Source organism: Schistocerca piceifrons, chromosome 1, assembly GCF_021461385.2.
Source record: "Schistocerca piceifrons isolate TAMUIC-IGC-003096 chromosome 1, iqSchPice1.1, whole genome shotgun sequence".
In the NCBI taxonomy this organism is placed as follows: Eukaryota; Metazoa; Arthropoda; class Insecta; order Orthoptera; family Acrididae; genus Schistocerca; species Schistocerca piceifrons.
The window spans coordinates 253,502,901-254,656,333 of record NC_060138.1 but is presented as its reverse complement, the minus strand read 5'-3'; the positions used below and the strand labels follow the sequence as shown (position 1 = coordinate 254,656,333).

The 1,153,433-nt window shown below is 43.0% G+C and overlaps 2 protein-coding genes, 2 non-coding genes and 1 pseudogene across 12 annotated transcripts in view; 2 read left to right on the top strand and 3 right to left on the bottom strand.

The window, feature by feature from the left end:
* Positions 1 to 106,334: 106,334 nt before the first annotated feature.
* Trnat-cgu lies at positions 106,335 to 106,408 on the top strand. The gene has a single exon. It is a non-coding gene; the product is annotated as a tRNA-Thr (tRNA).
* A 113,427-nt stretch (positions 106,409 to 219,835) lies between these two features.
* Trnar-gcg lies at positions 219,836 to 219,910 on the bottom strand. The gene has a single exon. It is a non-coding gene; the product is annotated as a tRNA-Arg (tRNA).
* A 262,670-nt stretch (positions 219,911 to 482,580) lies between these two features.
* LOC124803897 (disco-interacting protein 2 homolog C) lies at positions 482,581 to 1,088,336 on the top strand. Of its 2 annotated transcripts, XM_047264710.1 has the most exons (27): positions 482,581 to 484,463; positions 845,145 to 845,219; positions 884,903 to 885,037; positions 981,053 to 981,187; positions 990,575 to 990,877; positions 1,001,054 to 1,001,170; positions 1,005,824 to 1,006,017; positions 1,007,348 to 1,007,471; positions 1,007,600 to 1,007,805; positions 1,008,431 to 1,008,658; positions 1,009,874 to 1,010,135; positions 1,011,453 to 1,011,687; positions 1,014,000 to 1,014,139; positions 1,019,552 to 1,019,769; positions 1,030,558 to 1,030,770; positions 1,035,474 to 1,035,705; positions 1,038,458 to 1,038,570; positions 1,039,788 to 1,040,034; positions 1,040,613 to 1,040,752; positions 1,042,063 to 1,042,190; positions 1,048,696 to 1,048,860; positions 1,053,205 to 1,053,320; positions 1,062,434 to 1,062,657; positions 1,072,639 to 1,072,833; positions 1,074,410 to 1,074,695; positions 1,083,033 to 1,083,156; positions 1,087,098 to 1,088,336. In XM_047264710.1, exons 1-27 carry the CDS (start codon positions 482,774 to 482,776, stop codon positions 1,087,348 to 1,087,350), a joined length of 6,498 nt encoding a protein of 2,165 aa, XP_047120666.1. In that variant the 5' UTR covers positions 482,581 to 482,773; the 3' UTR covers positions 1,087,351 to 1,088,336. The 2 variants fall into 2 exon arrangements, with proteins under 2 accessions (XP_047120666.1, XP_047120667.1); XM_047264711.1 differs by lacking the exon at positions 884,903 to 885,037 and having other exon boundaries at positions 1,038,440 to 1,038,570.
* On the bottom strand, positions 824,066 to 824,183 carry LOC124722053 (annotated as a pseudogene).
* A 51,604-nt stretch (positions 1,088,337 to 1,139,940) lies between the features above and the next one.
* The window catches only part of LOC124798116 (leucine-rich melanocyte differentiation-associated protein-like), a 21,423-nt gene continuing 7,930 nt past the window's right edge, over positions 1,139,941 to 1,153,433 (bottom strand). For 4 of the 8 annotated variants that reach the window (XM_047261417.1, XM_047261377.1, XM_047261397.1 and 1 more), the window contains exons 2-5: positions 1,153,007 to 1,153,188; positions 1,149,124 to 1,149,250; positions 1,143,646 to 1,143,779; positions 1,139,941 to 1,140,418 (exon numbers count right to left, since the gene is read on the bottom strand). In XM_047261417.1, the coding sequence (XP_047117373.1) occupies positions 1,140,208 to 1,140,418; positions 1,143,646 to 1,143,779; positions 1,149,124 to 1,149,250; positions 1,153,007 to 1,153,182 (648 nt within the window). In that variant the 5' untranslated portion in view covers positions 1,153,183 to 1,153,188 and the 3' untranslated portion in view covers positions 1,139,941 to 1,140,207. The remainder of the gene's footprint in view (positions 1,140,419 to 1,143,645; positions 1,143,780 to 1,149,123; positions 1,149,251 to 1,153,006; positions 1,153,189 to 1,153,433) is intronic. The other 4 variants (XM_047261383.1, XM_047261425.1, XM_047261407.1 and 1 more) reach the window with 2 other exon arrangements.

Sequence of the window (1,153,433 nt, the reverse complement as noted above, 5' to 3'; positions counted from 1 at the left end):
GCCACTTTTCGCACCATTCAGATATCTTTTCTAAATCGTTTTGCAATTTGTTTTGATCTTCTGATGACTTTATTAGTCGATAAACGACAATCTCATCTGCAAACAACCGAAGACGCCTGCTCAGATTGTCACCCAAATCGTTCATATAGATAAGAAACAGCAAAGGGCCTGCAACACTACCTTGGGGAACGCCTGAAATCACTTCTGTTTTACTCGATGACTTTCCTTCAATTACTACGAACTGTGACCTCTGTGGCAGGAAATCACAAATCCAGTCACATAACTGAGATGATATTCCATAAGCACGCATTTTCACTACGAGCCGCTTGTGTGGTACAGGGTCAAAACCCTTCCGGAAATCCAGAAATATGGAATCGATAATAAGTCCCTTGTCAGTAGCACTCAACACTTCATGTGAATGAAGAGCTAGTTGTGTTTCACAGGAACGATGTTCCCTAAACCCATGTTGGCTGTGTGTCAATAGACAGTTTTCTTCGAGGTAATTCATAATGTTCGAACACAATATATGTTCCAAAATCCTGCTACATATCGACGTTAACAATATGGGCCTGTAATTAAGTGGATTACTCCTACTGCCTGTTTTGAGTATTGGTGTGACCTGTGCAACTTTCCAGTCTTTGGGTACGGATCCAGGATCTTTCGTCGAGCGAACGGTTGTATTATTGTTGAGTATGGAGCTATTGCATCAGCATACTCTGAAAGGAACCTAATTGGTATACAGTCTGGACCAGAAGGCTTGCTTTAATTAAGTGATTTAAGTTGCTTCACTACTCCAAGAATATTTACTTCTATGTTACTCGTGTTGGCAGCTGTTCTCGATTCGAATTCTGGAATATCTACTTCGTCTTCTTTTGTGAAGACGTTTCGGAAGGCTGCGTTCAGTAACTCTGGTTTGGCAGCACTTTCTTCGATAGTATCTCCATTGCTATCGCGCAGAGACGGCATTGATTGTTTCTTGCCGCTAACATACTTCACATACGATCAAAATCTCTTTGGATATTCTGCCGGGTTTCGAAAGCATCTCTTATTGAAGTCTGCGCTAATTTTCGAGCTTCAGTAAAAGACCGCCAATCTTGGAGATTTTGCGTCTGTTTAAATTTGGCATGTTTTTTTCGTTGTTTCTGCAACAGTGTTCTAACTCGTTTTGTGTACCAAGGAAGATCAGCTCCGTCGTTTGTTAATTTATTTGGTATAAATCTCCCAATTGCTGCCGATACTATTTCTTTGAATTTAAGCCACATCTCGTCCACACTTATACACTACAGGCCATTAAAATAGCTACACCATGACGATGACGTGCTACAGACGCAAAATTTAACCGACAGGAAGAAGATGCTGTGATATGCATCTGTGTAACTTTTCAGAGCCTTCACACAAGGTTTGAACCGGTGGCAACACCTACAACGTGCTGACATGAGGAAAGTTTCCAACCGATTTCTCATACACAAACAGCAGTTGACCGGCGTTTCCTGGTGAAACGTTGTTGTGATGTCTCGTGTAAGGAGGAGAAATACGTACCATCACGTTTCCGACTTTGATAAAGGTCGGATTGTAGCCTATAGCGATTGCGGTTTATCGTATCGCGACATTGCTGCTCGCGTTGGTCGAGATCCAAGGACTGTTAGCAGAATATGGAATCGGTGGGTTCAGGAGGGTAATAGGAAACGCCGTGCTGGATCCCAACGGGCTCGTATCGCTAGCAGTTGAGATGACAGGCATCTTATCCGCATGGCTGTAACGGATCGTGCAGCCACGTCTCGATGGGAACGTTTGCAAACCAGCAACCATCTGCACGAACAGTTCGACGACGTTTCCAGCAGCATGGACTATCAGCTAGGAGACCATGGCTGCGGTTACCCTTGACGCTGCATCACAGTCAGGAGCGCCTGCGGTGGTGTACTCAACGACGAACCTGGGTGCACGAATGGCAAAACGTCATTTTTTCGGATGAATCCAGGTTTTGTTTACAGCATCATGATGGTCACATCCGTGTTTGGCGACATCGCGGTGAACGCACATTGGAAGCGTGTTTCCATCATCGCCATGCTGGCGTATCATCCAGCGTGATGGTATGGGGTGCCATTGGTTACACGTCTCGGTCACCTCTTGTTCGCATTGACGGCACTTTGAAGAGTGGACGTTACATTTCAGATATGTTACGACCCTTGGCTCTACCCTCCATTCGATCCCTGCGAAACAATACATTTCACCAGGATAATGCACGACCGCATGTTGCAAGTCGTATACGGGCCTCTCTGGATACAGTAAATGTTCGACTGCTGCCCTGTCCAGCACATTCTCCAGATCTCTCACCAATTAAAAACGTCTGGTCAATGGTGGCCGAGCAACTGGCTCACCACAATACGCCAGTCACTACTCTTGATGAACTGTGGTACCGTGTTGAAGCTGTATGGGCAGCTGTACCTGTACACTCCATCCAAGCTCCGTTTGACTCAATGCCCAGGCGTATCGAGGTCGTTGTTAAGGCCAGGATCTATGCACCCAAACTGCGTGAAAATGTAATCACATGTCAGTTCTAGTATAATATATTTGTCCAATGAATATCCGTTTATCATCTGCGTGCCGGCCGCGGTGGTCTAGCGGTTCTAGGCGCGCAGTCCAGAACCGCGCGACTGCTGCGGTCGCAGGTTCGAATCCTGCCTCGGTCATGGATGTGTGGGATGTCCTTAGGTTAGTTAGGTTTAAGTAGTTCCAAGTTCTAGGGGACTGATGACCACAGTAGTTAAGTCCCATAGTGCTCTGAGCCATTTGAACCATATCATCTGCGTTTCTTCTTGGTGTAGCAATTTTAATGGCCAGTAGTGTATTATTGCTTGGGAATGAGTCTGTTGTAAGTTCAGTTAATTTGCCCGTAATTAAGTGGACGTTGTTAACAAGTTAAATAGTTAAGCTGCATAGAGTGAAATGTAAACTGAGTTGAGTGAAAATGACTATCTGCTCCACCAGTAACCGGTGTCAGCACTTCTCGGCAGGAGACGAACATTTCGGCTTGACTGTGCTTCCAAGCGCCAACATCGACGCTCTCCGCACGAAGTTCTACTGTGTGTGACCGCTGCAGATCTGAACGGAAGGCGGCCGGCCACGTGGCACGCTACATTACCCTCTGCTGCGTCCCGGCAAGAAGCCGGCGCCCGGCGCAGATCTGCAGACCGAAACGGGCCGCGCCGACTTGCCTTTGCGGGACGCGCCGTGATTAATCACCGCCTTCCTTGCGCCCTCCCGCCGGACATGACCACATTTTGTCTCCCTTTCTTGACGGTACAGCGAATTTGTAGCATTTTCTCCTAAATGATGTTCCTCATAACTTTTTGTTTCGACTGGCGGCATTTTGACACTCGGGGTAACGTCTCTGGACGCTCCAGTTGAGCTGTACGCATGGAACCAATAAAATTATTACTTAGTTACCTGTTATGGAAAGGTGAATTGGAAAATCTCTCTAAATTGGTCTTACTTCGTAAAACTGTGCTCTCCTAGACATCTTACTATTGTTGTATTCAATCTGTACTATGAAAACCTCTTCATCTCTGCCTAAATACTCACACCTACATCCTTTTACTGCATAAAATCCTTGGCAACTCTCTACAGTTTTTCTCTATACACTTCGCTCTATTACCAAATTGACGATTTCTTAATGCCTCATGATGTCTCCTGTCAACCGATCCCTTCTTTTAGTCAAGTTGTGCCACCAAATTTCTATCCTCTCTTATTCAGTTCAGTACCTCCTCTTTACTTAAACAGTCTATCCATTTAATTTTTTACAGTCTTGTGCAGCGCCACATTTCAAAAGCTTCTAATCTCCTCTTGTCTGAACTGCTTAACGACCACGTCTCATTTCCAGGCTACACTCTGTACAAATGCCTTCTGAAAAAGATTTCTTGACAGTTAAATTTATATTCGGTGTTAACAGTTTCCTCTTCTTCTGAAATTGCCTTTGCGAGACTGAATTTTGTATCCTCTCCACTGTTAGCCGTCTTCAGTTAGTCTGCTGCACGAATAGCGAAACTCGGCGACTACTTTCACTTTCTCGTTTGCTAACCTATTTTCATCTGCGTCACTTGATTCTATTTCTTTACAACGCATTGTCCGTGTTTTACTTTCGTTGGTATTAATCTTATCACTTTCAGTACACTATCCATTCCGTGTAACTGCTTTTGCAAATCCTGTGCCATCTCTGGCAGAATTACAGTATCATCAGCAGACTTACAAGTTTTTATTACTTCTCCCTTAATTTCCATATTTCACATCTGTTTCCTTCGCTGTCTGCCCAGTGTACTTATAGAGTGACATTGAACATCGGCTGCAAGCCTCTCTGTTTCGTCTCAGCTACCGCTTCACTTACATGTCTTTTGACTGTTCTAACAGCAGTCTGGTTTCTGAACCACTTTAAACCTAGTATCAGTCTTTGTATTTTATCCTTGCTAGCTTCAAAATTTAAGAATGCGTTCCAGTCAACATTGTAAAAAGCTTTCTCTAAACCCACAGTCGCTATAGATGTAGGTTTGCCATTCCGTAATATTATCTTCTAACAATGGCACCACATTCGAATCGTATTTTCTAATCTTTTCTATTCGTGATACATATATTTCAGAATTTAAGTATTCAATGCAACTCTCAAATATACTGTAGCTAATCGATTTTGAAGTTATCCGACGTTTTTTTAACAGGAGAAACTAAGGTGGTAGTATTTAGACAAGCAGCGTGATTCTGTGGTAGTGTGGTGGCTCGTCTGACGCATGGGGGGCGTGGGTTCGAATCATGGTGAAATCTAATTTTTGTAAACAAAGGTGTATGTTCTGTGAGGATTTACGTGATGAGCAAAACACAAAAGATAGAAAAAAATTAATTTATATTTTTTAAATTTTATGATATTGACTGCCAATCTTTATTTACAATGAAAACTGGATTTATTGTGCAATATATAAAGAAGAAGACGTGCATTTTTTGTAAAAATTACAGATAAGTATGTTAATTAACATATATGTGATGAATTTTATTTTTAAATGACCTAGGTATCCGAACTGAACAAAAAAGAGAAAAAATTTTTACTGAAACAAGTCTCGAGCTAACAATTACCAGTATTGTGCGCTTTATGGAAACGCTCGTACAACGCGAATATTTGTTTAGAAATTTTATTCCTCCTGGAATCTAGCCCAGCGGGCACTCTGCAGCAAAGTTACACTGCTCGTCGAAAAGTATATATCGTGTTATAAACATGGCAAGCATGGTTAGAAAACTTCAATGCCAAGTTTCTAGAGAATTTTTGAGAACGGGATCAGACTGCTTTGGGAGAGTTACATAGAATTCTGAACTTCACGTACGATAAATACAAAAAATTACAGTCGTCCAGTTGCCATGTGTTTCCCATACAGGTAGCCAGATCATATTGCCACGAGTGTTCCTACATTTCTTCCCTGAGACTGTGAACTGTATGTAGGCATCTAAGAGCTCTTACTATATTAATGTATTCAGTATTTTATTACTTATTGTTCCTGCCTATTTTTTCTTAGGACCGTGGCATTGTGCTGTCTGCACTTTGTTTTTGACACTCGCGGATAATGTAAGAGGCATAACCTCGTGAAGAACGGCACTAAGTGCCCGAAACCGGTAAAGCAATTAAGTTTCTTTTATGCAATTGGTTGCTCATTATTTCGTTATAATATTCCCATCTGTCGTCACCTGCCTTCTTTGGAACAGGAATTACTACATACTACTTTAAGTCTGACGGTATTTCGCCAGTCTCATATAACTTGCATACCAAGTGAAATACATTTGTCATGGCTGGCTCTCATTAAGATCTTAATAATTCTGAGGGGCGTTGTTACTACGTAGATCTTCCACTTCTCTGTCAAATTCTTCTCGCAGTGTATCATCCATCTCATCTTCATATACTTCCTAATCTCTTTCTAAAATATTGTGTTCGGGTTTTGTTACCCTTACATAGACCCTGTATGTATTTCTTTCGTCTTTCAATCTTCCCTTCTTCACTTAATGCGGGCTTGCCATAGGAATTATCGGTATTCATAGAACTGCTACTCTTTCCTCCAAATATATGCACTATGGGACTTAACTTCTGTGGTCATCAGTCCTCTAGAACTTGGAACTACTTAAACCTAACAAACCTAAGGACATCACACACATCCATGCCCGAGGCAGGATTCGAACCTGCGACTGTAGCGGTCGCGCCGGCCGAAGTGGCCGTGCGGTTAAAGGCGCTGCAGTCTGGAACCGCAAGACCGCTACGGTCGCAGGTTCGAATCCTGCCTCGGGCATGGATGTTTGTGATGTCCTTAGGTTAGCTAGGTTTAACTAGTTCTAAGTTATAGGGGACTAATGACCTCAGCAGTTGAGTCCCATAGTGCTCAGAGCCATTTGAACCATTTTGTAGCGGTCGCGCGGTTCCAGGCTGTAGCGCGGAGAACCGCTCGGCTACTCCGGCCGGCCATGCTTCTACAGCCTTGCACTTCTTGTTCAGCCGTTCATGCTTTGTCATTTTGCACTTCCTGGCCGTCAAATTTTAGACGTCTGTATTCCATTCTGCTCGCTTTCTTTTTTACATTTTTGCAATTCCTCCTTTCTTCAAATAAATATTATTGTTAAATCCTCATTCTTTCGCAACCTTTACAATCGTGCTCTACTTTCTCCTCAGTAGTATTTAGCTGTTAATATAACATGGATTTCAAGATAATTAAAGACTTATCATTAGTTCATATGGGTAGAATGTCGCTAGAAATGATCTTCGCCCTGTTGAGCGAACTTTTGCGTCATTCGCTTCAAATGATTTTGGGAAGGACATAAAATGTAAATGTGTGCCAATGTCGGGGATATTTAACTCTTACTTCTCTATTTAACTCTTTCAGACCCGTTGGCTAGAATTTTGTACATTTATTTTCACTGTGTCTTAGCTGCAACGGATATATTTTTCCTTACTGGAAATCTCATGTACACTTTTGTGAATGTTCAATATTTCCGTCATTTGCATAGCATCCATCTGTTGTGCATCATTATAAAAATATCAACAAGTGAATGTAACAGCGCACGGAAGCTTGTGACAGTCATTATACACGGAAGTGTTTGGTTAGTTATATTCGACTGAATAAGTGAATATTATCGTAGAGGGAGACCAAGAGATGAATACACTAAGCAAATTCAGAAGGATGTAGGTTGCAGTAGGTACTGGGAGATGAAGAAGCTTGCACAGAATAGAGTAGCATGGAGAGCTGCATCAAACCAGTCTCAGGACTGAAGACAACAACAACATAACTATTTTACTTGTCAATTATTGAATGATTATTTATTACAACATTGAATATGTATTAACATCTTTTTGAAAATGCATACTGCATATATTTGGATAAATCTTGCTTCTAAACTAATTAAAAATAGACTGCAAAACGTCGTTGTCTACCAACGTACAGATGATAGCAAGGAGCTGAACTCTTCCATACGCACATACGAAATGGTATCAGTCTAACGGACTCAAGCGGTTGGTTAAGTTGGTAACAATAACCCTTATTAGCTATTCGAAATAAACATAAATTATCACATGGACTGTGAATCTGCATACCACCTTCCTTGAGGACAGAGCACTTTTAATATTCGCACGGGACAATCTACTGTTCATCGTTTTTGTAATCATAATTGCAAATATTAGCCATTTGCAAACAATAATTAATAAAAATACAAAGGCAGTCTCATAGCATATACACGTTTATTTAAACTTGAATGTAAATAAATGCCGATATGGCATCAAACTTACTTTCAATTTTTGTTAAATATAATGTTTGTCGGCTGTTCTACAGGAATCCCTCTGGGAATGCGAGGTCTTACGTTCCGCCGTAACTCCTCAATGATGATGCCACTGTTGTATCAGAGACCTTCTATTTGCATGACCCTAGTTTAAAGTTGTTCTGTTTGTTGCATGACGTTTTCAACATGCACTTCATGTGAAAAGGGTGCTAATTAAGTCTTGCAACTGAACTACCACTGCTGCTGTTATTTAGCACATTGGACTCGCATTCGGGAGGACGATGGTTCAGTCCCGCGTCCGGCTATCTTGATTTAGGTTTTCCGTGATTTCCCTCAGTCGCTCCAGGCAAATGCCGGGATGGTTCCTTTGAAAGGGCACGGCCGACTTTCAGTGTTTAGTCTCTTCCCCCAAACAACCCAACCCAACCTCCTCTCCCCACACATGATCCTTAGTGGAAAAATTCGTACTTACTTTTCTGTTCTGTTGTTCAGTATACATTTCTCCAATACCTCGTTGTGCCTGCTGTGAGAGGGGAATTAAAGGAGGAAGAAAAATAACCTCCTGTTATGTCGTGGGCAACCTCATTAAGCCACTTGGTCGCTCGAATGCTGTTTACTTGTCATCTGCAATAATTTCCGGGTGGCGAAGAAAAACTGCTGTTGAAACGAGAAGTCGCCGCCTTCTTTCTTCACTAACAAGCAAAGACGCTTCTCCAATATCGATGTGATGGGATTCGTCTGGGAAAGTTCTCAGCTTACTTTTGAGAAGAATGACGTCTCCATGCGCGGGCGAGAGTTTTTCTTAGACTCTTCGCGTTACCAAGAAACTGTTTGTCGTTGCTTACTAATTAGCAGCTTATTTATAATGTGAACTCAAGAAGGCCTTTATGGTCCTCTTCATGGAACAGGAGTTACTAACTAGTACTATTACTAAAACTATTATTAACTGCTATTAATTACATGTACTATTTCCTGCATTTTGTGTAATACAACTCTGTTTCATACTAGCTGTTCAGTTAATGGAACCAGTATCAGAAATAAGGATAATGTTCACTAATGTTTAAAGTTACTTACTTTGATCCAGAAAGTTTTCCGTTACTCAGAAACACACTTCTTCAATAAGTTACCAGCAGCCACTAAAATTTGAACTACTAATAAAGTTCAGCTTTGAGAAGAACCTAAGGGATTTATTGTTGGTTACTTAGTTCATCTCCAATGACGAAATTCTTTGTAGAACGGATTGATATGTAGATATTATTAATAATGTCAAATAAAGTGGGTATTCGTGAAGTCTCTTTTGTACGTCTTCGGTGCAGTAATGAGAGCTGTGTAAATAGGTTTTCTAAAATGATTCTCACGGCACGTGGTCACAGTAACCTAAAAATTATGATACACACCTCAGCATGTTGTACATTTACGTGTTTTGTGATAAGTTTGTTATTACCTTTATAATGAAAATATGGTTAAGCTATTTTGGAATTATTGCACGTCCACGGAGACCCTTTCAGTTGGGATCTGTGGAAGGTACATTAACATAGCTTCCTTTCTTTATGCTATGTACAGTATTGTACATTCTTTTATTATGGCATGCCCGATGTTGAGGACCTGTGTACCAAATTGTACGCTTAATCTAATCTAGTCTTCTTTTCTGTCTTATATATCCCCATTACGATGATGGCATGTTTCATCAAAATCGTTCGTCTCTACGACCCATCAGTTTGTGCGCTTGTTGGAAGAAGCCGTGTACGAAACAGAATGCTGGGAACTTTTCCGTACCCTCTTCCTGCACGCATCCCGTACTTTCAACACTGTACGATATGACTGCACCTCTTCAGACTTCACACCCTTTAAGTCACAGCTTTCGTGTGCTCCGGCCGTGTCTCCACGGAAGAACCTTTCACGTGCATGTGTAGTGTGTGGGTTTTATCAGAACTAATCACCAAGGTTCGTTCGCTGCAAGGGTAGGCGTTGGGACTCATTCTAGATCTGAACAGCAGAGTTGCCATTCTTGACCACATGTCGTTCGTGCTCGATTCAGACTACAAAGCAGTCTTCGAGCGGAGCATGAACGCCCGTCACATTCCCCGACAACTCTAGTGGTTGACCGCAAACCTCTTGGACGCCGAAAGTGGTGCCTGGCGTTCAATGCGTACAAAATGCAAACCCTCATCATCTGACATTGGGACATACCGACCATCGTACAACGCGTCTGTGTTCATGGAAATCCAGTGCAGTGGAGATAACTTGGCGTCACATTTGACACTCGGATAACGTGGTGGTAGCACGTACAGGAGATATGAGGGAAGAGTATTTGTCGTCTCGGACCACCACCGAATCGATCTCCAACATGGCGAAACATCTCGGCGTCTTCCTTTATAAGTCGCTGTTTCGACCGTTCCTAGAGTAGGTCGTCGTAGTATTGGGAAACGCAGCGGATCGACACAGCCACATGAAGCAGCGTCTACAGATTAGACACTAGAAATGAGCACCGTATGTGCACTCCAAACTCTCCAGCGGTTTTTATAACATCATCTCCGCACCCGCTGTCTCCGTATGGCCAGAGACGCGACTCACCCGTGTTTGCCGTTGCCCATTTAACTTGAAACTCATAACTTCAGACCGTTATGCGGGTGTAAGTGGACTTTACCAGCGCAGATAGGAGAGCGAATACATGAGTTCGCAAGTATAATCAAGGACTCTTTGCACTGCTGCTGCATACGCAACTTTTCTTCAACGTTTCCAGAATGAGATTTTCACTCTGCAGCGGAGTGTGCGCTGATATGAAACTTCCTGGCAGATTAAAACTGTGTGCCCGACCGAGACTCGAACTCGGGACCCGAGTTCGAGTCTCGGTCGGGCACACAGTTTTAATCTGCCAGGAAGTTTCATTTTCTTCAACCTGATTATTGTATCCTTTACAGTGACTGATAGAGTAGCCTTGAATATTGTTTTATATACAGGGTGAGTCAAGTGCCTCTACTTGTGGGTTTCATGCAACCTGCAGTGCCTTCAGAAACAACACCCGAGGGTATAGTATCATCTCACTCGCTACACGTAAAGTACTAGCCCCACAGAAAAAATGAACAGGACCTTTTCGAAGGAAATTTAATATTATCAAACTCTGTAGTGGGATACTTTTTTGCTGGATGCCACAATTTTGCAGTTCACCAGGAAAAACTTGTCTGAAGACCACTATTATACATTTTTCTTGATTAACTCTGGGACAGTGGTCTCCAGCGAAAACTTATTCAAGTGTAGAATTTGACTGCAATAAATTTCCTACAAAAATGGAGTGTTTATTTTCTGTAGGACTAATAGCTTGCGCGTAGCGATTGAGAACACGATAACCTCGCGCGTGTTTCTTGAAGGTGTTGCGGATTGCATAAAACCCGTAGGTAGAGGCAGTTGAAACACCCAGTGTATGCAGAGGATGTTTGTTTTGACGCGAGACAGTTAAATCTCTCGAAAACGATACATCGTACGAAAAAAAAATCCTAGGTGGAAAGTTGATATTAGTAAAGGGGCCATCTGTCTGTGCTGCAACTGGCCACTCCTGACCACTGCTCCTGTGTGGGCGGTGTCAACATTGTATTTTCAAATGAGAACCTCTAATTTTGTTTGCATTTTCGGATTCTACGCCAAAAATTACGTATTGTGTATTCAAACCATTGTTTTCCACTCGTGGTAGAGGGCGCTGTAATCCATAAAAATCAAGTGTGCTTGTTTTTGGAATTAAGAACCGACTTATTTTATTCTACATTTCATTTACGATGTAAATGTAAACCTTTGTGTTCTAATGGTTGATACGGTAGATTAGAAATTTACTTTACCGTTGCAAATTTGATTGTACATTGCAGTATGATGGGCCGTTTTAGTGTCTTCTTAGAAACTATGTTTAGCGTGATCGAGGAACAACGACGTGGATCTAATAGTTTCTTGTTCCCTTAGCAATGCTTAATATCGGTGGGTCACACAGCCTGTCACAATTGCAGTGCTTGATTTCTGTGAGGATGCGGGGCCGGTGCGCCTGTCAGTATCACTTCATGGGCATTTTTCCTTACTACAGTGGTTGTGGTTTGCATTCAGCCAGTAGCCGCGTAAAAGTTACGACGGTTGGATGGTAACACACAGCGAAATCAGTCAGCTTGATGGCGGGGTTCGAGGGTGGTCATCTAAATCAAGCAATCCGATGGTTAGGGGCTTCACCACAATCAAACCTATAGGGAACACAAAACTACGTTGTCATACAAGTAGCTTAACTGCCTGAAATTTAAATGTCTAGCTGTATTATTTGTTCTGTACAATCACGTTCAACATCAGTATCAGCTGTTAGAACACAAAGGTGTACATTTACATCGTGCATGAATTGTAGAATCAAAGGCATCGGTTCTTAAATGCAAAAACAGATTTGTCGATTACAGCACCATCTACCACGAATGGAAAACAATGATTTGAGTAACCAGTACATATTTCTTGTCGTAGAATCCGAATATGCATTAAAATGGGGGGGGGGGGGGGGGGTTCCATTTGAAAATACAACGTTGACTCCGCCCACACAAGAGAGGTGATTAGAAAGTGGCCATTTGTCGCACCGGTATATGTACCCTTAACTAATTTTGACTTTTGAAGTAGAACATTTTTTTGTACGATGCTTCGTTTTGATATATTATTGAGTTGTCTCAAGTTAAAACAAACACCCTGTGTATTAACAGGGACAGCAAAACATAAAGAATAATCAGTACTCCAGTGCGAATTAGGCCGTAGCAGAGAGCACGGACCAGGGCAGCACACAAGTCGCTGCGTATTCTTAGGGTTTTACTGTGCATGTTAACACACATCGATAAAACAAGTTTTGCACTAGCCTAATCTGAGACTATTCTATCGAATGGGCATGTAAAATATGATGTTACTCTTAAGCAACATCAAAACTGCACACTGTCTTTTGCAAAATGTTCGGATTTCGCCCTTGGATGGGTAATGGTGCTTGCAAGATATGTTTCGGCTCTGGTATAAAGCGGTATTCTGTTCTCTGTGGTGTGCATCCTTAGTGGACATCATGAAAGATTATGTGAGAATAAGTTACCTATGTAGCAGTTAACTTCGATATTGTGGCCCTGTTTTTTATTTTACAACGAAAACTGCTGGTAAGGGGGAAGAGGAAGTCTTGAATGTGAGAGATCATACAAGTGTGTTAGCAAATTCTTACCTGGGGCATAGCAAATTTACTTACTTCTCTGCGAATGGAATCCTGGCTTTGAGCATTGGATGGACAACAAGACCAGAACAACAAAACAAGGTACTCCATGCCAGTGAATGATATACGATATGACACTTTTGGTCACCGGTCAGATTATGGCCCAAGAGGAAAGACATAGACTTTGCTCTGAGGGACAGTCGACTTAAAAAGCGGAAAATGTGAAATTGTTTTATACTTTGCTCCAAAATACAATTGTTTTGAGACATTTTGCATGCAGTAGCGCAAAATGGAACAATATTTTCAGCCACAGGAACAACATTGTAGTACTTTCATCGTAGCACCTAAGCGACGTTTGTAGGCAGTTACACTTACAGGTAAATACTGAATTTTGGAACAATGTATGTAGAGTTGTTCACATGACTGTACACATCTAATTTAAGTTGCTCAATACTTTTTATTTATCATATTTCTGTATGTGCCAAGTAAAGGATCAAGAGTCATTTTGTCAGTAACGAGAAGTGAACCAATGGTTTCCTTAGAAACTCGACGGAGATCACCCTCTCGTTGTGGAAAAACCTGTGCTGTACGCGCTGTGAAAACGCTTTCGTAGGAATGGCATTTTTTGCCTTAGCGGTGCAGTCCGTTAGTGCTAAATCTATCGTTTCAGATAACTGGTTTTGATAAATAGCTCGCCGCCTAATGAATTAGGTTCCTATGTAGGTCTTTTTTTCTTACATATAAGGAGAAGTCACAGACAGCCGTGAGCGACCGAGGTTGGTGAAAGGCGGATACCGACCTTGCGAGCGTGCCTATCCGACGTCTTCTGTTTCCTGCTCAGCCGTACTCCTTAACTTGATCTTGTTCTTTTTGTTACGCCCGGAGGTATTGCGTTGCATTGTGTGAGATGCTATCCCTCTTCCACTCTCTATGGTACTGGTCCCAAACGCAGCTTAGCGTACTCTCGCCACGTCAACCATTCGCTGCGCTGTTGCGTTGTCAAGTCTAAACCGATGTGAAGTATGCAGAGCGGTAACAAAACGTCGTAATAAACGCGTTACACCTTTCGGGAATACTTGAACTCCTGTAAGGATGTAAGAAACCTGTTCTATTAGGTGAGTCGATTAAATACGACTAAACTCTTTCGTGTGAAGCCATATGTGAAGTACGAACAGTACTGTCATATTCACGTGTCGATTGAATTTGTACGTTATTTACCTCCCTTCGGTATTAATGTTTGAGTGGGAAAACCTCTTCGTTCTGTGACCCAAATTTTGTTGGACTAGAGCGTGAGTCTGGTTGATAACTTAAACCAGCGATGAATGGTCATCCTTTGAATTGTTTTAAGCGACAGCCCATGGTTTGCAGTAGGTTGTTTCAGGAAAACTTTCCGCACCATCATTACCTCTGGAAACTTACGTGACACAATCAAATTAGAAATGTCAGGACTCGTATCGTATTTCACTATTTTTCGACAAAGAGAACGTTACAAAAATTTACTTAGCGGTATGATATATTCTAGAGTAACTGACGTAAAAATCTCCATTTCCCTTCCAAGACGTACCACACTTAAGTTTTGGCTTGGACTTACATTTGCGTTCTACATTTTATTAATTTAGATTGACTGGATGTGTACAGTTCTTTACTTACTTTGGTTATTTGTGTGTTTCATGTAAATGTTGAATTGTAGTAAATGATAAATTATCTAACACTCTTTCGTCGTTAACAACCGAGTGTAAAGAAATGTCTTTATTTCCGGGTAAAGAAAGTCGTACCGTAAGCATAATCAACTTGTAATGTAACACATTCCTCATGCTATAATTACCTGTGTGAAAAAATCGATAGCTTTTTCTGTATTGTAGGTGAGAAGTGGCAGTGAGGCATGATCGAACGTTTCAGTGAAGTTAATAGTAAATTTACGATGAAGTTTCAAGGCTGCCATGAACTGGTCACCACTATGTATGGTCACGTAATAATCATTAGTTCAAGAAATTTTTTAATCGAAGTTTCATTTTTCCTAAGCTTGAAACGTAATAAGAACAGTAGTTATAGAGACAGCTTAGATAGGAAAAATTTATCTTCGATGCTGTATTGGCTGCGCAGCATTTGTTTGCGTAGATGAAGATGGTGCAGCTAATCTTGCAAATGCCTTTGCAGACCGTTAGGCACTCAGCTGGCGTGTATGAAAATGACTTTTCGATTTGTAATGCGCTCATTCGTGTATCTGGTATTTTGTTGTTCTCTGATATTGCTACTTTCCATTAAGGTAATACACGTGTATGTAGATGCCACATTTTTACTTTGACATCGGCCGCAGTGTAGTAGTTGTGGTGATTTAGTTGGAGATCACGTACGAGTGGCGGAAGTTTTTACTTGACTGCTACTGAGTGAAAGAAGGACCGTTGTTCGTGCATACTTCTAAGCTCCGAATTCTCAAGGATAGTCTATTGCAGCAGAAGAGTAACTATCCTTCATTTCGCAGAACCATCACAGATTGACGCTAACGGGAAACGTTAGGCATGCGTTGTGACTCATCTCTAGGTTCACTGTGTGTGGCTATTGTCTTCTCCTCGATGACGCACAGACACCGCTGAGTTGAACAGCATACGCGTCAATACGTGGACACAAAATGGACACCGCTCTTTCCACTGAAGAGTACTAAGCAATCTTAGATTCCCTTCACAGGAACTTTAAACAAGATTATACAAGTAATAAACTAATAACCCATTGTTACGTCAAAAACCGCTTCCAGATGATGATGTGGGCAACGCTTTGAATCCACGTAACCACGTTCTCTCCATGAAGGCATTACGAACTATGTTCCCCTGAATTCACCGTAATACTCCTAAACACACTAAGTAGTTTGTTTATACTTGAGCGAATACATTTACGGCTGGAGTCCATGACAGAAACATTCTTCTGGGCCTGTGATAGCGACATGATGGTGATTGATTATTAGGACATTAAATTCGTCAATGAACACTGACTGGCTTTACGGATACTTTATGCAGTTTTAGTACCAACTTTAATTCCAGATGGCCTGGCTGCTTGGGGGCACTGTTTATATTAATTCTTTGTTTCGTGTGAGTGGTATTTATAAGCACACCGAACAAAAACTTAAATCGTGTTCAAACCTCTCTACTCGTATTTATAGTACTTTATTTTTGTTAGAAACCTCACACATTATGTATTCCCATCTGTTTGCGTGGTACGTCCTGCCACTGAGAACAAAATAAAGCAGAGGTTGAATTGTGCATAAAATAAAGTTTGTGATATAAAATTAATTTAGTAATATTCCTTACCTTAATTTACTGTCATCGTCCGATGTATTTCGACTTCTTTGTTGGCTCAACAATTGGAGGTATATTTCTGCTTGCAGGGGGATATTAAATTATCGATTTAAAATGTGTATGTTGAAATAGTTTGTTGTAGACACTTTATCTTTCATATAAAACAATTCTCTTCGTAATGAGACATCACAATTTCAACATCCAAACGTATCTGAAACTCAAAATACGATATGATGCACACAGTACAATTACTTCTCACCAACGTCTTTCAACTTCTTCCATCCAGCTAACTCAGAAGAGCAAAGATTATGCATGTGTCAAAGAAATTCTTTTACAGAACTAATGAATTGTTTCCCGATAACCTTTTTTTAAAGCAATTTTTTAAAAGTGTGTAATATTTTTAATAGCATTGACTTCAAGTTGGATTAAAGCGAAGTAAGTTAATTCCGAACTAAATCCAGTATATGAAAAATAATAAACTGTGTTTAAAAAATAATAAAATTAATATCATTTATGTTAGATTAATGTCTGAACACACATTCTCCAAAAGAGTGTACAAATAGTTTTATTGGTGGCATTGAAACTATATGGAATTCGAAATAACAATTTAGAACTTGTTATTATCGTACAGGAAATTTATCGTGTGTGTCGAATAATTTATGTACCAACAAGTATAATATGTAGCAAAAGGCGAATCATGGGTAAGTTCCATTGCAGTGCCACGAAGACATCACGCTAAAATCGTATAATGTTGCCTCTAGCCATGATAACGGCTTCAGTTCGTCGAGGAAGAGTGGCCCCAGGTTTCTCGGGTATTCGATATAGAGCTGAAGCGACTCAGTGACGAATAGATCCGACAGAGCTACCGAATTGGGGAGATGTTGGTTGCTATGTTGCGTCGTTCCAAATAGTCCAATACATTTTCCATGCGATTAAGATCGGTTGATGGGATCGGATTCATAAGTGTTCGTCAAATCTGAAACGTACCCGCACAGCCCTGTGAACAAGGTTTTTTTGTCTTGGAAGACGATGGTGTCAACAGCATAGTTATCATGAAGATGTTGAAAAAAGGGCAGTACTTAAAGAAACTGTTGAAGTAAAGAACATGATTCATTTACGCGATAACTAGAATGCGTGGGCGCAAGCCATGATACGAAAAACATTCCCAAAGCGCCACAATACCACATCCAACCTGACTTACCCTCCACACACTGAGGATTAAACACGTATTTGGGCCGTCGGAGCAATCGAGTCCTTGTATAATTTGAAAAGAGGAAAAAATTGTGACACCTCGTACCGCACTGTATGCCTACAGTCAGCTAGTGTTCAGTGTCGGTGCTGTCTGGCCCGCGGAAGCCTTCCAGCTTTTTGTTATATGCGAGGTGTCTGACTCCAGATGTCACTTGCATGCGGTTCCCTTGGGATTGTTCAGTCGGAAAGTGATTGATAATGGACGGTATTGAGTGACAGAACTAATTTCCTGTTAGATTTGATACCAGTTGTCGTTGACAAGGCGTGACACATCCGGTCCGCCGGCCAGTGTGGCCGAGCGGTTCTATACGCTTCAGTCTGGAACCGCGAGACCGCTACGGTCGCAGGTTCGAATCCTGCTTCGGGCATGGATGTGTGTGATGTCCTTGGGTTAGTTAGGTTTAAGTAGTTCTAAGTTCTAGGGGACTGATGACCTCAGATGTTAAGTCCCATAGTACTCAGAGCCATTTTTGGACATCTAGTCTCTGATGGTTAGGATCTTCTTATGTCCACTGTTGTTATTCCATGTTACCTGGCTTCGCTTGGTGGCTACTGTGAACACAATGAGCAGTTGACGTTGATCCATCGACAGATCTGGCAACTTCTTTCACAGTGAGGCCATATCCACGTCCAAACGCGTTAGCTCGTTTCTGCCATTCTTTCACATTACTATGTCGCGCCATCTGTCTACGATGAAATTGAACAAGCTACCGTCCTATTCATACGACTGACGTCCTGTAGTGTGTCACATGACTGCATGGTACCAGTTCTACATCAACGTTTCGAAGTGAATAGTATGCTTCTGTAAGTAGGTGACTGATATTTTTTTTCCAGATGAGCTTATCACAGTGATATGTACCTGATGTTGGCACACACATTAATTGGGCACAACTAATGAAAAATTCAGAATCCTGTAGCATGAGAAAGTAATTCGGATATAGAATCGTTAATCGAATGGAATGTTTCAGAACGCTGCAGCGCGGTCAGCTTAGTTGGCAGAGAGTAATGTTGCTCTGCGTGCTGTATGAATTGCGGGCAGCGTTGTTGAGTGTCAATACGTTCGGTCATTGGCTGCGTCGTCTTCGACCTGACTCACAGCGTGCCGTTACGGCACACAGCGCTGTTTGCAGATTCTGCGTGCGTAGGCGAGTCCCTTTAGCGGCGGCTGAATGCGGACAATCGCACGTGACGAGTCGGTACACGGACTCAGATTTCATCATCCACTGCTTACAGTCCCTCCTACTCATCTGTGCATCGGTTGCGGGGAAAACTGAACTCGTGATGCAGTACGCATGCTGTCTCCCAGGCGCTTCGACGGTGTCTGAAGTGGCTGATATGCGACGGCCACCAATGTCTTTCTTCTGGGCTCCAAAACTAAGGAAATCACATGGGGACAGACTGGGACTTCAGGGAGGATGTGTTAGAGCTTCCCAGCTTAGTCCAAACAACCTTGGCAACATGTGGGCCCGCCACGAAGAAATTCATGCACTGTGTCACTTTCATCAGCAAGTACGATTTACAATATGTCTTGCATATCTCCCTGTGCAACAACGTACCTGAATATAGGTTGTATATCCCAAGTGAGATGTTCTACGTATAAGCATTGTTTGTAGTTAATGCATTTCACTTCGTATTATCAAAAAGATTACGTAGTTGTTAAGAAGTTGTCATAAATGTGAATAAATTTCAAGATAAGGGAAATACTACAAGGAAGTAATGACAAATAGCTAGCGTGTTATGAAAAAGTAGTTGAACGGAATTACATGCTTGTTAATATGGTCTCTGACTTACTGGACTGTATTGCATTGAGGTACAAAACATAGACAAAAGAGCTTCAAACTCAAGATGATTATGAGGTACAAAACTTAAATGACGTTAAAGTTTATCGCACTGCGCGAATTGTCCATCGCATATTCGTATTAATAATTCGTAAACCATCTATTTAAGCTAATCTCACTCAAACCTTTCGCGCCGGCCGCGGTGGCCATACGGTTCTAGGCGATGTAGTCCGGAATCGCTCGACTGCTACGGTCGCAGGTTCGAATCCTGCCTCGTGCATGGATGTGTGTGATGTCCTTAGGTTAGTTAGGTTTAAATAGTTCTAAGTTCTAGGGGACTGATGACCTCAGATTCGCACTGTAATAGCACTTCAAATTCAGTGGCACAACTACTTACGTAAAAGTTTTACTAATCGTAAATTAAATTCAGCTATAATTACACTCTGTTGTTCCGGCAGTTGGACACAGTATTAGACATAAAGTTACAAGCCAGGTCAGCAATGTAATTTGCTACCAATAATGGCTTTGTTTTATTTTGCTTTTGAAGAAAAAATCCAATTTACTCTACTGGTCTCATTCAGATAAAATTTTATACGTGTAGATTGAAGAAGTGAATCAAACCCGGCTCTCCTCCTTATTCAGGAGGTGCGTTAGCCACTGAGCCACATTGGCACAGTGGTTCACACAACATACACATAAAATCATATCTGTATGAGACCAGTAAGATCTCGGAAATTGTGTCATTTGTATAAGTACCTGCACATGGTTTTCAGGCTGGTTTTCCCATTTAAGTTCGATGCTGAGGTGCTATTCCAGAACACGGAAAGCCGCTCAAATTCTGTTCGTGTATAATGGGGCATTTAAAGTAGACTGGATCGAGGAGGGCGGCGTGCCAAGGTAATCCGTGCAGTTGTGTAAGCCACTGTGCCAAGATAGCTTAGTGGTTAACGCACCTGCCCAGTAAGCAGGATAGCGGGATTGGATTCGCGGTCTTGGTACACATTTTCACTCGCGGCGTTAGTCTATATACATAAAATCAATTTTTTCTGTTTTTATAGCTCTGCCGTATCAAACTGTTTGTAATATTAATGATATAAATAGAATATTTGAAGCTGTGTTTTTTTGTGAATTTCCTTTAACAGTAATTATCTTTCTCTTTTCGAACTACGAGGGTTGCGCAGAAAGTAATGCACTGCATTTTTTTCTTCAGCGATTCTTTATTGAACATAATGAGAATTACACACAGGAAAAATGGTGTTCTATCTACATACTCTATTTTTCTACGTAATCTCCATGCCGTTATATGGCCTTCCTCCAGCGCGCAACAAGGATGTATATCACCTGTCAGTACCAGTCCTTGTCCTGGTGGCGGAGCCAGTCCTTCACTTTGTGAATCACCTCCTCATCGACCTCAAAATGTCTTCCACGGATGGCATCATTTAATGGCCCAAACAAGTGAAAGTCTGACGGGCTAGGTCAGGGCTGTCAGGTGTGACAGCCGTGGATAGTCTCCTCGACCGCTGCAAATCTTGGAGAGCTCCGCCGAATCGCATTCTGATAACCTCACCCTCCGTGCCCAGCGACTAATTGTATACTTCTGTCGACAGCAGATGCTCCATAGACTTTGCACAAGCGTTTGTGAATATTCCCCACAGTTTCTTTCTCTGTAGTGAGAAATTCAATGACGGCGCCTTGTTTGGAACATACATCACCTACAGACGCAATTTTAAAACAGTCTTGCAGCTACGCTATCTTTCGGAAGTCACGGAAACATGGCGCGCTCACTCCAGACTTCAAGTAATGCATGCGCAACGTTTCGCATAGGTAGCATTGTTTTCGGGTGAAAAAAAAAACGGTGTATTACTTTCTGGAAACCAACGTAGATAATGTAATATAATCAAATTCTTTGCGTCAGTATCATCGCAATTACCAATAAATAAATAAATAAATAAATAAAAGTCGTGTGACTAGGGCCTCCCGTCGGTAGACCGTTCGCCGGGTGCAAGTCTTTCGATCTGACGCCACTTCAGCGACTTGTGAGTCATTGGGGGTTGAATCTTTGCTTCACTTGGTATGACTTTTCTAGTTGTTATTTTGTTAAGTCTTTTTGGTCTTGCTTTCAAAGTATAGGTCGTAGAAGGGAGATTGTTTGAAATTGTAAGTTGGGAACTAATTTTTCCTTTTTAAATGCTTTGGCTGTTATAGTTTTCTTTTATTTCAAAATCAATACAGCCAAATCGTCGTAGATATAAAGGTGCCAGCAAAAGCTTAAATTCGCACTAACGGACAACACTAATTTTTCAAATAAAACCTAGGTGTCACCACCACTTTAATTCATATAGTTAAAAATTTTCAACAAAGCTCACAACCTCTTCGGGTATTCGTGTCACGCATCCCACGAAAATCCCTAGGTTAAACGGTCATTCGACCACAATTAATAATAAGCAACAGCTTAGCTGTACATTTGCCTTTTTACAATGACACAGTCAATATTCGTGGCTTATCTTTAACAATGTCAGGGCAGATCCTTACTTCAGTATGGGCAAATTGTCACTGTAGGAACAAGGCGAACTACCAAATACACATACTAGGATCTGTCACTATATTAAAATGCTGTTCAGTCGCCCCACTCAAGTCCCAAATCAGTAAACAGCCGCAACTCTATCGTCTGAAAGTGTGCCACACAACAAATTAGCCACAACTCATTTCCCTCTGAGTGCGCCCTTCTGTAGAACCACTAGATTTACATTACGGTAATGTACGGATCCCAGTCCACTGTCATCAAACAAAACTCACAACAACAATTACCAAGTCTTGTTCCTCACAGATTATTAAAATACTTTCCTATCAATGAATAATTGTAAGCCCGGAAAACTAAAACTCGCAATCAAAGAGCATAACAGGGACTCTTCAACAAATACTAACTTGTCGACCCGAAACTAGGGAAACAGATCTTATCGAAAGTTATTGTGGCAGAAAAGTCGAAAACAGATACATATCCGGTGGTGTCTTATCCTTATGATTCATCTCACGCGTTGTTTCGCTCCCGACCACGAGCGTACCCGAGGCTATTCCTTTCGCGAGACGAACCGACTTGACTTGTCGTAACCACTAAGTTTCAGCAAATATACGTCGCCACTATCCTTTTTAACAAGTTAAGGATTGTTGGTGAAGGCTGCGGCTGCTGTGTCAGCGGCCGGCTACGACCATGGACTGTAACCTGTCTGGACTGCGGGGGTGGCAGGCTGTAGTGCACCCCAGCGACTCACGAACAAGCAAGTAATGCATCCTGATACTACGACATCTACTACGACACAGCTACAAAACATGTATTTGACAGTTTTGTAAACATTTATTTTAACATCTCCCGCATATTAACGTTGCCAGATGCCGTTTTCAGTTAGAAAATGTGATAAAAATGTACGTTTTCCAACGCGACACATCAGTCATTCATGGTGATCGATTTGCTTCGGACAAAGATGTGCACGCCTAGGTACAATCGTGGTTCTGTAGGCAACCGCAAACGTTAATCCATATAACCGACTGTCTTGTACCACAGTGGGATAAATGTATTAAGCGTTATAGCAATTACTTTTGAAATAATAAACAATTTACTATTTTCACCATCTGCCACGTTTTCATTTCACTGCCCTTTATATATGTCCAATGGTAGCAAAAGAAAACTAAAAATATCAGTGTCTGTCTGGCACATCCTGGGGCACTTTAGAATTGTACACAGTACTTAAAATCTTAACAGCGACGTTTTGTCTTATCCTAATCAAGGAATTGAGCAGAAAAATAAAGAACACATATATAACGATAGTTTCCAAAGGCATGGTGAGAACATGACTTGAATAAGATGAGAAACGGTGATATCAGGTAAAACTTAATATGTTTAATATGAACGAGCGAGAATACGAAAAACACTCCTGTACAAAATGGCAAACCAAGGCAGAAGGAAAGCTCGACAAAGTTATTTGCTACATATCCTGAAGAAAAAAAAGAAAACAACAAGAATGTGGTAGTGGTATAAAGCGTGTCAACGCAGATGGAATGTGAAAGGTTAGAGTGGAATGAGACGAGTCCACTGATTGTCGGTAGGAACTCCCAGAAGGGTGAACAGTGGTTACTTTGGTAAAAACAATGTACATAATTATTAATTGAAATTTTTCATGTTATCTTGCCGATTTTCTATCACTGTACGAAGCATAGAATATATTTTTTATAATCATTTACAATTAGACTCATGATTTCCGATGCAAAATATGACCGCTGCTAAAGTTCATTTCCTGGTCGCTCTCTCAACGACCTTCACGAAGCTACAAATAAGAAGCCATTTTATATTTGCTATTCTAGAACTAAATTTATACGTGAAAAAGACACATCAAAGAAATTATCATCTCTGCAGCAAAAGTATTGTTTTTAGTGAGATCTGAATTGCATTGATGTTATAATTCTGGTTGTGTATTTCCTCTGGCGAATGTCACAAAGTTAATCACGTTTGATGCAAAATACTGCACCCAGGCGGCCTAGAGAAACGATATTTGTAAGTTCTTGCCGACTTAGTTTGGCAGATACACTAAATATGCAAATAATATCTACGTGCGGCGAAATGCAGGCAGTTCATATGGATAATATACGAAGTAAGAATTGGAAACCACATAACAAAGACAAACATTTGGACAATGTAACTATCAGTTAACAAAATTTCCCACGAAGAACCCTGCCATTAAGAGTGCCAAATGACGCAGTTTTGCTCTATGAGCGTGCACAGTGTAGTAGAAAAAACACATTATTAAATTTGTAGATGATTTGGGCGTATATAGAGCGATAAATTTAGCACACAGCTGCCACCTCTGGCAGCAACGATCTCTCTATGCGTGCAAGACAACGAGTGGAACCGAGTTTGAGTGATGGATACGAGTCATTCATTCCACGCTGCTTCAACACCATACCAGAGTAAATCAGCCGTAGGGGCTGGTGAGTGGTTGCGTAGCGGTCTGTCGGCAGCCCGTGACCACATGTTTTCAATGGGTGAGAGGTGTGGAGATCTTGCTTGCCACACCAGCAGCCCTATCTCCGTCTTTACTGAGGTAGGTCACGACAGCGTGGGAAACATGGGGATCGGCGTTATCTTGTTGTCTTCACGTCCGTCGTGATGCTGCACACGGAACCGGGACTCGTCTGAAAGGCCGACGTGGTTGCACTCTTATATCCAGTGTTGTCGTTGGGCGCACCATTGTCAGCTATCTCTGGGGCCGTGTCAAGTGAAACTTTAATAGTGGCTTCTGTGTTGGCGGTCTGTGGTGACCCAAACGTCTTCACTATGGCACTTATCTTGCTATAAAATAAGCCTCTTTCCTGACTCAAGATACGTGGCGTAACTGCATGGCCTAGCAAACAGAACGCCCATCCTCTCGGACGCTAGGCGTGTGGGGCTTTCGACGTCCTGCAGTGTGTGGCGTTAGGCATATCTGAACCCATCCATTCCATTTTCACATTACAGCCGTAGAATCCCGACCAACGAGAGCAGCAATATCTCTCAACGATGAACCTTAGTTCGTGTAGGCCACGATATTGCCGCTTGCGAATACATACACGAGCTTGCAGACGTTTCTTCTTCTTTCACCAGCTATAACACGATCTTCTCTCAACCAACATTCAACTCTGTTTTCTGAATGAGAAAACAGATGCGTAATCTTTCTTTACACACAGAATGTAGAAGGAACTACTTGCATCTGAGTTGTGCGGTTGCGGCGAAATACTAGACATTCGTATGTGCGAGCATGTCGTATGCTTCATGTCTGGAAGACAGTGTGTGCCAGAGCAGAAACTTGTCGCTGCTATGTAACATATGGTCTCTCCTCTGCAGCCTCCGAGCCACTTAAAGCACACGCACGTAAGCGCGCGTGCGACCTGACCTTCAAGGAACTGCGGTTCAAGGTTTTTAAGGGAGTCGCTCAGCAATTCACGTAATAAATTAAGGAAGTAACGCACTTTGTAACGTTACTGTCGGGTGTGGGGTCTTAGAAAATAAAATCTTAATTTGTCCGTAATGCTGACTTCATTCTCTTCACGGTACGTTTTATAAGGCGTCGTGGAATTCTTTTCAAATTACTTTGCAATATTTTTGTATCTGCAGATATAATCTGTCGCTTGCCTGCACACCGTTGCAATGACTTCACCCGACGTGTAATACCTGTTATTGTTTCGAGTTTTGAGCTTTTCAACGTGACGTGTTAGAGAACTAATTGTCTTGATTTGGAGATTGGCGACGAAAAGAAGTAGTTCGCAGTTTGTGTAGCCATATGACATTTGATTGTATCTCAAGCTGGCATTTCCGGGCAGTGAATGCCTCAGATCGTGACTTAACGCGACTAACGCATTGCGATACAGTATTATTTCTCTGGCCTTTGCAATGCAGAAGTTTAATAATTGGCTCAAATGGTTCAAATGGCTCTGAGCACTATGGGACTTAACATCTATGGTCATCAGTCCCCTAGAACTTAGAACTACTTAAACCTAACTAACCTAAGGACAGCACACAACACCCAGCCATCACGAGGCAGAGAAAATCCCTGACCACGCCGGGAATCGAACCCGGGAACCCGGGCGTGGGAAGCGAGAACGCTACCGCACGACCACGAGATGCGGGCGTTTAATAATTGGCACCTTGCGAACATAAAGGTAAAATGCGAAATGTTGGTAACCTAACGGGCTCACGTAGCTGAAGCGAAGCCCGGCCCTTTTGGAACCTCATAAATTACGGAGCATCTTTATGTAGAATCGTAGTCGCCTTAGGAACTATATGGAGTCAATTTACGTGCGTACGCGGAGCAGTTCGTATCAGTTTTCGTTCGGAAAGAGATTAGAGTAAACCGGCCTATTGCTCAAGTGTGTATTGCAACACGATAGTACGCCATATCTTGTCCATGCAGTGAAAGGTAATGGAAAGTGGTCATACTATTGTTCGTGAGATGTTAATGTACCACTGATAGTATGAGACTTGCGATTGTTCATGTGGCGGTAGCCGTACTGTGTGAACAGAGTTTATATTACTGCGCTCACAAAAATAGCTCATCAGGGGAAACATTTGCTCTCTGCTGACAGTAGACGAAGCAGAAATTTCAAATTTGTTCATCTGGTAGGAAATAAGTTTCTTAGCGTCCGTTGAACGAGGCGTGGTGGTTTCTCTGTGGGAAGCCATGTCCTCGCTATCGGATGCAGTGGGCAGAGAGATTTCTCGCAAAGTCAGCACTGAACAGTTACGGCGCACACAGTAATCTCTGTGACGTTGCTGCTAGTGACTAAGAAACCAGGAAGGCGCTGAGTAAGGTGTTGATTAGATTGAAAATCCACTTCAGGTGTAAATCATGTATCTTTTTATTGCACGACTGGTATCGGAGACAAGTAAATCAGTCATCGGGTGCCACACAAGGTTTTGTTATGTCTGTGCCTTATGTTGGAGATTGAAATTTTGTGAAAATGTCTCGTCGCGACGAAAAGCCGCCGTCTTAAAGATTTCATCTTAAATCACTTAACAAATTCGTGATGATATCTCTCGCATATCACAGTAACCCAAGCCGAGCCGCTCTTTTCTGAACGTTTCTTGTCCTCTCGTCAACCTGTCTAGAAAGGATCCCTCACCGCGCAGCAATACCCTAGAAAAGAACTGGTGAACATAGAGTAGGCAGTGTGTTTAAAAGTGGTAACTGAAATCCCTAGGTATTTAGTGGAATCGACAGCCTTTAGGTTAGTGTGATGCATCGTGTAACTGAATTTTAGGTTTTAGTATTCGTCAGGAAGACCTCGCACTTTTTATTTTTAGGGCCAATTACTACTTCTCGGACCGTTGATATCTTGTGGCAACGGCCTTGACGCAGTGGTTACACCGGCTCCCGTGACATCACCGAAGTTAAGCGCTGTCGGGCGTGGTCCGCACTTGGATGGATGACCATCGAGGCTGCCATGCGCTGTTGCCATTTTTCGGGGTGTACTCAGCGTCGTGATGCCAGTTGAGGAGCTACTCGACCGATTAGTAGCGGCTTCGGTCAAGAATACCATCATACCGACCGGGAGAGCGGTGTGCTGACCCCACTCCCCTCCTATCCGCAACCTCTACGGGAGGTGACATGGCGGTCGGATGGTCCCGGTAGGCCACTCGTGGCCTGACGACGGAGTGCTTGATATCTTGTACGAATAAGTTTGCAATTCGTTGTTGATCTTCTGAGGGCTTTACTAAACAGTAAATAACAGCGTCATCTGTAAATAATCTAACAAAGCTTTTCATTTTGCCCGCTAAATCGTTCCTCGGGGGAACCCCAGATATCACTTCAGTTACAATTGATCAGTTTCCGTCAGTTACTACGACCTCTGACCTTTCTGTTTCTGGCAGAAAATCAAGAGACCATTCACACATCTGAGACGGTACTCCATAGGCACGCAATTTTGTTAGAAGTAACTTGAGGGAGAACTATGTCAAAAGCCTTCTGTGTATCTAGAAATGTGGAATTAATTTGATATCCCCTTTTGAAAACACTCACTGCGGTGTATGAGTAAAGAACGACATTTTCTGAATCGGTCTTGGATCGTTTCCTTATAGGTATTTCTTAACGTTCGAACACAGTAGATGTTCCAAAATCCTTACTGCAAATTGGACAGGATTTGTGATTGGTGCAAAGAATGGCAGCTAACTCTAAATATAGATAAATGTAAATTAATGCAAATGAATAGGAAAAAGAATCCTGTAATGTTTGAATACACCATTGATAGTGTAGCACTTGACACAGTCACGTCGATTAAATATTTGGGCGTAACATTGCCGAGCGATATGAAGTGGGACAAGCATGTAAGTCAGTTGTGGGGAAGGCGGACAGTCGTCTTCGGTTCATTGGTAGAATTTTGAGGAGATGTGGTTCATCGGTAAAGGAGACCGCTTATAAAACACTAATACGACCTATTCTTGAGTACTGCTCGAGCGTTTGGGATCCTTGTCAGGTCGGATTGAGGGAGAACATGGAGGCAATTCAGAGGCGGGGTGCTAGATTTGTTACTGCTAGGTTTGATCATCACGCGAGTGTTACGGAAATGCTTCAGGAACTCGGGTGGGAGTCTCTAGAGGAAAGGAAGCGTTCTTTTCATGAATCGCTGCTGAGGAAATTTAGAGAACCAGCATTTGAGGCTGACTGCAGTACAGTTTTACTGTCGCCAACTTATATTTCGCGGAAAGACCACAAAGATAGGAGAGATTAGGGCTCCTACGGGGGCATGTGGGCGGTCATTTTTCCCTCGTTCTGTTTGAGAGTGGAACGGGGAGATAAGATGCTAGTTGTGGTGTGAGGTACCCTCCGCCACGCAAAGTGTGGTAGATTGCGGAGTGTGTATGTAGATGTAGATGTTATACGACTCTATAATTCAGCGAACTACTTCTATTGCATTTGTTGTAGATTGGCGTGACCTGTGCAACTTCTCCAGTTTTTATGTACGGATCGCTCGTCAAGAATTCCACATTCTCGGTTATAAATCGTGGAGTGCAAATGAATTGGTCTTCGTTCCGCAGGATCAGCCCCAGAGCAGTGGGCGAGGTTCTGCCCTCGCCTTGAGCGCCGTCGCGGGTGCCACTCGATCAGAGGCGGACCAGACGCAGACGTAGCGAACGGCGCTGTCAGTCTCCGCGCCGGCCGAGCGTCTGGCGCTGTCAGGGACGCCTCATGCTGACGCCGAGGCGTGACCTTTCTATTGCGGGGTCCTCCGCTCTGCGCTAGGCTCCTTTCCCAAGGCTGGGGCACGACCCGCGCGCCGCAACTGCCGTGCACTCGCCCTGGCCGCCTCGCCCTTTCCAGATGCGACTCCTCGTTTACCACTTAAACCGCCTCGAGGCCGACCCATGGCCCCACTTGAGCTCGTTTACTCCACAGTTTTTTCTCTCCTTTTCGTACCTCTATCTTATAGATTGTATTTGTTGCACACCTGAAGCGCGTCGTCCTCTTCACTCCAACACTACACCCACACCTGTGGGGCCTTCGAGGAGCCGGTGAGCAAGCAGTGAAGGAAACAAAAGAAAAATTCGGAATAGGTATTAAAATCCATGGAGAAGAAATAAAAACTGTGAGGTTTGCCGATGACATTGTAATTCTGTCAGAGACAGCAAAGGACTTGGAAGAGCAGTTGACGGAATGGATAGTGTCTTGAATGGAGGATATAAGATGAACATCAACAAAAGCAAAACGAGGATAATGAAATGTAGTCGAATTAAGTCGGCTGATGCTGAGGGAATTAGATTAGGAAATGAGACAAAGTAGTAAAGGAGGTCTGCTATGTGGGGAGCAAAATAACTGATGATGGTCGAAGTAGAGAGGATATAAAATGTGGACTGGCAATGGCAAGGAAAACGTTTCTGAAGAAGAGAAATTTGTTAACATCAAGTATAGATTTAAATGTCAGGAAGTCGTTTCTGAAAGTATTTGTATGGAGTGTAGCCATGTATGGAAGTGAAACGTGCACGATAAATAGCTTAGACAAGAAGAGAATAGAAGCTTTCGAAATGTGGTGCTACAGAAGAATGCTGAAGGTTAGATGGGTAGATCACATAACTAATGAGGAGGTATTGAATAGAATTGGGGAGGAGAGAAGTTTGTGGCACAACTTGACCAGAAGAAGAGATCGGTTGGTAGGACATGTTCTGAGGCATCAAGGGATCACCAATTTAGTATTGGAGGGCAGCGCGGAGGGTAAAAATCGTAGGGGGAGACTAAGAGATGAATACACTAAGCAGATTCAGAAGGATGTAGGTTGCAGTAGGCACTGGGAAATGAAGAACCCTGCACAGGATAGACTAGCATGGAGAGCTGCATCAAACCAGTCTCAGGATTGAAGACCACAACAACAACAACAGCAATAACAACAACAGTTCGGACGGGGACTGTGTGAAGAGACTCACTCGTTAAGACAAAGGACTCGTATCCATTATTAAGAAATTAGTAATCAATTTTAATAAACATTTTTAAAACAGTGATTAAAATTTTAATTTTTTTGTCTTTAAAATTCAGTATTAATCACACCACGTATGTTACTAGAACATACGTGACCGATTTCGGTGATATCACATGACCATCATTAGACCTGTAATTTAATTTAGAAAGTAATAGAAACCTTACTAGATTTACAATAAAATAAGACAAAATGCTTATAAGGATAAAATGCAATAAGGCGTTATACCCATGGCATCCTTCGAAGATGGTAGGTGGAGCACTCTTCTCAGCTGCTGTGATGTCAACTGGTGCCAGGAAGTGACGAGCATACGCTTAAGTACGAAGATGCTCCGCCTACCTCTTCTCCCTCCATCTCACATCAACCAATCAGTATAAAAATGGGTTGACATAATCGTCAAAACGTAAAAAAAGTACAATAATAACATAAAAATAGTTATGTATAACATCTCTTTACAACCATGGATTTGTCTAAAATATCTATTAAAAGCTTTAAAGTAACTGTAGAGACGATGTATAGTCAATGTGCCCTCTATGGGCTAAGGTGGTACTACCACAATGTTTTCAAAGTCAACGATGTCGTGGAGGTCTTGGGCATTGCGGCATCGTATCGATATGTGAGTTGTGACTCGACTGCAAGTATATATCTTTGCTAGATCAGTCTATCTTTTATTAAAATGTCATGAAACTGATTTATTAAAAGTGGAGTTATATTTCGTAATATTTCTATTTGGAAGTTTAAAATTGTGATATAAATATTTTCATACTGTCCTAAGGTACATTTCTGCCAAGGATACAACTGGGTCATAGGATTTTCTGAACAAAAGAGTACATAAGGGTTCATAGAATTTCGTCAGAGAGATCATAAAAATGTTTTTCACGGAAATCTAATTACTTTCTAAATTAAATTACAGGTCTGATGATGGTCTTGTGATATGACCGAAACCGGTCACCTATGTTCTTGTAACAAAAGTGGTGTGATTAAGACTGAATTTTAAAAACAAAAAATTTTAAGAAATTAGTGTTTAACGTCCCGTCGGCAGTGAGGTCATTAGAGACGGAGCACAAGCTCGGATTAGGGAAGGATGGAGGAGGAAAGTGGCCGTGCCCTTTAGAAGGAACCATCCTGGCATTTGTCTTAAGCGTTTCAGGAAATCACGGAGAACCTAAATCAGGATGGCTGGGCTCAGGTTTGAAGCGTCGTCCTCCTGAATGCGACTTCAGTGTGCTAACCGCTGCGCTTCCTCGCTCCGTTCGTATCCGTGAGGAGCAAGGTTCAGATCTCTCTTCAGTTATCCGAAGCTACCCTGCCAATAGGACAAACGATTTGCACTCCCATCAACCCTGTCTGGAAAGGATCCCACACAGCGCAGCAATACCTTAGAAGAGAACTGATGAGAATAGTGTAGGCAGTGTGTTTAGAAGTGGTAATTGAAATCCCTAGGTATTTAGTGGAATCGGCAGCCTTTAGATTAGTGTGATGCATCGTGTAACCGAACTTTAGGTTTTAGTATTCGTCAGGAAGACCTCGCACTTTTTATTTTTAGGGCCAATTACTACCTTTCGGACTGTTGATATTTTGTGGCAACGGCCTTGACGCATTAGGTACACCGGTTCCCGTGAGATCACCGAAGTTAAGCGCTGTCGGGCGTGGTCGGCAATTGGATGGGTGACCATCGAGGCTGTCATGCGCTGTTGCCATTTTTCGGAGTGCACTCAGCCTCGTGATGCCAATTGAGGAGCTACTCGACCGATTAGTAGCGGCTTCGGTCAAGAATACCATCATACCGACCGGGAGAGCGGTGTGCTGACCCCATTCCCTTCCTATCCGCATCCTCCACGGAGGGTGACATGGCGATCGGATGGTCCCGGTAGGCCACTCGTGGCCTGACGGCAGAGTGCTTGATTGATCCTTGTCTATCTCGAGCAGGTCTCCATGACAAACGGCTTCGAAGTCGATGATGCAGTCATTTCTTATCATATTTCCTTCCTGTAATTCAAGAATAACTTCTGTACATCACGTAGCTCTGAGGTTGTTGATTACAATATTTTATTAAACGTGATTTGTCATGGTAATTCCGTCAATGAGGAATGTTTCCGTAATTTAATACCTACTGCTATAGGACTCAAATGGCTGTAAGCACGATGGGACTTAACATGTGAGGTCATCAGTCCCCTAGACTTAAAACTACATAAACCTAACTAACCTAAGGACATCACACACACATCCATGCCCGAGCCAGGAGTCGAACCAGCGACCGTAGCAGCAGAGCGGTTCCGGACTGAAGCCCCTAGAACCGCTCGGCCACTGCGGCCGGCTCCTTATGCTATACTGTCGCAGTTTTATTATGTGTGTTTCGCTGGGTGTGAGATTTCATTATCGATGAAATATTTCGTGTATGACTTACCTTTAACTCTTTTTTTATCGGAATGGACTGGAGACCTGATCGCTAACAGACAGAGAGCATTTGCCTAGTGATCGGTGAAGAAATACGAAATCCAGCTGTAGATATGAAAGAAGGAAAATGCGAGATAGTTAACTCATTCTTAAATTTTTATCATTTTTCATAATAACCGTATGGTACTGTATAGCTTATAGATGATTGTAGCATTGTCTTCAGACATTGCAACAGTGTGTGTGTGTGTGTGTGTGTGTGTGTGTGTGTGTGTGTGTGTGTGTGTGTCACGTCTTGTGCGAAGTGATAGCATACTGAGTGCTCAGCGTAAATTACATCACGTGTAGCGAGATAATTAAATCTAGGCAGCCTGAGTTTATCTCATTAATGCTCCTTCCAGTAAGTTCCCTGAGCAGCTGTGTAGAGCTGGAACTTAACGCGAAGGAAGTCAGATGAGCTCGCGCGTCCATTTCGACGGATTCTACGTCGGATGTATCTTGACACGCTAGTCGATGCAAAGCAGTCCGTTACAGTAATCCTCGTTACATTAGTCTAAGTGATTCTGATGGATCAAGGACGCGGTCGCAGGTTCGAATCCTGCCTCGGGCATGGATGTGTGTGATGTCCTTAGGATAGTTAGGTTTAAGTAGTTCTCAGTTCTAGAGGACTGATGACCACAGATGTTAAGTCCCATAGTGCTCAGAGCCATTTGATCAAGGACAACCTAAATTCGAGGTGGGCAGTTGTTTTTGGTCGGAGTCCACTTTGTGTAAGCGGAGAGCCGCATGTTTTAAAATGATTGCATTCATTAGTTAACTTCGCGTTTCAGAAAAGATGGAAATTGTACCATATAAATCAATAAATATAAATAAATAGTGGCCGTTCAAATCAGTTAATTTATAGCTTTTATTTCAAATCATATGTAGCTGCAAGCACATCTCATTTTAGAATCATTTTAAAGAGGCAAATGCATCCTATCTCCACTTTCTACACTTATTTTTATTTGTTTTCAAATCGGGAATGAGATTACTTGTTGAGATTCTGATCACAGTTTGCAATTTCGTGTCTGTCAAAGAGCATCTATATTTTGATGTATGAAGATATTTGTCGGGAAAATGCCTGTGCTGTGTAGATGATATTGTATACCAAGTCCTTAGTTACTCACTTCTATGGCTAAATCGTGAATGCCAAGCGCCAATTAAATTTAAAGACGAAAAGGCGGATTTTTCTGACCGTCTTGGTGGACCGTTCAGAAACCGTTGTCAGGCCGCATGTAGCCCGCGGGCCGCTATTTGCCCACATCTGACCTAAATCATTATGGCTGTAAGAGGTGTAAATCTTGCTCCTCTCAAATGTAAACCCAGTGCCTAAACCAGTGTGCTTACTCACTTGGTAGTGAATCAGGGTTCCAATTCGAACATGTGCTGCAGACCTTTCTGACTTAGGCTAGTCTCTTCCACGTATTGTCAATAACTGTAGTGTAAGGTCACATCATGTAATACGAGTCGACTTCCTGCGGGCAAGGCGATAAGATTTGTACGAAATTGAAGATTAGCCGTGTGACATTGCCTAATTGTGACTAGTGCACTTACAAGGCTGGCTGGCTCTGAGGACTATGGGACTTAACATCTGAGGTCATCAGTCCCCTAGAACTTAGAACTACTTAAACCTAACTAGAGGCAGGATTCGAACCTGCGACCGTAGCAGTCGCGCGGTTCCGGACTGAAGCGCCTAGAACCGCTCGGCCACCGCGGCCGGCGCACTTACAAGCTAACAAGGGAAACTCCCCATCACACTCCCCTCAAATTTGGTGGTAAGATCGCCCAGTGGCTAGCCCGAAAAAAATTGAACACAGATCAAGCATGAAAACTGGAAGCATGAGTGCTGAACTGTGGAAAAAGAAGCAAAAGACACAGTCACGGCGTCGTGGTTATGTGTTCACGGCTCCCTCGTGCCCCATTTTCTTTTCTTTTCCACAAAATTATTAACTGTCCGTTCGAACGTGTCTGTTCGCTGTATTCAAATTTGTGTCTCTGTAATGGTGTAACGTCTGTTTGCAGCTGCGACGTGTAAGGAAAGGACCTCCAAACGTACGTACCTCCTATTTGTTCTCCACAAATACCACGTGGTATGACTGTTGCGTTCCGTTTTGGAGGTATTGACTCCTGAATTATTTTGTTATTACATAGTTCACATTCCTTTGTTGGAACATAGTTCACACCCGTTTCTTGTTGTTTTCATTTCTATGAGAGGTCAGTGCGGCATCTCGCTTGCTGTCACTGTTCATCACGTTTTCTTGCGACGGTAATATACTCGTATGGCATAAACTCTGTAATCAGTGTATAGTACGACAGTTGCTAAGACTACAGAAGGAGAACAGACACGTCAATGACTGGACGGACAGTTCATAATTTCGCGAAAAAGGGGGGGGGGGGCGAGGTAGATTTGATCACGAATCTCCCCGTTCGCAATCCAACACCGTGACCACATGACCACGTCGCCATGACTATTAAGATATGCTCCATGTTGCACAGTTTTAGTGTGGACCATTGAATGTTTCTATTTTGCTTCTTTTTTCACAGCTCAGTACACCTTCTTGGTTTTCATGCTTCATGCGTGTTCAGTTTTTGACAAGCTATCCGCTGGCCCATTTAATCCCTAATGCGATGTGGAGCTTCCCTTGTAAGTGCTACCCTTACTACTGCTATAACTATTACCATTACTTATTGTTGGGAACCAGTAAAAATGTGTTGCTAAACAACTAAATCATAGCTATATATTCTTAAGTTTGACGTGTTAGCCTGAGTTTAGTAGCAAGTACGCTTTCGACGATGGAATTTATTACATCAAAAATATTCGTGACACCGGTCGTAAGCAGTTGACACCAGCTGTGTTTTCTGTGCACCTCATTTCTTAATCTGTGACCCCACAGCCAGCGAATACTCTGTTGTTCGGCTTCGGAATTATGTTATCTGATAGCTCGCCGTCGACTCGGGCCACCTCACAATTAGCGATGCGATATATTATTTTTAAACATGCGTCATCTACTCGTATTTTACCAAACGGCAGATTGGTTCACGGCCCCAGCAGCTTGTGTGTGTATAAGCTTCCAGGGGCAATATAAATCTGGTTTTCAATATTTCGTACAATTATTGGCCAAGTGCAAAAAATTAAAATGCTATCATGATCAACTCATTAAGAGGTATAGTCTCTCGTTCAAAGCTGAAGGCCAGCCGGTGTGGCCGAGCGGTTCTAGGCGCTTCAGTCTGGAACCGCGCGACGGCAACGGTCGCAGGTTCGAATCCTGCCTCGGGCATGGATGTGTGTGATGTCTTTAGGTTACTCAGGTTTAATTAGTTCTAAGTTCTAGGGGACTGATGACCTCAGATGTTAAGTCTCATAGTGCTCAGAGCCATTTGAACCATTTTCAAAGCTGAAAACTGTACAAGTCTTGAGGCATCATACCTTACGGCACGTAAACTACCCACACTGTATTTTTAATAACTTTTCTGATGCCTTGACAGCACGTTCAGTTTTTCAACAACTTCTCGCATTTCGACTTTCGTCATTTTCAAAGGCTACAAAATACAACACAAAACTGGTATCATAAGATACGAAAATATGGTAGATTACACCATTGATGACACACACATTATGATGATTAGAATTTGGCTTCCTAGCTCACCAGTGTTACGTCAGCCATATAAAATTGTTCATTAGTTACGTTGTAACATGTCAACATTCTCGATCACAAGACAGGTGCAACCTCCCAATGAGGAAAAATTTTGGAAGGCAAGTGAGCTAAACTACTAGGCGGCGCTGGGTACGTAGTAGGCTACACGCTGCAATTTGTTTCTGTTTACAACCGCAGTTATCATGCTTATATCGTATAAAACAATTTCATCTGTAAACATGGAAATCACATTACAGTGTTTTACAAAAAAATGTGTAACAGTTTTTTAACTAATACATTGGAAGAAAGGGCTGATTGGCCTGGGGCCAGCTATCTGTTAACTAATAGATTTTTTTTCTTTTTATCGATAAAAGTTCGTAAATATTTAATGAAAGAGATTACTGGGCTTTGGAGAGGGAATTGGTTAAAGTTGGTACCCTTATGATAGCGTACATTAGATCATGTGTGATTGTATGGCACTTAAAACTGTTTTCCTGTGAATATGGTCCTCCAACCATAGAAGATCTTACGTACATTATCTTAAGCGCCGATTGAGTATTCATAAGCAGCTGCTCAGCGCTTCACGCTGGATTTTACACGTTGAAAACTGTTGACAACAGCGCTACTATGGCTGTTTCAGAACTCTTTCAGTTATTTTACGTAAGTTGTCATTTTATGAGCATTTGTAGTCACAGTATTACAAACAGCTTTACGAGATCTTTTAATATGTCGGGATTAATACTGTGTACTCCTTTACCCCTCCCCCCTTCTCTAGCTCCATCGTGCCGAGCTACAATGTTTCTTATTCACATAAATCAGTTTTTTGGCCTTACAACTGCAGATGATGTTACGTACGTTACCTTAAGTGTGCCAACTTTAACCAGTTCCCTTCCAATCCTCCAGTAATCTCCATAATTTTAACTTTCATTAGTGATGATAGTAATTTATGTACTGTAAGCTGTCAAAAATGAAAGAAAAAAAAACAGTGGGCTCCACGCGTTCTTCCAATGTATTCGTTAAGAAAAACCTGTTACTCATCTTTTTCTAAAGTAAGATGTTTTTGTAAAACATTGTAAAGTGATTTCCATGTTTGCTGAGAAATTGCTTTATACGATGTAACGACGAAAACTGTGGTTGTAAACATAAACAAATTGCAGCGTATACCAGGTGCCCAGTGCCGTCTAGCGGTTTAGTCCACTTGGTAGCAGTAGGCAGTTGTCTCCTGATCGCGAATGTTGGCGTGATACAATGTATCTAATGAACACTTTTATACGACTGACGTAACAAAAATTGTTCAAATGGCTCTGAGCACTATGGGATTTAACATCTGTGGTCATCAGTCCCCTAGAACTTAGAACTACTTAAACCTAACTAATCTAAGGACATCACACACATCCATGCCCGAGGCAGGATTCGAACCTGCGACCGTAGCGGTCGCGCGGTTCTGCCATAACACTGGAAAGGTGGGAAGCTTCTAGTCGTTGTAATACGTCTGTCATCAACTGTGCAATTTTCAAACCTTCTGACACCAGTTTTGTATTGTATTTTGTAGTCTGCGAAAATGAAGGAAAGTCGAAACGCGTAAGGTTGTTGAAAAATAAAAGTGTGGTCAAGACATAAGAAAATTTTCTAAGAGTCCATCCAAAATGGTCGGGTCGCCTCAAAGCATTTTCATGCAAATTTCAGCTGTTCGGACTGTTTTAATCGAGTATTTGACAACGAGAGCACTTCATGACCTACAACAAACTTAACAATAAATTCCAATCTTTTCGAAAATTTTGTCGGTGACATTCCCCACGAAATCATAAAAGGAATAGTTTATCCCTTACAACAGTCTCGCTGTTACGTAGTAAAATCTCAGCCTGAGGCATGCCATTTTAATTCATTACTTTTACCTATTAGCTCTACTAGCAACTTATTTAGCAGACAGTAACCACCTATATCGTGCAATGTATCTGCAAGATTGTATCATTGCACAACGCACTTCAGGTGATTTGACGTCGTAATAATTGAGAAGCTGGGGGCAGGTGTAAGGTCCTACATATTTAACTTGAGAAATAATCCTTGACAGTTCATCACTATTCAAACATGACTTTTATTTGATGTTAACGTTTAATCACTCGTATAATCCAAATTGTAAGAGCTCCTCATCGGCCTATTTGTTAGGCGGGTTTTATGTGTAAAAAACTTAACAGAGAGAATGTTTTATTGAATACTATTCTCACATTTCAGAATAATAAATATTTTGCAAAGGTTAGTCAGAATGGAACGTAGAATTCACTGTCGTTTGGTAATAGCTGGAAAAAGTAATTTTTTAGGTAGACGCATCGCACGTTTATGAAGCAACGATACCTAATTTTTTGTTTCCTCTTGTTTCAGGTAAGCCAACATGGATGACGCCGACATAAAGTGAACGAATTCCTGTGCAAATGCGTGGATACCTCGGCTACACCGAATCGCAGTAAGCTTGTTCCAGTCCATAGGTAACTCTAAATAGTGGTTGTTTCGTATGGCGTCAAAATTATCGATGTCGTGACTGCAGCATACAAGACCACTTTCTTTGAGGTAGGACGTCAACCGTCGCAACCCACGAACACACACCGCTGAGCATCTTATCCAGAATGACAGATGTCTTACTGTGCGATGACATATATCACTGTGTGACAGATTATGGAGTACACTTGTGTGACAAAAAGATCTATCTATGTTAACGGCAACTGAACGGTTAGGGTGTACAACTTAGTGGTACCGCGTTGTTTCAGGGCATTGACAAGGGATATGATGAAAATCTTGAAGATCATATATGGTAACATTTTCAACAGTCCTTGCAAGTGTTGCCCATAATGCCTTCGTGGAGTTACCACGCGTGATGAAACCTGATCATTCCGTTTTGATCCTCAGAGAAAAAGAAAGAGGCAGTTGGTGGAATGATGACTTTCAGGATTTCCGCTTCGTAAAATGCCTTGACTTGTTACATCCGAACAGACTGATGTGGATTTTCTTTTAGGATCACAGGGGCCCGATACTAAAAACTGTCTAAAAAAAAACACCTAATTACCATCGTGAGGAGTATCACGATTGTCTGCTTGCTTGTGTCATGCGCACGATCATGACTTCACTGCAGTAAATGAATTACCTAAGTGATATACTGGGCGCAGTACCAGTGCTTCTCTGTATACAATTTAATGTTATCACGTTTGACCTTTCCCGAAATTCAGAGGATTTTTTCATTATTTCTAGACTGACCTTTTGCATCAACGCTGCCTGTCGAGCACTCTGTAACTAAAGAACTAACTTCATAGCTAGTTACACTCCTGGAAATTGAAATAAGAACACCGTGAATTCATTGTCCCAGGAAGGGGAAACTTTATTGACACATTCCTGGGGTCAGATACATCACATGATCACACTGACAGAACCACAGGCACATAGACACAGGCAACAGAGCATGCACAATGTCGGCACTAGTACAGTGTATATCCACCTTTCGCAGCAATGCAGGCTGCTATTCTCCCATGGAGACGATCGTAGAGATGCTGGATGTAGTCCTGTGGAACGGCGTGCCATGCCATTTCCACCTGGCGCCTCAGTTGGACCAGCGTTCGTGCTGGACGTGCAGACCGCGTGAGACGACGCTTCATCCAGTCCCAAACATGCTCAATGGGGGACAGATCCGGAGATCTTGCTGGCCAGGGTAGTTGACTTACACCTTCTAGAGCACGTTGGGTGGCACGGGATACATGCGGACGTGCATTGTCCTGTTGGAACAGCAAGTTCCCTTGCCGGTCTAGGAATGGTAGAACGATGGGTTCGATGACGGTTTGGATGTACCGTGCACTATTCAGTGTCCCCTCGACGATCACCAGTGGTGTACGGCCAGTGTAGGAGATCGCTCCCCACACCATGATGCCGGGTGTTGGCCCTGTGTGCCTCGGTCGTATGCAGTCCTGATTGTGGCGCTCACCTGCACGGCGCCAAACACGCATACGATCATCATTGGCACCAAGGCAGAAGCGACTCTCATCGCTGAAGACGACACGTCTCCATTCGTCCCTCCATTCACGCCTGTCGCGACACCACTGGAGGCGGGCTGCACAATGTTGGGGCGTGAGCGGAAGACGGCCTAACGGTGTGCGGGACCGTAGCCCAGCTTCATGGAGACGGTTGCGAATGGTCCTCGCCGATACCCCAGGAGCAACAGTGTCCCTAATTTGCTGGGAAGTGGCGGTGCGGTCCCCTACGGCACTGCGTAGGATCCTACGGTCTTGGCGTGCATCCGTGCGTCGCTGCGGTCCGGTCCCAGGTCGACGGGCACGTGCACCTTCCGCCGACCACTGGCGACAACATCGATGTACTGTGGAGACCTCACGCCCCACGTGTTGAGCAATTCAGCGGTACGTCCACCCGGCCTCCCGCATGCCCACTATACGCCCTCGCTCAAAGTCCGTCAACTGCACATACGGTTCACGTCCACGCTGTCGCGGCATGCTACCAGTGTTAAAGACTGCGATGGAGCTCCGTATGCCACGGCAAACTGGCTGACACTGACGGCGGCGGTGCACAAATGCTGCGCAGCTAGCGCCATTCGACGGCCAACACCGCGGTTCCTGGTGTGTCCGCTGTGCTGTGCGTGTGATCATTGCTTGTACAGCCCTCTCGCAGTGTCCGGAGCAAGTGTGGTGGGTCTGACACACCGGTGTCAATGTGTTCTTTTTTCCATTTCCAGGAGTGTATTTTTACTGTGGTGAGTGTAGATTGCGACTACCCTCCAAATGTAACTTAGGTTCAAATTATAGTTGTGGTCTTCGGTTGTTTTTGCCAAATATAAGTTCAGAGTAGATGTTTTGCCGAAAAAAATTTAAGCACATGTGTTATCACTGGCTCCTTATTTTTATTACGTACCTGAATGTTTTACGGTAACTATGGCGGATGAAAATTAGGCCTAAACCCTTTGTTTGGCAATGAGATATTTTGTGGTTTCTACCCTCAGTCATTTGTGTGAGAGATGTCGTAGAACGATCATTAAATGTCAAGATACCGTGTCACCTGCAATAATATTCCGTTTAAGAAAGTAGTCGGCGAATTGACAAAAGTCACTTACATTGTAATTTGTTGCACGATAATTTTCCGTAATGTGCCGTCGATAATGGATAGTATTAGTACTTCGTCTAGTGCGTCTTGTGGACTGTTTTCCATCTGTTGAGATAGTGGTACAGACGTACTCAACTAAATGTGCGGAAGGAAAGGAACAAGGAGGTGTGTTAAGCAAACGCTGGAAGAATCCAAGTTTTGTGCTAACACGCCTGCCCTTGGAGCATCACAAACCAAAGGATAACGACTTAGAGCTCAGTTTGACTGCAGTTGACTGCGGCCGCAGATAACACTGAAACACCTACGAAACTGTCTCCTTAAGACAAGTGTGACCTCAAAACTAGAAGTATTGCCTCTTATTGGAACGAAGCTTTCGCTACGCGGTTCTCGTTGGCGTTGGTATTGCTTAATGTCGAATGCATTCTTTGGACTAGCGTTGGGTGAGCGGGGGGAGACATGTTATTTTGTGTGGGTGGATGGAGGAACGAACAGCAGCTGCAAGAGGGGGAGGGGGAGTAGGAGTAGGAGGGGAAGGATAAAGGGTCTTTTAAAGTATATTGGGGGGGGGGGGGGGAGACACCTGGACACACTTTTTTGGCATCAGAATGCGCTTACAAGATAGTTTATCGTACACCCATACTTAAAATACCTTACGGCTTTCGTTACGGCAGTCTGCTCCGCTGCAGTGGCGCCACTGAACGCTGCACTGACGCCACTGATCGGTGCAGCGAGCTGCGAACTGTGCACGTCAGTAAGCTGATGTGCAAGTTACCTTATTTCAGTGTTACATAACAATATATTTGGAGATTTTACACGTATTATAAATAAAACTGCAATTTAAGATCATTCAAAAGATTCTTAATAATGTAATTCAGTATGATAAATTTAAAAAAAGGGTCAACACACACGCACCCACATTACAGTTTTTGCACTCATACTTAGAGTCTCGTCTTCCGTCGTTTGCTCTGCAAACAACACACTTTCTATTTCGCTTTCTTCCTACCGATTTGTAAACCGAAGGGAAACGTCTTTCTGTTAATCTCAGTGGATGATATTGCCTGTTGGATGCTAACGTTTTATACTTCGATGATACTTCTCCATTATTTCCCTACTTAGCTGCAATTGAAATTTTGCCTTGGATATCGGTTCTTTCCTCTTGTGTTTATGAAGGCAATAGGCATTCCACACACAAATGTCCAACAAGTGAAAGAAATATTTGCAATACCATTTCAGAGATTTACGTGTTGATTCCACAGTGCTTATCACCATGTCAGCTTCATAAACTGCACCTATTGAATTATTATAACCCAATACGCATACAGGTTTTTGGATAACTTTTTCTCCACCGTGCTTGATTACTGTATTAAATTCATCCGAGTGCATGGTAGAAAGCATATACACTTCATTTCTGTCCATCCACTTTGAATATTAAATTTTTGCATGATCGAGAGGTTGCCTGTCCTCTTTTTAATCGTTCCTCAATTTTAGGCATACCTTTCCTTCTCTTTCTTACGGTCCCGCACGCAATCGTACCATTATTGTGTGGCATTCTAAATAAAGCTGCACTGGAATACCAATTACCTATGTAAACGGTATGGCCTTTTCCTAAATACGGCTTCATAAGTGCTTCAGTTATTGGTCCGGAATTTCCAATGTCCTTATTTTTGGTATCCACTTGGGTAGATTATCCAGCATAAACAATTAAATCTTGTACAAATCCTGTCTTACAGTCAAAGAGAACAAAAGAGTTTATTCCAAATCTTTCTTTTTTACTTGAAAGACAGCCGCCCTTTATATAACAGTGAACTTTCGTCTATGCACAGCTTTTGGAATGATTGCAATGACTGACTAAAGTTTTCTCGTAATAAATTAATGACGTTCCGATTTTGTACACACGATCATTGGCAGAACCGATATCATGGTTGAAACGTAGCATTCGTAAATTTGTCGTTGCGCGTCATTAAAAATGATATGGCAAAAAGCAGTATAGTCCGGCTACTCCTGTTCCTTCTGAATTGTTTATGTTACTATTATCTTTCGGAGACCAATAGTAGCGTAAGTTAGTTTAAGTTAGATTAAGTATTGTGTAAGCCTAAGGATCGATGGCCTCAGCTGTTTGGTTCCGTAGGAACTTAGCGCAAATTTCAAAAAAATTATTCATTTGTAAGTAACTCTACTAGATCTTCAGAGACGAATAGCTGAAAGTATTCTAAGATTTTAGCTGATCTAGTTATGTTTACTTTAATCCCTGAACTTTCTGACGCAAACTTACATATTTTAGGCACGAATATTTTTGACGTCCATATTTCACGGTCACTGTTAATAGGTTCAGTATTCTCCGCTTCTGATTCTGAAGTATTACATGCATCTCTTTTCTTAGTTTTTGTAGGTTATGTGATCGTATGTTGATTGTCATTATCTCAATAATTTTCTGAATCAGTGAGTCCGTTAGCGAATAGAATTCTTTTTGAACTCTTACGTAGCATTCTCAAAGGGAGGTAAAATATTTTATAAAACTAAACATAGTTACAAATACAATTTTCAAATGAATGTTACGAACCTGGAAAAAAAATTAATAACTGTTTTCCAGTGTCCTGTGATGCTTGAAGAAAAATTTATGGCGACTCCGTCTATATACGTTGTTCGACACGCACGTCGGCGCGTGGATGCCGGCAAACTACGACGCTCGTAAATACAGGTCAGCCCGTGGATGTCGGCTAGATACGGCGCTCGTAATGAAAGGGTTAATAATAAGTGTTGAATTGTCTTCGTCATGTCCTGCATCCTATCTCTTGCAGCTAAACAAATGTAGGCTTCAACAATTTTCTGCTTAGCTTACGATTGACACTGTTGTCAGTTAGCTTCTTAATCGTACGAGCATATTTGATTCCTGTTCCGGAATTTAGATTTTATGGGACTGCCCTCCGAACCACTTAAATTTGCTTGATATATTCCGTCACATTTCTGTAGGTGTCAATTTTGCATTTTTATGTTGTATGGTACATCAAATAAGTGCGTCAAGAGTGCATCCAATAGCAAATTGAAACTGCGTTCATATTGAGACTAAAAATTTCCCTTGGTTCATAAGAGATAAGACAAGAGATATTCTCAGCGAGGAGTTGTCCACTTCAAGACGAGAATAATTCAGTAGCATCTCTCTCGCAATTGCAATGGGAGCGACTGTTACAGTAATGAGAAGCTTTTAAAGCCGTAAAACGTTTTCCGCTGTAGTGGCATGCAAATCGCTGTGGAAAATTGAATATGCTGAAGATCGTCACTCGTCCATTAGTGTAAGTGATACTTGTATTTCTTTCCGGAATCAGCTCTGCAGCCTAGGTTAGCACTTGCAAAGAAAACCTCCGTGATAGTAACTCACTGTTCCTACCATACTTACTGTCTTAAGATTTCTTGTTGATAGAATGGCCCTCTAATGTCGCGGTTGTTTCATTTTGTGAGTGAAGCAGAGGAACTCTTGTGTGAAATTTACCAACTCTGAGTATGCATAGCGTTTCAAATAACTGGACAACCTGAACCCACGTATCAGTGTGACTTTGCTACTCCTTCTGGCCTACATGCGTGCACTAATTTGATTAAGAAGGTTGTCATAAAACTGTTGCATCCTCTTATTAAACCAAAATTAATACGTTGATGTGTTCACTTTCTTGTTTAGGAATCATGTATAAAGCACAGTTAACGTTGCTTGCCTTGCATTCTTAATCATTTTAATGGATTCAGTTGGTGTTCATAGACAAAACATTATGTATTATATTAACTAAACGAACACTTTCTGGCCTTTTTTCAGAAACTGTATTTTAAGGGAGCTATTACAAGCAAGCAGATAGCCTGGCAATGGGCTTATACCTATCCCCTTGGCAGTACAAATGTTCACAGGCAAGCGGGAGTCTGATTCGCTTAAGAGTGAATTACTAGCAAAACGTGTTGTGTATTGGTAAGGATTTGTCAATGAACGGTCGGTATGGAGTTAAGGGGCTCCACCACTAATTTCCTAGACATCAGTTTAAAGATGGAAAAACATTTCACTTCATGATCCATTTTCTCCTCTCTATTCGCGTGTCTCAAGAAGACCATGACCACGAACTCAATACAATAAAAACAATAGCCACCAATAATGAACCTGAATCCATCATTATCGACAATATATTCCGTAAAAAAACTGAAGAAGCAAGCCGGATCCCAGCTGTAAACAGTGATCATCATAGATAGAAAACAAAATAGCGTAGTGTATCTTTTGCATGTAGAATTTCCAAGTAGGATAAGCAACGTTTGAAAAGAGAATGGTTTCTCTTTGTTTTTCTGTTTCTCATAGAGATTAGGTAGACGTTTTTTCAGTTCAAAAGATACACAGCAAGCAACAATGAAAAGTGGGATTTATAAGATCACCTGCGAAGAGTGTCAGTCCTGCTATATTGGACAGGCTGGGAGGTAATTTTGTACTAGGCGCAAACACCATAGCAGCTTGAAATTAAAGAAGCCAGATTCATCTTTCGCTGGACATTGTTTAAACGAAAACCACACTTACATAATAGATGGAGAAGTGCAACACACAGAAGAAAAGGGTACAGAGCTCACTGATTTATAAATGTTAGAAATTAAGAAACACATACGCTTATCCCCATATTTAATGTTTAATGAGCAAACTCAGTTCAATTATTCATACCTCTATAAAAGAGAAAAGCCTTGGAGCCTCTTCATTTATACACAGGGTGGTCCACTGATCGTGACCGGGCCAAATAAGCGCCAAAACAAAGAACTATAAAGAACGAAACTTCTCTAGTTTGAAGGGGGAAACCAGATGGCGCTGTGGTTGACCCGCTAGATGGCTCTGCCATAGGTCAAACGGATATCAACTGCGCTTTTTAAAATAGGAACCTCCCATTTTGTATTACATATTCGTGTAGTACCTAAAGAAATATGAATGTTTTAGTTGGACAACTTTTTTCGCTTTGTGATAGCTGACGCTGTAATAGTCACAAACATATGGTTCACAATTTTAGACAAACAGTTGGTAACAGGTAGGTTTTTTAAATTAAAATACAGAACGTAGGTACGTTTGAACCTTTTGTTTCGGTTGTTCCAATGTGATACATGTACCTTTGTGAACTTACCGTTTCTGAGAACGCATGCTGTTACAGCGTGATTACCCTTAAGTACCACATTAATGCAATAAATGCTCAAAATGATGTCCGTCAACCTCAATGCATTTGGAAATTCGTGTAACGATATTCCTCTCAACAGCGAGTAGTTCGCCTTCCGTAATGTTCGAACATGCATTGACAATGCGCTGACGCTTGTTGTCAGGCGTTGTCGGTGGATCACGATAGCAAATATCCTTAAACTTTCCCCACAGAAAGAAATCCGGGGACGTCAGATCCGTTGAACGTGCGGGCCATGGTATGGTGCTTCGACGACCAATCCACCTGCCGTGAAATATGCTATTCAATGCCGCTTCAACCGCACGCAAGCTATGTGCCGGACTTCCATCATGTTGGAAGTACATCGCCATTTTGTCATGCAGTGAAACACCTTGTAGTAACATCGGTAGAATATTACGTAGGAAATCAGCATACATTGCACTATTTAGATTGCCATGGGGGCCAATTATCCTTCCTCCCACAATGCCGCACCATACATTAACCCGCCAAGGTCGTTGATGTTCCACTTGTCGCAGCCATCGTGGATTTTCCGTTGCCCAATAGTGCATATTATGCCGGTTTACGGTACTGCTGTTGGTGAATGACGCTTCGTCGCTAAATAGAACGCTTGCAAAAAATCTGTCATCGTCCCGTAATGTCTCTTGTGCCCAGTGGCAGAACTGTACACGACGTTCAAAGTCGTCGCCATGCAATTCTTGGTGCATAGAAATATGGTTCGGGTCCAATCGATGTTGATGTAGCATTCTCAACACCGACGTTTTTGAGATTCCCGATTCTCGCGCAATTTGATTGCTACTGATGTGCGGATTAGCTGCGACAGCAGCTAAAACACCTACTTGTGCATCATCATTTGTTGCAGGTCGTGGTTGACATTTCACATGTGGCTGAACGCTTCCTCTTTCCTTAAATAACGTAACTATCCGGCGAACGGTCCGGACACTTGGATGATGTCGTCCAGGATACCGAGCAGCATACATAGCACACGCCCGTTGGGCATTTTGATGACAACAGCCACACATCAACACGATATCGACCTTTTCCGCAATCGATAAATGGTCCATTTTAACACCGGTAATGTATCACGAAGCAAATACCGTCCGCACTGGCGGAATGTTACGTGATACCACGTACTTACACTTTGTGACTGTTACAGCGCCGTCTATCACAAAGCGAAAAGAGTGGTCCAACTAAAACATTCATATTTCTTTACGGACTACACGAATATGTAATAAAAATGGGGGTTCCTATTTTAAAAAGCGCAGTTGATATCCGTTTGACCTATGGCAGCGCCATCTAGCCGGCCAACCATAGCGCCATCTGGTTTCCCCCTTCAAGCTAGACGAGTTTCGTTCTTTGTAGTTTTTTCGTTTCTTGCTTATTTCGTGAGATATTTGGCACGGTCACTATCAATGGACCACCCTGTAGATCACACAAATTCCCTTCCCAGTGCACACAGAAGTGTTCCAAATTAATAGTTATTGTAAATGCTGTCCTAATATATTTTGTCGAATACAAGTGTAGCTCTATCAAAATTCTCAACAGGGGTAACATCCATAGTTTAAGCCAGGGATTAATAGACTAAGAAGTGACGAGTTTATCTTTGTTTGTTTCCCATCTTTAGGATCAGCTGTGTGCTAGAAAATGAGCTTTTAACGATAAACCTAGATCGTAAAGCACTAATAAAGTTTGTGAAACAAGGCCAAAAAAGTGTTTCGTGTAGTTTATAATCTGGTTTCATGTCGCAGCAGTCGGAGGTGGGCGGTTACATGGGGACGCTACTCAGACACTATGTTCGCTCCGACATTCAGGTACGGTGGATTACAGGAAACAGATGTAGATACTGCACTGCTCGACAAAAAAAGCGAAGCACCTATAAGACACGGTCAGGTGTAGCTGTAACTTCGTACGTGTAACACACCACCAGCATGTACGTAAATGATTATAGTTAGAATTGTCTGTGACAGAACGGTCACCAGAGAGCATTCGCGTTATTCGTGTTCAGTTGTGCTGCCAGACCTGGTAGAGTGGAAAAGGGGCGTGAACAGCGTCAGATATTGATCGAGCACTGAGGAGGAGGTGGAGATGTCGCGTATTCGTGTGAGACAGCCTTTCCAGTTTCTTATAAGAGTTCCGAAGGGTCTTTACTGTGGATCCCCATTTGGTGGGCTGGTTGAATCGTGCAGTATCCAGGTTTTTTGGGGATTTCGGTTGTGACAGTTGCCTGTGGTTTACAAGGGGACGTGAGTGCTGGCGCACGTCAGGGTTTCATTCGACCACGTCTGACCAGCACAGGGAAGGATCGCTGTAGTGTGCATCGAGCACACCATTAGCCTTCCCCATCTGTGCCTGCCAGTTAGAAACAAGTAATGGACCACTAACTGGGAAATTACCGTCCCATGCGTAGGCTGCCTTTAATACCACAATGCAGACGGCTACGTTTGGAGTGGTTCCGTGACTGGGAGCATAAGTGCTGATAAATGGTGTCGCATTAAGTTCAGCGATGAACTGCGATTCTGCGCTACTAAGCGTCGATGGCCAGTCTGGCACGACGTGGGGAGAGGTCTCGTGCTTCCATAGTTTTGAAGGAGGACTGCGGTGTTACTCAAGGCATCATTGTGTGGGGAGTCATCGTGTATGACGACAGGTCACAAGTGGTAGTGATCTAGGGCAGCACGGACATCTTGCGTTCAAGTGTTACCTCTCCATTTGGATTGTGTTGTTCGATACGAGGCACTTGTCGCTATGAACTGTCTGCATTATGTCGAAGTACTTCAGTGGCTCGCGAACTCACCGGACCAGCCCCCGACGGAACGTGCGTGGGACTAGACTGGACATCAATTCCGTCCCATTGCCAGTATTCAGGATATCAAGGTCCAGTTGCAACAATTATCGACCAGCCTACCTCAGGAGAAAGTGCAATGGCTTCTGACACCCTTCCAAGCGAATCAAAATGGCTCTGAGCACTATAGGACTTAACATCTATGGTCATCAGTACCCCAAGCGAATCAATATACGAGGTGCGACAATAAAGTAATGAGACTGATGTGAAAAAAATGTTGCTTTTCGTTTTAGCCAAGTTTAGTGTTTTCTCCTTCAAATTAGTTCCCTTCTGATTGTGCACACTTTTTCCAGCGCTTCTGCCATTGATGGTAACATTTCTGGAACTCATCTTCTGTAATATCCTCCAAGACCCTCGTCACAGCTTTTTGGACATCTTGTGTTGTTAGAAAATGGTGTCCCTTGACTGCCGTTTTGACTCTTGGAAATAGAAAAAAGTCGCACAGAGCGATATCTTGTGAATAAGGTGGCTGTGGTAGTACTGAAATTTGTTTTGAGGTTAAAAATTGCTGTACTGATAGAGCAATATGGGATGGCGCATCATCGTGACGCAGAATCGAATTATCAGCAATGTTGGCACGGACACGAAGTCTTTCTAAAATTTCTTTGTAGTAATATTGGTTAACTGTTTGTCTAGGAAGCACCCAGTCTTTATGAACACACAAGCATGCATTTCACTTTTGACTTTGACATTCGAGCTTTTGTTGGTCTGGGTGATCCCTTTGAGCACCAATGCGAACTTTGGCGTCTTGTCTCTTGATCCTACTGAAAAAAAAAAAAAAAAAAATTCCATCACCAGTGATAACACGGCTCATCAATTCTGGATCGATTTCCGTTTGCTCTAACAGATCGGCTGCCACATTTTTCCGTGTTTCTCGTTGTCGTAGTGTGAGATTTTTGAGGACGATTTTTGCACAAATCTTTCTCATACCAAGATCTTCAGTTATTATTAGACAAACCGTTTCTCGATTGATGTTCAGTTCTTCTGCAATCATTTTCACGGCTAATCTTCTATCAGATAGTACGAGTTCACGCATCCTGGCCACGTTGACATCTGTCCGTGAGGTTGATGGTCGTCTACTGCGGTCTTCATCTTCAACATTCGTTCTGCCTTCACTAAACATTTTATGCCAACGAAAAACTTGAGCTCTTGACATAACCTCCTCTCCAAAAGCCTTCTGAAGCTTACTGTAAGTTGTCGCGTTTTCACCCAATTTAACGCAAAAAGAAATGGCATACCGTTGCACAATATTGTGCTGTTCCATTTCCTTTACGAGAGACTCAAACACGCTTTTACTTAATACAGCACAGCTCACGACTGAGGAGTTGCATCGATGTGCCGCTTGGACTAGAAGCAGCTTATAGACCGAGGTCAAATATATTGTGCCTACGCAAGCATGCAGGGTTGCTTCATCTTGCAAAGAAAATCAGTCTCATTACTTTATTGTCGCACCTCGTATACATCCAGGCCATAGGGAATGCAACGTCACACTGATAAGTAATCTCAAACTGCCAAGTTGTTCGTAAATTTAACTCGATTTTGTAATCACCGGAATAGCACATGACATTTCCTGTCGACTCGGGAAGTCGCATTTCGCTCCTCCAGCTCTGGCTGCGTGCTTCACTTCTTTTGTCAGGCAGTGTATTTTAGTGTTGTCCTGGACTCCATTTCAGGGTAGCGCACAGTTGTTGCAAATGTACTTGGCGCAACTGCCTGGCGGCGCAGTCGTGTCGGTGAAGATGATTGCGCCGCCTCCGGTATAGCGTCGGGTGACCCGGCGAGAAGGCAGGAGAGCGTCGCGTGAGAACGTATCAGATAGCGCGCCGGCCGTGGAATGTCGCCGTGCTGGGTGTCGGTTCCGGACCAGACCAGGGCAGAGCTTGGCAGAGAGGCGGCGCGGCGGGGCTCAGGTGCTGGCCGCTGATTTGTCGCCGCTTTAAGGCGGCCGCTCCAGACCAGTCCGCGGCCATAGCTCACCGCATTACGGCGGCGGCGGGCGCGTCATCGCCGTTCCCTCTCCTGCCGGCGGCCGATTACACTACTGGCCATTAAAATTCCTACACCACGAAGATAACGTGCTAACCGCGACGTTTCACCGACAGGAAGAAGATGCTGTGATATGCAAATGATTAGCTTTTCAGAGCATTCACACAAGGTTGGCGCCGGTGGCGACACCTGACATGAGGAAAGTTTCCAACCGATTTTTCATACACAAACAGCAGTTGACCGCCGTTGTCTGGTGAAACGTTGTTGTGATGCCTCGTGTAAGGAGGAGAAATGCGAACCATCACGTTTACGACTTTGATAAAGGTCGGTTGGTTGGTTGTTTTGGGGAAGGACACCAGACAGCGAGGTCATCGGTCTCATCGGATTAGGGAAGGACGGGAAAGGAAGTCGGCTGTGCCCTTTGAAAGGAACCATCCCGGCATTTGCCTGGAGAGATTTAGGGAAAACACGGAAAACCTAAATCAGGATGGCCGGACGCGGGATTGAACCGTCGTCCTCCCGAATGCGATAAAGGTCGGATTGTAGCCTATCTCGATTGCAGTTTATCGTATCGCGACATTGCTTCTCGCGTTGGTCGAGATCCAAGGACTGTTAGCAGAATATGGAATCGGTGGGTTCAGGAGGGTAATACGGAACGCCGTGCTGGATCCCAAAGGCCTCGTATCACTAGCAGTCGAGATCGCAGGCATCTTATCCGCGTGGCTGTAACGGATCGTGCAACCACGTCTCAATCCCTGAGTCAACAGATGGGGACGTTTGCAAGACAACAACCATCTGTACGAACAGTTCGACGTCGTTTGCAGCAGCATGGACTATCCGCTCTGAGACCATGGCTGCGGTTACCCTTGACGATGCATCACAGATAGGAGCGCCTGCGATGGTGTACTCAACGACGAACCTGGGTGCACGAATGGCAAAACGTCATTTTTTCGGATGAATCCAGTTTCTGTGTACAGCATCATGATGGTCGCAACCGTGTTTGGCGACATCGGGTTGAACGCACATTGGAAGCGTATATTCGTCATCGCCATACTGGCGTATCACCCGGCGTGATGGTATGTGGTGCCATTGGTTACGCGTGTCGGTCAGCTCTTGTTCGCATTGGCGGCACTTTGAACAGTGGACGTTACATTTCAGATGTGTTACGACCCGTGGCTCTACCCTTCATTCGATCCCTGCGAAACCCTACATTTCAGCAGGATAATGCACGACCTCATGTTGCAAGTCCTGTACGGGCCTTTCTGGATACAGAAAATGTTCGACTGCTGCCCTGGCCAGCACATTCTCCAGATCTCTCACCAATTGAAAACGTCTGGTCGATGGTGTCCGAGCAGCTGGCTCGTCACAATACGCCAGTCACTACTCTTGATGGACTGTGGTATCGTGTTGAAGATGCATGGGCAGCTGTACCTGTACACTCCATCCAAGCTCTGTTTGACTCAATGCCCAGACGGCCAGAGGTGGTTGTTCTGGGTACTGATTTCTCAGGATCTATGCACCCAAATTGCGTGAAAATGTAATGACCTGTCAATTCTAGTATAATATATTTGTCCAATGAATACCCGTTTATCATTTATTCTTGGTGTAGCAATTTTAATGGCCGGTTGTGTATTTCCCAGAGTAACCTTGCCTTCACGTCCATACGGTGGCCCAAAGTCTTAGGGTCAACGTTATGCATTTGCCGCAGGTCCCCGGAAAGAATATAATTGAAGCTTTCCAGATGCGGTGCAGTACAGCGGCACTGTAAGGATGAGGCTTTTTTTTAATATCGTCAATCTTCTGACGGGTTTGATGCCACGAATTCTTTTCCTGTGTGAGCCTCTTCATCTCACAGTAACACTTGCAACCTGCGTCCTGAATTACTTGCTGGATGTATTCCAATCTCTGTCTTCGTGTACAGTTTCTGTCCCTTACAGCTCCCTCTAATACCATGGAAGTCATTCCCTGACGTCTTAACGGATGTCCAACCATCCTGTCCCTTCTTCTTGTCTGTGTTTTCCGTAGATTCCTTTCCTCGGCAATTCTTCGGAGGACCACCTCATTCCTTACCTTACCAGACCGCCTAATTTTCAACATTCTTCTGTAGTGGCGAACACCTCAAATGCTTCGATTCTCTTTTTTCCCGGTTTCCCACAGTCCATATTTCACTGCCATACAACGCTGTGCTCCAAACGTACATCCTTTTCTCTCAGTTTAGGCCCTTTGTTTGATACTAGCAGATTTTTCTTGGCCCAGAATGCTCTTTTCGTCAGTGTTAGTCTGCTTTTTATGTCCTCGCTTCGTCCGTCATGGGTTATTTTGCTGCCTAGGTAGCACAATTCCTTAACTTCATATACTTCGTGAGCACCAATTCTGATGTCAAGTTTCTCACTGTACTCATTTCTTTCTTCCTTCTTCGATTTACTGTCAATCCGTATTTTGTGCTTTCAGATAGTTCTTTCCATTCAGCATATCCTGTAATTCTTCTTCACTTTCATTGAGCATAGTGAAGTCTCAGCGAGTCTTGTCATTTGATATCCTTTCACCTTGAACTTTAATCTCACACTTCAACGTTTCTTTTATTTTCGCCATTGCTTCTTCGATATATTCATCTTCCCCTATAGCTTACTGTAATTTTTCTCAGAATTTCGAACATCTTGGACCATTAAACATTGCCGAACGCTTTTTCCATGTCGACAAATCCTATGAACATGTCATGTCTTGATTTTTCTTTACTCTTGCTTCCATTATCTACCACGACCTCAGAACTGCTCCTCTGGTGCCTTTACCTTCCTGATCTTTATCTAGCGCAAGGATGAGGCAAGGAATGACATCAGTCCATACAGAATCGTCAAGACAAGGAACACGTGCAAAACACCGACAGGAAGAAGGGACAGAATTAGGATATGTATTACGACATTAGGGAATAATCAAGTATATCTGCAAAAAAATAAAATAAAAAAAAGGCGCTGCAGTCTGGAACCGCAAGACCGCTACGGTCGCAGGTTCGAATCCTGCCTCGGGCATGGATGTTAGTGATGTCCTTAGGTTAGTTAGATTTAACTAGTTCTAAGTTCTAGGGGACTGATGACCTCAGCAGTTGAGTCCCATAGTGCTCAGAGCCATCTGCAAAAAAATTTCACTGAAACTAACATATGCAATAGACAGCACAGCTGTATCTAGGATAAATCTTCAGACGTGTTTTTGTAATCAAGGAAAGGCTTTACGCTCACCCTGTATATCCAGTAAATAATTATGGGCGCTGTATTACTGTTAAGTTGAAGGCGTTGCGCAGGGGAGGAAGTTGTGTCGAGTCGCATCAAAGCACAGGACTGAAGGGAAACAATGGATCGTAAAGCTGAATGTTTTGAGGTAAAAAGCGTGTGTTCGGGAAAGTGTAGCTAGTGCACCATGTTAAAAAATGTTATCTGACTTCACAAGAAAATCTTTTCTACATAAATGTAGCCTTCCACAAATGTTCATTGTGTACCCCACCAGATGTTCGAGTAACATCCAGGCGGTAATCAAACTCTTCGCATACTTTTCAGGAAATACCTGGACTTAACACTTTCATTGCTATTGCTACGCGGCGCCACATCTCACGGAAAGTTGCTGCAAGGAGAGGCACTAGGCAGAGTTCCTCTTAAACGCCCACAGAACAAAGTGGCATCAGGCGACCTTGGACATCAGTGGTACAACGCAGTATCCTTAAACCTCCTGCGTTGTGAAAGGTACAGTGCCGTACTCTTGGCGAAAATCACGCCTCACAGTTGCAACTGAAAAGCACCTGTGGGAACGGATAAAGTAAAACGCCCTTAGTTACTGTGTTGTCGCCATCTTAACTTGATGTACGTTGGGTAACGAACGAGCAAACTGCACCAAGGAGACACCAGCCGACAACAACATAAACTGACAACTTACTCTATGTGGTCAAGAGCATCCGGACACCTGGCTGAAAATGATTTACAAGTACGTGGCGTCCTCCATCTGTAATGCTGGAATTGAACATTGTGTTGGCCCGCCCGTAGCCTTGATGGCAGCTTCCACTCTCCTAGGCATACGTTCAATTAGGTACTGGAAGGTTTCTTGGGGAATGGCAGCCCATTCTTCACGGAGTGCTGCTCCGAGGAGAGACCTGGCACGAAGTCGGCGTTCCAAAACATGACAAAGGTGTTCTGGAGGGTTCAGGTCAGGACTCTGTGCAGTCCAGTCAATTAGAGGGATGTTATTGTCGTGTAACCACTCCGCCACAGGCCGTGCTTTATGAACAAGTGCTCGATCGTGTTGAAAGATGCAATCGCCATCCCCAAGTTTCTGTTAAACAGTGAGAAGCAAGAAGGTGCTTAAAACACAATGTAGGCTTGTGCTGTGACAGTGCACGCAAAACAACAAGGGATGAAAGCCCCCCTCCATGAAAAACACGACCATACCATAACACCAAAGCCCCCGAATTTTACTATTGGCACTACATACGCTGGCAGATGACGCTTACCCGGCATTCGCCATACCCTCACCCTGTCATCGGATCGCCGCATTGTGTACCGTGATTCGTCACTCCACACAACGTTTTTTCACTGTTCAATCGTCCAATGTTTACGCTCCTTACACCAAGCGAGGCGTCGTTTGGCATTTACCAGCGTGATGTGTGGCTTGTGAGCAGCCACTCGACCATGAAATCCAAGTTTTCTAACTGTCATAGTACTTGCAGTGGATCCTGATGCAGTTTGGAATTCCTGTGTGATGGTCTGGACAGATGTCTGCCTTTTACACATTACGAACCTCTTCAATTGTCGGCGGTCTCTGTCATGTTTAGTTTGACGTTGATATCATCAGAATATCAGACATCAGACATAGTTTCTCCCCGGTCTCTGGGCTCACTGTCGCGCATGACACATTAGTGGACCCCGTCGCAATTTCTAACTCGTTGGGTCAGCACTTTGCTGAGATTTCGAGCTCTTCAAATTACCCGCCAGCGTTTCTCCCGAAGAAACGTGCAGCGGAAGTGCGACCTCTTGCTCTCTCCTCTCAAAATCGCGAAAGCTGCAATACTGTTTTCTCCATGCGGGAACTCCAACATGCACTCTCTTCTTCTCGCTCCTCCGCCCCAGGACCGGATGGTATCCACGTACCAATGTTGCTGCATTTATCAACCCATAGTCTGCGTTACCTCCTTCGCCTTTATAATCGAATTTGGACCGACAGTACTTTTCCCAGACGATGGCGGGAAGTTATCGTCGTTCCTGTTCCGAATCCTGGAAAGGACAAACATCTCCCCTCTAGCTATCGCCCCATTTCTCTCACGAGTAGTGTCTGTAAGGTTTTGGAGCGTATGGTGAATTACCGTTTAGCGTGGTGGCTGGAATCCCGCAGTCTTTTAACACCTGCCCAATGCGGATTCCGAAAGCATCGTTCTGCAGTTGACCATCTTGTTGCTCTCTCCACTTATATCATGAACAATTTCCTCCGGAAACGCCAAACAGTAGCAATATTTTTTGATCTGCAGAGAGCATACGATACCTGTTGGAGGACAGGCATCCTCCGCACACTGTTCCCTTGGGGCTTTCGAGGTCGGCTGCCCCTTTTTCTTCGCGAATTTATGGCAGAGCGCACATTTAGGGTGCGGGTGAACACTACTCCCTCCCGTACTTTCTCCCAAGAAAACGGGGTACCCCAGGGCTCCGTGCTGAGTCTTGTACTGTTTGCCATTGCCATCAATCCAATTATGGATTGTCTCCTTCTTGATGTCTGGGGCTCCCTCTTTGTGGATGATTTTGCGATCTGCTACAGATCTCAACGGACCAGCCTTCTTGAACGACGTCTTCAAGGATGTCTCGATCGCCTCCACTCCTGGAGCATCGAAACCGGCTTCCGTTTTTCTCCCAGTAAGACCGTTTGTGTTAATTTTTGGCGACGTAAGGAGTTTCTTCCGCCCTCCTTACATCTAGGTCCTGTCAACCTTCCGTTTTCAAACGTCGCTAAATTCTTGGGTCTTATGTTTGACAGAAAACTGTGCTGGTCCTCCCACGTTTCCTATCTTTCGGCTCGCTGTCTGCGATCCCTTAACACCCTCCGTGTCCTGAATGGTACCTCCTGGGGAGCGGACCGAGTGGTCCTTCTCCGCCTCTATCGCGCCTTAGTGCGCTCAAAATTGGACTATGGAAGCATAGTCTACTCCTCTGCTCGGCCGTCTATTCTTCGGCGTCTCGACTCTATCCACCACCGTGGATTACGTTTAGTGTCTGGAGCTTTTTACACCAGCCCTGTGGAAAGCCTTTATGCTGAGACTGCTGAACCTCTGCTGTCCAATCGGCGAGCAGTCCTTCTGAGTCGTTATGCTAGCCATCTGTCTTCCATGCCTGCTAATCCAGCCCATGACCTTTTTTTCGACGCCTCCTTTGATGTAGGGTATGCAGGCCGCCCTTGCTCCCTACTACCACCGGGAGTGCGCTTCCGTCAACTGCTCCATTCTCTTTCCTTCCGTTTTCCTAAAACTTTCTTGACAACTGGGGGTACAGCACCGCCTTGGCTCCGTCCCCGGATCTGCCTGCTCCGTGACCTTTGTCGATTTCCCAAGGATGGTACCCCTTCACTTGTTTATCGTCGGGCATTTGCTGCTCTCTGTGCACAAATGACGGACGCCACATTTATTTACACCGACGGCTCGAAAACATCGTTAGGTGTAGGGAGTGCCTATATTGTTGGTGACACCCCAAATCACTTTCGGCTTCCCGACCAGTGTTCGGTTTACACTGCGGAGCTTTACGCTGTTCTCCAGGCTGTCCACTACATCCGCCGCCATCAGCGGATACAGTACGTTATCTGCTCAGATTCTCTCAGCTCTCTCCTCAAAGCTCTTTATCCTGTGCACCCTCTGGTCCACCGGATTCAGGACTGTCTGCGCTTGCTCCACCTGGGGGGCGTCTCGGTGGCGTTCCTCTGGCTCCCGGGACACGTTGGTATCTGTGGAAATGAGGCGGCCGATATTGCAGCCAAGGCTGCAGTCTCTCTTCTTCGGCCAGCTATTCAATCGATTCCCTTCGCCGATCTACGGAGCGTTTTATGTCGTCGTGTTGTTCATTTATGGCACGCGCATTGGTCGACACTTCCCCATAATAAATTACGGGACGTGAAAGCTCTTCCTTGTGCTTGGACCTCTTCCTCCCGAACGCGTCGTCGGGAGGAGGTAATTTTAACTAGACTCCGGATAGGGCACTGTCTTTTTAGCCATCGACATCTTTTAAGCGGCGATCCTCCTCCACTCTGTCCCCACTGCTCTCAGCTGTGGACGGTAAGACACCTTTTAATTGAGTGCCCCTATTTTAATCCGTTACGCTCCCGTCTACAGCTATCGCCTGATACATCGTCGATTTTAGCAGATGACACGCGCTCAGCCGACCGCGTTCTCAAGTTTATTAGTGCCAGTGAAATGACGTCAGTCATTTGAAGCTTTTTTTGGGGACAACCAACCCCTTTCTGTAGTGGATTTTTAAGCCTTCCTTCTGCTTTTAGTTTCTCCAATTTTATGACTTTCGTTCCCATTGCTGCTGGTTTACAATTTCGGTTTTTTACTGTTTCTAAGTCACGGACCGGGCGCTAATGACCATAGCAGTTTTGCTCCCTAAAACAAAAGCATACACACAAAGTATAAACAATTCTTTTATTATATTTAGGCGTGTAATCACGTATAGTGACGGGCTAGTTTTTGCAAATTGAGTTACTCTAAGAAACGATTTGGCGATATGTTTTTCTTGAGGAAGATTAGAATACGGAATATCGGCTACTTAGATTGTGCTCCAGAATCTTACTTAATTTAAATATTTCAGAAAAGCGTGTCAAGGTATCGGCAGTAATCAAGAATTCACATATAATTTATGTGAAATTGAAGTTCCCATGAGTTCCATAGACAAGTTTCAAAGTAAAATTATAAGAAGACGTAAATGGATAAGCTTCCAAACAAAACAGAAGCGTAATCAGTGTTATCTTTACCGTATAACCACTGGACGGAGCAAGTTGAAGCCTTTTTTTGTCACAGGCCTGCCATTCGGGAGGATTGTGTTCAAATCCCTCTTTCAACCATTCAGATACAGGTTTTTCAGTAGTTTCTTAAATCACCTAAAGCGAATGCTAGGACGCCTCCTTTGATTAGGCCAATGTTGATTTGTATATGAGGATAGTAACCTTGCAGCTCTCGAAGAATGAAATTACAATGAAATCTAGACCATTAGCTGCTTGCAGGCATTGATAAATATCATCGGGGACAGTTGAAAATGTGTGCCCCGACGGGGACTCGCTCCAGGGATCTCTTGCTTAGAGGGCAGACGCTCTATCCGACTGAGCCATCGAGGACACGGAGGATAATGCGATTGCAGGGACATACCTCTGGCACGTTCCCCGTGAGACCCACATTTCCAACTTTCTATTCACACACTACATTTGCAGTGCACCTGCCCGCTATACTCAGTACTCGAGGCAGTCAATCTACCGATTGCCGTAAGAGTTTGAGCAATGTGAGTGCATCCACACTGAAGAAGACCATTGGTCGGTCAGTCTTATCTATATGAATATGGTATCTGTTCTTTCGGAAATGTCCGAAAGAACAGATACAATTGGTGATCTTGCCTGTAAGCAGCTAATAATCTGGATTTCATTGTAATTTCATTCTTCGAGAGCTGCAAGATCGCCTATAGTATCTGTTCTTTCGGACATTTCCGAAAGAACAGATTCCATCTTCATATAGATAAAGCTTACCGACCAATGATGTTCTTCAGGCGGATGCACTCACTTTGCAGTAACTCTTGGCGCACTTGAATAAACACGACGATCACGAAAAAATGGCTTGTCTGCCATGAACATCTTTATGGTGCCCGATAAAAGGAGCTATCTGTTAATCACAGAGTTTTATGTATCGTTTTGCTATTGCGGCACCAAAGAAAGAGCAGATAAGTTTCCGTGGTGAAACACCGCGTATTAAAAGTGTGCGTGAGGCGACCCTGCGGCGTGTAATTTTTCGCTGACGTATGATCAATGTCCCTGTCCGCCTCGGCAGCGACGACGGCCTCGAGACAAATAGAGCAACAGGTCTCGCCTTCCAGCTGGGGCTTAGTGAATACGTGCGTGGCTGTCACTAGGGTATCCTTAGCGACAGAGATAAATGAGGTCCTAATCTCCGATAGATGAATGGCGACCGGAGGTGCGAGCCCGTCGTAATTGAGTTGTGTGGCGGCAGGAATGATCCTCGAGAGTTGGTAACACGATGGATGCTTTGGCCCTGTTCCATCGGTAGCAATCTCCACTAATAGTCGGAATACATAATTCGCTGGAGCACATAAGGTGTAATTGAAGTTAAATACGTGATTATTTCACATTGTCATGTTGGTAAAGAACTTCTTCGCAGTTTGTCAGCAAATCGGTGAATACATAAAGCATCGTGTTGTAAGCTGGTTCAAAAATGGCTCTGAGCACTATGGGACTTAACTTCTGAGGTCATCAGCCTTCTAGAACTACTTAAACCTAACAAACCTAAGGACATCACACACATCCATGCCCGAGGCAGGATTCGAACCTGCGACCGTAGCGGCCGCGCGGTTCCAGACTGTAGGGCCTAGAACCGCTCGGCAACTCCGGCCGGCTATTGCAAGCTGGACTACTTAAGCACTAGATCAAAGATTTCAGTCACTTCGCTATAGAATCAAAATTAAAACACTGACAGTCGAGTTAATTATGGTGATCTTACTTGCAAACATCTCGTGCTGCTCTCTTTCGCAATAAGTCTGATGGAATAAGTATTAAGCAGTTGAGGTCAGAAACTGTCTCTGAGAATGCTGATTTATTCATTTGTGCCAAATGCTTTTCCTCGTTTTGTATTTTGATTTCTATACTACAAGTATTTTTATAGTGGTAATATACTCTAGGAATTAAATTTGTGCTTGGCTTATAGAGTGAGGTGATGCAGTGATCTGAGCTTTACAGCTTTTTCAGATGGCTGGTATATTTTTTGTGCTTAGTTCTAAATACAAGGGGCGTTCAGTAAGTAATGCCGTACATTTTTGTCTCGGCCGGTGTTTGGTGAAAAAATCCGAAATTCGTTGTGAGACATCGTGGAATATTCCCGCTTCAGCCTCTGTAGTTTCATGAGTTTCCGATAGGTGGCGGCCCCTATACGCAGCCTTCAAATTGGCGTCTGTAACAAAGATGTGTTCCAAGCAGAGACCTGTCATTGTGTTTCTTTTGGCGGAAAATCTGAGCGTCGCAGATACTCAGGCGCTTGCAGAATGTTTACAGGGACCTGGCAGTGAACAAAAGCACGGCGAGTCGTTGGGCGAGGCGTCTGTCAGGATCGCCTAAAGGTCGCGCAGACCTATCCGACGTCCCATGTGCCGGCCAGCCGCACACAACTCTGACTCTTGCAATATCCCACCCTCAGGAAATCGAAGAATCGATTTCAGCGTGTTCGTCGCCACAAAAATTCAAATGAACTCCATGACAACCTAAGGTGTCGTACAAGTCTCCACACGCGGGAGGAGTTCACAGAACCTCATTGGAATGTTCATCCTCATCCAACGTACAGACCTGACCTCGCACCTTCCGACTTCCATCTGTTTGACCCAGTGGAGAGTGCACTCCGCGGGAAGCAGTACGTGAATGATGGGGAAGTTTGTGATGCAGCAAGACGTTGGATCTGATGTCGACCACTAGAGTGGTACGATGAGGGAACACAGGCCGTCCTGGTAAAGTGCTGTAAGACCGTCAGTTTGAATGAAATTATGGTGAAAAACAGGGTTTTGTAGCCAAAAGAGTATTGGAATCCTGAATAAAAACAACCTGCTTTCAGAAAAACAATGTTTCGTTGCTTGTTGAAGGGTCCTCCCTACTCGATTGTAATAGCATGGAGCATGGTAAATTGTTGTTACTACCATAAGTGGTACCAGCAGCAGCAATAGCAGTAGTAGTAGTAGTAGTAGTACATTTATTAATAACGTTATGTTACTGATCAAGTTTACACACGCTTAATTTTAAAAGGAGAAGTGTATACACTGACGATAATGGAAAATTTACCCATGAAGCAAAAGTTCGATAATTATCAGTATTAATTACGATATTCATCACATAACGGTTGTTATACGATTAAACTTTCATTTCATTTGGAACTGCTGCCCATCATGAACATCAGTGTCAGATGTGATTTCCACGGCCACGAGTATACACGTACTCCTGCACTAGTTTTTAGATGGAAGAAAACAGTCCGTGAATGTCAGTTTCAGGAAATTTTCCCGCGCCCGAAACACGTTACTGTGAAGGCAATTGAAGGACACATACTGTAGATTATTCAAGGCGTTTGCGTTGTGACTGGAGTGTGAGGTCAGCTGGAATAATGCCATTTTGTACCCTGATTATCAAGGGCGCAACGAGATTTACCACTCTCATAGTATAGTGGCTAGTATTCAGCCTCTTTTTCAACAATTACCGCATCAGTCCTGTTGCCATATCCAGATGCTTCCCATACGAGTTTTCGAGATTTGGAAAGGTATGGCTATGGAGGATCATTGCGTTCTGTGACACTCGCGACAGATCAGATCGAGACTCTTCTGTGACGCTGTTTTGCGATCCCTGCCGCGAAATGTTCCAGTGCCGTTAGACACACGCAAACGCCGTGATGCATGCGCACCATTCGTCATTTGTAGGAGTGCCTTTTTCTCAACTGAAAATCAGCACGCATAAGGATGATTTCCAAAAGGATTTTGACACTGTACCACACAAGCGGCTTGTAGTGAAATTACGTGCTTATGGAATCTCATGATGTTACGTGACTGGATTCATCGTTTTATGTCAGTGAGGTAACAGTTGGTAGTAACTGACGGAAAGTCATCGAGTAAAATAGAATTGATATCTGGCGTTCCCCAAGGTAGTGTTATAGGCCTTCGGCTGTTCATTATCTATATAAACAATTTAGGAGACTATCTGAGCTACTGGCTTAGGTTGCCTGTAGATGATGCTATCGTTTATCGACTAGTAAAGTCATCGTAAGATCAAAACAAATTGCAAAACGATTTAGAAACAATGTCTGAATGGGGCAGAAATGAGCAATTGCCCCTAAATAACGAAATGCGTGAGGCCATCCACATGAGTGCTAAAATGAATCCGTTTAACTTCGATTATACGATAAATCAGTCACATGTAAAGGCCATAAAGTCAACTAAATATCTAAGAATTACAATTAAGAACAACTTAAATTGGAAAGAGTACATAGGAAATGTTGTGACGAAGGCTAACTAAAGACTGCGTTTTATTGGCAGGACACTTAGAAAATGTAATAGCTCCACTAATGATATTGCCTACCCCACACTCGTTCGTCCTCTTTTAGAATGCTGCTGCGTGGTGTGGGATCCTTACCAGATAGGATTGACGGAGTGCATCGAAAAAGTTCAAAGAAGGGCAGCATGTTTTGTAGTATCGCGAAATATGGGAGAGAGTGTAACTGAAATAATAAAGGATATTCGATGGACATCATTAAAAGAAAGAAGTGTTTCGTTGCGACGGAATCTTCTCACGAAACTCCAATCACTAACATTCTCGTCCGCATGTGAAAATATTTTCTTGACGCCGACGTACATAGGGAGAAACGATCACCATGATGAAATAGGGGAAATCAGAGTTCGTACGGGAAGATACACGTGTTTGTCCTTTCGGCGCGCTATAAGGGATTGGAATAGTAGAGAATTGTGAAGGTGATTCGATGAAACCTCTGCCAGGCACTTAAATGTGATTTTTCAGTGTGTCGATGTAGATGTAATGCAGAAGTGTTACCCTCATTCCCATAGATGTGGAAGTATTGGAGTATGGCTTTGAGAGCTTTGGTCGAATTGTTCATTGTGCGACACTTCACATTTCCATTAGTGTACAACCCCATGGTTTAGACTATGCTGGCAGGTACATTCAAATTAATATGAATATGTAATTACACGTTTACTATGCATTTAAGAATGAGTGTGTACTGATCTGATCACGTAATGAAACTTGTGCAAAAATGTGGTTCCATTGAACAAGATTTGTGGGACTGCAACATTAATTCGGATAATCCTGTCGTCTGACTCATAGGATATTAATACTCACATGCAATCATGTCGCACGCGTCTAGAAGCGTGTAGTTCCTAATGTGATCCTGATGGCTCCGACACTTCGTGGCATGAACTCCACCGAACGAGTTGGGCAGCCATGCTGATAGATTACTGCTGAAACCACCGCCCACAAATCAAGGGCATTTTTCGGAACTAGGTGCATGTAGGATGTATCTCACTCATTGGCGTTCCCGATGAGGTCAGTAGAATTGGGTTCAGTTAATCTCGAGGAAAGACGACCATTGTGCCCGGTGAATGTTCTCCAAACCATTTCGACGCAGTTTGGGAGCGATGCTTCTTGAGTAATTTTTCTGAAGGTACACCACTCCTACAAAATACCTTACGCTCACAGAAGGATGCACATTGACGTATAATAGGTTCGTCTATCGCAGTCCAGTGAAAGGCGGCGGCAGATCAACCGGGATCCCCATTTCGTCGCTAACAAATATCCCCCACTTGCGATTAGCTCCCCCACCAGCCTGAAGTGTGCTTTTTTAGACATTTTTATTATTTCATTTTATTTCATAGCGTTCCGACCCGTGGGTCCTTGCACCTAACTATGTAACATTTCGCATATCGAGCAGTACGTGACAGTAATGGGGCAAAATAGTCGCCGTAGAGGCAATAAACATCCCACAATATGACATAATGAGGATGAGTATAGAACGTCGATTCAAGGACTAAGTTACCACTAACTAGATAATGGAAGATTTACAAAGAGCCTCATACGTAACTATTCGACAACATAGAGTGTGAAGTAAGAGAACAAAACGTTATTTACAGTGCACAATATTAGAATAACAACATTTCAATTTATAATATTAAGAACATTATTTACAATGGGGCCGGTCGGTGTGGCCGAGCGTTTCTAGGCGCTACGGTCGCAGGTTCGAATCCTGCCTCGGGCATGGATGTGTGTGATGTCCTTAGGTTAGTTAGGTTTAAGTAGTTCTAAGTTCTAGGGGACTGATGACCCCAGATGTTAAGTCCCATAGTGCTCAGAGCCATTTGAACCATTTACAATGGTGTGTGACCGGCACATTGAGAAATACGTGAATGGTTAAGCCATTGCATGCCGAATGTCAGCCTCAGGTTGGATTACCTACGCGGTAATGGCACCAGTTAAGTCCTTCTATGCTTTTGCTGGCTATTGAGTTTATACGAGGGTAATTGACGAATTAGTGTGCCAGTGGGGGAAGTTTGGTATTAAAGCTTTCAGGTATGGATCGGATCTCTTCTGAAATATTCTGTATTTGTAAGTCATTGTCAATCATAGTATTCCTAACGAACCATGGATCATTTAATATGATGGCAATGTGTTGTTCTGAAAAACCCGCAGTTTGTGGAGATGTGAAATTGAATGGCTCTGAGCACTACGCGACTTAACTTTTGAGGTCATCAGTCGCGCAGAACTTACAACTGATCAAACCTAACTAACCTAAGGACATCACACACATCCATGCCCGAGGCAGGATTCGAACCTGCGACCGTAGCGGTCGCTCGGCTCCAGACTGTAGCGCCTAGAACCGCACGGCCACTCAGACCGGCTGCAGATGTGAAGACGCGGCATGTCCCCATATGGGGTAGGCATACAACGTGCCTGGTCGTATTGCCGGCTGATAAAGCAGGAGACTGTTTTTCCGTGTAGAGAAAACCAGTTTATTTATGGATACAAGCCAGCTAAAAAACTGTGTGGTTTGTTCGCTACGTCGGTTATGTGTTTCTTAAAGGAAATGCGTTTATCGAGGTGGACTCAAAGATATTTGACTGAGTCAATCCAAGGAATACCTTCTGAAGTACTATTGCCTCTTGGTAAGCGGGCTACATCGTATCACGCGGTTTTCAATGTACTAGTGCCATCTCATCTACGTGTACCATCCTGTACTACAACTCATTGGTCCAGTCGACCTCTTTCGTACTTGGAGCGTACAAGTGGCGCTGTTTCTGGAATAGCAGTAATGTCTGTTAAGTGACGTGGCTTCAGAATCCCATACAGTCGGTTTGTTGTCTGGCGTTGAATAATCCAGTGGTTGGCTCCGCTGTGGCCGGTGAATCCGCTGTTAGAATGTGGGATAGTCGACGGCGACCCCAATTAGCGACGAGCTGTTGCACACTGGTAGTTTAGTGGCAGACGGCACTTGAAAATCCCAGCGTCTGACCGCTCTCGAGTCCTGGCACTCTCGACCTGGTCGTGATCACACGCCCTGACAGGCACCGCGCTTGTTGCTCAGACCGTGAGCGACTGTCAGGCACTCTGGCGACGTCACGGTCACGTAGAGCTAAGTATTGCATTTGCTGCGGAGGCAGCTCCTTCAACAAAGGAGCTATAGTTATTCGGGCATCACTGTAAGGACAAGCAGTGGTCACAGTCTATTCCTGATGTTCATCTCAGTATTTAATGGTTGTCAGATGTGAATATTCAGTGCAAGTGTGTGCTCTTGTGCGAAATGTACCGCAATCTTCAAATAATACAGTCACTTAACAAGGCAGTAGGACGTACGACTGTGTAATATTAAAGTAGACATTGGTCGTTTTCTGTTTACTTGTGCCCATACTCCTGCGCAATATTTGAGCAAGGACAGCATTTTCCGCCTCGACTGTTTTTAAATGTATGTTTTCACCGCGAACGCGATCCCGTCCTATTACGCAATTTTCAAGTGATAACTCACTATGAAGTGCATAAGTGCTTCGTTCCTTTTAAGAGGACGTTGTCGTCGTGCCGACCAAGTTTATATATTCCATGTCCATAATTAAGGATTAAGCTGGGTTAAGGAAGGTTAAGGAAGGGCAAACCTACGTTGCTAGCATTTGTAGACTTAGAGAAAGCTTTTGACAATGTTGACTGGAATACTCTCTTTAAATTCTCAAGGTGGCAGGGGTAAAATACAGGAAGCGAAAGGCTATTTACAATTTGTACAGAAACCAGATGGCTGTTACAAGAGTTGAGGGGCATGAAAGGGAAGCAGTGGTTGGGAAGGGAGTGAGACAGGGTTGTAGCCTATGCCCGATGTTATTCAATTTTTATATTGAGCAAGCAGTACAGGAAACAAAGGAAAAGTTCGGAATAGGTATTAAAATCCATGGAGAAGAAATAAAAACTTTGAGGTTCGCCGATGACATTGTAATTCTGGCAGAGACAGCAAAGGACTTGGAAGAACAGTTGAATGGAATGGACAGTGTCTTGAAAGGAGGATATAAGATGAACATCAACAAAAGCAAAACAAGGATAATGGAATGTAGTCGAATTAAGTCGGGTGATGCTGAGGGAATTAGATTAGGAAATGAGGCACTTAAAGTAGTAAAGGAGTTTTGCTATTTGGGGAGCAATATAACTGATGATGGTCGAAGTAGAGAGGATATAAAATGTAGACTGGCTGTGGCAAGGAAAGCGTTTCTGAAGAAGAGAAATTTGTTAACATCGAGTATAGATTTAAGTGTCTGGAAGTCGTTTCTGAAAGTATTTGTATGGAGTGTAGCCATGTATGGAAGTGAAACATGGACGATAAATAGTTTGGACAAGAAGAGAATAGAAGCTTTTGAAATGTGGTGCTACAGAAGAATGCTGAAGATTAGATGGGTAGATCACATAACTAATGAGGAAGTACTGAATAGGATTGGGGAGAAGTTTGTGGCACAACTTGACTAGAAGAAGAGATCTGTTGGTAAGACATGTTCTGAGGCATCAAGGGATCACCGATTTAGTATTGGAGGGCAGCGTGGAGGGTAAAAATCGTAGAGGGAGACCAAGAGATGAATACACTAAGCAGATCCAGAAGGATGTAGGCTGCGGTAGGTACTGGGAGATGAAGAAGCTAGCACGGGATGGAGTAGCATGGAGAGCTGCATCAAACCAGTCTCAGGACTGAAGACCACAACAACAACATGTGCATAATAAGACAGGAGACTTCGTCATTTACACATCCTTTCTAAAGTAGGCATTTCCATTTTGGTGGAGCTGAAATGAAATTCCTGATCTGGTGTCCATACGTAATTTTACGTAGGTTCACATCATCACTGCAGGCGAATACGGGATGGTTCCTGTAAACAGACCTCCACCGATATTTCTTCAAATCTAATAAAGATAACTTCTGAATGGTGATTGCACCATGTAAAAACATGATATTACTGGCTAGTTTCGGCCTGCGGTGATTTTCAAATGTATTGCGTCGGCAATGCGTGCATCGTATTTAAAACCGTGTGACACACAGTGACGCAATACATTTGAAAATGGCCACAGGCCGAAACTGGTCAGGAAGGCCTAATACTTAAATGGTGTAGTAACACATCTCACGTAATACAAATGACAGCCTACGGTAGCTTTTAAAAATGGCTTCATCATCCAGAAATTATGTCGAAGCTGTGGATTGGCGCATGCAGAAATTAATAAAGATAAGATTGGACACAAACTATAAAGTCCCATGTTTGTGGGCCTTGAATGTTCCTAGTCTGATGCGCCATGTAATTCATGTGCTTCTGCTCAGCACGGACTGAGTTCATGAAGTCCAGATAATTTGTCGAACTTAAATCACTGAGATAAACAGTTACCTTGTTGTTACTATATGTACAGTATCTTTACTAACGAGGAGAGGTCCCCAGCAGTGCGATCGACATTTTGAAACAATTTTTACGATAATGTAGGTTAAGTCCCACTTATTCCACGCGGAAGCCATTCACCCTGGTAGTCCCTCATTTGCAATTAATTGACTAAAAAAATTCGTAATTTTATGTGATACTCTATGGCGTTAAAAAGTTGTGTTATATAGCATGGTTGCGTGGCGCAATATATGGGATAACAGCTTCACATACAGGAGGTTGTGGTTCGAATCTCGTCAGCTACAGTCGGTTTCCTTTTATTTTTAAATTTTTCTCGAATTGCCTTTATTCATCACTTTTATTCAGTTAATTGATTTAAATGTAATTTTTTAATTCCATTGCTTTGTCCCATAATTTTAGTCACAATATCAGTTTCTTCATTTGTTCTCAATTTTTCCACTCTGTCTTCCTCCTCGTAATATCTTTATTCATATGTTTTAATTAATTTTGTTTATTAATTTCGATTTAATTTCTTTTGTTTTATCACCCTATTTTTTCGTCCACATTATTGCGCTCATTAATTCTATTTCCAGTTTTGCTTGAGTATTAGTTCACTTTCAGATCCGTCTTTCATTTAAATATTCATGCGCGTTATTTTGTCCACAGTGCAATAGGTATTTAGCTTATGTTTTAAATGTTTTTATGATGATTACCGTACAAAAAAATTGCACGCCTGGTAACAAAAATACGTATTTATCACCGTTGCACAGATGTAAATCGATTGTTCCCTCTTTTGTTTTTTAACTGAATATTACAATAGGTAAATATAAGTATATTCATATTCACAAAAATTCCGATTAGAATCTAATGATGTAAAGGAAAAAATTAAACAATGGATAACTTCATACGGTGATTAAAATGATGTGGCAAAGGATTGGAATTAAAAATTACGTTTAAAGCAAATAACTCAATGATGATCAAAGTCATTTCGAGAAAGACTTAAAAATTAAAACAAGCGTACTGCATCTGACGAGATTTGAAACCCACAATATCCTGCATCTAAAGCTGTTACCCTGTCCATTACACCACGTAACCAGAACATGTAGCACATCTTTCTTTAAACGTAACTAAGTTTCACACAACATTCCTAATTTTTTTTGTCAGTTACTTGCAAACGACAGCCCACCGGTGTGAATGGCTGTAGCGTGTAATGGCAGTGATATTAACCGTACAGATAGTTTCAAAAAGTCGGTCGTTCCGGTGGGGACCTCTCCTTGTAGGTTGACGAAGGAGCCGTGGGTGTAAGTTGGTTCAGCTATGGCGGAAATTACGGCTAAAGTTGTCCGAGAAACTATCTGTACTCAGCTAGCCACACACTCGAAGCATAATCCGATCCGCGCTTCTCTCCGTTATTTGGCCTTCAATCTTTAGAAGGCTATTTACAACAGTTCCTGTTTTTCGCAGATAAGTTTTATTTCGTAAGTCAACAACAAAGAGCGTTAAAAACGATGGGTGCCGATCGAAATTAGAGATGATTTAGTTAATAAAAGAATTGATTTGGTCATCACTGAAAGAATATACTCGTACTTACGTGCGAGCAAGAAATTAGTAGAAAATAAGATGTAATAAGTAGCACACGTTATATACGCAGTTCTTTGTGTACAGTTTATATGCACACATAAAGATGTGATTAGGAGATGCGGAGAAATAAAAAAAAAACCATATCCAGACGGTAGAAGCAGTGCCGTTACAAAAAGGAAAATATACGTTACCTTTAGAGCGTAGAAATGTCGCCTTGCTTTCCTTTCAGTAGCATTCTGCCCAGTGTCGCTCGTGAAGACAGGCTACAAAGTTTCTTCTTCTTCTTCTTCTTATTATTATTATTACTATTACGAAAATGCATGTTTTAATTATAATGTTTGTGTACTACTTTTTTAACAGTGTCGTGCATTACTTTGATGTTGGCTTTGAAGAAAGAAAAGACAGATTTGTATGTGGAGATTACAGCAATTCGTCCTCCACCCGAGGTCACGTGAGTACTACTTTGTAGGCCACGGTTATTGACAGGAAGCATACATCCGGCCGTCGGCCTCAGTTGGCGCAAAAGCGCTACGAACACAGTCATTAAATGTGATAACCTGTCCACAAGCTTATAAACTTCGCGTAATTTCGTCGAAGGCAGATTTCTTTTCGTGAAGGACAGTTAGGACAGGTTTAAACGTTCAGCTTCGTGCTTCTCTCTCTCTCTCTCTCTCTCTCTCTCTCTCTCTCTCTATATATATATATATATATATATATATATATATATATATGCCAGCAGCTGTGTCCGAGCGGTACTAGGCGCTTCATTCCGGAACCGCGCTGTTGCGACAGGTTCGAATCCTGCCTCGAGCATGGATGTGTGTGATGTCCTTACGTTAGTTAGGTTTAAGTAGTTCTAAGTCTGGGGGACTGATGACCTCAGATGTTAAGTCTCATAGTGCTGAGCGCCATTTGAAACATTTTATATATGGTTGACGAATATATATCAGCTGTTGTTTCAACAGATTAGGACAGCACGAATATTAAGTCTCCATCGCGACAGTTCTTTTCCTCAACAGTACAGTAGTGATACCTGGCAATGGCATACATTGCAGAATCCTAAGAGTGTGTCCCGAAGGAATCAAATTTAGCAGCTGTGCATGCCAGTGAATCAGCAGTCATTACCAGTCATTTGGCATAAACCGCTGGATGAATGCCTTCCCATTACATGTCCATGGATCACAGTTTTCAGCCACATTCACCTACATTGCTCCCTCCTGTTTTGTATTATCGCGTACCTACTTGCCCTCAGATCGTCGCCTCGGTCTTCCTCTATCTCTTGGAATCCACCCGACAACTTGAGCTGTTCATCTGCTACATGTCCGCCCACGTCCAAATCATTCATAATAGTTATAAATATGTGCACCACTCCTTTGTTTCCTAATGTATTTGTATCTTTTTCTGTATCCATTAGTAATTCCTAAAATACATCTCTCCTCATTCATCTACATTTACCCTCCACAAGCCACCTTGCATTGTGTGGCGGAAGTTTCTTCGTGTACTGCTGTCACTCCCCCCTCCCCCACCCTTTCTTGTTCTAATTGCGAATGGTTCGCGGAAAGAACGATTGTTGTTAAGCCTCCGCATGGTATCGAAGCTTTTTAATGTTACCTTCATGGTAATGTCGCGACATATATGTAGGAGGAAGCAATATTTTGGTTGACTGTTTTATACGAGCGGATATTAAAGGGTTAACAACACCTTGATGAAGGACACCTCTCTTGCGACGTGTGCCACTGGCGCAGGCTGAGCGTTTCCCTGACGCTTTCACGTTTACTGACCAGACCTGTGACGAAACGCGCTGTTGTTCTTTGAACCCCCTCTGTTTCCTCTTATCAATCCTATCTGGTACAGTTTCCATACTGACGAACAGTATTCAAGTATTGGTCGAACGAAAGTTTTTTTTTAATTAAGTTGTTTTGAAAATCCCCTTATCCAAATAGAAAGCGACAGCTTCTACCAGAAACTCACAATAGAGGAGAACTACCAGGTACAAAAAGCAATAATACAAGGAAAGAGAGTCCTGAATGAAAATGCAACACTGTGCAACGAAACACTATTTGGAACATTCAACGAACCATGCAAAGGCACCTCCTCACATTTCACTTAACAATCTAACTGAAAAATAAAAACACCTATGAGTACGGAGTCAGAAGTGTCTGCTCAGACCATGTTTCGCCACATTTTGTGAAAGTGCATAGGAGGTGAACTTGTGAGCGAAAATCTAGTGAAAAACTGTGTGGAAACTACTGAACGGCAGTTCATCGAGATACCAACCAGAAACACGAAACAGGACGGAAAAGCGTAAGTACAGAAACGCACTTAACGTCTATCCACGAAACAGTTATTCACAAATACACAATAATTTTCTTCATTGCTCGTTTGCATATGACACGCTGCCAAAAAAAGACGAAAAAGAGCACAAAAACCCGTTGTATAAGAATGCAGTTCATTGGGCAATGTAATTTTAAGGTGAGCGTCTAAACAAAATAAAGGAAATTGCATATATTGTAATTCTTAGGCCAACAACAGTTAAATAATTATAAATTTATTATTGTATTTTACAGTTATAAAAATTTGACCTACAGAAAATGACACATAGGTGTCGAAACATATCTGGGTAAATATATAAACAAGAAATTTTAAATCATAACACGGAACAACATCAAAATGTCTCTAAGCACTATGGGACTCAACTTCTGAGGTCATCAGTCCCCTAGACTTAGAAGTACTTAAACCTAGCTAACGTAAGGACATCACACACATCCATGCCCGAGGCAGGATTCGAACCAGCGACCGTAGCAGCAGCGCGGTTCCGGACTAAAGCGCCTAGAACCGCTCAGTCACAGCGGCAGGCGGAAGAACATCAAGAGGAGCTTAAAATCTTAGTAAAATAAGAGTTTTTTTAAAGCTACTTCCTCTGTTGATGAACTAAATTTCCAGAAGATTCTTTCAATGAATTTCTGTGTGGCATCTGCCTTATCCGCAATCAATTTTTATGTAGTCGTTCCGTTTCGATTCGCTCCATATGCGTGCTCCTAGATATATTATGGAAGCAACTGCATCCAGTGATAGTTTTGCAATCGTGTAATCATATTGTAACGGGTATTTCTGTCTGTGTGTTCGCAATACGTTACATTTGTTTATGTTGAGGGTCAGTTGCCATTCCCCGCACCAAGCGTGAATCGTGTGTGTGTCTTTATGCATTTAACTACAATTTTCTAGCGTCGTGACTCCTCTGTACATAGTAGCAGTACCTGCGGAAAGCTTCCTCCAACTTCCGACGTCACCCACTTCCTCATTTATGTATATTGTGAAAAGCGATGGTCTCATAACACTAAACTGGGGCACGCCTGAAGTAACTTTTGTGTCTGAAGACTTCTCTCCGTTCAGGATGGCATGGGTCTTCTGTTCGCTAGAAACTCTTCAATCCAGACACACAGCTGGCCTGATGTTACGTACGCTCGCATTTCGTTCACTAAGCGGTAGTGCGGCACTGAATCTTATGCCTTCCGGAACACAGCATCTACTTGAGCACCTCTATCTGCTGCTTTTTGTGTCTCGTGGACGAGCAGAGCGAGCTGGGTTTAACAGCATAGTTGTTTGCGAAATACATGTTGGTTCCTACAGAGCATATTTTCGGTCTCCGGAAATGTCATAATACGGCCGGTCGGAGTGGCCGAGCGTTTCTAGGCGCTTCAGTCTGGAACCGCGCGATCGCTACGGTCGCAGGTTCGAATCCTGCCTCGGGCATGGATGTGTGTGATGTCCTTAGGTTAGTTAGGTTTAAATAATTCTAAGTTCTAGGGGACTGATGACCTCAGATGGTAAGTTCCATAGTGCTCAGAGCCATTTGAACCATTTGTCATAATACGCGAGCATAAAAATTTTTCGAAAATTCTACAACTGACCTATGTCAGAAATATTGTCCTATAGTTTCGTACGTATGATTGTCAACCCTTCTTGAATATGGTAATGCCCTGTGCTTTTTTCCAATCGTTGGGAAAACTTCACTTCTCCAGAGACCTACGGTACACTGCTGCTAGAAGACTGGCAAATTCTTCCGCATGTTATATGTAGAATCGTTTGGTATCGCGTCAGGTCCATTGACCTTCAATCTGTTGAGCGATTTCAGGTGTTTTTCTATCCCTTGGTCACTTACTTAAATTTTAACCATATTGCATATTGTCCTTCATGAGACGATGTAAAGTAGGCATTACATGCGACTTTCCTCTGCAGAATGATTTTGGAAAAGGACGTTCAGCATTTCGGCTCTTTCGTGTTTAAATGGTTCACGCATTTAAATCACATGTATGATTGCCATAAATAAAAACTGGTAACACACACTGATTTAACTGAATAGCAAATCATTAAAATTCCTTAGAAATTGCATACATATACTCCGAGGATCGTTGTCTGCTGTATTATGGGAACGTCAGTGTTGCGCTAAGATAAGTCATTGAAGGGCCGTCAGATGAAATGGAAAGGGGAAGGACCTGCCTGAACTTCAAAGTTGATAGACATACCTCTTGGTATTTGTCTAGTTCTTCCTCTGCTGCCCTCCAGAATTGCTTTTTCTTTTCTTTCTTTCCTTTTTTTTTCAATTTATCGGCTTTCGGGCCATGCCTTATTCAGCCATCTCAATAGCAATGTTAATTAAGATGATACGGAAGTAAACACAACACCCAGTCCCCAAGTGGAGGAATTCTCCGACCCGGCCGGGAATCGAGCCTCCGCCCCTTTGCTTTGCAGTCTGCCGCGCTGATCGCACAGCTGCCGAGGCGGACCCCTCGCATAGTTGCACATTCGTCTTATACTGTGCACCTTTCTGCTGTTCCAGTGACAGAGCGAGGTGGCTCAGTGGTGAGTCACTGGACTCGTATTCGAAAGGACAAGGGGCCAAATCCCCTTCTGGCCATCTAGTTACAGGTTTCCCGTTATTTCCTTAAATCGGTTAAACCTCACTAGCACACTCCCGAGTAGCCGTGCGTGTTAAAACACCGGCCCCTAATCGAATCGGCCCAATAAAGTAACGATGCGAATTTCGTTAGTAACTATCCCGACCACGCGACGATGCGGGACAAAGGAAAAAAAGTAGTTCTGTCTTGAATTTAGATTTTATGCGGTAGTGCGCGAGCGCGCGCGCGTTTGTGTGTGTGTGTGTGTGTGTGTGTGTGTGTGTGTGTGTAGTGATGAAAGACATGAGACAATGAAACCCAGTACCGATACACATCCTACGCCTCTCAAATAGCATCAAGGGGCTGCCGAGCTTTAACGTCCGACGGACGGGTAACTATCGACATTGTCACATGCCCTCACTTGATGAGCACCGGGGCAAAGACTGGTGATTAAGAACAAGCTACCACCAATATAGGACAGGTGCAAAGACTCTTCAAAAATTGCTCTAAGGGCTATGGGACTTAACATCTGAGGTCACCAGTCCCCTAGAACTTAGAACTACGTAAACCTAACTAACCTAAGGACATCACACACATCCATGCCCGAGGCAGGATTCGAACCTGCGACCGTAGCAGCACCGCGGTTCCGGACTGAAGCGCCTAGAACCGCTCGGCCACAGTAGCCGGCCGCGCAAAGACTGTGATTAGGAACTTCAAGCCACCCCCACTTCTATCCAAGTCGGTCATATAGTGGCAGTGAAAATTTCATCCACCGCCAGGATTCGAACCGGCCAACGCCCTAGTCGAGCGCGACCGCAGAGGACTGCGTTAGCATCCTCGGCTACGGAGGCGGGTATGTTGGTGGTCAGTTCATTGTTCTGGCACAAATTAAATAAACATACTACACTTAAAATTGGTGTAATTCACCGAAATTGTACATCATGTTCAAAGTGAATAGTACTTACAATACAAAATAACTGAAATACTTGTGGTACTGAGGATATTAAATATTAAACACCTAAAAATTACGAAAACAATGCGACTAGAATTTGAAACTACAGTTCTTCGCTTGATATAGTCGCACCGATACATCGAAAACAATACAGGGTACGTCATAATGGCGTAATTGCATATACTACAAAGTATACGATACTAGAAGCGAAAATGTCCAGTAGATATGGGCTCTAAAATGCACACTTCAACAGCTTTGAACTTTCGTACACCAGAAGAAACTAGTTTCAAAGTAGCGATGATTATACGCATCTGCATAATTGGAATATTGTCATGGTGTGCCCGATAGTCCCAAGAAATATTCACGGGAAAAAAAGTAATACTTACTCCAATAAATGTAATTGTAAATTTTAATCAGGTATTATTTATAGTTACTCTTGTAAATAGAAAGTATCTTTGAATGACACCTCCTGTAATTGCGAATGATGCTCTTAATGGGTAATACGTAATGGAAGTGTGCAACAACGTAATACGTGTCATGTAGTGTGTGCATTATAGAGCCCATGTTTACTAGACTTCTTTGCATCTAGTGCCGTATACTTTCAACTGTTAGTGTTTATGCTAGTATCGCTCTATCGTTGTGATGAAAAAATATATGCTATAAGGTGCATTCAAAAAGAAACGCAGCGCGGGGTAGCCGCGCTGCCTGGGGCGCCTTGTCACGGTCCGCGCGGATCCCCCCGTCGGAGGTACGAGTCCTCCCTCGGGCATGGGTGTGTGTTGTCCTTACCGTAAGTTAGTTTAAATTAGATTTAGTAGTTCGTAAGCTTAGGGACCGATGACCTCAGCAGTTTGGTCCCATAGGACCTCACCGCAAATTTCCAAAAAGAAACTAGCCGGAGACGGTAAAATGAAAACATCTGGAAGGGTCGTGATGTCTTTGCCTGCAGAAGAAGCTGCGGTCCCCATATGGTGCTGAGGTCGCCAACTCGTCGCTAGAGGGATACGGCGCCCTTACACGTGATGACAGAGCGAGCACGTGCTCGGGTCGACCGCCCACTGTAGCCAGTCGTTCTGAGGCTTCAAAAAGACCAAAAAGGTGTACTGCGTTTCCTGAAAACTAAAGGAGTGCATGGAATTCATCGACGAATGACAAAAGGACACACATTCATCGTAAGAGTCAAGGCGTGGCCTAAGCAATTCAGGGAGAGGTCAGATGTCGTTAACTGACGATACACGGTGTGAAACATCACACCGCATTACAATCGCCATTGCCTTGCAGGTGGATGTCCTCAATATTAAAGACCGGCCAGTTACGGTAGGACTGACGACAGTTAGAAATTTCGTAAAGTATCCATCGGTTGCATGCCTTACAAACTTCAATCAGTACGGGAAGTATGTGTAATGGGACTCATTCTTGAACAAATGCAGCCATATGCCAAGAAAGGAGATGAGTTGCTGTCACGAGTGGTCGCTTCAGACGAAGCATGGTGTCATCACTTCGAAACAGTGTCCAGTGGAAGCATGCAGAGTTGCTGCCACCGACAGCATACTACACGCATTTGCTCTCCTTTTGAAGCATCCATTTCACCGTTAGGACCACGGCTGATTGCTGTGGACGTTTGACAAGTGCATGCGCTCATTCTGCCGTCACGTGGGTATGGGCCCGTGTGTGTCTAGCGGCTGACTTCGGGACCTCAGCTCTCTTACAGGAACCTCGGCTTCTTCTGTCTGCAGTTGCACTTCGATCCCTTCAGCGGTTTTTCATTTCAAGGATTGTGCCTCATTTCTTTTTGAACGGTCTTTATACAAAAGTATAAGGTGGTTAAAGTCAGTGGTGGTACGGTTCCTATGAAAGGGTGCGACCGATATCCTTCTCCATCCTCCCACAATCCGAGTTCCATCTGTAAAGACTTTGTCGTTGACTGTATAATAAACATTAATTTTCATTTTTTACCCTTTTTAGTCAATAGTTGCCTAATGCTCCCTTTGAAATTCTAATCCACTCCTGGTGCTGCAAATTATTCGGGTCCCATATCCTAAATTCCCTTTCTTAGATTTCTTCATTTTTAACTGCGGTTCGTCACTAGCAAATTGTGGCCAGAGTCCACGTATGTCAGGGGAGATATTTTGGAATCCAAAATCTGGTTTCGAAATCTCTCTCTTATCACTATGCACACTACTGGCCATTAAAATTGCTACACCAAGAATAAATACAGATGATAAACGGGTATTCATTGGACAAATATATTATACTAGAACTGACATGTGATTACATTTTCACGCAATTTGGGTGCATAGATCCTGAGAAATCAGTACCCAGAACAACCACCTCTGGCCGTAATGACGGCCTTGATACGCTTGGGTATTGAGTCAAACAGAGCTTGGATGGCGTGTACAGGTACAGCTGTCCATGCAGCTACAACGCGACACCACAGTTCATCAAGAGTAGTGACTGGCGTATTGTGACGAGCCAGTTGCTCGGCCACCATTGACCAGACGTTTTCAATTGGTGAGAGATCTGGAGAATGTGGTGACCAGGGCTCCAGTCCAACATTTTCTGTATTCAGAAAGGCCCGTACAGGACCTGCAACATGCGGTCGTGCATTATCCTGCTGAAATGTAGGGTTTTGCAGGGATCGAATGAAGGGTAGAGCCACGGGTCGTAACACATCTGAAATGTAACGTCCACTGTTCAAAGTGCCGCCAATGCGAACAAGAGGTGACCGAGACGTGTAACCAATGGCACCACATACCATCACGCCGGGTGATACGCCAGTATGGCGATGACGAATATACGCTTCCAATGTGCGTTCAACCCGATGTCGCCAAACACGGTTGCGACCCTCATGATGCTGTACACAGAAACGGGATTCATCCGAAAAAATGACGTTTTGCCATTCGTGCACCCAGGTTCGTCGTTGAGTACACCATCGCAGGCGCTCCTGTCTGTGATGCAGCGTCTAGGGTAACCGCAGCCATGGTCTCCGAGCTGATAGTCCATGCTGCTGCAAACGACGTCGAACTGTTCGTGCAGAGGGTTGTTGTCTTGCAAACGTCCCCATCTGTTGGCTCGGGGATCGAGACGTGGCTGCACGATCCGTTACAGCCATGCAGATAAGATGCCTGTCATCTCGACTGCTAGTGATACGAGGCCGTTGGGATCCAGCACGGCGTTCCGTATTACCCTCCTGAACCCACCGATTCCATATTCTGCTAAGAATCATTGGATCTTGACCGACGCGAGCAGCAATGTGGCGATACGATAAACCGCAATCACGATAGGCTACAATCTGACCTTTATGAAAGTCGGAAACGTGATGGAACGCATTTCTCCTCCTTACACGAGGCATCGCAACACTGTTTCACCAGGTAACGCCGGTCAATTGCTGTTTGTGTATGAGAAATCGGTTGGAAACTTTCCTCATGTCAGCACGTTGTAGATGTCGCCAACGGCGCCAACCTTGTGTGAATGCGCTGAAAAGCTAACAATTTGCATATCACAGCATCTTCTTCCTGTCGGTTAAATTTTCGCGTCTGTAGCACGTCATCTTCGTGGTGTAGCAATTTTAATGGCCAGTAGTGTATTTGAAAGTAAGTGCCGTTTCTTCCTCTCAGAAATGTGGTTACACGGACATTTTGCGGCGCGCAGAAACCATGTAAGGTCGCCCAGTTGTCGGCGCCAGACACGGCGCCGCGTCACTGCCGTTTCCCCTGAGACGCCCTGCCGCCGACAGCTGGACCCGTGGGAGCAGACAGCGGCGACAGGTCCGCGCCGTGTAGCGTGAGCGCGGCGCGCCGCCGGGCCGTGTTCGTTAATTTGCGTCCGCGGGGTCGCGCCGCTATCGACCGCCGATCACGCGCCGCGCCGCGCAGCTCGCGTCGCCCACTCGCCAGGTGCATCTCTCCCTGTATGTCTGCGCTGGGTGAGCGCGATGTCTCTTCCCGGAAGCCACGCCACGATTATTTAGTAATGCTAAATCTGCTAATCTGATTCATGCTTTCTGCAGGTCTTCATATAAAGCTCCGCGCATTCGTAACGCATACCCAGATCCTTTATATTTTACCAGCGCCAAGCAGCGACTAGGATATCCCACCAGCGGGCAGCGATATGGAGGAGGAAACGATTAGTCGCCTCGTAGAATGCGCAGCATGGACAAGCCACATGCTCGATTTATTTGCTCATGAGACCCAGAAAATATTAGATACAGGCTCCCACGTAGATGCCATTTTCCTTGACTTCCGGAAGGCGTTCGATACAGTTCCGCACTGTCGCCTGATAAGCAAAGTAAGAGCCTACGGAATATCAGATTAGCTGTGTTGCTGGATTGGAGAGATTTTAGCAAACAGAACACAGCATGTTGTTCTCAATGGAGAGACGTCTACAGTAACCTCTGGCTTGCCACAGGGGAGTGTTACGGGACCATTGCTTTTCACAACATACATAAATGACCTAGTAGATAGTGTTGGAAGTTCCATACGGCTTTACGCGGATGATGCTGTAGTATACAGAGAAGTTGCAGCATTAGAAAATTGCACCGAAATGCAGGAAGATCTGCAGCGGATAGGCACTTGGTGCAGGGAGTGGCAACTGACCCTTAACATAGACAAATGTAATGTATTGCGAATACATAGAAAGAACGATCCTTTATTGTATGATTATATGATAGCGGAACAAACACTGGTAGCAGTTACTTCTGTAAAATATCTGGGAGTATGCGAGCGGAACGATCTGAAGTGGAATGATCATATAAAATTAATTGTTGGTAAGGCCGGCCACGGTGGTCTCGCGGTTCTAGGCGCGCAGTCCGGAACCGTGCGACTGCTACGGTCGCAGGTTCGAATCCTGCCTCGGGCATGGATGTGTGTGATGTCCTTAGGTTAGTTAGGTTTAAGTAGTTCTAAGTTCTAGGGGACTGATGACCACAGCAGTTGAGTCCCATAGTGCTGAGAGCCATTTTTAATTGTTGGTAAGGCGGTGCCAGGTTGAGATTCATTGGGAGATTCCTTAGAAAATGTAGCCCATCAACAAAGGAGGTAGCTTACAAAACACTCGTTCGACCTATACTTGAGTATTGCTCATCAGTGTGGGATTCTTACCAGGTCGGGTTGACAGAGGAGATAGAGATCCAAAGAAGAGCGGCACGTTTCGTCACAGGGTTATTTGGTAAGTGTGATAGCGTTACGGAGATGTTCAGCAAACTCAAGTGGCAGACTCTGCAAGAGAGACGCTCTGCATCGCGGTGTAGCTTGCTCGCCAGGTTTCGAGAGGGTGCGTTTGTGGATGAGGTATCGAATATATTGCTTCCTCCTACTTATACCTCCCGAGGTGATCACGAATGTAAAATTAGAGAGATTCGAGTGCGCACGGAGGCTTTCTGGTAGTAGTTCTTCCCGCGAACCATACGCGACTGGAACAGGAAAGGGAGGTAATGACAGTGGTACGTAAAGTGCCTTCCGCCACACACCGTTGGGTGGCTTGCGGAGTATAAATGTAGATGTAGATCTCCAGGAGACGCTTCTTGGATGGGAGAACCTCTGCTGCATTAAATAAACACGCACCGCTACCGAGAAGTCAGTTCACATGTCACACTGAAGAGCCAAGAAACTGGTACACCTGCCTGATATCGTGTAGGGCCCCCGCGAGCACGCAGAAGTGCGGCAACACGACTTGGCAAGGACTCGACTAACGTCTGAAGTAGTGCAGGATGGAATTGCCACCATGAATTCTGCAGGGCTGTCCATAAATCTGTAAGAGAATGAGGTGGTGAAGATCTCTTCCGAATAGCAAGTTGCAAGGCATCCCACATACGTTCAATAATCTTCACGTCTGGGGAATTTGGTGGCCAGCGGAAGTGTTCAAAGTAGTAAGAGTGTTCCTGGATCCACTCTGTAGCAATTCTGGGTGTCGCATTGTCCTGCTGGAATTGCCAGAGTTCGTCGTAATGCACAATGGACATGAATGGATGCAGGTGATCAGACAGGATGCTTACATACGCCTCACCTCTCAGAGTCGTATCTAGATGTATCAGGGGTTCCGTATCGCTCCACCTGCCGCACACCGTTATAAAGTCTCCAGCTGCTTGAACAGTCCCCTGCTGACAAAAAAAAAATCGTTCAAATGGCTCTGAGCACTATGAGACTTACTTCTGAGGTCATCAGTCTCCTAGAACTTAGAACTACTTAAACCTAACTAACCTAAGGACAGCACACACCTCCATGCCCGAGGCAGGATTCGAACCTGCGACAGTAGCGGTCGCGCGGTTCCAGACTGAAGCGCCTAGAACCGCTCGGCCACACCGGCAGGCCCCCTGCTGACAAGCAGAATCCATGGGTTCGTGAGGTTGTCTCCGTACCCATACACAACCATCCGCTCGATGCAATTTGAAACGAGACTCGTCCGAAAAGGCAACATGTTTCCTGTCTTCAACAGTCCAATGTCGGTGTTGACGGGCCCAGGCGAGGCGTAAAGCTTTGTGTCGTGCAATCATCAAGGCTACACAAGTGGGCCATTGGCTCCGAAAGCCCGTATCGATGATGTTTCGTTGAATGGTTCGCACGCTGACACTTGTTGATGGCCCAGTATTGAAATCTGCAGCAAATTTACGGAAGGATTGCACTACTGTCACGTTGAAGGTTTCTCTTCGGTCGCTGTTGGTCCCGTTCTGACGGGATCTTTTTCCGGCTGCAGCGATGTCGGACGTTTGATGTTTGTCGGATTCCTAATATTCACAGTACACTTGTGAAATGGTCGTTGGGAAGAATCCCAACGTCATCGCTACCTTGGAGATACTGTGTCCCATCGCTCGTGCGCCGACTATAACACCACGAGACTCAAGTAAATCTTGATAATATGCCATTCTAGCAGGAGTAACCGATCTAACAACTGCACCAGACACTTGTTGCCCTATATAGGCATTGCCGACCGCAGCGCCGTATTCTGCCTGTTGACATATATCTGTATTTGAATACATATGTCTGTAACAGTTTTTTTGACACTTCAGTGCATGTGCTTGAAGCACTTCATTACGTGCCATCATAGTGCTATGTTGATTACACCCTGTGGACTTGAATTTCCATTTGGATGACAGCTGTGACTATTGGTATACGGCTTACGATAGATTTAGGACCCGTTCTGAAATGTATGGTCTCACAGTTGCCAGAATGATGTCGCGCATCGCAGTCTCCCGACTAGTACCCTCGGAGAACGTCTTCCCCAACAGTTTGAGCTTTACTCCCAGCGCCGCATAGCAGAATTCGCCATCGTTATCTTGAAGAACAATTTGTGTTAGTAACCAGCTTGGTGCAGCACCACCTTATCAAGAGTCCCATCCGCAATTCTTTGATTCTCATCAGCGGATATTTAAGTTTTATTAAACACTGTAACTCCTTCAGTACGCCGCAGTTCTGACTGTAAGCTTCCACATGACCTGAACTTTTCTTCGCGAACCCCGCATTCGGGTTTCAAGTTTTGCTGTGACTCAATAACCGAATACATTACTCTGACAGCCCTGTCAGATTTACACTAGTTTCTTTCTGTATCTGGCACTGGCACGAAACATATGTGTTCTTCATGTACGGGCTGGTTATAATTAAAGTGCAGCTACTCACGGACGTCCAAGGTGGGTTTGAAATTACGGTACGGCAGCGAAACCTGGTAGATATGCTAATCCGGAACCAATTTATACTGGAGGAAATGAGTTCCAGTCCTGATCACCAGATGCAAATTTGGCGCCCTACAGCATCTTGTCGACGTCTCCGGTGCTCATGTTGAGCAAACTGTGTAAGCGACAGTTAATAATAAAATCAACATTATGCTTTTCTCGCTTACTTGACCTTCTCTGCCCATGTCCGGTTCCTAATCGATTACACTTAGAACATTTCCGTAAGTCTTCCTAGCACTGACAACGCCAACAGCCCACACTGAACTTCTGCCGTGAGCTGCACCTTAATTATAGCCAAAGGGTACGCTTAAAGCATTTTGCTGAGAAGAAATTTCGTGTCCGAGTTTTGAAAAGGGACGAACGGAACTCGTAATTTAAATTTTGTGCAATAACAACGAGGACGCCAATCACGACATTTTGGTACCATATAGCCTGCCACATTCTCAACAGTGCCTGTAAATTCTGAAGTATTATCGAAATTACTGAAAGGTATTTCGTGAAATTTTCCGGGGAACATTTCCATGACATTGGCTAGTCAATGAACATAAAGGTGAGGTACATTTATATCTACACGATGACTCTGCAGTTCAGATATAAGTGCTTGCAGGGTCTTCTTAGAACCACTGTCAGACTACTACTCGACCGTTCGACCCTCGAATAATAAGTGAAAAAAAAGAAAAAAAGAAGGAACATTTCAGTCTTTCCGTGCTCGTTGTGAATTCTGTGACACTATTTCTCTTATAATGATCATTTCTACGTAAATAAGTGGAGGTAGACAATAGATTTTGGCATTCGAAAGAGAGAGTTTGTGACTATAATTTGGTAAAAATATCTCGCCGCAACGAAAAAGTCTTCATTTTAATTATGTCCACCCCAGCTCTCTTAACATATCAGCTACTACTTCCTACTTAGCGAAAACACAAAACGAGCTGCCCGTATTTGAATCTTGGGTACTTATTTCACGAGTCCCCTGGTAAGGATCCTGTACCATGCAGTAATACTGCAGAAGAGGATGAACAAGCACAGTGGAAGCATTTGATGTAGTAGTTTTGTTGCATATCCCAGGTGCTCAGCAAATAAAACGTAGTCTTCGATTCCCACATGTTGCCACACGTTGCATATTCTTAAATAATTGTGGCTTTGCCCAGTTATCGTATGTACGTAAATCACCACAATGCTAAACACATAAATGAGTTACACTTCTCACAGTAACGACCATTCTTTCAAACATTCGTTTTTATTGATGATACATAACATAATTTGACGAAAATTGTATGATAATATTGATACTGTCCTCCAACATTTGACCGCTATGTAGTTGTTGGTGTGCATACTCGCTGAAATCGGCATTCTCGCAGGTTTTTATCGTCATACTGCTACCGCTGATACTGCACCGGTCAGGACCTGTGCAAATAGACTAATGACAGAGTATTCTACAAGCTGCGCCTGACTTCCCCTGTTCACATACAAATATGTGGGCGAACTGTTTCGTGGATCAAGTAAAGTAAATCTGTTCAGTACCCCTAAACACTTCCAGTGAACAATTTCCACCTGTTTACACCCATATAAATATTCCGCAATCCATTGTACAGCGAGTGACTAGAGTGTAGGCCTACTTCGTAAAACTGGCTCCGATTTTGTGCCCTTTTCCGCTCGAGTAGCGAGCCGTGGAAAAGTGACACTGTGTATGCCTCAGCACAGCCGTAAACTATTGACCTTATTCTAATCATCCCTACCCTAGAAATACGATAGTGGTAGCAGAATTATCACATAGTCTTACTTCAGTATCGATTCTCAATATCCAGTAGGATTTCGCGAAAACATCGCCTTTCTTCCTTATATTCGCGTTTATGTTATCCCAGCATCCCTGTTCCAGTTTTATATGGGTCGTACCTACCTCATCCGATCCTGGCAGCGCACCTCCAAACTTATTCTACGTTTTCTGTATGTCTGTTTGGCAAGGATTCAAATCCCGTAGAAGGACTTTAGAATTGATGGTAATAGTGTCTAGTATGAGATTTAATTTACAAGTGCCTTGCTCTTTCCCAGCAGTGTCAAAAGCCAGTTACAGCTTTTACTTGTTCGTCCTCCTTGGTATCGCTTTTTTGTATAAAAAAAGTCTTCCATCAAGTGGTAGGTTGGTTTGAACGTTACGTTGCTCATGCTATTATTGGATGTGCTATATCACTTCATTCCTTTTTAGCTTCGAAAATGACGTACTCGCTTGGTTATAGGGTGACCAACGGATCAACGTGAATTCCGAACCACGTTGCAAGTCGACATTATTCACAGTAACAGAAAATGAGAGAGCTGAAAGAAGTGATACGTAGATAGGACTGACCGGGGACGGAAACCGAGATCTTCGGAGTCGTAGTCTGCCTGCCACTTTACTACTGAGATGCTGAGATGTACTTCAAATATTACATCTAAAGAGCTAAAAGTTCTGTTGATTGGTTCATAACCAGAGAGATGAGTTATATCGAATATTCCTTCTGTGTTGACAACTATTGGTCTCGAACATTGGCAAATGCCGTGCTAGATCCTCGTCTCCCCCTCGGAAACAAACATACTAGCACTTACACTGAGATGACAAAAGTCATGAAATAGCTGCGTGCACATATACAGACAGCGTCAGTATCGCGTACACAAGGTATAAAAAGGCAGTGCATTGGCAGAGCTGTCATTTGTATTCACGTGAATTACGTGAAAAGGTTTCCGACATGTTTATTGAAGCAAGACGGGAATTAACAGACTGTAAACGTGGAATGGTAGTTGGAGCTAGACGCATGGGAGATTCCGTTTCGGAAATCGTTAGTGAATTCAATATACCGAGATCCGCAGTGTCAAGATTGTGCCGAGAATACTAAATTTCAGGCATTCCCTCTCACTACGGACAAGGCAGTGGCCGACGGCCTACACTCGATAACTGAGAGCAGTGGTGTTTGCGTAGGGTTGTCAGTGCTAACAAACAATCAACACTGCGCGAAATAACTACAGAAATAAATATGGGACGTGCGGCGAACGTACCCGTTTCAGCAGTACAGCTAAATTTGGGGTTAGCGGGCTGTGGCAGCAGATGACCGAGGCAAGTGCCTTTGCTAACAACACGACGTCTCCTGCAGCTCCTCTTCTCGGCTCGCGGATGGTTAGATGAGTCCCAATTTCAGTTGATAAGAGCTGAGATAAAGAGGTTGGCACAGGAGAGGAGTTCGTGGCGGGCCGCACGGAACCAGTCAAAAGACTGACGACAAAGCTCAAGGTAGTGTTTTAGTGTGGCATAGATCCCACGAAGCCATGCACCCACGTTATCAAATAGTTCAAATGGCTCTGAGCACTATGGGACTTAACTGAGGTCATCAGTCCCCTAGAACTTAGAACTACTTAAACCTAACTAACCTAAGGACATAACACACATCCGTGCCCGAGGCAGAATTCGAATCGTAGCGGTCGCGCGGTTCCAGACTGTAGCGCCTAGAACCTCTTAGCTACAGCGGTCGGCTCCTACGTTATCAACAATGTACTGTAAGGCGGTGGTGGCTCCATAATGCTGTGGGCTGTGTTTACATGGAATGGACTGGGTCCTTTGGTTCAACTGAACCGATCATTGACTGGAATTGGTTATTTTCGGCTACTTGGATCACAATGCGCCATGTCGTCGGGCCACAGTTGTTCGCGATTGGTCTGAACAACATTCTGGGCAATTAGAGCGAATGATCTGGCCCCGAAGATAGCCCATTCATCATTTATGGGACAGAATCCAGAGGTCGTAATTGAATTGCATTTGTTTCTTTGGCGCATAGGTTGTACACCATTATCTTTTCTTTTACGACAAGTTTTTGTCGCTTCCAACAATACAATGCAGTATTCTTTCTGTAATTGGAATTAACTTTAAGTCAATAGTAAATTTATCATTATACTTGTTTCTTAGTTCTCATTTTGTTAGAGTATCTAATGTAATGAGATGTATGTTCTGAAAAATGCAGTATCAAAGCGTAAAAAAAAAAAAAATTTTTTTTTCGTCACAAACAAACGTTCTCGTGCCGGTTCGCATCTCTGTGACAGATACTACGTCATTGCATAAAACGTTTAGTTTTGACAATTCGGTAATATCGGAACTAACAAATTAACTTAATAACTTGTTAACTAATTTCGCGATGAGGCCTTCAGGGCCGCGCTATGTTAAGTTTATCCTTTGAGAGCAGCGTCATTTGGATGCATTATGGAGGGACATGTGGTCAGCACACCTATGTCACAGCCATTTTCATCTTTTCCGCCCTATTTCTCCTTTAAGTGCTTCAAAGTTGTTCTCACTTGACACCTCGTTCCAATCCTTCCCTCAAGGGGAAACTGCATGGTGGAACCGCAAACGAACCGTAGTCCTGTGCATGGCTGACGACTCAGTTTCATAGATGGACTAACGAAGAACTTAAGCTGCAGAATTAAATAAGAATATTGTACGTATGAGTTACAGCTAATCAAAAACAAATACCAATAATAGTCGACAACGCTGTTTTCGCAACGGAAACGTTTGGATATGCAATATTTTGGAGTGGGACACTGTCAAATCAAATGAAGTCTGACTTCACATGAACGTCTATCCATTTTTACCTTCTTTGTAACTACCTGAAAAAACAGTTAGCGCACATATTATTGATAATGAACTTGGATGCACGTTGCATCAGCATGTTCACGTAAAGAATATCGCACTTCAGACTTCCTCTTTAGTCGCAGCTAAATAGTTTGTGAGGTCGGGCGAAGAAAGCACATTAATAATTCCTATACAGACACGCTTTATGATGGCAGGCATACAGTTTACTAGCCACTGACTTTGTTTGGTTGGTCCTGTTGCTGAAAATGTGCTGAAAACCTTTTTCCCCCCACCCCATGACAAGTTTCGAGTCCGGTACAGAGCGTTGCGTACAGTGACTCACGTGCCTCGCGCAGTTGAGTTCCTTCAACATCCAGTCGACAGGAAAGCTTTTCTGGAAAACATGCGATTCTTAAGATCAGTATCGATCCGGATATTTCAAAAACAAAGGAACAACTAGAACGATCCTTCCACTGGTTAGTGGTATGTGCTCAGGTTCGAATCTTGCAGGCAGTTTATAAACTGTGTGCTGGACAGGGATTCGAACCGGAAACTCAAAATGGTTCAAATGGCTCTGAGCACTATGGGACTTAACTTCTGAGGTCATCAGTCCCTTAGACATAGAACTACATAAACCTAACTAACCTAAGAACATCACACACATCCATGCCCGAGGCAGGATTCGAACCTGCGACCACAGCGGTCGCGCGGATCCAGACCTCAGCGCCCAGAACTGCTCGGCCACCATGGCCCGCCCGGAAACTCGCCTTCTGTGGGGAGTGCTCTTACCGACCGAGGTAGGCAGGCGCGTGGCTGGATAGGTCAGTCGATAAGGGCACTCCTCGCAAAAGGGAAAATACTGGTTCGAGTCCTCGTCCAGCATGTTGTTGTTGTTGTTTTGGTCTTCAGTCCAGAGACTGGTTTCATACAGCTCTCCATGCTACTCTATCCTGTGCAAGCTTCATCATCTCCCAGTACTTACTGCAACCTACATCCTTCTCAATCTGCTTAGTGTATCCATCTCTTGGTCTCCCTCTATGATTTTTACCCTCCACGCTGCCCTCCAATGCTAAATTTGTGATTCCCTGATAGAAAATGTCCTTCCAACCGGTCCCTTCTTCTTGTCACGTTGTGCCACAACTCCTGTTCTCCCCAATTCTGTTCAATACCTCCTCATTAGTTACGTGATCTACCCATCTAATCTTCAGCATTCTTCCGTAGCACCACATTTCAAAAGCTGCTATTCTCTTCTTGTCCAAACTATTTATCGTCCATGTTTCACTTCCATACATGGCTACACTCCATACAAATACTTTCAGAAACGACTTCCTGACACTTACGTCTATACTCGATGTTAACAAATTTCTCTTCTTCGGAAACGCTTTTCTTGCCATTGCCAGTCTACATTTTATATCCTCTCTACTTCGACCATCATCAGTTATTTTGCTCCCCAAATAGCAAAAATCATTTACTACTTTAAGCGTTTCATTTCCTAATCTAATTACCTCAGGATCACTCGATTTAATTCGACTACATTCCATGATCCTGGTTTTGCTTTTGGTGATGTTCATCACTTTAACTGCTTTCAACACACTGTCCATTCCGTTCAGCTGCTCTTCCAGTTCCTTTGCTGTCTCTGACAGAATTGCAATGTCATCGGCGAACGTGAAAGTTTTTATTTCTTTTCCATGGATTTTAATACCTACTCCGAACTTTTCTTTTGTTTCCTGTACTGCTTGCTCAATATACAGATTGAACAGCATCGGGGAGAGGCTACAACACTGTCTCACTCCCTTCCCAACCACTGCTTCCTTTTCATGTCCCTCAACTATTATAACTGCCATCTGGTTTCTGTACAAAATTGTAAATAGCCTTTCGCTCCCTGTATTTTACCCCTACCACCTTTAGAATTTGAAAGAGAGTATTCCAGTCAACATTGTCAAAAGCTTTCTCTAAGTCTACAAATGCTAGAAACGTAGGTTTGCCTTTCCTTAATCTTTCTTCTAAGATAAGTCGTAGGGTCCGTATTGCCTCACGTGTTCCAACATTTCTACGGAATCCAAACTGATCTTCCCCGAGGTTGGCTTCTACCAGTTTTTCCATTCGTCTGTAAAGAATTTGCGTTGATATTTTGCAGCTGTGACTTATTAAACTGATAGTTCGGTAATTTTCACATCTGTCAACTCCTGCTTTCTTTGGGATTGGAATTATTATATTCTTCTGTAAGTCTGAGGGGATTTCGCCTGTCTCACACATCTTGCTCACTAGATGGTAGTCCAGCATACTGTTTTTAAAATGTCTGCAAGTTCTAAAGTACTGTACAACTAATAAAATAACACACTATTTCAAAAAACTCTAGTACAAATATTATTTAAAATAAATAAAATAACGTAAAAACAAATTGGGTGAAACATCGCCTATGTGAGGATATGGATATTATGCCGCTGGCCCAGCAAAGTTCGTTCCGTTCGAAACCGAAACTCTAATTCCACACCCGCGTGTTGTAATACAACACTTAGAGGAGCAAGCAAGCTGGTAAGGCGTACAGATTCGCCCTTGTCTGCATCCTGCGCAGTGCTAATTTCTCTGGCGGCGATTCCGAGGCACCGCGTCTTTAGCGCCGTGGAGGCACACCAATGACGCCAAACACAGGCGAACACTGGAGTACACAGCTGCTACGTGGGGAGCAGGCACATTTTTACTGTACTCGGTGACTACAGTGCCCGCCCCAGTGCTAGAAGTTAGTCAAATAGATCCAGGTACTAGTTTTATTCTCGAGTATTTTACCATAAAAGCGGGAGAGAGGCGCTGGCGTACCATTAGTTATCACCTCATTGAGCACTAGCGCTGTATGTGAATTTCAAGACTTCTTTGCTCCTTTGTCGTAAAGATTGGTCCTTCCCTTGGGTGGAGACTTATTTTTTGCGACGCCCGGTGGTGGTGGTGGTGGTGGTGGTGGTGGTGTGTATGTGTGTGTGTGTGTGTGTGTGTGTGTGTTTGTTTGTTTGTTTGTGCTGACACCTGATTTCATTGTCACCCATCTCCGTTCTGTGCCAACAGCTACACGCGCCAATATACAGCTATAACCGTACTCCGATACCTAGCATAAGGAGTGTGGCCATACTATACCACTATCCTTCCCCCTTTCGTTTCTGTTCTATTCGCAGATGGTACGGGAAAGTAAGATAAACAGCGATTGTCTGCGTACTCCGGAATTTAAACAATTTTACCATTGTGGCCATTATGCGAGGTGTATGCTGGAGGAAGTTACTGGTTTTCTTCAGTTTTTCCAGAACTTTGGTTACCGGAATTGTATAAGGCAGTCCTCGCGCGGTACACATCATTATTGTAACATAACTCCTTGTATTTTGATATTCCTGCCGTACTCACACGCTAACTAAACGAGTCCGTTATGAGGCGCGCAACACTTTATTTGGATCTTGTCTGTCTTACTAAGAGTCCCAATTGTAGGACAATAATTAGGTAATGTAACTGACCACATTCGCGCAAATTACACCCCCATAAGCCGTTGTCACATGGGCCGTGGCATTCAACGAGCAATGCTCTGCCTTGATCACCGTGCAGCTAAATACTCAGAAACGCCCTACTTATGCATATGGCACTTGTGCTTCGACGTCTTATACCTGACCGCAGTTGTCGCTTGTAAGTACATCGCAAATCACACTCTTCGTTTAAGAAATGGGCAGGTTTAAAATTCCTACGTTAGCTCTGTTAAAACACTTGTCGTTCTGTCTGTTGTACACATAAATGAGAACTTCAGTGTCCATGAACGTGTTGTAACGCAGAAAGGAAAGTTCGATAATCGGACAGTAAGGACATCAGCTTATAGGAGTTGCTTTACAAAAATCGTGTTACAAATTTACAATTGTCTTGAAGTAAATTAAAAATTATTTCATCATCCCCATTTTTTAGTTGGAGCTTGCGGTCAGTCTTAATTGATCACCGTTTCTACCCATACCCAGTAGCAGGATCTTCTAAACCAATGAAATGAAAGGCTTGAAACAAGGAAGTTCAAAATATCTTACTGCATGTAGTGCAAACTGTTTTGTAGGTAAAGCCAATTGAGGGAGAGAGAGAGAGAGAGAGAGAGAGAGAGAGAGAGAGAGAGAGAGAGACGACACTTCAATTTGGATAATATCGAATATTATAGAACATCCTTCTATTAAACTGATAAATAAGTTGCAGAACCCTTTAGAAAACACGAAAGTGTATAAAAAATTCGGATTTACGAAGGCTTGAACCAGAACCAACTAAGATCGCTTTGTAACCTGACTTCTCCACTCATTAGCCACGCTGAACTTCCATAACATCATAACATATGATCATATCCTGAATCTTACCATATCCTGAAGCCTTTAAGTGCTGGTATGTTATTAATCGAATGAAGTGTGTTTGATCTTCAATGTGGCGATAACTTGAAACGGCATTCTTCCATAATACCCAAGATAGAATACGTTAACTCTTAAACCACCAATATGACTACCAATAAGGACACATTTTCGAGAGATCTTCAGTGTGATGGTGGTTCAAACGTAGTATATTCATAGGATATAATTTATAACATGAAACTCACCAAATACGGGCTTCAACTGAAATACAGTACGGCGTCTCCCATCTGTGTACTGAATAGAGAGAGACAGCCCACATGTAAGTGCCGTTCTTCCATCTCATTGCTCTACGTTCAGAGATGCATTCAGAACTTCTGACATGCTTGATAATGCTCTGCGCGTTCGGGAAGTCTCAGTATCACACTTTTTCCACGCCATGACGTCAGAAACACAGCTTAACTCAGCACCCTCAGTGTTGACTTTCGAAGGTTCGATCTGTGTGATGACGGCTTTAGGATTCTCCCGACCAGCCTGATTTATTTAGCCGTTCCAGCTTAACTTCATGTGGTCAAATATTGCTGAATACTTCGCGGTTGTGTGGCTCGGAGATTGATAGCTAGATACCAGACTAAAAACCCAGAAGTTCAGCGCCCATTCCGCAGTAGCTTCTCTCACCTCTGGCAATGGTTTCTCAATGTGACATATGTCCAGTTCTATCAAAATTAATAGTCAACGTTAAACTGTGAGTCGTTCTCCAACTGGCTGAATCACTTACTACAAATGCGTGAGAAAAACAAGGACATACCACCTCCAATAGTAAAATACTGCTGTAACAGCTGTCGGGTTGTGGATAGCTTTCCCTGCTTGACAGCCGTGACCAATTACAGTGAGTCATCGGCAATCACATTCTTAAATGATATCCAGTCAGTTTGTTTATTTGCCCAATTTCCATTGCAGCTATTTATCCCAGTGATCAGTTATCAGTCCTTGCATGTCGTAACAGTTTCTCAATAATGTCACTTTCTTATACACATTTAGTGTTTGTGAACAGCTTCGTAGGGAATCTACAGATGCGTAAACTGTAAGTGGGAAAACCGTTCAAAAACTGGGGGTTGCTCAACGAGCATATTGGGAATTACCGGGAGAGGTAGAGAATCAATCAATGGATGAGGAATGGGTTAGAGTGGAACCTTAATGAAATTGAACTGAATGCGGGCGCAACATGGTACCAGGGAATCGTTGGAAGGAAGAAAGAAGGAAGATTGGGTTTAAATGTCCCGTCGACATCGAGGAATCGTTAAATGTGCTAAGCAATATCTATAGTGTACTTAGAGAGATAAGAAGAATACACCCAGAAGAAAGAGCTTGATCATAGTTTGGGGAAAAGTCTAGAGGTGGTCTTCATTCAGAAACACATGTCAAATGTCTGACGACGACGACCATGATGGTGGCTCGAGTACTTTTGTGCTTTGTGCTGAATGACGGTGTCTGTTTATTCTCCATGTAAGCGTGTATCTGTAATACTAGTTACAGGGTGGAACAGAGGACAAGCATGTTTTTTAAAGCGCAGGAACTCGGAGGCGAGTGGAGGTATTGACCTTGAGCGACCGTTGGCAAACAGCTCGGACAATTCATTTCCAGTTGCTATGGAGCATAGAGCATCGTGTTTTCGCGGTTGAGCAGTTCGTTAGAAATGATGATTCTGTGCTCACGGTTAAACGTCTTTTCCATCGAAAGTTTAATGTCGGACGTTGATATGCAGTCCCAGATCGAAACACTACACACAGATGGGTTGCAGCGTTCAGAAATATTGGATCTGTGATGAAAAAGAAACGACTTGGCCTCGCCATTCAGTTCGAACTCCAGAAAACGTAGAGTCAGAACGGCAGTTCTCGCTAGTCGGAAACGATCCACTACTAAGTGACAGGCTGTATCGCTGGGTATGTCATGTCGTTCGCTTCATCGTATCTTGAATAAAGATCTCAAATTTCTCCCGTACAAAATGTTGATTTTGCAGCAGCCCAGTGAAACGAATTTGTGTGGCAGTGGACACTGTTCTCATGGAAGTTGCGTATTTCCTTGCGTTCATGAGTGCTGAAGTCCATTTTCATCTGGATGAGTATGGTAATGTACGGAACAGTCGGTATTGGGCGTCGGAGAACCTACATGAACAGCCCCAAAATCCTCTCCACAATAACAGTGTTGGTGCGGTATCTCCAAAATATGGATTGTCGGACGTTACTTTTTGAAAAGGGAGGAAACGCAGTTACTGTGGCAACAGCGAGCCACGTCGAAATGCTAATCGACTTTCTTCATCCAGAACTTCAGAGGCGTCGAGTAAACATGAGAAAATTCGGTTCCAGCAGGATAGTGACACAGCGGGAACATTCTTCGAGGTGGTTCGACAAGTAGTCCCAGGACATGTTATTTCACGATATAGTGATGTTCCTCGACCTCCACACTCACTTATCTACCATCTCAACGACATTATTTTCCAAACCTAGTAGAGGTATGTAAATGTCAAAAATTGCAATAAAAATACTGTTACTGAATGCAAGATTTTAAAAATAAAACCAGGCTTCAGTTATTCAGTAGTGTAAAACGTGGGTTTCCTGCGCTCCCCCGTGTAGTAAGCGGATGTGCGCGCACGGTGCAGTTGTCGCGACGGGCCGAACTGCAGCCAAGTGGCGGGGCGTCATCTGAGACGGCACGGCGCGCCGCCGACAATGGCCGTCAATTAGCAGTGGCGATTGGCCAGGCGGCCAGGGGGGGCAGGCGTACTCCCAGCCCGGGACGGCGCGGCAGGGCGAGCCGCGCGCTTTCCCACCAACAAGGGGCTCACCAAAGGCGTCCTCACACGGGAAGAACGCATGACGTGGTTTCCATCGAGGTTTCTGCACGCTTAGACACGAGCTGGTACATCCGACTGACGTGTTCATCATGATTTGTGACCGCAGCGGTCTTCAGCGGTTGCTGGCAGCTATATCTGGCGCACGCAGCACACAGTGAAACTGCTGCGTTGCGCTGTTAAAATACGTTTCCTCACTTGTCCATATGCCATGCACTTTTTTCTGGATTAAAAATCTACACTACTGGCCATTAAAATTGCTACACCACGAAGATGACGTGCTACTGACGCGAAATTTAATCGACAGGAAGAAGATGCTGTGATATGCAAATAATTAGCTTTTCAGAGCATTCACAAAAGATTGGCACCGGTGGCGACACCTACAACGTGCTGACATGAGGAAAGTTTCCAACCGATTTCTCATACACAAACAGCAGTTGACCGGCGTTGCCTGGTGAAACGTTGTGATGCCTCGTGTAAGGAGGAGAAATGCGTACCATCACGTTTCCGACTCTGATAAAGGTCGGATTGTAGCCTATCGCGATTGCAGTTTATCGTATCGCCACATTGCTGCTCGCGTCGGTCGAGATCCAATGACTGTTAGCAGAATATGGAATCGGTGGGTTCAGGAGGGTAATACGGAACGCCGTGCTGGATCCCAAAGGCCTCGTATCACTAGCAGTCGAGATGACAGGCATCTTATCTGCATGGCTGTAACGGATCGTGCAGCCACGTCTCGATCCCTGAGTCAACAGATGGGGACGTTTGCAAGACAACAACCATCTGCACGAACAGTTCGACAACGTTTGCAGCAGCATGGACTATCAGCTCGGAGACCATGGCTGCGGTTACCCTTGAAGCTGCATCACAGACAGGAGCGCCTGCGATGGTGTACTCAACGACGAACCTGGGTGCACGAATGGCAAAACGTCATTTTTTCGGATGAATCCAGTTTCTGTTTACAGCATCATGATGGTAACATCCGTGTTTGGCGACATCGCGGTGAACGCTCATTGGAAGCGTGTATTCGTCATCGCCATACTTGCGTATCACCCGGCGTGATGGTATGGGGTGCCATTGGTTACACGTCTCGGTCACCTCTTGTTTGCATTGACGGCACTTTGAACAGTGGACGTTACATTTCAGATGTGTTACGACCCGTGGCTCTAGCCTTCATTCGATCCCTGCGAAACCCTACATTTCAGCAGGATAATGTACGACCGCATGTTGCAGGTCATGCACAGGCCTTTCTGGATACAGAAAATGTTCGACTGCTGCCCTGGCCAGCACATTCTCCAGATCTCTCACCAATTGAAAACGTCTGGTCAATGGTGTCCGAGCAACTGGCTCGTCACAATACGCCAGTCACTACTCTTGATGAACTGTGGTATCATGTTGAAGCTGCATGGGCAGCTGTACCTGTACACGCCATCCAAGCTCCGTTTGACTCAATGCCCAGGCGTATCAAGGTCGTTATTACGGCCAGAGGTGGTTGTTCTGGGTACTGATTTCCCAGGATCTATGGCATCCAAATTGCGTGAAAATATAATCACGTGTCAGTTCTAGTGTAATATATTTGTCCAATGAATACCCGTTTATCATCTGCATTTCTTATTGGTGTAGCAATTTTAACGGCCAGTAGTGTATATGAGTGAAAATATAAACGTTCGTTTATTCAAAATCGTTTATCTCCAGAACGTCTTGACCGATTGCTTTGAAATTTTGACACAGCGCTGGAATCTAATACGGGCGTCTTTTTAGGTTCTTAATTGTTAAATATTTGTATATTTTAAGACATACAATAAATAAATGTATAAAGTGATCAGCCAGAACCTTACGACGATCAACCTAACAGCCGGTATGTCCACCTTTGGCACGGATAACGGCGGCGACGCATCGTGGCACTAAGCAATAGGCCTTAGTAGGTCGCTGGATGGAATTGGTACCCCCCCCTGTCCCCCCTTCCCCACACACACACGTCACCTAATTCCCGTAAAATCCGGGAGGGGGGGGAGGGCAGGGATCAGCTCTGACGTCACGTTCAATGACATGTCCGATGTGTTTGATGGGATTCAGATCTAGCGAGGTGGGGCACACTCCTGGCCTTGTAATATGGCGCATTACCTTGTTGAAAAAATGCCACTGATCGTCATGATGGGGTGTACGTGATCGGCAACCAGTGTACGATAGATTCTCCTTGGCCGTCATGGTACTTGCACGAGCTCCTCGGGTCCCGATCTGGATGCCCACGAAAGTGTTTCCCAGAGCGTAATGGAGCTGTCGCCAGCATGTGTTCATCCCCGCAGTGCAGGTGCCCAGCAGCTTCTCCCCTGCAAGACGGCGGATTCGCGCCTTCCCTTCAGCATGCTGATGAAGGTATCGAGATTCATCAGACTATGCAGCGCTCTGCCAAGGCGCCAACGTCCAGTGCCTATGGTCGCATGCTTATTTCAGTCGTAGTTGCCGATGTCATGATGTTGACATTGTCAAATGTTCAAATGTGTGTGAAATCTTAACTGCTAAGATCATCGGTCCCTAAGCTTACACACTACTTAACCTAAATTATCCTAAGGACACACACACACACACACACACACACACCCATGCCCGAGGGAGGACTCGAACCTCCGCCGGTACCAGCCGCACAGCCCCTGACTGCAGCTCCTTACATCGCTCGGCTAATCCCGCGCGGCTTGGCATTGTCACATGCTTGGGTTATCGGTTGTGGACGCCAATCGTTGGCAGTGTTCGGTGTACTTTCATCTACATCCTCATGGATACTGTGCAAATCACATTTAAGTGCCTGGCAGAGGGTTCATCGAACCACCTTCACAATTTTCTATTACTCCAATCCCGTATAGCGCGCGGAAAGAATGAACATCTATATCTTTCCGTACGAGCTCTGATTTCCCTTATTTTATCGTGTTGGTCGTTCCTCCCTATGTAGGTCGTGTCAACAAAATATTTTCACATTCGGAGGAGAAAGTTGGTGATTGGAATTCCGTGAGAAGATTCCGTCACAAAGTAGAACGCCTTTCTTTTAATGATTTCCAGCCCAAATCCTGTATCATTTCTGTGACACTCTCTCCCATGTTTCTCGATAATACAAAACGTGCTGCCTTTCTTTGAACTTTTTCGATGTACTCCGTCAGTCCTATCTGGTGAGAATCCCGCACCGCGCAGCAGTATTCTAAAAGAGGACGGACAAGCGTAGTGTAGACAGTCTCCTTAGTAGGTGTGTTCAGACGTCCTTGAACTCCTCCCAGCGATGAAGTCTGATATTAGTTCCACCACAGTTCGCCGCATGCCCTGTTTCACCAGTCTCCCCAGCCTACGACGCCCTACATCTCTAATGAGAGCTGGTCGCCAACCCGACGATGTCTGGACGTGTTTCAATTTGGTTTCGCCACGTGTTGAAGACACCACAGCACTTTTCGACACCCGACAAGTTATGCAGTTTCCGAGAGGCTCGTGCCGAGCCTCTGGGCAATCGCAATGTGTGCTCGGTCAAACTCCCCATACGAATGTCGTGTGACTTTAAAAATGTTGCGAACTGTCCGACTTGTTCCATAAAACTTTAGGGCGATTTTTTAAAGAGTGTTACTGGGGTGGTTGGCTCATCTTTGTTGTTTGTAAGTGCTCGGCCAGACGTGCATTGCTGTGAATGTATTTTAGTTTTGCTCTTGTTTCCCTTACTTTACTTAACAGTTTTAGAACATCGGAACACTTCAACGTTATGTTCCATGATGTAAGCTTGTGTTATCATGAAGGTGATCATCGGTGAGATTGGGTGGGACTGAATGTGGTTTTTATCACGCATTATTTCCGTTTTAACCACATTCACTGTACTAAATCCGAACTTCGTCTTTGAGAGCCCCTAACCCCCTCCTCCGCCCCCCCCTCCCCCACTACACACACACACACACACACACACACACACACACACACACACACACACACACACACACACATTAAAAATAATGCGATACAAGTCCTCAACAATTATTTTGCCAATCTTAGTTTTCCGTAAAATGCTGAGGTCATTCATATTAGACCACTGCTTATTCATTAACACAATTCCCAGAACGTGTGAAATACAAGAGACTTCAAATAGGCTGCAACATCCCCGACTACAAGTAGCGCATGATCTCTTGTAGATTCTTCCCTTGCACGTCCTGACAATTGAACAAACTCACTCCTGAACGGAGAGCGGTCTTACATAGACAGAATTCGAATAGTAGAGAAACATCGTGCTGGTAAATTCGAAAGAAAGCCCCAGAAGCTTTTCTAAAACATGAAGGTGAACAGTAAAATACGCGGACAGCAAGACGCGTATTTGTAACTATCTAAACTCCACAGCTTGAACCTCTATTCACTACACTGCAGTGAACATACGGTAGTTTGAGTCTATGTCTTTTGTTTCATCATGTCTGCAAGGCTTTAACTACTGCTTTGTCATTAATCGGCCATAAGTTTAATTCTAACAAATCGTAGCAAAAGTTTTCGAAAGATTCTCAATGTGCCGGCACCTATAAAGAGCCCATCATAAAATGTAAAGTGTAATATAAAAATGACGAAATAGGAGCCTTTCAACTGTAAACGACATAATCCGGTATGTGGCCTCTTTAAGTTCTACTTTTGACGTAAATGACGTTTTTTTTATTTCGTTGGCCACCTTCCTCTCCTCGAGACAAAAATCTGACGAGTCTTCTTTGATCTTTCACGCTTTGGAATGCTGTGGGACGTGAAATCCCACGTTTTGACGCCACATAACTCGACACCACGCCGTCCTTGAAAGCTTAGGCGTAAGAACGCGGAGCACTTGGCGTGGCAAGTCACCGCTTATGCCCGGATCACAATAAAGTAGGGCCGGCCGTAGTGGCCGAGCGGTTCTAGGCACTTCAGTCTGGAACTGTGCGACCGCTACGGTCGCAGGTTCGAATCCTGCCTCGGGCATGGATGTGTGTGATGTCCTTAGGTAAGTTCTAGGGGACTTATGACCTCAGGCTTTGGGGCGCCGTGTCACGGATTGCGCGGCGTTTGGTCCCTTAGGAATTCACACACATTTGAACATTTGCTAAAACTAATCGCCTGTTATATTTTGTCGCATTAAAGTTAATTTTCTAGCCTATTTTCCAACTAGCTTTATTAAATCCTTCAGCTCGTTTTCGAACACTATCTGCGTGCAAGCAACAGTACAGCGTATTCATCAAAACGACATTGGCGATCCAAGTTCAAGTTCAGAGAATTTCCTTGTACTTCCGTCGGGCACCAGACTACCTTCCTTAATGCGCTGTGCGAATCATATAATTTCCTCATCCCTCACGCAAAAGACAATTTTCGCAACCTTTCCTTGATTTACAGTTCTTTTTACAACTTCCATTGTGTTATTATTTTATTAATTGTACTATAAGGTTAAAACTTTGTGCCGGACCAGAACGCGAAACTTTATCCTTGCTTTCCTGGATAATGCTAGACCGACAGAACTAACCAGTTGCGTGCTCGGAGGAAATTGAAATAAAACAAAGGAAACAGGCGGTACAATAAAAATCAGTGATTCGCACGGGAAGTAAACTGAGTTGTCCATAGTACACATTGCATCTTCATTTAGTCTTCTGGAGACTGTCCACGAGGGCTTTTGTCATTGTTAACGTCGGGATCTTCGTGAGGCAGTGTTGTGTGTTGAAAAGTACACAAAAGTATCGACAGTTGACGCAGGGGCTGGTAATTTGTGATCCGTGCAAATAAATACTCGGAAAGGTCGATTACTCTTCCATTACACTATTGGCGATATATTACTGGAAACATTAACAGACGGAAAGTCGCTAGAAGTAACCGTCCGGAGCGAGCTAGCAGCGAAAGATTATGTGAAAGTGAAAGGAACTAACGCTATACTAAGATTCGTCAGAAGGAAATGTAGTTCGCCCAGCAAGAGGGTAGCTTACAAAACCCTATTTCAAACGATTTGTTGAGTAATGGTCGTGAGTTTGGGACCTTCATCAAGTAATATTGTTATTAGAACCGAAGATCATCCAAACAAAAAAGGCGTACGAGTATTTTGTTGCAGTTCACTTCGTAAACACAAGATTCTCACTCAGGTGCTCGTCCAACTGTAATGGTAGACGCTGCAGGAGGGCTGTTGTGGATAATGGGGAGTTTTAATGTTTTGGACTGAAGGGCATATACTCTTCAGTTCTGCGATCTACACGCTCTTGTACCTGTTTATTATAGTCAAGCCTTGGCTTCTCAACAATTAGTCCTGTAAGAAATTACGAAGGTTACTACTATCAATCTAATTTTTTATTTTATTTTTTTATTTTTTTTTAGATAAATAGTGTCGTAAATTACTTCAGTCTCCAATTCTGGTCTTTAACTCGTCATTAGTTATTCAACATTCTTCTTTAGCTCAACATTTCATACTTAGGAAAGTGTAGGCATCAGAAGACAATCAAATCTTGTATGGGTCGGAGGGTGATATGTTAGAAGAAACACGGAAATGAAGAAAAATTTCAGAAACTAGATCAAATATGCCAACGAAATAGAACAGCAACTGCCGGAGGAAATGCAACTAGCTTTCCAGCAGCGGCCGGCCGCGGTGGTCTAGCGACTGCTACGGCCGCAGGTTCGAATCCTGCCTCGGGCATGGATGTGTGTGATGTCCTTAGGTTGGTTAGGTTTAAGTAGTTCTAAGTTCTTGGGGACTGATGACCACAGACGTTAAGTCCCATAGTGCTCAGAGCCATTTGAACCATTTGAATCTAGCAGCGGTAACACACAATCTTCGCCACTGCGAGGTTGTTTGAATGTGCGAGTGATAACAGCTGGAGAAGTGTTGTGAGAATATTATACTCAAACGCGTTTCATCCTTCCTACATTTAGCTCCATCAACAGCTTCACACAAATGACTTTCAGGATCGCTTACAGCTCTCCGAATGCTGTCTAGGAAAAATGATGAAGCGTTTCAATGCAAGATTTTACTTTCAAATGACTCCTCCATTAAAAACCACGGGTAAACCAGTCTTCACAGTATGACGAGGGGCTTCAGAAAGAACGTTACGTATTATCACGGAATATCAAGTAACTTCCATTGAATGCTGGACCACACTTCAAAATGACAAAGATACAGGACATTAATTTTTCGACGTAGTTTATGTAAACAGCGTTCGGAACGATCTACCGATTATTCAGATGGGACGCAACAGCATCACAGACGTATAAGCGGCTTTGATCAAATTGTGGGTACCATTTCATAACGGCTGGATACGACATTGCATTTGGTCCATATTCCGCCAGAATTTTCACGATGAACCTCTGTGCAATTTAGGAGTTTTGCCCACAAGACTCGTACTGTCCCGCGTACTTCAACTTTGGAGTATGTTCCCAGTTGCTGTGCCATTTCACTCGCACACTGCAATGTCTCGTTATCCGTACCTCTGCAAAACTGTCTGCAGGACATCAAGAACGCGTACTGTCTTCTGACAATGATACTCTGTGTACTTTCTGAAGTCCATACAGGTCAGTCTAAAATCCCCACTGGATGAAGAAAGTGGTCCGAGAAATGTGGTGCAGGTTTTTCATGAATAGCATCATTGACCCCTTACAATTGATGCGACTCTATAATAGCCACAACGATCTGCCGTTCCTAATACTGTAGACGTGCTGCCGCAGTTACTGGAAAACATTTCGCTGATTATTAGACTGTCTGCGTGGTACAAAAACGACGGATGTCCCGCAATGCTACACAGGTAATCACAGGCCTTTTGAACTGAAAATTTGGTGATTGTTGGATCTGCCGTTCGGAAAACACAAAATGACGTACGTGTACGGTTACCAGACTTCACACTTCAAGTGTTCTGTTTGTGAGCAAATGTAAAACAATAAACCTACAAGCAAACACCGACATATCCGGAGGGCATCAAATAACTTATCTGTAACATTGGCCTGTGGTGCAGTTAGCACAGATGTGTTGCAACGTCCGGTGTTGCATGTTGTGAATCGGTGTATAGCGTGCACCAGTTTTCAGGGTCAACATTTTTAACTCTTATGTGGTAGTCATAACGATAAAAACACGAACCGTACTTGAGCTATGTGTGAGTTTACATATGCTACAGCAGAGCAAATATTTGTAGAACGTCTTCTTCTGAGAACGGCACAGTGGTTTTGCGGCGCTGTTATCTTGTTACACTATTTGATCACGTTCCACATATATTATGTCATTTAAATCCACCACGATGCTTTCTCCCATGCCGTATAAAAAAAAATTTAGTAGTTCCAGCAAAAAACGAATTGCACACCATAATCCGACAGCTGAGAACGTTAAAAGTTACTTGCATACGTCAGAAAATCCGTTTCAGTATCTGTTATAAGTTTGCGAAAACCACACTCGGTAAATTTACTCGTTCTAGATATATGGTGGATGGCCTCGCCCTGTAACAGCATGTTTCTGACTTTTTAACGCACAAACAAAAGGGGGCGAGTAGGAGACAGTGAAACCAACAAGTAATGCTAGTAAACATAGGTACGGAAACCAATACACTAGGAGGCATTGCCTCTGAGCACATAAACTCCGCTGGCCGCAGTGGCAGAGCCGTCCTAGGCGCTTCAGTCCGGAACCGCGCGACTGCTACGGTCGCAGGTTCGAATCCTGCCTCTCGGGCATGGATGTATGTGATGTCCTTAGGTTAGTTAGGTTCAAGTAGTTCTAAGTTCTAGGGGCCTGATGACCTCAGATGTTAAGTCCCATAGTGCTCAGAGCCATTTGAAGATAAACCCCTTAACAACAGTGTCTCCGAACATGGAGACTGGAGATACGCACTTGGGGACAAACATATTACAGCATGTGTTACAAATGGCCACCGTTCATGTGAAGACAGGCTGCAGCACGCTTCCTCATCGATGCAGGCACACGTTCAAAAATCCCTGGCGTGTTCCGAATCCAGTGACAACCATCCACAGTGCGTCCCAGGAAGTCACCAACACCGTCAACAGGGCTGGATCACACTGAACGTTTTTAATAAGCCAACACAAAAAAAATCCTTCGCATTCAAATCGATGGAGGTACGACATCATAGTATTGGCAAGACACGGCCCATGGACTTGTCGAAGATTCGAGCTGCGTATTCCGGAAACCCACATCAGCGCTTGCCGGTGCACCGTCATTTCGACGTAAGGATCAGAATGCTAAACATACTGTAAGACATCAGCAGTGTTTTAACATTGGCATCACTGCGCGTATGTATACGTCGTATCGGGGAAACCTTTGATTTCAGAACCTATGTAATTACGATTTTTTTGCTGCTTTCATTTTTTTCTCTTCGCCTATTTCTTTTTTTCGTATAATTGTCTAACTCTCGCTGTCTATTTTACTAGCGGAATTATAAGTCTCGCTACTGTACATGGTACGCACGACACGAAGTCGTACTCTGAAGTGAGATTCAAGTAAATCAGTGTTTTACACAATTACGGTCTTGTTCAGCTGCTATCCGTGTTGTGAGAGCTGTACTCCGAACGACGTCAGGTGTCGAAGGGCTGAGCCGGCGCCCGCCTGCCGCCCAACAGGTACGGACAGCCCCTGTGACATGCAGATGCCTGGCGTTAATACGGTGCCCACCTGCAGCCCCAAGCCGCCGGCCAAGAATAGAATGGTGCCTCCCGAGGGAACGCCGCGGACATCAAAGTTTCACAGGCAGCCTCCTCGCCCACGGCCGCCAACTTGCTAAGCGCCGGCCGGCGCTGATAACGTGGCGCTCGCCCAGCCGTGAACACACCGCCGCCTGCTGACAGGCCCTTTCCTCACCACGACACCGCTCACATACACGTCCAGGCACGGCTCCAAGTATTCTGCGTTAAATAATAACTAGACATATATCTTCAGTACGCGTAATTATACTGCGTTTTAATCATGACGGGGAGCAAGCGGGCTTCAGAAATACGTACAGCAGCATGGACAGTTTGCAGGTTGTAAACGAAATTGTAGTTCTGAGCAGTGGTTATCAAGCCTGGGATACATAAATTATGACTTATATATGAAGACAGTAACTGTTCTCGAAAGAACAGATACTGTTGATGACCGTGCCTGGGATACATAAATTATGACTTATATATGAAGACAGTAACTGTTCTCGAAAGAACAGATACTGTTGATGACCGTGCAGCTTTTCCCTGGAATAAATGATGACTAACTGAAACCCTCAGCTGCCGACAGGTGTTGTTGATATACCTCGCTGTGTACAGCTGAAAATGTGTGCCCCGACCGGGACTCGAACCCGGTATCTCCTGCTTGCATGGCAGACGCTCTATCCATCTGAGCCACCGAGGACACAGATGAATAAGTCCCTGCAGTCGCGCTATTCATCTGTGTCCTCGGTGGCTCAGATGGATAGAGCGTCTGCCACGTAAGCAGGACATCCCGGGTTCAAGTCCCGGTCGGGGCACACATTTTCAGCTGTCTACAGCGAGGTATATTAACAACACATGTGGGCAGCTGAGGGTCTCAGTTAGTCATCATTTATTGTGACTTAGTCTCAACAAAAACTGGACCTAACAGCCCACGACAACCGTACCATTGATTAAAGCTCTTATTAGTATACCAAATAAGATACACGTCAATGCAACAGCCTAATTAGTTTCGAAGGCTATTCCCAGCTAATGTTCAGCATTTTCTGAAATACTTAACGCGCCGTTTTCTTATGTGTCCTCCATTATAAATACCGGTTTCGATTAATATATATCTGCACAGAATTTGTACACAGAAAATTCAGAAATTCACAGAGTACAAATAGTAAACTTTTATGGTATACGAGGTGCGACAATAAAGTAATGAGAGTGATGTGAAAAAAAATGTTGCTTACCGTTTTAGTCAAGTTTAGTGTTGTCTCCTTCAAAGTAGTTCCTTTCTGATTGCACTCCTCTTCTGCAATATCCTCAAAGACCCTCGTTGCAGCTTTTTGGACATCTTGTATTGTTTGAAAATGGTGTCCCTTGACCGCCGTTTTGACTCTTGGAAATAGAAAAAAGTCGCACGGAGCGATATCTGGTGTATAAGGTGGCTGTGGTATTACTGAAATTTGTTTTGAGGTTATAAATTGCTGTACTGACAGAGGAGTATGGGATGGCGCATTATCGTGATGCAATTATCAGCAATGTTGGCACGGACATGAACTCTTTTACAAAGTCTTTCTAAAATTTCTGTGTAGTAATATTGGTGAACTGTTTGTCCAGGAGGCACCTACTCTTTATGAAAAATTCGCTTGGAATCAAAGGAGGACACAAGCATGCATTACACTTTTGACTTTGATATGCGAGCTTTTTTGGTCTGTGTGATGCCTTTGAGCACCGTTGCGAACTTAGGTGTTTTGTCTCTGACTCGTACTGAAAAAACGAACTTTCATCACCAGTGATAACACGGCTCAACAATTGTGGATCGATTTCCGTTTGATATAACAGATAGGCTGCCACATTTTTCCGTGTGTCTCGCTGTTGTGGTGTGAGATTTTTGGGGACCATTTTTGCACAAATCTTTCTCATACCAAGCAAGATCTTCATTTATTATTAGAAACCGTTTCTCGATTGATGTTCAGTTCTTCTGCAATCATTTTCACGGATAATCTTCGATCAGATCGTACTAGTTCACGCACCCTGGCGAAGTTGACATCCGTCTGTGAGGTTGATGGTCGTCCACTGCGGTCTTCATCTTCAACATTTGTTCTGCCTTCAATAAACATTTTATGCCAACGAAAAGCTTGAGCTATTGACACAACCTCCTCTCCAAAAGCCTTCCGAAGCTTACCGTAAGTTGTCGTCGCGTTTTCACCCAATTTAACGCAAAAAGAAATGGCATACCATTGCGCAGTATTATGCGGTCCTATTTGCGTGGCGAGAGACACAAACACATGTTAACTTATTACAGCGCAACTCACGACTGAGCAGTTGCATCGATGTGCTGCTTGGACTAGAAGCAGCTTATAGACCAAAGTCAAAGGTATTGTGCCTACGCAATCTTGCAGGGTTGCCGCATCTTGCAAAGAAAATAAGTCTCATTAATTTATTGTCGTACCTCGTATATTCATCGTATTTTTGTGTTTACAATCAATGTTTTATTAACTTTCAAGACTGACTGCATGAAGTAGCACTAGCTATATCTTTGTTTAGGTTTATTGTTCATTACACAAACACGTGTCGTTGCCCCTTTGATTTGTTTAAAATTAGTTAACCGTAAGATAAATGTAAATGTAGTGTGACCAGGGCCTCCCATCGGGTATAACTGTGCTTTTACGTCTGACGCACCACCTCTTGAGAAAAAGTTACCACTTGTTTCTTTCCATGCTCAGTATTTCGAATTGGGTTGCAGTAATAACGTTGCCTATCTTAAGACATGACGTAATAACTAAATAATATATCAAGTATTTGTAAGTATTACACCTCTCGTATAACTGATAGTACTCTATGCATTTCTAATTCTTTCATATTTTGTTACCGTATGTAGATACCATAATGATGGTTATTAACCGAAACAGGTAGTCATAGTGAAGCATATAAAGACAGCAGCGTGTCATGCATTTCATAAAATGCGACATTTTTCAATGTAACGTCATCAACAGAAAAATAAATGTAGAATTTAAAACAGGAGTGGCGAATCTATAAGAAGCAAGTTATTCTCAGCAGCGCCAGAGGAGTTTAAGAGATCCTTCAACTGAGGAAAGGGAAGGGGAATACACATTAATGGAACATACCTCGATCACGCTCGTTTCTGTTGGCTTACCAGTGTTCATAATTTCAACAAAGAATAACAGAACTTAATAGAGTAAGACTGAAAGTAGGTTCGAAAATCGGTAAAAGTAAGACCTAAGTAGTGTACAGCCAACACGTCGAAACTAAAATTTTACAAATTAACAATATAATCATAGAAACAATAGACGAGTCTTCTTCCTTTCAGGGATATTTAAGACAAGTGGATGGGCAGCAAAAGAAACAAGCAGTGTCCCCATTTGTTCTAAGACGCAAGATCAGAATCGGGGTGTGTTATCAGTTTCGATACGTGACTATGAGACAAGGACTTTCAATACGAAAACCACTCGATTGCAGACAGTGAAGACGCCTGTGTTACATTTCTCAGAAATGGTGAGCTGGGAACAGAGTGGAGCGGTAGACGTAATTATGATTGCAACGAAAGCGAAATGGCGTTCGGCTGGGACGTGTAGGCAGGTAACTTACCCTCGATCGACCAAGGAAGTTGACTGCATAGTTCCTTGAGAGAAGAATGTGGAACAATCGCCTACGAGAATGAAGACAGATGGCGTTAGGAGCAATATGGATACATTTCGGTGTAGATCTAATGCATGGATAAATCGAGGAATGTTTTATCCAGCTGGGTCTGTTAAATGCCAGCAGCAGATTATAATGATTGCAACGATTTATCTATCGTTTGTAGTTTAGTTATAACTTTCCCATTTTCTACGCGTTTAGGCCTATTCATTTTTTATTCAAAATAATGTAGTGCTGTAGAATCACCTGAGTGACACATCGCGATTTCCTGTGCTCTTCAGATTGTCGGAACGCACGAACAAAATGTATTGTTGCTTATAAATTTTCCATTTCGTCTCCAGACGATAGTGATCACAATTTCTTACGTAAATTATTCTTACTTTCTTGCTCTTGTAAACTATCGTTGACAGAAGTGTCTTCATAAACTACACACTGACGATACTGACAGCACTTACTTAATTTCGAAACTATTCCACCCTTCGCGACGTCGCCAGTTCGTGGTGTTGCATAATCCAGTTCGTAAATTTATGTTCTGAGTGACCGTCGCTGACGCTTTCAGTTCGAAAAAAAAAAAAAAAATCGTATTCACTGATTGTTCATTTCCTGTATGTGATAACATCATTTTCGAGCATGATGCCAATGTGGCTGGTTATTTGAAAACACGTCTCATTTTTAAATAAACAGAATACATCCCCAGAAAAGCATGTTAACTGAAAAACAAGTAGATCGTATTGGAGTATCTAAAAAAAGTGCTCGAAGTTAGTGATATACACACACTATATATATATATATATATATATATATATATATATATATATATATATATAGGGCGAGGCAGCTAAGTCATAACACCCCTTGTATCTCCCCAACCGTCATAGATACAAAGAGATATGTGGCCATCTTTGGTTTTTTAAATGGAACCCTGTGTTAAATTTTAGCGTAACATGATGGGCTTAGAAAGATGGTTTCAAATATGTGTATATCATAATATTTAGGCAAATAGTTTTTGAGGCACAGATATGTTCTCGTATCGTGTTCGTCCTTCGGAGCAGCGTTGCTCAATGCAAACTTTCCTGTTGACCACTGAGGAACTTAACAGGGAAGGCATTGCTTTCCTACTTCTCGATAACGCCGCAAGGTGACGCACGAGGTAGCTGGAGAGAAGAGTATAAATGTGCTGCTGGGGTAATGAGACATTGAATTTGCGTCACAGTTTCGTGGAAGAGCTATATAAAGCTGCACCTTTTCAGCCGAGCAAATAACACATAACCTGGACGATATGCGTACTGTGATCGGACGAGTCGCGGTTTTGCCTCTGTTCAAACGACGCAAGGTGTCCAGTGCAACGGCGGCCAATGAGGCATTTAAGCCGAAGTGTGTAATGGTTTTATTTTAATCCGGAGGTGATTATGTGGTGTTTTGGAAGTGTCCTTCATACCACGATTTGTGCCCACTCATTCAGGTTGCCGTGAACATGAATTAAGATCTAAGATGTTCTTTAACATGGTCGGTGACGATGTGTTGCGCTCACTTTTACATCGTCATCGTGACCATTGAGTCGACACTGCCGTTTTTCAAGACGACAACATCTGTGTTCACAGGGCTGCACGTTAGTTGTTGAACACCCAGACATCCTACTGTACCTCGATTAGCTAGCAAAATCATCGGAGCTTAATCCCATAGCAAATGTCTGGGAATACGCAGAACAGGAGATGAAACGTAAAAATCAACATCCGCGTTGGTTGGTAGCTTTGTGGGACCTTCTTATCATTGAGTGGCTGCTACTGATTTGACATAGCTGAAGAAAATTTTGGACCCACTTCCTTCCCAAATTGAGTTCCATTGTTGACTCGAATCGATTAGCAGTTCTAAGGGCTGTGATAAGTATTACCGGGATGTCGACTTGAGCTGACTATGTTTGGTGTTGATATTAATAGAGTGGTTCACACCCGGTTCGCTGGAGAATACTATTACCCGAATGTCTTCGGAAAGATACCTGGCGGAATACCTCGTAGTGTCGGGGTGAAGCAGATTTTTAAGTGCTTGAAAATAAGAGATGTAAATGACGCTAAATAAATAAAGCTGCGGTAGGTTGACACAAAGCAAATTGTCGTACACAGCAAACTCTTAAAACAGCATAACGGAAGTGGCAATTCACGTGATTTGGGAATGGCTACACTTCTTTCTATAGCCCGATTAACACTGAAGTGATGTTTTGGTCTATGGAAGTGCTACCTAATACCAAGTCATCAAAATGAAGTCATTGCTTTCACGTGATTCAGAAGAAGAGGGCAAAAAATAATAAGTTTTCCGCCTTTGTCTTTAAATAAAAAAATATGAGTAGTTTACGTTCTAGAATTCACACTGGATACACTAAGTGACTGACAGTGGATGTTGGAAACGACTTGTAAACAGTAATGGAACACTATCTTACGGAGGGTATTAACTTAGCGAAGCAAATATGATGTTAAAAGTGGCATTTGGGTGTGTTGAGGAAAGACTGTTGCAGTGCGTTGTTTAAAGTATTGACATAATGGAACAGATGGGAACACGTGTAGTAGACAATTCGAAGTAAAACGTGACGAGTCTCGGAGCACACAGAGTGTGTAATTTATTTCTCTACGTTTTACAGTAAGTCACCTCTCCGACGTTTAGGCATGCTTTACATTCGTTTACACTAGTTTACCATTCCCATAGGCAGCGACGATAACCAGACGGATGGTTATACGGCAGTTCTTCCCTTTGTAAAAAATCGATGTGATCCATTTTAACGAGACGGTTGGGAAAGGAACACAGTGAACAGAACAAAAAGGGAAGTTGCACTCGGAATGGTAACGCGGAGTGGAACCCCATCCATGTCTGCGTGACAGCTGCATGCCGAGCTGTGAGCCTACGCACCTGTGTATTGGCAGCCGATGCCGGGTTGAATGGTCGAGAAGAAGGCCGACCGGCCCGCTGGAGCGCTAATGCGGATTTCCTGCCGCAGCGGAGAGCGGCGAGTGGGGTGGGGGACGTCGCTGCACTGCTGTACACTAAACACTGTGCACTGCTGACGCGCCCTGGTGCCACTGTGCACGCTGCTGCACTCTCGCCGCCGTCACGTTTCACCGCTTTCGCCTTACTTCAGCTCATCTCAAACACGTTCTTCTTACAGTTCGGCTTCTGCTCACTCACACGTACAACCGGGGCACTCGTGCTGAAACTCACACAGTTTGTAGATCTGCTCACTACGTATTCTACATATTATTGTCGTTTTATGCAGTCTGATGACATATGATGCAGCTTCCCATGCTGATATATTCGGTGCAAGTCTCTTCATCTCTGTTTAACCATTGCAATCTGCATCCACTTACTGTATTCAAGCCTCGATCTTTTTAATCCCTCATCTACTCACCTGCTCTCCATTTCCAAATGGACGATTACTTCTTGCCCCGTGACGTTTCCTGTCAAACGATTCCTTCGTCTACTCAAGTTGTCCCTTACATTTCTTGTTTCTTCATTTGACTTCAGTACCACGTCATCAGTTATTCGGTGTACCCATCAACTCTGTGCCTTCCTCCCGTAGCACCACGTTTCACAAACTGCTTGTATTTCTTTGAAGTGCTTATCGTCCACGTTTCGCTTGTGTGTAAGCCTACGATCCAAATACCTCCTGAAAAGGCTTCCTAAAGTTTAATTCGATAATATTTAAAAATTTCTCGTTTCCAGAAGTGCTTCTCCAGTTGTTCCGAGTTAGCGTTTTATATTCTCTCTACTGTGGTCAAGGTCACTGACTTTGATGTTCAGCTGGAACAAGTCATTTACTACGATACTTACAGCGTTGCATATTCCAATTTAATTCCTTCCACGTCGCCTGATGTATTTCAACTACGTTTCATTATCCTTGTTTCACTTGTAATGAAATTCGTCTTGTAACCTTTTTTTTTAATTTTTGAATACACTCAGTCGGCAATGGCCTTATTGTTTTGGGGCTTCAGTGTAAGGTAGTTCTCTTGTATCGTGACCACTGCCGCCAGCGGTCACCCCCAGTGAGAAACAAGTGAAAAGGCTCGTCGTCGACTACCGCGATGTAAAAGCAGATAGACGACCAGAGTGCAGGTAAGTAGTCGGCAGTTCAGTGCTGAAAAACAAAAAGCAGTACTGAGAAGCTACTAAAGTCAGAATCCCCAAGTTGCTAAAGGCACAGTAACCATTGCCCCGTACGTGTGTAAGAGGACGATCGAAAAGTTTCCGTTCGAAGGCCGCACAGTCTAGAAACTGTATGCTAATCAGGCAAAATCGCAATGAGCATTGAGGCAATTATCCCTCTTTGTAAAATACCGGAATTGCCTCCTGTACATCCTCGTTTAACAGAAATCGACCCTTCGAGGCCCTTTTAAGGGACCGAAGGGGTCATAAACGCATGGGAAGAGATCATGACTATTTAGCGGAACTTTCGCGCTACATGTGGCAGAACATACAACAAGGACAAAACATATGTTAAGAATTACCAAGGGCTATTTCTCCGCCGGTAATGTATACAATCCTGTCAGAAGCTCTGCAAAATAAATAAAATCAAATGCTGGAACTGTTAGGAGATTACCAAGAGAGGGTTCAGGATATGAAGGTCACGTGTCGAACAGCTATTAAATGTAAAGCTCTTAATCAGATATAAGAAATACATCTTGTAACCTTTTTTTTTAATTTTTGAATACACTCAGTCGGCAATGGCCTTATTGTTTTGGGGCTTCAGTGTAAGGTAGTTCTCTTGTATCGTGACCACTGCCGCCAGCGGTCACCCCCCGTGAGAAACAAGTGAAAAGGCTCGTCGTCGACTACCGCGATGTAAAAGCAGATAGACGACCAGAGTGCAGGTAAGTAGTCGGCAGTTCAGTGCTGAAAAACAAAAAGCAGTACTGAGAAGCTACTAAAGTCAGAATCCCCAAGTTGCTAAAGGCACAGTAACCATTGCCCCGTACGTGTGTAAGAGGACGATCGAAAAGTTTCCGTTCGAAGGCCGCACAGTCTAGAAACTGTATGCTAATCAGGCAAAATCGCAATGAGCATTGAGGCAATTATCCCTCTTTGTAAAATACCGGAATTGCCTCCTGTACATCCTCGTTTGACAGAAATCGACCCTTCGAGGCCCTTTTAAGGGACCGAAGGGGTCATATACGCATGGGAAGAGATCATGACTATTTAGCGGAACTTTCGCGCTACATGTGGCAGAACATACAACAAGGACAAAACATATGTTAAGAATTACCAAGGGCTATTTCTCCGCCGGTAATGTATACAATCCTGTCAGAAGCTCTGCAAAATAAATAAAATCAAATGCTGGAACTGTTAGGAGATTACCAAGAGAGGGTTCAGGATATGAAGGTCACGTGTCGAACAGCTATTAAATGTAAAGCTCTTAATCAGATATAAGAATCTTCAGGCCCAAAAACTTTCTGTATCCTTCGTTGTTTTTTTTTTTTTTTTTTTTTTTTTTTTTTCAAAAAGCTTATGATTCCGTCGACAGAGATACGCTACTCAGCGTCCTAGAAGAATTTGGAGCTGAAAGTAAAACAATGGCAATCATTAAACAAACTGCGACTAATACATCTACATCTACATTCTACATTTACACTCCGCAAGCCACCCAACGGTGTGTGGCGGAGGGCACTTTACGTGTCACTGTCATTACCTCCCTTTTCTGTTCCAGTCGCGTATGGTTCGCGGGAAGAACGACTGTCTGAAAGCCTCCGTGCGCGCTCGAATCTCTCTAATTTTACATTCGTGATCTCCTCGGGAGGTATAAGTAGGGGGAAGCAATATATTCGATACCTCATCCAGAAACGCACCCTCTAGAAACCCGGACAGCAAGCTACACCGCGATGCGAGCGCCTCTCTTGCAGAGTCTGCCACTTGAGTTTGCTAAACATCTCCGTAACGCTATCACGGTTACCAAATAACCCTGTGACGAAACGCGCCGCTCTTCTTTGGATCTTCTCTATCTCCTCCGTCAGACCGATCTGGTACGGATCCCACACTGATGAGCAATACTCAAGTATAGGTCGAACGAGTGTTTTGTAAGCCACCTCCTTTGTTGATGGACTACATTTTCTAAGGACTCTCCCAATGAATCTCAACCTGGTACCCGCCTTACCAACAATTAATTTTATATGATCATTCCACTTCAAATCGTTCCGCACACATACTCCCAGATATTTTACGGAAGTAACTGCTACCAGTTTCAACTTTTCTAGTCCTGTCTTCCTCAGTTGCGTGTAATATTACGGTATATTGATAATTTTTACTTATGGACCGTCTGACAGCAACTGAATAAAACACAATTTTAGTGCCATACGCGTTTCGCCTTTATTTTCTGCAAGGCATCATCAGTGGCCTGGAATATGTACATATGTTAGCTATTTTATTTACATTTTTGTCAATGTGTCTATAGGTTATAAACAGTTCTGGTGGTTGCTATTTCCTATTAAGTAGCAATGTTTTGAACTGTACTTACAGGTTGCGTTGACAATTTCTTACATATTACGCTCTTGTTGCATTTTTGGTGTTGTTCTTCTTCTTATGAACGCCAATTTGCGGTTTTTCCACATTCCACAGCACTATGCACTGAACGCTTGTTTTAATGCAATCTTTTGGTTTCTGTTGCCGACTGTCAAATGTTTTTGCCCAAAGATCGAAACTTATGAGTGTCATTATTAAAGTGTCTCTGGTCTGTTCGTGTATGCATTTGTGTGTGTGTGTAATATTAATTTAACATTTTTTTGTATGCGTGTGTGTGTGTGTGTGTGTGTGTGTGTGTGTGTGTGTGTGTGTGTGTGTGTTATCCATCCCTATCACAGAAACAATAGAAATAATAGAACACATACACACACACACAAATGCATACACGAACAGACCAGAGATACTTTAATAATTACACTCATAAGTTTCGATCTTTGGGCAAAAACATTTGACAGTCGGCAACAGAAACCAAAAGATTGCATTAAAACAAGCGTTCAGTGCATAGTGCTGTGTAATGTGGAAAAAACCGCAAATTGGCGTTCATAAGAAGAAGAACAACACCAAAAATGTAACAGGAGCGTAATATGTAAGAAATTGTCCACGTAACCTGTAAGTACAGTTCAAAACATTACTACTTAATAGGAAATAGCAACCACCAGAACTGTTTATAACCTATAGGCACAATGACAAAAATGTAAATAAAATAGCTAACATATGTACACATTCCAGGCCACTGATGATGCCTTGCAGAAAATAAAGGCGAAACGCGTATGGCACTAAAATTGTTTTATTCAGTTGCTATCAGACGGTCCATAAGTAAAAATTATCAATATACCGTAACCGCTACCAGTGTTTGTTCCGCTATCATATAATCATACAATAAATGATCCTTCTTTCTGTGTATTTGCAATACATTACTTTTGTCTGTGTTAAGGGTCAGTTGTCACTCCCTGCACCAAGTGCCTACCCGCGTCAGATCTTCCTGCATTTCGCTGCAATTTTCTAATGCTGCAACTTCTCTGTATACTACAGCATCATCCGCGAAAAGCCGCATGGAACTTCCAACACTATCTGCTAGGTCATTTATATATATTGTGAAAAGCAGTGGTCCCATAGCACTCCCCTGTGGCACGCCAGAGGTTACTTTAACGTCTGTAGACGTCTCTCCATTGATAACAACATGCTGTGTTCTGTTTGCTAAAAACTCTTCAATCCAGCCACACAGCTGGTCTGACATTCCGTAGGCTCTTACTTTATCAGGCGACAGTGCGGAACTGTATCGAACGCCTTCCGGAAGTCAAGGAAAATAGCATCTACCTGGGAGCCTGTATCTAATATTTTCTGGGTCTCATGAACAAATAAAGCGAGTTGGGTCCCACACGATCGCTGTTTCCGGAATCCATGTTGATTCCTACAGAGTAGATTCTGGGTTTCCAAAAACGACATGATACTCGAGCAAAAAACATGTTCTAAAATTCTGCAACAGATCGACGTCAGAGATATAGGTCTATAGTTTTGCGCATCTGCTCGACGACCATTCTTGAAGACTGGGACTACCTGTGCTCTTTTCCAATCATTTGGAACCTTCCGTTCCTCTAGAGACTTGCGGTACACGGCTGTCAGAAGGGGGGCAAGTTCTTTCGCGTACTCTGGTTAGAAACGAATTGGTATCCCGTCAGGTCCAGTGGACTTTCCTCTGTTGAGTGATTCCAGTTGCTTTTCTATTCCTTGGACACTTATTTCGATGTCAGCCATTTTTTCGTTTGTGCGAGGATTTAGAGAAAGAACTGCAGTGCGGTCTTCCTCTGTGAAACAGCTTTGGAAAAAGGTGTTTAGTATTTCAGCTTTACGCGTGTCATCCTCTGTTTCAATGCCATCATCATCCCGGAGTGTCTGGATATGCTGTTTCGAGCCACTTACTGATTTAACGTAAGACCAGAACTTCCCAGGATTTTCTGTCAAGTCGGTACATAGAATTTTACTTTCGAATTCACTGAACGCTTCACGCATTGCCCTCCTTACGCTAACTTTGACATCGTTTAGCTTCTGTTTGTCTGAGAGGTTTTGGCTGCGTTTAAACTTGGAGTGACGCTCACTTTGCTTTCGCAGTAGCTTCCTAACTTTGTTGTTAAACCATGGTGGGTTTTTCCCGTCCCTCACAGTTTTACTCGGCACGTACCTGTCTAAAACGCATTTTACGATTGCCTTGAACTTTTTCCATAAACACTCAACATTGTCAGTGTCGGAACAGACATTTTCGTTTTGATCTGTTAGGTAGTCTGAAATCTGCCTTCTATTACTCTTGCTATACAGATAAACCTTCCTCCCTTTTTTTATATTCCTATTAACTTCCATATTCAGGGATGCTGGAACGGCCTTAAGATCACTGATTCCCTGTTCTGCGCTTACACAGTCGAAAAGTTAAAATTGTAGGCGAAATATCAAAACCTTTTAAAATTAAAACAGGCGTAAAACACGGTGAGGGACTGTCTCCATTATTATTCAGTTGCCTTTTGGAGTAAATGGTACGAGAATGTAGTAGTAGTAGTCGTAGTAGAAGAAGAAGAAGAAGGAGGAGGAGGAGGAGGAATAAATAAAATGAGAGAGAAAAAGAGAGAACCTTGAAACTGACTGCTTAGCTTTTGCTGCTGCTTTAGCAGTATTAGCAGAGAACCTACAAGATAGAATGAAACAAATAAATATTCTCTAAGAGGTAACAGAAAAAACTGTGTATTTGACCAACGTTAAAGGTGCACCAAAGTGTGTGGAATCAAAATATAACACAAAGTGTAGCAGTATTGGATACTTAGAAGAAATAATTGATCCAAATGCTTTGGACGAAGGAGTTAATATGATAAAGCCATAAAAATGGAAGTGTCGCTCCACTTAACAAAGAACAGGTACAGCAAGAAATTCGTATCCATTAATACCGCAATGAGACGTTAGAATGTGGCGGTTAAAATCAGTTGTCTTACGCCTCGGAATGCTTTGCCCGAAACAAAACGAAACAACTAAATAATTTGGAGAAGAAAGAAAGAATAATAATTCCAAAAATTTTGGCTCCGGTGTATGACAGATGAATTAGGAAACTGAGAAGCTACAAGAAGGTGGACAGAAAATGAGACAATCGTAGATATAATGAGAAAGCGGAGGACTGCGTTTTTTGCTCACTTCAAAAGGATGGGTAACAAGTAGCTCACAAAAGAAATATTAGGCTTCTTTTACAAAAATTTGAAAACACAAATTTCGTGCCTTATAGAAGTTGGACATATAAAACAGACATGAGTTCAAGTAAAAGTTACAAAAAGTCAAGGATTTCCAGAAGACGACTCAAAAGAGGTCGGCAGAGACATGGAAAGAAGAAGGAAAATAAAATGAATGTTGTAAATCAGTTGTTTCAAGTGGATCTGATTGGCCAAGTTCGAATAATTATAAAGACGAATCAAAACTGCCTTACTCATTGGCATAAATGAATAAAGAACTTTGTCTCCATTAACAGCTGCTCCACGTGAGCTTTGTTATTGCCAGTTTCTGCGTAAACAATAATTCAGAATATGTACAACTGACGGTCCTTAAATTGAATGACATAATCGAGCACTTTGATGCTGTGGTAATACGCTGGACTCGCATTTGGGGGGAAAGGAATTCAATTCCTCGTTAAACCATCCATATGCGCGTTGACCATCTCTTACCTAGATCATTTAGGGAATTTCCGGGTCGGTTCCAATGAAGAAGGCACAAACCATTCCCTGAGCAAGTTTAAGTGCTCGTTTATTTCGGGTTCTCCGTTGACGAGTAGCTGAAATCTGCTGGTCCTGTGTGATTTCTTGAGTGATAGCTAGACTTCAGGAGCAAAGGAACTTCGTGTGTGGCTGTTATCTCCTTTAACCACTGAGAGCGCATCATCTCTACAGTGTAAGGGTGATGGCTCGCAGCACATGGACGAGTGTTAGAATGGACAAACGGAAGACACATCCATTATATTATCCATTGTTCACAAATGCGCTGTCGCTAGCTTGATGAGGTTGGGCGTTACGAAAGGACGCCTTGTGGAGGCCTGCACTAAAGTGTTGTCGTAGGATTCTCTCTCTCTCTCCTCTCTCTCTCTCTCTCTCTCTCTCACTCTCTGCATGCTGTACGATGTATCTTGAAATACCGTGTATCGCGAGGTGTTTGAGGAATCTGTAGACTGAATATACAAGCTGGTGCTAATGCACTCGAGAAAGCTGAGTCACTATTTGCGAATCGCTTGGATGTTGAACTGTACTTTCTTTGGATGTATTTTTTAAGATACTGTGAGATTGCACTTTTGCAGGCCATTAGCAATAAGAGATTCGTGGTCTCTCTGATCGAAAACTATATCCTCCAGTTTTCTTTCCAGTTCTTGATGCTTGTTAATCAGTTTTTGAAGGTACACGTAGGAAACAACTGTCTACTTTCCAGTGTGGTCATAAAAAGCACATATACCTCCATGAATACCTGCGCAATAGAAAGCTACTATTAATCAATCGTACACAAGCATGATGTTCAATTAAAATAGGGTTTCTGCTGAGCTTTCTATATTCTGTTGATTTATTAACATACAGCTTACGAAATTGATATGAAAGCTGTGTTACAATGCCAAATGTCCATTAAGAATTAGACTTTTTAGAGGTTAACTCTAACCACTTCAGGTGAATGCCAGGAGCGTTCCTTCATTGATCGACTTCAATCGCCATTCTTTCGTATTAGGCTAGAACTCAGTCTGAAATTTCCCATTGCCTGTGGGGCTTTGAACTATCCCCATAGAAGTTTGATCTTAAGTTAACATCGCATAGCATAATTATTTGTAGTCAGTATAGAGTAGCAGAAAATAACCAGTGCATCTTTCTCTGTTCGCGTATTGTACCAAGATGTGAACGCGAAGAGAGTCAGTCCAGACTTCCAGATGGATGATTTCACGTGAAGCGCAATGAGAAGGCCTTTGATTCTTTCTCAGATTGTCTAGTTCGTCATGCTATTTCTACTTTAATTCTGTCCCCTAGTGACCATTGGCGGCCGACAACCTATCGTCTAAATCATCGACCAGTTTGATTTTTGTTTCTACGCTGCTTTTTCGCATATATTTATCCGTCATTCCTCATTGCCTCGTCAAGTTCAGAAAGCAGAAACAGTTTTCTTTGTTAAAGAGACCAAAATCTGTAGAATGCGCTGTCTACGTTATACTGATAAGTGTCACGCGTCACTGTCTTCAGATAAATATTTTAGTTTGAGGGGAGAACAGTCGTGCACACAAACCATGCAGAGACTGTGACGAACAAGTTCATTAGCAAAAGACAAATGTCCTTGATTAATTGAGAAAGTTGTAGGTAAATAGGAGGGACGCGAGCAGTAATTACGGTTTTTCATAGATCTCTGGATGTACTTAAAGCCTAAAAAAGAACTAACACACCAAATATTGTCAAATATCACAGTACAGTTGAGCCGTGGAAAACGGAGCATCAGGTCAGTTTTGAATCCGACATCTCGCGGAATTCAGCCCTAAATTTTAGGCGCATTTCAACGCTTTGATCCACTACACTGCGAAACCACATTATCGTTCGCAAATCCCATGAGTATTTACTAAATTGCCAAAGATGATAATTTAATAAAATCTGTATTTGTGTCAACTTCGTTATATCATTGTATTAAAGAGAAAAGTATACGCTTGCATGTCGCTAAATTGTTTTAGAAGTAGTGTTCCGGATGTTCACTTGTAACTTTGTTTCTACGAGAAACAAACACTGTGTGTTAAAACTATATTGTACTTTGTTGTGCAGTAATTTTCTCCCGTGCAAGTGATACTAACTCTGTCATTCTCTTGATTCTTCAGATTTTCTCGGCGAAATAGGTGGTTTATAAGTTTTTCACTTTGGAACCTAGTTATCATTTTCTCTTTACACGCTATTTCCACAGTTTCTTAAATCTTCTTCTTCAAGTGTCAAGCACAGATTTCGTTGCTCGTTGCTTGGACTCCTCAGTTGTCTTATTGTTGTAAGTATTTTGGAATCAACGACGAGTTTCGTTTCTTTGTAAATATTCCGTGATCCATTTATGCGTGACAGCTGTTGACACACACAACGTCATACTGTGGATGGGTGGCATTATGGGATGGATGGGAGAGGGTGGGAGGGTCTTGCAGGAGTTATCGCGAGACCCTGCGTAATCTGACTTAGAGATGCATTATATCTCTGTGGTGGCTCACGTTTGATGCTTCGTGCAGTTTCAAGGCTATCGGCATTGTGCAAGACTGCTTAAGCGTGCCTCGGCGTGGCACTTTGTGTTGTTATGAAAATTCTGCCTTAGTCTGTCACTGGTGGCTGTGGTAGCTGTTGTATAAATCTGCTGAACTATATTATTATTATTATTATTATTATTATTGATATCTTGTATTCAGTAGCATGATTGAAATTTAGCGCTGATCTATTAAAGCATCAAAATAGACCTAAATGCTCAAGCAGCACGGCATTATCTCCGTATTTTCCTGCGACGTAAGTGTATTTATGTGCATTTTTTTCCCTAGGTGCTGTAAACGTAAGGAATAAAGATTATTTACTAACTTAACATTTCTGTGCAGAATCTCTAGGAAAATTGACACTCACAGGAAAAGCCAAACATGCACCGACTATGTTGTCTTGTCCAAAAGCGTACGGAACAGGTGCTTCGCTAAACGACGTTGCGAGTGATAGGTCGTGTTCCATCTATTCTTAGTCACAGCCCCTATTTTTCTCTTTGACGCGCCCAGCTCTGTAACCAATGGCACGATAATACGGCCCGTTGCTGGGCAAAGTGAACCACAACAATCTTTGGGAAATAGTACGTGACCATGCCAAAGCTAAAAAAAAAAAAAAAAAAAAAAAAAAAACAGCAGTACCTACAAGGGACTTGAAAATCATTTCAAACGGGCTCCATCAGCCATCAGATACAGTATTTTCGCGTCACGATAAACAAATTCGCCACAGTTGTAAAATACTTTAGTGACTGAAGTCTTTCACGACAGAAGTTGCTATACACTAACACGGTATCAGGGTCTTAGCTCCGTCATCATGTGTATCTGAAATCTAGCAGTAGTAGCACGTCGTTTCCATGCTCTAGCAACTGATAGGCAAACATCTACCGTAGGTAGACCGTAAAGTAGCATATCAAATTGTGTCTGAGAGAACCGCAACTTTGTCACAGCCTGGGAAAATTCTTCTTGTGACAAAATTGCAACCGGGAATACACACATTAAAACGCTGATACAGCGCACCTATGTGACCCGAGCTGCAAGCGGACTGTTTCCAGTATTTAATCGAGACTGGCGCTAACGAATCCTGCTTCGTAGTTATTGTTGTTGTTGTCTCTAGTCTGAAGACTTGCCTGATGCAGTTCTTCGTGCGACCCTATCCTGTGCAAGCCTTTTCATTTTCCAACTACTACAACACAGATCAGTTTGAATCTGCGCACTGCATTCCTGCCTAGGTCTCGATCTACAGTTCGTTGTCTCCGCACTTCGCTCCATTGCTAAAACCACAATGCCTTGATGCCTCAGGATACGTCTTATCAACCAATCCCTTCTGTTAGTCAACTTGTGCCATAATTTTTCCCCTCCAATTCTATTTACTACTTCGTCGTTTCTTATTCGATCCACCCTTTTAATCTTCAGCATTCTTCTGTAGCACCAGATTTCAAGAACTTCTGTTTCTTCTTCTCTTAACTTCTTATATCGTTCATATTTCACTTCCGTACAAAGCTACATTCCAAATAAATAACTTCAAAGAGACTTACTTACACTTAAATTTATGTTAGATCTTACTAAATTCTTCACTTTCAGAAATGCTTTTCATTCTATAGTCATTCTGTGTTTTTTATCCTCCCTGCTTCTGCCACCATAAATTACTCGTAGTTTTCTGCCCAAACAGCAATACTTTTAATTCCTCATTTCCACATAAATCCCCTCGTTACCTCCTTATTTAATGCGACTGCTTTCCGATACACTTGTTTCACTTTTGTTCAAAAATGGTTCAAATGGCTCTGAGCACTATGGGACTTAACATCTGAGGTCATCAGTCCCCCTAGACTTAGAACTACTTAAACCTAACTAACCTAAGGACATCACACACATCCGTGCCCGAGGCAGGATTTGAACCTCCGACCGTAGCAGCAGCGTGGTTCCGGACTGAAGCGCCCAGAACCGCTCGACAAAAGCGGCCGGCTCACTTTTGTTCATGTTCATCTTATAATCTCTCTTCAGACACTAGCCATTCTGTTCAGTTGCTCTTAAGAGACCTTTTCCGTCTCTGACAGCATTCCGGTGTCATCGTCAAACGTCTTAACTCACTTTCCTAAGTTGTGCGTGGTCTCCTGTACTGCTTGCTCAGTTTATTTATTGTCTGAAAAACCCACACACGCAGTTTTATCATTCCAAACCAGTATGAGCGTGACGTTTCCGGGAATAGTGATGAAAATATCCTCTAGTACTCCGCTTGTAATGGTACCGTCGCAGTTGAGTTGTTCGTTTGTAACAAACTGGAGTTGGCAGGAGCTACACTATCCTGTTGCTCTATCTGTGGCCCACATATGCATTTGAAACGCGTGTCTCAGCTATGGGAAACTTCCCAGCTTCGAGATTATTTTCAGATTAGAGGGCCGGAGAGCAGTCTGAGACAGACGTACTGTCACCGTTAGCTGTGCTCCAGAAAGCAGTATACATCACAGGAGCCACTCTTTCCTTTCTGTCCCATTCCTGCACTTGGATAGCCTCCAAATTCTCCGGCGGTAAACACAAAAGAGATAAAACATTTATCTTCTGTTTCCCTGGAGGCGTTTAACACCATTTTTCATTCGGCTCACGTGAAGCACGTGCAGTTTAGAGCATTTCTAGGAAGAAAACGAGTACTTTCCGCGACAGAATCGGCACATGTCGCTAAGGCGTACAGCGTCTGTCTCACAATAAACTAGAAGGATGTTGCAAATTTATATTCTTCTCAAATCTGGTCAAGTAGTGGTGAACCAATTTGTCTCCACACAAGTCAGTTATCTCCCTTGCCTTTGCCCAAAAAATTTATTCTTGTGGTTTCTCGTGAGGCTACGCAGGAACTCCGCCATAACAAAATAGCCAGCTCCTAGCGCAAACTTAGTACAGTGGTTGCGCAGAAAGTAATGCCCCGCATTTTTTTCAACAGTTTTGTATTGAACATAATGAGAATTACACACACGAAAGATTAGTGTTTTATCTACACACCCTGTTTTTGCACGTTATCTCCACCCCGTTCTATGTATGGCCTTCCTCCAGCGCGAAACGGGCGTGTATGCCCTGACGGTACGAATCGCTGTCCTGGTGGCGGAGCCAGTGCTTCACTGTGTGAATCACCTCCTCATTGTCCTTAAAATATCTTCCACGAATAGCATCCTTTGATGACGAATAACATCATCTACCTGCAACAGGTCAGGTGTGAGAGCCGTGGATGCTCTCCCAGACCGCTGCAAGTAGTGGAGCTCCGCCGAACCGCCTTCTGGTGACCTCACACTTCATGCACAGCGACTAACTGTGCTTCTGTCGACAGCAGATGCTCCATAGACTTCGCAAAAGCGTTTGTGAATAATCCCCACAGTTTCTTTCTGTGTAGTGAGAAATTGAGGGCACTTTGCTTGTAACATACATCACCTACAGTTGGCATTTTGAAACTGTCTTGCAACTACGCTATCTGCCGGAAGTGATGGGAACTTGGCGCGCTCACTCAGCAGACTTTAAATAATACATAGGCAACGTTTCGCATTCGTAGCATTGGTTTCGGCTGAGAACAAAATGCGGTGCATTACTTTCTGGCTAACTCTCGTATTTAGAATTAAAAATAAAACTGCTAAGTGCCAAATAGGTGACGAAGATGGATACTGAAGGGCATGATACATTCACTAGCTAAATATGTTTTCGTTGATACATCGTTGTGGACGGATGAATTGTTGTGATGCAAGTGTCATGCATTCCGTCACAACCACTGATTTTTACAGACGTTCGTACAACTTCAAATATTCATTCTAATAGTTTTGCGGAATTGCTCGGCCAACAAGCACCCATTCTAAGATAATGATTTCTTTGGATATAGAAAAAAAATATTGCGGTTATTTGGCCATCGAACGATTCGTACGTCGTAGTTTCGCTCGCGTTTTGCATTGATTGAACTGCTGCGTGATTTCTGGATGGTATATAAAAATCCACATTTCATCAACTCTAATAATGTAAATGACACTCTTTAAAAACTGGACCTGTTACAAAAGACCACCCATCATTCTTCATTGGTCATAAACTTTTTCGCGGCGACATCCATGTATAGGACATCACTGCACTAATAAAGCTTTGAGACCATACGCAAGTCCGTTGTCGCCTATTAAGTTGAACAGGAACTTGTTGCTAACTTGCTGTTCGCTTTTTAGATTATTTTACTGGGGCATGGGAAGAACTCAGCTCGGATAAACTGCTCGTCACCACGGGGTTGAGCGATGAAGCTGAAAATAGTACCGGCGTAACGACAGTGATCAAGATAGAAAAACGGCGAGGCGCTAACGTGACACGGCATATTGTCCCTTGGTAAAGCAAGCACTGTAGTTGATTTTACATCAGTACGTCAAAAATTGTCTGAATTAAAATACTGAAAAAAGGCGCAACAAAAGGGAAAACTGAACTGTCATCACACACGTCTAAAGGTCTACAAGTTGGTAATGAATCGATCACAACATAAAACGTTAAAAGAAAATAAAGGCATAACCGTTCGTGTTACAGTACGTTCTCAAGATTTGCTGCAATAGATAAAGTTATGAGAATGAGAACATCATTAACGTCGTAATGAAACTATTTTAATAAGCCAAAACATTTTGACCACTGTCCACCGCGAGGCTGAATGGCGTGTGTTGGTGTCACCGTCAACGAGGACTGTAAATTGAACAGAGACGAATGAGGAATCATTCTAGCGACGGAATGTGCTGCAAATGGCGACATCCGCTGACATAAGCTACTTCGGCAAACGCCGGATTTTTGCGCCATTGCGATTGTGCACGACCATCTCGGAAACGGCGAAGCTGGTCGGCCGTTACTTTGCTGAGGTCGTGATCGTCTATGGAAAGCGGTTCGAGGACGATGAAACAACAAATATTTTATGTACAGTCAATGGCGAACGTGAAAGGTGTAGGTGCGCCTCGCAAAACCAAGAAAAGAGGTTCGGGGCGGCGCGTCACGTCACGTCCAACGAGGACGTCAAAACGCGCAGCTCTGCTTCACTCGGGCAGCAGCTAACAAGCTCCGCGTGATGCCGGTACGTCTCTATCTCGTAAGATCTGGTGTACACACTTGAAGCCCTGTCTGACAGCAGTCTAAATAAATGAAACGTTATATGGAAACACCACTTTTTTGTTTAATAAAATAAAATGTACTTTTGCGAGAGTCCTGTGTCTGTATTTTGAAAGTAAATGTAGGTATATGTGTGAGATTGAATCAAATTAGGAGCCGCCTTTTAATTAAAGCCTCTCTTCCGAACACCGGCAAATAATGATATACATGTCACTTGTCATTCGGTGGCAATATATCAGAAGCAGTGTAAGTGGGAGCGTGATTTCCCTGAAGACTCGGCGTGGACGTCTTGCAGACGATTTCGTCAGGGTGTAAGCTTGCGACTGAACAAATGTGCTAGCCGTGATTAAATCATCTTCTTTCAAGTAACCATTCAGAAGTTTCATATGATATTTGTCAGGCTACTAAACAGAACATTTCAAGGAAAATGAACTGCTGCTTTTAGCAGACTCGGATCGCGGTAGTGGGGGGGGGGGGGGGGGGGGTCATGAATGTGTTCCCATTCCGTATGAGCACTAATTTCCCTAATCTTGTCTTTTCGGTGCTCAATTGGTGGCAGACGGGTATTCTGCAGTCCTTCGCAAATAAGGGTCCTGTAAACTTCTCCAGTTGTGTTTCCCGAAAAAGAGCGTTGCCTTCCTTCCAGAATTTCCCATATGAATTCACGGAGCATTTCCATAATACTCGCGTGTTAATCGAACCGATGGCAGTCTAGCAGCAACGTCTGAATTTTTTCTGTTCGTTGTGCTTCAGACTGAAAGGTAAGGTCAGGAATCGTAGTAACTTTAGTAAACAGAGGTGAAAGAAAACTATTTCATTAGCTCTGTATAGGCTTCCGAAATAAAAAAGAAATCTGAAATGTACCTTCTTAAAGTAATTTTAGTGTTTCTGACACGTCGAAGTCTGTATTAAGATAATACAGTAATCTATTGTGTAAATCATAAGTTGCTTACAGTTGAAATTATTGTTTTATGTTAGATATTTAAAAGTACCTTCGCGGTTTTATTCATTTTCTGAGATATTTCACACATTTTCATTACATAAATAATTATGTAGTTTATTTTACGTGTTGTTGTTATATTAAAATTAGGACTCTAGTCATGACACAGTTTGCCCAAATCATTTATGTTTTTTACATAAACCAATTTCCAATTTTTTTTCAGCCAACTTTCGGTGTTTGATAAACTAGCAACAACTCTTTGGGCCTTGAAAAAGTCTGACATTCTCTGTATAGAGGCGGAAACTAGTGAAAGAAACAGCACTTCCCACTACTTACACGATCGCGCAGCATTAGTCTGCAGAAATCACAATCGTGGTGTTAATTGAAGTGCTGATAATGCTTAGTGCACACTTTGATTTTACATCGTTTATATTATGATAATGAGAGTGGACGGCCAAGAACGAAGTGCTCTGATTAAAAACTGCGCAAGACAGGGATGTAGTCTTTCGCACCTACTGTTCGATCTGTACATAGGAGAAGCAGTGATGGAAATAAAAGAAAAGTTCAGGAGTAGAATTAAAATTCAAGGTGAAAGGATATCATTGATACGATTCGCTGATGACATTGTTATCCTGAATGAAAGTGGAGAACAGTTACATGATGTGCTGAATGGAATGAACAGTGCCGGCCAGTGTGGCCGAGCGGTTCTAGGCGCTTCAGTCTGGAACCGCGCGACCGCTACGGTCGCAGGTTCGCATCCTGCCTCGGGCATGAATGTGTATAATGTCCTTAGGTTAGTTAGGTTTAAGTAGTTCTAAGTTCTAGGGGACTGATGACCTCAGATATTAAGTCTCATAGTGCTCAGAGCCATTTGAACCATTTTTTTGAATAAATAGTCTAATTAGTACAGAATATGGATTGAGAGTAAATCGAAGAAAGGCGAAAGTAATGAGAAGTAGCAGAAATGAGAAGAGCGAGAAACTTAACATTAGGATTGATGGTCATGAAGTAGATGAAGTTAGGGAATGCTGATACCTAGGCAGCAAAATGACTAATGACGGACGCAGCAAGGAGGACATCAGAAGCAGACTAGCACTGGCAAAAAGGGCATTCCTGGCCAAGAAAAGTCTACTGATATCAAACATTAATTTGAGGGAGAAATTTCTGAGAATGTACATTTGGAGCATAGCATTGTATGGTAGTAAAACATGGACTGTGGAAAATCAGAACAGAAGAGAATCGAAGCATTTGAGATGTGGTGCTACAGGCAAATGTTGAAAATTAGCTGGAGTGATAAGGAAAGGAATAAGGAGGTTCTACGCAGAATCGGAGAGGATAGCAACATGTGGAAAACACTGAGAAGGAGCAGGGACAGGATGATAGGACATCTGTTAAGACATCAGGGAATTACTTCCATGGTATCAGAGGGTAAAAACTGTGGAGGAAGGCGGAGATTCCCGAGAGGAATTCTTGGCGAGCCGCATCAAACCAGTCAGAATACTGACGACTAAAAAAAGAAAAAATAAATAAAAATGGGGTCCAAGTTATGGCAGGTCGTTGCCATTATGGGCCCCAAACCAGTTGTGTGGCACATGTAAATTTCGATTTGTCGGTTGAATGTTTTCAAAATCATATATTTCTTAGTATTACAATTTCTAGGATGTTATTTCAGAGTGACGTACTAAGCTGTGATACGAACAAATTATTATCACTATTATTATCGGTCCATGCACTGTCGTGCACAGTACCAGTATATTCCAAAAAGCCGCACGCGAAAATCCTATTTTTCAGGGGGTCATATCGCGAGTTCTATTCGTCACACAGATAAGGGGTCGCCTAGCAGCAGTTTGTGTACCTATCGATAGAGCGGCATACAGTAGCCATCCTACAGCACAGGATGAAAATTTGAGCATTACACACTTCCTCCAGATTAGGCAAATCGAGCAGATCGCTTGGTTCTTTTGTGTTGTGTGTGGTCTGCGGTGGACTTGGGCGGCTTGTAAAAGCACTGTTTGTTCATGGCGGATCCTAAGAAAACGCAGAAAACCATGATTTTTGGGTACGAAAAGTAGCAATTGTGGGGTTGTCCACTTCTGAAATTTCTATTGGCAGACGTTGAATTTTTAACATATATTTTTAAGGCAATATTTTCGGAGAGTTCGAAAAATTTTTCGTTATAATTATCCTTTAGCGAGAGCCAGAGGTTCAAGTATGCATGTAAAATATGCATGTAATATCCGGTTGAGGCGTAAATGATGTTGTAATGGACGTAGTGAACACATGACAAGGGTTCTAGGATCGTTGCAAGGGTTCTGAGGTCACCGTACTAGGCTTTTTCCCCAGTAGAACTTCATGACGCGCTATCTCTGAATAATGGACACTTCATGGCTACACAAATATGCCGAAAGTGCTACTGCAGTGACAAAAATGGGGTAAAAAGAGTATAAACACGCCTGAAAAGATATTAAAATGAACGCTACAAATTATGTTGAACTGGTAGGACCGCAAAATCATTAAAATATTTCTTACAACATTTTCACTTTTTTAAGATACGGATCATAAGCCGGGGGTTTTCGATAAATTGCGATCGATGAGCAAAGTATCCAGAAAACCTTATATTATGCTACTAGTATGTTGTTTATACGCATCGAAGTACATAAGTGTTAAGGTATATAAATAAAAGATCAAAACTTTACTGACTTATATAACTCGTTGTGTATAAACATTGGACCCGGCGGTAGCGGGGAAAAGAAGGAAACTTGCGGAAAAAATACTCCTGTCGTAGCCCAGAAAATTCCAATATCTTCCGTTTTTATACACGCTGGCAGAAAAGTGGTGATACAGCTGCCTCACTCCACATCCCGTCCTTCTCACCAAAAATTTTGGAGTATGAATACATTCGCTCCTTTTTGTGGTGAAAGAGAGTAGGAGAGAGATAGTGACGGTGGAAGAGAGAGGAGACAGTGCCAGTGAGAGAGAAAGAGAGATGAGTCAGAGGTAATGGGGGAGAGAGAATGTGTCCGCGAAATAGTGTGATTAAGATAATAGCAGTGGGAGCCAAAGGTCGAATAGATATTGGTCAGGGAGGGACAGTGGCAGTAAAAGAGAAAAGAGAGATGGATGCAGATAGAAGCAGTGGAAGAACATTTGAAAGGAGATTGTGGAATGAAAAATACACATGTCGTACGTAGGCTTGAGGGATCTGGACCTTCCCAGACCAGCAAATTTTCACAAGTAGCTATAGTAGAGGACGCATTTTGGACCAAAATTTTAAACACGTTTGTAATTTGTGAGCTGCCGAGGTATGATGGAGACAACAGCAGTGGGAAAGAAAAACAAAAGGAGACAGTGTAAGTGAGAGAGGAGGCAGTGGCAATGTGATATACTTGAAATCAAGGGGAGAAAAAGGAGACGGTGGGAGAGACACATTTAGAGACAGTGGCAGTGAGAGGGAGATGATAATTGAGAGTACAAAGGCTTTACTAAGGGAGGCTAGGTAAAAAGATCCAGAATATGTGTGTTAAAAGAACGCGAATAGGTTTGCATGCCAAAATTTTTGTAGAGGAAGGCGGAATGTGGATTGAGGCAGCGGGTTCCTCACTTTTCTGTCGTCTTTTTAGAGGAACATATTCGCCTTTTTTGTTACGTTATTAAAATTAGCAGTATTAAAAGCGAGGGTGACGGTAAGTTGTACTGGTTGGGGAGGGGGAGGAGGAGGAGGAGAATTAGAATTAGAGCCAGTAACGAACTAAGACTCCTGTCCTAGAAACTAAAACTGGATCCGTGCTTGACTAGCAGTTCGTCATGAGATGGCAGAAATGTATTAAGGCCTGAAGTGATCACCTTTAGTGCCACAACTGCACTTAACAGGTCAGATCTCAACGACTGTAAGCAGAAAGAAATAGACAGATTATCACGCGTTGGTGACTTTTTATAAGGCCTTTGATTTGACGTCTCGTCAGAAACTTAAATATCAGCAATGCCTCACACTTAACAGATTTCAGTGAAAACCACTTCGCTCTTGTGGGCTCGTGGAATGCCTTATTCGAACATACGACAGATGTTTTATTTTATTACTGAGAATAGATGCGGTGTTGGAGAAATCCCGTTAACAGATATCGACCAATGTTTATTTATCTTCATCTTTTTTTTAAAACCTGTATCCAGGAATAAACACTTTCTGGACAAAACACATGTAGTTCCTTCCTTAATTATGTAATTCTGACTCAATTTTGGCTGTATGTGTTCAGCATTACCAAAAGGAAAAATCTATGTCAAAGCAGTTGTACAGAAAAAAATGCGACACGTTGAACGCTTGTGGAGCGTGAATTCTTTCTTAAAGTCATAAGCTGCAGTCGTAGGGGCGAAACATGTTAATCTTCTTGCATATAACTAATATGACTATGTGGAGTTGGTTATATACTTTTAAATTGCCAGTTGATAATAACTTTTTTGTGTTTCTCTGCATTCTTACTTCACTTCTGTCGAACAGAGGTGTTCATGTTGCCAGTGTTGTTGCCACTTCGGTAGCAGTAAGGCAAAAATATTGCTTGGAATTAATTCTGTTGGACACAACATTTTTCTGTTAATCGTGTTTGCTACTGTGGGAGTAGTGGTATTCTCGCTGTGTTTTTACAGAGGCCTCGGAGAAACTTATTTATCAGAACTGTTGTCACGAAATGATTGAGCTTTTTACATTTGCGTTTCTCCTTGTTGCAATGTATTTCTTAGTTGGCTTTTCAAAATTGAATGTAAACAGTAGTATGGTATGCTTGTTTCTCTTGTTCTGTTACTTTCTGCTATCACAGATTTGAACTGACACGACCTTTTGGAACTGCAAAATATAAAGGTCGTGGCAGTGTGTTAGTGACAGTTTTGAGGTCAACAGTTCGTGACTACGGAAAGACGGCACAAATAACGAACAGCAGCAGTGGGAGATTGATCAAATAATCCCTGAATGTAACGACATTAAATATGTTAGGCTTATTAAGTGCAAACTAACGATAACGTAAGAGTCCAATGGCATTGTAAGTTAGTACATCCACAAAGTTTACGTTCTTAAACATCTGCATGTAATCCGCATTCACAGCCTCGAAATATTTGTAAGAGCCGTCTGAATCATTGAGTTGGTTGACTGCAAAGTTTTCACATTGGATGTGTTTATTTGTTGAATGGCTGTTTTTGAGTCTCACATGCAAATCATAAAGTCTTGAGGGCCATATTTTCAGGAACAATATTGTTTATTTTCATACTCACTCTGACCAGTAGGACATGGCGCGGAAGGCTCTGCAACAGTATCTCACATTACACACACTTCGGTAATTCATACGTTTATCCGCAAGTAATTTACTGTGCATTGTGCTAAGTACGTTTCTCGCAGTACAGTGTCTTAAAACTATTTGGAAATAACACAAGCATAGTTACTACAGATGTGTATTGCAGGCACATCGCTACTGGTCATCGTAATATCCACCAGCAGCTCTAGCATTAAAGTTTCATTTCGACTGAACGGTTAACTTAGGTCTTACTTCAAGAAACAGCTACCTGTGACGTTGCACTTAATTACGTCATGTCAAGGCTGGATCTTGCGCTGCATTCGATGTAGGGAAAGGATTTTGCTTCGTGTACTTCTTTTCCAGAACACTTTGTTTTATACCGCGTTGTCTCTAGGGCTGGCATACGAACTTAGATCACTGTTCTAAGGTGAAATTACGCAGTATTAATTTTTATACTGCCTACATCGACCGTAGTTAATTATACTTTGCAGCAATTACTGTACGTGTAGTGACGCTGGAAACCTAAGGAAACTATATAAACAGTTTACCGTAAGGCGTTAAATATAATTATGTTACTAATTAGATTTTCTTTTCTCTTACAGGTGAGTAACGGCTATGGCGGCTTTAAACCTGATATGAACGTCGTTACATGTTGGACCCTATCACGATTGCAGGTAGGAAAGTTCTTGACGAGAATCGGAAAACCTTCGTTAGCTAGAACTTACTTGTAATACAAGCGAACAATATATACGTACATAAAAGGATACACCTTTAGGCAATCACTGTGTCACACGTAAGACTGTTTTCATTTTTCTCTATGTTATCGAATATGCTTACGCACTTCTCTTTATTCATAAAATTCGTTTCCCATTAACTGCTGTGTTCTTGATTTCGAAGTCGTCGAGTACTTAGTCAGAAACACAATTGTCATATTAGATATGACATGCTGATAATCAGCACAGTGACGCCCCTATGCCTCTGTACAGATGAAGTTGGTCACTACAGTAGCAAATCAGAAATAATTAGACACTGTGCCCAGAAGACGTACCTGAACGCATGGGTAGGTCTTTAATGTTGTATTTCGCATGGTCCTATTGGAAGTGGTAAGCCCCACCTTTTTTCGGTCTATGAAGTGAGTTACTCATCCAGTTGTAGGTGACCTGTAGTTGAACAAGGACGCCGAAACCTGGTGCAACTTCGCATTTTTCACGTAATTATACAATCATCAACGGGCACGATAGGAGAGAGAAATGACTGAAAAACTCCTAGGGCGCACTGGGGATGAACACTGAATCCTTGTATTTGCAGCGTGACACCCACTTGGCAACCAAGCCGCGCTTTGTGCAAAACACAACATTTTACTAATTAATTATGTTTTTCAACGTTGTGCGGTAACATATTTTCCGAAGGTACCCTGTTCAGATACAGTACTTCAGTGCCATCTGTGAAGTGAAATTGAATTAACGTTCCATAGTAACTAGCATGTAATCTGCCCCTTCGTTGTTTTGTTTCTATGTTTTTATGTATTTTTTAACTGTGCCCTCTCGTTTGACGTTTTTCTTTTTTCTTTGCCGTCAGCGTTTCTCTTTTTGAGATTGTTGAAACCCAAGTAGAAGCGGATCTTAAAGTTATGATCTTCATTGGATTCGGAGTTCCTCGTGGTAGCATCCAAAACAAAATTTTCTTGATGATGTAACCGCGTCAAGTCGGAATTAAAACTCGAGCTTTCGAAAATATTAACTATCTTCCACTTCAAGAGCTGGCTGACTGCCGGGATCGGTGTGTCTTACGTAATAGCGGTCCGATTTAGTATTCGTGGAGTGGCATCATGCACTCTTCACTTGCACATCTAGCAATTTTATACACTTGCTCCTTTGTGTCTAATGTTTGCGTATTGGAATGAAAAACTACACTGTTTAGTAAATGTTACTGGATTGGGCACAGTTGGAGTAGGTGTGCTGTCCGCGCATCACACGCCCGCTTTGCCAGCTGTAGTTGTATAGCAGATCTTCTAAGAAGTGGTTGTGCAAGTGATTCGTGTAACATGCAGTGTGGTGAAACTTTCTGGCAGATTAAAACTGTGTGCCGGACCGAGACTCGAACTCGGGACCTTTGCTTTTCTCGGGCAAGTGCTTTACCATCTGAGCTACCCAAGCACGACTCATGCCCCGTCCTCACAGCCTTACTTCTCCCAGTACATCCTCTCCTGGATGCAGTGTGGTGGTAAACCCGTTCGAGAGGGGTGTGGTGGTCGGTGCGCGACAATAGGAATTTCGATCGCAGCCGTGATGCAGGAACTCGGCTTCACACGTTCAACCGTGTCCAAGGTGTATCGTCAGTGGTTGATTGAGGGTGTCATAGTCTATAACAGACAAACTACTGGCCGTCCAGACACCCTCGATTACCATGACCGACGGCGTCTGATAAGGATTGTCAGTAGTGACAGAAGGGCAACAGTGCAACAGATCTCGGCTCGTTTCAACACAGAACGTGCTAGACACGTCTGTCAGTGGATAATCCGTTGGAACATGGGTTTCATGGAGTATGAGAGCCGGCGCCACAAACGGATGCCACTGTTAACCCAACGTTATCGGGAAAAACGGCTTGCATTTGTCGCCAATCACCGTGGATGGACACTGAAACAATGGCGTAACGTGATATGGTCGGACGAATCACTATTTCAACTGCATCATGCAAATGGGATGCACCGTGTGTTGCGCATACCACATGGGTCGATGGATCCCACCTTCCAAGAAGCCGTTCAAAATGGTTCAAATGGCTCTGAGCACTATGCGACTTAACTTCTGAGGTCATCAGTCGCCTAGAACTTAGAACTAATTAAACGTAACTAACCTAAGGACATCACACACATCCATACCCCAGGCAGGATTCGATCCTGCGACCGTAGCGGTAACGCGGTTCCAGACTGAAGCGCCTAGAACCGCACGGGCACCCCGGCCGGCCGAGAAGCCGTGATCTAAGGCCGTGGTGTCTCCGTTATGATCTGGGGGTGCATTTTCGTGGTATAGAATGGGCCCCCTAGATGTTCTGAGGGGGATTTCGAATGGTCCGCTATATGTTGAACTGCTCGGGGAACATCTGCACCTATTTTTTGGCCTGCTAACACCCTATTGGTTCTGCGATGTTTCAGAATGATTATACGCCACAACTTCGCTTTCACGTCGCCCGAGAGTGTTTCTAGGGACAAGCAGGAGATGTGCAAAGACTGAGATGGCCACCGTGGAGCCTACATTTGAACCTCATCTAACATGTCTGTGACGCCATGGGAAGTCGGCTGCGTGCTGAGGATCCTGCACCCACAAACAGACCAGAATTGGCTGCCACTCGGGAGACGATTTGGTGTCGACTGCTTCCAGAGGAATACCAGGCACTTGTTAACTACTCCCGTAGCATCTCTCTGCAGTCAGTAGAGCCAGTGGAGGCCCTATGCGATATTAGGTGCCTGTCTCATGTCATTTGCTAAGTCAGTGTGGTCCGCGATTGGCTGCTGTCGTGTAACTCATTGTGGAGTCGGAAGAACTGTGCATTACCCAGTATAGTCCCAAGATGTGTTACGGACATGTAATGAGAAAAGCACTGGTAAACAATTGCCAGATGTCGAAGACACATGAGACGCGATTTCGTCATCACGGATGCGTCAACTTGTAGAGCAGAACGCGTATGCCCAATCTTTCCTGTCGTGAAATGTACTTCGGGTTGCTCGTTTTTTGTTGGTAGTCCGAACGTACGTACGTGTGTGTGTGTGTGTGTGTGTGTGTGTGTGTGTGTGTGTGTGTGCGTGTACACGTACACGTACGTTCGGCAGTCGATGGATTAGTTGGGATAATCCCGCCACACAGCATGCCAGACTACCCGATCTGGAATCACGGATTATATTCTAGGCGGAAACAAACACGTGCGTTCTGTGTGACGAGCCATATTTCAGAGTCTCGTCAGGGCGACGCCCCGCGCCTCTGCAGCGACCTACTTGGCACCGTCTCGCATCGCAGCTGTGATTAATAGGCGCAGTGCGCTCTGCGACGCGGCCGCCGCGCCGTCTCCAGCCGCAGTATTCGTGTTTATTCTCGTGCGCGCGCGATGGATATAGCTCGTTATGGACAGCACTGGGCGCAGTTTTTCTACTCGCCTGTCAAGTCTTATCACCGCACTTACAAGATAGAGCACCAAGAACAGACGCCGTGGTACGCTGAAGCACACGTCGAGCCAGTCATCGACTGTATCCCGTAAAACACACACACACACACACACACACACACACACACACACACACACACACACACACACACACCACTGAAATGTGCATTCTTATAGGACATTCAAGGAGTTCCACCCAATAATATCCAAACAGCAGACACTATACACAATTTATTAAATTACCAATACTAAACTCCTTTAAATAACAACAAATTCATATAACTTACAAAACTTAACAAATGGTTAAAGAGTGAATTTTAAAGAACCACAACGGCAGCTTGCCACCCTAAAATCAGGAACCTTTTACAATAGTGCTTTTAGAGTTCTTCCAAAAGACAAAATCCAATAATAAGTTAACTTGGCATTACAATTTGAAATGATTTATATAAAAAACTTTACGATAATGGCACTTGGCACCATAAAATGAAAGAAGCGCAACATACAACCAATAAATATAATGACAAAATAATAATTTGATACAACCAGAGGGCGCGGTCAACTCCCAACGCAATCACAGACGAGCGAGCTCTCAACACTTCGGAGCCTTCCCACTAGAAATGGTCCCCGGAATAAACCGCTCAGAGCTCCCCGACATGCCTCCCACAACTGCCCATAACTTACGCACCTTGGTTAGGTTCTGTAACATACGACAGATAATCTCAACACAAGATAAAATTCAAAAATACAGTATAACATCCCGACAGCACATGATAACCACAGCGCCGTTATCTCGGGCGCTCTTAACAAGTTCCGGAAGCCAACACACACAAATCTCAAACAATTCTCGCTTCCTAGAAACAATAAAAGCCAATCGCACATGAATAGTCAAACCACAGTCTTAGAAGTGCCTTAACAACACCAAACGCGACTATTCCACCAAGTTGATAATAACACAGTAAAAAAAATACAGAACATACCACTAAATGCTGTTACACAACCAAATTGACTAGATCGTGTTGTTCAGGTCCCAGAAGACCACATAGACCAAGCAGCAGTAATTCACTATGTATATATTGTACAAAACCGCCCTTCTTAGGCAGACTTTACCTAACACATCGACTGCCAAATGTACCATACATGAACGCAACTCTGGGCAGGACTCCAGTTGAGCAAATAAATTAGTACAAAAAAAATCGTAACGAGCCACACACCACACACACACACACACACACACACACACACACACAGCAAAAAGCTCCAACAACACCGTCCCACATCAGAAAAGTTCAGAAACCGCTGCTGGAGCTTCCAGGGGAAAATCTGAAGAGCCAACCGAGCCCACACCCTAACCTGGCAGACGACTCCAAAATTCAGCAACTAGTTGTCTTCGGGCCAGAATATCACAGGACCCCACCGGACCTCCACATCAGACAGGCAGAAAGAACAAGTACGCCGACTCCAATTAATCACCATCGCATGGCCAGTACAGCGGCGAGTCGCCTCCGCCCCAGACCACTCTGCTCATATTGAGAGGCACAACGACCTTAGCGCTAGTCACTAGCAGGAGAGGCAGAGCGAACACGTTCCGTCCAGTCCCCGGAAAACCAATTACCCTCTCGCTTTCCGCCAGCCACCGCAAACACACGCCAGCGACGTCATAGCAAATCGCCACCGGAGCGCCACCCGCACCAGGACAGCGAACTATAATCGATTACAGTGCGCGCTCTGAACAAGATCACAGGTTAGCGGCGCGCGCCGTATCAACCACATCTTCGTATTTTAACCTGAGATGTACCACCCCATAAATGAAGAAGAAACAAATTTCATTCCGTCGGTTCCGACAAAGATTTCCAACGTTTCAGGGACGTTTTCTCGGTCTCAAACCAAATGTTATAACTGATACATTGTTCCCAGATATTCGCAATCCGGGGCCCTTCCGATCATACACTAAAGACTTTCACTACCGGTTGTACAAAGGGTTCTAGGAAAGTTTTGCAATTCAGCTTTATTTATTTAATGTTTTTGAGTTAATTTCCGCCACATTGAATACAACTCTCCATCCCCGAAACCAATCCCTAAACCAATTTTCCCAAGTTTCTGTAGGGAGTAACCCTCGTTGTCCCAAGCCCTCATCACTTGAAAATTGCACTTTTCAGCTTTTCACATGCGGGAACAGTGCAGAGTCACAAGGAGCAAGGTCTGGATTGTAAGGAAGATGTTAAAGACGTTTCAGCCCTGTAACCGGCAAGTATTCGGTGCATGCGTTTGGCGCGGTGAGCTGGAGCGTTGTGATGGAGGAACCAAGTGTCCTTTCTTGACTTCGGTCGCAGGTCCTTCAAAAATTGGATGACTTTCAGCAGGCGCTGCTCATTGTACCACTTAGCTGTGACTGTCTTCTGTGTGTACAAAACAACACGCTCCACAATTCCACTCGATTTGAAGAAGAAAAAGAAGCTACTATTTTCTTCTTTACTGACCGGGACGGTGTCGTCACCTTCAAAGACCCAAACTTTGTTTTGAGTCTTAGTCGGTACATCATAATAGTGCAGCCAACTCTTGTCACGATGTTATTTACACACTGAGATTACCACTTGGAAAAATTATTTAACATCTCCCGGCACCAAGTCACACGTCGTGTCATCTGTTCTTCCGTCAATCTATGCAGCACCCAGTGACAACAAAGTATCTTTACTTGCAAATGATCATGCAGAATCTAAGAAGGTATCCTTTATCTGCTTTTGTGTCACCCGCCTGTCTTCGCCTAGCATTTTCCTCATAGCACCAATGTTTCCTTCAATAACTGACGATCGTGGCCTTCCCGTCCTTTCAGCGTCCTCCAGAGTGAAATTTCCTCTTTGGAATTCTCTGTACCACCTGAATGTAGCTGTACGATGTGGACAAACATCACGGAGTGCAAGAGTCATTTCTTAAAAGCACTGGTGTATGTTTTCCGAACACCAGTTTGTACCGCAAAGCTGCCCGAATCTCACTTCGTGATCACGATGCCATAATGCTGCTAGTGAACGATAACGCCCACAGACTGGGCACAGCGGTTACAATGGAATTACGAAGTATTCTTAGAACACAGCAACAATCAGCCTCCTGCGTCTTATTGTTGCGTCGTATTGCAAAACTTTCCTAGTACCCTTTGTATTAGTTGTGAGTGCTCGTTCCTGACGTTTCGTCCAGACCCAGTTTTAGGTAACTCACAGTTTTTACACCTTTATTGTAGAGTATGAAATTCATGGAGATTAATTTTAATGCTGCAGTTTCTTGGTTGACTGGTTCATTTGGGAGAAGGGAGCAAACATCGGATTAGGGTAGGATGGGGAAGGAAGTCGGCCGTCCTCTTTTAAAGGAACCAACCTGACATTTGCCTCAAGCGATTTAGTGAAATCGCGCAAAACCTTAGTCAGGACGGCCAGGCGCGGGTTTGAAGCGTCGTCTTCCCAAATGCAAGTCTAGAGTGCCAACCATTGCACCACCTCGCTCGGTACTCCAGTTAGTAAACCAAAGTCTAATGCCTTATAATTTTGTCCCTTTTGTTAAGTTATCGTGTCTCAGAGATCAGGGTCAGTAGAGCTTTATTCGACATGAATTGTTACAATAGTGACCGTTGTTTGTAGAAGGATTCGCGAGCACTCGCTCAGAGGAATTGGTAGACACCACGGAAAACTAAAATCACATTAAAGGATGGAGTTCTGGACTACTCCTTACAGGTTCTCGTAAATATTACAACAATATAACAGTTAGGTCGCTGAAATTTTTCTACTTACGTGCGTATTCTAATGTAATATACAACTTTGTTAAATCAGTAACCGACAAGTTATGCTTGAAATGGCTCTAAAACCTGGACTTAAAACCTGGGGTCACCAGTCTCCTAGTCTTAGAACTACTTAAACCTAACTAACCTAAGGACATCACACACATCCATGCCTGAGGCAGGATTCGAACCTACGACCGCAGCAGCAGCGCGGTTCCGGACTGAACCGCCTAGAACCGCTCGGTCACAGCGGCCGGCCCGACAAGTTAGACCAAGCAATTACATACAGCGATTTTCAGTCTGAAAGCGACGAAAATAAAAAAAAGAGAAAGCATGTATGGTAGAAATAAAACTACCAGCACAAAATAATTTCAGCATCATGTAAAGTATGTGAGCAACTATATAACTGTCTTATTTTCCAAAGTCCAACGTAAGATTTTACTTGTAATTAGCACTCCATCGTGTATGTAAGGATATTGAAGCCAAAATTCATGTCTCCTGTAAAAATCAGCATAATAAAATGCCACAGTGAGCACAGCACAGAAAGTGCTAAATATGTTTGGGTAAAAAAATTTAATAACTGTTTTTTTCCATAAGACGGAATTTCTCTCCAATGTTTCATAGCAACCACTGAAAGTGAAAAGAGCTACAAATGCAGAAGATAAGTAGAAAAGACGAAATGTTGCCATGTTGTAACCGGAATGTCGAATTATTTCATTCGCCGTAGTGACAGGAGCGGTCTCTCACCAACATTATCATCTTGAGGGACAGCATGTCTAAATTAATTTCTCGTGAGGGCGACATTCATTGAATTGTATAATAATAGCACGAGAAACATTTATATTGTAAATATGTGCAGTTTAAGCGGTTGCACCTGTTTCAAAAGCCGCGTTCTTGGTCTGAAATCTTAGCTAGCGCAGTGTCTTAATTGTGCGAGAGAGCAATTAGGGGCGTACTAAAATTAACCTAAATCGGTTGCTTGTTTGCCGCAGCAGTTTAGCGCCCCTAGTTGAGGCCAGGGGTCGCTAAACAAAGAATCCAGGGCTATTTACGCGCCTGGCGTTTTTATGTTCCTAGTTACTGACTGGGTGCAGTCGCTTACTGCATCACTTTTGTCCTGGTTTTTCGTGAAAATGTGATGAGGAAAAAAGCGTATTTTTATGTTCCGAAAGATTAAAGGTGTGAAATATTTCATCATGCGAAAAGTCGTTTATTTGTCTACAGACGGACGTGTGAATGGGCCGAATCTAGAGATGCTTTTCCAATAACCGCGCAGTATGTACACTTACTGTACTAACATACTGCCATTCACTTGATGATGCCTGTTATGATTTATTCGAGTTGGCCATTCTGACGTATCCAGCTTCTTCAAAACAATTCAAATTTTTATATTTCCATAAAAAAATAGCTGCTGTGGTTGATTTACTTGGCCAGATAACACAGAAAACCATTACCACAAGCCAGCAATGATATGAAGGATGAGCAGGCTCTGGGCTCGTATTTTGTAATAACTCGACACATTGTTAATGCAACTTTTTATTTTTTGCACTGCAAAGCTACAAATATCGTCACACAGTGTCAAGCAATACTCACACTCCTATTCGCATATCGATTGCCGGAACTATTGCCGCAGTCGTCTCCGCCACTTACCTCTTTATGAAGTAGTAACAGTCAGTTTATTACGACAGATTGTTATTTAGATTGCTCGCTGTTGCTTTTGCTACTTTACACCAGTTTTATATCAACTACTTCCTCGTTAAATATTCGGCTTTTTGTTCTTTCTTAACAATGTTTTCTCGCGACAAAACTGTGTTCACACTACTGAATTTTAAATTCATAACGTCACTTTCCATTCTCTCTGTTACCATGAACTATATCGTGTATATTAGGCTTTAACAGTGACCCACATGCTTTAAATTGTTTCACAGTGGTTTAACATTGTTTTGATTTTTTTTATAAAGTTGAAATTTACTTGACACGAAGACGAGGCAGGCCCCTGCACCCTGATTTTTTATCTTATATAGTATTTCACCCAGTTACTTTACTCGCATTCAAAAGCGAACATTTTTGGTTTGACTCTACGATGGCATTCGCTGGTATCGAATGAAACGAGCAGTTTGCTATTACAACGCGTTCCACAGAATTTAACCACGAAACGCGTGTGCGAAGTAAATGAATGGACTGGTAACAATAAACTACTGTTTCATCTACGCTGCATTGAAGCTTTTCACGACGAAAAATTCTCTGAAGAATAATCAGAACGCAGAAATACCTATGCAAAAACTGAATAAATAAATTGAGAATATGAAGTGCACCTTTGTATCGGTTGTATGTTAATACTGTGTATCGTTTTGTACAATAATACTTTATACTGGCAGTTACATTACTACACTCGTGACAAGTCTTGTGTTCGGATTTCGTGTTACTTCTAAATAGTAGAGCATGATATTTTTCTTTCCCATGTCTACGAATCTGTATTGGTCGTGTAGCGAGACCACAGGAGCGTGTTTCAAGGAATTTTCTACGATTAGAACAGAAACTCGTAATTTCCGTATTATGCACCCGTGTTACGAAATTTCTTACAGTGTTTTGGAGCTTCGAGTAAGGCAGAACGCTATCAATATTTCAATAGTTTCGCCCTGTACTTCACCCTTCTGGACGCAGTACCTAACGGGATGGTGTAGTGGTAAATTATTGGACTCATATTCGTTATTAGGGGAAGGGGGGGGGGATCTTTTAGACAGGAGTCCGGCCGTACAGACATACGTTTTTGTGACTTCTCTAAATAGCAGCAGGCGAATGCCGGGATGACTCCTCTGATTGGGCACTACGGATTTCGTTACCGACCCTTTCCTGATGAGAACTAAAGTTCCGTCTCTAATGACCTCGTCATCGAATATTCCTTCTTTCCTGCACGTAGCAGATACTGGAATTCTACGTTAATGTAACAGACGAGTCTTCTTCTCAGGAAAAATTCACCGCATCGCAGTTGCCTCCACAACTCGCTTAGACTGCAGAATAACATCCACGTAGAAGTTTGGTCGTAGTGACGACAAGGATACTGTGCTTGCTTTGATTTGCTGATCTTAAAATTATGGTATGTCTGGTCCTCACAACAACGTTTAAAGTATCATTGTTCAGCTGTTAGGACACTTTCAACCTTATACTTAAGATGAACAGAATATAATTCCATTCAGAGGTCAAGCACAATGGTAGGACGTGTTGCGGACATATCTCAGTCGAATTCAACGACTGTACGTACGGCCGGTTTAGACTCATTGATATAGTCAGATGTGGCAACTATGAGTTTGAAATTTCCCAACTATATGCCTCCAGGGTCACCTGCAAATTTAATCATTTATTCTTCCTGCTATACTGTATTCGTATACATGCTGTAAGTAAAGTATGGTATCCTTCCTGGTGTCGAACAGCCAACACGGATTGAGAAAATATCTTACCTGTGAAACGCAGCTATCTCTTTATTCTTACGAAATAGTAAATGCTGTTGACAGGGGATGTCAAATTGTCGTCATACTTTTAGATTTACAGAAGGCTTTTGATACCGTACCTCAGAATCGACTTCTAATCAAATTGTGGACCTATGAACTGTCGTCTCAGTTGTGCGTTTGGATTCGTGATTTCCTGTTAGAAAGGCTCCCCAAGGAAGTGTTGTAACCATCTGTTGTTCCTGATCTACATTAACGACTTACATGAGACAATCCGGGTAGCTTTCTCAGATTGCTTTCATATGTCTTTTATCGTCTTGTAAAGTCATGAGATGATAAAAACAGATTGCAAAACTATTTACTCAAGATATCTGTATGGTGCGAAATGTGGCAATTGACTCTAAATGATGAAAACTGTGAAGTCATCCACATGAGTGCCAAAAGAAATCCGTTAAATTTCAGTTACTTCATAAATCGCACAAATCTAAAGCCTGTAAGTTAAACTAAATACTTACGGATTACAGTTACGAATAACTTAAGTTGGAAAGATCACATAGATAATTTTGTGGATAAAGCAAATCAAAGGCTACAATTTATTGGCAGGACACTGGGAAAATGCAACAGGACTACTAACGACACTGTCAGCACTACGCTTGTAGGTCTTCTTGGAGTATTACTGTACGGTTTGGGATCCGCATCAGATAGGATCGACGAAGGACATGGATATGATACGTGAAGTGGGTGGCAGTCATTAAAACGAAGGCGTTTTTCTTTGCGACAGGATCTTCTCGTGAAATTTCAATAACTAACTTTCTCATCTAGATGCGTAAATACGGTATTGGCGCCCACCTACATAGGAGGAATAATCTTCATAATAAAATAAATTGGAGCCCGCGCAGAAAGATTTAGGTGTTCTTTTTTTTTGCGCGCTGTTAGTGTGTGGAACGATAGAGAAATAGCTTGAAGGGTCCTATGCCAGGCATTTAATTGTGAATTACAGAGCAGTCACGTAGATGGAGATGCAGATATAAATCTTGGTTTACAGTGTACTCTCGACACCACTGCACTTGCGCGGTTCTCGTAAATTTATTGTTAATGACTGGCGTGTCAGCTTTGGAGAACACACAGTTGCTGCACTGCGCGAACAGGTGACAAAAGGAATTTCGAACTGCTGATTCAGGACCGGAGGAAAGCGATACTGTGCGGCATCGATTGCTATTTGGTAGACGTAAAGGAATAAATTTACTAATTTTTATACTTGCCCAGCCTTCATTATTTTCACACTTTATAGCATGCGATAATGATGTGTGATGATAATCAGTGCACGACCGTTCCTGTCTCAATACAACAAACCAGAATAGTGTAATGTTTCATATTGTCACATTTCCCTGCGCGCCAACTTTTCCCTTTGTCTGGTAAGATGCATCGGAAAGGCCTTTATGGCAATGTTTCGTCAATCCATTTACATTGACAAATTGCCTCTCGGCGTTGTTTTTAATTTGTATGAAGTGTTTAATCATTGGAAGTGTTCTGTATTCATTCGGATCGGCCCACTCGCATTGCATCGCTTATAGCGCCGTTCGGCGCGTGATGCAGGCGAAGGCTCCAATGTTTTCAGCGTCGTATTGCCTTCAAGGCAATTGGTGGAGGGGTTTCATTGATTGTAATTCTGACGCATCTCTCTCTCTCTCTCTCTCTCTCTCTCTGCAGTTGCTAGATTTTAACAGTGTTCCGTATTTTATACCTCAGCACACTGATATTACAAAGCTGCTCGTGTTGATTGCTCGTTGGGTTTAGCAGGAATATATATTTTTAGCGTTTTCATTTTACCATGGGCTTTTATCTTCTAAAGTGCTTTACAAAATCCCGTTGTTAACTCATACGTTTAGTTACTTTGGTGCGGTACGATAGCTTCTCACCTGCTTCGTTGATCGCTATTTGTCCTTCTTGCTGAAACTGTGTAATACACAGAGTTCGGGAAACTACAAACATTGCCGCACTATTGCCGAAGATAAGGAGTCAAAGAAAATCGCGGAATTGTCCATGTCATTCGTCCGTGAAGTGCAGAGTATATTTCTCTTGTCCGTGGACCTTTAATATGGAGCCATTTACAGTCTGAGAACTTACCCTTATTTATGTACCAGACCAATAAATATAAATTAACTCTGGCGTAACAGTAATAGGATCTCCTGAGATTCTGGAAATTTCTTCGTACTGAAAACACTGATGCGTGGCATCTGTTCTGGATTGTCCGTAATTGATACCGACATATCACCTTGGTTAAGGAGTTAAGGGTTAGTTTCTAAAAATTAAGCAAATAAATATTTTACTGTTTCGTGTTTTTAAAAAATCGGAAAGGGCATTTTGACAATCATAAGCTACCAAAATGTTTCCAAAGTACGCAGTAAAGCTGTCTTCGAATGATTTCGTCTCCACAGTTTACCAAGATAGGGTATGCTGAGTGATGACAAAAATTTTTCTTTCTGCTCATGTTAGCATAAAGGATAGGAATAAAACTTCTTTCGGACAAGGTGACATCACAAGGTTCGAGGCATTCATCTGTAAGCTGTTACGTTTTTTCTAAACAGATGACTTCGCAAGATGCGCATAACTATTTATCCCTAAACTGTTACAATAATGGCGGTCTCCTTGATTTTTTTAAAGTTGTGCCTGGATAAATCATTATAGGCCGATGAAATTACGGTAATTTTGAGACATTATTTGGGTTCGGTGGTTTTATTTGTCTTTTTAGAATCCAAAAACACTGTATATACAGTGTTAACTGCTAAGGACGTTTTTAGTTTTTTTTTTTTCAAAAATTCAAGGAATTACAGTATTTGTCCGTTCGGCAGCTGTTAAGTCACCGTAAAGACCAGTCTGAAACGAATGAAACTGTGGAATTAAACATTGCAAAGAATATGTGGAGTGAAAATGAAAAACTAAATGTAAGAGAAAAATGATTCCAATGAAAAATAAATGCTGTAAATGTAAGAGAGGTCACAATTCGTAGTAACTGACAAAGTCGCAGAGTAAAACAGAAGTAATATCTGGCATTCCCCTTGAAAGTGCAACAGCTCTCGGCTGTTCTTAATATATATATATAAATGATTTAGGACAGAACCTGAACAGCCCTCTTAGATTGGCTGCAGATGATGCTGTCATTTACAGTTTTATGAAGTCATTAGATGATCAAAACAAATTGTAACACAATTCAGACAAGATATTTGTATGGTGCGAAAAGTACCAATTGACCCCAAATAATGAAAAGCGTGAAGTCATCCGCGTGAGTTCTAAAAGGAATCCGTTAAACTGCGGTTACACGACAAAGCATACAAATCTAAAGGCTGTCAAAAAATACCTAGATATTACAGTTACGAACAACGTAGATTGGAACGATGACACAGATAATGGCGTGAGAAAGACGAACCAAAGACTTACGGGGAACCAACAGGTCCACTACAGCGACTGTCTGCGCTACACGTGTCCGTCCACTTTTGGAGTATTCCTGCGTGGCATGGAATCCTTACCGGATAGGACTGACGAAGGACATTGGAAAATTTCAAAGAAGGGCAGCTTGCATTATATTATCGCGAAATAGTTGAGGAGATTGTCGCGGATATAAGTCACTTGGCGTCGCAAACGTTAAAAGAATGGCGTTACTCGTTGGGGCGATATGATTTCACGATATTTCAGTCAAGAACTTTGTTCCCCGAATCCGAAAATATTTTGTTGGCGCCTACCTATTTAGGGAGAAATGATCACCGTAATAAAACAAATGAGATTTAAATGTTAATTTGCCCCGCGCGCTGATCGATAGTGAAAGGGTTCAGAAATAATGTGATAGTGGTTCGATAAACACTCAACCAGGCACATCAGTGTGAGATGCAGAATAGTCATGTAGATCTGGTTGTTCTAGCATTCTAGCATTTATTGGTTCTTGTAGTTACTTTTCTGGTAAAAGAATAGTGTTAACTAAGAGTTCTTCGAACCAACTCTTGATTTATAGCGTAGGGTATTCTACACGAAGAATACTTCCCCTCGATCCCATTATACTCAGGACTAGAAAGCGTAAAAACAGAGAACCGGGAGGACCCACGGTTTCTTTCTCCAATCGGAGCTTGCGCGGCGTCTCTAAAGACATTATCGTCGATTATTCCTTTTACTCTAATCTTACCTTCTTCCACATTATACTTACTTGCACAGCTATCAACAGGGTATTTTGAAGTGGCAGCAGTCTTTGTAACTACTCGTCACTCTCGTTTATGTTACATTTCTACTTCGAATGTATTTCCTTATTTTTCGGACACGTCCGAAAGAACAGACACCATATCTATATAAGTATATAGTTCTGGCAACACCGACCATGACCTTCCTCTCCTGTGCGGATGCACACATGTTACCCGAACTCTTACGGGACTTGGTAAGAATGTCTTGCACGGGAAATCATCCGGCCGGTATGGCCGAGCGGTTCTAGGCGCTTCAGTATGGAACCGCGCAACCGCTACGGTCGCAGGTTCGAATCTTGCCTCGGGCATGGATGTGTGTGATGTCCTTAAGTTAGTTAGGTTTAAGTAGTTGTAAGTTCTAGGGGACTGATGACCTCAGCAGTTGAGTCCCATAGTGCTCAGAGCCATTTGAACCATTTGTGATGTCCTTAGGTTAGTTAGGTGTAAGTAGTTCTAAGTTCTAGGGGACCAATGACCTCAGATGTTAAATCCCATAGTGCTCAGAGCCGTTTGAACCATTTTTTTGAACGGGTAATGACTTTGTTGGGTAGGGACACTACGAATGTGGTTTGTGGACATATAAGGTGAGAATGTGGGTGTCGGGGAGGCGTGCGCGAGATAGTCCCTGCAGTCGCACTATCCTCTGTGCCCTCAGTGGATCAGATGGATAGAGCGTCTGCCATGTAAGCAGGAGATCCCGGGTTCGAGTCCTGGTCGGAGCACACGTTTTCACCTGTCCCCGTTGACGTATATCAACGCCTGACAGCAGCTGAAGATATTAATATATGATTCCAATTTCGTTCTTCCACGACAGTAAGAAATGTTAAACGAATCCAAACAGCTATCACAACAGGGTATTTTGAAGTGGCAGCAGTCTGTAACTACTCGTCACTCTCGTTTGTTACATTTCTACTTCGAATGTATTTCCTTATTTTCCATTTGTGTGCTTTCCAAACACATGACTTGCACTTACAAATTAACTCCCAGCGTGCGAGCTTGCGAGAGTGGGAGATACCCCAGAGCTGGATCGAAACTGCTCGGCGGATTACCTGTCGTTGGTCTGGTACATAGTCCAGCCTGAGTACGGTTTTAGGCGGTTTAATATCCTCATCTAAGCAAATGTTGGGTTGGTTCTCAATCTCAACCTCAGAATATACAGCGTACACACACAGCGTAAATTAGACAACAATACAGAGCAAAAATTACATGATTCACTTATAAATGGCTCTCACGACTTCCCTTCTTTATGTTAACTGACGACTGTAGCGACGGGAAGGGATCGAAGCTAAATTAAATTATTTTGGCAGATAATGAAAAAATACCGGACCCCGTACGAGGGTATAAACGCTAACAAATAGAGTAAACCTCTCTCTCTCTCTCTCTCTCTCTCTCTCTCTCTCTCTCTCTCTCTCTCCCTCCCTCCCCCCCCTTTTCCCCCTTTTCCTTCTTTCTCTGTATCCCCCTCTGACAACGCACATTTCTGTATTTTATTCTGCTTTACAATAGGAGGAACTATACGCCCACACATTGAAAATATTGCGCTCTAGTGTGTTACTTTATATTATTAAATTTTGAAAAAATAGCTTTTGTTTTTAAGTAATTCTTCTACCAGAGTCCATAAATGTTCTAAATTTTTCAGTTGCACTTCACTCAAAAATTTAAGTCTCAGTAGTACATATTACTTTATGCAGTGAACGCCATAGTCAATATTTTCAGGTTCAGAACCGTACTTGCACACCAATCTCTCTTTAAATTAAAGTATGCTGTGAGTAAAAGTCAAGAACAGTTACTGAGATTTGACTGCCTCCCAGCTTGTTAGTACATGTACTTGAAAATACGTTGATATTGCTCAGTGTGTGCCACAGGTTATTTTCAGGATATGCACCCTACTTATACACCAGTGCCTCTTTAAAAAGTGTATAGTTAATATGTCAACATTTAACGAATTTTATGTTTTTTTTTAGGGTGGGCATAAAGTGCTCCTCACCGCCCTTAGTAATGTGCGTTATGAAAAATGCGTTGCTATTGTTGGTTTAATGTAACTCAGCATCGGAATCCTATAGTTAGCACCGCGTCAGACTGTGGCCCGTAGAAACCCGCACAAGATGACTGACCAGACCTGCCAGCTGCCGAACTCCAAGCCCAGTTACCCCTAAAATACCTCAAGAAATTAGCCATCGGACCGACGAATAGCCGCGCGAGATTCGCTGAGCGGTCTCAGGCGCTGCAGCCATGGACTGTGCGGCTGGTCTTGGCGGAGGTTCAAGTTAAGTCCCATATGATTCCACACACATTTGAACATTTTTTTGAACCGACGAATATACGAGGAAAGATCTGAAAGTTCAAAAATGGTTCAAATGGCTCTGAGCACTATGGGACTCAACTGCTGTGGTCATCAGTTCCCTAGAGCTTAGAACTACTTAAACCTACCTAACCTAAGGACATCACACACACCCATGCCCGAGGCAGGAATCGAACCTGCGACCGTAGCGGTCGCGCGGTTCCAGACTGTAGCGCCTAGAACCGCTCGGCCACTCCGGCCGGCGATCTGAAAGTAACGCACAATAATTCGACTACCAAAAAGTTTAATAGCTAACTAAACAATAACCACAGATGAACTTACCCCTTTTATCTACCTTTCTACAGAGTCACAAAGATTTTCAGCACATTTTTCCCATCGTGCTGCCAGTTTCAATATGCCCTGTTCATATAAGTCTGTTTCGTTGGAGTATAGCTATCTGCGGCTACTGGTTTCACTTCCGCATCTGTCACAAAGTGTTGGCCGGTCAGGAATGTCTTCATGGGTCCAAACGGATCCAGGAACGCTGTCACAGCACTTTGCTAACAGACTGAATCACGTTGAATTCTTTTCGTACTGGGGAACCAGCATGTTTACACTCCATAATGGTGTGTGTGTGGTTCAGGCGTGCAGTGGTGCGCCCACGAATCAACAACATTGACGATTCCTTTCATAAAGTGATGCCCTTTTGCGGCGAAACGCGTTAAGTGATCCAAGCTTTTCACCACTCGCTAGCCCTTGTGGTTGCCTGTCAGGTTCATGGGCACTCAGCGACGACTAACTTTGCGAAATTTCAACGTGTCACGAACAGTATCGTACACTACACCATAGGAAATGTTTAACTCCTGCGACAACGTTCGCAGTGGCTCTAACAACCTGCGGGATTGCAGCTGATACCAGCCGCCCGGGGCGTGGAGCATCACTAAGGTTCGCACAGCCATGTTGAGAGAATGGACGTCACCTGGAGGCTTTGGTGCGGTCCATACAGTCGTCCCTACATACGCTAAGCATGTTCCTTTGAAATTCATTCGGTTTATGCCCTTTGGCCCACAAATATCGAGCTACACTTCTCTGCTCTTCACAAGTTGACGACAGTGACATACAGGCTGTGTTTATTTTGTTAATTCAGGCTTCTCTCACCAGAGCTGCACATGAAAACGCTTCAAACTATATCACTGTGAAATTTTAAATTTTAAACATTTTGATTGGCTATGATCCAGCAACCGTACGCTTTTTTTACAAGACGTATATACAGCCACGAAGGTTGCACAATATTTTGTCAGTTGACCATAGTTTCGATTGCACTAGGGCAATCTTCATCAGAATAAAAAAAGTACATGGTATGCATGTATTCACACCATCGTTAAAAACGTCTAACCAGAAGTCTGATGGTAGCGGCTGTGTTGTGCCGCTCTTGGCCCTAAACGACCTTGCGCTTGTCATTATATCCCATGGGGTATTTTATCTGGTTGACAGTCTTGTCATACTTTTAATTTAGTTTTTTATTCCTATGACATTTCTTTTTGACGAGAGCACTTCTCCTCAGACGTTTTTAACCATGAGGGGATTACATTTATTCCATGTAATTTTTATTCTGAAGAAGATTGTCCTAGTGCAATCGAAACCGGGGACTATTGATAAAATTTTGTGCAGCCGAAGTGGCCATATATACGTCCTTTAATTAAATTTTAACGTTCCAAGTGAAATACTAGGTGCGAAAAACGTTGTTGTGCTTTACTTTTCGATACCCCCTCGTGTTACTGCTAGTGTTAATGTGACTTCTCTCACCGCGTGGAGGACGCTTATGTGCTACCTCTTCCGCACATGTAGCCGGAAGCTGAGCTGGGCAGCAAACAGCCGAACGTGTGTCGGAGCTGTACGAGTGTGACCAGTGGCCAGGTAGACGCCTGTAGGGGCTAGGCCGCGCCCAGCTGCGGCTGGCGACTGCCCACAAATTGGCCGGCCTTATCGCTTATCGCAGTCGCGCTGCTGCCTAACGCCCCTATCGATCTGATCAGCCGTTCCTATCAGCGCCTGCCAGCTCTAGTTGCTGTGCAGCGGCGACACCCTTATTATTTGCGCGGTCCACCTACGTTACTCGTAGTCTTTCCTGCACTATTGTCAAGAGTGCAGTCCAGTTAAGGAACGGCAGTGTACATCCCCAACAGGATGTCCGAGGGGTTACGGGAAGAAATAAAGCTTTTTCAGTAGACATTTTGCCTACCACAGTGTCCACATCAACGATAAGAATTATATACTTAACAATACCCGAGAACTCCTATCCACTCTAGGACAGATTTATGTTAAAAATCGTTAACAAAAAGATAGAAAAGTACTTGACCGATTTATTTCAGATTTTTATAAGATTCTCTAACAAGGAACCTTTTGATTGTGAAGTCGCCCTACATACAGTCTACTGTGCAGTCACAATATTAGCTGCTAGTGCCAACAGGGGGGCGGGACTGAGGTGACCGATGGTGAGCACAGCATGAGGCTATGCAGAGTAGTTGAACTGCTTAGTCCACGAGTAACTCACAACAATGTTATACTGCTAGTGGTGTTGATACAAAGAAGAGCAGTGGCAAGCACTGCATTATATCCACAACAGTTTCTGAATTTGACATATCGTCAGAAAGGAACCAAAGGAATTTCGCAGAGTGAGAAAGAAGTGGCAGATCTAATATTAGCGTTTCTGAAAGATGAGCCAGTGAATGTGTGGTGTCGTATACGCTCGACTATGCGGACAGTGTACAAGAGGACTATAATGATGACGACGACGATACGTGCTTAACAAATGAAAGTGATGTTGAAACAAGTGTCAGGCCATGTGGTTCATCATTCTTGTCGGACAAGGAGTTCACAAATCCCGTCTCCAGTCAAACGTAGTGGTGGACAATCGTTGTCCAAGAACACTTTTACGTACATAGAATACCATACGCAACATAGTAAAAAATCGATTATGAACACTTTCGACTAACTTCGCAGCTAAATGAGCGTGTAGTGCATAAGGAAAACTACTCATGGTCAAGGGAGGACAGGGTGCACTTGTTACAAAAACTGGTGTCTGCGCGTTTGAGGATGCTCGATACAGTTTACAGGATGTGCTACGCACATCAAACTGACGTAGATAGCAGTAATTTCAAGGCAAGCAGTGGATAGTTGCATAATTTCAAACAGTGCTACAGAATTGGAAGACGTAAGAGAACGAAATTTCAAACAAAGCGCCAACTTGAAGATGCACAGCAAACAGCAGAATCGTCCCGAAAATTTGTAGATGAGACAAACAAACTTACTCCATCGTTCAGTAAGGAGTTTTTCAACTCCGACCAATCGGTATTTAAAGAGGGAATGCGTATGAAAGGAACGCTGAGAATTAGCGGTACCCAGGGAGTTGTATGAAGATCAGCTAACATCAATGCTTTAACGCGTTCCTATAAAATTATGCCAACTGTTTATCTGGATGGTAAATTGGCTGGAAAGTTATTTACTATGTTGCGAGGAGATGGAGGTGCTCTGTCCCCAAGATTCTTTCACGCCTGCGCGCTCTTGCTAGGTCAGTAGTGAATTTTCACGTCACAGCAAGCAAGAGTGGGAAAATGGGCGTAAGAGAACTAGAACTATGATATGAGCACTGCTTTCGGCCAATAGCTGGTCAAAATAACTTGCTTTAGCTTGATTCTTGGTGTGCGTAAAATGTCATACTCCTTCAGAGTAACCTGTCCCTCCTGAAAAGTGTGTGACGTTGCAGTTCACACCACCTTGAACCAATGGATGTTTGTTTTTCCGTGCCTATAAATTATGCTATCGCAGTATCTGCAGCTACGACTTAAAGGATAGCCATTTTCACTATAAGCCCCACAGCAGACTGTTTTGCATTCGATTGCTTGCACATTCCATCAGTCTTCGTCATCTCGTTGCACCTGTATGGTTCTATATTCTTTCTTTAAGAGTGGATGCCTAGCTGGACGTCCTGCACGGTGTGTAACTCCCAAGGAGTTTGCATCGATGTTGATGGTGCGAACGTTTGTGATTACTTGTGGCACGCCATTTTTCATTCCGAGTTCATGGTGCAAGTTAATGGTTTGGTTCAAATGGCTCTGAGCACTATGGGACTCAACTGCTGTGGTTATCAGTTCCCTTGAACTTAGAACTACTTCAACCTAACTAACCTAAGGACATCACACACATCCATGCCCGAGGCAGGATTCGAACCTGCGACCGTAGCGGTCGTGCGGTTCCAGACTGTAGCGCCTTTAACCGCTCGGCCACTCCGGCCGGCAGTTAATGGTTTGTTTTGAACTTTTCTTGAGTGTCGGCGATGTCCATTTTGTGAAATGTAATGCATACATCCCATAGAAGGTTGATCTCTGCACCTCCCGGACACTCATTTTCTGTCGCCCTCCTGATACACACGATGAGTCATTAGCAGGTAATATTTCCCCTGTCATAATTGTTACCTCTGTGCCTAGTACAAATGTAATGAAGATACCTCCTCAATTGCCATAATTTTCAATTTTTGAAACTGTAAAGAGAACTTACGGACACTAATTTGTATTGCAAGCAAACTTGCGTCGCAAATCATTTAGTACCTACAGTAAATTACCGTGGGGTGAAGACATGCTAATGTTGGGACTGGAAGATGATGACTTACACGCATAACTGTGAAATACTTGTTACGATTTCAACAAAGCATATTGTTGTAGTCTTCAGTACTGAGACTGGTTTGATGCAGCTCTCCATGCTACTCTATCCTGTGCAAGCTTCTTCATCTCCCAGTACTTACTGCAACCTACATCCTTCTGAATCTGCTTAGTGTATTCATCTCTTGGTCTCCCTCTACGATTTTTACCCTCCACGCTGCCCTCCAATACTAAATTGGTGATCCCTTTATGCCTCAGAACATGTCCTACCAACCGGTCCCTTCTTCTTGTCAAGTTGTGCCACAGACTCCTCTTCTCAACAATTCTATTCAATAACTTCACATTAGTTATGTGATCTACCCATCTAATCTTCAGCATTCTTCTGTAGCACCACATTTCGAAAGATTCTATTTTCTTCTTGTCCAAACTATTTATCGTCCATGTTTCACTTCCATACATGGCTACACTCCATACAAATACTTTCAGAAACGACTTCCTGATAGTTAAATCTATACTCGATGTTAACAAATTTCTCTTCTTCAGAAATGCTTTCTTTGCCATTGCCAGTCTACATTTTATATCTTCTCTACTTCGACCATCATCAGTTATTTTGCTCCCCAAATAGCAAAACTCCTTTACTACTGTAACTGTCTCATTTCCTAATCTAATTCCCTCAGCATCACCCGGCTTAATTCGACTACATTCCATTATCCTCGTTTTGCTTTTGTTGATGTTCATCTTATACCCTCCTTTCAAGACACAGTCCATTGCGTTCAACTGCTCTTCCAAGTCCTTTGCTGTCTCTGACAGAATTACAATGTCATCTGCGAACCTCAACGTTTTTATTTCTTTTCCATGGAGTTTAACACCTACACCGAATTTTTGTTTCCTTTACTGCTTGCTCAATATACAGATTAAATAACATCGGGCATAGGCTACAACCCTGTCTCACTCCCTTCCCAACCGCTGCTTCCCTTTCATGCCCCTCAGCTGTTATAACTGCCATCTGGTTTCTGTACAAAATTGTAAATAGCCTTTCGCTCCCGGTATTTGACCCCTGCAACCTTTAGAATTTGAAAGAGAGTATTCCAGTCAACATTGTCAAAAGCTTTCTCTAAGTCTACAAATGCTAGAAATGTAGGTTTGCCTTTCCTTAATCTATTTTCTAAGATAAGTCGTAGGGTCAGTATTGCCTCACGTGTTCCAACATTTCTGCGGAATCCAAACTGATCTTCGACGAGGTCGGCTTCTACCAGTTTTTCCATTCGTCTGTAAAGAATTCGCGTTAGTATTTTGCAGCCGTGACTTATTAAACTGATAGTTCGGTAATTTCATCTTTCCCTTCTTTGCTTAGAACTGGGTTTCCATCTGAGCTCTTGATATTCATACAAGTGGCTCTCTTTTCTCCAAAGGTCTCTTTAATTTTCCTGTAGGCAGTATCTATCTTACCCCTAGTGAGATAAGCCTCTACATCCTTACATTTGTCCTCTAGCCATCCCTGCTTAGCCATTTTGCACTTCCTGTCGATCTTATTTTTGAGACGTTTGTATTCCTTTTTCCTGCTTCATTTACTGCGTTTTTATATTTTCTCCTTTCATCTATTAAATTCAGTATTTCTTCAGTTACCCAAGGATTTCTACTAGCCCTCGTCTTTTTACCTACTTGATCCTCTGCTGCCTTCACTACTTCATCCCTCAGAGCTACCCATTCTTCTTCTACTGTATTTCTTTCCCCCATTCCTGTCAATTCTTTCCTTATGCTCTACCTGAAACTCTGTACAACCTCTGATTTAGTCAGTTTATCCAGGTCCCATCTCCTTAAATTCCCACCTTTTTGCAGTTTCTTCAGTTTCAATCGACAGTTCATAACCAATAGATTGTGGTCAGAGTCCACATCTGCCCCTGGAAAAGTCTTACAATTTAAAACCTGGTTCCTAAATCTCTGTCGTACCATTATATAATCTATCTGATACCTTCTAGTATCTCCAGGATTCTTTCATGTATACAACCTTCTTTTATGATTCTTGAACCACGTGTTAACTATGATTAAGTTATGCTCCGTGCAAAATTCTACCAGACGGCTTCCTCTTTCATTTCTTCCCCCCAATCCATATTCACCCACTATGTTTCCTTCCCTCCCTTTTCCTACTCTCGAATTCCAGTCACCCATGACTATTAAATTTTCGTCTCCCTTCACTACCTGAATAATTTCTTTTATCTCACCATACATTTCAGCAATTTCTTCATCATCTGCAGAGCTAGTTGGCATATAAACTTGTACTACTGTGGTAGGCATGGGCTTTGTGTCTGTCTTGGCCACAATAATGCGTTCACTATACTGTTGGTAGTAGCTTACCCGCACTCCTATTTTTTTTATTCATTATTAAACCTACTCCTGCATTACCCCTATTTGATTTTGTATTTATAACCCTGTATTCACCTGACCAAAAGTCTTGTTCCTCCTGCCACCGAACTTCAATAATCCCCACTATATCTGACTTCAACCTATCGATTTACCTTTTTAAATTTTCTAACCTACCTGCCCGATTAAGGGATCTGACATTCCACGCTCCGATCCGTAGAACGCCAGTTTTCTTTCTCCTGATAACGACGTCCTCCTGAGTAGTCCCCGCCCGGAGATCCGAATGGGGGACTATTTTACCTCCGGAATATTTTACCCAAGAGGACGCCATCATCATTTAATCATACAGTAAAGCTGCATGCCCTCGGGAAAAATTACGGCTGTAGTTTCCCCTTGCTTTCAGCCGTTCGCAGTACCAGCACAGCAAGGCCGTTTTGGTTAGTGTTACAAGGCCAGATCAGTCAATCATCCAGACTGTTGCCCCTGCAACTACTGAAAAGGCTGTTGCCCCTCTTCAGGAACCACACGTTTGTCTGGCCTCTCAACAGATACCCCTCCGTTGTGGTTGCACCTACGGTACGGCCATCTGTATCGCTTAGGCGCGCAAGCCTCCCCACCGACGGCAAGGTCCATGGTTCATGGGGGTAGGAACAAAGCATAGTGCATATATAATTTACCAAGTATTGACTGCGACGTAAAATACGTTCCGCGTTCTTAGGAGTACGGAAAAGGTGGATGGCGAGAGGGGGGGAGGGGGGGCGGTTACGACGAGACCATGTGAAGGAAGTGCCACACAGCAATAATCAACAATAATCAATAGCTAAGCTGCTTAAAAATGTATGCTACTCTCACGACTTCCAATCGTTTTTGAGCACACTACGGTAGAGCGTGCGCTCTCTCTCTCTCTCTCTCTCTCTCTCTCTCTCTCCAATCGCGAACAGTCTATCAACATGCCTTGAACGGTCATTTCAAGCTCGTACGGTGCACACTCTGTCATTTGACCGTAAGGGGCCGGCCGGAGTGGCTGTGCGGCTCTAGGAGCTACAGTCTGGAGCCGAGCAACCGCTACGGTCGCAGGTTCGAATCCTGCCTCGTGCATGGATGTGTGTGATGTCCTTAGGTAGTTAGGTTTAAGTAGTTCTAAGTCTACGGGACTGATGACCTCAGATGTTAAGTCCCATAGTGCTTATAGCCAATTTTTTGACCGTAAGGAGATTTGTCAACATGAGATACTGTCAGCCAAATTCGCGTACAGCCACATGACTTCATTCGAACATACAAATGCTAGGTGACATGCAGAGTACACAATACACAAGATATACCTAGTAGTGTCGTATATATACAGGGTGTGTCGGGAGGATAGGTACAGACTTCGACGGACGATAGTATTAATGATTCTGAACCAAAAATTTCATATGGACATATGCCCTATTCCGAATTGTTTCCGAGATAGAGCACGTTTGATATCACTTTTGCACAAAAAAGTACTACTCTTTTTTCTCTATGGCTAATAGTTTGCGCGAAGAGAGCGCGGGAATATAGAAAAGCTCTCACGCCGCGCATGCGCCGTAGCTTAGGTAGTTCTTGTAGGCCAATTCGAGGTAGTTCTCCAACTTGATAGACCATATGCGTCGTGTATCAAACTGTTAGTCTCAGCGTCCTTTATACTACTGTGGCTCATTGTAAACAATGACAATGTTTGAAATATACAGAAAATAAACAGGAATGTAAATTAATGTTTTCTATCTCGGAAACCACTCGAAACGGGACATACGCTCATATGGAGTTTTTTGTTCGGAATCACTAACACCATCCACTCTCAAAGCATGTACCTTTCCTTCTGGCTCACCCTGTATCATTTCCCTACACCTGATCTTAATCCGTGTGACTTAGGGCTGTGAGGTTATCTGAAAGTTGTGTGTTTTAACTCTAAAAGATTTTTGGGCTGCATCACGTGTTAAATATAGTCATCAGCTGTTTAGGAAAGCTGATCCAGTTGCTGTAGAGACCTTTGTAAACCTCATCAAGGAACAAGAGTGGCAAGATGTTTATAGCGCTGATACAGTAGATGATAAATATAATGCTTTTCTCAAGACTTTTCTCATGCTCTTTGAAAGTTGCTTTCCTTTAGAACGTTCAAAACAGGGTACTAGCACAAACAGGCAGCCTGGGTGGCTGACTAGAGGGATAAGAATATCTTGTAGAACAAAGTGGCAATTATATCAAAACATTAGGAACAGTCAAAATCTAAATTCAGGAGTCCATCACAAACAGTATTGTAAGGTGCTTAAAAATGTTATTAGGAAGGAAAAAGTATGTGGTATGCAGATAGAATAGCTAAGTCTCAGGATAAAATTAAAACCATATGGTCAGTCGTAAAGGAAGTGGCTGGTCTGCAGAGACAGGTCGGGGATATAGAATCAGTGCGTAGTGGGAATGTCTGTGTTACTGATAAGTCGCATATATGTACAGTATTTAATAATCACTTTCTGAATATAGCAGGTGAACTAAATAGAAACCTAGTCCCAACAGGGAATCATATAGCGCTCTTAGAAAAAAGTGTTCCGAGACTGTTACCTGAAATGCTCCTCCATGATACTGACAAGAGGGAGATTGAGTTAATAATTAAATCACAAAAGACCAAGAACTCTCATGGATATGACGGTGTATCTAGCAGAATACTGAAGTATTGTTCTATGTATGTTAGCCCATTACTTAGCCATATCTATAACTTTTCCTTTAGGAGTGGTCGGTTTCCTGACCGATTAAAGTACTCGGTAGTGAAGCCACTTTATAAAAAGGGAGACTTTGATAATTTTGACAATTTTAGACCTATTTCTATGCCATCGGTGTTTGCTAAAGTTATCGAGAAGGTTGTATATACAAGGTTACTGGAGCATTTAAATTCACATAATTTGCTGTCAAATGTCCAGTTTGGTTTTAGAAATGGTTTAACAATTGAAAATGCTATATTCTCTTTTCTCTGTGAGGTTTTGGACGGATTAAATAAAAAGGTTGCGAACGCTAGGTGTTTTCTTCGATTTAACGAAGGCTTTTGACTGTGTTGACCACAAAATATTGCTGCAGAAGTTGGACCATTATGGAGTAAGGGGAGTAGCTTACAATTGGTTCGCCTCTTACTTTAAGAACAGAAAGCAGAAGGTAATTCTCCGCAATATTGAGAGTGGTAGTGATGTTCAGTCCCAATGGGGCATTGTTAAGTGGGGCATTCCCCAAGGGTCGGTGCTGGGGCCACTGCTGTTTCTTATTTATATAAATGATATGCCTTCTAGTATTACAGGGGATTCAAAAATATTTCTGTTTGCTGATGACACCAGCTTGATAGTGAAGGATCTTGTGTGTAATATTGAAACAGCATCAAATAATGTAGTTCATGAAATAAGTTCGTGGCTTGTGGAAAATAATTTGATGCTAAATCACAGTAAGACTCAGTTTTTACAGTTTCTAACTCACAATTCAACAAGAACCGATATTTCGATCAGACAGAATGGGCATATTATAAGCGAGACGTAACAGTTCAAGTTCCTAGGCGTTCGGATAGATAAGCTGTTGTGGAAAGCCCATGTCCAAGTTCTTGTTCAGAAAATAAATTCTGCTTTATTTACCATTAGAACAGTATCTGAAATAAGTGACACTTCAACACGAAAAGTAGTCTACTTCGCACATTTTCATACGCTTATGTCGTATGGTATTATTTTTTGGGGTAATTCTTCTGATTCAAAAAGGGTATTTTTGGCTCAAAAACGGGCTGTTCGAGCTATATGTGGTGTAAGTTCGAGAACCTCTTGTCGACCCCTATTCAATAGTCTGGGAATTCTGACATTGCCCTCACAGTATATATTTTCTTTAATGTCGTTTGTTGTTAACAATATTTGCCTATTCCCAAAAGTTAGCAGCTTTCACTCAGTTAATACTAGGCAGAAATCCAATCTGCATGTGGAATGCACTTCCTTGACTCTTGTGCAGAAAGGAGTAAAGTATTCTGCTGCATCCATTTTCAATAAGCTGCCACAACAACTCAAAAATCTTAGCAGTAGCCCAAACTCTTTTAAGTCTAAACTGAAGAGTTTCCTCATGGCTCAATCCTTCTATTCTGTGGGGGAGCTCGTGGAAGCTAAAAAATTAAGCAAATTCCAGTGTTACATTGTTGATTTTCTTTATTTAAACTTACGACTTGTCACCTGAATGTTTTTTTTATATTTCATTTTATCTGTTTCTAATATCGTGTTATAATTTCATGTATTGACTCGTTCCATGACCATGGAGACGTCTCCTTAATTTGGTCCCACGGAACAATAAGTAAATAAATAAATAAATAAATAAACAAAGTGCTCCAATTACCAACGTAGCTGAATTGAAGGCACGCATTGCGCAAAGCATTCTGAATGTGACCACCGAGACATTTCGATCTGTTGTGGAACATGCTGTTTCTCGATTTCAACGTCGGGTAGAAAACGATGGACAGCATATTGAACATGTCTTGCGCCAGACTCACTAAAATCAGAAACTGATACCGTTTTGCTTCTTATGCGGTTTTTACACCCGTGGCATTAAAAAACCGATGTCAGCTCCCTTTTTAGCGGCTTTTGGCCTCGGGACAATTAAAAAGATTTTTCCCATCCGTCGTGCTACGATCTTGCTTGGTGAACAAGCTTACCTAGCTAACATAACTGTTAACTGCCGAACTAGTGCAGTCATGCTGAATGTGACCACACGTCCCGCTTTGGGCGGGACATTACCGCTTTCGGGTTGTCGTTCCCGTTGCCCCCAGCCAGAGCAAAAATGTCCCGGTTTTGCAAACACACCAAACGATAAGTGGATAAGACGTAACCCCTACCTGCCTATATGCGTAACATTCAGAACGCACGGGCGACGGCGGCAGCGCCAGCGGTATGGAGAAGAGAGCGAGTAATATGCGAGAGTGAGACAGTCTGCCGTCAACTCGGCCAACAATTACGTTGCGCGAGTGCGCGCTTCACGCGCGGCAACATTGGCTCTCAGCACTATGGGACTTAACAACTGAGGTCATCAGTCCCCTAGAATGCAGAACTACTTAAACCTAACTAACCTAAGGACATCACACACATCCATGCCCGAGGCAGTATTCGAACCTGCGACCGTAGCGGTCGCGCGGTTCCAGACTGAAGCGCCTAGAACCGCTCGGCCACTCGGGCCGGCCCATGCGGCAACATTGTTCAGTTTTAGTTTGTATTGGAATGTTCGGCCGCACGTGCACAGTCAAGCAACTCATTCAACGTTTTCTTGTTTGTGTTTGTAACATTAAAAAAATGAATAAACACAAGTGTATCTTTAATTTTACTTTGCAAAGTAAGTATCCATTTGTAAAACAATTGGTGCATCAGATGTCAGGTGTGAAAAGTTTCGTACTGGTTTTAATGTTGGTCATGGTGGTGCCAGCAATATTGAGAAACATTTAGAATCGGGAAAACACAGGCTTTCCGATCAAGCTGCTGCTCCCAGCCCGTTTTTTAGGTGCATGAGGGTATCACACGGCTCAAGAAAACCACAGCGAACAAGTGCTCATAGCTCTTCATGTATACATTTTAGACCCCATGTTTACTGAAAATTTTTTTTCATTGTTTCGTCCATACTATCCCCACCCAAAATAGGGAAAGCAAAGTCCTTGCAGTAGAACAGCTCTGTTTCATAGTATCGAAGACGAAAAAGTACTCAGAGCTCTTAAGATACGCATTTAGCCCGTGTTTACTAGATTTTTTTCTTGTTTTGATGTAAGGAACCTGTCCCTAAATCCTGTCGGTGGGACACATCATAGCGTTTATTAGCAGTGGAACTCCTAAGAGAAGACTAACGAAAATGTTCATCATTTAACAGAGTATTACATTAAAGTCTGTTAGGCACCTCATCAAATCATCGCGGTTCGAACATCCTTCTCTATCATTTCGCCGAGTCCTAAGTACTCTCCGTTATTGATATCTGACGAGACGAGAAATCTGTCTGTCTCTGATACTGCGGTAGCGTTTCTAGTAATGTAAATAATAAGCGCCAGATCCACTGTGAAGCTGATGAGTCACTACAGGAATGTGCACCTACCGTATGTTCTTCCAATATTTAGAGATGTTTAGCAGCTGACGTCACTGGTCTTGTAGGCACTTACCTTGCAATTACTTGAAAGTCGATTACCGATGAAATGCAAATTTAAATATTTACAAAAGCGAAAATACAAATTTAGGCATGGGGAAAGATGCTGATATGTGTTCCTACTGTGTTCCTAAAGTTAGCAGCAGGTCTGTGACCCGGATGAGTTAAGAGTATGCATTAACTGTGCTCTCTTCTGTCAACCAGTCACCAAATTTTATAACTGTCTTACATTTATTTCACTCTGCGCCATTCATCATTAGCGTAGCTTACTGTCTCGAATAATATTATAGCATTGTTGTGTTTTCAAATGTTCAAATGTGTGGGAGTTCCTAAGGAACCAAACTGCTGAGGTCATCGGTCCCTAGACTTACACAGTACTTTAACTTAATGTAACTTACGCTCTGCTAAGCACACACACACACGCGCGCACGCTCGAGGGAGGACTCGATTGTTGTGTGAACGCTAAAGATATGCATTGATTAAAAACGCGAAGTGTACGTAAAAGTAAAAAAAAAAGCAATGATCAGCAGAAATCATTTTAATCGCCTCTGGCAGAGCAGCCGATGTTAAATTTCGCGGACTATAGCGCAAGTAACGGCTTTTAATGTACAGGTGCTCTGTATTTTTGGTAAGCTGCTCAGATACCACAAAATTATTCAAACATACGAAAAATTAGTCGGAGAACAGTTTATTGAAGAGGAAATTTTCGTTTGAATTACTGAAGTCAAATGTGCAGTAGCAGTGTGCATTCCGTTGGATCGACAGTCGTTAGGCTGCAACTGTTGCCGCCAATCTGGTGCACAGTTCCACCGCTTGGGGCGCCACGGGTCAGACGACGAGGAAGGCAAAGTTCGCCATGGTGGCGATAGAGGGCAGCTGCGTGCACCGGCGCGGCATGGCAACACGCGGCATCGGGCAGGCCGGCGGCTATTGACTTCACGCTCGCCGCGTGTACCTTGCCTCAATGTAAACATTGGACGAGAGGCACCTGCAGATGGCTATGAGCACTATGGGACTTAACATCTGTGGTCATCAGTCCCCTAGTCCTAGAGCTACTTAAACCTAACTAACCTAAGGACATCACACACATCCATGCCCGAGGTAGGATTCGAACCTGCGACCGTAGCGGTCACGCGGTTCCAGACTGCAGCGCCTAGAACCGCACCCACCTTTTCATCTGCATCGTTATGACATACTCAACCCAGTGTAATGCCACAATTATCGGGGGTGGCGAACTCTGGATTATGGTGATTTCAGCATATCCAGCCTTTGAGGCTATCGAAGATATTTTAATACTAAAGATTTATTACTAAATATAATTTATTTGTTGTTTTATGTGTGTTTCGAGGGCGGACGAGGGAAACTAAACAGACAGTGATGATGCGTTTGTTTAAGAGTGTTGTCCATAAATTTTGCCGTTTGTGATTGGCGTCAGTTCAGAAGTTAGCAGTTTTTAGCAAGATGGCGTTTTGCACGTAGTTTGCACGTTCTTTCGTGCAGGGATACACCATCCGAGTGTCAGAAAAGCGATCCTAACCATCAGAGAAAGGCAGTGCTGCAATCCTAAGTTAACTTTGTAGCTTCTCCACAATAGTGCGAGTGAGCACTATTAAGTTGGCTGCGAAAAGTGGATCGTTCCACGCAATATGCCGTTTTCTCCGGAACTCGAGGTGTTAAATAATCCTCACAGCAATAACTGCGCATTATTCAGACTCGAATTCTGCGGTGTAGACTCGTTTCCGTGGATAGTACAGTCATGACCACATGTTGCTGCCGTTCAGGTGCCATGTGGAGATAGTTAAACTGAGTGCTACTGGCACCAGGATGTCGATCCAGTACTACCGGTTAGTCGGAGAATCAGTACAGGGTCTTGTTCTACACTGGCTGCGGCAGTCTGACCAATCAGCAATTACGATGGACACTCGCAATTACCATCTCAGCCAGACCACAGGCATCTCCGTGCCGCCGTTAAAGTAATCTACCTCGTTATACTGCCGTTTGGCGTCATTAGACCGTATCACTCTCGCTCAGTCTTACTCGTGTGTATTACCTCTTCTCTTTGTGGGTCTTCTCTAATAATAAATATGTGCAGTTCTTCTTAATTGACTGAAGCGTTGTCTCTCTGTCGTGTAGTAAATATTTTATATGCAGGCGCTTCACTCACCGATTTACGTGGTTTACTACCTTGTATGGGTTTCGTTATTGATGTAATGGTGGTATTTTCTTTTTAATTTATACATGTTTAAAATAGTCTGTCGTCGACTGTTACTTCAGTAGAGTTGTGCTGCTGCTTCTCTCCTGTTATGACACCGGCTGTACTCCCCTGTGATCATGTACAGAATGACGAACCATTCCAGTAGTAAGAAAAGAAACATATTTTTCAGACTTGCTCAGAGCAGGGGGTAGGGTAGCGTGTGCGCGTTTGCAGCCACGCTCCTGGAAACAGGGTGTTAAATCCTGATCATACGGGGTGTTCAAAAAGTCTCTCCGGAGTGCCGTATGATAGCCGCGCGTGCAGTATGCTGCAGTGAATATACCGAAATGAAACTCGGTGAAATAAAACTTATTAATTTATTCAATATCCATTTTTACTTAAAAATTTTCTCATTAAATGTTGAAAGTGTCCCCCCTTTTGTTGAATTCCCAGTTCAGTTCGTCTAATCATGTTTCGAAACACAAGCTGTAACATTTCTTCTGTAACAGAAGCAGTGAAAGTGGATATTGCAGTTTTCAATTCATCGATGGATTTTGGACGGTTTTTATAGACAGTTGCTCTCGCTGCACCCCAGAAGAAAAAGTCAAGTGGTGTTAGGTCAGGCGATCGTGGAGGCCAAAGTCCCTGTGAAATTATGCGATCACCAACATCAGCAAGCAGTGACATTGAAACGCGAGCTGTATGCGCGGTTACACCATCTTGTTGAAAATAACCGTTCAGTATTTCACTTAACACGAGTTCTCCTATGAATGGGTACAGAACATCACTGCAGTATCGTTGTGCGTTTATTGTTTCGTTGAAAAATATGGGACCCACAATCCGACGTCAAGAAATTGCAATCCAAACTCTTATTGTCACAGAATGAAGTGGTTCCTCATTAATACACAATGGATTTGCAGTACTCCACGTACTAGAATTTTGCGAGTTCATGTACCCGGATAAATGAAACCACGCCACATCAATGAAAAACGTTTCATTTATAGTATTCCTTCCATTTTGTTGGACGAAATTTTTGAACCATTGACAATAGTGCAGTCTCTTGCCATGATATATATTTTTCAGTTGTTGCACGACTGTCACTTTGTATGGGAAAAGTTCTAATTTTTTTCCTTACAGCTGTGTGGGCCGTTTCTACCCTAACATCGATTTCCTGGGCGAGTTTTCTTACTGACTTGTTCGGACTCAAGGACATTTTATCGGAAATATCGAGTGGTTTATCCTCAGAAAAAACGTTAGACGACCACTTCTCGGTGCATCTGTCACTGAACCCGTACTTCGAAATTTGTTAATCAAATCTCGCACAGTATAGCGTTGTGGGAGTGTCCCAGGGAAAACTAAATTAAATGTTTGACGAACTGAAATTGTGTATTTCCACTAGCTTTGAACACTTGTTCGACTAAAAACACACGTTCTTCAATGGTTAGCATTTTAAAAGCGACGAAAACGAAACAAACGAACAAAGGAACAAAAACGTTCACGTAAACACGTAACGACACACACCAACGATACTACTGACGCTGGCTGAGATAAACTAAACAGTGGAATGTTGGGTGAGACCACTTGAAGGGAAGTAATCCAGGCAGGCGAACAATCATACGGCACGCGCGGCTAACAATCATACGGCACTGCGGAGAGACTTTTTGAACACCGCGTATTTCCTTTCGTTCTTGAACAAACTTTTTATACAGATGCATTTGTGCGAAGACGCTTTTGTGCATTCAAGTTACTATCTACAAGTTGCCAAATGGAAGGCGGCTGCAGCGTTGAAAATGAACTTCAAGAAGTCACAAATCTATTACGCGAATCGAAGACAGGTGAAAACCTGAAACGCTTCTTGGCGTAAATAAAACTGTATTGTCTGGAACTGCATTACTTCCACTAAATTATTTCACAGCCACAGACGTCAACCACTATTACGATGGATAAATTACTTCCTTTCGTTTAATGAACGTTAAGTTCACGTGGTCTCCCACAAACAGTATCAGAGTAAAAGACTGAGAAAGAAGACCAACGGCATTCCTGCAAGACATTTCATCGGCTTCTGCGATTCAGTGAATGATTTTGTATGACGCTCTCGCACACACAGCGTTGGAATGTGCCGCGGAAACTGACGAATCATTGTGTGCTAAAAGCTGCACGTAGAAGCCGCATTAATTTATTTATAAATTCCCACGTGGGTGCTATTCAGTTGTTCATACAAGGTATACTATGTAACATTGATGTCCATAGTGTTGCACAAGCGGTTAACTTTAGAGAGACCAGGTTTTCGGCAACTGACAGGACGGAAAATAATAGCTCGTATTTTGGAATATCATTACTTATTTCAGCTGACACCTTAGTCATTCCAGCCATTTCGATTTTCAAAAAAACATTGTCAGTCACGCGCGTATTGCACCCCTATTTTCAAAGCATTGACAATCTATTATTCCCTATTATCTGTGCTGTACTGGAACTGTTTTATGTCTAGTTATCCACTCCAGCAGTCACTTGTGTAAACATACGATAAACTTTCAGGGTTATAGCTTCACCTCTCGCTATTTCGTACGGAATGACACTCTCGTGGGAGTTAGTGACACGTGGCGTTATAAAACAAACAATTTCACACTAGTTTTTTGTATTATAACGCTACGTGTCAAATTGCTACTGAAATGGCCTATTGGAGTGCATAATGAAACGAGAAACAGATACAACAAAGCACACATGTAATACGAAAAAGGGTAAAATCAGTTCGCAAGAAGTTTCAGAAACATATGTTAAAGAATGTGTGTGACTTCCTTTACTGAGCCGCAGGGGAGTAGTTTGTATGTGAAGAAAAATCGCAGTTTATTTTCTAAGCATAACTTTTTCTTCGGCCGCGATATTAAAGCAACGCTTGTTCCCCAAATGAGACAGCGTGTTTTATTGGCAGCCATTGTTACCACTTGCAAAGAGGCAATATTCGTAGTAACAGAATGCCTGTTACTGTTCCAGTTTTAAAGAATTACATAAATAGCCCGGTAGTGTGCCAAATACTAGGCCGTAATTTTCCAGCAGTAGGTGGATTCACTTCGCTTGTGCTGTATACGAGATACAGTCGTGTGCAAAACATAAGGACGAAAGTAACTTTCGCGTGATGTGTTAGCGCCAAGGAAAAGAGCTCGATGAAACTTGGACCATGCATAAAAAGAAGTTCTACAGTAAAGTGTAGAAACTGAAGTAAATACGCAGTCGGGCGAACAGAAATGTCACTTTTATGAACGACAATAGTTAGACTGAAGTCACCGCGATTTAAGATGGTCTCTTGGACATAATAGGTGCCACAATAAAGTCATAGGACTGATGTGAAAAAAAAGTTGCTTACCGTTTTAGTCAAGTTTAGTGTTGTCTCCTTCGAAGTAGTTCCCTTGTGATTGCACACACTTTATCCAGCGCTTCTGCCATTGATGGTAACATTTTTGGAACTCATCTTCTATAATATCCTCAAAGACCCTCGTCCCAGCCTTTTGGACATCTTGTGTTGTTTGAAAATGGTGTCCCTTGATCGTCATTTTGACTCTTGGAGATAGAAAAAAGTCGCACAGAGCGATATTTGGTGAATAAGGTAGCCGTGGTAGTACTGAAATTTGAGGTTAAAAATTGCTGTACTGACAGAGCAGTATGGGATGGCGCATCATCGTGATGCAGAATCCAATTATCAACAATGATGGCACGGACACGAAGAACTCTTTTGCGAAGTCTTTCTAAAATTTCTTTGTGGTAATACTGGTTAACTGTTTGTCCAGGAGGCACCCACTCTTTATGAACAATTCCGTTGGAATCAAAGCAGCACACAAGCATGAATTTCACTTTTGACATTGACATGCGAGCTTTTGTTGGTCTGGGTGATCCCTTTGAGCACCATTGCGAACATTGGCGTTTTGTCTCTGGATCGTACTGAAAAACCAACTTTCATCACCAGTGATAACACGGCTCAACAATTCTGGATTGATTTCCGTTTCCTCTAACAGATCGGCGGCCACATTTTTCCGTGTTTCTCGCTGTTGTGGTGTGAGATTTTTGGGGACCATTTTTGCACAAATCTTTCTCATACCAAGATCTTCAGTTGTTATTATTAGACGAACCGTTTCTCGGTTGATGTTCAGTTCTTCTGCAATCATTTTCACGAATAATCTTCGATCGTATCGTACAAATTCACGCACCCTGGCCAAGTTGACATCCGTCCGTGAGGCTGATAGTCGTCCACTGCGGTCTTCATCGTCAACATTCGTTCTGCCTTCACTAAACATTTTATGCCAACGATAAACTTGAACTCCTGACATAAGCTGCTCTCCAAAAGCATTCTGAAGCTTACCGTAAGTTGTCGTCGCGTTTTCACCCAATTTAACGCAAAAAGAAATGGCATACTGTTGCGCAATATTACGCGATTCCATTTCCGTGACGAGTGACACAAACAGGTGTTAACTTATTACACCATAACTCACTACTGAGCAGTTGCATCGATGTGCTGCTTGGACTAGAAGCAGCTTATAGACCAAGGTCAAAGATATTGTGCCTATGCAAGCCTGCAGGGTTGCCACATCTTGCAAAGAAAATCAGTGTTATTACTTTATTGTCGCACCTCGTTCAAGAGGCGGGACATGTTTCTTACTGCGGTGTGTCATCACCATGGACGTCAGTGCTCGCTCTGCAACATGCTCCCATACTGCGAACAACGTTTGTTAGGAGTTCTTGCGGTAGGGAGTCCCATTCCTCCACCAGCGTGTATGACAACTGCTGGATGGTCGTTGTTGCATTTGGTCAATGGGCAACGGGCAGGCCAGTCCATTCACCAAATATCCTCTCGTTCTAAGAGCTCCACCTGCGCTGTTCGAAGAGGTCGTGCGTCGTGCTCAGGACCAAATGCACCTCTGAAAATACGCACACAGGTAATGAGCACAGTGACACAACAACGTTGACAGGTGTTTTGTGTTGAAAGCTTCTGAGGTCAGTGAGCCGTGCTGACCCCGGCTTAAAACTTGGCTGTTCCTCTGCGTTCGATTTCCCACAGTTACTGCGGTTGTGCCGTGGTTCCTCCTCTTTCTACGTGTGGCAGCAGCGGTCTGTATCGGTATTTGCACCGTATACCATCTTTGGTCTGGTGCTTGTAGTTCCGGCTGGGCGGTGTGCAGCCAGTTGGTCGGTTGAAGCGGAACAGCAAGCAAGTCTCCGTGCAGCGCAGTCGGCCGGGCCTGCTGGCAGTCTCTACACAGTGTCGGAGCATGTGGGAGCTGTTCAGAGTGCTGCGAGGTTCGTGGTTCACCGACCCAGGACATGAAAGTTGAGTGGTGATTTAATTGCTGAAGCCACGTCTGTTCACGTTGTCCCGTCGGTTGGTGGTTCGATGTTGGTGGTATTCCTGGGAGCAACAGCGAGTGTTCGAGTTGGTGAAGATTTAGCCCCCGTATGGTGGAATTAATTGTCGATTTGAAATTCAAGTGCACCAACGGAATTTTCTGCCTTGTGGCCGTTAGTGTTCCGGTTACCTGCCCTGGTCGCTGACATAAATTCAGGCAGTGTCCAACATGGTGTGTAGTTATTGACAGCTTAATGTATATTTCGTTGTGAGCGGCTGTGTCTATAACGTTTTGGCTTTGGAATCCTCATATACTGGTCGGTGGTTAGAAAGTCGTCCTGTCGGTGGGTCCCTGACTGTTTCTTGGTTGTGCTGCCAGCGGATCGATTATAGTTGGGCCGAGTTCGTGTCTCACCTAAGCGAACGATAAGATTTCAAGGGCAGACCAAGTCCCCTGGAAACTTCTGAGCGCCGTTGGCTATACTGCCTTTCTTATTGTCGTTTAATTGTGTGTTTTTAATGGCTCATAGCCGATGGTTTGAATTTGTATGCTTGTAATTGTGTTTTTAGAATCAAAGGCTTTCTGCCTGTTGAAAATTTATTCTAGTGTATTATTTTTAAAAGCATCGGCATTTAGCCGCTTTAAGTTTTAAGGATCTTACTTATCAAGTATTACGTTCTTTCAAGATAAGCTGTAGGCCTTCTGCATGTTGAAAATTTATTGTAGTTGAGTTGTTTTTGAAATGATGGGGACTTAAGCCGCTTTAAAATTTTGGATTCTTACTTATCAAGTCTTACATCACTTGGGCTTAAATACTATTTAAGGTTAAAAGCTTTGGGCCTTTTACCTTGGAAAATTGGTTGCAGTTTTTTTTTATCCAAAGGCCTTCAGCCGTTTTGAAGTAAGGTTTCTTATTGGTCATAAAGCTTGGGTCTTCTGCCTGTTGAAAAGTTATTTTAGTTATGTTGTTTTAAATTTATGGCCCTTCAGCCGCTTTTAAAAACTTAATCTGACGAGTCAAGTCTTATATCGCTTGGGCGTAAATACTATTTTTGGTTAAAGCCTAGAGCCTGCTGCCTCTAACAAAAAACAAAAAAAAAAAAAATAAAAAAATCAATGCAGTTGCATTTAATTCATGGGCCTTCAGCCGTTTTAGAATTAAAGACGTTTTCAGTCGATAGTCCAGCTTAGAAGTTAAGCTGTAATGTTTGGACAAGTAAATAAAGTGTTATGTTTGAAGTGTATCTGACAGCCGCTCATTCTGGCCCCCTTCCACAATTCCTACTACTTGTCCTGTCCTGCAGGTTTAGCAGGACGCATCAGTCAGTACACCCAGGCAACATTATACCTCTCCACATCCTAACAGGAGGCCTACCAAAACGACCATGTTCGACAGTTTTCCTGGGTGCATTACCTGTTGCCACCGTTGGCCATATGAGGGTGCGTGCAGCGCCCTTACTCACATCGAGTCAGCTCTCATCCGAGCACCGCTTCTCGTTAGCCCAGTCGCCATTGCCGTCGCACCATCGCAAGCGGTGACGCCGATGTGCAGGTGTCAACGGAACACAACGTACTTGTCATCGTGCAGTGAGGCCAGCCCCGTGCAACTGTGGAGCGCGAGACTGCATGCCTTGGAGTCCTCTTAAATGTGGTTACAACTGCAGCCGTTGTTTGGATGTGGGTCCGTTCTTGCCTGTCGTACAAAGTAGCGGACATCTGCTGCTGTAGCTGACCGTGGTCGACCAACTCCTGTTCTTCGGACAGCAATTCCTGTGATTCGGAAGGTTTCTCATGCACGTGAAACAATGCTGTGAGCAATACCAAACTTCTGGACTACACTCACACTTCGTCCTCCTTCCCGTTTCCCAATAATGCTTCCCCGTAAAAAGTCTTCCAGGTGTTCTGTCTGGTCCATGTCGTAATGAAGACCACTACAGTGCACCGTAACTGCTCGCCGATAGGCAGAAACGGTTTTTTCTCTTTGCTTTTACTGTCTCGTGTTGCGGTGGCGGCCTCATCTGGCGCTAAAGTCAGGCTTTACCTCACGCCATGCGACATACAGATATTGGGAGATATCTGGCAACGCGCTCCCATGCTTTCCAGCGAGTAGTTAATGTAGTAATTCACTTTACCTAGCGTGTCTTTCATGTACATCTACGTGATTACTCTGCTATTCACAATAAAGTGCCTGGCAAAGTGTTCAATGAACCACCTCCAAGCTGTCTCTCTACCGTTCCACTCTTGAACGGCACGCGGAAAAAACGAGCACTTAAATTTTTCTGTGCGAGCCCGGATTTCTCTTATTTTACAGCGATGATCATTTCTCCCTATGTAGGTGGGTGCCAACAGAATGTTTTCGCAGTCGGAGGAGAAAAATGATGATTGAAATTTCATGAGAAGATCCCGTCGCAACGAAAAACGCCTTTGTTTTAATGATTGCCACTCCAATCCACGTATCATGTCTGTGGCGCTATCTCCCCTATTTCGCGATAATACAAAACGAGCTCCCTTCTTTGTACTTTTTCGATGTCATCCGTCAGTCCCACTTGATGCGGATCCCACACCACACAGCAATACTCCAGAATAGGGCGGACAAGCGTGGTGTGAGCAGTCTCTTTAGTAGACCTGTTGCACCTTCAAAGTGTTCTGCCAATGAATCGCAGTCTTTGGTTTGCTCTACCCACAATATTATGTATGTGATCGTCCCAATTTAGGTTATTTGTAATTGTAATCCCTAAGTATTTAGTTGAATTTACAGCCTTCAGATTTGTTTGACTTTTCGCGTAATCGAAATTTGGCTGATTTCTTTTAGTACTCATGTGAATAACTTCACACTTTTCCTTATTCAGGGTCAATTGCCACTTTTCACACCATATAGATATCTTATCTAAATCATTTTGCAAGTCGCTCTGATCATCTGACGACTTTACAAGACGGTAAATGACAGCATCATCTGCAAACAATCTAAGACGGCCGCTCATATTCTCTCTTATGTCGTTAATATAGATCAGGAACAATAGAGGGCCTATAACACTTCCTTGGGGAACGCCGGATATTACTTAAGTTACGCAGAGCATTGTGCAACGAGGCTGAAACTGCACCTTGTTGGGAAACCTCTGCATCATGCTTTGCGTACAGCGGCGTATAGATAGTCCTTTTTCCCCTCACAAGGTACGCAAATACAGGGTGTTACAAAAAGGTACGGCCAAACTTTCAGGAAACATTCCTCACACACAAATAAAGAAAAGATGTTATGTGGACATGTGTCCGGAAACGCTTAATTTCCATGTTAGAGCTCATTTTAGTTTCGTCAGTATGCACTGTACTTCCTCGATTCACCGCCAGTTGGCCCAATTTGAGGAAGGTAATGTTGACTTTGGTGCTTGTGTTGACATACGACTCATTGCTCTACAGTACTAGCATCAAGCACATCAGTACGTAGCATCAACAGGTTAGTGTTCATCACGAACGTGGTTTTGCAGACAGTGCAATGTTTACAAATGCGGAGCTGGCAGATGCCCATTTGATGTATGGATTAGCACGGGGCAATAGCCGTGGCGCGGTGCGTTTGTGTCGAGACAGATTTCCAGAACGAAGGTGTCCCGACAGGAAGACGTTCGAAGCATTTGATCGGCTTCTTAGGGAGCACGGAACATTCCAGCGTATGACTCGAGACTGGGGAAGACCTAGAACGACGAGGACACCTGCAATGGACGAGGCAATTCTTCGTGCAGTTGACGATAACCCTAATGTCAGCGTCAGAGAAGTTGCTGCTGTACAAGGTAACGTTGACCACGTCACTGTATGGAGAGTGCTACGGGAGAACCGGTTGTTTCCGTACCATGTACAGCGTTGCAGGCACCACCAGCAGCCGATTGGCCTCCACGGGTACACTTCTGCGAATGGTTCGTCCAACAATGTGTCAATCCTCATTTCAGTGCAAATGTTCTCTTTACGGATGAGGCTTCATTCGAACGTGATCAAATTGTAAATTTTCACAATCAGCATGTGTGGGCTGACGAGAATTCGCACGCAATTTTGCAATCACGTCATCAACACAGATTTTCTGTGAACGTTTGGGCCGGCATTGTTGGTGATGTCTTGATTGGGCCCCATATTCTTCCACCTACGCTCAATTGAGCACGTTATCATGATTTCATACGGGATACTCTACCTGTGCTGCTAGAACATGTGCCTTTACAAGTACGACACAACATGTGCTTCATGCACGATGGAGCTCCTGCACACTTCAGTCGAAGTGTTCGTACGCTTCTCAACAAGATTCGGTGACCGATGGATTGGTAGAGGCCGACCAATTCCATGGCCTCCACGCTCTCCTGACCTCAACCCTCTTGACTTTCATTTATGGGGGCATTTGAAAGCTCTTGTCTACGCAACCCCGGTACCAAATGTAAGAGACTCTTCGTGCTCGTATTGTGGACGGCTGTGATACAATACGCCATTCTCCAGGGCTGCATCAGCGCATCAGGGATTCCATGCGACGGAGGGTGGATGCATGTATCCTCGCTAACGGAGGACATTTTGAACATTTCCTGTAACAAAGTGTTTGAAGTCACGCTGGTACGTTCTGTTGCTGTGTGTTTCCATTCCATGATTAATGTGATTTGAAGAGAAGCAATAAAATGAGCTCTAACATGGAAAGTAAGCGTTTCCGGACACATGTCCACATATTTTCTTTCTTTGTGTGTGAGGAATGTTTCCTGAAAGTTTGGCCGTACCTTTTTGTAACACCCTATAGAATAGAAAGATACTGTTACGGTGTAGTTTATGCAATGCACTGTGCTCTTGTTTGCGGAGTACATACGTATATCTAGATTCGCTCTTTCCTGCAACGTTTCAGTTTCGAAATCAGTGAGTTTTCCACTAGGCTGGTTCAGCAGATTCTGCGACGGTGGAGTAGAAACACCGCTTCCCGACGACGGTGCGGAACCTTGTGAGCAGGTGCGGTTCGATGCTAGGGTACGGGAACGGTTCGCTAATGAGAGCGACGCTGAAGGAACGCCGCAGGAGCGCAGACGACTGCAGCGGATTCGTTCTCGCCGCCGCGGGCTTGTGGAGACGGACTAGCGACGTCCCGCGAGATGAAGTTAGCGGCGCCGGTGTACAGGTGGCAGCACGGTGCGGCGCGGCACTCTAAATGAATTATCCGCCGGGGGCAGAGCAGAACAAACAGAGCCCCGGCGCTGCCGTGCCCTGCGACACCGAATCCGTTTAGCGGCAGCGCCCGCGGCGACGGGGATTTCACGGATCTCCTGCGTTATGCACAACCTTCCGCGCAGCCGTAGGCCGACAGCTTTGCAGCCTAACGCCCCGGGTAGCGTGGAATGAAAGGGAGAAGGGAGGCTCCTACCCTACACAGCCTCGGATTTCTACACTTGTAGGGCCACTGAATGAGCGTCCGCGAGGTGGGGCAAAAACAGCTCTTGCGCCTGAACCATCATTTAGGGCGGTTCACAAACAACAACTCAAGTACACATGTTATTACAAATCGTTATCGTGCAAGTAGGGGCCAGGAGGTGCTGGTGAAATAACACACAGTGCTAAAGATACCTTTTTATTTTAAAGACCTTCTCAATAATAAATTTTTAAGTCTGGCATTAAAAAAAATTCAATTTCCAATAGCTGACAAATTTTCTTTCTGAAAAGGAGATTGAAAGGTATGACGTTAACAACTTCCCAATAATATTTTAAACTTTTATATATATATATATATATATTTCATTCCTTAAAATAAGTAGTTTCTACCAAAGTTAAAATAGTTGTCTTTTGCCAATTAAATAACTTATATTACACCACTTGACAGTTGTTACAAGATAAATGTGAAGAAGCTAGCACACAAACCTTCCCATTAAAGGCAGTCCCCAAAAAAATTTTCCTTAGCTCGGTGAGGGAGTGACACGTCTAAAGGGGCCCAGATCACAGTAGTCGGAAAATTTATTGGTGGTATACATGGCCACAGCAGATCAGCCCAAAACCTTGTATTACAAGCCACCATCTCCCCGAGTTACCCAAAACCAGAAGATGTAGCAAGGGCGGTGCCTGTACTGACTCTGAACCACAGAGACACACGACACCGACTCTGAATCACCCAATCCAGTGTGTGAAAGAAATGGACCGACCAAGAAGCAGTTACCACATTACTGCGGACGGGGAAACGAAAACTGTGGTGGGAAGACCCCAACAAACCAGTAGTGAACAAACTCATACCTTCACTAGAACTTGAAAAACTCCTTATAAAAAGGTACGGCCAAACTTTCAGGAAACATTCCTCACACACAAAGAAAGAAAATATGTTATGTGGACATGTGTCCGGAAACGCTTACTTTCCATGTTAGAGCTCATTTTATTACTTCTCTTCAAATCACATTAATCATGGAATGGAAACACACAGCAACAGAACGTACCAGCGTGACTTCAAACACTTTGTAACAGGAAATGTTAAAATGTCCTCCGTTAGCGAGGATACATGCATCCACCCTCCGTCGCATGGAATCCCTGATGCGCTGATGCAGCCCTGGAGAATGGCGTATTGTATCACAGCCGTCTACAATACGAGCACGCAGAGTCTCTACATTTGGTACCGGGGTTGCGTAGACAAGAGCTTACAAATGCCCACATGAATGAAGGTCAAGAGGGTTGGGGTCAGGAGAGCGTGGAGGCCATGGAATTGGTCGGCTTCTACCAATCCATCGGTCACCGAATCTGTTGTTGAGAAGCGTACGAACACTTCGACTGAAATGTGCAGGAACTCCATCGTGCATGAAGCACATGTTGTGTCGTACTTGTAAAGGCACATGTTCTAGCAGCACAGGTAGAGTATCCCGTATGAAATCATGATAACGTGCTCCATTGAGCGTAGGTGGAAGAACATACTGACGAAACTAAAATGAGCTCTAACATGGAAAGTACGCGTTTCCGGACACATGTCCACATAACATCTTTTCTTTCTTTGTGAGTGAGGAACGTTTCCTGAAAGTTTGGCCGTACCTTTTCGTAACACCCTGTTTAACTCCTCACACTCCACCACAGCGCCGGGAAACACGCTGCACTTCCTTACGCTCGTCAGGGCCAACCGCTGCCAGTGGTTTCAACGGCCGATAAGAAGACCTACGGTCCCAAGCGCTGATCTCCTGCACCACAGCTTCTAAGCTTCATAAGCCACGTACATGTGGGTAAGGCAGACTTAGCCCCTGACAGCCAAGTGGTCGGCCAAAGCACGTAGCGAGCAGTTGACGGCCCCAAGCAGCAGCTCCCCGCTCGCGCCACCACCTCCCTCGGTCACCGCCCAGTACGTACCCGATCGTCACGCGACCGTACACTTGCTCCACCTCCCGCCAGAGGGCGGTAGCGATCCAAACAGCGCACCAAACCGAAAGCGCCACCGCAAACACAAGACGCGAAGCGAAAGCACTACGCCTGGCGCGCTTTTCGAAGAGCCGGACACAACTACGGCTCAGCGCCCTCCAACCCCTCCCGCCTCCCTTCCACCAACATTTTCCCTATGATCTGGAGTATACATTTCATTCATTTCAATTGGTTTGTTGCACAAATTCGTAGGGGTTTTCCATAAGTTTACTAAACGCAACAGATAAACATAGCAGATACTTTGATGATGATGATGATGATGATGATGATGATGATGTCCCATACTCCGAGACTTTGGTCATCAGTAATTTATTCCCCTTCATTATTTGCAACAGTCTGCCAACGTTGGGGTAACGGGTCGATTCTGCGACTGTAGAAATCAAGGGGTTTTAAGGCGAAGAACTCTTCGAGCCCATGTTGGAAGTGCGTTTTCATCCGGACAGGAAGTGCCTCGAAGGTTGTTCGATACTGAGCGGAGGAGTGGAAAATCTTAGGGCGCAAGGTAGGTGAATAAGATGGGTGCAGAACGACTTCCCAACCCAACTCTTTGTGTACTGTTTTTTGCCAGTGTAGCAGAATGCGGGCAGGCGGTATCGTGGAGTAGCATCAGTTCACGCAGTCTTCCTGGTCGTTGTTCTTCGCTTGGATCTCACTTCTTGACTACAAATGTCAGCAGTGATGATTAACCTCGGGGTAGCAATTCGTAGTACACCACACCGCCGCCATTCCACTAGATGATTAAGATTATCGTTTGTGGGTGCTCACAGCCCTTTGTACGGGGAGTTGCTTTGTCTCGACTCAACCATTCCTTTCTTTTCCGTAGGTTACCATAAAGACGTCATTTCTCGTCACCAGCAACTATACTTAATAGGAGGAGGAGATTAGTGTTTAACGCCCTGTCGACAACGAGGTCATTAGAGACTAGGATTAGGGAAGGATGGGAAAGGAAATCGGCCGTGCCCTTTCAAAGCAACCATCCCGGCATTTGCCTGACACAGGATAGGAATGTTCCGTGTTGTTCACGAGCCAATTGATGACGAGCAAGTAGAGATACACAAATGGCCACCAGCTGATTTTTGTGATTTTGGTGTAGTGCATGTTGTACCCACACACCCGATTTTTGAATCTTCCCTATTGCATGAAAATGTCGCACGATGGCGGAATGTTCAAAGCTCATCACATTTGCCAGTTCTCAAGTACACTCCCGTGGATCATTGTGGATTAAAGCGTTTAAACGATTCCTCGAAACCCCTTAGGTTTTCCTGAATGTGGAGAGCTACTAATGTCAAAACGATCTTCCTTAAAACGACAAAACCATTTTCTTGCCGTGATCTGTCCAATAGCATTACTCCATACTCGGTGCAAATGTTTCTGGCTGCCTCCAATACTGTCACTCCTCAACTGAACTCAAACTGAAGTATATGTTAAAAATGTTCTGATTTCTCCACTGGGTACTCCATTTTCTAACGTCACAGATCCACTCGCTATTTGCAAATGACAAAATGACTATGTGTAAACGTAAATAGCAACAATAGTCTACAAACAAAAATGATAAGCGACAGATAAAATCCTAGCAGCTGCAATACCAACATGCAAAATAAAAACGCTGCGAACTCGTGAACCAGTCTAGTAGAAATGATTCCGATAAATTACAACTTTGCCAGATTCTTTCATAACGTCGATGACTAATATTGACCCAAACATCGTAAGTTGCAACGTAGTGGACTTAGGGTTAATCGAGGTTGGACCGTGTAAACGTGTCACCTAGTCGATGGTCGTGTTCAGACAGGCTGTCAGTCAGGGGAACGACTGCCAAAACTTGCACCGCACCGCGGACTTAGGCTGGTGGTGGCCGTATTATGCCACGAGGGACACGCGCCTGAGCGTCCATGGGACCTGAGGTAGTAACCGGGGGCACCATGACAGGAGTGTACTACGTGAACATAATTGCGGACTACCTTCATTCCTTTGTATTTGAAAGGATCTTTCAACAGGATAAGTGTCCGTGTAACAAGGCCAAAATCGTTCTGCAGTGGTTTGTGGAGCATGATCGTGAACTGTTTGGTGTCTTGGCCACCAAACCCAATGGAAACACTCTGCCACATATCTCCTGCTACCTACCAAGGACTTGTCGAATCCATGCCAAGGTGAGTCGCTGCTGTTTTACATTGCGCAGATATTCTAGTGCGCTGTTAAGCAGGTGGATTCTTTTGGGTAACGAGAGTTGTCCGATTATCATGCTGTTCGTGGGAGACTAAGCGGTTTCTCTCGGAGTACTGCGTTTTCATTCTGATTAAGCGCAAGACAGATGTCAACCTTTGCTGAACAGTGATGGAACAAAGCCCCCAATCTTATTTTTCTGCCTATGCCCCTTACCCGCTGTTTTGCACAGGCCCTGCTTGAGCAGATTATACAGACTTCATGGTAGCTATTGTGGCTAGTTTCAGCAAAACCCAGACAGTGAATTAAACATAAAACGCTATAATAAAAATCCCTCTGTAATTTTTAGCAGCTCTTCATGTCCACGTTCATTTCTAAGTTACGACTTCAGTTTTTATATAAGGACTTTAATTGCGCGTCAGCGACGCGTATCCGTGAATTTTGTTAATTTTATTTGAATGTGATTCCACAATGCAGTAGCTCGCACAAGTTGTGTACACTGTTGTGTCAACATAGACACTAGTCATTCCCCCTCGTGATGGGTCGAAGTGCTACTTGAAGTGAAGTGGCTGGTCTGGAGAGCTGACGACCAGGCCGCATTCGAAAGACGCCAACGGCAGGCGATGACAAGGACGTCGGTCGGCATCCTCAGAGCAGGAACTCGGGATATGTAAATGTGAAATTATCCAGTGATTATGGAACTGTAATTGTATGTAAATCTAATGCTGTTAAGACCAATTTTATACGCATTTATTGATATTTTAAAAACATTCTGCCTTTCACGTCACGTCAGTAAATGATAGACGAATCAATTAAAAGTGCTAAGTTCTTGAGGCACGGGTTAGCATAGAAGTATGTCCTCGTTGACAGATTATCATAATCGGACACAGACTGTTGACGTCATAGAACATTTACAGAGTTCATAAAAATTGAACCTGATGGCCAATCTTAAAAATATTCTGAATCGAAAATTCTTGTCAGCATACAAAAGTTAACGAAATAGTAGTTCGTAAAAATATCCATATTAGTAAACAGCTAGCCCTGTTCATGGGCCACGGTCCACGTTGCATGTAACGGCTTCCAGGGCCAACAAAAATTTGATTTGCAGTATTTCGCTTAATTACTGACCGAATTTAAAAACTGAAAATGCTATAATAATCTAATCGTTAAGAGGCATATCTATGTTAAAGGCGAAATGCAGTAAGGTAAGTATTACAGTTAAAAACTGTGTATGTTGTGAGGCAGTGTAACTCAGGTCGCGTAAATTACCCACACCACACTCATCCAGTATATGAGAATGAGATATGGTGACTTCGAACCTGTTCTAAACTTTTTCTCGCTTACCTAACTTCAAATATTTATCTCATTAACTCATTTGTAAAATAATCAGAAGTTTGAAGCTGTTTTACTCATGGGCGTTGGATTCTTTAAAGTATCGAGGGTTTACTGGGACTAAAACTAATACATGTACATTTAGATACGAATAACTAACATTCTCTGCGTAAAACGTAGCAGAAATATGCTGGCTGCAACAGTACCACCTTGAGATGTGAAGAGAGATTCGTCGTACCGAGCCAGAGGCCACGGCAAGATCATCTTCCAAACTAGAAGTACTTAGGACCGTACTGACTCCGACACTCAACCAGCGCTCTACGGTCTCCCCGCCTCAGCTTACCCGTATTGATCTCATGAAAGCTAACGAAGCTAACATACACATGTATAGGCAGCCGGTGTTGTTGCACTTTATGTTCTGGGATACCCATTCCATCAAAACTGAAACGAAGCTCAATGTATTACATCTGGCGACTCATTCATTCACGGTCGTGACTAGAGTTCTAGGCACCTCATATTTTTCCCCGTGCAGCTGGAATGTTCGAACCATGGGTGTACTATACCCTATACCAACATAAATCTCCGCAGACAGCTCGAAGTGAGATTAAATCTGTTCACAAAAAAACAAATTCGCTGAACTATGTTTCCACACAATAACCACCTGCGGCCTAATGACTATGAGCGTGTCTCAGTACAGCGCAGGCCATTGTGCAAAGAAATTTGTATCTCCTCCTCCTCCTCCTCATCATCATCATCATAATTATCCATTTTCCATTTTAGACCATTTACTATTTGTTATGTTCCTCAGTTTGCCAACATCTCTCTCTACTGCCACTTTAAGCTTGAAATTTTTCAAACATCATTGGCATTCCCCATTAAATTTCGGGCATGCAGCCGCGCATGCCCGAAATTTAATGGACTAGAAGTAGAGAAGATGAAAATGCACATCATTGACACTCTTTCTGGACCCTTTGTTCTAGCAAATATTCAAAGCATACTCTGTCTTTTCTTATGGACTGTCTACCTGAAGCCGGCCGGTGTGGCCGAGCGGTTCTAGGTGCTACAGTCTTGAACCGCGCGACCGCTACGGTCGCAGGTTCGAATCCTGCCTCGGGCATGGATGTGTGTGATGTCCTTAGGTTAGTTACGATTAAGTAGTTCTAAGTTCTAGGGGACTGATGACCTCAGAATTTAAGTCCCATAGTGCTCAGAGCCATTTGCACCATTTGAACCAAAATTATCCGGACACCTTGCGAATACGCGACATTTTGTTGCACCGACGCATTCTGAAAACCTTTATCTGGACATGGAGATATGATTTAGAAAATCTAACTAAATATTGCAAATGCAACACATCGAACCACTTAGAAAAAAAAGAGGACCGAAGACAGTCTGTCACGGACTTCCATGAATTACAAGTTCAGTCATCGTAGTGTCGGTAGAGGAAGGGCAAAATTAGCTCACCGTAGAAAGTATGTCACCCACTTAAAACAGCACAGTGATCGCTCTGGAGCGCTGTACATGGTGTAGAACTGGTACCAGGCTTTTTATGTGACACAAGTCAACTCAACTAAGACAAGACAGTGCAGTGGTGTGTGACAGACACTCGTTTATATGGCGTCAGCGAATTGAGATGGATAGATATGGACCTGCGACACAATGGGAGAAAGGAGTTACCGTATTAACCCATGTCTATAATCATACAGTGAATGACGTTGTGTACTTTGAAATCTTATCAAGATTTGACTCAAAATTTGTGGAGCTTTGTTCAGACTCTACTTCACTGTAGGTAACCGTATCATCTGCGAAGAGTCTGAGTTTACTATTAATACTGTCTGCCACGTCTTTCATAAACAACGTGAACAGTACGGGACCCATCACACCTCCCTCTGGCACACCCGAAGTTACGTCTACATCTCTCAATGATTCATCCATTCACAAATATCACTTGGTACCCACGCCATGTAGTTGTGGTACCTGGTCAAACGGTTTTCAGAAATCGAGAAATACCGCACCTACCTGACTGCCTCGATCCATGGCTTTCAGGAAGTCACGTGAGAAAGCTGCGAGCTGGGTTTCACATGATCAGTGTTTTCAAAACCCGTGCTGGCTGGCATCCTCGCCATACGGTAACTGTATGAGATTTGGATGTGGCGTACCTGGGCGTATCAGGGTTAGAGGCGGTGTTAGAAGGAATTAGAGAGAAGTCTGGTGGGGAGCGATTCATTTCTTGTACGGTGTTTCGGAGAGGTTAGTGTAGCCTGAACGTCCAAGTTCGAACGGTAACAATGACTTACCCAAAACAGTTATTGAAAGACTGTGACCCGCCCGGCGGTTTGACGAGAGTTAGTGTGCCGGCCAGGCTGGTTACGATTTTTACCGAGCTGGTACACATGGGCCCACCTCGGTCAGACGATTCACAAACATCTGGAAAACGTTCTCACACTTTGAGACGGGTAACACTAGACGTAGACACATGGGGGACACACATTCCGTCCCAGGGGTAAGGAGGGTGGGAGGGAACGGGTGGCGGTAGGAAGGCCACCGTCTACCACTAACACATGAAACACCCCTGTTTAAATTCCTTTACTGGATTTTGTGTAATTTATCGAAGCCGCCAAACAGTTAATTATTATGGTTATATGGCCGTGTGCTTAATGGATGAAGGCTATCCGTTTTCCTGCTGTGGTTTCGGGGATATTTCAACCGAGTGCGGCTGTTCTGAGACTGAATAGTGGAATGATTGAAAGTTTGTCTATTATTAAAGACCACAAAGGTTGTGATGTGCAAACTGTATATGTTCTACTAACACACAAATTCTGAGGCAGTTGCAACCTTCGCCTTACACATTTAATTACGGTTATATCTTTTATTAGTTATTGATTTTAGGTACTTCGTCACACGCGATGATGGTGATGGTTAACACTCACAACAATCCTCACTGCAATCCATGGTTGTTGCTGGCCGACGTGGTTGACGCGAAACACGTAATTCGGCACTTGTCACTTTCTGTTGCATATCACTCGCGAATCGGTATCGATGAGGGTCCACCCCACGACGATCAGGGGGGCTCGCTCACTCGTCATACTCCGGTGAATTTACTCGACCACCATTCTTGCCCGTCTCTCCAGCACTACTACTCACTCGACACTCTCCAGTTCTTCTGCGCACTCAACACTGGACTCACTGCCTCCTGCAGCGCTCGACAATCGACCCCTGTGTACTATCGACCTTGGCGTCGGATACCAGCATCTATACTTGTGGGATCACGGATCCCTTACACACACTGTGGTGACGAAAGTCATGAGATGGTAGTATCGCGTACACAAGGTATAAAAGGGCTGGCGGAACTGTAATTTATAGTCATGCGACCCATATGAAAAGGTGTCCGGCGTTATCATCGCCGCACGACGAGAAATAACATACTTTGAATGCGGGATGGTACTTGGAGCGAGGCGCATTGGAAATTCCATTTCGAGAGTGTGCCGGGAATGCCAAATTTCGGGCATCACCTCTCACCATGGACAACGCAGTGGCCGACAGCCTTCTCTAACGACCAAGAGCAAAGGCGTTTACTTAGAGTTGTCAGCGCTACAGACAAGCAGCACTGTGTGAAATAGCCTCAGAGATTAGTATGGGACGTGCGACGAACGTATCCGTTAGGACAGTGCGGCGAAATTTTGATCGCATGTAGCTCCTTTCCTGGGGTCGTGACCACATCGATGGAAGTCCAGACGACTGGAAAACCATGACATGGTCACATGACTCCCTATTCCAGTTGGTAAGAGCGGATGGTAGGATTCAAGTGTGTCGCAGACCGCACGTTCGCAGATCCAAGTTGTCAACAAGCACTGTGAAGGCTGGAGGTGTCACTATAATGGTGAGAGCTATATTTACATGGAATGGAGTGGGTGCACTGGCCCAAATGAACTGATAATTACCTATTTCCAACCATTCACTGACTTCATATTGCCAAACAATGACGGAATTTTTATGGATGACAATGTGTCATGTCACAGGGGCCACAATGGTTCGCGACTGGCTTCAAGAACATTCTGGATACATTGAGAGACATGAATTCCAACGAACTTTTATGGCACATAATCGAGAGGTCATTTCGTGCAAAAAATCCTGCACCGGCAACACTTTCGGAATTGTGGACGGCTATAGAGACAGGAAAGTTCCAACGACTTGTTGAATCCACGCCAAGTCGAGTTGCTGCAATACGTCGAGTAAAAGGAGGTCCGATGCGATATTAAGAGGTTTCCCCATGACTGTTGTACCTTCATCGTGTTGCCAAATCCAGAATAAAATACCGATCACGTGCACACAGGGGATGAAGCCAGGAAAAAGAAGCTATGCAACGGTTGTACATCCCATGTCGTCGCAGGAGTCATTAAATAACATCGCAAGGCGCGGCTCACGTTGTCAGAAGAGACAAAGGAGAGGTAGTGTAAACTCGTAACAAGGCGCCGCGAACTGCCTCTAGCCGGCGGCACACGCCTTGAGGCGAACGCACGGCCTCGCACCTCGGAGAGGCGCCCTCAGAGTTTCCGCCGACGGCGGCGCTCCAGGAGATGAGAGTGCGTGTAGACGTTAATTGCGACGCACACGCACGTGGCACAGGCGGCGGTTCACGCATGGCTGGCCGCGAGAGCGCCGTGTCAGGAATAATTACGCAGCCCGCAGCACGCGCAGAGCACCCTCCGCCGTCTCTCTTCTGGCTCTCGGGGCCCGCAGACGGCACGTGTACCGGCTGGTACAGAGGATGCTCGAAGGGACAGCAACAGACGAACGGCAGCAGTGATGGCATTGCTCACACTGGCTGCTACGGTATCAAACCTGCTGCAAAGAGGTGGATACAATCACCGGCTACGAGATCAATGAAATGCAGTAAAATCGTAAGTTATCGGAGAGATCTCTTAAGGTTCGAACTCTTATCTCCTTGTAAGAGCACCGTCACGCGGCTAGCCGTATTACATACTGCTATCGTGCTCCATCTCGTAGCGCTCATGTGTTTTGTGGAAGGCAGCAGTTACGGTCCTGAGTAGCTCGCGACCATTTGTTTTACCGGTCAGTTCGCCACGAACAATTACTCGGCTTCGAAAAGTTCGCAGTCATTCTAGAGAACGTCATATCACGATGTCGGATACTCACTAATGTGTTAAAGACCTCTGACCACTTCATTAATAGCTCGTTTGTTCACCTTTGGAATGCAATACAATAGCAGTTCTGCGTGGCACGGATTCTAAAATTCCTTGGTAGGAATATACCGACGTATGTGGTACCAGATGTTTACGCACAGGTCGCGCAATTCCCGGAAAATACGGACCCGTGGTTTGTGGATGCAGAGGTGGCGGCCGATAGCATCACCGATGTGTCCGTGATGTGTTCCGATAAGACGAATTTGTAGGCCGATACTTCTGTGTCAGCTCACTATCATGCACCTCAAACCTCCATAGCACGATTCTAATCTAGTTATGCTGCTAGAAGATGTACGTTAATCCACATTTTATCGGAATAAACCACCACCCGCTTGAATTTTGGTGCTTCACTTTTTCGTAAGAACCTAACGTAATGTACCTATCTAAAATCATGTCTCCCGTTTGCACACGGTAACTGGTTGACTGTCGGAATTTTTCTGAACAGAATCAGTGAGAGCAAAGTTTGTCAGAGTTTCCTGGCTAGGCTTGGTGTCCATCTGCGTGCGACAAAAATTGGCTTAAATGCATAATTAGTTGTCAGATGCCTTTTTTTTTAAATGAACGTTGACAGATTCGTGAGCGATCATATGAGGCCGTCGAGTCAGTGTCATTCACCAGTTTCGCTTCACCTAGAAGTAGCAGGTTCAAAATGTGCTGGTGGAACAGGAACAAAGGGTTCAAATGGCTCTGAGCACTATGGGACGTAACTTCTGAGGTCATCAGCCCCCTAGAACTTAGAACTACTTAAACCTGACTAACCTGAAGACATCACACACATCGATGCCCGAGGCAGGATTCGAACCTGCGACCGTAGCGGTCGCGCGTTCCAGACTGTAGCACCTAGAACCGCTCGGCCACCCCGGCCGGCGAACAGGAACAAACTGTCCACATAATTTAATTATCACCTCAGAAAAGAGCAGTTAGGTAATGGCTTTTTTGTTTTATTTTTGTTTTGCTTGCAGGTACGTATCTGCAGTGCTGGTACACACTGAAATCAGCGCGCCACAGCACTCCACGACGACGCTATGGGGGCCCAGACAACGTGGCCTAGTGATAAAAGGCCGGTAATGTTGATGCGGAAATGTTGCAGCTGCGTCAGTCCCATGAAGGCATCTGAAGAAGTAATCTGTATTGACCCGACACAGCTGTAACATTTTCGCTGTTTATTAATAAAGGAAATACAGTTTCTAAACGAGTGTGCTATTGTAGCTATTTTCTGAATGAAGCGTTTCAGATCGCTCAACACATTTATTTACTAGCCGACGAAGCCGGTTTTGCCTCTCTTCATTTTGCGAACTTTCTATTAGATACGGAAACAAAAAAGTCTACTGTGCCTACAGTGTAATATCGAAAAAAATTCATTTCTATGTATTCGGGAAAATACCTTTGAAATGGTATGCTTCATAATTATAACAGGGGGTGACGACGGCGCCCTCTTATAATCAACCTGATGTTCCTACGGAGAAAGCGATCCGATATTCAAACTTATTTTTCATCCAAACGGTACATTTTCGGGCATGGGTTCCTGATGCGAAGATCCTGTACTATTACTAGGCCCTTGTAATGGATATTGTGAAACACCCTCCGCATTAAGAAATCTAGACAGCTTTATTCAGAAAATTTTCGCTGCTGCTGAAAACGAATCACCGCACCATACTCCACTTTATCAGTGGCCTACGCCATTTTGTTTAGGCTCCACTGGCGGCGTGCTAGGGTGCAGTGACGCACTGTTTTCTGTGAGTATCACAAATTCAAATATCTACCGACAAACAAACAAAAAAAATCTATTTAACTTCATTTTCTCGAGACGATATTTAAAACTTTGTGTGTACCCCTCGTAAGCCCCAAACCTCTGCGCAATATGTCACTGAGTGAGGACAACAGACGCTGTTGCTTGCGGTCCGTCCATCGAAAAGGGGCCTTAAGTTCGGCAGCCTCATTGGCGCTATTCCAGAACAGTGAGCCGTTGTGTTGGCAGTCGCACACGCAGCACTACACATTGTGGAGGAAAGAGGGAACCTAACTCTGTTTTCAGTATATCCCAAAAGCAGCCGTAACACTGAAGCGCGACCGACACCCGACACGAGCAAGTGCCTGTGTCCAGCCAGTGCCGCCCAGAGCCCTGTAAGTACCCTGGAACCAGGAACTGAGCGGCGCCGTTGGCCAACCGCAGCCGTAGAGCCGCGTGATTCGTGCCTTGGCCGGCGGTTCGGGGCCTAATCAGGCGTCCAGAGCGGCGGCGCGCCCACAGCAAACAGCGACGCCTCATTGCGAATTCCGGCCTGGCGGAGCCCGCGCTATCCCGGTCGGGATTCATCAGACTGCAGTCCTCCCTGCCGCCGCCCCCCCCCCCCCGCCCCCGCCGGCCTAATTGTAATCAACTCGGCCTCTGCTAACGCAATTATCGCCCGTCACAAATCGCCACGTGTCCGCTACGCGCTGTCACGCCCTCGCGGAGACTCGTCGCAAAAAATTGTGCGCGGCTAAAGGCATACATTTATACACTGCCCCGCAGAAGCTGTTTTCGATGTCGGACAATACGAAAATCGCAACAAGCACGGCGTCATAGGGATTATCTCAACCTTCTATAGTTTGCCATCTTCAACAAGACGATGTTATTGTGAGGTTAGTTGCCGAGCTTGTTGCAGCAACACACACAGGCACGCGTACACACACAGTCTCAGACTTCGAGTACTTCACGGAGGCCTTTTTCATCTTCACTGGAATCTAGAATGATAGGCGATATTTGTAGATTATAAAACAGTTCAGGTATTGCATTTTACGTAAGTAAATGGTAACGTACAGTTACTGGAACTTTTGGCTGGCATCTGCGTTTCCTCTCATCTGGTCATATGCTGGAGGTCGAATTATAACTTCACTTACGAAACGTAAGTACATTTTCATGTTACGAACTTTTTTCTTCACAATTTTCATGTTCGTTGTGCTAATTGCTGTGGACCGTTATTAGTTTTTGACACTAGTTATATACATTTTATTGAAAACTGCTTAGTTTGTTTACGTACATGTTGTCAACCTAACTACGCATAGGCTGAAAACAGAGAGAGGAAGAGTTTATATATCTATGCAGTGTGTGTGTGTGTGTGTGTGTGTGTGTGTGTGTGTGTGTGTGTGTGTGTGTGTGTGTTTGTGTGTGTGCGTGCGTGCGTAAGGAATAGTGTGTGCATATGTATGATTTTTATGGGTGTGTCGATGGTTACTCAGGGCGACTTGTAGGAAGCTGAATATGAAAGTAACAGTTGTCAGAGCGCAGTTGAAAGTTTTGATGTTGAGCTGATCTGAGTTTGAGTTTTGGTTGTTGCTCTGTGTTTCGTTCCCTGTTCATGTTCATAGCAAACAGATAAAGTATCACACACACACACACACACACACACACACACAGAGAGAGAGAGAGAGAGAGAGAGAGAGAGAGAGAGAGAGAGAGAGAGAGAGAGAGAGAATGTGAAACGGGAAATAGTGTAAAAGTAACTTCAGAATTAAATTTTTTTTTGTCTAATTTTTGCTCCAATAGCTGTTACGTAAAACAACTGATATCCCTTAATAAAAGTACTTACTAAGTATTGCAGAGGAACAGCATGCGTTTACAAGACAGAAAGGTACAAGAGATACAACGGGACTGCCGATAATTATATTGAGAGATACACTGAAAGAGGAAGAGAAGTTTATACTGGAGACTGCTTTTGATAGAGTGCAGTGGAATAAATCAATGGGCATTCTAAGGAAGAACGATGTCGACTGGTGGGATAGAAGGCTGATTAAAAACATATACCCATGACAGGAAATGACAGTCCATATTGCGAATGAGACGACAGAAAAAAGCGCAATTGGAAGGGGAGTGAGGCAAAGCTGTTGCCTTTCCCCAATACTGTTTAACACATACTCAAGGCATATTATTCAGAAATGTTTGAAACAGAGGAGTTTATGTTGGTGGTAGGAGGTTAGAATGCATTCGATTTGCGGGTGATACGGAGTTAGAGAGCGAAAGAACTATGACTGGAATGTTAAAAGAATTAAACAAGACGTGTGAGGAATTAGGAATGAGAAATAAAATGAAAAAGTCAAAATGTATGGCGATAAGTGCAAGAAAAGTAAGACAACTATCAAGTTATAAGAAGAAGATGGAGAACAAGTCGGCGTTTTCAAACATTTGGGAAGCATTATTACGGACAACACGAGATGTAATAAGAAAGTGAAAGCACGTATAGCAATCGCCAAGACGGCATTTAAGAAGAATAAGGAGGTTTCTATATACGTGCGTGGACAGTGGCCTGAAGAAGAGACTGGCGAAGTGCTGTTTACGAAACGTGGTGCTGTGGCATGGGCACTGGGTAAAGAGTAAGAAAGAAGAATAGAAGCATTTGACATGTGGATTTCGAGGAGGATGGAACGGATAAAATGGGTAGACGAAGTAAGAAATGAGGTAGTGGTGTGAAGCGTGGGGGAAGGAAGATAAATTTTAAAGGTAATCAGGAAGAGACACTGGATGAGAAGAGACTGTTTACTGTTGGATGCTGTAGAAGGAACGGTGAATGGAAGAAGAAGAAGAAGAAGAAGAAGAAGAAGCAGACGCACAAAATATCCGATGGTGGGCAGAGTAAGGTGGGAAACAACAACGAGAAAATGAAGAGGGTAGCAAATGATAGGACTGCATGGAGAGCTTCATGTGAAGACCAGCCCTAGGGCAGAGCCTTGATGACTGGTGGTGGCGCTAAGGTACTCAAATATATTTCGGCATAAAAAAGAGTAATACCTGTTTGTATAATAGGCGCACCTAAACTCCCATCATTTACCATGCGAACAACGCTATTGATAGAGCTTCAAAACGAGAGGATGAGATGCCTCTTATTCTGATTCGAAACAGACATCGAAGCCCAGACTCCATTCCGTGTATGAAAGTGCTCGCATTGCGAGGTTGTCATTGCCCTTCAACATAGTGACACTCAAAAACGTGTACGTAATTCACATAACATAATTTCGTATCATTAGGAAACTAGACGTAGAAATTGTTGATGTTGTTCATCTAAATTAAGATCGCGCAGTAGATCATTGCCACAGAGACTTGTTCTCTGTCTTTAAGACAGCAATTGGTCGTGCTCAGGGCGAAAACTTTCCCCAACTTGAAATGTAACTGGTGTTTCGGATCTTATCCATCGCATGTTGAAAGCTTTTTCAGACGTCAGTGGGTTTCCCCATGACGGTGGTGCAAACTTTTCTGGGCTTAGTGATATAAATAATACTAATGAAGGTAATGAGTGGAAGAGGAGGCAACACTGACAGGAATACTTTATTATGACGACAAAAGCAATGATACTATTTATTTCTTATCCAGAGGATCTACCGAAGGATATAAAAACAGCTACAGAATCAGAAGTTTGGGCATTAGGAAGGAATTTCAGGTAGACAAAAATGGTGCAAATAGCTATGTGCACTATGGGACTTACCTTCTGAGGTCATCAGTCCCCTAGAACTTAGAACTACTTAAACCTAACTAACCTAAGGACATCACACACATCTGTGCCCGAGACAGGATTCGAACCTGCGACCGTAGCGGTCGCGCGGTTCCAGACTGTAGCGCCTAGAACCGCTCGGCATAATTTGAGCTCCGCGAAATGTCACAGTTAGTATCGAGAAGACATCTGGTTACACTTCCAATTCCTGTTTTATATTCACTTTACTTGCCATGTCTCTATAGTGCAAAACACGTGGCACTTCTCAATAATTTCGTTTCAGCTGTCGTAATTTTTTTCTTTCCTCGAAAGTACAGTAGCGCTATTTTCTCTAGATTCCCATTTCAGTGTTGCGTATCCGTTGCGCACGCATTTTTAAATCTAGAAGTTTATTTCTACTAGTATGAAACACTGTGCAAGAGATTTCGTGCAAGGTAATTATTTAAATACAGTGCCTGTTGCAACATTTCACGGTTTGTCTCCCTGCAAATTCTTACAGGGTGAAGGTCATCACCGCTTTTGTTTCATTTTTTTGTGCAGATAGTTTCGAAGGTTCAGTCCTCGGACTGTCCACCTCATTTTTCTCTCTTAAACTATACTACTGTTCCATGTTTCAGTGCTCTGCAGATTTCAAAATTTCCAGTTTCACGTTCATCTTTATATCACTCTATGTCAGAGTGGTTTAAGCCGATTTTAAGTTCAAATGAAGGCAAGATAAGAGGGCGATCCTAGGAAAGCACTGTGGTTCTAACTAAATACCGGATTGATGTATTTTTTATGTTTATTACTAATTAATGCGCTTACGGAACTTTTTTTCAGAAAGAGTTGTTCCTTTTGTGGGGCGTCATCTGTCAGTGTAGAATCACATTATCTCCTCAGATAAAATACTAATTAAACTGTGTTATAATGATTTTGTTCCATTTTGTTAGATCACTAAAATACGGCTTAAGTGGCGTTGGGGAAGAGAGAGCAGTCACGACTCGCATATTATTCTTCATAACTAGTGTGGTCAGCTCTGTACAGTTTTTACACACTCCCGCTCGAAGTCTTTGGACGATAAGGGACATCTGCAGTCCGTCATCTCCTGTATCTCAGGTCAGATTGTCACTGAGTTGCGGAATATGTATAGGTGCAAACTCGTCGCAGCAGTCGTTGTGCATCCATGAGAGTTTATATCTAAAAACAGCCTGTATTAGTTGAAACTAGTTCTACAGAATTTAATAAAAATTGTGATGTAGACTGTGTTATCCGGGCATTTCGTGTTATTGAGTATTTTGACAATAGTGAGAATTGCCACAAATGTAGGCAAATAATTTTTGACATCCACGTTGCTCTGTGTTTAAAGAAGATGAAGAAGAAGAAGAAGAAGAAGAAGAAGAAGAAGAAAACAAGACGCTGGTCCAGGGAATGGCTTCAGACTACAGTGTAACACACACATGAAAACCTGTTAAAGAAAATGTTAGAACGTATGATTACGTCAGTGTCTACGGATAGAGAGTTAAACTTTTAATAGCTTGTTTAGAGTTACTTAGCCCTTACATTGAAAAAGAAAACGTGGAGTAAGTGAAAATTTCTTTTCTTCTGCTTGGTCATCTAATGATAGTTCATTAAAATACCGTAACTTGGGAGCATAGAGCCAACATCGTCCGTGGAAGAACCGGAGACCTTAGAGTCTTTTTAATTTCATTACATTCCTCTTGTATGTTATGAGTAGAATATTGATTTCGTTCATTACCTCTTCCTGCGTAATATATGGATGAGAAAGATGACACCTTTATCATTTAGGTAATTGCCAAAGCTCTTTCGTTTTTATCCTTGAGCGTAGGTTCCATAGTTGCGGAAAGTCGTGATACAGGTGGTGTATTATAATAAATAAATAAATAATCTCAAATCTAAGATGAAACCATAATGAAAATTGTACTCAGAAGAGTCATGTCATACATGACATATTAGATGAGACTCAGTGTTCAAAGTTGGTCCGATGCAGTAAATTATCCGCAAAAGAACGCAAATATCCTGTTTTTCACTTGCGTACACTTTTGCACCTGAAGATACAGCTATAACTGCTGAGAAACCAGTAGTGCCCAAGAATAAAAGTATTTTACAGATGAAGCAGTTTTACTTGTCAACATGATGAATTGTGGCTGTGGCAGCTCCGACGATAAAGTTTTTTGCAAGCATGGCGATATACCACCAGACTTTCGGAAAAACATCATTCACCCATTTCCCGAAGATAGCAAGACCCGACAAATGCGGGAATTATCGCACAGTCAGCTTAACAGCTCATGCTTCAAAGTCAGTGACGAGAATAATACACTGAAAAATGGAAAAAAAATTGAGGATGTGTTAGATAACGACCTTGCTATCGTGCGCCCAAAAACTCCTCCACTACTACTTAGAAAAGGTAAAGGCAACAGAGAGGCAGTTACAACGTTGCAATTGATAATGGAAGCAAGAGTAAAGAAAAATCAAGAAGCAGTCATAGGTTTTGAAATGGTACAAGATGTTCGAAATTCTGAGAAAAATAACTGTAGGGAATGACATGTAATACACATTATGTACGAGAACCTTGAGGGAACAATAAGAGTGGAAGGCCGAGAACAAAGTGCTTGGATCAAGAAAGGTATATGACAGGGATGTAGAACTGTTGTTGAATGTATATACCGAAGAAGCTGTGGCGGAAATAAAGGGACAGTTCAAGAGTGGAATTAATATTCAAGATGAAAGGATATCAGCCGGCCGCCGCGGCCGAGCGGTTCTAGGCGCTTGAGTCCGGAACGGCGCGACTGCTACGGTCGCAGGTTCGAATCCTGCCTCGGGCATGGATGTGTGTGATGTCCTTAGGTTAGTTAGGTTTACGTAGTTCTAAGTTCTAGGGGACTGATGACCTGAGATGTCAAGTCCCATAGTGCTCAGAGACATTTGACCATTTGGAAGGATATCACTGATGAGACTCGCCGACGACATTGCTATTCTCAGTGAGAATGAAGAAGTAGTAAAGGATCTGCTGAATGGAATGAACAGTCAAATGAGTACAGAATATGGGTCGAGAGTAAATCGAAGAAAGACGAAAACGGTGAGAAGTAGCAGAAATGAGAACAGCATCAGGATTGGTGATGACAAAGTAGACGAAGTAAAGGACATCAGGGAATAACTTCCAAGGTACTAGAGGGAGGTGTAGAGGGCAAAAACTGTAAAGTAAAGCCGGCCGAAGTGGCCGTGCGGTTCTAGGCGCTGCAGTCTGGAACCGAGCGACCGCTGCGGTCGCAGGTTCAAATCCTGCCTCGGGCATGGGTGTGTGTGCCGTCCTTAGGTTAATTAGTTCTAAGTTCTAGGCGACTGATGACCTCAGAAGTTACGTCGCATAGTGCTCAGAGCCATTTGAACCATTTTTTTGTAAAGTAAAACAGAGATTGGAATACATCCAGCAAATATTTGAAGACGTAGGCTGCAAGTGCTACGATGAGATGAAGTGGTATGGACAGGAGAGGAATTCGTGGCGACCCGGATCAAACCAGTCAGAGGATTGATGATCCAAAAAAAAGAAAAAAAAGTAGTTAGACGATTTATTTGATCGCGTACGTGGTCCTTAAGAAGAGAACACGGCCACTTTGGAGAAGGCTTGGCGTTGCAGGTAGAGCGCCGAGTGCGGCCGCTGGCCGTGCCTTTGTTGAGAGGAGCAGCGCCGTGGGCGTCGCCGGCTGCTGGTGGCTGCAGCGGCTGGCTGGCTGGCTGCTGCTGCTGCCGCTGCTGCTGCGCCTGCGGACGGCGACCCACCCGGCCGCTGGCCTTGAGCCTTTGTCTCTGGCGCGCCACGGCCTGGACGCAGTCGCCGCCGCAGCCACCTCGCAGCGGGACGGCTCATCCCGGCCTGCGCTCTGCCTCCTTGCTCAAACACGGTAGCCTCCATCTGTACTTCGCTTCCGTACTACTGCTTCATTGAAAGCCGCCTCCCACCACGTCTTCGTACATTTAGGAAACATGGTGGCAGGGGTAAAATACAGAGAGCGAAAAACTATTTACAATTTGTACAGAAACCAGATGACAGTTATAAGAGTCGAGGGACATCAAAGGGAAGCAGTGGTTGGGAAGGGAGTGAGACAGGGTTGTAGCCTCGCCTCGATGTTATTCAATCTGTATATTGCGCAAGCAATAAAGGAAACAAAAGAAAAATTCGGAGTAGGTATTAAAATCCATGGAGAAGAAATAAAAACTTTGAGGTTCGCCGATGACATTGTAATTCTGTCAGAGACAGCAAAGGACTTGGAAGAGCAGTTGAACGGAATGGACAGTGTCTTGAAAGGAGGATATAAGATGAACATCAACAAAAGCAAAACAAGGATAATGGAATGTAGTCTAATTAAGTCGGGTGATGCTGAGGGAATTAGATTAGGAAATGAGGCACTTAAAGTAGTAAAGGAGTTTTGCTATTTGGGGAGCAAAATAACTGATGATGGTCGAAGTAGAGAGGATATAAAATGTAGGCTGGCAATGGCAAGGAAATCGTTTCTGAAGAAGAGAAATTTGTTAATATCGAGTATAGATTTAAGTGTCAGGAAGTCATTTCTGAAAGTATTTGTATGGAGTATAGCCATGTATGGAAGTGAAACATGAACGATAAATAGTTTGGACAAGAAGAGAATAAAAGCTTTCGAGATGTGGTGCTACAGAAGAATGCTGAAGATTAGATGGGTAGACCACATAACTAATGAGGAGGTATTGAATAGAAATGGGGAGAAGAGAAGTTTGTGGCACAACTTGACAAGAAGAAGGGACCGGTTGGTAGGACACGTTCTGAGGCATCAAGGGATCACAAATTTATCGTTGGACGGCAGCGTGGAGGGTAAAAATCGTAGAGGGAGACCAAAAGATGAATACACTAAGCAGATTCAGAAGGATGTAGGTTGCAGTAGGTACTGGGAAATGAAGCAGCTTGCACAGGACTGGGTAACATGGACAGCTGCATCAAACCAGTCTCAGGACTGAAGACGATAGCAACAACAACAACATCCTCTCTCTGTCCGTATTTCTGTACCAGTGGAACTTTCCTTTACTACGTTCCTCGGAGCTTTCGTAGCGAGCACCGAGCACCGAGTACCACTTACTGCTGCAGCCTTAAGTCAAGCGCGCCTGGGTCGTCCTCATACGGGACGTGTTCTTCATCGCGAATCACGCCAGTCCTTCGTGAGCTTGGAACGAATCAGAGGGACCCCGTTAGCTGCTCTGTTGTTTTTCCATCATCGTGTCCGCAAGGCGCGACTGCCTCCAGACTTAACTGTCTTCGATGCGGAATTACGTGCAATCTTGCTGGCACTGGAGCAGATGAGACGTGATCAGAGTATTAAATTCCTTGTCTGTTCCGATTCTCTGAGTGCCCTTCACTCTCCACAACGCTCGTACCCAGCCGATAAAGTTGTCCAGACACCCTCCACACTGCTGGGGAGGAAATTTCTGTTTGCTGCATGCCAGGGCACTTAGGTGTGTTGGGGAACGAAACAGCCGGTGTAGCAGCCAAGTAGACGTGTCGCGATGCTCAGCTGGTTCGGTGTACCATCCCTCTGCATGCTATCCTCTCTCTGTTGCATCCATGGGCGGATGAGTGGCTGGAAGTGACAGATAATAAGCTCTGTCTACTGAAAGTCACAATGCAGCCGTGGCGTAGATCATTCCAGCCACGTCGACGGGACGAGGCCTTCCTTACTCGTCTTCGCATAGACCGCAGCCCGATGACGCACGGCTTCTTCCTCCAGCCAGAGGACCTTCCAGTGCTTGGTGCTTGTGGCGTACAGATCACTGTGCACCTCATGTTATTGTAGAGTGTTTTATTTTCAGACCAGAGGATAGCGGCAGACTTACCAACAAATCTGCCCTCTATATAAGTGACTTTCCAATAAATCTAGTTAGTCTTAAGGTTCCTGGTTTGTCCATCAATTTATTTCCTAAAATTTTAGGTAAATGATGTTATTCAACTCACCCATGTTTCCTATAAGTGGTCAGCCAGTCACATTTCCCTGTGCCTTTCTTTTAGTTCTTCTGTGGTTTTACATCTCTCTTAATCCCAGATACAGCACCTTTCACCCTTCTCCGTTGTATTAAGGCATGTGAGATTCTGTGGGTGAACGCGAGTTAGGTGTGTGTGAGTGAGTGAATGACTGTCCTTTTCTAGGTTTCTTCCTCACTACCTGACTACAATTTTAGTCTTTTTATCCAAATTTGTTTCTTTTAATGAGCGCAAGGGGGGCTGATAACCTCGCCGTTGAGCGCCCACACGCACACGCACACGCACACGTACAAACGCCCCTTGAGCTCCTCATCCACGTGCGTTTTCACGTTCCAAGGAGGCTTAGCATCGCCAACGCCTTCTGATGCCATCTGTTAGAAAGTGTCTGCAAAGCCCGGCGCGGGAGACAAATCGCTCGAAGCCCTGCTACGCGGATTTAATCGGAAACTTTATTGGCGGACCCGGGTAAATACTCAGTCTTGCTACGCTATGAAATCAATATAGCTAAGGGTCGGTAGCCTCGCTTTGATCCGCAGAACAGGGTTAAACTTCTCATTACTCTAATGCCATTAAGAGGGGACGTATGCGAAGCTGCAATACTTTGGAGAAAACCGCTTGTGAAAACCAAAGTTTACAAGGCAGTGTAACTAAATTTGGCGCAGTTGTTAAGCAACGTTATGTGGAAACACATACGTTTTCATGCGTGTTGTAGTTACCTGTCTTTAATTATAATCGATTTTTTCAACAAGGTTAGTACAAAAGTTCGTTTCTTGAAGACTCTGTCACCACGAAATCAATGTATTTTTGCCCAAAATTTGATATACCATTACTACAAATATCTGTGGAACAGATATTGATATCTTCTTTCGCTAGAGCTTTGCACCTCTCCAAATTTCTGTGGGGGAAAAACCAAAACTTAGGCTTTTTCTCTAACATAAATGCCTTACTATTGTAGTAACTGAAAATTACTTCCACAGAATGTTTCACTATAATATTGACTAATTGCAGGTCAGACTTAAGTACTATAATGTCAGTAGTTTGTGAGGAAAAGGTACGTAAAATTACCAAAATGTATGTTACGGGATACCCGAATCAAAGATGTACTTCGTTTATAGTACACCTTACCTTATCTCGGTGAGGTAGTGCAAACCACATAATTCTCCTCTTCATTCTCAAGCAACTATGTTGATGTATGAGGAACAGGGTGCTATAATCAACTTTCCAGTTCGAATAGTTCGTCCACACATGGAGCACCCTCTTCTTTATCATGACAATGGCAGACCACCCACGAGCTCTGCGACACCTGCAACAATCCGACACCATGGGTTCACTAGCATCGATCGTCTTCCATAAAGTTCCGCCGTGGCGCCATCCGATTTTCATCTGTTCCCGTAACTTTAAGAACACCTTCGAGAACGTCACTTTGATACTGATGAAGCGGCACAAGCAGAAGTTGGTTGTGGCTTCATCAATATAGTTAAACATTTTACGGGGATGGTGTCAAGAAATTGGTCTCTTGTTGAGAGAAATGTAATATTCTTCAGGACGACTTTATTGAGATAGAGATACCTAGAGATGAAGAATAAAGATGTAGATTGTTAATATCGTTTGTTTTATTTACAAAGCTGTAAGAGTTTCCGCATGAAAAATTTGGAGGTACTATTTTTGAGACCGCCCTCGTAGTTAATAAAGATCTCAGTCCACAGAGGACAGTAAACAACCTTTATAATCTCAAAGCAGAGCAGACTGAAATGGAAAGTGCCCGGCAGAGGGCAGAGCTCTGCTGGCGTTTGTTGAACCCTGCGGGGCAAGTGGGTGTGACGCGAGCCGTGGGCGACCCGTCCCTTCCAGCTGCAACCCTGCGTAGGCGTCCGGGACACGATCTCTCCCTCCCACTTCCATCCCGGAGCAGCTAGCTTCTAAAGGGAGCAAGGTTAGAGCATAAACGTTCCGCCAGCATCGACAGCGAAGCACTCAGACACAGGTGCAAAAATGAATCAGGTCTGGTTGAAGACAGCTTTCCTACGGTCTCCTGAAATGATATACATCATCATCATCATTTAAGACTGATTATGCCTTTCAGCGTTCAGTCTGGATCATAGCCCCCTTATAAAATTCCTCCATGATCCCCTATTCAGTGTTAACATTGGTGCCTCTTCTGATGTTAAACCTATTACTTCAAAATCATTCTTAGCCGAATCCATGTACCTTCTCCTTGGTCTGCCCCGACTCCTCCTACCCTCTACTGCTGAACCCATGAGTCTCTTGGGTAATCTTGCTTCTCCCATGCGTGTCACATGACCCCACCATCTAAGCCTGTTCGCCCTGACTGCTACGTCTATGGAGTTCATTCCCAGTTTTTCTTTGATTTCCTCATTGTGGACACCCTCCTGCCATTGTTCCGTAACCTCAACCTTGTTGATAAGGTAAGTGAATCCACCCAGCTTTCGCTCCCATACAACAAAGTTGGTCGAAAGGTTGAACGGTGCACAGATAACTTAGTCTTGGTATTGACTTCCTTCTTGCAGAAGAGAGTAGATTGTAGCTGAGCGCTCACTGCATTAGCTTTGCTACACCTCGCTTCCAGTTCTTTCACTATGTTGCCATCCTGTGAGAATATGCATCCTAAGTACTTGAAACCGTCCACCTGTTCTAACTTTGTTCCTCCTATTTGGCACTCAATCCGTTTATATTTCTTTCCCACTGACATTACTTTCGTTTTGGAGATGCTAATCTTCATACCATAGTCCTTACATTTCTGATCTAGCTCTGAAATATTACTTTGCAAACTTTCAATCGAATCTGCCATCACAACTAAGCCATCCGCATATGCAAGACTGCTTATTTAGTGTTCACATATCTTAATCTCACCCCGCCAGTCTATTGTTTTCAACAGGTTGCAGCCTTGTCTTACCCCTGAAACTACTCTGAACCATGAACTCAATTTACCGTCAACTCTAACTGCTGCCTGACTATCCATGTAAAGACCTTTAATTGCTTGCAAAAGTTTGCCTCCTATTCCATAATCTCGTAGAACAGACAATAACTTCCTCCTAGGAACCCGGTCATATGCCTTTTCTAGATCTATAAAGCATAGATACAATTCCCTGTTCCACTCATTAACACTTCTCCATTATTTGCCGTAAGCTGAAGATCTGGTCCTGACAACCTCTAAGAGGCCTAAACCCACACTGATTTTCATCCAATTGGTCCTCAACTAATACGCGCACTTTCCTTTCAACAATACCTGCGAAGATTTTACCCACAACGCTGATTAAAGAGATACCTCTGTAGTTGTTACAATCTTTTCTGTTGCCATGTTTAAAGATTGGTGTGATTACTGCTTTTGTCCAGTCTGATGGAACCTATCCCGACTCCCAGGCCATTTCAATTATCCGGTGTAGCCATTTAAGACCTGACATTCCACTGTATTTGATGAGTTCCGACTTAATTTCATCCACCCCAGCTGCTTTATTGCACTGCAATCTATTGACCATTTTCTCCACTTCAGGAAGTTTCTCCACTCTTATCCTCCTACATATGGACCGGACCTCCTGCACTTTCGGCCTCACAATCCCAGTTTCACTGCAGATTAAATAATGATCAATGTCATCAAAGAATCCCCTGAATACACTTGTGTCCCTCACAGCCTTCCTGAATTCCTGATCTGCTATTGTATAGTCAATGACAGATCTGGTTCCCCTGCCTTCCCAAGTATACCGGTGAATGTTCTTATGTTTAAAAGAGGAGTTTGCGTGTACTAAGCCCATACTGGCACAGAAATCCAAGAGTTGTTTCCCGTTCCTGTTGGCCTCCATATCATCTCCAAATTTACCCATACCCTTTTCATACCCTTCTGTTCGATTTCCAATCCTGGCGTTAAAATCACCCATGAGCAGAACACTGTCCTTGTCCTTTACTCTAACAACTACATCTTATATTGATCTTTCCCTTCACAATGCGAATATACTGACACAATCCTAATTTTCTTGCTAGACACTGTCAAATCTATCCACATCAGTCGTTCGTTTACATACCTTATTGCAACTACGCTGAGTTCCATTTCTTTCCTGATGTAAAGCCCTACACCCCATTGTGCTATTCCTGCTTTGACTCCTGACAGGTAGATCTTGTATTCTCCCGCTTCCTCTTCTTTCTCACCCCTTACCCGAATGTCACTAACTGCTAAAACGTCCAGCCCCATCTTACTTGCAGCCTCTGCCAGCTCTGCCTTCTTCCCAGAGTAGCCCCCATTGATATTAATAGCTCCCCATCTCATTACCATTTGTTTGCCAAGTCGTATCTTAGGAGTCCCTGGTTTGTCAGTTAGCGGTGGGACTCCGTCACCTCCAAAGGTCCGAGGCATTTTGCTCTGATTGTTGCCAGCATCACATTTAAAGTACCAGGGAAGCAGGTTGCTAGCCTTACTTGCCCCGAGTCCCATTGGGTTTTACCCCTAACGGTTGTGGGACTAACCGGTGGATTTGGTAGTCTTTGCCGTATGAGCACAAAGGTGACCACGACTCAGAATATGTCCGAGATGCCCAGACTTGTTCCAAAGTAACTGGTATCCCGACTGTCGGGACCACTTACTTGGCCACTCATACGTTGCCCGTGGTTCATGAACTAGGACATGATTACAGGAACCCACACCATGAACCAATGATCTAAAAAAAAAAATGTAAAACCTAACTCGAATATAAATACGTAGCGTTCCGCTGCCGATGTCAATCTCATTAAAGTGCTAAAATATATATACTAAAAATACTTAAAGGTATACTAAAATAACCGGCATTTCAGACATATTGGGGCGGCCTTCCTCATCACATGGACTAATTAGCTGAGAAGTGGTCGCTTCAAATATATTGCATTTAGGGCCAATGAAATTCTAAGAGATGTGACGTCGGCGGCCTTAGTACACCGTTACCGAAATTTTTTTCTTTTATTTTTAAGGTGAGGCGACTGTCACCCAGAAGAATTTTAACGAAACGTTGGTCAGATTCACTGGGGTAGGTTTTCAGTCACAGCCTTTCCAAGAGATCGCGCGGTGTAGTGGCCGCACGGTAAGGGCGCCACGTCACGGATTGCGCAGCCCTCCTGTTGGATTTTAGAGTCCTCCCTCGGGCATGGATGTGTGTGTTGGTCGTAGCATAAGTTTAAGTAGTGTGTAAGTCCAGGGACCGATGATCTCAGCTGCCTGGTCTTTTAGGAATTCTTACATATTTGAACATTTTTTTCTTTTTCTTTTAATGTTTCTTTCCAAGAGCTAGTCCAGTTGAAAGGTTTAACAGTATCTTATCAGTTGTGCCAATCGCTTGATGAAACATTTCATCATGTCTTCCATAACATCCTCTGTTGACATCAGAGAAATACATTTTCTCCAACGATCCATACAACGAATGTTTAGCAACAACTCTCGAGTATCGAAACCATTTTCCACCTCAACAAAGGAATACTCAGAGGAACTCGGTGTAGAAGACTTTTAAGTACTTAACCAAGGAGAGAGAGCTCCATAGGTGATAGAATATGGACGTGACGGGAGTTTATAACATCGTTTTGTCTGAATACTAAAAGCATATTGCGGTGTTCTCCGAAACGGGGATTTCTCGTATGCTCTGTTCATTTTCTTAATAGTGTCGTTAAAACTCAGCTCCCGACTTCTCAGTGTACTGTCCTGAGCAGTGGACCAACAAGATCGCACTGGAACCGATGAGCTCTCAAAATGGTGTGTAGTTCCTTATTTGATCTGACGCCCTAACTGCTTCATAAACAAACCAACACATTAACCTAGAAGGTAAATTATCTCGTACGATGTGGACGCTTTCATTTTCCTAAAGATGCTAGAAGAGGAGATGATATTCTGGTGGGTACGTGGACACTAGGGGAGCAAGGTATATGTAACTATACAGGTCCCACATTTTTAATGACCTCACAGTTAGTCGCCTAAAGGACGAAAGATCGCAGCCAGTACTTTTTCTCGCGGTCAGATCCCTAGTAACAGTGGAGCTGACGTTAATCTGACATCACAGTGCTTTACATGTTTTCTTTTCCCTCTTCGACCATCTGTTCTTCCTAGCATTACAGTTTTTGTAGTGTGTCTTACGCTCTCATGATATGTCGAAACTACTTTCGTTACGTCTTACCAGTTTACACGCTCTGTATATGAGAGAAAATTCAGCTCGACACTTAATCAGGGTAGCCGGCCGCGGTGGTCTAGCGGTTCTAGGCGCGCAGTCCGGAACCGCGCGACTGCTACGGTCGCAGGTTCGAATCCTGCCTCGGGCATAGATGTGTGTGATGTCCTTAGGTTAGTTAGGTTTAAGTAGTTCTAAGTTCTAGGGGACTGATGACCACAGTAGTTAAGTCCCATAGTGCTCAGAGCCATTTGAACCATTTTTTGAACTTAATCAGGCACTTAGCGTGCACTGAAATTTTTCACAAACACTAAGTTTGATTTTTTGCGACGAACAACCTGTTATGTAATTTCCGTAAGCTTGCTGAATAGTATGCAAAGGATGAGTAAGAGCACCATTGTAGCATCCGATCAATAGAATTACAAGATTGTGCGCGACATGTACTTTGGAATCAAATCTGGTCGACGTGTGATAATTTCTGAACAAGTCATGATTTTTAAACCTGTGTTTTTTACAGCTATTTGTTGCAGATAGTAAATTCGTAAGTCCATCCTTCTGTATCTGCGTACGATGAAACCGAGCATTCACGGCCGCTCAGCCGCTTGTAATCTGTACGGTACCCAGATTAAAATAAGTAGAGCGTCTACTGTATGAGTGAAAGTGAAGAAGCGTTATAGGACGTGTCGAATAGAATGAACAGTCCAATGAATAGAGAATATGGATTGAGAGTGAAACGAAGAAAGACGAAAGTAATGAGAAGTAGCTGAAACGTAACGTCATAATTCGTGCTCACGAAGTAGACCAAGTGAAGAAATTCTTCTATCTTGGAAGCGAAATAATATGTGGCGGACGAAGCGAGAATGGCATTAAATCAGACTAGCACAGGCAAAGAGGTCATTCCTGAATAATAGAAGTCTGCTAGTATCAAACATCCGCGTTAATATGAGGAAGAAATTTCTGACAATGTACGTTTGGGGCACAGTATGATAGTGAGTCATGCACTGTGTGGGGGACTAGAAAAGAAGAGAATCGAAGAGATTGAGCTGTGGTGCTGTAGAAGATGTTGAAAATAACGTGGACTCATAAGATAGGGAGTGAGATGGTTCTGGCGAAGAAAGGAACACACGGGAAACACTGACAAGAAGGAGGGACAAGAGAATAGGATGTGTGTTAAGATACACTAGAGGGAGAAGAACAGGAACTGTAGGGAAAGACGAAGACGGAATTCATCCAAGAAATAATTGAGGATGTAGCATGCAAAAGCTACTGTGAGACGGAAGAGACCGGCACTACAAGAAAAAAAAATTCGTTTCGTGCCGCACCAAACCAGTGAAAGAACTGGCAACTCCAAGAAAGCGTAGTTGTAAGTCAGTGTATACTGGCTGATTCTTAACACCACCTCTCCTTTCATGAAGAATATTCAATTTGCATCAGGACACGTCATCAGACAGTAACTGTAAAAAGATTGTTGTGATGCATAACACATTTTTAAAGCGTTTGTGATCCCTTTAATAAAGGGACCGTCTTCCCTGCACTTAACCGTGGTTTACAGAGTATAGATGCAGATGCCCTACTCGGAGTGCTTAATTGGTAAATCCTTGCTCAAGGTAATATCTAATCTGGATAAAATTTTAATTTGTCAGAAAGTTTCGCTACAGGTTACGTTAAAGATTAAAGTGTTGTCGCACTAAAGCGAAAATTTCAAACTTCTTCAGAGTGCTATAAACAGTTGTTACGTTTTAGATTTATCGACTGTCACCCTCGTGCTAAAACTGTTGTATTGATCTGTGCCGTGAAAACAGCAGATAGTGAGCACTAGAGGAAATGGGCATCGACTGTGATTTTCGTAGTTAGACTCATTAGAGGAAAATTGAAGAAGAAATGGGGATAAACGAGGTGCGCAGAAGGTAATACTCGGGCGGCGTCTACCGGAGCGCGGCTGTGGCAACGGCAGGGTAGGGCGGGCTCCCGGCTGGCGGGTAGCCGCCGCCTCGTCCCTCCGCTGGATGCGACGTCTGCGGCGGGGCCGTGGGCGGCAAGAGGGGGAGTTTATCTCATTTCCAGTCGTTTGCCGCACAATCTTCGTTTCCGTTCACGTAGCACAGAAATGCAGCGTCAGGCCTCAGTTCGGATCGGGTGCTTACGAGCTCGCTGCATCCCTTCCCTGCAACTGCCGCGGCGACGCCAGTTCCTGCCTTCGGGTGCAGGGGCGAACGGGACGGTGAAGTTTGTCCCTCTTCACGCTCAAGTGTTGTTGTTTACGATTTCAGTAGTTCTACCTGTGTAGCTTTCAAAAATGTAATATTCTTCAGTGTGAGAGAGCCGTGCCGAGGTGATAAGCGATCCTACGTCCTCGGCAGAACTTCCGTAGCTCCAGACACCAGCACCCTTACCTCTGGTAAAACAACCTTTCAGAAATTCTTTTCTACGCAGATTTAGTAAATTTTCGAACTTAGGTTTAATAAAAATCAAACTTTATTGAAAAATACTACGTTAATCAACTATCTTGATGAAAAATGTTGCTCACAACAAATTAAATGTACAATAGGCAGTCAAATGAAAGCGAGACAGATCAAATAAAAGTAAGTTTATTATTTCAAAACTAACTGCTGTAACTGGTTGACACATTCATCCTTTACACATCCTTACACTACTGGCTTCAGTCAGCGATCACCAGCTTCAGATACGCAGCAAAACATGGCAAACGAACAACTGGCGGACACTATAATCTTAAAACGATAAAATACAGCATTATGAAAAATACAACTTTCATATAAGGAAAACACGCACTTTGTATGCGAGGCACATCTATGTTAAAACATTTTCTAACATAGTGAAACCATAATGCCACCGTTAGGAAATACACACAAAATCAGCTTAGCATCGCCGCACGTATTTGAAATATGGTGTGAACTAGGCCACCGTGCCGGCGGTCGCACTGTTAGTAGCGCTACTGTTTATGATAAACTGTGCAAAGTAGCCACAAAAAAGGTGTGTTGTAAGAAGCTCGTTAGATATCGATACTGTAAGTTCATACATATTCGTCAATTATAAAATTGTACAGAATGCAATAAAATGGAGAATAGTGAAGTCTGTACAAGTTATTGCAGTGATAAAATATAATAAATTAAAAATACAAATTAAGTTAAAATCAAAATTAAGAAGGAATTAAGTGATAATTTGTGACTGTCAGATGCTTTTATCTTTAGATCAGAATATAACATATGCAAGAACAGAACCACATATTCTCACTTACCCATTTCCTTTTCAACACTTTTTAAATTTGTCTGTATTGGCGTGTTTAATTTCTCATATTTTATCACTGTAATAACTTACATGCGTGATAAGCCCACTATAGACTTCACCAAATCTCCATTCTATTCTGTTCTGCACAGTTTTATAATAGACGACTACGTGTAAACTTAGAGCAGCGACATATAACGAGCTTACAAAACACACACACACACACACACACACACACACACACACACACACACACTTTTTTGTGGCTACTGTATCGCAGTTTATCATGAACAGTAGCGCTTCTAATAGTATGACCGCCGGCACTGTGGTCTGGCTTAGCCATATTTCAAATATGTGCGCCGATGTCGCAACTTGGAATTGTGTAAATGGTCCTCTAAGTCAATCAGTTGAATGAGGATCATAATTCTTTCTCCACAGGCGATTACGCTCGAATGCATCTACGTCAGTTTGCAACATAAGTGCGCTATCTGCTTACAATACGGTTACAGATCGGCCGAGCCGCCATACGCAAATATCAGGAGGTAAATGCATGTAATATTACTTGTACCAACACGTGACAAATCACAAGAAATGATGCTCAAATAACTACGTAGAATATTCCGTTTTTACGTTTAACTTTCTGTAACAAAAGTTTGAAATTGAAAGCATTATTAGTTGCAGGTGATACACTGTACAGTTTACCTCTTAATTTTCGAAGTATTATTCGAGAGAATTCTTACTTACTTACTCTCAGGAAAGCAATCAACAGGCATCCAAACCCAACATAGGCATTTATTAAGTATTTATCGACAACAATAATGACCCTGCAAAACACTGTCTCACTAGTAGAACTAAACGCAAGCAATCAAAAAACAAAATTTTAAATTGTAAAAATGTACAAAGACTGCACTCGAGTGACAGGTAAACGACGAGTTGATGGTGATCATTACACAGCATTTAGATTAATGTGATTCATCGTGTGACCGAAATTTAGCGGATTCCATTTGGTACTCATTTGGATGATTTCACACTTTTCATTAATTACAGCCAATTGCCACTTTTCGCACTATACTGATTCCTTGTCTAAATCATTTTTCAATTGCTTTTGAGAATTTGGTGACTTTACAGGATCCCGAATGACAGCATCATCTGCAAAAAACGTAAGACTACGGCTCAGATTCTCTCCAATAGCTTTTTTATAGATTAGGAATAGCGGAAGATCAGTAACACTTCCTTGTGGTCGCCAGATAGCACTTCTGTTTTATTCGATGACTTGCCATCAGTAACTACAAACTGTGATTGACAGGAAGTCACGAATCCAGTCGCACAACTGAGACGATACCGCGTAGGCACGAAATTTGCTTCTCAGGAACGGTATCAAAAGCCTTTTGGTAGTCTAAAAATATGGAGTCAATTTGACATCCCCCGTCGACAGCACTCGTTGCTTCGTGAGAATTAAGAGAAATTTGTATTTCACAAGAACAAGCTACCTTCGTTGAAAGCCACAGAAAATTCTCACTTCTTGTAAGTGATACGTAATACAACGGCTAGTGTGTTCTACAGTAACCCCTATTACCACAGTATCAAAGGATAATTCCAGTGCTCGAATAGGTTCTTACACATTCATATGTAATGTTTTGTGGTGTACGATTTTTCCGTAAATAATTGTTTGTGGTGCAGTGAACGTGGTGTCTGTCTCTCTGAAGGTTCTTTTGAGCATAACTGTGCTTTACTAGTTACGGACATATTACCCTCTTCCGACTTTTGAATTGCTTTACCCAACCAGTTAGGGGAAACTTACAGTTTAACGTTGACTGAGACTACGGTGTAACTACATGTTTTTCAGTGCGCTAGACTCATTTTACCGCATTCCTCCTCGTTTCCTGCATTTCCTGTGGGGAGAAATGTTGCAAATACGTACTGTAACATCTTTACTTCTCTAGTATCACCATCGCGGTCATTACACGAATATAAGTTGGTGGTTGTTACATGTTTCTAGGCTCATAATGTGATTTAACCTCTCGGAATTTTATGAGTAAGCCTCTTCGCAATACACAGCGCTTCCTATGCAGAGTTTGTTGAGAATAAAAGTGAGTTTGTAGCACTGGTTAAACAAAACCGCGCAGCTCTTCTTTAAGTCCTTCATCTCTCTCGCTAATCCAGACTGGTAAGGGCTGCACGCCAATGAAGAACGCTCAAGGACTGGTTTGTCGAATTAAGTTTTGTAGATGGCCTGCATCGTGGCTGAATTCCGTTAGGATTCACCGAATAAACGGGACTCAAGCATACACCTTCTCCACAGCTAAATTTCTGTGGCCGTTCCACCTCAAAATTTTCTGGCAGTCTCTATTGTACGTGACGATTGCGACCGATTCCAACGAGTGTAATGCATTTCATAATCTGTGCATATTAGCCCAACAGAACAAACCTTCCTGCCATGAATAACAATTTTCTAACTGAGCTTCCTATATTGGTGTGTTTGTTTTCCCGGAAAGAGTTTTATTTATTTGTATGCATAAATGTTATCCCCTACGAATTAATCGCCATTAGATATTACACTCTTACGCTAGCACCTGGTACTCGATCTTCGGGAAGGTTTTTAGGGCTCTCAGCGATGCGTTTTTGTCTCATCCATGCTTGTAATACGACGGCTTTTCTCCGTTTTTGGGAACAGAAAAAAATCACCTCAGCTATGTCTGACGAATATGGAGTCTGAGGTATCATTGCTGTATTGCTCGGAGTCAAACAGTAACAAGAAAGCACCGTAGTGTGAGTAGACGCGTTATCTTGGTGGAAAAGCCATGAAGTTTCGTCCCAAATCTGGACGTTTTATTTAGATTGCTTCATGCAAATGTCTTTGAACTAGTTAAAAAGTGCCCTTTATTGACCGTTCGACCTTGTGGCAAGAATTCGTGGTGCAGTATAGCGTTAAAATCGAAGAGTACAGAGATCGTAACCATTTTTTTTCTTTTTTTTGCACTTTGCAATTCACAGTGCTTCCACCGGCACGAATGAACCTTGGTTTAAACATCATATCCGTAGACCCATCTTCATCACCTGTTATGGAACTTTTCAGTAATTCTCCATCGTTGTTGACTTCATCTAGCGACTCCCGAATAGCTGACGTTAACCACTGTTTTCCTTCGAAGTACAAAAATTTTGGAACAAATTTTGCAGTCTCACGCTTCATACCAAAATCAGCCGAAAAAGTTCCACAAGAGCCAGTAGAATTACGAACAACATCAGCGACTTTTGTGATTGTCATTCGTCGATCGTACACAATCATTTCTTTTACTTTTTCTTAGAGTTCATCTGTTGATGTTGGGGCCTAGAGGACGCTCGCTTCACTGTCTTCAATACGCTTTAACCATTCGTAAACCCTTGTTTTACTCAAAGCAGACCCCCCAGAAAAACAGTATTTAATAATTTCTAAGAAAGTTCTTTCTTTTTATTCCGTTTTTAAAGAAAAACTCTGTGATTCGTTTGTTACAGAAAATAAATAATTGCCAATACTCCCAAAATCCATGTAGCCTCATTGACAGCCGATAACCGACCGAATGTCCGATATGGTGAACATTGTGCACACATGTTTCAGACATGTTTACTAATAGAACAACGAAAAATAGTGCGAATTGGACTAATACAACGCTTGAAATAAAATTCCAATTACTTTTTGAACACTTCGTATATCCCTGCATCGTTTTCGTATATCCCTGCATCGTTTTCGTATATCCCTGCATCGTTTTCGTATATCCCTGCCTCGTTTTCGTATATCTCTGCATCATTTTCAAGTAGCCTCGCAGAGCCGAGAAGCTGTATTTTTCTTCTTATTTTCTTGTGTATTTATATTATCTCGAGTAAATATGGCTCTTGTGTGTGTATTGCGCTAGTTTCTTTTGCGCTCGCTATTCGTGTCTACTTGAGCCCCAGAAACTGCTCTGTGTGGGATACTGGGCAGGACGAAACACTCAGGATGCGGGTGGGTACGAGGAGAGCGGCACTGCTGCAGAGACAGCCGAGCATTTAGATTCGAGTGAAGTTTGCGCGGGGAAACTTGGCAGCGTAAATCACATTGTAGTTGGTGGCCACGCTGCGGCACTAGTTTCGAGTTGCAGCGCGCCGGGCTGCTCCTGCTGGTGGCGACGTTCCGCGGCGGCAACTCCAAGCACTCGCACTTGTTCAGCGCCGCCGCCGTCGCTGCCTTCAGACAGCGTCGAGTAGAAGGGGCTTCCCCGTCGCAGCCGCGTTTCACTGCCGGCTACAGCAGCGCGAGAAGGAAGTTTGCAGCCGGGAGCGGATGTCCCGAGCCAAGTGAACGCTTCTGACAATCTCGGAATCCTGCATCACTGTATCGTCAGAAGTTGCGTGGAGGTGGTCTGGCGTTACCTTGACAGCGAATGGCAGTAATCATCGTTCCTGGAATGTGCAAAGTTTTTGCCGAAGAGGTTTTTATGTTCCTTATTGACCAACTGGAATCACGTTCCAGCTCTAATTCGTATGCTTTCTTCCTTTCTGCACATCGAGTATTAATTTGTCGTTATTTTTGTGGCCTGGCGAAACTACTTTCCTCGGGCCACAATTGTGGGTTCTTTTATTGCTCTGCGCTAAGGTTCATCATACTACAACTCATATGAAATATTGTTGTTGTTGTGGTCTTCAGTCTAGAGACTGGTTTGATGCAGCTCTCCATGCTACTCTATCCTGTGAAAGGTTCTTCATCTCCCAGTACCTACTGCAATCTTCATCCTTCTGAATCTGTTTAGTGTATTCATCTCTTGGTCTCCCTCTACGATTTTTACCCTCCACGCTGCCGTCCAACGATAAATTTGTGATCCCTTGATGCCTCAGAATATGCCCTACCTACCGATCCCTTCTTCTGGTCAAGTTGTGCCACAAATTCCTCTTCTCTCCAGTTCTATTCAGTACCTCCTCATTAGTTATGTGATCTACCCATCTAATCTTCAGCATTCTTCTGTAGCACCACATTTCGAAAGCTTCTATTCTCTTCTTGTCTAAACTATTTATCGTCCACGTTTCACTTCCATACATGGCTACACTCCATACAAATACTTTCAGAAATGACTGCCTGACACTTAAATCTATACTCGATGTTAACAAATTTCTATTCTTCATCAACGCTTTCCTTGCCATTGCCAGTCTACCTTTTATATCCTCTCTACTTCGACCACCATAAATATTAGTTCACTTTATTACAGAAATAAATAAAAGATTTTCTTAACGTTGACAAACTTCTTTTCCACACGAGTTACGGATAGTTTAAAACTGTCATTGAGTTGCAAAGCATCACTTGATGCACAGATTAACAAACAGCTCTCTTTCAGTACAGTGTTCGACATTTACATGAACAAGTTCATTCTCATTGGCTCTATACTATGATGATGACGACTCCTACACATGAGGTGACGAACTTCACGGGGGTCGGGGGGGGGGGGGGGGTAGGACAGGATTTGCTAGCTAGACACTATATTGACCTCAGCGTGAGGGCGCTGCTGTGTCGAGAGGTGAGGCGTGCTCTTCAGTAGCGGATTGCAGCTCGGCCGACTAGAGATTGCAGCGAGCCCTCGCTTATGTTCGTCGTATCGATTCACGTTGCCACCCTTGGTGTCTCAACACGATCTCTGTATTGTACCACGGTTATCTTTATTCAGTTCTTATCGGTTCTCATTTCTTATGTCCTACAGATACATCCTTTCAAATTTAACATTTTATTCATAAAACGAGTTAAGTCTGTCATTTTGATTCCCGAAGATCATTCTTTCTCAGATCGTTCTTTTTTTTTAGCTTTGTGTTTTCGTTCATTGGGCTCAGCTGTCCATGGAAAGACAAAGCTTTCCTCTATATTAACCTCCGTTATTTGATATACAGTTTGGTAAAGTGTTATTACTTTTCGTTTTCTAGCAATATTATGGCAGACTTTATCAGATAGTTAAAGTGCTTCGATGAGACAGTGGGTGTTGTTAGTCTGGGGGAAAAAAGACGCAACTGATTAGTGAAGTCCTTATCATTCTGTCTTGTAGCATTGTTTGCAGTACTATGAATTACAAATCTTAACTGCAGACTTGACAACACAATTGGCTCCTTGGAACATCCTCAGCAATACCACCACAGAAAAAAAAGTATGATTTCGAGTAGAGACGGCGAGTTATAGCTGTTAGATACTTCCTGGGAAGTTAAGATTTCGTGCAATAGCTGCAGGTCGGATCTTCACTGATACACGCTTACAATTTCGGTCAGTACCAGAGACCACCCTCAGGCTTTTGGAACAACATTATTTACAGGTCATGGGTTCCTACTTGATAATTAGTTTCGAATTCGTGGTTGATGTGCGCCTGAGAATAGTATGTTGTCGTTTAAGCGAAACGAGCAGTGTTTCAGTAAATAAGTGACGTACCGCTAGTGTGCCAAATGCTTGTTTTTGAAAAAAAAAAATAGTCTCGGTATAACAGTTCAGAGTTTACGAAGGTCAGAAAGTCTTATCAGAATCAAGCACTTCTATTTCGCCGGTACTCTTTTTCCCAGTCTTTGGAACTCGCAATGCCCATTTTATCGACCGGTATCCTCTCTAGCTAACTTTACGCTCCTCATCTGATACAAAACGGTCGCCCAATAACTCCAGCTTACGCTAAACCCGCTATATTCGAGTTCGAAAGCAGCAGCCGCTGATCCGCTATTCCTGCTGCCGCCAAATCACGCACGCCTGCAATAGAATGATAAAGCCCCTGTACGCAGTTCGAACCTGTCGTAGCCCCTCCGCATCGGCGCCTCGATCTTCCTAATCCACTTCCCTTCACAAACGCCCCGACCAGACACACGAAGTTCGCGACTTCAGAGCAACTCGCACAGTTTCTCATCCATTTGACGCTTCATAGCCAGTCAGCGCTGTAATTCTGGAAATAATCGCTTCGTTCTCCCTCACGGCCGTTTCCATTTGCCCAGTCTCCTCTGCAGCTAATAGTGACACCATTTTCGGAGCCAAATTTGGGTAACTCTGGATTAGAAAAGTTCCCATGATACCAAAAAGAATATTTTACGTATGACTGTCACGATGCCACACTACGCTCGGATTTGGGAGAAATCCCTTTTTTTGATTTCCTATGGGCTGTCAACAGCTGCCATGCTGTTGAACGTCAGCTGAAAATCCCATCGTATGTCGGCTATTGTCCCATCGATATTTCGCACGTATTTACTGCACGTAAAATTACTCTCCGAATGAAGCCCTGCTGGAATAATTACTAGTCCTAGAACAATCGCTTTCGAAAAAATGCGATACGTCTTCCACAGGTACGTACTAATAATGGCTAATAATGGTAGCAGAAGAACAAGCACGTAGAACAACCTACGTGAAAACCCGAGAAAACTGTCTTACAAAATGAAAAAACAACTGGATTGAAGTAATACACACATCTCTACCGACAAATACGTAACTTATTCTTCTTCTACTAGTAAAAAAAATGAAAATAAAATAAAAATATAAATAACAACAATAAAATCACAAAGTTGGCGAACCTCACTGTACGAGGAGTAATTCAACGTAAGGAAAATGACCTCCCCGCCTCTTTAAAGCTGGCGTAGTATTCAGTCAAGAGACCATGTTGGGAGCAGGTCGTGTGTGTGTGTGTGTGTGTGTGTGTGTGTGTGTGTGTGTGTCGCTATCGGCGAGTACCAATCGCGCGGCAGCCGCATGACGCAAAGTCTGAGTAACGGCGTGGCAACCTCCCCCCCCCCCCCCCCCCTCCTTCCCACCTCCTCCTCTTTGCAGGCCACTTTCTCCGCGGTCTCCTTGTTCGCTACACTCAACTCCGGCCGGTCGTTCACACTGGCTACCGACGCGACCTGAGCCTCTGTTCGCCCTTTGATGCAATCTCACTGTGTTGTCGTTGATTTCTGTGACCGTATGTAAATCGCTGAAAAGGCTTACCATCAACTTCATTACTAATTCCATGAACTGGTTGTTGCTAGATTGTATTGTTCTATTTACTGTTGCCCTACAGTCACCGAAAACCATGTCTATAAACACATATTTCTTAGATCACATGGCTTCCCTAAACACAACAGTCTCTTTGTTTTCCATTCCCATGCTTACATTAAGATGTGGTTGGTTCAAATGGCTCTGAGCACTATGGGACTTAACATCTGAGGTCATCAGTCCCCTAGAACTTAGAACTACTTAAACGTATCTAACCTAAGGACATCACACACATCCGTGCCCGAGGCGGGATTCGAACCTGCGACCGTAGCGGTTGCGCGGTTCCAGACTGAAGCGCCTAGAACCTTTCGGCCACACTGGCCTGCTGAGATGTGGTAATGGAGGCTATCAAATACATCGAGTACCAGACAGAGTGCACAACACACAGAATTTGGCGAACATCGACAACATCCTGTTAGCGCACACACTTCGTATTTCATGACAGTGAAAATACGGCGGACAGAAATTTTATTTTTAACCGCATCTCCATTGCAGATATCTTTGCAAATCTGGATTCAGTGAAATATGCTTTAGCAGTTTGTACAACAAGACGCCAGGGGTAAGTCTTTGATTCATATCGTCTGCTGTTCCCGCTGAATTTTTCTGCTAAGTGCCACAATTCGTTTGCTCTATTTACCTTAGTTTGTTACTCCTTTTCCAAATCAGACTATCAACCGGAGATGAAACTAGGCACTCAGATGTCTCCGTAACTTGGAACTGACATTTCTCCAACATATACGAACTACCGTTACAAACAGGGTATCCCCATCCTATACTATTTGTCTAGCTTTTCTCAATCGCTGTACTGTACACTGTGGCTGTGAATCTGTGAATCTGCCAGCCAGACAATTGTAAGAGTACGCACATTGGGTGTACCACTGTGGTAGTTATATTGTAGTGAACTTCGTGCCGATTTGTTTGTTGCGAAACAAGTGATCAACCAATTCCAAGTGCGTATCGGGTGCTACTTGCGACGCCTCGGTGACAGAGGGTGCAGTACGCTGTAATACGAGAGGGGCTTTCACTAAGTAGTGCAACACATTTTTTGTGACATAATGTTGGTTTTATTCAGGATTCCCGTACGCCACATTGTTTCCCCTTCTTTTGGCTTCAAAACCGCATTTTTCAACATAATCTCTGTTCGTTACGACGGACTTCGCCATCTTACTTCGAGGGCCTGTATACCCGCATGGTACCACTCTATTGGTCGACGTCGGAGCCAAGGTCTTGTTAAATCACAAACTTCCCCATCACCCACGTACTGCTTCCCGCGGAGTGCGTCCTGCCAGACAAGTGAAAGTCGGAAGGTGCGAGATCCGGACTGTAGGGTGGAGTAGGAAGAACAGTTCGGTGAAGTTCAGTGAGCTCTTCTCGGGTGTGCCTGTGTGAGGCCTTGCGTTGTCATGGAGACAGAGATGTTCGTTTGCATTTTTGTGGTGCGGAAGCCAGAGGGCACACACCTTTCAATACCACAATTGGTGGACGATTGTGTCAGCACTACTAACGGAGACATCCAGTTGAGCAGCGAATTGTGTATGATTGGTCTATGACTTCGCATGAGGGTGTCCGACACAGCTGTGTTTGCTGTGTGCAGGAGATCGGACGGGTTTGCGCGACCTTGCTGCGATGATGACATACGCCTCGCCCAACGACTCAGTGTGCTTTTGTTCACTGCCATATCTACGTACATACACCGCAAGCCACTGTACGGTGCGTGGCTGGGGTACCCTGTACCACAAGTAGTCGTTTGCTTTCCTGCTCCATTTGCAGATAGAGCGAGTGAGAAACGACTCTCTATATGCCTCCGTATGAGCTCTAATTTTTCGTATCTTATCTTCGTGTTCTATATATTGGCGGCAATAGGATCGTTACGCAATCAGCTTCAAATGCCGATTCTGTAAACTTTCTCAGTAGTGTCATTCGAAATAAATATCCTCTTTCTTCCAGGGAGTCCCACTTGAACTCCTGAAGCATATCCCATATCACTTGAACGCTGGTCAAAACTACCGGTAACAAATCTAGCAGCTCGGCTCTGAATTGCTTCGATGGCTTCCTTTAATCCGACGTGGTGCAGATCCCAAACAGTCGAGCAATCCTCAAGAATGGGTCGCACTAGCGTTCTATGTGCGGTCACCTTTGCAAATTAACCACACGAAAATTCTGCCATTAAACCGAAGTCGACCATTTGCCTTCCCTTCACAATCCTCACATTCTGCAATCACCTATGAATATCTGCGATGCTCTGATTTTACGCCAAAAGAAACTCACTGATAACTCGTTGCGTGGAACGCAACTCTATTACAGACGCCATTTTGAAGACTACGTAAGCGCCACCTCCTATCGGAACTAGACGAAACTGTAAAGGTTGAGGCGGGAATATTCCACGATGTCGCGCAACATATTCCGCATTTTTTAAACCGGAATTGACTGAGAAAAAAAACAAAAACGTGTTAAACTGCTTATTGAACTCCCCTCGTAGGTGTGTCACTACAACATTGCTAGATGGTCGACGAGAACCCAGAGCACGTGTGTTTTACCGGTAATGCGCGACAACAGCAGCAACGCTTGCGCTTAACACTCCCTCTCCGAGCTTAACTTTCCTCTCCGCTTACCAATGCGTTGTCCGACTCTGTAGCTGCAGGGTCAGCGCGGCAGACTGTTATCGGAAGTGTTCGATTCCCAGCCAGCTCGGCGTTTTCTCCGCTCGGGGACTGGGTGTCCCTGTTGCCTTTATCTTCGTTCCAGCGGCACTGCACGCAAGCCGCCTAAATGGCGTCGCGTATGTAACTTCGTGCCAAGGTACTACCTCGAATGATATATCTTCTGAATTCTCACACCATACATTGTAGTATAGTCTTTCCTGCATTGAAATAGCTATATGGACACATACCGAAACCAAATGAAATACGTATACGTTCCGCACGCAATATTTTTAGCGATCTGGTAAAGTACACAAATAGTACTCTAATCAGCAACAGCAGTATTTTTTGTTGTAAATTCCTCAGAAATAACAAAAAAAGTTGATAACATGAAATAATAATTGCTGATATGAAACTTCCTGGCAGGTTAAAACTGTGTGCCGAACCGAGACTCGAACTCGGGACCATTGCTTTTCGCGGGCAAGTGCTCTACCAACTGAGCTATCCAGGCGTATGGTTGATTTTCTTTCATACATTGCTCTGTATGAAATGTTGATAAGGTATCGAAATTTTATTTAAAATTGAAAACAGAACGACATATAATTCCGTTCTAGAGTTCTAGAGTTAGTGATATTTATATCCGGCGGAAATGGTTCAAGATACCGAGACGAGGCCTTACGCAAATGATAGCACGCAAAGAGATAGATACGTTATATGATAGAAACTCGAAACTTTATTATTCACTGAGATATGGAAGTAACTCGTCTGCAACAGTGAGAGGGTCAGCTAGATGGGACGTGTAAACACACCAATAGCGCTAAAGTCATCTAAAGATTTTCGCGTAGAGTTTTAGGGACTTTCGAGCAGCGGTTCGTGTACGAGAGTCATAATAGTGCTCGAGTGTACGGATTGACAATTAGCTGGCTTGGTTTCAGTGCCTTTTGCTACTAATGTCTTTTTCTTCAAATTCCTTTCAGTGTTAAGCGATTAATTATAAAATTTAAATAGTCGTAAAAAGTTGAATTTGTGTTAGTAAAATTAATGTATTCAGTTTTATTATGATTGCGATCTTCGTAAGTCAAATGGTTATAGTCACCACATGGTAGCACATGAGCCGCCACTGGATCTCAACGAGTAGTTTCAACTGGATATGGCATACTTGAAGATACGCGTGGACTATATTAAGACACTGGACATTTTACAGCATTATCATGATGCCTCTCGACGGGAGGCGGGCTAATTTCTTTGTTCGGTGTGCTTATTTCGTTTCTCTTGTAACGTTAAGATTTCATTGAATTTAGTGTTAAATTTGTGTATACGGCAGCATTAATAATGTCGGTGACAGCATTTCGAGAGGCCTTCTACCATCATTGGAACATGGGCGGTAACAGCAATACGCTGCGCAAGGTGATGGAGGCACGAGCGCCATAGCAGCGGACGCGCCCTGTGCTGCTGAACACATGCCGGAACTGCAGAACAACGCCCTGGCTATTTCTTTCCGCCCCTGGCCTTTACTTACCGGCTTAGCGGCTCGTCTGCAAGCTGCAGACGCCATGAATATGTATGTTGGCAGCAGCGTAATTGGACACCGCACCGTGTGCCCCGTTAAACCGGGCGTTCAGCCCGCCGCCAGCAAGCTATCTTATCTGGGCACACGTTTTACGAAGCATGTAAGCTTTCTTTAGACATTGTATTTTTCGAAACACAGCCGGTAATTTCGTGTTCCCGGTTATCATTACTGACTTACACGTGGCCTACCTTTCTCGCTGAAGTCACTGTTTTTTTTTCTGGCACGCAACGAAACGATCATCAATGTACAAGAACTGTACAGCAATCAATTTCGAAGTGATGACATCTTCGGTATTAAATGACGTAGACCGTTAAAACTGCTTGACCATTTTTATGTTTCTTTCCACTCCTTATTCCTTGTCAAAAAGTACACGACGGGTTATTGGTGTTGTCGCGTATGGTTACTCGTAGGAGGCCAATCCAAATAAGGTCTTCAGCGGTCTGTCGCTCAGACGCAGCTAGCTGTAACACCTCTGCTGCTGTCGAAAACGATTTACCGCACGATACTTGAGAAAAGGCTGCAACATTCTATTTGTGGCTCGTCTCGCTACGGGTCCGTGGTAGTTTCGACGCTAATGATTTTCAGCGACGTTATTCAGACAGCTGTGTGATTAGTATTGTTTAAGAGATTTTGTCTGAGTGCTATAGATTTCCTTGTTTGTGTGTGTGTGGGGGGGGGGGGGGGGGGAAGAGACACATTTAGACCCCCCTACAGAAGATCTTTGCTTGCAACCATCCTTCATGAAACCCATTGTAATCGTGCATTAATCCAAACGGACTAATATTCAGCAACATTTTCACAACGATATTCGTCACACGGCAATTCGAATAATGTTTCAGAACATCACTAACGTCAAGTGTTCGTGGATCCTTGGAGGGTAAACGGTACATCAGTGACATCCTTGTCACAAAAAAGTTTCTTTTTCTCTCTCATAACCACTCTGAAATATTGTATACGTAGTTTTTGTTAACAAGTTTTGAAGCTGTACGCTTAGAGGCGGTAGTGTGGTGCGCTTGAGTGCGTATGTGGAAGCCGTGGTATGGCACTTCGTCAGTGTCACGTCGCAAGCGACAGTTTAGTAAATTCACTGTAAGCAAAACTACAGTAGTTGTTATGACGGTGCTGTGACTGCTCACGTCGGAACTTGAGTATGTCGCAGTTGGAGAATGGGATAGACATCAATCAAATTAGGCAAAGGCGCTACAGGAACGTCTCAAATGACGCAGCAAGTTTACGGTGAGAACGCATTCAGTCGCAGTGTTCTCATTACGAGGCAACGCAGATTTTGCAAGAAGGGAGACATGGTTTGGACTTTAGTGGATGATGTACTAACAAGCGTCGGGCTGCAGCCTGGAGTTGTTATGTGAGGCGCACTCGGACACCACAAAGTACTGCCTTACAGTACATATGAAGCCCAGTACTGCGCGGCAATGCAAACATTAAAGGCACTCCACCGAGCGAGGTGGCGCAGTGGTTAGCACACTGGACTCGCATTCGGGAGGACGACGGTTCAATCCCGTCTCCAGCCATCCTGATTTAGGTTTTCCGTGATTTCCCTAAATCGTTTCAGGCAAATGCCGGGATGGTTCCTTTCAAAGGGCACGGCCGATTTCCTTCCCCATCCTTCCCTAACCCGAGCTAGCGCTCCGTCTCTAATGACCTCGTTGTTGACGGGACGTTAAACAACACTAACCTAACTTAAAGGCACTACAACGACTTGTGTTGGTAGTAAAAACTTTTCTGTACGAAGTATGTTGAAAAGGTATAGGGAATTTCGTAATTCCGCGTGTTGTGTTAGTCCAATCCGCCCAAATTTCAGTTGTTGTGTTGGCAAATAATCCGAAAAACATGAGTGTAGTGTTAGCCGTATCGGATTTTTAGTCTGTAGTCAGCTGTTTTGCTAGTGCTGACGATTACTTATTTTCTGTTAAAAGAAAAGTAATTTCTATTAAATTTGCCACAAGAACGGAATACATTGCAGCAAAGTTTAAAAAAAGTTAAGTATTCCTCCTGATGAGTCTGCCATGAGTAGAACAAGGGCTTGCGAGTGGTGTAAGCGTTCATGAGGAGACCGTGAATACGTTGAACGACCCAACAGATCGTCCATCGATGAAATCGTGGAAGAAGTGAAAGAATTTGTTATGAACGATTAGCGAATTACAATCGGCGATGTCCATGTGATGTGTCCATTTAATGTGTCATATGTGACGGCAAAATTTGTTCGAAAATTGTTGAATTTTGAACAGAATGCAAGTTGCTCAAGCGTCGGTATCCAAAGTTAATAAGCAGAATAACTAAAACGTGGCACAAGACGTGATGAAACATGGGTTTACGGGCACGACGTGAAACTAAGGCTCAGTCGTCCCATTGGAAGCTTTCTGGATCGCAGACACTGAAAAAAGCTCGACAGGCGCTGTCAGATGTGAAGGTTTTGCTAACTTTGTTCTTGGGTTTTAACGGTATAATAAGTACACCATGAGTTCTTGACGTGGGGTCGAACGATCAGTGAGGGTTACTATTTACAAGTTCAACGCCGTTTGCATGAAACAAGATTTCTACATCACGATAACGTGCGTGCTCAGACTTAATGGGCTGTTGCTAAATGTTAGGCCGAAAACAACAGTGTTACGATGCCCCAGCTTCAATGCTTGTCAGACCTGGCTCCCGTGACACGTTTTTCTGTTCCCAAAAATAAAGCAAACCAAAAAAAGAACCGTCTTATTATGAGCATAGATGAGATTAAAGACCCAGTGCATCCCAATGACCGTGTTTCGGTGATAGAAGAAAGCCCTGCCATAAGTGTACAGTGTCAAAGGGGGACTATTTTGAAGGAGATAATTTTGATTTCAAAAAACCAAAATTTCCCTTATTTTTTAACACAACTTTTGCCTATGATACAGAGACATGATTTGTCCCTCTCAGTGCATATTTGGTTTTCGCACGTAAGCTGCCTCTCTTGAGCAGGACGACTTCCTTCGACGGGTGCGATATCTTGGCAGACTTCCATCCTTCTCTCAACACCTGAAGTACATGTTTTGTAGAGAATATATGATTCACTGACAACAACGATGAAGTTTCCGATTAGTGCGCTCTGTCCGGTTATCTCCGGTAGGGGGTAGTATAGCGGTAGGGGGCGAAGAGCAAGTTTGTGGCTGTTCAGGGGAGACGTAGGATGCGGTTAACCGACCGAAATAGAACAAGCTAGCGGATGCAGAGTTATCGCCTTGTGCGTTCCGAACAGGTATTTCTAGTACTGTCGTAGAGCTTTCACAGTGCTACTTCCAGGATACAGAGTGGCCCAAAGCGATTAATCTCGGTTCACAAAACTATGTTCTCTGCAGGTATGAAGACAGAAACTAGCGATACATTTTAACTAGGGCATCAGAGGTAAAGATATACTAGTTCACTCATTTATCTTATTTTTTCCATAATTTCGTGAACACGCCGAAAAATTCCTTTTTTCCACTAGGCTGAGCACCGCCGCAACATAATGTGTATGTAAGAGGATTTCTGAGGCGCTAGCTACGTCAACGGCCGGCCGCGGTTCAAGTGGCTATGAGCACTATGGGACTTAACTTCTGAGGTCATCAGTCCCCTAGAACTTAGAAGTATTTAAACCTAACTAACCTAAGGACATCGCACACATCCATGCCCGAGGCAGAATTCGAACCTGCGACCGTAGCGGTTGCAGACTGTAGCGCCTAGAACCGCTCGGCCACTCCGGCCGGCCCGGCCGCGGTTGCCGATCGGTTCTAGGCGCTTCAGTCTCGAACCGCCCGACTGCTACGGTCCCAGGTTCGAATCCTGCCTCGAGCATGGATGTGTGTGATGTCCTTAGGTTAGTTAGGTTTAAGTAGTTCTAAGTTCTAGGGGACTGATGACCTCAGAAGTTAAGTCCCATAGTGCTCAGAGCCATTTGAAGTACGTCAACGATGGGTAGACCGTAATGGTCGCACGGCTTCGGCATCGCACCATAGTCGTCCAAGGTTGCCTCATCTCACGTATGTTTCATTACAGGGAAGGGACTGTCAAAGCCTCAGTCTGTGTGTCTGCTCTTCCAACTGCCTGGCAGCATCAGTGAATACATTAACTCGAGACAGACTATCTGAAGTATGCGACGAGTTTGATATATCGTCTGGATGTTTGCCCTTCGTCTGACGGAGGGTACATTGAATGTCTGTTAAGGTAAATCAAAACCTTCATCCTAAACGTAACTATAAAAGGTCCACAAGTTTGTTTGTGCATGAATGCAAAAGATGTTGGCTTGTAAAATCGGATGTTTCTTTTGAAAATAAAATGTTTGAACACTACTGCGTAAGACACAGACTACCCTCAGTTTGTATCTTTATTCATGACGTGTGAAATCGCACGACTTTTTTTGAGATACGCTAATCCAGATAAAGTAGCGTTTTCTCTGAGAATTCTGTTGCAAAATGTAATAAGATATGTAGAAACGAGAACTTTTTGTAAAAAATGAGAAGCGTTTTTTTGAAACGTTGTTAAGATTACTTAAGAGTTCCTTCGATTTTAATGACAATATAATTGTTAACATTTTTGCTGAGAGTCAGTAGTCATGGTTCGACAAAAAGAAGAGAGGCTCTCAGAAGATAATATCGGATGTCAGTGTTACTTCGTATACGTAGAAACATCGGTGGGTGTGTAAATGACTAGAGCTGCAATTCTCGGCTACAGGTACAGCGGCCACTAGAGTGCAGTGGTATTTTACGTGTTTAGCGTTGTTGGCAGGGCCGGTAGGGCATATAAGGGGCCATGAACAGCATCAGATACTCAGTGATCATCGTGAAGGGTGCGAGAAATTGCTCGTACTCTCGTGAGACAGTGTCATTAGCACCTGACGGAATTTGAGAGAGGGCCATTCTGGGTCTCGATTTGGCTATCAGGTCGAATTGCGCAGTATCCAGATTTGGAAGGCTTTCGGGTAGAACAGTGGCCCGACATGTGACGGCGTGGGAAACTGACGGTAGGCATTCTCGTCATCAAGGCTCTGGTCGACCATGTTTGACCACCACAAGGTAGGATCGGCGTAATGTGCGTCAAGCATTTTGTAAATAGTTCACATCTACGCCTGCCATCCAAGAACAAGTAATGGACTCCGTGCGATATTGAGTCGTCCCGCCAGTTGGTCGGAGGCTAGCAGCGGCCTAATAGGTAGGGAATTACCGTTCCATGCGTCGGCTGCTGTTAACATAAAAATACAAACGACTGTGCTGTAGTGACCGCCAAGTACAGACTGCTGACGATGAATGGCGTAGCATTATGCTAAACTCCCATTCGTGGTTCTGCACTACCCCAGATGACCATCGTCGACTCGGCAGCGGCCTTGGGAGAGATTTCATTCCTCCAGTGTTTTGGAGAAGCACAGCGGTATTACCTCAGGCGTCATGGGGTGGAAAGCCATCGGATATGTCGTAAGGTCACGGCTGATAGTAATTGAGTGAACTTTAACGTTACAACGGTACATCAGGGACATCGTGTGTCCTCATGCAACAGCATTGTGGCGCCATTTTTCAACTGTACAATACTTACCAACAAGTGGCAAGTGGCAATATGAACTGCGCCTGATTACACATACGTCAGCGTCTATACAGCTGCTGGAAACTGACACTGAGGGGTTCACTTGGAATCGATCGAGAGGTTGATTTCAGACTTCTAACGATGTTGATCGAAGTGTGACACAGACAGCTGCGCAAGTGGCCGTACTTGTCACCCTACTCGGACACTAGTCGCTTACACCCGTCAGTGAAATCTGTACTCGTTTCTACTCTCCAGTCAGCGTGTGCGACTCTCGGGAAAAGGTCTTACACTTGCAATTGATGACTTTCACGTGGTCTTTACTAAAGTCCAGTGCCCACTATATGAATCTCGGAAGAAGTCGTCAATTTTGTACCAATACGAATCGCACGCCCTCTTGCGTGTTGTAAGTGCCTGTGCTTTTTATGTAATTGCCCTTTACTTAAAGGCGCGGGGTTAGGGGCTTTCTATGCTTACTGGTATGCGTAGCGCAGTGTAAACAAAGTGCATGGGCCTGTATGGTTCAACAAGTGAAGAAAGTCTCCTGAAAACCCTTCATCGTTGTAGTTGACCTGCGCGTCCTCTCACAATTCATCCACACTGCTTCCGTATAGCACTTGCACTGTCATTACGCGGCACTGCACTGGGGGTGGCGTACTAAATAACATTCCAGAAGTTGCGAGGACACTTCAATTATTTTGAAAGTGTTTCATCAGGTTACACGTTTACACTTTACACTATTCCATATGCATTGATTTACTAGTGGCCAGGACGTGTTATGGACTGACCTGGAGCTACCCCGTATCTTCTACGGTAGTTATGAAAGGTTGTAACACAACGATCCCAGCTAGGGCTAGCCACGTGTCGGATCGCTTCATGTACATTTGTGAGAGGCCACTGACAAAGAAAATCTGAATAATCAGTATGTATCGCTATGGATTCCGGAAGCATTCTTTAATGATCGACGTGCTGATGAACTTACCAATCATCACGTTACGATGCATATTAACCGCTCATTAAAATTTCAGCGTTAATAGAGGCTGTAACAGACATTTTCTCGCCAAGCAGAGGAACAGTGTTACTGAATGTGAACTGAATGCAAGAGGAGTTAATTATCAGCTCAAGATGGCAGTAACCGTTAAATTAAAATAAAAATTCAAACGGCTCTTCTTCCTCGAGGAGGCGTTGTGGTAAGATGATGTCAGTATTTCGACATTGAAGGAAAGACAAAATCTGAAAATACTGTCCAAAGAAGACGCTTTCATCTCTGTAAGTCCCAGCAGATACCAACTGTTTCTCCCAGCAGTTGATAAACGTCCAGTTTTTTGAGGTCAGAAGCTGACCTGAATGCGGTCATTGGGAGGTCGTAAAACCTAAGAGCACAGCTGAACCAACCCCCATTTCCCAGTGTATGTTCACACCAGCTGTAGCAGCAAGACGACTCCGATGTAATCTCTAATTCCCATAAAACAAATAGCAGCAGTAAGTTACTCAAGCTAGCTGAAGCAGCATATCTGCCTTTAGTGGGCTGTATGCTCTCGCTGAGCAATCGACGTTGAAGTTATCACTTACATCAAGAGATTTAGCAAGTTGTGAACGCAGGAGTGTGGTGTGCAGTTACGGTAACATCTCTTTCCAAAAAACCCCAACCTCTGTTGGTGTGTGACCAATAGGCGGCAACGTTTTTTCCGAGTACTAACAAGAATAGTTCGTAGCATCAAGAACATTTCATAATACTGTCATCGACGAATTGGCCTGTTTACTCTTGCTTCGTCCTGCGGGAAATAACCGTAGCCCTTTCAATTACTTGGTCCTCTGAAAAAAAGTTGCAGTATATTTTGCGCATAAATATAACTAATGAATAAACTGAGTCAACAGAAAACCTTTTCTTGCAAAATTTCCAGGATATCTTGGAACTAAAACAAAAAAAAAGGACAACAATAACACATAATCATCTTCCTGCATAAATCTTGTTCTTCTTGGAATGTAACGACTATGGTATTCTGTAACTTAATTTTTTTAAAAATTATGTATTGAACATTCCACTCTGTATGTTTACCTTATGTGTAACTGTTAATCCATATTAAAAATTTTGTTGCCAGTATAAAGACTCTCCTGCAGCTAGCAACATTTACTGAAATGTAAAATCTGTATTAGTAATATTTGTCCCATAATAAAATGTCTCTCTTACCAAAGACCGTTAAGCAGTAAAGTGTAATACGCATCATATCCGCATTCTTTGTAAAAACACCAAGTGTTTAGATTCTGTAAATCAGTGTAAAACTAAGTGTCGCCAAGCACTGTGTGTATTTGTGTACGTAACTTAATAATGTATATTGTTGATAACACAAGCCATTGCACTGTAAGTACCTAAAACATAAAAAACTTTCGGCTTCGTAAAAGGTTCGTCTCCTATTACGAAATTTCCGTCAGTAGCACCAGCACTGCATCTAGCTACACTTGGTGCACAACACAGTGTTCAACACCTCCATCTGGTGATGAGCCTGCAGTGGCTCGAAAACATGTTCGTGGTTGAATAAACCGTAAAAAAAGTGACTAGTTGCATATTTATTCCCACATAAATCGCCAATAACTTAATGGTTTGGTGCAAGCAGATCGGTCCAGTAATTCGTTACGCACTAATCGAACACCACACTACCGTATTCACACCATGTAGAGGCTCTTTCTGTACCTGGTGTAGACCTCCCGAACCCCAACCCCAACAATGATTATTCCGCGAGATCGTGTACCACGTTAAATGCAGCCGTGCTTCGTCAGAAAATATAGCATTTCAGGATCATCGTCTCCACTTGCACAGACTGCAACAGATAGTTGCAATGCTGACGCGGAAAAACATTTTGTGACTGCTTTACTCGATGGGGTACCGTTACTTCGTAAGTTCTCAGTTACGGTGTGTGCACAGCTCCTTCAACAGATTCTACTGGCACACCAGTCTGAAGTGCTGAATGGCGCAGTTATTTTCCCGGACTTCTTTCGAAGACCACTTCTAATTCGTCCAGATAGGCTGCTAAAACCGTAGCCCAGCGGTTTAAGGCGCTGCAGTCATGAACTGTGCGGCTGGTCCCGGTGGAGGTTAGAGTCCTCCCTCGGGCATGGGTGTATGTGTTTGTGCTTAGGATAATTTACGTTAAGTAGTGTGTAAGCTTAGGGACTGATGACCTTAGCAGTTAAGTCCCATAAGATTTCACACACATTTGAACTTTTTTTTTCTACAACCGTTACGCCACGTGCCAGAGTCCGAATAACGATCGTATGCGGCGATCGGAGACTACCTCACTGCAATCCCTCGTCGTATACCAAACACCTTGTGTGTTCTCAATAAAATAATTTTGAGTGTTAGGCTGTATCATTATGAAACACTAAAGCAACTAATTGCAGACATTTCACCTTTGTAATGGTTCCTCTTCAGGGCGATTAACTGTTGGATACTGGTTCAGATCTTCCCCTATACTGTGTTCCGGTTATATGTTGAGCCCATATTTCGGATGCCTTGGACAATTTTAATAGAGGCTGTCTGCCGTACTCTGGTAGGTGGTTTCTAGGCAGTTAGTTAGTAATCCTGGGTAGCAGTTTCCTGGGGCGAAGCGTTGAAGCCGCACTGCAATTGTCGCGTGGCCGCTGTTTGTGGTGGTCAACCCCGGTCAAGTGGTGGTGCTGCTGGAGATCACAGGCGGTCCGCTGAGCTGGAATCGCTAGCAGCTAGCCCATAGGCAGCTTGTAGCCATCGCTCCCTGCTCTAGCCGATAAGGCGCTTAATCATTTCGGTAGCCTTTCTCACTTGCTGCTGCTGCGTCCACGACAGCAGAGCAGTAACGCGAGCCTCCTGACAACTGACGGACGGCCACATTCCGCCGGCCGCGGTGGCCGAGAGGTTCTAGGCGCTTCAGTCCGGAACCGCGCGACTGCTACGGTCGCAGGTTCGACTCCTGCTCCGGGCATGGATGTGTGTGATGTCCTTAGGTTAGTTAGGTGTAAGTAGTTCTAAGTTCTAGGGGACTGATGACCTCAGATGTTAAGTCCCATAGTGCTCAGAACCATTTGAACCATTTTTTTGCCTCATTCCTGATAGTGATCAGCTATAGCTGACTTGTCGTACGCAACTCTGCTCTGACAGGCGAGTGCTAACGGATCTCCCGGTTTCGCCAACATAGACTTTGCTACGTTCACATCGATTTTCGTAGATTCCCGCACTGTAGAGAGAATCGGCGGGATCCTTCGTGGGTCTCAACAGGTCTCGGACTTCGTGGCCACTCTGGAATATCGGTTTCATTCCCCCGCGACACAGAACCTTGCTTACACGGTCGCTGACGTCTCTCACGCACGGTAAGCGTGCAGCAGCAAGACTTCCTCGTGTTCCTTTGACAGACAGTATATAGAGGAAAAATATTCACCACGCACTAGAGTACAACTGGTTTGCCAATTCGCCATTACTTACTAGTCACCTACTACAATTGCTTCTCAATCACATAGCAGAGAGACACAGATAATACCCCACAGTACAGCCTACTCCCTCCATATCAACCTCTCTTCAAATTACAAATGTTTTCAATACGCTGCGGCTTGTAGCTCTGAAATATTGGAAAAAGATATTTTCGAACACCAAAGCTGGTATTTATTTCCTGAGTGACTAGCTACGAGCTCTCCCCATTTCCACAAGCCACCTTTTTCAGAGGGCAAAATTAATTATAAGTGTACGTGTCGAATTTGGTTAATAAAGGTATCACTTATAATATGGTGGTGGTTAGTGTTTAACGTCCCGTCGACAACGAGGTCATTAGAGACGGAGCGCAATCTCGGGTTAGGGAAGGATTGGGAAGGAAATCGGCCGTGCCCTTTCAAAGGAACCATCCCGGCATTTGCCTGAAACGATTTAGGGAAATCACGGAAAACCTAAATCAGGATGGCCGGAGACGGGATTGAACCGACTTATAATATGGATCATGCGGTGAGTACTTATGTATTTTGTATGTAGTATATATATATATATTTGGTGTGGACACTTATGTTTACGTCACCGCACCTAAAGTACCTCAGGTCTGCGTTAAAGGATGCCGCGATTGTAGTTACACTTAAATGTAATATGTTAACGTATGTTCATAATACATATTTTTGTTAATTGTGATACCTTCATTATACCAGCATGATGTGACTGATCCATGTGACACACAATGTAATCAAAATTGGAACAAATTACCCATTATACGTAAAAATATCGTTGTCACGTAGATCACATAATGCTGGATACAGTCAGATGTGATGATACAAACAGAACTGTCCACTGAAAATATATCCTACGTACAAAATACGTAAGTAGTTACATATGATCCATACTATCAAGGATACCTTTATTATCCACATTCAACACGTACGCTCATAACAAATTTTGTTCTCTGTAATAGGTAGCTTGTGAAAATGATCAAAGCCTGAAACTAGTCATCCAGGAAATAAATAGCAGCTTTGGTGTTAAAAATGTCTCATCTCCTCTTCAAAGTGGCCAATGACATCCCAGATACGTGACGTCCGTAAGCCGTCGGATAATCGAAACAGATAGTATACGAGAGAATACATTCACCAGTATTCAGCAGATAATCGCCCTAAAGAGGAAAGCTGCAAAGTCGGTCGAAATATCGACAGTTAATTGCTTCAATGTTTTATAATGACGCGACAAATATCTAAAGTTAATTTATTCAAAGTGACACTGGCCGTGGAAGCTCACGAACACGTACCCTCTACATTGGTCTCCCACACTCCAGGCACTGGATCGATGCTCTGACCTGATTTAATTGGTACCTCTTTGCATTCTTTTAGTACGATCGTACACGCCATTAATTCGTCTTGTCGACCTCTGCTTCCTCTCTTCATCTGTCAGCCCTTTCTCTCGTCCGTGCATCCAATTTAACTCGTGTAGGCGCTCTTTACAGTATTGGCCTGCAAGAGTAGATACGCAAGAGAGCTTCACTGGATTCCGTTGGGGTGATCAGCTCTCAGGTAACGGGCTTTCAGTGCCTGTGAACTCTAAATCCTCTCACGGTGAACGGGTCTACCGAGTTAAGCCGCTTTATAACCGTAGCTGAGTCTCACCATTTGCAAAGGCTCACTACGATGTCTCTAGCGAGTGCTTAACGAAGTAATTAATGCTTTTTTTCCCCTTACGAAGCCTTCCAAACAGTTCCGCAGGCCAGTGATATGTAGGCAGTTCAGAAGAAAATGGAAAACAAATACAGCACTAGGTAAAATTTTGTTCTTTAACAACACTACCGATTTCAGCTAACAGGGCCGTTTTCCTGCGGCTGTTTGTAGCGTGCGTCCATTGGACCTAGTCACACGAGTTACCTTTCTGTAAAGTCTAAAATTCTGTGATATCTTGTTATTTGCCTGTTGTATGAAATGTTACCATCCACCTCTGCTATTGGTAATACGGTAGTAGGAGAATTGCAGGCTTTGTGGAAGGTGTATTCGTCTGACGGGCTCAGTAGATGCAAGCTAAAGATGAAATGAAAATGGTCGTGGTGGCTGAAACCACTCCACAAAATAAAAAGTAAAGTTGCAGCTGGTGCTGTAATTTGTTTCCAGTTACATACTAGAGTTGCGGGTACCCTCAACCAATATTATCAACATACTGGACAAAATAAATAAATCGGGTCAGAAAAGAGATTCAATGTACTTACCGGTACTAGTACTAATCAAGAGACTTTTACTCGGTATAGTAGCAACAGGACTTAGACGAACTTCGATTAATCACGTACCAACTGTGCCCTAACACACGTTTGGAGTTAAATGAAATGAGGTGGATGATGGCTTGATTTTGACACTTAATTACAGTTATTGCCGCTTGATGTAAACGTGACGCATCAACAGTTTCCTTCCAGACAAATACATTTAAACCAGTCTAGAACATTAGTTCGGCTCTTTGCTTCTGTTCTGTACTCTTACATCGACATCGCACGTTTCTCCGTCGCCGTTTCTCGCAGTCTGGGAATCAATGCTGGCGCATGGCCCCATTGCAGACTGGCCCAAGTTTTCGCACTGAGTACCTTCCACTGGCTACTAATCTGCTTTAGTTCATATTCTTGCAGGAAATTTCCTTAATGAGCATGCTCATGTTTATGGGCAGCTTAGTTACATCGGTTCGTAGTTAGGTATTGATCCATTCCTACAACTTTTTGGACATAACAGTTAGATTATGATACAAGACGAAAAAAGGGATTACAGACATTGGCAGTGAGCGGAAATTTATTGAAATCAATGGGGAAAGTTGAAAATTTGTGCCGGGCCGGGATTCCAGCCAGAGTTCACTACTTACGAGGCAGATACTCTGACCACTGCGCAATCTGGACACAGTGGTCAGTGCAACCGCACGGGCTACCCTAGCACGCCTCCCATGAGACCCAAATTCTCAACTTATCCACACACTAATATAGTGCCCCTTGCTCATTATCTTCATTCCTCGCGGCATTTCGCCGATTCCCGGAAGATTTCGAGCCTGGTGCGCATCTGCACTGAAGAGATAGTTGGTCTCCTCGATATATTTATATTTATAAGATAGTAGTATGAGTGCTTACCTTACTCGTGCACCGCGTGCGGAAGCGCTGTGGCCAGGATAGCAGACAACTCTTCGTTCTGGCATTTAGTGATTTGTCTGAATGACTTCAGCCAGCTGGCGGGGTAATACATTCGACAGCTCACATTCTACCTTACTCTCTCCTTTTCCACCGAAGGTAGCTATCCTTATCTAGTGTTCTAAGTGCCAACGCTACTTTAAACGCTTAGTATAAAGCAACCGCGTGGGAAGTTAGTCTAACGAGAGAGGCGAAAGAAGACGCCTTGGACGTTAGTTTTAGTAACGTGAAAAAATGCTCACCCTTCGGCCTCGAGTGAAATTTCATTTCTGCGGCAGCGGACCGGACGCCGCTTTATTAAAAATGGCGCTAACGCAGTGTTGGCGAGTTTATATTAGGGAAGTTTTTAGCGGCGGAAGCTTAGCGACCATAAAATTCTCATTTGCACGGCCGGCTGGCTGTGTGACGGCGCGGGAGCCGAGCGACCCACGCCCCGCTCGTTTTCCCGGCTCGCCATGTCGCTTAGTCGACACGCGGGGGCAGCACGGTTGGGGGCGGGCAGAAGCGCGACTGACAAGCAACATGCCCTCCAGGTGATAGGGAGTGAGTTTTGGGGGCCGCAGTCTCTCGTGGTGACGCAGTGTCATCTTCTGTCGCGTATAAGCTTCTGCTAACGTGGATTAATTTGTGACGAGCACGTTCAAGACACGTTTTTACAGGGGTACTTTGTTGTCCATGTGCTTGTCGTTGAATCGAATCTTGCCATGGGGTTAGCGTCTGCAGTCTTTCTTTTTTAAGGAACAAAATATCATCGATATTACCTGGTCAGTAACTAGTAATACACCGAGGTGACAAAAGTCATGGGATACCTGTACCTCCTGATATCGTGTCAGTCCTCCTCGTGCCTGGCATAATGTAGCAACGCCACGTAACATGAACTCAACAAATCATTGGAAGTCCTCTGCAGAAATGCTGCACCGTTCTGCCTCTATACTCTATAGCCGTCCATAATTGCGAAACTGTTGCTGATGCAGGATTTTGTGCACGAAGTGACCTCTCGATTGTATCTCACAAATATTCGAAGGAACTGATGTTGGACGATCTGGGTGACCAAATCACACTTTCGAATTGTCCACAATGTTCTTCAACAAGCCACGAACAGTTGCGGGCCAGTGACATGAAATCGTTGTTTGGGAGCACAAAGTCCATGAATGATTGCTAGTGCCTTAGCGGAGCAGAACACAGCCATTTACAGTCAGCGATTGGTCAAGTCGGACCAGAGGATCCAGTCCGTTCTATCTAAACACAGCCCACACCATTATCGAGCCACCAGCAGTTTGCACAATGCCTTTTTGACATTTCGTGTGGGTCTTCGCCACACTCCAACTCTACCATCAGCTTTTACCAACTGAAATCGGAACTCATCTGACCATACCATGGTTTTCCAGTCATCTAGGATCCAACCGATATGGTCACGAGCCCAGGAGAAGCGCTGGAGGGCATAACGTGCTTTTAGTATAGGCACTCACGTTGGTCATCTGCTTCTGTAGCCCACCAATGCCAGATTTCACCGCACTGTCAAACGGATACCTTTATGGTACTTCCCACATTGACTTCTGAGGCTATTTCACGCAGGGCTGCTTGTCTGTTTAGCAACAACTGTACACAAACGCCGCTGCTCTCGGTCGTTAAGTGAAGGCCGTCGGCCACTCCGTGGTGATAAGTAATGCCTGAAATTTGGTATTGTCGGCACTCACTTCACACCGTGGATCTCGGAATATCGAATTCCCTAACGAATTCCGAAATACAGTGTCCCATGCCTCTAGCTCCAACTACCATTCCGCGTTCAAAGTCTTTTAATTACCGTCGTGCGGCCATAATCACATTGGACACCTTTTCATGTGATTCAGATGAGTAAAAATGTCAGTTCCGTCAATGAACTGCCCTTTTATACCCTATTCCTGAGGGTGTTTTCGTTCTGTCGCTCCAGCTACAAGAAAAATGTGTGTGTTTTTTTTCAGCAGACGCGTTTTGCTTTAGTGAGATAAAGCATCATCAGTGGTCTGTAATTAAAGATATTTACAATTTGATTTGTTTTTAGGATCGAAAAACAGTTCGTTAACAATATGTTGCTTTTTTATTTACGGTGATTTCCGCTTGGTTTCTCGCCTACATCGGGAAATGCCGTTTGCTAGCACATATTTGTTGTTTTTCTCCTTTAGACACTGATACTTGCAGTCTAATTTTTAGTTGCGCTGCAGAACAACGCGTTTCCTATGTTTTACGGAGCACACTTTTTCGCACACCACTATTTTCTGTTTATTTTTATACTTCTAAACATGCATTGTTCAAGGTGCGACAGTGGGTTGGGTCATCGGCAGGAACCCCCGCAACGAAAGGGGCTGCCTGCTCGAACATGCGCAGTTTGATTTTGGGTCGCGACAGTGACCAGTGCTGAGACGGAAGCCGTGCAAGTGATCTAGTGTTGCCGCATGATGTCTACCCAAAGAAAACCACAACGAGGCACTCACAGAAAGTAATAATCAGCATCAGTATCTTTAGATTCAAATCACCACAAGTACAGGAGCGCTTTGGTCCAACACTATCACAGTTGGAAAACTGCCAATTGTTCGGAAATTCCTTTGCTTGTTACAAACGTTTTTCTGTTCAAGGAACTGGAATTAAAGAGAGGAAGTTTTTAGACAAATGCGGAAAGTACTTCTTCCACAATTCTGCTGACGTATTCTGTAGAGATTCGAAAGGAAAATCCTAGAGATGGGGAAGATTCTCCTGTTTCTAAAAACTTGAAAAGGGGATAATGAAACTAGTACGCTTTTATTGTTAGTAAATGAGCCTATACTTCATGGCATTTGAGTGATATTTTCACGAACATGTGAAAAAACATTACGGACTCGTTTTGGAGAAACAGAAGAGAAATAATGTTGGGAACAGGATAAAATGTCTCGATAAAACCAAAGAAATGTGTCCTATGTGGTCGGTAAGTTTTCCTAGATCCACGTGCACACGGAAGACAAAAAGTAAATTTATTGGTTTTAGGCATACTACTTTACTCTGCCAGTGCTTTCCGCTTCTTTGCCTTTGGAAAAAATAAATTTGGGCTGTAAAAGCGCTTGCAGGAAATTTAAGGACAGGCCTAAATTTCGTTGAATCTGCACGTATCCATATTATCAGACATCTTAATTACGGGTTTTCAGTTATATTTCAGTGTTGTAGCTCTAATAATGTTTTGTAAACAGATCTAAGAAAATCATTTTTTTTCGGACTGAAATGTTTTTTCTCGAATACCACTACAGCTGCGAAATTTTTACTGCTGTTTTATCACAGCATAGAATCACACAAATACTAACTACTCATTTCGTTGCCTCTCAAACAAAATTTTCCCACAATAAATTGGGTGGGACAGTCAGTTTTATCCCGCGATAATTCCCGATTGGCAACAGCTACACCCATTTTGCCTGCTTATCCATTACAGACAAGACATTAGAGAAAACAAATGCGTAGTCAGTATTCGTCCAAGTGTTACAGATATCGTGGAACGAAACTGACCAATTTTGGCACCGAATTAATTTTACTTTTTATCAATTTTGGTTGGAGAACACCGCAGCTTCTTTTCATTAATTACACTATAGGAAATACTGCAACCAATCACAATTTTTCTTGAAATATTATTATTACACCATTACCAGTTTCGGGCCTGAGCCCTTCACCAGATGGTTGCGTAGACTTTTTACATTTGTGTCATCCTGGAAAGTCCTCCTTTACATATTATAGGTGAGTTTTTCAGGATGACACACACATGTAAAAGAAGTCAACGCTACCGGCCGGAGTGGCCGAGCGGTTCTAGGCGCTACAGTCTGGAACCGAGCGACCGCTACGGTCGCAGGTTCGAATCCTGCCTCGGACATGGATGTGTGTGATGTCCTTAGGTTAGTTAGGTTTAATTAGTTCTAAGTTCTAGGCGACTGATGACATCAAAAGTTAAGTCGCATAGTGCTCAGAGCCATTTGAGCCATTATTTAAGAAAGGTTATCTTTGGGGCGTGATGTATTTCCTTTTAAAATAAAATTAAAGTGTTGTTTAATTTTCTACTACCTTTTGTAAGTTTCTTAAAAGTAGCTTGCCATTTTAATGAATATAGTTTATATTAATTCCTCTCTCCCTTCCTTGCTGTAAACATGCCGATGGTGGTAGAGTAAATAAGGACTTTCACAGTGATTCAGCACTATGCGGAAGTTATTACCTGAACGACATGCAAGAGTGTTCATAAATAGCTGTCTTCCAAATGTTTCACTGTTTTCACCTTAGAGGAGAAATATGACAGTATGTATCAGGAAAGGGTGCAATTACCATCGGAAAACATTCGTTCTTAATAATAAATGTGGAATTACGTAGCGGTCCATGATTTATCAGAACATTACTAGATGTTAAACTATTAGAATTTACAAAAAAATATTTTAATAATTTTAGCTAAAAATTGCGTATTACCGAAGAAAATAAGCGTCACTGCGAGTTTTTCAGCTGAACTAATGGGTTTCTTGAACAGGTTGCAATTTTTTTTTTGTACAGTGTAAAATATGGGCAAACTAACCTAAATTAAAATCTGAATTTGGTGTCGTCATTTAAAGGTGCCAGTTAATCAAAACGTTGTAACAAACTTCATTGTCATGTGCTGCAAAAATACCATTTATCTTCCCCATCATCATGGTGAGTAGCCACGACAATATTACCGCGTAATTTTCGTATTGTAGTAAAATACACTCCTGGAAATTGAAATAAGAACACCGTGAATTCATTGTCCCAGGAAGGGGAAACTTTATTGACACATTCCTGGGGTCAGATACATCACATGATCACACTGACAGAACCACAGGCACATAGACACAGGCAACAGAGCATGCACAATGTCGGCACTAGTACAGTGTATATCCACTTTTCGCAGCAATGCAGGCTGCTATTCTCCCGTGGAGACGATCGTAGAGATGCTGGATGTAGTCCTGTGGAACAGCTTGCCATGCCATTTCCACCTGGCGCCTCAGTTGGACCAGCGTTCGTGCTGGACGTGCAGACCGCGTGAGACGACGCTTCATCCAGTCCCAAACATGCTCAATGGGGGACAGATCCGGAGATCTTGCTGGCCAGGGTAGTTGACGTACACCTTCTAGAGCACGTTGGGTGGCACGGGATACATACGGACGTGCATTGTCCTGTTGGAACAGCAAGTTCCCTTGCCCGTCTAGGAATGGTAGAACGATGGGTTCGATGACGGTTTGGATATACCGTGCACTATTCAGTGTCCCCTCGACGATCACCAGTGGTGTACGGCCAGTGTAAGAGATCGCTCCCCACACCATGATGCCGGGTGTTGGCCCTGTGTGCCTCGGTCGTATGCAGTCCTGATTGTGGCGCTCACCTGCACGGCGCCAAACACGCATACGACCATCATTAGCACCAAGGCAGAAGCGACTCTCATCGCTGAAGACGACACGTCTCCATTCGTCCCTCCATTCACGCCTGTCGCGACACCACTGGAGGCGGGCTGCACGATGTTGGGGCGTGAGCGGAAGACGGCCTAACGGTGTGCGGGACCGTAGCCCAGCTTCATGGAGACGGTTGCGAATGGTCCTCGCCGATACCCCAGGAGCAACAGTGTCCCTAATTTGCTGGGAAGTGGCGGTGCGGTCCCCTACGGCACTGCGTAGGATCCTACGGTCTTGGCGTGCATCCGTGCGTCGCTGCGGTCCGGTCCCAGGTCGACGGGCACGTGCACCTTCCGCCGACCACTGGCGACAACATCGATGTACTGTGGAGACCTCACGCCCCACGTGTTGAGCAATTCGGCGGTACGTCCACCCGGCCTCCCGCATGCCCACTATACGCCCTCGCTCAAAGTCCGTCAACTGCACATACGGTTCACGTCCACGCTGTCGCGGCATGCTACCAGTGTTAAAGACTGCGATGGAGCTCCGTATGCCACGGCAAACTGGCCGACACTGACGGCGGCGGTGCACAAATGCTGCGCAGCTAGCGCCATTCGACGGCCAACACCGCGGTTCCTGGTGTGTCCGCTGTGCCGTGCGTGTGATCATTGCTTGTACAGCCCTCTCGCAGTGTCCGGAGCAAGTATGGTGGGTCTGACACACCGGTGTCAATGTGTTCTTTTTTCCATTTCCAGGAGTGTATGTAATTAGTTCAAAGTCAGATTAAATTTTGCCGCGCGTCTGTCCATCCCGTTGCCGCTGGTGCCGCAGCTGCGCCTGAGCGGCTCTGTGGGAAACTGCGGCGACTGAGGAAGAAACTGTGTCGCGTCGCCGTATACCTGAGCGAGCAGGAAGCCCATTTCGCCGCGGGGGGTCTGCTGCTGCCGCACCGTGGGCAACGCATCTAATACAATAGAGGTGGCAAAAAATAACGTAACTGATAGAAATAACCGGTTACTGAGAAGTAACGGTTACTGCGATAACCGTTCCTCTGATTCTGGCAGTTATTTCAATAACTGTTTAGTGTCAACAGTGCCTCGCGCCATCTGTTGACCGAAGATCGTACTGCGCATTTGGAGGCGTTCTATAGACCATGGGAATAACTGTGAGACTGCGCGCCATCTGTTGATAAGAACTGTGTACTATTTCGTGGGCCTTCGTTACTTTTAGCATAAACAATTAAATAAAGTTAATGCCCGAGCCGTGGCTGATAGGAGCTGCAGTACAGGCATTAACAAGTACGGTCGTTCCCTTAAGCCACCGCCTTACGTGTTAATTTAGCTTGGACGGGTAGTACAAGGAAAGTTACTAAGGAATTCGAGCGACTATGGAAATAACTGTCAGAGCCGGTATTCTCCTCTGGCAGTTATCGTTATTGGCTCGTAGTTCTAGTTCTCTGGTAGTTATCGGGCTACCACCACAGATAACCTGGAAGCTGGTAACGGAATAACTGTGTGTCTAGACGTTCCTGACTCGGTGACTCCAGTTAAAGGTCGTAGTTCCAGGTGATATTTCCAGAGAGGATAGTAACTGGAGCGAACAAATATTTTCGTACTGCTACGGAAATAGCCGCTGGCCGTCACGAATGACAAATAACATGTCAGAAAGTATAACATAATACAGTGGAATATAATAATTATTATCCTCATCATTTGTCAGGAGATTGTCAAAATGCGTGAATATATCACAGTAACTGCTAATATTTACAGAATTGGTACACTGACAGAATAAAACACAGTTACGTACCTTTAATAAATTTATCGTACACAGAATACCCGATCTTGACTGTTGCAACCAAGTGCTGTCAAAACTGAAATATAGCAGAATTTTTACCTAAGCTGGTCTATCAGTCTCTGTTACGATATTCATCTACAGAGTAGAAGGAGGGGTCACTGGAAGCGTCTGATTCCACCCGTCTGCTTCGACGTAAAGGTGTTGTGGTGTGTGAATGTCATTACGGCACGGTGTTTATGAGTTGGTTTTTGTGTGTGTGTGTGGGGGGGGGGGGGGGGGCTGTCGATCTAGGTTGCAGTGCCGGAATTTGCTGGTGGTAATTAATTTTTTTTTTTCTAGCTGTGATGTTTTGTGTATTTATGAAGTATTGAATGTGATTTAATTTATGTAGGGATGATTGATTTGTGGACTTTTGGGATTGTGGTTTTATTTTTCGCAGTTGTAGGTGTTGGTTTTTTGGAATCAGTAGCTGTGGTGGACCTATATAGGTCACCGGATAATGACCGATTCCCATTTTCATAATTGTGTGTGTTGATGTTTTAGTATCGTCATCTGCAGTTGACCTATGTAGGTCAAGGGAAATGTCTGATTCCAATTTTCGTACTTTTAGTTGTGGGTATTGGTGTTTTGGTATGGTCACCTATAGTTGACCTATATTGTTCAAGGGAAGTGTCCGATTCCTGCAGATTTTTGTTGGTGTAGCAGAATGCTGTATTTTTTTTCTTTTTGTTCTTCATTTTGTGTTTTGGGATCATGGTGTGTTTTTTTTACTAGCTTGTCCTCACCCTAAAACCCCCAACTTCCCGCAGTTGTCCCATTGGTTTGATTGTATTTTTGGTGGGAAATGTTATTGTATTATTTATATGTATCTTCGTGTTTGTTGCCATGTGTATGTAGTGACGTCATAGACACTTAAAATAGACATTTCCGGCATATTGATGATGGGTGGAATCAGACACTTATGTATCAAATAGTCATTCAAACACACTGTAAACCGTGCCTTATCTGAAACCAAGTTTTTAATGGTTGCTGGCTTGCTGGCAGCTTATTGAAAATGCATGTTCCTGAATATTGGACTCCTTTTGGACCAAGGTAAGTAATTTTAGGTCTTTATGTAGATTGCTGTTCCCATTTCTAGTACTGATATTATGTATTAAGCTATTGGTTGGAAATACTTGTAACAAATTTCATTAAGGAATAAATATACTAGGAAGCAGTGGTTAGAATACAAAGTTCCTTGAACAGGATCCTACATGATGTTCTTGAATTGATACCACAAACGATTTTTATTACATGCTTTTACGTGCGAAAAACTTTTGCTACGTTTGATGAGTTACCACAGAATATGTTCCCTTATGAAATAATAGAATGAAAAAATGTAGTATGCCCTTCCCAACTGAATTTATTATCGAGTTGTAGTCCCAGAAATGTAACACTGTCAACCTTTGCATGTCTTCATATGTTATAAACATGCTGTCGCTGGAGAAATCGAGCAGTTTGCAAATCTGACATAAAACTTGGATTAGCGTACTCACACTTTCCCCAATAGGACTAGCTTTTACAGCACAGGAGTAAACGAATCTGTCACATTACGTATATATTTTGTTGTATTACAAGGCTGTACACTTTATTCTATTATGTGAGCAGCACAAGAAATTAAGCTTCGAATTTAACCTACAGTACTCAGTTTACATATTACTTCATACTTAAAAACGCACGTTGTTAACATTTTACTTAAACAGTGCTTTGGCGAAGTTCCGCGTACTTTCTGTCGCAGCTGCGAAGATAATATTTCTAATAGCGACCGATAACCTACAAACATATAATCTGAAACACTAATAATCGTTCTAACACCAACTAAAATGTACCCGGAGTTAATAAGCTGAGGTTATGACACGATTCATACGACATTCCTGCTATTTCACGCTACTCGCAGTTATACTGATAACTAAACTGATGGATTCCAACTACGTCGTTATTTAACTGTCGAAGTTATCGGTATTCGCTAGCGAAAAATAACTTGGCAGTTATTAATAACCGTTAACGATAACGGTTATCAAAGAATAACTGGAACTGTGATAACGGTTACTCCAGAATAACCGTTTGGCCCACCTCTATAATACAAGCCCGTTTTACAGGGGGCGTCCGACACCAACAAGAAAGTCATCTACTACAGCGCTCCACGCGACAGACGGCACAACTACAAAAAAGCGTTTACAAGGTACACACCTGTCTAGTCGTCTCCTCTGCGAGTCTGCGGTTTTTGTTGTCAACTTCCAGCAAGTGAACTTAAATTTACTTTTCGTGACTTTTGTAGTGTTTAGTTCTCGTGTGTCACCCACGTAACAAAGAACCAAACACTGTACAGATTTCATACATATGTCATACTGAAGAGAAACCCTGGAAGTTAGTTACGACGTGTTGCTTACATGTGAGTGAAGTGAATGTGGAGCGCGTACGAGAGACATCCGTAAGAATTCCAAAGAAATCCGTGCGTCGTGCATCCCGCAAACTCGAAATGGCAAACTAAAATGCAATTTGACTCTCCCGCGCAGGATGGGGCTCCACCCCATTTTCATCGTGTAGTTCGTGGGTGCCTGAACTGAACACCGAGCTGCCGCATCGATGGATCGGCCGTGCTGCTGAAGGGGACAGCTGTTTCATGAAATGGCCTCCCCGATCACCAGATCTCACTCCGTGTGACTTTTTTTTTTTGTGGGACACATTAAAGATAGGGTGTATGTATTGCCTTTACTACGTTATGCAGCTGAGCTCCGGGAGAGAATACGGGAAGCGACTACCACAGTCGACGATTCCATACTGGGACGGGTATAGCAAGAATTGGATTACCGTATTGACGTCTGCTGGTCACTCATGGTTCGCGTATCGAATGTTTGTAAAAAAAAAAAAAAAAAAAAAAAAAAAAAAAAAAAAAAAAACTTTCAGAGTTTCTCTTCAAAATGCAATATGTATGACCTCTGTACAATGTTTATCACTTGTGCAATAAATAATTGACAGTGTTCTCGGACTTTATATACACCCTGTATATACCGTTATAAAAAGAAAGCCGGTCGCGGTGGTCTCGCGGTTCTGGGCGCGCAGTCCTCCTACGGTCGCAGGTTCGAATCCTGCCTCGGCCATGGATGTGTGTGATGTCCTTAGGTTAGTTAGGTTTAAGTAGTTCTAAGTTCTAGGGGACTGATGACCACAGCAGTTGAGTCCCATAGTGCTCAGAGCCATTTGAACCATTTTTATAAAAAGAAAATGACAAACATACATTGGACTTACACAGAAAACCCACGAGTAGCACTGTCTTAAATGCATCCATAAACCACCCGCAGAGTCAGAAACAGGCGGCTATCAGACACATGCTGAAATAAAATGATCGTATGGCATTGTTGGCCGGAAGGCCCCATTCGGGGAAATTCTGCCGCCAAGTGCAAGTCTTCTCTTAGTCGACGCCACACTGGACGACCTGCGTGCCGCTGACGAGGACAACACCCAGTCCACGAGCAGAGAAAATCTCCATCCCGTCCGGGAATCGAACCGGGACCCGCTGCATGGGAGGCAAGCACGTTACCACTCAGCTAAACAGGCGGACAGATACATGTTAAACAGGCTGAACAGGATTCCTCTGAAGACTTCTTATTACCAGAAACAGACAGCTGTTATAGAGCAAATAGCATTAAAAAATCGATACAGAGAATAAAAAATCGATATAGAGAAACAATGGTAGACGAACTAAACAAGAAAATAAAGACATGGCAACGCTACAAAACAGAAACCACAATATACAGTTACAAAAACAAAAATAAATAGAAAACAGTAGTGCGCGAAAATCTGCTGTGTAAAACATAAGAAATGCATAGATTTGCAGAGCAACTAAAAATTACACTTCAAGTATCAGTGTCTAATGAAGAAAGACACCAAAGATGTACTAGCAGATGGCATTGCACGATGTAGGCGAGAAACCAAGGGAAAATCAGCTAAGTAAAAAGTAAGGTATTATTAATGAACTGTTCTGCCATTTTTAAAACAAATCAAATTATAAATATCGTTAATAACGGACCACTGATGATACGTTTCTTAAATAAAGCGAAACGCAACTAGCAGAGGAAAAAAAAACGCGCATTTTCTTGTTGTTGCAACGGCAGAACGAAAATACCCACAAGAATTGTAAAGCAACCAAACAAGTGAAAATTTATACCTTATATATGCGAAACTACTGCCATTTATATAGGTGCATATTGCTATCCCATGACTTAATCACCTCATTGTATTAGGAAGTCAGACACTAAAGGTAGTGAGTGATTGTGCTATTCAGGCACCAAAATAATTGACAATGGCAGAAGTTGAGAAGATTTTAGTCCATCTAGAATGACGATGATTAGAATGACCTTCAGTTCGGGCAAATCGGATGAGTGTCTCTCGTGATACACGTTAGGGGCTTTTAATTCTGCCATCAAGAAATTTTCTATTTCGTTTTTGCAAAGTTAGTTTAGGTGGAGCCACAGCAAACGAAGGTGTCTCATCGGATGTTAAATACGACGTCCAGTGTCAACGAAGAAACTCATTTTTTTTCCTTTCTACAAAGAAAATGTTGGAAATGCAATTTAATGTGCCAAACAGGTAAGTAGAGTGCGATACTCAGGTGAAGGATATTTGCTGACAGACACTGCAAATCAGGCGACATCTTTAGCGGACCGTCAATTTTGTTCTCTTCTGTCTGTGGGGGTGGCGACTTGCATAACCTCACTGACCCTTTTCGCATTCACATTCTTTTTGTTTCGTGTTCTTGTACTCCTAATAATGTGTCCAAAATGTGCTTCATTTGGGGGGGGGGGGGGGGGGAAATCTTTTAGATCCCGAGCAACATGATAGCCATGCTGATCTTAACTTAATGAGAAGAAATACGCTGCCGAGCCAAATCATTATGTCCTCCTGCTTTACAGCATGTTGGTCCATGCAATACAGCACTGATTTAGCGTGGCCTGGATTCGACACATCGTTGGTACTCACAGGTTACGAAACTACCATACATTATGAGACGGTCGTTCATGTATTTGAAACTGGACCCCAATAGTCGCAGACGTCTTACATCGTGTTCAAACCACTGCTGCGCATTCTGGCCTTGTGACACGGATAGTGATCATACTGCCAGAAATCATCTCAGTCAGGGAAGATATCAAGCATGACGGGATACACGTGGCCCGTAATAATGTTCACGTAACCCATGACTGTCATGGACCCTTCGATTACCACCACAGGACCCGAGAAAGTCCAGGGGAAAGTCCCATTTAGTATACACAGTGTGATCAAAACTATCCGGACACCCCCCAAAAACGTACGTTTTTCATGTTATGTGCATTGTGCTGCTACCTACTGCCAGGTACTCCATATCAGCGACCTCAGTAGTCATTAGACATCGTGAGAGCAGAATGGGGCGTTTCGCGGAACTCCCGGACTTCGAACGTGATCAAGTGATTGGGTGTAACTTGTGTCATAAAACTGTACGAAAGATTTCCACACTCCTAAACATCCCTAGGTCCACTGTTTCCGATGTGATAGCGAAGTGGAAACGTGAAGGGACACGTACAGCACAAAAGCGTACAGGCCGACCTCGTCTGTTCACTGACAGAGACCGCCGGCAGTTAAAGAGGGTCGTAATGTGTAAGAGGCAGACATCTATCCAGACCATCACACAGGAATTCCAAACTGCATCAGGATCCACTGCAAGTACTATGACAGTTAGGCGGGAGGTGAGAAAACTTGGATTTCATCCTCGAGCGGCTGCTCATAAGCCACACATCACGCCGGTAAATGCCAAACGACGCCTCGCGTAGTGCAAACAGTGGAAGAACGTTGTGTTAAGTGACGAATCACGGTACACAGTGTGGCTATCCGGAGGGATGGTCTGGGTATGGCGAACGCCCGGTGGACGTCATTTGCCAGCCTGTGTAGTGCCAACAATAAAATTCGGAGGCGGTGGTGTTTTGGTAAGGTCGTGTTTTTCATGTAGGGGCTAGCACCCCTTGTTGTTTTGCATGGCACTATCACAGCACAGGCCTACATTGATGTTTTAAGCACCTTCTTGCTTTCCACTGTCGAAGAGAAATTTGGGGATGGCGCCTGCATCATTCAACACGATCGAGCACCTATTCATAACGGACGGACTGTTGCGGAGTGGTTCCGCGACAGTAACATCGCTGTAATGAACTTGACTGCACAGAGTCCTGACCTGAATCCTATAGAAACAGCACTTGGAACGACGAATTCGTGCCAGGCCTCACCGACCGACGTCCATACCTCTCCTCAGTGCAGCACACCGTGAAGATGGGCTGCGATTCCCCAAGAAACCTTCCAGCACGTGATTGAACGTATGCCTTCGAGAGTGGAAGGTGTCATCAAGGATAAGTGTGGGCCGACACCATACTGAATTCCAGTATTACCGATGAAGGACACCACGAACTTGCAAGTCATTTTCAGCCTGGTGTCCGGATACTTACGATCGCATCGTGTATAGTACTGCTCTCACAGAACTGCACCCGTGGCGCGGTGTATGTATCGAGCAGCTCTTCGCTTACATCTGCACACGACCATCGACCTCGCCTAAAGAGAAACGTGATTATCTGGCTGGGCGACCCCTTTCCCTTGATGCAGGGTCCAATCTCGATGATACCGTACCCACTGCAATCGTAATTTACAGCTTCGTTGGGTTATCTTGGGCACACACAGCGGACGTCTGCTGCGAAGCCCCACGTTCAACTATATACGCTGAAAGTGTGCTCCGAAACACTTGTGCCTCCACCACCATTGTGGTCTGTCATCAGATCTGCAAGGATCAGCGCCTAATTTGGACTACTGCATGCACATTCTGTGATGACACTTGGACGTCCAACACCTTGTCGCCTGCTTGTGGTTTCGCAGTCCTGCAGCCATTTTTCGTAGGACACGAACAGCTGTCAAGCTTCTCCCTGTGTTAAATTCTCTTTCTCGGGCGCCGGGCCATAACTAGTTGCCCTTTTCCGAGCCCACTTAAGTCTGTGGATTTCTTGATTTGCGGCGCGTATCGTCGCTAGTATGATTTCCGATTCGTTCAAACCCCGTTTATAATCTCTTCCTACTGCGTCATGCGCCTGCAACGCCTCCAAACGGTAATCAGTGTCACTGAGGGTAGTCGTCATAATGTTTTGCCTCTTCAGTGTAGCTGTATTATTTCGTGAAACAGAGTGGCCTCTTCCTTTCCGGGGAAGCACCTCCACAACGCTCAACACCTCATGTTGCCCCTCTCTTCCCTCGGCGTAACCTGTCATACTGTTTTATGAAACTGCTTACCTAATAAATGCCTTAGTTTCTCCATTTTGCACAGTAAATGGTTTCCCGCACGAGGATACCAGTTTAAAATTACAACTGACCTCTTCTTTGAATTTAACTACATGTGAAATAAACTTATTAAAATTCAATTATACATAATTGTTATATGCCGAGTAATTAGCTTTGTCAATTTCGTGTACTCTTCTCGAATGCCACTCAGTGTCATGACCATCGCTTTAGCTGCACTTGTCTCCGACGTTGGTGAACTAATTTCAAGATTCATGTGCTTTTCACCCATCTAATATCTCGGTTGTCTGTTCAGTCCCTTCAGATAAATGTTTTTTATATGTGCAGCCAGTGATACGACGTCGTCGCCAGCCATCATTTTGAATTATGGCAGTCATGAGTATAACGGCAGTGGCTGACAAGAGTACGAAATGTTTGCTTATCCGGATGAACTGTAGTATGGAAAATACTTTGTTAGTGGTGTGCTATTCGCAGTGGACTCGGGCAGGGAGGAACGTCTTTTCCTATCGCTTTCACGGTTTGCAGTCCCGCTTGCGTCATCATGCGGTGACTGGGAAATCCCCTAGCACAGGCACTTGGAAGGCAGTCGGACGCAGCAATGCGGATTTCCTTCTGGTGGTTGTTCAAGAAGGAACATTCCCAAGAGTAACATACTGACCGTAGATCATAGATTTTTTACATTTTAGGTCATGCACTAAAGTTTTCAAAGGCGATGCTTCCTGGAATGTTTCCAGAAAGTGGAACTTGAAATGAATTTAGAATTGCAAATATTGCTGAATGAGCATCACGTGCTCAGAAAAGCGACTATAAGAAACCCAGTGTGGTTAACATATAACATGCAATAAATTTCTGCGTATATTTAAGTTCAACAAATCATGACGGTAAAATATTAACCTGAATCATCTACAGAGCGACGGGAAACAGGTTAAGGCTGACGTGGGAAAGATCATTTTATATATCGTAGAAATATGGGAACAAACGAAACAGTACTGGTCCCACGACCTACCTTAGCAAAAAATCTGAAGAACGACAGAGCCACATTTATAGCGTTTGTAGACACGGAGAAAACAGTTGATATGGTTCACAGGAATACAGTCTTTGAAAGGCTCAGTGCATCAGGGACAAATATATGAAGCGAAAGATTCCTTGTAACTTCCATAGAAACCAGACTGCAATTAAGAGGCGAAGGACATGAAATTGAAGCAGCAGTTGAGAAGGGGGTGAGACAGGGTTGAAGTCTATCCCCGATGCTATTAAGCCTGTTTATTGAGAAAACGACGGCGAAATTTGGAGAGGGATTACAGTTCAGGGAGAAGACATAAAATCTTGGCGGTTTAGTAATTGTACATTTACATACACTGCAAACCACTCTCAAGTGCGTTGGAGAGGGTACTCAGCATGATAGCATAAGTTTCGGCATCTTACCATTGCAATCGCGTATGGGAGCATAGGAAGGATGACTAATGAAATGTTTGTGTGAGTGCTGTGATTAGTCTAATTTTGTCTTACGGTAGCGATAAGTAGTGAAGAATATCTCTAGATTCTTTACGTAGCACTGATTCTTGACGTTTTGTAAGAAGGCTTTCGTGAACTAATCTGCTAACTCAAGTTTTTCAGCGTATCTGTGTTGCTCTCCCGTGATGGAAACAACCTGTCGCTATTCCTGTCTCCCTTCTTTGTATACTTTCAGTATCCCCTGTATCATTCTTGGTGTGAGTGCTACAAGCTCCAACAATATTCTAACGTGGACGCAGTACTGATTGACGTACGTAAGCAGTCTAATTTTATACTGACTGCATTTTCCCAGTATCCTGTCAGTGAATAGAAGTCTCCCGTGAGCCTGACCTACGACTGAGCCTGTGTGACAACCATTTCATCTCCCTGTCAATTTGAATATAAGCACATATTTTAAAGAGTTGACTGATTCTAAGTGTGGATCATTTTAAATGTAGTCATAGATTACTTTCTCCGTTTTGTGAAGTGCGCAGTTTTACATTTCAGTAAATCTAAAGCAAGTTGCCACCTTTTCACTACTGTCAGAGACGGCAAAGAACTTGAAATATAAGTTGAACGGAATGGATATGTTTTAGTAAGATGAACAGAGCAGCATAAGTAAAAGAAGAATAATTGTAGGTAGTCATATTAAACCGGATGACTTGGAGAAAATTAAATTAATAAAAGAGATGCTCAAAATAGGAGACAAGTTTCATCATTTGGGCAGCCAAAGTGGAGAAGATGTAAAACTTAGACTGGCAATTGTAAAAAAATTGATTCTCAAATAGAGAAGTTAGTTGACATCTACTGCAAATTTTAGTGCCAGGAAGTCGTTCCCGAAATAATTCCTTAGGAGCGAAGCCGTTTGTAGAAACGAAATGGGAACGATGAAGACAAGAGACAAGAATTCTCTAGAAGCGTTTAAAACATGGTGCTACAAAACAATGTTGCAGATCAAGAACTTAAGAAGAACCGAGAAAACAGCTTTATGGCCCTTATGGGGAAGAAGGGTAGGTTGATAGACAACATCCAGACACATCAAGGGATATTTAATCTGGCGATGAAAGGTAGTGCGGGCAGTAAGAATAGGAGAGCTAGTCTAAGGCTTGAATATAAGAAGCAAGTTTATCGGGATGTAGTTGAGAAGAGCCGTACACATTATTTATTAGCATGGACAGCTATATCAATCTAGTCTTAGACTCGTAATTAAAACAAGTGTGTAAGAAAAGACAGCGCAGGGAAATCATTCATGTTTCTTGTTACAACCATATAAACATTCCAAGTTCGGTGTGCATACCAGTACGTGGATCGCATATTGGCTGGTGTGGTTTGATCAGTTTCTAGCAACAGCAAAGGTGAGAGCAGAGTCACGGAACTAGAATAGGAGGGGGAGGGGGGGAGTGCGGAGGCGGGCAGTTGGTAGAAGAAGTTGCGTGTTAGGTTCGGACGAGACCGGTAGTTCCTGCGAAACTTTCGGGACGAGCTATAATTAAATATATTGAACCGGTTGCCGCTCGACAGCTAGGGACAGAGTTGCTGCTCTGGTTTCAGAGAGAGAAAAGGAGAAACTGTCCACTAAGTATACTGAGGGAGAAGTGGAGAGTCCACGAAAAAACGGCGACAGCGGCAAAACTAACGCGTCCGCGAGACGAAAAGAACGAGGAAGAAACATCGCACCATGCGTGATGTAGCAGAAAATGCGTCACTACCAAAGTTACTTTGGTCCACACTTGAAACAGATAGGGAAGCTAAGGCCTATTTGCCATCTGACTCCTCCTCCTCCGTCAACATTATTTAATACAAACAGTGCGAAATTAAAAACTTCTGCAAACATTTCCCCACCGGCTGCACAGTTTTTTTCCCAAAATAGTCGAGAGCTATAAAACGGTTCGGTCAGTTCTCTTATTAGAGAACATGGTGGTAAACAACAATAATATTGATGATTTAAAGGACAGCATCATGGAACAAATGCTATGACGAATAGTTACTTACTGACAAGCAGTTCCGTTCAAGCGACCATCTTCAAGTTACCGATTAACAGTACATCTAGTTCAGAGTGTCAGATACGTAAATTGTTTTCCATTGGAACATCTGTCACACATACAACACTATTTTATATATGCAACAGAAAACATTTACACTGATCAACCAGAACATTATGATCACCCAAGTAATAGCCTTTGGCACGGATAACGGCAGCCACGTGTCCTGGCATGGGAGCAAAGAGGAGGCCTTGGTAGGTTGCTGGAAGGGACTGGCACGACATCTGCACACACAAGTCACCTAAATTCCGGGGATATGTTTGATCAGGTTCAGGTCTGGCGAGTTGGGGGGGGGGGGGGGGGGCAGCATATCAGTTGGAACTCGCCACTGTTTTCCTCGAACCACTCCATCATACTCCTGACCTTTTGACATGGCGCAGTATCTTGTTGAAAAATGACGCTGCCGTCGGGAAACATGATCGTCACGGAGCGGTTCACGTGGTCTGCAACCGGTGTAAGATACTTCTTGGCCGTCATGGAGTCTTGCACGAGCTCCAGCGGACTCAAGGATGACCGAGCGAGGTGGCGCAATGGTTAGGCACTGGACTCGCATTCAGGAGGACGACGGTTCAATTCCGCGTCCGGCCATCCTGATTTAGGTTTTCCGTGATTTCCCTAAATCGCTCCAGGCAAAAGCCGGGATGGTTCCTTTGAAAGGGGACGGCCGACTTCCTTCCCCATCCTTCCCTAATCTTATGAGACCGATGACCTCGCTGTCTGGTCTCCTTCCCCAAAACATACCAACCCAACTCAAGGATGCCCACTTGAATGTTCCCAATAGCGTAACGGAGCCTCCGCCAGCTTGTATCTGTTCCGCAGTGCAGATGTCAAGGTGGTGTTCCCCTGGAACTCGACGGATTCGCGCCCTTCCATCGTCATGACGACGAAGATATTGGCATTCAGCAGACCATGCAACAATCTGCCACTGCGCCAACGTCCAGTGCCGATGGTCACGTGCCCATTTCAGTTGCAGATGCCGATGCCGTGGTGTTAATATTGACATATGCATGAGTCGTCGGTTGCGGAGGCGCATCGTCAGGAGTGTTCGGTGCACTTTGTGTTCAGACACATTTGTACTCTGTCTAGCAGTGAAGTCTTGTAGTTCCACCACAGTTCGCCACCTATCCATTTTTACGTCTGCCCAGCCTACGAAGTCAGACATCCGTAATGAGGGGTGGCCGCCCGATCCGAAGACGCCTGGACGTGTTTCAACATGGTTTCGCCACGTTGACGTCACCTACGGCAGCTCTTCCCGAAACCCGGCAAGTCGTGCAGTTTCCGAAATGCTCGTGCCGAGACTCCGGGCCATCACAATTTGCCCTCGGTCGAAGTCAGATAGATCGCGCTCCTTCCTGTTCTACACACGGACAGGACGCTCACTACTGTGACATGCATCTTGCGTGTGTCTGAGTAGCAGTGGGTCCTCGCCAGGAGACGCTGCTATCGCCTGGACGGGTTTATATTGGTAGTAGGTCGGTGGTCATAATTTTCTGGCTGATCAATGTATATATTTGCCGCCAAGAAAAATTCCTTTTACTTGATTTACCAATCATCCGTGACTCGAAAATGGTTAGTTCATCGAAATTGGCCGTCTATAAAGAAATTACATTAAAGCAGCTTTTACTGATTTCATCCCTTTCTTTAAATAAGGTTAAGCTTGACAGAACAGTTCGCAGAAAATAATAATAATCATTGACACACTCACTACTGTCAACTTCGTGTACAGTAATGATGCAATGGTACCTAGTTCTGTTAAGACTGCCGCTCCCCCTTGTATGGGAAGTGAAAGTGTTATAGAATGGAATAGCACAGGTTTTTAACACAAGGCTCTCACAAGATAATAAGTTTCCATTATAACGACTAGAGAATTAGCAGGCACTGTTTTGTTTGCGTCATACTCGTGGAAAGCGTGGTGAGAGTCGGTGAATAATACAGAAACAAGCCCACACGAGATGCTAATGTGAGACGAGATGGTCCTTAATCTGAACTATGACTAACTCATCCCACTTCATATTCTCTTCGCTTTTATATTTAATTACCTCACTGGATTAGATTTCATTACTGTTGTTTTGTAGAATCACAGTGAAACTGAAAGGTATCTGAAAAGTCAAATGCGTTACGCGTGTCTACAAAAGAGCTAATGTACTATAATTCCCTCCACAGCTTCGAAGTGAGAGGAGCCTCAAAGGAACGAAAAAGTTAAAAATTCATATCTTTTCTTTACTAATCTAAATGCTTACTACAAAGATTCAAATGTATTCATATTAATGTGCAAAATATCGTTCCAAGGCTATTCTAGGGCAGCATAATCTGAAACAAAAACTATTCTGGAATTAACTGCAATGTCTGCTTTACTGCAAGCAAGCGTGCTGTGCCGAAGTCTGTAAGCATTCATATAAGCTGCAGTGGAGTAGCATTTGGCCAGGAAATGACTCCTTTAGATTCGTGTTAAATTTACTTCATTAATAGCCAAACGCCGGCCGCGGTGGCCGAGCGGTTCTGGGCGCTTCGGTCCGGAACCGCGCGGCTGCTGCGGTCACGGGTTCGAGTCCTGCCTCGGGCGTGGATGGGTGTGGTGTCCTTGGGTTGGTTGGGTTTCAGTGCTTCTGAGTTCTAGGGGACTGATGACCTCTGATGTTAAGTCCCATAGTGCTCAGAGCCATTTGAACCATTTAACAGCCAAACTTTGTTAGCTATTGAAAATCATCCATTCTTACCCATAGTAACTGACTTTATGAATTTATTAATTATACTATGAATGAAGCTATTGATTTGAAACTGAATCACAGTTGTGAAGTTGTGTGGAGAACATGAATAATATAGTAGATAACATCGAAAGCTTCGTGAAGCTATATGTTACCCACGCTGTTACCTCTAGCGAGGATGCAACGCTAGAAGACGGTAGCGAAAAGCAGGAAGATCTGTGGAGGATAGGGATTTAGTACGTGTGTTACTCCTTCACGCTGAAATGGCTCAACGGATTTGACGAAATTTGGATTCAAGATAGATTATACCATGAATTAACACACAGGCTACCTTATACATATATACATACATACCCATCAAAAAGGTTGCAGGTGGGCGATGAAAAAAAAGTGTAGCCCACCACACGCGAATGCCCATACTTTACTCATCCAATATTTGAGAAAGAATGCACTTAGCGACTTGCGGCAATCTTTACACATAATATCAAACCTTCATAAAACTTTTTCTCGCTGATAACCCCCACAAAATGATGAAATGAAAAAAGTTTATCGCCTACTACATTTTTGCTGTCCATGCAATAACAGTGCCGCATGAAGCATCATGTTTCAATTTATTACTTATTTACTATTAACTGTATTCGACACTCATTTTGCAGATAGAATTCAAGTACGCCACTGAATGTACAGACTGACAGTTATTGAGCTACATGAAATAAAATCGTCATAACTTCTGAAAGGTTTCCGTTAGGTCGTTCGAACTGCACAGTTGGCCACGGGGCATGATGGGAATTGCCGGCCGTGGTGGTCTAGCGGTTCTAGGCGCTCAGTCCGGAGCCGCGCGACTGCTACGGTCGCAGGTTCGAATCCTGCCTCGGGCATGGGCGTGTGTGATGTCCTTAGGTTAGTTAGGTTTAAGTAGTTCTAAGTTCTAGGGGACTGATGACCACAGATGTTAAGTCTCATAGTGCTCAGAGCCATTTTTGAACCATGATGGGAATTAGTATGGTTTGGTTTTGCGACGAAGCATTCTTTCATTTTGTTGGTTTCGTCAGTAAGCAAAATCGGCGCATTTGAGGGACTGAGAATTCGCATTTCGCGATTGAGAAGTCTCTTTACCATCAACGGGTGACTGTGTGGTGTTCAGTTTCCAGTCACAGAATACTCGATGCGATATTCCATGATGGCACGGTGACTACCGAACGATACGTGAAGTTTTTGGAAGATGATTTCATCCCCATTATCCAAAGTTACCCTGGTTTTGACAAGATGTGATTCATGCAAGATGGAGCTCGACCCCATCGAAGCAAGAGTACTTTGGGGACTGCATTCTGGCTCTGGGATACCCAGAGGCCACCTCTGTTGGTCGCCATAGTCTCCGGATCTGAACAACTGCGTCTCCTTTTTGTGGGACTATATTAAAGACAAGGTGTACAGAAGTAAACCCAAAATCTTTGCTGAGCTGAAAGCAGCCATTCAGGAGATTATCGACAGCATCGATGTTCCGACACTTCAACGGGTCATCCAGAATGTCGCTGTTCGTTTGCGTCATATCTTCACCAATGATGGTAGGCATATCGAACATGTCATAACCTAACTCTGAATATCTGTAGTGACGTTTGCATGTTGAATAAAGTGTGTGCACGCCGTAGTTTCTGACTAATTTGCATATTTTTCATAAAGTTTAAAAGTGTCACCCTGTACTAGCAAATGTATCTCATTGTACGACACACAGTTCAGAAAAGAAGACGTCGTAAACATGGAGCTGTGTAAAAATGAAACTTTAGGGCGAAATTCGCCTGAGATACAGGGAAATACGAGTACAAATACTTGTGAAATGTGTAAAATACATTTTACATTTGCGTACGCGACCAAAGCCGCTGGTAAAAATCTCATCCTAAACCCCCGGAACGGTTTCAACCAAATTCGGTACACACCTGCATCCTGTATTGGTGGGGGGATTGATAACGTCGAGCGAGAAGGCGTGTGGAGGAGATGGATCGGTATAGGAGGTAGGAGGAAATGGAACAACAAAGGGGGAGAGGGGGAGAGGAGGAGGTAGACAGGGAGAGGGGTGGAGGAGATGAATAGGGAGAGTGGTAGGAGGAGACGGTTTAATAGAATATTGGAACAAAAACGTACCCGGGCTTTTTTGTGTAAGTTACTGTCAAACTGCTGGTGACACCGCGGTGCGGATCTAATTCTAACCTATTGCGCATAAAAAGGCGAAGAAATCCTTTACTGTTTGATCACTCTTTTGATGAAAACGGCTACAACTGTAAAATATATAGGAGCGACCATATAAAACTAATAGTAGGAAAAGCCGATGCCAGACTGAGATTTGTTGGAAGAGTATCAACAAAACGTACTTTATCCTCTAAAGAAGTGGCTTACAAGGCGCTTGTTCGACAGGTTATTGAGCGTTGTCCGTATATCCGGGTCCACCACAGGGCAGGACCGATAGAAGAGACGAGAGGAGATCTGACGAAGAGTGGAGCGTTTCCTCACCGTATCGCTTGTATGAATATCAAGAGCTCAGATGGAAACCCAGTCCTAACCAAAGAAGGGAAAGCAGAAAGGTGGAAGGAGTATATAGAGGGTCTATACAAGGGCGACGTACTTGAGGAAAATATTATAGAAATGAAAGAGAATGTAGATGAAGATGAAATGGGAGATACGATACTGCGTGAAGAGTTTCACAGAGCACTGAAAGACCTGAGCCGAAACAAGGCCCCGGGAGTAGACAACATTCCATTAGAACTACTGACGCTCTTGGGAGAGCCAGTCCTGACAAAACTCTACCATCTGGTGAGCAAGATGTTTGAGACAGGCGAAGTACCCTCAGACTTCAAGAAGAATATAATAATTCCAATTCCAAAGAAAGCAGGTGTTGACAGATGTGAAAATTACTGAACTATCAGTTTAATAAGTCACAGCTGCAAAATACTAACGCGAATTCTTTACAGACGAATGGAAAAACTGGTAAAAGCCGACCTCGGGGAAGATCAGTTTGGATTCCGTAGAAATATTGGAACACGTGAGGCAATACTGACCTTACGACTTATCTTAGTAGAAAGATTAGGGAAAGGCAAACCTACGTTTCTAGCATTTGAAAATGTTGACTGGAATACTCTCTTTCAAATTCTAAAGGTGGCAGGGGTAAAATACAGGGAGCGAAAGGCTATTTACAATTTGTACAGAAACCAGATGGCAGTTATAAGAGTCGAGGGGCATGAAAGGGAAGCAGTGGTTGGGAAAGGAGTGAGACAGGGTTGTAGCCTCTCCCCGATGTTGTTCAATCTGTATATTGAGCAAGCAGTAAAGGAAACAAAAGAAAAATTCGGAGTAGATATTAAAATTCATGGAGAAGAAATAAAAACTTTAAGGTTCGCCGATGACATTGTCAGAGACAGCAAAGGACTTGGAAGAGCAGTTGAACGGAATGGACAGTGTCTTGAAAGGAGGATATAAGATGAACTTCAACAAAAGCAAAACAAGGATAATGGAATGTAGTCGAATTAAGTCGAGTGATGCTGAGGGCATTAGATTAGGAAATGAGACACTTAAAGTAGTAAAGGAGTTTTGCTATTTGGGGAGCAAAATAACTGACGATGGTCGAAGTAGAGAGGATATAAAATGTAAACTGGCAATGGCAAGGAAAGTGTTTCTGAAGAAGAGAAATTTGTTAACATCTAGTATAGATTTAAGTGTCAGGAAGTCGTTTCTGAAAGTATTTGTATTGAGTGTAGCCATGTATGGAAGTGAAACATGGACAATAAATTGTTTGGACAGGAAGAGAATAGAATCTTTTGAAACGTAGTACTACAGAAGAATGCTGAAGATTAGATGGGTAGATCACGTAACTAATGAGGAGGTGCTGAATAGAATTGGGGAGAAGAGGAGTTTGTGGCACAACTTGATGAGAAGAAGGGACCGGTTGGTAGGACATGGTCTGAGGCATCAAGGGATCACAAATTTAGCATTGGAGGGCAGCGTGGAGGGTAAAACTCGTAGAGGGAGACCGAGAGATGAATACACTAAGCAGATTCAGAAGAATGTAGGTTGCAGTAGGTACTGGGAGATAAAGAAACTTGCACAGGATAGGGTAGCATGGAGAGCTGCATCAAACCAGTCTCAGGACTGAAGACCACAACAACAACAACAACATCGCTTAGTAGGTGCAGTAGCGTTTCGGAGATGTCCAACACAGTCCTACAAGAGTCGTTGTGCATCACGGAGAAGATCCCTGTTGAAATTTCGAAAGAATGCGTTCCGTGAAGATTCGCGAAACATAGTACTTCCTGCAGCTTATGTCCCGTGGAATGACCATAAGTAGAAAATCAGAGAGCAAATGCGGAGATTTACCAACAGTGTTCTTCCCTCACGTCATTTGCGAATGGAAAAGGGAAGCTGGAAAATGAGATTTTTCCAGATGGGTGGTAGTGTCCGCTACACACCGTAAGATGGCTTGCGGAGTATAGATGTAGATGCAAAAAGAGAGATGTATGTTCTTATGAAAGATTTCGTTAAGTAATGACTGTAGTGAGCAGCATTAATGGCAACCTATGATAAAACGATAAAAGCGGTTTTGAAACCAGGTATGGAGTGAGAAACGAAAAGAGAGATCCCAGAAATTAGCAAAAGAAACTGCGCATATCGAAATTCAGTGCTTCCTATTGAATATATATATATATATATATATATATATATATATATATATATATATATATATATATATATATACACACTCTAACATGGACATACGTTCATCCTAGTACCAGCATCCAGCCATTCCGATTCATATGTCCATCCAGCCATCCGGATTTAAATTTTCTATTGTTCCCTAAATCACTTGGTGAGCGCGCTGCGATGATTTATTCTGTGAAGCCAGGGTCTAAATCATTGGCTACACTTGCTCAGTTGAACTATTGCTCGGTGTATAATCGATCAATGTGGAACAGAATATTAAACTCACTGCTGCCACCTGGTGCCATTAATTATCATATCTGTTAGTGTGAAACAAGATTTTTTTCGCTTATAATTTTGTAACAGGTAGATAAACTTCGACAGGGCGGCCAAAAATAAACTCCGACCGTTTTCGGCATTGCGTGAAAATTTAATACAAACCCAACAGATATCATTAGAAATTTATCTAGGACGAGTCCATCACGAGAAAACACTGCGTGATTTATAATAATAACCTTCAGAAAAGTCCAAAAAAGTAGCAACGCCGGTTAGCTATGCAAGTGGAAATTTAAAAAAAGATGAAAAATCACATGCATCTCTATCATTGCACGTTTTAAAACATGCGTGTGAAATGTTGTTCTTGCAGTTTTTACGCGATGTGGTATAGGAACAGTTGCCTTTGCAAGTTCAGATGAAGGATGGATCATCTTGTACCAGTATATGGATCAACAGAACACATGTCATTGTGCGTTAGAAAATCCATTCGAGTACCCTGAACAACCATTGCAAAGTAATATGATTGGTTTTTAAACGTCGTCATTTGTTGGTGTACAACATGTATTACGAGGTGCATTCAAGTTCTAAGGCCTCCGATTTTTTTTCAAATTAACTACTCACCCGAAATCGATGAAACCGGCGTTACTTCTCGATGTAATCGCCCTGCAGACGTACACATTTTTCACAACGCTGACTCCATGATTCCCTGGCAGCGGCGAAAGCTTCTTTAGGAGTCTGTTTTGACCACTGGAAAATCGCTGAGGCAATAGCAGCACGGCTGGTGATTGTGCGGCCACGGAGAGTGTTTTTCATTGTTGGAAAAAGCCAAAAGTCACTAGGAGCCAGGTCAGGTGAGTAGGGAGCATGAGGAATCACTTCAAAGTTGTTATCACGAAGAAACTGTTGCGTAACGTTAGCTCGATGTGCGGGTGCGTTGTCTTGGTGAAACAGCACACGCGCAGCCCTTCCCGGACGTTTCTGTTGCAGTGCAGGAAGGAATTTGTTCTTCAAAACATTTTCGTAGGATGCACCTGTTACCGTAGTGCCCTTTGGAACGCAATGGGTAAGGATTACGCCCCCGTTGTTCCAGAACATGGACACCATCATTTTTTCAGCACTGGCGGTTACCCGAAATTTTTTTGGTAACAAGCCACACGGGCAGCCATGTGGTCGTCCGTCAGCATTCGTGGCACCCACCTGGATGACACTTTTCGCATTTCAGGTCGTCATGCAGGATTGTGTGCACAGAACCCACACAAATGCCAACTCTGGAGACGATCTGTTCAACAGTCATTCGGCGATCCCCCAAAACAATTCTCTCCACTTTCTCGATCATGTTGTCAGACCAGCTTGTGCGAGCCCGAGGTTGTTTCGGTTTGTTGTCAAACGATGTTCTGCCTTCATTAAACTGTCGCACCCACGAACGCACTTTCGACACATCCATAACTCCATCACCACATGTCTCCTTCAACTGTCGATGATTTTCAATTGGTTTCACACCACGCAAATTTAGAAAACGAATGATTGCACGCTGTTCAAGTAAGGAAAACGTTGCCATTTTAAGTATTTAAAACAGTTCTCATTCACGCCGCTGGCGGTAAAATTCTATCTGCTGTACGGTGCTGCCATCTCTGGGACGGATTGACAATGAATGCGGCCTCATTTTAAAACAATGCGCATGCTTCTATCTCTTTCCAGTCCGGAGAAAAAAAATCGGAGGCCTTAGAACTTGAATGTACCTCGTATGAAATATCGTATTACAGCATCAGTTGTCGTCGTCGTCATCGTCATCGTCGTCATCATCTTCATCGTCGTCGTTGTTGTTTTCAGTCAGAAGATCGGTTTGATGTAGGTCTCCACACTGGTCTACCCAGTGCAGCTCTAGTAATGTTCCAGTATCTACTCCAACCTACATCCACTTGAATTTGCGTACCATGTTCATCCCTTTGTCCCCCTCTACAATTTTTACCCCTCACACTTCCTTTTGTTACCTAAGAATATGTACTATCAACCTATCCCTCCCTTTAATAAGTTGTACATAAATTTCTTTCTTCTTCAGTTCCATTCTGTATCTCTTCATTGCCGTTCAGAATTTTGGGTCCTCTCTACTTTAAAAGTCGTCAGTTATTTTGCTCCCCAAATTACAAATTTCTTCGACTATTTGTTGGTGTCTCTCCTAATCCAATTCCTACATCGTCGCCTGATTTAATTCAAATCCATTCCTTTAACCTTGTTTTACTTTCGTTGATACTCATATTATTACCTCTTTTTTGACATTGTCAATTCTGTTGAACTGCTCTTCCATGTCTTTTGACATTTCTGAGAGAATTGCGATGTCATCGGCAAACGTCAAAGCTTTTATTCTTTCGCTTGAAACTTTAATTCTCCCTCCATATATCTTCTTTGTTTCCTTAAAAGTTTGTTCAGTGTATAGATAGCATCAAATGCTATGAAAATCGTGTATTACTACAACAAGTTTAGATTTTCACAAATGATGCCCAGGTACAGTCGCAGTACTCGTCTTGATACAAAGTACTGTGAATAGTGTTAATCTAAACTCGTAGCACTAATACAGGTTGTTGTTGGGTTTGCTTTTTTTTAGTCATCAGTCTTCTGAGTGGTTTGATACGGAATCCCGGAATTCCTATATAGAACTATGACATAATGTGGTTATAATAATTACAGTTGATTGGTGCCTAGGTTTATAGACGGCCACAGTCAAGGCCAGATTTTCCAACTGTCAAACTGTATGCCGTTCCCCTTTACCTTCTCCTTGTTTGTTTTCGAACTCAGTGACTTTCTGAGCTACTTTCTTTGTCACCGGCTGTGTGCTTCGTACCTACACCAACAACATAGTCGCGTCCGCTCTTAACTCTACCACATCTGTAGCCGCGCAACTCATCACTCTCAACACTTCCATTATACAATGCTAAAATTTCTCACTGACTGTCATTGGCACTGCTACCGATCAGGCTTAAAAAAATATTCTTCATATTTTGGACCACTTCCCAACTTCACGCCACTCGCCTTCCTATTAAAGAAATGAATAACGCTAACATGTGCGATGACAACTGACAGCCCAAGCAATGTGAACTTGGACCCGAACGTATGCGAAACAACTTCACTGCATTTGCGACCAGCGAAATTACCAATCGCTATCCAGCTGAACTCAACAAACACCTAAATGTTACGCCAGCGCCAGAACAGCAGTTATGCCTTACGTATTTTTTCATTACATACATAGTTTTTTTTACAAAGGGTTTATAAAATACAAACTCTAGTCTCCTTTCCTTTCGGCGCCCTAGACTTGGGTCTTCTTTGGTTATGCGTAAATTCAGCCCAGATCGTGAAGCACCGGCGCAAATTTTGAGTGATGTGTGAAGAAATCACGAAGTAGTATTGGGCGAACTATTCAGTGGCGTGGGGCTAAATAATGGTATCTCTGAATAGATTCCCTCGAAATATCTAATTAAATAAAATTGCTTAAATTTGTGTGTTAGAGAGTAGAGTCAAGATTGGCTAAACGATGACGCCGATCATAGAGAGGTGCGCGGGATATCACGTATCCCTCCATTCTTCTTCGGATGTTCTATGCAACCTGTCACCTCGTAGACAGTTACGGAGTAATGTAGGACCATATGGAGCAATACTAGTGACTCTACTTACCCTGACGATTGGCTGAAGATTCAACTTATATTTATAGTATTTGTTGGTTTAGAGAGAGCTTTTGAACGTGTTGATTGGACTACAGTCTTCCAGATACCGAAGGTAGCAGGGATGCAAGGATAAGCAAACATTTATCTACAACTTATACAGAAACCAGACGGCACTTGCAAGAGCCGAAGAACCTGAAAGAGAAGCCATAGTTAAAGTGAGTGAGACAGGGTTGTAGCCTACTTTGGTTGTTGCTCAGTCTGTACGTTGAGTACGCTGTAAAGGAAACCAGAGCGTAATCTGGAGCCGGCTGTGGTGGCAGAGCGGTTCTAGGCGCTTCAGTCCGGAACCGCGCGACTGCTCCGGTCGCAGTTTCGAATGCTGCCTCGGGCATGGATGTGTGTGATGTCCTGAGGTTAGTTAGGTTTAAGTAGTTCTAAGTTCTAGGAGATTGATGACCTCAGATGTTAAGTCGCATAGTGCTCAGAGCCATTTGAACCATTTTTGTAATCTGGAAAGGGAATTTAAGTTTAGGGAGAAGAAAGAAAAACATAGCGTTTGTCGATGACAGTGTAATTGTCAGACTTGGAAGAGCAGCTGAACGAAATGGATAGTGTCGTGTAACAAGATAAGTTGAACATTAATAAAGGTAAAACAAGGGTAAAGTAATTTAATCGAAGGAAATCAGACGATGCTGAGGAAATTAGAATATAAGACATGACAGTAAAAATACTAGATGAGCTTTGCTAGTTGGTCAACAAAGTAACTGTTCTTGGCCGCAGTACGGAGGATATAAAATGTAGACTGACAACGGCAGGAGAAGAGTTTCTGAAGTAGAGGAATTTCTTAACATCTAATATAAATATAAGTGCTTAGAAATCTTTGTCGAAGACTTTTGTGTAGAGTGTAACCGTGTACGAAAGTTGGATGTTGGCGATAAGCATTTCAGAGTAGAGACAGAAGTCTTTTGAAATGTGGTGCTACGTAAGAATGCCAAAGATTATATGGGTAGATTGCGTAAATATGAGGACGCACTGAATATAATTGGGGAGAAAAGATATTCTTGGCATAAGTTGAGCAAAAGAAGGAATGGGTTGGCAGGAGACGTGGTGAAACATAAAGGAATAATCGTGCTTCGTCATTGATGGTAACAGAAGGAAGGGTACGTTTACAAACCGTAAAGGCAGACCTAGGGATCAACGCAGTCAGCAAGTCCAAAACGCTGTAGGTTGCAGTAGTTACTGGGAGTTGCACAAATCGGCTAGCACGGAGAGGTGCAGCAAACCAGTGTACGAACTGAGCAATAACAAGGAGAAGGAAAAGAGGAAGAAGAAGGAAACAACAACCAGTGATACGAGTACTACTCGCAATACTTTCACGCCCGAAAAAAGTTTCCTTGGGATACAGAATGCACAGTTTTAGTGATGATCTGTGCAACCCACGCTTCAAAGAGTTGTATAAAGGAAGCTGTGAGAACGGAAGCACGCTCCGCGTCTCCCGTATTTCTTGTATAGAGACCTAATAGGACGTCACAGTGATCGCGGGAACGCCGAGCTGCGACCCGGTTTATAAGAGACGGTTCCGCAACGCGCCACCGCTGGACGCAGTTCGCCAGTGTTTCATTGTTTCGCGGTGCTGGTGGGACGTGCGTGTTACGTCGTTCCCTTTTTACACCAGCCACTGGAAATAAATGTCCGTGTCGTGTCTGTGTCTGCAGCCGGCGGGAGGGAGGTTGGGGCGGCAACGCGGAGCGCGCCAGGCATCCTCGCGCCACCAACTGGGTCAATGCGGCCACGTGTTCGCGCTGCAGCGCCCGCACGTGCGCGCCGCCGCGATCGGCATCTGCGTCACGTATGCCCGGGCTCTGCATAGTTCCGGATTGCTGGATGCCTGACTGCGCACCGAGCTGTATCGCACAGTGGTCTTGCTGCGCGTGGCGCCGAATTACATCTCCCTGCTCTAAAAATACGACACACCAGATATCTGAACCAACTAAAAAATTGTGTGGTCGTTTTGACATTCGATAACGAAACTACGCTACTGGTCATTAAAATTGCTACACCAAGAACAAATGCAGATGATAAACGGGTATTCATTGGACAAATATTTTATACTAGAACTGATGAGTGATTACATTTGCACTCAATTTGGGTGCATAGATCCTGAGAAATCAATACCCAGAACAACCACCTCTGTCCGTAATGACGGCCTTGATACTCCTTGGCATGAGTCAAACAGAGCTTGGATGGCGTGTACAGGTACAGCTGCCCATGCAGCTTCAACACGATACCACAGTTCATCAAGAGTAGTGACTGGTCTAATTGTGACGAGCCAGTTGCTCGGCCACCATTGACCAGACGTTTTCAGTTGGTGAGAGATCTGGAGAATTTGCTGGCCAGGGCAGCAGTCGAACATTTTCTGTATCCAGAAAGGCCCGTACAGGACCTACAACATGCGGTCGTGCATTATCCTGCTGAAATGTAGAGTTTTGCAGGGATCGAATGAAGGATAGAGCCACGGGTCGTAACACATCTGAAATATAACGTCCACTGTTCAAAGTGCCATCAATGCGAGCAAGAGGTGACCGAGATGTGTAACCAATGGCACCCCATACCATCGCCCTGGGTGATACGCCAGTATGACGATGACGAATACACGCTTCCAATGTGCGTTCACCGCGTTGTCGCCAAACTCAGATGCGACCATCATGATGCTGTAAACAGAACCTGGATTCATCCGAAAAAATGACGTTTTGCCATTCGTGCAACCAGGTTCGTCGTTGAGTACACCATCGCAGGCGCTCCATTCTGTGACGCAGCGTCAAGGGTATCCGCAGCCATGATCTCCGAGCTGATAGTCCATGCTGCTGCAAACGTCATCGAACTGTTCGTGCGGATGGTTGTGGTCTTGCAAACGTCCCCATCTGTTGACTCAGGGATCGAGACGTGGCTGCTCGATCCGTTACAGCCATGCGGATAAGATGCCTGTCATCTCGACTGCTAGCGATACGAGGTCGTTGGGATCCAGTACAGCGTTCTGTACTACCCTCCTGAACTCACCGATTCCACATTCTGCTAACAGTCATTGGATCTCGAGCAACGCGAGCAGCAATGTCGCGATACGATAAACCGCGATCACGATAGGCTACAATCCGACCTTTATCAAAGTCGGAAACGTGATGTACGCATTTCTCCTCCTTACACGAGGCATCACAACAACGTTTCACCAGGCAACGCAGCCTCAGCTGCTGTTTGTGTGTGAGAAATCGGTTGGAAACTTTCCTCGTGTCAGCACGTTGTAGGTGTCGCCACCGGCGCCAACCTTGTGTGAATGCTCTGAAAAGCTAATCATTTGCGTAGCACAGCATCGTCTTCCTGTCGGTTAAATTTCGCGTCTGTAGCACGTCATCTTCGTGGTGTATCAGTTAGCGAATTTCTTACGATTGACCATAGTAACGTTGGTACACTTTTCTCAAAAACAATTTGTTCATATCAAACCAAATTTGAAATATGCGTAAGGTGTCGTGTTTTCTTCAAAGTGTGTTACTAATACGACCGTAGGATTTTTATCTCTGTGGAAATACCGAAAAATTTGTGTGGCCTAAAAGATAAGGATTAAAAAATCCAAATTTTGTCAGACCTTTTAATTACGATAATTGTAGTACGTTTTAATGATAGTGATGTTATTAACGTCTGTAACAAGTTTCATTGACATAGATGTATTAGTTTCAGAGAGGATTGTTCCTGAAGCTAAAAATTTCATACTTTCGGGAAAGTGCATGTAAAGTTTTTCAGCGTACTTGCCAACTTGAACTTGCAAGGTCAGTATCTGTTGACGTCGAGGTTTTCTCTATCTTCCAGCTGACGATTTGGAGGCCAGCTTCTGAATACTGACCTCTTTTGTCATTCCCGGGAGACTTTTCGCAGCCTCCTGCACCCTCAGCTGGTCCATTGACAGAAACGCATTCTTCGCGTTCACCCCTTGTTCTATGCCCGTATCACTGAAAGCCCCCCCCCCCCCCCCCCCCCCCCATAAACCATGGACCTTGCCGTTGGTGGGGAGGCTTGCGTGCCTCAGCGATACAGATAGCCGTACCGTAGGTGCAACCACAACGGAGGGGTATCTGTTGAGAGGCCAGACAAACGTGTGGTTCCTGAAGAGGGGCAGCATCCTTTTCAGTAGTTGCAAGGGCCTTGTAACAATAACCAAAACGGCCTTGCTGTGCTGGTACTGCGAACGGCTGAAAGCAAGGGGAAACTACAGCCGTAATTTTCCCCGAGGGCAGGCAGCTTTACTGTATGATTAAATGATGATGGCGTCCTCTTAGGTAAAATATTCCGGAGGTAAAATAGTCCCCCATTCGGATCTCCGGGCGGGGACTACTCAAGAGGATGTCGTTATCAGGAGAAAGAAAACTGGCGTTCTACGGATCGGAGCGTGGAATGTCAGATCCCTTAATCGGGCAGGTAGGTTAGAAAATTTGAAAAGGTAAATGGATAGGTTGAAGTTAGATATAGTGGGAATTAGTGAAGTTCGGTGGCAGGAGGAACAAGACTTCTGGTCAGGTGACTACAGGGTTATAAACACAAAATCAAATAGGGGTAATGCAGGAGTAGGTTTAATAATGAATAGGAAAATAGGAATGCGGGTAAGCTACTACAAACAGCATAGTGAACGCATTATTGTGGCCAAGATAGATACGAAGCCCACACCTGCTACAGTAGTACAAGTTTATATGCCAACTAGCTCTGCAGATGACGAAGAAATTGAAGAAATGTATGATGAAATAAAAGAAATTATTCAGATTGTCAAGGGAGACGAAAATTTAATAATCTTGGGTGACTGGAATTCGAGTGTAGGAAAAGGCAGAGAAGGAAACATAGTAGGTGAATATGGATTGGGGCTAAGAAATGAAAGAGGAAGCCGCCTGGTAGAATTTTGCACAGAGCACAACATAATCATAACTAACACTTGGTTTAAGAACCATGAAAGAAGGTTGTATACATGGAAGAACCCTGGAGATACTAAAAGGTATCAGATAGATTATATAATGGTAAGACAGAGATTTAGGAACCAGGTTTTAAATTGTAAGACATTTCCAGAGGCAGATGTGGACTCTGACCACAATCTATTGGTTATGACCTGTAGATTAAAACTGAAGAAACTGCAAAAAGGTGGGAATTTAAGGAGATGGGACCTGGATAAACTGAAAGAACCAGAGGTTGTAGAGAGTTTCAGGGAGAGCATAAGGGAACAATTGACAGGAATGGGGGAAAGGAATACAGTAGAAGAAGAATGGGTAGCTTTGAGGGACGAAGTAGCGAAGGCAGCAGAGGATCAAGTAGGTAAAAAGACGAGGGCTACTAGAAATCCTTGGGTAACAGAAGAAATATTGAATTTAATTGATGAAAGGAGAAAATATAAAAATGCAGTAAATGAAGCAGGCAAAAAGGAATACAAACATCTCAAAAATGAGATTGACAGGAAGTGCAAAATGGCTAAGCAGTGTTGGCTAGAGGACAAATGTAAGGATGTAGAGGCATATCTCACTAGAGTGAGATACTGCCTACAGGAAAATTAAAGAGACCTTTGGAGAAAAGAGAGCCACTTGTATGAATATCAAGAGCCCAGATGGAAACCCAGTTCTAAGCAAAGAAGGGAAAGCAGAAAGATGGAAGGAGTATATAGATAGTCTATACAAGGGCGATGTACTTGAGGACAATATTATGGAGATGAAAGAGGATGAAGATGAAATGGGAGATACGATACTGCGTGAAGAGTTTGACAGAGCACTGAAAGACCTGAGTCGAAACAAGGCCCTGGGAGTAGACAACATTCCATTGGAACTATTGACGGCCTTGGGAGAGCCAGTCCTGACAAAACTCTACCATCTGGTGAGCAAGATGTATGAAACAGGCGAAATACCCTCAGACTTCAAGAAGAATATAATAATTCCAATCCCAAAGAAAGCAGGTGTTGACAGATGTGAAAATTACCGAACTATCAGTTTAATAAGTCACAGCTGCAAAATACTAACGCGAATTCTTTACAGACGAATGGAAAAACTAGTAGAAGCCAACCTCGGGGAAGATCAGTTTGGATTCCGTAGAAACACTGGAACACGTGAGGCAATACTGACCTTACGACTTATCTTAGAAGAAAGATTAAGGAAAGGCAAACCTACGTTTCTAGCATTTGTAGACTTAGAGAAAGCTTTTGACAATGTTGACTGGAATACTCTCTTTCAAATTCTAAAGGTGGCAGGGGTAAAATACAGGGAGCGAAAGGCTATTTACAATTTGTACAGAAACCAGATGGCAGTTATAAGAGTCGAGGGGCATGAAAGGGAGGCAGTGGTTGGGAAGGGAGTGAGATAGGGTTGTAGCCTGTCCCCGATGTTATTCAATCTGTATATTGAGCAAGCAATAAAGCAAACAAAAGAAAAATTCGGAGTAGATATTAAAATTCATGGAGAAGAAATAAAAACTTTGTGGTTCGCCGATGACATTGTAATTCTGTCAGAGACAGCAAAGGACTTGGAAGAGCAGTTGAATGGAATGGACAATGTCTTGAAAAGGGGATATGAGATGAACATCAACAAAAGCAAAACAAGGATAATGGAATGTAGTCTAATTAAGTCGGGTGATGCTGAGGAATTAGATTAGGAAATGAGGCACTTAAAGTAGTAAAGGAATTTTTGCTATTTGGGGAGCAAAATAACTGATGATGGTCGAAGTAGAGAGGATATGAAATGTAGGCTGGCAATGGCAAGGAAAGCGTTTCTGAAGAAGAGAAATTTGTTAACATCCAGTATTGATTCAAGTGTCAGTAAGTCATTTCTGAAAGTATTCGTATGGAGTGTAGCCATGTATGGAAGTGAAACATGGACGATAAATAGTTTGGACAAGAAGAGAATAGAAGCGTTCGAAATGTGGTGCTACAGAAGAATGCTGAAGATTAGATGGGTAGATCACATCACTAATGAGGAAGTATTGAATAGGATTGGGGAGAAGAGAAGTTTGTGGCACAACTTGACCAGAAGAAGGGATCGGTTGGTAGGACATGTTCTGAGGCATCAAGGGATCACCAATTTAGTATTGGAGGGCAGCGTGGAGGGTAAAAATCGTAGAGGGAGACCAAGAGATGAATACACTAAGCAGATTCAGAAGGATGTAGGTTGCAGTAGGTACTGGGAGATGAAAAAGCTTGCACAGGATAGAGTAGCATGGAGAGCTGCATCAAACCAGTCTCAGGACTGAAGACCACAACAACAACAACATCACTGAAAGCTTTGAGCCTACTGGCTCACCCATCATTGAAACACAAGACTGCGTGCGTGAAACCAGTTTATAGGCATTTGAGACACGCAAATATGTGTTCCCAATTCAGATGTTGGAAGTTTTAGCGTTTTTCGTCGCAATCGGATAATTCCTTCGTAGTGCATCTATTGTTTTGTCTTAAAGTGGAATGCGGACATGAAGAATAAAGATTTAGAATGTTAATAATGTTTTTTAGTCAAAACGTTTTCAGTAAAAAATTCGTGGACATTACTTAGCAGAACCGTTGTAGTAGTTTTCGTGGGTTCATCTTCTGAACCCGTGGAAGTACTGAGGGGTAACCCTGTACATCTGTTCAGGAAATGAGACTGGTTGCATAAAAAAGCAAGCATCCTCACGGGCATTTGAACGACGTGGAGAACAACATGGACTCAAAGCACTGCGATCATTGTTGTGGCTGCGCTTGTTGCGGCAGCAGAGAGAGGCTGATGATATACGCTGATGATGATACGCTCAACGGCAACAATGGGGACGAGAGTCAATAAGAAACGATGCTGATGTGCTTGTACAGGGTGTTCCAAACCTTAAGGGTAAAAATTATACAGAGCCTGAGTACTTTGAGATAAGGAAACCTCCAAATGAATATTTTAATACAGACCTAAAAAGCTTACCTTAGAGCGAACTTAAACTGATACCAACACTGACGGCCACCATTGTCAGTGCATGTATTACAATCTGATTTATTAATGTAACTAGCGCAGAGTTAAAAATCATTTGGCTCCATTACTGACACATGTTTATGATCGGAGTTCATTGATGCTCCACTAGTTCTCTCCACAATTAGAGGTGTGTAGTGCACGGGCGTCGTAGTTGCTAATACTATTATTCCAACAATGTCACGCCTGATGTCACCTTCTCGTCCTACCTGTAACGGAACCAACGGACGGAACCTTCAATTTCATTCTCTCCTTCGGTATTACTACTAAATAAAAAAGGATAAATACTCGGGTTATTAATTAAGGCTATATGCTGAACCGGTGCTCGAACCGGGAAACCGAGCGAGGTGGCGCAGTGGTTAGACACTGGACTCGCATTCGGGAGGACGACGGTTCAATCCCGCGTCCGGCCATCCTTATTTAGGTTTTCCGTGATTTCCCTAAATCACTCCAGGCAAATGCCGGGATGGTTCCTCTGAAAGGGCACGGCCGACTTCCTTCCCCATCCTTCCCTAATCCGATGAGACCGATGACCTCGCTGTCTGGTCTGCTTCCCTAAACAACCAACCAACCAACCGAACCGGGAACCTTTCGTTTCGCTATAATCTGGCAGGAAGTTTCGAAACAGCACTCACTTCGCTGCAGTGCAGGAGCTTCAGCTTGTAAATTGTAGTTCCAATTTTTGTTCGTTGCGCCTAACTCATCAGAATCCAACGCAAATTCCACTCTGTACGCCAGCCGGAGTGGCCGAGCGGTTCTAGGCGCTACAATCTGGAACCGCGCGACCGCTACGGTCGCAGGTCCGAATCCTACCTCGGGAATGGATGTGTGTGATGTCCTTAGGTTAGTTAGGTTTAAGTAGTTCTAAGTTCTAGGGGACTAATGAGCTCAGAAGGTAAGTCCCATGGTGCTCAGAGCCATTTGAACCATTTTTGAACCACTCTGTACACAGTATGTATCCAAGCACACAGCAGTGCCAGTCTGGCACTGGTTCAAAAATGGTTCAAATGGCTCTGAGCACCATGGGACTTAACTTCTGTGCAGTGAGAGCCCAATCTCCATCGTTACAATTTCGGAGGTTGTATGGAGATATTTTCTGTATGTGTTGGTGTAAAGTGTCTGTAGTCTCGTGTTGTGTAGTTGCATTTCGTTTGAATACTTACCCCTATTTATACTTGCCTCTATACTGCACTCAAAAACGTAGCCAATTGTGGAGCTGTTGAAGGTACCCAGTGTGTGTGTGTGTGTGTGTGTGTGTGTGCGTGTGTGTGTGTGTGTGTGTGTGTATTGTTTAGAACCAAACTTGTTCCATTCACTCACGACACTTGGGGCGTTGACAACCAACTGCCCTACTTATCTTGTTGCCCTTAAGTGCTGATTCAGTACTGCTCTGCTTGTCTCGTGTTTATTTTTCCAGCTATGCTAGGTGTACGTTATCACAGTATCGTGGATAAGCTCAAGGAAGATCGGTGTCCGTCATGCGCCTCGTGTATGTGTTCACTGAATGCAAAGGAAGAGTGACACACGACGCTATGCTTACGGCAAACACGTCACGGTATTTTGGATTCATGGGTTTTGCATTGCTGTGTGTTTTTTGGTTGAATATTACAGGCTGTTTAAGTGTTGTGAATGTATTTTCAAAGAAACAAACGTCAATTGGGTAAGAAAGAATTAATCATGTTTACATGATGATTACTGTGCTACGGGCCACCGTAGATCTCGGATTCCCTATACCAAAATCTGTTCCTGCACAAACTCTGAAGTTTTATTAGTGTACTTCCGATACTTCTCCACCATCCCAGCTCGCCGGTGAGTCGGCGCGTATGCCTGCGAGCGAGTGCATTTTCGCGACTGCTTTCTCTGGTCGAGAGCTCCCTACCCCTCGCGTCGCGACGCGACCTATGACAAACGCGACGCCCGCGCTCTAAATAAATTACACCGCCAGACACGCTGCGCCTTGCGCCGGTGGCAATTTCGACTTGTCAGGAGGCGGACACACACCTACACCTGCTTGCGAGGGGGCCGCTTTGCATACAGATGCCGCTCGAGGCCTGCTCCCAGAGGCAAACACACACGTGTGTGGTCTCTGTCGTCACACCTCGCGCTGAACCCAACTGAAATCATGTAGACTGGTAGACAGAAGTTAAGTCACAAAATTCATAATTGAAGGCTAGAAGTCTGAGAGCGCTGTGACCACATTTAATATAGAGAAATCGTGTCCACACCCAAGTACCTATAGCATCACGTGCTACCACTGCCAAAACGGCAGACAGGTAGAATGTTTAAAACGCATTTCAAAGAACACACGTGCACAGATAGTCTACCCTGAGATAAAGCATATGATCACTGTCCACCGCGAGACAGAATGCTCCCTGGTGGCCTTGGGGGGAACGTGACAGGGCAAGGGACATATACAGGGTTTTCTGAAAGTATTCGTTCAAATTAATAGAGGAGGTACAGGCTACCGAAACAAATATATTTATATTAAGGAACATACTTCCTCTGAAGTGAACTTTTAATGTCAGAGAACATTTTGTTAGTAGTGCTGACGTACGCTGTTATCGGTGTTGTTAACGGAATATGTACTAACATTCAAAACTGTGTGTATAGATGGTTGGCTCTGAGGTCTGGTTGGAATCAAAGCGATTCATTCGCTAGCATCAACGACTTGTGACAACAGTGGTGACTTCCTTGTCAGCACACTGATTCAAGTCAATCATTACCGCCTTGTCACAAAAACAGCGAGGATGGGGCGGTTTACGTGTGCTAAATTGGCTGACATGCTTCTAGTATACGGGTTTGTGAATGGAAATGGACGAGTTGCAGTGAGAGATTATCGACCGCGTTTTCCCAACTGACGGGTTCCACAACACCAAACATTTGGACGTGCGCATCGCCTTCTATGTGAAACAGGATGTTTCAGTGAAAGTATGCATGATACAGGTTGGAATCGAAGTGTGCGAGCTCACGAAGTGGAACACGAGATTCTGTCACATATTGAAGGTACTGTGTCTGCTGGTACACGATGTATTGCACACTTACTTGGCGTTACGCATAGCCTTGTGGTCAAATGTTCGTCAGTTTCTAAGGGATCAAACTGCTGAGGTCATCGGTTCCTAGACTTACACACTACTTAAACTAACTTACGCTAAGAACAACATCACACACACCCATCCCCAAGGGAGGACTCAAACCTCCTGCGGGAGGCGCCGCGTAATACGTGACACGGCGCCTCAAACCGCGCGGCTAGCCTTGTGTGAAATGTATTACATGAACAACAGGAGCATGATCCTTTCCATCTTCAGCGTGTGGCAGTACTGGAACCTGAAGATTTTCCCCAATGCGTGCAGTTCGCACAATGGTTTCTACAGCAGACACCCCTGCATCCCGCATTTCCTCCCGAGGTCATGTACATCGACAAGATTTTGTTTACTCGTGAAGGATGTTTCACTATTCATAGTTCACATGTTACGGAACACTTGAAGCCACGAGGTGCTCGATCTGTACCAGCTTTCTCGGTGAAGGGGTGACTGGTCGATACGTTCTTCCACTCTCGTCTCAACCGAGGGAGATGTCGCATCTTCGTGGTGCCAGAACTGCTGGGGGATGTACCTCTGGGTGTTGCAATATTGCACTGCCTGTGTTATTCCGAATTACAGCGCAATGTTCCTTCGGACATGCGTGCATACCTGTCGGAAGGAACAGGCGCCGCGGCGATTACTGCCATTAAGAGATACATGACATGTATTTGCTGTTGCGAATAGAAAATTTGTATCTTACCGGACTCTAACCCGGATTTCCCGCTTATATCGACCGGTCGCCTTGCTATTTGGCTGTCTGAACACGACTCACGGCGAGACTCAAACGTCCATCTGTCGTCAACCATACGTCTGCAGCCTCTACTCGTACTGTGTTAGACAAAGGATGTATCCCAAATACGATGTGGCGGCAGACCGTTTCACCATTGCTGAGAGGAATCATCCGAGAGCCACCGAGGGGAGTAGATAGATCGGCCGAGATGGCCCTGTGACTTGGCCACCCAAGCTGGTGTATGAAACCGTTCTGACATTAGAAGACGACCTCGCCGCTAGACTCGCCATAGCTTCTTGTACCATTACGGGCATTGCAGGAATCATCGAACAGACGCGATAGCCCATGATCCGACGATGTACAGCGAGCAAACAGGCCAGTAATCGCGAGCAGTTCCTGTGAATGCCATTGTTGCAGTTACCATCCTAAACTACCGTCTGTGTAACTCGTCCATACCATCAGACACTTGTCTCAGGGACCATAATTATATACAATAAATATGTTCTGATGTTCTCCATCTCTTGTATTAATTTGAACATCCTGTATAAGCGGAGTAGAGAAGAATTTGGAAGAGTGGGTGGGGGGTGGGGGGGAGATGTCATTCAAGCGACGATACGGGACGGAAGTGGGGAAAACTACTGACACACACGACGTCGGAGATCACATTATGGTCTGCCGTCTGGAAGCGAGCAACTTGGAAATGACGTAGACGGCCGGCGTTTCCCGAGCAACTGTCTGGAACGCCTCTGGAAAGTGGTTGAAGAAAGCTGGAACTACGAGTAGGTGACATTCTTTTCGGTATCATCGTCTCATAACAGAAAGTAGGAGTCAGAAGCTTACCTGCTCTGCAATGCAGGATTGGCAGCCATCTCTGGAATATGACGAAATACTACAATGCTGGTGGAGACGCAGTTGTTACGGAGCACGCCGTACTGTGCACGTTGTCGAGCATGGGACTCCGCAGCACACGACCTCTACGGATTCTCATATTGACCGAACATTGTGATTTAAGATTGGAGTGGGCACGAGATCGTCGAGAGTGGACTGTGCATTAATGGAAACGTGTCGCCTGATATGGATTCTTGTTGCACCAGATTGATGGTCGTCTCCGAATACGCCATCATCGCGGCGAACGGCTGCTCAAAACACGCACTGCGCCATGGACGGAGACAGTGGCAGCAGTGTTATGCTGTGAGGGACATTTCTCTGCTCTTCCTTAGGATCAGTGACAGTAATGGAAGTCAGGTGAGAGCTGCGTGAACGTTATTGGCGACCATCTGCATCCTTTCATGCTTGCGGTCTTCCCCTGCGACAATGGCATCTTCCAGAGAGATGACTCACTGTCCCAAGGCCAGAATGATACTGTGGTGCTTTGATATTATAATGAACCTAAATTAATTTTTTTGCCGTTAAATTCGTGTAACCTCAACTCGATGGGGTGCTATTGGGCATCATCTCGGTGCCCATAAACCACCTGCACATAATTCACGGGAACTGCGTGGTCTGTCCGTAAACATGTGGTATTACATTCCTTCAGAAGGCTGGAAAATACTTGTAGAACCAGGCCACGCTGAATCCTTTCTTTATTGCGATCTGATGGTGAAGCCACTTGCTGCAGGGGCTCGTAAGGTTTTCGTGCATTAGTGTAGAACCGTACTAGGCACCACCCATATGGCGACATCAACCATACAGTTTTGAATATGGATACAAGCATGTAGATTTTTCACAAAGCCAACAAGGGGCGTTATCTAGATGTGGCGGAGGTTCTTGAAACACAGTGTGTTTGTAAATGAATATCGGGGTTTAAACGCTTAATAATATTTATTATATTAAACTTACAGTTATAAATGATATGTCAAATGAAAGAGCAACTCAAACAGTTTTACCAAGAACCGTATAAATGTTCAGTGTGAGCACCATTTGTCACACGGCACACATCAAGTCTATAGCCGCGTTCTTCCCAAACGTTGATAACTGTGTGTTCAGTGATTGTAGCAACAGCTGCTTCAATCCAGTTTCTTAATTCAGGGAGGTCTGCTGGTTGCGGAGGCACGTACACACGATCCTTGATGAAGCCCCAAAGGAAAAATTCGCATGGCGTAAGGTCGGGTGAACGTGGACGCCATGCAAAGCAAGGCCTGTCATCAGGCCTCTTGCGGCCTATCCAGCTCTCTGGCTATAGACTTGATGTGTGCCGTGTGACAAGTGGTGCTCACATTGAACATCTATAAGGCTCTTGGCAAAACTGTTTGAGTTGCTCTTTCATTTGACATATCATTTATAACTGTAAGTTTAATGTAATAAATGTTATAAAGCGTTAAAGCCCCGATATTCATTTATAAACACCCTGTATATTGCGCGAAATGAACAGAACCGGACACTATTTTGGATTGCCAGAACTAGTTTTCACGCATCGCATGTTTCAACATATACGATGACGTGCTTTGATAAATCTAGAAGACGTGGTGTCTTTCTGATTTCGTATTCGCCAGTATGCGCATTTGTTGTGCTCTGCGTGCCCGCTGCCCGCAGGGTGCTCGCTATAAACGCACACCAGTTCCACGCTCGACGTTCAGTGTAATGTGTATCGGGACCTCTAGTCACTATCTTCATTTATTTTTCAGTAAAAATATTTATTTTTAAATTTTTGTGTAATATTTAATTCCTGTATTCTTAGACTTGTACTTTAAAATTTTAACTTTTACGATTTTGGCTTTTACTATATGAGGGTGCAGAAGTATGTTGCTAGCCACGCGACAATGTGGATAACTTCCTGATAATTGAGTCAAAAAAATGGCTCTGAGCACTATGGGACTTAACATCTATGGTCATCAGTCCCCTAGAACTTAGAACTACTTAAACCTGACTAACCTAAGGACATCTCATAACACGTCATCACGAGGCAGAGAAAATCCCTGACCCCGCCGGGAATCGAACCGGGGAACCCGGGCGTGGGAAGCGAGGACGCTACCGCACGACCACGAGCTGCGGATAATTGAGTGGGCACAACTTCTGTAGTTCTGACTAAAGCCTCAGGCGAACTACCATTAGCAGTAATCCGGTATGTACAGCTTTGATGTTGCATTTCTTGTTGTAGGTACTCGTATTTTTATATCACACCACTGTGAGCGTTGCACTATCGTATCGCTTTTTCCTGTTTTCATTAGATTTGAAACTGAAGATGACTTGCCAGACGTGAAACCCGTTATCCGCATAAACATAAAAAGTGGCCCGGTGATTTTTGTCGTTTCCACTATACAGTCACAGTCAGGCAGCCTTTAACGTAAACAGCACACAAATCCACCACGTTCTCAAGACAATAGTGTTGTACAGAACTGTGGGGGATGTTTCAAAAGAAAACGTACGAAACAACATTGCGGGTAGGATTGAAGTCTCTATTCAAAAGTAATGACCAGAGACCTGATCACAACTATCCTACTGTTTCTTGAGCCGAAGGACTTTCTGTTCCCAGAAATCCTGTAGCTGTGTGATGAGCCAATCCTCCAGTGTCCAACGTGTCCTTCAGGTCGTCGTCCGACTTAAAGCGCCTCCCTTTGAGATGTTTTAATTATTTTTTGTTTTCATTTTTTATTATTTTTTGTTTTAGCGGACCAAGCACGTGGCAGTCACAGGGCGACAAGCCCGGGCTGTAAGACGGATGCTCAAGCTGCTCCCACTTGGACTTGGTCGTGTGTGACCATAGAGACGTATGGGCGCGAATTACCGTGTAGCAGTATCAATCCATCCGGGACAGTCTGGCCGTTTGGTCTTAACGGTCTTGCTCAGGCTACAGAGTGTCTCACAGTATACGCCACGGTTAATGGTTCCCCGTGCTCGAGGACTGCGATGGGCATCGGACATCACCTTACCTGCTGGGGTACTTTTTAGGGAAAGGTGACGACACTGCATTCGCGTCTCTAGATGTCTCACTACGTTCTCCCAAAGCGACATAAGCAAATTTGAACTGGTTTTGCTGTCACAACGTTTCGTACTTCCCCATTTGAACAGTCTTTATACAAGAGATCGTTAGAATTCATGACACTTGTAAAAGCTTTCCATATGCCGTCTGCTCTTGCTAGAATGGGCCCGTGTTACTCAGCTTTCTTTCCTGACCGTGCCCCAGGAGTCAGCTTCCTCTCGTAACTGCAGGCATAATTAAACTTCGCATTTTGCTTAAGCATTGTAATTATGTACTAGCTCTTAAACTAACAGAAACCGAGGACAGGTGGAGATTATGAAGCTGCATACTTAAGAGTCGCGTGTTGACTCCATGAAACAGATATAAGTTATTGAATAAAATCGTCAGATACAGATACAAGAAGCTCACTTACAGATTTATTGTGATAGCACTGAAATGAGTGCTTCAACAGTTCATCTTCTATGGGTTATTGGATTGTCAGTCGCTGCTCGGTCAACAGGAGAAAAACATACACATTAAATGCTAAAATATGCAAATAAATAAAGGCGAACTAGAGAGATACTCGAGCCAGTTGTTGCTGTGGCACCAGTAGACCTTTTTAATATTACCAGAGCGACAACGTGGATGACTGGGAAGTTGTATATTGCGATGGTGCTTTCGAGTTAGCATCGTAACATCTGTCAGATTATCGGAACGAGAGCGCAACAACATACGTGAAAAATTGGCCCGTTGAAAACCAGCAGCCTTCCCTATAAACTGCTGAGGCTTAAGCATTGAGATACACTGCTACAACATGCACCTAAAATGTTCGTGCCCGTCACCTGGAGGCTGAATATTAGTATCGCAGATAGGCGTGTGACTACTTCAGGGCGGTCCAAGAAGTGAGAGTCATCGCGTACTATGGGTGCTAGCTCGCCTTCCAAAGAAGAACATCGACAGACCACAGTGATCCTGCCTATTTATAGCCAACATGTGTCTGAGAGGTTAGAGCTTAGCAGACGTAGAAGTGATAACTGTAACAACATTGTTTCATATATTAAATGTAGATTACCTTTCTTTTATTAGACGTGCAACACTAATTAATCTCGGCAACAAGATCTTATTGGAAATCTACCGCCCTTCTCACATTACTGTATTAACAGTTTTTTTCTCCACACCTCTGTCCCCAGTCATCACACATCGATTAACAGATGTCATGGTTCATCTGAGACTGACTTATTTGAATACAACGTTTTATTAATCACTCTTGGCCATTTTCTACCGACATTTCGTTATCAAGTGTCCTACTTGTGTTTGTGGAGTACTTAAGGTAACTTACGATAGCCATTCGGTTTAAATTGTCCAACAATGCCGAATGAAGCATTTTAATTAAATAACAGATACCCTTAGATAAACCGTGAAGTCTTAGCTATTATTACTGTACTCTTACAATGAGTGTATTCAGTTGGAATAGCCGTATTGGTCGAATGGTTCCCGAGCATCACTTACTGAGCAACAGTACCACTGATTGATTAGCAGGAGAGCAAACCGAACTTGAAGGCGACCAGATGGTATAATGTTGGCTCTTCCGTTGTTCGTAGACACTGATAGAAATGTCCAACCTTAGGTACGGACTCCAGATGGATCATGCAAAGGAAGGAAAGGCTCTGTGATACACACCAGAGAACAACAATTATAACATAACTGCGGCTCTCTCGCAAGTATAATCTTCGCTTGGTACCTGGGAATGTTAAAAAAAAAAAAAATTAGTATTACGTTGTGCTATTCCTAGAGCGGCGTTTCCACACTGTTTGTAGCTGTATCTTCCAGACGCTTTGTGAAATCCGCATATTTTAATGCCACATTATTTTCATACAGTAAAAAGCTAAAATTCTGTGATTCGTTTGACACTAAAGTTCTCTATGTAGTTGTATTGAGGTGGTGTGGTTCAAATGGCTCTAAGCACTGTGGGACTTAATATCTGAGGTCATCAGTCCCCTAGAGTAAGAACTTCTTAAACCTAAGTAACCTGAGGACATCACACACATCCATGCCCGATGCAGGATTCGAACCTGCGACCGTAGTAGCAGAGCGGTTCCAGACTGAAGCGCCCAGAACCGCTCCGTCACAGCGGCCGCCTGTGGTGGTATGCCCGTGCCTTCTTGTGACCACTGGACTGTCTTACGCAGCTAGTGATAGGGTGGACTACGAACGACGATGGAAAGGGGAGTTTCTTCACACATACAAACCAATTGCAGGGGCGAAAGAAGCGATAAGAGAGAGAAAACTCGTAGGACCGACTGAGGATTTGCACATAACCACTTAGCCAATGGGGCACCCGTCCATTAATAATGAGAGCGTCGTTAAGCAGATGAAAAGGTTTGCTTGGAACACGACAAAAGACGAACAACACTTCGTGCATCTACCTACTAACAGCTTGTGATGTAGCCATTAGACTCAGAGATACAACTACGAAGGTAAAAAAAAAGTATTGTATTCTGTGAAGCAACAATGAGAGAACGATATATCTGCTATTTCTAACACACAGAGGTTGTAAGGAATGTGCATATACAATATACTACATTTCCGTTAAGAAAACCCAGTGTTTTACCTTGCGCACGATGAAATTGATATACGTGTGTTTGTGACTTTGCGTTAAAACACTTTGTAGCTATTCATATAAAGCAGATACTACAGATATATTTTTACTGTTAACACTCATGAACATAAATTCCAAGTGTTCTGAGACGACTAGGGGAAGGCAAAACAGTGTTGCGCAAAAGATAAAATTTAATTGTAATTTGTGCTTTTCCTGCGTAGTCTGTTTCATTTTTAAATCCTTTATAGTCATCATTTGTGTTGCGTTGTAAACTGCCAGTTGGACAAAAAGCCTATATAGATACATACTGGCATGAAGAACGAGGGAACGTTGTACAATAAAATATTACAGCGTACACAGTACATTCAACGAGACCTGACATAGCAATAGTGTTTCATCAAAGCGTCAAAAATGCCACGGGTGTTGGCCACGGTCCGTCGCAGCGTTACACTGCGGATGGATACCGCCGTTGATGCACTGAGAACCGTGAAACCGGCGGGCAATGCTGATTGGTTTTGTGATGGGATTTCCCTGTATTTTCCCACCACTGGCAGACAAGCAAAAAGCTCTTTGCTCTGCTGCTACGCGTTGACTCAGCAGTGTGCACTCCGCCTGTCTCTCTCCTTTGTGTCCGTATTCCTTCTCCCTCCCCACACCACTCCACCACCACAGTTGAGAGCCACACTGAAACATAACCATTATCAACATAAATCATCCTTTTCGCAGTTGGTGGCTGTGAAGCGTTATCACATTACGTGAGATTTCGGTAATCTGTTGACTGACGTTGTGAGAACTTGTTAAGAATATTCAGTAACCACAGGTCCCGTATGTTCCAGTCTCAGAGCCAAATGAAAATCTAACATTCAAGGGGAGAACTTTTCGAGAGTAAACGTGTCTATGAGATAGTGGCTAGAATGTAGGCCTACTTTACGTTGTACAGTGCCACATTTTAGATACTACTACCTCGTGGTAGATATATTGTGTAAACAAGCTCTATCAGCACTGCAGTACGTAGGTGGAAAGCAACTAGGACAATGTGACGCACCCTCTTAATAATACAATAAGTTGTACTGACGAGACCTTTCCTACATCCACTACGTAGTCTGTGTCTTGAAGTAATCGGCTGTACTATCACAACGACATCACGTGAGATTTGATATTCAGCTTTTCACGCTATACATCACACTGCAGCTCGCTAGGATGTCACTATGCAGAAAGAGATGGACAGAATAATACTTTCCGTCATACAATGGGATCAGTGGTAGCTATCTGGACATTAATTACAACAACGCATCTGACTATCGGGGTTCATTGGGTTTGAAAGGTAAACTACTACCAAAGCTAGTATCAATCACCAGAAAAATACTAAATGCGGGAGTCTAGGGGAGAATGAATGATATATATACTTTATCAATAACAACAACCTATAGCGAAGATTACTTTGTGTGCTCTGACAACACAACCAAACACTTTCTCAACAACGTGGGTACCCTGAAAGACAGCTTACGTATGTCACATAGATCCACGTAGACCCGTTGCCTCTTGTAGTTGCTCCTCTTTTAAAGCTTCAACGAATAATCGTACCTAAAAACAATCAGTGTGAACGTTATAAATTTTTACGTAAATTGGAAAGTGTGTTCACAAGGCAAAGATATAATCTGATTTGTATCTTACATTGTCAGTCATAGAGTATCTCTGGAGTGAGCATTGCGTTCTGCGCATGTTGTCAACATTAAACCAGGATTGTCACGTGACTCGGGACTTCGCTGTGCCTGTGCGCTTTCTGCAGCGTTTGAAGTTTATAATACCAAGAGTTTTTGTTGTGTTTCACCGTTTGTTGATAGTGTAATAGCGATGGTGAATTACGTTGTTGCTACGGATGGAAAGAAAAATATGTGAAAGCAGGGATAGTAACTTTTCATGGGTACATTCCATATAGCTCTAATTATAGTTTTCATTTTAGTAAGACACACTATATACGATTAAAAATTTCGAGACACATTATAATTAAGACTTGATTCTGTAGACCTATTTTTCTACGATTTTATGACTATATAATAGATATTACGGCTCGTACAAAAGCTTACAAACAATCGCTTCCTCTCGTAAATTTACTAGTGGAACAGGAAAGGGAAAGGTTAGTTGTTTCAGTAAATACTATCCTCCATGCATTTATCAGTGACTTGTCAATTATGTATATAGATTACTCCGTGTACTATTTATTTAATGAACTGGGAGCAAGTACTTAAAATGCGTTAAATAAATACCTCAAAGTGCCACCAGTAAGAAAAATTGTGCTTTAGGTCGCAAAAACGAGAAAATAAATACGCAGAAATACAAGAAAAAAGGACGAATTAGCAGGGATATAATCGCTAATGTGTGGTAAATTCGGTGTTTTTCGGACACTTGCGAAAGTACTAACTTACTGTCAAGTCGTTTTGCAGGACTATCACTGCAAAAATGTACTTCAGGCTCTGTAATACTATAAAGCGCGGTATCATACCAAAAACTACCAAAAATCGAGTGCATCTGAACTATGACACCTATCGCAAAGAAGCTGAATGTAATATCACTTGCCCTTAAAAGTTACGTAGCTGGTTTATTCCCGGTATCAAATGGATACTGTTAAAATGTCTTCGCAACATATATAAATAATCCACGACACGTACGAAAAGAATCCGTCTGTACTAGGGATGTAGTGACATTCTAAATACACAGGGCGCTATACGAACAAACACACGACGTCCCGAGATCACGTGACCAGGCCGGCAATGTATGTTGACAACACAAAATCTGTTCTGCGCATGTGAGTGCTCACTCCAGAGATATTTACTCTATGTTGTCAGTTAACGATAACCGCAATAAGTAGTGCCTTGCTTCAACAATATCCTTGACCGTATTTGAATTTGATCGTAATAAACCACTTCGTCAATCTCAACCTTTCAGAATTAAATGGAATAACTTTTCATTTATAATTACTCACGTTTCTGTAAAACGTAAACTTGCTTTCGCTCTCTAAATACAGATTAATTATCTTTGTTTTCCTTGCAAGTTATTAACTGAAAAAGACTATTCCTTCTCTTTAGGGTTTTAATTTCGTTGAACTTTGCTTTTACCTATATGCTAGTCTTTTACTTTATTGGCCTTTAAATTTACTTTGATACAAAAAGATATATTCGAGATATTAGTCTGCTTTGAAATAAACTTGTATATTGCTTGTATAGGGCTTCTTTCTTGGAACTCGAGCTTTCTAGCCGGCTCGATGAAACATCCTCCAGACAGTCTTTGGTTGAACTTGTTTCCCATAAAGCTCGTGTATTTGTGCAGCAATCTCTGATGAACTTATTATAGGTGATTTCTTAATAATCCTTACGTGCCTCTCTTCTCTTTCTGAAACGTGACGTGGTCTTCCAACACGATGCCCATTTATCAATGTTTTTTTTAATTGTTAACATTATTGTACACTCCATAACGGCTTCTCTTAACGAAATTTGCTATTTCGGTATATGCTTTCCCTCTTCATGCAACGTTACCATTATCTTTCGCTTCTGTAGTTGTTTCCTTCCCTTTTCTACCCATGTTGTTGTCACTGGCGTATTTGCGTGTTCGGCACGGTGACCTTGCTGCTGTCTTCACTCAGCGACACCCAACGTGGAGCTGTGGCGATGTGTTTGCATTGTACCGCCGGTGTGTGAATACTTTTGTCTGCGTCAACTACGACACCTATCAGGGTTTCGGTCCCTGGCTTTCAACCTGTGCTTTGGATTTAAATAAATTTGTGTGTACGCAAACATTTAGGGATCATGGCGTGAATAATGGATATTACAACATCGACAGTTCATCACTTTCATTATAAAGGCAGGATCTACTACAAACAAGACTGTGTGTGAATACTTCTGTCCACCTGTGTACATTCTGGGCCTACAGCACAGATAAACCTGACTCACTATAAGATAACAAATGTCAGAAGCATGAATAAATGCTAATGAATAAATGCTACTGTGGTCCTCAGCGCCTCAATTGATCTCCTCTTTTACTCAACTCGTGCCATCAATTTGTTTGTTCCCGTATTAGATTCAGTATTTCATCAATAGGTATCCGTTCAGCCCATCTAATTTTGAACCGTCGTCTGTAGTCATTTCTTCTTTTCTTATGTTCACTTTTTGTCGTCCACGGTGCCGGCCGCTGTGGCCAAGCGGTTCTACGCGCTTAATTCTGGAACCACGTGACCGCTACGGTCGCAGGTTCGAATCCTGCCTCGGGCGTGGATGTGTGTGATGTCCTTAGGTTAGTTACGTTTAAGTAGTTCTAGGTCCAGGGGACTGATGACCTCAGATGTTAAGTCCCATAGTGCTTAGAGCCATTTTTTGTCGTCCACACTTCACTTTCACACAGGACTACGCTTAACATAAATAATTTCAAAAAGGACTTCCTGACATTCTTATTAGACGATCACGCATTTCTCTTTTTCAGAAACGCGTTTCGTGCTACTGGCAGTTCGCATTTTATATCCTCTCTGCTTCTGCCACCATGAGTTATTTTTCTGTCCAAATAGCAAAATTCACCTACGCCATCTAGTTTCTTACTTTCTAATCCAATTCCCTCAGTATCTCATGATTTAAATCGACTGCACTACATTGCCTTTGTTTTGTATTAATTAATGTTCATCGTGCGACCTTTTTTCAAGGCTACAGCCATTTCTTCCAACCAATTTTCCAGGTCATACACCGTCTGTGGTAAAATTGCGATGTCATCTTCAAATCTCAAAAGTATTTATTTCGTCTCCCAGAACATTAATTCCCTCCATAACGTGGCCGGCTGGGGTGGCCGAGCGGTTCTAGGCGCTTCAGTCTGGAACCGCGCGACCGCTACGACCGCAGGTTCGAATCCTGCCTCGGGCGTGGATGTGTGTGATGTCTTTAGGTTAGTTACGTTTAAGTAGTTCTAGGTCCAGGGGACTGATGACCTCAGCAGTTAAGTCCCATAGTGCTCAGAGCCATTTGAACCGTTTTCCATAACGTGTCTTCGGTTTCTTTTCGTGCAGGCTTGTCAATGGAACACTTTGTACGCGATTTAACTTTCTGTTCCGAGATTACGTACACGGGAATATCTCGTGAGGATTGACTGCTGTCTTAAGAATTACCTCTAATACTAGGAATCCTCCGATTGCCGTTCGGCGTCTTGGGCGTGTGCGACAGATCAGTGTGAGCTTTGGATGTTCAGAAGTAGTGTATCCACGCAGTGAGAACGGGGAGGGGCAGCAAGGCCGCGGTGTTTCCATTGGTTGGTCGCTTAGCCGGGGGCAGCCGCGGCGCCGTGTACACGGCCCGTAATTACCGCGCGTACCGCCAGTGTGCTCTGGCCTGGCTGACCTGTGCGCAGCGCCTGTGCAAGCACGGCGGCCCTGCTTGCCTTGCGCACACCTAACAATCGACGACGCGGACGCGTTCCGCCGGACCAGCCACTCTAGGCCATCTTGGAAGCTAGGGCAGTCTTCTCGTGCCAAATTCACGCAGTCCTGTAAATGGATCTAATGCATCACCACGAATTTGGTATCGGGCCATGTCCCTGGTTCACTTCCGAAACTGTATATAAACTTTGTCCGTAGTTTCGATAGTTCACCTTGCGAGACTTCCACTAAATTGGCCCTATGTGCGACAGTACTTGTAACAACCTGAGTGCGCGACTTGTAAAAGTTCTGCAGTTCACGTGGGGTATCGCACACGGCCATACGAACGTGTAACACAGGTCGCGAAATTATAATTTCCAGAAATTTACAATCTTCGTACGACGTCCCTTGTCAGAGTAGGCAGCTCATGGTTGCCAGTAGCTCGTTGACCACGTGCCTTCGCCATTAAGTTTGTCGCGACGAACAAAGGTGCTAGATGGCAATTGCAAATGATTTTTTTTCTTCGTCGGTTTAGGATGCCAATATATTCTTTAATTACTCTGATAAGCCGGCCGGAGTGGCCGTGCGGTTCTAGGCGCTACAGTCTGGAACCGAGCGACCGCTACGGTCGCAGGTTCGAATCCTGCCTCGGGCATGGATGTGTGTGATGTCCTTAGGTTAGTTAGGTTTAATTAGTTCTAAGTTCTAGGCGACTCATGACCTCAGAAGTTTAGTCACATAGTGCTCAGAGCCATTTTTGAGCCAATTACACTGATAAAATGAATGAAACCATTGAAAGTAGAAATCACGAAATATTACACATGAGTTATTTGTCCAGTTCACAAGATGATATGGAGTCTAGGTACACGAAGTAAGAACACGCTTTTGTACATTGATCAGTGTTATTCAGAAGTGTGAGACCGCGCCTGAAACTTCCACAACTTGTAACAGTCAAACATTCTGTGCGCTTTGTATACCGTCCTCGACCAGATCCGACTTTTACGAGGTAATGTTACTTGTGTTGCTGTGGTCGAAATTATTTTTATCCACCACTGGTGGACATGAAAACTTGTTATCTTTTAAAGTTCGACAGTTTTTAACAATTACTGCTAGTTTACTCCGTCTTCCAAACAGCATCCCATACAAGCAGACGAGTTTTATACCTGCAGTTACTCGTACTTGAGGTACTTGGGCTATGCACGATTCAGTTTAAAAAGAATAACTCGATGTTCAAATGGCTCTGAGCACTATGGGACTTAACATCTGAGGTCATCAGCCCCCTAGAACCTACAAATACTTAAACCTAACTAACCGAAGGACATCACAAACATCCATGCCCGAGGCAGGATTCGAACCTGCGACCGTAGCGGTCTTCCGGTTCCAGACTGCAGCGCCTTTAACCGCACGGCCACTCCGGCCGGCTGCGGACTGCAGTAAAGTAGTGTATTCATTGGCTGCGACTGCAAGTTAACAAAATACACAGAAATAAATGTAAAAGGTAAACGAATAATTTATTCTAACACCTGCACTATTCTAACGTCTGCAGTTGATGTAAACAACAGATTATTATGTTAATAATGTTTGTTCAAGAAAGGACATCTCATGTAAACAGAAAATGGTCCTACCATATTAAAGTAGAGTCAGAAAATACCATTACCAAGTGCATTAAACTTACATTGGGAGCGTTACGAGAATTATAACAAAGATGAGCGAAAACTAAGTCCATTTCATAATCACAATACAAGAAATATCCATCAGCTCCAAACAGTTCAGAGTTAACATGATGGTTTACAAGTTAACGCATGCAATACAAAGAATAGTAACTCATACTCGACTGTTTTCAATTCCGTAATACAAATGGAAAAAGTTGGCGAGTCCTGCTGTAGGGCATTTTCAGAGTTCTCAAAGTATAAAGCCCCTTCAAAAGTAAAGAGTATTATAGCGGCCGTTCACCACCCAGATTATATCACCCACGTCATCAAAACCACACGATACCACTGGTAGGTCTGCCTCTTTCCAGAACGAACGTCACAGTGTCCAGAACAACTTCCTTTTGCTCTTCTTTCAAAAAGTCCCAGTCTCCACTTGACTCCCGTAGTGTTAAACTATTGTTTGCTTTTGCATTGGTAGAAGGCTGTCGCCACCAAAAATACATCATTCGTAAGTTCCACAAACATGATTTGACTCAACATGACCAATTCTTGAACTGAACTAATATATTACAACAATATCTAAATACAAAAATATTATAAAACTTCAAGCACACTCAGATTATTCAAATAATTACAAATAAAGAATTGTTCATAAATAAATAAGCTAATATTCTCGCACAAGTGCACTCATGTTAAGTGACAACGGCCAAAATAGTGAACTGTTCATTAAACAACTACACAAGTATGCCAATATGTGATGTTAAGTCCCATAGTGCTCAGAGCCATGTGAGGTATCCATAGTACACTCCTGGAAATGGAAAAAAGAACACATTGACACCGGTGTGTCAGACCCACCATACTTGCTCCGGACACTGCGAGAGGGCTGTACAAGCAATGATCACACGCACGGCACAGCGGACACACCAGGAACCGCGGTGTTGGCCGTCGAATGGCGCTAGCTGCGCAGCATTTGTGCACCGCCGCCGTCAGTGTCAGCCAGTTTGCCGTGGCATACGGAGCTCCATCGCAGTCTTTAACACTGGTAGCATGCCGCGACAGCGTGGACGTGAACCGTATGTGCAGTTGACGGACTTTGAGCGAGGGCGTATAGTGGGCATGCGGGAGGCCGGGTGGACGTACCGCCGAATTGCTCAACACGTGGGGCGTGAGGTCTCCACAGTACATCGATTTTGTCGCCAGTGGTCGGCGGAAGGTGCACGTACCCGTCGACCTGGGACCGGACCGCAGCGACGCACGGATGCACGCCAAGACCGTAGGATCCTACGCAGTGCCGTAGGGGACCGCACCGCCACTTCCCAGCAAATTAGGGACACTGTTGCTCCTGGGGTATCGGCGAGGACCATTCGCAACCGTCTCCATGAAGCTGGGCTACGGTCCCGCACACCGTTAGGCCGTCTTCCGCTCACGCCCCAACATCGTGCAGCCCGCCTCCAGTGGTGTCGCGACAGGCGTGAATGGAGGGACGAATGGAGACGTGTCGTCTTCAGCGATGAGAGTCGCTTCTGCCTTGGTGCCAATGATGGTCGTATGCGTGTTTGGCGCCGTGCAGGTGAGCGCCACAATCAGGACTGCATACGACCGAGGCACACAGGGCCAACACCCGGCATCATGGTGTGGGGAGCGATCTCCTACACTGGCCGTACACCACTGGTGATCGTCGAGGGGACACTGAATAGTGCACGGTACATCCAAACCGTCATCGAACCCATCGTTCTACCATTCCTAGACCGGCAAGGGAACTTGCTGTTCCAACAGGACAATGCACGTCCGCATGTATCCCGTGCCACCCAACGTGCTCTAGAAGGTGTAAGTCAACTACCCTGGCCAGCAAGATCTCCGGATCTGTCCCCCATTGAGCATGTTGGGGACTGGATGAAGCATCGTCTCACGCGGTCTGCACGTCCAGCACGAACGCTGGTCCAACTGAGGCGCCAGGTGGAAATGGCATGGCAAGCCGTTCCACAGGACTACATCCAGCATCTCTACGATCGTCTCCATGGGAGAATAGCAGCCTGCATTGCTGCGAAAGGTGGATATACACTGTACTAGTGCCGACATTGTGCATGCTCTGTTGCCTGTGTCTATATGCCTGTGGTTCTGTGAGTGTGATCATGTGATGTATCTGACCCCAGGAATGTGTCAATAAAGTTTCCCCTTCCTGGGACAATGAATTCACGGTGTTCTTATTTCAATTTCCAGGAGTGTATATTCATTTGCTGTGTAGTTGTGAAGAATACGTTGTTCTGAAAAACATTTCTGTAATAAGAAGGATATAAAAGACGTCATCATTCAGTAAATAAAATAGATACAGATGATTGGCTTTGTGGCATGGTAGCTATCGTGCAATGCTATCATCTAAGATGTCGTTTGTTGAAATAGCACGATTTTTAAAAGTTGTTGGTTCAGATGTTCATTGTGAAAATGTTCAGTCATTGTGAAACATTAAGTTCAGTAGTTTTAAAGATATTGAAAATACTGTTGTAACATTGGATGCGCCTACTTTTTCTGATATCGCAAATGTAAACGGATTTGCTTTAATACTTGATTGTGAATTATTATAGATTCTCAAAGTGGTGTAAGGAGCTATCTTTCAGCCTGTCTGACACTCCACCACCTTTTGTGCATCTCCTGCACAAAGGTAACACGAGCAACAGACGTCCAAATTCCAAGCTTCGGGATTCACCCATTTTGCCGACGCTGCCCGTCTTTGCACCTGGAGTCGCGTAGTTGGATGTGCCGCCACACACCCTGAGCCCTGGGCCCGCTAGCGTTCAGCCGAACCCTTCTGCCCCTCCCCCCCCCCCTCCCCCCCACATGTTGCGTGCCTCGTTTCACTGCAAGCTGGTGAATGAGAGATATTTTTTCGTTATTCGTTTTTAGAAACGACTGCCAAACATATTGTCTTAAAAAAAGAAACCTACCTCGGTAAGGAAGTTAACGTATCGAAGTAGTCACTAAAACCTTACACCCACTCATTCTCAGATGTAACAAATCATTAAAAGCTATTTGTCTAAATACTGTTAGAATGTGAGCAGTTCATATGGGGAACAATAGACAAAACTCTGTCCTTATGGACCGTCTGACAGCAACTGAATAAAACACAATTTTAGTGCCATACGCATTTCGCTTTTATTTTCTGCAAGGCACCATCAGTGACCTGGAATATGTACATATGTTTGGCAATAACGTTCGATCTTTGGCAAAAACATTTGACAGTCGGCAACAGAAACCAAAACATTGCATTGAAAGAAGATTTCAGTTCATACTGCTGTGGAATGTAAGAAAGAAACCGCAAATTGGCATTCATAAGAAGAAGAATAACACCAAAAATGGAACAGGAGCGTAATATGTAAGAAATTGTCCACGCAACGTGTAAGTACCGTTCAAAGCATTACTGCTTAATAGGAAATACCAACCATCAGAACTGTTTATAACCTATAGGCACAGTGACAAAAATGTAAATTAAATAGTTAACATATGCACATATTTCAGGCCACTGATGATGCCTTGCAGAAAATAAAGGCGAAACGCGTATGGCACTAAAATTATATTTTATTCAGTTGCTGTCAGACGGTCCATACGTAAAAATTATCAATATACCGTAATATTACGCGCAACTGAGGAAGGCAGGACTGCAAAAGTTGATGTCAAAACTCTGCCCGTTTTTCATTTTCCTTATAAAACACGGTGATACAGGGTGACATAGAATAAAGGAAATATTTGAAATGAGTAGTGGCAGCCATGGGCAGATGGCAACACTGTGTGTGGGTTCGTGGCAGTTACCGAGTAAACAGTCCTCCAGATCAGTGGAAAGTATGATACCGTGCGTTGGCCTTAAAATGTTTTATAAAAACAATGATAGTTAGGTAGCGGCGCAGAGTGAGTTTCGACGTTTTTATAATTTAGGACCTCATGATGCCGTTCCGTCGAACACTCGATAAAATGTTGGATTGACAACTTTAAGAGACTGGATCTGCCCTCAAGAAGAAACCAACAAGACGACCAATAAGTGTGCGTTCTCCAGCGAGTCTTACGGAGCCCACGGCGTTCAGTCCGCAAGTAGCAGTAGTTGGAATGTCCCGGGAGAAAGTTCGCGCGATTCTTCATCTTGATTTAAAATTTCATCCGTACAAACTACAGATGGTGCGACAATCGAAGGACAACGATTACAGATTACGATTAGGATTCTGTCAACAAATGATAACAAAAATAAATAGTGACGATGAATTTCTGAACAAGTTGTGGATGTTAGATGAGGCACATTTTCATCTCACAGGTTATGTAATAAAAAGAACTACCGTTACTGGACAAACAAAAATACTAATCACGTTCATGAGCGCCCTTTACACGATAGTAAAGTGACAGTAGGGTGTGGTGTTTCATCACATGCGACTATCGGATCGTATTTTTTTCGAAAATGAGCAGCGAAGCACAATAACTGTCAACGCCGATCGTTACGTGGAGATGTTACGAACTTTCTATACATCTGCAGTTAACAACTTTCCAAACGTTCAAGAAGTCTGGTTTCAACAGGACGGAGCAGCTTCACGCACTGCACAGCAATCAATGGCATATGTGCGAGAATTGTTTGGCAATCGTGTGATCTCACGATTCGGTAATATTCCCTGGCCCCCTAGATCGCCAGATTTATCCTTTTGTGATTTTTTTCTTGTGGGGCTACCTCAAGAGCAAAGTCTACACTACTCGACCAAGAACCCCGCATGAGTTTAAACAGAGAATTCGGGATGCAATTCACAGTATCCCAACTGAGATGTTGCAGCGGTAAATGAGGAACCTCAGCAGCAGATTTCACGAATGAATTCATACAGGAGGAGGCCTTCTAAAGGAAGTAGTTTTTAAAAAACAATAAATGTCATCAATGTTTCGTAAATGGCAAAGTTGTAAGGTTTCAGTTAGTATGAATGCAATTTATTTCCTTTATCTCTTCTAGTTTTATTGTATTGTGGAAATGTTCCCGTTTTGTTGTGTCACCCTGTGTTTATAGGACTGATAACCAAGAGGACCAGTGCTTGAAGCTCTGAGCAGCCAGGCTCACAAGTAGGAAGCGATTTCACTGGATCGTAGTGGGTGCTTCCTGGAATGATTCATTCGATGTAAACAGTTGCAGTCCTTCGTTCTACATGTGTATTTACACAACGCTAAACTCTGTAAAGTACATGGCAGAGGGTACCAGTTATTATGGTTTCTTCCCATTCATTTCACATATGGAGGGGGAAAGAATGATTGCCTTCGTGTGTGCTGTAATTAGTCTAATCTGGTCTCTGGCTTTTGCGGGGTAGTCTGGGTTTATATTCAGGTGTATTACAGTTTAATTTTTGTAGTATTTCCATGACGCCTTTCATCCATCAAACAAACCTGTGGGTATCTGTGTTGCCCTTCTGTACACGTTGAGTATTTCCCGTTATTCGTGTTCGGTGTGGGTCGCTCGTACTTGATTAATATTCAAGAATGGGTGACACCAGTGTTTTGTAAGCCGTCTCCTTTGTAGAAAGATTGCATTTGTATACTGTTCTACCAATAAAGCGAAATCTGCCGCTTACTTTACCTATGACTGACCCTATGCGTTCATCCCGGTTTTAATCCTCAAACCGTTACATCCATGTATTTCTATGAATTCCAGTTATTACTCATTGAATTGTAGCCATGGCATACCATGTTTTTTCATTTTGTAAAGTGAACAATTTTATGCTTTTGAGCATTTAAAGTGAGTTGCCGACCTTCGGACCACTTTGAAATGTTAGCGAGATCTGACCGAATATTTGTTTTGCTTTTTTTTTGGGGGGGGGGGGGGGATATATTGATAACTGCATCATCTGCAGAGAGTTTGGGGGTCTTTGTAATTTCGTTAATACACTACATGAGAAAGTCTGGTCCCAACACATTTTGCTGGGGTGCTCCTGAATTTATAGAATGTCGGTGACTCTCCATGAAAGATAATATACCACCAGGAAATTCTCAATCCAGTCACAAATCTCGCTTATTATCCGATATCATCATACTTTGAATAGTAAGCGAATGTGTCCTGTTAAGTCAACTGCCTTTCGGAATGCAAGAACACTGTATCTACCTGACTGGCGTGATCCATAGCTTTCAGGACGCCATACGAGAAAAGCGCGAGTTGGGTTTGACATGATCGATGTTTTCCGAATCCACACTGGTTATGTCAAGGATACTGGAGGATAGTTTTGTGTATCACGTCTGCCACAATTTTTTGATCAAGGGATCTTCCGTATATAGGTTACAAAAAAAGGGGTAACTCAGGCGCAAATTCGGTATAGAATCTGGTAGGGAGTCCATAAAATTCTGTAGTTTTGTTCAATTTTAACGATTTCAGCTGATTATCAGTACCACAGACACTAATATCTATTTCACTCATGTTTTCAGTGCTACGAGAAATAAATGGGTGCAAGCCTTCTTACAAACTCAGATCTTATAAAGCTGTTGAACAGGTTCTTGAATATTGCAATAAGGCAGTGAGCAGATATCAATATCTACCTGTAGATCTGACGAGTTCCTTGTTGAAGCACCTTCTCAAACTTAGTTTCCCTGCATAAATCGTACTTACCGTACACCATCGTGAGATATTATTACTTACGAGGTTGTACAGGTGAAATGCTTTCCGCACTGAGCGCTATTAATGTATGATTAGGACAGAGTACATTCCAGGAAATGATAATAAGATTTACTTTCAGTGGAGCTGGACACTGAAGACGCGTTAACACTAAGCTGCTAATTGAAGTCTCTTCCTGGTCTGGAAGACACACTGTGTACCAGCAGTTCCTCATTTGAGCTGTGTTTCGCAAGCATCGAATAATGCGACGAACATATCTGCGGTTGTTAACAGTAAATTCAGTGTGCGTCCATTAAGGCGCTAATCGGCTGGTAATACGCTCGTTGCGGATGAGACTTAAAAGTGTAACAAAACAAAAAAGTAGTAGTGAGATGGGGAAATAAACGAAAAACTAGTTTCAAAAACCAGTTTTCAGCGATGAACGCGTGACTTCGTGAAGTGGTAGTTGCATCCAATATAATACGCCTAACTGCTCCGTGCGGTTCTGGCATCATGTGGTAATAGGGTAATATTTTGCGTAGGCGCACGGAGCCCTACACCGAGAAAGAAATTGCAGTTGCGATCTAATAGGAAATTGCGTCAGTTATCTTTTATGACGAAAGAACGCACCCGACGAAGTATAAAAGGTAAAGTAAAAGGAAACAACTTACTGCGTCTATCGTCATGCAGAGAAAACTGAAATTATTGAGAAAGATGAATGTAGGTAATATTGTATCCGAAACAAACGTGAAGTGTTAGAATAAGTTTTCCGAAGAAGCAGGGGAAAACTAAGGTGATGTGAAATCGCTGGAAAAGATGGCAATAGGCTTGTTTAAAATCTCAAGGGAACGGTAAAAAAGGAGCTAGTGTGTAGTTGAATGTTTCGTCGACATGGAGAGCAGTAGAGTTGGAGCAGTGATTCAATTGTCTGTGGTACTGGAACAAACTTTGCATTCGCCTGTATTTGATTACTGTCATTGCAGAAATACCAAATCTGGATGATGGCAAAGGGATCTCAGCCCTGCTCTACGTGAAAGCGTGTACAGTCTACTACAAATTGTGGCTGTTACACGTGCTCTTGCTATTCTTCCAGTCTGAAAGAAAATCGTACGTAATAATTGTCATTCATTCTGAAACTCAAAACAGATCTCTTTAGAATAGATACTAGATTTTTCTGCTGCAGTTAGAATGTAACTGCAGATATTAATACGCAATGCAGATGGCATTTTATTGTATACAGATTCTATCATTTTTGAAAGCTTGGTTTTAATCGGCCAGTTGCACTTGAAATGAACCTGTAATACTGTTAGAAACTATAAATGGCACTTGTTAAATGAAATGAACTAATTTTCTGTTTCGATTGTTTTGTTGCAGGTAAGAAACATTTCACCAGCTGCGACATAGAAACATTTGGCTTCGTCGTTTCGCGACGTAAGTATTAATGCAGAGCGAGCGCAATATTTATTTTTGAGGAACATTAACAAAAATTTACAAAATTAACTGGAACTTCATGTTTAAGTTTCATGATACACCAAAAAATAGTGTTAATTTAAGTGACACTTACTCCTGTTTGTACTAATTGGTCATAGTTTATATCGGCAGCTTCAAACTACTAACAACATTTCTCTCGTTACTTAATGGATTGAAATCTTGCTTCGTCCCAATGACTGCTAACTTTCAGTCCTGATTGATAATGCGGAACGAAACACACTACTTCAGTTTCATTTCTAAATTTGGGCGCTTTCTGAAATGCAGGCCTCACCACTTACCTAGTGCCGTTGCAAGGGACGCGGCAGTATTCTTTCAGAATTCTTTTCGGTAGTCTTCTAAGCACGCCTTAAAAAGGCATTAGGAACGGGAAGAAGCAATTCATCCGAGTGAATAGGAAGGTAGGACAGAGAGTGTGTTACTGTGAACAGTTCAGTGATAGGGTTGTTCTTATCAGAATCGACATCAAACCAACACCAGAAACGATAGTTCGGGTGTACATGCCGACGTCGCAAGCTGAAGATGAGGAGATAGAGAAAGTGTTTGAGGATATTGAAAGGGTAATACAGTATGTACAGGGATATCAAAATCTTATTGTCATGGGAGACAGGAATGCAGTTATAAGTGAAGGAGTAGAAGAAAAGGCTACAGGAGAATATGGGCTTGGGACAAGGAATGAGAGAGGAGAAAGGCTAATTGAGTTCTGTAATAAATTTCAGCTAACAATAGCGAATACACTGTTCAAGAATCACAAGAGGAGGAGGTATACTTGGAAAGGGCCGGGTGATACGGGAAGATTTCAGTTAGATTACATCATGGTCAGACAGAGATTCCAAAATCAGATAATGAATTGTAAGGAGTACCCAGGAGCAGATATAGACTCACATCAAAATATAGTAGTGATGAAGTCCAAGACATTAGTGAGGAAGAATCAGTGCGCAAAGAAGTGGGATATGGAAGACTAAGGAATGACGAGATACGGTTGAAGTTCTCTAAGGCTATAGACACAGCAATAAGGAATAGCTTAGTAGACAGTACAGTTGAAGAGGGATGGACATTTCTAAAAAGGGCCATCACAGAAGTTGGGAAGGAAAACATAGGTACAAGGAAGGTAACTGCGAAGAAACCATGGGTAACAGAAGAAATACTTAAACTGATCAGTGAAAGGAGGAACCACAAAAATGTTCTGGGAAACTCAAGAATAAAGGAATATAAGTCGCTGAGGAATGAAATAAACAGGAAGGGCAGGGAAGTTTAGACGAAATGGCTGCATGAAGAATGTGAAGATATCGAAAAAGATATGATTGTCGGAAGGACAGACACAGCATATAGGAAAGTCAAAACAACCTTCGGTGACAAAAGCAGGGGTGGTAACATTAAGAGTGCAACGGGAATTCCACTGTTAAATGCAGAGGATAGAGCGGATAGGTGGAAAGAATACATTGAAAGCCTCTATAAGGGGGAAGATTTGTCTGGTATGATAGAAGAAACAGGAGTCGATTTACAAGAGATAGGGGATCCAGTATTAGAATCGGAATTTAAAAGAGCTTTGGAGGACTGAAGATCAAATAAGGCAGAAGGGATAGATAACATTCCATCAGAATTTCTAAAATTTTTGTGGGAAATGGCAACAAAACGACTATTCACGTTGGTGTGTGGAATGTATGATTGTGGCGACATACAACTGACTTTCGGAAATGCATCATCCACACAAAGCCGAAGACGGCAAGAGGTTACAAGTGCGAGAATTACCGCATAATCAGCTTAACAGCTCATACATCCAAGTTGCTTACGAGAATAATATACAGAAGAATGGAAAAGAAAATTGAAGATGCGCTAGATGACGATTAGTTTGGCTTTAGGAAAGGTAAAGGCACGAGAGTGGCAATTCTGACGTTGCAATTAATAATGGAAGCAAGACAAGAAAAATCAACACACGTTCATAGGATTTGTCAACGTGGAAAAAGTGTTCGACAAAGTAAAATTCTGAGAATAGTAGGGGTAAGCTATAGGGAGAGGCGGATCATATACAATATGTACAACAGCCAAGAGCGAATAATAAGAGTGGACGACTAAGAACGAAGTGCTCATATTAAAAAATGTGTAAAACAAGGATGTAGCCTTTCGCCCCTACTGTTCAATCGGTACATCGAGGAACCAATGATGGAAATAAAAGAAAGGTTCAGGAAAGGAATTAAAATACAGGGTGAAAGGATATCAATGATGAGATTCACTGATGACGTTACTATCCTGAGTGAAAGTGAAGAAGAATTAAATGATCTGCTGAACGGAATGAACAGTCTAATGAGTACACAGTATGGTTTGAGAGTTAATTGAAGAAAGACGAAGGTAATGAGAAGTAGTAGAAATGAGAACAGCGAGAAACTTAACTTCATCTACTTCGTGACCATTAATCCTGATGTTAAGGAATTCTGCTAGCTAGGCAGTAAAATAACCAATGACGGACGGAGCAAGAACGACATCAAAAGCAGACTAGCTATGGCAAAAAAGGCATTCCTGGCTAAGAGAAGTCTGCTAATATCAAATATCGGCCTTAATTTGAGGAAGAAATTTCTGAGCATGTAAGTCTGGAGTACAGCATTGCATGGCTGTGAAACATGGACGGTGGGAAAACCGGGACAGAAGAGAATCGAAGCATTTGCGATGTGGTGCTACAGACGAATGTTGAAAATTAGGTGGACTGATAAGGTAAGGAATGAGGAGGTTCTACGTAGAATCGGAGAGGAAAGGAATGTGTGGAAAACACTGATAAGAAGAAGGGACAGGATGATAGGACATATACTAAGACATGAGGGAATGACTTCCATGGTACTAGAGGGAGCTGTAGAGGGCAAAAACAGGAGAGGAAGACAGAGATTGGAATACGTCAAGCAAATAATTGAGGACGTAGGTTGCAAGTGCTACTCTGGGGTGAAGAGGTTAGCAAAGGAGAGGAATTCGTGGCAGGCCGCAACAAACCAGTCATAGGACTGATGACAAAAAAAAATCATTCATTTACCTTCCTTAACGAATTCGTAATGATGGCCCGTGGCACACAGAGAAAGTGATTAAAATAAAAGAAATATTGCACCAGTTAAGTTTTTTTTCTTGTAGCACGATCCGTTTCAGGAATCCTTTCCTTTTTTCAAGCTCGGCAACCTTTATTATTAATATTGTATGTGACGTCTATAGTTGTTTTTCTACTCTTTTAGTGCAGTCGAGAAGGGGAAATATTAATATTGAAATCCTATATATGGATTCTTCCGTTACTTCTTGGTAGGACAACTTCATATTTATGGTGGAATAACAATTACACTCTTTTTATGCCGTTGATTTGTGTGTATCTCCTTGAATATGGCCTAATAAGCCGAAAAATAGATTGAAATAAACAAATATCAGTATAACAATAACAATATAATTGTTATTCAACGTTAAATAAATCTTGAAATTTTAAAATTCTTACGTTAGAATTTTTTTTTCACGTAGGTACAATAGCTACAAGTAAATTCACAAAACGTAGTATTTTCTGACTTTCAATATTTATTTTTTACGATTCCAGTAAAAGCATACAATGACGACTGCAGGTGCGCGCTCGCTCGCACGCACACACACACACACACACACACACACACACACACACTAACAGCACTTGAAATCGGAATAAATTCTAAAATGCTTTAGCGGTACGCATGAACAAACTTACCCGGTGCAGTGTCTTTTTAATTAAATAATTTGTGACACACTTGCAGCCAGTTGATAAAAATAGTTTATGATAAACGAAATTAAGAAACATACATGTTTTAAGAATAGAATTGGAGAGAAGAGAAATTTGTGGCACAACTTGACTAGAAGAAGGGATCGATTGGTAGGGCATGTCTGAGGCATCAAGGGATCACCAATTTAGTGTTGGAGGGCAGCGTGGAGGGTAAAAATCGTAGAGGGAGACAAAGAGATGAATGCACTAAACAGATTCAGAAGGATGTTGTTACGCAAGAATGCTGACGAACGGGTACGTTTATAGACGTAGCCGCTACAGTGAGATAACTGAAGTAATAGCGAGTACGCACAACTGTTGTTCAGGTGATGGTAACCATCACTGCGACGTACCCTTGGCGCCACCACCCGCGTTCCTTCGTTGTAAAACGAGACGGCGCAGTGGTTAGCACACTATGCTCGCATTCAGGAGAACGACGGTCGAAACCCGCTTCCGGCAATCCTGATATAGGTTTTCCGAGATTTCTCTACATCGCTTGAGGCAAATTCCAGGATGGTTCCTTTGAAAGTGCACGGCTGACTTCCTTCTGAACAGATTGGACGGATAACGTCACTGTTTGGTCCCCTCCCCCGAAGCAGCCAACAAATCTTCGGTTATTGTTGCAAATGATTTGTTGCTGATTAACGTTGACCCTTAATCATCCAGATTACGACGGTCAAGTGGAAATACGGAAAATGGTATACGGATCGGAAAAAACTTTTTTTTCTGACAGGTCTCTCTTAACTGTCATTATAACGAGTATAGAATCAGTGCCGCGGCTGGCGCTGTGCACGTCCTACTTTTTAGCTCGATGACGGCTCTCTCTCTCTCTCTCTCTCTCTCTCTCTCTCTCTCTCTCTCTCTCTCTCTCTCTCTCTCCCCTCTCCCTCCCCCTCTCTCAGCATTACTGGAAAACGCTCATTCCAAACATAAGTATGACAGGCGTGTTGATGAGTTGTGTATTTTATGTTTTGCTGAAACGGTGATATCAAATTCTGCGTTTTCGCAACATGTTTACGACTGTGTCGCAAATATCAGCTTTGGCTATGTACCTACAGTAAATTTTGCGATGTCACGGACTGCGCGGCCCCTCCAGCCGGAGGTTCGAGCGACACTAAATTTTGCGAGTCAGGTCGTTTAAATATCTAGGTGTAAGGTTGCAAAGCAATTTGAAATGGAACGACAAGCGGAAAGATTGTAGTACGGAAGGCGAATGATCGACTTAACTTCATTCGGAGAACTTTAGGGAAGTCTTGAGTACTGCTCAATAGTTTGGGATCCTCAATAGGTTGGATTAAAGGAAGATGTCGAATACGTAGGTTCGATCAACACGCAATTGTTACTGACATGCTCCAGGAACTCAAATGGGAATCCCTAGGGGAAGGCGACGTTCTTTTCGAGGAACACTATTGAGAAAAACTGGCACTTGAAGCTGACTGCCAAAGATTCTGCTGCCGCGAGGAGAAATTAGGGCTCGTACAGAGGCATATAGACACTCTGTTTCTACATCTACATTTATACTCCGCAAGCCACCCAACGGTGTGTGGCGCAGGGCACTTTACGTGCCACTGTCATTACCTTCCTTTCCTGTTCCAGTCAGGTATGGTTCGCGGGAAGAACGACTGCCTGAAAGCCTCCGTCCGCGCTCGAATCTCTCTAATTTTTACATTCGTGATCTCCTCGGGAGGTGTAAGTAGGGGGAAGCAATATATTCGATACCTCATCCAGAAACGCACCGTCTCGAAACCTGGACAGAAAGCTACACAGCGATGCAGAGCACCTATCTTGCAGAGTCTGCCACTTGAGTTTGCTAAACATCTCCGTACCGCTATCACGCTTACCAAATACCCCTGTGACGAAACGCGCCGCTCTTCTTTGGATCTTCCCTATCTCCTCCGTCAGACCGATCTGGTACGGATCCCACACTGATGAGCAATACTCAAGTATAGGTCGAACGAGTGTCTTGTAAGCCACTTCCTTTGTTGATGGACTACATTTTCTAAGGACTCTCTCAATGAATCTCAACCTGGCACCCGCCTTACCAACAATTAATTTTATATGATCATTGCACTTCAAATCGTTCCGTACGCATACTCCCAGATATTTTACAGAAGTAACTGCTACCAGTGTTTGTTCCGCTATCATATACTCATACAATAAAGGATCCTCCTTTCTATGTATTCTGTTTGCGAGTAGAACAGGAAAGGAAATGACTAGTAATGGTACGGGGTACCCTCCACCACGCACCGTATGTTTCTTGCGAGTGTGTATGTATATGTAGAAATGGCTCTGAGCACTATGGGACTTAACTTCTGAGGTCATCAGTCCCCTAGAACTTAGAACTACTTAAACCTAACTAACCTAAGGACATCACACACATCCATGCCCGAGGCAGGATTCGAACCTGCGACCGTAGCAGTCGCGCGGTTCCGGACTGCGCGCCTAGAACCGCTAGACCACCGCGGCCGGCTATGTATATGTAGACTCCCCCTTGCAGCAGAAAACTGGCTGGGGCGACTTCACTCATGGATGGCCAGGAAATGATAGGTTCCACTTTGACACTTCAAATCTTGTATTTGAGCATGACAGCTCCTAATTTCTAGGAAACCAGAAAGTGAAAAGATTTTTCCACGCGCAGCAAACAGTTTTCTTTTCCCTTTTTCAGTTTGTCAGTGAAGCATGTGCCCAGCAGAAACGTGTGGCAGCAGACACGGGAATGAACTGTGGACTAGCAGCGGGAAAGTGCGACTGATAATGCCTCACAAACGACCAAAATCGGACGCCTTGCTGCAACTCCTTCAAGTGGCGTTGCTGTCGTAGCTAGCAGTAACGTAGTGTTGATAGTCTCAAACTTTAATCGCATTTTGGTATAACTTTTGGTGATGTGTGGAAGAAATTGCGTAGTTTTCTGATAACCTCGTGGCACTGTAATTTGCACGTAGTTTTCGCTGTCGTGAAGTGCGCAGAGGCTTTCGAGTGAGCTTTCCCGCGACGAGCCTCCTTTCCCACAGACGCGGAAGTCGGCCGGTGGAGATTTATGTGACACTGATGTGCGACGTGATGCTCACCAGTGGGCGGCCCACGACACAGCGTTCGTTTTCCGCCTGCTCCAGGGACGGCCAGCCCATTGTCAGTTGCCGGGGCCACTCTCGCTGTTCTGCAACGTGTTAGCGACTAGCAACGAGATTAGCAACACACATTGTCTTATAATGATGAAACTACGAGCCGTGATACATCAGTACGGCACGAATGTGAAAATTGTATCGTGTAATTAGCGTTCTAATAGCCCACATTTCTACTAGTACCCCCTCCCCCCATCGTTATCCATTGGCTTTTGGTACTTCTCACAAATTTTCGTGAATAATCTGCATAAAGTTCCATTACATGCTATTTTAATGTGTACAGAACTGTGGTACTGGGGAGTTATGGTAGCGGGGCGCCGCCGTTTTAAAATGTGTGAAGGCCGCAGTATCTTTAGTTATTCTTTCAGGAGTTCTTGATATATGTGTTTCGCGACCTTTTATCTCGTCCTCGGAAATCGTAAGTAATTTCGCAGCTGACGTTTTGTTAAAGTATGGCAGGAAAGCATTGTAAGTTGGGACTTCACGTGGCCTGTATGGCAGTTTACATGTCTTGACTCATTGGTAAGAAATTTGGCATTCAAAACTTTGGCATGTTGAAACAGATGTTCAGAATAATTACTTATTACTTTTATTAGATTTATAACACCATCTGTCGTCATTAATTAATACAGTAATTACTGTGATGCTATTTTTGTTCTAATAAAATGCATGAATGTGCCCGTATATTTTTTGGTTATAACGCATTCATTGTTACGTAGTTACGCAGAAGAGGAAAGGAAACACCCATCCATATAGAAAGTGGTTCGTTTCAAAAAATTCTCGCCATGGTACGAGTTCTCTAATGTCCAATATATAGAACTGGTTGAAAAGGGCCAAAGCTTCAGTGAACGGTGGGGAAGAAGCGTACTTCTGTCATCGTAATGCAAAGTGTGGGCCCGTGAAATGGGTTTCATGGATTCCGTACTGAACGAACGGGACGGGAGGTGGGGGGACCGGCGGTGGTAGTCCCTCAGTTCTGACGTTATCCGAGCGGCTAATACACTTTCAAATTATGATTACCACCAGCGACACGCCCAAGTGAACATAGCGCGATTAGCGCCGTTGATTTTAATTGGATAAGTTCGTTGTTTCCTAAGCGATAGAACGCGATTAAACGAATTGTAATTACGGATTTAAACGTATCACCGCTTTTTATCGGAAGGTCTTCTGCGAACGTCGTCTATGAAATGGAGCTATATTTCTCCTTTTGATCGAAACGTTAGTCCACATGTAATAATTTGTCTCCTCCACAGTCTCACCTTAAGTTGTTCTATAGTTTGATTCTATCGATATGGAATAATGGAGCGTCCTAAGATACGAAACAGCGTTTGTGGTGGGTTATGGAGAAAATAAAGTTGAGAACTTAAATATTACGACGCATTTCGACAGCACTTACGGTAGCTTGTTCACCAACTATAGTAATATCTCGTACCGTTGTTGTATTAGCATTCGCATCCGCTGGATGCTTTCTAACACTAAATAGGCCACGCTAATTATGGGGAATTCAGGCGCACAGTGTAATACCAGTTATCGCAATTCTATGCCTATTCTCAAAACAGAACACCAAAAGTACATTTGTTTTTTATTTTACATTATGAACTTTTAAACTTCGCCTTGAAGAACTGGAGATCGTCTCTGTTTGCAATACACGCCTACACCTACTTTCGTTTTTATGTCCCAAAATATTTCAGTGCAATAGCGCAATCCTCAGTGATACATCATTTTTTAATGTTCTGAAATTTTGTTCGCAAACAGTTAGCGACACGCGGACTGAAATATTGTGACATCAACGAAACGCCATTTTTACATATTTATTAATTTTATTAGCATTTATAATGTCCTTTGATTTTTTTGTTTTGAAAGGGAAGCGTATCTTATCGAAATAAACAGCTTTAAGGATAAAATCTCGCCTTACATTTTATTTCACCTTTCGTAATAGAAATTTTACGTAATTAAAAACGACGAAGTCTTACTTACTAGTTCTTTGATGACTCTTTCGATAAGAAAGAACTAATTTTTGGACTAATGTACAATCCGTTCGTTTCATGTGTTCTTTGGCTCCCCGTAAAAGAGTAAGTACTACTATAACACTTAAAAACAGCAATGTTTTTATGTTGAATGGCGGCAAAGAAAGTTTTGGTAGTATTTGTGTATTTGTGCCTGTTACATTGCTTGTTCTGTTTTCAGTTAGAAATTAGAATACTTAGATAATGAGCACACAATGACGTTGCTGCCACTGTGTTGAAACATATTTGGGACATAAAACAAAAGTAGAAACAGCAGTTGTGAACATTCAATAATATATTTTTATGTCACATGCACGGAATCGACACAAGATGGTCAGTAATGATAAATAAGGTTTTGATTGTGAAACATCGTTCGTTGATCGTTTTCCACAGCTTTTATACATTGTAGAATAACATCATTTAGTACCTTAAGCCGCTGTTCAATTTATTCTTTAGTGTGTGATCGTTTCGGGCAAAATCAATTATCCAGCACAGATGTTCTTTAGCAGCTAGAGGTACATACCTATATACGTCAAAAATTGTCAAAATATGCATATACCTCTACATGATAGAACATTATTTATGTATATTATGTTTTTGACGTGATATTTTTTGTGTATTTGTGCTGCTAATAACAATCGTTGCTGGATAATGAACTTCGACTGAAACTGGTCGCACAGTAAATAATAAATTTGACAGCTGCTTACGATGTTACATGGTGTCATTTTTACAATTATTATTGTGATATTCGATATGAACATCACGATGATAAGTGATTCAGCACCACAATTCAGCGTTACAGCCCTACATATTTTTCCGGCACATAAAAACTGTTTCATTTTCGTTTTCAATTTATTTTATTTAGGTGTTTCCACTGCGGGATCTAGAGCGTTAGCGACAGCCGTGAGTTATGCATATAAATAAACATAAACCGACGGATGATAGATTTCAAGAGTTCTGTACGGTAAAGGAACGAACAATAAAATGATTTGAGTACCACATAAACGTAGCCGTTGGTAACCTATCCGCAAACAGTCTTCCCGTATCATACACCATGTAACATCGTAAGCAGCTGTCAAATTTATTATTTACTGTGCGACCAGTTTCAGTCGAAGTTCATTATCCAGCAACGATTGTTATTAGCAGCACAGATACACAAAAAATATCACGTCAAAAACATAATATACATAAATAATGTTCTATCATGCAGAGGTATATGCATAGTTATCTCAAAAACCTAATGCCTTGCTTTCGGTTATCTTTGAATCATGTGTCTATCAGAAACAAGGAATATTCCTTGTCTATACAAATAGCAGCATTACAGTGTGTAGAGAAAGGTGAGCAATCGTTATAAACGAATGTTTGCTCACGTTTTGTCTCATTTACGACTAATTTCTGACAACCAGTGTATATGAATATGTGTAGAATGAAGAACTATTTTCTACGATCTAAGAAACGGGAAAATTGTCTTTTGATATCCCATTCGCCACTCCGAAAAGAAGGAACTTAATATCTCATTATTCCACAATAATATTGCGGGCGGCCACCCTAGGTTTTTTGCGTGGGAAGCACGTACTTAGAGAAAGCTAGTACCATATGAATTCTAGAGATTTTATAACTCTTTACTAATCTGGAAGGCATAGCAGAAAGTATGTTACATTAGAACCGGTGGAGATTATATACGTCAGACGTAGCTCAGCATCTCGGACAAAACTGTTGATATCACATTCAAAACAAAGGAGAAAGAAATTGCAAGAGCGGTACTGTTTCTGCGTCTTGATGCAGGGTGTAATTCCCAGCCAGAAATGCAATCTGAACCAGTAATAGAACGTCAGGGTTGCACACAACATTACAGCAAATCTCTTACGACCGCTAACCTCAGTTGCATTTCCCTGTAACGCACTTCGGTTTCGACGCGGTATATATGGAAAGACAGACACCGATTTCTTAAGAGAACATGTCGTCTTACGTCTACAAAATGCAGTTTTATGCCTCTTGGCTACGTTTCCTTTCTGGTATTCTCCACAACGTTTCTTCTCCGATGACCTCAATGCCGAGGGGGACGTTAAAGTCTAATCTTCCTCCTACCTTTCTTCTGACGCCGCCACTGTTCTTTTAGTGGAATTCAGTTTGAAATTCTCGTAGTTTGTTCTATGAGTTTACATCGTGGGTGATTCCCGTGCCCTGTACGTTTTTAATCGCGCGCGGTTCTTTTGCTGCACTGCTGTTTTCCAGGTACTTGGTTTCTCTACCAATCTTCCTGTACTGGCTGCCGTTAATCACGCCGCACGCTTGCTTGTGACACTAACGGCGTGCTGGCAGAGCTGTCCGCATTGACGGTACGGTATTATTGCCATTTACAGATCAGTCGATACCCGTCTGTACACAGTGCAGTGTACATTGCGCTCATTCCCATGTAATGGCTTCGCTGTTCCTGAGCACGATACCAGCCGTGTTTGGAATCGTTTAAAGTCTGGTGTTATGAAGCAACAGTTCAAAATTGGTGCATCGTGTTTAATGGCTGGCAAACAAAACGAATAACTGTGATCACGAGCGATCAGATCAACCTTCGGATGTGACTAACGAACTCGAGTCAAGGACTGAGGGAAAAAGTCAACAGTATAGACGTTTCACTACTGATGGACGAAGACTGTACTTTCGTACAATTTCACGGTCAGTTTTTTTTTCCTTTTCAAACTGTTAATGCTCATTTGAGATGTAGAAAAATAAGTGCCAGGTTGATTCCTCGACTTTCGACAGGTGAACAAAAAGGAAAAAAGAACAGTGATTGGGAACTGCACTCATTATTCTCCTTCGGTGCGAGAAGGATGGCGAAGGAAGAAAGCCATCTCCACTTTGAAAGCGAGCAACTAACTTTCTGTAAATGGGAATAAAATGTAGAAATCGTCACTGAACGAAGTCGGGTGCTGAGAGCCATAACAAACATAAATTATTTGTAGGACTAATTTCTTGACTAATGATTAACGTGAACATTGATCATAATGTTGTCGTTGTGGTCTTCAGTCCGAAGACTGGTTTGATGCGGGTGTCCATACTTCTCTATCCTGTGCAACGCTCTTCATCTCGGAGTGACTACTGCAACCAACATCCTTCTGAACCTGCTTACTGTATGCATTTCTTGTCTTCCTCTATGGTTTTTACTATCCATGGTTCCCTCCAATACGAAGTTGGTGATCCCTTGATGTCTCAGAATGTGTCCCAGCAACTGATCCCTTCTTCTAGTCAGGTTGTGCCAAAAATTTCTTTTCTCCCAATTCTGTTCAGTCGTAAGTTAGGCAGCCTACCCATCTAAATCTTCAACATTCTTCTGCAGCACCTCATTTCGAAAACTTCTGTTCTCTTCTTGTCTAAACTGTCTGTCGTCCATGTTTCAGTTCCATACATAGCTACAACCCATACAAATACTTTCAGAAAAGACTTCCTGACAAATCTATAGTCGATGTTAACAAATTTCTCTTCTTCATAAAAGCTTTCCTTGCCATTGCCAGTCTACATTTTATATCCCCTCTGCTTCGACCATCATCACTTATTTTGCTACCCAAATAGCAAAACTCATGTACTATTTTAAGTGTCTCATTTCCTAATCTAATTCCCTCATCATCACCTGATGATCTCTTGTATTACCCAAGGATTTATACTAGGCCTTGTCGTTTATCTATTTGATCCTCTGCTGTCTTCACTATTTCATCTCTTAAAGCTGCCTATTCGTCTTCTTCTATATTACTTCCCCTGTTGTAATCAACCGTTCCGTAGTGCTTCTCTGAAACTCTCTACAGCCTCTGGTTCTGTCAGTTTATCCAGGCCCCATCTCCTTAAATACCTACCTTTTTGCTGTTTTTTCAGTTTTAATCAGCTGTTCATAACCAGTAAATTGTGGTCAGCGTCCACATATGCCCCTGAACATGACTTACAATCTAAGATCCGGTTCTGTAATACATTTCTTCACTCTCTTCATCATGTGCGGAGCTAGTTGGCGTATAAACGTGCTCTACTTTGGTCTGTATGGGCTTCGTGTCTACCTTAGCTGCAATAATTCGTTCACTGTGCTGTTCATAGCAGCTTATCAGCGTTGCTATTTTTTCATTCGTTTCCACTAACTCCCATTGTATCTCATTTTAACATCTCCATTTCCCTTTTTAAATTGTCTAACCTAACGGCCCAGTTGAGGGATCTGGCATTCCACGCTCCGATCCGTAGAACACCAGTTTTGTTTCTCGTGTGTACAGGGCTGCAGGGATTCATTCCTCATCTGCCGGATACTCAGGCGCCCTATAGCACACCTATTTGACTCGCTTAATCATTCGATCTAAATCCCATACAGAATGTCTCGAACTGGAACGGCGGGTGAAACGCAGCCGTCGACATCCCTTTTACTCTATCGCTACCTTGCAGTTCAGGATTTTGCAGAATGACGAGATGGCGATTTTCGTTGTTGGCCGTTTCCTGAAAAGCGAAAGTTCCGGTTTCTACAGCCAACGTCTCTGTCAAGTTATCCATCGTTGCGGAAAATTTGTCGTATTGTAGGATGAATACTTAGAGAGCGGCTAACACAGTCAACATGGACACAGCTTCATTTTCTCGAGGTTTGGTTAAAGCTGTGTGATTACCCCGTGAAAAATATGTTCTAAAAAATCAGTACGTGAAAGTTAAACTGACAGAACCAAAGGGATTTTGCACAGAATCAGTCGATCGCTTGGAGGAGTCCATTAATTTTGAGCTCAAAATAGAAGGGGGGGAGTCACTCGCAAAATCTCACAAAATCTTATTAAAAAAGAGGCGGCAATGGAAATCTCACATCAGTTTTTTTAATTCAGAACCTTTGTTTTTATGTAATTAATCCCGAGCTTAGAGAATATCGAAGTGTTCACCAATCGTTACAGCCTCCCCGAACTGAAATGAGCGCTTTACACGTGTGCATACCCAAGATTCCCCTATTTGAAACAAGTGCCACCGAAGTATTAGATTTCATTTAGGGAACGGTCGAAATCACGCATGTCATTGTGTCATTCGGGGTAATCTGCAATGCATACAAAGCTGTTACCGTGTCCGTCACGAATCTGTAACAAAATTTTTAGATTGCGTATGTTAAATGGCTACCGACTAGTCGAAGCACGCAAGCGAGCAAGAAGTTAAACGTCTCTGGAAGGAAGCTAAGCTAAGCTGAAGTTCACTGACGAAAATTCTCTTAGCGCTCATGTTAATCAAGAGATTTGAAAAGATGCGTAATCATGCGGTTCGAAGGAAGGTACAGAAAATGTTGTCTTTTATATTCAGAGTAATATACAAGTTTAGTGACATTAGTTTGCATAATATACCGATTAAATTTCAGTTTTTAGAGATCCGTCAGAATAGTTAATACAATGTCTATGAAGCTCCTTTTTTTCCATCTGCCCCTGTTCTGTCGATCTGAATACTACTGAAGGTTGGGGTTTTTAAAATGAGGTATTGTTAATGAAGTGCTGAAAACACTGTTTAATTCACTGTACAAATCAGTATGGTTTTATTAAAGTGTTTTAATCAATCCATCATCATCATCATTTAATACTGATTATGCCTTTAAGCGTTCAGTCTGGAGCGTAGTCCCCCTTATAAAATTCCTCCATGATCCCCTATTCAGTGCTAACATTGGTGCCTCTTCTGATGTTAAGCCTATTACTTCAAAATCATTCTTAACCGAATCCAGGTATCTTCTCCTTGGTCTACCCCGACTCCTCCTACCCTCTACTGCTGAACACATAAGTCTCCTGGGCAACCTTGCTTCTCCCATGCAACACGACCCCACCATTTTTTAAGCCTGTTCGCCCTGACTGCTACATCTATCGAGTTCATTCCCATGTATAAAATAATTTTAAAAATTCATTTTTGCGTATTTTACCCGACTACAGGGTAAACCTCACATTGGGGAGGGGCGGGGAGTAGGGGGTGGTCCGACCACATCTCATAGAATCTCTCAAAAGCGGGTGGGGGAAGGGGTCCAAATTTTAAAGAGGAGTCTCACGGAATTAGTGAATGCGCCCTTGCTATCGACGTTTGAATGTTGTAAGCAGTGAGTGTTGGCTTTTGCTTAAGAAGTTGCAGTACTTGGATAGAAGGTGTGAGTGCATAGGCTTGCATCGAGACGCGGCCGCTTGGGAAGTGCAGTGGCGACGGCGACGCCGGCGCGGCGCGGCGTGGCGTGCCTGCGCGAGGCGCGTCCTCGTGACGCGGCCATTGTTCCAGCTGCCCGCCGCCCGCTGGCGACAATAGCCGGCAATTGTCTGGCTGCATGTCTGACTGGCTGTGGACCAAGGGCCTAGCGTGCGTGGCTCGCCAGTGCGTTTTGCTACTTCTGCTGCAGTTAAGTTTTATTGAACACCTAATTTACGTCGCTGCTGTAAACTTAGCACTGCGCCAGTACACTCCTTGTTGAAGTGTATGTGAGCAGGAAATGGGGCAAAAGGTTGTTAGATTCTGCTTACGGCGACAATGTACAGGAAGTCGAGCGGTCAGGACTTATAATTGGGAATCCAGGGCTGCCGTTAAATGACTGAACAGAAAATTAGGTAAAAATAAAAACAATATATCTCAGTGTGGAAAGGACGCGCCTACTACTACTGCATGATCAGGCCCAGTGGACCGCACGCATCTACAAGTTTCCTCCTCCAATGTATTCTGTCCGTTGCTGCTATCCGCCATCTGTTCACATCTATTGACACTTGGTTTAAATCTTCTTGGAGTCCATTCCTCCAACGCTTCTTGGGTCTCCCTGGCGGTCTCTTCCCTGTAGGTGTGAAATCCAGGAGCTTCCGAGGCCATTTGTGATCCTCCATCCGGGCCACATGGCCGTCCCACTGCATTCGTTTGGCTTTGACAGTTCCTGCTGTGTTGAGCTGCTGGTATAGTTCCTCAAGCTCTTGGTTGTATCTGATCCTCCATTCCCCTGTATCTGCACCCAGAACCGGACCGAAGATCTTCCGAAGCACTTTTCTCTCAGAAACAAGGAGCTTATGGAAATCCTGTTTCCGGATATTCCATGTCTCACAGCCATATAGAACAACAGGCTGGATCAGGGTTTTGTACAGTCGAATCTTGAACTGTCTGGGGAGATATTTGGACCGGAGCAGTTACGCTAGGCTGTGGTAAGATCAGTTTCCTGCTTGTATTCTGGCGTTGATCTCTGCTTCACATGATGAGTTCTCAGTGAAAAGTGCCCCTAGGTATTTGAATTCTTGCACTCTCTTGTAGGAATGGTCCCCAGCCTGCAGTGATTGTAGATGATCAGCAGTCATGACCACGCGTCATAACGAGGTACTCTGTCTTGGCTTCGTTTATGTTTAGCCCAAATTTGCTGGCAGCCTCCTTTAGTGCTTTGGTCATTTGTTCCAACTCCTCTTCCGACCTAGAGAGTAAACAGATGTCGTCTGCGTAGACTAAGTATGCCAGTCTCTTTCCTTCGATTTCGATCCCTTCGTTCTCTTGGAAGGTCTCGCGTACAGTCTTCTCGAATCCTGTCACAATTTCAAACTCCTCAGTTACGCGATTTCCCATCTTCACCTTTGCACGTGTTTCGTTCAGGCAGATCTTTATCAGATTGATGAGTTTCTCTGCTATGCCAAACTCCCTTAAACAGTTGAGCAGGTTCTTGCGATGTATGCAATCATAGGCCTTATTAAAATCAACGAATAACATATGCAAACCTTCACCATATTCACCCAGTTTCTCAGTGAGCTGTCGGAGACTGAAGATGTGATCTACTGTTGACCGTCCTGGCCGGAAACCTCCCTGGTACTCCCCAATCACGATTCTGCCACTGTCTGAATTATATGTATGAGGCAGTTGGACAGGATCTTATAGCAGACGTTATGCAGGGCGATTCCTCGATAGTTGTCACATTTCAGTTTGTCGCCCTTTTATGTATTGGACAAATCAGAGCTGTTTTCCAGTCTCCTGGTAGTTCTTCTTTGGTCCATATTGCCTGTATCAGTCGGTGTATTTTTTTCTGCAAGTTTCTCTCCTCCTGCCAGGATCATTTCAGCCTGTATTCCATCTTCACCAGGACTCTTATTCTGTTTAAGGTGTCTGATTCTGGTTTTTATCTCATCCAGGGTAGGTGGGGGATAGTCTGCATCGGCTGTAATTGGGCGCGTAGGGTGGGAAATTTAGGCCAGTCCAGGACGAACTACTAAACAAGTGGGCAACGGATGGGGAAGCGTTTCATGTTAATTGATATCGGTGGTCGGTCATGGAACACAGAGCCAGAGGCTCTGCCTTCTAAAAAGACGTCTATTCTGCTCCGGGTCTGGATCACAAGAGAGCGAAGCAACTGTGTTCTGCTCTGCAGAACGCTCCAGCGTCCACACTCATGACCTGTATCCCACGCTCGCTATTGGCTAAAACCAATGGCGTGAATTCGCTAGCTGTTTCAGTAGATGGCTGAGGGCGCCTTTGTCAGCAGCTTTAACTGGACAGAACTGTCTCGGTTGCGAAAGCAGGCAACTTGCGTCACGTAGGCACAGCGGAAGTTGCCCTTGGAGAAAATAAACAAACGTTTTTTAAACAAATTCCCTAAAATATTCCTTCACTGACTGCCACTATGTGACCAGAGAATCCGATACAGGTAGCGCGAGAAACGCGTTGAAATAATTGTGAAAGGAGTCTTCTCAGTATCAGGGTTGTTTTTCGTGAAATCAGTCTCACTTTGCTTAAATAACCATTATCTGTAGCTGTGACAAGTTTATTGTATTGTACAGTCCTCTTGGGAGAGGTTATAAAAATGCTGACTGCAGTTGCATGTTTGTTGGTGAAAAGAGCGTGTAAGGAGAAGTGTACCAACACATGTCTGAATTCTACAGGGCGGAATCGTGGTACGTCGAGACTGTTTTTTTTATCCTTCCGTGATACCGCTGCTCGCCTTGGTCGCGATATGGAATCCATGATTTCACGAAATCCGTATCAACGCCGTGCAGGATCTCAATGCTCCCATGTATCTAGCGTCCAAGAGGACAGGTATATTGTTCGCTCGTCCGTGCATGATAATACAGTCACGTCACGTTCCTTGCTTCAGGAAGTGAACTTGTTTGCAACAAGATGAATATGCGCACTGACATTGCGACGATATCTGGAGCATCGCGGACTCTCAGCGAGGCAGCAGGGAGGCACGCCCATCGTGGTGAGCCAAGCGACAACACTCGCCACAGGAGTGCTATCACGTCATGGTTTCATAAGACTCCAGGTTCACCATATATCACGATGGACATATCCGTACGTGGAGAGTCATTCGAGAAAGAACGTTGCTAAATTGCATCGTGAAATGGGTCCAACACCTGGTGTGGTCGTGTGGGGTCCCTTTGGGGGGACAACAATTATCACAGCTGGTTCACATAACAAGTAATTTGGGCAACAGACACCACATTCCTTACGAGGGCCTGTGTCTCATCGTAGAGATCTCAGAGCAGTTTATATTTCAACAACAAAAAACAAGTCCACATGTTACCGGTCCTGCCCTGGCCTACATCGATACGGAGGATGGCCAACTCTTGCCCTGGCCAACACGTTCTCCATATGTCTGATCCTTTGGAAGCACCTCGTCATGCGTCTCAGAGAGGCTGGAATAGTACTACGAATTGGCTGCTATGATTGATGAATTCTGTGCAGAGTTTCAGGAGTGTGGAACGACATAATCGCATCTGTCGTCCTAGCTCAGTTAGAATCCGTGGCCAGTGTGGTTGTCGCGGCGAGAAGTGGCAGCGCTGTGTGCTAAATTTCGCTGTAGGCTCCCTTACGAGCTAAAGATTTAATCATCTGGTCTTTCTATTCTATTATTCTGTGTATGCACAATAAGTAAAACTTCGTAGTATGTTGTGTTCAAGGGAAAGCAATCATAAGTTGCATTATAGTAATTAGCTTGATCTTTTTACGAATTTAAATTGTTACTATTGTTAAGAAATACAAAAGAGGTTTACATATTCATCCATAGGAATCCAAGTGCTTCGTGTTCATTGTATTATAATTTTTTACGTAGTTTTTGTTTTTCTATATTTTTTTACTTTCTAGTTACTCTGTGCTTTATCAGTCTCTTAGAACTCTTACATCTCTGAAGTCTACAGCAGGGGACGAAAATGCTTCATATACAGGGTGTCCCAGGTGGGACGATCGTATTTGGGGATGTGAGTAGAACAGTCAGTGGGAGCGAAAACGTCTAGTAAATGTGGGTGCTAAAATGCTTTCTTTAATTGATATGGGTCCGCAGCTCGTGGTTTTGCGGTAGCGTTCCTCGCTTCTCGCGCACGGGGTCCCAGGTTCGATTCCCGGCGGGGTCAGGGATTTTTCCTGCCTCATGATGGTGGTGTTGTCATCTTCATCATTCTTCCCCATTACCGTCGGAGGAAAGCAATGGCAAAACACCTCCACTAGGACTATGCCTAGTACAGCGGTGCGGGTCTCCCGCATCATCCCCTACGGTCCTCGGAGTATGGGACATCATCATCATCATCATCATCATCATAAGTGATATGGGAACATGTTCAAAGGAAGACATGTTTTACTGTCACGAAATTGAGGAACTGCTCGTAGGTTTTTAGAGCCCCTGCTCACTAGACTTTTTGCTCCCAGTAATCGTTCCTGAAATATCGTTGATTATTTACCATTCCTTCTGAGACATTCTGTATACTACGCAAGCCATAGTACGACGTTGGACGGAGATAGATTTTCCCCCCTTCCTATTCCGTTCACCAAGAAGAAATACTTTTGTTGCCTCTCCATGTAAAACCGAGTTTACAGTACTGGTCATTATTCGAGGTATGTTTTAAAGGAAATAATACGTTTGTAAGACCTGTTTTTAAAACTATGGGGTCTCGGAAGTTTGATTTATGACTAACTCACCGCGACACTGACGCTTTAATTTGTTGAGCATCTACATACGAGGGTAATCCCAAAAGTATGGTCCCCTATTTTTTTTACAAGTACATAGACCTGTTTATTTCTACAATGGCTTACATCAGTTTACGGCTTGAACATTTAGCTATTTTTCGACGTAATCGCCATTTTTGTCGGTGTGTTTTTGTATACGCTGTGGCGGTTTTGGTATGCCCATGTCATACCAGCTCGCCGCCATGCTGTTCAGAAAGTTATGAACCTCTTCTTTCACCTCATCGTCGGAGCTGAATCGCTGGGACCACAATTAACGCTGACAGGTACTGTGAGACTCTGAAAAAACTCAAACGGGCAATTCAGAACCGGAGAAGAGGAATGTTGAACAAGGGAGTACACATTCTCCATGACAACTCTCGCCCACACATCGCTCGGCAAACCTTTGCTCTCCTGCAACCATTTCAGTGGAACATAATCACCCCTGACTTGGCGCACAGTGACTATCACATGTTCCCTAGGTTAAAAGAACATTTGGCCGAAAGCGATTCAGCTCCGACGACGAGGTGAAACAAGAGGTTCATAACGTTCTGAACAGCATGGCAGTGAGGTGGTATGACATGGGCATACAAAACCTGCCACAGCGTCTACAAAAATGCTTCGACAGAAATAGTGATTCGGACGAAAAATAGCTAAAGGTTCAAGCTGTAAACTGATGTAAACCATTGTAGAAATAAACAGGTCTATGTACTTATAAAAAAAAATAGGAGAACTTACTTTTGGGATTACCCTCGTACATGAATCAATGACGAAGCACAGTTTCTTTTGCACTCTGCTCCACCTTTTGCAATAATCCACCTCATCTAACAAACCACACCGACGAACAGTATTCAAGAATTGGTTGAATCAAGATTTTGTAAGTGCAGCTTTCGTGAGTGAAATTTATCGTTAAGTTTCTTTCAATAATATCGCATCTGGCATCTTACTTGCCCATAGGTACAGTTATGTGGCCGTTGCCCCTTCTGTTGCTCCGGACAGATCCTACGATGGGCGTCCAGTAATCAATGCAACACATTTTTTTCTGAAAGCAGGTTCGTTTTATCCAGGATTCCAATACACCATACTTTTTCCCGCTCTGTTTAATACGATAGCCTTGCACCACTATACTTGGTCGATATCGGAGCCGCCGCGCTGGATTAGCCGAGCGGTCTAGGGCGCTGCAGTCATGGACTGTGCGGCTGGTCCCGGCGGAGGTTCGAGTCCTCCCTCGGGCATGGGTGTGTATATTTGTCCTTAGGATAATTTAGGTTAAGTAATGTGTAAGCTTAGGGACTGATGACCTTAGCACTGAAGACCCTTAAGATTTCACACACATTTGAACATTTGACATCGGAACCAACGTCTTGCTGCGTCAATAAACTCATCAACGAGTACTGCTTCCTGCGGAGTGCAACCGTCATTAGGCCAAACATACAGTAGCTGGAAGATCCAAGCTGTAGGGTGGACGTGGAAGAACAGTCCGATTAATTTTTGTGAGCTGCTCTCAGGTGAACAGACTTGAGTAAGGCTTGCGTTATGATGGAGAAGCTGTTTCTATTTTTGTGGCTAAGAGCAAGGCGAATTCGTTTCTTCGATGTCCTGATGGTGGCGTAATAATCTTTAGAGTTGATCCATGAGGGAGGTCATGAAACAGAATAACGCCTTCAGAGTCCCAGAAGACCGCCATGACGACTTTACCGGCTGCGGCTTTGAACTTTTATTCGGAGGAGAGGTGGTGGGTATGACGCCACTCCATGGATGGCCGTTTTGTTTCCGGTTCGAAGTGATGAACTCTTGTTACATCGCCTGTGACGATGTTCGACAAAAACTGGTCGCGGTTAGCCTCGTAATGCGCAAGCAATTCCACACACACTAGCCTTTCTTGCTCAAAGGTGTTCTGTCAGGCGCCGAGGAATCCAACGGGCACACGTCTTCGAGTGCCACAACTGGCGGGCGAGTGTGGCAGCACTACCTACAGAGTCGTCCATTTGAGCAGCGAGGTGTTTAGTTGTGATCCATCGATCACCTCGAACGAGAGGGTCCGTACGTTCCAACATTGGAGGAGTCCCAGCCGTATGCCGCCGGCCGGCACGCGTGAGATCGGACAGGTTTCCGCGACCATATTGCGAAGATAACAGACGGCTCGCCCAACAACTCACCGTGCTTTTGTTCACTGCCAGGTCTCGATAGACATTTTACAAGCGCCTAAGAATATCTGCAATACTTCGTGCTTTGAAGGCACCTCCGTAACATGCGTCATTTTGAAGGCTATATATAGCGCCGCCGCTTATCGGAACTTAACAAAACTATAGCGGCTGAAGCGGGAATATTCCAATTGTCCCACAACAAATTCCGCATCTTTTCAACCGAAATGGGTGAGAAGAAATCTGTTGCACTACTTACTGATCGCCTCCCGTGGAACCCTGACAGTTGTGATTGATTCCACTTACTGGTTACCGATCGCGCGGTCAGCTGATGTTTCGTACTCTCTTGTCTATTTATATACATTGTATCGCACTATATTTCTTTGTATTGAGGTTCAGCTGACAGTCTTTGAACCAGGTACTGACCATTTGTACTTCACTAGACATTCAGTAAAGATGTCACCTCTTCTATACACAACTAATGGTCTGAGAACAGCCTCGCTGTTTTTCCGACCGTAACTGTCAAGTCTATATACAGGGTGTTACAAAAAGGTACGGCCAAACTTTCAGGAAATATTCCTCACACACAAAGAAAGAAAATATGTTGTGTGGACATGTGTCCGGAAACGCTTACTTTCCATGTTAGAGCTCATTTTATTACTTCTCTTCAAATCACATTAATCATGGAATGGAAACATACAGCAACAGAACCTACCAGCGTGACTTCAAACACTTTGTTACAGGAAATGTTCAAAATGTCCTCCGTAGCGAGGATACATGCATCCACCTCCCGTCGCATGGAATCCCTGATCCGCTGATGTAGCCCTGGAGAATGGCGTATTGTATCACAGCCGTCCACAATACGAGCACGAAGAGTCTCTACATTTGGTACCGGGGTTGCGTAGACAAGAGCTTTCAAATGCCCCCATAAATGAAAGTCAAGAGGGTTGAGGTCAGGAGAGCGTGGAGGCCATGGAATTGGTCCGCCTCTACCAATCCATCGGTCACCGAATCTGTTGTTGAGAAGCGTACGAACACTTCGACTGAAATGTGCAGGAGCTCCATCGTGCATGAACCACAGTTGTGTCGTACTTGTAAAGGCACATGTCCTAGGAGCACAGGTAGAGTATCCCGTATGAAATCATGGCGGTGAATCGAGGAAGTACAGACCATACTGACGAAACTAAAATGAGCTCTAACATGGAAATTAAGCGTTTCCGGACACTTGTCCACATAACATCTTTACTTTATTTATGTGTGAGGAATGTTTCTTGAAAGTTTGGCCGTACCTTTTTGTAACACCCTGTATATAATTCTGTTTCGTGGAGGGCTGTCATGATCACAAGTTTTCTGACTGGTTGTCTGCATAGGTATTGGACGAATAGATTATCATGATTACGTACATTAAACTGCAGCTAACGCAGCATATACACGTGGCACCACCCTCCAATACCATACTTCGATATCGATACTAAGGAAATAACAAAGCGTCCCAAATTGTAACAGCACTTATATTTACTTATATGGGTTGCTAAATAGGTAGACTAAGTTAATTAGATAATATTGTTAGACAGATTTCTTTGTGAGAATGAGCAAAGAAACACGTGAGGAGCAGATTTCACAGGATACTTTCGGAAGCGCCCCTCACACGGGAAAGTTATACTGCTGTAACGAACATAAAATACACACAGTGCAGACTGCCGTGGGCTTTGACGCTCGCACATGGACAGTGCCACGATGATTTGTTCTCAACGGGCTGCAGTAATTCCGATAATTTTTGATTGGCTGCACTGGCAGCAATTCAGGAAGCCGTCAGAAGGGAACTATTACAGTACTGCTGCCGTTATCGCTCTTCCGGCCTGTAGCGGTGCGCAGTTAACGGCGAATTTACTGCTCCCTACCCCAGGTGCGGGGACATGGACGAAGCAGTAACCTGCACGCTTCACGTGATCCTGTATTTTCGCTACCGTGTCTTCAGTCCTAACAGTGAGAACCTTCTCGTAGTCTAATTATCTTTTCTGTCATCAGCGTTCACTTAACCTCAAATGACGTCATCAGTGTAATAGTAGTACCAGCTCGCTCTCCGAACACCCGTTCAGGTATTGGCCTTTTTCTGTTTGCGACATGGAAAAAACGCCAGAAAACCTGGTTTTCGATCATAGACTGACTCTCTCTCTCTCTCTCTCTCTCTCTCTCTCTCTCTCTGTGTGTGTGTGTGTGTGTGTGTGTGTGTGTGTGTGTACGCGCGCGCGCGCCTGATATCCAGTTTACTATATCATTTTCCAGAGAAAACAAAAAAAAAAAAAAAAAAAAAAAAAAAAAAACACTGTAGAGACATCAGAATGTTGACTGCACACAGTTTTGTGTTACTCTTTTTTCGAGCCAGAGTAATTGCAAATGACGGGGCACTAACTTTTGAAGTGCGAGGCCCGACTCGACAGCCATGCACAACACGGCTGAGCTTCGCTTGCCGCTCCGTAACGAACGCTCCGGCCAGTATGCGATGAACGATCGACTCGAAGCGCTGGCTCCCGGTCCTTTGCTCGTCCGCACCGCAGACCGTTTGGCCTTTGCAACGTAATTAACGGCCTCGGTAGCTATGGCATGTCTCTGTGACTACCGTTATAGTTTTAACCGTATAGCTGACGCGTATGAGCCGCGTGATCGACGAAATCATCACGTTATTCCAGGTTTCCACGGAATTCTGTTTCGTGAAGGGCTGTCATGATCACAAGTTTTCTGACTGGTTGTCTCCATTGGTATTGGACGAATAGATAATCATGATTTCGTACATTAAACTGCAGCTAACGCATTGCATACACGTGGCACCAACCTCCAATACCATACTTCGTTATCGATACTACGGAAATAAAAATGCTCAGAATCTCACGAAATCAAGTGCCTTTCTACACTGACGGACGGAAAGCAGAGGACGATATCACTTAAGTTTTGTCATTTTCGTGGGTATCCTTATGCAAATATTGTTCTTTTATATTTCACTGTCTCTTCTCTACGTCAATGTCGGGTTGACAGTTCACTGGGTGCAAGTCTTCCGATTTGACGCCACTTCGGCGACTTGAGTGTCTATGGGGATGAAATGACGATGATTAGGACAAAAATTGTGAGCCATATGTTTGTGACTACTACAGCGACATCTATCACAGAGCGAAAAAAGTGGTCCAACTGAAACATTCATATTTATTTACGTACTACACGAATATGTAATGAAAAATGGGGGTTCCTATTTTAAAAAACGCAGTTGATATCCGTTTGACCTATGGCAGCGCCATCTAGCGGGCCGACCATAGCGCCATCTGGTTTCCCCCTTCAAGCGAGACGAGTTTCATTCTTTGTAGTTTTTTCGTTTGACGCTTATTTCGTGAGATATTTGACCCGGTCACTATCAATGGACCACCCTGTATAACGGCACGTCATGAAAGAAAAGGGGAGAAAATGTTTCGGTTGGATGGTTCCGTGGATTCTGTTGTTCATCGACTCGTAATGGACGTAGCATATGAAACTTCCAGTACTGAAATGTTTTCCTCGATTCCGGATATGGAAGGAGCTCGTAGATAACCAAACGAATAACTGTATGTAGTACCTTCAGTGGCTTCAATATTTAACTATTTGGTGAAATCCGTTCTATATGCTCTTAATCCACACGTAGCCCTCTGTTTAAATTAGGTATTTTTATCACCCTTGTTTCCAATTACGGTATCGTGTTAGCCAAGAAACGTGCGGCATTGCTGGAGTTTCGCTGAATTCTGCAAAAAATTAAATGTCGTTGTTATTATTTCTCTGCTCCTCTCTTTTTACGTCGTAACTGCTAATGCTCACATCACTGCAGCTTAGTTGAACCACCTGGCTAGCATGTGCTTTCGAAGTGCGCCGGCAAAGCTGTTGTCCCTTATTTCCGCTCAGTGAAGTGCACGTAGCGCACAGCATGAAATGCATTCCTAGTATCGTATTTGACTGCATTAGAGCTAACTTGGCTTCGGATCCAGGTAAAACGAAATCCAGTGAGATTCCAGCAAGCGCGGAAGAGAACATGGTGTAATGTTTACATTAAGTTTATTCTTATGAAGAAAACATTATAGTCATCGGATGAGACTTATTCTAAATTTAACATTTCCGAGAAATGGGTAAAGAGAATAGTTACGGTCGTTGGCCACAGGTTCCTTGACTTTACCTCTTTAGGTGTATGCCTATGCAGATGGTTGAAAGATTTTTGTCTGGAGTGCATTCTGTTGGATGTTATCCCTGTAACCAATAAACATTGGTTGTCTGTTAGGTGTAATGATATATTCGAATCTCTTAAACATTGTGCTTATCGTTCTGAGAGACTTTGTCTGTGTCCAGTATATAGCTACAAGAGTGTGTGTTAGCAGAAAATCAAACTGTTGTACTACGATAAAATTTGTGGGGATTGAAAGTACATTTTTTGTATGCGTTTTTTAACACGACACTCTTTCAGTAAGAAAGAAATATTTGTCGCTCTCAGTTTCGTGTTAAACTTTTTCACGGTCAGCCCAGAATTTCAGATCTAGATTAATAAAGATAGAAATAGTTGAGATTGTGGTTTTTAATGCTTCTAGTGTTCAGCATAATCAGCTCTCATATGAGTTCAACGCACACAAGGTTCATACACAAATGTGAAACTGTCAGAAAGACTTTTCTTTCGTATGTTATTCAACTCGGGTGTCGCATTGGCTTCAGTGTGTATTACGTCGTCTAAGCGTTGACTCTTCAAGTGAATTTCTGCAAGATTCGAGTTTGATAACACCAAGTTTCGTCATCTGTAATTATTTTTTTCAGAGCAAGAATTGTCCGCGTTTTGCATTTCAATCAAATCGCGGAATACGTTTTTGTTCGGAAGTCAATGTGTGTGAGACAGATTTTGCACTCACTTTTCTCTTCTTGAAACCCTTCTGGAGAATGTGTTAATCAGCTGGCTGCTCCTTTGCTATTTGTGCAACAACAGTGAAGACGCGTTACGATCGGACTGAAAACTACTCAACCCTGCTTGCTCACAACTGACTGGTTGATGCATATCTTCATAACTGGCGCAGTGGCTTAGGAGCCGTGACCATTTCGTTATAATAAACACACACACGCATCTGGATCACGACTTTTTATTTACCGACAGCCGATTGCAATCTGCGCAGCCGACCATCTTCAGGTCTAGTTTGGAGCAAAAAGGCAATAACAATAAAGAAGTGTGATATTATGAGCAGTTGTCTCATGGATAGTACAAATCAGAGCAAACTACTATCAACTCACACGTACCTGGCCCCGCTAAGTGCAGTTTGTCAGTGTTATGTGACTTAAAAATGACAATTAAGGATGTGGTGGAGATGAAAGGTTTCGTATAGTCACGTGACAAGTGCGTAAACTGTAGATTATTACATTAAAACAGTATAACGCTATTTTTCTGTCTATAATTAAGTAAAAATTCAGACGTAAAGTACAGCTTAACATTGTTCATTTCAGTATGAATGATGGTATAAACATACTGACGACAACTGCGTATGCTATATTTTCGTCCTTGATTACAAATTTTAGAAAACAGTTCATAATTACAGAAAACATCTGAGACTTCATTCTAATGAGAAAGAATGTAAATACCCTGAGGACACTTACTGTAAGGAGAAAAGGGGGAAGGCGGAAGAAAAGGAGTCTAGTTGCGAAATAACAGTAACGGCTATTATGTTGTAAATATCAGCATGAATGATGCGTTAGCCAGTAAGGGGAAAACCAAGTCTTCGAAACACACTGTGTATCGTACGTGTACGACGCACAGCGCCCTGTCAGTGCGTTTATAACATTTGCTATTTATCCGCTATTGTGTAACGTGTCATTCATGCTGAAATATACTACATTAACGTGTTCCATAAGTATAAATTTTTATTATTTTTTAATTTAATTGTATATGGAAAAATATTTTCACATTTTTCTAATGTACTCACGACTTAATCACTTGTCACGTGACTATTCGAAACATTCTTTCCCCATCACATCCTTGGTTTCATGTAAGTTTCACACAACGTTGACAAAATACACTTTGCGGCTCCATCTACGTGTGAAATATTTTGTTGATATTGCTACTGTGTTCGTAATTTCACGCTTCTGTAAAATCATTATTGTTACTGTCTTTTTCTTCCAACCTAGACCTGAAGATGATCTTCATCACAGACGCAGCCGGTTGTCTGTAAATAAGAGGTCGTGATCCAGTTGTGTTTGTTTATTTGTTACACTACTGGCCATTAAAATTGCTACACCAAGAAGAAATGCAGAAGATAAACGGGTATCCATTAGACAAATATATTATGCTAGAACTGACATGTGATTATATTTTCACGCAATTTGGGTGCATAGATCCTGAGAAATCAGTACCCAGAACAACCAACTCTGGCCGTAATAACGGCCTCGATACGCCTGGGCATTGAGTCAAACAGAGCTTGGATGGCGTGTACAGGTACAGCTGCCCATGCGGCTTCAACACGATACCACAGTTCATCAAGAGTAGTGAAATCAGTACCCAGAACAACCAACTCTGGCCGTAATAACGGCCTCGATACGCCTGGGCATTGAGTCAAACAGAGATTGGATAGCGTGTACTGGTACAGCTGCCCATGCGGCTTCAACACGATACCACAGTTCATCAAGAGTAGTGACTGGCGTATTGTGACGAGCCATTGATCAGCCACCATTGATCAGACGTTATCAATTGGTGAGAGATCTGGAGAATTTGCTGGCCAGGGCAGCAGTCGAACGTTTTCTGTATCCAGAAAGACCCGTATAGGACCTGCAACATGCGGTGGTGCAGTATCCTGCTGAAATGTAGGGTTTCGCAAGGATCGAATGAAAGGTAGAGCCACGGGTCGTAACACATCTGAAATGTAACGTCCACTGTTCAAAGTGCCGTCAATGCGAACAAGAGGTGACCGAGACGTGTAACCAATGGCACCCCATACCATCACGCCGGGCGATACACCTGTATGGCGATGACGAATACACGCTTCCAATGTGCGTTCACCGCAATGTCCCCAAACACGGATTCCGTAAAGAGAACCTGGATTCATCCGAAAAAATGACGTTTTGCCATTCGTGCACCCAGGTTCGTCGTTGAGTTCGCCATCGCAGGCGCTCCTGTTTGTGATGCAGCGTCAAGGGTAACCGCAGCCATGGTCTCCGAGCTGATAGTCCATGCTGCTGCAAACGTCGTCGAAGTGTCCGTGCAGATGGTTGTCTTGCAAACGTCCCCATCTGTTGACTCAGGGATAGATACGTGGCTGCACGATCCGTTACAGACATGCGGATAAGATGCCTGTCATGTCAACTGCTAGTGATACGAGGCCTTTGGGATCCAGCAAGGCGTTCCGTATTTTCCTCCTGAACCCACCGATTCCATATTCTGCTAACAGTCATGGGATCTCGACCAACGCGAGCAGCAATGTCGCCATACGATAAACCGTAATCGCGATAAGCTACAACGCGACTTTTATTAAAGTCGAAAACGTGATGGTACGCATTTCTACTCCTTACACGAAGCATCACAACAACGTTTCACCAGGCAGCGCCGGTCAACTGCTGTTTGTGTATGAGAAATCGGTTGGAAACTTTCCTCATGTCAGGCCACCGGCGCCAACCTTGTGCGAATTCTCTGAAAAACTAATCATTTGTATATCACAGCGTCTTCTTCCTGTCAGTTAAATTTCGCGTCTGTAGCACGTCATCTTCGTGGTGTCGCAATTGTAATGGCCAGTAGTGTATATGAACGCACCTATGTTGTTTACAATTGTTAGGTAAGCTGCCGCCGTTGCTACTGCGCTAAAATTGCTTCTACTCCAGGAGTAAAATCAATCTCAAAACATTTTGTACGGGTAGTGTATGTGGCCACACTCCAATTAAAGGATTTTGCAAATCTCTTCGTTGGACGAATTCCTGGTGATCACGATTTGAGACGAGAGGTTAGTAGCATGTGCTGGCATGCGAGGACCGTCTGCTGTGATAGCATACTGGGCAAGGTGACGACGCGGTGTAGCAGAGAGGTATCGGAGGTGTTGCCAGCGGTGCTCCTTCACCTTGAATTAAGTCGCGACCGCGGCCGCAGCCCATTACCATGTAATGCGGGCCGACAGGGGGCAGGGCGGTCGCGCGGGCACGCTGCCAGCAGAGGCTAAGCGGCACGGCCGCTTGTTGGGGCTGCTGGGCTGCTGGCCCGAGAGCTAAAAGGCAAAGCTGCCATCAGCCTCAAGATTAGTTTGAATACCGTAGAGTGCTTCACTAGCCGTGGTTATGTTGAAAGCCGCATGTTCTTGTTTCCCTCCTACTTTCGAATTGTCCTACCCACACAGTTACAAGGCGAGATATAGTTTTACGTGGACTCCAAACCACAGTGTAACGCTGCATTTTCACTACAACTAACGCTGCCAGAGGTGAAACAAGCGATATCTCAAAACATAAAATTTATAGGACTGACTGGGAATCGAGGCCGAGACGTTCGGGTCCATAGTCTGACACTTCACCCCTGAGGTACCGACTCTCACCTACAACATCTTTTACTAAAAAAAATTTTGTTGTTGTTGTTCATTTGTGATAGGCTTTAGTAAAGCAAACAGGTGCAAAGAACAAAAATCATTATCGAACAAATGTTCCCGCTGTGGAATAGAACACTGCGAAAACAGTAGCGGCATTAAGACAATTTTTTCAGCGTGTAGGTTGGGGAGGTTTTCCCCCTCCGTGTATTAGCATTTGAGATCTGATCATATTTACAAGAAATCAAAGTTTAAATGTTAGGTCTTGTTTTTATTATTACTAATAGCTGACATTGCCCGGGTCCCTATTTATTCCAGTCTTGTATTAGTCCATCTCCTCCTTCACCCCATTGTCTACCAGCTTCACCACACCACACTCTGTGTCCATATCCTCATGCCCCACTGCCAGTCCATCTCCTCCTTGCCTCTCTTTGTCGACCTGCTCTTCCAACCTTTGTCCATCTGCTCCTATCCCTTCTGTATCCCCTCCTCTCCCTTCTAATTCCATCACCTACTCCCCCTCTCTCTGACCGTCTCCTCCTCCTCCTCCTCCTCCTCCCCCCCTCCCCCTCCCCCCCCTCTTCCCCCCTCTCTCTTCCCATCTCCTCCTTCCCCCTCACTGTTTCTCCGTCTCCACCTCTCCCCTTCTCTGTCAACGTTATCATGCTCACCCCAATAGGAGGCTGGTGGTTCTTACCACCACAGTATTTGTTACAGATTATAACTGTGCACCAGATGTAGTTGAAGTCTTTCCAGGGTTTTACAGTGACATTTATTCCTATGGCTTTAACGGAGTACGTGCGTGTCACATATATTTAACATATTCCACACCTATTTGTACAGACATTTATCTCTATCTTTACCGAACTTGTTCCTGAAGTTTCGTTTTACGCAGCTCAATTTCATGACGTCATATCCCCTGAATTAAGTGCTGTACAATAACATAGACTCGCTGGTACATTCACTAGAATATTTGGATACTATCGGTGAAGAGTGTTGCGAATAGAGTAAATAGCAACGAAATAATAAATTTAAAGGTCTTGTGTGATGAGACACTTTTCCACGAAGCTCACTGTTCATGACATCATGTATGCTGAAATATATGTCGTAAAATGATATAATATTTTGGTACATCCGGTGGTATACGTCAATAATGTTTGCAAAACATGTAGCGAATATAGTTAGTAGTAAAGAAGTAATAAATTAAAACTTGATCCTTCATACGGCAGTTCTGGTGCATGAATAGCGAAAATTTAGTAAGCGATTAACTTTTTTCGTTTCGACATTTTAGGGGGGGGGGGGGGGTCGTCAGCGAGAAAAAGTTTCGTAAAGGTTTGAAATTATGTGTAAGGTTTGTTGCAAGTCTCTTAAGTACTCCCATTCTAAAATACTGAGTGAATAAAATATGAGTGTTCGCGCGTCGTGGACTTCATTGTTTTTTCACCCCAGCCCCCAACCGCTTGAACAGGCAGGTGTTTCTTACGCCACAACGATGATTTCCAGTCAGTAAGTGTTTTGTGTACCAAGTTTTGTTGAAACCGGTCCTACGGTTTAGGAGAAGGCATTTTTGTAATATGTACTCATTAGTATCCCATTTTTCCCTTCACCAAGCAATCGCTGTTTCTTGCTTCAAATTGGATAACTCACTACTCTCTCAGACTGAGGGGAAGGAGAAGTAGAGATTCTATGTCTTGACGTTTTTGGGGTTGCTAGAGATGTACCAAAGGTATTTGTTGCACAACTCGACTAAATGAAGCGATCATTTCATGGGACACGTCTTCCGACGTCAAGAAATCGTCAGTATGGTAATGGAGGGGAGAGTGCAGTTAAAATTGGGAGAGGGAGACCATGCAGAATCAGCTGGATGCAAGTTGCAGTAGTAATGCACAGGTCAAGAGGCTTGCGTAGGGCAGACTAGCGTGGAAAGTCGTCTGACCTCAAAAGTTCAATTACACAAGGATTTAGGACTACCATAATTTTCTGGTTAACCAAGGCCGTTGGAGTATGCATGCAAGAACCATCATTTGGTTCCAACGGTTGAGCCGTGAGACTTTACATTATAAAGAAAATTTGGCAAGCATTACTCGGACAAACACAAGCTTTATTTTCCGTTTACACATACAGCTGTAGTAGGTAACCAGTAGCAAGAAGGACTCAGATCTCTCGTGGAACACGCCCCAACGTTGGCAGTTGGTACGAGGCACGAGAGAGAACAGTTGAAGCACGTAGCATATGACTGTGTAGGGGGAAGTGTGGTGGAAGGCACGCACTCCCTACGTTTGATACAAATGTTGTTGCTGGACCGGATGGAGGAGAGGATGAAGCTGTGACTGAACAGACGCTCAAGAACAAGTGCGACGAACAACTGTCGAGCGATGTTACCGTACCTAAAGTGTTCGGCATCTAGCGGATGAAAAAATTAGCTGTACAGTATAGTAAGCTGTAGGAGTGGATATCGCGCTATAATAAAGCACATTGTGCTCCGCGAAGTCTGTTAGAGGTGGATTTACATCGTTTGAGCCATAATCAAAGGTGCTGAAAGGGAATAGAAAAGTGAAGGAAAAAATAAGCTGATGTATTTATCCCACGGCCTTCCGTCATGTGCTTTCGTGGTGCTAAATACAGTAGTCGTACATCGATCTAGTAGATTTGCAGATGTTGTTTCTGATGAGTGAGCGTCTATGGGCCCATCACTTCATTCTCCAATGAAAATTCGTGATTGTGGAGTTCCTCCGGACTTATACCTTACAAGGGTCAAAAATTTAGCTATCAGCTATTAACAACATGTGTACTGTCCTAACACAAAAGAAAATGTGCTGTGTGTTCTCTACATTACCTGAAAAAAAAGGCTACTGATGAATATTTATTTCTCGTAGCGGACGATTATTTACCTGTCTTAGCGCCTATAAAATGTTTAGTTACCTGCTCAGAAAAAGCTAGGCAGAAAATGTATACACTGATTTTCTCTGGTTCCAGGACCATCTCTTTAGCTGTGAAGTAATTATTCGGTGATGTTTTGTGAATAAAAGCGCTTTATCATTCTGTTTTAATTATGATCTCAAATGCACGGTATGTCTCCTTGACGAAACTAGTTCCTTCTGCTCAGAATATCCTCTTGATGGTACGACATGTCGAGTCACTGCTTGATCATTAAAACGCGACAAGCAAATTTGTGATAACTGCAAAGTCATATTTGCAACGCTTTTGTTCTATAGCCACTGTGGTCTTTTCTAACGCTATGTTTAGACAGCAAGTTTTATTTTTCCAGTAATAAAGTCATTGGCAGTTTTGGGCGTGCCAAATTACGGATGGAGATTTCAACGTAGCTTGTAGGTACGGGTTTGCCGCTGGTTGCACCATAGTGTATTATCAGGTATTTCGTCGTTGCTCCTGTAACGAACAAGAAAACTGATACACTACTTCGTTACTGACCAGGTTCACAACGGAAAAAAAATCACAGCACCAAGAAGGAATCGTGCGACATAAACGAAAGTTGGTAGGCGTGTTTCTACTTTTGAAAGATGACGTCTGTCCAACTATTGCGCCAGTTGCTTAGGAGTGGTGCTGTAACGGTCGTGAGTGTTAGTTACCTTCGATTGGGTCTAGTGAGTTCATGTTAGTCAAGAATGTCTTTAAGGCGAGCAAGACGCCATTATCAACACGTCGCCGAGATTGAATGGAGTCGTATAATACGGCTGCAAGTAGTTGGATGTTTCTTCTGCGATATGGCAGAAAAACTTGGTAGGAATGTAGCCACTGTACATGATTGCTGGAAGCATTGGTCACCAGAACGTACGGTCCTAAGAAGGCCAGGCTCCGGACGGCTACATTGCACTACCTAGAGGGAGTGTTCGGTATAAAGGTGTGGCGCATCGTACTGCATCTGCGGCAGCAATTTGAGTAGCAGTTGGTATCACAGTGACACAACGAACTGTTAAAAATAGGTTGCTTCAAGGATAGCTACAAGGCGGACGCCCTGTAGCGTGCGTTCCACTGACCGCAAACCACCGCCATTTTTTTATCAAACGAGAGCTCATTGAAGGGCAAGGTGGGGATCTGTTGGGTTTTCTGGTTCTATTTCGGAGCCAGTGATGGCCGTGGCGTTGGTTAGGAGGTGGTCAGCTGGGGGCCTGCAACCAACATGTGTGCGTGATAAGACACACTGGACCTACATGTGGAGTCATGGTCTAAGGTGCGATTTCGTACGGGAGCAAAAACCAGCAAAAACACTCTCGCAGTTATCCCATGCATCCTGACTGCAAATTTATACGTCAGCCTGGTGATTCGAACTGTTGTGCCCCCATTCGTGAACAGCATTCAAGATGGTGTATTCCAACAGAATAACACTCGCCCATATACCGGTGTTTAAACCAACATGCTCTACAGAGTGTCGACGTGTTACCTTGGTCTGCTCGATCATCAGATCTGTCTAGAATCGAACACGTATGGGGCATCATCGGACAACTACAACCAGCATTAACTGCCTGTGTATTGACGGACCAAGTGAAACGACGTCCGGCACCTGTCCAACACAATGCATTCGCTTGGCATGCTTGCTTTCAACATTCTGACTGTTGCACCGATTATTAATGTATCAGCATTTCACATTTGAAATGGCTTATCTCAAGCTTGCATTAACCTGTGATCTTGTAACGTTAATCACTTAAATATGTTACCTAGGCAAATTTCATTACTCTACGTTAGTTATTTTTCGGTGTTGTCATGTTTTCCCCTCACTGTATGTTCCGCGTAAGGCCAGCCATTATACTGAGAGAATCGTCATGAAATAGGCTTCATTTGAAGAAAGGTTCTACACAGGCCAGAATGCACCTGCCCTTAGTCGATCCCGACTAGCAGAACGGATAGAAGTGTTCAGCTAATTGTCCACAATGAACCGATGATCCCTCTCTTCTTTTGATACGACATGCTGCTGGAACAGGTGGCTGATGTAGTGGTCGGGTTGTTATAGCCTTAGAAAACTAGCAGGAATATTTTTTTTTTTTCGTTGACTGCTTACTGTTTCTCGGGTAGCTGCTGCCATCATTGATTATTTTTTGTTTGTTTACGGGTTGGTGATAATTCTGCCCTGGTATCTGAGCACAAACCACGAAAACAGGCAGCGTATATTTGATACTATTTTTAGTTCATACTGTTTACCTGTAGGTGTACATGTTGAACGTCGCTCGCTCTATGCCTGTTTCTTTCGGTTGCTAGAGCTGCGAAGCCCACAGACATACGATACCTATAACTGTGTTGGTGGTACTCCGGAATTCTGATTTGCAATAGTGGCGTCTTTGGTTGAGTGTTAGTGCGCTAATTATGATAGTAACTGTTCGTACTTTTATGGGTTTAATAATATTGTTAGTTCGTACACCATCCTTTTCTTCTTTTGTGAGAACAGTCCCGCCGCCACTCGAAGGTTCCATCTATCACTGGCTACGATTCTTGCCGCTTGTCTGGCACATATCCACGATGATCCGTATTTTGAGGGATGGGGAAGGAACTTAGTGATGGTGTGTGTATAGTCGGCTTCTTTTGAACCAGATTTTAACAACTTAGCGAGGCTAATTTTTCCTCGGCCTTTGCTATGGTTTCGGTGCTCCGTGGTTGACGAAACACGGTCTCGAAAGGTGTAACAGCTAAGTTCAAATGTTCAAATGCGTGTGAAACCTTATGGGACTTAAATGCTAAGGTCATCAGTTCCTAAGCATCCACACTACTTAACCTAAATTATCCTAAGAACAAACACGCACACCCATGCCCGAGGGAGGACTCGAACCTCCGCCGGGAGCAGCCGCACAGTCCATGACTGCAGCGCCTCAGACCGCTCGGCTACTAACGCGCGGCGCAACAGCTAAGTACTTTCCAAGCTGTTACTGCCTATTTCCATAGGGTTTTCAACTCTTCAGTCCCAATTCTTTGTCTTGAGCTTTTTCCTTGTGCTTCATTATTACCATTTCGATTTTTGTCACGTTTGGCTACATCATCATTGCTTTCACATACCATCCTCGATTGTTTTGTGCTGACTTTTGTGTTTAACGCTGCAGAGCAGCAGTACACTTTGTTGTCACCAGTGTGAAGAGGTTAGTAGCTCAGCGCTGTAGTCATAGGGTAATTACAAGATTTAAAGAGCCGCAGAGCTGAAGACGACTCGCAAAATTACCACGAAGGAATATCTTCAGGACTAATACATTAAAATAGCTTTGGACTTACACGTATTTAGTCTTAGGCACAAGTTTGCGTCCACCTTCGCACTGAGAGGTTGTCCTCGTAACGTCGGCACTAAAATTAGTTAAACGTTTTCTTTGTTCAGAGACTCAGTTTCAGAGATAGACGACATGTGAAAGATTTTTATGTAATCACTGTAATACTTTCGTTCCTCCTTCAATTTCTGGACCTTCTTCTTTGGTTGACATCTGAGTGAACTGGGAGGATTCTGCTATTTCTCTATCAGTGTGTTTAATTGTACAGGAATCTAATCAGAATCCCTATATGGTTAGGTCGGGAGTAAAGGCAGTAACGTAAAGGAACTGATTGTATAAAAAACTACATTCCGAGAAGAAAGGTAAAAGACCAAGGTGAACCCTCATTCTGTGTAACTGGATCGATAATACCTAAATGAATTCACTATTTTGTATCCGATTTGACTGTTCAAGATTACATTATATGTCTTTTTTGTGGCTGTCCGCCACCTACCAAAGAAGTGGTCATCCAGAAAGGTACGTTCTTACGAAGCATGCAGCTTCGCCAAGTCACATTTTTTATTTTTATAATTCGAGAGAGCCTAATATGCAGTCTTCGGTGAAGCTAATATTTATTCTGAGAATTAAATTATTTATTTAATTATACACTCTTCGCAACTTAACGTGACGTTATACCATAAAAATATCATCATCTAATTAATGTTTTATTAACATAGAAGTGTTTCATATCAGAGAACGAGTTTCATATCAGCGCACACTCCGCTGCAGAGGGAAATTCTCATTCTGGAAACATCCCCTAGGCTGTGGCTAAACCATGTCTCCGCAATATCGTTTCTTCCAGGAGTGCTAGTTCTGCAAGGTTCGCACGAGAGTTTCTGTGAAGTTTGGAAAGTAGGAGATGAGATACTGGCGGAAATAAAGCTGTGAGGACGGGGCGTGAGTCTTGCTTGGGTAGCCCAGTTGGTAGAGCACTTGCCCGCGAAAGGCAAAGGTCCCGAGTTCGAGTCTCGGTCGGGCACACAGTTTTAATCTGCCAGGAAGTTTCATATCAGCGCACAGTCCGCTGCAGAGTGAAAATCTCATTCTGGAACCTTTTATCTTGTTCACTTACGCGGACACTATATGGTTCATGTGGACGATGGCAGCACAGAAATCTCGAGATTTAGCACCTGCGTAAAGATAATCATTATCTAGCAGGGAGAACAGCTGTAGGGCGGTGTAGAACCCTGTGTCACACCTAAGCGAACCTGCTTCGAGGACGACTTTCCAATCCGTCGGACAAGACGCGTTTGTCTGTTTCTCAGATACTTTTCAAACCACACCAGTGCACTATCCGAAAATTTTAGCACATACATTTTTGTCAGCAGTTTGTTCAAGTTGATGGTATAAGTTGTTTTTACTGTAACGTAGTAATGTCAGCATTGGGGCTTTGTGATTGTCTAGGGAATATTTCAGGCGCTATTTTGTTTATGAAAACTAGGCTGATACATGTCGCAGAAGTTGAATGTACCTAAGCTTCTATTCAGTTACTCCCCCCTGTAACCTACCCCTACTGAATGGGAAAAGATACTTTGTAAGAATCATTACCGCACCGTACCCGCTAAAATGCTCCTTTTAACGTTCTCGAAGACGCCTTTGCGCCGTACAAAATGCCACACGCGTCCGTGGGTGGAATCCGCACGCTCCTGGCCATGATTCGGCGCACGAGGCCACTTGCATGACGTACTGATAGGGCAATTAACTAGGAGACGTTTACAGACAGTCCCGTATCAACTATAGTCACTACCACACAACTCAAACAGGCTGTCGACCGTATTTAATTTACATAGTTTTACTATTGAATCATAACAACATAGGTTCGATTCCCGCTAGAATAACTACTGCCCGCTTCCAAAATATAATCTTTCAGGTAACGAAGCGCAGCCAGGTTTATTTCCATGAGAACACGATCACAGTCAAAATTTAAAATTCCCCTCGAAGAAGTAACATTACTGGGGATTTGCTCACTGGTACTGATGTAAACTGGGTGTACAACGGTTGCCACATTCTCTAGAGCATTCAGCCTTCCTTCAATAGTAATCAAACGAGTTCTGTTGTCGTGTGTATTAGCTCCGCATATACGATTATTGGAGTCAGGCAGGTCGCCTAAAAAGACGCTGGAGCTGATCTGACAGTCACAAGCAGAAGAGTGAGTGACTGCTGAACACGACAGAATATCATAGCTAACTCATGGAAATCGTCATTGTCAGCAGTAAACGGCGCATGGCTACTCCAAATTTCAACCTAGTTTCCTGGGCGTTTAATTGTGACTATCTGTGTGTAACCACGGCTCGGATTCATACGTTACCGTCCTTCTATTCGTCAGAGGCAGTCGAACAGTTCTACCATTTCGTCGTGGTACAGTCCTTCTGGAAGGACGTGCAATTCCTCTTCTTGCCACACTGTTGTCCTGGGTCCATCACATCCCCGCTCATTGTGCGGTCTCTGCACAACAGCCAACTGTCTGTGCGTTTTCTTGGTATTGATCTCCCATATCCCGCATAACAATGATTAGGTGTCTCCCAAAATCCGAAAACTGATGCAAACGTCCTCTAGGACGTTGTGTCGCGATCTCCACCTGAAAAGTTCCAGTGACATTAGACATCTTGCCCAAGGACCATTCTGTTAGGAACGGTGTTTTTCTGTACTGAAAATACACTCGCACAAGTACGAAATTTCAGTCCACGTATCTTCTCACAGGCAAATGTCGTATCTCTTTGGATAAAACGTTAGTGATTTAATAAATAAATATTATTTTAAATTTAAAGTCCTTTGACGTTATTAGTATGACCGTGACTGTTGAAGTAAAGAGGTATGAGAACAGTTTGTGCCGGCCGGAGTGGTCGAGCGGTTCTAGGCGTTTCAGTCTGCAACCCTGGAACCGCGCGACCGCTAAGGTCGCAGGTTCGAATCCTGCCTCGGGCATGGATGTGTGTGATGTCCTTAGGTTCGTTAGGTTTAAGTGGTTCTAAGTTCTACGGGATTGATGACCTCAGATGTTAAGTCCCATGGTGCTCAGAGCCATTTGAAACATTTTTTTTGAACAGTTTGTTTTCTCCTTAACCTCGTTATGTCCGGCAGCCTTATCTGCGAACTTGGATATTTGATGGGGTTAGTAGCGACAGTTAAATGAGAGAAAGCTATTTAGGACTATGAATTGGCGAATGCCAACATGCACTGATATATGCTATTTTTATGCGCCAAATAGGTTAGAAGCCGCAGTAGTAATTAATCATATTATGTTTCCACAAAATGGCGGCTTAGCTTATTACAAGAAGTGCGAATCTGCTACGATTGATTATCCAGAACTTCTCTCTGATACATCATAGATGTTTGGGACTTGAAAAGGCCTCTGGAACAAGGTAGCTTCATTTGATTAAAGCGTCTGTGGTTGGGTTTCAGGCAGGATGCCCCGTTTCCTTTGATGCTGAGGTACTATCCCTAAACAGATGGAGGACCTGTGCAGTGCTGTTTGAGTGGGCTGAGGCGTGGACAGGAATTTGGATTGGGATGCTAGGGTAGTCCGTGCAATTGTGCCAGGGTGGCGTAGTTGCTTATCTGCCTGGTGAGCGGCATATGTACAAATTTTCATGCGTATATACAGTACGTCACAGATAACAAGGACTTGCGAAAAGTTCTCCGGAACCATATAGATTCAATTGATATTTTGATAACGTCGGCGCCTTCGCGGAGAGAAAGACAGTTGCTCGATGAGAGAGAGAGAGAGAGAGAGAGAGAGAGAGAGAGAGAGAGAGAAAGTGTACATTGCTGTCTTGCTAGGAATCGCAGATAGCAGGGTATTAAAATACATTGCAATAAAATGATTTTTCGTACCGTACATTTTTTTTTAAATAAAGCTGAAGACGGTACCGTATACAGGGAGATACTGGAATATGGGTTTGGTAGCCTTCGGCCGATGGAACAGTGTCCGGTTCTGTCGATGTGCGATTGCATTGCCGCGCTACTAGGGCGACGCGGGAGACAAAGGGACTGCGGCCAGCGCCCAGCGCGCGTGTGTGTGTGTATGTGTGCAGAGAGAGAAAGCGCGACGACAATGGCAGTGCACGCCCCCGGCCTGCTGGCCTGCCGCCACGCCTCGGCCTGATGGAACGGCGTGCCCACGCCCTGCCTTTACGTAACCGCTGCACGCCGCGCCCGCGCCCCTACTTCGCGAGCGTCCGGCGTCGCTGGAATGCGTCTGCACTGAACCTTTTGTAGCCTCTCTCCCTCCCTCCCTCCCGCCCGTTCTGCCGCTAGAGGATGAGTCGCGTGGCGTTGTTGACCGAGAGCCTCCGAGGAGATGTTCAGCCAGAAAGGACTGCTACCTTCATCCATCCGCGCACAGTGACTCCCTTTCGTCGCGCTGTATGGGAGGTCTGTCTTAGGTGTATCTGATGAGTTAGATGACTTTGTTGGATGTGTGTTCAGTGAAGTGTAACGACTGTCTGTCGTGATGATCAGAGAAGGAACATGGGGAAGCTCGGTCTTCGTCCATAGTCTACAGCTCTCGAATAGTACCAAAGGGTCAGCATCAACAGTGTCACATGCCCTCACTGCAATATAAAGGGTGTCTCACAAAGCGGCATACACTTTTCGAATTTAAATAACTAAGGCGATAATAAATATAACCTAACCCAGTTGTGACTGTATGGTGCTCTCGTAATTTGTGTCTCTAGACATTCGTTTTTCTTTTGTTTATTTTCAGCAGCAAGTAACTACACTTAAAAAAACAAAACGGCTGGAAACTTGTCCTTGGATTTTAAAGTGTTACTGGAACTTTGAAAACGTGATCGGAGTGCAGACACGATGGTAGGCGTTACCGTCACGTGCAACAATAACGAAATCACGCGACGAAGTTGGGAGGCAAGGAAATGTGCACGATCTGAAGAAGGGGCGGTGTGGCAGGAAGAAATCAGTAACGGGCGAAAGAGGGGTGGTCACGTTGGTACAAGCTTTTACACCGTCCCCAAAGAAGTTCAAAACTGAGCACTATGGGACTTAACTGCTGTGGTCATCAGTCGCCTAGAACTTAGAACTACTTAAACCTAACTAACTTAAGGACATCACACACATCCATGCCCGAGGCAGGATTCGAACCTGCGACCGTAGCGGTCGTGTGGTTCCAGACTGAAGCACCTAGAACCGCTCTGCCACAGCGGCCGTCCCCAAAGAAGTCCTTACGGCATGCTGCGCGAGGTGTAAGCGAATAAAGTGTTCGCCGCATTTTAAAGCAAGAAAAGTGGAAAACCTACATTCCCAGTTAGATTCACGCGATGAATGATACGATCCGGATAGGCACCTCGAATTTTGTGAATGAATTGCCGTAATCCACAGTTGACTGATATTGTTTGGTCCGATGAGGCGGCATGTAAATTGAATGAAGCCATCAGTGGTCATAACCGTGTACTGGGCGAGAGATAATCCACATGTTAACGTATGAACGAGGTGTTAATCTTCCTGGTTTATCAGCGTGGTGTGGTATGCCTGTCAAATGACTTGTTGGACCATTCTTTCTTGAAAGAACAGTGGGAGGTGTAAAGTACCTTACCATGTTACAGGAACGAATTGCACCAGTCTGTTCAGCAAGAGAAGATGATTTTTTTTTTTTTTTTATGGTGCACCGCGTAAGTACCATCGTGACGTGCGGCAATAGGTGGATAGGTGGATGAAACATCTGTTGGGAGGAGATGGATTGGCCGACGACTAAGTGTTGCGTTCCCATCATATCTCCCGACCTGTCATCGTCAGACCCCTTTCTAAGGGGATATCTAAAACACTCCATCTATGCGACAAAGCCACGTATGCTAGACGACATGAGAGAGGCGAATGTGACTGCCTATGAATCCATTTCCATAGCAACCGTAACACGTGTGTCGCTCTGTTCCGCACGTTTTAGACTCTGTATTCCTGCCGACGGAGGACAACAGCAAAACATCCATCATCAGTAATGTCGTGCCTATGTCCGCGACTGGAAAATTCATAGTTTTATTATTTTTGTTCTAGGTATTAAATTAAAACAGTGTAAATCCTTTGTGGGACACCCTGTACACTCAAGAGTGGCTTGGAGTTTAGTCCAAGGCACTGCCGCTAAGCCCGGTATTCAAGAACATTACGCCGCCATCTCTTTCCAATATCTACATATAAGGTACAGTTAAGTGAAAACGAGGCAGATCCCACTGTGAGTCCAGACGTTCAATGCCTTCATGGAAAACTACTTGCAGTTGTCTACGGAACCACGATTGTACCCAAGCGTTTACGTCTTCTTCCGAAGAAAATCGGCGGCCACAAACGTCTTTTTCGTTAGGGCTCTAAAAATTGGGAGTCGTACGGGGTGACATCGGGACTGTATGGAGGTTGTGTAGGGGCTTCTGCGGCATAGTCGAAACAACAGAGACGCTAGCTCCGGGAAAGTCATGATGATATTGTTCTTTGACTGCCAGACCCCGCTGTTCATATACTTTCTGGAATACGGGGCCACTGTCCACGTTGATGGACAGTGTTGCAAGATAATGCTTCCCATCCCCAACTCCCCACCCACATACTTCTAATGTTGTTTCGACTACGCCCTAGCATCTGGAAGTTTCACAGGGAAGCCCTTAAAGATTATCCACACAATCCCGATGACGCCCCAAGCGATTTCCATATTTTAGGAGCCTTGAAGAAAGACAATCGTGGACGCCGATTTCCTCCATATGTAGATATGCGCACCTGGGTACATCATGGTTCTGCAGGCAACGGTAAACATTTTTCCTTGAAGGCATTGACTGTATAGTCTCACAGTGAGGTAAGTGGGTTAACAGTTGCAGGTATCACTTCGGAAATAATAAACAGTTTACTTACTTTTCTCCATCTGCCTCGTTTTTCATTAACTGTCTGTTGTACGTAATCCGCAAGCCATCGTATGGTGCATGGCGGGGAATACCTTGTACCACTGCTGGTCATTTCCTTTCGTGTTCCACGAACGAGGGGAAGCGACTATCTGTGTGCTTAAGTTCGAGCTCTAATTTCTCATACCTTATCTTCGTGATCCTCACGCAAAATGTACGTTGGCAGCAGCACAATCTTTCAGCAGTCTACCGGTTCTCTAAATTTTCTCAATAGTGTTTTGCAAAAAAGATTTCGTCATCCCTCCAGGGATCCCCCTGTATTTCCGTAATAGTCGCGAGTTGATCGCACCTACCGATGACATAGTGCCCGCCTTTAAACTGCTTCGATGTCTTCCTTTAACCCGACCCGGTTGTGATCATAAATACTCCAGCAGTTTTCAAAAATTGGACACGCAATTGTTCTATACGTGGTCTTCCTAAAATTCTCCTACTAAACCGAAGTCGACCATTCGCCACCCTCCTACCTTCCTTACGCGCTCGTTCCTTTTCATATCGCCTTGCAAAGTTACGACATGTGGGACACAGATATCGGTGGTGAAAATTTATCCACTGCCAAGATTCGAATCGGTTACCTCCGAGAGGAGTACTGCCAGTCAGGCTTACGTTTAGCGACCTCGGCTTGAGAAGCGGGTTTTTGAAAGCAAAAATTGTAGGGAAGACAGTGGTTGGACTAAATGTAGCAAATAATTGAGGACCTTGGATGATAGCGCCACTCTGCGATAAAGAGATTAGCACTGTGGAGCGCTGCATCAGACCAGGGATAAAAAAGGGAGCGCGTTTTTGGCGACCTTCACGTGGGCGAACAGAGCTTGAGTTTTTAGGCAGCTTTCTTTGGTTTGGAACGAACGGAGAGTGGCGCAACAAAAGTGAGTGCTAGCAAATGCATGTCGCATGGGAGTATGAGCGGCTTGGTGGGATAGGAATCTGCCCAGGATGAAATGAGCACCGACAGGCCCCAGCGCGCTACAAGAGGTCCAGTTTCCAGATTTGCACTTGGCGCCAGAAGAAAGGGTGTCTCAACGCCCCATCGACACCAAGGTCATTAAAGACCCCTCTGTGAACGAGGGATGAACGATTGTCTGTAAGATTCCGAACCAGCCATAATTTTTCGAGTTTGTTCGTCTTTATCATTTCGGAAAATATATATGAGCGAAAGCAATATTTAGGTTTCCTATTGTTGGAACTTTCACTGATGGCCTTACAACAGGAAACGTCCCCTTGACGCGCAGCGGGTGTCATGTAACATTTGCCACCGACTGACTCGTGCTCACCAAATGAATTTATGACGAGACGTGCCTTTCTTCTTTGGATCTGCTCTCTCAAACATATTCCGAAAAGGTCCCACGCTGAGGAGCAATATTCAGGCACGACGGTTTTATAAGCTGTTTCCTTGGTAGTTGAACTCAATGTTATTATTCTTTGAAAAGATCTCATTTCGGCATCTGCCGTTTCTACAAGTACTTTTAAGTGGTCTTTCCACGTTGAGTTGCTGCGAGCACATGCTACTGGATTTGTTTTCATTGACTGTTTGCTAAAGGTATAATAGAACAGTGATTGATCTTCTTATCTATTTATGGGCTATAGGTGACGTTAGTGTGTGCAAAGGATCATCAGGGAGTCGTTGCATGATCTGTAGTCTGTAGGTCTTCTCGCATTATGATACGCTAATCTGACATTGCGAGATTTCTGTACGGGGTATCCCAAGAGTAATGGTCAGTATTCTGGGATACGATAGGAACGCACAAAGGATGCAAAAAACTTTAGATAGACTTTGCCCTATACCGAATGTTTCCGAAATAGAACTCATTTAATGTACGTTTGTTTTTGGGCTAGTGGCGCGCACCTCTTTGACGTCGTATTCTAGCTCAATCCACCTCGTTCTACGTCTTTGCTCTGGGTGTCTTCCTCACGCTTTTAAACTATCCCATCGAACGCGCGTTTGTCCATGGTGCGTTGTGAGTGAAATAGTTCGAGGAATTGAGAGTGTACCAAAGAGAAGCATTGATTAACTCTGCACATACACTAGTTAAAATTCCACACACCTAAACCAATGAAGGACGTGCATATATTGTGTATGTTTACGACTTTTGTGATGGTAGAGCTCCTGCTGCTGTCGAAGAATGCCGTCGACACTTTCAGAGACGTCGAATTCTTGATCTAGGGTGTAAAGACTAACGACTGACGCAGTTTATTCGGTGTCTGCTGCAGAACAGACGATTTTTTGTCGCTCGAAAAGACAAAAAACGATGTTGAATGCAGAGCAATGGCCTTTCCTAGGGGTGTGCGCTGTCTCCCATGTACTGTATTTCGGAAACCATTTTGAATAGGGCCTTACATCCATGTAGTTTTTTTTGTGTCAAATGATCGTTCCTGCCACATTCCTGAAACTGACCATTCCTCCCGGTACACCATGTACACAGCAGCGTCTTTCGTGAACAGTCTTAAGCAGAATATTAATGAAATGTGATTCATCGACGAAAGAATATTTTAATCACCAAGCGTTTGGAGCCCAATTTAAAGGTAGCAGAAAGCGAACCCCCTACCACAGCAATCAGTTGCTGTGTTGAGATGGCATGTTAGAATCTGGCCACAGGGCAGAGTATAACTACAACAAAAATAAAGTTGGTAACACAAAGGGGAACAATTAACTATCATTTATTAAAATTATGTACTCAACAAATACTCAGTTTGGGTTTGATGAGAGGGCGTGGCGCTGAAATAAAAGTTCTGAATGTTGTTATAACCTAACTCAGCGAACGATGCCTGAACAAATCTAACAGTTGTTCTGTATGAACTGTCGTAGGTGACAGTTTCCAAGTTAGGATTGCGACTGTCAGCGATGACGGTCCGATGATTGCTGACAGTAACTTTTGCCGGTGATAACTGCTGAATAACTGAAATTGTAAATGTATCTGTCCGAGTGACAGTGTGCGGCGCTTAAAATCTGAGACGGTAAAAGATTTTTCATCTGTGTATCATTTGGCGGATGAAGGAATTAGTTCCTGCTATCGGCGTTATCTGTGGCATAAGGGCTAACTATCTTCGTATGGAGGGGACTATTAGTAAGTCGTGTGGCGGAAACATAAGATTTCTGTTACGTGCACCATATATGTGACGGCTGGTCATAACCGTGTGGCGCCACGCTGGAGACTGCCTGGAGTGTGGTGGTCTCTGTGGGTATGGGTGTGTACCGTATCTAACGGTGAACACAAGACAAAACATATCTGGAAATCTTGTGAGATTGGATTAATACGATAGAAGAGATCAAACAAAGAGCGGCACGTTTCGTCACGGAAACATTTAGTAATCGTTATGCAAATGCTCAACAAATTCCAGTGAACGGACGCTAAAAGAATGGCCTTGTATACCGCAGAGAGGTTTTATGTGAATTGTACGGCTTCCAGCGTTTTGCGAATTGTCCGGCATGTTTCCCAAAATTTGACGGCGACGTTTTTATTGTAATACCGGTGAGGTTGGCTCATTCGTGGTTGTTTTTTGTAAATGTTCAGCAAGGCACACATTCCTGTGAATGGCTTTTAATTTTCCTCTTTCATACTTCCGTTTTCCTAAGTTTTGAAACATCCAAACAATTACGACGTTGTCTGCCATGATGTAGTATGACTGTGCGTGCGGATGGTCATGGGCGAGATTGGGGGGGAATGCGAGTTCATCTCTGGTTGCTTTTTACCTTTTTTCCTCGCATTTTGTCAGTTTTAACTAAATCTGTTTCACTGAGTAAGGTCGTACTGTGATTCTTTCTCTAAATCGATGCACGTGCCTCAAAATGAGACATATCGGAATAAGTGGCCACGGAATAGAAAATACACAGAAATCACTTAACAGAGGTAATGCCACTGTATATAACGTGATACTAATTCGATACTAGCCAGAGTATGCGAAGAAATTCCCCCTCTTCTAGAAGCAGCGTACCGTAGGCCACTGGAGGAGCGAAGCGTATCTAGCGATTGGAAATAAGCACAAGTCTTTGCCGTTCTCTAGAAGGGTCCTCGAACGGACGCACAAAACTATTGACTACTATCTCTGACGTGGGTCTGTTGTAGAATTTTGGAACATGTTGTATGCTCACGTATTATGACGTTTCTGGTGACCGAAAGTATCTTCTGTAGGAATCAACATGGATTTCGCAAACAATGGTTTTGTCCACGAGACACAGAAAGAAGTAGGTTACTAGCGTTCACGTTTATGCAGTATTCCTTGATTTTCGGAAAACGTTCGGCAAACTTTCGCACTGCCGTCGAATGTACAAAACACGAGCGTGCGTGGATTGAAGAGGCCCTAACAAACACGACTCTCCATGCCGTTCTAACGGAAAGAAACCTTCACACGCAAAAGGGTTTCGGACGTATCCCAAGGGAGTGATATAGGAACGTTTCTTTTCTCACTATATACACTCCTGGAAATTGAAATAAGAACACCGTGAATTCATTGTCCCAGGAAGGGGAAACTTTATTGACACATTCCTGGGGTCAGATACATCACATGATCACACTGACAGAACCACAGGCACATAGACACAGGCAACAGAGCATGCACAATGTCGGCACTAGTACAGTGTATATCCACCTTTCGCAGCAATGCAGGCTGCTATTCTCCCATGGAGACGATCGTAGAGATGCTGGATGTAGTCCTGTGGAACGGCTTGCCATGCCATTTCCACCTGGCGCCTCAGTTGGACCAGCGTTCTTGCTGGACGTGCAGACCGCGTGAGACGACGCTTCATCCAGTCCCAAACATGCTCAATGGGGGACAGATACGGAGATCTTGCTGGTCAGGGTAGTTGACTTACACCTTCTAGAGCACGTTGGGTGGCACGGGATACATGCGGACGTGCATTGTCCTGTTGGAACAGCAAGTTCCCTTGCCGGTCTAGGAATGGTAGAACGATGGGTTCGATGACGGTTTGGATGTACCGTGCACTATTCAGTGTCCCCTCGACGATCACCAGTGGTGTACGGCCAGTGTAGGAGATCGCTCCCCACACCATGATGCCGGGTGTTGGCCCTGTGTGCCTCGGTCGTATGCAGTCCTGATTGTGGCGCTCACCTGCACGGCGCCAAGCACGCATACGACCATCATTGGCACCAAGGCAGAAGCGACTCTCATCGCTGAAGACGACACGTCTCCATTCGTCCCTCCATTCACGCCTGTCGCGACACCACTGGAGGCGGGCTGCACGATGTTGGGGCGTGAGCGGAAGACGGCCTAACGGTGTGCGGGACCGTAGCCCAGCTTCATGGAGACTGTTGCGAATGGTCCTCGCCGATACCCCAGGAGCAACAGTGTCCCTAATTTGCTGGGAAGTGGCGGTGCGGTCCCCTATGGCACTGCGTAGGATCCTACGGTCTTGGCGTGCATCCGTGCGTCGCTGCGGTCCGGTCCCAGGTCGACGGGCACGTGCACCTTCCGCCGACCACTGGCGACAACATCGATGTACTGTGGAGACCTCACGCCCCACGTGTTGAGCAATTCGGCGGTACGTCCACCCGGCCTCCCGCATGCCCACTATACGCCCTCGCTCAAAGTCCGTCAACTGCACATACGGTTCACGTCCACGCTGTCGCGGCATGCTACCAGTGTTAAAGACTGCGATGGAGCTCCGTATGCCACGGCAAACTGGCTGACACTGACGGCGGCGGTGCACAAATGCCGCGCAGCTAGCGCCATTCGACGGCCAACACCGCGGTTCCTGGTGTGTCCGCTGTGCCGTGCGTGTGATCATTGCTTGTACAGCCCTCTCGCAGTGTCCGGAGCAAGTATGGTGGGTCTGACACACCGGTGTCAATGTGTTCTTTTTTCCATTTCCAGGAGTGTATAAGTAACGTAGAAGATAACGTCGGAAATTCTACGAGGCCTTTCCCGGATGCTGCTATTGTATGCACAGAAGTCGCAACGCTAGAAAATTGTAACTAAATGGAGGAAGACCTGCAAGGGATCGACGCTTATTGCAGGGTCTGGCCGTCGAGCCTCAACATAAGCAAATGTAACGTATTGTGTATAAATAGGCCGAAAGACCCACTGCTGTATGATTACTCAATTGTAGAACACTAACGAGGAAGCAGTCACATCGATTAAACATTTAGGAGTATGCGTACGGGACGGCTTAAAGCGGAAAGGCTACAAGAAGTTAATCGTGGTAAGGCAGATGCCAGATTGATACTCCTTGGAAGAATCCTGAACAAGTGCGTTCCACCTACAAAGGAGGTCGCTTACGGGATGCTCGTTGGAGTAATATTTTAATATCATTAGGTAGTTCGAAGTTAGAAATAGACATTATTGTTGGAAGAAATAAAGTACATACAAAGAATAAAACGCGGACTGCGTCGTGAAGACACGTGGCCAAATTGTATACCGATATTAGGGCAGCCCTTGGTCTCGCGGGAGATCTGCCCACCGTCCTCGCAGATACCGATACCCGTGTTAACAGAGTGGTGAAATTTTGTGAACTATCAGGCCTCATCCATAAACTGGTGGGCAAGAGCAGCAGACTTTAGTACGCTATAAACTGCTCTGCATATGGGGACAGCCTTCGTCCCCACCCATGAGATTTCATGTTGACTTTTCGTCAGGGCGCTGATGACCGTGCTGTCGAACGCCCCCTCAAACCAACTCATCATCATGATCATCATCACCACGTGGCCAACTAAAATAGTGGACGAAACAAGAGAAGCGTTCTGTATCATGGCGTTCTTTGAGGAGTCACTGTACACATTGCTTATTCCTGGATCATGAAGGTAACATTAGAGAGATTCGAACAAGGACTTAGCAGCGTTCGCGACGTCAACAGCAAAGGAGAAAGGTATGACAGAGATGCACAAGAGAAGCTTTTGCCCACACCATAAAGTAGATTCCGGAATATACATGTAGAGACAGGAATGTGTTTCCTTTAGAAGGCACCGCTGTGATACTGAAGCGTACATTTTTCGAGAGGGTGGGGGAGGAGCAGTTGCGCTTCGAAACACATTGTAAGAACTTAGTAAATTTAATTATGATTGGTTGTTTTTGTACTATTGTTTCTATATCTTCAGTGTACAAGGGTTGGAACTTAAATAGTGGCAACTATTTATTTACAGCTCGTACAAAACAGATGCGTGTTTCAAAGTTTTACTGGCCTTCAGAGTAGTCACTAGTATTGTGTATAACCCGTTGCCAGCGATGTGGAAGACATAGCAGTGCCAGTTGTGTTGACAGTTTGAGCGGCGCGGTCTATTGCCCGACGAATTTGTAGGAGTTCTGAAGCGAATGCCGTGAAGTGTTTCCTTCAGTTTAGAAACGGAGCTGAACTTACGAGGACTTAAGTCAGGGGAGTGCAGTAGGTGGTATAGCACTTAACAGCCCCAGTCAAACAAATCAATAACAGCTTGCATTGTACGTGCTTGAGCATTGTCCTGCAAAATGATGGTCAGGTCCTTCAGAAAGTGTCATCACTTCTGTCTCTAAGCTGGCGTAGGTTGTGTTCCAAAAATGAACAACATAGACACAGAAGTGATGACACTTTCTGCAGGACCTGACCATCATTTTGCTGGACAATGCTCAAGCCAGTACAGTGGAAGCTATTACTGATTTGTTTGACTGTTGGGGCTGCTAAGTGCTATACCACCTGCTGCACTCCCCTGACTTAAGTCATCGTAAGTTCAGCTCAGTTTCTAAACTGAAGGAAACACTTCACGGCATTCGCTTCAGAACTGCTACAAATTCGTCTGGCAATAGACCGCAGCGCTCGAACTGTTAACAAAACTGGCGCTGCTGCTAAGAGTATCCTACGACTTCCACATCGCTGGCAAGGGGTTATACACAATGCTGGTGACTACTTTGAAGGTCAGTAAAACTTTGAAACGCGTATCTATTTTGTACGAGCTGTAAATAAATAGTTGCCACTATTTAAGTGCCAACCCTCGCATAATAAAGGTCACACCTGCCTGACTTGAACCGGCAGTTACGTTATTATATTTCCATAGTCGCCCCACGGGCTACCGGGATGTTGGTGAAATACCGGTTCCTGCTGCCGAAGTTCTCCGGGCAGCTGACAAGTGATACGCGGTTAAGATGGCTGTAAACGACGGTTTCACCGGCGACCGGTTCCCCGGCAGTGTGGAGAAAGTGAAGCGCCAGCCTGAAGCGCGAGCGCGGGCAGAGGCCGCGGCCGGCGTGTCGCGTGTCGCCGCACGGCCCCTGCATGGCGGCGGCCGCCCGCCGACTGGTTCCAGGGCCACTGGAATGCGAGCCACTACCTGTTTTTCTGGTCGCTTCGGCTGCCCGAGCCGCGTCGCGAGGCCCGGTCTGTCCACTAGTCCGCTCATGCGACTGCTCCGTACTAATCCTAAAGTCGTCGTCACACGGACCGTTCATTCGAACGCCAGCGTTGAGCGTGCTTTTTCTGACGTCATAACATGCTTCGGAGTGTTTCCGAGCTTGCACAGCAATATCAGGCATGTCAGATATTCTGAACACGCTTTTGAACGTAGACCGTATAGATGGAGGAACACCACCTACTGATCACATACTTTTACTTGGCTCCTCAGCTGAGGGTGCTGGAATTGGACGTCTGCAATCGGCTCGTATCACATTGGCTGCTGAGACGAGCGCCTCCTCCTTTTCCCAGAGCAGCAAGCTTATAGCGTTTAAAAGCGACGAACGTGTAATGGATTAGCTCATCGTCGAAGTGACACGGAAGTTTATGGTCAGCCGCAAGAAGGAACAATTACAGCCTCTTCGCTCATGTCTGTAAACGATACGAACAGTCACAACACACACGGATCAACACTATATCTACAATCGCTGCTTAATGTTACGTGCGAAATACTTTTTTTGTAGCTAAGATTGGCAACGAGTGTAAATTTTCCGGAGCAGTACGAAGTCAGCCGACTTCCAGCGATCGTTGGGAAACGCCATTTCGATTTCGGTTAGACCCCACATTTTGTGGTTTTTTGTCCTGTGATTATACTCCCATTCCAAATTTCCAGCACATTCTGGATCTCTCGAATATGCGCAGTTGTTGTTAGAATTTGTTGTAGTGAAAGACCGGAAACGTCATATTGATGGTTGAAGATTTTTCGTATTGTGACTTGAACGTTACGAATGTACGCCTTTTCAAGACCCGGCACATTGAAGATTGATGACAAACTCTTTGTCCTTGGTTCGATATGCTGTAATTGAATGCCACTGAGTAACATACCGGCGATTAAAGCCTTCAGGCGATTGTGACATACAAGATATGGAGATCTGTTTAGAAAGTAATCTGATGGGGACAAGAGGCGATGGAGAAGCCAAAAAGATGGACTGGCTCAAGGAATGCGGTCTGCCCCCCCCCCCAACCCCCCTATCCTCCTTTTAACCAATGTACTAACGACTAGACAGCTCCTAATCATACTACGCATTTCTTACAAGTAGATGACAACAATCACAGCCCAGGGCAGGACTTTCGAGGATGTAGAGCAGAAGCTGCAGAAAGCACTTGGAGACTTCTCGGCATATTATAAAAATAACTTCTTTAAACCGAATGCTTCGAGGACTCACATAAGTGTTACCCACCTTCGATCTCGACAAGCAAAGCGAAAGCTCAGTATTTCCTGGAATGATACCATATTGGAACACCAATCGTTCCGTGTGAAGTTGGATAGATCTCTGGCATACAGTCACCACTGTAAAAAGTTCGGCAGAAAATATCCTCCAGAAATATTATTGTATAAAAATTCATAAATAGCAAATGAGGAGCAAAATCTAATAGCCTGAGAACCACCGCATAAGCACCATCTGTCTCTCTGCCCGGTTTGGACCATATCAACACAGGTGAAAAAAAGTCGACAAAAGCTGCTGTAATGAAACATGTTGAACAGCAACATATTGTATGAATCCCCCACAACCAAAGCTGTACAGACCTCCGGTCTTGAGAGTCCAGATCTCCGGTCTTGAGAGTCCAGATCTCGAAATTCATCTCATGAATTGACATAGAGGCTCAGAAGAACCATCGATTATCGACATCCTCTCTTTGGTCCTTTGTACGAGCCCGGACGACTAAGATCCTGTTAAAGGTTCTTAAACCCCGCCATTAAAGAACCACCATCTTACTATCCACCAGAACAGGTACTGCCTGGCGACTCCAAAACAAAGTACAATATATGGAGGTCCCTGAACCGCATAAGAACAGGCGTGGTCCCAGTGAAAAGAAACATGATCAGGTGGAGTAGGGATAAAGTGAATGAGGAAAACTGCGACTGTGGTGCCATGCAAGACATGGAACACATCCTGGGCTGTCCACACGCTCCCTACAGATGCAAGCAACCTCGACTGTCTGTGAATGTACAAGAAAGAACCTCTGTACGTGGCCCAATACTGGGTTGAATGGCTATGATTTGATTTCAGGACACGAAAAAGCAAAGTTGAAAGTTGCGAAAGTTCAGCATCGCGCAATGAGTAGAGCCACTGGGCTACAAAACAATATGTAGTTGGTTCTGCTTTGCGTCCTGCTAAATCCAAAAGAAAAAAGATTATTCATCTTCTCATTTCCGAAAAGGTGCTCTCTCTCTCTCTCTCTCTCTCTCTCTCTCTCTCTCTCTCTCTCTCTTAGTTCGGTTGGCTTTGTCTACAAGAGAGCTTACAGTACTTGCTGTAAGACTTTTCCGTTTTCTTACGTTTCTTATGACCTAAAGATTGGGTTACTGAATTTAAACAATGCTGAAGTACGAACGACGTTAGGGTTTCATTAAAAAGTGAGAATGATGAAATAATTTTTATCTTATGTGGAAGACTAATTTAAACTTCTTTCACACAATGCGTAATCCTTATTCACTCGACATGGAACTTCCCTTTTTGCTTTATAACATGGCCATGGATACTGAAGCTTCTGTTTATATGTACTACAAACAAAACAAGAAAGACAAACTTTTGAATTCAATAAACTTTACCAACAGCCGTACACTTTCAGATATTTTATTTTATTTCGAGCGCAACCAGTTTCGGCAATTCATTTTGCCATCTGCAGGCCCCTGCATAATTAGAGAGTAAACATGTAGTAATAGAACGGTTTACAAATCAAGTTTACAAATATTTTTACCGCTTAAAAGTAAACATAAACATGATGCTTCCTTATAAAGCCAGTTGCGTTTTGGATCCAAACTGACATATTCCCCAATTCACTTGCGGGAATTCGGTGTGTCTTGACTACACCTGATGAGTATGATTAGGATCCGGTTAGTTTATCATCGTGTCAGCGTCTCCATACAGTTTAGGGAGTATGTTATGAAGTTCTTACTGGAGATGTATTTTGGTATTCATGGAGATGCATGATGGTACTCGCTTTATGAGCTTCAACTTCGACAATATAGTGGTCTTCGCACACTCCTTTACATTTAATTTTTTTCCATACCCATGTTCCCTGTCGCGACACAACTTGCTACGTCTTACTATTTAGATAGTTTGGCATCTATAGATAGGTCGTGTTACATGTTGCCTTATACTCCCAGTGAAATTGTATGAAGTTGTCGGCTGTGAACTTAGGCAATTCGCTTTGCTTAAGTAGGACTTGACTTATTTGTTGATTTGTTTCACTGTTAAGTGATATAAAGGAAACCAATCATACCTTTTATTCCGATATACTGTACAACCTAGGCCACAACATAGTTGTGAATATTCTTAGTGTTCGCTATGCATGCTATTTTCTCTTAATATGTCGATTGCCGTTGGGTATTGCGTCAAGTTATTTTTGATGATTTGATAACTACTTGTCTTACCATCCGTGATGTTGCCTAGGCTGCAAATATGCATACTATTGTAATTCATAGCTTACTGTGTGACATTTTACTTTAAATGAAGATTGGTACTCATATATATCAGGCGGTTCCTCATCAGAAGAATTTTATAGCATTTTATTATTTTAAAAAAAAGACGAGCGTTGTTTCTATGGAGCTCTTGGATTGTATGCTGTCTAGTGCTGATCTTTTTAATGAATCTACATGTTCCCTAGTAAATGTGTGATGTTAAATAGTTTTAAGACTAACAAATATGTACACATGTCTGCGTCTATTATGCTGGATACACATAGAGGTTCGGTTTAATGCAACTAACAAATATATACACATGGTTTAGTCTATTATGCTGGATGTACACATACTTCAAGTTTAAGCGGTATTATGATTACCTGTTGCTTGTAAACTTGATTTGTACACCTTTATATTACTACATGTATAATCTTTTATAATGCAGGGGCCTGAAGATGGCAAAATGAGTTGTCTAAACTGGTTGCGTTTGAAAAAAAATATTTTAAAGTGTATAATCATAGCTAACACTTGGTTTAAGAATCATGAAAGAAGGTTGTATACATGGAAGAACCCTGGAGATATTAAAAGGTATCAGATAGATTATATAATGGTAAGACAGAGACTTAGAACCAGATTTTAAATTGTAAGACATTTCCAGGGGCAGATGTGGACCCTGACCACAATCTATTGGTTATGACCTGTAGATTAAAACTGAAGAAACTGCAAAAAGGTGGGAATTTAAGGAGATGGGACCTGGATAAACTGAAAGAACCAGAGGTTGTACAGAGTTTCAGGGAGAGCATAAGGGAACAATTGACAGGAATGGGGGAAAGAAATACAGTAGAAGAAGAATGGGTAGCTTTGAGGGATGAAGTAGTGAAGGCAGCAGAGGATCAAGTAGGTAAAAAGACGAGGGCTAGTAGAAATCCTTGGGTAACAGCAGAGATATTGAATTTAATTGATGAAAGGAGAAAATATAAAAATGTAGTAAATGAAGCAGACAAAAAGGAATACAAACGTCTCAAAAATGATATCGACAGGAAGTGCAAAACGGCTAAGCAGGGGTGGCTAGAGCTACAGGGAAATTAAAGAGACCTTTGGAGAAAAGAGAGCCATTTGTATGAATATCAAGAGCTCAGATGGAAACCCAGTTCTAAGCAAAGAAGGGAAAGCAGAAAGGTGGAAGGAGTATATAGAGGGTCTATACAAGGGCGATGTACTTGAGGACAATATTATGGAAATGGAAGAGGATGTAGATGAAGATGAAATGGGAGATACGATACTGCGTGAAGAGTTTGACAGAGCACTGAAAGACCTGAGTAGAAACAAGGCCCTGGGAGTAGACAACATTCCATTGGAACTACTGACAGCCTTGGGAGAGCCAGTCCTGACAAAACTCTACCATCTGGTGAGCAAGATGTATGAAACAGGCGAAATACCCTCAGACTTCAAGAAGAATATAATAATTCCAATCCCAAAGAAAGCAAGTGTTGACAGATGTGAAAATTACCGAACAATCAGTTTAATAAGCCACAGCTGCAAAATACTAACGCGAATTCCTTACAGACGAATGGAAAAACTAGTTGAAGCTGACCTCGGGGAAGATCAGTTTGGATTCCGTAGAAACACTGGAACACGTGAGGCAATACTGACCTTACGACTTATCTTAGAAGAAAGATTAAGGAAAGGCAAACCTACGTTTCTGCCATTTGTAGACTTAGAGAAAGCTTTTGACAATGTTGACTGGAATACTCTCTTTCAAATTCTAAAGGTGGCAGGAGTAAAATACAGGGAGCGAAAGGCTATTTACAATTTGTACAGAAACCAGATGGCAGTTATAAGAGTCGAGGGGCATGAAAGGGAAGCAGTGGTTGGGAAGGCAGTAAGACAGGGTTGTAGCCTCTCCCCGATGTTATTCAATCTGTATATTGAGCAAGCAGTAAAGGAAACAAGAGAAAAATTTGGAGTAGGTATTAAAATCCATGGAGAAGAAATAAAAACTTTGAGGTTCGGCGATGACATTGTAATTCTGTCAGAGACAGCAAAGGACTTGGAAGAGCAGTTGAATGGAATGGACAGTGTCTTGAAAGGAGGATATAAGATAAACATCAACAAAAGCAAAACGAGGATAATGGAATGTAGTCGAATTAAGTTGGGTGATGCTGAGGGTATTAGATTAGGAAATGAGACACTTAAAGTAGTAAAGGAGTTTTGCTATTTGGGGAGCAAAATAACTGATGATGGTCGAAGTAGAGAGGATATAAAATGTAGACTGGCAATGGCAAGGAAAGCGTTTCTGAAGAAGAGAAATTTGTTAATATCGAGTATAGATTTAAGTGTCAGGAAGTCGTTTCTGAAAGTATTCGTATGGAGTGTAGCCATGTATGGAAGTGAAACATGGACGATAAATAGTTTGGACAAGAAGAGAATAGAAGCTTTCGAAATGTGGTGCTACAGAAGAATGCTGAAGATTAGATGGGTAGATCACATAACTTATGAGGAAGTATTGAATAGGATTGGGGAGAAGAGAAGTTTGTGGCACAACTTGACCAGAAGAAGGGATCGGTTGGTAGGACATGTTCTGAGGCATCAAGGGATCACCAATTTAGTATTGGAGGGCAGCGTGGAGGGTAAAAATTGTAGAGGGAGACCAAGAGATGAATACACTAAGCAGATTCAGAAGGATGTAGGTTGCAGTAGGTACTGGGAGATGAAGAGGCTTGCACAGGATAGAGTAGCATGGAGAGCTGCATCAAACCAGTCTCAGGACTGAGGACCACAACAACAACATGGCTGTTGGTAAAGTTTATTGAATTGAAAAGTACGTACAAGCCGTTGTCCCCTGGCCATAATGGACCGGCAGAGATTGAAAGACAAAATGTGCGAATTGCAAGAAAGATATAGCCGCTAACTATGCTTAAGTGTGCTGCAGTCGCAAATCTCTGAGGTACATGGACAAACCACGTTGACCAGCACGCGCAGTGTGACGCGGTCGCTGTGTTTCGTGTTGGTTTTAGCATGCGCTTCCACGTTGACGTCGGCTGTCTTGTCACGTGTGAGGACGGCTTAAAGATGTCGCAAGTAATTTACGCTTGTCCATTCCAAGAAGTCGTGTACACTGAGCAGTTCGCGCGCGTATCACCTGTAGCCGCGAACTGCCGCTGGAGCGCGCTACGGTCGCGTGTAGGGCGTTGAGGCTCAGGTACCGTACGCACAAGTCCGAGCGTTCTACAGCACGGTGGAGATAGTCAGCACATCACGTGTTCACTTCCACGGCCAGTGTGGCGACGGCTTCACAGACCTACTGCCGCCGTCAAGTGTTTGTTCTCTCGTGATGGATACGTCAGAATTCTGCGGTTACAGTAATGCCGACAGCAACGCACTGATTCACAGCGTCATTCAGTCTCCACACCCACTACTGTATAGATGTGTCCGCAAGACGTTTCCATGCGTTAAGTTGGCTTCACAGGAGACGTGGCATGGAACATGCAACGCTCTGACCTAGTCTCCTCTCCGTCATGTTACTGAACTCTCAGAAGCGATCCGGCGTCTTCACAGGGTACATGTACCGCGTCGTGATCGTACGCGACCGCAGCGCCCTCCAGCGCGGCAACTGGCAGCTAAAACGACATCTGCCAACCACGTACGAATTCTCGTAACGTAAACTACATTGTGACTGTAGTAAATTGTCTGAATTCGTTTTGATGTCCGATGTTGAGCCCCAAACAGTACAGCTGTATTCAACAATAGATCACCCTGATACTTTGTGTGCGGTTTTCTTAAAAAAGTGCACTGCACTTTACTCCAATCCTGCCAACAAATACTTCTTCCACCTGCCTGCCTTACTACTGATACTGAGTTGTCTCATATCTCCCTGTAGTTTTACGCTTCGAAAGATGTGAAGATTTCCAGAAGTGTGTTGCCTGTATTGTAAACTCACAGTATAGCCTTTTATGCGCATGTGCTCTGGAATGGCGCCAGGGCACGTTACAGTTATACGTTTGCTGTAACCATCACAATTGGGAGAGTCTCTGAACGGTATCTCTTGTGTTTAAGGCACAGAGTTACTCTTGATGTGAACGCACGTCCCTCCAACGCACAGCGCGTACTTGAAGCCGCTAAGATGTGTCTGGATTTTCGGACGATGTGTGGCTAATGTGGCGTCCGGGTATTGGACGGCAATAGCCGATTCTCTAACCCTACATTCCCATCCGCATGGTCCGGAATTGTTGCAGTCTCTGGCACGTTGTCATTCACACTGCTGTGATTATGCTGTTCTGTATGTGTGGTGGTGGGGATCTTTCTGGGGTCTTATCGTGGCGTATGCGTGCTTGTCATTTTGGGGGGGGGGGGGGGGGGTGTAAGACGTTAGTGAGGCTATTGCCGTTCACCATTCGTGTCATTATGAAACTTGCTGAACCAGATATATTGTTCAGCTTTTGTATCGCTGGTTACAACAGTTGTAGATTGCAGGTTTAGCCCTTCTATATTACGTTGATCACAGGTCTATCAACACAAACTAAATAATGTTCTCTGAACTGAAGTCGGAATGAAACTAATCTCTCGTCTTGATATAACTCCTACAATATTATTTCAGTGATACAGGGTGGCGCATGAAAAATCGGCCCCGAGTACTAAACTGTTCTGTTCATTGTCGCTCGCGTCGCTCGCCAATCGTCATCTATTGTTTCGAAGTAGTTGTTTGCATTGTCTTATTTGTTATTTCTTCAGTGCCTAATTATTACATGTTTATCTATGCTGCTCGTAGCGATCAACAAATTATGCGTAACTGGCGAGCAGTCTGTACTCGGGGCCGGTTTTTCGTGCGCTACTTCATATTGTTTCATTGCGATCAGCCACATAATGCTACAGTTGGCTAAACGAGAGGTTTTGCAGAATCGCGAAAATTACTTCAATTGTGTGAGAATTCTATAATGAACAAAAGCTCTCTACTCCAGGGACGAGGCAAAAAAAAAAAAAATGATTCAAATGGCTCTAAGCACTATAGGACTTAACATCTGAGGTCATCAGTCCCCTAGAACTTAGAACTACTTAAACCTAACTAACCTAAGGACATCACACACATCCAAGCCCGAGGAAGGATTCGAATTTGCGACCGTAGCTGTCGCACGGTTCCAGACTGAAGCGCCTAGGACGAGGCAAAAGCCCCCCTCTTGGCGCCTTCCATCTTCAGTCACCTATGTTGCTAATTTTCAATTTTTCATAAGAAACATGTACCATTCACAAATGAATGGCGAAGGAGTAAAAATGAACGGTTCTCCCCCCCCCCCCCCAAAAAAAAAGAGCGATCACCAGTGAACTAGGTCCCAAGGATGAACGACTTTTCCCATCTCTACCAACAATCCACGACAAGCCGAAAAACTTCTTGCATAAGAACCAAGGATGGACCAACTCGTTGTTCAATTGCTCAGTTTTTCTGAAATTGTAGTTATTTGTTTCTCTGTGCATGTTCATTACGTCTTTCGATTTGCGTCCCATTCTGATAATAACTTCGGGCTGCATCGTTATTGTTATTATCCCTATCATTTTTTGTCTTACAATGTAGATAACGTTACGCAATATGAACGAAATAATTGAATATAGATGCCACTCTAAGAAAGCAGCTTCTAGTCGGGGCCTTCAAATGTAATGTGCTCTGCCGTCAGTGTTGGATTGTCACGACCATATTCTGCCGAAGGTCTTTGACTTTCCGATTGAGCTATACCTGTTGTATGGCCGATGGCCAGCGAGGAAATGAATTATAAACTGAAATAAGGTGTTTTACTTGCGACAAAGGAATAAATCCTTTCCCGACTACTTGATTCAGTCCATTGTTCATACTACATTGTGCCAATCTTTTCTTTGATTTCGTTTACAGATGTTCTCCCATAGTCGTTTATACAGCGTAGATTCTGTTTCTTTAACCAACAAATTCCTTGATAGTAAATCGAGAGGACAGAGTGGCATTGTTACCAGTAGGATAGCAGTGCAACAGTTGAGAGGGAGCATTATTTTGTTAGTCTCTTATAAAGCCAAGGTAGCGGTCTAATCGCTTCATCATCAACAGGTCACTGAACCGGAAGGTAGAAGACGACAGTGTGCTCTCGGTCGTCGTGTTTGACGGTGTCATTAACGATTCGTAGATGATTGAACAAAAGTAGGTATTCAGATGGTTGCAGCTGTGTGGAACCGACGTTGCGGAACAATTCGGAGAGATAATGTTACATTGCACTAACAGACAGTATAAAGTCCTCAAAAGGGAAACTACGACATGCAGATGTGGTCGTAAAGTCTGTATGTTCCCGGTGCCAAGTACATTATCGCCTTTATTGCGTGCCCCTTTGTGGCTGCACCTGTTTGAGATGCAGCTGGGAGCGGCGACACGAGCAACTTGACAGTGCCGCCGTACACACCGTTTTCGTTTTGCTGTAATCTCGCGAAAGAATGGCCAAGGCCGCGCACCTTTGTGCGCCGGCGGTGCACGTCGCCCTGTTTTTCAGCAGCCGTGCATTCTCCGCGAAGGTCAGCCCGTGAATATTATGCGGGCGCTCCTTTTTATTGCCTGGGACCGCGAAGCTCCGCGGGGACGATAAGGTGAGATTGGCTATCGCGCCATGTCCCGCGATTGCCGCCGTGGCGACCTTCGTTTTTGCTGGCGAGCGCCCCCATTCAGTCCGGCCGCGACGACAATGGGCGGTGTACGTGCTGGCCAGCAAGAGTAAATAAGAGGCTGCTCGCTGTGTCCGTCAGATACTGGAGTAGCAGCGCCCAGCCCATGTCCTCGTACAAGGTTTTGATTACCATCCTGAATAAAATAAAGCTAACACCTTGAAACTTGGTAATGGTGGTAATCCTCCTCTACATATTCACCCTTCAGTGCGATACATATAGGGTGTTAGGGTATAAGTGCAGATATTGTAATCATTGGTACTGCCAGAAAATCGAACACCTGGAAAAAGATGTCGATTTTGAGCCGATGACGGCACATGTGACTTGGGGGATAGTGAATATACTGATCATGCTTTCAACGTCGTCTGTCAACCAGATGGCATAGTGGCGTAGCTATCAGATCGCCATCTGTGTCTACACTTTAAAAGGGAATGCTCATAGCCAGAAGGCTCAGTGTGGTGCAAACAAACGCACTCGTGCTTCCTGTGGCCTTTCCGAGTGCTGGGATTGTCCTTTAGTCACACCAGTTGACATGCCGCGTCAGTTGTGCAATGACGCCAGTATCAGCGGTAACGTGAACATTCTGCATGTCCACGCAGCACAGACGCCTACCAAGATCGCCGTGTTTTGAGGTTTTGAGAACCCAGATGAATCAACACGAACTGCTGTGAACCGGTTATTAGCAGTGGGACTACGGGTATGTACACCTGCAGCCTGTCATCCACTCACGCCACAGCGTCAAGGTGCATAGCTCGACTGCTGCCGTCCGAGTATCACTCGGAAGATGGAATGGTGCGCCATGGTCGGGAAACTGACGCGAAGATCGATCGTAATTATCTAATTAATCGTGAATACTGGGTCTAATTACACAACTATATGCAGAGCGCTACACAAGGACGGCATAAAATCACAATACAGCTCAAAAACTGACAATACCATACAACTGGTGTTATCCTGTTGGCAAAAAAATTTGCAACACCACTCGAAACTAGCGACACACACACACTCAAACGTTACCATTCACCTACAAGCTGGTGGGAGAAAGGCAGGGGTGCAAGGAACTAACTTTATTCTTTTTGGTGGGGACTATGTTTAACTGATGAGATGTTGGTGTTGGACAGAGAGGAGTTTAAAAAGTGTATTATCTGTAAGCATTTACAGTATCTATCGTTGTTTGACGTCAGAGTTCACAAAGGCCTGCTGAAAAACCACCGACAATCCAGGTAACCGAAGCCAATACGCACTACCACAACTGATGGAAAAAATGCAGCACAGTTCTAATTATATTTCGAAATTGTGATGAAAAAACCAGCACTCGTAGTGAACAGGTCACAATGCAGCACAAGTACCAGGGAAGATCGTTGTCCGAAGAGACTGTAAAAGGGGGAGTTCTCCTTGATGTAGACTCACAAACTGCCGAAAATACAGGCTTTCTCCCCTCCCTTCCCCCTTCACACATACTTCTTCAGATGGCCAGCTGCACCCCGCTGCAACCCCTCTGCGGCCACTGGCCGCACTTGGCCCTCCGTGGTCACTTGTGATACGCAGCATGCCTTGAGGCAGCACCCCTTAAGACAAAAGGGAAATTTACCAGCACAATCCCACCCCTCCGGAGATCGCTTCAGATGGCTTTTTCAAAAGTTGGCTGTTTGCGAAACAGGAAGCCCCTTCCGCCTAAAGCGACCGCAGGTTCACATCGCAGTGCCTTCGGTGCAATGCGCGACGCCGGCACCCTTGAAAATAGTGATAAATGAATACTATCCCGACTGGGGGTTGTTCGTCTGAAGGAAGAGCCGTGGTCTTTTACGAAACTCGCCCACATGCTGGTCTGGGCACTGGACTATCTAACATCAATGCGAATCCTATAATAAAGCAGCTATTCTAAAAGGAAAACACGATCGCGACGATAATAAATGTCCTCTTTCCAAAGCAAAATCGGTATAGTTTTTACGTTCGACTGCAGGATACAGTTCGCATCTCGTTATTGTGTGATGTCCAACTACGTGCACCTCCACCGATCTCCATGATCAGCAAAGATATCTTTACCATGAGTAAAATCGGGAAAAAAGTCGACTATTTTGCTGTCGATCACAGCGGAATGTTTTCGTTATCTCGAATCAGTCAGCGGAGTAAAGAAAAAGCGAGAATATAAACTCCAAAGAAAAAAAAGTCTACATTAAGCAATTTCTTCCAGCTGTTGGAACAATACACGACCTGAGAGCGTCTCTCGCATTCAGTGTCTGTCGGTTGGTTGGTTGGTTGGTTTCAGACTGCGTGGTCATCGGTCTCATCGGATTAGGGAAGGATGGGGAAGGAAGTCGGCCGTGCCCTTTCAGAGGAACCATCCCGGCATTTGCCTGGAGTGATTTAGGGAAATCACGGAAAACCTAAATCAGGATGGCCGGACGCGGGATTGAACCGTCGTCCTCCCGAATGTCAGTGTCTGTAAATAAACTGTCATGCACGTGTGTATTACAAACATTTCAGACAGTCTTTCACACTATTGCCTCAGATATAGAAAAAAAAAAACACATTCATTTCACATTCGACGACAACAATCTATAATTCAAGAGAACGTAGATGTTTTGTACACTATGACAGGTCTGCTTTTACCATTACAATGCTGTATCATACTAGCAAAATGGTTCAAATGGCTCTGAGCAATATGGGACTTAACATCTGAGGTCATCAGTCCCCTAGAACTTAGAACTACTTAAACCTAACTAACCTAAGGACATCACACACATCCATGCCCGAGGCATGATTCGAACCTGCGACCGTAGCGGTCGCGCGTTTCCAGACTGAAGCGCCTAGAACCGCTCGGCTACACCGGCCGGCTATCATACTAGCATTTACGAAACAAATCGTGAGAGCCTGTGTCGCCCATTGTAGGTGGGAGATTGAAATTTCATTAAAAGATATCACTGCAATGAAAAAAAAAGCCTGTCAAAAATCATTCCATAGTGCCCTAGCCATCTCCTTCGCTCACCAGGTGGCACGTCATTGATATCAATTTGATTGGCTAAGTAATTAAATTCATCATGAGAGTTAGTTTGCATGGAGAGAAATTTTTTTGAGTAGTCAGATTACACTCACCAGGTAGGTCGTATGGGAATCCGTGGAGGCAAGACGATGTTCTTTTGAAGGAACACTATTGAGAGTCGACATTTGAAGCTGACCACAGAGGCATTCTATAGCCCACACCATACATTTTGCGTAAGAACTGCGCTATTAAAAACATAATAGTAGCGCTATTTTTTTATTATTTTTATTTTTTTTATTAGATAGTCCTTCTGTATCTTGGTAGTGACCAAAGTTGCTTCTACAGACCAGTGTAAAATTTCATCGCCTGTACTGTAGGATGACCATATCCAACAGACTATCAATCACGTGAGAGGGTTCCTGTATTGTTCCTTCATAAGCAGTTTAATACATTGTTTTTTCGGTTTTAGCAAACCCAATCAGTGTGCACTGTCATACACTTTGTTTTTTCTACCATTTCTTAGAGACCCATGTCAGCTGTTGCTAAACCGACATTAACATGTTTCAATCCTCTTTATCTCACAGAAAGCTGAACGTTGCACGGTGTGGAAGACATCGCAACTTTTAGACACTGGAAGAGTTTGCAGTATTGTAGAGCGCCTTCAACAGCTATTCGAAGATGATGCCCTGTACAGTTCATCTCATCTTCCCCATTGACAGGGTAGCGGATGTTTCGGTGTTACATTTCTAAAAGCATTGTTCCTTCATTTTGCAGTCATCTACATGATTACTGTTCCGTTGTTGACCATCTCCGGAAGGTGCTGTTCATAACACGTATTGGATAGTACAAATAAAAAGAGCTGCTGTCACCTTATTGGTGAAAAAAGTAATAAGAACATGTGGAGGGCATCGCAGCATATCGAAATAGGACTAGTCTGTAGCACTGAGGAACGCAACCAAAAAACTGAATGGAGGTGATGACCTCTGCCTTTAATCCCATGTTCCACAGCGACAAGTATCAGATATCTAGTGTTCTGTCAGGGCTCCCTCCATCTCAACCGAGTGGTGTCAGTCAATCATTATGCGGTAATCCACAGCGTACCCAGTGGACGGCCGGGAAGGGAAAGACATCATTGATATGTACTGTAATATACACTGCAGTTTTAGCAATTTTACCCAGGAGTCGGAGAGAGCAATATCTACCACATTCTGCAACCTGCGTAGAAACAGAGTGAGCTAAGTTAATGCTGTAGGAGCGTGTTTTGACCACTCGGTGGAAGTGGGAACATGTTGTCGTTGCTCCGCCATCCGTGTACGATGTGTAAGGTCAGCGCCAAATGAAGCCTGCTGCTGCAACATTACGTAGTATAAAAGACAGTACGAACAGTTACAGTGGTGTTTCTTATTGGGAAAATTAGGAAGACTCAACATCATACGGGTACTGCTGTCCGAAGCAGATCCGCGTCCCTCAGGGTCCATTCACTTCTATCACCTAAACAGTCTGTCATCGTTATTCTGTACCATCCAACAGAGAAAAACTACAAACTATAAAAGCTCCGCTAACTTCATCCGATAGATTCTTACTGCATCTCTCTCTTCGAATATAAATCGAAAACAAATACTGTCTATCCTATTAAATATACAGGTATTGATCGATTGGGGCTGGTGACCAGCGATCGAAATCGCTTGCAGAGACTGGTGTAAAGTTTCATCGCCTATGCTGTACGAGAACCATCTCCCACAGATTATGTCGCAGGAGAGGGTCCCTGTCTCGTTGTTTGATGCATTGCTTTTTATGCTGTAACAAGCTTCGAACACTGTCATACATTTTGTTTTTTTCTGCCACGACTTTGAAGTGTGTGTCAGGACATAAACACGTTTTGGTACATTGACTCCCCCAAAAAACTAGACATCGGATGGTGTAAATCATGTTGGTGCTGCTGATCCCACAACACACACACACACACACACACACACACACACACACACACAGGGTGATTGAAATAAAAGACTGTTGTTTGTGTTGTCCTTATCATTTTATCATTATCTTCATCATTTGTGACAGTGACTAGATCTGATCCCGAAAAAAATGGGCTCTGTAAAAACTTGGACTTTGTCTGGACGCTGATGCCCGAGCAGGTGTGCCCCACAAACAGACATCACCACCATACATTTCTAACTGAATTTGACCTGTTGAAACGGACAACGTTAAACAGTAAACTTTTAGTTTCGATGCTTGAACAAAACCTCAATTTTGTCTTCGTTGATGTAGAAGATACAATTTTATGAAATTGGATGAAACTTTCTGAAACACTCTTATTTATCGACATTTCTGCAACACTGTAGTGTTGAGTTACAAAGAGTTGAAATGTTGATAGTCATTTCCTCGCTAAAAAACATCATGCGCAGGTGCAGTCAATGGGAACATAGTCCTGAAACGTGGTTGCGCGTTTAGTTCTGCTTCTCAGTCCCAGTGAGACTGTAAGTATCTGCAAAGTCAGCGAGCTGCTGAGCTGCAAGAAAGGCAAACTGACAGTCGAGTTACACTTCCTAGCTAACCGCGCACTCACGTTTCCTGCTGCAGTCAGGCGGCTGTAGCTCCGTAAGAGAATTTACGCTTTAGGGTAACTTCAAAAACACGAGACGTCGCCGCACATCCAACCCTGAGGACCAATTTTCAGCAAGTTAACTGGATGAATTACTAAGGCGCCGATAGGTTTAAGTTGCTGAACCACAGACAGTGTGAAGTCTTATATTTAAAAGTACTCGGAAGCCATTGAATAATTCGTAGTACAAAAATATTTGCTCTGATCTGGAAGTGTTTAAGGTGGAGGGGGGAGGGGAGTATCTAGACACACATTTGACCAGCCTCTGATCGGTGACATATCATCACGTGTGTTCTCGCCGTGATCGACTAAGCATACATATACAGTGAAGTTGTTGATCCCATTTCATATACAGTATTTCTACGACAGACACGGTCGCCTGCTTCAAGTGCTGCGAGCTCTGTTTTTATGTGCACTCGCTGACTGCACTCCAGCCGGTGTGTGAAATGTTGGTGTCGCGTCGCGTCGCTCTTTATAACTGAGTTCGTCTCCCCGCGCAGCTACATTTGATGCTCATCTGGTTTTTAGAACCCAGCCTGGGTTTCCGTGTAACGTACTCTCTCTCATTTTTCCAGCTATGTTGGATTTAATGGCTGGTGAGATCTTAATAAACTGAGTGCCGGACCCCAAGACTTGTATTATGTCTTCCGATATTTTTATTTCTATAGACTCTGTACCATAACCTTGATGTTTGCATCACGATACTGGCCCCGCCACAATTTATTTCATGATTATATTCTTGTCAGTGCTCGACGGCATGTGACTTCGTTGGTAGTTTTGATCATGTGTGTCATTCATGTCCCTTGCATTTCTCCTCCACTGTGCAAATATTCTATTCGACGTAAGACGTGCTAGTTCGCATGAATTACGGTACACCCTGGCTTTTGAAAACATATATCATCTTCAACATTACGCAGAAGATTTTTTTATATTTGCTAGCGAAGCGAAATGCTCCGGATGCCATGTTTCCATGTGTACCGATTTTTTCCCAAATAATACCAGCTTAAGGCAGATAAACGTATCTTGGTCCTTCTTTTTCTTTATCATCCCAACAATATTTCAGGTAGCATTGAGATTTTATTTGAATCTCGCTCCAGAGCCTCTCTTCTATTTCCAGCCTTACTTAAATGTACAGCCTGATCAGTAGTAAAGGAGAAAGCCTGCATCCCGGTCTTACGCCCTTTTTAATCCAAACACGTCTCTTGGTATTTCTTTTTTATATCTAATGTTTGGTTCTTACGAACATTTTACGTTACTCGCCTTTCCGTATCTACGTTTCCATGTATACTCCGCAAGCCTACATACGATATGTGGCTATCTTTCCATCCTTCCATGTTCAATTCGCGAATGGTTCTCGATAAACCTCCATATTAACCCTAATTTCTCGAATTTTCTTATCGTAGATATTGCACGAGACGTGTGGAAGGAAGTAGTATGGTGCCCGCTCTTCTAACGTGCGCTACCGGAATTTGAACGGTAAACCTCACTGTGATGTGGTGTGTGCCACTAGAATCTGTTGAGCACCTACGTATCCTTCTCGCGACGAATTAAACGATTCTGTGACGAAACGCGTCGCCCTTGTCGTAGGACTGATGAGCAATGCTTCATAATGGATCGAACACGTGTTTTGTAAGTCACTACTTCCGTGTACATTTCGCTAAGAATCTTCTATTAATCTGAGCCTCGCTTCTGCTTTTCGTACAGTTTGTTACATGTATTCATTGCATTTTTAGCCGCCCCATAAGGCTGCATAAAGGTATTTTCCAATACTAATCCTTGTAAGTAGGCTGTTTAGGTTTTTACATTGGTAACGTCACCTAGCGCTCTGTGTGAAAATCACTGGCTGTGCTGTGTGCAGTCTGTGGCTGGTTGGCATTGTTATAATATTCGATATTGTAGTGTTGGGCAGTTTGATGTGAACAGCGCGTAGCGTTGCGCAGTTGGAGGTGAGCCGCCAGCAGTGGTGGATGTGGGGAGAGAAATGGCAGAATTTTGAGAGCGGTCGATCTGGACGTGTGTCCATCAGAAAGAATAAATTTGTAATATTGGATATCATGAACTGATATATATATGATGACTTTGGAACATTATTAAGGTAAATATATTGTTTATTCTCCATCAAAATCTTTCATTTGCTAACTATGCCTATCAGTAGCTAGTGCCTTCAGTAGTTAGAATTCTTTATTTAGCTGTCAGTATTGGCGCTCGCTGTATTGCAGTAGTTGGAGTAACGAACATTTTTGTGAGGTATAGGTTATTGTTAGTCAGGGCCATGCTTTTGTAGGGATTTTTCAAAGTCAGATTGCGTTGCGCCAAAAATATTGTGTGTCAGTTTAGTGTTGATCAGAATAAGCAAAGAGAGAAATGTCTGAGTACGTTCAGTTCTGCACAGCTGTTTGAAAATCAAATAACGTAAGAGGTTTATCAGCACAGTAATTCACTAATTTTTCTAAGGGGACGTTTCATCCTCAGTGGTTGTCGCAAATTGTGTGATAGTACAGTAGTGGATTTCTTCTTCTATATACATGAACAATAATTATGCTGCATTTATTTACGTTCAGAATTAATTGCTCGTCCCTGCACCAGTTGTCGGTCCTCTGCACGTCTTCCTATAAATCTCTACACTGTTCTGACATTCCTGTGGTCTTATAAACAACTACGTCAATTGCGAACAGCCTTGTGGAATTTCTGACTGTGTTTACTAGAACACACATAAATTCTAGGCAGCGACGGTCGTATCAGATTTACTTAGCGCACTCCTGAAATTGCCTTTATAACTGCTGATATTTTCCTTTAAGATTGAGTACTGTTTGCTAGAAACCCCTGAATCCAGTTACAAATCTGACCCGAAACTCGTAAAGCTTGCATTTTGCTCACTAGAAGGCAGTTGCGAACTGTGCTCAACGCTTCCACAAGTTACGGAACACGGGATCAACCTCAGAGGCAATTTCTGATGCGCTCTGTATCGTATGGACGAAAAGAGAGTTGTACGTCGCTGGATCTCTTTGTGTGGACCCCCCCCCCTTTTTTTTTTTTTTTTTTTTTTTTTAAAAAAAAACAAGCTTTTCGTTCTCCAAAACCATCATAATATGAGAGCGTAAAACACGTTGTAAAATTCTTCAGCAGACTGACGTCAGCGATGTAAGAGTATAACTATGTACATTAAATTGCGTTGCCCTTCCACTGTTGAACGGCCATTTCGGCGTTCGCACGACGACTGAAAGGACGGGGTCGCATTACAGTCTCCTGCAGTGAAACAGTTTCCGAAGACCGAATTCAGAATTTCGATCTTCCCTCTGTCATCTCAATATGGTCACTGAGCTGCTGAATTGCTGACCGATTTTATGTAAGTCAAAAACGTTTTCGGGTTTTTAGTCATATCGGTTTGCAATATGTTGCGTTCAAAACCATTGAACACTTCTCGCATTGCTCTTCATACGCGCATTTTAGATTCGATCAGCTTTTGTTTATCAGCCACGCTCTGACTTCACTTAAATCTGTAATGAAGCTCTCATTGTTGTCGTAACTTTCTAACATCTTATTTATGTGCCCCAAATTTGACCGTGAACGGTTGGTCTTTCTGAAGACATTGCTGAGTATGGGCTACCATCTTCCTCAGTCAGCTCCTTCTCTTTTGTGTACTAAAGACGTTCGTCTATATAAAGTGATAGTTAACTTCATCAAGAGTACTGGTCACAATCTGTAGGTTTTAATGGTGTACGTAAATTATAAATATGTCTTGCTGATGAAGATATTTCAGAATTGGTGTGAATTGTACGCCAAGGCACTTTTAATTATTTTCCAATTCAATTCAATTCAATTTTTAAAACATTATGTACAAACCTGTAAGAGTTAAGCTTTTTATTCTTGTAAATATGCATTTCTGTATTTGTTTATTCAATTATGTGTACATTGTCACAATGTGTTGCCAATGGCTAAATTGAGTACACACTCAAAGTCCAAATAAATAAATAAAAAACACGGCTTTTGAATCACGACAGGTCTTTCCCAGCACTTCTAATCTTCATCGGCACATTACTGCTCTAAGGCTTACTAAACAATGCTTCTGAATTTCATCCATTTGTGCTCCACGTCTTTACCCTCAGAACGGAATATGTTGACTACTCACGTACTGTGTAATTTGTATCCTGTCATTCATGCTAAGAAAAAATGTTTTCCTGCCTTTCTCGACATTTCCTTATATCTGCTGTATCGGCGGTCATTGATGGTAAGGATATTATTCGCGCTAGCATTTGTACGCAGAGTTCTTCCTCTTCTTCCTTCTTTGTCATCGGCTTTTCCCTTTAGTCGGGATCGTCTTCCCCAGTCATGAGCGCCATCTATCCCATTGGCACATGTCATCTTTTCGAAGACTTAACATCTTCATGTCACTTTGGATATCCGTCATACAGCTGGCTTAAGGTCTTCACCATCCTCTCCTCTTCACAGTCACGGAAAATCCACTTTTTCCCAACTTGGAGTCTGAGAGTTTTATCATTTACGGGGAGGGTTTTAAAACTACGTGTTATGAATTCATTGAGTAACTGTCCTTTAGTGTTATCCATTTCGCTCACCGTAACATGAGAATTTCTGTTCGTTTGTGTGTGTATATATATATATATATATATATATATATATAACACCACGCTTCATTGCCACACAATAAAGCTGTTCTTACACTCGTTTTATAAATTTTGCCTTTCGTTTTTATGGGCATTTTTGCACAGATTAGAACTCTTGAGAGCATACGCCACTTGTTTCAACCAGTTGTTATTGTTTGGATTATGTCGGCTTCATCTGATTCCCATCTCTCGTTATTGTTGAGCCCCGATATTTAAAATTTGAAGCTCTTGTAAATGTGCCAATATCAAATTTGATGTCTGTGTTTTGTGTGGCATCGCAGATGAAGCTGAACGTCATAAAGAAAGTCTTGCTTTTGCTGATGCGCAAGACATTTGTGTCTAGTACCTTTCTCCACTGTTCAAGGTTTTCTTAAAATTCCTTGATGTTATTAGGTATAATGGCTGAATCGTCAGCATACAAAAGATTCCACGGTGTAAGTTTCTGTATCTTTGCGGTTCGGTAATTTGTTATTGAATTGAACAGTAACGGATATTGCCCTCCAGGGGGTTCAAGGTTCTTTCGCGAGTTCGTGTGTGGCGCACATGGGGCCCGAGCTATTGCAGCCAGTTCTTCCTTCCCTGGTTGCATTTCCTTCACCGTGCCCCTCTCCCTATCCTTGCTCCTTCCCCATTGCCAAATCCTTCCCCTCTCTCTGTGTTCTGAGTTACGTCTACATAGCTGCCCACCTGGTTTCTGGTACTGGTTGTAATTTTGTTCCGTATGCCTGTTCTTTCATTCTTTCTGGCGTTTAGGTCCACACTTGAGGTTATACCTCCACTTGAAAATTTCCTGTTTCTAGTGTGAGCCATATGGGGGAAGAACTCCCTCCCTAGCATCTATGATGTGGATTCTTCTCTCCCCTTCCTTCCCCTCTCCCTTCCCCGCTGTAGCCCCCTTCCATCATCCTACGTCACCAGCACATGTAGCCAGTTCGTGTGGTGGGGCTGTTATGTACCCATATGGCTGAGCCCCTGAAAACACAGGGATCACACTACTGATACCTGAGCTGTTCCCTGTCCGTGTATGCCAAGGAGTGATTGCTTATCGTTTTGGAGCATCAGAACTCTTGGCAGTGGCCGCCATGCCAGACGGCCCGTGCTGTGGCAGGGTGGCGCCCATGGGGAAAGCCCCTGGTCGGAGTGGGTGATACGATGGCGGTAGCTTGGCGCATGAAGCGTATCAAGCTGCAAAAATCTGGCCGTTCTCAAACGGCCGTCTCTTCGAATGGTCCCCGTCTTGGCATGAAACCCTTTCCCTGTTGCTTCGTCTTTACTAGGACAGATAGGGACACATTCACCGCCACAAAGCCATTGTTTTTCGTGGAAAATATAGAGGACAAGTCTCCTGAAGTGGGATCTCTTAGTAAGATGCGGTTGGGTTCCCTGTTGATCAAAGTTTCTTCTACCACCCAGTCCACAGCTCTTTGTGCCTGTGATCGTCTTGGCAATGTCCCAGTGTCAATCACTCCTTACCAACCTCTGAATATGCTCCAGGAAGTTGTTTTTCATAGGGACTTCATCCTGCAAACTGACGAACTCCAGACTAATTTGGAGCTGCATGGCTTTCATTTTGTTCGACGTGTACAGAAGGGTCGCAAAGACAACCGCACCAATACTGGCGCCTTCATTCTGGCTTTCGAGAGGGCTATCTTCCCAGAGAAGGTCAAGGTTATGTGTAACAGATGTGACGTGAAGCTGTGTGTCCCTCCCCCTACGCCGTGCTTTCGGTGCTTGCGGTTTGGGAATATGTCTTCCCGCTGTACAGCGGACCTTTTGTTGACCGTGGCCACCCGCTCCATGAGAGAAGCCCCTGTGTTCCGCCGCCTGTGTGTGTCAATTGTGCTGACCACCACTCCCCTCGCTCACCGGATTGGCCAGCTTACAAGAGAGAAAAGAAGATTCAAGAATACAAGTCCCTAGATTATCTGTCTTATGCTGAGGCTCGCCAAAACTATGAGAGACTCCATCTCTGTTACTTCATTTCCTCCTCTCCCCTCGTCCTTATCCCATCGTCATCCCTCTTTCCCGTCCCCCTCCCCCGCCGTTCCCACAACCTCCCGTCAGGGAGCTGCTCCCCCTCCCAGGCCGAAGAAGTCCCCCCCCCCCCCCACCGTTCTTCGGCGTCTGCCTTCTTCGGTATCAACCACATTTGGTTCATGGATGCTTTCCCGTCACAGTGATGAGGCAGTATGGTTTCCTCGTCCTTAAGACCGGAAAAAACCCAACATCTCTAGACATCTACTGCCCAATTATCCTGACGAATGTACTTTGTAAACTGCTGGAAAGGATGGTCAGCTTCAGATTATGTTCGGTATTCAAATCTTGGGGCGTTTTGTCCTCGTATCAGTGTGGTTACTGGGCAAGGCGATCTCCAACTGACCATTTAGTCCGATTGGAATCAGCCATCCAACAAGCTTTTACTCACCACTGGCACCTTGTCGCCGTCTTCTTTGACCTACATAAGGCATACGACATGGCTTGTTGCCATCACATTTTAGTTACCCTCCATGATTGGGGCTTCCGTGGTCCCCTTCCGATTTTTATCCGCAAGTTTTGTCTTATCGGCTCTTCCGGGTTTGAGTTGGCACTTCACTCAGCACCCCTCAGATTCAGGAGAATGGTATCCCACAGTGATCTGTGCTAAGTGCCACACTCTTCCTCATTGCCATCAATGGGCTTGTAGCCTCTGTTGGGCCTCTGGCTACCCCGGCATTGTATGTCGACGATTTTTGCATCTGGTGCAGCTCCCACTCAGTAGGGACTGGGTGTTTGTGTTGTCATCATCATTCATGACAATGGCCCAATTGCATTGTGTAAAAATTGGTCTGTGTAAAAATCGGGACTTTGTATGGGCGCTGATGGCCGCGCCGCGCAGTTGGGCGCCCCACAAACCAAACATAATCATCCCATCAGTAACATTTGCTGAGTGCCTGGCCGTGCGGTTGTAGGCGCTACAGTCCGGAACCACGGGACTGCTACGGTGGCAGGTTCGAGTCCTGCGTCGGGCATGGATGTGTGTGATGTCCTTAGGTTAGTTAGGTTTAAGTAGTTCTAAGTTCTAGGGGACTGATGACCTCAGATGTTAAGTCCCATAGTGCTCAGAGCCATTTGAACCATTTTTTTTCCAAGGCGCCATCCAACAGGCCACTGCCGATGGCTTCCAGATTTCTCTCTCCAAAATGCCCTTTGTCGCGTCCCACTGATGAATCCTGAGAGGGAGTAGGAAGGACTGCAGGAATGCGCGTCATGGAACTCACCGACAAGGCACATCGAGAACGACGTCTGCTAGTGGGTCAACTGCTCTTCACTTGTTTGGCTGAAAAGTGGGCTACTGAGTCGGTTAGAGTACAGAACTCAGCACGAAACTCGGGGATCCGAGGAAGATATCATAAAGTGGGAGATAAGATTACTATTACTGGAAGCATCCCCTGGCACATTCCCTATGTACAAGTCTATCTACAAAGTGTCTTCCTTTGGTTTTAAGACTTTCTATTCTTCCCTGAGCCTAAGTATCGTGGCACAGAGGTCGAGCATGCCAGCCTAAGTGTCGACGACATCAGATTCTTCCTAGTCCAGCCACTGTCACACAGTGACAATAGCTAACCTCCTCTGGAGGACTATACAACAACCACCCTTCCAGTAGGGTGGGTAGTCCTTTTATAGGCATCTTAGCGCATGTCATCATCCTTCTGGAAGGTCTACTGCAGCTTGGCGCTTTTCCTTCCGTTCCTCTCGGAAGGAGTGCACTGTTTTATGCCGTTTACGTATTGGTCATAATTGGCTCACCCATTGGTTCCTCCTACGTAAGGACCCACCCCCACAATGTGCTTGTGGAGCCAGACTGACGAGATCTCACATACTAGTGTAACGTCCCCTTTTTTCGGCCCTAAGTGTTAAGTGTAGTCTTCCCGATTCCATAAATTTAACATTATCAGACGAGCCACTGATGATTGATCAGGTCCTCAGTTTCCTCTGTGAAAGTGGTTTTTATTTCCAGATATAAGGTTCTACTTCAGTCTTGGGAGCACGGGCAGGTTGGTTGTGGTTGGAACTTCTTTTACAGTCTTCCCGGTCTGTGACCGCAAGACCGTCCCCCCCCCCCCCCCCCCTTTTCCAGTTTTTAGATTTGGTCGCATCTTTTACGTTCTTATTGTGTGTATTTAATGATCCCTGATTAAACCCGTCTACTTTTAGCAGACCCTCTTTCTTCTGTGACTCACTTCGGAATCGCGGGACTAATGGCCTCGCTGTTTGGTCCCATACCCCCTTTCAATCAATCAATCAATCAATCAATAGCGGATGTTGGGGGCTTTCAATAGGACACCTACATTAAAAATTAATTACGTGATGCGCATGTAAAGCTTGCCATATTATTGTTCTTGGAACTTGGTCTAATTTTTCTGGATCTGTAAAGATCAAACAAAAATTTTGGCCATTATGTCGAGATCTTTGCATCCTCACAGGCAAGTACGTCTGCTTTCTTGCAGTAGAAAGGAATAAGCACACGGCTTCGTGAAGCGTTCGTCGTGTTCTCGCGTTTGAGCGTGGAGTTGAAGAAGCAGTGCTCTGAAGACCGGAGGACGGGCGGGCAGCGACGCCGGCGGCGCGGCTGCAAGCGGCCCTCCGTGGACGCCGGCGCAGCGCCGTGCAGAGCCGGCAGTCCAGAGCCGGGGCATCGACCGCGTTCTGCGCCCGGGGCCGGCTTCGGCTCCGGTCCCGTTAGCCAGGCTCAGCGCGCCGGCTCTGCCGGCTCCGCTCAGCTCCCAATATCCACACTCCTCTCCTTCCGGCCGTCTCTGATACGACGCAGCTGCCGACACCCACCAAATACAGCGTCGGGTACCTCAAAACAGTCTAACAGTCGGTGCATACTATTAAGCCAAAACATGACCACCTTTTCCCACAGCAAAAGTGAGTTAGCCTGGTGTCATTGCGGCTTCGTGACAAGGTAAAAGAAGCAAATATCTGGAGAAAAAGGCGAATAGGGAATCAATCCAGCAACGACACGGGCTACAACTGGGCAAATTCGCTGACAGACTCGACTCTGACAAATGGTGAATTGTTACGACCCGGCACCTTGGAAAGAGCATACCGGAAATGACGGGCCTTTACGGCTGGTCGCATTCTGCCGTCCTAAGAATGTATAGAAACTGAATTCAAAACGTGGAGGTCGAAGGCTTGATCGCCACGAAAAACAGAATTAGCGACATCTGCACAGTGTAGAGTACAATCATGGAAGAGTCACAATTGTTTCAGAGCACACATTATCGAACAGGGGGCTCCGCTGCGGAAGACCTCCTACTTTATCCCATGTTAGACCCAACGACATCGTCACTTGAGATTGCGTTGGATACGGGGTCATCAAGATTGCACCGTGGATAAATGGACCCTTGTCACTTGGTCGAATGAACCGCGTTTCTGATCAAACTACGGCAATGGTATTGCCCGGATACGCCCTCCTCCAGGCTAACAGCTGCTCAAAACATACACCACGCCACGGACGCAGGCTGGTAAGGGCTTTACTGTGCTATGGTGGACGCTCGCCTGGGCTTCCATGGGACCTGTGCTAATATCTGTGTATGAAATCGTATGGGACTTAACTGCTAAGGTCATCAGTCCCTAACCTTACACACTTCTTAACCTAAATTATCCTAAGGACAAAGACACACACCCAAGCCCGAGGGAGGACTCGAACCTCCGCCGGGACCAGCCGCACAGTCAAAGACTGCAGCGCCTCAGACCGCTCGGCTAATCCCGCGTAGCCCTGTGCTAATAATCAAAGGCATCATGAGAACTGTAGACTACGTGAATATTATAACGAACCACTTGCATCGCTTCGAGCTTGATGTCTTCGCCGACCGTGAAGGCATCTTCCAGTCCTTGTCGCAAGGCCACGATCGGGCATACTGTCTCATTTCCTGATCTGATTTCCTCGTCATCGCCAGATTCAATTCGACTACGCGCTATTATTCTTGCTATTACTAATTGTTGTTTTCGTTGTAATCTCTTCTCTAGACACCATTTCTTTCGTTTGAGTGCTCGTTTGTTTGTCACGTAGTGACAACGTCACCCTAGCTTTTATTTTTTCTTCTCGAACTTCATCTCCCTTTCCAAATAAGTCTTAGTTACTACCTACTCAGTGTACAGATTGAATTATGGGGGCGCAGTGACAGTGTAAGTCAGTGAAATGTTCTTGCAAATGCTTTGTAACAGGACATTTGCCGTGCCAGTAAAGGCAAAACAAATCCGATGATGCAACACAGACACGAACAACAGTCGCGACAAAATATGAGTCGAACTCAAAATATCTAAAAGCCACAGAAGAAGTGCGCCCGGTAATTGTATCCTGAGTGCTGTGGGGAAGATACAGGACATCAAAAATGGTTCAAATGGCTCTAAAAACTATGGGACTTAACATCTGAGGTCCTCAGTCCCCTAGAACTACTTAAACCTAACTAACCTAAGGCCATCACACACATCCATGCCCGAAGCAGGATTCGAACCTGCGACCGTAGCAGCCGCGCGGTTCAAGACTAGAACCGCTTGGCCACAGCGGCCGGCTTGAGAACATCAATCATATAGCCTTTCGGTGCCATAGACACAGAAAGGAATGACTGATTATTGTTAAAAGTTGAACAATAACTTCTCTAGAATGTGATAATATTGACGACAGAAAATATAAACATTTATAAATTGCTCATGGAATTCTTACTAAAACTGGAGATTAGAATATGGCTGATTAGTTAGTTAGTTAGTTTGTTTGTTTTTGTGTGTGTGTGTGTGTGTTTTCCTTTTTTGCAAATAGTTGATTAAGCTAAGAACTCGTTCATTCTATTTATTCGTTATTGAAGTTTGTGTTTTAAATTATGTAGCTGTTTGCAGAAAGCCAGCCCCGTAATTTTGAACTGGGTGTACTTGTATATATCGAGCGAGGTGGCACAGTGTTCAGAACACTGGACTCGCATTCTGGAGGGCGATGGTTCAAATCTCATTCTGGCCATCCAGATTTAGATTTCCGCAATATCACTTACGGTAAATCTCGGGTTGGTTTCTTTGAAAAGGCCACAGAGGACTTTCTTTCCTAATCTAAGCGTGTACCGTATCTCTAATGATCTCGTTGTCGAAGGGACGTTAAACTTTAATATTCTTTCGTACTAATGTGCATAGAAGCCACAAAATAAAACCAATTTCTCAACGTCAAAATCCGAATGGGGAGCGAAACAAAATATTTTTTCATACGTAGCTGAGTTCAGTGGCTCAATCCTTAAGTGCAAGCTTACCGATCCAAAGGCCTAAGGTTAGATCGCTAGTGCGTCCTAGAATTGTTTATTTGTTACTACTGCTTTGCCTTCTGACAATATAAAAAATTTCGAGCCACAAAGACAGTCAGTTCGAAGGTCGGCGGAAGGCAGGTTGGTTAGTTAGTTCGTTACATGTTTCATAGATCTTTTGAACGATTCTTTTATCGAATGATGATGAACGAGTCGGTTTACAGGACATGTGTACGTGATTAGTTTAACAGTAATAAACGCATTGTCATTTTATTCCCAGTGACACAACTACGCTTAAAAACAAGTGTTTTTTACTGGCTACCAGTTTTTAACTAGAAATTCTCAGTGGAGTCGGAGTTGTCCAGGAGAAATGATTTTAAATTAGGTTTAAAACTTGTTTATATACCTGTCAGGCAATTTTATATTGGAAAAATGGTGGTAAAAAAATTATTCCCATATTGAACTCATCTCTGAGCCAGAACGCCTCCAATAGTTCCTCGCCTACTAAGGCACTGTTATCTTCAAACCAACTTGCGGATTGAGGACTGCTGTAGTATGTGTGATTTAAATTTGAATGAAGTGTTACAGGTTGCTGAAGATGCGTGAGAAATACACTACTGGCCATTAAAATTGCTACACCACGAAGATGACGTGCTACAGACGCGAAATTTAACCGACAAGAAGAAGATGCTGTGATACGCAAATGATTAGCTTTTCAGAGCATTCAAAGAACGTTGGCGCCGGTGGCGACACCTACAATGTGCTGAAATCACTAGCAGTCGAGATGACAGGCATCTTATCCGCATGGCTGTAACGGATCGTGCAGCCACGTCTCGATCCCTGAGTCAGCAGATGGGGACGTTTGCAAGACAACAACCATCTGCACGAACAGTTCGACGACGTTTGCAGCAGCATGGACTATCAGCTCGGAGACCACGGCTGCGGTTACCCTTGACGCTGCATCACTGACAGGAGCGCTGTACTCAACGACGAACCTGGGTGCACGAATGGCGAAACGTAATTTTTTTCGGAGGAATCAAGGTTCTGTTTACAGCATGATGATGGTCTCATCCGTGTTTGGCGACATCGCGGTGAACGCACATTGGAAGCGTGTATTGGTCATCGCCATACTGGCGTATCACCCAGCGTGATGGTATGGGGTGCCATTGGTTACACGTTTTTCACCTCTTGTTCGCATTGACGGCACTTTGAACTGTGGACGTAACATTTCAGATGTGTTACGACCCGTGGCTCTACCCTTCATTCGATCCCTGCGAAACCCTACATTTCAACAGGATAATTCACGGCCGCGTGTTCGACTGCTGCCCTGGCCAGCACATTCTCCAGATCTCTCACCAATTGAAAACCTCTGGTGAATGGTGGCCGAGCAACTGGCTCGTCACAATACGCCAGTCACTACTCTTGATGAACTGTGGTATCGTGTTGAAGCTTCATGGGCAGCTGTACCTGTACACGCCATCCAAGCTCTGACTTAATGCTCAGGCGTATGAAGGCCGTTATTGCGGCCCGAGGTGGTTGTTCAGGGTACTGATTTCTCAGGATATATGCACCCAAATTGTAATCACATGTCAGTTCTAGTATATATGTCGAATGAATACCCGTTTATCATCTGCATTTCTTCTTGGTGTAGCAATTTTAATGGCCAGTAGTGTAAATGTAGCGAAACGCGTACGTCTAACTTGATTTCAGGGAGGACGGAACTGGCTGCAGCAATGTACTCGTAGTAACGTTAGGGTGCCAGATGTGTATGCGACGCGCCGTGAATGCTACGGCAGTATCGCGTGTGATCTTGGCCGTGGTCGGCGCGCGAATCTGGTTACCGCTTCGTGTGGCCGAGGTCAGAGGGAAGACGCGCCACGGTTCGCCGCCGCCGCCTCATCGCTGTGAAAGCACCGCCTGAAAAATTTACCCCGCGCGCTCTTAGTGGCTCATAAATATGTAAAAGTGCCGCGACTCTCGGCAGAGTCGCCCTGTCCACCGCGGCCTAATTTATGGCGCGACCCGCGTAACAGACGACGCGGCCGGAGCGGAATTGCTGGCGGAAAATCACGCAATGCCGGGATTACTGAGCCGCGGCCAGCCCCGTATCGCGCGCGCGCACCGTTTTTACGGCCGGGATTTGCAAATGCCGGCGCCGGCGTCGGCGTGCTGGCATCTTCGCGAGACTTTCTTCGCGAGTGATAAAGCGTTATCGAGAACGCGAGGTGTGTCACCTTGGGGGAGGAGGCTGGGCGTTTTTAACGCTCCAGCCGCTCTCCTTGTCCGAGGTCACTAAATGTCGAGGACACTCGCCGCGACAGCAGCTCGTTCTAATCTTGATGGAAGAGCGAGTTATCGCATTCTGACTGCGACCAGAAGGGCGAAGAGAGGATGAAGAGGGTCGACCGTTTGTTAATATTTACCAGTTACGCGTTGGACGTCGTGGGTTAACTTCTTTGTGCCCGTTTATGAGGCTGTGCCGTAAGATATAATTAAAGTCTCGACAAATTTGGTAGAAATGAAGTGAGTCATTGTCCCTTTGTTAACTTCACTAACTAGACAGAAGTCGTCACGTCGTACTCTGTCATCAGATTTCGACCACAGTAGCCATTTTCAAGTGGTCGTAACGTGCATATGTACAAGGAATACGCGCTTAATGTCCTGTCTCCATAGTATCTAAACGCAGATAAACAAAGATTAAAATTGAAGAATTGTCTTAGAACTATGAGTCTTATACAGGGTGTTACAAAAAGGTACGGCCAAACTTTCAGGAAACATTCCTCACACACAAATAAAGAAAAGATGTTATGTGGACATGTGTCCGGAAACGCTTAATTTCCATGTTAGAGCTCATTTTAGTTACGTCCACCTACGCTCAATGGAGCACGTTATCATGATTTCATACGGGATACTCTAATGTGCTGCTAGAACATGTGCCTTTACGAGTGCAACACAACATGTGGTTCATGCACGATGGAGCTCCTGCAGATTTCAGTCGAAGTGTTCGTACGCTTCTCAACAGTAGATTCGGTGACCGGTGGATTGGTAGAGGCGGACCAATTCCATGGCCTCCACGCTCTCCTGACCTCAACCCTCTTGACTTTCATTTGTGGGGGCATTTGAAAGCTCTTGTCTACGCAACCCCGCTACCAAATGTAGAGGCTCTTCGTGCTCGTATTGTGGACGGCTGTGATACAATACGCCATTCTCCAGGGCTGCATCAGCGCATCAGGGATTCCATGCGACGGAGGGTGGATGCATGTATCCTCGCTAACGGAGGACATTTTAACATTTCCTGTTACAAAGTGTTTGAAGTCACGCTGGTACGTTCTGTTGCTCTGTGTTTCCATTCCATGATTAATGTGATTTGAAGAGAAGTGATAAAATGAGCTCTAACATGGAAAGTAAGCGTTTCCGGACACATGTCCACATACCATGTTTTCTTTCTTTGTGTGTGAGGAATGTTTCCTGAAAGTTTCGCCCTACCTTTTTGTAACACCCTGTAATTCTTTAACATGTGCTGGGTAAAATACGAGATATCGGAGGAATGGAAAATAGCAAAGCTCATGTCAGTATATGTTTTTATAGTGGTCTTCAGTCCGAAGACTGGTTTGATGGAGCTATCCATGACAGTCTAACTTGTGCCAGTCTCTTCATCTCCGAACAACTACTGCAACTTACATCTTTCTGAGTTTGCTTAATGTACTCTTGGTCTCCCTCTACGATTTTTGCCATCCACACTTCCCTCCAGTACTAAATCGTTGATCCCTTAATGTCTCAGAGCGTGTCATATCAGCCGATCCTTTCTTTTACTCAAGTTTTGCCACAAATTCCTAGTCGTTCTTGTCAGAACCACCTCATTAGTTACGTGATCCACTCATTCAGTAGGTAAGACATGCGAAAGATATCTGATTACAGGGGCATACTTCAGTATTCTGAATGTTGCATACAAAACCTACGGCAAAATAATAAATGAAAGACTGTGAAATATTTTGGAAGTAATTTTAATGGAGGAACAAGCATTTTTCGACAAGGAAGATCATACCTCGACCATATTTTTGCACTGAAGCAGATAATCCAAGGGAGGAAAGAATTTAATCTGGAAACTCATGCACCTTTTGTGGATTAGAAAAAGCATGTGACAAAATTCACAAAGACAAGCTGTGGGAAATAACGGAAAAAAGAGGAATCTGCCCCAAGTAGCAGAAAACTTACGTGTGAACACCAGAGTTAGAATTGACACTGATAAACAGATAACACCTGAGATGCAAACAAATCGAGGAGTAAAACAAGGGTGTAGTTTGTTACGAACATCATTCAATATTTGTGTAGATGACATGATCAGAGAATTGATAAGAGAAACAACACCTTCAGGCACAAGTACTGGGAGGAATAAATGGCCGCGCGGGATTAGCTGAGCGGTCTAAGGCGCTGTAGTCATGGACTGTGCGGCTGGTGCCGGCGGAGTTTCGAGTCCTCCTTCGGGAATGGGTGTGTGTGTGTGTGTGTGTGTGTGTGTGTGTGTGTGTGTGTGTGTGTGTGTGTGTGTGTGTGTGTGTGTTTGTCCGTAGGATAATTTAGGTTAAGTAGTGTGTAAGCTTAGGGACTGATGACCTTAGCAGTTAAGTCCCTTAAGATTTCACACACATTTGAACATTTTGACGAGTAAATGTATTAATACTGTATTATTCGTGGATGATCAAGTTGTACAAGATAGCGAAAGCAAATTACAAATACCATTACATAAACTAAATGAGATAAATGCAAGCTACAATCAGACTGCCGCGGGGTCCTGGGCGCCTTATCACGGTTCGCGAGGCTCCTCCCGTCGGAGGTTAGAGTCCTCCCTCGGGCATGGGTGTGTGTGTTGTCCTTGGCGCAAGTTAGTTTAACCTTAGGGACCGATGACCTCAGCAGTTTGGTCCCATAGAATCTTATGACAAATTTAAAAAAAATCAGACTATATCTGTAAATAAAACTAAAGCCGTGGCCTTTTTAGGTACTCACTCAGTAGGAACAAAAATAGTCCTCAATAATTAACCAATAGAACAGGTAGCCCAGTTCAAGTACTCGGGATGTGACATACCATGTGATCAAGATATCGTTACACAAGAAAACACTAATACTTACCTCCGTATATTTAGCACAATGAGAACACCACTTAGGGGTAAAACAGGAGAGAGAGAACTGAAATTTTATAAAGTCGTTGCAGTTGCTACTTAATTATATGGGGCAGAAAGATGGAGACTGAGAAATAAAAATTTACAGCAACTACAAGCGTCAAAAATAAGCTTCTAAGATCTGTGAAAGGCTGCACGAGAGAAGACAAAATCAGAGATGAAGTAATAAGGGAGTAACAGTAATCCAACCAGTAACTCACAGAGCAGTCCAATACCAGGAAAAATGGAGAGAACATGGACTTCGTATGTCACCACAGAGGCTTCCTAAACTAGGAATGTATTATGGGCTGTGCTGCAAGAGAAGTGTGGGAAGACAGAGGATGAGATGGTGAGAGCGGAGCAACCCCTAGGCCTAACCATGGGGTGGCAGAAGAAGAAGAAGACGGTGATGCAACAAATCCAGGCAACAACAAAATACACCCAGAACGGACACGTACAGGAAGGTCCCGTGATGATGTTACGGATGATGCAGAATGGTATCAATTTGAGGTATGGGACGCAGATCTGGAAACGATCGAGTTGAAAGTTATGAGCGATGCTCGTTCTGATACCCCTTAACAGTGGAATACATGTACCGGTACTGTTGCTAAGATTGCACTCTAGACAACTTTCAGAGGTGGTAATATGGACCGAAATATGAACAAAATGTGTAGTAAATATGCGTCCAAAATGGATACCTTGTGAGCTATGTGCACTCGTTTAGTAGAAGGGACGTTTTCCACAGTATAGATCAAAAAGTGCTCATTGATCTTAAGGTATGCTGTTTAAAGCCCATCTTTACTAGACATTTTGTTCTTATTTTATCCATACTGCCACCTTTGAAAGGTGTGTATCTAACAGTCTGAGCAACAGTACCGGTACATCTGTTCCACTGCCAGAGGTACCAAAGCGATTTTCACTTATGACTTTCGACTGAGCACTTTCCGGACCAGGATCAGTCGCCTCAGATTGACACATTCGCCCTTCTCCATCATATCATCACGGAATCACCATGTGTATACAGGAACGGCTTTCTCTAAGTTGTCGCGAGCAAGTTGGCGAGTATCTTGAAATATGAAGGTTATTTTTGACGCGTATAGCTGCCACATTGACACTTTTCGTAACCGAACTACATACTTTGTTTATAGTGGTATTATATGCAAGCAGACACTATTTGAATTTGATACGATTCATGTAAGATAAACTACTCTTCGAGCCACTGCAGGCTTATCATCTGATGCCGTTGTCACAGGGACCTTGTTTTCTGGACCAAGTGCAGCTTGAGGCTAGCTTCGTTGCTTATATTTTTTTTTAATTCCGATTTTGGCCGTCTAGGGACCGCGTTAAACAACTATTTTTCAATGTACATTTCTCCTATTGCGCTCCTCCTCTTTTCTCTTCTGCCAATATGTCTTCATCCTCTCTCTGTGCTGCTCCCTTCGGTCTTCTGTCCACACTGTTCCTCCAGTTCTTCTCTTCTTCACTTCAAATCCTTCAAAATGTTGAATTTTGTCTCTCATTAAGTCTCTGTTGGTTATATCATCTTCTCCTATACCCATCTCCTCTAAGTCTGCTTTGACTTCTTTGAACCAGGTAATTTGGGTTCTGGGGTTTTTGTCAAAAAACATGAATATTTTCTTTGTCAGCCTTTCATCATTCATTCTTTTCAAATGGGCGTAAAAGCTTACTCTTCTCTTCCTCATAGTATCTCCCACTTTCTCAATTTTGTCATACACTTCTCTATTACTTCTAAGCTTCCAAGTCCCATTCTCAAACCTCGGCCCAAGTACTCTTCTAATGATTTTTCGCTCCTTTTTTGCTATAGCTTCCATTTCCTTGTTAGTGTTCATTGCTAAACATTCAGATGCATACAGACACTCTGGCTTAATCACACGTGTTGTAGTGCCTTATTTTTGCGTTAATTGATACTGACTTCTTGTTGTACACATTCTTTGTTAGTTGGAATGCCATTTCCATTTTTCTTGTTCTTGTTTTATTTCCTTCTTTATCTGAAGCATTGGGCTGGATGATTTCCCCTAAATATTTGAAATTAGAAACCTTCTTTATCTGGCCATACTTTGTAATCTTGTTGTTCGGTGCCTCTTTTACATTGGTTAGGTACTCTGTCTTTTCAAAGGAGATTTTCAGTCCTGCTTTTTCTGCTGTTTCATTCAGAATATTGATCTGTTTGACTGCTTCTTCCAAACTTCCTGCCAGAATCGCTAAGTCATCAGCAAAAGCGAGGCAATCTACTTCTAATCCATCCTTTATTCTTCCTAATCTGATTTTTTGTATTCCTTCTTCAGTCTTTTTCTTCCTCCACTCTCTAATAACTTTTTCTAACACACAGTTGAATAGGGTAGGTGACAACCCATCTCCTTGTCTTAAGGATGTTAACCAAGGTTCGTTGCTTATTGTTTTTTACTGTAAACGACCTGAACATAAATCCAAGAGTATGACGATACTCCATAACACAGTTCGCCACTTCACGGTCTCTGACATCAGATGCATTAAACTACACGTTCAAGTAGTTACAAGACCGAGTGAGGTGGCGCAGTAGTGTACACACTGGACTCGCATTCGGGAGGACGACGGTTCAAACCCTCGTCCGGCCATCCTGATTTAGGTCTTCCGTGATTTCCCTAAATCACTTCAGGCAAATGCCGGGATGGTTCCTTTGAAAGGGCACTGCCGACTTTCTTCCCCATCCTTCCCTAGTCCGATGGGACCGATGACCTCGATGTTTGGTCCCCTCCCCCGCATCAGCGAACTAACCAATAGTTACAAGCATAGGTAATGAATATAAATGAACAGTGTAAGTTGTACTTTTGCCCACACGTTGACAATAAACATGTAATATAGATACTAAGCTGCAATGCAATGTAAGGATCTTAAAACATAACGATATTTTCGTTTCGTAGACATGTTGTCAACTTACGCCAAAATTTCCGTAATTTTTGCCAGACCTTAGCGTCTAGCTACTAACCAGAAATTGATCTTCGTGAAATACCTCAATATGAAGGTCTGCAATGACACGGAAACTATTTAGTCGTACAATAAATAGGATCAAATTCGAAAAGCAACTGGTGGCATAAAATCTGTTTTACCGAACGGCTTAAACTGCTCCCAGGGGTACGGAAATTTAATTTTCTTTATTCATTTAATTATCGACCGAATTTAAGACTTTAAAATGCTGCCATATTGTTTTTATTAAGGGATATAACCTTACGTTACAGGGTTAACACAGGAAATAACGTTGGAAACTGCGTGTACATTTTGAGGTAGCGTAACTCACAGCGCTCAAATTACGCAGACTTCATGCACTCGCTGTTCGAGGAGGAGAGCACTTACCGGCATCCTATAAACTTTACAGGTAAATTTGGGAATTTGCGGTAAGATCTTATGAGACCAAACTGTTGAGATCATCGGTCCCTAAGCTTACACACTACTTAATCTAACAAAACTAACTAACGCTAAGGACAACTCACACTCCCGTGCCCGAGGGAGGGCTCGAACCTCCGACGGAGGGAGCCATACGGCTTTACAGGTAGTTTCAAACGTTTTCGAAATGTTTCATTGCTGGCACTCGACGCAAAATAATGAAAGGAAACAGTTTATCGCTTAGTAATATCCGTTTTTCATACGATAAAAGTTCAGCATAAAAATGTTTCGTACATGGGATTTTGTTAAGTACCGTAGTGCTTAGAGCCATTTGAACCATTTGATTACATGGGAGTTACATTTTTCAGAGTCTGGAGAGGGGGGGGGGGGGGAGAATTACTGGTGCTTACGAATATGTAAACCTCCAGTTTAAATCACAGTAGCAATTCCACATAAAAAATTCTCATATTGTTTTTATACTCTTTTCTGTGGCGTTGTAAAGAGCCTTCGTAAAGCACTTGGATACGCAGCATATTTGGAAATTGATCAAGCAGTAACAAAGATAACTGCGCCGCAACCTTGCCCGGTGTCAGGTGGAGAGCTGCGAAAATCATCTGCCCTACTATATCGAATCTAAGTAAACTCGTAACTGAAATTCGTTTCATGCCATTATCACTATGAGTGTCTTATCCAAGTTTTCACGTTAAGCGTCAATACAGGCTGTAAAGGGACTCCAGGCACACAATACTGCTCAATGAAATGCTCATGTTTCGGGCATTTTCTTCTTTCTTGTTCAAACCAAGCTTCGTCTGCTTTTATTATGAACTCCTTATTGAGGAAACCTTAATCACTGATCTTGCAGCCTTATTTAACTGTGAAGTTTAGTCTCCCTGAAAAAATAAAACATTTTAAAATTAGAACCGCTGTGATGGATTTGGGACGGAGGACATCACTCAGCGCTTAGTACACATTGTTGTGTTTCCTAATTATCCTCTCCAGATCATTTTTTATAATGAACATTAACAAACAATAAATTGAGTTGATATGTAGTGAATAGGGCCGGCCGCGGTGGGCGAGCGGTTCTAGGCGCTTCAATCTGGAACCGCGCAGCTGCTACGGTCGCAGGTTCGATTCCTGCCTCGGGCATGGATGTGTGTGATGTCCTTAGGTTAGTTAGGTTTAAGTAGTTCTAAGTCTAGGAGACTGATCTGATGACCTCAGATGTTAAGTCCCATAGTGCTCAGAGCCTTTTTATTTTTATTTTTTTTTAAGTAAATATGACTACTTGATTATTGTGTTAAGATGAGATTCCTGAAGTAACATGATACATGTGCGATTTACCGGCTGTGGCATCACACTTCCTAGTTTCGCGTAAATGTGCTCCAACTGATTACGGTACGTAGTGTTAGTGATAGCATGACCTGATTGTCGTAGTCTGCTACTAAATATACGGAAACGCTTAATACAAGTGGCTGTTTATTGTACTTTGGTTTTGTCGTATCGAGCAGGAAGATTGTACGCTCCTCATCAAGAAATGCTGTGGTAGATTTCGTTATTTCCACCGGTGAGGACGATAACTTATCGCGAAGTATCGTGAAAAACAAGCACATCTAAACAGGTTTCGGGCAAAAGCGTACAAGAAAATCCATGTGTACAGTTTTGTCAAATTTTAACACCGTGAATTGATTTTACACATATACCACATTCAGTAATTTTGCATTCTGACACAGTTGCTGCGGAATCATTTCTGAACTGGTATTCTTATCCTTCTCCGAAATATGATCGTGTTCGTATCTTTGTCGGATTCTGCTGCACGAAAATTGTTTCCACTTCAGCCGTATCGGTCACGAGATTCGGTTGCGCCGGCCGATGTGGCCGAGCGGTTCTAGGCGCTTCAGTCTGGAATCGCGCGACCGCTAAGATCGCAGGTTCGAATCCTGCCTCGAACATGGATGTGTGTGCTGTCCTTAAATTTGTTAGGTTTAAGTAGTTCTAAGTTCTAGGGGACTGATGACCTCAGATGTCGAGTCCCATAGTTCACGGAGCCATTTTTTTAGATTCGGTTGCCGCGTGCAAGCAGTTTCATTCCCCATTTCCCGCTCGGTTTCATAACAGTCCCACAGTCCGGCGGCGTCCTGACAGGACTTTCCAAAAGTTTATTTCCATCGTGTGCTGGGAAACTCGTGGCATCCTTAGGGAAATAACTTGATTTTGAGTTGGCCTTCTCCGCACCAATTCTCCATCCCCTGTACATCGGAAACAGTCTGTGACTTACCCTCTACCCACTGGATTGCGCGCGCGCGCGCTTGCCAAAACAAACACACACACACACACACACACACACACACACACACACACACACACCACACAATCCAGTGAATAGAGGGTAAGTCACAGACTGTTTCCGATGTACAGGGGATGGAGAATTGGTGCAGAGAAGGTGCGGCAGGAAATGACATTTTACAATTATCCTTGTACGACGTAATGCCAAATAATTATCATTCTCTCCACCGGAATACCATTTTGGGCCAATTTTACGTCTAGAAACATGCTTGGCAAAGGTCCGTGTGGTCTAGAGAAAAGGACGTACAGATGTCCCAAAGTGGATGCGAGCCAGCCCCGTACTGAAAGTTTCATCCCGTGGAGCCTGAGCAGCAGAATGGATGCACCAGAGGTTCGTCGAGTCCAGTAGGGCAGAGCAGAGCGCAGCGCAGACGAGACGAGACGAGATGGATGGCAGCACTGGCGGCGCAGCGCGCGCCGGGACCAGACCAGACCAGACGAGACGAGGGCGGGCGGGTGATGGATCGCGCGGCCGCTCGCATTTCCCATTCATGGCACGGCTCCGGTTGCTTGCGCGGGAATTGCCACCGATATGGGTTTCCGATAGAGCGGCCGGAATGGTTGCGCGGCCGTTTTATAGAATGTGATCTTGGCGCCACTCGCGGCTGTGGAGGCGTCTACGGGTTCCGCTGTTCGTCCATTCAGCACTCTGTCGCCACCCCGCTGTAGATGCCTTCACCGTGCATCGTCGCACGGCACTGAAAGTTCTCGCTGCAGCTCTGGTGCACTGGCGCGTTTCCTTGAGTGTGTCATCGGTAGTGTTCTCTCATTTTCCCCTCCTTGGGGAAAACGGGTACTCGTGAAGCGTGGAGCGGACATCATCTGCATCTACATCTGTACTCTACAAACCACAGTGTAGTGCATGGCAGAGGGTTCTACCCATTGTACCAGTTACTAGGGGCTATTTTCTTTTTTACCTAAAGCGGAAAGAAGATTTCTTAAACGCCTTACATCCCAGTAACAAGTATAAACTCGTTTCATAAATTTTGTACACCGTTAGCATTTACAGTTCTGTCTTCGGTATAAACATTTTGTAAGAAATGTATGCCAATTCTTGAGTGAGCTCTTTGTTGATTGGTGTGAATATAACGGCTTCAAATGTGGATGGAAGTTAAAATATTACTCTATAGACAAATAGTTAGACACAAAAGTTTAACTCCAGACAGGAATAAGAGATAATTTATTCTCCGTGCCGGCCGGGGTGGCCGAGCAGTTCTAGGCGCTACAGTCTGTAATCGCGCTACCGCTACGGTCGCAGGTTCGAATCCTGCCTCGGGCATGGATGTGTGTGATGTCCTTACGTTAGTTAAGTTTAATTAGTTCTAAATTCTAGGGGACTGATGACCTCAGATGTTGAGTCCCATAGTGCTCAGAGCCATTTGAACCATTTATTCTCCAATTGCTGACCGGTTGCAGTGTTACGGTTCAGTTAATAGTTAACTTATGGTCAAGTATTGCTATTCGCAGATGTCTAATTAACGTCATCTGGTAGTTACTGCCGCAATGGTAACACCGGCTCCCGCCGGATCACCGAAGTTAAGCGCTGTCGGGCGTGACCAGTACTTAGATGGATGACCGTTCGGTCTGCCGACCGCTGCTGGCAAGCGGATGCACTCACCCTTGTGCGGCAAATGGAGGAGCTACTTGACTGAGAAGTAGCGGCTCCACTCACGGAAACAGACAGTGACTGGGAGATCGGTGTGCTGACCTCAAGCCACTCCGTATCTGCATCCAGTGACGCTTACAGGCTGGTGATGATACAGCGGTCGGACAGTACCATTGGGTCTTCGGAGACATGTTCGTATTGAGTTTAGTGTATGCAGTTTTGTAGGTCTAAGCAAACTGGCGGATAGGGTTGCAACTCTGGCCCTGTGATAGTGAAAACAGTGCTATATGATGTGGTCCAGTTGATCCAACTTAGCTTATCAATGCCGCTATTACACACATACGTGGACCAAGTGCCGTAACTTTGTATGCATCACAAATATTTGAGATGAGAAGATCGTGTTTAAGGTTGTTGTTGATAGGTGCATACACATTGACCCCTTTATATCGATCTTCAACTTAAAGACAGTTTATGTGCATAGGTACAAACAATTGGTGTCGATGCCGCTCTTTTACAGACGGAGAGGACTTGGTGGAGCACGTAGAAGATTGGTCTCCCATAGGGCAGTCCAATTTCCGGGTGCTTTTTAACATCTATATTAATGAGGAGCCTCTCCTCCTTCAAAACGCCTAGTGTTTTACGAGGGCCATCCCACGCCTGATGCTGATCCCCCACCACCGCAACGCAATCGTGCCTGTTAGCTCAGTGTGAGCAGAGCTTTGTTGCCGCGCGATCCCGCCTGTTTGTTCTGTGATCTTTCGACATGGCAGCACCCGTCGAAAGCCCCGTCAAATGTGAAGTGTATAGTGTCGTTTGTTTTCTGAATGCACAAAATGGTCGGCTTACGAAAATCTTTAGGAAAATTAAGAATGTTCATGGTGATAGTGCAATGAACAGCTCTTCAGTGAGGAAATGGTGCATTCTGTTTAATCAAGAAGAACCAATATGTGCGATGAAGATCCTAGTGGGAGCCCGGCAGTCATTTCGGCATCAGCACGAACACAGCAAGAGCGTCAACGTCATACGTGGCATCAAGTAAACTTCACTTATTCCCGAAACTAGAGGAATATTTGGGTGGGAAAGAGTTTGCTAACAATGGCGACCTCAAAAGCGCAGGGACGTTGGCGGTAGAGGAGTACAACATAGGGAACTAAAAAATTGGCTCCTCGTTACAGTAAGTGTCTTGACAGCTACTGCAACTACTTTGAAAGGAAGACTAAGGTACTCTCTGTAAATAAAGTTTTGTGTTGATATCTTCAGTTTTTATATATTTATGCCGAAAAGTTTTTTACTTTCTTGACAACCTTCGTATATACGCTAACTATCGCGCCACCACTGCCAAATCAGATAGTGTCGAAATCGTGAACTGCCTATCTGTACCCTTGGAGGAATTCGTCACTTCTTACAAGGACAATCTGCTCGCACTCAATCGTGCCACAACTGAAACATGTGTATTCCACGCAAAGAACAGACTAGCTCAAAGAACCTTCAAGCTCAAAGAACCTGGTTGTCACCTTTGTTAGAACGCTTTCCTCAGAACACACAGTACGAACATTTAACAGTAAGGTGCAGTGAGAAGCAATATCATCTGCAAACTGGCAGAAACTGTGTGGGGTGCGCAGGATTACGTAGCAGGGACCACAGTCCTCGCTTTATCCTATTCAGCAGCAGAGTTGACGTGCTCGATATGGCCTATATCAGTGGTCCACAACCTTTCTTAGACCATTGCGCCTGAGTGCAGTCGGACATTAGCTAGTATCCCCGCGCTCCCCTCCTCCCCTTCCGCCACATTATCACGAAGTTTAGCTCATAACTAAACTGTAGAATGAAAGTTTTTTCTTGGAACGCTTTTATTTTTAAAAGATAAAAAATGAATGAAATTTAGTTTGTGTGTGTGTGTGCGCGTGCGCGCGGGGGGGTGGGGGTGGGGGTGCTGATAGAATGAATCGCATGTGACACCCACAACTCCTCCTCAGGAAAAAAAGCTAACTGTCCACTGTGAGGGTAGGCACTTGCTACAAAACATAGTTGCCCTTCATTGCTCTTCTCAATTGCGGCACTTGCTTGACTTACACACTGCCACTTCATTTAAAATTAACCAAGTTAAAATATGTGCTCTGTTCTTACATATCGTAAATCAATTGACTGTTGCACTGCTTAGTTCTAAACTGGCAGAAAATGGAAGATTTCAGGCTGTTAATTCTTTATATCTGACCCCAGCCGCTAATAGTAATAGTAATAATGATAATAATATAATACTGTTTACAACACTATGTAGCCCTCATGTAACTACCGCTGTGTTGTGCTGTCAATTAATTCATTTATCTGTTTCGAAGCGAGCAATGGAACAATTTCTGGACTACTGCAGGTACTATCTACAACTTTTGAGAAGGCATTTTCTCGAGATATTTAGCATTTGTTGCGTATGTGTGTCACTTTTATCATCAGCGCTGTTCGAGATAAAGCACAACATGCGTGTGTAGTGGGTGGACTATGTGAGGAACCTGTAACCTCCACCGCTTTAATGCTACTAATTGAGAAAAGGTAACTATTGGTAATTCATATAATCAGTATTAGAGTCTTACAAAATTGTGATAGTAGTGGTGATCTTTTGAAAATAATATAGTTTCTTGATTGAAACAGAATCGACTCGTTTAGTTTTCACCCATCAGAAAAATTCATTTTACCTCTTAGGGGGGATAATTACCAGCAGGTTGGGAACCACTGGCCTACTTCGTGTCAAGCAGGTCGACATACTACGTAATGAATAATGCCGTATCATAATATGATGCCTGACAACAATACCCAAATACCAACTGTACAGTCTTGTTGGTATTGTCCCAGCGGACATCGGACGGGAACTGTTGGCCAGAAACGAGAAAGCAAAGGCGTTACCTCGGTGGTACACCCGCCATATGGCCACCTGCCAGGCCATCAACATATTAAATCTAGAAAATGCGTCTGTCACACACAGCCTCACGAGTACACTACAACGCACAAGACTACAGATCTGGAAAGAGAGAACTGCACACTTCTGTGACAGGGCAACACCCACAGAACAACTTCACGCCGTGGAGTGGACGACCGGGAAGTCTCTCACCAGACTACACTCAGAAGTTGCTAGGTCCGAAGGAAACGTGTGGAAGTGGGGGGCTTCTGCACCAACAAACTCCGTTGGACACGTGTAGATTACTACCCATCCCTTGCACTGTGAGTTGCGTCCTTACGCTTGCACTATGGGGGATCTACACAGGCTAACCCAAACGCATTGGACGTAGGAAGCTTTTGGCTATAGGTAATACAATAAAAACAATTATACAGGGAGTTTCGCAATTCCTATTACAAGCTTCTAGAGGTTGTGGAGGGGACTTGGTAGATTATGTTCTGGTAAAGAACCCATGTGCGGTTAGGATGTAAAGTTAATTGGAAGAATTGATAACTTTCAGATCTCCCTCACGGTACGCAGAAAACGGAGATAATGAACCTGTGACATGTGTGCTTCACAGGAGCGCACGATATGAGTAGTCTTTCTGTTGTGACTTGGCAAGACAGCCAAGTCCCTGTGCGAGGATGCCGAAAGGCACGCGCTAAGCTCACGCAGACTGGCGTGAGGTCTGGAACAGTTAAGGGAATTTATAGTAGCAAATAAAGTACGTAGTTGATGTAATACTTAACTTTAATCCATAGTTGTAGAACATCGCTCTTGATGGTACATTAATAAGTTCAATATAAATTGGTAATGGCGCCTTGCTAGGTCGTAGCAAATGACGTAGCTGAAGGCTATGCTATCGTCTCGGCAAATGAGAGCGTATTTGTCAGTGTAGCATCGCTAGCAAAGTCGGCTGTACAACTGGGGCGAGTGCTAGTACGTCTCTCTAGACCTGCCGTGTGGTGGCGCTCGGTCTGCAATCACTGACAGTGGCGACACGCGGGTCCGACGTATACTAACGGACCGCGGCCGATTTAAAGGCTACCACCTAGCAAGTGTGGTTTCTGGCGGTGACACCACACTTTCGAGTAGTAGTCGCCACGTTCTCTTCTACGTCACGAAGAACGTCCTCTCCATCATCGAGAGGAAGATATGAAAATGATCTGATCTCCATATTAATTCAGTGTCCTAAATGAACATTTCCGACATGGGTTCGTAACCATACTTTATGTACTAACAAGGAGATTTGTCCGAAATTTTGTGTGGTGAAAGAGGACCTCTAACACCTCAAGTAGTTAAAATATTAGGACGCACTACCCGGAAAATCCCGGGAAGAATCGATCCACGGTTTGTTAGGTGCCTTATGAGTATAAAATGTAAATCTATTGCCGAGCCCCCGTCTGGCCTAGATGTTTAGGGCTCGGAGTCTTACGCCAGAGGTCTCGGGTTTGATTCCTCCTCCGGCACTTTTTTTTCTTCTGTTTCATTTTCTTTTGTTATTTCACCAATTATTCAGAAAGTTTCGCAAACCTACATTATCTTTAACATATTAGTTACATTATTGAATAAAAATTATTTCCTTTTTGTCCAACAACACAATTCATGGCGGTGGGTTTTCCATTTTTCATTGTAAATTGTATGAGGGGAAACATTGGGTTTTTAATCAGAATAACAAAGTCAATTGGGAAACATTTAGTTTTTATACATATAATAATTATGAACAAGAACCGCAGTGGTAATTATCGTAAAAACAAACAAAGCAATAATTTTTGCGACATCTTGCACAACATATAAAAGCGGATTTTTTTTCAATCACAGGGCATGCCCCATTAACATTTACGAAAATGTTTTGAGTTTCTGATAATTTTGAGCAAACCAGGCATATTGAATCATGTCTCGGAATATTAGTGACGATAATTGACGGTGAATTATAGAATGAATTTTTATACAATCTTCCTGGGAATTAATTTCACGATTCTCCTGTAACAATGCGCTGCAATTTTGCAAGCAACAGAAGAAAAGAAAAGAAAAAGTGCCAGAGGAGGAATCGAACCCGAGATCTCTGACGTAACGGTCCGAGCGCTAAACATGTAGGACAGACGGCGGCTCGGCAACGGACTAACATTTTATACTCATAAGGCGCCTAAGAAACTTTGGATTGATTTTTCCCGGGATTTTCCGAGTAGTGCTTCCTAAAATTTTAACCACTTGAGGTTAGGGGTCCTCTTTCACCACACACAATTTCGGACAAATCTCGGACCCACGGTTGTGCCGTCTCCTTGTAAGTCCGACCTTGAACCCTGTAATAGGAATTGTGAAGCACTGCAAAGAACAGTGAGTCACCAAGCCACACACGATTAAACATTTATTCTGCTGTATTCTACCGGATCATATGGTCCTTGCTGTATATGTAATCACGAGAGACGATTTGCCCCCACATTATACCCTTCACTGTTCTCTGGTTCGTGATTCAGTCACCGGTAGTGCCTCTCGTATTATACCACGCAGTTTCCTCGTTGCCTAACTGTTACGCCTCCGGTGGTCTAGCGGTTCTAGGCGCTCAGTCCGGAACCGCGCGACTGCTACGGTCGCAGGTTCGAATCCTGCCTCGGGCATGGATGTGTGTGCTGTCCTTAGGTTAGTTAGGTTTAAGTAGTTCTAAGTTCTAGGGGACTGATGACCACAGTGCTCAGAGCCATTTGTTACGCCTCGTAAGAGTATATTATGAACGGTTCAGTCATTCGCCGTGAACTTCCTGCTCTTACACCCTCGGCCTGAGTAAACAAAGCTGCAATGTGGTTTCAGTTGATGCAGCATGGTGAACTAGTCGTACGGTGAATGCAGGACAGGGCACGTGCCTTAGCCGCGCACGGTGCCCGAACGACAACACCCTCTGCCCGCGCACTTGCGGAGATGCGCGTAGCTGTTTACCCGCCTTTCATCCCCGGCCCCCTATTAATCTAGCTAGCGCGCGCACACAATCGACCGGCCATTGGCCGCCATTATTGCGCTCCCGTTAATGGCTCGGTGATTCCGGGCACGCCCCCGAGCTCTTTGTAAACTGTTTCCTGCGTCCGCGGGCGCTTCCAGCACCTGTTACTCGCACCGTACTGCAGCTGTCGCGGCTGCCTCTGCGCTAGCCGGAGCTGCCTGTGGGCGCGTCGCTACCGCCAGACGCTCCGTCTCGAGGAACAGCTAGTCCACGATCTTCTCGTTTATCTTGTGGCCAGTACAGCGCATTCAAGCTAGAGAGATCTGGAACGGACCTTCTCGTATAGCTTAGAGCGCTAGCTTTCGAGGCGGGGAGGTAGGTCACATCCAGCCCGAATCCGTTCAGTGGTTTAGCGGATAATGTTCTTGTACTAAGACCGGCTAGGAAATGGTTTTAGGCAATTTCTGTACACCGGTTACGCTGATGACATTTTCTGCCTCCACCAAGCGATGTGACGCAGTGGATTAATACACTAAACTCGTATTTCGGAGGAATTTTCGCTCGGACAGCCAGATTTACGTCAACCATGGTTTTCCTCAAGTTCTTACGGCAAATGCCGGGACGGTTCCTTCAAAAGAACGCAGCCTATTTCGTTCCCTTCCTCATTCTTGTGATACACCTACAACCATTCTCCGCAAGCCACCTTATGGTGTACGGAGAATGTAACATTGTTGTTTACTCCACTTACTGTTTCAGTCGCGAATCGCTCCCGGTTCAAAAATGGCTCTGAACACTATGGGACTTCTAAGGTCATCAGTCCCCTAGAACTTAGGACTACTTAAACTTAACTAACCGAAGGACATCACACACATCCATGCCCGAGGCAGGATTCGAACCTGCGACCGTAGCGATCGCGCGGTTCCAGACTGTAGCGCCTAGAACCGCTCCGCCACCCCGGCCGGCAATCGCTCCCGGGAAGAACGATCGTAGGTTAACTGAAATCTCTAACTGTACGTTCATGGTATTTCCTCGAAATATACTCAGGAGGTATATTGGGTAAAGGAACTTCTTTTACTATCTAAATATTTCCATTCGTCTATTATTTTCTTCTTGCGAATCTAATAAAATTTGTTTTCCTTTTTGAAAATGCACTTTACGTATCACATGCTTTTTTTCCTTCTCTTTTAATGAACAGTGTAAGTATGTAAAACACAAGAAAAATGGCAACTGTAGAAACAGACGAGCCTTTCTCTGCAGCTTTTTCCTAGTTTTTGGTAGCAAACGACCCACCAACCTACTAAGGCGGTGTGTCACTCTATAATACCGGGTGATCAAAAAGTCAGTATAAATTTGAAAACTTAATACCACGGAATAATGTAGATAGAGAGGTAAAAATTGACACACATGCTTGGAATGACATGAGGTTTTATTAGAACAAAAAAAAACAAAGTTCACAAAATGTCCGACAGATGGCGCTGGACAGCAAAACGTCAGTAACTGCTACCGTGACGGGTGAGAGGTACGCTGATATGTTACAGAATCGCATCATCCCCAGCTTGGCTGTTAAACATCTGCTGGAACATACGATGTTTATGCAGGATGGCGCTCCACCCCATATTGCTAGACGCGTCAAAGATCTCTTGCGCGCGTCGTTTGGTGGTGATGGTGTGCTGAGCCGCCACTTTCGTCAAGCTTGGCCTCCCAGGTCCCCAGACCTTAGTCCGTGCAATTATTATTGGCTTTGGGGTTACATGAAGTCGCAAGTGTATCGTGATCGACCGACATCTCTAGGGATGCTGAAAGACAACATCCGACGTCAATGCCTCACCATAACACCGGACATGCTTTACAGTGCTGTTCACAACATTATTCCTCGACTACAGCTATTGTTGAGTAATGATGGTGGACGTATTGAACATATCCTGTAAAGAACGTAATCTTTCCGTTGTCTTACTTTGTTATGCTAATTATTGCTATCCTGATCAGATGAAGCGCCACCTGTCGGACATTTTTGAACTTTTGTATTTTTTTGGTTCTCATAAAACCCCATGTCATTCCAAGCATGTGTTTCAATTTGTACCTCTCTATCTACATTATTCCGTGATTTATTCAGTTTTCAAATTTATACTGACTTTTTGATCACCCGGTATATAGGCTGTGAGACTCTTTCAGGAACGTACGCTCTCAGACTTTAATCAATAACCCACGCTTTGATGCAGAAAGCCTCCCTTGCAACGTCTGCCTGTGGACTTGGCTGGACGTGTCCGTGATGCTTTCGCGCTTGTTTAATGAACCTGTTACGAGGTCTACTCTTCTTCTTTGACTCTTCTCTGTTTCCTTTCTCAGGCCTATCAGGTGCGCGTCCCAGACTCAGGAATGAATTCAGATAATGTTTACGGACGAATCCTGGATATGTTTGTTTGAAAATGATGGCCGCATTATGATTCACCACAGACGGGGGGAGCGGTCTCACAGTGACTAAATTCGCACAAGACATACCAAGGTACAAAGTTAACTCAAGGGCTTATGGTGTGGGGTGCTATTGGGTACAACCACAAATCAAAGTTGAGGCATGTCCAGGGCACTGTGACCAGTGTGTCCTACTTGAATTACGTCCTGCGACCCGTAGCTATACCCTTTCTGCATAACACATCAGACGCCATTCTTCTAGCCAATGCACGGCCACGTGTCGCTGCACAACACGTGCCTTTTTGGTGTCACAGGAAGCCAGCCTTTTGCCCTGGCCCTCCAGATAACCAGGCTTCTCGCCAATCGGAATGTGTGGGATATGGTGAAACGACGCAGAACATAGTAATGTACATTGAAACGTCCCCTTTGAACAATTATACAAGACTGTGCTTATCCTGACACACAATATTTTGTTAGCGCAACGCAATCTGACTTTCAAAATTCCCTACAAAAGAATGGCCCTGACTAACATTAAACTATACCTTTCACAAATCACTTACCTCACAAAAATCTTCGCTGCTCAAGCTACTGCAATACAGCGAGCGCCACTACTGCCAGCTAAAAAAAAGATTCAAACTATGGAAGGCACTAACTACTGATAGGGATAGTTAGCAAATGATATTAATAGAGAACAAACAATGTATTTACCTTAGTATCGTCAAAAGTCATAATATATGTAGCAGTTCATGACAAATTTCAAAACTCCGCCATCTCTCTCCCCGCATCCACCACTGCTGGCGGCTCACCTCCAACTGCGCAACGATCCGACGAAATTCTCTCTGCACTGGGCATCTTCGTTGAGGCCACAGGTCGACGAAAGCACCGCGGACGCTTCTGAGCTCATGAAGTGGCCTAAACTGTAGTTGCTCAGAAGCGTCCGCCGTGCTTTCGTCGACCTGTGGCCTCAACGAAGATGCCCAGTGCAGAGAGAATTTCGTCGGATCGTTGCGCAGTTGGAGGTGAGCCGCCAGCAGTGGTGGACGTGGGGAGAGAGATGGCGGAGTTTTGAAATTTGTCGTGAACTGCTACATATATTATGACTTTTGATGATACTAATATGTAAGTAGGCTGTTTAGGTTTTTTATTGGTAACGCCACCTCTGTATGAAAATCACTGGCTGTGCTGCGTGCAGTCTGTGGCTGCTTTGCATTGTTGTAATACTCGCCATTGTAGTGTTAGGCAGCTGGCTGTGAACAGCGCGTAGCGTTGCGCAGTTGGAGGTGAGCCGCCAGCAGTGGTGGATGTGGGGAGAGAGATGGCGGAGTTTTGAAATTTGTCATGAACTGCTACATATATTATGACTTTTGATGATACTAAGGTAAATACATTGTTTGTTCTCTATTAATATCTTTCATTTGCTAACTATCCCTATCAGTAGTTTGTGCCTTCCATAGTTTGAATCTTTTATTTAGCTGGAAGTAGTGGCGCTCGCTGTATTGCAGTAGCTTGAGCAGCGAAGATTTTTGTGAGGTAAGTGATTTGTGAAAGGTATAGTTTAATGTTAGTCAGGGTCATTCTTTTGTAGGGAATTTTGAAAGTCAGATTGCGTTGCGCTAACAAAATATTGTGTGTCAGGATAAGCACAGTCTTGTATAATTGTTCAAAGGGGACGTTTCAACATGTCCTGTGAATATGAACGTCCTGTCTCTAGTTGTTCCCTAAACATGAATGTATAATCTTCGCTGGGATACGCCCGAAGTTACTTTTATGTCGAGATCTCCCTGCTGCATTCTGTTTGTTGGATACTATACAGTGCACTCATATTGATATTCATATACCGTATTCTCGTATTTGGTTTGTTAGGCGACATTGCGGAACGCCTTCTTTAAGCCAAGGAACACAGCACCAGCATGGGCGCCAGTATCTGTTGCTTTCTGGTCTCACGAACGAAGCTAGTTTTAAATCCAAGCTAGTGCTCCGTCTCTAACGATCGCCTCGCGGACGGAATGTTAAACACTGATCTTGCTGCCTTCCTACGTTCTTCACTGATTGGCTCTTCCTCCTTTCAGAAACAAAGAACACGCAGATAAACTGGGAATGGCTTAACACATACGAGTTAATCTGTGTACCCCAACGATCTTCGTTTAGTGTTATTCATGTGAAAGTGTGCGGAAGTTTTCTAAATATTTGCGAATGATGTAAGTACGGCGGAACATGGCTGCCAGTACGGTGTTCTCCTAGTGGGCTGTGGGAAACCGCCTAAAAACCACATCGAGGCTGGCCGCCGCACCGACCCTCGTCGGCAATCCGTGGGGCGGATTCGGTCTGGGCGAAATGTGGTCACCCCTAGCCCAGAAGCGGCTTGATAACGCACGGCTATCGGGGCGGGTATTTGGATGCACATATATGTGAAAGAAATACGTGCAATAGGCGTACTGCAAATTGAGAACATCCCATTTATACTGTGTTTTATGGTTAACCTTTTAAACCCTTAAAATCTCTGTGTTTATTCTGTTTCGTTCTTTACAAACTACGTCCAGTTTAAGGAGAATGGAAGAACTTAATGTCTTGTTTTAATACTCTAAAAGTTCGCGGATGGCATACCGCGTCGTGAATGTTTCACGCAACAACGTCGCAGTAGACCAGTTTTGTGAAGTTCTTGCAATTTGTTGAAGCTTCTTGTCGCAAAAGTCAGTGAAAGCAACAACAAAAAAATCTTCTTTCGTGCTAGAAGAGAGTAACGAAGCGTTACATTTTATCCCGTCAGCGGGAAAGGTAAAGCTGACACTGTGTAAAGAAACTGCAACCCCTTGCATACAGTATAACTGCACAAACATTAAGAAATATCTGAGAATGTACGTTTGGAGTACAGCACTGTATGGTAGTGAATCATTGGCAGTCGGAAAACCGGAACAGAAGAGAAGCGTTTGAGATGTGGTGCTACAGAATAATGTTGAGAATTAGAAGGACTAATAGGATAAAGAATTGAGGACGTTCTCCGCAGAACAGACGAAGGGAGGAATATATGGCAAACACTGACCAGAAGAAGGGACGGGATGATAGTACGTGTATTAAGACAGTAGGGAATAACTCTCATGGTACTGGATGGAGGTGTAGAGGGTAAAAAACTACAGGGGAAGACAGCGATTTGAATATATTCAACAAAGAATTGAAGACGAAGGGTGCAAGCGCTATACAGAGATTAAGAGGTCAGCCCAAGAAAGGAATTCGTAGCAGGACGTGTCAAACAAGTTGGAATACTAATGACTCGAAACAAAGTTAAATTATTTACTTTACGAAAGACCATCGACGTAATATTTCTTAAAGCGAAGCAATAGACGATTCGTGCGTGGTAAATTCCATACGAATACCTCCAAATAAGCACTCAAGGTGATATTCAAGCTAAGAAACGGTAAGGCGCCATACAACACGTGCATGCGACACCGTGTCGACAGTAATAAGATAGAATAAGTCCTTTAAGAAATCCGAGCAAAACCAGCCTCACATTTCCCCACAAATAAAATTTCTGAGCCCTTCGGGTAATGCAGCAGACAAGCAACACAGTATTTATCTAATAAGCAGCATGAGTTCTGTCGCAGTACTGCATATAATATACAGCACTGTTTAAGAAGGAAATACTGCTGTTTTATGGCGTTCTCCTTTATTGAGGAGAAAATAAATTCGATACCAATTAAATGTAAATGTGCTAGGGATACCGAATCGGGTAGCTTACTGTATATCGCCCTCAAACAGAATTTAGAATAAAATTAAAATATATTTTCCCTATAGTGCGCATTTCAAGATAGTTCAAAGTATCAGAACTTGCAGCTTCACTTGCAAACATGTTCCACTTAATAGCTATGCCTTTCACCTGCCAGTAGTGCACTATGTAGCGCGCCTCAAATTATACGGGCCGGTGATGTAGTGCCCACACGGACAGTTCTTTACGGAAGGCGGAAGGAAAGCCGTCTTGAAAGTCGTTCGCCTGTGTCACTGACAAGTGGACTTCCATCAAAACCAGATGTGACAATGCCCATAAGGGGAACTACCACGCCACGACCGGAGAAAGCAGAGGCTAGTGCCATGTTGCGAGGCGGCTTACTCTAGTACCGCAAGATAGCACACTGCGCTCTAACAACACTGTACGTTTTTCGTATCACTTTACACGCAACTGTGGTTGTTTGCAGACGTGTTTTACCGATCCTTTTCCCTCTGCCACTTGTAAAAGTATTGAGCTATGTTGTGGTTGCCTGTGTTCAAAAGTCACTGTAATCGATTGTGATCGTTTAACCAACCACTCAGTTGTGTGTTGCGGGGAGGAAAAACCCTGGAACTGTCCTCTGTTAGTTCTCTCCTTCAGGCGGAAGTTTTCCAAGCATCAGTCACGTGTCGTGATTTGATATTTCGTCAGTTTTCCTGAAGCTTGTTTCATATATGACATCTATCAGCATTCTGCTTCGTTTATGCTTCTAAGTATCGCCTGTCAATTCTTGTTGTTAACCACCTTCCTTTCTTCCTGCTTGTATGCGGAAAAAGATGAGACTGCCGAATGAGCAGTGTGATAATTTATAGCATATTTTGAATAGGGGGACATCTCTTCTAGCTGCCGACTTCTAAGCTAATGTTAGTAGGAGCAATTGTGTGTTGTGCATCTTCTGGACACATTCGAGGATTGCGAAGTGCTGCAATTTTTAGTAATTCTACGTTCAGTTGGGTCTGTTTATAGCTTTTGTGGGTCCGTCTCATTCCTCTCGAGTAACCTCTTCTTCTTCTCGCAGAGATCGTATCTGCACTCGAGCGAGGCGGTGCAATGATAAGACACCAGACTCGCATTCATGAGACAGCTACTATAGTCCCAGTCCCTATCGTGCAGATTTAGGATTTCCTGGGGATGGGTGCGTTAAAAAATTGGTACTGCCGATTCGCTTATCCTCTCCTGTCTCTGACCCTAATGACTTCGTCTGCGACGGAACTTTAAACTCTATCCTTCTTTCGTTCTTCAATTTCTACACATTGTACACTCTCTAAAGTTCATTATATAAATACCCACAATGCGGTGGCGTGACGGTTTAACCGGAAGAGCCTTACAAAAGTCTACTCTTTCTTTCCAGTATGGTCCGTTTCTTAACTCCACAATAAGACACAATTTGAGTCTTATTTTTCGAGATTTCGACGTTGTATTGTTCACACACTTGATTCCATTGGAGAAGTATTAGTCATAATTATTTTTAATATTTAGCCATTCTCGGCAAGACTAAAATATTTAAATTGTTTTAAAGTTTTGATACCTTACGTTTAGTCACTTGTAATGGAGGATAATCCGGTTTTGTCCGTTCACTCACCCAGACATAAGAAATACTTAGAAATGTTACACACAATTGCCACACTAAATTCGTCCATTAAAATTTCGTCAGTATTTGTTTTACCTGCGTTTACTGCAAGTTTAGATTCCTAGCGTAATTTACGAGGGAATTTTGATGAAGATGCCATTATTCATCGTTTTAGCGTAGGCATTTACGGCGTTTAATGAACTAAAGAAGCAGTTCTGAAGGCTAATCCATACCACGTGCTGAACATCGGGGACAGGATAGGAATACCTTACTGCATTGAGACAACTTCCTAATGCAGATGATGATTAGCGGATGCCTTCCTCGTGTCACTGAAGACACACACACACACACACACACACACACACACACACAGAGAGAGAGAGAGAGAGAGAGAGAGAGAGAGAGAGAGAGAGAGAGAGAGAGAGAATGTGTGTGTGTGTGTGTGTGTCGGGGTTAGATGAGGATTTTAAACAAAGTGAATTATAGAACCAGACGGCAGTACCTAGTGTACTCCTCTCGAATAATGAGTATGGTCTAGCGACCATAACGTTCCCATTCGAAAGTTGTATCACTAACATCAGTCGAAAATCCTCACTCAATGAGATGTTTAGCTCAGGACGATGCCGCAGCGTTTGATAATCTGTATCTGTAAGCGAACGTCTCTCCTCTCGTGTCCTTTCCTTTCCTTGCCGCGAAGATACTGTCAGCAAGTCAACAGTTAACTTCAGGAGTCATTAAACTGCACTTGGATTCGTTACCGATTTCTTGGAAGCGCAGTCGCGCAGCCTTATTACCATCTGTTTTTTGCGTTTTGCCTAAAGTGCGTCTAGTGACATAATATTAACAACACCGTTTACGGCGGTGAAGGTTTAACTTTGCTTTCGTGTACTCTGTTTGAAATGGGAGATACTGTAATAGTATCTTCTGGTAGCTGCTTTTCAATTCAGTGTTTTATGTTGGGATATTGATGCATGCGGAATTCTGTCTATATTTGTGGCTGTGTGGTCCCGCTAATTACAGAAAGGATAATTGCATCTTGTATAAATATTTAGTACGTTTCAGTCAGTGGTTCTCAATAGCAATTAATATATACTGATTAAATATCGAAATTGTAGAAGAAATAATTGTGGTTCAGCAGATAACGTACAAAGATTTTTTTTTTTTTTTTTGTACAATGAGATGCAAACCTATTTTGTAATTCAGTTAGTGTGCTTGCTGTGACTGGTGTTAAAATTGCAGAGAGGTTAACAGCTTCCACTTTTCATCATCGGTCTAAATGACGAGGTAACGCAGATGTAAAGAAAACTAGGTTCAAATGGCTCTGAGCACTATGGGACTTAACATCTGTGGTCATCAGTCCCCTAGAACTTAGAACTACTTAAACCTAACTAACCTAAGGACATCACACACATCCATGCCCGAGGCAGGATTCGAACCTGCGACCGTAGCGGTCGCACGGTTCCAGACTGAAGCGCCTAGAACCGCTCGGCCACAGAGGCCGGCGAGCCCGAATAGTTGTCGACGACTTGATCGACTTCGTGTAACACTGGCTGGTACGAACAGCATTAATTCGCTCAAATTTTCGGCTGCCTCGATGTAAACATTTTACGAATATATTAATAATAAACATCATCGTAACTTCAACAAAACTTCGATTTACCTTTTACTAACTGCTTCGTTCTTATGTTCTTGTATAAAACCTTCCTTAATTTTATGTCTAGGCACATTCAAAATTTTTGCTGTTTAAATTTCGGTGTCTAATGATCTTATTTATGTATTCATTAAATTGTAATGTGCATGATTGTATGGAAATGCAATATGGAAATGAGATATGGAAAAGAGAGATGGAAAAATGGTGAAGTATTTTTGAACTGCTGAAGCCTGATACCAGGCGGACATTTGCAGAGATATGTTAAACACCGACCGAAAGACAGAGTTAGTGGCCTCCAAGAAACTTTTCTCAAGACGGAATCTAATACTATTTTTCAGTCTCTCACGTATGACTCCTGCAAGGACTGTGGTGGCAGACTGAACGAGATGAGAGTGCTCCCACAGAGACGTATATAAGCATTCGCTCTTTCCTCAGTTCATCCTGAAACCGAACTGTAAGAGACAGCTATAAGTTAACTTTAGCCGCGCCGATTGCCGTCCTAGATACGTCAACACCAAACCGTAAGATGCTCACTCAACTACCCCCAGCCACGAAAAGCGGTCCCCTGCCGCGGCTGGCGTTACTTTTCGTATGTTTACACAGCAGCATCATTCAGCACCCCTTCTACGTGGCGGGATTTCGTATTACTGAATCAATGAAGTGGCAGCCGTATTGGGTCCATCTATTATAAGGTTATACATTACCTTCGCTGGTGAGTCACTGGTGTTCTTCTTCCATCATTGACTTGTTGAATCCTGGGTCTATTCTGGAAGCGTGTCTCTAGTAGGTATTTTGTCAAGTAACAAAATGTGGAAAGGTGCATCGAATTACAAAACAGTTGACGAAAGTTAAAAAAGAAAGCAAGCAGAAGGATACCGGCAGCCGACAAGTGATTTAAGCTGCTCAGAAAAGTTCTGCACCACTCTTGTTGTTGTTGTTGTTGTTGTTGATGATGATGTTGGAAATCTCTGTCTCAGTATTATTTTCATCAGAGGAATCGTTGTTGAGAGCCACGTGGGTAAATCAGCTAAAAGTAAAGCTGCATTCTCAGTGAAATTCAATAGAACACTCCTTGCGCCAGTCGAGAAAAGGGACAGTGCAGCTCAATCTGCGAACATGCCTTGAAAGACCATTTCAGGCTTACACCGGGCGCGCATTGTTACTCTACGGCAAGAGGAGTTGTTAGCAGGGGTCACAGTATCATCGTTCGAACATCCACCCTTTATCGTCAGTGACATAACGTTGAAGATCGGGCATCAGACGTTCAGCTGAGTAAAGCATTCACATCCGACATTCTGGTCTTCGACAGTGTTACCCCATGAGCGACATACCGGAGCAGCCGGTCGTAATCTGATAGGAAGTATGAGGTATGCTGATAACGTCTTTATTCCTGGCTACCCAAATAAGCGAATTCTGCGGATCAAAATTTCATTCCGCATTGGGAGTGTCCAGGAAGCAGTTCACCTATAGGCGCTTCCATGAAAGGCAGCGCAGCGATATTAGCCATAAAACTGTATAATTATTTTGTGTACGAGGCACTAATATGCAAGCACCGTTAGTGTAGAGCATCGTGCTCTGTTTAAATGTCTTTCTAAGATATCGTCGTTATATTGCCATTTCTATGCCACACCCACGCTGTGAATGTAACACGTAGCCGATCTGACTACCTGGCAGTGAGTCTTTTTCTGTTATTTACATTTATAGTACGTGAAGTTCAGAAATAAAATATGAACACCAAGGCAATAAAATGCAGCTATTAAAATTTCTGGAGAAGGTGGGCTTCGAAGATTATCGAGGAACTTCAATTCACTAAAATTATGGCGAATTTCACGACGGGCCACGTGGCTCACTCGACAGCGCTGCGTAATGGTAATTGTATAATCAGTGGCTCGCTGGTTGGAATCGCCCAATGGCCTCTTACTATGTTTTTTTTCATTTATTTCGAATACGTACATCATTTACATACAAATTTCATCATATGTACCGTAATTAACACATGTCTAATCATCAAATTTTATGAAAAATAAGAATCGTCGTTTTTCTAATTACATATCACACATATTGCAAATATAAATTCTTAATTATATTTTTAAAAGATTGTTAATAAATTTTTAATATTGTTTTTAATTTTAACAATCTTGTAGAAAATAACGATAATTAAGAATTTATATTTACAATGAGTGCAATATGTAATTAGAATAAAGAAGAAGTGCATTTTTCATTAAAAATGATGATTAGATATGAGTTAAGTAGCATATGAGTGACCGATGTGCGTGATAACCACCTTCACCCTTTCGTCATAGTGGAAATGTTGTCCGTGAGGATTTTTCTTCGTGTATAAGAAAGAGGTCATGAAACGCTAGAGCCGCCCTCGGGCGAGCACTGCCGTGGAATAACACACCACGTGCATCTAACATCCCTCGTGTGGCGGCATATTTGCAGGAAGTGACAGCCGAAATTTGAAATCGTGAAACGATGTTTCTCCGAAGAGTGCATTCCTACCTGATCGATAAGAAGTGGTCGGTCGTGCACATCGCTCTACAATATAGACCGTACCGTGACTTTAAGGCTGTTGCTTGAGACAGCAGCGCACCACTTCGTCCTGACCTATAGCCACACACGGGATATGGCCGGCTGTGATATAAAATAGAAGTTACATTCAGATTGTTCCAATACTTTTATCTGAGACCTGTTACCGGAGTTGGCAGAAGAAAGAATCATAGCTGTCCTTACCAGTCAGTGCAACGATGATGCTGCAGTCAATCGAGAAGTGTCAAGTGCTGACCACGGTATCTCTCTACACACGTGGGATCGTCTTCAGTAATTTTTCATCTGTCATCTGTTCCGTGGTGGGCACACTTGAAGCGTCTCATACCGCAGCTGTTATCACGGAACTGGTGTATGTGTGTGTGTGTGTGTGTGTGTGTGTGTGTGTGTGGCCGGCCGAAGTGGCCGTGCGGTTAAAGGCGCTGCAGTCTGGAACCGCAAGACCGCTACGGTCGCAGGTTCGAATCCTGCCTCGGGCATGGATGTTTGTGATGTCCTTAGGTTAGTTAGGTTTAACTAGTTCTAAGTTCTAGGGGACTAATGACCTCAGCAGTTGAGTCCCACAGTGCTCAGAGCCATTTGAACCATTTTTGTGTGTGTGTGTGTGTGTGTGTGTGTGTGTGTGTGTATGTGTGTGTGTGTGTGTTTGTGCGCGCGCGCCTGACGCGGGAGGGCTTGCGCGTGCGAACATCATAAGCGACGTGCATAATTCGAGAGAGAGAGATACACAGAGGAGGCAGGTAATTTTTAATTATGTATCCGTTTAGCTCACGGCCTGCTGAAAGCCTCTTTAGTTGGCTCAACTTTGTCTTGCCTAGTGTATTGCATGTCCGTGTTCGGTTAAAAATACTGATACTGAATTGACCTGAATTCTAGCGACAAAATGTCTGAAGGTGGTTCATCGATATTTTCTGAGTGTTTAGTTATCAGAGACAATGTTCTCTCGAATGTTGGAGAGTAATTGCATTTCATTTGATTTTTTACCCCCCCCCCTTTATTTATATTACTGTACATAAGTACTGTCCTGTCAAATAGTTTACAGTTCGTAGTAATTGACGAAAAGTCATGTAGTGGAACGGAAGTGCCATATGGAGTTGCCCAAGAAAATATTATAGGGCCTCTGCTGTTGCAAATCTATATAAACGATTTAGGAGACAATCTGAGCAACACTCTTAGGTTGTTTACAGATCGTGCTGTCTTTTAACGTCTGTTGAAGTCATCACAAGATCAAACGTAACTGCAAAATGTTTTACACAAGATACATGCATTGAAAAGTTGTAATTGACTCCGAACAATGAAAAGTGTTACAACCCCCACATGAAACATAACTGTTTACTTTCGGTTGCACGATAAACCACACAAATTGAAGGGTTGTAAATTCGACTAATACTTAGCGATTACAATGATGAACAACCTAAATTGAAACCATTGCACAGAAAATATAATGGGAAAAATGAACAAAACATTGCGTTTTACTGGCAGAACATTTCTAGGCGTAACTTATCTACTGAGGAGCCCGGTTTCACTGTGCTTGCCCAACTTCTGCCTGTGCACTGTAGGATCCTTATCAGATAGCATTGCCGGCGAACATCGAAAAAGTTAAAAGGACAGATTGTTTCGTACTATTGCGAAATAGCAGAGCGTGTGTCTCGGGTGTGATAAGCGAGTAAGGTTGACAGTCATTTACAAAAAAAAAATGCAATTTTTGCTGCGAAGGAATCTTCTCAAGAAACTTCAACTACCCACTTTACCTTACGATTGAAAAAAAGAAAATCACCGTTGATTTCCACCTAATAGGGAGAAATGAAAATCGTAATAAAATACCAGAGTTCACAAGGAAAGATTTAGCTGTTATTTTTGTGCACATGGTTTTCGAGAGTGGAGGGCAGAGAAACAGTGTGAAACTGGTTCTGTGAAACCTGCCTGTTGTTCCATTCAGGTATGGTACTTCCTGTTGACATCAGTAGCGCCCACAGGACTCTTCGCCTGGTCATGAATTCAGTACTGCTCGGTTGCGTCCCGCGTCTTTACAGGATGACCCAAATTCTGTTAATATTTGACAGTGCACTAATTCGCGTGATAATGCAGGCAGAGAGGTAAAACTTCACTCATGCGCCCCAAACGACTTGAGGTTTTATTGAAACCAGAAACGAGTGCAAAAACCAGCCGAGAGATGGCGCTCGATAGCGGTATGCTACGTTTCAAACTGTTAGCGTGACGGGTGCGAGGTACGCCGATACACAGGTTGCTTGAGAAAAAAAGAACCTCCCTAGTTTTAAGTGTAAATTTAATGTAGAAATTAATGGAAAAACAGTAATATCAGAAATTGAGTCCGCCTTGATGCAAAACACCTTGTTAATCGTTTATTTCTTTATTCTCCCAAACTAGTTTCGGCGACAAATATCACCATCCTCAGTGTTTTTTTAAATCTTATTTATTGTATGTTACAGCATGTTTTAAGCAATTATTGTCGCTGTTTGCGACATATTTTCTGTGCGCTTTTTTTTGTTACCGTTTTTGTACTTAGCGAACATCATCTCATGTCGTCGGACGGTATGTAGCTGCTTTTTTACACAGAAAAGCAAACTTTCGCAGTTTGTTTATCATCCAACTGATCAGAGATCAGTCCTCTGCAGGTCTTCATGCATTTCGTATCAGTCATCTCTGTGTGGACAACAGCCTTACGCCGCATCTGACATTTCCACTAAATTGCATGTATTTTGTAGGCAATAACGCCTCCATTCGGTTACTCAAGAAATTGTGTGTACATATGTTGCTTACGTCATGTTGAGAACCTAAGATGGAATGACCACGTAAAAGAAATGGCAGGAGAAGCAGATGCCGGGCTAAGATTCGTTCGAAGAATCTTGAGGAAATGTAATCATACACGAAAGAAGTGGCTTATAAAGTACTTACTCGACTGATGCTTGAGTATTTTTAATTGGTTCAAAAATGGCTCTGAGCACTATGGGACTTAACTACTCAGGTCATCAGTCCCCTAGAACTACTTAAACCTAACTAACCTAAGGACATGACACACATCCATGCCCGAGGCAGGATTCGAACCTGCGACCGTAGCGGTCACGCGGTTCCAGACTGTAGCGCCTAGAACCGCTTGGCCACACCGGCCGGCATTTTTAATTATTCCGCGACCCTCATCAAGTAGGATTGATAGAAGATACACAAAAATGAAATGATCGTATGGCATTGTTGGCCGGCAGGCCCCATGCGGGGAAGTCCGGCCGCCGTATTGCAAGTCCTGTTTAGTTGACGCCACCTCGGCGACTTGCGAGTCAGTGATGATGTAATGATGATGAGGAACACACAACACCCAGTCATCACGAGGCAGCGAAAATCCCTGACCCCGCCGGGAATCGAACCCGGGACCCCGTGCGCGGCAAGCGATAACGCTACCGCACGACCACGAGCTGCGGACAGAAGAGATACAGAAGGTCCAGCATGCACACCACTCGCTTCTTTTTCTATATTCGCCACATTTACATGCTCTTCTCGTGCTTTGACGCGCGACCTCTTACTCTGACGAAACATTAATTGCGGAGCAGACACTTCCTGTAATAAAGGCACATCCAACCGCATTACAGAGGCGATCAACGTACTCCATTGGCAGACTCTGCAAGTGAGGCGTTGTACAATCGCTGAATCACAAGAGCGTACGTTCGGAGATGAGTCGGTCAAGAAGTTACTTCGTCTCACATACGTGTCGTGAAAAACGAGCACGACGAGAAAATTGAGAGACTAATAGATGGAAGTTTTTTTGCCAGTAGTTTTTGCACTCTCGAGTTCGCGAATGGAACGGGGAAGGAGGCACCAGAGGTAACCCTTGCTACACACCGTCAGGTGGCGTGCGGAGTGTAGATGCTAAGTTCTGTCTGCTAGGAAGTCATGAATTGTCTCACAAAGCCGGTGCTGTATTGGTTAAGCTCGTATTTTGTTCAATAAACTACAGTTCTCCTCGTTGTGTCTAATTTCTGTTTATGAACGTTTTATTCGACCGCAGGGATTCGAACTGGCTACCGACTCGTCTAGCCTAGCGACATGGACTGCGGGGTTGGGAGAATATGTAGCCAGCGAGACTTGACAGGTGGTGCTTCCGGCTACGGCTGAGCTGTATTCGTGCTGTGGAGTGCGGAACAGCCGCTGCGGCCGCTCAGGGCAGGAATGCCGGCTGTGCGCGCGAGAAAGCGAATTGCCTGCCTGCCCCCTCAGTTGTGCAGTCGGGTCGGTGTTGTCTGTGGCTGCGCGGCGCTTTCCCACGCCGCGCCACCGCTTCTCATGCCTTGACCCACATCCGGCTGCCGCCACGCCTACCCGCAGCATGCACACCGCTCGCTTCTTTTTCTACGTTCCCCACGTTTACATGCTCTTCTCGTGTTTTGACGCGCGGCCTCTTACTCTGACGAAACATTAATTGCGAAGCAGACACTTCCTGTAAAGGAAGGCACATCCAAACAACTAGAAAGAGTCAAATACGAAATATGAATTACATCCGTCATTGCTAAGTTGTTGGGGCGGTGACTGATACTTAAATTTAAAGTACGTATGTAATTTCGTGTCAGTCTCCCAATTTTTAATTCATTCGGTAATCGTTTCGATGGCTAACCATGACCATCAGCTTAGGTCGCGTCTTGCACTGTTAGTAATTAAATTGTGTAGCAATAGAATGTATAGATGTTACGTCGCATATGTTTTAAAGATGTAAAAGGTGCTCACAGCTGAAGAAGTATGCAGTACGTGTGCTCCATTCTGGCGCTGAAAATCGCATGTACTTCCCTCTGTAGATAAGGCATACAATCGTCTGTGTAGCAAAGCTTTCAAATCTGTGACGAAAAGAAAAACCCTTTTTTGCTTTCAATATCTTGCTCATAAAATTGATCTATATTTCCAATCGTGTGAGATGTAATCCCCTGATACAGTAGATACCTGCGCATTTTAATTAAAACGTTAACACGAATCGGTTTTACATAGTTTATCGGTTAACTGTCCTGTTCAGTATCCACTGAAAATCACGGTGTGACTTCCAAAATCCACTACTGGCCATTAAAATTGCTACACCACGAAGAAGACGTGCTACAGACGCGAGATTTAACCGACAGGAAGAAGATGCTGTGATATGCAAATGATTAGCTTTTCAGAGCATTCACACAAGGTAGGCGACACCTTCAACGTGCTGACATGAGGAAAGTTTCCTACCGATTTCTCACACACAAACAGCAGTTGACCGGCGTTGCCTGGTGAAACGTTGTTGTGATGCCTCTTGTAAGGAGGAGAGATGCGTACCATCACGTTTGCGACTCTGATAAAGGTGGGATTGTAGCCTATCGCGATTGCGGTTTATCGTATCGCGACATTGCTGCTCTCGTTGGTCGAGATCCAATGACTGTTAGCAGAATATGGAATCGGTGGGTTCAGGAGGGTAATACGGAACGCCGTGCTGGATGCCAACGGCTTCGTATCACTAGCAGTCGAGATGACAGGCATCTTATCCGCATGGCTGTAACGGATCGTGCAGCCACGTCTCGATCCCTGAGTAAACAGATGGGGACGTTTGCAAGACAACAACCATCTCCACGAACAGTTCGACGACGTTTGCAGCAGCATGGACTGTCAGCTCGGAGACCATGGCTGTGGTTACCCTTGACGCTGCATCACAGATAGGAGCGCCTACGACGGTGTAGTCATCGACGAACCTGGGTGCACGAATGGCAAAACGTCATTTTTTCGGCTGAATCCAGGTTCTCTTTACAGCATCGTGATGATCGCATCTGTGTTTGGCGACATCGCGGTGAACGCACATTGGAAGCGTGTATTCGTCACCGCCATACTGGCGTATCACCCGCCGTGATGGTATGGGGTGACATTCGTTACACGTCTCGGTCACCTCTTATTCGCATTGACGGCACTTTGAACAGTGGACGTTACATTTCAGATGTGTTAGTGGCTCTACCCTTCATTCGATCCCTCCGAAAACCTACATTTCAGTAGGATAATGCACGACCGCATGTTGCAGGTGCTGTACGGGCCTTTCTGAATACAGAAAATGTTCGACTGCTGCCCTGGCCAAAACTTTCTCCAGATCTCTCACCAACTGAAAACGCCTAGTCAATGGTGGCCGAGCCACTGGCTCGTCACAATACGCCAGTCACTACTGTTGATGAACTGTGATATCGTGTTGAAGCTGCATGAGCAACTGTACATGTACACGCCATCCAAGCGCTGTTTGACTCAATGTCTAGGCGTATCAAGGCCGTTATTACGGCCCGAGGTGGTTGTTCTGGGTACTGATTTCTTAGGATCTATGCACCCAAATTGCGTGAAAATGTAATCACATGTCAGTTCTAGTATAATATATTTGTGCAATGAATACCCGTTTATCATCTGCATTCCTTCTTGGAGTAGCAGTTTTAATGGCCAGTAGTTTAATTCCAGAGCCGGCCGCGGTGGCCGTGCGGTTCTAGGCGCTCCAGTCCGGAGCCGCGCTGCTGCTACGGTCGCAAGTTCGAATCCTGCCTCGGGCATGGATGTGTGTGATATCCTTAGGTTAGTTAGGTTTAAGTAGTTCTAAGTTCTAGGGGACTGATACCACAGCAGTTGAGTCCCATAGTGCTCAGAGCCACTTGAACCATTTTTTTGTAATTCCAGAACTTCAATGATGCTGCACAGTCGAGAGGAGTCTGCATTGATTATCCACACTCATGGGGCAAAAGCTTACGATCGTTGCCCACTAAGAGAATGAATGCTGCCTACATGCTGATATATGACGCGATAAAAGAAGTATACGACAGCAGCAGCGCCAAATGAGGAATTATTCTAGCGGCGATACGGGCCGCAGTTGGAGAAATCTACTCACATCAGCAACGTTGACAAAGGGAAGATAGTTATGGACCATAATACCTAAATATTATTGCGGACGTCTGGCTGTTCTGCATGTTTTATTTCTTGCGCGACGGAGATGGCCTCCTCCAGCGGGACATGTTTCCATGTGCCGGCGCGGTAGCTCAGCGTGTTTGGTCAGAGGGTTAGCTATCCTCTGTAATAAGAAAACTGTGGCAACAGCTCAACACTGGAAAAAAAAGTGGCTAACGTTGCTGCCTCTGGATCACGGGGTCCCGTGTTCGATTCTCGGCCGGGTTGGAGTTTTCTCTGCCCTGAGACAGGATGTTCGAGTTGTCCTCGTCATTTCATCATCATCATTCGCAACAGTGGCTAGATTGGGCTGACTACAGTCTGGAACCGCGCGACCGCTACGGTCGCAGGTTCGAATCCTGCCTCGGGCATGGATATGTGTGATGTCCTTAGGTTAGTTAGGTTTAAGTAGTTCTAAGTTCTAGGGGACTGATGACCTCAGATGTTAAGACCCATAGTGCTCAGAGCCATTTGAACCATTTGCCATTGGGCTGTGAATAAAATTGGACTATATAAAAGTTGGGACTTTGTACGGGCGCTGATGACGCTCAGTTGAGTGCCCTACAAACCAATCATCATCATCATCATCATCAGAATATCAGGCGGCAACTCCGCGTCCACAAACCACTTCCCCGTAATTTATTGGAGTAGCATCACCTATGCTTAGACAACTGCTGTCACATCTCCGGCAGCCTATCAAGGTATTGTGAAAATCTATGGCACCTATAATACCTTCTGTATTGTGTTGCAAAGGTGCACCAACGCGCTGTCAAATGGGTGGTCGTTGTGTACGTGTCTCCACATGTTCTTCCAGCGCGCACGCGCTTTGCATTCAAACAGTGAAAAAGTGAGCTTATCCCTTCAATTACTACATAGCCCATGTTTTGTGCTCCTTGTCTCCGTTCACTTGTTAATCCTAGATTACTCAATTTATGATTGTAGTGGTATCTCTTCGTGGTTCCCGCCAATCGGGACACGTGAGCGACACGTGCTCTTATGTAGCCTCACGTTGTTAACATTGACTGAATTATTTACTACCTGACACTAAAGGTTTGCTTGCCACTGCTGCCTTGTCGTAATGTCATGATGTGCCTGTTTCCTAATAGTCTGCATATCTATTTATCGCTTAGAATTTATCTTAGAGCGGCATCTTATGTGAAATATCAAGCAGCCACAGTCGGAAGGGTGAAGTGAAGTATTCATCTCTTTAGTGCTGATCTCGCCTTTTGCTACTGAAAGCAGCATATTCTCATTGTGCTGAGTTTGAGTTTGTCTAAAAAAGCTAATAGACACACGAACAACAAAGAATTTAGTGAAGGGGAACATTTTCTTGAAGAAGATACAAATGTACAAATGACAGTGATGTAGGCCCAGACTTTTAAGCAGAAAATGGGGAATCAGAGGAAGAATCGCTGCGCAATAGTTGAAGATATATGGAGCTAGGTCTTGCTTAAATTGAAATGATAGTGTCTAAAGAAGGAGACTCTTTGCTCATTCTGTGTGTGAAATACTCCTGCAGTTAAAATAATTATTATAATTTGTAACTAGTAGATAATAAAAATGACTTCTTTCCCAATAACATTTTGAGCAGTAAAACTGTCATTACAGGGTATAGAATAGGTCATTTTTTAGTTATTTTGTATATGACATACCATTGGAGATCTAACAACTGTAATTAACTAGTACATAACCTATAAATGACACTTTCCTGTGAATAAAATTTGGAGTAGAAAAATTTACGATGGTTTAGTAGCAGTGTAACATCTCCTCCTTCCTTTATTGCTCTAACGTTAAATTGTTGGTATCTCTGTAACTGTCTATATGAAGTGATTCGCTGCGGAAAATGTTTCTTACTTTCATGCCAGAAGTATACCCTTGTCTGAATGACAGTTCCAACACAGTCACTATCGTGGTCAAACCTACCGTCTGGCGAATGATTACTTTAACTTCTCTTTGAGATGAACTGAGCGTCAGGAGCGATTGGCTGTTGTTCCCAAAGTGTTATGTTTCCGGCAGCAGCGCAACCCGTGCTCGATGGAAGCGAGTTGTGTGCTACTGTAGTAGGTAATACCTCTCTGCTGGCAGGAGCGAAAACTTAAAAAACTGTTAAAACGGTAAGAAACTTACTTCCTTCCGCTCATCTATGGAATATTCAGACAGTTCATTCATCGTGTTAATGAATAGAAACTTTCGCCAAGTTTTAACGTCATATTAGCGAAAGAGTGACTCGTGTAGTGACGGGGTTTGTGCTGAGAAACGTTCTCCTTTCCTGTCTTAATGGAGATTAAATCTTCTCACTGCCATCCAGAAGTGACAGAATGTCTCATTTCAGCAGAACGAAATGTCGCATTAGGTCAAGGTTGACATAATTACCCTTCCCACTACTAAAGTGTAAAACCGGCTTAGTAATCTAGCTAAGGCAGTTCGTGCAACCTTAGCAGTATGTATGAACTCGGTGGTTTTCCTAGCTGCAGGTGATTTACTACTTCGACTGTGATTGTGATGTCCTAGTCTGCTGCAGTCCAGCGTGTCAAGCAGATCCCAGTACGTGTCTCCTTGATGAAAAATTTTAGTATGCAAAATGTGTACCCCGAAACATATGGTCCACATGGAATCCCTATTTGGTTTCACAGAGTGTGCGCGATTGTGTTGGTCTTCTACTTAGCTTGCACCTATCGAGCAAAGTCTCAAGCGAGTGGAAAAAAGCGGAGGTGACTCCTGTGTATAAGAACGGGAAAAGAACAGACCCGGACGTTGGTTTCCTGCAGAATTCTTGAACATCGTCCAACTTCGATTATAATAAATTTCCTTGAGATGAAGACCTGCTGTCCATAAATCAGCAGGTATTTAGAAAGTGCCGCCAGGGCGAACTTCAGCTTGTTCTTTACTCACATGATATGTTGAGAGCGACGGAAGGCAGATTCCTTATTCATAGATCTCGAGAAAACGTTTGATACGGTGCCCCACTGCAGACTGTAAACGTAGATCCGAGCACACGGATTAGAATCCCAGAGATGTGAGTCGCCCGAAGAATTTATAACAGAACCCAATACGTTGTCCTTTACATCTACATCACGTGATTACTCTGCTATTCACAATAAAGTGACTGGCAGAGGGTTCAGCGAACCACCTTCAGGCTGTCTCTGTACCGTTCCACTCTCGATCGGCACGCGGTAAAAACGAGCACTTAAATTTTTCTGTGCGAGCCCTGATTTCTCTTATTTCATCGTGATTATCATTTCTCCTTATGTAGGTGGGTTCCAACAGAATGTTTTCGCAATCGGAGGAGAAAACTGGTGAATGAAATTTCATGAGATCCCGTTGCAACGAAAAACGCCTTTGTTTTAATGATTGTCACTCCAATTTATGTATCATGTCTGTGACACTATCACCCAAATTTCGCGATAATACAAAACGAGCTGCCCGTGTTTGTACTTTTTCGATGTCATCCGTTAGTCCCACCTGATGCGGATCCCACACCACACAGCAATACTCCAGAATAGGGCGGACAAGCGTGGTGTAAGTAGTCTCTTTAGTAGACCTGTTGAATCTTCTAAGTGTTCAGCCAATGAATCACAATCTTTGGTTTGCTTTACCCACAATATTATCTACGTGATCGTTCCAATTTAGGTTATTTGTAATTGTAATCCCTAAGTATTTAGTTGAATTTACAGCCTTCAGATTTGTGTGACCTATCGCGTAATCGAAATTTAGCTGATTTCTTTTAGTACTCATGTGAATAACTTCACACTTTTCTTTATTCAGGGGCAATTGATACTTTTCGCACCATACAGATATCTTACCTAAATCATTTTGCACGTCGTTTTGATCATCTGATGACTTTACAAGACTGTTTGCAGATGACGCTGTCATTTACCATCGAAGACGGCTACTCAGATTGTCTCCTATGTCGTTAATTTAGATCAGGAACAATAGAGGGCCTATAACACTTCCTTGGGGAACGCCGGATATTATTTCTGATTTACTCGATGAGTTTCCGTCTATTACTACGAACTTTTACCTTTCTGACAGGAAATCACGAATCCAGTCGCACAACTGAGGCGATACTCCGTAGGCACGCAGTTTGGTTAGAAGACGCTTGTGAGGAACGGTGTCGAAAGCCTTCTGGAAATCTAAAAATATGGAATCAATTTGACATCTCCTGTGAATAGCACTTATTACTTCATGAGTATAAAGAGCTAGTTGTGTTTCACAAGAACGATATTTTCTGAATCCGTGCTGTGTGTCAATAAATCGTTTTCTTCGAGGTACTTCATAATGTTCGAATACAGTATATGTTCCAAAACCCTACTGCAAATCGACGTTAGTGATATAGGCCTGTAATTCAGCGGATTACTCCTCCTTCCCTTTTTGGGTATTGGTGTGACTTGAGCAATTTTCCCGTCTTTAGGTACGGATCTTTCTATGAGCGAGTGGTTGTATATAATTGCTAAATATGGAGCTATTGTATCTGCAGACTCTGAGAGGAACGACGGCGAGTTGTTCATCAAAGACAAGGGTAGTATCCGGAGTGCACCGAGGAAGTATGATAGGACCGCTGTTACTCTCTATAAACTCGCACCCAAGTGATCTGACGGACCTGGTGTGTAGCAATCTTCGGCTGTTTGCTGATGATGCCGTGGTATACGGGAAGATGTCAGTAAGTGACCGTTGGTTCAAAGCGTTACTTACCTCCTCAGCTTGAACGGCTGGAAGAGCTTCCGTCCACAGAAGAGACAACTCGAATGTGAACCATTCACTACAAGCGGGCTCTTCAGAGATGGGAATAATTGGACACATTTATTTCGCATTTCTGTTAGCACGAGAAGAAACGTAATTGTGAACCTGCGCCAAATAACCAGTGACAGCAAAGCCTAGATAGTAACGAGAAGGCAACGCGCCGGGCATGTATTAATTAGTTCCTTAAGGTGTATCGAGTACTGACGGTCAGGTCTGCACAGAAATGACATCAAGTCGACTGCTTTCTAGTGATTACATGGAGTGCCCGGGTAGCGGCTTGGCGTGTTGAATGGAGTGCCGGCGAGCGCGTTTTTCTCGGGAAGCTTTTGTCGCAGGTCGGAGAAAAGCACGCAGGTGGAAAATGTCGCACGCGGCAGCCGAGCAGCGTTCCTCCTTTAACGGCTGTGGTGGCGACGTCTGCTTTTTGCGCGTTCCATGCCGGCCTGGTATTCAGCGCTGTCACGGTTCTGCCAGTCTATTCGCTGCATGGAAATAGCAGCTGGGAGTCCGGTACATTCCATAAAACCACGCAAGAATTCAGCCCTGATCAAGGCTCCTTAGGCAAAACAGAAGGCTCATCCGACGATGCTTATCCAGTCAATACAGCATTCGGGAAATGGGGGCTTGCGTTACATGCTAAGACCAAAGCTGAACAATGTGATATTACTCTGCAAAATGTTACTTTTCAACGAGCTCACGCTGTGACGGCCGTAAGTTACTGGATATGATCAACATACACCACAGCAAACTGATATCGCACTTTACCAAACATTCCAGCAAGCGGTTAAGGCAATTAATTTGCGTTGGCAAGGACCTGAGTTCAAATCCTTGTCCGATAATGCATATTACCCTCGTTTCAGCATCAAAACGAGGGGCGGTTATCTTCCCCATCCTCGACCAGACGAGCTTGCTGTAAATCTCTATCTGTGTAGGCTTCAACAGAGACATTGAACTCTAAACTTACTTACTACCTAACTTCCAACCACCGGTAATAGCAGGCACATGATTTTCTTATGTCTGTGGAACTGCTCGCCCATATGTTTCGAAGAGACTTGAAATATTTTGTTACAAATCAAACTGTTGTGATGTATATGTTCCTCATCCACGATAAACACCTCCATCGGACTCTCCTGTACATTAAGGTTCAAAAATGGCTCTGAGCACTATGGGACTTAACTTCTAAGGTCATCAGTCCACTAGAACTTAGAACTACTTAAACCTAACTGACCTAAGGACATCACACACATCCATGCCCGAGGCAGGATTTGAACCTGCGACCGTAGCAGTCGCGCGGTTCCGGACTGAGCGCCTAGAACCGCTAGACCACCGCGGCCGGCCAGTCAGCGTCAAGAGGGGTAAAGTGAGGTTGTGTGTGCCGTGTCTGTCGCACATCACGGATTTCGAACTACGCGACAACGTTATATTGTGTTTCAAGTTACAAAAAACTGTCAAAGAAACTCGTGAAACGTAGAAGTTTGTGTATGGCGATAATGCTGTAACTCTGAATACTGTTTTCTAATGGCACGAACGATATGAAAGGGGAAATGAGTCGGTAGAAGAGGAACAAAGTTCAGGACGTCCATTAGACTTGTAGCGAGCGCTGTACACGTCGACTGCTGTGGTCCCGCGCGTTACCTCCGTTCACGGTATCCGCAGATGAAGTTGTGGCGCGAGCTGAGTAACTATGCGGTGAAGAATGCTGTCAACCACCTTCCAACCAGCCACGCAGTTTGTTCAATATTCCTGTCTGCCTACGGCTTCGTTCCTCTAGAGATCACGCACATTGCTTCTAAAAGACGGGCAAATTTTATCGCATTCTTTCTGTAGAATTGAACTGCAGTGGTCGTTAGTGTGTTGAGTGATTTAAGTTTTCTATCCCTTGGCCACTTACGTCGATAGCTGTCCTATTGGCGTCTATGAGCCGACTTAAAGGAGGAACTTCAGCGCGATCTTCTACTGTGAAACAGTTTTGGAAAAAGACCTTTAGTATTTCGGCCTTTTCGGTATCATTCTCTGTTTCAGTGCTACTTATCGTCACAGAATGACGGGACAGATGACTTCGACACGTTTACTGATTTAACGTAAGTCGAGAACTTCTTAGGATACTCTGCCAAGTTGGTAGGTAATAGTTTTACTTCCGTATTTATTCGTTGAACGTTTCACACACAGCTCTGCTTACTCTAATTTTCCTGATTAACTTATATACGTATGTCGATAGGCAAACGTGTAAAGAGGTTCTCGTTGCTTGCATAGATTTAATCCATATTCCACATGTCCTAAATGTAGTGAACCTCAGGGATGGAAAAGAGTTAAAAATTAGACCTCTTTTTCGATTGCGATTGAATTAACAATCTTGGTGAACATGTAAATGTCAACGCATTCAAGTGCGTAAAATCACATATGGGCTATAGTTGACAAGTATTTGCAGATGAAAAAAAAAATTATAAATGTACCTTCACTGTTAATATTTTGAGCGCTGAAGATTTACAGAAGTGTAATACTTCATTTAACTGTTGTTATATGGTATTATTAATGAGTTATTTTTACTAACAAATTAGTGGATGAAGTGGGAAGAGTGGGCCACCAATAAATCGTTGAGGCACCTTTTAAACTGTAATGTGTGTAATTGAGCAGTTTTTCGACTGAAGTAACTGCCGTTATGGTTGTGGTATGTATTGATTCTTGTAGATAAGGATACAGGGGATAACTAATGAGGTGATTATGAAATCAGAAGAGATAAAGAGACTTCCACAGGCTAGGCTAGCGTGCGAGGTTGCATCAGAAGAGACTAAAGAATACAAGACCCACGTTTCTGTTTTTTCTGCTATTGGCTTTGTGAACGGAGGTGTTGGCTGGGAAGAGGGATGTATGTATTACTTATGGTAATTGATGTGGAATCAGTAGTTATAGTGCTCAGTTTTGTAACAGGCTTTTTTAAGGACATTCTTGAAAAAAATGTGACTTGCGAAAGTTGTATTTAGTTAGAGGTGTTAGTATAAAATATGATGTTTCACACAGTGAAATGAAACTACGTTCATCGGCTATTTTGTGGGAAAATTCCGCTGGAAATCAAAATAGCTTCTTCTGGAATATCAGTTTTCCATACGTCTTCCACAGAACTGTCTTACTTCTCTCTTAATAATTAAAGCGAATGGTGCCGTCATGAATTTGTTTTATGCATTACTCTTTATGTTTTACTAGCTGTCCAGTATTTGCTGTTGCTGCATTTAATTCAGTGTTATTTTCAAAGGAGAAATAAAGGTTATTCTCATTCAATTCACTTGTGGATCGTTAAAACATAATTTTTGTCAGAACTGTAATACTCGTTCTTGGCCCTGCTTCTTATATGGTGGTGTCACCTGGTTTGTATTTAATAGCCTTGTTGCCGGAAAACTTGAATATCACGCCTAACATAACTCCGCCGCCTTGGCGAAAAATTGATATCGATTACCTTCAGCTGGTTGCCGGTCCCTCCTACGGCAGTATATTTACTCGCAAATTTAGTGTAGACGTTCAGTTGGACGGCCTCGTTTACAAGAACATGAAATACCTTGTGGCTTCTCGAGATGGAATGCTCTCTCTCCTTTCGAGATGAATATCCATGTAATTATTCAACACCAAGTCGTTTGTCTAAGGCTAGAAAATAACCATTTACCTATCATTTTAATAATGTTCAAGCTGTAGTTTAAAGAACTGTTTCGGAGTTTAGTACCCTGAACAGCTAGTTAATAACAAGGTTCAGGTTTTAGTAGACAACTTCTTTGTGTTAACGACGTGTAACGCTAGTTCGATAGACTGTCGAATTGAAAGAGCAGTAATGTTAGTAGACAGTACCAACAGAACTACGCTCGTGTGTGTGTGTGTGTGTGTGTGATCCATATTAGATAGGTGAAACAGGAGATAATGTACGTTTACAGACTATGGCAACAAGAATGGTCACAGGTCTCTTTGACCCACGATAGGGTGTCACAGAAAAACTGAAAAGCATGATGAACTGTGTTGGAGACAGATGCAACTATCTAGCGAAAGCTTACTTACAAATTTTGACGAACCAGTATAGAGTGAGTAGTCTACGAAGACACTACTGCATATTGCTTCCGCAGCGACTGCGAGGACAAGATCAGACTAACTGCCGCGCACACAGTCTTTTAAAGCAGTCATTCAAATCTTCGGTGCACCAACACAATGATGAAATTCCTGTAGCCACATATCTTTCTTCAGAAAGATTCCAAAACTCGACTTCTGTGCCGGACAAAATGTACCGTTAACAGTCGGCGCAGGTGATCTGCCCGGTTTCTTGCATTTTTTGCTGGTTGCGTCACTTAGCCAAATTTGGGAACAGTTCTGAGCTAACCTAACTGACGACTTAGTCAAGATGAGAGCACCGTCATCCAGTATATTCGCACGCCAGAGCGCTGCCGTTCAGTACACGTCATTACGTCAGTGCCCTGCGCAGCCCCACAACTAAATGTAGACCGCCACGTTTGTTTAACACTTCTCCTCAGGCGATATCAGTTTGCCAGCACTTGAATCGTATATTTTTTACGGCCTTAAGTCAGCCGACACATTCGTCGGAAATTGAGAAAAACTGTTTAGGTAGTATTTTAACTTTATATTGGCATCTTTATTCGCATTGTTATGTGACGCAAATGTGATTGACAAACAAGAAATATAATTTTAGTTGTTATATTTTGGTTATGTATACAGAGGGGTCCAAAGAAATGTATCCGCTGTTTAAAAGTCCATAACTTGCAAATTAATTGACGGAGTTGTCTCATTTTTGGTGAAAGTGTAGCTTAAAGTCCAACTTAAAGATATCACTGTAGGTGTTCGAAATGGTCACCATTAACATCCACACACAAACGATGCCGCCGAACTGCAGCACGAAATACTGACAGCAACGTGTTCAGTTGTATATTTGCACATGAATGTACGATGGATTCTCGAAGTTCATTCGATGTGCGTGGCTTTTGTCGATAAACGACGTCCTTTAGTGTTCCCCACAGGTAAAAGTCGAGAGGAGTTAGGTGTGGGGAACATGGTGGATACTCCACAGCACCTCTACGGCCTATCCATCTTCCTGGTAGATTTTCGTCGAGATACGCCCGAATACGATTTTGGTAGTGGGCTGGGGTATCATCTTGTTGAAAGTAAACTTTTCCTTCCCCATAAAAGGCTCAGATGGCAGGTAAAATGGATGTCTGAAGCTTCTGAAGGTACACCTCACCGGTAACTGTGCCGTCAAAGAAGAATGGCCCAATCAAGCCCCGGTAAGACAACCCATACCACTCATTTACTCCTGGCAAATTCACGGCTTTTTCTACATGGACGTTCGGATTTTTTGCGGCCCAGTAGATGCAATTGTGGCGATTTACTGTATCACTGAGTTTGAACTGTGCCTCATCAAACCACACCACCGTCTCTGCAAACTCTTCATCGTTGCGCACCATGTTAGTAAACCACTCACAGTACTCCATTCTACGATCTGGGTCGTCCTCGTTCATTGCGTGTAGCAATCGTGGGATGTAGCACTTCCACTTTGCTGCCTGCAGAATTCGCCGAACACTTCAGCGACTCACGCCAGTTTCACGGGCACACTGTCTCACAGACTTCTGTGGTGAGCGAGTGAATTGTTGTTAACACACGACGGCAGTTAGCTGGACTTGTTACTGTTACAGATCGTCCAGATCGTTGTTTGTGTACATCTTTAACACAGCCTTCGGCTTCAAATTTGTCTCAAGTGCGACGAAGCGTTAAACGTTTTGGTGGCTCTGTTTGATACTCATTTCGCCATTGCCGTTGAACCTCATTAATATTTTCGTACGTAAAATACCACTTCAAAACTGACTTTCTTTCATCGAATGTAAGCCTTGCGCCAGCCATGTTTACTCGAGTAACTAGGTGCAACTAAGAACAAAACACTGACTATCTGGCGATTGTCATCTGACAAAACAAAACGCAATAAAACGCTTGTATGGCGATTGCCGGAACTACAAACTACTACACTACCGAAGATGAGACAACTCCGTCAATTAGTTTGCCAGTTATGGACTTCTAAACAGTGGATTTATTTTTTGGACCCTTCTGAATATCATTAAAAGCTATAAACTGATGGCTTTATAAAAAATGTAGAAGATACTGATCTCGGACGTTCCTTGTTATTCACATTAACGTTATTTTGATTGCACACAATCCAATACGTGCAGTTCTACATTTCGCATTGCTGATGCATCGTACCACGAAAATAATGAGTCCATTCACTCGTCATCTTGGCGGTCGTCCTTTACAGGCCAGTTCAAAATTTCATCTCAGAAAGGTAGGTGTTCGTCAGGCAGAAGACGTTGGAGTTTTCTATGTCCTTGAGTGTATTGGACTTACTTGGAACCTGTCCGGATGGATAATCTAATTTTTCTGGCGCAGTCAGTGGACCACGTTGGAGACTCAAAAGAAAAGAGTGACTAATCAGTCCCTTGATCATTGTAGAAGCTTTAATACAAACCATTTTTGTTAAAAACAAAATGTGGAAAAGTACTAATAGAGAATGTGCCCATTCCTTGTCTTCCAGTACTTTGAGTTTCTTCACAGATTCTGGATTTCCTGTAGCATGGCTGCCGCCATGACTTTAAGTCTAGTATTTCCAGTAGCAGCAACCTAGCTAATAAGAAATTTACCTGCTATAGAAATTGTAAGAATCACCTCTGCGATATCCTGCACAACAAACAATCTGTCCTGTTTACCTAGTTTTTTTTAAATATATAATGATTAAATCTGTATTGCATAGGAAAAACTGTGTCGTCTCGCTGTGAAGTAATGATGAATGACGTTGTTTCTCCCAGAGGCGGTTAGGTACAACAGATTTCTGCTGAGAGTGTTACTCTTATTCCGAGCGGAGCAGTTGCCTAAGAATAGATGAAGTTCGGTGTGATCTCGTGGTATATCGTTATGAAATCTTTTACAAATGAGCACATTTCATTTGGACTTTTTGCCTTCCGCCACGCGATAGACATTTACGGTGCTTGTATACGTTTTTAAACTGTGTAAACAAACTACATTGACTGGATTTTCGAGAAGAAAGTATTATCAGTGCTCCTATGTGAACTTTATTTTCAAAAGGGCACGGGTCACGACTGATGCATCTATACTTTTAAAGGGCGCGAGGCAAAGACTGCTGCCGCTATAAAAAAAATATTGTTTTTTCACGATGCTATACAATGTACACTAACTGACGCAGTGGTTCCCCTTTAATGACAGCTTTTGCAGATACGTAGGAAGTACCTGAAGCAACAACAAACTCAAAATCACCAAATTACGGACTGATGCCGTTACAAAAATAGATTTATTTATTCACAGAATAACGTGTAAGAATCCACATTTCATTTAGCTGTACCACTAGCCACGCTATCTCTTATGTCTTATAGTTTCGTAAAAATATACGTAGTTCGCATGTTTTTAAAACTGTATCATCTCGTTGGTATATAATAAATCTTTTATTCTAGCACAGTTAAAAAAATCATAGAGAGAAGAATTGTCCTCCATAGTGGAGTTTCCGGGTCGGGATGAGGATCTGAGAACGGAGGGAGAACTGAATGGTTATGTTGTATATACGTGTCAACCATCCCACGTTATAGCCGTTCACGCCGCCGTATGACATGCTATAAATTGGAGCCCTCTAGTGGCAGAGGATTGCAACATGGGTCAGCGAAGCGGAAAAGTCGATCGAGTAATATGCGTGACATTTTATACGTCAACCGATATTGAGAGCAGCATAAAAAAATCGAAGGTATTACTTTTAAGCAAGACCTCTCATTTCGTCCCATTACATCCTATATCATTTGCGAAAAGGAAAGCCACTTTCCTCCGTTCCTCCGTCGACTCTGACGGTCAATGCTGCTGCTCGCGATAAGTAGGAAAATCCGCGTTCAAGTCCCGGTCAGGCACAAATTTTCAGTTGTCACTATATTCTCACTGCCATGCAGGTTCAGATTATCTGGCCGAGTTACTCTGATCCCATTTCATGTCGTTACATCTGCATTCGCTTCATCTCCCTTGATCCACTGATTTCATTTAGGTACATTTAATTCAGTTAGTGGATCTAAAGTCCGCCTGTTACGCAAAACAAATTTTCTTCAGATAGGGCCAAATGTGTTTCAGCACCTTTGTGCTATCGTCAGTGGGTTTTCTTGTCAACATGTTTTAAGCGATAATGAGTGTACGAAAAATTCTGGAGGACGACTCTTCAAAGCAGCATCCGGCCATCCAGATTTAGGTTTTCCGCGATTTCCTTAAGTCGCTCCAGGCAAGTTCCGGGATGGTTCCTTTGAAAAGTCACGGCCGATTTCCTTCCCCATCCTTGCACAATCCGAGACTGAGCTCCGTCGATGTCGACGGGACGTTCAAGCCAATCTTCCTTTCTTTAATGTACTAAAATTAGACCTGAAACAGTTACCGTTTCTTGTTGTCATTAACCTCATTTTACATCACAGATATATGCTGGACCCTTTGTACGTCAAGGCTAATGTAGCTTGTCGTCTGCAGCTAAATTATGTTGATGTGAATTTGGTTGGCGAGTTAGCACATCAGTTTATGGCTCTGAGCACTATGGGACTTAACATCTATGGTCATCAGTCCCATAGAACTTAGAACTACTTAAACCTAACTAACCTAAGGACATCACACAACACCCAGCCATCACGAGGCAGAGAAAATCCCCGACCCCGCCGGTAATCGAACCCGGGAACCCGGGCGTGGGAAGCGAGAACGCTACCGCACGACCACGAGCTGCGGGCACATCAGTTTATATCTGAACGTAATTTTCTTCTGATAAGATATTTCACGACTATATTTGCGATTACTTACTTTTAGCTGGCAGTTCCTCTTCCATGTGAATCAGATATCATCGCACAACAAAATTACGTTCAGAAATAAAAATGTTGTGTAAACTCGATAACCAAATTCACGTCAACATTACTTAGTTGCAGATGACAAGCTACCAGCACCCGATAACGTCTGGTGGGGTCCTGCATAACCTTATAACGTAAAACTAAGGAAATGACAACGACAAACAACAAAAATATTTTTACTCGTAATTTTCGTACATTAATCATCAATTACAATAAGTTTAAATAAACAAAACCCACCGACAATAGTAAAAAGGCGCTGAAACGTGTTGGGGACTATATGAAGAAAGATGTTTTGTATAACAGCGGACCTTATATGCTGTAATTTTATCTGCAAACATGGCCAGTGCAAGAACAGCAAAACCAGATGATGAGCATTTAATTCATTTCGATTATTTGTTACAGGTACCACGCTTGTTTGCTGATTAGTAAAGGGAATGTGAAATATATGAAAAGTATCATCCATTATTGTTGCGTCTGTTCAGGCGCAAAAAGCGCTGCTCTACTTTATCAAAAATTGCTCTTCAGTGTATTATGAACATAATTTTGATGTTAGCGCCCAACGTTTTTTAGCTATGTGAGAAACTTTAATACGAGAAATCAGTCACTGTTGTATCCTTAATTTAACTAAAGTTTCTGTTGAGACGGTTATTAGTACGGAGCAATTACTATCTTCTCTGGTCAGCGATTACGTTCTAAATACTCAGAGCGTGTTGAAATATTCTCTGTTGGTTCGCCAGTTGCTACATAATGACTCTGACCACGTCATTATCGTAAACGTAATTTGTTCATATTATCTTCCGAAGTAGCTTAGCTTGTCAATGTGTGTGTACTAGACTGATGTGTGTCACCGCTAGGGAAAAGGAATATTTATCAGTATGCGACTTGTAAGCAAGCCAACGGCCTTGCCGCAGTGGTGTAATAACGGTTCCCGTCAGATCATCGAAGTTAAGCGATGTCGGGCTGGGTAGGCTGGGTTGGATGGGTGACAATCTGGTCTACCGAACACTGTTGGCACACGGGGTGCATTCAGCCCTTGTGAGGCAAGTTGAGGAGCTACTTTATTGAGAAGTAGCGGCTCCGGTCTCGGAAACTGACATACGGCTGGGAGAGCGGTGTGCTGGCCACATGCCCCTCCTTATCCGCATCCAGTGACGTCTGTGGGCTGAGGATGACACGGCGACCGGTCAGTACCGTTGGGCCTTCATGGCCTGTTCGGGAGGAGGGTATTTTTTTTTTCTTTTTGTAGTAATACTTCTAGTCTAGAAGACTTAGAAAATAACTCATTTGTTTTCTTTTGTACTCATAGACAAGTCATATGACGTGTTCTTTATTATCTGTATTTTTTCTTTTGTAGGTAAGAAGCGTTTAATGACCTTTGAACGATAGAAGGCAAACACAAGAAACTCGGTGAGTATGTTAATAATTAGGAAGCAGTGAAGCATCTTCCATAACGTTGCGGTGAATCACTGTGTTGAATAACGTGAAAAAAAATTGCATTACTCTCTAATCAAAGTCATTATTACTAGTGCGTGATCTTTAATTTGATATTTTGGTGTAACAGTAAGTACAATTTCATTAGATTATTTGGAAATCAAATTTCTTACTGTGTGGCATGAGAATAGGCATTTGTTCGGTATCTTGCGCGTAAGGAAGCAAACATGCTATTCCTGGGCTAGTAGTCTCTCAGTAACTTGACTAGAAGCAAAAATTGTGCGGCAATCCATCTATTGGACTTTGTAGTTATGCAGCACGTACTTTCAGATTGTTTCAATCGGTATATACTAAACCTCTTACCATATGTACTTGTACAATTTCATGCTTTGAAAACGCTTACGGAACACTTTCTTGTGTATATGGATTAGACTGCGTTTAATCATAACGTAAGTTAATTAGGACTGAGTATTTCAGATTCTAATGTGTCACACGCGCTCGTTTTCGTGAGCTCTCAGCTTCCTAGTCCTCAGTTTAAGTCGGAAAACTATTCTTGGTTCTGTGGTTGCTACCAACCTACATATCCAAACTATGCTGTAAGCGATAGTAATCATTAGCAAATGTTTCGTTTTGTGTGTCGGGTAACTTCCGTACAGTAAGGCACGTTATTTTTAACACAGTAATTGCGCTGCGTCGTAAAGGCTCGGGGTTAAAATCCCAGTTTTCATCCTCATATGTGTGTCCGGTGGTTTCATTAAATAGGTTAAGGGAAATGATGGGATCTTCTTTTGAATATAACACGGCTTGTTTTTTTTCCACCAGGATTGTCCACCCCGATCTCACCATTCATCCGTAATTGTCTTCGTTGATCGGACTTTTAACTTAATGTTTCGACCCCACCCCCAACCGCCAGCCCTCACATCCACCCCAACCATATTCGAACAGAAACATCTCTCCAGTTCAAGAACCAGATACTAAAATAGAAACACACACACACACACACACACACACACACACACACACACACAATAATCTCGTAAATCTCTTCTTGGTGTCCAACATAGTTTCAACTTGGCCGTCTCACCTACTTGAGATGTGAAGATGGTGACACAAATCACCATACGCCATTATACGAATATCGTCGACTGAAATATCGGGACGAGTCAGTGAAAAGTAATCGACCTTCGGAAAACATCTATAGAGAAGACACGGCAGCTGTAACTTTACCATTTTAACATACGGAGAAACAACATGTTACTAACTATACAGTTAATCTGCACAAAGGAATTCGTATGGATTAGCACACAAAAAACTAGCGTATATACATATTTTCAGATAGAAATGTTATGGTACTTCCTTCGACTAGTATGTGTTTCATTCCTAAAATACGAAAGCCAACACTGAAAAGCATTGCTGTTTCGCAGATGACTCACTAAAAGTTTATCAAAACAAATGACATAACAGTACTAGTGGAAAGGAAACATCATGAAAATTAATTTTCTCACAATAGCTTTAATTATCCACATTTCATGCGTGCATACAATTTTCAGAAGAAATGAAAAACACCTCGTGAAGATGCTGCAACAGTACTGTCATTGGACTTCGTGTAAACAAAATTGTGTTATATAGCTAAGAGCATATGCACCGTTAATTTATATATTTTATAATTCGCAATTGGTCTAGAGCCCTCAGATCGTTGTTACGCTCTCTGAGTGGTACCGTGATAATTGGCAAGTAACTAACTTTAAGTGTATAGGTACACAACTGTATAAAGACAAGTTGTCGTTAACAAAAATCTGAAAAAGTTCTTACTTGATTTTCTTCAAACTTTTACCCGATAGTCTAGTAAACGCTCCGACGGGCATAGACTGTACATTTCTGTAATAAATAGAATATAAATGTATAAATGGGAAAGGTCGATGGCAAAAATTTCGAAAGAATTTTTAGACGATACTCTAACAAACGTTGGGTCGAGCATTATGTGGAAAAAATGTCGAAAAATTCTTGACCAATATGCTTAAAGTTTTGACAGAAAACTCTAATAAAAAAAGGAGAAAATATAAAAATGCAGTAAATGAAGCAGGAGAAAAGGAGTAGAAACGTCTCAGAAATGAAATCTATAGGATGTGCAAACTGGCTAAACAGGGACGGCTAAAAGACAAATGTAAGGATGTAGAGGCATATCTCACTAGGGGCAAGATAGATACTGCCTTCAGGAGAATTAGAGAGACCTTTGGAGAAAAGAGAACCACTTGTATTAATATCAAGAGCTCAGATGGAAACCCAGTTGTAAGCAAAGGAGGGAAAGCAGAAAGGTGGAAGGAGTATATGTAGGGTCTATACAAGAGCGATGTACTCAAGGGCAGTATTACAGGAATGGAAGAGGACGTAGGTGAAGATGAAATGGGAGATATGATACTGCGTGAAGAATTTGACAGAGCACTGAAAGACCTAAAGCTATTTACAGTTTGTACAGAACCAGATGGCAGTTATGAGAGTCGATGGGCATGAAAGGGAAGCAGTGGTTGGGAAAGGAGTGAGACAGGGTTATATCCTACCTCCGATGTTATTTAATCTGTATATTAATCAAGCAGTAATGGAAACAAAAGAAAAATTTGGAATAGGGATTAAAATCCATGGAGAAGAAATAAAACCTTCGAGGATTGCCGACGACATTTTAATTCTGTCAGAGACAGCAAAGGACCTGGAAGAGTATGCTGCGAAAATGTGTGGTTTCAATTTCTTTCCCGCAGTCAGTTTCAGTTACACCAGCAGGGTATTTAAATACAGTAGTATATAAATCGTTTCTCCCATATATATTCATTCTGCTTTTATATAATTTCAAACAAAAAGTGTGTACCCAACTATATGCTGTTTTGTTTTCTTCTTCGCAGTCGGTCTCAATAGAAAACAAAGTTGTATGTATGGCTTATTGGCTTATCATTAGGAAACTATTACGATATGTGAATCGTCCGGTACTTTGTAATCTTGCCCGTTCACAGATTAAAACGATACTAAAATATCATTGAAAATATTATCCTTATAGATACAGCTGCAGGGGAGGTCTGTCGTACCCCGTATATGATTTAGCGACTTGAGTTCCCAATCATGGATTCGTTGGCAACATAAATAAATAAAGTTCAGGGTTAGAGAGAGTGGTGAAGTGGAAATCGACCGACATAAAAGGGGGAATGATTTAGAGACGCGGAAGGAGAAGATTGGTTGGGAGAGGGCGAAGAGGAGGAGGAGGACGATATCGTCACAGAGAGGTCCGAGGAGGAGATTAAGATATACCGGGTAATCAAAAAGTCAGTATAAATTTGAAAACTGAATAAATTACGGAATAATGTAGATAGAGAGGTATGGAATGACATGGGGTTATATTAGAACCAAAAAAATGCAAACGTTCAAAAAGTGTCTGACAGATGGCGCTTCATCTGATCTGAATAGCAATAATTAGCATAACAAAGTAAGACAAAGCAAAGATGATGTCTTTTACAGGAAATGCTCATGATGTCCACCATCATTCCTCAACAATACCTGTAGTGGAGGAATAATGTTGTGAACAGCACTGTAAAGCATATCCGGAGTTATGGTGAGGCATTGGCGTCGGATGTTGTCTTTCAGCATCCCTAGAGATGTCGGTCGATCCCGATACACTTGCAACTTCAGGTAACCCCAAAGTCAATAATCGCACGGACTGAGGTCTGGAGACATGGGTGGCCAAGCATGGCGAAAGTGGCGGCTGAGCACACGATCATCACCAAACGACGCGCGCAAGAGATCTATGACGCGTCTAGCAATATGGGGTGGAGCGCCATCCTGCATAAACATCGTACGTTCCAGCCGGTGTTTATCAACCTGGCTGGGGTTGATGCGATTCTGTAACATATCTGAGTCCTTCTCACCCATCACGATTGTCATACGCAGTCACTGACGTTTTGCTGTCCAGCGCCGTCTGTCGGACATTTTGTGAACTTTTTTGTTGTTGTAATAAAACCCCATGTCATTCCAAGCATGTGTGTCAATTTTTAACTCTCTATCTACATTATTCCGTGGTTTATTAAGTTTTCAAGTTTATACTGACTTTTTGATCACCCGGTGTGTGCCGTTAACTTAAGCATTTCGCAATTGCGAAGCATTGTCAGATTCGCCAGTATCTGCTGTAAAAACTAAACTAAACTCCGCGAGAACAGGCCATGAAGGCTCCCCGGTTCCGACCGGCCGCCGTGTCGTCCTCGTCTCACAGGCGTCACTGGATGCGGATATGGAGGGGCACGGATTATATCGCCCTCCTTGGCAGTCGCTTCTGTGCTTACCTAAATGGAGAATGTTTGCGTGTTGCTAGGGTAAACTGCCGAATGGCAGGTTCGGAGTTTGTGTGTAAGTTGCTGCTCCTTCCCCTGGCGGACTACTTGAGATTTCGAACGGCTTTTACCAGACAGGCGGCTACGTGTTTCCGGGAAAAGCTTCAGCGGACGCATTGCTCCGGAAAGCCGAGCGCCGCGGTTTTCAAGTAATCCGCGGAGTGAGTAGCAGAGTGCAGACGCTGCGCTGGCTGGATGGGGAAGAACGGAATTGTCGGGGGGTGAGGAGGCGGCAGTAATTATCTCACAGGTAGGGAAGAGAGGGTCGCTTGCTACTGCGTGGAGCAATCAGCGAAGTGCACGCCGGTAACCGGCGGCGCGGGCCACACGTGGCGGACCCCTGCAGGGTAGAACAAGAGTACACACTGCCGCCGTGGCTGGCGGCTTACGCCGAGCAAACGCTCTCCACCTACAGCCACAAAAATGCACTGCTCTTTTCCATTTCTTCTTCCTCTACAAGAACTACCAGCCCCAGAATTCTGACAAGGAAAGTGTACAGCCTTAATATCCAAAGCTGTCTGGAAGTTTTGGTGACGAAGTCTGCTTACTCTAAGCAGATAGCACACAGAAACGGAGGTCTGTTTTATAATTCAAACACCGAATTAGACCCTGCGAGCATATCATACTCCCGATGGCATTTATTTATGGTTTTATTTGTTTGTTTAGTTCTGTACGCCTGTTATTGTTGATCTGGCTTATATTTTGGAACAGCAGCGTACCAGCGAAATCAGTGGCGTTGATGACAATGGGAGTTTGTTCTAGTCCAACAGTGTTGACTGGTCAGACAACACGCCAGCGAAAATCCAGCGTGTGCGGCAGCTACCGCGCTGGCGGACAATTGGGATCGCTTTAGCGTTTCTTATTCTTCTACGTACGAGTAGCTATGGATTACGGTTATTTCAACTGTTTCATTTCCTCCGTATTTCTCGTTGTGTCATTCTTCTTTCTTCTGTCCAAGTGGCTCAAGTAATGTCCTTGTGTTTTCCGCCGAAGCCTTTTGAGTCCTGTAATTTCTTTCTGAGTGGCAAACGTTCCTCAGTATCGCGTGGAGTAATTTGTACTAGAATTAGCGTTGCCAGACTAAATTGACAAAATTACCGAACGTTGCCTGTCGAAAGTATTTGCTGAGCTGAGTGCTGTGGGTGAGCACAAAATAAGAATTGTATTTGTTACGGCAAGTTACAGCTCTCAGCAATTTTTGTTACCTTTAATTTTGTTGCTAAAAGCCTCTCCATGTTTCAAACTATAGATTACAAGGATTGCATTAGTCTGCTTTTATCGTATCTATACTCAGTTTGTTTCTAGCGCGAGACAATAAATGATTCATCTGAGTGAAAACTCTCACCGCATAGACATTGCTGCACGGAACCACCATTATCCTAGTGATAATTTGCTTTTATGTTAGGATTTCTTCTCCTTTTAAAAACGTTTTCCACAGAGACAAGTCCCAAAGTTCTAGATATGTTCATATAAATTATCAGTGTCGTCTTCGGTACCCAACACCTTCGATGTTTGTACATATTTTTATTATGCGGACATTACCAAACGTTCCTTGATTTGATTTTGCAAATCAATAAATAAATTAGTGATACCTAACCATTTAGGCAGTGACTGATTTTATTAGTTTTGTTGAACGGGTTGTATTTAAACAATCTCCTGGTGCAGAGGAGGCACGTCCACACAAAAGCAATATCACAGCAGCCGAGAGCGCTACTTTACGTTCACTCACACGTATCCAGATATTATTTTACCTGCGGAGAAGATCAATGCTATCGTTGTTTTGGTCAAGCAGGACTACGTTCAAAAAATGCATTGTGTACTGTCTGTTTCAGCGTGTCGCAGGATCGGTGCAGACCCCAGGGAAGTGTTGAGAGAAAAACTGACACCCTCCCGAAGAAAAGTTCCGAATCGTAGGAGACTCTAGGTAGTCGAGTTCTTTATTGTACTGTCCTCTCTAGGTTAAATGGCCTCCCTGAGGTCCACAAGGACCGATTGTAACATATCGACATATCGTGTAGCAAAACACCTTGCTACTCTGTTGAGCCCTATAGTAGGTCGGTGTGAGCACCACATTAACAACTCGGTAGATTTCTTACGTCGATTAGAGGGAATGCAGTTCGAATGACTCTGACACTCTAGTAAGTTTTGATGTGGTCTGTCTCTTCCACTCTTGTTCCTCTGTTTAATTCGTTACGGTTGACTGAGGTTAAATTTGGCGCTGAATTAACGAACCTATTTCGACAAGTGTTGACTTCGACGTACTTTTTATTCAGTAACCTGTCTAAGGCGTAGCCGGATGGAGTTGCGATGGGGAGCCCATTGTCACCTATTTTTGCCGATTTGTTTGTGGAAGATTTCCATGATCGTGCCTTGGAGTGTGCGGCCTTAAAACCTGCGTGTTTTTTCGGATATATAAACCATAATTTCGTTGTTTGTTCTCGTGGGAGTGAGAATTACGACGACTTTTTAGAATTTTGAATTCAGCCGAATATTTTTTCACGATTGAAGAATGGCTGTGTTCCCTTGTTTGGTCATGGACCGTGCGGCTGGTCCCGGCGGTGGTTCGAGTCCTCCCTCGGGCGTGTGTGTGTGTGTGTGTGTGTGTGTGTGTGTGTGTGTGTGTGTGTGTGTGTGTGTGTGTGTTTGTCCTTAGGATAATTTAGGTTAAGTAATGTGTAAGCTTAGGGACTGATGACCTTAGCAGTTAGGTCCCATAAGATTTCACACACATTTGAACATTTTTTCCCCTTGTTTGATGTGTAGATCAGGAGGAAAGTGGATGGTACGTTGGGGCATGCCGTTTATAGAAAGCGTACCTGTACTGACTTGTACCTGCAGAGTGATAGTTCTCACAATCCGGCCCAACTTGAAGGGGTACTTCCAAACTTGGTTCACAGGACGCATTTCATCTCGCACCCTGAGAGTTCGTGAGTTTAGTTCGAAGTCAGCTTTCGCCAGAATGTTTATAGTAAAGACAAATCAGACGTGCGTCGCGCTGTTGACCAACTGTGCCCCGGGTGAGTAATGACAATATTGAGGTGGCACAAAAGTGTATGACGTTTTTGCCTTACGCAGGGAGCATTTCTAAAAGGATGGATCGTATTTTGTGGAAGTATGATGAAGTGTGTGTTTCGACTACCATGTAAGATAAGGGCCCTTCCATAAAGGATGAGCTTGGTTTCCGTAAGGGTTCTGTCTACCGTGTTCCTTGCAATAATGATACGTCATAATAGATGACGGAAGACAAAAAATTCAAGAATAATAACATCGTGCACATGGCAAAGTGAAAAAACGTTCCAGGCTCACATTAATATATTGAATGTTTAAACACACATCTGCCTTCGAAAACGAGAAATAAGAGTTATTACAGCCAGAAGATGATTTTTTTTTTGTGTATAATTTCTGAATTTCCATGCCGTTTGTTTCTGGAAGTAAACCACTTTCAGTATAAGATAATCTGCAATGGTCCGACTTGAATCTGTTCTTTAGTAGCTACCACACAACCCTTTCGCCAGCTTCCTCTCTCTCTCTCCTACTGTCACGCATTCAGTAAAATGCCAAGGCAGATTGTACTTCTCTCATCACATTCGTATCAACAAAACGACTTTGTTTTGAAATGGAAAAGAAATTCACAGAAGAAACGTCCTACATGGTCAAAATGTGAAAGTTTGAAGTACAGCTAAACGTATTATCCAGAACTGTCGAATTTTTCGTTGCCTTATGTCTTGGAATTAGATTCACTAATTTACGGTTCCGTTTCATTCTCAGCTTTGTGAATCTCTACTCTGTACTTGTAAGCTAATGAAGCATTTGTGAGATAAAAAAATCTGAATTGCCTTGATGGGGAAACTCCTACGTGTGGAGAGCGTTGTATCAGTCTCCGCAAGCTTGAGAGAGTTGAAGCAGAGTGTACGTACGTGAAACACTCTGGTTCCAGCTAAAGGTATAACAATGAGCAGCTGCCTGAAATATTAAGTTTTACATCTCTCTGCATTCGCTAATGTGTCCTTGGTCCGACCTCGTAAATAGGTGGTCCAGACTTTAGATGATGATACACGACTCCACTATTGTGAAGAAATTTCATGGTAGCATTTATCCGAATGGTCTGTGCGTAAATCATGCGAGATTACAAGACGCGCTTTTGTGACTGCGGGATAAATGGCACTAAGGAATTGATTTATATCCAACGGCGCAAAGAATACCATTGTTAAACTGCTCGACTACAGTGCATTTGCATGGAACACGCTGCCTTGAAGCTTTTGTTAACGACAAGCGAATTACTTTCACGAAGTCTTATTTTGTCACTTCTTTTGCCTGGCCTCGACGGTTCTTCAGCGTTATTTGTTCACACAGAATCTCTTAGGTGCTTGCCAGATATTTGAGCTAAATCGCATGATCGCTTGTTCCAGACCCATCAGTCTTCGGGTAGAACTTAATGTTGCTTACTCTGACGCTGTAATTGCTTTTCTATTTCTTATCATTCGCTCGCGACAATTATTCGTTACTAACCAAAACAGCTATCATCGCATTAGGCACGCTGCGTTTTGATTCGCTCTGCAAAATCCTCACAAGACACGGAATATATGAACTAAAAATAATTGTATTCTAGTTTAATTTTCCTCTGTTGCATCATGTCTTATTAAAACCACATCATTAGTCGTCTCATCTTACAGTTTAACGCCGTGAACTCTTACTCATACCTTTGTGTTAAATGTGTTGGACACAGCTAACAAATTCGTTAGTGGCAGACTTATTTTTGGTATTTCATTCGTTACAAGCTTACTATGTATATTAAACTTCGTGCCTTCGCACTGTTACGAGCAATAACTAAAAAAATTGCGATAAATTCCTATACTAAGAATTTTTACTGAAAAATTCTACTGTTTTGGTACATTAGTAGACAAGCTAGGTGCCGCAAGCGTGATCCTGGTTCAAGCAAATAAATCAGTAACTACCAGCTCCTTCTCACGAATAAAACTGTAATTTTACAGGTATTATGTAATTATGACGAAACTGTTGCAACTATTTAGCTATAGAAAATTAGACTCATGTTTATGCGAGGTGCGTTGTTTCGGAAGCTGCCTATGTTACATCATAGTAACATGTTTTGCTATCCATGAAATATCCCACACCATGTATCCATACTGTCTTCTATACATCTACTTCTTCACTCTCACTGTTTGCAGCAGCTAAGAAATTTCGTAACACAAGGACTTTTCCCGTTTGTATTGCCAATGTTGGAAACTTTATATTCATCCCCATAGTCCTCGATCACATCTCACGACTGAGACTTGTGATAAATCCGATGAGTTCGCGCGGTATCCCCACGACGTAGTGCCTTGTCTTCGCTAACCGCTGCTCGATACATTCCGAACCGGTTGTCAACCGAAATCATATGCTGTAATGAGTACAGAAATTTGCCCGTGTTTCCTGCAAAATAAATTATTCTTATGTAATGATACTGCGGAAAAGAAAACAGACTGTGAGAGTGTGAATCAACAGCGCTTTTCGCAAGGTATTAGCAATATGCTTAACACTTTCGCTCTCACAATACGTCAGCCTCATACAGGAACATAAGTAAAAATGACAGTGAACTTGGTTTCTTTGATCTCAGTTACATACGAACGAGGGACCACTGGATAAGTTACGAGACTGGCGTACTTCAGAATACTGTGCCGTCGTTGGATCGTAGAAATCTTTCGCATTTCTAGTTCGCATGTATATTTTATAAAGTTCTTGTGGCTCACTGGGCCAGCTATATGTTCCATATCTAGATCGGTGAATGAGTAAGGAAACCAGTACTGAGTACCAAGTGTTATGCACTAATCAGTCCACAATGGCAGACACGTTTATGATTGGCCACATGCGTCAGTAATCATGTTTGTGGATACTACTGCTTCTGATTAGTGTGATTGTGGCAGTTGGTTATTTTATAGTGAAAGATTTTCGTTTTACCTTTGAAAAAAAATCCACTGCAGTGCCTTTGTAAGATTGGTGAGCTTAAAAAGAGTGTGGATGCTAGTACGCGCACAACTTTTGTTTGCTTTACTTTGTCATGGTGAGTTTTAACCCTAGCATTACCAACGTATTTTCCATAACGTGCATTACCTAGAAGGATTGGGGGGGGGGGGCTTTATGCGCGCGCTGCTGCACACACACACACACACACACACACACAAAATCGGAAAAAATAAAATTCGTTGTCTTTATTGACTTACATTATCATCATACTTTTTAAAAACCTACTGATGTATAAGGACGGTCTGGAACCTGAAAACAGTGAATATCACGTTTATTAGGGAAAGTGACACTGAATTTTGGGGTTAAGTTCAACTGAAAATTTAAAACGTTTATGGAACCTGGTAGAAGAATTCGTTGGAAACATTTGTTTCACTTTTAAAATATAAAGTAACTGAACAGATGGCAATTTTTTCGAAACGTAGTCATAGAGTCGCCCATCCCGTCCTTGGTACTGCTCGAGTTAAGGTGATGGAGGTACAGAAACTAAAGCTTTCGTTGTGAACTGCTTAAATCAGTGTATGAGAAGAATGTGCTAAAATTGTATTTTAGCACATTCAGTGGGTTGTTTTAAAGTTCCTCATAAAAAAGTGGGTTTTCTTTACTCCGGTTTTAAATGTTTCTCGGGTTGGAACTGCAATATATTGCACACTCGATCGAAAAAAACGCTTTCCTTGAGGGAAGAGCTGTAAAGATGTCGAGCATTCGCCCACAAGCCTGATGACGTTTTTGCATGTAATTATCACTCATTTCGTTTACAAACAGTGGTTTAAATGCATTTAACTTCAAGTAATTTTTCATATGTTTTTTTAATGTCGAGTATGGAACTCCCAGTTGTTGTGACCGTTTACTAAAGGACTCTTTTGGCGAACGTTCGACAGATGCTGCGGCCTCCACAAACGTTTCCAGTCGTGTTGGTGGTCGCCCTGGCCGGGGCTTAACTTTTATGCAACCAGTTCCGAAGTTCTTCGCCCTCCACCGTAAAACTATTGGTTTTGATGGCAAAGATTTCGGAAACCTCACAGTGGGATCATGCTGAATCTCTCTAATTGATTTTCCTGTATATATTTAAATTCTTGTGTCAGACGCATACATCTTATGATTATATTACTTTTGCCCAAAACTCGGCCACTTCCAATGCATTTTCTGTTCCTTGATGAAGTCCTATGCAAGAGTCTGGACACAGAAGCATATTACGAAAGTCGACTCTTCTCCACAGTCACACTGAATATCAACTTGATCGCTGTAGCCCCATCTTGCTAAATTAACCTTTGATCTTCTTACTCCAGATCTCAGTGGATTGAGTCGACCATATCTCATCTTAGCCAGGATGTACAGTTTCTGAAACTCGTTTACAGCCAGAGGAATGTAGGTCATAGTCCTCCATAATTGTACCCTTTTTTTTCAGCAGTGGTTCTAAGTGCCATCGGTGTTCTAAGATAACTCCTCCTTGATTTCAGTCGTTGCGGACGCGGTTCGGCCCACACACAGGATGCGTTCCCTCCTGCTACCCTTTCTCTCTTCCGTCATTCGCAGCCCTTTCTCTTCGAACAGGAGGTGCCGCTATTCTTCCGAATTGATAAGACCATTCGACTGCAGTGGATTTCAACCAAACTGTTAAGATTCTGCAGGTGTCTTTGAGAGTTATGTCCGTCTGCTTGTCATGTGCTGAATTATACACCAATTAGGACATGTATGCTATGCCGCTGAGAGCACAGTACCAGAGATTGGTGGAGTTTCAGGTTGGCTACCCCAATGTGATCCGGCCGGTTTCCCTAGAAGCTAGTTCCTGGTGGGAACTTTCGACTTCCAGTTACTGCAGTGCTTCTTGAAAGTAAGACATCTGTCGAGTGACAGTTGTAAATACTTCGAGGTCTCACATTGTTAAATTTCGACATCTAACCAGCGTGCCTTTAATTTGTGACTAGCTTCCCTATATCTCAAATGGGGTCGGTCGTGAGCCCACGTGATTATTACGATCTGTTCAGTAACATCAGTGTCATGTGTAGGAGGTAATTGGGCTTTCTGATCTCACTGTACATTGCAGAAATACGCACTCAACTTACGTCCAAGAGTCCAGTTTCCAAAATAATTCTAAAAACCTTTCTCGCGCTCCAAAATATATATCGCGTAATAGCAACAAAGCTAAAATTACCGAAATTCACGTTCATATGGGACTGTACCCTCAAATATCTAGGCGTAACGTTGCAAAGTGACACGAAATGGTACCAGCATGTAAGGTCGGTTGTAGGAAAGGGGAATGACCGACTTCAGTTTATTGGGAGAATTCCAGGAAAGGAAGCTCATCTATAAAGCAGGCCACATGTAGAACACTTCGTCGTCCCATCTTTAAGTACTGCTACGGTGTTTGGAATCGCAATCAGGACGAGTTAAAGGAGCGCATCGAACCATTTAAACGTGCTGTTCGAGTTTTTACCGGTAGGTTCGGTCAACACGTTTGTGAAGTATTGCGGAGATGCTCCGAAATCGCAAATGGGAATCCCTGGAGGAAAAGCGATGTTCTTTTCGAGGAACACTATTGAGAACATTTAGAGAACTTGCATTTGTGGCTGACTGCAGAACAATTCTGCTGCCACCAACGTACAAGAAAAATAAGGGCTCGTGCGGAATCGTGTAGATAGTCGTTTTCCCTTGCTCTATTTGCTCGTAGAACAGGAAAGAAAAGACTGGTAGTGGTACAAGGTACCCTCCGCCATGTACCGTATGGTGGTTTGCGGAGTATATATGTAGACGCAGATGTTTTCTTTCAGTGTCGGTATGATCAAAGAGAGGAATCCGCTGAATTCCGGTTGTAGACCCTGGCGTATGTTATGTAAGACGGGTAACGAGCAGGTGTTGCGGTGTCACAGCTCGTTTTCCCAGAGACGGACTCTGCGGTCTGCCTGTTCCACGAGAGTGTTGGTGGCTCACCAGCACTCGCGGTTTTGCTGCTTAGTCTCGTGTCAACTCTGAGCCGCTGGAAACCTAACACTTGTCATAGGTTGTCACACGCCAAGGTTTCATACTGCTGTCAGTTCCCGTATGCGAACGTTTGGGATGATTATTATTCTTAACAGCGTTCCCGCCTTAAACCAAAAATCTTTAAAGGCTTTTTCGAATCCGAAAACGAATCATTTGTTGTAATATTGAGTATCCACACCGAACTTTCAAAAGTCACTGATCTTCATACTACATCAAAAATTGATCAGCAAATTAGTAGCAAACTAATCAGTAAACAGTTCCTCCGATACTAATTGACGATGTTTCATTATCCTATCAAAAAGATCTCAGGATAGTCCTAGAAGAGCATCTAAATTGGATAGAACGAAAGCTTGCAGAATGCAGTAAATCTGATAATTCAGAAACCCAGTAAAATAATCCCACCGAAAATTAAACACAAACTCATCATTGCTTCTGCCGAATCGGTTCTGCTGTCGAACATCGTAACATTACACAAATAAGTGTTTAACGTTGGATTATAAGGTGGTGAATGCCATTCTTATACTCGGATTGGTTGGATTCGACTGGGTAGGCGATGTAACTTGTATTCGTCATCATTGTATTGGTCACTGGAGTCTCCCGTAACTCAGACATCGAAAACCTATCAGCATCCGTAATTGCAATGTACGTGGTGATTCAGATGCCCCCACCGATGTCGTTTTATTCAACCCGCAATAAAAAAAAGTGAGAGTGTTTCGTATTGTCTCGCTCATTAAGCACAATCTGTTAGTCATACTGAAAAACTAAACAGGATCCTTTTGTAGAGAAATTTAATGTAGTTATTTTTTGTGCTGCGATACGTTTTTGCTAGAGGCTGTAGTTTCCGGGTTATTCAAGAAAAACGGCCGGCCGGTGTGGCCGAGCGATTCTAGACGCTTCAGTCGCAGGTTCGAATCCTGCCTCGGGCATGGGTGTGTGTGATGTCCTTAGGTTAGTTAGGTTTAAGTAGTTCTAAGTTCTAGGGGACTGATGACCTCAGAAGTTAAGTCCCATAGTGCTCAGAACCATTTTTTTTTTAAGAAAAACGTACAAAAGTGATCTTCAAACGCACCCCCACTCCTACACTCAGCTCCCACCGGTCAGGATTTCTAGCACGTTGTTTCGTAGCAGTCCCTCCTACCATTGTACAAATATCAGCGACTGCACGAATTATTTCCAACATTCAACCTTTTTTGGTGTTCATTGATCCACCTTATTACGCCGCCGACTTAGTTGAACACTTACAAATTGTAAAATTGATGTTTGTGTAAAATTTACCTAACAATTTTGTGAATTTTACAACATAATGTAATAACAATATAATATACTAACAACGGTGGATTATATGTACTAAAACTGTTGCTAACATTGTAGGGTAGGCATCTTTCAGAGGTTGGTAGTTTGAACCAAAACAAGGAATAAGCCTATTAAACATGGCTCTAAAATGCGTACCTGAGGAGCTATGTGCATTTGTTCATCTTCGCTGCTGTGAAACACTTCTCCTTTACTGAACAAGTGCTCATAGCTCTTAAAGTATGTATTTTAGAACCTATATTTACTAGACACTTTTTCTTGTTTTGGTCCATACTATCACCTTTGAAAGATGCCTACCTCGAATCTTAGCAACAACAAAATGGTTCAAATGGCTCTGAGCACTATGGGACTTAACTACTGTGGTCATCAGTTCCCTAGAACTTAGAACTGCTTAAACCTAACTAACCTAAGGACATCACACACATCCATGCCCGAGGCAACAGTACCACTACATGTATTTCACTGTCAGAATCATCACAACGACTTTCGCTTATAACTTCGGACTCGTTCGTTTCCGGTGGAGGTACCCATACCTCAAATGGATAAATTTATAATCATCCTAGAAAGTTTATAACATCATCATGGAATTAACCTCTCTATATACATAAATTTGTTGACGCCGGCGCTTATAACTTTGACGCTCTGTAACGTCGTTGGACGTATGTATGTAAAACTTGATCTACTAGGTCCCCTCTACGACTTCTAGAAGTGTGTAACATTAACTGTGAAACACCCTGTATATCTAGGGACTGGCGTACCTTCAGGAAATAAGGTAACACGTTTAGTAAATCCAGAGCTATTACTACAACGTTCCACACGTGTTAGATGACATAAGATGTTAAAAATTTTAAAAACGATTATTTGCATCAGAATACATTGAAAATAATGAAAATGTTACATGAATTTCGTTTGTAGCTGGGCCTGGTACTCTAGAGATAAGGGCTTTTCGCCAAAATAGCTGAGATACACGACTGTCGGCAGTAATAGCGCCAACACACACACACACACACACACACACACACACACACACACACACACACACACACACACACACACATTGAGGCATGTGCGTGTCAGGTAGAGAAATATTCAGCGCTACTATTTTGGCTCTCAGAGGTTCGTTAGTGTACCAAGGCAGAACTTGGCAGACAGACGGAAAACAATAAATTATCATGGAAATGCAAAATGTTGTTTATTACCAAATATTACTCGACCTTTCATGTCATATATTGTCTGGATTGTGAATACTTCTCTAGATAATATTTCTGCATTCGGTGTCTGTAGATCATCTTGATTTCTAATGGCTGAGAGAGACCTATAGTCATCATTTATGTTTCTTGATAACATTGCTTCACAAGTTGCCAAGAACGGTACCAAAATTAATGGGAAGGTCAGATGATAAGGCTCCATTTACTGCCTGGTTTCGTAACGCTGGCCGCTCCAGACGGGGTGGGGGGTCCATTAATCTTGTGCGCCGGTGCGTTCCGCAGCGACGTGGACCGCTGCCATGCCCACTGTCGGGGCGTGTCCATTGGCTGACTCACACCTTGTTCCAGCTCCTGTTAAGTAGCTACTTTACGATGCTCGCCACACACACACACACACACACACACACTGCTTCACGTGCTGGCGGAGAGCGAAGGTGGCAACTATTTTCGATTCTGAGTTCACACGAACCCACGGACCTTTGTAGGTACAAATTGTCTCTGGAACCAAATGCTAACACCCATCAAGTAGTTCGTTGTTCAGCATTATAGCAATATCAGACGCTTTTTTGTATCATCATATTGTTAGTAGAGTATGAAAGCGGTGACTTAGAACAAGGTGCGTGATGACTCGTCATTCAGGTTTTTCCTCGTGAAAAGTCGTTAGTGGTACACCGTTGAAGCGACGTTGATAATCGCTTCCGGTCTCCTGAAATTATTCGAACCAATAACACTGTCATTTGTTCAGCAAGCTTCCCTCAGTCGAAATATTCAAAAGAACTTCTCCTCTTCTTAGAGCAAATTAGATTATTTAATGGGTTAAGCGACACTCACCCTTCGCCCCCCCCCACCCCTCCCTCTGCCCCTCCCGTCCCTCTCCCCGTCCCTCTCCCCCTCCCCCCCTCCCCCTCCCCCTCCCCCTCCCTCTACCACTACCACTACCTCTATATCTCCACCTCCCCACACACCACCCCCCCCCTCCGTTCTTTACCCATGTTTTAATATCACGCCGCTACAGAGAAGCATCATTTGGTCAGGATTTACAGAGGAGAATACGCATAATTGAAACGGACGACTTGGGACGTCAGCTAGTATAATATATGTTAAAAAATGACGAAATTCCTCCAGCTATATTAAGGTGTTTGTTTTATTGGCAACTAGTTTCGATGTAGTTACATCATCATCTTCAGGCCCATACTTGTTGGCAGCAACTGTATGTGTCTAACACTAGTAGTCAGTGGTGAGATAGGCGTGCTCCATTTGTTGCATCCTTGAGCCCCCCCACGCCCCCCCCCCCACCCCCACCACCCCACCACCACCACCCCCCACCATCCCCCCCCCCCCCACCACCCACCCACCCACAAGGCCCATGTGAATGTTTATGTAGGATGGAAACCGTACATCTCCGCACATGGATTCCTATTCAGACATTCAGAACCGTGCCCTCACGGGACACGAAAACGCACGCGGACGAGAAGCTGGTGACGTCACAACGTGGAATTCCACGCTCCACTGCACTCCAGACGTGAAATGAACAAGCTGGTTTGTCAGATTTTTGTTTCGTGGATAGGAACGCGGCTAATGAGGTAAGACATCGTTTTACGTCACAAGCAGAACTTAACGGGCCTCCTTACTACACTGAGTGAGGCTACGTATTTGGTATCTGATGCGTTTTCTTTATCATAGAGCGTATGGTGTATAATAAGCCGTTTCAAAGCATAAGCAAATGTGGGATCCCTCGAAAACACGCCATTGTAGCTAGAATTTGTAATAATAACGTGACTGGAAACTAGGTATCTGCTTCCTGTATTTGATGTTTTTACTGTTATAACTTGTGTTCAGTTCAGTGGAAGTACACCGTTTCACATCCAAAGCACAATTGTGATCTATCACAAACGCGTCCTTTTGATACAATTTGTCAGAGTTAATTATTAAATAATGACATTTGTAGATACAGTTTTCAGGTAGTATATAGGGTGAGTCACCTAACGTGACCGCTGGATATATTTCGTAAACCACATCAAATACTGACGAATCGATTCCACAGACCGAATGTGAGGAGAGGGGCTAGTGTAATTGGTTAATAAAAACCATAAAAAAATGCACGGAGGTATGTTTTTTAACACAAACCTACGTTTTTTCAAATGGAACCCCGTTAGTTTTGTTAGCACATCTGAACATATAAACAAATACGTAATCAGTGCCGTTTGTTGCATTGTAAAATGTTAGTTACATCCGGAGATATTGTAACCTAAAGTTAACGCTTGAGTACCACTCCTCTGCTGTTCGATCGTGTGTATCGGAGAGCACCGAATTACGTAGGGATCCAAAGGGAACGGTGATGGACCTTAGGTACAGAAGAGACTGGAACAGCACATTACGTCCACATGCTAACACCTTTTAATTGGTCTTTTTCACTGTCCGGTCATCCTGATTTAGGTTTTCCGTGATTTCCCTAAATCGCTTCAGGCAAATGCCGGGATGGTTCCTTTCAAAAGCACACGATCAGCTTCCTTCCTCATCCTTCCCCAGTCCCGATGGGACCCGTGACCTCGCTGTTTTGGTCCCTTCCCCCAAACCAACCAACCAACACTTGGTGCAGAGATTGGCATTTGTCCCTCATATAATCCAGATGTAATATATTGCTCATAAACAAGTAGACAGACACGCTATTGTGTGGTTAGGTGATTGAGGAAGAATCACTGCAAACAGTCATATCCATTAAATATCTAGCAGTATGAGTACTGGGCGGCTTAAAGTGGAACGACCCCATAAAAGTAAACTTCGTTCGACCAGTACTTCAGTGTTCCTTATCGTTCTGGGATCTGCACCAGATAGGATTGATAGAGGAAATGGGGAAGATCCGAGGAAGGGGAGCGTGTTTCATTACGGGTTCATTTAATGAGCGCTAAAGGAGCGCAGAGATATTCGGCTAACTGCAGTGGCCGACGCTGCAGCAGAGGCGTCATCTGCTTCGCATTGTGGTTTACTGTTGACGTTCTGAAGCGTACGCTCCTAGAAGCGTCAGCCAATGCGTTTCTTCCTCCTACTTAAAGCTTGCGAAAAGATCAGCAAGGTGAAAGTAGAGAGTCAGGAGCTCGCATGGAGGCTTACCGACAATCGTGCTTCCTCTGCACCACCTGCGGCCGAAGCAGAAAAGGGGCGAAATGACAGTGGTAAATAAAACACCGTTCGTCATTCACGACAAGGTGGCTTGCCGAGTATAGAGGGCGTCCCAGGAACGATCATTTGAAGCAAAAACTTTATATTTGACATAAGCCTTATTCCGAATCGTTTCCCGGATATAACACACATAATGTGCGTCAGGAATGCCCGAAGCCGTAGCTTACCCGGGCCACATTGGAAGAAGACGAGATCACTAACAATACTGAACACGAACAATAACTGCTGGTCAAAGGAGGAAAAAAATTGGGGGAAGTTCAAGAATAGAATCACGTGGCGGGAGTTTCAAATCGAAAGTATTCAGTTTATCGTAACTTTACCTAAACTGGATTTTTTTCCGATCGTGTTATAAATGCTTGCTTCTTGGGCCGCATTGGTTCTCGCTTTGGACAGCCTGCTACACGCGGGCTGCGAGTTAGGTATCCGTGATGTACATTGTTATTTATTTTCTCTATTATCCAATACATTGTCAGATTTACGTTTGTACAACAGTCAGTAAGGTAAATGAATCCAAAGCCGCCAACCAGTTGCAAAACAATGTGGTTTCATTCCACCTAAACCACATTTTCGACAGATCTAAACTCGTCTTCTTTAGAAATACATGTAACTAAAATTTCACACTGCAAAAATCACCAAAAAATGAAACTGTCCGACATTTGTCAAATGAAACTATGCTGCCAGCGTACATCGTCGTATGTTGTTGTTATTGTGGTCTTCATTCCAAAAATGGTTCAAATGGCTCTGAGCACTATGGGACTCAACTTCTGAGGTCATTAGTCCCCTAGAACTTAGAACTAGTTAAACCTAACTAACCTAAGGACATCACAAACATCCATGCCCGAGGCAGGATTCGAACCTGCGACCGTAGCGGTCTTGCGGTTCCAGACTGCAGCGCCTTTAACCGTACGGCCACGTCGGCCGGCTGTCTTCATTCCAGAGACTGGTTTGATGCAGCTCTCCATGCTGTTCTATCCTGTGCAAGCTTCTTCATCTTCCAGTACCTACTGCAACCTACATCCTTCTGAATCTGCTTAGTGTATTCATCTCTTGGTCTCCCTCAAAACGATTTTTACCTTCCACAATGGCCCCAAATACTAAATTGGTGATCCCTTGATGCCTCAGAACATGTCCTACCAACCGATCCCTTCCTCTAGTCAAGTTGTGCTACAAATTTCTCCCTAATTCTATTCAATACCTCATTAGTTATGTGATCTACCCATTTCATTTGTTTCCTTTACTGATTTCTCAACATACAGATTGAATAATATCGGGGATAGGCAACAACTCTATCTCACTCCCTTCCCAACCACTGATTCCCTTTCATGCGCCGGCCGGAGTGGCCGAGCGGTTGTAGGCGCTTCAGTCTAGAACCGCGCGACCCCTACGGTCGCAGGTTCGAATCCTGCCTCGGGCATGGATGTGTGTGATGTCCTTAGGTTAGTTAAGTGTAAGTAGTTCTAAGTTCTAGGGGACTGATGACCTTTGATGTTAAGTCCCATAGTGCTCAGAGCCATTTGCACCCTTTCATGGCCCTCGACTCATCATCGTATACGTTATTCCATATCCAGGCCCCTATGGTCAGCGCTTGCCAAGTAAGTAATCAAACCAGTCAACGAGCTGATCAGACAACCAACCCATGTTCTCCTAAGAGTACACTAGTGCACTGAAGTCAGCTATGGGGTATTCGGACATTTACTGTGTAGTAGACAACAACTGCAACAAGACGTGCACAATAATGCGTAGAGATTCTTCATTATTTGTTGTTTTTCCAATGTGAAGTTTTACTTATGTGTATTTTTAAAAAAGACGGGTTTCGATCCGTCGAATCCATGGTCACAGGTTGAATGAAACCACCTATCTTTGCAACTGGTTGACTGTTTCGGATCCATTTACTCATCCCTAACCACTGCTGAAGTGCGACCATGTTTAAAATATTACAGTTAGTAAATATTACAATACGCATTTTACGAAGTTTCAGTTGAAAAATACATAGCGTGTATTTTTAACAAATTCACTCCTGAGCATTATCGTTCCCGTCACGTTACAGCTGTTACACAGTACGCGATAGATGTTCTAATAGTCCACGTTTAACTTCATTTTTGCACTAAACGGGGGAAATGTGTTGGTAGTCTGAATGCCACTGCACGTTCCCTAATGAGGGCAAAAGTGTCCAAGACGTGACCAAGCATTTCATCTCGGCCATAGGTCCACGCCTTCCGTTTGTACACCTCAGACGTCATCTAACCTCATAAACAAAAGTCAAATTGCGTAAGGCCTGGCGATCTTTCTGGCCGGTTAATTGTACTACCACGGCCAATCTAGCGATTAGGGGAAACAGGGCTGAGACGTTCCTTCATACGTCTGATAAAGCGTGTTCTACTTCGGAAACCACAAGTCAGTAAGAAGTTTTTTGCTTCAGGTGTGCGTTCCTGTCATATCCCTGAATATTGACCATGGTTGCTGTTGCGTGGTGTAGATTTAGATGTAGAATGCCAGGAAGAGCGTTTTCACGAAGGTAACAAAACTTGTAGCATTTCCAGAGGAGTGGTCCGTTAAAGGGCTGTAATGAAGCGGCATGCCTGGTTAACAGTGTTCGCGCGTGGCGGGACTGTACCGCAGGCCGGTCGGTGCGGTGGCGTTGTCGGCGCTGTTGCTGCGCTGCCAGGAATCCTGCGGGCGTGACCCTGCCGGCGCACCCACGCACGCCGACGCCGAAGGCCGGCACCAGCGCAGCTGCGGCCGCAGCCGCCCCTGCCAGGGAGCCCAGCCGTCCCCAAATGGACACTGCGGCTTCAGGCCATCAACACTCCACTCGGGTTTCTCGTGTTTACACTAAATCGCGAACCGATTACTTCCTGCATTCATGTGCACACGAGGTGGAGATCCGTCTTCAGTTACATCGATACACACGCAATGTTAGAGACTCTAAATGTGCATCAGCATTCACATCTGCCACCTTATGTTGAGTAAGTCCGGCGGTTCTTCAACGAAAAAAGTGGCTTGTAAGCAACCCCTATGAATGCGATGTAGCAAAAGACCGATGATGTTTACAACATTCGACTCCCCACATATTGCCTGCCATGCAACCACAGTATTGGCTGCTAATAAATACAGGGTGGCGGGACAGGAGGCATCTTGTGGTTAGCACAGCTTGAGTCTACAGAGCGTAGTTGAATTACTTGAGGACGAGTTACTCGCAACACTGCTACAGTACTAGTGGTGTTTATACGGTACAAAGCAGAGCCATGGCAACGATAAACAAAACAAACATATAACAGTTGCCAAAGTTGATATTTCATCAGAAAGGAAGGCAAGGAATTTCACAGAGTGAGAAAGAAGTGGCATCTGCAAGACGAGCAGATGGAATGTGTGGTGTCGTACACGCTCTACTGTGCGGACAATGTAGACGTCGAGTACAATACGACTACGTACTTAGTTCAGGCGTAAAGATAAGCGACGGCAGGAAGATGAAGAACGTAAGAGCAAAGAAGGCTGTGAGACGACGTGTGCCAGTAGTCCGCTGACAAGGACCGCACCACGATAGGAGCGCCCTGTAGCCGAGGAGAATATAAGCGCCGCTCCTGGCAGCCTCGGCCGGACAGTACTAGAAACACATTATGCACATCGGCCTAACAGAGAGTGCTGCGATAGCAGGTAAGTAACGATTCATATCAGTTGCTTACATGGACATTGTCTGTAGCGAAGAACATTACTTGTTTGGACCGAGCGAGGTGGCGCAGTGGTTAGACACTGGACTCGCATTCGGGAGGACGACGGTTCAATCCCGCGTCCGGCCATCCTGATTTAGGTTTTCCGTGATTTCCCTGAATCACTCCAGGCAAATGCCGGGATGGTTCCTCTGGAAGGGCACGGCCGACGTCCTTCCCCATCTTTCCCTAATCCGATGAGATCGATGACCACGCTGTCTGGTCTCCTTCCCCAAACCAACCAACCAACATTACTTGTTTGCATGTTGCCCATCGCTTGCGACACCGTTGTAAATTCAAAGTTAAGTATTGTCGATCTTCTTATTTGTAATAAAAACCGTTAATGTGATTTGCTTGAATTGTTGTATAGCTATCCGAGAAAGCCTCATCCTTTAGGCACCCTATAAGCTACGAGTGGGCAGAAGCCCCCACGTGCTTAACAAGTGAAAGTGATACAGAAACAGCTGTCGAACCATGTAGTTCATCATCGTTATAGGACGGGGAGCCACAAATCTCGTCTCCTGTGAAACATAGTAATGGATAACAATCATTGAGAAAGTAGCGGGTACTAAACATAGTTACGTACTTGGAAGTTGCCCCGCTGCTTGGTGAAAAAACAGTCATGAACAGACTTCGAATAAGTCTGCAGCAATATTTACGTGTCGTGTATCAGAAAACTACGGATATTCGAGGGAGGACAAGGTGCACTTGTTACAGAAAGTGCTGTTTGCGCGTTTCAAGGATTCTCGATACAGTACACAGTATATAGGATGGGCATGGTAATGACCTACTACATTATGCACATCGGACTGCACGCGACATATATTACAGTGATTTCAAGGGAAGGATGGATGGTTTCGTAACTTCAAACAGTGCTACGCTATTGGAAGACGTAAGATACTGAAATTTCAAACAAAGCGCCAACTAGGCGATACGCATTTGTTGTTGAAATAAATAAATTTATCCCACCCCTTAGTAAAGAGTTTGTTTTCAACTCCGACCAATCGGGATTTGAAGTCGAAATGAGTATGAAAGGAACCCTGGAAATTAGAAGTACCAAGAGAGTTGTATCAAGATAAACTAACATCAATGCCTTGACGCATTCCTATACAATTGTACCGACTGTTAATCTGGGTAGTAAATTGGCTGGGAAGTAATTTATTGTGCTCTGATAAGTTGTAAGTGCTCTGCCCCTTACGATTCTTTCTCGTGTGCGAGAGCTGGCAAGGCCAGTAGGGAATGTTTGTCACAGCAAGCAAGAGTGGAAAAAATGGGCCTAAGAGAACTACAGCTATGCTATGAGCACTTTCTTTTGCTTGATTCCTGCTCAGGGTACAAAAATGATACTTCTTTAGCGCAAAATATCCCTTCTGAAAAGTGTTTAACATTGCACTTCTTACCACCTGAAAACACTGGACAAATTCAGCCTCTGGATGTTTGATTTTTCCATGCCTATAAAATATATTTTCTCAATATCTGCAGGCACGGCTTTAACGATAGCCAGTTTCAGCGTAAGCCCCACGACAGACTGTTTCGCATTCGGTTGCTTGTCGTCACATTCCATCAGTTCTCACCACCCCATTACACCAATATGATTCTATATGTACTCTTTAAGAGTGGAATCCCAACCGAACGCCCTGTACGGTTTGTATCTCCCAAGGAGTTCAGCTTCGATCTTGATGCTGCGAGCATTTGTGATTACATGTGGTGCGCCATTTTCCATTCGGTGTTTGGCGCGAGCTAATGTTTTGTTTTGAACTTCCCTTGAAAGTAGACGACATCCATTTTGTGAAGTGTAATGCATATATCCCATAGAAGGTTGAGCTCTGCACCTGCCGGACCATCATGTTCTGTCTGTATGATGAGTCATTAGTAGCTAAAAGTTTTCCTATCGTAATTGTTCACACTTTCAAGTGAGCCTTGCTAAAGATTGAACTCCCGACCTAGCAGTCAAGAAGTTCCTTGTTTAGAAACCACTCGTTCGACAGATTCTTGGGTCTTGCTTGGAGTCTAAGATGCTCGCTGGGCAACATTAATAGAAGACACCGAGAAAATCCATAAAAGAGGGGGGGGGGGGGGGGGCGTTTCGGCACGGGTTTGTGTAGTAAACGTTACGGAGATGGTCAGAGACGCTGAAAGATATCCGTTTAGCATCACTGAAAGATCTACTTTTATTAAAATAATCTTTACTGCTTGAGTTACATTTTACTAATATTTATAAGCATGACACTCTTCAGCAACATGTCGCCATCGTCTGGTATCTTTCATTCACCTGTTCATTAATATCAAGTGTGATGAGAGTTATGAATTGTGCCTACCAAAATTTAATCACTTTTGCGGGAGTCTTTGTGGCACACAGAGCACAGTAATAAACACGGCATCATCACTTCGCTCTTTCACGTTCAGACGTTAACCAAACATTGCTTCATACACATCTAACTGTGAAAACGTTCAGTGGTGATATGTTCTTTGCTAATCATCTGAATGTGAAACGCTAAATGATGGTGATTTGTATTATTGTACTCTATTTCCAAGAAAAATTTCCCGGGAAGAATGATAAAATTTCGGCACGTAACCTCACTGGCACACCCGACGAGTACTCGTCATCACACTTCAGATTAATGTACTGTATATGTAAATGGTAAATGTAATGCTCTAGGTGACGGCAGCATCCTTTTGAAAAGCATCGTGCTATTAAATATTGCTAAAAAGCGACTGAAGTAGTAAAAGGTATTTCAAAAATTTATTTGAAATTCCGATTCCGAGACACTATGTCCTGACAAGTGCCAGATGACATATTACTTCTGCATACCACGTAGAAAACCAGAGAAATTAGAGCTCATGCGCTGGATTATTGACAATTTTCCTGGATACGCACCATTCGGAAACGGGATTGGTGAGGAAGGAAAGTATAGCTACTCTGGTTTTCTATCGTTGATAGGACGCAATACGCTGTCTGACTCTTCTTAGAACGCCCATTCTCGGAATGTTAAAAGTAATCCTCTCCGTGACGCACAGCTGCTATCTTTTAGCGTCTGCCACTGGACTTCGTTAAGCACCTTTGTGAAGCTCTCGCTTCTGTTGAACGAACCTGCGGCGGAATGCTCATCGTTGTTATCTATTCTGTTAATCCAGGCTAACGGGTCATACCCCAAAATCGGTGGAACGAGTGTTCCTTAACCACTTCTTTTGTGGAGGAATTATGTTTACATACGACTCTACGAATGAATTTGAACGTGACGTAAGCTTTTTCTACAATACTTACATGTGCTCATTACACTTCAGGTTGCAACGGACGTTTGCTTCTAGATATTTTACAGTTGTTAATGTTGCAGTGACATATCGCCGGCAGCGAAATCGATCAGCAATAAGTCTTTCCGCCTGCTTATGTGTAATAAATCATACATATTATATTATTGTCAACCCAAATCCCAGCACCAAGCGTAGATCCTCTGCATGTCTTCTTGCACTTCGCTACAGTTTTCTGGAGATCGCAACTTACGTGCAGACAACGAACTTTGAAGGTTATTGTGTGTTAGAAACGTCGCTAGTCTGTCATAATTCGGTAAGAGGTTCTACTGATAGGCTTCGGTTCAGGTTACTTACAGCGTCAGTTGTAAAAGAAACGTCAATCGTTGACAACATTCCCGGGGTGATTTATTACACCACGCGTAACTCTATTGTTAATAATCCCATTCCTTTAGGAATCGGCTGTTTATCTTCATTGTAAACGCGCGTGCTAAGCAGCGACCTTTATTTCCGTACCTACGTGCCAGTGGGAGGTCGAAATCTACCGTACAAAGTTATAAACGTTACTGTTCTTAGTAGTCGTCATAAGTGTTTGTCAGAATGGAGCAATGTTTGAAAAATAAACAAATTTGAGAGATGTCGTCAGCTAGTAGGGAACACTCCGTCTCGTCGGATACAGCAGAATCTTTTCGAGAGGCATAATAAAACAGAAATATCTGATCATGAAACTAACAGTGAAGTAGAGGACCTTTGCGAAGAAAACGAAATAATTATAATAATAAGACAATTGGCTATATTTGTGGATAAAAAGGTATTGCTTGAACTGTGTTTCTTGATATTTAGAATAGGATACTTTTCGGTATTTTTAGTTTGCTAGTTTTACTATCATTTTTTAAATTGAAAACTCATCATTTGCTTTTTCTCTACAGTTTACTTAATAGACAATTATTTGATCTCAGAAAATATTTCCGAACATTGTTTAAGCAGATTCACTTCCTTTTCAAGTTAATTTCAAAAACTTTTAAGAGGCCGATGTTAATGTAAGAACCTCATTGTTGGTTATATCATGTTTTCTTCTTTAACAAAGATTAATTTTTCATAAATGAAAGTCTTCCTTTTATTGATTCCTTAACAATACTTTCGAGAAACGGTAGTAAAGAGATTTCAGATAGGTTTTGTTTCCACGAAGGTATTAATGTCATTCTAAATAGTCAGTGTAGTCAAGAGTTAATACAAGATGAATAAAAGTGAAGCAATAAAGGATAAAGTAAGTAGTGTGTTTGGGCAAAGAACGCAGGACATATTTGTAACAAAGACAAATTTATCGACATAACAGAGAGAGATTTTACATAATAAAGAAATAAGGGTTATTAGTCGTATTAGGGTCAATGGCGCCATGACAAGTGAAGTTCGACATCGATGTGGCGTTTAAAAATAGTTGTGTTGTACGAGGTTCGTTATTATACAGGGTGAGTCACTAACTATTGCCACGTAGAATAACTCCGAAAGTATGATACTAGCTGAAAAGTTTGTGGGACAAATGTTGAATGGGAAACGGAGCCCATAATATGACGTTGGTTTCTTTGTTGTTGGGTCGGGTCGCGTCGGAGATATAAAGGTCCACTTTTTCTTTTTTAAATGGGATGCTATAGTTTGGCACGAATCCGATGATGTGTAACAGTAAGGACTTTGATTGAATTCCTCCATTACCGATGGAGGGCGCCAGGAACTTGTCACTTTCAGCCAGGTGTCCGTGTAATTTTGATCACATAGTTAATCTCGTGCAATGATGGGTGGATGAAAACTGTATGTCCCAGAGGTTCCAAAGTGAAACCACCTCCTTAAAACAACTGAATGTTTACTTTTTGCCCATTTATTCTTGTACTTATTGGTTACTACGACGATAAAAATGTTAATTTTGTGAAAAATTTAAAGTCGTATTCATTTTCATATTGCTGGGACATAGAAGCTTAAATAGGATGCTGCCTATTTCCTGCACCAATCTTCCCTAATCCAAAATTATGCACTTTTCCAATGCCTTATCGTCGACGGAGCTTTAAAAACCCTAATCTCCATTTTTCCCCTTCTTTGTGCACCAAAGAACTGATTAATCTTTGGTTTCATAGAAGGGAATGCGGCAGATGAAGTATTTTCTTCAAACATAGTAAGCTGTAAATAAATGATAAATTATTATTTTACACCGCCATCTTCACAGGCAGGTCATCGTATTGTGCTAGGTCTAAGTTGTGAAATGTGTGTTCAGGTGTTCTGCCGGCTGGGATCACCCTGCGTATTCATTTTCTTCTCGTCTTGCGGTGTCATTTTCAAGCATGCGATAACATAATTTTCTAGGTATATGCAGTGGTTTATGTGCGGACTGTGCTCTGAATAGAGTTAGTACTAAATAAGTAATAAATTTGAAGTTCATGCATGATGCGGCAGTTTTTAACGCATCTTCTTGTTCGTGACGTCATATCTCATGAAGTATGATAGGTAGGTGGTTCTTACCTCGACAGCTATTGTTAGCCAGACAGTGAGGGATATGTGTATGAAATTTGATTGAAATCGGTCCATTGGTCTAGCAGGAACGTGGAACACACACACACACACACACACACACACACACACACACACACACACTATATACTTCAGTTACCCCCGTCCCACCTTCGTGCCCTTTTGTTAGTCTACCGCCTCTCCCCCCCCCCACCCCCCACCCTGTGTGCTTCACTTCCCTTCCTCACCTAGCTCCCCGTGCCACTCAGTTAGTCGCCCTCCCTCGTCCCCCTCAGTAGGCCATGCCCCCCCCCCCTGCCCCCCTCCCTTCCGTACTCACAATAAGGCCCTACCAGCCCCTCCTCTTCCTCATTTACTCTTCCCTCATCCTTAGGCAAAAGTTTGAAAGCAATCTACACTAACATTGTTGTTCCGTACATGGGAAAACTCGGGGATAGTTGTTGCAGAAATACAAAAGAGTAGTCGTGTCATTTATAATGTTTTGTATTTATATTCAGCTCGATAGTTAAAAAAAATGCCGTGACTGCCATTCTTTTTAAGAGAAATGTTTTCCTAAAGACATTTGAGCTATGGAGGTTGATTGTGAACCTGATACCGACAGCGAACGAGTGGCGGAGAACTAGATGCAGTAGACAGCGCGCTGTGCCGGTGTGGGCCGGCTGTGTGTGTACGAGTATGTACGCTCAGCGGACGTTGCCCCCGCACACTCTGACTCGCCCATAGCTCACGACCCGGCCAGAGATGCTCCGTGACCGCCCCGCAGTGTCCGGGTACTCGCAGAATGGGCCCGGGTACTTCCCCCCTGCCATTTTAGATCGGTATCACCGCTGGAAGGCGGCGTCGTCAGTGACTCTATTCTTGTTTTCTCCTTTGTTTTTCTACGTAAACTGGCTTTGCACTTAAGGGTATCTACCTTGTGGAGCCTTGGCTAAGAGAGTACATAATAATGAGTTGGATGATCGCTAATGGCAATAAGAATCTTGGGTGGCCCTGTCAAATTTGCTTGCGTGTCCAAAGCTACGCCATACGAACAATATCTGTGCTGTTTTGCCTTCTGGTCTGTACGCAATAATCGTGACCTGTCACATATAATCAACACATAATAAGATTACTGTCCGTAGCCTCATTGTGTTCTCATTCACATATATTAAGTATAATTTCTTGAGCGGAATTCACTATTATGAACACATTTTCCATTTTCGAAGAAGGGTTTTTCCTTCTGACCGTAACATTTGTTTTAATAATCACCACAGAAATTTCGATTTTAAAGTCATTTTCAACTAGAAGACACCGAGCCTACACACATGTCAGAAATGGAAATACATTCTGGCGTCCAACCCTGCTTTCACTTTTAATTTTTTTGTCGAATGATTTATCAAAAAATCTGTGTTCCAGAAACAGTCCGTAATACAGGTTCTGAAAATTAGTTTCATTTTGTTCCATCATGTCAAGATTTCTCACAAAATAAAATACCATATTTGAACGAGTCAAGTAATCCATACATATTATGAAAATGAATGTACCTACATAATTTTTCTGTCGGTGACAACCCATAAAAATTATGAAAACAAAAAAACTTCATCGCTTACTATATTTTTGCTGTTTACGCAATAAATCTGCCGCATGAAGCTTCACGTTTTACTTTATTACTTCTTCACTACTAACTGTATTCGCGACACGTAATAGAGACAGTATTCACACATGCCACTGAAGGCACCACAGAAACTATTGCACTGTACGATAAATAGTTCAACAGATACGATGGAAAATAGTAAGAGGCAAGAAAAACTATCGTTTTAATTTATTACTTCTTTACTATTGACTCTAATCGCAAAACATCTGACAGACAGTAGCCACATCTCACTGGATGTACCTGCAAAATTATGTCAGTGTACGACTCATATTTCAGGAGATACGACGTCATAAATATTGAACTGCGTGAAAATGAAACTGCAGGGCGAAATTCGCTGGAGATAGAGGTGAAATATGTTAAATGTTTGTGAAATACACTGAGGTGACAAAATTCATGGGATACCGTCTAATATTTTGTCGGACCTCGTTTTGCTCGGTGTAGCACTTCGACTTGGCATGGACTCAACAAGCCGGGGGAAATACCCTGCAGTAATATTGAGCCGTGCTGCCTTTATAGTCGTTCATAATTACGAAAGTGTTGCCGGTGCAGGATTTTGTGCACGTACTGGCCTCTCGATTATGTCCACTAAGTGTCACATGGGATTCATGTCGGACGATCTGTGGGGATAAATCATTTGCTCGATTTGTCTAGAATGTTCTTCAAATAAATCGCGAATCATTGTGGCATGGTGACATGGCACATCGTCATCCATAAACATTCCATCGTTGTTTGGAAACATTAAGTCCATGACTGGTTGCAAATGGTCTTCATTTCCAGTCAATGATCGGTACAGTTGAACCAGATGACTCAGTCCATTCCGTATCAACACAGCTCACACCATTACGGAGCCACCACCATCTTGCACAGTATATTGTTGACAACTAGAGTCCATGGCTTCATGGAGTCTGTGCCACACTTGAACCCTACCATCAGCTGTTACTAACTGAAATCGTGCATTACCTCACCTAGCCACGGTTTCAAAAAATGGTTGAAATGGCTCTGAGCACTATGGGACTTAACATCTGAGGTCATCAGTCCCCTAGACTTACATCACACACGTCCATGCCCGAGGCAGGATTCGAACCTGCGACCGTAGCAGCAGCGCGGATCCAGACTGAAGCGCCTAGAACCGCTCGGCCGCAACGGCCGGCACTAAAGTTTCCCACTCGTCTAGCGTCCAACTGGTGTGGTCGCGAGCCCAGAAGGGGCGCTGCGGGCGATGTCCTGCTGTTAGCACAGGCACTCATGTCGGTCGTCTACTGCCATAGCCCATTAACGTCAAATTTCGCCGCACTGTCGTACATCCCACAGTGATTGAAAATTTGGAACTTTGTAGTAAATTCGTATGGGATCAAACTACACACACACACACACACACACACACACACACACACACACACACACACACACACGAACCTCCGACGAGGGGAGCCTCGCGGCCCGCCACATTGACTTCTGTGGTTATTTCAAGCAGTGTTGCTCGTCTCTTAGCACTGACAACTCTACGCAAACGCCGGCGCTCTCGATCGTTAAGTGAAGGCCGTCGGCCTCTGCATTGTCTGTGATGAGAGGTAATGCCTGAAATTTGATATTCTTGGCACACTCTTGACACCATGGTTCTCGGAATCTTGAATTCCCTACCGGTTTCCAAAATGAAATGTCCCATTATAATAGCTCTGAAATCTTTGCAACATGAATCACCTATGAATGATAGGTACCAATGCACTGCCTTTTTATACGTTATGTACGAAATAGTGCCGCCATCTCTATATGTGCATATCGCTATACCAAGACTTTAGTCACCTAAGTGTATACTCGTATTTGACACTTGCATTCGTGGGCAGAAACACGAGTAAGAAGCTCATCCTAAACCCCTGGAACGATTTCAACCAAATTTCCTACACACTTAGTTACAGTCTGGAAGGAAATGTTGTGGGGGTAAGAACCACAACTCTTCTGTTGGGCTGAGCGTGATAATGTAGTGATAGAGGGAGGGAGTAGATGGACAGATAGAGGGGGAGGAGGGGGTGGACAGATAGAGGGGAGAGGAGGAGATTGGTGGAAAGGGACGGGGATAGGTGATGAACAGAAACTGTAGAGGAGGAAGATCAAGGTAGAAGGCGGAGATGGTCAAAGAAAGGAAAGCGAAGGACATAAACAGGGAGAGGTGGGAAGAGGAGATGGATAGATAGATGAGGATGAAGGAGGAGATGGTCAGAAATTGCGTGGAGGAGGAAATGGACAGTAAAGGGGGTGAAGGAGGTGATTGACAGAGAGGAATGAAAGAGGAGATGGACAGAGAGAGGGGGTGAAAGAGGAGATGCACAGAGAGGGGTTGAAGAAGGTGATGAACAGAGAGGGGGGTGGAGGAGGAGTTGTACTAGTGGAAGATCGGAATAAATACATGGCTTCAGACACACAGCTAGTTGGAAGCATGAATATTATGATGAAATTTGTCACTGTCTAAATTTTACTAATTACAGTTACGTATTTTGGGAATCACAACAAGCAATTCTCTTTGCAACATTATGAAAACATACTATGTTAGCTTTGACTTTTTCAGTTTCCTCTCAGATCCTTCATTTTTAATCTCCCTCTTCAATATCCAAAAGCAGTCGGCTGCCTTGTTTTTCCATCTTCTCTGGTACCTCTTCTCCGTCTCCTTAACGTCTTGATGGAGGCGTTTGCCTTGCTGTTCTCTTTAAAATTCCTGATTTTCAGGAAGTAGTCACTAGGTTTGTGTAGGAAGTAGACATCTACATTCGTGTTACAACACAGTTTAATCGTCCGACAATTTTGTTGTAGTTTAGATGCTATTTATCCAAGAACGTTGTACGTAACAGACGTGAAGACATTCCATGCATGTTTCTTCTTACTCAAATGCGTACTCCTTCACCAGTTTGAGAGTTTGTGAACCAAGAGAAATTCCCTCTTTTAATTTTTCGTGGCAGACTTAAGGTAGTATCCATCTTGTGAAAGAGCTCGTATAAACTGCTTCATCCATCCCAATTTGATTTTCATTGCAAGACAGGTTAGTCTCAGGCAAAAAGTCTCCAATTTCGCCAAACCTGTACACTCCATTGCTTTTGCTTTCCCAGCTACACCATTGACCTGAAAATGGGGCGATTTTTTTGTACACAGCCTGCTGCCCTTATAAAAATCCCTTGACAAAAAATAAAATAAACTTTATTCCATTATGAAAAAAGTTAGCCACAATGGGAAAAAGTTTTGAAATGAGCATAAACAGTTAGTTGAGAAAACATTTTTATTTTCAATCATCTGATGTTATGGAGAATAAAGTAATAATTTCATGATCTAATCAGCCATAATTGCAAAAGTATGCGCTGTTGCCATTTTTCGGGGTGCACTCAGCCTCGTGATGCCGATTGAGGAGCGGCTATCCGCATCCTCCTCTGGGGATGACACGGCGGTCGGATGGTCCCGGTAGGCCACTCGTGGCCTGAAGACGGAATGCTTAAATTAACTTGGGTTAGTTTTTGTGGTTAGCTGAGCGGAAATATTGTTGGCTTCCACCGTTTGAACTGTGTTGACCATGGCATCAGATGTTAGTATATACCACGAGGTGTCTGTTTCTCTGACATGTGCATAGGAGAAAACTCTTTCTCTCGAAAATGAAGGTAAGTTCGAAACTACAATCGAGATGATTCAAGCTGTCAATTAAAGGCAAATCCTGTAAACTACGATCCGTTAGTTTGTGGACTGCAGCTGGCCCCCAATAGCATCCCAGTAGTATTCCAAGGGTTCAGATTAAGTGAATGTGGAGGCCAAAATGTCGAAGTGAAGGTAACTATCCTGCTCCTTAGACCACCGTAGCTGGATTGCGGGCTTGTGACAAGGACAGTTATCGTTTTAGAAGATGGCATCGCCGTTGGGGTACAGACATCAGGTATGGAGGGATGCAGGTGCTCCGGAAAGCTCACGTAGCCTGCAACTGTTAAGGCATCTTCGATTACTATCACAGGTGCCTTGGAAGTTCAAGTGAATGTTCTACAAAGCATAAAAATGCAGCCTCCGACCTGCGGCCATGGCACAGTGCCTGTTCAGATTAGCCGTTCGCCTGGACGATGGCGTAATAAGAAACGTGAATCTTCTGATCAGGCGACAGGTTTCCATTGATCCACGATAATCACGTGCCCACCGCTATCGTAATTGACGTCGTGTGTGGGTCAACATGGGAACACGAAGGCGTCGTCTGCTGCGGAACCCTATTTTCAACAGTGTGCGCTGAACGATATGCCGAAATATTTATGATTGCACAAGCATATAACCTGTCGATGGACCTTCCACGGAGCGCTGGCTGTCGTAGTTTACAGGGGGTACAAGCATCGGACCTCCGCGTTCTGTGATAAGACGTTGACTTCCAACACCTTGTCTACTCCCAGTGTGTCCGTTCTTCACAACACCTTCCAGTAGTTGCTTATGACTTTACACGGGACTAGCCGACCAGCCTTGCTGTTCACGAGATGCACGTTGGCAGGTGGCCGAGCCACAACAGTCTGTTCTTCGTCAGAGTCGCTTATGTTAGCTGGCGTCCTCATTTGCGAATCATTCGTCTGTGCTCCGCTGATATATTCGTATTTTTCCTACCGCGTCAGGAGCCCGCAACGCCACCAGGCGACATCCAATCTCGCGGTGGGCAGCGGCCATAATGTGTATTGTATGTATTGTATGTTAACCGGGGACCTAGAACGACGGAGAGGCTCCGTCCCCGCCGCAGCCGCAGTGGTTCACAACCCCACGACGAGTACCGCAGTCCACTTCACCCCTCCGCCGCCCCACACCAAACCCAGGGTTATTATGCGGTTCGGCCCCCGGTGGACCCCCCCAGGGGATGTTTCACACCAGACCGTGTAACCCCTATGTTTCCGTGATAGAGTAATGGTGGTGTACGCGTACGTGGAGAACTTGTTTGCGCAGCAATCGCCGACATACTGTAACTGAGGCGGAATAAGGGGAACCAGCCCGCATTCGCCGAGGCAGATGGAAAACCATCTAAAAACCATTCACAGGCTGGCCGGTTCACAGGACCTCGACACAAATCCGCCGGGCGGATTCGTGCCGGGGGCCAGGCGCTCCTTTCCGCCCGGAAATAATGTGTATGGTCATCATGGTATTTCCAGCGTTGACGACTTCTAGAAGGACGTACCGTTGTGACGATACATAGATATTTTTATATATCGCTATTATTTCGAAATATGGGTAGTTGGATGCATCAAAAGGAAGGTTCCGCTTCCATGAGAGTATTAGAGACTGTGCTTTAACAAGGGTTGGACACGAACTGGGAAGGAATCGTTCATGGTCTTGTCGAAGCGACTGTCCTGTCAATCGCTTTAAGTGATTTGCAAAAAAATGGTTCAAATGGCTCTGAGCACTATGGGACTTAACAGCTGTGGTCGTCAGTCCCCTAGAACTTAGAACTACTTAAACCTAACTAACCTAAGGACATCACACACATCCATGCCCGAGGCAGGATTCGAACCTGCGACCGTAGCAGTCGCGCGGTTCCGGACTGCGCGCCTAGAACCGCTAGACCACCGCGGCCGGCAAGTGATTTGCAAAAATTGTGAAAAAAATTAAATGGATTTGTTTAAGTGGATTAACAGCTTCTGTAGCAGGTGTACTGATTTTTTTCTGTTGCTTAAAACAAATGCGTTTCACTGCTAATTGAGGAATCATATCAGTGGTGGATGACGTTAATTACGCCTTTTCACATACTTTGAAATCCACAAATTTCTCCCGCGCCAGCACGGCTTGTGTTCGATAAGGCTTGGTTTCATGTTCATTTTTCCTGTTTTTTCAGCTTTTACGAGCCCGTTTCTTCTTTTGGCGTTCTTTGCACTTCTGTAAAACTTAGTACAAGTTTTCTTCAAAAATTTTTTACTGTTTCTCCCTTGCTGTACGTTCAGTGTAGGAAATTTTCTGTGAAGACAACTTATGCTAAGTTACATAAAAGTGAGGTGTAAAGAAATGTGATGTAGCAAAAGGCGAACGTGGGGTTTTTAAGTCGGAAAACCGCTAAGGGTGAACGTAAAACCAAGCATTTTTGAACAGATCTCTGCTGGCAGCGATGGCTGAACCTGTCGACTTCAGAATATGTAAGAGGAAATGATTAACGGCAGCCACTACTGACGATGTTATGCCAATGAAAGCGAAAAGTGTCTGGTCTAAAATTTTGTTGAATTGTGCTACGGTTAAAAAATAAACTTTTAAATCAAATGAAGATCAGGAGACGGGGATTTGACAGCGCTCCTAGCGAATTTTTGTTATTTGTCGTCAGACTTGGGGCTAATTTAATGCACCCACGACGACTTTCTCTCCTGTGCCAATCTCTCCGTTCAAATAGAGCGTACACACAACTTACTCAAGTACTAGGTACATACACAAGTATATTTCAGTCTCTATCTTCGCCTAAAGTTCCCTTACTTCACAGCTCTCCCAAGTACCATGGAAGTTAATTCCGGATACCTTAAACCATGTCCAACCATCGTGTACCTTCTTGTCAGAACCACACGGGGTAGCGGCGTGGTCTTAAGGCGCCTTGCCACGAATCGTGCGGCTTCCCTCGTCGGAGGTTCGAGTCCTCCCTCGGGCATGGGTGTGTGTGTTGTCCTTAGTGTAAGTTAGATTAAGTAGTGTGTAAGCTTAGGGACCGATGACCTCAGCAGTTTGGTCCCATAAGAACTTACCACAAATTTCCAAAAATTTTCCTTCTTGTCAGTGTTCCCCACACATTCTTTTTCTCGCCGATTCTGCGGAGAACCTTCTTATTACTTATATCAGTCCACCTAATATTCAATATTCTTCTATAGCCCCACCTCTCAAACTCTTCGATTCTCTTCTTTTTCCGGTTTTCCGACAGTCCGTGATTCACTACCATACAATACTGTGGTGGCGGTAAGCCCCTATGGGACCACTCTGCTGAGGTCATCGGTCCCTAGGATTACACACTACTTAAACAAGCTTACGCTAAGGACAACACATACACACACACACACACACACACTCATGCCCGAGAGAGGACTCGAACCTCCGACGGGGGAGCCGCGCGAACTGTTGCACAGCGTCGCAGACAGCGCTGCTACATAACTGTGCTCCAGATGTTCACATTTAAAAATTCTCTCTGAAATTAATGCAAACTTTTGAGAATTGTAGACTTTTTTGGCCAGTAATGCCCTCTTTTTCCTGCGGTGCTCTGCTTCTTACGTCATCCTTGCCTAGCGAATAAAGTTTTGAAAAGTTCTGCGCAGTGACGTGCCGCCGCTACGTCCAGATTGTGTCGTAATAAGTTTTAGTAGGCGTTCGTGACGTGGTATGTCGGTTGGAGAGAGAAAGCACACAGGATGCGCGGTGAGGAAGTGAGGCTGATTGGTTGCGGCTGAGGCAGCTGGACGCCCGGGCCACTCAGCGTCCTTGGCGCCCGCTTCGGTTCCTGCCGGAGATCGGAGCCGCAGCCGGTGCATTCCTCCCTCGTCACGCACCTGGTTAGTCTTCCACCTCCATTCGGAAACTCATTTACAAGTTTCTTCGTTATAGCCCTTTCTGCAACACATGTAGCAGCACGCAACACAGTGCTTTTCCAAAGCAGCGCTGAAGATCCCTCTGTGCCATCTGTGAAAGCTTTCGCCTAATTTCTTCAAACAGTACACTGAGATAGTTTATGTTAACATGACAGTTTCATGTGTGTGGTACGGCGTCACATTGTAAATAACTGTCTCTCTTGAAACTAACGTTTTGGCCGCGACTATAGTGGGTCTACCGTATTCAGGTTCCGCGTGTATTTTTGTTATCCCGAGTCACCGATTTTGTCAAAACTGTTCTAGCGAGCACGACACCACGTCACAATTTTAAAGACATGATATTTTGTCGCTAGTCGTGGAATGATTGGGAGACGTTATTGTAATAGGTTTTCGGTAACAGGAGGAGGGAGGGTTGGGGGGCTCAGTGCACCCTACAGTGTGTGTTGCCGTGATAGGCAGTCATCAGCGAAAGCGGGGCTCGAGCAGTACGTTCGACTTGAGGACCATAGCAAATCTGCAGTGCCCAAACACCAGAAAGACTGCTGTAAGAAAATAAAAATCCAACGAAACTTGCCGGCTGGGGTGGTCGAGCGGTTCTAGGCGCTACAGTTTGGAACCGCGTGACCGCTACTGTTGCAGGTTCGAATCCTGCCTCGGGCATTGATGTGTGTGATGTCCTTAGGTTAGTTAGGTTTAAGTAGTTCTAAGTTCTAGGGGACTGATGACCTCAGAAGTTAAGTCCCATAGTGCTCAGAGCCATTTTCCAACGAAAGCTGATTACTTGCCAGATAGCCAGGAATGGCCACAGAGGCCATTTGAATATTGGAATATTCTAATAACGAGAATAGAGAGGATGGACTTACGCTTCCACCAACCTGGCTGCCAGCCATCAGAACAAACAGGCCGCGTTACCGGCGTGTAACCACCGGCGCGTTGCCGCATCCAGCTTGAGGAAAACAGGAGCCCGCATTCGCCGATGACTACCAGTCATGGCAAACAAAGAGGTAGTAAACAACAGCAGATCCCCACTCCCTCCGCCACAGGACGCCATCACAGTAAAGTTTCCCATTCCTTCCGCCACTAACGACCATTAATACCATCGTCTTTAAAATCGTGACGTAATGTCATTTTCGACAGAGCAACTTCGACATATACACTGTCCAGCAACATTAATGTGACCACCTTCAAAAGCTTGGCTAACAACCTTTCACAGCAGGGAACACTGCGGGACATACAGGAAGAGAGTCAATGCGGTTCTGGAAGGTACCGACGGAGCACTATGGGACTTAACTTCTGAGGTCATCAGTCCCCTAGAACATAGAACTACTTAAACCTAACTAACCTAAGGACAGCACACAACACCCAGTCATCACGAGGCAGAGAAAATCCCTGACCCCGCCGGGAATCGAACCCGGCAACCCGGGCGTGGGAAGTGAGAACGCTACCGCACGACCACGAGCTGCGGACCCACGCACGTACACCGCGATCTGTGTGACACGTTGCACTGCACTGTCGTGCCAAGGAGAGACAAACCGCATGCAGGAGTGAACATGGTCGCCAAGGATAGATAGATACTTGTGTTGATTCACTGTACCTTCGACAACGACGAGCTCATCCAGGGAATGCCCTCCTGCCTGGACGCTTTCGACGATTGTTGCGGGGTATTTACTTTCAGACGTTTCGCGTTGTACACGGCGATGGACATCTGTCCAAAGGAGCATGCAAACGGATTCATCTGAAAAGGCCACCTGTCGTTACTCGGTGGTCGTCCAGCTGCGGTATCGACATGCAAATTCCAGCCCCCATCGCCGATCAACAGCAATCAGCATGGGTGCATGAAGTGGAGGCCTGCTGCAGAGGCCCACACGCAGCAACGTTCGGTGAACAGACGTTGAGGAGACACTGTTGGTAGCCCTTTGCTTCATCTGGGCGGTCAGTTGCTTAACAGTTGAACTTACATTCGCTCGTACATATCGTTGTCATCTATGGCCCGTGGTGCTTCACAATTGCCTCGGCACCGGTTATGGATCGCGCCATTTAGTCTTGCACGATGTTCTTTTACCGCGGCGGCAAGTGAACAGTTTACACACACATCCATTGTGGAAATGCTTCCACCCTTGGCACGAAAGTCAATGATAATGCCCGTTTGGGCTTCAGATAAATCTTCCCGTTTCCTCATTGCGACAAAGACTGCAGTGTTTTCCGTGTCACCTCTACACGCTTTGTGTACCCTCCACTGCTAGTGCTGCCACCTGCCGTCTGTAATTGGTTATTGCACTTCGAAGTCGGTGGTCATATTAATGTGACTGGACCGTGTTTAAGTAACCCTGGATCACAAAAATTCACCTTTGCACCGGTAACCGGAACGTTGGTTTCGTCAGTGATAGTTATTCACAATACGACGCCGTGTCCTGTCCAGAAAAACTTTAATCTTAACAGGCTCTGGACGCAGAAAACCTACGCTGTTATATCAGTTGGCTGTGTTGTTACCTGAACAATGTAATACCAGTAACACCCTATGGTATATCAGTCAGCGTCTTTCAGTAGAAGCAACGCTGTAATGACTTTAATGCAGGCGTGAGTAATGTATCCATTATTGCGCAGCTAAGTAGACAGTCAGTCATTTAAACGCAATGAAATTTTATAGTCGAGCTCGGAGATAAGTGGCTACATAAGCCTCAAGCTCATCCCGCCTACCCCTCCCTCCCTCTCTCTCTCTCTCTCTCTCTCTCTCTCTCTCTCTCTCTCTCTCTCCCCCCCTCTCTCCCTCCCTCCCTCTCCTTCCCCCTCCGGGCTATCTGAACGTGAAAGAAATTATTCTAGGCGATAGTTTGTTCAGAAAGCTTCTGGAAGTTGTTTCAAAAACATGCATCCAATTCCACAAGACTCTTATCTTTTACATACATGAGTATGGAAACTTTCGCATCGAAACTAAAAGTGTACCTTAGTGTCACTTGTAAGTTGCCGGTTCATGTGTGTATCGCTAGTGGTCTCCCTGGTGCAGCCAGCTCCCTCGCTCGCTCGTTTACAAAATGTGCGTCGAGTCAAGGCGGCGACACTACGTCAACAAAATGCATTTTGATTTCTCCGTTTCAGCAGGTAAAATTCCGGTGCAAATGTTTTGCAAGATTTTCGTCGGAGTACGGAACTCGATCAGCCGGAAGGGACGTATGTATCTAACATTACATCATGGACTTCAAAGGTCATTTGATTCCTCATGATGCGATTGGTGTGTGTGTGTGTGTGTGTGTGTGTGTGCGCGCGCGCGCGTGAGTGAGTGAGTGACCACACTGAACATTTTGGAAAAGGAAATGAAAACTATGATCGTTAGGGTAGTTTTGGAAAGTACCCCAATGTTTTATGTGGAAACATGCAAAAGAATGCCCTTGTAAAATCTGATGGTTCATTTGAAACGAATAAACACTGTCGCGTCCCAGATTTACGTCTTCATTCATGTAAAAGAAATTCAGGATGTTAAATAAAAAAGATATTCCACCTTTTGAGAAGTGATAGTATGGACCAAAACAAGACAAAAATGTCCACTAAGCATGAGTTTTAAAATGGTTATCTTAAGAACTGTGACCTGTGAGCACTTGTCCAACTTCACTGCTGTGAAACAGTATCTTCTACTCGCGGTTCTAGGCGCTCAGTCCGGAGCCGCGCGACTGCTACGGTCGCAGGTTCGAATCCTGCCTCGGGCATGGATGTGTGTGATGTCCTTAGGTTAGTTAGGTTTAAGTAGTTCTAAGTTCTAGGGGACTGATGACCTCAGATGTTAAGTGCCATAGTGCTCAGAGCCATTTGAGCTATTGCGAACGACATACAGAACGCAATAAATAATTGTGAACTCTTTAGTTTCTTATTGTAAACTATATGCCTGTTTGTACGGAATATTGTTAATGTAATTGTAAGCTGACGAAACCTCAGTATTTTGTATCTCCATCATTTTGTTTTGGCTCATACGAGGTTAAAATAAAATTTTGTTTGAAATAGCGGGAACGTTTCTGCGGTTGTCTTGTGAATTAAGAATTTCGCTGTTTTAATTTTCAGGTCCTGATTTAAGCTTACAAATAGCAGCGTAGAGGAAGCTTATGCAAAACTAAGTCTGTTGTTGCAGTTAGCCTGCCCACTCCAGAGAAATTTGCGAAGAACGTCTTCGTCGAGGCCTCGGTCAAAATTATCATCGTGATGGAGAGATGCTGTTGACGAAATTTTTGTATTTTAATGCTGGTATATGGTTCAAAATAGCTTCAGTCAAGTACAGACTTCATCTGTAGAGTAGTTAAGTTTACAAGCATTTTTAAAACCGTCTTTTGTTCCGGATAAACTGGGATACTGTACCGCTTTTAAAACAAAGTGGTTTATCTTCATAGTAACTAAGTAAAAGTTCCTTCATTGATGGCAGTTAAAACATGGGCATCTGAACTGAGAAGTGCCCGCAATATCTTTGAAGAAGATTCACTCGAAGGATTTCCCAAGACAGCAACCAGAAATGACTACTTCGAAGACGTGTTCGGCGCGCTGCCAGTGTGTATGTTGGATGCAAAAGTATCTCACTATTTACAGCCTTGCAAAGGATAAAATATTAGGTGGAAAACATTATGAAAGCCTTGTAGCCCAGTTGGTTAAAAAATTACATGATAAGGGGGCTTGCAAAAGAGAAACAAACAACCTTTCATCGGGAAAATGCACCTGATACAGAAGTGTTTTATTATTGGGTAAGTTATAGAATCTTAGGTGGTACAAGGTCGTGGGAACACCTACCGTGTTAATCAAACATGACACACACAGTGTTTGACCAAATCCCACATATAAGGAAATTTGTCGGTGAAAATCATTTTCAGTCCATTTAAGGTGAATGGTTTGCAGACATACTTCGGGGTTGGAATCTGCTCACTAGAAAACTGTAAGGCATAGTTCGTCGAACTAAAAGGTGACTTCATTGCTAAATAACTGAAATGTTGACCGTTCAGTGGCAGGTGGAGAGCTTTTCACCTTCGCGTCATACGTAGAAGGACGAAAGTCATTCATATGTCAGTGTCAGTCTCTGAATCGGTATGTCATATATTTATAACCGTGAAAAACCTGACCTCTTGAAAAGTAATCTCATTTGGTCACTAATGAATCACTATCAAAAAACTGGTGACATGGTTAAAACAAGAATTGTCTTAATTCTTCAAACGTTCGGTGATAATTAAAGATAATGCTATTCTTTACTGCTGTGCAGAAGACATAACGAATGTATGAGTAGCTCTTTTTATTTTGCCCGTACGCTGTTGAAGGTCTGTTATTTGTTCATTGCCGGCCGGTGTGGCCGTGCGGTTCTAGGCGCTTCAGTCTGGAACCGCGAGACCGCTACGGTCGCAGGTTCGAATCCTGCCTCGGGCATGGATGAGTGTGATGTCCTTAGGTAAGTTATGTTTAAGTAGTTCTAAGTTCTAGGGGACTGATGACCTAAGATGTTAAGTACCATATTGCTCAGAGCCATTTGAACCATTTGTTCATTCGTAACACTTGGACACAACTTTAGTGTGCACATGTTACTTAACACGCAGTAGAATTAGTGTATAAAAATCGACAAGGACAAGAATGACAAAAAAGGAAGACTGGCACAAATTTCTTTCCAACTGTGCCGGTTTTTGTGTATCATCAACATCGACAAGTGCAATGAATATGGATGATACGATACTCTATGATATTCTGCGGTTTGAATTCACTCTGTTTCTTTTTAGCAGTTGCCTTTATTTGTTTTTGTAAATGATACTGACAATATGATACACATGTATAATGCATTATTCATACTACAACTTCTTCCGGATAATTTTTTTGTTCAAATTGCACAAGAATTCCACCTGACGTAGTGTAATAATGTTGACTGTAAGCTGTGTTCATATCACTAAAATTACAGATCGTACATCAGAGCTTTTATCATTTTTATCTTCGATGGATTTAATTATTCTTAGCAAATTGATCATGAAAGGGAACCACAGAATATCACCCGCACGCAACACTGAAGTATGCTACCAGAAATATTTTCTCCGCGGTTCGTGCGTAGTTTAATTTTGGTCACATACGTCAGCAATGAAATCTTGTTCAACAATAAATACCATCAGCACTGTTGTTAGAAAATGCAGTCTGATTTGATTAATTTTTTCTTTTATAAATAGAGTTCAGTACTACCAGTGCACATTTATTTCTTACACATCGGAATATTGAAAGTTTGCAGTTTCAAGTAATTTAAATTTGCCGCTGTAATAAAAGTTGAGATGGCGGCCAACAAAAGATAGAGGATTTCTTTTTTAATTAAGATTTTCCTTTTCCCAATAAATCATTTAAATTGATGCCACAAATAAAAAAATATTAAATTTTTTGCAAATTAGTTTAACACAAACCCATGCTATTTTCAACTAGAAGTACAGACGAAGTTGCTATATGATCGCAACTAACAATGGCTGCGTTTCTTGCAGCTATGATAAAACAATTAATAGAAAATTATAATTGAAAGAGGAAGTGAATTTTCAATAATTAATCATAAATAGTTTTAACGCATTTGGCTCTATTTGTTTTTATCAACAAATGAACATAAAAGTACAATAATTTTTCATTAAATGTTTTTCATTTAACAGACCTCAAATAGATTCGCGTCTTGCGATGTACATCAGAAGAAGACGACAAAACGGTACAAAACAAAAGAAAAGTATGACATAGATTAACAAAGAATGTGAAACAAATGTTGTCTCTGTTTTACATAATTATCATCTTTTTAAGAAATAATTACATAATTGAATGAATATTATCCACACGTTCATATTCCACTCGTAATAAAATATATATATATATCTCGTGGATGTTGTACAGCCATAAGACTACGATCTGCTCCATCCGTATCCATTTGCTACTTGACTACTGCTAAGACTTTTATGACCTCGACGTAGAGGACTTCATGCCTTTGTCCCGATATACCAGAGTCTCATCAGCTCACTGACACCTGTTTGCGTTAATGAGGCTCAACCGTACGTCTATACGAGAGGGAAGAAACTAGAAGTGTTACCATTCATTAAGTAACCGAGGAAAAGATAGGAATCGCTATATCTTAGAAATATCCTCGTGAATTGTGTAGATAGATGGATGATTTTTCATCAAGAGAGCATACTGCATCACATGTATACTGTTGGCGACACTGTTGTCTGTTTTGAGGTAGAGAGCACAAATATTACATGGATGTGTTCGCAGGATTTCGGAAATCAGAAACGGGCGTGTTATTCTTTACTTCAAAGTCTAATCTTCTGAATTATTGGTCAGATTGTCAGCTGAGTGTGTTACTCTTCACTTCGAAGACTAAATTTCTGATTTATTGTGTAGTTCGTAACCTACAGCTGACACCAGTTCTTTCTAAACAGAACAATTCAGTCAGGTTTCCTAATAAGCAGCGAATGGGTTGACTGAAACTCCAAGTGGCGAGTCGTCATCGCATTTGAAAGGAGCGTGCTAAGTTTGCTGATATCTAACGGATGAGTCTCGACGTTGGCCGTCTCCAACGGAATGTAACCGGTCACGCGAGCGCAATTAACTGTAGTAGATCTATTTTAGTTGTCATGTTACAGTTATCGAAGTAAAAGGAATGGAACAGCTCAACTCTTTGCCCGTCCACAGCTTGCTCTACTCTAAAATTAACGAGGAAGCCAACTTGTCCGGAATCGAATTGTGACTGACGTACTATCTTAATGTGTCTGCCCCTCCTCCTTCCACCATATCACGCTGATTATAATCATCAGCTGGAACGTGCCTCGCTAGAGATGTAATTGAGTTGGGAAACCAAAGGTGTAGTGTCACAGACGAAGAAAGCTGCTGTTACCGGGGAATCGGTTATACGTATGCGTAGCGGTCATGGATCGTGTCCAGCTAGCAGAAAGCGTGTATACACTCCAGCTGTGAGGAAGGAGTAAGTCCGCTTGGCTCCTGCATTTACTTCACGTCTTGATGGCTCTTTAGGACCTTTGTTTCTCGCAGTATCATACCACAAATACTGCATGTCGGATAGTGTGGTCTGATCGTGCGAGCCATTCCATTGGTTCAACAATCTCACCGTACCAAACTACAGTACTGAAATGAAAATCTTACTAGGGCCAACGGGAGTGGGATGAACCCTGGTTCAGTGCAAGTAACGATTCTGGCCACTAGTTGGTGTGAACTGATCGAACAACGTTCTATGTGGCACAAACAGTACTCTGGCGTGGCGGTGTACATTCATACCTGGTCTAGGCGGGTATCAGTGATAGTGTTTTTTGAAGACGACCTCCTGTTACTGTATTCTTTCACGCAGCGTGTTTTGAGGCGGATTGCGGAGCTAGTTACCTCCGTTGAGGTTATGCCACAGATTTTAATCAGAACTAAGCATCCTCCTTGTAAGGTCGTTCATGTAAAGAAGCGGAACTAGTCAGTTAACAGAACGTAATTGGTATTTATGTATGGCCACATATGACCATTTACAGGTGAATTCACATAACAGAGAAAATATCTCCTCTGTCAGTAACATTAGGATGTAACGTCTTTGCTCTAAATACGCTAAAAATTCTACAGAAAATTTTTCTCTGCTATTGGAGAAGTCGTGCGTAAGAGACTTCCTCAGATCAAATTTACATTTCATCATACCTGCCAGGCATTTCACATTGTTGGGTAAGTGATCAAATGATATGGTAACATTTGTTTCTGAGCCTATGTCTGTCTTAATGAAGAGTAATTGTAATTATTAATGTCATTATTTCTCCTGAAATGTAATAGATTACTTGTAACAAATTTCTTAAGAGAAATATGCAATGTGATGCCGTAGTTGAAATGCTTAAATCAAGCAGTTGTGTGCAACATATTATTGTTGTGTCGCGCTTTCATATAATGAAGACTTTTCTTGGTGTTACCATGCCCGAACCATACTGTGACACGGTGGTAGAGCTTGGGACTTCGCGTAGGCGAGTGCCATCACGTTCCTATCTTACATGTAAATAAAATCGACAAAATCTCCAGATGTGAGGTGTGAAAAGTGAAAGTCCCACCTTTTCAAAAAATTGCCTTTTCAGTGCTGTTGTGTTCTCGGTTATCTGTTGCATGTCCTTAGGGTTGTTCTAAGGCCCAAATCACGAATAAAATATTTCAAACGTTCATTATTAGACGGCGCATGGTCTTCGTGCCAAGCAGTGTTTCCCTCTGCTGTCCCAAGTGCCATGCGTCAAGGTCTCCTCCAAGTATTTGATGCACAGTTCGTGTGTAAGCTTTTGTTCATATCAATAAAACATCTTTATAATGAAAGGGAATAATTATGGTGTCAAAAATAGTAAAACAAACTTCTAGATGTGAACAAACAACACATCGGTCTTCTGAGAAAGATTTTCTTGATTTAATTTTGTGCTCTCTTATAAAAAATTCGAAAGGCATGTGAAAAATGTTTTTATTGGCTACAGTTCTGCTGGTTAAAACATTACTGTTGTATGTCTGTTCTTTTATTATCACAAATAAAACATGATGCAATATGGTATTGCTTGTTGACGAATGTGGTTGCCAAACTCAGTTTCCGGGGGATCTTTAAGTGAGTGTAGAGGCTAATCCTGGAGTGGTAGATTTCTTCCACATTGTTGACATACGTTCGTTCTGGTGAGGACTGGCTACATAGTGTTGCTTTCCTGCAAGAGCTCGCTTTGTTTCCTAGCACTGCGCTTGCCAGTTTCTGTTTTCCACTTTAGTTGCTCAAAGCTCTGAAATCCTTCCCAAACATTGGGATGCCATAGTGGACGATTAAGTGCAGAGTTTCTCAGTTACCAGATTCAATTTAACAGCTTTTCATGTTGTCCTTTAATACATCTTTGTATTGTTTGTGTAGTCTTCCTAGTTTTCTTCGACCATTCTTAGCTGGGTGTACGCTGACAGCACTTCTTCAGAGATCGTAGGCGCCTTCTGGAAGTAGTCCATGTCTTCGCACCCATTTGTAAGAGATAATATAACAGTAGCCTGGTATACATAGAGCTTGGTCTTAACACCGATGTTATGATTATCAAACGCCCTCACCCGAAGACGACAAAAAGCGTGCTGGTACGTTTGACGGTGTCAGATTTTAGCATCAGTATTGCATTTGCGGAAAGATGGTTGCCAAGGTATGGGAAGTGTTCTATGTTTTGCAGGTCTTGTTTGCCTTGTACTGTGATTGTCGGGGTATGGCGATAGATTTCGGTACAGATTGATGCAGGCTTAATCTAATACTTGCATATGCTTCATTAAATGCATTTAGAATTGTTTGTAGATCTTTTTCTGAGTTGGCAAGAACGACATTATCGTCTACATATTGAAGTGTAATGATGGCTATAGTGGTTTTTTTAGTCTTGGCCCGTAGTCTACTGAGACTGAACAAACCCCGTCAGTGCTATATTATATTTCTGTGTTCTTTGGCAGTTCCGAGTCGACAAAACGAAATACAATTCCAACAAATATTGAAAGCGAAGTACGAGCTATCGCACAGTCAGCTATCACACAACCTTTCTTCATACCCGCCGTGATTTTGAAATTATCTCCAGGTCTGTTGTTGGCAATAACCTTTCCATTCATGTTATCGTGCAGCGTCCTAACTGTTTTAATGTACAAACAAAACGTAGTGCCACAGTAGTAATGGCACTTCGAACAAAAACTTTGTTTTTCGCACTTGGACATAGTTACTTCTGTGGTATGACACCTAGACCATTCTTAAAAAATTATTTATTTTATCATTTGTCTCAGCATTTTTTAGTGTGAAGAGACGTGCAACATCATTCTGCGGCATCAGAATACCTTGTTAATTTTTGGAACAGAAATAAGTTGTGTAAACAGAGATACATTGCATGTTGATTCTCCTGACAAATGTGCGACTCGGTACTTAAAAACGTTTGACGTTTCCAGTCTTCATGTATTTTTTACTCTCTTGTTATCGGTCAGTATAGATATTTTGTAGAGTCTTTTCGCCCAGATTCCTTGTTGCCCCTCGAACACACTGAGCCGAAGGCAACAAGATGTTCGAATGTTTCCGCGGCCCTCCGGTACGGATGCGGCACACGGTCGTCGGTTACGCCATCCGTGACGCATAGTTGGCCGGCCGAGGAAAGCGAGGTATCTGTATTCCTGACCTGCGGCGCGCCTTCGTCCAAGTGGGGCGTGCGGCGAAGGACGAAGCCGCGGTATAACACTTCGGCTGCCTTTCACGAAACAATGGAAGTGCCATGACAAGGAGGGGCAAACAAGGGAGGTGTGAGTTTTCCATGACATTGACTCAATTCTTGCGCACATCGGGACGTTACAAGCTTCAACACTGCGCTCTGTGAATCAGTGGTTTGTAGCAGACAGATGAACAATTGCCTTTTCAGCTGTTTTTGCATCACGGCGATTTCCAGCAGATTATGTAATTAGCTGTTATTTCAGGTATGACCTTATGATCAGGAACGAAGTGTGCCCATCGCTATGAGGGTAACAATACGAAACGGAGACAAACGGATAAACATAAAAGTTTGTAGTTCGTATTATTGAACCTCTCTGGTAAGTTAACATATGAAATAGTATTAAAATACATGTTTGGTCGTGCTCTAGGAACTGCAACATCTGGTGGTGGTGGTGGTGGTGGTGGTGGTGGTGGTGGCTGTGGCCGTCGTCGTCGTCGTCGTAGCGGGCTTCTAGCATGACACGGCGTCTGGCCAATTGAATAATATTATAGCTTGTTGTTTTTCTCCTAAGTGCCACAATAGATATTAAAATACATGTCAGAAAAAATTCCAGGATTGACCGAGATACAAATTATGTTTGTAGCTTGGCCTCCACGTTTTTTCCACTTACTGTCTACTTCTTTTTAAAAGAATTATCCATTTTTCAAAAGATTATCTTGACACCAGTACTAATCTTCCGCAATAAGCACAAGCCATGCGGCAGTCACACGGACACACAGCACTGATTTAGAAGAAGCAACACATTTTCTTTTCATTCTGAACACATGTGAGAGATTTGTCAGTTTGGTTAAGGGCCTGAAGTGTCAGGGCAAATATCTGTACTACTAGGAATCAAATCTGACAAAACCGTCGCTGCCTAACCCAATGTTCAAATATCTCGCCCTTGTGACGCCATGTTTCGCCGGAAACCACTTGAAGCTATCTGTGGGCTTTGCCTTGGTAGTGGTGATACTCTCCGCCAGGATCACCTCCAACCTATTGTGAAATTGTACGTTGTGAGGAAAAATCTTGAACAACATTGAATGACTATTGACTATTCCCCTAACAGTGATTATATTTTTTTCTGCTGTCCATACGTGTATACTCGTTGAAACAGGTATCATAATCTTTGTAGAACTCAGGAAAATTACTTACATTTCAAATAACATTTTATGATCCTGTTGTACGACCTGGATTAAATTCTCTGTGATACGAACGTACCACTCACCGTTACAGTTTGTCCTCGTCTTATCACAACTCTGTCACGTAAACTAATATTGAACATTTGCACACAGCCAGATTCTTGGCAGGCGAGATGCTATTGATCTGTATTGGGACACGTTTTACAACCTCTTGAGTTTCTGATTGTGCATGTCTGGCTTCCGATCAATTTTTTGTTCTAAACTCGTCTGATACTTTTGGATATCAGTGCAACAAGTAGTGGCCGAGCGGTTCTAGGCGCTTCAATCTGGAACTGCGCGACCGCTATGGTCGCAGGTTCGAATCCTGCCTCGGGCGTGGATGTGTGTGATGTCCTTAGGTTAGTTAGGTTTAAGTAGTTCTAAGTTCTAGGGGACATGACCTCAGATGTTAAGTCCCATAGTGCTCAAAGCCATTTGAACCATTTGAACAAGTAGTTGTATAATAAAGTTATTTATTTACGATTCACAGAATTTTAGGGAGAAGATGCGTACGTGAATCCGGTAGCTATTTTCTTTATCACACACATTAATTTTGTGATCTCTCAGGTTTTCTCGGCATGATTAATTCATTCATGGTATTCTGTCAAGCCATTTTTGTACAATATTTCGACGGCCGATCCATCTGTTTTCATCGAGTGCTGCAAATTTTGCCTTTACATGTACTCCCAATGGAAACAATTCTGCAGAACGCCTGGAAGCACGCTATTAATAAAATTCATTTTATTTCGTTGATGACGGTAGCTCGGGCTACTCAACGTTTTTTTTTTACGCTAGATTACAAATAGTCGATACCAGATCAAATCGTTTTCGCTGCTCCTTACATCGACGACTTGTTCTGTGTGTTGCATGTTGTAATCAAGCTGCCCTGGGACTTGTTTTTATTAAAAACAAAGGATGTTAACCGAGACTGGCTCCGAACTTAAAGATATCAACGATGCTGTGACATGTTATGTATACAGAATTTTTGCCGCGTCGTGTGATGCCAACCTGAGTTTTTACAAAGTGGTTGTTGTTCATTTTAGGGATATGAACTTCAACGGCTATGAAAGATAAAGTTATTAACTGATTAACAATCTAGCTTTTCTACATTACATTAATATTGCTTAATATTCTAACAATTAAATGAGGAATCGGACTTTAATAGAGAGGCCTGTTCTGAAATACTGTTATTAATTGTGAACCAATTATTAACATACGCCGCTATATTTTTAACGAAATGTTACTAAAAGTCTCGTTGATTTTTTGCTTAACTTTTCTCTTAGATCATGATAAACAAGTTACTATTTGAGGGTACTTCTGGAAGACAGGTAACATGACGCGTTACTTTTTTGTGCCTTTGTCCATTAACTCCCTTGCAAGCCTGATTCACATCATATGTTGGTACGGTTGTTGGTGTCTGATGGATTATCTAACAGACAAATGAACGTTTCACGAAAAAAATTGCGACTGACAGCAGTGTGTTGTTGAAGTTTTCTCAGTTTACACCGCAATTGCCTGCTCAACGGTGTCTGCAGTGGACAAGATAAGTTCAAGATAGAGTTTATCTAGTAGTACATTGGATTGCAAATAAGTATCAACTTTTAATAATGTGTAGCTGAAGCATACATTTAAAGAAATGTGTGATGATTGTGGTCTATCTTTGCAAAACGCCATTATGTCTATTTTCGTTTTTACGCCACAATCATGCTTCAGAGCAATTGTTAATAAAGTAATATTTTCTCGCTAGAACATTTCTGAGCCTGTATATAGTAGATGTCATGGAACAGCCTGTCATCAGCAAAAATTTGTCGGTGCGTGTTATAAGAAAAGGTTTCCATTCTTCTATTGTAGTATTATTTTTAAATATGTGTCTCTGGTTGTTCTATTTAACAATGGAGAAATCACTCTGTAAAATTTTCGCAACTTTCAGGCACAAGAAATTTTTCGGTAAAAACGATAATTAGTCGATTTTCACGCATAACACTCCGTAACACATATAAAGGTAGCAACAGTTGTGCAGAGCGAGTTGGCTCAGTGGCTAGCACACTGGACTCGCATTCGGGAGAATGACGGTTCAATCCCGCGTCCGGGCATCCTGATTTAGGTTTTCCGTGACTTCCCTAAATCGCCTCAGGGAAATGCCGGGATGGTTCCCTTGAAAGGCCATGGCCGACTTCCTTCCCTAATCCGATGGGACCGATGACCCCACTGTTTGGTCCCTTCAATCACACCAACCAACCAACAACCATTGTACTGTGCATACAAACAGTACAGTTGTAATGATTTCGAACTTGTGCTGAAACATCTTTGGATCATAAAAAAGTAGGAATAACGTTTCTCGACAAAAGTAAATCACTCCTAATACGTACAGTAAGCTCCTGGTTGTCCCGTTTGATGATTATCCACGCATAATCGGCAGTTATTGAAAAATTAAGGAAATAACGTAGCCAGAAGTATTGTGTTGTAATTAGAATGAATATTTTCTTTAAAGGATACAGTGCTGTGCGTGTGATTCATATTTCACCGCCAAAAGATGATGCAGCATCGGACATCCCTGAAATATTTTTCTGTTTTTAGTTTCATCTTTACGCCAAAGTCCGCTCTTATTTCCTGAAAATATGTTTTCATATAAAGCCGATTATTGCCAACTTCGTGGACGATTGCTTCCCGAAAGCGAATGAAAGCAATTGATACGAAATACGTTGTGGTTCAAGTCGAATTTTATAAATAATTTGTCAGTTTCAGCCGAGTAACGTCCAAGTAACTTAGTGGGCTATCAAGTGTCTCGAGTAGCGTGGTTTGTAGGTACACTAAATAGCAGTTTCGAGTAGAAACATATGTATTTCTGGATTGTTAATAAGTTATCTGTGCAGTCTCGGGTCCGCATTAACTCAATCGGCACTTTCCTGTAGTTTCGTCCAGCGAGGTAGGAATCGGAAGAAGGAGCTAATGTCATCCATTACGTGATTCGCTCAGACGTACGCAACCTCTTCAGCAGATCGCGTACGTATCAGGTGGTTTCCCTGCACAGTTCGTGTCAGTTGCAGCTATAGTTGTACAGACTATTCCCGACAGTATACAAGTGGTTGCATTGTCATTCATGGTTGCGAGCCCAGGAAGACTAAGCCTGAGCAGCCTCGAATGTCCCGAGAGGCAAGGCAATAAAAGCAAATGCGTCGTTCGCTCGTTTGGCCGGTCCTGCACGGCCATGCGGCAACAGTGGACCAGCGTTCCGGTTTTTAGTGCCTCCACTCGCCCGCCTCCCCACGCTCCTGCCTTTTTATCTCTGCCATCATCATCCTCCTCCTCCTCCTCCTCCTCCTCCTCCTCCTCCTCTTCCTCCTCTTCTCCCTTATCTTCGGCGCCTGGCAGCGTCACATGCACACGCACTCTAGGTATCCGAACGGACAGATTTTGAGGAGAGGCCCGAGTGCTTTGATCTCTCGTCATTGGGAAGGGTCCGCAGGAGTGCGCCGGTGGGCAAATGACCTTGTGCCGGCCGCCGTTGCGCGGCGCTCGGCTCGCTCGCTCGCCGGCCGCGGCCGCGGCTGGAGCTGTGGCTTTCACCGCGCCTCAGTCGCTCCGTGGACGGCTAGCAGGCCGTGCGCGCAATGCTGCCGCCAGGCGACGGTGATGCGCCATGAAGCCCATCACGTTCGAGAACTTGCGCCGCCTCGTCGGTGGCGGCCGCAAGAGCAAGAAGGACCGCGCCGAGTCGTCTTTCAAGCGCAGCGATTCCTTCAAGCGCATTTCCATCAAGAGGAATTACCTGGAACGCGGAGGAGGGAAGGCCAAACAAGCTGCCAAGGCGGCGGCCGCCGCCGCCACGGCGTCTGCCGTAGGGGGCGGTGCGGAATCCGCCGCGCAACCGGAGCCGGCCTCGCTGGCGGCGGAGACCACCAGCAAGTTGGTGACGATAGCCGACGAGGAACCGGACTCAATGGTGATCGGCTACAATCAGTGGATTCGTGGTATGCGCGACGGCGGTGCGTCAACGGCTGAAGGCAGCGGAAAGTTGCGGATCTCGGTAGAACCGGCGCCATCCACGGCTGCCTCCCGACGTCCGCCGACGCCACCCCCGCGCCTCACGAAAGATTCTGGCTCGGTGGAGATCTTACGTTTCGAGCGTTCTCCCGTGTACACGCGGAGGCAACCGCGCTGTTTCCGAGGTGACGATTTGGGACCTAGTGCGAGTGCTAGTGTGGGCAGCAGTCGGCCGGACTCTGCGCTTAGCGTCAGCCTCGGACGGGTATGGATGGACGCGCCCCTCGCAATGGCTCCGCGCAGCCTCGAGTTACCGCGTCCGTCGCCGACATCGTCGTCTGGTGGCGCCTTGGACGGTGGTGCTGGCAAAAGAGCACATCATTCCCTCGACTCGGCGCTAAAGGATCACCATCGTTTCCAACCACGCACCATTTCACCCGCCGTGTCTTCTAGTAAGGATTCTGGTTTCTCATTTTCCAATCCGAGACTCAGTGACGCTCCACTACCTTCTCCGCCACCGTTCAGTCCCCCACCCAGTGGCGGAGGCTTCTTCCGCAAGAAGAAGCCTGCTGTTGCGAAACCGAAACCTAGTGTGAGTCGCGATGGCTACTTCAAGAGGACCAGTGGTGCTAGCTGTTCTGTGAGACGTAACAGCAGCCGCAAGAGGAAAGGCGGTGGTGGAGGACAGCGCCGTAAGGGACAGCAGTCGAATACAGCGCGATCTGACATGTATCAGGTAGTTATTAGCCGACCCCCTCGCTCACTGGCGGCGCTCAAGCTCGATCCCATGATCTTCGTACCGCCAGAGAGACGAAGCGCTCGCCGTAACAACCACAAACCAGTTAAATACGAAGTGCGGGAAATTCGCGACTACTGTGCGCCGCATGACTCCACTCATTATCCCCTGACGCTCGGTGGACTGGATGACGACGACGATGACGATGACGGACTGTACGAAAGTATTCTGGGAGACTATCATGATAAACAGTGTGACAGTGCAGAACGGCAGTACCCTCCACTGCCTCCAACCCGTGCAGCGACAGATGGAGACTCCAATGCGCGGTTAGGCGACGAACCAGCACAGATGCCATCCCCTGCGCCTGGTCCAGTGAGGAGCAGTAGTTCTGGGGACAAAACTTCGCGTTCCTTGGGAGAAGGGGATAAATCGCGGCCAATTTTACGACATAGCAAAAGCCATGATGTGGGCGAAATAAGTGCACGACCGATCAAGAAAGGCGAACGCTCACGCAGTGTTGTTTCTCTTTTGTCTACAGAACAATTAGAAAGACAACCCGCGAATTACTTACCGGAACTTCCTGTGGCAGCTACGTGCATTACCCTAACTGGCGACGCTGCATCAGAGTCCGATGGTGAACCACCTATGCCCCCCGTGCGAGTGACAAGTGTGAAACAGATTCAGTGTGTTACGGTAGTGGAAAATAGCGAGTCAGAAGAAACATCGGAAGAAGAGACGTATGTCCCATTGGGCGTGTCTCCCGTGCCCCGGCGACGACCAGTGCGGAGGAAGAAGTCACAGCAGCTGCGTGGCAGGAACGCCAACGTCAAGTACTTGGCGAAGCCGGGCGTGCACCGTGCGGCCTCGACTCTTCGGCGTAGCCGCCGGGGACACGCAACCAAGAAGACGGGTGAGTCTTCTTCTGCCTCATGCAGCAAAAAAATCTGGTGCAGGATAATTTTTACGGTCCAGACTGTCGCCGCCCACTTAATTGAATAGCCACGTCTGTTTATGAAACAAAATAAAACATCTGTCTATATCCGTCGGTCTCACGGTTTTCAGTAACACACACTACTGGTTTCAATGGTAGATATTGCATATTTTTTCGTAAGTGATAATTCGTATACATGTTTATTTCTGCCCAGTCAGCTGTAAATATAACAAGGCAGTAAGTACCTGGTAGAAATACAGGAGTATCCATTATCAGTTATGTGCAAATCCTCTGCATCCAGCTAAAAGTGTAAACCATCGAAACTAAACGCTTCATGGGTTCTGTAAAATGTTACGTGATTTACGCAGGTAGCTGTTTTATTTTATTGGTTCCTTGTGCCGCTTTGCTTTAATGAGATACGGAAATTTAAATTTCTTGTCTCGATTTTGCTGTGGCTGAAGATACAGGTATAAAAGGGAATGTGGATTTGACATTGTATTCACCCAGCGCTGTTCCGATAATACAAAAAATAGTTGACATCCATATATAACAAATGAAGCCCGTAATGAAAATGACAGGCATATCGGTTGTCCACCTTTCTGTCTCCCACCAAGAATAATCCTTTCTACATCTCACAAGTAATCACATTATTGGTGAGAGATGTACAATAACTATATGACGTATTTATTTTCTGGCGGTATTTTTTATGTAGAGGTTCTTTTGTTTTACCTTTAGTATATTAGTTTTATTAGCCTAATACGGTAGGATTTCTGTTGTTAGAAGGTGGGTTAATATGATGGGATTTTTGTGGTTTCGTTGTGGGTGCTCTCAAGTTTTCATAACCAAGAGCAAGCGTTTCATTTCACTCTCTATCATTCTTGGCATTAAGTGGGATCAATAGTGAACACTTTTCTGTTAATTCGACTTGATAAAGAACATGACCCTATATTCCTGAAGAAACTGCTACTTCGTAGCAGCTGGCCGCATGTTCTTCTCTCACCTCGCGGTGACGCGTACTCAGCTCGATGTTTACCGCTGTTGAGAGTACGTAATACAAACTTATTACCACAATTACGCGCTGTCCGAAAACTGATCGCCTCTTACTGCCCCTGTTACGAAACTACGACAACACAGAAGAGATGTAGAGGCAAGTACCGTCCCTGGTATGCTGATACATACCAGGTGTACCGGTATGAAATGAGCGTTAAGATACAAATGTGTCGATAGGGAACATTTGTTGTGAACGAGCCTTAATTTTTTTGTTTGGTTGGTATGACATCTGTCAAAGATATTTAGTATACATCAAGTCATGGAACAAACAACGTCATTTGTTTTCATCGTGTTAACAATGTCGAATTTAGCACCAGAAAGTGATGATTTGGGGAAAGCATTAATTTTTTGTTTTCATTTGAAAAAGTGCTGCAGAGTCGCATCGAATGCTTGTCGAGGCATATGGTGATGATGCTCTATCAGAAGCAACATGCAAAAGATGGTTTCAACGGTTCAGAAATAACGATTTTGATGTAAGAAATGAAGAACGTAGAAAACTACCAAAAAAGTTCGAAGACGCCGAATTGCAAGCAATATTGGATGAAGATGATACTTTGAGTCAGAAGCAAATGGCAGCAATGCTAAATGTTGCACAACAAACAATTTCTGAACGTTTGAAAGCTATGGGAAAGATCCAAAAGTGTGGAAAATGAGTGCCACATGAATTGAATGAAAGACAGATGGAAAACCGAAAAACCATTGGACAAATTTTGCTTCAAAGACATGAAAGAAAATCAATTTTGCATTGGATTGTTACTGGCGATGAAAAATGGATTTATTTTAAGAATCCTAAATGGGAAAAATCATGGGTTAATCCGGGACAACCATCAACATCGACTGCAAAACCAGATCGATTCGGCAAGAAGACAATGCTCTGTGTTTGGTGGGACCAGAAAGGTGTGGTGTATCATGAGCTGCTAAAACCCGGTGAAACTGTCATACTAATCGCTACAGGCAACAAATGATCAATTTGAACTATGCATTGATCGGAAAAAGACCAGAATGGGCCAGAAGACATGGCAAAGTAATTTTTTTTACACGACAATGCAACTGCGCACAAAGCAAAACTGGTTCAGGATACAATCAAAACACTTGGCTGGGAGCTGCTACCCCACCCGCCGTATTCACCAGACTTGGACCCTTCCGACTACCATTTGTTTTCATCAATGGGAGACGCAATGGCTGAGGAACACTTAGATTCCTACGAAGAAGTCGAAAATTGGGTGTCTGATTGGTCTGCTTCAAAAGACGAACATTTCTATTGGCGTGCTGTCCACAAATTGCCAGAAAGGTGGTCAAAATGTGTAGAAAGCAATGGGCAGTACTTTGAATAAAATGTTTTTACTTTTCAATTCAGAATTAGTGTTTCATTTTCACAAAAAAAAACGCTCATTTCATGCCGGTACACCTAGTATTTCGTGGTCTTGATTACTGTTGACTTACGAGAAATTTTGTCGAACAGTGCCCAGTATTTCTCAGTCAAGTGGACTTAAACGTCGGTTTCTCCCAGCTTTAAATTCATCCTGTATTCTTGCGGCGCAGCGACTTTACATGCAGTTGCCACAGAGCATGAGCTTCTTTCAATAATTTAAGCAAAAATTGCCGTATCACTGTCATATGACAGCGAGGAAGCAAGTTTCATGTTCTACTTGTAAAGCGAATAGAAGGAGCTGTTGAGTTCCGCTCGTTACTCTTTGACGTTGCTACACGACAGCCACTGAAGAAACTGAATTAAAAAGTGAAGAGATCAAAGTTCGAAGACAGAATAATTTTCAGTTATATGTCACTCATCTGAGAGAAAGATAGTGCTTTACAACTCTACAGAAATTAATTTAATCAAATTGAGGAAAAAAGCGAAAATTAACACTTTGCCCCTGATTTGAGCTTTAATTCCTATCTACATTTCGTCAATAGTGTTGGTACAAGCTGTAAGCTGGATTAGAGTTCTGGCCCGGTACATATTTTCAATATGTGTGATAGGTAACCTGGATAGTCCACGAAGACGCGGTGAAAAGTAATGCATGTTCATTTTTTAATGTGAAAACTCTTCCACGTTTTTAAATAAAACAAACATCATTAACGTTCTATACCTTTATTCTTCATGTCTACATATTCACAGCCTTTGACGCTGGAGGGCTCCGAATTGTAGCGTCTAACATAGCGATGTATAACGTAAGTATGTCTGAGCGTGGGTAACAGCGTACTGTAATTAAGAGTTTCGAATTCGAAATGTTCGTTCACCAATGGAGAACCCTCTCTTTCGGCATGACAATATCAGAGCACACCGAGCGCTACGAAATCAGCAACCATCCGACGCCTTGGGTTCACTGTCGTCGATCATCCTCCGTACAGTCCCGACTTAGCCTCATCAGATTTTCATCTGTTTACAAAAGTTAAAGAACACCTTCGACAACTTCACTTTGATAATGATGAACCGGTGCAAGCAGAGATGAGGTTGTGGCTCCGTCAACAAAGTGAAACATTCTCCAGTGATGGTACAGTCTCAAGAAAATATTCTCTCGTTGGGACAAATTTGTCGTCGTTAGGGTGACTACGTTGAAAAATAGATAGGTGGACATGCAGAACAAAGATGTCGAAAGTTAATAAAGATTGTTTTATTTAAGGTGCCGTAACAGTATTTAAAAATCAGAGGCATTACTTGCAGCACGACCTCGTACAAGGTATCTACCCAGACTTCTCGTGTGTCCCATTTGACACATGCAGGCTGCTTTTCCGCAGTATCACTCCTTCAGCAGTAAACTGAAGGGCGGCTTCATCATTTTGTGTCGGCCGTTCATACTTCCACATACAGTCTGCACGTGCTTTAAACGATCAGGTACGATGGGTGAAAATCTGACGAATCCATTCGTAGAGGTTTGGATCTGAGGAATTATTAACGCCATTTGATCCGTTCTTTCTCAGCTTCATTACGTGTCTGTAATACGAAGACCATTACATAAGACCAAGCCACACGAAACAACAACATTAAGAATTTAGGTTAATAGAAAGTTCTAAAAAGGAATAGCCTCAGGGTCAAGACGTCTCTACTCACTAAGCAACCCACTCAAAAGTAAAGCTTTGTCAATCACCACAAAGATGAAGATATACAACACTATTATCTGCCCCATAGTACTATACGGCTCAGAAAGCTGGACGCTTACAAAGAATGAAAAAGAAAAACTGAATGTTTTCGAAAGAAAGGTAATGAGAACAATCTGGGTACCTGTGTTGGAGAATGGTGCATGGAGAATTCGAAAGAACAATGAAATTTATGTCAATGAAGCAACCCACTATCATTCAGAAATTAAAAAGTAGGAGACTACAGTGGACTGGACTTGTGGCCAGAATGGAAAACAACAGGATCACCAAGAAAGCATTTGAGGAACTCTCCGGGCAAAAAGACCATTGGCCGACCTCGTACAAGGTGTAAAGATGATAGAGAAGGTCATCGCAGCATTAGGAATTTCCGCAGGGTGGAGAGAGACAGTGAGAGACAGAAGAAGATGGAAGCAGATCGTTGATGCAGCGCGTGGTCTACAGGGCCTGTGATCGCTGAGAAGATAGAAGAAGAGATAGATAGAAAGTTCTAAAACAAGATCCTCTGCAACGAGGAACACACTTGAGCTTAGACAGATCAAAAGCAAACTAAAAGGGAGATGGAAAAATTTTGTTTAATAAATTGAAAGTTGTTCCTGTCAGGGTGTCGTCCAGTGTTAAAGACAAGTACTAAGAAGTTATTTACCACATGGAAATCAAAGACAGTGTAAATAAGCAAAAAATACTCCTTGAAACGGTTACAAGCTTCTCAGAGTTTTAAAATTTAAGTAACGTAATAACATGGCTTAATGTTTGTCAAGTAGAGGAAGCCTCCAGAAATGGAGAAGAGACACCTAAAATATAAATCTCTGTAAGTCATTGCATGTCGGTGACTTAGAGGATAAAACGTATACAGATTTCTGGGTGACTAAACAAAACTGGATATATGTATCTCTTTTGAGGATTTCACCTGTAAATTGTGGAAGTAAAGTCTCCTTCCACGATTGTCCCAGAAAAAATAGCCTTACTTACTTAAGTATTGTGGAGAATAATGAATGCATATTCCCTTTATTATGATGTCAGCATCACACAGTTGTATTTAATGTTGTTTATTAAGAGAGACCAATTTCAGAGCTTTCAAGGTTTGTCGTCAGCAGGCGTGGTGACCATCGATGTACTCTGCAACTGAAAAGTGTAATTTTTTTTTTAATCGTAGCTGGTTATCAAGTGTCGTAATATGAAGACATACGTATCAACGATCTCTGACTATGAAATATGTCGTGATTGTATAGTATGATGATGGTCACCAGGTTTGTCAGTTGATAGAGCCATAAGAGCGTCTAAATCGACTGTAATAAATAAAGAAAATGGCTCTGAGCACTATCGGACTTAACTGCTGAGGTCATCAGTCCACTATAACTTAGAACTACTTAAACCTAACTAACCTAAGGACATCACACACACATCCATGCCCTAGGCAGGAATCGAACCTGCGACCGTAGCGGTCGCGCGGTTCCAGACTGTAGCGCCTAGAACCGCTCGGCACCCCGGCCGGCAATTATTAAAAAAATTTAAAACAGCTGTGTGAAGTGAGTATCATCATAAGGAGAATAAATAGTGCATTACTCTCCGCAACAAGTCTATATTAGGTGTCGTCCCCCAATATCTTCCAGCAAGATGGCATGTAGAAGATTATTTATTGATACTTCCATTCTTTAACAATTCTGAATTGTTTGAAAATAATTCCGTGTTGTGGTTTGGGTTTTGTTATCAGTGATGTTGCTTTCTGCGCGACCATGGCAGTGTTACAGAATTTACTGAATTTTAATGCACCTGGCACAGGTCGCTTACCGAACATTAAAATGCTAGCAGCGCACCGAGTTTTGTACGGTTTCCTGAATTCATTAATTTTGATGACATCACACGCAGTTCTGTTGTATCTTGTGCCTAAATATCAGTCAGTTATAATTGGAATCAGTAAACACATACAAAACCCTACTTGTTACAATTAGGGAGAGGAGCATGAAATAGAAGGATCGCAGTTACTGAGCAGTAAGTAAATCGGATGGTTCACTTCGGTCTGCTGTTAGGATACTGGGAAAATGTAATAAGTTTAGAAAGGATGTTTCTTAAAGAAACAATCGTGCAACCTACTTTAGAATATCGCTCGAGTGTGACGGATCTGAATCACATAGGATTAACAGGGGATATTGAACGTATACCTAGGTCAGCACGAATGGTTACATATTTGTCACGGAAATGATGAAAACCTGGATTGGCAGACATATGAATATGTGCGCAAATAATCCCGGGAAACCCTACATTCGGAGCTTCAAAAACAATGCTAAGTGAAGAACCCAGAAATACAGGGCATCCCAGGAGGAATGGCAATATTCAGGGATATGACAGGAACGATCATTAGAAGCAAGTCAGTCTAGCAAACATGGACCCTAAAATGTATACTTCAAACAGTTATGAGCGTTTCTTCAGTCGAAGACATGTGTTTCCCATTATCGAAGAAGTGGTAGTGCTCATAGGTCGTAAGGTATGCATTTTAGTGTCCACGTGTACTAGACTTTTTTGCTTCGAATGATCGTTCTTGTCACATTCCTGAATACTGGCCATTCCTCCTGGGCCACGCTGTATACTCCAGCTCCCTGTATATTGCTCTCGTACGGACCGCGAAGACTAATAAACTAATGACAGCGCGGAAAGAGTCGTTTAAACAGACATTACGCTCGTGCTCCTTGCGCGAATGGTATGGGAAGAAAACGTTTGTGCGAAGGGCAAAAGCCCTCTGCCATGCACTTCACAGACGTGTTCAGAGTACAGATGTCGATGTAGACTGTGCCGGAAAAGGTGTAGCAGTCCCTATCTTTCCACCAGTCGCCCAACCTACATTGGGTAACGTGGAATAAGTAACTTTATGTAAGGACTATTTAGTTGGGAAAGTACTATGTAATGCGCTAATGTAATTCCATCGCTTGGACAGTGCGTGGCGGGTTGTGTGTTTGTAGCACCCTCCCCTCTCTCCTCCCCCTCCTCCGTCCCCCCTACTTCCCGTACACGTCATTAATGGCAGTTCTGTGTATCAGTGGTTTTCACATGGCCTTCTTTCCGCAGCGCCTCGTCAGATTGCACAAGATAACCCGTCCTTGTACAGTGCATACGCAGTCTTGTTGCCAGTTGCGAAAGATACAATGATAATGGGACTCCCTCGTATGCGTGTAGTGTGGCGCCGTGTAGAGGCAGCTCGCACACAAGGTTAACAGCTTCTGGTCACCACTGCTCACAGCAGACCGGCACCGCGAGCTCCGACGGGGAACTCCTCGGCGGACATAAACGCTGCTGGAAATAATCAGTCTGTGTGGACGATACATACATACGTGCTCCAACAAGTTCTGCTTCAATTCATTTGCCACGTAGGAAAAGCGTTATAAGTATTTCGTCCAGATGACCAGAATAACGCTGTAGGAAAAGCTCGCCTACGTCATCTAAGAAGCTAATTAGAACAGGCATGTTCACGACGGGACAAGACCAAAACAAACAGATTTCTCTGCAAATTCCACGCTTAAGTTCTCCATTGACACAGTTTTAGATCTTTGGTAACAAGCTTTTTGATGACAGCATTGTTCCTCCAACCGAACCGTCAGTGGTTGGGTAATGACTCTTCGGTGATGGACAGTAGACTGTGGATCAGTCTTGTACGCCGAAACAGTCTGGGTATGGAAGCACGCTGAACAGAAAATTCATTGCCTCTGCCTCTAGTGAAGAACTGGGACACCAAACCTCCGGCAGTGTTCTCAGTTTACTCTCAGAACGACTATAATTTGTAGCATGTGATGAGCATTCATTTATCCAAGGATTTTTGTTAATTCCCCCGTGTCTTTACCGCTTCTCATATTTCTGGATTCTCAATTTAAGCTCTTATTTTTCCATCTTTTGCATGCTATCCTTTTGTTATTAACAAAATAATTTGGTGTTATTCTTCTTGAAGTATGTTTTCTGTAGTAAATCACACTGTGTGTGTGTGTGTGTGTGTGTGTGTGTGTGTGTGTGTGTGTGTGTGTGTGTACAATAAATATGTTATAACTTGAAAAAAAAACACACAAAAACAAAACGTTGTTTTGTTCAACACAGAATCTTAAAAATATATTCATTTGTTCTTAAGTAGCTATTTTAATAGAAACACAATTCTTGAACTATTCATAAATATTTGTTTCAAATTTCGCCAATAATATCGATAATGGGGATAAAATAACAGAACGGCTGTCGGTACGTGAATGAATATCATGCCACGGAACAAGAGGAATAGCATGATTTAAAGTCGTTGCGCCGTTTAATTGCAACTTTTCAGGAGCAAACTTCGTGCTTAGTGGAGTACTTCCAAACTTGATACGTTCTTTTGGTTTTACAGATCAATATTTGTTGAGCCTTTATCCTGACGGTGTTTCCATGTCTTGGATTAGTTCGTTGTTGAGGTAGTTTCTGATCATAAGGATTCTTAGAAGGAATTTCTTTAGTCCGTTTGTTGTGACTTTATCTGGTTATCGTCTTTTCGATTTTATATAATTGAAAATGACGTCGTTAACACCTGGGTTTCCTTTTACTCGTCTATTCATCATTATGCCGCTTCTCAGTATTCGTGTCGTGTTACTTTGAGCTGTTCTATTTTTTGCTTGGTTGTGCATTAAAGAACACAGTGATAGTACACACTGATTACAAACTTGATTTGAAGCACGTAGAGAATTTACCTTTGAATAGGACTTTGTTTCTCAAACCATATGCTAATTTATCTTCTGTAATTGCTAACCGACTGCTCATTTTCGGTTCGCTGCGAGCTTCTGTAAAGCTTGGAAGGTAGGAGACGAGATACTGGCAGAAGTGAAGCTGTGAGGACCGGGCGTGAGTCGTGCTTCGGTAGCTCAGATGGTAGAACAGTTGCCCGCGAAAGGCAAAGGTCCCGAGTCCGAGTCTTGGTCGGGCACACAATTTTAATCTGCCAGGAAGTTTCATATCAGCGCACACTCCGCTGCAGAGTGAAAATCTCATTCTGGAATCACACGTCTTATATACATTAAAATATGTTACAGGCCATAGATGATGCTTCATAAAATTCGAAAAGCACGTGGCAGACAAGCAGAGTTTTATTTATATTCCGGCTTGGATCTCCATAGTAAAGGTGTAATAGTAATGAATCAGCGTTATCTTTTATCGTCACTTTATTTGCTTCAGAACTCTGACTCTGTATAATTGTTTTGTGTTTCTTCTCCCACGCTTGTCAACGGGCTAGTCTTTACTGAAGTTCAACTGCAGTAGAAGGAAACGAACCGATGGTATTAGAGAATTGTACATAGGTTTTTCTTGAGTGTTATCTTTCATTTTGGACGTAAAAATTATCTGAGATATCAGATATATGCCTTTAAACATTTTGTTATTTGTTTTAATTTATTTATTTGTGTAACTTAGCAGAAGTAAGGCCATCAGACTCTGTGTTATATCTAACCATAAAATTCTACATATTTCGCCTTACGTTCATTACGATAAGTATGTTAGAAGTTACAGCTAATTCGCAACATTATAAAGCATTTAGTAATTCGGTAGCACGAAAATACAAAAAAAGTTTACATTCGTTCATGAATGCAACAAGAGAGACAAATTACAGTTTTAAATTATGAGGCCTAACAACAAAGGACATCAGAGAAAAGGGGGATGAGTGAGAGATAGAAGAAGGTGATAAAACACGATTAATGAAGATGATGGGGGGTAGGGGGAAGAAGAAAGTGACACGACTGATTGAAAAATGAAAAGAGCAAAAAGCGTAAATGTGAGAAGATGGGAGCATTTTCTAGACTAGTTGACAGAAGGGAAAACTGAACATATGCGTTAATTTTTGGGGAAGCGTTATGAGGGTGACGGAATAAAGTGTTTTAGCCTCTTCTTGGTGTACGTTGTTTGCTCAAACAGTGGCGACTGCGAGAACACCTCCTTGGTCTGCGCCAATCTCCAGAGTACGACACAATCGGGAGCCTGTAGAAACCCGCCTGGCTGAACATTGAGATCGAGTCGAGGATGGCCGACCACGCGCGTCCATCCAGCGTCAGCCTTGCTGCGCGCGCCCGTATCCGCGAAACCGCTCGCTTCCTGCCCCCCCCCCCCCCCCCCCCCTGTAGCTTTTCTACTCGTTACTGTCCGTGAGCGGCAGCCGTGTGCCTTCATAGCCCGAGTGTCTCGACTGCTGAAATTTCCGTGTAGTGGTGGAAAGTCCTCATTCTGAATACAGTTGTATGCTATTTGTAGGAAGGACTTCGGTTGGGCGTATCTCCCAGTGCACGGAGAAATGATGCACCTCAAGAAATTCAGAGGAAACAGAAGTCGACCGGTTTCTTGTTGAAGGAACCTTGTTGACGTTCATCTGTTTCCTGGGCTTTGTAATAACGATCTCAAGTACCTATTTTGGATGTGGCTGGTGCCAGAGTAAGGCGTGTTTTAATTTAGCTATTCCGTTTTATTGTCTGACGTGACGTCCGTGGTTATAACGATTAAATTTATTTTGTAATATTCCCTCTCAGATTCCTGATGATAGAGTAGTCCCTAACAAAGGTCGAATAATAAGTAACCAGTCTCGTAGTTTAAAGGTGTATCCAAGCCTTAAATTTAAAGCACTTAATAATTTCATATTACTGAGTTTACTTTATTATTGGCGTTGTTCTGTGTCACAACATTTCAGATGGTTGCAGGTTCTTTCGCTCCCATGGACCACATTTCATTTCCATGTAGTAAAACTGCTTCAGACGTCCTCTTCTCGGGTGACGTTCTTAAAAAAATACCATTTATCAAGTATATGGGAGCTGCGGAGGACCACACATCCGAAATATTATAGAATTGCTCACTGGGCGCTGTAAAGTGCAACAGAGCGAAAAATTGTAATGAATACACGTAGAGCCACAAGGAGAGGAAAACACATTAATATCGTTCTATGCGCCGAGGAGAGCATTAATCAGAATCGAAACGGAAATTATCCTGGTGAATGTGATGGGAGAAAACTGTGTTTTACATTACGCCAATCCTAGCATACTACGTACTTAAAACCGTTTATTTGTACGATGAATGTAAAAAAAAGTGTTTGTTAACTCCTACAACGTCCATTGGATATTATACTCTATCAATTTCTACACTCTGAACTGGTGCACGACTCTGTGCGTTAATAGCTGTAATGCAGCTGGCTTATTTCGGCATACTAGACTTGCATATCTCTGAGTGAGGAGCAGATACCGATATCAGGCTTTTCTTACGTTCATATTCGCAACGAAGCATTATTTCCCGGCGTAGTAAAATTGTAGATGTTTACATCAGGTAGCCCACATTCATAACCACATTCATAACACACGAGAATTCGGCGTCGTTAGCACCACATGTAGCGTGTTTGAACGCCGGTGACAGAAAAAATTCTCGCCACTATAACTTGGGCGGGAGAGAAGCAGAGATGGTGACCCGTTATTCCTAATCACCATACAGTGCGCCATGGTCTTAAATTACTAACTCAGATTTCTCCATAGAATTTTAAAGAGTTAGGACTTGTGACTATCGACGGTGATGCGTCCGTGAGGTGGGAATATTAAAATCGGCGACCTTCCCCCCTTCTCGATACTGCAGAGGAACGGGTTTCAAGTTTCCTTCCCTTCTTTAACCAACTGCAACAACAACACAAACAAAATAATACACTGTACAAGCGCACAACACATCACAATACAGATACGCACGTTAGAATTCCTATACCTACGTAATTCGGTGTGCCCCTCGAGCAGTTATGATGCTGAGTAGATCGAGACGACATGTGCTCTACCGTTAGGCTTACGTAAACCGGTTTCATTACTGCGCAAAAGTGATGCTGAGGAGGTGGCCAGATGCTGAGGAGACCTCTGATGTGAAGGCTAAACGTAAATATGTTCCTACATGATTTCATTGCATTGTGAGACAGTAAAAAAATTAAAAAATACTGTAACTAAAGGTTGTTTTATTTATCACTTCTAACAATACCACCTCTTGCAAAGTAGGTTAGAAATCAGATTAATAATGTTGCTCATGCAGCATATGTTCGCTTCATCGGGCAACAACAAAGTTATTGACTGTGGATGGTATCGTCAGAATGGAAATAATGAGGTCACTGTAAAAAAAGTCATTAATTTTGGCACTTATGTTGAATGGATTCCCTCGTAGCTTTCGTCGAAGTTGTTATGGCTCATCATGTTGATTCTGGGGTGATTCCACTTTGATTGCTAGAAGGTCCAGATCTGTATTTTAGCAATATTTGAAGACCTAACAAATACGTTTTTCAGGAAATTCTTAATGGTCAAACAATCCCAGATCAGAACAATGGTATGGTAGAAATAATTTTCGACTTGGTGTTCACGATCCACATTTTTATTAAACTTCTTGTAAATTCACATATACTACTTCTTAATTGTCACATTATCAAGAAAACAGTTTTGTATCAATCTTCATATATTGAATTTCCACTTTAACCAAACAGAAGTCATGACTGTTCTTTTACAAAGCGAAATAACAACTTAACTTCTGCAAAGTGAAACAAAGACTGCTCTGCGCGCATTCGCGCCGAAACGGTTACAGGTAAGTCAAAGTTTATGACAGCCTCACAGAAATGAATACACACAAGAATCTTATCACTATAATACATCGATACGTCGGAGTACCTATACATTAATAAAACCAAATGTGAATATTATCACAAAAATATGTCGGTTACTTCGCAGAAAAGTAGTACGATATTACTGGTATCGAGAACTAGGGTTGGAGTGCCGTAATGGTCACGTAAATAAAGAACCATTACACACTGAATGACAGTTGCAACTTTGCAAAGGGGTATAGGTGAAAAGAAAACTGATGAGTAAGAATTATTTATTTTTGGTTACCGCCTTCGTTGCGGGAATATTCGGATGCGGCGCTTTTGAAGTGAAATGGGTGTTGCTCCTGACGCTTGTGTTTATGGAAATGTTTTCGTTACTGCGCCGCGGCCAGCCCGGGTGCCAGAAGAGTTACGTTCAGAGAGGGCCCCGCGGTTCAAGGTCGCGACCCGTAATAACTCTGAGGAATTCCCGAGGGCCCGCGTTGTGTAATGGACGCCCGTTCCCACCACGTGGCGGCCGCGGAATCCGAAAGCGAGCGCTCTCGGAGCCGGCGGGCCGGCGCTGACGCGGCCGTTCTCACACTGGCGAACGCCGCGCCGGCGCCCTCTTTACGTAAGGCGCGGCCGGTGGGAAAGTGTGTGCGCTCCGCGCTAAGATGTGCGCTGATTGCAGGACCGCTCTCGCCACTAGCCGCGCCGGATTACAATTTTAGTGCCCGCACCGCACTTAATGCTCTAGTCCGAGCTGTAACGGTAGCAAGGCCCTTCCGCCGTCTAACCACGCTGATGAAAATGGAAAGTGTTACACCGTGAAGCACTAGTCTGATATCTATCAAGCTTTGTGGAGGTGTTTCACCACGTAACGGATACTATATGATTAAATTTTCATTCCACTCGGAACTGGTGTCCACATTAATACACTACTGGCCATTAAAATTGCTACTCCACGAAGATGCCGTGCTACAGATGCGAAATTTAACCGACAGGAAGAAGATACTGTGATTTGCTTTTCAGAGCATTCCCCACAAGCCTGGCGCCGGTGGCGACACCTACAACGTGCTGACAGGAGGAATGTTTCCAACCGATTTCTCATACGCAAACAACATTTGGCCGGCGTTGCCTGTTGAAACGTTGTTGTGATGCCTCGTGTAAGGAGCAGAAATGCGTCCCATCACGTTTCCGACTTTGATAAAGGTCGGATTGTAGCCCATTGCGATTGCGGTTAATCGTATCGCGACATTGCTGCACGCGTTGGTCGAAATCCTGTAACTGTTAGCAGAATATGGAATCGGTGGTTTCAGAAGGGTAATACGGAACGCCGTGCTGGATCCCAACGGCCTCGTATCACTAGCAGTCGAGATGACAGGCATCTTATTCGCGCGGCTGTAACGGATCGTGCAGCCACGTCTCGATCTCTGAGTCAACAGATGGGGACGTTTCCAAGACAACAACCATCTGCACGAACAGTTCGACGATGTTTGCAGCAGCATGGACTATCAGCTCGGAGATCGTGGCTGCGGTTACCCATGACGCTGCATCACAGACAGGAGCGCCTGCGATGGTGTACACAACGACAAACCTGGGTGCACGAATGGCAAAACGTCATTTTTTCGGATGAATCCAGGTTCTGTTTACAGCATCGATGGCGACATCGCGGTGAACGCACATTGGAAGCGTGTATTCGTCATCGGCATACTGGCGTATCACCAGGCGTGATGATACGGGGTGCCATTGGTTACGCGTCTCTTTCACCTCTTGTTCGCATTGACGGCACTTTGTACAATGGACGTTACATTTCAGATGTGTTACGACCCGTGGCTCTACCCTTCATTCGATCCCTGCGAAACCCTACATTTCAGCAGGATAATGCACACCCTCGTGCTGCAGGTCCTATAGGGCCTTTCTGGACACAGAAAATGTTCGACTGCTGGACTGGTCAGCACATTCTCCAGATCTCTCGCCAATTGAAAACGTCTGGTCAGTGGTGGGCGAGCAACTGGCTCGTCACAATACCCCAGTCACTACTCTTGATGAACTGTGGTATCGTGTTAAAGCTGCGTGGGCAGCTGTACCTGTACACGCCATCCAAGCTCTGACTCAATGCCCTGGCGTGTCAAGGCCATTATTACGACCAGAGGTGGTTGTTCTGGGTATTGATTTCTCAGGATCTATGCACCCAAATTGCGCGTAAATGTAATCACATGTCAGTTCTAGTATAATATATTTGTCCAATGAATACCTCTTTATCATCTGCATTTCTTCTTGGTGTAGCAATTTTAATGGCCAGTAGTGTGTGTGTGTGTGTCCACCGCAGGTGCGCATTCTGTTCTGTAATCGAAGCGGCGCGGAGGCAGACGGGATCTCAGTTTCATTTGAGGAATTTCTTGCCGTGACAGAAACACGTGCTGTGTCAGATAACAAAGAGGTGGAGGCTGGTATGAAAGTTTACATTTTAATATCACATCTCTGCAGGTGACACATCACAAGACCAAGTAGACCAGTCAAGGATCCGTACAGTCTTTAAGGCGTTTTCGATGTGAACTGCATTACATTGTCCAGCCATTATCCTGCTGGACTGCACCATTTGGTATCCAGGTTACGAAGGGTATGCCAACAAGGTTTACCATTCTTGCCACATATCGGTGAACATTCAGCCTCCACTCCGTAATTACCAAATCAGTCCTGTTCCCGTATCCAATAGCTCCCGATTCTGTGATTTTTGGAGTTGCATGGCTCTCGTGGGTCGCTCCTTTGTGTGACCTCTCACGAGGCTGTTTATAAACAACCACAAACAGAACCTAAACTCGCCTTTGAACGCCACAGAATGCCACTTAACGTCCCAGTACACTATGCAAGTCTCTGCTCCTAACTGTTCTGGGCGATATTCCGCCACGTATCCCTGCTTAGATTTCAGCTGCTGTCATCCGCCTGTTCGTCATAGCCAGTGTAGTTCGTCTGGAAGGACTCGTTCCTGTTCTCGCCTCACTATTCTCCTGGGTACATCTCGTCTACACTCGGTGTGCAGTCATCATTCTACCGCAAACTGTTCGTGCAATCTATTGGTATGATGCTCTCACACCCCCATACGCCAGTAATCTGGTGTTTTCAGAGTCCGAAAGGTGGCTTAAGCTGTATGCGTGTGCTCGCTGAGTATGCTGTGTTGCTATCCCCACCTGAACATTTGCATTAACGTTGGACATATTCAGTAACAATCACTTAAACACATTGCTCTTCATTTGTAGGATGGCTTGTTTTTGTACTGAAAATAAGCTATCATAATGATGAAATTTTAATCATCATATCCCAGAGGTATGGAAATACTGAAGTACCGGGTCGGTAGGACTCGTTCGAAGCGTTCATAGTGTTACGGTTCCCATTTCCATCGGTGTATGGGAAGCTAGGCGAGGCACAAGATAGATTCTGCATCGTGCAGAGCATCCTGTTTATATAAATATTGAAGTAAAGCTGGCTCTAACTAGCAGTCTCTTTGGAACACCGCAATGCTGCATTAATTGTGCTCTTGTTGGGGATGGTATGCCTGTGCTTGCCTCCGACATTCGAAACGACTTAGCCCAGCACTGTACAGGCAGACTGAAGTTTGACGTGGACTCAGAACCATGATGAAACTTCACGTTTTTTACATAAGCAAATCGTTGTCAGAGCTGAAAGACTCGATAAGCGACAGAACATTGTCCTTGGACCGACTGGAGATTGAACTTCGCACCTTTGGATTAGTGGTCAGGCATTTGCCCCCCGAGCCACACAAAAGCATATATTAAATTTACAGAATTTTGTTATGATCCCGGTCTGCAATATTTTAACTCTACCGCCTTAATTGTTACATCAACTGTGGCGTTGTTCTTAAGCGATGTTGCCCTCTGATAACGAGACGCTCTAATTTCGGCAATGGCCAACCATCTCTTCAGCATGACTTTCGCACAGTAATGAACTCGGTTTCCATGAGCCTAGCAATAGAGCACATGTCATCCCGATCTACTGCTGTTCGTGGGACGCTCTGAATTACGTAGCTTTGGGCATTCTTATGTGCGTATCTGTACTGTGATGTGATTATTTTGCTTCTGTTGTTGTTGTTGTTGTTGTTGTTGTTGGTACTGCTGGTTATGCAAGGGAGAGAAACTTGAAATCTCTTGACGCTGCATAACTGTTCCTCTCGGGTATCAAGAAATGGGGAGGGCGGAGGGTCGCCGTTTTTTATATTCCCACCTAACGGACACATTACCATCGACAGTCACAAACCCTAACTGTTGAAGATCCTACGGAGAGATGGTACTGTATGGTGACTGGGAACAATAGGTCACCATCTCTGCTTCCGTTACCACTGAAGTAATAGCGATGGGAATTTTTTCTACCTCCAGCGTTCTAACACGCTTCATGTAGTGCCAACGATGTCGAATTAGCGTGTTTTAATGAGCTTGCTTAGGAATGTGGGCTACCTAGAGGCTAATACCGGTATCTTCTTCTCATTTAGAGATCTGTAACTGTAGTATGCCGAAAAATGACAGCTAAAATTACAATTACTATCGCGAAGTATTATGCAACAACACAGTGTGTAGAAATTGCTACATTGCTACGATTTTTACACTCATCGCACAGATAATCATTTTTAAACACACAGTATGCCAGGATTGGTGTGATGCAAAACGCAGACTCATCTTGTCGTATTCTCCAGGATAATTGGTTCAAATGGCTCTGAGCGCTAGGGGACTTAACTTCTAAGGTCATCAGTCCCCTAGAACTTAGATCTACTTAAAACTGTCTAACCTACGGACATCACACACATCCATGGCCGTCCAGGATAATTCTTGGAAAAGTTACACACACAGTGTTTGCATTCGGCTTAATGCTATACACGGCGCATAGAACATTATTAGCGCGTTTTACTCTCCTTTTGTTTTTACAGAAATTATTATTCTTTTTTTATTTGTTTTTTTTTTGTTTTTTTTTTTTTTTGTTTTTTTTTTTTTTTTAACTGTGTACATTTCATTAACTACCCTTGCGGGTAGAGGAAACTGTTTGAGGTACGACCCGTGTAGATTTCGCTTCTTTTGCGGCAAATATCAGGGAGTTGGGAGTAGGGCAGAGTGCTTCTAATTAGAAAATGTGTAATGTAGACAAAAGGTTGGCTGATTACAACAGTGCTGTACTGGGAGATGTCCTACTGTAGGCGGTATGCCTTTCCCTTCCTCTGACCTTCGAACTGTCTTGTCAGGACAGTTACGTAAAAAACAGCCGGCACACTTTGATGTTTGCAATATTTTTGTGTGTAGCAGTAAGATATAAATAAAATTTTAACCTCGCATTTATTTCTTCGCTGCATTTCATATGAGAGTTGCTGTGCGAAGCAGGAAGAGCTGCAAATCTTTAAACTGGAAAGTATTCACGAACCGGATGGTTGGTATTGATCCCTCTATTATGACATTGTTTTTCTCAAGCTGAGATATTCTTTTCACATAGACCTTTCAACCGTATATATTATGCAGCTGCTTTCACACTAGTATGCCTTGTGCACCAGTGAAACTTCGCCTTTTTTGTTTACGCGCAGGATCATAGGATTCTTGTTTGCTGGATAAATGTCTTTGGCAATTGTGCCGTGAATTTGTGATTGATCTGTATGTCAATTTCGGGGAACCGCACCTGCATCGTCTTCATGTTGTATACCTCCCTCACGTGCCCTACGTACAATTTCTCATAAGGTCATGGCAGGGATTCTGAAGTATATAGTTTTCGCTCCGTTCTTTCTGCCCGTAATTTATAAATGGTATGACACAGGAAACGATTTTGACTCGTACTGATTCGGCAACTTGAGAAACCTAATACCATGAGAAGCCAATTTCGATGTTCAGATATACTTGATAGTAAATAATCTCGGCTGAGGAGCAAATACTGTACAAATTTCGTAGTTTGTTGTATAATAAACCTTTATTTAGAACTGCTCAAGAGATTTGCCGTTAAGGTAGTGCTATTTTTTCCCATTCTTGCAGAAGAATTCTTGGCACATTGGATACACTATTATCCAGCGTTTTTAGGCTGCACGAGGGGAAATGTAGACCGTGTCAGATAAGAGTTTTACGCTTAATAGAGGAAGATCACGCAGGCTGAATGCGCTACTTGGGGCGTAACGAATTGACCTCTGCGAAACCGATACCTCTCCTGTCCCCTCTAATTTCATCCTTCCATTGGTATAAATCAAAATGTAAAGCACTGCTCGCTTTGACGACTCCTGTGATTTCCTTGACAGGTCTTACGCTTTGGGAAATACTGAAAGTGTACCGTTGCCTAAAACAGTTTTAAAGCAACCTGTGACAGAAGTCAGAGTTACGTCACTACCTCGTTCCAAAATATGGAAAGCGAAGCGCTCGCAGTAGAAGAGGTTAATTGTCAGCGGTATCAGAATGATTTCTCCTCATAAATTAAGAGTCTGTCGTTTCCGGACCAGGGTCCCTTACCTCGGATTGATACATTTACCCTCCTCCGTCATCCACATCAACATCACTACGGAATCACTGTGTATGCCTCGTGAAAAGACTAGAGTGATAAACTCGGAGACACTGAACCTTAATATAGTGTCTCGTCGACATTGCATCTTCTTGGCGCACCTTATGACGTGGCACTGGACTCGCATTCGGGAGAACGGCGGTTCAGATCCCCATCCTGCCATCCAGATTTAATTTTTCGTTGATTTCCATATATCACTCAAGGGAAATGGCGATATGCTTCTTTTGAAGAGGAAACGGTCGATTTGCTTCCCAATGCTGGCGCAGTCAAAGCTAGTGTTCCATCTTTAATTACCTCGTTGCCGAGGGGAAGCTAAACACTAGCCTTCGTTCTCATGCAGTTTTTTCGGGAATATGGTAATGGTAACCGAAATAGCTTTAGTAACAAGCTGTATGGCGGCCTTTCAGAGTATAGGTGCAGGTATAGAGAGGCGAAAGTTACAGTTACCGGGAAAAATCCTATCGAACAGACCAGAGACAGACTCTTAAATCATTGATTTACTACTTCTTCATTTAACCTGCAGAGATAGATAATTACGGAATTTTACTGACATCGAAGTTCCGGTTCGTCAGGTTGGTCGTGTGACGTTACGGAATCCCAAATGCCAGACCCAAGCTTCAACACTTACGTCAGAGGCGGCGAACCAAATACTACGTGTTTCCTTTCACTTGCCGTATCAGCTCCTCAAGTTCGCCGTGTAAAAGTCAGAGGTGAAGTTCAGATGGCTCGGCGGAGCGCGGCCGGTCCCTTAATGGGTTCCGCCGAATGTTAGTGGCAGGCGATTTGCGAACGTCGCCGTTATGCCGGGCCGAGTCCAGAGGTAAACGGCCCCGCGCGAGGTGTGCGCGCCCGCCCGCACCGTTAGGTCCGCTGATGCAGCACCTTCCTCCCGTTGACGGTGAACGACGCCATAGCACCGCATAGTGAACTACTGTCTGATGACGAAGATAGTGTAGTAATATTATTCACAGCAGCAGAAAACGTCTTTCTCACTTATATTCAGCATCAATAAGATGAAGAAGAAGGGAACTAATGCTTGGAGCCAAACTTTAGTAAGATCAGTTTAGGTTGTGGAGAAATGCAGCAACACGCGAAGCAATACTAACACTACGACTTCTCTTGGAAGGTCGATCGTACAAAGAGGAGTCTACATTTTTAGTATATGTTAATTTTTAATTTTATGCAGTATTTTCGAATGTAGGCGAAAGCCACTGATTTGAGATAATCTTTGAAGGCAGGTCGTGAGTCTGGCCTGGTTAGTTGTAAGAGGCGAGGTTACGGCTACGAGTCCAGGTCTGGATTAGTTTTAATATGCCAAGAGGTTTCAGAATACAGTAATATTGCCTGGAGTGCACCATTAAAATTTTTAAGTTGTCAGGAATAAAACAAAGGGAGCGAAAGGTTATCTATAAATTGTTCATAAACCAGTTATGAGAAACGAAAGATACGAAAGGGAAGCACTACCTGAGACTGGAGTGAATCACGGTTGTATCCTATCCCTCGTGTTACAGAATATCTGCATAGAACAAGCGAAAGAAGGAAAATGGGGGAAATTTGAAAAGAAATAAGAATATTGCGGTTTGCCGATGGTAGTGTATTCTCGTCAGACGCAGCAGTGGACGTGGAAGGTAATATGAATGCAGTGGAAAGTATCTTGGAAAGATGTAACAGCCGGCCGGAGTGGCCGTGCGGTTCTAAGCGTTTCAGTCTGGAACTGCGTGACTGCTTCGAATCCTGCCTCGGGCATGGATGTGTGTGATGTCCTTAGGTTAGTTAGGTTTAAGTAGTTCTAAGTTCTAGGGTATTGATGACCTCAGATGTTAAGTCCCATAGTGCTCAGAGCCATTTGAACCATTTTTGAAAAGATGTAACAAGTTGAATATCAATCGAAGTAATAGAAAAGTAATGGAACGTGATCGATTTTAAAGCGGCCGGTGTTGAGGAAAGTAGAAGGCTTTTGCTATTTGGGTTGCAAAATGATTGACTATGGCCGAATTAGAGACGATGAAAACTGCATGCCGTCAATAGCAAGGACAGCTTTTCTAGAAAGGGGCATCTGAAAAAAATGTGTGTGTAAGGAAATCTTTTACTAAGATATGTGTCCTCATATGAAAGTGAAACGTGGACGACGACAAGAAGAGCAGAGAAGCTTTTGAAATGTGGTGCTGCAGGAGAATCCTGAAGGATTAAGTGGGTTAACCGGATAATTAAGGAAGAGTACTAAATGGATCGGTCGATAGGACACGTCGTGCGACCTCAAGGAATCGTCAGTTTGGTGATGGGAGCGGGGGGGGGGGGGGGGGGGGGGGGAATTGTATTGGTAGACCAAGGGATGAATACAGTAAGCAGATATCAGTGGTTGTACGGTGGAGTATGTTTTTATTTTATTATTTTTTTTCAATTTATTCCCTTTCTTGACATGCCCATTTAGCCAACTTAATAGCGGAATGTCAGTTACGACGATACGAGTGGAGAAAATCTTCGACCGTTCGGGAATCGAACCCGGGCCTCTTCCTCAGCAATTGGCCGCGCTGACCGCGCAGTTTCCGAGGCGCACATTGCGGTAGTTACACAGAGAGGAAGAGGCTTGCGCAGGATAGGCTGAGATAGAACAACAACAACAACAGGAGCAGCAGCAGGTCAGCATAAAGGAGAAACTAGAACAGCAAGTAGATGATATAGCAAGTACGCCTGTCAACTTTTGATAAATTTGTTCAGTTATTTTGGATCTGTCGGCGCTAGGTCGTTTAGATCGTTGTATAAAAGCAACATATTTTTAGAGAGGTCAAGGGAAGGGTGCGAAAATTTAACTCAGTAAGGAAAGGCTTACTTTCATGTGGCTTAGCCTGCTGTTTATGAGCTCACTTGCTATACCTAAACAGAATTGTTTTTGTATGATGCAACCTTTTGAATGCTACAGCCTTGGTAGAAATTCCAACGCACTACTCTTTTGTCGAGTTCAGTGCTCACTGGTATTTTTTACACAACACCTTTAACAGTACGAACACTTGTCTTCCTTGACCTTTGTGTTTCGAAGTAGTTCAGTCATTGCAACACTTTTGTGTCGCTGGAGGTTAGTTCTACATTTGAATTGTTATTCCAGTTCGACAGCATTTATGCTGCAAGACCTAATTTCAGCGCTGGCATTCAAATGGTTCAAATGGCTCTGAGCACTATGGGACTTAACATCTGTGGTCACCAGTCCCCTAGACTTAGAACTACTTAAACCTAACTAACCTAAGGACATCACACATATCCATGCCCGAGGCAGGATTCGAACCTGCGACCGTAGCGGCCACGTGGTTCCAGACTGACGCGCCTAGAACCGCACAGCCACACCGGTCGGCGCGCTGGCATTGCTGTGAAATTCGTGCAGCTGTCCTTGCAAACGTTTCACTAGAACAAAATTAATATAGCTCAGAAAAACACAAATACGAGTAACATCGTCTTCAAATATAACTTCACTCTGCAAACCACTGTGCCAGTAGGTACGTCTCCTTCGCGTTCCCTAAGAGAGCAATATGTACTGGGTTCCCGTATGTACCTAGATTGCTCACTTAATAATGATTCCTGAAACTCTGTGAGTACGCTGTCACAGAATCGTTGGCGTTTATCTTCAGTTCATGGATTATCAGCACCACTGTTACACGCTCCCCTGTGTCAAACAATTTATTACGCTTACGACAGCGGGAATAGTTAATATTCGATACAGTATGCTCATTTAGTTCGCCTTTTTTTTATTAAGAAATTAATATTCATCCGTATGTATCGTCTAGTAGATATGAAGCTTGTACTTCTGGTCAGAGCGAACCAATCCATGCTGGACGTCTGTGCAAATTTCAGTATTGGATGACGCCGTCCCTGTTACGTGTGTTCGTTGCTAACAGTGATTACGTACTTGTCTGAGGTTTTTAGTACGTAAAGCTGGTCTCAATACGAAGGCTAGTTCTAACAGCTTAGTGTTACACTAGGAATGGTTCTATTTGGAGGCGCTAAGCTTCTACAGTGCTCATACCTACGGATTTACCCAACCAGTTACGGAGGACCTGCTGTTCAGTGAAGGCTTCGAACTAGAGCGCGGTATGGCGCATTAACAACTCATTGCCAGAAACGAAACAAGCGATAAGTAACAGAAAAGTTCTAGGATCGAATGATGGTTAAACACTGAACCGTTGGATTTCTGGTCCAAACCACTTACGCGACGAGCCACACCCTCTTCCTATTCACTACAGTTCATCTGATTTTACTGTCTTAGTGCAGTAGTGATCAATTTTTGTTTTCTCTGAAAAATAGTTGATATTTTAAGAGATGAAATTTTAAGTGTAGTCGTCTTTGGTGTTACGTTTGTCCACTCTCCGGATTGCCGTCATTTCCGCATACGTGGCACTCCCTACAATAATCTGCTGCGCATATAGTGTCCGTAGTCGTTATAGGCGATTCCTTTCCTCAACTTTTCCTCCTCCTGCTGTTCTAATAATAATGTTCGTTATAGGCGATTTCTTTCCTCAACTGTTCCTCCTCCTGCTGTTCTAATAATATTGTTCTGTCTACAAATTTCTCTCTGTCTGGATGCGCATTCAGAAAAATCGCCATTGGTTGCTCCATCTGGACAGCTGATCTTCAACATCCTTCCGTTGCATCACATATCCAGGACTTCTACCTGCCTGCTTCCTTTTTTTCCTGTTGCCCAAGTTTCTCGGCCGTATAGGCCCACAGTCCAAACAAATGTTCTCATACTCCTGATTAGTTTCCTTATTTTCAGACTTACGTTCAGACTGGTAAACTTCTTTCTCATATTAAATGCAAGTTTGATCTGCTGTAATCTATTCACAATTTCTTTCCTATTGTCTACCATCGCTTATGATCTTGCTCCCCAAACAGTTAAGCTCTGTCAGTTCTAATTCATCTCTTCCAAGTGTCATTCTTAGAGATTGGTGTATTCTTTAGTACAGCGCACCATCGCTTTAGTCTTTTTGTTGTTTGTTCTTACACCATACTGGTTACAGAAAATACTTTCCATTGTGCTGGGGATGTTCTCTACGCCTTCTTTCGTCTCCTCGGACACAGAAATATCATCTGCACATCGCAGTATGTCTGTCTTCTGCCCTAATGTCGACCGCAGATTGAAGCCCGGACCTTCGGATCTATAGTTACCTACCACATACCCACCGACTCGTAAAGAGATGGACTGAAATTTGAATTGCAGCGCGTCGGTGGTTTCGCGAAACGACGTTACGACCGCTGGGGCCACGCTTCGGCACGATTGCCGCGTTCATTGACATTCGTAACTCCGGGGGCTGCAGCAGCCGCCGCCGCCAGTAGCCGTCTTGTAGCGCGGCGATCAATTCGGCTGGCCGGCCGTTGCCCCATGTCGTGCTGACGAAATGCTCTTCTTTTTTTCCCCCTCCTTGCGGTTTAGTCGCTCGACAGTGTCATTACGGTCGACAGCGAACTTGCAGAGCGAGCAAGGTCCGCTCCGCTCGCAGCGTGCTCGTGGTTCGTTGTCCTGTTTTCCGTGCTCCGTTCTCACCACATCCCTGCGCTCTGGTATCAGAGAACGTCGTGTCGTCGTGTTTTCGGAGAAGCAATGGGAGCTGGTTCGGCATCGAGCCAAGATCACGGGAGCCATGACAGTAACGCGAGTTAGGGAATACCTTGTCGGACTGTAAGTTTCCCTCTGGTTCTGTGAGTCCCTCTGTATTTGCATCCTTATTCTGCTAACCACTGTGAAATACGTAGCAGGCGGTACTTCCCATTGTTCCACATTCCAAGCTTCCTTACCATTCCAATCATGCATGGATCTCGAGGAGGACAATTCATTAACCTCCTGTCCTCGCCGCCGGGAGGAGGTCATTTGAACTAGGCTGCGTATTGAGCACTGTGTTTTTAGCCATCGTCATTTGATAAGTGGCGCTACCCCACCACTTTGTACACATTGTGCCACTTCTTGATGGAATGCCCATTTTTTAACCCTTTACGTTCCCGCTTGGGTTTGCCGTCTGAGTTATCGGCCGTTTTAGCAAATGGCGAAGGCCATTTAATTTTTGGTTTTGGACCTCCGTTTCTTTATGGTGTCTTTTTAGCTGTTTCTCCACTTGCCTGTTTTTAGCTGTCTTATATTATGTCAATTGGGACTGAAGTATAGTCGTTTAACTCCTCTCTGTCTTCGTGTTCTATAGTTTTGACTTGGTCACGTATGACCCCAGTTGTTTTTTGCGTCCTAAACCAAAATCAAACCCATCGTGACGACCTATACGGGAGCGACACACAGGAGATTATGGTACCTGTAACTAGAGTCATCACTTAAAGTTGGTTCTTGAAACTTTGTAGGAAGCCTATTACGAGATAGTTCGCTTCTGCCAGTGCAGGTTTTTCACCGTCTCCGCTAGTCTCTCCTGCGGGCCGAACATAACTGTGGCCATTCGTTCGGCCTTTCTTCGTATACGTTCGATATTCTCTGTTAGTCCAGTTTGGTACGGGTCCCACATACCTGAGCATTATTCTCGGACAGGACGCGCGAATGCCTTTTAAGCAATCTCTTTTGCAGGCTGATCGCATCTCTCAAGTGTTTCACCAATAAACGAAAGTCTGCCACCTACTTTACCTACGATCGAGCCCATGTGATCGTTCCATTTCATATCCCTACACATTGTTGCACCTAGGTATTTGTGCGAGCTGACCTATTACAATTGTCACTCATTGATGTTATATTCGTCGGATACTACATTTTTCAGTTTTGTGAAACGTTAGTCTTAGATTTCTAAACATTTAAAGCAAGTTTTTCAGTATTTGTGCCACTTTCAAATCCTGTCAAAGTCTGACAACGTTCCAGCGACGTTTTTCAGAGAGCACTGTATAACCGCATCATCTTCGAAAAGTCTGCCAGATCATTAAAGTACAACAGGAACAGCAGCACTTTCACGTGGCATGCCTGAAGTTATTTCTGCGTTTGTCGATGACTCCCATCCAAGATATCATGCTGCTTCCTCCCTACCGAGAAATCCTCAACCCAGTCACAAATTTCGCCTGACGACCATATGGTCGTACTTTCTATAATAAGCGTAACTGAAGTACTGAGTCCAATGCTTTTCCTGAATGAAGGCTGAACAGCCTTGGTCCGTGGCTTTAAGGATACCATGTGAGGAAAGCGCGAGTTGGGTTTCACAGCACCGGTGTTTTCTGAATCCATGCTTGTAGGAGGAGGTAGTTTTGTTCTAGAAACCACGTACGCTTGAGCTCAGAATATGTTCCAAGATTTTACAACAGATGGATGTCCGGGATATTAGTGCTGTACGGTAGTTTTGTGGATCACTTCTGCTAGCCATCTCATAGATCGATATTCTCCCAACCACTGGGCACAGTTTTTGTTCGAGGGATGTGCAGTATATTACGGTTAGAAGGGATCTAACTCAGCCGCAGATATGGTGCGGTATAGAATTTGATTGGGATCCTGTTGAACCTGGAGCACATTCCGCGTTAAGAATTTCAGTTGTTTCTCAAAGCCACTCACACTAATGTGTATTTCAATCGTCTTTACAGTGGTGTGAGAATTAAACTGTACCGTATAGACTTTGCTCCGGATTCCAGCATCCAACATCACTACCGTCTCTGATTTCAGCTCTTGAGTAACAGTGGGCTCCCATTCCACCTCAGACATTCGGGCACCTCATTGAAAGTGCTCCCAGCAGAGTTCAGGCCGTCATAAAGGCGCAGAGTGGATACACGCCATGTTAGTGTAGATATCCGGTTACCGGTACGTATGATCAGGTAGAGTAGCGGTTAGTTGTTTGTTAACTGCCGTGGGTCTCTACTATGTCTCCAGATTACTTATTTGTGCACGATTGCGTCTAGTACACGTGCCTGTAAATTTTGTTTTGATGAATCCACTGTAATTATCTCCATTAATTACAGGAACATAGACGTAAATTATTGGATAAACGCTGAAATGTAAAAGAAGATATTTACGAGGATCATTCAATAAGTAATGCTCCACATTTTTTTAAAAAAAAAGCCATTAATATACACAGACAACGTCCTTGTTGGTGCTTCACAGTTCATGTTTGTTCTTTCCTGTGATGAAGTTTCGAACCGTTCTGGCAGAAGGCAGAGCCGTAGTACAGCGTCAAAATGGCGTCTGCATACGACTCACATTACAAGCAGCGTGCTGTTATTGAATTCTTGTGTGCAGAAAAAGAAACCGTGGTGAACTTCCATAAACGTTTGTGTACAGTATATGGCGATGCTGCAGTTAATATGAGTGCAGTTGGGCGATGGGTAAAGAAAGTTACAGCCTCAGAAAATGCAGAAACAGAGCTCCGTGATCAGCCACGCTCGGGACGTCCTGTTACAGCCACTGTTCCAGACATGCTGAATCGTGCGGATGCCATTATTCGTGCCGACCGCATGGCAACTTGACAATTGGCTTTGCAGTTGTCGTTCAGCATTGGAAGTGCGTCCGTAATGATCGAGACTCTTGGATATTCGAAGAGGTGCTCACGATGGGTTCCACGAATGCTCACAGCGGACCACAAGATTCAAGGAAAGGCCATTTCATCTGAATTGTTGGAGCGTATTGAGATCGACGGAGACGCCTTTCTGTCACGGATCGTTACGGGGGACGAAGGCTGGTGCACCACTTTGCGCCGGAAACAAAAAGGCAGTCCATGGAATGGCGTAATCTTCATTCACCACAAAAGAAGAAATTCAAGAAAACACCCTCTGCAGGAAAAGGCATGGTGACAGTCTTCTGGGACTGTGGTGGCGTTACTCTCGAGGATGTGATGCCAAGAGGGTCAGCCATCAATTGAGAGGCATAAGTGAAGACTCTGAATAAACACAAGAACCGTTTCCGATGTGTTCGATCGGTCACGAATCCAGCAGAAATGTTGCTCCGACACGATAATGCACGCCCACACACAAGTCTGAGAAACCGGGAACACATCGCCAAATTGGGTTGGACATCATTGCCTCATCCACCCTACAGTCCTACATCGGACTTTGATCTCTTTGGGCTGCTTAAAGATTCTCTATGGGGAACACACTTTGAAGATGTTGGGAATGCCAGTCATGTAGTGAAAACATGGCTATGCCAGTAGGACAAAAGTTTTTACCAGCAGTGAATACACGTTCTTCCACAACGTTGGTGTACCGCCATGGAACGTGATGGAGATTACATAGAGAAATAGGACATGGGCAAGACATGTTGATGTACATTGTCTCCAAATTCTGACTTAATAAAAATGTGGGGCATTAGCAGTTCATACCTGCTAGGGAAGCTCACCTGTGTCATGCGTAAAATCGATGATTGTGATGGAATCCGCAACCACGATAAATTTCTTGAATGGTATCAGTTTACCGGATGGGCTGTTTCTGCTAGGATTCAACCATCCTTTGTTTTCATATTGTTCACTACTGAGTAGTTCAAGCTGTGTAGCCGTTCTCAAGTTTGGAGTATAGCCCATTGAGCGAAAATAACTGGGTATCGCTGTTACAGTTCAGTACTCCATTACGTTTCCCAACCACGCTTTGCTTCTAAAATAGTGTGATATAGACAAGTATGCTGACTGTAACCGAAGTATGTGCATTTAACCGGTCATATTTTGGAAGATCTCGTATTACTCTGTCGACTGAACAGACAGTGGTTGCTCTATGCCATGTACTTTCATTGTATTGTATGTGATATGTATTGCAGCACACGATAATGGCTGCACAGAAGCAATTATGTAGTAGTGAACAAAATGAAATAATAGGATTGTTAAAACCTAATACTTAGAGCCAGTGCGGCACACTGATATCATTCAAGAAATTACTTATTTACAAATTATCCAGTCGTTTAAAACTGATTACGCAAAACCATTTTTTTTAATGTTGAATGCCTTCCATTCGCGAATGACAAAGGGATGATGATTCTAACTGAAACAAAATTGAATGAGTGTATCGATTCATGCCGTCTTCGTTTCTGTACTTCCTTATGTCTGCCGGTAAGTTGACGCACTTGATTGACAGTGGCTAAAGAAACACATCTTTGAGGCGCAACTGTTTCGAGACCAAAAGGACGCTCTTTATTTGAATCGCAGGGTCAAAGCGTAGCTACGGCGTTGCGTTGCAACGCCACTCGGAAAGAGCGCTCATTAGAATTGCTCACTTACAGTGAACCACTATTGGTGAAATTTACTGAATGATTTCGTTCGAATGCACCGCTTAGTTAACTGTATGGTTTATGTTGCGTGATTCGCCGTGGGTCGATAAATACGTAACACTTGTGCAGCGTTTGACGGCACGTTATTACACGTGGTCAGTACGGGGTGACCGACTGGTGTCAGAGCAACGCTAGTAGCTGCCGGTGAAAGTCGAGCGTCTGGCGCCTTTTCCGGTGAACGGCTAGGACTCTTCCGCGCAACGTCGCGCAACGTTGTGATTGAAGCTTATATTGCGTAGCTCGTAACAGGACTGCTGTTTGCTGCTGCATCTGTTACTAGAAACTTGCGTAATGGTGAGGATTGAAATCGTAAGAGGGAACTTTCTCGTTAAATCACTTCTGAATCATCTGAATCCTGTGTTAAGACGAAGAAATTCATACATATAAAGCGCATTTGGGAATGAAGCTGTAAGAAACTTAATTTGAAAAAGACATGAAAAGAGGTCACTGTTATACTTCGTGACAAGTTCACATAAAGATAGTAAGTAAATCTGTTATGAGCACGTGCAATGGCAGTTGATTCATTTACGGTACTGTGGAATTCTGTTCACAGTAAGCGAGGAACCGGCCTCCAGAACGCGAAGAGAAGGTTATACAAATATTGCTGCGGTTCTAGGCGCTTTAGTCCGGAACCGCGTGACTACTACCATCGCAGGTTCGAATCCTGCCTCGGGCATGGATGTGTGTGATGTTCTTAGGTTTAAGTAGTTCTAAGTTCTAGGGGACTGATGACGTAAGATGTTAAGTCCCATAGTGCTCAGAGCCATTTGAACCATTTGAACAAATATTGCTGTTGTGCTGTTCGCTCCCTCACACCGCGAACCAAGTATTGGAATATTTGCCAAAATAAAAGGTAGCTGCGAGTGACTTCTTATCTCTAAAGATGATGATAGTCAGAGGCATTCGGTCTGATGACTTTTAAGTTTTACTACTTAAATTAAAGTCGATGCACAAGGATTTGGCAGAGAAAGATTGCTTTCTGTCGTTAAGCTCTGCTATGGAAAAAGAAAATTGCGTTAACATCTAAACATGGGAATCAACCAGTGTCAACGAGAGATCTGTCTTAAGGAATCCTCGTAAGAAGAAAAGAAAGGAAGGAAGAAAGGTAGGTAAACTAGAGTTTAACATTCAGTCGACGACTGGAGCACTAGAGAGGTAACACTGGATGGAATCGAGCTCTGGGAATAGTTCCTTCCTGAAGGACATGACTGATTTCCTTCACGTCCTTCTCAGTCCAAGCCTCCACTTCTTGTCGTCGACAAGGAAATGTGGTAAGACTGTTATTGTTTACAAGATATGTGAATGATCTAATGTATTACGTCGTAAACTTTATAGGTAGCAACGCCAGACTAGCGAAATGCAGGAAGACGTGCGGTCGATTATTGGTGCAGGGACTGGGAGCTGACCCCCGAACGTAACTAAATGTAACACATTGAGCGTAAAGAGGTCCATTACTGTTCGATTACGCTATTGGTGAAAAATCACTGGAAACACTGTCAGCTGCAAAACACTCAGGTTTAAGCGCCCGGAGCGACCGAAGAAAAACTAGCGTAAGCAGATGCCAGGCTGAGATTAATTGGAAGAATATGAAGGAAATATAATTCCACAAGGAAAAAAGTGGCTTGCAAGAAACTTACTCGACCGATTCTTGAGTATTGCTCATTCGTCTGGGACCTTTACCAAATTGCGTTAGCAGAATAAATAGAGAAGATCCAGCGATGAGTGGTTTCGTAAGAGGATCGTTTGTTGGCGCGAGAGCGTGCGGATATGTGCAACAAAATTCAGTAGCAGAGGCTGTAAGAGGTGTATGTAAATCACAGAAAGGTTCTCTGTTGACATTCCGATACAGTACATTCCAGGGAGAGACGGGCTAAATATTACTTTCTGTCACACGTGGTTCGGGAAAAGACAACAACGAGAAAGTCCGAAAAATTAGAGCAGATGCAGTTTACCGCCAGTTATTCTTCCTACACGCCATTCGTAAATAGAACAAGAAAGCAGGAACAGATAGTGGTACGAGAAGCGCCACCCGTCACACACCGTAAGGTAGCTCCTGCAGCATAGGCGTAAATGGGACATTAAACTGTAATCTTTCTTCCTCCATTCCAAATTCAGACTGTAGGAGAAATGGGACAGGAAATCGAGTATGGGTGTCACAAAAGAACCACCCAATCATTTATTAAAATGGTTTGGAGATACCACATAAAACTTCAACCAATATGATCTGGCGGGGATTGAAACCCCGTGCCTACCGCCGGCCGGAGTGGCCGAGCGTTTCTAGGCGCTACAGTCTGGAACCGCGCGACCGCTCCGGTCGCAGGTTCGAATCCTGCCTCGGGCATGGATGTGTGTGTTGTCCTTAGGTTACTTAGGTTTAAGTAGTTCTAAGTTCTAGGGGACTGATGACCTCACCAGTTAAGTCCCATAGTGCTCAGAGCCTTTGAACCGTGCCTACCTAAAATGAGACCGAAATGCAAACATTAGGCATTTCAATTTTTTATATTGTTGGCAAGATGCCACTTACCCACACAGATACATATTGATTTAATCACCACTAACCCCCTCCCCTACACACACACACACACACACACACACACACACACACACACACACACACTACTAGGTTGAAATCCTATAACTCTGCTTTACAAGTGAGCGAATGCTATCCCGAGACCACTTGTCGGAAGTTCCTTGCGGCTTTTCGCGGATGATGCTGTAGTATACAGAGAAATTGCAACGAAATGCAGGAAGATTTGCAGCGGATAGGCACTTGATGCAGGGAGTGGCAACTGACCCTTAACATAGAGAGATATAATGTATTGCGAATACATAGAAAGGAGGATTCTTTATTGTATGATTATATGATAGCGGAACAGACACTGGTAGCAGTTACTTCTGTAAAATATCTGGGAGTATGCGTGCGGAACGATTTGAAGTGGAATGATCATATAAAAGGATAGGGAGGTAATGACAGTGGCACGTAAAGTGCCCTCCGCCACTCACCGTTGACTGGCTTGCGGAGTATAAATGTAGATGTAGATACCGGCAGTATTTGATAGGAGAGTGGTAAGTGACGTCAGCAGGATGTGAACAGAAGGTTGTCGGGCTACGCAGCGGTGCATTGTCCCCAGCGGTGCGTGCCACGGCGCCTTGTAAGGCGACGCTGTCAGCCTACGGCCGACACACACCCACAGCTGGTGCGCGCAGGCTGGTGCACTTGATCCATGTCCCGGCTAAGGCCCCTCACTCGCCTGCTGCCCCGCCGTATCTCATGTATCTCAGACTTAGCTGATAGTTTCAACCATGTAAATAAATAGCACGGTCCATAACAGGTTCTGTCTTCGCATACTCGGACGATTAATTGGTTGTGCCGTGCGTCTTCTTACGCTGACATTCCGTTATTTTCTCTTTTTGCATCCTTCGCACCGCCGACCCTCATTACTGGTTGAGTAGCTTTTCTGCGTATACTTGGTGAAATTAGGATGAAGGGTTTAGAGTTCAATGTCCTTTCGGCAGTGCGGTAATTATACAACGATTTTTCTGTTGGACGATGATGGAGACGAACTCGAACGTAGCCCATTTGAGATTTTTGCGCGCAGTTCAATTCAAGCAATCTGTGGAAACCTACATGAGGATTATCCTCGTACTATCCTCCCGGTAAGAATCCAGTCCCCTTAGCATTGCCCAACCTCACCTAATGTTACACTTTGATTTCAAACCCTGGTTTTACATTGCAACTCAAACTACTACTACTACCACTACTACTACTACTACTACTACAAGTAGTAGTAGTAGTATTGATAGTGCCACACCATGAGTTGTCTTTCTTCAGATGGGCAGGGAGAACGATATGAGGAAAGTTCCCTGTGCTCGACGCAACACGAAATAGTGAAGTCTTAACGGTAAACATGATGCCACCATCATAGAGATGAGGGCGCGTGCAAAGGCCTGTAAACAATCTTTTTTTTCCCCTGCTCAATACGCTATCGTCCTTCGCCGGTTCTTGCCTTTTCTGAAAGGCACACTTGGTTGGGCAACGTTTAAACAAGGAAGAAAATTGTAGATCACCTTATTTACGTGATGAATGACTCATTTCTAAATGCGTGATATTAGTGGTCGTTTCAGGTTGTTTGAAGCTGTTACTCATCTTAAAGAAATGAGTAAATATGTTCCAGTGATACATGTTAGGAAGGATGCACTACGGAAGTCGCAAGTGTTTATGTCCTGTGTCAAATGGTTCAAATGGCTCTGAGCACCATGGGACTTAACATCCAAGGTCATCAGTCCCCTAGAACTTAGAACTACTTAAACCTAACTAACCTAAGGACATCACACACATCCATGCCCGAGGCAGGATTCGAACCTGCGACCGTAGCGGTCGCGCGGTTCCAGACTGAAGAGCCTAGAACCGCTCGGCCACACTGGCCGGCGTCCTGTGTCACCTAAGTTCATAGTTGCGGTTGGACTGTCGCATGTGGCCCGAAGGAAGGAAGAAAATCCCGACTTAGGCAGCTTTGAACCTTGTGTGCATTTCTGTATCATGTAAAGGGGATTATTATAAACATCACTTGAGCAGAATTCAGCGGGAAAACAAAGAAGTGAATTGCGCGCTAAAAAAAGAAAGTTCGATTCTTCTGTGTAGTTCTGGACACGTTGTTGAGAGAAATACTCAGTACACTAGACGAGATGAGTTTCCTTTTATCTTGAAGGAAACGCCCCGCATTAAAACGTACTGATTAGGAGAGCTATATTAGCCAAAAAGGCTAGAAATTTTCACTAGTCCTGGAGATCATACAATACAATAATGGTATACATTATACTTACACAATTATTTAATTAATTTTTATTGTCACGGGATATGTTTGTGTCAGTCGCATGAGATAACAGACCACCTCATAACCTATCCAGGACTGTTACAAAGAGAGGGGTCAGGGATTTTCTCTGCCTCGTGATGACCGGGTGTTTTGTGATGTCCTTAGGTTAGTTAGGTTTAAGTAGTTCTAAGTTCTAGAGGACTGATGACCATAGATGTGAAGTCCCATAGTGCTCAGAGCCATTTGAACCATTTTTTTGTTACAAAGAGAGGAAAAAGCAGCACTATGAAATGCCAATATAAAGTAGTTGCAGCAACACAACGCAAGAATAAACAAAATTTAGCTAACCTGCAAGCAAATTCATGGCGTTTGTTGGAAGAAACACAAAAAGACGTAGGTGGCATCAGTCAGATGTTGCTTCCAATTTCAGTTCTTTTGTGCAGTGTGTGTTACATATCGATTTAGCAGATGCTCCAGAATTTTTTGGTGGTATGTAATATTTTGATTTAGTTACATGGCGTAGAGGCATAAGGTGTGCGACTGTGTTCGATGCCTGGCCACGTAGGTATTTATGACGCAGGCAGAAGTTTCGCAGGGGGATTTCTACAAAGCTAAGGTTTTCGCTGCAGCTATTGCAGACTTCTCTTAAACCAGAAATATTCTCATCGGGTTAGAGGCTTCCTTTTTCCCGGAATGTATGCTTTCGTATATTCCACACTTCTTTCTCTTCATATTCAGTTTAATGGGGACCAGTTAACACTTCACTTGCTTCTGTCACGCAGTGGACAAGACTGCCTTGCAAAAAATTCTATCTTACATTAGCTGTTTAATCTGTACTTGGCTGCGCTTTCATTTACAGATCTGGAAAAAGTAATTTCCGATTGTAAGTTCGTTTTTCGCTGGGAGCAGAGACGAGGTCTGGAGTGGGCAATAAGAGGGCCTACTCCTCCACCCTCTCCTCCCCTTGCCTTTCCTAGTTATCGGACAGAAGCGGCAGTCAGCCAGCAAGAGCAAATTGTATTTCTCCCTCCGAGGGTCGGGGCTTTTTCTGCGGAGCGATCCCTGCCGCAGCCGGAGTCTTTTTCCTATTAATCTTCCTTCAGAAATGATCATGAGATGTTTTGCTCGTTCTATGGAAGCAGAATGAGACTGCCGATATCAGATTGACCTCGAGTGCGGCGTAGGGATTCCGTTCGAGAACGTTCTCTGTTCTAGAGTAGCTGAAACCGCGGTGCAATAGTTTTGTAAAAATACGTTCAAAATTTAGCACGTGATCTAAGAGATACGTTGTTGCATTAGACGCAGAATAAGTTGTTTCGTCCACGTGTCAGAGTTGTAATTGTTCAACTCGAGAGATTGCAGGCGATAACAGCAGAAAAGAGAGCAGTGTTTCTGTAAGTGTGTGAAAATTAATGAAGCAATAGAGATAGAAATTCCTGTGGTCATAAATGTTTCGCTGATGTAGATAGATGTTTACCATTCGAAATGATATTGGTTTGCTCCATTAAATTTTTGACAAACTGCCGGAGAGCCGTAAAAAAATATATTAGTTCATATATTATTTATCCTTTTTACTATAGTCTGGCGAAGGTAGGTGTGTGTGTGTGTGTGTGTGTGTGTGTGTGTGTGTGTGTGTGCGCGCGCACGCGCGTTTGTTTTTACGACTGACTGGTCGTGTCTTAGATGGCTCTGAGCACTATGGGACTTAACATCTGAGGTCATCAGTCCCCTAGAACTTAGAACTACTTAAACCTAACCAACCTAAGGACATCACACACATCCATGCCCGAGGCAGGATTCGAACCTGCGATCGTAGCGGTCTCGCGGTTACAGACTGAAGCGCCTAGAACCGCACGGCCACACCGGCCGGCCATATCTTAGAGAGTTCGGTGATAAATCTTTTTGTATGCAGAACACAATGTCAGCTACTAGTGCTTCCTTGAGCTACGTTATCGCAATAGAATAAATAAACATTTAAGAAAAGCCTGCTCGTCTCAGCACCTGATCGAAATGATACGTGAATTAAAACAGTAAGTGGAAGGAATTAACAGAAAGTAGGCTAATTGTCAATGCTATTCTTCGTAATTAAATTACGTGAGCTAATTGCATACAGTTTCGTTATGGTGCAATATATAAAGTGAATAAAGGAATTAGTACTTAAAATGCTGCGCGAATGTACGTCTGAAAACTCCCGCAAAAAGTAGACAAAAGCTTTTTCGGAACATTTACCTAAGCTACACTATTCACTTCCTGCTTTTGGATGTTTTAAAGACATTACAGTCGACAATTAACGCTGTATTTGTTACACTGTATGTGCAGACTGAATTAAGAGTAGAAGTGCGCTCTATTGCCATCAGTTTTATTGCTGCAAACCGTGTTTGGCAAGCCTTGTTTTGCACTGCGCTTAGAACAACGCGCAGTGGAGCGCGCGGAAAAACAAACTAAGTGGCTACAATATATCATCCATACTGCAGCGCTTGTAATTACTGCAATTCGCGCGTTTCAAAAGCCAATAGCGTCCGTCCGCGTTGATGAAGACCATTCCCTGGCGCCGCGACTGCCTGTGTATTGGGAGTCCATCGGCTCTCGTTTTTTCTTTGCCGCGGCTGTGATGAATGGAACCGTTCACTGCGACACGAAATAATAACAGCCCCTCTCCACGGAGCAGCCGATTTTGCGAGCCGGACGCGATCGTTAACAACGTGGCCAAGGACGTTGGGGACACTAAGCTTCTTGCGAAGTGGTGAGGGATTTGCAGATAATCGGTGACTCTAATCGTAAAATGAAATGAAATTAAATGTAATGCAATGCACGTAAATGGACGAAAAGCTAAGATATTGTTTGACTACTAGATCGTATCTGTTCAGAGTGATTTGAAGTGAAACATCCAGTCATGGGAAAGACAGGTGCTATATTCATATTTGTTGGTAGATTTCAAAGAAATATAAGGTCTGTACCGAGTTGGACTGACAAAAAAGCTGTTGAAAGTGTTGGAAGAGGAGCCGCACAATTGTCACGGATTTGTTTCGACAGCTTGAGACTGTTACAGAAATTGTCGACGGAGATGTTGCTCACGTTCTAAAATGCGCATTAAACATACTACTTGCTGCAATATATCTCGCGTAATGACAACAACGCAGAAATTAAAGTAATTTGGGCCAACTCTTTTCATTATATTTATTAATAAATTAGTGGATAACGTCGGAAGTTTCATGATGCTTGTCACAGATGATGCTGTCGTGTACAGAGAAGTCGCTTTGCTAGAAAATTATAGCGAAATGCTGGAAGACTGCAGAGAATCGACAGTTCGTGTAGAAACTGGCAGAGGAATCTCAGCATAAAAAAAAATGCAACGTATTGTGTACAGATAGGTAAAAAGAGCCATCATTATGTGATTGCACGATTGCAGAACGATCACTACAAGCAGTCGCATCCCTAAAATTTCTAGGAGTACGCGTACGTAACGATTTACAGCGGAACTACTACATAAAGCTAATGGTAGGTAAGGCGGGAGGCATACTGATATTTATTGGAAGAATCCTCAGGAAGTGTAGCCGAACCATAAAGGAAGTAGCCGAAAAACTCTCTATCGACCAACACATCAATACTGTGTGTAAACAGGGTGATTCACGAAGATATGCAAACATTTTGCCATGTTATTCTACAAGTAAAACTAAAGAAAAAAGTTCATATAAACATAGGTCCGCAAATATTTAGTTACGGAGTTACGGCTAGTAAAAGATTTTGCCATAAATTTAGCAACGTCGCTAAAATGAAGCCATCGCAAAACTGTACGAGGTTAAAGCGGATTTCCATTTATTTTGTTGTTATTGGTCTGCTGAATTTATTAAAATATTTCAGAGACGTGTATCTGAAGTAGTTTTCCATTACATGTAGATAAGCAAAGATTATTGTAGAAGTATATTTGTTTACTTTCCATTAAGAATGTAGAAACCTTAGTCATTGTTGGCAACCGTTAGCGAGTTGTTTGTCATTTCCTAACCGTGAAACGAGTTAGTTTTCTGTATTGTTCAATGAAAGAGCATAATAGCAACAGTGTATTTAAGTGATACCACATAGTAACTGTTGCAGTTTATTTATGAAATGGGGATGCCTTTCAAATTTACGACAGAGGAATTACGACAGACATTTTTTGAACGTTTGTTGTGAATGTATTGTGAAATTGTACGTATGCTGTACAACTTCCATAACACTGAGCTTTATATTTTCCGGTTTAACGTGAATTCACATGTGCTGTGGTATTAATAAAAGCAGATTATGTTACACATTCATACAGTTTCAGTTAACGTTGTTACCATCATTTTTCCAAAATTAAATTCTCTGCAGCTTCTGTTGAAAATTTTTTGCAGTTGTCTGGAATTTAAAAAAACAAATTGGGCCAAGTAGTTAATAAATTAAAAATTTTACTAATTTACTACGTTGCTTCTCTGGGTGTTCTGGAAAACAATTGCAGATAAACATCTGTGAAGTTGCTAAATTTCAGCCAATATCTTTTATAAGCCGTAGCTGTGTAACTAAACATTTGCGGACCTATGTTTATATGAACTTTTTTCTTTAGTTTTACGTTTAGAATAACATATTAAAATATTTGCATATCTTCGTGAGTCACTCTGTATATCTTCGATAGCTTGACGGCTCCATGACATTTGCTTCAGTAGGATGCACTAATATCATCCGAACTCCTACGGGAATCAAAAAGTTGCAAGTAGGGGTTTAGCAGACGAGGTGCGCTGCATTGCGGATGTGCGGTAAGTTGGAAATTTGGGTCGGTCAGGGACAGTGTCCGGATGGCCGAAGCGGTTAAGGCAACCGCTCATGAGAAACGGTAAATCCGGGTTCGAGTCCCGGTACGGCACAAATTTTCAGCTGTCATCTTTACATTTTTACACTACTCTCTGCGGCTGGAAGTCACTAGTTTGCTATCTACCCTTTCCCTTTCTTTCTCATTCCTGTACTAGAATATTGTTCGTCAGCCTGGGAGTGTCTATCTCGCAGGGTTAAAAGAGGAAGTAGAGAAGATCCAAAGAAGAGCAGTGCGTTTCATTATAGATTCATTTAATAAGCACGAAAGCGTCATGGAGATGCCCACTCAACTACAGGAGAGGTGTTCTGAATCATGGCGTGGTTTACGGTTTACTATAAAAATACTGAGAAAAAACGTTCTTCAAAGAGTCAACCAATACATTGCTGCCTCCTGGATATATCTTGATAAAATACTGTGAGCATAAAATAACAGAGATGATATCACTTGGAGGCTTGCCAGCAATCGTTCTTCCCCGGGCCATTCTCAACTGGAACAGAAAAAAAGAGGGAGGGGAGTGGAGTGGCCGCTTCACGCAGTAAGGTGGCTTTTGGAGTGCAGATGTAAATTAACATGGTATTGTGTTTACATTCCTCCTGTAGTTGTAGAGTAATTACAGCATGATTATTAGGTTGGTGTAAAAGTTCGTAGCATTCTTGTACTGTATGTAGATATTTCGGTTGGTATAGGTTTATTTATATATCGGCTTTTTTTATTTGTAGTTCACTGTTGCCATTTGAGTCTGCATATTGTCACTTTGTCATTTGGAGGTAGTGAATGGAGCTGTGGAGGCTAGAAAATGGAGGCCAAGTGGCATATTCTTCTGATCGAGTTCAGCAAGGGGTTGAAACTAGCAGAGGCAACCAGAAACATTTGCGTCTTATATGGAGATAAGACGATTGGACAGAGCACGGCAAGAAAATGGTTGTCTCGTTTTAAGGGCGATCGCTTTGACAATAGTGAGTCTTGACGTTCAGGAAGACTTTCTGGGTTGGATGAAAATCTTTTAAACACATTAATCCACATCGATCCACGTCAGTGTACTCGAGAACTGGGAAATGTGACGAACTGTGCTCAATCCAGCATCATGCGACATTTGAGTGCAATGGGGAATACTCAAAAATTGGGTGTACGGGTACAGCATGCTCTAAACCAAATTTACAAAAATTAGCGGGTGGTCATATGTGCCTCTTCGTTTTCTCGTCATCAGTTGGCTCGACAACAACATAGACCATTCCTGTCGTGTATCGTTACTGTTGACGAGTAACTGTGTCATTACGCCAACCTAACGAAAAAAAAGAAATGGTTGAGCCCAAACAAAGCAGCGACTCACTGTAGAAAAGACCTGCGCTTATTCCCAAAAGATAATGTTATGCGCCTAATGGAATAACGATGGTGTGTTTACTAACAAGGGGACCCTCCATACTGTAAATCACGGATTTTGATGCGCTTCAAATATGTTGTAGAGGCACTTACGCTGAGTACCTGGCTATCCGGTTTTTTAGCGAAGGCCTTAGTTTGTGAGAAAATAGATTTTTAAGTTCATTGCGCGCTTCCTATACCCGTAACATTACATTACTCCGAGCAAATCAGCGTAGCGCAGCGGTAAAGATTGACGGCTATTGCGCTGGAGGTACCGTGTTCGAATCCTGTTCTTGTTCTTCTTCTTCTTCAAAATCGACCGAATTTTTCAGTTTTATTTCAAAGAATATCAACAAACAGTGTAAGGTGTGCGAAATTATGAAGATATATTCAGTTATTATTTTTTTCAAATATTCATTCCGTTTGTGGTTCGCGTGATATTCTCCCAATTCATCTTCTTCGTTTTGAAATCTATCAATTCATCATCAATAATGATTTGTCTTTCGGCCAAGACATCCTGTATTTGCGATACATATCCATCGCCAATTGCAACGAAATTGGCAGAGATCACGCTAGGCGGCGTATTCGGTACGAGTTTCAAACCGCGGAATATATTTTCGGCGTATTTAATGGCATTTGTGATTTCGCCTTCTGATTCTTCGTTCAACTCATCTACTTGTGGATCTTCTTCTGGCTGCACTGCCGCAGAAACACTTGGATCTTCCATTTCACAGAATTTCCTAACATACGGCACTAGAGACGCTTTGCGAGCAACTGACGCTGTAGTTAGATGAGAACGTAAAGGAATGCAACTCGCATCCTCATTGGCCGCAGCTAGGAGCTGGGCTTCCCATTACGGGGAATGGTATTCACGGGAGAGGGAATGATAATGGGTGGAGATAGATTTCAAGCAATACAAGTAGCGACCGTTGTACGAACATTTGGAACTCCAGCCGCGAACCACAAACGGAATGAATATTTGAAAAATTAATAACTGAATACATCTTTATAATTTCGCACACATTACACTGTTTGTTGATATTCTTTGAAATAAAATTGAAAAATTCGGTCGATTTTGAAAAAAAAAAGATACACCTCCGTAGACGTGAACCTTTACCGCTGCGCTACGCTGACTTGCTCCGGATGCATGTAATGATACAGATATACATAGTGCGCAATGAACTTCAAAACCAATTTTCTCAAAAACTAAGGCCCATCGCTAAAAAACCCGATAGCCAGGTACTCAGCGCAAGCGCCTCTACAACATATTTGAAGCACATCAAAATCCGTGATTTACAGTATGGAGGGTCCCCTTGTAAGAATTGCTTCCTCGAGGTGTAAGCATCCCTGCTAACGTTTATTGTCGACGGCTGAGAGTTCTTGAAGATGCAATCAGAGAATATTGACAAAAAGAGTGAGTGAAGCGACGCTACTCCACGGTAACGCCCGCCCGCCCACATTCTACTAGACTGACAAAAAACACTGTACAAGAGTTAGGTTGCAAAATCATTCCACACCCACCGTATTCACCTGAACTTGCACTCTCAGATTTTCGCCTTTTCCTGGCTCTATCGAATAACGTTCAAGGAACATTCTTTCCGGGTGAAAATGCGCTACGAACATGGCTAAACGAGTTCTTCGCCTCAAAACGGCGTTTTTGGCAGTGAAGCATTCTGTAAAGTTACCCCATTGTTGACAGACTGTTGTAAATAGTGAAGGTTCAAATGGCTCTGAGCACTATGGGACTTAACATCTGAGGTCATCAGTCCCCTAGAACGTAGAACTACTTAAACCTAACTAACCTAAGGACATCCACACATCCATGCCCGAGGCAGGATTCGAACCTGCGACCGTAGCGGTCGCGTGGTTCCAGACTGAAGCGCCTAGAACCGCTCGGCCACATCGGCCGGCAATATTGAAGGAGAATATATTATTGATATTGATGACCAGTGTCTTCGGTATGTGTATCTGTTGTGTTTATTGAATTACGGCAAAACGGTACGAACGTATGAGCGAAAGTAATATTTTGTGAAAGAAAAAGAAAAGAAAAAAAAGTAAACCTGCGTTGGGCGCCGAGACACTTTGAGCTGCTGTACTGGGCTGCGTCCGCACTGTCGGCCGGGTGAAAGCTGCGGGCGTCACTCGGCTGCTGATTGCGCGCGTGGCGGAACAGATTACGGCCGAGTGGCTCCGAGGTCGCCCCCGCCGACCCGGCTGCTCGCGTGGAGAAAGTGCTCCGGGCTTTGGGCAGGGCGGCGTGGGAGTGTAGCGCAGTGCGGTGTGCGGGCCGGGCCCCGTGCACGCCCCCCGTGCCGGCAGATTACCATCTCGCCAAGAGGCCGCGCCGGCCGCTCATAAGAAACAACAGAAACCTGAGAGCTGATCAGACGTCCAGCAACCGCTTCGTTGTGGCCAGGTACTGAGCCTTTCCGATAAATTACAGGCACGGCGCTGGAGAGGAGTCTTTTAGAACACAGCGCGCAAATGCTGGCCTGCGACGGGTTTACCGTGTAATAACAGACACCGTGGACTGCAGCTGGAACTACTGTCATTTTTCTATTGGTAATTACAGACCTGATAGTGAAGTTCGCCATCATTTGCAGTTGCTGTAACTACGCTTGCTCAGAACCTTTCCGCGCGGCTTCCATCTAGAAAGTGCTGAGTGCAGGACAATGACTGTGTCGCCGGCAGTTCTCGAGTCGGTGACTCGGTAGCAAAATAAGTCACTGAAGGATAAGACAACCCATTTTATATAACCCTTACTAGCATAATTCTTAAACCTGAAAATGAAAGAGGTTCTTGTGGACTTCAGTCGAGAGACTGGTTTGATCCACCTCTCCATGCTACTCTATCCTGTGCAAGTTTCTTCATCTCCCAAACCAACTGCAACCTACATCCTTTTGAATCTGTTTAGTGTATTCATCTCTTGGTCTTCCTCTACGATTTTTACCCTCCACGCTGCCCTCCAATACTAAACTGGTGATCCCTTGATGCCTCAGAATATGCCCTACCAAACGATCCCTTCTTCTAGTCAAGTTGTGCCACAAATTTCTCTTCTCTCCAATTCTATTTAATACCTCCTCATGAGTTATGTGATCTATCCACCTAATCTTCAGCATTCTTCTGTAGCACCACATTTCGAAAGCCTCTATTCTCTTCTTGTCCAAACTATTTACCGTCCACGTTTCTCTTTCATACATGGCTACACTCCATACAAATACTTTCAGAAACGACTTCCTGACACTTAAATCTATACTCGATGTTAACAAATTTCTCTTCTTCAGAAACGCTTACCTTGCCATTGCCAGTCTACATTTTATATCCTCTCTACTTCGACCACCATGAGTTATTTTGCTCCCCAAATAGCAAAACTCATTTACTACTTTAAGCGTCTCATTTCCTAATCTAATTCGTTTAATAATTGTTTCTTTTAATTTATAGTCTTTCGAGTACACCCCAAGCAGCCGTTCACGTAAATAAATCAGAATTACAAAAGACTGGTAGAGAAAAGGAACCAGACTAACAGAACAAACACTAATGACGATGCGAAAAACAAAGGCAAAAAATTTGAAATAATATATTTGAAATTTCACATAATTATTTAGTTTACGTCTGTCAGTTCTAATCTCTCTTGTCGGTTCCGTTATGAACGAGTTTGGTTGTCAATAATGTTCGCACAGGCGTTGGTAAGTCGTATCCTAACAACATCCTGCAACTAAACTCGGGCTCATTCACTACCTATTTTTCACGTGGCTCATCTGCAAAGGGGGTTGATAGTAAACGGTTGCATTTGCTTCCCTACTATTGAGTCATACATCTATTGGCTAGCTTTTGAACAGCAGTGAATTGAACTATACACATTCAGATTGAAACTTATTTACTCAAAAGAAACTTTAACTTTGTGGCAATGCATTTTTAAGTTCACAAATAAATCCGATGTGTACAGATAATCGGTGCAATTCGTATACTGTTTATTGTCTCGCATCTACACACGTTCACGTTGTTCCATCACATACACTGGCGTCCTTGCTTACACTCGCGGCACTTTGCAGCTCCCAACTTGCCACCACAACGGACCAACGACAAAAGACCCAAGATTCCCGCTCATATCCACAGTCCTGAGTCGGGTCACATGACACTACATTAGTCAAAATAATCCCTAAACATGGCCGCAATTCGTTTATAATTTTTTTATAAGATTTAAATACTTAAATCTAAATACATTCTATAGTTTTACACATTTATCACCACAATTTTATAATTCGTTGCAATTAAAAGAAAACCAAAACACTATGCAACGCAACTACAACGCCCATCAAAACACAAAACAAGTATTTTCCGGTCTATTTTGCCCAACATATTATCTCTGCTGCTGTGCTTTAAATTTTAATTACGAACTACTTGAAAGAGCTCCATATTATCCTTTGTTACCTTACAAATATTGACGTGACGTCCGACTGGTTGACGCAGCCAGAAAGTGTGTGATTTGTGCCTTGCATTACTCTGCAGTCATAAGGCAGAGATGGTGCTACGCTTACGCTGTGTATTTACTGTACAAAGTGACTCCGCTTGAACTTCAACCTAGCTGTGGTAACTGTAAATTTCCGCACACGATTACACATGAATCCATGGCATCAACGTCTGGTTTATAGAACTGGTGTTATATGCTAGTAGGGTTTTCCTTCAATTATGTGGGAACCTTGTCATTCTTTGTCTGACTCATTCCAAATCGTCCTCCTGTAAATAGGCAACGAAATGTGTGCATAGTCTTCTGTCCCTAAGATTACTGTTTTCTATGTGTATATAATCTCCAATTGTGCTGCAGATGTTAATTCATTTTCAGAGTGCAGCTTCATAATCGTCGCGAGGAATTAGTGAACATAACGTGATGGTGACTTACAGAGCATGGTTAACCAGTGGGTAGAGTACTTTGGTCGTATTCGGGAGTAAAGGGTTTCGGCTAACCTGGTTTCTGTAAGTCAATTCTGGTGAATACATGACTGATTTGCTAGCAAGGACAGCTGTCGATCCCTTCACATGTCCTACTACATCTACGTCTATACTCTACTAATGATTATAGAGTGAATGGCAGACAGTATTTATTGTATCTTACATTAAGATTTCTCCCCATTCATCTACAGATCAGTCGTAAGAAGAATGACTGCTTCTGTGTCTAAGGATATTCTTAGTTTCTGTCCCGAAAGACGCTTTTTGAGCATATGTAAACAGATTCTAGCAACATGTACAACGTCTTTCTTCGAGTGCCTGCTAGTTAAGTATCTCGTCAGTTAGTCAAGCCTGTGACCATTCGCTCTATGCCCTGTTTTAAATGCGTTCGGTGATGGTCTGATCTACCACTTAAAAAATTTCTTATAGGCAACCGCATCAAGTACGAAATCCCGCGATTACAGTTACTACCGCCCGCTACGTTATTAATACATGGAGCACAACCAGACATTACTCCAATATCTAGGTAACAGTCCATTAGAACGTTCTGAGTCCCGAGTCCCACCTGTCAAGAAATTTTCGATCGATTGCAGTCGCCGCGCGGGATTAGCCGAGCAGTCTAAGGCACCGCAGTCACGGACTGTGCGGCTGGTCGCGGCAGAGGTTCGAGTCCTCCCTCGGGAATGGGTGTGTGTGTTTGTCACTAGGATAATTTAGGTTAAGTAGTGTGTAAGCTTAGGGACTGATGACCTTAGCAGTTAAGTCCCATAAGATTTCACACACATTTGAACATTTTTTTGATTGCAGTTGTCTTGGTTAGATATTTCATGGCTACGTAATGTATTATTTCAGAAGGTAATGTTGGCACCAACCGAGCTTGTGCTCCGTTTCTAAAAACCCCACTGCCGAAGGGGCTACGAACCTCTTCTTCTTCCTTTTTGAGACTGAGAGAAGTCGTCGTCACGGATTCAGTATGCTTTATATTGTTGTAGTTAGTTGGTGACCCGCATAATATTGAACTTACCTTGTTAGCTGAAAAGGGCTATTAATTCCTCAGCATTGTTCATAACTAACACGATACACCATTGATCGCACAGTTGATTGGTTAAAGCAGCTGTGACACAAAATATTTGAAAATGGGTCGTCTAGCGAAGGTACGGCTGTGCTTCAACAACAAGAGAAACAACATAACTGGAAAATGAGTTGTGAAAATGTTCGTACTCGAGTGACTGTTAAAGAGATTCCCGAATACTCAGTGTAACTGGTGTCTGATATTGACCATAAGTTTTCTCTTCAACTGCTTGCGCTTACACTTGAAGACGAAGTGCCGCGCATCTGCTTCCAAGTGGCAGAACACTCTTCGACTACTGTAACAGCATACCGCAAGCGCCAGAGTGCAGCTTCAAACTCCCTCTTGTTGACTCACTTAGAAGCGCAAACTTGGGAAATTGCGCTATCGACGGACCACTACCAACCAGAGTGAGGGGTCGGTTTAAATTCCTTGTTGAAAGCAGTGCCAGTTCCTGCTAGCAGTTCATCAGTGGCCGGCGTGTTGCTCAGTGAAAGCCTGGTAATCAAGTGAAAGAAGCGAACAGCTTTTTGTTCTATAAATGAAGCTGAGTAAAATTGGGTCACATTTTCATGATAGGGAACTGCTAATCGAAAAAAAGCACAGTAATCATACTGGAAGAATGTGTAGAAGTCGCTGTGGCGTCACAAAAGACAGGGCAGCACCACTGAATAAAATCGAAAGCTGCAGATGGTAAGCCCCATCACCGCGTGGAGTGGCTGCGCGGTTAGAGGCGCTATGTATGGATTGCGCGGCCCCTCCCGCTAGACAGGTTCGAGTCCTCCCTCGGGCACGGGTGTGTGTGTGTCGTTTTTATCATAAGTTAATTTAAGTGTGTAAGGCTACGGAGCTGTATGTATAAGAGATTAGTCATAAAATTTTAACCATTGCTTCGAAGTAATAAAGTTACGGAGGTTATTTTTGTTGTTACATGTCTGTAGTTTCTGGTACACGTGGAAAATCCGCGCACCAACAGCACAGCATGCCACTAGTCAGTCTAAACAGAATGGCGCATTCCATTGATGAATTGCAGCATCGTACGGCAAAATTCGTTTTCGGCAGCAACGGAAATGTTGCAGCTGTTTCAGACCATTGTAGATGAGTTTGTAAGCCACGTAATCGCCAGGGACGAGTGCTGAGTGTATCGCTTGGCCCCAAGGCGGCAGAGAGCAAGCAGTTTGTCATTGAGCATGTCTAGGATGCCTTTCAACGTGCGGTTTAGAAGATATCTCCATGCCGTTCAGAAGAGATCTCCACCCCATCGTACTGTTACGGTTTGATGGACGTCCCTTCAGGATTCATGGTGTCAATTCCCTCCAGTACTACTTCAGACATTAGTGGAGTCCATGCCACGTCCTGTTTCGGCAATTCTGCATGCTCGCGGGGGCCCTACGCGATATTAGGCAGGTGCACAAGTTTCTTTGGCTCTTCGGTATATATATATATATATATATCGTGTGTGTAGAGATATTTATCCGTTAAAGACTTTCTATGCTGGCCGGGGTGGCTGAGCGGGTCTAGGCGCTACAGTCTAGAACCGCGCGACCGTTGCAGTCGCAGATTCGAATCCTGCCTCGGGCATGGATGTGTGTGATGTCCTTAAGTTAGTTAGGTTTAAGTAGTAAGTTCTAGGGGACTGATGACCGCAGATGTTGAGTCCCGTAGTGCTCAGAGCCATTTGAACCAAAGACTTCTAAGCATCCCAACATGACAAGTGGCATTGAAGCGGACATATATCTGGCGCGCGTACAACGATATGAAGATATTTTTAGCTTATTTTTGACAACTGCGTTTCTGAAATACTGTATCGCCGTATATGACTGAATTAGGTATTGACGTTGCTATATGTTTTCCTAGTCGTCAAATGTCGAAATGAGAAACGAATTTGTGAGGGAGGGAGGCGATTTGGAGAAAAAAGGCTTCTGTGATAAACCTGGGTGCACCGTTCTAACATACATTAAAAAGGATAGAACTTTTATTTGAAGTTTTTTCATATGTGTTAATGTTACAACAGTATACATGCAGTAATCTTGAACTCAGTATTTTTCAAGTGGCTGTTGCACTCCTTTAGTGGTCGTATGGGCACTTTTAAAAAATGTTTGTCTTGAAACTTCCTGGCAAATTAAAACTTTGTGCCGGACCGAGACTCGAAGTCGGGAGCTTTGTCTTTCGCGGACAAGTGCTCTACCAATTGAGCTAGCCAAGCACGACTCACGCCCCGTCCTCACAGCTTTGCTTCTGCCAGTACCTCGTCTCCTACCTTCCAAACTTTACAGAAGCTCTCCTGCGAACCTTGCAGAACTAGCACTCCTGAAAGAAAGGATGTTGCGGAGATATGGCTTAGCCACAGCCTGGAGGATGTTTACAGAATGAGAATTTCACTCTGCAGCGGAGTGTGCACTGATACGAAGCTTCCTGGCAGATTAAAACTGTGTGCTTGACCGATACTCGAACTCGGGACCTTAGCCTTTCGCGGGCAAGTGCTCTACTGACTGAGCTACCCAAGCACGACTCACGCCCCGTCCTCACAGCTTTACTTCTGCCAGTATCTCGTCTCCTACCATCCAAACTTTACAGAAGCTCTCCTGCGAACATGGTGATACTGGCAGAAGTAAATCTGTGAGGACGTGGCGTGAGTCGTGCTTGGGTAGCTCAGTTGGTAGAGCACTTGCCCGCAAAAAGCGAAGGTCCCGAGTTCGAGTCTCGGTCCGGCACACAGTTTTAATCTGCCAGGAAGTTTCGTATCAGCGCACACTCCGCTGCAGAGTGAAAATCTCATTCTGGAATGTTTGTCTTATTTTGCTCTACATTACGACAGATTCAGTGCGTATCAAAATCGAAGTGTATCCTTTGGGTAGGTTTACTTGTAAAACCACTGCCGTATTTGGTTGTCGCAGCTTGTTTTTTGAGGTGATAACCAAAGCTGTGTGACAGCCCCTCGTAATGTGGTCACGGCATCCTCTCCGGGGACTACCTGCCGGCCTGGGAGTGAACGCCGGCGGTGTGCCGTGGCCCAGCGTGCCCTGCCGGTTGCGCCAGCGCCGCGCCGGTGCAGTGGCGGGAGAAAGTGAGTCGGGTCGCCGGGCGACGCGGGGCCGATCTGCGAGCGCGGCGCCGGGACAGCCGGCCTGGGCCGGACGCGCGAGTGCCAACCCGTGTCGACAAGGACGGCCCCTCCTCCACGACAAGGACGCCGCGCACAGGCGACGCGGCGCCTCCGGCCGACCGTGCGCCGCGGTGACGCGCCGAGACGCGTGCCGCCGCCTCGTACGACACGGTTTTCGGCTTTGCCCTTCCTCGCCCTCCTGCTGCCGGCTTTCCCCCCTTTTCAGATTTACTTGCCGGAGGCGCCGTTGCCGTGCTGCCGCGGTGTCGACCTACGACAGGATGCCCTCCTTGCACGAAGACTGGCCCCTCAGTTTGCCTCAAGTACACTCAGAGTGCGCCAACCGTGACCAAGGACTCGACCCTTTTAAGCGAACACTGTCGCAACATCGGTTCCATTTAACCTGAAAAAATTTCTCTTTTCCTTAGCTGGTATCGCACGACGTTTCGCTTTATCGTATTGGTGTTTGGATTTCGCGCCAAGCAATTAGCATGTTGTTAAGTAGTACGGAAACGTTCCTTTCGACCGACCTCTGAGCTTCCGAGGCGTGAAGCGAATCGCACTCGCAGCCGCGGCGAGAATCTGTGCAGCGCTGTGCGACGCGTGATACCAAGTACGCGACGTATTGCTGTACCGATTTACTAGGAGACTGAGATTCATTGGAAGAATCCCAAGGAAATGCAGTCCGAAAACAAAAGAAGTAGGTTACAGTACACTTGTTCGCCCATTGCTTGAATACTGCTCACCGGTGTGGGGTCCGTACCAGATAGGGTTGATAGAGAAGATCCAACGGAGAGCAGCGCGCTTCGTTACAGGATCATTTAGTAATCGCGAAAGCGTTGCGGAGATGATAGTCCAGTGGAAGACTCTGCAGGAGAGACGCTCAGTAACTCGGTATGGGCTTTTGTTGAAGTTTCGAGAACATACCTTCACCGAGGAGTCAAGCAGTATATTGCTCCCTCCTACGTATATCTCGCGAAGAGACCATGAGGATAAAATCAGAGAGATTATAACCCACACAGAGAAATACCGATAATCCTTCCTTCCACGTTCAATAGGAGACTGGAATAGAAGGGAGATCCGATAGCGATACTCAAGGTACCCTCCGCCACACACCATCAGGTGGCTTGCCGAGTATGGATGCAGACGTAGATGAAACATTTATTGCGGGAGCCGGCTTAATTGTTACGCTAGTACACTTGTAAAGTCTGTCCAAATGAAGATGAACAACCTTGCTTTGACTCGTGAGACAGGGTTACTCTTCCCACTACTCTAAAGAACTAAACTCCGACCGAACAGGTCTCGGAAGGTCCAACGGGCGCCGATCGGCCGCCGTGTCATCCTAAGCCCACAGGCGTCAATGGATGCTGCTACGGAGGGGCATGTGGACAGCACACCGCTCTCCATACCGTATGTCAGATTCCGAGACCGGAGCCGCTACTTCTCTATCAAGTAGCTCTTCAGTTTTCTCCACAAGGGCTGAATACACCCCGCTTGCCTACAGCGCTCGGCAGACCGGATGGTCACCCATTCAAGTGCTAGCCCAACCCGACAGTGCTTAACTTCGGTGATCTGACGGGAACTGGTGTGACCACTGCGGCAAGGCCCTTGGCGACTACTCTGAAGACTGCGCTGCGACTACTTGAATGGAACGTGTACGCCGCCAACACTTTATTCGCCGCCTTCAACTGGCTCTTCAGCGGTACCTGCTGTCATCTACACAACAAAATAGCAGTATCATTCAATGCAAAAGACACACAAAAGCACAATATTCAAATTTCGGCTTAAGAAATGCTCCAGCTAAACCTCGCAAAGTAAACTTCGTTCAGTGAACGCTGCCTGGAGCTAATGGCCCCACGCTCTGATGAAAGATGTCCCTACATATCAAGCTCTTGAGCAGCTACGAAAGGCATCCATCGCTAAGAAAAACCGGGAGATTACTAAACACAGTTCTACCTCCGTGCACGGAAACGCACTTCCTGTTCTTGCATTCTTTCGGGGTGTGTGTGTGTGTGTGTGTGTGTGTGTGTGTGTGTGTGTGTGTGTGTGTGTGCTTTTTTCTTTTTTAAGGATCACCAACTCTCAAGTCAAGTGAAGACGTTAAAACACCAACTCCACACTATGGTCCGCAGCTCGTGGTCTAGGAGCTAGCGTTGCTGCCTCTGGACCAAAGGACCCCAAGTTCTATTCCCGGCCGGTTTGGGAATTTTCTCTATCCGAGGACTGGGTGTTTGTGTTCTCATGATTTCATCATCGTCATCAGCAGCAGCAGCAGCATCATCATTTGTGAGAGTGTGTAGACTGGATTGTGAAAAGAAAATGAACTGTGTAAAAATTGAGACTTCGTACGGGCGCTGATGACCGCGCAGTTGAGCGCCCCACAAACCAGTTATCATCATCATCATCATTATTATCACTATAGGGCCCGTGACGCTCAGTCCTATGAGGGTTGTCAAGCGAACCCTGATTGATTTCGTGAGCTCCAAACAGTTCCATGTAAACTGTTTCAACATTTATGACCTTAGACGATCAGAATGATTACCCGCGTGAAGGTACAGTAGTTGCATTTGCCGATTCTCGCTCACATTAATACACTAAACGACAAAACACTGCTTCCCGCCAGGGCTTTTTCAACTGTTGCTAGCAACCGTCGGTCATCCAAGGAAAACGACTAACCTTTAAGCTGCAACCCATTTAGGAAGATTGTGGAAAAAGTAAATGTAAAATCTGTATCGCAAGCCTGTGACCAGGCTATTGGCGTGACTCTAGCTGGAGCAGAATCCGTTTTTCGTACACCCTTACCGCCTTCTACGGGAAAGACCCCTGGTATTCGTTTGACGGGAGGCTGCGTGGACCTGAGGCCGTCCTGTAGGGACTGGAACGATGCCACATGTGGTAAGTGACACATGAAGATCCTTGGGCTGGCGGGAGAGCTATATCCTGATCCTTTCTTTCTTTCTTTCGAGCTCTTCCTAATTTACCCACTGAACCACCAAGCAACAAAATAGGCAAAACACTTAAGATATTCTGAAATCTAGTTGTTACATGATTAGACACATCCTTACGATAAGTCCAATCTGTAAATCATGAACTTCTACGGAATGGGTGGGAGTGTGGTGGGGTATAGCGAATAGATTGCATAATATAGGACTACGGACGTCTCTGGCATTGTGTTCCTTCTGCCTGTTCTCTACTCCACGCTTTACATGCTCTCATTTTATGATCACATAACCGAGCGAGGTGGCGCAGTGGGCTCGCATTCGGGAGGACGACGGTTAAAACCCGTCTCCGACCATCCTGATTTGGTTTTCCGTGATTTCCTTAAATCGTTACAGGCAAATGCCGGGATGGTTCTTTTGAAAGGGCGCGGCCGATTTCCTTCCCATCCTTCTCCATTTCTGCTCCATTTCTAATGACCTCGTTGTCGACGGGACATTAAACAATAATCTCCCTCTTAAGATCACCGATGTATGCGGCTGCATGAGAATAAGATTCAGTCAGTTCTAGTGTAATTGATACCCGACAAAACCACATTTCATGAAGATACTGTAGCGCTAAAATGAAGAAGCTGCCTTCACCGTGTAATGGTTATCATTGCTTGTTGTTTATGCGGAGGTCTCGAGCTCGGTTACCGCCGTGGACCTGGGATTTTCCTGTATGCGCCCGCAGTCGTCGCCAGTTCTGTGTATGCTTTTTGTGTGTTCTGATTATTTCATTCAATCTGTAATGTGCTGCATTGTGTCTACTTTTATGACATGATAAAGCAACATTGCTGCATATTCAGTCCTTGTGATGCCAAATATTTGGTTGTTTCTAGAGCTGTTCTTGTTAACCTATCTAACGTACAGTGTCCTGAACAAATGGCAGAGAGAATTACGGCTCGTAATGTGTCACTTGGATGCGCTGATTTCACCCTTTTCAACAAATTCGGTAGCATACTTAAACGCAAGATCAGCCATGCCGTAAGCAGTGTAGTTGAACCACGAGAGGTAGCACTTCGTGTCGTTTTACGCTGTACCAAATGAAGTGCGCTTTTATGGTGTTATTGTCTTCTCTTATTGATACTGATGACAAATAAGTCGGTGGCAAATAAGTCACATAAAGTGGTGTTTAAAAAATGGAAAAAAGGGGAAAAATAAGAACATTGCCGTAGGACCTATCTGTTGTTAGTGACGTGTCAATTTCTTACAAGAGTTTTTTTTTGTGTAGAGGCTGCTCGGCGAAGATCGGAAAGTCGTCTGAAATCTTGGCGGGCTGGAATAGTGAAAAAGACTTTCTCTGTTTCAATTTGTAACCTCTATTAGAAGAAAGAATACATAAGAGGAAGATTGAGCCCTTGGGATGAGAGCATAGGAAGGAGCTACAATCTGACACAACGATAAATGTGGTCAAAATTAATTTCAAAATTCACCGATACTGTGAAGCGATGGAATGGACTGGCTACTGCGTGCGAGGGGTGAATACGAGCTCTCTTGCTGTTCCAAGCGCTTGACGTTGTGCTTGTACAGCAGTATTAAGAAGGCCCTCTAAATAAACATTAGCTGCCCGTGAACAGTTTCATCCCACCACCGTTATGCAGTCGGCATTGGGAACGTTGTGTATAATGGGTTTAATTACCAATGGGTACAAATGCATGGCGCCCGACTGGAAGCTCCGTTGTGTTACTGCGAGACTATTGCCGCAATAATCTTCATTTTGATTTCGCGTGGACGCAAGACTGGTCCAGCTGGTTCGATGTGCAGAACAAGGCTGATTGTTTCCTCTGATTACGACCACAATTTCAGAGTGCTAAGTGAAGCTTGTTATTAGCTTTTCAACACCGTCGGCGGTTTGAAATGGGTCTTACAAGCGAGACAGGAATTATAGGGAACTTTTAAAGTGTACTGTGATTTTGTCTCGGTAGTTCACTGTATGTGAACGGACCGCTGCGTTCACATACATCTCGGTTTTATAAAACATCGTTTTCCGGTGGATACGTTTATCGAGAAGTGATAGCAGGGGGCCTACCTGCGCTCACTGTGCAACGATACCGGCGTGCTGGAGCTCCGGACGAATGGCTTTCCAATAATTTGTTCAAATTGCTTTATGGCTACAGCTTTAGGATAACAACACTTTGTGTCAAAAATTTAACGCGGCAAGAATGCACATAGCCGTACCTTGTTACTATCCGATAGCCAAGTCTTGTTTGCATCCACAAGTTCCATGTTGCACAGTATGGAAATAAAATGTACAGACTTCTCTCGGGGAAGAAACTAACAGAAAGTGCTGAGCGTGACAGTCAAGTCCATCATCCCCGTTCTCGCCAGTGAGAGTTGGGCACAGTGCTGGAACCCTGCGTTACTGTCCTGCCCAAAAAACAGTTTGTGGCCCGGGGGGCGCGGGCGGGCGGGCGGGCGGGCTGTCTGTCTGCCACTTGATACTGATCAGCAAATGATGTTTTATTGTAAATAATTGATGGATGCTTGTGCAGTGCGATGTTGTGTTGCATTAGAGTTGTTACGATTGCTGATGTAGCTGAAGGCCAGTGAGATTGTGAAATACGATTCCTACACACATCGTACTGCATTGGAATAGCTACAATGGGGCCCGAACTGGAACATCCTCATCCCAGGTACAAGTCACCATCGATAGTCCCTCAAGCCTTTACTGTGGAACAGGGGGGTGGGGGGGGGTGGGGGTGGACTAGGGAACTACGGAGATCTTTTGTGATTAATCCAGGACATTAGAACCCTTTCCGCTCATCAGAAAATATACTCTTATCACTGCTACTGCACTTGCTACGAGAAAACAGTAAATGGGTTTACATCCTCCAACAAGATTCGGACAGGCTAGTTGCAGGTCATCTAATTAAATTAATACCGAAACATCGATAGTCACCTCAGTGGTAACACCCGTAATATTCGGCGAATGATAGTGCGCAAGGGGCGGGTGTTCTTTTAGTAGAGTTATTACACCATGGGTCGGTTAGTGCGTGACTACTAATCCAAAGGTTCAGGTTCGACACTCAGTCGGCTGTACGATTTCTATGTGCCACTTACTGCTCATTTCTCCACTTTCTACATGTGTAGAATGCACAGTTGTACCGGGTTCAAACTCCACGTTAAACTGTATGTGTGACCTTACCCCCCCCCCCCCCCCACACACACCACCCCTCTATAACTGACAGAGTTTAAATGTAGAGTGAAGAAGAGCTGTGCCACCTCCAAGAGTTCCATGCCTAATAAGACAGTGTGGTGTTGTAACCAATCTTCATGTTCACAACCGTTTTGCCTTATATCTCAGATTTTTGTGTTACCGTAATGCAAAAGAACTGTCATCATGATGGAAAAAGAGCCACTGAATTTTTTTTTTCCTCGTGTGACACTGCGCACTTTCCTTAACGACATTTCGACAGTAAAATGAGTAGTGTTCTGATACTGCAGATGTTAATTTTGTCTTACCATTCTTAATGATTAACACTGCCTGTTTTGTAACGACTCATTCGGGTAGAAACTGTAAACAGGCCGTTTGCAATCTTTCGATATGCACGTCCACCTCCAGAGTTATACGCTGCTGGAGAGGCATTGCGCATTCCGGGGAGATTTACTGTTGAAATTCGAAGAGCATGCTTTCCACGAAGAGTGAGGTATTTATTACTCCCTTCCGCATGCTGCTTGCGGAATGACCACGACGAGATAATCAGAGGAATTTGAGCACAAGCATACGCTTAAACATCACCATGTGCGAAACGACCAGGAAACACGAGCGGTGGTAGTGACTCCAGAAATATCTTCCACTGCACACCGTTAGGTTGTTTGCAGGGTTTCATTGTTATCCCATTTGCCAGCTTTCGAACTGCTGCAGTCTTAAAACCACACTGTGCGCAAAGGAACTTTCTTTTTGCTGTCGACGCTTGGTATGCGATGCTAGTGAAAATAGCGGAACGTGGATGGAGTTTATTGGAAATATGCACAGGAAAATTAAATATTTTTTCCTTACTTGCATGCCGTAGAGTCCACGATAGCGAGATGTGCACTGTAAAAGTTCCCATTTTACGCGAGTGGCTACCACAGTGTCTAGGTGGCCGATGTTTTACTCACGGTGCGTCTAAATTGCTTGCGAGAGTATAAGTAAAATAAACGGCACCTTCTGTGAAATGTCTTTTTGGACATCGACTTCTTACACATTGCTAGGTGACCAGCTCATTGGAGTCAATTTCTTCACGCCATATTCGTTATCTCCGTCCTTGGCATCATATACTTTTTGGTTTGTTCGTTATCTCCAACCTCCTATGTCTCTGACGAGTCCGATGAATCTCATGGCCCATTTATCGTAACTTCGAATTTCTTTTTTTATTTACCGGCTTCCTAGCTGTCTTCTTATTGTGTAATTAAAAAAAAAACGTGTATATCTATTTTCCGCGTGTCGGCGGATGATGTTTTTTGAACCTTTATCATTTCCATCCTTGCCTATTGCATTCGCAAAGAACAACTACTGTTGATGTACCTTCACACGGACTGAATTTCTTTATTTTTCTCATCTTGATTACCTCGCGAGACGTATTTGGCGGGAGGCAGCATGTCTTCTGATTCTTCTTGGAATTTAAACCCTCGGAATTCCAACAGTAACCGACTCTGTGGTAAACGTCGTCTCTCGTATCATTCTCGTCATTGGAGTTTCATAAGGATCTCTGTAATATTTTCGCGCTTTCTAAACAATCGCGTGGCGAAACGCGCCGCTCTTCGTTCTACCTTCTGTATATCTTCTATTAATACAACCTGATGACGGTCCCAGACTGTCAAAAATTGGTCGAATGAGTGTTTTCTCTAAAACTACCATTTGTAATTTTGTTGAAGTTGCCATGAGAAATATCTTTTGCTTGCGATGACTAGTTTCGGACACGATGAACAGTATCAAAACATCGCCTTCATCGCATGTATTGAATCATAATAGAATCAGTACTTTCCAAATAGACACAGTCGGCAATCACGAACAACATGTATAAAATCATCTACAACATATTATCAGTACTAATTATCACGGTCCCACCATAGCCACTACTTTGCTGGGCGACCTACATTTCCTCAAGATTTTTCTTTAGAATGTCTGCCCAGCACGTGGTTTTCCTACCACCAGTATTCATTGCACTTTGTATTTTACCGTTGTTCCCGTGTCAGAATTTTTTATCGGCAATAACTTAATAAAAGAAAAATCGACCTCTTAGTCTATTAGTACACAATACCTTACATTTATTTTTGTTCGAAGTCGTGGTATGGATCATATGCAGGTCTTACTGCATTAATTGGGCGATTTATGCTGATGTCGATTTGTATCTATGTTCGGCATGACATGGTTTCGATTCTTACAAGAAGATCACACGGCAATCGGATTTTTCAAACTTTTTACCTTTATGTTACCAGACCTTCACAACTGCGAGCAAAATATCAGTTTCCCTAAGCAGTACTCTACACCGAGCGAGGTGGCGCAGTGGCTAGCACACTGGACTCGCATACGGGAGGACGACCGTTCAAACCCCGGTCCAGCCATCCATGATTAAGTTTCCCCTGATTTCCTTAAATTGGTCCAGGCAGACACCGTCATGCTTCCTTTGAAATAACACGGCCGATTTCCGTCCCATCATGACACAATCTGAGCTTGTGCTCCATCTCCAGTGACCTCGATGTCGACGGACGTTAAACCCGATCTTCCTTCCGTTGCATCTCCCAAAAATTCACGAGAAAATCGACTTCAAAGTTTTCTAAATGTGCTTAACACCCTAAAGTACTGTCGACGATTCGACAGACAGTATGGCACTGTGGTAGAACGCTAGCCTGTCATGTGGGGGGCCTGGGTTCTGTTCTCCGCGGACGCCAATTTTTAGGTGTATCTTCTACGGCAATTTTGTGAAGTGTAAAATACGTAAATATGGATGAAAAAATTAGTATCACGTAGCGCTCGAGCGTGGAAATAGCTCATTTTAGTGTTGTTACGCTCATTATGTTTTTTTTTTCGCTCACTTCGAAGACCTAGGTCATTTAAATGTAAAATTCATCAAATTTATGCTAAGTAACACACATTTGTTAATTTTATAAAAAAATAGTTGTCTTCTTATTTATAATTTCATGTGGAACCAAAAATTGAGTTTTCAATGCACATATAAATTCTTACTTACATCTACAGGCATGCTCCGCAAGCGACTCTACGGTGCGTGACGGAGGGTAACCTACACCACTGCTAGTCATTTTCTTTCCTGTTTCACCTGCAAATAGAGCCTCTGTAAGATCCCTAATTTCTCGAATCTTAGCTTCGTGGTCTTTAAGCGAAATGCATGTTGGCGGCAGTCGAATCGTACGGCAGTCAGCTTCAGATGCCGGTTCTCTAAATTTTATCAGTCATGTTTCTCGAAAAGACCGTTGGCTTCACTCCCGGGGATTTTAGTTCCCGAAGCACTTCCGTAGCAGTTGCCTATTGTTCAAACCTACCAGTAACAAGTCTAGCAGCCCGCTTCAGAATTACTTCCATGTCTGCCTACAATCCGACCTTGTGCAGGTGCCTGAACTCGAGCAGTACTCAAGAATAGGTCGCACTAGCGTCCTATATGTGGTCCTTTACAGATGAACCACGCTTTTTCAAAATTCGCCCAATAATCCGAAGACGACCATTCGCCTTCCCTACTGCAGTCCCTACATGCCCGTTCCATTTCGTAACGCTATGCAGCATTGCGCCCTGATATTTAAACTACGTGACTGTGTCAAGCAGGTCACGACTAATGCTGTACCTGTACGTTACGGGTATGTTTGTGCTACTTATCCCCATTACCTTACGTTTTTCTACTTTACGAGCCAGCTGCCATTCATTACACCAAACAGAAATTGTGTCTAGGTCATTCGTGTCAACCTACAGTCACGTATCTTCGACACCTTCCTGTGCACCACAGCATCATCAGCGAACAAGCGCATACCGCTGTCCACACCGTCTGTCAGACCATTTATGTATATAGAAAATAGCAACGATCCTATCACACTTCCCTGGGGCACTTCTGATGTTATCCCTGTCTCCGATGATCAGTCGCCGCCGAGGAAAACGTGCCGAGTTCTCTTAGTTATGAAGTCTCCGAGCCACTCACGTCTGGGAAACTATTTCATATGCTCAGACCTTCGTTAACAGTCCTTAATGGGCCACCGTGTCAAATGCTTTCCGGAAAGAATTTATAAAAGATTGTTATACTGCTTGTTCGATTTGAAAATATTTAAAAAAAATGGTTCAAATGGCTCTGAGCACTATGGGACTTAACTTCTGAGGTCATCAGTCGCCTAGAACTTAGAACTACTTAAACCTAACTAACCTAAGGATATCACATCGAACTACCTTGGAAAATTGATATGTGAATGCTGAACTTCACGTACCATAAATAATTACAAAATTGCCCTGTGGTCAGCGTATTTTGCAATCATACGCATGAAATACATTTGCGGGTGCGGGCTACTTGGCAAATACAGTAGCAAGCGCATGTGAAGTGAAAATGGTGCGCCTAGTCGGGATACATGCGTTATGGTCCTTCTTGCTGCCTACCACTGCGGTATCCGTCTGACCTTCAGAAGGGCGTCCACTGACCGCTCCACGTGAGAAATGTATGCACGCTCACAGTTCCTCCGCAGTGGGCACCGCCAGCCATATACCGCTCCCCCGTCTCTGTAATTAGTGTCAGCGTCGAACGGCTAGGCGCTAGTATACGAAGTGCTCTCCAGTAATGGTTCTCCAGACTAGCAATCATTCTGAGGTAACGCAAGACCAATCGGATACGACGCAACATGAGAGCACAGGCACTTGCCTGCCGTGTTCGGAACACGTTTTAACGTCACTTTCTGTAGTTCCTGGTGCGGTCGTCTTCACGTATTGCTCCTTACATTTCTATACCGAGCGACCCGAAGGTCCACAATGCGTAATACGGTGTAAGATGTTCTATGTACCTAACCAGGCCAAAGATACGATATTCTTGTTGTTGTTTAGTAAGATATGAATTATTGCGCGGCAGAATACAATTACCTGAATTTACACACTACATCCTCCAAGCCATAAATTCGTTCTCAAAAATGCCTAAAAGTGATATGAAACTTGGATAGCCGCGTGGTCTAGGGCGCCTTGTCACGGTTCGCGCGGCTCCCTCCGTCGGATGTTTGCGTCTTCCCCGCAGGCGTGGGTGTGTGTGTTGTCCTTAGTGTAAGATAGTTTAAGTTAGACTGAAAAGTGTGTAAGCTTAGGGACCGATGACCTCAACGATTTGGTCCCATAAGATCTTTTAAAAATTTCCAGTTTCCAAAACTTGGTAGTCAAGGGTAAGAAAATTTACTTCAGACTATCTGTGGCAAATAATGCAGGACAGCCAAACGCAAACAGTCTCATATTAGGGAAACCAGCATCAGTTTTCCGTCCCACATTGCTTCGATGTTTTCGCAAGTATAATCCAGTTACAAATCAGACTACTTTAACAACAACGCATCCTCAAACTTTTCCACTCGACCTTTACAACGTGATAACCTTACTAGTCATCTAAACAGAAATTACACCTCCATTCGTAAGCTTCGTCCATTGTGCTTACCAACGGCGGCAGTCGACTGTAAATTGGCAAGCGTCCCAGATTCTTTTTCGTAAAGAAGATAGAATTTTTCTTGTCGAAACTCAAAATATTTATTTGTTTGAACTGATGATTAATTTTCAGTTGACTGTTATATTAAACAATGTTATCTTCAGTTCCAGTAGCAGCGTTTACAGCTGTAACCGGTTTCGACTTAATTGTCGAAACCTGTCATAGCTGTAAAAATTCACGATTGGGACGGAAAATAGAATTATCTCAAATCAGTTATGTGCATTACTGTGAAAAATAATACAAATTTGCATTTGCACAGTATATCATATTACAGTGTCGGAAGTACGGGGAGAACATTTACACTGTTAGCTACGGCTTGAATTAGCAAATACTAATGTTAACAGTATACAACCACAGATCGAAATAACCTCGGAAAATGCTTGTTGCAACTAGCTTTTCAGACCCCCTGCATTACAACTACGAAAAAAAAAAATTATACCTTTCCTAGAACTTATTTTACCCTTCACCTTCAAAGTAGTCCCCTTGGCAACAAATACACAGATTTTAAAGGTATACTGAAATTATTTCTGTATTAGTTTTGAAAGTTCCTAGTCTGGAGGTTAAATTGTGAATTAATGTTAGCCAACGACCAGCTTATACTTACAGGGGAAGCAGACTCAATCCTCCCTAGTTAAAAAACCAAATCATAGTAATACAACACGAGGGAGTGCAGTGCTCGTTGCTGTCAGAGAATAACAAATCAAACGCAGTTGTATAGATACAAATGTCTTAGAACATCGTGATAAAACTATTCATCGACCGCCTGACCAGGGGTTACATACGCTGTATGAGCAGCCCCTTACATTATATATATAATCAACACTGACTTCATGGTGCTCTTGTTTTTATCTACCTCTACAACCGTACTCCGCAAGCAATCTTACGTTTCATTGGGCTGTAACTTCCACTCTTTCCTGTTTAGTCGCGAATGATTTGTGGGAAGAACGATGGTTGGTAAGCCTCTGCGCGATCTCGAATTTTACCTTCACCCGTCTTTTCGCGAGATATGCATAGGCAAAGGCAGTATATTGGTTGATTCCTCTAGGAATTTACGTCCTTGGAACTTCAACAGTAAATCACGCTGTGATGCAGAACACCCGACTTTGAGCGTCTGTCACATGAGTTCGCTAAGCACCTTCGTGACCATTTCGCGCATACCAAGTGACCGTGGTGAAGAAGTGTTTCATTGCACCGATTGCCGTCTAGTATCCTTGATAGACATAAACCCAATTTTCGTCTCTAGTGAGAAGCTTTGAAGGAGAGTTTGAATCGGCTTGAGGCAGCTGTTTAAGTTTCCTGCAGACATGCACGCCTTGTTGATTCTGATTGCCTTTAAGCAGTCGTAGCACAAACTTCGCCGTAACCCTTACGTTCAATTATTCTGACAGCATAAGTTCGCGTTTGCCATGTTTTATTCCATATGTGTTACAGAGGTTTTGGATAGTCTGGACGCCTGCGATCTTGGGTAATAAAGTGCGTAACGCCCTGCACATTTTCTGCTGTAGTGCCAGTTAACTGCTGACCGTAAAGATCACTGATTCATTCAATGTTCACCCGTTCTTGAAAAGTTTGTAGCAGTCGCGAGTCTGAGATTATCGTAAACCGTTGTTCCAAAAAGCTTGTTGCAACTTTTTTACGCATTTGCAGAGGTTTACTTGCGTCTAACACAAAACTTTATACAGGCACGTTGCTCTTGAGGTCAGCCACCGCTAAACCGCAAGCTCACGAAAATACAACAGAGGGCACTTGCTCACCAATAGCTAACTAAACCACTTAGATTGCAGCCATTTGCCGCACTGATTCGAGGAGGACGTATGGGGAGTCACTTAGCGCGATTTCGTTACCCGTAACGATTAGCGCGCACATTTCAAATTTGGGGGATTTGGGTACCTCCTCGTACGTTAATCTTCGGAAAGAGCAGGATACAAGTTTCCGCCCAAGCATACTCATCACGTAGCTGCCCCGCGGCATCTGCGAAAAACGTCACTCGGATGTTGGGATGGGTCATTTAGTAAGACAGCAGGCCTTCGTCCTCTCTTTGATCGCCATATCCGACCTTATGTTCCGTTTTAAGCCTTCTTTGCACGTCTCTGCATTGATGTACCTGTGTAAGCTCGAAGTTGTCGTTCATTGTTTAATTCTTCATCTTTTCTTCCCGCCTAGTTGTCAGCCCCTTTCGGATCTCTTGCTGTAACATCAAGATTACGAAACACTCTTAATTTCAGGATGAAGAGGATCGCATTACTTGCGATAACTACAGCTTTTTTCTAATAAATACACACAGCTAAGCACTTGAAGCCGCTGTTTCAAATTCACTCGCCCACAGGAAATTGAACCAGTGATAATGGTACCGTAAGTACTCTACGCCACATACCACAAGGTGGCTTGCACAGTATGGGGTGTAGATGTATATGACAAATTGTGTAGCGTCTGGAATTTCAAGTTTGCCTTGTCGTATCGTACCTATTCAGGAACGATACGTTTCCCTCGTTTCGCGTAAACAAGCAAGAGCGTGTTGGAACAACCCGACCCAGCGTACCACATACTCACTGTGTGACCGCCAGTGTTGGGTTCCAGAGCACTAATGCAATACGGTGTCGAGTGTCGGTATCGTTGCTAACTCGCTACACACAGCGATGATGAAATCTCGGTAGCTGAATGGTGGAGATACTTGAGGGACGACAGAATGTGCTGAGAGAACACTGAAATCGACACTGTGTAGTAGATTTCTCTTTCGTTGTTTTGTCAGAATTTGAATGGTTTTCACTGGAAGGAGTGATACTAAAAAAATGAAAAAAAACCTTCATGAAAAATAATCAGTGAAATATTGTCTAGTATATTGTAGGCCCGAGTCATGTTCCCTTGTGTTTTGTAAGTACCACTGTCATAGGCCGCCCGAATTCAAGATTAAATGCATCCGCTTTCTAAGCTAATGTAGAACCGACGCGCGGACAGAACAGTGGGGGGCATCAGAAGTATAATAGCGCGCCCGCTGACTTGTATGCCGCGAGATGGACGTGGCTTGCCCACTGAGGTTATCGACCATCGTTCGTTTCTGTCGTTACTCTACACACGACCGTGTCATCGCTGGTAGTTTTCCACATTGTTTGTCGAAGAATTATCCAGTGTCGACCGGAAAGCGACGCGAACCAACGCTTAAGACCGGCGTTAATTTATTCGACACCCGCGGTACCAGCTATGTTTATCGCAACCTGCGGCACCCTTCTCACGAACTTTGCGTCATGGGAACTTCCTGCGTTTTCTTGCAGCAGACAGGTTTATGGCGTTGATGGCACCTGTCATTTAGGTCAAGGATATCCCGGTGGTCACATAGGAACTATTTTCGTGCGTAAGCAATGACCCTTTATCTGAAGTCATTTTGTAATGACTTCATTTTTGGTATACGCGGTTGACACAGTCTCAAAATTTATGCATAAAAAAGTTGCTGTCCGCAAATTTGCATCATTCTGCTACCTTGTTAATTTCGTAGTTAATAGTACTTTTTTCTTGAAATGTGTTTCGTACAGCCAAAGCTATTAAATTAATAACTTATAATGCAAAGTAAAAAGACAATTTACAGAAGTAAGTTATATTTAAGAACCATCAAGAGCTGCTGACGACAGTCATTATTTACAAACAGTTTCGAGCAACCGATTATCATTGTTATCATAAAATTATTTACATCAGCCTGTATAGTACTATTCATACTGTGATAGAAAAATATAAAATAACGAAACAAAAAAACCTTACTTCGCTGAAACTCACTTCAGCAATAAAACGGATTAATGTGATTCTTGAGTTTCTCCCGGCGTATTTGATAATCAAAATATCCACGGGTATGCTGCCGGTCTATAGTGTCCAACGGGCACAATATTTCGGCTATCATACATGTCGCCATCATCAGGTGAACTGACGGACTGAGCGCCTGTGAACGTGCCGGCACGGAGATCCGTACGCCGCGACCGAACCCAGTTCCCTCTGAGCAGCCATAGCGTACGGATCTCCGTGCCGGCACGTTCACAGGAGCTCAGTCCGTCAGTTCACCTGATGATGGCGACATGTATGATAGCCGAAATATTGTGCCCGTTGGACACTATAGACCGGCAGCATACCCGTGGATATTTTGAAACGGATTAATGTTTCCCGGATACTGGTTTGATACGTCTCTCCACGCTAATGTGGCCTAAGCAGACCTTTCCATCTCTGCAAAACTCCTTCAACCACGTACATCCATTTGACCCTGCGTACTATACTCAAACCTCAGTTTGCTTCTACAATTTGTCTCACCCCACCCCACCTTATTTCCTTGCATTACCAAACTGAAAATTTCTTGATGCCCCGTGTGTTGTCCACCGCTCCTCTCTTTTAGTTAAGTTATGCAACAAACTGATTTTTATAATTCGATTTAGTGTCTCCTCATTAGTTAAGCTATATACCAATCTAATATTCAACAGTGGTCTGTACAACAATAGCCGGCCTTTGTGGCCGAGCGGTTCTAGGCGCTTCAGTCCGGAACGGCGCTACTGCTATGGTCGCAGGTTCGAATCCTGCCTCGGGTACGGATGTGCGTGATGTCCTTAGGTCTGATGACCTCAGATGTTAAGTCCCATAGTGCTCAGAACCATTTGAACCTTTTTTGTAGAACCATATTTTAAAGACTTCTATTCTCATTTTGCCTCTGCTGCTTATCGTCCACGTTTCACTTCCGAATGAAGCTGCACTCCAGACAATTAAATTTATTTTAGATGTTAGCAAATTTCTCCTTTTCTTGCTGTTGCCACTGTCCACTTTATGTTGTCTCCACTTTGATCATCGTCAGTTATCTTGTTGCCGGTGTCTAACTTACTAATCGATCAGCATAATCTCATTTAACTGGACTACATTCCATTACCCTTGTGTTGCTTTTGTTGATAACCTCTTTTCAAGACACTATCCATTGCGTTCAACTGCTCTTTCAAGTCATTTGCTGTCTCTGACAGAACTAATGTCTTCGGCATGCTTCAAAGTATTTATTTCTTCTCCCTGGACTTCAATTCATTTTCCGCTTTTCTCCTTGGTTTCCTTTATTACTTCTCCACTGTACAGATCGAATAATTTCGGAGTAGCCCAGCCACTGGTTATCTTTCGTGTGTTAGACTCTTACAACTGCAATCTGGTTTCTTATCTTATTTCCAAAGTCTCTTTAACTTTCCTACAGGCGTCATCTGTCTTTCCGCCACTAATGCCTATTTATACAGCCTTGCATTTGTCCTATAGCTACTACTGCTTCGCCATTTTACGTTTGCTATTTATTCTGGACGCCTGTATTCTTTTTTGACTGCGTCATTTTGATTCATTTTTATATTTTCTCCTTTCGTCAGTTACATTCAGTATCTCCTCTGTTACCTAAGGATTGTAACTAGGATTTGTCCTTTTATGTATATGATCCCTTCCTGTCTTCCCTATTTCATCTCTGAGACCTACCCATTCTTCTTCTGTTGTATTCCATTCCCCTGCTTCAGTCTGAATGTGCCTAATACTGCCTCTGAAACTCTCAACAACGTCTAGTTTTTTCAGTTTATCAAGGTAATAGCTGCTTAAATTCGTACTTGTTCGTAATTTCTTCAGTTCTGATCTGCAGTTCATAACCAATGAATTACGGCCAGAGCTCACCTCTATCCCTGAAAGTGCCATAAATTTTAAAAGCTGGTTTAGAAATCTGTGTCTTACCATTACGTAACTAGCCTTAAACCATCCAGTGTTCCCAGTCATTTCCACGTGGTCAGTAACTTTCATGATTCTAAAACGCAGTGGTCGCGATGGTTAAATTATGCTCTGAGCATAATTTGACTGGAGGGTTTCCTGTCTCCCACTCCATATTCTACTATTTTTCGTTCTCTTCCTTTTGTCAACGAATTCCAGTCACCCATCACAAGTTTTGGTCTCCCTGAACTTTGTGAATAATTTCCTTTATCTCATCGTATTCTTTCAGTGGCCATCATCTGTGGAGCTAGTTGGCGTATAAATTAGTAGTGCTGTGATGGATGTTGGCTTCGTGTCTGTCTTGGCTAAGATAATACATTCACTATGCTATTCACAGTAGTTTACCCTAGTTCTTATTTTCTTATTTATTATTACGCCTACTCTTGCATTACTCGTATCTGATATTGTGTTGATAACCATGTGTCGCATTACCAAATGTCCCGTTCATCCTGGCAGTGAATTTCATTAATTCCCACTATATCTAACTTCAACGTATCCATACCCGTTTTAAAATTACCTGACTGCCCGATACCACGTTCCGACATCTAGACTGCCAGTTTTGTTTTTCCTGATGATAATATCCCCGTGTTTAGTCCATGCGCGGAGATTAGAGTAGGTAAATATTTTATTCATTAGGATGTTGTAATTATTAAGCCTAACAGTGGAGTGTATGTGCTCGTGAAATTTAACGGCTGTAGTTTGCCTTTGCTTTGAGCCATTCGCAGAACCAACATAGCAAGCGCATGGTGGGTAATGTTACATGGCCCAAACAGTCAATCATCCAGATTACTGAAAAGGCTTCCATTGTGGTTGCCCCTACGGTAAGGCTATCTGTATTGTTGAAGCACACAAGCCATACCACTTCGGCAAGGTCCATGGCTTATGGATATACATAGGTACAACAAATTGTCGGCACAAAGTTATAGAATGAAATTAGAACTATAAAGTCCAAAACTTTTTAAAATGATTGTATGTAGGATGATTGATATGTTACCGATACCGACATCGTCATCTGTGTGAAAAAAGTCAATGCAAGAGGATTGAATTGCCGCGTGTATTCAGCCTATAATTACTTGTTACGTGAGTCTGATGAAGTCTGAGCGGCTTGTAAATAGGGTCGTGATAATACAAGAAGTCGTGCGACGAGTTGTTTGCCGGGAATTCCTGTGACAACTGTTCGAGTCTTTCCAGTTTTCAGCTAAGTAGAGCAAGGCATTAGCGGATCAGGTCAGTGCTGAAGTGCGCACGACATGAAAAGACGTCCTGCAAGGTGCGACGAAATGGCAGTGCAGCTCTCTCGGCTCTCTCGTTTCCTAGTCTTACCATAGGCGGAAGGTGAGGGTATACGCTGTCCACTTGGAGCGAGATAGCGCAGTGGTTCAGCCTCTGGGACCGAATCAGGGAGGAGTGGTTCAAATCAAAGAGGCTTCGTTCAAATCCCCACCGGCTGTGCGGATTTAATTTTCCCGTAGTTACTCTGAATGACATAAGGTATACTCCGCGGTGAATACTTATCAAAGGACACAGCCAATTTCATTCAACATCCTTCCCATATCCGGTTTTATGCACCGGCTCTAAGGAAGACAGATTGAAGTGCCGTCGACGACAAGGTCATTAGAGACGTGACTTAAGCTCGGATTGGGGAAGATGGGGGGAGAAAATAGACAGTTTCCTTTTTGAAGAGATCACCCACCATTTTCCGTAAGCAGTACAGGGAAACCACAGAAAACTTAAATCCGGATGGCCAGAGAGGGCCTCGAACCGCCGCCCTCCGGAATGCAAGTCACTACGCCAGCTTCGTCTCTGAGTACTTCATCGTTGAGGAGACACTGAATCTCTGGACATTGTTTTAGAAGACTCGTATCTCTAACATGGAGCAAAATGTGGCGTTATAACTTGTTTTTATTTTCTTAGTTTTTATGGCTGCATAAGTTGTTTACCATTGAATATTGCAGAAGTGTTTGTGGTGTTCTGCCTATCGGGAGGTGATTTATTGAATGGTGCTACAGAGTTCTTCTAACTTCGTACCTTTACAACCCTGGACGCGCAAAACTGTTACGGCTGATCCAGGTGCGGTCACCAGCAGTACGAGCCTGAAGCGAATCCCCAATTAATGCTCACTTAAGATGTTAGCCCTGGTTAACATGTTCATCTAAATACGTAAAATTTAAAATATTCATCACTGCACTCGATCTATAAAGTTGGCGAGTAACACCCATTTCACAAGACCTCCAGAAAACTTGACGTTACACGCAAAATCGACAACCGCGGGAACTGATACCTACTTTCATTTGCGTCAGGTTTGCCGGAAGTCTTGTGAGACGAGTATTATCCGCGAAATAATTGTGACGAGGAATAATATGAATATTATTGCTCATCGTTTCGCAAGCAGCAATTTAAGCTACCCTCTCTGGTTCCTGCCTAACCACCCACTCGGAAGTTTGTAGCTAGATATTCTGTGACAAGGAATAATATTAATTTTATCGCTGCTCGTTTTACTCGCAGCAAGTACTACATCGTATAGTTGTTGTACATTTCGTGTTGTTATCCCACTCTCAAGCTACTTTACACCATATCTCTGTGTAGAATGACATTTATAGCACGTAAATATATGTTGTTTTCTTCTATAAGTAAATTAATTAATTACTCGATTCTGCTGTACCTACGCAATGTTGAAGTTGCTTGTCCGTCTTATAAATAACATACGTTCACAGAATGAGATTCTTCACTCTGCAGCGGGGTGTGCGATGATATGATACTTGCTGGCAGATTAAATCTATGTACCGGACCGAGACTCGAACGCGGGATTCTTGCCTTTCGCGAACAAGTGCTCAACCTACTGACCTACCAAGCGCTACTCACGACACGTTCTCATAGCCGTACTTCCGCCAGTAAATCTCCTACCTTTCAAACTTCACACAAGCTCTCCTGAGGAACTTGGAAGACTAGCACTCCATAAATTTCAACTTCAGTTTAGCTTATTCTCTTAAATGCCAGTAAGAGGACTAAACCGGAGGGAACTTAAAAGTTCAATGCTATTGCTTAACCTGTCTATATGTAACTTTTAATCATAGCCAATTAGTTGTGAAGAATCAGCTGTCTGTACCTCGTATCGTCCAGTGCTAATAGGCTTAACTGAGGTTCTTTTTCTTTTAAAATACCATACGCCTTTTGCTTCAGACAATAAAGTGTTCTTAAATATAATACAATCTAATGGGTGTCGGGTCAGCACGGAAGTTATTTTCCTTAACATTAATATTAATCAGATTTAGCTTTATAAAGACTTTTTCCGACGCTCGTTTGCTAAATAACTCCACTTAAGTGGTTACAATATTGATTCAGTCAATAAAAAAGTCAACTGAAGTGGATTACCAATAATACTATGCGCTTCGAAAAAGCACCTGCGAAAATGCTGTTTATATCGATGCTTTAGCGCATTCACGTCAGGCCAACGATTACGTTATCACTTATGGACATCTGCCGCAACAGTTGAAACATTGGAACATCAGTAACGTCTTATGAACATTAACATTTAAACTTCTGTAACGTCTATAATGTTCATATAATAATAAACAAATAAACCAATAAATAAAGCCATTGCCCCATAATAAGTAAATAAAATAACAATTTTACAAATCTTAACCAGCGGCTTTGAACTAAATAAATGATCTGTGCAATTTCCGTCACTGGTCATGACGATGAACGTCGCATCCGTAATAAGATGACAACCGCCCAGGTCTGGGCAATAAACGCAGTTTAAGTTTATACCTTTTATCTTGACAGTACGTAATACGTTTCTTACTTGTAAATACATCGCATTTGCATGATGTAGAGTGACTAACACATCTGAAGTACATAACTAAACAACTTTCCTGTTACCACAGAAAGTAATTACGTAATAGCTGACGCAAAACGTGTTCATGGCATAATGCTGCGCCCACATGTACCTTAAGGTTAATACACATACCCCAGTAATAATTAAAATGAGTAAATCGGTTAGTATCTCTACTAGTAATTCTGCCTCCTGCTTTCAAAGCTCAGATCTTCATCTGCGTACTCATTACAGATTAAATATTTTTCAAAGTTAGTCTTACGATTATCGGATGTCTATTATACTCACTAGGACACACAAACCACCTTTTCAATTCTGCTCTAAACTTAAGCAATGTCATCAAGTTACCGAAGTGTCTGGAACTCCATATAGTTGGTTCTGCCCTTTAAGGACCAACAATAATATTGTCTTCATTGCAGTGTCATTAATACATCTGAAGGCAAAAATCGCAATCAGCGAATAAATTTCGTAATAAAAATTATGAGCTGGACCCGAGATGGCGGATTCCAAAGTGGCTAGCATGATGGTAACGTAATTTCACAGGTTTTCCCATCCCCCATCTTATATAAACTGACTTCAGATGTTTTATGCAAGAAGGGTGGATGACCGCTGTACAACAGGGAACACAGTTCGCTTCGTCTCCCTCTGCAAAGTCGAAAATAGTTGCCACTGTAGACGTAACTGAAAGCGAAAACGCTAGATCTTCCTGTTAGCGTTAGTCCGGTGTTTGCTGTTTAGACCCCTGGCCAGCGTATGAGGAGTCGGTGTTGACGCTGTACTGGCTGAGTTTTGATCCGGCTCTCAGCCTTGCTCAGCCCCTCGGCTTATTCGCCATGCTCGTCGCCTTTGGCGGCGCGGCGCAAGGCGAGGACGCTATCTGCTGTGCTAATTGGCCCCCGGCGCCCGGGCCGGCCGTATTTTGCGGTCGCGGCCGCCGTCGCGCAGCGAATGCGCCGCTAGCAGTAATTACCCCAGACACTCCGGTCCACCAGATACGTCGCAGCCGCAGGCCTGGCGCGTGCGCTTCACTCCTGTCCTTGAGCACGACTCGAACGGTTCGACATGCACATATCTTACTCAAAGTAGAAAAATAACATTTAGCCCAGTACAGCGAGTGGTGCAGAACAGTTGTTCTGTACATCTCGTCAGCATTATTCGAAGGACGGAGTAAATAAAATCCATGTAACAGCGTTCCAGAAGGAACGAGAACTTAGTGTGGTATGATGTATCAATATCATCCAATGGACGCCTTCACAGTTGGGAACGGAATTTCAAGTTTCGGTTGGATGCCGGTAGCGTTCGCGCGTAAGCTGGCTCACACGTGCATCGGTCCTGTACTGCGGGCGCACTCTGCTGCCGCAATACAGGATGGCCAGCGGTAGCCAGACGTCCACTTGCGCTCGGACTTCTCCACGTGACGCTAGGCAGAAGCCGTTTAGTCACGGAGCCAACATTATAGTGCGTGCTTAGTGTAGCGAGGATCTTCCTCGTTGCCACTGATGAGCTAGACTCTGTTCCTAGCTGCATTATTTGTGTGGAGTCTTCATTCGCTTGCAGAAAAACAATTTAAGTAAATCTTCGGCTTATTGTGTTAGGGAGGGTAAAAATCGTAGAGGGGGACCAAGAGATGAATACACTAAGCAGATTCAGAAGGATGTAGGCTGCAGTACGTACTGGGAGATGAAGCAGCTTGCACAGGATAGAGTAGCAGGGAGAGCTCATCAAACCAGTCTCAGGACTGAAGACAACAACAACAACAACAACAACATCTGTGTTCAGGGGACCACGCCGGCCGCGGTGGTCGTGCGGTTCTAGCGCTGCAGTCCGGAACCGCGGGACTGCTACGGTCGCAGGTTCGAATCCTGCCTCGGGCATGGATGTCTTTAGGTTAGTTAGGTTTAAGTAGTTCTAAGTTCTAGGGGACTGATGACCTAAGATGTTAAGTCCCATAGTGCTCAGAGCCATTTGAACCATTTGAACCAGGGGACCACACCGTGATTCAGGTCGAAAAAAATAGATTTTTGGTTTTCATCCTATTTCGATAGATTAAGGTTTTATTTAAGTACTCAGAAAAGGATTAACGAGAGACAATCATAAAAGATCGTTTATCACCTCGAAAAACGGAGTTACGTAATTAATTCGTTGTTTGTTTACAGTTAGATATTTGCAGTCTGGTGCACATTGAAATATCTGCGTTACATTTCCACGGCGCATCGCTGAAAGAGCCAAAACAAAGTAGCGCAGCTTATTAGTATTGTGGAGTATCGAGCTGTAATTTGTTTTGTGCATTTGAAGCGGAACGACACCGCAACAATCCGTGCTGAGTTCGTGGAAGTGTGCGGCTAGAGTGCACCATCATATGACACGTTAGTTACGTCACGCCAGACAGTACCTGCGTGATCAAACAAGTCTGAATGGTGAACAGTTTGGTATATCATCTGTCTGTGAGGAACTAGGGATCGCAACCGAGCGGTTCTAGGCGCTTCAGTCTGGAACCGCGCGACCGCTACTGTTGCGGGTTCGAATCCTGCCTCGGGCATGGATGTGTGTGATGTCCTTAGGTTAGTAAGATTTAAGTAGTTCTAAGTTCGAGGGGACTGATGACCTCAGATGTTAAGTCTCATAGTGCTCAGAGCCATTTTTTTTAGGAAGTGGATGTTCCCTGCCCGGAGACAGTCGTATCACAATCGAGGCGACAGTGTAAAAACTGAAAATCAGCCTTGGATCATTTTTCAACATCGTGCCCAACATTTTGAACATGCCATAGGTCGCCAGCCGCTGGATTGCACGACTGCTCACGCTTATTTAGAAATGCCGCCAAACCGAGCCCGCAGCTGTGTCAGGACAGCTGCCTACTCACAGTGGACAAGTCCTGGGTGTACCGCCATGACCTCCAGACAAAGAAGCAAAGCAAGTGTTGGAAACCCGTGGATTCGCCGTCTCCGTAAAAATGGAAGATCCAGCCGTCTTGTAGTGACGTGGAGCTGAACAGAATTGCCATGTGGTGGTCCTTAAAGATAATAATCGTAAGGCATAAACCGTCGCATTTGTTAGCGGAATCCCATGAGGAGGTTACTGAAGGCTGTCAAGATGAAACGTCGCGAGTAACTGTCCAGTGGAGTGCTTTTACCTCGCGACGGTCCAGCTCATTCTGCACGGGCTTCTTTGGCCCTTCGCATTTATCACACGTTCGTATTCTGTTTATATGGCATCGGGGGACTTACTCCTCTTTCCTCGAATGAAGAAACCGTTACGTAATAGGCATTTCTAAAATGAATTGTATGTAATATTCGAGGTTGAGGTTGTTAATATATTAGCTCCATACTTAGGAATCATTTATAACCGCGTGCTCGACGATAGATGTATACCTAAAGAGCGGAAAATTGCACGGGTCGCACCCGTACTCAAGGAAGGAAATATTCCTCGGAATAATTTGCTTAACTGCAGAACCATTTCACTTTCGGCGGTTTGCAGTAGCATTTTAAACGTCTACGGAGTTCCAGTTTTATGAGTTACGTGAAGAAAACGATTGGTTGACACACTGCACGGATTGAGAAAATATCGTTCTCATGAAATATAAGTAGCTCTTTATTCTCACGATGTAATAAATGGTATCGACATGGGACCTCAGATTGTTTCTGTATTTATGAATTTCCAGAATGCTTTTGACACCGTTCCTCACAAACGGCTTCTAATCGTATTGCATGCCTTTGAAGTATCGTCTTAATTGTACGGCTGGATTTGTGATTTCCTGTCAGAAAGGTCACAATTTGTAGTACTTGAAGGGAAGTCAGAGAATAAAACAGAAGTGGTATAAGAGGTTCCCCAAGGTAATGTTACTGGCCCTGTGCTGTTCCGATGTACCTAAACAATTTCGTAGAAAATCTGAGCAGTCCTCAGATTGTTTGCAGATGATGCTGTCCTTTTCGCTCTAGGAAAGTCATAAGAAGATTCAAACGAACTGCAAACTGACGTAGACAAGAATCTCTGCGGAGCAAAAAGCGGAAACTGACTGCAATAAAAAGTGTAAGGTCATCTACGTGAATATTAAAAGGAATCCGTTAAATTTCAGTCATACGATAAATAACGTAAGTGTAAAGACTGTGAAGGGTACTAAATACCTAGGGATAACAATTACTGGAACGATAACATAGATAATGTTGCGGCGAAGGCGAACGAAAGACTGCGCTTTATTCGCAGAACACTGAGAAGATTTAACAAATCCACTAAAGAGGCTGCCTACGTCACGCTTGTCCGCCGTTACCTAGAGTACTGCTGTGCGGTATGCCATCGTTAACAGATTGGACTGACAGAGGACTTGGAAAAAGTTCAGAGAAGGGTAGCTCGTTTTGTATTATCGTGAAGTAGGAGAGGGAGTGCCTCAGAAGTGGTGCATAAGTTGGGAGTGGCGATTATTAAAACGAAGGCGTTTTTCGTTGCTGCGAAATCTTTTCACGAAATTTCAATTTCCAACTTTCTCTTCCGAGTCTGAGAGTATTTTGTCGATGGCCATTTACATCGAGTGAAATCATCATCGTAGTAAAATAAGTCAGTCCTCGCGCGTAAATATTTAAGTGTTCTTTTCTACCGCACGCTGTTGGAGACTGAAACGGTAGAGAAATAGTGTGAAAGGGGTTTGATAAATCCTCAGCTAGGCGCGTAAGTCTGAATTGAGGAATTGTGATGTAGATTTAGGTCGTTTGCTGAACAGTGTACATTTCTCCAATGAAGTTCGCCTCCAAGCAACGCCACCTAGACGACAGGCCTTGTGACGTCACATACTGATGGCTGGGTCTGTATCGGGACGCTCCTGTTAAGCACTCTGCAACTGTACGAACTTTACGAGTTTTAGAGCTGATACCGCATAGGGATTCTCGTTCTTCCCTCTTCTACATGGCCTTGTAATCAAAGTATGGAAATTTATATCATTGAGTAAAGTAACTGAACAAAACTGCACTATGTTATTTCAAGATGCAAAATTATTTTGACGATATGCTTTAAATACGCGTTTCTAGGCTTGAATACAAACTGTAATTTTAAATTCTTTCACCTCAGGAGCTACGCTTTCTTGCCGTAAAAATTCGGCAATATGCAACAACAAGCAGACGTTTTCGATTTTAAATAAAGCAGCTGGAGCTCCTACAGAATTTAAGAATTTGTTTCCCTGGTTATTTTCGTAATTTTTCCTCTCCAATTTGCTGACCTCACACGAAACTCAAATCATTCGACGAAATGGAACATCTCCTGACATAATGTTTAATAAATCAAAAAACCCGAAAAATATTTTATTTCCCTGTTTCTCCAGAGCTTTAGAACGTTAAACATGAAAAGATTGTTTCCCCTATATCCTTGATTGAAATTCGTGTCACAGAGTGCTGTTAATTTAATCATAATGCGCTTACCTCGAAATTCTGATTTCTATACTGCTTAATCTGTCGAACTCTGAATTCATTAAAGCAATTCTCTAAGGTAGTTTACTCAAATTGAAATTATTACCGAATAGCTGTATATGTAAAACTGAACAAAATCATTCTGCAGCTCATCCGAATAAAAGTATTGGAAACTTAATAATCTGGTAGGAATGATAAGGAATAGTAAACATTTTCGGGCCACACTAATTAATGTAACTATTCTGTGTGACAATAGTTGCAAATATGAGAGACATTTTACAGCCACCTTCGTATTAACCTCGCAGCAATGGTCCAGAATCAAGAAACAAATGATACTGGTACATCATACATAAATGCTTTTAAAAACAATTGCCAAAAGTGGTGCAATGAAAAAAAAAAACAAGCTACAAATTTTTATCATTTACTTACCCTTGAATGATGCGTAGACACAAATTCCTGTCTGGGAATAGCTGCAATCCAGCGATTTCTCAACTTCACATATTTGGGAAATCGAAACATGTGCACTTTCATGCCTTTTTGGGATTTATAGTTTCCCTGGCAAAAGGGAACGCAGCACTTGTATCCCATACTTCGAAGAACTGTAGGCGAATACTGTATGAAATATATATCACTTTCACGTGTCAGACACTTTCAACACAACATACACGCCAACTGGACTGCCGACTGAAGATAAGATGGCCAACAGTTTGTGACGTCACGTGCCAATATGGCCGCTGTGCGTAGGCCTTGTATCTAGAAGGCTTTGCTCCAAGTCACTTATCATCGGAAAAGATATGTCGCGTTCAAGGTTGAATATGTAGAGGAGTAACGCCTTCAGCAAGCTTGATTTTTTTGGAGGTGGTGATTAGAACTTTATGATAAGTAGGTACGACGGTTGGCTTGTAGACTTGCCCCTAAGCTTGTATATTTTTGCTACATGAGTAAGTACTGATCACTTTATAATCCAGGTGTAGCACACGGCTAGACTCTAGAACCTAGACGTTCATTCTTCGTGTACCGTAGACTACAAGGAGCAGCGACTTCGAGCGTCGCGGAAATTCAGTGCTGGCTATGTATCTTGGAGGCAGGCGCGTCTGCGCACACACTGAGGCGCGTCTTGGGCCGCTTGCGTTCAGTGCGTAAAATATTGTGTTGCGGGCGGCTTCGGCGTGGGGCGCAATTTTGGGGAGGCGCGGAAGCCTGCGTGCGGCGGTTATTTATCGCGGAGGTACGCCGGAAGACCGCGGACTGCTATACTGCCTCTGGCGCCGAGGCCGCTCCTTCGGTCCGCTCCGCTGATTTATATTCCGGGCGGCAATTTCGTTATGGGTCCTCGTGGGAAATTCGACAAATGGCTCTAGGAATGTGCTTTATATTCATTAGATTCAACCGAGGTTCCGCCGTCTCAGTATGTTCGGCTCCAGTCAGAAGTGGGTAAACTTCTTGGCAACCAGGTCACCGTAATGAAGGCACTCCGTTTAATGAAGTGATTATGCCTCGGGCGCCGTCTTTTTGCGCTCAGAGTAAATACAGCTGTGCCACATCGCCCGCTGCTCTGACGAGACGTTCGCTGGCATTCCGCCATCACGACCACGCTTTAATAGTTAGCTAACGAAGGACCCAATCGCTACTTATTCTGTTAAGGCAGTGTGCGTCTCTTAGCGTTACACGTTATTTTAAATCCTTCCTTTGCCTAATACACAATGGTGTTTTTATCGGTGCTCGGATTCGGTAGCTTTTGTATCTCTCTGTTGATCTCACATTATTTCTCCTCCTCCTCCCTCTCGCTGTCCATATTTTGCTACCTCTCTATCTTCTCCGCCCCCTCCTCCCCCCCCCCCCTCTCACTCTCTCTCTCTCTCTCTCTCTCTCTCTCTCTCTCTCTCTCTCTCTCTCTCTCCCCCCCTCCCCACATCCCGACCCATCTCTGTAATCGTCTCCTGCTTCCCGTTTTCCATATCCATTCCCTCACACCTCTCCGTTCATCTCGTCCTCCCCCTCTCTTTGACCTTCAGCTTTTTTTATTGTTATTGATAATTCAGATTTTGTAGTAGTGTTCTAACCACAAGCCATAAATACAGCTTTCATGTTTGCGAACAACGTTTCCTATTATATAAGTATATAGACGTACGTGTGTCAACGTTTATGACAGTAACGGGTAAAAATGTGAAGTAAATCGGAAAGATACTTTTTTAGATTTTTGGTAAAAATGTTTCCGAATTTGGTACCTAAAAACGCCAGTAATATATATACCAGAGGGTGTTCCCATAGTTATATAAAAAGACTTGAGTATTCCAATGCATTGTTGCGTCGAAATTTCAAAGCAATCCATGAAGATCTTTGGGAGATTTGAGATTCTGGAGAAACGAACTTATACGTTTGTATTTATATAGAAAATATAGATGTTCCTAATCGCAAAGTTCCGGAAGATTTTGACCGATTGCTTTGAAATTTTGACGCAACTTTCCACCGGTAAATGTGCGAGTTTTTATTTTCTTTTTTAAAAATATGTGTAATATATAAATGTACATAAATTCAAAAATAGGGGAATGTTGTTAGAAGAACCTCACAGCTACAATTACGTATGCCATACATAATATATTAAAGAAATAGGTACTTGAAAACACGCCTGTATTAGAATGCAACGTTTTGTCAAAATTTCAAAGCAATCGGTCAAGAACTTTCAGAGATAAACGATTTTTAACAAACTAACATTTACATTTGTGTTTATAGAGAAAATGAGTGCTAAAGAATTAGCAAATGACATAATTTGTTTGATTTACGGATTCACTTGCCATATCACTCTTCTTCTCAGTTAAAAGATAAGTAAATACATAAATAAAATAAAACAACAACTCTCTCCGCATATATCGCTTATACATGTTCTACGGAAAGGCAACGTAATGTCGCACGAGACAGCGGTGATTTTCTTTTCTTATTTAATGAGTGAAACAATTTAGACAAAACTTTCGTTGAACTGTTGTTACCGGTGTCAGGCAAATTGAGCCGTCTTGAGATTTCATGTTAAATACGGAATTCGTGTTGCTACCTACATGTGAAACTTGGACGCCGTTTTTTAGCAACCGTCCTGTATGTTGTTTTAAATCTCAAGATGGCTTAATTCGACCAAAACCAGTAATAACCATTGAACAAAAATATTGTCTAGACTGTTTTGCACATAGAATATTTTCTTCGTTAATTTCCTAGGTTTGTACGTCCACCTACTAAAAAGCAGTTTTCACCAAAAAGTCGCAGACAACACACAGAAGTGTGGCTGATACGGCTTGAAAAGATATTCCGTTATTTTATAAGTTCACGAAGGTATGAGATCTTATTAATTTTGCGAATTAAATGACACATTACTGCTAAAACGTATCTGGTTAACCAGTAACACTTTGATTTTCGCTTTTTGTGGAATAATAAAAACAAAATTGAAGTCTCAGATACCGGTGGAGTCAGCAGCTTTAAACATTCGTAAAGACGAAAGGGTCGATCATTTTTGTGTTGTGATACAACACGGTTGCAACACATTGGAACGCTGGTAACCTCCTTTTGGAATCTGCTTGTAGAAATATATCCGCGTGTAGTTATGAAGTCCTGAGAATAGTGCAGTATCAGCAACTGTGAATCAACCACGATTCACCGCTCGACAATGACAGGCAAATGGGCCGCGTTAATAGCTGTAAGATACGAGGGGAAAACTTCCAACTGTCCGGCCGGTTGCCAGCATAAAACTTCTCTGTCGCTATGATGTCTTGAATATTCATTAGTTAATCCATTATTTTATATACATTATCGTTTTGCCACAAATTGAAGCAAATGATACCGCTACTAGAATACTACGCAAGCGAAGTAACAGTGCATAGCGGAAGATACGCCGTACCGGTATTATTGATTTCCTGTCCTATATAGTTAGTGCGCTGTGCGAGGGAAGAATGACTGACTGTGTGCCTCTATCGATGCTATAATGTATCTTACATTTTTGTCGTGATCGCTACGTGAAATACATCGTCGTGGCAGTATAATGGTCGCACATTCTTTTTCGAATATAAATTCTCTACAAGTAAATTAACTCGACAGGATTTCGCAAAAATTACATCGCACTACATCGGAACGTCACAAAATGTGATCTTTTCCAGCCGGCTGGAATCCCGTGAGCTTTCATCGGCTGTAAACGCCGATAAAGAGTACATGGTCGCATCAGAAGGTAGGTTATATTCTTTTCAGGTTAAAGTACTCGCAGAGACTGACATCAGAGAGTTCGACCGGAGGAAATGTGTAAGTCTCCGAAGTGCCAACTAACTAAACACAGGCATACTCTCTAAGAACACGACTTATAAGTTTTGTTAGGCGAATTTCAGTTGTTTTTCCACTCTCGTCGACGTAATTATGCCACGCATTATCCCCTTATTCAAAAATTAAATTCTTTCTATGATAAATGGTCCGATATATGTGACTAGAGAACGCAAAAACTATTTTACTGCTGCGTCTAACGCTGGCTATATTTTAAATCGCCCTTAAAGCAAATCGAAATTGATTTGATTGTACCATAGTGATTTGTCAGCGTAGGTCCTACTGGCGTTTGTATGACCTTTCTTCCTACGACATGAGAACCATTTATGGGGAGACTTATTTGACGTAGGATCTGAGAATAAGTGCATCATGGCATTTCTGCTCACAGTAAGTTCTACCAAACGAAGGGAGGGGGGGATGAAGAAGGTAGAGGAGGAGGAGGAGGAGGAGGAGGGAGGGAGAGTGAGAGAGAGTGAGAGGGGGGAGGGGGGCAGAGGGGGGGAGGCAGGTTCCGGAAATTGAGGAGTGCCCCTCGCTGCTAACAACCTCTCCTCCTTGTGCGTCTTTTGACGCCCTCGGTGTTTCACCGTAGTGCACGCTCTTACTTTCTTTAGCGTTATTTACGCAGAAAATGATGTCCTTGAAGTTGCGAAGTGGCTAATTACCATCAGCAGCTGGCCCTTGTAAGTTGACGGTGAAATTTCGCTGCTTTTGCTTTACAGATTTAAGATGTAGTGCGTACAAATGGCAATCTGCTCTTGTCAGCTCTTCAGAAATTCTCTAATCCTAAAAAGGAGGTGAATCGAACTGTTCTAACATGCGCAAAATTTTAATTGTTAGTTTTTCTGAAAAGCGGGAGCGTCAGATGTTTTTCTTTTTTTATTAACGACAAGTATTGTGATATTTCTTACAGATTCACCGTTTTTAAGTTGTTTTCCATAGTCAACCTATACTTGAGCCGATCTTCAGACGCGTCCTGTAAAATATTTCATTCTTAAATGGAAAATGGGCCAGTTGACTTCCACACGGCGCGAATTTAATACTCAGACGTCTCGTACGGAGTGTTAAACCCTAATATTCCTTACCTCTTATAGCGGTATTAGACGGAAAATAAAAAAAAATGCTTGAAAGCTGTTCACCAAATAATTACTAATTTTTACTACCTCATTGTGTCATTCTCAGTCGGAAGACTGGATTGATGAACCTCCGCGTACTGAACTACACTGTGAACTCGTCGTCGTCTCTGTACAGCTACTTCAGCCTACGGCCTTCTGAATCTGCTTACTGTATTCAAGCCCTGGTCTCACTCTACAGTTGTTTACCTCCAACACTTCCCTCCATTACGAGGTTAGCGATTCCTTAATGCCTTAGTATGTGTCCTGTCAGCCATTACTTTCAAGTAGTACCGCAAATACAGGACTACACATGTAAACACTTCCACAGAAGAATTCCTAATGCTTGAATTTATTTCAGGTTGAATTACAAATGGGCCACCTTCAGAAAACAATTGACTAGCGTCTGAAAGGGGTCCTAACCTTAGGGGTAACCAAACAAAATTAAAGATATAATCCACTTGCATAGTGTGTTGCGCGTCAGACTTGTTTCTTAACGTTGAAAATATACTTTACGCAACGGACAGTCTTAAGCGCAATAAATATACTACATAATATTGTAATGCTAAATTTTTTGCGATCTGAGTACTCTTCATTTCTCAACCATTGTCAAGACTTTACGAAATTTAGCATTATAATCAAGTAATCTCTGTAGATTAATTATTTATTGTGCTTAAAATTCTCCATTATGTAATGTGCAATTTCAAAGGTGCGAAACAAATTTCATGCACAACATACTACGCAAATGGATTGTATCTTTGCATTTGCTTGGTTACGTAAGACCTACTTTCCCTTTCAGATGCTAGTCGGTTGGTTACAGCAGATGGCCCAATAAGCGGAAAACTATGGGACGTTCACGCCTCATCACATGTTATGGAGATTGGAGGCTTGCACACACCGGAACGCAGTACAGTGGGCGTTGTGTATCAGATCTGACCACAGAGTACAATGCTGGTGCAGGCACAAATGCATCGCAGCACACCGTTCCGCGTACGCTGTTGAAGCTGAGGCTCCGCTATATACTTCCGTTCCCGTGCTGACCCAAAGATAATATTAGTTATTAAGATTGCATGGGCACGGGTTCATTGAGATTGAACTGTGTGTCATGGAAACGTCTGACGCTTCTTGTTACACCAGGTCGATGAACGTGCCTGAATACGCGTCATCTAGGCGAACGGCTTCTCGAAACTGAGACCCGGTGGCAGGCAGCTGGGTACAGTATTATGTTATGAGGGACAGCCACCTGGACTACCACGGGACCTGTGGCAGTACTCGAGGGCACCATGTCAGCCGTGGACTACGTGAACATTCTTGCAGTTCATCCTCAAACCTTCTTACTTGATGTCTTCCCTGACGGCGATGGCTCTTTCAGCAGGATAACTTGGTTCAACTGGCTCTGAGCACTATGGGACTTAACATCTATGGTCATCAGTCCCCTAGAACTTAGAACTACTTAAACCTAACTAACCTAAAGACATCACACAACACCCAGTCATCACGAGGCAGAGAAAATCCCTGACCCCGCCGGGAATCGAACCCGGGAACAGGGGCGTGGGAAGCGAGAACGCAGGACAACTGTCTGCGTCACATGGCCTGAGCCATGTTACAGTGGTTTGAGAAGAATGATAGTGAACTTCCCCCACGTTGATGTACATATTGCCAAATTTGCCTCATGAGAACCCGACTGGAAAATCTGAGACACTATCGGGTGCCAGCTCCACGCCTTCGAACCATCTGTCCGTAATGTATAGGAACTGCGTGACCTTTGGGTAGACTTCTGGAGCCGTACATCCAGAAACCTACCAAGGTTTAATCGAAACCATGCCACGCAGAATCGTTAATGTTTTGCGTTCCAAAGTCGGGCCAACACCGTATGAAGTATTGGGTCATAATATATTGGCTCTTTAGTGTAACATGAGAGTGTAAGGCAGATCGTCGACGACGAGGAAAGTAGCCGGTATGATAAAATGAAAAAGAGTCGCTGGCAAGTGACAGTAACGGAGTACTGTATGAAACCCAACACTAGGGTTGATGACTGAAACAACAGACAAGTAGATGTTCAGCGAAGGTCGCCTCGCTTCGCCTTCGCCCTCCGTCTGGGTACTCTGTCCCTGGAGGCGGTGTGTGGCTCTGGGGACCACGGCACGCCGTCTGTGTGCTAGCAGCATATGCTTGCTGTTTACCAAGGCGCGGCCGCGCTAATTGCGGGCGAGGCAGGGCCAACACGCCCAGCTGCCGGCGCATGCGCGAGTGAGCTCCGGGTTTCTTGACCTGCGACAGGATTCTGTGTGTGTGTGTGTGTGTGTGTGTGTGTGTGTGTGTGTGTTTTCACTGCTGCCATAGTCCCGTTCTGTTGGGGAGTATCCTGGCAAAGCGACCACGCCACACAGTGAAGGTGCATCTATATCTGTGCTCCGCAAGCCACTGCGCGGTCTGTGACGGATCGTTGTCTACCAGTCTCGTCTCTTTCCCGCTCTCCTCCATCCCCCCCCCCTCCTCTCCATCACTGTCTCTTTCCTTTAATCAATAGTATGCGGGAAGTAAACCGTTGGTATCCCTCCGTATAGGCCCAAATTTCTCTAATTTTCATGCCGTGATTGCCGACCGCGGTGGCCGAGCGGTTCTAGGCGCTTCAGTCCGGAACTGCGCAATTGCTATGGTCGCAGGTTCGAATCCTGCCTCGGGAATGGATGTGTGTGATGTCCTTAGGTTAGTTAGGTTTAAGTAGTTCCAAGTTCTAGGGGGCTGATGACCTCCGATGTTAAGTCCCATAGTGCTCAGAGCCATTTGAACAATTTTTTTGAACGTGGGCATTCGGAATTTTGTGAGACAGGCTCTCCGCTATGTGCATGACCTCTCTTGTTACGATCCCCTGTGCAGTTCGTTGAGTATTTCCGTGACACTCTCATATCGAGTAAACAAGCCCGCGACGAATCATGCGGCTCTTCTTTGGAACTCTTTTCTCTTGAACCATCGTGATAAAGAGTTCAGAATGATTAGCAGTAGGCCTACTTAAAAACTGGTAGAATGAGTGTTTTACTAGCGAGCTCTTTCGCGCGTTTAACTACACTTCTCCTGGATTCTTGCTGAAAATTTGACAAGGAAAGCATGCACCCAACGTGTCACCCATTGTGCTCGTATTTCGCACGACTGAAATATACTCAGATGTATCAAGTGCTGCTCTACTGTGATATGCTTCTGAAGCACTTTCGAGAAACCAACCGCGAACGCCATCGGCGACTGAAGAATCACCACAGGAGTATTTGTTTGAAGAATATAAGACAAAAAAAAGCGCTCAAACGGCGTACGGGCGGACTCCTTGTCTGGTGGCTCAGCCGGTTGCGCTAATGCCACTGTTCCACGCCTGGTGGGATTCGAAAGATTCGTAAAACTCTAGGTCTCGTTTTCTCGAAAACTGGTGAGAAGCGCACCGTACTGATATACCCGTTGGGTACAGCTGTTCCTTGTACGTGTACTGTCTCCGTTGCACACGGCTGGATTTGTACGGTGGTCGTACCTTAAATCGTACGGACAGAAATTCTTAGGCACTTGAAGGCTGATTCCAGAGAGTGATCGCCGGTCGTGTGTTAATACGATTTGTACGCCTATTTATGCTCATAACATTAAATTTATATGAGTTCTAGTAGTAAGGCTAGGTATAGTGGTTGGACAAAAATATGAAACACCGTGATTAATGCGCGCTAAAACGTCAGTGCAGCCGCCAGTCAACCTTGCACGTTGCGCTGTAGCAATTGACCATAAGCGGCACCTGTGCGATGTCCTCGGTACGTTGCAAGTGTAAGTCATGGTCAGAACAGTGTCCTGCGTAGTTTTGAGTTCATTATGTCGGAGCTAAATCAATTCGATCGTGGGCGAATTGTTGAATGATCGTAACCGACGGTCACAGAACAGGTTTCTGATAAAGAGGACGACAGCTGCAAAAGTCACTGCAGAACAAAAGGTCGCATCCGCGAACCCTGCCGGCTTCAAAACAACGCGAAGCGTACTCCGTGACTAGGAACTACAGGAGGGCCTGGAATTTCAAAACTACAAATGAAACTGATGCAAATATCCGTAACACGGAAACGTGGTTGCCATAGTGGAGCATGAAGCATTGTTACTTTAATTGCTGCATGCAAAGAAGCCGGGCGGGGTGGCCGAGCGGTTCTAGGCGCTACAGTGTGGAACCGGGCGACCGCTGCGGTCGCAGGTTTGAATCCTGCCTCGGACATGGATGTGTGTGATGTCCTTAGGTTACTTAGGTTTAAGTAGTTCTAAGTTCTAGGGGACTGATTACCTCAGAAGTTAAGTCGCATAGTGCTTCAGAGCCATGTAAAGAAGAGTTGTTTTAGTGTAGAGAAAACTCATACTTATTTTTACAAGCATCTGCAGTCGAAGCGGAGTTATTACCACGACGCAAGCTGCAGCAACCACCGTGTGACTGCGACATAATCGTTCATACTCCCTGCTGTCAACCGCGCCACCTTGCAAACTTACGCCGAATCTTACTACGAGACAGGCTTAAAGTACGAGGTGCGTTCAAGTTCTAAGGCCTCCGATTTTTTTTTCTAATTAACTACTCACCCGAAATCGATGAAACTGGCGTTACTTCTCGACGTAATCGCCCTGCAGACGTACACATTTTTCACAACGCTGGCGGCGAAGGCTTCTTTAGGAGTCTGTTTTGATCACTGGAAAATCGCTGAGGCAATAGCAGCACAGAACCCACAGAAATGCCAACTCTGGAGGCGATCTGTTCAACAGTCATTCGGCGATCCCCCAAAATAATTCTCTCCACTTTCTCGATCATGTCGTCAGACCGGCTTGTGCGAGCCTGAGGTTGTTTCGGTTTGTTTTCACACGATGTTCTGCCTTCATTAAACTGTCGCACCCACGAACGCACTTTCGACACATCCATAACTCCATCACCACATGTCTCATTGAACTGTCGATGAATTTCAATTGGTTTCACACCACGCAAATTCAGAAAACGAATGATTGCACGCTGTTCAAGTAAGGAAAACGTCGCCATTTTAAGTATTTAAAACAGTTGTCATTCTCGCCGCCGGCGGTAAAATTCCATCTGCCGTACGATGCTGCCATCTCTGGGACGTATTGACAATGAACGCGGCCTCATTTTAAAACAATGCGCGTGTTTCTATCTCTTTCCAGTCTGGAGAAAAAAAATCGGAGTCCTTAGAACTTGAATGCACGTCGTAGGTTGCTGTTCCAGTATAGGAGTTGCCATCGTTTAATCGTTGTTTTTCGCTTCTGCGTTTCCGATTTGTCAAAAGCGGAGCAGAATAGCAAACAAGGCACACGAGTAGAAGGGCGGTCCGCACGCTCGGCTCGCCTCTGGACGGTCGCGCTGTCCGACGAGTGGGAGCGGCGGTGACGCTGATAGGCCGTTCTGAACGGTGCGGCCGCTGGTGCTTATCTTTACGCGGATCGCGGAACAAACAGGCGGCCCGACGTCCGGACGTGGCAGACGCCCAGCGCGGGGTATTCGGGCGATACGGCGGCCAGATAAGGCCGCGCCGCGCCCTGACCTTCTGCCGTCTCGACCTCACCCCTCCCGACCACACCAAAACCAGCTGGCCTGTCCCGCCGCCGGACCACGCTTCTTCCTCTCTGGCCTATTCCTACCGTCTCACGTGGCGCGCTTAGGCAACACGCTGGAGTCGTGTGCACGTAAGAAGGCGACTACGTGAATCGTTCTCAGGAGAGAGAGACACAGCTGCTTTCGTGCTCTCTGCCTCGGTCCCACGCCGCACACTCCATCCTGCCGTGGTACCTGGCAACCCTGTGATAAGCGCCGCATCGAACCACTCTTCCTGTTTCCGACTCTCCCTAGAAAAATTTGACATTGCTATTGTTGTGATCTCCAGTCAAGAGACTAGTCTATTTCGTGCAAACTTCTTCATTCCCACGTGTGTCTACGTGACTACTGCAACCTACATCCATTTACAACTGCGTACTTTGAAACGTCCCCTTAGAAAAATTAGTGAATTACTGTGCTCCCCTTACGTTATTTGATTTTCAAACAGCTGAGCAAAACTGAACGTACTCAGACATTTCTCTCTTTACTTATTCTGATCATCACCAAACTGACACACAATATTTTTAGCGCAACGCAATCTGACTTTCAATAATCCCTACAAAAGAATGGCCCTGACTAACAATAACCTATACCTTTCATGAATCACTTACCTCACAAAAATCTTCGTTACTCGAACTACTGCAATACAGCGAGCGCCAATACTGCCAGCTAAATAAAAGATTCTAACTACTGAAATCACTAACTACTGATAGGCATAGTTAGCAAATGAAAGATTTTGATAAAGAACAAACGATGTATTTACCTTAACAGTGTTCAAAAGTCATAATATATATATCAGTTCATGACATCCAGTTTTACAAATTTACTGTCTCTGATGGACACACGTCCAGATTATCCGCTCTCAAAACTCCGCCATTTCTCTCCTCACATCCACCACTCCTGGCGGCTCGCCTCCAACTGCGCAACGTTACGCGCTGTCAATAGCCAACTGCCCAATACTACAATAGCATATACTCCAACAATGCAAACCAACCACAGCCTTCACACAACACAGTGATTTTTATATAGAGCGCTATGTGGCGTTAGCAACATATAAACCTAAACAGCCTACTTACTACTTGTATTCAAACCACCTCTTCCGTTCCGCCGCCACCATCCCTCCTCCACGAAAACACACTCTCCCTTCCATTACCAAATTTGACACTTCCTCGATATCTTGGGGCCGCGCGGGATTAGCCGAGCGGTCTAGGGAGCAGCAGTCATGGACTGCGCGGCTGGTCCCGGCGGAGGTTCGAGTCCTCCCTCGGGCATGGGTGTGTGTGTGTGTGTTTGTCCTTAGGATAATTTAGGTTAAGTAGTGTGTAAGCTTAGGGACTGATGACCTAAGCAGTTAAGTCCTATAAGGTTTCACACACATTTGAACATTTTTTGATATCTCGGTATGTGTCCTGTTAATCGATCCCTTCTTTTAGTGAAGTTGTGCAGTAGACTTTCCCCCATTTTGGTTCAGTACTTCCCCTTTAGTTATGCGATGCGACATTCTTCCGTAGCACCGTATTTCAAAAGCTTCAATTCTCTTCTTGTTAACTTTCTCACAAGGCTACACTCTACACAAGTACCTTCAGTAAAGACTTCCAAAAACGTTAATTTGAGGTTAGATATTAAAAATTTTGAACCTTCCGTTGCCTTTATCTTATTCCTGACACCTTCAAAAATTCAAAGACGGTATTCCAGTTAAGATCGTCAAAATTTTCTATAAGCCTGGAAGTGATATAAACCAAGGTTTGGCTTTCTTCAACCTATCTTATAATATTAGTCGTGGGCTCAGTATTATCTCACACGTTCCCACGTTTCCCCCAAACCCAAACTGATCTTTCCCGAGGTCGTCTCTACCAGTCCTTTCATTTTGCAAATATTTCGTGTCAGTGTCTTACAACTATGACCGTTCTGTAATAATCACACTTGCCAGCACCTGCTTTCTAATGAACGGGAATTATTGCATTCTTTTTGAAGTCTGAGAAAATATCTCCAGCCTTATACATCTTGCTCACCAGGTGGAAATAACAGCTCTCACTTGTTATTGTAATACTTGTATATTTGCTTTCCGCTGTGTTAATGAATAGCTCAGTGGCTAAGTACCCCTATTGTACCTAATCTAACCTGAAAATGAACACGTAATACATAAGGTGCTCCCTGAACGGCAGGCAGCTGACAGACGCGCCAGAATGACGCTGTTGGCTGGCGCGTCGCGTGCAACACTCCCCAGATACCAGACTTCTGAAGTAAACACCACAGGAACAACGGAAGTATCCAGTTCGAATGCCTAACCCTAAGTAAAAATGATTTATAAATATGGATATCCTTTCTACCACTCGTCAAGATAATACATTTGTAAAATCTGCATGTGTCAGTCGATGTTTGGAGTGATATGTAAAGGAGGAAGGGAAGGGAAGGGAAGGGAAGGGAAGGGAAGGGAAGGGAAGGGAAGGGAAGGGAAGGGAAGGGAAGGAATTGTTGATGTCAGCTGCATCGGAACTTAAAGCGTCTTCACCGGCGACGAGTAAAAATGTGTGCCGGACCGGGGTTCGAACCCGGGATCTCGTGCTTACCAGGCAGTTGCTTTATCGAGAGCGCCAACCGAACACGGTGTTAATTGCAACTGCGCGGATTACCTTGGCAAGCCTCTCGGCCGTTCCACCTAGCGCCACCTGTCCGTAGTCCCTGCCCCTGTCTATATGTCCTCCATGCTCGCTACTTTGAGATTCCCGCAGGAACTCAGACGTAATCCTGCATCCACAGTGAAGGAGGTCGACTCGTTGCCCATCGAGACGAATCAGTTATACGAATGCATGTCCGAAAGAATACGCACCACAGATTCATTTTATCACGTACAATGTTCGAAGATTAACAAGTATGAAGACTGCAGAAACGAATGACACTGACAAAACAGTACCGTACGACAGAGGATTATGATCACGTGTTCCACACCAGTCATAAATGACATGTTACATGTTGAAAAGCTTAAAAAAGCTGTCTGAGACTACGTAGGGGAACTCTCATAATATTTCCCATCGTTGCTCGTTCTTCCCTTATTTGTCATCGAAGAGCAGATGTGGAATTTCATTGAAGTGATTCAAACACAGCAGTGTGGAGTAGCACGTGACGAAGATAAGGATAACGAGACCACTGTGGCTTGATACTGGACTTCATGGTGTAGCTGCACAGGCAATTGTGTAGCATATCCACATGTTGTCCTGTCAAATGTGCATACTGTTCCATTCCACTGTAGCAGCAACCAGCTACAACTGTCTTACAGTACCTTTAAGCTACTTTTAAAAAATTTCTCGCTCTTGAAGTCAACAAGTTCTATAGTTCTCGATAACCGTTCCAAACAATGCTGCAAACCCAGACTGGTGAATTTAATAAGCAGTATTTTGCAGCCTATGGAATGATACTTAGCTGTACCGTGTGACCGACTGTGATGCCTACCTGCCTAGCACAGTATTCTTACGATTGAGGATGGAAGAGGATGAACACAGACGGCTTCTCGTAGTGTACTCGTTTGTAATACTGCCCCGACGCAATGGCAGAAACACGCGACTCCTGTCTGGCAGGCTAAGAGTCCAAATCCTTGTACGGGCATCGAGATTTAGGTTATCTGTGGTTTCACGAAATCTATAAAAGCAGATGCGAGGATGATTCCTTTGAAAAGGACACGTCCCATTTTCTCTTACAGAGATCGTGCTTAGTCTTTAATGCTTCAACGCCAACGACACCTTAAACCACATAAGAGCGCCCAAGAATCGTCCGACCATTACTTATCCATCCATCGAGCGGATCACCATGGGTGGTATGCCCTTATTGTAAGAATCACTGAAGAGACTGTTGGGATTTAATCCAGGCCACTGACGAGAACACTGGGGATCCAAGACTTTGTGCTGTCACCTCCAATCACTTTTACTCGCCAAATCGCCATCATAAAAATTGTATATAATACTCTGGGTATAATGCCATTCTGCGTTGGTAGTTAGTTACGTTGGCTAAATAAGGAGTTGCCTCCATGATCCTTCTTCTCATTTTAGTTATAATACTCGTATATTTGCATAAGTTGGCACAACCATTCGACGATTCCGTCTCAGGGAATTTGTAAAAATAAATGTAACGCTAGGAAAGATGAAAGAGTAACTCGTCCATTTGCCACACACTTGTTTATAGTTTCATTCCGTATCCGAAAATTTTGGTTCTTGATTACATATATCTCGAATTCTGCTTACCTACTGCCCCTATTTTCAGTTTAAGGTCGCGAGGTTTTGCTCCAGTCTAGCGTCAATTGACTTTTTGGAAATGGAGTGCGTATGACAAAGATAAAATTTCGTACTCGGTTGTCCTTAAACACCACCCTTGTTGAACCACAGTAGCATTACGAAGGATGCGACGTATTTTCGCCAGTTTCCTTTTCCTCTGATTCCTTTTAGACAGGCAGTAATCCAGTTAATTCTCTAGTAGAGAATTTATTGGTTGCGGAGTACAGGGTCAGGTTTCAACCCACAGTTGATCATCAGCCTTCTTTCAAGGGGGGAACCTACCACGAAATTATTCAGCGGCTTTATGAATGGAATGTCAGATTAGTAACGGAAATTTTTGTCTTTGGAATAATGTTCTTTGCTAAAATAATATTTTCACGGAATGTCTATGCGTTCTAAACACGGATTTCGAGGAAGAAATTAGTATCTGTAATACTTTTAGAGGAGCTTCCATGCGACGATACTTAAATAGCCGTGCTTGTTATGTAGTCTTTGTCTCTGTATGGGAGTCGTCTGTAAATTATGTAGACTTGTTTACGTTCTGCTTGTACCAGAGTGTAGTTGCATGTGTTCTTCAAAGAGCAGTGGGCGGTAAGTCGCAGCATGAGGTTACTGTTGACTAGATTGTGTAAGATTGTATCCATTATCTATTCGTGCGTGCTAACCTTGTAGTAACGTCTTTCCTACATAGCGATTTTATCTCCAGTAATTTGCATTAATATCAGATACAGTGCCATAAGTGTCAGACACACAAACATTGCAACTAGCCACAGTATTTGTTTATTCTCTCATCACTTAGTATTGTGTCAACCAGAGTTACCGTAGTGTATCCTAATACAGGAATTCAAACTTACGAGCGTTCAATACGAGTGCTGACCAGCGTTTTACGTGTTAATTTGCGTTCGTCGCGTATGTATTTCGTACGAAAATGAGAAAGTACATCAGGCGTTTAGATCAGCGCAGAATATGCGTCAAAAGTTTGCAGTAGGACCATTAAATTAGTTAGCTTTCATCAGAATTGCAAAGAGGATAGGCTCTTCTGATATAGAGGCAGAAATCTAACACTTATAATCCGCAGAATACAGGACAACTTAAGCATATAGCTCTATCCTGTCCGTTCCACTTGAACTGATCGCTAGCAGCCTGACTGTGCAAACTTGTTTCCGTAGTCTGCGACTATTCGACTACCGTATATTAGGATCTAGTCAGCTTTCGTGAGCCTGCGCCATTAGTTCCTTTGCCTCGCAAATATATTTTACGGAATACGTTCGGACATTCTTCTTCTCCCTTTCCCTCGAACACCAGCGTCAAATGTTCATATTGTGTGAAACAATTATTTCAGCTCGATTTTAGCTGGAACATCGCATCTCGTTCAATTTCTTCTACGTGCTATGAACGCCATGACTTGACTGTTGCTGTAGTCAGACAACTTCGAGAAGCACCACGGTGTTACAGACCTGCCAGGGAAGTAACAATCGTTGGCTGTTACTGCATATGTGAGGGAAGAATGAATATTTTAATAAAGTTTGTTTTGAACGAAAGTGAGCTTCTTCTTTTTTTTCTTTTTGTAAAATGGCTCTGAGCACTATGGGACTCAACTACTGTGGTCATAAGTTCCCTAGAACTTAGAACTACTTAAACCTAACTAACCTAAGGACAGCACACAACACCCAGCCATCACGAGGCAGAGAAAATCCCTGACCCCGCCGGGAATCGAACCCGGGAAAGTGAGCTTCACTCGGGCATAGTTTACGTAGTATTAAGCACATAAGAGTATTCCGTAGTTACGTTTACAGACTTGGAGAACTTGTAGAGGGGACTGAGTACGCAATATCTGAATATGAACCCAAGAAACATACCATTTCGGTGTTACACCCACTTGAGATCAGGTGTTCCAACTCATCAACTTGGGTTGAGGGAAAAATCAATGTCACATATTCGCCTGTTACGATATGCAACAGGACCGTCAAGGTAAAGTATCAGACCATCACGTGATGTCACATTTAACAGGTGATTCGTGCAAAGGTGGGTAGATCGAGGTGGTCGAACTACTTACACCCCTCCCCCCCCCCCCCTCCCTATCGCCAGATTTAACCCTATTGACTTCTCTTGGAGAGACACATGAAGAGTTCCATTTGAAAGACCTTTGTAGATTGGGGAACGGGGGGGGGGGGGGGGGGGGGGCGGACGGAAGATCCACAAAAGATTGACAAGAGATTGAGTGAGCGTACTAGAACATGATTCGTAAGTAAAACAGTTTGCCGACATTGTTGGTCACCTCATCGATCCACTGTTACTTTTATTTATTTTTACACGTGTATTGATTAATTTTAACCTGGCAAAATCACGGCGATCGCACCGTCTGTTACATCTAACTAAGAATTTTGCATTACATTCATTATAATAAGCATGCTATAAGTTACATCTACTTCGAAATAGAAGATTTAGACATTACTGTATTAGAGAAAGAAAAGTAGAAACATGGAATTTGTTAATAAAAAGCACAATAACAGATTTGTGATAAAACACAATAAATGATGATAGGAGAAGAAGCATGTGAGATGACTGACAGAAAGGAAAATGAAAATAACCGTAAATGGGAGAAGATGGGAGCATTTGCCGGAGGGGGTTGGCCACATACATTAATTTTTACGGAAATCGGTATGAGAGTGATAGAAGTTTTTCAATTTATTCTTAAAAGTGATATGGTATTTAGTTGTGCGCGCTGAGTGCAGGATAGCTTTCTCAATGAGTAGACCGCAGGAGTTAGTGAATGCTTTCGTTTTACGGTTGGGCACGGCTAGGGAAGTAGATAAGTGAGACAATGCGTTTCCTTTACGATTTGTGTACATGCACTTAATCTTTGACGCGAAGTACTGGGGAGCATGTCTATTCCTTTTGAAGAAATGTAAACAAATATTTAAGTTTCATCAGAGACAGTGATAAATGGGCGAGTTTCGTTACTTCTCTCCTTAGAGTTGTATTCTCAATGGAGTTTTGTTGTTGGAAACGAAATGTACTCTGTCACTCCAAATTAAATTCCATGGTGGATGGGTTAAATATCTGATAGGAAAAGTTATAGAACGAAAATGATACGTATCTGTACATGGGTTCTTAATCAAAATGTGTGTCGCATATGCCTTCAGCTATGCAGCGCGGTACCTTTGACTGTTCAGAGATGTCACTAAACCCGCCCGAAGATGTAAACAACCATGCATGAGCAACGCCTATTAGACGGAGGCGATCCGACATCCGATCAGTTCCAGTCATTCCACCAGGAACGAGGTACACGGCTCTTTTTGTCTGTAGTTCAACCATGCCTAGACGGTCAGTACCGCGGTTCAATCGCGTCCGCATTGCTACTTTGTGCCATGAAGGGCTCTGAACAAGGGAAGTGTCCAGACGTCTCGGAGTGAACCAAAGCGATGTTGTTCGGACATGGAGGAGATACAGAGAGACAGGAACTGTCTATGACATGCCTCGCTCAGGCCGCTCAAGGGCTACTACTGCAGTGGATGACCGCTACCTACGGATTATGGCTCGGAGGAAACCTAACAGCAACGCCACCATTTTGAATAACGCTTTTCGTGCAGCCACCGGACGGTGTGTTACGACTCAATCTGTACACAATAGCTGGATGATGCGCAACTTCACTCCCGACGTCCATAGCGACACCATGCAGCGCTGTACAGAAGGGCCCAACAACATGCCGAATGGACCGCTCAGGATTGGAATCACGTACTCTTCACCGATGAGTGTTGCATATGCCTTCAACCAGAAAATCGTCGAAGACGTGTTAGGAGGCAACCCAGTCAGGCAAGTGCAGCAAGGTGGAGGTTCCCTGCTGTTTTGGGGTGGCATTATGTGGGGCCGACGTACGCCGCTGGTGGTCGTGGAAGGCGCCGTAACGGCTGTACCATACGTGAATGCCATCCTCCGACCCATAGTGCAACCATATCGGCAGCATGTTGGCGAGGCATTAGTCTCCATGGACGACAATTCGCGCCCCATCGTGCACATCTTTTGAATGACTTCCTTCAGGATAGGGACATCAAATGGCTCTGAGCACTAGGCGACTTAACTTCTGAGGTTATCAGTCGCCTAGAACTTAGAACTAATTAAACCTAACTAACCTAAGAACATCACACACATCCATGCCCGAGGCAGGATTCGAACCTGCGACCGCAGCGGTCGCTCGGCTCCAGACTGTAGCGCCTAGAATCGCACGGCCACTCTGGCCGGCGATAGGGACATCGCTCGACTAGGGTGGCCAGCATGTTCTCCAGACATGAACCGTATCGAACATGCCTGGGAGAGATTGAAATGGGCTGTTTATCAACGACATGATCCACCAACCGCTCTGAGGGAACTACGCCGAATCGCCGTTCAGGAGGGGACAATTTGGACCAACAGTGCCTTGATGAACTTGCGGATAGTATGGTACGACGAATACAGGCATGCATCAATGCAAGAGGACGTGCTACTGGGTATTAGAGGTACCGGTGTGTACAGTAATATAGACCACCACCGCTGAAGGTCACGCTGTATGGTGGTACAACATGCAATGCGTGATTTTCATGAGCAATAAAAAGAGCAGAAATAATGTTTATGTTGATCCCTATTCCAGTTTTCGGTACAGATTCCGGAACTCTCGGAACCGAGATGATGCGAAATTTTTTCCTGCCAGTTTTCCATTTTATGAATGTTTGGTTGTTGTCTCTGTAAGATGACGAGACAGATTCTCCGAGTAATCCCAGTACCCTATAGTTACGTATCAAGAAATATTAAATTAGTTCGCACTGCTGCTGTGAATTAACCTTGAAATTATTCGGAAGTGGTCATAATCCAAGAGTTATGTGCGTTCTTAGCACGCTGATGGAGCGAGCAGTCTTCAGTATGTGTTCGCAATTATGCGCCAGAGGCAGTTACAGAAGCGAAACGCGAAAGCCCGCAGCCGTTTCGTAGATGCAATCTCGCTTTGCGGCAGCACGGGACTGTGTAAGTGGTCGCCGTTTCCTACGTGAGTTCCCGCGCAAGGACACGGCACATTCTTTCTGCTGGCGCGCTCGCTCAGTACGTAACCAAGTTATTGCGCGCAGCTCTCTGCCGGCGTTGTCATTTCTGTGCCACGCACGGGACGCTGTTGGTGCGCAAATTTCTGGCAATTCTCGGAATACGAGGCATTTTGGAGCAACCCGGTGGTAGAATTCAGAACTATTGTATTCCTTTCTCCCCCTTTTTTTTGTCGTATTCCTCAAGACTTTCTTCCTGAACCGTGACCCACTTACCGTATACGGTATCGCATTTTGGGGTAACTCATGAAGCCAGACTGCAGTTTTCGGGGTCCGAAAGCATCTGGTGGGAATTCTTTACGGTGTAAATTTGAGTTTGTATCGCGGAAGCTTGTTCAGAGGATTGTGTAAACTAAGTACTCTATTCCGGCATGTTTATTCTCTAATGAAATTTGTTATTAGTAATATACGCAGCGGTGATGCAGCTAAGTCAGAGCATCCCAGATGAATCCAGAACTAACGTTTTAAAGTGGACAATATGGCGAATTCTCAGAGGCACCCAAGTAATTTTCAGCGTTTATAACTCTGTAATTCGGCACTGACTTTTTCTAATGGAACTATATACTTTTTCTGTGACATTGGAAATAACTTTCGGAAAGGGCTACAACGACGTAACATGTGTGAACTATAGCCTCTGCAAAATTACTTTGTGATGGCCAAGTACGAGGGAAGTAGTGGGATGAGGCTCACGGGAAAGGTATGGCACGCATTTAGCCACAAAACCAAGAAATCATTGAACAAGTAAAAAGACATCGAATATAGTGGCGTGAGAGTGGGAATGTTATTCCCTCGAATCCAATTATTTTAGAACAGAACTAGGCCCAAGTGAAGTGAAATGTCGAGAATGACGATAATTAGCCAGAGCCAGGATATAGTTAAAACATAAGCCCGTCAGCACCCCATGTGTGACGATTCGTAGGAATTCAGAGACATGGTGCTAGATTTGTTTCCGGTAAGTTCGATCAACATGCAAGAGTTACGGAGCTCAGGTGGGAATTCCCGGAGAGAAGAAGACATTCGTTTCGAAGAACACTACTGAGAAAGTTTAGAGAACTGGCATTTGACGATGACCGCAGAACGATGCTGCTGCCGCCAACACCCATTTCGCGTAGGGTCCACCAAGATAAGATATGATAAGGGCTCATACGGAGGCATATAGACAGTCGTTTTTCCCTCTCTCTCTCTCTCTCTCTCTCTCTCTCTCTCTCTCTGTCCGTGGGAGGAACAAGAAAGGAAATGACTAGTTGTTGTACAGGCTACCCTCCGCCACGCACCTTATGGTGGCTTGCGGAGTACTTATGTAGAGGTAGATGTAGATCTAGATAAATACTCAGCAGGTACCGTGGATTTGCGACATCAAAAAAGACAAATATAAACCAGCATTCAGCCCACCCACAAAATGATAGTATCTAATGGGAAAAAATACAACCAAATGTTATCCTAATTGAGATTTTTCACTTGTAATTTCCTTTAGTTTTATGGAGGTTACTGGTATGTGGAGTTCCACCAAGCAGAGAGATAAAACACCGATGGAACAACCAAGCAAACTGTGCAGGAAACCGCAATTTGAAAACAAACAGTGCCCAAGCAGAATAAGCGCCATAACCCCAGACTGATAAGGACATCAGTGTCCTAAACAACCGGCACCAGCTACGAAGATGTGGTAGTCCCTAATAAAATAAAATAAAATAAAAATCGAATCGCACGTGACCGGTGATGGCAGCAACCATGGTTGCCGTTGCCGGCGCTTCACCCCCACCACTTCCCGCTTGCAGTATACTGCAGTTTGGAACAGCTTGCTGACCTATGGGGTCGTTTGCAGCACACTGAGATTTTGTTGTCATTTCTTACAGATGCAAGGTTAATATTTTATCTATTATTACTATTGTCTGTTGAGACCCGCCCGAATAGTCGAGCGCGTTAACGTGTCGCTTCCAGGATTCGGGGAGGGGCGCGTATAGATCGAATCCACCTCGCAGCTTAACGGCGAGGGCTGGTGAGCCTGCCAGCGTGAATGTGGTTGTTCGACGGTTTTCCATACCCAGCTAGGTAAACACGGGGTTGGTACCTATGTTCCGTCTAAGATACACGCTCCGCGAACATTTGTAAAATTTGACACACACGAACGTGAGATTTACTTCAGACGCAAACAGCTGGGGCACACATATTCCTCCCGGGGCGCTTGGTAGCGTCAACTCTGACCAACATTCCCCAAACTCGTATAATTCCGAATCGCTGGAGAAATGGTAAATGGCAGAAGAAGAATGCTATTGTTTGTTTTGTGGCACTGAACAGCGTCAGAGACAAGCTCGTCAAATGTTATTCAGTGGAAATGTTCGACGTCGCTCTCGTGCTGAAGGGTATCGTGTATGAGGTGAGTCGGCAGAGCCGTTTCATCCTTTACGCTCCCACGCCTTCAAAAACTATTCCTGGTAATGCTCACAACTGTTCTGTTGCTTTTGACAAGACACCTAACATGAAAGGTTCAAAGGAGGAGATGATGGATTTCAGAGTCGAGACGTCGAAGAAAGTAACCAATTTAAAAATCTAAACGATCTGAAGTTCTAATGTGTCGCCATAAACTACGATACATCATATACGAAATCGAAGAGCTTTCAAAAACATACGGGCGTACGGTCATTAGAGTGCTTTCCTCTCACTGCCACTCCAACACAATCGAATTTATATGAACCCAAATTACAATTTACATTGCCAGCAAGAGTAGTAAAAAAAAAAAAACCTGCCTACAAGTGACGCACTCCACGACGAAGCTGTTGGGGAAGTGACCTGTGGATACCGGCAGGAAGCCGTCAGTCACACGCAGCGCATCAAGGAAAAAGCGTGACGGAATGAAGGCAATTGAAAAATTAGTTATAGGAAATGATGGTGCCAATAAATAACGGCAGGGACGAGAGTCATTTCAGTAGCGTTCCTGCGTCGTCATTACAAAAAGATGCATTGACTGAGTTAGCTATATATTTGGTGTGTGCGGTTTAAGCAAATACCTGCACAGCAAAATAGATTTTTGTAAGTTTTGGCTGGTAATAGGAGATTTGTTACCAGCAGCTAAATCCGAATAAAGTTCATCTCAGGAACTCAATTGCGCATAGGTAATGCCTCTCACTGTTTGCATTATAATTGTTGAAATACTGAAGTAGTGTGTATTGTATCACTGTTTTTCCGTCCTAGAAACCGATAAGTTGTCTCACCTCGATTAACATGCATTTTCTTTTTCTTTCTGTTCAATAAGCTGAAAGTTTGACCCTGCTGAGGTTTTCACGCGCGAGCACAGTTGAGCATTATTAGTTCTGACCTGTCTTACTTAAATAACAATATTGTACCGTATCGTTGATTGATTTATTTAGTATATTTAATATACACTATATGCATCGTACGTGTGACAGAATATAAGTCTGTTCATATCCTCAGGCCATCAGCCGTGCGGTGTCTGCTGACCCCGCGCATCGCCGGACATTGCAGCGAGTATTTGGCGGGTTGTATTTTTAGTGGCCTGTCTTTTTTCCTGTCTCAACCTGTATATCTTCGTCTGGACAGCTCAGTTCACGGAATCAACGACAGTAAAACAGACTATTTTCTTGAAGGCTTTGTCTCAATTACTTTAGTCTAGAAGGACATCCGTTATTCGGAACACTCGTTGTCAGTGGCTTACAGGCAAACATAAAAAGTTTTGATTACTAATGCAGTACGGTTTGTGAGGAACACAAAGGAGGCATTTCTGGCATACTCCTACTACGTTGCTAAATTTCGTACTGGAACGTAGTGGTACACATGATCATCTAAACGTGTAATGCCTGAATTCAAAACGGCTTCAGTGTAAAAGTGCGACCTGCCGTGCAATTATTCCTGTTTTTCACAACTTTTGGGTACAGTAGCATTCGAATTACCGTATGCGCTTCAGCTGTTTCCGGGAAAAATTATTTGCATTACTTCTGTTAGTGCTTTTCACCGAAGAAAGCGAAAGGCACTGAAAAATGCTTATTCATTGCCCCTGGAGTCACCACAGAGTCACCACATTCGTTTTGCTCGCCAGGAAATGTATATAAAAGTATTTATTTCTCTCTTTTTCGGCATAGCGGTCAGATGGAATCACCGCATTAGTTTTCGCATCAGAAACCTTATAGAAACGTATATGTTTCTATGTTTTTCCGCGTAGCGTTACAGATGGCAGTGGTGGATTCGTAGTTATTTGTTCGCTTCCAGGAAAAACCTCATTCTTAGTTCTCCGGATTTTTTGCTCCTTCTGTTTTTCATCCCGACAGGAGATACTTCGCAGAAATTTCTGGTGTACCGCGTTCAGAAAATTTAACTGCAGGCTGTGAACCCAATGTAAGTTTTCTGTGCTTGGAACAGGTGGCGCGTTTTTTTAAATATTTACAGAACTTTTTCCATCCGATAGATTTCTGACTTGCTTGCTCTATTCACGAGCCAACAAACTCGTCAACAAGCCAAGTACATCCATTTTGGAGTCCTCCCACAGAAATGTGATTCAAGTGCGTCATAACGTTCGGTTATCAGCGGCATGGAGACCGAATGTTCCTCATGAGAACAAGCGTAACACAGGACACTACGGCTTACAGTCTTTGAAATAAGGTATCCTCTTTTTGAAGTACTTGTTTTGGCGGTTTCACGACAAATTCTAATCATGTAGTCATAATTCTGAGTTGTAGAAATGTCGAAGCCAGAATAACCGTGAAGTATCTTACAGAAAAATGCTTCACAAGATTGAGTTAGGTTCATTATTTCGTCACAGTACTACGCCTCATGTATGAAACTGATGCGACTGGTATTCGGTGTTTAAAGAGATTTGAGAGACAGATGATTTATTTAAATGATGTAAATATTAATGCTGTTATATATGTTACTAGATGAAACCGTTGTCTCAAGTTCTTTGTTGCGTAACTTATTCACATCGTCTTTATTATAATCGAAACGTGTGTTTTCAGTATTTACCTTTAAAGTCCTGTAATCAGTTATGCTCTCCAACTTTACTACAAATTAAGTCAGTTTTGTAACAAAATACAAAATAAAGCAATGTGCTGAATTTCTTCTTTGAAAAGACTCGAGAGACTGAGTCACATATAGCAGTAACACACGTGACTGTCCATGAAACTACATGAGTCTACCTACGTATCCGTTCATGGAATGTAGCCAAGTGCTCAAGTTGCTGCAGACTAATTCGCTGCATTGTTCGTGAATGTGGAAAGTTGGCGCAGTAGAAAAATGAAAAGTAGCTATCACTTTTGAGAGAGTTTTGTTTTACGGATCAGTGTTTTGACTGCATATCTACAACGTTCACGTCCGCAGCTCGTGGTCTAGTGGCTAGCGTTGCTGCCTCTTGACCACGGGGTCTCGGGTTCGATTCCCGACCGGGTTGGGGATCTTTCTCTGCCCGGGGACAGGGCGTTTGTGTTGTCCTCATAGTCAGCATCAGCGTCATCATCATCATTATTCGTGACAGTGGCTAGGCTGGATTTATAAAAATTGGACTTGGAAAAATTGGGACTTCGTACGGGCGCTGGGGACTGTGCCGTTGAACGCCCCACAAACCAAACATCGGTCAGAAATTTTCGGCTGATAGTTGCTGCAACTGTATTGGGCTTCCCACAGTCCCCCCCCCTCCCCTCCCCGCCCCTCCCCAGTCTCTCGACAAGGCGCTTACCTCACCCTTCTGAGTTCAATTTTCGTGAATTATTACGGAAGAGAATGTTACGGCACTGTGGAAATTAGCAGAGGAAAACGTACAACCTGCTTGTCTCTTGCCAAAATAAAGTTGAGTTTTTGCGACGGTCTGAATCAGCGAACTCTCAGTGGCGTAAAATCTTATAAAGGTATGGAATATATGTCGTTATGGGTGCTGCATAATGTGTGTTACACAAAGTGATTGATGGTGAAAAAATTGTAAATGATTCTGTATCGGTAATATCATAGTTGTTAAAACTTGGATTCATTAAATTCCAGTTCCAACAGAAATGCAGAACAAGAAAGGGATATTTGTAATTGAGAACCTTTCCGTTACGCCTGCCAAAATATAAAGGGTGAAGGTTTTATATATTTGAAGAGTATTTGACGAAACTTCAAGTTCTTTCCTTTAAAACAATAGTCACTTGGCTGGCGAACATCCGAGAATTTCTAACGTAATGGGCAGAAACGTTTAAAGTAAGATGGGAAGTTGAGAGCTGATTCCGTTATTAGGACACTCGACATTCTTAGGGTAACAAAATAAAACGGAAACGGTATGATTTTATAAGTATGTGACGGCATAAATTACCGTAGTTAATGAACACGATAACAGCTCTTTACAGAAGATGGCTTAAATAGCTACGGGGTACGTCGTGCATGGTCTGTTTGCCATGCAAATTACGCTGTCACAAACTGCTGAAAACGACGTTTCAATCAGTATTATCTTGACAACCTTGTGTAATAGGCTTGAAAGCTCTTTAACACTCTCCCCCAGTCACAAATTCGTGTCCTATGACTTGACGTTACTACGGCATGTCTTTCGTATTTTATTTTAATGTGGTGAACACTACTGATACGTTTGCAGAAATAACGATTCAGTGAAACAAAATCGCCGTCCTTTGATAACTGCTGGGGAATCACTTCAGAGCAACTTTGCGCACACGGTCTTTGTTTGGTTTTTTTTTTTTTTTTTTTAGCCACCGGAACCCCCTTCTAAATAATGTGTAGAACATTCCTGATCTTCCGTGGTAGATTAAAGATTTCTGTTTGTGAACTGAAGTCGTAAATATCCTATTGCGTGTATGACGTAAAGAACACAGCTCCAGTTCTGAAGGAGTGATATGATACTGCGGAGAGACGCATTTGCCTGCGTTGTAGTTCTTCTCTTGCGTGATAGAAACACGAGCTATATATATATATATATATATATATATATATATATATATATGCTGCTAGGATGATGTAAAACATCTTGTTGGTCCGCAGTCCGGCTCTCGGCACAGCAATGCGATCAGCAGCTAACGCATAAAAATAGGCATCGGAATATTCATTGAGGCTAAATACACGCGATGGAACTTTCTATATTCTGGAAAAAAATTCTATAACGTCTTGGAATTGTCATGGGCACTCGATGATTTACTGCTGATTGATCCGTATGTCTTGCCGAATATTGGTGTTTCACGAACAGCTATTACAACTACGATTCGCCAATATACTGAGCACTGTGTTTTTTTTGCTGCTAATAAGCCATTACCTTGTCAGATTGTTCTTCACATATAGACGAGGATACTTGGCGTGATGAGATGTGATTGTTAGATTTGTTCCCCACGCGCTGTCCCTCTTCGTTGTTGAAGACGATCTTACCTCTGTCCTAGATTAAGAAACTAGTGGACTGCAATATTGTACAGTGGGCATCTTCAGTGTACACTGAGGCGACAAAAGTCAAGAAATACGTCCTATTATCATGTCGGACCTCCTTTTGCGCAGCGAAGTGCTGCAGCTCAACGTGGCGTGGATTCAAACCTGGATTTCCCGCTTATCGCGAGCGGTCGACGGAACTGCTTCGACTGCCTAAGCACGCTTTCCATCCAACACAAACTTGCAGCCTGATCCTCACTACTGACGTACCGACACCTCCCTGTGAACCCCTCACTCGCTGTCCCTGATTCCCGTAAGAGATCGGGCATGGTGTGCATCCGCACTGCAAGAAAGGATCATTGGTCGTCGTCAACTAAATTGATATTTTGATATGCCGATAAGGTGACGACGACCAGTGATCCTGTCTTGCAATGCGGATGCACACCATGCCCGATCTCTTACGGGAAACAGGGACATCGAGTGAGGGGTTCACAGGGAGGTGTCGGTACGTCAGTAGTGAGTAGCAGGCTGGGACTATGGCTCGCAAGGGAAGCGTGCTCGAATGGCCGAGGCAGTGAAGGCGACTGCTCGCGATAAGTGAGAAATCCGGGTTCGAATCCCTGTCCGCTACAAATTTTCATCTGTTACCATTGATAGAATTCTATGCTGAAATGTGGCTAACGTCGTTAAAACTTGAGAACTTTTTTGAGTTCTCATGTTGCATTTACTATTTCCTGTAATTTAACTGCCCAAAAAACAAAATTTGTCGTTACGACCACATACTTTTAACTACTTATTTTGGGTTCAAACTACTTTATAAGAAGTCTCAGCTGTCTCAACAACTTCAGCATTTGTCTTCTTTATAATGGTCAGTAGTATGGATAATTTGAAATATTGTTTACATTTCGTGTTTATTTTCAGCCCAGATAAGCAGATTTTAAGAAGACACATCAGGAAAGTACACTACTGGCCATTAAAATTGCTGCACCACGAAGATGACGTGCTACAGACGCGAAATTTAACCGACAGGAAGAAGATGCTGTGATACGCAAATGATTAGGTTTTCAGAGCATTCACACAAGTTTGGCGCCGGTGGCAACACCTACAACGTGCTGACATGAGGAAAGTTTCCACCCGATTTCTCATGCACAAACAGCAGTTGACCGGCGTTGCCTGGTGAAGCGTTGTTGTGATGCCTCGCGACATTGGTGCTCGCGTTGGTCGAGGTCCAATGACTGTTAGCAGAATATGGAATCGGTGGGTTCAGGAGGGTAATACGGAACGCCGTGCTGGATCCCAACGGCCTCGTATCACTAGCAGTCGAGATGACAGGCATCTTATCCGCTTGGCTGTAACGGATCGTGCAGCCACGTCTCGATCCCTGAGTAAACAGATGGGGACGTTTGCAAGACAACAACCATCTGCACGAACAGTTCGACAACGTTTGCAGCAGCATGGACTATCAGCTCGGAGACCATGGCTGCGGTTACCCCTTGACGCTGCGTCACTGACAGGAGCGCCTGCAATGGTGTACTCAACAACGAACCTGGGTGCACGAATAGCAAAACGTCATTTTTTCGGATGAATCCAGGTTCTGTTTACAGCATCATGATGGTCGCATCCGTGTTTGGCGACATCGCGGTGAACGCACATTTGAAGCGTGTATTCGTCATCGGCATACTGGCGTATCTCCCGGCGTGATGGTATGGGGTGCCATTCGTTACACGTCTCGGTCACCTCTTGTTCGCATTGACGGCACTTTGAACTGTGGACGTAACATTTCAGATGTGTTACGACCCATGGCTCTACCCTTCATTCGATCCCTGCGAAACCCTACATTTCAGTAGGATAATGCACGACCGAATGTTGCAGGTCCTGTACGGGCCTTTCTGAATACAGAAAATGTTCGACTGCTGCCCTGGCCAACACTTTCTCCAGATCTCTCACCAACTGAAAACGCCTAGTCAATGGTGGCCGAGCCACTGGCTCGTCACAATACGCCAGTCACTACTGTTGATGAACTATTGTATCGTGTTGAAGCTGCATGAGCAGCTGTACATGTACACGTCTTCCAAGCGCTGTTTGACTCAATGTCTAGGCGTATCAAGGCCGTTATTACGGCCAGAGGTGGTTGTTCAGGGTACTGATTTCTCAGGATCTATGCGCCCAAACTGCGTGAAAATGTAATCAAATGTCCGTTCTAGTATAATATATCTGTCCAATGAATACCCGTTTATCATCTGCATTTCTTCTTGATGTAGCAGTTTTAATGGCCAGTAGTGTATAAAGCGAATCACTTACCCTCTGCGAGAGCAGGACTTTAGTTTTGCCAAACCTACGTCGTATCGCATTGGAGCGATACAGTAGTGGTCCACTTCGATGTAACCCCGGGCCTCGAGTGAGCGACGGCGATAAGACTTCAGAAGTGGGATCACCAAAAGTGACGTATTTTGACGCGGTACTTGGCGAGAGCAGCTGCTGTTGGGTCGGCCCCTCGGAGGCAGTAAATTGACGGGGATGAACGTGGGCCGGCCGTCGGCGCGGCCTTCAGCCTCCCAACGCGCGGCCTTGCTGGATCCCACCACACCCTGCCGCGACAGCGGTTCTCCAGTGTCGCGCCGTGCCTGCTGCAGAATGGACACTCGATTTACGATCGTGTAATTCTCGGAATAGCAGAGAGTATATATATATTGGGAGCCGGTATAGGTGGGAAGACGCGGTCGGCAACGGCGCGTGTTTTACGAGCGACGAGTGCGGCGACCGACGGCGTCGTAAAGCGCGCTCGACGCGGCCAGCGCGCGTGCGGCGCCAAGTAAGGCCCCCACCAGCTTAAACAGTCAGCATTCCGTGCAAAACCTATGCTCTCCCCCGACAAACGGACGAAGCTGAGTGCGAGTTTAGGTCGTCACTCCTGACTGCGCATGCAGTCGTGCGCGGGAACTGGTTACATTCCGTCTGCGTGGGAGTGAACTGATAGTATTTAAAACATTGGGTATGAGTCTGTTGCCGTAGGGGAGTAAGCCAAATACGCGAGCACTATGACGACTTTCGCTTTCTGTAATGGTCCAGTCATTTTATTAAATGAAACTATTTTCCTGAAATGCTGGTTTTATTCACGCTTGATCATTTACGATCTCGGTGTATTTTGCAGTGCACATACGTCGCTAGAAATATTACTGGTAAACTGTTGATTACGGTCAGAGGAACCTGAAAATGACGTCGCCACTTACATTGCATATGTACACGGTTTTTGCTATTACTAATGGTCTGTTGTTGAAGCTTTTTGAATGTGCTGCATTTTATGTTTTTATGTTGTGATTTTTCTTTCTAAACCTCTTCCTTTACTTCCTGTTTTTATTTAATTTAATCGTGTGGCTAGGGCCTCCAGTCAGGCAGGCCGTTCGCCGGGTACCGGTCTTTCAATTTGACGCCACTTCGGCGACCTGCAGCCGATGTGGGTGATGATGATGACAGCACAACACCCAGTCCCTGGGCGGAGAAAATCCCCCCACCCAACCTGGAATCGAACCCGGGCCCAGAGGATTGACAATCCGTCACACTGACCATTCAGCTACCGGTGGCGGACTTAACTTCCTGTGACTCTACCGTGTTTTGTATAGGACCACAGGAACATATGATGTGGAGTCAGTTTTCGTACATAATCGCAACGCACGTGTCTGTCTGTCTCTCTCTCTCTCTCTCTCTCTCTCTCTCTCTCTCTCTCTCTCTCTCTCCCTCTCCCTCTCTCTCTCTCTCCCCCCCCCCCCCTCCGTGGTTATAATGCAACGAGTAATGCCTTTCCATTTACTCGCAACTGGGAATGCCTCTGCGCCATACCATCTCGCCCAACTGCGACTCTGTAATGAACTAGGTTTCGGACAACCCGCTCCACACCTTGCAGTAGAGTGTCAAACAGACGCAAAAAGACCCTGTTTTGATGGTCTGCCAAACACTTTATACGATCTGTTAAAACAACATAATCACATATATGTGTGAATGATACGTAGTCAATCATGTTTAAATAACTGTTTTCGGTTTTTGACGATATTGTCAAACTTCAGTATCATTTTAATATCCAAATGCATTTCTGTTGTTCCTTAACGTAAGTGTACTTCAAAATAGTACTGAACTCGAAATTGTTCTATCGTGACGCTTAACAAAATCTCGTTTAAAAACAGTTTCATAGGAAAAGTTGTTTCACTGTGCCTGGCATGCGTTGCAATATATAGAGGTATAGAAATACAAAGCAGATGCATTTACATGTGCAAAATAAACTGATGTGACGACATTCATGGGGTAACGATATACAAACGACAGCAGAATCGCTTACACAAGGTATAAAAGGGCAGTACATCGGCTGAGCTGTCATTTTTACTGAGGTTCAAAAATGGTTCAAACGGCTCTGGGTGCTATGGGACTTAACAGCTGAGGTCATCAGTCCCCTAGAACTTAGAACTACTTAAACCTAACTAACCTAAGGACATCACACACATCCATGCCCGAGGCAGGATTCGAACCTGCGACCGTAGCAGTCGCGCGGTTCGGGACTGAAGCGCCTAGAACCGCTCGGCTACTTCGGCCGGCTTTTACTGAGGTGATTCATGTGAAAATATTACCAGCGTGGCTAAGCCTGCATGACGGGAATCAACAAATTTTGAACGCGGAATCGTATTTGGAGTTAGACACATGGAACTTTCCATTTCGGAAATCTTTGAGGAATTCGATATTCCTAGATCCACTCTGCCAAGAGTATGCCGAGAGTACGAAATTCCAGGCATTACCGCTCACTTCGGACTACGCGGTGGCCAATAGCATTCGCGTAACGGCCGAGAGCAGCAGCATTTGCTTAGAGGTCTCAGTGCTTACAGACAAACAACACTGCGTGAAACAACCCCAGAAATCAATGTGAGACGTGCGGCGAAATTTGGCGTGGCAGCAGACGGCCGGCGCGGGGCCTTTGTTAACAATACAACCCCTGCAGCGCTTGTCGTGGGCTCGTGACCGTATTGGTTCGACCCCAGACGACTGGAAAACCGTGGCTTGGTCAGGTGGGTACCGATTTCGGTTGGTATGACTTAGTGTTCGAGTGGGGTCCATGGCCCAATGGAGTCTGCGCACCAGTTGTCAACAAGGCAGTGTGCAACCTGGTGGTGGCTCCATAATGGTATGGGCTGTTTACATGGAATGGACTGGTTCCTCTAGATGTTCGGCTACTTGAATACCATTTGCATCCATTCATGACGCTATTTTCCCAAACAACGATGGAATATTTAAGATTGACAATGCGCCACGTCACCGGCCTCAGTTGTTCGTGACTGGTTTGAAGAACATTTTGCACAATTCGAGCGAACGATGTGGCGACCCAGGTCGCTCGACACGAATCCCGTCGAATATTCATGGGACAAAATCGATAAGTTAGTATTGCACAAAATCTTGCGCCGGCTACACTTTCGCCATTAGGGACGGCTAGAGAGGCAGCGCGACTCAATACTTCTGCAAGGCACTTCCAACGACTTGTTGAGTCCATGCCACGTCGAACTGCTGGACGTCCGACACGATATTAAGAGGTATCCCATGACTTCTGTCACCTCAGTCTAAATGAAAGAGGATGATTTTCAATTACATTTGAAGTAGCTTATTCACTTTCTTTGGAGTATAAAGAATTTTTTGTTCTCTTCGTGTTCTGCAAAAACAAATAGCGTATAAATTCGAGGCATTTCAAACATAATTGTACACGTATTTCATTTTTATCTCTAGCGAATTTCGCCGTGCATTTTCGTTCTAGTTCTGTTGGCACGTGTAATTCTGCCAGTAAGTGCTTGTCGTTTCGAGGGTAAGGACTTTCGCCGACAACGGATTCTCCACTGGTTTGCATCATGCGAAACCATGTAGGACGTCAAATGCACCTGTGGTGCTGAACCCGTATGGCATGATTTTCGGCTCTGATAAAGGCTGACAAAATTATGGGCTCTCTGCAGTGCTCATCCTCGTGATGTCGAGCAGTGAACAGTGCAAGTAAGAGACAGATTGCGCTTCGTATTTTTAAGGTATTCCAACCGATTACAGGAAAGAAATACCAACAACTCGCTTTCAGTCGTTTCTTTGTGTCTTTCCTTCTCATTCTCACCCTCACCTGTAGCGGTAGTAGCGATATCTTATTCCCAGTGTATTTTACACAAAAGTATATTGTGTGTATACCAAATTTGTTTTCTAATGCTCTAGGTGTTCCCGAGTTATGCTTTTTTCTTACGCCGTTTCAACCCAAATCTTCAGCCGTGATGGTGCTAAGAGTATCCTACTGTCACAATGAATTTTCCCCGGTAACAAGTGATACGTGTGCCAGTTCTGCTGTGTTGTCACAGTCTTTGCACCCTTCCTGCTCCCTGTCTTCTACTGTAGGTGTGAAACGTCATTGTGACTGTCACCAGGAAGTCTAGAGACCCCGATAAATACTGATTTGATGCTAATCTCTGTCATTATCGAATATTTTTTACGTGTCACGTCTTCTAACCGCCACCACACTCGTACATGTCGTTGGGATATGTTACCTTCACAATATTTTCATAAGAGTAACGGGTCATGTACGTACAAAATTTGATCGTAAATTCTCGAGACGTTCCTACGCCAAGCTTTTACGTCACCCTCTTCTCACTTCTTCCTCTGTGGTGGGTGGTAGGCGTTCCTTACTCCCACAGAAACCTTTGCAGGTTTGCGTGCAACAGCTAAGCATACTTCGTAGTGAGCTGTATAACGCATTTGTGCTAAAGATTTGATCCCAGATTTTTTTTCCAAAACACGCCTTTGCTAGAATCATTCTGAATACTAGATATGAGGGACATTCAAGTGGAAAAAGAGATTGATGGAACAGAAGTAAGCAAACTGTAAGTTGAAACTTCCTGGCAGATTAAAACTGCTTCGCAGGAGAGCTTCTGTAAAGTCTGGAAGGTAGGAGACGAGGTACTGGCGGAATTAAAGCTGTGACGACGGGGAATGAGTCGTGCTTAGGTAGCTCAGTTGGTAGAGCAGTTGCCCGCGAAAGGCAAAGATCCCGAGTTCGAGTCTCGGTCGGGCACTCAGTTTTATTCTGCCAGGAAGTTTCATAACAGTGCACACTCCGCTATAGTGTGAAAATATCGTTCTGGAAACTGTATGCTATCTCGAAAGTAATCGTCACAACTGTTAATACATTTATCCCGCTGTGAGCCCAGACGGTCAATGCCTTCATGGAAAAATTTTTGCGGTTGCCTACAGAACTGTACCGAGGTTTGCACCTCTTCTTCCGAAGCAAGTCGACGGCTACGAATTTCTTTCTTCAGGGCTCCAAATATGCGGAAATAGCATGGCAAGAGGTCAGCACCGTATGGAGGACGTGTAAGGGCTTCCCACTGAAACTCCTGCAGCGTAGTCCAAACAAAAGGCACGCCCACTCTAGGAAAGGGAGTTTTTCTTTGACAGCAAGGGCCCTACGCTCATTGGCTTCCTGGAACACGGCACTAAGTTAACGCTCAGCGGTATGTGGACATTTTACGAAAACTGAAGTGCGCCATCGAGTCCAAACGGTTGCCGTCTGCAGGTGGTTCAGTTTGACATCACCACTGGTATTCTCTTCGTGGGAACAGACTCTGGGAAATTAAAGCTCTCCCAGCGGCTTGGCCGACCCCCTCTCGGCGAGAGAGCCGAGAGGAGATCACTTTACTAAGTTTAATTTGTCTATTGGGCGCTGTATTTTCAGCATCGCAATATGTTGAGAAGTGATCCCCCAACCCTCTTGTGCTCACTGTCGTCAACCTATAACGGTTCACCATTTCCTGACCGAATGCCCTTTTTTTTTTTATTCACTTAAGTTCTAGTGTATGTATGTCGTGTGAGTTATCGGCCGTTTTACGGACGGCACGCGGGCTGTCGACCGCGTTTTACTTTTATCCGTCGTAGCATCATTAATCTTTGGTTCGGAAGCTCCACTGTCTGCACGACGTATTTTGTGGACCCTTCTCCAAGGGGAAGTCCTAGTTCTTCGCTCTCTTTCTTCCTCCCGTAGGTTGGGCTTAACGTGTAGTCGCTTTTAACTTCTTCGTATTGGTGTTCTAGGGTTACGACGTGGGCACCAGTGACTTCAGTTGTTTTTGCGTTCTAAAACAAAACAAAAAAAGAGTCCAAACGCCCGTGAATGTTGACGGACGGCATCATTCTTTTGAGAAATATTGCTCGCCGACACGTTGCCAAGGCTGTTTCGACTAAGCTGCATTATTTCTGGGAAGCCCTCACCCATCCTTCATACAGTCCCGATCTCTCCCGATGCGATTTCAACATTTTGGTGCTCTGGAGAACGATATACGTGGCCGTCGATTTGCTTCGGATGAAGAGTTGGACGCCTGGATACAATCACGGTTTCGTAGGCAACCACAAAAATTTTCCCATGAAATCTTATCTTGCGTCAGCACCGACTTGATCTCCATCACCGTCACTAACTATGTGAGCTTCGTTCTCGTTTCCCACACTTTGACTGAAAAATTTCATAATGTTCTGCCTACATAAAAAAAACGTGCGAGTCTCCTCTGAAATTATTCTACGTGCAACGTCATGTAACACGTAAGGTTTAGTACACAACTATAAATTGTATAACAGTGTGAATATGAACAAATGTAGCTCGAAAGTGTTTTTGTTGACAGATCGTGCACTCTTATTATTTGGGAAGTGTGAATGTTGCGTAGTTGATTAGTTCTAATCGTTCTGTTTGTTTTTCGCCCTATTTCTGTATTATAGCTTGAGCAGTAACTAGGATCAAAATTTGTCAGTCATGAGAGTGGTGGTAATGACTGGTGAACGTAATAATTTCGAAATCGTTGTACTATTTGTGTTTCTTTTTATTTTGACAAACTAGCTAGACAAAAGCCGTACATTTTCAAGATATCTGAAACACGTCCGCTGCTCGTGGTATAGTTGCTAGCGTTGCTGCCTCTGGATCACAGGGTCCCGGGTTCGATTCCTGGCCAGGTTGGGGATTTTCTCTGCCCGGGGACTGGGTGTTTGCGTTGTCCTCATCATTTCACCATCATCATTTGTGACTGTGGCTAGATTGGACTGTATAAAAAATGGGATTTTGTGCGGGCGCTGATGACCGCGCAGTTGAGCGCCCTACAAACTAAATATCATCATCTCTTAAACGTATAATAACAAAATAAGTTCGTCTTCACGCCAAGTTTCATTCATTACCTCCCTTTTCGAAACTTAATTTTTTTATGTAGATTGAGAAAAATATAATCAACAGAAATTGTTACTCCTAACGTGTTACCCGCCATTAATTGCAGCTTGTGCTATATTGTTTCAGCACGATACAATGATGGAGTGTCTATGTTTTCTCTACTAACTACCTGCCAGATTTGTTCAACCGAAAATGCGACTCCTCCCCTTGTTTTGCCACCTTTTCCGCGCCCACGACAAAGAGGTTAGCCGACAGGCCGCCGCGTAGCGCAGTTACTGTGTTACTTCGACGCTTTTGTACTGCTGTAGCTCTCACATCTGTGTTATTTTGAGGGCCTGAGTATCGATAGCGAACGCCGACGGCTTTATGTAAATACCGGTTCATTAGCGGGACCGTGTAAGAGACTGAGGGAGGACGTTCCGCCTCAGATGCTAGCCGACGCGCTTCGACGTAACTTCGTTTTCTGTGTTTTCTCCGAATCTTGTGGACCTGCGACGTAAAAGGAACTTGCACCCCGCGCGAGTCGTGTAATCAGCCTCCAAGTTTTATTTGCACGGCGGATTCAGTTTCCAACTCTGCTAGTCGAAAATTTTCTTTGTGACTGTCTCTAGAACAGTGCCTCAGGGGCAACGTGTTCGACATTTATTGTGTGATTCAATCCTGGGCGTGTACCTAATTTTTCTTTTCTTTCAATTTAGCTTTTCTTGTAGACGGATATATTATTTAGCTATAGTACACTTCATAGAATACTAAAACTTAATCCAGTCATTAAATCCAAGTACTGTCTGGAGGTGTTTGTTACACTCGCACTCGACCACAAGTGGAATGCGTTGTTGTGTGACACTGGATATAGCATATCCCTCTCTCTTTCGTAGCGCTTGCCACGTCATTTGTGGTCTGCTGTTCTCATGTTCTGGCTAATTTACTTTATTTTAACTTTATAACCGGATGCACCTCCTGTCGCCACCGTCTTCAGTAAGTGTTATCATATTTTGATTGTTTGGGTGTCGTATTTTTTGAGGCTGGGATTGGGGTCAAGTTCAGCATTTAGCCTAATGAATGTGGAAAGCCGATTAAAACCTCATAAGGGCTGACGTGTGTACCAGTCATTCAAAAAATGGCTCTGAGCACTATGGGACTTAACTTCTGAGGTTATCAGTCCCCTAGAACTTAGCACTACTTAAACCTAACTAACCTAAGGACATCACACACATCCATGCCCGAGGCAGGATTTGAACCTGCGACCATAGCGGTCGCGCGGTTCCAGACTGAAGCGCGTAGAACCGCTCTTCCGCAGGGGCCGGCGTACCAGTCATTAATTGTCCATGCGGATTCAAGGTAGGGCCTACTTCGTTCCAAGAAGCACATTTAAGCGTTGAGGCTAGGAACATACTACAATCCCCTACGTATCGTTCCAGTAGTACATTTAGAGCCGACCGGGTGGCCGTGCGGTTCTAGGCGCTACAGTCTGGAACCGCGTGACCGCTACGGTCGCAGGTTCAAATCCTGCCTCGGGCATGGATGTGTGTGCTGTCCTTAGGTTAGTTAGGTTTAAGTAGTTCCAAGTTCTAGGGGACAGATGACCTCAGAAGTTAAGTCCCATAGTGCTCAGAGCCATTTGAACCATTTTTGAGTAGATTTAGATATATTACAATGTGCGCAGAATCGATTTAACAGTCATTTTCGACGCGTTCCATACGTGAAGAAACGGCAAGAAGCCTAAAAAGTTGCACCGTAGCCTCTCCTATGCCCTTCAGTGGCTTGCACTGTATAGATGTGTATGCAGAATTATAATTGTAAAGTAAGATGTTTTCATCTTTGTAAGTGGCGTATAGCTGAATCACTCCAGCAATGCCTATATACGCGCATAATGGCCTTCTACTTAGTATGAAAACACATCTTACATGTTTTCCGTGTTCCACATACTGACTACTGGTATGGCCATATTTCAGTTTTATTTATCTAAAAATGTGCTTTATCGAGTAGAACAGATACTATTTTTTTAAAGCCTGCTTCGTCATTTGGTATTATTGTTTTTCTTTATAGTTTCTGAAGACCTGGTCGTAGGTAAAAACATTGTTATTGCATCAGACAGAAAATAAAATAAATTATTGTCACTTCCAGCTATAAATATTTTGACTGTACTGTTCTTGTTGGAGCATCTCCAGTCCTCTTTATCAGTACATCACGCGAAAACCCTCTGCTTTTCAACCTGTCTGGCAAGCTACAGACGGACTAGTGGTCCTTTCCTAGACGTTTTGTGGGCGCAAATTTGGCAGGACGTGGCTCTTCAACAGCCGTGGAGAAATCGTGTCTGTTTCGGAAAGACACCTTCTTCTCGACATCATTACTCAAAAAGTTTACAATATTTTCTGCCGTCTTCATCACGTCCTTACATTATGTTTCTTATAAAATTTAAAATATATGTTAACGACAGTTATGTCATACGAAAATTTTGGCCTCCGATATTGTTTTTACTAATTCGATTCGAATGTTGATTTTTTTTCCCTTGATTACTGCTTACTTTTGGATCCAGAATGTTGATTCGCCGTGCCGAGCTAGCCTTTGGTTGCTTAAGAATGTTGGCGAGGGTTAATTAAAATCATCATTAACAGTGCGCGTCGAGTGAAGTTTTTTTATGGCTTTAGCCGATGTTCTTTTTGTTTACATGCTCTTTTCCTCGTCGGAACTAAATGATAAAAGTACTTGCCCCCTCCTTTTATCGAGTCTGGTATGTGTACATCAGAGTTACCTGATATAATGGCATGTTTTCATTTTTATAACGTAATTTACTTACTGTGTTGAAAAGTATTCCATTAACTGCGAAACTGCTTCCCCGCTGCTGTTGGCGAGTCTAGTTTGAAATTTCAAGTTGTTAGTTTTTTCTATATTTCATGATGCGGTTAAAGAACTGTTACGCCTGTTTCTACTTTTGAGTACTGGCGTGGGTCATTAAGTGTTCAGTAAGTGTGGGAGTGGGGTTGATTTTTTCAGGGCTTTGATATGTTAAGAATACCTCATTTTAAAATTCACGCGTGTCTGATCTGCTTGCCTTGTTCGAAAAGTGGAAAAACATGGCCTCTCTGGCAACGAAGGTAAAACTTGAAGCAGGTGTTTGTGCAACTTGAAGACAGACCGTTACGTCCAGTTAAATTTGACGTTTCGCAGAGAAGTGGCAGACTTTATGGCGAAAGGCGTTGAGTGAGTTAAATGTTACTAGCACCTGTTTCGTCAGGAGTGTGAGATCCCTTACTAAATCGTCGCACGTCACAAAAAGTCACCGGCTGTCCTCCTTTCACGGTGTTTGACGCAACTAGCTGCGCTGGGAGCGAAAGCACGGAGAATCTCGTGGCGCTACTGAGCCGTTGTCCGCCGCCGGCGCTGCCACATTCTGTGGTGCTGGCGGGGGGGGGGGGGGGGGGGGGCGTCGCTTAAATGAGCGGCTGCGGCCTGCGGCTTCCCTAGCTATTTCAAGACTATCGCGCCACTGCAGCAGCTGTTCTTCAGGTTTCCTCTCATCCGCACGGTAACTCGCAGTCTTGTCCCTAATCGCGTTGTTGAGTAGTATGTTTATCATTCGATTCGAGAACCCTCATTTATTTAGCCTTATTTATTTAGCCGCCGTCTAAAGTAATTATGATAACGTTGAGAGAAAGTATCTGCTGTGCCCCTAATTGAAGACCTGCGATTTTACGAAATAAACAACCCAGTAGGCGTCCGTATTCCATAGGGAAATACACTCCTGGAAATTGAAATAAGAACACCGTGAATTCATTGCCCCAGGAAGGGGAAACTTTATTGACAAATTCCTGGGGTCAGATACATCACATGATCACACTGACAGAACCACAGGCACATAGACACAGGCAACAGAGCATGCACAATGTCGGCACTAGTACAGTGTATATCCACCTTTCGCAGCAATGCAGGCTGCTATTCTCCCATGGAGACGATCGTAGAGATGCTGGATGTAGTCCTGTGGAACGGCTTGCCATGCCATTTCCACCTGGCGCCTCAGTTGGACCAGCGTTCGTGCTGGACGTGCAGACCGCGTGAGACGACGCTTCATCCAGTCCCAAACATGCTCAATGGGGGACAGATCCGGAGATCTTGCTGGCCAGGGTAGTTGACTTACACCTTCTAGAGCACGTTGGGTGGCACGGGATACATGCGGACGTGCATTGTCCTGTTGGAACAGCAAGTTCCCTTGCCGGTCTAGGAATGGTAGAACGATGGGTTCGATGACGGTTTGGATGTACCGTGCATTATCCAGTGTCCCCTCGACGATCACCAGTGGTGTACGGCCAGTGTAGGAGATCGCTCCCCACACCATGGCCCTGTGTGCCTCGATCGTATGCAGTCCTGATTGTGGCGCTCATCTGCACGGCGCCAAACACGCATACGACCATCATTGGCACCAAGGCAGAAGCGACTCTCATCGCTGAAGACGACACGTCATCATTCGTCCCTCCATTCACGCCTGTCGCGACACCACTGGAGGCGGGCTGCACGATGTTGGGGCGTGAGCGGAAGACGGCCTAACGGTGTGCGGGACCGTAGCCCAGCTTCATGGAGACGGTTGCGAATGGTCCTCGCCGATACCCCAGGAGCAACAGTGTCCCTAATTTGCTGGGAAGTGGCGGTGCGGTCCCCTACGGCACTGCGTAGGATCCTACGGTCTTGGCGTGCATCCGTGCGTCGCTGCGGTCCGGTCCCAGGTCGACGGGCACGTGCACCTTCCGCCGACCACTGGCGACAACATCGATGTACTGTGGAGACCTCACGCCCCACGTGTTGAGCAATTCGGCGGTACGTCCACCCGGCCTCCCGCATGCCCACTATACGCCCTCGCTCAAAGTCCGTCAACTGCACATACGGTTCACGTCCACGCTGTCGCGGCATGCTACCAGTGTTAAAAGACTGCGATGGAGCTCCGTATGGCACGGCAAACTGGCTGACACTGACGGCGGCGGTGCACAAATGCTGCGCAGCAAGCGCCATTCGACGGCCAACACCGCGGTTCCTGGTGTGTCCGCTGTGCCGTGCGTGTGATCATTGCTTGTACAGCCCTCTCGCAGTGTCCGGAGCAAGTATGGTGGGTCTGACACACCGGTGTCAATGTGTTCTTTTTTCCATTTCCAGGAGTGTACAATGCAATTACTTTCCGTAAGCAGTTTTCTATCCTGCCATCGAGTCCCACCTCAAGATTATCTGTGTTGTTTCTTTGAAATGTTCAGCTGTCTCTGCATGTGCATTACGTGTCTGACAGGACCTTTGTAAAATTATATAACCTTTTTTCTAAGTGTGACGGGTCTGTTATCAGATGTTCGGATACAGCTCTTCTTCAGTGTTGTACGGCAGGCATACTTGTATAGATTATAGCGTTACTATATTTTTTGTTGTATCCATATTACAACGTGGTTATTTTTAATTTAAACTGAATCGCGGTTGGTAGTTAGAGGCATTTACTTTCCATTCTGAGAATTTCGGCCACTTGTTTAACATCAGATTTTGTTCGATGAAACTCCAAACAAGTTTCACTCAGGTCCTCAACGGCGAATTTGGTAAGCATCGCAAAGATTTAACACTTAGTTACATACGTGTTTTGTCTTTTTTTTTTTACTTTCTTCGCTCGTTTGTGTATTAGCAGTTTCTGAAAATTTATATGCGCAAAGGTAAGAATTTTTGATGAAAAACGTAAGTTGCTGTGTGCCCGATTCAAACAGACGAAGTACGATAAAGCGACTTAAATCGCGCTCTGTTGTTGACACACTCCGCTACCAGTAGCAGGATGAATCTGTCGCCCCCCCCCCCCCCCCCCGTTTTAACCCAACTTACTCTCATATCCATAATGACTTACTTGCTTTAAATGACATTGGCCAGTTGAGCATGAGAGAATGATTTCATAGCATTTTCATTACATGAGCAATCCCTGCTTGTGGTAATTAGAATAGCGATCCCATGATTCTGTGCACATGTACGAGTTGATCTCGTCCAGATGGTAGGCCTAGATTTTGAAAATTAAGTGACAAATTAAGCGACCGTAGGTCGATAATAGCATAACTGTACAGTAGTCTATACTCCCCACGAGAGCAACGTGTAAGAGTCCTGATAATTTAACATTCGTCAGCAGCATACGTTTACATTACCAAACGACACGAATTTGCCGCGAAGCATTGCCACAAAGGAGCTGAACAATTCAGGTATAATACAGCACTCTGCTTCAACGTCTTTTTTAACACTGGTAGAGCAAAATCGTGTAACTATGAGGCTAAATGGATGTCAGACCATAAATCCAAAGGTTCAGTCCTCAGTCGATCCTCTGATTTTTCTGCCGCGTACAGCCTCTTTCACGATAGTAAAAGTTTTTTTGGTATTGTCTAATCGGGAGACAGCGATCCGTTATATTAAAATGTGTGAATAAAAATCCTAGGTCAAGATCGCTAAAATAGCTGTTTCAGTTCATCGACGAGCTGTCTTCAGATCTAAAATACAGATTATTGCATAAAAGATGTGGACAATAGCAAATATATTTGATATTTAAACTTCCATATTGTGATGTATACCAATAAAAATTGTTACTTAAGACATTGCGTATCAGCCACTAGCCACATCGTTACAATCTGTTGAGCTGAATCGCTCTTGTTGTCATGTAAACATCATCAATTATTGCCTTTACGGGCCTTTGATACCTACAACAGAACAACAGTAGGAAAAAAACATTACAAACACAAAAACCCAAATAAAAGGAATTCCTGACAATCACAAGAGAGGAGGTATTTGCTGCAGATGGCACTCCATCTTTTTCGGCCTCCAGCATCATCCTCCACGGCCGCCGGTTCCACTTTTGAAGGATCGTCGTCGCTCGGTCTTTCCTTCGCGTTCTTGGACGTCCTCTCGGGCTTTTTCCCGTGGGTTGAGAGTGGAGGACTCTCTCAGGAAGGGATCCGTCCGTTCGTAAGATGTGGCCAAACCACTGTAGTCGCCTCTGTCCCAATATTCGTCCAATGTGTAGCTTTCCAAACCTCTCGTACAGGTCTTCTTTCCTTCTTTCTTCTTTACCTTCCAAGTTATTTAGGCGGGTCCATAGATCTTCCGAAGTATCTTTCTTTCAAACTCACATACTGAATTTTTTGTCGTTGCTGATGTCGCCCAAGTTTCACAACCGTGTAAAAGTACTGGCCTCACCAGTGTCGTGTACATATGGACTTTGTTCTTCTGAGATATCAGACGAGATTTAAAAAGATTGTTCAGACTAAAGAACACGCGATTAGTACTTGTTAGGCGTTGATATACTTCTTTCGTCACTTCACTTTTCTTGGTTAATATTGAGCCCAGGTACTTGAACTCTTCAACTCGTTCGAAGGTATGCCCGTCTACAACAATGGAGGGACGGAGAACTCGACAACGTGATACTCCAAAATATTTAGTTTTGTCCTCGTTCACCTCCAGTCCAATTTCCTTTGCATTTTTGAGGAATCGGGAAGTATCAGCACATTTGCTCTAGAGTGTCGCCAAGGATGACAACATCGTCAGCAAATGCCAGAATTGTGTCTGCTCCCACCATCTCCATTTCTCTGGTTCGGCAAGTGTCACGGCTTACTTTTTCCAAGACCAAGTTGAATAATATTGGCGCCAATGGATCTCCTTGTCTCAATCCATTTTGGTTAGTAAATGTTGGTGATGGTTGCCACACTGTACTTCAATAGATGACTGGGAGTAGCAAGCTGCAACTAGACGGATGTATTTCGATGGGATGCCAAGTTCCTCTAACGTTTCCCATGATGTGACGCGGTCAGTGCTGTCATAAGCTTGCCGAAAATCGATGACTATGAGGTGCAGTTCCCGATTGAGCTCATAGAATTTTTGTACCACCTGCTTAAAAGTAAATATGTGGTCAGTGGTAGACCTCCAGGGACGAACCACATTGATATGTGCCTACAATTCCTTCAGCCAGTGGTTTCATTCGTTTTAGCTGCAGAGTTTTAAAGACTTCGTATCCAATTTCCAAGAATTGAAATTCCTCGGTAGTTGGATACTTAGGTAGCATCACCCTTCTTGAAGATGGGACATATAATTCCTCCCTTCCATTCTTCAGGAATTATTTCTGCTGCCCAGATGGTGGATATTAATCGTTTCAATGCATCCATCATTGGGTGTCTCCCAAGCGAAGCAACTCAGCTGTGGTACCACTACCTCCTGGGGCTTGTTGTTCTTGAGTATTTTTTTTTTTTTTGTCTGAATAGGGCTCATCGATGAACTGAAACTCCTAATCAGTAAAGAAATTTTGGCGGGTTTGATGAAGGATTTGTATCCACACATATTACTGTAAATGTGTATGATAAGAACCAATGCCGCAAACTCGCCTATCCCTTGCGAGTAGCACAAAGGTGGCTGCTGAGTTTCATGTCTCGTTCCGAGGGACGGCTCGTTACCGTCTAATTGGTTCAAATGGCTCTGAGCGCTATGGGACTTAAACCTAACCTAACCTAACCTAAAACATCTGAGGTCACCAGTTCCCTAGACTTACAACTACTTTAACCTAACTAACCTAAGGACATCACATACATCCATGCCCGAGGCAGGATTCGAACTTGCGACCGTAGCAACAGCGCGGTTCCGGACTGAAGCGCCTAGAACCGCAGTTTGTGTGTACCTCACTTAGTCCGACTGATTATCGATTAAGTGATGATGATGACGTCACATACTCCGAGGAGGGGACGATGTGGGAGACCAGCACCGCCGTACTAGCCAAGGTCCTAGCGGAGGTGGTTTGCCATTGCCTTCCTCCGACCGTAGTGGGGATGAATGATGATCATGATCATGAACACCCACTCATCTCGAGGCAGGGAAAACCCCTGACCCTGCCAGGAATCGAACCCGGAACCCCGTGCGCGGGAAGCGAGACAGCTACCGCAAGACCACGAGCTGCGGATTAAGTATCTTTGAGGAAATCATTCCTCATACATTGCCAAAAAAGTGGTGTCTTTTATTGACGAGAGTATCTTACAATGGGACAGCGCTTACTCATCACCGATTTCGTCCAGTTTTTTGGTGCGTGCAGGGCTTGGTCGGAAACGAAAATGACAGAAGGCTGAGCTCCAGATGGTCAAGCGTTTAGGGAAAATAGCATTTTTGGTGCGGGTCGTGCAAGGCGTCAGCCATTCATTTTAGCGTGAGTTCCATGAATCGATTGGCGCAGCGGAAAGGTGCGGAACGATAATCAGTGTGTGGCAGGGTCGAAATATTTTATGCAAACTTTTTTATTTGCAGTTTTTACGTTCCTTTCACTGCATATAATCCGAAAATGCACACTACATTGAATTTTTTAAAATTTTCATAAAAGGCATGAAAACCAAACGCAAAGTAAAATTGGGATTGCAAATAAATTTACTGGAAGGGCGTACCCGAGAACTTTGATGATTTCCTCTGCTACGGTGACACTCATTATAAAAACAGGGAAGCAATAATTTTCGTCGCGCGGTGTGAGGCGCCTTGCCAAGGTTCGCGCAGCTCCCTCATCAGAGGTTGGAGTCTTCCCTCGGGCCTGGGTGTGTGTGTTGTCCTTAGCGTAAGTTAGTTAAGTTAGTTTAAGTAGTGTGTAAGCCTAGGGACCGATGACCTCAGCAGTTTGGTCCCTAAGGAACGTATCACAAATTTCCAAATTTTACAATAATTTTCTCCGTATCCTGCACACGTTATAAACGTTGCATGTTTGCAATGGCATGAGTGTTTTAAAGTTTCTGTAGGAAAACAAAATCGGTGTGCATTCATTAAACGTTCTTTCGCAGCGCACAGAATGTAAGTAAATCACGTATAATGCACCGTTCCCCCCTCCCCCCCCCCCCCCCCCCCCCGCCCCATGAACCATGGACCTTGCCGTTGGTGGGGAGGCTTGCTTGCCTCAACGATACAGATAGCCGTACCGTAGGTGCAACCACAACGGAGGGGTAACTGTTGAGAGGCCAAACAAACGTGTGATTCCTGAAGAGGGGCAGCAGCCTTTTCAGTAGTTGCAGGGGCAACAGTCTGGATGATTGACTGATCTGGCCTTGTAACATTAACCAAAACGGCCTTGCTGTTGTGGTACTGCGAACGGCTGAAAGCAAGGGGAAACTACAGCCGTAATTTTTCCCGAGGGCATGCAGCTTTACTGTATGGTTAAAGTATTTGTATGGAGTGTAGCCATGTATGGAAATGAAACGTGGACAATAAATAGTTTGGACAAGAAGAGAATAGAAGCTTTCGAAATTTGGTGCTACAGAAGAATGTTGAAGATTAGGTGGGTAGATCACGTAACTAATGAGGAGGTATTGAATAGAATTGGGGAGAAGAGGAGTTTGTGGCACAACTTGACTAGAAGAAGGGATCGGTTGGTAGGACATGTTCTGAGGCATCAAGGGATCACAAATTTATCATTGGAGGGCAGCGTGGAGGGTAAAAATCGTAGAGGGAGACCAAGAGATGAATACACTAAGCAGATTCAGAAGGATGTAGGTTGCAGTAGGTACTGGGTGATGAAGAAGCTTGCACAGGATAGATTAGCATGGAGACCTGTATCAAACCAGTCTCAGGACTGAAGACCACCACCACCACCACAACAACAACAACAACAACAACAACAACAATGCACCGTTTAGCCAAATATTGGCGAGGATAGCTGCTGATGTACAGTAGAATGTATTTTCATGCGCTCCTCTCGGGACGTGATTTATTTTTCTCTTTGGATTTTGAAGCTTTTCGTTCATCTTTACCTGACTGTAAAAACAGATATCAAAGGATTTCATTAGCGCCGAGGGCTGCTCGGAATTGAAAATGAAACTAACAGAGCACGAAATCCCATACACTTTAATTACAATCCCTTCTCGGTAAGTTATTTGCTGAGTCTTCGTGGACGCCGTAAGTGTAACACCTTCCTGGAAATTTATTTGGATTATTTTCCTTCGCCTCTCTTTGTTATGTTTTTGAAAATGGTAATAAATCAGATATATTAAGCATTATTTCGGTTCATTTGCAGTGTAAATGAAGCAGAAATTGGAAAAACAGATATCCGTAAAGGTGCTCCACGCATGACCTTCAGATTACCGTTCTGCCCTCATTCTGCTGCGTCAACCGCTGTCTGGAAATGACGTTAATGTAGATGGCTCGTGCCTCGCCCGCCCCGCGACAGAATTGCTATTTTTTTTTCTAAACTCCTGGGCATGTGGAGTTCCCACTTCAGTCACTTTAATATCTGGCCAAGCCCTGCATACACCATAAGTTTGAACGAAATCGGCGATTTCAAGTGGACGGGCTCCTCTTGTTAGCAACGATAACGGAAAACTTGCAGGTGCCATATAGTTCCGTAAATAGTCATTAGTCATTTTTTCCCCTCTACTCTTCCTCTTTCCAGTTTTCCACGGTGTCCAATACTGTCGTGGACAGCGTTCCGTATCGCAACGCAAGACGTTTTATCGTCATAATCGCCACCCTGCCACTTTAGGTGCTGAAACCGGTCGCTGTTCCGCCTAACAGAATCTAAGATGACCTTTCCCGCTTGGGGAACGTAAGTGCGTAGCGCAGCCTGCTATCCTAGCTAGATAGTAATTTGTTCTAGGCGACGGAAAATGCCACCGCATTACCTCTGTGTAACCGAGAAATCGTGACGGTGCTTTGTCACATTACCACGGCCGTTACATTAGCATCAGTCACGCTGGTACTTTGTGTTACCGTGTGAAAGGACCTGGGCTGCCACGACTGCATTACACGAAATCTTGGAAAGGAACTGGCAGTTTGGAAGTGAGACTGCTGACCGACAAAGCACTTGCCCCACCCACGCTTGATTGTTTTTCGCATCTTCCGCCTTGCTATCGTATCTAATCAAAAGTAAAGACTACTTCAGATAAATGGCGATGCATGTAGGTTGTCCATATCAGCTACAGAAATGATCACTCATAGATAAGTCTAGACACTGCTAGCTTATGGCACGTAAAGACTCAGTAAAAGGCAATGACAGCCGGACTTCATTGAGCATGCCGTTGACGTTGAGACACATTGCAAGTACGCGTAATCCTGCTATGTAAGGACAAAATAGGTGCTTTCATAGTGTGGAAGCGGGGATATAAATGTTTTACACCGACGCCGACGGCATTTGTTTTGTTCATTGTTGTAGTTAAACTCATTATTCGTCATTCTCGTCATCATCAGCCATTTGACATAAACTCTCTCTTGAACATACACAATTTTCTTCTTTTTCATCCTTGAGTGTTTCGGTGAAGTTTCACCATCATCAGTGGATTCACATTATTTTCTTAATAGCACATACTGATATTCAGGTAGTGTCCTCTCTCTGCAGTACAGTTGTTATTTTGGAGCAGTTTTTCAATTGCAAGTTCTGTGTTTTCCATTTTGTCACGACCCTGTGAAACTGTAATCGTAAACACACACTGTGTAATGAGACAGTGAGCAAAGTTTCTTGCTAATAGGGGATAAAACGCAAATAAGTACAAAGTCGTTTCGACAGTAACAAGTAAAATAGCAAAAGATATCTATAGTATCTCACGCGTAGGAAGACTTTTTGCAATTAGCCTCTTGACACAGATTTACGATACGATCAAATAAAGAAATGTACAAATTATTGTAAATTTTAACATTGTTTCACATCAAAACTAAAAACAGGACATTGGTGTTAATAACACAACGGCTCTGAAGCTCGCATAGCATATTCTTATAAGCGACATCGGTACGTGAGTGCTAGGAATAATACGTACTATTTTTTTCTGTTCCCCTTACGCAAATGGAGATAAAGACGTCCATAAATTTCCTTGTCCGAAAGTGTGTGGCTGTTCCATTGATCGCCAGACCGTCAAAGTGCGTCGTCGTCTCCTCGTGATTACACTTACTATAATTACCTTCAGTTCTTAACCACATAGATTTCTGTAAGTATAAATGAAGAGGGTTATGTTTACGGCTGTAGCACTGCGTAGTCAGATCTTCGATGGTTTTCTTACATCTGCTTTTGACTTGACTTTATAGCGATATTTTGTTCCATTCATTTAAAATACAACGTGGTTTTATTGTACTAGTGGAGTACATTCTTCCATTCATTCCTTTCACTTTCGGTGTCTCCGCCTTTCCTCATCCACGCCACACTCGTTCAACAAGAGAAACTGCTTTTCTCTCTTTTTCGGTATGTTTCACGCCTTTTCTGTTTCGCTGTAAATCGCCGGTCAGCGTTGCGAAACGTTGAATAGGAATGTGGTCATGAATACCCACATTCTGACATTATTCGTCCGTGAGACAGATAAAGAATACTGACGTACATTAATTGCCCTGCTTTCCGGCATTCTCAGTTGAGGTATGATGCTCTGGAGCATTGTTTCCAATTAGCGTGTTCCACTAAAGGGTACACTTACATCGGATCAATCGAGAGGGCTCAGTATAGTGCTAGAAATTTTCTTAAGCTGTACGAAGTTTTTATAATATTGTTTCAACGAAATCAGAAACTACATATCTGTGACAGGGAAACTGACGGTAACTTTTACTTTAAATTTAAATCAAGTGTCCCGGTTCGAAGCATGGCGTGCTTACGCAATGGCTTTACTGTTCCTTTTACTGTAAATAACGGGTTGTCGTAAATAATGGGTTCTCTGTGAATTTGTTAACGTTTGTTATTCGGTAATACTGTGTCTGTACCGATTTCGTATCTTGCTCAGATGTTAATCCAACAAGTGCTTTTATCCAAGAAATTAAATGAGAGATCGTAAGCAACTTAAACTGTGGTATCCTGCTAGCTATCCTGCGAAAGTTGCAGAACTAGCACTCCTGGAAGAAAGGATGTTGTGGAGACTCCTTTGCCACAGCCTGGGAGATTTTTCCAGAATGAAATTTCCACTCTGCAGCGGAGTGTTCCAGGAGAGCTTCTGTGAAGTTTGGAAGGTAGGAGAGGAGGTAGTGGCGGAAGTGGAGCTGTGAGGACGGGGCGTCAGTCGTGCGTGGGTAGCTCAGATGGTAGAGCACTTGCCCGCGAAAGACAAAGGCCCTGAGTTCGAGTCTCGGTCCGACACACAGTTTTAATCTGCTAGAAAGATTAATAAAGTTTTTGGTTGTCGCTGCTTGCGCGAGGGCAGCTTCCTCTATCGAGAACTTGAGCGGTATGCCACTGGCAGGTACGGAGTCAAGTAATAAAAACTTCGGCTTACCCGTTCGGTTTACCAAAACTGTGCAAGTTTATGGTTCCTCGACAACATCGAGGGTTGCATGCGTTCTACGAGACTGCCGGTTGTACCGTTATAATTTTAAAGCATGCGTATGATGACCACTAGATCTGAGTGTTAGCAGCGGTTTCGACTCTCGAAATTACGTTTAGATTGATTGAGGTAATGCATAAAATAAATTTTGAAAATTAATTTTTGATTCATTTATGTCGTTTTCCTGTTCGAAGTAATTTCGCTTCATAACGTATAAAATATTTTGGCTTTTTCTAACTATGTATATTTTTAGACACGAATATTATCGTACGTCGGTTTGTTGTAACGGTATGTATTCTACTGACTAGGAATAAGGGTTTCGTAAGTGCTAGGGTGCGTTTTCGAACTACTAAAAATGCAGTTTGCTCAGGCATCCTTGTTCCTCAATAAACTGTGTGTTACAAAGTAATAAACTATCTGATAAAAACATCCCGGCACCCTTGTGTAATGTAGAGTTCATCATTAGATGTCACGAGAGCCAGACCAGCCAGTACAAAACGAGGAGGGGTGTATTGTACTGTGTTTTGGTAGTAGAGAAGCAGTAAGAGCAGTCTGAGTCATTCAGGAGAGCTTTGTTACTTCTAACGTGGGCAAGTCACCTGAGTAATAAATACTCAGGTACATTTCAACCATTCTACCGCTGCCCCAGTCGAGACGTATCGGCGGATAGGTTAGCGGAGGCTGGTTGCAAAAATTCCGTAAAAATAAGGAGCAGAAATCAGTCGAGAGTTCCAAACTGCTATCAGCAATCGAGCTAGCACAGTAACTGCGCAAGCGTCCCTTACAATGTTCGAGTAGGTCATAAGTCAGTGCTAAGCGACGCTTGATGTGGTGTAAAGAACAACGCTGCTGGACAGCTGATACTGGACACGTTTGATTGGGAATTACGACTCACGGTATACCCTGTCACAGTCTGAGGGAAGGGTTTGGGTTTGACGAATGCTTGGAGAACGTTACCTGCCGCAATGCATAGTGCCAACAGTGAATTACGGTGGAGGTGTGTTACGGTATGCGGGTGTTTTTCGTGGTTAGGGTATGGCCCCCTTAATGCGTTTCAGAATACACTAAATGTGGTAGGATATGAAAACATTTTACAGCATTATATACTACTTGCAGCAGAGGAGCAGTTCGGAGAAAATGATTGTTTTAGCAAAGCAAAAGGAGTACCTGTGCTGCAATCGTTGATGGACGATAACATTCCTGAAGTGACTGGCCTGCCCAGATACACGACGTGAATCCAGTGGAAAACCTTTCGGATGATTCAGAACGTCGATCTGCCTTAGACCGCAGTGTCCAACATCACAACCGTCTGTGGTTTCAGCTTTCGTGGAAGAATGGGTTGGCACTCTTTCACCGATATTCAGACACCTCATTGAAAGTAACGGTGAAGGGTAGACACACTTCTTATTAATGTCCACTAATAGGTGTCCGGACCTTACGATTGGATAGTTTATCAAATATAAAAATTATAAACGCCCGGTTTTCTTTTCATGTTGTTGGTACATAAAAAGGATCCCTTCTCTTTCCATTCGATAGGATACTTGATGCAGGTTCCCACATTGGCTTGTCAGACTATAAATGATCTATTTTTTTCGCAGCATTCTGGGTCAGAAATATCAGTGATCAGAACAATAAGGTGGTAAGTTCCTTCGCTGAAATAGTTACATATACTATCTTGATAACGAATACTATAAGGACGGCTTAGAGGCTAGTCACTTGTCCGATAGCCTGTGATATGTTTAATTACTGGAAGCCCTTTATCTACTGTTTAGTTACTTCCACGTGCAATGTTAACACGAAGCCAAACAAAACAAGGCTCTGTATTGGTCCACTGACCTGTTAATATTCATTACGGTCCCACATTGTTTCTCTCTCTCTCTCTCTCTCTCTCTCTCTCTCTCTCCCTCCCTCCCTCCCTCTCTCCCTCCCCCCAACTGTCCATTATTTAACAATGATCAGTGACTAGTTCGTTGGTGGTTGACGTACTGTAGAAGTTTCATTTAACTCTTGATAGGTGGATAAATGGTGCTATTCGCTTGAGTGCGCGAAGGCATTATCAAGTCGCGTCGCAGAAACTACGTGCCAACGTTGGGGTGTCTTTAGAGGACGTGTATCTGCATGTCAGACAGCAGATGCCTACACTGTCAAAGTCTATATGTTATAAAGCTAGCATTTAGTCGTCCCAACACTTACATTGGTCCCGACGCACATTTCAATTCGATCGCAAGCTGTGGGAGCCATTGCTCTTCAACGAAGTGATCTAAGTTCCCTCGACTGTGTTTTCAGTACAGACTGAAACTAAACCGAAACCTTCCCACGCCATAAAACACTTCGGTGAATTGTTTGTTAAGGATCTTATCTCTCACATAGGACTTCAAAGGACTTGGAAGACGTACAGAGCTATGACTCTCTTGAATTTTGATCACTCACAGTAAAAGCGCTATACGTTGTATCGTTGTGTTGAATAACTCGACCTAGAATTACAGGTGATAAGCAGGAAGATTAGTATAACCGAACGCCATAGTGTATCGCATGGGCAACTATTTGAGAGCAGTGTTATAACTTACCAAATCGATTGCCTCTGCCAGGCACTTCAATGTGATTTTTCGGAGTAACCATGTAGATTTAAATCAAGAACGGAACACTGTCCACACGTCTGTTAAGGGAATCCAACCTCATCGTGAATTCTGTTGCTATGTGCGGCGATAAATAATTCCAGGCTGTTTTCTGCATTTTACCGCCAGGATCTCGTTTGTTTCAGAGAATGTATGTATGCGGTATAATCTTTTTCGTTTTTTTGGGGCGGGGGACAACAGCTTTTTCTCTAGTTTTTATCTATAATGGGGAGGAGCAGTGGCCCTCGGCGCCAGCAGCCTTTACTGGAGAGAAAGCGATAAGCTTCATTCAGGATCGTTTTTTCATCACAAATGGAAAAAAAGTTTTCATATCATGTAAAGTATGGGTTAATGAGTGTCGTTGTACGTTGATACTCTCAGCTTGCGACGACATAATAAAGTACTGGATCTAGATACGAGATGGATGAATAAGCTGGATTTCTGTATTATCGTCCAGTTTTGAACATGAAGTACAGTTATCGATTATTTGTTTGGTCTCCGGATATTAATTGTTTTCAGTGATTCCGCTCTTCCCGCAACTGTTAACTTTTAGTTTATTTTCGTGACATTGTTTAATTTCGGCTGTAGAAAACTTTCAGGTGACCTGTTAGAAAGTTTCTAACTTAACAATGTTTGATCTTCAGTTAATCGTTTTTGGTAAAGTAGAAAGAAGTGACTATATTTTTTGCTGTGCAGTAATACGAAAGTAAACTAAAAACTAGCAGTTGTAGGCAACATGGAGTCAATACAAGAATTCGTAATTTGTGGGCCTAGGCTCAAATAAAATCGTCAAATATTCATTAATTCAGATATGCTTCAGCCACAGAATTTGAAGTCCAACGTATTCTGTGAATTATATTGCAATACAGTTAAAGGTCATGCTACGACAGCGGCTCGCTTGAAACAGAAACCCATTTACTGAATGGGATTCGAACTCATAACCTCAGATTTTCTCGGCAGCACTGCCAACCGACATATTTTAAAGCCATTTCAACCCTACAGCCAGTAACCGAGATGGCACAGGTTGTGGAACGAACCCCCCTTCCCCCCCCCCCCCCCCCCCCACCTTCGTACGCCGTGCATGCTCAGCCCATTCATAAATTTGTCACTTCCTGCAGGATATCCCGTGCCCGTGTTTCAGGGTCGTCTGTGGTACCAACAGATGTCACCGAATTTGTGGAGCGCTTCTGCTGCACAATACTGTTTCAAACTAGGGCACTCATCGGTGGTGCTATTTCAAACAGAACCTGCTCGTGATGAGCCTTCAAGTAACATATTCATGATCGTAAGACGATAAACATAGGGAGAAAGTTACTACAAGCCACTCCATATACATCCGGGTCAGTAAATAGAGTGAGGTACGGATTTTCTAACTATTTCAACAACGTAACAGATGCTTATGTTGATAAAATAGAACAAGATACTCGTTCCGCAAACCAGAGCCTGCCGTCGGTAGAGGAGTCGCCACTAACGTGTGCTCTGCTGCACTAAATGAAGGCAGACAAGTAAATCAGGTAAAGTCCGTGTGTTCGACAGTGCTCTTGGAACCTGTTGCCTGTGCTGTGATGTTTTAGCGGCCAGACTACTGGCTTCTGAAGTTACTCAGCCGCAGACTGTATATACTCCCGTGTTTTTTGTTAATGGCGAATGTGGAAACTTTTAGCAGTGCTGTTGTATGCTATAAACTATGACGATCGTGCCAAGCGCTCACCTCTTCTGCTGGCGGAGGCACAGTGGATTGCAGCGTTGTTATCTTGTTACTATTTGAACAAGTTCCACACATATTAAGCCGTTGAACTTCTTTGGAAGCCGTTTTCGAATGCCACAGTAAAATGTTATTAGTACCATTAAAACTAAAAAAAGTTCCGTAATTCTACAGCCATAAACGTTAAAAAGCACTTGTGTAAAGTCATAAAATTCGCCGCCATAACTTGACAAAATCCACTCCTTGTTTTATTTACTTCTGGATGTATTCGGGGTGTTGTGTCACACAACCTTACGCTGTATAATCTTACCATCCACCTGGTGGGCAAGATGTATTAGACAGACGAAATACTCTGAGACTTCAGGAAGAATGTAATAATTCCAAATCTAAAGAAGACAGGTGATGATGGGAGTCGAAGGTCATGAAAGGGGAAGCCGTTAGTTGAGAAGGTAGTGGGTCAGAGTAGTCCCCCTTTGTCGGTCGATCTGCACACTGAGCAAGCAGTAAAGGAAGTCGAGGGGAAATATGGAAAGGGGCTTAAAGTTAAGGAGAAGAAATAAAAACATTGCGGTTTGCCGATGACAGTGCAAAAGATCTGGAAGAACAGTTGAACAAAATTGGATTGTGTGTTAACATTCAATACCAATTTAAGTGTTAGGGAGTGTTTTATGAATATGTTTGAATTGTTTATCCTCTACGTTTCACTTATGCACAAGGCTACTTGCCTGACAGCCAGGAAGAGAATAGAAGCTTTTGAAATGTGGTGCTATAGAAGAGTGCTGAACATTGATGGCTATATCGAGTAACAAATGACGAGCTACTGGATCGAACAGTGGAAAATAGAAAATTATGGCACAACGTGACTAAAATAAGTAATCGGTTGATAGGGCGCATCTTTAGGCATCAACGAATAGTCAATTTGGTAATGGAAGTAAATGCGGGGAACAAAAAATTGAGCCTTGAATAAAGTAAGCAGGGTCAAGTAGATATACGTTGGGGTATTTACGCAGAGACGAAGAGGTGTGCACAGCATACACTAGCATGGAGAGATGTATCAAACCAGTTTTCGGACTGAAGACTAAAACTACAACTAACAAAATGCACTAGAGGATAAAAGTATTATTGTCGATCCGATACAAAGAGAGTTCATGTTATAGCATGGAAACATGAATATTTGATCATTTTCGGGCGTGCGTCCGTGTCGTAATTCGTACTTGGTCGGACATTTCGGCCGAGTTTGCTCCAGCCATTCCAAATTCATGTCTTTTATTGACTGTCGATCGTGAAGGTGTACCTGTTTATTCTTCGATACGCCAGAACTACTTGACAAAATGCGCAAGCTCCAACGGATGTTAGCCGGTTCGACAGCGACACACACACACACACACACACACACACACACACACACACACACAAGCGCGCGGAATCTGCTAATGAGACGGTTCCTCGTTTAAATTCGTCGCTGGCATTAGGACAGAAATCCAAGGTGTGGCATGACAGAGGACTTGATTACTAGTAATTGTCTGGAACTGTGTTCTCGTCCCGGGCTGATGAGATTGTCTGCTATTCGTATTTCCCCTTCTTCCTTGAACGCTGCATCCTAAAAGGCTGTGGCTGTGACTAATGAATCGAAGCCTTCGAACCCCACGGAATGGCCGTTGGAAGTACGATGTTCGCGACCGCAGAAGGCCTGTGTGCCATTTGCGTTCGATGCAGCATTCTTGTACATTGACTATGAATTTGTCCTATGTAGCTTATACCACAATCGGAGAGAATTTTGTTGACTGTGGTTCTCGGTGGATATATCGAAAGAGGAAATGGACGATGGAGTCGTAAATCGCCGAATATCCTAAATGCAAAGAAAACTTCAGGAACCATGAAACATAGTTAAGAAAACGAAGACATTCAAACTTTTTAAATTGTTTTCAGAATTGTGGACTAAGAAACAAGAACAACAATAACGCTAATGTGGATCAATGCATGTTCCATCCACGAAAGTTGAATATATTTTAGGTAATAATTGGTGACACATAGACTATGGCTCTGCTGCATAAAATGCACTAGGTGAAACTCTGAAACGGGTTAAAGAGTAACCTGACAAAGTGGCATTCAACGCGAGACTCCTAAAGGCGTGAGAATCATAGATCCACGTTCAGCTCCCAATGCGGCAACGGCAAAAGTTTTAATTCGTTTGGAAGCTTGCAGCAATTTAGAACATTGCTTGTGGATGGCAAAGTCCTCTGCTCTAAGGTTGATTTAAACTCTACAGTGCTTTACTAAGCATGGTCCTTTGAACTGACTTAAAATGCCAGTTACAGAGGCAATTACAGTTCAAAATGGGCTCGTAACCACTATGCAACATAGCTTTTTCACACATAAGGTTCCTTGCGAAAGGCGAAAAAGCGCTTTATTGACAGAATAAGAATTCTAGGATCAACAGAGAATTGAGTTCCGCACTTTTCGATTTGCATTTTTCCAGTTGGCCGCTGAGCCTCAATAACAGAAAATTTTGTGTGTTAACAAATGAGGAATTTCTACGCATGTCTCCCAGATTTCAGGTTTTTTTTCATAATTGCAAGCAATTAACAATGATTGATTTATTGAAGTATGCGGAAGTGGCCACTTCAGTATAATCTGCAACTACAATTCTGAGTTCGGGTGTAGCACTTAAGCCGCTAATTAATGAAGCATCTGTTTTTAAATGTGTAAATTTTCACGACAGTGACGGCAATGAACATGGATTTGTCGTAGAAAAAACGAACACAGGTGATAATTTATTGTCGTTCTTACTCTTAAAAAAAGTAATGCATAAAATGGGAGCAAGCAGAAAATACAATAAAAGCTGAACCGGATTATTACCACAGTTGATATTCGTAACGGGGCAGCTTCGAAGTGCTCACGGACTGACAGCGATTAATACTCACCGGAGACAACCGTGAAAGGGAAGATAAACTATGCGGACGTAGCCACCAATCATTTAGAAACGCAGTTTTGATTGCACTGCATGCAGGATTATAGCTTCGCCGGTCGGCGTGTAGACCAGTAGCTTGTAGGAGGTACGAGTACGTCCACCTACAGAGTGGGCGGCCATATTTATGGGATAATGAGCCAAGTCGCGCTGTACAGGCGTCGCGGTGCCGAAGGTTATCGGGATTTACAATCGCAGTCACTTTGCGGCCAGTGGGACTGTGTGACGAGGCGTGGGTATGTCCCATTGCCAGTGACTCACCCAACTTTCGCTGAGTAGTCCTCGCGGGCGATGCATACCCAGTGCGATCGCCGCTACCCGATCGCAATATCAATGGATGAGTAACTTTTCTGACAGTCACACGAACGTGAGTGCTATGCCAAGTAGTGTGTGTTATATACCTTTTGTGGACTGGTGGAGGCCTCTGAACAGTAATGGATAGGTAAAGGGATTCTATCATGCATCCAGTCATTCTCAGAGTATTTCATCGTTTCGCTAAATAAGGCGCTTGCAGATGTTGAGAATGGACATAACAACTTGTGTTCCTAGGTGAAATGCGGTAGGGAGCTGTTGTTGAGTGGAAAGGCACTGAGCCACAATGAATTTATTAACGTTTCTAAAAACAGTAATGAATTTATTTCTAAAAGCAAATATCCATGAACAATATTAAGTGAAAAGCCTAAACTTCAATAACCAACTGATGGCAAACACCTCAAAAGGGCGACAGTATAAAACCAGTTCCTTTTTGTAAAGAATAATAAATGAAGTAAAAAAAAATACATTTACATTACAAACAGCAAAAATATGATCAATTGGTTGTTACAAACGTCAATCATCGGCTATTGCCAATAATTATCAAAACGCCATTGCCTTCGAAGTAGCCAAAATGACTGACAAAACTGGTTCAAATTTATGACGACGATAGATGCGGTGGCAGAGGCGACAGCAGTAGCAAGAATTCCTCCTCTTGTACTAACGTAGAACGGCGGTTGCCGCTACCACAGTACTAGAAACCTTTCATTAGAATTTTCAGTCGTGGTACTCAGGCATCTTTAACAAGATCACAGTTAACATGAGATATAATCACGTATCCAGTAAAACAGACAACTCATTAATTATTTAGTAAAAAATTAACATACTACAAATGCAGAAATTCTTCTTTAGTTTTCTTTTTTATATGCACACAATTGAGTTAACAGCTCGAGCTCGTGATGCTAACCAACAGGCAACGATAGCCATGCATCAGAAATAAGGTAACTAGATTCAACAATTTTCACTGACTGTAAGGTACAATTCGTAAGTCAGAAGAACCACATCTGGATTCTATACCGTTGGATTCTAAAATCATTTTGGGATAGTGACGGCCACAATCCCACACACATTGACAGAACTGGACTCAAGCAGTACCAGGCAAAACCTTCATAAACAACACATTTATATAAGTAACAACGGGCAACCAGGATACAGAGTCCAAATAACCACCACACGGTCAAGTGATGTGCACACTAATCGGATTCTCGCCGTGATTTCTCATAAAATCCAGAGCCCATTGACAGACGCTTGCTTTGAGAGCACCGATGGAAGGATGTAACGAAGATTACTCGAAGTAGGAAACCCACGAGTATCATCCAGCAGACGCCACCGCGTCCAGTACTTGCAAAGGTCAGACCGGACTCCAAATCAGCACCAAAATGGGCACCAACTGTTTGCAACCTCAGTGGCAGAGGACACGCAGAATACTGTGCGTCCTGCCGAAGTAGCCTTCCACTAACAATGCTCACGGCTGCGACCCAACTCGGTCCCGCCAAACCGTGAGGAAAAGCACTACTGTTGCCAAAGCCGCGCGGGATTAACCGATCGGTCTTGGGCGCTGCAGTCAAGGGCTGTGCGGCTGGCCCCGGCGGAGGTTCGAGTCCTTCCTCGAGAATGCGTGTGTGTGTTTGCCCTTAGGATAATTTAGGTTAAGTAGTGTGTAAGCTTAGGGACTGATGACCTTAGCAGTTAAGTCTCATAAGATTTCACACACGTTTGAACATTTTTGAACTCTTGCCAACGGGTCACGGCAGACGCTTGTCCACAACACCTCTCTGTAGGTCGCTGCAGCCCGTAACTAACATCTCCGCCAACCTGCCCTCTTCCGGCGACAGTCATGCTCCATGCGCTCTCGCGGCTCGAGGGATTCCAAATCGGCCGGAAATAACCGAAATTAAACCCCGGCACAATAGATCATATGCTACAGTCCAACTGCTATTAATACAGTGACCTACATATCAAGGCAGAGTTGAGTGAAGATACAGAAAACGTACGTGGCTGACACTGAAAGCCGGCCGGGGTGGCCGAGCGGTTCTAGGCGCTACAGTCTGAAACCGCGCCACCGCTACGGTCGCAGGCTCGAATCCTGCCTCGGGCATGGATGTGTGTGATGTCCTTAGGTTAGTTAGTTTTAAGTAGTTCTAAGTTCTAGGGGACTGATGACAGCAGAAGTCCCATAGTGCTCAGAGCCATTTGAACATTTGACACTGAAATTGGTTGCGTTAGCCTTCCGGTACCGGTCGTCGGCATTGATCAGTGAGGTAATGAAGTCGCGTGTGATGTTATGCGTGCATAAACAGAAGCAGAACACAACATCCACAATGTTTATTTTGCTTGTATATTGTTTTTTGGGATGTAATTTGCGGCGAGAGACTGATTTGTAGCGTATCCCGAGGTTAAGTTATGGTTGGATTGGTGAATCCCAGGAAAATTATCTTATAAGAATAACTGTAATTCTAGTTACGGCGCGTATATTAGACGTATCGGATTTTTATGAGCGGTTTACGTCCACCGTTTTGAACATGGAACACTCTTTTCACCAATTCTTGTTTACAAGACCTTCTTATCCTATTTACATTACATAAGTAAATACATAGTGTGTATCGCGAAAACAATGTACACATTGTTTCTAAAAGGACATTACTACTTTGAGAATTCAAAGAGACGTATTCGTATTACTTACAGACCTGGTTTTGATATCATTATTCATCAAATTTCATCATTTTTTTCCCTTGTAGTAAACAGGTTGACTATAACCTCCATTGGTTTTGTGGCACACAGCTCATCGGAAGTAGGTTTCTTGCCAAACTCACAACATAATATCAGACATAATTCTTGCTCCGGACGCTGCTACAGAAGCCATAAAAAGTGATATAAACATGGTATCCTTGATGAATCCCCAAAAGAAAAAAGTCAGGACGTGTCCGGCCCGGCGAACATGGGGGCCATGTAATCGGTCACCTCAACGAATCCATTTACTTGGAAATACGGCTGCTGAGGAAATTTCTACATTGGAGAGGCTGTAGGGCTGGGCGCCGTCGTGCCTGAAGTCTACTCTGCGTTATTGGTTAGTCTTCTTAGTCAACGGCGCTAGAAAGTTTTCCAGCATATCTGAGTGTACTGTTCCGTTAACTAATTGTTTGCATTTGGGAAAAGAAAACAGTGTAAACTTTGTTTTTACTTAATGCACAGAAGAAATTAACTGTTGAGCTATCACGACCAACTTAGTGAAAAGTCGACGCAACACTAACGGTAATGTCTCCTAAGAACTCTGTCTTTATCGAATCTATGTAACATTCCCCCCCTCCCCCGAAGTTCTTACGATTAATTCTGTCAGTGTCTTTTTAGTTCTTGCAGTATTGTTCATTTGTTCGGTTTGAGATGCAGACGCCTTTTTAACACGCGCCAGTCGCATATGGAACGTGCAGTACGCGAGAAGCACGCCGGGTTAGCGAAGCTTTGCTTCACTTGTTCTGCGGCGTCTTCAGACACGCACGGTCGACCTGAGGATTTGAATGGCTTACGGAGTACACCAAGCAAGGCGTCGTTTGGCATTTACCGCCCTGATGTGTGGCTTATGAGCAGCCGCTCGACCGTGAAATCCAAGTTTTCTCACCTCGCGCCTAACTGTCATCGTGAATCCCGATGCAGTTTGGAGTTCCTGTGTGATAGTCTGGATAGATGTCTGCCTATTACAGGTTAAGACCCTCTTCAACTGTCGGCGGTCACTGACAGTCAACAGACGAGGCCGGCCAGTAGCTTTTGTGCTGTACGTGTCCCTTCACGTTCTCACTTCACTATCCCATCGGAAACAGTTCAAATGGCTCTGAGCACTATGGGACTCAACATCTTAGGTCATAAGTCCCCTAGAACTTAGAACTACTTAAACCTAACTAACCTAAGGACATCACACACACCCATGCCCGAGGCAGGATTCGAACCTGCGACCGTAGCAGTCGCGCGGTTCCGGACTGCGCGCCTAGAACCGCTAGACCACCGTGGCCGGCTCGGAAACAGTGGACCTATGGATGTATAGGAGTGTGGAAATCACGCTTACAGTCGTATGACACAAGTGACACCCAATCACCTGTCAACGTTCGAAGTCCGTGAATTCCGCAGAGCGCTCTCCCCTTCTGCTCCGTCACGATGTCTAAATGAGTACTGAGGTCGCTGATACGGAGTACCTGGCAGTAGGTGGCAGCACAATGCACCTAAATGAAAAACGTTTGTTCTTGGGGGTGCCGGATACTTTTGACCACACAGTGCGCCTCGAAAAGCAGTCCTTAATATTCTTCTCGTTATATGTTTTGAAGGAAGTCACGTAGGTATGTAATTCATTAATTTCTTTAATTGTTTTGTTCTCTTATGTTTTTGATTAGCACCAGCACCTGTAATGTATTTGCTACGAACCTTTGAAGATTATCGTGTGCCGTAAGCAACAGCAGCTGCAACAAGTCCGCCGCTTATTCATTCCCTCCACCTTTTTGCAAAGGCGGTAGTGTTACTCATTGAACAATCTAGATGCCACTAGATGTTAAATTGTAGCGTAAGGGGAAAATATTAATGCATAGCTTTTACCACATGCATGAGACACCTGTTTTTGGTTGTTGCAAAAGTGCAAATTTTAGGTCATGGTATTATCTGCCAAGAACTAACTTAGAGACTGAAGAGTACTTGACTCCTAAATTAGAATTCAGACAGTAGTACCAATACTGTGAACCAGAAATTCGTGTTCGTCGCTTAAACTAAAATTCAGTATATGTATTGTATGTGTTACGATTTACAAGTTTAAATTACTGTTGAAGTTTTCCTCATACTACTTTTTTCCTCTCTTTTTCAGGTAAGCTGCACCTCACATATTATAAGGCGTTATTATGTCTGTAAGTAGTGAAGTACTACGTTTCTTTCATCTAGTTGCAGTATTTAATAGTGTATGGAATGGTTTCACATGTTTAATGTACGTCCTCGGTTTATGGAGAGCTATAAGGAAGCAATTTGAAAAGCCGGATTTTAGTCATTATTTGATGCTATCTTACTCTGTTCTGTCGCCATCCGTATATTGTAACTCCACCAGCTCCCTATTCAAAAGCAGACAGACATTACGGGCAATTGTACTTTAGAATACGTGAAACGTGTAATGTGAATAAAAGTATGAAAATCAACCCCTGGCTGCAGAATTCCATAGGTTGACATTTTCACTGAATTCACCTGTAGACTGTGGTATATTCTGAACGCATAATGGAATCAGAAATGGAGTGACTAGTAAATTGTGTGTGTGACATTTTCTAGGCTCCCTTCATGACCCTAGCTTTTCTTGGCATTTCCATTTTCTTAGATCGCCATTAGCAACGTACGTTATGGCGGGATGTCGAGCTTCCATGTGATCACTCTCCAGTAGTCAAGTCCAGGTCAAGTTGCCACCATCACTTCGATTAAATTATTTATTTCTTCAGCTCTATATTCTGTCGCACCTTCGTCTATTCTGTTATGTACGCGTTTATTTAGCAAGAATACTAACTTTTAGAACCTGACTAATTTCGAAAGTTGCTGCGTATTTGAAGTATTTTAAAAAGACACGCTGCTCGTATTCATTTTTGCCGTCACTGCTCCCCTCGTCCATACAAGTCTTCTTAAACGAACAGCGAGTTCGACTAAACGTCAGCCATCTAAAAGTTGTCTGTCACGTGTTTTATTGAAAAGAGAAAATTCCTAATCTTGTGATAGCGGTTAAAGGAAGCCTGCATTGCTTTTTCTATATATTCCCAGGTGAGACCCTGATGAATATGCGATGGCGACCCTCTGCCACATGGCGTCATTCAGATGCGGTGTGGAGATGCATAGGCTCAGCACTCGGCTCACCCTGGCATTTTCAGCGTGTCTATTCTTGGAACCCTTACTTCACATTCAGGTATCTCCTCAGGTGGATTGGTGCACCCTGTGCCAGTCCTTCGGCCAAAGAAAAACCCACGGTAGTACTGGAAATTGAACCCATGTCCTCCACATGGCAGTCAGATACGTTGACTGTTCAGCTACGGAGTCCAGCTCTCCATACAGTGAAAAATGAAAATTTGTCCACGCCAGGACTCAAACTTACATTTCTGTTTTCAGTTTTTGTATACTTTATTGTACTCTTGTCTTTTTTTGTTAGTCCCATGACGTGTAAGTTATTTACTATGTATGTATGAAGATCATTGGGCGCCCTGAAAAAAACAGTTATATTCTCCTGAATATACCAGATTCAACATTTCAGTGTCACTGTTATTTCACTCCTACTATTTTCTGTTCTTCTGCGGGGTATGACGTAATAACGTCCCAAATCACCCGGAGAACTAAATTGGTGGTGGACTGTGACTTACCCGGTCACAGATAAATCTCATACCTGGTTCAGTACGCCATAATTCTCGATGATATCTTTTCACGTCATTGGTGTTACTGTGGTCTTCAGTTCTTCTGCGGGGTATGACGTAATAACGTCCAGCATCACCCGGAGAACGAAATTGGTGGTGGACTGTGACTTACCCGGTCACAGATAAATCTCATACCTGGTTCAGTACGCCATAATTCTCGATGATATCTTTTCACGTCATTGGTGTTACTGTGGCCGGCCGCGGTGGTCTAGCGGTTCAGGCGCTCAGTCCGGAACCGCGGGACTGCTACGGTCGCAGGTTCGAATCCTGCCTCGGGCATGGATGTGTGTGGTGTCCTTAGGTTAGTTAGGTTTAAGTAGTTCTAAGTTCTAGGGGACTGATGACCACAGATGTTAAGTCCCATAGTGCTCAGAGCCATTTGAACCATTTGTTACTGTGGTCTTCAGTCCAAAAACTGCTTTGATGCAGCTCTCCATTCAACTGTATCCTGTGCAAGTCTCTTCATCTCCGTGTAGCTACTGCAACCTACATCCATCTGAATCTGCTTACTGTATTCATCTCTAGGCCTCGCTCTACTATTATTACCCCCCACCTTTCCCTCTTCACGTCATTACATTTCGTCATTATAATATTGGCAAATTCAGTTTATTTTATGTAAATCAGTATGACACGGTGACGCCCAGTCCTCCGTCAAATCCATTCCCCCAAGGTGGGAAACATCAGTAAGACTGAATGTTTGCGACAAGCCTAGAGGTGTGTTCAGGTAGGTCAGTGGTCAAGGCGACCGTTCGCGATAATCAGGAGATGACGTGTCGAGATCTAGTCTGCCAAAAAACTGCATTTGACACAATATATTTATAGATCTTACCCACTATGGCTCCATTCGTTTCAGAGAATCCTGCACGACTTGTATTACCCGATTTCTTTCGGAGTAACCTGCCAATGCGCTTCGTAATATTTGTGACGAACCGTCTCCCGTGCGTACTTTGGTGTAATTGTGTGCTTTAAAGTTCTACCATCTGAATTTCTAGTATATCCCTCAGCCATTAGTGTTCTAGAGAACGGAACCTCAAGCACTAGATTTTCAGCATCAATGATGGACGGAACGCTTGTTATGAAGTAGCCGTTGCAGCGCATTGTAACAAAATAATCAGATACTTTTCCTAATGAAAGGGACGCACTTTAACAGAGCCACAGCAGTGCAATCGAGTGAGCCTGAATAAAAAACTAATATTGGGATTGAGACATCAAAAGATAACAGAAGAAGCAAATATTATTTTACTGGTGCTCAAAATAGTTTCGTAACAACTTTTTCGTCGTCAGTCTTCTGAATAGTTTGATGCGACCCGCTCTCTGACTACAGTTTCTATGCCGACAACCTCTGAGATCTTCATCTCAGAGTAGCGCATGCACCTTGGGTCCTCAGTCACTTGCTGGATATTATATTCCAATCTCTCTCTTTCCCTATAGTTTTTACCTTCAGTAGCGCCTTGAAGTACCATAGAAGTCATTCTTTCGTACCTTAACATATGCTCTATCATCCTGTGCCTTCTCCTTGTCAGTGTTCTCCATTCGTTTCTTTCCCCGCCAATTCTGTGGAGATCCTCATCATTTGTTACCCATCTAATTTTCAAAATCTTCATATAGCACCTCGTCTAAAACATTTCGAGCCTGTTCTCTTCCGATTTTCCAACGGCCCATGATTCACTTCCATACAATGCAGTGCTCCAAAAATGTGCGTTCTTAGAAATTTCTTCCTTAAATTAAGGCCACCGTTTGACACTAAGTTGACTTGTTTTGCCCAGGAAAGCTCTATTTGCCTGTGCTTGTCTGCTTTTTATGTCCTGTCTGCTTCGTCCTTGATATGTTGTCTTACTTCCAAGATAGCAGAATTCCTTCACTTCATCTACTTCGTGGAAACCAACTTTGATGTTTAGTTTATCACTAATCACATTCCTGCTACTCCTCATTACTTTTGTCTTTCTTCAGTTTACCCTCAGTCCGTATTCTGTGCCGAGTATACCGTTGATAGGGTTCGAATTACCGAACCTCGTGTTCGGTAATTCTGCTTCACCTTCACTGAGTCTAGCAGTGCCATCAGCAAATCTTAACATTGCTATTCTATCACCCTGAATTTTAATCCTCAACTGAAACTTTCTTTTATTTCCAAGACTGCATTCCTGTCTGACACCGTTTTTAATCCGACCGCTTGGTATTTGGTGTTCCACTCGTATTGTTCTCTGTTTCCTATCTTTCCCAATAGCTTACACTAATTTTATTAGAATGCAGAACATCTTACACAGATTTACACTGTCGAACCATTGTCATGGTAACTGTAGTATATTCTCGCTGGAAAATCTAAGAGTACGTTGCCGCGTCATATATTTCTTGAGCAAGTTACATAAAAATAATGGAAAAAGTTGAGTGTATGTAAGAGAATATTTTACTTAACGTATTGTAAGAATTGTTACTATGTAATGTGTCATTTCTCTAGTAGTTCAATGCTTCAGTTAAAGTTTAACGTCGACAGTCATCCGTTAGTTCACTGTTAAGTCACAGTATTCAGTTTTACCAGGTTCATGTGCTCGTGGTAGGTATAATCCTGCCACATGCTGCGTATAGTACAATATGATAGTGAGCGAGTATAATATCCTGGATGTTGTCATTTATTTGTTTCCTCGGGATGGCACAGACTTCAACAGGATTAAAAAGCGGGCATGTGGCGCACAGCTGCCTTTGAAAGCAATTTCCGTCCCCTGACAGTCCTATTAAACACACGCGGAGGAGCATTTGTGGCTGTCTACCTCACTTCATAATAGTACCAGAGCCTTGTGGAGTACTGCTTATGAAAGCGTACTCTTTTGTTAGCAGACGCGAGGACAAAATACATTGGATGCTAGTGACTTTATACTGGATTTAATAACCAGAAATCTCATTTTAGCTAGAAGCTACGTTTGTTTCTCTTTTAGGAAGTAAGAATCGTTAAACAGAAACGGGGGAAAAGAGCGAGGGCATATGTCTAAAACTGCCATATTTATCTCTGATGCCCTGTCATGTTCTCCCCGTTTCAATCGACCGTCGTTGAATGAAACTGACATTTATGTTCTTATCCGTTTGCTATGACGTCTGTGAAGATAGAAAATGTCGCCGCAGCATTCTAACAAAGCTGACGTCTCTGACGACACAACCGTGTTCTTGAGGACGTCTGATTGCATTCGGTATTATGGGACCATCCGCCAACATTAAAGCTCTTCACTCGCCATGTGACACTTCCTGGCAGGTTAAAACTGTGTGATGGATCTAGACTCGAACTTGAGACCTTTGCCTTTCGCGGACAAGTTTTATATCAACGCACACTTCGCTACAAAATGAAAATTTTATTCTCTTCACTATTTCTTTCCACATCATCATTATTTCTAGCTGCACGACAATAGTGCTATTATTCTGTAGGCATGGAAACGTTTCTGATACCGATTTTAGTTTGCCGTAGAGCTATATGTTTGTTAATCACCAAAAGTCCTTTTGTGTTTCGCCTATGTCTATCACGCCGTTATTATTTATAAGGTAGAGTAGATACTCTTGTTCTCTTAGGATCGTGGGCGCTTTTCATACCAGCTTTTTCCCATTCTGCTTACTTCTGTTCCTTTTCTTTTTTCCTAGATTGTATTTCAACACTCATAAGAGCTTCATCTCCGTTGTTATCTACCAATGGCTTGCTGCCGGGATACGAGTTTTTGACTGCTCGATAGTTTTGTAAAAGAAGTTGTCGGATATTTTTTTATTTCAGAATTAATTTGTGCTCTGCATCGGAGTACGTGCGGGTTTGAATCTTTCTGGCAAATTAAAAGTGTGTAACGGATTGGCACTCGAAGCTGGGACATTAGGATGAGGGGCGCATATCGTGAGTCGACAGAGTACTTGCTACGAAAAGCAATGGTGCCAGGTTCGAGTTCCAGTCTTAAACATAGTTTTAATCTGCCAGGATTTGGTTTTTAATTATTATTGTTACAAACTAAACCGTAGTTTCGTTAACTAATGTAAATTTATAACACATTTATTAAAAACATGCATCATTATCTCCTTCTGTATCATTAGTATTTCAGTAGGCTGGCAGCTCTCCACCTGAATCTGTTAGAGAGCTGCCAATTATTATACAGTGTTGAAAATATTCGCTACAGCTAGAATAATCAATCCTAAGAACCCACTACCTAACCATCGAATACTAAATATCAGGATTTTGTCTGTGTAGTAAGGTATCATTTTATGTAGGAATTATGACCTGATATTCCTAGAGCAGATGGTGTTCTGTCATTCAGAATCTGCTCTGAACTATTCGGGAAAAAAAATTCACTCTGAGTACATAGTATATTACTACAGTCGGACTGCTTCTGATAAACACCCTGTCCCTTGTTATCTTATCCATTCTACTGGCAGTCGTTACGATACGAAATTGGTTTCTTTCTTTGTGCGTGGGATGATCAGCGTGTCTTCAGCAAAGTTTCCCTAGCACCACATCAGCGGCTGTACACCCTTCGAGTGGCATCCAACACTACTTCCCCACCAGATTCATCAGGAGCCATTTCTCCCACATTGTCCGTGAGAAAGCGCGGCGCTAAACGCCCGACCTCGGCCCCTGATTTAAATTCGCAAAAATTCACTGTTCTTAGTAGTTCTTTGGTCGCTGATCTACCGTAGACACTTAACTTCTGGCGGTGTTGTAAAGGCCACGTCTTAATTTTGATCTTTTCGTAGTTCCTGTTGACGTTTTTCTCTACACCAGTGATTACTTGGTTGTGTAAGAGTAATTCCTAGTGAGTTGTTTTGAGTTACTTAACTTTCTTGCTCGACTGTCTTGTATTTTGATATCCATCCAGTTTAACTTGGGATATAACTTTTTATTATTTAAGTATCTAACAGCTGCTCCGTTTCCCCATTAGGGACTCTTATCATATTCACTATTAAATCTTCATTCCCTGTCTAAATTCTATGTATTGATTGCATTCAAGCGAAGTTTGCAGACAGAAAGATTATGCGTCACTTTGACGACGATAGATGGGAGGTGGTAAACAACATAACTGCGGTCAATCAAATGCATTCGAGCCGCAGTGATGGGAGGAAGTGATGCTCGCCAGATGATGGACCGGATGCTATCCAGTGACACACAGTTCCTCCTCCATCCGGATGATCCATCAGTACGTGAAGCCTGTCACTTTCGGTAAAATATTTTAGCTTCACGCGTTTCACACGCTGATATAAGGACAACCAGCAGCGTATGTGGATACCTGTCTACCATTCCAGCCAATAACAACATTAAAGTAACGTGCAATAGAAAATTTTGCGAAATGTTAGACCTATCTCAAGTGTTTGGAAGAGGGTGTCAATGACTTCAGAGAGTGTAGCTTGGCCCTTTTTCTTTTTCTAGTCTTTTTCATTAAGTGGTCGGCCATCTACATTTAACAGGCAGTTCCAGCATTTTTATTCAGCCGATTCTAGTTCCATAATTTAGTGTGTCAAGCCATGATCAGTGCAGGTTTATTCCATTACGAAGACGTCAGTGTCAGTGGTGACATTAACACTGTCCTGAAATTTGTTCGATTCCCTTCATTTTGATACAGAGATGACCATTCTTATAAGAATATGCCCTCAAAAAATGGTTCAAATGGCTCTGAGCACTATGGGACTTAACATCTGAGGTCATCAGTCCCCTAGAATTTAGAACTACTTAAACCTAACTAACCTAAGGACATCACACACATCCATGCCCGAAGCAGGATTCGAACCTGCGACCGTAACGGTCACGCGGTTCCAGACTGAAGCGCCTAGAACCGCACGGCCACACCGGCCGGCCAGTATGCCCTCACTTGGACAGTTTGTGGACAGAAGTAACGTAGTTGTCAGATACACTAAACTTATCTGTAATTAAGCAACCACCGTGGGAACCGTGATCTTAGTTTTTAAATGTCGTAGCTTATTTTAGGAGGAGATTTTTCGAAACTATTGGTTGATTTACCCGACAAATTGTTTTTATCAGTGACGAACAACATATCTGAGTCGACATCTACGTCTACATAAGTATTAGCGTTCGCAGACGAAAACGTAAATGTACCGGAGGACCATGAATTGAAGAAGACTCTATAATGGTTCGAATCCATTCAGATTGTAATGAAACACGGGAGTTTAGATAATCACTTAATATTCATAGGTAAGTTAACAATCAAAATATACATCTTTGCCGTTTACATGGCACGCGCGCGGCCACGAGCGAAGGAGAAACCCCCCGACCGACATCCAATTCACCATTGTCAAATCTCTTCTCTCGCTACGGCGAGTGTACTGTTATGTGCCCTTGTTGGGGTGGCACACTGATCACTGTACAAATACCTCCAGGGAGGGCAGCACTGTCCAGAGACTTAGAAAAACGTAACCACCGAACAATAAGCACTCCAGAAGCAACGGTACGGTGTACGGTGGAAGGTACTTTTACCTCTGCTAGTCATTCCCTTTCCTGTTCCACTCGCAGATGGAGCGAGAGAAAAACGACCGTGTATGCGCTTCCGTGCAAGCCCTAATTTCTGTCTTGTCTTCGTCTCCCTTACGCGAGATAGACAAGAGTATTTTTTTCCCGTTGCTCGCACAGCATACACGCCAGACAAGTGCCAGGCGGGTTGTGTGTGCAATAGGCGGTTGCGCATCTCCCGCATGCACCACACGCTCTGTCATTGCCGAGTTCGAAAGTTAGGTTCTACTGGGCTGCAATCACATAAATATGGCCGCCTCAGTTGATTCCCCCGCCAAATTCGAATTGCGAAGCATTTTTAGTTTCCTACAAGCATCGTGATTTCTAGTATTGAAAAGCTATGTATGTTGTGTAAGTAGGCTTGTTCTGTAATCTGTTGCGAATGCCGGTTGTATAAATTTAATCAGTAATAAATCTCAAAAAATACGTCATCTCCCTTCGAGTGACTCCTATTCGAGTTCAGAAGCATTTGCGCAATATTCTGTTGTTGATTGAACTTAACGGTAAGAGATCTAACGCCGATGCCTCTGAATTGCTTAGATATTTTCCTTCTGTTCGACCTGGCTGGATTCCAAACCCTCGAACAGTACTCAAGAATGGGTCGCACAAGTGTTACGAGTATGTAAGCCGTCTCCTTTCTGTTTCCTTTACAGATGAACCACATATTCATAGAATTCTCCCAGTAAACCGAAGTCGACCATTCATCTTCCCTACATCCAATCTTCTATGCTTGTCTCGTTTAATGTCGCTTTGCAACGTTATGCCTTGATACGTAATCGACATGAGAGTGTCAAACAGCACGCTTCTACTGCTGCTGCGTTCGGACAATACAGGGCTGTTTTTCCTACTGATCATCTGTAACTTAAGTTTTTCGACACTCCTAGCAATGTGCTGTTCATCACACCAAATTTTTCTCCAAAATGTTAATGTTGCACGAAAAAACATTCGTCGGCACAGTAGTGGGTTCTTAAATTTACTGTTGGAGGAAGCCGAGTGGATATTACATCATGTACAAAATATTCGATCAGTTTATTATAACTTGAACACGATGACATTCTGAACTTGTAAACAGTCCATGTCCACAGTACTGTTTATATGTTAATAACTGTCACTGAACACCAACGTATCACATGATACAGTACAGAATAGTAGTCTCTACCCCTAACATACAGTTGATTGTAAACTGTGCTTTATATTTCTACATCTACGTGATTACTCCGCTATTCACAATAAAGTGCCTGGCTGAGGGTTCAATGAACCACCTTCAAGCTGTCTCTCTACCGTTCCTCTCTCGAACGGCGCTAGGGAAAAACGAACACTTAAATTTTTCTGTGCTAGTCCTGTTTTCTCTTATTTTATCGTGATGGTCATTTCTCCCTATGTAGGTGGGAGGTGGGTGCCAACAGAATGTTTTCGCAATCGGAAGAGAAAACTGGTGATTGAAATTTCGTGAGAAGATCCCGTCGCAACGAAAAACGCCTTTTTTTAATGATTGCCACTCCAATTCACGTTTCATATCTGTGACAAAACGAGCTGCCCTTCTTTGAACTTTTTCTGTGTCATCCGTCAGTTCCACCTGATAAGGATACCACATCGCACAGCAATACTCCATAATATGGCGGACAAGCGTGGTGTACAGTCTCTTTAGTAGACCTGTTGCACCTGTTAACTTCTCTTCCAATGAATCGCAGTCTTTGGTTTTCTCTACCCGCAACACTATCTGTGTGATCGTTCCAAATTTAGATTATTTGTAATTGTAATCCCAAAGTGCCTAGTTGAATTTACAGCCTTGAATTCTGTCTGTCTCACACTTTTTTTTTATTCAGGGTCAATTGCCACTTTTCGCGCCATACCGATATCGTATATAAATCATTTTGCAATTCATTTTGGTCATCTGATGGCTTGACAAGGCTGTATATGACAGCATCATCTGCAAACAATCTGAGAGGGCTACTCAGATTGTGTCCTACGTCGTTAACATAGATCAGGAAAAAAGAGGGCCTATAACACTTCGTTGGGGAAGTTCTGTCTAATACAACTGCCACGCTGCTAGCTCTGTCGTGAGACGATGCTGTCGTCTTTGGCGTTGACTGCAGAGTGAGCTGAGCGCCACCGTAGTGCCTAGTTACCTCGGAGCCGCACTATGGTCTTCAGCAGTGGCGACGAATCGAAAACGTTGAGGGCGTGTCTGTGCTAACGTCTTGCATTCGTAGCTGCGTCTGACAGTGATTCTGCTTCCGGTTCCGCCGTGAGATATCAACTTTGTCGTGGTGCCTTGTTCTTCGGACGACACCAAACGAATCATCGTACATCCTCCTACGGTTGCTTAAAGACAATACTGTCCCGTTCACTACAGCGTCATAAGCAAACATCCGCAAATCGCTGCTCACTCTATCCCGGGAGTATCATACTTCGCCGTGCCAGTTGTGACGTTATCTCGTCTCTTATGAACGTTCTCCGCCCAGGACAACGTATTGGACGCTGTTATTTTAAAAGTCTTCGAGACATTGACGTATCAGAGAACCTGTTCCATATGCTGGCAAGGTATCTGATAAATGCGGGAGTGTATACATAGGTCAGACCATTCGTACCATTTAGGACCGTTGCCGAGAACATCAACGGCACACTAGACTGCAACAGCCCAGTAAGTCGGCAATCGCTGAGCATTGCCTGTCGGAACTCCACAGCATGGACTATGACCAAACCAAAGTCCTGACACAGACTTCAAAATACTGGGACTGTGTCATCAAAGAAGCCATAGAGATTAGAGTAAGGGAGCCACAACTAAATCGCGACAGCGGTTACATGCTTAGCAAGGCGTGGGAACCCGCGATCACTCAGATTAAGAAGAAAAAAGATATTTCCCAGAGTGTACCGACTTCGGGGGAGGAGGGAAGAATAACGAGAGCGGTGCCGGCAGACCCTCCTAAACGAGAAGACCTCGGACACAGCGCCCAGACGGCGGGAGAACGGACGCTGTAGCTGGACGGCGCGCGGGGCGCGGACCGCACCGACTCATAGGAAGCGCCTGAGGGAGGAGGGAGATTGTCCTATACAGTATATACCTGGCGCCGGCCCACCGCCAGTCAGTACATCCACGCACCATGGCAACGTGGTCGATTGCCGAAATATTGTGTCCTATGCACACTCATTCCAGGCTGTTCACCCGAGATTTATTTCGTGCTAATATTCGTCACCGGGAAGGGAAGGACGGATAGTCGTAGCTTGTGACCATGATTACTATCAGTGAAGAGTTGCATGAAATCTTTGTTTGCAAGCGTAGAATTTTAGAACACGTTAGCGGAGTACAGTGAATGGGGCTAATTTAGAACGAACGTGTTAGTGACGCCTGCTAGACAGCGTTGTTGGCGCACGCGCCCGCACCTGGTTGCGGCGTGATCCGCGTACGCTTTGTGGCGCGTCTCATATGCGGACGGCCATCAGATATTCATGCCGGCCAATCTCGGCGGCGATTGAGCGCGGGGCTTATTGAGGAGGCCCGGCGCCTGCCTCTGGTAACGCGGCCTGGCGCGTCATAATGGTTTTTAATGAATCGCCGGTCGGCGCGGCTCTGCCGCTATCGATTGACCCGGTTGCCGCTCGTCGCTCGCCACTTTGTTGCCGGCCGCGGGTTTGTACCAGCGTATGGACACGGCGCCAGCACTTTGCTGTAACGGATGCCGATCGTTTTGGTGCTTCACCTGTTCCCGTTCACGTCCACCGCTGGTGTAGGTAGCGTTGCTTACATTCCGGTGGCGGACGGGACCGACTTGGAAGGTTCATTCAGAAATTGACGAAGAATTGGAAATAGACGTCCAGGGCCGGCCGTAGTGGCCATGCGGTTCTAGGCGCTACAGTCTGGAGCCGAGCGACCGCTACGGTCGCAGGTTCGAATCCTGCCTCGGGCATGGATGTGTGTGATGTCCTTAGGTTAGTTAGGTTTAATTAGTTCTAAGTTCTAGGCGACTGATGACCTCAGAAGTTAAGTCGCATAGTGCTCAGAGCCATTTGAACCATTTAGACGTCCAGGGATTCGACAATATAGAGAAGCCACGCAGGATCACACAGAAGTGCGGTCAATAATGGGAGACTACCGGACGAAAGGAATGCTGTACGTAAGTGATTGACATAGAACGGCAACGTACAGTGTCCAATCACATTAAAGTGACCACCTGTCAGAAGGCTGAATAACCACCTTTTGCAGCGCGGACCGCTGCGAGATGTGCAGGAAAGCAATCAATGAGATTCTGGAAGGTACTGACAGGGATGTGGAGCCATGTTGACTGCAGTGCCGTGACCAGCTGCGCTTTGTTTCTTGGTTGGGGATCCATGGCCCGAATAGCCCGATCGAGGTGGTCCCACAGATTTTCGACTGGCAAGGGATTTTGATGCGCTTCAGATATGTTGTAGAGGCACTTACCCTGAGTACCTGGCTATCCGGTTTTTTAGCGACGGGCCTTAGTTTTTGAGAAAATCGATTTTGAAGTTTATTGCACGCTGTGTATACCCGTAACATTACATATATTCCGAGCAAGTCAGCGTAGCGCAGCGGTAAAGGTTCACGGCTACCGCGCTGGAGGTCAAGTGTTCGAATCCTGCTCCCATATATTTTTTTTTGTTTTGTTTTTGTATGCAAGAACCGTACGGAAAATTTGATCCTAACGTTCAAAAACGAATAGACGAATTAACTGGGAAATACAGAAATGTAGTCGTGTCCGGCACGAAATTCGGGAAGTTCACGAAACTGGTGTACGAAGAATTTTTGCGTTCTGTAATTCTTCCGTACATGGAACAGAAAATTTTTTTGTACATTATCGATTCGTGGGGAGGGCAAACCGATTCAACTTTATACGATCATCTACTCACTGATGAAAGGAAAGCGAGCACCTGCACCGTAAAAGTGATCCCACCGAAGTGCACTCCTCATTTGCCAGTTCTACGGTGTTTGTTTTTACCGACAGGTGAAAATCTTCACGAATGATTCAGAATGCTCCCGTCTTGATGAAAGACAATAGAGAGATCGCTTCTAGGGAAGGTTCGATAAAATTACATTCCCTAATCCTACATCAATTCAACACACCTAACTTTGAAAGCATGATTAGATACGCATGGTTCGCATCGAAATTAGCGGATGAAAGCGAAATCTTTTTGAATGCAAAAAAATTGTGTTTCCCGGTATCGCTCATGAAGAAACCGTGCGCCTGCAAGACGGTTGCTGTCATAAAATGCGCGTGATGCTGCGAAAATTTGTGCTTTGGTTGTTTCTTTGATAAGTATCACCCACAATATTGTTCTGGCACATCAAGCAAAGTGGACGATGAAAGATAAGATTTTGTAATATTGTATGACAGAAAAATTAATAACTGAATATATCTTTATAATTTCGCACACCTTATACGGTTTGGTGATATTCTTTGAAATAAAATTGTTAAATTCAGTCGATTTTGAAAAAAAAAGTAGACTACACGAGCAGGATTCGAACACGGTACCTCCATCGCGGTAGCCATGAACCTGTACCGCTCCGCTACGCTGACTTGTTCGGAATGTATTTAATGTTACGCGTATACACAGCGCGCAATGAACTTCAAATTCGATATTCTCAAAAACCAAGGCCCGTCGTAAAAAAAAAAAAAAAAAAAAAAAAAAAAAAAAAAAAAAAAAAAACGGAAAGCCTGGTACTCAGGGTAAGTGCCTCTACAACATACTTGAAGTGCATCAAAATCCGTGATTTACAGTTGGAAGGTCCCCTTGTGAGTTTAAAGCCAGAGGGTGTGGTTGGTGGCCACAGGAATACGGTAAACTCACCTTGGCGCTCTTAGAACCACGCACGTACACCGCGAACTTCATGTTACGTTGCATTGTTTAAGAAACTGTATGTAGGGCTAATCCTGGTCTCCGAGCATAGACGAATACTTTCGTTGATCTAATGTGCCTTCCAGAATGACATTACCCGGGGAATGCCCTCCGGCCTGGACTCTTCCAGCGGTTGTTACAGGGCGTCCGTTTACAGACGTTTCACACCGTACACGCCAACCAACGACCATGAGTCTGATAGAGCATAAAAAGCGTTTCGTACGAACTACCACCTGTCGCCACTCAGTGGATGTCCAGCTGCAGTACTGGCGTGCAAATTCCAGCCTTTGTCGCCGATTAACAGCGATCAACATGGGCGCCCAAACCAGGCGCCTGCTGGGGAGGCCCATACACAGCAACGTTCGCTGAACGGTCGTTAACGAGACACTGTTGGTATCCACTTGGTTCATCTGGACGGTCAGTTGCTCAACAAAAAAATGGTTCAAATGGCTCTGAGCACTATGGGACTCAACATCTGAGGTCATCAGTCCCCTAGAACTTAGAACTACTTAAACCTAACTAACCTAAGGACATCACACATATCCATGCCCGAGGCAGGATTCGAACCTGCGACCGTAGCGGTCGCGCGGTTCCAGACTGCAGCGCCTAGAACCGCTCGGCCACTCTGGCCGGCAGTTGCTCAACATTTGCACGTCTATTCGCCCACACACATCTCTACAGCCGTCGTTCAGTCTTGTCACCTATGGCCCGTGCTGCACCACAGTTGCCCCGGCGCCGGTTTTGGATGGCGCCATTTTGCCGTGCACGGAATACTTCAACCACGACAGCACGCGAACAATTTACTAACTTGGCCGTTTCGGAAATGCCTCCATCCTTGGCCCGGAAGCCAATGATCTTACCCTCTTGGACGTCAGATAATTCCCCCCCCCCCCACCACCACCACCACCACCACCACCACCACCACCATCACCACCACCACCACCACCACCCCCTCCTACCCCCTACCCACTCCCCTTTCCTGACCCAGCCGCGAATGGCGCGCGGTTAGCCTCTGTGAGAACTCGGATGTCTCTAGTTTTGTCTTCATCAACGTTTCTCGAGGTATGTGCAACGGGACTCCTCCATGAACATGTGCTCTCGGAATTTCAACAGTAAATCAGACCGCAGGTCACACCCGTACGTCTTACAGCGTCCGCCGCAGGAGTTGCATAATCAACTCCGTGACGCTTTCGCTCTTGCTAACCGACTCCGTGACGAAATGCGTTGCTCTTCTTTGGAAAGTCTCAGTTTACTTTCATGGGCAACGCTGTAATCAACTGAACACCAAGTGTAGCCCTGTGAATAAGTTTCGCGATAGTTTGCCATGCACTCAAGACCAATACATCGTTCTCCGTAGCCCCGCTCTCAAGCATTATAGCCCGGTAAAATATGAAGGGGAGGCTCTATTACGTCTACGGAGTAGAATACTGGGGTACTGGCAAACTGAAAGTAGAACTTGGCCGCGGGAGCTGTCTGGACAGCTCAGTTGAGGATGACAGTGCTCTAAGTGATAAATGCGGGCTGGCGCCCTGTAGAGAAAGCAGTCCTGATAATCTGCAGAATTAGCACGTGTACAAGGAAATAGGCCACACTTGTTGGTCGACAAACTAATTTCACTTGATGTATTTGAGTCTGTAGAAAACAGAGATGTGTGAGCTTTTTAGAGCTTGGTCAAACTGAAACTTGGTCGGAATGATGATGCACCACACACACAGTCTTGTACCGGATGTTCACCATGTTGGTTAAGATGATGCACATTATGTCAATTCACTTGACCACGATTCGTGAAATTTGATTCATCGGAGAAAAATATCTGTTAAATGAAATTAATTGACTGTAACCAGTTGCTGCAATTCAGGGGATTGTGAAAATCGTCACCATGCAGTTCTTGATGCTGCGATAAATGAAATGGATGCCATTTGTGTGCTTGCAGTCTGTGTAGAACGTTTCTATACAAAATTCCTGAACCTCGCGCAATTTGCAGCAATCGCAGCTAAAACATTCACTGTGTTATTTTCGTTTGTCACAGGCCGCGGTCGGACTCTTTCTCTAGGTTTAACACTTCCCGTTTCAGTAAACAGGTGGACAGTACTGCGAAACGTCGTTGCAAACGGAGCATTCCTCTTAGGGAACAGAATAGCATACCTTTGACGAGCTTCGTCAACCTTTGTATGGGCCTCAAAGTACGCGGCAGTGACATCGACCTTCTCTGCTATCGTTAATATCGTGGAACAGTTGCGACTAGATGAATACATTCCGAATCATTGTAGTAACATGCACAGTCCGACCGCGGACTGAGCGCATGGTAACGGTCTGTGCTTCAGCCGATTGTGGGAGGTGTCACGTGACAGCTTTATCAAAAATATCAAAAAAGTATTTCGAGTGTCTTAATCGAATGTGTAATTGTTTCAGGTGGTACCGTTTTGCAACAATTGTCATCTCATTTCCATGTGTGCCGATTACAGCGTCATATATGATGAAACGAAAGAAATGTTTCACACAAAAGTTACATATTTTTTTCACGAAGAATCCAAATATGCAATAAAAATAGGGGTTCTTATTTAAGATTCCAAAGTCACCTCTCCTCCCTTCCCAGGTGTGGTGCAGGTGGGTCGAGCGTTATGTTAATGTATGTCCGTTTTCGAGGTAAACAAAGTTTATTACGACTTTTTGTAATCCGGAGAGTATTTCGTCATATATTACGACAAACGGTTTTAAATGCCACCCACACACACACTTGCTTCATATTTTTACGTATTGCTCTAATAAACATTTGGGCGGACATAGCCATATAATGTATAATTACGTATACAATTTATAACGGGGAAACGTTGTTTGCAAAAATTTGGAAAAGTTATCGATAGATTTACTTCAGATTTATAGATGATACCGTATTAAACATACGGACGGACATAAACTATATGTTTTCTAAACAACACTGTACAGGGTTTCGGTTAAAACGGACTGCGAGGTAGAAAAGGCTGTACTGTGCAGTCAAAATGTGCAGTTTTGTTTCCTTTCTCGCATTCAATTTCCACTATGATAGGGGGATATATAAACCATTAGACAAATTGCTTCCTCCATGTATATTCATTCACGTTATACATATTATCCAACAAGAATTGCGTACTGAACAGAATGCTGTTTTGTTTTCTTCCTCACAGATGGTCTAAACAGAAAACAGGAAGTTGTGTTTTTGGTTGACCGCCGTATGACTAGAATACTGTTTACGGAATGTGAATTTGCGTTAACAATAAACGAGGACAAAGACACAGGAGGGGGGGGGGGGGGCGTTGATGGACGGAGGGGGGGGGGGGAAGAATGGGACACAGAGGGGGGGAATGCGGAGATTGAAAGAGATGGAGTGGGGAGTCTTCTTGTATTCATCCTCGCGGTATACATACACAGTGCTTGTATCAGTCTTTATCAGCATCGTCGGTTCTGCTACCTGTAATTTAAATTCAGATGGTACGATTCCCGGCTGATGGCTCTTTTACTTTAACAGCTCAAGAGTCATTGACTGATGTCGCTATAAAAAAAGTAAGATTAGTATCACTTTAACGTCAGTTTGTGCAGTTACATATGTAGTACCTGAAGGAATCAAACTCAAGATCTTCAAATTAACGACTGATTCCCTTTACAAAATATACGATTCAGTTTTGCACGTTTATATTTATTTGTATTGCCAGATACCCATCGTAACTCTACTCGTGAGATAACTGAAGGGAGGTATGACATGCACCATCTACTTGAGAGTCGTGTAAACATTGTTTCGCGTGAAATCGTACTTTAACTGTTTGTGTATAGTGTATTCTGAGGCGAAAACAGAGCACCTGCCCATCAGTTGCTAAACTAGCGTGAAAATCGCCCAAAAACTACATAGATTGGCCGGTGTTTCAGAACAGTGCTTGTTAATCCGCTCTGCGGATTCTGTCCGTGTCTCCCTGAGCTCCCTTATCTGAAACAAGTACGCCGCGTGTTAATCTTAACGAGCAGATCTCATAGATTGCAGTCTCCTACAAATTACCCAATGCTATTAACCGACTGATTTCTCGAATGAAATCGTCCTTTTCCAAATGTGTGTGTGTGTGTGTGTGTGTGTGTGTGTGTGTGTGTGTGTGTGTGTGTAATAATGCCGTCACGGACATGGAGGCATTAAACATGAACTAAAAAATTAAACGTTGGCCTTCTGCCGTTACCCTCATAACAAGCTATCTAATACATAGATGCAGAACCGGCAAGTGGTATGTTTGCTCCTGTTACCTTTTTCGACTCATTGCGTGGGCTGTTAGGTTTTTGCTTGTGCGTGTTGCGTCCGTGACCTTGGAGGGACTTCGAACTCTTGGCAAGAGCAGAGGCGGCCGGCACGGACGAGGAGCACGTACATGCCCGCACTAGTGAGTCCGCGCTCGCAACTTCTTGCTCTGCCTACGTCGAAACCCATAGCAGGTGCCCATTAATGTTTTATGCGTTACACTGTTCACCTCTCCTTGCCACCACTTGGGGCACGAGTTGGAATGTCAGGAGGTGGGATACGTGGTGGGTAGTCACTGTTTACTTTGCCCTTTTTGTAGGAGATTCTCGTGTTTGTCGGTTTAACTCGCTCTCCGTTCCTCTCTCCTCTCTTTTTTTTATGTAAAGTGGAGTGTGATTCGAGAGCAGCAGTCATATGCTTTCCGAGCAGTTTAGTCGCTCTGTCATCGCGGTTTTGTGGTCGCGGACGTCGTTTATTCGATGTGTTGCTGCCTCTGCAGCAGCAGCAGCAGCAGCAGCAGCTGCTAATAAACGACACGTATTAAGGGGACCTCATGGATTGGCTCTCTTCTGTTTTCCTCACTCTTACAGCAGTTGGAGCTCAGTGCCTGGACATAAGTTTTCTAAAACAGTACGGCGCAGTTCTGAAAATGCTCAATAAAATTGCTTTTGAGTATTAGAATATTTCCGAGCGATGTTCATTACAGTGGTAAGTCAATAACTATCTGATCAATTTTTATAATTTACCACAACAAGAGTACACAATTTTTATTGGTATCATTTTTCAACAGTTACCATGTTTTTCAGTTACTTATTATTTATAGTATGATGATACAGAGCTTGGATCAAATACATAATTTTAAGAGTATACATTGTAAGAAATGACAAGCAAAATACATGTACAGAATCAAATGTTCAAAGTATTATGCTAAATTATCTACACATTACGCAAGTTCTTAGATTTAGAAGTCCAGTCTGTTGATCCAGTTGAACCCTTCAGGTGATGCATGGTGGATGTCATTTATTGATCCCCCAAAGGCTCGTTTCGGGCATTCGCCAACAATGTCATTAATTGTTTGCAGGGCAGCTCCACAGTCACAATCTGGAGATGTTTCCCAGCCCCATTTGTGCTTTACATATCCGCAGTTCCTTAGTCCTGTTCGGATGCGGTTGATGGTTCTCCACTGGCGTCTGGGTAGTGTGAAACCTGGAACTCACATGGAAGGCTTTTCAACCAGTTGACCGTTGAACACTGACGATTCTTCCCACTGACTTTTCCATACTTCGTTGATGTTAAAGTCGCAGGCTTCAAGATGCCGTGCAGTTCGCCAAGGTGGGTTTCTTGACTTCAGACGCTGATGTTCTGCTATTAATATATCGCTCTGTACGGGTAGCTGGCGGTTCTTCTGAACGTATCTCCAGGTCTTCGGGAGAGCATCTGATCTTCGTAGAGCTGGAGGTTGGATGTTACTTAAGACTGGTAGCCATGCAGTTTGAGTGCTACGTATGCAGCCTGTGGTAAGTCGCATTGTTTGGTTGAGTTGCACTGTTCATCCAAGTTGGACAACAGTATTCAGCGACAGAGTATGATAGTGCCAAAGCAGTTGATCTCAGGGTTTGAGCGCTGCAACCCCAGAGGTACGAGCAAGCTTCTAAATGATACTATTACGGGTCTTCACTTTTGCGGCCACGTTGGAGAGATGTTGTCGGAAAGTTAGGGACCTATCGAGTGTTTTTCAGTTCACTTGGTCCACCGCTCCTAATACACCTTCAGACCACACAAAACAGATCACGGAACGCTGTTCTTCTATGTTTCAAACAGGAAGTGGTGCGCAAACCGGACTAATGTGATAACGCCGCAACCTACCACAGGCGAAGTCCGCGGTGCCATGTAGCGACTGGAGAGCGCAAAAAGTCTTAAGAGCTAACTCAAAGACGATTAGAGCAAAATTGAATTCTAACTGACTTAACCTCGTATAAAACTATTCACATAGCCGTCCGTAGGTTAATTATTAGCGTGCAAGTCCAGTAATTGTATGGGTTCTGGGTTGAATCTTGTTAGTAGAAAAACGTATTTCAAACTTTTATTCAAATTCTAGACTCATTGTCAAATTGAAAGGTTAATTAACGAATATTGAATCATAATTGTCCAATAAAATGCTTTCTAATTGCTTGTTGCATGCAACTAATTTAAAATTTGATACGAACATACGAAGGGCCTGTTATTAATTTATTTTTAAAAAACGTGATATACATCATTAATGCAATTCATTCTCTGGAAATAAAAAAGATTATTTTATTTTCTTTCGACGTTTCGCATTTTCGCACTAAATTTTACTTTATTGTGAATACCGACATTTCCTTGTGAACAGTAATTAAAAATCAGGTGATGTTATTTTTTGTTGGAAATGATTCGGTATATGTTTTCAACATATCCGTTTGATGACAAATATAGAATTTAAATAAAAGTTAAACGAGTGTTACTACTAGCGAGATTCCATCCAGCAGCCATATAATTAGCAGGCTTTCACGCTACAAGTTCTGCTACCTATGGCTTCGTTTATAGTTTGAGAATGTTTCATACTTAACAGCGCTGGGAAACTTACTGATCTTGAAAATCGGTTTTGACGATGTTATTTGAAAATTGTGTCGTACAAGTTTAGGAGACCGACGTCCGGACAATAAGTTTCAAACACAAGAACTATGAAAAAATGGAAGAAGGCCAGCCCCCGTAAGGTGCCTTGCTAGATCGATTGCCAAATATGCTGCGGAAAAATGGCTACTTCAAGTTAGAAGCTCGACAGCTTTCGAACAGTTTGATTGTGCGTTCGTGGGCTTTTCACAATCATAGCGGACTGTGTCATAAATTTTGGCGGCATATACACTCGACACCAAAATAATATAACGTAAATGTTGTGTTGGAGAAACAGTCGCTACAGCGAATAGAATTGTAGCACTCATGAAATGACTGGAATGGTGTCAGCCCATATATTCGCAGTGAAAATGGCACCAGAGTGGAAGCTGTAAGAGATCAGCATATTCGCCGTATAGAGAAAGCTTTTGGTTCAAATGGCTCTGAGCACTATGGGACTTAACATCTGAGGTCATCAGTCCCCTAGAACTTAGAACTACTTAAACCTAACTAACCTAAGGACATCACCCACATCCATGCCCGAGGCAGGATTCGAACCTGCGACCGTAGCGGTCACGCGGTTCCAGACTGTAGCGCCTAGAACCGCATGGCCACCCCGGCCGGCAGAGAAAGCTTTTGACAATGTTGACTAGCGTACACTACTGGAAATACTGAATGGGACAGGGATAAAATACAGGGAGAGAGAGGTTATTTCCAACTTGTACAGATACCAGAAAGCAACAGTTGAGAAGGGAGTGAGATAGGGTTGTAGCCTATTCTCCACGTTTTTCGATCTGCACAATGAGCAAGCAGAAAAAGAAACCGAAACAATAGTTTGGAAAGGGGAAGGTAGTATTGGGAGAAAAAAATAAAAACTTTGCGGTTTGCCATCGACTTTGTCATTCTGTCAGGAACAGCAAGGGATCTGGGAAATCGGTCGAATGGATTTGATATTATCTTGCAAAGAGGTTGTAAGATGAACATCATAATAGCAAATGAATAGTAATTGAATGTAGTCCAGTAAAATGAGGTTATTTGGAGCGAATTAGATTAAGAACTGACTCAAAAGTAATAGAAAAGTTGTTGTTTTGGTAGCAAAATAAGTGATGATGATCGATGTCGAGAGGATATAAAATGCAGGCTGGCAGCCGCAAGAAATGCTTTTCTGCGAAGGCACTATTCTTAACGCCGAATACAAATTTGTACCAGTAAGTCTTCCTGCAAATGTTGGTCTGGACTGTACTTCGTATGGTAAAATGGAAAAACAGTAAAGCGAGGGAGAGGATAGAAACTTTTGAAATGTGATAATGCAGAAGAATGTTAAGTATTGTATCGGTAGATTGTCTAATTAAGATCTTCTCAATCGAAATGAACAGAAAAGAGTTTTGTGGAACAACTCGACACTCGACTAAAAGGTGTAGGTCGACAGGACATATCGTGAGGCATCAAGGAATCAATTCGATAATGGATGGAATATTGGGGGGGGGGGGGTTACACATAAATGTAGGTTGCCGTAGTTAATCGGAGGTTGAGAGACGTGTACAGGACAGAGTAGCGCGGAGAGCTGCATTAAACCAGTTTATTCAATGAAGACCACAACAGAGACATAATCATAATAAGATGTATAGCGCCCGCCGCAGGATCTCTGACCGCTACGGTCGCAGGTTCGAATCCTGCCTCGGGCATGGATGTTTGTGATGTCCTTAGGTTAGTTAGGTTTAACTAGTTCTAAGTTCTAGGGGACTAATGACCTCAGCAGTTGAGTCCCATAGTGCTCAGAGCCATTTGAACCATATGAGCCAGGATCTCTCTTTCTCCGAGGTTGTGTCGCCACTAGAATTTCCGCGTGTGAAGAATGTACCATGAATACGTCGATTCGAGGAAGACGTTGCCACTGCGAGTCTACTGCCTTGGACAGTGAAGAGCTGATAGGGGTCAACATCGACTATCAAGGATTGAAGCAGCATAGACACGGTTAACTCTGGAAGTTAATGCTTGTGACAGGAATACTGCCTCTGAAACGCGAAGCATGACACAGATCGCCTGAACTGAGGAGTCCTTTTTTTGTAGACATTGGTACCGCCGATGTCAGGACACGGAACGTTATAAACCACACGAGGCGATCCAGGCCTCTCGTCGATGGTGCGTCCTTCAGGCTAGGAATGCATTTATTCCGTTGTGGGGATGTCCATGTGGGATGCAGTGGCCTCCTGATAAATCTGTTGTTGTCTCTCGGTGGCGAACTACACAGCAGCTTACTTTCCGGTCATGGTCATCCGTATGTTGCCAACACCACGTGGCAGGAAACCTCTTCCTTACGGTCCCTTCTTTTGACTACAATCCTATTGGACAAGTTGGGTCGCCATAGAGCGAGACGAGCGCGACTTGAAGCCACTTACGACGCTGTTGAACAGTGTCGGCCCATGATGATGAATCTCAAAACACTTTCTCTGTCCATGCCACAAGGTGCCCGGCATTGGTCATGTCCGTATGTGGTGCTGCATGCTACTAGAAAAGTGTGTTTAATTGAGTTGATCATACAGTGTGTATCGACATGTCTGAGGATTTATCATTTATTCAAATGCAATTGTGCGTAAACACCTTTCTCGTATACTGACACGCTTTGTTGGAATAGCACACTAATTACTTGGAAATAAAAAACACGAACTCCGTGTGAGTACCCAGCCTTACAATACTTCCAGTTGTATTTAATTTCACGTCACTTCCACTTTACTGTTGGCAATAAATTTTGCTTTTAACTTCTTTACTTCGAAATTAGTAAGAGAAGATTCAGTGAACTGGCAAGGATAGAATTTGAGTCATCTTGCAGGAACCATTCCAGTATTTTTTTAGTTCAGGGACGTTATTGCAAACATGAACTTGCGTGACCTTACCTGTTGGACAGCCGCCCCTCTAGAATATTTGACCATCGCAGAGCACAGAGAAGTGAATGGAAGATATTACTGTACTATTTTAAGATGTTCTCCGGTTCCGTGTGTGGATGGGGGAGAGGCGTTGGAGCTGTTAGTGGCCTATAAACCTTCACCGTGGTATGTTGTTTGACGTATTAATGCTCGTAGATTCCGCCGATGAAGCTAGTTCTTCGAATCTTCACTGTAGTTCTTTTGCGTACTGTACTGCGTCTTTCATTGAGTGTTTTACCATTAATATTTTGCAGCTTTTACCCATTTTATACACAGTTACGTAAAGCTTCATTATCCCCTTCATTGTCTCATAACGGGAAACATACACAATTGAACCGTAGTATAGCACAACTTATAGTTCGAAAAGTTCTTGGAGCTACAAATTAAAAGTGTCGTAAGGTATTTCAGAATTATATACCGCATATTATTCGAAAAGCTGTTCTTACGCGTGGCTCAGAATAACGAAGAGACTGCCAGACACTGAAAGGTGCAGTGTTGACCGTCCACTGCTACCTACACGCCCAGTATGGTCACGGTAATGACAGCTGTGCAATACTGCTGTGCGTTCTTTGATACGTTTTCCGTCAACCTGCAGTAAGAAGTTTGCATTTCAGTGTAAGTACGTGAAGAAAACGTATCGCAGCGCTTACATTAGCAGCCATAATTGTCGTCTATAGAGAAATACGACAAAGGCGACCAAAACTGAGCGCGACCAACTTTGTTCTCTGGACGGTTGTTCCTACGGTTGCTCTTTTGTAAACAGGTACCTGACGATTGCTTTCTTTTCGAGTATAGGTTTCAGAGATATCGTGAACGCGGATGCTGTCAATAGTGGGAGCCTATGCAAATGTTATATCTGCTTGCAAGTTACGAGTTAGAACCTTTGTGAATGAAGACTGTATGTAGTCAAGCTATAGAATATGCTTGTAGTCACCTGCACATTGCTTGCCGTACTTGTGCTGGCAGGCGTTTTTTTGGGCAGCGGCAAGCGCCTGGCGAGCAGGCTACCAGCGTAACAGAATACGACAGACCTCCTCACTGAGTATTGCAAGAGCCCAGAGCGACATTGAAACGATACGTTACGATTATTCCGTTACAAACGGAACTTACTAAAAATGTCACTGATGTTGAGCTTCTCGGATTATTCTTGAGAATGTTTGATTCTGTCGCTACCTATTTGCCATACAAATGTTACGGCCACCGGGGTTGCTAAGCTCACTTAGGAAACCTATTTTATTTGGCGGATGTAAGGCATTTTCAGCCTGAGAAGCTAATTCACCTTAATTACATTTGTCATTGGTGATGAATGCTTTTACGCGAGCTGTCCGGATAGCCGATTTCGGAAGCGCGCCGGCCGCCGGTGGATTCCGACGGGTTGATTAAAAGGTGAAGACCAGTGTACCGACCAGTCTGGATGTTGTACGAGAATGGTTTGAAAAGTTCTCGGAACGGAATAGATAAAAGTTCTTACATCACTGAACCTTTTTCTATTTTTCAATGTAGTCTCCTTGTAGATTAATGCAGTTGATCCAGCGATGTTCCACTGCCTTGATCCCATCTCAAAAATGAGTTTCCTCCAGCCCTACAAAACAGTTGTCAACTCCGGCTATCAATTCTTCGTTTGGAGTGAATTTTCGTCCACCAAGAAAAATTTTCAGTTTTGGGAAGAGATGTAAGTCTGACGGAGCCACACCAGGTGAATAATACGGGTGTGGCAACAATTCAGACCTTAGTTCGTGTAATTTTGCCATGGTGACGGCACATGTGTGCAGGCGCGCATTGTCTTGATGGAAGATGACTTTCTTCCTTGCTAAATCTGGCCTTTTTTCCCGTATCTTGTCTTGCAATTTGTCCAGGACGTTAGCATAGTATTCTCCAGTAATTGTTTGCCCAGTGGGGAGATAATTTACAAACAGAATCCCGTTCGCATCCTAGAACACTGATGCCATGACCTTTCCCGACGAAGGAATTGTCTTTGCTTTCTTTGGTGGCGGAGAATCAGCATGTTTCCACTGCTTTGACTGTTGTTTTGTCTCTGGGGCATAGTAGTGCACCCAAGTTTCATCTGTGGTCACAAACAGGCGCAAAAAACTTGTTCGTTTCTCCTAAAACGGGCCAGACATTGTTCCGATATGTCCCTTCTCTTGCGTTTTTGATCCAGCGTCAAGAGTCGCGGCATTACAGATAATTTTTTCATTTCTAATTCTTCAGTTAAAATGTGATATACTCTTTCAGATGACATCTGGCAAACGTGAGCAATTTCACGCGCTTTCAGTCGGCCATCCTCCATGGCCATTTTGTGCACTTTTGCAATTATTTCTGGAGTAGTGACACATTTTGGCCGACCACTGCGAGGATCACCATCTAAGCTCTCCTGACCAAATTGAAATTCATTTGTCCACTTGGCAACAGTTGAATATGAAGGAGCAGAGACCCCTAGTGTATTCTGGAAATCGGCATGAATATCCTTTGCTTCCATACCTTGCTTTACGAAGTACTTAATCAGTGCTCGAATCTCGATTTTTTTCCATCTTCGCAAATCACTACGCGGGAACAACAAGAGTCACGTCACAGCCACAGCTCTCTTCCAAGAGCACTGACGTGGCACGTGTTTACAGGCAACAGTCCACTGAATATCACGTGAACAACTCGTTGGGCTATCACTGACCTCTCCCGGTGATTCGGAGAACTTTCCAAACCAATCTCGTATTTTGGCCGTTCTCCATATCCGACTAGGTGAGTGCCGGGCTGGTACCCACTGCGCTCCTCTGTTACACGATTCGAAATCGTTCGCGTAGTTTACGGGATAACACTTGACGAAGATACGTCGAGATACACACATTCCTTCCAGGAGGTGGGGCGACAGTAAGGACATCTCGCCACCCTTTACTACTAACATTGCCAAATTCAAACTAATGTGCCGACCCCATGAAGATAAGGGTTAAGGGCAGGAAAAAGAAGAGGCACTTAGCACGGAGCAACGAAATTAACAGATCAAACACTACTTTAACAGGGAGAATTTGACTGATATGCGATTGTGCATGTGATTACCAGACGGCGATCGGTCTCTTTGCCGTAGTCGGTCGTTACGCGGCTATACCCCACAGAAAGCAGCGTTGCTAGTTGCGGCTGTTGTGTGTCAGCAGACACGTCGCTCAGCCGCCTCCCAATAACTGACTGCGACTAATAGTCAATGCTTTCACTGTCACCCAAAGCCTTGACTGTCCTCCCAATAGGAGTGGATCACATCAGATATAGTGGCAGTGTGTTCTGCTGTAAAAGTATTCCTCCGCCATCTCTCTGTCTTAGCATTGCAAAGTTAACTGCGGCTAGCTGTAGTCCGTTCAGCACTATGTCCGGTATTCGCCTTATCTGCTAAAGGGTAACTTTAATTCTGTATGGCCGTGCGAGAATTTTAAGCTCGTCCCTCCAGAATGAGAGTACAGTGTTTTAATTTCTGCGCCGTGTTGCTCGGTCCCTAATTGTGGAGCCAATCCGTAGAGCTGGCAACCGTACATGGCTTAGATCCTGCAGTGACTGGTGACGTCAGACGCGCGTTGCGTCTATCAACAGTGGTGAGCGGAGCCCAAATGGGTCAGGAGGGAAGCATTTGCGCCGCGCAGGCAGTTACAGCACCGCTGCCCCCCCCCCCCCCCCCCCACCGTCCCTTTGCTGTACCACGTTATGTGGCGGATAACGTGCCTTTCGTACATACACTGATACACGCAAGTGCAGATCATAACACGTCTCCAGGGTGGTAAAGGATTTTCTCTTCCTTCACAGGCCTCTCTCCAGACCAGGCGGCAGCCGCTGTAAGATATAGTCTCCCATTTCGAACGAAGAATTGTAGAATAAGTGTTACCATGGTATACTTTTAGTATGGGATTTACTGTTCATTCCGTTTCTCGATCATTGTACAGGGCGCACCAAGTATTTTAATACGATTTCACAAGACTGAGTTTTCTACACAAAAGTTGACAGAAACTTTCTTTAGACATTACTCCCTATGCCTCAGCATAGTTACCAGCATCGCATATTCGCTAATACAGGGCCAGTATTGCATCGTTAAGGAATGACTATCTTGTTAGGAGCTGGTTTCCCCTTTCAGCAGGCAGCCTTCGTTTTGCGCTCCTCTCCTGTACGTTACATTAATTATGCTCCTAATTAGGGCGGCAGCTGTGGTTTCTAGAACTAACGCAAAATTACTTGGCACCCACGCAGAAACGCAGTGTCGTTCTCGGCGCTGGGAGAGTCCGCCTCCTCCGTTCCGAAGGGGATGTCGTCTTACGAGGAGGCCAACCGGCAGTCTGTGTGTTTTAATTTTTAATATTCGTGGTAGGGCCTTACTTAAGTTCAGCACTTAGATATCAGTAGACCAAAACACGTCGATGAAACACTGAGAAATTCTCGAGAAAACCAACTTTGAAACTTTCCGCGCATTTTTAGTACCCTAAAGTAAGTTCAGCATTCCGACTGGCAGCGTGAGACTGAGATAGAATGTTTACTGCATGTGGACGGCCTAGGATTGATTCCTGGGCGTCGTAATTTTTAAATAAATATGTATACTTCTCTAGAATATCCATGAAGTCTAGGGGCCCTACCAATTGAGATGCCGCAGCGGGCCTGATGGCAGTGACGCCAGACGGGGGGGGGGGGGGGGGGGGGGTGGAAAGGGACGCAATGGGGCCCGCCGCACCTGGCATCTGCCTGAGTATGGCCGAGAGAGGGGCCGCCGCAAGGGTCTTGACACAGAATGTTTTTACCTGCGAGATTCAGAGAATAGCTACTTGGGACACTCCTAAGGACCGCTGAAAAATCGAACGAAAAAAAAGACGATGTGAATTATGAGCGTCAGAAATTTATTTGGTTAACACAAGTGTGTATAAGTTGTCACTTTTTATCTATGGATTACCGGTTTCGATTATCATCATTGCTTGGTAACGGTAGGAATCCCCGGCGTGAAGCAGGCTCGCCCGTGCTGGCGTTGAAAACCGGTAATCCACAGATAAAAAAGTAACAACTTATACACAATTGTGTTTACTAAGTATATTATACTATTATTCGATCACTATTTCCTGGCATAATTTTCAAAAAAATTTTAACGTCATAAATGAAGCCCAGTTCGAAGAATAGCCCCTCCACATTACAGTCACGTTCAGAGTAGTCATAATAAAGCAGTTTCGGCACTCTGTCTCGCTGGAGATACTGGAAATTATCGATCCTCAGTTTCCTCGCAACCTGTTCTGCTCCACTGACAATAACTTTACACTGCAAACAAAGCAAATTGTACTGTCCGGGGTATGGAAATTTTCCTCAAAACCTGCTTCCGCACTGAAGTAGGACATCATCATCATGCTAATGGGCCCGATACGTCAGACACGCTACGTTTATTTTAAGAACCAAGATACGTAGACAAATGAAGCAGATTTCCTACTTTTTGGTCAGAACATTTACGAATTGAATTTCAGTTTGTAATAACGTTTTTTTCAAATAAAAACTGGAAAATCAACAGTTCACCAAACTGAAAGGACCGAGGAACGGCTTTTAAGCACCGGTCGTTCAGCGTTCCCTTAAAGTCGGTCTCGTTCCACCTTCAGTCCCGTTCGGTCGATCTCGCTCCTCGTTCCGAGCTGGGTCTCATCCTTTGCCGGTGGTGACTCGTCGCTTGTTCGAATTCCACAGTCCTTCGTTTAGCGCCTAATTTTTTTCGTTTCGTTCATTGCGTTGACCCGCTCTCGTTAAATTTAAAAGCGTTTCCTAAATCTCGACTTACCGGTTTTGCGTACACCATTACGCATCTACGACAGGAAATCAATAATTTGTTATAAGAATACATAAGAGTTGACTCGAGAATCCCAGATTCGCTAGAACTCGCTTTTCGGCATGCTAATCTTCTTTCTTTCTTTTTTTTAAGTAGCCGTGATTTCTTCTTCAATTGTTCTTAGATTTTTTGAATTAGTTAAAGATGTGAGCGTTCAGCAAACTGTGTCACTGCCCAAAACATTTCCTGAAATTCAGTTTTACTTTTAAAAATCGGGAATTGGTATCCACTACAGTTTCAGTATTCGAGAGGATGATAAAAGCTGCCAAAGAAGGCCTTGCTAATGAGTCAGTTATTGTTAGCTGAGCAACATTATTTGATTAACATTAGCAAAAGAGCTTCAAAGCACGTAGTATATGTGCAGGTTTATGATGGACATGTTTAAAGTTAGGCATCATAGCCTGCCATACAGCTAGATGTATTAAATCATTATCAGTTTGATATAGGGGACCATGTAATGGATACTGATCTATATCAAGTGCGCCCAGAATCATTTGTCGTGAAATCTGAAAAGAATTACACGAGTTGGTGTTCCCCTCCACTCTTCTTACCTCAAATGTGGGGTACGCCTTTGTTATCGAGTGAAAGTACTTCTAGTTTACAGTTTTGACTTTTTTAAATTGCCTACAGCATTACATAATTATACAGAGGGGTGCAAAAAAAATGTATCCACTGTTTAAAAGTCAATAACTGGCAAACTAATTGACGGAGTTGTCTCATTTTTTGTGAAAGTGTTGTTTAAAGTCAAAAGGACGTCGTTTATCGACAAAAGCCACGCACATTGGATGAACTTCGAGAATCCATCGTACATTTATGTGCAAATATCCAACTGAACACGTTGCACTCAGTAGTTCGTGCTGCAGTTTGGCGGCATCGTCTGTATGTGGATGTTAATGGTGACCATTTCGAACAACTACAGTGATATCTTTAAGGTGGACTTTTTCGAACAACTGCAGTGATATCTTTAAGTTGGACTTTAAGCTACGCTTTCACCAAAACTCGGTCAGTTAGTTTGCAAGTTATGGACTTTTAAACAGTGGATACATTTTTTTTGGACCCCTCTGTATATAAAACGGGTGGTGGACTAGTAAAAATAAAATGACCCAAAAATGACTGGTCACCAATAAACTAGTTGCCAACGATGCAAATTTGTTTATCGCTGGAGAGGACCCGTGTGAAGATAGCGCAGGTGAGCCGTACCGCTGTACCCTCGCAGGAGTGCCCTGCCCCTGCGGCTTGAATGTGTCGTCAGGGAAGTTCAAGGCCCAGGCGTTGCGCAACCGGGGTGCCGGCCGCCGAACGGCGCGGGCCCACGCCGCGTTCCGTGTTTACATATGAATGGCCGCATTATGTGGCTGTGCCGCCCTGTTTGAATTCGGGATCGACGTATTTGGCCGGCCGCCGGATACACATTGCCTTCTGGTTCGTTACCGCGGAATTAATCACCGCCGGCCTACGCCGACATAGAATGGATTAACAAAGGCTGCGCATGACAACTGCTCCAGCTGCCCGGCGTGCGAATTCGGATGCACCGCTGCGGTTTGTTAACAAATAATCACAAAACGCCGTCTGATTTTGACAGACTGAATTTAAATACAGCCGAATTGTTGGTTTGAAACTAATCCGGTGTATTGATTTCAATTCCTGTTGTAGTTGAATAAAGCAGCAGATTCGTCGGCAGTATAAACATGTTGCGGTCCTACCTGTGTACCAATGGAGCAGCTGTTCGTAGCTCTGTCATAGCAGACCATGAGAGACCAGAAGCACTGTTCGTTTACTGTTCTGTAATAACAAATTGGCTCTCAGTTACACTCGTAACTGCTGGCAGGTATATGCCTGTTCAGTTTATAACCAGTAGGTACTATAACTAAAGAAAAACAGAGAAAAAACGCAAACTTTTTAAATGAATTATTCATTTCATGGTTCTTATTTTCGGGCCAAGGCCCATCGTCAGACTCAGCGAGGATTTCTAGTACAGATATAACAAAAGCTTTTACATGATATGCAAGGTCTTTAGCCGGCCGGTCGCAGGTTCGAATCCTGCCTCGGGCATGGATGTGTGTGATGTCATTAGGTTAGTTAGGTTTAAGTAGTTCTAAGTTCTAGGGGACTGATGACCACAGATGTTAAGTCCCATAGTGCTCAGAGCTATTTGAACCTTGTATAGTGTAGCATAGAGGTGTGCTTCATTGATACATGTCAGGCTGAACCAAGACCTAGCTAAAGAAAAGCTGACGGACACATGTATTTACATCTGCCATCACATCAACTAGAGAACAGATTTGCTGTACCGAAGAACATTATGATACAGGCTTACAGTGGGCGTAGGTCCGAAACTAGTTACAGCGAAATAGCTACGATGAAGTAAATTGTTATTTGAAAACAGTCTGTTTAATTTTTTTTCCCTTCAGCGAGATTTACGAAAATAGCTGCTTTGTTCCCAAACCATCGCGGATAAATTAATTGTACAGTGCTTTTAATTCTGTAAATATTCTTCACAACGGAAAAGATATACTTTCGCTTTCCTCCCTTTCGTTTTTATACATTTTTTCGGCTAAGTGGGCAAGTGCTCGACTGCAGACGTCCAGGGTTCAAACCTCAGTCGGTCTTACGATTTCTGTTCTGTCACATATGGCTTCTTTCAACTTTACTAATGGTTTTTTAAGGTTAACCATACTAAGTTGCACCGCGTATCGGCGTGCACTTCAGAGTTAGGTTCCCCGATAATTGGCCGAATGGGACGGTACAGAGGTCTCTTCTGGAGGAGGCAAGGCCATACCATCTCGAGTAGGACCATTCCCATTAAAGCACTCTGGTACTCAAACCTTTGAGTGGCGAACTATTTACTTGTATATTTTCTAGTGTTCGTATTACATCTACGTTAATGATTGACTAGTACCATTGAAACCTTCATTCGTTGAACAATTAAAAAATTGATATTTTAAGGTTAAAAACATTTAAACTCAACAAAGACGCTGGTACGAAAAGCAAAGCAAAGTTACTAAATGCAGTGGATCTGTAACATGAAAATCGCTGATTTAGTTCTTAGAAACAATGGTAGTTGCATGTCATGCATCGTATGTAATGAATATCTCAGTAGTAAAAAGTCAGTGAAACAACAGTGCACCTTTTCACGTAAGCGATTACTGATTTGGAGCAATCATCCTACGTAAAATACGAAACGCTGCTGCTGCATTTTCTACTCTTGTAATCATATGAAAGCACAATACTGCTTCGACCTCCACCCTCTTTAGCCCCGACGCGCATGCATGCACCACACACACACACACACACACACACACACACACACACACACACACACACACACAGAGAGAGAGAGAGAGAGAGAGAGAGAGAGAGAGAGAGAGAGAGAGTAGAAAATACGGAGTGATAAAGACATTTTGTTCATACACTGCCTAAAAAAGATGCTGCACCCAAAGACACGGTCGGAATCAATCTAACTTCGTGCACGTAAACACCGTCGGCGGGTATATAAATTATTAGAGTTGCAGTTCTGTGTGCCAAGTAAAGTGGCCTCCTCTGTGTATTAATGTTCTGCGGCTTTGTTGTTAGCTAAAAAATCACTCTAAAGCAATATGGATCGATAAACAGTGCCCGGAACATTCTCCAGGAAAGATGAGTGTCTACAAAAATAGTATGTTGAAGAAAAATAAAGTGGAGTAATATACCACAGAGACAGTAGACAAAAATCGTTTGACCATAAAGGCAAGCAGTTCTCAATGAATGTACTCTATGAGATCAGTTGCAAAGGGTGAGAAAACCAGAAGCTGAAAGCTGCGAAAAATAGCCTTCCCGTTTGCGCAACGTAGTCTTGAAGCCAGATACAGTTCCGAAGAAATACTGCGCTCTGAGCACGCGCAACACACAGTGTGCACTTGAAATATTGGGTATCAATAGATACCACTATAACCGTCCTGAAAAACTACTCAATGAACGGACTGGTTTTAGTTACACCTCCGCTCCTCGATACCGACAAACCTGAAGCGCTGTGCAGTCGAATTTGTTTTGCCCCACAACAAACTGTTTGGCCAGTAATGTACATCATTGTTCTTGATTATGAGTGTACTGTTATGCATACTTCGAAATTAATTTCTTGTTTTTTTTTTTGTACCGGTGTGCACAGTCACATCTTTGTCAGTAATGACCTAATAACGCGGAAACTTCCGTAAGTCACATAAACGTGAATAAATAAATAAATACATTGAAACTCAGAAACAGAGATTACGAACAGCTATACCTGTGTAATGCATAGATTTACAGACAGTGTAAAAAGAAGTTTTAAGATTCCAGTCGTTTCGAAAGCACAGTGAGTCGGAAGCCGGCGGATGCGCGATGATGCATAAGTGAAAAGTTTCGTTTCATCACTGAAAATCGCGGATCCTGTGCAGAAGGCATTCTGCGGGTAATGATTTAACATTTGGCTTGCCGGTATCACAGTGCAGAAATGATTTGCGCGGATTGCATCTTTTAGTAAGATGGATCACATTTTTAAATCACTATCTTCCAAACGGTTGGATCTGCTGGCCGTGTAGACGCTTTGTTCCGCTCTTGACACCTAGATGCCCGACCTGACATATAATGATTTCTTTTCATGTTGTTATGTGAAAGACCTTGTGGTGTGCCTCTCTGCCGGAACTAATTACAGAAATGAAAATGCTCATTTGTAATGCGCTTGCCTCGGTGACTCCACATGTACATCATAATTAGTGTGCGATATCCAATTTGCAGAAATTCGGAGCTTATGGACTTTTGGTTTAAAAAAATCGCCGATACAGTAACATGAAAAAGGTGCATATTTTCGATTTTTAGGTAAGTTCAAATGGTTCAAATGGCTCTGAGCGCTATGGGACTTAACATCTGTGGTCATCAGTCCCCCAGAACTTAGAACTACTTAAACCTAACTAACCTAAGGACATCACACACATCCATGCCCGAGGCAGGATTCGAACATGCGACCGTAGCGGTCGCCCGGTTCCAGACTGTAGCGCCTAGAACCGCCCGGCCACCCAGGCCGGCTTTAGTTAAGTAATTCCTTATAATGTGTTAGGAATAACAAAGTCGCGACACTGGTTCAGCTGCATTGAAAAGTATTGTACGAGGGCAGTTCAATAAGTAATGCAACACTTTTTTTTTTCTCGGCCAATTTTGGTTGAAAAAACCGGAAATTTCTTGTGGAATATTTTCAATCATTCCCGCTTCGTCTCGTATAGTTTCATTGACTTCCGACAGGTGGCAGCGCTGTACGGAGCTGTTAAAATGGCGTCTGTAACGGATGTGCGTTGCAAACAACGGGCAGTGATCGAGTTTCTTTTGGCGGAAAACCAGGGCATCTCAGATATTCATAGGCGCTTGCAGAATGTATACGGTGATCTGGCAGTGGACAAAAGCACGGTGAGTCGTTGGGCAAAGCGTGCGTCATCATCGCCGCAAGGTCAAGCAAGACTGTCTGATCTCCCGCGTGCGGGCCGGCCGTGCACACCTGTGACTCCTGCAATGGCGGAGCGTGCGAACACACTCGTTCGAGATGATCGACGGATCACCATCAAACAACTCAGTGCTCAACTTGACATCTCTGTTGGTAGTGCTGTCACAATTGTGTTCACCAGTTGGGATATTCAAAGGTTTGTTCCCGCTGGGTCCCTCGTTGTCTAACCGAACACCATAAAGAGCATAGGAGAACCATCTGTGCGGAATTGCTTGCTCGTCATGTGGCTGAGGGTGACAATTTCTTGTCAAAGATTGTTACAGGCGATGAAACATGGGTTCATCACTTCGAACCTGAAACAAAACGGCAATCAATGGAGTGGCGCCACACCCACTTCCCTACCAAGAAAAAGTTTAAAGCCATACCCTCAGCCGGTAAAGTCATGGTTACAGTCTTCTGGGACGCTGAAGGGGTTATTCTGTTCGATGTCCTTCCCCATGGTCAAACGATCAACTCTGAAGTGTATTGTGCTACTCTTCAGAAATTGAAGAAACGACTTCAGCGTGTTCGTAGGCACAAAAATCTGAACGAACTTCTCCTTCTTCATGACAACGCAAGACGTCACACAAGTCTTCGCACCCGAGAGGAGCTCACAAAACTTCAGTGGACTGTTCTTCCTCATGCACCCTACAGCCCCGACCTCGCACCGTCGGATTTCGATATGTTTGGCCCAATGAAGGACGCAATCCGTGGGAGGCACTACGCGGATGATGAAGAAGTTATTGATGCAGTTCGACGTTGGCTCCGACATCGACCAGTGGAATGGTACCGTGCAGGCATACAGGCCCTCATTTCAAGGTGGCGTAAGGCCGTAGCATTGAATGGAGATTACGTTGAAAAATAGTGTTGTGTAGCTAAAAGATTGGGGAATAACCTGGTGTATTTCAATGCTGAATAAAACAACCCCTGTTTCAGAAAAATAAGTGTTGCATTACTTATTGAACTGCCCTCGTACTATCTATCAAAAGTAGCGGCTGTAGGCTGATACTAAAATTTTTCGACAGGCTTCAGCATTATTCAATATTAATAATCACCATTCAACAAGTATAATCAATAGTTACCCTGTACATGCATGGGAATTTTTCTCGCTATCCAAATTCAGCCGTTTAATCACTTCGATTGAACTCAAAACGCAACAGAAATAAAACTACCGAAAAGAAATGGCTATACACGCACTAGCGGCAAGAAAACTGGTCTTTGGCAGACTTTAGCTGCGAAGTCTGACAGTTATTCTCGCTCCGCTACGTCGAGGGTGGATCGCCGACATCTAATAGGTCGAAGTAGTCCCATACTCAGGGAAAATGAGCGTGGGGAAGCAGACGCAGGCAAGGCCCGAATGGAGGTGGTTTGCCGTTGCCGTCTCCGACCTGTTACGAAGTGGCACGTTTATATCTGTGTCGTCTTGATGATGGTGATGAGTGCTTATGCACTGTAGTGCTGGGTTTTTGTTGTTATGGGTCATGGGAAGGGAGAGGGTGAAACCCGGCGCCAGCACGTAGCCTGCTCCTCTGGAGTGGCACAAAGGGGGACGCCGAGCATAACGCCCCCATCCGACGGACACATCACCATCTAGTGTCACGTGGTCTCGCTTCATGAGACACAGCGGAGGTTTGGAGCTAAATCCAGGACTCTGACGCATAGACTGCTGATCAGGAACTTTGCCCCACCAATCTCCTCCCCATGCCGGCTAAATACTGAAAGTGAAAGTTTTCTAATGACAGGATTCGAACCGGCCGTCCCCGAGTCGAGCGGCCAATCTCTATGATTGTTATCGATGTGTCGCTATGTATTAAATAGTCTTAGCCCTTTGCGACTACTATACTCGTTTCGAATCGTCTGCACGTTTGACATGCTTGTGTGCGCGATCTGTACAAGAACTGGGAAACACAGTGTGTTGGTCGCTCCGCTTCCCCACCGCCGCCTTGCCTGCTAGTGTGAACTATCTTTGTAGCAGCAGGCCAGGCGGTAGTGTGACGCGAGCAAGCGGCGCTATGCGGGTCGATTGTGCGCAGTTCTTTTGTGTCGCGCGGCGCGGGCGGAACCTCGTCAAGTGGACGAGCCCATATTTGATTAGCCCTTTCAGCGAGCGCAGCTGCGCCTGGCCTCCCGAGCGCCTGTGGCGGGAAGCCGGGGAATTTCTTTGGTATCTCGCGATCACCGCACAACGGGCCGCGCAGCGTTTACGTTGATTTGAACCGTGTGGCGGCGGGCAGCCTCCACTCAAGCCGGGGCTCGCCGTGCACTGCTCCTTTGAGGCTGGGCGCTTTGTCTCCTAACGAACCAACAGCGTGTTGCGCACGAAATAACCCGCGCGGAGGTACGGGTTTTGCTTTATTTCAGAAGCTGCCTTTATCGCGATGTGTATGTTTTAGTAGCGTAATACGTGTAAAAACGAATTTAAAAAAGTAACTGTGTACGAGATGAGTTAAAAATGTTTTTTTTTTTTTTTTTTTTTTGGGACGGATTTTATTTATTCGTCTACATCAATCTTTTACACCCTTCAAAATAGTCACCGTTAGACATTGTATAAGTGATCTAACGATTTTTCTAATTCCCGAAACGCTTCTGAAACTTGGTCTTAGGGACAGTTTTTAGCCCTCACACCGATAGGATTTTAATCTCACCTGTGCTTGTAACAGGGCCGTCCAGGAAGTAAACGATGTTTGCGTATGTAGCTCGCGCCCGTGTCATGTGACAGCCGCTCGTTGGTTTCCAGTGTTTACTGTGATGCGCACAGTTGCCGCATGCGGTTGTATGTCGGACCTTTTCACGTTGTAAGTGCAGAGATAGCTTGACCAAGGCTGTGCCGATTGCTAATCCCGCCGACTGAGAGTTCCGAGGTGTTATTAGTTTTCTGCTGGCGGAAAATGTTAGACCCTGTGACTTCACCGCAGACGTGTTGCCACTTATGGCGAAGGTGTAATGAATGCAGTCAGTGTCCGGAAATGGTGCATAATGTTTAAGAATGGCAGAACAGATGTTCGGCCGGCCTGTGTGGCCGAGCGGTTCTAGGCGCTTCAGTCCGGAACCGCGCGACTGCTGCGGTCGCAGGTTCGAATCCTGCCTTGGGCATGGATGTGTGTGATGTCCGTAGGTTAGTTAGGTTTAAGTGGTTCTAAGTTCTAGGGAACTCATGACCTCAGCTGTTAAGTCGCATAGTGCTCAGAGCCATTTGAACCATTTAAACAGATGTAATCAGGGTGACCGTTCGTCACGACCCATGTGCTGAAACAAAAGGTGAATTGCATATTTCGAGACCATTGACAATTCACGATTAGCGACGTGCATGAACAATGTCAGGAAGCGCCTCGTTCAAATGTGCACGAAATTACCGTTCAGCACTTAGGATACCACAGAGTCTGTGCACGGTGGGTGCCACACATGCTCACGGACGATCAGAAAGCTGACTAAATGGGTGTTGTATTAGCGTTCTTGGAGCGTTACGAGAGGTATTTCAACACGTTTATTGACCAAATTGTTACAGGTGAATGAAACATGGTTTTGTCATAACAACCCCACAGTGAAGCGGGAGCTATGGAGCGGCATTATCCTCAGTTTCCGCAGAAGCCACGCAAGTTCAAAGTGCATCAACTCAAAGCTGATGGCTTCTACGTTCTGAGACTGTGGAGAGGTCCTGTACGTCGATTTCATGCCCCGCAACAGCGAATATTGATACATTCTGTGATACCCTTGGGCATGTTCGTCGGGCTATCCGGAACCAACGAAGGGTCAAGCTGTTGCGTGCAATTATTATGTTGCCCGACAATACAAGCCTGCATAATGCCCGGCAGACACAGGCCTTGCTGCGTGAGAAATTCCAGCGGGTCTTCTTCGGTCCGGTCCGTTCCTGGCACCGTCGGACTCTTTCTTTTGTCCAAAAACGAAGGAACACCTTGCTAGCAAATGTGTGTCCTTCCTGAAGGGCGCTGTCGTGACCTGGTTCAATAGCCGCGACGGCATGGTACGAAGACGATATACAGAAACTGGCGGCAAGATACGACAGGTCCCGTAGCGTCAAAGGCGACTATGTGGAAAAGTAGTCTTATTCTTCTTCCTCGTATTATTATTATTATTATTATTTAATAATATTTTAAGATGGCAGAACGATATTTACTTTCTGGATGGTCCTTGTAAAAAGTCTGACTTTAAAGTTCTTCTGATCCAAAAATGTTGTGTGTGAAATCTTATGGGACTTACATGCTAAGGTCATCAGTTCCTATACTTACACACTACTTAACCTAAATTATCGTAAGGACAAACACACACACCCATGCCCGAGGGAGGACTCGAGCCGGCCGCGGTGGCCGAGCAGTTCTAGGCTCTTCAGTCCGGAACCGCCCGACTGCTACGGTCGCAGGTTCGAATCCTGCCTTGGGCATGGATGTGTGTGATGTCCGTAGGTTAGTTAGGTTTAAGTAGTTGTAAGTTCTAGGGGACTGATGACCTCAGATGTTAAGTCCCATAGTGCTCAGAGCCACTTGAACCATTTTTGAGGACTCGAACCTCCGCCGGGACCTGCCGCACAGTCCAGGGCTGCAGCGCCCTAGACCGCTCTGCTAATCCCTCGCGGCCGTGTCCGGCGAATACGGAGGCTAGGACATCATTACATTGTAGTTTTTGTCCAAAGATTCACGAACAGACAAGGAAGTCTGAACGGGTGCATTATCGTGGTGCAAAAGCCATGAATTTTTTCACAATAAATCCGGGTGTTTTCCTTTCGGATTGCTTCACCCAAACGCCTTTGTATCTGTAACCAGTACTCCTTATTGATGGTTCGAACTCGTGCCAGGAACTCACGGTGCACTACGCCGTTAAAATCGAAGAACACCTTGGGCATATTTGACTTAGCTTATCGAGCTTTTTGCGATTTTGGCATTCCAAAATGCTTCTAGTGGGACTAATGCAACACGCGAGACTGCAAAATTTCCGTTACTTTTTGAACTGATCTCGTGTATAAAAGTAGTGGCCTCTCTCTCTCTCTCTCCGCTTTAACTTCTTAGCTATTCCATTGAAGCCTGGAGTAAGACCCACAAATGATTCAAGCAGAGAACTGAGCCGAGGATAAGCGATAGTGCGATGGTGACAGCTGTACACTCTTCCCCTGTAGTGATGCGCGTGATCCTCGACTTGACCACTGTTAGTTATCTGAAGGCGTGGTGGCGTTTCGGATTGTGGACGTGTGTGGCCGGTCGGGTTACCTGCAGGTAGCAGTGTGGGCCGTTGCTCGGATTTCCTTCGCAACCCTGGAAATTGGACCTCTTCTGGCGTGCTGCGGCTCCTCTCCTTCTGATGGCACGCCGCACAGCTGTCGCTGCCACTAAGCCGCTCAGAGAACCATGTGCGACGCTTTTCCTAGTTTCCGCTTTTATTGCGTCACTCGCCGTAGTTCGAAAAAGCCAGCCACGTTGCGTCCGTCGACATGTTAGGCCGTATTCGTGCATGTGGAGATCCCGAAACCTTTGCCCCACTTCCCTTTTTATAACATTTTTTCTGGCTGGCTGCATCAGCAGCCCCCATTCTGTGCAAATCTCTTCAACTCGGAGTGCATTTTAACAGTCAACGTCCTCAGTTATTACATAGGGTCCAAGAAGGAAAAGCCAATATTCAATGATATGGCAGGAACGATCATTCGAAGTAAAAACACCTGCTAAACATGGGCTCTAAATGACTACCTTAAGTGAGCTATGAGCACTTGTTCAGTAGAAGAAATGTCTTTGAAAGTAGGAGGCATCACCAAGGGCTCATAGCTGTTAACATACGCACTTTAGATTCCATGTTTGCTGGACACTTTCTTCTTGTTTTGATTCATACTACCACCTCTGTAAACACAGGAACAAAGACCTAGTAGCAGAAGAGATATGCTCCGCTCTTCATTCGTAAAATATCATGGCGATATTCGGTTTTTTTCCTTGTACGGGTCAGCATTGCAGCATCAAAAGTTCTGGCTGCATCATTGATTCGTGCACGAAGGGTAACAGTGCCATTGAGTGGTTTTGTGTGCAAACGATCCCTGACGTAACTTCAGAAAGAGAAGGACAATAGTATGACATCGGGAGAGCGTGGGAGCCATGCGTTCGGACCATTAACACCCACCCACCCCTCAGCAAAAGTGTTATTCTGCACCTCTCGCACGTTCAGACTCCAGATTGGGGTGCATCATCATGCTGGAAGAACGTGGACGGCAGCTGTTCGTCGATCTGTTGTAGCAGGGGCTTCAAAATGGCTTTGAGCACTATGGGACTTAACTGCTGAGGTCATCAGTCCCCTAGAACTTAGAACTACTTAAACCTAACTAACCTAAGGACATCACACACATCCATGCCCGGGGCAGGATTCGAACCTGCGACCGTAGCGGTTCCCACCGTAGCGCCTAGAACCGCTCAGCCACTGTAGCAGGGACTGTTCGAGCATGTACAGTTGAACAATTCCCACTATAGTTTCCTTTGCCTAAGAATTAGGCTCGTCACCCTATCGTGCATTATGCAAAACCAAGGATTAAGCGTACGCCTATCGTGGTAATATCCATGTGCGTTGTGTGTGTTCGGAGCACCAGATCCTAATGGTGTGTCGAGTCACATGTTCATAAATGTGGAACGTTGCTTCATCTGAAAACAAGCAATTTTTTCAAGTAGTAAGTGGAGGTCAGCATGGAGTTCGCTACTGAATACCCCAGAGGACAATGATTGGCCTGCAGTGCTTGGACTATTTGAACCCTTTACGCAAAAAGGCGTAACCGCTCATGTGAAACTTTATGGACAGTTGGTCTCGCCTTCTGCAGTTCGACCAACTGAGTTCTGGGGGCTGCGTTGAAACGCAGCTTGCACTCTGTGAACACTCACTTGAGACACAGCGGGACGCCCACTTCGAGGACGGTATTCGACACTGTCTGTCACTTCAAAGTTTTTGAACGGCCTCGCTGTGTTTGATTTTACCGGTGATGCCCTCCCATACTGGCGTCAATAATTCCTCAGTGCCGTTGTCACATGTTTGGATTCTACATACCAGATGACACTTGCAACTTTTCCTGGTCTGTTACTAGTTTGAAGAACTCCAAGTCTAATCTACTATATAGGACAAAGGAGAAAAGCTTTAAGAACTGTTAAACGTTTTGCAATGAATTTCGATTCTGTACCTCTAATAGTTCACATGTTATGATTTTTGAAATGATAGCGGGAGTTCTGTGTTCGTCTACAGTTTTTTTCTTTCTACAACCCGGCGCAGTACCTGCATGCCTGTACGTTGGTGCTGAGCTCGACGATGGCCGGTTTGAATCCTGTTGGTAGATGAAAGTTCTTCCTCCCACCCCCTCCCCGTATTTTGCCGACACGGAGATGGTAGGGGGTGGCGTAAGGTTCCTGATCGCCAGGCTTTACAATAATGGCCTATATTAAATTCCAAACCTCTCCGCAGTCTCTCATGAAGCGAAAACATGTGACGCTGTTGATGGTGATCTGTGCGTCAAACGGACACACCAAGGGCGGCGGTTTTTGAAAATTTGTGGTAAGATCCTATGGGACCAAACTGCTACGGTCATCGGTCCTTAAGCTGACACACTACTTCATCTAATTTACGCTACGAATAAAACACACACACACACACACACACACACACACACACACACACACACACACACACACACACACACACACCGTGGCAAGGCGCCCAAGACCACGCGGCAACCCCGCGCGTCAAAGGCCGGCGGTCTCTTAGTGTTAGTGTAGAATGTTTTACTGATTATCTTTTATTACTTGCGAGTCTGAGACTCATACTAGGCAGGATTGATAGCGAAGACTGGTAGAAAAGTGATGCTCTTGATCACGGGTTCGTTTAGTAAGCGCAGTAGCGTTGGAGTGGCAGGCACTTGAAGTGATGCGTTGTAATACGTGGAGAATTTTACTGTTAATGTTCCGAGAGCGATGGTTCCTAGAAAAGTCAGGCTACGTACCACTTTTTTCCAGCCACACGTAAAATGTAATCGGCGGAAAAAAGAATCAAAGAAATTAGAACTGATATGGAGGATAACTAGTTGTTCTCCGCGTGTACCTACTACGAATGGGCCAGGAAAGATTGCAGTTAACTCCAAAGCAAAATGTAAGTTGGCACGCGGAGTATCGATGTAAGCGTAATTCGTCGTTGTGTATCTAAGGGAGGGCAGAAGGGCACTAAGCAGGTGGGAAAAACATTTGTAAAGATTTATCGTCTAAAAAAATTATTTCCTTCGAAAGACATAGAAATTACTTAACGTAGCGGGAGTCGGAGACCGAACACTCTCGTTTAGAAGTTTTTACGACTCTTGTGCTCCACAGTCAAACAGTTCATTACGTTCTCATTGTTGAAAGGTCTCTATGGATTCCCACAAAAACACTGTAAAGTAAACACAGAGAACATCAAGCAATCGCTGTATTTCTGTATTAACTTTGTGTGTGTTTCACTGAGAGATTTTTTTTTTTATTTTAGTGTCGTAGAAGCGCATACCAAGCGCACTGCACTGTGCTGACAGTAGTTGTGCAGTTTCCGCGACGGAAATCCTAGCTTGTTATGACTAGACCGACGCAGGTTTTGTAGCTCCTGTCACAGCAAACACACTGTGTTACAGGCAAAAATTCTACGAGAAGGGTTTGTCTTGTCTTTAAACGTACTAGCTACAATCCTTCGCCTTAAAGCTGAACTACTTTTTTTTTCTTTTTATCGCGAGTGCTTGGGGCACGTTTCTATCGATTGTCACGCTTTCTCGGAAGATTGATGATCTATTAAAATTTTATGGCCTGTCAGAATGCAGTCCGCAATTCCTGCCTTCTTGTTCATTCGTAGCACGATTACGTATTGAGCATCATTTGTAGTAGACATGACAATTCTGAAATAAATTTTCGACTACAACAGAGTGTCAATTGAAATCTTACGCGTTGTGGAGACAGGCATATTAGCTGCCGAAAAAAAGATATGCTAATCAGTTAGCCTCACCACGGAAAGTAACGTACTAACACGTGGATTGATTTAGATGTAAGATTGTTCCTCGAATTTCTCAAAAAAAAAAAAAAAAAAAAAAAAAAAGGCTCTGAGCGTTATGGGACTTAACATATGAGGTCATCAGTCCCTTAGACTTAGAACTACTTAAACCTAACTAACCTAAGGACATCACACACATCCATGCCCGAGGCAGGATTCGAACCTGCGACCGTAACAGCATCGCGGTTCCGGACAGAAGCGACTAGAACCGCTCAGCCACATCGGCCGGCCGGAATTTCTCCAAAACAGTGATAATGGGGTTAATTGGCCACCGGAGTAGTAGTAAAATATGTGGGCGCGATGCTGTGGATGGCCTGCCGGGGTGACCGAGCGGTTCTAGGCGCTACAGTATGGAACCGCGCGATCGCTACGGTCGCAGGTTCGAATCCTGCCTCGGGCATGGTTGTGTGTTATGTCCTTAGGTTAGTTAGGTTTAAGTAGTTCTAAGTTCTAGGGGACTGATGACCTCAGAAGTTAAGTCCCTTAGTGCTCAGAGCCATTTGAACCATTTGATGCTGTGGATGACGATAATGACATTTCACAGCAACACAGGCTCTCCCTGCTTGCTCTCGGCATAAGTTACTGCAGTGCGCCCTCCTAGCACGCCAAGCGAGCTAACACTGTGGGAAGACACTCTTATCACATTCGGCAGGATTAAAGTTTCAAATCCCTGTCAGACCATCCAGACTGAGGTTTTTCTGTGATCAATGACGTACTTCAGATTGTAGAGCCGAGTTCTTGTTTCCATAATTAAATACATAATTTCTCATGTTAACATCCCTTCTTCTCAACACATACTAATCGTACAGGGATGAATGAGGTACAGTTAGAAAGGTTTTCTAACAGGCGTCTGACACTGCGTACCAATTTTGCGGTAGAACGATTTGTGGGAAATTTTAACGAGAGAGAGACTTTTAAGTATTACAGGCAAAAGGGTATCACGGATGCGTAGCTTCATACATATGTTTTACCAAGCTAACGTGTTAATCAAGAATAGAAGACTCTCTTCTCATATTATTTTATTACAAAGAGCATGTTATTTTTTTAAAGTACTTATAAAGTGGATAATTTGTTTACAGCATTGTCATAGGTGATGGTGTTCAAAATTATGTGCATGCAAAATGCATATGGAAGGAAGTATCATAAATTCATGATTATTATTTCACGTCGTTCGGTTCAATTTCAACTATATCTTCTCTTCATTCACGCTGCCACCCTTACTCGAAAGGCTGTATTGTTCCAAATACTGTCAGTATTTACAAATATAAAGGTGCGAAAATTACGCGCTGGTCCCGTATTTCGACAACCGGCACTGTCGACGTTGTCTTCAGATGGTGCAGGTTCTGCTGTTCCGTGCACTCGATGCCTGGGCTCAAATGGACCGTCAGAAGGAAATTCGGTACTAAAGACTCTGGCACATAGATTTGGAGCACTTCCAGAGAAGGAGATCCTCGCCAAAGAGTTACAACACCTACGAATAGTGTGCCGAATGAAAGAGTACTCATATCGTCAAATTTAGCAGGCATTGCAGTCAAAATTAACAGCGCATGGGAAAGAGGTTGAGACTCAAAGAAAGAGAAGCGTGTCTAACTTATGCTACTCCAGTATTCGGTTCAAGTAGACCAGTAGACTCTGCTCAAGCACGGCGTCCAGTGTATCTCGCTCCCGTCAACAAATATAGGAAATAGAAAAATCAGCGACACACGCGACTAAAAAGGAGCAAACAAATTAGCGGTTGCCGAGCACTGCCTCTAATATAATCATGAAATGAAATACGAGACCAGCATCGTGATTTAAAGGCCAAGTCTCCGGGACATAGCCCATCGAAGTAAAGATGTCAAAAAATCTATTAAACAGGAACGGAGGTTTCAATTTGAAGAAGGCTTGGGGTCCGGCTTTCGGTTAAGTTCCAGCCAGCCATCACATCCACCAGAGCTGGAGAGTTCTTAAGGAAGTGCGAGTTTCGGGGAATACAGGTACTGTCTCTGAAAAATAAAAGAGAATATATGGGCGTGGTGGGCGTCGGGAAGCAAAGACAGCTATAAATAGCGACCGGGACCAACAATAATTCACATTCTGTTTGAAGTACAGACAGTACACACCACAACAAACTTCGCAGCACGCTGGGCCGATCGTCGACATATTGCGCATATAATGGAAACATCAACTCGACTGTATTCTCGGAAGCTCACCATTAATCAATCACGTCGGGAAACTCTGAGGTTACAAGCTCTCAATGGTCTCCCTAGCTCGCTTGAGACAAATAGCAGGATGCTTCCTTTGAGAAGGACGACTTCCTTCTTCCTTGCCTAGAGCTTGTGCTCCTTCTGTAATCACCACGTTGTCGACGAGACGTTAAAGCCTAATCGTTCTTCCTTCCTTCTTAGCGTTGCGCACTCACTTTGTCTCCACGCCCAACGTGGCTTCTTAAAGGTAAAGGACGTCACGGCTTTCCAGGGGTAGATTGTTGACGTCTCCTCAGTGTGCTGTGCATTTCGTGAATTTCAGGATGCAATAGACTCGTCCCGTCAAATAATAAACAGGAAAAAATCTTATTCGAGGATCCAGACAAAGTTTTTGTAGACGTTCCTCTTGGCTGTAGGCAGATACCGGAGCTGGATATTGCCTTACAAGTAATAATGCATATTCAAATTATCCCTTTTATTGTAAAAAGAAGGTTTCACATCATTGGACGTTTATTATAACATGAAAGCGTTTCGAAAAATCGTGATAGGTGGGTACGTCAATAGGGAATGAGTGAAAGTAAGACCAGGACTGAAGTACGTAGATCAAATTATAAAAGAAGAATGACGGCGACAATGATTACCTGATGTTTCCAGGATGCTTATTTTGCTAATCTCACATTAAACTGAAACTTCCTTGAAGTCAGAGTATCATAACTTCCATATGTGTGTTAAGTTTTATTGAAGGCGCTCCGGGCGTTCCAGAATTGTCCTGTAACATTCACAAACGCATCAATTTTCGTATACTGAAATTGAGAATCTCTGCTATCTGGGATCTTCTTGAAAGATACCGAACTTTTCAACGAACTAAGTTCTAGATCTGCTTGCTGTGCCCTTACGTATAGGGAGTTGAAAGTACACAAGATTCTAAATTGCGACTCTCAAGTAATTCCTCTTGTGCCGTGTGTCAAGTGGACAAATAGTTCATTATGGAAATAAACAATTAGAGGTGCGATACGGCAACCGCGCTGGTAGTGTGGCCACATTTTTTACGGCAACAGAGACAGAGGGGAATGATATAAAGACCTGGAGAACATGATTTGCAGCTGCCTAGCATGCGCGCGAAGATTAATAAAGTGAATGACCGTGATGGACATATAAAAAAAATCAACACAAAATAAGTCTCAACGGCCATAATATTTCGAGGCAAACCTCGGGATCAGCATGAATAGAAAATTTATGCTTGTTGTTTATTTAATACAAGCATCAGCGACACGGATCACCCTCCAAATGCGAAAGTGAGTTCTGTGGAGAATAAATCGCGCCTGCGTGCTCGTTCGCTTGTTGGTGTCACGGCTAAATTTGCTGCTTCAAATATGGCGATCTGGACAAGCCGTATGCAGGACATGCATTAGTCATAGGTCTCGGGTCAGAGCTTGTTCGCTCTGGGCCTTTGTGATGCTGTAGAATCAGAACAACGGGAAGTAGTAATGAGAGTTTTTGTTTTTGTCGTTACTGTTGTAGTTTTGATTCTGGTGGTGATGGTGCCGCCGTCGTCGTCGTCATCGTCGTCGTCAGTGTTTTAATGTCCAGTGTCAGTCGGGTAATATGGGCCATACCAAACTCGGGTGGTATGAGCCACATAACGAAATCTTTTCTTTGTTTTTAGGGTACGATGCCAAGTTACAAGAAGCAACTTGGCAGTGGGAGTCGAGGGCAGTGGCCTGAGACTGTAATGAAGAAAGCAGTTTTCAAGTGTTTTCGAAGGCGGAATGAGCGAAAGGAGATTAAAAGCGGTTGCAGGCAATTAGCAGACATCTGCAACTCCTCAGATGGGGTCTTTCAAACAAACTTTGTTTGTGGAGAGTTTATTTGAAGAAAACTGAATGCAGTGTCAAAGATACCAGGGTGGGGCACATGAACTTGCAGGTAATGAGGATCCATTGCATTACAATGAAAAATTTTTTTAACTTCAACTTTGAAATAAAAAAAAAGCATTGTTTAGATAATCTGCGTCGTATAAAAGAATCAAAATATTATTTCCAAAGTAAAATTTACGTTTATTAAGTATGTGTTTACTTTAATTTTTTATCATATTGGTCTTCTGATGTATAAACGAATTACATAAACAAATGAGACTTGTTTGTGAACTCAGAAACACCTTTCTTATGTAAAAAAACCTGTATTTTGTTGTATGGCCCTTACTACCTGGCGCTTTTACTAATATCTCGAATTGTTAGTCTTAGCGTATCTTTTCTTAATGTGCGTCGTTTTCGTTACAAATATTTTTTCACTATTTACAAAAATAGAAATGTTCAAATAAAATGATAACACTGGTTTTATACCAATTTCGGCTAAAGTGGCACATAGTAGCCTCCGTTTCCGTAATTACCGTCGGTCTGCTACAACAGGCAGCCCGTGTAAGGTTTTCAGAAGACAGCGCACGTTGACTTAGATGAATATCGGACTGGTCCCCTATCCCCGACGCAGGACTCGAGACATACGCAGGTACGTTTACGGTAACATACAAAACAAGGTTTACAGGATTGACAGACAGATAGATGCTGTACACGTCGATCGTCCCTTACGTTAACGGACGATAGTGGCATACAAATCATTTCAAGATCGTGAAATTGAATAAATGTAAACTCCTGGACGACGGGACAACGCAGAGGAGGAAGTAGAAGAAGAGCAAGGGACATAAATATACAGGCTGTATCAAAATTAATAACTAATACGGGTGAAGCTGTAAGACAGTAGGAAAACGTTCTTAATAAGAAATTCAGAAGGGTTGACATTCCTTTACACTTGTACCTGTTAAAAAGATGTTCCACTTCTCGTTGTCGTGGGCTCGGATGCAACAGTGCACTTCTCTGCAGCTAGCTACGAATTATTGCAAATGTACCTGGAATCATATCATAAATCGTTACTGGAATGCTTCTATTATTGCATAATTTGATGCGTTTTTCGCTGTCGAAGATGAACCACCCTGTGCTTATATATCAAGTGCGATTTGCAGAAGTTCAATGAAACGAATATTTTGACTCGTCACGGCACGGTTGCATATGTGATATTGAGGCAGTATTATGTGCTTATCGGTGTATATTTGATAAACCATTCAATGGCAAGAGCGAGGTAGACTCCAGACAAGCAGCATGAGGCACATTTGGCGACACGTACAAGGTTTGGACAAAAGTATGGAAACACATACTTGAGCATAAAGGCAGATGCTTGCCAAACCTGCAGGTTGCACTGTTGTGTTTGTCTACGAACGGCACCTGTGCAATGTCCTCAATATGTTGCAAGCGTATTTATGTAGTTGTGAGTGCGTTGTGTCTGAGCTAAGTGAAGTCGAACGTGGGCAAATTGTTGGTACTCCTATAGTGAGTGCTTTCGCAACCAAGGACGCCGAAATATTCGGCATTACAGGTGGCAGCGTCTCGAAGATCTATACCTCATACAGGGAAGGCAGACAAACATCATCCGTTAAATCACAGTGCGGCCGAAAGTGTGTTTTGAGTGACCGTGACGGGCGATTATTGTAGAGGCTTGTGACGAAAAGTAAGAGGATGCCAGATATAAAAGTCACTGCAGAACTGAATGTTGCACTCGCGAACCGCGTCAGCGCCAAAACAACACAAATGGAGCTCAATAAACAGGGAATTGCAGGGCGAGCTGGAATTCCAAAACCATTCATCACTGAGGCAAATGCCCATAAAAGGAAAAATTGGTGCCGAAGCCATAAAATTTGGTCTGTGGAGCAATGGAAGAATGTCAGTTGGTCGGATGAGTCTGTTTCACACTGTTTCCAACTTTTGGCGGAGGTGAAACATAACGGAGGTTCAGTGACGATTTGCGCAGCCATATCGTGGTATTCCACGGGCACCGGGCTACTTTCCATGGTCGCGTTACTGCCGAGGATTGTGTGAGCACTTTGGATGATCATTTTCATCCTGTGGTGCAATGTTTGTTCCCCAGTGCTGACGCTGTGCTCCAAGAGGACAGAGCCCCTGTTCACACAGCCCGCATCATCCACGATTGGTTTAGTGAGCACAAGAATGAATTCTCACCAGATCTCACTAGTATTGAGGGTTTGTGGTCTACGTTGGAAAGAAGGTGTATGAATGCTATCCACAGCCATCATCGTTCCAGAACTTGCCACTATTTTGCAGGAAAAATGGTATAAGATTCCCTTGAAAAACATACAGGACCTGTATTTACCCGTTTCTAGACAACTAGAAGGTATTTTTTAAAAAAAAAAAAAGGTTCAAACGTGTGTGAAATCTTATGGGACTTAACTGCTAAGATCATCAGTCCCTAAGCTTACACACTACTTAACCTAAATCATCCTAAGGACAAACACACACACCCATGCCCGAGAGAGGACTCGAACCTCCGCCGGGACCAGCCGCACAGTCCATGACTGCAGCGCCCAAGACCGCTCGGCTAGTTCCGCGCGGCAAGATATTTTCAACGCAACGATTTTCCTGTAGCGTATTAGGCATGGAGTGTGATGTATTCCTTGTGTTTCCGTATTTTTGTCCACAGCCACCCCCGCTCCTCCCCCCCACCAGCTCTTCTCCCCCAGCTCCTGCCTCCCCCCAGCTCCCCCCCCCCCCCCCACAGCCGGCCGGGGTGGCCGAGTGGTTCTAGGCGCTACAGTCTGGAAGCGCGACGGCTACGGTCGCAGGTTCGAATCCTGCCTCGGGCATGGATGTGTGTGATGCCCTTAGGTTAGTTAGGTTTAAGTAGTTCTAAGTTCTAGGGGACTGATGACCTCAGAAGTTAAGTCCCATAGTGCTCAGAGCCGTTTGAACCATTTCCTCCCCCCCCCCCCCACCAGCTCCTCCCCCCCCCCCCCCAGCTCCTCCTCCCCTAGCTCCTCCACCGAGCGAGGTGGCGCAGTGGTTAGCACAATGGACTCGCATTCGGGAGGACGACGGTTCAATCCCGCGTTCGGCCGTTCTCATTTAGGTTTTCCGTGATTTCCCTAAATCGCTCCAGGCAAATGCCGGGATGGTTCCTTTGAAAGGGCACGGCCGACTTCCTTCCCCGTTCTTTCCTGAACCGATGAGACCGATGACCTCGCAGTTTTGTCCTTTCTCCCAAAACAACCAACAACCTAGCTCCTCCCCCCCCCCCCCCAGCTCTTCCCCCCGATCCTCACCCTGCGTAGCTCCTGATCACGTATCAACAAGTATTTTATGCAAGGTCATTAAGTTCAAACTGGACAGAGAAAACAGGTGATGTATCACAGGATTTCTGTAAAATAGACCTGACCAGCAAACTTAACAAATCCTTTTGTTCCGGTGGAAGGAGCGCGCATACGACACCACCAACTGAGTAGACAATCTGGCAGAAGCCAGTACAGCAGTTTCTCGGAACCTAACCGCCGAAGAAAGTACCAAGGGCTTTCGTGGTTGTACAGGAGCTCTCTTGTAGACGGGCGGGGTAAGGGAGAGGAGACATCTCTGCGAACAACGGCGGGTCCTTACGTCATTGAGATAGATAACCACGGTCCGCAGGAAAATCCTGGCAGAGTTGTTCCTCTGGTTAGTGCACATTATTCTCACAATATCATGTGCGTTGAAAGAAAATAAGAATATATGCCATTTTTACCGGGGTTCCTGCGTTCATAAGTCCTTTGGATGACCAGTGTGTTGCTAAGCCCACCCGCCTTGCCCTTATCGATCCACGGTCACAATATTGATGGTCGGATTTCGAAGTAGGATCGAATTGATGTCCTTGCATCCAGAGCATTTTAACTTAGAATAATGTAAGCGGTTGCACTTTCAGAGTAATCGTTCAGAAACATTAATCTGGCGACGTTAGTTAATTCACTTACTTCAAATAGCGATAACAGGCACAGTCGGCCGGAGTTATCGGTGAGTCATGGGCGATTAAGAAATCTCACGGCGAGACAGGTAGAGGGTTCCTGAGACAAAAAAGACTATAACTAAATCACAGTGTAACTTATTGACGGGTACAATAGCGCTACAGTAATTTGTTGCTACGTTACCTAAGTTGCATCAGTATCCTTGAAAGTATATGTACAAACTGTAACGGCCTGAAATTGATCGCGTAACAAGTGCTTGCAACTGCGCAACAGTTTTATCACGAATAGTTCCGCTACGCGCGCGTGACGCCGTTTAGTTCGCAGATAACATCTTTGTTTCTTTTTCTCACGAAGAGTGAGAGATAGCGATCAGTAGAAGTCTCAGTGAAGGGAATTCTGTGCAATGGAGTAATCCCTCGGACTGATCGTGAGAGGCAAAGGCCAAGAAAGCGACCTCCGCCAGAGTGCGTCAATTGTTTCGCCGCGTTCGGGCGATTGCGACTGGACGCCGGAAGTGCATTCGCGAGCACACGGCCGTGTGGCGACCGACGGAATCGTTGCTCCAGTCGGCCGGAGAGCACTCGGCAAGCCAAGCGCTGCGACGGTCTCTCGAGGCCGCTCCACTCGTCGAGTTTTCGAGAGTGCCAGTCGAGTGACTCTCTGCGAGGCACAGCTGCCACGGGGACGCTTCTCGGAACTACCAAATCGACGCCTAACGTTGGCAGTACGCGGGACACCGGACGTGAGTGTCTGGCCAGTGGTTTGCGGAAAAGCGGCGCGGCGTCACGCGGACAAATTGCGTTAGTGGAGGCCGAGTGCGGATGACAGCGCGAGGGAAAGCGGGCGGGCAGGCGCCCACGCGGTGTCGCAGAATCCAGGCGCCCGCGCGCTCTCGCCCATTACCATAACTCGCAGTCGTTGCTCGTCGCCCTTCGTCTGTTTTCAGAAGCATGCTAGGCCTCGGCTGCGCAGCTTCTCAGTTTGGTTTTAAGGGACTTTGCTTCACCGTAAATTCTTCGTTATACAGTTTCTCAGTTTCTGAAAGTCGTCACCACCACCACCACTACCACTACCACCGGTTAGCCCTGCGACGGGTGGTCGTCAAAGTACACCTCAGAACATCGTCATTGAAGATGCTTCGTAAATAACTCAAGTCCGTCCAAACGGGCCTCGTAATGCCCAACGGTACCGACTAACCGCCGTTTCATTCTCAGCCGATAGGCTTCACTGGATGCGGATATGGAGGGGCACGTCGTCAGCATTCCACTCTCCCGGCCGTTGTCAGCTTTCGTAAACGGAGCCGCTACTTTTCAGTCATGCAGCTCCTCGAGCGGCCTCACAAGACCTGAGTGCACCTTGCTTGCCAACAGCACTCGGCAACCCTGACGGTCACCTTGCTTAGTGCGACCCGGGCGGCCACCGTGCCGAGTGCGACCCATCTATTAAAAACTGAGGTAAAAATTTGGGTAATTAACTACAAAATTTGTTTTTTCTAAACATGAAGTTTAAAATACAACAGGTCATTCGTTTTTACATAAATTAAATAAATTCTAGAGTTTCATGCACCTCTAAGTATGGTATGTATGCTGTGCAAAATTCATCGAAGAATCTCTCTAACTTATGAAGAAAAGTGTACCTATAGCAACAAATGCTGCCCTTAGTAAGTGAAAAAATGATGAAATTTCGCATGTAAAAAAATATTTCGTTATGTTTTACAACTTCCACTGCTAAAAGTGTGAATTCTGAATCCTTCCTGGTGATGCTGACAAAGTTTTATGAATTTATTTGTAAAAGTATGGACAGTGGAAATTAAAATGTCCTGTGATGCCTCTCCCGCTCCAAGTTGGCCCGTTTGACGTCCTACCCCCCCTTTAACTTCATAAACGGACCAACTCACAAGGAAACCTCACCATCGCATCCCCCTCAGATTTAGTTACAAGTTGGCACAGTGGATAGGCCTTGAAAAAGTGAACACAGATCAATCGAGAAAACAGGAAGAAGTTGTGTGGAACTATGAAAAAAATAAGCAAAATATACAAACTGAGTAGTCCATGCGCAAGATAGGCAACATCAAGGATAGTGTGAGCCAAGGGCGCCGTGGTCCCTTGGTTAGCGTGAGTAGCTGCGGAACGAGAGGTCCTTGGTTCAAGTCTTCCATCGAGTGAAAAGTTTAAGTTTTTATTTTCAGACAACTATGAAAGTTCAGGCACTCACACATAATCAACTTTGCTCTCCAAAATTCCAGGACATGTTCAGATATGCTTGCACATATGCAAGATTTGACGGTCTACACCCGGAAAAATTTGAAAACGTTAAAAACATAAGTTTTGACAGAGCACAGGGAAAACTGTGCGACTGTGAAACTGTTGCATTCATTTGTTGCAGTTTCTGTGACAAACTCTTTTGTTTTCATCACTTTTTTGGGAGTGATTATCACATCCACAAGAAAATCTAAATCGGGCAAGATAGAAGAATCTTTTTACCCAATCGCCAAGTGTACAAGTTAGGTGCGTCGACAACATATTCCTGTCATGTGACGCACATGCCGTCACCAGTGTCGTATAGAATATATCAGACGTGTTTTCCTGTGGAGGAATCGGTTGACCTATGACCTTGCGATCAAATGTTTTCGGTTCCCATTGGAGAGGCACGTCCTTTCGTCTACTAATCGCATTGTTTTGCGGTGCGGTCGCAAAACGCAGACACTAAACTTATTACAGTGAACAGAGACGTCAATGAACGAACGGACAGATCGTAACTTTACGAAAATAGAGAAAGTAAAATTTTCACTCGAGGGAAGACTCGAACCAAGGACCTCTCGTTCCGCGTTTGCTCACTCTAACCACGGGACCACGGCGCTCCTCTGCTCACATTGTCCTTGATGTTGCCTATTTTGCACATAGACTACTCAGTTTGTATATTTTGCTTATTTTTTTCATAGTTCCACACAACTTCTTCCTATTTTCTCGATTGACCTGTGTTCAGTTTTTCAAGGCCTATCCACTGCGCCAACTTGTAACTAAATCTGAGGGGGATGCGATGGGGAGGTTCCCTTGTCAGTACCAGCTTGAAGAAACGCGGAACGTTTGATGGATACTGATCTGTAGCAAGTGCAATGTGAAAACTAATTCGCTGTTCACCGCGGAATTAGTGTGTTGCCCAACCGTAACTGGGATGCTGCGTACGCTCCTGACAATACGATAGGGAAGTACTGTACGCACGGAGCAGCGGCAACGCGCTGGCTAGAGCGGTGGGCGGTTGAGCGCGTGGTCCGCGGCGCGGCGCTAGTGTCGCGCGTGGGGCGCCGTGTGCGGCGGGCGCCGGGAGGCGAGGGAGCCGCCGCCAGTGTCGGTGCGCGCGCGCCCGGTGCCGGCCGCGGGACAAACGGAACAGAGCAGATCACAGCACAGCAGAGCGTAGCGCAGCGGCGGTGTACGTACAGCCCGGCTCCGCTCGCGACGGGATGTCGATGTCGCCATGGACGACGACGACGAGGCCGCCCGCAAGCAGAGCGTCGTCGATCTCGAGGAGCTGTACGTCTGGCTGCAGCAGTTCGAGGACCCCACCATCGGTACGTCCGCACCTTCCTCGTTGCTGTGGCACGATCTGGTGGCCAAGTCACTTCAACTAACTGCGTATAAACCACGGTTCGAACGAAATTAAACCCCCTGGATGTTTCCCATCCCTCAACATCTTTATCTATTTATCACTCACACAATTCAAATTCTGCGTAAAGTACGAAGTCAGAGGTAGCCCAGAAACGTCTACCAAACACTAAATTGTCATAATTCAAAAAATTTCGTTATTCACTGCAGTTACCGGTTTCGAACTTAACCAGTTGATCTTCGTATACAGTACGCAACATCAGAATAGGAATTAACTTCATTTTCAGTTGTTTAAAATTGTTTTTCGCTGTAGGACACCGTGGCGCTGACAAGACGTGCAACAAAGGATCAGTGACGCTCCGTTATCTTTTTTCTACTGGACCACTCTAAAGATGGACTGAGATAATTCGAAACCGCTGAAGGCAATTTGGCCATAGAATTACTTGAATAAGCTGCTATTTAATTATTCGTAGCTTTTTGGGAAGTGGCTAAATTTACCGAGCAACAATGGTCACTTGTAACTGGTCTGACAATGGTTGAAGGAACACGAATATATTGCTTTTTACTCGGAAAACGCCAAGGTGCTACTCTTACGTCCTTTGTTCGTCCTACAGTCTGGAACTGCGCGACCGCTACGGTCGCAGGTTCGAATCCTGCCTCGGGCATGGATGTGTGTGTTGTCCTTAGGTTAGTTAGGTTTAAGTAGTTCTAAGTTCTAGGGGACTTATGGCCTCAGCAGTTGAGTCCCATAGTGCTCAGAGCCATTTTGTTCGTCAGCCCTCATTGCGGATATCCGAAGCCGTAACTTCAAATATACGAGTAGCTCAGTAGCTCCGTACGAGCTTTTGTTGAAGTTTCGAGAACATACCTTCACCGAGGAGTCAAGCAGTATATTGCTCCCTCCTACGTGTATCTCGCGAAGAGACCATAAGGATAAAATCAGAGAGATAAGATCCCACACACAGGCATACCGATAAACCTTCTTTCCACAAACAATATGAGACTGGAATAGGAGGGAGAACCGATAGAAGTACTCAAGGTACCCTCCGCCACACACCGCCAGGTGGCTTGCGGAGTATGGATGTAGATGTAGACGTAGAGATTGTTTTCTGCTCGGTGTGAATTTGCCACCGCTGAAGGTTTAAGCACCCTTGTAATTTCTTTCCCCCGTCCGCAACAGGCGTCAAGTAGTCGATTCGAAAGGCATAGAAAGATAGCAGTTTGCAGCAGCCAATCGTAACGGTAGTCTGATAAATTATTTAAGCAATTTCCATGATTGAGATACTGCATTCACATTCGATTTGGTTTTCGATGCATTAAAATAGTAACTTGTATACCGATGATACTATGTGAAAATACGGAGCTGTACGCTTGTAGAAATGTATAATAATGAAAAGGCGGTTCGTTTCAGACGACTTGTCCAACTGGAACAGTTCTCTGTTTGTTTATTATTTATAAATAAGAATGTTGCGATTACATTTATTACTTTTTACACCGAAATCGTAACGTTCATACGAGACACTGAGACTGCTACAGTTCACACTAAGCTGTGAAAACGATAGCCCGACATTACATGAATAAATTGGTATTTTCTTTGACAATTTAGTTGCATAGTACTGCGACGTTCGATTGCGAAAGTGGACATAGCCATTTTTGCATTCTTAAAAAAAATTTGCTTGTCATAGTGTGCGACTGTCATTAATTGTGCTCTCAAACACATATCAGTTTAATTTTTGGTGTTATGACCCAAATGGCTCTGAGCACTAAGGGACTTAACATCGGAGGTCATCAGTCTCCTAGAACTTAGAAGTACTTAAACCTAACTAACCTAAGGACATCACACACATCCATGCCCGAGGCAGAATTCGAACCTGCGACCATAGCAGTCGCGCGGTTCCGTACTGAAGCGCCTAGAACCGCTCGGCCACCGCGGCGAGCTTTGGTGTTATAATACGAAAATATTTTCCCGGGGTCTTTCCTTTGTTTGCACTATTGGTAGAGAGAGAATTTGATTCGTTGTTTTATATCGCTGCACGAAAGTGGCTGCAGTATGCGAACTCGAACGTGGGTAGACGCATTGTCTCGATACAGCGCGAGAAGAAAGAAGTTGGCCTGCCCCTTTGAAAGCCGTGTACAGTTCTCGGTATGGTGTACGTGTAGATCAGTTGGGCGGGGACGTTACGGAGAATGCGGTCGCGCTACGCAGGTACCGGCGTGGCGCTTCCGCCTGGGCACGCCTACGCAGCCGGCACATGCATCGCTCTCCGCTGTTTCGCAGAAGGTCGCCCCCCCGGCTGCAGGGGCAGTGACCCAGTCGCCGCAGCACTGGGACACCAGCCATTGTCACAATTCAGACGCACCGGAAATGGCGCCGCAGCGGCCTCTGACCAGGCGCCAGTGTGGCTGTGTGCGCCCCACTGCCGTCCTCACCCACTCATCCGGCACACCGGTTTTCGACGGAGTATCTTCTCCGAGTTTCTTCGTTTATTGTACTGTCACTCTTCCCCACGTTTACCGCCGTTCGCCCCGAGTCTGCTTCGCTCCGTGCCTGATAGTAAGCGTTTTGGCAATACGACTGTAGTATAGGTTATCGAAGAGATTCATCCACCTCATGCTGTGTCGCATGCTTCGTAGTTCTACGCTGTTCCTACATTTACTTTCTTGCCGTCTCGAACACCTCATTTCACAAGCTGCGACATCGTCGCGAAAAAACAGTTACCCGTATATGTAATACGTTTCCTTTAATTTACGTCTATGGTCACACTCTTTTTGTTTAACAGATTACCGGTTTCGGTCTTTAATGACCATCGTCAGAACTGTTTCATAAAGACAACGTCCTAATGCACTGCAGCCATACTGGCATCGTGAAATGTTAAATGCGGAATCACCACCACCATCGTCAAATACATATAAATCACATCAAATGCACGAGTCATGTTGTCAGTAATACTGAATATTCTGCAAACAGACTGTAACCTCCATTGCACCAGTTGTTAGGGTTTCTACCGTTCCATTCAAGTACGGAGCGCGGGAGGAATGAATGCTTAAATGCCTGTTTGCGCTTTGTAAGTAGTGGAACTATCCCTCCGCTATTCCTAGGGCTGCGAAACTTAGGGGTTGTAGCATATTCCCAGATTTATCACTGAAAGCTGGTTCGTGAAACTTTGGTGCATCTGTCTTCAAGTGTCGGCCTGCCATTTCAGTTTCTTCAGCATCTCCGAGACGTTCTCCCAAGGGTCACCCTGTTAGTTCAAAATGGTTCAAATGGCTGTGAGCACTATGGGACTTAATTTCTAAGGTCATCAGTCCCCTAAGAACTACTTAAACCTAACTAACCTAAGGACATCACACACATCCATGCCCGAGGCAGGATTCGAACCTGCGACCTTAGCGGTCGCGCGGTTCCAGACTGTAGCGCCTAGAGCCGCTCGACCACCCCGGCCGGCACCCTGTTAGTCCTATATGTTATAAGTCCCACGCACTCTAGCAATATTATAGGGTGGCCCACACAAAGTGCTTCGTAAGCGATCTCCTTTGTAAGCTAATTGCATTTCCTAGTATTCTACCAACGAACCGAAGTGTGCCACCTGCTTTACCCACGACCGAACGTATGTGATCGTTCTATTTCATATCTCTTTCAAGTTATTACACTCTGGTATTTGTATGAGTTAACCGATTCCAATTGTGATTCGTTAATGTTTTAGGGGTCGGCTGCTACTTTTTTTCCTTTCATGAAGAGCGCATTATTACATTTGTGTACATTTAAAGCAAGTTGCCAGTTTTTGCACCACTTTCAAATCTTATCAAGATCCGACCTGGGTATGTACGCATATTTTTAAGACAGTTCTTCATTATTGATTACCGCATCGTCTGCGAAAACTCTCAGATTATCTACTATTGTCTGTAAGGTAATTAATATACAATATGAACAATAAAGGTCCCAGCACAGTTTCCTGGGTATTCCTGAAGACACCTCTACACCCTCGATGATTGTCCATCCAAGATAACATGCTGCGTTCTCCCTATCGAGAAACCCTCTGTTCATAGTATTTCAACTTCTTAATTTCTGTTGACTGCGTCATTCACATAACTTAATTCGTCTGTATTGTTTTGGAACATGCACGCATTCTTAGAATGACAGGTGATCCCAGAAAGCCGAATGACTTCCACCTTTCAGTATGGCTGTTATAACTGAACCGTTTAGTGATGTTAATCTAAATACCAGGATTTGGCAGGCAGAGTTAATGTGCGATAAATATAGGGTATGAAGAATCACTAAGGCTTCTCAGGTTGAGTGTAAGCTAGGCCAAAACACACACATTACCCAGGTGGGATTGCGTTCTGAGAATCGGCAGGAAAGTGTTCTGGATGAACCTGGCAATCAAGTGCTCATTCAAGCCAAACGTAGGTGGTCATTGTGTTCTCTGCCTTCTTTATACGCCAGATGTTACGACGAGACCTTGGCTTTCAGCGAATATGAGCATTTGGTAATGTGAAACTTGACGTGAATAAATACATAAGTAAATAAATAAATAAAAAATAAGTACAGAAGTTGAGTGTAGCTCTGCGGCAGTTATTTCCTGCAGTCGAGGAATGGTGTCTGAGAGGAACATCCTGGGGTACTGCCTGTAGTTTTCAACCTCGGAAAAATAGGGCGTTACGCAACAGCAATGGAAGTTTCTAACAAATAATTCGGATGGCGAGACGAAGAATCAGAACTGGCCAAGCTGGTGAATGGACAGGCCCATAGCCGATTGTGTAGATCGTGAGTGAAGGAAATTTCCCGGTGTGGGCGCTTCAGCATTGCCCAGGGCTGATTCTCCAAATGACACGCTTTTAATCTTCCTATCTAAATACTAGGAATTATCACTTGGAGTTCATGTGCGGTGTTTATAGCGTATGAAATATCACAAAAGCTTCGGGCACTGTGTACAAGCGACACCAAAACGCTCGTGACCCGGGAGGGATTGCTACTTGAGAATCGGCGAGGAAGTGCTGTGGGTGAGCAGATAAAGTTAAACAGGTAACTTACAAAATAAACCTCTTATTCAAGTTGAATTACATGTTTTAGAAATTCACATGTTGCTGTTGCACCAAGGGTGCCACTGTTCGAAGCTAGCTCACCATACCAGTGTTCTACGCAAAGTACGTAATTGTAATAATAGTAGTTCCTATCAGGTCATCGACACTTAAAATTTATTCCCATGTAAGTACACTGGGTAGTTCTTAATATTTTGTGTCCATTGCCATAAAACATCACTACATGTAAAGTACTGTGGACCTCGTGCACCATTGTTTTTCAACGTTATAGTTCAAAGGCTTTTGACAAAAATTATAAATGCTTTTCATACGATGAGGTACACAGAACACGGCAGATGTTCTTTGGTTGGGTACATCGATAGAAAAATCCTATCGATGTAGGTTTCTAAGACAACACAGCATTCACTTTTTCGTAGGTGAAAGGATGTAAATCTTAAAGAATAAGAAGTATTGTTATTAGATTGTAACACCAGCAGATCAAGAAGTGAAGTTCACGGATACAGTACAAGGTAAAACGGACGTACCATTAACAGTTTACGTTTGAACTTTAATTATGTTAACCATGTGGGTGGAGACTTTGGGCTGATTGAGCTAGTAATGTTTATCGTAGAAAGTGTTCCTGTTTTATCAGCTCTAGTGATAGAACTTGGTGCCCGCATCTCGTGGTCGTGCGGTAGCGTTCTCGCTTCCCACGCCCGGGTTCCCGGGTTCGTTTCCGGGCGGGGTCTGGGATTTTCTCTGCCTCGTGATGGCTGGGTGTTGTGTGATGTCCTTAGGTTAGTAGGTTTACGTAGTTCTAAGTTCTCGGGGACTAATGACCATAGATGTTAAGTCCCATAGTGCTCAGAGCCATTTGAACCATTTTTGATAGAACTTGGTTTGCTGCTTTCCTCTAAGGATTTATGGAATAGACATAAACAGCTGACACTATGTGTTTTGCCTGACGTTGAATTTGTAAAGCATAATATATCTTACCCGTAAAGTGGACGCTACTGATTCGAGTCATACCCCAGGAACGCGTGTGTGTTAAAATATCTCCACCTGTCCTGTCTGTGTAATGTCTAATGTGTTGCGAATGTAAGTGAAATTAGTAAAAGATAATACTAACATGTGAATAAGATACATAAATTGATTGCGCCCATAAAAGCTGATGGGATATTTGTGGTCTAAGTTGCCATATGCCAATTAATAATAATGATTTTGGAGCAGAGAGCCGTGTCCTATTAATACAGAATTTGAAAGCTCGTTATTTCTGATATGGTGAAAAAGGATCTTTCGCCGTCGTTGTTCATCTCCCAGCAAAGCCAATGTCAGCCGCCTGTAACATTCGACAGCCGTTTCATTGTGTTGTATGTTTATTGACTCATTCGGTATAATGAGCACGTAATCTCACTTGAGTAGTAGATACGGGGTCTATCTTGTAATTAGGTTCTTGGTGTTAACAGTTATCTCCAAGACGTAGACGGCGAATTGTTCGTCCATCCGTCGATATAAACGTTTCCATCACCCAGGGCAGACTGAATGGTAACCTTGTCAGAACCCTGCTTTCGATTCGCGATCGACCCACGCCTCTTTTTAATACGATTCTTGTCAGACTGCAGCCATATTCCTTTCGAAACTCGTGGTGAAGTAGCTAGTCGTTAATGAACTCGTTGTCGACAGAACATTACGCCCAGGTCCTACGACTCCGCCCATCATAAAGTCGCGTAGTGCGTTGCCGCGTTGAGCTTTTTACTCCCATGCCTGTCGTTCCGTCTCTGAATTTATAACGACTGCCGGGACGGAATAGGCATAAATAATCTGGCGACCTTAGATAGAATATCTCTCCACGTCCGTGTACGAGTAATGCTAGCTTTCCACAAAGTATATGTGTCGTTGAAAGCTTCCTTATTAGCTTGCAGTTTTACTTCGTGAGAATAGCAACATATATTAGCGACTACATTTTCACAATGCGGTACAACTCTATCTACGCAACAATGATTACCGACGTCTCCGAACCATATGTTAGCCACAGGCGACGTTTGGCATTACGTGATCAAAGTAGAAATGCTGTAGACTCCTTTATTGGAGGATTTTTACAGCTGTTACCTTGAGAAACCTGTTCGGCCTTATCTCTCGTCGTTAAACCTACGACACTAATTTATGTAAGGCGTTGCTGTAAAGAAGGAAGCACCACTTAACAAATACACGCCAGTTGTGACTGCTGTCTGTTCTTTAAGATTTTTTTCCCGGAATTTTGTTTTTCTTTGGAGACTCTAGCTGCATTATTAGCGCACACGCACACAATTTTACAAACTGTATCCTGTTTCTTCCGTTGTGTTGCTAAGAAAATCTTAATCTCCTAAACCTTTATTTTAAGTGCTATCTATTACGAAATAACTAGAAGCAGAGATATGTCCTGTTAACCGACTGCATGTGTGTTCCCACGTACTCCACAATTGAATTCTTTTGTGAAGCAGAAATGGGTCTGAACTAAGGATTTAAAACGGGAACACAGATTTCCATTTCCCGATGAAAATATCAGTGTTAATTTTCCATTGCTGTAGGAGTTATTTGTACATTCTAAAATACCTCTCTTAATGTCCGAACGTTGTCTCTTTTTATACCCGTAATAGATCTATGTAATGAACAAAAATTGCTGTATATAATTGGAAAATAGTGTTATACCTTTAGCAAGCACAACTTTCCTCTTTAGCGCCCATACATATTCGGTGTAGTTTCAGCATCGTCAGCGGGTATAGTTTAATTTTTGAAAAGACAAATAAGGCGTTGATGTATTCATCTTGTGGTTCAACCTCCCGTTACAAATATATAACTACAAGATATATACGTCTCAGTGCCAAGCCAGGCGTTTCCGGTAAAATAAAGTGAACTCACTGTCCATGGTTGAACTTCTCCGAAATGTGGATGGATATTAAAGAAGAAAATTGGGTTTCTAAGGAAGAACCTATTTCTACCCGTACATATTTGAAAGGAAACACGGACAAAAAGGAAGCGTCAACCACAAAGTGAAACATTGCTGTATTTGTGATTCTTCAGTTTCTCCCGGCGTATTTCTTGCTCGAACAGTCCGCGGGTGTACTGCCGGTCCATAACGTCAAGCCACTCGCATTCAAAATCACTTTAGTCAAAATCACTTTAGTCAAAATCAAGGATGGTTTCTTTGAAAAGGCAGCTGCTTATTTCCTTCCACGCACCCGATAATTTGAACATATGCTCTTTCTCTAATGAGGTCGACCAGTACTCAACGCTTGAAGTGTGGTATTTCGTCCTTTTTTCGCTATCAGCACTTCGATGAAGGTGATGTGCAAGCTGAGGCTTTCCTATATTGTGATTGCACTAATCACAAAAGCGCAGTGGGAGAACCGGTCTGATTCCATAGTTTTCCGGCGAATCGCTCCGCTGCTGAAATAATCGGGGGAGGGGGGGGGGGGGAAGAGAGAGAGAGAGAGAGAGAGAGAGAGAGAGAGAGAGAGAGAGAGAGAGAGAGAGATGGGGGGGGGTTCCTGTCTTACAAACGAAGCTGAGTGATAAAGGCTTTGAACTCATATTGAAGTGTTGCAGGGTTCACATCCTAGTCCGCTCATCTGCATGTAGGCTTTACGTGCTTTCACTGATTTATGTAATGGGCCTTAAAAAAGGCCCCGTGTAGTTTTCTTTCTTATCCTTGTCAAATCTGTGCCTCTTCTCCTTCTCGAAGTAACTCAGCATCGACGAAACAAAACTGTAGCCGCGTGGTTCGAGGTGCCTTACCACGTTTCGCGCGGCTCGCCCCGTCGGAGGTTCGAGTCCTCCCTCGGGCATGGGGTGTGTATTGTCCTTAGCGTAAGTTAGTTTCAGTTAGATTAAATAGTGTGTAAACCTAGTGACTGATGGCATCAGCAGTTTGGTCCCATAGGAACTTACCACAAATTCCCAGCTTTCAAAACAGTAATCTCTGTTGGATTTTATTACGAGATTAATTTACGAGTACATGGAGTTGTTTGAGCATGGGCACGTACAAGAATACGTGAAAGTACTATTCAGTTCAGAATAGTGTGCTGGACGGGTACTCGATACCGGAATCTTTGGCTTCTTTCTGGAAACAGCCCCCCAGATTGCAGCCAAGCCATTCCTCGGCAATATCCGTTTCTCCAGGAGCGCTAGTACCGCAAGCTATGCAGAAGAACATATGTGTACTTTATTAGGTAAGAGAGAGGTACTGACGGAAGTTAATCTGTGATGAGGGGTCATGTGTCATGCTCAGGCAGCTCAACGGTAGAGCAATTTCCTGTCAAAGTAAAAGTTCCAGGTTCGTCTCGGTCCAGCACACAATTTCAATCTATGAAGTTTCGATTCAGTGCGCTTCACTTTGTTCTGAGAACGGGAAAGCGTATGTGAGTCCTCTTCTTCTTCTTCTTCCTGTCCTCTGTTCGTATTTTTACGTGGTCGGCTTTTTAATCTGGATTTGGCAAATGTTGGTTGTAGAGGGTGGCTGGGTGCCCTCTCCTCCCGCCGGCCGATGTGGCCGAGCGGTTCTAGGCGCTACAGCCTGGAGCCGCGCAGCCGCTACGTCGCAGGTTCGAATCCTGCCTTGGGCGTGGATGTGTGTGATGTCCTTAGGTTAGTTATGTTTAAGTAGTTCTAAGTTCTAGGGGACTGATGACCTCAGCAGTTAAGTCCCAAAGTGCTCAGAGCCATTTGAACCCTCTCCTCCCGTTCCATCTTCCCTCTTTCCTCCTGCGGGACGGAATTTTTTGTGCACATCTGCGTGCACGTCTACTGTTATCCCCCCCCCCCCCCCAAGTGGAACTCTTGACTGTTTCCGAATTGTTTGTGAATCCAGTAACTGAGGCGAGGCGTGGGTACCAGGCCTGTATTCACCTGGTCGGATGTGAGAAACCACCTGCAAACCACATCCAGGCTTGGCGGTACGCCGACCCTCGTTCTTAATCCGACGAGCGGATTCGATCCGCAGCCCGTGCGCCTCCCCGAATCCTGTAAGCGATATTTTAAAGCGCGCTGCTGTCCGGGTGGGTCAGTGATATGTACGTTTATTTTTTATTTTTTTTAACCGTTTCTTCGTCGATCTTGGGGAACATCCGGTGTAACTGTACTATGGCGATAGGCGGCTGACGATTTACCAGCATCGCTTCGTGTTCAGGAACACAGTTAACATCTAGTGATATATGAACAACCTCCTTTGTCGTTCATTACGAATGATTTTCAAGTTGTTGATTTCTGCCCAGTTTAATCATTCGACGATGATGTACCACACGCGGTTCCTATGCCCGATTGAGCAATCGTTTCCAGCAGGTGATGCACGTGTTTTGGCAAAACTTGAGATAAAGTTGCTGCAGAGAAACTGAAAGTTCCAGAATGAGATTTTCACTCTACAGCTGAGTGTGCGCTGATATGAAACTTCCTGGAAGATTAAAACTCTGTGCCGGACCGAGACTCGAACTCGGGACCTTTGCCTTTCGCGGGCAAGATTGGAAGGTAGGAGATGAGGTACTGGCGGAAGTAAAGCTGTGAGGATGGGGCTGAGTCGTGCTTGTGTAGCTCAATTGGTGGAGCACTTGCCGGCGAAAGGCAAAGGTCCCGAGTTCGAGTCTCGGTTCGGCACACTGTTTTAATCTGGCAGGAAGTTTCAAACTGAAAGTTATTAGCGTGTTCCTGATCTTGCATTCTTAATTCGTTTGCTACATCTACATCTACAAACAGACTCAGTAAGTACCGTACGCTGCGTGGCTTAGTGTAGCACTAAAATTTCCACTATCTAATAGACCATAGATCCGTACGGGCCCTGATCTCTGTCGTCTTACCAGAACTCTGAATAGAGATTTTGTGGTTGAGCTCATTGGCATACAGCTGATGATTTGTTGGTGGATTCTATTAACTGCGTCTTATTGACCGGAGCCTTTGTGTTAGTGCTGCGACTCGCTTCCTCGTTATCTTCGTGTTTTGCTTTGTGTCGATGTAAGAACACCAGTAATTGGAAAGTGCTTTGTCGTGAGCCTCTTCAAACAGCGGCGGACTAGTGACCTGTTAGCTGCTCGTTTATCGGCGGCTGCTTTCTTAGGAACCTTTGTTTGTAAATGGCAGCACGGGCTGCGGATGTTGCTGGAATGAACTGCATACGTCGAGGCCGGCCGCCAGTGCTGCACCAGATGTTGCGACTGCAGAATGGATCTGCTCTGTATGGCTGAGCAACACATGGGAGCGCCGTATCAACAGCGGTGCCACTCGGGGGAAGTTAACCCAGTTTCTGTACTGTTGGAGAGCCTGCGAAACTCTAAAGCTCGTATGAAAGCGGAGACTTTTTTTAAGAAAACCCCTCACATATTATTACTGTGTTACGGATTAGCAATCGAACGGAGGTACTTCACTTATGAACGCTATATTCATCGGAAGAAAAAAGTATAGCCAAATGACCCAGCCCGTTGTTGTTCTGGTTAGTTCAGTCGGAACAGCATTGTTCGCGAAAAAGAAGTGTCCAGGTTAAGAATGTTGCGACTCACAAGTTAAATCTGTCTCGCAACATAATAAATTGCATCGCAATTCTAGATATTTTCGTAGGCGAAGGTTGCGAACATAGGGACACCCTACGACGACACGAATGTTGTAGACAATAGCACAATTCAACATACTTTTCATTCTCGTTTTCTTAATTAGTTTATACCGAGCGAGGTGGCGCAGTGGTTAGCACACTGGACTCGCATTCGGGAGGACGACGGTTCAATATCCCGTCTCCGGCCATCCTGATTTAGGTTTTCCGTGATTCCCTAAATCGTTTCAGGCAAATGCCGGGATGGTTCCTTTGAAAGGGCACGGCCGATTTCCTTCCCAATCCTTCCATAACCCGAGCTTGCGCTCCGTCTCTAATTACCTCGTTGTCGACGGGACGTTAAACACTAACCACCACCACCACCATCTTAATTTATCTGCAACGCTATATACACACGGAATCCTTTCGACGATAGCCATCCAGCGGCGACAACATATGGACGTCTCTCTCTCGTATCGATTAGCTGCTAAAGTGTGAATTTCGAACGGCAGTAATATGGATTCGTGATTGAAGACGGTTACCTTCAAATACAATACATACTTGTATCAAGGGATCTGAAATTAAGAATGTTGTAATATAACGCAACTAGGAGAAGAAAAACGACATTCAAGACATTTGGTAAACATTTATGATCGTGACTCATATTGCATAAGCCATTTGAATATAACTGCAATTACTGCTATTAATCACTCTGTCTTCGGATCACACAGGCAGCACAACAACATTTCATCAAGTAATTACAGTGTAACAGCTTTAGGTTGTCTCAGGGTGGCAGCAACGTAATAAAGGCAACTGTCGACACGAATTGTTCCGAATGGTGCCGACTTTTAACGGTTACTTCTCGGGGGCCGGCAGCCAACATACAGCGCCCTTAATACAGCTCCTCGATTAGGGACTTAGCCTAATTCATCAAGTTTACCAGTTAATAATAAGACGAGTACATGTGCGGCCGGAAGTTACACCTCACGATGTATTGGCTCTTGAGCGAAAAGATTTACAATCGCTGGTTTACAGTATCACATCCTCATTTCTCTTATTTTATCGGGTAATGCACGGAAAGAATGATTTTCGATACGTCACTGAGACTGAAGCTTTTAGGATGCGCCGCGCGGTCTAGGGCGCCTCGTCACGGTCCGCGCGGCTCCCCCCGTCGGAAGTTCGAGTCCTCCTTCGGGCATGGGTGTGTTTGTTGTCCTTAGCATAAGTTAGTTTAAATTAGATTAAGTAATGCGTAAGCTTAGGGACCGATGACCTCCCATAAGATCTTACCACAAATTCCAAAAAAAAAAAAAAAAATTGTGACGCCATTTCTTGTATTGTCTCCCACGGGTGTTTGTCGAGCGATTCTGGAACACTGTCCCACGGTTTAACTATCAAGAGAACGGTCCAATAAGACATGTCGAAACATATCCTGAAATTTTTTACACAAGAAGAAGACAACGAGAGAAATTCACTGTCAAAATTTTAGCTGCTAAGGAGCACTGCAAATATTTAAAAAATATATATAATGTGAAAATTGCCAAATTCGTAACGCGCCGGGAGGCCGTACAAATGTACACCGCTGCTAGCGCTGTAGCAACTGTGAATGCGCAACAAGGGGGAGGGGGGGGGGGGGGGCGCGCGCGCGCGCGCACACACACACACACACACACACACACACACGACCGAGGTCGACGGTACGTTTCTAAACAGGAAATAGACACAACCGTATCGTAATTTGTAAAGGACGTTTCAGGTTACCGTTCGTTGATAGTTTCTCTGACACTACCGTATACAGTTACTATTCTCTCTAATTAGCCATTCAAGTAACATCTATTACAAATTATCAGTTGCTTCTTGCAGTATAGGTAAGTATTGACAACACACTTACACCTGAAGTAATATTTATTGCTCTTTCGCAAGGGATGCCTGCTAGTAGTAATTTTTTTTTTCTTCCAGTTTCTCAGTAATGTGGAATGCAACTAACGAAATCAATTTCTCTGCTAGCCATTTTTATCAGAATTACATGTCGATATGACGTAATTAAAAAATGAGATGATGCTCGACGCCGGTAATTAGTGTTTTGTCTCTAAATTTCCCCTCAGTGGTAATGAGAAGCCAGGGAAAAATGGCAGCCGACGTAGAAGGAAAATTTTAGACCAGTGCTCAGGAGAGATGGAGATACAATTCCGTCTAAAGTCTCCACGCATGTCACGCTTCCATACAAATTGAGACACTTAAATTCTTCCTTTCCTGCGCCTTTTGCATGCTCCGTCAAGAACAGTGCTCTCGCCAGGCAAAATAATCTTCACTGATCAGCAAAGTTCCGCATTGTGGCTCTAACAAGATAGAGTTTTATCCTGTATGCCGAATATTAGCTCCAAAAACAAAAAATTAATAACACGTCTTTCATAGGCAATGTTCGCTACCTCGTGTTCTCTTCCGTTCGCTCTAGTATAAACGATTCTACCCATACACAAGCGAATGGTACTCAATTTTCTGCAAATGATCATTCGCACGGATTCCGTTCGCTCCATTGTAAACCAGACTTTAGGTGCTTAAAATTGGTGTCTGTGAACTCCGGATAATTCCGCTATGCAGCGCTGCGTGAGTGATTCGCCTGCAGCTCTGTATAGGGGCAGAGCTTTAGAGTCGCACACTAGGCGGGCAGGGCTGTAGGAACCGGTGTTATAAGCTCTTCTTCGCGCGGCAAAAATGTGTTACTTCAACGTTTTTTACAAAATACTTGCAGCAGCTAAAATTTAGCAGTGCATTTCTTTCGTTGGCTTCTTCCTGTGTAAAAAAAAATTCAGGGCAGATTTGGAAACGTATTACTGAACCATTTCCCCGTAAGACTGCGAGAAATTTTGTATTTGTACTTCGAATCTTCCTTCTCTCTTCGGTTAGTGTAGCTCGATTATTGTCTACAATACTTTCGCAAGTAGTGTGTCACGCTTATTTAATCAGATTTAACTCCTGGGAGGAACAAGGCCATCTACCAAATGGAAACCAGATCTACGCAAATGTGTACATTTCGTTGCGGCGGGTCATCCATGTACGTCTCAGGCATCGCAGTATGCCTAGCGAATTAATTCAGTGGCGTACGTGCTACTAACGAGGTGCTGCTCCCGATGAGACATCTAGCGTCGCTGTCTCGCTCTGTGCACGTGATAGGCGCTCCACTAGCGTGCTTGTTGAGTGTTGCAGGGGCGCGCCATGTGAGGAAGTGTCGTAGAGACTCGCTCTCCAGGCTTACACTCGCGTCACCTGTGTAAAAGGTACTACCCCACGTGTCCCTTGTTCACTCACGCTGATCAGGACACCAGCTTCACCGGGCAACACGGTGGCTTTTAGGAAATAGATCTGACAGCGGACGGGTGATATGTGATCCAGAGGATGCTGCGAGCTTTCTAGCTAGGACGCCTGCTGTGCTGGTAGGACATCGACGGAGGGCAAATGCGAAATGTCGACCCTCTTACCATGTTATAGCACGCGGTCACCCACGGTCTCTCAGGCGTTGAATGTTTACTCCGTCCTGAAATCGCCCACGCAGGTAACATTAAAGGCATGGCTCCCACCCTTGTTGATTATGGTTAGCCTCTAACCTATCGAGTAGCCATCAGAGCGCAATAGCTGTCAAAAGTGTTCGCTACGCCATCCTGCTTGCCATCGACTCTGAATACTGCCGGCCATATTTACAACAGTGGGAACCGCTATATCCGAGATGTCTGCCCACATAGCCTGTACAGGCAGGCTAAATGGTTTCGTACTGGCGTGTCACCTCAGTCATGTGTTGCTGGTGTCGTCATGACGCAGTGTTGTTTCATGCACAGGGCAGCTCTCTTGATTTGTAGTCATGAGTGAATTGAACTGTATGCACAGTCCTCAGTTCTGCAATTTTGATGCGCCAGTACAACTCCATGCAGTGACTATAAGGAGACAAATGTACAAAAATCGCGTGTACTGTTATTCTACCGTGATCGTGTTACTAATGGTTGGTTTACGTAATCGGACTTGAACATTATTATTTTTTTCCAGAACATAGCATAATAGTCCGATTCGCGCATACTTTCTAATGACGAAGGAAATAACACTAATTGAACTCGAAGTGTCAATGAGTAATCAAATTCCTGCATTAACTATTACATGAAAAAACTATCGAACAAATTTTTACGTATAATATTAATTATCTACTTGACTGTGAGACTAATTAACGAAAATTCCCTTCATCACATTAGCGGTTACGAAAATATTCTGTATAGTGACGCGGTCGCGAAGTGGGGCCAAGGCAGTTCCAGATAAGTTTTACATTCTGACGATAATTTATGTATTTCTAGTCTTAGCTTGACGATGTCCACTATGGAAAGACGGTAGTTACTGTTATTCTGAAGACGGTTGGGTTATCCCGACTAAAACGATAGTAAATTCTAGGCTAACAGTGCAACTGAGGCTGTTAATTATTAAAATTAAAAGTACCATTCATGAGTACTCCTCGAGTGTCTGGGATCTGTGTCACGTCGGATTAAAGAAAAACATCTAAGCAGTTCAGAGACGTGCCACTGTATTTGTTACCGGCAGGTTCGACTAACACGACAGTATTATGGAACTTCTCCATTAAGTCTAATGGAAGTCTCTGGATAGGAGGAGGTTATTGTTTGCCGAAACACTTCTACGAAAGTTTAAGGAACCAACATCTGCGATGGACTGCAGAGCATTCCTACTGCCACCAACGTGATGTCCCGCAAGGACAGCAAATACCAGAGAAATCAGAACCGGAACAAAAGACTATAGACAATCTTTTTCCAAAGCTGCATATGGGAATGGAACGGGAAAGGGAATGGTTAGTAGTGGTACTACGTGCCCTTCGCCATCCACCGTTTGGTAACTTGTGGAGTATGTATGTACACTACTGGCCATTACAATTGCTACACCAAGAAGAAATGCAGATGATAAACGGGTATTCATTGGACAAATATATTATACTAGAACTGACACGTGATTACATTTTCACGCAATTTGGGTGCATATATCCTAAGAAATCAGTACCCAGATGTCGCCAAACACGGATGCGACCATCATGATGCTGTACACATTACCTGTATTCATCCTAAAGAATGACGTTTTGCCATACGTGCACCCAGGTTCGTCGTTGAGTACACAATCACAGGCGCTCCTGCCTGTGATGCAGCGTCAAGCGTAACCGCAGCCATGGTCTCCGAGATGATAGTCCATGCTGCTGCAAACGTCGTCGAACTGTTCGTGCAGATTGTTGTCGTCTTGCAAACGTCCCCATCTGTTGACTCAAGGATCGAGACGTGGCTGCACGATCCGTTACAGCCATGCGGATAAGATGCCTGTCATCTCGGTTGCTAGTGATACGAGGCCTTTGGGATCCAGCTCGGTGTTCCGTATTACCCTCCTGAACCCACCGATTTGATATTCTGCTAACAGTCATTGGATCTCGGCCAACGCGAGCAGCAATGTCGCGATACGATAAACCGCAATCGCGATAGGCTACAATCCGACCTGTTTCAAAGTCGGAAACGTGATGGTACGCATTTCTCCACCTTACACCAGGCATCACAACAACGTTTCACCAGGCAACGCCGGTCAACTGCTGTTTGTGTATGAGAAATCGGTTGGAACACGTTTTACGCCACCGGCGCCAACCTTGTGTGAATGCTCTGTAAAGCTAATCATTTTGAATATCAGAGCATCTTCTTGCTGTCGGTTAAATTTCGCGTCTGTAGCACGTCATCTTCCTGGTGTAGCAGTTTTAATGGCCAGTAGTGTAGATGCATGTGTAACTGCAATGGAAGGATCCCAACAACATTCTACGGCCGCATCGCACACACATCGAGGCCCACGGTGCTGGATCAGCCAGTGACTCTCGCACCAACACAGTTAACGCCCGATGTGAGCACTCAGGCCTGCTGGTTAATGTCCAGTGGAGCCCCCCACCTAATACTCATCACGGACAGCGCCTGTCTGGTGCTGTGGCGAAAGCGGTAACAGCAGAGCCCCTCGATTACTGTGTTTCCCTATGGCGTCGCGCCCAGTATGCCTAAGTGCTTGCACTAAAACGATTGTTTTGGGAGGAGGGTGTCATACCCCCTTACCTTCTCTCGCCGCTCTTGGTGCTGCGCCTGACTGCATCTTGACGGCAGTCGGCAAGCCTTTTGGTTGACGGAGCCCTTGTGCCGGCATGTTGTACGGTATGGCGTGCGCTTTGTTCTGGCGTTTCTCGCAGGGTGTCTCTGCAGTGATCCGCTTAGGCGGCCGGCTGATGTGACGTGGTGCGGCGTGTGGAACGGGAGCCCACGGTGCGGCCCGGCCTTTGTGATGGGAGGGGCTGAGCGGGGCGGGCCCAGGCACTTGCTATTCAGGCGGCGCGGCCGGCGCGACATCCGACCCCGGCTTCCTGTTTCCTGCAGGCTGCAGCTGCCGGACAGCCGTCTGGCTCCTCGCCGACCCGCCGTGCATTCGCAATCGGCCTTGACACCCCTTCTCCTCCACTCGGGCGCCACCTCTGGATTCACACCGTCAGCTTCCTACAGCCCACAAAAGACTTCCGTACTGTTGACGATCGTAACGGCTTAGACGAGATATCTCGATGGTGCGGTAAGTGAAAAGTCACGATGAACAATGAAAAGTATATGTGTTGTGTTGGCAGAAGAGCCAACACCGTGTTACTAGTAGAGGCCGAAATGCACGCGTTTTAGCTCACGCAGGCTGGCGTGAGGAGGGAAGAACTATACTGACGTGAGGTCTGGAACATGACAAGGCATTAGAATTCAGAAAACAGACGTAATTACTTTGATACTTAACGTTAATCTATTAATCATGAACGTCACTCTTGACGGTACATGATTCACAATATTATCTGTTCAGAATACATTCTTGAAGAATATGGCGCCTTGCTAGGTCGTAGCAAATGACGTAGCTGAAGGCTATGCTAAACTGTCGTCTCTGCAAATGAGAGCAAAGTCGGCTGTACAACTGGAGCGAGTGCTAAGGAGTCTCTTTAGACTAGACCTGCCGTGTGGCGGCACTCGGTCTGCAATTACTGATAGTGGCGACACGCGGTTCCGACGTATACTAACGGACCGCGGCCGATTTAAAGGCTACCAGCTAGCAAGTGTGGTGTCTGGCGGTGACACCACAGGATGGTACTGTGACGCGACAACGCAATCTGTGTGTTTAGCGCGTTGTAAATTTTCAGTTAATTGCTATTAACCAGTTTGAACTATTTAGTCATTATCGAACTATATCCAAATAATTTTATTGCAACATTTCGCAACACCTCTGTCATTAATAAGTTGATGTTCATGTATGAAATGATGTCCGCCCCCTGGTAGCTGAGTGGTCAGCGCGACGGAACGTCGTACCTGACGGCCCGGGTTCGATTTCCGGCTGGGTCGGAGATTTTCTCCGCTCAGGAACTGGGTGTTGTGTCGCCCATATCATCATCATTTCATCCCCATCGACATGAAAGTCGCCGAAGTGGTGTCAACTCGAAAGACTTGCACCAGGCAAACGGTCTACCCGGCGTGAGGCCCTAGCCACACGGCATTTCCATTTATGAAATGATGTGGCTGTTAAATGCGGTCTGGTGGATTGATTTGTACACTCGGGTGACATAAGTCATGCCATACATCCTAATATCGTATCGTACCTCCTTTTGCCGGCATGGTGCGGCAGCCCGACGTGGCATGTCGTTGGAAGTCCCCTGCAGAAATACAGGGATTATGTCGTATAAATGTTCGATAGGATTCATGTCGGGCGATCAGGGTGCCCAAATCATTCGCTCGAATTGTGAAACGGAGTAAATATCGCGGTGGCGCCTGAGTGGTGGGGAAGGGGTGTCAGCGCCGATTGCGAATGCACGGCGGGTCGGCGAAACCGGTCTCGAACAATTGTGGCCCGTTGACATGCCTCATCGTCATCCATAAAAATTCGATCATTGTTCGGTAACATGATGTATATGGATGACTGCAAGTGATATTTAGATAGCCTCACATAACCATTTCCAGTCGACGATTCGGTAATTGTACCAGAGGATCCAGTCTATTCCACACCATTATGGAGCCACCAGCTACTTGTACAATGTGTTGTTGACAACTTTGGCCCATGGTTTCGAGGGGTCTGCGCCACACTCGAGCCCTACCGTCAGCTCTTACCAGCTGAAAACGGGACTCACCTGACCAGGACATGGTTTTCCAATCGTCTAGGATCCAGCGATTTGGTCAGGAGGCCCGGAGAGCCGCCGCGGGCGGTGTCGTGCTGTTTAGCAAAGGCATCCACGTCGGGCATCTGCTACCAGAGCCCATTAACGCCACATTTCGCCGCACCGTCCTAAGGGATACGTTCGTCACACATCCCACATCGATTTCTGCTGCTATTTCGCGCGGTGTCGTTTGTCTGTTAGTACTGACAACTGTAGGCAATTGCCGCTGCTTTTGGTCGTTACGTGAAGGTCTTCGGCCAATGCTTGCCCGTAGGGAGAGAAACTGCATTAATTTTGATGTTTTCAGCACACTCTTGGCACTGCGGATGTCTGAATATTCAATTCCCTAATGATTTCCGGGATGAAATGTCCCATGCTTCTAGCCTCAACTTCACTCCGTGTTCAAAGTGTGTTAATTCCCATCGTGCGACCATAATCACATTGGAAACCTTTTCACATGCATCACCTGAATACAAATAACAGCTCCGCCAGTGCACTGCCCTTATATATCTTGTGCACGCGATACTACCGCCATCTGTTCATATCGATATCCCATGACTTTCGTCACCTCATTGTGCGTCACATCTGTTGCGACATATTGCTTACAGGTTATCTGCATGTTGCCTGATAAAGGCTAATAAATTGAAATTTGCCAGCAGCATCCTGTACAGCCCATAACGGACCGTACGTATGTGTTCATGTGAGGTCATCAACATACACAGAGACCCCGAGTAATTAAAAACATATACATCTCCTTATAGAATCTGGATCCATTCGTTACTACAGTAACAAGTTTGTGAACCTTTTTTTGTCCTATTGATTTAATTTGGAATAGATGAAATTCCATGCCTGACGTATTCCCCTGCGCTTATAACAGTTCTGGTTTGCCAGAACTAAACGAAGAATCACTAGAGCATCATCCGTTGAAGCCACGACGAGCCGATAAGCTTACGGCTTACCGGAATTGTGTGTTTGCACAGCACACGTCAGGCTGACTTGACAGGTGTCGTGGCAAACACACCTCTACTGTTCCAACTGGACTTGGGCGTAGCCAGCTTAAACAGACACAAGGTAGTGTCGTGCAAGCCAGCTTACGGACTTTAAGAATGAACGGTAAGTTTGCGCCGTTACAGGCTTGTGTGCTACAAAACAGAAATGTGTGAGATACAGCTTCGCATGAGGCTGTAGAACGACAAGGAATTCCGAACTTCGACAAAGCAGATTTGGCGAAAAATCTATTAGACGTAGGTACTTCGAGGAATGGCAAAAAAATTGGTGTCATTCAAGTGATCCCACTAGAACATGTACAGGAACAATGTAGTAGTTTAGTTGAATATTTTGTATATGTGTTTCTGAAAGTATTGAGACACTCTATCTGCAAGAATACTAAGAATAACTTTTAGTTTTAGATTTGGAAGAGAAGTATTACAAATCACAGTATCTTGTTGTTCATTTGAAGTCTCAACGCCACCAAGGTGGTCCTCAGACGGAAGATCAGGAACTCTTAACTGACGGTTTTTCTAACGTGGCGGATCCTCATTTGCGTCTTCTGACAGAAAGTATTCTGACGCTGCAAGTGTAATCCATTATGCTATCGACCTTCTCGTGCACTTCTACTCCCGCAGTCTGAGTAACCCGGCTGTCATATAAACAATCAGGCACGAGCTGTGTTGTCCGTGTTTCACACTGCAGTGGCACGGCGAAAGCAAGCCGTGTTAAAGGGGTCGACATCCAAGTGTCGTGCGAGTGCACAGGCATGTGCATGCTATTGCATCCGTCTAAACGAGGCTTGTGAGATAACGCGCACTCCCCGATCGTTCGTTGTATCGCTGCTGTAGCGATGAAAGTGGGAAGTCCGACCCTTTCTCCTGCGAACACTGAAGATAAGTCTCTGTTAAAGCGTGGAAAGGCTTCGCTCTAGGACCCAACTTTCTGCAACCCTTTCCAACCCTTCTCCCTGTCCTGGACATCGCAACGGGCCATTTGGAAGAAGGGGCGTGGCGTGCTAAGTGCTTTTTCCTCTGTGCTCCGCAAACAGCCGCAAGCGGCGACAATCGTCAGCGTACTCACGTGCTTATTTAATTTTACCGTCATTAATGAGCTGTATGTTGGAGCAAGAAATTTTTTTTTAATTCTTTATGGAACGAGTGAGGTTTTAAATTTGCAAGGCTTTCTCCCATTCATCTCTGACCGCAGTTTGTTGGGCGTTTGTACGAAACGTTTCAGTGTTCAGATAGGCCGCCTATCTGTCTTCATGCGGATGCATGTGTGGCACGCCCCCAAATGGTTGAAATGGCTCTGAGCACTATGGGACTTAACTGCTGAGGTCATCAGTCCCCTAGAACTTAGCACTACTTAAACCTAACTAACCTAAGGACATTACACACATCCATGCCCGAGGCAGGATTCGAACCTGCGACCGTAGCAGTCCCGCGGTTCCGGATTGAAGCGCCTAGAACCGCACGGCCACCGCGGCCGGCGGCACGCCCCCCAGCTTGGACCGTTGTCGTTATGTGCGAGAGGCTTACTGGCAGACCTAGGATTGAAGAGGATATTTCTTGCATCTCATGTATCACGGATACAATATTTTAACATGTTTTAACTTACCTTAATCTTATTTTGGCATGCTTTGTGGACACTATTTTAACGTATTTTAATCGTAATTATGTATGCTTTGTAGACTCGCATTTTAATATGCACCACGAAACGTATGTCCTGAAACCGAGTAGTGCTTTCCTTTTTAGAAATAAATAATTTTTGTAACTGTAGCGGATTTTACATTGCCGAAAGTTTTGCGTTGCTCTGATGTTTGAACTACTTACGCAATCATTTTAACGTCGTAGCTATGGTTCAGTTTGGCATTTTTGACCTATACAAATCATTTCCGTAAGGAACATAAAAAAGTCTTGGAAGCTACTTTGGATCAAACCTTTTGATTTTTACTTCGATTCCAACACACGGAGCCATGTAGCCATTGTAAGCGACCCATTTCTTTCGATAATCACCCTGTCTTAGGGTCCTTCCAGTGAATCAGAGTCTGACCTTTGCCCCTCTCTGCCCCCACAAAGTTGTGTTAGTCTCCGTTTTGTTTGCTTTCGCTATCTCGACCTGTTCGAATGATAGTACCACGTCGGAGTTCAAGCGTAAAGAAAGACAAGAGCGCTTTTAACTGTTTTGTCAGCAGCAAGTACAATGAATCAGGTGAAAGGTGTTCTTGAAAACCATGGCACACATTTCGTATTGCGCATTTTTATACTGTTGTAGGTGTGTGGTAAGTGCAAGATATTCGGGACATCGCAATGTGAAGTCAGTTTGAGGCCGAATGTTATTACCTAAAAACACCCGTTATCCAACCATGATTAACACTGAAGCATGTTAAATAGTAGCCTTCCTTCCTTCCTTCCTGAATTACATCGGCGCCAGAGCTTGGACTTACCTTTGCCTAAGCCGCATGAGATGCGTGGCCGCGTGCCGTACACTTGCACATGCTCGCAGGTCGCAGTGCTAAAAAGATGCAGCAGGAGAGGATGCTAGGAGACGGGAGCAAGCTGTCGTATCAAGGTGACAGCTAGCAGCGCTTGTTACACGGGTCATGCGGACGAAGGGAGCGTCCGACCCTGGCGCTGTTTGCCAAATGCAGAGTGGGGCAGGTGCTGCATTCCTGAGGCGCAGGTGCGCTCCGCCATGGCCACCTGTCTTCACCGCAGGACCTGCACACGCTTCTCCCAGCTGCTCTGCAGCGACAAAAACCACTGCTGTGCGACAAGGACGTTGCCCCCTTTCTATGTTACTTGTTCGTTTGCAGTGACACAGGTTTAATGGCTTACGTACTGTGGGAAACGCTGTCGAATTGATGGGTGTTGAATTTATACATCCACGAGAAAGAATTAAAAAGTAAGCTACACTGCCAAGTTATGGTCATTTATTAAACCGCATACACATAAGCAAGAAGGCTATGACAACATATAGTGTAAGTTCACTTTTGCATATAGTTCCCAAGAGACTGTAAACATTTTTCGGAACGGGTAACCAGCTTTTCGATTTCGGCTGCGTCGGAATCACCACCAGCTACTTTCCTAATCGTTTCGGAATCGTCGTTCACTGTGATCCTCTTTTATCTTGGCGAACAAAAATCATGATCGCATGGCGCTAGGCATATACTGTATGGAGCATGTTGCCATACTTCCCACTTGAATCGCTATAACAGTTCTGACGATTGACAGGCCCCGAGTGCGGTATTGCGCTGTCGTGCAGCAAAATCACACCGGCTCTCAATTTTCCCCGCCGCTTTTCTTTAATTGCCTTACGGAATCGGTGCAACGTTTGACAATATGAAGCAGAGTTGATTGTCATGCCTGTCGTCGTAAGTATCACTCGCACCACACCCCCATGTCAAAGATCAGTGTCACCATTACCTTTCCTGCTGAAGGTTGGACGTTGGTCGTCTTTCGTTGTGCCGATGTGGTCTGCACAAATTCCATCGATGGCTCAAATGGCTCTGAGCACAAAAGGACTCAACTTCTGAGGTCATCAGTCCCCTAGAACTTAAAACTACTTAAACCTAACTAACCTAAGGACATCACGCACATCCATGCCCGAGGGAGGATTCGAACCTGCGACCGTAGCGGTCGCGCGGTTCCAGACTGTAGCGCCTAGAACCGCTCGGCCGCTCCGGCCGGCTTTCATCGATGTTCTCTTTGTTTCGGGGGGAGTGGGAGGGGGGGGGAGCATTCTGGCAATTTCCTGCAGTGTTATGCGCTGATCCCCTCTAATGACCAAATCCATTTGCAACGTTACTGGACTGGCAGGCCTGCCTTCATGATATTCTTCAGTGAAAGCCGGCGTCAGATGTCTTTATAATACCAGAGCAAGATACTGCACGCTCACCGTATACAGCAGTGATTTCTCGACCAATGTCCGTGCAATTGAGCCGTTTAGCCCATTTAGCCCATAGAAACCTGAGCGTTGCATGAGCCTCCAATTTGGAGTGCACATCCAATTGGCGCGCCATTGAACCTAGCCCGCTGTACACACACAATGCGACGGGACATCACGTCACCGTCCTATCAGACATATCAGCCGGGGGAGACAATCGTGGTACACCTTCGCCACCACTCGTAATGTGTTATTTACGAATAAATGTAGATGTAACTGCATCCTCTAGATGATGCTTTGGGAATCTTGCATAGTCCAATGTTGTGTCTGTGTTGTTGTCGGTAATGTTAAAATGAAAAGTAGGGAAGTCTGACACGTAACTTACAGGACATACGCAACCGACAAACCTAGCAGCAGCAACGACGTGTGAGTTATGAGGAGAGGTTCGGGATTTAATCGAGAACACTGACGTGTAGCCAGGTGGTGAACTGTGTACCACACTGAGCGACGTGACACAGTGATAAGACACTGGACTCGCGTTCCGGGAGATTACCGTCCACGTCCATGGTCGGCTATATGAACTTCAATTTTCAGTCGTTTCCGTAAAATAGCTTAACGCAAGTACCGAGATGATTCTTTTCTTCTTGTTCTCCACGTACTGATGGTAAACGTAGTTGCACAAAAGTTAGACACATTTTGGTATTTAGGACGCGCAAGTCGCAAATCTGCGTTCAGGCACTGTGAAATACGTCGTTCCTAGCTTCTCTTACACAACCCGAGCCGCATGCCACGTTGGTTTCGTAAAAAGGCCGCTACCAGTTCTCTTTCCGACTATGTCCTTCAGACAGACGTAGTGCACCTTCTGCAACGATCTTATTCTCAACGGCACTTAAAAATACAATCGTCTTTCTTCTTTGCTCCAGAATCTCTTCTACAGCCTAGATTTTGCCGCGTGCTGAGTGACGTGAAGCAGTGGTTAAAGAACTTACTTCACACGTACGGGCCGGACGAAGTTCAAATCCTCCACTAGTCATCCAATTTTTAGTTAAATCTCGTAACGCGGTATCTTTGCTCGGTACTTCGAAACGGCCACGGTTGAGTTCCTCCCCCCCCCCCCCCCCCCGCTCCTTCAAATCGTTCCTTTCCCAGTCCGAGGTTGTACTCGATTTCGACAACAATATGCTCCATACGAATGCGACTGCGAAGATGTGCTCCAGATACAGTAGCGTGCGCCGTTTAAAAATATTTTCATAAATGTAGGTGCGTCAGCATTATAACTGTGACTGGCTGGGTATAGATGTACTGATGCAATGGAAATATTATCGGTCGAAAGCTCCACTTGTGTGAATGTGGTATCAGTAGTTGCAGTATCCATATCTCCTTAATACTGATGCTGCGTATACAATTTTGAAATACTTTTTTCGTGGTACACGTTTCTTTTATTCGGTTAAAACAATGCCAACGGTGTGTTTACTCGTCCGTTTCTTGCTTGCAATGGTGATATGATTAGTGGTTGCACATTTCACTGGGAGAGCGTAAACGGCCATCAGTGAAACACTACAAGGTTTGCAGCATAGACCAGAGGCAGCTACAAGCCTGAAGGGCGAGAGCGTAAGGGCTGTTTTTCCGCTCCCCGCCTCACCCCTCGCAAGCATTCTTGTCGGCCAGCTGCTGTAAACGCCCCTCAGCTTTCGTAATTGTACTGCTTCCAAACTGCGACGCGATTAATGTCGTCTTGCGTGATACCGCGGCAAACAGGTGCCGCGTAGGAAATTAGCTCGCGCACCCTCACAGCACATACCCCAGAATTAGTCCCTTTCACTCCAAACCAACCAGCTAACACATTCTCCAGAAGCGCACGAGTCAGCAGCTCTTCCATGTAGCCGTTATTATCTCCGTACTGGGAAGCGAGTCGCCGCGGGGCGTCGATAACGCTGCGCCTGGTGCACTGTGAGGGGCAACGCCGGCGTGACGCTGCCTTACCGAAAACTGTGCTATCAGCGGATGGGGGCAACGGCCAGCTGATAGGTCTGCCTCTCTTCCTGCCCGCGCCACGGCTGCCATATCTGTCGAGGACGCACAGCTGCGGGCTCTCTGCTCTCTGGAAACCTGCCGCGGAACCCTTCAGTCGTCTCAGCGGACACAGCATCACATGGTTTTATGAATTTACTTGTCACGACCCAGTAGCAATGAGACTGTTTTTCTCAGACGTAGTTTCATGCATCAGTTCATTGGAGATGGACGAACAGATGCCGCTACGCGAAAACATCGGAGGTCCAGTACGGCCTCAAGTAAAAAATGTAAATGTGTGACTAGGGCCTCCCGTCGGGTAGACCGTTCGCCCGGTGCAAGTCTTTCGATTTGACGCCACTTCGGCGACTTGCGCGTCGATGGGGGTGAAATGATGATGATTAGAACAACAGAACACCCAGTCCCCGAGCGGAGAAAATCTCCCAGCCAGCCGGGAATCGAACCCAGGACCTTAGGATTGACATTCTGTCGCGCTGACCACTTTTATTTTTAAATCTCATTTTGTTCGTTATAGTTCGTTGCAATTGTTCGTGGCGGGCGTCCCCTGACGCCCATTGAAGTTCGTTATTGATCCATTCGCTCAGTTCTTTTTTTTTTTATTACAGAGGTCAACTAACCCTCTGACCGAACACACTGAGCTACCGTGCCGGCTCCACTCAGCTACCGGGGACGGACACGGCTTCAAGTGATACTATATCTTCATCACACCGGACAAAAAGTTGGTAACCTCCAGGAGCATTCCCGCTAATACCGTGCAGCGCTGCCTGTATACTCGATAATGGCCACATTACGGCGACCAACAGAGTGAACAAGTTTTTTCATGTACTCAATATCCAGTTCAATCCAATCATTGATGATTATACCTCGCTCGTGATTTTGACTGCCACGTTTCGCCTGCAGCTGCAAATAGCGTCAGACATTTTCCATGGAATAAACATGTGGTAAGTAAGAAGGCCAATCTAGGTGCAATAGTCTGGTCCGAGTGTTCGTCAAACCACGGAGAAGTGCGTGCAGTCCCGTGAACACCTGTTCCATCATGTTGTAATACTGGGATGCCAGGAACATACTTGTCATGTATATATCGAACAAAAGAGCAAATTTGACCACCGAAAATGTTGCCATAAAGATCATGATTAAAGTGCGCGGTAACCTGAACCAGTGATCTCCGTATATTATGCATAAAATACCACCAAAACGTCAAAGAAACCACCATCCAAACACTACGGGTTAAATCCCCAATAAGCAGTCGGTGCTCTCGACGCCTTGCCTAGTTTGTAAAGAGACACGCACCTTCAGTTAACTACTGTCCAGTTTCTGAGGTGTACGGCCAGTGGAAGACGTGCAACTCCGGCCGGTGTGGCCGAGCGGTTCTAGGCGCTTCAGTCTGGAACTGCGCGTCCGCTATGGTCGCAGGTTAGAATCCTGCCTTGGGCATGGATGTGTGTGTTGTTCTTAGGTTAGTTAGGTGTAAGTAGTTCTAAGTTCTAGGGAACTGATGACCTCGGGTGTTAAGTCCCATAGTGCTTAAAGCCATTTGAACCATTTAATTGGCTTGTGCAATGCACTCAAATCTAAATACGGATTGGAGGCAGTTACGTTCGCAGTATTCGCCTGGAACCTGGTTGAGAGGACTTGCATTCAGTGACAGCAGCAAGGCCGGTTTGAAACCGGTTGTCAGTGAAAAGGCGAGGCACTAGTTTCCGATCCATGTGTCTTAGGATCTTCCTACGTGCAGTGTTCGTATGCCGTTTTGTTCCTCGTAGACACTTTGGACAGCCGGCATTGATAAACCAACAAATCGGGCAACTTTAAAAAAATGGCTCTGAGCCCTATGAGAATTAACTTCTGGGGTCATCAGCCCCCTAGAACTTAGAACTACTTAAATCTAACTAACCTAAGGACATCACAAACATCCATGTCCGAGGCATGATTCGAACCTGTGACCGTAGCGGTCGCGCGGTTCCGGACTGTAGCGCCTAGAACCGCTCGGCCACTCCAGCCGGCTTGGGCAGCTTCATTTAAGGTATTGTCATAGGCGTCCAAACTGGATATCTTCTTTCTGCCATTCTGTCACGTCTCCAAGTAGAAATGTCTTTCTGTCTACATTCCGTACAGCCGCCTGTCACGTAATACATGACTTCGCTGCAATAGTGATGGAGCGTCATGGTACTACCCGTTACCAGTTTATCAACATTTACAGCGCTTCAGAGCGATTAATGTGCTCTTTTAGAGAAAGTGACTAACGTTTTGTCCAGTGAGCGTTTTTTTTGTTGTACCCCATTAGCATTGGAGTCAGACAGCGTTATTTGTTGAGTGATGAGCTTCCTAGTCGCGTTTCGAGGTCGTCCTCCTGGCTGTTGGCGACGCCAGAGCGGGTTTCAGGTACACCGGTAGAATGGATCTTCGTCTAGCCTGGAGCTGATTGGTTGGTTTTGTCTAAACTGGTACGATGTGCTTGGAACCTACTCCGTTAACAGCTGCTTGCTTTTCATCGGACGCAGGCACTTTCTAGCGCCCATTGGAATATAAACTTGTGATAAGTCTTGGCAGGAAGCAGCACTTCGCAGAGGAATAGTGTTGGCGGGATCACAAAGTGTCCAATGAAACTGCCTGCATTCTGCTTCTAGGCCAGTTCGGGCTGAAAGGGTTGCATGTTTAAAACAGTTTCGTGGAACTGCTTGGAACTTACGAAATTGAAGAGCTAGCTAGCACTATGGGTCCATTGTACACAAATACACAGAATATATCCGTAACAGCCTCTGAAATTTTGTCAATGGTGTTCGTATTCGCACTGTATTGTACAGTAAACACTGCGTTATTGCGCTCTGTACCAGCAGGTGACGCCAGCCCTTCAGCGCAGAGCGGAGAACTTAGTCGATCGATCCGAGGGCTTGTTTATTAAGTGTGTATCGGGGTGACGGCCCAGCATCTGGCCGGCTACGAGCACTGGGAAGGTGTGATGAGCGTGAGTCACGAGATCGGCGTAATGAAAGCGGGGAGCGTCCTTCAGCTGTGCACCGGCTGCGTTCGCTCCTTGGCGCTGTTAGTTGCCGGGTGGAGGGGGCGAGTTGTAGGCCCGGCCCGCTGCCGCCGGCATTATTTCTGGCGAGCGCCTCGTCCGCCGCTTATCGGCCAGCGCCGCTATAAATACGAGCCGCGCCGGCCTTGCGCGCGCTGCTATCACCGCCTCGTCTCCAAACGGCCGGCCGGCCCGCCAGCCTTTGTAAGCCCTGCCCACTGCCAAAGGCATTGTACGCACGTGCGCTCCAAATAAACGCTTGCTTTTGAAGCGCCACCACAGGCGGCCGCTCGCCCACAGCAGCTTTGTCATCGCACAATACCACTTTTTATGTTGCCAATGTACACAAAATTTATTTTACGTGTGCGCTTCCCAGCTGCCACTTTTTCCGTCCGAAAATTTCGTTAAGTGTGTGGCTCTCGACGGGGCGTACTTCTAAGGCGTTACACAAAATATCTTCCTCGATTGACGAATTTAGGCGCGTCATTTGTGAGGCAGGTAAGCCTTAGCTCTAATTTCCCCTAATTTTTCAGTGTGTCCTCCAAGTCACTTGGGAAAATAACTGTTGATCATGTCTTTTTTTAGTAGACGTTGAACTTTCATGTCACGAGGATACAGAGCCAGAAGAGGGAGGGGGGACCGTCAATTGATAGTAGTTTCTCGGTAAATTGCGAAACAGTTTTCAGATTTCAGGGCACATAGCTCTGGTTACAGTTACCACTAGTGAGCATCCACTAGATATTCTGGCATTCTTTAAACTGATACCGAAGTAGTGATAGATATGGTTGGTGGGGTAGGATGCTAGTTCATATGTGAATATTTTTGTTCTAGGGAAGGATGGAGGTAGAGGGAGGGACAATTACCCTCCTCCTGCACCATACTTTGTTCTGCTTTGGGGTAGGACCATATTAGTGAAGCATTACATCTATTCTCTCTTATATATATATCATAGTGTGCGTGTGTGTATCGAGCATCTTTTCCCAAAAACCTGAATCGATTTCAGTTAAATTTGGCACAGACATTCCAGGCCTCATGAGTATCAGCACTGTGGGAATTGTAACCTGCATGCTCCAGTGGGAGCAGAGATATGGGCTAAAGTTTATTTTTCTAGGCTCTGATGTATGGGCTGCTCTGTTTAGGAACAGTATGTCCTGCCAGATTGTCCTGTTATGCAAGGTAGCCTACATGTCAGAGGCAAAAACCGTTTTCCAGCCCCCCCCTCCCTCCCCCCAACATGTAGGCCCACTGCACAGTAGGCATGCTGTACTCGAGTGGTATTGACCTGCTTTAAATGGCAGTCTAGTGGCAAGAAACCGTTTCCTAACCCCTGACGTGTAGACTGTCCTGCAAGACAGGTACGTTGTGTTGGAGTAGTGTCAGCCTGCATTGAGGTATGGATAGGGAGAGAGGGATGCAGGAGTGGTTGGATAGAGAACGGGGGAAGGAGTGCAGGGAAGAGCAGAGGAGGAGGATGACGACAGAGTGGTAGAGGAGGAGACAGTGCGTGTAAAGGAGGAGGAGATGGACACCATGAAGAGTTGGTGGAGGAAATGGACAGAGAGAGGGGTGAGGAGGGGATGTACAGAGAGAGAGGTATGAAGAGGGGATGGTCAAAGAGATCGGGAGCTAGACGTAGGTGGGTGGGTGAGGTGGTCAGAGTGATGGTGGAAGAGGGAGAAAGAGTTGGGAGGAGTGTGGGCAATATTGTGTCAAATGCGTATGTGGGCGAAGTTGTGTGGGTAAGTTCAGTTTGGTAATAAAAGAAAAATTATGTGGAGGACCACTTTGCACCGTGATAACTCTGAAAGTTCTTGCATTTTCTCGTGAGGGAACGTTCGTAGTGGTAGTACTGGTGGGACACTGGTGTTTCAGTTTGGTTAGTCTCTTTAACAAAGTGTTGTATTGTTTCCGATAACGCTCACACTGGAAGAATAGATGATTGAAATCACTTTTGCTGTTGAATCGCACCTACATATAAGACAACCTTTGACTTCCGTTATTTTGAGGTGACTGAGAGGTAGTCCTGAAGAAAACGCTTCCTTATGAAGGACGAGAGAGGGGAAGGTGGTGTGGGCAGCACTGTGTCGAATGCATATGCGGGCGAAACCGCAGGGGTAAAGGCTGGTTTGGTGACACAAGAAAAATTCCGTGAAAGATATACAGAGCACATGGCACCGTGATAATTCGGCAAATTCTTGTATTTTGTAGTGCGGGGACTGTGGTAGTGCTGCTGGTGCTGGAGGAAAGTAGGGCGTCAGCCGCATGCCCAAACGCTAAACAGAGATTTTCGGGAATTGTCATGGGTGATGTGAGAATGTTTGCAGATAATGTTTCTAGCCAACGTACTTCTTGCTGCGCTTCTTCCCACGCATTGCAGGCCTTCGTTTCAAATTAGGCGCATGGTTGTATACATTGAAATTTGGGATAAATAAGTGATCGTTGTGCTGGCGCCCTATGCGACAACGTCCAAGTGCTCATTTATGTTTGATGCTGTGGTGCACTGGTATCCAGAGAAAGTTCTTCAGACACACAAACTGGTGTAGCTCAAACATTGTACGCATACGCGATCACTTTTTTGCTTCAGTCTCTCTGCAGTTGAGCAGATGTTCTGTCTGGATGTCTTTCAGACGTTCAAGTCCAACATTCCTTCCAGTTTGTGTATAGAAACTGATGTACTTTTATCTGCTGTGATGGTTTCTTCGTCTTACAGCGTACTGTAGATGGATTTTAAAAAATCACTGTTTTTATCCGCAGTAGTCCAGTGTTTATTTACATAACTTCAGTTTGTCATCTCTACTCCTGGCTTCAACGCCAGTGATTGTAGTGATTTGTCCCAATACGAAATCATCGTTGCCCTTTGATATCGTCTAGCGATATAGACAGCCTCGTTAAGCTTGAAGATTATTTTTTTGCCAATTATGTCCAACGGTGCACCTGTTACTATACTGCATCTATACCTACTTCTGCAGGTGTGGCTGTACGTACAGTAACGAGCACACAGTTACGTCATGTCCGCCCTGGAAGGTACTATTGGAGCTTGTTTGCCATTCTCGTCCTCTAACTTACTATGAAGTATTAAGCGTTTGTCTGTGTCGCTCAGATGACTATGACGAGTGTTTCTGCCATGAAATGTTGTTTTTGTTGTTCTGTGTGAGTATGGAATGAAAGGAAGGAAGAGGTTAAAACGAGCGGCAGCGCAGGAGTATGAAACAAACTGCTCGTACCACTGACTGTTAAACCTTAATATATCCTATCCAACGGCCAGTTACCCTTTGCATTAGGTTTTTTACTGCATAAGACGCTGTGGAAAAGTTTGCAATGTATGTAAAGTCACGAAGCTGGCACGTTTCTTATGATCAAGAACTTCACACTGCCGCCCCCCCCCCCATTTTCCTCTTCCTCTTGCCATTTGGTGAAAAACTTGTTGCACTACCGTGATTCGCAGAAATTTGTGCTATTTCTAAAGTTTTCCTAAGCTGTAGCTGTAATCCTGCACCTTAGCGTGAGGAGAGATTACGCTGTTGTTTGCTTGTCGTCGCGTATTGTCTCAAACTACATTATCGAGTACAGCAGGCCTTCTGTCGAACAAAAATATTAGTTGCTGAGTGTAAAATTCAATCGATGCAGTCGAGCACCCGAAAACATTCAGGGCCGTAGAGATGGCGTCCTACGAAAAGCGAAGGCACAAACTACGGTGCGACCTATAAAGTCATTATGTTAAAGCTGTTTCGATTAGTTCATTAAAAAATGTGTAGGAGGTCACTTAGGTAACATTACCGAGCAGATGGTGCAGGAGGCGTGAAGGGGGCGGGGGTTACGGTGGCAGTTTAAATCTTCGTTTGGCCGCAGATATTTAGATTTTCCGAGATTCCTGTAAATCACATAAGGCAAACGGGTTCCCTTGAAAGGGCATAGCTGATTTCCTCGATCCGAGGACCTGCTCCGTCTCTAATGATTTCGCCATAAACGGGACTTAAACATTTCATTCCCTCAGGTAACATCAGTGGTAAATGATGCGATCTCGGTAGCGCAGTCCGTGCCTTTAAAACGGCAGTAGTTAATCATTGACATTCTTCTTGCACTGGAATTGGCCGAGCAATATAGTCAGCAGTTTGTCTCGGAGGAAATGTTGAATTGTGATACCAGTGTAGAATGTACAGAAAACCAAAGTATCAGATGCGAAAGTTTGGTTTGCAGAACTCTCCAAGTGCTTTTGTATTACGCTGTGTCTACAAGGATAAGGTCGCTTGAAGTAGAAGGGCGAGTACTCGTCTCGATTACCAGTTGTCAGTCGCTTACATAACAGCAGTGGATCAACAAGTCTGTTTCTGAAAGCAGCTTCTCTCGTCAGGCCTACTCTAGAAAGTCGGACAGTTAACGTCAGTAATTGGAAAAGCTTGTAATTTAGCGCAGGGTTTGCAGAATCTCGACAGATTGTGAATCAGTGCGGGATTTATGAGCCACTTCTGTTTGCATGAAGTCCAATCCGTTTTAAAATTTGCTGTTGTATACTGACACTCTCTCTCTCTCTCTCTCTCTCTCTCTCTCTCTCTCTCTCTCTCTCTTGCCTGTAATATGAGCAGAATCTGTCCTGTCATCTGATCCCTTCATATAGTCAAGTTATATCTCAAATTTCTTTTGCCCCCAATTCTATTCAGTATCTCCTCATCCGTTATTCTCTAACATTCAGCACTCTTTTGTAACGCCACATTTCAGAAGCTTCTTGTCTCTTCTAGTCTAACTGCGTATCGTCCACGTTTCACATCCGTATAAGGTACACTGCAAACTTCCTAACAGTTACATTTATATTCGATATTAAAGAATTTCTCTTCTTCAGAAACTCTTTTCGGTTAGTAAGTAGAATTAATTACTGCGTTAATTTGTGGGATTTGAATATGCGATTTCGCTGAGAAAAGTTTCAGCATTCGAGTCAGTTGGTGTTACAGACTTTCCTAAAGCACATAATTTGTCTTCTGCACCCAGAAGAAAGGAGGTCAAAGTAAATGTATAAGTATACGTCTCTAACTGTTGCAGCACTCATGTGCTGTTCCCTATCCTTATACAACAAAGTCGCGTTACATAATTTCTAGTGATAATCCTGTGAGTATGAATATTATATCAGAGACGGAACCACAATGAGTTGTTTGCGACACTGTGGAAGAGAAATGTGAGGAATGCGCATATTTTCTGATAGTATTTTTGGAGCGATGGCTGTCGTCATTATGGAAATTCTGAATCCTCACCAAGCATCTCTCACCTTCACCATGAATAATCGATTACTATTTGCTGTTGCAGAATTGTAGCACGTACCTTCAGACTCCATAAAACGATTTTTGATATTTGTTGTCTTCCCGAAGAACTTTCGTAAAGTAGATATTGGTCAGTTCGTCGTCAATTAAGAAAGTATGCAAGCAAGGATGTTTTGATAATTGGTAACAAATTTTAACCACTTACATCGTAATTACGCGGAGTCAAAAATGTACTGGGGCTCCTAGAAGCTTCCCCAAAAATGAACAGAACAGTATCTACGTTAGAGTTTAAAAGCTGCAAAAGCATTTCGTATAATGACGTAACGTCGAGGATGAGCGTGCGTATGATCCTCTGCAACACTAAAACATTTCTGTGATATGTTGCGGTCTTCGCAGTTTCAGAACATAATCTCCGATTTAGTATCTGTAAAGGGTGACAAAAAGATGTAACTGAAGTTCAAGCGATAAGCGTCGTCTCATCGATACGGCGGCCTAATTTGATTAAACACGATATAAAGAGTTTCTCTGCCTTATAAACGTCCACACTTTTTCACACACGTGTTGATGCATTGCATAATAATGGAACGTTTAGCGGTTTCCTGTCGACTTCGAAAGCTTTTGAAGCAGTTGATTTTTTTCATCTCACAGCATCTGTTCCATTCTTCCTAATTTGTTACAAAATTTAATAATTAATCCATTCCACTATGACATTACTTTCGACTGGCCGTAATAGATTAATCAATTGAAGACAAAAAGTCTGAAAATCAGCCCGTGATCATATTTTGACACTTGATTTTACAGATCCCTCTTTATAACATAAACTTTTACACTTCACGTCCGCCTGCTTAGCTGGGTGGTAACGTGCTCGCCTCACATGCAAACGGGCCCGGGCTCGATTCCCGGCCGGGTTGGAGATTACCCCGCTCAGGGACTGGGTGTTGTGTTGTCCTCATTATTATTTCATACTCATCACCGGGACGGAAGTCGCCCAATTTGCCGTCGAATGAAATAAGACTTGCACTTGGCGGCCGAACTTGGCCGGGAGGCCCGAATAGGGGCCTCCCGGCCAACGATGCCATACGTTCATCTATTATCATTTACACTTCACTATTACCGATTTCGGCAGATCATAGGTTAATCTGATTCGGCTCAAAGTTTTCTCTGTAAGTGGCGGTTCTCAACATCTTTGTTAATGTACATGCAAAATTTTTTAAATATACTTCCCGATCTAGATATCGATTCGTTAATCTGAAATTTCATTCGAATCTTGCACAGCGACTCACTGAACAGAAAAGCGTTTCGGATTCCTGTTACGATCTGTAGTTGCATTAGTAGGTGAATTAAAACTAACTCATTAAGTTCGTGGATAGTGGTGTACCTCACGCAATAAAAGAAATAACAGTATTTCTGGGAGCTGTATAATAGGGTATGCAACACCAGCGTACAGTTGCCAGACACACTCCATATTGCAGAGCTCTTTGTTATCGGAGCGGAGCTGTTGCTGCTGCTGCTGCGTCCTGCGATGCGGTCGTCCTTGCGCTGAAACCCACTCGCGCACACCTGATGCCTCTGTGTGTCTCTGTCTACGTCTGGGATTCCCACTGCTTCATCGTCCCTTTACTGCGGCGGAGGATAACGCTTGGAATAGAACAGCAGGTACACCAGAAAAGCGTTGAGGCTATTTCCCTCATGGCTGTAAAGCTGGTCTACTGGTAACACGACTCCTCACCCTGTTTTCCAAATAACGGACGTCTCACTGTCGGTTCTTCCTCTCACTACCTTTGTTTTGTGAAATAGTCCGCAAGATGGCGGTAATACAGTGACTGCGTTAGTACTAATAACTGTGACCTTTGTCATAGAGACGAACTCTGCTATCACGAGAGACTGTGACAATTCTTCGCAGCTTGTTATTGGACCTGAAAAGCTGCTGGCACGTATGCGTTGTGGAGTATCAATGTTAGCTACCTCTTCTCGCAGACATACTCTTATCGCACGAGGAGAAACAAATACTGGTTGTGTGGCTTCGTTCATACTGCCTGTACTAGAAGGTGAAGAACACAGATTAAAGCAAGGAAGTTCAACAATAGTCCCAATCTTCATTGTCGATATGTTACCGGAGAAATGCTTGGAGAAAGTAAAGGTAAACTGCCGGAAAAAAATGTACGCCTGGAAAGATGACGTCGATTCTGATCCGATGACGGCATACGCCACCTGAACATATTAGATGTACTGATACTGATCTCACCGTCGCCAGCCAACAGGTGGCGTAGTGACATAGCTACCAGAGCGTCATGTGTGTCTACACTTTAATAAGGAATGGTCACAGCCAGCCAGCCGGCCGGAATGGCCGAGCGGTTCTAGACCCTTCAGTCCGGAACCGCGCTGATGCTATGGTCGCAGGTTCGAATCCTGCCTCGGGCATGGATGTGGGTGATGCCCTTAGGTTTAAGAAGTTCTAAGTTCTAGGGGACTGATGACCCCAGACGTTAAGTCCCATAGTGCTTCGAGCCATTTGAACCATTTGGTCACAGCTAGAAGGCTCAGGTGATGCAGGTGTGTGAAGCGAGCAGGCAATCATGCCGTGGCAGCGTGCTGCTTCGATTTACCAACGATGCTGGTATCAGTGGTCACGTGAACAATTTCACACCCGTAGCCGAGGTTCTGGACGTCTAAGCGGCACAGCAGTGGCAGATGGTACAGCTACCCCTCAACATAGGTGAGAGGGCTTGCGAGCTCAGACGTTTCAACACGAACTGTTGCGAATTCCTTTTTAGCATTAGGACTACCAACACACATCTGTAGCGTGTCTTCCACCTACAGCACAGCATCGACGCGCACGGCTGGTCTGGTGCCGCCACAGGATCACTTGGAAGACGGAACGGTGTACTGTGATCTTCAGCGACGAAAGCAGATTATGCTGCACGCAAGTAATGACCGTTCGCGCGTAAGACGTAGACCTGGTTAGCGCTGTCTCGTAGAGTGCATTCATCCAATACACAGCGGTCCCACTGCAGCCCTTCTGGTCTCAGGTGCCATAAGCTACAACTGTCGTTCACTTTTGGTGTTTCTGGACGAGACACTAACCAGCGCTCGGTGAGTGCGGAATGTTGTTAGACCCGTTCTTTTGCCGTTCTTGCAACAGGAAGGTGATGGATTGTTCCAACTCTGGCTGTGAAACTCAACATACTCTGCAAAACGTGCAGTAACTTCAAATGATTCAAATGGCTCTGAGCACTATGAGACTTAACATCTGAGATCATCAGTCCCCTAGACTTAGAACTACTGAAACCTAACTAACCTAAGGACATCACACACATCCAAGCCTGAGGCAGGATTCGAACCTGCGACCGTAGCGGTCGCGCGGTTCCGGACTGAAGCGCCTAGAACCGCTCGGCCACAGCGGCCGGCATGCAATAACTTCCCTGGCCAGTACGATCTCCAGACTTGGCTGCAGTCGAGCATGTGTGGGATATGATGGAACGAGAAGTGACTCGTGCAACTCGTCAGCAAACAACTCTTACAGAACTATGTGAACAGGTCGAGCAAGAGTGTCATGAAGTATCCCAGGACAGTGTGCACCATCTATGCGATCGACTGGATGCCACAGTCAGCGTCAGCATTGCCACAAGTGGAGGCTACACCACGTACTAATATCGGCGTTTCAGCAAGGGTCGATACCTGGTACCTCAGAACCGCTTGTGCTACTGATCTGCAAATCTAATCATCTCATGTGCTCCATATGAACTGTTGCAGCAATAAATATTGAGCGAATTGGAAACCTTAAAGGCCGTACTAATTTTTTTTCGGCAGTGTATGATCTGCTTGTCCTTCGATATCGAAAAAGGATTTGACGTCGTGTAAAGAGTAACAATCCCGGAGTGCCCATAAAAGAGAAGCGTGCTTAAAGGTTTAGCAAGGGATACTCGCCTGCAGTATGAATACAATACTAGCTTTGTGCTATTGACAAAGGTCATTCATCCTAGTTTCAGGCCAAAACGGGAATCCAGCAAAAGAGTGGCACCACTAATGTTTTGCTCTATCATGGATGAAGAATATCAAGAAATCCCATACACCGTTTAATTACTTGGCTTCTGTTGACGTCGTGATTTGGGGAGTACAATTGAAGTTGGGCATGGTGGAGGGATGAATTCCAAAAATACAATCTCCAAATACGGGACACCAAAACAATAGTACTGTCGGTCAACAGTGAAGGGCGATCAGCAAACGTCAGTCTAAGAAATACCCCTGTATAATATGGAAAGCTTTCTCTACCTCTGAAGGGTAATTTCTCGAGACAGTGTAGCCGCAAAAGAAGCCGTAAGTAGGTTCGATCAGATGTACATGTTTCTTTCAGCATGATAGACAACTTATATGAAATCTCTAGGGGCCAAGAAAAACAAAATTTTTCTTCAAACCAGTCCTGACATAGGCTAATAAAGAAACGCTCAGTGACTCATCGGCAAATATGGGCGTCCGACACGATTTTCTTGAATTTCACGATACAGAAAATAAAAGTGGACGAATTCAGAAATGAAAAGGATAGAGAGGGTGCTGGGATTAAGACAGCACTTTTGGAGCAAGTCAGAACATCTACACTAAAAGTGCTTTGGGCACACGTTAAGTATGGAACCAGAAAGGCCACCTCGAGTAAACCTGGAAAGAGAAGTTGTCTCGTAAGTTGTTCTCATACTGGCAAACTGTTTTCTGGAGAAAGTTACGGTAGAAATCCCTAATTTTTTGTTCACATTCTTTTTTCAGTCCAAGACACTTTAAATGCTTCATCTGCAACAGTAGCGACGGTTGCACATCTCTCTTACTTAAACATTTGAGTTTCGTCGATGACCAAGCTCTCGTAGCTGGAGGTGTAGATAATGCTCATTATGCTTTTCGAAACTTGAAAAAACAAGGAAAGGGGGCGTAGTAGTAGCAATAAAACAATATTTCTAGGTAGGGCATTAATATGTGTCAGAGTACTGAAAGAGAAACGATTGAAGATGGCAGAAAGCTTAAATTTTTTGGTACCATCAAAAGGTTCTGATGCTGTGCGCAGAAGGTTAGTTTCCTCAGTATCTGAAGAAAAATTTTTTGTTCTTCCAGCAACCAGTACGCACAATATCTTCAACTAATGTCTTGTGTTACTAGTAGCTATGCGTTGGTCTAATCGACTGTAATTATTTCATATTACGGTGAACAGTAACTTACGTTTCGATCGGCAATGATGAGTGGTCATTATGTTCGAATTAAATACAAGATATTGTATTTTTTTTTTTTTTAATGCGTCCGGCTGCAACATGCATTGGGGCTACTGTGGTTTTTGTCTTTTTCAGAAACCCAGAATGTATAGTTTCGGCTGGTATCTCCGGTACGCATCTGATGTGTAACTGTTACGCGTGAGGGTTAGGGATTGGTTACGGTGGATTATGAACTTAAGGTCAGAAGGCAAGAATTTGGCGTAAGCAGCGCCTCCGAGTGAAAGCTGTTCCACTTAGCCACGGCGTTATTACCGTAAACAAGGAGCTGGCACGCCACTGTTGCGTAGTGTAGATATATAAATTCCTGAAGTCAGGCTGTATGTCATAGTTGACAGCCGGTGAGCCACTGCGCGTAGTCTTGCAAAACGAGAAAGTCCTGTTCAGCTGCTTTTACTCGTATTGTGTTAGCGTGCAACCAGATTTTTGTGCTGCTCATGTAACACTCAACACGTCGCTTTTATAGGCATTCTCGTATGATTAGACATCTACAGAATGTACCAGCTTTGTCGGAAATCGGTTTTACATTCCTACTAGGTTTTCAGTCCCATGACAGAATCTAGGAGTTAAGTTTCAAGGAACGACGACACCTATTTGTTTACGTAAAACGAAGGAGGCTTTTATCCTAACGTTTCAACTCTAGACAATGAGTCACTTGCCTCAATACAAAGCTGGCAGCCGCGAAAAAGAAGAGAAATACCTTCAGCCAAGCTAATGTCTGTCGGATTTCGTGCGGCAGTGTGTATAGCCAGTGCACTAAGTCAACATAGTGAATGCTACGCCGACGGCTGAAAGTAACCAGTCCGTATAGTAATGAAACGAGGAACTGTGAATTTCAGAAAACTCTTGAGTAAAACTGCAAATTTTCTTACAAATTAACGGGGCCATACGAACAGTTTCTAAATAAAAAATGTTAACGAATATATGCATCACATCAGACACAAAAGAAGATATAGGACGGGCCGCATAAGGTGTTGACTCAAATATTTCAGGAACCGTTCAAGGTTAGTCCATGGTGATTTTTTGCATTAAATTGTTAAAGATTGAACGATTATTAATTGGGCAATGGTTATTTGGAGAGTGATTTGCAAGCAGAAACTGGAGGAAGTTAGCCAATGTGAAACTCTGCAGTCTAAGTTTCGTGTGCCACTAAATTTTCTGAGTCGCCACACAATTTAATTGAAATTGGGAAATTAATATAAGAACTGAATTAATCATTGAATTGGTAAACATAACTAACGTGTTAACATTAATCAAAAATATCAAGTGAATATGTGGCATGAGCATATGGGAACAATTTAAGTGCAATCGTTAAATCAAATAATTCAGACCAAGCTGGAGCTTAAGTCTATACAAAAACAATAGGACTAAGATAATCAGACAAAATCTACAAATACAGGACCTGCCTTCTGCACTTCAGAAACGCGAGGTTCTATGCTTATATCTTATAAAAGAGGACGGGTTTGTCTGAGAAACAGTCATCGCAAGTTTAACATAGTTAATTAACATAAAAAATCATATTTAAAATACACAGCATAATTTTAAACTATGATCTGTCGTTGCCTGTTACGTCTCACTTATATTATTATTATATTGAGTGCTGTGGAACATTGCGGTCATAAATGAGAATCAGATCTTCGGCGCTCATGGGAAAAGTTCACGCAAACATACACGATTCACACACAAGAACAGAGATAAAAAGAATTTTGCCCATCACAGTAAGTCAGAGGCTCAGAGGTTAGTCCCTATTACTGAGTTAATGTAAGAATACTATGGAACACTTTCCGACAAAGAAATTTATCTGCATCACCTTCCACATCAAATAAGCTACACTGGCGTGAAACACCCGCAAATGCCGTGAATATTCATGAACAAAGCAAAATTATAAAGGTTTGTGAAAACTTCAAGAACACAAATGTAAAACGTATAGACACAAATAGCAATAAAATATCACGCGGAATGAAGAATGAAACTTACTCAAGATGCTACTGAAATTACTCACGGTGAAATTACCACCACGTGGTATAAAAAAAGCTACACAACCTGAAAATTGAAACGAAATGAAAATTAGAAGAAAAATACACACACACACACACACACACACACACACACACACACACACACACACACATGAAAGTATTACACATACATTCCAGTTAAAAGAGAAGTCAGGCAACTGAATTTTAAACCTGTGTGCTAGAGTAACAAGCATGTTACACCATGTGTGGATTACGATACGAACAACAAAAACAACTACCGTCTGAAAAAAAAAACTGAACACGTGTGAGTAGGACTCGCGCCCTGTGGGTCCCGTAAAGAGTTATGTATGATGATGATTATGATGATGATTTCGTGTGGCTCAGCGGCCTGGTACAAAAGTCTACTAGACGCCACACCAACCTACCTCCAGTTTAACGTCGTTTTTGGCAACTCCTCCCATCGTTAAGAGTTGAAGGCTAGGTTAAAAAAGGAGGCTGGAAAACCCGGTGTCCGGCCGAGATTCGATCTTTACTTGTACTGTGAAACCTTGCTTCTTGACAAATTTCACGATTCCAGGTCAGCGGAATATACTCATGAGTGAGCTTGCGAATATGGAAATACGTACGTTACATAAATGGCCACATCTTTTGATCACATTGATTTAGAACCTTAAATTTTTTACACAACGAAGGGACCGTAGACCTTAGTATGTGATACAGATTTCAGCTGGATACATGTACTCGTTCCTGAGAAAAGGGGTTCTTAACAGTCGGAGTTCCGTTTTTACCAGTTCAGATAGGGAACCATAAAAAAAGGAGTTGGTAATGATGTATCTGCCATTAGGATCGCTATGACAAGAGACTATACGTCATTTAGTGAGATATTCCTTAAAATACATCTGGCGGAAAACAGAATTACGATATCTTAAACATTTCGGAAAATATTTGAGATCGTCGTGTTAGGGGGAGGAGTAGCAGTGAAATTTTAGTCGTAGCCAGCAACAAATGGAGTTACGTAATTATTTGTTTGTGTCTCGTTAACAGGGAGATGTTTGCGATTAAATACCAGAGCTACAGTACCATAGCAGGCCGCTAGAGGAGGAAAAAAAACAAAAGAAATAAAAAAGAAATAAAAAAACCAGGTGACTTATTAAGCCGTGCGGACTGGTCTGACGCAGGAGCAACCTTCCTTTTTCTACCGCGACAGATTTTCGTTTTCGCTCGTGCAGCGGAATGTTATGGTGCGATGGCCTGATTATTTCAGTGTGTACCAACAGCACAAATATGTTCCAGCAAATATATGTTCCAGCAAATATACAAAAATAGCTATGTAACTTCATTCTTTCGAGATGATAGTTAAAAAACCCCTCCAATGCGACTTGGGCCGCGTAATGTGACTACAGAACCGATAATGATTATGTGAATAAAACAACAAACACGTATACTATAAACACGCTTAGGCACTGAATTAAATCTACTCAGTTTTCAAACCGCGCCATTTCGAGTAGAATACTCCAGCTGCCAATGGTTATCCCGAGTATTTTAGTGGAACTGAGACGCCTTGAAAATAGAGATTCTGTTGAGACATTTCGTCGCGAAAGACTCCGAGGACACACTCTTCAGCATTTCAAGTTGCGTAAGCGACAGTACTGAAAAACAAATTATTAAAAACGCTACTGGTAACTAACCAAATGAAACACACACGAAAATAATACGCCCAGAGGCTTTCCGTAGGGCGTAACTAGCAAGTCTGCCCACGTAAATCCTTAGCGAGAGCCGAGTTCGGGCAAGAGCGTGGCGTAGGCTGTTGCCGAACAAAAAGCGCCCTTCCGCCGCGCCGGTTTCCCTTGGCCCGGTGTGACGTCAGCAGAGGCGCGGGCGGCCTGTATAATGGACGCGCTACCGCGCTCCGCACTCAATTGTGGGAGCAGCGCCACCGCCGCCGCTGTCACGGCCACGGGGCCTAATTTAACACCCACCAATTATATATAAGCTGTCTCTCTGACCGCCGCCGCCGCCACCGGCCGCGAATAAATAAAGCGATCGGGGTCGCCAGTCGCGGAGGACACATCGGAGACTGACTCGCTGCCAGCAAGTTCAAAACACGCCGCGCTGCCAGAGGAGGAGACGAATAAAGTCATACGGCCCGCGCTGGCGATACGCAGCGGAATTACTTGTAGCGGGGTCCGTAATGGGTATCTAGGTCAGATTTTCATGTTTGTACGTCTCCCTTGCTTATGAGTAGTGTGTTGCCCTCTTCTAATCATAGGATTATCTAACAACCAGTTACTGAAAGTATTTACGATAAATACTTCGGAGATGACTTACACGCGAAACACAGCACATTTGTTTGGACTGCAAGCCACCTTATGATGTGTAGTGGAGAGTACGTTTTGTTCCAATGCCACTTCTCCCGTGCTAAATTTATAGTCACGAATGATCAGCGAAAGATGATTCGTGGTAATCCTCCCTGTGAGGTTGAATATCTCTAATTTTTCCTTCGCGGTTTTCGTGAGATATGCATAGAGGGAATAACACCATGTGGGGACAAATGGCCATGGGATAGCGATATGCACATAAACAGATGGCGGTAGTGTTGGGTAACAAAGTATAAAAGGGCTGTGCATTAGTGGAGCTGCCAATTCTACTCAGGTGATTCGTGTGAAATGGTTCCAGACGTGATTATGGCCGCACAGCGGGAAATAACAGATTTTGACCGCGCGTTGTGGGCTGTGTGTGCATGGGATGAACTGGGTCTTTGGTTTAAATGTTTATTTTCGGCTACTTGGAGACCATTTGAAGCCATTCATGGACTTCATGTTCCCAACCAACGATTGAATTTTTATGCATGACAATGCACCAAGTCACTGGGCTACAGTTGTTCGCAGTTGGTGTGAAGAACATTCTGGACTATTCGAGTGAGTGATTTGGCCACCCAGATCGCCCAACATGAATCCCATCGAACATTTATGGGATATAATCGAAAGGCCAGTTGGTGCACAAAATCCTGCAGCGGCAATCCTTCGCTTTTATTGATGCCTATAGAACCAGCGTGGCTCTGTATTTCTGCAGGGGACTTCCAACGAATCTGCTGGGGCCTTGCCATGTCGAGTTTCTGCACTATGCCGGGCAAAAGGAGGTCCAACATGATATTATGACCTGTCACATGATATGTATCACCTCATTGTACTGGGAGTTTCAAAAAGGAATTTTCAAAGAAAATTGATGTAAATTAATTCATAATACTTACAGAGGTGATTGTAGTGTCAATTTGTTGGGAAATACGTCAAGTTTTGTCTAGCGTAGTTCGCTAGCACCGAAGCCCACCGTAAGGAGCGCTAGCGGCGGTTGCGTTAAAGATGGATGCCTTCACTGGACCCGAGCGTGGTAGCTGTGTGTTTCGGTTTGAAGAATCGAAGGCAGCGACAATAATTCAGCGTAATTTCCGCACGTTAAAGATCCTCCTAGTAGGACTACGATTTATGGGTGGCATAAATGTTTTGTAGAACCAGGGTGCTCGGTAAGACATGAGAAGTCGTCAGGTCGTCGAAGCACATCTTGAGGAGTGAGACAACGTTTTGTCAACAGCCTTACGAAATCGACCCGGCGTGCATCTCGCGAACTGCAAATCCCGGATTCTTTACCTGAACTTAGAGCAAGAATGTACGCCGCCACCGTGCAAAGTTACACCTGTAATGCCACAGCGAGTTTGGGAGGAAATTGACTTCCGATAGCATGCGTACAGGATAACCAACGGAAGCCACCTAGAACGTCTTTAGTTTAAGGTAAAAAAAAAAAAAAACAACTTGATGTGTTTCCCTACAAAACAACTCTAAACCCAGCTCTATATCATCTTTCAGTAAGTTTATATGATTTTTTTAAACACCCTGTATATTGGTTGACTCTTCTAGGAACCTCCCTTTCAGAATTTAGACAGTAAACCACAACGTGATGCACGACGCCCTTATTGTATCGACTGCAACTAGAGATGGCTGAGGTTATCCATCACGCTTTCGCGTTTTGAATTGAACCAGCAGTGAAAAGCTCTGTTCTTCATTACTACTTCGTAGATGCTGTGTTCCATCGCTCGTGCGCCGTCTAAAACACCACTTTCCAACTCATTTAAATCACGATAACCTGCCATAGTAGCAACAGTAGCCTATCTAATAACTGCCCGACACTTGTTGTTTTATACAGGCGTTGCCGACTGCAGCGCCGTATCCTGCCTGTTTACATATCTCTGTATTTGAATACGCACATGCCTATACCAGATACTTTCGCGCTTCAGTGTATTTTACTGCAAAGAATTTAAAACATGCAGTAGTCAGTTCCACCTTTAGACATGAATCCTCTTTCGCGTGCTCTCGGCTGGTGTGTTGCTGTTCACTTTTCCTTCCACAAACGGTTCCACAGGAGATTAACGAGACAAGTGGCATCCCTCTGTCGCGTATCTCGCAGAAAACAATGATGATATCCCACATTGCTATATGTGCTGTTTTAAATGCTCGGTTAAATGCACGCTCCGTGGTCGTTGTTGATGGGATGTTAAACCCTGATATTTCATTCAGGTGCACAATGTACTGTTATTACTTGAATAGTTCCATACTAACAGGTCCACAGCCTAAAGTAGTCTGTTAAAATCAGAACGTATATTTTGTTTTAGAATACAAATTTTGCAATGTAATGACTTAGATGACGAAAACATGCGCGAGTGATAAAATGCCTGGGAAGCGGGATTTCAGCTGCTAAGCGACGCGGACACACTGGACAAAGTGTCTTGGGTAGAGGAATAGCGCCAAGAACAGGCGATGGAGAAACCTATTACCACACACCGAAACACTGAAATGCGTTTATCTGTTATTAAAATATGCAAAACAAAATTCATTTGAATATACCGATGTTTTGAATACGAAAAACGAGGACGAACGTCAGGAAGAAAGTGAATGAAAAACAGAAACAGAAAAATGATGTGATGTTAAATCCTTTGCTTTATACCGATGGTGTCTTGATATTGGAAGAAAAAGATGAATTACAACGTGCGCTGAACCACCTGAATTACACCCATAAACAATAAGAGGTATCTAAAACCAAGACTATGCTGATGGCCTTCGGGGACAAAGATAGCGTTATATCCAAAACTATTGTATATTATGTGATTTTAGAACAAGTGTCGCCCTGTACTTATCTGGGAGTTCAAATTGTCCCAGACAATAAGAAGATCTAGGTGTAAAACTGTATACATTTGGAAGTGTATGTGGTCTCATCCATACAGTATTTAAAAATATAACTAGAGAAGAAAGCAGAGTAGAATTCTAGAAGAATGGCTCCTCCAGCTCCTCCTGATGGGAGTGAATGCTGGATACCTGCAAGGAGAGCATTAGGTAAAACAGAAAATGCGAAAGAATAAAAGGAACTTAAAAACGCACGAAATAAGAAGCGAGCCGGCCGCGGTGGTCAAGCGGTTCTAGGCGCTTCCGTCCGGAACTCCGCGACTGCTACGGTCGCAGGTTCGAATCCTGCCTTGGGCATGGATGTGTGTTAAGTCCTTAGGTTAGTTAGGTTTAAGTAGTTCTAAGTTCCAGGGGCCTGATGACCTCAGATGTTAAGTCTCATAGTGCTCAGAGCCAATAAGAAGCGAACCAATGCGTCAATAACTAAAAGTAGAGCCAATTGTAAGCAGAATAATCAAATACCGCAACACCTTATACGAACAGGTACCAAAAATGGACAGTAAACGACTTTCCAAACTAGCCTTAGCAGCTTATAAACCTCCAGGAAGGAGAGATGTTGGAAGCACTAAGAAAAGACGGACGGGTAATTTGTGAAGACGGAACGGCATCAGTGCCTAATCTATGAAGAAGAAGGAGAAGTTATTTCCAGAACGTCAACTGAATGCAAGCGATATTGAAAACTGTGTGTCTAAATGGTGAATTTGTAAACAGGTTGTCAGTTTACGGCGAGTAACGTGTGTTGGTAAGTAATGATGTGGGCTCTCAAATGTTACATGTAAATACATTAAATAACAGTTTCCGGTAAAAGCATATGTACTAGTTTATTGGATTCGCCGTATTTTTCGATGATTCGTACAGTCTCAGGTTAGCGTTAACCCAGACAATCTGGAGCGTGCTGCATGTTGTCTACTTCATGCATGTTGGGCGAACTTTCGTCTGATTCGGTATACGGTTCTTAGTTAGGGATTTTTTGCCATTTTTCTTTCATTTATGGAAACTTGTGTATTTATAGAAAGCAAACGTCGGCATTGTGACTTATTTTTCAATCTATGTGCACCCTTTTTGTAGTCGAACAACAGCCATTGATTCTTGCCACCCATCTGGTGCCACGAAACAAGTGCATTTCAACGTGGAGACTATGTAGGTCTTACACAGTACCTCTGTTACAGTCTGCATATTTAACGCTGTGGAGAGACCGCATGATCGTGAAGTTTTCCCCTTCTACGTCTATGAAAGCCGCTGATATCGGCGGAACGTAAGAACCAATACCTGCCGTAACACCCGGTGTTGGGGCTTCATGCCCGCGCCGTGAGACGGGGAACTTTTGAAGTGAAGTGGAAGCTCTGAAGTTGCGGCGCCGCCAACTATGTGGCCATCAGAGGCCGCCATGATCAGAGTGCCTTAACTTGCCGATGGCGGGGATCAAGTTTCCTTCGCGCTTCTCACCGTAATATAAGGAGCAGCGGCGAAATACCGCCGTGGAAATTCATTCTTCACCTGCCGTGCAGATCTTTTTTCACTTCTTGCCTTACACAACAGCAGAAGACAAAATGCTAAAGATAACCCTTATGCTGTTGTGAACAGCAACGCGTTCATTTCACGTCTGAAGCTAACATGTAAGTTGGAGATGGAACAGGAACGAAAAGTTTGCTGAATTTAACTGTGAAACTGATATATTAGTCACTGGCTATAATTTGGGACCTATTAGATTCGGGCATATTTTCATAGCGTTTTTGTTCGAACGTAGGGAGTAACATGGGGGAAAAATGAATCCCAGCATCAAGAATGAGTTGTGCAAGATACATGAAAGTTAGTACACGTGTTGCTACGTCTGAAAAAAGACGTCTATTCATATTTTGCGCCAGTCGCGTAAGGATGGCGTTAGTAGCGCCACTACGAGGATGCAAATCAATTTGCTTTAAACATGCACAGTAACGGTCGTGAGCGTTAGTTGCGTTTGAGATTGGACGTAGTGAATTGATGTTAGTCAGCAATGCCTTTAAAGCGACAATTACATAATTACCATTGGCTCACTGAGTTTGAACGAGGTCGTGTATATTGCAGAAAGACTTGGCGCTGTACATGATTGCTGGCTCTGTGGTCTCAGGAAGGTACGGCCCCAAGAAGATCAGTCTCCGGACGGCCACGTGACCCTGTCAAGATACACTGGACCTACACCTTTGCGTGATTGTCAGCGGCAGCGCTCTTGTGGTTATCCCACGCACCCTGACTGTAAATTTATATCATTCCACCTCATCTGCTGCCATTCATGGATCGTGTCAAGGGGATGTTTTCCAGCGGGATAACGCTCTCCCACATACCGTTGTTGTACCCCATCATGCTTTACAGTGTGTCGACATGTTTTCCAATCCATCACGTATGGGACATCATCGGACGCCAACTCCAGCGCCACCCATAACCAGCACTAACCGTCCCTGTATTGACCAACGAAGTCTAACAGTCGTGGAACTCCATCCCACAAACTGACATGCGGCAGTTATGTGACACAATGCATGCATGTTCGCGTGCTTGCATTCAACGTTTTGGCGGTTGCACCGGTTATAAATGTACTGGCAGCCCACATTTGCCATGGAGTTTCTCGCGTTTACTTTAGCCTGTGAACTTGCGATGTTAATCACTTAAATTGTTAACCTAGACAGACGTATTGCAGAAATTTAATTACTTTTCATTAATATTTTCATCGCGTTGGGATTTATTTTCGGTCAGTGTAGGAGAGAATTGTCTCGCAGTAACAACTGTCTCGCGTCACTTAAGTAGTATTTAGAGTCCACGGCTATAAAAATCTTCGTATTTACTCCTTCGTTGGGCATTGCTTCAAATTTTTGAGAACATTGTTGTACATTCTCGACTCGGTATTCCTTCCTAAATATTGCGAGATATTTATATAAAGTTGTTTCTGATTATTGCAGGATAGAGAATAAAAACCTGTTAGTGTCAAAGTAGGGTAGCGATGAAAAAGCAAGGAAAATTTTTCACGTAACCAGAAGTCGGAAATGCACCGTCGTGGAGTTACAGCCGTAAAACTGCAGCCAATCAACGACGAGCGCGCCTGCGTTTATACTAACGAGCCCCGGCTAATAAAAATGGTTGAAATGGCTCTGAGCACTATGGGACTCAACTTCTGAGGTCATTAGTCCCCTAGAACTTAGAACTACTTAAACCTAACTAACCTAAGGACATCACACACATCCATGCCCGAGGCAGGATTCGAACCTGCGACCGTAGCGGTCTCACGGTTCCAGACTGCAGCGCCTAGAACCGCACAGCCACTTCGGCCGGCCCCGGCTAATACTCGTTACGCTAAAAGGCGCAGTTACTAATTAGATTAAGATAAATATTTCCGCTGAGCAGTCAAAGCTATGTAGACTTTAAATCCTCACCATGGCTGGTTGCGTTCGACGGAAATTTTGTGTGATATTACTGAGTAAAGCGTGACTATTAAATCAGCTACGTTTAAAGTACCGTAGTGTCATTAATTTACCAGACAAACTTCCGCGTGCTCGTCGCTGATTGGCTGTCGTTCTACGACCATGTATTCACAACGGATTGTTTCCGAGCCATCGTTATGTAAAAAAATTTTGCTCCATTAGACCTCCCATTTTGTAAAAGTGTACTGGCCGACATGCGTCAGTCTTTTCTCATTCGAGGAAAAAATCGAGCCTAAAAGCTCTGACTTCTCGTGCAACGCGCTGTTTTGTGTGATAACTGTAGACGGACTGCTGCGGTACAAAGACAGGCGCTGCCAACTGTCGAACCCGGGTTTCCTGCTTACTAGGCAGTTGCTCTGACCACCGCCTCATCCGGTCACTGTGGTCATTGCAACTGTAGCACGCTCATCAGGCCCAGATTTTCAACTTACCCACACACACTATTAATGTAGTGTCCCTTGCCATTATCCTCATTATTTGCTGCATTTCGCCGATTCCCGTAAGCGTTCGAGCTTGATGTGCATCCGCACTGAAGAGATCATTGATCATCCTCGCCTTAATTACATACATGTGGTGTTTGTTCTTTTGGAAAGAAGAAAATGGTTCAAATGGCTCTGAGTACTATGGGACTTAACATCTGAGGTCTTCAGTCCCCTAGAAGTAAGAACTACTTAAACCTAACTAACCTAAGGACATCACACATATCCATGCCCGAGGCAGGACTCGAACCTGCGACCGTAGCGGTCGCGCGGTTCCAGACTGTAGCGCCTAGAACCGCTCGGCCACTCCGGCCGGCTGGAAAGAAGAGAGACTACATATATATAGATGCATATGTAGCCAATTGCTAATTTTATGTTGTTGTGGTTAAAGCATGCGAATATTTAACGATCTCTTTCCACTGTTGATGTGTCCAGCAGAAGGTACGAGACACAGCCACGCATACGTACTCGGGCTTAACTGAGTTACGGGTAGCGCCCTACAGAAAGCCTAACAAGGCAAGGCTTCTTTTATGCTTTCGTCGTATGTGACACAGATAGTTCCTGAATGGAAATCCATCCGCTAAACGCGGATGTAAACAGACTCAAGATTCCACTAAGATAGTATCACCGACAATATCAGCAACAATACAACAACACATCAGGACAGTATCAGGTCCGTGTCTACACCCCCCGTCAGAAGAGGCAAACTGGACATTCTGGAACTGATCGTTGTTGCCACTCGCTTGATTCAGGACTAAGGCAGAGTTAAAGACAGATCAGCATAAGTGATCATTGATCTGTAATGCCACGCACTATCTTGCTACGAATAAGGGATGTAATGGTTTCTACAAATACTTCACTGCAAATTGTTGCTAGTACGTGTTTCAGTATTTTGACACAGGTTTTGCCTAATCGTATTTGGCCATGTGACAAGTTGTGTAGTTCCAAGCCATTTCATAATACCAAATACTTTCGGTGAAAGGGGGTTCTCTTCCTGGCACATACTTACGTTCGACATTAAGAGCAACTTACGAATATAAGAAATGTAAGTACTCGACGATGGTTTATTGATAACAGTTCGTTAGATTCGCCCAGTTCTTGGACATTGTGACATGGTTCATAATGGATCGAAGTGTTTAAACGATCTTAAGGCGGAAGGTTTTCCTGAAAATTGAGATTCAGCCATGTCGAAACGACGCTCCTCGAAAGGAAATTTTCGGTTTACATTTAATCGACGATGAGGTCATTCCTGAGACGAGCGAAGTATTCCGCTGTGTCGGTGTGCGACTTGTCTCTCATACGAGAGATTATTTTCGTGCGATATCGATTGCGGCTGCAGATGAAAGTTTTGCTGTCTGCCTTGCGTACTGTTTCTTCAAACATAGCCAACATCTTTTCGCGGAAAGCCGGCCGGAGTGGCCGTGCGGTTCTGGGCGCTACAGTCTGGAACCGAGCGACCGCTACGGTCGCAGGTTCGAATCCTGCCTCGGGCATGGATGTGTGTGATGTCCTTAGCTTAGTTAGGTTTAATTAGTTCTAAGTTCTAGGCGACTGATGACCTCAGCAGTTAAGTCGCATAGTGCTCAGAGCCATTTGAACCATTTTTCGCGGAAACAAATTCCCCCTGCAAGGTATGTAAACCTCTCCGTAACACGCTAGAGCCCAAAGATCCCACCAGTGTAAATCTACTGGCACGCATTGTTTTTAATCCGACCTGGCGAGGTCTGAAAACTCTCGAATAGTATTTTAGAGTAGTCTTGCTTATTCTCTTGTTTGCCAGACGCAGTATAGTGTCCAGAATTTCCACAATGGATAGAAGTCGCTCCTGTTCTGAAAACTCCGCTCCCAGACAATCGCTTAGAACGCTGGGAATCCCTCAACAACTAGACTTGGCAAATGTCGGAATGGGTCCTATGGAAGAGCATGGCGGATATCCTTCCGTATGCTCCCTTAAGCGGCGCTTGTGCTGCGTCTGATGGCCTCGTTGTTGACAGGATGTTCAACTCTAATCTTCCTCCCTTCGTTTCCGTGGCGCGCGGAGCGCCGCGTAGATTGGTGGATGTAAACAGAGCGACACGACACGGCACGGAGCGGCGTCGTTGTTTGGGAGCGCGCGCCACGTCCCCGATTGTAAGCGGCTGGGCGGCCGCTGGCGTGACGTCACGCGCCGCTTTTTGTCCGCTACCCGGCTGCGGCGGTCGGCTTTTTGCGGGGGCGGACTCCTCCCGGGCCTGGTTGACTCTTGACACCGGCAAATGCCCGGTTCCTCTTCCGCGGCGCTTCTCGCTCCCAAGTATGCAGCCGCTACTAGCGCGGCATTTCACCGCTGCTGTGCGCAAGTCCTTTACAATACGCTGTGGCTGTGTGAGACATAAAATTTAAGAGTATGGTTAGGAGTATCCCAACGCAACTACAGAGCTGATACTACTCATGATACATGTAAAACATCTAGTGTACAGTTTCGGAAATTCCGCGATGTCTTGCGCAGACGATGCGAAAGGCTGCGACGCCAGAAACTGTAGTGAAATGCGGGAAGTCACCTGTTAGGGATTGACATTTGACGCTTAATGTGCCCTCAACGTTAATACACGAAAGCATTGCGCACGAGCAGCGTTACTATCCTGGGTGGTTTTGGTGTGTGGGCATTAGGTCGGGGTCTAAAGCATCTTCTGTGTCTAGCGTCTCGTCTCCTAATACCAGAGGTACCAGTAGAGACTACAAAGACTCAGATAATAGTTTCAGACTCAAGAAAATCCAACAAGTCGAACTGTTCACACATTCATACCCAACAGTCGGTTCGGGTCTGATGGCGTCGTGACGTGACGTGTTGCCACCAAACCACGTCCTAAGATGTCGGTGACAGGCCGAGGGTGTTGTTCAGCTGATGGTGGCAAAGTGCTGTCGCTATTTGCTTTATGTAACACTGACACTCGGTACTTGTCTAACTGCAATCCTCCTCTTGTATTCTTTTTTTTCTGTGATATTCTCTGTACGTGGTAGAATAGTATTGATTGGACGTCGATGAGACTATGATGTCGGAGAACAGATTTCGTGGTTCTCTGGTTCCAGTGCATGATCTGCTATTGCCGACTTATCCGTGATGCCCTTAAGCCAATTCCTCTCGTGTTTCTCGGCCTAGAACTCACTGACTGGAGTGAGGTTCTCTTCAGTGATGAGTCCCGCTTCGAATTCTGCCCCGATGACCAACGAAGACGCTCCTGACGGCGGTGGGATACCAACCTGATTGTTGCCCATCATACGGTCCGACAACCAGAACTAATGGTCTGGGATGCCATCTCATTTAATAGCAGGCATCCCCTTTCGTTGGCGTCCACGGAACCCTTATAGCACAATGATTCATCGACAATATTCTGTGTAATGTTTTATTGCTCTTCCTGGTAAGTCATCTTGGGCTTACATTTCAGCAAGATAATGCCTATCCGCACGAGGCGGGAGTTTCTACTGCTTGTCTTTGTGCCTGCCAAACCCTACCTCGCCCAGCAAGGTCGTCGGATCTCTCCCCGAATGAGAACGTTTGCAGCATTGTGGGCAGGACCGTCAAACCAGTTCGGGATTTCAACGGTCTAACGCTCCAGTTGGATAGGATCCAGCACTTACTCCTCAGGAGAACATTCAACAACGCTATCAAACAAAGCCAAGCCGAATAGCTGCTTACATAAGGGCCACAGGTGGACCAACATGTTACTGACTTGCTCAGTTTGTAAAGCTTTTTTCTGAAATTGTGGTAATTTGTTTGTGTGTACATCGTATCTACCGATTTCTGTCGCATTCGAATTCCTTTGTCGTGCATCTTTATTTTTCTCTTATTTTCTGTTTCCTCTACTCTGCAACACGATACCTTCAAGAGTCTTAACTCCTCTGGTACTCTCCCTCCTAGATTGTACCTCTCTGGAAATTACGCAAGGAAATATTTCTTAGTCAGAAATATAGATGATCCGACAATCCGTGTCCCAAAACACCTCCCTGCTCTGTTGAGTCCACTTGGTAGGTCAGCGTAGGTCACATGAAGAATTCGTCAGATTTCATCCGGCGATTCGAAGGGTTGCGTTTGAATGACTAATATTATTAAGTTTCAATGGAGTATGTCTCTCTTTACTCGCATTCTTCTAATGGATTCATAATGGTTAATTGTTGTTGAATTATTGACTCTCGATTTACGTTTTATTCATTTACTACTTGTACGAACAATCAGACGGGTTTGCTATGGGGACTCTAATTATTGAAAATCTTCTTATGGAAAATTTCGAGGAACGCGCCTTGGGGTTGGCGGCATTGGAAGCTACATGTTTTCTTAAATTTGTGAGAGATGCGTCTTTTATTTGGCCTCATAGCGTTGAGAATTTTCACAGCTCTTTAGAAAATAGCAGTTAAATCCAACCAAATTTTCACTTAAATATGGAGATGGATACTTTCCCTTCCCTACTGTGTTGGCCAGAAGGGAAGTGATGGTACGTTGGTTCAAGCCGTTTTTTAAGAAGCCAACTCTCACCGATTTGTATTTCAGACTTACTGTTGTCACCATCTGGCTCAGCGTCACAATTTATACGCTGTTTATAGGGCGCGCGTCATCTCAGCCCTTGGAAGTTTGTCAGATTAGTTAGCCCAGTTTGAGGTGACCTTTCGAGAAATTGGCTATAGTGAAAGACAAATGAGAAGGGCGTTACGCTATCGACCAACCGTAAATGCTGATTCTGGGGAACACTGTGCAAAGTGTGTTTTTCGACCAAAATGTAAAAGATGAGAGCCTATAAAGATGATCTTGGTTCGTGTAAGGCGGATGTCCACTGTAGCCCATAGAATTGTGGTACATACACGGGTTAGACGGTCAGGACTGTGGACGGCTTTAACACTGGTCATTCGAGGGAGTGTAGCAACGCACAGACTCTGGCGTGCATGTCCAGTTACTGGGGTAGGCTTTTCAAGGAAGCCATGGGGATTAAACCAGCTTTTAACTTTGCTTAGAGACGGAGGTTGTTGCCAAAATTCTGCATGGAATCCTGTTCTCTGCCTGGCCAATATAGAGCAGGTCAGAGTTATAGTTTTTAGTTACTATTTCACTGTTGGAAACGTCTGGCGTTGGTCATCATCAATTGTGTAGATACTAATTATTTACGGTGCGAGTTGTCTTTGTCGGTATAGCGCCATCTGACGAGGTTTCAGGTTACGAAGCACAGAGATCTATGGTTTCATTTGTGCCTTGAAAACAGCTAGAGGCACACCTGTGGAAAATAACGGCTGTTGTCGAGGACGTTACGCGATTGATTTTTGATAGTACGAGACGAGTTCAAATTTCACACTTTTTTGTGATTTTTCGTCTCTTTTTCGACAGATCGAGTTGTCACAGGCCTTAAGACATTTTTAATTACATTTGGGGGCAACCCATACGGCCACGCAGATTTTGGTTTTCTGTGACATCACTATATCCATCACGGCGAAGGGGAAATGGCCAGTTACCCAGCCACAGCCGGTGATCAGTTTGTAACGTTATCGTCGCCGACGTGACTTGGAGTGCTAGTCTTCCTTGCTGCTCTTTGCTTATAATTACTTGGAAGTTTAAGTCCGCCTGTCCTAATCATTACTGTCGAATGCTTTCGTCGTTGGGGACCACTACCGAACTGAGCTCTCCACAGAATTTTCATTTTTTCCTGTTCGTATCGAATAAGTAGCACTCGTAATATACGCAGGGAGCTAGTGAAGCGCCCCACGTAAGCTCTGCGGAACGCACACGTTATTCGCGCTCGTGTGGCCCTGCGCCTTCCTCGGCCCCGCTGCGCAGACTTTTCATCGCAGGCTGGCGAACTCTCGTCTAATTAGCAGTCGCTCCCCGCCCCCCCTCCCACCACGTGAGACGCCGCCCCTATTTGTTCTAATCCAATCACGCCGCACCACTTTGAACTCTCGTTGCCGGTTAGACCTGCTCCAGTGTTCGAGCTGAGTCGCGTGCCGACATTTATAATCGCATTTGATGACTGCGCGCAGCTTGAGAGTGCTTCCGCGGGGGCTGTTCACGTTCTACGAGGACTCTGAACTGCTCGTACGTACTCTTCGCCAGAGAGCGCAGTGCCACTTCGCCGACTAATAAGCGAAACTGCTTTGCAGTTGCCGCGAAATTGGGCAACGTTCAAACGAGTAGCGATTGCTGCTGCCTGCGTTATGCATCTGCGTTGTAGCAATTGGGCTGGTTTTTTTTGTTGAATTAGCATAATTAACCGAAGGTACACGTTGGTAAGCAGTGTGTCTTGTAAAGAGAGTCAGCTGATATAATTCAGCATAACAAGCAAATACTTCTTTAGCCATTACTAGTTTCGCTGTAACAATATTGAGTGATTTACATTTATTGATATGAAGTGGTTGCAGGTAACTGTGACGAAATCAGTGAGAGAATGAAAGTTGTGTCAATGTTAGAGGCGTGCTGAGGCAGCTTACTGCACTAGTGTACACAATGTAAGGAAGACAGCAAATTTCGCATGATATATCACAACGAAATAACATAGTTCGATGAAACTTTGACCGTAAGTAGATGGTTCAAATGGCTCTAAGCAGTATGAGACTTCACATCTGAGATCGTCAGTCCCCTAGACTTGGAACTACTTAAACCTGATTAACGTAAGAACATCACACACATCCATACCCGAGGCAGGATTCGAACCTGCAACCGTAGCAGCAGCGCGGTTCCCGACTGAAGTGCCTAGAACCGCTCGGTCACAGCGGCCGGCGGACCATACGTAGAAAGACCTGTTAAATATAGTACAGAAAGTAGGTGAAAGAAATAGGCGTTGAGACGAACGGGAATGACACTTTTATTCAAAGACTGTAATTATACCGAAGTCGCCGTGATTTATGACAGTCCCCTGAACATTACTAAAGACGCGACATGGTTATTAAGAAGGTGCGTGACCGCGACGCACGGCGATGCATGCTTGCAATGTGCTCCCATGCTGGCCGTAAGATTGGTAAGTTCTTACGTTACGGCGTACCATTGGACCACCAGCGCGCGGCTGACAGTTGTTGGATGCTTTTTTGCGGATGTGCTGCAGAACGTCGCCTCACAAATTGCTCGATGTGATTCACGTAGTGGAAATTGGCAGGTCAGTCTAATCGTCGGATAGCTACTCGTTCCACGACCCTTCAACATGCGCAGTTCGGTGCCGTAGTGCATTGTCCACAATAAAAATGAAGCCAGGGCAAAATGCACCCATGAAAAAACGTACTTGGGGAAGGAGTACGACCGGCGTGTGTACCGTGTTCAAAGATTTTGAAGTCCATGCAACATTATGCCTCCCTAGACCGTAAAACCTCGACCACTAATACGATCATGTTCGACAGTGCGCAATTTACCCTCATATCGGGGGGGGGGGGGGGGGGGACGCGTAATGCGCCTAGGGACATAGTCTCCTCCCTTCCGACAGTTGTTTGCTTTCTCTCTCGAGATCACAGGTTCGTTAAAAATCGCGAATTAGGCGGTTTTCCTTGTGTGTGTCTTGTAATGTTACCACCACGCGACACAACAGTCTTGCTTCTCTTGTATGTTTTGTATCATGATTTATTTAAAATAAACAGTAACAATTTGCAATGAGAAGTATCTTTTTTTAATTTCTTTATGGTGACTAGTTTCGGGCACCTGTGTTCATTTCCAAACCACCCATACCGTAAGTGCGACGAATAGAGGCGATAGCCTATCTACAAAAACTGCCCCTGCAGTGATCAAAGCGACAATATGACCGACTCAACAGCAGTTCGTAAACTACCAAAAAAATGGTTCAAATGGCTCTGAGCACTATGGGACTCAACATCTGTGGTCATCAGTCCCTTAGAACTTAGAACTACTTAAACCTAACTAACCTAAGGACATCACACATATCCATGCCCGAGGCAGGATTCGAACCTGCGACCGTAGCGGTCACGCGGTTCCACACAGACGCGCCTAGAACCGCACGGCCACACCGGCCGGCCGTAAACTACCTATATTGAACATGTTGTGGTCTTCAGTCCAGAGACTGGTTCGATGCAGCTATCCTTGCTACTCTATCCTGTACAAGTTTCTTCATCTCCCAATACCTACTGCAACCTACAGCCTTCTGAATCTGTTTAGTGTATTCATTCATTTTTACCCTCCGCGCTGCCCTCCAATACTAAATTGGTGATCCCTTGATGTCTCAGAATATGTCCTACCAACCGATCCCTTCTTCTAGTCAAGTTGTGCCACAAACTCCTCTTCTCCCCTATTCTATTCAATACTTCCTCATTAGTTACGTGATCTACCCATCTAATCTTCAGCATTCTTCTGTAGCACCACATTTCGAAAGCTTCTATTCTCTTCTTGTCCAAACTATTTATTGTCCACGTTTCACTTCCATACATGGCTACACTCCATATAAATACTTTCAGAAACGACTTCCTGACACTTAAATCTATACTCGATGTTAACAAATTTCTCTTCTGCAGAAACGATTTGCTTGCCATTGCCAGTCTACATTTTTACTCCAAAGGTCTTTTTAATTTTCCTGTATTCACAAAGAACGTCCCTCATCCTGATTATTTGTAGGGTGTAAAGATCCTATGTACTTAAAGTATTTACAGAAATACAGGGGCCGTCCACTTTTTATGCATTTTATTTACAGGAAGACAGATTTCTGTTATTTACCCACTATTACGTATTTGCCCTGTATATCATTAATACAAAGTTTTTTTGTAGTATCGACGTGTAGTAAGGACGCCGTATGTGCGTTATATTCTGTAATAAATCAACTTTTTTGCTTTTATCATTTTATGGCGAAGTGTCGCCGAAAAAATATTCCGAAATTCTGTGGAAAGTTTGCTGGAAGTGGCTAAGTGTTGTCATTTTTAATTACTGGATAAATATAGTCCGGGTATTTTCAGGCCGTCAGTTAAACAAACACACACACACACACACACACACACACACACACACAAGTAGTTTTTAACTACAATACTTATCTTAATGTGTTAAAGTTTTAATCTAAGATTATTCTTTTAACGAGCAGCCGGCCTCGGTTGCCGAGCGGTTCTAGGCGCTTCAGTCCGGAACCGCGCGTCTACTACGGTCGCAGGTTCGAATCCTTCCTGGGGCATGGATGTGTGTGATGTCTTTAGGTTGGTTAGGTTTAAGTAGTTCTAAGTTCTAGCGGACTGATGACCTCAGATGTTGAGTCCCATTGTGATCATAGCCATTTGAACAATTTTTTTTCCTAACGAGCAGATTATGAAAGCAAACGAAATTTTGAAATTCAGTCTATAATTATACGAAATTTTGAAAATCAAATTCTTGTTGACCCCGGAAGACGTTAGACAGACAGCCTGCAACTGAAAATGCGGTATTTAGTAATGGAGGTTTCATTGCCAGGACATAATTCTTTTATCAGGCAGCTTAACTACATATCAGTCTGGCTCGGTCAGAAACCCAACTTCATGATAAGGTAACAGATGCACCTCAACTTCTGCAGTAGTTACACTTTGTTGTACATCAGCATCAGACAACATTATTAGTGAACTAACAAAATCTGATGGGACCGAGGTGAAAACGCTGCTGCCTCAAAAAGGCGCTACTCTAAACAAAAAAAAAACCAAAAAAACGCAAATACTGGGCCTACGAGTCTGCAGAGGGTGCAGAGGGCCAAAAATTACTACTTACTAAATTTTGCTTTATTTATCTTGGACTGGTCTTTCCAAATGTAGCTCAGCCAGTCGTAGCTGTTCATCTGTTCCGTCCCCAGATTTATCTGTTGGGGAAGAGACATAACGATGGCTGGCTTTGCGGCCGGTTACGTTTTGCGCTGAAATACGATCGAGGGTTGTTCGGGAGCGGTATCAGCAGGGCGCAGCGCGATAATCCCTGACCCGGTTTACGTCGGCGGGCCCGGACCAGGCCTCCGGCTGCTTCGCATCTGTCGTTCCCCCCGACGTCTCCCCTGCGGCTGCACATCGTCCCGCCACCCCGTTCCCTGCTTTTTGCCGGCCCCGCAGACTCGCGGCCACACTATTTGCTGTTTTCAGAGTCGCGCCTATTTGAGGCAGCGGCGTTTCATCTCGGCTCCAGACGCCCCGTCCTGCGCCCCTGTCGTTGCTCGCGCCTGCCTGCCTGCCTCCCTCTATTTGTTGACGCGCTTTTTACCAGCATTGCGGGACTGATAGCCTCATTCATCATTCGCTCCCCCCTCACTCCTCACCCTCCTCCGACAGACGTCGGGCAACCGGATCCTCCTTCCCTTTGTAACGGCGAGGGCGGGGTCACCTGTTACGCCGTTTCAGCTGAAATTACTTGTGTCGCGAGGGTGTGAATTATGGGCACGCGGATGCTTTTTTAATTTCATCTGCAAGATTAGTCGCACTCAGTTAATTCTCTAGGAGCCCCTCGTAGTTAACATGTATATTTCATTATCTAAGTAGATCTGTAAAACCGATGTGTTCATTTCCGTAATAACGAAGCAGTAATTAAGTCGCGACGAAAGTGTTACACGTGTGTAGTATTCAGAGTAGGACGTGAAATATTAACGGCTTAAAAGGGAAGTGACTGCACTACGTAAAAAAGTCCAATAAGCAACGAAGGTATAGAATGGATTAACAACTGAAGAATTTATATCTGTCTCCGAGCGCGATAATTTGTTACATTTTGATTACGAATTCCGATCAGTTGTGACAAATTTCAGATCGGCCTAGAAGAGAGAGAAAGAACATAATGTCATACTTAAGAGTTAACATTTACTGTCGTTCACGCTGTAAAATTTCTTACCTTGATGAAATAGACATACAATTTAAAATAAAAAAATCCGAACACTATGTCTGCCACTCAAAAATTAGAGCAGAAACCGTGCAGAAAATTTTGTAAAGCGTGATCAGTGTTAAATTTTCTGTACGGAAGAGAGATGTACAACATAAAGCCAAGCTTATCACGTATACACGGTGGCCGAATGCTTTTTTTGAGTCGCGTTCCTGTATGTACTTTCGAAAATGAGAAAAGAAATGACGAAATAAGAACAAAAAAAAGGTTCAAATGGCCCTGAACACTATGGGACTTAACATCTGTGGTCATCAGTCCCCTATAACTTAGAACTACTTAAACCTAACTGACCTAAGCACATCACACACACACACACACACACACACACATCCATTCCCGAGGCAGGATTCGATCCTGCTACCGTAGCGGTCACGCGGTTCCAGACTGAAGCGCCTAGAACCGCATGACCACACCGGCCAGCAAATAAGAGCAGATTAAAATATTTGCAATGAATGGAAAAATAGCTCGACTTTTCCAATAACAGTTTATCAAACATACTGTGGGATTATAAATCTCAGAGTAGGAACATAAGAGAGGTAAGAAGGATGAATTTAGGAAGGGGCTACATAGAGACACAACAGGCAGTGCCGCTGGTGGTGGTGGTGGTGTATTTCGTTGATGGGGCGCCACTCTCCTCCCATCTACTCCATCCACAGTATTTCCAGATAATATTTTGTAGAGAGAAATAGTGTGCCGGCCAGAAATTCCGTTCCGCGTTCATAACGCTCCTGCTAGACATCACACCACTTAAGGTACTCGGGTACGTCTTGCGCCTCGACTCAAAACTGATTAGCCGCGGGTTTCTCCTCTATTCATTCGCAAATCCCGTATGTTTTGGCTCCTCATCCTTTTGAGGCTACATCTGTTTAAATTTGTTTACTATCAAGAAGGGTGAACCACACGTTACTATTATTCTCTAACTTCACTATTAAGTAACCATAAACAGTAATTTCACTATTTAAATGTATATCAATTGGTTTAGGAGGCTGCGCTTCTTTCTCAGTTGTTGTACAAGTAGTACCGTTACTGTTTTTGAGTTTTCTACTTCTGTTTGGGTCGCGATGACCACTAATTTTTTGTATATATGGAGGTAAATTTGCCTATAATCGGTGTCGGTATGAAAAAGTTTCTCGTTAACAGTTGTTAATACACCTGTTGGTTAATATAAAATTTCCCTCTCTTTGGTAGCTACAAAATTGGAGGCACAGTGAAAGATTAGTACTGGAGACATTTGAGTCCACACACGTCTGTCTTCTTTCTTTTCACAATTGAAAACGTTTCTGTTTCTCGATTTACGGCACATTGCTCAAGACAGCACAGTAGTAAACTATTCGCGTTCTGCCACTGAGTTGATCGATTATCTCATACCGTTTGTAGATTGCGAAACAGTAACGCACTGCTACGCCCTAACTTAGTAATTCGAGCAGTGCTTTTGATCTTGTGTCGCCGTAATATTTCTAAAGTTTTCGCGAAACCACAGGGGCCATTAGTACTAGGCTAATTGTTTTTCGCATAGTGAAGCAGATGGCAGAAGTTGACACTAAGGAAAGAAATTGTATGATTTGGACATCACATGGAGATAGAGCATGCTCTGCGAGTAGGGCTACTGAGTATGTTACGTTTTCCCTGCTAAAGTGTGGTGCACGAGACTCGAAATACTGTTTCGTTACTCGCTGAAGCATTTTGTTTTCTTCCCTGGACACATTTCGTGCCCGTCTCCGATCGAGTCTGTAGTTCTTTCAGACCATTACCCCCAGCGGACTAGGAGTAACTAAAGCGATTCGTTAGCCGCATTGTTTCAATTGGTTCAAATGGCTCTGAGCACTATGGGACTCCTGCGGTCATAAGTCCCCTAGAACTTAGAACTACTTAAACCTAACTAACCTAAGGACATCACACACATCCAAGCCCGAGGCAGGATTCGAACCTGCGACCGTAGCGGTCGCGCGGTTCCAGACTGTAGCGCCTTTAACCGCTCGGCCACTGCGGCCGGCTAGCCGCATTCTTCTGTCGGCAGTTTCGGGTTTCCCTCTAATATCGTATTCTCAGCAGAGCAAATGTTTAGTGACACCTAGTATCGAAAACATTTTGTCCCTCGCCATGATTTCTTTCCCCGCTTGCGAATCATCTTCGACTCACGCGGAGTCGACAAATAGTTCAAATGCCTCTAAGCACTGTGGGACTTAACATTTGAGGTCACCAGCCCCCTAGACTTAGAACTACCTAAACCTAACTAACCTAAGGACATCACACACATCCATGCCCGAGGCGAGATTCGAACCTGCGACCGTAGCAGTAGTGCGGTTCCGGACTGAAGCGCCTCGAACCGCTCGGCCACAACGCCCGGCGCGGAGTAGACAGTATTCGTAATGCTCCAATTTCATCTTTGGCATCCTAAGGCTTCCGGTACATCGCCGACTTTTCGATAGCCCACATCCGGACAACAGCTACTGCCGTACGGCGATCGCATACGCGCCGTACCTTGCCACTTCAGAGGTCGGAAGTAGTATGTCAGAATTGCCGTGTGTGCCTGTAATTGCTTGCGTGGAGCAGTTGTCTGACAGTTGACTGCGGAACTATTTTCTGTGACAGTGTTTTCATCTCTTCCGACTTAACTGTCACCTTTAACGCCAGTACAACCAAGTTGACTGTTCGTCAGTATCTTGGAGAGAGAGAAATCTCTTAGTGAAACGGAACTCACTCAAATAGCGTATCCGTAAGCACGATTATACCCGTGGTAACTTGTTAGGTTAGCGAACATGTATTTATGTGTAGTGGCCACATCAGTAATAATGTTCAGTAACGAAATAAATAAATAACGAATAATTTGTAACTGTTATGTGTGTGTGTGTGTGTGAGAGAGAGAGAGAGAGAGAGAGAGAGAGAGAGAGAGAGAGAGAGAGAGAGAGAGAGGGGGGGGGAGGGGGCAGAAACCCAGGGAGGGTGAGTGGTCGGGAACGAGGGGCTGCTCTATTGCGTGCGTGGTGACACATGGAGACAACATAATTGCTGTAAGTAACCTAGCAACGTCAGTGCCTTCTTAAAACACGTAATGACGCAGTACATTCGCGTAACTGTAGAATATGTTATTGAACTGTTGAGAGAGGCGTCGAGGTTATTCCCCATAGAGACGACGACCATCCGGCTTATTCACACTTCATGAAGAAGATTCTCATACTGTTCTAGACACGCGCGCTCCACTGGCCGGTTACACTTGCGTGGCTGTATCTTTGGCGTCTGCGGCCTGCGCATGCGCCGGACTAGATGTGGCTGCCTGCACCTGTTCCCCGCAGGGATCGGCGCCGACAAACAGGACGTGGTGCAGGCCGAGCGCTTCTTTCACGCACCTTGGCCCGCGGCTTTAAAAATAGCGGCTTAACGACCCGGCGCACGTGGGTTCACGCTGAAGAAGAGCCGGCTCTACGGAGATCTCCTGCTATTAGCCGTAACTATTAAAAGTTGGTTCAAATGCACGGACGTCTGTTCATCCTACGAACAAGGAAGTTTATATTTTTCTGTCATTTGGATTGATAACATGTAATTAAGAAAGAAACTAAAATATCAGTACGTGACTTGTAAACATATTAGATAACAATATTATGAGGGAGGACAATGGCGAAGAAGGTAAGTCTGGGAACTCAGGGAGGTGTACAATGAACCAGATAGTGTCGCGAAAGCCAAGACGAGGAAAGTGAGAAGGGACCAAGACAGAAAAGAGTTGTAGAAGAAACCCGAAGCGTGATCGCCTTCAAGCAGACCTAAAATCAAACGGAGAGACCAGGTGCCGAAGGATCTTCAGACACTTGGAGCAAGGGAAGGGGATGCTAGTGACAAAACGCTCTGGATGAGTCTGCTAGACGAGGCCAAAATCCAGCTGTGATTAGTGGGGCCGAGAAAGGTAAGAGTAAGTTACATAAGAGTGTAATTGGTGGAACAGTTTCGCAGATAGAGGCCAAATAAATAAAATAAAAAATAAACTGGTACCGTCTCTAAATTTACAAGTCACCTCTCACGGTAGTGGGAGACAGTGCATTTTTTCCTGTTTTTCAGTACTCCCCATTTTCTTCTTCTGCGACTTTCAACTCGAACTCAGTTGCAGGCAGCGTGAAACACCATCTCCCTCTTCGTGTCCCGTTGGATATGAAACCTTGTTTAGAGGACAACCACAGTTACGGAATGTACGCTAACCCATGACGTATGCTCTGTGAGACGGCGATGATATAGTGAGATTACAAAGTTCTGTATTGTTTTTAATCTCTGGCGAAGTTTTGCTTTAACCTGTGTCCAATAAATTCCTCGCGAAACAGTTCACAAAACAACATAACAACGAAAAATTGTGGGGTTTTAATATCACGAGACATACCTTCTTCAAAGCAGCGGTAAATTCTTACCTGACCTGCATAGCATCTGCCTTTCAGACAGGTGTCAGTACTCGGGACCTGTGGCTAAGCTATGTCTCCGCCATATCCTTTCTTTCAGGATTGCTAGTTCTGCAAGGTTCGCAGGAGAGCTTCTGTAAAGTTTGGAAGGTAGGAGACGAGATACTGGCAGAAGTAAAGCTGTGAGGACGGGGCGTGAGTCGTGCTTGGGTAGCTCAGTTGGTAGAGCACTTGCCCGCGAAAGGCAGAGGTCCCGAGTTCGAGTCTCAGTCCGGCACAAAGTTTTAATCTGCCAGGACGTTTCATATCAGCGCACACTCCGATGCAGAGTGAAAATCTCATTCAGGTGTCAGTAGTTTGTCGACCGCCGACAGACTCAACATTTCTCCGTAACAGCTGAATTCCTTGTCTTCGTGGAGCGGAATAGTCACAGAGCCTGCCGCATTACACGTCATTTTACGATTATTTTTAGTGTGAGCGGTTATAAGTACGCTGTGGGGTGCAATTAGTTTCTTCTCTTGTATGTGCTATGTACCCCCTGCATTATGGTGTTGCCTGAACGATAATGGACGCAGCCGATGTTTGCTATAGGAGAAGATACGAATAGACTGTTAAAAAGTAATCTCTGGGATCGATCTGTCACATTACCAGCCGTTGACAGAAAAACATATTATTTCCAACCAATGGCACAGACCGGAACAGCGTTTGCTTTCTGAAGTGTTTCTGCTTCCAGACGTATTCATTTTTCATTAGGTGATACAGTGAAAGAAATACGAAGGTTGCCCAGAAGGTAATGTACCGCATTTTTTCTTCTTCAATAGTTCTTTATTGAACATAATGAGAATTGCACATACGAAAGAATGGTGCTTTAACTACACACCCTATTTTTCGACGTAATCTCCATCCCGTTCTGTGGCCTTCCGCCAGCCGAAACAAGAGCTTGTATGCCCTGTCGGTACCAGTCCTTGTCCTGGTGGCGGAGCCAGTGCTTTACTGTGTGAATCACGTCCTCATCGTCCTCAAAATCTCTTCCACGAATAGCATCCTTTAATGGTCCAAACGAGGGAGCTAGGTCAGGTGTGACAACCGTGGAAGGTCTCCCCGACCGCTACAAATCGTGGAGCTCCGCCGAACCGCCTTCTGGTGACCTCACCTTTCATGCACAGCGACTAACTGTGCTGCTGTCGACGATAAATGCTCCATGGACTTAGCAAAAGTGTTTCTGTCTCTGTAGTGAGAAATTCAATGACGGCACGTTGCTTTTAATGTACATCACATACAGATGCCATTTTGAAACTGACATCCGGCACCTGTAAAACACAATGCACGCACGTTTGCATGCTCGCATCCAACATTCTGGCGGTTATACTGATTATTAGTGTACCGGCATTTCACATTTCCACTGGCTTACCTCGCGCTTACATTAACCTGTGACTTTGCAATGTTAATCACTTAAGTATGTTAGCTAGACAAGTGTATTTCCGAAATTTCGTTACTATGTATTAACTGTTTTTTGAGGTTGCGATAAAAGCACCTTGTTGACTTCGGTGTTAAGATGCAGGCTGCAGAGTATGGTGGGATGCTGCTTCGTGTTGCATGACATTAGACTGTAATCTACCTCTAGATTTCGTTTCAGTGAATCGAGGAGAGAAGAAAAGTTGGAAGAATAGAGTGGAGGGCCGGCCGGAATTGATACTTGAAGACGATGGTTCAAAATGGCTCTGAGCTCTATGGGACTTAACTGCTGTGGTCATCAGTCCCCTAGAACGTAGAACTACCTAAACCTAACTAACCTAAGGACATCACACACATCCATGCCCGAGGCAGGATTCGAACATGCGACCGTAGCAGCAGCGTGGTTCCGGACTGAAGCGCCTAGAACCGCTTGGCCACAGAGGCCGGCACTTAAAGATGATGGCTGACCTTTGTGATGCGCGCTGATATGATTTGCTGTATTGTTGACAGCCGGCTCTCTGGCCGAGCGGTTCTAGCCGCTTCAGTCTGGAACCGCGCTGCTGCTACGGTCGCAGGTTCGAATCCTGCCTCGGGCATGGATGTGTGTGATGTCCTTAGGTTAGTTAGGTTTAAGTAGTTCTAAGTTCTAGGGGACTGATGACCTCAGATGTTAAGTCCCATAGTGCTCAGAGCCATTTGAACCATTTGTGCTTGTGGACAGTTGCAGACTGCGATGTTTCGGCGTGCTTTGGAGCCATCGCTTTGCGAGGCGATTCCCCGGCGGTAAAGGCGAGAATTAATGAGAGCGGGGAGTGGCGTCGCCTCTTTGACACGCGGGCCGTGCTAATCTGCCGACGCATGCGCAGGAGCAGACGCAGGCGCTGCCAGAGCAGAGGCGGACGTTAATCGCGGCCGGCCGGCACGCTTCATTAGCGAGTCCACGCTCCTTTATTACTGGCGACCCTGCTACCGAACATTAACCTATTTGCATCCTCCACAGTATCTGAAGCTGCCCTGCTGAGATGCCTGCTCCTCAGCCCATCTCTCCTTGGCTTGCCTTTGAATTCATGTCTGCCTTAGTCTTCGTTGAGCTTACAAATAGTATATGCCAGGGTTTCCTAACTGTGTCCTGCGAAACATTGCTGTTCCACAGAAGTGAAAAACTGCGACGCGAAAAACTTTTAATATCACGACTTTTCCCGTGAATTGTCACGATGTTCTCTGTTATTTTAAAAATTTCAGTATGATGTCTGTACTATAAGGTATTGTTTCAAACTGAAGCAATCACTGAATAAAACAAGTTATTCACATTTTTAAAAAAAATTATTGACATTTAAAATTAACAAGATGTTATAAAGTGTTACATCAGAGGAAAAGTTTGGCAACCACTGTTACAGGTGAATTCTAGGCGCTGGTGGTCTCTCTCTCTCTCTCTCTCTCTCTCTCTCTCTCTCTCTCTCTGTGTGTGTGTGTGTGTGTGTGTGTGTGTGTGTGTGGGGGGGGGGGGCAACTTGCCCGGAAAATCGGGAATCCTTAGCTAATTGAATCTCTTTATATGCATACGCTGTAAGCAACTGTGAACTGCATCTTAGAGGTTACTTCCCATTGTACAATCTACTAGGATTTTCCCCGTTCCATTTCATTTATGGAGCGCGGTAACAGTGCTCGCCTAAACGCCTCTGTGTTGACTATCGTAAGCCTAATCTTGTCCTGGCCGTACAGGAGAGAGACGTAGGGGGCTGCAGTACAGTGATGCCACAAAAGTCGTGGGGTACTTCCGAATACCGTATCGTACCTCCATTTCCCGGCGTAGTTGAGCAACTCCACGGGGTATGGACTCAACAAATCGTTGGAAGTCCCTGGCAGAATACTGAGACATGCTGCCTCTCTAGCCTTCCACAATTGCGAACATGTTGCCATTGCAGTATTTTGTGCAAGAACTGACCTCTCTGTTACGTCCCATAAAAGTTAGACGGGATTTACGTCGGCCCAAAATGATTCCCTTGAATTCTCCAGAATGTTCTTCTAACCATTCGCGATCAGTTGTGGCCCCGTGACAAGGCGCAACGTTTTTTGGGTACACGACGTCCATTAATGGCTCCAAATGGTCTCCAAGTAGCCGAACGTAACCATTTACAGTGAATGTCTCAGTCCATTGCGTGTAAACACAGCCAACGCTATTATGGAGCCACCAGCTTGCAGAGTGCCTTGTTTACAACTTGGGTCCATGGTTTCGTGGGGTCTGCCCCACACTCGAGCCCTACCATCAGCTCTTACCAACTGAAAACGGGACTCATCTGACCCAATCGTCTCGGGTCCTACCGATATGATCACGAGTCCAGGAGAGGCACTGGAGGCGATATGCTGTGAGCAAAGGCACTCGCGTCGATCGTCTGCGCTGCCATAGCCCATTAATCCCAAATTTCACCGCACTGTCCTAACGGATACGGTCGTTGTACGTCCCCCATTGATTTATGCGTTTGTTTCAAGTAGTATTGCGTATCTGTTCACACTGACAAGCAATCGCTGATGCCCTTGCTCGAAGGTCGTCGGCCACTGCGTTGCCCGTGGTGAGAGGTAATGCCTGGAATTTGATGTTGTCGGCACTCTGTTGACACTGTGGATCTCTGAATATTGAATTCCTCAACAATTTCCTTAATGAAACGTCCGTTGTATCTAGCTTCAGTACTCTGTATGCGTTCAAATTCTGTTAATTTTCACCGTGCGTCCATAATGACGTCTGAAACCATTTCACACGAATCACCTGAGTATAAATGATAGCTCCGCGAATGCACCGTTCTTTAATACATTGTGAACGCGATACTTCTGCTGTCTGTATATATGCGTATCGCTATTACGTGACTTTCGTCAGTTAAAGTCGGTTTCTCGGATTAGTTTGCGTTTGCCTTGAAGCGTTTGCATGTTTTGTTCTTTCAACATCATATTTACGCTTTCCCATGGATCAAAGAAACTTGTAATCATTTCTGCTGTCTTTCTTTGTATAAGCTCAATATCACATTTTAGTTCTATGTGGCAAGTGTCCCACAGACTTGGCAGTATTCTAACATGCGTCCGACGGGTTCTTTGTTAGCAGCCTCCTTTGTAGGCTGTTTGCCTTTCCCTGATGTTTTCTCAATGAACCCAAGTTTTCTATGTGCTTTATACACGACTGAGCGTATGTGATTGATCCATTTCAAATCCCCTCAAACTGTTACATCCAGGTATTTGAAGGAGTCGACAGATTTCATCTGTGATTGATTGATATTCTAGTCATAGGATGCTACATTTTATCATTTTGTGAAGGGCAGAATTTTATATTTGTGAACATTAAAAAGTAAGTTCCTAATCTTCGCACCCCTTCGAAATAATACCAAGATCTAACATTATTTGTCCAACTTTTTGCGGATAATGCATGATTACAGTTAACTGTGTCATCTGGTAAAAGTCTTGCTACTGTTAATATTGGATAATATTAAGGTCATTAATAACAACATGAACAGGAACCCATGCGAACACATGAAGTTCTACAGATGTCGATCATCCTCCACCGTAGAAAACTCCTACCAAGAAGTCATCAGTCCAGTCACAAACTTCGCGTCACGTCGCATACGATTGTACTTCCGATGAAGAGTGTGTGCCCAATACTGTGTCAAAAGCTTTCCGGAAGTTACGAAGTACTGCATGTCCCTCACTATCGTAATCCATGGATTTTAGTACGTCGTGGGAGTTACGAAAGACTCGGGTAATTCTGAAAGATTCTAGGGGGAGCTGAACTGTTCGTTGACGGGAAGAAATGTTCTGAATCATTTTATTACAATTCACTCGGTGATACTGCTTTTGACAGGATCCGTAGTGGAATTGCATAACGAAAGACGAAGATTTACATTCAGTTGTTGTAATATTTGTTGCTCGATCGCAACTACCTCAGGCGCGCCTGGCGACTTCTGGAATCTTCGTTATTGTTCCTGTAAATGAAATTTATAATGAAACACTTTATCTGTAGTAACTTTGTTACGAAATATTATGCTTGGAAAAAATTCTGTAACAACAAGAAATACCATCAATTTCGGATACATCTTGTCTTTAGTGTGTGTGTGTGTGTGTGTGTGTGTGTGTGTGTGTACACAGATTGGGCCCGTATGCGGGAACAGCAGCGTTCACCAATTTGTTTTTTCCTGGGTCCCCATGTTAGAGAGAACCTGCTGTTAGTTCACAGAACCGTTCCTAGCATTAGTATGACGTACTTTCGAGGTGCATTAAACACCTCGCTTTTTTTCGTTTCTCACAAACTGATCACACGAAATCTGTGGAAGTTTCATCCCTTCTCAAAGCAATATCCCTGCGGCCGCACGCATTTTTTACAACGTTGACACTAGGATTCCGTGGCTGCTGCAAACACATTGTTAGGAGACCGTTTTCACGTCTTGGAAATCGCGTTCCTGTCTCGTCCATTGTTACAATCGGTGAAATGAAAGTGCCATTGATGCCGTCATCACGCGTCGACAGTGTCTGGCAATAAGCCACGCACGCAGCCTTGCGGTCGTTCGTCAGAATTCGTGGCGCACATCAGGAAGACACTTTTCCCCCATTTGAAGTATCAAAAACAGCCGTCATTCCCGCCGCTGCCGCTAGTGTCTGTGCCACACAATGCAGATATCTCTATCATTCATTCACAACGAGCCCAGGCGTATTTTAAAACAAGCCGCATCTTTCTGTCTTCCTTCAGTTCAGAGGAAAAAAATAATCGAAGGTGCTATAAGTTGAATGCGGCTTGCATACACCCAGAAAATCACTTCGTAATGCTTGCCGGATAATATTGAGTTGAATTCTGTTTCAGCACTACGCAAACGTATGTTGAAGATTCGACGGTAATTAAAATTGGTACCTGCTGCAGATTCTCACCGATACAATTGGACCTCATTGTATTGCGTAATACCGGCTAAGCAGGGCTGCGTTACAGACATTGGAATCACTTTCAAGGTTTAAATTCCAGGTCTGTCATCCAGATTTGGGATTCTATGGCGTTTACTAAGTCGATTAAGCTTATTTCCTGGATGATTACTATGAAAAGGACTCGATCAATTTCATTCCTCCTCCTAGCTAAGGCATATGCCCAACAAAAAGAACTTTGAACTAAACCATGCTTGTAAAACTACGTATAGCATCCCCTCCCTCCAATCTCTCTGCCTCCAATAGGACGACCTCCCCTGTTAAGTGTGCACCATTGAATCTATATATTTAAATATACGTATTCAATCGTGCATATTGTGTTAATACTTCTTAACAGCGCAGTGAAAACATACATCTATACCCTAAATAGGAGTCAAACCTACAACCTACGCCTTAGAAGGCTGCGTCGCTACGACCTAGTCACACGGGAGTAGCTAGGCCGCTGAATTACTAGCTGACCGAGACCTGAATCGACTCGGCGCGCCCTATTGACGACCGTGGGACTTGTAGAGGGCCGGTCGTGGCTTTCAGACCGTTTAACCCCTTTTAAGAACATAACACACTGATTCTACAGCTGCCCCTGAGAAACGCAATACACATACCTCTAAAATAAGAACAGACGCGGAATTGTGTGTGGACTGTCAGCAGGAAGGTTGCGTGAGCTTAGGGAGAGGCGTCAGGAAGGGTATCCGAGCGCAGCATCAAGCGCCCACATCCAACACAAATAAGACCCTCATCTTGTGCGAACACTGTAAAATCAACCACGTTTCGTGTGGAACCTGCGGTTAAGCTGATGTTGTCATGCTGACGTTCGCCCTTCTCTGGAAGTGAGTTTTTCCCTTTCCCTGGAGGAATAAGTTTTTTTTATCATCAGAGTTGACTGGCATGGGGCAAGTGATTCCACATAGTTCATGAACACAAACTGTGTGCGAGTGTCCTGCATGAAGCTCCAGACACTGTCGCGTAGTTTATTCGTATGATACCATTTATCGTTACGCCAACAATTAAAAAAATAACTTAGAAAATAAAATCACATCAAGAAGAAAGACCTAAATGTAAAACATGTCAGTCCTCTTGTAATGGGAGAATGGAAACTTCGATGCAGACTGACGTTTTTGTTGTATTTTCTTCTTCTTTGACTACTGCCTTTGTCCCGCATCGTGCGCAGGGTCGGCAGGGTTAAGTACGGAGTTGGCATGGTTAATTTTAAGGGGTGGCTGGGTGCCCTTCCTGCCACCACCCCATACCCCCTGGGACGGAATTAGTGTACCGCAGCTGTCTGCGTCTAGTGTAAGTCGTGAATTGGTGCGAATGTGTTTCAGATATCTGTGGGTCGGGTAAATGAGGTGGGACATAGGGACCAGCTCGGTGTTCACCTAATGGAATGTGGAAAACCGCCTAAAAACCACGTCCAGGCCGGCCGTCACACCGGCCCTCGTCGTTAATCCGCCGGGCGGGTTCAATACGGGGCCGGCACGCCTACCCGAGTCCAGGAAGCAGCGCATTAGCGCTCTCTGCTAACCTGGCGGGTTAGTTTTGTTGTAGTTTCTACCAGATCGAGAGACATGATAGCAGAACTAAGGAAAGCAACCCACGCCCCGCCCTTCCGTACCCCACTCGGATACCCTCTCGTGCGCTCTGGCACAGACAAGCGGCTTTCTTACGTTTTTGCCCGAAATGGCTACTCTAGATCCTTTACAACGACCGCCAATACCTTTCTGCATTAGACACACAGTAAATGAAAAGAAACAGGGAACTAGTAACTCATAGAACCCCATACATTCACGTGACGTGGGGGGGAGGGGGGGGGGGAGAGATAGCGTTTACGTTCCGACCAACACGGTAAACAACGCCCATTTGTTAAATGCGATATCACCATACAGCAGCAAGGAACGCACAGAGAAACGGATAAAAACAAACAGCTCAATTTTAAGAGCCTTCTTTACGAAAAAGAAATACGACGAACACAAATTATACGTCGTTGTAGCCGTTTAGTGCCTGCGAGGTATGTATATTTGGTTATTGGGCCTGAGTGCGAAAAATGTAAACCAAATCTTTAACTTCTCACATGATGTATTTTCAGACGGGCCTAAAGAATGGTAAATGTTAAACAGCGTTCTCGGTTATCAGAACTATGTGATTACGACTTCATACGCATACGTCCATTTCATAATCTCTGAAACGTGGCTATTTTTAGTTTCATCATAATCATCTTCAGGTTAACAACGTTGATGCGATGAATTTCTAAGAACAGTGTGTCTAAGCGTGGCGCTGTGGCTCGTATCTGTACACTTACGTCAGTCTCTCTCTCTCTCTCTCTCTCTCTCTCTCTCTCTCTCTCTCTCTCTCTCCACTTGTCTGCTGCTACTGGAAATAGAATCTGTTTGAATAGCGCAAACTAGAATCAAATAAATCAAATATTCGCAAATTACCAGCATATTTTTTTCTCTTTGTTTGCATTTGCTCTGATTTACTTCATTTGATATACTTAGTTCCGTCGTTCGTTTAACACGAGAATGAACGTTGAGTCTGAAATAGAGAATTGTTTCATGGGACGTGAACTAAATAATTAACTTCAAAGATAATGTAACGCTACACTTTCATCTTCGTGGAGTTGAAAAACTGTACGTAAATCGATTTTGTGATCAAGATGAGCTTGTGCTGCACGTTCACATCGTATCGCAATCTAGTATTTTATGTTACAATTATGTATACAGTCAGGACCAGTGGATATGCGGTGACTTTGCAGCTTTGTAATCAAGTACTTCAATGGCGAAGATTGTATACCGAGCGCACACACGCTGCCGTCAGCCTCTTCGCACGCACATTTCAGAAAATAAACACACGGTAAAATTAATATGTGGGCAGAAGCACACTTCAGTATGGAAGACGAAGAACGTAACATTGCGTCATATAAGAGACGACAGCTCGCAGAACGCCATGTGTAGAAGTATGAAACCGAAATTTCCCTGTAGATGGTGCTAGCCGTCAGTGTATATCCCGTGAGACCGCGCAAGTCCCATACATCGGAATCTGTTTCAAACCCGTAAACATGTAGAGTTTTGTGCTTACGAACTACGATTTGCGGACAGCATTGATTTTCTGTTATCATTGGAAGAAAACTGCTTCAGAATCGCATCGAATGCTTGTCGAAGCTTTCGGCGAACATGCTCTTGGGAAAACACAAGTGTTTAGAGTGGTTCATAGAATTGAAAAGTGGTGATTTTGACGATGAGCGCGGGAAACCACCGAAAAAGTTCGAGGACAACGAATTGCAGGCCTTATTGGATGAAGATGATACTCAGACTTAACAGGAACTCGCGGAACAAGTGAATGTGACGCATAAAGCCGGCTGGCTTTTGTAGCCGAGCGGTTCTAGGCGCTTCAGTCTGGAACCGCGCTGCTGCTACGGCCGCAGGTTCGAATCCTGCCTCGGGTATGGATGTGTGTGATGTCCCTAGGTTTGTTAGGTTTAAATAGTTCTAAGTCTAGGGGACTGATGACCTCAGATGTTAAGTCCCATAGTGCCTAGAGCCATTTGAACCATTTTTTGAGCACAAAGCCGTTTCTTTGTGGTTGAAAGATATGGGAAAGGTGCAGAACGTGGGAATGTGGGTTCCGCATGAACTGAATGAAAGACAGCAAGCAAATCGAAAGACCACTTGTGAAATGCTACTCGTCAGATAGAAAAGAAAGTCATTTCTCCATCGATTAATGACAGGTTAGGAAAAATGGATATATTTTGGGAATCCTAAGAGTCGTAAATCATGAGTGATTACAGGCAAACCATCGACATCCACTAAAAGACCAAATCGCTTTGGAAAGAAGACAATGCTCTGTATTTGGTGGGATCAGAAGAGTGTCATCTATTACGAGCTGCTTAAAACCTGACGAAACCTTTAACACTGATCGCTACCAACAGCAGATGATGGATTTGCATCGAGTATTACGTGAAAAACGACCGAAATATGGAAAAAGGCAACACAGTCATATTGCTGCATGATAACGCCCCACCTCACGCAACAAAACGGGTCAGGGAAACGATCGAGGTGTTCAGTGGGGAAATACTAGGGCATGCGGCTTATTCTACTGACTTTGCTGCGTCCGATTATCATCTTTTTGTATCATTGGGACACGCTCTCGCTGAACAACACTTCAATTCGTATGAAAATGAACGAAAATGGCTCTTTGACTGGTTCGTTGCAAAAGAACTTTTTTTTGTGTAGTTTCCATAGCCGGCCGGAGATGTGGGAGAGATGTATAAATAGCAATGGAGATTGTTTTGAACAAAATATTGTTTATCAGTTTCAAACAACGGACTTGTAATTATTGTAACCAAATTCCGGTTTCATACTTCATCTGGTACACGCTAAATGTCTTGTTCTTTTTCGGTTTTGTGAAGTGAACGTTACGATGATATTACTGTTTTTGTATTAACGAATCTATGTTCATACGGCATTGTATTAACTATTTTCCAAGTTTTTGAAAAAAAAAAACTACTCCTTTACATGCATGTGTCAAGTGAGTTAGTAGCCGATTCTTAACATTAGCATACGTGGGATACTTTAACTTGCTGTAAATCTGCGTTATAAATTTAATAAAGTAAAGTTACTTTTCTACTTCAAAGACCATTGCTGTGGAACCGGAGAGCGGTTAGAAAATTTTACTACCAACAGAGATACAAAAGTGAACGGTAGACAAAAGTTGGCTATCCTTATGCTAAGGTATCAATTTTTTTCTCGTTCTTTTCTTTGCCTGTATCTTATTTTCTGTGCTTATCTCGTCTTCTGTGCTTCCCACTTGACACTGATTTGTCAGTACTAGTCACTGGAAACGCTTTTTGGAGGATGTCTCCTGAAGAGTAGTTGCTGTAGTAGTAACAGTGCACGCTGAGGCACTTGCTCTCGAGTTTGTCCGGAGTTACTTCAGTTTCCTGCAGTTTACTCAGTCTTTGTGTTCGGTACGTCGCTATTTGTTAGGGTGTGACAAGAATTCAGTAAGTCTGCTAGTGTCTTACAATTCCAGCCATTGCTGTTTGGCACCGTGAAAACGGTAGCATCCTTTACGATGCTAATATGATGTATCCTAGATGCCGCATTCAACCCTCAAAGTGTCTCCTGTGAAGCGTTTGGATCTTTTGTAGGTGTACCGATTTATTGCACCGTTACTGTAATCCGTACAGTACATAATGAATTGATGTACAGTGGCGATGTGTTGCGATATCTAATTGCACTTCGATTAAGTGGAACATTAGCTTATATTACACGTTGGATATATATCACATGAAAAGTTTGTTAAGTGCAGTAATGTTGACATGAAATCTCTCTTCTTTTGCAGGTAAGACGCCATTTTGCTGTCTGGCCGCTGCCCGCTTTGTAGACAACATGGTGTGACTGATACGTGAGTAGTGATTACAACGGATTGTTTCTGTTATTTGGTTGCCATGACGAAACCAGACTTCAAAGTACACAAATACCTGTTCCGAAATGCATGTCTAATTATACTTCATGAGTCTTCAGATTATAGTCAGACATTGCGCTCTGTTTTTATTGCTTACTCTCGTTTACTATACACGCCACTTGTCTAATGGTATACGTGAGTGGTTCTTTCGTGTGCATGCACGTGGGAGGATGAGGTGGGTGGCTGTATAGGAGTAACATGTTCTTGAAATACTGTGGAAAGGCAGGTTCGTAAAGTCTTAAAATCGATTCGTCATATGAAGTACAATGCCTCTTGTTGTAGTTAAGCCATCGTCCGTAAAGCTTTATTGGTTCCACAAAAAACACAATATGAAAAGCACACCCTATACATTCTATTCATTCCACTCCCCGTGGTCGATCAGACCTCGCAACGATCCCAGGCATGCGAATGATGGGTAGTAGTGGAGGGTTAAACGTCTTTTAATCTTTTAAGACAGTTGCTGCTCGGGAATAGATCCACAATTAAACTTCCACACTGCAACGCATTATAAGATGCAGTGAAAATCCCCGAGAGGTCGGAACTACTTATCTGCCCGACAATCGAATTCAGATCTTTGGAAAGAGCGTTTCATGTGAAAGTTTAACATACAAATTTAAATTTAGGTGCGATAAACACATCCGATCTTTGAGGAAGCTTTATTATGGCCCATACCGAGCTAAAAAGTAAAAGTTTCATTCTAGGAACTGTCCCCAGGCTATGGCGGAGCCATTGTATGATAGTTCCTCGCAGGTATGCAAATTCCACGTATGTATGTGAACAGATTCTTTATATTCAAGTTGAAAAAGTAAATGAGAACGATAGAGATGTTTAAGTTTTGAGTTCAAGTTGATTGGCTTGTTAAGGGCGGGGGGGGGGGGGGGAGAGGTTATAAAGACAGTTGTTTGGGAAAGGCAAGTGTCAGAGTTCAAATACGGTGCCGATAACATAGATGATAAATATAGTGCTTTCCGCAACACATTCCTCATGCTCTTTGAGAGCTGCTTTCCATTGGAACGTTCAACAAGGGGTACTAGCTGTAAAAGGCAGCCTGGGTGACAAGGGGGAGATTGAGTCAGTGACTGTGGGCTCTCATGGATATGATGGAGTGTCAATCAGGATATTACAGTTCTGTACTGCACGTTGTTAGCCCTGTACTTAGCCATATTTATAATTTCTCCTTTGAGAATGGTCAGTTGCCTGACCGATTAAGTTACTCAGTAGTAAAGCCTGTTTTTTTAAAAAGGGAGAAAGGAATAATGTAGACAATTTTAGACCTATTTCTATGCCATTATTGTTTGCTAAAGTAATGAAAAGGCTGTGTATGTCAGGATACTTGATTATTTTGTTTCACATAATTTGCTACCAAATGTACAGTTCGGCTTTAGAAGTCGTTTAACAACTGCAAATGCTATATTCTCTTTTCTCTGTGAGGTACTGGATGGATTAAACAAAAGGTTACGAACGCTAGGCATATTTTTTGATTTAACTAAGGCTTTTAATTGTGTTTATCACAAAATGGCTGTGATGTGGGTTCTTAGAGGGGTACAGTCAGTTGCGTAGGAGGGGGGGGGGCGGGGGGGGGGGGGGGCGGTGCCTCAGGGATCAGTGTTGGGGCCACTCTCGTTCCTTATTTATATAAATAGTATGCCCTGTAGTATTACATGTAATTGTAAAATATTTGTTTGCTGATGACACTAACAATATCGGCTCGGTTTCAAATAGTGCAGTTCATGGCTTGTAGAAAATAACGCTAAATCACAGTAAGCCTCATTTTTTACAGTTTATAACATACAATTCTACAAAACCCGACGTTTTAGTTTCACAGAATGGGCATATGATTAGCGAAACTGAACAGTTCAAATTTCTAGGTGTTCAGATAGATAGCAAACTGTCGTGGGAAGCCCACGTTCAGGATCTTGTTCAAAAACTTAATGCTGCCGTTTTTACTATTCCAACGGTATCTGAAGTAATTGATCGCTCGTCACGAAAATTAATCTACTTTGCTTATTTTCATTCGCTAATGTCGTATGGTATTATATTTTGGGGTAACTCTTCCCATTCTAAAAGGATATTTTTGGCTCAGAAACAGGCAGTTCGGGAAATAAGTGGTGTAAGTTCGCGAACCTCTTGACGACCACTGTTCATTAGCAGGGGTATTCTGACGTTGGCCTCTCAATATATGTATTCTTTACTGTTGTTTCTTGTTAGTAATATCAGCTTATTCCCGGGAATAAGCAGCTTTCACTCAGTCAATACTCCGCAGAAATCAAATCTGCATTTGATCATACTTCCTTAACGCCTGTGCAGAAAGGTGTGCAGTATACTACGCATCCATTTTCAATAAGCTACCACAAGAATTTAAAAATCTTAGCACAAATCCGCGCACTTTCAAATCGAAAGTGAAGTGTTTCATCATGTGTCACTCCTATTCCCTTTGAGCAGTTCCTTGAAAAATTAAGCTGATTCCTATGTTATATTGTTGATTGCGTTTACTTAAACTTATGGCTTGACTTTTTGGACTCATAAACATTTTAATGTATTTATTATTACTTCTGTTGTGTAATTTCATATACTAACACGTTCCATGACCTTGGAGAATTGCTCCTCACTTTGTTCCTATGGAACTAGATGTGTAAATATAACATAAATAAATCACAGTTATGACTTGCGATGAATTTTGATGCTAATGTATGTGTACCCAGAAGTGTCACAATAGGCCGCTGTTACGTGCACTCTCCAACACAAGCTTCCGTTCGCCATTCCATGTGTGCACTTCACTAGGTGAACGGACTTTCCGTTGTTTGTAGGAATGGATGCTCTCCATCGGTGACGCAGAAGTAAAGCGCCGTCATGATTATTATTTTCTTTTATTAGTTTATTCTAGTTTTGCAGTATCTAACATATATGCTTCTCTAGACAACACAGTACTAATTTTTAAACACCACTACTTCCATAGCCGGCCGCTGTGGTCGTGCGGTTCTAGGCGCTTCAGTCCGTAACCGCGCTGCTGCTACGGTCGCAGGTTCGAATTCTGCCTCGGGCATGGATGTGTGTGATGTCATTAGGTTAGTTAGGTTTAAGTAGTTCTAACTCTAGGGGACTGATGACCTCAGATGTTAAGTCCTATAGTGCTTAGAGCCATTTGAACTACTTCCATAAACAACAGCAGCAGTGTGAATATAATTTTCTTGTTCCTTTCAGGACAGATACATTGTCGCTCTCTATTCTGGCTGTTCATCTATACCTCAAATTTTTTTTCCCTGCATCGAAAGTAGGTTGCGGTTTTATAGCCGTGAAAACTGCACGTACTACGTTTCAGCAGAATGAGCATCGATCCAGCAGCGTGCCGTTCTGATCGACCGGTTGCGTGGCATCGTAGAAGTCGGAGGGCGTCCGTTGATCAAATATTCTGGCTCCGTGTTACTGCCAGTTGGCGCTTCATATTTAAGGAAGGCACTGTGTCGGTCCGCTTTTGGACGACAATCGTAACTGGATTATGGCCGTCAGGGTTGTGTCGGCTGCGACCTATATCCTGCCCTGTGATACAGCAGCCCAGTCCCTTCCTGATTCACTTCAATTCAGTCTCATAGCTATGTTTCTCAGACTGAGTGATAGAGCAAATTATTAGTGGAAAAAGTCAAATTACAGTGGCACCAGCCATAACAAACAGAAATGAATCAGAAATGCTCATCTACACTCTGTAGCACAGGTGGGCAGCCGCCGTCCGCGATTTGTTTTAAATCGGCCCGCGGAAGAAATGCGTGTTAGAGAGAGGAAGCATTGTGCTCTGCCCGGCGCATATTTTGTGTTATTTCCGTGTTAAAAATAGTAAATTCTGGAATACATTTGCCAAGGTGACATATTTAAGTGATTAACGTTGCAAGATCATAGGTTAATGTAAGCGCGAGATACGCCATTACAAATGCGAAACGCTGATACATTAATAACCTGTGTAACCACCAGAATGTTGAACGCAGGCATGCAAACGTGCATGCGTTGTGTTGTACAGCTGCCGGATGTCAGTTCGTTGGACGGAGTGCAATGCATGTTGCACTTGGTCAGTCAGTACAGGGACTGTTAATGCTACTTGTGGATGTGGAGTTATTGTCCAACGATGTCCCATATGTGCTCGATTGGAGACCGGCCTGGTGATCGAGCAGGCCAAGACAACACGTCGACGATCTGTAGAGCATGTTGGGTAACAACAGCCGTACGTGGGCGAGCGTTATCTTGTTGGAAAACATCCCTGGAATGTTGTTCATGAACGGCAGCACTAGAGGTCGAATCGCTGATTGACGTACAGACTTGCAGTATGGGTGCATGAGACAACCGCGAGATCGCTCCTGCTGTCATACGAAATCTCATCTCAGGCAGTATCTCCAGTCGTACGTTCAGTGTGTCTAGCACCCAGACAAGCTGGGTATACGCCCTCAACCCACAAACGGCCATCATTTTCACCGAGGAAGGATCAGCTTTCATCAGAAAACGCAAGAGACCTCCACCCTGCATTATACCGAGCTCTCGCTTGACACCACTGAAGTCGCAAGTGGCGGTGGTTTGGAGTCAGTGGGAGGCACGCTACAGCGCGTCTGGCTCGGAGCTGTCATTGAAATAACCAATTTGTAACCGTTCGCTGTGTCACTTCATTGCCAGCTGCTGGTCAAATTGCTGCTGCAGACGCAGTACGATACGCCAGAGCCATGCTCCGATCATGATAGTCTTTCCTGTCTGAATTTGCACCCTCATAGTGGGGCTACTAGCGCCACTCTTAAGCGACTGGCGCGGAATCTGAACAGACGTCATGTTTCAGATGTAGAAACACGATTACCAACTCTAGTTTATGCCGCACAACTCGTTGGGGTCGCTTTTTTCCCGTCAGTATGTAATGAATTATCTGCAACTAGTTACTTATGATGACATTTCAAGATGCCGGGCATCCCATTTTCATAGTATTACATTTTTTTACGTAATGTGAATTACGTAATTACTGAGGGAATTAGATTAGGAAATGAGACACTTAAAGTAGTAAAGGAGTTTTGCTATTTGGGGAGCAAAATAACTGATGATGGTAGAAGTAGATAGGATATAAAATGTAGACTGGCAATGGCAAGGAAAGCATTTCTGAAGAAGAGAAATTTGTTAACATCGAGTATAGATTTAAGTGTCAGGAAGTCGTTTCTGAAAGTATTTGTATGGAGTGTGGCCTTGTATGGAAGTAAAACATGGACGATAAATAGTTCGGACAGGAAGAGAATAGAAGCTTTCGAAATGTGGTGCTACAGAAGAATGCTGAAGATTAGATGGGTAGATCACATATCTAATGAGTAGGTATTGAATAGGATTGGGGAGAAGAGGAGTTTGTGGCACATCTTGACAAGAAGAAGAGACCGGTTGGTAGGACATGCTCTGAGGCATCAAGGGTTCACCAATTTAGTATTGGAGGGCAGCGTGGAGGGCAAAAATCGTAGAGGGAGACCAAGAGATGAATACACTAAGCAGATTCAGAAGGATGTAGGTTGCAGTAGGTACTGGGAGATGAAGAAGCTTGCACAGGATAGAGTAGCATGGAGGGCTGCATCAAACCAGTCTCAGGACTGAAGACCACAACAACATTGTGAATATAATTTCTTCATGAACGGCGTCGTAGAATTTTGCAGTGCTAATTTTTAGGAAGGCTATTTTGATAGGCACTAAGTATGGAAACAATATTCACGACGCGTAAGTAGCTGTAAACATCTGAAGATGGGGTGAACAAATGGTTCAAATGGCTCTGAGCACTATGGGACTTAACATCTATGGTCATCAGTCCTCTAGAACTCAGAACTACTTAAACCTAAGGACATCTCACAACACCCAGTCATCACGAGGCAGAGAAAATCCCTGACCCCGCCGGGAATCGAACCCGGGAACCCGAGCGCGTGAAGCGAGAACGCTACCGCACGACCACGAGCTGCGGACTGGGGTGAACATAAAATGAATGTACTCTCAAGAAAGAGTCTTCGAAAAAATAATTTGTTGACGCGGCGTGTCGGAAAAGGGGTATCATCCGTAGTGGTGCGTTAGCCCATAACGTTCCCCTCAGCATTCACAATCCTGCGTGCTTTATGATACCAGAACGTTATTACTACTCTGAAATTGTTGTAGAAGTTACTAGAAATGAATTATTTTCCCCCGCACCTGGCACTCCCATCTACATCCAGCCACGTCAAACGGTGCTTCTTCCCGCTCAAGATGACTCACAGCCTTCTGTACCGATCGTTCGACATATGCTTAGTTTGGAAATCGTGTGCTGTGTGTGTTTCGTCGTCAGGCGAAGACTTCCTATTTGTGTTGAGAAGGCTTCAGTCTGGCTTCCTTGCTTCCTTTTTCGTTGTTTAAATACCCTAACTGCTTTGACGATGCAGTTAGCGGTTAAGGAACGCTTTCGTTGTTTTCTGATATTATTTCTAGTTGTGTTGACATGATGGTGGTTTATGCTCTAGTCTGTGCCTCATATCTGGAGAAGTGGACGAACACGTAACTTTACCGTTTACGAAGCGTCGATGCTTATGACTTACATTGTTTCTGTGGAGGCTGTATGAAGGGCAGTATTTCAATCGGTATTAATACCAAGTTTGTGGTATAATGTGACGACTTTATTTGCTGCCTCCATAGTGTGGTGTGGATGAAGTTTGGGAATATAGGTCGTTGTGAGCCAACGATGTTTGGACAATACTGTGGCGTATGATCGAATTAGGATTAAACAGCCACTTCACCAATCGACAGAGATGGCACAGTGGTGAACACAGGACTGATATTTAACGTGATGTTTTCGTTAATAACACTGCGTTAAATCCCTCTCCAAACTAGCATAACTGAAAACTGGAAGAGTTCCTGTGATTTATTCCACTCCTCCCCCCCCCCCCCCAACGTTTCTTTACCCTGTCTCAAGACTCGTTTTGGGTTGGCCTCACAAAAGAAGCAGAGAAAAAAGTCAGTCTGCAACTGTCCGCATCTGACCGCCACTGGCGGTCGTCTCTTGGCAGTGGGAGGTGAGACAAGCATCACTAATCGCAGAACAGCTTTTCCTTAGCGGCTGAACACCTTGTAGTCTGGTTTCGCACCGTCCCACACTGCAGCTTTCCAGATGCTGAAGGCCATTTCGGCCGCCATTTATCACACGCACGCGATCTGCTTCTGTCCGGCTTAATTACGCTCCAAGCGTCCCATGAATCAACAGAATTTGGCCGCGGCCTCGCGACGGCAAACGTTGATTCCCTATTGAAACGGGGCGGAGGCATAATTTGCCGTTGTGATCCGCGCCGCTGCCGCTGCTACTGCTGATTTAGTGAAATCCCGGGCTGCGTCGGACGTCTGCGCGCGCTTGCACGCTGAATTATAGCCCACCAATTCCATACTACAAACTGTTGTCGCAGGCGGGCGCTTGTGTGTACCGTTGGTGCCCCGAAGCTCTGTAACATTCGGAGCAATGAAATTATTACAGATACTGCACTTATTTCTTGAGTGGGTTTTAAGTAACCAAATTAGGAGAGAGTAAAAAAGAAAGAATACAGTTGGGCAGTATCAAAGATACAGTGTGCTAATGCTTCTAAAATGTATTTAATATTACGAAGTATGCATAAATACTAAATGTGTACACGCTTTAAGGAACATAAAGTATTACTTATGTGTTTATTTTACATTTAATAATTGATCACACGTTTTACAACCTTTACTTTAGCACATGGTTACTTTAAGTGTTCAAAATGTTCGCCGTTCGCGGCTATACACATAACGAAACGACGCGCGGTCGCCGCAGCTACATGAATGTTACAGTGGAGATCGCTGCACATGTCTCTGTAATCTTGTCTCTGTAATCTCCTGGCGAAGTTCCTCCAGCGCGTGGCTTACGTCGATAGTCGTTATCTTTCACAGTTCTCCACAAGTAAAAGTCCATAGGTGCTAGATCTGAAGACCTTGGAGGGAACTCAATGGGCCCTCTTCGTCCAATCCAAGGCCCCGGAAAATTGTCATCAGGGGAAGCTCATGCGGCTAGGTGGTAGTGGGGTGGCGCCCCGTCCTGTTGTTAGAAGACCCCTACATAAGATCATAAAGCGCACGTATACCTGGCAAAATTGATGCGCGTAACATTTCCAGGTACACTTCTCCAGCGACAGTAGTATCAAAGAAAAAGTGCCCTGCTAAGCCCCTAGATGATAGTGCACACCACACATGAATCCCAGGTAGATTGTCCGCTTTATCCATATAAACATGCGAATTTTCCGGTGCCCAGCACATGCTGTTATGCCGATTAACGGTTCCATTAAGTTTAAATTGTGCCTCGTCACTACACACTACGCTCGTCACAAATTGTTCGTCATCAGTTACCATTTGCTGATACCATTCGCAAAACTGCATTTGTCAATGAGGATCGTCGTCATTAATCGCGTGCAATAATCGTGGAATGTAACCTTTCCACTTCGCAGCTTTCAGAATTCTTCATACAGATGTGCTACTAACTCCCACTTCACGTGCACATTGCGTAGCAGACTTCTTTGAAGAATAAACAGACGTCTCCAACACGAGAGTCGACGAAGCAGGTCTTGTAGCTATACGCTGCCTTTCTGATCATCCTTTGTGAATATCACAAATCGTTCCACGCAGTTCAAACTGTCAATGATGCGTTTAATTGTTTGGCGGGTTGACGGCTCTGTTTCAAACTCCCGCCTCCACTGACGTTGCTCTTCAACGGCATTATCAAACTTGAAAAATCACTTCACAATACATTTTCGTTGTTCGAATATCAAGCGTGCTCCAGCCATCTTGTTTACTGAGTACCAAAATAAAAGTACTAAGATCTGTTGAGCCAAAGACTAAACTACAACACACTCGTAACTTAAGACGAACAATATCGTTATCTCGATAGAGCCTGACGAAAAGTGATTACATTTTTCTGGCGGACTCTGTATATTGGACATTGAGCAGCACAGGCGGTTTGCCGACCAGCATTTCATATTGTGGAAGAGACTAAGTTGAAGCAGCAATCAATTGTCACCAATAGCCTCGATTCAGAAAATACTAGATAATAATTCAAACTTCGTGCCATAGTAAAACTGTGTGCCACATCGGGACTTGTTTGCTTCGTGAGGGCTGTCGATACCGGCAGTCAGTTATTATTCATGGCCCCTACGGATGGTGGTAGGGCCGACTCCAGCTGTTACCGAGGTGACATTCCGTCGTAGCAGCTAGGTGTGTGACGATCCCCTTATATTGCCCCTCTTAAATTGCTAAATCCAGAGATCACACTCTGTAAGCATGTCAGAATGAGCAGTTAGAATAAACAGATGGTTCAGATGGCTCTGAGCACTATGGGACTTAACTACTGTCATCAGTCCCCTAGAACTTAGAACTACTTAAACCTAACTTACCTAAGGACATCACACACATCCATGCCCGAGGCAGGATTCGAACCTGCGACCGTAGCGGTCACGCGGTTCCAAACTGACGCGCTTAGAACCGCACGGCCACACCGGCCGGCTAGAATAAACATCTGAGAGGGGCAATCACTGTACGGACAGGGGGGCTTCTCTTGTTTTTAATAGAAACTGAAAATTGCTGCAGAAAGTTTAGTCTAAGATACGGGGTGCGGCTGGTGAACGATCGGTGAACCGAGTGGGTGGTCAATAGCAGCGGGCAGCCGACAGCCAGTGTGGCGGATCACCTACCAAGGGGCTATCGCGTATACTGAGAGAACCTTTTCCCGTCTACCCACGGCACTATTTGACTTCGAGAAGTTTAGCGGTGTAAAAGTCACTTCAGGGAGATCACTCACATAATCTGCCTGTAATTAAATGCCCTAAGAAATATCACTATTTATCTGTGAATAAGCCCTTATGTAAATGATCATGAGAACCTGACTTCGTTCAGCAAAAGATATTGCCGAGGGCTAACTTGAATGATACGATTCATGATTAAAATCACAACTTTCTACGAGAAATGCAGTTGCACAGAATAAATAAACATCATTTGCAAAAATATATCATCAGTCCTCTACTAAAAACTAAATCTAACCAATCCAACGTTCCAAACGAGTCAGATAGTATCACTATAGTTCAGAAGAGTGATCGTCGAAAGCCATGCTACTAAATAACTTCTGGCAGAAATTAAATTTCTCGTCTCTGTGTTTATCCATAACACGCACAATCAGTCGCCACTTAAAATCATTAACCAGTCTTTGAAATCAATCGTTATACTTAAAAATCACAATATATCATTCTTGGCGCAGTACATGTCATCATCAGTTCACATACAGATACGGACAGAGCAGAATGTTTTTACATACATACTAATATTACAAACGCGAAAGTAACTGTCACACTTGCATGGCTAAAACGCTAAGCCAATTTTAATGAAATTTGGTACGGAGATAAATTGAACGCATGCGAATAACATAGGCTACTTTAGTAAGTATGTGGTACAACACATTTATTGATTTGAGGGATGTTATGCGTATTATAGAACAGTAATTAATCTTCTAAAAAGCTGCATGCTCTTTGACTCTTGAAGTTGATTATATTTGTAAAAATGCTTGTATTGTTTGACACGGTCTATATAATACGATTCAGCGTAGTGAATGCAATGCTTATACAGTCTTTTATAATCCGTACTTCCGTACCATGTAACAGATCTATTGTTTTTCAGCGGCTGAGCGTCACCCGTTTCTTACAGTTCCTAAGACGTGCACTAACACCCGTCAACTGTTTGTGTTCTTTTGGTTAGCGCTTTTGACCTTTGTCCGTATGGTCCCGGGCTCGATCCCCGGCCAGGTCGAATTCTTTCCGCTCTCGCTTGGGTGTGTATGGTGTCATCATAGTTTTACCAGCGTCGACGCGCAAGCCGCCGAAGTGGCGTCAAATAAAAAAACTTGCACCAAGCGCCCGAACTTCTCGAACGGGGTCTCCTGGCCAATATGGCCATACAGACGTTTCATTTCACTGATATGCGAGCGCTGCGGCGGGTATGATCTAGTTTCTCATAATTTTCTTCTATACCGGCGGATTTTTTGGCGGCTGGCTTATTCTCGGTCGCCTGCCAATGTTGTTCACCCGCTGATCCGTTCACCAATCGTTCACCAGCAGCAGCGACACATAACTTACTCTAGGCTGTTGGCAAAAATTTTCAATTTGTAACAACAATTTGAAAATCCCCCCTCCCTCACTCCTTGAGTCCGGTCAGTGATTGCCTCTCTCAGTTGTCTTTTTAATTTCTCTTCTCATCCCTGGGTTTAGTAATTTAAGACGGCCCGTATAAGCGCACCGCCGCATACCAAGGCGCTTAGACGAAATGTCACCTCGATGACAAGTGAGTCGGACCTACCACTATCCGTAGAGATCAATAGTGTTGACTGACTGCCTGTTATCAGGGGCCAGTCACAGCCTTTCGTGGGTAAGTGTTCTAACAACTGAGCTATCTAAACATGATTCACCCTTATGCTAAGGCTAAGCCATTACTTCACAGTATCCATTCTTCTAGGTGTGCTAGTATCGCAAGGTATGCAGGGAAGTCCTGTGAAGTTTAGCAGGTATGAGATTAGGTACTGGCGCAAGCGGAGCTTTAAGGACTGGCCGTGAGTCATGTTTGGATGGATTAGTCGGTAGAGCACTTGCCCGCGAAAGGGAGAGATTGTGGGTTCGAGTCCCGTTTCAGCAAAGCGTTTTATCTGCCAGGAAGTTTCAGATGAGCGCAATCTCCGCTGCAGAGTAATAATCCATTCTGGCAATCATCAGATGTTTGGGAAATGATATACTCTGAATGCCATGTGAAGTCGTTCCTCCACTGCTGAATCCTATGCGCTGCATTGATCTTCGTGCTGTCCTGCTGGAAACGGGTTTTTGGTAACACGCCACGTTTAAAAAGGGCGGTCGGTCTGCGGAGACTGTTGACGTTTGTTTGCCAACACGTTCTTTGTATTCGTCCTTCGTGGCGTTTTACGCGTATGGAAACATCGTGCCTGCCACATCGAAAATCCATTCTAGACAGTGTTGACCTAGGAAATCCGAATTCTTGTATAATCTCCAATATCCAGTGGCACATCAGTCTGGCACAATTATCAACGCGCGCTCGAAATCCGTTAACTCACTGCTTGTTGACATTTGCACCTACACACGAGGAACTGTCAAACAGTGTTGACCAACCTTGGTCGGCCGTTCAAGAACATTTGCGGCAGATTAATGAAGACAAACAAAGCTGATCGTACCACCATATGAAACTTATTGCTTCACCGGCACAATTCAGAAGCGTTTTTCGATCTCTCGATGAGGATCCGCTACGATAATCCAAAATCCAAAAGGTAATGGCTGTGTGCGAATGAATCACCAGAAAGTACAGCTGAGCCGGGTTTACACGCCTAAAAGGCGTTCTTTGTGTGTTCCATGGAGTATTCGCAGGTCCTTCATTTTGATGAGCTGAAACCTGGACAAACTGTGAATACAGATCTTTACCGCGAACTGTTGCATCGAATAAATAAATCTTTAATCGAAAAGTGTTCAGCGAAGGTCAACGGAAAAGGCGTTGATGATAATGCCAGACTGCATTTCGCAAAAAGAACCGTGAAATAGTGAATTGATGTGGCAGGTATTGTGTGACGCACTATACTCACCCGATATTGCATCATCGAATTCCATTTATTTCGATTGGAACATTTTCTAAGTGACAAAATATTTGAGAATGTGGATGATGTCCAAAATGCTATCATCATAGTTTGCTCAAAAACCAATTGATTTTTATCGATCAGACGTTGAAAAATTGCGCGTTATTTGATTGTTGATAACTAGGGTGATTTTACTTCAGTGATTAAAAATAAAAAAAAGTTAATAAGTTGTCTGTTTGAAATCAAAGTAAAGAAAAACATTACTTTCCAGTCCCCATAATATTCATGATTATGTAGCAATGTTGTCCGCAGCTCGTGGTCGTGCGGTAGCGTTCTCGCTTCCCGCGCCCGGGTTCCCGGGTTCGATTCCCGGCGGTGTCAGGGATTTTCTCTGCCTCGTGATGACTGGGTGTTGTGTGATGTCCTTAGGCTAGTTAGGTTTAAGTAGTTCTAAGTTCTAGGGGACTGATGACCATAGATGTTAAGTCCCATAGTGCTCAGAGCCATTTGAACCATTTGTAGCAATGTCACTTCAGAATACATTAGCGTATTTTTACAGTTTTTACCTTCGTCCCTCTCCCCTAAATCTTAAAGAATTGTATTTATTGCCAGTGAATCTTATATTTTGTTTTCAGCTGCCATCAGCTATTATATGCTGATTGCGCTCATCACAGATTTCCTTTTTCTAATTGTCAGCTATACCACTTACGTAATAAGGTGCTGGGTGTCTAGCGCAAGCACAAACACCAGTTAAGAAAAACATATTTCGAAATTTCCACGGGCAGATGCAGGTTTGTTGTTAAAATTCCGATACCGTACGTTCCAGGTTTAATCAAGTAGTACACATCTCGAGAAATATCCGTGACAGTAAAAATGGATAAATTCCAAGTCGTACAGAGTTTTATTAACCATCATTCTTCCTTAGCAGCATTCGTGACTGCAAGAGGGATGTGCAGAAATATTAGTGGTTTATGACGTACCCTACGGCATTCTACAGAAGGTGGGTTGTGGACTATAGATGTAGATTTACTGAATATAATAATTTAGTTAAACAATCGAAAACCTTTGAATTGGCCTGAGGTTGCGGTTTTCATATCGTAGATAACTGGTAGCACAATAAGAAAGGCGTATGTAAGTGGGACGTGTAGGTGGGCGTATCGCAGTGAGGCCACTGGCACTGCCTCTGGCCGTGTGTACGGGGCAGACAACCTGCCCAGCGGGTTCGTGCGCAGGAGAGAGCTGGAGGCTAATTTTAGCTGCGCTGATTGCCGTCCTAAGATACGGCAGCACCAAACGGTAACCTGCCCACACAACTACCCCCAGCCACGAAAGGCAAGAATGTCTGTGTTAGGCCCGCCGAGCAAAGTTGTTATTTGTGGTCCCCTACCTCGGTTGACGTTCCCTTTCGTGTGCTTACACAGCAGTACCATACGTCACCCTTTTTCGTGACGGGACTCCATATTACAGAAGCAATGGCTCGGCAGAAAGAGTGAGACGTATCACGAGGTGATTTATTATTCTTGTCGCTGAGCTCTTACAGTTTTTCCTTCGCTTTCCGATATTTTAATATCGTTCGTGGGTCTGTTGTGAGACAGTATCAGTATCTTCTTGACATTACTAGAGTGCTCCTTCAAGAATCAACTATGTTGAACAGGGTCACTAAAGTAAAATGTAAAAGATGTAGAAAAAATTTTGCCCCATCTCTGTCGCTTACAGTCCTCGATACTTCGGTTCGTAGTGCAGTTCATTTGAGTGCGCTGTACTGCAACGTGAACAATGCAGTTTGTGTACAAACGCTGTCGTGAGACACAAATCTACATCTAAATCTACATGGATACTCTGCAAATCACATTCAAGTGCCTGGCAGAGGGTTCATCGAACCACTTTCACAATTCTCTATTATTCCAATCTCGTATAGCGCGCGGAAAGAATGAACACCTATATCTTCCTGCACGAGCTCCGATTTCCCTTATTTTATCATGGTGATCGTTCCACCCTATGTAGATCGGTGTCAACAAAATATTTTCGTATTCGGTGGAGAAAGTTGGTGATTGGAATTTCGTGAGAAGATTCCGTCGCAACGAAAAACGCCTTTCTTTTAATGACGTTAATCCCAAATCCTGTATCATTTCTGTGACACTCTCTCCCATATTTCGCGATAATACAAAACGTGCTGCCTTCTTTGAACTTCTTCGATGTACTCCGTCAGTCCTATCTGGTAAGGATCCCACACCGCGCAGCAGTATTCTAAAATAGGACGGACAAGCGTAGTGTAGGCAGTCTCTTTAGTAGGTCTGTTACATTTTCTAAATGTTCTACAAATAAAACGCGGCCTTTGGTTAACCTTCCCCACAACATTTTCTATGCGATCTTTCCAATTTAAGTTGTTCGTAATTGTAATACCTAGGTATTTAGTTGAATTTACGGCTTTTAAATTAGACTGATTTATCGCGTAGCCGAAGTTTGAGTTCCTTTTAGCACTAATGTGGATGACCTCACACCTTTTTGCACCATACCGATATTTCTTCTAAATCGTTTTGCAGTTTGTTTTGATCTTCTGATGACTTTATTAGTCGATAAACGACAGTGTCATCTGCAAACAACCGAAGACGGCTGCTCAAATTGTCTCCCAAACCGTTTATATAGATAAGGAACAGCAGAGGGCCTGTAACACTACATAGTGGAACGCCAGAAATCACTTCTGTTTTACTCGATGTCTTTCCGTCAGTTACTACGACCTGTGACCCTTCTGACAGGAAATTACAAATCCAGTCACATAACTGAGACGATATTCCATAAGCACACAATTTCACTACGAGCCGCTTGTGTGGTACAGTGTCAAAAGTCTTCCGGAAATCCAGAAATACGGAATCGATCTGAAAGCCCTTGGCAGTAGCACTCAACACTTCATGTGAATAAAGAGCTAATTGTGTTTCAAAATCCTGCTAAAAAACATTGAAGATACCCATCTAGTGATTGTCCGCAATTTGAAACACCAACTGATCAGTGCTACTAACGAATTAAGGCTTAGCTAGTACCTCATGAAGAACGCAACAAAATTTGACACTGCTTTTTTGGGACAGCTGGGAGGGCGTGTTGATCCAACTGTCTCCGCCCGACAGCGTGGCCTCTAGACGTTCATTACTAACATGAGTAAAAAACCCGCTGCCCCGTGGTGCGTGTGGCAGGTTAGGGGAACACATGGAATGTAATCTGGGTTAATGTTGTTGGGTTACCTTCACGGACGATTGCAGGATTTTTCAGGTGCCCGATGAAAGCTCAGAAGAATGTGCAAGTGGTCAGGTACCACGGCACATCTCAGACATGCATCGTTCAGCAGCTCGATGAGTCAGGTGTTGGGCTCGTATGATCTACGGACGGCGGACACTTCCCGTGGCTATCGAGGATAGTTTGAGGACCGTGTAGTATCGGGATAGGATCATCGATGCTACTGTCCGATCCTACAGTCTACATTTCAGCGATGGATTCGTCTTCCAAGACAGTAACGTACTAGCACAACCAGACCACCTCACGAAAACCTTCCTCCAAGGAAGCAGCAATCAACCGAATCGAATGGCCCGTACTTTGACTGACATGAACCCTATTGAACATTCTTGGAAGCGGTTGAAATTTGGAAACGCTGTTAACGCACTGGACGACCTCAGTAGAGCTGTCAACGAAGAGTGGGACAGGATACATCTGCAACGTCTCTGATACCCTAAGGAAGGATGCCAGCGATGGTTCAAGCATGGTATGGTGTACGGAGTGGAGCATGACGCTACTGAATGTTGCAAGGCAGCAGATTTTGATTTCACAGATGTACATTCTTAGATAGAAAGTCTATGCTTTGGTTTTTTCTTTCCTTGTTTTTTGAAGTAAAGCTGTTGTTGCTTTTTCTCTTGTAAGGCTCGTTCTGTCATTCCCTGCTCTTCTTGAATCTCAGTCCACTCCCGTTCGCACGTATGCAAAACCTTTTCTAGCTGTTAATTTCAGTCAAACATGCCACGTTGCCTGATGCTGAAACACCACCCCGTAGACGCCTGTGTAGATCCAGTGACCTTCGTACATATAAGCTGATTTTTTTTCGAAAGAGTTGATGTGTTGGGCGTTGGGAAGCTAGGAGGCGCGGAGCAAGAAATCACTTTGTAATGTGAAGCCCTGTAGGAAATGTCCGTTTTCTTAGGAAAAGCTTATTTCTATATATACGGTATGACCGAGTGAGGTAGCGCAGTGGTTAGGATCCTGGTCTCACATTCGGGAGGACGATCGTGCAAACCTGCGTCCGGCCATCCTGATTCAGGTTTTCCGTGATTTGCTTAAATCGCTTAAGGCAAATGACGGGATGGTTCCGTCGAAATGGTACGGCCGACTTCCTTCCCCATCCTTCCCAAATTCGAGCTTGTGCTCCATCTCTAACGACCTCGTTACTGACGGGACGTTAAACATTATCTCCTCCAGATTAGCGAGAAGAAAGGACATAAAAGATGAATCCTGCAACGCATTTCTTTCTTAGTTGAATGATATCACTTCCATTCTCCAGATCCTTAGAGACAGTTCATTACATAGTTTACAGATTAATGTTATAATTGTTTGTGGCCTCGGGCGTATGAATCTTTTACGTGAGGCAGATGGGCACTTGCTGTGTCACAGAAAATTATCTCCACAGTGATTTTTTTTTTTTTTTCAGTGGTTCCACTACGCCCCATTGAAGTTTTGGAACTTATTTGGGATATTATTTATTAATGCATCTATGATTAAGATATCTATGATTAAGATTAGTATGATCACATTCTGGTAGAGAACTCAGATGACAGGTATAAAACAAAGAATTCATACCCGAATCTTACGGAATTCGTTGATGTTTAGATTGATTTCGGACCTTTGAGCAGTATGAAGATGCAAGACGCAGAGCTAAATGTGCAATGGAACTGTGGAACAAGAGCGGCGACCTTTTGACGACGTCAGGGAGTTAAAGAGAGAGGCGCGGAGTGTTGCAGCGTGAAAATGTGAAAACTGTTTCAGTGGATGCCGTCAGGGGAGAAGGTAACTACAGTGGAGGCGAAGCCTTGGTTGACGTTGATAGACTGTCTTCTGGCTGCGTCATTCTTGGCCGCTGTAGACTCGTCGAGTTGAGCGAGAGCCAACGTGGTGGTTTTGCATTTAAGAGACCTTAATTCTGACTTCCCCCTCGGCCAACCAGTTTCCATTTCCTGCAGTTTCTGAATATGACAGAGTCAACATCTTCGCAAAGAAAGTCGACTACACACAGATTGGAAACCGTAACGCTTTATACTCCAGCCTCCTTCTTATCAGATTTGTGAATGTGTTCCGATTTAGCCGTCCGAGGTGGCCGAGCGGTTCTAGGCGCTTCAGTCCGGGACCGCGCGACTGCTACGGTCGCAGGTTCGAATCCTGCCTCGGGCATGGATGTGTGTGATGTCCTTAGGTTAGTTAGGTTTAAGTAGTTCTAAGTTCTAGGGGACTGGTGACCTCAGATGTGAAGTCCCATAGTGCTCAGAGCCATTTGAACCATTTTTGTGTTCCGATTTACAAATCAAAACTGAAGTGTACTAGTTATTGTAGGTAGTGTAGAACTGAGTATTGTTGTGAATAGGTCACAAATTTGGACACATTCATGAGCATTATATAGTTTTAAGTGTCGGTGTTTCTGATCCGTTTTAATCTGTAGTTTGTAGGCAAATTTTTACACACCTGACCTCGTAAACAGTGCCAGGATACACTTGGTTTACAGTGACAACTGGGTTGGAACGCGTCTGATAAGCGACGTCTATTTCTTAGTAGACATCTGGGAACTGTTGAAAATGGTTTGTGTCAAATTGTTGAGTTATAAATCTTTACCTCTCAGTTCGCGCTCTTTGCCCCTTATGCAACTCATTTGTACAGACTGCATCTGTTACAGTAAGCGAATGTGGTAGCAGAGGATGCAGAAGGCCCGGCCATATTTTCCTTAGGTTTGCACAGGACCAAAATTTGATTTTGAAATTGCATGTGTTGTAATAGAGACTACTCTGAGAGAAATTTTTACCAACTTAGGTTGCCTCAGTAAGGTACAAAATCTGAAAGCCAAAATTAGAAGAGTGAATGAATGCATGCAGAGGCCTTTTGGCAGGTCAAACAGTGTTAATTAGCTGCGTAGATCTGTCATCCCTATTGTATGCGCCTACGACTACACTTAGGTACAGAAATTGCTATAATTCCTGTCTAGCGCTGTTGTTACAGTCAAGAGAACGCATCAGTGAATAAGTACCGCGGCAATTACACAGGTGTCTCCCCTAAGTGTCGTCGGGGCATTTTCTGTGTTGCTCCGGCATATACGTAATGTTTCAAATTTTACAATGTGTCTACGGAGGCAGCACAAACGAATGCTGCTCATAACTTGTTTCTTGCCCTGTGTTAACGAAGAACGTAACGTGGGTGTGTTTCTCGTTACACGCAAAGGTTTTTTCGAGTGGGATTTTTTGTGCCTATTCGGTAGGACGCTCTGGTGCGATGTATATTAACATGACAGCAAAAACACAAAGAACCCATCACTCCACCAGCGAATGAATAGCCCTGCTTGCATGACTTCAGCAGACGGACAGCGCTGCTCCGCTCGCCATGCGTTTCCTGTTCCAGTCGCGAATGGTCCACGGGAAGAAAGATTTTTGGTAAATCTCTGAGTAACCTCACATCTCTCTAAGTTTACTTTCGTGTTTTTTTTCGTGAGATACACGGAGGAGGAGCTATATACTGGTTGGCACTTCTAGGAAAGTAAGCACTCGGAATTTTACCTGTAACCTACAACGTGATGCAGAAAGCCTCCTTGCAACGTTTCCCACAGGAACTGGCTGAGCATTTTCGTGACACTTTCGCACTCACTAAATAAAACTGCAACGAAAAGCGCTGCTCTTGTTTCCTATTTTTTCTGTCAGACCTGTCTGCTAGGGATCCTAGTATGACGATCAGTACTGAAGTGTTGGTCGAACGAGATTTTGTAAGGTAACTTCTTTGTGGATGGATTATTGCAATGTATGTCTATATGGCATATGCAGTACTTGCGATTTGTTTTATGTGATGGTTCCATTTTAAATTGGTCCGGACGCATACACCAAGATATTTTATGGTTGTGACTGCTTCGAGCGATTGTTCTGTAATCGGCTAATCATAAAATAATAGATTTCCCTGCCAGTTTATGCGCACTGCGTTACATCTCTTTATGTTGCGGGACAGCGGCATACCCGTACACTAAGCGTCGGTCATATGCAGCTCTACTTGCGTTTCCCTAAAATTTTCTAACGTTGCGACTCCTCTGTATACAACGGCAGCATCCGCGAAAATTCTCAAGGAATTTTCGATATTATCCCCTGTGTCATTTATGTATATGTTTTGGAAAGTAACTGCCGAAGTTACTTTTACGCCTGAAGTCTTCTTTCCGTTGAGAATGACATGTTGTGTTCCGTTTACTAGGAACATCTCAAATCCAGTCAAATAGTTAACGCGAAAATGGCGATAAATTTTACCGTTTTCGGGTTTTAAAACGGCCAGTTTCCATTGGTGTCTGGCACTCACCAGATCGGTAATGTTCACCGCGTCTCGCTTGACCGACTTGACTTCTCTCGTCATGTGCAGCACTATGCACTTTATATCACCATGCAGCAGCGCTGCTCTCTTGTTGCAGGAGTGGTTACTAATTATTATCCTGTCCATGATGACCCATGTGAAATCGAACATCGCATTACGCCAAATTAAGACTGTCACGTCGAATGGACACAAAAAAGAAATGTTCAAATGTGTGTAAAATCTTATGGACCTTAACTGCTAAGGTCATCAGTCCCTAAGCTTACACACTACTTAACGTAAATTATCCTAAGGACAAACACACACACCCATTCCCGAGGGAGGACTCTAAACCTCCACCGGGATCAGCCTCACACTCCATGACTGCAGCGCCTCAGATCGCTCGGCTAATCCTACGCGGCGGACAAACAAAATTCCGCACGAAAAAAGTGTTTTATTTGTAACCAGAAAGGAACCGACGTTTTCCGTTGTCACTGTGCTTATTATGAAACACGTGATGAACAGTATTCGTTTGAGCTGCCTACATCGTGATATTGGTGTTTCGTGGAAAGTACGGAGCGCTGCGTGTGCTGTGTTTGGCTGGAGGAGCGCGGGCCTGCCGGAGCTCGTGACGTGAGTGCGGCCGGCAGCCCAACCAGGTGCAGCACACATGCGTGCCGCGGCGCACCTGACGCGTCCCAGGTTGCCCCGCCGTACAGCGACACACACAGACCTCCCTCCTCCGATATACAGTACTACCTGGCAGCCCCGCACTGCAGCCTGCCACTCGTTGTCACACGGCTCACTCATCTCGCCAAGACTGGTAGCTGTACTCCTCCCCCTGGTATTACCACTTTTTGATGTAAGAAGTAAGGAATTGTCATTGTTGTGGTTTTCAGTCCTGAGACTGGTTTGATGCAGTTCTCCATGCTACTCTATCCTGTGCAAGCTTCTTCATCTCCCAGTACCTACTGCAGCCTACATCGTTCTGAATCTGCTTAGTGTATTCATCTCTTGGTCTCCCTCTACGATTTTTGCCCTCCACGCTGCCCTCCAATACTAAATTGGTGATCCCTTGATGCCTCAGAGCATGTCCTACCAACCGGTCTCTTCTCCTTGTCAAGTTGTGCCACAAACTCCTCTTCTCCCAAATTCTATTCAATACTTCCTCATTAGTTATGTGATCTACCCATCTAATCTTCAGCATTCTTCTGTAGCACCACATTTCAAAGGCTTCTATTCTCTTCTTGTCCAAACTATTTATCGTCCATGTTTCACTTCCATACATGGCTACACTCCATACAAATACTTTCAGAAACGACTTGCTGACACTTAAATCAATACTCGATGTTAACAAATTTCTCTTCTTCAGAAACGCTTTCCTTGCAATTGCCAGTCTACATTTTATATCCTCTCTACTTCTACCATCATCAGTTATTTTGCTCCCCAAATAGCAAAACTCCTTTACTACTTTAAGTGTCTCATTTCCTAATCTAATTCCCTCAGCATAACCCGACTTAATTCGACTACATTCCATTATCCTCGTTTTGCTTTTGTTGATGTTCAACTTATATGCTCCTTTCAAGACACTATCCATTTCGTTCATCTGCTCTTCCAAGTCCTTTGCCGTCAAAATTTAGGTACCAATTTTAATTACTTTATCATTATATTCATTAACAAAATGAGATAATTATAGAATTTCGTAAAAGAAACTAACACCTTTTTAACAGTAATACTTATATATTGCAGTGCTTTAGTTCTGACAAAACATGCTTAAAAAACATTAATAAAACTACCTTATTTTCTCCATCTGTACCTCACATACGACCATTTGTTAGACGTTAAGGAATAAATGCCTTCAACAAATAAATTTGATACAAATGACACATTTTGATTAGTAAACACTGATAACTACTTGTCTGAGGCGGCTTCTGTACTCTCAAAAATACTGGCAGGGACGGTCCCAACAAGACAAAACTCTTCATACGATTCCTCCTCACAAATTGTTTCACGTAACTGGAGGATTGCACTGCAGGTGTCAGGGCACAAAAATCTGTGCTTCTGTTTAAACCGAAAAACTGTAGCTTTGCTGCAACATTCTTCTCCGAGAAATCGTACGACTTTTCAAGACAGTTTAAAGCTTCTCGGTATAACTGCATAAAACTTTCTCTCCAGTTTGGTTCTTCGTGTAGAAGTTAGAACGTCCATGACATTCGTATGCGAACAACTGATCTTCTTTGCTGTCTTGAAGTTTTCTCTTCAGTAAGCACATTCCTTCATAAGCTTTACCCATAGAAATAGTGTCTCTTTTCAAGATGTGTCCGCCCCGTTAGCTGAATGGTCAGCGCGGCGGTCTGTCTCGCCAAGAGGCCGGGGTTCGATTCCCGGCTGGGTCGGAGATTTTCTCCGCTCAGGGACTGGGTGTTGTGTTGTCCTCATCATCATTTCATCATCATCAGTGGAAGGCAACGGGAAACCACCACTTGAATCACTTCCCAAGACGCTCATGCGGTGGACCTCTCGGACGAGGCTTCCCCCATGACAAGACCTGCCGTAAGGCAGAACACAAAGTTTTTTTTTTTTTTTTTTTTTCAAGATGTTGTTGCACTGAACAAAAACCTTACCTACATTGGTGAAGAATAGTAAATGAATGTCTCGGAATGTATTCTTAAGTTCGTCTTCTGGATCAAAATACTTCTTCAGAACTGTAGAAGAGTCCCCTCCCAGTGATTTGAAGTAGCTTTTGATGGCATACCAGTTGTGGATCAGTTTTTCTACAACGCGTACGAAAGAAAGCCAGCAAACTGCAACGTGTCTCAATATCTGCATCCAACATCTACAAACTGAACATATTTCTTCAGGTCTCCGCAGCGCTTCGCAGGAATGGAAATACGAGTAAGTATTTTCAGAATAACATTTTGCACGTCTATTTCAAGACAGTCAGTTGCATGACTCATCGTATAGTGAACAATATGAGCTGAACAGTTGGTCTCAAAATTTCTGCCATGTGCATCATGAATCAGCCAAAGAACAGAAGTTAGCTTACCCTAATCGAAGTTAGTGTTGTCTGCGGTATAGGCAGTAATCCTGTCTAAAGGCAAGCCGTTTTCATTAACTACATTGTCATATTTACGAATAATTGAACTTACTGTTTCTCTGGCACTTTCATAAAATTCCAGCAACTTTTTTCGTACACCACTTGCAGCTTTGACGTATCTTACACAGAGACGAAATCTTTTACGATTACCTTTATTGCTGGCATCTGTTGTAATTGAAAAGAAACAGTTTCGGTCACATCTTTTAGGGAGTTTGGAGCCAATATATCTTCCACCAAACTTTCTCCCTTCGTTCTTCCACACGAATCACTGTTAGCAACACTATAATCCTCGAAAATATCAGTTTCTTCGAACAGCCCATGCTGGCGGAAATGTGGTCATGTTTGACAAAACACTATTTTTAGTTCTGGTGCGGTCACTGTGCGTGTGAGGTGTTTGAGAGGTGAATTGTTTAGAAAAATACGAATCGGGATTTGTCGTTGTATTTCGTGATCTTGTATTTCCATCGTGTGTTTCAGTTCTAGCTTGTTGGTTAAGATCTGACTCACCGCCATGAGGTGTAGAGAATTTACGCGCACACGGGCCTTGTGGCATAGTCCAATAACAGGTTTCACCCACGATCCCCAGGTGTTTTGATATCACTTCTCGTTTAACTTTCTTCGTAGGGGTTGTATTGACTGATTTTCATCAGAATTTGATTCTTTAACACTTATGTCTTCGATGAGCTTTGATAACGTCATAGTTTATGTAGATTTAGTTTTAAACAGCATGAACAATCTCGTTGGATATTGGGATGGAAGATCTATTTAAATACGCAGTGGAAGACGAGGTAAATAACACAGCATGCTCAGCTTCACCAATGAATGGCAAGATATCACGAGATTTCGTTCTTCTGAGGCTCCAAAGAGCGGAAAAAAGAGCTCCTTCGAACATCAGCGGTGCTCAAACCAAATACGGACTTTAAAATAACTAGAGACAAAAAGACAAACGCTTGTTTTTACGGGACTGGTGTTCATAATACGTGTCGCAAAATTCTCACCTCAAATACGACGTATCCCGTACAACATGCGAAGGTGGTAGTCCTACCTCCCTCTCTGTTATCAATCATAAAACACACACACACACACACACGAACACACACACACACACACACACACACACACACACACACACACACACACACAAAACGTAGACTACTACGATACGATTTTAAGGAGTATCTGTGCAAATAAGTGACTGTTTCGTTGAATATCTGACAAATAGAATCCTTACGTCATAATGGATCGCGAAAGTCCAACAAAAACTAAAGGACATCTGGCATACTGTAAGGGAGCATGGTAGGACCTCTAATGTTCTTCCATACACGTAAATGATTTATGAGCTGGTATGCTGCATTATAACACTGTTCTCTGATGATGCTGTTGTGTAGAGGACAGTGTACTCATTGGTGGACCGCAAGCAAATGCGGAAAGAATTTGACAAAATTTGCTGTATTCCCAGGCTTCCACGTCGACACAGCAACCCACCATACAGTCGTGCACCGCGGGTTGCCGAAGTTGCGGCGCACGTGCAACACTACGTCTTGAGATCGAAAGGAATGAGTCCGGCATTAACACAAACACGCAGGGTTGTTTTCAACCGAACCTCCAGCAGCCGACACGGTACCGTGTCGCGCCAGCCTCACCATCAAAGGTCATCGCGGCACTACCTCTATCCTTCCGGCGGGCGAGTATTTCGGTTGCCATCCGACTGCTGTGCACCCAGTTCACACTACGCGTTTACAACAGGTGCGGCTAGTAGTTTGCGAATCGGCGTCCACCTCGGCGTGCCAACGAGGAGTCTCTAATCTCACTACAGAGTTGACGGACTTTGTCCATCCTCCGGATGCCGTATGCTCACCACCGCCTACTGTCTCGAGGACTATCATCTTGAACCAAGCGGTGCAAGTCATATCTTAAGAAATTGTGCTGTTACGTTCTGTTTGATTGGACTTAATAAACATACCATTGTCCCACGCCACTTCGACACATCATTTTGTAGCGTGTTTGTTCATGAAAGGCAGCTCATTTTAAATTTTGGTAAATGTTAAATAATGTTTATAACGAACGGGAAGCGCTTGGTATTAGCCAAATGTAAGATTAGTTGCGAACTTGTTGTCACGTCATAGAAGATTTTGGGGGTAATACTAAGAAGCCAAATGAAATGGGATGATCACTTAAAAACAGTATTAAGGATGGTAAATGGAAGAATTCAATTTGTTGGAAGGATCCTGGAAAGTGCAGTGCTCCTTATATGAAATCGTATCCTACACGCTAGTTCAAGTAATTCTAAGTATTGTATCGGTGTTTGAGTTCTTGTCAGATAATGCACTGCTGGGATCGTTGAGTTCTTGTCAGATAATGCACTGCGGGGATCGTATTAGGCTGGAAAGCACTTATGTAAGAGTAGCAGAGATGATAGTGGAATTTAAATGGGAATTGTGGGGAACGAAGGTGATGTAGTTTCCAAAAGCTCATTTGGATAAATATAGAGAACCTCAATTAGAGAAAGACGGAGTTATCGTTCTGTTGCCGTTGTTCTCGTAAAGATTTTGAGAATAATAATGGAAGGATTTGGGCGCGTACGTGGATGTACAGACAATAATATTTTTCCTTCGCTCAATACGCAATTGGACTAACAATCGCAAATATTGGTACGAAATAGATTCAACATGCGCTGCACGGTGGCTTGTGTAGATATCGAACTAAAGTATCGTTGGCAGATGCCACAGTCTCTATCCAAAAATAACTTATTTCACACAACTACCTCCACGGTATGAATGTTCGACGTGTAATCAGTCAACTATGTAATGGCAACTTTATTGCTCACAGTGGTTGTTTACCTGCAATAGATGATTTGTCTGCTTCGGCATCTCTTTTTTTTCACCTCCGGAAACCGTTTATAGTATCGTTACATAACTAGCTGGCGCAACAACTAAGACACTGGACGATTTAGTTCCCTGTGCGACCATTCACATTTAGGTTTTCCAAGTTTCGCTTAATCGCGTAAAAGAAATGCCAGGATGATTACTTAGGAAAGAACACAGTCGATTTCTCTCTGTAATCAGAGCTCCTGCTGTCTGTTACGATCTTTTCACATCGGGGAATTAAACGATAATGGTCTGGTGGTTAAGAATTTACACAGCTCGATATAAAGTATTCATCGGGATATAGTGAAGCTCGTGACTTGTAAGTCCAAATTTCGGCGTTTTGAGGGCACAGTTTTATTGTGAGGTGTCTATACATTTTAGTCGTGTGTGTAACTATGTTACACATGTGGTCATGAGAAGTCGTACCGAAGACGAAACCATTTCGGAAGAAAACTAAAGGAAAACTTGCACTCATAACTGTTTACACACAGAAAGATGAAAAAATAGGCTGTTACACCCTTCAGTTACTTTGAAAATTGAGAATTAATTTCCTTGTGACTCGAAACACTGTCACAGGAATATAGGTGTAAATAGTAATACTGATGTCGCAAGTCATACATTGGTTTAGAGAGACGGTTTTTTTTCCCTCAGAGGCGCATGTGAAAAGTTTGCACTATGTTATCCTGTGCATCTCAGTAGAACCAGAGTTTTAACCTCTTCATGTTGCGAAGCTCACCTTTCAGAACTGGCAGGTCTAAACCATCTACTGGTTGGCTGTTCCAGGTACACCAATCAGCAGGGCAAACTTTATGACGCAATCGAAAACAGAATTCCCCCACCCAAGGCTATCACGAACGTTACTGACAGGCGAAAATTTATATGCGCTTTGCAAGATATTTTCAAGAGACCGACATTCTTCCCAAAATTTTAAGATGTGAAGAAACCGAGTCACAGCAACAACAGCAGAGGGGTCAAAACGTCGAACATTTCAGGAGAAACATGACGCGGCCTAATAACCCAGAAGATTTTAACTTCAGTCTTCAACACTATGTGATTGACTAAACAGGGTCACACCAGCAACTGATGTCAGAAGGCGAAGCCGTTTGCACTCGTTTTCATAATTAGTGTTTTGCGTGCGGTGTAAATATCTAGCACAATTATTTGTCGCCTATGGCAACCCAATAAACCTAAAAAAAGTCAAAATTATTTATGTTATTTGGAATGACAATCTGTATTTAAAGTGTGCGACGTATCGGAAATCCACTGTCATCAAAAAAAAGTAATTGCAAACCGATTAAATGACAATCTAACTGACTAAATAGGTAGGCGGAAAGAGGCCATATAAATACACTTAAAAAAAAAACTGCTCCATGGGGCGCAAATTACGGAAGGAATTAAGACGCCTTCAAGTTTATCAGTCTAGCAACTTTCATAAATTTTTGGCAGTATACCATTGCAGAATATTTCTAGTCCTTCTTATAAGATTCAAACTTCGATGATTAAAAGTGATAACTACAGAAACCCTTAACCTGAGAACAAAACATAATGTAAAGGGACGTATTGATGACGACGAGCCATCTAAACGCTCAGCGGCCATTACAACGGAGAAAATGTTTATGACTGACACAGCGAAAGCCAACGGTGGTCAGAGGAGTTGCAAAAACTTTGGGTAGAGAATTATACGTGAACATACGATTAATAAATTGATGTTAAACAATTGGACAACAATCTAGTATTACGGCACGCATTTTACGATAACTGATACTTCCGACGTATTCTGGGTAATCGAATTCTGATGCATTGAAAATAGGAGTGGTGACGCTGTCTCTATCGCTGCTATTGTGTTTACGCACGTCCTTGCGAATGGTGATCTGGTAAGATCGAAGGAACATAAAAACATTAGAGGCTAAAGTGCTGAGCTTATTAATGTTTGTCTTCCCGTGGTCCCTCAGTTTTTCAGGACGAAGAGCTTTTACTTCCAAGAGAATCACGAAGACCGCGACAAAACGTAATATGAAAAGTTTAATAATAAATATCGAAAGTAAAGACGCTGCAAAGCAATGCAGCTGACATAAGCTGGATGTATAGAGTACCAAGATGAACATCTGATTTAGAGACATTTCACGTACTTAAAACTGTCGAAATTACAAATTCGAAAAAGTCATCAGTTGAATGGCCAGCCACTCAAGTGCAAATACAACCAATTTTCTCATTGCACTTCAGAATACGGTAGAGTGGTTAAGACATTGTTCTCGCTATCCGAAGGAATTAAACTTAAATCTGCGTGCACCATTCAGACTCAGACTTTACATTGTTACTTCAGACGAACGTTGAAATGGTTCGTTCAAGAAGGCTACGGCTATTCCTTTCTTTGATCCTAACCAAGCGAAAGCACCGCCTCTAATGATGTTGACGTCGGCCAAGCTTTAAGCCAACATCCTTGAAGGAGTTGATTCCATGGTAATGTGAGACGGGGCTGACCTAGACAAGCTGCTTGCGCAAGGCACCACGCTTCACTTCCTGAAACTTTGACTTCACTAGGCCAAGGCTCCTACAGTTGTTTGTATCAAAGCTTCACCTTGATGTCTCTCAGCAATCAGTGTTCCTCGCAGGCAAGTAAACCACAAGTTCAGCCTTTAATAATATTCTTTATCGAGACACAGTGGAAACGACACATCTGAATTGCCAAAGGATAAGAGTAACGCTGTCGCAGAAACTGTATCGTTCTCACCGAGAGGAAAAAGGACAGCACTCAAATATTTGATTAAAAATTGTAATTTTTTGATTAGTGCATCAACGGTGTACTTGTCATTAATTTGTATGTTGTCCGCGTAACGTACTTCACTATAAACTGTTTCCGACTCAGACCTGTTCTGATGATTCAGCACTGCTCTTCATTTTTCTTCAAAAGCGTGCGGTATTCAGGCCTATGAAATCTATCTGTAAGATCAGAAGCTAATCTCATCGGTATAAATGTGTAATTCTTAGTGTAGAAATAAAATCTACAGAAGAAAGAAGTCTTCCTTCAGTTAACTGTAATTTAGGAGAATTATTTATCTTTTCCAATCGACTTCGTACACTTCGTGGATTTTGGCGAGTTTGTCCAACATTGCAGTTTAGTTTTTCTATGAGTTACTCTCTGTAGACGTTTTCTGTCTAAATTATTCGTCGCAATAGTTGTTTTTCCCCGAAAGCAAATTGAAAACTATCTTGTGATATACCGCCTCTGTGTCGAACCAGTAAGACCACTTCGAGCGGTTTACGATGCAGCAGGGAATAGTAATGAGACCTGTTTAGTAGGAAATGGGTATGCTGTTGGCTTCTCGTCTACAAACTGTTGAGGCGCTCAAATATTCGTGATTCTGAGACAGACCTCTGCCATTGCTGCTGATTCAAACGTTCCGAGAACTTCGTCGCCAGGGCTTCTGTCTGCTTCCGAATTCTGGATTAGTCTGTCGCAAACTGCCCGGACAAGTTGTATTTCCTCCGACTAACCGCTTAGGCTTCTGCGCCACTGTGAGCCCTTCCGTTAGGAGTAATCCTATTTACTTCCTCCTCCGGAAAACAGGTTACTGGGGAGCAGTGCGCAAGAACTCTTCTTACGGTTCTGTGTTAACTATTGTCGGAGATGCTCCAGCATTACTGAGTTGTTCTCTTGATATACACTGAAAGCGGTCTTCTATATTGTACACAGGAAAGAGTCCCATCCCAATATTCCTGTTTATCCGTATTTTCTCATGCAAAGTTGTATTTGGTACTGTTCGTGTAACCTCTCAAGAATTTCGGTATTGAAATACTCACTTCATCTTTTTATTTATTTTTTACATCCTTCCCTTCTCAAAATTCTGTTATTCGCCCCAATGTAGGTAATACAAAACAAATTGTGAAAACTGTTTCTGAAAATTATTCTTTTTGTTCGTAAGACTCAAGCTACAGGGTAAGTAAAGATATTCCTAAATAAAGTCTCTGTAAACTAATTACGATTTCCCTTCTTGAATTATTGTTGTATGTTAGAGTTTGTCTATTTTTGTTGTAATTTGCGTGGTTTAACAGAAATCTTTAATGTTCTCAAATTAAATCAAGTTGTCCACTGGCTTTTCGGAGTAAATACAAGAACTGGATTCCAACATTGTACTGAACTTTTCTTGTTATATATGTGAATACCACTAAATAACTCCTACACTCTGCCATCTTCCTTCGCTGGAATAGAGCTATTGAATGGTTTTTCGCTGAAGTTTATTTCAAATTTAGGTTTTTGAAACTAGTTCAGTGTGTGTATTGAGAACTCTGCAGGCACTACAACCTTCCGAGTCCCCTTGTCGTATTTACGTGATGCAGTTTTGAAATTGTGAAATCATATTCATGTGGGTGGTAGTTCATAGCCGTATCCGGCTTCTCAGATATAGGTTATCTGTTGTTGCCGGAAAGCCGGCCGCTGTGACCGAGCGGTTCTAGGCGCTTCAGTCCGGAACCGCGCTGCTGCTACGGTCGCAGGTTCGAATCCTATCTCGGGCATGGACGTGTGTGATGTCCTTAGCTTAGTTAGGTTTAAGTAGTTCTAAGTCTAGGGGACTGATGACCACAGATGTTAAGTCCCGTAGTGCTCAGAGCCATTTGAACCATTTTGTTGCCGAAAATCGTATAAGGAATGGGTCTTTGAAATAAACACAGCGAATTTCCTTTTCCAGTACCAACTTCAGAGCTACTTCTCTAATGACAACGCCGTCGACGGGATGTTAAACCCTGATCTTCCTCTCCTCCGTATAGGCGTTTCTTTCCTCTGACGCTTGGCCATCGATTCTCTTTTTTTTGGTAGGTGTTACTTGAAAATAACTACAGTCCAAATATGAACGTCTGAGTTTTCATAAACTGATCATCTCGGATTTTACCAAATTGTTAATGTCAGTGAAATACGCTTACAGTACTGACTCAGTACGAAGATATTTGTGATGGAGTATTTTGAACGAGGAGGAGACTTTCTTTTGTTTCTATTGTCTGTACTAAAACCGAATAGCGTCATCTGTATTCAGTTTTCAGTCTGGTTTACTTAACATGACATTTCAAAGATCGTTCTAAATAGAGATCGCTGGCGTTGTAGTTAGTGACTGATGCCACTGTACTGTGTGTTTCATAAAGGACTTTACAACTCTGAAAATTCTTATAAATTAACTAATTGTACCTACAGAGGTGATTGTAGTATCAATTTGGATGGAAATACAAGATTTGTCTTGCGTAGTTCGCTAGTGTTGTATCGCATCGTAAGGAGCGCCAGCGGCAGTTGCGTTAAAGATGGCTGCCTTCACTGCATGCTAGCTGTGTCTTTTTGTTTGAAGAATCGAAGTCTGCGACAATAATTCAGTGTAATTTCCGTACCAAGTTCGCTAAAGATCCTCCTAGTAGGCCCACAATTTATGAGTGGCATAAATGTTTTGTAGAAACAGGGTGCTCGGTAAGACATGGGAAGTCATCATCAGATCGTCCAAGCACATTTGAGGATGTCGTTGAGCGAGTGAGACAACGTTTTGTCAGCAGCCATACGAAATCGACACGGCGCGCATATCGCGAACCGCAAATCCCTCATACGGCTGTTTGGCGTGTGTTGAGAAACCATTTGCATTTGAAACCGTACATATTGTCGATCGTACAAGTAATAAAAGACACTGGTAAAATTGCTAGGATGAACTTCTGTGCGGATATGTTAAATCGATTAGATGACGATGGACGTTTCTTGGACAAAAATAATGTTTTCTGACGGGTCGAATTTTCACTTAAGTGGCAAGGTTAACACACACAACTGTAGGATTTGGGGCAGTGAAAATGCACATCAAACATTGCAACATGTTCGTGATAGCCCTAAACCGAACGTCTTTTGTGCATTGAGCAAGAACAAAGTGTACTGCCCTTTTTTTCAGTGAGAGAACCACGTGTGGGATAGTGTACCTGGATATGTTACAACAATCTTTGATATCACAGGTCGATGGTGGTGACAAGGACGAAATGTTTACTTCATGCAAGATGGTGCACCACCCCTCTACCTGGCTGACATCCGCTATTTTCTCAGTGACCGCTTTCCAGGTCAATGGACTGGCCATAATGCGCCAATTGCATGGCCTCCACGTTTCCCAGACCTGACACCAGTCGATTTTTTTTACGGGGATTCATTAAGGATATCGTGTTTGTACCTCCTGTGCCGGCCTCTCTACCTGAACTTAGAGCAAGAATTTACGCCGCCACTGAATAAGTTACACCTGCAATGCTACAGCGAGTTTGGGAAGAAACTGGATTTCATTGGGATGTGTGCAGGATAACCAACGGAAGGCACATACAACGTCTTTAGTTTAAGGTAAAAAATTGTTTTTCCCTACAAAATAACACTAAACACAGCTCTGTATTTTCTTTTGATAAATTTATATGAATTTTTAAAGTTGTAAAGTCCTTTGTGAAACATCCTGTATTTGGCTTAATATCTAAGTAGGAACAACGTATGCCAACATTCTGGGGAACCTTCTTTTATAAATGAGATGAAGTCATCACAATGGTCTATTCTATTGCATTAGTAAATGTTGGTGCTACGTAGGACCTAATCTCAGATAAGTGGCTTCTATTTTCTGTTTGTCTCGTGACTAAGTGACATGCCACTATGTTTAACACACTGTATTCCTGAGAGGAGCCTATCTGAAATTCCTGTCCTAACAAAGTAATCAGGTTTCCCATGGTTCCCCCAAAATGTGCTCATTTTCATACGTGGATAGTTTTTCCAAACGGTACACAGGTTTCCCATGGTTCCCCCAAAATGTGCTCATTTTCATACGTGGATAGTTTTTCCAAACGGTACACAAGTTTCCTATGGTTCCCCCAAAATCTGCTCATTTTCATACGTGGATAGTTTTTCCAAACGGTACACAGGTTTCCCATGGTTCCCCCAAAAGTTTCCCATGGTTCCCCCAAAATCTGCTCATTTTCATACGTGGATAGTTTTTCCAAACGGTACACAATTCCTTACTCGACGGAGCTAGTGCTCGGTTTCTATTGTTGAGTAGGGGATGTTTGTTTATTGCTGGTGCTGGCATACATACAGATCTACTACCCAGACACTTAACAGCAGGCCTTAGCTTTTCATTGCGTATTATAGGTAATGTTCGATAATTTTATCCGATATTCAGAGAAAGCATTATTCAGTCATTTCCCCAACGGCTGCTTGCTTGTAAAAAAAATTAACTAGTTAACTAATTTAACCACTTTCTAGACTCTGCGTCGTTTATTTTTTTTACATTCTATGTTACACTTGGCCATATGTGGTAACAGTATTAAAAACAATCCTTATTAGCTTCTGTATAACGAGGAGTTACAGCTGTAATAGCTGAAGTATTGACGAGGAGAGGATTGGAGGGGTTGGGGGGAGGGGGAGGGTGGAGTGACACGGAAACCTCGTTAGCACAGCAGCAACAGCAGAGGGAACCTGTACGCAATCAAGCACTTGAAGAAATTGATTGCAAACGTTTGATTGAGGTAGGGTGCAGAGCTGACAAGATTCGTAGTGCAGAACCGGGCGCAGCGAGAGCAGTGCGGAGCTGGTCCGCAGCTGCGCAGCCGGAATGCGGCGGGTCGCGAACCCGGCCTTCACTTGACCTGCCGGCAGCGTCAGCACCACTTTGCGCCTGCCTGCCTGCCTGCCTGACCGCTTTCACTGCCTTCGGACGACGTCTGTATTCCCTCCCTACTCAACCTCTGCCCCATATAGACATGTACGCCTCTTTCTCCCCTTCCACACGTGCACCCTCTACGCTTCACTTTTCCAGTTAAAAATAATAATAGAAATTATTCGAGCATATACGTACCTACACGGACGATGAGCTATGTAGAGAAACATTGCAGGGTAATGGGAGTTTCAAAAGAACCATCTCATTTTACAGTGATATGTCTTCTATATGCATGCATCTGTAAGGGACAGCCAAATGAAAACGAGACGGGCTATATAACGAGCATGGTGCGGACCTTAGTATTAAGAATCAAGAAAGAACAGCACAAAGATTCTCTTCTGCGCCATTTTGTGTTAAATGTGCTCGACGTCAGGACAGTGAGAGACCTGGGTGCATTTGACTTCACTATGGAGGCCGAGAATGAGGAACAGCGAGATGTAATGCGGTTTTTGAATGCAGGAATAGTGGAGAGAAGTGAAATTCACGCCGGAATATATGCTATGTGTGGCGAACGTAGTATGTCACGTGCGCTTTTGTTAGCTGGGAGTAAGCGATTTTGAGAAGGTCGGGCGTCACTAAAGGACAGCAGTCAGCCAGGACAGGCTCATTGTGTCATTATTGCCGTTGACGCTGCCGTCAGAAGTGACCGACGGCAGACAGTGGAAGATATTCGGCTCATGTCGAGCATCAGTCGTATTGCCGTTCACACCGTCATGACAGAGCATCCGAAGTTCGGCAAAATATGTCTGCAGTGGGTTCCACATAGCTTGACGGTGTCGCACAAGTTGAGCAGGATGTAGACATCACTTCGGCAGCTGGTACAGTATCTTCATGAAGAATGTCGTTTCCTGGCCCGTATTTGTAGCCGGAGATGAAATATGTTGTCATAATTTTGAGCCGGAAGGCCTCAGCGCCAACAGTGGCACCACGTGAATTTACTAACATCGAAAAAAATCCAAAGCCGTGCACGCCCAGCTCCGGGGAAGCGATGATGATGATCTTTGACTGCTAGTTGACTTTCTGTAACAAGGCGTCACAATTAAAGCACAACGTTACGTGAACATTGATCGAAGAGGTGCACGCTGGTTACACTCATGAAGGCATTGCCCGTTTTGTGGGATAAATGTATTAACAGTTATGACGGTGATTTTTGAATTCTATTTTTCATTTGTATGTCGCTTATACAGCGATGTTTTATTTTTTTAAATTTCGTTTAAGAAGAAAGGTTTCATTTACCTTTCACAAATGTTCCATGTTTCCTCCACAAATTGCCCGAAAACCATCCAGACAATAGTCAAACTCGTCTTGCCGGCCGTTGTGACTTTAGCAAACAAAAATCGCATTCGCTAAGATCAGCCGGTCTCGGAGACCAGCGCTGCTATGCGATATTCGGAAGCACCTTCCGCAGACGCAAAACGTTTTATCTTGCTGTGTTATAGCCGTCTCGACTCTACGCACATTGCATAACGAGCGAGCGAGCGAGCGAGCTAGTGAACGATCGGATTGAATCAGAGAGACATCGCACACATATGAAAAGATAATTTGTATTGACGCTTAGATCAACTTTTTGTGTCTTCATTCATGTAGAACAGGCGGTCGGCACAAGTCCCTTCAGTTCGGCAGAATCGTGGTGTCAGCACTGTTTATCCTTAGCTATTCGTTAATGACATGAAGGACGTTCACTGATCCAGTGGCAGTTTGCACAAAAAAGAGGCCGTCTAGCGATCTGACGTCACAAGCCTTAAACATAATGGGAATTGCAGGAGATAGGGATGAGAATTCTCAATGTATTACGCATTTTCATAATCGTCGAGTATTGCAAATTTACTGTGAAACGACAATCTAGTACTATGCAGACAATAGAAAATAAAAGAGAAAGACATTACAACGATCGACAGACGGAATTCATTGTTCTGTACGACAGGAAGCCGTTCGTGATGATTTTGCACGTATGCAGCGCGTGAGAAATTCGTAGTATGAATAGTAAAATTTCTGAAGTCGTACACATTATTCCACTGTCAGTTTCAACGGGTTCCTATGGAACTTAACGAAGAGTATGGAGAATATATATTACTGCAATGTACGTTGGTTAAGTCAGGGGGCATTTCGTAACGACTTTTCGATTTAAAACCCGCTAGTGTTGAATTTATAATGAAAAACGAGAGCAGGAACGAAAAGTACGGCATCCGGAATAGATGGGAGACCTCGTATTTTAAGTGGACTTCACTGCACACTGCCCACAGGAAGACAGTGAAAAGTGGGAACACTTTATTTCTTATTTGAGGGGGATGCATTTGAAAAGAAAATTGCATTGTAGCAGGGACAAACTCTGACAAATACAGTCCAGTTTCCTTAGTGACTAGCTTTAAACACGGGGTTTGAAAAATTCGTCGTGACCGTGAAGCAATTACAAGGATAGTTTTCATGTAATTCCCATTTTAAAGACAAATCCTTTTATGTCAAAGCTGTTCTTTACATTTACGTTGTTTTTCTTAGTTTCCACTTCTCCATATTGAGGTTGCTAAAGTGTTACAATATTTCGATCAACATGTGTATGCGAAAGCCCTTTTTTCGATTATGAAACTAAATTAGTCAACATTCCGTGGCAACCTGAGTACGAAAAATCTGTGAAGTTGGCTGCATCCGCCAGTATGCAAACAGTTTGTACCAGATGAAAATTGTGTCTTCAGTGTACCGAAAATAAACAACAATGAAAGTTTGTTTTGTTTGTGATCTGTGTTGTTGAGAAATGAGAAGTATGAAATCGACCCGGTGCGACTGCATTGCCATTTAAATGCGGCGTGTTCATCGTTCTTCCTGCTCACACTCGGACACGTTGCTATGGCCGTGGAGGAATGTGCAGTCAGCCTGAGCGGTATGGCACTCGTACCAAGGGACGGCTCACGGCCGCTCATGATGTAGAACAGATCCTGTTGAGAAACCGGATGAATGTTTGTTTTTCTTTTGAAACACGCTGAAAACTGATAGTTAGCGGAATGAGGAGAATTAGCCGAGCAGAAAACACTTCCTGATCTATCAGTCACTGAAAATATTAGTTTGACATCTTGTCCGATGGGGCGGTGCATTGGTTAGTAGACTGGACTCATATTCAGAAGGAAAGTCGTTCAAACCTCCGTACCACAACCGGATGAATTTTCTTAAAACATCCTGTATCAGTGGAGCCCCATTTGCAACGAACGAAATGATTGCAAAAAAGACAATTACAAACGTAACGTGCAGACAACTATAAAAGTTGCGTGCATTGAGTCATACACATTTAGAAAGCAAAGTGAGGCAGTTGTTGACGATCTAGACCGATATACGGTACTAACAAGTTCTTTTTCAATCCTGGCCATTTAAATTTAGGCTTTCGGCGACTTGCCTAAAACGCTTAAAGGCGACTGACGTTTCGTTTAAAAATGCCATATTTTTCTCCACCTGGAATAATTTTAAGTTTCCAAATCATCTTTGTGATTTCATGTGATCAGTATCTTCCTTCCTCCCTTCCTTTCTGTAAAAATTACCGAACACTTCGCCAGCCTTCGTCATTGAGCATTATAAATTATGACTGACGAGATAAAACTTTGTACCAGACTGAGATTCGAACCGAGATCGCTGCATTTTCAGTCTTGCTCTTTTAGGCGTGGTGGGATGACGTATTAGATAGCACACTGCCTGCTTAAAGCGGAGTCTTTGTTTAAAATCCCGGTCCTGCACACAGAATCAAATCGTCACATATATTCAAAACTGTATGAAGTATATCTTCTTTGTGACTATTGAAGTGTGTTTCCGAGGTTTTTCGTGACGTGATAACCAGTTCGTATATTTTCGGATTTCCAGCCGGACTGACGACGAGATCGTTCTGAGTCCAGATAGTGCCCATCACTCCATGTACCTGATAAAGGCGAGTGTGTCGGACGTCGAAATGTTGTACATGAATATGAATCACAGCATCTGTTAATTGGAATGAACGGAGTTCTGATCACATAATATGGAATGACACCGACCAGATAAACTCCCAAGTATTGAACAGCAGCAGAAATGAGGTTAGCGACGAATTTACCATTAAAATTGCGGACCGTGTAGTACAAGAAATGAAAAGGAATTCTGCAGCCTTGGTGCGAAAATAACGCACAACGCACGAGGTAAGGAGGATATAAGAAGCGAAATAGCGCAAGCACAGAGGGCATTCCTCGATAAAAGAAGTCAACCAGTGTCAAAATAGACCTTAATTTGCGAAAGAAATATCGCAGAATGTTCGTCAGTAGTACAGTATTGTATAGAAGTGAATCATAGCCTGTGAGTAAAACAGGAAGGGAAGATAATGGAAGCGTTCGGATTGTGATTACGGGAGGAGGCTGAAAATTGAGTGAACTAAACAGAAATACAGTGGCCGTCTACAGAAATGGCGAGAAAATACGTACGTGGAAACAGTGTGGGGATGATAGCACTTGGGTTCGGACATCAGAAAATAGTCTCCATGGTACCAGAGGAGTCATAGAAAGAGGTACTTGTAGGGGAAGACAAAGATTGGAGATTATAAAAGAAACAATTGAGGCCCTTGGGTTGAGATGCTTCTCTGGCATAAAGAGACTCACACAGGAGAGGGAAGCATGAAGGGCTTCGTCAAACCATTCCGATAACTAATGACAGAAAGTGGGGGATGAGAAATCATCTACCTGGTTGGACACAAGAAAACACACCGTCCAGTAATACCCACTCTTTTTATTCTTTATCAAGACCGACTACTACCGCCTTTGGAGCCTAGAAATTACGAAAGGCGTCAGGCTGAGAGATGTCTGCTTCGTAGAAAGCACCAAACACTCAACACACGGGGCGGGATAGTTAAGAGTGTAGAATACAGACTCCTCTCTCCAAACATTTCTTTGTCGATGAGGACAGGCTCTCCGTGCGTGCACGAAAGGTGCCCTCAGCGCGCGTTTTCAGTGGAGCCGCCTTCCTTGTGTGTCTAGCTCTCACGACGGCCCGATTTGCCACTAAGCGTCGTGTGTCAGGGCGGAGTTGGCAGGCGTGGATATTTATAGTGGTGGAAGCGTCCTGCAAGGGCTCAGCGGGTGGCCGCTGCGGCTCGCCACGTGTGCATCTCACGCGACACGGTTTTAGCTACAGTAGTTCCAGGGCCATAGCTCAAATATTTTAACTGTACCACCATCACTTACAGAGATTGGACGATCATCTTCTTATCGACATAACGACATATGGAAGACTGCCAGGGCAAGCTATTGTCATCATGTACCATGCAGCTCTGAGCATTGTACAACTCATCAATAAGCATGAACACCATTTTAAAAGCTGGCTACATTTGAACGCGAATACGGTAAGGACTGACAATAAGTGGAGCAGAGATGGATGGGAAATCTTGCTAGCGACGATACGGGCCACGGTCACGTTCTCGCTTCTCGAGCACGGTGTCCCGGGTTCGATTCCCGGCGGGGTCAGGGATTTTCACCTGCCTCGAGATGACTGGGTGTTTGTGCTGTCCTCATCATTTCATCATCATTCATCAAAAGCGGCGATATTGGACCGAGCAAAGGTTGGGAATTTGTACGGGCGCTGATAACCGTGCAGTTGAGCGCCCCGCAAACCCATCATCATCATCATCATATCATCATCATCATCATCTTATGGCCCGGCACCTGGAACGAAAGTCTCTGAAAGGGCGAAATTGGTCGGCTGTTCACGTTCTACTGTTGTGAGCATCTATGGAAAGTGGCTGATGGGCAGTGAAACGTCGGGTAGCCATCAAGATATCGGACGTCCACGCCTCATCACATAACGTGGAGGTCTAAGGCTTACTCTCTCTGTAAAGCGGAGTAGGCAGCATTCTGTGCCACATCTGAAGGTAGAGCACACTGTCGGTGCAAGCACATGTGTTTTGGGGGCAATCTTCCAGCATACACTGTTGATTATGGAGTTCTGCAAAAGACGACCCCCTACGTGTTCCTATGTTGACCCGGCGACATCGTCAGTTTAATAACAATTGCAGTGGACAGCGAGACCGGAACCATGGATCATTAGAAACGTATCCCCTTGTAAGATGAATCCCGTTACTTGTTACGTCAGGTCGATAATAGTGTCCGAATACGCCGTCTTCCAGGCGAACAGCTGGTCGATACACAGCACATAACTGACGCCAGCCGGCAGGAGTTGTATTAAGCTATGGGAGGCATTCACTTGGGCTCTCATGAAACTGTTGGTAGTAATTAAAACCACCATGATAGCTGTGTACTACGTCAAACGTACCACCTGTTTCTCTTAATGCTTCCATACTGCCATGACATCCTCATGCAGAGCAGGATAACTGTCCACGTCACAAAGCCAGAGTCGTGGTATGAGGGACATGACAGTGATGCCTCGCCACCAATGTCGTCTCATCTTAATCCGATGGAACACATCAGGGACGGTATTGTGCGCGGCTCTGCACTCACAATTTACGAAAATTGGGTGACCTGTGCGCAGACAACATAGCTAGAACTTATCGAATTCATGCCACGCAAAATCTGTGTTGTACCGTGTTACAAAAGTGGATCAACATGCAATTAAACTGACAGTCACAACGTTTCGCCTTATAAGTGTGTGCACAGATCTATGTAAATTAGCGTAAGAGCTGCATCGAACCAATCTTGGAACTGAAAACGATGACGACGGTGCTACTTCATCTTGGTAAATGTTTGTTGTGAAGTTTACCACCTACATAATGTTGTCGGAGTATGACAGTATTACAGGTAGATTTACAAAAGCTTTGTGTCGCGCTTAACGCTTCATGGTAAACGATGATAATATCTCACTCTAGTAGGCCAATATGACTTGATCACGTTGACCAGAAGCTGAAAATGCAATGTGAATATGTCATCTAATGAATAGTGTCATATTACGTCTCCTCAGCGTTCATGTCATTTTCTTGAAGTACGCGGAAGCTGTATAGAACGACCTAAAACGAATTAATTCCTACTTAAACAGCTGCTGTCGTTGCAGCGTTTTTAACCAGGCAGTAGCTACGTATATGGATTAAAAAGATAAATAAAAAAACTCTAGAGAATCGGAATAAAATGTTAAATATCACACATGGGTTTGCTTTCTGTTCTCTGATATCACACATTGAAGAGTTTAGACTATTTCAGCTCCGGTATGATATTCCCCGCCGTAAAGCTCAATTATAGTATGTCAGCTGGTGATGACAACGTTCGCCCTGTACTGTAATTGTCCAGCTGAATTGCAGCCAATAGATTACATAGTTTATTATTGCCTGTCACGGGAAATTTTTGAGCGTCCGGGTTGCCACGCTGCAGTTAACTATTATCCACCGTACCCCATCGTGTCACCGAATAACGCCGCTAGTGAAACAAATTTTCTCGAGCTGCACGTCGCCAATTGTGAGATCGTTCGTCCGCAACCCGCACAAACGAATTATTGCCCGCCATCAGTGAGTTACTGCTGACATTCTCTGATTGTCCCTGGCAGTTCGTCTAGGAATGGAGTGTCTCGCCTATGCGACTACCGTGACCAAAGACGTAGACGTCTTTTAAATTTTGCACAATGACATGTGCGTCCCAGTTTAATGTGTGGAATAATGAGCGTACGTCGTTTTAAGAGTAATAGATGGGTCATCTTGTGAGGAGACAATCGTTCCTGCACATTCTCTCGGTGATACGACGATAAATGTCTTCGTCAGGAGAGAACAGTGTCTTGTCTTAAGTTGCTTCGGGCGAGACTGCGTAGAGGTAAGTAAGTGCACTGAATGCACGGGCAATACGATTAGCGGAGTTCTCATAGCAAATATTAGGCGTCTTATAGTTAGCGTGGCAGTCTGATATGGCTACAAGCTGCAGCTGAGCGTCATTTCTGTCCACTGTAGCTCAGCTGTTAAGATTTTTAGGTGGGTGTAAACTCACCCCCCCCCCCCCCAAACAACAGAAAATTTCCCCACTCTCCCCCCGCCCCCGTAAATTTGCCCCCTCCTCCCCCCCCCCCATCTCTCTCTCTCTCTCTCTCTCTCTCTCTCTCTCTCTCTCTCTCTCTCTCTCTCTCTCTCGCTCTCTGTCACACACACACTATTAAATTAACTATTGTATTGTTGACAATGGCTACACGTGTACATTAGAAATGACATTTGTTGAAACAGTTCTGCCAAAGCCTAGGACGTGTTTTTTTCCCCTTATAAAACTGGCGTGGCAGAAGACGTAGAAGAAATTCAAAGGCGCGCTGCCAGGATAAGAACAGGTTAGGGAAGCCTACACTGATATGAAATGAAGATACTCAAAAAAGTAGGATGGCAACCTTTAGCAGACAGGCATAAGTTGTGCGACGTTTGCATGCCTCCGTGATATATCTTGCGTAAGTGTCACATAATGTACCTCATGTGGATAACGGCTTCCTTAGTGGCTTATACTTAGTTCAGGTAGAATCCTTTGTACCAAGGACAGGAATCCTTTAATGTGCGTCGTGTGTGTATCATTTATGACGAATGCTTAGTATCAGCTTCCTTTAATTGAAGGCCATATTGACCTGTTCACCTATGATATTTTGCTAGCAGTACCACCAAAAACGGCACAACATCTGTTAACTTCTTCGTATAACAGTTACGGAGCATTAGGAGAGCAAAATGCGAGAAGGATTAGGTGGGAAGGTCCGACGTGAGGGACGTCGCAGGTAAATTGCAGTCACAATTGAATTTACCTTCTTTTTTTATAATGTTCAGAGGAAAATAATATCTGAAATGAACATTGGAAAATGTATTTTAATCGTGACTGTATTGAGGCTATGGTTCTATTCGTCCTCCATTGTAACCATACTTTGAGTGTAATGTCATTCAATGTGTTTTGGCTTGAATAAAACACCGAGTAAATCGATCAGCGTTACGTTTATCGGATGTGTAGTGACCCAGTTTAATTTTAGATATTGTCTCCGCTGCGGAATTAAACTGTCTCGGGTGATGGAAGCTCCAAATGGGTAGCCCCAGAACTGTGCTCATCAAGCTGATGATGGCTTCTGTATATGCCAACGCCCCTGCTGCAAGGGAAAACCTACGCGTCGGTCGTAATGCTACATTAAGATGCTCAAATAAGTGCCGTGTTCATCAACGATCGCAGTATTGGGCACTCGATAACCGGTTTATTTATCCTTGCAATTTGTGAGAGCTGGCGTCACTCTCAGTTCCCTTTTTCCATTCTCTTCAGTCAACCTGCTCAGCACATCGTAACATTGGAGTTGGGGCGGAAGATGTAAGTAATATTTACACTCTAGATGGATATTTTGTCAATAACTCTTGCTTTCTTGTTGTAATTCCATGGAGTTTTTCAGCCGGTTGATGTGAAATATTTCCGTGGATGTAAAAATTAATTAAAAAGCACTCCGTCTTCAGGCCACGAGTAGCCTACCGGGACCATCCGACCGCCGTGTCATCCTCATGGAGGATGCGGCTAGGAGGGGCGTGGGGTCAGCACACCACTCTCCCTGCCGTTATGATGGTATTCTTGACCGAAGCCGCTACTATTCCGTCGAGTAGCTCCTCAATTGGCATCACGAGGCTGAGTGCATCCCGAAAAATGGCAACAGCGCATGGCGGCCTGGATGGTCACCCATCCAAGTGCCGACTACGCCCGATAGCACTTAACTTCGGTGATCTCACGGGAGCCGGTGTATATTTCCGTGGATGTAACAGGACATATTGTAAAACTCAGTTCCAAGATTGGTTCGGTGCAGCTCTTAACGCTAATTTACATCTATCTATGTACACACTTACAAGGCGCAACGTTATGACTGCCAGTTTAATTGCATGTTGATTCACTGTTGTAACACAGTTGCGTGGCATGGATTCCATAAATGCTTGCTATGTCGTCTGGGCACAGGTCAGGCAATTTCCGTAAATTAGGGCCGGTGATTTGTGAGTGCAGAGCCGGCGCGCGATACAGTCCGTGGTGTGTTCCATCGGATTAAGGTCAGAAAAATTTGGTGGCGAAGGCATCACTGTCGTGCTCCTCACACCACGATTATGGCCTTGTGGCATGGACGGAGATGTTAAATCATGAGAACATGGGGTCCATAATGCGTTACAGATGAATCGACCGCCGCGCGAGATAGCCGTGCGGTCTAAGCGCCTTGTCACGGTTCGCGCGGCTGCTGCCGTCATCCTCCCTCGGTCGCCCGCGCGCGCGCGCGCGCGTGTGTGTGTGTGTGTGTGTGTGTGTGTGTGTGTGTGTGTGTGTGTGTGTGTGTGTGGTCTTTAGCGTCCGTTAGTTTACTTTAGGTTAAGCAGCGTGTAAGTTTAGGGACCGATGACCTCAGCAGTTTGGTCCCATAGGAATTGCCACAGATTTCCAATGATTCGACCGACAAAATATTCGCTGAAGAAACGAATTGTTTCATTAGATGTGTGACAACCAGAGCCGTCCTGTTGCAACTAACAGTAAAGTTACGGTGCCTCGAGAAGCGGAATAAACTTCATAATGATGTTTGGTACGTAACGTTGTAATTCCAAAGAAAATAACCCCTTCCTCTCCCCCCTCCCACCGCGCACTGTCTGCCGAAGTGGTATGGCACACCTCACTCAGATTTTCTGGCAGTGCAAGGTGTTCTCATTAGAAGTTGGATTGACCAAATTATTGTGTTTTGACTACTCACGTACCCACTAAGGTGAAACGACGCCTCACCACTGAAGAAAACATATTCCAGTTCTGCGATTCTGTGGACATGAACAGATGATCGAAACCATGTACAGTACGCTAGATGCTTTTCTTTATCCAGAACTTTCAAATCTAGCAGGCTACAAAGATGATTTGAACTTGTGGATCGCTTTCCAAGCACTAAAATACAAAATCTGAGTTTCGACAGATAGTATTTTCAGACGTTTTAAAGATGAACGCAGAATCTCATCCTTCACGTCAGCAAGGTTCGTGTCCGTCAGAGTGGCTGGTCTCATGGTTCTCTTCTTGTCTGCGACAGTCTGTTTTTCCCAGAATCGGGCGATTAATCCCCATTTTTACACAGTCCAGCTTTTCACGCAGCCCAATCGAGCCACTGTCACGAATGATGATGATGAAATAAGGCCAACTGAAACACCCAGTCCTCCGGCACAAAAAAATCCCCAACCCGGCCGGGGATCGAACCCGGGACGGTGTGATCCAGTGGCAGCAGTGCTAGCCAATAGACCACGAGCTACGGACTGTCATCTCATGGAACTTCATCCTTTGGATGGGAAGTAACTAGTGTGCTCATAGCCTGCTTGTCTTGAACAGAACAAAGTCTCTGAAGTGGGAGACTGAAATCCCCGTTTTTTTCCCGCCAGTCGGCGGCGAAGAGCATTCCGTCACTTTAGTGGTACGGGGATACATTTGGCGGTAGGTGAATACCTTTGTTTGTATTTGTCCTGAGAGTAGATCCAGGCAGTGGCGACGGGTGTGATGGGCCCACTGTCCTCTGCCCGGGGTCACTGAGCCAACAGCCGCCGCCTGTCTGCCTTGGCTCCGCGCCACGCGCTGCTGGGGACTTGCCGTTGCACGACAGGGCAAAACACGCTGTCATCTCATCCCGCACTTCACACCTGTTATTCCAATCATTTCTCTCTCCGGATGTTAGCTATTACTAGGGGAGGCAGGGGAACAAACTAGAACGGAACGCTTAATTATAGCTGAAACGAAATCAAGCGGAATATGTAGCTAGAGAATTGTGGCTAGAAAGTACGAAGTTCTTCAGTGGACTCTTAACAGATTAGAAAAGACCGAGACGATGGTCTAATGGAGTATGTAGATGACATGGAGGAGATTCAGGGATGCCTTACAGCTTCCGTTTGAAACGAAAACGGAAAATGATCAGTTTTTGCAGTGGAAAATCGAAAAAAGTCGTATCTATCCATCTGTGAAAATACCTCTGAAATTACGCAGTAGATTCGATGTAAAATAATAACGGACAGGTCCTGTACGCTGAACGCCTCTTCTTCGCGTGTCTACAACGCGATTTTGTAAACGTCTCTGGGACAACGCCTTCTGCAAGCCCTGTAGACGGCTATTATTTTCGCCTACGGCCGTTTGCGCTTCGCAGCTGAAAGCTGTCGGAAGTGCTGCCAAGTGTCAGGGATTTTCCTTATGTTGATTGTAGGAGTGCCTTAGTAATGAAGAATAAATGTTGTAAAACTTCAGGCATAGTGCAAAATTTTTTCATGCATCTCAGTGTTTATGACGACAAATCTCGTGATATGTGTGTCGTACGTTGATCTACTTTTGGAGACACATTCAGCGGCATATGTGGATAAAGTTTGCAAGAAGTTTTGCGAATAGAGTTAGTAGCACAAGAGTAATAAATTTAGATGTCACACATGATGCAGGAGTTTTTAAAGCATCTCATTGTGTATATTTAACTGGAAGAATGCAGTAAGTTGAAACTAACAGTACTGGTAGTCTGCAGAAATCAGCAGAGTCCTCTAACTGGGTAGGTATCAGGAATAGTTTTCCACGGGGTTCTCTCTTGGGTCCCTTATTGTTCTCAATATGTATTAATGGCTTGCCGCTCTATATTCGTGAATATGGAAACCTAGTTCTTTTTGCTGATGATACAAGTATAGTAATCACGCCTAATAAACAAGAATCAGCTGAGGAAATTATAAATAATGTCTTTCAGAAAATTATTAGGTGGTTCTCTGCAAATAGAGACTCACTAAGTTATGAGAAGACACAGTACGTGCAATTCTGTATAGTAAATATTAACCTTGAACAGAAGTCTGTTGCTAAGGCAGAATATTCAAAATTTCTGGGTGTGTGCATTGATTAGAAATTGAATTGGAAGAAACACATTGATGGTCTGCTGAAACAATTCCGTTCAGCTACTTATGCTATTAGGGTTATTGCAAATTTCGATGATAAACATATCAGTAAATTAGCCTGCTATGGCTGTTTTCATTCACTGCTTTCGCATGGCATCATATTTTGGGGTAATTCTTCATTAAGAGAAAAAGTATTCATTTCACAAAAGCGGGCAATCAGAATAATAGTTGGAGTCCACCCTAGATCACCCGAAATTTGTTTTTAATAACCCATCCCAATTCAAAAGTAATAGCAAAGTGAATGGCTACAACACCAGAAGAAAGGATTATCGTCACTATTCTGTGTCAAATCTGACTTTGGCACAGAAAGGGGTGAATGAAGTTATGCTGCGACAAAAATCTTTGGCATTTGACAAATAGCAATAAAAATCTGACAGATATCCAACCAACACTTAAAAACAAATGAAAAGTATTACTGAATGACAACTCCTTCTACTTACAAGGGAACCTCCCCATCGCACCCCCCTCAGATTTAGTTATAAGTTGGGACAGTGGATAGGCCTTGAAAAACTGAAAACAGATCAATCGATAAAACAGGAAGAAGTTGTGTGGAACTATGAAAAAATAAGCAAAATATACAAACTGAGTAGTCCATGAGCAACATAGGCAACTTCAAGGAAAGTCTGAGCTCAGGAGCGCCGTGGTCCCGTGGTTAGCGTGAGCAGCAGCGGAACGAGAGGTCCTTGGTTCAAGTCTTCCCTCGAGTGAAAAGTTTACTTTCTTTATTTTCGCAAAGTTATGATCTGTCCGTTCGTTCATTGACGTCTCTGTTCACTGTAATAAGTTTAGTGTCTGCGTTTTGCGACCGCACCGCAAAACCGTGCGATTGGTAGACGAAAGGACGTGCCTTTCCAATGGGAACCGAAAACATTTGATCGCAAGGTCAAAGGTCAACCGATTCCTTCACAGGAACACACGTCTGATATATTCTATACGACACTGGTGACGGCATGTGCGTCAGATGACATGAATATGTTGTCGACCCACCTAACTTGTACACTTGGCGAATGGGTAAAAAGATTCTTCTACCTTGCCCGATTTAGGTTTTCTTGGCGATGTGATAATCACTCCCAAAAAAGCGATGAAAACCTAAGAGTTTGTCAGATAATAATCGTCTGAAAATAAAAAATTAAAATTTTCATTCGAGGGAAGACTTGAACCAAGGACCTCCAGTTCCACAGTTGCTCTTGCAAACCACGAGACCACGGCGCTCCTGAGCTTACACTATCAAGGATGTTGCCTATCTTGCGCATGGACTACTCAGTTTGTATATTTTCTTATTTTTTCCATAGTTCCAACAACTTCTTCCTGTTTCCTCAATTGATCTGTGTTTAGTTTTTCAAGGCCTATCCACTGTGCCAACTTTAAATCTGAGGGGGGTGCGATGGGGAGGTTCCCTTGTTAGTAGATGAATTTTTAGATACGGAGTACCAACTGTAAAAAAGATTGTATTGTATAAAGAAAACTTACGTTAAACTGACACGTTCTATTTCATTACGAAATGTTGTTTCTATGATCTATGGAAAAAATATTAATCTAATGTGTGATGTTGTGTCCCCTTAATTACGATAAATAGCTGGTTCTTGTCCCACAGGAATTGTCGTGTGACAGCAACCGATATCTCCACCAATGTTGGCTGAAATCAGTGCACTTGTTTAGGAGGAGGTGTGGAAGATAATACATCCATTTTTATAACATGTACGGATATACACATACCGGGTCTCTCTCCTAACAGTCGTTAGGCGACAGATATTTACAATTTCGTTTTGTAATGTGTAGCTGGGAGTCATTCCAAACAAACACTGCTTGTCACGTCTTTCATGCGACGCCCAGTTTGTTTCCCGTTAGAGAGAAAACGACTGTTAAGCAGAACTCTGCGTGTCCATTGGATAAAGTGGTCCCAAATTAGTGTAGAGCCATATTCGTTTCACCGATTTGTGTTAATATGGAGTGTAAAATTGGAAGAATAACCAGTGCTCCAGCAGTTCTTGCCCGACTTGCCCTGTCTCGTGTGTCGCCCTATCCAGGCTGTCTGCTACCGCCACTAACCACTAAGCAGCACTGTTCAGTCGCTGCAGGAGTACTCTTGTTCTAGTGCCCTGTTAATACATACCGCTATACCAAATATCGCACTAGACAAATTTGGGAGTGCTCTATCGAATGGTTACACAAAAGCCGTTTTAACCGACAGTTTTCGTTGACGCTGGGTGTGGCAGAAAACATACGATGAACAGCATTTTTTTGGCCGATTCCATCGACACACTGCAAAAACGAGATTCCACATATCCGCCGAAACAGCAGAGAAAATGCACACAACTCTCCGGAGAGACCCCTGTAATATATACAACAAAGGTCTACATCTCTCTAAAAAAAAAAACTGCGTAATGTCCTCCCTAGATGTCTTGACCGCCAAGTGTAATGCTGTTCCGGAGCTACCTCTGGCTTATTCTCAGAGTAAGCCTTTTTTGTGAAGGCACCAAACGGAACAGCTTATTTCTCGCGGTAAAACGTCTGTGACGCATTGTAGATTCCGTCGCCCCGCAGGAGAATCCGTCCCAGATCAATACCACCCCCGCCTCCTCCTCCCCACGGTTACAAAATCACCGGAAATTCCCAGAACGGACTCTTCTCGCTGAATAAATCATCAGCGTTCGAGACAGCCACTCCAGCTGAAACCGCCTTCATGTTCGAAGATCAATAACTGGAAAATATTCCCCTGCGATCTTACGAACGAACTGTTCTTTCCTCAGGTTCGCATCCCCTGATTGGCTCGTTACAGAACACGATGTAAGGTTTCTGGCGTCGTATCCAGGAGCAACGGGATTCAGATGCCCCGTCCCGCCGTACTGGTTTAGTTTTCATGGCGTTACAACAAAAAATTCAAAATAAGAAGCGGGATGATTTCTTTAACAACGGGGTCTTAATGAGATTCTTCCTCTACCATCTTACAACTGACTGGCTGACTGCAGCATATGAATGACCTCGACGTCAACAAGACATAAAATTCTTCTTTCTTTCTTAAGCCGGCCGCGGTGGCCGTGCGGTTCTAGGCGCTCCAGTCCGGAGCCGCGCTGTTGCTACGGTCGCAGGTTCGAATCCTGCCTCGGGCATGGATGTATGTGATGTCCTTAGGTTAGTTAGGTTTAAGTAGTTCTAAGTTCTAGGGGACTGATGACCACAGCAGTTGACTCCCATAGTGCTCAGAGCCATTTGAACCATTTTTTTTTCTTTCTTATATAGAATATCAAAAGATAAACTTTACGGTGTGACGCAGTAGTTAGACACTGGACCCACATTCTGGAGGGCGGCAGTTCAAATCCGTGCTCGGTCACCCAGTTTTATGCTGTCCAGTCTGTTAAAAGTTGTGAAAACATCTCTGAGGTTGCACGACTTTCCTACGTGTGGGTCTGCGCAGAGTGAAACTTCTTATCGGCTGTATGTACGAGGGTCAAATTTTCAAATGTGTCAGAACTCCTGAGGGACCAAACTGGTGAGGTCATCGGTCCCAAGACTTTCACACTACGTAAACTGACTTAAACTGACTTATGCTAAGAACAACACACACACGCGCACACACACACACACACACACACACACACACACACACACACGCGCGCGCGCCCGAGGGAGATTCAAATGGCACTGATCACTATGAGACTTAACTTCTGAGATCATCAGTCCCCTAGAACGTAGAACTACTTAAACCAAACTAACTTAACGACATCACACACATCCATGCCCGGGGCAGGATTCGAACCTGCGACCGTAGCGATCGCACGGTTCCAGACTGTAGCGCCTAGAACCGCTCGGCCTGGCTACAGAATCCTATTTTTTAACATAATCTCTCTCCAGCGCGACGGCCTTACTCCACCTTACTGTGATGGTTGTACGCGTGTATGGTACCACTCTATTGGTCGCCGTTGGAGCCGACGTTTTGATGCTTCAGTAACCTCCGCATCATCCACATACTGCTTCCAGCGGAGTGCATCCTTCATTGGGCCAAACAGATGGAAGGTGGAAACTGTAGAATCCGGGCTGTAGGGTGCCCAGAGTTGTGTGAAGCTGTACGTTGGTAGGGAGAAGGAGAAGTTCGTTCGCTTTTTTGTAGTGACGAACACGCCGAAGCAGTCTTTTCAGTTTCCTAAAGGTAGCACAAAACATTTCATAGCTGATCTTTCCGCCGAGGGAGTACATCAAACAGAATAACCCCATCAGAGTGCCAGAAGACCGTCGCCCCGACTTTACCACGGAGGCTGCTACTTTGAACTCTTTCTTCGGAGGAGAGGCGGTGTGGCAACTCCGGTTGGAAGTGATGAACGTATGTTTAATCGCCTGTGAGGACGTTCGACAAAAAATTGTCGCGATCAGCCCCGTAACGCGCAGGCAATTCCGCATAGATGGTCCTTCGTTACTCTGTATGGTATCCCGTTAGACAGTGAGGAACCCAGCGGGTGCACACCTTCGAGTACCCCAATGGTGGACGAGTGTGTCGGCACTACCAAGAGAGGCATCCAGGTGAGCAGCGAGGTATTTGATTGTGATCCGTCGATCACTTCGAATGAGTGTGTTTGATGTTCCAACATTCTGGGATTCTCAGCTGTGTGCGGCCGGCCGGCGCGCAGGAATCAGATAGGTTTGCGCGGTCTTGTTACGATGATGAGAGACGCCTCGACCAGCAGCTCACCGTGCTTTTGTTCACTGCCAGGTCTCCGTAGACATTCTGCCAGCGACCCGCCCGAAGAAACTCAGTGCCAGCTCTCTGCCCGGAACGCACCCCCGTTACAGGTCTCATTTTGTGACTACTTAACAGCGCCGCCACCTGTCTGTACTTTATGAAACTATAAGCGGAAATAATATACGATGTTCCATAAGTTCCGCATGTTTTTCAGTCGAAATCGGAAGAGGAAAAAATATGTGTTGCATTACTTATTGAATGCCTCTCGCACGTGTCGGTGGGAGAGGGGTTCGTACTGCATTCACAAGATGCAGCTCGCCTCCACAGTAAGGTGGTGATGAAGGCAAGCTACGTCTCCAAAATATTGTGCCAGCGAGACATACATCTCAATTCAATTCTCAGCTGCAGTGAAAGGAGAACCTAAAGATGTACCCATCACCACCCTCCTCACGATAAGGCTACAGACTTCCATTTCGTAACAAGTGTACAACTTTGTTACTTTTGCATCGTTGCTTTTATGGGAATGGCTTTGACTTTGATATCGTTAACCAGATATTGTTAAATCTGTGTGTACAACAGGAGCCGTCGGAAATACTCGGGTCTTATGTCAGACATTTGCCCTTCATTGTGGAAAGCCGTGCATACGGTTTGCCTGTGATTCTTAGACCATAAAGGTGTACCTCGTGATGACTTCAGATAACAGTGCAGTCCAGCATTGCTCGTGGGCATATTTTTAATAGGTGCTGTACTGAACGGATAGCTTAATCTGCAAGTAAGTGTGTAAATAACAAAATGAATTGAGCATTTCTCATTGTTCACTGTCCTTACGTTGTGAAGGTGTATCCAAAGCCGGTATGAAAGTTTGTGGGTGTGTTGGAAGTATTCAAGATTTTCTTTCATGCTTTCGGACTCGCCGAAAATGGCCGTTTATGAACTTTTCAATTTTTATATAAATTGCACTAGCGTCGTATCAGGCGTTGCACAATCAGCTATATAACCCAATCAGTGCTTGAGTCATCTTACTCCCAAAGTAAATTTGCATACACGTAAGCCGTATGGGTACTACGTTCGACCGAAATTTTTCCAGGTTTATCAGAGTCACCCCCTGTCGTCCTGAACTCTTAGATATCTCTGGGAATGCTAGCGTTGTCGTTGTCCCACAGTATATATCTTTTTCAACCGAGAGTCGCTGAACTTTGAAATCGTAAACGCTAGATAAAATAATCTGGGGCACGCAGAGATGTCCTTAGTTCAATGACATAAACTTTTGTGCTTATCACGTACTTCGTGATAAGTGTTGTTTTTTTTTTTGCTTGTAATGAGTCCTCAGAAGCGAACAAATTTCTTGAATGACAACATTTTGCCACACCGGCCGCCGTTAGTTGGATTTTATTTTGGGTTTTCCATTACTGCACAGCATTGGTATTCAGCGGTTTTCCAGTGACTGAAATGCGTACAGGGTGTAACACAGATAAAATATAAGTACAAAACAACCGTCTGTTGTTTAATCGAAATTCAATAAAAATAAACTGAAGACCCATCAAATGGCCATATTTGGATCAGAGCCAAAATTTTTGTATATGATACGTACTAGGCCAACCCACTAAATTTTAACACTGTCTGCGGTAATTATTATTCTTTTTGCTAACCGTTGCATTTTAGCTATGTTACTTGTCGGTATTTCAGTCACTGGACAGCTGAAATTGTGCAGTAGTGCAAAACACAAGATAGAAAGTTCTAACTAATGGCAGTCGGTGCGACAAACTTTTGTCACTCAGATAAAGTAAGCGTTAAATACGTCTATAGCCATTTTTTTATAGTTTTGTTTATTGATATTTGCAAAGCAGGTTTGATAGTCCAATGGTCCCAAGGCAGATTTTCCTCGCAGAAACCTCACAGCGCTTCCCACGACAAGTAAGTTTAGCATATTCTGCGTGGTTCGTCGTAGTAGCGGATTATGGAGACGCCCTTGAAGCCGACATCGCTATCCTTGTACGCTGATAGGAGTGTCGGGCCGTGACAGGCAGTTTAATCTCCAACTACGGGCCCGCAGTCCGCTGTAAACAGGCATGTTTATTGTGCAGGCGGCGGGCGCTGTTTGAGGCAGAACTGCGTGTCGTGCTGGGCCGGCGGTTGACCGACTACTCAAGTAATTTGTAAGCACCACCTGCCACTAGAAGTATTCAGTACTGGTAGAAGCTGCACAGCTTCGCTTCACACCAGGGAAGTTTCTGTGTCACATCGGATAGGATTTTGTACGGAGTAACCTAGAACGTAACGCAGTCATTGACTGAAGGGTTGGACTGGGCACGGTGGAGTTGTTGATTGATTGTCTCCCATGCGCTGAGATCGACCAAGTCTGCCATTTGTTGGGAACGTACGATTTGTCTTGGAAATTATACCACCATAATAATTGTCGTATTTAAAGTTCATCAAACACTGTAGAGGTGAAGGTCGTGTTCAGTATTAGGAGAGAAAATCAGAAGCATTAGGGAATGAAGAACAAATTTGCATCAGTATCGACTTCAGTGACTTAGTTGCACTAAACTACGCGTTTCAGAGTTTTTAATTACCGTCAGAAAGTTTCGATCTAAACTTGATCTACTGCTTGTGTAAGTGCATTAGCGCCCATTTTATGGCGTCTTTGATGTTCGAAATTGGTACGCCCTTTTTCATTATTACGTTTTAAGTGATGGTTATCCTCTCTCCGGGCTCACCTCATAGTGCAAAACAGCACACCCTACAGCAGCCACAATGACGTCACTCAGATGGAATCAGATACAGATGTTGTAGGTCAGTTTTAGATCATCCCTACGTGACGACGAGAGTCAAAATCCTTAAACCCATAGTATTGTTTTAATGACTGTGATTGGTTATAGACATTTTTATCGTACTCTTGATTCTTCAGATGCAGCAACATGATAACTTACGGTGGCAGACCTAAAGAGATTATAAAATGTGGACTTGCAGTAGCGAGGAAAACTTTCCTGAAAAAGAGAAATATTTTAACATCTAATACAAATTTAAATCATTGCCGAAGGTGTTTATGTGGAGGGTAGCCTTACAGGTAAGTGAACATGAGCTATAAGCAACTCAGATGAGAACAGAAGCTTTTGAAATGTGATGCACAGATGAGTGCTGAAGATTAAATGGGTAGATCGAATAACTTAAGAAGATGTTCTGACTTGAATTGGACGAAAGAAATTTGTGGTCCATCTTGAGTAAAAAGACTCGGTTGATAGGCATTAATGGATAGTTAATTTGGAAATGGAGGAAAGTGTGGGGATAAAAATTGTAAAGGGACATGAATACAGTAATTAAGTTACAGTCGATGCGAAGATGGAGATGCCTGCACAGGGTAGAGTTGTGTGGAGACCTTCATCAAACCATTTTTCGGGCTAATCACCACCAACAACAACAACATCAAAAAATGTTCAAATGTGTGTGAAATCTTATGTGACTTAACTGCTAAGGTCATCTGTCCCTAAGCTTACACACTACTTAACCTAAATTATCCTAACAAACACACACACACACACACACACACACCCATGCCCGAGGGAGGACTCGAACCTCCGCCGGGACCAGCAGCACAGTCCATGACTGCAGCGCCTGAGGCCGCTCGGCTAATCCCGCGCGGCACAACAATATCAGTAACAACGTAAAGTGAGCACCGCGGTTTCATGTGTGAATCAAAAGAAAACTAGAAAAGACAGAAGCACGAGCTGTAATTTGTGCTATTGTTAGTGGTAGCCGCTTGCGTCAGAGCACGCCGCCTGGACCCCTGCCACTGTGAGCACCTGCGGCCTACGTCCCCAGCTTGTCCGTCGCGAGCCGCTGGAGGACGCCTTCCGCGGCGTTGCCGGCCACTGCCGCCAGATGGCAACAGCGGCACGGCCCGTATCGACCATGTGCATCATGTGGCCATACACGCCTCTCGTTCGCTGTGAGACACACATTTTTGTACAAAGGACCAGTTCCATGTTGATAGAGGGCCTGAAATATTGATTTCGCCGATGGAGAAAACTAACATTAATGCTCTGCTATGGGATCATCGGGTTGGAAACCTCACATAGAATCACGAACATCGTTGACAGCGTAATGAAGTTGGCTTTGATATAGGTATATCTCACGTCCTTTTTCCTTTTTTCTTTGATGACGCTTTATCATCGCATATTTCTCTTCTCATAATCAGCGTCTTTGCATTGTTGCTTAGGCAGACGAATGCTGTGTGTAGTACCGACGTTGCACTCTCACATTAACTCCATGAGCATGAAAAACTGTTTCTCCTTATTTGGCGACTATTTTCATGTTTACCTATATATTCCGCAGGGTATGTATTCATTTCTTGCCCAGCGTATCTACAAATATTGCCTTGTATGTGGTCCAATTTCGCTTATTTTATCGTCGTCGTTTTGAGATGCGTAAGTAAATCTGAAATAATGCCATGAGATGTCGGAGCCCAGTGCTGAAGATACTGGACACGTATCCCAGAGGTTTTGGATCCAAATCTTAACCCATTCAGTAGGGTTTAAATATGCAATTGTTTCCCTAAACGAGTTGAATGTATATTGGCATGCGTCCATGAAGATCACGGCCGAAACAACGCCCGCTACCAACCCCCCTCAGTCACGCTAGTCACTTGGTGGTTTATGTCCAATGAACTTGATGTTGGTGGTACTTTATTTACGATGCATAATACATATCATATTTAACTCTGCTGAAGATCGTGCTCGCGCAACAGATTTCTTGTAATTTTCTCCACTCGAGTTTGCTGAGCAATCCTGCAGAACTCTTGTGAGCCAGCGTATAATACGAGGGCAGTTCAATAAGTAATGCAACACATTTTTTTTCTCGGCCAATTTTGGTTGAAAAAACCGGAAATTTCTTGTGGAATATTTTCAAACATTCCCGCTTCGTCTCGTATAGTTTCATTGACTTCCGACAGGTGGAAGCGCTGCACGGAGCTGTTAAAATGGCGTCTGTAACGGATGTGCGTTGCAAACAACGGGCAGTGATCGAGTTTCTTTTGGCGGAAAACCAGGGCATCTCAGATATTCATAGGCGCTTGCAGAATTTCTACGGTGATCTGGCAGTGGACAAAAGCACGGTGAGTCGTTGGGCAAAGCGTGTGTCATCATCGCCGCAAGGTCAAGCAAGACTGTCTGATCTCCCGCGTGCGGGCCGGCCGTGCACAGCTGTGACTCCTGCAATGGCGGAGCGTGCGAACACACTCGTTCGAGATGATCGACGGATCACCATCAAACAACTCAGTGCTCAACTTGACATCTCTGTTGGTAGTGCTGTCACAATTGTTCACCAGTTGGGATATTCAAAGGTTTGTTCCCGCTGGGTCCCTCGTTGTCTAACCGAACACCATAAAGAGCAAAGGAGAACCATCTGTGCGGAATTGCTTGCTCGTCATGTGGCTGAGGGTGACAATTTCTTGTCAAAGATTGTTACAGGCGATGAAACATGGGTTCATCACTTCGAACCTGAAACAAAACGGCAATCAATGGAGTGGCGCCACACTCACTCCCCTACCAAGAAAAAGTTTAAAGCCATACCCTCAGCCGGTAAAGTCATGGTTACAGTCTTCTGGGACGCTGAAGGGGTTATTCTGTTCGATGTCCTTCCCCATGGTCAGAAATTTGAAGAAACGACTTCAGCGTGTTCGTAGGCACAAAAATCTGAACGAACTTCTCCTTCTTCATGACAACGCAAGACCTCACACAAGTCTTCGCACCCGAGAGGAGCTCACAAAACTTCAGTGGACTGTTCTTCCTCAGCACCCTACAGCCCCGATCTCGCACCGTCGGATTTCCATATGTTTGGCCCAATGAAAGACGCAATCCGTGGGAGGCACTATGCGGATGATGATGAAGTTATTGATGCAGTACGACGTTGGCTCCGACATCGACCAGTGGAATGGTACCGTGCAGGCATACAGGCCCTCATTTCAAGGTGGCGTAAGGCCGTACCATTGAATGGAGATTACGTTGAAAAATAGTGTTGTGTAGCTAAAAGATTGGGGAATAACCTGGTGTATTTCAATGCTGAATAAAACAACCCCTGTTTCAGAAAAAAAATGTGTTGCATTACTTATTGAACTGCCCTCGTATATGCAAGTGCGTAGTAATTTGTACACGTTGGTGAAGGAGATGCATAGAAACAGTCAGTCAGACTTTGTTTTACGTGGACGAACGCCATCACGAAAAAAAAAAAATAACTTTAATTGTGCACTTGTTGCAATAAGAAAACAAGTGAAATTAACCATGCATTATTTCTAATGCCGTACATACTTCTTCGGAATATCAGAGTGGATTAATTCACGAATAAAGGCTGATGCTGCAGTCCTACTCAGAAGCCACGTATATAATACGTTACGTAGAATTTCGAATAGGGCACTAAGCTACTCCAGATGTAAAGTTCGTTTCAGTGCGTTAATAAGCACGCTTCGCAGAGGCAATTCAAGAGCGGCTCCAGATATTCTTTGCTTGTCATTCTACGATTCAGCGGTTGCTAGCTATGTCGATCGATATCTGAATATGTCTTATTATTTCATCCCTCCCCCCCCCCCCCCTAAATCTCTCTCTCTCTCTCTCTCTCTCTCTCTCTCTCTCTCTCTCTCTCTCTCTCTCTCTCTCTCTCCCCCTCCCTCCCTCCTTCCCTTTCATGTGTATCTGAACAGCAAATCTCAACCGAGAGAATTTGCGTGGGTTATTCGGAAAGCTTGATAATGTACTGATAACAGTCCGCATTTATTTGTATGACTTCCAGCAGCATTACTGTTCAATTTATCGGTGAAAAAATAGACCCGTTTCCGTTAACGACGTGTTTGACATACGTATGCACATTTGTATAAACTCCTGTTTTGAAACTCGACAGATACTATATAAGCACGTAGCCAAATTTAACAACGGTCATTTAAATTTCGTTATTATCGAGATTCGTCGTGGTTAACTTACGGAAAAATTTGTTCGTTGTTTTTTTTTTTCATAGCAGTGACAGATGATGATCGCATAATATTTTATTTTCTCACGATGAATATCGTATTCATAGAATAACAAGCGTACATAAAGTTGATTCCGATAATGTCATACGGTAGCAGAATGATAATTTAGATTTTACCACCTTTCTGTAATTCCGCACAATAACAAGGCAAAGCTGCATCACCGACGAAACGACGTTGTCGACAGAAGTACTCTGAGCACCACAAACATACTACGCAATCATGCACTCATTGCGTATACCGCACATGCTTATTATTATTATTATGCAGTGGTTTACAACGATTTGCAATATTAGGAAACTTTTAAAGAACGATCTGTAAAGCATGGGCTTTCAGTTAATATTATTTGAACTATTGCATTTGAACTAGGGACTGGTTAATTTCATGGGTTAAGCAAAGTATTAAATGATCTGCTTCACTATTAAAATACGAACACAGCCTACAAGATTTTGTGAAATCGTAAATTCTAATTAAGACGGGATCAGACAGTTAAGAAAATTGGCTTATCGAACACCAAATTTTATAGTGAGATGCCATTACGTCAGATGGTTCAAATGGCTCTGAGCACTATGGGACTTAACATCTGAGGTCATCAGTCCCCTAGAACTTAGAACTACTTAAATCTAACTAACCTAAGGACATCACACACATCCATGCCCGAGGCAGGATTCGAACCTGCGACCGTATCGGTCGCGCTGTTCCAGACTGTAACGACTAGAACCGCTCGGCCACAGCGGACGGCTATGGATGTCTGAAGACAGCGTTAAATAATATTGAAATTGAGAACATTTCGTACATACAAAAATTAAAAATAAAGGTAGCCGCTTAGCACATGTCAGACATATTAAAAGATTCCGGAAATATTATCAGTGCATTTAGCTGAACGGCAAAGAATTGTGTTTGGCAAAATGAATCACACAACAAAATTATGATATACTGGCCTGATGGAATTACATCTTCCTGGAGACATGAGAGTCGGAGCTATGTGCTCAATAAGGATAGAGGCTGAAGTAGTGGATTAAAATTTGTGTGAAAGCTGGGACTTGAACCCAGGTCTCCTGCCTACTTTTTTTATAAAATCATTTATTTAAAAAAACAATGTTACACATTCCAAATACATGCTAATTTCATATACTAACCATGTACACATGTTATACATGAAGTTATTTAAAGAAAACTGTTTGATCATTTCAATTACGCTGATGTTAAAGAAAGACAACAGAAGATTGTGTTACTGACTAAATTACCAGAAAGAATTAAGTTAAAGATCAAGAAAAGTTTTTTTTTAAAGACGTTCAAACTTCAACCTGAAGAAATAAAATCTGCACTTTGAATTACATGAGCTCCAATCTTTACAGAAGCATAATTAGTTCTTTGTGATTGATATCAGCAAGTTGGTGGGATAATTTTAAATATAAAACAATTTAATAATCATATTAGACAATTTCTGAAATACTTGAGAATGGCGGAAAGGAGATACATAATAAAGTTGACTAGCCTTCCAACTACACTTTCTGGACATTAATTGAATGTTAAGTGTCTGAAGTGAAGTGATCAGACCTATATAATCAGTCTTTCACTGCGAAACTGACTTACACATCACAGTGCAAAAATGAACAGGGCAATGTGCCAGCCATTGAATATTACATTTATCAGATAGAATCTTACGGTTTTAACCGATCTATAAGGACATTTCTATAAAAACTGTCTATTTCCAGATTTCTAATGTAGGCCAATAATGCACCTTTAATTTTTTGTGTTTTTATACTATTGGACACACAATCTCAATGTCACATAAGTTCTGTACCTTAGCTTATAAATTTCAAAAACTACTCTCTGAAGTAGAAAAAGCACACTCTTACTAGGCAGATGTGCTAACCACTGTACTGTGGCATTGTGGCTACCACCTCGATTGAAGATTGCGTTAGGGAGGGCATTAGACTGGTTAGTCCGTGCACGTGTGGTAGTCACAGTGCCACGGCTGGTATAGTGGCTGGCACATCTGCCTAATAAGCGGGAGACCCGGGTTCAAGTCCCAGGCTTAGCACAAATTTTAATTCACTACTTCAGCTCTATCCTTTTCTACTTCGCTCGTCGTTCACAGGTGATTATTATTCTCGTGGAAACGGCGCACTGAGCGACCTGATTCCGTGAAGCTGGTAGCCGCGAGGTGGGGCGCGCGGCGTTGCGCCACCGGCGAGCGCCGGGGGTCGAACCGCGGCCGTCCGCCGCGATCGGCGGTGAAAGTGCGGCGCGCTCGCCTGCCTGACCTTTCGGCTGCAGCTCTCTGTCAAACAGGGACAGCCGGCGACCCGCGTCCTGCGCGCCTTTTGTGGGTTCTGGGCGGCCGCCGCCCCGTTATGAAGCCGCTTCCGCGCTCCACTGAACGCCTTAGTGCGTAGGCAGCTACCCCATTACCTCTGACGCCCCAGTTCCCATTTGTCTGTTTTAGAGGAAGAATACAGTAGCAACCACTTTGGCATTCAGTGCAGTGCCGATACCGCAGACAGGCACACCGCCCCAAAAATACCTGGCACCAGTGTGCGACGATTGGCAGCAACAGAAGGCGTGTCTCAATCTATTATCTGGGGGAAGGGGTAGTTCATGAACATTTGCTGTACCCATATCATCTACAGCGCATCAGGCCCTAAGACCACAGAATCATAGTACATAGTTTTGGGCATACCATAAGGAAATGATAGAGGGCCGTCACTGTTAGTGACTTTTTATAAATGAAACTGTGGATGACATTGAATCTTTTGTATGAATGAATGCTGGCAGGTGAAGTAGCAATAAATACGGATTCCTGGCATGTTAGCGCAGTAGCTACGGTTCCAGCTCGAACTAACGAAATACGTGCATTCTCTAGCACGTTTTGAGTTTGTCTCACACATTTTGACATCCGAACAAAAACGACAGAAGGAAACCTGCCGCGACTTGCTCAAATACAAAACACGGGCAATTTTTTCCGGTAAAAAACGATCACGGGTAACGAGACTTGCTGTCATCAGTACGAGCCTACCACAAAACGACACAGTGCAGACATGCTGACGAATGGTTGACGCTTTGATGACAGTCAGACATTGAAGCTAGTGCGTAGCGCGAGTTGAACACAGAAGAGCTAGTCTGACAGTTTCATATGGTTGGATGAACATTCTGGTCATTGTACTCAAGACTGTTGCAGGCCATCGAAACTATTAAACCCACCATCTTAACTTTTCTCTTTTTTTATTAATCCAGCCACAAAGATTTTTGTACTGACAGAGAAATATCGTGTGATACATGGCAACTGTAACCGCCCCTCACTACTCATGGTGAACTCAGTTTTTTTGTCCGTGCTGCAGTAGTAGTTGTTTTTAACCCGGGCAGTTTCGCCCGTGGTTTAAAATGTCTGACCCTTCAGTTCAGTGGATTCGGGTGAAATACACTACTGGCCATTAAAACTCCTACAATAAGAAGAAAAGCAGATGATAAACGGGTATTCATTCGAGAAATATATTATACTAGAAATAACATGTGGTTACATTTTCACGCAATTTGGGTGCATGGATACTGAGAAATCAGTACCCAGAACAACCATCTCGGGCCGTAATAACGGCCTTGATACGCCTGGGCATTGAGTCAAACAGAGCTTGGATGGCGTGTACAGGTACAGCTGCCCATGCAGCTTCAACACGATACCACAGTTCATCAAGAGTAGTGACTGGCGTATTGTGACGAGCCAGTTGCTCGGCCACCATTGACTAGACGTTTTCAGTTGGTGAGAGATCTGGAAAATGTGCTGGCCAGGGCAGCAGTCGAACATTTTCTGTATCCAGAAAGACCCGTACAGGACCTGCAACATGCGGTCGTGCATTACCCTGCTGAAATGTAGGGTTTCGCAGGGATCGAATGAAGGGTAGAGCCACGGGTCGTAACACATCCGAAATGTAAGTCCATTGTTCAAAGTGCCGTCAATGCGAACAGGAGGTGACCGAGACTTGTAACCAATGGCACCCCGTACCATCACACCGTGTGATACGGCAGTATGGCGATGGCGAATACACGCTTCCAATGTGCGTTCTCCGCGATGTCGCCAAACACTGATTCGACCATCATGATGCTGTAGACAGAACCTGGATTCATCCGAAAAAATGGCGTTTTGCCATTCGTGCACCCAGGTTCGTCGTTGAGTATACCATCGCAGGCACTCCTGTCTGTGATGCAACGTCAAGGGTAACCGCAGCCATGGTCTCCGAGCTGATAGTCCATGCTGCTGCAAGCGTCGTCGAACTGTTCGTGCAGATGGTTGTTGTCTTACAAAGGTCCCCATCTGATGACTCAGGGATCGAGACGTGGCAGCACGATCCGTTACAGCCATGCGGATAAGATGCCTGTCATCTCGGTTGCTAGTGATACGAGGCCGTTGGGATCCAGCACGGCGTTCCTTATTACCCTCCTGAACCCACCGATTCCATATTCTGCTAACAGTCATTGGATCTCGACCAACACGAGCAGCAATGTCGCGATACGATAAACCGCAATCGCGATAGGCTACAATCCGACCTTTTTCAAAGTCGGAAACGTGATGGTACGCATTTCTTCTCCTTACACGAGGCATCACAACAACGTTTCACCAGGCAACTCCGCTCAACTGCTGTTTGTGTATGAGAAATCGGTTGGAAACATTCTTCATGTCAGCACGTTGCAGGTGTCGCCACCGGCGCCAGCCTTGTGTGAATGGTCTGAAAATCTAATCATTTGCATATCACAGCATCTTCTTCCTGTCGGTTAAATTTCGCGTCTGTAGCACGTCATCTTCGTGGTGTAGCAATTTTAATGGCCAGTAGTGTACGCATGAGCAAGTTTAGGTTGAACACACGGGAAGTTCCGAAATGTGTAGTCCCAGTTGTGAGTCACAAGCCGACCCCACGCGATGATAGAAACGGTAATATATGACATGTAGTCTTTATTGCTGTCTCTGACCGTGAGATGTGCCTGACCATGAGAGATGGGTTACAGAGTGTTGCAGCAATTGTCGTCATAGGAAAGCTCGAGAGGAGCACAAATGATTAGCAAATAAGTTAACAGAACAAACAGGATATTTACTTAACTTATACTTCCCCAAGCAAACGAAGATCCAGTAAAAATAATGCAGTAAGAAACAGAGTGCAGCAACAACAGTGAGGTTGCAGCGTCGACCAGGTAGCGTCTGCGTAGCGTCCCGTAGCGAAATGGCTCCGAGCTCAAGTGGGGTGGGCGGCTGCCACCGGCCTTCCTAATTGCGACGGCCGAAGACACTCGTAGTACAGAAGCTGGTGAAGGCGCGGCCAGCGGACGTGCACCATTGGGTCCGCTGACTCCGAACTTACCATTCCATTACCAACCTTGATACAGACAATTTTTGTATGCATCTGGAACGAAGAGTCCCCAGGATGTCAGATTAGTTGTATAGCCCCACTTTACGTAAAAATCCAGATGTGAGCGATTTTTAGAGTCCAAATTAAATAAAAAATTGTGTAATATATGAAAATAATATATGAAGAAATTTTTAAAGTGAAATTAGAGTCGTTCCTGGATTCAATAAATCTACATTACAATGTACAAAAAGCATTGTTGTCAACAGCGAACGAACGAATATCATAATTTTAAACATGTTCATGTAAAAGTACTTGTGCATTCCTTTGCTGCCACGGTGCATTTACATTGGCGATAATGTTTACTCGTACTACGAAGAAAAACATTGCGTTTGGAAAGTTTGTATGTTTGAAATTGAACATATTTGAGTGAAAATATTAAAAAAACCGAATTTATTCCGTTAGTGCGCTCATCACATCGTTTTCAGTAACGGATATAAGCAAGAAAATGCCAACAGATTGGACAATTATGTTCGGTTCAGTCAGCTGCAGCAAAAAGAAATGGCTCAGAGTCACCGAATAGCAAAAAATGGTTCAAATGGCTCTGAGCGCTATGGGACTTCCGAGGTCATCAGTCCCCTAGAACTTACAACTACTTAAACCTAACTAATCTAAGGATAGCACACACATCCATGCCCGAGGCAGGATTCAAACCTGCGACCATAGCGGTCGCGTGGTTCCAGACTGAAGCGGCTAGAACCGCTCGGCCACTCCGCTAACTCATCTCAGTAGAGACAAGAAACTTACGGAAATCTCATGATGCAATGGATGCTAAGGGCGTCCACCTGTCTGTGTCTGGCCGAGCGGCATTGGGTTCGAGTCCTCCATCGGGCATAGGTGTGTGTGTGTTTGCCCTTAGGATAATTTAGGTTAAGTAGTGTGAAAGCTTAGGCACTGATGACCTTAGCAGTTAAGTCCCATAAGATTTAGCACACATTTGAACCTTTTTTGTCTCCGTCTGCAGTTGCGACGGAAGCCTCTCTCTCCGGCAGTCTCTGTTCATACGGCGCCTTTTCAGTTCACTTTAACGTGTCTTTCTTGACCACACTGGCACTGCCGCATCTTCTGCCTTCTTTCCGTCCTTCCTTCACGTCGGCAAGCGATGTTACATTTTATTCGTGGTAAATGTCCAAACTCTCTTGTCAGAGACTTCACACATTTTACTGCAGAATTTCTGCGTTTTGAATCCTGTTCCTCCTGGTCTTTTTTTATTTTTCGTAGAGCTAAAGACATGGATCATCGGCAGGATGCAATTACATCTTTATATAACAATGCATCAGAAAATCTAGGATAGAATAAATCTTAATGAAGCATATCCAAACCACATTTTTTGCTGATGACATGTTACTTTTTACCTACAGTGCGTTTACATTATTATAAATAAAAAGAATGGAAAAGTGTAATAGACCTACTTCGAAAGTAGCCCTGACAATACATTAAAATGGGATTAAAATAATATATAACGAACATATCGAAAAGAAAGTAGCACAAAGTGACAACGAAGTGATAGAACCAATTGACGAGTTTTTATATTTACGACTGTCGAAGGCAACGACTTGATCAGCAGCAAAATATATAAACTGAAGACTAAAAATGCTGTGGGATGATGTGGTGACCCTAGTAAAGTTTTAAAAATAAAGCTTCTGAGATGACTGAAGAGGAAAATTTGCAGCGAGTTTGTATTACGAGTTTCAACGTGGGGTTTTGACGTATTTTAATGGGTCAAGCATAAAAAAAATCTGAGGGCTTCTCCACGAACAAGGGAGAGATGCGTCTTGGGAATTGCAAGAAACGAAAGGAAAACTGACAAATAAACTGAACTCTGCCCGCACAGGCCATGAATGCCCAAGGGTACCGACTGGCCGCCCTGTCATCCTCAGCCCACAGGCGTCACTGGATGTGGATATGGAGGGCATGTGGTAAGCATACCGCTCTCCCGGCCGTATGTCAGTTTCCGAGACCGGAGCCGCTTCTTCTCAGTCAAGTAGCTCCCTAGTTTGCCTCACAAGGGCTGAGTGCACCCGTTTGCCACCAGCGCTCGGCCGACCCGATGGTCACCCATCCAAGTGCTAGCCCAGCCCGACAGCGCTTAACTTCGGTGATATGACGGGAACCGGTGTTACCACAGCGGCAAGGCCGTTGGCAAAACAGACAAATGGACTAGGAAATATACTCGAGTGGAACAAATAATTATGACCCTACTAAAAATTAAATCGAGATAGATTATGTGTAGCCAGACGTATAGATGGTAAATGAACCGAGGAAGGTTTTTTGCTGCACTTCAAGAGATTGGAAAGTAGGGATGACTAGTTCCATAAGGAATACGGAGCGTGATATTGTACACCATAACTGCGTTTGGGCGAAGGTACAGAAAAAATATTCTGTAACAAAAAGGTGGAAAGGCATAGATGCGTATACAGATAGGAAAAACGCTTGTATAAAGAGAAACAAATCTTGCACAGTTGAAGTTCCTCCGTCATTTCGCTGTTCTTTTCTTAATGCACCAGAGAAGAGACAACACAAGCAGTACTGAATTCGTTGAACCCAATGCTATTATGATATGGAGTAGCTCCTGGCAACCTACTTGCAATGTTGTCACCTTTTTCAAAATCAAAATAGCAATTTATAACTTCTCTCGTAGCAACCCGATGGCACAACTGACATTCGCCAATTATGCTAATCATACAGTGCCGTATACGTGTATGACCTTTGCTGTAAGGGCGGAACCTTTTCTTTCATTTCATCCTCACTTCCCATTACCTCTCGTACTTCTCCTTCCCGGCGTTACTATACATATTAATAATGTGCATTGACGCACAACATAATTCCATTGGACTAAGTTGAAGTAACTGCAGGTTTGTAACAAAAAAGTAGATTTCGAGGTTTACAGGGAGTTTTCCGTTTCCAGTAAAGTGATAATTCTGAGTAGCTGTTTTTTGGCAATTACAAACGACCTCAGTGAGAAGGGAGACCCCAGAACTACTTAGGAATGTGATGTAGTCTCAACTTTTTAGTGACGGCAGCGTATTTCAGTTTTTCTAATACGTATGATCAATAAAAGTTTTCGGCCGTGGTTGATCAATGCAAATTCGTCGATGTTCCACAACATGCGTTTTTAGGCGTACATCATTTCACGAGTTTGTTAAGTGTGTAAGTAGCCGCAAAAACCACCTCCTTGCTTCGTGTAAATCACGAAAAACGGAAACGACCGCATGCGTTGGCTGGCTGAGAATCGTCCCCAGCGCCGCCATCTGTCTTGTAAATTTGAATGTGTTTATTGCAGCTTCTGGCGTTAAACGATGCCGCTGTTACTGTTCGTTGCCTTGGGGAAAAAAAAGGAAAATATTTGCAGGATTTAGGCTGTGCAACTTTAATAAGGCCACTGCCGTAACGAAGAGGACTTTTTTGCTAAAGCGTTGCGCGGCCCGCTGGCGCTGGCGCAGCCGTTTCCTGGATTCATGAAGCACGCACAATTGGCCTTTGCGGCACTTTTTAAATTCTGCACTACCATGCGTTCTTCTGTTTCATAATTTACCCATTAAATTCGCATGAACTGCTTTCCAGGCATAAAAGAGCAAAGGGAAAAAAGGGAGATTGCGGGAAGTAAACTTGTGCTTCGACTCGAGATTGCCAGCTTCCTGATGCCGCACCTGTACTAGTCTGTTCTGTTTCGCACTCATTCTGTCTACCTTGCGATATCTACACTCCCGTATGACTAGTAGTGATGCTCCTTGCATCACACACACAATAATTATTTTGGTTTTCATTTAACTCCCTTAACAGTGATGTAACTAGAATTCCCAAAACTTCCAATGCTTATAATTGTTCCTGTATTCGGAGGATGGAACCGCGCGACCGCTCCGGTCGCAAGTTCGAATCCTGCCTGGGGCATGGATGTGTGTGCTGTCCTTAGGTTAGTTAGGTTTAAGTAGTTCTAAGTTCTAGGGGACTGATGACCTCAGCAGTTAAGTTTCATAGTGCTCAGAGCCATTATTCGGAGGTTGTGTGTTGAAGTTTCACGTGAGATATGTTGTTGGGAAATGCTCGTTTGATGCTGCCACCAGCATTAAACTATTAAAGTTGCACGCCCTTGGGAAAGGTAACGGCCGTAGTTCGTCCTTGTTTTTAGCCGTCCGCCAGGTTATATTGGCTGATGCTACAAGGCCAGTTCTGTCACTCATCCAGGTTATTGACCCTCCCACCATGTACTAGAAAGGCTATTGCCACGCTTCAGGAGCGATATGTTTCTCTGGTGTGTCTTAGATCCCTATCAGATGTGTGGCGTCTCTTAGATCCCTATCAGATGTGCTCGCAGCTACTCCATACAGCTGCCCAACATCGTTGAGGCACAAAAGCCACCGCACCGCGTGGCAAGGTCCATGCTTCGTGAGGGAAAGTGTACAGAAGTGAAGCACATTTTTTCACTTGTATCAGCGATGAACAGATAGAAATGTGCTAAGGAACGCGCATCATCGTTCAGTCCGAATAAATGTTCCGACACATCGTGTGACGAGAATTAACTTTTAAATTCACACAATACCGCCATCACAGGGTGTATTGGCGAAATTTAAGTTCCATGTGAGTGATATTTCTCAAATATTTACAGTCACTGCCTTCTCTGATGACGCAACGGCCAACTTCTATCGCGCACGCGCACGTACTCAACTTTGTGACCGGTCGTTCTCTCTCTCTCTCTCTCTCTCTCTCTCTCTCTCTCTCTCTCGTTTTCTTTTCCCTTCCATCGGTCCCTAGACTTGCACACTACTTAAGCCAATTTATACTAAGAACAACACACACACACACACACACACACACACACACACACACACACACACACACACACACACACACGCCGTTCTGGCGGGAGGGGCCGCGCAATCCGTGACATGCCTATTGTACTCGTTCTTTGCTATCTAATAGCTAAAAAGAAATTGAGGTAAGAGATATTTGTCACCTTGAAATCTACACCTTATACAGTTTTAAGATATAAAAAAAAGAAAAAAGTAAGAAAAGTAACTGCCAATACGAGACTAGTCAGAAGAACTTGTATTTGCAGCACATATTAGTTGGCCCGGTCGACGACGACGTCATTCGAGGCAAAGCACAAGCTCGGATAGAGAATGAAATCGGCCTTCTCCTTTTCAGAGGAACCATTCCTACATTCCCCTTAATTCACAGAAAGCCTAAAGCTGGATGGCCGGATGGGGATTTGAAACCTGCTCCTTCCGCGTGGAGTCCACTCTGGTAACCAATGTTAGATCGGAGTGTCGAAGCAAGACCACCGGCAGACCACAGAGTGCATTCTGACTCTCCCAGTACTACTAGATGTCAATACATTGCAACCTGTTGTATTTAATTGGATCTCTGTATTTGGACATCATTCGAGAATCTTTGATAAGAGTACTTTAGTATGTGCCACATGCATTGAACTGAAGTATTTGCCGAAAACAGTGTGTAGTATCCTAGATACGCAAGACACATATTCTTCCTGAGAAAGACTTTCAGAAAATGAACGCCCATTGATAAGAAACTCGACATTGTTTCATGGACAAATCAGTGGACAGGGAATAAACACTGCCCAAAAATCAGAATTTTGTTCCAGCTTCACAGATTTAAAGCAGAACTTTTCTAATCTCTGAAGAGCGCTGTTATATCCTAATCCCGATTACCATTGTGACGAAATAACTTCAGCAGCCGACGTTTTTGTCTGTTCAACAAAAACATTCGCCGGAGGACGGTGACTGCTGAGCAGTTAGAGATACGCAGTGTGTAACGGATATAAATGCAGATATTTTTATATGTGGCACCTTAATTTGTGCAGACGTCAGTGTGATATTTGTTTGTTCTCTGCATCGAACAGTCTCTCCATAAACATGTCACATAATTTGCTACCTGGTGTTTTCTACGCCACGAAGAGGATTACGTCTGTCAATATAGAATAGCCATTTTGCGTGCGTATGTCTGCACTTTAACGGATGACGTGACGGAAGTAATGTTGTTCAGTACACCGTCCTCTGTCACCAATAGAAACACCTGTATTTAAACCCGTAACACCATGGATACTGACAGCTCCAAATCCACAGGTAATGGGAGAGTGGATTGTGTGTTCCTGTGTCCAAACACAAGTTAAGGGGAATTCATTTCGCTTCCCACTGAAACCTCCAGTTTTTCTGCAGTAGCCACAGCTATTCTCGCAGTTTCACATTACTTGCAGAACCTCACAGTAAAAAATTTTCATTTTGACGGATTATAGCAGCTTGCTCCAAGGCACACAGACACCAGTCTTCCTCAAGAAAACATATCCTCTGGTAACGGGCTTTATCAATATCGTAAAATAAAGCGAAAATATCGGGAAAAAGGTAAGATTTATGTGCATCTAAGGACACGCTATTATAAAATATGTGGCAATAATCAATGACTAAGCGAAGACCGGCGCTCAGAACTACACATTTAAAAACATCTTATGACCGCTGTCAGACGTGACGATTACTTGCAAAATGATTTAGATAAGATATCTGTAAGGTGCGAAAAGTGGCAATTGACCCTGAATAAGGAAAAGTGTGAAGTTATTCACATGAGTACTAAAAGAAATCAGCTAAATTTCGGTTACTTGACAAGTCTCACAAAGCTGAAGGCTGTAAATTCAACTAAATACTTAGGGATTACAATTATAAATAACCTAAATTGGAACGATCACATAGATAATATTGTGGGTAGAGCAAACCAAAGACTGCGATTCACTGGCAGAACACTTAGAAGGTGCAACAGGTGTACTAAAGAGACTGCTTACATCACGCTTGCCCGCCCTAATCTGGAGTATCGCTGTGCGGTGAGGGATCCGTTTCAGGTGGGACTGACGGATGACATCGAAAAAGTTCAAAGAAGGGCAGCTCGTTTTGTCACAGACATGATACGTGAATTGGAGTGGCAATCATTAAAACAAAGGCGTTTTTCGTTGCGACGGGATCTTCTCACGAAATTTCAATCACCAGTTTTCTCTTCCGATTGCGAAAACATTCTGTTGGCACCCACCTCCCACCTACATAGGGAGAAATGATCATCACGATAAAATAAGAGAAAACAGGACTAGCACAGAAAAATTGAAGTGTTAGTTTTTCCCGCGTGCTGTCGAGAGTGGAACGGTAGAGAGACAGCTTGAAGGTGGTTCATTGAACCCTCTGCCAGGCACTTTATTGTGAATGGCAGAGTAATCACGTAGATCTATATTGCATAGAAGCAGAAAAAGAGGAAAGCGTCCAATTGGAAGACGAATATCTACAATCGAAACGCAAAAAAAGAAAATGTTGTGGGCAAATACAAACTTCTCATCGTATCACTGGTTCAACGCAATTGAGGCAAATAAAAACTTTGGAAGTTCCATAATTCGCTTGAGATATGATTAGGGATCATTCATTAGCCATCTTCGTCGAATATAATCCTTACTGTTAATGCGATAGTGTGACAATAGGACATATCAATCACATTTTCTTCGAATTTAAACTGTACGCAAACCAGTGAATTGATTTCATAGAAGAGTTACTCAGATCCCAACCCAACCAACTAATACAGTAGCTCTCCTTCATCAAAATCATACATTAATTTTGAAACTAATTACGAAATTAATGAACGTAACCTTACTGTGTAAAATCCTAGAACATTTCTAAAAGACCTAGAGATCAAACATTGCGCTTGACCGTCAAAATTTGCACTTTATCCGCGCGGCTAGGCGAAACGTGGTACTGAGAACTGCAGTACTTGTCAGAATTACTGTATTTCTCTTCTCTAGGGGCCTCGAATACGGTGAAAGCACAGTCTTCCGTGTCATGTGCTTTTTTGTGGTTCATGGTTGGCAGTTATCTAAATAACTGCAGTTAGATAAGAGCCGCATATTCTATTTGCGATGTCTGTGTGTTACGTAGAGGAAATATTGAAACCTGTTTCGTGTGCGTATACTTATTTAAATAAGTAACACCGAAGACTTATACGTAAGGTTTGAGTTCCAAAGTTATTAAAAGTTCAATGTCGCTTTCAGATGCTGAAAAACGTAGTATTGGTAGTGAATGATTATTTCTATTGTGTACAAAACTCCGATTTTGGTAAGAAAAACGTTGTATCATTAAATGATTATAGTCAGAATACGTTCATCATCATATCCTGTATGCATAAGTTAGCTACTATCGACAGGCAATAATATGTATAACTATAAAAGTCTTCTTTGGTGACTGTGCTCAGTACCTTGATATCACAAAGCCAAAGGAAGCTGTTTATGGTATGTTAGCATTTATGGCGTATATGTTTCCGTAGAAAATGAAATATGGCTGAAACTTTGATATAAATTTTCTTAGTAATTGCCTTTGGGGCACTTTATTAAATGTTAAAAAAATACTTGCAATAGATAGTCATTATTTTGAAGGGTTGATCTTTTTTTATGTGCTTTGTGACAGCGTGGACTTTGGAGAAAACTGGATGCACCGTATTCTAGGGACATTAGAAATTAGTGTCATAGCAGTTTTCTACTGACCCAGAAAAAATTGTATTTGTATCGCGTGCGTGTTTGCGTCCTCAGCTCTTTCCCCGTTTCGAAGCGGGGCTAAGGCTTAAACCGTTCTTGTCTGTATAGCGGCACCCATGTGCAGCTGTTTGAAATCGGGTAGAGATTGCAGTGCAAGCGCAGACTGGCGAGGTAAGAAAGGCGGCGGACTTAATAATAAGCGATCAGCCGCGGCAGCGGTGATGTCATGGGGAATGACGTCACCGCGCGCCTCCGCTGGCCGGCCTCGCGTTGTCCCCGCCGACCTGTGCCTGTCTCTCCCCCCCCCCCCCCCCCCCACACACACACACACCAGCCAACCTAACCCTGCGCGCCTGCTGGCTTTGTTGCCGCGGGCACAATGCTACCTGTCGGCCGTCAGGGCAACATCGCGTAGCGGCACGATCCACTCGCACCTCCACATTTCTCTATTCAACAGAACTCATTCCTTCACTACTCACACGTGTCGCACAACTCTCTGAATTCTTCGTCCTCTGTGGTCTCTAGTGACGTGCCCTCTGTGCTTCGTTAGCTGGTCAAGGTACTCCAGCAAGTTTGATCTCGAAAACTTCTTCGTTGCACATGTAGCTTCTTCGAACTGCCCGCAGAGATGTCGTGGTCTCCTGCAGAGTCTTGCGCGTTCCTGCGGCCAAAACCCACGCGTTCATAGCGAGCACGGCGAGAAACTACAGGCCTTTTCGCATTACTGCCTGCTTAGACCACGTTCACAGCCAGATGCGAATCAGTTCTAGGCACTAGTACAGTTGTGTAGTAGTGCTTAAAATAGTCACTTCGGCAATACCAACGGTAAATGATATGTAGCAAACTAATTGCGTTCAGAAACATTCCGAGAGGCGACCAGTGGACTACAAAATGTACATCCTTTACGATTAGTACAAGGCTTCCAACCGTATTGCACCTAGCTAGGTGGCGCAGTGATCAGCATACTGGACTCTCTTTCGGGATAACAGCGATTCGAATCTCTATCGGGCCATCCGGCTTTGGGTTTTCTATGGTTTCCCAGAATCACTGAAGGAAAGCGCTGCATTCGTTCCTTTGAAAAGAACAAGGCCGATTCCCCTCCCCAGTTCAAGCTTGTATTCAGTCTATAATTAATTGCACTTATTTCGTAATCGTTCTCCCTTCTGCTCGCTTTTCTTGTCGGAACCAAATCTGGGTAGTTCAAAAAATGGTTGAAATGGCTCTGAGCACTATGGGACTTAACATCTATGATCATCAGTCCCCTAGAACTTAGAACTACTTACACCTAACTAACCTAAGGACAGCACACAACACCCAGTCATCACGAGGCAGAGAAAATCCCTGACCCCGCCGGGAATCGAACCCGGGAACCCGGGCGTGGGAAGCGAGAACGCTACCGCACGACCACGAGATGCGGACTCCTGGGTAGTTGTATTCTGTTTAGTGTCGTACCAAAAAATCATAGTTGCATTAATAAATCCATATACAGGGTGGTTAAAATTAACCTTTGCCCAATTGAGAGAGCATCCACGAAAAACAAGTCATCGTAGAGCAACCAAACTTTGAAAATATTTGTAAGGACATACGGAAGAGATGTAACGAGTAAACCTTTCAGAGACACCCATTTTAATTTCCACATGAGATGCTAACATTTGGAATTACGTATCATGTTTACGTTCCAAGTAACTTAATGTGACGACCATCTGCATCCACGACGGCGTGGAAGTTTCTACGGATACCATTTCATAATTGTTCGGTGCACACTTCGAACGATGGACTGTGGAATGTTCAGCTGTCGTGACACAGCTCGTACACTGCTAACACATTGCGTCCAGCATTCTGAGCCATGGCAACAATAATTTCAAAAATTTGTGGCTCAATTGGCTGTCGGCCTCTCCCGGGAGCAGTTCCCAGATCGTCAGTTAATTCGAACTTCCGAAACGTGTCCTTCAACCCCGGTGCGGCAAGAGCACCTCTGTATTCCTGTAATGCGCTAATTCTCGGGAAAAGCAGAAGCGCTGTTGTTGTTGTTGTTGTTGTTGTTGTTGTTAGTGTTTCAGAAAAGCAGCTTTACAAGTAAATTTCTGGTCACCTTGTCCAGACCCACGTTAACTGTGTGCAGTTGTAATGCAAACTGATGTTTACGTTTCAACACTACGCCGCCTTGCCAATACCGGCGCCTAACAGCATATCGTACTACTGACAATGTAGATCCTGCAGCACACATTCTGAACATCATTCAAATACAGTTGGGTACCCTCCTGTAAACAGTGTTCTGTCTGTGCTGGTTCAAGTATGAAAGTTGAATTGTAACCACCCTATACTCTTACAGCATTCAGTAACAATTCCTATATAAAATACGGTTCAAATTACAATAATAATACGGAGATTAACAGTTCTATTGTTCGTTTTTGCACCCTGTTTGATGCTTAAGCTGTTGTTATTGTTGCGGTCTTCAGTCGAAAGACTGGTTTGATGCAGCTCTCAATGCTAATCTATCCTGTGCAAGCCTCTTCATCTCTGAGTAACTACTGCAACCTACATGCTTTTGAATCTGCGTATTGTACCGATTCTATTCAATACCTCCTCGTTAGTTATGTGATCTACCCATTTAATCTTCAGCGTTTCTCTGCAGCACCACATTTCAAAAGCTTCTATTCTCTTCTTGACTAAACTGTTTATCGTTCATGTTTCACTTCCATACATGGCTACACTCCACTTCCTGACGCCGGCAGGGGTGGCCGAGCGGTTCTAGGCGCCCCAGTCTGGAACCGCGCGACCGCTACGGTCGCAGGTTCGAATCCTGCCTCGGGCATGTCTGTGTGTGATGTCCTTAGGTTAGTTAGGTGTAAGTAGTTCTGAGTTCTAGGGGACTGATGACCTCTGAAGTTAAATCCCATAGTGCTCAGAGCCATTTGAACCACTTCCTGACACTTAAATCTATACTCGATGTTAACAACTTTCTCTTCTCCAGAAACGCTTTCCTTGCCATTGCCAGTCTACATTTTATATCCTCTCTACTTCGACCATCATCAGTTATTTTGCTTCCCAAATAGCAAAACTCATTTACTGCTTTAAGAGTTTCATTTCCTAATCTAATCCCCTCTACATCACCTGGTTTTATTCGACTACGTTCCATTACCGTGTCCTTGCTTTTGTTGATGTTCATTTTATATCTCCCTTCCAAGATATTGTCCATTCCGTTCAACTGCTCTTTCAAGTACTTTGCTGTCTCTGACAGAATTACAGTGTCGTCGGCAAACCTCAAAGTTTTTATTTCTTCTCCTTGGCGTTTAAATCCTATACCAAATTTTTCTTTGGTTTCCTTTACTGCTTGCTCAGTATACAGATTGAATAACATCGGGGATAGGCTACAACCCTGTCGCACTCCCTTCGCAACCACTGCTTCCCTTTCGTGCCGCTCGAATCTTGTAATTGCCATCTTGTTTTTATAAAGACTGTAAATAGCGTTTCAAGAAGAGATTTCCAGTCAATATTATCCAAAGGTTTCTCTAAGTCTACAAATGCTTTAAGCGTAGGTTTGCCTTTCCTTAAACCATCTTCTAAGATAAATCGTAGTGCATGTATTGCCTCGCGTGTTCCAACACTTCTACAGAATCCAAATTGATCTTCCCCAAGGTCGGCTTCTACCAGTTTTTTCATTCTTCTGTGAAGGATTCGTGTTAGTATTTTGCAACTGTGACTTACTAAACTTCTAGTTCGGTAATTTTGTCACCTGTCAGCATTTCCTTTCTTTGGAAATGGGATTGTTATATTCTTCTTAAAGTCTGACGGTATTTCGCCTGTCCCATACGTCTCACTCATCAGATGGAAGAGTTTTGTCATGGCTGGCTCTCCCAAGGGTATTAGTAACTCTAACGGAATGTCGTCTACTCCAGGGCCTTGTTTCGACTTAAGTCTTTCAGTGCTTTATCAGATTCTTCACGCAGTATCATATCTTCCTTCTTATATTCCTCCACGTCCTCTTCAATTTCCTTAACACTGCCCGCAAGTATATCTCTTGTGTAGCCCTTCTATATACTATTTCCACCTTTCTGCTTTCCCTGCTTTAATTTGGACTGGTTTTCCACCTGAGCTGTTGATATTCATACAGGTGGTTCTATTTTCTGGAAAGGTCTCTTTAATTTCCTGTAGGCAGTGTCTGTCTTACCTGTAGTGATATATTCTTCTACATCTTTACATATGTCCTGTAACCATTCCTGGGATTTTGCACTTACTCTCGATCTCATGTTTTAGACGTTTGTATTCACTTTCGCCTGCTTCATTTATTGCATTTTTGTATTTTCTCCTTTTCTCTATGAAACTGAACGTCTGTTGTGTTATCGAAGGATTTTTGCTAGCCCTCGTCCTTTTACCTACTTGAAGCTCTGGTGTCTTCACTATTTCGTATCTCAAAGATACCCATTCTTCTTCTATGGTATTACCTCTGGTTCTTTCAGTTTATCCACGTCCCATCTCTTTAAATTCCTACCGTTTTTTTGCAGTTTTTTCAGTTTTAATCTGCATTTCTTAACAACTGAATTGTAGTCAGAGTATATATCTGTCCCTGGAAATGTCCTACGATTTAGAACCTGGTTCATAAGTCTCTGACCATTATATAATCAGTCTGAAACCTTCTGGCGTTTCCAAGTGTCTCCCACGTATACAGCCTTCTCTCATGGTTCTCAAACCAAGTGTTGGCTTTGATATGCTGTGTGCAAAATTCTACCAGGCGGCTTCCTCTTTGATTCCTTTCTCCCAGTCCATATTTCCCTAATACTGTTCCTCTTCTTCCTTTTCCTGCTATCGAAGTCCAGTCTCCACGACTAATACATTTTCAGCTGCGTTAACCATCTGAATAATTTATTTTATCTAATCATACATTTCCTCAATCTCCTCCTTATCTGCATACATGAATTGTGCTTAAAACTGCAGAGATTATCGAAAAGCCGGCCGAAGTGGCCGTGCGGTTAAAGGCGCTGCAGTCTGGAACCCTAAGACCGCTACGGTCGCAGGTTCGAATCCTGCCTCGAGCATGGATGTTTGTGATGTCCTTAGGTTAGTTAGGTTTAACTAGTTCTAAGTTCTAGGGGACTAATGACCTCAGCAGTTGAGTCCCATAGTGCTCAGAACCATTTGAGATTATCGAAAGCACATTAAAGGAAAAGAAGAAATACGACGCAGGAAAAGAGGTTTCGTGTTAGTAAATGACGTTCTGCTGCTGCTTCACTTAGGTAGTAATTGGTTAATAATGCGTTGCCCGTGTTAAAAGTCTCGAGAGCACATCAAGAGATCAGAAAATTAATATGCTGTTATTGGATAATTCTTTCATGGTCGACTTCCATATTAAACAATTTTGTTTTTGGACAGGCAAAGTATATAACAATAGTGAATATAAACTCGTTACATTGCACCAATATAAAGTGTATTACCACAAATATGTGCAGCTGAAAAATGTACAAACTAATAATTATTTTATTTAATTTGAAGAAAATCAACGAACCGAAAGCTATTGCGAGAGGGGACGTTAGAGGCAACACCGGCAAGTATATTCGTGATGGAACTTACTCGGGAATGTAACCGTATGACATGCTCCGTTCTGTATGTGAATTATTTAGAAAGCGATGGAATTAAAATGTTGTGGCTTGTGAACGATAACATTGTCAAAACAATACAATACAGAAACAGAAGTTATCTGAGTGACCTCTATACAGTGACTGGCATGTGCAGTGTTCACGGCAATAAAACAAGAATATATGTAACTGCACCTGGTAGTATTTGTAGTTCTTCGGCTAATTTTTTTCTTTCACCAGAAGTTGTGGTGGTTAATAGATATATTGTAGACAAATCAGGATCATACAGAGAGCCGGCCGGGGTGACCGAGCGGTTCTAGACGCTACAGTCTGGAACCGCGTAACCGCTACGGTCGCAGGTTCGAATCCTGCCTCGGGCATGGGTGTGTGTGCTGTCCTTAGGTTAGTTAGTTCTAAGTTCTAGGGGACTGATGACCTCAGATGTTAAGTCCCATAGTGCTCAGAGCCATTTGAACCATCATACAGAGTCGACGGTACGTTTGATGTCATTACGTTAGCCATACATTCTTGTTTTATTGCCATGACTGATATCCATGGACGTTGCTATGTGGACGTCAATCATATAATAAGTTATGTTTCTGTACTGTCAAGTTGTGACTGCGTTATCGTTGACAGGACAGCGGAGGTTTGGTTTGATCGGTTTCTTTGTAGTCCACGTAATAAGTGTGTTGGGTGCACAAATATACTTACCTGTGTTGCTCTTAACCGCCTGCTCTACCTTTTCGTGATATTTTGGTTCGTTCATTTCCTTAAAATTAAAAGTAAATGGTTATTATTTTGCAGATTCTTTGACTACACGTATTTGTGATTACAGTTTGTATGCTGCTAAATTGCAATGAGTTTATATTCACTATTGTGATATGTTCTGTTTATAACACGTCTGAAAATGAAACTATGTAATTGCAAAATCGATCGTTTGAATTAAATACCATTAATTTAAAAAAAAAACAACTGAAAGGAACTTCGAATGACAATATAACACACACACACGCACACACACACACACACACACACACACACACACACACATAAACAGTCGTTAGTATTACTGAACGCTTGTACCCACACTCGAGATTTAGTGAGTCGCCATCACCGAAGAAAGGCGCGTGTGGCAAGTAGTAGTAGTAGCGCTGTGTTGGGAGCGCAGGTAGCCGCCCTGAAGAGCGGGGTTGGAGGGAAGCGACGGGCCAGCAGCGTTCCCTTTGATGAGAGTGGGCAGCCGGGCTCGTAATGCAATAAGCCAGGGCCTGAGGGAGCCTCCGGTGGTCTCCGCTCTCCGCGTTTCCTCCGCCAAGATTACTCCCGGCTGCTCGTCTGCGGCGGTGGCCCGCAGCCGGCTAACCGGAGGAAACTTGCTGGCCCAGAAGTAGGGTAGGCGCAGTCGGGATATGGTGACGCACGGTGGTTGCCAGGGACGAGTCACGTGGGTGATGGCATGCATCCTGCGGATGCGGACGGACTGGTGTTTCCGCCGCCGTTGCTGATACTGCCCGTCGGCGGCTTCCCAGACTGCGTGGCGCGCCGCGCCGGCCAGATTCACCTACTAGTCGTCATCTATGATGGCCGGCATTACTGTCGTTCATGTAGGCCGAAATTTGACTCGTTCATGCCCAGGTTCAGCTTTCCCAGTGATGGTAACATGGTAGGCAATTCTGAACCTTTTTGCACATTTCATATCTGACACTTCCTTCCATTTGTAAGTTTACCTTGTTGCATATTCGTGTCTTAGTAAATACGGATTTATCCAGACGTGCAGCACTTAATATGGACTTTGATTAGCAGAAGGTAACTATAGTACTTTATTCTACTTATATTTTATTCGATTCTAAGGAAATTGATTGTAAGCTTCGAAAATGGTTCAAATGGCCCTGAGCATTATGAGACTTAACATCTGAGGTCATGAGTCCCCTAGAACTTAGAACTACTTAAACCTAACTAACCTAAGGACATCACACACATCCATGCCCGAGGCAGGATTCGAACCTTCGACCGTAGCGGTCCCGTGGTTCCAGACTGAAGCGCCTAGAACCGTTGTAATCTTCATTCTGGACCCAAGTTGTTTGTAATTTCAGCATCCTGCAAATGGAACTGACGCTGGAATGAGATTTTCACTCTGCAGCGGAGTGTGCGCTGATATGAAACTCCCTGTGTGCCGGACCGAGACTCGAACTCGGGACCTTCTGCAAGGTTCGCAGGAGAGCTTCTGTAAAGTTTGGAAGGTAGGAGACGAGGTACTGGCAGTAGTAAAGCTGTGAGGACGGGCCGTGAGTCGTGCTTGGGTAGCTCAGTTGGTAGAGCACTAGCCCGCGAAAGGCTATGGTCCCGAGTTCGAGTCTCGGTCCGGCACACAGATTTAATCTGCCAGGAAGTTTCATATCGGAACTGACGCTTCTAGCGTCTTTCTTAAGTATCTTTCGATTTGCTTGGATGGGAACATCGATTTACTGGATGTTAATTGCAAAATGTTTGTTTCGGCCACCATTCTTCAACGACTCGAGCAAACTCCAGCTCGCAATTCATACAAAAACTCTCGACACAGTGATCACCAAAGATGGCGTACTAATCAGCGATAAAGCGCGAGGACACTAACGGAAAAAAATGATGCACCATCAAGAAATAGGCTTCATTCAAAAGGTTGCTGAAAAATTGAACCATTATTTGGGGGCCTTATTTTCATTTGGTAAAAATCTTTTAAAGTTACAAACAGGAGTGATGACTCTTTCAGCTGCTCGAAATAGTGATAGCTAGCGGGTTTTCGGGTGACACCTTAAATTCATACACTGTCGGGGAAAAAACCTGCAACAGGAAGTAGTAGTTACGCGACATATCGGAAGTCGGTATGGGTGCTTGTAAATGTGATAGACGATGTCTATTCAAGTTCCAAGCCATTCGCATAAGAGTGACGCTAGTAGTGTCACTATGAGGTTGCAAATCAGAATGGAGGTCTGTTGTGTTTTTTGATGAAAGCTGCTTCTACCTCTGTGCCAGTGATGGTCGTTGTGTTGGTTAGGAGAAGGCCAGTTGAGGGCCTGCAACCAACCTGTCCCCCTACTGGACACATTGGATCTATACCTGTAGCAGGAGCAATCTCTTGGTGACCCCAAGCACACTTATTACAAATGCCTTTGCCAATCTGGTTATTCGACGTATTGTGCTACCATTCATGAACGGCAATGCAGTGGGTGTTTTCCAATAGGAAAACGCTCGACCACATGACACTGTTCTAAGTCAAATGCTCTACAGTGTGTCGACGTGTTGCATTGGCCTCTTCGATCACCAGATCTGTCTCCAGTCGCCCACGTATGGGATGTCATCGAAGGACAAATCTAACGTCGTCCACAAACAGCATTACCCGTCCCTGTGTTGAGCAATCAAGTGCAACAGGCATGGAACTCTGTCCCACAAAACTGACATCCGGCACGTGTACGACACAAAGCATGCATATTTGAATGCTTGCATTCAATATTCTGGCGGCTACATCGGTTATTAGTATAACACCATTTGACATTTGCAGTGGCTCATCTCGCACTTACGTTAACCTGTGATCTTGCAATATTAATGACTGACATAAACTACCTACGGCATACAGATATATTCTCGAAATTTCATTATTCTACATTATTTTTTGTTATCGCGATCTTTTCAGTCACTGTAAAAAAAGTTTCTTTAAGTGGTTTGAACATAGTTTACGTATGCGAACAACATGTGTTTAACTGCACATAAATAAATCTGTAATAAATTTTTGAGACGCAATAACAGTATATTGTGATCACAATTATTGTCAAAGTTTCACTTCCATGCAAGGCTGCACTCCGGACAAATACCCTCACAAAAGATTTCCCAACACTAAAATCAATATTCAGTGTTCACAAATTTCTCTTCTTCAGAAAAACTTTCCTTGCCATTGCTAGTGTATATTTTATAATCTCTCTCCTTCGGCCATCATCGGTTATTTTACTGCCCAAGTAGCAAAATTCATGTGCTACTTTCATTGTCGCGGTTGCTAATCTAATCCCCTCAGCATCGCCTGATTTAATTGACTACATTCCATTCCCCTTACTGATATTCACCGTAATCCTCCTTTCAAGACACTGTCTATTCCGTTCAGCTGCTCTTCCAAGACCTTTGCTATCGCTGACAGTAGTATGTCATCGGCAAACTTTTCAAGTTTTTTCTCTTCTGCGTCAATTAACATTAAAACCTTGAATAAATCAACGAGAACAACCAGTTCGACCGAAGTTAGACTGTACAGGACACTTAAAAAAGGCGTTAATTTACGGTTATTTTAATCAATGTCGTAGTCAGAAGTAACAATATGGAAAGCATATTTGATTTTCCAACACAGGGAGGGGTAGAACATACAGGGTTACTCATAAGTACCTCTGAGGTTTCAGGAGAAGGTTGCACAAGGCATAAAGAAAACAGAAATACTTCATTGGATAGAGTATAGCTTAAGTTTTGCAACTCGTGTTACAGGTGCACAATATGGGCTTCGTTTGCGGTGTGGCAAACGTCAGTAAGCACGTGCAATTCATTGACACGATGTGTCCGGGAAGGCGCGACGGAAATCTGGTAACTGGGTTGCCTATCTGCAGGTGCAAACAAATTCGATGTGACAATACGGAGAAGAGAGTTACCGGTCAGTCTTAGAGTGCACATTCTAAAGGTGCAGTCTGTGCTTGTAAGAAATCTGCAAACCATTGGGAGGCGTCTCTGTACCACAGGAAATTGGTATATAGCAATAAAATGCAGCAAGTTCTCACTGGTTCTCTGGTATCCTATCGTAGGACACACAGGTCCCGACGGTAATAAAAGGGTTAAGATGAAAATTCTCACTAGACGGAGAAACTGGATGTACGGGCTCAAATTTCATTCGCTGTAGAAGTTAATGATACGTTATAAACTATGCTCTCAGGAGACATTCCAACCTATTTTTTTCTACTGTTTAGTATAACCTTAATCCCATCCCTAGCATTTCACATATAACTAGTAATAAAATAAAACTAAGATTTTTTTCCTCCTACCCAGTAGTTAACCAGAATAAATGATTTTAGTCTAGATTTCAATTTTCTTAACTACCTGTTAGTTTATGTCCAAAAGTTTAGTGGTTATATATGGAGCTTCTTGTTGAGCTGCTGACAGCTGTATTAATGAGTAATGAAGGCGATTTTTCGTTGTCGTATTTTAACTGTGGACATTGCTATTCTTCTCCAATTCTGACATTATTTACTAGTGCTACGGAGGCATGTGTTACATGGTCAGCAGTTTCACTATTACGGATTATTTATGGCGAAGAATCACAGCTTAGAAAACTACAGTGCCCTTCTTGAAATGTTCGTATTGAGTATACTGCGCTCTTGCTTTCTTCGCACCTACGAACCGGCACATCCAGCCCTTTAAGGGAGTGCGTACGCTTTAACCTAGAATCTCAACCACAATGCGTCCCTGGATGTTTCAAATGAACGAAATGTTTCCAAAGACAAAAGTCACAAAGTACCAGCAATATCCTGGGAAAAACTGGGCGTCGCATTCGAAATTTTTGGACTTTTATTCGTGTACGAGCCTTTTTGCAACATCCTCTGCACGCATATAATTAGTGTCATTAGCTGTGAGGACACTACTGAGTCACTGGTGCCGCAGTGTTTCCATTCATTGTCGTCTTAATTGCTGCCAGTTCCATTTCCGCCCTGCATCGCGGACTTGTAGGGGCAAAATATTACCACGAATGCATTAAGACGGCATTCAAAAACTCATATGTTCGACCTTCGTGCATAGAAATATATACAGTCTTTGAGAGTTATTTTATTGGTCTAATGTTTATACAATATGGGATGTATAGGTATGACTTTAAGTTTACCGGAGCGGTTATACGGTGTTTCACATTATACCAGCATTGGAAAGATAATTAGTTTGATATTGGCCTATCTTTGAAATTTCTTCGCAGATTATATATGAGCTATCCGGGCACTACTCACGACCCACCTTCACAGGTTCAAATCCGTCAGTACCTGTCTCTCGCTATATAAACTTAAAATGAGCTCCACTTTCATACTCCGATGGACTGGAATTCCCGGTAGAAAGGACATCGCAGAGACACGGCTTAGCCACAGACAGGGCGGGGGGATTCACTTTACAGTAGTGTGCCCGCCCTGCACACAGTTTTAATCTCTAATGAAGTTTCCAAACAACGCACATTTCGCTGCAGAATGATAGATTCATTCTGCAAACGACCATGCGTGAGAAACAATAAAGCAGTTCTCCATATCACAAATACAGAGAGACCAGAGCGTACTCCAGCACAATGGAGAGACCGAAGAGGGCCCAGTATCTACAGCTGTGCCGGTATCACATACATATTTCGACTCATATATGTGGAAAACCATCAAACATGTTTATTCACAAAGACCAGTTACACTGGAGGCGTTCTGGAAAAGCTAAAAAACGTCGTTTGCTTCCATCGCACCAGAGAGACAGACAGAGAGGCAGCCATAATTAGCACATCAATTCGGCAGCATGGGAACTATTTAACTGGTGGTAATGGTCTCATCGAGGACGTACAGCGTTTCAGCAACGACGCAAGATTGATACTCGCATTTCATCGTTTAAAAGATATTGCCTGAAAGATTGTATACGATGTTTGTTGAATTGATGTTGAATATCGTACAAAATGTTAAAACAGCCCACATCTACAAGCAACAACCCGTAAGACACCTAAACTAAATTCTTCGTGGTTTTGTTTGAAATCTATTATCACGTGGCTGTCCCAGAAAGAACTCGTAGGTGCAAGGTACCACCGGCAGTGCACCGGTGTGTACGTAGCCGCTCCACGTATGTGGGGTGGGGGGCAGCTTTTCCGTGCCGTCAGCTGCCTGTGGCACACACATGGCGGCTAACTTCTCTGGTATTTGTCGGAGCGGCCGCAATGCAAATTTCTGGCCAGCAGGGCGCATCTGCGGAGATTCGGCACGAATTTATGCATGAGTAACGATCGGTGAGCGCCAAATATTTTTTAAAATTAAAAGACTGTAACTGTGCTCTTTTCTTCCTTAAAAAGCATTTTGGGGCATAGAAGTGGGTTTCTGTTTAGAGCGAAGTGGGACATCGGTTTTCATGGGGTTATACGTTCAGGGTCAGAGTTTCTACCCTGAGATTTTACACGCTCACAGCTGGTGATGAGCTGGAACTACGCCGATTAAATATTTCCCTCTCGTGGCTGCATTTTCCGCACTAGGAATGGTGTGATAGTCATAAGAAACCTTAAAGTTTTCATTAGACTTCTGTTGTCTCTGTTTATATACAGTATGCCTAAAACCTCTGTGATTAAAATTATGTATATAATAGATGACTGGAAACTGTGTTTTGAGAAAAAGGACCAGTGATCAAAAATACTATTTTATTGATGACTAGCTGACAAACCTGTTATTGCTCGCGTTTTTGTTTTGCCAGTTTTCTGTTAGAAACGAAAACAAAAAAGAACTGTTTTTGTAGTGAAATATCGAAAAAAATCATTTCCATGTATTCGTGAAAACATAACATCTTTGAAATTACGAAAAACCACCCGTAATGTACGAATGTTAAGAAGCTTGATTCCCTACAGTGTCTGTACGCGGGGCACAACTTTTTCGCGTGTCTACAACGTCTCTTTTGCAATGCTTCTTCATAGCTGTATAGACGACTACCGTTCTAGCTTACAGCCGTTCGCGCTTCGCAATTGTAAGCTGTCAAAATGGATGCCAGGTGTCAGGGGTTTCCTTAAGTTGAATGGACTGTAGAAGTGTGTCAGTAGTAAAGAATAAATGTATTGAGACTTCATGCATGATGCGGTAGGGTTTATGACGTCATATCTCTTGAACTATGTTATCGCACGATGATATATGTGTTTAGGTACATTCAACAGCGTATGTGGATTTTGTCAGCGAAACACGTTGGGAGTACAGATAGTAGCATAGAGGTAGTACATTTAAACGCCATGCATGACGCGGCAGTTTTTCACGCATCTCATTACTTATGACGTCATAACTCCACAACTGTAATAAGTAGGTGGTTTTTACCCCCACAGAAATTGTTGCGTGACAGTAAGGGATATATGTACCAAGTTTGGTTGAAATCGATCCATTCGTTTAGGAAGAGATGTGGAAGACACACACGCTACGGCAAGCTCAAAAAAAGAGAAACAGATATGTATACGTGCGTATGATAAACCTCTTTCCTCCAAAATTTCTCTCGTTCATACCTTCTTCGTATTACCACAGGTGGCGTGTCACTGATCTCATTTGTATTAAAATAGCGGTATACGCGAGGTATCTATTTGCTTCCACCGCTTTGAGTGGAATGCAGAAGTTCTAATAAATGTTCACCAACCTGCAGTCTTCTGTAGTAGTTGTCTCCTGCTGTGATAAACTCTGCGAGGAACAAATATTTCAGAAATAATTAAATCCCAATTAATTTGTTTATACGGGACGCCACTCGCTTTTTATTAGCAGAACACGAGAAACTGCTAATTGTATTATACTGCATGGAACTGGGGACCTAGAAACGACGGGGAGGCTTCGTCTCCGCCGTAGCCCGCAATGGTACACAACCCCACAACAGGCTACAGCAGTCCAGCAATCCACTCACCCCACCGCCAAACTTTCTGGACGACTCTAGTTTTCTCCACATTGTCTCTACGTTTGATTTAGTTGCCTTCGTCATGTGGCTGTTTTATTAGAGTAGGGCCATTGATCGCAACTTAAAACGCAAACGACTATGTCAATCGTCCAAATATTATACAGAAAAATGGAATCACTAGTCCAGCTGGGTACTTTATCCTCTACCAGTCACGATCGGGAAAGAGAATCCATAGTGCAAGTTTAATTTAATGCTAACATTTTATTGGTGAGATTGGTGTTAATTGTCTTTTTTTGCGTCGGATGTGTGTTGTTCGTTATATGAAATTTATGTGATGTTGGTGTAAGTAGGTTTCTTGTGTCTGATAGTTTCCTTTTTGTGCTTTTCAGGTGACATCACTCAGAAGGGCTATGAAAAGAAGCGGACGCGACTGCTTGCTCCCTATGTCCCCAAACAGTCTCAGGGTGAGTTTCCTAACATATAAAACTGGAATAACACTAATTATCGCCTTATTGTATGAATGGTGTGTCCCTTGTTTCCGTGTCTCGCTGAAATTGACTTCCATTTTAAATTGCCCGTTGAAACGTTTCGTACAATTACACATTAAACCTGCCGTGTGATGTGCTAGGAGATGATTTTCTTGTTCATACTATCAGTATTCACGATAGTATACGTAATAGTTATGATCAATATTTGCTGTTCATGGTGATACAAAAAGGACACTACAACCAGAAAATTTCTAGTGAGTTTTAACAATTACTGTTCGCGTCTACTCTAGTATGGTAGCTGATGGGAATAGCTGAATTGATAAAATCAAACCATATCGACCGGGGTTGATTGCTTTCTGGCCGCTGACAACGTTTGCTAGCAGACCATACTGTTTTAGAGCAACTGTTTCGACGAAACAGAAATAGCTAATGATAGCTGAAATGCTGTGTGTAATTGAGTTCGATATCATATTCTTTACTGACATGTCAGGCATATTAAACTCCGCTTCGTCTGCAAGTTAGTTGATAAATAGCGGAAAGTATTTTATCACAGTTCAGTATACTTAGATTTTTCGCGTATAGTAAATGTTCTGAAATCCAACACGCACTTTAGTAGAACAATTGTTGCAAGTGACACATAATATGTTGGAGATAGCTAGAGATTCTTCGCTCGGAGACTGTGACTTTTCTGCTGCTTCTGTTGTGCTCTCCATTCCGAAGACTGGTTTGAGGCAACTCTCCATGTTACTCTATCCTCTTCGTTTCTGATTAACTACCGTAGCCTACATGCGTTTGAACTTGCTTGCTGTATTCAAGCCTGGTCTCCCTCTACAATTTTTATTCGCCCACCCCTATCTCTTCTCTCCCCCCCCCCCCCTCTCTCTCTCTCTCTCTCTCTCTCTCTCTCTCTCTCTCTCTCTCTCTCTCTCACACACACACACACACACACACACACACACACACACACACACACACACACAAAGCACGATCCCTGCTTTTATTCAAGTTATGCTATTCGTCAATTCGATCCAGGACCTCTTCCATTTGTTATTCGATGTCACCAACTAATATTCAGCCTTCTTATATAGCACCACATGGCAAAATCTTCTATTCTCTTCTTGTCTGAATTGCCTTTCGCCCACGATTCACTTCTTTACAAGACAAATATCTTCGCTAAAGAGTTCCTGACACACAAATTTATATTCGACGTTAACGAATTTTCCTTCTATAGATGCGTTTTTCTGGCCACTGTCATTCTGCATTTTACTTCCTCTCTTTTTCGGCCATCATAATTTATTTTACAGTCCAAATAACAAAACTTCTTTCAATGTCCCGTTTCCTAACTTGTTTCCCTCAGCATCGCCTAATTCGACTACATTCTGTTACTGTGGTTTTAATTCTGTAGATGTTCGTCTTACGTCTTTTCAAGATGATATCTATTCCGCCCGAGACCTCTTCCAAGTGTCTTGCCACCTCTGTCAGAATAACCATGTAATCAGCAAAGCATAAAATTTCTATTTCTTCTCCCTGAATCCCTATCCAAAGTTCTCCTTGGTTTCATTTGTTACTTGCCCAATGTACGGATTGAGTAACAGTGGGGAGGGGCTATCTCACTCCTTTCTCAACTACTGCTTCTCTTTCATGTTCTTCGGTCCTTATAATTGCACTATGTTTACTGAACAAGTTGCACATAACTTTGGATTTGATGCCAGCTACCTTCAAAATTTTGAAAAGTGTTGTTCAGTCCACATTTATAAATCTACAAATACTCCTAGCGTATTTTTATTTTTCGTCAACCTGTCTTCTAAGATAAGTCGTATGGTCAGCATTGCGTAACGTGTTCAGTCATTTCTCTGGAACCCAGAATGATCATAACTCAATGACGGTCTCCACCAGTTCTTCCATTTTTCTGTAAATAATTGGTGTAATTATTCTGCAGCCACCACTTAATAAACTGAGGGTTTGATATTATTCACACCTGTCAGCACGTGTCTTCTTTGGAATTATTACTTCGTTCCCTTCCCTCACATATCCTGCACACCAAATGGACTAACTTTGTGATGGCTGGCTCTCACAAGGGTCCACATAATTATGAGGGAATGTCATCTACTATAGGGGACCCTGTTTCCGCTTTGGTCTTTCAGTGCTCTCTCAGATTCTTCTTGCAATGTCGTGTCTACCATCTCATCTTCACCTATTTCCTCTCCTGCTTCTTTATTATGATTATTCGAGTTTGTTCTTCTTACATAGACCCTCTGTATATTCTTATCCCTTCCATCTTTCCTTTCTTTAATTAGTACTGGTTTGCCGTCTGAGCTCTTCATATTCACACAGTTGTTTCTCTTTTCTCCAAAGGTTTGTTGAACTTTCGTCAGAATAAATCCAATATCTCTGTAATTATCCGTGGGTTTCTAGTTGGCTTTGTCTCTCTACCTCTTATGCCTTCCCTGTTTCATCTCACGAAGCTGCGCATTCGCCTTGTATTTTATTCCTTTCCTCTGTTGCCAACTTTGTTTAATGCTCCCTCTGAAAATCTCAACAACCTTTGGTTCCTTCAATTTATTCAGATTCCACGCTCTTAATTACCCATATTTAAGTAATTTCGTTAGTATTAGTCTGTAGTTTATAACCAATAAATTATGGCTAGAGTCCGCCTCAGTAAATGTCATATGGTTTAAAACCTTGTTTTTTAATCTCTGTCTTACTATTATATAATCAGTCTGAAACTTTGCAGTGTGTCGATGTCTATTTCATGTATACAGTCTTCTTTCAATATTCATACACCAAGTTTTCGCCATGATTAAATTATTCTACCAAGAGGCTCCTACTTTCATTCCTTTTCCACAATCCATGTTCTCCTACTATTTTTCCTTTTCCTGGTACCGAATTCCAATACCCGTTACAATTACATTTTCCTTTCCATTAACTGTCTGAATAACTGCCTCTATTTCATCAAACATTCTTTCCATCTCTTCATTATCTGCGGAACTAGTTGGCGTATTAGGCGTATAGTGCTATCGTGAACGATTTTGTGTCTGTCATGGCTACGATAGTGTGTCTCTATGCTGTTCATAGTAGTTACCCGGATTCCTATGTTCTTATTCATTATTAAGTGTACTTGTGCATTATCCCTATCTAATTTTGTGTTGACAACCCTGTACTGGTCTGGCCAGAAGTGCTATTCTTCCAGCCACCGGACTTCACTAATTCCCATTATATCTAATTTAAAACTACCCATTTTCCTTTTTAAATTCTCTTCCCTGCCTAGCCAATTAAGTGATCTAACATTTCACGTTCGGGCCTCTAGAATACCAGTCTTGTTTTTCCGCATGAACACATCCTCCTGAGTAGAACCCGCCTGGATATTCGAATGCAGACCTACTTTAGAGTCTTTTACCCATGAGGATGTTGTCATCATTAAGCCATACGGTAGAGCTGAACGTCCTCGGTGAGAAAAATAAATATCACAGCTGTAGTTTGCCCTTGTTTTCAGTCATTCGAAGTACCGGCACAGCAAAGCCATGTCGGTAAATGATAGATGCCAGATCAGTCATTCATTCAGCCCGTTGCCCCTGAAACTATCTAAAGACTGCTGCCCGTCTTGAGGAACAACGGATTAGCCTGGTCTTTCCACAGTTGCACCTACGGTAAGGTGCACGGCTGTCTGTGTCTTTGAGGCTGGCGTTTCCTGCAGAACACACAGTCACGTCGTGTGCCCACTTCCCGTCGTTCCTACAACTCTCTAGTTTTTTAATGTCGGTGCGCCATTGTGTTCAGCCGCACCTATGCAGTTCCCAACCCAAGCGCTATCACTGTAGGCTGTACAGGACACGGAAGACTCTCATTTAATTAAATGTACCGACTAATGCAAAGTAGTGTATTGGGTTACTCAGACGGAACTCGTGGTTTTCACACTGGAGAAGGCTACGAATTTATCATCACAGTGCCGATATTTGCCAGTGCCGGAGCGTTTAACGGCCTTGTTTCACCTGATCGTTCGTCAAACACTCGGTAGGTAGTTACTTACGTTACCGTGTTCCAGTGCTTTCTAGCGAGACACTTACAAACTTATCCCAGCTTTATTACTGCAGGTAGAATTGCCGATACCAGAAACAAAAAAAAATGTCGTAAACACTATTAAACATCAATATTAAACTTCGATTAAGACACACCCAAGCCTAATAGAGAGATAACAGAGACAGAGATACGAGACTGAAGGGTCAGCCACTTTTCGTTGTGAACGGCAGTGCGCGAAAATGTGAAAATCGGTACGATTCCCAAACTATTACCTAGTTGTGCCTTCTTTTATCATTTAACTGTTCAGAAAGAACTTTCGGTATTTTGTTCTTAATACTGATAACATTATACAAAGCAAACATCAAAATTCTAGGCACTAGAAGAGACTTACATGCCCGTGGACGATATGAAACAAAAAAATAAAATCAGAATGTGAATATTAAATTTGACAGTTTGAAAGTGGGTCACATGATGTGTTGTAGAACGAAGTTCTATTAAAAATGTTTGCATGACCTTATTATAGGGTCCGATTTTTAAATTCGATTGTTTCAGATTAGGCTTTACCGTGACTGTTATTGATATCAGTAATTACTAGTTTACTGATACCTGACAAAGTTTATTTTATCCCTACTATGTGTTCCAGACGTTGAAAATTCCAGCATCGGGTGGCTTCATGTGAATTACATAATACGACATGTACGCGTTGTGTGCACGACTTTCGGTGTAGCCTGTGGCACTGTCTAGTAGCAGAAGACTGACAAAAACGAAAGGCTATTTTAATACATGGCTCGAAGTTTTGTGAGGTCTTTCATCGCAAAGATGGACAGAAACATAAATTTAAAAATGCTGCTATTGTTTAGAGGCGCCTTTTCTGTTGTGTTTACATCACATACACTTCGTAAAAGCCGAAATAAGCAAAGACGGCAGGTGGAACCACAGGAAGTAAATGCAGGCTTTATTTACACCGTCAGTGCGAAAATTCCTAGACTGGGTTGATGAAAAACGGAGGAGTGTAAATGCTTCAGACGTTCCTAGTACATCACCGAACACAACGTTCAAGCACCATGTGAAACTGTCGGAAAAGTCCTTCTCTGGAACACGGTTAAATTCACGCGTCAAATCGGCGTCTATGTCTGTTGTGTCCTCCACGTAAATTCCGCACCCTTTCGTTTTATGTAGGTTCTTGGTGATAATACCCGTGATGATTTTTCCGAAAAGAAATTGTTCGTGTTTTGCATTTCAGTCAAGTACCGGCAGGCTTCCACGCGCCCATGTTTCTCGTCGGGAATCAAGGTGTGCGGGACAGACTTTGCGGACACTGTCCTCTCCTTCAAAACATTGATATAGAGACGTTCAGTTCGTTGCTACACTTCGTGACACAACAACGTTGATTCACTATGATCTAAGATCCACTGCTCGACAAAGCCTGCTCATAACTGACTGGTCGAATGCGCATCTGTTCTCTACAATTGTTAGTTCAACCTGTCACGATAGCTACTTCGCGCCAGTTCCTTGTACTATAATGAAGTCTCTGAACTTTTTGGACGCACGGTGTATGTTTCTGCCCATCTTTGCAGTCAAAAACTACAACAGTTCGAGCCATTTACGAAAAAAGTATTTTTTTATCCTCCTCCAGCTACTAGAGAGTGCCACACGCTTTGCAAAGTCATACACATACATATCGTATTAATTCACTTCAATCCACCTGATACTGGAGGCGTAAACCTGTGATGCAAGTAGTGTAAATAAAATAAATTGTAGTTGGTAACAGTAAACTTGTCGTTTCCATCGGTATGTAAGTCTCCACTTCTCGCCTGTTCCTGAAAAGATGGAACGTTGAATTTCACTGCGTCGACTTCTCCAATCTCCCTCGGCCCTTACCATTTTCACGCGTCTGCTGTTCCGTTTCCTTAAACGTGGGCAGGTAGTAACTAAATTCTACTTGCCCAAACGCCCCCGTCCTGACGAGCATCTGCTGGCAGAACGCTTTGTCTCAGAAGTTGGTCTGTCGCCGCTGCAGACTGCTACTTCCGCGTCGAATCCGTGCTTCTCGTGCAGCCGCCTCTCCGCAGATTTGTAACTGGGTCTGAGATCGTTCGCCACCTTCGTCAAAGTCTGACGCGGGCGCAGCTGTTCCACTTTCGCTACCAAACACAACAGGCTAACAATACGCCGCACTCGCGGCAGAAACAAACACATCGGCGCTATATCCTGTTGGATACTTGCGCAACAGCGATCCGAAATTCCGTCGCACACTGAACTTATTTCTTACGCGGCACGTGAAACAAACGTCTGCGTCTGCTGACTGATTAGACGCTGTAGATGTGTATCGATACTAAACCACTTGACCAGAAGTCTCTCGCCACATATTTCGGCTAATTTTAAACACGCTAGCCGTGTTTCTGTGGTGGTGAATTTTCGGCTACGGCTGGCACACGAGTGTGTCTGTAACTCAGTGTAGGTGATAACATAAAGCAGTTGGAGGATAAAAAATTTTGGAATGTTGTAGGAGTGGAGAGAAAAATGTCTTTTATAAAAGCTGTGCCGTGGAGCACAACCTAAAATACATTTTATATGTGCATATTGTTTTTTTTATGGCATCTGAAGATGCGATTTTGAAATCGATAATGTAATACGATAACTTAAAAAAGACAGCAGAGTGATGATCAAGAAAAGGAAGACCTGGGAACGAAGTTTTTCGCGACGGCACTTACATGTAAAACATACTCGGTATTCTTGCCGCGTCAGTTCTGGATAAAATTTCAAGCTTTCGACGATTACCTCCATCGTCATCGCCAGGAACAACTGACTGTCTTCCCTGCTGGTGTGGTAGCCTTATTTATAGCCCGTGGACGGCCTCTGATTGCTCGGCGATTACGTGCTGCTGTCGCAGACGGTGTCACTGTGTGCCCCGGTGGCGCCACCGCTTCTGTTGGAACGTAAACCTTGGAAGGAACGTCTCTGCTGCTTCTTTGCACCAAGCGCTCGTTTCCATGCCCAACTCAGATGGTATCGGCTATCGCGGTTAAAGTTATTTTGGCTCATTCTTATTTCAACAGCCTCCTTAATAACAGAATCCCAGTACATGGAGGCATGGGACAGAATTTTTGTTTCATCGAACAAAATTTTATGTTTGTCCGTGAGGCTGTGTTCCGCAATTGCCGATTTCTCCAGTTCTCTATTTTTAATATGGCGTTGGTGTTCTGCACAGCGGTCGGAAACGGTACGAATCGTCTGACCTATATACTTACTTCCACACTCACAGGGTATATTCTAAACTCCTGGGACCCTGAGGCAGAGATTGTCCTTAACAGGGCCCATCATCTCCTTAATTTTTTTAGGAGGACGAAAAATCGGTCTTATACCTCGTCTACGCAGGACTCTTCCGATTTTGCTGGAAAAAGGAAGAACCGCAACGCAATCGGTGTTTCATCCTGTGTGCGTGCAGCATTTTCACGTTTCCTCTTTTTTTTTTTTTTTTTTTTTTTTTTTTTTTTTTTTTTTTTTTTTTTTTTTTAGAACGCTTCCTTCATATCGAGTGCACCATAGCCATTCTTTCGGAACACGTGCTTCAGACGGTTAATCTCGGACCTTAAGTAGTCCTCGTCTGAAACAGTTTTTGCTCTATATACCGACATTTTATCCAGAACTGACGCGGCAGGAATACCGAGAATGTTTTACATAAAAGGAAGACCTGTTCGTCCAGTTTAATGCACACAGCAATATCTTGCGCGATGGAACTGAGACAGACCCTAATGGAATTTGCGGGGCGGATTAACGACCGTTGTTTCGATTTTCTGGACAGCCTGGGTGATTTTGAGGCGATTTTTCACGCTCGTTTGGACAGGAATGGGGCTGTTCCTCAATGTCTGCCTCAGAAAAACAAGATACACGTAGTTACGATACAATAGCAAGCAGAGCAGAGTTTATACGATTCGTACACTGATGGCGCACACAACATTCCCATTCTGTTAACGGACGAATGTGACGACAGGAAGGGCGTCCGCCCGCTTAGTTGGATGAAAATTAATGTGCCATTTCATGAAAACAGTGGACGGGATAAACATTAGGAAATACAAACAAAATGTAAGTGAAAAAATCGATCTGCAAAAATGGAGCGAACAATACTAAACGTATCCCTTTCTCAGGGGTATCAGATTTTTTTTCCGCTGCGTTTGTTACTATTATCATGAAGTGCAACGATATAGAGGAGATATAGATAAGTCAGTGCAGCACAGAGAATGGGCAGAGCGGTGAACGGCCTGCGGTAAGCATCCTGGGGAAAGGCGCAGAAGCAGCTGCCGTAGGTGTTTCGACCGCGGAATGCCGTTTGGAGCGACGTCCTTGCCACAGCAGGCGGGGCAGCGTGCCTCTGCGGGCAACACCAGGATGCCGGGGCAGAATGCCGCCTCTCCACCGACCACTGGGTCGCGTAGGGGCAAACTTCTGGAGGTTATTCCTGACAGGAGGAACAGAAACGCTTATATCGACGTGAGGCTATTTCTGCAAATGGATAGTGACTCTGCTACGAGGAAATCTGTACTGGTACGTTACATTACGCGTTACGTGGTATTAATTACTTCCACGGTACAAAAGATATTGCAAGTGGCTTCCATGGTATGCAAAGTGAGCGTTCACTGTCGTTTCACGCATTGCCTCACGTTTTAGGATGTTCCATGCTGTAGCTGAATAGCTTCACTGGTACGCTGCCAAAGGGTCTTCATATCAGCAACTACTTCAGCGACATAAAACTTTCCAGATGCCGCCACGAATAAAAGTCGAAGGATTTAAGTCCGGTGGTGTAAGTGACTAATCACAAGGGCATCCTCGTCCTACCGATGTCGTTAGATAGATGATCACGATGATGATGATGGTGGTGTGTTGACGAACAGTAATGCTGAAGTGGGCTGGTGCTCCAGCCGCAGTATTTGTCATCATCGTAAAGGGACACTTTCCGGGCAAAATTCAGTGTGCGCAGAAATTCCACACACGTGTTTTAATATTTTTTGTGTGGGATCTAAAATTTGAAAAACCTCTCTCACACCGGCCTGATTTAGCTTCGCTGATCAGGATAGTAAAAACATGCGTATATTAAGTTAATTTTCATTCACAAAGCAGGCTTATCACATTCACACAGTTCAATACTTTTCTATCCTGATTAAATTGAGCTTAACTTAAATTCCATTAGGCAGTGAAGCAATTTCGAAGTGTCGGTGCGACGAAAATTGCCAGTCGATCTCCTGAAAACATTTGTAATAATTATTAACTTTCGGTGATCACATGGGGAAGATCGGAGATTTGCTGGTAAGACCGTGTTAGCCTATTTATTTGAACTGGATATCTTGAGCATACAAAACGGCAGGTTCGTCCAGTGTAAATCAGACGTTCCCCACTGATCCCGTGCAACACAGCGTAGTAAGCAGACACTGTCAATAATAATCAGTTAAATAATACGCGTACACACTTACTTTAGTTTAGTTCATGTATTAAATTCCTTCTCATACAGAATCTCATCAAGATGGCGACTAGCTCAACAATACATACATATACATCCTTCTTTCACGGCTAATCGGCAAGCATTGCCTCATTCTTTTCATAAGAGAAAACATAGATAGCAGAGAAGCTATTCCATGGAGTAAATGGACTCTCCAAGGAATAATAGGGCTTGAAACTACTTTGCATCGATAATCATCGTATATTAAAGTTTAGGAATCGTTAAGATAAGAAGAGATATTTCGAGATATGTACTGAGTTATATAATTTATAAAATTTCTGAAAATATCGCGGAGAGACCGCTGCAAGAGACATTAGAGTGTACAGTTTTATGATCCCATCGCTACCGAAGGTCGCTTCTTCGTTGTAGAGTGTTGACAACAGAAAGACCGTAGTGATGACGGACTGTTGAAACAACCAGCGAAAAAACATTTCTCGTGGGGAAAAGTCCTCAGCTTTGTTCTGTAATCCGTGCACGTGTTGCAGGTGATGGGAATGGTATGAGCTTTCATGTAGAATACAAAACACTGTCCTGTGACTTACTCCATAGTGGCGGACCAAGCGCTTGGAGCTTTGACTGAGGTTTATCCCAATACCGTAGAGAACCTGTTGTTAAGGAGGTGATGTACGAATATACCATGGCGGGCGAGGTTGTTCATCTATTTGAAAGCATCCATGCTGAAACAAACGCCGGAAATTGGATGCAGGGGCTTTGTGAGTTGGATGGTGCCGTCTGCCTACGGCAAATGGCTTGGTAAATCCCTGCAACCACTTTACAATTCCAAAGTGCTTTACCGCCGACGAAAAAGTCTCGGCTTGCCCCTGGAACGAATAACGGATCATTCCTACATCACAAAGAATATTATTCTTCTGCGTTGGCAAGAATGTATTAATCGAATAATAATAATAATAATAATAATAATAATACATTAATTCCATATGCTGTTTAATGTAATGTACCAGTACTAACCGCTTTAGTGCAGACCCGAAACACATGTTGATACTAACGTTTTGTGTCTTTTGTCTTCAAGAATGACCTGAAGTTTTTCTTCTAATTATCAATATGTAGTAATTTTTTTCGTATAGTGAAAAGAGAAAGTGGTAGAACGCTAATGAAGTAAAGTTGTCGTAAATCATCTGTTGTTTAACTTCTAAAGTACGTCAGGGAGATGTAGTTTTAACAAGAGAATAAGGAAAGATGCTTAAGAAAACGTTTTACACTACTGATGCGCCCGCCATTGACGGTCAACACATAACGGCTAGAATAGTCTACTGCACTGCCGAACATATGTTATGATGATCTCTCATTTGATAACCGTCATATCATTGAGGATAGATGCAGATGGCACGTAATCGAAGAGTACACGCATTGCCAGTATGCGAAGTCCGAAGCTCATCGTCGTTGTCGGTAGTACTACTATCAGAACATCATTCCAGAGTGATAGCGTTTTTTTCTGTTTTTAACGAATCAAATAATGTTATGAGCTGAACCCATCAATATTCTGAACTAAGTAAATTATACAAAGGTCAATAGGGTCAGAAAATTATTAAAAAAATGATAGACATGATTTGACATTCCATAAATTTAATTTGAAGCTTTAAACTAACACGTTTGTATTATTTACAATTTCGAAATTAGTGCTTGGATACTTAGTGCATCGGTACGTGCAATGCCAAGAACTTTGCATTGGCGGCAGATTCCTTTAGACAACCCTGCTTTGCAAGCCGACAATTGCAACTGATGGGATAGAAGGGTGCACATTTTTTGTGATTCGGCGTGAAAGAAAGAGATGTCACTGTTGAATCGTGTGTCGAAAAGGACCGATTTATACAATTACTGCGTACAGTGTAATCTGAGTGTTTGTTTTGCTCGTTGCGTCAGGGATGAGGGGGCGTCTTGATACCTTATAACTCAGGTCTTGATTTCTCCTGAAAAACAAAGTTCGGATTTGTGAAGAACACTATACGCAGAAGGAAGCAACACGATTTTTATATATCTTGTTTGCGACCGAATTTTGTTTTGTGTCGACAAATAACCTTGAATTTACTGCCTTCGTTGTCCCTCTGAGACACGAAAAAGATTCGTGATTCATGTTGCCGTCTGCCACGACACTGCACCTATGTTTAATTCCTGTCGTGCAATTGTCGGCGGCAGCGCACGTAACCGTTTCAAGGCTAACCGCGCAATAAACGAGCGGTCGCGTCCCGGCGTCTGCTGAATGCTGCATCCCTTTTTGTTTGAAAGAACCACTTCTCAATTCCATCTTGTTGTCTGTGTTGCCATTATGAGTCTGAAGCGGCGAGGTCATGGTGCTATTCTCGGCACACATTGCCAGCTTTTTCATTTGGCCTCCGGAACATTTCATAAATCTTGCGTATCGTATTCATTACTTCGCGACGGCATTGAAACCCCACTAACAAGAAACAAAGGGACACACCATGTTTCCAAAGTGCGTTGTTTATGTCACGAATGTAAATGAATGAACTATGCTTTGTATATATATATTGCAGTGTACCAACTTTCCTTGGAAAGCAGTTGTTACATAAGCGTTAAATTATTTTCCTGTACTTATAAATACGTTGATTTTTTTATATATTGTTTTAGTTAAGAATATTGATTTGTGTGTTGCTATTTCCCTAACATTTCTGTGTGAAGGCCCCTTTTTTGCAATGCAATTGTGTGTGTGTTCAATTTTCTTCTCTGGTCCATGGTGCTGTGCTCTTCTTAACTCTCGGTCGAACTGCTTAATGAGAACAGTTAACAAATTTAGTTTTTCGTTGCTTTGACTGTTATGTACTGATTCTCATTTTCTCTTAGCAATTGCATCAATACTCACTTCTGTTTAGTTTTAGTTTGTGTGTATGTAATTTGGGAGCGGCTGTTTGAAGAGTTTTTTCTCCGTGTTGTGGCTTATTTAATGTATTAACACTGTTATATTACAGAATTTCTTTTGCTGGCAGCAGTGTACGTTTTATAACACAACTGAACTCTTAGCGTGGTTTATTCTGTTTTGCTCGTACTACCACTAAGTGTAAAGACTCATCATCCTGACACGAAAATTTAGCTAACACAGAGCGGGCGGGATTCAAGTGGTGCCCTTCAACTGCCCACCGAATGGATATGTAATAAACTACAGTGACCGGTTTCCTTCAGCCTACGTCACAGAGACGCATCGTTGTCTCATTGGCAAAATTAGTTAATCACTGACGACAACATTTTCGTTTTGTACTTCCTTATTAAAAAAAATTTCGCTTCTCATCTGTGGAGAGTTTGGAAATAGTTGTTCAGGGTGTAAAAATACCTCTGTGTACAGTTCAGCGACACGTTTAACTGAAACTGTTTAGTTCTAATATTTCATTATTGTCCTTACCGTCCAACGTTTTTTCTGACGCAACAGCGAGTGTAAAGTGTGCCCCTAATACTTTTTTGTATGAATGACATGTTAAGGAAGTGGATACAGTAGAGTCAGGTCTGTACAAACACTTTACTAATGATAAATGTATAATGACGTGATTTTCCTGTGAGACGGACCGTATTTACTTCTTACTAAGCTCACTGCGAAGTATGGATCCAGCTCATGGTATTAAGTGACCGAAACCAATCATTTGTAAAGTAGTAAATGGAAGTATACCATAGTCTTAATCTGTAAAAAGTTCGGCGGAAATAAAAAAAGACGGTCCAGTTTCCTTGATGACGTGCATTGCACATAAATTTTAAAACTAAAACTCTACGTTGCTATATGTAGAGTGAAGGGAAAAAGGCCGCACTTTGCTATGGGCTTAAGATTGCTCATGCTAGTTCAAGACAAAAATGTATGTAGCAAAACCTAGTGCAACAAACATGTTTAATACAAATGAGATTTAAAGAAGAGGCTCTGTCAATGTGACACGAGGCAATACCATGGGGAACAGATATGCAGACTCACCGATGTTCGAGTCACTTTCGCGCCAAACGTTTGTTTTGCGTTGTTTTGTGTGTTTCTTTCTGTTACTCTTACCTTTATTTAAACGTTAAGACGTAACATAAACTTTTGCAAAACGTAAATGACCACTCTGTTTCATCCTTGACACAAATAAAGTCAATAGAAGATAATAGTGAATAGAATAAGAACGTTTGTATCCAAAGAGGTTCAAGAACACTATAGGTAGGCTACACGAGATTGCACATCATGCTATGCACAATAAAACACTTCTCCCACTATTCCAGCACACCGGCTTACGCCAAAGCGTGCTTGAAAGCCACGTTCACGTGTGACGAGCGGGTTGTATTACGGCCAATAATGGCTGTTGTGTACGTTGAAAATAGCTAGATTCATCAGTCCGTATCGCCTTATTTATAGAATGTTAGTTATCTTCCACTTGGAGCAAAAGCCATTCACAAAACAGTACTCGTCGAGTACAGTCTTCTGATCGCTGGTGTTTAGCTAACATGAATATGGATGCACTTCTTCATCATGCAACACTTCAGCAACCATTCTTTAAGGTATGTGAACTGTCTTACAATATCACGGCTACTTCGCTGAGGTTTTTAGTAAACGATATCAAGAATCACGTCCTCTGTTTGTGGAGTACGTCTAGTCGTTGGACGACTTCTGTCTATTACTTGTGGACGAAAATTACCGGTGTCCCGAAGGCGTTCTCCAGGCAACGAAAAACCTTATTATTGGCCTTTGAAGATATGCGCTGCTTACGCTCGAGGAACAGCAGCAGCAGCTCGGTTATCGGATGCACTCAGGACCAAAAGCATATCGATGTAGTCATCGTTGGTGTACTCCATCGGGAAGCCGCCATACGTGAGCTTGACGGAGCTGGTCATGGTTGTGTACTGCGCTGTTGGTGGACACATGCATGCGGTTTAATGGACGCCACTGTCGTGCGATAGACAACTGCCATGAGACAAAATGATGTCCTGCCTATAAACGACGAGAACTAGAGAACGGACGTAAAAAAAAGGAAAAAAAGCTCCGTGGTGGATGTGGGTTTGATGTCTCAGCAGTTTACTCGTTGAACTACGACGGCTGATGGGGTGATCTCGTTTCCCTGTATTTCCGATGTGACAGTGATGCCAGCTCCTCATTTTCATACCTTTTTTTTTCTTCAAAGTACACCTGATCTGATTTTCCTAGGTAAACTTCAGTCTTTAATCTGGGTGAGGAATCGCATGCCGACCTCCCAGTGCGGCATTTTTTCTTCATCCTTTACAAGTGAAGAGTGGGTTTTGGTGAAATAAAGAAAAAATGTTTCGTGCAGTAGATATGGAATATTTTAGAAGAAGAGAGAGGAGAAGAAAAACAGGAATAAGTCAAAAATAAGAAAACGCATTGAAGACAGATAGGCGGACACTACTCATATTTCCAAAAAATATCGGACACAATTATCATCTAAGGCAAAGGGAAGAGGAACGCCGTCAGTCAGACATAAGACTACTAAACTTACCAAGCAACGGAAGAAGAAGCTTAATAAATACAATTAATATCCTGTTACTATCCGCATAACGACGGTACAGTTGCGCCGTAATCCATCTTCAATCTCTAGGCGCAGCGATTATCCTCTTCCAGGAATACGTATTGAGTGGTTTTATGAACAACATCTTTTCCACTTCTTTTCACAATTCTTGTGGTATCAACTAAATCTATTGTATTTGGACGATGAAAAACGATAATAATAATATAAATTAGAAACAGTTGTGAGGGGATGAGAGAAAGAATTGAAGATGCAAGGCTCTATAAAACAGTCACACCAGAAAGGAAAAGTAAAGGACTAGATATTCGCTGCTTAGCATTCGCTGATGATATCGGATTACAGATAGCGCAGAAACTACAGAAAAGCAAATCGATGTCCTGACAGAGAAGGCTGGCAATATCAGACTACAGATCTCCTTCCAGAGAACAGAATACGTCTCAATCCAAAAAGCTAGTTTACGACAAGACATGGTGATACGAAGAGGGCTTGGGGAGATGATACAAACAAATGAGATAGAGAAACCAAAAGTTTACTCGATCATTCTGGAAGACTGGAAAGATCTACAATAAATCACGCCTATCGCTGTACGTAAAAGAAATTAGAACGCTGTTATTAAGCCATAAACCTTATACAGAACAAAACATTGGTCATGGATCGGAAAGGTGCACTAGAAAACGTAAAGAAACTAGAGAGAAGAATCACCAGAAAAATCCTAGAACCCAGTAAGACAGAAGGAGACCACAGATTGCTGAGTAGGCAAGAGACTGGACAGATATCTAACATACAACGACTCAAGGAAAAAGTCAACTGAAATTTTAAGGCCTATCAAGTGAATGCCCGACACCCCACAAACTGAACAGGGGTTGCAGTGTATCAGGTTAACTTAAGCAAGGAGGAGAACTGGTCAGAACGACAGAGAGAAACTTTTAGGTAAGGACGGAAGTAGTGCTGCAATACCGACAAAAGAAGTAACATCGATGTATTACTTCAATTAATTGTGAGAAGGATCATAGAAACAATTCAGCGAAAACATTGGGGAGGGGCTAGTAGAAATAACTAGTTGTCACCAGAGAAAAGGATTGAATGTTTCGAATTGTTCAGCGCCGCAACTTAATTTGACGACACGCGTATGTGATAAAATACTGTCTAAAAGAAATCCATAGAAAAATGAGAAAACGATGAAATGTCTATATTAAAGATAATTAGTCTAGAAGTTTTGTATTAGTGCAGTTTAAATGACCACATCTCATGTTGATTAATTGAAGATGACTTGCCTACGGCATCGCCACATCTTCTGAACGTGAGATAACGATTTCATATCTATGATCACTCCAGCGTTGCCTCCGTGGCTATGGCAACACAGTTATAACTGCTGGTTTTCCGCAACGGATGCGATGGTTGGCTGGTGCTGTTACAGTATCGTAAAGTGATGCGGGCCACTAGTGGTGATGGGCTCGAGGCGAGGCGAGAGCGTCAAGAGAGTCTCTCTCTCTCTCTCTCTCTCTCTCTCTCTCTCTCTCTCTCCCCACGCGCTGGGCGCCACCCTCGCCGCACCCCTCCTCGACCGTTGCTAAACGTTGCTTTGTGCGCCAGCCATCCGATAAATATTTATGTGTCGGCCGGTGCTGCGAGAGATGCCAGCTTGGTGGGGGAGGAGGGGGGGCGACGGCAGCACACACACACACACACACACACACACACACACACACACCATTCATTATAGGCAGCATGTGAAATGGCTGCTCAAGAGTCGAGTCGCATGGTCGCCGAGATGCTAGGGCTATAAACCGATACATACGTAATCGCTATGGGGCATGTACAGTAACGATCAAGGCCTCTGACCTTTGACTGCCTGATATCGTGAGATGACCAAGCGACCGACAGTGAAACAACTGTGCTGAATATACCGTGTTACCAGGTGTCTAAAGATACCTGAAAATGGAATCAAAAAGTAAAGATACCCTCATTCGACTTTAAAATGTTTATAGGACTAGTGGACACTACCAGAGGAGAATTTTTCAAGAATCGATTGAAGTACTGACATTACACATCTTCGGATCCCCATCGAAATGTTACGCACTTCCTGTATAACCTGCGACCGTGATGGTTCTCTACCTTATCGTTGTGTGAATCTAAATGGTAGTACATGGTCTCTTTCCCCGAGCTGTACTTTTGTTTCCACCACTGCTTGCCAGGCAATAATGTTTGACATGAATCCGAGACAGATCTTCGGCGTTCACACTATTGAGGTCCTACTCAAAATTTCGGAGAATACCCCGTAAAAATCGGAACCGCAACTTACCTTACACCTTAAGTCCCACCGTCGCCATAAAGATAGACCTCCGACACTTACAGGCAACGCTTCCGTTCTTTTCCCCTTTGTTCCAGGTAGTGCTGGGAATCTTTTGACTGAATCGTGTTCAAAATTAGTTGCGATTCCTCTTGAATTATTTCTGTAGGGTTAAAACATCGCCATTTCAGCTTCCGTTTTATTTTCGGGAAGAGGAAGGAATCGTAAGGGGGTCTAGATCAGGTGAGTAATGCGCGTGGTGCTTTCAGCCAGACATACACTCACTGTGAGTGACTTGCCTTGCCGTGATGTAGCGGCGTCTGTGTTCTCCCTTTAGTCATGACGTCCGCGTCTCAGGTCTCCCGTGAGTCTCCTCAAAACTGCGCAGTAGGATTTTCCTGCGACTGTGTGGCCACGTGAAAGAAATTCTTCGTGGGCAGTTCTGTGGATATATTAAAGAAAATAATTAAAGTTGAGAGCGCTTTTCTGGGCAGCGGAGAGAATGATTTCTTCCTCTGCGAAGACGACTGTTTTATTTCACCGTCATAATCGTGCACCCATTCATGGGCAATAATGATAGTGGGCAGGAAATGTGGGTCATCTCGACCTGCTATTTGCAGTTCAGTGAACACCTGAAGCCCTATCATATCGTCGGTCGGCGTTCATAAGACAGGTAGCGATCTTCACTACAATTCGTCTCATGTTCAATCAGCTACAATGCTTTGACATGTCCCTTATCAATTTCCAACTATTTCATGACCATTATGGTTTGTTTGCTTCCAGTACTTGTGCATCACTTCACGCACTTGCGCGATCGTTTCTAGAGTTGTTCATGAAGAAGGTTGGCAGCGTTTTTGGCATCCTCCGCAGACCCCCGAACATCTTTAACCGCTTAAAACAGTCAGATTTTCTTGATTGTCTCAAATCTTGCTCACCAGAAGCTTTCCTTAGCATGCGGTATGTTTCACCAGCAGTTTTGTGGACCTTAAAACAGAGCCTGTGTTCCTTCAAGTCAGCCAATTAGAAATTCGCAGGTAAAGTAGAACACGGTTTTAGTAATCAAGCAACAACGTTCACACCGATGCTCTCATAATGCCACCTCATGGCAGACTCCCATTTGAGACACAACTAGAAGCTAGAAGCGCCTAGTCGCGGAATTTTGTACTGCAGATTGTTTGGATGGAATATTCAAATTCTCGAACTTCAAGATTCCAAAGCCCTCCAAAACGAGTCAATCGCGGATTTGTGCCAGCAACTGTCGCACTTGTTTGAATCTGTGTTTCACGGTGCTGGCTGAAAGTGATGTCAAAGTTTTTGCCGCAATCATTAACAGTTTCTTTCACTTAACGAAAATGTTGGAGGTATCCGCAAATACATTTTCTGTTCGCGGTTTCTGTTCTGCACACTTGTTCTAACATCGGAAGCGACTCCGTCATCACGTCCAGTGTTGGCTAGACAATTTGATGTTTAAGCGTTCACATTTACATACGGGACAATCTTGAGTGAGAAGCACATTTATAGGTTAATTTTAAGCCCAGCATTAGTGGCTTAATGTGAGTCATTGCCTATTGACGAGGTTTTTAATGTCATCAGAAATTGAAGTGATGGGAGGAATTTCTCAATAGTAACCAGCTATAACAGAGTCCCAAAATAACGAGGGATAGGAAAGTAAATAATCCAACAAAAAATCTTATTGTCCGTTGTTTCCATCCGTTAAATCTCCTCAGACGGGATGATAATGATCGATTGCTGTATAGCACGCAAATCTGGAAATTTGTGTGTTTTGTGTAAGACACAGTCAATGCCTTCTCTGCACGGTAGCAGTGGAAATACTATCGACGACAGTGCTGCGAAAGCAGAGTTACTATACACGGCCTTTCGAAATGCCTTCACCAAAGAGGACGAAGTAAATATTCCAGAATTCAAATCAAGAACAGCTGCCGACATGAGTTAATTAAAAGTAGATATCCTGGGAGTAGTGAAGCAACTCAAATCACTTGATAAAAGCATGTCTTCTGGTCCAGACTGTATGCCAATTAGGTTGCTTTCAGAGTACGCTGGTGCAGTAGCTCCATACTTAACAATCATGTACAACCGCTCGCTCGACGAAAGATCCATATCCAAAGACTGGAAAGTTGCACAGGTCACAACCAACATTCAAGAAAGGTCGTAGGAGTAATCCACTAAATTGCAGGCCTGTATCATTGACGTCGATATGCAACAGGATTTCGGAACATATATTTGGTTCAAACATTTTGAATTACCCCGAAGAGAACGGTCTACTGCCACACAGTCAATATGGGTTTAGAAAAATCGTACTTGTGAAACACAACTACCTCGTTATTCGCATGAAGTGCTGAGCGCTATTGACAAGGGTTTTCAAATTGATTCCGTATTTATAGAATTCGAAAAGGCTTTTTACACTGTACTACGCAAGAGGCTTGTAGTGAAATTGCGTGCTTATGGAATATCGTCTCAGTCATGTGACTGGATTCGTGTTTTCCTGTCAGAGATGTCGCAGTTCGTAGTAATTGACGAAAAGTCATCAAGTAAAACAGAAGTGATTTCTTCTGGCGTTTCCACCAGGTATTGTTACAGGCGCTCTGCTGTTCTTTGTCTATATAAACGATTTAGGAGACAATCTGAGCAGCCGTCTTAGGTTGTTTGCAGATGGTGCTGCCGTTCATCGTCTAGTAAACTCACCAGAAGATGAAAACAACTTGCAGAACGATTTAGAAAAGATATCTTAATGATGCTAAAATTAGCAATTGACCTTCAATAATGAAAAGTGAGAGGTCATCCACATTCGTGCTAAAGGGAGTCCGTTAAACTTCGGTTACGCGCTAAATCAGTCAAAGCTAAAGGCCGTAAATGCAGGTAAACACATAGGAATTACAATTATGAACAATTTAAATTGGAAAGGACTCGTAGAAAATGTTGTGGGGAAGGCAAAGCAAAGACTGCGTTTTATTGGCGGAACACTTAGAAAATGTAACAGATCGACTGAAGAGTGGCTACACTACGCGTGTCCGTCCCAAGAAAATCGTGAGATCCATATTACGGATATCTTAAAGGCACCCACTGCGGTCCATTTCTTGAAGATTCCCTGTAAAATTGTGGGGAAAGGTTCAGTTGAGGAAATCCTCGTGGCACCGGGTGGGCTGCAAGCTTTTTTCTCGGTGAGGACCTGACTGTGTAGCGGCCTTAGGTCATAAAAGATGACATGGCCTCTGTCAAGTAGAGGAACATAGTTACGGCTTTCTATCAGTGTGCATGTTTGCTGCACTTGCCTGAGCTATAATTTCATTCCAATTATCTCCCGGCATGCTTTACATAATGTCATTATTACCAGCTGCCCGCTAAACCAAACCCTATTCATCAGACACAAATGCCAGGTGCGTATAATCAGAAAAACTCTCGCCGTCGGTTATTGTGTCGAGAGGTGAATATCTTCACTTTCGGCTCATTTCCTACAATGGCACGCATATACTTCACGTCCTTGTTCAGATGTGCCACTAGCAAGTATTTACGTTTTTTATTAAAAAGTGGTTATTCAATTTAAGTTATTTTGTTCTTACATGTGAACGATTAACTAGAAATTTCAACAACTTGGTGTGTCTTAGGTTCGATTCGTTTTATTTAAATTTTCCACTGTCAGTTCCGTTCAGATAATAATATATAATATTTTGGAAAATACTGACCCTTGTTGTTCGTATTATTTTTAAATTCTCGACAAAGTCTCCTTCGCAATGATAGGCATCAACGACATTCAAAAGTGTGAAGAACATTCAAAATTTTCCTTAGTTTGTGTTAACGAAATACTTTTTGCAGTTCAGTCGTTACTGCAGTCCGTCGCAACTGAAATTTCAACACACGTTAGAGCAACAACTACTGCAGCAAAAAGCCGTCTGTTGATGCCGTGCAGCGATATACGAGTACATGCTAGCATTCTCGTGTCTCTTCCTAAATTCTGCTGATTATTGAAGCAAAATTTTACACGGGTGATCCTTTCAGTACTTTTGTTACAACCGCCGTTGTTAGGCGTAGCCTGCTTATCCGAAGAACAGCAAATAGAATGTAGAGGCGAACTATAAATTAGCTTTCCGTTAGTATGTTACTACACAAAAAAATTAGTAAATACACCAACCAACCATTAAAAAAATGTATAGGGTGGGCAGAAACAGTCTGAAATGCCTGTAAAGATGTTGCATGGTAGATTGTGCTGGAAAATAATTCGTAAGACGATAATCGGATACGATGTGCTGTTTCCGGGTCAGTTAGCGTTAGAGGTAGCTGATCGGGCCGTTGGGCGTGTGCATTCAGTCGGCCCATCAGAGACGGTGTCGCCAACGTGTGCTTCGTGTGGTTTCCTAAGACCGAACAGGAGAACGATACCAGACGTGGACTTGAGTCCGTAGTAACGATCGAACTCGAGCCAAAAGATGACAATCTTGTGCGCTATCACCTATTCTACGCGAACAACTAAGTTGTATGTGGCGGGTGGCTTCAATTTGCTCGCGCAACGTCCTGATTGACTGACTTCAGTGCTAATTGTACGGAAACAGAACATTGTACCTAATTGTTTTCTTAACATTTGTTTCTCAGCACAACCTATCCTCCAACACCGTTACAATTTTTTCTGACTATTTGTGACCAGCTTGTGTATACATGCTACCACCGGTTTCGATGTTTCAAGCTCAGAAAGAGTGCACCGTTGTCCGTACGTGACTATTTAATATAAGGAGACGACAAAATTTTAGTGGAGTTCATATATTTGCTGACTAAGATAAATACTTTTGAAAATACCGCTGTAGCTACAATATAATGACAGCACACGGTTTTCTTAGTTGCTCGTGCGTGCTGCGGCAAATAATTTCCGTGTTCACAACCTTTATATTTAAATCGCAGCACATTTGGTCCGTCATTTACTATAACTTAGATTCCAATTCACTTTCCCCATATTCGAAGGTTCATGACGGTTACATCTGCACAATTTCACTTGTTTTCACAACATGTGCCTATCACTAATGTGAGTTGCCGTTTGAAGAACGTAATTCATATACTAAGTTTCCCCGTTAACGTCCCCAGCGATCTTTACGTTAATGTGTATGTTAACGCAGTACACCGAAACATAAGTGAAATAAATCACTATTTTCAACCAAAATTTCAATGGCGGTACAATAACAAGTCAATAAATACACAGTCACGCCACAATTTGTGGAGGTCTAACGATCTGTTTCGGCAAAAATATCCCCTGAAAGAGTGCGGTAAATGCTGACGTCAAACATTTATGCTAACGTGAGTGTGCAAGAACGAATTCAGCCTCTCGGAACAAGTAATGGGATGCATGGTATTTTACGTCGCTGGTTGCGGTAACCAGTCATTTATCATTTTATTTAATATTGTTTCGAAATTTCATGTAGTATTTTTTTACCTCTTTGTTTCCATAGCACAGAGCTTAGAATCCTTTGATGTAGCTTTAAGATAAGTAAAAGGGAAAAAAAACTTATCCTTTGCTCCAATATCCGTTCACATCACACTTTCAACATACTTAATTTCATACTATATAATATGTTTCGACCTACAGCTGTCATCAGGTACTGTAAATAAAATGAGAAAATAACGAAATTAGAAGGCTACACTAACGTTACCAATTAAATGCAACAATTCCCTCCAAATTGAGAATAGTGTTTAATATGTTTGTTTCACGTCAAAACAGTAATACTGTCTGCGCCACGAATAAGCAGTAATTGAAAGATTAAGCCGCCTACAGTAAAAACATTAAAACACCTTTAAAGTTACCTGTCCCTTCTGTATGCATATGTTCCTTACTTATAACAAAAACAAAGGGCTCCAAATCACGCAGTGTAAATTCCAAAAGAAGTTTAAGCAGTCCTGCTTATATATTCTGCCGTAGTCCTTGATAATACACGAAAAATAATTCTATTGGGAGAAAATGTTTACAGTAAATAAAAATTGAACATGACTTTATTCTCATTTTTTCTATACTAGTACTTGCTTCCCTAGCTCGCCAGGTTGGCTACGGTACATAGCCGCTCATCAGCCGTGAGCCTTAATAGAAAGATACAATTTTAGTTTTAAGGAAGTTAAAATTACAAATTATATTCTTGCCATTTTAAGTAATGAAAAGGGCGGTTGCCCATTGAAAATGTTATAAATTTTTTAAATCCTGGAAATTTATTATAGTCACCATAAAAAAAAGAAACTAAATTCCAGCACCAGCATTGGGAAGGATGAATGGATAAATAGGTAAGAAGACAGTTAAATGTAGGTGTGAGGAGTAAGAAACTAATATAGAGTTCGTATGTAGGATGTCGAGGGGCATGAAAGGGAAGCAGTGGTTGGGAAAGGAGTGAGACAGGGTTGTAGCCTCTCCCCGATGTTATTCAATCTGTATATTGAGCAAGCAGTAAAGGAAACAAAAGAAAAATTCGGAGTAGGTATTAAAATTCATGGAGAAGTAGTAAAAACTTTGAGGTTCGCCGATGACATTGTAATTCTTTCAGAGACAGCAAAGGACTTGGAAGAGCAGTTGAACGGAATGGACAGTGTCTTGAAAGGAGGATATAAGATGAACATCAACAAAAGCAAAACGAGGATAATGGAATGTAGTCAAATTAAATCGGGTGATGCTGAGGGAATTAGATTAGGAAATGAGACACTTAAAGTAGTAAAGGAGTTTTGCTATTTAGGGAGTAAAATAACTGATGATGGTCGAAGTAGAGAGGATATAAAATGTAGACTGGCAATGGCAAGGAAATCGTTTCTGAAGAAGAGAAATTTGTTAACATCGAGTATAGATTTAAGTGTCAGGAAGTCGTTTCTGAAAGTATTTGTATGGAGTGTAGCCATGTATGGAAGTGAAACATGGATGATAACTAGTTTGGACAAGAAGAGAATAGAAGCTTTCGAAATGTGGTGCTACAGAAGAATGCTGAAGATAAGGTGGGTAGATCACGTAACTAATGAGGAGGTATTGAATAGGATTGGGGAGAAGAGAAGTTTGTGGCACAACTTGACTAGAAGAAGGGATCGGTTGGTAGGACATGTTTTGAGGCATCAAGGGATCACAAATTTAGCATTGGAGGGCACCGTGGAGGGTAAAAATCGTAGAGGGAGACCAAGAGATGAATACACTAAGCAGATTCAGAAGGATGTAGGTTGCAGTAGGTACTGGGAGATGAAGAAGCTTGCACAGGATAGAGTAGCATGGAGAGCTGCATCAAACTAGTCTCAGGACTGAAGACCACAACAACAACAACAACAAAAAAAAAACAACAACAACAACAACAACATGTAGGATGTATAGTGCGGGAGATTTGGTGGCAGGAGACATCTGGCTTGGATGACGAGGACGGAAACTAGGCCAAGGTTATGGAGGAAAGAGAGATGGATAAGGTAGAAAAGTGGGGAACCCGATGTGAGAAGAAATAGGGAGGAGTGAGTTTGACCTAATAGCAAAAGGTTGTCGCGGCGGATTTGGTTGTCAAAGGGGGAAGTTATTAAAGTTAGGTTAAAAGAGGAGTTTCAAGGGTGTGTAGATGCGAGGTCTGTGGGAAGTTTCGGCTTTAGCTCGGTAGCATTCCAAGATGGATGAGATTGTTTGTAATCAGCAGAAACAATATCAATTATTTTCGTACTAGAATTGTAGAAATATCACATTCATTTAATGTGTAATGCGACGACTTTTCATATACTGGAAACAGTACGAAAAGACTTTACTGGAGGTATCAAGGTATATTAATAATGAGACAAAATTTAACTTAAATTCAGTTAACGCCGCTACGCGGTGCACTACACTTGACGTGCGTGATCAGCAGCAGATGGGGACGTCCCAAGAGGACACAAAAGCACAACGCCGCCCAAGTACAAACCGGCGCCAGCATTTATGCAATAGTGCCGCAAAAACGTCATAATGCAGCAGAAACTGGAAAGTAAATCAGTTAATGTAGATGGAATTTAGATTAATCAACATAGCAGTTGAATTAAGTGGAATGAATGATTAGATGAGGATAAAGTCAAAGAAGGTGCAATGACATGAAATGATATGAGCGGTTCTGATCCGGCAGAGCGATGAAAATACCGTTAAAATTGAAATTTGTACCAGACCGCGAGTCCAATCCGGATTTCCAGCTTATCCCGCGCAGTCTTATCCTTCATTAGGCTCTCTCGACAGGTCTCCAGTAGTGGCTCGAACTTACATTCTCAGTGACATTTTCCTATATTATTTCTGAATACAGTTGCAAGGGGTTCTTCCACGGCGTGTGTGGGAATATCACCGTTGGTGGATCGAACTCAGCTGAGCGGAGCAAATGTTGCGTGACCTCCATTAAGAAAGCACATTGGTCACTTTGTAGCTCTGTAGATGGTGTTGAACTGCGGACTTCCATCGCCGGTGGGATTTTTGCTGGTGAAGTTGTGTACGTGTGGCAGTCGGCTGCATTTAATCAGCACAGTAAGATGGGTCGACGTCACACAATGGCAGAGAGGAGCTATCGTGTTTGGACTTGCCCGTGACCACACAGTGAATGGAAGTTGCCCGATTTTCGTGTCTACACGGAACGGTGTTCCACTCGCAACCATGTAAGGCGGCGTAGCAACAGTGGTCGTGAAAAGATCCTAACCGCCAGTACCTGAAGACGAGTGTGACGCCTTGTCAGTCAGTGACAAACGGTGTCAAACCCGACAGGAATTGCTGCTGTCTGTGAGTACAGATCAATTTCAAACAGTTTACGAGCCACAGTTGCGAAAGGAACCGCGTGCAGTGGGAATCTGGGGTTGTGTAGCTCACAAAACCCCAGTGCTCACGGCGTTACCTAAGGCTACACGTCTTCACTGGGCAGAACAACGCAGAAACTCGACAGCAGCGAACTTGAAGAGCTTAGTGCGGTCCGATGAGTCGTGATTTTGCCTCTTCTCAAATGATGCGTCACGTGAACCGACTGCCCGATGAGGTCAAAGGTGGTACTGAGACGTTTCAGGGGTGCTTATCTACCTGGAGCCCGGTGATTTCTTGCCCTAAAGGTGGTCCTCGATGTATTTTGAAACACTCTCGGTGGCCAGTTGGTGTGCTTTCTTTTGTATCTTGATGACGAACGTGCTGTGGATAGTGCCGTCTTCCAAGGTGCCGGCCGGTGTGGCCGAGCGGTTCTAGGCGCTACAGTCTGGAACCATGCGACCGCTACGATCGCAGGTTCGAATCCTGCCCCGGGCATGGATGTGTGTGATGCCCTTAGGTTAGTTAGGTTCTAAGTTCTAGGGGATGACCTCAGAAATTAAGTCCCATAGTGCTCAGAGCCATTTGAACCATTTCTTTCTTCCAAGGTGATAATAGTGGTGTTCATACGGCGGCACACATACAGGGTATGTACCTGGTGTGACGATCACCCTGAGACTCAGACGCTTCTCGACCCGCCCGCTAAACGCTCGATCTTACGCATACGGAAAATGTCTGGGATTATTTGAAACAGCGGGTGGAAATTAGCAGTCAACATCCGCGCTGTGGTGTAGCTCTACGGGATGTAAACATCAATGAGGGGATTCTGGTAGGAATGGCATACCTGAAAAATCTTGTGCTCTCTCTTCATCGCCTAATTTATGCCATTCTCAAGGCCAGAGGCGCAGGTACGCTACGTAACAGAGAAAGTGAAGCAATCAGAAAACGTGGTCGAATGTCGTTCAGAATGATGCCGTGACCGAGGAATATGGACTGCTGATGAAAGGCGTCATTGTGTTCAGCGATAAACTGCGGTTCTGTACTACCCTAGATCACCATCGTCGGCTAGTATGCTAGCGACCTGCGGAAGAGTACCATTTTTCATACGTTTTGGGGAGGCACCGTGGTGTAACTCGTGCCGACGTCGTGTGGGAAGCCATCGGATATGACTTCAGATCAATAGTTGTTGAGCGAATTCTGATGGCACGTTTTGTCACCGACATGTTGCGTCCTCATGTTTTACCTGTGATACGACACTATCGTAGTGCCACTTTTCAACAGGACAGTGCTCGTTCTGACGTGACACTTGTCTCTTCGAACTATTTGTGTGATGTCGAGGTACTAAAGTCGACGACAAGATCCGCAGTTCACCACCCGATAGAACGTGTGTGAGACCAACTCGGACGTCAATTCCTTCCCAGTGCAAGTGTCCAGGGTATCAAGGATCAGGCATAACAGTTGGGGGCCAGCTTGCCTCAGGAGAGGCTACAACGGTGTTGTGACACACTACCCAATTGAATCAGCGTACGCATCCTGGCCGAAGGGGGTGCAACACCGTACAGATAATTAGACTCATTTTGCTAAGTCCTTTGTAAATTTGATTCGCTTTTGTAATCACTGAAGTAATATCACATACCCTAGTCAGACAGTGTAAATGATTGCCTTGTAATTCCCACTCGAGTGCTGTGCAGAGGCGGAAGTTTGAGTCAGCAGTGGAAGCGAACTCACACAGTGTTAATTGTTTAGGCGACTGCTCGCGGAAATCAGGAGTTCCTGGTTGGAGTCCCGTTCTGAGTAAAGTGTCAGTTCTCATGACATACGATGGCGGTCTTTCTGCTCCCCGTGAGATGTTGTGACGTTGGTGCGAATGTGGCAGTGTGTGGTGGTCGGCTGCGCTGTCAGAGTGTGGTAGTGGTGACTGTTGTTGTTTTGGCAGCTCCATCGTCCGGCCGGCAGCAGCCCCGCCAGCGCCGAACGCAGCGGCGTGTCACGCACAACGAGAAGAGATACCACTCAGGTAGCCGCCGCGCCGCCGCCGCAGCGCGTAGATGACTGTGCCCGTCCTAGCTATAGCTCTAGCGTACGCCTCTCTCCAGTCAGCCTTGCCACGCGGCACACACAATTGTTGCGGAAGTTCCCGCCTGACACAACCCTGAGAACAGATGCTGTCGCCCTGTCAGGTCTGACGAAAGCTGTGTTTAATGGCAGGGCTACTAGTCACAGTATGGGTGTTACTGCTTATGGAAAACCATATTGATCGGACAATAACTGATAAGAGGAATCGTTTTATTTCTGCGAAACTCCCTAGTGCTTCATTTCGAACCGAAGCCACCACACCCTCAGAGTGAATAATTCTCATTTTAGTCCTTACGTCATGGATGAAATAACTGGTAGTTCTACTGCTTCGAAACATGTTTCTCTAAAACTGAATTCCTCTCCCATCCCCTCCCCTCCCCCTTATCCTCTATTCATCATTCTTGTGGCTGACCTGATGTGGCCCGCCACGAATTCCTCTCCAAAGCCAAATTGTTTCTTTCAGAGTAGCATTTCCCTAACGTTAGCAACTATTTGTTTGATATGTTCTAATCTCTGTCTTCCCCTACAGTGTGTCACCGTTACATCTCCCTCTTACAAGGGAACCTCCCCATCGTACCCCCCTCGGATGTAGTTATAAGTTGGCACAGTTGATAGGCCTTGAAAAACTGAACACAGATCAATCGAGAAAACAGGAAGAAGTTGTGTGGAACTGAGTAGTCCATGCGCAAGATAGGCGACATCAAGGATAGTTGGAGCACAGGAGCGCCGTGGTCCCGTGGTTAGCGTGAGCAGCTGCGGAATGAGAGGTCCTGAATTCAAGTCTTCCCTCGGGTGAAAAGTTTAATTTTTTATTTTCAGACAATTATCAAAGTTCAGGCACTCACACATAATCAACTTCGCTCTCCAAAATTCCACGACATGTTCAGATTTGCTTGCACATATGCAGGATTTGTCGCTCTAGACACGGAAAAATTTGGAAACGTTAAAAACACATGTTTTGACAGAGCACAGGGAAAACTGTACGACTGTGAAACTGTTGCATTCATTTGTTGCAGTTTATGTGACAAACTCTTATGTTTTCATCACTTTTTTGAGAGTGATTATCACATCCACAAGAAAACCTAAATCAGGCAAGTTAAAAGAATCTTTTTACCCATCTGCCAAGTGTACAAGATAGGTGGGTCGACAACATATTCATGTCATGTGACGCACATGCCGTCACCAGTGTCGTACAGAGTATATCAGACGTGTTTTCCTGTGGAGGAATCGGTTGACCTATGACCTTGCGATGTTTTCGGTTCCCATTGGAGAGGCACGTCTTTTCGTCTACTAATCGCATTGTTTTGCGGTTCGGTCGCAAAACGCAGACACTAAACTTATTACAGTGAACAGAGACGTCAATGAACGAACGGACGGATCATAACTTTGCGAAAATAAAGAAAGTAAACTTTCACTCGAGGGAAGACTTGAACCAAGGACCTCTCGTTCCGCAGCTGCTCACGCTAACCACGGGACCACGGCGCTCCTGAGCTCAGACTTTCCTTGAAGTTGCCTATGTTGCTCATGGACTACTCAGTTTGTAGAGTTTGCTTATTTTTTCATAGTTCCACACAACTTCTTCCTGTTTTATCGATTGATCTGTTTTCAGTTTTTCAAGGCCTATCCACTGTCCCAACTTGTAACTAAATCTGAGGTGGGTGCGATGGGGAGGTTCCCTTGTTAGTATCATCGAACTTATTCCCTAATCTCTTAATACATCTCTTGTCATCCTGTCCTTTCTTATAGTCACTGTTCTCCATATGTGTCTTTCCTCGCCGATGCTGCGGAGAACCTGCCCATTTCGTATCTTAACAGTCCTCCTACTTTTCAACATCTTTCTATAGCACATCTCAAACGATTCTGCTATATCCCGCTTTCCCGCAATTGATGATTCATTTCCAGACAATGTTTTGTTCCGGATGGGCATCATAAGAAATTTCCTCAGCAAATCAGGCCCGATGTTGATCAGAAATGCGCTCTTTGCCTGTGTAAGTCTGCTTTTTATGTCCTTGCTTCATTCGTCGTAATTATGTTGTTTTGCTTCCAGGCTAACAAATTCCTTCATCGATCGCTTGATCTCAAGGAATTAAATTTTCTTGCCGAAATAATGAATCAGCATTTGTGCCAAAGTCGGGACTTGAACGCAGGTCTCTTGCTTCCTAGGCAGATATGCTGTGCACTGCACCACCTGGCATTTTGGCTGCACGGACTACCCTAGCCCAGTGCCCTCCGTTACGCAAACTTCAGTTCATGCCTCAGCCCATCTTGGTTTTCACCTTCTTCTAGTGTCAGTACTGCCGAGGCTCTCCGGTATTGGAATAACAGCCCACGTAATGGAGAAATCTCGCCTAGGTGATCTAGTGAGCTGATGCAATTACATTTCCTTGGAGATATATTCAGTCTCAACTTTATCTTCTATCCATTTCTTCCTCCGTTCTTATCGAAGAACTCCTCCATTTGTTTTACTTCGTTATCCCCAACTTCGATGTTCCGTTTATCACTAATCTCATTTCTACTACTCCTAATTACTTTCGTCTTTCTTTGGTTTACTCTCGATCCATAGTGTGTGCCCATTAATCTATTCGTGCTATTCAACAGGCCGTGCAGTTCCTCCTCACTTTCAATGAGAATAGCAGTGTCATCAGCGGATATTATCGTTGGTACCCTTTGACCCAGAACTGTGGAACCTTGACCATGTTTTATCTACGTGAACAGTGCCATGATAAAATGTGGATCAGATGTAACTTGACTGTGCGTTGCGCCAGTAATGGTCGTGTGGATCAGTCCATAGGATGTGGGAAGAAGGAAAAAACGATACCTGGTAAAGCATTGTCAAAATATACAAAAAGCCCAGGGTGGAGGGTTGCAGAGGGGGGGGGGGGGTTACTGTAGCTACAGAGAATCATGGTTCGAACCCGTTACTGCACCATTAATTTTTCCATGACGCCGCAACTAAAATGCGATTCACTCGAGCTTTTGAAAGCAATTCAGTACCTGGCCGTCGCCGCCCCCCCCCCCCCCCCCCCCCCAATGGGAGTTCATACAACAAAGTACTAAAATTCTTTTTTTATCGCCCCCCCCCCCCCCCTGCCCGATATATCTTAAAGAAGTCTTGTACGAAAAATACGTGAAACCATGAACTGTGAAACAACGAATTTTATAAGAAAATTTGTTAAATCTTTGTGAAATCGTCATCCATTTTCGATCTAAGTTCTTAGATTTCTGTCGTATTGAAGTGTAACATTTTATTGTCAACAATTTAATATAGGAAGACTAGAGTGTAATAGGATAACATGAACTGAAGCAAATGGTGTGAAAAACCTTGAGCCACGAAGGCGCACTTGTAAAAATGTGAAGTAAATAAAAGCTCGCAGAGCACGGGAGGGAGCGCGTTGATTTCATATCGCTTCACGTAGAGGAGCAGCACGTGAAAACACTTGGAAAACTTCTGTCCTAGGAGGAAAATGCAGACCAAAATTCTGCCCTTTGAGTTAAGTGTTGGCATACTGTTCTCATTATTGTGCAAGATCGTTATCTCCCAAAATATTTGTCTGTGCGATCTTCCAAGCTGCCTGTTATTCATCAGCTGTTTGAAAATAGCTTTATAATCCGATATATTGTTTGTTGCAACCTCGAAACAAGGAGTTGTTTTTGATTCGGTAATATATTTATGAAAGTGATTCACGAGGAGTCCAGAAATACAATAGAATAAAATACGAGTACCCCATTTGCGTTTGCATTAGGAGTCAGCCGTGTCTGCGTTGTCTTTATGTGAGACGTACATGATCTCTTTACAAGTACAGAAATTTAATCTCCTCCTGTAATGATAACTAAAATTCGGAGCAATATATAATTAACTTGACTTTAATAATCCCTTTCCTGGTGTAAGTATAGATTAGACAGAAAACTACAACTAACAGACAGTATCTGAATTCTAACAAGTAGTGTGTGTTGTATGGGGACGGAGCTGTAAGGCTACAGCGGGTGGCGGGCTCCGGTGACTGGTGTCTGTGTGTGTCGCTTCTGCCTCTCTTGCACGCTGCTTGCTGTGTTTTAAATGCTCACTCTTGGGCTGCATGTTAGTGCCTGCTCTGATACGTAGCAGTAGCTGTAGTTGTTGGCAGCAGCACCAGATGTGGCGGCTACAGTAGAGCTCCGTAGACGCAGCTTGTTGCACCTAACTCCAGAGGGCTGCTCGCTGCTGGTATGGCACCGCTCTAGCTGTGCACTGCCGCTCTTCATCAGGAGCATGACTTTAGAACGCAGGTACTGGGCAAAGTACATACCTACTAGAGTTTGGCCGCCTCTCCTAGGGGATTTCCTGCTAGTGAAGGCGGCTGGTTGGTTACGAGCACGATGTCTCCCAATGGATTTTGCCCATTATCACTAGGTGCAAGCCTTTTCAGAGAACTCAATTTGTTGGTTGGTGAAATTTGGAGAGAAGCTCTTTGAAATTCTGTAGCTGTTTCTTCTAGAAACCTGGAGTTAGCGTTTGTGATTAAAATCCCAATAAGGTCAACATATTAGAAATCCAGAACGGCGTAATCTTTACATATCAGATCGTACACTCATCGCAGGTTCAGTGCTCTAATAAATAGTTACAAAGTATTAATAGTTCCAATTCTGTGTCAGACCTATGTGCTGCATATACCTCTCGATTAGGAAGTGACCAATTTTTGATGGTAATATAAACCTATGTAAATATGGATGTGTGAAATAATAGCGTACTATTAGTCAGTTTTTGTGTCTTCACATGACGAGACTAAAATACCAGAGAGGTTTGTCATCTAACTGAACTTGGGTTCACATGCGGTACAGGACGCCTTCAATATTTCGTCACATATTCCGTTCCTAATGCTCTATGGTGATTGTAATAAAGCTGTGTAGTACAGGCAACAGGATCGATCCCTTTTCATGAAACTATTTGATAGGTATTCAGAAATTAAGTCGCACGTATTTATTTCTTTTATCGAGGCATTACAAAACGACTTGACACACATGAACATGGAATCAATTTCTTCATCTACATGTACATGGGCACTCTGCAAATCACATTTAAGTGCCTGGCAGAGGGTTCATCGAACCACCTTCACAATTCTCTATTATTCCAATCTCGTATATCGCGCGGAAAGAATGAATACCTATATCTTTCCGTACGAGCTCTTATTTCCCTTATTTTATCGTGGTGATCGTTCCTCCGTATGTGGGTCGGTGTTAACAAAATATTTTCGCATTCGAAGGAGAAAGTTGGTGATTGGAATTTCGTGAGAAGATTCCGTCGCAACGAAAAACGCCTTTCTTTTAATGATTTCCAGCCCAAATCTTGTATCATTTCTGTGACACTCTCTCCCATATTTCGCGATAAAAACAAAACGTGCTGTCTTTCTTTGAACTTTTTCGTGTACTCCGTCGGTCCTTAATGCGAAAAAAAATTTTATGTCCACCGTACGCTGTAACAATTTTTTAAAATACAGATGGACGGCATTACATCATTATGTAATGCGTTACTGACCATTATGGTAACGGGTAGACTGTCAAAAACAAAAATACTCAGATGGTTGGTTGATTAGTGGGAAGGGAGCAAACAGGCCGGTCGTCGGTTCGATCGGATTAGGAAAGGATGGGGAAGTCGGGCGTCCACTTTCAAAGGACGCATCCCGCTGTACTCAGATGAAGATTATTACATCATGCAGGTTCCGGGTGGCCATAAGTACAGTGCAGCTACTCGGGAAGATCCACTGTGGGCTGTACTTATCGTATGGCAGAGAAGCTTGATAGACAAGCAAATGCGTTAATACGGAACCGTTTTACGCTTGGAAAAAATAATTCCAATTTTGGCCCACAGGTGCTTATCTGGCGCTGTGAATGCGAGAAAGACGTACAGAAATGCTTCCATATCTAATTAATTGGGAACGTGACGTGGACAGAAAATGTCAAACAAATGAGAAAGCCATAATGTTGATTTTATTGTTAACCGTCACTTACACAATTTGTCCAGTATAAGCACATCGACAAGATGATGCATCCGTAAAACGACGCGATCAAGAGTTGCTCGCAATTACTCCGGCGGAATATGAGCAACATGTTTCCAGATTACATTATCATCTTTTTTATACCAAATAGTGACATCAGGCTTCTCTTCAGACCTTTCAATCGGCGATACACTCTCAATCTTGCCCTGTAATTGCTGCCGTTCATATAAAACAGTCCCACTAACAGCGCACGCTCTCTCTTCTCGATACCCCTTCTGTTCACTCACATTACGAGTTTTCAAGTGACAGCGTGGATGTCGTACCGTCATTGAAAAAGTGTACAGTACCAGATTTGCACCTGCTCTCCAGATTGAGAACAAATTTTTGCTCACACTGGACTTCCATGAGCAGCAGCACTTTAATTACAACGCCCCGGTACATTATTGACTAATTTCGGGTGTGGCCAGTAATGTAATAAATAGTTCATTTGTAAAAAAAAAAAAAACATAAATAAATCTGACAGCCTGCGGTGGACATAAAAATGCATTCCAGCGTTAAGAAGTTACGTCGATACTGTGGAGACACACACAGGAGAAAACTAACACTTAATCAGTTTTTTTGTTTCCTGATTATAGAAATATGCTCCTACGAAATGCAGCCATTGGGCAGTCAATGTTTTTAAATGTTCTTCCGTGGAAACTGTCGTCTCGGATGTGTTTCCAGTCTAGTGTACACGCAATTCCCAGCATGTACTCCAGTTATTTCTGGGACTTGTGTCGAGACGTGTTAAGTAAATTTAAAACTGTACGAGATACAAATGTGTTATAACATGAAATAAATCGACATTCGTGGAAAAATGGAAGACACGCTGGGTATTATCATATGCGTATCAGACTGAAAAATATCTGCTTAGAGCTCGATATGACAACGACGGAAGACATGCACACAGCGTTCCTCAAATGCTCAACGACGCAGCGAAATGGTGGAGCGGTCAAGACACTGCAGACTGGTTTTAGGCAGCAGCAGGTCTCTAATCCCTGTCCGACCACCATTTTTTAAGCTTTTCTTGGTTACCCTGAATATCATCGAATCTGGATATCGGGGAGATTCCTTGAAAAAGGCCATGGGCGATTTATTGTTTCATCCGTGTTCAGTTCATGATCCGTCTCTAATGACATGGATGTCGATGAGACGTTCAACTCCAACCTTCATTTCCAAATGCCCGAGAAACTGATTTCCGTCGCCAGGCGACTGAAAATTTTGTGTTGCTTTCGGCCATACGTCTAAAATTTGTGGTGCTAGTCTGCTGTAATGCCTTGATTAAAGAATTGACCTTTTCATGTATTAACGAGTATGAATGCAAATGGTAAAACAGTTTGAGTTCGGCTTAACACTGCTGTGAATGTCAGTTGAAATACACTTCCATCGGTAACTGGTCGTTTTAGTTACAATTCCAATATGTTTAAGTGTTAGACTTCCATCAACAGTTAAAATTACTGTATAATCAGTGTCGGTTTTGTGCGTACGATTTTGTATACAACGTGTGACGCTGTCTTTGCTCTGCACCATGAGACTGTGACACAGGCAGCCTACAAAATCTTTTTCGTATTATCAACATTTATCGTACATAAATTTTAACTGAAGCTTTGTGCTGATGAGTTTCAAATACTGTGAACTGTGAGTGGAATCGTAAATGAATTTGTGCAGTTCAACTGATAGCACTGGGCAATAAATAATGACGATTATTTTGAATCGGTTTCCCTATTTGATTGGTTCCTTTTATTCTGAAGTGTAAGAAAATCACTGGCGTAATGGACCTAATTTGCTTTTGGACATTGGTTATTAATTTTTTAAGGTTTTATAATTATAACGGAAAGATTAGAGTCAGGGCGCACAGAGGCGTTGAAGCGGTCTGTTTTCCACCGCTGTGTGTGTGATAGGAACGGGAGGAAACCCTAGCGTGCGATACAGTGCTAAGTGACCCTTTTCATATTTGCAAAGTATGCACGTACATGTAACTGCGGTAGATGAGGAACTGGAGGCTTAAAAAAATGCTTTCCCGCTCAGGCGATCCAGTGTTTCCCGTCGATAGAGAGAGTCATGGTAGAACTGTAGGGAAGTCCGGTTACACTCATTATGGACTGTACTTGAGGACTGCGACTTCTAACTGCAATAGAAAAAATATATAATACTGCGTCAGTCACGAAGTTGTATTTAACCTACTATGCATTTCTATAGTTAACCAACACCTTCAGGTCGTTCACATGGTTGTTCTTAGTGGTAAGCTTAACACTTAGGTGAAGCAGCATGTGAGGCGGCCAAGAAGTTAAGGTGTGACATGCACTGTTAATAAGAACTACTGAAGTGAGTGACGTGGCTGATGGCGTAAAGATATTAAAGGAGCTTATAGTACGATAGCAATATGCGTGCTGCAGTCTCCAGCTGAAATTCCCAAATGCTTCCACTGTACATCAGTCACTCAGTGTCGTTGTTATGCATCACATAAATTAAATTTCTTCGCCGCAGAGTTTAAAACCAAAGAGTACACACAACTGAATCATAGCCATGGAGGAACAGTAAGGAGATGTGGCTGCGTTACAGACTTCTGCTGTACATTGTTTTGAAGCCGGCGCCGCCATGTTAGTAACCCCTATACATTAGCAGAGTACTGTTTCCGGTTGCTTCTTCTTTCTAATTTCTGTCGTGAACACCCAACAGTTGCTTTGAATAGTAAATATTCCATTGCTTTCGTGAATAGCACAGCGTGAGGACGGCATATTCAGACGTTTTCTGGTCTTAAAGGCATGTTATTTTTTGATCCTCTAATGCGACGCATTTGGCCTCGATATTGTTACTTTGTTTTTGTTATTCATTTCGAGTAACCAAGATGCGCAGCATGTGACGTAAAAGGACTGATTAAACTATGTTCCGTCTGTGTCCTTTTCCCGAAAATGCTGAGAACATATTTTGCTATGTCTGAATTGTTTACAATTGTTCCTTCTCACGGCGTTTGACCAGAGCGCTCTTCAAGTTATAATGACTGGAAATGTAAAATCATATTACAGAAATAAAAGCACTATGTTGAGAGCAACAAGCACAAGTAAAATACAGATATATAAAAGAAAATATCACTTGAACGTGTCCACTTCAGAATGAAATGTGAGTCCTTTAGGACTAGTAAGCCTGTAGATGGTATTAGCTGGCAATTTCTTTTTGTTTATTTTTTTATCAACGCACTTCCACCAGAAGCTAATGTTTGGAGCTACTAACATGGCGGACGTTAGCTTCAACTTTGTGACGTCAACATAACTTGCCGTATTATACCTCCATTATCATAGCAGACTGAAAATTGACCAAGGAGTGTTTGCTATGATGCTGTTATGTAAACTGTCTGCCTTTAAATTCTTTGGCGAAAAAATTTAACATATTTGCTATGTAACAACAATACTGGGTGACAGACGTAGATTGATAATCATACGCCAATTTGAGTGGCAGAAAGCAACACACGTTCCGCTCTTCACCCACTGTAAGTGCCTTTATTATCATGGAGGTATGTACCGTCTATGCAACCAAATGAAGGCAATTTTGTTTATTGCCATACGCGTTTCGCTTCTTTTCTTTGGGAAGCATCGTCAGTGGCCTGAAATACATTTTTCCTTCTATACATAAAGTAAGTGTATTGTGTGGTATATACAATACGCTGATATATTACATTTTGTCGTGTCTTTCTCTTGTTTTTTTTTTAGGTTAGAAGTAGCTTTTGTTGCACAAGTTCCGTAATGTGAGCTTGTCGTTCGTGCTACAGAAGTTGCTTCTAACCTTAAAGAGAGAGAGAGAGAAACACAACAAAATGTAATGCGGCAGCATATTATATCTATCACATGTATTTCAGGCCACTGATCATGCTTCCCAAATAAAAGAAGCGAATCGCGTATGGCAATGAAGAAACTGCCTTCATGTAGTTGCATAGACGGTACATACCTCCACGAATTTAGAGCGACTAAAGGCAAGACGGAAAACAGGAAAAAAATACTTTTAATATCTTTAAACTATCGGCTGCGTGATACCTTTCAATTCTGTGAATAATTCGCTTAATTGTTAACAGTAAAATGTGCAGCCCAGTCTGTTGGCCGCTAGCACGAAACTCCAGTTGTTCACCACTAACAAGGAGAGGTTCCCTGCGGTGGGATTGAATTTTTGAAACCACCTCTACGATTGATGTAGTTCAAGCTCTCAGGTATCACACCCTGAAACGATTTACCTTCGTACACTCTCGTTTGCGTGTAATCGACGAAAAGAAGTTAGGAATTTTGCGTGATGCCGATTTTTAAAAAAAAGGAATGCTGCCTGGTTTGGTCGTGCGGTGTAATGAATAGGTCAAAGCCTCCACATGCAGAAGGTTGTGCGTTCAAATCTCCTCAGGTGTTTTAATTTTTTTAATTTTTAAATATTTACCAAAATGGCTCCAGTCATTATTTTTATTCAATTAATTGTTTTAAATGGAATCTTTTATTTCTGTTCCTTTGTTACTTCATTTTAATCAATGTATGAAGTTTTCGTTTGTTCTTATTTTATCTTTATTTCATTTTCTTCCGCTCGTAATTTTTGTGAATGTGACTATATTTATCTAATACAATGTTTAAATATTTGAAAATGCCGATCTACCAGTTAAAAATAAAAGACGAAATAATTTACTTATTCTGAATGTGCAATGGTGTGAAAATGTTAAAACTATAGAAATTAGACCGAAACTGATACATAAAATTAATTAAAATCACATGAATAAAGATTTCAAGCGGAAAGAGAATGATAGAAAGGAAAATGAGAGCAAATCAAGACGTTGATTAATGAATAAAATGTCACAAAGAAGTAGAAACAAAAAATGACTTTTAAAACAAATATTATTTGAATAAAAATTACGATAAAAATCATTTCTATTAAGATTTAAAAATAAAATTTGAAGCACGAAACGAGATTCGAACCTACGACTTCCTGTATTGAAGACACTACTCTGTCCATTACACCACGTAATCAATGCGGTCAACATTCCTTTTTTAACACAATTCATTATGACGTAAAATCCAGATTTTTTTTCTTGGTCAGTTACTGGCAAGAGTGGGTGCAGGGTGTGATAATTGGGATCTTAACCTACATCACCGTAACGATGGCTTCAAAAAGTCGATCCCTCTGCTAGGACCTCTCCTTGTAAGAAAAGTCATGTAAAATATGCCTTCCATCTCACGGTAATAGTTAACCTTAGAAACGCGTAGTGGATGAAATAAAGCTTCATGACAAACGCAGATCTATATATATTTATCACTGCAGGGACACGGCTGTTTTCACGAGGTATGTCAAATCTTCCCCGCCTCATTGAATTGTCTGGTGGAGCAGCGTATGTGGATCGCACTAGTAGTGCCAATCTGTTGGGAGATACACTTAGGAAGCGACGAATTGTCACTTGAGAGGCGAGTGTTGGTAACATAAAAGGGTGAGTGCGCAGTGCCCTAACCAGCAGCGGCGCAGCCCGCCTTACGGTTGGCGGGAGGGGCTGGGAGTGGTGTTGAGGCTGTGTGTGTGGTCGCGGCCGGTCTGACCCGAGTGTTGACTGCAGCGGCGCCGGGAGGCGGACCGTCTGCGGCCGGCGGGGGCGGGGGCGGCTGTGGCTCGGGGTCCAGCAGCCCCGGCGCCAGGGCGCGCCGCCGAGGCAACCGGCGGCTCACGCGCAACGAGAGCCGCTACCACTCTGGTGAGTACCTCCTCTTACAGCTGCAGTTGCCGGTAACAGTCGACCACAAGTCATCGATATCTTCAGCATATACAGAATGGCGTAAAAAGCAAAATACAGATACGTCTAATAACAGCAATAATTAACATGACATATTATCCCACAACATTGTCTGTACAGAATGTAAAAACATTTTTGAGGAAAATTTCCCCTTCAGTGTATAGCATTCTCGATAAAGACTACAAGTACACTGAGCAATCAGAAAATTACGACCACCTAAGCAATAACCGGCAGGTCCGTCTATGGCACCGATAACAGCGACGACGCTTCGTGGCATGGAAGCAGTGAGGCCTCGGTAGGGCTATCTTTCCCATCTACATCTATAGTTCAATTCTTTTATCTTGGCGGTTCGCGCATGCCCGCCCAGACGCGGGAGATTGCTGCGTTGCCAGTTGTACGCGCCAAGAGAAGCACCAGCATAGTATAGTTCGCAAACTTAAGTTTAGGGGGGGAGCGCGCAGTTTATGAAGTAAAGCCACCATGGCCGCGTTAACCCTTTCGCTGCTACAGAGAGGTACTCCCCGCAGTCCGCGCTGTGCGCGATTTTGTCATCATTGCACTGCTCGCCTGTGCAGACACAAGGTGTTTCGACTGCTTTGTCACACTTTATCATTCGATTTCACAAAAACTATTTGGCACAAAAATTTGATTTTTACACATCTTTTTGACTGATACCTTCCCCCCATAAATGACTTAATTTTGTTTCGATGTTCAACGCAGTTATTGTGCAGCATTAGATGTAGTAAACCATTGCACGAAATTTTGAAGAGTTTGCAGAGGTAAAAGTCCGTAGCGTATACTTTCCGTATGGTCGATTTTAGTTGCTACTAGAAATTAAAAAAAAAAGATACATTCAAACGAATAAAATTCATGAAGTAAGACACTTCTATATTGTTTTTAAATAAAGAAAATATTAAGCACCGAACAAGGTTTGAACTCACAACGTTTCACTCAGCAGCCACACACTTTAACCATTACGCTAACGCAGCTCGTCATTCAATAGAACTCCCGGAGGTCTTTAAAATGTCACGCAAAATACAAACACTGTTGGTATGACTATGAATTACTCACGTTTCGTCGAAGTACAATAGGAAATAAACACTTACCGCTGTTCTTTATTGCAAAAAAGCTGTTAGTAAGAATAATACAAACACCTTTTCCTTGCTATCGGCTGAATTAGGAGGCTTATTGCTTGTTTGGTTTAATTAATTAATAGAATATGAAGCAATTGGTATAAAGAATGCTTTTTCCAAACTTTCTATAAAAAAAGTCTGCTATCAAGACATTGCTTTTGTTCAATTACTTTATTTATGACTGAACGTTTCTAAAACTGAAGATACTCGTCCGTGCTCTGGACTGCAGTCGAGCTCTGGCAACGTCGTTCTCTGTTCATTGGCCGACTGTGTTTTGTGACGTCAGATGCGCAGAACGAACCTAAACTCGGCCGCCGTCGTAAATGACACACACTTTAGAATCCACAAGTCACCGTAGGGTGTTCTACGGTGATTACTTTTGCTTTCACTGTGATCTCATTTATTTCCCGTTCCATTCTTGAATGCCGCATGGAGGAACGCCTGTCGCTAAGCCTTTGTATGAGCTATTATTTCTCTGATTTTCCCGACATTGTCACTTTGTGAGGTGAACGAGGGAGGAAGTAACATGTTGCTGTTCTCTACTTGAATGAGTGCTCCCAGCATACCACCAGTAATCTCTTCCCTGATTTATGTGGCCTCTGTTGTTGCGTTTGCTTCTGGAGTTTATTGTCCACTTCTGTGATGCACTCTCGCTCCTGGTAAACGAATCAGTGACGCAATGGCTGCTCTTCATTGGACCTTCCGTAGCTCCTCTAGTAATCGTACATGTTAACAGTGTGAATGACGAGCAATACTCGATCTGTCGAACTAGCGTTTTGCACCTCACTTGTTTCGTGGATGAGTTACATTCCCTTAGGATTCTTCCGAGAAATACGAGGTGCGACAATAAAGTAACGAGACTGATGTGAAAAACAATGTTCCTTACCGTTCTAGTCAAGTTTAGTGTTGTCTCCTTCAAAGTAGTTCCCTTCTGATTGTACACACTTTTTCCAGCGCTTCTGCCATTGATGGTAACATTGCTGGAACTCATCTTCTGTAATATCCTCCAAGACCCTCGTCACAGCTTTTTGGACATCTTGTGGCCGGCCGGAGTGGCCGAGCGGTTAAAGGCGCTACAGTCTGGAACCGCACGACCGCTACGGTCGCAGGTTCGAATCCTGCCTCGGGCATGGATGTGTGTGCTGTCCTTAGGTTGGTTAGGTTTAAGTAGTTCTAAGTTCTAGAGGACTTATAACCACAGCAGTTGAGTCCCATAGTGCTCAGAGCCATTTGAACCATTTTTGGACATCTTGTGTTGTTTGAAAATGGTGTTTTGACTCTTGGAAACAGAAAAAAGTCACACGGAACGATATCTGGTGAATAAGGTGGCTGTGGCAGTACTGAAATTTGAGGTTAAAAATTGCTGTACTGACAGAGCAGTATGGGATGCCGCATTATCGTGATACAGAATGCAATTATCAGCAATGTTGGCACGGACACAAAGAACTCTTTTACGAAGTCTTTCTAAAATTTCTTTGTAGTAATATTGGTTAACTGTTTGTCCAGGAGGCACCCACTCTTTATGAACCATTCCCTTGCAGTCAAAGAAGCACACAAGCACGCATTTCACTTTTGACTTCGACATGCGAGCATTTTTTGGTCTGGGTGAGCACCATCGCAAACTTTGGGGTTTTGTCTCTGGATCGTACTGAAAAAACCAACTTTCACCACCATTGATAACACGGCTCAACAATTCTGGATGGATTTCCGTTTGCTCCAACAGATCGGATGCCACATATTTCCGTTTTTCTCGCTGTTGTGGCGTGAGATTTTTGGGGACCATTTTTGCACATATCTTTCTCATACCAAGATCTTAAGTTATTATTAGACGAACCGTTTCTCGGTTGATGTTCAGTTCTTCTGCAATCATTTTCAAGGATAATCTTCGATCAGATCGTACGAGTTTCCGCACCCTGGCCAAGTTGACATCCGTCCATGACGTTGATGGTCGTCCACTGCGGTCTTCATCTTCAACATTCGTTCTGCCCTCACTAAACATTTTACGCCAACGAAAAACTTGAGCTCTTGACATAACCTCCTTTCCAAAAGCCTTTTGAGGCTTACTGTAAGTTGTCGTCGCGTTTTCATCCAATTTAACGCAAAAAGAAATGGCATACCGTTGCGCAATTTTATGCGGTTCCATTTGCGTGACGAGAGACACAAACACGTGTTAACTTATTACAGCACAACTCACGATCGAGCAGTTGCATGGATGTGCCGCTTGGACTAGAAGCAGCTTGTAGACCAAGGTAAAAGATGTTGTGCCTGCGCAAGCCTGCAGGGTTGCCACATCTTGCAAAGAAAATCAATCTCGTATCCAAGGTTCTCGGGTGTCCAGCCGGATCCGATCGTCGAATTTCCACGATATTTCGGCGAATAACTGTTCCACCATCAGCACCACCTGATGGTGGCGGAACGGTTATTCGCCGAAATATCGTGGAACTTCGACGATCGGATCCGGCTGGACACCCGAGAACGTTGGATGCAGCACCTTCGCCGGGAAAGCCTCAGATCACATAAAATCAATCTCATTACTTTATTGTCGCACCTCGTATGTAGATGTTTGTGGTAGCGTAGTAGTGGCTCTAGGTTAATAGTACATTTTCTGGAGAGAAATATATGGGTGGCTCGCCGCATGCAGTCGGCCTGTGGTGGGTGGCAGCACACAGGCCGGCCGCGAACCCAGGAGCCAGCACACGCAAGGAATGGGGGCGCGTGCCGCGGCGGGCACCTCGCATTGCGGGCGAGCCCGTTCCAGCGGCCTCCCAGGCACGAGGTCCGCAGCGCACCAGCACTGGCCGATGGCCGGCCCTACGGATGCAGATTGTTCGTCGTTTCACCCCCCATATCTACGTCAATACCTGAACTCCTCAAGCCACTTTGCAGTGTGTGGCGGAGGGTTCTTTGGGGTACCTCTGCGACTTCCTCCTTTTCCTGTTCCATTCACGAATGGTTCGCGGGAAGAACGATTGCTGATAAGCTTGCGTGTAGCGTCGAATGTGGTTTTATCTTATCCGTCTTTTCGCCAGATACACCGGGTGATCAAAAAGTCAGTATAAATTTGAGAACTGAATACACCACGGAATAATGTAGATAGAGAGGTACAAATTGAGACACATACGTGGAATTACATGGGGTTTCACTAGACCAAAAAAATACAAAAGTTCAAAAAAATTTCCGACAGATGCCGCTTCATCTGATCAGAATAGCGATAATTAGCATAACAAAGTAAGACAAAGCAAAGATGATGTGCTTCACACGAAATGCTCATTATGTCCACCATCATTCCTCAACAATAGCTGTAGTCGAGGAATAACGTTGGGAACAGCACTGTAAAGTATGTCCGGAGTTATGGTGAGGCATTGGCGTCGGATGTTGTGTTTCAGAATCCCTAGAGATGTCGGTCGAACACGATACACTTGCGACTTCAGGTAACCCCAAAGCCAATAACCGCACTGACTGAGGTCTGAGGACCTGGGAAGCGAAGCATGACGAAAGTGGCGGCTGAGCACACGATCATCACCAAACGACGCGCGCGAGACATCTTTCACGCGTCTAGCAATATGGGGTGATTCTAATAAAACCCCCATGTCATTCCAAGCATGTGTGTCAGTTTTTACCTCTCTATCTACATTATTCCGTGGTTTATTAAGTTTTCAAGCCGGCCGCGGTGGTCTAGCAGTTCCGGCGCTGCAGTCCGGAACCGCGGGACTGCTACGGTCGCAGGTTCGAATCCTGCCTCGGGCATGGGTGTGTGTGATGTCCTTAGGTTTAAGTAGTTCTAAGTTCTAGGGGACTTATGACCTAAGATGTTGAGTCCCATAGTGCTCAGAGCAATTAAGTTTTCAAATTTATACTTTTTTGATCACCCAGTACAAACGAAGAAGAAATATGGTGTTAGAATCTTCCAGGTGCGTACGCTCTCGGAACTTCAACAGCAATCGACACCTTGATGTAAAATGGCTCTCTTGTCGCATTGTCATTGGAATTCCTCGATCATCTCCGTGACGTTTTCGGGCTTACTAAATGAATCTGCGACGAAACGTGCAGTAGCTCTTTGTGTCTTCTCAATCATCGATGTACGGATCCCAGACTGTCGAGGAGTAATCGGGTATTGGTCGAACGAGTGTTTCGTAAGCTACCTTCTGTGTTGACGGACTAAAATTTCGTGACGCTTGTTCCAATGAATCAGTGCGGGTCTGCCTTTCCTACGATTAGTTTTATGTCGTCGTTCCACTTCAGATCGCTCCGTAGGCATACTCTTAGACATTTTGTGGAAATAACTGCTTTCAGTGACTTTCCTGCAGTTGTGTAATCATACGAAATGGTCTTTCTCTTTGTGTATGCGCAATGCTTTGCATTTGTTTACGTTGAGTACCACCTGCCATTCGCTGCATCAAGAATGGATCCTCTCCAGGTCTTCCTGCATTTCGCTACACTTTGTGAAAAGTAATGGTCCTGTAACAGTCGCTTGGAGTATGCAAATCAGTTTTACGTTTGAAGATTTCTCTCCGTTCAGAGTGACACGCTGTATTCTCTTTGTTAAAAACTCTTCAATCGAATCACACAGTTGGTCTGATATTTCGCACTGTCGCCTTTTGTTCATTAGGCGGCAGTACGGAACTGTATCGAACACCACGTTTGTTCGTTGTTGCTCTCATTGTCTTCTGTGCAGTGTGTTGCTGGTCCCAAGTCGTCGTCGCCCTTGTACCAACAAATATGAAATGGTCAAAGGATTGCTACTGAGATGACTTCCGAAGGTAAATGGAAATGGAAATGTCGTGTGGCTACGGCCTCCCTTCGGGTAGACCGTTCGCCTGGTGCAGGTCTTTCGATTTGACGCCACTTCGGTAACCTGCGTGTCGATGGGGATGAAATGATGATGACTAGGACAACACAACACCCAGTCTATTCCAATGAAAGCAGTTTCTGCATTTTGAAATAGATATATTCTTCAGTATTTCCACACTCTGCGCGCTAATAACGTATAATAGTTTTGCCTTCAGCAGTACTAAAAAAACAGTATCAAGTCCCTGTGCGACGACTTTTCCGGCAAGAGGTCCATTCCACAAAAGATTCCCGCCAAATATCTGGACTTGCCTCTCAACGAACAAGAATAGCTGTCTCACGCGGAGGTCAGTAGTTTATAACACTATTGGTGATAATAGCTGGTACAACTACGGAGCAATTAATAGAGTTACATGAGTTCAAGTGAAGTGCTTCAGAACTAACTTAAAAATGCCGGATATAACTATTGAAGTACCAACCTATTTTTATGAGTATGTGTATATCGAAATTATTTGTACCAAACTGAAAAGATCGATACCTAGTGGTATCGTATGGTTCTCATTATATTAATGGTTTGGTAGCAGAACACACACTCACACACACACTGTGGGGTATGGCGGCCTTTTAAGCCAAAGCCAAATCCGCGCACCTCTTACTACCAATCCGTTATTGAGTCCAAAATCAAACCGTGTTGTTGTAAGGGAATTGCAGCTGTTGAAACGTAGAGCGCAGTCTTTTTTTTTTTTAAAAAAAAAGCTGTGTAATCGGAATTACGACCCGACGCACATTGGATAATGAATGAACATGCGAGCTTGCTAACTGCATAGGGGAGAGACCCACCGGCAATCCCATGAATTGGCAACGTATAATTGGTGCTAAGCTAACTTTTAATTACGATGCGTAATTTAAAATTTACGCCTAGTTTCTACCTTTATTCATGTAAAACATATAGTCTTGTTGAATTTGATGGAATTGTTTCCAATTCAAATGGTTCAGATGGCTCTGACCACTATGGGACTTAACGTCTGAGTTCATCAGTCCCCCAGAACTTAGAACTACTTAGACCTAACTAACTTAAGGACATCACACACATCCATGCCCGAGGTAGGATTCGAACCTGCAGCCGCAGCGGTCGCGCAGTTCCAGACTGAAGCGCCTAGAACCGCTCTGCCACTGCAGCCTACTGGAACTGTTTGAAACACAACTTTATTAATATGGGACCATTGTTTGTTCGTATTTCCATTGCCACAATTACGAAACCGGTTTCTCCTCTGCTCGTCAGCATTTAAAATGCATCACCTCACTAGGGGCGGCTCTATATCGGAAATACACGACATTCCGTTAGAATCCGTGCCGTTAGGAGCGTGTGTGACAAATGACGAGCGAGTCGCGTTTAGCGAGGGTGGTAGTGAGCATGGAGTGGCGGTGTTATTGCAGCGCGCGGGCGAGTGTTGCAGACAGGTGCTGGTGGGCGGACAATGGTCGGTCAGCTCGTAAAGCAGCAGCAGGGCGGCCGTTGGCGCTCGGCCCATCGGCCACATTGTCCGCCGCCAATAAAGCGCTGCTCCACGCCTCGCCTCGTGGACTCCCAGTGGACGCTGCGGTAGCCCGATCCCCTCCACGCTCTGCTACACGGAACGGAAAATTGTCTCCGGTCCAACAATCGCCATCGGCAGCAGGGAAGGCGAACGGAAGGCTCCCATTTGTTGTAAGGGTCCTGGAAAAATACGATACACACGTAAAGGATGTTGGTACGGGACGCTAGTGCCACCAGTTCCAAGGTGCCTCATGTCGTCATCACGTTGGCACGACATCACACATCGGACTAACACAGACACGCGCTGCTAGGATCGTAACAATTAGGTATAGCGCATGCGAAAGTGGAACAGTTGTTCCTGGCGACCTCGGATGAGAATCTGTGGAAAAAACAGCGGCGTAATTCTCGCAACACTCTGTTGTGCACATTTATAGAACCGGTATTCGAGGAAAACCGTGTGACCATTATGCTCCCACCGTGGTACGTAGGGGTCACATGTATAAGTTGACAGATATTACGACACATGCAAAGACATATAGACAGTCAATTTTTTACGTATATCAATGTGCAGATAGAACAGGAAAGAAAATTGGTACTATTGATACGATGAGGCCTCTGCCACGCACGGTGCTACCGGAGTGTACACAGCAGATGGACAAAAATACAGAAATACCAAAGACACAGCGCATTACCTTGCCGGATATAGTGTAGGAAACCCATTGGCGTTCTCAGAATTGGTAATGCAGGTCCCCTGTATGATATTCAAGTGAATCCTAGACAACTCTCCTTGCATAGTAGTGTTAAGTTCAGGCAACTATAATGGAGGTGGGCAGCGACACTGTGCCCTCGTCTCCAGAATAGACCTCAGAAGCTCAATAGTATTGAGATCTAGTTGCTGTGGTGGCCAGGGGAAATGCGACAGTCATCCTCGTGCTCACGAAACCAGTTCTGAGCTGTGTGAACAGCGGCCCTGGCATCGTGGAACACAGCTTCACAGTTGGGCAACAAACATTGTACATACCATGGGATGGATCTGATCAGCCAGAATGGTCACAATCCTTTGTCGTAATGTGACCTTACAGAGTAAGCATGGGGCCACAGAATACCACAATATGGCTGCCCAGCTCTCGTTACCGACGCCCCCCCCCCCCCACCCCTCCTCCTCTTTCCTCCTGCTCCTCTTTCCTCCTGCTCCTCTTTCCTCCTGCTCCTCTTTCCTCCTGCTCCTCTTTCCTCCTGCTCCTCTTTCCTCCTGCTCCTCTTCGCCCCCCTCCTCTTCGCCCCCCTCCTCTTCGCCCCCCTCCTCTTCGCCCCCCTCCTCTTCGCCCCCCATCCTCCTCCTCCTCCTCTCCTGAACCTTCCCAATTTTGCTGGAGACAACGAGACCGACCTCTGCCGAAGATTCGACCACATATTGATCGTAATCGCCTTCACATTCATTAGAATTTTTTAGCCTTTGTTCGAAGTTTACGTTTATACAGGAAGTAATAGCAATAAACAAACGAAATCGCTTATTTCAGAAAACGGACGTTTTCGATCGGTTTTAACAGTCAGGTTAAACTAGAGACGAAAGGAGCCATTGTAACCTAAAACCAATTGTTTCAGCGATAACCGCTATCCCTAATGTAAGATCTATCCCAGATGTATGTGTAAAGAGCTTAATTAAATGGTATGGAAAGTAGATGCATATGATAAGAAGAGTAGCCGTGCCGAGTGCCTGAATGCTGTAATAATGTTTTGTCGTTGTGAGCGACTGTGGAACTAAAGCAAGATACACTGTAAATTCGGTTGCCAGCACCTTAATTAAGAGCTTAACGTCCTCACCATCAATCCATGAGATTCTTCGGACAGGATTACGAGAAATTATACATATAATCACGTTCACATTAACACAAATGTGAGAAAAAACTGATATTCAGCAGCTTGTTTGGAAGACTCATGGAGGATGTCATTCGTTCACCACCTGTTTTCCGTGGTGGTCACATCCTTGCAATGATTATTAGAATAACCAGTCACTTTTATGGTCGAACAAGACTCAGTCACCACACCATGATCGTGACGTTTGCTTGTACCTAAGTGCGGTAGTAGTACAGATCATTATAGTAAAAAAAAAAAAAAAAAAAAAAAAAAAAAAAAAAAAAAAAAGTCTTCGAACGGGCTTAGAAGTCCCAATGGTACCGACCAGCCGCCGTGTCATCAGTGGTAAAAATAATTGATAATGTGACCTTGAATATGCCCATAATCAATGGATATGAAAAAGCTTGCAGTCTTGGTCATCTGAGTTAATAGAGCCATTCTTGAGTAATCGTTGAAATGACCCTCAACTCTTGCTATTGACATTTTCGAGACGCAATGTTCGCTGGTTGTAGGACAATTGGTTGGTTTCATTGTGCATTTGGAGAAGTGGTATGGATTTCAATATTCGTCAGAAGTGAAGCAGTCGCCCTGGAATTATCGCTATTAATCATGCACCAAGCGAATGTTTGTGGGCATGGGATACGATGCATGGATCAACACACACTTTGCGAATGTGTAGAAAACGTCCAAAACAAAGAGACTATATGTACCGATTACATAAGACCAAGTGCCTGTGCTGGGATGCGAGTATTTTCCTAATGCACTAGATTTTCTAAGCAAAAAGATTGTGGTGAGAAGCAAAACTTGAGACTGCGTAGGCTTTCCCAGCTTACTACTACATTCGTGGCATGTTCGCTGGATTTGCAGACGGATCCCAAGATCGAATGGACTTATTTCGTCGCTTCAGTCGGCCGCCATCTTCGCATGCGAACCTAGTTCAGGTTTGCATCTGAAGCTGGCGGCTAATTCGAACGCCGAAATGTATCGATTTGATCTTAGGATCCGGCCGCCAACCCGATAAATATACTACGAAGCTGAAGTTTTTTCTTAATCGTTTGCGAAAAACGAAGGAGAAAAAGCAGCCTTTTTTGTGTGCCCGGTTGCCTATAGCACAGGGGGTAGACGACTCGCCACGCAACGCGCACTCGTTATGCTGGCTCCGAAAGCGTAGCCGCTGGGTCGCTAAGCATACTTTAGTTTGTGGTAATCTGCACCTGTCAACTACGGTTGTACATCATTCCATGCAGTGGTGATCAGTAGGATGAAGTGAACATTTTCTTTTCCGGCACGATGTCCACCGTTGCATACCACTGTTTCTCCGCCGTCGGCTACAACGTAATACATATCTAATTCTGTGCTTATGGGTTCCAAGAATTCGTCATAGACTTATATTTTATACACCGCACATTTAGGCAATTTCACGTGTAATGAAATGACTGGTACTGTTACAAGTCGGAGGAGGGGTGGTGGTGGGGAGGGAGGGGGGGGGGGGGGAATGAAAGTGGTCCGGACGAGTGGATGAGATTGGACGTGAATGTGTGCATATAAACACACCCCGTGACGCACACACCATGCGTACGCCCGCCATGTGATCCACACCGGTTCAGAGCATAGAGCGGGCTGTGTGAGTGGAGCAATGCGAGGGGAACGATGATACTCTCACTAGAACAGCGGATGTTCGTTGTGGAAAGTTACTTGACAGCACATTCTTGGAAACGGTGTGATCAGTTGTTCGCTAAGAAGTTCAATGGCGTCAAAGTGCACGCAGAAAAAGCCACGCAACGCTCAGTCCGAAAATGGCGTCAGATAGTATCTCTTTTGAACAAGTCTAGCAAAAAAAAAAAAAAAAAAAAAAAAAAAAAATAAAGTGCCTTGACACCAGAAAATGTCTGCAGTTCAGCATAAAATGCTTCAGAGGCTTGCCAAATCAACCCGACGCCTGTCGCAAGAGACCGGCATATCACGTCGATCACGCAAAACAGCACCTGTTCTCCAGGCCACTTCCATTTGCCCTACCCTGTATTTTTATTTATAGACTTGTTATTGAAGCTTTTAGGGCTTAAGTTATGTTACTCAGTTTAGTGATGTTGCTATCTGTCTTACGGTTGGATAACATTCTCTTGTAAGTGCATCTACAAAAATGCCGAGGTGTATTCAAAATATGGGCAGAGCAATCCAATTACACTCTCTAGTCACATTAATGTGGCCACCTGCCAGTGCCTGAATAACCATCTTATGAAGCACGTACCTGTGCGAGACGTGCAGGAGTAGTGTGTGTGGGTTCTGTAAGATACCGGCAGGGTTGTGGACCCAAGCCGACTCCAGTGCCGTGGCCAGCAGCGCAAAAAATCTTGGCTGAGGATCCATGGCGTAAACAGCCCGATCGAGTTGGTCCCACAGATTCTTGATTTGGTTTAAATCTGGAGAGTTCGGTAGGCAGGGGAACACGGTAAACTCGTCCTGGTGCTCTTCGAACTGCGCAAGTACACTGCGAACTGTGTGACATGTTGCATTGTCCTGCTGGTTGGTGTCTTCATACCGAGGAAAAACAAACTGCATTGTGGAGGTGGACGTGGCCCCCAAGGATGGATATATACTTGCGTGATTCACTCTGCCTTCCAGAATGACGAAGTCACCAAGGGAATGCCCTTCTGTCTGGAGCCTTCCAACGATTGTTGCAGGGTGTTTGCCATACACGCCAACTAGCGGCTGTCGGATGGAGCGTAATACGCGATTCATCTGAAAAGACCATCTGTCGCCACTCGATGGACGTCTTGTTGCGGTATAGGCGTGCAAATTCCAACATTTATAGACGATGAACGTTGTTCAACAAGGGTTGAGGGGGAGGATGCGTAGACCAGGCTCCTGCTGCGAAGTGCCGTATGCAACAACGTTCGCTGAACGGTCGGTGAGGAGACATTGCTGGTGCCCCCTTGGTTCATCTGAGCGATCAGTTTATCAACAGTTTTACGTATGTTCGCCCGTAACCTTGTCCGCAGCCATCGTCCACCCCTTTCATCTGTGGCTTGTGCTTCACTAAACTTGTGCCGGTTTTGAATAGCATGGTATACTGTAACCGCGGCGGCGCGCTAACAGTTTACAAACTTGGCTGTTTCGGAAATGCTTCCGCCCTTGTCAGAGATACAAATGATCATGCCGTTTTGGACGTCAGATTAATCACTCCGTTTCCGCATTACGAAAGCGACTGCACTGTTAGTGTTACTTCAACCATAAGGACTTTCAGTCGCGCTCAAATGTTCGAAAAGTTATCTAACCTGTAACTTTGAAGATAAAAACATCGGATTGGCTGTTTTTGCAACAAACCTTCGACAGAAAGCTATCCTTTGGCTAATGATCGGTAGTACACTTGGAAACATTGTAGGCAATAAATTATACAGTGCCTCCGCAAAGTCCCTCCGCAGCGGCGGGCTCCGCATGATTCGCGTTACGGGGAGCGTTAGGCTGGCAACACATTCACATCTCTGTATAAGCTATGGGCCGGGATTCACTGCTAGTTGCTGCAGTTATGTTGGGATATGGGATTAAACATTATTACAATTAACAACTGAAATTAATCAATTATATTAATTACCGTTAAATACACTGCGCTCACTGATACCTCAGTAGGTGTTGGAAATTTTCCCTTCTTGAAGACATAGTTAAACACGTTTACATTTCCAGCATGAAACTTTCACTCTGCAGCGGAGTGTGCACTGATATGAAACTTCCTGGCAGGTCAGAACTGTCTGCCGGACCGAGACTCGAACTCGAGACCTTTGCCTATTGCGAGCAAGTACTCTACCGTCTGAGCTACACAAGCACGACTCACACCCCGTCGTCACAGCTTCAATTCTGCCAGTATCTCGTCTCCTGCCTGCAAACTTCACAAAAGCTGTCCTGCGAAACTTGCAGAACTAGCACTCCTGGAAGAAAGTATAGTGCGGAGACATGGCTTGGCCACAGCCTGGGGGATGTTTCCACAGCGAAATGTTCACTCTGCAGCGGAGTGTGCGCTGATATGGAACTTCCTGGCAGTTTAAAACGGTGTGCCGGACCGTAACTCTACCGTCTTGAGACGAGATACTGGCAGGACTGTGAGGACCGTGCGAGAGTCGTGCTTGGGTAGCTCAGACGGTAGTGCATTTGCCCGCGAAACGCAAAGGTCCCGAGTTCGAGTCTCGGTCTGGCACACAGTTTTAATCAGCCAGAAAGTTTCAGGTTTACATTTATTTGCGAACACCTTTACCAATCTTTCAAGTGTAATCAATTATCGCTGTCTTCAGTTCATCTATTGTCTTTGGGTTATTTTAAAACAGGAATGTTTTAGCCGCATCCGGCCCCGGCCCCAGATCGAATCCGTTCGGTGTAATTAACGAGATCCATGTGCTGGACAGTCTGGATGTGGTTTTACGTTATTTCCCACATCCTCTTAGGTGAATACCGGACTGATACCCACGTCTTGTCTCAGTTATACGTTTCGCAAACACACAGAAAAAGTTCTCACAAAAATGGGATAACACTATACGCAGGCAGATATAGTACACAAATCTCATCCCGGGATGAGGGATGGTGTGACTGGCCACCTTCTATCACAAACATTGCCATATCCAATAATTAAGATGTCGTTCACGTGAAGATACGGGATAAAGGTCAGGAAATAGATGATGATTTAGTACATATGCGTATTTGGACATTTTTTGCCCGGTCCCTTAAAGTTGAAAAAAGGCTATCTGATACACCGTCAGTCTCCAAAAGTTGGGCTTCCATCTTTCGGACGTATTTCCGTTGTTACTATGCCTTCTATTATCAGTTATTGTGCAGAAGCGCTAATCACCAAATTGCAAGACTGATATGTGACCCCATTTGCGTTAGGGGCTGTGTGGTAGACAGTGGACGGTGGTACGGTAGTTTTCGCATTGCCGACTGAACTGCCTGTATCACTCATTCAGTGCATGCTGTGACAGCGGCGAAGATTAGATCAGTGCTGTTCTGACGTCAGATGCCTGTCCGGTTTCACCGGTTTTTCTAGCTGCAGGGCTAGTCACGGCATTTCATTCTGTTACTAGAGCGGCAGACGATGGACGATGTATCAGGCTGGTTTAAAGTAGCCTTTCTCTTTATTCTATCCTGTGCGAGTATATCTGTGCGTCACTGCTGCAACCTAGATCCATCCGATCATCTAAAATTTTCGCTACTGCACCTCCCTCATAAACCAAATTGTCAGTTCAATGATACTGCTAGATGTGTCATATTAACCGCTTCCTTATTTTAGTTACGTTGATGTGTTAATTTAGTTTATTTATTTTCGCAGTTCGGTTCAATACCTCCTCATTAGTTATTCGATCTACCATCAAATATTCAGCATTTTTATGTAGCTCATGTCCAAAACCTTATTTCTCTTCTTGTTTGAACTGTTTATCCCCCACATTTTACTCCCTTACAAGGCTACACTCCATACAGATTTATTCAAGAAAGACGTTCTAACTCTTAAATCTATGTCGGATAGGAACAAAATTTATTCTTTTCGGGAACGTTTTTCTTGATATTATCAGTTTTCGTTGTATATTCTTTCTACTTCCACCATCAACAGATAAATAGCATGGCTCATCTACTGCTTCCCATGTCTCTATTTCCTAATCCAGTTCTCCAGCATTGCCCGATTAAATGAGAGTACATTCCATTGCCCTTGTTCTACATTTGTTGGTGTCCATCTTACAATCACGCTAGCAATGCTTTTCCAAGTCCTTTACTGTCTCTGACAGAATTGCGCTGTCTCGACAAACCCCAAAGTGTTTGTTTATTCCCTCTGAACCTTGCTCAGTATACAGATTGACTGACAGACGAAATAGGCTACAATCCAGTCTCACTCACTTCTCAACTGGTGCTTCCCTTTTATGTCTTTACAATCGCAATCTGGTTTTTGTACACTTTGTAAATAACCTTTCGTTCTCTGTATTTTGTCCGTGCTTCTTCAGAATTTCAAAAGGTGTAGCCCTGTCAACAGCGTGAAAAGCTTTTTCTGAATCTACAAATGCTGTAAATGAAGGTATCCCTTTTTTTGCGTCTGGTTCTAATATAAGCCGTATTGCCCCGCAAGACCCTAATACCCTCCAGAAGCCAAACTAATCTTTCCCCGGTCGGCTTCTACCATTTTTTCCATTCTTCTGTAAATAATTTTTCTCAGTGATCAGCAGTCATGAATTAATAACCTAGTTCCTAATAAATTGTCATTATTCGTAGTGGTATCCAATCCAAAAACAAATAAATTGGCAGTGTAAGGATTGGTTCGGTAGTAGATTCGTCAACATTTTTTTAATCTTTCGTCGTCCAAATTAGACTGGTTGGGAAACTGCGACTGTTTATAATACAAAAGATAAAATTAAAACAATTATCTGCACCATTACTTTCAGGTGGATGAGTGGTTTACATTAGAAATCTGTTTGCAGAATGTAGCTAGCTGTCTGTTATTCACTTTCAAATAATAGCGGAACATGTTCAGTGACAAAGCTGAGACAGTGGCGGTGAACTCTTTTTAGAAGCTTCTCAGGCGTACCAGACGATACACAATAACTTACACTATCATCTGTTTTTTAATTACCAAAATCATGAAATTTCTCCGAATTAGAGACTGGAAGGAGCTGTCTGTGTGTGCTTTGAAGATAATTTTGATAGCCGAGATCGCGTTCAGTACCATTTACTCCTGACGGCCGGTTTCAACAGTCTGTCATCTTCTGATATTCAAAAACAATTGTTGTTATAGTCCTGTTTCGTTATGACTGTATCACACACGTTACGTTGACACTGTAGTGGATAGTATGTAGCACATTCCACAGAGGTGCGTTAAAAATAAAAGTAGGTATGTTGCAAATAAAAAAAATACAGTGAAATGGCACCTTGTGTAACTAGGGATGTTCACACACTTAACATTCCACTGATGCTTGTCAGATGCTGATTGCGTAACAGTTCACGTTTGTGCACATGTTTCGTGTAAATACATAATGGATCCACATTGTTCTAAGTACACAGTTCAACTCAAACCTGTATTTATTTTTAACAAACCTGTGTGGAAAGTGCTATATACTGTCCACTAAAATGTCAAAATGACATGTGTGGTACAGTCGTAGCGAAACAAGGCGTATAACAACAACTTTTCTGAAGATAAGAAGATTACAGTTTTTAACTGTTGAAACGAGTCATCAGCAATAAATAACACTGAATGTCATCTTGGCTATTAAAAGTTTCTTTAAATCATGAAAAGTATTCCCAAATCACAAAACCCATATATTAACAAAAAAATAAATATACTGAAATCGAGGTTTAAAAGTTGTTGTGCGATAATATGTTTAAAAAAAGTTTGTGATTTAAACCAGTATACCGGGGGGTTCAAAAAGAAAGAACAGATTTATTATAGATAAACTATAAAAGATACAAATACATTGCGCATTTCACTGGACAGAAAAAGGTTCAAAGCTCTGACAAAGCTGCGCTGTTGTCTGTCTGCAGCAACTTGGCGACGACACCATCAGAAAAGCCATTTTGTGTGTTGGAATTTGCGCGAAGTCGATCAATTTTTGAAGTGCAACGTGCGGTCCGCTGTCGATTCAGCAAGAAGCCGCCTATGCACAAGCAGATTTGTAACTGGCGTACAAAATACTTGGAAGTTGGTTGCATCTGCAAAGGGAAGAGCACTGGTCGGTCACTCAAGACCAATGAAAATGTCGAGCGTATACGAACGATATGCGTTCACACGGAGTCCTCGGGAGACTAAAAGAGGGGCAGATCAGTAACTTCAACTTCCTCAAACAATGGTGTGGCGTGTTCTGAAACGACGCCTGCGTGTGAGGTCTTAAAAGTTGCAGTTACTGTAGGAACTGCGTCCAAGTGACCGTATCAGCAGGTAGTAATTTTGCAATCCAGTTCTCCAGGGTATGGTAGTGTACAATCTTCTGAACGACTAATCTTTTCGGACGAATCGACATTTCATCTATCGAGTTCAGTAAATCGCCATTATGTAAGAATTTGGAGATTACAAAATCCAGGCCTCGTCTTCGAACATGAGACTCGCCGAAACTGCGTGCGTTATGTGCCGTTTCTCTTAAAAGTTTGTGGACCTTCCTTTTTTGCGGCGGAAACTGGGTCGGAAAGTCGTACCTGGACCTGCTGCAAAACTGGTTGTTTCCTCAACTTCAAGAAGATTCCAGTGACTTCTTTTTATGCATGATGACGCCCTGCCTCACTTTCATCTTGAGGAGCGGCGTTATCTTAACACTATTCCACAACGTTGGATTGGAAGAGGCCTTCCAGCTCACCAGACCCCACAGCTTTCGATTTTTTGTTACATGGGGGTACATACGAGACAGAATCTTTGTCCCACTTACGACAGCTACTGTTGAAGAGCTGAGAAATCGAATTGTTGAAGGTGTCTATTCAGTAAACAGGGGCTTTTTGATTCGTGTGTGGAATAAAGTGGACTACCTTTATGATGTTTCTTGAGCTACATTTGGTGCTCATGTTGAGTGTGTTGTATAGCTTATGTGCGAACACACTTTGAACCGTGCTCTATTCAGCGACATGCACAGTGTGTTTGTCTATTATAGTTTGTCTATAATAAACAACTGAAATCTGTTCTTTCTAGGTGGGTTCTCCAGAAAGTAAGTTCCGATCGGTTGCGAAATGGAAAGCACTGGGAAAATCCGGTAAAGCTTTGCACAGATGTGTTGGGTACTGCCTCTAGTATGCCCGTCAATCGTGTCGTGTCGCTCTTTTCAGTTTTGAGTGAACAGTGAGCACGTAAAGATGCGTAGGGAATAGCGTCTCCCGCCAAGTGTGAGGGCCTGGTTAGAGATTTCGCCTGTGCCATGCAGCCCACATAACACAACTGTCGAGCAGTTCCTTCTTCATGCCAATTCTCGCCACACACTGCAGGGGCAATGAAGACGCTCCTGCAGCGTTTCCGATGAGAAGTGTTTGATCGCCCACAGTGCAGTCCCCCTGCGTCTCATCTCTGCTCACAAGAACCGCTGGCTATGAAGATAAAATTTTTCCACAGACAATGAGGTGCAGACCAGTGCAGATAATTGGCCGACAGCACAGGTGGCTGCTTTCTATGGCGAGGATATTGGAAAGATGATACAACACTATGACAAAACTCGAAGTTGCAGCGGCGACTATGTAGAGAAGTAGGTGGAAGGTGTACCTAACTAAACTTGTTGTAGCTGGGATTCACAGTCCTAAAAATTTTTTTTTGAAGGATATCATCTTTACGCCAGTGACTGTTAAGTTTTTATTCCACTATTGCAGTTTCGGCCTTAGGCCATTATTAAGTGCAGCTGAAAAATACAGAATGTTTAAAAAATTATTTTACAGATTCATTATGTATCTCGGCGTTGAGCCGATTATACAAGACAATTTAACTATGTAGCCATGTTACTTACATATTATGGCTTCAAGCCATGTCAGCGTAATGTAAGCTGAAACATTTGTATGTCGTTGTCAATACTGTTAAGTACATTCGTGACGTTGTTACACAGTGCGAGCACACGTATTCAAACATCGTAAAACAACATAATCTGTAAGTGCACATGCTCGTTAACCCATCACTAGTCACAAATGCATGAGACCACAGCTTCAGGCTACTGTTCGCAGGCTGCTAATAACCGTTTTGGCTCGTAAACGGATTGCAGTTATTGTTTTGGTATGTGTGGAGCTCCATTGCAGTTTATGCATGTTTTAAAAATAAGTCACGTAAGATTTTATGTATAACGATGTATAACCCTTGTGTATATAATTCGATGAGTAATTCTCACGTTTATCTATGATGGTTTAAGAATAAGTCTCATAAGATTTTATAGCAGACTTCATAATTGTGCAACGAGGGCGAACTGTTTGCTTTCTAGTGCATTCGTTGGACTGCAATGGCGCTCCACACATAGCAAAACAATATCTGTAATCTGTTTACGCGCCAAAACGGTTATTAGTAGCCTGCAAACAGTAGTCTGCAGCTGTGGTCTCATGCATTTGTGACTAGTGATGGGTTAACGAGCATGTGCACTTACAGATTATGTTGTTTTACGATGTTTGAATACGTGTGCTCGCACTGTGTAACAACGTCACGAATGTATTTAACAGTATTGACAACGACATACAAATGTGTCGGCTTACATTACGCTGACATAGCTTGAACCCATAATATGTATGTAACATGGCTACATAGTTAAATTGTCTTGTATAATTGGCTCAACGCCGAGATACATAATGAATCTGTAAAATAATTTTTTAAACATTCTGTATTTTTCAGCTGCACTTGATAATGGCCTAAGGCCGAAATTTCAATAGTGTAATAAAAACTTACAACAGTGTACCTAACTGTTGCAAATAAAACGTTTCTGGTTTTCACTGTGATTTCCATTTCGCGACCGATCGGAACTTACTTTCTGGACAACTCTCGTTTATTAATCACCCTTTATACCAATTACCTCTATCTTTGACGTGCTGTAAGCTGGTAATGCTCTTTTAGTTCCAGTACTGTGCTTCTAAATGTGTACGGACTGTGGACTGCTTTTTTTCATGTTTGTGTGTCATTTAATTATGAAATCGTGTATTTATAACGACTCTCAAGAGTTCTTCGTGCTAGGACGTCTTTATCAAGAACTGGAACGCCATAGGACATAACTAATAGCGAAATGACGTTCAAAACTGACAGTGAATTACATCAGCAAACACAATGGTAGTGTAAGCGACCGATCTGCCTGAAGACGGGTGTATCAGCCGTCAAAACACGCCGTGGGAGAAAATGGAAGTAAGGCTCACAGATAACTGTTTTACATCATCTTTAAATTTGTTGCTCCTTTTTTCACCGACCGTAGGTAAACAGTAGATAGGTAGGTCGGTTGGCTGGTTGGGCGGCGGTAGGCAGGCACCTGCGAAGGCCGTCGCTAATGGAGTGGGCCGGTGGCAGGCACGGCGGGTGCAGTGGGACGCTGGTCGCCGGCGCGGCAACAGCGCGTGTGCGGCGTGCAGCCTCCACGGCGCCCGGCCGCTCTGCCAGGGGAGGCTGTCGAGCCCTGCCCCACACACCCTCACAGCTCTCACGAGGCCCTCGTGCCCGCGAGTACATTCGTACTGTGTACAGTGCGCGCCAGGGGCTGGCTAATCAGCATTTTACCACATGTTACGCCGTCGGCACACGGACTGTGCATTCGGGCGCTGAGCGTGACAAGTTTCCGACGTCTTAGCGTGGAATAGCACGTAGAGGAGCCTCGCCGAATGTGCAGAGCAGTATCTAGCATGACAGATATTCTGAACGTGCGTTTGAATCAGTGAGATGGAAGAAGGCCGCCTACGTTACATGCACGCCATCCCTCTTCACTAGAGTCGCGAGCCACCATTTTCGCCTTCAGTTGAAGCCCACGTGTATGCAGGGTGGTCCATTTATAGTGACCGGGTCAAATATCTCACGAAATAGGCGTTAAACGAAAAAACTACAAAGAACGAAACCCGTCTAGCTTGAAGGGGGAAACCAGAAGGCGCTATGGTTGGCCCGCTAGATAGCGCTGCCATAGGTCAAACGGATATCAACTGCGCTTTGTAAAATAGGAACCCCCATTTTTATTATATATTCGTGTAGTACCTAAAGAAGTATGAATGTTCTAGTTGGACCACTTTTTTCGCTTTGTGATAGACGGCGCTGTAATAGTCACAAACGTATAAGTACGTGGTATCACGTAACAACCGCCAGTACGGACGATATTTGCCTCGTGATACATTACCCGTGTTAAAGTGGACCGTTTACCAATTGCGGGAAAGGTCGATACCGTATTGATGTATCGCTATTGTGATCAAAATCCCCAACGGGCGTGTGCTATGTATGCTGCTCGGTATCCTGGACGACATCATCACAAGTGTCCGGACCGTTCGCTGGACAGCTACGTTATTTAAGGAAACAGGAAGTGTTCAGCCACATGTGAAACGTCAACCACGACCTGCAACAAATGATGCCCAAGTAGGTGTTTTAGCTGCTGTCGCGGCTAATCCGCACATCGGTAGCAGACAAATTGCGCGAGAATCGGGAATGTCAAAAACGTCGATGTTGAGAAAGCTACGTCAACATCGATTGCACCCGTACCATATTTCTACACACCAGGAATTGCATGGCGACGACATTGAATGTCGTGTACAGTTCTGCCACTGGGCACAAGAGAAATTACGGGACGATGATAGATTTTTTGCACGTGTTCTATTTAGCGACGAAGCGTCATTCACTGTCAGCGGTAACGTAAACCCGCATAATATGCACTATCGGGCAACGGAAAATTCACGATGGCTGCGACAAGTGGAACATCAGCGACCTTGGCGAGTTAACGTATGGTGCGGCATTATAGGAGGAAGGATAATTGGCCCCCATTTTTCGATGGCAATCTAAATGGTGCAATGTATGCTGATTTCCGACGTAATGTTCTACCGATGTTACTACAAGATGTTTCACTGCATGTCAGAATGGCGACATACTTTCAACATGATGGATGTCCGGCACATAGCTCGCGTGCGGTTGAAGCGGTATTGAATAGCATATTTCACGACAGGTGGATTGGTCGTCGAAGCACCATACCATGGCCCGCACGTTCGCCGGATCTGACGTCCCCGGATTTCTTTCTGTGGTCAGGGATTTTCTCTGCCTCGTGATGACTGGGTGTTGTGTGATGTCCTTAGGTTAGTTAGGTTTACGTACTTCTAAGTTCTAGGGGACTAATGACCATAGCTGTTAAGTCCCATACTGCTCAGAGCCATTTTTTTTCTTTCTGTGGGTAAAGTTGAAGGCCGGCCAGTGTGGCCGAGCGGTTCTAGTCGCTTCAGTCTGGAACCGCGCGACCGCTACGTTCGGAGGCTCGAATCCTGCCTCGGACCTGGATGTGTGTGATGTCCTTAGGATAGTTAGGTTTAAGTAGTTCTAAGTTCTAGGGGACTGATGACCTCAGATGTTAAGTCCCATAGTGCTCAGAGCCTTTTGAACCATTTTTTTGTAAGTTGAAGGATGTTTGCTATCGTGATCCACAAACAACGCCTGACAACATGCGTCAGCGCATTGTCAATGCATGTGCGAACGTTACGGAGGACGAACTACTCGCTGTCGAGAGGAATGTCGTTACACGTAAGCCAAGTGGATTGAGGTTGACGGACATCATTTTGAGCATTTATTGCATTAATGTGGTATTTAAAGGTAATCACGCTGTAACAGCATGCGTTCTCAGAAATGATAAGTTCACAAAGGTACATGTATCACATTGTAACAGCGGAAATAAAATGTTCAAACGTACCTACGTTCTGTATTTTAATTTAAAAAACCTACCTGTTACCAACTGTTCGTCTAAAATTGTGAGCCAAATGTTTGTGACTATTACAGCGCCATTTACCACAAAGCGAAAAATGTGGTCCAACTAAAACTTTAATATTTTTTTACGTACTACACAAATATGTAATAAAAAAGGGGGTTCCTATTTAAAAAAAAACGCAATTGATGTTCGTTTGACCTATGGCAGCGCCATCTGGTTTCTTCTTCAAGCTAGACAAGTTTCGTTCTTTGTAGTTTTTTCGTTTGACGCTTAATTCGTGAGATATTTGGCCCGGTCACGATCAATGGACCACCCTGTATATGCCATTTCTGAGCACCAGCAAATTGAGGATCTCTCGAAAACCCGTCGTCAGTTGCATGACGTAAAAAAATGACGAGAAGCTTCATACTCGTGGTTAAAGAAATACGTATTGCAAGCAGCGAATTATGAGAGTATACCGTTTGAAGGCAACGTAACATTGAGGATCCATTAAAAAAAAACTAATTTTCTTGGCACCATTTGTTAGAATTAATTTCCAATTAGTAACATAGCTACGGTTAAAGGTTTCATGGGATAGTAACATGCAAATACGGTCGTCGCCGATTCACGCTTTGTGTGGTGCAGTTAGTAGCGTCATACAATTGTGTGAAATCAAGTTATGTGTTGCTTGTTCTCATCTCACTGGACCCATTTTTTTCCAATAGGTTGTAATACCTTCTTATTAATTTAATAAAACTACAAAATGGTTCAAATGGCTCTGAGCACTATGGGACGTAACTTCTGAGGTCATCAGTCCCCTAGAACTTAGAACTACTTAAACCTAACTAACCTAAGGACATCACACACATCCAAGCCCGAGGCAGGATTCGAACCTGCGACCGTAGCGGTATCACGGTTCCAGACTGAATAATAAAACTACATTGTGTAATATTTGATGTTATGTAAATATAGGGTGTTCTGAAATTACCGTTACGAACTTCTAGAGCTTGTAGTGGAGAGTGTGTACAAAAAATTTATTTTGAATAGGAACCCATGTCCGGTAACGTACCGTTTTCGTTCTGCGACGGTTTCAGTTCAAATGTTTAACTCATCCGCTTCTGTTGGATAAACTGAATTAGGCGTGAGGCAGTACTGTTCTTAAGTAACAGTTCGAAAGAAAACATAACGCTCAATCCATTTCTCACTTAAGCACATTTGTTTGCATTAACATTTAAACATCACATACTTACATTATTCCAAAACTAAAAAGAATCATCATACTGTACGTACACAAGAGTACTGATGCATTACAACAGCGGCTCGATGTGGCGACCACCAGTATTGTTGCAGGCTTTGTACCTACGAAGTATGTTCCGGTAAACACTCTGCACCTCGCCTAGTCTTTCATCAGTTTCTAATGCAGCGGCCAGAACATGTGCCAGCAGATCTGCTTCTGTCTCTACAGGATTCTCCGTAAATTAAACTTTGTGTACGATCCCACAAGAAGTAGTCCCTAGGTGTTACCTAATAACTGTACTGTGACAAGCCTAATTCAAGTAGAGATGGATGAGTTAAACAACTGAGCTGAACCCATCGTAGAACAGAAACGGTACGTTTCCGGACATTTGTTCCTATTTAAAGTACACGCGTCAAAAAAAGTTTGCATCACCCCAGTTCCCAGAACTCCTGAAGATAGGCATTGACTGTGGATATAGAATCACAGACACAGTCCCTTTCACTGTTCAGAGATGTCACTAAACCCGCCCAAAGATGAAAGCAACCATGCATGAGCAGCGATTGTTAGACGGAGGGGGTCCGATAGCCGACCAGTTCCAGTCATCCCACCAGGAAGAAGGTACACGGCTCGTGTTGTCTGTAGTTCAACCATGCTTACACGGTCAATACCGCGGTTCGATCGCGTTCACATTCTTACTTTGTGCCGAGAAGGGTTCTCAACAAGGGAAGTGTCCAGGCGTCTCGGAGTGAACCAAAGCGCTGTGGAGGAGATACAGAGAGACAGGAACCATCGATGACATGCTTCGCTCAGGCCGCCCGACGACTACTACTGCAGTGGATGACCGCTAGCTACAGATTATGGCTCGGAGAAAGCCTGACAGCAACGCTACCCTACTGAATAATGCTAGCCACAGGACGTCGTGTTACGACTCACACTGTGCGCAATAGGCTGCATGATGCCCAACTTCATTCCCGACGTCCGAGGTGAGGTCCATTTTTGGGACCACGACACCGTGCAGTGCGGTGTAGATGGGCCCAACAACATGCCGAATGGAATGCTCAGGATTGGCATCACGTTCTCTTCACCGATCAATGTTGCATATGCCTTCAACCAGACAATCGTCGGAGACGTGTTTGGAGGCAACCCGGTCAGGTTAGGCACACTGTCCAGTTAGTGCAGCGAAGTGGAGGTCCCCTGCTGTTTTGGGGTGGCATTATGTGGGGCCGACGTATGCCTCTGGTGGTCATCGAAGGCGCCATAACGGCTGTACGATACGTGAATGCCATCCTCCGGCCGATAGTGCAACCATATCGGCACCATATTGGCGAGGCATTCGTCTTATAATCCGGTACCCTTGTTGACTTGACATGGTACTGTATTTTGCTTTTTACCTTTTCACGTGTTTATGGATATTCAAGTTTCTGTTTATGTATACTACAGGCCGAACAACCTGACTAGCATTTGGGCAACGGAGGATTTTTCATAAACAGTGTGATTTACGAGCCAGAGACAGCCGACAACTGCCGCTGGAGCGCGCTGCGGTCGCGTGTGTCACGTTGTGACACATGTACCGAATGCACAAGTCGCATCGTCTCTGAGCTCACCGTTGAAGTTCAAAGACACGGTCCGTGTGCCGACAGCTTCAGGATGCTTTTCTTTCCTATTGCGGACGGAGCGGGAGAAGAATGCTTCCGTGCGTACTGTAATTAATATGATCTTGTCTTCACGATACGTCCCGGACACTGTACCTATGAGTCTGTAGTTCTTTCCTAGATTCCTCTCTTAATGGTATGTATTTGAACTTCGGAAGTAGGCTTTCGTGGGACAATTATCGTCTTGTCTGCAAGCGCCTGTCAGTTCACGGTTTTCAGCCTTTCCGCGACACTCACCCGTGAGTCAAACCAACTTGTAAGGGTAAACTTTCTGATAGATTAAATCTGTGTCCTGGATCGCATCTCGAATCCGGATTCTCCTTTTTTTTGCGGGCGAGTGCTCTACTTAAGCTCTACCTCCGCCAGCACCTATAAGGGCGTGCTGAAATGTCATACCTCCGCATTTTTGAAGTTTTTTTAAATAAAATTAACGTTATTAATATTATACATAGTAAATGAAATGTAGAACCACATGCGTCGGTTCTAAATTGCAAAAACAGGCACCCTTAATATTTTCATGTCGAGATATCGTCACGGAGAAGTTTTCAGTGGCCCAGGAAAATGTTTGCTGGATTGTAATTCCAGTATTAGATATACGGATCTTCAAAAAGTCTCTCCACAGTGCCGTAAGATTGTTAGCCGCGCGTGCCGTATGCCGCATGCCGCAGTGAATATACCGAAATGAAACTCAGTGAAATACAAGTTATTAAATTATTGAATATTCATATTTACTTACAAATTTTCACATTAAATGTTGAAAGCGTGCCCCCCTTTTGTTGAATACACAATTTAATTCGTCTGATCATGTTTCGAAACACAAGCTGTAACATTTCTTCTGTAACAGAAGCAGTGAAAGTGGATATTGCAGTTTTCAGTTTATCAATGGATTTTGGACGGTTTTTATAGACAGTTGCTTTCGCTGCACCCCAGAAGAAAATGTCAGGTGGTGTTAGGTCAGGCGATCGTGGAGTCCTGTCCCTGTGAAATTATGCGATCACCAAAAACATCAGCAAGCAGTGGCATTGAAAACGCGAGCTATATGCTCGGTTGCACCATCTTGTTGAAAATAACCGTTCAGTATTTCGCTTAACACAAGTTCTCCTATGAACGGGTACAGAATATCACTGCAGTATCGTTGTGCGTTTCTCCTTTCGTTGAAAAATATGGGATCCACAATCACACGGCACAAACGGCTAATAATCATACGGGACTGCGTAGAGACTTTTTGGACACCACGTATGTGACGGTGCAGTCAAAGTCGTTAGTCAATCCGGCTTCGTCAAACAAATGCCAAAATTTTATTTCTTTGGCGAAGCTGAAATTGCTAATTATTTTGACTGCACCATCACTTATAATGCTGTGATTTGTGTAATGCAACACGTTTCTACTCAGGTCTGAAGTAGTTATCAACCGAAACTAGTAACCTGATAACAAATAAGCATTTAAGAATTATGGTGGAATTCTCGGAATTGTAATCGGTACTAGTTATTTGTCGATTGTTACCAGGAATGGGGAACAGTGGTTTGAGTAAACCGTACGTACTCTCTCCCGTAGAATCCGCATATGCGATTAACGTGGGGGTTCCTTTTTGAAAATACAGAGTTGAACCCGCAGGAGGGGCGATTAGGAGGTGGCCAGTTGTTGTACGGACAGATGACCAATCTACTCACATTAACTTTCCAACTAGATTTTTAAAATTTTTGTTTTTTATTTATTTATTTTGTACAATGTCTCGTTACCGAAATACTTCTTTGTCTCAAGTTAAAATACACGCCCTATATAAGGAACATTTTCATGACATTATTTTGGACCTTTGATCCCAGAGGCAGACGCTCTTGAGAGATTTGTATACGAATCTGTCCATGGAGAATGCGTTCATCTGTATTACGAGGTAACTATGTTCCTCGGGGACGCTGTGGTCTTAGCAAACGGCTGGTAGAGGCTTTGAAATCTTCAGAGTATTTCCTAAACCTTAAATTCCAGGGATCTGAACCCAGCTGAACAAGTGTGGGGCACCAGTTAGCTCGTTTCATTGTTAGAAACCTCCTTCATACACACTAACCAGATGTAGAAACTATGTAGGCAACCTCCTGACTCCAACTGCACCCGCAGAGCTATCAACACCTGCTGGTCAGCTTCCGCTTGGCCACCTGCTGTGTACGCTACAAACAGAGATTATTCCGTACAACCTCACACACACTAACGTGGCTGTCCTGTAATATATATGGTGTGCGAACACAAACACCAGCTGTCCAGAGTTTGTATCATGTGAACAAGGGATTGCTCCATTCGGAAATTGCCGATACGCGCAAAATTAATAAAATAAAGGGCAAGGTGGTGCTGAACATTTTGAATCCTAACGGAGCAGAAAATTTTTTACACATGTTAAATTGTAATGGTTAATATATTCTAGTTATAAGTTTCGTTTATAAAGGTACATTGCTTCAAAGTCTATTCTTCTTCGTTGTACATAGTAGAATTTAAAATGTTGAAACAAGAGGAAGATTAAAACTTTGTGGATTGTGCTACTTGAAGTACTGTAGGAAACTGTCGTACAGTTATATAGAGTATCGAAGATTACACTTTTTAACTATTCCTGTAGTTGTTACACGTATCTCCCACAGTGGAATTGTTTGAAGTCGACTGGTCGTGTGGTAGCGTTCTCGCTTCCCGCGCCCGGGTTCCCGGGTTCGATTCGCGGCGGGGTCAGGGATTTTCTCTGCCTCGTGATGACTGGGTGTTGTGTGATGTCCTTAGGTTAGTTAGGTTTAAGTAGTTCTAAGTTCTAGGGGACTGATGATCATAGATGTTAAGTCCCATAGTGCTCAGAGCCATTTGAAGTCGACTGCCTTTACACAAATTTGGTGGAACCGCACTTTGCACTATCATACCTGACCCATTCCGCTTTCTTCACAGATCTAGTGTCGTAATATTTGATGTTGCAGAAACCACAAAATACATTTCCTTCCTCCAACTCAGCTTCAGGTGATTATGAAAGCATTTCTGCAGTCCTTGACCTTTCTTTGGGAGTTTTCAAAATGCAATTTTCTCTTCCCTCTTATAAGACTGAGATGAACTGGCGAAGTTATATGGCAAGCTGAATTTTTCTCTCTGCTGGCACGTGTGGTACCGGTGATTTTCGGTGCCGCTGGCAAAACATAAGAAAATTGAGAAAGCCCCACCCTACCCTATAAAGCATCTACGTCACCGCTGAAGTCTGACAACGCTTTAACGTCTATGCTTGCGTCCTCGGAACGCTTGTAGATAAACAGTTCGGGGCTCTCAGGGAAGATAACCACAGTAATGCAAAATATAATGTAGCTTACGTTAATTCTTTAAGAAAAATTTAATGTTACTGTAATTGCAAATGACCTTTTTATTCCGTATTATTTCTACACTGGGAATAGTTCTTCCGCTGCAAATAGCATATTAAGAGTATTGTTGAAACATATGGGCTTACGGTTCGTGAATGGCAAGGGTGCAGACTACGCTCTCCTTCCACAAAGTTTTGGTCTTCCAGGGTTGCAAAAATCTTCTTTTCGTCAATTGGGGCATCCTATTATAGGACTGTCGACAATAATTCTTTCTGTACTAATTATTGTTCAGATGCACTACCAGCTAAGCTCTTTTCTTTCCAGAGTTCATAAAATTTTAATCTAGTTTATATACGTATCATAACAAAACGATTTTTTCCTTTTACACCAGTTCCCACAAACAGATACGTGGAAATGAGGAGCAAATACGGACACAGAACGCTTACACAAATTCAGTTTAAAAATACTCTTTGGGATTCCTAAGTTGATAATATCATAGAAATCAACCTGCGCAACAAATACAGAACAACACAGGAAATGATGATACTCGGCACAAACATACCATAGATTAATCGCGGCTGATGTGTGACGGAACAGATAAACATGTGAATGTAAACAGAATGTTGCTAAAACGTGACATCCGAAAATTACCATAAAAATTATGTGGCCACGAATTGATCGTAGTCTACTAGCATATAATAGCAAAATTAATTTTTGTGCAAACTGGCACTGCAACTTCACCATTGATGTCTGGTACAAAATGAGAATCCGTTTGTTGATAAAAAGATAGAACTAAGAGGTAGTTGCAGTCTCTTTTCTTAACCTCGTTATCGTACGTGTTTTAATTTTCGTAAACCCATATTTTGTGAAAGAGTGTCACAGCTAGTATTCCTTCATATGATACAAGGGGCGATCAAAGAGTTTCCGTTTGAGGGTGTTGCTGCAGCGTACACTATGTGATGTAAAGTATCCGGACACCCCCAAAAACATACGTTTTTCATATTAGGTGCATTGTGCTGCCACCTACTGCCAGGTACTCCATATCAGCAACCTCAGTAGTCGTTAGACATCGTGAGAGACCATTCCAAAGTGTATTACCACCATTTGAAATTGCCTTGAATATCCAAAACTACTCCAATGATGCAGAGGTGGTCCAACAACTACTTCAGTGAATTATTTCCAGTTGTCGGCTATCAAGCGTGCTTTACTTTCTCGCGTCCTGTTCATGAAGTGGGAGATTTTCTTGGTTAATCGTGAGTCGTCTATTCGTGCCGTATATCAGTAAAATTTCATACTTTCTCCGTATGATGTAACGAAATGCCTCGAGCTTGGAATACAGTTCTTCCCAGTTTTTCGCATCCAAATACCGTTTTCGATCTCTGGTCTGAATATTTTTCTCAGCACAGCGTTATATTTGAATTAATGCGAAACTGAGTGTATCTTCTGCGTCGAACGTGCGTACTGCTTCCGCCAGACAGCGGGAACTCGACGGGAGTGTGGGTGGCGAGGTTGCCTTTCCCCAGCCCTCGCTGGCTGGTGTCGTCTTCCGCCGCTGACTGCTGTCAGACGGCGGGAGGCAATATCCGCCCGCCTGGGCGCCACAGGGTTACACCGGCGGACGTGGTCGCTGTAGGGCGTGCTTCAAAGCCAGCCGATGTACTCGTCTGCCGCAGCTTCAGCGAACTAAATCTGACAGTGCTCTCACCAACAGAGTTTTAGGACAAGCTCGTCGTTTTGCTGGTCACGTTACTGATTACGAAGGTCATACCGAAAGTCACCAAAAATTCACAGCTACGAATGTAAATCAATACGTAAAGCCATTTCTTCCTGTTCTGTAGGTTGACAGCGCTGACTCAACAGTGACTCTGTTATTCTCCTGCTTTAACGCTGTTGCTTCAGTGAATAGCTCTTTGCGTAGTGATTTCAGAGCATTTCATTATGAGTGTCTGGCTGTCCGTATGCAACAAGGAAAAAATGGTTCCTTTAGAACACTCTGACGGGCCAAAAGCTGCGAAGATTATTTGCTGAATGTAGTTGATGTGTGATACTAGCTGCCTAAGTGAATGAAAAATTTACACCAGTACATAAATCGCCTGCATTTGGGTATGTATCTGTCTGCGACGAAGAGTATTTGGGTAGGTAGTCCACTTCGATAACGGACAGTAACATTGAGACAGCTGACCGAATGAGTCGTGACGGGCGTAGTGCCAGGATTGATGATATTATGCACAGGTAGAACATTAGTCACAATTATTTGCAATCGTCCAATGCGTCTCTAACTACTGCAAAGTTTGTGCCTATTGCTACAGTACCAACTCAACCGACACAGCCGCGCGGGGTCCGTGCAGTCTAAGGGCGCCTTGCCACGGTTTTCACGGCTCCCCCCGTCGGAGGTGCGAGGCATCCCTCCGGCATGGGTGTGTGTGTGTTGCCTTAGCGTAAGTTAAAGTTAGGTTAAGTAGTGTGTAAGCCTAGGGCCCGATCACGTCAGCAGCTGGGTCCCATAGGAACTTACCACAAAAAATGGTTCAAATGGCTCTGATCACTATGGGACTTAACATCTGAGGTCATCAGTCCCCTAGAACTTAGAACTACTTAAACCTAACCAGCCTAAGGACATTTACACACATCCATGCCCGAGGCAGAATTCGAGCCTGCGACCGTAGCGGTCGCGCGGTTCCAGACTGAAGCGCCTAGAACTTACCACAAATTCCCAATTTTCCAACTGACACACAAACAAAAACAAAGTTCGGAAATGTCGAGATTAAAATAATCCGTTTTGAAGAGGAAAGAGAAAGCTTTCTTGGTCGCATACTAACCGTTGACGATACCCTTCACTAGGAACTCAGAGTAAGTGGCAGAGCACTGTGTGAAAGTATCGATCTTCCCCTACAGCAAAAATGTTTAGAACCCAAGCATGTACAAGATCTTAATTTACACACATTTCTCGTTGCGTCGGTCCTGCAGCTGTCTCTATACGGAACCGAAAAGACGATTGTCGGAGCGTAACAAGTCTAGACAGCAAGGAGGATGGGGAAGACTTCCCTACTCAAACGCCCCAGCTATTTCCCTCAGTAATGACGCGGGCAGCATGGGGCCGCGCGATATCTTACTGCAGATACACTTCCTCGCCACCCTCACTCGCACATGACGTTCTGTAGATCCCTTCATGAAGGAGAGCCATCAGAGATATAGAGCAGGTCAGGTTATACGTTAAGAGGCACAATCACTGCAGATTACTTCCCTGAGGTATACTAACAACAAAATGGAACTAGCTTTAATCCTCTCCCACTGATAACTGTAGAAACTAGTTCGATTATTTTGTGTATTTTAAAAGGAAACCTATACGTCCACTGTTGCTACTTTTACACTACACATTTGCTATTTTTATGTAATACTTCGAACAAATCGTTTATGTAACTTTATGCGCAATGTCAACCTTGTTTAACACGAACGTAAGAGTAATACTGAGTTTATATCCTTGAGTCCAAATATCCTGATAAATTGTGGGGTGAGTGCTTACTGAGGTATTCTTTTGCTCTTATGTTAACTGGGGATTTTAACTTCTTGCCTGACGTCTACCAACAACCTAATACAGAACGAAAAATCGCTTTGTGGTGGAATGTGCGCCATTTCAATCAACTAGATCGTTTCAAATTATTATAGACTTTTGCACCAGAATGCAAATCTCCGTTGTGAACCTTCGACAGGGATGTGTAGCCTGTATGAAACTTACTTTTTCTTGGAATATTATGTTCGTGAAAGACACAGTTCACTTTAAACTCATTCTTGGTGTTATCCACAAATCTTATTAAGAGCGATTGAATTTACTCGTAATTCGCTAGGTCCCTGAAATGGCGTCTGCAAGTATGTTCGCTTGTCAAAGACACGCAATGTTGCTATTGCAGTTTTCTGTAGAATAAATACTTCTAGCTGCAGTGCTTCAGAAGATTGTACCATAGTACAATTTTGAGTGAAAGCAAGCAAAGTTTGCTAGCAGTCCAGTTTTAGGTCAGTTAGGTAGACGGAGCTTCGTATGTGAATGGATGCAGCAAGTAGCATATATAGTCTGCCCAGTCAAGGATATCAACTAAAATGCAACACTTTGCGGTTTTCGTAATAGTTCAAATCAAAGCAATTCCCTACCCTGACGCTGATAAAGGTAGACCTGTTTAGGTCATCTGTCGCTATAGTCATTAAAAAAAATTCTCCATTTGGAAATGTCTGAAGAACGTAGAGCGGTGGTAGTTCTCTGAACTCATCTTCGGTGAATAAGTGTGGGACCAAACACCCCGAACTTCTAGAAAACTCAAGCTTTGAATAACACCCTACTATATCCTGACGCAAGTTTTATTGCGATTTCGTTCCCAGTTCACTGTCTTCCCCAATGAACTAGCCTACTCGTTCTTGTTGCGTACTGTGGATGCAATTGGAAGGACATCGCTATGATGCTTACCTTGGATGCTTGTCTTCCCATCTCTGAAGTGTACCTCACATATCCTAACAGAGCTGCTGCCCATCTACACATCTCCAGATGCATCCTGAAGTCTTAGATGAATTCCAGCATGTGATCTATCCTCTTTAACTAGTAATTCAATGACAACACGATGTCGAAATGAAACATCGATATGGCTATTATGCAAATTATAGAAGTTACTGACGTCACAGTGTGTCAACACACAGTCTGCAGTGTATAGATTAGTATAATGTAATTGTCTTTATTACATTATTGGAACTCAGTTCTGACGTTACAGCTAATGTTTCGAAAATTGAGAACAAAAAAACACTTTCACAACAGATAACTTCTATGTTAATGACAACGCAGTTGCTACTCTTTGTAGCAAAAATCACATAGTTGACTAGTTCCAAATTGAAAACACACCTTAATACAAGGATCTGAACCTTCCTCATGTCGCACTTACGACAGTTACATAATAGACATTGCGTCAAACACTTCTGGTGTTAACATTAAGAACATGAGTAACTCAGCCTGTACTTCCTGAAGGATTGGTTTCGAAAATTCGCCATTACTTCTTGCTCAGAATTAGTTGTTCGGTTTCAAATGGTTCAAATGGCTCTGAGCACTATGGGACTTAACTTCTGAGGTCATTCAGTCCCCTAGAACTTAGAACTATTTAAACCTAACTAACCTAAGGACATCACACAAATCCATGCCCTAGGCAGGATTCGAACCCGCGACCGTAGCGGTCGCGCGGTTCGAGACTGTAGCGCCTAGAACCGCTCGGCCACCAGGGCCGGCGATCCATCTTAAATCGTTGCTTTATGTGTACGCCCTGTTATTTTACTACCGTAATTGGTCATGAGTCCAGTGATTGAACAAAGATATTGTAATCAATCTAGAGCATGTCACTTCGTCGATTAACTTTAAAGAACTCTCGCAATATTTATTGCAGAAAATACAATGACTTCTTCGAAAGGCTAGGTTTACACGAAAACAGCAATATATGAGTTGTCTATGTAGCTCAGTACCCATGTGACAGAAAGTGCCGAATCAGGTGTCCTAGTACCTGCTTCTTATTTCTTATTCATACCGCAGGTAACTCTGTTGTTGCTTCCTTCACATACTGCGATATTCTGTGTACATGAAAAAATAGTACGCTACATGAAGGCCATCCATACTCTAGAAGTGCTTCGGTATTCTAATACCTTTGCTACTTCGTCGTATGTAAAATTGTAATAATATTCAGTCGAACCTGAACAAACTGATACATCTTGATATGTAGTTCTGCAGGCTTTCATGACCGTTGTCACTGTAGTTAAAATATTCTGCGTTATTAGTTCGCGTTATATTTCTACTATGTGTTCTGGCAGTAGTGGACACCAGAAGATCCTGAGGAAGATCCCAGCAGAGGGGTCGAAACGTCGAACATTTTAGTAGAAATATGACGCGGCCTAATAACCCAGAAGATTTTAACTACAGTAATACGTCTTGAATCAGTCATGGCAGATAAACAGATAGGAGTAACAGTGTGAAGTGGAACGATTATGTAAACTCAGCTGAAGACAATGGCAAACTTCGATTTATAAGAAGTAGGAAACAGCAGAATATTTGTGTGAGAGATTCTGACGTCCACTGGATTCACTAAATCCATAGTGCCATCCAGCCAACCAAATTTAGAGCTACCGTAGTTTGCCTACATCGCTTTGAAAATGACAATACCGATTTTCTTTCGCAGTCCAATATTCATCTGCGGCTCTGATGACCTCGTCGTCCACGGGACGTTAAGTCCTAATTATTTCTTAGTTTGTAATGTATTATCCAGTTAGTCACCGGATACGGGTGTATAAAGGGCGTCACTTCGTTTATAAAGGGTGACAGTACCTTGATCTGGATCCCACGTTTGTCTAGGACGCTACTGCTATTCCCAAGCTGGCTGCAAGCCTTGCGTAGCGCGTGTTGTGACCGCAGCCATCAGATGAAACGCTGATTGCTCACTGGCCGTCACCGCTTCCGGCCCCAAAACGCTGCTCCGGCCCGCCTCGCTATTGTCGCTGGCCGCCGGCGGAGTGTGGCAGTCCTGTGCGCTCTGTTCTGCACTCAAAACGCCGCCACACTCACTTGCCGAAACACGTTGAGAAAACAGCTGCTGCCATGGCGGAGCCGTTAAGGCGAACGTACAGCGGGCCAGTTTGGGCCTGCCACGGCTTCCCATCACGCAGTACCTTTAGCTAGATGTACTCGTCACAGCAGTACTCAGTAGCGGGGACAACACTACACTGAGGTAAGGCGGTTGCCACGTCACACTGACAAGAAAAGCAGCGCACCCCGAACGGCTAAAACCGAGTAAAAATAGTTTTTAAATACGGTGATGTGTCTATTGGTACCAGGCATCAAAGTCATTTATTAGTAGATCTGTGCATCTGTCGTACAATCGATGTTTCAAAGGTAAATAATCAGAAAACCTACTGTAGCACTAATTGTCGTAGAAACAAAACCATGTAACAGAAAATTACATTATTTTCAGAAAGTACGAACTCTGTCGCTGACGTCTTGTTGATTTTGTAGGCTTGAAAATTAAAACACCCCATGTCACGCTACACGCATCTCACTATCCATATTTATTCTGTTAAGTACAAGTTTCCTGCGCCGAGATGCACAACTCTGTAAACATACTGGTGGCAACTTCCTGATTATAAAGGTGGTTTACAGTACTTGTTGTCTCATGTAATGTGGTTCAAATGGTTCAAATGGCACTGAGCACTATGGGACTTAACTTCTGAGGTCATCAGTCCCCTAGAACTTAGAACTACGTAAACCTAACTAACCTAAGGACATCACACACATCCATGCCCGAAGCAGCATTCGAACCTGCGACCGTAGCGGTCACGCGGTTCCAGACTGAAGCGCCTAGAACCGCACGGCCACACCGGCCGGCGCTGCAGTAATTATTGCATGTCATGAGGAAGAGGGAAGACCCCCCCACTCTCTCTCACACACACACACACACACACACACACACACACACCGCCCGCCCCCCCCCCCCCCCCCCCCGACTTAAACTCGCCATTTGCTGCCTCCCATCTTATACAGGGTGTTTATAAATTAGTTATACAAAAGCAACCTGTAATTGTGACAAAAGGTAAATAACTTACATAAATGTTTGATACAGCACTGAATGCAGTATATATTCAAGTTTTGTGCTTGCTAACACTGTTAGTTCACGACCTTCCCGCTAGGTGGCTTGCGCGAATGAATTATCCAAACAATTATCGTGGAGTCGTATGACGGTGCAGAGCGTGTGCAGTGTTGTTTATAATTTTATGAATCCAAATCCGCTACTACAGTTAAGAAATCTGAAAATTTGTGGTAAGGTCATATGGGACCAAATACACTTCAGAGACAATTCAGGACTAAATATCACAATCCAACACCTCAAAGACAAACTGTTATTAACTGGTACAATCACTTCACCGAAACTATCTTTGTATCACGTAGGATGCTGGGTAATGGTTGGCCAGCAGTCCCTGACGCAGCTATTGAACAAGTGCTGTAGTTTATCACTCGTAGCCACATGAATATATTGAATATGTGGAAGGTATTTCGTAAACGCCAGTCTTTCAATCCGTGCGAATTGGAACTGTTGCGATCTTTAAGAGACAGTGACAAAGAAAAGCGAACTGGGTTTTATGTAGAAATGTTTAACAAAATGCCGACTAAAGATGATTTTCTTAATAAATTTGCGTACAGTGACGAAGCCACCCTCCGTACCTGTAGTAAAATGAATCGACATGATTTTCGGATTTGGGGTGAGCAGAAACCACGTCACGTAATCGAACATGTATGGGACTCCCCTAAGGCAAATGTTTTTTGCGGTGTAATGTGTAACAAAATATACGGTCTTTTCTTCTTTTTTCCAAGTCAGCTATAACTGACCTAACGTACATGGACATGCTTGAACATTGCAATGCGTCAGTTACAACAGGGTATGGGAACAGAATTTATTTTGCAGCAAGATGTCACGCTACCACATTATAATAGTGAAGTTGTCACATATCTCCTTAGGAATGTGCCGACTTGCATTCAACGTGGTGGAACAGTGTCTCGGCCACCATGATCACCTAGTCTAACCCCAGTGACTTCTATGTATGCTGTTAAGACAGAGTTTGTTCCTGCGCGTCAGGAAAACATCGACGAAATGCGACACTAGCAGTTGCCACCACATGCCAAGACTTGCTTCGTATGATTTGGCAGGAAACTGATTACAGAGGGGACATTTGTCGTGTTACAAAAAATAGCCACATTGAACATTTGTAAATAAAAGTTCAAGATATACTGCTTACAGTGCTGCATCAAACATTTCTGTAAGTTATTTCTCTTTTTCAAAACTGAAGGTTACATATATATAATTAATTTATGAACACCTTGTATTTCACTCTCACTGCATTCTACTGGCAACAGCAGATAATCTGCTGCAAGCTGATGTGTTCGGCAGTACTTCGTTCTTCTCGACCACACCACGCATGTGAACATGTGTTGTCATATAACTATCTATTCATTAACTCATCTTCTTCACGCGTCTGGTACTTAACTCTGGGCATGTTTCTGCTGGCTTCTAGGAGAATGTAAGCTCTCACGTTTACTGCCAAAAACGTCAGTGTTGTCGGCGTATGTACAGTAAATTAAAATAGGGAAATACTGTAGTGGGTGGATGTTCCCATTTATAGCTGTGTGACTTGTGCTGGCCGCAAGTGGGCCTGCGAGATTGCCAGCACCAGTATGAGGAAGCTGCAGGTGCCTTATTGCCAAGGCTGGCGGCTGCCAGACCAAGGGCGCCGTATCGATTCGGCGTGGCGCCGCCCCTCCACCCCCGCTTCTCTGGGGGCGGGGGCCTGCTTTCCCTCCTGCGTCTGGCGTCGCCAGTTATCTCGCCCACAGCAAACAGCTGGCAAAGCGGAGATGCTTTTCAGGAGAAATGCGCCACAGAAATTTTGCGGAACTTCCTTTGCGTTGTAGCATTTGAAGCCCCGCACGCCTTTCCGGGATCTTCCTTTCATATGTGCGTTGTAGAGGATTTCTATTTTATTCAGAGATCGAGCACAGAGCTTGTTTAAAGATCGTTCTTAGCTGCGACATACTAGTCAGCCGTTTTGGAAGAGATCATGAGCAACTGATTGTCTACTTCACTCATATTTTGTGTGGTTATCGTTCCAGTTTTGTGATTGATTCAGTACTAGATTTTAAAACTGGAGAGCTTCCATTTGTAATTACACTGTTAATAGTATTTTTCAACCTTTCAACGTCTGTATTATTGACGTTGTTGGAGTTCCGTCCGAACACGACCGTTTCTACATTATTACAAATAAAAACTAATTTTGTCACTGTCTACGCGCAAGATGATTTTCTTTCGGGCAACGAAACAGCACTTCGTAAATGTTTGTATTAATAAGTACTTCAGTACAACCGTCACGTTACAGAGAGAGCAGGTGTGTGTGATTAGTGGGCAATTTTCCAAACAGAGCAACTGGCTTGTAAATACTCGGAGTTTGTTGCGTTAAATTAACTATCCGCCAGAGAAAGAAACAGATTTTAGAAACTCTTTGATTTGCAGCCTAAGCTACTATTTGAAAATAGCTTTGGTTGCTGAGAGAGCTGTCGCAATAAAACCGTTGAGAATAATGTTCCATTCACCACGACGCCTGTAACACCATCACCATCACTAGTCATATGCGCAAATATTGCGCTGAGAAATATAATAATAATAATTGTTGTTATAACAATAATAACTGACTAGATCTCAATGGTCCGCCTCCAGTGCTTACATGCCATCTGAGATCCAGGGTTTGATTCTGGGTACTGCCGGAGTGTACTCAGGCTAGTGAGGTCAGTTGAGGAGCGACTTGAATGAGAAGCACCGCCTCCAAGGCCTGAAAGCTGACAACCGCTGTGTACTGATCACATGTCCCTCCATAGAGCATTCAAATGACAGCTCTGCAGAGAATAACGCAGCGACCGGTCAGCATCGCGTCGTATTAAGGGTCTGATCGAGGAGCTTTGTTTTAATTGTGAGCCACTGAGAGCTGCGAATGCACATGTAATAAAATGCATTTTCGTAGTAATTGTCGTGGAGTCGGCTACGTATTGGATATCTGTAGGTCTTTAAGCTGTTACTATTTATTCCAGTGAAATTCTAATTCCTTACAGCGATTTTTTTTAGTGTGTTATGTTGTTCGTCTCATTCATGTACAATCGATTGCTAGACAATATTGTTTCGTTTTCAGGTACCTGTTACGCATGCATACCGAATCGAATGCGATAAATATAGTTACTATCGTTACATCATACGAGTGCATCTGCCACAGTGTGTGAAAAACCCGTGTCAAACACCTTGTCTTTGTATCAGCTGCCAAAGCAAAAAAAATTGAAACATTTGATGGGCCAAGAAAATTTTTGTATAAAATATGTATAACGTGCGTCTAAAATGTTTGCTGAGTTATTTCTAACATAATTCCTTGATTTCTGAGTTTCCGTCGTTACAACTCCAAGAAAATGCATGTTTTTCTTTCAAGACGCGTTTCAGTTCACTGAAGTAAAGCATCATCAATGTTCTATAATTAGTGACATTTACTTTTTGTTTTGCGTTTAAGATCGTAAAATAGTTTAACAGTTTATTAGTTTTTACTTAATGTAATTTCTTATTGTAATTAATGTAATGTAATTAAATCTTAGAAGAAAGATTAAGAAAAGGCAAACCTACGTTTCTAGCATTCGTAGACTTAGAGAAAGCTTTTGACAATGTTAACTGGAATACTCTCTTTCAAATTCTGAAGGTGGCAGGGGTAAAATACAGGGAGCGAAAGCCTATTTACAATTTGTACAGAAACCAGATGGCAGTTACAAGAGTCGAGGGTCATGAAAGGGAAGCAGTGGTTGGGAAGGGAGTGAGACAGGGTTGTAGCCTCTCCCCGAAGCTATTCAATCTGTATATTGAGCAAGCAGTAAAGGAAACAAAAGAAAAGTTCGGAGTAGGTATTAAAATCCATGGAGAAGAAATAAAAACTTTGAGGTTCGCCGATGACATTGTAATTCTGTCAGAGACAGCAAAGGACTTGGAAGAGCAGTTGAACGGAATGGACAGTGTCTTGAAAGGAGGGTATAAGATGAACATCAACAAAGCAAAACAAGGATAATGGAATGTAGTCAAATTAAGTCGGGTGATGCTGAGGGAATTAGATTAGGAAATGAGACACTTAAAGTAGTAAAGGAGTTTTGCTATTTGGAGAGCAAAATAACTGATGATGATCAAAGTAGAGAGGATATAAAATGTAGACTGGCAATGGCAAGGAAAGCGTTTCTGAAGAAGAGAAATTTGTTAACATCGAGTATAGATTTAAGTGTCAGGAAGTCGTTTCTGAAAGTATTTGTATGGAGTGTAGCCATGTATGGAAGTGAAACATGGACGATAACTAGTTTGGACAAAAAGAGAATAGAAGCTTTCGAAATGTGGTGCTACAGAAGAATGCTGAAGATAAGGTGGGTAGATCACGTAACTAATGAGGAGGTATTGAATAGGATTGGGGTGAAGAGAAGTTTGTGGCACAACTTGACTAGAAGAAGGTATCGGTTGGTAGGACATGGTCTGAGGCATCAAGGGATCCCAAATTTAGCATTGGAGGGCACTGTGGTGGGTAAAAATCGTAGAGGGAGACCAAGAGATGAATACACTAAGCAGATTCAGAAGGATGTAGGTTGCAGTAGGTACTGGGAGATGAAGAAGCTTGCACAGGATAGAGTAGCATGGAGAGCTGCATCAAACCAGTCTCAGGACTGAAGACCACAACAACAACAACAACAACAATTTCTGCTTGTTTTTTCGCCTACATCAGGAAATGCCGTCTGCTAAGCACGTCTTCGCTTTCTTCCTTCATTAGATACTGATACCTTTAATCTGATTTTTCGCTTCTTTGCGGAAGTATGCAGTTTTGCATTTTATTCGGATGTAAGGTAAAATTCATTGACCACGGTACATTTTTTCAAAGGTTTAACGTAACTGGAATCTATCAAATAAGCGTGCTTTCTGGATGCCAGTTTAAACGTGATACAGGCAGTTGTTCAATGCAACCGTTTAATCAAGCCTATATTATTCCAGACGGAATTAATATGAGTGGCACCAGCCTTATTCCATTTGATGATGGTTTTTGCAGAAACATGAATCTCGATAATCATGACAAATGTCCCAGGTTCTAGTCCCGGCACACAGTTTTAATCTGCCAGGAAGTTTCTTATCAGCACACACTCCGCTGCCGATTGAAAATTCATGTTGGAAATTTCCAGTAAAAATTGGAAATTTTTGGTAATGTCTTATGGGATCGAACTGTCGAGGTCATCTGTCCCTAAGCTTACACACTACTTAATCTAACTTAAACTAACTTATGCTAACGACAACACACACCCATGCCTAAGGGAGTACTCGAACCTCCGACGGGGGGAGCAAATTTCGAGTAGTTTACTTTCGTGCTGCCTTGTAGTCGTCAGTCTATTTCAGGAACACATAGCGGTAACAAATTTTCTGTTGCCTAGATCTTCGTCAATTATGACATTAACCCCAAATCCTCCAATATCGATACCATTTTGTGGAAGCATTTGTCGTTGTAGGTCGATCTTATCTCATTTTATCTGTAACATTGATCTGTTCCGAAATTATGCGACGAAATCGGTATTTACTATTCACTTCAGACGTGCTGTAGCGTATACTGCTAGCCGATTGTTATTGCCTGATGGAGTAATTCTCGGACCAGCAAACCGTGATCGAAATAGCGCGGAACGTTTATTGGTGATAACGATGTCAGGTCGGAACTGAGGAAAAAATATTTCTTTCGAAAACTGTCTATATTTAGCTCTTGAAGATTAGAGAGCAATAAGACAATAATTTCGATCTTTCCTAACGAGCGAAGTGCCGACGCGACATGGTTAAATAAAATGACACTGTATGTTAGCGTTGATCATCCGTCATTCCAGATTTAGGATTTCTGTGGTTTCCGTAAATCGTTTGGAGAATGCTATGATTGTTTCCTGCAACTGAACGATCTAGCCTGTTATTGCTTCTGAATGTTCTGGAAGTACGAAATATACTTAGCAGAACCTGCTGACGTTGTGTCCATTACGAATTGAGCTTTGGACATTACGTTGACAAAGAGCAGTCGCTTCCTGGTTGAAGATACCGGGTGTCAGGCACGTTATCTGCTGCAGTACGTGCCCGCTATAACGTCGCAGCGGCACCGTGAAGTCACTGTATTGTCACTGTCTCTTGCGTTTGACATCGAAGGCGCGTAGCCTGCTTCGTGAACGGGGGTTGGTGGACATGTGGGATATAAAGTGTATGACGAATGATCGCATATGTAAGCCTGTGCGTGCTCTCATTAGTGTAATTTTGTCCTCACAGCCTTTATGGGATTGACTCGGGGGAAACTGAAGAATTTTAATACAATGGTGTGGAAAACATAAGGACGAGCTAGATGAAAGAAATATTACGTATCAACATTGCATATAAACTACTCGATGGAAATGAGTAAAAGTGCGGGAGCATGTTGTCAAAAGTATCCTAGTCGTGCACGGAAAGCTGGATGTCACATGGCATGATGTGAGCGTGACTACAGCACCAAATGGGGCTAACCCCGAAACACAAGGCAGCTGTAGAAACGGCAAAAGACAGTATGTGTCAATCAGCGAGCAGTGTGGTGGTGTTCATTACAACACGGCCCGGACACAACATCTGAATAGTTTCACACGGGAAAGAATCATTGCGAAACTGGGAGGAGAACGATGTGTGACGAGTGTAGCCCAGGAGTTTGGTATTGCTCACGCGTTGTTTCACGTGCCTGAGGAGTGTTCCAAACCACAGCCACTGCCTCCCGATGGAGACGAGGTGGTCGACCACCATCAACTGCAGTAGCGGATGATCGCTGCATTGTGCAACAAAGGACCCACCACAAAAGCGGGTGCAGTTGCAATCACATATAAGGCACGCAATGTCACCCTCCACAGTGGCATGGGGACTGCCCGGGGGAGGTTTCTTTGCCCGATATCCTGTACGTTCCGGTTCGTTGACACGTGCACATTGGCTGCACCGTTTGCGATTGTGCAAGAGCGTAGGAACTGGACCAAAGAGGAGCGGAATCGCTTTCTCTTCTCGGATGAGCGCAAACTCAATCTGAGTAGTGATTCTGGATGTACTCGCGTATGGCGAGAGGTGAGAACATCTAACGCACGCAGTAACATTATCGAACGCGGTCGTTCTTGTCGTTTCCTGGCTATTCGTCAAATATGGGGTGCCTAGGAAACCCGCTTTCTCGGATCGCCAGACAACAATTCAAACAAATCGTAGTAATGTTTTTATTACAGAAAATAAATGACAATACTTCACTTTGAGAATTTACAGTGATGTGCCGCAAGCAAAGGGTGACATAGAAATCAGATAAATTTGAATGTGCACGATTCGTAATACAAGAGAAGTATTATAGTTCCTACGTCGCTTTTATACAAGTGCCTATTCTTGATGCCGCTGTGAAAGTCGTAGAACTGCTAGTCTTCAACTGGGACGTACCAGACGGCGCAGCGCTTACGTCCTCTTCGTGTCGAGGTCGCTGCCGTCGGGTTGTCGTCCTAGAGAGGGGTCGGTCCCCGTTCAGTTTGGTGACGTCTCCTTCACAGCCTTCTCTGCTGTAACGTGTGCGACCGGCGTGCCGTAACAGATCTGGTGGTCCATGTCTTATTGTGGGAGGAGGCGGAGAGGAGCTCTTGGAACGGAAGGATATTCGGTGAATGAACTGGCCTGTCTGTTCCCCCGATTTAAATCCCATCGAGCAAATGTGGGATGCGTTGCGGAGACGTATCGGAGCATGTCCATATGTACAAACAATCTTCCAGCAGTTGTCAAGAGCGCTGGGGAAGGAATTGAACGCCCTACCACAGGAAATGCTTGACAGTCTTGTGGCCATCATGAGAGCACGTTGCGGAGAATGCATTCCTGTCCTTGGTGAACACACACCCTTGTTAGAACCATGTTCCGCCTTTGTAATACCCAGGGGATCATCATAAGTCGCAGTGACTTGGGTAAATATTGTCTTTGAATAAAAGTGTCATTTGCGTTCATCATATTGCGAATTTATTTGTTACCTTCTGTACTACACTGTAGCAGTTCTTTCTACGTATGTCCCGAGGTTCATCGAGCTGTGTTACTTGGCAGTAAGATATCATGCGAAACTTACTTCCGCCCTTAAGTTTTGCACACCAATGTAGATTTCGCTCTCAAAAGTCAGAACTTAGAATTTTCTATGTAGACTTTGGTTAGGTACCTAATATCTTTGCCTACTAGATGAGCGTATTCAGCTTTTGCTGTATATTCTCCCATAGGGCAAACAAGCTTATGACCACTCGTACTGTTGTTTGTACGCGCTCGCTGTTTTCCGATTTGGTGCGTGATATAGTATAAATGCAGTAATTTCCCGTTAGTGGCTAGTCTTCGGCTAAAAAATGACGACAGTAAAAGCGTTCTCAAGCAGACAATCGTCTCATCGTACATTCACTGATCAAAAGTATCCGTACACTTATTAGTGAACATAAATACGGACTATGTCCACCGTTCACCTTTATCACGGCGTGGGCTCTACTGGAGACACTTTAAATAACGTGTCTGAATGTCTGTGGAGGAATGGCAACCCATTCTTCCTCAAGAGCCGAAACCAGAGAGGGATAGTAATGTTGGATGCTGGGGCCTGAATCGAAGTCGACGCACTAACTCAGCTGCAGGTGCAGGTGCATGTGCAAGTCGGGACGCTGGGCAGGCCATTCCATTGCAGGAACGTTACTGTTCACAAACCACCGCCTCGCAAATGCTGCTTGGACAGGCTGCATTGTCATGCTAGTATAGTCATCTTCTCCGAATTGTTCGTCCCCTGTACACAGTGCATAATGCTGTAAAATGTGTTCGTATCCTTCAGCATTTAGTATTTTCTTGGCCACAGTAAGGGGACCACACATTTAATTACGAAAAGCACCCTCACACCTTAATTCGCCTCCTGAGTGTTTCACTGTTGGCAGTACACATCATAGCAGGTAACGTTCTACAGTCAATCGCCAGACTCAGTCCTTCCATCGGATTACCGCATGGTATAGCGTGAGTCATCATTCCAAATTAATCGTTTCCAATCGTCCGCTGTGCTCTTCGCACAGCTTTAGACCTTGCTTAGTGCTGACTACAGAAATGTGTGGCTAATGTGGCGCATGCACGACCATTGTACCTCACTCTTTTTAACTCCCTAAACACAGTCATTGTGCTATCTGGACTGATGGTAGCACTTTGCAATGCCTGACGTTCCCTGTGGTGTCACCGCCAGACACCACACTTGCTAGGTGGTAGCCTTTAAATCGGCCGCGGTCCGGTAGTATACGTCGGACCCGCGTGTCGCCACTATCAGTGATTGCAGACCGAGCGCCGCCACACGGCAGGTCTAGAGAGACTTCCTAGCACTCGCCCCAGTTGTACAGCCGACTTTGCTAGCGATGGTTCACTGACAAATTACGCTCTCATTTTCCGAGACGATAGTTAGCATAGCCTTCAGCTACGTCATTTGCTACGACCTAGCAAGGCGCCATTATCAATTGCTATTTATCTTGTGATGCATGTACCGTCAGTCCGATGTTCACCAATTATGGATTAAAGTTAAGTATTCCAGAAGCTACGTACTTTTTTTTCTAGTCTCACCTCCTTTAACTGTTCCAGACCTCACGCCAGCCTGCGTGAGCTTAAACGCGTGCCTTTCGGCTACCTCCTAGTGGCTTGGCTGCCATGCCAAGTCACAACATTCCCTGTCCGTAATAACACGAGATGCGGCTGATCTTGGTTTAGATGCGGTTGTTCCTTCGCGTTTTCACATTACAGTAGTGTCAGAAGGAGTTGATTTAGGCAGCTTTAGAAGGGTTTGATACTCAGGTGAAATCGAATAACTAGTCCACGTTCGAAGTCACTCATCTCTCTTGACGGACCCATTCTGTTATTGTTGCTTCTCTGATGAAAACACAATACCCCGCGCCTCCTTTTATACCGGTGGTCCTCATGTAGTGACAGGTAGTGGTTAATTCCGCATTGCGTAGGGGTGTCCAGATACTTGTGATCGAGAAGTGTACATATCGCCATACACATCGATAATAAAAACGCGTGGTTCAGTTTTCAGGACTTACTTTTGACACCCATCACACAGTGGACAGAATTAAGAAATGTGGGAGTCTTGATCCAGTCTGGAAGAGGTAGAGAAGACTGGGCAGATGTGATCGCAAACATCCAATAGAGGGTATGCAGCAGAAGAGGAGGAAGTTTATAATTTCTGACCAATAGAGAAAGAAATATTGTTGTATTGACAGGGCTCGGGAAATGCTTCACTTTCACGTTAGAACTTATACTTACAGCTATTCATAGTGAATTAATCATGGGAAACACCCAGAAACAGAGTCACAAGAAAATCTTTCTTACATGAAATGCTAAATTCTTACAATCGCCGCCAATATTTTGCACTTCATTACGCCGAAGCTACTAATACTGACTTGTAAGTCACATTGTTGCTTGTGTCAACGTGCGGCTCACTTTGTTGCTTCAACTGTGATTTGACGAGCAGTACAGTGTTCATCACGGTCTTAGAAATGTGTTATGGAGTATCTGCGCATTGAGGGTGATGGACGGTTGATGGGTTAGCAACGTTGGCAGAAGTAATTTGAAATATTTCGTGTGGTGTGGCTGGTGGATGTTGTTCCATGTTTCCCACGTTTAACGTACTGTGAAGAGTTGTAGAAAATGAGATGTAACATGCAAATGGCTCTGAGCACTATGGGACTTAACATCTGAGGTCATGAGTCCCCTAGAACTTAAAACTGCTTAAACCTAACTAACCTAAGGACATCATACACATCCATGCCCGAGACAGGATTCGAACCTGCAACCGTAGCGATCGCTTGGTTCCAGACTGAAGCGCCTAGAACCGCTTGGCCACAACGGCCGGCTGTAACATGTAAATAAAATAAAATGTTCAGTTTCATCTTCTGTGTGTGTGGAATTTGCCCGTAAACAATGTCCGTGCTTCTTCGCTACGTTCTATTTGTTATCACACACTTGAGCAGTATTCCTGTGTAGGCTGTACACGAGATTTGTTAGCAAATACAGTTCGTCCTACCTTTAGCCTAATGACACTTGAAAGGAAATAGATGGTAAATTCACTGCGTGAACAGTGGAAGTGTTGTAAGCGATAAACTTTGTTGTTACATAATTTTATGGGGGCTGCCAAAGAGAAAATGTTTCAATAAGAGGGTTGTTTCTGGGGGAGGAGACCAGACAGCGAGGTCATCGGTCTCATCGGATTAGGGAAGGAAGGGGAAGGAAGTCGGCCGTGCCTTTTCAAAGGAACCATCCCGGCATTTGCCTGGAGCAATTTAGGGAAATCACGGAAAACCTAAATCAGGATGGCTGGACGCGGGATTGAGCCGTCGTCCTCCCGAATGCGAGTCCATTGTGCTAGCCACTGCGCCACCTCGCTCTGTGTTTCAATAAGACTCCGAAATTATATGTAAAGCTTGACAGAAGTACACTCATTCGTAAATACTGGATGATGAAGCCCGGGCATTTGCGCACCATCAGCCACGTTGCCTCGAGTCTGTTAATGAGTAGATTGTGACAGCATTTTAAATTTTTATATTTGGTCATACAGTAGGGAAAATATTGAAAATCGAATTTTTGTTCCCGCTGGAAGCCGTCTGAAAATGTGAAAGTGGGTCAGGGTAACGTGCCCCGGTTCCGGAATACTCGTTTAGCAATGTAGATACGTCGAGCCAATCACATATTAGTGTAGAAACTCCGATCGTCTGTTGGTTAGGAGTTAACTGCGTCTTGCGGTGTCGAAGGCATATAGGAAGACAGAATCTGTTAATCTGCATCTGTTGCTTGAAAGATGTCGTGTGTGAATAACGCAACCTGTCTTCCACATGGCAGTCCAGTCCGATGTGTGGATTCTTCACGCTGCGCACGCCTGGATGCTACCCGGTGCCGGTAATAACAGCACGTAATAAAGCGCCAGTAGCCACGGCAGTTGTGCACAAAGAGTAGCCGCGTGCAGAATGCGCGTTGCGGCTCGGCTCGGCGCCTGCCAGCGGAAGCGATGACGCGATACCCAGTGCTCTCTGCCTCTGGCCTTACACCTCTAGCACCAGTGTGTGGCGGGCCGCTCGCCGTGGCTGATGGCTCACCGCGCGAGATCTGCAGGCTGCAGGTAAACCGACTGCACCGTCGCTGCCACTGCCGTAGCCAGCCGGGTTCTTTCGTACACAGCGATATCGTAGGGACACGAACCGTGCCATTAACTTCGCTTGCGGTGCCAACAATAACAGCTGAGGCTGTCTGGTGTACCGAACTGTCACCATACGCATGCAAGCCATACATCTGTGCACACGACAGTGAGAAGTGTTTAGGACGAATCTTCGGCGGACTAAGCTACAGCCTAAACATTACGAGCTTCTTTCCACTTTTGGAGACACTACTCGCGCTGTCAACGACAGTGACTGAAATACGTCGCTACGGTAACGAAAGAGCTATTGAGTTGTAGCTCCTGTAAAACAGCCGCTGTGAAATTAAAGTACGGCAAGTTCCCGATTATCGAGGTTAATGCGAAAACGAGACTGCACGGATAATGGAAGTCTAGGTATAATCCAAGATACACTTGTTATTTACCGGAAACTGCTGTTTTCTATCTCAACAAATCGTGCTACATTTTGCGTTTGCAAGCCCATTGGATTACATATGCATTATACTCCGAAACTCACAAACTGTTCACACTATCACTTAAAACACACAGACTTTCGTATCACAGTCCAGCTCAGATCACTTTCGGGAAATAATCGTCCTTTTTTTCAGTTTTTTCTTTTCCAGTCACGTTTTCCTTGGCGACGCTTTTCACTTTCCGGTGAGGCAAAACACCGGTATAGTGAAATGCCTTTTGTCTCGCCTTTTAGCGCATAACGGTAATCTCAGTCGCCTCATGTTCCTTCCTCTTTCTTTCTTTTTTCTCTGCAAAACACACTTTGTTTGCTATACCCGCTTCTCTTAGCTACTCAAATCCCGATTCAGAGGTATCACTAAGTAACCACTCGCAGATATTTTCGTAGCCTACATCTACACAACCAGAAAGTTGTATTTCAAACGAAAAGTATTGGATGTAATTTATTAATAAAAAATAGCTGACCTCTGCGATGGCAGCCATCGTGCTTGATAATCCGCACGTGGATGATCGGGACTCTGCTGCATTCACGTTCTGATTCAGAGTCGGTCAGTTACAACTACTGTCTAGACAGGGCGCCGCCTCTCCAAGGCTTTACATACACACATTAATTTTGTCATTTCGTACACAAAAGTATGACGAGAGTAGCTCCCCACACAGGACGAAGTAAGTAACGGTAACCTGCATTGTGTCTAGCTTGTCTGAATATATTAACGAACTATGATGATGAAATGTAGCACCAACAGTCGCTTTTATAAAATTTGTTTCGTATGTTGTCCGCGACCAGTCCAGTCTTCTTCCCTATTCTTCTGTTGTGACTTTTCGCCAATGGATTACGTAGCTATCGTTTTGTGTTACGGATTTTCTAAGACTTTACAGGGTAAAGTGACCTTTGTTTAAAAGCTTCATTATTGTTTTTTAAAATTAGTGCGTCATTCGGAAACAAAGGGATTGCCGTAACGCTAAGTAATGTTTCGTGGTATTGCAGTAACTGTTGTAAAATTCCGGGTGCTGATTTACGTGTAGCCTTACATGGAAAGGAAAAGTGATTAGTCAGATTAGTAGTAAGGATTATTTGGTTATGTGTATTTGGGAGAATGATGGGCAATGTTAATTGGTTACATCTCATAGAAGTCACGGTGCTTATAAAGTATGTATACCCTTAACTATGTGGAACTAGAGGTTCGAAGTAATTGTAAACTGTATTTGTCCATAATATTCCCCTTCACCGCGTTTCGATGTTTTATATTCGTCTTGCCATTGGAATTTCTTTGTGACTCTTTAACGGTTACCTTCTTATGCTAAACAGTCATGAGACACTTACTGGCATCAGCGACATCTCTTTTCACGATAGGAATTGATTAAATTGGCTGAAAGCCAACTGTATGTTACACGTGCGAACATACTTGTTGACCTGCATCTTCCGTGCGCTCCAGCCCTCAATTCTGCCGTCAACTATTTTCGTTGAAACGCGAGCTAGACCAAAACGTAGAGCACAGTTATTACTTCAATTTGTGGATGATTTTGCGTCTCTTATGAGAACGCTCCAGTTATTTTTTCTCACATCGTCAGACCTATGCTACACAACCGACACCTTATTTAGAATAAAATTATTTTTATTGGGCAAACATGATTCGTTCAGGTATTTCTGCAAAGTGTAAGTAAAGTTTGGAGCAAATGGTACTATATCGGCTTTCTAGTGGAATTCGTCGATCGAATGTGGTGCTAACCATAGAACTATTTTCCCTCAGCCCAGCAGCAGGCGAACTCTAGTATGTGGCCCCTGGCTCAGTGTATAATGTGAATGTTGCCGTCTCAAAATGAGTACGGTACTTGCCTCATCTTTCATGACAAGCGTTAAAGTAATGTTGTAAAGGAGTGGCTGTTGGTGTTTTATTTCATCATACATGATAGTAAATATTGTGTGCCGTACCGAAACTCGAACCCTTTAGTCTGCTAGGGACGCAAATTTCACCCCAACTCCTGTGTTTAGCGGAAGTTCCATTCTGTAAAGGCTCGTGATTTATGTATAACGCCTTTCCTGTTTAATCGACTTTATATACTGGAAAATGTAGTGCCTGAATATAGATTGCCTTCGAAGCCGAGACCATGTTTTACGAAAATTGGTCGATTTATCTTTTAACAGCGGAGCATGTCATGTGATGAACTTAAAATTAATGGTGCATGAAATCTGATGCTGTAGAGTTAGACTACCGTTAAGGATCAGGCTTGTGCACTACGATACAAACACAGGAACGGCGCCGACATGTTAAAATCTAATAAAGAGAGGGAGCATTTGATTCCTGGGCGGTAATTATCAGCTAATATCGGTGCATTCTCGTAAGACATTACACTTCTGTCACATTATGTAACACACCAGTACCGAAGAGTGTGGTTCATTTAATCCTTTAAACAAAAGTTGCTCTCCGTGCTTCCTTTTTCGTTGTATGTATGTGATAAGCAGTTCAGCACGAATAAATCTCTGCACAGAGAGAGTAGGTAGCCCTGGTGGATGGTTAACTCCTGTGTGCTGGTGGCTATACGCCATCGTGATACTGTCGCTATGCTGGCTACGGCGTGGCGAAGCGGTGGGGTTGCATGTATAGTGGAGCGTCTTACACGGTAGCCTGGAGAAGTGTTTGTGTTGTGCGCAGCAGATGGAGTGCTGCAAGGTGCTGTTCAGGAGGCGGCACAGCTACCATCACCTGTCGTCCAGGGCGCCTGGTACCGTCGACGTCAGGGATGTTCAAGGTAAACACGGTCAGTTTCCGGGATCTGCATTTGTGATCTCGTGGCAGGGCAGGGTGCGAATGCGGACGCACGGACTGTTGGGTCTTTTCCGGGAGGAACACTTGGAAAACAAGAAACGACCGCGGCAAACACGTTATGACATCATTAAAATCTGGTTCTTCTAGACGAGTACTTGTCTTGACATACTGCTCTAATCGGTACTTCAACCATTTCGTAACTAACAGCAAGTCGAGGAAAATTTGCTATGGAGATACGCTATTGATGAAAGTGCAGGACATACTCGCTTGTAACTACAAACGTTGCTGCTGTCCCTGTGGTTTTGTATCCGAAGACTGGTTTGATGCAGCTCTTCTCGCTACTCTGTCCTGTGCAAGCGAAATCATCTCCGAATAACTACTGCAACCAGCACCCATTTGAACCTATTTACTGATTCATCTTTTCGTTCCCTCTACAATTTCTACCCCCTCACACACGATTTGTGATCAGTTCATTTTTTTTTCTTCTGGATGCAAATTTCTATTATACTTGCAGTTATTTTAGAGTGTAATTATAGCGACACCATAAACTGCACTATACAATCTAAAGCCAAAAAGAAAACTCGTCGATTAAAAACCTATGTCAACGAAATCAAGCTATGTCTAATATCGAAGCTCTCCAAGCAGCTTTGGAAAAAGGTATTTATTCAAAACTAACAACACTTTGGTTAGTTTCAAGGATGGGAAATGATGGAATTTGCGGTTTGTTCCGCTAATATTTATTCATTAAAAACTTACTTTTCTTCTTGATAGACTCCCAGCAGATTTAATGAACAGTAAGCCAGCTTGGAATTACTACCCTTGTGTATGAGATGGTTCTACCACAAAGTGGTAGAACTAGCCTTTAATACTTGGTGCGTTCTTAAAAATTGGGCGTCAACCAAAATTTCGAATCTACGAGAATATCCTTAGGAGGACGCTTTTAGCACAGGCTTTTTCGAGTTTATCTGCTGACTTTTGTCAGTTGTCAGCGCAGCGAAAGTGAAGTATCGTGGGTCTTCTCATTAGCGTCGTGATAAGTGTGAAAGACTCCGACCCTGGACGGCACATTCGAGCCTTTGTTTCGACATGGGACTACGAAGAGATGTGGGAGAAATATGACGACTTCCCGGAAACTGTGTTTTTTAAATTATTGTTATGCAGTACTTACGCTTTCTAAATAGCGCACATTTTCACTTTTGGGCAACGATGGTTATCCATGTATATCATATTATTCAGTTGGAATTCAGAGTCTAAATTCGAAATGGAATTACTGGATAGTCTCATAGTCACCAGCTGATATCCACCAGATTCGAAATATGTATATCCCATAATAGAATCACACTGAAATACCGCCGTCGTTTAATACGATTACAGTACGCCTTTAATTAAAGACTTTTCCTTGTCCTTACGTAATGAGAACAAGAGTGAATGCACAAAGTGATAGACGCATTTTACCACAATAATTTTTTTAAAGTGATGTCACGCATTCGTAAAATATTATAAAGTCATATTTAGGAGAAACATGATCGAATCCCAGTCCTATAATTACAAGCGACTTCTGAGATTTGTTCTTCTAACTTTCTTGTTAGATCCCTTTCCCCGTCACTAAACCATAAGATACTGGTTGCACACACCAAAGAACGGCTCTAGAAACCCTCGTCCAGCCAGCCAGACTTACAGATTCCCTTGTCCCGAAATTGCTTAGTTAAAATTCCTGAATGGTTCATTTGGAAAGTACAAAGCCAGTTTCCTGCCCCGAGCAATGCTTGGGCTCCATCTCTGAAAACTCGCTGACGACGGGACGTTAACCCTCAGTGTCCTTTTTCACCCTTCGGTCATTGTCAAAGCTAGGCCACCGTGGCTGATACCATCGTTTTTGACGGTAAGGAACTGGAACTCTGGATGCTAGTCCTAACAATTTGTCGTTGATCGACCAACCAGCTACACCTCGCTTGATTCATTTTTTATAAAAAGCCCAATTAACAAATTTTCCTGAGTTGAATTGGTGTTACGTCGCACATTTCTAGTCTAATAAACATGTCACAGAGTTCTAAGGCAATAGCTACTTCGCACAGTGATGGTGCTGTTGGTACTAATGTATGGAATAAACAGAATCGACCTCACCTGTGCATACTATTTGTGAGGGCTTTCACGTATGCTTAGGTATCAACACTGGATTAAAGTTCACTTGCCTTCTGCAACTTCGTGTACACTCGAGGCTTTCAAACTTAAAATACAGGACACTGCACCGATAAAAAGGGCTCCGCCGAAAGGTGTCTTATTGTACTGAATACGACATGTAAAGAGACTGCCTCCTGAAACAGCGCGCGCGCACTTGCGTGCGTGCGTAAAAGGGGAGTGGCTGATTGGTGTAGTTAATAGGAGGGAAACATGCATTTCACCTTTTTTTCGGTTGTCTGACATTTTACGTATCCTGTTCCTCTTCGTTTGCTCGTATCCATTTATTTATTTTTTAAAGCCGTTTCAAGATATCGTGTAACACAGCGCTCTTTGCTGGCGGCTCAGCTAAAGCGAAAGTGTCGGCGGTATTGCTCGGAGTGATGTTCGAGCAACTGTTTAGCACGCGCCTTTTAACTGACGTTAATTACAGGGAGCAGGAACGAGCAGCGCGTGCTTCGAGGCTGTCGTTCTTGCAGACAACAAAGCGAAATGCTGCTGTTGGACTAATTCTGCATAAATGTGTGTAAATACCACCAATTTGCTGTTATATTGTTAGCTTCGTCCTGCTGTTAATCATAGATGTGATGTTACCGAACAGTCAACGATGAGTGTTCTTGTTGAAAGATTGAAAGGTAGACAATGACAGAGTCCTCAGAGGCATTACACCAAGTCTGTAAAGCTGAGCAAGGAGTCTTGCACTGTCTCTCTTTCAAGGACACAGTCTTTATCAGGAATAAACGTTCATCATTAGTAAGAGAACACCGTACTAAAATAAATACAGATGGCGACGGTTGTCATAAATTCTACACTCAACCTACTTTTTATGGTCCGATGTTCTTTGCTTCTGTTTCGTACTGAGTAGTGGTTGCCTCTTATACAGAGAAGCGCTAAAAACGCTAAATAAAGTTCACAGCAACATGTTTCATCACATTTTTTGCAAATATGTTCCTTATTTACTTGTCGTAAACGCAGAATAGTGTCTTGTTTCCACTACTTTAATTTCTCAGACAGGTGTCGTACATTGTTGCTGGATGGAGAAGAGAACAAGAAACTAAAACTTGGTACGAATCTTGCAGACCGCAGTTATAGCTTGATGAAGTATACGATTTTTTGTTATTTGCGTGTTCAAGTTAGTCTGTGTTGTTTTGCAGCAGAAAATAGAACAAAATCCATTTTTTTGGGGGGAGGGGGGGCACGCAATCATCCAGAGCTCATTTGGTTTAAGATAGCAGCCATTTTTTGAATGATACCGCACATTTTTTCGGCTTTATTTAGTGTTTGTGCATGTTCATATCTTGATAGCATCGGTGCAGGTAAGACGTTTTCAGCGCCACATCGCTTTTCACGACTTTCACGGATTATGTCTGGTTAGAGTAGTCAGGCGCATTTTCTCTGTTATTTCAGCTGATATTTGCGATTTCATTTCTACATTAAGGAGCTGGAATCAGCGCAGACAATCAGTGCTGATCACATTTTTCATGCGATACCCATTGTTGACGGAAAGCGGCGGTTTGTTTTCCGTCGCTAACAAAATTACTTTTTAAAGCGGAATTTTACTTGCTCTTTCGATAGAGCGTTCCCAGATCAGTCCAGAGCCATACGTATTTTATCGATGTGTATCAACTGGGACTATGAAATTTAAAGAAGTACCAGTGCTCGATGCAGCAACAGCGTTGCGCTGACCCGTGCTGACTGCTACCGTCAAGCATTCAGCGCTACTGAGTCGCTGCTGAATTGCTGTTTATTCTTCTTGTTTTGCTGTCCCTATTGATACATATCGATAAAACGAATACCGCACTAGCGTAATTTGGGATCGCTCTATCGAATAGGAACTTAAAATAGCGCTTTAAAAATTTGTTTTTAATGGTAAACAAACTGACGCTTTCCGTCGACACTGGGTTTCGCGAGACTTGAAAAGAACTATTTCTTTCGGCTGACTCCAGCTGCACAATGCAAAAACGAAATTTCAGATATCTGCTGAAACACCGGAGAAAATGTACCTGACTACTCTCATGGTGGCCACCCAGTATGTACAGACTTTCCGCAGTACTTAACTAGATGCAAGTATTTGTAAGCTACCAGTAGCTTGTGTAAATACCAAATCTCCCGGCAACGTACCATGTTTCTGCGGCTCTTAACGTAACCTGTTGTAACGCGACATAACATCGTTTTAGCTGAACCCGTATGTATGTGCCAGTGCGGCGTTTTTTTTTTCTAATTCACTAAGATTCGATTACCTTTGTAATAGACTACACATGCAGAAATTGTCAGGTTTGCTAAAAGGACACAGCTGATTGCTTTTCCCAAATGGTTCAAATGGCTCTGAGCACTATGGGACTTAACATCTGAGATCATCAGTCCCCTAGAACTAAGAACTATTTAAACCTAACTAACCTAAGGACATCACACACATCCAAGCCCGAGGCAGGATTCGAACCTGCGACCATAGCGGTCGTGCGGTTCCAGACTGAAGCGTCTAGAACCACTCGGCTACAGCGGCCGGCTTGCTTTTCCCATTCGCATCTTGTGTTCTTGAGTAATTACAAGATAATTTCTCTCAGAAAGCGGTGGCAAAGTAATTAGACTAATTTCTTTCAGAAAGCGGTAGCAATTAGTTGTGTTCGGTCTGTACACCACGTCGTCGGCGAGACACTAAATCCTAATCCTCATTCCTTCGTTCCAAAATAGTTACATGTGCTGGTTACACCTACTGCTATTTAACGAGTAGAGTGATGATTGAGAAAGAAATGAAAGGAAAATGACCCTGTGCGTACAGAAATTGGATATCAGAGACGTCTGTACAGTATAAAAATATGAATGCCGTATGGCTTTGTTGGCTGGGGTATCCAACGGGGTGAGTTCAGCCGCCTATCGGAAAGGGTTCTTCCTCCGCACACATTGGCCCCTTTCCATGTGGGTATGTGAGAATTGTCGCAAATGTTTTTGTAGAGTGTAGGCGGGTGTAAAGGATGCGTGTACAGTGTAGTGATACGTTTGTGTTGTATGGTGGTAGTGATAGTGGTGAGAGAGAGAGAGAGAGAGAGAGAGAGAGAGAGAGAGAGAGAGAGAGAGAGAGAAGGGAGAAGGGAGAGTATGAAACACAGCGCTGGCGCATAATGTACTTACCTCGAATAAAACAAAGGAGGCCGCCGAGCTTAAACGTCCCCACGCGGCGGACAGATCACCAGCAACAGCCTCACTACTCCTCACTACAGAAGACACTACAGAGAGGTTTGGCATTTAATCCAGGACATCTGCGCAAGGAGTGGTGACGACAAACTTTGCGGCACCACCTCTCTTCCCCTTGCTGGCCAAATACTGGCAGTGAAAATTTCTTCCACTACAGGATTCGAACCGATTTGAGCGCCACCGCACGGGCGTGCGTTAGCGAACGCGACTAGGGAGGTGCGTCTCTTTACTAATGATCAAAAGAGAATAAACTACAAATGACAGTGTACAAGATATATCATGTAAGCTACAATGGCAATTTTACAATGTTAACTCTCCTACAGAATCGCCCATGACAAATGGTTCAAATGGCTCTGAGCACTGTGGGACTCAACTGCTGAGGTCATTAGTCCCCTAGAACTTAGAACTAGTTAAACCTAACTAACCTAAGGACATCACAAACATCCATGCCCGAGGCAGGATTCGAACCTGCGACCGTAGCGGTCTCGCGGTTCCAGACTGCAGCGCCTTTAACCGCACGGACACTTCGGCCGGCTCGCCTATGACAGAAACAGTTGGAAAACATTGACATGAAGAAGGGACTGGATGACCGAGCATGTGTTAAGACATCAGAGAATAACTTCCATGCCACTAGAGGAAGTTATAGAGGGTGAAAACTATAAGAGATGATAGATACTGGAATATATCCAACAAATAATGAAGGACGTTGGGTGCAAGGTGCTGTTTTGAGACGAAGAGATGAACACTGGAGAGGAACCAGTTCCAAGACTGATGATAAAATAAGTAATGACATTCTTGGGGAAATTGTTTGGATCAGATATCACCAGTGTAACGGCTATTAAGCAAGTTTTAAATTTTTGTTGTGCGTTATGTAACTGACGATGAAGGTAAATACATAATTAATAAAGCTAACACACATGAGAGAACATGCGGCACGGTTTTATGCGCGCTTAAAGGGAAAACAAGAAACAGAAACTGAAATAATATTCTAATCCTAGTGGCAGTTCATGCGTTGGTATTTGAATCACGTGCTGGGAACCAGGAAAGAAAGACTTTTTCCAGACAAAAATCGTCAGAAACGCGATAGAATTTTTTATTTGGGTAACGTTTCTGTCGCTTGAAGAACGTGTCAAATACATTTTTTTTCTTTTTATCACGTATGAAGCATTCGAAATTCATTTGCAAAAATCATTGCTGCGTTAAAGTTGTGTGTTTACTTGATGCAGTCTATTGGGCGCTTTCATCTTGGAGCAGCATTCATTGCACATGAACGTCTTGAAGTGCAAAGCGGTGTAATGTGCGTGCAAGTCCTCGAAGAATTGCCTAATGGACTGCACAAAGTAACCGTGAATAGCGTCAGCACAGAGCAGAGGCTAGAATACCACCACATTTGCCACTGGCTACTCTCAAAAATCAGGTGGAGAGAGAAACGTGTGGCGAACACTTAAAGACCTTTTGTTCTGATGCAAATACTGTCCCACATAAACAGAAAACAATAATTATGTTAGTAAGGAAAGAACCAAAAGCATACATACAAAAATAATCTAAAATAAAGCCATGAGATCATAAAGGGTTGCAACATAGCATATACAACGAGAAGAGATTGTTGTGTGTCTTACGTCTAGCCTCTTTGTAGTATAAGGAGTGAACGAGGTATGCTGCACCCAAGCACTAAAAGTAATACCGAAGGTAATAAAATGGAAAGAATGCGTTCACAAATGCTGTAGCAGGATTTCTCACGCGAATTACTCATTATTTATCTTCAGTAAGATTATTTACATGAACGCCGTGGACCACGTGCTCAATCCGGAAAGATTATCACGCAGTGGGGCGTTTCGGACTGCCCCATTTCGAATTTCTTCAGACATACAGTTCTTGTGGGTGAGTGCGCGGGCACGTGCATTAGCAAATCGTGATCCCGGAACCAGTTGCAGATTGTTAACGGCTTCCAGCGGCAACAGAAATTTGATTTTCAGTATTCCACGCAGTTATTGGGTGGATTTAAAGTGCTGTCATAACCCACTCGTTAATAAGAGGTATAATCATACTTTACAGAACACTGTAAGACAAATACAGTATTACAGTTAGAGGCTGTGTTTGGCTTTAGGCGCTCGAGTACCTCGACTACACTCATTCAGTGTTTGAGAATGAGAGTACTTAGCGACTTCCAACGAACGGTACACACAATTTCTAAACTTTACGAAACTTTTTACTAAATCGAATTAGTGAAAAGATAGAAAAGGAGCTGAGTGAAGAACAGCATGGGTTTAGGAAAGGAAGAATCACGATCGACCTGATATTTTATATCCGTCAACTGATGGAAAAAAGTTGGGAGTATAACAAAAGGGTGATAATGGTTTTTATAGGCATAGAAAAGGTATATGACTCAGTTGACAGGGAAAGACTCTGGGAAGAAATGAAGAAGATAGATATAGAAGATGGATACATTAATGTTATAAAGACAAGGTGCAGAGGACACAATTGCAGAATCAGAACACCATTGGGGAACTCTGAATACTTCGAAATAAGACAAGGACTTAAGCAAGGAAGTATTCTATCTCCTGCACTTTTTAATGTTGTGATGGAGGGAATGAATAGGGCAGTTAAAGATATAGTAAAAGAAAAAGACAAAAAGATGATTTTTGCAGATGATATGGTAATATGGGGTGATAAAGAGGTAGATGTACAATTACAGCTTGATGCGTGGAAGGAAATAATGAAAAGGTATGTATTAAAAATAAATAAAGATAAGAGTGAAGTAATTGGAAGAGAGAAAGGGATCAACGGAAATATCACCTTGAATGGAGAACCCCTCAAAGTGGTAGAAAGTTTCAGTTATTTAGGGAGTGAAATATCTAGGGATGAGAGATTAACTAACGAAATTAATAGGAAGTTACAGAAGGGAGGCAATTTCTACCAAACAATAAAACACCTGATTTGGAATAATGAAGTTTCAGAAAGAGCAAAACTCCTTATGTATAAGAATTATTACATCCCTATTGTCACCTATGGTGGAGAAACATGGACAATGACAGAAAGGGACTGGAGCAGACGGCAAGCAGGGGAAATGAAATTTCTCAGAGCAGTTAAGGGAAAAACAAGAATGGACAGAGTAAGGAATGTAGAGATTAGAAAGGACCTGAAACAAGAAAGTATGAGAGAAGAAATTGAAAGAAAGAGTTTAAGATGGTATGGGCATGTTCAGAGGATGCATGGGCAGAGACTCCCCAAAATTATGGGAGAACTAAAGATGGATGGGAAAAGACCTAGAGGGCGCCCAAGAACACGGTGGAAAATGGGAGTGAAAATATCTGGAGAAAGGAGAGGTGTGACCTGGCAGCAAGTGGAGGAAGAAAAGTGGTGGGAGGACCGAGCCAGACTGGAGAGGACTCATCAGCACCCAGACCCGGCAGTAGCTGGAGCGGGATTCGGATATAGATAGACGAAACTTTCTCTTTTTGACATCTCCTACCAAATGGTTAAAGGAAAATCGTTTATCGCATACTGCATTTTCGCTGTTCTTTTCACTTTGCCGATAGTATCTACAGATTTCACTGAAGGTAACTGCAAAATTACGTCACTGTAGCACACACATTTCAGCAGATATGATGTTGAACAACATTGAGATGTGTGAAGAATTAACTCACGCTTAAAATGGGGAGCAAGTTACCCAGTCTGTATTAGTCCTGTGTTTGATAACGAGAGCATTTCGCGATTTCCAAAAACTTTGACCATTGTTTCATACCTTTTCTAAACTTTTTCTGGCGTACATAATTAAAGTCAAATATATAGCACATTAACTCACTTATAATCAGACGTTTAAAGCTCTTTTATACATGGGAGATAGATTCTTTAAGGAATCTGGGATTCTGTTCTCAAAAACACTCCAAGTAATAGACTTTGAGATTTTCAGAGCGCTATTAAGTACAAAAAATCTTCTTTTAACTACTCAGATCGCATGTAGCTTAGGTCTTAGCTTGTAATCTAGTAACCCTGAGGTCGCTGGTTCGATGCATTAAAAAATGAAACGTTAACTAACTAAATAGAAATTAAAATACTTCTTAATTGCTATAAATCACGAAGATACAAATATAATGGTAAGAACGCAAATATGATATTACTAAAAGTACTAACTTCATTATGGATACTCGTTTTTTCATGCGGTTAGTAATTGAAAAGGAAAATATGTCATTTTGATTGAACATGACGTTTCACATATTTGCTAATTAACATTTCAGTTTCGTAGTAAACAGATAAAGAAGCGTGCCGATAGCGGGAATCAGACCGGCGATCTCGTGATTGAGACTAAAAAGCTAAGCGCTCAGCCGCTGGCGATGTGGTGACATTTAATGAACCACTTTATGCTTACCTTGGAATCTTCAAATTTTCATACCAGTTTTTATCAGAGTATTTTGAGTACTGTGTAGTGTGTTAAACGTTCCTCATCCAGTGTAAACCACGGGTACATTTCTAAAGCTGTATTATGTTCTACTTGTTACTTTTAAACAGCCACTTTTCACTTCCGTACAACGCTACACGCCTGATACGTGCTGTCCGAAAAGATTTTTAAAAAATGTTCGAATGTGTGTGAAATCTTATGGGACTTAACTGCTAAGGTCCTCAGTCCCTAAGCTTACACACTTCTTAACCTAAATTATATCTATTGCCGTTAAGTGTCTCATTTCTCGAATGCATTACATTACTCTGGTTTTACTTCCGTTGGTGCTGATCTTATCTCACCAAGACACTGTCCATTCCCTTCAACTGATATTCCCGTCTTCGACATGATTACAATTTCATCCGCAAAACTTACACATTTCCTGCGAATGATCGTTAGTCCCTTTTCCAAATTTCTGTTGCTCCTTTCTTTTTACCGCTTGCTCTCAGTACAGATTGTGTAACACGGACGAGAGCCCCCCCCCCCCCCCCCTTTTCATGCCCTTCGACTCTCAAGTAGTGCAGTCAGGTTTCTATTAATTCATCATTCCGTCAGTGAACGTCGTGATGGTAGAATACGCTGTAGGATGCCGCAGCAGACGTACGTTATGGCTTTGTTAGGAAGCCGGAGGGTTTGTGGGGTGGCGCGGACCGCGGACGTGACTGTACGGCCACCCCAGGCGGTGGGCGCGTGCCCGCTGTGTGGACATTAGCGCTCAATTAGCGACAGATCGATGTGTGGCCCTCCAAGGGGCTCGGCCTTCTGCAAACACCGCTGCAGGTCCAAGTGCTCTCTCAGGACGCAGAGGTGTCTGCCCTATCACACGTCCAGGCAAGCTCTTGTCTCCTGGTACGAAAGCGTAGGGAATCGGCGAACGGGGATCCTACCACTACACTACCTGCCGATTTCCGTTTGTTGTTCACTTTCAGAGTTAAAAAGAGAGTCGTTACGATATTACAGGGTGAGTCACGAAGGGCTTTACAACGATGTAGAAAGTTATTTCAATAACTTACAGAACCGATAGATGTGCCATTTTGCAGGAAACCACCTCAATTTTGACGTAAAAGTATCATGTGTAATTTTGGTTCGATGTGACTACCATTTGTGACGCGACGAACATGCCAGGGAGCGCTAATCAGTTTGTTCCCGCACTCGTCGCAGCAAATCTGGCGTAACTTGTGCATCGCCAGCGTAGATTCGATTTTTCGGGTCTGCTAAATTGTTTGTTAGGGGAGAAACATACACACAGTGTTTAATGAAAGCCAAGATAAAGAAATCGGGTAGTGTCAAGTCAGGGTACCGAGGTGACCATGCGATTGGCGCTTCACGACCGATCCACCGACCTGGAAAGCGATTATCGAGGAAACCTCGAACATCCGTGAGGAAAGATGTTTGTGCATCATCTTGCTGATAGTAAACCATCACATCTCGATCAGTTCCATAGATCTGTGGAAGTGAAAAGTTTTCAAGCATATCCAGATACATAATAGCCGCACGGTCTAGGGCACCTTGCCACGGTCCTGGCGGCTTCCTCCGTCGGAGGCTCGAGTCCTCCATCGGGCATGGGTGGTGCGTTGTCCTTAGCGTAAGTTAGATTAAGTAGTGTGTAAGGAGTACAGGAAGAGTTGTCTCAGATGAAGAAAGAAAGAAAATATCTGAAAGAATGAAGAAATATTGGGCAGACAGAAGAGCAAAACACCTTTCATATAAGAATAGCCTCTAATAATTATATTACCTAAATATATTAAGTTATTCTCTAACCAAATTGTATCCATGTGTAACAACTTGTTTAGAACTTTGTATTTTTAACTACAGTGGTCCAATGAAGGCCATAAAATAAATAATAATAATAAGTGTGTAAGCTTAGGGACCGATGACCTCAGCAATCAAATTTCCAATACTACGCAATATGGTAGGTTTTTGTTGTATTGTACTTCGCAATAAACCAGTGGAGACAGGTAAATACTAAATATACTAAATCTTACCGCAATGTAAACGAACAATTGTGTAACGGAATCGAAAAAGAATGTTGCCATCCAGACGCAAGACTCGAATCCTGAGCTCGACGCGCTAAAACTGCGTACGTGGGACTAGAGCCACACCGACGTGAATACGTGAGGTGTTTTGGGATATCAGGTGCGACAGATCGATAGACTCAGCCGCTGCTCTTGCGGCGAGGTGCGTCACCTGGTGACGCCACATGTTCAACATTTCTCGTCCACTTTTTTTTTATTTCCCGACATTTGCGATTCCCATCTGCCTTATATTATATTACTTGTTGAAGCGTCATCTACGTCGCTTCGGAAGTTTTTGAACGTTAGTATGAATCACCCTGCCTATGATTTTTAAGTAGAACAGTTACGGAAATATCTGAACTTAAATAGCGTTAGGAGGCGGAAAATGATGGATTTAAAAATGGTTGGCGCCCAAGAATTAACAAAGCAGTGACCGAAAGCGCACCCCTAACAAACGCTGGTCTGCCGTCAGGACCTCGACTGCGGCGGCGGCGGCGGCGGCGGCGAGTTGCCATTTGCGGAGTGTTGGACCCCGAGCCAATCAGAGGCGGCTTGCCACGAACGCAGGCCAATCCTGTACGCGACCGCGGCTGCAATTTCCGATCCCTGGCCGTAAATACAACGCGGCGACAGGCAGTTTCTGACCTAACGCCGCACGGCGCGGATTAAGTTTTTTCCTCTCTTGCAGGAAATATTAACTGGTTTTAATTAACTCGGGCCTAATTAATGCGTAGCGTGGCTGTGAGGTGGCCGCAAATAATGTGGCGGTTCGCGCTCTGCCGGCCTCAGTGGCGCGGCGTGTCTTTTCGGAGTCACGGGGGACGGCGATACAGGCCATGCATTCATCGTATGCTGAGTCGGTGTCGCCGGGTGTCGGCGCTGCACAGAGAGCAGGCGCGTAATTGCAAGGAGCTGCAGCGCGCCGCGCCGCTGCACTTCTGGCCGAATAATTTGGCGACGCTCCCTGCGGCTTGTGCGTAATCACCCACGCAATTACGTCACGTGAATGGCGGCTCCCGCGCTCGTTAGGGGGTCGCCGACGCGGCGTAAAATAATTAGACAGTAATCTATCTCCCGCACTGCGGCACGCCAAATTGAGAGGGGACCGATCTAACGAGATTTTATGTCGCCGTGGATTGAAATTTGGAAGACCGCACCCTTCTTTTCCCCGCCGACTTTTTTTCTGTTTCTTTGCTGTGAGTGCGTTTTTCGTATTGAAATCGTATGTCAAAACAATTTTCGTGAAGTATTTTCGGAGCTGTTGTTTTTAATAAAATCTTGCTGGAACCGTAAACAGCACCAGGCAGTCAAATGATGATCGTGGGGTGGGTTCCGGCTGCGGCGAGGTGGACGAGGGGCATACAATTTGTTACTGGCCACCCCTAATAATAACTCTCTAATATATAAACTGTTTTCTGTTTTAAGATAATAATAATAATTCGTTTACACGAGTGCATAGGACGTCGCTTCAGCGTAATTGTCGAGAAACTGCAATTTAATGATACACGTGATTTCGTGTGAAAATTTGAGAAGTACATTTGTCACACAGTTGATCTAGGAACTGTAGTAGTAGCACTCCCACAGAACTCTAACAATATACTTACACGGATCCATATAAGTATATAGTTCTGGCAACACCGGGCATGACCTCCTCCTTCTGTACGGATGCACACATATTCCCCGAACTCTTACGGGACTTCGTAAGAATGTCTTCCACGAGTAACGAGTGTGTTGAGGTGGGACACTACGAATATAGTGTGTGGACATACAAGGTGAGAATGTGAGTCTCGCGGGAGGCGTGCGCGAGATAGTCCCTGCAGTCACGCTAACCTCTGTACACTCGGTGGCTCAGAGGGATAGAGCGTCTGCCATGTAAACAGGAGATCCCGGGTTCGAGTCCCGGTCGGGGCACAGATTTTCACCCGTCCCCGTTGATATATATCAACGCCCGTTAGCAGCTGAAGGTATTAATATAATTCTAATTTCGAACTCTAACAACGTCATAATTTACACAATATCGAAAACGCGCTGAAAGTTAATTCCTCCGAATTTTGTATGTGAAAACTCTTAAAGCTTTTTAAATAAAAGAAACGTGATTAACATTCTACGTCTTTATTCTTTATGTCGACATATTTGCTGCCATCTGCCTCTGTAGGGCTCCAAACTGCAGTGTGTAACACGATTGTCTGTAACGTAACTGTGTCAATGCGGGAGAAACAGCGCGCTGTTATCGAGTTTCGTTTTCGAAGAGTTCGATCACAAATGGAATACCTTCTCCTTCCGTTGACAATGCCTGTCCCACACGAGCGCTGCGACATCTGCAAGAACCCGACGCATCGATCATTCCCCATACAGTGCCGACTTGGCCCCATCCAATTCCGTCTGTATCCAGTACTTAAAGAATACCTTCGAAGACTTGACTTTGATAGCGATAAAGCAGTGCAAGCAGAGGTGAGGTTGAGATTGCGGCTCCGTTAACACAGTCAAGCCGGCCGCTGTGGCCGAGCGGTTCTAGGCGCTTCAGTCTGGAACCGCGCGACCGCTACGGTCGCAGGTTCGAATCCTGCCTCAGGCATGGCTGTGTGTGATGTCCTTAGGTTAGTTAGTTTCAAGTAGTTCTAAGTTCTAGGGGACTGATGATCTCAGATGTTAAGTCCCATAGTGCTCAGAGCCAATTCAACACAGTCAAAGATTCTACAATGACAGTATCAATAAACTGGTCTCTCGTTGAGAGAAGTGTGTTCGTCGGTAGGGAAACTATGCTGAGAAATAAATATATAGACAGGAAAAATAAAAATGTAGAATCTCAACAGCGTTTGTTTTTATTTAATAAGCTTTAAGAATTTTCATATTAAAAAAATTCGAAGGCATTACTTTCCACCATGACCCCATAAAATGGAAGCGTGCACTTACCATCGTCAGTACTTCACTAAGCACCAACACGATTTTGAAGTGAACGAAGGTGTGCAGACCACGGCGATGAGAGTGTGTAAATGGTGAGCGAGGGGACTGACGTTCTTTCAGTCACTTCCGGTTATGTTTAGGAAGTCAGTGTTTCTGATTTTTTTCCCACCCCTCAAAGGTCTTCTCCGTCTTGTCCTACCGTAATCAGATTCCTGTGGTTTTTCCGGTTCTACTTGTGGACTCCGAAACCGTGTCGGATTTGTTGTTGCACAGCAGATCCGGTTTGTCTTTAAATGTGTTCTTTTACCTAGGTGGAATGTTGCCCAGTCACGCTGCAAACGTATCCATGAGCGCAGGCCTTCGTGCAAGCAACTTAAGAGTATCTTGTGTGCTACGTAGCTTGGAATTTGTAGGATTACGGCCATTTTCCAGACTTCTGGTTTTTGTGCCACTTTACTTTCCGAATGTTAGCTGTCACATTTTGCACGGTAAATGTAAAGATATAAAAGATTCTACTAAAATCTTTTTTGGCCAGTCATGACCCCAGTGAAGAGTTTCCTCCCCTTCCATTCGCGCCTGCGGGTAGTTCTGTACCAGTTTCCGGCCGACAGCTCTCAGGACGTCAAGTGTCAACATTGCGAATGTATAGATGCGCTTTCCTGTTTCGAGCAATGTTTTCCTTCCGTGGCTGCCGTGCCCATTTAAACGTCGCTATTTCTGTTTTCCATGCTTTACTCAGCTTCAGAATACAGTCTTTTCAGACGATGTAATTCCTTCGTAGTTAAGCTCGAAGCCATGACACCATATGGAGACCCGTCTGTTTTTATTTTCTTGCATTTAATCGAGCCCCTGTTAGTGTTATACCCAAATCCACAAGTCATCTCTATACAGGTCCACGATTTAATTTGACGTCTGAGATGATACTGAGTTTTGGCTAACGAACACAAACTTTACACAATGCTTGCTCATTAACATGGCCTCCAGTGTGGCTGCCGCCATTAGAATAAATGGTACTAAATCTGATATCAGATTTTGTCAAGGCAAAGTATTTGAAATTATACAGTGGATTTCATCGGTGTATTAGACAGTTCTTCAAACTTCGTATTTACTTATGAAGGTACACCTTATAGTTGCGTCTTGGTTGTCAGTCGAGAGACCAGTACAATGTCGAAAACCTTTCGGAAATACAGATTGAAAGAATTTACCTAGTCCACACGAGCTGTTGATTCTTTGAGAGAAGCTACATTTTCTTCAGAAACGTAATGGTGGAGCGTTGAAAATTCTACTGGGTCCTGCATCAGAAAGTCGTATACCAACAGTTGTCTGTAGTTCTGTGCTTTCAGTGCTGTGACCCTTTTGTTGACATCCGTGACCTGCTCTTATTTGCAAACTGTGCGCTGCGCAGTGGTTTCTCGAGAAACATAAGCGAGGAAATGGACTAATTCCCCTGCTTACTTATTGTTAAATATAAATGGAATTCCGCCAGGGTATGGTGCCGTGTTCGCTTTGAGTAGTCTCAATCACTTTCGAGTGCCGAAGCTGCTAATATAAATATCTCATTTGTTAATGCGTACGACAGACAGTAGTATTGTAGTATCTCCATGCGCTAATACATGTTGAGACGCGCGTTTTAATATCTCGGCTTTCAGTCTACTGTCGTCATTTTCAACAGCAAACCGAACCACGAGAGATAGTATGGGGGGGTCATTCACACCGACATTGGACACCTCTCTTTATCATCTCTACACAGAAGTACAGGACAGAGTATTAGAGAGATAAGGCTGTATTACCATACTGGGTAATACAGTCTGGTCATCGCTGCATGATTATGACCATCTGTAGTTTACAAGCTGTATAATTTACGAATAAATTTCCAGTCGTGTAAAAACAGCGATTTGTGTTGATGAAATGAAATTACTTCATTGTTTATATTGAAGGTGATGTCAGATGCAGTGAACAGTCGGTTTCGTCCCTGCCGCGCCAGGAAGTTACTTTATTGTAGACGCACACGTGATGCAGTAGATTATTACTAGTATTGCCCGATGTTGTGATTCGCTGCAGCCAAGTTTTATTATCACTACAGAGGTATGATTGCGACTCCTGCTGCTTTATTTCCATATTCATGCTCATACAATGCTGCTAAGCTCCTCTGTGGTTATGGTTATTAAAACCGTTGCTAGCCGTCTGTCTGGGGAAGGGGATAGAAAACGCCGACAATCACACGAGAGCGTCTGTGTTCATTACATTCACCCCGCGCAGACCCCAGCGAGACTGCGAGCCGGAGAGGTCTACACCATTGCTGCGTGCCGTGATTAAACAGAGGCCGCCGCCTCCGCCGCCGCCGACTGGCCCGTCGCTAATTTATCGTAAGTAATAAGCGAGCCCGCCATTACGGGCCGGATAAATCACGGCGCCAACAGTTCGGCGATAGCCTTCCGTTCCGCGCCTCTCCGGCTTACATTCTTAGCGCGCGCATTCAATTTACGCGACAGCGTTGCTTATCGCCGCCCGTTATTGCTTCCGTGTCGTAATTAAAGACGCCCTCCGACTACAAATTTGAGGAGCCGCGCTCGGCCGGCTTCAAAGTTCTCAGCGTCGTCAATTAGGCGCGCAGGTGCGACTGGACTGCGGCTTACGTTTCGCCTGCCGTACCAGCATGTCGCTGCAACGGTCGACGCGTGTGTTCTATACGTGTTCTCGATAAGGAATCGCGAGGAAAAGAAACTGCTCGTATAGTTTAAGGTTGCGCGGCAGGGACGTAAGACATACCCGGACCGAATTCGCGCGGATGACCGTTGATCTGGTACATCGGCCATCCCGAGTGTGATTTTAGGCGGTTCTCCACGCTAATTTTAGTAACCCGCTGGGTTGGTCCCATATGTATATACTACTGGCCATCAAAATTGCTACACCATGAAGATGACGTGCTACAGACGCGAAATTTATCCGACAGGAAGGAGATGCTGTGATATGCAAATGATTAGCTTTTCAGAGCATTCACACAAGGTTGGCGCCGGTGGCGACACCTACAACGTGCTGACATGAGGAAAGTTTCCAACCGATATCTCATACACAAACAGCAGTTGACCGGCGTTGCCTGAAACGTTGTTGTGATGCCTCGTCTAAGGAGGAGAAATAAATACCATCACTTTGATAAAGGTCGGATTGTAGCCTATCGCGATTGCGGTTTATCGTATCGCGAAATTGCTGCTCGCGTTGGTCGAAATCCAATGACTGTAAGCAGAATATGGAATCGGTGGGTTCAGGAGGGTAATACGGAACGCCGTGCTGGATCCCAACAGCCTCGTATCACTAGCAGTCGAGATGACAGGCATCTTATCCGCATGGCTGCAACGGATCGTGTAGCCACGTCTCGATCCCTGAGTCAACAGATCAGGACGTTTGCAAGACAACAACCATCTGCACGAACAGTTCGACGACGTTTGCAGCAGCATGGACTATCAGCTGGGAGACTATGGCTGCGGTTACCGTTGACGCTGCATCACAGACAGAAGCGCCTGCGATGATGTACTCGACGACGAACCTGGGTGCACGAATGGCAAAACGTAATTTTTTTGGATGAATCCAGGTTCTGTTTACAGCATCATGATGGTCGCATCCGTGTTTGGCGACAACCCGTGGCTCTACCCTTCATTCGATCCCTGCCAAACCCTACATTTCAGCAGGATAATGCACGACCGCGTGTTTCAGGTCATGTGCGGGCCTTTCTGGATACAGAAAATGTTCGACTGCTGCCCTGGCCAGCACATTCTCCAGATCTTTCACCAATTGAAAAGTCTGGTCAATGGTGGCCAAGCAACTGGCTCGTCACAATACGCCAGTTACTACTCTTGAGGAACTGTGGTATCATGTTGAAGCTGCATGGACAGCTGTACCTGTACACGCCATCGAAGCTCTGTTTGACTCAATGCCCAGGCGTATGAAGGCCGTTATTACGGCCAGAGGTGGTTGTTCTGGGTATTGATTTCTCAGGATCTATGCACCCAAATTGCGCGTAAATGTAATCACATGTCAGTTCTAGTATAATATATTTGTCCAATGAATACTCGTTTATCATCTGCATTCCTTCTTGGTGTAGCAATTTTAATGGATGTGTGTGTATGATCTCAAAGTCAACATACTTCGTGCGAAGACCAGATAAACTTAAAACCTGGAAACACCCAGACTGGACAAAAAGAGAATGGCAGTTGGATCATGTCTGCATGGATAAGAACTACCACAAGGAAATCTACAATGTGAACGTCCTGAGAGGAACTGACGCCGGATCAGATCATTACTTGATAAAAATAAAAATTAAATTCCCCCCACTGAGGAAGAAAAAATCTGACCCAAAAAAGAAAAGAACCTATGACCCTCGTAAATTGATAAATAACTAGGAATATGAAGAACAAACTAGGAATATAAAAAAAAACATGATCTGGATGAAATAATTCCCCAATTGAAACAGATAGCTAAACAATTAACCTAATAAATCCCAGGAAAAACCACCAGCGGTAGAATGACGAATGTGATAAAACAGTGGAAGATAGACACCATGCCTGGTTAAGGTATCAGCCAAAAAAACAGAAGAATCTCATTTGGAACTCTCAGAACAAAGAAAGATGACTCGAAAAACATTAAGGAGGGTCAAACGCCACTATCAAAAAAACCCGCCAGGGAAGCTGAGAGCGCTAACGCGCTGCTTCCTGGACTCGGGTAGGCGCGCCGGCCCCGGATCGAATCCGCCCGGCGGATTAACTACGACGGCCGATGTGCCGGCCAGCCTGGATGTGGTTTTAGGCGGTTTTCCACATCCTACTAGGTGAATACCGGGCTGGTCCCCACGTCCCGCCTCAGTTACACGACTCGCAGACATTTGAAACACATTCACACTCTTTCACGATTTACACTAGATGCAGACAGCTGGGGTACACTACTTCCTTCCCGAGGGGTATGGGGTGGCGGCAGGAAGGGCATCCAGCCACCCTTTAAAAATTAACCATGCCAATTCCGTACTTAACCCTGCCGACACTGCGCACAATGCAGGATAAAGGCGGTAGCAAAAGAAAGAAAGAAAGAAAAGAAACGTCTGTATCAAAAAGATATACTTTATATGATAGAAACAAATAGTAAGAAAACAAACTCACGAGATTACTACAAAACATTTAGCAGACAACTCCAAAGATATGATCCCCCAACACTAACGCTAAAAGATAAAAAGAATAAGATGGGACATAGTGATGAAAGAAATTAAGAAATTTTAGCGGAAACATTTAACGGACTACTACATTGCGAGCCGGCCGGAGTGGCCGAGCGGTTCTAGGCGCTACAGTCTGGTACCGCGCGACCGATACGGTCGCAGGCTCGAATCCTGCCTCAGGCATGGATGTGTGTTGTGTCCTTGGGTTAGTTAGGTTTAAGTAGTTCTCAGTTCTAGGGGACTGATGACCTCAGAAGTTAAGTCCCATAGTGCTCAGAGCCATTTGAACTACTACATTGCGAGGATCCCCCCCGAGCTTCTTGAAATAAACACAGAAACTCCAATAAAAACCCCACCAGAAAATATAAACCCACCGACAGTTCAGGAAGTCTACAAAGCTTTGAGCGAGCTCAAGAACTACAAAGCAACTGGCCACGGCACTGAAGTCGGCAAGGCTCCTGTCGGTGGTGCCTTCCGGAACTTCACTGACTCCTACAATCAAAGCTTTCTTGGCGGGTTTGTCTTCACTTAAAACTTCCGGGCTGATAGGCCGTGGTCGAAGTATAAAACTCCCCCCTGACGTTTCGTCTCCGACTGCGGGAGACATCCTCGGAGGTATAGTTCGCCGAGGTTGTCTCCCGCAGTCGAGACGAAACGTCAGGGGAGAGTTTTATACTTCGACCACGGCCTATCAGCCCGGAAGTTTTAAGTGAAGACTCACTGACTCCGTTCCTGTACGTCTCTCAGTGGTCCGTGCTGCAAGAGGTGGTTACTCAGGCTTTCTGCAAGTGGTCACACTAAAGTGACTGGACACAGTAGAATCACGCCACATCATATCAGGTAATTTTTTTTCTGCGTGGACATCACCGTCGCAAGTCGTACTTTGGATCCGCTGGCAGTGCTTAAACTTTTAATGGAACTCGTTGTCGTTCATAGAGTGTATTCTGTTTACAATATCCAGTTTGTCCCTTTTCGCAGCTTTACAAGTTGCTTACATCTGATTCACTTACCAGAGTCTGGCGTTCACATTGATCTACTAATTATCTATGTAATAGTGTAGTGTTCCAACAACGCAGATCTAGTAGCAGATCATGCGTAAGCCGTACAATGTAATAAGCTCCAAATGTGCGCCCATTGTGGCAAATATTTCACGTGTTGGTGGCTTATCCTATCATTGTACGTATGTAATGTTTTTGTCTTCCAGAACCACTTTCTGTTGCCCGAAAGATTACTCAATTGAGTCGTTCTTGTGCTCCATAGTATGCTAGGAGCTTGCAGGTATCTCGCATAATATTCTCAACAGCTCGATAAAACATTGCATTGGTCAACCACGTAAGAATAGTGATTACATTTAAATTTGTTTTGAGGATATGAACTGTCAGATAATAAGTATATTCTTTTGAGACTCGATTGTGACCTGGAAATTTGTCGGAAATTTTAACTGATAAGATAGAAATTGTGAGTGGAGTATGCGTCTTCATCCCTTCAAAAACACTACCACATTGTCAGATAGTATAAATAGCAAGAAAATCTTAAACATATAAAACGAAATAGTATTATGTAAGTTGTTGTTAGCGTTTATACTAGATGTCAATGTGGTTTCCTACATTCAGCAGTAAAGTGCCAGCTGTAAGACGTGTTATTGTGGAAGTAAGTAAACATTTTCGAATTTTTCTGCCACTCACGGTGTTGTGACCTCAGCCATAAAGAAAATGTCAATTTTTTAAAAGGAGTTTCATTTGATATACCGGTTTTGTGTTGCCCTTCCAGGATCGTCAGAGTATTTCTTCCACACCCTTAAAAATTATTACTCGGTGACTCGTAACGCATGTAAAGATTTCTGTGTGTGTTGTGTGTGTGTGTGTGTGTGTGTGTGTGTGTGTGTGTGTGTGTGTGTGTGTGTGTGTGTGTCAGAAAGAGAGAGAGAGAGAGAGAGAGAGATCGTAATGCTAGCCGTTCTCATACATGCAGTGCGGCATAAAAATCCCCTTCCGTGACGCGTTACTTCCAAAAAAATGAGCACTATGGGACTTAACATCTATGGTCATCAGTCCCATAGAACTTAGAACTACTTAAACCGAACTAACCTAAGGACATCACACACATCCATGCCCGAGGCAGGATTCGAACCTGCGACCGTAGCAGTCGCGCGGCTCCGGACTGAGCGCCTAGAACCGCTAGACCACCGCAGCCGGCGTTACTTCCATTCCGCCAGTATTTGCCAGCTGCGGTTGCACGAAGAGGAGAAAGTCGGAATGTGAACTGCATCGGGTTTCGTGTTGCAAGGTCAAAAAATTTCGGACAGTGCCAGCGAGTCATCAAACCTCCTAATTGCGTCCTTGTAGAAACCGCTTCCCATAGCCCTTCTCGCGATCACTAGGTGACGCAAAAAGTTGAGTCTGCCTCACATTATTAGTGTTCCACAACGGATGGCGCCATGGTTCAGTACGATTTATTTCCTGTGACTACGTCGGAAATTTCGATTTGTGTTCCTGGTCGCCCTAAATAGATTGTAACTAATGCCGGGACAATTCCTGAAGGTCACAATCAGTTTCCTTCCTTATCCTTATACTACCTGAGCTTGCGCTCAGTCTCTAATGACCTCGTAGTTGACGCGACGTTGACATAAATCTTTTCCCCCTTCTGCTTCGTGAACGCAGCAATTTAAACTCAGTGTAACAGCGTTTCACTCTAAAATAACGCGAGACCCGCAGCTCAAAGCCATGTCAGAACTGCGACGCTACTTGACATATAAAGTTTCCCACCGGCGTGTGACAGTTTCCACTTGTCTGTACTGACTGTTAAGCTGAAACTGAACCGTTTGATAGTGTCACTTCCAAAATCGGCCGCGAAATGTGTTGTGGTTGTAACTGGTGTTGCGTGACGTTCGTAAAACCAGCGTGTCATAAATCCAACGGTATTTTTTACTTGTATTCCATCTTCCACATTTCTTAAATTTCCACCAGAAAATTAAAGTACGCGTCATCCTGAAAAAGTTAAATCACTGAGATTATTATTAATGACTTCTTAGCATTCGTTACTTGCTCTAATCGCTACAGGGTGAGCCGCGATATCTACGAGCCGTGTTTTCTAAGTAAGTAACGTTTTGAAATTAAAAAAAGACGTGCTATAATATCTCAATAATTTTATTTTTACATGTATGCCTGTACCTTAATCTACTTTTCTACATAATTTCCGTCAATATTGAGGCACTTGTCATAACTTTGTACCAGTTTTTGAATACCCCCCTCCTAGAAGTCTGCCCCCTGACTTGTTAACCACTGCATCACCACTGTTTTGACTTCGTCATCGTCTTGAAGACGCTGACCGCCCAGGTGTTTCTTCAAGTGCAGGAACAGTTGGTAGTCACTGGGCGCAAGATCGGGACTGTGCGGAGAATAATCTAGAGTTTCCCATCGAAAAGATGTGATGAGATCTTTGGTCTGATTCACCACATGCGGACGGGCATTGTCTTGCAGCAAAACGATGCCCTTGCTCAACTTCCATGGACTGTTGCTTTGATTCTGGTGTGACGTAGGCCATCCGTGTTTCATCGCCCGTAATAATTTGGCTTAAGAAATCATCACCGTCGTTGTGGTACCGCTCAAGGAAAGTCAATGCACTGTCTAAACGTTTGGTTTCGTGCACATCCGTCAATGTTTTCGGTACCCAGCGTGCGCACAATTTTCGGTAATTAAAGTGCTCGGTCACAATCCCATACAAAACACTACGAGAAACATTAGGAAAGTCATCCCGCAAGGAGGAAATCGTAAAGCGTCTGTTTTCTCTCACCTTATTGTCCACTTCCTGCACCAAACTTTCATTAACGACCAAAGGACGCCCACTCCGTTGTTCATCATGCACATTTGTGCGGCCATCTTTAAATGCTCTCACCCACTTTCTTACCATTCCATCACTCATTCTCGATGAATATCGATCGCTTTTTGGCCTTTAGCACTAATAAATCTTATAACAGCCCGTACTTCACAGTCGGTGGAACTCACAATTATCGGAGGCATCTTAAACACTCAGTACATAACGTAAACAAGGAAGAATCAGACCGTAATGGCGTCAGTGCGTAGATTAAGGTACAGGCTTTCATGTAAAAATAAAATTATTGAGATATCTTAGCACGTCTTTTTTTAATTTCAAAACGGTACTTACTTAAGAAAACACGCCTCGTAATTCTCATCTATGGTTTAGTACCTTTGTTACGTTATTCCCTTCTCCGTTACGAATGAGATCCCACAATGTTATAAAACATTGTTATTGATCAAAAAAACTGGTGTTCTATTAGCATATTTGGAATCATTGTTGGTGTACTACAGTTACGTAATTCTTTCACCTACTTCGTTTATCTTACTTTTCCTTTTATTCGTTGAAAGTATGACGTGCCTCTTGACACGTGGAGGCCGGAATGATTTTGGTACTGGCTCATCTTGCAGCACATTACTTTATAACGCGTCGTGAATATATCTTACTTTATGTAGCCCCCGGCGATATAATCTTGCACGCTACAGAAAATTGCTGTCGGTAAAGCCAGGAGGAGAAGCGTTGCTGAACGTCGTCATGATGGAAGTGAGGGGGGTCAAGCGACTAGGGGACCGTGTATCTCCTACAATTTTTGTCGGAGTGTGTTGCTGTGTAATTATATAGCCGCTGTGACCTATCCGCTCTGCGTGTAGGCTTTATTTATAAGTTCATGGAGTCAGAAGTTTGCAAAAGTTCTGCTACAGTGGTTACAATGGCCTACAAATGGATATGTCAACTTTCCATTTTCGTTTTCCTCGCTCTTCTTGTGATTCCCTCCCCCTTTCTCCCTGACCTGTCCATCTCCCATCCTTCTTTCCCTCCTACTCTTCTTCGTTTTCCATTCTACCGATCTCCTCCTTACACCTCTCTTCCATATCCTCGCCACCCTACTCCATCGCCTTCTTACATCCCTCCATTCTACTCCTTCCACTCTATCTCCTCCGCTCTCACCTCTCTACCCTACCGTTCTTCAACTTATCTCTTTACGCCTCTTGGTCTTCAACAATAGCAAGGCGGAGAGAAATAGTTAAGATGGACGATGCGGATACCTTTCGTCAGCAATGATCATAGAACCGGAAGTTTATGAATTTGAGAATAATAAGGACCATCTAACGAAATTTTCGACGTCGCGAAAAGAAGTCGTCGTCGAAATGCAAAGCCAGCTACACTTGTGCAGTTATAATTGTACAAGCGCATCTGTGCAGGTTTACATATCAGCTCAACTTGACTCCTGCTGTGCACACACGATTCCGATAAGCTATCCATTTATCAGTTCAGCAATGCCTCAGCAGACGAAGCTCTAACGATACTCGATTTAGTTCTAACAAGTCGAGACTGTGTTAACATTAGAGAAAAAAAGTATTTGGTAGGAAGAATGGTCGAAGAAAAGAAAGTTGTATTACCTTGTCAATTTGTCACTCAGCTTCCTTCTAACTGGCAGAAGTTACGAGTACCTCGAATTTTCTACAGTAATTTTACTTCCAATAACCGCAGCAGGCTCTGTTTCTGTTACTGTTTCTATCAATTTTTAAACGCAATTTTGTTTCTTCTGGCGAGTAGTTTCCATTTTGACAGTTTTCTACCAATTTAGAAGTAACTACACATTTCTTTTCGAGTTCGTTATAAGCTGCGCAATTAATTCATCACAGGTAAGGTTTCCTGTGGGAGATTTCAATAACCTCTCGGTTCGCAATTTTTTACTTGTTTTGGTCTCCCGTTGTTAATCTGTGTACTCACTGCGATTTACTTGAACAGTCCAAACGATTTATACGTACAGGTTTCTGTGTACAGTCAAGTTACGTGCAGGTAATGACATCAGTGCAGTTTCTTAATCCACTTGTTCAGATTTGACTTCACAGATGCGCCTGCTGTGGCACACCCCTCAGATCTAGCAGCCCGAACATTGCTGTTGTGTAGTGTCGGTGTGATGTCTACGGCAAGCTGATATGATGGCTGAAACTTGGGGGAGACGAGTACGTTCTGCTGCAGAATAATGCGCAATAATTTTATAGCTAGTGATGACTACGCCATAATGCACATTGAATATGCCAATATGGCACTAGCGACTGGACACCATTTTTTATTTATTTTTTGTTTTCATCGCGATCCTGCGTTGGGCACTGTTTAAAATATTAGATCAGCTGGATTCGAGTTGCTGAGTACTTCCAAGAACACCGACTCACATGCGCTGTGATGATTTCACGCGGTTCGGCCTACTTCCGTTTCCGCTGCCTCCTTCTGCTTCCATCTTCAGAACGCGACACACAGAACGTGACAGGCGCAGCGTACGGTGCCGTCGGTCCTCATGTCCAGGTACTGCGTAGTTACTACCCACGTTTCTTACAGATAAGTTAACATTAACCAGCGCCCATTCACAACTCTAAATTTCGTGGTTAACAGTACAGCGTAACAAAGACCATAGTGTTTTTCTTAACCTATCGTGATTGTGTGATGGTAGGTATATTTCAAGTTTTCGTTAAAGCCGTAATTTTTGGTAAGAAATGTGACTAGCTGTATTTAACAATACGAAAACGTTTCAGTTCCTGAAAACTGAGTTATTTACCTCTCGTATTAATACTACACCAAGTGAAGGCATTCTTTGAAAAGCGCAAGCCCTATCCAGGGCTTCAGTATTTTGACATCTTATACCGCTTTGAGATAACTATTTGATTGTTACTGATGCTGATAATGTACGATAGACCAGTTCGACGCTTGTAATACATGGTGAGCACAAAGTCTTGTCCTGATTATAAAAAAAATATTACAGAATAACCGTTTGACATAATAATTTACATTTGATGCCGTTACATAGGTTAGTGTTACTAGTTTTTTTTAAAGACCACTTAAGTTAGTAAACCTCAACGTGTGCTCCCTTGGTAGCTCGGAGAATCTCGAGGCGGTATTCCAGTTCCTGCCAGGTGGTTCGTAACATGTGTTCTGTCACAGTACCCACACCCACAGCAGCTTGTATCCCAGCGTTCAGTTCGTCGACCTCAGCAACTGGTGTGACGAAGACTGACCTTGACATAGCCCCAGAAAAAGAAGTCAAGAGGCGTAATGTCTGGAGAGGGGAGTTATGTCCGGATCGGTGGACTGGAAGGAACACTCCAACATCCTGGCCACCCAGCTCTCCAAACATTACGCCCCTTGACTTTTTTTTCTGGGGCTATATCAAGGACAGAGTCTTCGTAACATCAGTTGCTGACGTTGACGAACTGAAGGCTAGGATACAAGCTGCTGTGGGTGTGGGTACTGTGACAGAACACATGTTACGAACCACCTGGCAAGAACTGGAATACCGCCTCGACATTCTCCGAGCTACCAAGGGAGCACTCGTTGAGGTTTACTAACGTAAGTGGTCTTTAAAAAAACTAGTAACACTAACCTATGTAACGGCATCAAATGTAAATTATAATGTCAAACGGTTATCCTGTAATAAATTTTTATAATCAGGGCAAGACTTTGTGCTCGCCCTGTATATCATCTTATAGTTTCGTAGAATAATGCACAAAGTTTAAAATAATCCGAAATTTACGAACGAAAACGTTGGAAATTTGAACTGACCTAATATGCGTTAAATGTTCGTCACTGAGGAAGTGTTACTTGAAGAATTATATACCGCCAAAGCTCTTTGCTTTTTACGCATACTTCGATGAGCCATCCAAAAAGGCGAAAGCGCACCGCTCGATGTATTAAAACTTCACTTGCTTCTCACAGATACCTCTTGTTGACGATTTTTGACAAATAAAGGGCAATGTAACAGCAATCGACGAGTGTAGCAGAAATGGTCAGAGTAGTCCACTCCAGCCCATATGCGTCCACAAATGTTTACTCAAGATGGGTAGTTATCTAGTCAATATTTTTTAAAGATACGTCAGTACTCTACATTGAAGATAAGCCTCTTTCATTAGTATACGATACGTACATTTGTAGGGTTACAGATTAACCGGAAAAACGGAATACTTTTGAATACTTTTAGAACCACTTTGTTGTCTGTCGGCCAGTCACTCTTGAAACCCTTTGTTGTTGGGAATAGACAGACGTGTCAAGTTGACATTTATGTCTTATACTACTGTCTACAGTCTCTTGGTTGTGTAAAACACAAGTCAATGCAATCAAAAGATACCGCCTTTTATGTCACACAGTTTGGCACTCGCAAACTCACTGACAAAAAAAACTGTAGGTTGCTTTCGTTGACCTAGAACCATTGGAATGTACATGAAGCAAGGCTTCACAGTACAACTAAAGGAAAAAACGAAGTTAGTTAATTTGTTATTACATCACACGCAAAAAATTCTTTTGTCATTAGTTATCCGACTTCAAAGTTAAAATTGAAACTTCAGCGAAAGTGTTGTAATTTTCGGGTCAGATATATTTCCAGTAACAATGTGGATAACGGAAAAAAATGGAGACTCTCCAGTCCCCTGATGTATGAATATTTTTATGTACGTAAGCAGTTTTGTACAGAACCCTCGGAGTTCGAGTCGTAGTCGCACTTGATCAATTTTTTTTAATATATTTGTGAATGTGGACACGGCAAGCCTTCAAAAACGACCATCAAATTGGTCAGTAGAAACAGCAGTTAATAGTCCGGGACACCACCAAAATGGCCCTAGTCTCTCTGTTATTGTTTGGACGTGGCAACAGCAACAGAAGTGATACCTCTGTGGCTGGATGTCGCGCGGTGTTGCACTCACTTTAGGTTAAGACGGTCCAGACAAACTGCCTATTGGCTTCTGTCTCGGTTTCAATCAAACGTCGGCCGAAGAACCCGAAGCAGAAGCCAATAGGCAGTTTGTCAACAAGTGTCCACTAAAGCCTTAACAATTTTGTAAAGGTCCAAACACCTTTTCGACCTTGATATTTTACATTTTTTCATTTTTCCGGTGCAGAAATTGAGGTTTCTTTAGCATTTGGGTCCAAAGATGGAGTACAGGGGAATAGACGTACTCCGCTATAGTTGTTTTACTTCGCGAAGCTGAATTAAGTCTCAGCAAGCCTTTGAGAGTCAAATGCAAACTTACTGTTAAGATTAAGATGAGTAGCAGTCGAACATGCTTTTCTTTTGGGGAAGTGGGGACGAGTGCTGGGCAGATATAATGTAGTATTTATACCCGTACTGTTCTAGAAGTTTGAAGTTTCACTTTCTGTTGCTCATTGAGGACTGACTGTACATGGAAGCGATAGAGAAAAGTTCGGGTACTTTATTTCGGCAGTGTTCTTTACAGGTTCACATCGTCCAAGGTTGCGAATCCGCCGCCAGGACTAGAAAACGATATAATTTAACGTGAACAACCTGATAACCAAACAGCGCAGTGTTTACTAAAGCCACAGTGTTTCCCCTTGCATTCGGCAATGTTAAATATGCGCTTGAGTAGAGTCGGAGACATTCATTTCTAGAAATGCGTGAGAATCCTGAAATTAAGTCTTGCACAGATTTCAGAAGGGCTCAAGTCTCTCTTCCCCTTTGCGGGCGCCTCTAGTTGTATCTGTCTAGTTCATGTATCCACAAGATTTTTCACGTTGCCAAACTGGATGTATGTTTATACAAATGAGCTTTTATATGAAATTTAAATAATTCCACCCTTGGATAAGAGAGTTCAACGGCCCAGGAATTTTTCTCGCTCACAGAGGTTTGTCACCCAGTTTTTCTGATTAAAATGTAATTTTTTTATACGGTTGTGATAATTTTAGTGAATGTCTTGTACATTTCGAAGAGGAGGCTGATGCGTTTATAGTTTTTTTTCGTGTTTTGTTTCTGAAGTGAAAGAATTGCAGCATTGTTCAAATTCTGGAGCACTGTTTTACTCTGCAGACATTCTGTAAATAATCGTTGTTTAATTTTGAATCTCTAACAGTAGCCGTGTTTGCATGTGTTTGCAGAAGGACGGCATGGAGATCATGGTTAGACATTGGAATCTAATCTTAATCCTGACTAAAGTGTAATCGAAGACTATCTCTGATTTCTTCGTAAAATTGCTGTCTGTAGTTAGGATGCACTACGAACATACACTGTGCAGTATTCGCGGAACATGTCTAACGTAAGCCATCTTCCTATACGGTCGATAACTGTGAAGTCGAAGATTTGGTACAAGATATAGATGAATATGGACCGGATAAGCCGCTATGGCGGTATGTGACGCCTTACAGCAGCCGTGATAGCAATGTAGGTTCGTGTTGATAGTGGCGACGACGTGCTCCCGTGCTATTGGAGGTGCTGCTTGGCGCTTCCCGTGCGAGCAGTTACCGCTTATGGCGCAGCTCGTGATGGAAGGTTATGGTCGCCGCACCCTCCACCTTAGCACTTGCTACGAGCATCCGCCATAAAGAAAACCTCATACAGGAGGCGCTGCACAAGCTCTCAAGATGTTGCTATTGCACGCGCCGATCAGATAAGGTGCAAATAAGTAACACACGTTGCCACATGCTTGTCCTTAAATTTCAGTGAAAAACCTCAACACAACACTTGGGGGACAGATCTTTTTTTTCCTTTCTTTCTTTCTTTCTTTCCCATGTCAAAAGAATTTTCTGTTAAGCGAAGAATGCGAAAAAGTACGGTATTCTCGATCTCGTCAGATTTTAGTCATTTCATTTCCCGATTAAGTTTTAACTTGTCTTAATGTAATGTACAGGGTGTCCAGAAAAGGACTCTCTGATTTCAAAATTAAATACCTCGAAAACAAAGATCGATAGAGGAATGCAGTAAACGGTATGTTTATTTTGAAAGCTGTAAGAAGTTTATACAGCAGTTTGAAATAATAGTTACAAAAGCTGCTAACAGATGGCGCTGTAATCGCCATACGTAATGCCTAGTATAAATAGTGATCCGAAGCCCAGAGCGATCAGTTCCACTATTGAAACGTGAAAGGAGGTTAGCGTACCGAAGGAAGAGATTAAAATCATGTACTCCATTGAACAACGCGTTTTTCTGGTGCTAGAGTACCACAGGTTAGAAGAGAGTCCTACGGCAACAAGGCGAAGTTTTCAAGCACGATTTAATGTTCCAAAAGGACCCGATGCGAAAACCATTCGTACGCTCTTCGCAAAATTTCAACGAACAGGCAGCGTAACTGATGATCTAGTGGGGCATGTTGGCCGCAAGCAAACCGCAATTACGCCTGAAAATATCGCCACAGTTTCTGGAATTATTCACCGAAATCCAATGTCATCCGTCCGTAGAATTGCATCTGAGACTGGTTTGAAGCGTTCCAGCACGCAGAAAATACTGAGAAAGAGCCTACACATGTTTCCATTCAAAATTCAAACGCACCAGGCCATACCCGTACGAGCTGTGCAACAAAGGGTTGCCTTTGCTAATCGGATGCTCACAATGATTGATAGTGAAGGATTAGATGTTGGCTGCATCTGGTTTACAGATGAAGCACACTTCCACCTGAATGGATACGTGAATAAGCAGAACTGGCGATTTTGGGGTTCCGAAAAGCCACATTGGTGTGAAGCGAAACCCCTGTATTCTCCTAAAGTTACTGTGCGGACTGCAGTATACAGCAGAGGCATTTTTGGCCCTTTTTTCATTCGAGAAACGGTCACTGGTGCACGTTACGTTGCAATTTTGGAACACTTTGTCGCCACACAGCACGCGTTAGAGGATCGACCAGGTACTGAATGGTTTATGCAAGATGGAGCCCGACCACATCGGACCGAACAAGTGTTTCGCTTTCTTGAGGAATACTTCGGGAATCGATTCATTGCTTTGGAATATCCAAAATTTATTGGTGCAGGCATGGATTGGCCTCCATATTCGCCGGATTTGGCTCCCTGTGACTTTTTTTTGTGGGGCACAGTGAAAGACATGGTGTACCCGAAGCATCCCGCCACGCTGGACGAGCTTGAATCGGCGATCTCTGTGGCATGTGAATCCATTTTGGTTGAGACACAACTAAATGTGATGGCGAATTTCATTCTTCGTTTGCGCCACCTCTGTAGTGCCAATGGTGAACATTTTGAAAACATTGTGATGTGATTGTTTGCAAAGATTATTTTCATACGATTATTTCACTTATGTATGCTGATATGAGCTGTACAGCGTACAGCGCCATCTATTAGCAGCTTTTGTAACTATTATTTCAAACTGCTGTATAAACTTCTTACAGCTTTCACAATAAACATACCGTTTACTGCATTCCTCTATCGATCTTTGTTTTCGAGATATTTAATTTTGAAATCAGGGAGTCCTTTTCTGGACACCCTGTACATCGAAAGTATAGGTTACCTAGAACATAGTTTTTGTGGGAGAAAATGTGTTAGTGTTTACTAACCAAACTGATAATCCAATCGGTGAACATAGTGACCGCATGTTCAACTGGTGAGATTCGTACATTTTTAAAAGAGCTTGGTTTAAAACTTGTAGCAGTGACTAATTCGGATAGTGTTCTAGATCCATCCGAATTGCATCCTACCAATGTTGTAATTCTTTCCTTTTTTCCCCCCTGAACACGATTGCCTCTTGAACGATAAAGTAGCAATGCGTATGCAGGAAAAAATGGCCACCAGTTTCGCAGACCTTAAAGACAGTTTTCACGTCATATTCCATGCTAAATCGCTCAAGATAAATTTCAGGATGGTTCCTTTGATAGGGGCACGTCTGACTTGCTGCCGCATCCTGTCGTAGTCCGAGCTTGTGGCCCGTCTCTATGACCTTGCTATCGACAGAACATTGAACTCTAATCTTCTTCTAGAAAAGCTCCAACCCGACAGAATTTGCATAAAATTCAGTACCCATTTGTTTTGTTAGTTTACCAACACAACATTCTTGTACTATTTCTGTCTGGCTCGAATATATAGCGCTCAATCGTAGCCGTAAATTGATCTCTGTTTTTAATTATCAACATTGACCTGGTCACCCAGTGGCGAAGTGGGTGCTTGGAAACAGAGGGGGAATGGGATCGAGTCCCGGTCACTTCCAGTTTGCCTTTAATCTAGCCTTCATCTCTCAATGATATGAAGAGTCGCCAGGAACGATACGCAGTTCGGATTCCCCGTTAAACTATGGGTCCACTTTCCACGGTTGGATAACTGGGGGTGGGTAGGGACATACAAGCCGCCATAATGGCGTCCAGTTCACACACTTGTTCCCGGCCACTAAACAACACGAAAATATTATTATTATTATTATTATTATTATTATTACTATCTACAGCAACACTGTAGAGCTATCAGTGACAAAATATTTACAGAGTTCCGTTGCGGAAGTCCCTTCTTCGGCAACTGCGTTAAGCTAATCCATCTTTATGTTAAGCGAATTTGCGGTTCTTCCCCTTGACTTAATTATTTATTCAGCCATAGATCATTTAGTAAACGGCATCAGACAGATCATCAATGACTTGACTTTTCTGCCGCTATGTTTAAAAAATATATTTACAGTTATTAGAAAAAACTGCCAAAATATTTGGACGCAAGATACGCAGATTTCGACACACGTTTCAGCAGTTTTGGCACAACTCTTACGTAATTCGACAACTGACAATCGCAGCAGTCAAACGCAAACGGTAAAGTAGCTGTAATAGCAACGAATGCTTACTTTGTTCTGTCTACCTAATAAAAACTATGCCAGTAAAAGCGAGTGACGTTACTTTTGCAGGGAGCATGTTCTATCGTCCTGACAGAGCTCCCACGTACGGAACAGAAAAGGTCGGTCGACTTCAGCCCACTAATGTATCGCATCCGGTGGCTAGCAACATTGGCAATCTAATAGTACAGTGGCCGTGAGCAGCATATTCCTTCCAAAGTGCTTGTTGTACCGTGCTGATTCAAACCATTGAGCACATTTGTAGTACCAGCACTGCGTGGCGAAAGCACGGCTTGCGTCCCTCCCCCCAGTCCCCCCTTTCTTCTCCCCCCCGACCGCCGGCTTTCGTTGGGATTGTGAGTCTACGGTGGAGCTTGCTTCCTCTGCTACCCAAATCCCCGTAAGAATTCGTTCAGTTGTGAACTGGGGGATAGACTATCTCTTTCTTTGTGAGATAAGTTTATTCGTTCAAGAAGTGAGACCTTTTCTTGGTCAAAGATTTTTATTCCATGTTAAAACAGAAACAAAAAAGTTTGGAAGTTCATAGTAAATTGAAACTTTCTGGCATATTAAAACTGTGTGCCGGACCGAGACTCGAACTCAGGACCTTTGCCTTACGCGGGCAAGTGCTCTACATATGAGGTACCCAAGCACGACTCACACCCCGTCCTAAATAGTAAATTGTCGGGACCGCAGAGTTGTTTCGAATAAAGCGATTTCGGGCTAAACGCCGGCCGGAGTGGCCGAGCGGTTCTAGGCGCTACAGTCTGGAACCGCGCGACCGCTACGGTCGCAGGTTCGAATCCTGCCTCGGGCATGGATGTGTGTGATGTCCTTAGGTTAGTTAGGTTTAATTAGTTCTAAGTTCTAGGGGACTGATGACCTCAGAAGTTAAGCCCCATAGTGCTCAGAGCCATTCGAACTTTTTTTCTTTTTTACTTCACACTTGCTCGCACTCTCCTGGAGTATTACTGTGCGGTGTGGGAACTGTATCAGATAGGACTGACGGAAGACATCGAAAAAGTTCGTTTTGTGATATCGCGAAACAGGGGGGAGAGTGCCACAGACGTAACACGTGAGTTGGGGTGACAATCATTAAAACTAAGAGGTTTTACGTTACGGCTGGATCTTCTCGTGAATTTCAGTCACCAACTTTCTCCACCGATTGCGAAAATATTCCTTTGGCGTCCACCTACGTTAGGAGAAATGATCATCATGACAAAATAAGCGAAATCAGAGCTCGCGCGGAGAGATTTAAGTGCTCGTTTTTCCCCCGCGCCGTTTGAGAGTGGAACCTTACAGTAGTAGTTTGCAGATGGTTCGTTGAACCCTCTTCCACAATTGTGAATTACAGAGTATCATCTAGATGTAGATAAGATTATTACAGTCGAGTCACCGTAAGGAAATTCGTGACATCTGGTAGGCTTGCGAAGCAGCTGCGCCCAGCGAACAGATACTGTCCAGAATCATGTTTCTTAATTTGAATCCTGCATTTATACTTTTGTAAATTACACATATTTCTGTGTACGACTGCTTCATAATTTCAAGGGCGTTTTCACGAATACATGAATATTAAATTTTTTCGGTACTTCACCTCAAACACAGTTTATATTTTGTGTTCGTTTCTAATAGAAAATTGCCAAGTGAATACCCGGGCCGGGTTCGACAGCTAGTGCGTCATAGTAATCATTGTGATAAAATTCAGTCGACTTTTAGTAAATTATCATAGCGCCTGATACGTTGACAGGAATAATATAATTAATTCTGCCGACAGTAAGAGCATCCGACCACACACTACCACTAATATTACCACGTGGAGATGCAGAATAACGGCCAGGAAAATGAAGAAAGGAGCAGTAATACAATGAATTCCACAGTTCCACGTACGGTATCATGTTTCCCTCTCTGACTTGTATTTTTCTTGGCACCTTAGCGCCGCTTCCAATCTTTTTGTAAATAGAATTTCTTGTTTCTTTAACAGTAGTCAATTTAAATATCGCAACAGTATTTTTAAATGCGTAACAACCATCAAAATCGAAGTCACAAACAGAGAATCTTCAAGTACTTACGAAAATGCATAATGTGACCTCAGGTGGTAAAGTATCTATCTGACAGCGTTCACAATGTCGAAGTCCATATCATTTCTATGATGCTAACAATGCTGCATCTTATCGTTTGTTCTTTAATCATAGTTTTTTCCCGAGTCAGATGCATTTCAGTCCTTATGGCAGTTTGCTCGATGTTCGTACTATAATTCATTTAAATGTGTCCATCTCCTCACACGCCTGTTGTGAAAAATAAATAGTGACAGAACACAGTTTCCTGTAGATTTATGTTTTGAAAGTCATTGTAAACGTTCCAAAATGTATGAACTTGAAACCGTGATTAGCGTCGCAGTCCGGATGTGGTAACTTAGTTGGGCTGCAAGGCGACAGTGCCATTACAGTGTAACTCTTTTCTACCCGAACCGCTACGTTAATTGGCTGTGCATCTGGCGCTCCGCTGCCGGTTCTTTCGAGCGTTTGGCGTTCACTGAATTGTTCACTAATTATGCAACTTCCTAGCTGCCAGCTAAGTAGGCCCCATTGCTATTATAAAACTTTGCCTTTTGCAGGGCATTACTTTTTACGCAGAGCGATGCTCTAATTGGCCTTATCCACCCACGGTTGCCTCTTCTTGTTAAGGAGTTTGGCAGTCTTTAGCCTTACCCACTACCGCCTCTTTACTGTAGTGTGGTTTCTAACTATTTCAAGTCGACGAAAACGGGATTTTCTCCACAATTTTTGCCTGGTACATTTCTAAATTACTAATTTCATTCTTTCTCAGAGGAAAAGTTCGTCTGACGTAGCCAACTTAAGTTCTAATTGCCTTACACCTCACTCAGTGAAACTTTCCTCAAATGAAATAGTTTTCTTACTCGCTCGGTGATTTATTGTGTCAGGTCAGTAGGCATTTCCGTGGCTCGATCCCATAACGCCAGCTGAAAAATTAGTATTACGCTGCATATGTCGCATATTGGTTAACTGAGGAGCAGAAAAGATAGTGTGCGGAACAAAGCCAAGTGAAAAAACAAGCGGTGTTTTGCATTTTCGTCACACATAACGATGTTGAGCTTTAAATCTATGTTTAAGCAAAAGGAGGATGTACTTACAGAGGACGAAAAACAACAAAGCGAAAGCTGCGTGTTGCCGATGGTTGCTGTAATTCATTGAGGGCATGTGGGGATCCCAAAATTGTAAATCGTTTTCCAGTGCCGCTTCTGGTTGGTCGTGTAAACACTGTAAACACACAACCGATTTGAAATGTGCTTGCGTTGTGAGGTTACGTCTTTTCAGATAATCTGGACAGAGTAACATCTTGTGCAGTGAAGAAATAGAAATACTAGTTTGGGCATGAAGTTATATGCCGTTAACATTTAACTGAAGAGAAACAGGCGTTGTACTTGCTACATCATAAACCGGAACAGCTGGTTTTCAGGTGCAGTTCGTGCAAAACTGGCAATCGGAAAAATCGATATTTGACCGGTCTACCAAAACCGCTGCTGGGCTTTACTTGTAATCAGGACAGCGAGAAACGGTCTTCGAAATTCCGTTTTCGTCTTCTTGAAGTTTCGTCGCATGTTTAGTGAATGTAGTGTTACGCTTGCGATGCTTTCTTTCATTTTTTGGAAAGATGTTATACTTTTGTCAGTGAGTTTATAAATACGGTCAGTTAACTGTAAAAGGTATCAGATAGATTATATAATGGTAAGACAGAGATTTAGGCACCAGGTTTTAAATTGTAAGACATTTCCAGGGGCAGATGTGGACTCTGACCACAATCTATTGGTTATGAATTGTAGATTAAAACTGAAGAAACTGCAAAAAGGTTGGAATTTAAGGAGATGGAACCTGGATAAACTGAAAGAACCAGAGGTTGTACAGAGTTTCAGGGAGAGCATAAGGGAACAATTGACAGGAATGGGGGAAAGAAATACAGTAGAAGAAGAATGGGTAGCTTTGAGGGATGAAGTAGTGAAGGCGGCAGAGGATCAAGTAGGTAAAAAGACGAGGGCTAGTAGAAATCCTTGGGTAACAGAAGAAATATGGAATTTAATTGATGAAAGGAGAAAATATAAAAATGCAGTAAATGCAGCAGGCAAAAAGGAACATAAACGGCTCAAAAATGAGATCGACAGGAAGTGCAAAATGGCTAAGCAGGGATGGCTAGAGGACAAATGTAGGGATGTAGAGGCTTATCTCACTAGGTGTAAGATAGATACTGCCTACAGGAAAATTAAAGAGACCTTTGGAGATAAGAGAACCACTTGTATGAACATCAAGAGCTCAGATGGAAACCCAGATCTAAGCAAAGAAGGGAAAGCAGAAAGGTGGAAGGAGTATATAGAGGGTCTATACAAGGGCGATGCACTTGAGGACAATATTATGGAAAGGGAAGAGGATGTAGATGAAGATGAAATGGGAGATACGATACTGCGTGAAGAGTTTGACAGAGCACTGAAAGACCTGAGTCGAAACAAGGCCCCGGAGTAGACAACATTCCATTGGAACTACTGACGGCCTTGGGAGAGCCAGTCCTGACAAAACTCTACCATCTGGTGAGCAAGATGTATGAAACAGGCGAAATACCATCAGACTTCAAGAAGAATATAATAATTCCAATCCCAAAGAAAGCAGGTGTTGACAGATGTGAAAATTACCGAACAATCAGTTTAATAAGCCACAGCTGCAAAATACTAACACGAATTCTTTACAGACGAATGGAAAAACTAGTAGAAGCCGACCTCGGGGATGATCAGTTTGGATTCCGTAGAAATACTGGAACACGTGAGGCAATACTGACCTTACGACTTATCTTGGAAGAAAGATTAAGGAAAGGCAAACCTACGTTTCTAGCATTTTTAGACTTAGAGAAAGCTTTTGACAATGTTGACTGGAATACTCTCTTTCAAATTCTAAAGGTGGCAGGGGTATAATACAGGGAGCGAAAGGCTATTTACAATTTGTACAGAAACCAGATGGCAGTTATAAGAGTCGAGGGGCATGAAAGGGAAACAGTGGTTGGGAAGGGAGTAAGACAGGGTTGTAGCCTCTCCCCGATGTTATTCAATCTGTATATTGAGCAAGCAGTAAAGGAAACAAAAGAAAAATTCGGAGTAGGTATTAAAATCCATGGAGAAGAAATAAAAACGTTGAGGTTCGCCGATGACATTGTAATTCTGTCAGAGACAGCAAAGGACTTGGAAGAGCAGATGAACGGAATGGATGGTGTCTTGAAGGGAGGATATAAGCAAAACGAGGATAATGGAATGTAGTCGAATTAAGTCAGGTGATGCTGAGGGAATTGAGTTAGGAAATGAGACACTTAAAGTAGTAAAGGAGTTTTACTATTTGGGGAGCAAAATAACTGATGATGGTCGAAGCAGAGAGGATATAAAATGTAGACTGGCAATGGCAAGGAAAGCGTTTCTGAAGAAGAGAAATTTGTTAACATCGAGTATAGATTTAAGTGCCAGGAAGTCATTTCTGAAAGTATTTGTATGGAGTGTAGCCATGTATGGAAGTGAAACGTGGACGATAAATAGTTTAGACATGAAGAGAATAGAATCTTTCGAAATGTGGTGCTACCGAAGAATGCTGCAGATTAGATGGGTAGATCACATAACTAATGAGGAGGTATTGAATAGAATTGGGGAGAAGAGGAGCTTGTGGCAGAACGTGACTAGAAGAAGAGATCGGTTGGTAGGGCATGTTCTGAGACATCGAGGGATCACCAATTTAGTATTGGAGGGCAGCGTGGAGGGTAAAAATCGTAGGGGGAGACTAAGAGATGAATACACTAAGCAGATTCAGAAGGATGTAGGTTGCAGTAGGTACTGGGAGATGAAGAAGCTTGCACAGGATAGAGTAGCATGGAGAGCTGCATCAAACCACTCTCAGGACTGAAGACCACAACAACTACTGTAAACAGTGTTAGAGGGTAAGATGCCTCTTTTAGAGTATAAATAAAATACTGAAATAATTGAAGCAGATTTATTAAAAAATCTTCGTCTGTTCCTTTTCTGCATTATCGTCATTCTGATTTAAAGATTTATCATATCTCCAAATGAGTTGGTAGATTCCCTCTGCGTGAATTCTGCCCACCCGCGAGTTTATCTAATCAAACTCATGCGAAACTTATCATATGGTTTACATGTCATGAATCGCCGGTTCTCACAAATTTTGCATAATTTTCCTGCACTAGTTCCTTGCCGACTGCAGACAGACAACAACTTCTGTCATCAGGTCTTCAGCATTTCTCTTTCCTGTATTATACAGGATGGCCACAAAGTCCCATTATCCCCTATAATAACCAACATAAACCTAACTCAAATAACGTGGAAAACAATTCTGTAGAGGAGTTTTCCTGAAATACGAACCATTTCTTGTCCGAAGTACCGTCATTCACATGGAAAAAGATAAAACGCCGCCAATCGTGTGCGACATTCGTCGGAACATTGCTGCATAAATTGTATGACAGCTAGTCGCCCAGCATCTTTCAGATCATCAGTGGTATTGTAACGGCTTCGTGAAACGATACCCCTCCATGACGAATATCACGTGTTGAGGTGGGGGCTTCGTGGTAGCAGTATTACAGAACGGATTTCACAATGAGCTGGATTTTCAGTTGCAATACCCATTTCGAACGGCTCCTGTAACCGAATGAGAGTCAATATGGCTTCCTCCCTATCGTTTTTATTCCTCGCTCCCTTGCTACACGAAAACAGAGACTACTGTCCGGATAGCCCATGTATTATCTACGAAAATATCAAGCTGATGCAGGCGATTGGACGTTGTTGCTTGAGAGGCGGCGTAGAGGTGCATTGGAATCGCATTCAGGGGGACGAGGTCAGATCCCTGTTCGGCCATCCAAATTTAGGTTTTCCGCGATTTCCGTAAATCGGTTAAGAACAGGCCCATGTCACGTCGTCCACCTTAATTCGAGCTTGTGTTCCTTCTCTTATGATCTCGTTTTCGACTCTAATTTTCCTTCTTCATTTTGTTGCTCGATTTCGTTCACTCCGCAATTTTATTATGTTCCATATATAATAAGTAAATTACTGGTTATCGTGTATTTCATGCTTACTTTCCAAACCAACGTATTGAACTACCGCAGTGGCGGCATCGGGACAACAAATGAATTAGTAAGTTCCAGAGGATGTGTACAGTTCTGGCATACGACTTTTACATAAAAAAGAATTAATATAGTTCCGACGACTTCACTATTAGACACGAGGCACAAGCTCACATTAGGGAAATCGGCCGTGTCTTTTCAAAGTACCCATCTGGGAATTTGCCTTAGATTTCTTAAAGAATCACCTAAAGATGGATGAACATTTGTCCTCTTGACACTGAGGCCACGGTTTCAGAGCCACGATATTTGTACGTACTGTCTTAGTCTCTTGGGTTTGTGAACTCATTTTTAACAGTGCGTTTTAATAACAACACATTAAGTAATACAAGAATTTGTGTAGATAAGGGGAGACTATATGGATATATTAGGGGGGAACAAGGATATGTTTCGACGAAGATTTATATTTAATGTATTTTTTTAATTTGTACATTTTAACCGAAATTACCTTGGAATGTTTCATTATCAGTAAGAGCGCTTATAACGGTGCTGTTTAGTGCCCGAAACCGACAATCACCACCATTGGCGATGACTGAAATTGTGTGCACTACAGCTCATGTCTCGAATAGAATAGCTCTTCGCAATGAGTGACTGGCCATCGCACGTAAGAATACTGCCGATTTTTACACACTTCAAGAAAACTAAATGTACAGGACTACAGTGCTAGTAAATAGTCACAAGTATGTGACTGATATCACAGAGGTATACATAGCACTTACGTCACCGCCGCAGCGGTGAGGGGAATTCCGGCAGGTAAGATTCTTCGTCATTATATGTAGACTGCTTGAGGCTGCCTGCCAAGCTTTATATTCCGTGTCCGATTGCTGTTAGCAACACTAGTGGTAGTGGCTTACGCGCGTATGCACGCTACCAGGTAGCAGTTGTGTTAGTTATGTGACTTTCAAATTGCGTAAATAATAAAAAAAAAATCCAGTGATCACCAGAGTTTGTGTGCTGCATGTGATAGTTATACTTCCTTTAGCGCCGCAGCTGTAGTATTTTACAGTTCCAAGTTTCTATTGTGTAATTCGTTTTTCTTTTTATATACTTAATGTTTTGTAACCAGTTAATATATAACGTTGTGTCAGGTGTTGTGTGAGTTACAGTGATATTCTCATTGAGGGCCATAGTAGTCCTGGGAATGTAGTTTCCTTAAATTCAATGATGGGTTAAGATATGTAGCATGTCTGCTGGTCAAGTCCCTGTTGGTAATCAAGTCTGTGGCTATGCAACTACCTAGACTTCCCGTATGTCAGAAAGTAATTAGAAAATATCACCTGATAAAAGAGATCAAAAGATGAACATAGTTAACCAAAGCTATCAGTAATGAAACCGTCGACCAGTGCGTACGGGAGCCATGATGAAGTGCTGCCGTCGATGGATCCTTAGACCCATGGCCTCAGGTGGATGGACCTACTCACTGTGAGGCCCAGTTTGCCCCAGGCTTGGGAGATGCTAAGCAGTTTGTAACAGTTCCACTGGCCATGCCAAAATGTAGTGACTTTTTAGTCTTATGTATTGCAGGTGTTTCCAGACAATAACACAATATTTTGGCTCCTAATTCTGAGTAGACTGTTCGAACTCTCAAAAGGGGAAGACTGTGCTGAGTAATTCAGATGGGATGTGCACATCTGAAAAAGAGTCAAATGTGGAATGGTATTAAACTGCATAGCTCATGTTTGGTGAGAGTATCTTCATTCTCTTGACTAGTAGTCATCAGTTCATGAAATCTGTCTTGCGACCAATAACGAGATGCGTGTCTCCCAGTTTGACTTTACTGGGGCACTTGCTCTTCTTTAATGGTGCTTATTAAATATGCCAGGGGCTCCTCACTTAGTCTCATAGCATTGACTGGACGTCTTTCCAAAAAGTTTTCGTGCAGTCCTTGTACACAAGTTACCAGTGTACCAGATCAGCTAGTTTTTGTTAGCCAGTGAGACAACAGTTTTGGAGGGGCATTCCTAGTGCCAAAATTGGTAACTTGAGATAATGATAAGGCTGCAGCATTACCTGTTAGCTTCAGTTGTCTCGATCAAAGAGACTGTCATATCTGTGGCAGTTGCCACTGTTTGATGACCAAATCTTCTTGAGTTTGTAGTGTGGTCTGAGTATCAGTGGGACGTGAATGGTTAGCTAAAATTGCTACAAGCTGAAATGAGAGGAAATAATAGTTATGCATTATCTGCCATTCGTGCAAAGCCAAGAGCTTTTTCCATTAGGGTTAGGCTTCAGATGCTCATACTTGTCAAGAGAATGCAGTGGTTAAATCACTGGACCCATCTTCTGAGTTCAAATGCTCGTACTTGTCAAGAAAATGCAGTGGTTAAATCACTGGACCCATCTTCTGAAGGAGTGTGGCTCAAATCCAAGTACAGTCATCCTGGCATTGTTTTTCAGGGGTTTGCCTGTATTACTTCAGGTGAATTCCAGGATGGTTCCAGTGATAAAAGCTGGCAGATTCCTCTCTCATCCACCTCCACCACCACACTGGCACCATCCATGACTACACCATCTGATTAAGTGAGATGGTGCAGTGGTCGAGATACTGGACTTGCATTCAAAAATATGATGTTTCAGTCACCATGTCGTCATCCAGGTAAAGGTTCAATGTGGTTCCCCAAAACTGCTTAAGGCTGATATTAGGGTGGTTCCTTTGAAAAGGACACAACCGATTTCTTGCCTCATCTTTTAATAATCTCAACTTGTGTTCAGTCTCAGATGACATCATTGATAGGACATTAAACCATAACTTTACTTCCTTTCTAATGACCTAAAAGTGGATGAGACTTCTGCATAATCTATCTTTCTGTGAAAACAAAAATGGGTAGGAAATTGGAAATTTTGTGTTTTTTGTTTGGTGTGTGCTTATTGGGATGGGTAGGGGCATCATAGTAAAGATAATAGTGTGCTGAGAGTCTCTGTAACACCCTGAGGAAAGGCAAAATCAGTCTGAGACTTTCAACCAGGTGGTGGATAGGAATAGCCCACTTGAACTGATAGAAATGGAAAGAATCAGTATTGACTGATTTATGGTTGCAGCCATTGTGAGGTACTGGAAAACACTGTGTTTAGAGTGCATGCGGCTGCAAAACCAGAAGTGACATGTGAGTCAATGGTGGTTGAAATAATGTATGTAATTAAGTTTAGCATCATTTTATTTACTGTCATACCAGGCCCATTAAACACAGTGTTATCTACAATTGAACATTGGTTATGACCTGAAAGAACACAGGTTAACAATATTCCATTCAGCTACTCCTGTCACTTAACTTATAGTGCACATTTAGTTACAGTTTTTTTTTTTTTTTTTTTTTTTGCTATTTTGGTGTGTGTGTGTGTGTGTGTGTGTGTGTGTGTGTGTGTGTGTGTGTGTGTGTGTGTGTGTGTGTAGCTTTAGACTAGTGTAGTAGGCAGAGTAGTGTTAGTAATAGTAGTGTGTGTCGTGTTGCAGAGGTGCGGCAGGAGGCAGTCCAGCAGGCGCTGGCGGCGATGCAGGGCCGGCCCAAGCCATCACTGCCAATGCCATCCAAGCGAACCTCCGTCATGGCCAAGAGCCCAGACCGGGACCGCGACCGGCATGACTCTGGTAAATGCTGTACACAGCTCTTCCACCTTGTTATCTAGTGAATAACGTCTTGTTAGTTGTCCCCCCTACTGATAATAGTTTCAGTGGAAGTCTGCAAGTGTGGGAGTGTCACTTGCATATGTATGAACGCACTGCACTTCAAATTGGGTAGAAGTTACAAGATAGTACTTTGAAACTGTGTATCTGCTATTACACTCCTGGATAGTGCATGTGAAAAAGGAATACCCCAGTATTTCCCTGTGAGCTTCAATTTTTTGTATTTTATCCGATAGTCATTGCCGGAATGTGAGTGGGAGGCAACAAAAGTTTTGGCATTTGGAGGAAGAAGTTGTTGTTTGACATTTTGTGAAATGGTTTCACCATCTCAACTAGGTTGTTACATTCATGACCCCCTCTCCCCTAATTTGCAGCAACACAAAGTGAGAAGCCCTTTTTTGAACTGTTTCACTTTCTTCTGTCAACTATTTGTAATAAGGACCCATCCCACACTGTGGAAGAGAACTGGAAAGAGTAGTATAAGTAATATTTCTCTAGTGGAGCTCTTGCACTTTCTACCAATAAAATTCTGTCGTTGCTTAAGTTTCCCTATTTTCCATGTGTTTGTTCTTCTTAACTGCTACCTCATCATATTTAGTTGAACCAACACCCTCAGAGTTGGTGTAACTTACAATATTTCTGAAATTAAATGGAATTCTCTTAGTATTCATGTGGAGAATCGCTCACTTTTTATTGTGAAGGGACTATTGACACTTTCTGTACCATCTGAGATCTTGTTTAAATCTTTTTTTTAATTCACACAAGTGATCTTATGTGTTTACTTTCAACCCCCCACCCCACCCCTCGTAAAATGATCTTCACAATCCAAATCCATATTTTGCGTCCTGCCTCACCACACAGACAGATGCATCGTTTCATTAGTAAGGGTTCAGGGAGTGCTTTATTGTGAGACATTAAAACTATTCTGTTATTACTCACCTTCCCCCCCCCCCCTCTCTCTCTCTCTCTCTCTCTCTCTTTCTTTCTTTCTTTCTCACTCTCCCCCCCTTTTTTTTTGTTTTTTTTTTTTTAAATATACTGATCGTATGGGACCAAACTGCTGATCACTGGTCCCTAAGCTTACATACTACTTAATCTAACTTATGCTAAGGACAACACACACAGCCATGCCCAAGGGATGACTCGAACCTCCGACAGGGGTAGGGGGTAGCCGCGCGAACTGTGACAGGATGCCCTAGATCACACTGCTACCCCGCGTGGTCTTTTCTCTTTGCAGTTAGAATGCAGACAACTCTCGGTTCTGAATGCCTACAGTAGCATTGTGCCTTGAGTTGGCAAGGTTTTCTCTTACGTTACCAGAAAATGTCAAAAGTTACTAAAATGTGAATGTAGAAAGTGTTCTCATGCAAATGAGCTTTATCTGTCTGACAGCAAAATAATTTGTACAGATCTCATACACAGCATAATGTTCCTCAGTCTAGTACAATGTGGATTGTAGAAACCAATTACAAAATAATAATATGTCTAACAGTTAGTAACCAAAGTTCTTAAAGTTTCTAGTTTTAGTCTGTAAGAAATTGTACTTTACATGCGTCACTCCTACACCTCTTACAAAACTACTTACTACTTAATTGCAACCTCCCCCAACTGTTTATCTTAGATCCTGGGTACATTTTTGTTAATGTGTAATGTGCTACCACAGGGATCGGTGAATCCCTAAAACAAGATTATGTATGTGTACTGACAATGTAAAGTGCTCACTATAATATTGTTTCATTATTTAGGTAAATATGAGGAGCAGCATTGTGAGCATACAGATACAAATCATAATGACAGAAACAAAAGGAAATCTACATTGATAATTTAATCTGTTCATGTGAAATATGAAGCATACCAGAAAAAAGTTATTCATTTATTACAACATATTCTAAAAAAGGCCAGGAGCCCCAGTAGTTGTCTATTAATGCCTAGCAGGTTTCAGCAGTTAACAGAATGATGCTTCTAGCAATCAAAATCTCTTCTGTCCATAAGGCATGTGGACAGAAATATTAGTCTTTCTTCAGTTGATAACCAATGTCTCATTTCCACTTAAGTGGGTGAAAGACTCAACCATGTTAGTGATATAGTTCAGTGTAATTTTATTAATAGAGAAACATTCCTTGCTAAAACTAAAATCACCGCAGAATATGCTTTCCAGTGAAAATTCATGTTCATCACTGTTTGGAATTTGGCTGCCTAGTGTGTAGCGGTTCCACCCTCTTTGTTTATTTCGTTTGTTGCTGTCGGTGTCGACGTAGTGCGTTGCCACACTGGCTGAAAAATGGGGTTTGTAATTTGGACGCTGACTACGGTAAATAATGCGGCCGACAGACGCACAGTTACGTTTCACTGCCTTTTACTTTCACTTTGCACAACCCCCCAATAATACATATTTATATATGTAAGGCCAGTGCACTATTGTTTAAACTTCCCATAAGTCTCATTAATAGTTTGCAGGCAAACCTCCACATACTGCTACAATAGTTTACTGTTGAATATTTAAGAGCAGTGATAACATAATCACATGTTCACAGTCCTTCAAATAAATTGAACAGTCACAGTGATTGCTTTAACACACGGCCTATTGGTGTATCACTTATTTCACTGTTAAGTTGATGCATTGTTGTCATTCTAAGAAACACAGATTCCTCGTCTGAAACTCGGCTGTGGACTGACTGTCACGTGACCAAAATTCAGCCCCTTATATATCATCATAGGTACTGAAACTACACCCTGTTTAAAGTCAAATTTACAGAAATTGCAATAAAACTTAAATTAACTGACTACATCGAAAAATTGGTTCTTTTTAACAGTTTCTTCTACTACAAAGTTTAGGCTGAATTATTTGTTTAAATCCTGAAATTAACAAATATAGTTTCGTAAACAATACTTTTGACAATACTGTTAATAACTTTGGAATTAATTAAGGGCTGGCTGTGCTAACATGTTTTCGAAAAGAGCCAAATAGATATTTTAAGAAATTAAGATTACTAGCATTAAATCTTCGAAATGTTTATAAATAGTATAGAATTTATATTTGTTTGCAAGTCAACAGTAGAATTTACGTTACGAAACAATTACTGATTTCACGCTATAATGAAAGATACTAACTAGGCATAGTCAAAATAAATTAGAAAACCACTTACATACAAAAAACTAACCACAAAATTACATCTGTTATACTCTTTAAGACTAAGGGCCTAGCTTTGTCTTTTATGTAAATGTAGATTACACTGACGCATGTTAATGGTAATTAGTTAAAAACGAAAAAAACGAATTTAAGGAGGCAGATGGCAAAGCAAGAGGGGGAATTAAAATTATACCAGCTTGCTGCGTCATAAGTGTTCTGCATGCTCCACTATAGAGCAAACGTTTACAATAATTACAGATGCACACTAAAGCTGTCCATCCAAGGCCAGAATGACATACTAATGATTAAAGTACTGAACCCCTAGCACAGATACAGTTCTTAATATATATGTAATTATTATTGATTCTGGTATTCACAGCAAATGCGTGGCACATAATTGCTATTAAAGAGGGTGTGTGTAGCCGTAGTGAATTGGATGTTGTAATCTTCATGATATGATAACTAAGCAAATATTTAGCCACTTGTGAAATATTCTCAATTGACATGCACTTCAACCTACAATGAAATTTCACACATTGGTATCAAGTAAGATTCACTTGACTGTTGTAGAACAACAAACCAAATATTATGCATGTACCGATTACCTGAAATGTAGAAAATACTGCAAGCAATCAGGGAGGTGGTGATTGTCCTTTCAGTTCAGCATTCGAAAACCAGCTTATTCATTTGCAGGAATAGGCCTACTTGAAATTTATGATATCATGTTGGAATTGCCTTTCTCGTACAAAATATCTTATACTTTTTTGCTTTGAATAGCAATGAGAGAAATTTCATGAGACCAATTCCATTATTATGTTTGCATTATTATCTTTAACAATCATTACCACTTACAGTAGATTAAATACAATAAAATTATACATTTGCATACAAAAGCAGAGGATCACTAAACACTTTATTAATGTAATTTAAATGTTCTAAGAGTTTTTATTAATTTTAATGCACTTCATTCAACATACTGGACAAGTTTTGAATATAAAATAAATATAAACTTTGTCTTTAAGTCATACTTTCAATTTTATCCCTCTAGAGTAAACAAACAACACAAAAAGTTAGGATGCTTCAATCTTAGATTTTTCTACAAGCCCATGTTCTTCAAAGTAGGTTTTGTTAGTGGATTAATTGACAATCTCTCATTGTTAAGGCTGAAATTAGTATTACTAATTTTTACATTATTAATAATAACATATGTACAATTGTTTGAAAAAAACAGCAAAAAGGCAGAAATAAAGAAGCAAGTTGTGATCATCAACTCTGAAGTATTCCTTTGGCAGACCAGTTAGATAAGGCATATTGTGACTTAATACATGCTTCCATTGCCACGGAGGTAGAAGGCGTACAGTTTCAACATTGGAATTCTTTAACAGTGAAGCACATTGCAGTGTATCTCATGATATCTTGACTTGTGAGTGGAGCGCTTGAATAAGAGCGTGAACAATTGAAAATATGTGTGAATAGTGTCATAAGGAAGTGTATATTCACTCCAACTCGACAGTTGGTACTTAATATTTTGTAAGTTTAGATCAGTGCAGAGTAACAGCACACAGAAAGCTACCAGTGTACAAAGTCTATGTACAGTTCGTAAGCACCTATCATAGAACAGAGAGAGCCTTCCATTCCAGTCCAGCCTACACCATGGATGCCTGTGTTGTTGTGAGATGAAATATAGTCTGAACACTCAGTAATCTTGAAGAAGAAAAAGAAGAAGAAGAGGGTGAGAGACTTTTCATTTGCTCGAGAAATGTCTTCATACTGATGATTACTGAGTAAGGAAGCACTTTTGTGAACATGATTAAAAAGGGTTGATCAAACCTGAGACTGTTGTAGTGTTACAGCTCATTTTATAATGGTTATAAACTGTGGGATTGTTTCTGGTGTAATTTTATTTGAATTGTCATGAGTGACTTGGGGAGGGGGGGGGGGGGGGAGGGGGGGCACTGGGAGCTGTTGAAGACAGTCTGCATGTTGGTTGGACACGTGAATGGAACTAGTAGTGTGGCATCAATGTTGTCACTTTGAAAGGTGCTACACATCTTGCAAAACGTGTTGTGCCATAGGATGTAATGTATCTAGTGCTTGGATAATTTATAATTGAAGAATAATAACCAAACTAATGCAATATAAAGAAGCTGCGGTCTGCATCATCACTAAGCCACTCTGAGTTTAACTGTGGTCACATAAGTTTCGCCAAGTCTGATTTACTACAGTAGACCAAGTGATGGAAGTGTCATCAATCAGCATGATTAACCACTGATTTAAACACCATCTTTTCTGTGTTGTGACCAGATGAAACTACTTTTGTCCAGCCATTACTGTGGGTTCTTTGATTGCTCTGGGGGAAGATTCATCAAATTAGAACATATGAATTATTAGTTCACTTCAATACATAAATGGATAAAGGATATATTTAACTTTGACACAGTTCTTTGCCGCAGAATTGCTTGATAATTTACAACTGTCTTTGACTACGGAAGCATCACTTGATACTCTAAGTAGCAAATTGTCATCTTGGTGTTCAGTGTTTGACATTTGTAACAGTACACGTTCATTTGAAAGTTTACAGCTGTCATTGTCTTCTACAGCAATGTTGACTGCTGTAGCTGATGTCACAAACTGGGACTGAGTTCTTGTTCTTGGATGCCTGACACTATATTGATTTCAGATGTGATGGTGGTGTTGTGCTAAGAGGGGAGTAATGGTCTTCAGAAACTCCACCTGTATTTTTTTACAGAGTGCAGCAAGATCTTGCTAAAGTCTGTTACTTCTGTGGTACTGATTTGCATTGACAACTTTGGTGTGGCACCATGATCTCTGGGTGGTACCACATTCAGAACACATTTCCGTATCATTCACTTGCCCTCCTTTCCAGTCAGTCCTGAGAATGATTTGCCACAAAATATTTGTCTTATTTTAGGTGATCAATATTTACAATCTGTTGTTACTGATTTGTTATATTTGTTTGTGACAAACAATTGAAAGTGCCTTTTCAGTAAACAAAGATGTATGAACCACTGAGAACAAAAATTCTTCATGTGACAGTCGGTCTCTGAGATCTGGCTTGATCAAAATTTTGAAAATAGTCAACATAAAGCAGTAAATTTTTTTTATGAATTTAAAGTTTGGTTAATAATGATATTATTAATCCATATTTGAATCTCATGTTAGCCATGCATTGTTCTTGACTGTGTCTAGCATGGCCTGAAAACAAATGGCTGGTATGGCCTAATGAAAAATAGGATCATTGACTGATTCATATTTACTGAGAAAACAGTAAACTGTGTACGTGTCTTGACATATTGCGAGCATATGAGGTTGCATAGTGTTTACAATTCAGATCTAGATTTCTATGGATCTCCTAAATTGTAAAATGGTTCCTTTGAAAAGAACATGCTTGCCAAGTGCCAGTGTGTGAAAAGATGAATGGAGCAGTCAGCTCAGTTGAGGGGTATTGATGTATCATTTACTGAGTGACCAACAGAGGAGTGTCATTAGCAGAAAGGAAGCAAATCGTATTCAAATAAGGGTCACAAGTGACCACATGTTCATCCTCTGATTGTCCAGGAATTTCAAAAACATTCTCAGACCACAGGTACAATATTCAGATGACTTGGTCAAGGGTGGCCGACAGCTAAAACATGTTATGATGACAATATTATGAGAATGGCAGATTGCCATTCACCACGTAGTGGAGATGTTGAGTTGCAGGCAGGTTCAACAAAACAACTGCTGAACAACTCTTGGCCAAAGGTCTTCTTCTGAATTTGACAACTTACACCCACACATTCACGCAAACATGACTCACACACATGACCACTGTCTCTGACTGCCGCAACCAGACTGCAAGTGTCACGGTATGATAGGAGAAGCAATCTGGTTGGTTGGCATGAGGAGGAGTCTGAGGGGGAGGGATAGCAGGGTAAGTATGGGAGACAGTAAAGTGCTGCTTGTGGGAGCATACAGGGACGAGATTTGAGAGGGTAGGGGCAGCTAGATGCAGTCAGGAGTGAGTTAGACAGTGGGTGGGGGAGGGAGTGGGAGCAAAAAATGAGAGAAGTAAACAGACTGGGTGCATTGGTGGAATGGAAGGCACCTAATTGGCACTACTCTCTCCCCACCTCACTCTGTATGCTACCACAAGCAGCAGTTTGCCGTTCCCCATCCTTACCCTGCCACCCCTCCTCCTCCCTGCTGCAGCCACCTCCTTACTCCACCACCCATATTATTGCTTCTCCCATCATGCGCTGATGCTCACAGTCTGACTACGGCAGCCAGATACTATGGTCATGTGTGTGAGTTGTGTTCGAATGAAGGTGTGGGTGTAAGTTGTCTAATTCAGAAGAAGGCCTTTTGCCCAAAAGCTTATTTATTTAGCAATCCTTACGCTATGCCTGTCTGTGACTCAACATCTCCACTAAATGGTGAGTAGCAATCTATCCTATTTATAATATTGTCATTATTCCATTCTGGATTTTTTTTTGTTATGTTATGATGATTGATATTTAGTTTTACAGACTTGAAGGGATATGTCCACCCTTCCATGCATACTTCTCTGTATAAGGCCTGCAGTCTCCAGGATAATAAAGCTGATGATTAAGCTACTAATCACTGCAGGCAAACACCACTGAGAATACTCACGTTAGTGAGCATGTAGTGTGAGCAAACTGCTATTGAGACTGGATTCTCTCAGTGGATGAGACTGGGTTTGCCTTCCAAAGTTATGTCAGATGTGTTTAACTTTACAACCATGTTGTAACACACTCCAAACTATAAAACATCTGTAAACAAGTTGGCTGAGGATGAAACATTGTCTGTCTGAGGAATCGTCTTTGTGTGGCTCACAGGACTTCGATTTGCCCCATAGAAATAAAATCCTTTATGCTTATATGTGTCCCTGGGGCTGTGCAGAGGAGGATGATTTCATAGTACACAACAGTAGTGGTCTACATAGAGGGCTGCTATTGTTTATGACTAACTTCAGTGGCAAATAATTCAGCACACTAAATATGTAGCTTGATCTCCCAAGATGAATCCCACCTGTGTGTCCAAACTGTAATTTTGAATATTTTTCAAACTATGCCTGTGTAGTCAATTTTGACATGAAACATGAGTGTACAGTTTTGTGTTTAAATCAGTGTTTTTATGTTTTCATATTTCTGTAAACTTTGGTACAAAATGTTTTCATAAATGACAAGGTATTTGAACCCCCCCCCCCCAACCCCCCACCCCCACCACCACCACCACCACCACCACCACCACCACCACCACCACCACCACCAACACAAAAAAAACATAAATGACTGTTCCACGGCTTCACATATTTTATGTCTGACATGCAGAAAACTGACGTGTTAAGTGTTGTGCTGTACCTCAAGCAGTTATTATTGCTTGAGGTAATCAAACTCTGTTGTGCTGTACCCCACTTAACATATCAGTTTTCTGCATGTCAGACATACAATAGAGCATTGATTATTTGAAACCATGGAACAGTTATTTGTGTGTGTGTGTGTGTGTGTGTGTGTGTGTGTGTGTGTGTGTGTGTGTCACTCATGTTTCATGTCAAGATTGACTACATAGATTAGTTTGAAAAATATTCAAAATAACTGTTGAGGTAGTCCTACAGTGTGCAAAAGAAGTCTAAAATTTATTTTTGCTATACAGCTAGGACTAGCTTTCTCGCTATGTGATCCTACAAGTGCTTTAAAGTCAGTGCCACATTTTTCTTGTTGTTTTAACCTCTTTATAGCCATACGAAGGCAGTAAAAGTCTTCCTCATTGGATGGCCCTTTCTCAACATGGTAGTTGTCAATAGTCTCTTTCTTTTTGAGGCTCATCCTTGTTGTCACATGGTTCTTGGTCATCAATGACAATGTCAGTTATTTCAATGTCTGTCAATATTTGATACCCAGGGTCATCATCACATACCAGCAAATATGAATTAACTGATGTGTTTGTTAAATTTATGTTGTGATTGATGGATATTCAGATAATCAGTGGATTAATATATTAAAAAATTTTATCATAAATTGCTTGCCTGTATCAGTTTTTGTGTTTTGTGAATGTTTTCTTTTGTATTTTACATTTCTGCCAAGTTTCAATACGTATGACAGTCCATCCCAATTAACGGGAATCACTGTAAACTGTTTCACTTATTCTTACACTATGTACAGTGTGAAAAGATGCTAATAAGTTTTTTGTCGGTACAGCATCAAGCTCTGATGAAGACAGTGTGGTAAATGAGGGTGGTGGCGACGTGCAGAGCACACCAGAGCGAGAGCGCGCAGTCGTGCCACGATCCCATCAGCATGGGCACCAGCACCCGCAGGGGCAGCCACAGCTGCAGTCGGACACCAGCAGCACAGGTTCTGCCCGCGAGACGCCGCCACAGCAGCGGGAACGCTCGCAACAGCCTCGTCACACCCGCCTTCCTAATGGTGGCCCTGGGCTCACAGTTTGGGATGAGCGTGATGTCGCTGACATCACTGATGTCATGCACAACATGCGGCCCTGTAAGTACATTTTGTAATATTACAGGTAATAGTGAATTTGTACTGTCTGATTATCCTTTTTTTTAAAAAAAAAAAAAGAAAAAAAGAGATGCTTCCCACTAGCTCTCGCTAGTCTTCATCAGTTGTTGTCAGACCTGTGGTTCTTATCAGCCATATTCCAGTGAGCTTGAAGTGGAACAAGCAGATTTTCGTGATATACGAGAGGACTTCTGAATTTCTGGCATGTGCCTAGAAACTAAAGATAATGTTCCAGAAGCCTTAAGATAATGAGGCAGTTGAATTAATTCACTCCTGAGACTTCTTCACAGTAAAAAATGAGAACTATATTATGTGTATGTACATGTGTTTATAAGCAATAAAAAAGAGTATAGCAAATGACCAGTTTCTCTTGCGATGCACTGTATCTGCTGCAAGAATGCACTGGCACTCATATCATAGCAATGCATTTTTAGACACACACACACATGCGGTGCAATCTGCCTGTACAACTGAGGTCAGTAGTGTGTGCCACTGAAGTGCTACTTGACACAGAATAAGCCAGTTTGAATCCTAGAGGTTATAGAAATGTCCATCAGGAATATTTGGCCAAGAAGATGGAGAGAAGTTGTGGAGTTCACTTCTCCGTAACGTTGCTGGGTGTTGTGTCTAGGAATCCTGCATACTCAGTTCACTAGATAAACAATCAAACAACTCATATTAATGAGTTTTATTATAACACGACTATACAATACTTCACTTGATAGATGTGTCGCAAGAAAAGGGTGACATACAAAATAATCATTCTTCTTCTGAATAGATGAACACAAGCCTGTGCTACATAGGAACTGCTAATGATAGAGGCTACAGTGTGTCGCTAACAGAGTGGCTAATGTTGAAGCTGCTATCTAAGTGGGCTCTCAGTAGTGGGGCATGGCACTTATGTTGTCTTCACATAGCTCCCGCTGCTGTCAGTTTCTCATCCTGGAGGGAGATCAGTGAGTGTATGATTGGCTGACCTCTTCTCATAGCCTTCTCTTCCCTGTCATTCCCAACTGGTGTGCTGGCACTGACTTTACGCTGCAACAGTGGGTATGAGTGTTACAGATCTTCACGGAAGTGTTTCATGGTGTGCAATTATATGACACTGTTGATGATAATCCATGAAGCTATTGTAGATTCATCCATAATAATAAAAATGTTACACGAGACTGCACACCTCAAATATTTCTCCCCAAAAGTATTTCTCGTGAGATGACAATGGGCAGGTGCTTTGGAAAACATTTTCAGTGCATGGGTACACTGTGTGCTTGACTTTATCACAATCAGATAATACAGAGTGTTCAGAAAGAGAGACTTGTACCTTGAGCACCATAAAAGAACATTGTTGCAATATGTGGAGAGCGTCTTAACATCATACTAAGAATTTCTTTGACCTGCAGTTGACAAATTTGGCACAGTTGCATCGATTGAAGAAGGGCTTTGTTACTTTTGAGCACCACAAGGCATAAGACCAGATGTCATTTTTGTCTTTTGGTACAAAGAGATGTTTAAAGACTTCCAAAATCTTGCATTTTCATGTGTAATTGACATTGGTATAGGTGATAAAAACAAGACATTAAGTCTGCAGTATTTGTGAATGTAGAAGTGAGTTCCTGTGGATCACAAATCATATTGTGGGAAATTCTAATTTCCCAAGACCAGACAGTGCCTCCTACCTTCTTAAGAGATGTACAGAGAAACTTTGTTAGTATACTTTCTTGGGATAGTTTCCATCTATCTTAAAGAGCCTTTAGGATGGATCACATGAGTGATAGGTAAGAAATCTACTTTGTAGACTGATTACATTCCCCTAGTACTTTACCAATGAACCAAAGTCTGTGACTTGCTTTACCCACAACTGAGTATATGTGATTATTCCATTTCATGTTCCTACTAAGTGGTACACCCAGGTATTTGTATGAGTTTACTGACTCCAGCTGTGACTCACTGATATTATATTCATATGATACATTGTTTTATCATTTTGTGAAATGCACAATTTTACATTTCTGGACATTTAAACCAAGTTGCCAGTATGTGCACCACTTTGAAATCTTATGAAGGTTGTGTACAGCTTGATTCAGACTGTACTTCCTTGTAGGTAACTAAGTCATCAGCAAAAAAAGAGTCAGGTTGCTATTAATATTGTCTGGAAGGTTATTAATATACAACATGAATAGCAAGGGACCCAAATACTTCTCTGGGAAACACACGAAGTTTCTTCACATCTGTTGATGACTCTCCATCCAAGAGAACATGCTGTGTCTTCTCTATGAAGAAATTGTCAAACAGTCACAAATTTTGCTTGGAACCATAGGTGACAATAAGCATAGTTGTGGTACTCTGTAAAATGTTTCTTGAAAATCAAGAAATACTGCATTTGCTTGACAGCCTTGGTCCTTGGCTTTTAGGATGTCAAGTGAGAAAAGTGAGAGTTGGGTTTCACATGATTGATGGTTTCGGAATCCGTGCTGGTTGGCATGGAAGCACTCATTCTGTTTGAGATACCTCATTGTGTTTGAGCCCAGAATATGTTCTACGATTCTACAACAATTGGATGCTAGAAATATTGGATGGTAGTGTTTTGGATCACTTCTGCTACCCTTCTTGTAGACAATTTCACCTGTGCTTTCTTCCGGCTACTGAGAACAGTTTTTTGTTTGAGGGATTGGCAAGAGATTATAATCAACAGATGGGCTAAATCAACTGCAAATTGGGTACAGAATCTGATAAGAATTCCATTGGCTCTCGGACTTAGTTCAGTTTTAACTGTTTCAGTCAAGGCATTTAGGGTACATATGTACAAGCAAACTGAGATTTTCTCAGAAGTTTTTGGTTACATCAGGAAGTGAGTTTGGTGGTTATTAGAAGGGCCCTGTTATAATTTTATGCCCACCGAGGATACTGAGTCTTACCAGAATAACCTCACATCCAACTTAAGTTTCTGTCTTGGTGAATTTGAGGTTCTTGTGTACTGTGACAAATACGCCACCTCCATTTCCCACTTCCCTATCCTTTCAGTATTATATGCTTAAATTTTCTCTGGAGGTGCCATTACTGTCAGCTTCAGGTTTTAACCAGCATCCTGTGTGTAGTATCATGTGAGCTTCAGTCCTTTTTAGGGATACATCAAACTATGACACTTTTTTTGTGAATCTTTCAAAATTTAACCACTAGGATTTTAATTTCACTGATCTGCAGAGATCTTTTCTTTGGATCTTACACTAATATTTCTGGGTTTCTTACAGATGGTATCTAAATTGAATGCATAGTCAGTTAATCTTAAAAGAAGGGCCTTACTGCAATAGAAATAAAACCATTTGTCAAAGGAACTTAAATCTAACAATGGAAACTCGCGGTACGAATATCAACAATTTAGAAACAGACAGACGCTACTTACCATAAAGAAGACACACCAAGTTGGAGACATGCACAATTAAGCTTTTCACACATACAAAAGCAAGCACACCTCACCCACACACGTGCGTTAACTCCAGCATCTCAGACCAGAAATCACGTGGGATGTAAGCAGCAAACTGTAGGGGGCAGGGAAGGGGAAGGAGAAGGGACAGTAGTGTAAGGGTGGAGAAAGAGACAAATGCTTTCTGGTGGAGTGTACAGGGATTAGACTGCCAACAGGTGCAGCTTCACGAGGTTTGTGGGGCAGGAGAGAGGGGGGGGAGGGAGAGGGCGAAAAAGGAGTGGAGCATGGAAAGATGGGCAGATGTGTTGGCAGAAGGCTGCAAATTAACAGGTTGGGAGATGAGAGTGAAGAGAGAATGATAGGACAGTAGGGGTCAAAGCTGTTGGGGGGGGGGGGGGGGGGGGAGACAGTATGTTACCATAGGTTGAGTCTGGGAAAATTACAGGAACGGAGAATGTGTTGTATGGATAATTCCCTTATGCACAGTTCAGAAAAGCTGGTGGTGGAGGGAAGGATCCAGATGGCTTGATTAGTGAAGCAGCCATTGAAATCAAGTGTGCTATGGTCAGATGTATGTTGTGCCACAGGATGGGCTACTTTGCTTGTGGCCACAGTTTGGTGGCGGCCGTTCATGCTGGTCGACAGCTGCTTTGTAGTCATATGAATATAAAACCCTGTGCAGTGATTGCAGCAGAGCTGCTAAATGACACGGCTGCTTTCACATGCGGCTTACCCCCTCTTGGGGTAGGATAAGCCTCACAGGATTGGAATAGGAAGTGCTGGGTGGGTGGATTGGGCAGGTTTTGAACCTGGGTCTGTAACAGGGATATGAACCTTGTGGCAGGTGGTTGGCATTGTCTGTCATTGCATAAGTTGTCAGTTTAAGATCATACACTAATACAGCATGGAAATTAAAGTCTTAGTAATGTCCCAGTCTGTTTTCTTGTAGGTTTAGTTAGTGAGTGAATAACTTTCCTCTTAATGTATAACAAGCAGCACTGTCTTCTCATATGACAGAAATATTGTGTTCAATCATTTTTTAAAAGAATTGTGTCATACAGTAGTTTGCTACAAATTCTGTTACTCAGTTCTAAAGAAACAAAATTGGTAAAACACCAATGAACGTGAAGTGCAAACTCTTTTCTAGAATGTCCTTAAGCAGTGCTCCGTGCAAGTTTGTATATTAGATGTTTGCATATTATGTTAATAGAGAACCAGCCAGGGAGTTCCTAACATTAGTGTGATTATTACAGTTATGATAGTGCTCACTGTGTGTTTGCCAATTAAGTCATTCTCTTCACATATATGATCCCAGTATGGCATTACCTGGGAAGCTGTTGCATTTTATAGTTGTCTACTTTATTCTTGGTAATAACAAAAAGCACAAAGATCTGGACTTCAGCATTTGTGGGTTGTTGTTGTTGTGGTCTTCAATCCGCAGACTGATTTGATGCAGCTCTCCTTGCTACACTATCCCGTGAAAGCCTCTTCATCTCAGGGTAACTACTACAGCCTGCATCCTTCTGAATGTGTTTACTGTACTCATCTCTTGGTCTCCCTCTATGATTTTTACCCCCATAGCTTCCCTCCAGTACAAAATGAGTGATCCTTTGAGGTCTCAGAATGTGTCCTTCCAACTGATCCTTTCTTCTAGTCAGGTTGTGCCACAAATTTCTTTTCTCCCCAGTTCTGTTCAATACCTCCTCATTAGTTACATGGTCTACCTTTCTGACTTCCAGCATTCTTCTGTAGCACCCCACTTCAAAAGCTTCTATTCTCTTCATTTTGGCCTTTGATCCAACAAAGAGGACTTATGGCTGCTCTTAAAATTGCAGTGTTTGCTTGTTCTCTGCCTCCAGGAAACAAAATTGCATTCTCACAACTGCTTGGACCTTCCCCCTGAGGATGGCATTCCATCTCGTAGGGGAGTCATGCTGTTCATCTGGGGTGACATTCATACCCAATACATCTCCTTGACTACCTGTCTTCAAGCTGTTGCAGTCTTCACTTAGCCTTTTCCCGATGTCTCGTTTACATCCCTCTGTCTTCCGATGTCACCAGGGCAGACTTCCTCCAGCCTATTGGCCAACTCTCTCATCCCTTTCTGCTGCTCCATGTTTGAAATGTGCACCATCCCCTTTGCGGGTCTTGCAGAACCTGTCCCAGAGGTGTCCTCGCGGCTGACCTCAGTCAACTTAACCACATCTGCCTTAACATGGGAGCACCCACATTCTTTTCAGACTCTATGCGCATCTATTCCCATTTGGACCTCTCCTTCTGCACTGCCCAGCTTGCCCATCATCTTGAGTGGTCCGTTCTCTCTGGCATATACTCGAGTGGCCATTTCCCATGTGCTATCTGTTTGCTGACTCCTACACCACCGAAGAACACACCCAAATGGCAGCTTCCTAAGGCCGACTGGAGGCTTTGCTTCTGGCAACCTTTGACGAACAACATTTCCCCATTTTTAATGTCCAGATTGAATATCTTGCAATCATTATCCTTACTGCTGCAGAATGTTTCATTCCCTGCACTTCCTCATTACCGCACCGTGTGCTGGTCCCTTGGTGGACTGAGACTTGTAATTTGCATGCAGAGATGTGCTGTCTGCATTTTTAACTGTCATCATATGATGGCAAACTGCATTTGTTACAAACATTCCCAAGCACAGTGTCCTCGTGTTCTTCAGGACAGCAAAAAAGCTTGCTGGATTTTCTTTATTAGCTCTTTTAACAGTTCCCCTCTTTCTTCCAACCTCCGACGGCTCTCTGGGACTAAGGTCCATTCCCCAATTTCCGGCCTGACAGTAGTAGACAATACCATAGTGGACCCTATTTGCTATCTCCAACTTCTTGGGCTGGTATTTTGTGAAGATTTCGAGCTCCTCCCACTATCACCATGTCTTCCTCCATCGGAAACAAATGGAAAAGCCTCGGGTGATATCCTTCTCTTCTCAGAATCATGAATGCTACAACGCTGCCTTTACTATCAGGGAGCTAGGTCATGCTTTTTCTTCATTCCGATCCTCTTGTCACAGGGCCAGACAGTGTTCTCATTCACGTGTTGCAGAACCATTCTGTTGTGGGCATGCATTTTCTGCTACGTAAGTACAACTGCATCTGGACAGAGGGTATGTTTCCCAGACGCTGATGTGAAACCACTGTCATACCTATAACTAAGACTCGTAAAGATAAACAGCTTCCTTCTAGTTACCGCCCCTTTTCTCTCAGCAGCTGTTTGCTAGGTGATTGAACGTATGATTCATGCCTAGCTGGTATGGTGGCTTTAGTCTCGAAATTTACTAACCCCTGCACAGTGTGGATTTAGAGTGCGCCGTTCTGCAGTTGACCATCTTGTCACTTTGCCCACCCGTGTCATGCATGGTTTTCTGCAGAAATACCAGACTACATCCATGTTTTCCAATTTAGAGAAAGCTTAAGACACCTGCTGGAGGACTGGTATCCTCCGTACTCTCTACATTTGGGGCTTCCATGGCCGCATGCCCCAATACCTTCACAAATATTTAACAGACCAAATTTTCAAGGTACGTGTGGGTTCTGCCTTGTCAGACACCTTTATCCAGGAAAACGATGTGCCTCAGAGCTCTGTCCTGAGTGTCATCCTCTTCGCTATTGCCATTAAACCTCTCTTCCACTGGACATCTCCGGCTCCCTTTTTGTTGACAATTTTGCAATCTTTAGCAGTTCTCCATGGACTAATCTCCTGAAGTGGTGTCTTCAGTGATGTCTCAATCATCTTTACTAATGGAGCATCAATAATGGCTTTTGTTTTTACACTAACAAAACTGTATCAATCTCTGGCAGCACTATTGGTGTCTTCCACTGCCTTTACATCTTGGGCCTGTTGCTCTTCTGTTCATTGAAACTACAAAATTCCTGGGGCTCATGTTGAATAGGAAAATTTCTTAGTCCTCCCATGTCTTACCTGGCTGCCCACTTTATGCAGTACCTCAGTGTCCTGTGTGTTCTTAATGGTACATCCTGAGGACCAGCACCCATGTCCGTTCGAAACTAGATTATGGGTGTTTCGTTTATGCAACTGCATGTCCATCCCTCTTACACCTTGCAATAGTATCCACCATAGTGGCATATGTTTGGCCTCTGGTGTCTTTTACATTAGCCTGGTTGAGACACTATATGCAGAAACTGCCAACCTACTGCTGTCATACCACCATGACTTTCTCCTCAGCAGATACGCATGTCGTTCATCTGCCATTCCTGGCCACCCATCTTATGCCTCCTCCTTTGATAACTCCTTTGCTCGCCAGTATGGGGCATGTCCCTCTTCTCTGTTACCTCCTGGAGTTCGCTTTCGGCTCTTGCTCCAGCAACTTAACTTCATGCTGCCTATCACGTTCCCAATGGATGTGAACTTGCCATCATCTTGGCTTCATGTGGTGGCCTGTGTTCACCTTGGCCTTCATTCACTTTCCAAGGACACTACTCCAGCCTCCTTCTATCACCGAAAGTTTCATGACCTTCGCACGGAACTTCGCGATAGTACCTTTGTGTACGCTGATGGCTCTCGGACTGACTTGGATGTGCCTTCATCATTGGTACTGATGTTTTTGAGCATCAGATTCCATTGAAAATGCCCAGTATTAACAGCAGAACTCTTTGCCCTATGTCAGGCCATGCAGTACATCCATTGATACAGGCTTTTCAATTAGGTCCTCTGTTCAGACTCTCTCAGTGCTCTTCAAAGCTTGTGTGTGCTGTACACCATCCATTCCTTAGCGCAAAGGGTCCCTGAAAGGTGTCACTTGCTCACTCTTGATGGAGCCACTGTGATCTTTATGTGGGTTCCTGGTCGTATTGGTCTGACAGGAAACGAGGCTGCTGACGCTGCTGCTGTCGCTGCAGTCCTTGTACCTCGTCCTGCTAGTTCTTCCATACCCTCCGATGACCTCTGTGGTGTCATGTATCAGCAGGTGGTGTCACTTTGGCATCACCACTGGTCCTCCCTTAATGCGAACAAGCTCTGGGGAATTAAGCCTCTCCCCTCAGCTTCGGCGACCTCCTCTCGGGTCTCTCGCCATGAGGAGGTCATTTTATCTAGGTTAAATATTGGGTACCGTCCTTTTAGCCATCACCATTTGTCAAGTGGTGCTCCCCCACCACTTTGTGCTCATTGTCCTGAACCTTTGACAGTTTGTGTTTGCCGTCTGAGTTATCGACCGTTTTAGTGAATGACGTGCAGCCTGTTGACAGCATTTTATGTTTTATCTGTTGTAGGACCATGGCGAAGGACATTTAATTGTTAGTTCAGGACCTCCATTTCTCTATGGCGCATTTTATAGACCTTTCTCCACATCCCCATTTTCACCTATCTTTCCTTTTGTTGATTGGGCTTAACGTGTAGTCATTTTTAACTCCTTTCTTTATCTTCATGTTCTACGGTTCTGACATGGGTGCATATGACACTCTTTGTTTTTGGACCCTAAAACAAAGACAAACAAACAAAAGTCTCCTTTCAGATACAAACCTAATTCTCAGTTAGTCAAGTACTTCTATCTAAAATTTACCATTCACTGTTTGTCCAGAGTCACAAACTGCTTTTGGGGCATACCTTTTCCATAATATAGATGATAATTATTAATTTCACCCTTGATTTACTCATGTGGGCATAATTTAGTTCAGGAGAAGTGCTTGCATGCTGCTCAGCTCTTTGGAATGTTATCTGAGTGATACTCTAATCCAAGTGTTGTCTGTGGATATCATTCTGTTCAAAAGATTTGGTTAGCCTTCTTTAATCCCAGCAATTCATGACAAATCATTGTGTGCTGTTCCTTCTGATTATGAGAGAATATTCAGCACCAACTTTACTCATACATTCTGCATTTTGCAAGCTGTCACTCTCAATTGAATGCACAGTTGATTTTAGCTAGTTAAACTTCTCTGCTATCAAAACCTAACTGACGACCTTAGTTCATATGTTCTTACACTTTGCCCATATTTTCATAATTTCGTAAGTATCAGGCATGCAGTGGGTGTTTTCTGTTTGACATCTTCCTGTCTTCCTTCTGACTTGTCTCTCTTTAGTTCATATAACATCCATCCACTACCCAGCCCATCGATATAGAGAGCACCTCACGCCTTCCCACTGCATTGGAGAAATTAGTCTTGTTGCTTGTTGGTCATACCCTGTATGAATAAATTCAATGTCTCATATATATTCTGAAGCAAATAATGGCATTTTTGTGCATTTAATTTTTTTCTTTCAAGTCAATTTGTGTGTTACTTATATAAGGGCTGAATGAACAAAGATAGTGCGTTTGGAAATGGAGCAATGTAGAGTGTTTCAGGAAGAGAATCCATTGTAGCTTTGTGCTTAAAATAAGAACTTCATGAAAATAAAGTTTGCAGTGCTGCCATAACGTAGAATTTCCATGATTTTGAATGTTTGCCCATGTACCCATGCAATCAGTCAGTTATATTCTTGGTATTACAGCAGACATGCTCTGTTATAGCAGTCAACTCCTAAAAAGATGTTACTGTTAGTGTTGCTAACACTTTTAACATTTAGCATTAGATAGGAAAAACTTCCCTAATGTTCTGGAGAATGTTATTGTAATATTTCTTGATTTCTTTCTTTTTCCTCATATGCCTTTATTTTTTGATGATGGAAATTTCAAGTTTGAATTTTTCTTGATTTGTTTGTTTGTCTTCTTTGTAAGCTGACTTTTATTTTACCATCACATTTCTTCCTTTTAGATTCCCAGCCACCTGATGTTACCCACAACACAGCACAGTCTCGTCGTCTAACAGCTGCTGACAGAGTCAATCGGTATAACCAGTCGAGGCAGTCTTCGACATCAGATGACAATATGGGTATGTAACTACTTTTTATGAGGTGAAAACTAATTCATATACTTCATTTACAAAAAAAAAAAAAACTGTTATGCTGTATGTTGCAAAGAAGAAATTGAAGAATTGTCACTCTAAGTAACTGTGTTTCAGATTCAGTCAGTTGATGAGATGTTTCAAATCGGCAGATTTAAATGAATTTCGGAATTACTGGAAGGTGATTGTTGGCTGTGTTGGAAAACTGACATTTCTGGTAACAGGCCAATTAGAGGCACAGATTTAGCATCTAAAATGGCTGTGTGTGGAAAACTGAAACTTCTGCTAACAGCCCAATTAAAGGCACAGATTTACCATCTAAAATACTTTATGGGGGAGGGAAGTAATAAAGCTATCATGACTTGGCTCTAAGACAGTATCACAGAATATTCACCATCTGATTAGAAGATTTGTGTCATATGCAACTGGCAATGTATTTTTTTACTTAAAATTACTGCTTCTTAAGAGTTTAATCATAATGGTGCAGTTATACTCTAGGACAAAAAAAGGATGCACATCAAAAAGTCATCTAAATGTGATGGAAATCAGTAGATTTGATGTACACATACGGGCAAACAAAGATTACAGTTTCAGAAAAATTAGATGATTTATTCCAGAGAAAGAGCGCCACAGATTGAACAACTCAGTAATGCAGTTATTCAACTTGGCACTGATTAATAGAGCTGTTCGATGTCCAACTGGGGGATATTGTGCCAAATTCTGTCTATTTGGTGTACTAAATCATCAAAATCCTGATCTGGTTGGAGAGCCGTGCCCATAGTTCTCCAAATGTTCTTAATCAGAGAGACCAGAGAGAGAGAGAGAGAGAGAGAGAGAGAGAGAGAGAGAGAGAGAGAGAGAGAGAGCTGGCGACATTGCTGGCAAGGGAGGCATCGGCAAGCACGGAGACGAGCAGTAGAAACTCTTGGCTTGTGCAGGAGGGCATTGTGTTGCTGAAATGTAAATCCAGGATGGTTTGCCATGAAGAGCAACAGAACGAGGCTTAAAATATCATCGATTACCACTATGCTGCAACCATAGGGGTCCTGCTATAAAGAGAAATGGTACCCCAGACCAACACTCCTGGTTGTCAGGCCATATGGTGGACAACAATCAGGTTGTTATCCCACTGCGGTCTGGCACATCTCCAGACATATCTTAGGTATGGAATCTCATAGACTGGAGTAGAATTGTCTTAAGTGATGAGTCCCCCTTTGAACAGAACCTCAATGACCAGCGAAGACATGTAAGGAATCACCCCAGACAATGGTGGATACCAACCTGACTGTGATTTGCCACACTGCCAGACAGCCAGGAATGATGGGCTGGGTGTCACTTCTTTTCATAACAGGACCTCTGTGATAGTTATCCACAGTACCCTTACAGAACAGTGGTATATCATGATACTCTACACCTCATTTTGTTGCCCTTCATGGCAAGCAATCCTAGGCTTACGTTTCAGCAACATAATGCCCACCCACACGTGGTGTGTGTTTCTACTGCTCGTTTTTGTACTTGCCAAACCCTATCTTGGCCAGCAAAATTGCCCAATCTCTCCCCAATTGAGGACATTTTGGAGCATTATGGTCAGGGCTCTCCAGTCTGCATGGAATTTTGATGAACTAATGGACAGGATTTTACACGATATCCCTTAGAAGGTCATCCAACAACTTTTATCACTCAATGTCAATGTGAATAACTACTTGCATAAGGACCAGAGGTGGAACAATTCATTGCTGACTTGCTCAATTTGTGAAACTTTTTCTCTTGAATAAATCGTCCAATTTTATTGAAATTGTGATCATTTGTTTGTCTGTACTTTTACGTCACATCTATCGATTTACATTCCATTCAGATTAATTCCTTTGTGATTCATAAATTTTTGGTCTTGGAATATACAACAGTTTAGCTCCATCATGAGGATGTTATTGTTCCTTTGTCTCTTTCTTGGCACCTCTTGATATCACGAAGACTCATTCACATATGCAGCTAAAATACCAAAATCTTATTTATGTACAGTGTATAAGACAGCATGTACAATCTACACCTATGTTGCTTTACTAGGAATCATTTATGGCACTCCCACAATAATTCCCTTCACTACTGCACTGCAGAAAACTGTCCTAGTATGGTTTACCAGTCTCACCATTAACTGCGAGACAAGGTTAAATCACCACTATTCCAAAACTAATAACCACATTCAGTAAGATTCCAAAATCTGATCACTGAACTGAATAATGTACATTACTAACAATAAATACACCATTTCCAACTGGTTCCTCACTATTTCAGTTGTAATCTCCACAAAGACAAAACACGGTAACAGTTCAAAGTCAGTTTTAAAGAGACCAAAAAATAGCACACTTCACACCTTCATTCAGGAAATGTAATTTGTTGGTTTCAGTTGTACATCACAAAGTCCATCTCTTTCATCAATCACCACTTCCAGATAGCTAAATGTTCCACAGTTTGATACAAAAGCTGGCCGGAGTGGCTGAGCGGTTCTAGGCGCTACAGTCTGGAACCGCGTGACCGCTACGGTCGCAGGTTCGAATCCTGCCTCATGCATGGATGTGTGTGAGGTCCTTAGGTTAGTTAGGTTTAAGTAGTTTGAAGTTCTAGGGGACTGATGACCTCAGAAGTTAAGTCCCAATAGTGATCAGAGCCATTTGAACCATTTTTTTTAATACAAAATCTTTTCTGAACAGTCATGGTTGACACATTAGGTTGTAATACTATCCTATACAATCAGAAATGATTAGAGTTCCACGTCTGTGCATAGCAATGGCTTTGCCAGCTCTTTTAAGATTTGCACATTGAAAAAATAATGTTTATCGCCAACAGAAATTCATGGAAAGTTGCTAAATAGTACACTCATTCATTTTTGACAATTATGATCCACAGTTCAAATATAGCTGTACTTCTCTTGAAGATTATCTACGTTGTGGATAATCCAAAAACTCCAGGCACAGATGAAATTTCCAAGAAAATATGCAGTAATAGTTGGCAGTTACAGTTATCTAGAAAGGATCATGATACAGATGTATCAGAAGAAAGTGCTGGTACATTTTACATAATAATTAACTACAGTAAAAGAATGTGGAAGATGCCATATTGTTTGAATTCCAACCAAAAACAAACACAGATGTGTTGACTGTTTTAAAAAGAATCCTCCTGATTTATGTTTTTCTGTGTCACTGTGGATGAGCTATGAGATGTCACGTTCCACCAGAAAGAAAGCACTGGGTGGAAGCCAATTGCCATGTACTCCACCAGCAGTGGAAAAGTTGCTTTTATTTCCTAGAAGAGTTATGCCCAGTGCATTTGGTGAAGCAGAGGTATCCTTTTGGAGAATTCTATGTAAGTCTTCTGAGACAATTGGATAAAAAATGCTTGGGGTAAGGTCAGGTTTGGAGTGGAAAGAAAATGGAAAACCAGCAGATTTTCAGCACGAATTACTGAAACCTCCATCTTATTCACGATGTTTCACACCGTGTAGCTTCTTCCTAGTCCCACATCTGTAGAAATTTATGGCTGGTAAACATTTGGAGCTCAGTGAATAGTGTTTTCTCACAGTCAAAGGAATATATTTTGCAGACAAGAAATTAAACTTCAGGGATGAAATCATCTCACTGGAAAAATGTGGAAAGAAAGTGAATTCATCTAAATTGGCACCAATTCAAAATGTAAGTATATTTTTGACCCAAAAAAAGTTGCTTCACTGCCAGCCCAAGACCTTTTCAACTTGCCATCATAGCTTCAAGAAGTATTCTGTTGGTGTCGGATTTTTCATTATTTCCTTTAGTATGTGTTGTCATATAACTGCCACTGTTTTGATCATGCTCATGGTAGGAGTAACAGAAACACTATCAAATGTTACAACCAAATTACTAATTAAATCATAAACAACAGTCAATTTCTGTACAATGAGAATTGTTTTTTAATTAACAAGGTAGGAAATACAGGAAAATATCAGCAATGAAGTAACATTGCTTGTGAAATGTCATTATGGATAGTATCAACACTGTTCTGTTTTGTTCATTTCCCATATTCACATCAAAATAGGTGAGCTTCAGTTTCAGAACAAATTCACCAACATAATTGAAGTGTGTTTCATTTCTGTTTGAAATATAGACGATTTCTTTTTTCAGGAGTGTTACTACACATAAAATAATATTGTAGGTGATACAAAGTGCATTTAACTGTTCATATTCAGCTCCTCTACATAAATAATGAAGGCAGAGCCAGGTTTGTTGCTGCCACTGCAATGGTCATGCTTCATGATGCATAGCACTGACGTGGTAACCTTACCCATCTTGCTAGATAGTATTTCAGTTGTATTGCTTTCACTGGGTTGTGCTGTACATAGCTATTTGGTTCCAGTATGGCTTTGGACATACAGTGAGTAAAGATCTGTCTGCTGCACGTTAAATGACACGGAGAAAATTTCACATATACTAATCCATTTTAAATTGTCGTAAGTGAAGACTGTGGTTTTAGTCAAGTGGAAGACCTACTCTCTATGAGGTTATTTTTTAATTAGTTAGGCATGTTTCCAGTGATTTAGTGGTCAATGTGAATTTTCATGTTTCATTAGCCTAGTAATTGTTGTCAGTTATTATGTGTGTTGGGTTTTCTCAGGTACTGGGAGATGGAAAGTGTCTGCAAAGATCCAGCAACTCCTCAATACACTCAAGAGGCCAAAGCGTCGACCTCTTCCAGAGTTCTATGAAGATGATGATATAGAACTAGAAATTGCAGCAAATCCTAAAGATCCAAATGCGCCCAAACCAGAAGGCAGTTCGATGACTTCTGCAATTGGAGAGCAACTTGTGGTTAGTATTTCCACACTAAAGTACTTACTAATTTAATAGAGATAGATCTTTTCCCAAACTACTGTGTAATATTATTGCATTAGTTTGTAGACTATTGTAACAGTACTGATGAATCAAACTAAAAAAAATAAGATAGTAATAGCACTTCACACTTTTTCAAAATTTTACCTCCATGTCTCCTTAGAGGTTTCTACTCGTCGATGAATAAACCATTGTATTCTTGAAACTGCTTAGTGCAACCACCATAGTAGACAACATTACGAAGGTTATTCAGTAATGGTTCTCAATAAATGCTTTTATTCAGTTTTTGGTGAGGAAGTAGAACTTGTGGGAACGTTTGCAGGGAACAAGGACTGAGGAATTGTAATTACTGTCTACTTCTCCTGGATTCTTTTGAGAAATGTGGGAAGACACACTACAACTTGCCTGTGATTAGTGATATACCTTTATCAAGCATAATTTTGTGATATGACTTTTTACAGTGAAGAAAAGCATGCCTTTATTCTTTTACTTGCATTTTTTATTAACTTTTTTGGATGAGAATAATCACAGAAAGTAAAAATTTTTGCTTGCCATTTCATCGCTAGGTCAGATGGATATTGTTACAGTTTATCCCAGACATTTTGTCACAAGTTATGGTGAATACTGATTTCAGCCCTCTGAAATTAAATTTGTTGGCAGTCCTCCAAATACTGTCTTGAATACTTTGTACTTACGTTAGTTAGTCTGATAACTACATACAGTATTACATTCTTCCTGATAATGGGTTCTCTGGTGTAAGATAATGAGAAATGGCTGTGTGTTCAATCCCAAGAATACTCTAAATTTATTATTTTGTGGAACAGTATTCTCCGAACACACAATACCACATTTTGGGAGAACTTTTTGCTATGTGTTTGTACTGCCTTTCATTGCCAAGAAAATTTCTTGTGTTTAAATTCACTGAAGCAACAAAAGGTCATTGCTATGGATGGAGAATACCCAAAATTCAAATACTAACACTTGAGGCACCAATTCATACTATAACACAGTTCGAAATTTTAAAAAGAGCTAATTGAATGTAACTTTCCCTATTTTGAGTCCCTGGATCCTGTAGCAATATGGAGCATTACAACGGGCACTCTTTCACCACTTCTAATAGTTACACAGTATGGAAAGTTGCAGCAGTGGATTAAATTAGATGCTGCTGTTGCTTCTCATTCTTGAAAGTGCAACAGTAGATTAGAACCATTTATTTTCAGAGCTTCTCAGTGTCTCTCATAGATGATAAGGCTACAGTTTTTAATATAAGTATTAAGACAGTTTAGATAAAAATACAATTGTTTTATAGGTACCATCTGGATTACCAAGAAATCTGGAGGCTGCCATTCAAAGGTATGGCTCTGCTTCATACAAAGCTCCTGTAGCAACAGTTCTAGACCCCAATGGAAAGCTGACCATCACTCTGACTTATGGTTCGTTTCATTCTGTTTGGCTACTTCTGATACTATTTAAAAAATTCTGAAGACTGTTGTTAGTAGAATCAAATACATTTTTAATTTTAGTTTCTTAATGAGTACTAACTGGTACATTCTTATTACAGGAAAGCTTCTCAGTAGATCACAGAAAATTGCTTACACTTTGCTTAACAAGGCCTTTAGCAAAGGCGGTGATACTTGTCTGAAGCCTGGTGACAGAATTGCCCTTGTTTACCCAAATAATGATCCTATAAATTTCATTTGTGCCTTTTATGGGTGCTTGCAAGCTGGAATTGTGCCAGTTCCAATTGAAGTTCCTCTGACAAGACGGGTAAGTTTTTTTATCCATCCAGTTTTTTCCTCCAAAAACTAAATTATAATGTAATGTGTCTTACAGATGTAACAAGTAATGTGTTTTAATAGATTTTGCAGCAGTTATTATTCTGTTCAATTGTATCTTCTAAACTGAAGAAAAAGAACATTGAATGGGAATGCTGTGGATGTCATAGGTAGTAGCTTATTTTCTAACACTTCTTATCATGTTGAACAGTGGAAATTCCAGGATGGAATGACAACAGTAGTGTCAAAAGGATAGATCACTACTCACCATATAGAGGAGAAAGTGGCCAGAGATAATGGTGTGTGTGTGTGTGTGTGTGTGTGTGTGTGTGTGTGTGTGTGTGTTTTCTATTTCAGAAGGCATTTGAAAGCCTAAATATATGTATTTTTGTTTTGCCCCTCTGTGACTCACTATCTCTTCTATGTGGTAAGTATCAATCTATTTTTTCCATAATGTTTTTTTGATCTGTTGTTATTTGTGGTTTCAAGTCAACTTTTTACATTTGCGCTCACCGTCTGTGTTACAGAGGACATTTAAGTTTTACTTTTCACATAGGTGTTGGTATTTTGAACTGATTATTCTCACCAGATTTGCTAACTCTAATGTGTATATGCAGGATGCGGGATCGCAACAGATAGGATTCCTGCTAGGCAGCTGTGGCATTCAGGTTGCATTGACATCCGAAGCATGCCTAAAAGGTCTACCAAAAACTGCCACTGGTGAAGTAGTGGCATTTAAAGGTTGGCCCAAACTGCAGTGGTTTGTTACTGAACACTTAGCAAAGACACCAAAAGACTGGCTTCCCCCTCCAAGACTGACAGATGACACGCCTGCATATATAGAGGTAATCGCTGAATAATGTCACCTTACTATCAGATATTTAGATTATTGTCTCATAAACACGGGATTTGTTTAGAGATAAATCTTGGAATGTTTTGTTACAAAATGTGGCTACAATATTCAGAACACTTATTTTGTTGTGTAATAATGAATTGCAGAATGTAATGCAACACCAAATATCTTAAAGTGTATTTTTCACTGCCATTTTCATAATTGGTTGAATTAAAACAGAATCAAGACACATCTTGGGACAATTTTAGATTTTGCTAGATTCATTATGATTCTTTCTCCTGGATTTAATAGGTTTTTTCACAACCTACAAAAGAAAATACATGGTCTGAAAATTAATGTTAAAGTTAGGAGGGTAACCATAATGAATTCCACATAGTTCTGAACAAAATTTGGATCATACATTTGCACAATTCTAAACAAAATTCAGATCAAACATTTGTGGTGGAAGGTGTGTATTGGCAGCTACCAAGTGGACTGGCAACAGTTCACCATGGAGAAGAAACAGCCATACAGTGACTTCAGCGTGTAGATGTTTTTATTTAAATTTTTCAGAGTCAGTCTGTCTGTGTGTTTGTGCATGCATTTTGTGTTTATATTTTTTTTAAATTTTTATATAGCATTATTTCCTTGGATGAACAGGAAATATTGTCATATGCCAATAACAAAATGTAAGTATTCAAATCATGATGATGATGATGATGATGATGATGATAAAGTAATGTAATAAGAGCATGAAAGCTTTCATGAATATATTCCTTGTTGAACAAATAAATGTAACGAGCCCATAGAGGTTACGTCATCTTTCTGAAGGGCATTTAGCACAACTGCATTGGCATCCAAAGACGCAGAAATAACAAAAAGCAGTTGAGTTATTTTTATTGCTTATGTTATACTGGTTCCAGACAGCTTATTCTTGTGGTATTGTTTAGAGTTTGTAAGCTGTTAGTTAGTTTTTTCCTACAAAATTGTAATTGAAGTGACATTTTTGTTTCATCTATTAACATTTTTTTCCCTTGCATTTCCATTTAGATTCATTTTTTAATGTTATTTCTCACTGTTTTTTACTCGTGGGAATTTTTCATTTATTAATGCAGTTTGATTACTCTGAAGTATGCTCAAGTACCATTTCATCCCATGAAATTTGTCAGGTCAAGATTTGTAGATTGGTTTCATATTTTGTTTTTATCTAATGAATGCTCTGTTTCAGTACACAACAGACAAAGATGGTTCAGTCATGGGTGTCACCGTTACCCGAACAGCTATGCTGGCTCACTGCCGTACACTCACAATGGCCTGCAGTTACACTGAAGGTGAAAACATGGTGTGTGTCCTCGACTTCAAACGAGAAGTTGGACTGTGGCACAGTGTTCTCACAAGTGTTCTCAATGGCATGCATGTGATTTTTATACCATATGCACTCATGAAAGTTAACCCAGCATCATGGATGCAGATGATCACCAAATATAGAGGTATGTTCATAACTTTTCATGGGTACTTACTATTTCTCAAGTGCAATGTTTTAGAGCTGTTGTAGTTTTTATCTGTTTCAAATGTCAGTTGTTATGACAATACCTGTAACCTTAAAACAGGTAATGCATTTGGCAGTAGCTATGCTTAATAACTTTATTGTATGCATTTGTGGAAACTAATTCCCACTATTTGAAATGTGGGCTACTATTTTTCTACTTATAGTCTCAATTGTGACATTAAGTTTGCGTTAAATTGACACTACACAGCCAGAACAAATGGAAGTGTGTGCCTGGAAGGACAGTGTTGAATTTTAGTATTAATTTTGTGAGCACTTGTTTCCCTTAGGCAAAATTTATTTCTCAGGAGAAAATAATACTAACTCTGAAAGGTTAATATTATATTTATCATCCCCCCCCCCCTGCCCACACACACACACACACACACACACACACACACACACACACACACACACACACACACAGTTTCCTTGGATAGGATTGAAGAAGAAAAGCTTCAATTAAGGGAGTGATAAAAACTGATAGTAAGACAAACTGGTGGAGTATATTTATTGGCTCATCGAAGTTGCAAAAATTAATACTTGATGGCTGAGATGTGCCTCCAAAGCTAATTGAATAATTCATACATCTGTCATGATAAAAATCGTGTGAAACAGAATAGTACATTCCTGCTGTCATGGATGGAGATGCAGTTTCAGTATCATTGTGGGACAAGTTACAATGGCACACTTGGACTGATAGTCTAACATGAAAACATTTGTTAATTGCAGTTGCCCTTATTGTTCATGTCACATGTACAACCTCTGAAGGCTTTGAAACTGAATTATTTCCTGCTCTCCACAATAACTGGATTCCTTGTAATTGTCACATAGTTAAGGCAGTTCAGAGACACACAGGGAGGTTCATGACAAACTAAGAGATTACCACTTATTGTACAGAGGAGGAATGAGTGTTTGAAAGCAGAGCTGCAGGTTTCAACTTTATATTTATAGACCTATCTACCACTTAACACTTGATTTATACTGTGTTTAGCTATATTTATTCACACTATTGTTCACTTTCTGCACAGGATATTGTGTGAACATATTAAATAAAAAGGTTTGATAGTTTTCATTTCATGGTCTTCTGTACATAAGTCTAAACATTTCACGTTTTCATTAGTGATTCCAATCAAACAATATCGAAACAAGAGGCAACTGAAATCCTGTTTCTAAAGCTAAATATTAAATTAACACATAATCATCCTGTATAACACTTTCTGTGTTCTTCTGTCATTCATTTGTACAAAAATGTTCACAGCAAGTGTTGCAGTTGTAAAATCTCGGGACCTGCACTGGGGCTTGTTAGCGACGAAAGACCATAAAGAAGTAAGCTTGTCATCACTCAGGTTGCTGTTAGTAGCAGATGGGGCAAACCCATGGTCGCTCTCCTCGTGTGACCAGTTTCTTGGTGTCTTCCAAGCCAAAGGCCTTCGTCCTGATGCCATCTGCCCATGTGCTAGCTCCAGTGAATGCCTCACAGTGTCTGTGCGAAGGTGAGTAACTCCAGAAACTTGACTGCATCATCTGTGAATAGATGCTATGAATATGTATTCATGTGTGTTGTTAATAATTCTAAGACATAGGCAATTTATGGCAATCTATGACTGAATGTGCATATTAATCTATGAATATCTTTTCATTTGTTTGGTTTAGTGTTATTACTGATTGTAATTGTTTGTATTCTAATTAAAATGGGTTCATTTTAGAGATGTATAGAAAGAAGTTTTAAATCCTGACATACAGTTGCTATCAGTAAAAGAAAATGGGGTTAAAGACAGGAATGGTTTGTTCATTTTGATTATTTGTTAAATTTGGAAAATAAAATTTACTTCAATATCTGCTTTTTCTCAGTGGTGGGCTTTATATTTGTGTCAAAACTGCATTTATGAAGGGTCTGTTTATCTTTATTACCTTGGTTTGTTGGATATGATTTACAGAAAAAGGAAGATAACTTTAAATTTAAACTTGAGGCCATAACTGTGTCATAAAAAAATTGAGAAACTGGGTAGGCTTTCTAAAGCCAAAAAGAGAAACTGATTACAAGCAGAAGTCACAGGTTGAGAAGTGGTATAGTTAGGTTTAATTATGTAACTGCATTCTTTCAGTCCTTTACACATATACTGTAGCTCGTAATCCCAGCTGGAAAACCTTCAGCGTACACCATAACTTCTTTTATATAAGTACGTTAACAGCATGAAATGGGTTTCTGAAACTATATCCTAATCACCAAAGAAATGATTGCTTATATTAGTAAGGAACTACTTATCATGACAGGTTATTGTGTAGCTGTTTTGCTACTTCAACTGAGCATTTACCCTGTACAGGCTTTATTAAATTTGTTCAACTCAGTGGCAGTTGATGAGCAGTTCACTACATGCATGTTCCTCCACACACTGAGAAAATTGCTTCTCACATTTGTTCCTCCCACTGTCAAACATATGTACTCATTATTTTCTATGAGATGACGTAGGATCTCTGATGTTTTTTTTTTTTTTTTGCATTCTTGCAATAAGCATGAACATGCATGTAGTGAACTAGTCATTCACTGCCACAGAGTATGTCAAATGTGACAACATTTGTCACAGCTTACGGACACATTTCAAGAAAAGAAACTAGTTGTGCACTAATACACCATAAAAATAGTTCTTTAGTAATTTTAGCAGTCCCATTTCTTTTATTGTGAGATATTAATTATACATCAGTTACGTATCATTACACAACTAGAGTTTATTTGTGTGTACACAGGCTAAAACAAAGATTAAAAAATCAGCAGGAGTGGTATTATATATATTATGAACACCAGATAAACTGAAGCGTCGTGAGCCGGGGGTGGGGTTGGGGAGGGGGGGTGATAAAATGAGACGACGAGTAAAGAGAAATGTTGTTTTAAGTTAGGCACTATGTGTTAAGAAATGAAGAATATAAAGTAGAACTGCACAAGAAAGAGCAAAGGTTTTCTTGAATAAATACTTAGTATGGGAGTTACACTATATAGTGTACAATTCAGAGCCTCGGTGAAATCATTTCAAACAGAACTTCATCTTCTTCAGATGATGGACCAGTGAAGATGTTCGTTCCTACATATAGATACCTCCTTTACTATAACTGTTTAATTTTTTAAGTTACAGTGAACACAAGCAGTTTTAGTGGATGCTAAATGTGGAATTTGTCAGAAACTGGGAAAAGAATGTTATTGGAACAAAAGAAAGTCTAATCTTGTTCCAACAAATTGTCCCAATGGAAATATATAAGTGTTTATATGATACAAATCGAAACAAAATTCCCAATATAACAGATATGCCCTAGATTGTGCTGAATAGAGCTAAACCACTACAACATGGATATTAATAATTCACTTTTCAAAGTTAATTGTGTCAAAGTCAAATTAAAAATACCCCAAAAATTTCATGATCCTGTTTATTGCAGAAGTTGTGAACAAGCCTCAAATATAAAAAGTCAAGGGAAAATTATAGCATAAATGTTAGTTTAAAAAATAACTACAGAGGCTATTTACTGTCATGTAATTTTAATTTTTGCTCAAAAGCTAGTTTTGTCTTTTAATTTATCAGTTTTTTGTGATAATAATACTAACAGTTCTTCCTTTAAATTTATCTTAATAATTATGTATTGCAGCTATTTGTTGCAATTTATCATAAGAATTACTTATCAATATTAAGAGTAGTTTTTAATCATCTTCATTTTTAAATGTTAGTTAAGAAATCTGAACAAAATAAAACTAGGAATGATTTTTGCACATGCTATTGTTATAAAACACTGCAATTAAAATGTTCTGTGACATTTACAGACCTGGCAGAGCTGGAGTAAATGCTACTGGTAGAGGAGTTTTGTCAATGTCGGGTCTCAGTTATGGTGTCGTTCGTGTTGATCAAGAAAATTCACTGACCTCTTTGACGTTGCAAGACTGTGGTCAGGTCATGCCTGGCAGTGAGTATAAATACGTTTTAACTATTTTTGTTGTTGACAGTTTTTGAGGTCGTAAGGAACTCTATCCACATTTGCATAAATCGGTTTCAATCAAAATAACAGATACCCTTTGTGTATTGTGCAGATCTGTCAGTACCATAACAGAAAGTAGCAGTGTAACAATATAACCATGTATCTATAGCTACAAATGTTACAGGAAAGTTCTTGCAGAATGTAAACACTTTTGGATTAAAGGAGGCCACTCACTTGAAAAGCAGAAGCATTGAGTTGTCAATAGCCTTATACAAAAGAAAGAAAACTTGCTTGTTTTCAGAGTTCTCCTTTGATGAGCCAGAGTAAAATACCGAAGCATTCAGGTACATGCACGCCACTGCCACTACAAGGTTGTGGCTGGATTAACAGTGCCAGTGCTTCGTTTCTTGGCAGGTGGACTGGTTGTGGTGGGGGTAGTGTTGGGCTTGGTGGGTAGAGGGAGAAAGATGCAGGGAGGGGGACTAAAGGTGGGTGGCTAGTGTCTTGGAGGGAGGCAGTTGGTTTGCCTGCTAGGAACATGGGAGGGAGGGGTGGCAGGAATATGGGCTAGACATGTAAGCCACTATTGTTGGGGCCGATGGGGGGTGGGGGGGGGGGTGCCATATTCTGAAGGTGGTGGTGAAAAGGTGGAGGAAAGAGAAACTGTTAGGCAGAGGATGCAGGACAATGGGTTACCTGAGATTGAGGCCAGGATGATTATAGGAGCAGAGGATGTTTTAAAAGGATAGCTCCCATCTGTGTAGTACAGAGAAGCTAGTGATTGAGGGAAGGATCCAGTTGGTCTGGGTTGTCAAGCAGCCATTCAAAATGAACATGTTGTCCTAAGCCGCGTTTTGTGCTCTGGTGCATGTTGTGCCACTGGGTGCTGAACTTTGTTTATAGCAACAGTTTGGCAGTGACATTCCTCCTGGTGGACAGCTGGTTGGTAGTCCTACTGACGTGGAAAGCTGTGCAGTTTTTGCAGCAAAGTTGGTATATGACATGGTTGCTTTCATAGGCTGGAACTGGGATTGGCATAAGGATGGACTAGGATGTTGTGTAGGTTGGGTGGGTGACAGAACACCACTTTAGGAAGGGTGGGAAGGATTTTGGATGGGACATCCCTCATTTCAGGGCAGAATGAAAGATAATCAAAGCCCTGTGAAGGATATGGTTCAGTTGCTCAATTCCAGGGTGGTACTGGATGTTAGGGGTGTGCTTCTGTCTAGCTGATCCAAGGAGGTGGTGGGAGGGTTTAAGGGTGTGTGAGGATATGGTGTATGGCTCCGGAAATCTGTTCATGGACTAGATTTGGTGGGTATTGCCTGACTCTGATGCCTCCATGAGACATCCAGCATGCTGGTAAAGGGAGTTCTCATCACTGCAAGGGGCTTACACCATCCACAAATGGCAAGGCTTGTATGGGAGGAATTTTTTGGTGTGGAAACGATGACAGCTGCAAAATGCAGGTACTGTTGGTGGTTAGTGGGTTTAATGTGGACAGAGGTGTGGATGGAGCCATCATAGAGTAGGAGGTCAACAACATCCAGGAAGGTGGCACATTGGATAGTGGGGGACCAGGTGAAGTGAAGTGGATGGGAGGGATGATGATGATGAGGGTATGAAGAAACAGAGGTTGGGTGTTTGGGCTCTGAGTCCAGATCAAGACAATATCACAATGAACTTGAACCAGGTTAGGGGTTCGGAGTTTTGGGAGGCTTGGACGTTTTCCTATAGATAGCCTATAAAAAGGTTGATATAGGAGGATGCCATGTCGGTGCCCGTGGCTGCGACATGGATTTGTCTGTATACCATCCCATCAAAGGAATAGTAGTTGTGGGTCAGGATATAGTTGCTAAGGTGTCATTCAGTGGGGACACAATAGCCAGCTATAGGGGGTCCTCGGTCAGGATATAGTTGCTAAGGTGTCATTCAGTGGGGACACAATAGCCAGCTATAGGGGGTCCTCCAAGACTGTTGGGTTTGCGGATTCTGGGGAGCATGTAGAAGGCAGGTCTGCGGGATATTGTTGTGGTGAGAAAGGCGGTGGACTCAGGGGAGAGATTCCGGGAAGGGCCTACAGATTTCAGTAAGGAGGTTATGTTGGATTCCTGGGATGGGATCACTATGACAGAGCTTTTAAATGGAGGATTCAGACAGTCAGCAGAGGCCTTCCGTCAGATAATCACTGTGACTCATTATGACAGTGGCAGAGCCTTTGTCTGCAGGGAAGATGCTTGTGATCCGTTTTGAGGTTGTGTATGGCTGTCCTTTCTTCTGTTCAAATGTTAGTGTTCTTAGGAAGAGGCCTTGGAAAGGATGGTGAGGCCATGTTGGCTGTTCGGAATTCCTGGAAGGTGATGGGGGGGGGGGGGGGGCATTTAGGTGGGAGGAGAGGAATGTCACTGTTGGATGGTGGTGTGAAATGATAAAAGCAATGTTCAATGTTGGGATTAGGTTGGCTTTGACAGTTCCAAAATGGTTAAACTTTGGCAGAGAGCTGAAGCTGAGGCCTTTGGATAGAACTGGAACTTCTATGGTACTGAGGGTTTTGGTAGAAACGTTAACAACAATGTTTTGTGGGGTGTTGGGAGGGAGTTTTGGAGGATATGGTAAATTGAAGAAGTCAGCTAGGCAGGTTCTGGATGCTATGAGGGGGGTGGCGAGGACGTGAGTAGGATGGGTGTTGATCGAAGGTGGTGCCACAAGGTGGGAGTAGGATGTCAACATGTTGGACATTTCATGGAGGTGGTACCTGGAATGCTCCTCCAAGTGTTGCAGTGCAAGAGTTTTTCTTTTGAAGATGTGTATGTAATCAGGATTGCACAGTAACAGTATCTTGCCAAGTCTGCTTGCTGAGAAAGTAGAGGTAGTTCTTGGATGCTTGTGCCTGGGAGAGATGTTTCTGCAGTACCAGGTTTTTGAGGGATAGGGCTGTCACAATCTGAAAAGGAGGAGAAGGCGGCGGCGGCGGCGGCGGCGGCGGCGGCGGTGGTGGTGGTGGTTGTGAAATGAGGGGTGGGATCCAGAGAAAGAGATTTTTATGGTTAGGTTGCTAGGAGGGGATTCCATTGTTTAGACAGCATTTAAGGTGCAGGATGCAGGACTGGGTTTTAGGCATGGTAAGGAATACTTTTCTGAACTGGAGCAGAAGGATGGAGCAGGGATCCATTAGGGTACGGGTGGTGTTAGGAAATGGGAAATGATTCAGGGAAGGGGCAAGTGAAAGTGTTAGATTGTTGTAAGGGGAAATGGATAATATAGTGTGAGTTCAGGGAGTGAAAAGGACAGAAGAAACTGTGCTGGGACAAATAAGATAGTTTTGTAACCTGAGGATATTTGATCATGCAAAAGTTGTCATCACATGTGGTGAAAAAGGAAAAGTGTAAAATTCGGATGGCAGCAGTGTGTGAGGAGGGAGAGTGGAAGTGTAACCAAGGCAAGTAGAAAAATGGTATAGATGTGGGAAGACAATATAGCAGAGACAGTTTGGGTGTAGATTATGGACATTCACAAAGGAGGTGTGTGTGTGTGTGTGTGTGTGTGTGTGTGTGTGTGTGTGTTTTCTCCAACATAGTACCGGCCAGGCTAATAATACCAGTGCTTTATTTCTCAGCTGGTGGACTGGTTTCCCCCTTCTTCTGTCCTGTTACCTCCTCCCAATTCATGTCTCCACATCTGGGAATGCTGTGTGGTGATTCCCATTCCTCTATGCCACATCCATATAATTCCACTGGCTGATGGGCAACATGGTGATCAGTCAAGCCCCCATAGGCTCTTCTGTGGCCAGAACTACAGCCACCATCTTAAAAAACCAGAGAGATGAGAGATAAAAAGCACCCATCAGCCAAAATCAGTGGACACAGTTGAAATGATGCCTTTATTGCTGATGCCAGCTACCCTTTTTGTTGTTTTGTAAGGAGTTTTCATGACTTTATACTCTCTGTACCTTACAGTTTCATGACTTACGTGCTCAATTATTTTCTCTGGGAGTTTTTGTGAATTTTTAAGCCAGCAACAACTGATTGTGCTTCTCCTTTCATTTTTCACAGCTATTACATTCAGTCTCTGAGGTGCAGGTAATTCAGATCACAACCAAAAGAAATGGTAGCATTTAGGGTGAGCCAAAAGTTACTGAATTACTAATGATGTCACAGTCGTGTCTCAAAGAGTAAATGTAATGACTGTGAAAGCAGTTTTCTTTAGCATCAAATTCAGAGCAATAGATGGACATTCAGTTTTTCATTTTCATGCTTAGTTAGTAACACATGCATTTTAGATTGATCAAACAATTCTTTCAAATTTCTGAAAAGCATTTACAGTTGCAGGAAATGCACGCCACTGCTTATCATAAGGATACAACTTATCAAAACTTGATATATTATCAGTACTTGGGAATGTCTTTGTGACCATGTAATATTTTGTAGAAGACAGAGTACTCTAATAAAAAATTACGGTTTATTTGCAGCAAGAGAGATGAATAAAAGATACTGTTTGCCCATAAGAGGGCTCGCCTGTGGACGAGCACCATCTGACTAGTGGCGCAACAATGATAGATAGTAATGTTGTGCCAGTTAATTGGTTTCTATAGTTGGTGCCACTACATCCTCTTCCACACTAACAACTATAACCAAAGGAAAAGATCATAGACTTTACATGGTATGGGGGAGGTGCCACCAGGGAAGATGGCACATCAGGATCCATGGACATCACTGCAGAAGGACCTATCAGGATGACACGTGACAGGAGTTGCACAAGTTACCCCATGGTAGGAGAAATCGCCTGCTGACCAGGATGGTGCTGAAGGCACTGTCAAATGAGTCCATGGATAGAGGCCATGGAGTAAATCATGGACTCATTGCAGATGGTGATAGTCCCATGGATCCAGGCTCTGAGGCATTCGAGCTCATGGGCACATGCCGGTCTGTCCACCTGCAAGTAAATGAGAAGCCTCAGTAATGACATGCACTGGCAGTGAATGTGAAAATTTAACAGGGACCAGTGACGGGTAGTCTGAAACCATTGCACCAGGCTGTGGCCTTCAGTCAGGGTGACCTCACAAGTCACTAGGAGACCAGCAAATGAGATAGGTCTTGTGTAAGACACAATTTTGTTGCAAGTAGTGGCTGTAAAATAATCTTCGTGCTCCCATCTCTGATGACCTCTGTGTTGACAGTGTGTTAAATCCTAAGCTTCCTTCATTCCATCCTCACATAACATATGCTCAAAAGATTTTCTTTTATCTTTTATAAAGCTTACTGTGTATATTACAAATTAAGTAACACATACAATATTGTCATTATAAATTTTCAAAACTTTAATTTTAAGCTAGTAACTTCTCATTTTATTCATTGCATTCTTGTAAACTGTAATGCATTAAAAAGAAAAACTTTTGTACAGGTGTGATTGTGGTTGTGAAAATGGATGGACCATCGTACCTGTGTAAGACTGATGAAGTAGGTGAGATTTGTGTGAATTCAAGTGCAACTGGCAGCCAGTACTGGGGACTGCAAGGTCTGACGAACAGCACGTTCAGAGTGCAGCCTCTCCACAGTGACAGCAAGCCGATTGGGGAAGCCGAATATGTTCGCAGTGGCCTTCTTGGATTTCTTGGGCCTGTGTGTATCCATTCCTTGTATTAACCATTTCACTTCTGAAACATTCTGTGTTTGACATGAGAAATTTGTTTTCCTTATTTTAGTTACATTGGTACTTTGACTTGTTTCAATGAAATATGCATTTGCTTTGACACATGGTAAGGATGTGGTGTATTTCTGAGTTCGCTAGTGCTTGAACTGAAAACATACTGCATTGGTTTGATCGACATACTCTCCAGGACCTTAAAGTGATTTGCTCCTGATAAATGGAGTAATAAATGAGTTTCTGGTGGTAACCTATATGTAAACAAGCTGCAGCTACAGTAAATGTGAAATTTGAATTGCCATTATGTTTCCAAGTGAATACAACTATGAATTATTTGGTTGTACCCATTTAATCACATTTTTTCGAAAAAGAAAAATAAGACAATAAAGGCACTGGAAACTAAATAATTATTGTAGTTATGTATAATACAAGATCCAGTCTCAATAATGTGACCATTGCCTATGATCGATGTCAACCTGCAATAACCATTTACAGATGGTAGGTGGCAGCACTGGCAGTGGATGGTATGTAAAGTGTGTCAGGGGGACATAGAAAAAAGTGGAGCCATTATAATAATGTGGAGCCATTATAATAATGTGGAAACAGAGCAGTTTATCTTATGTCTAAATTGGCATAATCATTGGATTTTGGGGCAATGGTGGAACCATTTCTGAGAGGACAAAGTTTGTAAACTGTTGGTGTGCCACCTTGGTTAAAGTAAACGGTGCATGGCAAAATGGTGCTATCCAAAGCTGGCCCCCAAGACAACTGTTATGCACTACAAGGCCATAGATGACAGGGTGAATGAAGGTTGAGGAGATGTGTATGGATGAATAGAGGTGCACTGTTGAGCAACTGATTGTCCATATGAAACAAAGGGCTACCAGTAGTGTCTGCTCAATGACCATTCAATAAATGTTGCGGCTTGTGAGTTCCTACAGCAGGTGTCTGGTTCTTGTAGCCATGCTGACTGCTGTTTATTGGCAACAAAATAGGGAATTTGCTTACTAGTGCCACTACTGGACATACACTGCGTGGTGACAGGTGGCGTTTACAGATGAATCTGTGGTATCACCTCGATGGAGCTGTTTAGGTCGTGGGTCTCAACTGGGATGGCTACGGCATGGGAAACAACAAGGTTTCACATCGCTGTCGGTACCTTCCAGAGTCTCGCAGACACTCTTCCCACACGTCTTGCAGCCGTCTGTACTGCAGAAGGTGGTTATTCAGGTTTTTAACTGGTGGTCACATTAATGTGATTGGACAATGTATTTAAATCATTGTGTATCATATGGTGCTTCTTTATTGAAAACAAGTTCACTTGTGGATGAACACCTTATGCCACCCGATGAAACTTAAAATCTGTTTCTTCAAGTCAGTTCTTCTTCGAACTGTTTACTCCACATTCCCAACTTTGAAGCAGATACATGTAATGAAACGAACATATTTAAATACTAGTTACATCTACATCTACATGGTTACTCTGCAATTCACACTGAAGTGCCTAGCAGAGGGTTCATTGAACCATTTTCATCTACTTCTCTACCATTCCACTCTCGAAAGGCGCGTCAGAAAAAGGAACACCTAAATCTTTCTGTTCAAACTCTGATTTCTCTTATTTTATTTTGATGATCATTTCTCCCAACGTAGGTGGGTGTCCACAAAATATTTTCACATTCAAAACAGAAAGTTGGTGATTGAAATTTCGTAAATAGATCTCGCCACAAAGAAAACTGCCTTTGTTTCAGTGACTGCCACCCCAACTTGCATATATCAGTGACACTCTCACACCTATTGCGCGATAACATGAAACGAGCTGCCCTTCTTTGCACTTTTTCGATGTCCTCCATCAATCCTACCTGGTAAGGATCCCAAACCTTGCAGCAGTATTACAGTAGAGGACGGACGAGTGTAATGTAGGCTGCTCTTCTAAGTGTTCTGCCAACAAAGCACAGTTTTTGTTTCGTCTTCCCCACAATATTATCTATGTGGTCTTTCCAATGTAAGTTGCTCGTAATTGTAATTCCTAGGTATTTAGTCAAATTGACAGCCCTTAGATTTGTGCCATTTATCGTATACCCAGAATTTATCGGATTTCTTTTAGTACCCATGTGGATGACCTCACACTTTTCTTTGTTTAGTACCAATTGCCTCTTATCACACCATACAGAAATTCTCTCTAGATCATTTTGTAATTGGAATTGATTGTCTGATGATTTTACTAGAGGGTGAATTACAGCGTCATGTGCAAACAATCTAAGGGGGTTGCTCAGATTATCACCTAGGTCATTTATGTAAATCAGGGACAGCAGAGGGCCTATGATACTACCTTGCGGAGCGCCAGAGATCATTTCTGTTCTACTCGATGATTTACCGTCCACCACCACGAACTGTGACCTCTCTGAGAGGAAATCACGAATCCAGTCACACAACTGGGACGATAATCCATATATACGCAATTTGATTAATAGTCGTTTGTGATGAATGGTATCAAAAGCTTTCTGGAAATCTAGGAATATGGAATCGATCTGATCCCTTGTCGACAGCACTCATTACTTCATGGGACTAAAAAACTAGCTGTGTTGCACAAGAATGATATTTTCTGAATCCGTGTTGCTTATGTACCAATAAGTCATTTTCTTCAAGGTGATTCATAATGTTAGAGTACGGTGTATGCTCCGAAATTCTACTGGAAATTGAGGTCAGTGATATTATGGGTCTTTAATTCAATGGGTTACTCCTATTGCCTTTCTTGAATATAGGTGTGACCTGTGCTACTTTCCAGTCTTTAGGAACAGACCTTTCGTCAAGTGAGTGGTTGTATATGGTTACTAAGAAAAGTGCTATTGTGACTGCATACTTTGAAAGGAACCTGATGGGTACACCATCTGGACTGGAAGACTTACCTTTCTTAAGTGATTTGAGTTGTTTCACAACACCTAAGATATCCACCTTTATGTCAGTCACGCTTACAGCTGTTCTGGTTTTGAATTCTGGAATATTTACTTTGTCTTCCTTCATGAAGGCATTACGGAAAACTGTATCTTGTAACTCTGCTTTAGTGGCACCATCGTCGGTAACATTTCCATCACTATCACACAGTGACGGTATTGACTGTTTTTTGCCACTGGTGTACTTAACATACGACCAGAATCTCTTTGGGTTTTCTACCATATTCTGAGACAATGTTTCATTGTGGAAACAATTAAAAGCATCTCGCATTGACGTCCACACTAAATTTTGAGCTTCCATGAAACTCAGCTAGTCTTGGGGATTTTGCGTTCTTCTGAATTTGGCATGCTTTTTTCGTTGCTTCTGCAACAGTGTTCTGACGTGTTTTATCTACTATGGTGGATCAGTCCCGTCTCTTATTAACTTATGCGGTATGAATCTATGTATTGCTGTCGATACTCTATCAGCTGTATAGCTCAGAATAATACATACAATCCCTCTCTCATAAATGCCTTAGTCATTTGCCAGTTTTCAGTTCCTTGGTGAAGTGTTGTACAAACTTGCAAATTTTTTCAGACCACATAATATAAAAATATCCTTCCATATAGACAGTAAATTATAAAGTGAAATTTTTGACAATTATAAATCCACTGGACAGTGGTATCTAGAATCTAATGTATAAATTCTTTTGCAGTTGTTCTTGATTCTGTGCAGGACAAACAGTGAGAAATCAAAAACTTAAGTCCAGCTTTATGTCATTGTGAACACTCTGTTGGTAATACCAATGACAACTTTTCTGTGTCATATATTGCTGACAAAGAATTACAGCTGGATCTCCTCAAACAATTTGAGATATACATTCATGATCTAAAATAACTTTAAAAAATCCTGTACGAATAAACTGAATACAGAACTCTTTCATCTAGACTTTCAAAGACATCGTGGCACCAAAACACCTTCATAAAAGGCAATAATAAGATACGTTCATCATTGTACATAAATTATTATTCTCTTATTCATGTAACTACTATGTTACACTGTTGCTCTTTATTATTTTACATTGCCATTGCCAAATGAATAACAGCTCTGTTGTACACACTTGCAGTTCATTCACTTTTGAATTATCTGGTGAATGTTTAATTCTATTTGATTGTCTTCTGTGTGATGTTTTGGTCCATATTACATATATTTTTTAATGTGTGAACGTACCTGCAGCTTACAGTGTTCACTTGCATCCATTATCTATGCCTGTAAATCTTTGTTCTGTAATGTAATGAATCTCAGGTGAAAAGTACATGATGCAGTGAAGTGCATTATCTTCCATATTTGTATTCATTATACTTACATTCAGTGTTATAGTGTAAAACAAAGTGCAGTTAAATACACACACACACACACACTCTCTCTCTCTCTCTCTCTCTCTCTCTCTCTCTCTCTCTCTCTCTCTCTGAGAGAGAGAGTTTGAAAATAAAAGCTGCAAAATGTGCATTGTCAGAATGAATTTGTCATGTTCTACAATGCTTTGTAGTGTACGTACCTTAAATCGTAATAATGGTCTTTCCACTTCTTAAACATTTTATTAATTAATTTCTTTTGTTTCTGCCAGCAACCTGGCACCTGTGACACCTCTGTTTGATGATGAGGCTGCAGTGGCTTAAAAACTAGTAAATCATATCAAAATACAAACGAACAGCTGGTTACATGTGAAACCCACATAAATTACCGATATTAACCAAGTGTTTAGTAAGTGAACTCCTTTTGTGTTTGATCTTGATGCCAGCCAAAAGATGGCATCATGAACAAGAAAATGTGGCTCAGACAAAACTCTAATTATGTGGGTTTGTGTGATACGTTCTTCATTCCAATTTGATAAACGGTAGGCTGTACACAGCAAGACTCGATACAGAATTACTATGCAATAAGAAACAAAACTAAACCTGAAAACTGGACAATAATTCAATAACACTAAATGAACTTAAGTAACTTTAAATGCGAACATTTTAGGTTAAGCTTTATCGTGACTGTTACTGACATCAAATGAAACAACAAGTTTACTGTTACCAGTCACAGTAACTGGTAACAATAAACTTGAACTTAAGTAAATTTAAATATCCCTGTGCAATCTATTATTCATTGTAATAAAATAACAAAGAATAGAAGGAGGTCATTTGAGTGTACATCTGGTATACAATGTGTTACTATTTGGCCAGTTTGTTTTGACTGCATTTAAATTTCACCCTCTTCTTCCTTCCTGCTTGTCATTATCAACTTTTTGTATACCTCTGAACAAGAAGGCAGAATGGAAAGAGATGTTTTTTAATTTATTTTTGAATTTATATTATTATTTTGTGTATTAGATATTTGACTGTGATACCTTTCTTTGTTTCGGGCATCTTCCAACCTTCTAGCTACAGTAGTACATGTCGGTGCATTCCTGACCGCTTGTGATCCCTCCCTGCCACCAACTCCTCCTCCTCCTCCTCCTCCTCCTTCTTCTTCTTTCTTCCCTCCTTTATGCTTAACTGGCTGCTGCAAGTGCAGAGCACCTGCTGTTCCACCCAATTATAAGTTTTTGACAAGCGTAAGTAATAATTTCAGTGCAAAAGTAATTATCTGTTTTGATCATTATTATATCTTACTTTTTAAAAAGTACACCTCAATGCTTTTTAGCCACAGCCATCATCAGAATCTGTCAGATTAACAGAAAAATGAAAATCAATACCTATACAATAATTGTAGCGATGCATTTTATAGAAACAAAATGTAGGCATTCCACATTTAAAAACATGAAACACTGTACTTCTTCAGTTTACACGTACAGGTGTACCATGACTAAGGCTCAAATGACTTACAGAAAAGTAGCTGGGTGACATTGTCAACAACCCCTGATATTTCAACAGGTGCACACCCTGCCCTGAAAATAGCAGGGTGTTCTCTTGTCGAAATACTGGTGGTTGTCGATGACGGCACCTGGCTGCTTTCCCATAAGTTATTTGAGTGTTGTATGTGCTAGGAGAAACTAAGGTATCATGTGACTAAGGCTGTTCTGTGAAGCATCGTGCTTTAAATAATGCTCTGTGGCCATCAGGTGGCATTACAAGCAATAGGAACTGTCATTGTTAAATTTTAATTAATCTTTACAAATTAAGCATACAGTCCTTTCATGGGAGTAAAAGAATAAGAAGTTTTAGCATACATTTTTTAAAAATACTGTGGGCTTAATTGGTAGATGTTAATAATTTAACTTTGATAATTCCTATTCTTTTTCATGCACTCTAACAGCCACAGGGCATTATTTAAGTCAGGCTGACTCACTGAACAGCATTAGTCTTGGTAAATTGTACATCTGAAGAGATACAGTGTGTAGATCTTTTAAATGTGGTACGTTTACATTTTGTTTCCATAAAATGTATTACTGTATTTACTGTAGCCATATTATTTCTCATTTGTTCTGTTTATCTGACAGATTGTGATGATAGCTGTGGCCGAAATGTGTGAAGGCATAATTTTATTTTATTTATTTATTTTTATTTTTTAAATAAGGTTTTTATTATTTTACACATCTAGTTCCATAGGACCAAATTGAGGAGCAAATCGTGGAACATGTCAGTACATGAAATTACAACAGAAAAGTAATAACAGATAAAATAAAATGTTCATGAATCCAAAAACGCCATAAATTTCTGTGAACGCAGTTACCAATATAACACAAGAATGAGATTAATTTTTCAAGGAACTCCTTGACAGAATAGAAAGAGTGTTCCTTGAGGCAACTCTTCACTTTAGATTTGAAAGCGTTTGGATTACTGATTAGATTTTTGAATTCTTGTGGTGGTTTACTGAAAACGGATCATGCAGTCTGCTACACACTTTTCTGCACAAGAGTTGCATTTGGATCGCATTTCCTTATCTGCCTGGTATTAACTGAGTGAAGGCTGCCAATTTGTGGCAAAAAGCTAATATTGTTAACAAAAAACCATGGTAAAGAATTTTGGTGTATATTTTAGGCCACTGTCAGAATACCCAGACTAATAAACAGGGGTTGACAACAGGTTCGTGAACTTACACCATTTATTTTCCGTTTCTGAGACAAAAATACCTTTTGAGAATGGGAAGAATTACCCCAAAATATAATACCATATGTAATAAGCAAGTGAAAATAAGCAGAGTAGACTACTTTTCATGCAAAACTACCATTTAGTTCAGATACTGTTCTGAGAATAAAAATGGCAGCATTAAGTCTTTGAAAAAGCTCCTGAACATGGGCTTTCCATGACAGTTTACTATCTATCTGAACAAGTGGGGATTTGAACTGTTCAGTTTCACCAATCGTGTGCCCATTCTGTGAAATTAAAATGTCAGGTTTTGTTGAATTCTGTGTTAGAAACTGTAAAAAGTGAGCCTTACTGTGATTTAGTGTTAGTTAATTTTCTGCTAGCTGTGAACTTCTGTCTTGAACTGCACTGTTTGGAGCAGTCCCAACATTGCACACAACATTCTTCACCATCAAGCCAGTGTCAACATTGCTCACAACATCCTTTACTACCATGCTAATGTCATGCATCATCAGCAAACAGAAATATTTTAGTCACCTGTAATATTAGAGGGCATATCATTTATATAAATAAGGAACAGGAGTGGCCCCAGCACTGATTCCTGGGGCACCCCCCAGAGAACTGTGCCCGATTCGGACCCCAGTCTAGAGCAATTCTCAGTACTGTGGAGAATCACCTTTTGCTGTTTGTTATTAAAGTAAGAGGTGAATCAGTTGTGAGCTACTCCCCATATTGCATAATGGTCCAACTTCTGGAGCAATATTTTTTGATCAACACACTCAAACACCTTATCTAAATCAAAAAAGATGCCTTGCTTTTGAAACCTTTTGCTTAGTTCCTCAAAGAGAAAAGAAATATAGCATTTTCGGATGTTAAACCACTTCTAAAACCAAACTGTACATTTGATAGCAAATTATGTGAAATAAAATGATCAGTTATCCTTACATTCCCAACCTTTTCATTACCTTTAGCAACACTAAGGCATAAAAATAAGTCTAAACTTGTCTACATTATCCCTTTCTTTCTTTTTATAAAGCGGCTCTACTACTGAGTATTTGAATCGTTCAAGAAATTGACCATTCCTAAAAGAAAAATTACAAATATGGCTAAGTACAAGGCTAAAATGTGCAGTACTTTACTATTCTATTAGATACTTCATCATATCCATCAGAGCCCTTAGTTTTCAGTGATTTAATTGTTGACTCAGTCTCCTCCTTGTCAGTATCACAAAGGAGTAATTCAGATATCAGTCTTCGAAAAGTATTTTCCAGGAGGGTTGTATGATTCCCTTCAGAAACTAAGTTTTTATTTAATTCACCAGTAATGTTCAGAAAGTGATTGTTAAATACTGTACATATATCTGACTTACCAGTAGCAGAAATATTTTTACTACATACTGGCCTTATATCGTTGACCTTGTGCTGCTGACCAGGCACTTCCTTCACAACTGACCATATGATTTTAATTTTATTCTGTTAATTAGCTATTCTGTTTGTGTACTGCAAACTCTTTGCCTTCCTATACCATTTTTAAGCACTTTACAGTATTGTTTGTAATGGGCTACTGTAGCTCTATTGTGACTACATTTTGATATATTCTCACTTTGTTCCACACGCTATCCTTTTCCTGCTATTCAGCCACCCAGGCAGCCTTTTACTGCTAGTACCCCGTTTAGAACATTCTAATGGAAAGCAACTTTCAAAGAGCTCGAGAAATGTGTTAAAGAAAGCATTATATTTGTCATCTGTGTCATTGGCCTGCCATTCTTGTTCCTTAACAACGTTTAAAAAGTTCTCTATTGCTATTCGATTACCTTTTCTGCGTATTTTGCAACTATATATAACATTTTTTTTTTTTTTTTAGTACAAAAACCTTTTAGTGTTAAAATTTGTGCATCATGGTCTGAAAGGTCGTTCACACTTCTACTAACAGAATGCCCAAGTAGTAATGAAGAATGAATAAAAGTGTTGTCAGTGGCTGTGCTTACTGTTCCACTGCACCCTGGTTGGATAAAATACAGTCTGCATCAGATCATATGAATTTAGATTTTCTGACATCCTTTTTCTTGCACAACCACATGCAAAATTAATATTGAAGTCACTACATATAACTAATTTTTTATATTTCCTAGAAAGTGGTCCAGGAACCCTCTCTAGCTTGAGCAGAAATGCTCTGAAGTCAGAATTAGGGGACCTTAAATAACAACAATTAGAAGTTTGTTTCACTAAATTCAACTGCTCCTTTCAAACATTCAAATACCTGTTTAGTGCAATGCTTTGGTAAGTCTACAGACTCCAATGGAATACTGTTTTTTATGTGAATGGCCACTCCCACACTCTGCAAAGAACTCCTTGAAAAACAGCCAACTAATTTGTATCGTAGTGAAGGAAACCTCTGAATTGTCAGATTATTTAGGTGGTGCTCCAACATACCAATAATGTCAGAGTTAACGTCTATAAGCAATTCACTAACTTTATCTCTAATACCTCTTATATTTTGTTGAAATATGCTAATTCCTTCATTAGTTGGATATCTGACCTCTTTTGAAGGAGGTTCCTTTGTTTGAGAGACTTCCTTTAAGCAGAGATACCTATCAGCTGACTTCAGTCTAAAAAAGGTGTCGCTTTAACACCAACTACTTAAGGAGTTTTCCTATGAGTGATCCCACCACCACCCACTGCACTGGCAGCTATAAGCTTTGCCCACCTCTCCTTCCTATACCTATTCAGGCAAGAGCCATGCCTAGTGTAACACGATCTATTGATGACTCGACAGGCACCACTGCAATGTGAGCCATGCCCTTTGCCACCAGTGCCTTCTCAAGCCCCATGTTAACAACCCTAACAGCAACATTGAGGTGAGGCCGATCATGATGCTGAAACAGCTGCACGAAGTGCACATTTGTGCCACCAGTTTGAATAGCTATCTTACAGGTCACCATCTACATCATAATCCCTGTCCCTATCAAGACTGTTCCCAGTTCCACCCACAATTACTACCTGATCCTCTTCCATAAAATTCCTACATGATTCCCTGTGTTATGTCACCTGAGCCAGCCCTGCACTAGGCTTCACAATGCTGGTGACCTGGTACTCACTCCCCAACATTTTCTGCGACTGCTGAGTTACACCTCTGCCTTGTGAACTACCTAGTGGCAGAACCTTCTTCTTTCTATTAGAATTTGCAACTGATTTAGGCTCATTAACTGCTAAGGTCTGCTGCATGTCTCCTATAGCTACACATACAGCTACAAGAGGCTCCTCTCCACTAACCTCTGACAGTAATAGCAATCAAGATGGACAATTACTTTGATGTGTGATAATGATCACGGTCTTTTATAATGATTATATGTCATATATACACAATATTTATCAATTCCTCATGTGAGATAGCAGGAATTCGCATTTTGTTTAATTAACATTAATACAGAGTATCATTTTAAATTTAATAAATTATTATACACACAAAGCAGTCTTCACAAGCAAAAACTGGTAAATATGCCATATTCAGGCAGAAGAGAGTTAATATTTTTTGTATACTTCCTTAAAAATGTGACAAAAGATGATGAAAACCCTTAATTTCCATTAACTTTGTAAGTCTTGTATTGCTAGTAAATGAGTTTCCATCAAATTATCATTATGCTTCTAATAAGTGCAAGTTGTGGAGCTATATTTTTGAGGATAAGTTTACCTTACAGTATTTCTGGATTTTTCAAGCCTAATATGATTTAATGAATGTTTCCTTTCTGTTTCCAAGGGTGGTCTTGTGTTTGTCTGTGGTTCTCGAGATGGCTTGATGACAGTGACAGGAAGAAAACATAATGCAGATGATATTATTGCAACAGTGCTGGCTGTAGAACCAATGAAATTTATTTACCGTGGTCGTATCGCTGTCTTCAGTATCAGAGTGTTACGTGATGAACGAATATGTGTGATAGCAGAACAACGACCTGACTGCAGTGAAGAGGAGGTTAGTTTTGAAAAAAAATAATTCTTTTGTAGTTAAATGGTTGTAGATATTAGTTACCCTACACACTCGACAGCAGAAATCTTGTTCAACAAATACGCCAAACATTTTTGTGCTATAATCTTATTTATGATTAATATTTTCCATGATGATCCTGTTAATGTTGGTTGCCAGGTTTTACATTATTTGCATTAAACCTTCCATGATGAAATCTCATTTATCAGGAGGCAAACTGAATAATTCTTTTCCGCTTACATTTTATTTTCCTCATGAACCTTAGAAAAAAAGGAAGCAGCAAAATAAAAGATCAGAACTGAAAGGTGATGTATTAAAATGTAGTCAGTAACTATAATTCATAAGAAGCACATGAGATTTAGCATAGGATGTCATGGTTTTGAAAGTGTTTAGGCTGTAAAGAGAAGAAATGAACAGGTACACTATGGAACAGGTGATAATACAATTGATGAGTTAATTGTCAACATTGTTGTTTAAGTATAAATTTCAACACACTTTTTTTTTGCCATCTCAGCAGTTCAGAGTCATTTCTGATAGCACATACGTTAAGGACAACACAGCACCCAGTCCCCGAGTGGAGAAAATCTCAGCCAGGAATCAAACCCAGGCCCCTTTGCTTAACAATCCACTGTGCTGACCACACAGCTGCAGAGGTGGACAACAGAGAAGTCAATGAAAGACAGTGTCTGTCTCTCAGTTCAGAAACATGAACTGTAAATTGACCAATTGAACAGGCTAACTGACCAATGTGGGAAGCTGTGAGTGGTTATTGAATCTTGTTTCTAAAAAAGAAAATTAATTAAAGAAGTAAGGAAACGATCCACGTTCATGGGCTAAGTTGTTAGACGTGGGTAGAAAAGAATAAGATTATTGCTTACTTGGGCTCTGGATTTACTTAGGCATCTTTTCAATCTGAGAACAGTAAAACAAAATAAGTGTTCTTTCCCATCATCTTTTCTTGCTTACACAAAATGCGCATGATATTAGACATTGATAAATGTTCTCCCTGCTTGACAGTAATATGTCCTTACAATGCTGTGAATGGTTTATTAAAAGATGACATTACTGAAGTCCAAAGCAATGTTTCCAAAGTACTCATATGCCCATTAGGGACTACACTGTGGGGATCACAACTGCTAAACTAAACCATAATCGAAATGTTTTCTGCAGGCATTCATTAACTCTTTCAAAAAGAATGAAATTGCCTGTTTCAGAATTTCTGTACACACCACTGACAGCATTTACAATAATTCTGTTTGATATTGAGTAGTGGGATAATTTTCCATTGAAAAGGAGCCATCTGAACATTTTAAGCATAGTTGATTTGTCTGTCACCTTTTTCATTTATGCTTGTTACAGTAATGTCTGCTTGTGTCTGTGTATGTGCGGATGGATATATGTGTGTGTGCGAGTGTATACCCCTTTTTTCCCCCTAAGGTAAGTCTTTCCACTCCCGGGATTGGAATGACTCCTTACCCTCTCCCTTAAAACCCACATCCTTACGTCTTTCCCTCTCCTTCCCTCTTTTCTGATGAGGCAACAGTTTGTTGTGAAAGCTTGAATTTCATGTGTATGTTTGTGTTTGTTTGTGTGTCTATCGACCTGCCAGCACTTTCGTTCGGTAAGTCACATCATCTGCGTTTTTAGATATAGAATAAATATTGAATTTAATTGATGAAAGGAGAAAATATAAAAATGCAGTAAATGGAGCAGGCAAACAGGACTACAAATGCTTAAAAAATGAGATCGACAGGACGTGAAAAATGGCTAAGCAGGGATGGGTAGAGGACAAATGTAAGGATGTAGAGGCATACATCACTAGGAGTAAGATAGAAACTGCCTACAGGAAAATTAAGGAGATTCTTGGAGAAAAGAGAACCACCTGTATGAATATCAAGAGCTCAGATGGAAACCCAGTTCTAAGCAAAGAAGGGAAAGCAGAAAGATGGAAGGAGTATATAGAGGGCCTATACAAGAGCGATGCATTCAAGGGCAGTGTTATGAAAATGGAAGAGGACGTAGGTGAAGATGAAATGTGAGATATGATACTGCATGAAGAATTTGACAGAGCACTGAAAGACCTAAAGCTATTTACAGTTTGTACAGTAGCCAGACGGTAGTTATGAGAGTCGATGGGCATGAAAGGGAAGCATTGGTTGGAAAGGGAGTGAGACAGGGTTGTAGCCTATCCCCAATGTTATTCACTCTATATATTGAGCAAGCAGTAAAGGAAACAAAAGAAAAATTTGGAGTAGGAATTAAAATCCATGGAGAAGAAATAAAAACTTTGAGATTTGTCGATGACATTGTAATTCTGTCAGAGACAGCAAAGATCTCGGAAGAGCACTTGAACAGAATGGACAGAGTCTTCAAAGGAGGATATAAGATGAACATCAACAAAAGAAAAATGAGAATAATGGAATGTAGTCAAATTAAATCAGGTGATGCTGAGGGAATCAGATTAGGAAATGAGACACTTAAAGTAGTAAAGGAGTTTTGCTATTTAGGAACAAAAAAACTGATTATGGTCGAAGTAGAGAGGATATAAAATGTAGACTGGCAATGGCAAGGAAAGCGTTTCTTAAGAAGAGAAATTTATTAACATTGAGTATAGACTGAAGTGTCAGGAAATCGTTTCTGAAAGAATTTGTATGGCATGTAGCCATGTATGGAAGTGAAACACGGCCGATAAATAGTTTAGACAAGAAGAGAATAGAAGCTTTCGAAATGTGGTGCTACAGAAGAATGCTAAAGATCAGATGGGTTGATTATGTAAATAATGAGGAGGGACTGAATAAAATTGAGGAGAAGAGGAATTTGTGGCACAGCTTGACTAGAAGAAGGGTTCAGTTGGTAGGGCACATTCAGAGGCATCAAGGGATCACCAATTCAGTATTGGAGGGCAGTGTGGTGGGTAAAAATCATACAGGCAGACTAAGAAATGAATACACTAAACAGATTCAGAAGGATGTATGGTGCAGTAGTTACTTAGAGATGAAGCAGCTTGCACAGGGTAGAGTAGCATGGAGAACTGCATCAAACCAGTCCATGGACTGAAGACCACAACAACAACAAAAAGAACGTTAGTTTAATTACAACATAGATATTTCTCCTAACATTTCTATGAGAATTTAATAATGCAGCCACAAGAATGAAATTATAAATTTTCTTGAAACTTACGACTATGTTAGTTCACATCATCAGGTTTTCTAACTAGTTATAATTTTCTGTTGATTACAGTTAAATGATCTACAGTAATGTTAAAGGTGTTGATTCGGTATGTAAGTGAACCATATAGTTTAATTTACTGATAGAAATTAAGAAAAACACTTTATATCTCTTGTCCATTACATATTCTGGATCAGGTGGTATACAATCTGTTAAACTTTTATTTCTATTGAACCATTCCGTAACTACCCTGTGACTAGTCGTATTACAGCTACCAACCCAAATTCTCAACTTTTTGCACGCTACATGCATGGCATCCACTCTCCCTTATCCTCGCTGCCTGCAGCTGTACCTGATTCACACAATGGTTCAAACATAGTGTGCATCTGTACTGAAGTTATCATTACCATCAAGGCACTACGTGTTCAGTGTGTGATAGGTTGAGGACCTGGGTTGGAAGGAATGCATAGCCAAAGTGGTTAAGGTGGCTGCTTGCATAAAGCAAGAGGTCAGAGTTCAAGTCCCAGTCAGGAAGAAATTTTCACTTGTAGTTTTTGAATTTAATTCAAAGTCCAGTGTGGCTGAGATCCATATTTCTCTTAACTCATGTTAATCTTTAACATTTCTTGTTTGAGTGTCCATGTGTAAATCCCAATAATGTTTCCAAAGGTGACAAAATAATCAGCCAAGCTGATATCCTTCGATCCCCTGCAAACAAAGAAAAATAATATCCTGTCACTTTCCTCATGGAATCAAGTAACATGGTGCAGTGATAAGATACTGGGTTCACATTTGGAAGGATGGTGATATCCCCTCTCAGCTCTATAGATGTAGGTTTTCCATGGTTTACCAGAATTGCTTGTGGTAAATGCCTGGGTGATTCTGTTGAAAAATGCATTTTAGATTTCCTTCCCTTTCTGTATCCACTTTAAACTTGTACCCCATCTCTAATGGTACCTTGTCACTGACAAGTTATTTTGTCCCTCCCACTGTCAGAATGGTTTTTTGCTCTTAGAAGAGTACTTCCAGCTTCCTGCTTTGACTGATGTATGTACCTATTCATATGAAATGCTTGTCATATCAGTAGTCACAAATCTTAATTCAGTAGTGTTGTATCACAATAAAGTAAATTTTACTGACAGTTTCTTCAGATGAAACATCATTCTGTTGTGTAGAACATGGCAAATCTGTACTGATCATAGAACATGTAATTGATTGATCCAGTGATAAATGGTAATGAGAGCTGATGCAGTGCTTCAGTGTGCTTCACTAAACTTGGATTGCACATGCTCAGTCCCCTTTCAGAAATTAAATTGTTTTAAACTGCATTCTACTTATCTTCATCCATTTTCATGAAATGTGTAACACCACTAAGCCACAAGTTTCCTTCCATCCTCAAGTATGTTGCCTTAAGTATTTTGTTATTTAATTATCAGTGTTGTCATGACAGCTGAAAATAAATTTATTTTTTGTGTTGACTTTGTTTTTTATGTTTCTTTTAATTGCATATTCTCTATTTACAGAGTTTCCAATGGATGTCACGGGTTCTCCAGGCAGTTGACTCAATTCATCAAGTTGGCATCTATTGTCTGGCTCTTGTGCCACCAAACTACTTACCTAAGACACCTCTTGGTGGAATTCATCTTTCAGAAACAAAGCGTCGGTTCTTAGAGGGAACTCTTCATCCAGCTAATGTGCTACTTTGCCCGCACACTTGTGTCACAAATCTGCCCAAACCTCGTGAGATACATTCAGGTATATTGCTTATTTACCACCCACGAAAGCAAAGAGAATATGTATGTTCTTGTACATGTTCCACTGTGTCAGAAATATCAGATGAAAATTTTGCATGTGAATGCATGTTTCCGGTTCATCAAAGAAGCATCAAAGCCACCTACAAGAAGTTAGGCAGCAAGAGAGAGAAGGGTTAACTGTGTATTTCTCGTGGATACTGATTTGTCTGATAATACATTTCTTGGCTTACTAGGACTTCAAGGCACTACTTTTTGCCAGAGAAGGTGAACAGGTTTCATTAGTAAATATCAACAAAACAGGCCAAGGGAATGTTTAGCAATATATGTTACGTGGCCTTGAGAATCAGTTCAGTTCCTTCTTGATGTAGTATAGACGATGCCCATGTAAAAATTACAGCTGTGCCATCCAGCAGCAGAATTGGACAAATATATGGAATGTTGACAAACTAAACTGAAATGCTCAGTATTAAGAAGACATTTTGTAGGACAGCAGTAAGGTTTGGTAACTTACGTGTTTCTTTTGCTTTCTTAATATTTTCTTTGGTGGTTTGTATCTTCATATTAATGTTGCTTAATGAAAGCAAAAATGTCCCAGTTGTGGTGTAAAAAGTAAAAAACCAACAAAATTGAGTTGTTTCTGAGTTATTGAAGTCCGTTGCTGCATCTGGCTGCTTGCCTATAGATTCTCTCTGTCTTGATTCAAACATTTGAGATCACTCCTTTTTTTCCCTTTTCACTTTTGCATCTTTATAAACTGTAACAGAATGTCAGTTGCCTGTCACTTGTGATGAATGGACGTTATTTAACTAAACAGTGACCAATGTCAAACATTCTGTGCTCATTTTCGGATTTTTTCAATTTCATTTACTACAATGTTTCATGCAAAAGGTACACACTTTAGTTGAACTACATACTCAATTAAAAAAGAAAAAATAAATAAAAAAAATTGAATTTGGCCTATAGACTGCAACTACTCTTCTCCTCCCAGGACCTCTTCATTCTGTCACTTTTTTTCCCTTTCCTCCTCAGAAATGACCCATTTGGGCCAACTGTTTGGTGGTTTCTCTTGAAACTCTCCTCTTTTATGGACTATCCATGGTGTAATTCCAACTTCTGCAGCATCCCCTTTCATGTCATTTACCCATTTAGATGTCGCCTATCACTGCACGATGTAGTTGAAGCTCCTTTTGGTCAGTTTGCATTCATCCATCCACAGTAAGTATCTGTAGAAATTCAACCTCCACTTCCTCATTTCTCATTCCTCTTTTTGGTTTGCTTGGATAGTGCTTTGTTTTTAGTCTTCTTTCAAGTCCCATCAGTAGTCCTCATTGGTCTGAGAATTTTCCTCAGAATCTTCTTTCTTTTTGAATTCCTGAAGCTTCCCTTTTCTCTTTCAAATAAGACACTCTGAGGCATACAATTCTCCAGGTTGTACTGCCGAGTTATAGTGTCTGATTTTGCCCTTGTAGGATAACACCCATTTGTTGTACTTGTGCTTGTTCTGTGTTCGCCTGTAGGCCAGATCTAGTTATCTGGCTCTTCCTGTGGTTGTCTCCTTATCCATTCCATTGGGTTGGATCCATACTCAGTTACTGTATTAATAGGAAAAGTTTTGAGTTAAGATTGAGATAATGCTGGGATGGCCTTACTGTGAATAGAAATTGGAAAAATGTTGCAAGCTTACTTTGGTGACTGATCATTTCGAGCATTCTTCCATTGCTGTTGATAGTAAGGGCCATCCAGGATTTATCATGATCTTATCTCAGTTTTTCCATTTCAATAGGTTAATTGAATATGTACTGAGTGTGCACTATCTACTTTGGGACAGCTGTATTGAATATAAACAATGAATTCATGAGCAAGACATAATCAAAACATTCATGTTTTAATGAAATGAAGTCTCTTCAGATGTGCAGATAGTTGCTATATTCCAATACAATTGAATTTCAGTACAGTTGTACGACTCCTTTAGTCACCAGAGACAAAATAATGCCTTTCCTTATCATTCTGAAAAAAAAAAAAAACCATGGTTAAAGATGTGACAGCTCAGTTTTGTCTGTTTGTGTGTCTCTTAGCTGTTCTTTGGCTTCTCCTGTTTCAGCAGTTGGTAAGTAGCCACTTACATGCTACCTAGTACAAATCTGCAATTTAGACTCTTGTATTTTGAATTTTAATGTATTTCTTAGTTGATGTTAAGGCAGAGAGAACAAGTATGCTTGTGGGAGGTAAGGAAAAAAAAGTGGTGAACACATCACAAAAGGCAAACAGATTACAAAGGGAACTGATGAAAGAGGTTACAGTAACCAAAAAAATTAGGTTTTTTGACTTTTTTCTGTTTAATGTTGACGAAGTAATTAACAGAATTTTGTGTGAGACAGTGAATATTAATTTTGTGTGAGACAGTGAATATTACTCTGAACATAAAGAGTGGAAAATTATTTACTTATAATGTAGCTTGAGGTGAAGGTAGTATTTTCTGTTAATAACTGCATGAAAAAGCACTCATTTGTTGTATTTGAGGTTTTAATGTATTTAAGGTTGTATATTTGGTATTTCTTTAATAGCTACTAACAGTTTCGTACAGACACGTAGATTAAGCATATATTTTGTGAGTTCATTCAGTAGTGTAGTGGTAGTGCAAAAGAAAATAATTTTTTTTTTTGCTGTTTTCTTTTGTGTTTTTAACTTTTTTTGAAGTAGTAACAATAATTTCTTTTTGTAATGTGGCTTCCTAGCTGCTGACTTTGTTACAGACGTTGGGCCTGCCTCTGTCATGGTAGGCAACATAGTGCAAGGCAATCGGCTTGCATCTGCCCAAGGAAGAGACATGGGAATTGTGGATGAGGAATCTGACTCAGCAAGGAAGGTGAGACTATTGTCTGAATTCACAGTGTACATTTTTGTTATGCAGCATATAAACCTAAAAATAAAAACCATGTGAATTAAAGATTGGCAAGATCGCACAAAAATTTATTGATAAATTTGTAATTTTCATACAGCAGAGACCTTTAAGCTGTTATACTAAACATTAAGAAGTTTTTTGGTAGTATCACAACAGTTTTGGAGTAAAAAACTGATGGGGGGTGTATTTAAGCTAAAACTGGATACAGGGAATATTGATAATTTTTTTGCTAACAGTGCAACATCAACTTCATTCACGACAACATCTGACTGCAGAAATGTCTGTGGATTATTACTTATAAGACCTTGTATAATGTAACTGATTTTTAAAAAATAGAATGTAATTGTAATCTACTTGCCAAGTGGCAGCAGGAGAACACACACATTTAAACTTGCAAGCTTTCAGATGAAGTGGCTCCTTTTTCTGATAGAAGGATTGAAGAAAAAGGCAGGAAATGGAGAGAGTTCAGAACTCTGGTTGAGGGGAGGCTTACCAGATGAGACAAGAAGGAAAGACACACTCGTCCTGTCCATTAAGTTTCTTTTAACCCAGGGCTCTGAGAAACTTTCCCAAACTCTCCCCATTTCCTAAACCACACCAGTTCTTTTACTTCACCCCTCTTCCTTCCCCTTCAACTGTACTGCCAGAAGAAGGAGCCACTGGCTCCAAAGCTTGCAAACTTAAGTACCTTTATGTATGTATGTGTTCTGCTGCCGTCACTTGTTTAGTAGATTTTTTTGTCTATCCAGTTACATTATATTCTCATAAAAATGATTATTTTCGTTGATTTATAAGAGTTCTTGAATCACTAAAATTATATATGGTTGCATATTAACATTATTTTAATGAATGCAGGTTTTAAAGTTTTGACACATACTACAACTCTTACGAAATACTTTTGGTATGTGGTGTTATTTATGACCAAGGTAAAAGAAACTTCTGATTTTTAAAAATAGTAGTCATGTCATGTCAAGTGATACTTCAGGACCAGTTGTGCAAAATTTAATGATGCTTTTCAGGAAATATCCTTCAACTGCCTTAATAAGCAGAGGTAGAAATTTTACTTTTTAGGTGCTGCACTTTTATTTAGCTGTTGATCAAAGTAATTTCCATTTAAAAAATATATTTGCATTGCTGGTGTATGCTGTTTTCATCAGTATTTCTCTTTTCTCTTAAAACAGTACCAATTCATATCAGAAATTCTGAAGTGGAGGGCACAGAGCACAGCTGACCATGTTATATTTACATTGCTCAATAGTAAAGGAACTGTAGCAGTCACACTTTCCTGCTCACAACTACATAAGAAAGCTGAAAGGGTTGGCAACCTTTTACTCGAGAAAGGAAAGATCAATACAGGCGATCACGTGGCACTCATCTTCCCACCTGGAATTGATCTCATTTGTGCATTCTATGGTTGCCTTTATGTTGGTACGTATACCATTGGACTAGTGTAATTTATTGTTTTGATATTATGTAACTCATGCTCATATTTCATCTTCCCCCATCCCTACCTCGCTATCCCTCCTCCTCCTCCTCCTCCTCCTCCTCACTCCTCACTCACTACCACGCACACCATATTGTTTGTCTGATGAGGTGCTGTTGGAGTGCACAGTCTGGCCTCATCTGCCAGAGACAGTGGCTTGTGTGTGTGTGTGTGTGTGTGTGTGTGTGTGTGTGTGTGTGTGTGTGTGTGTGTGTGTGTGTCTTCTAATTCAGAAGAAGACCTTCTGACCGAAAGCTTAAATGTATGGCAGTCTTTTTGCCATGTGTGTTTTTGACACACTGTCTCCTCTATAGGCTAAGTAGCAATCTGTCCTTTTCATATTCCATCCTGGACTTTCTATCATTTGATCTCACCCATATTTTGTATTTTAGTGTAAATCCCAACTGAAGTTAGAATTTATTTAGTTATAGAAAATAAAATTAAAGCATTTCCTGTGACAATTTATGTTTTATAATTGATTGGTTTTTCTAGTGTTTGTTAAGCATATTTGATCTGATTACAGGTGCTGTGCCAGTAACAATAAGACCACCACATCCTCAAAATTTGCAGACTACACTTCCTACTGTGAGAATGATTGTTGATGTCAGCAAATCTGTCCTTGTTTTATCCAATCAGAATGTAATAAAGCTTCTAAAATCCAAGGTCAGTATACAGAATGTTAACATTAAATATAGCTTGCCATAAGTCACAAACTGTGCTATTATTCAGGAAGAGTATGTTTATGCTGTAACAAAGTGACAAATCTTGGCTTCACTTAATAAATTTATGTTGTCAGTTTTTCTTACAATAATCTTTTTCAATGTACAGAAAGTCACAGCGTCTGTGTCATTGCTTCTGTATGTCTGAAAATATCTTCCTTAGAGTATGTATTTTCCATTGCATTGAATAACTTGTGTGCACCAGCCAGATCCTTGGAACACTGATCTCAAAACACTGTTTAAATTGCAAGATGATATTATTTTTATCAGTTGTTTCCTGTTGTCTGGATTTTTCATATGTGACTGGTTTGAAGCAGTCATTCGGAATTGCGCATGTTGTGTTTGGTAGTATGTCCTGCCATCAGATGGTCAACTTTCTCTTGGCCACAGTTTGGTGGTGGCTATTCATTTGTGTGGAGACCTGGTCAGTGGTCATGTCCTCATAGAATGCTGTGCAGAAATCACAGCGCTGGTGTTATATGATTACTTTCAGCTTTTATAATAAGATAGGATATGCTGTGATGGGACTGGAGTAGGATGTGATTGGTTGGTTGCATTGGACATGTCTTGCAAGTGTGTGTTCCCCAGGGGTATAACCTCTGTTACAAGAGTGTCATTCCCTCTTCTAGTTATGTGGAAAAGGGCTTCATTTCATCTCAGTTATAGAAAGATGTTAGTGAGAAACTAAATGTTAACTATTGCTGTTTTTATGAATACCAGAATGACTTGATTTTTTTCAAAATTTTGTACTATACACATCTTGGTATGTAGTGAGAGTAAGAGGCTCAATATTCACTTGAGTGGAAAAGCTGATTGTGTATCACACCATGGAATGAGCAGTTACTCCACAGGACGGAGAATGTTTTACTACATAAAGGAAGACATGATCAGTTATACAGAAGCAATGACTGAGAAACTTGAGATACAGAAAATTGAGAAAAGTTAGTTGTAAGAAAAAAGGAAAGTGAATAGCAACAAGGAAACACCAAAAGTTCAGGATGTGAGGAGAGACTGTCATATTTCAAATGTTTCTCAGTGTTGGAACCTTCTATTTCAGAGTACTTACTGTACTTTGAACACCAATATAATAGTATTATGGCAGAACTAGTAATAAATTTTGGAATAGTAGTACCCTTTTTGTGTATGTAATTCTCTAGTGTTTAATAATGTCCATTTTTTGTAGATGTAATTATTTCTATTTATTTTAAATTGCAACAATGTTCATTGTTTGGAGTAAGATGTCTTTTGTTCTAGGAAGCAAGTAATGTGGTGGATATAAAGTCTTGGCCTATCACACTTGACACGGATGACATGCCAAAGAAGAAGCTGCCTACAATGTATCGGGCACCAACTGCAGAAATGCTGGCTTACCTAGATTTCAGGTAGAAAAGAATTTTGATTGGCCGGTAATACAGAGCAAGATGTAACAAAACTAAAAGCTTAAACAATGGAAACTCCAGGTTGGAATAACAACAGTATTAGGAAAAGGACAGATTGCTACTCAACTTTGCAGCCAGTTGTCTCCATCTCAGTAGATCATATTTACAATGAGTAGCAATCTATCCTTTCCCTAATATTGTTAAAATTAAAAGTTTTAGTAGTGAAGAGAAGCTTCATAATATTACCATGCGTCACAGGAAAAGTATAGATAATGCCAAGAGATTTTCAGCACTTACAAATAAGTTTCTTCTTGTTGACAGTTACAGAAATTTTAGCATCAGTAAGCAAGATATATCTTTATACAGTGCTGAGTAGTATATTAACAAGAGGGTTTTTGAAAAGATTATCACAGCAGTGAATTAGAATTTACCCGAGCATACTTAGATCCATGCTGTGTAGAATGAGGTGAATGAATCACAATACATGTCACTTACGTTTATGCTGTAGATGTTTTTGTGGCCTAGCAATGTATTTGAAAGAAAAGGGAAGAGAGCAGCCCATATTGACAGAAATGTAGATTAAAACAAACAAATTTTATCTTTTGGTGGTAATTGCGTTCATTTTGCATCCAACAAAGCTGAATGTTGATATTTTACATTGCTGTATTAGCCAGCTGAGAATTTCTGGTAGAACTACTCATTTGATGTTAGATAGATAGTCGTCTTTGACAATTTACCGTTGCAGAAAAGTGAAGGGAAATAAATTTCATTGATGGTAACTAAGCCTCCATCCTGCTGCTGTGGATCAGTGGCAGTATGCTAAATGTTATTATGTGGTGTTGATGTCATTCCTTTTGGCAGTACATTCCCTATTTTTTAGTATTTAAATTAATGCGATAATGCTCTTACATTTAGATTCATTTTTATCTACTCTCTGTTAAGCCATCCTCACACGGGATGTGTTTGTTGTCACAAAACGCACCAGACATTGTATCCATCGTGATAGCTACATGCTCTGAAATGACATGCTACATCTCGCGGAGTGTGCTCCCCATCGTGATTTGCAGCTGCAGCACTCCCAGCAGCAGTTGTCAGCTGCATCTTGGTACAAATAACACAGTCTGTCTACAAGAATGTAAACATGTAAAATAGATGCATTAACTCTGTTAGCAGTCATTTAAGGAAAACAGAGAAAATTGTGAAAACAATTCTGGGCTCATTGAAGGCTGGAATAGTGAACTGCTGGTAGTGGGATACTACGTATGCTGCCACTGACAATGACAAACAAAATTTACTACAAATTGCATTTGGAAAAAAGTTATATTATAAAATACATTATTAACAGAAAAATACTTAAATTGTCTGCCCAAGACCAACTTCAGCTCACTCTTATTTGCCTAATTTCCACATTGGGAAAGTTCTGCTTATTTAAAAATTTTGTTTGGTATTCCTTTGCTGTCAGTAGCTTTGGCCTGATGCATTTCACTTCATCAGAAATGGAGGGTAGCTTTGGCTTAGCAGTGCTTGTTGTGATAATTCGTACTTCTAACATTGTACAAGCTCTCCTCCTCCTCCCCGAATAAGTCTAATAAGACACACTTTTATTCCTGTGACCACATACTATCAGTGTTGTTCTCTCTGTAGTATAAACTGCACTGAACAGCAAGGGAATCGACCAGTGATGTAGTTCATAAACTAGCTGTTCATTGGTTCATGTACCCTGGCACATTCGGAAAATCAAAACAAGCTCTGTCTCGAACAGTGAGTGCTCTTAATTATAATAAACTAGCGAACCTAGCAATGCTTTGCTATTGCCAAATATGTATGGGAAGTGGTATACCGTATTTACTCGACTCTAAGCTGCACATTTTTTCCGGTTTTTGTAATCCAAAAAACCGCCTGTGGCTTAGAATCGAGTGCAAAGTAAGCGGAAGTTCTGAAAAATGTTGGTAGGTGCCGCCATATCTAACTTCTGCCGTCGAATATATGCTGCGCTACACAGGCATGCTTTGCTGTCACAATCATAAATACTGGTGCCAAAACCTCTGCTTCAGTAAATAAATAAATAAAAAAAGGTGGAAGACGAGCTTTTTTTCTCCACCCTGAGTTTTGACCACTGCATTTTCATACATTATCCAACGAAGTAAGTACAAATTCCGTATTGTTCATCTTCAAATGTAGCAGCATTTCAGTGTACTACAAAAACCCGACTGGCAAGACTGTTTGGGATGTTTGTCAATATGGCCAACTCTTCGTTCTGAATTTTTTCCTACCTGTGAGAAGAGATAGTTGCTAATAGGAACTTTTATGAATTGTGAATCACATGCAGTATTCTCTTCACCATAAGAATAATGCAAGTATAAACATTTTGCCATGAATTGTTTCATGTTTACTGCTATCTCATTTAAATCCTGTCTGCCTAATAAACTATGAAACTAGAGTGAGACAACAGCAAACGCAGAAGAATATACATATCATGTCATGTTTATATTCGTGTTATTCTTATGCCTAATAGTGATACAGTCAGAAATGAAGCACGGCAGTTGACTAGATTTTTAAATCTAAGATGACTAATTTCTGTGCAGAATGTAATGTACTAAAGAGGTGTCTGCAAATATTTTCAAACGGAGAAAAATTTTTACTAAACTCTCGTTCAGAACATCTTCTATCATACGCAGCCTATTATTTGGTTCTTGCTGATCATTATCAAAGAAAGCAGCTGTGTTAGTAACAACAAATAGCAGTCTCTTGCCATTGTTTCACTAATGAGACGATTCCTCTTTTTTTTTTTTAAATTGTAAGCGGCAATAGCACGCACAAAAGCAAGCCATGCAATGAGCAGCGGCAGGCTGTAAACACTCATCAGAATGCGACAAACCATGCATGACACAGTACAATAATGCATTTTCAGATTAGAATGACGTAAACACCTATAACAAAGAGAATGGCACTTATCAGATCAAAGAAAAATAAGCAGTCAATTCAAACCAGATGAGGCACGTGAAAAAGGAGGGGTACCCATATAAACACAGTTGGAGCGCCTGACGCATAGCAATGGCTACCTAGTAAAGCTTAACTGCAAAGATTACGGCTCAAACCAAACTACTGTAGCTGTATCGTCATTCATTTGACCTAAATTGTGTCTCATATTACAATGGCCCAACTTTGTTTAGATTTGGAGGTGCGGCCTAAAACTTTTCTCTCCTCTTGAATTTTGAGTCTCAAATTTTCGGTGCGGCTTAGATTCGCGAAAATTTTTTTCCCTTGATTTCGAGTCTCATTTTTCAGGTGCGGCTTAGATTCGAGTAAATACCGTACGTTCTGATCTCCTCCTGCCCCCTCCCCCCCAATCCCTCCTTCATCCATTTCCTTCCCACCCCTCTGTCCACCTCCTCTTCCACCCTCCCTATGACCTTGAGCCTTGTTTATTGTTACTGCAAATGAAACATTGAGTTGAAGTCACTTGACATGATTGCATATATCAGTTGGTATTTATTTGATAGAGGGGGGTCTCTCCAGTTCCTGGATCTGTGAAGATCATAGCTTCAATGTCAGTATTTCATATAATTTTAATCTGGCCGACAGGTAGGATTACAGCATTTTTGACATTTCAGATTTTGTAGTAGTTTTCTAAACATACACAAAAAAGTCATAAATACAGCTTTCCTATTTTCTGTTAAAACCGGCTGTGAGGAAGAAAACAAAATAGAAGATTGTTGTGCATAAAATTTTTGTTAAATTATATCTAAAGAGGGAGAATATATTTGAGAGAAACCATTTGTCTAATGTTTTATATGCTCTGCTATAGCAGTTAAAACTGACTGTGAGAAAGTTAATGAAACCACACATTTTCACAGTATAGTACAACAGAGCACAGCATTTTATTTCTTGCAGTCAGATTAGTAGAAAACCGGCACATTGTTGTTTAAAAAACATGTATAGACCATGTCCATCTGAATTTTTATTAGAGTATCATATAAAAATTTGAAATAAATCATTCAAGAATGTTTTGAAATTTTTGGGAACAACATTAAATGACAACTTATCTTTGTATAGTAATATAAATAACACCAAGTATTTCAGTTCATATTTCTATAAATTAGTAATAAACTCCCAGAATCTCTTAGAAAACATAAAAAAAGAGTGCACAGGTAGCCAGATGTGTACTTTACCTTTGTGGTTCATGACTATCAATTATGCTACAATTCCAGCATGTCAGCAGTGTCTAACTTAAAGTGTACAATGTACACAGATTGCTAAAGGCTATAACCACAGTTGTAATTATTTGATATTTAACTATAACAATATTATGAAAAAGTTCCACTCATGTTAAATCATCAGTGCACCATTATCATTCACAGCACACAAGTTATAATACAGAAAGCATCAGATATGAGTAGCCTTTAACTACTGTTATTATACTATAATATAAAAACCAGATTAGTGTGAGTAGGGCTCGTTCTCGAAGGATTCTGTACCAACTTAATTACAGATAGATAGTTCATCTATAGTTTTAGTGAGTGAATTTGAAAGTATCAAAATATGTGCCATGAATGGCTGTACATTTTAATTTCATTGACTTAGAAGCTTAAATTTTTTTACACCACCAAGTGACAGTAGACTTCAGTATTTGACATAAATTTCAACTTCATATCTCCATCCATTCCTGAGAAAAAGGGTTCTTAACAGTCGTACAGACATATGGACAATGAAGTGATCCTATAAGGGTCCTTTGTTACTGACTGAGCTATGGAGTCCTAAAAACTACCAGGTATGGGGTTCGATTCCATATAACTTAATCCAATATGGTGTCTTCCATGATCTGTTCATGTCATGAAACCAATGTTGCATCTCATTAGCCGCGTTCCTCTCCACAAAGCAAAAGTACAACTTGGCAGACTCCTCCAGTCAGGCTTTGCATTGTAGTGGGATGTGAAATTCCACACTGTGATGTCGTGAAACTCCAGCAGTTACTCACCTGTGAATGCTTTCTTGTACAGTGACAGGACACCTTTAGGTGCAACGCATGTTAAAATTAGAAGCAAATCATTTCTTCACCTTCATAAAAGGTAACAGTATGCGGCACTGTTTTTGAATCTCTCTTGGTTGTTCATTGTTTTCATTTCTGCATTCTTCATTGTTTATTATTGATGGCTGGCTGTGTGCTCATTTAACAGAGACGTTCTTGCTTTCTTTACTTTTGGATATGGATTTTTCTTAACAAATTCTGTATGAACAACATAACGCTAAATATTTCATAATGAATTCAGTTAAAATTTTATGTTACAATAATTTTAGTAGCCATAAATGGGTGTACTGTTGTTGGTGATCGTGGTGGTGGTGACGACAATATGTTAAACCAAATGTTAGGTTCCTTAATATGGTTAAACAATACCTCAAAGCATTTTATCTTTGTTGCACTTTATCTTGTTGAACAATGTTCAAAATTTTTCATGTGTGTTGTTGCAAAGTCATTCAAGGAAATACTTCCTTAACACCAGCTATAGAAATTTTTATTAATTTGTGTTTAAAAACCAAGTATTAAATCATGAGGAACTATGAAAAGAAAGTTATTAAATTCAGAACATTGTACTTTAACATATCTTAGTTAATAAAGTATGAATTGTTGTTATTAAGAAGTTAGAAAGCACATGAACAAGTAAATAAGCTTAAGTAAAAGAGAATGAGTACCGTATAGGGAAAGTAAAAGCATAAGATAGGGTTGTTCAGAGAAATTGAGTATTTCATGTTGGTGAAGAGAGTGTCTTATTTGAGAGCATTTATTGTGAGCGGATATTGGTGCTTGTAGGTAGAATTCACACAGCAACAAATATGTATTGTGTAAAACTTTCCTGACAGATTATGACTGTGTGATTGACTGAGACCAGAACACACATCATTTGCCTTTCTTTGGGAAAGGTCTGTGTTGGAGTCTGTGTAACACAGTTTTATGAAAAGTAGTTTTATTAAAGCACACATTCTGTACATTTTATTCTAGAGCATTGTTTCTGGGCTTTCAGCTCCCTAATCATTGATACATAATGATTATGCTAGTTGGTCTCCGTTGTTTTGATTTTTTGTTACAGGCCCCATATTGAAACTAGTCTTTCAAAAATTGCTGTTACAAACCTACTTTCATCTGAGTCCATAGTTTCTATCTGAATTTGTTTTGTTTCTTTTTTTCTTATTTTTGTTTAATTTTTGTGAATGAACTACTGCCCATTTCACCGCCTCTTATGTTTACTATTTAACTTCCTGGTTTAGATTGTATTGTAGATATATTTGCAGAGTTTAATTTGTCTTTTCCTGCAAAGCATTACTGTATTACTATGTTTGAAAACCATGAATTGGCCCTCCCTGTATATTGATAACTCACATTTTTTGACTGGCCATTCCACCTTGAATGTGCTTTGTGTTCTTAACTCTTTATTAAATTTGTATTTAGAATTATAAATGCAAGGTTTTATTTGTAACTAAAATAGGACCTGTTCCACATTTCTGTATTTAGTGTTTCAACAACGGGCATGCTAGCTGGCATTAAGATGTCTCATGCTGCAGTGACATCACTTTGTAGATCAATGAAGCTAGCCTGTGAACTCTATCCTTCTCGTCATATTGCGTTGTGCCTTGATCCTTACTGTGGTCTTGGATTTGCACTGTGGTGCCTAAGCAGGTAAGTTGATCAGATACTCAGTTTTGAACTGTTTGATTTGTACATATACCTTTTAGATTATAAATTTCCTATAGCTATTTTAGAACAATTGTATTTAGAAGTAGTAGTAGTAGTAGTAATAGTAGTAGTAATAGTTATTTACTTCATAACATTAATGACAACAGTAGCTGAATGTTTGTTGCTATGATTGGTAATAACTCGCTTGAATTCAGAGAAAGTGAACTTTCAAACCCCTGCCACCTATCCCCATCCACATACACATGACACACAGCCATATTTAATCATTTAATCAAGCCGTTGTGTAACAAATTTGTAACATTATGGCCAAAATGAAAATCCACTTATTAACTTTTTTATTCGCACCGCAATGATAAAGTAACATTGACCCTACAAAATCTGAGGCAGTACTAACAATTCCAGGGCCGCTGCCTCTGGCCCTTATATAGTTTACAATAATTGAAATATAAATATGTTCAGTGTTTAAAATAGTGATTTTGAAGTTTACAATTGAAAGTTAATTGGTTGTACAAAACAAGTTACAAAATTTGGATTTACAATTTGTTAGTCTTACCAGAATAATAAATATGCTGAAACAATATAGTTAACATTGTGATAATATATAAAATACTTCTCCACAATCATGTTTGATTTAGAAAAATGTTCATAACTTTTTAAATACAGGGTTCAGTTTTTGATACTAACATAAATCCTGGATCTTTACGCGTAGCTGAATAACAATTTCAATCGGGTTACTCTGTACGAATTTTGTAAATAGATGTGTTGCGTATATTTTCGGATAGAAACTATATTTCATAATAATTTTACCATGATTCATCGGTACTATGTTCCAGGTGCATCAACTTCATTAATTCAATCAGTTCATATTGTTACAATGTTTGCTTATTTAATTACACAGCTTCGAGTATATGTTGCTGTCTGTATCATTCTCTTCGTTATATGTCATTACATCTCTTACTTTACAGCCTGACCTACTTGGTTACACAACATTACCTATGTATCTGGCTTATTTTACAATTATTGATAATATAATGTAAATGGATAGATAGGAAATATACTCATGAAGCGGTGGCAGAGGAGCACGCACACACACGCACGCACGCACGCACGCTCACACACACGTGCGCACACTCACACGCAAAAAATTGGATTTAACTTTCATAAGCTTTCGGAGCCAGTGGCTTCTCCTTCTGGCGGAAGAGTTGAAGGGGAAGGAAGAGGAGGTGAAGGAAAAGGACTGGAGAGTTGTAGGGAAAGGGGTATAGTTCAGGAAAGTCACCCACAACACGGCATCAGGGGCGACTTATTGTAAAGAATGAGAAGAGGAAAACACACACACACACACACACACACATATGCACAAATGCAACTCGCACAGATGACTGCAGTCTCAGACAACTGAAACCACACTGCGAGCAGCAGCACCACTGCATGATGGGAGTGGTGACTGGCTGGTGGCATGGAGGGGGCTGGGGCAGAAAGGAGGAAGGATATTATGGTGTGGGTGGCGGACAGTGAAATGCTGCATTTTTGACCATAATTATCCTCCTAACCTTGTACAAAAACAAATCTCCTGTGCCTTATCTTTCCAGTCTCCCACCACCTTCCAAAGTCCCACTGTCTGCCCGCAGGGGAGCATTCCCCTCGTAACTCAGTATCACTCAGGACTGGAGCAACTGAATTACATTCTCCGCCATGGTTTCGATTATCTCTCATTGTGCCCTGAAATAAGAAATGTTCTGCCCACTATCCTTCCCACCCTCCTACTGTAGTATTTCACCATCCATCAAACCTACACAGTATACTTTTCCATCCTCACACAACCTCTGCTCCCGATCCCTTACCTCGTGACTCATACCCCTGTAATAGACCTAGATGCAAGACATGTCCTGTACATCCTCCCATCACCACCTACTCCTGTCCAGTCACTAACATCACCTATCCCATCAAAGGCAGGACTACCTGTGAAACCAGTCATGTGATTTACATACCAAACTGCTGCACTCTATGTAGGCATGGCGACCGATAAGCTGTCTGTCCGCATGAATGGCCACCGACAAACTGTGACCAAGAAACAAGTGGACCACCCTGTTACGCCGTCAACCATGATATCCTTCATTTCAATGACTGCTTCACAGCCTGTGCGATATGGATGCTTCCCGCCAACACCAGCTTTTCTGAATTGCACTGGTGGGAACTTTCCCTGCAATATATCCTACGTTCCTGTAACCCTCCTGGCCTCAACCTTCATTACTCACTGTCCTCACCCATCCATCCCCTTCCCTGTTTCCGTTCCAGCACTACAAAACCGTCATTCCACCACGACACCCAGTCTTTTTATTTCTCTCCCCTGCCCCCCATCTAAAATGCAGCACTTCACTGCCCGACACCCCTACCATACTATCCCTCCCCCTCACCATCCCAGCATTCTCCCTACCCCCACCCAGTCGCCACTTCCATCATGTACTGGTGCTGCTGCTCGCAGTGTTATTTCAGTTGTCTGAGACTACAGTTTTTGTTTGTGTGTGTGTGTGTGTGTGTGTGTGTGTATTGTTGACAGCTATAATTGTGAGAATCTTTTGGTTGTGCCTATTATCTGCGACTCAGCATGTCCGTTATATGGAGAGTAGCAACTTTCCTTCTCTAATATTGTTAAATCCTTTTGTGTGTGTGTGTGTGTGTGTGTGTGTGTGTGTGTGTGTGTGTGTGTGTGTGTGGGCGCGCGCGCGCGCTCGTTTTCCCCTGCCGCCAGTTGCTGAGTAGGTATTGTTATCTATCCGTTTACATTATATTACTTCACAGTTAATAAGTTATGAGATACAATTGCTGGCCAGTACTTATATTCAGGTGGTGAAATGTGTAGTGCTACTGATACATGTAAAAGTGACACACTACCTAGATGTCAGAACTAATGGTCGCTTTTCAGGGGAGGAGAAAAGTATGGGTTACAGAGGTTAAAAAGATTAAAAAGGAAGGACGGGTCACACAGACATCAGGACAAGACAAACTCACCTCTATTAAGAATAGGGATAGACATCAGATGAGCATCATTATCCTGGTGCCTGAGTGACCAACTCTTGCTTTTAAATATTCACCATCCCTCTCTCATTCTCTGTGAAGGGACATTAGTTCCAAAATCTAATTAGTGTGTCAGTATTGGTCTATCGTTAGTACAGCACATTCTCTTTACTGAAGGTAACTGATGGCCGCCATTTCCATCATTTACTTTACTTGTTTTATGACTGAATGTTCTTATGATACAATTAGTTTACAATTATGGACACATTTTGAGCTTTAATGTCTGTCAGATGGTGGCAAAATAGTTAAAATTACAGCAGTGAAATAAAGTGTTACAGCAGCTTTTCAGTAGTATACATAAAAAGTTATAAATATGTTCATTTTTACTCAGTGTATTAGACATGGCTAATTAATAATCTGTAAAAGCCTGTGTGTAGCCACCTACAAAGATAACTGAAGAATATGTAGCCTGCAAACTGTCTCAATCTGTTTCGTTTTGTAGAAATTGTGCATATTATGTAGGGAACTTGGAATTAACTATCTACCAACACACTGCAAGCAATTACATTAAATCTATATTTTTATGATTTTTTTGCCCATTTCACTTTGAAGTAACAGTTGACAACTTTATCCCTTTAATGTTTTTAAAGGAAGGTGTCAGTATTGATGTAAATTTTTTTTCGTTATTACATGGACTCACTTTTTAACCGAATAACACTATCTAGCTCCACAAATGACATTTGTACCTTGTGATGCAGGTAACAGTGTAGAGTATTTAAAATGGAAGGAAAGGATCCATTCAAATACTCAGAACAAATGGGAAACAGACCACCACATACAGTAACACCCTTTAAAATTAGCATTATTTTGCTCTTTGTGAAAGGATACAAAACAATAATGTGCAAAGGCACTCTGTTTGTATTGTTTACAATGAAAAAAATAATTTATTTGTAACAAACAGCAAAAAGAAAGACGAAAATAGATTTATGTGCAAGGGAACTGCACTACTTACATGGATACGTTAAACATTGTTGGATCTCTCTTTACTATTTCCACAGCCTGAGTCAATGATAGGGTTTAGCTGCTTTGATGTCTGCATGTGGTGCTGAATGTTCAGCAAAACTAAGCTTACTGGCATTGCAACTTGTGAGCACCACTTTGAGTAGTTACAGCAGTGTCGTCATCATTCCAGACATAATTTTGCTTAGCTGTAATGTTTACTGTTTGTACATGTCTTGATTTCTGGTGCTTTAGATTATGAGACTATTTTCAGGCTTTCTGTTCATAAAGTGACATTTTTGCTTGCAGTATTTATTCCGGGCATCACTCAATTCTAATTCCTCCATCAGAAGTGGAAGTAAATCCTGCACTTTGGCTCTCTGCTGTCAGTCAATACAGAGTGCGTGACACTTTTTGTTCATATGGTAAGTTACGTTTCGTTTATTAATATGCGGGCTGTTAACATTATAACATATGTTACATACTGCTAGCTTGTCCATAACAGCAGTGTATAATAAACATTAAGTAGTACAGCAAAAAAGACTTAAAAATCATGTCAACGTCACAATTAAGATGCAGATTTTCTGTCTTAAAAATCTTTTTTCGACCAGGAAGTTCACCTTTACAAAGATAAGAACATGTCTAAGGAAACAACATAAATGATTGACGATAGTCGAGAGAATCCAGACTACAGTGAACAATAAGTCCTGTATTCAATTTGTTCTTATTTATATGAAATGGTACTACAGACTTTGTTATGTATCATAATAAATATTTAACAGAGTTTCTCATTTTGAAAGACACAGTAAAACATGTCTAGATTGAGGCTTTGCATTTCCCTTTTCGGATTTTGTAGTTTCCCTATAAAGTTCAAGTTTCTGACATTCCACACCCCGACTTGTAGGATATTATTGTTTTGTTGATTATTCAATCTTTTTCTCATGGTTCCCTCCCCCTTGGCACACTCCTCCCATAGATCGAATGGGGGACTATTCCAGAATCTTTTGCCAACGGAGAGATCGTCATGACACTTTTTCAGTTACAGGCCACATGTACTGTGGATACACATTACGTTTCTTTAATGCAGTGGTTTCCATTGCCTTATGCATCCTCATGCCGTTGATCATTGCTGATTCTTCCACCTTTAGGGGCAGTTTCCCTCACCTACAACAAGAGAGTGCCCTGAATTTCGGTCCACTCTTCCGCCCTCTTTGACAAGGCCATTGGCAGAATGAGGGTGACCCCTTATGCCAGAAGTCTTCAGCCGCCAGTGCTGTTCATTAATCATAATTTAAGTGGTGGCAGGATTTGAACCTGGGACTGAAGATGTTTTGATTACTAATCAAAGATGCCAACCCCTAGACCAATCTAGATATAGTAGAGGTCAGTGAAGTGAAATGGAAAGAAGACAAGGATTTCTGGTCAGGTGAGTGTAGGGTAATATCAACAGCAGCAGAAAGTGGTATAACAGCTGTGGGATTTGTTATGAAGGGAGGGCAGACAGTGTGTTACTGTGAGCAGTTCAGTGGTAGGGTCATTGTTAGCAGAACTGACAGCAAACCAACACAGACAACGATAGTTCAGGTATACATGCTGATGTCGCTAGCTGAAGATGAAGAGATAGAGAAAGTACATGAGGATATTGAAAGGGTAATACAGTATGTAAAGGGAGATGAAAATCTAATAGTCATGGGGGATTGGAATGTAGTTGTAGGGGAAGGAGTAGAAAAAAGGGTTACAGGAGAATGTGGGCTTGGGACAAGGACTGAGAGGGGAAAAAGACTAATTGAGTTCTGTAATAAATTTCAGCTATTAAAAGTGAATACTCTGTTCAAGAATCACAAGATGAGGAGATATACTTGGAAAAGGCTGGGTGACACGGGAAGATTTCAGTTAGATTACATCATGGTCAGACCGAGATTCCGAAATCAGATACTGGATTGTAAGGCATACTCAGAAGCAGATACAGACTCGAATCACAATATAGTAGTGATGAAGAGTAGGTTGAAGTTTAGTTACTAAGAATCAATACATGAAGAAGTGAGATAGGGAAGTACTAGGGAATGATGATATACACTTGAAGTTCTCTAAGGCTATAGATACAGTGATAAGGAATAGCTCAGTAGGCAGTACAGTTGAAGAGGAATGGACATCGGTAAAAAGGGCCATCACAGAAGCTGGAAAGAAAAACATATGTACAAAAAAGGTAACTGTGAAGAAACACTTCGGTTTATCGATGAAAGGAGGAAGTACAAAAATGTTCCGGGAAACTCAAGAATACAGAAATAAAAGTTGCTGAGGAGTGAAATAAATAGGAAGTTCAGGGAAGCTAAGACAAAATGGCTGCATGAAAAATGTGAAGAAATCTAAAAAGAAATGATTGTCAGCAAGACAGACTCAGTATACAGGAGAGTCAAAAGAACCTTTGGTGACATTAAAAGCAAGGGTGGTAACATTAGGAGTGCAACAGGAATTCAACTGTTAAATGCAGAGGAGAGTGTAGGTAAGTAGAAATAAAACATTGAAAGTCTCTCTGAGGGGGAAGCTTTGTCTGATGTGGCAGAAGAAGAAACGGCAGTTGATTTAGAAGAGATAGGGGATTCGGTATTAGAATCAGAATTTAAAAGAGCTTTGGAGGACTTAAGATGAAATAAGGCAGGAGGGGGGAAGTGGCAACAAAACAACTATTCATGTTGGCGTGTGTGTGTGTGTGTGTGTGTGTGTGTGTGTGTGTGTGTGTGTGTGTGTGTGTGTGTGTGTTAGAATGTATGAGTATTGTGACATACCATCTGACTTTTGGAAAAATATCATCCACACAATTCTGAAGGCTGCAAGAACTGACAAGTTCGAGAATTATTGCACAATCAGCTCAACAACTCATGCACTCAAGGTGCTCACAAGAATAATACACAGAAGAATGGAAAACAAAATTGAGAATGTGCTAGATGACAATCAGTTTGGCTTTAGAAAAGGTAAAGGCATGAGAGAGGCATTTCTGATGTGGCTAATAATGGAAACAAGACTAAAGAAAAATCAAGACACTTTAGTAGGATTTGTTGACCTGGAAAAAGCATTCGTCAATGTAAAATGGTGCAGATTCTGAGAAAAATAGGGATAAAGTATAGGGAGGGGCAGCTAATATACAATATGTACAAGAACCAAAAGGGAATAACGTTAGTGGACAGCTGAGAATGATGTGCTCAGATGATGATGTGCTCAGATTAAGAAGGGTGTAAGACAAGGATGTAGTCTTTCGTCCCTACTGTTCAGTCTGTACATTGAAGAAGCAATGATGGATATAAAAGAAAGCTTAAGGAGAGGAATTAAAATTCAAGGTGAAACGATTTCAGTTACAAGATTCGCTGATAACATTCCTGTACTGAGTGAAAGTGAAGAAGAATTACATCATCTGCTGAAAGGAATGAACAATCTAATGATGAAGTTAAGGAATTTTGCTACCTAGGCAGTGAAATAACAAATGACGGATAGAGCAAGGAGGACATCGAAAGTAGACTAGCAATGGCAGAAAGGGCATTCATAGCCAAAAGAAATCTACTAGTATCAAACATAGACCTTAGTTTGAGGAAGGAATTTCTGAGAATGTATCTCAGGAGTACAGCATTGTATGGTAATGAAACGTGGACTGTGGGAAAACTGGAACAGAAGAGAATTAAAGTATTTGAGATGTAGTGCTACAGACGAATATTGAAAATTAGATGGATTGATAAGGTAAGGAATGAGCAGGTTCTGTGCAGAGGGAATGACTTTTATGGTACTAGAGGGAGCTGCATAGGGCAAAAACTGTAGAGGAACACAGAGGCTGGAATACATCCAGAAGATCATTGAGGACGTAGGTTGCAAGTGCTGCTCTGAGATGGAGAGGTTGACACAGGAGAGAAATTCTTGGTGGGCCGATAAAAAAAATAAATGTACTCTTCAATTTTTCTTTTACCTCCTGCAGAAAATCACAGGATCATCATTAGCACTTACATTATGAATCATAAGTCTTATTTGATATATTCCTGAATCACTGTGGAACTAATTACGATCAGTAGGAGTAATCTCATAAAAATATTGTATTACCTTTAATGGCTAGACAACTATAGGCAATAATGTATCTGATATACTTACGGGATCAGTGTGATAAACAAGGTGAATCGAAAGGTATGTTACAAGGTGTGGTGGTTGTTAGATGGGCACCATGTGAGCATGTTGTGCTAATAAACAAATGTTCAAAAATTCTTCGGTTGTGTCCTAGTGTCTCTCAAATGTGCATGAGGGCATAGGTAGTTCAGACCACTCAAGTTAGGCAAGAAGTAAAGGAGATGATGTCAGTTACTATCAGTGAACACTAGTTTAATTCTCTTAGAGTTGGTGCTCAATATGACCACCACCAAGTTTGATATGTTTAGTGCACTGCATGATAAAGTCTTGCAGAACCCTTGGAAAGATTCTCAACAAATCCCTGATGACTCCATCTGCTACTTGCATTCATTCCACAGGATCTTGTACTGACTCCATGAGTGTCTCATACACCACAGTTTTCATTTACCCCCAGAAATGAAAAACCCTTTGGATGAGGGGTCAAGGGTTTAGCAAGATGTCATCGGGCAATACACAAAATGTGTCTTAAGTTGGTGATCATCATATAGAGCACTTTCTGTAAGTGAATTAGACTGGTGTTTGTGACATTAATGTCCATTGTTTCCATTACTCCTTGTCCAGCTTGCATGGTCAAAACTGCCTACATCCTCCTCCACATTTCAGAAACACTAGTATACCCTCCATGAACCATGGACCTTGCCGTTGGTGGGGAGGCTTGCATGCCTCAGTGATACAGATAGCTGTACAGTAGTTGCGACCACAATGGAGTGCCAGACAAATGTGTGGTTCCTGAAGAGGGGCAGCAGACTTTTCAGTAGTTGCAGGGGCAACAGTCTGGATGATTGACTGATCTGGCCTTGTAACATTAACCAAAACGGCCTTGCTGTGCTGGTACTGCGAACGGCTGAAAGCAAGGGGAAACTACAGCCGTAATTTTTCCTGAGGGCATGCAGCTTTACTGTATGATTAAATGATGATGGCATCCTCTTGGGTAAAATAGTCCCCCATTCGGATCTCCGGGCGGGGACTACTCAGGACGACGTCGTTATCAGGAGAAAGAAAACTGGCGTTCTACGGATCGGAGCGTGGAATGTCAGATCCCTTAATCGGGCAGGTAGGTTAAAAAATTTAGAAAGGGAAATGGATAGGTTAAAGTTAGATATAGTGGGAATTAGTGAAGTTCGGTGGCAGGAGGAACAAGACTTCTGGTCAGATGAATACAGGGCTATAAATACAAAATCAAATAGGGGTAATGCAGGAGTAGGTTTAATAATGAATAAAAAAATAGGAGTGTGGGTAAGCTACTACAAACAGCATAGTGAACACATTATTGTGGCCAAGATAGACACGAAGCCCACGCCTACTACAGTAGTACAAGTTTATATGCCAACTAGCTCTGTAGATGATGAAGAAATTGATGAAATGTATGATGAGATAAAAGAAATTATTCAGGTAGTGAAGGGAGACGAAAATTTAATAGTCATGGGAGACTGGAATTCGTCAGTAGGAAAAGGGAGAGAAGGAAACATAGTAGGTGAATATGGATTGGGGGTAAGAAATGAAAGAGGAAGCCGCCTGGTAGAATTTTGCACAGAGCAGAACTTAATCATAGCTAACACTTGGTTCAAGAATCATGAAAGAAGGTTGTATACATGGAAGAATCCTGGAGATACTAGAAGGTATCAGATAGATTATATAATGGTAAGACAGAGATTTAGGAACCAGGCTTTAAATTGTAAGACATTTCCAGGGGCAGATGTGGACTCTGACCACAATCTATTGGTTATGAACTGTAGATTAAAAATGAAGAAACTGCAAAAAGGTGGGAATTTAAGGAGATGGGACCTGGATAAACTGAAAGAACCAGAGGTTGTACAGAGTTTCAGGGAGAGCATAAGGGAACAATTGACAGAAATGGGGGAAAGAAATACAGTGGAAGAAGAATGGGTAGCTTTGAGGAATGAAGTAGTGAAGGCAGCAGAGGATCAAGTAGGTAAAAAGACGAGGGCTAGTAGAAATCCTTAGGTCACAGAAGAGATACTGAATTTAATTGATGAAAGGAGAAAATACAAAAATGCTGTAAGTGAAGCAGGCAAAAAGGAATACAAACGTCTCAAAAATGAGATTGACAGGAAGTGCGAAATGGCTAAGCAGGGATGGCTAGAGGACAAATGTAAGGATGTAGAGGCTTATCTCACGATTGGCAAGATAGATATACTGCCTACAGGAAAATTAAAGAGACCTTTGGAGAAAAGAGAACCACTTGCATGAATATCAAGAGCTCAGATGGAAACCCAGTTCTAAGCAAAGAAGGGAAAGCAGAAAGGTGGAAGGAGTATATAGAGGGTCTATACAGGGGCGATGTTCTTGAGGACAATATCATGGAAATGGAAGAGGATGTAGATGAAGATGAAATGGGAGATATGATACTGCGTGAAGAGTTTGACAGAGCACTGAAAGACCTAAGTCGAAACAAGGCCCCGGGAGTAGACAACATTCCATTAGAACTACTGACAGCCTTTGGAGAGCCAGTTATGACAAAACTCTACCATCTGGTGAGCAAGATGTATGAGACAGGCGAAATACCTTCAGACCTCAAGATGAATATAATAATTCCAATCCCAAAGAAAGCAGGTGTTGACAGATGTGAAAATTACCGAACTATCAGTTTAATAAGTCACGACTGCAAAATACTAATGCGAATTCTTTACAGACGAATGGAAAAACTGGTAGAAGCCTACCTCAGGGAAGATCAGTTTGGATTCCGTAGAAATGTTGGAACACGTGAGGCAATACTGACCCTAAGACTTATCTTAGAAGCAAGATTAAGGAAAGGCAAACCTACATTTCTAGCATTTGTAGACTTAGAGAAAGCTTTTGACAATGTTGACATGAATACTCTCTTTCAAATTCTGAAGGTGGCAGGGGTAAAATACAGGGAGCGAAAGGCTATTTACAATTTGTACAGAAACCAGATGGCAGTTATAAGAGTTGAGGGGCATGAAAGGGAACCAGTGGTTGAGAAGGGAGTGAGACAGGGTTGTAGCCTCTCCCCGAAGCTATTCGATCTGTATATTGAGCAAGCAGTAAAGGAAACAAAAGAAAATTTTGGAGTAGGTATTAAAATCCATGGACAAGAAATAAAAACTTTGAGGTTTGCCGATGACATTGTAATTCTGTCAGAGACAGCAAAGGACTTGGAAGAGCAGTTGAACGGAATGGACAGTGTCTTGAAAGGAGGATATAAGATGAACATCAACAAAAGCAAAACGAGGATAATGGAATGTAGTTGAATTAAGTCTGGTGATGCTGAGGGAATTAGATTAGGAAGTGAGACACTTAAAGCAGTAAAGGAGTTTTGCTATTTGGGGAGCAAAATAACTGACGATGGTCAAAGTAGAGAGGATATAAAATGTAGGCTGGCAATGGCAAGGAAAGCGTTTCTGCAGAAGAGAAATTTGTTAACATCGAGTATTGATTTAAGTGTTAGGAAGTCGTTTCTGAAAGTATTTGTATGGAGTGTAGCCATGTATGGAAGTGAAACGTGGATGATAAATAGTTTAGACAAGAAGAGAATAGAAGCTTTCGAAATGTGGTGCTACAGAAGAATGCTGAAGATTAGATGGGTAGGTCACATAACTAATGAGGAGGTATTGAATAGAATTGGGGAGAAGAGGAGCTTGTGGCACAACTTGACAAGAAGAAGGGATCGGTTGGTAGGACATGTTCTGAGGCATCAAGGGATCACCAATTTAGTACTGGAGGGCAGCATGGAGGGTAAAAATCGTAGAGGGAGACCAAGAGATGAATACACTAAGCAGATTCAGAAGGATGTAGGTTGCAGTAGGTACTGGGAGATGAAGAAGCTTGCACAGGATAGAGTAGCATGGAGAGCTGCAGCAAACCAGTCTCAGGACTGAAGACCACAACAACAACAGTATACACCGAGCAAGGTGGGAGCAATGGGTAGCACACTGGATTCACATTTTGGAGGACAACGGTTCAAACTCATGTCTCACCATCCTGATTTAGGTTTCTTGTGACTTCCCTAAATCACTTCAGGCAAATGCTGGGATGAAAGGACACAGCCGACTTCCTTTCCCACCCTTCCCTAATCTGATGGGACGGATGACCTTGCTGTTTAGTCCTCTCCCCCAAATCAACCAACCAACTTAGCATGCAAAATGAAGCATTTTTGAACATATGTTTATTAGCTAAGTATGCTCACATGGTACCCACCTACCAACCACTTCATCTTGTAACATATGTTTTGATATTTTATTGCCATTACAGACTGTATCATTTGAGAAAGACAGTCCAGCACATGATAGTAAATACATACTGATATTTTGCCCCATTCTTCCTAGAGCAAGAAGTTTCTGTAGATTTGCTGAGGTAGTCTTTCATAGTATTAGCCAATTATGTTACTTATGCTAGAGGTGTTTAAGAGGAATACGTTCAGAAGCTACTGGCACTGTTTTGTTGTAATTAGTTTTTTTTAACTATTTAGCTATGATATTCTCTTTTTGAACAGCGTATGATTCCCCAACAGCTCCCATCTGTGGAAATGCGCGCGCGCGTGTGCCACACACACACACACACACACACACACACACACACACACACACACACACACACACACACCTCTTCTCTGTACATTACAGAGTAGTCAGTTTTCAAAAATATAATGTAATTGGATTGATAAAAAGTATACTCACCAAGTGGTGACTGGAGAAAACACATTAAGGGGCAGTGAAACATGGAATTTTTGAGAACCAGTGGTCAAAGTGTTGAAGGGGAAGGAAGAAGGGTGAAGGACAATGACTGGTGAGGTTTAGGAAGTTGGAAAAGTTCAAAAAAGTCGCCCACAACCTTGGATCAGGGGAGACTTACCATCTGGTATGACTTACATAGTGATTGATTGTTCCATCTGATGATCTTCCAGTGTTTTTAGTCAGTACAAGAGCAACAAATAGATAGTGAAGTAATCCTAAACTCTTGCTGAAACCCTGCTGAAAGCATCAACAATCCTTGTCCGTCAACATTTTTTGGTCCTTTCTGTTCCAACACAGCATCAGTCATGATTGAACGTGGCATCTGAGATATCAAAATTTATGGAACTAATATAAAGTGATAATTATATCTGTCCATCATGGACCCATACTCTACTCCCATTGTCCCTGAAAATAGTAAAATAACGTACTGACCATGTAGAAAAATAGAATCACAGTGGGGCAGTGTAACATACTGATCAGTCTTCTTTTATTTCAGAAAGGCAGTAAATTGGTACACACCCTTATTTCATAGTTTTTAAGCACAGCCCATTCAAAAACATATATGCCACTTCATCAGACCTTACTCATTTGTATATGATTTCATTACATTGACTTTTGCTGAATAGTCACTTGTATTACTAGTGACATTACTGTTTCAGGTGTTATGGAATTGTGTACCAAGGGCCTGGGTACATCAGTGAACCAACTAAAGCAGCGTGGTATCAATCTTGGATGTGTGCGGACATGTGTAGTAGTTGCAGAAGAACGTCCACGTATTTCACTTACTACCAGTTTTTCTAAACTTTTTTCAGCATTAGGGCTCAGTCCACGTGCAGTATCCACTAGTTTTGGATGTCGTGTGAACGTTGCCATTTGTTTACAGGTATGTCTCTTTCATTCTCTAGTGTTCTAGACTGGTAAAAATACTGATTTATTGTTCATAATGGTTTCTACTTCTTGATTCTTCACTTATTGCCTAAGCAGAAAGTTCCTGAGGGAGTTGGAACTTGAATAGTGGCAACTGTTTATTTACAACTTATACAAAATAGATACATATTTAAAAGTTTTGCTGCCCTTCAGAGTAGTAATCAGCATCGTGTGTAACTCATTGCCAGTGATGGGGAAGTCGTAGGATACCCTTAGCAGCACCAATTGTGTTGATGGTTCGAGTGCAGTGGTCTGTTGTGTGTCACATCTCTGTAACAGTTCTAAAGTGAATGCCCAGAAGTGCTTCTTCATATTAGGAATGAAGTTAGTCACAAGGCCATCAGTTCAGGGAGTTCCACCCTTAATCCTAAATGGCTGAGAAATAACATTTTCTTCCTCTGTAAAGAACATTGGCGTAATTGTGGACCCTCTTAGAATGGACCGAACACACAACTACAGTCTATAACAAGAAGTCAGTGTCACTTCATTCACTACAGAAATAAACATAAAAAACTATTTCCTTTTGTGCTCAAAAAGGAGCTTGTAGGTTCACTAATACTCCCCCTATTCCCCGTACTTCACTGTGGTGGTGCTGTTTTCTAAGGACTTTTGTACGAAACCTCATACAGGCTGGAAATGGCAATGACTATTTGTGTACAATACATTTGTGTTGTGTGCTTTCTCAATCATATCACTCCAATCTATGAACAATTATCATAGCTACTTGCTGATAAGCATAGAAACTATCATTCTTTATGTTTGCTCTATCATCTTCTGTATCAGTATGCTTCCTCTTATTTATTTCAACTCTTACTCTAAAATTTGAACAGCTCAACAGAAATATTCATATCAACAAAGTAAATTCATCTCTGTAGCATTGTATAACACTGCCATGCTCTCTAAACTAGTTTCTGTATCAGGAACTTGATTTCAGAACAATCTTCCTCAAAATATCAGAGAGATTCCTCCAAAACTTTGAAAGACAGCTAATGCCCACATACTACTATAATACCCATCTCTTCCATTCACTAGTCTGCAGCTCACCCTCATCAATTCTCCCTTCATCACAATTTTTCCCTCCCCCTTGTTGGTGGAGCGCTCTATTTGAATTCTGATCTTTCTTAGTTAAGTCACTGTCACTGTCATTTCAATCTTCTACTCTTTCTTTTTCCCTTTCACTTCTGGTCATACTAACCTGCGACCATAGCAGTCGCGCGGTTATGGACGGAAGTGCCTAGAACTGCAAAAGTGGCATACTGCAGACAGGCACAATGAAAGGATCATTACTCACTAAGGATGTGGCCAAAGCCTTCTTCAGAAAAGAAAGGAAAATGCAGATTGCATTCACACATGTAGGCACAACTTGTCCGTACATGGCTGCTATTTAGTTCAGCTTAAGTGGCCAGAGATAGCAGTCATGTATGCATGAGGTGTGCCTGCTTGTGTGAAATTGTGTGTTTGTGTTTTGCTTTCTTTTCTGTAGAAGGCTTTGGCCAAGAGCTTAGCACGTTTTTTTTTTTTTTTTTTTTTTTTTTTTTTGCAACTTAACGTCATCTTTATGGTTAGTAGTAATCTGTCCTTTTTCATAACAGTTAGTATTCCAACTGGACTTTCCGTTGTTGGAAATACACATACAGTTGTTTTGATTGTCCTTGCTATTCAGTACAAGTAATTAAAATGTATTTCTTCTTGGTAACACATTTGGCTGTGTTTTGTTTCATTTGGGGCAACTTAAGATGTTTGATGTATTCTGACATAGGAAATATTGTTCCCAAAATGTCGTCGATGTCCTCAAATTATAACCTGTAGTGGCTAGTAGAAATAAGTGGCAAAATGAACATCATTCCTTTCAGCATATTCAGTTACACCCAGCATGTTCCTTCTGCAGCATTATATTTGACATATAATATCCCTGATAATCTTCTCAGTAATTCATTAACTTCATATTCCTGTTGCACTCACAGGTGGCATGTGCAAGTGTTTCTTGTGACATTAGGGTGTATATGACCCGGGACAACTGGGAGATCTGGGAAGAACCCGGGAATTTTTTCATCCGGGATAAAACTGTGAAAAACCCGGGAATTTTTTCATCCGGGAGAAAACCGGGAAAAACCCGGGAATTGTTTAGAATTCCGGGAATTTTTCATTGTTTTAGTTTTCATTTAAATTTTTGTGATTTTGACTGGTAAGAACCAATACTCTAACAAAGGATATTACTGTATCCCGCTACTGCAGAATAATACTGCAGCAACAAAACATGAACAAAAAAAAAAAACTTAAGTTGCAAAGAAAATGCGCCATATACAAAAACAAAACAGTGCTCATACAAGCGTCTGCCAACAGCAAAGTGTGTCAAAGGCTTTAGGAAGACTGCAATGCTTCATAACAACAAATTGCCTCCTATGAGCGTGACGTGACAACTGTTTAAATTAGATTCGTTTGAGCAATTGCGGCCGGGCTCTTGCGCATGCGCAGTTGAGTCACGTATGAGTAGTACCTTCTCCCACTTCCGGTTACAGAAGTGTGGCTGCGCACCAATACTTAATATTGGGAAATAACAGTAAATCTGGGGCTGATGCACAGAGCAGTCTGAGTTGTTGTGGGGAGGTGGGTCGTCTCCACGTGACCTGTGTTTACGTTCAGTGATTTTGTTGGTTTCCTCTTCGTTTGTTGCTCTCACGTTAAATGATAACAAAATGGATTTTTGTGGCCGGGAGCTATCAAATAAATTAAAATACGTTCGCGTAATTACGGAAGGCCAAAATATGTTCCTAGTTTCAGATATTATTTCCACCTTTCTGACAATCAAGCTTAATCGCCTTGCAGAACAATGAAGTTATTTTTGCCGGTTTGTGAAAAAGATTCGGCCTTCATTCATCTTTTCTGCTGAGGCAGTCAATTTATTTGTAACGAAGTATTTAATTTCACACTATTGGCTAATTTCAACTGTTCGCTGCATTTCAAGTGCACGTATGGCATTATGCCATAATAAAGAACCAAACATGAGATAATACAGTACTGGTACTCCAAGAAAATTTACATACGAGTGTGCATTTTAAGCCGAATTATGATTTTAGTATGGTTCACGAAATTCCGACGCTCTTGAAGTATCCTCTGATGTCTTGTTTCTTTTATGACATAATGGAAGATCTTTTAATGTTTTACACGTACGAACATATATATGGGCTTTCTGGCACCCTCTTGCAACTGCTGAAACGAACCTATTTCTAATAGGTCACGGGAAAATATTGCGAATGGTGGTTTCAAGAGCTTTACATTCAAAGCAAATTTCCTAAATCACAAAGCGTTTGACTTTGATTTAAAAATCAACTCTTTGAGGACGAACATTTAGAAGAATTTCGAGCTCAGATCAGACATTTACGTCGTAATTAAAAATTTTGCTGGCACATATGTGTGATGTATCTTAAGGTGTATCACGCACAAAAAAGATCAACATTATATGTGGAAGCTTAACTTCTCTTCCAGCTTATTAATCTTTGAGACCAATATTATATGTGAATGCTGTGTATATTAATTAAAACCATTAACTCTTCTTATTTGTGTGTTCGCGCTACTTACGAGTGATCTTGCTATTGGCTGACTATATCACGTGTCCTATGCTGTCATCAGCTGGTGAGATCACGTGACATGAGCTTTGACTGGTCTACAAAAGCGCATCATAATCTCCATTTCAATTCTTCGGAAAGTGGCATGCGTTGTTTGGCGGAATTCAAATTTATACCTTCGTAATATGAAAATATGTAGCGTACATGTTGCTGCACATCAAAGGTCTTAAGAAACGTGTCCCCCCCCCCCCCCCCCCCCTCCCGAGTTTCGTTTTCTAAATTGCCGGGAAATTCTACGTCGGTATATAAAACCATAAACATTCAAAAGATTGAGTTTTTTACAGTGCTGAGGGATAACTTAACACGGAAAAAGTGTATTTCATCCGGGAGAAAGTGTATTTTTGACCGGAAAATCCGGGAATTTTTTTTCCTTGTCCACATATACACCCTGGACATTTATCTATGAACTTAAAGATTTTGATCAACCAAACCCCACAAATCAGCAATGTTGAAGACAAATGCAGGCAGACATGCAAATGCCTTAGGGAAACAAATATTTAATTATGCTTTCTTATTAACATATACATTATTTGTCTTCCATTCACTTTGCATATGCATCCATCTTTTACACATTGTATGCTGGCTCAAGAACTAAGACACTAATGAGTTTTATTATACATGTACATAAAGCCTGGGAACACTTTCAGTTATTTTTATTGCTCAAGAACCAAACATTGGACAGGCACCATACATATGTCATTTTGAAGAGAAACCCTGAAAGTTTTTTTATTCATGTATACCGCCACAGCGTAGTTTGGTAATTTGCTGACAGTCAGTGCTAGTCGCAAACATGTTGAGTTCAGGTGCAGAGCGAGCTTTCTGTGTGTTGGAGTTCAACAAAAACAAGTGTGCTACAGCTATTCAACGGATGTTTAGAACCAAGTATGGTAAGAAGCCACCAACAAGGAAGGCCATTTACCACTGGCACAACAAATTCGTTAAGACGGGTTGCTTGTGCATGGCAAAGAGAAGCAGATGTCCCAGTGACAAGTGAATGTGAATGTGGAGCACATACAAGAGACATTCATAAGCAGTCAGAAGAAGTCGGTGTGTCGTGCATCCCGTGAACTCAAAATGGCTCCAGTGACTGTGTGGAAAGTCCTGCGACAGAAGCTGTCTATGAAACCATTCAAATTGGAGCCAAGTGCAGAAGCTCGGTGATGATGACAAAGACAAGCATTTTGAGTTTTTTTTGCAGTTTCAACAATTGAATGAGGATGGGGATCACATTGTTGATCACTTAATTTTTAGTAACGAAGCCATTTTTCACTTTAATGGGAAAGTGAACAGGCGTAATTGTTGAATCTTGGAGTACAAAGCATCCACATGAATGAATTGAATTTGAACGTGATTCCCCAAAGGTAAAAGTTTTTTTTGTGCCTTGTCACGTCAAAAACCATTTTGGCCATTCTTCTTCACCAAGAGCACTGTCACTGGATATTCCTACTTGGACATGTTGCAACAATGGCTGATGTATCAAATCCAACCAGACTTTCCATCCATCTCTCAGCAGGATGGGGCTGCACCCCATTTTCATTGTGAAGTTCGTGGGTACCTGAACACGGAGATGCCGCATCGATGGATCAGAGGGGGACAGCTATTTCATGAAATGGCCTCACCGATCACCAGATCTCACTCTGTGTTACTTTTTTCTGTGGAGACACATTAAAAATCTGGTGTATGTACTGTCTCTACCACATGATGTAGCAGAGCTCTGGGAGAGAATACAGGAAACGACTCCCACAGTCAATGATGCCATGCTGGGATGGGTAGGGCAAGAATTTGATTACCATATTGACATTTGCCAGGTCACTCATGGTTTGCATATCGAATGTTTGTATTAAAAAAAACCACTTTCAGAGTTTCTCTTCAAATTGCAATATGTATGACATCAGTACAATGTTGTGTACATCACAGGACGTTGAAACGTTGTAGGTATGTTCATTAATCAATGTGCTGATGGAGTATCCTGAAAAAATTATAGTTCCAATTTCTGCCGCCAGGAAAAATATGGCACTCTAATCAGTCAAGATGTGTAATGTTTTCTGTTTTGACATCACTACACTGTTTGTCACTTGGAAACATGTTGATTTATTTTGTGGAGTAACTGTTGGTGTAAAGGGTTAAGGAGGCTGACTTTTCTCTACAAACTGCAGTGGCTACTGAGAAGAAAGATGATGTATTACTGGTGAAGTTGTTTTATCAGAATGACAGCAATAGCAGTGCAGCATTACGAAAATATTGCCAACAGGCTCTCCATATCAATAAATGGGCTACAGAATATGATCAAGAAATGTAAAGAAACAAGTAATTAAGTGGTACAGAAGGGAAAGGGAGGCAGCTGTTCGTGATGTTGCAATAGCTATAGCCAACCATGAGCACATTCTGCAGCCAGAGCTTGAGCTTTATCGTGGAAATTTTCTCTCCCCTGGTCAACAGTTCAAAAGATTTTGTGGCACATTTTACACTGGTGTCTCTACAAGATTCAGAATGTGCGCTCAATGAAGCCCCAACATAGGCTGTAATGCAGTGACCTTGCCGTTTGTTTCTTGGCACTTGAGGAAATGGATGACATGTGGCCAGGAAATATTCTTTGGACTAAAGAGGCAAATTTTACTACGCACGGTGCTGAAAATGCACAGAATTGTCACATACAGAGTTCTGCTACCCCATATGTTACACAAGACATCCACTGCACGCAGCTTATGTGACTACATAGTGTGGTTCCACAAGCTCCTTCATTCTCGATTAATTTTCCTTCTAGGAGATAACGCCTCCCAGGCTCGTTAGGTTTACAGTGACATCTGGATGTTATAAATACCTCCTTAATCAACATGTGATTCCAGCTTTGCAAGAACACAACTGCGTCCATGCCACTATTTTCAAGCAAGCAGGGGTGACACTATATGTCACTTGCAGGTGAAAGATTTGCTTCGAGAACCGTTCAGCAGCATTGACTGCATCGTCTCCAGGCAGTTTCAAGATATGTGGCCTTCCAGATCCCCCAATCTAAATCCATGTGACGTATGGTTGTGGGGATATCTGAAATATCTTTTCTATCAGGGATGTATCTGAACTCTTGCTGATCTGAAGGAGAGCATGTAATGACATGTCTCTCTGATTACACTGGATACACTGCTAGCAACTGTGGACCATCCTGTGTTACAGATGCAGTAAGTTGCTGGCTTGGGCGACCATATTGAACACGTGTTGTAACTTCTGATCAAATCCCAATAGATGTGCCACAACCATTTAATCATGTGTTTGATTGTTCTTCTCCTTTCTGTGCACTCTCACTTGATTCTGACTGCTTACAGGGGCACATTTTCCCCTGGTGTCAGAAAGTGGAACTATTATTTTATTTCAGCACACCCCACAATCACACCAATTAATGATCATACCTACACTGTTTCTGGATGCTGCGATGTATAAAACCCACACTACAGCTCCTAGAACACCATCACTTTAATTAAGACCACCCAGTACCAGCAGAAGCAAAGCTCAGCATTCTAGCCCTAATGGGCCATTCGGAACATAACGACTGCCATGTGATTCTCTGCCACTGGCGTAACTGTATTCAGTATGGGGGTGTATGGGCTCAGCATTACTCTCTGTTGGTCACTGGGGACTTAAATATTATGTTCTTGTTGTGTTCGTAGGGCAGGTCTTGCATGTGGATGCAACCCATGTGCCAAAACCTTAGGGATAACTACAGTATAAGGGTGGACCAGAATATTTTGTAGACATGGTGGGTTGCGGGATAATACTTCGGGGAAAGGAGGATGGATTTTGAGAAGTGTGTCCCTCATTTCAGAGCCTGGTGGAGTTTAGTTGAAGCCCTGACGAGAACAACTTAATCCACCACCCACCTCCTCCCCTTTATCCCTTCCTCCCCCTGTCCTCATGTCTCACACTGAACTCCATTCTCTTCTGTTATATCTTGCCGCCACCCCCCCCCCCCCCCCCCCCCCCCCCCCCCCCCCCCCCCCCCGCGTTTTATCTCTAACCAACTCTACCACACCATTGTGCGTCGTACGCCCACATAACACTTCCTGCGCTTGCAACAGGGCAGACGTGCTGGTGCTACATTCCTATCCTTCTCCCTTACTGCATTCCCCTCCCAGCCGTCACCCTGTTTTCCAACCATTCCACTTTTTCCTCCCATGACAATATCAGAAAGCTTAGCAATAATGTAAATCTAGTTCATAAGCCTGTTGACTGATCAATGCCTCAATGATTGATTACTTGTGCTCATCCATTGTTTGTAATCATTATTAAAATTAAGATCACAAAGTATTCGATAATTGCCTGAATTAATAATAAGAATATTCCTGCATTTCTGTCAGGAATATTGCTGCAGAGGTAAATGACATTTCAAATTAGTGGCTGTTCTGTACGAAATGTGCATTTTTGGGTTGTTAATTAAATGTAGTGTGTACTAGATTATTGCTGCCAGTATTTAACTGTTCATTCAGCTCACAGCAGCAATTTTTGACAGTGCTGCTGTCTGTTAATGTGTATGTCTCTCTCAATATCAGAATATAAAACACACACACACACACACACACACACACACACACACACATACACACACACACACCTGATCACAGTATCTGCTTGCCAGGCTTCTGATGAAGGCCTGTTTGGCCAAAAGCTTTGTTTGACAGTATTTTTTTGTGCTTATTTGTGACTCAGCATCTTCGCTATATGTTGAGTAGTGACTATCATTTTTGTAATAGTGTAAGAAACAAAACACGTGTAGTTCGTGTGACGCACCTCAAGTAGAATACTTCAAAGTGCTCGTCAACTTAAAGAATTGTTCAGTAATGATAGAAGCAGAGGAAATGAATTAAAATTGAAACTCATCTGTCTCAAGGAAAATGTAATTTAATTGGATTAAAGAATTGTGTAAACACTATGCATAATATTAAACTTTCATGCAAACTTATCTAGTCAACTGTTGGTATGAGGCCAGTATGTTTTGTGACACATAGTAGGCTGTGTGAGCCAGATTACTGTCAGTAGGAGGGAACTTCATGAAGCGTTTTAATAGAGGGTTCTAGTTGCAGAACAGTTCCAAATAATTTTGTGTCTGGACCACCCTGAGGTGTTTGTAGTAAAAGTTACCTTATTCAACCTTAACAGTTGCTTTCATGTATTTTCCTCCTGTTGTAGTCACGTTAAGCAGTGCCACTAATTTTGTCACTGAATTTCATCTCCATATGCGGAAGATTGAGGGTTGTAAGAGAGCTCCTGCTTTCTAGCGACTCACTGCGAGATAACATAACCATGATTTAAAGAACTCTTCTGTATTTAACTATTCTTGTAACTGTTACAACATAGAGTGAACAGATCGCTTGTTACAGTTTGCTTGTAGCTAGTCTCTACGTGATGCTCCATGTCATGATATATAGGTGGTGAGTCAATAAGTAAGCCCGAGATCATTTTGATAACCTTCTTTTGTTCCGGTGCGAAACCATTGTCAACCAGACCACGTCTTCCTTGGAGTGCACAGCATCCCCAAGTCACGACAGTAAAGTGTAAACAATTTCTCCATCACAAATCGTGTCTTGTTAATGCACTGTGCTCACATTTTTGTCTTCATATTTTCACATAAATCAGAAAATTGCACACACAGTCTGCAGTTCACTACTAAGATATTTTTTAGGTGCCACAAACATATTTCGTCAGCCTAAGGGGATAATAGCAGAACATGATATTCTAGAAAATTTTGTGTTAGGTACACTCCAACCAAATTCAGCATTGGACTACCACATTAATGAGAATTCGTGTAAGAAATAATAGTGGCTTCTCTTTTTATAATTTTGTGAAACTGGGTTAGTAAACTTTCATACATGTCTTTGATACGTGTAGTGAAAATTTAAAGTTGTTTCACGAAATATTTAAATTAATTAATTAAGTTAATGATTTTTTAATGTGCTATCAGTTATCTACTCCCATTTTTTTTAATGCAGGTCTGTAATGTGGATTACAGCTCTGTGCGGGTGTGTGCGTGTACATGCCTGCATGCACATATGTGCTACAGTGCAGTTTTTCCTGATATCACTGTATTGTGTTTTTAAAAGTACCACTAGAGAAAAAAGGTTATATTTAAGTATTTGTTAGCTGTGATCTGACATTGAATTCGCTGAATTTGGTGTATTTTAATTCCATTATGTATATGAAGCATTGTAGGGAGTTGTGTTGGTAGTGGATACAAAATACATGTATTCAGAATTCCCCTCCCTACCCAGTGTTCTTTTACAGAGTGAAAGAAATGTGAAATATATGCATGTAATTTCTTTTTACAGGGTGCATCTAGTCCAGAGCCATCAACAGTTTATGTTGACCTACGAGCACTAAGAAATGATCGGGTCTCTCTAGTAGAGAGAGGGAGTCCTCATTCCCTGTGCTTGATGGAATCGGGTAAACTGTTGCCTGGAGTAAAAGTGATAATTGCCAACCCAGAAACAAAGGGTCAATGTGGTGATTCCCATCTTGGAGAGGTAAGTATAATATACATGCTGATGAGAAAATAATAGAAAAAACATGCCTTACAACTTACTGTACCTAACAACATTTACCCCCCCCCCCCTCCCCCAATTTTCTGTTGACAATATAATATTCAGTAGCCAAAATTTTTGCGTTTTCTGTAATGATCTCTAATTTATTGTACAGTACTTTCATATTCTATGAAACAAAAATGTAAATGGATCGCATAATAGTGATGTGATAAAAACTACACAAATAAAATGTCTGATACCTAATAAAAATGAACAGCAAAATTGATACACTGGTTCTTACATACATTTCTTTTTTGGAGTGATTATTAATTACAGAAACCATAGTACGGTTGGTGAACATGTCACATGACATTCTTGTAGTAGACAAACAAAAACCAGAAGAAAGTGGAAGATGCTGTCCTTGATGATAAGTGTTGTCACTATTAATGGCTGCAGCTGCTTTGTGCTCCTACTATTAAGACATGTTGATCACACTTTATTACATACAGGAATCTGTGAAAACAGTTTGTACATTTTTGTTTTGGTTAAAGAGTCACATTAATTCTAAATGAACTGCAGTGTTAAGCAACATAAAATTATCACTTACAAAGCCATAGTGGAGAAAGTGGAATAGATGGCTGTAAATCAAATGTAATTTTTAGGGGTTCACTGTAATTGTATTTAATACAATACAGGTTTCAGCCCATCAATCAAAAATTGAGATTAAAAAGGCACAGGTTTGTTCTTATGGCATAATTTTTGGTACAGTCACCATGTTCAACACGAGAGGTGAAAATTTACAAGAAAGGGGGCTAATTATATGCAAAACAGTTTCTTACTTTGTGCAATACACAGCAGAAATAATTGATTTGAGCTCATTCTGGTTAAGATGTAACAGTGTAGATTAAATGTTTTATTATCTGATACCTTTGACTTTAATGTAATCACTATTCAAAATTTGTTCTTGTTCATTAATGAAATAATGTAAACAGCCTTTTTGTGTGTTCTTCAAACTTCAGGTCATTTGTGCACTTCGCTTCCAGTGTGCGACGTGAATTTCTTTATAGATGACACTGTCCATAAAAATCTGAAAGTATATGTTGAAAAATTCAATCATTGTTAATTTCTGTAACATATTTCTATCAAGTCATCAATGTGATTTTTTATATGATGTATCTGGCAGATACAGCAGCTGATATTAAAACCATTAAAATCTCTTATCCACTAAAACTTGTGAATAAAAGCTGGTAGAAACACTAACTTTAAGATACATAAGTTCTTTCATTTCTGAAAAGAGGGGGCAAATTTCAATGGAAAATGGCAAGACAAGGATTAGAAAGTACTACCACCAGACCACAAGTTTAAAGAGAAAGAAACAGAACTGTGCTGTTGTTTATTAAAATTGAAATTTGTCCTGCATTTGCTTGATTGTAAATTCATTTTCAAGGCCCTTCTCTTTCTAAGTATATTAGTTGATGATTAAAATTTGGTAATAAAGAAATACAAATAATGAGGAGAATTTTTTTTATAAAAGTGTTTTTTATTTAATTCCTTATTCCAGAATTTTGTTATGTTATAGATTTGGGTGCAGTCCAGCCACAATGCAAGTGGGTACTTCACAATTTATGGAGATGAGAGCGACTACGCAGACCATTTCAATGCTCGTTTGGTGACAGGCACCACAGGGGAGACATATGCCCGTACTGGATATCTCGGCTTCCTAAGGAGAACAGAGTGCACTGGTCAGCAGCAGACAAGCACAGTGATCGGAAGCAGTATCGGAGAACAGACCTCAGCAGTGTTGGGCGCAGGAGGTGAGGGCTGTGACTCCCCTGCTCCTACACAGCCCCTGCTGGATGCTCCAGGTGCAGTGACACCCACTTAGCATGGGCACGCGCGTGCAGTCGCAGTTGCAGCACAAATCAAGATGGTTTAACACATCTGCTATTTATGCAGCAGTCTTGTCTCTGTGAATCAAACTCTAAGGTGAAGGAGAGGAGTTTGCTGTCATGTCTTCCTCACCGTGTTATACTCAACGAGTCGAAATCTTTATATGTTTCATTTATTAAGCTGTTTTGTTTTATACTTTAGTAGTTCTTTATCTACTGGTATTTCACTGTGTGTTAACAAGCAGACTGGCCAGAAATTATGAAACAAAACTCATTGTTATAATTATCCTTGTCTTTGCGTAAGACAGATTATTGAGGATTGCACTCTTGAAAAACAAAATTATGTGGTTGTGTTCACCCCAACAAGTATAAGCACAGTTTTGTCCTCCTCAGTGAGTGTTTATGTAGTTCCTCTTCAGATTACATTTTTCTATGAGGAGCGTTTGAAAAGTCCGTGCAAAGTCCGAGAGATGGCACCACCAGCACATATCGAGGTCATGTTTAGCTAGTAGCATGTTTGGAAAGAACACACACCAAGTTTCAGCCATATTGGTCTACTTCTTTGTGTTTGGCATTCGTCGAATCGAGGAAGTCAAGTGATTGTCAAAAAATGGCCGAAAACGAATTTCGTGTGGTGATTAAACATTACTTTAAGAAAGGCAAAATGCATCAGGAGACTAAAGAGAAGCTTGATAAACATTACGGTGACTCTGCTTCTTTGATTAGAACAGTTTATAAGTGGTTTCAAAATTTTCAAGTGGCCATGTGGGCACAAGTAATGCTGACCATTCTGGATGCCCTGTGGAGGTTACAACTCCAGAAATCATTGATCAAATCCATGATATGGTGATGGATGGCAGAAGAGTTAAGGTGCGTGAGATTGCTAGTGCTGCGGGCATCTCAAATGAATGGGTACGTAATATCTTGCATAAACATTTGGACATGAGAAAGCTATCGGCAAGATGTATTCCTTGATTGCTCATGCTTGACCAAAAACGGAATCATGTGAAGTGTTGCAAGGAAGGTTTGCAACTGTTCAGGAAGAATCATCAGGACTTTAAGCATCGTTTCATCACTGTGGATGAAACATGGATACATTACTATACACCTGAGACCAGACAACAGTCTAAACAATTTGGTACCAAGGGAGAATCTGCACCAAAAAACTGAAGACCATTCCTTCGGCCGGAAAGGTTATGGCAACTGTCTTTTGGGATTTGCAAGGGATAATCCTCATCAACTATCTGGAAAAGAGTAAAACTATCACAGGTGCATATTATTCTTCGTTATTGGACCGTTTGAATACCAAGCTGCAAGAAAAATGCTGGTGATTGGACCGCAGAAAAGTCCTTTTCCATCACGACAATGCACCAGCACACACCTCAGCAGTTGCGGTTGCAAAATTAATGGAAATAGGATTCCAACTCGTTTCACATCCCCTCTGTTCTCCAGACTTGGCTCCCTCGGACCACTATTTGTTCCCTAATTTGAAGACATGGCTGGCGGGACAAAGATTTTATTCAAACGAGGAGGTGATTGCAGCAACTAATAGCTGTTTTGCAGACTTGAACAATTCCTATTATTCGGAAGGGATCAACCGATTAGAAGAGCATTGGACGAAGTGTATAAGTCTAAAAGGAGACTGTGTCGAAAGATAATAAAAGTTAACCACAAACATGTAAGTAGTTTTTATTTTTGCACAGACTTTTCAAATGCCCCTTGTATATCTGTCACTGTGTATTTCAGCTAAAGATCTACAACAAATGCGCCAACCCAGTAGTGTTGTTGTGGACCTGCTCTGTGCCTTGTGAGATACGTTGTTAGAGCACTTCCTAAATCTTATTGTACCTTTATGATATTTGCAACTTTTTTTAGCAGTTTGGTTTCCTGGCTGTGTCATTGTACTTTCCAGAGCATTAATAACACAAAGTGCAGTGAAGTACGCTGGAAATTATTTTGCGTAACAAGAAACCAGGGAGGAATGTTGACAAGTAAGAGGCAAACATTGCCAGTAACACAAAAGATGTAATGAGACAATGAGAGATAGCAAGAAGCTTAATAACCTATCTCACAAAACTCTGAGTGGGTTCATTACAACAACAGTGGCATGGTACATTTGCTAGATGGCAACTGGAATTGATAGTAATAGAAGCACCAAAATGTAATACAGATTGGTTTTTCTAACACATTTTAGGTGACCCACTTGGACTACATTGACATCTGATGTGACATTCAACAACGTACCAACTGAAAAATGAAGAATTGGGTAGCCGTGTTGTTCACACCAAAATCTGAAAACAATGTTTAATAATAATGATTATAGGATGAAAGAAACTAACTTGTTCCAGATAAGAACAATGCCCCCAGTTGAGTGACTGTCTTTGCATATTGTTCATATGTCTTGCTATCATCATGTCATCAGAACATTGTTTGTATTCTGTCCAGGGCTTCTTATTACTGTATTAAAGTGTGCAGAAATTATTGCGATATTTCTGTAGGCTGATATGATTTTCTTTTATTTGATATTTCATTTGTCTTCCCTGACGTCCACCCCCCCCCCCACTCCTCCCCCCCCCCCCCACCCAAATCCTCCGCGCCACCCCTGCTGCCCCTATGGCTGCAAGAACTAACATCCTCCAAAATATGATTTTACTACTACTAAATGCCACACAATTTGGGGACATGAAAATTTCATTTAAATAATAATGGAACAAATTCTGTGAAACTGTTCTTAATGAAATCACAAGTTTAACATTTTGCCCTATTCTCAGGTACAAATGTCATGCATCTGGAGACAGTAGTTGACTTACACTGGTTTTACACTTCACATGTTTTGATAATTGGTGTTTGCCAGTGTTTGTTATGACATGTGTCCAATGTAAAAATAGTTACCAATTTTGCCTGAAAGGAAACAATAAATTTAGCTTAAATGTGCATGAGACTCAACTGTTAATATTGGAAACTAACTGGTCATTGTCAAAAGTTTCAGATAAACAGTATAATGGAGAAAAGAAATCTATCTTCAATAACTAATGGTTTCCAGACATGCTAATTTTTGTAATCGTTTGTTTGTCGCTGTCTTGTTAGAATTAGGTGTGCACCAAACCTCTCCCTCTTTCAGTCTTCTTCTCTTCCCTAGTGTTTCCCCATCTAATGTGGGATACAAATTTTCAATGTTTGGCAGATTTTATTTTTTATTATTTAACTTTGTAACCAGATGTCCTTCCTGATGGCACTGGCATCGAGGTAATCTATGGGAGGGAAGTTGTGTGCATCGTGTCAATGAATAGTGTAAACCTTGTTCTGAATAGTGTAAACCTTGTTCTGTGTTTTATCATATTCCATCTGTTTGTGTATCATATTCTCTGAAGTGGAATTGGGGACAAGCCTAGCATCTAAGAAGTGCAAGTAGGCTGGCCTATGTAGCAGCCCACCATTTGATCAGGGTTGGGCTCACCACCTTGTCTTGTAAGCTAACACACTGCATATTATTCTATACAAGCAGATCTCACCAAACACACTTCTCACTACCTACTCTTATTTGCCTACCTACTCTTATTTGCCTAATGTCGCTTCTTATCTCAGTCTTCATGTAAAGGTTTTTTCCGTAAATCAGATTTTCTTGAGCATGATGTAGCGCAGTATCCATCTACATTGTTCATGGTGAATGTGCACATCCAGAATGTGCAGGTTTTGAAGTTGTGGACAGAAAATAATGGTTTTAGGACATCGGTTAGTCAGCATTACGGTATGTACTTTCGAAAAACATTAGGTGTTTGTTACCCTAGGTGCCTTACTAATGTTACTGATGAATCCAAGAAACTGTTGATAACTTGTTGATATTAAATACATTTTAAATATTCATTTTTGTACATTTGCACGATCTCCATTAATTGTGCCTATTATTGAAGAAGAGCATTTTAAATAGGATTTATTTACATTTTGTTTGGCTGCTGCTAAATACATTTCTCTAACATGTGTTACAACCATCTTGATTATGTGATAAATGGTATGGTGAATCATTTTGTAAATACATTTGATGTTAGAACATGCTATGCAACATTTTGAATTTTTTTATTGTGCTCTTTCCTTTTTAATTAAATATTCTGCACAATTCAGTTTCAGTGTTGGCCTTTAATGAAAAATTGATGTTTTGCAGCTTTATATTGCTATGCTTTGCATCTGCAGGAAAATTTATTTCACAACTAGAATAGTTCAACAATTTTGTATTTTATACACGGTTATAAAAGTGATGTTTAATATAAAGCATGGCCTTCAGTAGTTTATGTGCTGTTGCTGTCTTGTAGCTGATTGAATGGAGCAATAGGCTTATTCTTAATCTGAATATTTGCTACTGTTATCATGTATATGCTAATAATTAGTTTATCTGTGCAGCATTTAAGTCATTTCTAAGTTCCATTGATTAGTCCCTAATGCTCTGACTGGTGATATGAGCCTTACATATTGTCCTGAAACACTGAAATCATTAATTAATTGCATGAACTCTGTCCCCCTTCTCTTCTAAAGTCTCTAAAATCATTTAGTGGAATTCATAGTGACTTTATTAAAAAATTGTCATAGCTCAGTCTCTCTGGAAATATGCCTTTTCTCTAGCCAAAATTCAATCAAAAACATTTCTGCTGCTCCTTTGTGTATCCCTTATGATATAAATCACTGTCTGTAACTTGCCACACATTCTTCCACAACAGTTTTTATTTTTTCTCTTACCCAAAATCCCTATTCTTCACCACCCTGATCCTACATAATTTTACTACCAGAGCAGAACATTAATGAATCACCTCTTCGCATTTCACAAGAGCCTTTTACCCTGCAATGACTGAGACCCTTGCTCTCAAATAGCCAGAAGCGTATGAATCTTTTGTTCACTGAACTCCCCGCCCCCCTCCCCCTCATGTGCACATGCACATACAAGTTGTTGAACTATAGATTAAAATAATAATGAACTGAAATGTATGACAAATACCAAAAACTATGCAAAACTTCTCATTGTGTAAATGTAATGCACTGACTGGTTCCCAAGGGAATTAAGGAGAATTACAGCAATTACCCAGTCACACATGCTGTATGAAGGCTAAATGATGGCCCGATAGCTTGCTGCTGGTATGTTTGATTTTATCACCAAGTCTCCTTGATGATACATATGAAGTAACAGAAAACAGATTCTCAACAATTTAAGTCACACTAGATGTTCATAGCTACATTTTTGTACCCTCCAACCCTTTTACAGAAGCTCGAAATTTAGCATGGACTTCAATGCGAGACGCCTATAACAGTTTCCACAACGAAACTTTTGTCTCGAAACCTGGCAGAATGGATTTACTATCGAAGACAGTGCTGCCAAAGCAGAGTTACTAAACACAGCCTTCCGAAATGCCTTCACAAAAGAAGACGAAGTAAATATTCCAGAATTTGAATCGAGAACAGCTGCCAACATGAGAAACGTAGAAGTAAATATCCTCGGAGTAGTGAAGTAACTTAAATAACATATTAAAAGCAAGCCTTCTGGTCCAGACTGTATACCAATTAGGTTCCTTTCAGAGTATGCTGATGCAATAGCTCCATACTCAACAATAATACAACCGTTCGCTCGACGAAAGATCCTGGATCCGTACCCAAAGACTGGAAAGTTGCACAGGTCACACCAATATTCAAGAAAGGTAGTAGGAGTAATCCACTAAAATACAGGCCCATATTGTTAACATTGATATGCAGCAGAATTTTAGAACATATATTGTGTTCGAGTATTATGAATTACCTCGAAGAAAACGGTCTATTGACACAGTGTCATCATGGGTTTAGAAAACATCATTCCTGTGAAACGCAACTATCTCTTTATTAACATGAAGTGTTGAGTGCTATTGACAAGGGATTTCAGATTGATTCCATATTTCTGGGTTTTCGGAAGGCTTTTGACTCTGCACCACACAAGCATCTCGTAGTGAAATTGGGTGCTTATGGAATATCGTCTCAGTTAAGTGACTGGATTTGTGATTTCCTGTCACAGAGGTCACAGTTTGTAGTAGTTGATGGAAAGTCATCGAGTAAAACAGAAGTGATTTCTGGCGTTCCTCAAGGTAGTGTTACAGGCCCTTTGCTGTTCCTTATCTATATAAACAATTTGGGAGACAATCTGAGCAACCATCTTCGGTTGTTTTCAGATGACGCTGCCGTTTATCAACTAATAAAGTCATCAGAAGACCAAAACAAACTGCAAAATGAATTAGAAGAGATATCTGACTGGTTTCAAAAGTGGCAGTTGACCCTAAATAACAAAAAGTGTGAGGTCATCCACATGATTGCTAAAAGGAACTCATTAAACTTCGGTTACATGATAAATCAGTCTAATCTAAAAGCCGTAAATTCAACTAAATACCTAGGTATTACGATTACAAACAACTTAAATTGGAAGGAACACACATAAAATGTTGTGGGGAAGGCTAACCAAAGACTGCGTTATTGGCAGGACAGTAAGAAAATGTAACAGACCTACTAAGGAGACTGCCTACACTACGCTTGTCCGTCCTCTTTCGGAATACTGCTGCACAGTGTGGGACCCTTACCAGATAGGACTGATGGAGTACATCGAAAAAGTTCAAAGAAAGGCACCATGTTTTGTATTATCGTGAAATATGAGAGAGAGTGTCACAGAAATGATACAGGATTTGGGCTGGAAATCATTAAAAGAAAGGCATTTGTCGTTGCAACGGAATCTTCTCATGAAATTCCAATCACCAACTTTCTCCACCGAATGCAAAAATATTTTGTTGACACCGACCTATCACCACAATAAAATAAGGGAAATCAGAGCTCATACGGAAAGATATAGGTGTTCATTCTTTATGCGCACTATAGGAGATTGGAATAATAGAGAATTGTGAAGGTGGTTCGATGAACCCTCTGCCAGGCGCTTAAATGTGATTTGTAGAGCATCTATGTAGATGTAGATGTAGAAGAAAGATAATTGTAAATGGCCCTTCTCAGGAGACACTAACACATATATTGTGCAGTCTCCTATTGGAGCTCAATGAGCATAACAACCTATGGAGTTGTTCTTTACAGATCCCAATTAGTGTAGCAAGGAATGGGTCATGTGAGTGTGAAATTATGTTTCCTCATATCATTCACGTGTATTCCACTCAGGATTTTTCATTATTGTACAGACTTACTGGGTCACATGTTGTTGTTGTTGTTGTTGTTATTGTTGTTGTTGTGGTCTTCAGTCCTGAGACTCTAGGTCACATCTTACAAGATAGCATCTATATGATTGTCTTCATATAGTCTCTTAGATCGTAGGAACAAAGCGTCATCTGGTTTAAAAAGTCACTTTCAAGATCATTGCCATTTTCCCCACATGAGAAAGCTTTTTCATGTGAGTACAATTTTTTTTAGAATATTCTGCAGGAAACTGGTTTCAATATTACCATGCAAAATGGACTGCTTCTTGAGAGATCTGCTAGAGGTCGTGATTATGAGAAATACTGTTAAAATTCATCAAGTCTAGGTGCTTTGCTTCTTTGTAGAGATTTCAGTTGCTTTTTGTACCTGCACACAAATATCTGTACATCTTCCAGCTTGGCACCCATGTGGCATTTGTCCAAAGGAATTATAGCTTTATTTTCCTAAGCTTTTCAAGTCAGTGGTCCCTTCTTCCGGCTGAAGGGTTAAGGAAAAGGAAGAAGGTGAAGGAAAAAGACTGGTGTGGTTTAGGAAATGGGGAGAATTCAGAAAAGTTGCCTTGAACCATGGGAGGGGAGACTTACCGGACATGATGAAGCCAGAAGGGGGAGCCACTGGCTCTGAGGGCTTGCAAATTTCAATATCTGTGTGTGTGTGTGTGTGTGTGTGTGTTTTCTCCTGCCATTTTGTGAGCAGGTTTTGTATGTATCGATTTACTTTAATTTTCAGAAATTTATTATTTTCTTCATTGACAGAGGTGTTTTGGAAGCTTTGTAAGTGGATAAGATGGGACTAAATGTCTTTATAACACACAAACCAGTAAGATGCATGATCTTATCTCAGTTTAGTTTCCTCTAGGCTTCATTTACCAGAACATAGCAGGGGAATGGGTTTAGCACACCATGCTTGTGCTGTGGATTATTATGAAAAATGCTGTTACTACTTAATTTAATTCATCGCTATTGCAAGAGTACTTCCTCATGTGTGTGTGCGCGCGTGCGCGCATGTGTGTGTGTGTGTGTGTGTGTGTGTGTGTGTGTGTGTGTGTGTGTGTGTGCGCACCTGTGTGCGTGGGTGTTTCCACTTTAATTTGCTAAAATGAAATGTCTTTTACAGAGTTACATGATGCTGTGTTTGTGGTTGGTGCACTTGACGAGACTATTATGTTAAGAGGAATGCGGTATCACCCTATAGACATAGAAAATAGTGTCATGCGATGCCATAAAAAGATCGCTGAATGGTAAGATACCTCTCTGATTCACTTTTCACAATTTTTTGTATGTTTGCAACTTCTGTAAGAGAAAGTAGTATCAGTTCATAAAATTTTTCAAGAGAATTTGCATGTTCATTTTTGTTTGATTTTTTTTTTAAACTAATCAAATTGTAATGAGACATACAGTTGTTTGATTTACAAGCATTTCTTTTCAGTTTTACATACAGTTAGGGATCACGTGCTAACCAGACTGCAGATATTTCAGATAACTTTCATTTTGGTTAAGAAATTGGTTTTAGAACCTGTGGGTTCCATCTTCAACTAATGCTAACTCTGTTTGTAGTATTTGATAAAAGGCACCTTACTGTAAGTGGTTCACAGACTTTTCAGTGTAGTGATGTTCTCCTTTCACTGAACGATGAGTGCCATTGTAACATTATTATGAAAAGGAAAGTTGCCTCTCACCATATAGCGGAGATGCTGAGTCGCAGAGGCACAGCAAAAAGACTGTCACTAATAAAGCTTTCAGCCATTAAGGCCTTCGTCAACAATAAACCACACACACACACACACACACACACACACACACACACACACACACACACACACACAAAAAAATCACGTACATTACTGCAGTCTCAGGCAACTGAATTTGAGTGTGGTTTCAGTCGCCTGAGACTGCAGACATGTGCGAGTGACGTGTGTGTGTGTGTGTGTGTGTGTGTGTGTGTGTGTGTGTGTGTAGGTCTTAATGGCTGAAAGCTTTATTTGTGACTGTCTTTTCATTGTGCCTTTCTGTGAGTCACCATCTCCACAGTATGGTGAGTGGCAACTTTCCATTTAATAATCCTGGGTTTTCCATTTTTTGACCGCTGTAAGAGTATGTTTTTGGGAGTCTACAAAGTCAGCATTACCAGTGTATGAAATCACTAGTTTCTGATATTATTCAATTAGTCAAAATAAAAATTATTCATGACATGTGGAGTTGTATCAGCATACTAATTTTACATCTAAATCACACTCAGCAACAGATCTATGATATTTCCAAATCTGGGCAAAAACTTGGTAGTGCCACCCCACCCCCAAATCGTTTGAGATAGGCCATCAAAAATTTTTAAAAAATCAATTTTTCAAAAATATGTTCATTTTGTAGTGCACATCTGTCTGAAGTGTTTGATATACAAAACATACATGTTTGAGGAAATAGAAGACATGTTATTTGATCTTAAATGTGCCAAAGTGCAGTGCCATGCCTCTTCGCACAGCTTTCTTCTATCGCACATAACTGTACTTTGGCTCTGTGGCATTCAAGTATGTATATTTTGTAATGGAAGCCACCAAAACTATATTCAGGACAATGGAATTTAAAATGTCCTGAGGAGTGAGGCAAGCAACACAGTACACATTTCATCAGTCCTTAGGACCCGGCATTCTTTTCTCTTCAATCTTGCTACAGCTTTACACAGCATGATTTCCTTTCTGCAAAAGAGTCAATTACCTCATCAAAGTTCATCAAATGTGGTGATATATGAAAAATCAAAATTTAAATATGTAGTACTGATAAAGCTGTTAATACGGATAGTACACAAGACTGGTGTGGATTCTCGATTTGATTACATCTATTTTGTTACTGTTTGCTAGATAAAATGAAACAGTTGTAACGCACACCAAATAAGTGAAACTGTTTTTGCACAAATTGTCTTTTTTATGTATCTCATTTACACAAATAACACGACAGAATATAATTCACGAAGTGCCATCAGTGCCTATGAGGCTTCCTACAACCAAAAAGTTTTATGTTAAGAAATAATTTTATGTTTCAATCAGACACTCCAGTCTCAAGCTTGAATCTAAAATTAGTAGTCCAAAATATGTATATAAATTTGGAATCATAATATTCTTCCATATAATTTGTGTGATTTCCCTGTTTCTTCTTCTTCTTCCTCATTCTAACAAACAATCTTGTCATCACTAATTCTGTAACTATATGTGCCACTATCAAAACTTATTCTCTGGTTAACTTCACTAACCCCAACCCTACCAGAATCACTGGTTCAGTTATCCCGCATTTATTCTCCGTTTTCCATGCCATTCGGAGAACAGAATTTAGTCGCCTTCCAACCAGGGACTATACAATTTGCCCTTAGTAGTGTAGCCTTCTGGCAAAAATTTTATGTCAAAATTTCATTTTTTGGATACATCGAGAAGATGACATGTAATCTTTCTTACCTGTTATTTCTATAACTCATTTGTTTCCATTCTGGTAGACTGAATCTGTGGATTTTACTAATAATTATGACCATGCTGATCATTCGCACACCCAGTCAACCACATAAACAGAAATTGGCATTCACCTGTTTGGGCTCATATGGCTCAACTTGTATAGCCCCGCTTCCTTTTGTCTCCCGGTAAGTGTTTTTATTTGTAGATGCGATTGGGATTTTCCCCAGCAGAGATATCATGTACACTATGCACGCATTCAAAAATCAACTTGTGATTCATTCAGAAATCATATGAATAATCAAACAGTGGAAAATACAGGATGGAATGTAACAATATTATGAAAAGGAAAGCTGCTACTCACCATATAGCAGTGATGCTGAGTCACAGATAGGCATAACAAAAAGACTGTCACAAGTAAAGCTTTCGGTGAGTAAGACCTTTGTCAAAAATAGATCTCTCTCTCTCTCTCTCTCTCTCTCTCTCTCTCTCTCTCACACACACACACACACACACACACACACACACACACACACACACACACACACACACGTGGTAATATCATATGAATAATCGATAGACCAATGTTTGCTGAATGCTAGGCGCTTTGTGCAACAAGGTTTGTTTGCTTCAAAAATATGAATTTGGCACCCTCTGCAATTGCTGTCCAAGGGAGATACCCCAGTTGGTCCCCCCCCCCCCCCCTCCACCCCCCTAGATCTGGGCCTGATCATACTTCTTATGTTACTGAAGTAACAACTTGCATTTAAAAAAATTCAATTTGTAAAAAACAAAACTTTAATTGAAACAACCATTAAAATTGAGAGCCAGTGCTCACTTTCAGGAAGCACAATGCCCAGTATATCCCACATAAGCAATCAAAATACAAACTATTCTTAGTTTTTGGAACTATAATGTAATTTAAGTAAAAAATCTACACATCAAGCAGCAGCAAGAGAACACACGTACCAAGTTTTTAAAGTTTGCAAGCCATTGGAGCCAGTCTCTCCTTCTTCGGGCAGAAGGGTTGAAGTGTAAGGAAGAGGGGTGAAGGAAAAGGACTGGTGAGATTTAGGAAAAGGGATGGACTCGAGAAAAATTGCCCAGAACCTCGGGTCAGGGGAGATCCCCAGATGGGATGAAAAGGAAAGACAGTCAATCAGGTTTCGCCCTTCTTCCTTCCTCTTCAACCCTTCTACCAGAAGGAGACACTGGCTCCAAATCTTGCCTACTTTAATACCTGTGTGTGTGTGTGTGTGTGTGTGTGTGTGTGTGTGTGTGTGTGTGTGTGTGTGTGTGTCTCACGTCATCTCGTCACCAAATAAAATATGTTTAATCCTGAAAGCTATAGGTTTTCTTCTTCTTTCTTCTTCTTCTTCTTCTTCTTTCATTTCACCCTACTTTGGGATATGTTAAACCATCCCCCATTCCATTCACCATGCCGCGTGAATCGTTTTGAAGACATGCCACTTTATCTTTTTTTGTCTGTGCAGAAATAAGCAGGGAAATAATGTAAAAATGTCATTTTTATTATGCTTGTTGAAAGCAATAAAATGTTTAGATAGAAGCTGCCAGAATACAGCTTCAAAATATAATTTATATGAAAACATGTTCATGTAATAAGTTTCTGATTATTACATGCATAATCTTAGTCATGTAGTACTTATAGTGTTAATTTTAGAAGTTTAAATGATCATTCATTGTAAATATTAAATAGCAACAATTTAATTAAAGAATTTCATTTTCAGTGCTGTATTCACATGGACAAATTTACTGGTGGTGGTGGTTGAACTGGATGGGAATGAAAATGAAGCTCTCGATCTTGTTCCTCTCGTTACAAATACTGTTCTGGAGGAACACCATCTTGTTGTCGGAGTAGTGGTTGTTGTTGATCCAGGTGTAGTGCCAATTAACTCCCGTGGAGAGAAACAGCGTATGCATCTTAGAGATGGCTTCCTTGCTGATCAACTAGACCCCATATATGTAGCATACAATATGTGATGAGGTTCAGTGGTCTGTAGACCATTCCTGTGGAACTGTGAGACTGGCCATACCTTGAGAAATTATTCAGTTGTTGTGTGCATCACAATTAGTCTGTGTATTCAAGAATACTTGCCATGACGACAGATTTGAAGACATTAGAAGTGTGTGAAATATTTTGATGCCTAGTATGAATTTATAACAGAAACAGTGTGACATTGTATGTTGCCACTTTCCGGCAAAGGTGGCAGACATCGACTGCATTGTGCCACTAATAGACATATGTTGATTTCATGCATAACTGAACTACCTAGAGAACCACTTTTGTACTTTTAATATTAGTGGTGGTTCTTTTAATGTGTGTGATTCAAGCATCTGCTAAAGACTCTCAGTTGAGCAGCCTGTACGGTGCACTAATTTTGTGATTTTTTGTGACAGTTGTGAGTTTATGGACAAGCTCAGAATCAACACTATCTACAGTGGGTTTAAAATGTCTTAAAATTTGTTTTCTGTCAACGATATTTCTGTTGAATGGTGAACTGACTGTACTGTATATTTAATATAAAAAGCTACAAATGACTGTTACTTCATCTTTTTCCATCCATAAGTGCAATGATTACTGCACACACTGAAGTCTGTGATCTGAGATTCTTTCCCATGTCCCTTTAACAGTGAGGATTAGTCAGTGAAATTGCAAGGATGTGAAAGAACCTGCCCAAAATTCATGAAGAAAAGAGAATACCGCAAACCTGGAGCCACAACTGTGAAAGTGTTTAGAATAGAGGGACCATTGGACATAGCTTGTACTTTTACCACTGTGATGTAACCAGATTTGCTTACAGGCATTGTAAGCCTTGGGCATTTGACTTCGCTCAAAGAAAATACCATTATCAAAGGCATCTGCACCTATGATTTTGACTAGTGTTAAACTTTTAGATTTTAATGTGAGACAGTACATAACTGATGATGTGGTGAAGAAAAATAAACTTCGAGCAGGATTTCTAGTATGGTTGGCTGTGTGATTATAGACTGCCCGATATTAAGTCATCATTATGCCTTCAGCTCGTAAACATGTCTAGCGATACAACTCACCGTTAGGAATGTGTAAATGCATGTTCTGCTTACATTACATAACAGAAATAAAGTAATTTTGTGTACATTTATGTAATATACTTTTAACAAATTTGTGTGAAATGTGACAACTAGCTCTGGTTTTTTTTTTTTTTTTTTTTTTTTTTTTTCTGTCACACTTAATTTTTAAAAAAAAGGTCCCTATAATGAGTGTTGCTATTATCGACACCAAGCGATTTAAAAATCTGTTGACTCTCTTTTTTTAAAAATTACATTCTAATTGCTAATGCTTATGTATTTATGTAACAGACAAAGTGCTTCTTTGGCAGCTTACATTATTTTCTTTCATAGTAAGTCTTAAAGAAACATACGCCCTGTTATCATCACCCATCATTGTCGTCATTGTCATCACCATCATCATCTGTCATCATCATCATCATCATCATCATCATCATTATTGTTATTTGAAGCACAATAACAACAATTTAGCAAAAGACAGAGCTGACTTCATGCATTTTGTGTGATACTCATGTAATACAAGCAACAATGCCATGTAAAGAATTGATGTCTCAGTTTCTGAGTATGATATTTTCTTTTTATATATATATATATAACTTGTTTTGCTTGTGCTGACTATTGTATTTACTATTTCTGTTAAAGCCTAGTGCAATACTGTTGTGAATTTGAAGGAATTGATTAATTCATGTATCTAGTCTCTGTTAATACTGGAACATAGATTATAGTCTTGCCACGATCACTGTGAACCTTTTTCTTAGATGCATTACTTGAAAATTAATGTAAGAATGGAATTATGTTCAAATGTATTTCACTTGTGCCAACACAGAAAGACAACACGAGTCATTTGTCCTTGCGTGAAAAATGATTTGATTCTTAAAGTATTAGACATATAAAAATGTCGTAAATCAAATGTTGGGTGGTGTTATAGTCTGCACAAAGCCTAGTATGTTCAAATACTCCCAGAAGAATCATTGCAAGACTGCATGAAAGGGAGGAAATTTACTGTTTTCATGGCCAATGTCTTTCATCATCTGGTAGCACAATATAAAAACTTCTGTTATAACTTTATGAAACAGTCTTACTATTGTTTGGTTAGTATACTACACAAATTTTAAACAGCAGTATTTGTTTTAAGAATATTTTGAAGCACAGATAAATTGACATTGTTTGGCTTTGAAGTGGATTATCTTTATGATCGTTAGGTTTCTTTGTGATGACGATACTAGTGAACATTACCAATGTGAGTTCTTGAAGAAATTGTATTTGATGAATTGAGGAGGGAAAAAAGTGACTGAATGCTTTAACACAGACCATACCATATGGAGTAAGGCAATTTTGTAAATTTTTTATGGAAATGCTTTTATATTTTGTATTGTTTTGGTGAACTTCTTTTCAACAGATTTAGCTGTAGCTATTTTCATCACTGAGAAATACATTTCCAAAAGCCCAGTGTACTGAATATTCTTGTATTTCCAATGTCAGTATTGCTGCATTGCTTCTGTACCTCATTTGATGAAGAGCCCTGATATAAAATTCTACTGTATCTGAATAATACACATTTGGTTAAAATGTTAGTTCATTGAATAGCAGTGCAAACTAGACAATTCATACAATAAATAGCATTTAATTGTGGAAGACTTACAATATTTCAATGATACATTAAAGAAAATTATGTTTTAACGTGTGTAACTGTGTGCAACATTACAACCATGTCCTTACATCCAAAGGTCAGGGCTCTTCCCTAAATGCATATAGAAGGGAACTTTGATATTTTTATAAGAAGGTTGGTGACCTTTTCCTTACTTCATGTGGTGAGCTAAATAGGAACACTGTCACACATATTGATCAAAGTTCATTTATGTCTTGTCTAATCTCTGCACAAAAGGTGAATTACAACAAAGCGTTGGTATTTTTAAGCCACTATACTGTTGTTTGATGTAGATTGTGTATTAAGTTTTAGCCATAAGTTAACTCCTTCAAGGGAGTTTCTTGTAAATAACCTACCAGAAAGGTTTACATCATTGCACATTAATCCTTCTTGTAACTCCTACTTAAAGTATATAAAGGTGTCTGTTATAAGATGCCATATGCTTTATATAGCTCTTTATCATGAAACATGGGCTACCGTTAGTACTTGTTACTGATCTTTTCACTCTTCCCTAAGATGCATATTGCCTGTTAACCAAACACAAAGTAAACAGAAATGATTTCAGGCACAGCTGAAATGTGATAGTGCAAAAACTGCCTTCATTTTTGAATAAAAAATTATGTAAATTTTGCATTTTCATACATCAACGTACAAAATATCCTAAATAATTTGAAAATTTACCATCACTATCTAAAATATCACTTTGATGAAAATTATTAATCTTTTACTTTGTGGAAGGTTACTAAGAGCAATTTTTATGTAACTCGTCTGAAATGTGACAGATATATTTTTGTCAATTCAGTAAAATCATTTTGAGTATATCTGTAGAACATTGCCAACATAAACAAATCATCAGTAACATTCCGAAAGGGAGGAGGGGAGGCATTTTTGTTTTTGTATAGCCTTTTGTAAAATAAACTAAAACAAATGGAATTTATGTATACTTTAATTTATAATTTTATTTAATGTTTCATTTGTGGGTATATACTTTGGCTTTACAAGGTCTCCCACAGTTTAATGTATCACATTCCTCTTGATATCACTTTCTCCTTGCTGGTTAAAGCAATATTTATTCATTGCTACAATATACAATGGTAAAAAAGGGATATCAGATTGGTTGGTGCTGTGTGTGTGTGTGTGTGTATGTGTGTGTGTGTGTGTGTGTGTGTGTGTGTGTGTGTGTGGGCGCGCGGGGTTGCATGTAAATGCACATGCACGCCATGCAGATGATTTTCTTTTGGTTGAACTAATAGTACTTACTGGATCATGACTTCACTGACATTGACAGTATTTCTCCATATTCTTGTCTAAATGTTAGGTTTTCAAGAATAGTGCGAAAATGTCTTTTGGTGTTTTTATGACAAGCTGCACTGTCTACAACAAAAATGCTGCATTTTGGTTACCACAGTGTGAACTTTAATATGAACTTTTTCATGAAATTTTTCCTGTCCATTTTATCATAGAACTCGCATGTCTTCAGTTTTGCATTATCTCCACCCGTGTGCAGCCTCCCCGTGGGGTTGGAGGCTTGTCTGCTCCGTAAAGTAGGACAGAAGGTGATCTGTGGCCAGTTTTGTGTACTGATGTGATCTGCATGCCAGGAGAGCACAATGCTGGTGCATGCACAAGTGTTTTGGAGTACACCGTTCATTGTACATTTTTGAACATGTAGCTCCACAGCAGACCACCCCTACGTGTTCACATGTTGACCCCACTACATCATCAATTATGATTGGATTTGGCAAGGGACTGTCAGGATTCGACCATCAATCAATGCAAACATGTTGGCTTTTCACGTGAATCACATTTTTTGCTATTCTAGGTCGATGGTTGTCTACTAAAACGCCACCATTGAGGTGAAAGGTGGCTTGAAACATGCAGAGTGCCATGGACGCAGGCTGGTGGGGGCAGTATTATGCTATGGGAGACACTCTCCTGTGCTTGCATGGTACCTATGGTAGTAATTGAAGACATGATGACAGCTGCAAATCACCTGCATCCCGTCATGCTTGATGTCTTCCCTGACTGTGATGTCATCTTTCATTGGTATAACAGTCAATGTATCAGAGCTAGAACTGTACTGCAGTGGTTTGAGGGGCATTACAGTGAACTCACATTGATGTCTCAGCAACGAAATTCACCTGATATAAATCCTTTGGTAACTGTCTGGGTCGCTATCAGGTGCAACCGTTGCATACGCAGATCAGCAGTATGTTATTTACGTGAATTAGATGACCTGTGCATAGGCATCTAATGTCACACAGCTCCACAATCCTATCAATAGACTGTCAGATCCCTGATATGCAGAATCAGTGATTTATATCATTCCAAAGACAGACAGACAAGCTATTACATGTAGCTAGACAGTAATGTTTTGCCTTATCAGTGTATATGGTGGCACTGTGCAAATGTATCTGTAGATTGTTAGTTTTTTCACTGCCAGAAAATTTTTATCACACTTTAACCTCCACAGTGTGTCTCACATCACTTTTGAGGTTTTAATCTTAACTAACATTGCTTCACGCCTCCCTCTATTCAGTGCACACATTACTAATTCTTCAGCATAACTGAGTGTTCTGACTCCGTGGCTCATACTAGCTTAACTTAGTTTTGAAATACACACCATTGGTGCCCCAGGCACACTCTTCTGTTGTCCAGGCCGCAAGTATGGTGATTTGTAAACTGGGTTGTCCTTCGTTTGGTATAACAGATGGAGAACTTGTACTCAAGTTACTCCTGTCTCTCTTTAAAATACTGCATAATTTTAATGTTAATTCTAGTGAATGGAAGTAGTGTTGGGTGCAGCCCAAGGTCTGATCTACTTTAGCTATCAGATGTTACCATCATCATTGTGACAGCATAAAAAAGCGCTCTGTAAGTACCTATATTTCATTTTGCTTACATTAACAGCACACATTACAAATATGTAAGTATATGGCTTGCTTCACATTATCTGGCAGCTATACATTCTGCACTACCATCTGTTGATAACAAAGTTGTTTTGGTTATGTTATAGGATATGAGTTCTAGTGCTTCCCTCACTGTTGTAATGAAACCTGGTGATTCATTGCCAGGAATTTAAGTCAGACCAAGTTCATAGTTTTCTTAACTGTCTTCTGCCATTTTGGTAAAGCATGTTTATGTTTGGGCTTTGTGATTAGGAAAATAACTATAGACATTCACTCAGTCACGTTTGTAGGACAACACTGATGCAACTGCATTTTTATCTCTCCAACATAAAGCCATGAATATTTTAATTTGTAGGAGCAATGATGTGTTATGACATCAGGCAACCTCATTCTCAGTAGATTCTTAGAATACTCAGTTACCTACAAGTATCACTCTTCATTGGTAGCATTACCACGTGGAATTCACACAATATTAGCCAACACAGTTCCATACAGAATGTACTCAGCATAACCTCTATATCTGTAAGTGAATTTTGTTCTGAGTGATTCTTGCCTTTTCATATTCATGTCACAAACTTCAGGACTTCTAGAAATTTGGGTTTATCTGGGTTCTTCTAGCTTATGAATAGCCAAGTAATAGTTCTGCCACACAGTGTGTCCACACTCTTGACAATAACATGAGTTGATGATAAAAACTACTAATATCAATGAAATTCTGTCCTGCTCCAGCACAGGCCTTCAATTGTCACACTTTGCTGCATAAAGGCTTGTTCAAATTTCCCTGCATATATTAAATGCAAGAGTGTTGTAAATGTTGGGTACACATCTTCCTGGTACCAGCCAGAACCAGCTGACATCAAGGCATTAACCAGGAAGTTCAAATATGATGATCAAGTACTGACCTAGTAGTAATAGAAGATGTGATAAAATCAATCATATGATACATTTCCATCGATTCATGGTCCAGTCTTGGCAATCCCATGCCCATTACAATTTCGATTGGTGATGTCACGAGATCAACATGGAAATGCAAGTGGAGCTTCATGTTCAATGTGCGATGAACAGTGTGCTCCAAAATACTTGTGTCTGTACCTGCATGGTACTTTGTAATCAGATCTGCCACAGATTAGTACCTATCCTGCTTCACAGAAGGTCATGACTCTGGCCTCCACATTTCACCAGGTGGTGCAGACATCCAACACCATGTCACCTACTTTTGGTTGCACCATCTTTTTACAACTTTCCATAGATGCTAATGAAATTAGCACACAAACAGCCAATAGCTTTGCCATTTCAGAGAGGCTAGTTTTTAGCACAAAGCCATCACAATCTGTCAAATTTCAAAGTCACTTATGTCAATAGATTTCCTCATTTGTGCACCCTATCATTGCTAGAATGGTTCCCCATCAATCTCTGCATCACTGATATCTTGCAGTGAGCAGTGATCATCATTTAATGGTTTGTCAGTCCATCATGGAGTGCCCTTTCCATCACAAACTGTTTTGCTTGATCAACTGTTCTATCTTTGGCCAAGGTAATGTGATGTCAATGCAAACTGTTTTTAATATAAAGGCATTATCAAAAAAGTGAACATTTTCCCAGTTAGAAATGAGTTCTGAGCATGAGAGAGGCAATGAGTCATAGTAAACAAACTGACTACTCAAAGTAAACGATGAACGACACAAAATGACTGATTAACTGTTTCACAACAGACAACATTAGAAAGAACTTACAATGCATCAGTTGACTTGATGTGTATATTAAATTTCTAAATAATTTTTTTTTATCTTTAATAATTGCTTCACATGAAAACAGTGAGAAATGCAAACAATATAACATCAGAGGAACCATGGTTAGTAAAGGAAATAAAAACATTATGATCCAAGAAAAGGGATGTACACAAAACAGTTAATAAAAGCATAGATAAACATGTGTTCAGCTGCATTTGGATTACTATTCTTGTTTATAAAAAGTTATTAAAACTCAAAATATATGCATATGGTATCCTAAATTTATAATCTGAGACTATAGTTAAAACCATATAGATGAAGGTCTAAGAGAAGCAGGAAGAACTGTCCAGCAGCAAGATTATTTTTCTATTAAAGAAAATTACCATATGATGTACGGCTATGTCAGTAGTCTTTCAATTAAACATTTAGTATTCACTTCTTAAACATAACTGGGGTGCTGAAGTTTCAAAAAGAAACCATAGCGGTGTTTGCAACAAACATGCCACAACCAGTTGTTGGTTTGATTTCTTTAGGGGAAATTGTTTTTTATTAAAATCAAAGATCTTATGGGTTGATAACATTTGAAGCAAATATTACAATGTGTGACACAGTGGCTATTTTCAGTGACATGTGTACTACATTACCTACATTAATTGTCTTCCTCAAAGGTGAAAGCAAGCTTGGATTAGTATATGGATTCAGATAGCTGATGATAATTATTTATTGACAAGTGTCACTTTTATTATCTTACTCTAAAGTTCTGCAAAATTATTGAATTTAACAATAGTTGGGAATATGTACAAACATAATATCTTTAGTTGGGCACAATTTGGAGTCCAAAATTACCATCTGTCACTTCACCATCTACAAAAAATATTCAATGAAAAAATATCACCAACTGGAATGTTGTTTAATCTGTTAAAAGTATTTGACTGGACAAAACACAGTATTATTTCCAAGGAACTTAAATGTTATGACAGTATGGATGCACATAACTGATTGACTAATAGAAAATGTAGAACTATCTTCAGCACTTAGCTCACTGAAGATAAAGAATCATAAATATTTTATGCATTTCGTATTCCTGGATTGCTGAGTAACCACATCCTTGTCTACTGTAGCTGTTAATTATGTTATCCCACTATTACTTTCATCTTCAAGTGAGAGGAGTACATTTTAATACACTGCTTGACAAAAAAAGTGAAGCACCGAGAAGACATGGTTAGATGTCAGTGAACTTCGTGTATGTACACACCACCGGTGGGTACCAATTAACAGTTACAGTTTTTACACTCTGTGACAGGTAGAACAGCCACTAGAATGTGTTAGTGTTGTTCGTGTTTAGTGTTGTTACCAAAGCTGGTATAATGTATAAGGGGAACAAAAATTGTTGGATGTTGAATGATAACTATGAAGGACACAGAGATGCCACATATTTGTGAGAGAGAGTGTTATCAGCACCTGACAGGGTTTGAAAAGGGCCTCACTGTAGGTCTCCATTTGGTCACCTAGACTAGCTGCCCTACTAGATAATTACTATCCCATACATAGGCAATTGTTAACAGCAAAACACAAACTGCTAGTTTTGGAGTGGTGCCGTGACCAGGAAGCGTGGACAGCTGACGGATGGCGTCGCATTATTTCACGATGAATCACGGACCTGCACCACCCCAAACAACCGTCAGTGAGTGTGATGGCGATCTGGGGAGTGATCCTGTATGTCCACTGTTTTGGACAGACACATCTGTGCTACTCCTGACATCATAGCATGGGGAGCCAGGTTCGTGGCAAGTTGTGTTAGAGGAAACTGTGACAACACAATGGTATGTCATGGACATACTGCATCATTGTGTGGTGTCGATTTCAGCTTGACTATGGTCATCCATATATGTCACATGCCTTTATGAGCTGCCTGCAGGAATTGAGGTCCTCCCATGGCCAGCAAGATAACCATTGTGTCCCCGAAAGAACAAGTATGGGACCATATAAGATGTCAACTCTGTCCCAGTGCCAGTATCCAGGATATTACGGACCAGTACAACAGTTATGGGCCAGCTTGCCTTAGGAGAGGCTGCAAAGGCCATATGACACACTTCCCAGCTGAACCAGTGGGCGCATCCAAGCAAGAGAGGGTGCAACATATTACACGTGGGTTTATATTACCAAGTTATTTATTAATCTGGATCTATTTTGAAACCACCAAAATAACATAAGATCCCCACCCCCTCTACATTTTATTTCCTCCTCTCGTTCTCGGTGCTTCACTTTTTGTCAAAATATAGGTGAAATTTTTACATAGCATTCACTATAGTTTCATGAAAAAGCTTCATCTCACTAGAACAACCTATTGGAGTATTAATGACAGGTAGATGAATACATTCTTGTATATGGTGGTGGTGAACAGAAAACTAGGCAGAGGAGCGGCCTGCTTCCACTTGTAAACTTTTCTCACTGTGATTCATACATCACTAGTCATACATCACTAGTCAAAGTTAAGCTCCAAGGTATTTCAGCCCTGACTTGAGCATGCTTACTTCTGACAGTATACTGTAACCTTTGATGCACCTCAGGTGGATTATGAGTCACTTCCAACATTTTGATTGGCCAGACTCCTCAGTTTCACCAGAAGTGCCTTGAGCAGTAGAATCAGGTTCCAGACCGACCTGTTCTTCCAACAGTGAATATGTTCTTCCAGTCCATTGATTCTGATATCTTTGCTTTCTACATATCAAAATTTTGGCATGTTTTCGCAGTTGACTCCACTGCAGTTCTTGCAAATGGAAGAACATTTAAAACCTGCTTTTCTGCAGAAGCAGCTCTGCAATGGCTCGGTTTACATGAACATGAAACAATGTGAAGAAAACAAGCCTCTGACAGTGGATATTGTGAATATAGCCCCATTTCTTAGGAGGCTACCAGTTTCCCATCCAACTTTGGACTTGCTGGTTATGCCATTACAAATAATGTTCCCTATCACCATTTTATGGCAGACTGGCAAACAGCTGGTAGTGCAAACTGTCTAGTGTCTTGGAACTGCTGACAACTCCACTATACAATGTGACAATGAACTTTTCTCCAGCTGTTACTATTTCTTTGTGGGTAGCACCTACTTTCTTGAAAATGCCAAGTGCTGAGTTTAGGTGCTGATGTTTATTAATAATGTTGCAAGAAACATTTTTTCTTGGCTGAAAATGTGGTTTGTTGTATGACGTCCACTAAAGGCATGAGTGAACAGAGTATTTTCGGTGTCAAATATGTAGGATGCAGTTTAGGTCAACATCATCTATCACTATGATCACACTTCCAAAATATTTGGTTCTTGAAAAGGCAAATGTTACAATAATGACATCAGCATTATCTTGAGCCTGGTCCACCTCAATGATATACTCTCAAAATTTCTTTTTAAAAAGCATGATGTTGTTTCATTCACTGTACAAAACCTTGGTCTGAGGGACTTGGTTCATCATCTCTGATTCAACTGCAGCTTCAACCGAAGAATGTTTTGTATCCTTACAAATTCTACCAGCACCGTGTGTGCTACAGTGCTCCGTCTTGCATGGGCACCCATCAGATACAGTAGCACACTGATAACCCAAAATGATGTTGCAGATAAGAAACATAACTTTGGGCTATTGATTTGAAGGAAGCATTTGAAGGCTATTTTACTTTGTGTGTAAACTATTCCTGTCAATGACAAAAAATTTATTCGGTGCAGCTGAGTTCGGAACATTCACTGGAACAAAGTCATTGTAGAACGAAGATTTTGTTCTTTTTCACATGCCTTTTCCTAACAATAGAGACATTAGATAAAAGGTAGTTTCACATTTTGGAAGGGATTTTACTTCTTCATCACTTTGTTTCATGAAACAAATCCTTTAGAACAGAGTTAAAGGATCAAAAGGAGTAATTTTAGGATCCCCAGCTTTTATAACGCTGATCGCAGAAAGGAGAAGCTCACCCTTCTTTTCTATGGATCTTTACAGTGTCAAAATTGTTAGCAACTACACTTTATCATACCTTTTTCCCTCTCTTGTGTGACACATAAGATGATTAACATTCTCTACTCCAGTGACATAACTGCTGATAGACATTATAATATCACTTTTGGGAACAGAAGGCTGCACTGAAAACCAGCTGCGCAGCTTATGCAAGTCCATACCATTGTGACTGCCGTGACAAGTTATTGCATTTACATGCTATTCTGATGTTACACAATTCACTTCGCAGTATGATTCAATTTCTACACAAATTTTCAGCATGTGACTAATTCCCAAAGACCATCTTGTTAATACGTTATCTATAATTACACAGCCAGAAGCAAGTTCTCCAGAATTCTTAATCGTTCTCATCGATGCCTGTTCTGTAGTCATGTCAGAAGGAATCCAAAACTAGCACTTTTCTGTTCGCTGTATGGTAAAATCCCTTTGGTTGTGAACTTTTCATATTCCAATAGATGCATATTTTTCTTGACACTCAACACATCCTGTAAATAGAGGTGCCCACTTTTAGCACACAAAAATTGTCCTGCTGAATGGAAGTAGGGAAGTATTTTTCAGACAATATCGAGATGGTCCCCCCCATGAACCATGGACCTTGCCGTTGGTGGGGAGGCTTGCGTGCCTCAGTGATACAGATGGCCATACCGTAGGTGCAACCACAACGGAGGGGTATCTGTTGAGAGGCCAGACAAACATGTGGTTCCTGAAGAGGGGCAGCAGCCTTTTCAGTAGTTGCAGGGGCAACAGTCTGGATGATTGACTGATCTGGCCTTGTAACATTAACCAAAACGGCCTTGCTGTGCTGGTACTGCGAACGGCTGAAAGCAAGGGGAAACTACAGCCGTAATTTTTCCCGAGGACATGCAGCTTTACTGTATGATTAAATGATGATGGCGTCCTCTTGGGTAAAATATTCCGGAGGTAAAATAGTCCCCCATTCGGATCTCCGGGCGGGGACTACTCAGGAGGATGTCGTTATCAGGAGAAAGAAAACTGGCGTTCTACGGATCGGAGCGTGGAATGTCAGATCCCTTAATCGGGCAGGTAGGTTAAAAAATTTAGAAAGGGAAATGGATAGGTTAAAGTTAGATATAGTGGGAATTAGTGAAGTTCAGTGGCAGGAGGAACAAGACTTCTGGTCAGGTGAATACAGGGTTATAAATACAAAATCAAATAGGGGTAATGCAGGAGTAGGTTTAATAATGAATAAAAAAATAGGAGTGCGGGTTAGCTACTACAAACAGCATAGTGAACACATTATTGTGGCCAAGATAGACACAAAGCTCATGCCTACTACAGTAGTACAAGTTTATATGCCAACTAGCTCTGCAGATGATGAAGAAATAGATGAAATGTATGACGAGATAAAAGAAATTATTCAGGTAGTGAAGGGAGACGAAAATTTAATAGTCATGGGAGACTGGAATTCGTCAGTAGGAAAAGGGAGAGAAGGAAACATAGTAGGTGAATATGGATTGGGGGGAAGAAATGAAAGAGGAAGCCGCCTTGTAGAATTTTGCACAGAGCATAACTTAATCATAGCTAACACTTGGTTCAAGAATCATAAAAGAAGGTTGTATACCTGGAAGAATCCTGGAGATACTAAAAGGTATCAGATAGATTATATAATGGTAAGACAGAGATTTAGGAACCAGGTTTTAAATTGTAAGACATTTCCTGGGGCAGATGTGGATTCTGACCACAATCTATTGGTTATGAACTGCAGATTGAAACTGAAGAAATTGCAAAAAGGTGGGAATTTAAGGAGATGGGACCTGGATAAACTGAAAGAACCAGAGCTCGTAGAGAGTTTCAGGGAGAGCATAAGGGAACAATTGATAGGAATGGGGGAAAGAAATACAGTAGAAGAAGAATGGGTAGCTCTGAGGGATGAAGTAGTGAAGGCAGCAGACGATCAAGTAGGTAAAAAGACGAGGGCTAGTAGAAATCCTTGGGTAACAGAAGAAATATTGAACTTAATTGATGAAAGGAGAAAATATAAAAATGCAGTAAATGAAGCAGGCAAAAAGGAATACAAACGTCTAAAAAATGACATCGACAGGAAGTGCGAAATGGCTAAGCAGGGATGGCTAGAGGACAAATGTAAGGATGTAGAGGCTTGTCTCACTAGGGGTAAGATAGATACTGCCTACAGGAAAATTAAAGAGACCTTTGGAGAGAAGAGAACCACTTGTATGAATATCAAGAGCTCAGATAGCAACCCAGTTCTAAGCAAAGAAGGGAAGGCAGAAAGGTGGAAGGAGTATATAGAGGGTTTATACAAGGGCGATGTACTTGAGGATAATATTATGGAAATGGAAGAGGATGTAGATGAAGACGAAATGGGAGATAAGATACTGCGTGAAGAGTTTGACAGAGCACTGGAAGACCTGAGTCGAAACAAGGCCCCGGGAGTAGACAACATTCCATTAGAACTACTGATGGCCTCGGGAGAGCCAGTAGTGACAAAACTCTACCATCTGGTGAGCACGATGTATGAGACAGGCGAAATACCCTCAGACTTCAAGAAGAATATAATAATTCCAATCCCAAAGAAAGCAGGTGTTGACAGATGTGAAAATTACCGAACTATCAGTTTAATAAGTCACAGCTGCAAAATACTAACGCGAATTCTTTACAGACGAATGGAAAAACTGGTAGAAGCCGACCTCGGGGAAGATCAGTTTGGATTCCGTAGAAATGTTGGAACACGTGAGACAATACTGACCTTACGACTTATCTTAGAAGAAAGATTAAGAAAAGGCAAACCTACGTTTCTAGCATTTGTAGACATAGAGAAAGCTTTTGACAATGTTAACTGGAATACTCTCTTTCAAATTCTGAAGGTGGCAGGGGTAAAATACAGGGAGCGAAAGGCTATTTACAATTTGTACAGAAACCAGATGGCAGTTATAAGAGTCGAGGGGCATGAAAGGGAAGCAGTGGTTGGGAAAGGAGTGAGACGGGGTTGTAGCCTCTCCCCGATGTTATTCAATCTTTATATTGAGCAAGCAGTAAAGGAAACAAAAGAAAAATTCGGAGTAGGTATTAAAATTCATGGACAAGAAGTAAAAACTTTGAGGTTCGCCGATGACATTGTAATTCTGTCAGAGACAGCAAAGGACTTGGAAGAGCAGTTGAACGGAATGGACAGTGTCTTGAAAGGAGGATATAAGATGAACATCAACAAAAGCAAAACGAGGATAATGGAATGTAGTCAAATTAAGTCGGGTGATGCTGAGGGAATTAGATTGGGAAATGAGACACTTAAAGTAGTAAAGGAGTTTTGCTATTTAGGGAGTAAAATAACTGATGATGGTCGAAGTAGAGAGGATATAAAATGTAGACTGGCAATGGCAAGGAAAGAGTTTCTGAAGAAGAGAAATTTGTTAACATTGAGTATAGACTTAAGTGTCAGGAAGTCGTTTCTGAAAGTATTTGTATGGAGTGTAGCCATGTATGGAAGTGAAACATGGACGATAACCAGTTTGGACAAGAAGAGAATAGAAGCTTTCGAAATGTGGTGCTACAGAAGAATGCTGAAGATAAGGTGGGTAAATCACGTAACTAATGAGGAGGTATTGAATAGGATTGGGGAGAAGAGAAGTTTCTGGCACAACTTGACTAGAAGAAGGGATCGGTTGGTAGGACATGTTTTGAGGCATCAAGGGATCACAAATTTAGCATTGGAGGGCAGCGTGGAGGGTAAAAATCCTAGAGGGAGACCAAGATATCAATACACTAAGCAGATTCAGGAGGATGTAGGTTGCAGTAGGTACTGGGAGATGAAGAAGCTTGCACAGGATAGAGTAGCATGGAGAGCCGCATCAAACCAGTCTCAGGACTGAAGACCACAACAACAACAACATCGAGATGGTGTTTCCATATGCCTGTTCAACCACTGCAATAAATTGTTTTAGGAGAGTGACCATCCTATAGTACTGAACCTATAATTTTGCTTTGGGTTCCTTACTTTCAATCATATTCAGGGCATTCTCAATTTTTTTTTTTTTTTTTCAATTGCTTGCTTAATGGGAACACTTGAGTACTGGGCCACAGACAGCTGTGATGGTATACATGGTGGCCATGCTGCAAAGTGAGATTTTCATTTCCAGTGTGTAACATATTTCCACTATACCAACAGAAACTGAAATAAAAGTTCTCAAAAAATTGGTATTTTACTATTTTGCACAAGGTTTGAAAAATTATTATTTTATGATGAACAGTAGTGCCCTTGGTATTAGGAGCAGAAAAAAGTCGTCGTAAACAAATTTGTAGAGGATTTCATACTCTTTTAGAAAGAAAATAGACACCAAAGCTCTAAGAGCAAAAGAAACTGAGATTTTACTGAAAAATTGAAGAAAAGTCCAAAATTTTTTAAGTTTTTTGACAACAGAATGTTTAGCCAACATAAATTGTGTTGGCAAAACTTGTTTTTCCAATCTTTCAAACTGTATTAGGAAGTTAAAAAATAAAATCTTCTATCCCACCTTTTGCATGGTCTAGGCCTTTTTTTCCAACACATTGACTGGGCTATTAATGGCAGTTACAACCGGTTCCGGCCCAATAAATGAAGTGATTGTGTCTGTCCTGTCTGGTCTATCAGCTAGTTCATTGCCACTATTTCTGAATGAGTAGGGACCCACAGCAGATTTACATGTTGCTTTTCTCTAGTCTCACAAGGGCTTCATGGCATTCTACAATGACCTTACTGCAGGGGCTGACACAGATTTCATAGCTGCTTGGCTGTCTGTATACAAGTATATATCATGCACCTTGTAGCACCTATGCAAATTTTCATTTGTTCACACTCTGAGAGTGAATACTTACACCTAGAATACTGTGCCCCCCCCCCCCCCCCCCCTAGAGAGACTGCTTTCTGAAGTCTAGGCAGTACCTCGTATACTCCAGGCCCAATGCTTCATCTGTTTTCAATTTGCTAAGGCCACCAGACTATGTCGTCTTAACAGTGTTGTGGCTCATTCTTCCACTGCTCCCCTCTTCCAGTTGTTCCACTGAAAGGTTTATTGAAGCAGGCAGCTGGAAGTTATTGGATGGCCAGCTAGCATTTCCCCAACCATTTCAATATTTACCACACACTCTATATTGGTGTGAGATCCTGGAAATCTTAAAGCATGTCCCTGCTGCTGCCACCTCCACTGAATTGGAGCATGTTCAGCATGGGCTCCATTCCAGCAGTGGGTGTGTTGCTAATTCCACCTGTTGTAGCTAAACAGGCCAACCAAGCTCCTTAGCAGCTACCTTCTGATACAGTTTATTCAACCATGCTGTAGCCCTGTTGTCATAGGTCTTATTACAGTGGTGTGTATTCATTAATACTCCTGTGGTTTAAACCTCAGTTTGTTTCACAGGCCTTTGTAGTGCTCACAGGTTGTCTTTTGCCTTGCAACATGTATTATTTATATGAGGGTCCATGATAGTGTAACATCCAGGGTTACATCTACATACTTCACTATGCCTGTACTGGTGGAAGTCCATCGAAGAGCTTGAGATTCAAGCAAGTGTGCTGGATATGCTTCCTTGTAAATGGTACAGCAACAGTTTTCTTGGTACTTACCCTTAGATCCTGTTTTCTGCATCAGTTTTGCACATTGTCCAGTGCAGATAGTGCCATTGTTATAAAAGTACTAGCAAATTTGCCAAGTAAATACTACGACTAAATTGTCTGCAGATCTTTGAAAAGTATTCTTGAGTATTTAACTCTTCTATGAGTTCATTCACAGTAGGTTCCACAGCAGTGGGGACAAAACTCTTCCCTTCAGATACATCCTGGTGCTGTTGATCACCATTTTCTCGCGTGTCATGTTGGTATCTACATTTCTTTTACTTGGCATTGTCTTAATCCACCAGCTCTAACCACGGATCTGAAGGCTATATTGCTAAAAGCCTCCCTCTATATCCAAGAAGAATGTAGAGAACAATTTCCTGAAAGTGTAGAGCTTTTCCAACTTTCAAATAAGTTGGTGAAGTGCTGTTACACATGATCTGCCTGGTTGATATGCCTATTGATTTACATAATGAGGAACCCTAACATGCATGTTACCCAGTTTTTCTAAAGTCCATAGAAGAAGGGAGGACATACAGTTTGGTCTCATACCCTTAGCCTTGATTTGATCAGTTCTTCCTAGCTTCAGAATGAAAACAACCCTTATCGCCGGCCGGAGTGGCCGTGCGGTTCTAGGCACTTCAGTCTGAAGCCGAGCATCCGCTCTGGTCACAGGTTCAAATCCTGCCTCGGGCATGGATGTGTGTGATGTCCTTAGGTTAGTTAGGTTTAATTAGTTCTAAGTTCTAGGCAACTGATGACCACAGAAGTTAAGTCGCATAGTGCTCAGAGCCATTTGAAACAACCCTGATCACCCTCCAAGCATTTCAAATGATTCCTTCTCCTAAGCTGACCCCTGAATAATCCACAAGGGAATCTAATTAAACCCTGTACTGAAACTTCCTGGCAGATTAAAACTGTGTGCCCGACCGAGACTCGAACTCGGGACCTTTGCCTTTCGCGGGCAAGTGCTCTACCATCTGAGCTACCGAAGCACGACTCACGGCCGGTCTCACAGCTTTACTTCTGCCAGTATCTCGTCTCCTACCTTCCAAACTTTACAGAAGCTCTCCTGCGGACCTTGCAAAACTAGCACTTACACTTTTTTCCCCCTAAGCCTATGATGTAGTTCCTCTAGAGGGACATGTGGATTGTATAGATTTAATAGTTATAATGTCAGCTTTCCTCAGCCCTCTTCGTCTCCTATACACAGGTCACTAGGCACTGTTGCAATTGCAATATATGTGTTCTTCACAGAAGGTCAGTGCCCTGATTACTTCACATTTGTGTACAGTGCCCGCCGGGCCGTGCCTTCTAGCCTGCAAGCAGTGTCATAAACCTGCCTTGCAGAAATGTTTGCAAAATACCAATGTCACCCATGCGTGCCATCTGATGTGCCAACCAGTCCCTTAGCTATTGCCTTCCAGCCACAGCTCTGAGAAATTTACAAGAATTCCCCAAAACCATGTCTGCATTTATTCCTGGTTCAGGACCACTTCCAATTCCTGTCTTCTCAGAAGATGACTCAGGGTGGCAGTTGCCCCTTTGCTATGTTGCAAATTTATCTGTACACTTGCAGCCTCTAACTGAGCCTTTATCCTGACAGCCACCTGTGAGAACCCTAAGTACAATTTCAGATCCTGCTCTCACATTTACCATCAGGGATTTTTCACCATTTTTCATCACAAGGGTTTGGCCGTTGATTATCTTCCAGTCCTGTGCCAAGACTTTCTGGTTCTGCACCTGTATATTCTCAGATAGAGTACTGGAGGAGTATCATTAAGAAGTTTCAGTACCCAAATTAATATCATTACTGTCTTGAAGAGCTCGGCCACTCTTTTGACCAGCAGCTTAGCCTCCTCCCACAGAGATATTTTGAGCACCACCTCCTTAAACCAATCTACTGTTTCCATCTTCTTGCATGCAGTGATAAGAGCACCTTTGCCCAGAAACACCCTCCTGAATTTGGAACCTCGAGTTACATCCTCCCCAATCTTCTTAAATACAAATGTCTGAACCATCTCCACCTGCCATGAGCCAATGCTGACCAGAGGATATCCCAACTGGATATTCATCATCCTGGAAACAGAGTCTGCAGCATTATAGGTCTATCTCCCTATTTCTTGCCTCAGCTTTTATCCTGAGAAGCAAGAGTATTAAACTCTTCCCTTGTTCTCTTGTTTACTGTCTTAAATGTAGAGATCTGATTACCCCCTTCACTCTGAGACAGTCTGTTTTTGGAGGTCTTAAGTTCAAGACCTTGTAGTTCCCTCCTTTATGTTCTGAAAGCCATTCTTTTCTTTTTCTTCTTAGAGAAGTTTCCTGCTCTGAGGTGCAGACAAGGAGGTAATCTTGACCTGGTCTAACTTCTCAGTGACAATTTCCACTTCTTGGACTGGAATATCACGCAATCCATTTGTGGAAACAGCTTCCACTGGTTGCAACTCCAATGCTTGGGTGTTTGAGGTCTCATCGAGTCCCTCAGTTTTTGTTTTGTTTTGTTGTGTGTCCTCCATTTAGTTCCCATGAAAATAGAATATTTATTTGGTTGACACAACGAACCCCATGTGGTGCAAGGCTAGTTATTTGGGAAGATCAACCAGTATCACTGAGGCTCCATGAATGAAGTATCTTTCCATGTGCCACATACCCCTTGACATGGATCACGTCACATCTTGGACTGGGAATCTGGGGAAGGACTATGGGAGTGGATGTAGGAGAGATGGGACATTGTGGCATACTCTTCGTCTGGTTCATCCATTGTGGCCTGTGTGAAATGGGAGACCCCGCCAGTAGCTGTGCTGCAGTGGCATAGCCTTCAGCTTCAAATGAACAAACAAGCCTATCTGCCCGCATGATAAGGCGGTGTCTCTTAGCAGCTATGGCAACTTGGCCATTTCTGCTGTTACTTAGAGCATTACTGGCACACTTGTAATTGATGGATCTTAAAGAGTAATACATTCTAGACAGAGGCCAAGCTTTAATATTTACTATAATTCTTCAATAGATCACAGATTTTAAACTAATGACAGAAAGTATAATTAACTTCACAAGAAAAAAAAATGTGTGGCGAGTTATTGAGCAAATTTCTTTTCCTCTTTAACTTCCAAAATTACTTGCTCACTCAACAAATGTGATGTATTTGTAGCAGAATTACAGAGAACTGCAGAACATATTGAGTACATACAAAAATTACGTCAGTAATCATATCGGCTCAGACATTAATGACAGTAGCTATTATGTTCACTGTTTATTTTAAAATAATTCTAGGAATGAACAAAACAAGGTAGCACCAGTCAAGAGGCAGGTTGTGAGACTTCCATACATTATTGTTATATGAAATGAGTACAGTTTTAAAGCGACTGGTGGCTCACGCATCAATAAAATTGCCGCCCGACCTCTACTCGGGCGCAGTCTTCGTAACACAGTCGCGGCCAGAGCTGTGTTTGGGCTTGGTCTCCAAAGTGTTGATAAGGATATTCATGTAGGAAGTGCACAACACAAATGCTAACTTTAATGCAATTTATTTACAGACCAGTTTCAGTTCAGGGCCATATTCATGATAGTCAAATATGCAATTATAAAACCTACAGTACATATTTGTTTTTCGAAAGCCAAACAGAACAATTCTGAACACAATAGCTGTTTGAAATGCAGGCATTAATCATTACAAATGACATTAAAGGAGCTCAACATAGTCAACAACAGAATCACAAAGGATAACAATGTCATAGTGACTATGACTTTGTGATCATTTGTGATTCTGTTGTTGACTATCTTGAGTCAGTTTAATGTCTTCATTAGTGCCTGCATTTCACACAGTTATTGTATTCAGAATTGTCATCCTTGACTTAAATTATGTACCATAGATTTTTTTAAAAAAGTATATGATACATAATGTTGGTTTTATAATTACATACTTGACTACCATAAACTGGTTCTGGACTGAAACCATTTGGTACATTATATGTATGCTGATACCTACATAGACAAGCTGTTTAAATAAGGATGTTTGCTAGTCTAGTCTCCACAGCTTCCTTATAGAAACTATCCCAGTAACTGCAGGTGCGTGCCAGAATCTCTTTGCTGTTATATTGCATCAGATGACTTGTACCAAGGCTGGTTACAATCATGAATTTTCCCAGTTTTTGTAAGACTGTGTGACACTTATATCCCATACACTGGTCTTCCACAGCCCTAACTGACAAATGTTTACATTGCCACAACTGCACGGGATAAGGTAGACACCAGCCTTATGCCAACTAAGATTGTCCTTCACAGAACTTGAAGCACCATAGTCTTAGATGGTGGTTCAAAACATGCTTCACATCATGTTTCCTCATAATACAATCAGCCCTGTTTGGCATAGTATGTACTATAACCAAAAATGCTGTAGACATAGGTGCCACATTATTTTCATCTCTCTCTGATTCATTGTTGCTCTATAGCTTAACACATATCTGATCTGTTCCTCATTACACCTAATCTGGTGGAAGGTAACTTCAAGGTGGGCTAACTCAGCTGGAAGACTTTCAGGATCTGAGAAGCCAAAGCCAATGAACGAAGTACCCTTACACACTGAGTCAGTTGGTGACGACTAGTTGCCTGATGATAAAAATCAGTGTGTCAGCTTCCTATAAATGGAGTGTTCCAGTTTTTCCATCTCCATAGTGAAATGAAAATATGGGTGGATTGAACTGAAATGTTACAATATGCTATGCATATTCTCACTGCCTTGGGACCAAATAACAAAGTTACCATTAAAAAAAAAAATTTAACTTTTCAATGCTTTCAACTTAATGGCACATTCCTCAAAATATCGATTGGTAACAAATATTTTTAAATAAAGTAAAAGAAAACATAAAATAAAAACAGAAAACACTGTACATTATTCTTTATGTGTAATGGCAACACATAACAGCTCACAAAAGGGAAGTGAAAAATCCATTTACCACCACAGTTTTAATACCTCATAAAGGTGCCATGGCAATGTGTGTACCACCATATTTTTTATCCTAAATCACAAAAATAAAATTATCAAAAAATAAATCTAATCATTTGATCACAATCCTAATAGGATAGCAAGAAGAAAGACCCGCAGTTACAATTGCAAAAGGTCTCCCATTGCACCTCCATCTGTCTACTCATAGAGTTGATCACTGAGTAGACTGCAAGTGGAAGTCAACACATGTAGAAACAGGTTAGATAATTCAACACCAAAGTAAACATCAACTAACCATAACAAGGCACTTTTCTTCAGGATGGTGCTAGTCTTTCTCTCAACTCTTTTTGATGGTTTAGCACTGCATGCAGTGAACAGAATCGGGTAATAAACATTGCATTTTATGAATACAGTCCCACTTGTCCAGCAAAACTGTGCATATTTTGTCCAGTATCTAACATCAGCGTCTGTAAAAGATGATCTTGGTTTGTATAAGAAGAGTGTCTACCATATTCCATACAGTTGTGGCATACTGCACATTGGTCAGCTCATCAGAACAGTGGAAGCTGGTGTACACAGCACACAGCATAAATGTTTACAACAGTCAAGGAAATCTGTGACTGCGGAACATGTCTTGGTATCACAGACCAGGCAGTGGGTGATGTGTCACAAGTGAAAAGGTACTGGACGTATTCTCAACCCTTTCACGGACATATTTTTTGTAGCAACTCAATGAAGATAATTATTTGCTATCCTATTAGGATTGTGATCAACTGACTACATTTATTTTTTGATAATTTTATTTTTGTGATTTAGGATAAAAAAATATGGTGGTACACACATCACAACGTCACCTTTATGGGGTACTAAAACTGTGGTGGTAAATGGATTTTTCACTTCCCTGTTGTAAGCTTTTATGTGTTGCCATTGCACACAAAAAATAATGAACAGTGTTTTCTATTTTTATTTTATGTTTTCTTTCAATTTATTTAAAAATATTTGTTACGGATGTTAAAGTTTACTTAACACAATGTGAAAACAACCCTTGAAACTCTATCACACAGTAAAGGTATGAGCTGATACAGGTCACAATAATGGATATTGCAGAAGTGAAACAATGTGTTCTGACAACAGTAGTGATCCCATGACAAACAGAAACTGACTGTTGTAGCAGTTTTCATACCCCAGATGCAGTGTACCACCACAATATGCCAGACAGAGACAGAGGTGATAATATGTATTCCCAAAAGGTTTGGGAAAGCCCTAAGTTGGAGACTAGTATGCTTCCCAAGGACCACAAATGACAGATTAGTATTGTGGTAAGTATACTTCCCAAGCCTCTTCCAGAAACTATTTTGGTGGTAACCATACTTCCCATTAATCACTAAAACACTGTTGTTTGTTGGGATTTATACTTCCCACAGCCCTAAATGCTACATTTCACAAAAAATAGAAATTACAGCTGGTGCAGTGGACTGTCACTAGATGCCAGGAGACTACAGAAGTGGTAACACTCATTCCATTAAACGCTGTATAGAAATACATTTAGTGGGAAGTATATCTCCCACTGCCTGCAAAAGGGTTGAGAGAATTATTGGGATTAAACTAGCAAATGATGTTATAAATAAAGATGACGTTTTAAGGCTTAAATTCTGCCTGGAATTCTGCTGGTTGACATGGCCCCACAGGCCTTGCAAATGATGGACTGCTCACCTGTCAAAATACCTTCAGCTGTTGATGGCATTACCTGGCTGCATTACTATAAGTTGCTTAAACACCTCACTTCTTGCCTATCAAAAAGTTCAGTTCTGCTATAACTACTTTTGTTGTATGATTTAAATGAACTATCTTACATTTTTGAAGTTAACAGTGTTTTTCATGGTCATGGTACAGGCATAATCATGAAATACATCAGTAAGGCACCAGTGGAAGAAAATCCACATTTTTTTTAAATTTTTTAAGTGAGAGTCCATTTATTGAAATTAGTCAGTTATTTGAGTCAGAAAACATATGTTAACACAGTTCTGTACAAGGTAAGATATAACTTTGACAATAGATGTCGTCGGACATGGGGGAAGATCAATGTGTGACTGCTTGTCCTAAATTCTGATGAGCATAACCATAAAATCTTAAAATGCCTGAAATTTAGTTAGATTTGTGTTCTTCATTCATTAATGTAACACACAATAATTTTCTAAAGCTTTTCTACACTTTACACATACAAATGTTCGACAAATATTACATGTGTTGTACATACTCCTGTAGATAAATATTTAAGCAGCTAAGCACCTCAATGAAAGTTTCACCACAGATTTACCTTCAGGAACCGTAGTTCTAGATAGAGGAAACATAAACTGTGATTAGGCACAGTAAATGAAGCATGAAAACAAGCATGTTTCTACAGGGTTTATTGTAATGTGTAACAGCTTACAACTAATGGCAGTCAACAATACACATGAAGGATAAACAGCAAAAGTCAAAGCATCTAAAGAATGTAAGATAACACATTTCAAAGAAAAACATTGTTGCTTCTATAATATTACATTAACATTGTACCATTAACAGAAATACAAAAATTGATAACTGTACTCCTGTCTTCTGAAAGACAGAGGATTTAAAAAAAAATGGCTGAAAGAGTCAGCCTATAGGAATTGTGAAGCAAACCCTGTCATCGAGGAACGTGTGCCACAAAGGGTGTAGATTCCACACAAGATGGGGAAATTCACAGATGTCTATTGTCGCCTAAGTGCTGTAGTGTGCGAGTAAGAATAGGAGAACGTATATCATAGGGAAACCCAGTAGAAGCCGTTTGTGGCTGAGAAGACGCAGCAGTGTTAAATATGCAAGACCTAAGATCGGCTATAAAGGGAAACATTTATGGAAACCATTTAATTCTCTAGTAATGCAGGGAATTAAGCCAAAGTTATTTTAATCTACCATCCTTCATAAATTTTCATGGTGAGCCCAATAAAACTTGAATATTGATCATATCTATAATAGTTTAGGATTTACTGTTAAAGTGAAATTAACAAGTTTTATAACAAAGACCTGAATGCTAAAATCTGAATGCTTTAGGCAATCTCAACGATCAACATTTCATATAGAAGCACATCATTAAAATGACAAATGTTGTAAGTATCAACTCTGTAACTTCATTTGTTTAAAAGACATAGTAAATTTAAATTATCAGTATTTTCAGTTAAACATCAGATCATCATTTCCTCCACACAAAACACACTGAATGATGACAGCATGACACCTTATTCAGTCATTAGGTACTAGAATATTTGTTGTAAAGTTTAGTGCATAATAATTACTTTTGTTCTTTATTTATTTATCAGAAAGCACATTGGTGCAAGGCTACTGGCCATGACATTACCTGAAAGCACATTGGTGCAAGGCTACTGGCCATGACATTCAAAGTATTGGTTTTATGTAAAAGAATTTGGATATTATTGTTACTTTATTTAGAACGTGAAAGTGGTCAAGTTTTGATTATTTAAATATGTTAAAATGCAAAATAATGTATAAGCTGTATCCAATCAGATGGACGGCTCAGGAAAGGGAACTGCACTAGTCAGTTGAGCGAGTATGTTCAGTGCATGGGAAGCGTGGCCAGGGATGATGGGCAGGGAGAGTGCTGGCATAGAAGCGAAAGCAGACAGTTTGGCTGGAGACACCAAAGGAATAGTTCAGATGCAGACGCGAAAATAGACGATCGTTCTTTAGGCAGCTAGGAAGTGAAACGACTTAGAAAATTTTGCGTTGTGGGGTATCGTGGGACTTAGTCTCCAAGCGGTGAGCAGCCGTGCACCTAGTGTGAACTCTAACCTTTTGTGTAAATGACAAGGTGGAGTGTCAAACTTGTGTTTCACGATGAGAATGTGAATGATCGAACTGTGTCAAATGTATATGCCCTTGAGTGTAACAGTAACTCTAAATATGACCACTTTCACTATAGTTTGCTTTCTGAATAAACATTATTCTAACCAAATTGCAATGTGTGTCCTACACCATTTCTGGGTCACTAATTTAGTTCCCGATTTTATTATTACTGTTATTATATGTTATGTTGCCTTTGTATTTCGCAAACTTGCCATCAGCCAGACAATTAAACCAAACGGTCACACATGTCTAATTTAGGGCATTTAATGCAACACGTGCATTTCAACCCATATACAAGTTTGAGCCAAGACATTTCAACGAAGAGGAACTGCATGTGAGCCAGAAAATGTATGGGATGTTAGCTCACAAGGAGGGATGAAGAGATAGGTCTCTAAGAATTGGCATTCTGGTCTGCGTTGCTGGAATGGTGGTCACGAGTGTGTGAAGTATGCTTGCTTGTGTGAATGCATATGTGTATGTGTTTTTCTTACTTCTTCTGATAAGGCTGTGGTCGAAATTTATTGTGTAAGTGTCTTTTAATTGTGCCAGTCTACAACTTAACTTGTCACTTTCATGGTAAGTACCAATATATCTTTTCCTTACATTGTAGAATTCAGACTGAGAGTGATACATTTTGTATGAAGAAGAAGGGAGGTAAAGACAAACAAAAAGGCATATTCATCACCTGGGATCTGAGGCCAGTCTGTTCTTTCAGAGACTGGTGGAACTGGTGAAGACAGATAATTTGACCCTTAGCACCCAGTCGTGACAGCTGACTTGCATCTTCTTTCTGAGGAATAATGTGATCCTCTGGTCTGGAGTAGAGTAATAGAGGATTGCATATAAACCAGAGACTTTATTGGTTGTGTGACAAGCTCAGCTGTAGATTTCTTGACATGTGCTTAGCATAGAATCTATACAGTTGCTCTGTATAGATCATGGGTTTATTAGCACACTAAAATGGCTAATAAGTTACCACGAGTGTGCAGAATGTTCATGACAGGCTTTTTAGGTTAGGAGAGAAGGTGAGAGATTCATATGAAAACTCGCCATCTGACGAGTCCACCATTAAAGCCTAATTCATATCAAATACAGTGTGCAAGAATAAAGAAGTTCCAGTTATTAATTGCTACACTCACCTTTCTTTAAGTAAGCAAATGCTATCGCATTATATGAGAGGCTGAAATTAGGTTGAAACTTTAAAAAAGAAAATACGGAGGTATATTCAGGAAGAAATGATATGTGTATTGAACAGATAACTTGGTCTTGGCAGGAGGAAGAGTGCATATAGCAGCATGTAAAAACATTGCATCTAGCAAGGACCAATATAACCCAACTGAAAATATAGTGGACAAGAGTAACTGGTATTAAAAAGGAGGAGGGAAGATAAGGAATTAATATCTAAATGACATCAAAATCATTAGAGATGGAGCATAAGCTTGGACTGTTTCAAGGGTGGTGGAGGAAATTGTAGAAAACTTAAATCTGGATGACTGGATGCAGTTCTGAAAATTGTCTTTATTACAACTCCACCACCAAGGCTGCAGTTTGCATCTCATTCAAGCAGTGCCACCATTCAACAGCTCCACCAGAGGCCGCTGACTGTGAATGGCACCTCAGTCACCTGCAGAACGAAGCTAGTGGCAAAAGCTCTTTATACTGTCTTGCACCAGCTCTTGCTTTCTTGTACACTTTATTAAAATATTATGTTCTGTGTTCGGTACGCTATCATGCCATGACGCAAATAATGGTTGTCTGTTTGTTATAACTGTGCTTGTTACTGTGTTCAGAGTTAGAACACAAGCAGTGATGGGAACTTTTGTGTTCTCAACTTCAGTGACAACTTTTTTGTGTAATCTCCATGGAGGCAGCACTTCAATCACTTCTCCACCACCAACAACTTATTACAACCATTTTGGAAAAACTCATGGCTATGTTGTTGGGTCAGGCTCCACCATCTTAGGTGCACCCACCACCATCTCCACTTTATGATGACTCTGCTGAAGATAATGAAAAATGGCTCCACCAGCACTTAGTTGCATTTAGGGTACAGAACCAGGACTTTTTGAGGCATTGCTTTTGGTCTGGGTTCCTCTTCTCACGTATCAGTTGTGTCAGCTGACTCTCATGCAGGAACCAATCTCTTTTTTTCTTTGATGAACTGTGTAGTTTGTTATCTCCTTATCACTGCAAGTGCATCCATATTACTGCTGCTCATGTACAGTTTTACCAATGCTGCAAGCAACCACATCATTCAAAGCGGACTTGGACAGTGGAGCTTCATGTTCAAAGCCGTGTCACTTTACTTCTAAGAATTCTGAAGACTCCTATGCCAAGGTCGATGTTCACAACACAATCATCTGCCTCAAACACAACAAGGCCTTTCAATGTGAAGATAAGTACTGGGATGAGGTGTTGAATATTGCTCAATCTTTTGAAGTCTCCCATGCAGTGGGCCACCAAACCGAAGAGTGGGGGAATGGCACCATCATCGATAATGAACCACAAAGGTGCATAGCAATAGGCTCACTGAGGACGAGAAAGTCAGTACCATGCAAATCCAGAAACCTGTACACAATGGACAAACCTAGTGGCAGCCACAACAACAATGATAACATGCAGCACTTCTCTCCTGTCCTTCTTGCTTTATGCAACGGGAGAGAATGGCATACCCAGGCAGTGGGCAATGTGTCACAGTAAAGACCACATTATATTGTTCTGTCTTTCTCAGCCTTCCTCTGAACAAATGGACATGGACATTCATTCTATTTCAGCATTATCCACAGATCAGAATAAGCTTTTTACCGCAGTGTCTGTGCCACATAAAACATTGTTGCTGTAAGTGGATACCAGAGCAGCTGTTTCGCTCCTCGGTTCTGAAACTTATGCATGTCTGGGTTACCACTGGCTCCCATTAACTGCCATCTGGTAAGCTACAATAAACAGCATACTGTAATTTTTAGTCTATTTATGGCCACCGTGGTTTACAAATCTGTAGTCCATCCTATCACATATTTGGTTGTTAACAATCCCTGTACTGAGAATTTGTTTGGCTTAGATGCTTTCATTGCTTTTGAAATTTCTATTGCTGGTTCTGTACATCTTGTGTTGGATCAGGTTCCATATCAAGCTCTATGTTCACCATGCTCTGAATTTCCAGATTTGTTTTCTGAGGGTTTAGGGTGTGAGACTAATTTTACGGCACATACCATGCTTAAAACTTTGGCTTGGCCTCTTTTATTCTGGCACCCATACCTGTGTCTTTATGTGACAAAGTTAAGTTTGAACTGGATCGATAGATGTCATTTGGTGCCAATCAACAAATTTCAGTGGGCTACGCCATTAGTGATTGTAAAAAGGCCACTGGGTCAGTTTCTACTTTGCTGCAACTTTAAAGTTACCATAAATGCACACTCTGTTACTGACACATACCCTTGCCTCATCCTGATGATTTACTTGTGAAGTTGGCCAGGGGGCCTACCTGCAGGTTCCATGGATGACATCTCGAAACAGTTTGTTTTTGTTAACACGCCTTTGGTGTTTAATGTTTGGGATGACTTGTTCCCTGGCTGTACTTAAACACCTTTTGGAACAACTTAAGGCTAATATTCTTTGTTTAATCAACTATATTGATGATATTGTCGTCACTAGTACTATGATAGGAGAATGTTTACGTAACCTCTGTTCTCTCTTTACTGTCTTGCGCATCACATGTCTTAAGTGTAATCTTAATTAACTCACAATATTTTCAACCCTCTATTGAGTGTCTTGGTCATGAACTTCCTGGCAGGGTGTTCCACCCCTGGAACAGCATGTCACCAGCATCATGGCTTTGCCTCAACTGTCAAATTTGTGGGAACTTCAGATATTTATGGGTAAGTTAGCCTGCTGTCACAGGTTTCTTCAGCTGCTGCTGCTCTGGCTGACTTCTGCACCAGCTGCTTAGTAAATTAGTAGTAATTAATTAGTAGAAAGCATTTGTGCAACTCTAAAACAGGTTATGCTTTGTGTCTTGCCTTGTGGTCTTTCAACCTATTAAACATTTAGTCTTGGCCACAGACGTAGCGTATAATAGGGTGAGGGTGGTTCTGGCCATCATCATGTGGGTGGCTCTGAGCAACCTATCGCTTTGGCATCCAAATCGATCAATGCACTCCAGCAGCACTATTTACAGGTTTAAAAAAGTAGTCCCTGTGACTGTATATGCTGTCACAAAATTTCACGTTTTCTTAAATAGTACAAAATTCCACTTTGCCACAGATCACAAACCCTTAGTTTTCATGTTTTGCCCTTCGCCTGCTTTACTTGACAAAACCACTCATCACCTTCAGCGTTGGACGTTATTTTTGTTGAGGTATAATTACAAGACCCATTTCCAACTTACATCACAGGACATATTGCCTCAGCTGCCTATGCAGCCTGATACATTATTTGATCAGGAATAACTGTTATGTTTCAATTTGACACAGAAATATGACAGACTGTTGATGGTTTCTCCATTACCAGTTCCAGGCCAGCAGCTGCAAGCCCAGTGCTTTATAAGGTTGTGCACATGATACAACATGGGTGGCCTGACCCACCAGGCTGGCCATCTAATGTGTTACAGAAATTCTACAATTTCTATCATCACTTTTCCCTGTTGGATGGTGATATGCTCTTGTCAGTGGAAGGCTGTCCTCCACAGCTTGCAATTCCTGCACCATTTTGCAGGGAAGTTCTCATGTTGTTATATCAAATTTAGAGCCTCATGCTCTAAACAGTTGGTGTGTGTCATGGGCTGGTATTGTCCATGAGATGGAGTGCCAAGTTGTGGCCTGCCACCATTGTTTGAATCAATGAGCAGCACCACATGCTGTTTTTCTCCTTGGCCAGTGTCCTTGCTACCTTGGGAACGAATCCATATAGATTTTGCAGGACTTTTTTTGGACACTTTTTGTCAGTTGATTATTGATACCGTTTCCAAGTTTCCTTTTGTTGTTAGTTGTCCATCTACCAAGAAAGAAGTGATGGTCTTTTTTAATCAAAGACTTCAGAAAATGGACCGCAGTTTGTGGTTCAATCCTTTAAATATTTTTACTCCCTCAATGTCATCTTCCACGTCATGTTGCCACATTTTCATCTGCAATCCAATAGGCAGAACACTCTTGCGGACCTCCAAACTGCAAATGCACAAGTATGTCATTGAATTCCCAGTGGAAGAAGCCCTTAAGTTCTTCTGCAGTTCTTACAGGATGACCCTCATTGGGGACAAGAGCCTGGCTGAACTCCTACAAGTCAGGCAGCTGCAGACACTGCTTCACCTCCTACTTTCGAACAGTAATCCTGCAGTGGCACCAACATCATGGTGTGCGTCTGGCCCTGTGGCTTTGGACAATACCCATGTGGGCTTCCAGGCATCATACATAGCCAGCAAGAGTGCTGTGTGTTCATGGTATACATTGATGAGCGCCTTGTGGTACATCACTCCAACAGTGGCTTCCTCAGGTGGGCGCTGACACCACATGGCAGCTACCAAGCTGATGCCTCAACCACCAGCATTGCTGTTCACTTTGGGCAGCAAATCCCGCCAGCACCTGCTGCCCCCTGTCAGCCCCTCCCATATATGTCGATGCTGAAATTCAGTCTGCATCCACAAAAGACTGCAGGTCCGTCCAGTAGAGAGTGTGCAGCAACAGATTTGATTGTATTCTTTTTCTTGTCGGCGGCAGATGTGGTCATTTCAACGTCTTCAATTGTTTTATATATAGTTTGTCTTGCACGACGACTGCCCACCCTACTGACATAGTCTCTCACCACTCCTCCAGTGACCCGGACACATGAAGCCGACGTGCCTTGGCCTCTTGCCGCCATTGCAGTGCCAGCTCTTGTGGGGCAGATGCTAGGGCTTTATCAGCACACTCATAGGTCCTCCTCCACTGTGGTTGGCACTGCCTTCCCTGCCACCAGCACCTGCTTTCTCCTGTCAGCTCTTCCTGTGTTGTTTCTGGACCCAAGAATTCCACAGTACCCTTGATGCTGCTTCTGACGTTGACATGTCTGGTGCTTACAAGGAGCTGGAGTCCCCTGCCTGCTCTCTGGGAGGGAGAGGAAGATGTTCATGTCTGCATTTGTGGCACTTCTGATCCTAAGTGCGTGTTCACATAGACCAGGACCTGTGTGAACCTAGGATGACTGCGTCCAACGTCATGGACGTGTCAACCATCAGAGTGTCGTGTTGTGGAGCCAACATCTGGGTGCTCCTCCTCCCTCTCCCAAGGATGGAGGAATGTAGTAAAACACGTTACTGCACCTTTGCCCCCTGTGGATGCAGCACACATCTCATTCAAGTAGCATGCTGTTCAGCAGCTCCAGGCAGTTCCAGCAGAGCCTGCCAAACACAGACTACATCTGCCTCCTGCAGCAGGAATCTAGCAGCCATTGGCAGGCGAATACTCTTTATAATGTCTTGCACTGGGTCTGGCCAGTCTCTCTTGTACATGTTACTAAACAATTACATTTGCCATTATGTCATTACTCAAATAAATGCTATTGATTTCTTATAGCTGCATTTCTTAATTATGTCTAGTGTTAGAAAACTAAACAACATGCCACCTCACTTGGTCATGACTGCTATTGTGGACTAAGAATTAATTTTTACGGCTGCCAGATTCAGACACATTGCTCATAGTCATTCAAATAAGTTGAACAGCGTGGAAATGTGTTAACACCAATGTGTCTGGAGCTGGTGACTTTAAATTTGCTTAGTACCAACTCGTAAAACAACACGTGACAAACTGTCTTGTGAGGTAATACTGAACACATTATGCCTCAAACATATATACTCCAACCTCCTGCTCACAAAATAAATGTCCTATCCTGAGTCTTTTCAGGAGTGTCACCATTGAGGCATAAAAAATACAGATGTTATTATAGCAGCAATGGTCACCAACAGTAGAAGGTTTATCAATAAAGCTGTATTTATGTTTTATACAAGTGATAGTCCATAAAAACATTCTTAAAAGATGAATTGAAGGCATTTACTTTAAATCTGACAATTGTAGAAAAACTGTGGTTAAAATTCAGAGACAATGTGGCTTCGGCTGCTAGAGAATGTGGTCATGTGTGTCTGTCATCCAATTTTTGACAAAGGCCTTGTTGGCTGAAAGCTTAATTTGTGACAAGTCTTTTGTTGTACCTATCTGCAATTCAGCATCTCCACTACATGGTAGTAGCAACTATCCTTTTCATAATATTGTTACATTCCATCCTGGTTTTTCCATTGTTTGTATTCTAGGTAAATACATACCAAGTACTAAGAGATAGCAAAGATCTTCCTTAACTTAACTGTAACATTCTGCAAATGTTACAAAAAAGAAGACTGTTGCAGAAGAGAAAGTAGGACAGTGACAGAAACAAAAACTTAATGATAAATTGCACATCCATCGAAACCCTTTTGTGTGGTGTCAGATTCCAGTGAAGCACCTGTCAGAAAATTCTTAAAGATTCTGGGACTATGTTGAGCAAATGAGGTTCAAACTTTTTTGTCTGAACTACAGGGTGTCCCAAAATAATGTATACACTCTTTGAAACAGAATGTCTCTTTAATTAAAGGAGACAGAAATACAATTTCTATGGGTAATAATTTAGAAGGCAGTGAAAAACATAAAATGCTCTCTTTTGTTTCAGGATTGTCAGAAAATATGGCATTATTGTTTGAACAATGCAAATGGGTGCTCAAGTGTTACTGGAAAACAGAGAATTTGAGTGTGGAACGCCGTCATTGGCGAGTTGAATTTGGAACACCACCACCAACTGGAGTAACAATTACAAGACTCAGAGATAAGTTTGAAGTCAAAGGAACAGTGCACAACATGAAGAAGGGACATAGCGGACAAAAGATAAGCTCAACAGACAATGAGAGTGTTGGTGCAGTAATCCAGGCAAACACATGATCCCAGAAGAAATCTATGAGGCAATGAGAGACTGGAATCTGCAGAAGCAGTGTTCAGAACTTTAAGTTTTACATTCCAAGACTCCTCCATGCTCTTAACGAGGATGATTCTGATAGTTGAAGCGAATTTTGTGAGTGGTTCATTAACAAATGTGAAGGAGAGCAATGTTTCCAAGATTGAATTCTTTGGTCAGATGAAGCAACTTTTAAACTTGATGGAACAATTAACTGCCATAATTGCATGTACTGGGCCAGGGAGAATCCATAAGTAACTGAGCAAAGGCATGTTAAACTACCAGGAGTAACAGTCTGGTGTGGTCTGTCTTGTAGAGGGTTAATTGTACCGTACATTTTTGACAACACTGTCACTGGTGACTCGTAGTTGGAAATGATAACTTCTGGTCTTAGTGTTGTGTTTGGAAATGAAGCTTATTACTTTCAACAGCATGGGGCACCACCTCACTTTCACCTGGATGTGAGTGCATTTCTCAATTACACATTCCCTGTCAGATGGATAGGACGAAGAGGGAGTGTGGAGTATCCCACTCGATCTCCAGATTTAATTCCTGTAGACTTCTTTCTGTGGGGTACTCTCAAGAACACAGTTTAAACTGTGGGACCACAGACACTGGATGATCTTAGAGAGCAAATTGTAGAGAGCAAATTGAGCAAGCCTGTGGTGCTATTCTGTGGGAAACAATGAAGTTGGCATGTTGCTCAGTCGTAAGTCATCGTCGACGGTGCATTGCGAAGGATGGACACCAGTTTGAACATTTACCACGTTAAGTCAGACCATGAGGCACCTAACACCACTAGGATACATTATTTTGGGACACCCTGTACTGTAAATCAGTGTCATGTTAAAATTGAGCACAACAGGCAGTAAGCCAAACTGTTATACATTACATTTAAAATGCACTCACACATCAGGATTCTTCTACAATGTCCCTGTTTGACTTCTGTATCACCTCACTAATAGAGATAAGAAAACACTGAATTGAAAAACATTAAAAAACACTTGAAGCAAACAAGCGATCAGATCTTGATAGAATTCCTATTAGATGTTACATTTAACATTTATTGAGCTAATTACTTAGCCTCATGTACCATTGATCATTTTCAGGGCAAATTGTAATTTATATTCACATCGCACATCAATTTGCAAATGTGGCTACATGCTGAACATCTATAATGTGTTTTTTTTTAGATGTGAATTAGTAATTCATACCAGCCACCTTTTACACATTACAATAATAGAAATTCTTCTACAGAATAGGAGGAGTTGTCAAGGAAAACTACGTTCTGTTTGTTTTCAAATTTTACTTTCCTACCTCACACTTTTACTAGTAGCATTGTGCACTCCTTTCTCAAGAAGAACTATTTTCTATTTGTTTTCAATTTTTCTTTGCTGTCTCTCAGACTTTTACTTGCAGCATTGTGCAATCTTAATGTGGAGTTATGTAGGTCATTTCTCCTTCTGATATTGTAATTATGTGCCTCATTGTCCCTTTTGAATTGCAGTGGATTATTTATAATAGACTTCATGAGGGAATAAATATACTGTAAAGCAGTAGTTAAAATGACCAACTCCTTAAACAAATGTTTACAAGATGACAAAGGGTGAACACAGCATATTATTCTGACAACATGTTTTTGACCAGAGAAGACTTTCTTTCTTAAAGATGAGTTATCCCAGGTCATTATTCCACATGACATTATTGAATGAATATATACTAAATAAGTGAACGTATTGATTTATCTCTCCAAGGATTTGCAATTATTCTAAGTAAGTGCTAGTGAGGCTGAAATAAGTTGTTTTAGGAGTTCTAAAATGTGCTTTCTTCAGTGTAAATTCTCAGCAATATGAACACCTACATTTTTTGAAGTTTCCATCCTACTTATTACTTTGTCACCATGTGTCACATTTCCCACTGGTGCAGTACCCCAAGAGAATTGCTCGTACAGTTAACAGTCTTGTGACTGGCAGAGTTCACATCATTTGTGTTTTCGAAAAGCATAAAAGAATTGATGTACAAAATTACAGACCAAACTTACAAATGATCTGTTGGCAGCATCCTGGAAGAAATGAAGCTTCTTTTAAAAAATCAGCATTGCTCAATGAAATATTAACAGTGAGAAATGAAGTTTGCTTTAAACACACAATATATTTTAGAAAATCAAAAACTGATGAACAGGTAGTTCCCCTCTTCCTAGATTTTCGAGAGACTTTTGACATCATGTCAGGTTGTTAATTGATAACGAATATAGGATCTTACAGATTATTTTCAAAAGCACATGATTAACATAAACAACTTTTGATTAATAACTCCCAGTACATCAAAGGGAATGTTCAGCTGAATTGAAAGAAATGTCAGGTGGTCCAAGAAATCATAATATGTCTGATAATGTTTTCAATACATATAAAATGACAAGTTTGTTTTCGTGGCTGTGTTTCCGAAATAAAGTGGTAATGCGACCTCCAGACCAGTTGAAAGGAAACACAGATGCCAACAAACTGTAAGTAATTATTTATTTGCATAAAAAAAACATGATGTGAACTGTTTGATAATCTAAAAATAACAAAACAGTATCATTTTAGATCCCACTGAAGATGCCTTAGAGTAAGAAAAAGGCGAATTGCACCTGGGAAAAATAAATTAAGTTGCAGCAAGAAAAGACAGTTTTATTTACAAAGCAAGTAAAACATACAGAATGATTTATGAGACAGGATCAACACCACTGTCAGACTGTTTGCTAATGATGCTATTGTCTACAAGAAAGTATGATAAGAAGGAAATGCACACCAACTTGGACAAATTTTCCATTCTATGTAATAGATGTCACTGCAATTTTAATTGTGGATAAATGCAAGACAGCGCCCATAACAAAGAAAAAGGATCTAGTACTACCTGGTTACAAGACTGCTGGTAAATTTCCAGAGACAGTCATATGACTAAAATATTTAGGGAGAAAGTGATATAAAAAAAGAGGACAAATATGTGAAATTACTAGCATAGAATTTGGATGAAAGACAGATTTGTTGGGAGTCTTTTGGGAAAATGTGCTGACTGTAACAAAATTCACATACATGATGTTAGTGCTCCAGCACTGTTAAAGACACTGAATCAATTCAAAGACATGCTGCTAGACAGGGCTGACAACAGGTGGGTCCTTCTCATCCTTAGGTATAAGTAACATGTCCTGGCTCTTTAACCTTTCCCAATATATTCCTCTCTTCCTCAAGCAAAGGACTATTAGTTCAGAAAGCTGGGACAGTGTATATATTTTTATATATGTCTAATACCAGTATCGACATTTTTCATTAACTTCAGTACAGACCAGCAATTCTGTCTTCCAGTTTTATAGTTTTCTGGAAGTTAATGTATGTGAAAAATTTTCAGCAATAGAATATCTGAATTAAATGTAACTAGCGAATTTTTTGTACTGCACGTAACTCAAATTTTACCTCATTCTAGCCAGAATTCTTCATTATTATGTCCTAGAACTTAAAAGTGTCCTGCTGCATTGTCACCACATTCAGTTGTCTGGTAACATGCTCTGTCCCACAATTTCAATGGCCTATGCACTTCTGATTTCCTACAATCCTTCAATGATTTCATGTGGTGACATAGAATTATACAAGGTGTACAACTTTGCTTCCACCATTTTTTCCCCAGCATTTGAGGCTTTTAATGAAACAAATTGGTTACACATGTATCATTCAAAGTTCTTTCCATCGCTGGCCACTACTTTCTCCCATCTTTCGGGCAGTGCATGAATCCCACATAAAAAAAACTGTTCATCTTTTGAAGCGATCCACGAATCGATCCAATTTGTGACTTCTTCATGAGATCGGAAGTATTGGTCAGCCAGGCCATGCACCATTGATCTAAATAGGTGATAGAGGGAGCAATGTCTGGAGAATACGGTGGCTGGGGTAGGACTTCCCATTTTAACGTTTCCAAGTACATTTTGACCTCTTTTGCAACTTGGGGTCGAGTGTTGTCATGCTGCAAAATCACCTTATCGTGCCTCTCGCTGTACTGGGGCCATTTGTCTTTCACTGCTCTACTCAAACACATTAATTGCGTTTGATAACAAGCACCTGTGATTGTTTCACTTGGTTTTAATACCTTACAGTACATGACGCTGCGCTGATCCCACCAAATGCAGAGCATGATCTTGGAGCCGTGAATATTCGGTTTGGCCGTCGACGTGGAAGCATGGCTGGGATATCCCCATGATTTTTTGTGTTTAGCCGTCCTAATACCATGGGGTCTATAATGACCGCAGGCCGTAATTTTCTGTAAAATATACCTTCATTTCCTATTCCTAAAAATTATGAAAAATTCGGACTTTTCCTGAATTAAGTAATGAGTTTGTAATATATTAATATAACTTTTTGAAAATATTTAGTTTCGCAGAAAATCAAGAGAGAACCGCTGAATACCATTGGGGTTAAATGTGACCCCTTTTTCTCTCTTGCGATATTATTACCCAATAATGCCGCATTGAATCCATAACTGTTGCTGTATTTCCTTTGTTTTATTCTTGTAAATATTGTTGTAATGGGTGATTGTTGCCCATACTTTATAAGCCGACAGTTATTTGTGCCATACAAGTGGAGACTACTATTGTGTGTGTTGCATTTAGTGGAAAATGTCTCGTCACCTTTCCGAAGATTAAGTGCTTGAAATATTACTGCATGATAATCCTCTATCTTGAGAATCAAATAGTGATATCAGCGATATAGTTTCTGATGTCTCATGCAGTGATGGAGAAATTGATGTTTTAGAAGAGAATAATCCTCAATCAGACGGAAGTTCGGAAGAAGATTTGGACAGCGCAGATGTCCAGCCTGAACAGGAAGTAATACATATTTCTGACTTGTTATATGTAAGTACAGACTGTATTTTTGTAAATGTGGGTTAGGGTCTAGCGCCAAGATATACCCCTTGTATTTTTTATTTTTTTTATTTTGTGTAGGTCTAAAAACAAAGAAGAATTATGGAACAAACATGAGTTGAGAAGAGCTTGTGGAAGAGAAGAGAGATGGAACATAATGCGAGTAAAGCCAGGTCCAACAAAATTCGCAGTGAAAAATGTAGACCCCATAGAACCAGCATTTCAGTTGTTTCTTAGGAGAAACATTGTTGATGTAATTCTAAAGTGGACTAACAAAGAGGGTAGTCTTGTTTACGGTAGTAAATGGAAACCAGTAGATACCATTGAACTGAAATGCTTTATCGGTGTCTTGATCCTAGCAGGTGCTTACAAGGCCCATAATGAAGCAGTTACACATCTGTGGAACAAAGAGGATGGTAGACCCATTTTTAGTGAAGCAATGGCTAGAAATCGCTTTACGCAAATTTCAAGGTGCATCCGATTTGATGACGCAGATGTGAGACGTCACAACTGTGCTCCTGACAAGCTGGCTCCCATTAGAGAAATGTTTGAAATGTGAGTACACACATTTCAAGAAGCATATGTTCCTCACAGCAACGTAACAATTGATGAACAACTTGTGGCATTTCGTGGTGGTAGATATCCATTTCGGCAATATGTTCCTTCAAAACCAGGAAAATATGGGTTGAAATTATGGGCTGTATGTGATAGTGCAACATCTTACATTCTCAAGCTACAAATTTACACTGGTAGACAAGAAAATGAATCCCGTGTAGTTGGTCAAGGCAAGAGAGTTGCTTTAGATATGGTGAAAGGCTTAGAAAACAGTGGCAGAAATGTAACAACTGACAACTTTTTCACTAGCCTTAGTTTGGCGAGAGAACTACTGAAAATCAATCTCTCACTCTTAGGAACAATTAGAAAAAATAAAGGAGAACTACCACAAGTTTTCACTCAGACCAAAGGTCGAGTCAAATATTCTTCTATTTTTGGATTCCAAGAGCATGCTTCAATTGTTTCATATTGTCCGAAAAAGGGAAAAGTTGTAACTTTTCTCAGTACAATGCATTCATGGAAGATCGTGAAGAATGCAAGCCAGTAATGATTCTGGATTATAATGAAACAAAATCAAGAATAGATACCATGGATAAGCTGGTTAGAACGTACACTAAAAGGAAGATGAGCAGAAGGTGGCCAATGGTATTATTGTATATGATTCATATCAGTGCACTGAATGCATTTATCATATGGCTACATCTTACACCAGACTGGGCAGAAAGGACCAACTACAAGAGATGGGCATTGCTAATACAATTAGGAAAGCAGCTTGTCGGAAGAAAACCAGACAAAATTATTTCCCCAGTACTTCCAAAAAAAAAGGAGGAAGGTGTCCGTTTTGTAAAAGGTTTGAGGATAGAAAATTCACCGATAAATGTTCAAAATGTGGATGTTCTGTGTCTAAAAACCACTCAGCAATTTACTGCTGTAAGTGTAATGCGTCATAAATGTCAATTCAGAATTTAATCAAAAATGTTTGTAGTTTCATGAGAATTGTTTGTAAATTTTACAGAAATAAATAATTTTAAAAAATAGGCTTTTTAATTTCATGTAATGTCACTGACATCATGTTTTAGACTGTGGAAAAAATAAGGAATGTGATTTTATTCTACCATTATTAAAACTATCCTTAATAAAAAATAAATTCCGTTGGGGTCACTAAAGACCCCAATGGTACTCAGTGTAACAAAAAATACTCGGTATTAGAAGGGTTAGGGTTATCGTAATGACAAGGTGTATACGGGGACAAGGGGAAAAAAAAAAAAAAAAAAATCCCGGATTTCCCAGTTAAAAGTACACTTTCTCCTGGGTGAAAATACACATTTTCCCCATTTAAATGACAGTAAACTTTCCCTTGGAACTGTAAAACTCATCAATCTTTGAATGGTTTAGGTTTTACAGACCGGCGTAGAACTTCAGGGCATTTTAGAAAACAAACACACACCGAAAAAGAAAAAAACCACACCCGCTTGTTTTGGGACAAGCTTCTATGTGCAGCAACATGTACGCTGCCTATTTTCGTATTACGAAAGTATATATTCGATTCGAGTTCCACCAATCACATCACTTTAGTGAAATCGAGATAGCGATGCTTTTGTACGCCAGTCACAGCTCATATCATGTCATCTCGCCAGCCGATCACAGCAGATCTTCAGATGACAGGGCACGTGATGTAGTCAGCCAATAGCAACATCACTGTTATGAAGCGTTAAAACACAAATAGGAAAAATTAATGGTTTAAATTAATGCACATAGTGTAGCTACAAGAAAAGCTAAGCTTTCACGTATAGTATTTGTCTTCTTTGCGTGTTTTACACTTTAAGATACATCACTCATATGTGCCAGTAAAATTTTAAATAATGACGTAAATGTCTGTCTTCAAAGTGTTAAGCTTTAAACGAGAGTCAAACGCTCTGTGATTTGAGAGCTTCAAAGGACATTCTCGTACCATACGTAACATAATTCACCTTGCATAAAATTAAATTTACTTTGAAAGTAATACTTTTCAAACCACCATTCGTAATATTTTTCCACGACCTGTTAGGATTCATTTCACCAGTTATCAGACATCAGAAAACAGGTGTTACTGCCCAAGCGCAACTACGATGACATAGGAAGCCAGTATGTTCATAAGTATATAGCGTTTACAGATCTTGCATAGCATTAAGAGATCTTACATTACGTCATAAACTAAACTGGACATAATATCATATTCCGAAAACATCGGAATTTCGTAAATAATTCTACCTATCTATATCCGGATCCCGCTCCAGCTACTGCCGGGTCTGGGTGCTGACGAGTCCTCTCCATTTGGCTCGGTCCTCCCGTAAATAATACTAAAATACATAATTCGGCTTAAAGTGTGTCCTGATTCACAAAGATGTAGGCCCCAACCTGATTTAAAGTTTTCGCGATGCAAATTTTCTTGTAGTACCGGTACTGTCTTATCTTATGTTTGGTTCTTTATTATGGTGTAATGCCATACATGCCGGAAGATGAAAACGTGCATTTGAAATTTAGTAAATAGTTGAAACTAGCCAGTGGTGTGAAATGAAACACTTCGTTTCAAATAAATTTATTGCTTCTGCGAAAAAGACTAATAAAAGGCAAATTTCTTTACCAGATCGACAAAAATATATTCATTGTTCTGCAAGGCGATTAATGCTTGACTGCCAAAAATGTAGAAATAAAACAAAATCAGAAAACTGAAACTAACAACATATTTTAGCCTTCCGTAACTATATGAATTATTTTAATTCACTTGATAGCTCCCAGCCACAGAATTATACACTACTGGCCATTAAAATTGCTACACCACGAAGATGACGTGCTACAGAAGTGAAATTTAACCGGCAGGAAGAAGATGCTGTGATATGCAAATGATTAGCTTTTCAGAGCATTCACACAAGGTTGGCATCGGTGGCGACATCTACAACGTGCTGACATGAGGAAAGTTTCCAACCGATTTCTCACACACAAACAGCAGTTGACCGGCGTTGCCTGGTGAAACGTTGACGTGATGCCTCGTGTAAGGTGGAGAAATGCGTACCATCACGTTTCCGACTTTGATAAGGGTCGGATTCTAGCCTATTGCAATTGCGGTTTATCGTATCGCGACATTGCTGCTCGCGTTGGTCGAGATCCAATGACTGTTAACAGACTTTGGAATCGGTGGGTTCAGGAGGGTAATACAGAATGCTGTGCTGGACCCCAACAGCCTCGAATCACTAGCAGTAGAGATGACAGGCATCTTATCCGCATGGCTGTAACGTATTGTGCAGCCACGTCTCGATCCCTGAGTCAACAGATGGGGACGTCTGTAAGACAACAACCATCTGCACGAACAGTTTGATGACGTTTGCAGCAGCATGGACTATCAGCTCTGAGACCATGGCTGCAGTTACCCTTGACGCTCGATCACAGACAGGAGCGCCTGCGATGGTGCACTCAGTAATGAATCTTGGTGCGCGAATGGCAAAACGTCATTTTTTCGGATGAATCCAGGTTCTGCTTACAGCATCATGATGGTCGCATCCGTGTTTGGCGACATCGCAGTGAACGCATATTGGAAGCGTGATACTGGCGTATCATCCGGCATGATGGTAGGGGGTGGCATTGGTCACAGGTCTCGGTCACCTCTTGTTTGAACATTGGAAGTTACATTTCAGATGCGTTAAGACCCGTGGCTCTACCCTTCATTTGATCCCTGCGAAACCCTACATTTCAGCAGGATAATGCATGACAGCATGTTGCAGGTCCTGTATGGGGCCTTTCTGGATACAGAAAATGTTCGACTGCTGCCCTGGCCAGCACATTCTCCAGATCTCTCACCAACTGAAAACGTCTGGTCAATGGTGGCTGAGGAACTGGCTCGTCACAATACACCAGTCACTACTCTTGATGAACCGTGGTATTGTGTTGAAGCTGCATGGGCAGCTGTACCTGTACAAGCCATCCAAGCTCTGTTTGACTCAATGCCCAGGCGTATCAAAGCCGTTATTATGGCCAGAGGAGGTTGTTCTGGGTACTGATTTCTCAGGATCTATGCACCAAAATTGCGTGAAAATGTAATCACATGTCAATTCTAGTATATAATATTTGTCCAATGAATACCCGTTTATCATCTGCATTTCTTCTTGGTGTAGCAATTTTAATGGCCAGTAGTGTATTTTGTTTTCATTTAACATGAGAGACGTAAATAAAGAATAGAATAGCAAAATCACTAAAAGTGGAGACTATTCCTCCTCCCCACTTCAACTCAAGACTGCTCTGCGCATGTGCGAATCTAGCAGCTTGGGTTCGCCAGAAAAAAAATTGCGGGTAGTATCTGCTGCTTGTTGGTACTGCTGATACAGCTACTGCTCACACGCAACTCAACTGCGCACGTGCAAGAGCCGACTAGCAACTCTTCAAAACAACCTAATGTGAACAATTGTGACATTATGGTCATTGGAAGCAGTTTTTTGTTATGATGAATTGCATAGTCTTCGTCCTATAGCCTTTGACACATTTCACTGTTGGCAGACACTTGTGTGTGCACTGTGTTTCATTGTTGTAAATGGCGCATTTCCTTTGAAACTTAAGTTTTATTTTAATTTCTTTTGTCTCGTTTATGTTTTGTGGCAGTAGTATTGTTCTGTAGTGGCGGGATACAGTAAAATTCTTTGTCAGTGTCAGTTCTTACCAGTCAAACACTGACAGGGTGTATACGCGGACAAGGAAAAAAAATTCCCGGATTTTTCCCGGTTAAAAATACACTTTCTCCAGGGTGAAAATACACTTTTTCCATGTTAATTGCCAGTATATTTTCTCTTGGAACTGCAAAACTTACCAATCCTTTTAATTGTTACATAGAATTTCCCGGCACTTTAGGAAATGAAACTCAGGCAAAAAAGACACGTTTTGAAAATATCTTTGATGTGCAACAACATGTATGCTGCGTATTTTCGTATTACGAAAGTATACATTGGAATTCCACCAAACACCGCATGTTACTTTCCGAATCATTGAAATTGAGATTCCGGTGGGTTTGGTAAGCCAGTCATAGCTCATGTCACGTGATCCCGCCAGCCGATGACAGCGGATATTCAGAGCATAGGACACCTGATGTAGTCAGCCGACAGCAACATCACTGTTAAGTAGCAAGAACACACAAACACAGAAAGTTAATGGTTCAAATGGCTCTGAGCACTATGGGACTTAACTTCTGAGGCCATCAGTCCCCTAGAACTCAGAACTATGTAAACCTAACTAACCTAAGGACATCACACACATCCATGCCGAAGGCAGGATCCAAACCTGCGACCACAGCGGTTCCAGACTGTAGCGCCTAGAACCGCTAGGGCACCCCGGCCGGCACAGGAAGTTAATAGTTAAATTAATGTACATAGTGTTGCTACAAGAAAAGCAAAGCTTTCACATATAATATTGGTCTCTAAGGTTAATAAGCTGCAAGAGATGCTAAACTTTCACATATAATGTTGATCTTTTTTGCGCGTGTTACACTTTAAGATATATCACACAAATGTGCCAGTAAAGTTTTTAATTATCACAAAAATATCGGATCTTCAGGATTCGAAATTCTTCTAAATGGCTCATCATCAAAGAGTTGATTTTTAAATGAGAGTCGAACCCTCTGTGATTTAAGAAATTCATGGTACATTCTCGCACATAGTTCAACTTTGAAAATAACGCTTTTCAAACTACCATTCGCAATATTTTCCCATGACCTGTTAGAAATAGCTTCGTTTCAGCAGTTGGCAGAGAGCGCAGATAACAGGCGACACCGCGCTTGCGCAGCTATCATGACGTAGGAAGTCCATATGTACGTATGTGTAAAACACTGAAAGATCTTACATTGTGTCATAAAATAAACAAGACATCAGAGGATACTCCAAGAGCGTCAGAATTTCGTGAACCATACTAAAATGTGCACATTTAAAGTGCACTTAAAGTGCATATTCGTATGTCCAGATTGCCAATGAAGTAGACCTCGACCTGATATTAAGCTTTTCAGTGTGGTTTTTGGGATGTAAATTTTCTTGGAGTACCAGTACTGTATTATATCATGTTTGGTTCTTTATTATGGCATAATGCCATACATGCTAGAAGATGAAAACGTGCAACTGAAATGCAGTGAACAGTTGAAACTAGCCAATAGTGTGGAATTAAACACTTCATTTGAAACAAACTGGTTGGTTCAACGGAAAAGATAAATAAGTGTCAAATTTCTTTAGCAAACAGACAAAAATAACTTCATTGTTCTACAAGGCGATTAGTGCTTGACTGTCAGAAAGATGGAAGTAAAATAAAATCTGAAACTAATAGCATATTTTAGTCTTCCATAATTATGTGAATGTATTTTAATTCACTTGATAGCTCCTGGCCACATATATCTGTTTTGTTTTCATTTGACGTGAGAGTAAACGAAGGGGAAACAGCAAAATCACTAAATGTAAACAAGGATCACGTGGAGACTACACACTTCCCCACTATAATATCTCAGACTGCTCTGGGCATCAGCCCCGGATCTATGATATTTGCTTATCGGGTCAAATTTTCAAAAGTATGTTCATCTTGTAGCGCACATCTTTTTGAAAAGTCGTAAACATAAAACATAAGTGTTCGAAGAAATATACAACATGTTATTTGGTCTTAAGTGTGCCAAAGTGCAGTGTCACGCCTCTTCATACAGTATTCCTCTATAGCAAGTCACTGCACTTCGCTCTGTGGAGTTGAAACGTGTATATTTTGTAATGGATGCCATCAAACTATATTCAGGACAGTAGAAATTGAAATGACCTGTTGTGCCTCTCCTGCTCCCAGTCAGTTGGTTTGACAGCCTGCCGCTCTTTTCTTTTTTTTAGAAAGAACCTCGCAATTAATAGCGAATGGGATTATTTGTAATTGGGAGAACAAGAACTCTTCAGAAAATTTGCACTCTTTATTGCCTATTAGCTAATAACTTGCTGTGTTGTGCGACATAAAATTAAATATAGGATACATAAAACCAATAAAGACAAGAGGCAAGAAAGAAAGTTTCTTCAATCCTTAGCTCCTAGCATTTTTTCTCTCTACTCTTACTACAGCTTTACATGGTGTGCTTTCCTTTCTATGAAAGAATCTATTACCTCATCAAAGTTCGTCAAACGTTTTGCTACATGAAAAATTGAAATGTCGTTATCTAATACTGAAAAAGCTGTTAATACAAATAATACCCAAGACTGGTGTGGTTTCCTCGATCTGATTACGTCTATTCTGTCACTGCTAGAGAAAACAAATAGGCCTTTCTAATATTGTAGCAATTTTGTAACACACACACACACACCAAATAAACGAGACTGTTTTGGCACAAATGGTCATTTTTATAACACGACAGAATATAATTCACGAAATACCGACTACAAGCAAATAGCTTTGTTAGGAAATAGTTTCACGTTTCATTCATACACAGCAGTTTCTCAAGCATGAGATCAATAAGTAGTATTACGAAATTTTTATATAAATTTGGAATAGTCTTACTCTTCCATAATTTGTGTGATGTCCCCGTTTCTTCTCCTTCTTCATTCTAACAAACAATCTTGTCATCACCAATTCTCTAGTTATTCCCGCCATTCTCAAAATTTGTTCACTAACCCTGCCAGAATCACTAGTTTAGTTATCCCGCGATTATTCTTCGGTTAGGCGTTGTTACACGTTCGTACAAGACGTTTTCCGCGTTACTTCCAGAATAGAATTTAAGTGGCTGCTAGCCGTGGACTGTACAACTGTAGCGATCTGGCTTAAAATTCTCTGTCAAAATTTCATTTTCTTCGATATACCAAGAAAATAATACGTAATCTTTCTCACCTGTTATTCCTGTTAGTCGTTTACTTCAGTTCTGGTAGTCTGAATCTATGGATTTCGCTAGTAATTATAACAACGCTGATCATTCGCTAACCCAATCAACCACATAATCAGACAGCGATTGGCATTCATCCGTTCGGCTTTACTCTGCTCTGCTGGTATAGCCCCGTCCCCTTTTTTCTGCGGAAAGTTTATTTCTAGATGCGACAAGGATTCACCTGACAGAGACATCACGTACACTATGCACGCATCCAAAAATCAACTTATGGTTCACTCAGAAATCAACTTAAAATGTGTTCAAAAACCAACAGGGATGCGTTTCAAAATCATACGAACAATCGACAGACCAACGTGTGCTGGATCCTAGGCGCTTTGTAAAACAAGCTTTTTTTTCCCCCCTCAAGAATATGAATTTGGCGCCCCCTTTTCTTGGTAGCATCTTGCTGCGACTGCTTGCACAGCCAAAAGCCACATCCTGTAGCCAGAAGCGGGAGAATCTACTACTAAAATGCTACTCAACTGCGCATGCGCATGAGCCCGCTCGGAACTGCTAAAACAAATCTAATGTAAACAGTTGTGACTTCACGCTCAACGGAGGCAATTTGTTTATATTAAGCATTGCATAGTCTTCCTAAAGGCTTTGACACATTTTGCTGTAGGCAGATGTTTGCACGAGCAGTGTGTGTCGTCGTATACGGCGCATTTCCTTTGCAATTTAAGTTATTTTCGTTTTTTTCTCTCGTTTGTGTTTATTTGTTGAGGTATTATTCTGCAGTAGCGGGATACAATAATATCCTTTGTTAGAGTATCGGTTCTTACCAGTCAAAATTACAAAAATTTAACAGAAAACTAAAACAATGAAAAATTCCCAGGTTTTCTCCCGGATGAAAGAATTCCCAGGTTTTTCCCGGATCGTATACACCCTGATATATTTATATGAAGAGTGAGATTTGTAATGTGTCTGAAGTTCAAATATAAGTCGTTAGATGAAGCAAATTAAACTTCGCATGTCTAGTTATTCTTTTAAGTAAAGAGTCTTAAGAGATTCCTGTACCTAGCAGCACACCCGGAGAAGAAGTGGAAGAGTGTTTGCAGCAGCAGGCTAGCCAGCAAGGAAGGTCGGCCGAGCATCTCAAGTAAGTCATCTCATAAAAGTGGAAGTTTGGGTATCTACTTTGCATTTAAATCATTGTCCAAAGCCATTAGAGTACTGTGTATCTTTATTGCATCACCACAGTTGGTGCCTCGACCTCTTATAATGATGACAAATATTATGTGCTAATGTTTGTTCTCAGAGCTCCCATGCATGAATACACCCACCATGATGATGTATGATATACCAGGTGTCATCTGAAAAAAACACCACCATCAGCACTGGACTCACCACTGTCAGTGACCCTACCTCTGCTGCCACGTCAAGACATTCCACAACAGTTGCCTTTCTGTGATTATGTGGTGCTCCACACACTGAAACTTTCTGTGAGGATTCTTTCATTGCTGCAAACAAGCACATTTCCTGATTCAAGACTTGATATTTCTGTACAATGCTACACGGCTGAGTGAAAGATGGGCCCTCATCGTATGGAGTCATTGAGATTCTGATTATGGCCCTGCTGAATCCATTCGTGACATATTCTCATGACAATGTGGAAACTCAACTGACAAGAGCAGTGAATTCAGTGGACAATAAACCACATTCTTAATAGGACACGATCCTGCTGTGGTAATTTTCTCCTACTTACATGAAGTGTAACAAGATTTCTTCATGGACAAGCAACATTCAAATACAATTTTTACACAAGAAACTTGCTCATAAGCTTACATTATATGCACTGGGGTGCAAAACTTTCACATGATGTGTCTTGGCTAAATAACACAGGTTGATGGAACTTGGACCTTACACAGAAAGAACTGCTAGAGTTTAGTACAGAAGGTAATTGATAGGAACAGAAATGACACTTTTATTCACAGACACTGAAGTCACTGCAACTTATGATAGTCCCCTGGATATGACAAAAGACGGAACTGGGATCTTAACAGGGTGTGTGAGCCTCACAGATGATAATGCAACATGCTCCCCTGTTGGCCATAAGGTTTGGAAGGAGTGATTGTGGTATGGCGTTTCAATCCACCAGCGTGGTTGACAACTTGCAGATGGCCATGGGAGCATGTGGACATGCTTACTACACATCTTCCTAATGCTTCCCACACATACTCGATGGGAGTTGCAGGAGGGGGGGGGGGGGGCGCAAGCAGTTAGGCCAGTCCATTCATCAAATATCCTCTCATTCCAAAAGCTCCTTGATCTGCCCAGTTCGATGTGGTCATGCAAGTTAAGGTACCACTATCATGTGCAGCCCACATAAAAATTAAGTTGGGGCCAAATGTACTCCTGAAGAGACACAAATGGGAAAGGAGTACAGTGTCACAATAATGTTGACAAGTGAGTGTACAGTGTTCAGAAATATGGAGGTCAGTACGTCCATGCAACATTATGCCTCACTGCATTGTAATACCTGCACCAACAAAACGATCTTGTTCAACAGCCTGGATGCATTACATGTTCCCATCTCTCATCTTATGAGGGTACAAAATGCAACAGGAACATTGTCGAATATGATCCTTTTGGTGGTCCTAATGTTAATGGCGTGGGGAGGCATAATGTTGAGTGGGTGAACTGCCCTCAAGTCTTTGAACACTTTACACTGACTGGTCAACATTATTGTTACACCGTATTCCTTCCAAATATGTGCCTTTTCAGGGTTGCATTCGGCCCTGACTCCATTTTTACAATGACAACACAATACCACATTGAACTGTGCAGGAGGAGCAGCTCTTGAAATGAGAGATATTCATTAAAATTGGCTGGCCTGCCCATTTCTCCTGACTTAAATCCCACCCAGTAGGTGTGGCATAAATTAGGGAGACTTATCCCAACATGTCCAGATGCACCGACGACTGTCCATCTGTTGTCAAAGGTGGTGGAGGAATCAAACGTTCTGCCACAAGAAGTGCTCACCAATCTTGTGGCCAGCAAAGGAGCACACTGCAGAACACGCACTGCCATCTACAGTGAACATACACTCTGTTAAGAACCATGTCCCATCTTTTTGTGATGTCTAGGGGACCATCACAAATTGCAGTGGCTTCACCGTAATTCCTATCTTTGAAAAAAGTGTCATTTGTGTTCGTCTCACTGCATATTTCTTTAAGTTACCTTCATCCTTAAGTTTTGCACACCAGTGTATACATTGTTGGTGATCTTACTGCTACCTACTTCGTGCGACTCCACTGAAATAAAAATCATTTGTACATCCAAATATGCAGTAAATTTCTTACCAGTTGCATACCGTCTTCATACTGTTGCAAATTAATGGCCAGAGTTGTATTTGTATGGAGACCATCTAAATTCCTTATTTGTATAATTTTCTTAATGATTTGAGAATAAAATATTGTGGGTTATGAAAATTTTCACATCACAGATTGAGCACTTTGTAAGGAGAGAGATACTGTCAGAAGGGGTTATTTGTAAGAGATTTCAAGTATGTTTTTACATGAGATTGTCACTTTGGGAGACCGAGAGGGGAGGGGAAGAGAAAGAGTGGGAGGGGGAGAGACAGGAGAGGGAGAGGGGGGGGGGATGGTAGAGAGCTGTTGCAAAATGATTGATGCAGCCTTCCTCAACCTAATGGCATCCTCATCTCCATACTTACTCTGCAAACCACCAAATGGTGCATGACTGAGTGTGCCTTGTACCAGTATGGTGCATGACTGAGTGTGCCTTGTACCAGTGCTAGTCTTTTTGTTTCCTGTTCCATTCATAAATATAGCAAGAGAAAACAACTGTCTATATGCCTCTGTAAATGCCATAAATTCTCTATCTTCATGGTCCTTATGCAAACCATACATTGGCGAGAGTATAACTGTTCTGCAGTCAGCTTCAAGTGCCAGTTCTCTACATTTTGTCAACAGCATTTCATAAAAAGAATGCCATCTTCTCTCCAGAGATTCCCATTTGATTTCAGAAGCATCACCATAATACTTGTCTGTTGATTGAACCTACCGGTAACAAATCTACCAACATACTCTGAAGTACTTTGATGAAATATGTACTGTACAAACCAAACTCTTTAACAATTGCAGAGAAATTTAGGAAAAAAATTGTCACAGTGTTGTCCTTCCAGGTGTGATTTACTTTGTGACAACTGTGCTTGAGCAAAACTATTTTCACAAAGTTAACAGGAAGGAAATGATACATAGAAGCTTTGAATTCTGTTATTTTCCATACAGGATCCTTTTCTCCCATTTCTATCACAATTCAGCGGCACCTTAAACTAAGTATGACTTCAGTATATCATTGTTTGCCCCGTTCCGAGAGTTAACAACACACGAAACTTAATCTGCTGAGTATACAGAATGCTCTTTAACACTCATCATGTAGCCCTCATTTTTGACAGTGGTCACCTTTCTGGGTAACAGCTTTCAAAGTAGCCTCTCATGATGTCTCCCCTTCTGAAAGTCTGTGGCTGCCTAATCTGACCATGTTACTGGTATTTGGGAGCATATTCTACTCCTGATATAACTAAGTCCTCTTTGAAGCATTTCATGCAATCTTTGCATTCACAATGAGATAGTGACACACTGCTGTTGCTAACTTATTCATATGTCACTTCCATGAACAAATACTTCTTCACAAGGATGTTGAGATTTTGTTTTACTAGGCAATTTTTTCCCTTATCAGGAGCTTTTGTCTTTTCTGCATCGCAAAATAACCCTGTTAATCGTCAATATTCTGTTTAATTTTTTGTATGTCATGGCATGGGTTATATTTCTCTATGGGACAACTGATGTACTAACAATGAAAAATGGTTACACCTGTATGCTGGATCTTCGAGATGGAAGGTTGCAGAACTTCACCTAAGAGTTCAAGACAACGTTTTAACACACCACTAGCCACCAATTACAAAGGGGGTGCAGTAAGTTTGCGAGGCAGCTGCTAGCAGAAAAGACAGGGCAACCAATCAGGCAAGCTGTGGGTGCCTATACAGCTTCATGGATGTAAAAAAAAAAGAGGCGAAGGAAGGAAGTAGGTTAAGTGTCACTTAGTAACCTCATGTTAAAGTATGGCTGTATTACGTAACCTTTTAATGCTGGAGCGGAGAGAACTGTTGAAAATTATTTTCATCTGAAATATATGTGCCACCATTTCAACCAGCAAATTTTATAAATGGGTAAATACACAAAAGTTATGGAAAGAAAAAGAACAAGTATTAATCTTTAATGTCTTCCTTTTATTAAAAAATGTTTTCAAAAGCTCGTGTACACAGATTTTAGTAAAAAAATTAAAAAAGTTCATTGCCTCCTCTTATAACATAATTACTTGAGCAACAACAATACACTGTGCAACAACAGTAACAACAAATCTTTTCACAGAACGATAACAGTGAAACACACACTTCACTTCAAACTGCTGGCAAAATCTTTAGCAAAAGGTTTTTATCCATACGGTTTATTGGTAACATTTGGGAATGAAAAGTAGATGTGCAAAGAAGAACAGTCTTGAGATATATTCAGATTTGGAGATAAAGGAATATCATGTGAACTGCTGCTAATGTCTGTCAGTTTGAGCAACAACTGTATTCTTTATCCATTTATTTGATTTTAAGGATAGTCTTTTTTTTTGTAGATATAAGGTCAGTACAGTACATCAACTGAGATTCCTTTTGTTGCAGAAATGAATCATTATTTACAGCCTTGTGCGTAGCATTAAAAAGAAAATGGACTCCAAACAAGCACCGAGGGATCACAAATCATGTTTTCCCTAAGTGAAATTAAACTTATCATCTTCAGTTTCCACTTACTGTATACACACTTCAAATGACAGTGCTGCGGTTGTGGCCTCTATGGAAGTACCTCTCTATAGCCAGCAGTACTGAACTGATAGTATCAAACACTCCACCACGCATTGCTAAACGTTCCAAAAAAGGTCGACAGAATAATCTGTTCGCCTCCTTCTTTTCGTGAATCGTCACGTATCGATCATCCATGTGAATCAGGTGAGGAAACCAGGATATTACAAACAATCTGTCAAGAGAGTAACAAACAATTCATTAAGACTCAACATTTCAACTTTCTCCACAAACTATGCAAGAAAATGTTTAGCGGTTTGGAGGCGGATAATCACAGATGATGTTCCAGACATTTATAACAAATGCTACAATAGGTATTTAAAGCAAGCATGCAAACATATCCTACATAAAATAACACAGCATAATGCAGCAATAAACAAATGTAAATAACGAATATGCACTGAGCTGTTGCATTACTAATAAAAGGGAAAGATTAATTATGAAAAGTACTTCTGCCATTAAAAATTTAGTGCATGTATAAATGTTGCATTAACAACTTTACACACTATTAGGTTTTATCTCTGAAAGAGGAAAGAACATATGCTCCACTTTTGGAAAAAGTGGACTTACAGCCATCTGCAAAGAAGTCTGCAGTAACGGAGTCTGTTTTGTCTCTAGTTAAAATCAAATGTCACATCACTGACACAGGCTCCTTTTATTCAGGGAAGTGATCTATGAAAGGGCTATCATATTCTGCAATGCTAAGCCTCTCTGCCTCATCCAGTCTTAACTGCAACTGTCATGATTAACTGCAACTGTGAGCAATATGAAGATGACAGCTGCTACCGTCCACAGCAAACAGGACACAGTGCAGGGTTATCATTTGTCATTTCAGCAATGGATCACAAAGGCAAACTACATACAATACTGAATTATTTCCAAATTATAAGATACACAACCCACTGTCCCATATGGATACTTCTGTGGACTGTGAGGTGGAGTTAATAAAGACGGGCATGGACGTTTGTGTGCGTGTGTGTGTGTGTGTGTTTGTGTGTGTGTGTGTGTGTGTGTGTGTGCGCGCGCGCTCGCGCATGCCATGGGTGTTTCAAAAAGCACAATACGCAGGTGCCATGTTCACCTCCATCTCGCTTGGGAGCTGTGCATCATACTAAGGCTGCCAGATTGTGTTGAGAGTGGTTTAACATTCCACAGACCTGAGAGTAAAGATGTAGATTTTACCACTAATAGGGATGGAGTAGGAGCTGTCCAAATCTTTCTTTGCCAGTTGGCTCCCTAGTCCTTCACTGAAAAGACACGAGATCCAAAGAAGAGTACATGCATTTGCAACTGCCAATACCAAGACACTGTTTTTAATTATAAAATGTCTGGGGTAATTGAGCATCATGCGTTTGGTGTGGAGGAGTACACTCGTAACAGTGGTTCTGTGATTAGTACTCAGCGAGCATTTCATATTCAGTTCAAACTTTGCTCACATGATTTCTGTTCCTTATATAAAAACTATTGGAGTTTGGGTATCAAACTTCAGAGCATCAGGTTCTGCGATGAAAAGAAAATCTACTGGCCGTTCCTGGAGTGTAACAATGCTAGAAAATGTGTCACATGTGAGAGGGACTGTTCAGCTATCTCCAAAGCATTCAGCATTTAAACATGCAGCTGCCCTACGACTCGCTGACAGGATTGTAAGAAAAATACTGCACAGAGATCTTCACAAACATCCATACAAAATTATTGTTAACCGAGAGTTACATGAGAGAGATTCTGAAACTTGTAGAGCTGTACGCGAGGCAAATCTTCAGAATATTCCCCCTGCTGTTGTTGTGGTTTCTTCTGGCGATAACCAGTTCCACTAACCAGGTACTGTAAATAAACAAAATTCCCACTTCTTGGAATCAGAAAACCTTGAGGAACTTCACCGATGACCATCTCACACCCATCGTGTGACAGTTTCACGCACTGTTGCTGAATCTGATGTGTGGGGTCCATATTTTTTCAAAGAAGACGGTGTAAAGGCACAGCTGCCAACCTCGAGAAGAGGACGTCAGTAATCATGTGGCAAATGTGGAGAAGGGTCCAGTTACAGCCCCCTCCCCTCCCTCCAACAACTTTAAAAATTAGAAGCCTGATTCATGCCTTTAAACACTACTTATCACACATTTTCTGGCCCTAAATAAATAAGATACATTTAATTGATCATAGCTTTATTTTCATATTAAAATTAATCCCAATTATCATTTTCAATAAAGAAAATTTCTTCAGCTTCAATGTCACTCACATGTCATTCTCTCTCTCTCTCTTTTCCACCACCTTTTCACGTGACTGCAACTCTCACAAATTGCTGATGACAAATTTTTACAAAATCAGATAACAAATGCTGTTGTCACTGATGCTGTTACAGCAGTATTGAGGGAATGAGAGACTTATTTTTTTATCTACATCAGTACTGCTGGTGCAAAGTAACACAGCATTTTTTTTTGTAAGGAGGCATACAATTGTTTAGTATTTTTATAACTATGACTTCGAACATTCCAGAGGCACTCCTCTGCCTCATAGAATGAGACAAGTTAGTAAATTTTGCTTCTTGTCAACTCCATTTCGTAAAGGAACATGTGTAAAGTCTACAAGCAACACCACAGACAGGGCAAAAAGAAACACAAGCACAACATAGCAGCATTTAGTGATAGCAGGACAGGAACAATGTTCCTCTGATCTGCACCAACACAGCCAAGGAACACTGGTTTTGTGTTCTTTACACAGTCCAATCTAGCCATGGTCATGAATGCCCCTCTCCTGTACTTGCCATTAAAACCCATTCCAGAAACCTGTCTCTCCAATTCAACAGTGAGTAATACATGAAAGACCCCGTATGTTGGAACTATAGTTGGAGTCATGAACGATGGTGGTCAAGTTTAGGCTTGTTCTGCGCACCTACGTCACACATTCTGCGAAAACCACTGAGCATTCAGTAACATTGTGAATGTTCTGCTGTTAATGCCGTACCAATGCAATCACTAAATGTGATCGTAGCAAGTTGTTTGGAGAATTTCTATTCCATTTTTTGCAACTTGACATCGCTGATGGTGGTGCTATGTGATATATTCTGCAGAAGCAAGTGAGAGACATAATTTTCAGGATATGTGCTTTCTCCAAGTGGAAAGCATGTGCATGCGCATACTGCAACTCTCATTTGGAATCGTCAACAATACAGTTTTCAACTGTGCCTCGACATGCGCGAACTGCCATCATTCTTGGCTCAGACTATAGCAGTTTGATGCACAGAAGAATACTGTTTAAGTCGATAAAATAGTAGCTCTATTTGATGTTACAATGTAACATACATTTCACACAAATGTTTAAGTTGAGTGTAAAAGCTTATGCTCTAATTTTGAGTCTATCAATGTACTGAAAGCACAATACAAAACTAAAAAACACATTACTCACCTGTATTGAAGATGTTCATACACTGTTCCACCATTCAAGTAACTTGGAGCAGCAGGATTTCCCATCATACTAAGAAATCTCAGATTAGGGCAGCTTCTCTGTAGATTTCGTATGAATGGGAATAATTCATCTACCTAAAAAGTACCAACTAGTCCTTACTGCTAGTACATATTATGTCAGATAGACTCTATTTTATTAAATTCAAAACACTAGCTTCACAGGATTTAATTTTTTTAAATAAATATTTTTCCTCTTCATGTTATGATGGCTGTACTATGGTCCATCTTAAATGGAATGTGCCATACATTATAGAACTGTGCCAGGCATATTCAGTTATTACTAGTATCACAGACATAAAGAAATGGCCTTTGAGGCACATCCTGGACTACAACAGCTATTTCCTAGAAAGGAAGGAGTCAAAGCAAACAACCACATGCACTTGTCTTTGAACAGCTCGATTCACAGCATCATGGCAAATATGGGCTAAAGACAACAGCGTATTCACACTATTGATCATCAATGTTTAGTGAAAATGCACATTTCAAACTTAAGATGGCATACTGATAAAACAAATGTTGAACATACAGCATTTGCAAAGTATTCTTCCATGTGAGAACATGAAAAGGGTCACTGGGGTAATAATTTCTCCTTGTTATTGGAAACTATAACATTGCACAATGCTGCTCGAAGTATCACCCAAGAAACCAATGCAACATCTTGCACAGAAGCAGTTATGTTAAAGCAGGCCTGGCCAAATAGCACTCCGTGAGCGAGACTGCTCTGTCGATGCTCCAGCCTAGTGCTCAGAGCACAGTAGCGAGTGAAAAAGGGTTGGGGGAATGAAGGCTGCAGCCAGACACCACTTGAGCAAATCAGTTTGCTGACAATACTACTTCTGTTATATCAGATTTACGTTCTGCGTTAGGAATACTCTGGTGTATATGTACTTGTCCCAAAAAGAAAATGTGGGAAAGCCACATCGTTCAATGTAATGCCAAACGGGAATTGCATTACTTTTCATACTGTTTAAAGACCATGCAAAGCACTTAATATGCCATCGCACAATTATGAGCTGGAAAAACACTTATTGGAACATCATTTCACCACCAGCCACAAAGACAATATCAACAGAACAAAAAAACCAGCCTAAGTTGCAAAATATTTTATTTTTCATTCGATGACTTTTCAAATCAACCTATAGGACAGAAAACCAAATTTACACTCATACGTAATACAGTTATTACCAAATTCTTAAGCACATGTCAAAGATGCACAACATATCGTTTTAAACTTATGTAACAAAGTTGAAAATGGCAATTCCAAAGATGTCAAAAAATGTGTAATGTACATTTACAGTGCACACAGGTAATTGGCAGTTTACTCCTCCCTCTGTCGTAAGGAAACCTCAGGAAAGGCAGTGCGCTATCAAAATGTAGGAAATCTTTTTATTTATTAAAATGTTCTCCAATCATCAACAATAGAACAATTCTTACAATATCCGTACAAGCAATAATCGTACAACACCACAATAAAATTAATACTTTCAAAAATCTTTACCAAAAAGAGTCTAATACTTAAAACCACTGACCAGCAATACACAGCAGCACTATATACGACACATATTACAAAATTGTATGCTATGTCGACATATAAAAATCATTAAGTGTGAACAGCAATTAATTATTAAAGAAATATTAAAAGAAACCAAAACAATAGGACTTTTTAAAATCTTTATCAAAAAGAGTCACATACATAAAATTAGTGACCAGTAATACACAGCAGTGCTGCATACGGCACATGTTATGAAGATGTATGCCATGTTGGCACATAAAAATCATTTAAGTGTGAAACTGAGCAAGTCAACAATAAAATTATTACTTTTAAATCAATTACAAAAAACTGTCTATTACTTAAAACCACTGAATAGTAAAACAAAACAGCACCATTTATGGCACGTATTACAAAGTTGTATGCCAAATAGGAACATAAAAATCCCTAAAACTGAACAGGAATGTTAGTATTAAAAGGAAACAATAGGAGATTAAAATCCTCATCACTTTCTACCATTTACAAGCATAACAATTTTTATCACACCAAACTTTACAAATTTAATTTTATGCACATTTTGCAGCTTCACAAATTCCATGCAGATAAAACAACTTTTTCATAATATGTCCCACGTAAAAAATGAATATTAAACCATAAGCAGTCTTTTTTCAAGGCACCAAAAATGCACTTGCCATCCAGAGGAAGACATAACATAACCATACTCGAGGGCATGTAAGGTGGGAGTGTGGTTATAGGGGGAGGGTGCGGAGGGGGGAGAGGACAGGGGGAGGATGGAGGGCTGGGGAACAGGGAGGAGCATGAAGATGAAGCAGCCAAAAAACGGTGGTTAAATGGACAGCACGACATGAACGTAAATATATTATCAGTAGAAATAATGCCTACTTGGCACACAACTTGGTAATACACGCCGTAGATGGTGCTATTTTGTTCCACTGTTCAAAAATAAAAAGGTTTCTTATAGTCTGACAGAGTGCCCTATCCCATTCCCGAGGTTTCCTTACGACAGAGAAAGTAGTAAACTGCCAGTTATCTGTATGCACTGTAAATGTACATTATACATGGTTTGACATCTTTGGAAATGCCATTTTCCACTTTTTTATGTAAGTTTGAAACGATATGTTCTGTACCTTTGGCATATGCTCAGGAATTTGGTAATAACTGTATCATGCATGAGTGTAAATTTGGTTTTCAGCCCTGTAGGTGGATTTGAAAATGGATCTTGGTCTGAAACTAGTTATCAAATGAAAAATAAAATATTTGGAACTTGAACTGGTTTTTCGTTCTATTGGTTAACAGACGTTGCTGACCCAGGCTACTCCAGCAAGCTGAAAGTTCACAAAGACAATGTGATGAACTCACTTTACGACGAACGACAGTGAATGCTGGCTGCACTGAAGGTGGCCATTAGCAAAAAAGTTTATGGCACATCACCAATTATTTGAATTAATTATGTAGCTTATGGTATGGGGATAATCATTTGGTGACAGCTATGGCAGATAAGATTGATGCTATCAAACAAAAAGTGAACCTACAGAAAATCACCCGAAAAGTACTCTTAGAGAAAATCTCCTTCCAGTTCATGATGTGGAACGTTTCCCATAACTCCAAGCAGTCATTTGTGGCCCAGACATGACTGACTGACTACATTACAAGTTCTCAGAGAGATTCCAAGACGTTGCATGACTGATGTCGATTTATTTGTCAAATCATTCTCACTTTTGGCTGATAATGTATCTCATTACTTCCTACTTGAGCTGACAGACTTACAGTGAAAATCCCAGCTCAATGACCAGTTTTTCCAATCCAGAAATTTACAAGACTTTTATAAAATATTGATGAAGTCACGCAGATGTTCAGGTTTAACTCATTTTAATCGCATAACTATGTGTGTGACTGTATCACGATGTTCCAGATGTATTAGATATTCCAAAATCGAAATGTATATAAATTTATAAACATCACAACTTAATGTTAAATGCCCATATGTAAAGCTTTTGTAATTTTGATCACTGTATTAGCACTACCTAATGTGTTTATTTAAAAAAGTAATAAAATTATTGTGTTTGTAAAAAATAAGGAGCTGAAATTAAACACATGAGCTAAACTGCACCTTTTAAAAGTACACTGTAACATTTGTCCCTTAGAAATAGTTGCACTGTGTTGCTAACACTTCTTCCCGGGCTTATTTCGTGTGCAGCTTTCAGCATATAGCCATCTCATTCATACACTTGCTCGTAATAGCGTGGTTGTAGGGGAAGCAAGAGCGCTGACAGACTTGGCTGGTTTTGAAGTATTTATTACTGGCTGATTGTGGACCACAACCTGCAGACTAGTTATAGGAATGAGCTGTGGTGGATGTGCACTTGTTCAGCAAAGTGCAGTGTTTCACAAGATATGAGCTTGAATGTAACAGCAGTTGCAAATGATCAAAGAAGCAAACAGATTTCCTTACTTGTACTAAGTCTTCCCCCCCCCCCCCCCCCCCCTCTTGGCATCAGCAGTGGGAATCTGGCATCAGACAGTAGATTCAAACAAAGAATACTTACACACAAAAGAATACAAGGTAATAGAGGGATTATCTACTGTATACAGAGAAAGAGGTACTGTGATAATATAATACATTCATGTTCAGAATAAACAGAACACCTTGAATGAACAGAGATAGGAAGTTCATATCTACAGGACACGTATATTAGAATGTTCTGCAGAACTGATTAGCATTCCAGTCACCTCAGTTCAGCATTTGTACTGCTGCCCAGTACGCACAGGATCCACCATGGGCCCTAATAAGTTGTTCCATTGATGCGTATAAGGCTTGAATGGCATCCTTGTGGTATGGCCATCCAGGCTGCATTCACCTGGTTCCAAAGTTGAGCAAAAGACTTGACATCTTATGACACCAAGAAGGCACGTGTTTGTGCAGCAAGGGTATGGCTATGGGTTGAAGGATATCATTCACAAAGGTCACAGCATCCTTGTGGTTGTATCAAAGAGCACCCCACACCGTAAGGCCTTGAGCTGGCACTGTATGTCTTGCATGAATCCAATCAGTGTGATGCTGCTCCCCCTGTCTGCAGCGAACCAAACAGAATCTGGATTCATCCGATAAACACTATCTGATGCAGCTCCTGTCCCCAGTGATGTCTTTCCATACACCATTGTCATCTAGTATGTTTCTGCACATTTGTCAAAGGTAGACAGGGAAGTGTATGATGCGCAAGTAACCCATGTCGTAATAAACGGCAACAGACTGTCACCCTTGATAGTGTGCGATGTGTTCCACTGTTGAGCCAGAACTGAAGTGGACGCAAATCTGTCCCACAATGCCATTCGCATGAGGTGACGATCTTCTTGTGGTGGGTGGTCTGGGTGGTGCAATCTGACCCATCGTCTTGTGTTCTATGACCTTCCGTGAACCACTCTGCACGTGCCCGTTGCACTGCCGAAATACTTTGTCCCACACGAGTAACAATTTCCCAGATTGATGCATCACATTCTCTTACGGAAATAATGCGCCCTCTTTCACACTCACAAATTTCGTGGTACGGGTCGTGCATACATCTGCGAGGCATCTGTACATCTGCTCAAGTCGCACTGATCCATTATCTTCAGTTTAAAGTGAGAATGAGAGCCACAGATACATTTTACCAGCAGGTAGTGTTGTGCCACAATATCGATGTTGAACTTGGACCCACAGGCCAGCATGGCTCAAATGCTAATCATTTCTGCAGAACATGCTAATGTATATGTCCTGTGAATATGAATGTCCTATCTCCAGTCATTCCAGATGTTCTGGTTTTTTTCCCCCTGAATATGAGTATCAGTAACAGCAAAACCATTCTTATATATGAGGTTAATTGTACATTATCAACTGAATCTGGATAGCTGTAATCAAATTTTCAAAATTACCTTATTATAATTCAGCCAAAGAAGCTGGAGATTTGGCAGATGTGGAAGTATAGTTTCTGAATCCAGCTCATTACGGTCCAAGATCAAAGAGGTAAGGTTAGGGAATTCTGACAAGAAGTCCAGATTCCTGTTGATAACACGGATCCACTTCATTAAATGCACTAATTTATTTAAAGTAAGATAAAGTAGGTAGCAAATTCACATTTAAAATGACACACAAATCAGTTTTCACACAACTAATGAGGGATGTACTGAAGAACACAATACAGCCCATCGGCTTTGACAATTGGTGGGAAGGAATGCACTTTCAATTAAAAGTATGAGGGTTTTCTTTGGGACACGAATATACCTATGGCATGTGCAATGCATACACAAAAAGACTTATATGTGTGTTGGCTTCACCAATACTTAACTGAAATATGATCTTGTAACTTAAATTAGACCTCAGGATGCATTACAAATCAGTCTTGTCACCACAACCTTTTATATATGCCGACAGTGATGTAACTGTTCAAAACACAGTAGTAGTATTGTGATTTTCAATAGTCTCACTAATTTGTATGCACAAATTCTGTCATTCTATTTGCATATATTTTGTATGCACTCTGATACACCATGTACCGTACTTACACAACTATACATTGTTTGGTGGCCTGTGGACTAAAGATGTACACAATGAACACATTTCATCCGTCATTAGGTCAAACTATGGATGTACGTGGACTTTTCAGTCATCTGGTCCTCTGACAACCTGCAGAAGCAATTTAGTGTTGGTGTGTCAGAAAACCTGCAGAAGAAAAATGCTACAAATATTTATTCTTACTTTCCTTTGGAAACAATATGCTGCTGAATAATTGGCCATGTCTTGAAATAAATAAAGGAGAAACAAAGAAAGCACAAATGTGCAGGATGCACATACTGAGCAATAATGTTGGCTCTGTTCACTGTTTAACTGACTGCAAAACAACACTGGCACAAAAGTTGATAAAAAAATCTTTTGATGTAGCAACACACTGATCCGCAGTGTAGCCCAGTGTATGGGTTAGACTGAAAGGTGACAGTCTAGTTGTGAATTGGCAAAGTGTTACCGAATGCTTCAGTTAATCCCAAAGGTCAGTGAGTAACCCCAACACAGAGCACAACCAACATTCTTGCTAACCATCCAGATTTAAGGTAACCGAGCAGTTTGTCATAATAATGTGCAAACTGAAACCCACATGACTGGCAGCCTCAAAAAGTGTGCATTTTGTATCATAATAGGAAAACTTGGAAAAATAATATAGGTTTCCCTTTTAATAAATTGAATGGCATCTGATTTTTTCTTGGGAAAATGTTAACTTTACCCAGGCATACAGTTCCACTATTCTTAATTTTCAATATGATTCATGACAAAGTATATTCTCATATTAAAATTACAGGCACAATTTGATAAAATGTGTATTTTTGAGTTGGGTTTACCTGTAATAACACGTGACAAAATAAAGATTTTGAATGACGTTATCTGCACTGGCTGCAGAACACTTTTTATTAAAAGTCGTAACAGGCTTTCCTTCAATTGACGATGCATCTTCAAGTAATAAAGAATCTTTTTAAAATGTCATTGCCGAAAGGTACCTGCAGTCGGTACTACCTTGCCTGCTGCCACTCAACTACCTTCCTGCTTGTGGCATGATTTTGCTATATCCTTCCTTTTAAATATGGACTACTGTTTTTAGTGCAGTATTTCTTTACAACTTCTTGTGGAAGATAATGAGTGGCTCTAAGACAGTTACGTTTCAGTGATGACTTTTGAAAAGATTCTTTATCACCTGAGGACACGTCTTCAATTGATGCAAAATCAACAATGACTTTGAGTAAAAAGCATTCTACATCCAGTGTGGATCATTTCATTCAAAATTGGAAATTTAGCTAGGGTTGCCAGCAATTTAAAATAATCTGCTCAAAATAGGAAGATGTATTTGGTAATCCACACTTAGATCAGCAAACTGCGCGCGCGCACACACACACACACACACACACACACACACACACACACACACACAGAGAGAGAGAGAGAGAGAGAGAGAGAGAGAGAGAGAGAGAGAGAGAGGCATCTCAGAAGTCATATTCTTAGAAGTCTCCTACAACAGTATACCTGTTTGATTTCCTCTGAGAGCAAGATTAATGGTTCAGTAATAACCTTTGAACAAGAAAGAAACAATTAAGCTACTATCTTGATTTTGAGGTGCAGAAGGGAGAGCAATTGACCATTTACTCCCAGGTATTTCCTACACTCAGCTACATAGGAATACACATTACCTACACAGGCACGTAAGGTGTTTTCCTGTTGTTGTGGTTAAAACAGCACCTCTCCAGGAAGTAGCCGTCACGCAAACACCAAAAATCTGAGGGATATTCTTGGCATTGCTTGCCACATCATCAACATTCTGTAATGGACCCTGTCATGAGCTACAGGAACACACTGCTAGGGGCATGCTGCACGTAACAGGATAAGAAGAGTGATAATCTAAAGCAAGGACCTCTCACTCACACCTTTGCCTTCATTTTCGAGGAAAATACTTGTTCCGTGTAATAATTAACCTTTCTCTGGATCAAAAGTTTGCATCCAATCATTTAGTCAGTCTGATTCCAAGATGCCACAACAAAAGTAAGGCAGAAATATCACATTCTGTGCATCTATACGGGATGATTGATCTGTGTGAAGTAGTCCAAGATGGTACCACACACATAAACGGAAAATATGCATATACGCACACCTTGCATTTAAATGCAGTGTAAGTTACTGAAACTAAATTAGGTGCCAATCATTGAAGTTGCATCTCATACTACATACACTACAGAATCAGTATTTTTAATACATTATATTTATTGTGAGGCACACGTACAACAAATAGTCCTATAAGTAGGGGAGAGTATAAGGCATTCCTTTGTACGTAAACAGGAATAAAGTTCTGAAATGTATTACAAGTTTGAATTTAATGACACATCCCTGAAAAGAAAATAACAGTCATCTTGCATTTAGAAAGCATCACAGGTGTAAAACATCTTCGTCTTTTCACACATGGTGGCCTGTGAAGCAGAAGCATATGTGGACTGTGAGCAGATGGATTCTGTCTTCTTGGCTTTTTAAAACTATTTAAGATTCTCATACAAATTAAGTTTAAGAACACAGAAGACAAACATTCTGGCAGAATGACCATAATCATTCTAAGCTCACATTCATTTTATCTACTATTTCCTCTGAGTCTTTACTTTAACACAAAATTAATTTGATTAATGCTAGAAAACTGTAACAGGTGCAAGATGCAAACGTTAATTGTAGTCTTTTAAAAATGGAGTTCAGTTGCAAAATATGAATAACTTAGTAGAAAAAACACTATAAAGTGACTGCAACTGATTTATAACCCACAGCAAAGACTCTTTCCTAAGAGTTACAGTCATAGTACGCCCATGAACAAAAGTTTTGGTAAGAGTGGAAGACTGGAATCTAACCACACACGTTAAACCCATCAATAACAGATGTCAGCTTTGATCCATGACTTTGTTTTGCTTCCCATTATTTTCTGGAAAGTAGGTTGCAGTGACATATTAATCTATAGTGTAGCGTATGGTCAAGTTAAGGATAAAAGTGACAGAGTTGGCAAACCCAGAGAATATGAAATCTTAGTTGTTGCGAACGCAGATTTTGATGAGTGGTCTATGTTTTACACTTTGAGACTATTATGGGTCAAAGCAGGTAATGGTATAAACAGGTTTAAATACTTTCCTATTAACTTTACTCATTTTGTAACAAAAAGAACAAAAATATTTTTCAATGATGTTCATTAACTATTTTATTACCTTATATCTGGTACAAACATTACACTTAGGCTTCAATACTCACTTGAATTTATTACGAGTAAGATCAAGAATCTTCAAAAGTATTCCATAACTGTCAACCACATTATAGGGCATATGTGACAGGTTTTCATCAACAAGTGACAACCGTTCATTCTCATATGGTGTTATATCAGCATTATCTCGCGGATCCACATAAACATGGCTTGTTAACGATGTCATATCTTACTGAAACAGAAAACTAAGGTTAGACAATATGGTAAATAATATGCCAAAGTTATTCAAATCATACTAGTTGCAAAATTAACAACGTCTCAAGGGTCACCCATTAATTTCTGCCTATAATTGTTGTAGAGAGAATATGGACTGAGGTAAGAAATGAATTATTGATTTTACGTGACAAGAAAGCTTTGTGCCAGACTGGCATTCAAACATGGAGCCTTGCTTTTTGCAGGCAGTGGGATACCAATTAA

Bases quoted from the DNA above. Each gene is read 5' to 3' on its own strand.
- LOC124803897 (XM_047264710.1), top strand. From the start codon at position 482,774: ATGGTGATCGGCTACAATCAGTGGATTCGTGGTATGCGCGACGGCGGT. The intron at 1,035,706-1,038,457 runs GTATATTGCTTA...ACTTTGTTACAG, and splicing joins ACCTCGTGAGATACATTCAG to ACGTTGGGCCTGCCTCTGTC. The intron at 1,062,658-1,072,638 runs GTATGTCTCTTT...TTCTTTTTACAG, and splicing joins ACGTTGCCATTTGTTTACAG to GGTGCATCTAGTCCAGAGCC.